Here is a 1149025-nt window from a genome sequence, read left to right as displayed (position 1 = left end):
AATAATTTACAGAAGGTCATGCAGCCAGTAAGGAATGAAGCCTAGACGTATAGCTCTTCCAGAACTAAATGCAGTATTCTTTCCACAGTGCCACACAACCTTCCCAAAGATGGTGCTCTGTTTAATTCAGGGAGGGCTTTACCCCCTTTACTTGTGGCTTACCATGACTGTCTTGGACTTTCCCCCAATCCCAGATATTCTAAGTTATATATTTGTGACCTTGAATATAGCCTTGAACTAGATGCAGCACCACTCTACTGCCTGGAGGAGATGAGCTGAACGCTCTGAACCACAGAACCTGGAAATAACAAAGTGTTTAGACATGGTGAGGTAGTGATGTTATTACTGCTTCAATATGACAGAAGGAAATGATCACTCACAGTGAGCCCTTGAGCCTAGAACACGCTTGGCATTTGGAAAGAACACTGTAAATGTTTGCTTAATAAGGGATTAAATAAACACAACCATAGGGACCACTGCTGGTTTAGCTGCTGGTCTCCAGGTTAGGGAGTATGAATCCCAAAGGATATACCATATGATCCACTAGGATATGGGATGAAAATACTAAAATTTATACAAAAAGTTTTTTTGTTTTGTTTTGTTTTGTTTTGTTTTTGCGGTATGCGGGCCTCTCACTGTTGTGGCCTCTCCCATTGCGGAGCACAGGCTCCGGACGCACAGGCCCAGCGGCCATGGCTCACGGGCCCAGCCGCTCCGCGGCATGTGGGATCTTCCCAGACCGGGGCACGAACCCGTGTCCCCTGCATCGGCAGGCGGACTCTCAACCACTGCGCCACCAGGGAAGCTCCAAAAAGTTTTTATATCATCTTTTTAAAAATTTCTATTTTGTTTTATAATGTATAGGATATTTAGCATAGAGGTACATGTAAATAATTTATGAATAAAAGTATAAAGATACAAACATTAGGATTACATTATACAAAAGGTTTTATTGATGGGGTACATAATTTTTTAAAAGTTGGAAACTTCTGGTTAAGATCAATTCAGCTGCTTTGCCTTCTGTGAGCTCCATAAGGGTTTCAAAACATCTTTTGCTGTGGTTCTCAAATTTTAGTGGGCATAGGAATCATTTGGGTTGCTTGTTTAAAAAGCACACTACATGGTTCCAAACCCAGATATACTGACTCAGTAGATCTGTGGCAGGATCCAAGAATCTGAATTTTTTACAAACAACCAGGTAATTCTGCTGCAAGTGGTCTCAGGGGAAACACTACCTCACAAGGCTGCAGTAAACTGGAGCATCTCCCCCTTCTCCCACCATCACTTTTCAGATACCTTGATGCAGTTTTGAGAACCGAAGGGATAAAGTTCTCCTAGGTTCTCCTAGCCTATTGGTTATGAGCTTAATGCCTTGAAGAAAAAATATGATGGTAATAATAATATTTTAAAATCAGCTACCATTTATTGAACACCCACTTAGTATAGATTATTTCTAATCATCACAATAATCCTACAGGGTTGCTATCATCAGCCTCATGATAGAAGAGGAAATGGGTCTGAGCAAGGTTAAGTAAGTTACCCAAGATTTTCTATTAATTTTTCTAAAAGCTTTGAGTCTCAGAAGAAGAAACTTTCTTTATAATTTCCCAACAATCCATTGTCCCACTCATGTGTGGGAGAATTAGGTTTATAATCTTGATCTCTTTCTGCATTCAGATTCACATGACTCAAAGGTTGCTAAGAATCATAGTTCTGGTTTCCTTGTTGCCAGCCACTACCTTGTCTTTGTTCACAATGAGCTTGGAAACTCCAGAGATGGCTTATCTATACTCTACTGTAATAATCTACCCACAAACAAAGGTTAATTAAAGATAGATGACTCTTTTAAATACAAATACTCTGAAATATTTATGTAAAATTACCCTTCTCATGCCCTCAACTGCCATCTTTGAAATGGAAGGTTTGGGCTAAACACGTGCTCAAATCCTTCTATCCCAAATGTTAAAAAAGGATAATTTACCACTGCTTTCAGCAATGTATAATAGTCATTTATTTAAGACTTCTCCTGGTTTCAGTGCCAGAGCTATCTCCCACCTTCCACATCTTCCAGCATGGACTCATCTGCTTCCCACGTTAAAGCAAGTTAGTCACTCTTGTGAAGTCCACACTACTGCCAACTATAGTGGCTGTTACAGGCATGAAGAAACGAAGCACCTTAGTAGTACCAAGACTGTATAAACTCAAAAACCCATTTCCAAAAGCCACGTTAATTACAGTCCTACTTCCTCTCTTAGACCACTTACTTTGAGAGAAGCTATCTGTCTTGTCATATCACTCAAGCAGGCCCACAGACAGGTTGAAGGCAAAATAGAAGGAACTGAGGCCTCCAGCCAGTTGCCATGTGAATGAGCCATCTTGAGCCAATGGTGCACCATCTTGGAAGTAGACCCTTGAGCCCCAGTCCAGCCTTCAGGTGACTGCAGTCCTGGCAGACACTTTGACTGCAAGCTCATGAGAGACCATAGGAGAAAACCACCCAGCTAAGCCACTTCCAGATTCCTGACCCTCAGAAATTATGTATGATAATAAATATTTGTTTTTTTAAGCTTAAACACACACACACACACACACACACACACACACACACAGCAACAACACTCCTAGGACGCGTCTCTGAAATAGAGTGCCTAAATCACCCCCTTAGAGATTTATCCTGGAAGGGAGTCTGGCCTGAACACCAAAACAATGTTTTATAATTGTGTTTTATTGATTCCTCTTCCTATATCGTCAACCTCCAAATGGTTATCAAGAATTAACATACCCCTCCCTTCTCACTGCATTCCTGGATCTAATCAGGAGGGGAATGGTAAGTGTTGGGCCAGCTGTGGGTCTGGTCATTAACCATAAACTCATCAAGTGTTGGCCTGTCACTCTGACCAGGATCATTCTGACCTTGAACTATTCACCAAGCTTATGCTTAAGTGGGCTTCAGCTACATGCACTCTACCCACAATAAAGACATTGTGACCACTGACCTCCGGGCTGTAGGAGCTTCTTAGAGTCTGCAAGAAACATAGGTTGGCCTTGTGGTCTTTTGGTGTGACATTCAAGCTACTGGGCCATTGTCTGTATTCTACTCTGTGAGATTCCTAGGAATTAATACAAACAGGTGTCAGAGATGAACTGTGGATTTCATATTGTCTCAAAAAGAAGCGAGGGGGATTCTGCTTATTCAAACAAGGAATTTGTGAATCTTTGGACCCTAATGATACCTCTTTGTGACTGTAAATAACACCAGTAAGTTCTTTGGCTGGGGCAGCATGCCAATGTAATAAGATAAAGATCAGCCTTGTTTTTACTTGCTCATATGGGCCTGGGGGCATATCCTCACCACAGAGTTCATTCTCTGACTTCAAAGAGAATTCTTCTGTGAAGAAGTGATGCATTTAGAACTTAATGAAACTAAACTATGCCAGTATATAATGATGGTTGGAAAGACTTTTTTTAAACTTCCTTGTCTGTTTTGCAAATCATAGATTTTTAGTTTGAAATGTGTACTGTGCACATGAAATGGCCCAGATACAATATAGTAGTCTTTTTGATAGAGAATTCTTTTTCCATTTTACTGTCCTTCATTTTATGCAATTTACATTGAGTTTCAACGATATGAGCATTTAGTGATTCATTATCTTTTAATTTCATAAACAAAAGTCAGAGTTTGAAATAACTTCTGTTGTTTTTAGATTTTAATGGTTATTTTTCTTTTTGCCATAAAACTTTCTTAATTGCTAGGACTGGATCTTAGAGAAGCCATGTTGCCTTCCCTTATCACGTCATTGACACCCATCTACACCATTCCAAACAGCTGCAGGTTGAACCATTCTGCCACTAACTAGCTATGGAATGCTGGGCCTCAATTTCCCCACCTTTATATTGGAAGTCCTGGACTACATGGTGTTAAAGTTGCTTTCCCATTATAATATTCTGTAAATCAAAAAAAAAATTTTTAAGAAAAACTTGTGACAAATTAACCTTTATTTTTAGTTATAAAATTTAGGTAGAATAAAAATAGTCTGGCCCAAGATACTTCCCAATACACTTCCAACATTTTCTTTGATTATTTGTATCTTTTCAGAGAAGTCAGCCTTTTCTTTTACCCTCTGGATCTCCCTCTCTCTAAGTATGTTCCTTGGTTGAACAAATTTTGGAAAAGCAGTTGAAAAAAAAGAACACTATAGCACTACAATCAGTTTACTACAGTAGTTTCTAACCTGACTGTGGCCATCAGATGTGGACTGTGGGGAAGCAGAAGTGGGTAATTGGATATACATAGTCATTCTCTGTTCATCAAATATCTTCCCCCTCCTTTGAAAATGTGACATTGTGAATCCTATTCTAGTTTGCTGTCCTAATCATCAGCAGTTACAAACTGACCACCTACAGACTTTCTGTGGCTTCTAGAGATATTTTCCTTATCCTCCACATTCTAGAAGGGCCAACTATGTCAGTTTTCCTGGGACTCTCTCTGTTTTAGCACTGAAAGACCCATGCCATAGGAAACACCTTGGTCATGGACCAACCAAGGATGATTGATCACCCTATTAAAAATGTTGGTGCAAGAGTTTTTTGTTCCTTTTTAAAATTTTTTGAATTAGTTGCCAAGATTTAAATATCAGGTGATTTCATAGAAAAATCCTGATTTCTGGCTTCTCTATAAAAAATGAAATATCTGGCACTACTGGGCCCTCTTTCACAGCAACAATCAGCAGGAGCGGAATAACTGCTGCCCCAATAGACAAGGCATGTTATTTCCAGGGTCCCACAGGCCCTGCCACTCCACAGGACTCCCCCAGAGTGAGGCTGAACACCAGATACTCATCAATGCCCTCAGGCTGTTGTTTCTCCTATGGTAAAGTGGAAAGTGAAATAGTTCCTATATCTATATCTCTATCAGAAGGGGCAAAAAACGAAAGATCTACCAATAGGAGAAAACATATTTTTGGGTGTGTAAGTGAAGAATATCCCTATCTGTTAATAGACCTGACCCTCCACACCTGGTACACAGCCTACTGGCCCCTCCAGGCATTGAAGTCCTGGTACACATAACGGGTTCTGTCATTTATAGTGGATGGCTGGTTGGTACCTTGACTCAGGAATTTGGCACTGTTGGCCAATGTGCCAAAACTACTAGCATCCCCAGACATTATTAAACTATGTCTTAAATGCTTGATCCTTCCTGACAGGAGCTCAATTTCTGTCATTGCTTCTGCCTTATGTAGAAATCAGATAACCCTTATTTTCCTCACCAGGGATTCCTTGAGTTTCAGCCTCTCTAATTAACTTCTGGGCTTCATTAATCTTTTTTTTTTTTTTTTTTTTGGGAATTGGAGACTTTATTTTGAAGATTCAAAGTTTTATATTTACAAATTTTAATATTAGTTATTATGAATGTTAAGGAGCTATTTTTTTTCTTTATTTTATTTTTACTTTTTTTGCTTTATAACAAATTTAATCAGTTATACATATACATATGTTCCCATATCCCCTCCCTTTTGCATCTCCCTCCCACCCTCCCTATCCCACCCCTCCAGGCGGTCACAAAGCACCGAGCTGATCTCCCTGTGCTATGCGGCTGCTTCCCACTAGCTATCTACCTTACCTTTGGTAGTGTATATATGTCAATGCCGCTCTTTCGCTTTGTCACAGCTTACCCTTCCCCCTCCCCATATCCTCAAGTCCATTCTCTAGTAGGTCTGTGTCTTTATTCCTGTCTTACCCCTATGTTCTTCATGACATTTTTTTTTCTCTTAAATTCCATATATATGTGTCAGCATACAGTATTTGTCTTTCTCTTTCTGACTTACTTCACTCTGTATGACAGACTCTAGGTCCATCCACCTCATTACAAATAGCTCAATTTCATTTCTTTTTATGGCTGAGTAATATTCCATTGTATATATGTTGGGCTTCATTAATCTTGAAGTCATCAAGGACTCTAAGCAAACACATGTAACCTAGGGCAGGTAGTCAATTTTTTTTTTTTTTTTTGCGGTACGCGGGCCTCTCACTGTTGTGGCCTCTCCCGTTGCGGAGCACAGGCTCCGGATGCGCAGGCTCAGCAGCCATGGCTCACAGGCCCAGGTGCTCCACGGCATGTGGGATCTTTCCTGGACCGGGACACGAACCCGTGTCCCCTGCATTGGCAGGCGGACTCTCAACCACTGTGCCACCAGGGAAGCCCATGTAGTCAATTTTAATATTCTCTCACATGGGAATATTTATAAAATGGCCATCTCCGACATTAAAAAAAAATGGCAATCTTCACATTCTTGTCTGTGTTTGCAGGAATTTAATCCTCATCTATAAATCCTGAATAAGCAACCAGCTGGAGGGTGTAGAGATTCTCAGCTCCATACAGACAGGGATGGTGCCCTTTTTGGACTCATTATTTTAATTCCAGAAAACAGTACATGCCTAGCCCATAGGGAGTCCTTGAGTAGCGTTAACTGAATAGATGAATGAATGAGTGAGTGAATAACTAAATGTTACAGGAGAAGGAGTAAGCTCAAGCTGAGAGGACTTGAGGTCAAATCCCAATTTCTAACCGCAGCTCTGCCTCTCACGAGCAATTTCTCTGAGCTTCAGTGTCTCCATCGGCATAGCAGAAATAATACCTATACCTCACAGGGAAGCTATGAGGCTTAAAAGAGAGAATGTTCCAGGTCTAGCACACAGAAGGTACTCAAAAAAGGGTAGCTATTTAAAAACTCCTTTGCAGGGGCTTCCCTGGTGGCGCAGTGGTTGAGAGTCCGCCTGCCGATGCAGGGGACACGGGTTCGTGCCCCGGTCCGGGAGGGTCCCACATGCCGCGGAGCGGCTGGGCCCGTGAGCCGTGGCCGCTGGGCCTGCGCGTCCGGAGCCTGTGCTCCGCAACGGGAGAGGCCACAACAGTGAGAGGACCGTGTACCGCAAAAAAAAAAAAAAAAAAAAAAAAAAAAAGTCCTTTGCAAAGGATATTGGAGAGAAAGAATGGAAGAAATCCTTAAGCTATTTTAAGCATGAAGTACTTAAAAGGAAGAATTTAAAAGTTGTAGAGAGTTTTCCTAAATTTGATAAAATCGCATTCTTAAAAGTACATTCTCAAATTTTGTTTAGGTTTTTCTCTATCTCTATATTTTTAGTTGAGCAGGGGCTCTTCGATTATCATTTCATATTGATTCTATTTAAAGTTAGATTTTAAGTGTGTAAAACAGATAAACCAACAGCATCTATAATTGCAGTGAACTTTTTAAATATTGAAAAGCATGCAAATATAAGGTTAAGAATAAAAAGACTGTGACTTTTATCCTTGAAAAAAATGAATTAAGTAAAATACATATACACACTGCATTATGTGACCTGATGTAAGTGTAGACAGTATATGTTATGAAAATAGAGTCATTCAAATAAATAACCTTTCATAGATTTCAAATAATAAAAATGAAATCTAGTACTGAATTTCTTTCTTACCAGTACAAATCTGAGATTCTGTCCAGTTTAAGCCTTTCCAAAGACTTGAGTTTGAACACTGCCCTAAGTTCGAAATAAATGTACATGACCAGCTATGAAAAACGGTGCTCAGGCTGACGGATCTTACACTTTTCTTGTAGGGCTATAAGGTATAAACAGTTCCACTATGCAGGAGAGCTCAGATCATGGCTTTAATGAGCTTGCTTTGCTGGGACTGATCTTTAGGAATGGTGATAACTATTCATCATATGCCGTTGCATCTTTGAGAAAAAGTAATCATTTCCTGAAATTGTATGAATGCTACCCATCAGTACTGTGTATAAGAGACTCTTGACTCTTTGACTTGTATTTGGGGCAAACTTTTTGCCCTGCAGATATGAAGTTGAAGATTCATTTGTTTTTTTTTATCTCTTATCTCTCCATCCTGTCTTACCACCACACCTGCATGTGGTAAACTGGCCCTCCACATTCATTCTAATCTCCTTCCAATGTACCTGCATGTGGTAAACTGGCCGTCCACATTCATTCTAATCTCCTTCCAATGTGCCTGCCTGTGCTGCAGAGCCTGGAAAGCTAAAAGCCACATCTTCCCAGACTTCCCAGAAGCCATGTTTTTGTTTTTGTTTTTGTTTTTGCAGTACGCAGGCCTCTCACTGTTGTGGCCTCTCCCATTGTGGAGCACAGGCTCCGGATGCGCAGGCTCAGTGGCCATGGCTCACGGGCCTAGCCAGTCCGCAGCATGTGGGATCCTCCCGGACCAGGGCACGAACCCGTGTCCCCTGCATCGGCAGGCGGACTCTCAACCACTGCGCCACCAGGGAAGGGAAGCCCCCATGATTTTCCTTTGAATTTGTTCCATTAATCAGAAGTACTGCCATGAGAGCTGGAAGATCAAGCTCGCTGGAGGGCAAGCTTCGTTGTTTTGCTCTTTCTACCGGCCAACACTGTCATGGTGGTATCTGACTTTCCTGGGGGTGGTTTTCTGATCTTGACAGCTCCTGTCAAGGGTGCTGACCTCCTTCTCCTGCTAGCTGCCTGATCCTGACGGTGGTGGTCTGGTCTCAGAGCCAGCAGCTGGAACCTCAGCTTCCGGTTCAGCTAGAGGTTTCCTGATTGAAGAGCATTCTCTCCCTTGGTGGGACAGTCAATGTGTGGCTTTCAGAGTGGTCCGTGAGAGCTCAATGTGGAGGCTGTTTCTTCAGCCTTCTCAATGATTCTGTGAGCCACAGAATTAATGCTGTAATTAAGCCCTTTCAGCTTAAACTAGCTAAAGTGCATTCTCTTCTTTGCAACTGAACCTTGACAGACACAACCTTTAATTCCTAACCATTGAAGTCTCTTCCACTCTGAAATCGACTAGGAGGTAGGCTTATTTGTTCAATCAGTACACAAACTTGGGCCTGGAACTGTTCTAGACTGTGGGGTTGCCATGATAAATAAACACATAATGTCAAGTGCTCAGAGAACATTCATTTAAGAGGGCAAGACAGAAACTCACCATGTAAACAAATACTCATGTCAGAGATGGATATAATGAAGAAACGAAATCAGAGTAAATGATAGAGAGTAACTCTGGCAGGCAGGGAGGGTCATATTGGATAGTGTGATCAGGGAGGAAGGCCTCTGCGAACAAGTGACATTTAAGTAGTGACCTGAGTAAAAAGCTGGGATCCGCCATGTGATGACCTGTGGTTAGAACTTTACAGGAGCGGGAGCTAAAAGAAAGAGGCAGAAAGGTGAGAATGAGCTCAGGATGTACAAGAGGCAGAAAAAAGGCCTGTGTGACTAGAGCATAATGAGCTCAGAGGAACAAAGGTAGGAGTCCATTTCACTTATTCACTCATTAAATATTTATTGAGCACTTACTATGCACCAGGCTCTGTTCTGGGTGCTTGCACTACAGCAGTGAATGATACAGACAAAAAATTCCTGTTCTCCTGGAGGTTATATTCTGGTGGTGGGGAAGAGAGGAACAATAAACAAATAAATAGGTAAAACACATATTAGATCATGGTTCTCCACCGGGGATGACTTTGGCCCTCAGGGGGCATTTGGCAGTGTCTGGAGCTATTTTTGGTTGTCACACTGGGGAGAAGGAGGTGGTGGGTGTTTAGTATTTAGAGGGTAGAAGCTAGCAACATCTCTATGTTGCTAAACGTCCTGCACTGCCCAGGGCAATCCCCCCAAATAAAGAATTATCCCCAAATGTCAATCATGCCAAAGTCAAGAAACCCTGTATGGGCTTCCCTGATGGCGCAGTGGTTGAGAGTCTGCCTGCCGATGCAGGGGACACGGGTTCGTGTCCCGGTCTGGGAAGATCCCACATGCCGCGGAGCGGCTGGGCCCGTGAGCCATGGCCGCTGAGCCTGTGCGTCCGGAGCCTGTGCTCCGCAACGGGAGAGGCCACAACAGTGAGAGGCCCGCATACCGCAAAAAAAAAAAAAAAAAAGAAACCCTGTATTAGATGATAAAAGTTATAGAGAAAAAAAAGAGAAAGATGATAGGGAATACCAGGGGCAGGACATAGGAGGGCAGGAAGCTGTTTAGGGAAGAACGCAGTAGGAATATGACATTTGAACAAAAACCAGAAGGAGGCAAGGGAATGAGTCATGTGGATATCTACCGGAAGAACATTGTGGGACAGGGAATAGCAAATGCAAAGGCCTCAGGAATGACCATGTTTGGCAAGACCCAGGAGAGCAAGGAGATCAATGTGGCAAGGGCAGAGTGAGCAAAAGGGAGAGGAGCAGGGATAAAAATGACAAGGTTACAGGGGCCCTGAGTTTTGGCTTGCGCTCTGAGTGATCAGGAATCAATTACTAACTCAGATCAATTAAAGAGGTTTGGTCAGACATGATTTTTAACTTCTTTTTTTTTTTTTGCGGTACGCGGGCCTCTCACTGTTGTGGCCTCTCCCGTTACGGAGCACAGGCTCCGGACGCGCAGGCTAAGTGGCCATGGCTCACGGGCCCAGCCGCTCCGCGGCATGTGGGATCTTCCCAGACCGGGGCACGAACCCGTGTCCCCTGCATTGGCAGGCGGACTCTCAACCACTGCGCCACCAGGGAAGCCCTGACTTCATTTTTAAAGGGATCACTCTGGCTGTTGTTTGGGAAATGATTCATTAAAGAATGAGGACAGAAAGCAGGGAGACCAATTAGTTGGCATTAAGTGGATGGTGAGAGCAAGAGAGGCAGTGAGGATGACAAGCAAGCTTCTGGCATGAGCAAGTGGAAGGTCTGAGTTGCGGTGCACGGAGATGGGGAGAACAATGGGGGAAGCAGTTTGGGAGGCAGTAGAGATCAGGCATTCCATGTTGGACCTGCTGAGTTTGAGACATCTACTAGAAATCCAAGTGGAGATGTCACAGACTGCAGAATATGAGTCTGGGGTTTAGGAGAGAAGTCTGGGCTAAATATATAAATTTATTAAAGTCAACAGTTAGGTGGTATCAGGACTTCCCTGGTGGTGCAGTGGTTGAGAATCCGCCTGCCAATGCAGGGGACACGGGTTCGAGCCCTGGCCCGGGAAGATCCCACATGCCACGGAGCAACTAAGCCCGTGTGCCACAACTACTGAAGCCTGCGCACTCTAGGGCCCGCGTGCCGCAACTACTGAGCCCGTGTGCTGCAACTACTGAAGCCTGAGTGCCTGGAGCCTGTGCTCTGCAACAAGAGAAGCCACCGCAATGAGAAGCCCATGCACTGCAACGAAGAGTAGCCCCCGCTCACTGCAACTAGAGAAAGCCTGTGCGCAGCAACAAAGACCCAACACAGACAAAAAATAGATAAAAATTTTTTAAAAATCTGAAAATTAAAATAAAACAACAACAGATGATATCTAAAGCCACAGGTGTAAAAAACTCACTAAGAAGTGTGTCTCAGGACTCAAAAGCTAAGCAGGGTGGGTCCAGAATGTGTAGAATATTTATCAAACTGCTGAAAATATATAGTCAAATACTTTGCTAGAAAAGACCAGTTATAATTATAAATTGGAAACCTGCTTATAAAATGTATTACTTCTGTTTAACCTTCATATATTCATCTTACACATTAATTCTCAAGAGTTGATAATTATGACTACAAATTCCTTAAGGAAAGGCTAAAAATAAGGTATTTAAAGTAATGGTATCATGGATTACTAGGATTGTTTAAAGAATTCCATAATTGGACCAAAAACATCATCTAATCTGAATCCAAAATATTAGAGATGACAAAATTGAGGCCCCACGTGGCCAGGGCATAGACTAGTGGGACTTCAGAGTGTCATTTGCCCAAAGTCACCTGGCAAATTAGGGGCATAGCCAGAATAGGAAGCTTAATCTTCTATTTCTTATTTTGATGCTCTTTCCACTTTATCACGCTGAGAAGTCAACCCAAAACAAAAAACCCTTCTGAGATAATGATTTCCGTTGGGGGAGAATTTTGATTTGTTTACAAATATTTGATATCCACAAAACTCATCCTATAGACAGCCTGTAGCATAAAGCAATGCACCTCTGTATCTGCAGACGAATAAGAATCAATCCTGTGCACTAAATGCAAGGATGAAACACCAAGGGAAGGTAAAATAAGCTACTGACCCTGGTGCTGTAACAGCTAGGAGGAAGGTAAGGAAGTGAGTCAACATGGTGACGTAACTTGGTTAGCCCAAGATTTTGTTCTTACCCTGTAATAAACAAGCCAACATTGAAAAAAGCCGCTATTTATCCCTGATGAAATATCCCATGGGTATTGTTGGTGCAACAGTCATAGGAGGGAAAGTGATTCTGTGCTTTGCCTGCAGGGAACAAGAACTAATCTCTTTTGATCCCTGTCTCAAAGCACACTCGCAAATATACTCGTTTATTTCTGTGGCATGAAGAAAGGTGCTGAGGATTGCTAGGGCTCCACTATACACAAAGGAACAGAAACATCAGAAGGGGAAGTGAGCTGGCCCTGTCATCTTGTGAGTCAGTGGTGGAAGAGGCTGCATTCTATCCTGTGGTTTAGCCACTGAACTATATGCCTCCTCTGTGCCTGGTAAACAAACCTGGAGAGACAGAGCAGTCTGGGTCTGGTCGAGCCCAGGGTAGGGGGAGAGGAACAAGAGAGCTTACATTCAGGCAGGGAGTAACACGTATGGCACAACCAGGGAGTGCAAGTCAAAAAATCTCAGACTTCAGACCTCTGCTGTTCCTTTTATGCCAAGGTTTTCCCTCTTAGTGTTTGTGTTCTATATGACAAAATCTGGGTTGCTTGCCTTTTTGCTCATTCCTTTTTAAAATTTTCTGAATAAAAGTACCTTTAAAAATATCAACTTTGGGGCTTCCCTGGTGGCACAGTTGTTGAGAGTCCGCCTGCCAATGCAGGGGACACGGGTTCGTGCCCCGGTCTGGGAGGATCCCACATGCCGCGGAGTGGCTGGGCCTGTGAGCCATGGCCTCTGAGCCTGTGCGTCTGGAGCCTGTGCTCTGCAACGGGGGAGGCCACAACAGTGAGAGGCCCGCGTACCACAAAAAAAAAAAAAAAAAAAAAATCAACTTTGGATATTTTTTTCAAAGGGGGTATGGTTTAAGACTGCTTTCTGGAACTCTATTTACTTCCTTTCTTCTGTTCAGTATAAGATTATTCCAGGGACAGGAAATATGGTTTAGTAGGAATGTTCTGTTGAAAAAGAGAACTACTGACATCATCTTTGAAAAATCAAAGAGTACAATAATCTAAATTCCCAAAGCAAGTCCTTTAATGGAAAGTTCCCCACTGTTGCCTTCTGGGAAGTAGGGTCCTTAAGCAAGAGACCTGAATCCTATTGAATTATTTTCCCATGTGATAGAACTTTGCTTATATTCTAGGCCATTCTGGAAAAGTCTTTCCAAATTCTACTCACAATTTAAGGCCAAGCTCACAAACAATCTCTTCGCTGAAAGTTCCCTGATTATTCCTCCCAGGCAGTGTGTGTGTGTGTGTGTGTGTGTGTGTGTGTGTGTGTGTTGTGTTTACATTCCTCCATTAGACTGAAATGTCCTTAAAGCTAACCCAAGATTCTAGTCTGTATCACTCAATCCTATACTCTCTCTATAGTACCCAACATAGAATTTTTGTATAAAAATAGAGGTATCTCAAATAATTATAGCTAGAAATAAATGGTTACTTGGCTACCACATTGAAGGGAATGTTCCTAGAAGATTATAGATAGTGCGGGGCTATGTAAAAAGTCCTAGAAAGGTTACTACCTAAATGTGTATTTAAGTGCATTCCATGTCATTGCAGGTCTGTAGGCAGAAAGTGGATAATAAAACTTAAGAGATGCTGTAGAGGAATTTATATAGCAGGTAAGGACGTAAATCAGATGACCTCTAAAGCTTTTTCCAACTGTAAATTTCAAAATGACTTTTTAGAAGGTTTTGCCTTAGGTGAATAATCTTGTTGCACTATTGCCCCCAAGGACACTGCCCCTACAGCAGGCAACTCTAGAAGCTTTTTTTCCAAACCACCTGATTAAAACACCTCAGTTTACAGCTTCTAAGGAATGCATCATAGAAGCCTCCTAACCTTGATGTAATCCCACCTTCACTTTACTTAGGTATCATGGAGGCCCATGGTTCAGGAAGTCCACAGAGTAGTTAGAACCCGGATTCTTAACTCTCAACCCCAGATTCAGAAGTTCAAGTTTAAGTGCCCATTTTGTACTCACTTGTTCTGTGTGTTTGTGATCTCTCCAAGCCTAACCCAGATCCAGAAGAGAGTCTGAGAATGATTATTCGAATAGTCATCATTGTTGCTCTTTCTTCTCTGTGTCGTCAGTGGGGAACACTGAACGGACTTTGGGGTACTGCCATTCCTTCCCAATAATTTTAAGTGCCAGATTAATGCCACAGAAAAAGAAAGTGGCAGAAAAGTTGAAAACATGCCCCTTGAACATGCCATACTTCCTGATCATTGATGTTCCTCGAGGTAGCATCCTCACTCTCTGAAGCACAGGAACAAAACACTGCTGAAGCAGACTATGCCTAACACTATATAGAGTAAGTGGGATTTCAGGCACCACTGGGTTTGGAGACTAAGTTAGGAAGAATGTTTCATTGTTGTCTGTCCATCTCTCTGCCTGCCTATGTATCTATCTATGTATCTATCTATGTATCTATGTTTCTATCTATGTATCTATCTTCTAATCACAAAATATATCATAATAGTGCTAGTTCCTACGTGTTGTAAATGCAGATTTTTTTTTTTTTTTTTTTTTTTCTTTTTGCGGTATGCGGGCCTCTCACTGTTGTGGCCTCTCCCGTTGCGGAGCACAGGCTCCGGATGCGCAGGCCCAGCGGCCATGGCTCACGGGCCCAGCCGCTCCGCGGCATATGGGATCCTCCCAGACCGGGGCACGAACCCGTATCCCCTGCATCGGCAGGCGGACTCTCAACCACTGCGCCACCAGGGAGGCCCCGTAAATGCAGATTTATGTAGAGCAAACAGTTGAAGGGATGAAAATTAACCAGGACCTAAAGACAGCTATGTTATAATATGGTAAGCTGTTTCTCTATTCTAATTGTTCTACTATCGATACTTTAAAAGAAAGATTGATAAAGCAAAAAATACCATAACAGACCTGTCACATGTTTCTTTTTACCAATCTGCTTCACAAAATAAATCTTTTTGTGCGATGAATACAACTTTCCCAAGCTAGAGACTATTCTTATCAATATAAGGGTAAATACCCATATATTAAACTCTAAAGTATCACAAATTACTTAAAGTAATTCCACCTAATTGAAAGTTCTCCATTTTAAAATGATCTGTGATGTTTTCAAGAGCTTCTTTGCCCTCACTGAGGAAATATGAGCTGTCTGGGTATCTGTGGAAGTATCAATATTTACAATGCAAAATAATCAAACCACCTCCTATGATAAACAACCCAACAAATGACAGCAAAACCATTACTGCTTCAGCTTCTAAAAAGACTTCTCCATGATATCACTGTCAGGCTCAGGAAGATATTGTGTTGATTCATTGCTTATATATGAATATATTGGATAATGTATATCCTAACAGTGTTGTAATGAATCCAGTAAAAAGGCTCAAACCTCTGTTTTAAGGACAAAATATTTATTTATTTGTTTGTTTACTACATATTTCCAAACCCTTCCTGATTTTCTTGTAAATATCAAATTTAGGTTTCTGTAGCCTAGCACCTGTTGGTTACACATTAAATAGTTGTTAGATTGAATTAAATCAAATGCCCACCAAATCTGGTTAATCAAACACTGAATTCACTCTTCTGCTGACCAGAAAAGAAAGAATTGAGGCATCTCACCTCAGCTGCTATAAATCTGGTGTGTTTATACAGGGACAAGTGATCAGAATCAGATTAGTTACAGGGCGCTCCATAATTTATTGTGAGGCTATAAACAAGGAATCATATCCCTTCCTTTTCCTGCTGAAAATCACTGACCAGGGCATGGAAAAATCCCAAACCCAGCACCTCTGCTTTTTTTTTAAATCAGTCCTGCTGGCGTCTTGGCAGACCAATTTGGAAACCATGATTAATCCCCTGGTAAACAGAAAATAGGCTCTGGAGCCAGGAGAAGCCAAACCTGAGTCACTCTCTGGAGACTCTACCCTCAGCCAATCTAACTCTACCACCTCCTCCAGGAGCTGGCGATTTTCAGCAAACAGAAAGGCCTTTCTGTGGTGACAGAGGAGCCCAGTGAAGCAGAGACTAAAATGTCACTGTAAGTGACTGACCACAAACTGGTGTAACCCAGATACATGCAGGGGTTACCATGTCCCAGATTATTCAAATGAAATTGGCTAGACCTCCAGGCTACATGAAATGGAAAACTCAATATCCTTCGCAATTTCTCCAGAGATTGGGGGGAAGGAAGACAATGTACCTAGATTTTTCTTTGTCACCTACGGCTCTAACTTAGTTTGGTCTGTGATCATCTTGCCAGTGCATGAAAGCTACCCTTGCTGTTGCCCCTTGTTGGACATAGTCCTGCTCTCTGCACTCACTTTATGTACTTCCGCAAATACCCCTGACTCAAGACTCTGGGTGTTAACTACTTTTATGGAAGAGTCAAGGCAATGGAGAAAATTTACATGGAAGCACCAAATATAAGAAGATGTGGTACATATATACAATAGAATGTTACTCAGCCATTAAAAAGGGTGAAATAATGGGGCTTCCCTGGTGGCGCAGTGGTTGGGAGTCCGCCTGCTGATGCAGGGGACACGGGTTTGTGCCCTGGTCCGGGAGGATCCCACATGCTGCGGAGCGGCTGGACCTGTGAGCCATGGCTACTGAGCCTGTGCATCCGGAGCCTGTGCTCTGCAGGGGGAGAGGCCACAACAGTGAGAGGCCTGTATACCACACACACAAAAAAAAAAGCACAGAAAAAGGGTGAAATAATGACATTTGCAGCAATGTGGATGGACTTGGAGATTATCATACTAAGTGAAGTAAGTCAGACAGAGAAAGACAAATATCATATGATATCACTTATATGTGGAATCTAAAAAAATGATACAGGGACTTCCCTGGTGGTCCAGTGGTTAATACTTCACACTTCCACTGCAGGGGGCACAGGTTTGATCTCTGGTCCAGGAACTAAGATTCCACATGCCGTGTGGCGTGACCAAAAAAGTAAAATATAATAATAAATAAATAATAAAACAAATTAACTTATTTACAAAAAAAAAAAGGAAAAATTAAATATCCCTGTTCTTAAAAACCCTTCATCCATCCTGGCCCCAGAAATTTCTTACCCATTGTCCTTTCCTCAAGCACTGGCCTCCTCTGGCTATGCCCTCCCCTCTTTCTCCAGCTAAGCCCCTCTCCCAAATTCCTTCCACTTTATTATGTAAATGTTGCTTTGATTTCCCTGTTTCCTTGCAAACAGTATCCTCACCTTATACTCTCAAAATATTTTCCTAAACAAACACACCCCTTTTCCTAAGAGGAACTTTATGCCAGGTGTTCATATAGTACATTTACACACACCTACACACATAGATGAGCATGCGCACACACACACACCTATGACTGTCAGAAAACACTTGCACAGACAGAGCTGTGAGTTCTCAGGAGCTGTGTCCATAGGACTGGAATAGAAAAATGGGAGAGAATGGGAGGATTTTCAAGTTGTGGGTTTTTTGGGGTTTTTTTTAACATATGAGTACTGCTTCTCCCTTACTTTTCTAGGGTACAGTGTTCACTAGAAATATTAAAGATTCTCACTGCTGTTTAACTGTCTGAAACCAGGTGGCACCAAGAAGCCCAGCTTCTATTCCTCAGGACACATCCATGGTGCTTCTGGTAGCTCAGGTGATCCCTCTCTCCCCGTGGGTTTCACAGGCTCTTCAGCCTCTACTCTCTGGTTCATTCTCTCTGCAAGGCACACCACCACACACACCCTTTGACACCTAGAATGCTCTGAATCAGATCTATTCTTCAAAGTTCTTTTTGTATGAAGTCACCCAGATTGTGGCATTTGATTTTATTCTTTTCTTCTCCTTACTCATTTCATTTACGTAGACACCTCCTCCCTAATAGACACGTAAATTCTCTTGCGTGCAAGGACGGTGTTTGGCCCTTTCTTTGTGTTCCCCACATTGACTAGCACAGTTCAAGACATGCGATGGATGCTCAGCAACTGCCTACTGGGTTGAATTAAACAGATCACAGGACCTCTGAACCCCAGTGTAATTATCCATAGCATAATTAACCACACACACTAATACACCTTCTTGAGGGCAGCTAAGAAAACTTGGATCCCTGGAAGTGACGTCGTACAGCCAATTTGGGTAGTTTCTAATCTCAAATCCAATATCTACCTTTTTTATAACCTTGGGCCAGTCATTTAACTTTTCTAAGCATCATTTTTTAAATCTGTAAAATAAGAAAAATAAAAACACCTACCCTGCTCAGCTCACATAGCAGTTATAAGGATTAAATGGGAATATATACATATGAAAGTGATCTGAGAAGCACTGTGCACAAGACAAATAAATTATTGTGACTATTAAGATGTTCCAGATGTCTTAAAAAGAGCTTGAATATTTTAGCAAGTAGTGTAGATTATTGATTAAGAGTCTTCTTATATTTATTATGAAGTATTTTCCTATAAATAAATGCCACTATTATTTTCCAAGAATATTTTCTTATCCATAAAGGAAGAGGTATGACAGCTCTCTAACCTATGCAAATCTTAGTTATAAGCAAAATGTCTCTCATTTTTTCTCTTCTACCCAAGATAATTTGTTTCATTTCCTGCAGGATTAGCTATCATAGGAAAATCAAGGTATATAAAAGCCATCTTTGATGCTAATATTATGAAAATTATTACTTTAACACTCAATGGTAAACTATGTTGGGAAAATGCTTTTAGATGTGGCAAATTTTACTTAACACAAAAGACTATTTTTAGAGTTGTTAAATAATAGCAAGCATATTTTTTATTATAAGAATCTAATGAATTTTTAGGTACTTTAGCCTATAACTCTTCTTTATTTCAGTGTATATTAATTTCCTGTGGCTGCTCTAACAAATTACCACAAACTTGACGACTTAAAACAACAGTTGCAGAGAACAGATGTTTGAAATCAGTTTCATTGGGCTGAAATCAAGGTATCAGCCAGGCCACCCTGCACTCCTTCCACGGGTTCTGAGGGAGAATCCATTCCTTGCCTCTTCCAGCTTCTGTGTAGTTGTCAGCACTCCCTGGCTCAAGGCTGCATCACTTGAATCTCTGCCTCGTGGTCATGTTTCTCCTCCTCTTCTGGGTTCCAGGGATTAGAACAAGAATATCTTTGGGTGCTATTTTCGGCCTACCACGTAGTAGTTCTCAATCATTTATCAGAATCACCTGGGAGGTTTGTTAAAACAGAGTGCTGGCGCCCACTCCCAGAGTTTCTGATTCGGTAAGTCTGGAGTGGGGTCCAAGATTTTGAACTATTAGCAAATGCCCAGGTGATGATGGTGCTGCTGGTCCCAAGCTCACACTTTAAGAACCACTAACTTACGTTATCCAATGCTTTAAAAATTACATTCATGTCAATTTTCCCACCTCAATGTTTTTATCAACTTTTTATATGTCTTTTGTGCATGTTGACAGAAACAGTGCAACTGACACTTTTTTCTCCTGTAGATTCTGCCATGCTTTCTTCTCTGTCTTAGAGCTCTGCAGTTAGACACTTCTAGAGATCAAAATGTTTCTTCTATGGACTCATTTGATGCTCCCGTTGGTTTCAGCAAGAGAAAGTATAGGGTTTATTTTAGCCTGGCATTCAAGGGCCTTCAAAATATGACTTTAAATCATGCCTACAGTCCACAGCCAGATTCTTTGAAGCTCCCCAAACACCCTCTGAACATTTCTCCAAGTAGGAGACTTCCACACTCAGTGGTTCCTGCCTTTCTGGCAGTTTCATTATATGAGCTTATATGGTTGCCATTTTTGCCTACTCGGCTTCAAGTCAGATTCTGTCTCTAGTAGTCAAGAGTCCCGACTAATAACCTATGTGAAGGGTATGACTCATAACCGTTTAGTAACTCTTGTAAGAAAAGTGGCACCTCCATTGTCCTGATGAGAATTTCTAAACCCCTGTGTATATTAGACCATGCACTGTCCTTGAAGACACTGGGTATAATGGAAAATTATATATAACTCATTGTTATGAACCCAAGGCAATAGAAAAAGAAAAACAGAAGAATCCAACTCTTTCTCTTCAGGAGAAATTTTCACAGGAATCTTGGTGTGGGAGTCCAATCTTCTTAGTTTTACTTTTGATAGTTCAAAAAGGTAAAGCCCAGAAAGGTCAACTAGCTCACTTCTGTCATTAAAAATAGCTAATGGAAGGGGAAAGACATGTAAATAAATTAAAAATAAAATGTATGGGTACAGTGGTAGAAGTATACACACACTACGCCAGTGGGGCACAAAGAAGGAGTGGGTATTTCTACCTAGAAGCAAGAGAGAGAGAAAGGGCTCGAAAATGACTTTAGGGAGGTGGCAACTCTAGAACCCAGTTTCTCGGGACAAAGACTGCCTTACGATGTCAGCTCTTTCTAGTCTTCCGCTCATTTGCATAAAAATCATATATCATTAGGTCAACAAGTATTTGTAAGATACCTATATATATGAGGTGCAAGTTAAATAAGGTAAGGATTCTTTTCTCAAGAAGCGCACAGAATGACACAAAAAAACCCCTCAAATTTTAAAGTACAACATGGTTAGAAGATAAAATGATATGCTGCCTAGGATATTTTTCCAAAAAAAAAAAAAAGTGGGGGACAGGAAGTGGGTGGAGGAATAGATGAAACAAGGCTTGCCATGGGATAGAAATGGTTGCAATTAGGTATGATTGCTTTGCAATGTGATGACTTGGCTAGGCTGAGCTACATTTCCCAGAATTCTATTCCCTCTATGTTTCTGGTTAGGGTGGGCCATAAGAGACATTCTTGTTTGGAATTTGGGGACTGGAAGTAAAGCTGCAGCCAATTTTTTTTTTTTTTTTTTTTTTTTTTTTTGCAGTACGCGGGCCTCTCACTGTTGTGGCCTCTCCCGTTGCAGAGCACAGGCTCCGGACGCGCAGGCTCAGTGGCCATGGCTCGTGGGCCCAGCCGCTCCGCGGCATGTGGGATCTTCCCGAACCAGGGCACAAACCCATGTCCCCTGCATCGGCAGGTGGACTCTCAACCACTGCACCACCAGGGAAGCCCTGCAGCCGTTTTTATAACCATGCATATTGTCTTTATCTGTTGGTTCACCACATTGGCAGGAGACAGTGGACAGGCCTGAAACTGCTCCACCTACTTCTGGAACTTCCTTCAGCCTCTCCAACTCCACAGCAAGGTACGTGTGCCTAGCTCTGTGGTGAAGGGCCCTGACTTCTGTAAGACAGCCTCAAACCAGGGTCTAAGGCAAGATGAGTTTCCGTCTGTCCTCGAAGTTTCCAACTCCAGCATGTTCTTGTCTCCCACTTTATACTCATCTTCCCCTCCTGACTGCCTGCCCTGTGCACTTCAAATTCCAGCAATCGATTCAAGGGCAACAGCCTTACAGCGACTGTTAAACCAAGTTCCACAAAGGCACAGTTGTATATGTACAAGCATACACACATATATGTATATTTAGACGCACACACATATTCACACATGTCCTAGTAGTTCCACTTAACTTTTTTTTTTTTTTAATCCGAGTTCTTCTTAGAAGCCCATATGATTTAAATTTACTTATTTATTTATTTATGGCTGTGTTGGGTCTTCGTTTCCGTGCGAGGGCTTTCTCTAGTTGTGGCAAGCGGGGGCCACTCCTCATCGTGGTGCGCGGGCCTCTCACTGTCGCGGCCTCTCTTGTTGCGGAGCTCAGGCTCCAGACATGCAGGCTCAGTAATTGTGGCTCATGGGCCTAGTTGCTCTGTGGCATGTAGGATCTTCCCAGACCAGGGCTCGAACCTGTGTCCCTTGCATTGGCAGGCAGATTCTCAACCACTGTGCCACCAGGGAAGCCCCTCCACTTAACTTTTTGAACAGTGACTGATGCAGTGGGTGATGGGTACATTGTACTCTTCATATTCTTTTCGATTTTTTGGATATGTTTGAAATTTTTCCCATCAGTACTTTATTTTAAATTCACTATGGAAGAGTTTGGCAATAGAGTCTGTATAAGATGCTATGGAATCACCGGAGGGGAGCCATCTCCAGCATATGAGGAAGCAGCAGGGGTTTCCTCCTCCCAGCGAATCTCTCCCTTTGCTTCCCCAGCTCCCTTTTGTGCTCCTTCCTCCTAAATGCAGGTCACTTTAATCCTCTTAATCCTTCTTCCTAAGCATCCGCCCCCAAATTTCAACCAGGCTATGGCATAATTCTTAATTCTCTATAAATATATCTGTCCTGTTTCTGGATTTCCAAACTCTTGTTTCTACCTATATGTTAGATGTCTCCTTATTCATGGACAACCAACATCTAAACAGTAGCATTACTTTGCAAAACTAAAAGCTAATCCTTCCAACTTCCAATTTCTCTTGGTCATTCATTCCTCGTCCCTGAGCACAAAATCCAGGGTTATCTTGGACACCACCTCTCTTCCACCCAATCTTTGGCCATATCCTGTCAATTTACTTCCACAGATCTGCATTCTAGGGCATCACAAAAGTTTCTCTTCTCTTTATTATCTTATCCATCTGGTCATTCTTGTATTCATTCCACAATGGTTTTCCAAGCATCTATTAATATAGAAAATCTTGAGATGGATTGAAGGAAGAAATACATCCTTATCCTTTATCATTGCTTAAACACTTACAGCCTCTCCATTACTTACAGAATAAAACCCATGCTGTTAGTCTTTAAGGTCATCTAAAATCTGGCCCTGTGTGTGGGAGATGTGACTGCTGCTGGGGTGATGAAACTGTCAAAGAGGTTTTGGGGAAGGACTGTTTCCAGAGCAAGAGCCTCCTTAGAAGTCAGAAGTCAGAAGTCAGGCTAGGAGAATCAGAAGTCAGGCTAGGAGAATCTCTGTCTTCCCGCGCCTTTCTTTCTTTTTCCTTTTTTAAAATAAATTTATTTATTTATTTATATTTTTGGCTGCGTTGGGTCTTCATTGCTGCGCATAGGCTTTCTCTAGTTGCAGCAAGTGGGGGTTCGTTGCGGTGCGTGGGCTTCTCATTGTGGTGGCTTCTCTTGTTGTGGAGCACGGGCTCTAAGTGCGCAGGCTTCCGTGGTTGTGGTATACGGGCTTCAGTAATTGTGGTTCACGTTCTTAGTTGCTCCACGGCATGTGGGATCTTCCCGGCCCAGGGCTCGAACCCATGTCCCCTGCATTGGCAGGCGGGTTCTTAACCACTGCGCCACCAAGGAAGCCCCTTCCAGCGCCATTCTGAATCTGGCTGGGAGTTAAGAGAACACAGCTTTTAATTTCTTCCTATGTTAACAAAACAAAACAAAACAAACAAAAACCTGTGATTATACAAATGATATGTGTTCTCTTTTTTTTTCTAACTTCAAAACTACAAAGAAGCAAACAGAATAAAATAACAATGACCTCTTAATACCACCACCCAGAAACACCTAACCACTTTTCATATTTTGGTGTGCCTTCTTAAAGAATATTTTAGTTTTAATTTATAAACTTTGGATAACACTGTACATACTGTTTTCTAATCTTCATATTTCATTTAACAATATATTGTGAGCAACTTTCCATGTCAAATAAATTTCTGCATCATTTTTGAAGGCAGCACGCTTATTCTTTTGTATGGATATAACTATGTACACGCTTCCCTTTTTTGGGACATTAAGGTTATTTCTAATCTTTCTCTACAACAAAAAAATTTGCAATAAGTGTCCTTATAGATGAATCTTTTTCTGCATCCTCATTGTTCTGTTTAGAACAAACTCCCAAAAGTAAAATTCCTGAGTCAAAGGGAATGTATATTTTTTTAAGGGTTTTGATATAAGACCATATATTTTTCTGAGGATCATTTGGAAAACTTGTATAGGATTTCAGCAACATGCCAATGGTATAAGGAGTCTAAATGTGGCAGAACTACACCTAAAGTTGCCCTTAATCACCCACCTTCTGAGGATATTAGAACTCTGGGGTGCTGGTAGGTTAATTACTTCTTTAGTATGATATATATTAACCTGATAGTTTGAAAGACAACAGTTTAATTGATATGTAGAGAAAGTACATTATAAGAATTTTATTCATCATTTTATAGTATTATTTAATTTGCTCCAGGGTTTGTTTCTTTGGATAGACATTTGGGTTGCTATTGTTATTTTTCAATATAGACATTTTCTGTTTTAGCACAAGACAGTAATGAGTTTGTGAATGAGATGGCATGACAGAAAACTTCCACTCCACCCTTCTATAACAATAGAACTCAGCCAACCACCTGAGAGCTATGTTTCCCACTTTTCTTGCAGCTAGGTGTGGCCATGTGACAAGTTTCCGGCCAATGATAAGTAAGCTGAAGGGATGTACACCCTCCCCTCTACCCTTCTCAACTTCCCACTGGCTGGAATGCAGACATGGCAGTAGCTGCTGCAGGAGCAGTCATATTAGACCACTAGATGGAAACTTCACATTGAGGGTGGCGGAGCAGCTAGCTAGAAAAACCTAGTCCCTCGCAGCGTGAAACTGCCAAGTCTGCCACAGTCTACTTAATCTTGACTATTCTGTGAGAAAGAAACTTCTATCTTGTTTAAGACTGTTATTTTAACCTTTGTTTCAGGAGCTAACACAGAGGGAAGATTTGGGGAGCTTGGCCATTTATTTTCACTGGCCACTAATAAAATAGTCCCAGTGGCAGATTAAAATTGTAACAGAGACTTTTTTGGTTAAAGGACAAAGAATATGTTGACAGTCAAGTAAATCGAAGCCAAGATATGTTACGATAGAAATATGTGCAAACTCTTTCAACATCTAATGAGCTTTTTCTTTGAGTCAAAAATCCAGTTATGTAGGGCTTCCCTGGTGGCGCAGTGGTTGACAGTCCACCTGCCGATGCAGGGGACACGGGTTCATGCCCTGGTCCGGGAGGATCCCACATGCCGCGGACCGGCTAGGCCCGTGAGCCATGGCCACTGAGCCTGTGCGTCCGGAGCCTGTGCTCCACAACGGGAGAGGCCACAGCAGTGAGAGGCCCGTGTACCGCAAAAAAAAAAAAAAAAAAAAAAGTTAGACTCAATGACTTTGCTTTAATTTTATTTTTATTTAATTTTTGTGATTATATAGATTTTGTGATTATATAGATTTCTTCCTGGATGTTCAGGGATTTTATAAAGATGAAAAAAAGATGAATAAATCTTCAAATTATAAAATTTAACTCCATGTAAATTGCATATAAATATATGCATACCCACTGTTTTATAAATTATAACTGTACTTACATACTACCTTTCTAAAATGATCTAGATATCACCAACTAAATAATAAATTTTACATTACCTAGTAAATACATGAAGTTGATTATTTCTATATCCACTTTAGAGGTAAGGAACATGAGAAGAAAGAAGCAATTATGTCACAGATGAGTTTCGTGAAGACCCAAGAGACTTACTGTAAGTCTTATACTGTGTATGTGTGTGTGTGTGTGTGTGTGTGTATCCATATATACATCTCCAGTAACCATTTCTTTCTTCCGAGTAGCACCCAGATTTCCTCTTGTGGAAAAGCTCACTGAGCAGTGACCATCCTGTAAATCCAGATGCATGCCTCCATGGAAGTTGAGAAGACCACATCCTTCCCGGCCCCTCCACTCACCCCAGCCAAGGGGCAGGCACATGAAGAATCAGCCAGGCAGTTGCTTTCCCATGGGCTTTTGAAACTTGAGTGACACAAGGAAACAGCAATGGCTCTGACCACAGGAAGTTTTCCAGAGTGCCCAGCCTGTTTCCAAGCCCTGCTCTGAAATACCACATCAGTTCTGAGCACACCATCAACACCACCAAACCCTTTGCTCCAATAAATATGCTTTAGCTTCACTTGGCCAGGTCAGTTTTTGTTAGCAGCAGCCAAGGGACTCTCACTGCCACAAAATCTCTTACCACCATATGACCTAACCTCTCTTTCCCTAGTGAATAATCTTTGTTTACAACCTAAATGGACAAAGCAAATATATGTAAAATCATGTTTCAAATTTTTACAGGGTATAAACATAGTTTTTTGTTGGCTACAGCTTGAGAATTCAGCATATGGGTTTTAGTGTTCTCCCTTTTCATTCTAAGATGTAAATATTTTCCATCTGAAAATTTAACCATATACTTCAAAACTTAGGTAATTTTTTAATATCCTTGAATTATTCCTTTTTATATACTAATTTACATCTTGTGAATTAATCTGTTCCTTAAAAATAATTAGTAAATACCATGATACAGCTTCTGTCTCATATTTTATCTTTTCCACACAGAGAACCATAAACTAAGTTGGTAGCCAACTTAGTTGTTAAAACAAGTAACTCATCACTCCTAATGGACACAATTTTTTGCCTCTGATTTGCACAACTTTCCATTTTAAGCATCAGCCAAGCAGAAAAGACTGGTGGCTAAGCAACAGCTTTCCTCTCAACGACCAGAAATAGAATATATAGAAGGCTAATTTATAAAATATTCTATACATATGTAATACATAAAATTAAAGAGAAACCCAGCCCCACAGTCTGGCTGTTCACCCAGAATGCTTGTCATGAATATTGAATTCGTGACAGTGTGTGAATTCCGAATACATTTGATCCATGAATTCTAAAGTAACTATATATCATCTTGTATCTTCCTCATTACTGAAAAACCAGCAAGTAATATAGAAACTAGAGTTTTGAAGCAGATTTCCTTAGAAAAAGTATTGGTGGAGTGTACACTTTAGGTTTTGTTGAACCAAGTCATTGCTAATGTAGCATTCACATTTCTGTTGCAGTACTGCTCTCTTGGTTAAAACTACACATTTGATGCCCTAGGAGGACATACCCCAAGCAGTTAGTAGTGAACACCATGGGGAAATGACCGTTTGCTTTTTCCTCTGTATTCTTTACGATGAAAATTAAAATTGCTAGTAGTTGCTGGACGTTTATGAGGTGCTGGACACTGTTCTAAGATCATGTGTGTTTAGTCATGTTAGCATTCTCCATTTGGCAGATAAGGAAAGAATCTCAGAGAAGTTGTGTAACTTGCTCAAAGTTATGCATATAGAGAACAACAGAGAGCTGGGATTTGAACCCAAGCAGTGAAGCTCCAGGTCTTCAGTACTTCACTAGTTTTCCTTTTATAAGTGTGTTTATAAATATACATAGAAGTAATCCCAGAACCAAATATGCATTATTATATATTAGGGAGCAGTGTGAAGTGTGAGGAATCTTAGATTTCTAGAAAAATGTAGATTGTATCCACTTCCTTATTTCCTTAGTCTCTGTGCTTAAATTTCTTCTCCACCATTCTGCTGAAACTGCTTTCAGGAAAGTCTCCAATGAATTACAATTGGCCAGATTTCCTTTCTGAAGGAATATGATATTTGACACTATTGTCTACTTCCTCCTGGACCTTCTCTTCTTTTTAGCCTACATGATGTTGCCATTGAAAAGTTTTCTGCTGCTCCTTCCCTTTCTTCACCTGCTCCTTAAATATTGATATCCAATATTCCATACTTAATCCTTTTTCCTTTTAGTACTATAAGAAATTATGAACATACAATATGAACCAAATCATGCATGCCCATAGCAGACATTGCTATTTGATTTTGGCAGTTTTCTCTGATCCCCGATGCTATCTTAGAATTCTCAAAAATGCTTCAGGCAACAATCAAATGATCAGAGTTTGCAGATGAGAAGAAACTTTTTTTCCACTCCTGTTTTACATACCCATCTTGGAAGAGCTCATCTGTAATCATGACTTTAAATTCCAAAAATCCTGGGACTTATTCATTAGTGTTTTCAGAACCTTGCATAGTGCCTGCAGAGCATGGTTTAGGTTGGTTGAATATTTGAAGCACAGATGTTAAAATGTTTGATGCACTAACAATATCTAAGTATGTCCTGACATGTCTTGGGTGCTTGAAAATAATTAAAGTTGAAATGTAGGGGTCCTAGAGTATATAGAACATAATGACAATATTACAATGAGGTATGTACATTTCTTTTAAAATTTATTTATTTTTTTTTTGCTGCGTTGGGTCTTCGTTTCTGTGCGAGGGCTTTCTCTAGCTGCGGCGAGCGGGGGCCACTCTTCATCGCGGTGTGCGGGTCTCACTATCGCGGCCTCTCTTGTTGCGGAGCACAGGCTCCAGACGCGCAGGCTCAGTAGTGGCTCACGGGCCTAGTTGCTCCGCGGCATGTGGGATCCTCCCAGACCAGGGCTCCAACCCGTGTCCCCTGCATTAGCAGGCAGATTCTCAACCACCGCGCCACCAGGGAAGCCCCGAGGTATGTACATTTTGAGAAATTTTACTTCTGAACAAAACTTCCTTTTTTTTTTTTTTTTTTTTTGGTACGCGGGCCTCTCACTGTTGTGGCCTCTCCCGTTGCGGAGCACAGGCTCCGGACGCGCAGGCTCAGCGGCCATGGCTCACGGGCCCAGAGGCTCTGCGGCACGCGGGATCCTCCCGGACCAGGGCGGCAGGCGGACTCTCAAACACTGCGCCACCAGGGAAGCCCCAAAACTTACTTTTTATACAAGACTTTATAATTGTTTTCAAATAAGTAAACTTAACATCTCAATAATAAGAAACACCCAAGGGAACTGTGGAAGTTTCATTTGGGGTTTGAGGAGTTGGTAGCAAGCTAATCCAGTGGGATATTTTCTTCAAAGTTATAAAATGCAATTCAACGGCCAGTGAGAATAAAATGCGCTTTCTGGGCTTCCCTGGTGGCGCAGTGGTTGGGAGTCCTCCTGCTGATGCCCGGGACGTGGGTTCATGCTCCGGTCCGGGAAGACCCACATGCCGCGGAGCGGCTGGGCCTGTGAGCCATGGCCGCTGAGCCTGCGCGTCCGGAGCCTGTGCTCCGCAACGGGAGAGGCCACAGCAGTGAGAGGCCCAGAAACCGCAAAAAAAAAAAAAAAAAAAAAAATGCACTTTCTATTTATTCCTAGCCAAGGTTTAAGTAGTAGCGTATAATTCTGCACTGTACTTTGTAACCATTTGAAAGAATTATATATCCTCAATAATCAGGGTTGCAGCCTGATATTTTTTCCGAAAATTAATAAAGTAAATAAATCTCTAAAATGTTTACTACAAAGATGCTTCCAATAAAACATGTTTATAGAAGTAGAATAAAGTGTTGTAAACTTTGAGCCTGATTTTTCTCCTTCCTCATTGTTTTATGTTTAGATTGATCTATAAAGGAGAATTGTTATACAACAAGGAAGTATTTTCGACTGAGGTAATATTGCCTAAAATTTATTTATTTATATACCACTTTTAACATTTTTTCTGTATTCTTATAAAAGTACAATAGTACCTAGCATATAGTGCTAAATAAATGTTAGCAGTTATAATTATATATTATCAGAGATGCTTGGCTTATGTTGAGGGTGAGAAGTGTACATTTTTCAAGGCATGTAATAATGTGGTTCAAAGTGTGACCTATCAGCTCATATAGCATTTACACTAGTGCACATTCAATTTCAGGGTGTAACCAGAAAACAGCAGCACAGAGGTGGTGTAGAGCCTAGGACAGGAGGGCCAGCCTGTTTATAAGGTATCAATTTTCTCATGAAGGTATCGGCAAACTTTTTCTGTAACAGGCCCTTTGGTAAACATTTGGGGCTTTTTGGCCATATGGTTTTTGTTGCAACTACTCAACTTTGCTGTTGCAATGCAAAAGCAACCACAGATAATACATAAATGAATGGATGTAACTGTGTGCCAGTAAAATATAAAAAACAGTGGTGTCCTGGATTTGTCCCAGGGATCATATTTTGTAGACCCCCTATGCCAGTGGTGTGGTTTTTGTGCTCAATTAGTTTTCTTAACTCTGCAAATTCTTTTTTCGTCGTTTCGTCCTCTGTGTGTGTGTTTGTGTGTGTGTGTTTGCCATTGCTATGTGTTTCATTTTTATCTCGCTCATTTTTAATGTGGACTGAACTTCAGTTTGCTCTGATGCAGGTAAATTCTTCTGGACACTTTCCACCTTATCTGAGATTTGTTTCTCTTCCATTCAGTATGGTTTATAGGCTGCATATTGAGATGGGAGCTACATGCAGTCTTTATTGGAAGACCTGAGCTCTGTGCTTTAATCTGAGATTACGATAAATATTCTATAACAAAGAGCAATCAAACTAGTTGGGAGTATATTTTATTTTTGGACAGATTCTCTCGGGCTTTTGTTCATTTTTCCATTCTTCATGAAGCCCTGGAAAACGGTAAAGTCTGGAGTATTAACTCCTCCTGACATTGCCAATGCACTCCTTTATTTCACTTATCTCCAATTTTTGGGGGTGTTGGTGGTGTTAGCAATAATTTTCTGGATTTGTTTGACTCAAAATGTTAATTCAGTATTGTTTCTGGTAAGTGGGAATAGGATTAATAGATATTCTCAATCCCTTTTATTTATTTCTTATTTTTTTAGATGCCTCTTTTCAAAGTTTATGACATTAAGCATAGACTCTTTCCTTGAATGGTAACTGAGGACTTTTTTTTTCTTCATCCTATTCACATTGCTTGTTTGCCTATTTTGTCTGTTTGTGAGCAGAATAGTATGGTGGTTAAAGATACAAACTCTGGGTTTAGACTGCTTGGGATCATATCTGAGGCCTACCAATTACTAGTTAAAACCTGTGCTTCAGTTTCTACATCTGTAAAATGGGATAATAATAGTATTTTTTCATAAATGCATTATACTATTGAATGAGATATTATATATAAAGTTCTAAGAATAATGCCTGGCACATATTAAGTACTATTCAAATTGTAAGTATTATTGATATATGTTTTTGATTTTTGTTTTCTCAGATGTTGGGATAGGTGATTTTGCTATTTGGTTCATTCTGCCATATTGACCTTCAGCTATAATATTTTTGAAGCTCTATAGTCTTTCTTTATTAGAAATTAAACCTAAAAACTTACAACAAACTCTATTATAATCACTTATGGACAGTAGAAGAAGAAAGAAGAGGAGGCATTTAATATGCTTAATAAATAAGCAAATATGAAAGAGTTAGCCTTGCAGCTCTCTTTACAAATGAAATTGATTCATTTTCAGCTTCGTGTAGACTTGATTTATTCTGCCAGCCTGGCTCATATATGACTTGACTCACTTCAGAGCATACACTTTCTACTTTGTTTTGTCTGTTTGTCTCAAACCAAGGCTCTTCCAAATCCCCTTTCCTGACCTTATCTTTTGGCCACAAATGCCTTTTCTCACCTCCTGCCACCTGGAATGATGTTGGTTCCACTCTTTCCATTATTTCCCCTGTAAAGGAAGCTTTTGTACTCCTGGCTCTAAATGGCAGAGACATTGGTTATTGCTTGCTTATGTTTTCACCCAGAGTATTAGGTACAGACTTTGTCCTTCATTTAATATGAATGTGGGGTTTAGGGTGAAAGGATTCTATCCAAATCCAGGATACTGGTTCCTTAGAAATCTCTTAACTTATAAAGATTAATGGAACTTTTTCAACTGGTTGCACTGGGACTCAGGATTTATAGATAGGCCTAGTTTTGTATAGCTTCTTTACAATTCCTACCACCATGTCCTCTTACAGTATGAGTTTTTTAAATCTTAGAATTATATCGTAGCAAAATGGAAATAAACAATTATGTTCAATAAAAGCAGCATCACTGGATGGGATGCACAGTTAAATTAATTTTTTGATAAAGTGAAGATCAGCTAGCAACCCATTTTATCTCTGTCTTTCTCTCCAACCTTAATATTGAACATGCGAAGATTAGCTTGACTTGGCGCTGACCCTAGGACTTAATCTGAAAATCAAAGTATACCTTTGATAATAGTTTATTTTTGTTTTCTTCTAAAACTAGATGTTTTTCCATGAAAGAAAGTTTGTTTCTTGAGTTCTGATTAATTGAGGGTTTGATATTTTTCTCTTAGCTCTTGTTTATATGCTACCATAGAACGAGGTGTGACCATAATATTTGGTCAGTCTGAGTTACTGTGGCTCATGACGTCAGTTACATAAGTCCAGGTCTAATATTTCCAAGTTTCTGTGTAGCCAGTCTACATGAGAACCACATGATGAACCAGATCTTTTAGTCATGTCTAGTTCTACCATATTCATATGAATATGACAAAAAAAGGAAAGAATGGTAGCATACTTCTTCAAACCAATTAGGCAACATTTCAAGTATTCAGATTAGTTCTGAAAATAATATAACAGACCCCTGGGTTACTGCTGTCCAGATTTATCACAGGATTTGAGGACTTCTAAATCCTCAAAAAAGTAAGTGTAAAAGGTGAAGGTATCTCCCTCCCCTTCATACTCTTCCTTTCCCTCTGTCCTTAGAGGTCATTGTACTGAAGATGGCATATGCATCCCTTATTTAATGCTGTGTAAAAAATTTACCCCTAAGACTTAGTGATGTAGGACAACAACCCCTTATTATTGCTCGTGAGTCTGCAGGTCAGCTGAATAGTTCTACTGATATGAGGTAGGCTGGGCTGATCCGACCTAGGATTGCTCATGTGTCTATGGTCAATTGGCAGTTCAGCTGAATAGTTCTACTGATATGAGGTAGGCTGGGCTGATCCGACCTAGGATTGCTCATGTGTCGATGGTCAATTGGCAGGTCAACTGGGTTCTGGTTTGTCTTACTACGGCCTTACTCATCTGTCTAGTGGTTAGCTGATTGTAGGCTGGGGTGATGGGGTTGACTGGGCCATGTGGTGTTCATCACTCAGCAGACTAGCCCAGGCTTGTTCACTAGACACTAGCAGGGTTCTGAGAGGGAGAGTAGAATGGAAGTGTGTTCGGCCTCTGGCAAAACATTGCTTTCAGTGTATTCTGTGGGTGAAAATGAGCGTCACAAAGACATGAGATTCAAGGGGTGAGCAAATAGACTTCACTTCTTGGTGGAAGGAGTGGTAAAATCACATTGTAAAAGAGTAGATTTCTAGGAGGGGTGGGAAATTATGGCCATTTTTGTGATCCACTGCAAATCATATGTATTTTTTCTATGTATGTACATGTGTTTATATTTATACATAATATTTCCTATTGTTATAAAAATTAGCATAATTAATATCCTATTCAATATATGGCTTTACACATTTTTTAAAAAATTCATAATTATTATATGTTTTTGAAGTTTACTGTATCGATGAATTTAATGCATCACAACTTATCTATACCTTCTCTTATGGATGGACACAAATTATTTCCCATTATTTTTTGTAATCACAAGCAAGGCTGCAATGAACATGCTTGTACACAATTTAATGTGCATATATGAGAGTTTCTCTAGGTTCATTTCTGAAAAATGGATGGATTGGGTTGTACGATACATACATTTTCAACTTTACTAGATATTGTCAAACTCTTGTCCAAAGTAGTTAGACCTGTTTACACACCCCATCAGGGAGTAGTTTCATTTCTCCTACGTTCTTATGAATTACACTTTGTGTTATTAGACTTATTTTTATATTTTGTGGAGCCAGTTGGAGAGTATCATCATTTAAATTGCATATTCAGTTAGCAAGGTTGAACATATTTCATATGTATACTGGCCAGATAAATTTCCTCTTCTGTGAATTAATTGTCTGCTCATATATTCCAACATTTAAATTTTATTTTAAACACTAAAAGTATTTCCATTGAGTTATTTGTCTTTTTTTATTATTTACAGTTAAAATGCATATAAATACTGGAAACCGTCCTTTTTCAATTATATGTATCATCTTTTAGATTGTGGCATTTATTTTAACTTGGTTTATTGTGTGTTCTATTATACAGATGCTTTTGAATAGTAGTATAGTCAAATATTTCAATATTTTCATGGTTTATGGTTTTTTTAATCTTGTTTATAAAAACTTTTCCTACCAGGATGTCATAAGTATATTTTTCTGTATTTTCTTTTAAGGTTTAAAAGTTTTTCTTTTTGTTTAGTTTCTTAATCCCTTTGGAATCTACTTTATGCATGATGTAAAATAGGGATCTAATTTTATCTTTTTCCAAATAGAAAACCAGTTGTCCTGGCACAAGTTATTAAGTACGCAGTCTTTTCTTTCTCAATGATTTGTGTTGCTAATGTGTCATATCTCAAGTTCCTATGTAGACATAGATTTATTTCTGGGCCCTTTATTCTTTTCGGTTGGTCTTATTTTTCCATCTCTGTACCACTGATATGCCCTTTTAGTGACTGCAGCTTTACAATAAGTTTCATATTTGGTAGGGATAATATCCTTTCTCATTCTCCTTCAAAACTGTTTGGCTCTTCATGGCCCTTTGCTCTTTCATATTAAGTTTAGGAGCAGCTTATCAAGTTAAAGGTGGAAAATTCCATGCAACAAAAAAAACAGAACAAGGTAAGGGAGATTGAGAGTGCAGGGGGAAATTTATATGGTTAATTAGGGTGATGAAGATAGGCCTCATTGAGAAAGAAGTAGAATTTGAGGGAAGACATATAGGAGATAAAGAATTTAGCCAGTTTTCTGGAGGAAGAGTCTTGCAGGCAGAAGGAACAGTCATTGCTAAGGTTCTGAGCCAAATATGTCTGAGAAAGAGGAAGGAGGCCAGTGAGACTGAAGCAGAGTGAACAAGGGGGAAAGTAGTAGAGTTAAGGTCAGAGTGCTTATGGGGGCCAGTAAGCCACTGTAAAGATATTGGCTTTTGTTTTGTGTGTGATGGGAAGTCATTGCAGGGTTTTGAGTAGAGTTGTGACATAGTCTGACTTAAATTTTAAAAGAATCACTCTGGCTCCTGTGTTGAGAATAGAATGCAGGGAGTAAGTATAAGAGTAGGAGACCAGCCTGCTTAAAGATGGTGGAGGAGTAAGACGTGGAGATCATCTTTCTCCACACAAATACATCAGAAATACATCTGCATGTGTAACAACTCCTACAGAACACCGACTGAACGCTGGTGGAAGACCTCAGACTTCCCAAAAGGCAAGAAACTCCCCACGTACCTGGGTAGGGCAAAAGAAAAAAGAAAAAACAGAGACAAAAGAATAGGGACAGGACCTGCACCAGTGGGAGGGAGCTGTGAAGGAGGAAAGGTTTCCACACACTAGGAAGCCCCTTCGTGGGCGTAGACTGCAGGTGAAGAAGTGGGGAAGCTTAGGGGCTGCGGAGGAGAGCACAGCAACAGGGGTGCGGAGGGCAAAGTGGAGAGATTCCTGCACAGAGGATCGGTGCAGACCAGCACTCACCAGCCCGAGAGGCTTGTCTGCTCACCCGCCGGGGCAGGCGGGGGCTGGGAGCTGAGGCTCGGGCTTCGGTCGGATCCCAGGGAGAGGACTGGGGTGGGCGGCGTGAACACAGCCTGCAGGGGGTTAGTGCACCACAGCTAGCCAGGAGGGAGTCTGGGGAAAAGTCTGGACCTGCCGAAGAGGCAAGAGACCATTGTTTCGGGGAGCACGAGGAGAGGGGACTCAGAGCACCACCTAAACGAGCTCCAGAGATGCAGCTATCAGCGCGGACCCCAGAGACGGGCATGAGACGCTAAGGCTGCTGCTGCTGCCACCAAGAAGCCTGTGTGCAAGCACAGGTCACTATCCACACCTCCCTTCCAGGGAGCCTGTGCTGCCCGCCACTGCCAGGGTCCCGTGATCCAGGGACAACGTCCCCGGGAGAGCGCACGGCGCGCCTCAGGCTGGTGCAACGTCATGCTGGCCCCTGCCGCCGCAGGCTTGCCCCGCATCTATACCCCTCCCTCCCGCCGGCCCGAGTGAGCCAGAGCCCCCTAATCATCTGCTCCTTTAACCCCGTCCTGTCTGAGTGAAGAACAGATGCCCTCAGGCGACCTACACGCAGAAGCGGGGCCAAATCTAAAGCTGAACCCCGGGAGCTGTGCAAACAAAGAAGAGAAAGGGAAATCTCTCCCAGCAGTGTCAGGAGCAGCGGATTAAATCTCCACAATCAACTTGATGTACCCTGCATCTGTGGAATACCTGAATAGACAACAAATCATCCCAAAACTGAGGTGGTGGACTTTGGGAGCAACTGTAGGGTTGGGGTTTGCTTTCGGCATCTAATTTGTTTCTGGTTTTATGTTTATCTTAGTTTAGTATTTAGAGTTTATTATCATTGGTAGATTTTTTTATTGATTTGGTTGCTCTCTTCCTCCTTTTTAAAAAATATATAGATATGTATTTTTTCCCTTTTTCTCTTTTTGTGAGTGTGTATGTGTATGCTTCTTTGTGTGATTTTTGTCTGTATAGCTTTGCTTTTAACATTTGTCCTAGGGTTCTGTCTGTCCTTTTTTTTTTTTTTAGTATAGTTTATAGCACTTGTTATCATTGGTGGATTTTGTTTTTTTGATTTGGTTGCTCTCGTCTTTCTTTTTTTAAATTTTTAATTTTTTTATTTTTAATACTTATTTTTTATTTTAATAAATTTATTTTATTTTATTATTTTTTCGTTCTTGCCTTCTTTTACCTCCCTTTTCTTCTGAGCTGTGTGGCTGACATGATCTTGGTGCTCTGGCCGGGAGTCAGGCCTGTGGCTGTGAGGTGGGAGAGCCGAATTCAGGACATTGATCCACCAGAGACCTCCCAGCTCCATGTAATATTAAGTGGCGAAAGCTCTCCCAGAGATGTCCATCTCAATGCTAACACCTAGCTCCACTCAATGACTAGCAAGCTACAGTGCTGGACACCCTGTGCCAAACAACTAGGAAGACAGGAACACAACACCACCCATTAGCAGAGAGGCTGCCTAAAGTCATAATAAGGTCAGAGACACCCCAAAACACACCACTGGATGTGGTCCTGCCCACCAGAAAGACAAGATCCAGGCTCATCCACCAGAACACAGGCACCAGTCCCCTCCACTAGGAAGCCTACACAACCCACTGAACCAACCTTACCCCTGCAGACAGACACCAAAAACAATAGGAACTATGAACATGCAGCCTGTGAAAAGGAGATCCCAAGCACAGTCAGTTAAGCAAAATGAGAAGACAGAGAAACACACAGCAGATGAAGGAGCAAGGTAAAAACCCACCAGACCAAACAATGAAGAGGAAATAGGCAGTCTACCTGAAAAAGAATTCAGAGTAATGATAGTAAAGATGATCCAAAATCCTGGAAACAGAATGGAGAAAATACAAATGTTAAACGTTTAACAAGGACCAAGAAGAACTAAAGAGCAAACAAACGATGATGAACAGCACAATAAATGAAATTTAAAACTCTTTACAAGGAATCAATAGCAGAATAACTGAGGCAGAAGAACAGATAAGTAACCTGGAAGATAAAATAGTGGAAATAACTACTGCACAGCAGAATAAAGAAAAAAGAATGAAAAGAACTGAGGACAGTCTCAGAGACCTCTGGGACAACATTAAATGCACCAACATTCGAATTATAGGGGTCCCAGAAGACGAAGAGAAAAAGAAAGGGCCTGAGAAAATATTTGAAGAGATTATAGTTGAAAGCTCCCCTAATATGGGAAAGGAAATAGTTAATCAAGTCCAGGAAGCGCAGAGAGTCCCATACAGGATAAATCCAAGGAGAAACACGCCAAGACACATATAATCAAACTATCAGAAATTAAATACAAAGAAAATATTATAAGCAGCAAGAGAAAAACAACAAATAACATACAAGGGAATCCCCATCAGGTTAACAGCTGATCTTTCAGCAGAAACTCTGCAAGCCAGAAGGGAGTGGCAGGACATATTTAGAGTGATGAAAGGTAAAAACCTACAACCAAGGTTACTCTACCCAGTAAGGATCTCATTCAGATTTGACAGAGAAATTAAAACCTTTACAGAGAAGCAAAAGCTAAGAGAATTCAGCACCACCAAACCAGCTTTACAACAAATGAATGCTAAAGGAACTTCTCTAGGCAGAAAACACAAGAGAAGGAAAAGACATACAGTAACAAACCCAAAACAATTAAGAAAATGGTAATAGGAACATACATATTGATAAGTGCCTTAAGTATAAATGGATTAAATGCTCCAACCAAAAGACAGAGACTGGCTGAATGGATACAAACACAAGTCGCGTATATATGCTGTCTACAAGAGACCCACTTCAGATCTAGGGACACATACAGACTGAAAGTGAGGGGCTGGAAAAAGACATTCCATGCAAGTGGAAATCAAAAGAAACCTGGAGTAGCAATTCTCGTATCAGACAAAATAGACTTTAAAACAAAGACTACTACAAGAGACAAAGAAGGACACTAATGATCAAGGGATCAATCCAAGAAGAAGATATAACAATTGTAAATATTTATGCACCCAACATAGGAGCACCTCCATACATAAGGCAAATGCTAACAGCCATAAAAGGGGAAATCAACAGTAACACAATGATAGTAGGGGACTTTAACATCCCACTTTCACCAATGGACAGATCATACAAAATGAAAATAAATAAACACAAGTTTTAAATGATACATTAAACAAGATGGACTTAATTGATATTTATAGGACATTCCATCCAAAAACAACAGAATACACTTTCTTCTCAAGTGCTCATGGAACATTCTCCAGGATAGATCATATCTTGGGTCACAAATCAAGCCTTGGTAAATTTAAGAAAATTGAAATCGTTATCGAGTATCTTTTCTGACCACAACGCTATGAGACTAGATATCAGTTACAGGAAAAAATCTGTAAAAAATACAAACACATGGAGGCTAAATAATACACAACTTAATAACCAAGAGATCACTGAAAAATTCAAAAAATACCTAGAAACAAATGACAATGAAAACACGACGACCCAAAGCCTATGGGATGCAGTTCTAAGAGGGGAGTTTATAGCAATACAATCCAACCTCAAGAAACAAGAAACATCTCAAATAAACAACCTAACTTTACACCTAAAGCAAGTACAGAAAGAAGAACCAAAAAACCCCAGAGTTAGCAGAAGGAAAGAAATCATAAATATCCGATCAGAAATAAATGAAAAAGAAATGAAGGAAACGATAGCAAAGATCAATAAAACTTAAAGTGGGTTCTTTGAGAAGTTAAACAAAATTGATAAACCATTAGCCAGACTCATTAAAAAAAGGGAGAAGACTCAAATCAATAGAATTAGAAATGAAAAAGGAGAAGTAAAAACTGACACTGCAGAAATACAAAGGATCATGAGAGATTACTACAAGGAACTATATGCCAATAAAATGGACAACCTGGAAGAAATGGACAAATTCTTAGAAAAGCACAACCTTCCGAGACTGAACCAGAAAGAAATAGAAAATATAAACAGATCAATCACAAGCACTGAAGTTGAGACTGTGATTAAAAATCTTCCAGCAAACAAAAGCCCACGACCAGATGGCTTCACAGGCGAATTCTATCAAACATTTAGAGAAGAGCTAACCCCTATCCTTCTCAAACTCTTCCAAAATATAGCAGAGGGAGGAATACTCACAAACTCATTCCATGAGGCCACCATTTTCACAAAGAAAGAAAACTACAGGCCAGTATCACTGATGAACATAGATGCAAAAATCCTCAACAAAATAATAGCAAACAGAATCCAACAGCATGTTAAAAGGATCATGCACCATGATCAAGTGGGGTTTATCCCAGGAATGCAAGGATTCTTCAGTATATGCAAATCAATCCATGTGATGCACCATATTAACAAATTGAAGGAGAAAAACCATATGATCATCTCAATAGATGCAGAAAAAGCTTCCGACAAAATTCAGCACCCATTTAGGATAAAAAGCCTCCAGGAAGTAGGCATAGAGGGAATTTACCTCAACATAATAAAGGTCATATATAGACAAACCCACAGCCAACATCGTTCTCAATGGTGAAAAACTGAAAGCATTTCCACTAAGATCAGGAACAAGACAAGGTTGTCCACTCTCACCACTATTATTCAACATAGTTTTGGAAGTTTTAGCCACAGCAATCAGAGAAGAAAAAGAAATAAAAGGAATCCAAATCAGAAAAGAAGTAAAGCTGTCACTGTTTACAGATGACATGATACTATACATAGAGGATCCTAAAGATGCTACCAGAAAACTACTAGAGCTAATAAATGAATTTGGTAAAGTAGCAGGATACAAAATTAATGCACAAAAATCTCTTGCATTTGTATAGGCTAATGATGAAAAATCTGAAACAAAAATTAATGCAACACTCCCATTTACCATTGCAACAAAAAGAATAAAATACATAGGAATAAACTTACCTAAGGAGACAAAATACCTGTATGCAGAAAACTGTCAGACACTGATGAAATAAATTAAAGATGATACAAACAGATGGAGAGATTACCATGTTCTTGGATTGGAAGAATCAACATTGTGAAAATGAGTATACTACCCAAAGCAATCTACAGATTCAATACAATCCCTATCAAACTACCAATGGCATTTTTCACAGAACTAGAGCAAAAAATTTCATAATTTGTATGGAAACACAAAAGACCCTGAATAGCCAAAGCAATCTTGAGAAAGAAAAATGGAGCTGGAGGAATCAGGCTCCCAGAGTTCAGACTATACTACATAGCTACAGTAATCAAGACAGTCTGGTACTGGCACAAAAACAGAAATATAGATCAATGGAACAGGATAGAAAACCCAGAGATAAACCCATGCACATACGGTCACCTTATGTTTGATAAAGGAGGCAAGAATATACAATGGAGAAAAGACAGCCTCTTCAAAAAGTGGTGCTGGGAAAACTGGACAGCTACATGTAAAAGAATGAAATTAGAACACTCCCTAACACCATACACAAAAATAAACTTAAAATGGATTGAAGACCTAAGTGTAAGGCCAGACACTATAAAACTCTTAGAGGAAAACATAGGCAGAACACTCTATGACATAAATCACAGCAAGATCCTTTTTGACCCACCTCCTAGAGAAATGGAAATAAAAACAAAGGTAAACAAATGGGACCTAATGAAACTTAAAAGCTTTTGCACAGCAAAGGAAACCATAAACAAGATGGAAAGACAGCCCTCAGAATGGGAGAAAATATTTGCAAATGAAGCAACTGACAAAGGGTTAATCTCCAAAATTACAAGCAGCTCATGCAGCTCAATATCAAAAAAACCAAACAACCCAATCCATAAATGGGCAGAAGCCATAAATAGACCTTTCTCCAGAGAAGATATACAGATTGCCAACAAACACATGAAAGAATGCTCAACATCACTAATCACTAGAGAAATGCAAATCAAAACTATAATGAGGTATCACCTCATACCCGTCAGAATGGCTGTCATCAAAAAATCTAGAAACAATGCTGGAGAGGGTGTGGAGAAAAGGGAACCCTCTTGCACTGTTGGTGGGAATGTAAATTGATACAGCCACTATGGAGAACAGTATGGAGGTTCCTTAAAAAACTAATAATAGAACTACCATACCACCCAGTAATCCCACTACTGGGCATATACCCTGAGAATACCATAATTCTAAAATCATGTACCACAATGTTCACTGCAGCTCTATTTACAATAGCCAGCATATGGAAGCAACCTAAGTGCCCAGCAACAGATGAATGGATAAAGAAGATGTGGCACACATATACAATGGAATATTACTCAGCCATAAAAAGAAAGGAAATTGAGTTATTTGTAGTGAGGTGGATGGACCTAGAGTCTGTCATACAGAGCGAAGGAAGTCAGAAAGAGAATAACAAATGCCATATGCTAACACGTATAAATGGTTCTGAAGAACCTAGGGGCAGGACAGAAATAAAGACGCAGATGTAGAGAATGGACCTGAGGACACAGGGAGGGGGAAGCATAAGCTGGGCTGAAGTGAGATCGTGGCATGGACATATATACACTACCAAATATAAAATAGATAGCTAGTGGGAAGCAGCCGCATAGCACAGGGAGATCAGCTCGGTGCTTTGTGACCACCTAGAGGGGTGGGATAGGGAGGGTGGGAGGGAGACGCAAGAGGGAGGAGATAAGGGGATATATGTTATGTATAGCTGATTCGGTTTTTTATAAAGCAGAAACTAACACACCATTGTAAAGCAATTATACTCCAATAAAGATGTTAAAAAAAATAAAAAAGAGTGGGAGACCAGTAATGGGGTTATTGCAGTAATCCCGGTGAGAGATGTTGTGGCTTGGACCCAGGTAGTAGCAGTATAGGTATGAGAAATAGCTGGATTCTGGATCTATTTTACAGGTAGAGTCAACAGGATTTCTTGATGGATTGGGTGTTCGGGTGTAAAGACAGATAGGAGTCAAGGATGACTCCAAGGGTTCTGGCTTGAGCAACTGGAATAAAGAATTGCTATTAACTGGTTAGGGAAGACTGTGGGAGGAGCAATTTTAGGGGAAGATCAAAAATCGGTTTGGGGCATGCTGAGTTTGAGATGCCTATTAGACATCTAGGAGGAGATGAGTCTGGAGTTCAGGGGAGAGATTCAGGGTGGGGATATAGATTTGGGAAAAATTAGTATATGTCCGGTATTTAGAATGTGGAGACCAGATGAGATCATCTAGGAAGTGAGTATAAAGACAAGAGGTTCAAAGACTGAGCTCCTTGCTAAGTCAAAGAAACACATACAAGGGACCTTTTGGGCGAAATGGAAATGTTCTAAAACTGTATTGCAATGGTGTGGTCACGTGACTTTGTACATTTACTAAAAATCATTGAACCGTACACTTAAAACGTGAAGTTTATGGTATGTACCTTATGCCTCAGTGTAACAGCCTTATTCATATACATTTAAAAAAAGAAGTCAAAGAGGTGAGAAGGCCCTAGTAAAGGCTATTTGAGGAGTGGCCAATGTTAAGGGGAAAAAGCCAGGAAATTACGGGGTTCTGGCAAACAACGCAGTATGACTTTCATTCTCTCTGTTTGTCCTTCCTTGTGTCATTTCTCTACTGTATTTTTTACAGCTAAAGTTGGATAAAAGAAGTGGAAAATGGTGTTACTTGCATTTGCTTGAATATATTCTTTTTTTTTTTTTGCGGTACGCGGGCCTCTCACTGTTGTGGCCTCTCCCGTTGCGGAGCACAGGCTCCGGACGCGCAGGCTCAGCGGCCATGGCTCACGGGCCCAGCCGCTCCGCGGCATGCGGGATCCTCCCGGACCGGGGCACGAACCCGCGTCCCCTGCATCGGCAGGCGGACTCTCAACCGCTGCGCCACCAGGGAAGCCCTTGAATATATTCTTAATCCAGGTTCACCACGTCCCTGTTCTGCCAGCTTGTTTTTGGATCGAGTGAAAAACTTTAAAGTTTTGCTACCTTGAATTCTCCCAGACTAAAGGAACTGATAAATATTGGAGAATAGGGGTAATGAGAAGGGGAAAAGGTGACTTCACACAGAAGAATCTTTGCTTAGATGAGCTCTGCAGGTGTATAAACAACAGTGGAGAAAGGGGTCATCCGGATGGGAGTCCTGGAGCCCTGGGCATCCGCCATAGCGGTGGTGGCATCTTTGTAAATAGAGAAGCAAAGTTCACAACAGTTTAAAATGACGTTAAACAAATGTGGAAAATCCGGTGGCAATGGCTTTTCCTTCTTTTATATGAAGGCTAAGACGTGGGTCATGCTTTGTGGCTTTGGGAACTGATAGAGTAAGAGACACTGGCAGATGCCTATCTTCTCATATAAGGGCTCCGGTAGCATTATGCAAAGTAGTGTAGGGTTTAGTCATCATCCCATGGAAGCCTTTGCTTTATTTAAAGGGTGTGATGTGTTGCCAGATGCATGAAGTCACTTCTTAGAGGTGTACTTAATAAGGGAGGATTAAAGAGAAGCAAATGCAGTTCTGAGGATCAGAAGAATAACTTGTGAGCAAATACATATTTTAATTTTTTTTCTCCACGCTCAGAAATTGTGTAAAATTTTGTAAAAGTTTTCAGAAATTATGTAAAAATCTGAGGCCCAAATAGGGAAACTGAAAAATGAACTCAATATATTGAAATATAAAAATTAGGAGGTCAGGAAGTAACCTATCATAGGTGGCAAATTAAATCGGAACAAATTCATGCCAGCCTTTTATATCTTCTATTAGATAATGTGAATCAATATGTTTCTTGAGGGTGAAAATAAATGAGCTAAAGATCTCGAGTGAAATACTTGTATTTTGATAGATTGGAGTGTGGAGCATTTCACTTTCGCTGCTCCATTAGCATGGGATATAATATTTGTTTTAGCACATCTCATCCAAGAAGCTCAAGACTAATATAAGTGGATTATTTTGGTTAGAAAGAAACCATTTTCCCCCTAATAAACAACAGTTTATTAGATGTGGCTAATCCACAAATCACAGAAACCTTTTAAAATTAATTTGAACATATTGCCATTTCATTTTAACTGGTGAAGAGGACCTGCCATCCAGAAGGAGCAGGAAAGCTGGTCCATTGGCCTCTCAGGCAGGGTCTGCTAGGGCTGGGGGTGGGCAGAAAGGAGCTGGAGGGATTAAAATGCTCGTTTCTGATAGAATGGTGGTAGTTGAAGAGGGCGGGCTGCCTCTGAAGCATGGAGATTGCACTCCTGTTCCTGCAGCCATGGGAGAAGGAAGAGAGTGGCCGCCGGGAGATGTGGCTGCTTTGTTTCCTGAGGGAACAGTGCTTCTAGTGGCACTTTACTCATAAGTGAATTTCTCTTCTATGCCAAGCCGTAGGGACAATAAATAAACTGTCCTGTTGAGTGCGCACCTCCTGACCACGGGTGAATCGCCTGAGACGGTCAGTGGGATCAGGCGGCATGGAGTAGCCGGGTGGATGAAGGTAGCCATTTGCTCACCCATCCATTTAAAATGTTCCGTTGGGCTTCCTTGGTGGCGCAGTGGTTGAGAGTCCGCCTGCCGATGCAGGGGACACGGGTTCATGCCCCGGTCCAGGAAGATCCCACATGCCGCGGAGCGGCTGGGCCCGTGAGCCATGGCCGCTGAGCCTGCACGTCCGGAGCCTGTGCTCCGCAACGGGAGAGGCCACAGCGGTGTGAGACCCGCGTACCGCGAAAAAAAAAAAAAAAAGTTCCGTTGAGCATCATCTAGGTGCCAGGAATGGTAGTATGGTAGTAGGTGCTAAAATATAATAATGAGCTAAGTAGACATGGATCCTGCCTCCGTTAGTGTAGTAAACTAGTATAGAATTAGAACCTGCGCTAAGTACGCTGTAAAGGAAAGGCACAGGAGTCTGCGAGAGAGCACGATGGGGTGTGGGGAGGCAGGAGCTGAGGTAGTAGGGTGGTCAGGAGTATGAAAGGGAAGAGAAAGGGGGCAGCAAAAGGGCCTTGCCGCCTTGCCCAGTTTTCCAGGAGGTGTGAGGCCTGCCCTGAAGGAGCCGGAAGCCAAGTGGAAGGGCCACTTCTGAGAGTGGAAGCTCACCTGGGTGAGCAGCAGAAGGAGCACAGGGGTGGGACTGGGGTGATGGTGGCAGGGATGGGGGTCAAACAAGGTCTTCAGAACAAAGCTAAGGCACAAATGCATCGTGCACGGGGGAGGAGGGAGTGCTGCCATCCGTGCGGCCTAGTGGATGTTAAAAATGAAAAAAAGCAGTTAACCTGCTTATTTGTAGGCAAAAAACCCTTAACACAATACAGCAGTCCCACCTTGTCCACGGTTTTGCTTTCTGCACTTTCAGTTGCCCATGGTCAGCTTCGGCCCAAAACTATCTACGTGGAAAATTCCAGAAATAAACAATTCATAAGTTGTAAATTGCGCACTGTTTTGAGTAGTGCAATGAACTTTCTCACCGTTTTCTTCGTCCCACCCAGGATGTGAATCGTCCCTTTGTCCAGCATATCGCACCCGTTTAGTTACCTAGTAGCTGTCTCTGTTTTCATATCGACTGTCTCCGTATAGCAGTGCTTGTGTTCAAGTAACCTTCATTTTACTTAACAGTGGCCCCAAAGCACAAGAAGAGTGATGCTGACAGCTTGGATATGCCAAAGAGAAACTGTAAAGTGCTTCCTTCAAGTGAAAAAATGAAAGTCCAGCTAGAAATGAATCCCAGTGTCTCTCTCCCTGGACAGGGCTGGGTAAACCCAGATACGCTCGTATTCTTGTGCTATCATTTTCTTTAAGTCGTCACGAACCACCATCCTTCAGTTAGCCAGTTTACATTTACCATTAAAACAACCAAATACTTGGCTTCATGGCTCTGTCAGGCAGTTTTAAAAAATCAAAAGTGAGCCATGACTTGAAATCATTTAAGGAAAAGGAATAAAAAGTTAATGAACGAGAAAGACCCCAGAAGGACATCCTCCATATTCATGACGGTCTTACTTTTTGTTCCTCATTTAATTCCACATGCTTTTATTTTTGAAACAAACTTCTAAGATTTTCTTAACATTGTCTTTTTTACTTTAACTATCCACCCCCTTTTTAACCTTCCTTCCCAATTTTAATTGACTGCTATTTTTATTTATGCCTTTGGACTGCAAAACTCAATTGGGATGTTTTCTTCTTTATTATTTGAATATTGTACTGTGCTTCCATCTGTGTCTTATATTTTCTCTCCTATTTTTCACAATTTGTTTCAAATCCCCTTGATCCCTCAAGCCATTCAGGACCCTCACCCACGCACTTTTCTTCCTTTTTACTTTTTGAGTTACCGAATGACGTTTCACCACCTACTCCTTCTCCCTCCTCCACAGGTGGTTGTGATACCAGAGTAGAGTTCTCCATTATGGACTTTGAGGACTTCATCGGTGCTTGAGTGGCTGCTCTCCTGATGGGCAGTGGCCATCTTGTGCACTTCTCTTATTGCTAAGAGACAGGGTGAGGCCATAGTCTTTCTCATATTTTATTGACAGATAAATTGAAGTGATAAAGGTTAAATAGCTTTCCCAGGAACAAACAATGGGTCAATGATAAATGTTTTGCCAATTTTCTCTCCATTAGAAGTTGGTCCATTGACAATATTCTTCTTTCATAATAAATCTCAAATAAACATAATAAATACTCTTCTAAACAGAAATGACAGCTTTGTGAAGATCCAAATGCAGGCTCTTGGAAGAGTTCCCTGTTTCTCTGCCCTCTAGTCCTCTGAAGCACCCTCTTTTTCTCAACTGGCTCAGATGTTCAACCCAACTGCTATCCAGCCCAATCTTCCTTCTAAGCTGAGATCCTGTGACCTACTTCTCCTCCCCTTTAACAAAGCAAGTATAAGAGGTTAGAGTTTCCCAAAGATTACTGAGCACTTAATTTGTTCCTACATGCTTTGCATAAGGTCTCTGCTATTATCTCCAGTTTACACACGTTTAATACCATATATTTAAGGCCTGATTCAATCCCTGGAACTGTATCTCTTGGTTCTCCCTGTTCAAACGTACAGAATCTCATAGAATATGTCTTTCAGTTAACGTGTTTCCAGTTTAGATGTCTTGACTGTTCTGATGGTGAAATCAGTGTGGTTATATCTGGACACTAGGTATTTATGTGTGGTAAGATGGGAGTGTTGCCTAAGGATTGGATGAGGCCTTCTCTCCAAACATCTCTGGATGGTTCATTGCAGTAAATCATCTTCCTTTCACCCCAGGAAGTATCACAAAGAAATTTCCCTCTGTGTTCACAACACTGTATCTATTTCTGCTGCATGGCATGAGGTGGTTTTACAACTTAAAAATAGCCTCTTCCGTTTTTTCCCATTCTTCTGTTACTCCACCCCTCTGCTCTTCTTATCCTTGTTTTTTCCCTTAGCAAGTTACTGTATTTGCTGAAGGATATAGAAGTCCCATGATGGGTGAGGGGAAGGAGATGGGACTGTAAATTGGAAACACAGCTGCAAAATGGAGGGAGGTGAGGACGATGCTTTTCTCTAATTAGGAAAACAAAACTGTTTCAAGTTTTCAATGATCATATGGCCATGCTTATTAATCATCATCACCACACAAATAATAGTTAACAAAGTGCCATGTACTTTTACATGTACTAAATCCTATATGATATTTAAGACATGTTCTTCCTTTTTTTTTTACGTTCACTTTATAGGTGAAAAAACTGAGGTTTAGAGTTTGTACAGGTTGCCCAAGGCTACACAGGCAATAAATAGTGCAGCAAGTTTCAAACCCAGGTCACGATGACACCCAAGCCCACATTGTGCTGCTTCTCTGCATTCAAAGGTGGTGTGAGAGGTCCACTGGGAAGAACTTGTTGCTATAAAATAAAACATATATAATAAAAACACAAAATCTGTGCAACCTGATATGTTGCAGTATAAATGTAAATGGAAGCACACACAAATTGTTCTAATTAGTATCACTCTTATGCAGTCAAATCAATTTTTTACTGTTTCTTTCCTCATTTTGCTAGTTTTCACATATCTCCAACCACTTTTCCCAGATGCCTGGAAGGTCATTTCCTATCTTCCAGTGATATGCATGTACTGATGACATCAAAGGCTCTCTCTGTTTGGGAGGTCCTGGGGGTTGCCAGGTAGTTCCTAGTTCATCTTTTTCAAGATCAAACTGTCAATAACTATTATCTCAATCCAAATGTATTAGATTTCATGCTACCAGAATTTTATAGTGCAGTGATGCAGTGATTGCGAAGTTGAGATTTGGCATTTCGTAGGCTATTGTTTGCAGTTCTCTCTCTGCCATTTCTCTGGTTCTGTCACCTTGGCTATATGCTTTCTAAATTTCAGTTTTCCTCTCTGTAAAAGGGATATAACAAGAGTACTTAATGTGGTTATTAGGATTAACTGAGCTAAAGCTGAAAAGCACCTAGTACAATCCTTGATGTAATAAACACCCAATAAATGTTAGCTGTTACTATTAAGAGTAAAATACTAGTCTCATACTTTATTATGCAGGGAGAGAAGGCAAGAAATGGCTGAATGAATCCTCTGAATTGTGTAATATTAATTTAGATTTTTTTTCAGGGGCAATATTATGTTCTATAAATCCTATAATGTAATAGGAAGTATCCATTCTGAATGGATCCTTCTGAATTAGGAGATTGAAAATATTAGTGAACAGCTTTCAGATGGATTCAGTTCATTTGTTTTCCCTCATTTCTTTTAAATTTTATTTCTATTTATTTTTCCCAGTTTTATTGATGTATAATTGACAAATAAAATAGTATATATTTAAAGTATACAACATGATTTTTTAATAACTGTATATTCACTTTATTCTTTGTTCAGATTAAGGTTTAATTGACAAATAAAATTGTAAGATATTTAAAGTGCACATCAGGATGATCTGGTGTACATTGTGAAATAATTACCACAATCAGGTTTATTAACACCTCATCACCTCACATAGTTACCATTTTTTGGTGTGTGTGATGAGAATGGTTAAGATTTATTCTCTTAGCAAATTTCAAGTACACAATACAGTATTATTAACTATAGTCACCATGCTGTACGTTACATCCCCAGAATTTATTCATCTTATAACTGAAGGCTTATACCCTTTGACAGCATCTTTCCATTTTCCCCACCCCTCTGGTAACTAATGTTCTACTCTCTGTTTCTATGAGTTGAAAAAAAATTTTTTTTAGAGTCCACATATAAGTGAGAGCATACAGTATTTGACTTTCTCTTATTTCACTTAGCATAATGTCCCCTAGGTGTATCCATGGTGTTGCAAATGACAAGATTTCTTACTTTCTTATGGCTGAGTAATATTACATCTTATGTATATATATTTGTATATATAGATAAATCTCTATATATACATGTATATCACATTTTCTTTAGCCGTTTGTTTTTTGATGGACACTTAGGTTGTTTCCTTATGTTGTCTGTTGTGAATAGTGCTGCAGTGACTGTCGGAGTGCAGGTATTTCTTTGAGATGCTGATTTTATTTCCTTTGGATGTATACCAGAGATGGAATTGCTGGATCGTATGGTAGTTTTTATATTTTTAATTTGTTGAGGAACTGTCCTACTGTTTTCCATAATGACTGTACCAATTTGCATTCTCATAAACAGAGTACCATTTTTTGGTGTATGTGTCAAGTATTTTCATGTGAATGTAAGAGGATTTCAAACTCAGTTTTTAAATCTGACTGAGCACTGCTCTTTCTTCCCAGAGTTTAGGGTTAACATGAGGAGAAACTGTATTTTCTATTCTGGACAGTTTTTTTTTTTTGGAGATGTTTCCAGGACTTATTTCTGTGTTTCAGAGACAGCCACAAATGTTGTCTTTGTACGCTTACAAACCAGCAGACGTCATTTCCCAGGCCATCTCTAAACAGGGACCTGGTGGACAATTTTGATGAACAGCTAAGCTCAAGTTATTTATGAGGCATGTGGAAATATGCATGAAGCTTTAAGGATGCTGCAGAAGGCACTTAAAACACAAGACTTGAATGTCTAATGCAATGAGAAGGCTGTGCTTTAAGCAGAAAAGGGAAATCCCTCTTCAAAATTGCACTAATGGTTTTCAGTGTTCTTTTAATTTTACCGTCCCAGATACTTAAAGTCTGTAAGCTCTGCCAGTCTCATACCTGAAAAGAGTTGCTATAGGGATATTTGTGTCTGGTAAAAGATCATAGGCAGATCTTGAGATTAATTGGCAGGAGGGCATAACTCATGATAAATTCTTTTGACATGTTCGTTCAGAATTGCATTGATTATCTTAAAGTTGTTTTCTTACAGGAACATGGGCAAAAGTACTCTGTAAAATGTAAAGTTATGAATAACTCTTACAATAAACAATATGAGGGTCTTTTAGCCTTAAATAAATGATTAAACTTATTCTGAATAATCCTAAGGAGAGTGCATAAGACTAATGAGAGTGTGGCAGAGAGAGGAACTCTAATTATCAGAGATGTTTTGGGGGAGCAGTGGGCTTTCTTGGGAACTAGTGAGTTTGCAATCACTGAGCATGTTCAAGTGTGACCCATGTGTTTACTTGTCACGGGTGTTACAGAGAATGTTGACGAGACCAGCGACTTTCATTCTTACTCTCTTACAAGGGTATAGTGAAGTTCTCCAGAAGCTACAAGATCTGCGATTTCACAAGTGATTAAATGCAGAAGTAGATATAAGAATCCATCTATCTTCCATTAAAGTAGACATAAAAAAGATTTGTAAAGTTGTAAAATGATGCCATTCTTCTAACTAAACAATTTTTGTTTGGGAAAATTGTTATTTTTCACAAAAATGTTATTTATGTTAACATGTATTATATTTATTAACATTATTTTTAATGAATTATTACAGAAATATTTTTAACACTTCTCACTTTTTATTTCTAATAAGGTAAATATAAAGAGTTATAATTCATATACACACCAGTTGTCTGAGATCCTTATATTTGTTATCTGTTGCCATGTAACAGATCATCCCCCAACTTAATGGCTTAAAAGCAACAAATATTTATTATCTCACAGTTTCTGTTGGTCTGGAATTCAGGAGCAGCTCCGCTGGGGAATTCTGAGTCTCACGAGGTTGCAGGCAAGACCACAGCTGCCGTCATTGGAAAGCTTAACTGGGGCTGGAGAATCTGCTTCCAGGAAGGCTTACTCATTGGCTGTGGGCAAGAGGCCTCAGTGCCTTTTGTTATGAATCCTCACAACATCATAGCTGGCTTCCTCCAGAATGAGTGGTCCAAGGTGGAGAGAATAAAATGGAGGGCACGGTGTCTTTTGTGACCCAGACTCAGAAGTCAAACTTTATCATTTTGCCACATTCTCTTCATTAGAAATGATTAAGTACAGCCCACATCCAAGGGGAAGTGCATTAGGTTCCATTGATGGGATGAGTATCAGAGAATTTGTGGACATATTTTAAAACCACAACTGTCCTCTTTAAGGACCCCTGGACTGGATGATCTTAAAGGGTATTTTTAACCCCAAGTTTCCATGAGGAAGGGAAATGCGGTAAATGTTTAGGTCAGAATAAAGATCCAAGAGGCCCTCTTGAAAGGATTTCCCTTATTACCTACCTGGCAAATTGCCATAATTCTTTAAAACTAAATTTGGAAATTACTTCCTTCTGAAAATATTTAGGTCTCTTCCTCTGTACTATCTCTGTACCTATGTATATGTCTGATATTATGCTTTTCACTCTGTACTGCAATTATTTTGTTTCTTATTCTCTTTTCTTATTGGACAGTGAGATTTGGAGGTCAGGGATGTTATCATATTGCTTTCTTTCTCCAGTATCTAGCACTGTGTCATACTTATTCATCTTCTGAAGTCACATTTACTCTATGTTGGTTCATTTATTCTTTCCTACTGTTCCATCTTTAGTGCCCTATACTGTGTTAGGCGCTGGGACAAGATTCCTGTTCTTATGGTATATTTTACTAGGAAGACAGACAATAAATAAGTAAACAAACAAACAAGATAGTTTCAGAAAGTGACCCATGCTATGAAGAAAATAAATGCAGACTTAACTGTGTGGGTTGCATGGAACAGGGGTTACTTTAGGTGGGGTGGTCAGGGCACACTATAAGTCTACATGTCTGGCCTTCAGTGGCCCAGCCTTGTGTCTGAAACTGGGATGGACCCAAGTCCCCCAGCATGGGAAAGAAGTGAACAGACCTCAGAGTTCTGGGTGTAGGGCCTTAGGACATTCAGAAAATGTCAAATGCAAGGTTCCAATGTAAAAGCAAAAAACAGATCTGAGGTGAAGAATCTGTAGGGTCAGTGTGGCCAGAAGGGGCACATCGGTCACTTGCCTCTGGCCATACCTACAGACTGAGAGAGAGTAAGCAAGGTTGCCTGAGCAGAAGTGTGAACACAGTGGAGGCTGCGAATCATCCAGGGTCACCCAGAGCCCACAGTAAGTAGTGGAGTTGAGCCTCAAACCCAGGCCATGGGCTCAAAACAAGTACATTCTTGCTGTCTCCACTAAACTCTGGGAACTTAATGGATGGGTATGAGACTTGCCTATTTTAGAGGATCAGAGAGTACAGGTGGTGTCATTGCAGTGTGTGTGGGACATGGAAGTGCAAGGCAAGGCGATGAGTATGGGAGCTCAGAGCTCATTCTAGCCTTTTGTGCTCGCACTAGTCCCGTCCCTTCAGGCCAGTTACCCTCATGTTCTTTTCCTCCCCTGTCCAAACCTGCTTTCAGGGAAAATTCCCTAGTCCAGGAAATGTTCAGCTGGTGCATAATACAGGTGTGGTCCAGCAGGTTTCTGCACAGCAGACATGCTCAGTTCCCAGAATCTCCTGGGGGAAAGATTCTGAAGATTTCTCATGACTTTGAAAATATTTTCAAAATTAAGTCTTAATATCCTAAAAACAAGCAATTAACAAAGTAACAAACAAAAAACCCTCCAAATCCTCAAATGTTGGCTCTTCCGTGAAACCTCCCCTGACTGGTCAACCTTCTCTCCTTTTTGTGGCCATAGCATTTTATATATGCCTCTTTTCAAGCCCTTCTCTTATTTTAAGCAATTAATTGTTTACAGGTCTCTCTCTTTTGAGGGCAGGGACTGCCATTTATTCACTTTTGGTATATTTTACTTGGGTAGATGTTCAATAAAGGAAAAGGGGAAAAAGGAATCTAAAGCCATGCACACAAAGGTGCCACGGGCTGGTGTCTGCTTGAGACATTGCCCCTTCCCCCAGACGATATCAGTGTACTGCCACAGGAGGCTGGTTAGCTGAATGATGGCATATCTTTCTTACAAAGAATCCCTAATAAGGGAAATGCTTATGTTATAATATTAAGTAATAATAGAGCCAATTGAATTGAATGTAATGTATAATAATGTGTAGGAGGAAGATCTGGAGGGAAATGAACCAAAATGTTGAAATCATAATCTCTAATTGGTAGCATTATTTATGATTTTATTTTCACCTCTCTAATTTTATGTGTCTTCTGAAGTTTCTAGAATAAGTATGTGTTAATCTATGTGAGATAAGGAAATTTGGTCTCCCCCCGCAAATATCTCTCAGGAAAGAGGGAGTCTCCTTACATTCTAGTGATTCCAGTGTCCTTTGCATTGTGGAATGCTCTCTCTGACATTTTTTGATCCACAAAGTACTATCTGGGGAAGACACATTAGTTTTAAATGACCTCAAGAAATCATAAAATTTTAGATGATTATGGTGACCTTCTAAATAAAAAAAAAGAGAGCAAAGACACTTAACATGAATTTAATGAATTCTTCCCTAGGGATAAGATCCCTAAATTGCAAGCCTTAGATGTCACTGTAAGTCAGCTTTCTGGAGGTCCCTTTACAAAGCAATAATGTAAGTGGTTACACTGTTAATATTATGAATATACACTTGTAGGATAAATGGAAAAACAATTGTCAATATTTTGTGAATAGGTACTTGTGGCTTGATATAAAAATTCCAATGGCAGCATCATAGTTAAAAAACACACACATGGGCTTCCCTGGTGGCACAGTGGTTGAGAGTCCACCTGCCGATGCAGGGGACACGGGTTCGTGCCCCGGTCCGGGAGGATCCCACATGCCGCGGAGCGGCTGGGCCCGTGAGCCATGGCCGCTGAACCTGTGCGTCCGGAGCCTGTGCTCTGCAACGGGAGAGGCCACAACAGTGAGAAGCCCGCGTACCACAAAACAAAAACAAAAACAACAAAACAAAACAAAAACACACACACATACACAACAGATTAGATGAAAGAGAAGATTACATCTGGAAAACTGTCAGATGATTCACAAGTGTCTGTCATGATATGGAGGACACTTGCCACTAAAGACACATATAGCAACTTTGAATCAAATACCTTAATGGATGGAAGAGTAGGAGAAAAAATACTTCTAAATTGAATGTTATTTTATATAATATGATTTTAAATATGTACACTTAATTATATTAATAAGTTGAACACTGAAATTAGATACATAACTATTTCATCTATATCCCTAAAGGCTTATATTCAAGTTAGTCAAAATCATTAAACTTTTTTTTTTCTCTTTGGGAAAGTGACCTTATGTTAGGGTCACTTTCTATTCCTGTATATTTTTTAATAAGAGAAAAACCAAAAGCACAAACTTGTTATCCCTTCCAGGGACTCTTAAAATTTAACAGACATTTATGCTCTTATGTAAGTATTTAAACTTTAATGGTGAGATCCATTCATCAGCTGGTGGATGGGGAAGATATTTAGGGAGGCAGATGGGTCTCACTGCCCTCAGAATTTCAGAAGGCAGGACATTGACTTGAACCTGAGTGAGGCTGGCTTTGCAGGGGAAGTTTCCACCAGGGGAAACTTCTTGGAGGAGTGACTTTGGAGCTCACTCAACGAGTAGATGGAGGACATATTAGGAAGAAAGGAATAAAAAGGTATGTGTTAGTGATCTACTGCTGCATTACCACCCCCCCAAAACCTAAGTGCCTAAAACAACACCCATTTATTTATCACTGTTCTTTGGCTTGGCATTCTGGGCAGAGCTCAGCTGGGACCGCTCAGCTCTATCTGTTGGCACCTGTTGGTGGTTTAGTTGGTCATGGAGAGCCTCATTCTCAGCTCACAGGGTGGGGCCTGGGTAAATGATCCTGTAATGGCTGGACTGCTGGGCCTCTTTCCCCATGTGGTCTTTTTCATCCTCACAGATGGTCTTGTTCACATGGCAGCAGTGTCCAAAGAGCATGAAAGCAGAGGCTTCAGGGCTTGTAGAAGCCAAGGCTTGGAAGTCATAGGATTTCACTTGTGCCACAAACTATTGGTCAGAGCAAGTCACAAAGTCAGCTCAGATTCAAGGCAGTGGGGAAATAGTTTCCACTGTTTAGTTTTGATGGGAGTTGCTGTAAAGAATTTGTGGCCATATTTAACTTATTGTAGGGCATCATATGGGGAGAGAAGAGCTTCTCGAAGGGAATAGAGACAAGAAAATGTAAACTGTGTCATAGGAATTTTAGGGAGTTGAGCTTGATTAAAATAGAGGAAGCCTTTTGGTGAACAGCTCGAAATGACACTGGGTAGGCATCCTGAAGGGCCCGAGGGCTGTAAACTTAGAACCAGGACTTTGATGTGAAGGTTAGCAAACCCAGTGCATGTGCCCGGTCCACTGCCTCAAATGATTCCTTTTAATTCATCTTCAGTATTGTTTTCACTTTAGAAGTACTTTTTGCTTTGAGATCTTAGACAACCCTGTGTCATTAAAGTGCCATGTCCAGAAATGGACTTGACCAAAGTCCTTATGGACTTTCAGAAGACAAGACAGCACAGAGGCAGTAAAGGACAGTGGTTAAGCACATGAGCTCTGGAGCCAGACAGATCTTGGTTCAAACCCTGTCTTTACCACTTGGAAACATACGACATTTGATTAGTCATTTAACCATTTTGAGCCTCAGTTTCCTCCAATATCACATGGAGCTAAAATAGTACCTACCTCACAGGATGGCTGTGATGATTAGATAATATTTTTGCAGATTTACCTTAGGATCTTAAGCATTAAATATGTAAGTTCTCAGTTACTGTCAGCTGTAATTATTGCCTTTGGATTTTCACTCTTCATCTTTAAAATGAGATACTACTACTGAAATTCCAGGATCTTATTCTTAAAATAGCTAATGAAACTGAGTATAAAGAGATTTGCAAATATAAAGGGCTTTGCCCGTTCCCAAGGATAGTGTTCTTTATTGTGATCTGCATCTGAAGAAGGTCTGTTTCAAACTAATTTTTTTTTGTAGTTGTTTTGTTTTTATTTTTTTATTTTTTTTATTAGTTTCTGCTTTATAACAAAGTGAATCAGTCATACATATACATCTGTTCCCACATCCCTTCCCTCATGCATCTCCCTCCCTCCCACCCTCCCCATCCCACCCCTCCAGGCGGTCACAAAGCACCGAGCTGATCTCCCTGTGCTGTTTCAAACTAATTGCTTCTCTTCCTTGAAAGAAAACTGACCTCATGGCAAACATGTCTTACACAGAGTTGATGCTTTGAAGAATAAATGCACCTATTTTCTATTTGAATGTATTATATAAGATGAATCAGGATGCTGGAGCCTGCTCACTTTTAACCACATATTTCCCCTATTTAATAAAATTTTCTATCTCCTACTGTCTTACAGGCCCTATGCTAGCTAGGCATTGGAGATAAAATGGTGAGTGAAATCAACATTGTTGCTCTCAACAGCTCTGCATTAAATAAAGCCTAAGTAAAAATATACATAATTTTTTTTCTACAGGGAATATTTACAAATAGATCCCTTAATTTTTTGTCCTCAATCCTGGGCATTATTAATATTAATTTACTAGAAGTAATTTAACCTGGTTTTTAAAAAACACAATTATTTTGATAGAAAATTCTAGAGCCAACCCTAAGTCAGACAGTCCATCTGTCTGGCAAGTAGAGTGACAGCTCCATTGACTAATAGTGTAGGGCTTCCCTGAGTCCAACACCCAGGGAAAGAGAGAACAGCTTCTAGAAGGGAACAGAGGCTGGTTGGACCCCTCATAGTTTTGGTGGTACCACATATAGTAAGGGAGATCTTTAACCACAGGTGCATTAAAAAAAAATAATCTGTACTAATCTGAGTCAAATTAATGCCTCCCAGACCATTTTATTTGGAATTTATCCTTGGTTGTATTCATGTTTTTCACCTATCTACAAATGAATAACCTTATTGACTCAATAAATAGAAAGCATCATAGTCACATATAAAGGGGCTCAACTGAGGTTTTAGAAGACTTCAAACTCAAGCTTAATGTCAGTGAAACAAAAACTATTTGATAGGTTATGGAACTAGGTTCAGCAGAAAAATAGGCAAGGTTCTGGCTTCATTTCTGTTCCAGGAAAGGGCATGGTACCTAGTTGTGGATGGATCTTTGTCCCAAACTGGAGGTCACAGCCAGAGAAAAGTGTTCCACATCATCCTGATTATTTCATTCAGAGCATCTAGAGAAAGAACAAGAAAGATCCTGGCCTCTGCACTCTTTTTCACTATCATTTAACTTTCTGAGGCTCTACTTGGAAGCATATATCCACCACTCCTCGTCTCTTTCTCCCACTCCTGATTCACCTTTGTAATGCTTCTTTAAACCATTTCCCAGAAAATAGTTGAATCAGTTACACTGTTTTATGTCATATGCTTTAATTATAATCCAAAAAGCAGGAAATGGAAAGTATTGGCATACAGCTAATTATCAGATAAAAAAGAACGTTTCTTCAAATGTGGTGAGTAGAATAGCATGTCATCTCCTGTCAATTAACTATGAATGTGCCCATTCCAGCACTTTTTAAAAGAATCCCTCAAGAAAACTGAGAAATACATTTTTAATGGAGTCACCTGTGCCTCTAGGCCTTGAGAACTTTAACAAGGATCACTCCATGAAAAAGTTGCTATAGGCATGTATAATAAATTAAACATGAATTTTAAATTATTTACTGAGTCTTCCTAAGGGATTGAGATGCTGTAGGGATAATGAAAATGCAATGTTAATAAGCAATCAGTAGTAGATTTTTAAAGGGGCTGAAAAAGAAGGGTCCATCTAAATGTCACCTTTGCTGAAAAATGACCTAAAAGGATAACTTCAAACTAGTAGTACTGATTAATGTAAACTTGCAATGCAAGGCATTACTTTTTTTTACATACTAGTGCAATTTCATTTGTTCATATTTTTACATGTTTAATCATGTACAACAGTGTAGCAATAGAGCTGAGGGAGAAAATAATAATAATATAATAATAATAATGATAGATGCTATTTATGAGTTACTTTGATTGGACTTTTTTGTAAATTATCCCCAGGTTGTATAGGAGACAACTGAGTATAGAAAGATTTAATAGCTTGCTGATGGTCATTGAGCTAGGATTTGAACACTGTCTTTTGTGACTGATCCTTGTGTTTCCTTCCAACTACACCCTTCTACCCAAATCCTATTGCCTCCTGAAGGTGGATTGATGAAGAGAAGTAGCTAAGGGCTCTGGTGTCAGAGTTCTTAGTTCAACTACCATCTCTTCCTCTTTTTTTTGTTGTTTTTTTGTTTTTTGCGGTACGTGGGCCTCTCACTGTTGTGGCCTCTCCCGTTGCGGAGCACAGGCTCCGGACGTGCAGGCTCAGTGGCCATGGCTCACGGGCCCAGCTGCTCCGCGGCATGTGGGATCTTTCCGGACCAGGGCACGAACCCATGTCCCCTGCATCGGCAGGCGGACTCTCAACCACTGTGCCACCAGGGAAGCCCCCATCTCTTCCTCTTACTAGCTGTGTGCCCTTGGATAGTTTCTTCCTATTTAAAATAGAGAAAATAATGTAAGGGTTAAGTGGGAAAATGTATACAAAGCAATTAACCCAATGCCTGCTATTCAGTAAGAGTTCAGTATGCTGTATTGTTATTGTTACTGAAAGTAAACAAAAGGAAAAAAGAATGGTGTGGTTACCTTTGATGACAAACAGCCCCAAAGTAGTGCCATATGTTCTTGCTGGGTGTGGGAGAGCAGCAGACTGCTCACTCCGTTGCGTCGTCAAGCCTGGGTGATCCCAGCCTGTCTCACTCATGGTTTACTGTCCAAAGTCCCCTAATGCATCTGACTGGATGGTGCTCACTCCCATCCTGCACCATCTGGTGACAACGAAGGAGACACCTCAGCTCCCTTTGGGTAGTGCATGGCAAGTTCATGGTCAGGATAGTTTCTTTTTCTTTTCTTTTTTTTCTCAGGTTCTCCTCCTGGAGCTGAGCCAGCAGGGAACTCTCCAACAGGTTTCTCCTTTTTGAAACATCTCTTCCATCCCTGAGCTGCTAGGGCTTTTCTCTTTAAAGGAAGCCTGATTTAACATTCCTAGCTAAATCAAAGAACATTCTGTGGCTTTTTGAAATTCCTTTCTGAAGATGGGAGGAGAGTGTGACGGGTTGAACTGTGTGCTTTCAAAATTCATATATTGAAGCCCTAACCTCAAAATGTAACTGTATTTGGATAAAGAGCCTTTAAAGAGGTAATTAAGGCAAAATGAAGTCATATGAGTGAGCCCTAAGGCAATATGACTGGTGTTTTTATAAGAAGAAGAAGTTAGGATGGAGAGATGACCATGTGAGGACCCAATGAGAAGGTGACTATCTGTAAGCCAAGATCCCAAGAAAACAAACCTGCCTGGTGTTGGACTTCCAGCTCCCAGAATTGTGAGAGAATTAATTTCTGTGTAAGTCACCCAGGCTGTGGTGTTCTGCAATACAGGTCTGGCAGATGAATACAGGTAGAATGGTCTTCAGGTGGTCCTGAAGCAGGATATACTGCCTCAAGTGCTCTCTGGTGAAGCCTGAGTTAGAGGAAGAGCCTTCACTGATAGGTCACTGAGGGTCTCATTTTGTGAGGGGCAGTGGAGGGACAAGAGTGCTGGGAACTTTGAAGTCACCCTCTTGAGAGGGTCTTCCATCTTAAATATCTTTCTCCAAAGGTCTGAAATTATATCATTAGCAATTTATATGGAAGTCTCTTTTTTAATATCTTAAAATTTTATTTGTCAATTATAATTCAATAAATCTGGAAAAAAAAGAATTACATTTATGAAAGGAAAGAACTAGTAAGGCAAGCAGATCTAAATACTCGGATTGCCTCATGGCTGGCATGCAGTCCTGGGGCCAGGCATCCTTGTCCCAGGGTCAGGCAAGTCTTTTTTTTTTTTTGGCTGCATTGGGTTGCTGCACGCGGGCTTTCTCTAGTTGTGGCAAGTGGGGGCTACTCTCCGTTGCGGTGCGCAGACTTCTCATTGCGGTGGCTTCTCTTGTTGCAGAGCACGGGCTCTAGGCGCATGGGCTTCAGTAGTTGTGGCATGCGGGCTCAGTAGTTGTGGCACGTGGGCCGTAGAGCGCTCAGGCTTCAGTAGTTGCGGCTTGTGGGCTCAGTATTTGTGGCTCGCAGGCTCTAGAGCACAGGCTCAGTAGTTGTGGCGCACGGGCTTAGTTGCTCCGCGGCTTATGGGATCTTCCTGGACCCGGGCTCAAACCTGTATCCCCTGCGTTGGCAGGCAGTTTCTTAACCACTGCACCACCAGGGAAGTCCCAGGGTCAGGCAAGTCTTGCAGCCTTTTTTTTTAGTTCAACAAGCTCATGATAAAATAAGAATGCAACAGATCACTGGGATACTATTGATAGACTATGGATATGGGATGTGGATTTTGGAGAAGGGTTCCAGGAAAGGGGCAGTGAAGGAGAAGATGCAAAGGCACAGATCATCAAGTCCTTTCCCTCCCAGCTCTGCCCAGAGCCAACCCTTCTGACTGGGTTTACAGAAAGAACAGTGGAGTTTTGTTTCTTCCTTGGTACCTCATTCCAGGATAGTGAGGCTCTCTGGGCTGGGGGCACAAGGCTGTGGTGATTGCTTCATGGTCAGTGGTTGAGATGGCTGTCCTTCAAGAACCTTCTTTTGACCTTGTAGATGCTGCAACATTTTGATCAGAAATTTCTGCTTTAAATGTAAGGGATGTGGTACAATTGAGGAAGGAAGTATGGAGAACAATCAAAACAAAACACTCTGGCCCCAGTTCAGTAAAGTAGAACACATTCCTGCCTCCTGCCCTCCACCAAAGTGTTTAACTTTTCCCTTTTTGTTCTTACTTCTGATTCTAGTGTGGTATAGTTTATAACTTTGATATTTTTATTTGTCATCATTTTGCCTTAAACATGGACACAAAGAAGACTTCAACAGCAGTAAACAGTAGCTTGTGGAAATGCTTTTGTGTTTGAAGTTTGATTAAATTTGTCCTTCAATAAGATTTCTGCTCCTACCCACACTCTCTCTCCTTCCTTCCCTGAAATCTTCCCCCCAACACCGCAGCCCATCCTCACACCCTCAGGATGTTAGCAGGTTTAAAGGAAAAGGATTTACTTTTTAAATGAGACTGCTGAAGACTGAAAAAAGCCTTTAAGACTCTGCAAAATGAATTTCTAAGTATATAATTTCTGACCACTAGGGCAGATTTTGTGAAGCAGGAGACCATCCCAAAGTTTCCAGTAGGTTAGTCTCTATACTTAATGAGAGTTTTGCGTGTGAGATGTAAAATTATGAGCTGTTACTTGTCTTTTTTTTTGCATATTTTAAATTGTATACCATGAATAATCAGTTTCCTAACATGTATATTCACACTCAACCTTATAGCAAAAACAAAAAACAAAAAACCAATCCTGTACCTATTAGAAAGAAAATTATCTCATTGAGTATTTATAGCATTATTTAAAATGGATGTATATTATTTCATTTTATATACTATACTTTATTTAACCAACCCCCATTTCTGGACATTTCAGTTGCCCTCATTGTCTTTGCCATTATGCTTATAGCACCCACACCTGTGACTTCATGGGGTGTTAGCTTCATTCAGGTAAAGGGGAAAAGCATGAGTCTAGTTTACAGATGGCTCTGCTGACGCCAGCTGGACATGGACTGCTGAGGTGCCAGCAGAGCCACATGCCCTGGAGGTTGGAGGTGGGAAATCCTCCCCACGGGCAGCACTTTGAGCAGTCCGCCTTGTGATCCATTTTGCCTGGAGGGAGAGAAGACCTGAGGACTGACGGCAAGGAGGCTTAGGAAGAGTCAGGTGGATGATGCTCTTGAACTTGTGCCCCACATGAATGCTGTCCAAAGAGCATCTACTCCAAAGGCAACTCTCCATAAAAGGGTGGATATGGTGAGCTGCTCTGTGGATATCACTCAGCCTTGTCTCCAGCTATACCTGTGCTTGCCCAGTGTTTTGTGAACAAGGTCAGAGTAAGAGCTGGAGTCTGTGAATACCTGCAACAACAAAATTTCACCTTACAAATACTGACTTGGTCACTGGCCCCTTTGAGTGTCAGGTTTTCTAAGCAATGTCCAATCCGGAACATTTCATATGGTGCCATATGCTAAGTGAGGCATGGAGGGATTAACCACCTGTTTGGGTCATTTCTGACCTAGCAGCACCAGTTGTGGAATACTGAACTACCAGGACTTGTATCACTTTTTGGAAACAATATCACGGCTCAGTGAATGGGGTGGCTTGGCTTTCTACAAGGGTTTATCTGTTGTCCTGGTTAACTCTGCTCCAGAGAGCCATCCTCAAAGCACTAGAGCACTCTGAAGAATCCATGGTGGGTTACAACACCATTCTGTAGGTATTCTGCACTAAGTGAACTGGTGACAACCTTTGACTGGTAGGACTAAGAGATGAGTTTCCACCATTATTTCGTGTGGGTTTGTATTCACTCTTATCTAGATCCAGCCTTGTAGGAATGACCATATCTTGTTATAGAGCATGGGTGACTAACTGTAACAATGTCTTAGGGTATGCATATGCTCTTCTTCAAAGAGCAGGCTTGGAGGGCAGAGAATCAGTTGGTTTCTATGGAAGGCTTTGCTTGTTTTCTAATACACCCCGCACAATACTGGTTCCCTTGCACAATACTGACTTGTTAATCCAGGAGATGGTTACATATTCTGTGGCTTAAATTTTTTATTGTAGTAAAATACATATACCATAAAATTTACCATTTTAACAATTTCTAAGTGTACAGTTCTGTGGCATTAAGTCCATGGCTTTTTGCCTCTAAACTTGAGCCCACCATTCCTTTCTATGGAAGCTTCATTCTCTCCAATGCCATGACCATGTTTCCTTTATGCCAAGATGCCATTAATTGTAAAACAAGCCACTATATTAATAGGAACATTTCATTAAAAAGTTATTCCTGGCAAGTTTCCTTGAATGTCAGTTATAAACCACATTCCTATTTCAGAAGAATTAATACGTATAAAATGCACATGACAGCATTGAGGAAATGTGTGGGTTCTCTGTGTTCTGTGGCAATGGCAGGAGTTTAAAAAAATGTTTCTGAGGGGAGAGACACTTTCTCTATGGCATCTATGAGGATCAAACTGGAAACCCATAGCTTATTGGGCAGTCACAGGAAAACCCCATGACACTGCCAGTGCAGGGGACCTCTGAAATAAAAGGAATGTTTAGGTTTGTGGAGAGTAACAGGCTGTCATGACAATCTCAGGAAAAACTTTATTGAAGACTAAATAACCACTACCACAGGAAAGGTTTTCATACTTATTGAGCATCTACTTTCTGCCGAGAACTTTATGTACATTTCTCACTTTACCCTCAGTGCAATCTTGGGAGGTAGGTTTGATATTTTACGGAGGAAGATAAGCAGGCTCGGACTGTTTAAATAATTTCCAAGATCTGATGCCTGGCAAGTGGTGGTACTGGGGTTTGACATTTGGACTGTATGACTCTAGTACCTGCATCCCTCTCCTTCATACCAGTTACTTAATGGGTTCTAGCCACTCTGTAACATGATAGAAACAACGGAGTTCCCTAGTCTCCTTCTAGGCTTGAGGTTTTAATATGATCTTCTGCTTTAAACCCCCATGGTGGCCATTCCTATAGAATCATTTGTTGACTGATCATGTGCTACTTTGTGATGGGTTTCTATTTTGACCCCTATTTAAAACTTTGTAACTTATTTAACATTTTAAATATTTTTGTCCTTTCTCTCTCATAGATTGTAAACCCTGAGAGGACACTGATTTGACTGTTGTATCTCCCACAGCATTTTACAAATATTGGTGGTCAATTACTACCTATTGATTTGATTTTAATGAATGTTAGGGAGACATTTTCTGATATAGTTGATCTGAAATAAACGTCATTGTCAAGATCATTTAAGGCATTAAGGTGTGGTTCATGGGACTTCTGACAATTCTTACACCCACAATGTCAGAGATTTAGGGAGATTGATGAGGGAATAAATGGAATTTTGAAATTTGAGAATAGCTTTTTTGTTAAGGATTTCTAGAAAATATTTGCACTACTTTCTTTTTTTATTTTTATCTTTATTGGAGTATAATTGCTTTACAATGGTGTGTTAGTTTCTGCTTTATAACAAAGTGAATCAGTTATACATATACATATGTTCCCATATCTCTTCCCTCTTGCATCTCCCTCCCTCCCACCCTCCCTATCCCACCCCTCTAGATGGTCACAAAGCACAGAGCTGATCTCCCTGTTGCACTGCTTTCAATCTTTGCTGTTAAAATCCCTGTAGATTTTGATCAGCATTTTCATTATATTCATATTTTGTCCTCAATCAGATTATTGTCCACTTTCACCAGGGAAACTTCCCTTACCAAATAAGCAACCTTATTATTATTATTTTACCTCTGAGCCTTACCTTTTTGAATATTTCAGAAAACTAATACTGAAAATTTTTCATGCTGAAATATCTATCAAGATCAAAGCAGGGCAGGAAAACATAAGCTAATTTTATTCAGAAGGTTCTATTCTCTCTTGGCCTTGGCGATTGTTTCCTGCTCAGGACACTTCCCCTGAGAGGGTGACACTGGACAGCAGCCTTGAGAGTCAGTGAGAATGGTCTCAATGAACAAGAGAAGAGATAAACAAACTCTCTTTCCCTTCATGGTATTACTTATTTTTCATTGGAAAATATGCATAATTCAAACTACTACAATTCCCATTCTTATGCCAAATGTAATCCTGGAGGAGACTGTCGTTGGCATGAGGTCTGGAGTTTGTACTGCCTCAAAGCCAGTAGCTTGTTTTTCCATCTGGGCTAAGCACAGAGTTTGCAAGCTTTTTTTTCTGACTTATTCTCTGGTAAATTCCAGCCTTGGGCTACTAGAGGATATATGCAAGGCTTTGCCCCAAGAGCTGGAAATGTACTATGGCCCTTGTTTAAAAATGTTTTGTTACTGGAAGTACAAGTAGTTCTTCTGAGGTTTGTGTGGCCACCTCAGGCTTGTGGGTTCAGTTCAGAGTTTCAGTTTAGCTCTACAAGCTTTTATGGCTTGGCTACCTGAGTGGCTGGCTCTCACACTATTCCTTCCTCCAAGCTGGGAAGATCTGCTGGAGTACTTGTCTAAAGATTTCCATATTTTGCTGTGGAATAGTCATGGTGATGGCTCAAGTGTTCTTGGAGGGTGTTCATATCTGGAAGGCCCCTATCTGGTCTGACACTTCTCCAGTGGTTGGCTTTTCCTGATGGGGAAGTGTTTAAGTACTCCATCTTAAGAATGTACTATCTGTTGCACTGAATTGATTTATGTAGGTTTTCTCAAAGTTTGGAGCCTGTGTTTGTTTCCTGTTGCTGCAGCAACAAATTCCACAAAGGTAAAACTCTGCAAATTTATTTTCTGGTGTTCTAGAGTTCAGAAGATCAAAAGAAGTCTTAAGAGGCTAAAATCTAGGTGTCAGCAGTCCTGGTTCTTTCTGGAGGCTTCGGGGAGAATCTGTTCCTTATCACTTCCACTTCTAGAGTACCCAAGCAGTCCCTGGATGCATCACTTCAAACTCTGCTTTCAGGGTTAACCTGCCTTTTCCTCTACTGTAGACAAATTCTCTCTGCCTTCCTACTACAAGGACTCTGATTACATTTAGGGCCCACTGGTAATCCAGAATAATCTCCCCATCTCATGATCCTTAATCACATCTGCAAAGTTGCTTTTGCCATATAACGCTCTGGGGAATTGGACGTGGACATCTTGGCGGAGGTGGGGGTGGGTGGAGGAGGGGGCACTAGTCAGCCTACCACGGAGCCTGATGCATCTGAATTTGAATCCTGGCTTGAACAATGTTAAACTTTCTAAAGCTTAGATTGCTCATGTCTAAATGGTGATAATAGTGCTCATCTCTTACTAGGTTGATGTAAGATTTTGATGAGTAAAGTAAGTAAAGCATCAAGGACCCCATAGGCTTTTGGTTAATGTTAGTTTTTTATTTTTTTCTTCCTGTCTCCTCTTATAATATCTGAAAAATTAAAGATTTCAGTTTGAAGGCAAATGAGTCTTTCAGCTTTATAATTATTGTAGCACAAATACAAAATACTAAAAATACTTCTGCTGAAGTGATTGTCACACAGACAAAATACTGGTTAATACCGAGTTAGGGATCCAAGTCAGCATGAAACTATAATGAAATGTAACAGAGAATGTATTATTGTATTTAGAGATGTACATATTGTAATGTGAATGGAATTAGAAGCTTTCAACTTAAATATCATATTGAGGATTTTCTCCTTTCAATGTCTACTCTGCTTTGTTTCCACAAATCAGACCACTTTGTGTCTGGGGGAAAGGGAGTGAGAGGGGAAGGTGTATCATTCTTCAAATGCTAGTATGGTTTTTATTTTGGCATGGAATAAATCAAACCAATGATAATTTGTTTAACAAATATTAATTGAGCATCTCTGATAGACAGTGGTCAAGATGTTGGTAACATAAAGATGAAAAGCCATGATTTCTACCTTTAAATGGTTTATAATCTAATGGAGAGACAGAAAATAGATAACTCTAATAAATTAGAATTATAATTGGTATAATGGAAGCACTGGGGATGAAGTACTTAAGTCTGCTGGAAGAATTGGGTAAGATGTGGAGGACAGGTGGTCATTCTTGAGCCAACTCTTGAGGGAGGGAAGGCATTTTCCAGGTGAATATGGGGATAGAGTAATCTAGGCAATGGAAGCTGTATCTGAAAGTGTATGAAGGACCATAATACATGCTCACAAAACCGTCACTAGCTTAATGTGGTACGGGCAGATAGGTGTAGAAATTTATCTTGAGAAACAAACATCCTTGACATTGAATTCAACGATGAATTCAGGTTCATTTTGTATAGGTAAACCTGGATAACCTAATATTCATTTACTCAACAAATATTCGTTGGGCAGCTACAGTATGTAGGAGAGAGTGCTCTGGGCATACAAATTTTAGAGGACTCCATTCTTGCCCTCCAAGTCCTTAGAGTCTAGTATAAGAGCTTGTGATCAGTGTGTTCAAACTAGAAATTTGAAGAGTTTGCAGTTAAATGCAAGTGGATGTTTCTTGGGCTAAACCTTTATGAAAGTTGAGAGCCTTGAAAACTGGAGTTAAAACAGAACTTAAAGCCCATTTATTTTATTATCCAATGGCAGTGGCGATGACTGGCTCTTTTGAACATTTTCATTCCCCTTTCAGAGTGAGGAGTAGTTACTGGGCGGTGGCTTCTTGGAAGTGAGCAAGGACTGCATTTCCTAATTCTTCTTACATTTCAGTGGAGACATATGACTAGTTTTCACTATTGGAATCTGGCGCACATAACTTGTTGGCTGAAGTGGTTAAGAAGCAGGTGCTTTTTCCATCTTCTCTTTCCTCCCTCATCTCTGGCTGGATTTACAAAAACAGAAAAACAAAAACAAAAAACAAAAAAACATACAAAACAAAAAACCCTGTATGATTCTGAGGATGGTGTTGGTAGAGGCACAAGACAGGACTTGGTCCTTGAGTCACCACTTCCAGGAAAGCTACCAGTTGACTAGAAACACTCTCATTGATTAATACAGGAGTGAGACATAATATTATATTGTTCAAAGCTACTAAAAGTTTGGTATTTATTTGTTTAAGCAACTTGTATTACCCAAGTTATCACAATAAGGGTTCTCTTATGCAACATACCACGATTCCTGGGATTGGGTCTTCATCGTATCATGGAGGGCCAATGATTTTATTTGACAAATCTAATTGTTAGACATAGCTCCCTTTTATTAAGATAAAATCTGATTAAATTCTTTCTTTTTAGCCATTATTTCTGTAGCAAGGCCAGGTAAGAAAATGTGCATGTGTTTGTGGTAGGAAGGGGCTTCCTTATTACATCATCGTAGAGGGAAGAGGCAAGTTTCAGAGGCCAAGTCTAGTTGGTAAGCATGTTAACTGGAAAGAGATTTAAGAAAAAAAATCCAGCTGAAGACAGTGTGGTCAGAGGCAGAGATGGTCTTGAGAAGGGCTATCTAGAAGCTCAAAGTGAGCCTATGAGCCTATGAAGGTCAAGAAGACCCTCTCGTGATAAACACCATGAGGACTGAGAGTTCAGCATCTAAATCCAATGATAGGCATGAGGGGCTAGATGTATCTTTCCATGGATGGTGGTGGGGAGCTTGTTCCTTAAAGGAATAAGGGTAGATGAGACGGGAGCAAGAGAAAATAATTTACCCTTCTCTTTATGTCCTTCATGAGTTTTATCTTTTCCAACCTAAGCAAACTCTTCTTTCTCATGTTTTTCTTATAGACTTTATAAAATTATTTTTACTTTCTTCTGGATTCATTTCAAGTATGTGTAGAATTAAATACAGTACTTCACACGTAGACAGTTTATTGCAGAGGTCAGTGAGAAGATTATTCTAATATCTGAATGTTATATGTATGGTAGAGTGTTAGGAGGCTGGACTTTGAAATGAAATAGGTTGGGTTTGACTTCCCAGTTTGACTTACAAACTTGATGCTTTTGGGTAAAATACTTCTTTGAGCCTCAATTTTTGCATTTATAAAAGAAAAAATAATACTGTATCATATGACTACTGTCATGTTAACAAACCACTCAAGACTTAATGTCTAAAACAATAACCACATATTATTTCTCAAGAGACTATGGGAGGGTTGGTTGAACTCGGCTGGACTCTCTTATATATCTGGACTCAGTAGGTTGACTGATCTAGAATGACTTCAGCTGTGATGACTTAAATGTTCTCATATTTTCTAGCAAGCTGGTCTACACTTGCTCTTATGGTGACTAGCAGGGTTCCAAGATGAGGAGAATGGCAGCACACAAGGCCTTGTGAGACCTGGTTCAGAGCTGGCATGATGTTACTTTGGTTGCATTCTTCTGGCCAAAGAAAATCCAGCAAAAATTCAGGGGGTGAAGATTCCATTGCTTGATGGGTCAGAGAGGGGATGGGAAAGGAAGGAAGAGGTACAAAGTCACGTTGCGATGGATGTGGATAGAGGGAAGCCACTGAAGCCAGTAATGCAACCAATCTACCATAAATACCTTCCTCCAAGAGATTTAATCAAGGGTAAACAAAATATACGTATAAACTACCTAGCACCCAGTAGACAATCAATAAATTCTAGTTCTTCCCCTTTTATTCCTCTCCTTTACTTCTTTTCTGTTAATGAAGTCTGAAAGTTTATTAGTTTTCTTAGCTGCTACTTATTATTCTTGGACTTGAAATAAATCCCAAACTAATTTTTTTTTTGGTATGAATCTGTCTCTCACCTTCTATATTTATATAACATGTTATATTTTCTGGTCCTCAATTTAAGGTTTAAAACTTATCTTTAAGTAAATTAAAATTTATTATGTGCATAGTAATGGCCCATATATTGTGCAAAGTGTTGTACATAATAGTGTGGTGATTAGGGGCACCGACTCAGGAAACACACTTCCTGGTCTTGAATCCTGGCTGTGCCACTCAGTAGCTCTCTGACCTTGGGCAAGTTAACTAACCTATTTGTTGTAGAGTGGGAATAATAATAGTATATTTTATCATATGATTGTTGTGAGAATAAAATGATTTAATATTTTTGAAGCTCTTAGAATGGTGCTTGGCACATAGGAAACTCTATATGAGTAAGTGTTAAATAAATGAGTGAATAAACCAATCTCTTCTTTCACCTTCAGTTTATCACAGTTTAACACTGTGAGATCACAGTTTAGTGTGATCTCAACTCTACAGCTCAAGACATTGTTGAGTGATTTTAGCACTTCCCCCCTGAACACATAGGAAACTTATATAAATAGTTATTAAATAAATGAATAAAAAATCCCTAACTTCAAGATATTTCAGCAATACACTGTGTTGAAGGGATATAACCACAAGATATTGCTGATTGATTCAAGGCTCTTCTCCCCAAGCCCTGTGTGCCTTCGGAATTCCTCTCAACACAGTATTCCAACAGCTTTTACAAATTATTCCAAGCAGATACCCAAGAAGCAAACTGTTTTTCCTACCTTGTCTTCTGGGTTGCTCTGACCCTGCATTCTAACTTGTCAAGATACTTTTGAGTCTTGATTCCTTTGTTTTTTTCTATTATCTCCCAGTCTGATTCATCCACAAATTTGAAAATTGTGTTATCTTATTTTTTGGTAAAAATATTTAAAGATTACCATTAAACAAACTCTGTTGCACCCAGTGAGGAACCACTTTCCAAGTTGGCACAATTGTGTCTTAACTATCTTGAGTGTTTGGATTATCCAGCAAATTTATAATCCATACAGGTTAACTTTCATCATTTTATCTACGTGGATATTATGAGAAACTCCAATTGTTTGCAGAAATCTGTTTACATCGTGTCCATTGCACTTTTTAGCTCACCAACCTAACAGTTCTATCAATAAAAACAGTGAAGTTGGTTTGAAATCACCTAATTAATAGTAAAATTTTCTATTAATTATTATTAATCACAGTCCAATTTTTCACAAAAACACGTTTAAGGTTTTTCTCTACATGTTTGTCAGGGAGTGGTCTATATTTTACAGACTCTAACCTTTTTCTTCTAGTTATTATTTTTTAATTGATTAGAATATTTGGACAGTATATTTTTCCTTTAAAATAGCTTCAAAATTACTATAGTTATACATATGCATTGTAATAAGTACAGATAATATTAAGAGGGAAAACAAAACTTTAAAAGATCACTATATATAATGGAATATTATTATATATAATACTTATAATAATATATAATATTATATCTATATATATTTGAATATTATTCAGCCATTAAAAGAAGGAAATCCTGCCATTTGTGACAACATGGATGAACCTTTAGGGTATTATGCTAAGTGAAGTAAGTTAGACAGAGAAAGAAAAATACTGTACGATCTCACTTATATGTGGAATCTAATAAAACCAAACTTATAAAAACAGAAGATTGGTGGTTGCCAGGGACTGGGGGGTGGGGGATATAGGGAGATGTTTGTCAAAAGGTACAAACTTTTAGTTATAAGATGAATAAGTCCTGAGGATGTAATGTACAGCATGGTGACTATAGTTAATAATACTGTATTGTGTACTTGAAAGTTGTTGAGAGAGTAGAGCTTAAATGTTCTCAAAACACACACACACACACACACACACACACACATAACTATGTGAGGTGATGGGTATGTTAACTAACCTTTTTGTGATAATCATTTTACAATGTATATTTGTATAAGATCATCACCTTGTATACCTTAAACTTACATGATGTTCTATGTCAAATATATTTCAATAAAGCTGGGGAAAAAAATCACCCAAATTTCTACTATCCCGAGTAAACTGCTATTAATATAATGGTGTTTCCTCTTCCCTTCCCTTCCCTTCCTCCTTTTATGGAAAAATGCTATCCATACTGTTTCTTAGCTTTTTTTCACTTAACAATCAATTATTAACGTATTCCTATATTATTAAATATTCTTCCACAGCATCATTTTTGATGGTTGCATACAGCTTGGTTGTATGAATGTAACATAATTTAATTAGCAATCCTCTATTTTGGGGCACTTGTTTTCAATTTCTTAGATCATAAATATTGTCATTTTGAACATTTTTATGGATAAAATTTTGTGTACAATCATGATTATTTTATTAGAATATATTACAAAAAGTAGATTTGTTGAGTCAAAAGATTCATCATTTTTAGCTTTTTAATAAATTTGTCAAACTCCCCTCTCCCTCCCAAAATATTGTTGCTGTTTGTATCATACTGTTGTCTGTTCTGGGCATTAACATTAACATTTTTTTTAGTGATTTTGATAGGTACAAAGTTATCTCATTGCTTTAATTTGCACTTATTTGAGTAATAGTGAGGTTTAACTTTTAAAAAATAAATATTGGCCCTTTAAATGTTCTCTTTCGTGAATTTCCTACTTATTTCCTTTGTCTGCTTTTCCATTACTGTAATCAGTTTTTCCTATTTATTTGTACGTGTGCTTTATATTTTAGTGTCAGTGACTCCTTGTCTGTCATGTATGTTACCAAGCTTTTGTTCAGTTTGCCATTTGTCTTTAATTTTGATTTTGTTGATATACGTACAATTTAAAATTGTATGTAGCCAAATCTAGCTACAACTTGAAAAAATTGTCTTTGGTATTGTCTTCCAGTAATATTGTATTGATATAATTAAATATTTAAACCTTCCAGAACTGATTTTTTATGTATTACTGAAGCCAAGACCTCACTGGATTGGTTTCTTATTCCCATCCTTCCACATTCATGTCAGTGAGAGCAGTCACACTCAGGGCCAGGAGGCTGAGTTGGAAATACCATTGTTCTAACTAGTGTGGCATCCACAGCATACATATCAGTGAAGCCAGAGGAACATTCTGATAGAATTTGTGTTTGCGCTGATCTCATCTTATTTTCTTCTGCATTTTCATCATCATTGGTTTTTTTTTTTCAGTTGAGATAACCACTTCCTTCCCTTTTTTCTGAAGTTCACTTTAGTGAGCTCAATGGGTGCTACAAACTGGCTAAATCTAGTTAAAAAAATCTAGCTGGGCCCACAGGCATTCCTTTCTATTATAAAGGCCTTAATATTTTTATTATTTTAGCTCAACAGCATTTTTTTTTTCCGTATTAGTATTAGTTTATGGGAAATAGGCAATTACACAAAGTACAGGATTGGAACCAAAATTTGTTTTCAAAATGTGAGTTTTGAGACTTGGAGGATTTCATTCAAAAGTCTCAATTATATAATTACAAAAAAATTCATGTTTCAGGAAAACATACTTAATTTTAACATTATCACAAAGTTAGTCAAGTATTTCAAGGGGAAACAAAACAGAAGCAGTGTTTACAAATTTAGACTACATGAGACATTGTGGAGACTCTTTTGTTAGTCAACAACACAATACATAATTTTACACTACACTTCAAAAATGATGCATCTGTGAACAATATGATAAAGGTCATAGTGTTGAAGACTTTAAATTCAATATTGGTAGAGTTGAAGACTAAATTCAAGGTCAAAGTCATACTAACAGGGTTGTTGTGATGAAAACTCTAAATTCAAGGACAGATTGTCTAAGAAAGGACAAACAACTAGCATTCAAGCTATTTAGTCAATTAGTTCCCTATGAGTACAAAATATATAGGAATCACTAAATGGATTAGCCTAATTACAAATTCTGTTCATTTCTAAATAACTTATAAGTCTTTTCACAGAATCATTGTCACATATTTTCTCTCTATCCTTGTGTAGGTATTTCTGCCTCATTTTTTTTTTTTTTTTTTTTTTTTTTTTGCGGTACGCGGGCCTCTCACTGTTGTGGCCTCTCCCGTTGCTGAGCACAGGCTCCGGACGCGCAGGCTCAGCGGCCATGGCTCACGGGCCCAGCCGCTCCGCGGCATGCGGGATCCTCCCAGACCGGGGCACGAACCCGTGTCCCCTGCATCGGCAGGCGGACTCTCAACCACTGCGCCACCAGGGAAGCCCTTCTGCCTCATTTTAAATCCTTATTCAAAACAATTCTCTCCCAATTCCATATTTTATAAGTATAAAATATTTTTAAACAAAGAAATGTCTGTTCTAGACATTTCTAGAGAACTATTTTCCCACTAGAGAAAAAAAAGTTTCGCATTTCCTCCTCTACCTCAAAAACACAAAGCAAACCCAAACAATCCAATTCCTAAAGTAGCATCTCATAGAACCCAGGGCCTGGCACAATATTTCATGCTAGTTTTCCTGCTATAAGCTGAGAACAATTTGATTATTTACATTATTGAGAAATTTGTTTAACAGGCTGCATTCATCCCAGGGCTTCCATCAGCATAGACTTGCTTAAAAAAAGGCTAGAGCAGTGGCATCTTTGAATAAGAACATCAAAGACTCTCCTCCGTCTCTCCTCCTAGTATTCTTCATCAGATTCATCCATATCTGCCCAATGGTCATAATCGTCTATTTCCTCCTCCTCCTCTTCTTTCTCTTGCATCTCTTCATGTTCATTAGGACCCATTTCCAATCGAGCTATAGACACCCTGAGTGTCGGACATGCCATATGGAACCAGGGAATGGTGACATTAAAGATCTTGTCTTTAAAGTAAAAAAAAAAAAAGGAAGATATAATATCCTTCCATACAGCGTGATGTTATATATGAATATACAACTTGTGTATTCATATACCCAGCCTGGACTGATGATTGGAAATTTACCAACAACTCCAGGTCCTTGAACTTCTTCCTCATCACCTTTATTTTTAAATTTTTTTAAAAGATTTTTTTGATGTGGGCCATTTTTTAAGTCTTTATTGAATTTGTTACACCACTGCTTCTGTTTTATGTTTTTGGTTTTTTGGCTGCAAGCCATGTGGGATCTTAGCTCCCTGACCAGGGTTCGAACCTGCACCCCCTGCACTGGAAGGCGAAGTCTTAACCACTGGACTGCCAGGAAAGTCCCTTCACATCACCTTTAGCATTTGTTATTCTCCAGTAGTGACTGTCTAACTGACAAGCCTTCTCAGGAAGTGCGTCTTTTGACATTTCAGTCCTGATTCAGTATGTGAAGAAATAGTGGGTTGGGTGTACAGAGCTGAGTTCCTGCAGAAACAATGTGGAAACTGAAACTGTAATATCCCCAGTCATTGCTACACACTCTGGATCATAAACATATCTGAAAATTTGGTCTCTGATGATAGGGAAGCCACCTGATACAACATTGTTGACATAAGAAGTAAACCAGTCAGTAAAAGTAGCACCTATGATAAACATGTTAGTAGCAGCTGGACTCCGAGCCATTTGGTCAGACATTTGGTAGTGAGGTAGGAGATAGATGGGCCCCTGGGCTGGACAGCTGGTATTTGTCAAGTGGAGTAAAACTGAAGCTTTGTTCTCACGCAGACGCTCCAAGGACAAAGCTAGTGGCAGAAGCTGAGCTCTGCTGAAGTAAAGAGATAAGATGACCACTCCTGAGGTCAAGGAAAACTTCCCTGTCTGCACATGCTCAGTAAGCCTCCTTGGGGGTCAAAAAGGGAGGGTATGCCACCCCATAGTAAGTGTGGACATACCCCCCACAGGCCTCTGGGGTGGGATCCACCTTAGCAAAAAGTTGTGCACGCATGTTGATGAGGGTCCTAGGGCAGGTCAGGTGTGAAGAAAGAAACAAGAAAATTGGCCAAAGGTAAACAAAAACCCGGAAGGACTGTCCTATATAAGTGATTTAAATCACTTCTTTATTGTGCTACTCATTTAGGACGCCCATACTCTTTCTCTCAGGGTGTGTATTTCTGCCTTGCTTCTGACTTAAATAAACAAACTGCTTCTCTGTGTGCTCACCCACATGTTATGTTGTATCTCTAATGATAAACTTTGTACCTGTTTTTACAATTTTTGCCTCCTTCAAATATTCTTGCTTTCAAACAGGGGAAAGAGCCAGGGCCACTTTGCTGCTAGCCTCTAGTGCCTGGTGGTCTAGTGGCTAGGATTCCTGGTTTTCAACTCAGGCTACGCATGTTCAATTCCTGGGCAGAGAACTAAGATCTCTCTTCAGGACCACTCATTGCTGTCTCTCCAAAATCAGTAGAAGACATCATTTTTGTTTCAGCCCTTCCACTGCTATGTACCGACTCAAACCAGTATGTATGCAAAAAGTTAAAGGGAGAAAATATTTCAGTCTCTGTCTCTTCTGGAAGCCTCCAGCAGCTGTATAGATGTCTAACAAATCCTCAGAGAGATAGTGATTAGACAGCACCATGCTTCCCAGCAACCCAGGAACCACTAACTTCTGCCCATTGTGGATATGATAGTAACATCGATAATCATCTGGAAGTGTGAAGCCCATCTGAGCTTCTGCAGCATCTAGGTCTTCCTCTTGAGCACTCTCTTTCAGAGAGAAAACCATCTGGACATCTGGGTTACAAATATTTCTTGAGATCATCCAAGGCCTTTGTAATAGCAGCATAATGGTCAATATATCTTCCTATATCAGAAATGTATCAGTGAAGAGGGATTTCCAACACTGGTTCTTCTGTGTTTTCTCTTCCTCAGGTATCAGCCAGTATTTTTTGCAATGTCTTCTCCACAGCGGATCATGACTTGATAGCTAAGTCTTTAACTGACATAGTAACAATTGATTAGGTCTCGGTAGTCCAAGAAGGATAAGATGAGGAGCAGGGGATCGGTGGGCAGTGATTCCAGGGTCAGGGGCGCTGACTGGTCTCCATGGCCGCCATCTTGCCTGGCTCCTTGCAGGCCTGGCTCCATGCCCCGCCCCTCCCAGACCCCGCGGCCACCACCCGCCTCCATGGCATTTGTAAGCTGTGCATTCTATCCATGATGTGTATCAGGTGGAGGTAGCTCGTCATTAGCTCCAAAGCCCTAGAACTCTTTTTGTCTCTAAAGAGGCAACATATAAGTGAATACTGTTGTGAATACCCAAGTGAATCAGTAAGCAATTGTGATATGATGGAATCTGCCACTGATTCCTGATATAAAATTGTGCAAGGGAAAGGAACTAACATTTATTGGGAACCAGATACTGTAAGTACATTTACATAATTAAGTCCAAACTACAGTTTTGCTGAGGTTACATATTAGCAATCTGATCTTCAGAAGAAAAAATTGAAGCTAAGGGATTAATCATCAATTTGCCTAGAGTCACGTAGCTGGTACAAGGTGGAGCTGACATTGAAATAGAGCTCTTAAAACATTTAGGCCACTGAGGATCATGCCTGCCTTTATCATAGTTCAGTAATCAACTGAACTCTTGGCTCAAGAATATACCTTAAATGCCAAGATCAAGTAGCAAATGGATGTGGTATTGGATAATCTACGTCTGTTTCCTCTGAGGTACCCAAAGTTAGAACACAGTTATTTTGTGGTCCCTTCCTCTGTACCTAGTTCAGTGATGGTCAGTAAGTCTCAGGAATCTGACTGCTCCAGTACTTCTTTCTTATGTAGTCTCAGAATTTCTGATAAAAAGGAGTTAATACTTACTAGCCACAGATTTATAGTTCTAGAACCACTGACTTAGATCATCTAATAATCTTACTTTTAATTTTTAACACACATACTACTCTAACGGGAAAAAAAAATTGACCTTACCAAAATTCATTGCAAGACATACTTCTTAGACAAGACAGTAATGAGGCAATGTCTGGTTCCTGTTAAAAGTGAAAAATAAATGATTCATAACCCAAACAAAAGTATAGACTTTATCATAAACATCATTACCCAATGCATTGTCAGTAGAACATGCTATGAGAAATATGAAATTAGACCTTTCTTTATACCTTAATTTAATTTAGTCATCACTTGAATCCTTCCTGACAGTTTAGAATCCAACCTATTTTAAAGTGGCTAGAGAAGGAGAGATACATACTCACACCTGGAAAGAGTTGCCATATTTATCCAAAGTTCACACCAGGAAGGGACCAGTGTGTTGTTTGTTTTGTTCATAGTTATATAGTTTTGTCTCCATAGACGTTTGAATTTCATGCTCAGAATTAAAAGTAGTAAAGTGCCAACAAACATCAGTGTTTCTGAGAAAGCTATGTAAGATTTCAAATCTAAATGTTGCAAACATTATTCCTTTCTTCCTTGTTTGCCTTAATCTGTTTTCCCTTCCCGTGGAAACTAGCTTTTGTTTTGAAATCTGACATAGTAATAGATTGTTGCAAAGGAAAACAGGAGAAAACAAATATTGTTTTAAAATATTGCTTATATGCCTGAGTATAATGTGTTTATTATTTTTAAGCCAAGCATTTGTTTTACTTGTTTGGAAAAATAAACTCTGTGCCACAGTGCATTGCCTGCTAGTATCTTATAGAGCCATGTATGGCTGGTCAGTTATTTTGGGGGGTGATGGGTGGAGGATAAGAATCTCATGCAAAAGACATATATAGGGTAGCATAAAATGAAATTTACTTTTCAGTAAGAGTCTGAGGGGCAGCCTGACGTAATGGAAAAAATCCTGGATTCAGAGCCAGGAGATCTGTGTAAATGAGAGGTGGTTGTGTTGGATTTCACTTTGAAATATTCTGTGACAGGAAATGGTCTTGGGAGAGGAAGGAAGAGGGACTTCTGGAGCTTCAGAGTGGGACCATGAACATTAAACAGAAAGGATAGCTCTGGACAAGGCTGTGTGATGTCCTGTCCTGTGGAAAGACTATTACTTGGGGAGAACTGGGCATGTGAATGAACCTGAGGATGTGACCTTGGAACCCTGTCTGGTTTTGGTGGGGAGTATGCTTGGTTAAGTGCAACCTAATTTCTTCCTGGAATCATCCTTACTTGTCTCTTTAAAGACTGTGAGGCCAGTCGGGGATCTATACTCTGCTGGTGGAAGTAACTGGAACCAGAGATTCAGGTGACATCACCTGGGAAATAAATGTAGGTTGAGAAAAGGAGAAAATCCAAGGTCACCCCAAAGTTCAGAGCTTGAGTAGAAACAGAGGAGCTCAAGAGTGAAAAAAAAAAAAGTCCGGTGAGGTAAGAAGAAAATTAGGAGAGTGGGTGACACTAAGGCCAAGAGAGGAAAGTGTTTCAGGAAGTAGGAGTTGGTCAATAAAGCTACATGTTGCTAAAAGTCTCAGTAAGATGGAGGCTCAGGTGTGTCCATTAGGTTTGGCAACATCAGGTTATCGGTGACCTGACTAGAAAATGGAAGAATCAGAAGCTTGACTGGAGTGATCAAGATGAGATTGGGAGGTAAGAAAGTGGAGACAGGAGGTATAACTACTCTTTTGAGGTTTTTGCTATATAGAGAAGGAAAGAAATGTGGTGAAAATTAGAGGGTACTTTGGGTCAAGGGAGGGTGATTTTTAAGACCAGATAAACTAGATCAGATGAGACGGATTCAGAAGAGTGGAAAAAATGGATGATGCTGGAGAGAGAAGGCAAAACTGCAAGGTAATGAGAGGATGTGGATCAGGAGATCCCAGTGGAGCAGGTGGGCTTTTTTTTTTTTTAGAAGAATAGACACAACTAAGTAATGTCAGGAAGGAAGGTAGAAATAATAGGTACAGAAGAAAGTAGATAAACAGAAAGACAAGGGAACACCATTTAAATTGCTTCTTATTTCTCAGGAAAATATGAGGTAGGGTCAAGGGCTAAGGTGATGTTTGAAGAGAGAGGAGGAAGTATGTAATAGTTGTCTACGAGAGTTGGAAAGCAATGTACTGGGGAAGTGTAAGTAGAGTACATGTCGGGAAGTATCAGGTAACCATTTGTGACTCTGAGTCATGAATTTATTGTGGAACTAATTAGGGGTATTAAATAGCTTTCTTTTTTGTGTGTGTGTGTTAGTTTCTGCTTTATAACAAAGTGAATCAGCTATACATATACATATATCCCCATATCTCCTCCCTCTTGCGTCTCCCTCCCTCCCACCCTCCCTATCCCACTCCTCTAGGTGGTCACAAAGCACCGAACTGATCTCCCTGTGCTATGCAGCTGCTTCCCACTAGCTATTGATTTTACATTTAGTAGTGTATATATGTCCGTGCCACTCTCTCACTTTGTCCCAGCTTACCCTTCCCCCTCCCCCTGTCCTCAAGTCCATTCTCTAGTAGATCTGCATCTTTATTCCTGTCCTGCCCCTAGGTTCTTCATAACCTTTTTTTTTTTTAGATTCCATATATATGTGTTAGCATACGGTATTTGTTTTTCTCTTTCTGACTTACTTCACTCTGTATGACAGACTCTAGGTCCACCCACCTCACTACAAATAACTCAATTTCATTTCTTTTTGCGGCTGAGTAATATTCCATTGTATATATGTGCCACATCTTCTTTATCCATTCATCTGTCGATGGACACTTAGGTTGCTTCCATGTCCTGGCTATTGTAAATAGAGCTGCAATGAACATTGTGGTACATGACTGTTTTTGAATTATGGTTTTCTCAGGGTATATGCCCAGTAGTGGGATTGCTGGGTGGTATGGTAGTTCTATTTTTAGTTTTTTCAGGAACATCCATACTGTTCTCCATAGTGGCTGTATCAGTTTACATTTCCCACCAGCAGTGCAAGAGGGTTCCCTTTTCTCCACACCCTCTCCAATGGCATTTTTCACAGAACTAGAACAAAAAATTTCACAATTTGTATGGAAACACAAAAGACCCCGAATAGCCAAAGCAATCTTGAGAAAGAAAAACGGAGCTGGAGGAATCAGGCTCCCTGACTTCAGACTATACTACAAAGCTACAGTAATCAAGACAGTCTGGTCCTGGCACAAAAACAGAAATATAGATCAATAGAACAGGATAGAAAGCTCAGAGGTAAACCCACGCACATATGGTCACCTTATTTTTGATGAAGGAGGCAAGAATATACAATGGAGAAAAGACAGCCTCTTCAATAAATGGTGCTGGGAAAACTGGACAGCTACATGTAAAAGAATGAAATTAGAACACTCCCTAACACCATACACATAAATAGTTTTCTCTATCAAACTTCAGTTTCTAGAATGTGGCCAGAGTTGAGTTTAAGCAGATTTGATGTTCCAGGCAAGTAGGAAGGAGGGAGAGAGGGGGAGAGTGATTTTCTGCGCTTGGAAGATAATGAGGACATGAAGGGTGATGAGCTGAGAAAAAGTCATTGGTAAGTGGGGGAGTGATCAGGACATTGATATATGTGCTCTATAAGGAAGTAGAAGTGAGCGAATTGTAGGCCTATGGTATGGGCTTCAAACGAGCTGGGTATTTTAAAGAAAAAAAAGGGCAAATGAAAGCTTTGAAAGTAGCACTGGGAGCTAGGAGGATACCAACCAGCATCTGAAGTTCATGGGCTATAAAGAAAAAAGCAAACTCTGCTTTTATCCTTAGGAAGAATAAGATTTCAATTAGAGAAAGAAGGTGAAAGAACCATTCAGAGAAAGGGAAGACAGACTGGGGGTTCCATATGGCCCAGTGAAGAAGAGGGTAGAGAAGAATGGAGAGGGTGGACATAGGACTATGGGATCCAGACTGGAGGGCAATGGGTGGATGAATGATAGGACATTAGAGTTCTGAGAGTGGTTGAACAGAAAGGGATATAAGGCATGAGAGGTTAGTCTTGATGGCCTCTTAATGGAAGACCCAGCAGTTCAGATCTGTCTCATAATATAACTATAAGGAACAGGGAACTGTGGACAAAAGATACTGTACAGGCTTCCTTGGGTTTCTGGACTCTATTGGGGGTTATTACTACTAACTAGCTGCATGCCCTAGTTTTGCATGGGCAAGTTCTTGTCTGGCTCTCACTTTATTCATGTACAAAGTGAGTCACTTCCCAGGACTCATATGCTGTTTTCATTTTCTGAAATGACCTTTACTTTGTTGCCAGGCTGTTGAAATCCTAACCATTCTTTAAGAATCCTCTCAGAAACCATCTCTACCATTAGGCTTTTCTCAGTTTCATCACCCATTTCAACCAGATGTGAGCTTTATGTTTTCAGAATCACCGTAACACTGTCTGAACCATCCCAATGGCAGATATCAGTCTTCCAAATAATACAGTTATTTGTGTTTATCTCTCATCCTTGTTAAAAACTCCATGAGATAGGAAATGCAATACATTCTTTTTGCTCAAGTAGATGCTCAGTAAGTGACTTTCGAATGAAGTCACTTACTGAGTCAGTAAAGCATACTTCTGGAGGACACAACAGTATTGAAGTAACAGAGACTATTAGAAAGAAAAAGTGAAAAATACCTTGTATGATACTTCAAATTTGCATGGGACATTTCGGTAAGTAGAAAATGCAAATTTACTAGGTCTAAGAGTTGTTTGTATACCTCTTGCTACAAACTTGAAGCAATTACAGATACAGTAAAGCTATTAATAGGGGCTTAAGGAATCCTGTCATGTTAAATGGAAAATAACAGAGGAAGAAAGGAGGTGAAAATTCATATATTTAAAGACTATTGGAAATACAAGGAAAGCTAACTGAAAGACATAATATAATTCCTAGGCTTTAAAAAATGCCAATGTAGAATTTGTACTAATACAAATTAGTGAAGAATTTCTCTAGGCAAATGGTTGCCTAAAAATGTATCTGTATTGGGAAGCGTATTAGTTACTGGTCTGTGAAATTGCATGACATGATTTGGAATGTGATGTTGCTTTGTCTGTTAAGCAGAGTATTTTTTAAAAAAATTATTTACAGGCTACATTTTAAAAACCGAAATATAATTGACAGTTAAAAATAGTATATGTGGGCTTCCCTGGTGGTGCAGTGGTTGAGAGTCCACCTGCCGATGCAGGGGACACAGGTTCGTGTCCCGGTCTGGGAAGATCCCACACGCCGTGGAGCGGCTAGGCCCGTGAGCCATGGCTGATGAGCCTGTGCATCTGGAGCCTGTGCTCTGCAACGGGAGAAGCCACAGCAGTGAGAGGCCTGCGTACAGAAAAAAAAAAAAATAGTATATGCTTAAGGCATACAGTGTGATGATTTAATATACATGTACATCGCTAAATAATCACCGTAATCAAGCTAATAACATGTCCACTGATACAGGCTACCTTTGAACCAAGGCCAAATCTATCCTTTTTTTGGGCGCTGGGTGTGGAATTAATTAGACTTAATACTGACGAAAATAGGGTGGGACTATGTAATTTTTTATACAATTTTTAAAGGTTACACTCCATTTACAGTTATTACAAAATAGTGTAAATGGATTATTTTAGTAGCTGTATTTTTTGAATCCAGAGTTGAGTCACATGGTCTGACAAAAAAAAATAGTGTACTTATTGGGACCAATGGGACATAATGTTGGAAACTGGAAGTGTTGGGAAATTCCAGAAGTTTATGTTGTGTAACAATTCCACCACCATCACTACCACCACCACCACCACCACCAAAAATAGTAACATTTTCTGAGCCCTTACTATGTGTCAGTCTCTATTCTGCTTTACATGTTGTACCAGTAAGAATTCAACCAGAGACACAGAGCCAGTAGGAGATATAATATATATTAAGAGATTTATTTTGAGGAATTGCCATATGGGATTGTGGGGGGTCCATAGGCTGGGTTGTTAGGAAGGACAGACAAGCTGGAACTCTTGTGTGTGAGCTGAAGCTGCATCCACAAACAGAATTTCCTCCTTCTCTGGGGTGACTCAGGTCTGCTCATAAGGCCTTTCAACTGATTAAATCTGGCCCATTCAGATTCTCGAGGATAATCTCCCTTTCTTAAAATTACTTGGTTATGGACTTCCATCACATCTACAAAATGACCTTCAGAGCAACATTTAGATTAATGTTTGCTTGAATAACTGGACACTGTAGCCCAGCTAAATTGTTAGATAAAACATGTATTATCTGATTTAACCCTCAAAAGAATTCCTCTGAAGCAATTCACACAAATGACAAATCTTGGAGCAAGGGTTTGAATCCAGGGATTGATGTAGGGCCCTGGGATTATATACCATGCTGGAGTGCATTGTAGGAGAGAAACTAAAGCCATACATAGCTTTTCCTCTGAAACATCTCTTGGGACAGGCCCCTTGTATTTCCTAGAGAGCAATCAATCCCTTATAACTAGGATTGGTGGCTGCTCTCAGGCTGTCACATGGAGGATATTATTCAACACCCAAGTTATAGTGATAAAAATAATTTAAATTCATTAGCTCCCTGGAAATTGCTTAGTTCCCTTAGTTTCATTCAAAGGGTACAAGGGAAACCAAGCAGTTTGTCTTTGTCATCCTGTTTACCCCTCGATACATTTTACTAAGACCATGAATGTAAAAATTGATATTGAGACAAGTATTAAGCTTAAGTTAAAATTCAGGTGATGACTATAGAGGGTTTATTTTAATCTAAATCTTTCTTAGCTATAATAAGAAAGAGCAGACCATCTGGTAGAAAGAGTAGAACGAGATGGAAATGCAACAGAACTGTGAACAGAAAGGGCAGTCCAGTAACTGAACTGTAGATGGGGGTGGATCGGCATGTGGTGACTGTCTCTGCTTGAGCCTCTGGCTGCATACGAGTCTTGGGGGTCCTGGTGGAGAGGCTAAGATTGGCTGGTGTCAGGGTGGACCCTTCAAAACCCATAGGTAGGTTTTGGAAAGTACTGTTGGTTTCCAGCCCAGTGTCCTGCTGAGGCTGGGATCTATCTTCTCTGGGCTTTCCTGGGACCACGCTCTTTCTCTCTTCCAGATCCCCTACTGATTGGATTTTACCTCTCAGGAAGTGCATTCTCCTTCAGGGTCTCAGTTAGATACTCTGACAAACAACAAGGGCAACAAAAGCACAAACACTTTGCTCCTGTGTCTGTGACAGACTCTGCATGCCTTACTTTGATTGCAAGCTTTCTTGAGCACTGCTCTTCCTAAAAGGGAAGAACTATGTGAGTAGGCTGACTATTGACCCCCAAAGATAGCAGATCCTAACCTCTGGAACCTGTAAATGTTACCATAGATGGAGAAAGGGTCTTTGAAGATGTGATTAAATAAAAGATCTTGAAATGTGAGATTATTTTGTATTATCTAGGTGGGCCCTAACTCCAATCTGAAGTGTCCTTATAAGAGAGAAGGAGGGCTTCCCTGGTGGCGCAGTGGTTGAGAGTCCGCCTGCCGATGCAGGGGACACGGGTTCGTGCCCTGGTCTGGGAAGATCCCACATGCCGCGGAGCGGCTGGGCCCGTGAGCCATGGCCGCTGAGCCTGCGCATCCGGAGCCTGTGCTCCTCAACGGGAGAGGCCACAACAGTGAGAGGCCCGCGTACTGCCAAAAAAAAAAAATAATAAGAGAGAAGGAGATGTGACACAGAGAAGGAGAGGGTAGTGTGAACACAGAAATGGACAGGAGTGATGCAGCCACAAGCCAAGGAATGCCAGCAGCCATGGGGAGATGGACAGGGAAGAACAGATTCTCCTCTAGAATCTCTGGAGGGCTCTAGGGAAGATGGTGCTCAAGTGATACTGATTTTGGACTTCTGGCCTCCAGAACTGTGAGAGAATAAGTTTCTGTTGTTTTAAACTGCCAAACTTGTGGTATTTTGTTACAGCAACCCCAGGAAACTAATACAGCATCCTAACTTTTCCTTCATATGACTCCTAATATCTCATCATCTCTATTAAGTCCTCTGTGAAAAAATAAAGAATCCTCATAGCGATTCTACACCTCATCCAGTACTCTATTTACTTGATCTTCAGGAGAAAACTCAAATGTTTATTGGTTTGTTGTATTGTATTTATTCTTTGTTTGTTATAAGCTAAAGAATGGAAGGGAAGTTTTCATTCGCTTTGTGAAATAGCCAACATAATGCTCTATAGACACTGTTTTAATGATAAGAACATGTAGAAGACTTTAAAAGAGAAAGAATTATGAGAATAATGGTGTTTGGCCTTCAAATCAATACCTGGAAAAGGCCATCTGTCTCTTTCTTTTCTTATTGTTGCTACTGATTCCTGGCTCTGTTACTTATGCTGATGGAAAGGTTTCTATTGTTCATCAATTATTACAGCTCTTTTAGCTCAATGGCTTACTTAGTATTGCAATTCTCTGTATTAAATGCCTTGAATCAGTTTTTAGGCCAATGACCCAATGGTAATAACAATAATAACACCAACAATAATAATGTAAAAGTGGGCTTTATACTATTTTATGTCACTTACCACAAGAACCTATAAAGGAAGTACTCCTGTAGATGAGAAAACTGAGGTTCAAAGCATTTAAGTGACTTATCCAAGGTCAGAGCTAGTAAAGGGCAGAGCTGTATGCTTAACAATGACATGATGCAGTTTTTAAATCTTAAATCGTTCAATCTCATTCAATAATGATCACAGATCAGTATCCCAGATACAGCTCAGGCACTTCAACTCACTCCCCCTTGGAAAATGGTCCCCCCGGTCCCTCTCTCCACTCCCCACTTTCCAGAAAGGCTGGGACAGCCGTCTCTGAGACCTAAATCAGGTTCCAGGCATGAGGTCTAGGGAGTCTTGGGAATATGATATAATTTGTAGCAACTGGTCCAGTCCTCTCCTCACCCTCCTTTTCTCAACTCTGCTTAAACCTCTTTCCCTGAGGATTTGCATGTATCAGTGTACATATGATCCCACTTGGATTATTCTACAGCTGAATTTAGAGCTAGAAGAGGTCTTAAAAATATTTAGTTCAAACAACCCCTTTGACAGATGAGAAAAACCACATTAAAAAATACAGAAGATTTTAAGAGAAACAGAATTATGAGAATAAAAAGTTAAAAAATAAAAAGACAACTCTCCTCTTTCATTAGAATGGATTTCGGATTAGAATGGCCTGCTTGTCCAGTTGCTAATGTAAGTTAAAGTGGCAAATGTAAAGTAAGCAAGGTTATTCTATGACATTCAGAGTTTTCTGATTATCAGTACAATCTTTTTTTGCAGATCAATGCATTTTAGCATTTTATTACAACATGTAGAGTGTACTTAGATCCTTTAATTATCCATCTTATATTACACTCTTAGGCATGCTTTAGGATACAGATCTTTGGAACAGCTAATCTGAATACCAATGATTTGGTTAGGGTCTTAATTCCTAGAGAAGATAGGTTCATTTGAATTTCCAATTTAGGATATTATTTCATCTTGTTTTGTTTAAAATATCTTGATTGGTAAAATTTGTGATAATTTGGCTTTTCTGTACTCCCAAATTAAAGAATTTACAAGAGAAGCAAAAGTCAAAGAGATGTGTTCAATATACGAGACAATATTAAAAATCAGTTCATTTAAACAGCAACATTGAGAATTTATAGTATCGCAAATAACACTTTATTTTTCTCAAATCTGGATTTGATAGATGACTTGGCCACATCTGTTACTCTGCATGAGCACCCCTAACATGAATTCTGTCTTACAGGAAGGGAGCCACTGATTTACTGTACATTTAGAGTGGCTTTATTATGTGTACAGAAAGTTTTATGTAAAAGGATGTTAACTGCAAATGCTAGGAAATTGCCCAAGTGCTCATTAATAAGGAACTGGTTAATATAATATAAATCTATAAAATGGAACATTCCATTAAAAATGCAGTAGCTATATATATGTATATATGTATCTGTGTATATATATATATATATATTATACATATAGGTGGTGTAATCCTCAAGACATATTTTTAAGTGAGAAATGAAAGATGGAGAAAAGTCTATACAGAACACTGCTATTTGTGTTTTTAATTAAAAATTTACTTTTCATTTTGAAATAATTTTATATTTACAAACAGTTGCAAAACTGGCATGAGAATTCCTGTTTATCCTTCACCTAGTTTCCCCCAAAGTTAACAATTTACGTGACTGTGGTACAGTGATCAAAACTAGGAAATGATCATTGATGCAATTCTATTAACGAATCTGCAGACTTTTTGCCATTTTTTTCAGTTCTTCCACTACTGTCCTTTAGGGTACTTTGATCTGGGGCAGCATCTCCAGTTCATCAGCCTTTGCCTTTCATGACCTTGATCCTTTTGAAGAGCATTCATCACATATTTTGTACAGTGTTCCTCAGATGGGTCTTTCTAATGTTTTCTTGTGATTTGACTCAGGTTACAAATTTTGGAGGGTCAGAATATTGTAGAAGTGGTGTTGTGTACCTCACTGTTCATATCTGGAGACACCTCTCATTGCTGGAGGTGTCAACTTGATCACTTGGTTAAGATGGTGTCTTCCAGAGTTCTCCATGGTCAAATTATTATATTTTCCTCTTTTATTAATAAGTACCTTATGGGGAGTTAATTTGAGACTGTGTGAATATCCTGTTATTTATCATACTTTCTTGTCTACTAATTTGAGCAGCCATTAATGATTTTTGCCTGAAACAATTGTTACTGTGATGTTTCCATTTGTGTTTTTAAAAGTGACGTACACACCTATGCCTGTGTCTACATAAAATATCTTGGGAATGATATATCAGAAACTGCAAAAAGTGATTAGCTCTGGGGAAGAGAATTGGGGAAGAGGGCAGCTAGATAGCCAACTCAGGGAGATGTTTCACCATGTAACCTTTTATGCAGTGTGAGTTTACCAGGTTCATATCTTATGATTTGGGGAGGGATAGTGGTAGGATCAAATCTGTTGATTTAAAAAATAAAATCATCTTTTCTAGTGACATAAGAATACTGTTTACTATCAAATTAATTTATGATAAAAATTACTTGGAGAGAAGTGAAATTCTACTTAACAAAAAGGATTTTGCTATTTTCTTAAATACAAATTAGAGACTGTTTCATAATATTATCTGAAATCATAACTACTTGGGTTTGTGATCCAGAACTGTAGCTAGCTGGTAAATTTTATCCCTAAAATATAAACAGCATTAAAATTTCACTTATTGAAAATTGTGATAGATTTTTAAACTAGGTCTGTATTGTATAATCATCTTTTGGTATAAATATTAATTCTAAAGAAACATCAGTTCAGGAACAGAATATGGCACTCCTACTATTGAGAGAAGTCATGCTGAGCAAGCGTTTTAGAATTTTATTTGTAACGTTCTGATATATTTCTTTTCACAACTAAGAAAAAAAATGCTTAAAAAATTCCAGGTCTTACATTAACTATAATTTCTTATCACAATCATTATTCTAAGAGAAGTTTTGGAACCGTTCAGAAAATTTTAGAAACACTGACTTTTCTTGAGCTCTGCTGGTCAAATATGCTATGTCTATGCTACTTGTATAACTGATGGAATACCAGTCTTCCCAGTTTGTGAGCAAAATGGGTGACATTTATATTTGTAACATGGATGTCTATGCCTCTCTTCACCAGAGGGCTCCTCCTTTTTTTTTTTTTTTTTTCGGTATGCGGGCCTCTCACTGTTGTGGCCCCTCCCGTTGCGGAGCACAGGCTCTGGACGCGCAGGCTCAGCAGCCGTGGCTCACGGGCCCAGCCGCTCCGCGGCATGTGGGATCCTCCCAGACCGGGGCATGAACCCATGTCCCCTGCATCGGCAGGCGGACTCTCAACCACTGCACCACCAGGGAGTGGTTTAACATGTAAAACCACTCCTCCTTTGACATGTAAAAGTAAGTAGGAGGCTTGATCTTATAGATTTCTTGAGTTATCCACACAGAAGTCTCTTCAATGCCTTATGTGATTTCCCAGCATTCCAAGTTCCTCCATGACCCCCAATGGTGATACTGTTGACTCTTGTTCTGTTCTGTTTCTCTGTCATCCTTGGCTGTGATGATGCCATCTCACTAAAACCACTAGAGAGTCATGAGGGGAAAGTGTGTGAGTGTGTGTGTGTGTGTGTGTGTGCACGTGCAATTACTTTGTTTCTTTAACCTTCCTGAGACTTGTGTAATAGTTAAAATAACACTGTCAAATAGATTTTTCTGCAGTGGTGGGTATGTTCTATACAACTGGCACTGCCTGATACAGTAGTCACTAACCATATGTGACTAATAAACACTTGAACTGTAGCTAGTGCAACTGGAAAATAAAATTTTAACTTCATTTAATTTTATTAAAATTTAAGTGTTCACGCGTGACTAATGGTTACTGTAGTGGACAGCACAAATTGAAAGCATGGTTTCTGGAATCTGATTATTGCCAGCTGTGTGATCTTGGGTCAGCCTAATTTTTCTCATCTGTTGGATGGAGGTAATTATGTACCTACTTCATAGGCTTGGTCTGAGGATTAAATGATATGTGTGGAGCACAATGCTTGCTTTATGAAAAGGGATCAATAATACTTAGCTGCTGTTTATTATACAGATTACCACAGCTCCAATCCTTCTTATTTGCAGGAGTGTTTCATCTTTTTAGAAGATGACCTGCTCTAAGTATTTGTAAGTTTCCCTTTGATGCACACTGTGGCCAGGAATTAATGCTTTTAATGCTTCTTCGCTATCACCTTGCTGCTGGGGTTGGGAAAGGAAGTTAGTGAATGTTTCTTAGTGAACTGACCCACCTGCAGGTCTTGAAACCCCATTTGCTTCCATGGTTCCCTCTGACCCTAATGTGTCCATGGTGAGAAAAAGGTCATATTCCCCTTCAATATTAGGCCCAGTCAGAAGAATCCCCAAACAAGGGTATTGGGGCCCCAAATGAGCACTTTAATACAACAGCTCTTTCAGTTTATACACAGACACTTTCTCCAAGGCACTTATATAGAGGACAACTTTTAACAAGTTCTGGCAGCTGCTGCATACTGTGTCCATGCCACTATGCCCAAGGACTATGAAACCCTCAACCACCATGGTGAATTTCCACTTGGGATGTCTGTTTTTCTGTCTTCACACTGATGTCCTAACATCCCTGGGGGTAAGCCCTGTGACTTTCAACGGAGTGAATATGGGTCCTCGGCTTTTTACTCCCATGAGACTTCTCATCTCTAAATAATTTATAGCAAAATGGATTAAGTGGGAGGAGAGACCACATTTAACTCTACCTGGTAGCATCTGAGGCCCAAATGCAAATGGCCCTACTGGGGGAAGATGAAGAGCCTCAGAGTCTTCACGTCCTCTAATGTTTGACGTTTCCTGACTTAGTCCCTGAGAACCTTAGCCCCGTTCTTTTGTGATTCCTTCCACTAAGCAGTGAACTTTCCTAAACAATTACCAAAATAGGAGGGTATTCATCTCACAGTAAATTCTTCTTAACTTAGGGGTTTATTGATATCTGAATAGATTTCAAGGCAGTCCTAGAGAGATATTTGCTTTACAGGATAATTGTGAAATATTAAATATGAATTCACTATGCTAGCAATAGGAATTCTGTCTGTTCAAAAGCGGGAGGTATATATGTTTCAATCACTTTTTTAAAAAAGTAGTGGTGGTATGTTTCCACCTATTGGTTTTTGAGGCTTGTCTCTCCAAATGCTTGCTTGAACAAAGAAATAATCAGTAGCTATTATTGTGTATAGAAGGAAAAAAAATTCAATCATTTGTGATATGCAATAGGGAGGAGTATTTTGAAAATGCATTTTAGTTATAACACAATGAATATATAATGACAATGATTCCCTGAATTTAACCCTATGGGTTATGTGCATTAAGCACTATTTCAACAATAAAGTAAGAAATTCAAGAAAATTCTGTTTGTAAAAGACCCATAATAATACAAAAGTGAGGGCTGCTGAAGGAAAAATAATATAAAACATCCTTTCACAACTCATTTACTTTGTAATTATTAGTTAATGATCCCATATTTTTTGGATTGAATTTCTTTTTGGGGGGGGGAATTAAAAGAAATTTTATTTATTTTTTTATTAATTTTTATTGTAGTATGGTTGCTTTACAATGTTGTGTTAGCCTCCACTGCACAACAAAATGAATCAGCCATACACATACAGATATCCCCTCCCTTTTGGACTTCCCTCCCATTTAGGTTACCACAGTGCATTAGGTAGAGTTCCTTGTGTTATAAAGTATGTTCCCATCAGTTGTCTATATTATACATAGTATCAATAATGTATATGTGTCAATCCCAGTCTAGCAATTCCTCCCTCCCTACCCCTTTCCCCCTTCCCTTGGTATATTCTATGTCTCTATTTCTGCTTTGCAAATAAGATCATCTATACCATTTTTCTAGATTCCACATTTATGCGTTATTATATGATATTTGCTTTTCTCTTTCTGATTTACTTCATTCTGTATGACAGTCTCTAGGTCCATCCACATTTCTACAAGTAGCCTAATTTCATTCCTTTTTATGGCTAATATTCCATTGTATATATGTACCACATCTTCTTTATCCATTACTCTGTTGATGGACCTTTAGGTTGCTTCCCTGTCCTGGCTATTGTAAATAGTGCTGCTGTGAACATGGGGGTGCATGTTTCTTTTTGAATTATGGTATTCTCTGGGTATATGCCCAGTAGTGGGATGGTTGGGTCATACAGTAGTTCTATTTTTAGATTTTTAAGGAACCTCCATATTGTTCTCCATAGTGGCTGTATCAATTTACATTCCCACCAACAGTGTATGAGTGTTCCCTTTTCTTCACACCCTCTCCAGCATTTATTGTTTGTAGATTTTTTGATGATGGCCATTTGGACCAGGTGAGGTGATACCTCATTGTAGTTTTGATTTGCATTTCTCTAATAATTATTGATGTTGAGCATCTTTTCATGTGTTTGTTGGCCATCGGTATGTTTTCTTTGGAGAAATGTCTATTTAGGTCTTCTGCCCATTTTTTGATTGGGTTGTTTGTTTTTTTGATATTGACCTGTATGAGCTGCTTGTATATTTTGGAGATTAGTCCTTTGTCAGTTGCTTTGTTTGCAAATATTTTCTCCCATTCTGAGGGTTGTCTTTTCATCTTACTTATGGTTTCCTTTGTTGTGCAAAAGCTTTTAAGTTTAATTAGGTCCCATTTGTTTATTTTGATTTTAATTTTCATTACTCTAGGAGGTCAGTCAAAAAAGATATTTCTGAGATTTATGTCAAAGAGTGTTTGGCCTATGTTTTCCTCTTGAGAGTTTTATAGTGTCTGGTCTTACATTTAGGTCTTTAATCCATTTGGAGTTTATTTTTGCATATGGTGTTAGGAAATGTTCTAATTTCATTCTTTTACATGTAGCTGTCCAGTTTTCCTATCCCCACTATTGAAGAGGCTGTCTTTTCTCCATTGTATATTCTTACCTCCTTTGTCATAGATTAGGTGACCATAGGTACATGGGTTTGGATTGACTTTCTTTTGAAATTTCCTTTATGTATTTTTTATGTTTTGATTTCATGTGTAGTATTCATAATTCTTGGGTATATGAGGAGGAGATTTTATGAATAAAAGTTAATACTACTGTTTCAAGGGAGAAGAACTATTAAAATTTTACAATACTGTTTAATCAAAAAATGCCTTTAATTACAGAGGAATATATGGTCAAAGCCAGAATATGGATGGTAGAATATTTACTTTTACAAACCTACTGAAACCTGGGGATTATTATTTTTTTCTCTACTTTTATTCTAGGACTCCAATTAACATATATTTTACATATCTCTATATTCTTCCACAGGTTACTGAGGTTCTGTTTATTCTTTTTTCTTTTTTTTAAGGCTGTTTATTTATTTATTAATCAGGAGAATATCAAACAAAAGTTTAATAACATGTTTACATGGGAGAGACCCAGGAAAAGCCCTCACCTTAAATAGAAGCCCTCACCTGAAATACCATCCTCAGCTAAAGACATAAGAGGATGTTGAGGGTAGGGAGTCAGTTATGGAAGGCTACCAGGAAAAGCACAGTAATTATGATTAGTTGACATAACATTCAGAAAGTTGAAGCCTCTGATGTATGACAACATTGTGTTCATTGTATTGCAAAGACACTGGTCTTCATTGCAGTAGTTGTCAAGCTCAAAAGCAAAATTAGCAATATCAATTTTGTCTGCTATTTTAATGGAATATATGGTTCCATGTGAGTGAATTTTCTATGTAAGTGAAGCACTGATATTTTCTTTAATAAGATTATAAGCTCCTTGAGGACAAAGACCAAGAATTATTTATTTAAATTATATTTCCTAATGTAAGAAGTACAATATTTGGCACAAGCACTTAAAAAATACACCTTTTGATTTCTACATAATTTATTTTTCACAGCCTCATCAAAAGGAGCAGGGTGGGAAGAAGGAATCCTACATGCACGCTCTGGAACACTTATTTGGTTATGTGCTTTCGTCTTCTCATAGACACTTAGCTTTCTGTTTAGTTCACCTCTGTATCCTTGACAACAATCACGTGCCAGCTCAGTGACTCCCACTGTGTCAAATGGCTTGACCTGACGACTTTGGAGTTAGATTCTCTGAGTCTGTGTTTTCACTTTTCTAATTGCTAGTTGACTGATTTTTTGCTAATTCTTTTCCTTGAGTCTCAGTTTCTTCATCTATAAAGCTGGGAAACTGATGCAAAGTTGTTATGAGACTTGCATAGAGAGATTCATGTATGTGCACCTAACCCAGTGTCTGACATACAATAGGCACCAATAAATGTCTCCTCCCTTCCCTTCCTTTCCCTTCCCTCCCCTATTTCTTTGCAGGGTGGATATTCTTTTCCCTTGTTTTATAGAGGAAGTAATTGAGGTATAAAGAAAGATATGTGACTTACCAAAGTTCACTTTTATATTTAGGAAAAGCACCAGAATTAGACTCTAGCTCCTGATCTCCTAGTCATGTTTCTGCTGTTAGATCATGCCGCCTTGTGTTTGTTTGGGTTTTTTTTGCAGTATGCAGGCCTCTCACTGTTGTGGCCTCTCCCATTGAGGAGCACAGGCTCTGGACGCGCAGGCTCAGCGGCCATGGCTCACGGGCCTAGCCGCTCCGCGGCATGTGGGATCTTCCCAGACCGGGGCACGAACCCGTGTCCCCTGCGTCGGCAGGCGGACTCTCAACCACTGCGCCACCAGGGAAGCCCCTTGTGTTTGTTTAACAAAGTCCATAGATTGGATTTGGGGGCTCAAGACCAAATGAAGAAATAGATAACAAATTTCAAACAAAAAGACAATGAGAATTTTACTAATTTATAGCAATGTTTCTTCATTGTAGACTCAGTAAAAGGCTCTAAGTTTAGTCTTATGTAAGGTTTGATTTGAATGTGGCAAAGTTACTGCCTTAAGGAATCTACAGGTGGTAGAAATAAAAAGACAGGAATCCAAAGGATGATAATCCAATGCAGTGCATCATAAGAGCCTCATGAGCCCTGTAAAGCACTAAGGGAATTCAGAGAGGTGGGAGGGGTCTTCTAGAAGGCAGCATGTTTGAGCAGGTGTAATGATCCCCTCTCCATCATTGTGGGTAGGGTTGAAGAGGACTCCAATACTGCTCATTTTCAAGTTCTTCTGCCAGTGCTACTTATTCCTTGTTTTACGTACTGTCATCATAGAAAACACCTGGATTTGGGTTCAAAGAACCCAGAACTCTTTATAAAACCAATTGTGCAAATATTTTTGTTGCCTTGTCTCTATGTGGAACGGCTGTCCTCGAAAGTATTGCATTTGCTTCCCATATTTAATTAGTCACTAATGACCAATATGGGCTATAAATGAGTTCTTTGCCTTTGCTGATGATTCAGGTCAAGCATGGCAGATGGTTCCTTATGCTGAATTCTCCAACAAGCATCTATTACAAGAAGATGGATGCCTCAATTTCAATAGAACAGCCAAGAGCAAACAGTTTGCAGATGGCCAGCGTTCCTGGCATGGGGATATTTCACCACAGGATGCTTCACCACAAAGTTCAGCCTTCCTTTCAAAGCGGCCTTCCTTTCTGCTTTCTTCCTACTTCTTCCTTCCTTGCTGCCTCCTTCCTCCCTTCTTTTTCATTTATTTTTTCTTTATTTCTTGTGTTCCTACCCAAGAGGAGTATACCAAAGAAACAGAGACTATGGTTTCGTCCCAGGTGGAATTGACAATAAATTTAAGGAGACAAAAACCTGAAACATAAAATTATTTGTGGATAGAGATAAGTGTAGGGTGAGGAAGCCCAACCTATATTCTTAAAGGTGGAGAGAATTCACAGTAAGTGGTCCATTTGAGGTGGGGTTTGCCAGGAAAGTTTCTTGAAGCCAATTTGCTTACTTTCTTTCCTGCTTGCTCTAAAGCAAGTCATTTCAGGTTCTAGTCATTTGATTCCATATGCATTTTGTTCTTTATCTGCATCATCAGCATATCTACATTTTTGGGGGTTTATCATCCAACCCAAGCTGACTGATGCCTAATGTTCTTATCTTGTTTCCTACTGTTTATATAGTGTTCAAACTTAAGGCCAATTTATGATCAGTCTTTTTATTCTCCATATATTCTTACATTGGTCTGACTACAGCTTCCCATGGGATTACAATAGTGATGTACAGGTGATGGTGATAACAAGAGGGCTTGTTTTGAGCACTATTTGATTCCATACTCCAAATTAAAACTTCCTATTGGCCAAACATTGCCAGGGAAATCTTTGGTAGTACAAAGGCAAAGAACAAATATTTACTGAAGACATGCTACGCTAGATACGGTGCTATGTATTTTAGACAAATCCATTCAGTTATTACTCACAGTAACTTCAGTTTACAAAGGAAGGAACTGAGGTTTACAGAGATAAGTCAACTTGCTTAGGATCATACAACTCATATATGTTGGAGCTAGAATTCAAACTTAGGTCTCTCTCACTCCCAAATCCATACCTTTTGCACTATGCTAAAAAGCCTCCTTAATATAGGGCTTGTAAAGGGTTCCCAGATACTTGGGAATGCAACAGAATCCCAGACATGCCACTGCCACCAAAGCCACTGTCACTGCCCCAGTGGGAATCAAGGGCTTGTGGGTGCTCCACAAAATGCTGTGGAAAATGAGTGATGTGTGTGAAGATGGCTAGGGAGAGGGGGAAGGTAAGTGTGTAAAAGATGTTCCTCTATCATCAGTTTTATGTTCAGCTATGAATACTCTGCCATAAAGAAGGTCTGTGTTTCCAATGTTACGGCTCTGTAGTTCCACTGGTCTCTCACCCTGCTTACTGTTCATAGCTTTTTGGGGAGAGTACCAGTGTTGCCTCTATGGAGTCTAGGTGGTGTCATTCACCTTGTAGATCCAGAACCAATGTCCCCTCTGATTGTCTTAGGGCAGGGACCAATCGTCTGATTCAGTCTCAGTCAACTGTTATGGTGTCTTATTCCTTCAAGGGTCTCATTGCCTTTTTTGGCATCCAGCCTTGGACAAAGCCAATGCAGTCTGTCTCATTAGCTTTTATAACTTTAAATCTCTGTGGAAATACTTAGTAATCTTAGTTCCTTTTCCTTAGGAGGCTTTGGGTTCTTTATATAAATTGTACACGTAATTTCCAGAAACCTCCATACCCACTTCTCAATGGTATAAGAGAGGGGTGGCTTGCCCTCATCTGTTAAATATTGGAGCTTGGTCTTTAGTTCACTCAGAATGTGATTTCTGTTTAATCTCAGAAGGAGAGTAACCAAATACATGCTCCTTTCTAAATGAGATGACAGTACTCTCTGTGGCCTGGTACTTCTCAAGCTCAGCCCCAGTTTTGTATCGCCTAACTTCCTCATTCTGTTACCATCCATGAACCAAAGCTGACTGGAGGCCAAAGAAAGGCAACAGCAGGAAAGCCTATTTAGAGCAAGACACAGACATACAGGAACTGAAGGAGGGAAGTGCATGAGTGATGGATGGGGGAAGGGAAGTGAGGGAGTGAATTTTTAATATAGAAGAGTTTTGATTTTGAGGCAGCTTCTTCCTTGTGACAGGGACAGATATACCATTTGAAGCGAATGAAGCTTAAGCTTCAAGCCTCTCACTTGCATGGGACTCTTCCAAGGCCTTGGGAGAGATTCTATAAATTTTTGTCTATAATTTTATGCTTTTTTTTAAAAAAGGAAATTCCCCTCCCTCACATTGTATAAACTTCAGGCTCCACAAAACCTGGTTTCATTCCTGCTCTTTTAGAACGGTTCTTGCTAACACAGAGACCAATCCTAGCTTGACTAGTTGAGAATTTAGACTGAATTGGTAATTATAAGCCCTGAATTAAGGGGCTGCTTAGTGAGAAGAGGTAAGCTGGAACTTCTGGCAGCCCATTTTGTTTGGGCCAGGGATGCTAAGTAAGTTTCATTTCAAGTGTCAGCCTCAGTCACAGTCATGGTAGTCATTATGTTGAGAAGGGTTCTGAAGCCAGGTTCATGAGAGGCAAGAAGTGATGGCCACTATGGATACCTACCCAATACTAGCCTTGATGTGGGTTGGACTCCATCTCCCTGGTCCAAGTGGGAAGCTGCAGTGTTACAAATATGGCTGGAAAAAATACAGAGCAAAGGGATGTCTTTTTCTGTGGTGTCTTTCAGAAAACACAGAACAATTCTTTTTATCTGGCTTCATGAATCATACAAAATGTTAGGACACCTGGCAAAGAAAGAGTCTTCATAAGACATGTACTCAACCTGGCTAATGGCTGTCCCTTGAAAGCAGAGCCCAATGCTGAACAGAAAGTGGGCTAGTGCCTCTGAGTATTTCCTTTCTCTGTCATGAGTTTGCACGTCACACGGAGACTTAGTGGTCATTTTCCATATGTGGAGTGAGGATGTCAAATGCTGTATTCTGGGCTTAGCACATTCAAAGAATCAAAAATCATGGTTCATTAAACAGTTAATAAGTTACAGCAGATTTATACCATGTACTTTTCCTAAATAGTGTGTGTTATGGGTTGAATTATGTACCCTTCCCCCCAGCCCCCACCATCCATTCAATATCTCAGACTATGACTGTGTTTGGAGAGATGGGCTTTAGAGAATTAATTAAATAAAAATGAGGTCATTAGGGTGGACCCCAATCCAATATGACTGGTGTCCTTATAAAATGAGAAGATTAGGACACATATACACATAGAGGAAGAGTGCCATGTGAACATGAAGATGGCCCTCTACAAGCCAAGGAGAGAGGCCTCAGAAGAAATCAAACCTGCACCCTGATCTGAGATTCCTAGCCTCCAGAGCAATCAGAAGTAAATTTGTGTTGCTTAAGTCACCCAATCTCTGATACTTTGCTGTAGCAGCCCTAGAAAACTATCACAGTGTGTTTGCAACGTTCCTTTGGGATTTTGTTCTTTTCCATATACTGTGAAATTTCACATATTTTTATGTTTTCTGTTGTATTCATATTTATTGAAAAGTTCTCTCCTCATTTTTCCTTTTTTTTTTTTTTTTTTGACCATGCAAGCTCGGGGCAGAACATTTAACAGTGGTGATTTTTGCCACAAGCTAGACTGACTTGATGTTATTTCTATTTAGACTGCCAGAAAGATTTATTGAGAAGCTGGTGAAAAGGAGGACAATTCAAATTAATTTCACTGAAATGTACTGGAGGATGTAAATAACCCTTGGTTTGAAAATCTGGTTAGCAGTCCTGCCAGTCCAGAAAAATGTTGCTGGAGAGAAAATAGCAGAGAAGATTATAAAAGTACAGGCTTATCACAAAAGAGGCTGTTTTGATCTATATTTTGAATAACATGGTTGAGGTTAGTAATATGTTTATTTCAGAAACAAGATGTTGAATTTCTGTAATCAAGATGATGAATTTCTGTAATTATTTGGTGTGTATCATAATCAGCTGTAGAGTCAGCAAATGATGTGCACTGTAGCCCTCAAAGGCTGAGATCACAAGGAAAAAAACACATCTTGATTAGCCATAATTCATTAACCAGAGTTCATTTGCAATCTGCTCTTAGGAGAAAAATGTGCAACAAAAAACAAACATACAAGGCATTTGAAAACAAATAATCAAATTTCTAGAGTGTAGAAATTCAGGCCAATCATATATCATGTACATCTATATCTAAATGTTTATTTAATATGAATTATTGGCTATTGGCAAGAATTAGGATACTGAAGTAATGCAAATCTTCAATCATCGAAAACTGAGTTAATTTATTTTTGTTCATTATACAGCATTTACTAAGGCAAGGAAGTAAGCTGGTTATATTAAGAAGGCATTTTCCATAGCAAGGGTAAAAACAAATGAGCTTTCCTATTTACTTGTCATCTAAGCAAGAACTTCAAAGAATAAACATCAGCCTTTAGAAACAGAGGTACTGTGTTTCCAGTTTCACTAGCAAGAGCCCTTTCATACTAGTCACTCACATATAAATGTTGACTTGTTTGCTTTCAAAACTTTCTGATATTTTTTATTAAAGACAATAGATTTTTTTAAAAAGGGTTTTCTAAGAAAATTTGACTGTCAACCCTTGGCACTCATCTGCCAGAACTGCTAGGTGGGCAGCCATCTGCAAGGAGTCTTTCACCGCGGATGCTGTAAACCCCTGGTATGAGCCTCCATCCTCTCTTGCCTGGACCGCTGCAGTAGCTTCCTATAGAGTCTACCACACCGTAATCCTCTGTAGTCTGTGCTCAACACAACAACCAGTGTGATAATTTAAAATATGTGTGTCACAAATGCTGGAGAGGGTGTGGAGAAAAGGGAACCCTCTTGCACTGTTGGTGGGAATGTAAATTGATACAGCCACTATGGAGAACAGTATGGAGGTTCCTTAACAAACTAAAAATAGAATTACCACATGATCCAGCAATCCCACTCCTGGGCGTATACCCAGAGAAAACCATAATTCAAAAAGACACATGCACCCCAGTGTTCATTGCAGCGCTATTTACAATAGCCAGGTCACAGAAGCAACCTAAATACCCATCGACAGACGAATGGATAAAGAAGATGTGGTACATATATACAATGGAATATAACTCAACCATAAAAAGGAACGAAATTGGGTCATTTGTAAAGATGTGGATGGATCTAGAGACTATCGTACAGAGTGAAGTAAGTCAGAAAGAGAAAAACAAATATCGTACATTAACGCATATATGTGGAATCTAGAAAAATGGCACAGATGGACCGGTTTGCAAGGCAGAAATAGAGACACAGATGAAGAGAACAAACATATGGACACCAAGGGGGTAAAGTGGCGGGGGTGGTGGTGGTGGTGTGATGAATTGGGAGATTGGGATTGACATGTATACACTGATGTGTATAAAATGGATGAGTAATAAGAACCTGCTGTATAAAAAATAAATAAATAAATAAAAATAAAATAAAGTAAGTGTTTCATTTCAAACCCTTAGTTCAAACCCTCTATGATTTTTGATCTGTTTCAGAGTAAACACCAAAGTCCTGACAATGGCCTCTATGGCCCTCCATGATTTGCCCTGTCCCTCTGTCCCGTCTGTCACTGGCTTGACTTGTCCTGCTCTTCCCCTCTGCTCTAGCAGTGCTGACCTCTTGGCTGTTTCTTAATCCTGCCAAGCCCATTCCCTCTGTCTGGAATGTTCTTTCTGCAGTTGTTTACATGACTCCTTCCTCCACACCTTTGGGTTTTTGCTCAAATGTCACTCTCTCAGAGAGAGTTTTCTCTCGCTTTAAAACTGCCAGCCCTCCACAGCAGCACTTCCCATTCCCTTGCCCTGATTTGTTTTTCTCTCTCAGTCTTATCACCTATGATTTAGTCTCTACTTGTTTGTTTTATTGTCCTTCTTCCTCCACTAGGATAAAAAATCTGTGAAGGCAAGGATTTTAGTCTATTTTGTTCACTGCCTAGAATCCTGTTTGGCCCATAGGAGAGCCAATAAATATTAGTTTAAGGAATGAATGACTGATGAGGATTTTCCCCAGTAACTTATTCACTTATTTGTCAAAGGGGCCAGCAAGAGAACTCAGAAAGAAACTAAATGAAATTCTAACAGTGGGTTAGGGCTCAATGAAATGGAATGAAATAGAGGGAAATAGCAAAGCATTTTGTCCAGTGCCATCTTGCATTCTGTGGGATTTGACAATAACATAAAAAAGCAAAAAGAGATAGACTGATATTTCCATAATAACATCTCTTTCTATATATTAAGACCATAAAAGAAACAAGTAGGCTACAAAACATTCTCTTTCAAGATAATAATATTTCTTCCATTCTTTCTTCCTATTTGTTTTTTGTTTGTTTGCCTAATCACATAAATTATAGAAATTAATGACAGAGATGGGCCATTTTCCAGAGGTTTGACAAGTGAAAAATCCACTGATGCATTTTTTCTTGTTGCTGTTGAACAGATTTTTAAATGAAGAAGTTTAATTACTTGAGTTTTATCATTGCAGGCATCTGCTAATTACAGCTGTTCCTACAAACTGGATTGGAATATACTTTTTTCCTTTCTCCTCAAATTAAAACCTGACATAAAAATAGCCATTGCTAATTTGAGGATGATCATTTCAGCATTTCACCATTTTGGCTCCCAGTTATTTAGCATCTTACAGAAAAGCACTTGCTTGACTGCTCATTGGCAAAGATAAGTGAAGCATTTAACCAATGTAAAATGATGGGATAAGATTTACATATGCTCTCAAAGTAGTAACCTACTTCCTGGGTGAGGACAACTTACAAAATAGATGTTAAGTACCAAAATATATGATTTCCCCTTCAGATAGTGATATAGAAGTCCTGTGTTTCCTCATAGTGTATATCCTGGTTTTTTTCCAATCCCCTGCCAGTTCTAGCATCTATCAAAAGCCTGGCTTGGAGAAGTAATGTTTAAAGACATCTAGGGGAAAGGAAGTAAAAGGCAGTGAGTATCTGTGCATTAATAATTTTTTCTCCATGACACAAAACACAATTTCTTACCAGTTGTGTTTCCCTTTTTGCTATGGCTGCCAGGAAGCTCCAAGTCATGTTTATTAATAATTTTAGTAACAAAATTAGCACTTGGGGCTAGCATATTTGCTTCTTCCAGGTATTCATGGCCTCCAGATATTTGTGCTTTTTCATTTATATTGCATTATTGTGTATGCCTATGGTGAGCACCTTCACATTGATTTGTAAAATATATGGATTATAAAAGAAACAGAAGCTTATTTTAGTCCTAAATGGCTTCTTTGTCCTCCTTTCCCCTTTCTTCCTACCCCAATGCCAGCAGCCTGATAAAAAGTTGACATAATGAAAAATAATAAAATTACTTTGTTTAGATTGCATTTTGGTCTAGGCCTAGGTAAATAACATCACTGACAATATTTAGAGTCCTTCTATTAATAACTGAATTGTTGTATTGGATTACTTAATTATGATGAAACAACCAAATTGAAGTTTCTGGAGGGAATTATTAAAACAAATAAGAATTATTAAAACAAATAAAACAATGTCAGCAAATTGCAGTGTGACTATGATACTGTGTTCTCATGTCTGTGAATAAGAGGATCAAATGCTGGAAGTGAGCTCCATGGGCTTGTTAGAGGGGCTTGTCTGTTTTAGCAAGTTTATCCCCAGTGTCTGAAACATAGTACAGGCTCAATGGATATTTGTTGAATGACTATTGAATGAATATAATTTACCATATATGATGTTATATAAACTGTATGTATGAGATGAAGCCTCATTCAGTTGTATTTCTAAGTGGAACGTAGCCTGAGTGGTGATGGGAGGGAGGAAATAATGGAGAAATTTCTCTCTAGAACCCACATAGTTACAATTTTGGTGTTCTTCTTTCCTTGGATAGATCTAGATTTCCATTTGGTGGTATTTTTCCTCTGCCCAAAGGATTTCCTTTAACATTTTTTGTAGGGAAGTTTTGCTGTAGATAAATTCTTTCAGCTTTTGTATGTCTCAATAAATCATCATTTCTGAAGGCTATTTTTACTGAATATAGAATTCTAGGTTGGCAGATTTTTGTCTTTCAGTGCTTTTTAGATATTGCCCCATTGTCTCTTGGTTTTGCTGTTTACAACAAGAAGTCTGCTGTCATTTTTATCTCTGGTCCTCTGTACTTAATGTCTTTTCACTGGTTTCTTTTAAAGATTTTCTCTTTATCATTGGTTTTAGGCGATTTGATAATGATGTGACTTGGTGTAGTTTTATTTATACTTCTTGTACTTGGAGTTTTTTTGAGCTTCTGGATATTTTTGTATTTCTATAAATATTCTTGAGATTTGTTCTGGGATTCAGTTAAGTTACTTGGAAACAGTTTGATCCTTTTAGTCTTGCTTTTAGGTTTTGCTAGGTGGGAGCAGAACAGTCTTTTGTCTAGGGCAGATTTTGCCCCACTACACAGGACAAATTTTCTGATCACTCAATCCGATGTCTCATTAATTATGTGTTTTTCCACTCTAGCTGGTGGGAACAGGAACTATTTCTGGCTCTGTCTGAGCTCTGGGAATTATTCTTTCTAATCCTTTTGGACAGTTGTTTCCCAGACCTTCGATAGTTTTCTCACACACGTGCTGATTATTACTCAGCTGAAGACACAAGGGTGACCCTTTGCAGATCAGAGCTCTCTCTGGTATATCACCCTGCAAATTCTAGCTTCTTTAGCCTTCCTAAACTCCCAGCTCCAGCTCTTTAACTCAGGCAAATTGTGGGTCCCAGTTGGAAAGGTCTGATCCTCCTCCATGTGTTTCTCACATCCACTCATCAGGCTAACCTGAGCATGATCTCATGGTTTAAGGCCAAGGAGCATGGTTGGAAAGATAGCAAGCTAACTGGACAAAGAAAATTACATGAGTGAGCCCAGAATCAAGAGATGAAAAACTGAAGGACTGTTACTGCAATGAGTCTGCATAACCAGTTTTATGGCGCTTGATGCATGTTGTCAACTTATTCTTTAGAAAGAATATACAATGTTACCAGCAATATATATGTATACCTGTTTTTTATATGGTCTATTCATCTTTGAGTTTTACATATTGATTTATCTTTTCAGTGCTTGGTCATATACTTGATTTTTCTTCTTGAGGAAACTGGTTCTGAGTCATTTACATCGTATTACTCTTCTCTTGTTTATGAATATATATATATAGTATAATTTCTTTATTGATTATCCTTGCAAATAATCATCTAAACTCCAGAAATATTGATTAATGTAAATTTTTTCTCTCTCAGTCAATGGAATTATATGAACACTTTAGGACATATAACCAATACTAGCCTTTATTTTAATGGCAAATTTCCATATGATAAGACCAGTTTACTTAGAGACGGGTGTGATTGAGAAACAATATGGAAGTTAGAAATGGATTTAAAAGCAAAGACATTTAGAACTGCAAGGACTAGATATTATCTAGTACAATGTCCTCTTCATAAAGATATGTACAAATAAGAAAACTGGGGCATAGAGCAGTTTAGTTACTTGTCCAAAATGCAAAACCTGTTAGTGATGCAGGGTCTGGTACACAACAGGTATGTAATAAGAATTTTTTGAGTGAATAAGTAAAATACAAGACTGGAATTTATGTCTCCTATGTTTGGTACTCTTAATTATGTGATCATAGAGGTATAATGTCTCTAGGATTGAAAACTAGCCTCAGCTACAGGACAGAGAGAAGCAAACTAGATCCATTTAGGGAAGCACAAACTTTCAGGGTATTAAAAAAAATTTCCTCAGTAAGAGATTGTGATGGCTTTCTACAAACATCCAAGTAGAAGATATCTTACTGTTCTCCAGAGATGTGTGGGCCAATGAGTGAAGATGTGAATGAGGGAGAATGTCACACCCTAATGTTAGCAAAGGTGATACCAATGAGACAGCTCCCCAAAGCCTTGGGAATGTGGAGACTTAGACTAGATTAGGGGAAAATAGTCTAAGACAGTGGTACAGTTCAGGTCTGATAAATTCAGCTGTGTGAATAATGAATAGATAGAATGCAAAAAAAGTATATTCATTCCCAATGTCAGGATGTAATTATCGTATGGAATTTGGTCTATTTTAACTTTATGATGCTTTTAATGCCTAGGATGTCAGCTCATCAGGAATGTCTAGTAAAGTTTATCTTTTTGTAAATTATCTCTTTATCAAGTGAAGTATTAGAACTTTTACTAATGACTAATCTGGTACCAGGTACAAGCCTGAGGTTATTAACAGTGTTTCAACATAAAGCAATGAAAAAGACAATCCTCAGTTGTTAACTACTGGTTTCCCACAGAACAAGAAAGGTAATCACTCAGCACAGCCATTTCAGCTCCTGGGGACAGGATGAGATAGGGTGAGGGATTGGACAGGTGGTGGTCATGCAGGAATGTATGGCCCAGCTCCCCAAGAACTGGACTAAATCTCCCGCAGTCTTGTTTAGTAAGAATTTTATGGTTGACTGACTTGAAAAATGTTTTCCATGGTCTGTTGGTGTTAATTATCAACAGGTATTGCTGGGTATTTGCAGCTGGCCCTGACAGGAGTGCTCTGGAGAGAACCAAGACACAACAGTCCTGGAAATTTGGCAACTGTGGTGATAAGGGTGATAGAAACTCATAGATGTGATTTGCATGTTTTAGTCCACAACAATTAAGATTGACAGGATTTTTGTATAAAGTTTACAAAGTCATGAAGAAGCATACACAATGGTGAGCTCTCCAAGGGCAGGAGTGCCTTGGTCTTTTTTCCACCTGAAGACTTTGCGTTCACTATTTCCTCTGCCTGGAATGTGCATGCTTACTTCTCGGTATTCAGGTCTTAGCTAAATGCCACCTTCTCAGAGAGGCCTTCCTTGATAACCCAGTCTAAACTAATTTCCCCTATACCCATCCACTTCACTTTCTCACACATCATTCTGCCTGATTGTCTTCATGATACTCATCATTATCTGCAATTAAATGCTTTTGTGTTGATTGTATGTCCTATGCTGGTGTTTAAATACCAGGAGAGAAATAATACTGTCTGTCTTGGTTGCCGTGATATCCCAGAGCTCACTAAATGTTTGTTGAGTAATTGAATGGAGCAAACATAACTTATTCAGTGAGTCATAAAATCATGTCAGAAGTAGAGTATATATCCATCAACAACCCAATCAAGAAATGGGTGGAAGACCTAAATAGACACTTATCCAAAGAAGACATACAGATGGCCAAGAAGCACATGAAAAGCTGATCAACATCACTAATTATTAGAGAAACGCAAATCAAAACTGCAGTGAGGTATCACCTCACACCAGTTAGAATGGGCATCATCAGAAAATCTACAGACAACAAATGCTGGAGAGGGTGTGGAGAAAAAGGAACCCTCTTGCACTGTTGGTGGGAATGTAAATTGATACGGCCACTATGGAGAACAGTATGGATGTTCCTTAAAAAACTAAAATAGAATTACCATAGGACCCAGCAATCCCACTACTGGGCATATACCCTGAGAAAACCATAATTCAAAAGACACATGCACACCAATGTTCATTGCAGCACTGTTTACAATAGCCAGGTCATGGAAGCAACCTAAATGCCCATCAACAGACGATTGGATAAAGGAGATGTGGTACATATATACAATGGAATATTACTCAGCCATAAAAAGGAACGTAATTGGGTCAGTTTTACAGATGTGGACAGACCTAGAGACTATCGTACAGAGTGAAGTGAGTCAGAAAGAGAAAAATAAATATCGTATATTAACGCATATATGTAGAACCTAGAAAATGGTACAGATGAACCGGTTTGCAAGGCAGAAATAGAGGCACAGATATAGAGAACAAATGTATGGCCACCAATGGGGGAAAGTGGGGGTTAGGATGAATTGGGAGATGGGGATTGACATATACACACTAATATGTATAAAATAGATAACTAATAAGAACCTGCTGTATAGTACAGCAAACTCCACTTTGAACTCCAGGAGAACTAACACAACATTGTAAAATAACCATACCCTAATTAAAAAGAAGAAAAAAGAACTTTGGATATAAAAAGTCAATGTTTTTTGATGATGGTAATAGGGTTGACTATATAATTTATCATCAACCAGCAAAGCTTTGAAAATTGAACAGGTTTTAAAATATAATACAACTATGAAATTAAAAAAAAAGAAGTAGAGGGTATATCTTGACACTAAAAGTTAGTTTTCATGTTCATTAGAGATATTATAGAACATCTATAAGAGTTTCTACCTTGGTAATATTAGTTGGTTCACAAAGGCATGAAATATTAGTGAATGACAGATCCATTAAAGTTCATTAAAAGACAGTAAGGATTGTGACATGCAGCTGTAGATGTCTTTAAAAAAAAAAAAACTTTATTTATTTATTTTTGGCCACACCATACAGCTTGCAGGATCTTAGTTCCCCAGCCAGGGATCGAACCTATGCCCCCTGCAGTGGAAGCACAGAGTCCTAACCACTGGACTACCAGGGAATTCCCTGTAGATGTCTTTTACGAAATGTCCTTTGTTTTTTCCTGTCAGAAAGCAGAATACTGTACAGAGTAGTGTGTGGTCTGATCCAGAATAATGTTTCTAAATTTTTCCGTATCACATCTTTATTGGAGACCCCAGAGAGAGAGCACGTCTCTCAGTTAGAGATGGGATAAGGCAGGAGGAGACTTTGGGATATGACATGGAGGGATTTCTTTTTTACCTGAGAATCTACCTAATTGTGGTGACACCTTGGAGCTCTGATCAAGCGACATTTATATGACATTAGACAATGTAAAGAAGAAGAAAGAGGAGGGGGAGAAGGAGAAGGAAACAGGCTGTGATTTCACAAAGGTTTATTTCACCTGAAAACACGCTTTATACAAAACCGAAAATAGACACTCTGTGTGGTCTGAGGTTTGAGCAAAGAATCAAGGAACTTTGACAAGTGCTGACTGTTGGACCCATACACTGCCCAAATTTGAACCCTGACTCATAACCTTTCTGAGCCTCAGTTTCCTCACCTGTAAAATGGGGATAGTAATAGTAGCCACCTTCTAATTTTGTCATGAATGTTAAATGAGTTAATACAGTGGAAGTGCTTAGAATGGAATGGGGCCTGACACATAAATGTTAGTTTTTTGCTTTTTTACATAGAAGGAGCCAAGTAGCCAGTTACATAGGAATTGGTGGTAGAGGAGTCAAGCATTTAATGGCACTGAAAAGGGTATTAGGAAAGAGAGTTAAGGGGAAAACAGAATAGGACTGGAGTTATTGTTCAAGAAGCCTGAGGAAGCTAACAGAGGAGGCTGAAAAACAGGTCAATTTTCAGACTGTGGAATGGGTGGTTGGAAGCTAAAAAGCCTTTGCGCATGAGATTATCATGGACCCAGGAGAGCCACGTGGACCTGAGTACTGGAAGTGGGATTGTAGAATGCCTACTTGGCAATACACAGTGGTTTATCCAAGCTTAGCTAAAGCTTTTATCCTCTCAAGCATCTATGTGCTTCCCTGTTTAGGAGCCCATATTGGAATTTAAGACTCAGAGTCAACAGCACTGAGCTATAGGATCAGATAGGCATCAAACACTTGGAGGCAGATAAAAACACACCTTCTGGCAGTACCTGGATTATTTGCTTCAAAGCCAAATGAAGTTGCAAGCAGCTTTACTAATTACAGGGTGGGAAACTAGAAGTTTTCTAAAGAGCAGGGAGTGGTAAATGGAAAATAATACCACAGTAGTCATAATGACTAATTATAAGGTCTAAATGTCATTGAAATGACATTGAATGTCATAGTTTTATTTAGCAAGTTGGATTATGGCTTCATTTTACTGTATTTAAAACAGCTCAGGTTTAATGGTGTCCTCAGTTCCCAAATTTTGTTTCCTCTATAATGTCTGAAGTTTCTCAACTGCAGAGTTTCTTACTATAGAGGCATTCAGAGACTGGGGCAGCACTACTATACTACAGTAGAGATAGATACTCAGTGGGTAAGCTGAGAGGCTTCTCAGAATAGCAGGGATTTAAGCTGGTCTTAAGAAAGAAAAGAAACTAGCATTTATTGCATGCTAAGTGCTTAACACCTAAGCATACCAGGAACTTTATACATGTCTCAGCCCTCACAATAACACTATATATTGGGGGAATTATCCTCATTTTACAGTGGAGAAACTGGGGGTCAGAGATATTAAGTGACTTAATAAGGTGATATTGTCAGCGTTTGAATCAGAGATGTCTAATTCCAGAATCCGTATTCTTCCTTCTGTACATCTCCCTTCTATTACTTTCACAAATGAATACGATGAGAGGGGTGGGCAGAGATTTGTGGTGGGAGAGGAAGGAAAGGGAGACATGGAAACAGCAACTGACATAGAACAATTTGATAAAATGAATAGAAGTAGAAAAACTCATTCCTTCACAGATCTAAGTGAGCTCTTATATTATGTGCAAGACACTTGTGTAAAAAAGTTAGTTGATAGTGATCTGGAGAACATCTGGGGGACATTGGCTATATGGCTAGAGGGCAACCCGTGAGAGGATGGGAGACTGTTTAGGTAACTGTGGCCTGGAAAGGTAGGGGAGAAGGAAAACTTGGAGGGCCTTGGGAGTGCAAAGAACTTAGCTGTGTCCTAGATTGCTTTTGTAATTGACTCGGTCTTCTCTTGCTTTTCTGATCATAGGCAACCAGGAGTCACATGAGCTTCTCTGGGTTATTGTGGGTGATCTTGAACCCTGTAAATTTGAACTAGGGTTGACTCGTATTTTGAAGGTAGATGGGTGGGTGAGTGGGAGTTGATGAAGTCTGGACTTGACGAAGTTTGTGATTCTCTCTCTCTGTCTCTTTTTAAAAATCATTTTGGGTCTTATGACCAATTGAATTACTAAGTTCTTGATAGAAAAATAAGTGGTTTTAAAATGGTTTTCAGGAAAGCAGTTGAAGAATGGTAGTAACCTCATTATTTTGCTGTTAGCACTGTGGATGTCCCTTTTAACAGTCTAATATTAGATGATTGATATACTTCTTTGTTTCTCCTGAATCTACTGTACTATTCCTACTTTTATTATAGCAATCATCACAGTTTAGCAAAATTATTACGTATTTGTCTTCACCACTAGATTGAGATTGTTAGTTTGTAAAGGCAAGGTGAGTTTAATTGCCTCTGTCCCAGTTCAGTGCTTGGAACCTAGTAGGTGCTTAATATGATTTTGTTGAGTTAATTTAAAAAATTACAGACCTCTCAGAGACAGTTTGGTAATAATAGTGAGTAGTGCAGGACTGTCTAAGCTTCCACTATAAGTAAGTCTGCTGTAAATCCTAAGTGGCAAAATATGCACCTTGTTGTATCAGGCAAACGCTAATTATCACCTGTGGTAGGTACCCTGATTGTTCTAGATAGTCCCCAAATGTGGAAAGGCATTTGAGGCTTATCTTTTAATCAGTACTAGTATGCTGGTATGATAGTATCATTTTTCATTTTTAGTGGAATTTTCCACTTAATGAAAGGACACCTATGAGCCTTGGAATGGGTGTTCCCACCACTGGGCGGCTCACACAGGGAACTGGCACTGTTTTGAGCTATATGTTTTGTTTGTTTTGAACTATATGTTTGTTTTGAACTATATGCATCCACAGCTTTGTAAACCACTGAACTGAATAAATGCACCAAGTCCTCTGATGCTGCCTTAGGAAAATAATCTTTCTCAAAGTTCAAGTTGTTTTTGTTTCTGTCTCAAAAATCTTATCTAAGGGAGTCAGCTACATGTGTCCTCTTATTATAAAATATACTAGAAATTTTGCCTCTAATTTCTGGACAAAAGTCTTTTGGAAACTTACTGCCCATTACCCCAAGTATGCCTTTCTTTTCAACTGGTAATTGAAAAGAATCCTCCTTTCTTCTGTGGAAATTTAGGGGTACTGGAGATTTAGGTGTTAGCAGCGTCTCAGCAAAGAGGATAAATATTTGACCCATAGTCGGAATCATTCTTGATGTAAAAATGGTTTTAGTGTCATGCTGACCCAACTATTTTGACTCGTAGACCAAATTTATTGTGTTGATAGAGTAGAAACCACTTAGGTAATTTCTCATCATAGTGGACCGCTACATAGATCCATTGGAAGTGACACCAAAAATTGAGTCTTTTCCATCTCCCCCTTTTGCGAATAGTCAAGAACTCCGATGACTAGGTAGTTTTGGGTGGTGACTTTGTTCTTCTTTGCTTACTTAAACCATGTTACTAAACAATAAATAGCAAGCATTGGCTCTTGTCAAGTACTGTGCCAGGAAGAAAGACACAGACCATCAGAGGCTGCTTGTAAGGAACCACTTGCAATCTAGCTGAGGAGAAAGGGCATTTGAAACAGTACATATATTACAAGCATTGACAAGGCGCATATGGGATGTTTGAAAACTGGAAAGAGCTATGTAAATGTAAGCTTTTAAGGCAAGACATGATGAATTGCCAAGTTGTGCTTTGAAGGATGAGGAGGACGAGGGACAGGGTAGGAAGGATATTCCCATGTGGCCTTTGGTGAGGAGACAGAAAAGCATAGTGTGACTGTGCTTCGAAAAGTGGTCAGTTTTCCTGTTTTACATAAAACAAAGGTCTTATACAGAAAAATGTCCTCCAAATATTAATCCATCAGCTCAGGGACTTCACATATGCAGTCACCTCTCCTTTAGAGCCATCCCCTTACCTTTTCCCACGTTTCCATCTGGCTAGGCTTTCTCGTCTTCAGATTCCATCTTAGACCTCACTTTCTCTCACCAGTATTCTTGAACTGTAAACCAACACTACCTCCCTTTAAATTTCAAACATCTTTTCTCCTCAACTAGACTGTAACTTCCAGTGTTAGGCCCTGTGTCCCCAGAGCCCCAAATATAAGTCTCTTTGCATTATAACTGACTGTTTACTCGTCTCAATGCTCACGAAGGCTCTAAGCAGAATGAGGGCGACATCAAGTGTATGTTCTTGACTGTTTATGGTCCTAGACTAAGCACAGTGTCTCACACCGGCTAAGGGCCCATAACTTGCTGTCAAGTATATTCAGTGAAGAGCAAAGAATTGAACAGACTCAGCACACTGAAGGGGTAAATATTACCAGTATAAAGAGAATGAAAGGCCTTTCTCTCTTCAGAAACTTTGAGAAAATGTTTGTCAAGGGGCTGGGAATTAGGGAAATGTGGGGTGGGAGAACAGGGAAGAGAAGTGATTAGAAGGTAAGAGTGTGAGGGTCAGGAAGGAGAAAGGATATTGTGTTATAACTGGGTTCCTAGTCACTTACCTTCTTAACAGTTTCATTCGGATGATAGCTCATTTTGCATCAGTCACCTCCCAGCCATCAGTTGTCTTGATTTAAATTATATTTAATGTCTAATACTCAAAGCATATTTATATCTTATTAATTCTTGCAGTTGAATTTCCTTCCCTCTCTTCCTTTCATCCATTGACTCTCATTCACTGGTTAACTCATCTGAAGAATATTTGAGGAGCTACTTTATGCTAAGCTCATAAAAACTTTGGTAACTGGATATATCTTGTGAAACACAGTAATCCAAGTTTACATGCTTAAATTTTTTTCTCTTTACAATTTAAGCCCAAGCAATTGTTTTCACCCATTTGGGTTTTCTTAGCAGGGTGTAAGGACTTAGATGGAAAATCCTGGCTGCCGTGACTATATTAGTAATGTAATCTGAGTCAGGCCCTTCAAAGTTTTCTATACAAGGTTACAGGGTAATTTTTTTTTCATTTTCGTTAAATTCTCCCCTACCCCTATCTTCTTCAGCTGTTACCAGGGAGTAAATGGCTGAGAACTCCAAGTACAAAAGATAGCTTTCACGCTGCACTAATCCTTAACAATCTTTAAACAGGAAGAGTAAAGGCAAAGTGAAAAAAGGAACTTTTACTTACTCTCGTCATTTTCCAGTTCTATATTAGATAGACACAAGAAAAGATTTTTACTCTGAAATCTCAGCCATTTCAGAGGCTTCCCTTAGCATTCAATGATATACAGCGAGTGTGTAAGACTGCCACAAAACCCCCTGGGCGGCTGAGTTGGTGTTACGTGCAAGGCTGAACATCCATTCCCAATTCAGTGTCTGTAATGGTATCAGTTTGCTCTTTCCTGTGTCCACTGATAAACCTCAATAAATGATACTAAAGGTTATAATAGTGATGGACCTTGTTCTAGAACTATGTTATAATCTGGGACCTAGGAAGCCACTGGCAAACTCCAGTTAGTGACTACTGGGTGGTGGTCAGTGTTTCAAATTACCAGAAAAATCAAGTTGGCATAATTCAAAATAGTGGATTACCTGTTAAGTACAAGCACATTTTAATGGAAAGAAACCTCGAGAGTGATGTTTAAGATGATTAAGACATGCTTAATATACTTCCCATGGTCCTTCCTGATCTGGCCCTGGAACACTCTCTCTCATTTTGTTCTGGCTAGTTCCACTGTCTTTAGGTCTCAGTTTATGAACAATTTCTGCTGAGAAGTCTTCCCTGACTCTCTTGTGTATAGGTTCACTGCTTATTATGCTCACGTCTATTATAATACTAAATGCATTCCTTCTCTCTTCCCTCTCTCCCTCCCCTCCCTTCCCCTTCCTCTCTCCCTTCCTTCCTTCCTTCTTTTTCCTCTTTTACCTCCTTCTTTTCTCCTTCTCTTATAGAATCGCCCATCCTGTTGAGAAGAATCTATTAACCTGGTTCTGGTTAGGACGATACGGGTGAGAGCAGTCATGCCAATTAATTTTTTCCTACTCCTTCTAGAGGAACTCAGGATCCACTGGGATTCTTTGCTATACTTTCTGAAATACGTTAATACATGATTCTCTTGGCCATTTAAGAAATATTGCACAAAAGAGTTTTTTGAGTATGTACAGATTTCATAAATCGATAAAGTATAAATATACTATTACTCTAAATATAATATGAATGCATATTAATCTAGTTTTCTTCTTTTAACTCCTGCTGGAGAAAACCTTCTAATGGCCAAGTAAATTGGCCTTTTTTAAGGTATTCTTCCTATTTGACCACTTCGTGGTAGTCTTTGGTCTCAAGTTGACCTTCCTATCTCATCTGCTTTCCTGGTTCTCTTATTAATTCTAACAACAGTAGTTTGTTTGTTCCTTTCATTGCCCCTCTTCTTCCATCCACACTTTGAATGCTGTATCAGCTACGATTGTGTTTGGCTGTACATACTGAAAACCTTACAACAGTGCTTAAATTGATTCAAATTTATTTGTTATCAAGTGACAATAGATGGGAATTTATTTGCTATTAATACATCGTGGGGCAGTTCTTTTCCATCTGCTTTAATTATTTAAACCTCTCCCAAATATAACATATATAGAGAAAAGTGTATAAAATATAAATATGCCTGTTGTCAAATCATACAACGAACACCTGTGTAACCATCACCGAAGTCAAGAAATAAAATGTTGTCAATATCCCCCAGAGACATCCCATGTATCCCATTCCAATTCCTACCCCCTTTCTCCACCCCAAAGATCAACCCTCTCCTAATTTTTGTGGTAGTTGCTTCCTTACATTTCCTTACAGTTCTACAGTGCTAAAACTGTATTATTCCTAAGTATACCAACTATAGTTGAGCTTTGCCCATTTCTGGCTCTTTTATATAAAAACCATACAAAAATGTGTTTTTGTGAGTTTGGTTTCTTTTGTTCAACATTTATTTGTAAAATTCATTCATATTGTTATATGTGGTATTCATTGCTAAATGAATTCTATTGCATGAGTATGCCCAAACTGATTAATCTAGTTTGCTTTTGATGAATATTTGGGTAGTTTCTTATTGTTGAGTATTATGAGTAGAGCTGATATGAATGTTCTCATCTGTCTCCCAAGGTGCATTTCTTTAGATATGCACAGAGGAGTTGAATTGTTGGGTTTCGGTTTTTTTGGAAATAGAAGTTCTCTTCAGTGATGTGACAGAACCGGGTAGAGCTCACCCAGCACAACCCACAGAGTCACCTCCCAAATGGATTTGTCTCCGAGCAGAAGAGTCAAAGTGAGGCTGACCCACATGTGGGTGGGGTTGCAGTTGTCTGGCTCATTTAGTTGTTGAGAAAAGCAGCTGATCAGAAAGTGAGGGGGGGGGTTAGTTAGATGCTAGTGAAGGAATCCCTTTATCTCTCGGGCATCTTGGGGATTGAAGGAGAGGCTCAGGATTGGCTCTATTTGGAGACCTCTTAGTTGTTTACCCAGGACTAAGTAAGCCTCAGTGGTATATTAGAATCAGAAATTTGGGCAGGTGGTCCTGGAAAACTTCTCTCAGAAGGTGACTTTTTTTTTTTTTTTTTTTTGCGGTACGCGGGCCTCTCACTGTTGTGGCCTCTCCCGTTGCGGACAGAGCACAGGCTCCAGACGCGCAGGCTCAGCGGCCATGGCTCACGGGCCCAGCCGCTCTGCGGCATGTGGGATCCTCCCGGACCGGGGCACGAACCCGCATCCCCTGCATCGGCAGGCAGACTCTCAACCACTGCGCCAGCAGGGAAGCCCCAGAAGGTGATATTTGAAGAGAAACCTTAATCATTTGGGGGAAGAACATTCCAGTGAGAGAAGAGCATGTACAAGGCCCTGAAGTGAGGACACTGTTGGAGATGTTAAGGAAACACAAGATGGCCCATGAGGCTGGAGCACAGTGGGCAGGAGGGAAGAGGGGCAAGGCTGGAGCAAGATGGGGGAGGTAGAGCAGAGGCAGGGCTTGCAGGACTGTGGCCCACAGAAGGGAGTTAGTGGACCTCAGTGTGAGGGAAGGAGTATTAAGTTGGGCAGTGAACCAATCTGATTCATATTTCAAAGAGATCACTCTGGCTGGATTGCTGTGTTGGCAGGAGTGGCAGCTGGGAAACCCGTGGGAGGCTATTTCTCAGGGAGAGATGAAAGTGGCTTGAACTAGAGGGTAGTGGTGAAGGGACGTGTTAGAGCTGGAAAAACTGAAGGCAGAAGAGTTGACTGTGTTTCTGTGGCATGAACAATCAAGTGGAAGACAATATCATGAACTGAGACAGGGAGGGCAAGGCTAGGAATCATTTGGGGCAAGGGGAAGAGGAGGCAGCTGTAGCAAAAAAAAGTTCTGTATTGACCATGTCAAGTTTGAGAGGCCTGTTAGGTATTTCAAGGGAGCATTCCGATCCATGAATTTGGAGCTGAGACGAGTGTTCCTTACAAACTGTGAGCAAATCTTTATACCTTTGGGCCCTATCACATGGCCTGGTACATGGTAGGCACTCAATACATGTTCAGTGAATGAATTTATTTAAAAAATATACATGGAACTCTTACCCTGTGCCAGGCACTGTTCTAGGAGCTGAGAATATAGCAGTGAACAAAAATTCCTGTCTCCCTAGAACTTAAAATGAATAAATGCATGCATGCATACATACATGAATAAATAAATGAATGAATAAATGAATGAAATGTGTATCCCTGTAATAAAGTGTTTCTTATTTTATTTTTTCTGTCTTAAAAAATCTTTGAAAATATTAATTAAAAATGGAACTCTCCAGCAGGATCAATTATAAGAATCATGTCTAGAGAGACGTACTGATAATAACCTGTTTTGCTTTCTCTTTCTCTTTTTAACTTGGTTTTCTTTACCTTTATGTGCCTGAGACCTGTGTATCGGTTGGTGGTACAGTAATTGTGGTAGATGGGTGTCATTTACAGTTGCTTCGGAGTCAATTTCTAATTTTCCCTTGAAAAATGTTATTTACAGGCACCCCATTTTTACTTGCAGGTGTGAAATGGCTCTGTGACACATGAAGCAGAAGCAAAATGTCACTTCCGAGGTTTGTGATAAAATTTCTTGTTAGATTCTTCAAGTAGAGCGAGAGGCCTTTCTCACGGCTGTGACACCCTGTGCTGCCGAGGCAGAGAAGCTGAAGGGAAAACTTGTGTGCTTTAGTGGGGAGTGCCTGTGGTCTCACCACTGCGCTAAATAGAGTTCCAAGTAGTTTGGTGTTAGTTAATATTTTGTAAATGGATTTAGCATCTTCTGAGCTTTCAGGGAGTTTGTAACTTAGAACAACCTGCAGTGATTCTTTTTGCCCAGTGAGGTATTCATTAAATAATACAAATAATTAATTCCCATAAAACATCTTTATATATTTGGATTCTTATATATTAAATATCATGTTAATTCCCAGAACGGATTATTCCGTTTTCTACACTAAGCCCTACTCGACATGATGTTAAAAACTGTTTGTTTGTTTTGGACCCTGGTTTTCATTGATAACAAAAGAATATAAGTAGCACGTGAGGTTTTGCCTCATCAACAAAGTGGATATTTCTTAGAAAGTTCATCTTCAATCAGGATTTCCCTTTTTGATTGCCTTAATCAAGGAAAAGATAGACTCTCTAAATGAAATACCCCAATCTCACCAGAATTAGAAAAGGCAACTACCTAAAATTAAATTTCCAAAGGCCTGAACTTAAAGAGTGTTAAAACATTTACATATTAAGGGATGTGTTCCTTCATCTATATTATGTGCTTGCAAGAGAATTGATAGTTGCTGATTTGGGAGAGCTTGAAAAGAACATTCATGAATGTATGTTTTATTATTTAATATATGCTCTCCGCTTTTTTTTCTTCCTGTCCAGTGTATTCCCTTTTGAATCTTGGGACTCCCCGTACCAAGTCTTCTCCAGATTAAGATTAGGAAGCGGGTTCAGAGGCATCAGAGTCTACAGAGAGAACTCTGCTGGTGCAGCGAGCATCCTTCCCTTCTTCCAGCACACTACACAGTGGACAAGAAAAGATGAGCTTTCAAATGTGAGTAGGTTATGAAGCGCATGTAGTCCATGCTAAAGATTCTGATTCACTTCCTGTAGGTGATGACAAATAGTTGGAGGATTTTAGTGGAGGAAGAAGAGAATCAGGTTTGTCTTTTAGAATGTGACTGGTGGTGGTGGGGAATATGATGGTGAATGGCATGAATCTGGGAGCAGGAAACCCATTAGGAAGCCACCACAGGGGATGGCTATTTTCCACTCCCGCCCCAGCTTTGTGTTGAGTGTTCTCTGGACATAGGCTTAAGTCTCTGGTTCTAGCCACTAGTTTGGAGTGCAAAGAAGTTGCAACAGTTGGCAGAAATAAAGATTATTCATCATCTGCCCTCTTTCCTGCAGCCCTGGTCCCATTTCCCCTCATGGTTAGTAGGAAGAAAATCTTCACTGGTGTTGCCTTTCTCTGTATTCTTTCTACGATTGGTTATCTTCCACCATTACAAAGTTTAGTGCCTTAAAAAAAAATCAGCAGAATTGGAAAATCTCACTTTGGGAGACGGCCTGGTCCTTCACAACCTGTTCCTCCAAGCAAACTTGATTTGTTTGTTAAAATAGGCATGAAGAAACTCTTCTGTGAAGCTTGCTTTTCAATCTGACGTGTACTAAAAGCTGTGTGTTTCAAGAACTTGGCTGTGATCCTCCAGCAGGTGAAACTCCCCAATCCCTGCCCCCACCCCACCTTGCACTGGCTCTTGGTGCCATCACAGCTTCCTGGGGAGGGCTTTGGGGGGCATGGCCTGATACGTGAGGTGTTGAGTCTTCCCTGGGGTCAGCTGGCTCTTTTCTTGGGTTGGAAAAGAAATGAAGCTCTTGGTGTATGCATTTCTTAAGCATATGCATTTCTTAAGCATGTCTCTATCACTGGGGATTTGTCTTCCTATTTTAGGACTGAGTCTCATTTCAGTGTAAGTGTGAGGCAGGAGATAATATTTCAAGCCAGATTTCCTCCCTAATTGTTGCTTCAAGTAAAAGGAAAATTGGGCTGGGAGTCTAGAGAGCTAAGTTTTAAATGTGCTCCATTACTAATTTAAATAAAAATGAAATAACATTTTGTAGTACATAATTTTTTATGCTAATTCTGGCAGCTGGCTTCTTTATTTGATTTCTCCTTTGATTTTAATATAGAGATGTATCTCAGAAAATCTTTCCATCAGCCTATCCATATCCGTCTATTTTTCTTTCCACACATTGTCTCTAGCTTGAATGTCCTCAAGCTTTCGTTGACTAATTAAAAAAAAAAATGGCTTGAGATCTCATTTCATCCACTGAAAAGAACTCCAGAACTGTTCCACGTCTCTGAGGGGATGGAAGGTGGGTATGTTAGTGAGTCTACCTTACAGCCGATAGTCTACATAAATGGTGTAATGGAGAGTGCTCCCGATTTGGATCCAGATTGCCTAGGATTGAATCCCAATTCTGCTGCTTCCTCTGTGACTTTGGTCAAGTTACTTAACTTCTCTGTTCCTCAGTTTCCTCACCTTAAAAATAAAATAGTTATTGTCTCCACCTCATGGGCTTGTTTTGAGGGTTAAATGAGTCAGTAACTTATAGAGTTGTTAGGAAGACTGAGTAAATTAATATATATAAAATACTTAGCACGGTGCCTGACCTATAGTGAACATTATACAGCTGTTTATTATTCTTTCATGGCTCATTTTTCCTTTGCTCACTGGCTCCTGCCCACAACCGTCTAGCCAGCTATTGCTGCCATGCCCTTTTCCACACAGTTTTGCCTCATGCCAGGCACCAGCCTTCTTCCTTCATTCTTCTGAAGGCATTGCATGAATAAGGCTGCTGTGAGTAATAATAACACTTAATAATAATAGCTAACACTGACTGAGTGCTCACCTATGCCAGCACTGTTATTAGAACTTAACATCTACTAGCTCATAATTCTCATACCAACTTATGAGATAAATGTGATCATTTTCCTCATTTTACAGATGAGGAAATTGAGGCACTAATCAGTTAAATAACTTGTCCAAGGTTACACAGTTGGTAAAGAGTGAAGCTAGATTTTCGAACATCATTTACTTACCATTCTCCTGGCCCTTGTATATATAGGGAAGTATCTTTTCTTCTTCTTCTTCTTCTTCTTGTGAATGATATCCTTAGAGTGTACTCCTTTGGCAGGTCAAATTCCTCATCAACAATAAGTGGTGGGGTGGGTTGCAGGAGGAGAGGGAGGGAGTCTCAATATGTAATGGTGAGCCTAAGGAAATATCTGGAGTATACTGAGAACCAAGTGTGCGCTGCCGTTGTACGAAGCCCTCGACATCATTTTCTTAGGGAATTCTCATGGCCACACTCACTTTCTATTATGGTCATTTACATAGTTTTAGGAAGGCAGGGACTTGCCTTCAGGTTACACATTGCTCATGAGTTGTTAAGGCAAATTTGAACCCAGGTCTATCTGGCCCCAGAACATCATAGAGCATCTTTTCACTGTACCATCCTGCCTTCCTCAGAGTTGACCAGAGCGTTTATGCCTTCAAGCATTTGATGCTGTGTGACTTTTCTTTTGGCAGTCCTCTTCCCCTCTTTTTCAAACTTCTCTGATTTAGCTTTTCTTTTCAACAGCTCAATCATATGAACAAATATTTGAGTGTCTATAATGTTTTTGTTTTGTTTTGTTTTGTTTTTTTTCGGTACGCAGGCCTCTCACTGTTGTGGCCTCTCCCATTGCAGAGCACAGGCTCCAGATGTGCAGGCTCAGCGGCCATGGCTCACGGGCCCAGCCGCTCTGCGGCATGTGGGATCTTCCCAGACCGGGGCACGAACCCGCATCCCCTGCATCGGCAGGCGGACTCCCAACCACTGCGCCACCAGGGAAGCCCCTGAGTGTCTATATTGTTAACATTAAGTAGGAGTAGTTAAGTGGATTAAGGATGCTTATTGAAATATTTAATCTTATCACCCCAAGGAGCTGTAAATGTGATGCCTGTAAGTATCATTAAGCTTTGTTCATCTCAATAACAGCTGGTATTATAGTATTATGAAATGTTAAAGCACAGTTACTGCCCTTGAGATGGTTACCTGGGGTGGGAGGAGTGTATGTGTGTGTGTTGCATGCAAGTACCATTTCTCATGAAGTTCTCCCATCAGGACCCTCTCTAGGTCTACTCAAAGCAGCCACCCTGTCGAACTGCTTTGCCTGCTGTCCCAGATTATTCTGGGAATGTGTTTTAAGGATTTGTGTCAGATAATTAAGACAGTCAATAGGCTTGAATTTTTTTTGGTTTTGCCTGGCTGAATGGCTTAATTGCAAGGCAGTTATTGGATGCATATTCATATCACTGGGGGTAGGACGTTACTGGAGAACTCTGGATTGTCTACCTTTAAGCCATGTACACTCACCTGTTGGGTTTCTAGAACTTGCTGGTTGACAAAATGGTCAGCTTCCAGAAAATGATGGATTATAGTCAGGACTTTCATGTTAATGTGCTCTAAAGGTGACTTTCTTTAAGCTTTTTGATTAATGTACTGAAAAAAAGTGTCCAGATAAAGCACTGTGTAACAAATTACTGCACAATTTGTGGCTTAAAAAATATCCATTTATTATCTTGGTGCTGCAGTTCAGAAGTCTGAGCAGGCTTGACTGGGTTCTGAGCTCAGCGTCTCACAAGGCTGAAATCAAGGTATCATGAGAGATTGTACATGAGAAATATTTTCGATTCTCTGAGCTGTAGATTATATGACCATTTTAAGGACTATCTCATATGACTTGATACTTACACCAGACAATTAACTATAGAGATTTGAGAGGGTGAACATTTTGGTATTCCATTTAATTTGATACAACTGGGCTTTAGTATTGTTTTAAATTGCAGTATAGTTGATTTACAATGCTGTGACAATCTCTGCTGTACAGCAAAGTGACTCAGTTATACACATACAGACATTCTTTTTTTATATTCTTTTCCATTATGGTTTATCACAGGATATTGAATGTAGTTCCCTGTGCTATACATTAGGACCTTGTTGTTTATCCATTCTAAATATAATAGTTTGCATCTACCAACTCCAAACTCCCAGTCAGTCCTCCCCACCGGCCCCCTGGCAACCACAAGTCTGTTCTCTATGTCTATGAGTCTGTTTCTGTTTTGTAGGTAGGTTCATTTTTGCCATATTTTAGATTCCACATATAAGTGATATCATATGTTATTTGTCTTTCTCTTTCTGACTTACTTCACTTAGTATGATAATCTCTAGCTGCATCCATGTTGCTGCAAATGACATTATTTTGTTCTTTTTTATGGATGAGTAGTATTCCATTGTATATATATACCACATCTTCTTTATCCATTAATCTGTCGATGGACATTTAGGTTGTTTCCATGTTTTGGTTATTGTGAATAGTGCTGCTATGAACATAGGGGTACATGTATCTTTTAGAATGATAGTTTTGTCTGGGTATATTGGGCTTCAGTATTTATTCAAGCAACATAACTTCTTCTCTTAATCAACCATTGACCATCTTTTTCCCTGACTAAAACACTGTATCGGCAGTCAGCGTATCCAAGTTGGGCTTTTAGTTGTGCTGCTTGAACAAATCATTTTTCTGTCTCTATTTCTTCCTCCTAAGATGCTATTAATGCTACTGTTTACTCCTTAAGTATATTTCATCTTGCAAAACCTGTGCTCAGCAGATGCCCAGCAGGTGGTATACATCTTCTTGATCCCACTTTCTTCTGAAGCCAGTGTTCATCTCAGATTTTCATACTGGGAGAAGTAACCTCTTTGTGAGGTGGCTGTGCATGCTTCATCCCTCTGTTCCATTAGTCCCTTGGTTACCTGGTGCAAGAACGTGTAACATTTGTATTGTACTTTACAGTTCACAAGGAGGACATGAGCCATTCAGTATCTGCAATGAACTGAATGTTTATGTCTGCCCCAAATTTATGTGTTGAAATCCTAATCCCCAAGGCGATGGTATCAGGTGGAGGAGGCCTTTGGGAGGTGATTAGATCATGAGAACCCTCCTGAATGGGATTAGTGCCATTATAAACGAGACCTCAGAGAGATCCCTAGCCCCTTCCACTGTTTGAGGTTACAGTGAGAAGGCGGCCGTCAATGAGGAAACAGGTTCTCACCAGACACAAACCTGCCGGAGCCACGGTCTTGGACTTCCCAGCCTCCAGAATTGTGAGGAATAAATTTCTGTTGTTTATAAGCCACCCTGTCTATGGTATTCTGTTATAGAAGCCCAAATGAAATGAGTGTCTTATTTGATTCTTTCCATAATTCTGTGAGGTAGATATTATTATGATTTCTATTTTACAGGTGGAGTAAGTAAGGTTCAGGAAATTAAATGACTTATTCAACTTCACATAAGAAACAGAGCCAGGACTGGCACTCAAGTTTCTGACTTCAAATCCTGTGCTATTTCCACCTCACCTCAGCTAAGCAATGAGAGCTGCATGTAAAAAAATTTCAGATATGAGGAATGACTTCAATATTGGTCATTCTTTATTTCTTGTGCTGTTTCAACTCTAATTTTTGGCTCTTTTGATTTTTTTTCTCAAATGTATTTTCCCAGAATCCCAATCAGCATATTGGCATCGTCCTGCGTGACTATTAGTATCGTCCTGGGGCACAGCCATGCGTGGTATGGAAGAAAGTAACTGAGAACAAAGGATTATTTATAATGTTGTCTCAAGGTCAACAGGAGTTGTACCGTTTCCATATTGGCCTCAAATGTTTATAATTTACATGTTTTAATTCAAGTCTGAAAAGAGTGGGTATTTTATTGTAGGAGATTCTCAGGTATATGGAGATCTCTAAGATTTATATCTTTGAGACTCTGAGAATCCCCTTCACAGAACAATTAACATAAGAACTTATATACAAAATTTTCTGTACAAATCAAGGAATTTATTCATCCTTAGCATTGTTTCCTAATCCCATTCCTAATGTAATTATTCATATATCCATTAATTCTAGAGATAGTCAATTGAGTAGCAATGTGTACTAGTGGATAGGAGGTAGGATTCTGAGGTCAGGCTGCCTGTGTTGAAACCCAAATCCTGCCATTTATTTGCTGGTGACCTTGGCTATTAACTTAATCTCTCTGTGCCTCATCTATAAAATGGGCATGTGGGGCCTCCCTGGTGGCGCAGTGGTTGAGAGTCCGCCTGCCGATGCAGGGGATACGGGTTCGTGCCCCGGTCTGGGAGGATCCCATATGCCGCGGAGCGGCTGGGCCCGTGAGCCATGGCCGCTGAGCCTGTGCGTCCGGAGCCTGTGCTCCGCAACGGGAGAGGCCACAACAGTGAGAGGCCCGCGTACAGCAAAAAAAATAAATAAAAAAAAAAATAAATAAAAAAAAAATAAATAAAAAAATAAAATGGGCATGTAATAGAACCTACCACTTAGGGTTGCTATGAAGATTGATGAATTATTAAAGGTAAAACACTTGGAACCATGACTGCCTGTGCAGGTAGGACTTCTCAAAGAGCCCTCAAAATTGTCCTGCCCTAATCCCCAGAGCCTGTGACCATGATGAAGCATCACTGCCACAATTGTGTTATCCAGGCACCATTGACCTTAGACAGGAAGATGATCTGGTGGACCTAATCTAATCACACAGGCCCCTTCAAAAGCAGAGAGCTTTCTCCAGCTGATGGCAGAAGAGGAAGTCAGGGAGATTCCAAGTGTGAGGAGGACTTAATGTGCCATTGGCAACATTGACAATGGAGCAGCCCAACTCAGAAGGAATGTGGGCATCCTTAAGGAGTTAATAGAGACCCTGGGATGACAGCCAGCAAGAAAGTTGGGACCTCAGTCCTGCAGCTGCAGGGACTAAATTCAGCCAACAACAGGAATGAGCTTAGAAGTGGATTCTTCCCAGAATCTCCCAATAAGAGCTCAGCTGACTGATATCTTGACCTCAGCCTTATGAGATGCTATGCAGAGAACCCAGTCAAGCATGCCTGGACTTCTGAACTACAGAACTGTGAGATAATGGACGGGTGCTTTTAGCCACTAGGCTGTGGTAAATGGTTATGCAACAATAGAAGACTAATAAGAGTTACATAGAGGTGCTTAATAAATATTAGCACTCATTATTACATTTATTATTAGACATCTTCAGTGAAGGATGTACTGCATGCAGCACTAGGAAAACAATGTTGAACAAGATATGGTGCAAGTCCTCAAGGAGTTTATAGTCAAGAAGATAAACCCTTTCATTTTTTTCTGACACCCAGGCTCTTTGAAGATCAATTGCTATTGAATCTTGTACATATTTCTTCTTATTTTCCTTGCTTTGGTTCACTTTTATCATAAATATTCATTTTTTAGATTTTTTCATTTTTAACCAGTAGCTAGACTATGTTTAGCCACCAGCAGCAACTGTTTGCCATGAGGGAATTGGGACTAGGATTTATTGTTGTCTCCTGTGCATAACCATTAGGGGGTCTGGGAAGCTCCTAGGCTTGTGCTCAAATATTGTAAGTCATACCGCGGGGACAGCTGTTTCTAACAAAGGATCTATATAATCCTTTATCTCTAGAATCTACCACCTGGTGTTCTCAACAGCCCTGAGCACAGAACAAGTCCCAGTTTAATCAAACTGGAATACAAAAGGAGCAGTGGGGGCCACACCGTGAGATCCCCTTGAAGTTGTTCCAAGGGAAAGGGACCTTTTGTTACAGAGACACCTCATTTTAGAGTTTAGTGACCTGTGACACTTCCCCAGCTGGCAGCTCAGCAGGGACCTTCTGATACCTCCCTACACTCAAAAGCCACTTTTGGTGGGCAGAACAATGAAAGGATCATTAAGAGCTACTTGGTGGGAGGGCGTTGGGGGAAGGATGAGAACAATGATGGAGCAGTGGTATTAACGAACATGCCTGCAGGGATTTTATGATTTTTATTCAAATGTGAGCTGTCTTCATTTTCTGAGTCTTTGCTTTGCGATAAGTTTGGTGGGTGTTTGTGTATTATTTACTACAGGTCATGGGGATAATATCATTGGACTTTTTTTTTTTTTTTTTTTGGCGGTACGTGGACCTCTCACTGTTGTGGCCTCTCCCGTTGCGGAGCACAGGCTCCGGACGCGCAGGCTCCACGGCCATGGCTCATGGGCCCAGCTGCTCCGCAGCATGTGGGATCTTCCCGGACCGGGGCACGAACCCGTGTCCCCTGCATCGGCAGGCGGACTCTCAACCACTGCGCCACCAGGGAAGCCCATCATTGGACTTTTTTTTAACCTTCATTTTAAAGGTCTTTGAATTGGAGCTAGAGTGGAAAGGGGGAACCCATTTGCTGCGTGCACTAATTTTGAAGCACCCAATCCCCTTCCTGAACCGGAATCTTGTTCCTTCCTACTGAGGTTTTTCAGAGAAAAGACATGAATAATGCCCAAAGCCATTTCGATATCAAAGTACATTTTATAGAAACCTCGAGTTGTAAAGCTGGGAAGCATCTGAGTCATTTGGTCTCACCTAGCCAATGCAGGCGGGAGTCCCCATGACCACATCCCCAGGGGAGATCATGCAAGTGTTTGAACAGCAAGGCAGTCTGAAGAACAGGAGCTTGGGGGCAGGCAGAGCTGTTTTCAGTTCATCATTCTATTACTTCGTGGCTCTGTGATCTTGAGCCAATTATTTGGCTTCCCTAAGCCTCAGTTTTCTTATCAATAAGGAGGATAATCATACTTAACCTTCAGCCTAGTTGTGGTGATAAAAATAAACAATGTAAAGTGACTCCTAGTAATTTCCATCTAACAATAGTTTTAAAATTTCCATGGTTTAAGTTATTACAGGAAATGACTTTGGCAAACCTAGGTCTAGTCTGGAGAGGCTGGAGGTTGGGGAAGAGGGAGGGGGTGTTAGGTGAAGCCCCTGAACTCCAGACCCTTATGTCCAACTACCTTTTTGATATTTCCTGACAGGGGTCTAATAGGCTTTTCAGACTTAATATATTCAAAACCAAGATCCTATTCTTTTTTCTCCTCACACTTGCGCCTTGTCTTTACATCTCAATAAATGGCAACTCCATCTCTCCATCTAGCAGTAATGGTCAAAAACTTTGATGATGTCCTTGATTCCCTCTCTTTCTCTTGCCCATTCAGTCTGTCAGGAAATTCTATTGACTCTACCTTCAAAATATGTCTAGAATCCAACTACTTTACATGACCTCCACTGTTTCTGAATTTGGTCCAAGTCATCAGCATTTTTCAACGCAGAAGTCAGAGTGATTCTGCAAAAATGTGTCAGACTAAATCACTCTTTGGCTCAAAACTCTCGGACGGGCTCCCCTGTCATTAACTAAAAGTCAAAGACATTATAATGGCCTACAGCACCTGTGTGTGTCTATAAACTGTCACTAGTCCATGAGGAGATTAGGAGGTTGTGCCAGAATGTAAATCAACTATGTCACTATTTAATTTGTTTTGGGATTCTGTTTAGAGAGAGTCTTTTAAGACCCCTGTCTTGTTCTGTTCTTAGTTATGCTGGTCTACTTATTGTTAGACCCTAACTCATAACTAAATGTGCAAGGCTGAAAGAAGCTCTGATGCCCCTGGCAGGCAGAGAGGGTGCAGTGCTGGAGGGGTGAGCTTCTACACTCCCTTATCTCTAGTTGTTTATCTTTGATTCCTCCTTTTCTATAAAGAAGAATCCTACACTTAAATCCCAATTGTCTAGAAAAATTTCTCTCAAATATGTTTACTAATCTTGTGTGTCAGGCACTGCGTTAAATATAGCTGGGTATACCCTCATGAACAAGATGGCTTTGACCTCATGGAGCTTACGGTCTACAGCAGCACAGCCCAATAGAAATATAATGTGTGCACATGTTGTGACTTAAAATTTTTTAATAGCTACACTAAAAAAGATAAAAAGCAGGTAAAATAAATTTTAATAATATATTTCACTTAGCTCAATGTATCTAAAATACCATCATGCCAACATAACCAACATAAAAATTATTAATGTCATAGTTTACACTTTTTTATTGTACTAAGTCTTCAAAACTTGCTATGTATTTTATGCTTACAGCACATCTCAATTTAGACTCACCACATGTTAAATGCTCAGCAGCCTCATATGGCTGGTGGCTACTGGACTGGGCAATGCGGGTTTACCGACACCAGATACATAATCACACAAGTAAATATTTGGATTACAATGGTAATACGCACTTGGGAAGAGCTTGGGAATGCTAAGGTGAGACTTGAGGGATGAGTTGGAGTTAGCCAGGTGTGAAGGAAGATAAGAGTACTCCAGGCAAAGGCAATGGTCTGTGTGACAACTTTGAGTTGAAAAAGGAGTGAAAAGGAGGCCAGCATTCTGAAGTTTGTGAGTGAGGGGGGAAATGATGGCACTAAGAACAGGAAGAGAGAAATCATCCAGAAGAAATCTATTTTTAGAGAAAAGATAAATGTGATTTTAAGATGTTGACTTTGGGTGAAAAAAATAGAGATGTGGGATAGGAAAATGGGAGAAAGGAAAGACCAGAGATTTAGCCTTTAGAGTTGGTGGAGCTGGCAAGTTACATCTTTTGTCAAAGTCCTAATGTCTGGACTTCTTTTCTGGGGCCGCTTGTAGGTGGGCTGGAGACCACAGCCGGGAGGGAGTGGGGTAAGTTGGTGAAATAGATCAGGAGGGGGAAGAGATAGAGAATGAACATAAAGTGTATCCTAGAGAGGGCCAAAGGTCATGAAGGGAGATTAACTCAGTGATGAAGTCTTAGGGCCAATGGGAAAAGGAATGAAAGTTTAAATCAAAGGGATGAAAGCCTGGGAGAGGTGGAATGGAATGGGGGAGCAGAAATAAGAAGAGGGGGGGTCAAAGTCAGCTGGTAAAAAGTGATTGGTGGACAGTCACTTTCTTCAGGTGGCGGCCAGCAGCTTAAATGGGTGGTGGGTGAGCCAGGTTTAAAACAGAAGTAAAAGGTCCAGTACACACTTTAAACAACTATCATGTTACCAATACTTCTGCACACTGCCAGTTGAAGAGGAAGTGACCCAGAGTGTGAAGACAGGCCCTGGAAAATGGGCTGATCCTTCTAAGGGCCATAGCAAGCTTCTTTGCCTGGAGAGAAAGCTTACTTGTTTGGGCACTGTGGAAACCTGCCCAAACTGTTACCTCCCATGCTCTTATAATCTGGCAAGCAAGGTGTCTGGTGCTCTCAGCAAATCTGAAAGAGATGACAGTGATGAAAAATGGGTGTTTATCTCTCAGATGGTGAAGTCTCTCTTCCACCCATCACCAGGAGAGAAGGCAGGGCATTCCTACATCACTAGGCCTTGCGTCAAAACCCACAAATTTTAAAGCTCAAACTCCATCATGATTCGCTCAAAGCTTGCTGCATCTGTGCTGAGATCACCTGAAGAAGTCTGATTCCTAGGTTCCCGGAGTTTGTGTTTTCCACCCTGTCACCTGGAATGCTGAAACAGCAAAGAGTTCTCTTGGCTGCGTGAGAGAATGCAGCATTTGGTAAGATGGGCAGTGAGCCTGTTTGAAGACCCAATCATGAGCTGGGCACCGACTGCAAATGCTGCAATTAAAACCAAAACAGAATAAAACCATCCTACAGACCAGATGCCTTTTAGCAGGAAAAAACTGTGCTCTGTTAAAATAATGTGATGATGCTCGTCTTTGGAGGTGATCCTGGCTTTCAAGGACAGATATTTTCTCAGTGATGTTTGTGGAAATGTTACTGTCTACTCTCTAGGTCTTAGCTCTGACAGTATTCTCCCCTCATAATTCCTGAAAGTTAAGGATGATAGGTGCATGAATATGAAGGGTAGCAATGTATGGGATAGAGATCATTTCCAAGACTGGGAGAGTCATTTTTAATCTAGGCTTGTCAAAATAACTGTGCGTCTACATTTACTGATCATGCTGATTAAATAATGATTAAAGGCTGTGTTAAATCATTCTGGAACCATACAGGCTTAAACAATTTTGAGTAAATTAAAAGAAAATATGCTTAGGTCTTTGATTATAAGCCATTCTCTTGGATGACAGTGCATTCAGGTCTTTTGTGGAGGAGAAGAGGGAAAGAAAGTATAGGTGGCTGAGGAGGTAAGGAGTTGCATGGGACCAGATGGCTCAGGGCTTGGAGGTCGTGACAAGGAGTTTGGGTTTTATTCTAAGAGTAATAAGAAGCTAGGGGAGTGTTTCACACAAGGAATATTCACAAGATCTGATTTGTGTTTTTAAAAGCTTACACTGGCTTCCTTGGGGTGCAGCCATATTGGATCTAGGGGGAGAGTGAAGTTCCCATTCTAATTCTGCTCATGTAGCTGCTGAAAGGCCTGATTCCCAAGGGATGTGGCAACAAAGAGAAACAACTCAGAGGCAGGAAAAGAGCAGGCCGTGCAGAGGGGAGATGCACAGCTCATCTTTGTCAGCTGATTTTAGTGCAAATTTCCTTTATTACCAAGGGGCATTTCAGGGTACATACAGGTTACATGCCACCCTTCTTATCCTCCTTTGTTTGGAGTCAGTTAACAATTAAGAAGCCCCTCGTTTTGCTCCTCTGCCTTGGCTAAAGGAAGCCAGGGCATACTCTGGTAACCCCTCTGCATAAGTCTGTGTAACTGAATTCTTTGTTTCATCCTGACTCTCGCCCTCCAGAGCTGGACTGGACTTGTTCAGCTGATGTCTTTCTCTCTCTTTGCTTCTGAGGTTTCTGGAGAAGCAAAGTCCATTTCAGTCTGGGGGCAGACTTATCTCTATAGTTGCTGTCTGGGGTGCCTTTTCTTGAAGCTGCATGAATCCCCAGGCAGTGAGCAATCTCTGGATTTTGTCCTTGGCCCTTGCCAGGCACCCTCCCCACCTTTTTTTCCCCACAGGCCCCTGGCTCCCTGGCCTGCTCTGCTCAGCTGAGACTTCTGTCTCTATCCACACAATCTCTTCTCTAGCGAAGCCTTGGCTGATTCAGTCTGCCTTCCTCAGACACAGGTTAGCATGCCCCTTCCCATCATTCTTCACATCTTGAGCCCTGGCTCCTGATAAATGTGGAACAAACCTGTTTTCATTTCATATCCCAGGCCTCTATGCAATAAATTTTACAACATCAATATTTTGAAAATTCAACTCAGTTATTTTAAAGGTCATTTCCGTGGAGTCTTATTAACCAGATTTCTTTTAAAGTTTTTTTGTTATATTTTTATTTCAAAAATTTTACCCTCTATATACAATTTCCTAAGCATCTGGACCCCTCAAATTTATTAATCTCTCTCTTTAAATATCTACTGTTTTTCTTAATGAATATTGTGATATATATATGTACCTATATCTAAGATTAAATGGCTTTTATAAAAAGCACTCAGAATATTCTTAAGTGTACATTTTGAACTTTAAATTGAAATGTGTCAGATCTTTTTACTTTAGTAATTACAGTTAAAAGTAATTTTAGCTCTAATATTTAAAGAAGTAGACCCTAATAATTACATCCCTTTGTACATTAGTAAAAAGTGATATTCCCATTACAGAACAGAGGTTCGTTGGAATTGCCTCTTTGCCCAGCATTCTGGCTGGTTGCAAGTACCTGAGGAAGGATTAAGGTAGTGAGGTGAGGTCTGTTCCTTAAGTGTTCCACGAACGCAGACTTAATGGGCTGGTAGGGGAAGAAACAGCATTTGCCTTGGAAATTGTTTGGGTCAAGCTTTTGGGAACTATAAGGCCTTCTCAGAACTTAGTGAGGGTAATTCAATGATCATTCTTGGATCTTTTGTTTTTCCAGTTATAAATTCTCTTGTGGCTTAATTATATATGAAAATGTAAACAGAGAAGGGTCATTAAGCAGCCTATAATGAGGTCAAAGTGCCTGTGGATTCTCCACCTGCCTTTTGTTGGATTACATATTAATATTTCCTGGTAATGGACAATAAACTAGGTGTTCATAACCTTTTAGGACTCAAACAGAAAAGTGTTTGCATAAAATCCAGTATTCATTGGCTTCAAAGTGGGCTCATATGAACATCTCCCTCCTGTCTTCCCTTACTTAGAAAAGCAGGTGCCTTTACAGTGGTCCAACCCAGAGTCTGTGGAATTCTACATCTGCACTCTTTGCTTCACCTTGACCTATGGCTTTTTACAATTTATGCCTCAATGGAGCTTATTATGGGAGTCTTTTCTTTTTAAAAAATTGAGAACAAAGGGAATACAGTTTGGAGATATAATCCTTTTTTCTCTCTATTAATATTCCTCCCGTCTGTCACTGTTCCCATCAAGATGATTTTTTCAAATTATAGGAGCATTCCATGTTCGCTGTGAGAAATTAGAAAATACAGACTAGCAAAAGGAAAAAAGAGGTACCTCAAATTCTACCATGCAGAGGTGACCAGTTTGGTTTATAACAATGTCCTCATTAGGGGTGCATTGGGGTGCACACCTGTTTCTATGAACTCTTCATGGGGGTGCTGTCTACTTTGGATCTATGTATGAAAGTTACTATTACTAGAACCAGGAGAGACAAACTGTTCTTGAGACTAAGTATAACAGAATAATGAGAAAGTGGTAATACTACAGGTCATGTGCAGCCAGGGCCAAAGAAAGATGGCATTGATTGCATGTTTGCCATCCTGTGGAACCATTTGCCTGTGTGAGGACAGAAGAGGTCCCTGTCAGGGTAGTAAATGGTTTGTAGCTCAAACAGACTTGGACTGATTGCAGCATGATACACTGAATAACATGGGATTACTCTGGCATTGCTTAGTGCTTTTCTTCTTTAAAAAGTCTTTGAATTCTTTTAAGCAACTGACTTCATTTAGAATTAAAAAAATACCAATTGAAACAACTCTGAGCTCTACTACTACTTATTAAATTAGCAAAAAATTAGTAACAATGGCAAAATCCAGTGCTAGTGGAAGAATACGGTTGTATGTTGCGAGTGTCATTTCAAGTGCTCCAGTGATTCTGGAGTACATTTTGTTCAATTATCATAAGAGCAATAAAACTGATTTTGTGCCCTTTCACTCAGTTATCACCCATGTTATGAGATAGAGGTCAAGGAAATAATAATAAAAAAAGGAAGCCATTTATATAAAAAATGTTATAACTTAAATTATGGGTAATCAAGAAAATCATTGTCAAGAGACTCTCCTTCTATTTTTATCATTTTCAGAAATGTGTTTCATCCACTTAGGGGAGCTCTTCTAAGTATTGTAGTCTTTGAGTGGTGACTGAGCCCAGGGCTGTAGGAGAGAAACTTCTCTTGATTAAGTGGAAGGACACAATTGGTGACTTTCTGCACAGAAAAACCTGCTTGTGGATTTCCTTTACTCCTGCCAAATTTTCCCAATATATACACTAATGTTGATTGGTAACATAACAGAATGCAGAGTTAACAGGGATCTTAGAGGACATCTTATTTAACTCATTAACTGAGACAAGTACCTCCTCTAAGTATGTGGGCAGATGGCTGCTCATTGCTTCAACTCACTACGTCTTAGGACAATTTGTTGGAAGCTCCATTATTTAGGAAGTTCTTCCTTATGTTGAAACAAAATCAACCTACTTGCAACTTCTACCTGTTAATTCCACTTCAGTCTTCTAAAGACATGTAGAATAAATCCAGTTTCCTTTTAAGTCTTTTTTTTTTTTCTCCCCAGGCTGAAAATAGTTCTTTTAAACTTTGCTCAGATGTTCAACATATGGTTATTTTTCTCTGGAAGGATACCAATTTGTTGATGTTCTCCTTAAAGCACTGCAGAAGGAAATGACTGCAATACCCTGTGTGTAGTCTAAACATTGCAGAGAAGGCCTAGTAGGATTGTTCATTCTTGACACCACACTTATGAATATTAAGACCTCATTAACTTTAACTCATGCATTTACCCATATTCTGTGTGTATACAACTAAAAGCTATTAATATCATCATTTATGTGGTTGTTTGGGTTCTCCTCTATTCTGTAGAATTGCTTACTTGAATCTAAGTGCAGTTCTTCATCAAAATATATAAATATATATATACATATATTGTTTTTTAAAGAAGATGTTGGGGGTAGGAGTTTATTAATTAATTTGTTTATTTTTGCTGTGTTGGGTCTTCGTTTCTGTGCGAGGGCTTTCTCTAGTTGCGGCAAGCAGGGGCCACTCTTCATCGTGGTGCGCAGTCCTCTCTTGTTGCGGAGCACAGGCTCCAGACGCGCAGGCTCAGTAGTTGTGGCTCACGGGCGTAGTTGCTCCTTGGCATGTGGGATCTTCCCAGACCAGGGCTCGAACCCATGTCCCCTGCATTGGCAGGCAGACTCTCAACCACTGCGCCACCAGGGAAGCCCAAAATATATAAATATTTTGATGAGGAATAATTTAGAGACAGTAACAAGCACTAATCTGAATTTTTGCATATATAAATGCCCATCTAACCACCACCCAGAACAACGTATAGAAATTCCCCAGCACCTCAAAAGGTTCTCTCATGCCCCCTCACAGTCAACAGCTCCCCACATGTCACCATTATTCTGACCTCTGTAACTGTAGATTAATTTTGCCTGTTTGAACTTCATATAAATGGAATTGTGGGATTCCAGTTCTCACACTGGTGTCTGTGAGATTTATTCATATTGTTGAGTAAAGCTGAAGTTTACTCTTTTTTTATTGCTATGTTTCATTCTTTAGTATGAATTATACCACAATTTATGTATCTATTCAACTGTTTGTCTTTTTTGAATAAAGCTACCATGACAATTCTAGTACATGTCTTTTGGAAGATACAAGTACTCATATCTGTTGGTTATATATTCAGGTGTAGAATTGATGAGTCATGGGGTATATATGTGTTTTGCTTAGTATATGCTAAGTTTTGTTTGGTATACACTGATAAACAATTTCCAAAATAGTTGTACTAGTTTATATTCTCACTAGTAATGTATACAGTTTCAGTTCTTCATATCTTTTCCAGCACTCATTATTGCAAGTTCTTTTAATTTTAGCCATTTTAAAGAGGTGGATGGTGTTATCTAATTGTTTTATTTTGCATTTCCCTGACGACTGGTTATCTGTATAATTTTCATGTAAAATTAATTGCATGATTCAGCTCTCTTGAATTCATTTTGGATTGCTATTTCATTATCCAAGAAATTCACTATTCCACCTAGCTTCTTGTTATCCACTCATTTTAGTTATGTCATTTATCCTCCAAGTCCCCATAATACAGGGATGTGTACAGAATATGGCATCAAACGCCTCTAAATTGATATCATTGTTTTGACAGGTATCCTTGGGTAGGCTCTCAACCAATTATGAAATCAGCCTAACTGTATGATTATCAGCCAACATTTCACCATGTTCTCAATAAAATTATCTAGAAATATTGAAATTCAGATCCTCTTATGCCTATAGAATTCTTCTTATCTATCAGTCTAGTTGGTATTCCTATTGAAAAATGAAGTAAGTTTAAGTTGGTATTCTTTGTGAATCCAGAATGGCTCCTATTAATCATTTATTCCCTCTCTGTGAGCTTACAAATTATCCTGTTGATTTCCTAATGATATATCCTCCACTTCATAAATGTAAGCCAGCATTTTCAACTTCTTACTTAAAACAAAAGTATGGTTCATGATGGTCTCCTTGTTTCATTCAATTGCCATGTTTAAGTTGATTTTCTTTTTTATAAATTAAATCCTACCTTAATGATTTTAAGATAGCTCATTAGTTGACAAATACATAACCAGTACTTTTTTCTTGGAGGATGGGAATTAAGAAGTATTTCACAAGGTAAGTAATCATTCATTAATTTGTCTCTAAACTTGAATTTCTAATTATCTGATTTTCCTAATCCCATATATACTAAAGTACTGCTTTACTTTTGCAAATGGTCAGAATGATAGAAAAGATGGATAGTGGGAAAGATTTTTTTAGAAAAGAAGATAATTCAAAACTTAAAACTACTTTAGATCATTTAATGAAATTATCTTGGTCTATTAACTGGATCTCAGTGAGATTAAAGAGATCGTCAACTTTTAAAGTGAGAATCTGGTCTAGCCTTGAGAAATATAGAAGCAATAACAGAAATAACCAATTTATATTATAGGGCTACATTTGCTTGTTATATTTCTTTGTGATTTAAGCAAGGAAAGTAAAGATTTCATGGAATATATTCAATTAGCTAGAGCAGATGCCTTAATTGATTGGAGAGTTTTTGGCCACTACAACCCCCAATTAACTTTGTCTTTTATGCTTCTCACTATATTGTAATAAAATGAATCAAAGAGAAAATAGAGGTTATGTAGTTCAGTGTTTAAAATTTACCCATGAGGAAAGTAAGACCCAATGAAACTAAATGATTTGCTTAAATTTTACCACCCAAGTAGTGGTTGAAGAAGCAGATGGACAATGTTTCTGCTCTCACGAAGATCACATTTTAGTTGGAAGGGGACCTGGAAGAAGAAGCAAAACACAAACACTAGAACAGAGTAGATGGTGGTAAATTTTAGACAGAGAGACTGGGATACATCACATTGTGTGGCCAGATCTTTTGCAATTTAGTTCTCTTTCTGCTTTACCAAAATTCTTCTTGAATGACTGTTTCAAAGAAATAGAGGAGACAAATGACACAGTACTTCGCATGTGTATTAAAAGTCAAAAATACAAATTTATTTTCTTTTGATTAACATGTCCCCATTTGTGTGGGTTTTTTTGCAGGGGGGGTCTTATTGTTATTGAAGTATACTTGTTTGCAATATTGTTAGTTTCAGGTGTACAGCACAGTGATTCAGTTTTTTTTTTTGTAGATTATATTCCATTTTAGGTTATTACAAGATATTGGGTATAATTCCCTGTTCTACACAGTAAATCCTTGTTGCTCCCCTTATTTTTTAAGAAATATAAATTCAGAAAATATTTCCAGAATGAAGATATATGTAAATGAAAAATATACTCAAGGAGCTCAGAAAGTCCAGCAGTGTTTCTTAGGGCAAGTGAATCATATAGTTTCATCTTTGAAATTATTTTTTCCAACATATTGATTAAAATCTTCCCAGAGGGGTTTGATGAAATGGTATGACTAATGACTAATCTAGAAAATATTCCAATAGCTTTTCTAAGGAAGATTCGAAAAATACTTAGAGGCCTCCTCAAATCCTAGTCAGTGTATACTTTATCTAATTTGGCTGTCCTTCAGCTTTCCTGCCAACAAACAGGGAAAATATTTAGCCTCAAGAACTACTTTAAACTTCAGGGAGGTTTTAAAAAAATGTCTGAGATAGGATCCTGGCCCTCAGGGCTGCCATATTCTAATTAAAGAGATAACAGTACCAGGTGGTTAGTGTGTTGAGCAAGTGGTACAGATAAGAGGTTTGATGGATATGCAGAGGAGGGAGAAATGCCTTTCTGCAGAAGGAAGGCCCCCTGGGAGAAGTTATGAGTTGGAATGGACTTTGAAGGATGCATGCTTTGAAAAAGAGAATGCTGTAATTATAGCAGCACTTGTGAAAGCTTTCCCAAATAAAGCTTCTGCAGGGACTGGGGCAGGGATTATTATTGTTCCCCAGTGACATAGATCAAAAAAGTCCATTTGTGATGAACAAGCCTGGGTGGTTGGAAGAGGTGAATAGGGTAGGGTAGAGCAAAGGAGGAGGTGAAGGATGACTTTGTAGTCTGAGTCTGGGTGACAGATGGCTTCATTCATATGACTGAGAAGTTCTGAAGGGAGAGCAGGTTTGGAGGTAAGGTCATATTTAACGTTAGCAGCAAATCTGACTCAAAATGTCTGTCAGATAGTAGGAGTGAAGGACTGGCTTAAGAGTAAGGTGATGGTAGTGTTGAGGAATCACCTATATGAGTACTGGTCAGTGAGAAGGGGGGATGTGGGCACTCTAAAGTGAAACATTGACCAAGAGCCGTTGATGCCTTCCACTGGGGCATTTCTAATTGACCTCCTAGAGTTAAATGATTCCTTGGACGCTTAAGGGAGCTGACAGTTATTGACCCAGTACTCACCTCACTCAATACTCGATGTTAATGACAGCAAATGGGGCAATCTATATTAGTACCCACATAGTCCTACTCCTGCTTATTGATAGGATGAAATATATGTGCTGTATGCCAAGTATCTATCTCATATCCTTTGTGATCTAGACCAGGGCATATTGAAGGTGGAAGGAGGCACAGTTCAATCATGCCAGGACAACACGTGTAAACCAGGACTGCCCCAGGCAAAGCAGTAAGTATGGGCAGCCTACATACTGAGGAATTATAACATAATTACAAAAAAGCATAAGGTAAAAAAGAGCAATTTTTTTTTTTTCTTTTTGCGGTATGCGGGCCTCTCACTGCTGTGGCCTCCCCCGTTGCGGAGCACAGGCTCCGGACGCGCAGGCCCAGCGGCCATGGCTCACGGGCCCAGCCGCTCCGCGGCATATGGGATCCTCCCAGACCGGGGCACGAACCCGTATCCCCTGCATCGGCAGGCGGACTCTCAACCACTGCGCCACCAGGGAGGCCCAAAAGAGCAATTTTTAATGTTTTATTAGCTAAGTAACCCTGAATAACCACTCAACCTCTCTAAACCTTCATTTTCTCATCTGTAAAGTTTAAAATACTGTAAGTCCCCTACATTAGAAAGAGTTCTGTTCCAAGAGCTCGTTCCTAAGTCCAATTTGTTTGTAAGTCCAACAAAGTTAGCCTACGTACCCAACTAACACAATCGGCTATATAGTACTGTAATAGGTTCATAACACTTTTCACACAAATAACACATAAACAAACAAACACAAAAAATAAAGAAAACATTTTTAATCTTTCAGTACAGTACCTTGAAAAGTACAGTAGTACCAGCTACATCACCACTGCTTTTATGCTTGCTTCGAGACATTCTGGGCTTGAAATAAAGACACTGAACTACTGTACTCTATAGACTATTGTACAGTAAAGTGCACAAAAGCACAACCACTTGTAGAGGATGCACGCACCTGATAACGTACGCAGACACGTGAACTAACATGATTGGACTTGCAAACACATGTTTGCATCTTTGAAAGTTCGCAACTTGAAGGTTCTTATGTAGGGAACTTACTTAATACCCTTGTCCCTCTACAGTTCTTTTCAACACAGCATGCAGGGTGATCCTTCCAATACGTACACTAGTTCTGAGTACATGGATGAAAGCAGAGAGACCAGTTAGAAAATTCTAACTCTTGCAATAATCCAGGTCAGAGGTGATTTTAGTTTGGACTGGAATGGTAGTAATGAAAGTTGTGAGAAGAGGTTAGATTCCAGATATAACTTGAAGAAAGAACCTACAAGATTTTTTGCTGAGAGAATGAGGGATGTTAAGGAAGAATATAAGTTTTTTGGCCTAAGTAACTGAAAGAATAAAATTACTATTCATGAGGCTGGGAAAACTGTGAGTGGAATAGATTTTGGAGGAAGATCAGGAGTTCAACTTTGGATATTTTAAGTTTGAGATGTCAGTTAAATATCCAAATAGAGGCGTTGAGTAGGATATTGAAGTCTGTAGTCTAGGAGAGAGTTTGAGCTGGAGACATACATTCGGAAGTCACCAGATGACATACGCAAGTATGTGATGGTCCACATAGAAGAGGAGAGGTCCAAGGTCTGAGCCCTGTGCATTCTGACTAAAAGAGAAGGTAAAAGAGAAGGAAGGAAATAGCAAAGCATGTTGAAAAGGAGCAGCCAGAGTGGTAGGAGGAAAACCAAACAAACATGTCTTGGGAGAAATCAGAGGAATATTTGTTAATGGGAAGGGAATTATCAGCTCATATGAGCAGTCATCAAGTCAGATGAGGACTTAAAATTGATCATTGGATTTAGCAACATAGAGGTCATTGGGGAGTGGTGGGGTCAAAAGCCTGAAGTGGAAGGGTTTAAGAGAGGAAGGGAGGAAAGAAATTGGAGACAACAAACCTAGGCAAGTATTTTAAGAAGATTTTCTCTAACAGCGAGAAGAGAAATGAAGTAATAGTTGGAAGGGAAAGGGAAAGGAAGAGCACTTTTTCTGCCAAGATGGACAATGATCAAGTAGAAAGAAAAATGAAAAATATAGCAGTGAGGAATGAAATTTGTGGAAAATGGAGCTAGTATGCAAATTGAAGGGGGTGGTCTTTGCTTGTCTAGTAATAAGAGCCCATGGCAGCAGTTAGATGTGGGGCTGATGTGGAAAGAGGTCAAGTCCCTGGTTTGTTCTGCGTGTGAGCTTGGTCATTCCTCAAGTGAGCTAATGTCTGCCCCATGGCTTTGTGGGAGAGAGTTGTGTGTCCACTGTGGACCTTTGACTAAGGCTCACTAAAGTGTAGTATATTAATATGAGTTTGGTGCTTTCAGTGTGTGAGACATTGGAAGTCTAGGGTTGTATCTCAGTTCCATGTGAATTTCCCAAAGTGAAGTTATTTCTCTGAACTTCATTTTCTTCATCTGAAGGAGAGAGAGAGAGAGAGAGAGAGGCAGAGAGCACTTTTCTTCTTCTCTTTCTTTGTTCAGAAGCATTTATTACTTCTTAATCCTATGCTTCCCTCATTCTGTTTCATTAAATTCTCCCACCCTCTCTCTTTAAATTCCCCTTGTTCAGAAGGCAAAGTTAAACCACTCTTGAAAAATTTCCTTTTTGTTTGGTGGCAATGTACTTTTATTACTGTCCAATGACACTTTGCATTGGAGGAGCATTTTTATGGCTCACAAGTACTTTCTTATAAGTTATATCATGTTTATGGTCAAGAAAGTATCTGTTTAACATTTAACATATTGTGATTTGGGGAAACAGAGAGGTTAATTGACTAGCTAGTAAGTGGTAGTAGACCTGTGCCAGAAATCAAGGTATTTCTCTAATAGTAAAGTGACTACCTCTCACAGTATTAAATTGCAATGTTAGAATGGCGGCTTATACTTGAATATAAAATACAAAGAAACCAAATAAAGAAAATATTCAAAATATATTCCACCATTTCTTTCTTGTTAAAAAAATAAATTTTCTTTTTTTAAAATTAATTTTTATTGGAGTATAGTTGATTTACAATGTTGTGTTAGTTTCTGCTGTACAGCAAGTGAATCAGTTATACATATACATATATCCACTCTTTTTTAGATTCTATTCCCATATAGGTCATTACAGAGTATTGAGTAGAGTTCCCTGCGCTATACAGTAGTTTCTCATTAGTTACCTATTTTATTTATAGTAGTGTGTATCTGTGAATCCCAATCTCCCAATTTATCCCTCCCCCTCTTTCCCCCTTGGTAACTGTAAATTTGTTTTCTACATCTGTGACTCTATTTCTGTTTTGTAAATAGGTTCACTTGTACCTTTTTTAGATTCCACATATAAGCGATATCATATGATGTTTGTCTTTCTCTGTCTGACTTACTTCACTCAGTACGACAAGGTCTAGGTCCATCCATGTTGCTGCAAATGGCAACAAATTATTTTCCTTATACAAATAATAGAAGAGTATATCCTTGTTTTAAAGAGTTCTGACAGTATAGACAAAGCAAGTCCCCATTTACTTACCCCAGTCTCACCGCCCTTCATGGAGGTGACTACTGTTAATTTGTACATATCTCTCTCTTTTAAAAAGTGACCTTTGGTGTTTTATCTGGTTTGAAAAGTAGTATGTTGTCATTATAAGAAAAAAAGAAGAAAAAATCAGCAACTCATTATCTCACTAAACAGAGATAAATATTTTAGTGTATTTCCTACTAGTTTTTTATCTATGCAAATATTTATAGTCATGCATGTTTTACATAATTGTAATTTTAGTACATGTGCAGTTGCCCCGCTTTTAAAAAGTTTTAACATTATAAAATGGACATTTTCCCATATTGCTAATAATTTTTTGGAAACATCTAGTTTTTTTGTTTTTTTTTTTAATTTATTTTTGGCTGTGTTGGGTCTTCATTGCTGTGCATGGGCTTTCTCTAGTTGCGTCGAGTGGGGGCTACTCTTCTTTGCGGTGTGCAGGCTTCTCATTGAGGTGGCTTCTCTTGTTGCAGAGCACAGGCTCTAGGCGTGCAGGCGCACAGGCTTCAGTAGTTGTGGTGCACGGGCTTAGTTGCTCCGTGGTATGTGGGATCTTCCCGGACCAGGGACTGAACCCGTGTCTCCTGCATTGGCAGGCTGATTCTTAACCACTGCGCCACCAGGGAAGTTCCAAACATCTAGTTTTTAATGGCAGCGTATTTCTTTAGTTAGGTGTGGTCCCATAATTTAACTATTTACTATAATATTGGAAATTTCCAATATTTTTGCAATTATAAATACTGTTGAGATAACTTATCTCCTTTATATGGTGAGAATGTTTCTTTTTCTCCCTAATAATGCACATTTTCATTTATGGACCCTACTGAGTGTTTTTATAGGAAGAGAGACCAAGTACCATGGTAATTATTGATTCTCATTGTCTGGGTAAGTGCCTCACATCTACTGAGGTACTTATATCAAAACAATAGTAGTGGGGACAATAATAATGAACATGCATCTTTGGTTACTCATTAATGCCATCTGCTCGGTAAACCATTAATGAGCTATGACCTGTGAAAAGTGTTTTTAATTACATTTTTTTTTTCTCTTTTTGCTGTTTGATTCTACCAGACTGCTGGATCCTTTGAACATGTTGTCTATTGTCTGGAGTAGCAAATGAGCTCTCTGGTTTTACGCTGACTTAAACATGATGGTAGAAAAACAACGATTAAAAACAAATGTCCCTCTAAGCTTTGGATGTTGCACTGAACATAGCATGAATGTTTTGAGGTTAAAAGTTCCTACAGTCTATTTGATTAATAAACAAAGCACAAAACTTTTCAGTAATAATCACTCGATGATTACAAATAAAACAAAAACATAAAAATGATGAACCTAAATAGTAATCAACTAAATTAAAATAACTACGAAAATTAGATAACCTTTTAAACCTATGAAATTAGCAAAGATTATTTATTTATTTATTTATTTATTTATTTATGGCTGTGTTGGGTCTTTGTTTCTGTGCGAGGGCTTTCTCTAGTTGCGGCGAGCGGGGGCCACTCTTCATCGCGGTGTGCGGGTCTCTCACTGTTGTGGCCTCTCTTGTTGCGGAGCACAGGCTCCAGATGGGCAGGTTCAGTAGTTGTGGCTCATGGGCCTAATTGCTCCACGGCATGTGGGATCTTCCCGGACCAGGGTTCAAACCCGTGTCCCCTGCATTGGCAGGCAGATTCTCAACCACTGCACCACCAGGGAAGCCCCGCAAAGATTTTTTAAATGAAACATCCAAATTTGTCAGGATATAGAGGCATAAGCATTCGTGGAAAGCTTCTTGGCCAGTGAGGATGTAGATTGATTCCATTCGGTCAATTTGGAAATAAATATTAATGCCTTAAAATATGTCTTCTCTTTGAGCCAGTGCTTATACTTACAGAAATGTATCCTAAAGAAATAATTATTACTGTGGGATTCTGGTAAAGATTAGTGACAAAAAATGTTCAGCAATTTTTATACTAAGAAATAAAGAGAAACAGTCTCAACATTAATTTATTCAGTCAATATGTATTTATTGAGTCTTGTTATATGCCAAATTCCATCATTCCTCAGAATCTTTGGGTACAGTGGTGAACAAGGCATGGTTTCTCTTATCAAATACCTGTAGCTCAGTAGGTACATCCATTCAATGAAATGCTAGGCACCCTTTTAAAAATTATGCTGTAGACATTTGCTTCAGTTAAGATGGAGTAACAGGGTTTAGATTTACCATACTGTGCTAAACAACAAAATACAAGAGAAATTATACAAAGTAATTATATTCAGGCATTGGACAGAGAGTGTAAGACTGTAATCTCTGAGAGAAAGGAAGTTTTAAAAAAAGAATACTAAGAATACTAAGATTGCATCAGATTACTACCTAAAGGAGGTTTAGGCAAGGTGGATGTCTCTGCTAGCCTTGCATAATTGAAGAGATAGAGATCAACGTTTAGGGAAGTCAAGGCTGCTAGAATTTTCAGAGTAGAGGACTTGGGAGGAAGAACTCCATAAAGAGAAAGCTTCATAGATTTCTAGAGGGATCCCCTTGAGTCTTTGACTGACTGCTGATCTGTACACATGTGAAAGGAAGTTATCTGCCAGAAGGAATGGGTAGAAAATAAGGAAATAACTGCCAGAAGGAATGGGTAGAAAATATCTGGATCACACAAAGTTAGGAAATATTCATGTTTCCAATAGCCAGAGTACAAAGATTTTATAGAGTACAATCCTTAGAAAGTAATCACTTTATTAGTGCAAACGAATTGGCCTTAGACTAAAGGCTACTCTGGATCTGCCCTAACAAAGCTTAAAAGCAAGACTCAAAAAATACAGCTGATTGCTAATAACTTCACTGCACACCAGAACAAAATCCACTGCTGTTTACAGAGTTCAACAACGAATGATGTAAAATTCACTCTTTCTGTCCATCAATCAAAAATTGTCAGGTGTGCAAAGAAGTAGGAACATACAACCCATAGGAGAAAAATCAGTCAATAGAAAGAGAATCAAAAATGACAGAGGTGTAGAAAGTAGCAGAAAAAGGACATCAAAACAGCTATTATAAATGTATTTGACATGTTCAAAAAGGTAGAGGAAAACATGATGATGATCGAAATCGAAGATATAGAAAAAGGCCTAAAAGGGACTTTCAGAGCTGAAAAATAAAATATCAGAAACAAGTACATTGGATGAGATTAACAGCAGATTAGATACTGCCAAAGAAGAGATCAATTTGAAGATACAGCAATAGAAGCATTCCAAAATGGAGCAAAGATATAAAAAATTTTTAAAGGAACAGAGCATCAGTGATGTGTGAACGAATATAATGCAGTCGATCACGTGTTACTAGAAACATAGGTCCTAAAAAAAGAGGTGGACAGAACAGAAAAAAGAATTTCTGGAAACAATGGGCAAAATTTGGGGAGTTGATTGTTTGCAAAGGGAAAGAAGGTAATTTTTTGGATGATGGAAATATTTTATATCATAATTGTGGTGGTTACACAATTTTATTCCTATGTCAAAACTCATTAAATTATACTTAAAATTGGTAAATTTTACTGCAAATCTATCTCTATAAAAATTATGGTCCTCTTCCCAAAAATGATGTGGAGAATCATGAAATGATGATGGAAGAGGTAGTAAGGTTAAGAAGAAGGCTTATAAGTTTACATTACATTTGGTTTTTGAAAAAATGCAGAAAAAGGCTGAAGAGATATATAACGAAATATTAGCCCTACAGTTTGATGTGTAATAGGAAAAAAATTTTTTTTTTTTTTTTGGTACGTGGGCCTCTCACTGTTGTGGCCTCTCCCGTTGCGGAGCACAGGCTCCGGATGCGCAGGCTCAGCGGCCATGGCTCACAGGCCTAGCCGCTCCGCGTCATGTGGGATCTTCCTGGACCGGGGCATGAACCCATGTCCCCTGCATCAGCAGGCGGACTCTCAACCACTGCACCACCAGGGAAGCCCGGAAAAAAATTTTTAAGTAAATTATTTTTTCTTCTTTTTACTCATGTTTAGTTTCCATTTTTAATTTTTCCCAATCAAGAACATGTATTATTAATGTACAAATAAAGAAATTGCCATTTTTTTGACTTTAAGAAACCTAGGAGTTTGGGCAATGGTCAGAACAGGCACCTGCCAATGACTCCTGGGAGAAAGGAAAATATAAATAGTGTCCTTCTGAAATGTAAAAGACAGCAGCATCTTTGTAGTACATCTATTCCACAAATTAGTTGAGTATGATAATCCTGCATCATGGCTGTATAAAAGAATGCTTTTTTGTAATGTGTTTTAGAAAAACAATTCGACCAGTGAAATCTGAAAAGAGAATTTATTGGCTCATAACTGAAAAAGCTGGATCTAGGTTTTCAAGTATCAAGGCTTTTCTTCTATCTCCACAGCTTTCAGCTGTTTTCCTTTTTGATGACCTTATTCTTTAGCTTCCAGATAGCCTTGATAGGTATAAGTTCATATTGTTGAGTCCATGTACAGTTTTCATTTCTGCCAACATTGCTACATTGCTCATGAACTTTATCAGCAAACACTGGAGTGGCAGTTGGAGGACAGTGTGGCCTGTCATCTGGTCCAATTCCTCAGTGGGGTCTTTTGGTGACCATTCATATGAGCCACAGATATTCTCACAATCTGAGTCCTTTCAGAGAGTTACATACCTTTCTCCAAACCTCACCTTCAATCCTGCAATGTCATTCCTTCCAAAAATTTGAACATCTGACATTAGCGCATTCCAATAAACCTGTATAGGTTTATCCTCAAGCCATCAGTATTTATAGGCATACTGGACTAAGAGATCTCAAGTTTCTACTCACAGTGGGGTTTCTTTTCTTCGTTGTTCCTCAGGGACAATGCCTCTAGAACAGCAAGTACAGTTAGAGATGCTACTTGATTAAGCTTATGATAATCCACAGTTATTCTTTAAGACCCATCTTCCTGATACACTGATCAAAAGGTAAGGTAAATGGAGATGTGATAAGAATCATGACCCCTGCATCTTTCAAGTCTTTGATGGTGGAACTAGCCTTTGTGATAGCAGTGGGAGTTCAAAGAGTTATTACTTGTCCAATTCTATCGTAATACTCCACAGTTCAAGAGACTAATGTGTAGATTCTGTGCAATTCTGGGTATACCTACTCAAGCTACACACTCAGAACTGGGGATATGATCACATAGTAGGTTTATGGCCACCCTGAGCCTATGATTAGGTGGGTTTATCTGTATGATGATCTCTAACTATAAATGGTGTACCACAGGATGGGTCTCCAGGAATTAGCACATTTTGAAGCCAATGTCAATAAAGATTCAAAGGACCGGGTATTTCCCTCTCCAATGCATAGTTATCTTGTCAAATGATCATGCTTCCCACAGTTTTCATAGGAAAAGTTAGAAGGAAGATGTATAATACCTGCTTTCATGTGCTTGCAGGTTTCTTCCTCGAAAGTGCCTTGCTTTCCTTCCAGGTCTATGAAATGACTCCAGAGAACTGGATGAGGAGAGTGGCTGTTATAGTAGTTCAAATCAGCCCTTTGTTAGCCAGACCTAAAGTTTTTAGTTATATAAATCAAGTAGGACCTTAGTGGGCTACCCACTGTTTCAACCTGAGGGGACCCACAATTAACTAGCCACCCAAAAGGGTCATAATTGAATGTCAGACAGTTCTGCCCATTAGGTTATCTTGCATTTGTGTACCTTGCATTTAATCATTAAATACCAATACTCAGCCTCTGTGACCCCAGAATCCTGGTATTTTTCAATGAAATCAGTGGAGCCCATTTCCAATGCAGCGTTTCTAGCTCATAGACAATAACTAGGTGAGGTCATATGAGACCTTCAAGCAAGGCAAGGACAGTTTTATTAAAAGGGGGATTTGAGGCTTTTTCCACTGGTAATAGACTACTCAGCTCAATGTAGTCAGTCACCTGAATCTTCCCATATGTCCTTATTTCAAATCTTGGGGCTCTAGTCTTTTATTACTGCTGCCCTTAGTTTCACCTAAGATATTTGCCTAGGCTGTAAATTACATGTAACGAACATTGTAAATTGGCAACAGCTAAGATCAATCTTTAAGTTTGTTTTAGGACTATTACAGGCCTGCAGGAGCAAGAGGGCAGAGACTCATATAGGACCATTGTAGAAATCCCCTGATTATTGGTCTGTATTTTTAGCTTTGAAAATTTTAGCTTCTCTTTCTTTAAGCTATCAAATGTCCTTGCATTTCTTCAGCCCTTTTATACAGTAGTTATATGCCATTGGGTCTCCCCAAACCTGGCTTCAATGAGTTCTTCATTCCAGCTGACCATCATTTGCCCTTGACTGCCGTGGGCTACCAGAGTTTCATCCATTTACACCAACTGTGTTTTTATTCTTTTTAGCTACCATCAGGTCAGTTGATAGGTTCCAGATTGCCCCTGTTTCATTAGGCATCTGTTGCTTGTACCTCATACCTGATACAGATGTCTGCTCATTTAAGTTCCATGATAGGCAGAACAGTGCCTCCAAAGATGCCCCTGTCCTAATCCCTGGAACCTGTGAATGTGTTAAGTTACATGGCAAAGAAGAATTAAGGGTGCAGATGGAATTAATGTTGACAATTGGCTGAATTTAAAATAGGGAGACTAGCCTGGATTATCCAGGTGGACCCAATGTAATCACGAGGGTCCTTTAAAGTGGAAGAGGGCGGTAGAAGAAGGGAGAGTCAGAGGAAGACTAGTCAGGGAGTTGCAATGTTGCTGGCTTCAAAAATGGAAGAAAGACGCCTCTGAAAGCTGGGAAAAGCAGAGAAATGGGTTCTTCTCTGGAGCCTCCAGAAAGAAATGCAGTCCTGCTGATACCTTGATTTTAGGACTTCTGACTTCTAGAACTGTAAGAGAATAATTTTGTGTTAAACTACGAAGTTTGTGGTACCTTATTGTAGTAACAATAGAAAACTAAAGCAGATTCTTAGTTTCAAGCACAAGAAACTAAATGGCTTTTAAGTAGAAGAGATTTATTGAAAGAGTTTTATCAGATAGCTCTCAGAATCTCCGGGAAGGGCTGGAGCACAAGCTGCAGAGGCTCCCTGTCCGAAGCTATACCACAGTCTTCCCAAGGACATGATTCACTGAACTGCTGTAGTCCCCTTAGGGGCATAGCCACTGAGCTTGCACTGTTGATAGAAATGCTGGACGCTAGGTATCAAACACTGTTGGTAGAACTTCAGCCTCTCTCTGGAAACTGAATGTATGAGCAGATGCTATTATGCATCATCCTCTCTAGAGGATATAGATTTTGTGCATTCTTTGGATCATTAACATTTAACCAAAACCTGGAATCTAGATGTATGACTGTCTTGGCTTGGCTTTTATGCTTGCACCATAGCTGCAAGGGATTTTGAGAAAGTGAATATCTGGCATAGTTGGCTTTTCTGCTCTGCTTCCAAGGTGGTGGATTCCTCACATAAGAAGGCGATTCAACTGCTGGTTACCATAAAGTATGACTAATGTCTACCACAGCAATCACAATCCTAGAAGAGGAGAGATTTTGTCTCCCAGGGTCTGTTTCAATCTCTGAGAAAGATTCTGATTGGCCTTGCTTGGGTCCTTTGCTGACCCCTGTAACAAATTATTGTTTAAGATGAGTAGGAGGTTCACTGGTAAGCTGGTTTTGGTGGGGACCCTTGACTGACAGCCCTTTATGGAAAGATGTAGGTACCCAAAGGAAAAGTGGTTCAGTTATCAGACAAAAGGAAAAAGGAAAAAAACATTATGATAAAAAGAGCTTATGACTGTAGCTAGACCCATTTGAGTTAAATCCCAGCTATACTGCTTGCTGGTTTGCAAAGTCCAATTTACTCAAATGTACCTGCATTCTACCAGAGGAGTTGAGTCCTGACTCTGGTGCCAGGTTGCCTCGTGTGTGTCCAGGTTCTGTCACTGCTAACTGGGTGATTTTTGTGTTTCAACGCCCTCATTTTTAGAATGGGTATAAGAATAGTACTTCATAGAATAGTTGTGATTAATACATGAGTTAATAAATGAGCTTAGAATAGTGCCTGGTACATAATAATTGCCATCATTAATTATTATTATTATTTTAGTACAACTCAGACACACAAAGAAAGGAACTTAAAATTATTTTTATATAACTAATCTAGTTTTCATACTGTTATATCTGCTAATAGGGGTGGGGTGTGGGTGTGGAGGGGAACTGAAAATTGCTATTAAGAGGTAATTTAAATAGCGTCTTTTAGATACAGAAGCAATACGTTTAAAACTCAAACTCCTTATGAAACTGTCTCCCTTCTCTCATGGGGTCTCACCCCCCCTCTCCTTTCCTTCCCTAATGTGAACTGGGTGCAGGAAGAAAATGTAGATCATCATGGCACTCAGGCGGTCTCCTGTATCTTCTCAGATGTCCATCTGACTGGTGTGGCTGGTCAGATCTTGTCCCTGGAATCTTGAGCTGGTGGCCATTGAAGTATGGCTGGCCCTGCCTTGTTTTTGACATCAAACTGTTATCTTCCCCTGAAGAATTTGGGTCCTGCCATAGCCTCCGTATACAAAGTCCCTGCTCACTGTGGCCCTTCTTCCTGACTCTAGGCTGCTTGGCTTCAATTTTCCTGGAATGCCCAGAATTTCCATCTGTTTTATCTCTAAATTTTATGGTATGAGTTATCACCCTCTACCATTCCTACACGGTTAACCCTGCACCCTGTTGAAAATAGCATGTAAAATGCTAGTCTTCTTTAAGGAGTTTGCTTTTTTTTTTTTTAGGCTATTCTTCTGAGAAATGAGGATTAAGTTCTTCTGTACTTGGATTAATTGGGTGTTTATATTCCCACCTGCATCTCCTCCCCACGATTTTGACTCTTAGAGGATAGTCAGGATGCCTGAATCTGAACTTCTTCCTTTTTTTTTTTTTCTCACTCTCTCCTGTCATCTCCAGCTCCCCCAGTGACAAAGATTTCTTTTTCTCCTTCTTCTGAGCATTGTATCATATCCTGAGTTCTTTCTGGCTTTGTTTCCCTGCTTTATCTTTCAGGTCTGGTTCTTAGTATTTCAAGGAAAGCCTTTTGAGTTTGCAAAATTCCACTCCTTCTCAACAGAACCTAGTGATCAAAACTAAAAATGGAACTAAAAAAGTATAATTTGCAAGTTGAAGCTGAGCAATAACTTTATTTCTCCTGTGAAAGTGTTAAATGCTCTTGATTTTACTGGGTAGGGAGCAACAAGGCAATATACCAGTTTAATATTTTTAAAATATGATCCTTGTTCCACCAGCTATGCAGCAGATACTTGATAACAAGCTATTCTTATTTTATGTAAATATACTTGTTTAAATGAAGCCAGGAAATAATGCTTACCTTTATGCCTAAGTATTGGAGTTGCTTAGCAATATACTAAAGCTCTATACCACTCATTCATTCATTCACTCAACAAATATAGATAGATAGCCTATTATATGCCAGGACTTGCTTTAAGTGTTCCACAATTTCCTTTTAGAGTTTAGGCCAAATAAGTGACATTGCTTTTAACTGTGAAATTTTCTACAAGGCACTCCCAGATTCTTCAGTAAGTTGGGTATGACCCAAGATGGATCACGTATATACCAAATCCACCAGTTAACAAATAATAATTTTTCAATATAGTGTCCCAGTTCAATGAGGTTAAATTGCTTCTTTTGACCCCACTCAGTATTAGCTGAGTATGGGATGAATGATCAAGTTGTTGGGAGTGGCACTGCAGATCTTCCTGTCTGACCAAACCCAGCCCAGCGTTATTACCAGGTTCCTGGATCTCCTGTTGGTTTCCTTCTTCTTTGCACCCAACCCTGGCCCTGAGCTCTGACATTGGCCATGGCAGCAGAGGACGGTTAATGGCAGTGATGAGTTATACTGAATCCAAGGAGAAGGCCCTTAGCTCACTGAATTTTTGGAATGGGAAGCCTGTGGTAAAATTGATGTCTATTACTGAGGAGCAAAAGGCACTGTTGCAAGTAGCAGAGTCCTGACTATGTCTTTTTGACCCTCTGTTTTCTATTTTTATGTAAACATGGTATGATTAGACTTTAAATCGTGAGAAGCTCATGGAGAAAGCAGGTAATTGGAAACATTTTGGTTATACTGTATGTATCATGTATAAATCATATTTACCATACCTAGTTAGTGAGATAATAGGTAAAGCTCTAGGTAAGTTTACTATAAAAATAAACTTCTATAACTTTATACCAGTTCTCAGTAATGATAAAAATATAACCAATTTTCCAGAGATCATATGACTCTTTTTGTACATGTCAAGTATATTTGAAAGTGTTTTGCTATATGTGAAATGGCAATTTTTCATGTGCAAAAGCAGCTTTTAGAAAGATAGGAATAGATATGTCAAGATAAAACTGAAGATGCTTGCCCATGCAGGAAAATGTCATATGTAGTCAGATTGGCTTGTAAGTGCAAAAGCTTCTTATAACTCTTGAATCCTCTGAAACGTGTTTTTTCCCTGTGTGCTAAGAAAACTCACACAGGTAGCTCACCAGTTGTGACATGCCTACTATGAGGACTATTTCCTTGGAAAATGATCTCAAGTTACCTGTGCTTCTGGGACTAAGTCAAACGCCTGAGAAATTTTTTGGAACCAAGACTGAGATATTTTCCAATTTTTGAGCTGATTCTATGTAGCATATGTGTTCCTAAAAAGCTGCCTTAAACTGTGTATTTGTCAATAATTTCAGTGCACTAAGGAATCTTATTATTTAGAGGAACTCCCAAGCAAGTATCCAGAACAAAAATCATCTTGTGCTCTAATCACAACCTAATTTAGCTGTTTTATAACTTTTTTAAAAAGCAGGACATACCTGGTTTATATTCCACATATTTAAAATAAGGTTTTGAAAATACTAGATTTGTATTTATTAATGTATAAAGTACACGGATGTTAACAGTACAGTTTTATGGGTTTTGACAGATGTATGCACCTAGGTGACGAACATCCCAATAAAGATGTAGAACATTTCCGCAACTTGTAAAATTTCCTTATGTGCCTTTGCAGTCAATCTCCTTCCTCCCTCCCAACCATTGTTCTAATTTTTATTACCTCAGTTTAGTTTAGCTTCCTCTTGAACTTTCTATAAATGGAATGCCCTCTTGCATCTGGATTCTTTTGTTCAAAATGTTTTTGAGATTTATTCATGTTGTTATGGGTATTAGTAGTTCATTCTTTTTTATTGCTCTGGAGCATTCCATTTAGTGATTATGCCACAATTTGTTTAACCATACTTCTATTGAGGGACATTTTAGTGTCCAGTTTTCAGCTATTATGAATAAAGCTGCTATGAACATTCTTTAAAAGTCTTTGTGTGGAAATGTTTTCATTTGTCCTGGGTAAATTCTTAGGAGTGGAATTATTGGGTCATAGAGTAGGGATATGTATAATATACAAAGAACTGAAAACTGATTTTCTGAGGTGGTTGTTGCATTTTTCTCTCCAACCAGTAATGTGAGTGTTCCAATTGTTTCACATCCTTGCAAATATTTATGTTGTCAGTTTTTAGCTGTTTGCGTGGTAGTTCTCATTGTGGTTCTAATTCGAATTTCTCTGATGACTAATGATGAATACTTTTTCATGTGGTTCTTGGCCATTAATGTCTTGTGTTTCCTCTTTTTTATAAGTATATTTTCAAGTTTTACCTATTTAAAAAGGATCATCTTTATTATTAATTTGTGGTAGTTCTTTATATATTTTGGATATAAGTTCTTTATCAGATACATGGGTCACAAATATTTTCTCAGTTTCTGCATTTTTTATTTACTTTCTTAATATGCTTTTGATGACACATAATATGTTTTTAATTTTGATGAAGTCCAATTGATTACTTTTTATTTTTGGTTAGAACTTTAAAAAATCTTATCTACAAATTCTTTTTCCATCTAAAATCATAAAGATAGTCTCTTAAATTTTCTTCTGGAAGCTTTATAGTTTTAAGTTTTATGACCAATCTCTAATTTTTTGTATGGCCTGAAATGGAAGTTCAAACTATGTCTTTTTGTGCATGGATATATATATTTTTCTGGCACCATTTGTTGAAAAGACATTCTTCCCCCATTCAATTGCATTGACACCTTTTGTCAACAGTTTTCCATTATTTTTGGACTCTATTCTACTCCTCTGATCTATTTGAATATCTGTATATTAATATTATACCATCTTAGTTACTGTAGCTTATAGTAAATCTTGAAATTAGGTAGCATGTGTACTTCAATTTTGTTTTTCTTTTTAAAGATTGTTTTGACTATTTTTAGTCATTCTCATTTTCATATAAACTTTTAGAAAGTCTTCTAATTTCTACTTTTAAAAAGCCTTGTAGGGTTTTGTTTTTTTTTTTAAAAAAGCCTTGTAGGGTTTTTAATGTGATTACCTTATTTACTTTTTTTTTTTTCTTTTGCGGTACGCAGGCTTCTCACTGTTGTGGCCTCTCCCATTGCAGAGCACAGGCTCCGGATGCGCAGGCTCAGCGGCCATGGCTCACGGGCCCAGCCGCTCTGTGGCATGTGGGATCTTCCTGGACCGGGGCACGAACCCGTGTCGGCAGGCAGACTCTCAATCACTGCGCCACCAGGGAAGCCCCTGGAAACATTTTTGATCTTTGTCTCCACCAAGCTACAAGAGATATTTTTGCCTGAAAGAGATTAAAACTGAAAAAGTATTTTCAGGTGGTGTCAGCTTGCTAAGAATTGTAGAGTTTATTTTTCTTTAATTGTCTTTATTTTCAATATTTTTACACAGTAGAGGAATTCTATGGCATTTTGATTTGGAAAGTTTAAGATTCACTGGTCTGGGATTCCAGCCTGGGAAGTCAGGAGGATGGTATTTTTTTGTTTGAAATTCCAAATATCTGACTTAAGGCAAGTCTTCAAAAGCTATCCCTGCCTCTTCCTGCCAAAACAAAGGTAGTGTTGCTTATCATAACCTAAAACTCATGGAATTTTGTAATTGGATATGACCTTAGAGATTACCTGCTCTTACCTGGTAATTTTATGTATGAGGAGACTGGGACTTTGAGGGGCTGAGTGATTTACCTAAACAACATTCAACATTCGGCATGTTCATAGCAGAGCTGGAATTTGAACCCTAGACTCCTGTTACCAGTCTAATGTGTTTTTTACTCAAATGCAGTGAATTTAGAGAATATTTAGAAAGACTCCAAGATTCCAAAATAATGAGTCTATACAAAATTTGACTAATAAGAGTTAAACAATTTAAAATATTTTAAAAATGCTGTTACCTGAATTTCAAAGAGCAGTGTTTATCTTCCATAGCTGAGTTCAAATTTAAGCAATCATGTCAGAAGAGCCCCATAAATCCTTGTCAAGTACCAAATAATCTGATTTAAAGGAGATATCATTTTCCTCTTTATTTTTGGCATAATAATATCAATTTGTATAGCTTTTAAAGATTACAAATGTTTCATTTGAGCCTCACAAATAGCACTATAAAAATGACAGCTAGTATTTACTGATTGCTTACTATGTGCCAGGAACTCTTCTAAGAGCTTTATATCTATTAACTTTGTCCTTAAAACAGCCCTAGTTACTGCTATTGTACTCATTTTATAGGTGAGGAAACCAAGACACAGAGTAACTTGCTCAAGGTCACAGCCTTGAGGAAGAGCTGGGACTGGCCCTAGAATGGATACTTTTAGTCATGTTACTCTAGAGCTGCTTAGGTAAGCAGGGTAAAGGTACAGATTGTTCTTTATCTTTTTCCCATGAAGTTTTTTTTTTTTTTCCCTCAGTGCTGCTATTTACCTGGAACACTTTATCCAGGTACCTTTTTCCAAGGCCATATGACGCATTTTACAACTTGGCACTGGTCACGTCTAAGGCATTAGGGAGAACATTTCTCAAGGTATTAAGAAAAATCATGATAAATTTTCTTGTAATGGAAATAAAATCTTTATTTTTTGACCTTGCTATATTTGAGACTTCAAATACAGCAATTAAACCCTTAGACAATACATCTTGTTTTCTACCTCACCTCTTTTTTACAGATAGGTCTTTCCTCTGTTACACTATTCAGTTTGCCAGAATTTATTTTGGGAAAAAATTTATAATTACATATAATTCTCTTTCTGTATGCTAAAAAAAAAAACCATCAAGAGAATGAGAAGACAAGCCACAGACTAGGAGAAAATATCTGCAAAAGACACATCTGTTAAAGAACTGTTATCTCAAATATACAAAGAAATCTTAAAACTCAACAATAAGAAAACAAACAACCCAATAAAAATATGGGCCAAAACCTCATATGAAAAGATGTTCCATATCATATGTAATCAGGGATGTGCAAATTAAGTCAACAATAAGATACCACAGCACATCTATTAGAATGGCCAAAATCTGCAACTCTGATAGCACCCAATACTAAGGAGGATGTGGAGCAATAGGAACACTCATTCATTGCTGGTGAGAATGCAAAATGGTACAGCTGGGGCTTCCCTGGTGGCACAGTGGTTGAGAGTCCGCCTGCCGATGCAGGGGATGCGGGTTCGTGCCCTGGTCCGGGAAGATCCCACATGCCGCGGAGCGGCTGGGCCCATAAGCCATGGCTGCTGAGTCTGCGCGTCCGGAGCCTGTGCTCCACAACGGGAGAGGCCACAACAGTGAGAGGTCCACGTACCGCAAAAAAAAAAAAAAAAAAAAAAAAAATGATACAGCCACTTTGGAAGACAATTTGACACTTTCTTACAGAACTAAATATACTCTTACCATACAACCCACCGGTTGCATTCCTTGGTATTTATCCAAAGGAGTTGAAAACTTATGTCCACACAAAAACCTGCATGTTATAGCACCTTTATTCATAATTGCTAAAACTTGGAAGTAACCAAGATGTCTTTCATTAGGTGAATGGATAAATAAACTGAGGTACACCCAGACAATAGAATATTATTCAGTGGTAAAAAGAAATATGCTATCAAGACATGAAAAGGCAAGGAAGAAACGTAAATGCATATTACTAAGTGAAAGAAGCCGGTCTGAAAAGGCTACATACTGGATGATTCCAACAATATGACATTCTGGAAAAGACAAAACTATGGACACAGGAAAAAGATCAGTGGTTCCCAGGGGAAGGGATGAATAGGTGAGGCACAGAGGATTTTTAGGGCAGTGAAAATACTTTGTATGATACTGTAATTATGGATACATGTTGTCATACATTTGTCCAAACATGTAGAATGTACAGCAACAAAGAGAACTGTAATGTAAACTATGGACTTTGGGTGATTGTGGTGTGTCCATGTATGTTCATCAGTTGTAACAAATGTACCACTCTAGTGGTGGATATTGATGATGGGAAAGGCTGTGCATGTGAGGGGAAAGGCAGTGTATGGGAAATCTCCCTACCTTCCTCTCAACTTTGCTGAAAATCTAAAATTGTTCCAGAAAGCCTTAAAAAAACCCAGTTATAAGTGGAACTAAATGACCCATTGGATGTAATATAGATGGAAAAAAATGAGTCTAGGGGGATGGGACTAGGTGAAAGATAAGAGATTTGCAGGTGGAGATAGTGAGTTCAGTTTTGTATTTTATAATATTTATTTATTGAGCACTTAGCATGAGCCAGGTACTGATTTTTCCCATCCTATAGATGTGAAACTGAAGCTTAGAGAAGAGTCTGCAACCGAAGTCTTATTACAAGCAAGAGATAGAGCTGGGACTCGAATCCAGATCAATCTGATGCATTTCTTATCATCCTGTCATACTGCCTGTGAGATGCTTGTGAGACCATCCAGCATAAAATAAGTCTGGAATCCAGGATTAGGTATGAATGTGGCCATTGAGTTGATGAATTGAAAAGAAGACAAAGATGACTTGCCACTTTGGGTGAATTTAGGTGAGAGAGACACTTCATGACAGAGAAGGCAAGAGGCAAGGAAGTATGCCAACATAATTGGTGTACAGGCCCAGGAATGTGTTAGTCATCTGTTATGGGTGAGTTGTTATCCAACTCTAATCAGGTGACCCACACTGAGACAAGAGTAATGGATAGGAATGTTTTATTTATAGTTGTCCATAGATAGCAGCTGCCTTATGCATGTTGAACCTTTCATCATCCTCCAAACCATCTTCTTTTTGGGGGATAATGCTGTAGAAACATACTTGAATCTGGACAAGCACTCACTATGCACCAGTGCTGTATGGAAAAAACAACATCAGAGTTCTGGTCTGCTGAAAGCTCAGACCCTAACCCCAGCTGGGACCAGCGTTCTGTAGCCTTGACCTTAAGATGAATAAAATAAAATGTGAAGATAAAGAATGCATCTTTTATCTGGTTATGTTCTGTTACTTTAAAATAGTTTAGTCTTGAATGTCAGTGAAGCCCCATGACTTTTTCAGCCTCCCACCTCCCATTAAACTAACCCAAAGATAGTTTTCTTCATTTCTCTGTGCTGTTGTCATCTTATACAGAGTTTCAAGACAGTCAGAAGCAGCACCCAAATCATATTTTTTCATCTATCCTATTTTTAAAGAAAATTTTTATATCCAAAAAGCATGTGAATGTTACTTCCAAGAAACAATCTGAAATGATAACTTCAACCTTCTTTCTCCTTTTCTTCTTGAGCAGTGCTGCGTTGGATCAGAGAGTCCTAGGTTTCATTGTAGTTCTGTCAGGGAATAGCAGTGTAACAATGGCCAAGATACTCAGATACACTGATCCTTAATTTCCTCATCTGTGAAGTGAGGATAACACCAATGCTTTAGACTGTGAAGATGCGATGAGATGTATCTTTTCCTCCTGCTGAAAGAGAGAGAACTGGGGACAGTCATTTTGTGTCTGGATAGGTCTTCAGTAGAGCATGGGAAAATTTTCCTTTGATTCTGCCTCTTACATATTTTCTTTGCGCTCCATTGCAGCCTGCCCTGGCCTCAAGCCTCCTGGTTTGAGGTTGTGCTCTACTGGGCCATTTGCTTATTTCTCTCAAATCCTCCTTTCTGTTGCTTCACCATTCCCCTACTTTTTAGAGCAGGCTCAAGGATTAGTATATCTAAGAAGGTAAAAACAATAAATAAGAACAGATAAAGGGGTGGGATAAAATTGTCCTTTGAAACCCTCTACCGCAATTCTGCATATGTCTAGAATCTAGGAGGTACACGGGTATATCGCAGTCTTTGCCTGGCAAAGTAGTTCTGTAGGATGGAAATCTTCAGCCTTTTCTGTGCTGAGGTAAACACCTGAATGACATTCTCGTGCTTGACATACTTCCTTGGAGGCAGAAGTGAGATGGGTTGCAGGTTACGGACAGCTCTTAGAGCCCCTTGCTGTATCTATCCGTATTCACCCCAGTTTCTCTCCTGTAGAAGAAATGCAAGTGAATTTGAGAGGATTATGGACACAGCCTTTAATCAATCCCTGTGTATAAAAAAAGTGAAACATCTTCACTGTTTAGTACTTTTTATTAATAAGTTTACTGCCCCCTCATTCACAACTGATTGTACCCTGGGCCTCAAAACTGCAGTTGGTTGGTTGCAAATTGCTGCTTTAGAAAGATCTGTTAATCATCGATAAAATCAGATGGTCCAGTGTGGTGATTTCTGAGGTTGCTTTGAGCTTTAACATTTTATGTTTTGCTCACATTGTGCCACAAAGTCCCAGATCTTACTGGTAATAGATAGCAAGGGTACTTCTGAAAGACCTGGTGCTGTGGGTTGAGTCGTGTCCCCCAGAATATATGTTCAAGTCCCCAGGTACCTGTGAATGTAATCTTAATTAGAAATAGTGTTTTTTCAGATGTAGCCAAGTTAAGATGAGGTCATACAGGGTTGGGGTGGAAGCTAATTCAGTGCCTGGTGTCCTTGTAAGAAGAGGGAAACTTGGACTTGGACACAGACAGGGAGAGAACATCATGTGACAGTGGGAGCAGGGATTGGAGTGAGGCAGCTGCAATCCAAGGAGCACCAAGTGTTGCTGGTCACCTCCAGAAGCTAGGAGAGAGGCCTAGAACAGATTCTCTCTCAGAGCCTCCAGAAGGAACCAACCCTACTGACACCTTAATTTCAGACTTCGAGCTCCCAGAGCAGTGAGGCAATACCTTTCTGCTGTTTAGGCCACCCAGTTTGTTGTAATTTGTTATGACAGCTCTAGGAAACGGATACACCTGACAAACTTCAGCTTTGGCCGATCCTGACCAATGTTTAAAGTTTGGCATTCTGTCATCCCTGTCACGTGCCCTGTGACTGGACACGTCTCCAGTGGGCACGTGCACGAGACGTGCAAGTGGACTGTGGACCTGCTTCTCTTGCCTCTCCCCACAGGGAGCCTGCAGTCTGTCTGGTCTTTCTAAGGTATTTGTTTTTCAATTTACCTGGCAGTTGATTCCCCTGGATTCTCTTGACCAGCTCCTGCTGTGGTCTTTCTGAGAGGGTGACTTCAAACCTAGACTAGAACTGAGAAGAGATTTTAGAAAACAATTCTTGGCTTCCATTAGCTGATGTAATTTTAATTTATAATTTTCATGTCAGGGTGATCACCAGGAAATTAAAAAAAAAGGCATTATCTGATAATCTCATGACAGTGTCATTTTATGCTGATGGGGTAATTTGTCCCTTTAGAGAGAGCTATTTCTTGAGTAATTATTTTGGGTACTAAGTGACAGGCTCAGACTATTTTAGGCCTTTGTGGCCTTGTCTCATGACATGCACTTACCTTGAGGATAACGCGGGTGGCAGGTCTTACCCGTGACTCACTCCTCATCCAGCAGTTCGCTGCACTGTTCATGTCTTTAGCAGATAGAAGCATTTGACAAGGAAACCTTGGAAGATTTGCTGCCAATGCGATTTTTATGTAAGACTGGCATGAAAGATTGTTCTTGTGCCTTACTAAGCATCTTTTCACTCAGACTAGACTTCTTGGTGACAGCCCAGGAAATTCACTAGATGTGAAGAAATGTGTGATAGCCAAGTACTACATTTGATAGTTTTATAAAAGTTTTCCAATTTGTAGCTGCCTCACTTAAACTAATATGGGTTTATATAAAGTTATCTTCATTTATGCTTCCTAAAATGTATACTTAACTAACTATATTAACTTGTACTAAAAAGAGTAAAGAGATATAGACTATTTAAATTTATTTTAAAATATTTAGAAAAACCCTTCCAACACTTACAAAATACAACACATTTCAGGGTGATGACGTATGCATTAAAATAATGTTCAAGGGGCTTCCCTGGTGGCGCAGTGGTTGAGAGTCCACCTGCTGATGCAGGAGACAGGGGTTCGTGCCCCGGTCTGGGAAGATCCCACATGCCGCGGAGCGACTGGGCCCGTGAGCCATGGCCGCTGAGCCTGCGCGTCCGGAGCCTGTGCTCCGCAACGGGAGAGGCCACAACAGTGAGAGGCCCGCGTACTGCAAAAAAAAAAATAATAATAATAATAATGTTCAAATCTGCCAACTGCTACCTTGTCCCCTCCTTCACCTAAAGTGACCAACATTAAAGAGTCTTAGTGTATCCTGTCTCACCTGTCCATGGCCTGGGTTGTAATTACAGCTTTTCCACAGATTCTCTGTTTCAGATCCACAGCTAAAGCGCCAAGGTTTTTCAGTGCTTAAGAGATGGAAATGCTATTTTAGTAATATTGCTTTTTGAATATACAAAGCTCTGTGAAGATGAGGGTGAAATGTCCATTGCCTATTGTGCCCAAAAAGGGTGTGAATGTTCAGATTTATAATTCTTATTATTTACCTTTTGTATATGAAGAAACTGAGATTCAGATAGGTTCAATGACTTGCTCTCAAATATTTAAAATGACAGCAAAACAGGAAGATCTCCCTGTTATAAAGGCCCACTGATTTCATATCAAGAGTATGAGAATCTGCTCTTACAAAAATACTGAGACAAAATCATAGAGTGTAATGCAATCCTACTAATTAAAGGATTTGAAAATTTTTGGCCTATCTACAATTTAATTACTTTACTGGCTATTAGCTACAAACCTTTTAGCTCCTTAGTGGTTTTTAAAATGTGAAGAAGACCTCAAGTCAAAGAGCCCAAAGCAAAACACACTGTTTTTTCCTGATAATGACATTTTCCAGACGTGATTTTTCCTGCTGTCACAGTGTGATAAAAGGCTTGGGTTTATAACTTGACCTAAGCCTTACCTTGGTCTTGCCCAGCAGAAATATGTGTTTCACTAAATTAACAACGGATCTTAAGGCAGAAAGTCAAGCTAATTCCCAAAGTCAGTATTTTGTCCCTATAATTTGCAGGTGTATAAGGACCACAGAAATCAGTTTAACGTAATTTTCCCATTTTTCCTGTTCAGCTTCTGAGATGCCAACTACTGTTTTCAATTTGTCTGGGGATTTCATCTTTCAGAGCTGTCAAGAATTTTAGTGGCTACAAGGAGAGACCCTGAAGGTAAAGTTTATTGATTTATTACTGCATTCATATAAAACACTAGTGGATTTTTGAATACCAGGAAATATAAGAATGATCTTTCTTACATTCAAAAAATGAGAATTTGTGTATGATGAAAATAATACCAAATATTAATATGGTACTTTTCAGTTCAAACAGTGCTTTCGTTTCATTCCTGCAATAACCCTATATATCAGCTAGCTGAGTTGTTGAGCAACAGTGACACCCAACACACACACTTACACACACACACACAAACATATATACACACAGACATACACATATATGTTCAGTTTTCTCTCACATAAAAAATACCCCAACACTACCATCTCCTCAAACTGTAACCCCTATCTCACAGTTGATTAATTTCTAAAATTCTTGAAAAGGTAAAAAATGTTCCCATGACTGTCTTCAACTCCTTACTACTACTCCATTAAGTCTGTTTAATCTTTACCATTATAGAAAGCTTTTAGTTGTGAATGACTTTCTTAGTGCCAAATCCAGTGGATTTTTCTCTGTATTTATCATCCAAAGCTCTCTGTAGTTTTGGATTCTATTGGTCAACTCCATGTTTTCTCTGTCTAGGCTTTTAAGTGTTCCTCACCATGGCTTCTGTGGCAATGCCATTTTCTTCCCAATTCTACGGCCAGGCCCTCTCTGATGTCTTTGCTGGTTCCTCTTTCCTTTCTTCTGGAAAATGTGTACATTCCCTAAGGTTGTGCCTGTGACCCTTTTTTCTTTCAGGCTCTCCCCTCTCAGCCTCAGGCCGCCCTGAGCAATGATTTTACCTGTTTCTGTTCATCCTCCTCCCCCACTTTCTACAACAGCCATCGTGTTGCACCCTGACCCCTTCCCTCTCAGCTGATGATCATGACCCTCCTATAATGAGAAAGCAGGGCTGGGAAAGCTGGATGTGAATCCCTTTGGCTTTCTATCCGCAGCAAGCTGACCTCCACATGTACTCACGCTTACATCCTCTCCTCCAGCTTATGAGGAAGAGAGTGCCTCTTCCTGCTCAAGACCAATCCTTACTCACGATCCTACCCCCTCTGTCCTTTCTGGGAACAGAACCTTGTTCTATGGATTATTTCCTCTCTTTCTCTGTCTGACATTTTCAACCTCTTTCTCTTTATGTTTGGAGCCCATACACATGTTCATGTCTCTCCAGTCCTTAGAAGTGCCTGCCTTGATCCAGGGCCCTCTCTAACTACCAACCTATCTTTCTCTTTCCCAGCAGGGCCAAGCATCAATAAGTAGAGTCTAGAAGTCCTTCTATTTCCTCTCCTTTAACTCTTTCTTCAATTCAGTGTTTAATGTCAGCCCTCTGCTTTTACCGAGGTTTTCAGGGACATTTAATTGGCTCACGTCACCAGGGTAACTTAATTTCTCAGCAGCAGTTGACACTGCCCACCACACCCCCCTTTTCAAGACTTTGCCCTCTTGGCTTCCATGAAGCCACTCTCCCCTGTTCTTTGATTATTCTTTGTTTCTTCTGAGCTCTCCTCCTTCTTTCTTATTCTTCAAATTGTTTCTCTTTTCCTTTTCCACCGCCTTTGGTCTTCCTCCTCTTCCTCCCCCCTTTTTTTCTTTTCCCCCATTGATACTCTCCTTTGGGCTACAAGTTTAAGTCCCATTTTTACTCCGTGGTACAAATGACAGACATCGTTCACATGCCAGACACTTCCGATGGGAGTGTCTGTGTCACTGGCCTCAATGTCTTCTTTCTTGCTCATCAGTAGCGCATATTAGAAGGCAGGTGAATGAGAGTGGTTCTTATCAAGATCACCTTGCACCCATTTTTATTTCTGGGGGAAAAAAAGTAAATAATTTGCAAACTTCAGTACTTTAACCTTTACTAGTGATAGATTACTGGAAACACACCTCACAATTCATTGGAACACATTAGTGTATCATGACAACTTGATTGGGAAAGGCTGCTATGTTAGGTGTTCAAATGATTGTTGAATTGATTTGGATTTATATTAATGATCTTGGAGTTACTTCCTGGAAAATTTTAAACCAAAAAAATTATTTCCCCCCAAAAGACTCGTTAACTTATCTACCTATTTATCTTACCAAAAGGTAAAATTCTTATTCTGGGAGCATACTGGATTGGAGCAGCCCTGTTCTCAAATTCTTAGAATTGAGCAGTGAGAAAAAATCATTCTGGGGGGTCTTAATGGTTTTCTGTATTCAAGAGTCCTATATTACAAAGAACAGTTTCTAAGGGAACTAAGATATCATTCAGGTATTAAAGAGACCCCTTTTTCTGGAACCTGCAAAGAATGAACTGAATGGAATGGCACATATTACCTTGAGGTGCTCCGATAAGTTACAATATCTGAAAACTTGGATAGGAAAAGATTAGAGATGTATGTGAATCAGGGCAGCTTAAGTCCTGAAATATTACATATCTTCTCATAGTGGCTTTAAAGATAACCTTGCATTTCATGACTTCAGTGATTCTAAAATCTGAATGGAGAGATAATATTCTCTAGATATTTATAGCAAGCACATTCTTTTATGTTTATTTTTATAATAATTTGAAGTAGATACTCCAGTCACAGTGGACTATTAAATCTGCTTTGCCGTTAATAATTAAGGCTCTGAAGGCCAAAACTTAACCTAAAAATTTACATTGACCCAGCCCATGTTTACTAATATTACCTTTTTTCCCTCTAGCTGTCCCTACCTACTTCTATTTTTAGCTTATTTCAGTAGAAGTATGCAACAACCCTCCTATAGCAAGCCCACCAATTTACTTCAACAACATTAGATTAGAAGCTTTGTAAAAGGTGGGAACCATGCCTTATATTTCTATTCAAGTGCTTTATACACAATTGACATGTAATAATTTTTAAAAGTTTTGTCATGTCAGTAAGTAAAACATTTGTAGGAAATATAGATTTCTTTGAAAGAAAAATCATTTATTATCCCATTAAGCAGAGATAATTACTATCAACAGTTTAGTGTGAACCAAAGGGTGGCAAACTTTTTGTATAAACAAATAGTAAATATTTGAGGCACATTGGACCTTGCATTCTCTATCCCAACCACTCAACTCTGCTGTTGTGGTGTGAAAGCAGATGTAGGCAATAGAAGACAAGAAAATCTGTAGACAATGTTTGTGACTGTGTTCCTATAAAACTTTATTTTCAGAAACAGGCTGGTTGGATTTGACCTGCAGGCTATAATTTGCTGACCTCTGTATACACTATCCTTTAAGCCCGTATATATGTAATATGTATAATAATGTATATGTAACATATAACATATATATATGTATGTATATGGGTTTTTAAAAATGACATCATAAAGAGATTACTAGATATCCTTTCAAATCTTGGAGCCTCTGGGGATTGTCTGTCCTATAGAGCATGGATATTTAATTGCCCCAAAGGGGGAAAATATTGGTTCTTTAGGGGTGGAAAAAAACCCTTAGCTCTTACAATATTTGTGGCTCTCCAAAGTTCAATTCTACCCAACAAAATCTTATTTTTTAATATTTAATTTGGGGGAGGAGAAAGTTAGGTAAAAATGTCTAAAAAGTCTCCTTAGGAAGATAACAATGAAAAAAAAGTATTGCAACATTGTTATATGAATCTTTGTCTTCGATTAGGATATTTTTCAAGTCTATAGTTTTTAAGATAACTGACAAATTATTACAAATGCAAATAATTCTTGTCTATAGACTTGCAAATGAGTTTTGTACAGTGGAGAGACCATTCCCACTACTCATCACTAGGAAAAAGCCAGTTTTGTGTCCATTTGTAAATTTATCTCAATGTTCATTCACCCTATGTAAATTTGTGGTTCTCTAATTTCTCCTTTGAATTGGTTGAAACACTTGCCTAGTTCCCTCATTTTATAATAATGAATTAAATAAAAATCTTTGACAAGTATATATTTTATATCTTATGAGAGTCATGGTTTCACCTTTTCAAAAAGATACAATTAACAATTTCCATTGGTTTGTAACAGTCTTTTGCACTTGACAATATATCAAAAATCTTTCCATATCATTACATATTTTAAAGATCATCAATATTCAATTAAATGAGCATGTTTTAAAAATGATATTTTACTGTTGGAAAACAATGAATTATCACTTTATGAACAAGCATAGATCCCTCTCTTAAATATGCAGAATATGGAAAGTCATAAAGTGTGTCAAAAGCCTGTTGCTTAATTTTTTGGGCATACTGCTTATTTGCTTTCAGTTCCGTGTTGACTTTTTCGAGGACGTGGGCCAGTGGACATAGAGGCCAAGCTATTTTCATGGCTCTATTTGTTGACAGAAGGTTGCATGTGTCGCTCCTATGAATCTAAGATCATTCTGGGGAAAGCACTGTGCCCTGGCCCTGTCAGAGGTACACATGAGGTGCAGGACACTGAGTACGCTCCGATGCTTTACTTGGCTCAAAGTACCTAGTCAAGATTCTGGTTTGGCTTGCAATTTATTTCAGGAACATGGAAAGGCCACTGTTTTTCTGGGCTTTATGTTACATTGCCAACTCTGAACCTCTTTACCCTCTTACTGCACAGACCCTAATTTCTAGCTCCCATATAAATGTTTTATATTCTTTAAAAAGTTTAAAGTTTAATCCAAAATTGTAGAAATGGATCTTCTCAGATTTTTATCTATCCTGTTTAACTCTTGTTAAGGTTGCCTCCCTCAGACCCTCCCTCTCGCTCTCTCCCTCAGCTTCTCTCCCTCTTTACAATTGCCAGGTGAGTGGGTAGCAAGTGCCAATTCTCAGAATAATGTTTTTAACTTCCTTTTAGGAAACCAAATAAATTAATGTTTTATACACAGAGGGGAAGGCAAAGATAAGATAAAGTCAATTTTACGAAGTGGATACTAGTTATACGATCGGAGTAGTGAGATGGAAGTCACCTCATCCAATATCCTATAAAACAAGCCACTGTTATACATCTGCAGCAGTGGTATAGCTAATCTATTAATGTCATTTTATCATTGCTAGAAAAAATATAAAATGCAGCACTTTCAAGATCAACCAGCACTTTATAAAATGGTGCCAAATTACATCAAGGCAAGAAAGATGATCTCTGATTTTTAAACTGAGGATCTCTGATTTTAAAACTTCTAAGTTTTGATTTTTGGTAAAATCTATTTAACATTTCAGGATGCAGTCCTTTGATAAATGTCTGCAATTCCTTTAGTAATCTCTCTGCCTACAACAATGTCTAAATTAAGGACTTACTTTTTTATATGATAATGGGTTTTATCTTTATTATATAATTGCATCTTGAAAATTCATAACAAAATGGCAATTTCAATTAAAAAATGAGCAAAAGAACTAACCACCCTTAAGTCAAAATGCGTATTACAAGAATATGCAATCTCACTAACAACACAACTGCCAGTTAAAATGTGGGTGTGTGTTTTAACACCTTAACCATTTTTAGGTGTACAGTTCAGTGGCATAAAATACCTTCATATTATTGTGCAACCATCACTATCATCCGTCTCCAGAAGTTTTCATCCTCTCCTCAGCCCCTGGCAATCACCATTCTACTTTCTGTCTCAATGAATTTGACTGCTCTAGGTAATTCATATGAGTGAAATCATACATATTTGTCCTTTTGTGACAGGCATATTTTACTTAGTATTATGGTCTTAAGGTTCATCTGTGTGGTAGTATGTGTCAGAATTTCCCTCCATTTTAAGACTGAATACTATTCCATTGTATGTACTTCCTTTTGTTTATTCATTCATCTGTTGATGAACACTTGAGTTACTTTCACCCTTTGGCTGTTGTGAATAATACTGCTATAAACATGGGTGTACAAAAACCTATTCAAGTCACTGATTTTAATTATTTTGAATATATACCCAAAAGTGGAATTGCTGGATCATATGGTAATTCTACTTCTAATTTTTTGATGAACTGCTGTGCTGTTTTCTGTACTGGCTGCACCATTTTACATTCTCACTAAGAGCACAGTGAGTTCCAGTTTCTCTACATCCTTGCCAACACTTGCTATTTTCTATTTTTTGGATAGTAGCTGTCTTAATGAGTATAAGGTGGTATCTCAATGTGGTTTTAATTTGCATTTCCCTAATGATTAATGATGTAGAGCATCTTCCCATGCACTTATTGGGCATCTGGATCTCTTCTTTCTATTCAAGTCCTTGGCCATTTTTAAATCAGATTGCTTGACTTTCTGTTGTTGAGTTTAAGCACTTGCATTTGTATGTACATGTGGAAGATTAAGTTCAAAGAACTGAATTTTTTTCACACAATAGCCAGATAAATCCTTGGGATAGTTTAGAGAATTACCTAGTTGATGATTGGGAGAACTCCCTTGAAGATATAAAAATAATACATGTTTTTTTGTTCAAAGATAAGATTCATTTATTTCCAGTGAGATCACCCATCTATAAAATTCATCTATCATCAACCAAAACAAGATCAGCCACTTAAAAATATATAGGTTAATTTATAACAAACTTTTATGAATATGACTAGGTAATAATTGACTGAAATAATCCTGAAACACATCAGGTAAGTATCACCAGATGTCAAATGAAAGGCTAATCCTTGAGTGTTAAAGAGATGAGACCGGGGCCTCCCTGGTGGCGCAGTGGTTGAGAGTCCGCCTGCCGATGCAGGGGATACGGGTTCGTGCCCCGGTCTGGGAGGATCCCATATGCCGCGGAGCGGCTGGGCCCGTGAGCCATGGCCGCTGAGCCTGCGCGTCCGGAGCCTGTGCCCCGCAACGGGAGAGGCCACAACAGTGAGAGGCCCGCGTACAGCAAAAAAAAAAAAAAAAAAAAAAAAAAAAAAAAAGAGATGAGACCTCTCAGTAATTTCAGCAAAGAGTCTTTCTGAGGATGGTTTGTTAGTGTCCAAGTGAGGAATGCTAAACGTGCCGGCTTCTCCTTAAGTTGTGGAAAAGAAGTTTGAGGATGGGGTACTAGAAATCTGAGCAGGTTTCACGGTGACCCTAGAGGCCAAACAGTTTGGCTTTAAGCACAGGAGATTAACTCATTGCTTTAAATCGAAGCTACTCTCCATCATTCAAAGTCCACTATATTCTGGTCTCACCTTGCTCACCCAACCTAATTTCTCATTCTCTTTCCAACATATTCTCCCCAAGCAGGCTAGCCTCCTCTTCATCCCAAACACTGTCTTGTGGCAGGTGTTTATCTCAGGGCACGAGGTATGCAAATAATGTGACTGTTTTTCTAACAGCTTGACTTCCATTTCAAGCCATTTTTATGAAGGGCTATGAAAACTCATTTTCATTAAAATCATAGTTTTCCTCTATAAAAGTCCCAGGGGCTTAAGGTGAGCCAAGGTATCAAGTAGGGAGCCCATATTTCCTTGGAGTCCTTGGACCAGTATTTCTTTATCTCCCTCCCTCCTCTGAGCCCAGATAATAATTTTCTAGATCTACGGTGGAGACAATTTGCTCTCACTCATTCCAGTTCTTTTCTCCCTGGCCTAGTCCCTTCTCTATTAAGAGCCTGAACTTTTTTTTTTTTTTAAACATCTTTATTGGAGTATAATTGCTCTGCAATGGTGTGTTAGTTTCTGCTTTATAACAAAGTGAATCAGCTATACATATACATATATCCCCATATCTCCTCCCACTTGCATCTCCCTCCCACCCTCCCTATCCCACCCCTCTAGGTGGTCACAAAGCACCGAGTTGATCTCCCTGTGCTATGCAGCTCCTTCCCACTAGCTAGCTGTTTTACATTTGGTAGTGTATATATGTCCATGCCACTTTCTCACTTCATCCCAGCTTACTCTTCCCCCTCCCCATGTCCTCAAGTCCATTCTCTACATCTGCGTCTTTATTCCTGTCCTGCCCCTAGGTTCTTCAGAATCTTTTTTTTTTTTTTTTTTAGATTCCATATATATGTGTTAGCATATGGTATTTGTTTTTCTCTTTCTGACTTACTTCACTTTGTATGACAGACTCTAGGTCCATCCATCTCACTATAAATAACTCAATTTTGTTTCTTTTTATGGCTAAGTAATATTCCATTGTATATATGTACCACATCTTCTTTATCCATTCATCTGTCGATGGACACTTAGTTTGCTTCCATGTCCTGGCTATTGTAAATAGAGAAGAGCCTGAACTTTTGAAAGTCAAAAAACCAGAAGGAAACTCCTTTCTCTTTGTTGCTACATACTTTTCCCAAGACAAGGCACATAGAGCAGCCCTGCTGACTGTATGGGGGAAAAGGTGAAGAGAGTGGAGGGAATGAAACACTGGGGGAAAAATAATCAGTTAATATACAGAAATTTATCTCACTATACTAACTTCAACGCTTTTACATTTGCTCAGGTTGTTCTTGCTTAGAACATTCTTCCTCTTCCTTTATCCCTCTCCTGCTGTACTTCTCCTTCAAGCTTTGGCTTAAGTCTTCCCTCTTCAATGTATTTATTCTCCTTTACTACTGCTCTTATAATTTATGTCTCATGAATTAATATTGAATGTCTTATAATTGTTGTAGGACTGAAAGAAAAGTCACCTAGTCCAAGCCCTCATTTCAGGCTAGAATTTCTAAGGTATCCAAGTGTTAGTTTAACCCAGTAGTTCTCAATGTGATTCCCCTGACCAACAGCATCAAGTGGGAACTTGTTAAAAATGCAAATTCTCAAGTCTCTTTGTAGATCTACTGCATCAAACCCTGAGGTCAGGTCCAGAATCTGTGTTTTAACAAGCCATCCAGAGGATTCTGTTACTTACTCTGGTTTGAGAAGCACTGATTTAACCTATGTTAGCCAGTGGAAGGAGACACTTGTTAGTAGAAGCGATTTCAATATTTGAATGCCTACTGAATGTACTTGAATACCTCTAATGTGTGGTATTGATGGGGCACTCATAACTTATAAAGCCTCTTTGGAAAACTGATTTACATTGGTCTGAAATCTAAATCTAATGTCTTCTACCCATCGCTCAGATTTAGCTTCCTGGAGTCACAGGGAAGAAATCAAATCTCCCTTCCACGTGACAGTCTTTAAAATATCTCAGTATTACTATCATTTGCCTCTCTCTGCTCCTCTCTTATCCAGTGGCATGACTTTTGAGTCCCTTCACTGTCTTGCTTGCACACAGCTGAACACAATCTTATTTATTTACAGTTCTCTTTAGTGAGCTCTGCACAGAGCTGAGCCCTGCTGTTCAAGGTCAGACAAGCTAGAGGAGAGTGGTTATCAGTTTCTTGCTTCTAGGAATTATACTCACGTTAATGTGAGCTAATACGGCCTTAGCTGGTTTTTTGGTGGCTACAGTGTTAATTCGTACAAAGCATGTTGTTAACTGAAATTCTTTGCTGTTCTTCACTTCTTCTTTTAGAATTGCTTCCAGACCCCACTTTGTGAATCACACAAAAGAAACTCATTTTTTAATGGTGGCAACACTTTTGTTTTTGTTTTTAATCCAAACTGGAATTCTTCCTGTTGATACCCATCTGAGCCCCTAGGTACATATTCCAAATAGCTTTTGGTTGTATATACATATACTCTCACTGAAGGTAGTACTTGGCAGAAATTCCAATAAAGACTTTTCAAAGAGCTTTCCAACAATGGCAATGTCCTTGGGAGGTACAGGTAACACATAACTGGACATATACATTTGTGTGCTTGCTTCTTATGGTGACTTTGCCTCACATATTTGTTGCATCAAATATCCACCCTAATACAAGAAACCACAAAAAGAGATTTGACCGCATAAAACAGAACCCAGATGTTTGTAGATCAAAGTAATGACACTCCTTAAAATGTTAGTAAGTAAAATATATTCAGTAAATCGTGTAAAATGTACTCAAATTGACAAGACTAACAATTCAGTCATTAAGTGAGAAAGGCATGAGCTTATTTATTCAACAAAATGTATAGAGCTCCTTATGTATAATGCGTAGGAAGAACTAATATATATTAGACTCCTGGAATATACCAGTCATTTTATGTGGAATCCCCATGAAGTAGAACTGATTACCCGGTTTTACAGTAGAGAACTGAGACTCTGAGGGGATAAGTTGTCCAAGGTCACAAAACAAGTAACAAAACAGATACTTGAATCCAGGCCTTCAGGCTCCAAATCTTGCTCCCTTTCTACTATATTATACGAGGAATATGAAAAACCAAAAGATATAGTTTCTGTACCCAAGAAGCTCAAGGTACTTCATAGAAAAATAAGTAAATATGGATTTTTTAATTCTCTGTACATATCAAAGAAAGTTAAGTTAAAATTAAAAATTCGTTAATTGAATAAAAAATAATTTTAAAATGGCAATGTTTAATTTTGGCAAGAGCTGAGTAAAATCAAAACTTTTCCTACAACTTGGTTAAAATTTATTTTGAAAGAAATTTAGCAATATAGATCAAGAACGATAAAAATATGTATACCTTCTTTTATACCCTTTAAAAAAAGTCTCAAGTTCCAAAAAATCAGTCCACTCTCTACAATCAGATGTAAAATTATGACCAACAGAAAACACAACATAAACTTTTGTCATGTTAACAGAGTAAATGGTTTTACTAAGAACTACTGACATTTCTATCAGTAGTAGCCATAGGGAGGCCGTTGGTTGTGACCATAGTGTCCATATTGATGGGGGTAGTAAGGTTCTTGTCTGTGCTGTGGGTAATTGTTACCCCAGGATCGTCCATGCCACTGATTGGATCGATTGTCACTTGGCCACCCCCGTCTGCTATCTCTACCTCTAAACTGTCTGTTATCTTGCAACCTATTGCCTCTCTTTCTTTGGTTCCCATCAGCTCTGCTATTCCATTCCTCAACAATTGGAGGGGACTCAGGAGGGCGTTTCAGGTATTCCTGGTACTCTTTGTCATCTTCTGTGAATCTACTGACAAACATCTCTTCAAAATTTGGAACAGCTTCAGAAGTGTCAGTCATTCTGAAATTCCCAGGGATGTGAGGCAGCTGTACTATTTAATGTTTAGATTGTTTAGATCTCCGGCCCAGAGCACCGTCACAGGATCTCCAGACCCCTTCAGCTCTCCGAGGTAACAGGGCCACTTTCATGTATCACTTTAATGTCAGCCCTCTGTATCTGCGGTCAGCATCTGCAGATTCAACCAACCAGGGATCATGTAGTACGGTAGTACATATTTATTGAAAATATAAGTGGACCTGTGTGGTTCAAACCTGTGCTGTTCAAGGGTAAACTGTTTGTATATATGTTTGTGTAAATATATATCTATATCTACATATATATGTATACACACATACATTTATTTTTTTTTTTTTTTTTTTTTTTTTTTTTTTTGCGGTATGCGGGCCTCTCACTGTTGTGGCCTCCCCCGTTGCGGAGCACAGGCTCCGGACGCACAGGCCCAGCGGCCATGGCTCACGGGCCCAGCTGCTCCGCGGCATATGGGATCCTCCCAGACCGGGGCACGAACCCGTATCCCCTGCATCGGCAGGCGGACTCTCAACCACTGCGCCACCAGGGAGGCCCCACACATACATTTATATTGCCTATCTTCTTTTTGGGTTTGAAAAAGTATTTTTTATTGAAATATATTTGACAGGTAACATTGTGCAAATTTAAGGTGTACAAGATGTTGATATGATAGATTTGTATATTCTTATATGATTGCCACTGTAGAGATAGTTAGCACCTCTATCATGTCACATAATTATCATTTTTTTGTGTGGTGGGAATAATTAAGATCTAGTCTCTTAGTGAGTTTGCTGATTATAATACAATAATGTCTATATTCACTATACTCTGCATTAGATCTCTATGACTTATTTATCTACTAGTTGCAAGTTTGTCCCTTTGATCAACATCTCTTCTATTCTTGCCACACCCCAGCCCCTGGCAATCACCATTCTACTCTCTTTTTCTATAAGTTCAGCTTTTCTACATTGCACATGTCAGTGATATTGTACAGTTTTTATCGTTGTCTAACTTTTCTCACTTAGCATAATGTCCTCAGGTTCCATTCATGTTGTTGCAAATTGTAGGATCTCCTTCTTTCTCATGGCTGAATTTTCTGCCTATCTATCTATCTCAAATCTTCTTTAACCACTTGCCTGCCTTTTTCTCTTAAAATTTTCTTATAAAATATGGCGCCTCTGGATTAAGGTCACCTTGACAATTTTTGTACTCTATACATGTCTTTCAGCTTGTCACTGGATTTAACATAGACTAGAACATGGCATGTCTCATGGAAAGTTTTCATAGGCTGTGCCATTCTGTGGTCTCAGCCAATACTGTACTGAATTGTTGGTGGGAGCACAAAGCAAGGTGTCTAACAATCCAGGTAACCAAACAGCTCATAGACAGTGGCAAGTGTGGCCCGTTATATGTGACTTTCTGCTCTAAGTCCTCCCTGTCACTAAGAAGTTATTGAGCTTCAGAGTCACTGACTGAGTCTTGACAAAGTCTCTCCTTGACCAAACCTTAGTTAGGCTCCTTTGAACCCTTTAGGCCTTGACCTTGGTGTCTGTCCTTGTTGGGCCAGCATCAGCCAGTCACAGCAAGAATCTTGCTAAGTTGGTTTAAAGAGAGCCCCCTACCCTTGATATCTGGTCATCCTCAATACAGAAAATTCCACATTCCCCAGCATCCCCCAGGTGATATATGATCACCTTGGCTTGCCTTCAGCAAGAGTTCTATCAAGTCACTTTAGGCAGAAATCCCCCTCACCCTTGTAGATAATGTAAGTAATCCTTTCTGTAATTTTCCACCCCCTGACCTCCACTCTTGACTAGAAATCCCCACTTGTGCATGCTGTTTTCAGAATTGAGCCCAGTTCTATACTGAGATCTCTTTCCTCCTATTGTAACTGTTTCTGAATAAAATATAAGTTTACCAGTACAACTACCATCTAGCTCCGACTTTAACAGTCTTAGGTTTAAAAATTTCTGCCACAGTTGCCTTTTAAGCCCTTTGGTTTACATTTTGTTTGTGTAGAATTCTGTAAATTAAGATGATATAGGCATGAGTTACAGAATCACATAGACCTGTTTTGAATCACAGCCCTTTCATCTGCTAGCTGAGTGACATTTTGCAGAATACTTTATCCACTGCACCTCAATTTTCTTATTTGAAAAGTGGGCATAACCATACTGATCTAATAAGATTATGAGGAATAAATGAAGTAACACTTGCAAAAATGCTTAGGACAGAATAGTAACAAAATAAATGATATTATTATCATTTTGGTGGGATTGTCTAATGAGGAGAAACATTGGAATGTTTTATTGCAAGAATAACTGCTATTTAAAAGTGTTTCTTTTTTCATATTCTTTTCCATTATGGTTTATTATAGGATATTAAATGTAGTTCCTTGTGCCATACAATATAGTTTATCCATTCTATATATAATACTTTGCATCTGCTAGTCCCCAAAAAAGTGTGTTTCTGGTTTTGGAAATATCAGGTCAGCTTGGACCAGACCTTCTTTTTCTGGAAAGAACCACTTAATGGCTTTTCTCAGAATTGTGGAAATTTAGTAACAAGCTTACCTGTTTATGTAGCAATATGAAAATGCTTACATTATAATCAACAAAAAGAATACGCAATTGAGTATACAGTAGAACCAAATACTTATGATTCATGTTATAGGAAAGATATAGTATAAAGATGAAGCAAATATATGAAATGCAGATGTATTACAGTGGTGGAATAGGATTTTATTTGGTCAGACAATGGCAACCCCTCTCTGTGTTCTTAGTAGATAGGGATTGCTGGTTGGTGTATGTGGGGTGGGAAGAGGGAAGGCATATTTACACAGGGTGCCAAGAAACTTTTAGAAATCAAAAGGATTGAGATCCTCATCTCTTCCCTTTTGAGGTTCAATATTGTTAGGACATCTCTGACCTCATGGACCGAGGTGTTTCCAGTTGAAGTCACTGACCAGGAAAGGAGACCAGGTTTCTTCCACCCAGGAAGGAAGTCACTATAAAGAAGGGGAGGGTTTAGGCTTGTGACACATGTCCCAAATAAGGTCCTAGATGGTGACGGGGAAGACTGGGTTGGTGTTGCTCATCTAACCCTCAGAAAAACTCTACAAGGCAGGACCTGGTGTTTATCCCTGTTTTTCATTACAAAACTTAGAGAGGTTAAGAAATTTGCCCAAAGTAAGAGTGCCAGGAGGTAACTTAGAGCTGAGACTTGAACTTGTCTGTTTCTAGGATCCTTGCATCTCACCACTATACTCTGTGTCCTGTCTGAGACCTTTATATGGTTTTTCTCCTCCTCAGTTGACAAAATAAAGAAATGCTAGTTGGAGTTGAGGATTAAGACAAATACTCCAGTGAGAAAGGTACTGGTAATTAGAGAAAGAGAACCCAAAAGGGCTTTGAGGTTTCCTGGCCTCCTGCAAGAGGGTAATGATTATGTGATGTAATCCACATTCTTGCCTGACTTCTGGAAATAAGAAAAACAAGAATTTTCAAGATGATTGCCTAAGATTAAAGGTCATTCTGTGGCCATATTTAGTGGTTGGTTTTTTTCCTATGAAAACTTGATCTTTCCGGACCTTAATGATCTCATCAGTAAAATAAGAGGGTTGTACTAAGTCATTGTTTAAGGTACTTTTCACGCTTTAATGTTTGTGAGTGCCCGAATTTATAAGCTTTTTCTAGTATTTAACCTTTGGCCTTAGCCTCTTTAGCACTATGCTCAAAACTGATAGACTCAAAGTTTATGTGACAGGTAAGGAAGCCAGGACAAAGGACTTAAGGAAGGTTATGAAGCAGGGAGTCTGGCAGCAAAAGGTTTCACAGCTATTTATTAAATGGAGTTGAAAGGAAATAATTCAGGATCTCAGAAACCAGTGGATAAAGCAGAAAAGGTTGAAGTTCAGGAAAGGCTTTCAGAGGGATTACATAGAGAAATGGATAAGATTTGGTTGTGCCTTAGATGTTAGCAGGCTGCAATTAGATTGGCCAGTGTGAGTTAGAGAAAAGGATTAGCCATCACAGGGGTGTGAGTGAGTAACAGATTGCTGTGCAGCTCCCCTATCTCACAGCTCCAGCCCCAATCTCTTGGAAGATGGCATAGCTGCTGACACCATCACCAAAAACTCTACTCGCAACTACACAAAGCTTTCTTAGTCTTAGTTCAGGTGAACCAAAGAATAGATACCAACTGAGGAAAAGAAATGTTAAAAAAAAGTCATGAAAACACAGTTGGGAGCAGTTTTATTCTGATCTGTTTGAGAGAGTAACCACTTTCTTGTCCTCCTCTTCCTTCTTTCTTCTCATCTTCCTTCTTTTGCCTCATCTATCCACTTCTTTCTCCTTCCTTTCTCTGCAGTTCCTTTCCCCCACCTCTTCATTCTTCCCCCCCCCCACTCCCAGCACTTACAGCACCATGTTTAAAAGTCCATGCTGGGCACTGTGGCCAACACAAGATAAAGGAGACATAGTTCCATTTTCTCACGTTGCTCTGAAGCAACAAGAGAGACAGACACAGACAAAGAATGCAGTAAACCAAATTTGTAAAAATCGTCTCTCGGGTTTCTTTTCCTCACCTCCACCTTGTCTGTACAGACCCATTCCAAATCTGCTAAAGTTCTCTCCTCCTCCTCCTCCTCTTCCCCTCCCCATCCTCTTCCCTTCTAAAGCTTGTTCTAAGGATTAGATGACTAATGGCTAATAATTTTCCCTAAGCTAGGAGAAAAAATTCTCCTAAGGTTCATTGTGTCATATCAAGCAAATTCCAGACATAAGACCAGTCACTAGCTGGGGCTTCCTCCTCTTTTTATTAAAACAGTTACACAGAGTGTTTTAAAAAATAAGTTTCAGCATTTAATCTTTTTATTGAGTAATGATAGTATTTCCAGGACTTTATTGAATGCTTACCATGTGCTAGGTACTTAACATTATTTCTAATCCTTGTATTATCACTCCGCTGCTAACATCAATTCATAGATGGATAACTCAGAGAGGTTAAGTGACTAGTCTGATGTAAAACAGACAGAAGTGGAATTAGAACATAAATCTAACTCAAAAACCCAAGCTCTTTTCACTACCTCTATGCTTTAATGACAAAGGGGGTTGCATACAATCTTTTTACTCCTCTTCAGAAGAATTCTACTTTCAAGTACTGTTTTTTGTTTATTTTGTTTTTGTCTTATTTCTTAAACTTACTCATGAGGTAAGGCATGTGTTAAAGTTAGGCTACTAGCTTTGAAATACAATTGGATTCCTTCTAGGTTATACAAGTATGTGATCTGTTTTTGTTATCAATTGTAAACTCTACTATGATATTCAATTAAAATTTTTAATAGTTAGAAAAAGTACCAGAGTGGCATAATTTTTTAAAGTTAAGACTTTAAAAGTCTTATTTCTCCAAAGAAGATATACAGATTGCCAACAAACACATGAAAGGATGCTCAACATCATTAATCATTAGAGAAATGCAAATCAAAACTACATTGAGGTATCACCTCACACTGGTCAGAATGGCCATCATCAAAAAATCTACAAACAATAAATGCTGGAGAGGGTGTGGAGAAAAGGAAACCCTCTTGCACTGTTGGTGGGAATGTAAATTGATACAGCCACTATGGAGAACAGTATGGAGGCTCCTCAAAAAATTAAAAATAGAACTACCATATGACCCAGCAATCCCACTACTGGGCATATACCCTGAGAAAACCATAATTCAAAAAGAGTCATGTACCACAATGTTCATTGCAGCTGTATTTACAACAGCCAGGACATTGAAGCAACCTAAGTGTCCACTGACAGATGAATGGATAAAGAAGATGTGGTACATATATACAATGGAATATTACTCAGCCATGAAAAGAAATGAAATTGAGTTATTTGTAGCAAGGTGGATGGACCTGGAGACTGTCATGCAGAGTGAAGTAAGTCAGAAAGAGAAAAACAAATACTGTATGCTAACACATATATATGGAATCTAAAAAAAAATGGTTCTGAAGAACCTAGGGGCAGGACAGGAATAAAGACACAGACATAGAGAATGGACTTGAGGACACGGGGAGGGGGAAGGGTAAGCTGGGACGAAGTGAGAGCATGGCATGGACATATATACACTACCAAATGTAAAATAGATAGCTAGTGGGAAGCAGCCGCATAACACAGGGAGATCAGCTCGGTGCTTTGTGACCATCTAGAGGGGTGGGATAGGGAGGGTGGGAGGGAGATGCAAGAGCGAGAGGATATGGTGATAAATGTGTATGTATAGCTGATTCATTTTGTTATACAGCAGAAACTAACACAACATTGTAAAGCAATTATACTACAATAAAGATGTTTAAAAAAGACTTTAAAAGTCTTAAATTTAATGCTTATTTATAAAAACACATGTAGTTTTATACATTAATATTCTTTGTGCAAAACACATGTGGACTTACAGGCATTAACAAAAGCCAAAGGAAATCATAAGTCTTCTTACTGCTTGGTGTCATATACAACTTTAATGTATATTCGCTTGATTTATAGAAGTTGCCAGAAAAAAATCTCACTTTGATATTGTACAGCTTAAAAATAACATTATGAATTTTATAACCAATTTAGTTCAAAAGACTGTAAGAGAAACCTAATGGACTATTAATTTTTTGTATCTTGGCATTGATTATATCATTCTTACTGCATTAATATTAATTTTCATTGAGAATATTTTGCCAGTATGCTTCTGTTACAACATAATAATCAATAGGGGAAAGTGTAGCATTGATCTGAAATCAGTTGTAATAGATTGTGACATTAATTTGTGCTCATCCTATCATGAATTTGTATCAAATTGAACTGATGCTGGTCATGTCCACATTACAATAGAATTTCATGCCATGTCTACATGGTGCCTAGATAATAGAGGCAGTGTTTAAACAGCGGTTCCTTTAACCCCTCTGGGTGTCAATGCTTTCATCTGTAGGTACAGATTATAATGCTTCAAAAGAGTGAATGGCACATTGCTAACATTTGGTGTGGGTTTACTATTATAACCTATGAACCCTATTTTAGGAGTGAGAATGCTATTAGTAATGTTGCCTGTAACAACTGTTGAAGCTTGAAGCTAAACAACTTGAAGCTAAACCCACCAGTAGTCAGAGATATTAAACTCGTTTAAATGTGGACCTAATACAGCTTACAATCCATGAGAGAGGTTTGGAGAGGACTTTGACCATGTTTGAGGGGTGGGATCTTCTAACAGGGGAGAGCAGGGAGCAACATTCTGATGTCAGTCATCAGTTAAGCTCTTAATTTTCCGGGTTTTCTGAACTGTGCGTCCAGGGCATGCTCTGGAAGAAACTTCAGTGCTCCATCCAAATAAGGTTTAGAAATATTTCATAACCTACTCTCTTCTTGGAGATTCACAGTATTCATTTACATAGGAAAAGCTTAGAGGTATGCAGAAAAGAATCCTGTTTTTACTTAATTCCACCTCACTTTTCTCAAACTTATTTGTTAATGGAACCCTTTAAAAACATACCACCTTTAAATAGTCTGTATAATTAGTCCTCCATGGAACACATCTAGAGAAATGCTGATTCATAGAAAACTCAAAACTCAGCTACTTTTCCCTTTTTAAAATTTAGGAGTTTAAGGGACTTCCCTGGTGGCACAGTGGTTAAGAATCTGCCTGCCAGTGCAGGGGACATGGGTTCAAGCCCTGGTCCAGGAAGATCCCACATGTTGTGGAGCACCTAATCCCATGCGCTACAACTACTGAGCCTGCATTCTAGAACCTGTGAGCCACAACCACTGAGCCCACGTGCCACAACAATGGAAGCCCATGTGCCCAGAGCCTGTGCTTTGCAACGAGAGAAGCCAACACAATGAGAAGCCTGAGCACCACAACGAAGAGTAGCCCCCACTTGCTGCAACTAGGGAAAGCCCATGTGCAGTAGAGAAGACCCAATGCAGCCCCCCAAAATAATAATTAATTAATTAATTTAAAAAAATAAAATTCATGCATTTAAGACAAATTGTGCTGACAAATAGCTTCCCCAATTTACCTTTTCATACATATTTAGTTGTAACAAAAACTTAACCATGTGGTAGGTAGTGAATTCATAAAACCCAGGTGAGGAGATCAGAAGCCATGTATCTATACATGCCAGATGTGTCTATATTTAATTACTTTTTTTTTTTGGTGACTTCCTTCCTCCCTCCCTCCCTCCTTCCTTCCCTCTTTCTTTCTTTCCTTCCTTCCTCCCTTCCTTTCTTCTCTCTCTCTCTTTCTTTCTTTTCTTTCAGTTTTATTGAGATATAATTGACATATAGCCCTGTGTATGTTTAAGGTGTACAGCGTAATGATTTGACTTACATACATCATGAAATGATTATCACAGTAAGTTTAGTGAACATCTGTCATCTCATATAAATACAAAATTAAAGGAATAGAAAAAATTTTTTTCCTTGTGATGAGAACTCAGGATTTACTCTCTTAACAACTTTCAAATATAACATACAGCAGTGTTCATTGTATTTATTATGTTGTACATCACATCCCTAGTACTTATTTATCTTATAACTGGGTGTTTGTACCTTTCATGCAGTTCCCCCTCTCCTGACCCCCTGCCTCTGGTAACCACAAATCTGATCTCTTTTTCTCTGAGTTTCCTTGTTTGTTTTGAAGTATACTTGACCTACAATGCTATCTTAGTTCCTGTTATACAACATAGTGATTCAATATTTCTATACATTACAAAATGATCACTGTGATCATTCTAGTTACCATCTGTCACCATACAATGTTTTTTCATTATTGACTATATTCCCCATGCTGTACATTTCATCCCTGTGGGTCATGTATTTTAAAACTGGAAGTTTGTACCTCAATCTCTGTCACCTATTTCTTCCTTCCCCCCACTCCCTTCTCCTCTGGTAACCATCTCTTGTTTTTTGGGTTTGTTTTGTTTTTTTCCTGTAGCTACAACTCTGTTTCTGTTGTGTTGTTTATTCACTTGTTTTTTAGATTCCACATATAAGTGAAATCATACAGTATTTGTCTTTCTCTGTCTGACTTATTTCATTTAATATGATACCATCTGAGTCTAGCCATGTTGTCACGAATGGCAAGATTTCATTATTTTTTATGGTTGAGTAATATTCCATTCTATAGATATACCACATATTCTTTATCCATTCATTGATCAGTGGGGGCAATTAGGTTGCTTCCATATGTTGGCTATTGTAAATAATGCTGCAATGAACATTGGGGTGCATATACCTTTTCCAATTAGTGTTTTTGTCTTTTTTCAGATAAATACCCAGGAGTAGAATTGCTGGATCATATGGTAGTTCTATTTTAACTTTTTGAGGCATATCCGTACTATTTTCCATAGATGCTGCACCAATTTACATTCCCACCAACAGTGCACAAGGATTCCCTTTTCTCTACATCCTTGCCATCGCTTGCTATTCGCTGTCTTTTTATTAATAGCCATTCTGACAGGTGTGAGGTGATATCTCACTGTGGTTTTGATTTTCATTGCCCTGATGATTAGTGATGTTGAACGTCTTTTCGTATGCCTGTTGGCCAGCTATATGTTTTCCTTGGAAAAATGTCTATTCACATCCTCTGCCCATTTTTAATTGGGTTGGTATTTTGTTGTTGTTCTTTTTGTTTGTTTTGTTTTGTTTTTTGTTGATGTTGAGTTGTATGAATTCTTTCTGTATTTTGGATATTAACCCCTTATTGAACATATTGTTTGCAAATATCTTCTCCCATTCAGTAGACAGGCTTTCTGTTTCACTGCGTTTCCTTTTCTGTGCAAAGCTTTTTAGTTTGACGTAGTCCCATTTGTTTTTTTTTTTTGTTTTTTTTTGCTTTTGTTTCCCTTGCCTGAAGAGACAGATCCAAAAAATTATTACTAAGACTGATATCAAAGACCTTACTGCCTATGTTTTCTTTCTTTTTTTTTTTTTTTGACTTAATTGATATCTATAGGACACTCCACCAAAAACAACAGAATACACCTTCCTCTCAAGTGCCCATGCAACACCATTCAGGATAGATCATACCCTGGTCCACAAACCAAGCCTTGGTAAATTCAAGAAAACCAAAATCGTATCCAGCATCTTCTCCAACCACAACGCTACAAGACCAGGTATCAATCACAGTAAAAGACCTTCTGTTCTATTCATGAAGTGAGAAAGTTTTCCCAAGCCAATGAAACACAGAGTACCCTTCAGGTTTTCCCTTTCTAGTTGGAAAAGTTCAGTGACATGGAGCAATGACTCCTCTGGTGCTCTACCTGGTTCAATTGTTGGTGAGGATATGGAGCAACTGGAACTTTCATACACTCCTGTGAGGCTTTCACACCATATGAAGTCACTGTTCACCTTTTTCTGCCGTTATCATCTCCATCAACTGCTGAATTCTGCTAGTGGTGGAGGGTCTCCTGCAGATGCAGGGGGTGGCTCTGTCTCACTGTGAGGACAAGGACACTGGCAGCAGAAGTTCTGGGAAGTACTCCTTGGAGTGAGCCCTCCCAGAGTCTGCCATTAGCCCCACAAAATAGTCCAGGTAGGACTGCCTATGTTTTCTTCTAGCAGTTTTATAGTTTCAGGTCTTAAATTAAAAATGGATTAAAGACTTAAATATGTGTTTGTGCATAGTGTGAGAGAACAGTCCAGTTTGATTCTTTTGCATGTAGTTGTCTGGTTTTCCCAACATCATTTAGTGAAGAGACTGTCTTTTTCCCATTGTATATTCTTGTCTCCTTTTTCATAGATTAATTGCCCATATAAGTTTGGGTTTATTTCTGGGCTCTCTAATCTGTTCTGTTGATCTATGTATCTGTTTTTGTGCCAATACCATGCTGTTTTGATACTGTACCTTTGTAGTACAGTTGGAAATCAGGGAATGTGATACCTCCATTTTTTGTTCTTCTTTCTCAAGATTGTTTTGGCTATTCATGCTTTTTTGTGGTTCCATACAAATTTTAGAATTATTCTGGTTCTGTGAAAAATGCCATTAGTATTTTGGTAGGGGTTGCTTTGAATTTGTAGATTGCCTTGGGTAGTATGGTCATTTTAACAATATTAATTCCTCCAATCCATGAACATGGAATATCTTTCCATCTCTTTGTGTCATCTTCAATTTCTTTCATCAGTGTCTAAGAGTTTTCTGAGTACAGATATTTACCTCATTAGTTAGATTTATTTCTATGTATTTTATTCTTTTTGATGTGATGGTAAATAGGATTGTTTTCTTAATTTCTCTTTCTGATAACTTCTTGTTAGTGTATAGAAATGCAAGATTTATGTATGTTAATTTTGTATCCTGCAACTTTACAGAATTCATTAATGAGCTCTAGTGGGGTTTTTTTTTTTTTTTTGGTGACATCTTTAGGATTTTCTATGTATAGTATCATGTCATCTGCAAATAGTGACAGTTTTACTCCTTCCTCTCCCATTTGGATTCCTTTTATTTCTTTTCCTTCTCTGATTGCTATGGCTAGGACTTCCAATACTATACTGAATAAAAATGGCAAGAGTGGGCATCCTTGTCTTGTTTCTGATCTTAGAAGAAATGCTTCAGCTTTTCACCTTTGAGTGTGATGTTAGTCATGGGATTGTCATATATGGCCTTTGTTATGTTGAAGTATATTCCCTCTATACATATATATATATTAAGTATATATATATATACTTAATATATATATATAAGTTTATCTGGTCTAGTATGTCATTTAAGGTTAGTGTTTTCTTATTGATTTTCTGTCTGGATGATCTATCCATTGATTTAAGTGGGCTGTTAAAGTCCCCTACTATTATTGTGTTACTGTCAATTTCTCCCTTTATGTCTATTAATATTTGCTTTATGTATTTAGGTGCTTCTATGTTGGGTGCATATATATTTACAACTGTTGTAACTTCTTCTTGGATTGACCCTTTGATCATTATGTAATGTCCTTCGTTGTCTTTTGTTACAATCTATGTTTTAAAGTCTATTTTGTCTGATATAAGTATTGCTAACCTGGCTTTCTTTTCATTTCCATTTACATGGAATAACTTTTTCCATCCCCTCACTTTCAGTTTGTTTGTGTCTTTAGATCTGATGTGAGTCTCTTTTTTTTTTTTTTTTTTTTTTAAATTTTATTTTATTTTATTTTTTTGCTTTATAACAAATTTAATCAGTTATACATATACACATGTTTCCATATCCCCTCCCTTTTGCGTCTCCCTCCCACCCTCCCTATCCCACCCCTCCAGGCAGTCACAAAGTATCGAGCTGATCTCCCTGTGCTATGCGGCTGCTTCCCACTAGCTATCTACCTCACGTTTGGTAGTGTATATATGTCCATGCCGCTCTTTCACTTTGTCACAGCTTACCCTTCCCCCTCCCCATATCCTCAAGTCCATTCTCTAGTAGGTCTGTGTCTTTATTCCTGTCTTACCCCTATGTTCTTCATGACATTTTTTTTTCTTAAATTCCATATATATGTGTTAGCATACAGTATTTGTCTTTCTCTTTCTGACTTACTTCACTCTGTATGACAGACTCTAGGTCTATCCACCTCATTACAAATAGCTCAATTTCATTTCTTTTTATGGCTGAGTAATATTCCATTGTATATATGTGCCACATCTTCTTTATCCATTCATCCGATGATGGACACTTAGGTTGTTTCCATCTCCGGGCTATTGTAAATAGGGCTGCTATGAACATTTTGGTACATGTCTCTTTTTGAATTATGGTTTCCTCAGGGTATATGCCCAGTAGTGGGATTGCTGGGTCATATGGTAGTTCTATTTGTAGTTTTTTAAGGAACCTCCATACCGTTCTCCATAGCGGCTGTACCAATTCACATTCCCACCAGCAGTGCAAGAGTGTTCCCTTTTTTCCACACCCTCTCCAGCATTTATTGTTTCTAGATTTTTTGATGATGGCCATTCTGACTGGTGTGAGATGATATCTCATGGTAGTTTTGATTTGCATTTCTCTAATGAGTAAAGATGTTGAGCATCCTTTCATGTGTTTGTTGGCAGTCTGTATATCTTCTGTGGAGAAATGTCTATTTAGGTCTTCTGCCCATTTTTGGATTGGGTTGTTTGTTTTTTTGTTATTGAGCTGCATGAGCTGCTTATAAATTTTGGAGCTTAATCCTTTGTCAGTTGCTTCATTTGCAAATATTTTCTCCCATTCTGAGGGTTGTCTTTTGGTCTTGTTTATGGTTTCCTTTGCTGTGCAAAAGCTTTGAAGTTTCATTAGGTCCCATGTGTTTATTTTTGTCTTTATTTCCATTTCTCTAGGAGGTGGGTCAAAAAGGATCTTGCTGTGATTTATGTCATAGAGTGTTCTGCCTATGTTTTCCTCTAAGAGTTTGATAGTGTCTGGCCTTACATTTAGGTCTTTAATCCATTTTGAGCTTATTTTTGTGTATGGTGTTAGGGAGTGATCTAATCTCATACTTTTACATGTCCCTATCCAGTTTTCCCAGCACCACTTATTGAAGAGACTGTCCTTTCTCCACTGTACATTCCTGCCTCCTTTATCAAAGATAAGGTGACCATATGTCCGTGGGTTTAACTCTGGGCTTTCTATCCTGTTCCATTGATCTATCTTTCTGTTTTTGTGCCAGTACCATACTGTCTTGATTACTGTAGCTTTGTAGTATAGTCTGAAGTCAGGGAGCCTGATTCCTCCAGCTCCATTTTTCGTTCTCAAGATTGCTTTGGCTATTCGGGGTCTTTTGTGTTTCCATACAAATTGTGAAGGTTTTTGTTCTAGTTCTGTGAAAAATGCCAGTGGTAGTTTGATAGGGATTGCATTGAACCTGTAGATTGCTTTGGGTAGTAGAGTCATTTTCACAATGTTGATTCTTCCAATCCAAGAACATGGTACATCTCTCCATCTATTTGTATCATCTTTAATTTCTTTCATCAGTGTCTTATAATTTTCTGCATACAGGTCTTTTGTCTCCTTAGGTAGGTTTATTCCTAGATATTTTATTCTTTTTGTTGCAATGGTAAATGGGAGTGTTTCCTTGATTTCACTTTCAGATTTTTCATCATCAGTATATAGGAATGCCAGAGATTTCTGTGCATTTATTTTGTATCCTGCAACTTTACCAAATTCATTGATTAACTCTAGTAGTTTTCTGGTAGCATCTTTAGGATTCTCTATGTATAGTATCATGTCATCTGCAAATAGTGACAGCTTTACTTCTTCTTTTCCAATTTGGATTCCTTTTATTTCCTTTTCTTCTCTGATTGCTGTGGCTAAAACTTCCAAAACTAGGTTGAATAAGAGTGGTGAGAGTGGGCAACCTTGTCTTGTTCCTGATCTTAGTGGAATTGGTTTCAGTTTTTCACCATTGAGGACGATGCTGGCTGTGGGTTTGTCATATATGGCCTTTATTATGTTGAGGAAAGTTCCCTCTATGCCTACTTTCTGCAGGGTTTTTATCATAAATGGGTGTTGAATTTTGTCGAAAGCTTTCTCTGCATCTATTGAGATGATCATATGGTTTTTCTCCTTCAATTTGTTAATATGGTGTATCACGTTGATTGATTTGCGTATATTGAAGAATCCTTGCATTCCTGGAATAAACCCCACTTGATCATGGTGTATGATCCTTTTAATGTGCTGTTGGATTCTGTTTGCTAGTATTTTGTTGAGGATTTTTGCATCTATGTTCATCAGTGATATTGGCCTGTAGTTTTCTTTCTTTGTGACATCCTTGTCTGGTTTTGGTATCAAGGTGATGGTGGCCTCGTAGAATGAATTTGGGAGTGTTCCTCCCTCTGCTATATTTTGGAAGAGTTTCAGAAGGATGGGTGTTAGCTCTTCTCTAAATGCTTGATAGAATTCGCCTGTGAAGCCATCTGGTCCTGGGCTTTTGTTTGTTGGAAGATTTTTTATCACAGTTTCAATTTCAGTGCTTGTGATTGGTCTGTTCATATTTTCTATTTCTTCCTGATTCAGTCTTGGCAGGTTGTGCATTTCTAAGAATTTGTCCATTTCTTCCAGGTTGTCCATTTTATTGGCATAGAGTTGCTTATAGTAATCTCTTATGATCTTTTGTATTTCTGCAGTGTCAGTTGTTACTTCTCCTTTTTCATTTCTAATTCTATTGATTTGAGTCTTCTCCCTTTTTTTCTTGATGAGTCTGGCTAATGGTTTATCAATTTTGTTTATCTTCTCAAAGAACCAGCTTTTAGTTTTATTGATCTTTGCTATCGTTTCCTTCATTTCTTTTTCATTTATTTCTGATCTGATTTTTATGATTTCTTTCCTTCTGCTAACTTTGGGATGTTTTTGTTCTTCTTTCTCTAATTGCTTTAGGTGCAAGGTTAGGTTGTTTATTCGAGATGTTTCCTGTTTCTTAAGGTGGGATTGAATTGATATAAACTTCCCTCTTAGAACTGCTTTTGCTGCATCCCATAGGTTTTGGGTCGTCGTGTCTCCATTGTCATTTGTTTCTAGGTATTTTTTAATTTCCTCTTTGGTTTCTTCAGTGATCACTTCGTTATTAAGTAGTGTATTGTTTAGCCTCCATGTGTTTGTATTTTTTACAGATCTTTTCCTGTAATTGATATCTAGTCTCATAGCATTGTGGTCGGAAAAGATACTTGATACAATTTCAATTTTCTTAAATTTACCAAGGCTTGATTTGTGACCCAAGATATGATCTATCCTGGAGAATGTTCCATGAGCACTTGAGAAAAATGTGTATGCTGTTGTTTTTGGATGGAATGTCCTATAAATATCAATTAAGTCCATCTTGTTTAATGTATCATTTAAAGCTTGTGTTTCCTTATTTATTTTCATTTTGGATGATCTGTCCATTGGTGAAAGTGGGGTGTTAAAGTCCCCTACTATGAGTGTGTTACTGTCGATTTCTCCTTTTATGGCTGTTAGTATTTGCCTTATGTATTGAGGTGCTCCTATGTTGGGTGCATAAATATTTACAATTGTTATATCTTCTTCTTGGATCGATCCCTTGATCATTATGTAGTGTCCTTCTTTATCTCTTCTAGTAGTCTTTATTTTAAAGTCTATTTTGTCTGATATGAGAATTGCTACTCCAGCTTTCTTTTGGTTTCCATTTGCATGGAATATCTTTTTCCATCCCCTTACTTTCAGTCTGTATGTGTCTCTAGGTCTGAAGTGGGTCTCTTGTAGACAGCATATACATGGGTCTTGTTTTTGTATCCATTCAGCCACTCTGTGTCTTTTGGTGGGAGCATTTAGTCCATTTACATTTAAGGTAATTATCGATATGTATGTTCCTATTCCCATTTTGTTAATTGTTTTGGGTTCGTTATTGTAGGTCTTTTCCTTCTGTTGTGTTTCTTGCCTAGAGAAGTTCCTTTAGAATTTGTTGTAAAGCTGGTTTGGTGGTGCTGAACTCTCTCAGCTTTTGCTTGTCTGTAAAGGTTTTAATTTCTCCATCAAATCTGAATGAGATCCTTGCTGGGTAGAGTAATCTTGGTTGCAGGTTTTTCTCCTTCATCACTTTAATTATGTCCTGCCACTCCCTTCTGGCTTGTAGAGTTTCTGCTGAGAGATCAGCTGTTATCCTGATGGGGATTCCCTTGTGTGTTATTTGTTGTTTTTGCCTTGCTGCTTTTAATATGATTTCTTTGTGTTTAATTTTTGACAGTTTGATTAATATGTGTCTTGGCGTATTTCTCCTTGGATTTATTCTGTATGGGACTCTCTGTGCCTCCTGGACTTGATTAACTATTTCCTTTCCCATATTAGGGAAGTTTTCAACTATAATCTCTTCAAATATTTTCTCAGTCCCTTTCTTTTTCTCTTCTTCTTCTGGAACCCCTATAATTCGAATGTTGGTGCGTTTAATGTTGTCCCAGAGGTCTCTGAGACTGTCCTCTGTTCTTTTCATTCTTTTTTCTTTATTTTGCTCTGCAGCAGTTATTTCCACTATTTTATCTTCCACCTCACTTATCCGTTCTTCTGCCTCAGTTATTCTGCTATTGATCCCATCTAGAGTATTTTTTATTTCATGTATTGTGTTTTTAATCGATGCTTGATTCATCTTTAGTTCTTCTAGGTCCTTGTTAACTGTTTCTTGCATTTTGTCTATTCTATTTCCAAGATTTTGGATCTGGGAAATAGAATCTTGGATCATCTTTACCATCATTATTCTGAATTCTTTTTCAGGTAGAGTGCCTATTACCTCTTCATTTGTTAGGTCTGGTGGGTTTTTATCTTGCTCCTTCTCCTGCTGTGTGTTTTTCTGTCTTCTCATTTTGCTTATGTTACTGTGTTTGGGGTCTCCTTTTTGCAGGCTGCAGGTTCGTAGTTCCTGTTGTTTTTGGTGTCTGTCCCCAGTGGCTAAGGTTGGTTTAGTGGGATGTGTAGGCTTCCTGGTAGAGGGGACTAGTGCCTGTGTTCTGGTGGATGAGGCTGGATCTTGTCTTTCTGGTGGGCAGGTCCACGTCTGGTGGTGTGTTTTGGGGTGTCTGTGGACTTTTTATGATTTTAGGCCACCTCTCTGCTAATGGGTGGCGTTGTGTTCCTGTCTTGCTAGTTGTTTGGCTTAGGGTGTCCAGCACTGTAGCTTGCTGGTCGTTGAGTGAAGCTGGGTGCTGGTGTTGAGATGGAGATCTCTGGAAGATTTTCGCCGTTTGATATTATGTGGAGCTGGGAGGTCTCTTGTGGACCAGTGTCCTGAAGTTGGCTCTCCCACCTCAGAGGCACAGCACTGACTCCGGGCTCCTCAATTTGGGATGATGTGTTGTCTATTCATGTATTCCACAGATGCAGGGTACATCAAGTTGATTGTGGAGCTTTAATCCGCTGCTTCTGAGGCTGCTGGGAGAGGTTTCCCTTTCTCTTCTTTGTTCTCACAGCTCCTGGGTCTCAGCTTTGGATTTGGCCCCGCCTCTGCGTGTAGGTCGCCGGAGGGCGTCTGTTCTTCGCTCAGACAGGACAGGGTTAAAGGAGCAGCCTCTTCGGGGACTCTGGCTCACTCAGGCCGGGAGGGAGGGAGGGGCACGGAGTGCGGGGCGGGCCTGCAGCGGCAGAGGTCGGCGTGACGTTGCACCAGCCCGAGGCGCGCCGTGCGTTCTCCCAGGGAAGCCGCCCCTGGATCCCGGGACCCCGGCAGTGGCGGGCTGCACAGGCTCCCGGAAGGGCGGTGTGGGCAGTGACCTGCGCTCGCACACAGGCTTCTTGGCGGCGGCAGCAGCAGCCCCAGCGTCCCACGCCTGTCACTGGGCTCCGCGCTTTCAGTCGCGACTCGCGCCCGTCTGTGGAGCCCCTTTAAGCAGCGCTCTTAATCCCCTCTCGTCGCGCACCAGGAAACCAAGAGGGAAGAAAAAGTCTCTTGCCTCTTCGGCAGCTCCAGAGTTTTCCCGGACTCCCTCCCGGCTAGCTGTGGCACATTAGCCCCCTTCAGGCTGAGTTCTCGCCGCCTGCCCCAGTCCTCTCCCTGCGCTCTGACCGAAGCCCGCGCCTCAGCTCCCAGTGCCGACTGCCCCGGCGGGCGAGCAGACAAGTCTCTCGGGCTGGTGAGTGCCGCTCGGCACCGATCCTCTGTGTAGGGATCTCTCCGCTTTGCCCTACCCAGGTATGTGGGGAGTTTCTTGCCTTTTGGGAGGTCTGGGGTCTTCTGCCAGCGTTCAGTAGGTGTTCTGTAGGAGTTGTTCCACGTGTAGCTGTATTTCTGGTGTATCCGTGGGGAGGAAGGTGATCTCCGCGTCTTACTCTTCCGCCATCTTGAAGTGCTCTCTCTGATGTGAGTCTCTTGTAGAGTCATATATGTATGTGTGTGTGTGTGTGTGTGTGTGTATGTATAGTTATTTTAAGTTACTGATCTTAGGTTCAAACACATTTTAACAACTCTGCATTCCCCCCAACCCACATTTCCTGTTTTTAACATCATATTTTACATCTTTTTGTTTGTGTATCCCTTAACTACTTCTTGTGGTTATATATAGTTTTACTACTTTTGTCTTCTAACCTTTCTACTAGCTTTATATGTGGTTGATTTACTACCTTTACTGTATATTTGCCTTTACTAATGAGTTTTTCCCTTCATAATTTTTATATTTCTAGTCGTGGCCTTTCCTTTTTTGCTTAGGAAGTCCAATTAACATTTCTTGTAAAGCTGGTTTCGTGATCATGAACTCTTTTATCAATAGCTTTTGCTTCTCTGTGAAATTTTTGTTCTTTCCATCAAGTATGAGTGAAAGACTTGCCAGGTAGTCTTTGTTGTAGGTTCTTCCCGTTCATCACTTTAAATATATAGTACCACTCCCTTATGACCTGCTAAGTTTTTGCAGAAATGTCAGCTAATAGTTTTATAGGAGTTCCTTGTATGTAACTTGTTGCTTTTCCCTTTCTGCTTTTAAAAGTCTCTCCTTATCTTTATTTTTTTCCATTTTAATTACAGTGTGTCTTGCTGTGGTCCTCTTTCAGTTGATCCTGTTTAGGACTCTTCCAGCTCATGGATCCATTCTTCTGTATTGTCTTATCTCCTGTTGATTCCTTCTAGTGTATATTCTATTTACGTTATTGCATTCTTCATCTCTGTTTGTAACTTCTTTATATTTTCTAACTCTTTGTTAAAAACTTCTGACTTCTCACTCTGTTCTTTCAATCTTCTCCTGAGTTCTCTGAGCCTCTTTACCTTGAACTCTTTATTGGGTAAATCACTTATCTGCATTTCACTTAGTTCTGGGATTTTATCTTGTTCCTTTGTTTGGAATATATTCTCCTGTTAACTTATTTCACCTAATTTGCTATTTTTATTTCTATGTATTTGGTAGGTTGGTTATGTTTCCCAGCCTTGGAGAAATGGCCTTTTGTAGGAGATATCCTATGCATCCCAGCAGTGCACTACTTTCTGGCCAGCAGAGCTACATGCTCTAGGGATGCCCCCTATGTGGGCAGTGTGGGTCCTTCTTTTGTGGTGGACTGAATACTATGGGTGGTCTGTTAGGTGTGATTGGCTCCCGGTCTGTTTGGTTGCCAGGCCCTGTCTTGTGCAGAGTCTTTTGGCCACCAGTGGGTAGAGCCAGGTCACTAGGCTGTTGGCTGCAGAGCTCTGGGGGCCCCAAGGACAGTGCTGGCTCACTGGTGGGTGGAGCCAGGTTCCAGGGTAGGTGGCTTCAGGACTGGGATTCCTGGATCTAGTGTCACCTTACATGTGAGTGGAGCTAGTTCCTGACATGGCTGGCTGTGTGGTCCAGGGTGTCTTCCCACTGGTGATTGGGACCAAATCCCAGGGCAGCTGACTGAGGAGCTCAAGGTGTTCCAGAGCTGGTGCTGGCCTACTGGTGGGTGGGCTGAGTCCTAACATGACAGACTACAAGGCCCAGAGGAGTCTGAGGCTGATGCCCACCCACTGGTGGCTGAGGCTGCTCTTGGGGTAGTGCTAACCCACTGGGGGCTAAGCTGGGTCTTATGGTTTCTGGGTGCAGGGCTCTGGGATTCCCAAGGCTCTTGCCAGTGCACTGGTGTGCAGGGCCAGATCCTGGGCCCTCTGGGGAACAAGGTTGTGTCCCAGGGTGGCAGTGGGCTCAGGCAGCCTAAGCTGGTGTGTGGGGCTGTGTCCCTGACTGGCTAGTTGCTTGGCCTGAGGCATACAAGTCCTGGTGTCAATAGGCTGGTGGATAGGACTGGGTTCAGTGCTAATAGGCTAGAGGGAGGATTCCAAAATTGTGCTTGCCAGCACCAGTGTCCTCATGGTAAAACCAGCTCCCCCCAAATGGCTACCACCAGTGTCTGTGTTCCCAGGGTGAGTGCCAGGTGCCTGCTGCTTCTCTGAGAGGCTCTCCAAGATCAGCAGATCATTCTGACCCAGACTCCTTTCAAATTACTGCTTCTGTCCTGGGTCCTGGAGTGTGTGAGATTTTGTGTGTACCCTTTAAGAGTGGAGTCTCCTTTAAGAGTGGAGTCTCTATTTCCCAAATCCCTCTGGCTCTCCCGCAAGTAAGCCCTGCTGGCCAAACAGAGCCAAATATTCTGGGGAGCTCATCTTCCCCATGCAGGCTCTCTTGGCTGGGGAGCCCGATGTGGGGCTCAGACCTCTTGCTTCTTGTGGAGAGCCTCTGCAGTTGTAATTATCCTCCCATATATTGGTTGCCCACCTGGGGGTATGTGTCTTGACTATACCTCCTCTCCACCCTTACACTTGTCTTACTGTGGTTCCTTCTTTATATCTTTAGTTGTAAGAGATCTTTTCTGCTAGTCTTCTCATCTTTCTCATCAATAGTTGTTCTATAAATAGTTGTAATTTTGGTGTATCTATGGGAGGAGGTGATCTCAGGGTCTTTCTACTCCACCATCTTGGCCACTCACCACTAACTGATTTTTCAGAAAAACATTTTAAGACCCTGTAACCATGTTTATATTCTCATTCCAATTTCTTGAGGACAACAGAGATGAATCTGGGGAAAATTACCACAGGGGAAAAAACACATTACACCTGGATAAATTTGCATCCAGTAATCTAGGCTTTGGTGTTACTAAGTCGTGTTCAATAATTATTTAGCGCTTTGTGCTCACAGTGGTAGGTATGCTCTGGAAACACATAACTGTCATGCACTTTATAATGTATGTTTTAAAAGTAATTCTTTTTCCATATTATATTAGTTATCTATCACTGCATAATAAATTACCCCCAAATTTAGCACCATAAACAACAACCATTTATTATCCTTACATTGTTGGGGGGTCTAGGCTGCAGCCCAGGTGCTGACAGGAACTGCAGTTATCTTGAGGCTCGACAAGGGGAGAATCTGCTTTCAAGCTCACCCACGTGGTTGTTGGCAGGATTTAGTTCTTTGTGGGCTGCTGGACTGAAGGCCTCTGTTGCTGACTGGATGTTAGCTGGAGGTCTCCCTCTGTCCATTGCCACATGTGCCTTTCCATAGGGCAACTCACAGTATGGTAGCTGGCTTTCATCAGCTGAGCAAGTAAGAGAACAAGAGAGGGTGTGCAAGATAGAAGCCAGAGTCCTTTTGAAACTTCATCTCAGAAGTGACATCCTATCACTTTTGTCACATTTTGTTTGTTAGAAGCTCCTCACTAGGTCCAGTCCACACTCAGGGGAGGGAATTATATCAGGACATGAATACCAGGAAGTGGGGATCATTGAGTCATTTTAGAAGCTGTCTATCACACACATTAAAAAATTGTGGCATGAGGGTGGTGTTCCACTAAATGGGTCTGGTACTTAAGGATATGTTGATGTTAGTCTGATTCAGAGATTATAGGTTCATGCATTAAAATCCAATAAAATATTGAATGATGAGTTAGAGAAATTTGTACTTACCTCAATTCCTTTCCAGATAAATACAGAACACTGTATTTACTTGGAAAGAATGTCTTGGTAATCTCTGGTTAGGTGGAAAAAGAGGTCTGGAAGGCAAGGATCAGTACTTTGTGTCAGGTTGATGCCACAGAGTGGAGTTCACAGTTCACAGCTGTGGAACTGACTGGGCTCTGAGTAGAGTCAGTTAGATCTAGACATCTGAAAGACAGATGCTGATGCTGACATCTGAGTTACACTTGTTTGCAATATGGAGAGTTAAAAATAACCTTGGAACTTTAGGTTTTTATTTAGACCTGTTGATCAAAGTACAAACTTGAATTACTTATCTATTGCTGAGAAACAAATTGCCCCCAAATCTAGCAGCTTAAAACAACAAACATTGTAACCCATAGTATCTGTGGGTCTGAATTTGAGAGTGACTTAGCTAGATGGTTCTGGCTCAGGGTGTCTCATGAGGTTTGACTCAAGATGTCAGCAGGAGCTGCAGTCATCTGAAGGCATGACTGGGACTGGAGGATCTTCCAGGATGGCTTGCTTACACGACTGTTGACAGGAGCTCTTCACCAAGTAGACCTCTCCATAGAACTGCTTGAGTATCCTCATGACATGTCATCTGGCTTCTCCCAGAATGAGTGACCCAAGGCAAAGAAAAAGGAGGAAGCCACAACATCTTTTATGATCTAGTTGAGGAAAATATACACTGTCACTTTTGCTATATGCTGTGCACTAGATGTGAGTCATTAACTCCAGTCCACACTCAAGGGGATGGAAATTAAGCTTTACTTCTTAAAGAGAGGAGTATCAAAGAATTTGTGGAAATATTTTAAAACCATCACAATACTCTAAATGTTTTTCTTAGCAAAACAAACCATCAAAAACAAGGCAAAACCAAATGAATTTCCTAAATATAAATAGCCCTGTTATTCATTAGAAGAATGCATTTAAGAAAAAATTTACCTGTCTCCTTTCATTAACAAATAAATTATTCACAAATATTCAAAATGAATACATGTCTGAGAATCTGAATTTCAGGATATTATATTTGAAGGTCATTTATCCAAAGAGCAAACTTTAGCTTACCAACTCTGAAAAAATTGAGGAAAGGACACTAAGATAAAACTTCTAATTCAGCAGTGTTTATAACAAATAGTTAGCTTTTAAGAATTAAATGAATCCAGGCTTCCCTGGTGGCACAGTGGTTAAGAATCTGCCTGCCAATGCAGGGGACCCAGGTTTGATCCCTGGCCTGGGCAGATCCCACATACCACAGAGCAACTAAGCCTGTGCGCCACAACTACTAAGCCTGTGCTCTAGAGCCCGTGAGCCACAACTACTGAAGCCCGCGCACCTAGAGCCCGTGCTCTGCAACAAGAGAAGCCACCGCAGTGAGAAGCCTGCGCAGCACAACTAAGAGTAGCCCCCGCTCGCTGTAACTAGAGAAAGCCCGTGCTCAGCAACAAAGACCCAACGCAGCCAAAAATAAATACATTAAATAAATAAATTAAATTTAAAAAAGAATTAAATGAATCAAAGTGACTTACAATATGATATTTTAGCTGTCTAGGTCCCAAAACGTTTTCTTCAATTGCAAAGCATCACTGTTTTGCCACAGAGTATGTAAGAATTGCTGCAAATAAACAGATGTAGCAAAAAAAGCAAATACAAATCCCAAACAGAATTTACACTAATCTACTATCCCACTGTTTTTCAGGAGTTCCTAGCCTGGAGGTTGATCTTTTTGCCCTTTCTCTCAATTCCTGAGATGGAGCACAAAGGCAGAATGAATAAGGAATGCTAGGAAATGCTAAATAACTTTGGCATTAAGACCCTTCCTTTCTTATAGGGTCAACCTCTATTAGGACTGCTTCTGAATTCCTAGGTTGTCTTGAATTTGGGACACCTTCCCAGATGGGAGAGTGCATATCTTGCACAGAAAACTTCTTTTCTTCATCCAAGCACTTTTGAAGACATCTCCTACCCCCAGGGAGATTTGGAAATGTGGAGAGATGTTTTTGGTTATCACCATTGACTAGGAGCTGTTCTTGGCTTTTAGTGGTAATATGTTCCTTACCATTAAAGGATAATCTCACAACACAAATAATTGTCTGGCCTCAAGTGCCAATAGTGCCTCCAGTTAGGAAACGTTTCCTTCTCCTCTCTCGAGTTCTACCTCTAGTTTAGGTTGTAAACTCTGGGAAAGAAGGGATGTGGACCCTGTTCATCGCCCTAACCTCAGTGCCTAAAAAAGTACTTTATATGTAGTAAGTGCTCAATAAATATTTGTTGAATGATGTGCCACCCATTATTGATTGGTGGACAATAAGACAGGTATAACAAAAACCTGCTGACCAAAGTTCAATTTCCTTAGGCCTTAAATTGAATGACCTGGTGTTGGGATCCTGGAAACACCTGCTTTTCAAGTAAAGTTTCTTTTAGAGCTTTGTGTATGTCAGCTTGGAGTCTATCATTTTGGGGGATGGTTACCCTGTGTGCCATAGTTTACTGTGAATCTGGGATGTGAATATAATCTCAGAGGGCTGTGAGGAATCCTGGATTTAATTTTATTTTGCATCTCTGTATTTAGGGGAAGTTGAAATACAATGCATACTTCTTTTGGTAACAGTTTAACCCCAAATTTATGAAGATATTAACTTGAAATCATGGTTCCCTAGATTTCCTGGAAAAGTTTGGAAATCTTTTAATTAAGCTTTCTAGTGATGGGGTGTTTTCAGTCTGTAAAGTGTGATATTCAAGGTTAAAAGGGGTAAAACAGGTTGTGAGGCTTTGGGTAGGTATAACTCTTCCTTCCAGTAAGACTTTCCAAAAAGCAAAATGGCTGTAAATGTTGGACTATGTTTCCTAAAAATAAACAGAAGTTTATCAATTATCAGAAATATTGTTGACATGTAATTTATATTGTATAGAAACTACATTAAAAGATTTTCTCCTCAATATTTCAAAGAAAAATTTCCTGTTTACTTCATTTGTCCTTTCTCTTCTTTTTTCTCAATGTTAATTTTCATATTATATGAAAATTGCTCCCTTGATTAGCATTTAAAGTCTCTTCTCTGGGGGTGTCTTGGTTTTGCATTTCTAGCTATTTATACCATCAAGGAACAACTTCTTTTCTTTTTTTAAAGCATCAACTTTATCGCAAAAGAAATATTTACAAATTATTTTTTTCTCGTGGCATTTAGTGTTTGTTTCTTCTCACCTCCGTCTGTATTTATAGTATATTCACGCATTGAGTATTTAACATTCCTTCATGATTCCACAACAGAACTTCTTTCCCCCCAGACATCTAATTACTGTTTTCTGTCACAACAGCATATTTTTTTGTGGCATAAAATTGCATACTTTTTTTTGTACTGAAAGCAGTGTTTTAACTGGGGGGAGTTGACAGACTCTGTGGACCTATCTTCAAGGCTGGGTTCAGAGCAGCTATTTCCATAACAGTCCCTGATGAATTCTAGCTTCTGGTTTCTTTTTATATATAATAACAAGACCCTTGGAAAATAACGATAGCCAAATAAAGATAACCACTCCTCTACAGAATCACTGGTTTCCTGGGAGTGATTGCCATTATTTATAGGCTAATATTTGTCTGGTTAAGTTGCTTTTGCCAGTGCACACAGAAGCAAATCTCATCAGCATCTGTTCTCCTAGGCATTTCTTCTCCCTCTTGATTTGTAGAATTGTTCCCTTTTAGTAACTATTTTGATGTTCTGAAGCAAGCTCACTTAACAGTGCTTTTTTTTTTTTTAATTTATTTTTTTTTTGCGGTACACGGGCCTCTCACTGTTGTGGCCTCTCCCATTGCGGAGCACAGGCCCCGGACACGCAGGCTCAGCGGCCATGGCTCACGGGCCCAGCCGCTCCGCGGCACGGACCGGGGCACGAACCCGTGTCCCCTGCATCGGCAGGCGGACTCTCAACCACTGTGCCACCAGGGAAGCCCAACAGTGCTTTATTTTTGAGTTGGGGATAGTTGAGGCGTGTTAACACGTGTGTGTGGTTGCATTGTTCTGCCCTTTCCTTTCCTCCGAAACCACCTTTTGGAAGTAAACCTTACATGGGGAGAGGATTCGGAGGAGGAAGGTGCATTCACAGTGTATTTATGTTTTAACCTCAAAAATTTTTCAAGACAGAACCTGTGGTGGGATAACAGAGGCTGATTCTGAGAAATGTCTGTGGGAGAGCCTTGAGTTGGAAGATGTTCTTGCTGAGATGGCCATTGGTGTATCTGTGCAATACTTTTTTTTTTTTAATTGAAGTATAGTTGATTTACAAGGTATTAATTTCTGGTGTACAGGAAAGTGATTCAGGTTTTTGTTTTTGTTTTTGTTTTTTGCGGTACGCGGGCCTCTCACCGTTGTGGCCTCTCTCGTTGCGGAGCACAGGCTCCGGATGCGCAGGCTCAGCAGCCATGGCTCACGGGCCCAGCCGCTCCGCGGCATGTGGGATCTTCCCGGACCGGGGCACAAACCCGTGTCCCCTGCATCGGCAGGTGGACTCTCAACCACTGCACAACCAGGGAAGCCCTGGACCTTGTTTTTTTAGATATTTCATATATCGTAGTTAGTATCTGCTAATCCCAAACTCCTAATTTATCCCTCCCCCACCCCTTTTCCCCTTTGGTAACCATAAGTTTGTTTTCTATGTCTGTAATTCTGTTTCTGTTTTGTAAATAAGTTCATTTGTATCATATTTTAGATTCCACGTATAAGTGATATCATATGGTATTTGTCTTTCTCTTTCTGATTACTTCACTTAGTATGACGATCTCTAGGTCCATCCATGTTGCTGCAAATGGCATTATTTCACTATTTTTTATGGCTGAGTACTATTCCATTGTGTAAATATATCATATCTTCTTTATCCATTCATCTGTTGATGGACATTTAGGTTGCTCCCATGTGTTACTGTAAATTATGCTGCTATGAGCACTGGGTGCATGTATATTTTTGACTTATATTTTTCTCTGGATATATGCCCAGAAGTGGGATTGCTGGATCATATGGCAACTCTATTTTTAGTTTGAGGAACCCCCATACTGTTTTCCATAGTGGTTGCACCAGCCTACATTCCCACCAACAGTGTAGATTGGTTCCCTTTTCTCCACACCCTCTCCAGCATTTATCTGTAGACTTTTTAATGATGGCCATTTTTTTTTTTTTTTTTTTTTTTTTGTGGTATGCGGGCCTCTCACTGTTGTGGCCTCTCCCACTGCGGAGCACAGGCTCCGGACGCGCAGGCTCAGCGGCTATGGCTCACGGGCCCAGCCGCTCCGTGGCATGTGGGATCTTCCCGGACCGGGGCACGAACCTGTGTCCCCTGCATTGGCAGGTGTGCTCTCAACCACTGCGCCACCAGGGAGGATGATGGCCATTTTGACAGGAGTGAGGTAATACCTCATTGTAGTTTTGATTTGCATTTCTCTAATAATCAGTGATGTCAGGCATCTTTTCATGTGGCTATTGGCCATTTGTATATCTTCTTTGAATAAATATCTATTTAGGTCTTCTTCCCATTTTTTGAATGGGTTGTTTGTTTTTTATTATTGAGTTGTATCAGCTGTTTGTATATTTTGAAAATTAAGCCCTGTCAGTCACATCGTTTGCAAATATTTTCTTCCAGTCTGTAGGTTGTCTTTTCATTTTGTTTATGGTTTCCTTTGCTGTGCAAAAGCTTATAAGTTTGATTAGGTCCCATTTGTTTACTTTTGCTTTTATTTGTATTACCTTGGGAGACTGACCTAAGAAAACATTGTTATGATTTATGTCAGAGAATCTTTTGCCTATGTTCTCATCTAGGAGTTTTATGGTGTCATGTCTTATATTTAAGTCTTTAGGCCATATTGAGTTTATTTTTGTGTCTGGTATGAAGGAGTGTTCTAACTTCATCAATTTACATGCAGCAGTCCAGCTTTCCCAACACCACTTGCTGAAGAGATGGGTTTTTCTCCATTGTCTAGTCTTGCCTCCTTTGTTGAAGATTAAATGATTGTAGGTGAGTGGTTTATTTCTGGGCTCTATATTCTGTTCATTGATCCATACGTCTGTTTTTGTGCCAAGCTGTCTTCATTACTGTGGCTTTGCAATATTGTCTGAGGTCTGGGGGGGTTATGCCTCCAGCTTTGTTCTTTTTCCTTAGGACTGCTTTGACAATCCTGTGTCTTTCATGGTTCCATATAAATTTTAGGACTAGGTGTTCTAGTTCTGTGAAAAGTGTCATGGGTAAATTGATAGGGATTGCATTAAATCTGTAGATTGCTTTGGATAGTATGGCCATTTTAACTATATTAATTCTTCCAATCCCAGAGCACGGGATATCTTTCCATTTCTTTATATTGTCTTCAATTTCCTTTATCAGTGTTTTATAGGTCTCAGTGTATAAGCCTTTCACCTCCTTGGTCAGGTTTCTTCCTAAGTATTTTCTTATTTTGATGTGATTTTAAAGGGGATTTTTTTTTTTACTTTCCCTTTCTGTTATTTCATTGTTAGTATAAAGAAATGCAACAGATTTTTTGTATCCTGCTATCTTTGTGCAGTTCTTGATAAAGGCTTTTTCTGATTTTATAGGAGAAAAAACAGCACTAAGCAAAATTAAACATCTAGATTCCTATCCCTTCCTATCACTGAGGCTTGGGAAATGGGAAATATGGGAGTTGTTCTAATTTTTTTCTCAGCTAGAGTTATTTCAGAAACAAAGATTAGAGTGAACTCCTCTCTTCCCTGCTCTCTGAGTGGCTTTGGGTACAAAGTTTCAGTTATGCAAGATGAATAAGTCCTGGAGATCTACTGTACAGCACAGTGTCTATAGTTAACAATACTGTATTGTACACATAAAAATTTGCTAAGAGGGTCGATTTTGTATTAATTGTTCTTATCCACACATATAAAACATAACAAATAAGATGTTGGGAGGAAACTTTTTGAGGTGATGGATAGGTTTCTGGCATAGATTGTACAGATGGTTTCATGGTTTTGTATTTATCTCTAAACACACCAACTTGTATACATTAAATATGTACAGCTTTTTGTGTGTCAATCATACCTCAAAAAAATGGTTAAGGAAAAAGAAGTGGGCGTGGGATTTGAATTTGGACCTTCTCTGTGTTTGCTGGTCTTTTTGGTATCCCCAGCTTCCCCTCTTATCATGGCTAATTCACTAGGAGTGAAATGGCAGAGAAGGTGTCCCTCTGTTATAGGAATTTTTTAGAAGAAAGAAGTCCCGATCTATCTTGTACCTTCAAGTATGTCAGGTATAGCAGGTGAGTCTTCTGAGATTTATGGAGGGTGGGTGTGCCAGGGTTATAACGGTTCAAGGTGGGAGGGAACGGAGCCTTAAGTCTCTCACAGTACTGCATAAAAATGGACATTATCTTGATCATATTAGTATTCTCACCAGTTATTAAAAGCCCTCCTGAGGCTTTGGTGACTTTGAGTGAGGGTTCTTTTTGTCCTGTACCAAGGAAGACATACCTCTCTGTAGAAATTTGGATCAAAGTTCTAGTTCTCAAATCATGGCTTCTGGATAGGTGCTTCAGGGGTCCTGTGAACATTTGATTCAAATATTATTTCCATATTTACCTTAACCATTATATTAGTAAGAGTAAATAACGCTAGCTGCCATAACAATGTTCCAAACCTTACTTGCCTAACAGTTAAAGTTTATTACTTGCTATTCCAAATCTAGTAAAATGTCCCTGGTCTGCAAGTGGCCTTCTACATGGTCCTTAAGGAGCCCAGCCTCCTTCCACTTTGGGGCCTCATCCTCTTCTCTGGACCCTCAGAGTCCTTTCTAGCCAGCAGGCTGCTGAGGAAAGGGTTGGAGGGTTGCCTGTGGCGAGTTTGCAGGTGCGGGGTCTGGGAGTGGTGTGGATCAGCTCTGCTCACATTTCACTAGGTAGATCTCACACAAATGGCTCCAAAGAAGGCTGACAAACGTGGTTGAGCTGTATACCCAGAAAGAGAAGGAAAAAGAGATGACTTTTGCTAAAGACACACCACAATCATTTAAAAAAAAATCTTTTAACTCTTTGGAGACCACAACTTCTTAAAACATTGCCAATGTTAACTTGTTTTAGTGAAGACTTTGGGAGGAAACTTCATTTGCTCTGTTTAATGATAGAATGCCCTAAAGTTGCCAAAGGAAAAAAAAAAGAAAAAAAAGCTGTTACGAAAACATCCTCACCATCGGCAGCAATTTATCTGTGGGAGTCACTGTCATCACTCTCAAAAGTAGATGCAAAGAAAATACGAAAAAAAATTAGATTCTAGAACTGATATGTCTGCAAGTCATCTCTAAATCCAGATCACGTTCACCCAGAAAACTTCCTTGCTCTTAGTGACTAAATTTATAGCATTGGAGAGAAATGTGATCTTATAAATTTATATCAATAAAATATTTCTCTCATCTGTTCTAGGTATATTGAGGTTGTATGAAAGATTTATCTTTTTAAAAAGGGTTCCTTTGCTTAACAAATTAAAAACAGTGCTGTCTGGTCTCTTCCAGCTCTAACATTTATACTGTCTATTTTTATATGCCATTGAAAGGAAGCCTAACTCTTGATTGCATATAAATGGTTCAATGCAAATTACTAAAGTTGGTTTCCTTAAGAGGAAAGTTAAGTTACACTAGAGAAACTCTCACACGATGTGCTTCCCCAGCTTGTCTTAAATCAACTATTTCTAGAAAATCCTAGTGGCTTGAAATCTCCAGAGGTACCTACCAGCTAATAATCCATGCTAATAGTTGCCACCGTTTATTTGAAATTTTACAACTGAAACAGGCTTTTGCTTGTTGAGAACCACCCTCACCTCTCTTGCATTGACTGTAATGTCAAGTCAGGGGTCTGTTAAATTAAAGACCCACAGACCTGACAAAGACCAGCATTGATTCTCTCTGCCCTTAGATTTCTTCTGGATTAGGTTTGGACATCTGCTTTGGTAGCCCTCTGCCTACCTCACTCAGGGGCTGCCTTGGGTCTGAAATATACAGGCAGGCAACTCAGCCATAAATTAGATGTTGCTGAGGCTGGTGGTGCTGTGGCTTTTGTTTTCAGGGTTGCAGTTTGAGGCAAAGGTCATAATTCCTGTTCCCATGACTGCTGGCACCAGCCACAGGGTTGCTAAGGGAGCAGCCACAGACCAGACTGTGATGGGAGAAATGAACTCAGGTGACCCTGCCTGCCTGACACAGATGAAGCCATTTGGAACTGTGCCTCTACTGGAGAGTACTTGCAGAGGGCCAGGCTCTCCTAGATCTACTGTTCCCCTCTACTGGATGGGCATAGACATCCTAGATGCATAGCGAGGACTTTTGAAGAACGGAGTGTTAGCCTTACAGAACTCAGTTCTGAGGAGGTGGAGACCACACAACTTATTCCCAATTTCACCTGCGTGCAATTAGCCAGTGACTGATTTGCTCGGCTTGACCCCTGCTTGTACTGAAACTGGTCGCATCTGTAAGATCTGCTAGGTTTGGATTGTACTTGATCTGGTACACTTGCAAAAATTACCATTTTGTGTTTGAAAGCAGATGCGTTTAGATGAGAGACAAGAGAAGACAAAGTGGTTTCTGGATGCTGCAAAGGGCCTTGGCAGCTCTGAAATGATGTTTCCATTCAGGGCTGACTGTGTATGTCAAAGCAGATGCAGGAGAGTCCCTTAAAATTTGCCTTAAAATTACTATTATTTCAATAACATTTAAAAAATTAATGAAATGCAAAAAAAAATTACTATTATTTCTATTACTATTTGTCTTTAATGAGCATAAGAGTGTGGGGCTGGGACAGTGACCCTCAGAGGCCTATTTTCTTTAGCCACCAAGTGCGTCCTTTATATCCCCGCATCACTCCACAGGTTAGCCTTTCCATAATTTCTCATTTTCCTTCCTGTTTATTTTCAATCTTTTTTTTGACCCACACGTCTGCAAAGAATGACAAACTTGAAATGCCACAAGAGAAAAAGAAACGTAAAGCTATGGAATACATGTTTTATACTCCTTGGAGAAAATATAGAAAATTCAGATAAGAAAAAAAGGAAAATTAAACCACCCTGTTTGTTTCTCTAGATCTATCCTTCTCCATGCTGTGGAGTGCCTGGGTGGCTGACCTGCATCCAAAGGCCCCCCCTTGCTTTCTGACTTCCCCTTGGGTTTTGCCAGTGTGAGTGAGGTTGGGTTATTTATTTCCTCCCTGTGGGGTTGCTGCCAGCTGGCTGTGGGCCTTGATTGAAGGGCACAGCTCCTACCAAGCAGCGCCCTTAATAGAATTCTCTCTCTACATATTCAGGAAACCATTTGCTATCCCATCTGTACCAGTGTAGGCTGGTAATGGGGTCTACTCTGGGAACCTGTACCATTCTGCACCCATATCTTGCAAATAGTCCCTTAATAAACTTTCCTTAAATTACTTAAAGAGCTTCATCTCTTTTCTGCTGAAACCCTGGGTGGTACAATTATAATTATTACCCAGAGGTAAGCACTGATAAGCATTTTGGTATATTTCCTTAGCCACCTTTATTGTGTGGCTATATGTATGGGCAACAGACTTAGTGTAATTCTGTATATGCATCTTTATATCTCTTTTCCCCCATAATTACTTATGAGAGTGATCCCCTACTAGTAAAATCTTCCATACCCTAAGTCATGATTTTTATTGGCTATATTTTTTTCCACTGTATGGGTATAACTTGAATTTATTTTAGAATTCCAGAGCAGTTTTATGATCTGTCTTCTTTTTATTCCCTCAAACTTAGTAACTCCCTATTTCTTATGTGTGTTCATTTCACAGTTTTACTTAGCAAAATAGAAGATTTGACTAGATCAGTGTATCACCACCATTTCAAGGACACCCCTTTTGGGCACAATCTTAAGCCAAGTTTCCTCATGGATAATTAAGCCTATTTCAATCTTCACTCACCTCAGTGGTTAAGTGACTTCTCCAAGGTCTCATTCTAGTAAATTGCAGAGCTGGAACTTGAACCCATGACTGCTGTCTCTAAATCCAGGGCTTACCTACTCCAATATGTTATGTTTACCAATTTGTAAAACACAAACTCTACCTCTAACCATGGACATCACAGTTCTAAGTTAAGGAAGAAAGCTCAATTTAAAAAAAAAATGTGTGGTTCTAAAGAAATGAGCTATCAAGCCATGAAAAGACATGGAGGAATCTTAAATGCATATTTCTAAGTGAAAGAAGCCAGTCTGCAAAGGCTACATACTATATGATTCCAACTATATGACATTTTGGGGGAAGACAAAACTGTGGAGACAGTAAAAGGATCTGTGGTTGCCACGGGTTGGGAGAGATGAATAGGTGGAGCACAGGGGATTTTAGAGCAGTGAAACTGTTCTGTGTGATACTACAGTGGTACATACGTATCATTATACATTTGTCTAAACCCATAGAACGTATACCACCAAGAGTGAACTGTATGTAAACTATGGACATTGGGTGATGATGATGTGTCAGTTCAGGTCCATCAATGGTAACATATGTATCACTCTGTTGTTATCACTCTGTTGTTAGATGGTGATGGCAATTGCATATGTGTAGGGGGAAGGGGTATACGGAAATCTCTCTCTCTTTTTTTCCTCTAAAAACCTAAAACTACTCTAAAAAGTAAAGTCTATTTTAAAAAATGTGTTGTTCTTTTAAAATAGATATAGTATTAGGTTTTAGTGCCAACAGATTTGCCATGTCTGACTCGTTTTCCTTTAAGAAAAATGACCAGATTTCCCCTTTTATCACAAATGTCTGCAGTAAATTGACGTTCCTATCTCTGGGGCTTTCCCCACTGGCAACCAGTTTTCCTATTGTTATTTTAAAGCAGCTTCAGCACTGGTGTCCTATATTCTGGTAATGTGGACACACGATCAATTATAAAATATATCTAGTTTTAAGGATGTTTTCCTGCTGGAGAGTTTCATACCCGAGTCTTATAGTGAAGATATAAGAGATTTTTATCTAAAGCCTTGGAGATTTAGAGGAATAAACTAGAAGCTTAACTTGAGACTTTCAAAATCCTAAAATCTATTCAGGCATCCATCAGACATGACAGAATGATTATATTACCTCCAGAATTAGATGTAGGACTATATGTATGTTGGGTGGAATTAATTTGACTCTCAATTCCAATGTACACTAAGTATATCTTTTCCCAGTATATCAACAAGTATGCAAACTTAAAGTCAGAACTCTGAAATGCTTATGCATTAATTTCTTTTTGTTGAAACAGTTTAAGGAAATATTCTTTGTTAGAAAGGGTCATAATGAACATATGTGGATAGGTTGCCCTGTTGGCTGCTTAAAAACTCACAATTGAGACCGTAATGTAAACAAGAATCTTTATGTGCACATTTTCTGAGACTGGGTGAGTTAAGAAGTGCATAAAGTATCAGTGACTGATTTGCAAGGTGTGAGTCCTATCGTGTATATTGACTATTTGTACTTCTAGAGTCCCCTTTCTGTTGATCAGGGATTATGGCAATTATGTTTTGGAAATTTGATCACCTCCTGATTTGTAAAATCAGGTTTCCCTGGGCACAGAGTTTTGTTTTTTCCCTTTGTCTTTTGAGATAGATTCATAGGCAGCTCTTGTATTTACACGAAAGGAGGAGGAGAGAGATGGAGATGTGATAAAATTGAATTATCCGAAAATCATTTCTATTTGGATTTAGAATTCATTGTTTTTTTATTTTTATTTTTTATTTTTATTTTTATGGTTATTTATTTATTTATTTATTATTTTTTATTTTTATTTGGCTGCATTGGGTCTTCATTGCTGCGTGTGGGCTTTCTCTAGTTGTGGCGAGTGGGGGCTTCTCACTGCGGTTTCTTCTCTTGTTGTGGAGCACGGGCTCTAGGTGAGCAGACTTCAGTAGTTGTGGCTTGTGGGCTCAGTAGTTGTGGCTCACGGGCCTAGAGAGCAGCCTCAGTAGTGGCGCATGGGCTTAGTTGCTCCACAACATGTGGGATCTTCCCGGACCAGGGATCGAACCCGTGTCCCCTGCATTGGCAGGCGGATTCTTAACCACTGTGCCACCAGGGAAGTCCAAGAATTCATTGTTTATTTTTAGATAGAAGATATACTGTCTTACCTCATTTTCCTTGAGCCAGTTTAAGAATTATATTACATAAGCATACAGTGGTAAAAGGCAGCAGAGGCATTTCTGAAGCATGCAGGGTGAGGAGAATGAGATTTAAATTTTATGGCTATTGCCATATTGCTCATACATGCTTAGATAACTTAGTTCTGTAATTTTTGCTCACAGTGCTGTCATGTTTTACCAGTTGTATATTAGATAAGGAATAAAATAAACAAGATTCCATTTCTGCTGTCAATTTCCTATGTGCTCAGTGTAGACTGGGAGTGACCAACTATCCTTGTTTGCCTGGGACTGAGAGGTTTCCAAGGATGTGAGATTTTCAGTTTTAAAACTAGGAAAAGTCGTTCACTTTAGCTCAAGGGAGTAACTGTGGATAGGGGATGGATGCGTTCTCCCAGTGACCTAGGCCAGGTGTATAATGCGAGGTATAGAACCTTGGGGACAGTGAGCAAAAATAGTGGTTAAGGAAAGGACTAGAGCAGAGTTAAGTAGAGAGGCTGAAGTTAACAGCCAAGTCAAAGTTTTAGGGAGTGAGGGGCGTCCTTGTGTAGGGCCAAAAGAAATTAGAACAAGCTACACCCATTCTAGGTGGATAATGAGGGTAGCTCCCCCCAGGAATTACAGCAGAGCTGACTTCTATCACAGTCTTCTCATTTGATTCCTTCTGCTGCAGGAATGGGCGTGTCCAGACACTTACAAAGCTAGCAGAGGAAGCCAGCACTGTCCTTTAGGGCAGTAGGCTGTCTCCGTCCTATCCAAGGGATAAAGTAAATATTTCATCCTAATAATGAACTCTAGTTTCTTATTTTCATTTTTAAAAAGTGCTGAGTATTTTATTTTATGATTGTACAGGAGAACTGAGTGGTATTATGTGACACTCCAAAATGCATTCCCTAAAAGTTACCCTCCCATGGATGAGGTGGTCTGGCTGATGATGGTGGCCTGTGATTTTGCTGTACTCTTTCTCCATGAGGAGAAGAGAGGCTCAGACTCCTTTCTGGGTCTGCATGGGTAGGATTCCTGTCCAACCCCAATATAGTGTGCTTGCCTCTTTCCATCTGTGGGGAGGAGATGTGTTACCCTAACCCGTGGTACTTTTTCTCAGCATACTATATTAACTAATTCAAAAAAATTTTTAAGTGGGAATATTTGAATGCAGAGAAAATAGGAGGAGGGAAAGAATGATGAGTCCAGGAGTGAATCCACAAAAATGTATGCTGCGAGGTTCTGCATGATGGACAAACAAAGGCCACAAGTCTCTGTGCCCAGAGAGAAATACAGTCTATCATATGAGTCAGTGTCCATAAGAAAAGAAGAGAAGTACAACACTTCTTTGTACCAAAGCAAGGGGGCATTTTTTTCCAGGGTGTCTTCTTAGGGAGCACACTTTGAAATATAATGAATAACATTCTCAATAGTATCTTGATAGGAGTTTCATAGACGTGTTTCCCATAATGTTCCTCAAATAAAGGCTAATGGTGTCATTCCACAATTCAATTTAACAAAATTCCTATCTTAAATTTTTTTACAGAACAAAGTGAACTATAGATATATATACATTTTAAACCTAAAATAAATAAAATTCATCAAAAGAGGGAAGTAGAACTAAATGAGACCATCTAGATATGAAGATCTCTACTGGCTTGGGTCACTCCAAAGATAGATTTTAGAGTGTGCAGAGGAATGTCTGGATTTTCTATCCTTCAGGCAGTGCTCCATAATGATGTTTCCCGAGCAAGCATTTGAGGTACTGAAAGCAATGAGTTTGATGAGATTCTGCCTGACAAATACCTCCTGGAATGCACACTCCTCTGTGGCCAATTATGTCTAGAACCCATCAGACAGAATTCCTCAGGCAAATGTTGAGAATTCAAATATGGATGCCACCTGAGTAGAGGCCTTTTATGGGCCAAGGAGGGGTTATGACAGTGCCAAAGCTCTCCTTACAATTCTGGTTCTGTTCCAACACATGGCTGAATGGAAGGGCTCTAACATTCTATATCTGTAGAGCAGTATGTTAAGAATGTAAGTATGTAAAAACGTTTAAGCTCTCAGTCATGGAGAACTGAGGTCCTTTTATGGGTAGGCCTCAGATAAATCTCTTTGGCTTCATTTTGACACTGTTCTCAAAACTGTCTTAGAATGGTACCTGGAATCTCTGCTTTTCAGAACTCTCTCTTTCTTTTCTTCTCTTTTTTTTCTCCCTCCTTTCTTATCTCCCTCCCTGTCTCCTTCCCTCCATCCATTCTTCCTTCCTGCCTCCCCAACCCCTTCTCCTTAATTCATATCTAAATCCAAAGACTCTCTCAGAGCTTGAAAGCAAAATTCTATTTGTCTTCTCCAACTGCTTCTCAGCCTGTCAGGGGACCCACAGCTCCAATTTCTCAAAGAGTTTCCACTACTTTCCTTAGTTAAATTTTTTTAAAATTAATTTATTTACTTTATTTACTTTTGGCTGCGTTGGGCCTTCGTTGCTGAATGCAGGTTTTCTCTAGTTGTGGCGAGCGGGGGCTACTCTTCGTTGTGGTGCGTGGGCTTCTCACTGCGGTGGCTTCTCTTATTGCAGAGCACGGGATCTAGGCGTGCAGGCTTCAGTAGTTGTGGCACGCAGGCTTAGTCGCTCCGTGGCATGTGGGATCTTCCCAGGCCAGGGCTCAAACCTGTGTCCCCTGCATTGGCACGCAGATTCTTAACCACTGTGCCACCAGGGAAGTCCTCCTTAGTTAAATTTTTTTTTTTTTTTTTTTTTTTTGCGGTACGCGGGCCTCTCACTGTTGTGGCCTCTCCCGTTGTGGAGCACAGGCTCCGGACGCGCAGGCTCAGCGGCCATGGCTCACGGGCCCAGCCGCTCCGCGGCATGTGGGATCCTCCCAGACCGGGGCACGAACCCGTATCCCCTGCATCGGCAGGTGGACTCTCAACCACTGCGCCACCAGGGAGGCCCCTTAGTTAAATTTTGACGCATATTTTCACACAGTTGTTTCTTAATAAACATGTATGAACACAAACATAACTGTTTATATAATTTATTTCAGTCCAGGTACTCTGATTCTAGATAGTCTAAAGACATCCCCAAATTCAGAATGGTTTGGGAGTGAAGTAAACTGTGTTGTTATATTCTGTCTTTGACAGGTTTCAGAGGAGAATTGGACAGTATAGGAGTTATATGCTCTTGTTAGTAATTTTATGTTGGGATGCTAATCACATTGTATGCAATCTCCTATTGATTTTTCTAATGTTTTTTATAATCCTTACAAGCTGTATATTTCCATTTTATTGGTGAAAAACTGATATATGGGAAAATATTTTTAGTTTGGGAGTTTTCCAGAGATAGAGATTTTTTTAATCTTATGAGCTATGAGACATTTTCTTTACATTGCAATTTTTCAGTAACTGTTTTAGTGATACTCTTTATTTTGTGTCTAAATTTGTTAAGAGACATACTCTTAAGAGCACTGTTGACCAGATTTCTGGAGTTCTACTGATAACCTTGAAGCTGACCTCTTTTCTGTTACGGAATTTACATTTGGCAATTAATACAGCTGAAATGTCATTTTCCATATCAAGCAATGTCTTTCACTTCTTTGGCATTTCTAGCTACTATTTTTTTTAAAATTATGTCTTTGGGGTAGATCCATTTATTCTGGATCTTAAATATCAAGCTTTCAACATTTGTCCTTTTAGAGACTGTGTCACGAGGCTGAACTCTAATACTTGAAAACGGTTAGTGTTAAATACTTTACAACTGTTTGTACAGTTTATCACCTGCTCTGCTTCCAGCTGGTTCTAAACATTCAGGTATTTAGTACCTGACTCTGCATCAAAATGTTCTGAAATATTTTAGTAACCAAACAAACCGTGCAATGAGGAAGAGGTTCAAACAACTTGCTTGTGGTTATGGTTGTCAAGGAAACCATTTCCTTATATAATGTTTGACCACAGCCCTGGTTTTTTTTTGTTTTGTTTTGTTTTGTTTTTTGATACTATAAAAACAAAACTTGTAGTGTGGAGAAGTAAATGTACAGTGAAATGAGCCACAAGCCAACTGGAAGTGACGAGAATGTACTAGATGCAAAATGCTAGATATTAATTGATATGTTGTTTGTTTGATAATATAAATATGAAACTGAAGAGGGATAATATGTTGAAAGTGTGGTAGAAGGGGAGTGGGAGTAAAATATCCTCGTTGAAACAATTTCAAGGTCCCACTATGTTCTCAAAATATACTGTGTGCATTTTTAGGGAAAGCATTTCATTTAATGAACAGGTGATCCCATCTTTGCCAAACACAAATTCAAGGGATGGAATTTTAAACAGATTTGATTACATAATTAGTTGGAGATTTGAATGCATTGCCCAGGGATAGACTAGACTGCTAGAGGCTACAGGGGCTGCAGGAAATGGAGAGCCTGTTTTGGGGGTTTGTCCAGTTTATGCTGGGTTTTGCTTTAAAGGGAAAGAGAGAGTTGTGGAACACGGTGATGCTAAAACTCCTTATAGGAAAAAAAAAAAGATCCTAGAATGTTGATAATGGATGAAATATAATTTTTAAGCCTTGTCTCAAGGCCTATACATGTAGAACAAGACCCTAAAGAGAAGAAGATTGTGCTGGTTTGGACACTGTAGTTTTTGATTCTGCAATGTTGGGTTTGCATGTATAAATTGTCAGCATAAAGTGTGACAAGATGATAAGAAAGGTGAATTGTAAAGTGAATGACTTTACAGAGACAAGGAGTAAATTGAGCCTCATTTGAAGCTATTCAACCTATGAAAAGGAGTATATTATCTAAGAGATATCTGATTTGAAATGTTGAGAGTCAGATGAAAGTCCAACAGGAAGAGACAATTTCCGAATAGATTCTGATGTCTACAAGAAATTGTTTCTTTCTTGATTGAGCAATGTCTTTCCTTATTTTATAAGCTAATTATACTATGTATGTAAATTAAAATATTAATTTATACCTCTCCCCTCCTTTACCTTCGATGTATAAAAGTAACTGCAGAATATGATACAGTAAAACACTCACTCTTTTTTCTTTGCAACTTGCCACAAAGGAAATGTTTGGATGACTTAAGATGTCCAAAGATAGAGCTGGCTCATCATTGCTTGTGGCCTCACATTTAAGTATATTTTATTTCTAAAAGACTGTGAAATACTTATCTCACTGCCCAACACACTATTTTCATAAGTCGTTTCGTACAAAAGAATAGGAAAAGAAAACAGAATGAATATATTTTAAGGACATGATAACTGACCTAATAAAGGAGAATGCTTATAAGAAAGTAAATGGTAATGAACTGGAGGAGGAGAATAAGGTGTCATGGAATTAGCTTCAGATCCCTGTGGCATTTTAGTTTGTATAAAAAGGTCCGAACCTAGTGCTTAACATGTAGGTGATTAATATTTCCTCTTCTATTACCATACCTCCTAGCACTGCCAACCATAATTTTCAGATTTCTTATCTTTCATATTCTCTTAAGAGTTTCCATTTTTCAATTAGTCAATCTAGAAGCATGAGTATGGGGGAAAATGGTGAAATGTATGAAAATCATACGTGAACTTCAGTTAAAAGGAAAGGAGAGGGCTTCCCTGGTGGTGCAGTGGTTGAGAGTCCGCCTGCCGATGCAGGGGACACGGGTTCATGCCCCGGTCCGGGAAGATCCCACATGCCGCGGAGCGGCTGGGCCCGTGAGCCATGGCCGCTGAGCCTGCGCATCCTGAGCCTGTGCTCCACAACAGGAGAGGCCACAACAGTGAGAGGCCCGCATACCAAAAAAGGAAAGGAGAGCATGCATTTAAAGGGCTATCACACAGAAGAAGAATTTAACCTATTCTCTGTGGCTTTCATAGATGGAACTCGGATCAGAGGGCAGAAGGTATATCAAAGTAGACATTAAGTTCTCAGAGTTGCTAAAAATGGACTAGGCTGCTTTAATATGCAGAGGACTCACCATTATTGGAGGAATACTTTACTTATTACCTACCCTGTCTTTGGGTATCACTTTGTGGGGGGGGCCCTTGAGGGTTTTCACTATATCAACTATCTCCTTTCTCTCGAATGGCTTTTCCCCTTAGACTAGAATTTCTTATGTCTCTCCCTTTACCAAGCTCTTCTCCTAATTTCCTTACCATCCATTCATTCCATCTAAGTGAGAAACAGGTATCCAATCCTATTGGTTTGATGTCCTCACTGTCTCTGAGTCTGCCCTCTTCTTTCTATTCCACTCTCCCTCCATCATAGATCTTGTCTCCCCCTTGAGATGTGAGCTCCTTGAGGGCATGTGTTGCCTTTTATTTTTTTATCCCTAGTTAGTTAGCATAAGAGCTGGGTGCTCAGTAAATGTATACTGAATGAATACATAACTGTCAATAATTTACTTTGAAGCCACTTTTGCTTTGAGTGGCCCGTTGGTCTATTTATTCAGTAAATATTTTTGAGCATCAACTATGTGCATTGGTGATATATGAATGAATAAGACATAGTAATTTTCCCTGAAAAGATCATGGTCTAGTTGGGAGGAAAGTATGTGAACAAAACTTGATTTTGCTCAGGCAATGTTATGAAAAGAAATATATACCCGATCAACTTAATTGGATCTCCAGAATATCAGATTCCTACCCCTTTGCAGGGACGCCACAGCTAGCTTAGGCAGGTGATTTTTGAGAAGCCAGAGTCAGGGTTTGGGTTTCATGGGGCTGAAGATAGCTCCTCCCAGAGGTAACAGACGACATCAATATTTGAGAGGGTGAACTAAGCAAGTTTAGGAGGGCAAGCCATTGTTCCATAGTTTTGATTCTGACTACCAGTCTCTTCTTGCTAGGGATTATCTTCCCTTAGGCTAAAGATTCTCATGTTTTTAGTTTTCTTCTTGGGCTTCATCTGCTCCACATCAAACCCTGTTCCACATTGGTTCACCATCAAACTGATCACTTCTTAGAGTGCACATATAGTTACAGAGCTTTTGATTTTTCAGTCTGCAGTTGTTTAAAGTTCAGGCTTTCTGCTTGGCTTCACCGTTATGGTCCCCCAGTCATTTATTTTCCTATTTCCAATTTTACGAATCCAAGCAAATGTACGAAATGTTAGACATGGAAGGCTCCTCCAATGTTATATATTCTGTTAACCAGTTCATTGGAAACGCTTGTAAATGCCTACTCCTTCCCTCTACCAAAAATGCTAGTCAAAGTTTTTTCTGAAGCTTTAATGAGAGTGGTTTTATAGACCACCCTGGATTTAAGAAGGAAAAGAAAACACATTCTTGGCTGAGTGTATCTTGGAAGACTTTCCCTTATTACTGTGATACCCTTCTCTCTCTACTTATTCTGGTCTCTAACTTCTAAATGTCCTCAGGCGATAGTCCTCCTGCAACAAAATGTGATTTTGTTATTTTATCTGTTTCATGCTCCTCCCACATAAATAGGATGGATATTACGATTTTAATAGCGGAAGAGGAGAAATATAGGAACCGTGTATATGTGCATATCTATGTATATAAATATGCATACATATGTGTGTATATGTACCCGTGAAACAGAAAAGTCAAGGGATAAATGTCAGAAGAGCGAATAAAACAAACAGAGAAATAAACTTGGTCTTCATTTGTGACCTCAGGTTTTCCCTTCCTTTCTTTTTGTCTCCAATTTCCCTCCATTTAATCTTTACTTGTCCTGACATTCGGAATGGCAGATATCTGAAATGAACTTTGTCTCATGAACCCTGATTCCCAGCTCGGCAGTCTGTGACCAACGCCGTGTGTGCAGCTGGCAACCTGTGACACACCTAAGCCATGTGATGCCATCACATCACAGTCAACTGAGGAACAGGTGAAGTCTAAAGTCTGTGACTGGAATCATGAAAGATACCCTCAGGTTACTTTCCAAAGGCATTTGACTTTTTAAGAAATGTCTGTATTCTGATTTTATGATCTAGCCAGTTACTCATTCACCAAAAATGTTATATGCCGGTGAGGCAAACCTTACTTTATCAAGTTATTCCACTGCTGCCTCGTAATGATTGAGGGTAGGGTGGGGTGGTATGAGAAACCACAAAATAACATGTGTTCAACTCCTTCCAGCTCATTTAAAAGTTCCAATTAGTCTGAGAGGCATTTGATTTGGTTCCTACTTTCCAACTCTTAAAATCTTCTATCCAGTGCCTATACTAATTTGGTGTTTCTCTTCCATCTTTCCCTTTCAATCAGAATTAAACAATTAAATTCTGCTATCATTTATTGTTCATCCTCTGCATATCAACCTCAGAATCTTTAGTGCTTTCTGGATTCACAGGAATGGATGTGCCCTTGAGAAAATACCACCTTCATACCTTGTGTTCATGAAAGGCTTAAATCCAAAACGTATTTAGACCTCTCTGGCTTAAGATCACATAGATTTTTCCTCAGTAGTTCATTCCAGAGTTGGATAGTAAAGAATTACATGCTTTAGACAATGTAATATGGCCAACTCCAGATTATTAAGAAAAAAGATTTTGGCATAGATAATCTCAAATTTAAAATATGTCAACTTGTATAATGAAAATTAGGCAGAACATTTAAGTCAGGCACAAACTAATCATCTTTCTAAGCTTATCCAGCGCTCTCTGCCAACTCTTGATTATGTTGAAGTTGCTGATCTATTTTTCAGATTCTCTCGGGGGTGGTCTCGTAAGGTCATGGTCTGTTCTAGGATTCAGGTTTCTATGCTTCAACAGAAGGCCCAATTCCAGGCTGCTACTTCTAAAGAGGGTAAGGAAGGAGATCCCCCCAGTCCCCCGAATCGTGAGAACCTGGTGTAGGCTACCTCTACCTTGGGTCAGATTAAATGGCAGCTAAACTACCTGTTCTTGGAAACCTCCCTGAAAGCACCACCTTCCCTTGGTCTGAAAATCTAATCTAGTGTATTCGAGGAGAAGACTGCTGTCTCCAGAAGACCACTGCGAAAACAGCCGAGGGAGGACCAGGGCTTATCACTGATATATGATATATACTGAGTTCCTGGCTCAGGGCTTGTATATATTTGTCCAATGGATGGATATTCCTTGTAGGAGAGGAAAAGTCCTAAGTTTATCTGATTAGCTAAGTAATGTGAATAGATAGTGTTTGTGACCAAAGAGCGTATGACTAGAGGAAAACATTCATGATAGGCACATGGTAATGAGATGGAGGGATCGTGCTGCACATCTGCATACAGATGCTGAGAACCCCACTAGAAATACTGAATCAGGATTTCTGGAAAATAAGGCCTAGGAATATGCATTCCCCCACCCTCCCACCCCCAGACTCCACAGGATATTTAGACACAGCCACCACTGGGGATTATTCCAACAAAAGTAAGTTTCCTAGAACAGGCTTGAATGTAGTGCTTTTGGGGTATGTGGAGAGACAATGAATGCTTACTGACTGACGGATTGAATGAATGAATTAATCAGGGACTACCTAGAACTTGAGTTCTTAATTATAGTTACTGCCTTGCTGCCCCCATCGCATTCAAGCCTGGATGTCTTTACCAGCACTGCCAGATCCTCAGCTGTGGTCTGGAGCATCAGGAGAAGACAGGAAGAGAAAGGAGGAGACAAGCAGAAGATGTCAACTGAAATAGCATCTTGGGATGTTTTGGGTTCCATCTAGCCTCCCCTTCCTCCCAAAAAAGAGGCAGATTGACATCCCATCTCCCCAGCTGGCTGATGGCACGTGCATGACTGAAAGTGATTAACGGCTTCTTACGAGGATCAGCCTCAGAGCAGGAAAGCTGATGATAAAATGGTGCATGTGACAGAAATGTGGCCTTGCAGGACCCCCAGAGGAGCTCCAAATCAGATCAGCTGTCCTTCACTAATCAAAAGCTGACTGTAGCTCACTCCTCTATTTGGAATGAGTCTAGCCTTCCATCATTACGGCTGAACGGCAGGTTCATGAATAAGATTTTAGCATGAAACTGGGTACACGCTTGTTATTGTAATCTCAGCCTGTGAAATGAAATGTCTTAAAGGCTGAATCAAGCTCATGATCTGCAGTCCCTCATTTAGAGTGTGTTAGCGCCTTCTCCTTTACTCTTGGATTGCTTTCCTCTTTCTTCCAATGCAAATTGTGGCTGGTGCTCAGTGAGTGTGCCCTTATGCATTCAGCTGGAATCTCCAGCGATAAGCCAGGACTGGGGATGGCCTTCAAGGAAGAAGCACTGGCAGAGGGGAGAACTTGAGATCCGTGACATTTAGTTGAGCACTGTGGAAGTGCTCTGCAGCACAGAAATTCATGGAGACATATTATTAACCCCACTTTATCGAGGAAGAAACTGAGATTCCAAGATGCTGAGAAAGTTGCCTAAATTTACATAGGCAATAATGTAGGGGAGTAATCAGTAGAGGGTGAGAGGTAGAGGAGTGGAGGGGAAGGCATAAAAGAAGAGAAGGTGTGAAAGGTCAGTCATAAAGCAAGGGATGTTGAAAAGAATGAGGAGAAGAAGGGTTAAATGAGTGCAGGGTTTTTTTTGGTTTCACTTTGGGGTTTTTTAGGTTGTTTTTTTGTTTGTTTGTTTGTTTGTTTTACTGTACCCTATTCACCTGGAGTTCAGTTATAAATCATCTGAAGTTTTGATCAGTTACCTCTATACTCATTGCTCGTTTAGAGTCTTGTCTCTAACACAGCCCCAGAAGCCCAGTAGGGGAAATTCTTTGGGTAGAGCTAGCTAAGGTCTGTGCCAGGTCAAACACACATAGAATTAGATCCGACCAGGGGACTAGACATTCTCTACTGCTGGTATCAAGTCAACGTGCACTCAGTCTGGATAAAGCTGTTCCCTGACCCAGCACCTCCCTCTTATACGCTCACCAGTCAAGGATCACGCACATTCCAGGAACCATGTGTCTGTGACCTCCTCAGCCTGTCATTGCTCTGTGTCCCTTGCTTCTCACTGCAGCAAGTTGGACCCTGAGTCACATCACATGAGACAGTCAGAAAAAATGTTCTGTTGACAAACGTTCCTGCCACATACTATGCATGCTCTGCTATAGATAAAAGAAATGTGACAGGAAAGTACTCAAAATAGTAATGATCCATTTCTTCCTGGATTTTCTTGTACAGGTTGAACACTAAAAGTAACTTTAAAATAGCTGCACTTCTTGTACACCTGGACTGAGATTGACTACCTATTAAATAATCTTCAGCCATTAAGAATTTGCTGCTACACCTGTGAAATTTTAAAACTGAACAAGTCTAATAATTTCAGAAGACTAATAGTTATGCAAACATTAGAGGAGATTAGAGTTTGTTTATGGTACCTTTACAACTCCCTGGAAAGTAAATATTAAAACTGTGTTTTCAATTAGGGACGTTGCTTTCACTAACCAGGACCTTAAAGAGAGCATCAGGGAGCTGACTGTACATTTAATGAAAGTCTGTGAATTGCCATAGCTTGTATTTCTAGAGAAATTTTTGTCATCTGGGACCACAATCATGACAAGAGACTAATATGTGTCTTAAGGTCCCAACCTTTGAATTTAACTGCATTATGATTATATTTTTTCTTTGGCAGTAGGGAAGAAAGACTCAGAAATATCTCTTCTAAGAATGACAGTTTGTATTGTGCTTTTTAAAAAAAATCATGCTCGTATTGTTGATCATAACAATGTTCTCTGCCTACCTTCTCAAAGCTGTCATCAACCCTGGAAACTACCTGCTTTGATGAGCACCAGTTAAGAGGCAAACTAGGTCAGAATTTTGACTGGGGATTGTGAAAAGCACAGCAAAAGCTGTGTAACTCAAGAAATGCTAAATAAAATTAATCCTCTATAAATAATGGCATGCAAATATACCTGGTAGTGAAATACTATAGTTGCTCTATGAGAGCATTTGAAATAGATTTTTTTTTAATCTTTCTGGTCTCTAGCCCTTTATCCTTCTGAATTATTAGTGTCACTTGAAACCTTACTAGAATGTCTGTCTGCTCTCTGTAGGAATTGGTTCTCCAAAGTAATCAAATAAACTCTCTTAACTAGAAGAAGCTGGTTAACCATTATGCGGATAGAACATTGTAACTAAAATGGGACAGTTCCTCTCTGTCCACCAATGTCTGCCACCAGTAGACCTCTGCCTTTTGACTACGACTTCCTATCCATAAATGGAGTAATCCAGCTTATTTAAGAGAGTTTGTATGATTATTTTGGAGACATTTTCAAGTGCTATGATCTGTCTCTCCGTCCATCCACCCATTGATCCATCCATCCAACCAATAAATATTCACTAACCCCCCCATTTAGTATGTTCAAGCCACTGGGCATAGAATGGTGAGAAAAACAGGATAGACAGGGTTTCTGACTTCAGGGAGCTTATAATGGAGCAGCAAAGGAACACAATTTAAAAAGCAAATATAAATAATAGAAGAAGTGTTCTGATAGAGGAAGGATATGAGACCGTGGGAACACACAGCCTCAACACGTAACCTGTGAGAAGCTCTCACAGGGGAAGTGATGTCTGAGTTGAAACTTGAGGCTGAGCGGGAAGAGGTCAGCCAAAGAGCAGGCAGAGCCTTGTTCTGGGCGGGAGAATTAGCCGACAGGGAGAGAGAGTCATGGGTGTTTGGGGAGCTGAAACATTGGAGTTCAGGGAGAGGAGTAACAGGAAATGGACTTGCAGAAATAAGGTGTCTACCTACCTCTCCTGAGGAGCCTTGAAAGAAATGCTAATGAGACTGGACTTCATCCTAAGACAGTTGTAGGGTTTGGAGTAGGGAAACAACACAATTAGATTTCCGTTTCACAAGGATTACCTTGGCTGCAGTGTAGAGAATAGAGGCAAGACTGAAGGAAGGGGGACCACTTGGTCGTCATAGTCTTGACAAAGGACAGAGGTGGCCTGGACAGTGCAGCAGTAGTAGGGAATGGAGAGATGTAGGGAGGCAAATAACAGGATTTAGTGGCCGACACTATGTGGGAGATCAGGGACGTGATAAATCCTTATGATGCTGAGCCCTGTTTCTCACAGGAAAAGATGTGAGAAGCATGAAGTGCAGGGATTTTCTGGAGCTTGGAACCAATTGTCCCTTGGATTCTGTGTTTGATCTTTTCTTTTTTGGACTTGAAACTCCAGGAGGATAGAAATCATGCAGTGTACTTTCTCCCTACGCAATTGGTATCATGAAAGAAATCACAGAAAAACTGGGTTTGAGTCACAGTTTTGCAATTCAGTAAATTTGAGATATCAGGCAAAATACTTAATGTCTAATCAGAGCCCACTTCAGGCCCCAGGAAGACAACAGTGAACAAGAATGAAATCTTTTACTTTTATGAGCTCTAGCTGAGAAGACAGATAATAAGCAAATAAATAGAAAACTAGATAATTACAAATTGTGATAAGTGCTATGAAGGAAATAAAAAAAGGATCATGAGATAGAGCTAGAGAATGAGAATTGGTCAGTCACTAAAGGGCTTGCGGAAAGGCTTACAAGCAGAAGGGACAGCAAGTGCAAAGCCTGCCAATTGGAAAGAGTTTGGTGGATCAAGTAACAGGCAGTCACGGAGGCAGGCCTTGTAGGCTAAGAGGAGATTACATTTTATTCTAAGAGCAAGAGAAACCGTTAGTGCATTTTAAGCAAGGCAATCAGCATGTCCAGATTTACATTTTTATAGTGTCATTCTGGCTGCTAAGTGGAGAATGAGTTGGAGAGGGAGAAAGTAAAGAGATCAACTAGGAGACTATTACAGTTGTCCAGGAAAGATAAAAGTAGCTCAAATAATAATAAATAATGGGTCTATAGCACTTACACTCTTTTTAGAAATTTTTTTTCATAGATAATTTTGGGTAAGTTTTGGATAAAAAAACACTGAAAATGTTTTACATAATTTATAAATTTCCATCACTTTATTATCAAAATACAGAAAACATGAAAAAAATTACAGTGTTACACTATATACCTACCTCAAAGATTCTAAAATAACCATTTACTATTCTCACTTTGTCACATGTCTGTTCCTCTAACCATCCCTCTATGAGGCCATCTTATTTTTTTGATGCATTTCAAAGTAAGTGCAGGTATCAATACACAACCCATAAACACTGCAGCATGAATAAACTTAACTAGGAATCTGAATTTTTTATGATTCTTTTTTTCTTTTGTGATGAAACATACATATTTGTAATGCACAAATATAAATGTATTATTTGACACATTTGCCAAACTCATATAGCAGTGTATGCCCTATTTTCTCTCCTTTTCTTTTGGCATCTCAGTGACACTTTATGAGACTTTTGGTATTATTCCACAGGTCCCTGAGGCTCTGTAAACTTTTTTCAATCTTTTTTCTCTCTGTTATTCAGGTTGGATAACCTATTGATCTATCTTCAAGTGCACTTTGCTTTGTCATCTTCAATCTGCTATTAATCTCATTCAGTGATTTAAAATTTTTTTTAGCTTTTTATTTTTCAGTTCAAGAACTCTTTTGATATTTTGTTACGGTTTATGTTTCTCTGCCAAATTTTCCTGCTCTTTTATTCATTATGTATTTTTCTTTGTAATATTATGCATAATTGTAATAGCTGCTTCAAAATCTTTGTCTACTAATTTGAACATCTGCATCATTTTAGGCTTATTCTCCATTGATTGCCTTTCCTTTTGAATTTGCTTTGTATTTTTCTGTTTCTTTATATATAAAGTAATTTTGGATTGTCTCCTGGACAATTTGGATAATATTTTGTGTAGACTCTGGATTCTGTTAATTTCTTCAGAAGAGTGTTGATTTTTTTCAACTTAAGTAAAATAAAAACAAGCGCTACCTGGTCCTAACCTAAAAACTCCAGTTTCTTTTGTAAGCAGTCTACATATGATTAATTTTCACAACCTATCAATCCTATAAGATAGGCCATTTTGTAGATGAGGAACCTGAGGCACAGAGAAGTTAGGTAACTTGCCCTTACAGCTAGTAAGTGGAGGAGTTCCAGAGTCTGACTTTCCCATACTTCTTAAAGTGGAGTGCTCACAGTGGATACAGAAATAGGTGCACAGATCTGAAAATTATTAAGAAGTTAGAGGACTTCCCTCGTGGCTCTGTGGTTAAGAATCCACCTGCCAATGCAGGGGACATGGGTTCAAGCCCTGGTCTGGGAGGATCCCACATGCCACAGAGCAACTAAGCCCATGTGCCCCAACTACTGAGCCTGTGCTCTAGAGATCTGCTAGCCACAACTACTGAGCCCACGCGCAGCAATGAAAACCCAATGCAGCCAAATAAATAAAATTAAAAAAAAATAAAAATAAAGAAGTTAGAGTCTCTCCAAGACTTGGAGAGATTAGGTATGAGAGAGTGAAGGAAAGAGAAGAATCTAAGAGCATTCTGAACTTCTGGCTTGAGCAATGGATAAATGGTGATAAAACTTACTGATGTAATGAAAACTGGAGGAATACCTAGATTCCATTTTTGATGTGAAGGGTATAGTATTTTAGATTTGTTGAGTTTGAAATTTTATTAAACATTCAAATAGAGTTGTCTAGTAGGCATTTGAGAATATGAGTCTGGAGTTTGGGAGTGGGTTGATTAGGGCTGTAGATACAACTTTGGTAGTTGTCAGCACATGGGTATCCTTTAAAGTCACTGGACTGAATGAGGTAAATAAGGCAAAAGTATAGCTAGAGAAGAGAGGATGGCTGGGGGAAAATTCCCAAGACACTTAAACACTAAGAAACTGGGAAGAATTTGGCAAAAGAAACTAAGAAAGAGGAGCTAGTAATTCTGAAGGAAATCCAGGAGAACGTAGTGTCCTGGAAGCCAGGAGAAGAGAAAGTTTTCAGAAGAAAGATGTAGTAACATGCATGAAGTACTGCTGGAATGTTTAGAAAAGATGAGGACAGAAAAGTGTCTATTGGATTTATCAAAATGGAGGTCAATAGAGTAAAAAGGTCGGACATATTGGAGTGGATTGAAGAATCAGTAGTTGAATGAGGAAGTGGAGATAGCAAGTTCTGAATCATTAGTTAATAGGTTTGTAGTGAGTAGAGATCAGAGGAATGAGGCAGAATATTTTATGTAGGCGGGACTGATACAGTAGACCCGGAGACATTTATCAACATTAATCATTAACCAAATACCTGATTTAGCCAATTCATTGGATTGTTTTGAAAATCAAATGATTTCTGCAGGACTCCTCTGTAGACTGTGACCTACTTCAAGAAAATTTTTAGGAGTATTTTTTTTAGGCTTTGTAATTTCTGTGGGTTTTCTTTTTATCTTATATAGTACATACCTGTTGATCAAGGTCCACATTGATTTAACTTCTTTTGTGTTGTGTTACATAAAAATTGATGTTTAATGAATGCCTTTTCTAAACCATTCCCTTTGAAACTTTGACTAGTTGTTTTATTCCTCTGGATTTCAGTTTTCCCATTTTGGAAAATAGATGATAAACGATGAAGAAATATATTCCTTGTCAGAGATGTCTGAACATATTGCTGAGTGGAATAAGGGTTTAAAAAATAACATATAGTGTATAATTCTGTTTTTGAAAAACTGTATACATACATCAATGTATTTATCTCATTCAATTAATTTATTTCATATATCAATGTCTGGAAATATTTTTAACAGAATAACAAAATGGAATTGTGTTTATCAAAATTTAACAATATGAAATAGTAAAATGAAGAGAAGAAAACAGAACTGTGCAAACATAGATAATAATATTTTATTTCATAAGGTAGGACAAATTTTATCATTTGTGAAGGGATAAGTATCAAAATCAAGATGGCTTATATGGAGTGAAATCCAGCTCAGTTTATTTAAGCCTGAGCACGTTAAGGACCATATTAATTCTGAACTTTCTACTGTTCCTATGTGAAGAAAAAAATCAGTCTGAATCCAGGTGTCTTTTGATCCTTCCTGAAACTTTCCCGTTTTCTATATGCCCATCCTTCAAAAGAACCTGCCTCCATCTGTGTTTGCTAATAGTACCAACTCCACTTCCTGACCCATTTCTATCAGTGACTTCTTTCAGTTCCGGCTTTGAATATTTTGTCAGCTGAATCTTACAGGCTTCCTTTTATTCTGTGCTTTATCGAGAGTATGCTGAGTCCCAGCTCAGTGTCAGTTTTGGAACACAGACTTCCTGCCTGGCTCTGTAGGACAAATGCTACTGTGCCAGGTTTTTTTGTTTTGTTTTGTTTTTTGTGGCTTTCTTCCACTGTATCTGCAGTGGCCAATGGTAAGCATCATGTTCTGGTGCCCCCTGATGCAGTCTGCCACTTGCCCAACTGTACCTTGGCTTACATCCCTGTGTTCCAGTGTTTTTGTGATTGTCCTTTTTGTATTAGAAGTACCTTATAGGAAATTGGTAACTCTGCTTATTTTTGACTACTTGGAAAAGAGTCATAAGAGCCTCAATCAAAAAAAAAAATACATCTTGTAATTTTTTCAGTGGTTTTCTTTGTTTTTAAAGGTTATCTGAAGGTGAAGGAGTTGAAGGACTTTTTCTTGGGCTGTTTACTCTGCCTTAGGTGCCCTTTCTTCTCCATTCTCCTCATCTAGTGCAGTTCTAACTTCAAGGTCCAGTTGAAATCTCAGCCACTCCGTGAAGACTCACCACCCCTGCCTTAGGAATCTGCCCTTTCTCTGTGTTCTGGTAACACACAATGTCTACACTAGTCTTTTCAAATTTAACGTGTGCTGCCTGTCTGTCAAGTATAAGCTTTGTCTTCCCAATTAGACTATCAGCTTTGTCTTTCCCTCACTGATTCTAAGTACAGGCTCTGGAGTAAGAGTGCCTGGACTCCTGGCTGCATCACTGGTTAGCTGTATGACCTTGTTCAAACCATTTACCGTCTCTATGCCTTAGGGGCCTTCATTGTTCAATGTGTTAATAGTATCTATCTTTTAAGGTTGTTGGGAGAGTTAAATGAAATTATACATGTAACATGTTTATATAGTGTTTGGCACATATCTAGTCTTCAATAATTGTTATATTTGTATGTTTTTTGTTATTTAATTCCTGAGATTAAAAGAACTGGAGAAACAGTTATGAAACAGGCAATATTCTACAGAAATGGTTTCTGCCATAGTAGAGTTTAAATTCTAAACCTTAGTAACTAATTACTCAATTATTTATTTAAATACTACTCTTTTAATAAGTACAGGGTGCTCTGAGAACCCTGGAGGGTTTGGGAAAGCTCCCCTGAGGAAGTGATAAATGAATTTAGATATGGAAAAGGAATAAGTGTGAACCAGGTGAATGTAAGGAAGACTATTCCAGGCAAAAGGAACAGCATGTGTGGGGACTCTGAGCTGGAGGAAAGCATGGAGTATGTGAGGAACTGAAAGAAGGCCAGCGCGGCTAGAACACAGTGGTCGAATGAGGAACTGGATTTTATGTCTTATCATTTTCCTGATATCTTGTGCCTATATATTGAAGAGCTCTATTAATACTTGTTAATGGCGTAGTCTACATGGGTAAAGCTGCTTCATCTGATTCTTTTAGGCATCACATGAAAGCGGTTTTCTGGGTAAGTGGTGCATCAGTAAGGGTCTAATCACGAAAATAGAAACCACATTGGACATTTCAGCAGTGAGAATTTAAAAGACAAGTTGGTTACACAGGCACTGGAGAAATGAGTAGAACGAGGCAACACCAGAGTAAGAGAGGGAGTGACTATAAGAAGCCACTACATCTCCAGACCAGAATCTTAAACTTCATCTTTATTGCCTCTCTCTCCCACATCCAGCCTCTCACAAAGTCTTATCTTTATAGCCCAGAGGAGCTAGAACTCAGAACCACTTGTGTGAGGGGGTGAGGGTGGAGGCAGAGGGGCTCTCTGGGTGCTGCCAGTGGGTGCTGGTACCTCAGGAGCTTGGAAAAGCTAGGAAGACTTCTCAGTTGGTGCTGGTACCTATACCGCTAAGAATGAATCGTTCACGTTAGTTCTAAGATTACTGAGATAAAGCAGGACACTGAGGCCATATGCCTATCCTAGGGTGGAGCGCCATTGCTAAGACAACAGTGATAGAACAGGAAGAGAGCAGAAAGGAGCTTACCTTCTAGGCTCCCTCTAGCGGCCACTATTGGTGGAAAATGATAGGGGATCAGCAGGCAAACAGAAATGTGATTTGCAGAATCCTAGCCCCAGCATCAAATAGCGTAGTGTAGAAGGGTGGATGTCAGTTTTTATCTAGATAAGAACAAAGGAGGTGAGCATTGATAATCGGACATCAAGGGTGACATGGTTTTGCTTTGGATAGCATCTGAATCTCTAATTTCTGACCTTTAGCATATAGCAAGTTATTTTGAAAGACTGAAGAAAAAAATATTCCATTAACTCTTTCTTTGGAAGTAATGAAGATGAATTCCTCTGCTAATGCAGAAACATAGAGAAAACATTTTTTAAGTTTATGCCACTCCAGTCTCTGAAGTGGAAATGTATGTGTATATGTATGCATATATATGTATACGTATGTATATCTATACATATACATATGTATGTAATACATAGATATACACACACATTCATATTTAAGTATATGACATTTAAGTGTATATTTTAAATTATTGAAAAAGGACAAGATCTTATTCCGGGGCTTAAAGCTATTGGAAACTAGCACACACATTCATTAAAATACTGAAGGTGATTACACAGGTTGGTTTCAGATACGAAAAGGTCTTGCCATCTATCAGATCTCTTGCTTATATACTCCGGGGAAATCTCTGCTTCCCCACTTTTCCCTTGGTGGTTGATTGTAGAATCCCTGGGATTTGGAGAATCACATGTGCCTTTTCTCCCAGTCTCTGACCTAGGCTTAATTAAAGCCAATTAGGCTGATGAAGCTGAGCAGGTACCACCTAGAGACCTTTTTATTACTCCCCCTGCCCCGAGCACCATGGTGTGGAATATTTTGTCACCTAAACCACGAACAATACATTATCAGTAATTTCTCAATATTTGTGAATAACAATATTCTTAAAAGTTAGCCACTGTTTTGGTACTAAGTTGACTGAATTCAATTTAGCAAATGGATGTTTTAGTCATCCCAAGCAGTTCTAACAAAGACTGAAAGGTGATGTTCATTGGATACTTTGGAATATTAAAAATAATGATTGGATTGCTCAATACTACTTTGAAGTACCTTAAAATACAGTTTTAGGTATAATTAATTTTTTTCATGTGTCCTATATTAAAAGATGTGTTTGCATGGAAGGTCTATTTAATGCAGAAGTGTGACTTTTGATCAATTCCTCTTGGTCAATGACAATAATTGAATTCAGTACTTTAGTTCCTTTATTTCAACTCCTATATTTCTCCAGAGTTAGTGAAATAAGTACTTAAACTGGTGTGGAAAGAATGAGCTTTCCACTTAGAAGGGGCATTGGAATGATACTTATCATTCAAATTGACTCATCCATCTCAAACATTCATTTCCTGAAAATAATCCCTTGGTGTTGTTTGTTTGATAACTGAAACCTTATTATTTTATTTCACATACTTTCCCTGTTCTGATTTTCAGCATTAGAAAGCAATAATAACCTTGGTGAAAGATAATTCCTGTAGATCATTATTCCATGGCCAGTTTCAGCTGGATATTAATCCCTCAGTAATGCCACATACTTTGATTTTGTTGCTTAAATCAACACAAACCAGAATTACTGGCAGTCACAAAGATCTGATAATTCAGTGTTCAACTGTAAAACAAATGCAGCTTTTATCAGAAACACAAAATACAATAAACAGATAAATATATTTATTTCTCAAAAATATGGTCTTGTTATAGGTTCCTGAAAAATTACCCAGATATCAATTTTTTAAAATAAGCTATGCATTATTTATATGTTTGTTTCTCTGCTGGTAACAATATTTATGTGAGAGACAGGAAAAAAAACCCATGGTGCAAACTTAACATAAATCTTTGTTGGGGTTTAGACCTCTTTCCATCTTTAATCTGCTTGACATTTGCTGCCTCTTTACAGGATCAATTATGGGTTTGAAAGACCAGTCATCAAAAGTTACCTCATTTATTCTGGATGCTTTGCTTTCCATTAGAATATATGGCCAAAAAGTGCTGGCTAGTGCCTTATGTTATACAGTTGCATACTTTGATATTAGTGTGTAAAAATGTAACTTATTAACATAGTGAAGTATAAACATTGGCCTGAATTATGAAACATCATTATTATTTTTAAAGTAAGTACCAAATTGAAAACAACTTTAAAGTATGTTAATAAAAACCTAGGTACATTTCTGTACCTTTGTTGATGATCCTTAGTTGTTGTCCATCCAACCTCAGCTCTAGTATATTTCTAGTCTGGGAAGAAGCTGCTCCTCCTTAACTTGACCAAAGACCTTTCTGGGGCTTTCCCACTGTACTGAGCTTTTTAGTAGCTTCACTGGCTTCACTTATATTTCTGCTACAAGATTTAACTTCCTTACAGATGCAGTCTTCCGTTTGTCTTTAGCTTCCTCACTTAACACTACTTAGTTTTCTTTTTATCTAAGTTCCATGTATCAGTCTCTTACTTTCTCCTTAATGGGGTAGAAAATTGTCCTCCAGATTCACAAGGCTGTTGTTGATGGAGAGAAATTACAGATATGATGTGCCTTTCCCAGGCAGGAGCACACCTAAGTTGACAATCACATTTCTCCCCTCAGCTACATGAGGACCTACTAGTTTCATTTGCCTCTTTTTTTTTTATCATTTATTAAGTGCTTATTAGTATATTAAATATTTACATGCATCATCTTATTTAATTCTCCAGTAATCCGTTTCAGTTGGTATCATTGTTATCCCCATTTTATAGGTGAGGAGACAGAGGCTTACCTACTACTAGCAGATATATCTCAACCTATTCTTTTTCTTTTTTTAACATCTTTATTGGAGTATAATTGCTTTACAATGGTGTGTTAGTTTCTGTTTTATAACAAAGTGAATCATCTATACATATACATATATCCCTATATCTCTTCCCTCTTGCATCTCCCTCCCTCCCACCCTCCCTATCCCACCCCTCTAGGTGGTCACAAAGCACCGAGCTGATCTCCCTGTGCTATGCGGCTGCTTTCCACCAGCTATCGGTTTTACATTTGGTAGTGTATATATGTCCTGGGACAAAGTGAGAGAGTGACATGGACATATATACATTTGCCTCTTCTTAAAGAAAACTACTCTGAGCTTCTTTTCTCCTTTCTTGACAAATTGCTTAGTTGAGTGTCTGTAAAATGAAATGTACATCATATCGATCCCATAGCAACCCTCATACCCAAGATCTAATGTTTTCCTTCTGGTCTTACTGAGACCATATATTCTAAGTTAACTATCTAAGTAATATCAGAGTGTAACTCTTAAAACCACTTTGAAACTCTTCCAGAGAGCCAACAAAAGATACAAAGTGGTTTTAAGACAAACTCAAATATTGGGGAAAATATAACTATGTGTAATGGTAGTCTTGGTGGCTAGATTAAGGCAGCTCCTCCCAATAGTCCTTGGTAGGCAGAACTGATCTTTGGGGAAGAGGTAGGAATATTTGCCTAGGAGCTAAGGAAATTTATGGGACCAAAGAATCAAGAACCTGGCCCCGTCTCTTCTGAGTTTCAATGTTATTAGAATATCTTCAGTAGACAGAGTTGATGCTAACTGAACTCTGCCAGCAGGAAGGTCTCCAAACTTTCCTAAGAAATGTGCAAAAAATTGTGGTGTTCCAATTTTAACACCAAGGTTGCATGTTGGTGGCGCATATCCACAAAATGTACAAAATGTGGATATGGTAGAAGCTACTCTTAGCCAAGCCAGAAACATGCTAGGGGTCATATTTAGATGCAATGACTGAAAATTTGATTATGAACTAAAAGAACTGCAGCAACAGCCAGCAAAGAAATCATTACAAGTGGACAAGCACCCTGTGGGCATCCAGTGCTCAGTAGTTAAGTGATGGGGCTGGTACTGAACAATTACACTAGTGGTTTTGTTAGACCTCCTGGTTCTCTCCATGTGATATTTGGAAGTAGGACTAGCCACTTTGGGCTGAATAAGTAAACGTGAGTAAGTAAACTGAGTAAGTAAACTTGGGTAGTTCAGAACAAGTAGTGCTTCCTAACGGGAAATACTGGGATTCTTGCTGATGAAATAATTAGTTGGTATTATAAAGGAGATATAATTACCTTTGCATTCCAAGCTTGGAAAAGAAGGTCGTATTAGTAATGTATATTTGAAAATGTTAAGATAGTCAAAATTTATTCTGAACTTCAAAAGAATTTCTCCTACATTATGACATTTTTCATATTTGTTATAATAAGCATATTTTTGCAAAGGTATTGTCTCTCCCCTCAAAATTTGTTTATTAATGGCCCTGATTTATCTTTATCTCAACTCTTGTTTCACCTCCCATGGAGTACAGCAAAGCACCTCATGCAAAATAGGTACTCAATTACCCAACTCAATATTAAATTATAGAATGAAAGAAGACATTTGGAACACCCAGAATATTTTAAATACTGAAAGGTTCACACATATTTACGAGCAATATTTGTTTTATTCAAGAAAATAAATTTGGGGCCCTGAACCAAGATGGCAAAGTAGAAGGACGTGCTCCCACTCCCTCCTGCGAGAACACAAGAATCACAGCTAGCTGCTGGACAGTCATCAACAGGAAGACACTGGAACCTACCAAAAAAGATACCCTACATCCAAAGACAAAGGAGAAGCCAAAATGAGATGGTAGGAGGGAGGGGCGCAATCACAGTAAAATCAAATCTCATAACTGCTGGCTGGGTGACTCACAGACTGGAGAAAGTTTATACCATAGAAGTCCACCCACTGGAGTGAAGGTTCTGAGCCCCATGTCAGGCTTCCCAGCCTGGGGATCCGGCAACGGGAGGAGGAATTCCTAAAGAATCAGACCTTGAAGGCTAGTGGGATTTGATTGCAGGACTTCAACAGGACTGGGGTAAAGAGAGACTCCACTCTTGGAGGGCACACACAAAGTAGTGTGCACATCGGGACCCAGGGTAAGGAGCAGTGACCCCAGGGGAGACTAAACCAGACCTACCTGCTAGTGTTGGAGGGTCTCCTGGAGAGGCAGGGTGTGGCTGTGGCTCACCATGGGGACAAGGACACTGGCAGCAGAAGTTCTGGGAAGTACTCCTTAGCGTGAGCCCTCCCAGAGTCCACCATTAGACCCACCAAAGAGCCTGGGTAGGCTCCAGTGTTGGGTTGCTTCAGGCCAAACAACCAACAGGGAGGGAACCCAGCCCCACCCATTAGCAGTCAAGAGGATTAAAGTTTTACTGAGCTCTGCCCACCAGAGCAACAGTCAGCTCTACCCACCACCAGTCCCTCCCATCAGGAAACTTGCACAAGCCTCTTAGATAGGCTCATCCACCAGAGGGCAGACAGCAGAAGCAAGAAGGACCAGAATCCTGCAGCCTGTGGAACAAAAACCACATTCACAGAAAGAGAGAGAAGATGAAAAGGCAGAGGGCTATGTACCAGAGGAAGGAACAAGATAAAACCTCAGAAAAACAACTAAATGAAGTGGAGAGAGGCAACCTTCCAGAAAAAGAATTCAGAGTAATGATAGTGAAGATGATCCAGGACCTCGGAAAAAGAATGGAGGCAAAAATCGAGAAGATGCAAGAAATGTTTAACAAAGACATAGTAATGTATATTTGAACAAACAAACAGAGATGAACAATACAGTAACTAAAATGAAAATTACACTAGAAGGAATCCATAGCTGAATAACTGAGTCAGAAGAATGCATAAGTGACCTGGAAGACAGAATGGTGGAATTCACTGCTGCAGAACAGAAAAAAGAAAAAAGAATGAAAAGAAATGAAGACAGCCTAAGAGACCTCTGGGACAACATTAAACGCAACAACATTCACGTAATAGGGGTCCCAGAAGGAGAAGAAAGAAAGGACCAGACAAAATATTTGAAGAGATTATAGTCAAAAACTTCCCTAACATGGGAAAGGAAATAGCCACCCAAGTCCAGGAAGCTCAGAGACTCCCATACAGGATAAACCCAAGGAGAAACACGCAGAGACACATAGTAATCAAATTAGCAGAAATTAAAGACAAAGAAAAATTAGTGAAAGCAGCAAGGGAAAAAAGGCAAATAACATAAAATGGAACTCCCATAAGGTTAACAGCTGGTTTCTCAGCAGAAACTCTACAAGCCAGAAGGGAGTGACATGATGTACTTAAAGTGATGAAAGGGAAGAACCTACGACCAAGATTACTCTACCCGCCAAGGATCTCATTCAGATTCGATGGAGAAACCAAAAGCTTTACAGAAAAGAAAAAGGTAAGAGAATTCAGCACCACCAAACCAGCTCTAAAGCAAATGCTAAAGGAACATCTCTGAGTGGGAAACACAAGAGAAGACAAGGACCTACAAAAACAAACCCAAAACAATTAAGAAAATGGTCATAGGAACATACATATCGATAATTACCTTAAACGTGAATGGATTAAATGCTCCAAACAAAAGACATAGGCTAGCTGAATGGATACAAAAACAAGACCCATATATATGCTGTCTACAAGAGACCCACTTCAGACCTAGGGACACATACAGACTGAAAGTGAGGGGATGGAAATAGATATTCCATGCAAATGGAAATCAAAAGAAAACTGGAGTAACTATAGTCATATCAGATAAAATAGACTTTAAAATAAAGAATGTTACAAGAGACAAGGAAGGACACTACATAATGATCAAGGGATCAATCCAAGAAGAAGATATAACAAAAATATATATGCATCCAACATAGGAGCACCTCAATACATAAGGCAACTGCTAACAGCTATAAAAGAGGAAATCGACAGTAAGACAATAATAGTGGGGGACTTTAGCACCTCACTTACACCAATGGACAGATCGTCCAAAATGAAAATAAATAAGGAAACAGAAGCTTTAAGTGACACAATAGACCAGATAGATTTAATTGATATTTATAGGACATTCCATCCAAAAACAGCAGATTACACTTACTTCTCAAGTGCTCATGGAACATTCTCCAGGACAGATCATATCTTGGGTCACAAATCAAGCCTTGGTAAATTTAAGAAAATTGAAATCATATCAAATATCTTTTTGACTACAATGCTATGAGAGTAGATTACTCTCAATTACTGGGAAAAAATCTGTAAAAAATAGAAACACATGGAGGCTAAATGATACACTACTAAGTAACCAAGAGATCACTGAAGAAATCAAAGAGGAAATAAAAAAATACCTAGAAACAAATGACAATGAAAACATGATGACCCAAAACCTATGGATGCAGCAAAAATAGTTCTAAGAGGGAAGTTTATAGCAATAAAATCCTACCTCAAGAAACAACAAACATCTCAAATAAACAATCTAACCTTACACCTAAAGGAACTAGGGAAAGAAGAACAAACAAAACCCAAAGTTAGCAGAAGGAAAGAAATCATAAAGATCAGAGCAGAAATAAATGAAATAGACAAAGAAAACAATAGCAAAGATCAATAAAACTAAAATGTGGTTCTTTGAGAAGATAAGTAAAATTGATAAACCATTAACCAGACTCATCAAGAAAAAGAGGGAGAGGACTCAAATCAATAAAATTAGAAATGAAAAAGGAGAAGTTACAACAGACACCGCAGGAATACAAAGCATCCTAAGAGACTACTACAAGCAACCCTATGCCAATAAAATGGACAACCTGGAAGAAATGGACAATTTCTTAGAAAGGTATCACATTCCAAGATTGAACCAGGAAGAAATAGAAAATATGAACAGACCAATCACAAGTAATGAAATTGAAACTCTGATTAAAAATCTTCCAACAAAGAAAAGTCCAGGACCAGATGGCTTCACAAGTGAATTCTGTCAAACATTTAGAGAAGAGATAACACCCATCCTTCTCAAACTCTTCCAAAAAATTGCAGAGGAAGGAACACTCCCAAACTTATTCAATGAGACCATCATCATCCTGATACCAAAACCACACAAAGATACTACAAAAGAAGGAAATTACAGACCAATATCACTGATGAATATGATGCAAAAATCCTCAACAAAATACGAACAAACAGAATCCAACAGCACATTAAAAGGATCATACACCCTGATCAAGTGGGATTTATCCCAGGGATGCAAGGATTCTTCAATATATGCAAATCAATCAATGTGATACACCATATTAACACAGTGAAGAATAAAAACCATATGATCATCTCAATAGATGCAGAAAAAGCTTTTGACAAAATTCAACACCTATTTATGATAAAAACTCTCCAGAAAGTGGGCATAGAGGGAACCTACCTCAACATAATAAAGGCTATATATGACAAAATCACAGCAAACATCATTCTCAAGGGTGAAAAACTGAAAGCATTTCCTCGAAGATCAGGAACAAGACAAGGATGTCCACTCTCACCACTATTATTCAACATAGTTTTGGAAGTCCTAGCCACGGCAATCAGAGAAGTGAAAGAAATAAAAGGAATACAAATTGGAAAAAAAGAAGTAAAACTGCCACTGTTTGCAGATGACATGATACTATACATAGAGAATCCTGAAGATGCCACCAGAAAACTGCTAGAGCTAATCAGTGAATTTGGTAAAGTTGCAGGATACAAAATTAATGCACAGAAATCTCTTGCATTTCTATACACTAATGATGAAAAATCTGAAAGAGCAATTACGGAAACACTCCCATTTACCATTGCAACAAAAAGAATAAAATACTTAGGAAGAAACCTACCTAAGGAGACAAAAGACCTGTATGCAGAAAACTATAAGACACTGATGAAAGAAATTTAACATGATACCAACAGATGGAGAGATATACCATGTTCTTGGATTGGAAGAATCAACATTGTGAAAATGACTATACTACCCAAAGCCATCAACAGATTCAATGCAATCCCTATCAAATTACCAATGGCATTTTTTACAGAACTAGAACAAAAAAGCTTAAAATTTGTATGGAGACACAGAAGACCCCGAATAGCCAAATCAGTTTTGAGGGGAAAAAACGGAGCTTGAGGAATCAGACTCCATGACTTCAGACTATAGTATAAAGCTATAGTAATCAAGACAATATGGTACTGGCACAAAACAAGAAACATAGATCCATGGCACAAGATAGAGAGCCTAGAGATAAACCCATGCACCTATGGTCAACTAATCTATGACAAAGGAGGCAAGGATATACAATGGAGAAAAGACAGTCTCTTCAATAAGTGGTGCTGGGAAAACTGGACACCTACATGTAAAAGAATGAAATTAGAACACTCCCTAACACCATACACAAAAATAAACTCAAAATGGATTAGAGACCTAAATGTAAGACCGGACACTATAAAACTCTTAGAGGAAAACATAGGAAGAGCATTCTTTGACATAAATCACAGCAAGATCTTTTTTGATCCACCTCCTAGAGTAATGGAGATAAAAACAAAAATAAACAGATGGGACCTAATGAAACTTCAAAGCTTTTGCACAGGAAAGGAAACCATAAACAAGATGAAAAGACAACCTTCAGAATGGGAGAAAATATCTGCAAACAAATCAACGGACAAAGGATTAATCTCCAAAATATATAAACAGCTCATGCTGCTCAATATTAAAAAAACAAAAACCCAATCCAAAAATAGGCAGAAGACCTAAATAGACATTTCTCCAAAGAAGACATACAGATGGCCAAGAAGAATATGAAAAGCTGCTCAACATCACTAATTATTAGAGAAATGCAAATCAAAACTACAATGAAGTATCACCTCACACCAGTTAGAATGGGCATCATCAGAAAATCTACAAACAACAAATGCTGGAGAGGGTGTGGAGAAAAGGGAACCCTCTTGCACTGTTGGTGGGAATGTATATTGATAGAGCCACTATGGAGAACAGTATGGAGGTTCCTTAAAAAACTGAAAATAGAATTACCATATGATCCAGCAATCCCACTTCTGGGCATATACCCAGAGAAACCATAATTCAAAAATACACATGCACCCCAATGTTCATTGCAGCACTATTTACAATAGCCAGGTCCTGGAAGCAACTTAAATGCCCATTGACAGCCAAATGTATAAAGAAGATGTGGTACATATATACAATGGAATATTACTCAGCCATTAAAAGGAACGAAATTGGGTCATTTTTTGAGACGTGGATGGATCTAGAGACTGTCATACAGAGTAAAGTAAGTCAGAAAGAGAAAAACAAATATTGTATATTAACGCATATATGTGGAATCTAGAAAAATGGTACAGATGAACCGGTTTGCAGGGCAGAAATTGAGACACAGACGTATAGAACAAATGTATGGACACCAAGGGGGGAAAGCAGCAGGGTGGTGGTGGTGGTGGTGTGATGAATTGGGTGATTGGGATTGACATGTATACACTGATGTCTATAAAATTGATGACTAATTATAACCTGCTGTATAAAAAAATAAAATAAAATTCAAAAAAAAGAAAATAAATTTTTTATAATTAAAGTTTAAAATAATGGTTATGATGTTCTAATACACAGAGAAATTATTTGAGGATATTAGTCTAAGTGAAAAGAAGAATTAACTCTCAGCTGTGTAGCCAGAAATTCTGATTTATGTTTGGAGTTTGTTGTTATATGTTTGGGGGAAGTCTTTTTATCTCAGTTCTTTAATTTTTTTGTCAGTTTTATGTGTCTTTATATATTTATATGTGTATTAAGTATATGCAGTAGATTTATTCTCAATATTTGATTTTTAAAAGTTTACATGCTGGACTTCCCTGGTGGTACAGTGGTTGTGAGTCTGCCTGCTGATGCAGGGGACACAGGTCCGTGCCCCAGTCCGGGAAGATCCCACATGCCGCGGAGCGGCTAGGCCCGTGAGCCATGTCCGCTGAGCCTGTGTGTCCGGAGCCTGTGCTCCTCAACGGGAGAGGCCACAACAGTGAGAGTCCCATGTACCGCAAAAAAAAAAAAAAAAAAATTACATGCCATGCCACTCTCTTAAAAAGTCTGTATCCTGTTTGTAATGATTAATTTTATGTGGCAACTTAGCTAGGTCATAGTACCCAGATATTTAGTCAAACATTATTGTGGATATTTCTGTGAGGCTGTTTTTGGATGAGATTAACATCTATATTGGTGGGATTTGACTGAAGTAGATTGTCTTCCATAGTGGTCATCTATGAACCATGAAGCGGGCTCCCGCTAGCCACTGAATCTGCTGGCATCCTGATCTTGGACTTCCAGCCACCAGAACTGTGAGTAATGAATTTCTGTTATTTAAAAGTTACCCAGTCTATGGTATTCTGTTATAGCAGCCCAAGTAGACTATGATAGTATGTAAGTGAAAATGTGAAACTTCCAGCAAGTGTACATAAAAGGTGGGGTCACATCCTTCTTCCCTTCTCTTTCTAAAAGTGGTTGGAGACTTCTTGGACAAAGGTGAATTTGGTAATGAAAGCCTAGTTCCTGGCATTGTAGAGCTCCAAACCAGCCCTGAATTATCTAAACCAGCCCTGAATTATCTATCTCTGGATTTTTACATAAAGAAGAAATAATCTCTTAATTTTTTGATGCCACTGTTTTTATTGGGTATTCTGTTTCCTGCAGTGCAATATAATCCAAGTTGATACATGATTATTAGGGATTTGGATGTTGATGCTCGTATTTTGCTCTCGATGTGATATTATACTTAATTTTGTAATTTGGGATTCTCTCTTGATGATCTCAACCTTTAGAGTGGGACACACTGTTCTAGCAGATGGAATGGAAAGTTAATGTGTAGTATTGGCTGAATTTCTAATCTTGTTATTTAAGTTTCTTCATCCACACTGTAAGAAAATAGAAACAGGTATGAAAGAGTTGGTAATCATGTGACTTACCACTTCTGAACAAAAGTAAGTTTCCTTTCAAATTATATCTGTCCCGTACCATCTTTCAGATTGAAGAGTTTCTCTGGCTCATTTAGATTTTGTGTTTTCACCGTCCTAAGGAGATATAATACTGGTTTCACTTGGATTCAGTTAGAATTAAATTTAAACTCACCGTGCCTAAAGTCTTGCTTTGGGGCCATTTTTTTTTTTGAAGCAGAATAGGACATATTTATTTAGTGCATAGGTAGAGGGGAAGTGTAAATAACAAATGGTTGTATCCTCTACTTCTTTTTCTTAATTAATTTTTATTGGAGTATAGTTGCTATACAATGTTGTGATAGTTTCTGCTGTACAGCAAAGTGAATCAGCTATATGTATACATATATCCCCTCTTGTTTTGGATTTCCTTCCCATTTTGGTCACCAAACAGCATTGAGTAGAGTTCTCTGTGCTATACAGTAGGTTCTCATTAGTTATCTATTTTATACTTAGTAGTGTATATATGTCAAACCCAATCTCCCAGTTCATCACACCACCCTCTTCCCCCCACTTGGTATCCATGTTTGTTCTCTACGTCTGTGTCTCTATTTCTGGTTTGCAAATAAGTTCATCTGTATCATATTCCTAGATTCCACATCTAAGAGATATTATATGATATTTCTTTTTCTCTTTCTGACTTACTTCACTCTGTATGACAGTCTCTAGATCCATCCACATCTCAACAAGTGACTCAATATCGTTCCTTTTTATGGCTGAGTAATATTCCTTTGTATATATATGCCACATCTTCTTTATCCATTTCTCTGTCGATGGACACTTAGTTTGCTTCCATGTCCTGGCTATTGTAAATAAAGCTGCAATGAACATTGTGGTGCATGTGTCTTTTTGAATTGTGGTTTTCTCAGAGTGTATGCCCAGTAGTGGGATTGCTGGGTCATACGGTAGTTCTATTTTTTAGTTTTTTGAGGAACCTCCATACTGTTCTCCATAGTGGCTCTATCAATATACATTCCCACCAACAGTGCAAGAGGGTTCCCTTTTCTCCACACCCTCTCCAGCCTTTACTGTTTGTAGATTTTTTTATGATGGCCATTCTGACCAGTGTGAAGTGATATTTCACTGTAGTTTTGATTTGCATTTCTTTAATAATTAATGATATTGAGCAACTTTTTATGTGTTTGTTAGCCATCTGTATGTCTTCTTTGAAGAAATGTCTATTTAGGACTTCTGCCCATTTTTTGATTGGGCTGTTTGTCTGTTTTAATATTGAGCTGCATTAGCTGTTTTTATATTTTGGAGATTAATCCCTTGTCAGCTGTTTTGTTTGCAAATATTTTCTCCCATTCTGAGGGTTGTCTTGTCTTGTTTATGGTTTCCTTTGCTGTGCAAAAGCTTTTAAGTTTCATTAGGTCCCATTTGTTTATTTTTGTTTTTATTTTCATTATTCTAGGAGGTAGGTTAAAAAAGATCTTGCTGTGATTTATGTCAAAGAATATTCTGCCTATGTCTTCCTCTAAGAGTTTTATAGTGTCTGGCCTTACATTTAGGTCTTTAATCCATTTTGAGTTTATTTTTGTGTATGGTGTCAGGGGGTGTTCTAATTTCATTCTTTTACATGTAGCTGTCCAATTTTCCCAGCACCACTTACTGAAGAGACTGTCTTTTCTCCATTGTATTTTCTTGCCTCCTTTGTCATGGATTAGGTGACCGTAGGTGCATGGGTTTATCTCTGGGCTTTCTATTCTGTTCCATTGATCTGTATTTCTGTTTTTGTGCCACTACCATACTGTCTTGATTACTGTAGCTTTGTAGTATAGTCTGAAGTCAGGCAGCCTGATTCCTCATCTCAAGAAGGAAGGAAGGAAGGAATCTTCTTTCTCAAGATTGCTTTGGCTATATGGGGTCTTGTGTGTTTCCATACAAATTTTAAGCTTTTTTGTTCTAGTTCTGTGAAAAATGCCATTGGTAGTTTGATAGGGATTGCATTGAATCTGTAGATTGCTTTGGGTAGTATAGTCATTTTCACAATGTTGATTCTTCCAATCCAAGAACATGGTATATCTCTCCATCTGTTGGTATCATGTTAAATTTCTTTCATCAGTGTCTTATAGTTTTCTGCATACAGGTCTTTTGTCTCCTTAGGTAGGTTTATTCCTAGGTATTTTATTCTTTTTGTTGCAGTGGTAAATGGGAGAGTTTCCTTAATTGCTCTTTCAGATGTTTCATCATTAGTGTATAGGAATGCAAGAGATTTCTGTGCATTAATTTTGTATCCTGCTACTTTACCAAATTCACTGATTAGCTGTAGCAGTTTTCTGGTGGCATCTTAAGGATTCTCTATGTATAGTATCATGTCATCTGCAAACAGTGACAGTTTTACTTCTTCTTTTCCAATTTGTATTCATTTTATTTCTTTTTCTTCTCTGATTGCTGTGGCTAGGACTTCCAAAACTATGTTGAATAATAGTGGTGAGAGTGGACATCCTTGTCTTGTTCCTGATCTTCGAGGAAATGCTTTCAGTTTTTCACCATTGAGAATGATGTTTGCTGTGGGTTTGTTGTATGTGACCTTTATTATGTTGAGGTAGGTTCCCTCTATGCCCACTTTCTGGAGGGTTTTTATTGTAGATGGGTGTTGAATTTTGCCAAAAGCTTTTTCTGCATCTATTGAGTTGATCATATGTTTTTTATTCTCAATTTGTTAATATGGTGTATCACATTGATTGATTTGCATATATTGAAGAATCCTTGCATCCCTGTCATAAATCCCACTTGATCATGAAGTATGATCCTTTTAATATTTTTTTGGATTCTGTTTGCTAGTATTTTTTGAGGGTTTTTGCATCTATGTTCATCAGTGATATTGTCCTGTAATTTTCTTTTTAGTGATATCTTTGCCTGGTTTTGGTATTAGGGTGATGGTGGCCTCATAGAATGAACCTGGGAGTATTCCTCCCTCTGCAAATTTTGGGAAGAGTTTGAGAAGGATAGGTTTAACTCTTCTCTGAATATTTGATAGAATTCACCTGTGAAGCCATCTGGTCCCGGACTTTTGTTTGTTGGAATATTTTTAGTCACTGTTTCAATTTTATTACTTGTGATTGGTCTGTTCATATTTTCTGTTTCTTCCTCGTTCAGTCTTGGAAGTTGTACTTTTCTAAGAATTTGTCCATATCTCTCAGGTTGTCCATTTTATTGGCATAGAGTTGCTTGTAGTAGTCTCTTAGGATGCTTTGTGTTTCTGTGGTGTCCATTGTAGCTTCTTCTTCTTCATTTCTAATTTTATTGATTTGAGTACTCTCTCTTTATTTCTTGATGAGTCTGGCTAAAGTTTTATCAATTTTGTTTATCTTCTCAAAGAATCAGCTTGTAGTTTCATTGATCTTTGCTATTGTTTTCTGAGTTTCTATTTCATTTATTTCTGCTCTGATCTTTATGATTTCTTTCTTACTACTAACTTTGGGTTTTGTTTGTTCTTCTTTCTCTAGTTGCTTTAGCTGTAAGGTTAGGTTGTTTGAGATTTTTCTTGTTTCTTGAAGTAGGATTATATTTCTATAAACTTCCCTCTTAGAACTTCTTTTGCTACATGCCATAGGTTTTGTGTCTTTGTGTTTTCATTTTCATTTGTTTCTAGGTATTTTTTACTTCCTCTTTGATTTCTTCAGTGGTGCATTGGTTGTTTAGTAGCATATTGTTTAGCCTCCATGTGTTTGTGTTTTTTGCAGTTTTCTTCCTGTAATTGATTTCTGTTCTCATAGTGCTGTGGTCAGAAAAGATGCTTGATATGATTTCAATTTTCTTAAATTTACCAAGGCTTGATTTGTGACCCAATATGTGATCTACCCTGAAGAATGTTCTGTGTGCACTTGAGAAAAAGTGTATTCTGCTGCTTTCAGGTGGACTGTCCTATAAATATCAATTAAGTCTCTCTGGTCTAATGTATCATTTAAAGCTTGTGTTTCCTTATTAATTTTCTGTCTGGATAATCTGTCCATTGGTATAAGTGGAGTGTTAAAAGTCCCCCACTATTATTGTTTTACTTTCAATTTCTCCTTTTATGGCTCTTAGTATTTGACTTATATATTGAGGTGCTCCTATGTTGGGTGCATAAATATTTATAATTGTTATATCTTCTTCTTGGATTGATCCCTTGATCATCATGTAATGTCACTCTTTGTCTCTTGTACTTTTCTTTTTTTAAATAAATTTATTATTTATTTATTTATTTTGGCTGCATTGCTTCTTTGTTGCTGTGCATGAGCTTTCTCTAGTTGTGGCGAGCCAGGACTAGTCTTCATTGTGGTGCACAGGGGCCATTCTTCGTTGTGGTCCACAGGTTCCTCATAGCGGTGCCTTCTCTTGTTGTGGAGTATGGGCTCTAGGCACATGGGCTTCAGTAGTTGTGGCTCATTTGCTCTAGGGGGCAGGCTCAGTAGTTGTAGTGCACGGGATTAGTTGCTCTGTGGCATGCGGGATCTTCCCAGACCAGGGATTGAACCTGTGTCCCCTGCTTGGCAGGCGGATTCCCAACCACTGTGCCACCAGGGAAGTCCCTGTAATAGTCTTTATTTTAAAGTCTATTTTGTCTGATATGAGTATTTCTACTCCAGCTTTGTTTTGATTTCCATTTGCATGGAATATCTTTTTCCATCCCCTCACTTTCAGTCTGTATGTGTCCCTAGCTCTGAAGTGGGTCTCTTATTGACAGCATATGTACGGATCTTGTTCTTGTATCCATTCAGCCAGTCTGTGTCTTTGGTCGGAGCATTTAATCCTTTTACATTTAAGGTAATTATCGATATGTATGTTCCTATTACCATTTTCTTAATTGTTTTGGATTTGTAGGTCTTTTTCTTCTCTTGTGTTTTCCACCTCGAGAAGTTCCTTTAGCATTTGTTGTAAAGCTGGTTTGATGGTGCTGAATTCTCTTAGCTTTTGCTTGTCTGTAAAGTTTTTTGATTTCTCCATTGTATCTGAATGAGATTCTTGCTGGGTAGAGCAATCTTGGTTGTAGGTTTTTCCCTTTCATTACTTTAAATGTATCCTGCCACTCCCTTCTAGCCTGCAGAGTTTCTGCTGAAAAGTCCTTTGATTACCTTATGGGGATTCCCTTGTACATTATTTGTTGCTTTTCCCTTGCTACTTTTAATATTTTTTCTTTGTACTTAATTTTTGTTAATTTGATTAATATGTGTCTCAGCATGTTTCTCCTTGGGTTTACCCTGTATGGGACTCTGTGTGCTCCCTGGACTTGGGTGACTGTTTCCTTTCCCATATTAGGGAAGTTTTTGACTATAATCTCTTCAAATATTTTCTCAGACCCTTTCTTTTTGTCTTCTTCTTCTGGGACCCTATAATTTGAACGTTGGTGTGTTTAATGTTGTCCCAGAAGTCTCTGAGACTATCCTAATTTCTTGTCATTCTTTTTTCTCTATTCTGTTCCATGGCAGTTATTTCCACCATTCTATCTTCCAGCTCACTTATCCGTTCTTCTGCCTCAGTTATTCTGTTATTGATTCCTTCTAGTGTATTTTTCATTTCAGTTATTGTGTTGTTCATCACTGTTTGTTTGTTCTTTAGTTCTTCCAGGTCCTTGTTAAACATTTCATGTATCTTCTCGATCCATGCCTCCATTCTATTTTCGAGATCTTGGATCATCTTTACTATCATTACTCTGACTTCTTTTTCAGGTAGAGTGCCTTTTTCCTCTTCATTTATTTGGTCTTGTAGGTTTTTACCTTGCTCCTTCATCTGAAACATATTTCTCTGTCTTCTTATTTTGTCTAACTTACTGTGTTTGTGGTCAACTTTCTGCAGGCTGCAGGGTCGTAGTTCCTCTTGGTTCTGGTGTCTGCCCCCTGGTGGATTAGGTTGGATTAGGAGCTTGTGTAGGCTTCCTGGTGGGAGGGACTGGTGCCTGCACTCTGGTGGGTGGAGCTGAGTCTTGTCCCTCTGATGGGCAGGGACACGTCAGGTGGTGTGTTTTGGGGTGTCTGTGAGCTTAGAACAACTTTAGGCAGACTGTCTCCTGACAGGTGGGGCTGTGTTCCTGTCTTGCTAGTTGTTTGGCAGGAGGCATCCAGCACTGGAGCCTGTAGGTAGTTGAGTGGAGCCAGGTCCTGGTGTTGAGGGTCCTGGCCCCAACTCTGCATGTGGACCACCCTCAGGCATCTGTTCCCCACCCAGGTGGGAGGGGTTGAAAGCAGCAGCTGATTGGGGCACCCTTACTTACTCAGGCCAGGGAGGGGTAAGGCAGCCATAGCTGGGACATGTGCAAAGTGCCTGCAACAGCAGAGACCAGCAGGAATTTGCAACAGACAGGGTGCACTGTGCGCTCTCCCAGGGACGTTGGCCCTGGATCATGGGACCCTCGACAGTGGTGGGCCACGCAGGCCCCTGGGAAGGTGGGGGCAGTGATCTGTGCTTGCTCACAGGACCCTCGGTGGCAGTGGTGGCAGCAGTAATGGTCTGCGCCCGCCTTTGGGGTCTGAGATAGTAGTCGTGGCTCATGCCCGCCGCTGGAGCTTGTGTAGGTGGTGCCCTGCTGCCTGTGAGCGCACAGAGAAAGAAGTTCCTATGGTGGGCCTGCCCCTCTCCTTGCCCATCTCCCACCAATGGTCACTTGCCTCTTTGGCAGGCCCAGGCCTCTTCCCGGACTCCCTCAGTTGTGGTGCACTACAGCCTAGCTCCCTCAGGCTGTTGTTACGCAGCCAATCCTGGTCCTCTCCCCAGCATCTGATCTCCAAAGCCCAAGCCTCAGTACCCAGCCCCCACGTGCCCCAGCGGGTGAGGGGACAAGTGTCTTAGACTGGGGTGTGCCTGTCGGCACTGACCCTCTGTGCAAGTCTCTCTCCACTTTGCCCTCTGCACACCTGTTGCTGTGCTCTCCTCTGAGGCTCTGAAGCTCCCCCTCTGTCCCCACCAGTGGGGGGACTTCCCAGTGTGCAGAAACGTTTCCTACTTCACAGCTCCTTCCCTGAGGTGCAGGTCCCCTCCTGATTCCTTTCTCTCTCTTTTTTTCTTTTTTCTTTTGCCCTGCCTAGTTACATGGAGATTTTCTTGCCCTTTTGCAAGTCTGAGATCTTCTGCCAAAGTTCAGTAGATGTTCTGTGAGAGTTGTTCCACATGTAGATGTATTTTTGATGTATCTGTGGGGAGAAGGTGAGCTCCATGTCCGACTCCTCCGCCATCTTGATCTCCTGACTTTTTTTCTTTTTCTTTTTTTTTTTTTTTTTTTGCAATTTTTGCCCCAAACATCCATGAGCCTGGTAACCAAACAGTAGAGGCTAGATGTGGATTGGATGCCCCAAAGTTGCTTGAGTTAATTGCTTCAGATGCTTTCTGCTTATTACTGGCATACTTTGGCTCTTACTGGACTTAAGCATTGTCTTTACAGCTTTGGTACTGGCCCTTTGGATTAGATGTCCATAATTGGTTTTTATGTCATTTAATTATTGATTTATCCTAGATAATATTTAGCTTATTTTTACTTTCTACCATTCATATTCTGAGTTGGGTTGACTAAAAATTTCCCCTCAGTATCCTGGTTGTTCATGAAGCAGGAATAGCCAATTGGGAAGCAGGGAGGAAGTTGGAAATATGGGGAAGGTTGGCCATTTTGTCACAAGTTTCAATTTTTCCTTTGAGAGAAGATTCATAGCTTTCATCAGATGAGGGGACATTGAAAGATAAATATGACTTTGGTGTCCATATGGAGGATGGAATTGAAGAGGCAGTATTTCAGAGAGTAATAATGGTTAAGTGGTGATTATAACAGACTGGATGAGAGATAATAAAAGCCTAAATTTAAGCACTAGCAATGATGATGGAGAGAAAAGAAATTTAAAGGACTATGCAGAGCATACAGATAAAAAGACATAGAGATCAGACGTATTGTGAAGGGGAAGTCAAAAAATCTAGAATGACCCCCCCACCCCGCATTTGTAGCTTGAGAAACCACTGTGTGATGGTCCATTTCCTGAAATGACAGAAGAGATGAACAAGAGTAAATTTTGGAGGAAGGTGATAAATTTATCTTGGGAGCCTCTTAGTTTGAGAGCCTCTGAGCCATCTAGATGGAAATGCCTGGCAGGCATTTGAAAATACAAACCAGCAGATCAAGACAGAAATATGGATGGTAGAGGAAACCCCCAGCTGCTGAAGCCAGGAAAATGGACAAGATCACTGAGGGAGAACACAGGCCGAGAAGAGATGAATTCTTGATCAGGATGGAGTCACAGAGAACACCGAATCATGAAGAAACAGAAGAGAGTCCTGAAAGAAAAAGTGAGAAAGAGTGGTGAGAAAGGATGGAAGAATTAGGAAGGAAAAAAAGAAACTCTGTTGTAATTTACTATCATTTCAGGAAAATAGGTTAAGCAGCTGTGGCAGACACACTGCTCTGTGTTCAAAAATCTGTTCCACCCCGCCACACCCTAGGTTCCAGGAAGACTACATTTTTCGGTCCCTCACTGCATCCAAGTGAGACCAAGAGATTGAACACTGGCCAATGAAAAGAAGGTAGAGGCAGAAGGAACGACGTAGTCTACTTCCAAGCCAGGTCCCTAAGACATTGCAGGTGGTCTGTGTGCATCTCTCTCTTACCTATCCATGTGACCAGATGGAGAAGTCATACGAGAGAGCTTCCTGATCAGAAATATTTATATCAGACTTTGCTTGAATGGGAAATAGGCCTTTATTGTGTTAACCTATTAAGATATTGAGGTTATTTATTATAGCACTCAACACACTTTGATTGATAAGACAATTTAAAAAATATTTTAAATAGAGATATGTCATTTTAAGTTATACTTTTGGTATTGCTGACACACTTTAAAAACACAGCCATCCTAACAATATGCATTTTTCAAGATACTTTATTTACTGTCTTTTAGCAAGAATGTAAGTTTCAGGATCATTGGAATGACATCACATCTTAAATTTATGTTTAAAACAGACTAATAACAGATGGAGGAGCAAAAGGCTAATACGTGCATACACTCAATGATCTTGTCCTGATTATGTTATAGCCTGTCGAGAACACAAGCAAGCCTTTTCTCAACCACCCTCCTGGGGCTATCCAAACCCTTAGAGGGTAGGGCCTAAAATCCCAAATGTCAGGGGCTCATGACATTCCATGTGATTTCTCTAGATGGAATGTCTAAGCAATGGTTTACTACCATAACAGAAGCCTCCTGGTCCCAGGATTATGAACAAAATATAATATGTACCTGCGTGGAGAAAGTAACAAGAGTATACAAGGAACCTCTTCCAAGTCAGTCTTCTGAACTAATAGAACAGGCCTCAAAGGCAGCCTGAGGAACTATGAGCTCCTCAGAGGTTGTGTTCAAGAAAATTAATTCAACCACAAAAAAGAAAGTAGACAACAAAATTAATAACTTTGGGATTAACTTTGGGGCCAAAGTATAAAATGGGTCCATACTCATATAAAAAAATTAAATAAATGGGAGGAAGAGACAAATCTCCCATAACAAGAATTCCAAATAATTTATGTAGATACTATACCCCTTCAAGGAGGTGGAGTAGAACTCTCCACCCCTTAAGTGTGGACTGCGCTTAGTGGCTTGCTCTCAAAGAGTACAGAAAGGAAAGGGGAAAATAACTCTACAGTGGAGAAACCTGGCAAACACTGCCTTCGCCAGGTGAGCAACACCATCAGCAGTGAGTCATGTCGACAGCCTGTACCGTTGATGTGATGTGATAAGAATGACACTTTACCTCTGTGGTCTTCCTTCCCAAACCGGTAACCCCAAGGAAATCTTGAGAAAAACATCAGACAAAACCAAAGTGATAGATATTCTACAAGATATCTGAGCAATACTCAAAACTGTCAAGGTCATCAAAAACAAGGAAAGTCTGAGAAACTGTCACAGCCAAGAGGAGCCTAAGGAGACATGACAACTAAATGCAAGGTATCCTGCATGGGATCCTGGAACAGGTGAAGGCCATCGCAGAAAAACTAGTGACGTTTTAATAAAGCATGGTTTAGTTAATAATGATGTATCCATATTGGTTCATCAGTTGTGATGAATATATCACAGCGATCTAAGATGTAAAAGGGGAAACGGGGTGTGGGTTACATGCACACTCTCTGTACTATTTTGTAACTATTCTATAAAGCTAAAACTATTCTAACATAAAAAGTTTTTTTAAAGGAATCTAGAAATAAATTATTTATTTCTTTTTTAAACTTTTTATTTTATATTGGAGTATAGTTGATTAACAATGTTGTGTTAGTTTCAGGTGTACAGCAAAATGATTCAGTTATACATATACATGTATCCTTTTTCAAATTCTTTTCCCATTTAGGTTGTTACATAATGCTGAGTAGAGTTCCCTGTGCTATACAGTAGGTCCTTGTTGGTTATCCATTTTAAATACAGCAGTGTGTACATGTCAATTCCAAACTCCCTGACTATCCCTTCCCCCCCACCCTTCCCCCCTGGTAACCATAAGTTCATTCTCTAAGTCTGTGAGTCTGTTTCTGTTTTGTAAATAAGTTGATTTGTATCATTTCTTTTTAGATTCCACATATAAGCAATATGGTACAATATCTCTTTGTCTGTCTGATTTACTTCACTCACTATGACAATCTCTAGGTCCCTCCATGATTCAAATGGCATTAGAAATAAATCATTTATTTCTTTTTTTTGTTTGTTTTTTTGTTTGTTTGGTTTTTTTGCTGTACGCGGGCCTCTCACTGTTGTGGCCTCTCCCGTTGCGGAGCACGGGCTCCAGATGCGCAGGCTCAGTGACCATGGTTCACGGGCCCAGCAGCTCCGCGGCATGTGGGATCTTCCCAGACTGGGGCACGAACCTGTGTCCCCTGCATCGGCAGGCAGACTCTCAACCTCTGTGCCACCAGGGAAGCCCCATTTATTTCTTGAAGAAGAAATCTAAGCATATAATTCACAGCAAAATTCACCACAATCTTCTCTACTTCTCCAGCTCTCTGAAACTCACTGATGGACTCTCTCCCCGAATCTATATTCATCCCTCATCTCCATCTGTCTCCCTGGTCACTTTCCTGCTTATATCCCTTCTTTAAGCTCCATCTTCCTTAATACAATATATTCCTTATCACACAGAACCCAGTGGAAATTTAGTTTGTCCTGTTACTACTATTTTTCTTGGAGAAATTAGGTGATCTGGCTCTTGTCCTCTGCACCCCTTCTCATCTTTGCTTCAGTTCTGGTAGAGGGCTGGGGTGAGCTATGGTCGTGTTGATCATTCTCAGTCCCATTATATGCACAGCTGACATTAATAAATTAGCAAATTAAGGGGGAAAAAGGCAAGTCTCTGTTTTAGAAAAGCTACTGCAAAGTTACTGAAGGAGGAAGTAAAATGGACCCTTAACTACCATGCTTTTCATATTTACCCCCCCATATCATATATTTAATGAGTCACTGACTATTAAATTTGAAGGGAATTCAGTAAATATCCAATTCTATATTCTCAAGTTGCACATTAGAAAAATAAGGGCCAGATGGCCTCAGTGGCCACCTCAGCATAATACAGTTAATGACCAGAGGAGCCATGAGTATTCATCTCTTCTTCCTTGCTTCTTTCATGTTCTTCAAACACCAAGTTCAAATTTTTGTCACGATGCAGGAGAGCTACAGGCTTTGATATGGTAATTCTTCTTTCTTCTCAAGCAAGAAACATGGAAAGAAATAAAATAGCAAATGAATATACTAAAAGGATCAGACTAACCAAATACTATGTTATACTCTTTGATTTAAGGACATATCTAGAGATATGTGTCCAATAAAAGTTTGAATGAGCAGCAGGTCAACCTGCTTGATCAGCCAGCTGCCACTGCCTTCTAGCTCTTGGTGTTCAGAAGCGTGGGGCTTCTCAGCCCCATCTCTTAGGTACGTTCCTCGTTAAATACACGGCAACCAATGTTCTCCTTAAACCTTTGAGAGCTTCAGAAAGCTAACAACTTGTTTAATTACTCCTGTCTTTATCATTTTCTTCAGTAGTCATTCACTCATTTGTTCTGGTATGTGTTTGTTCATCTCCAAGTTGCCAGACACTGAGCAAGGTGCTGGAAATACAAACACGAAAAGGCATCATCCCTGAAGTCCAGGTGCATAGTGTCTACTAATTTAAGTGTTGGTGAAAAGAGTCAGACAGTGTTTCATGTCAAATCTACAGAATTTTTAATTTGCTATGTTCATTAATTAGTGAACATTATTTCATGACATATTAGGTAAAGACGTGAATGGTGTCTGTAGTAAAAACAAGCAAAGAAATTCTTAAAAACCAAAGGGTTCAAGAAAAGAAATGTAAATCGTACACTGTTTCTTTATTTTTATTTTAAGTGTGAATGCGTATACATATATATGTGTACACAACGTATTTTAATTTCTATACATCAATCAACAAAAATTCAATATTGGAATGATGTTGAAACATTATCCTGCCAATAATTATAAGTGTATCAAATCCTCTGTTTCTCTAGCTCTCTGACATCCGGATTATCCAGTAATGCTTTCGATACTTTGTATGTTCTTTATGCAACCATAGGATACCAGGGCTATCTCAAGGGCTAAATCAAGCACAAACAATTTAACCCCTATTTACAATAGAAATCAAGAAATATTTTCTCACTCAGTTACACAAAAGTATGGGATTGAATACACAGCCCAGGTTGTAGAAGTTGTTATTAAAGAATGAAGTTATTTTACTAACTTTACTTATGCAGAGTATAACTGTAATGCCTTGTCATAGATGCTCTCTCAAAACTCATTTCTTTAGTTCACTACCTATTGACTTTTCTCTGAAAATCCAGTGTCATTGCAGGAATTATAAATAGTAGCTCTGTTTGGCACAGTCTCTGAGACTAAATATTTTTATTGTCCCACACAATAAGAAATACTTCAAAATAATATTATATAATTCCCACAGCTAATCAGTTGGTTCTGATGCCACACTCTGTTCACGGTTGCTTTTGAAAATTACAATTTCTTGCATAGCCTTTTGTGCTAATGATTCAGTCAAGGTATAATGAAAACTAATTTATTTATTATCAGTCACTATTCAGAGTAAGAGGCAGAAAAAAATGCTGCAGCAGCTTTCCAAACAAGCTCATTGCCTGAAATCTAAGACACATTCTATGAGAAACTCTTCACAAGAATAAAAATAACAATAGCTTTAAGAGTAGCTAACACTATGACATTTACTTTGCAAGCATCATTTTTTATCAGCCTCAAAAAAAACCCTATGAAGCAAATATAATTATAATCTTCATTTTATAGATGAGGATTTTGAAGGTCTGTGAGAGAACTTGCTTAAGCTCACACACCTTATAAATGATGGGGCTGAAATTAAACCCAATGTGGGGCTGAAATTAAACCCAAAACATGCTGCTCTTGTAGTAACTTTTAATAATTTTATCTTTCAAAAAGTATTGTTTAAACAAACAAACAAAAGATACTGTTTAGTTTTGGAGCAAGTGTCTAGATTAGTCATACTTCCAAAGTTGAGTTACAAATTAGAGCTACTCATTGGCATATGCCCTAAGTTCTATTTTCAGTTCTGCCATTGATCATGATATATGTAACATATGTGCACAGACACATACATATCACATCATTTACCAAGCTTTTATCTTAATATTTTAAGTTTCAAGCTGTGACTCTTCTATGTGCTAAGCTTTCCTGTTTTCCTGATTTTGTTCAGGATCTTCTCTTTACTTGGAACATTTCTTTCTTCCTTCTTTACCTAGTTAATGCCTTCTAAAACCTCCAGGTTTGATCAGTTACCTCACCTGATCCCATAAGCAGTATTTCAAACTTTCACCACTGTCTACTGAACTCTCGCCTTATGTTAGTTTCTAATTGCTGCTACAACAAATTACCACAAACTTGGTGACTTAAAACAGCACAAATGCAATATCTTGCAGTTCTGGAGGTCAGAAGTCTAAAAATAAGTTTTACTGGGTTAAAATCAAGGTATCAACAAGGTTGTATTTCTTCTGGAGGCTCTAGGGGAGAATATGCCTCTTTGCCTTTTCCAACTTCCAGAGACCACCTACATTCCTTGGCTTGTTACCCCTTCCTTCATTTTCAAAGCTAACAGTATAGCATCTTCAAATCTCTCTGTGATTCTGACCCTCCTGCCTCCCTCGTATAAGGACCCTGTGACTTCACTGAGCCCACCTAGGTAATCCACGATAATCTCTCCATTTTAGTCGGCTGATTAGCAACCTTAATTCTATATGCTGTCTTAATTCCTCCTTGCCTTGTAAAATAACATTTTCATAGGTTTTAGGGATTAAGACATGGGTATTTTTTATCTCAAAGACATATCTGTACTCTCATGTTCAGAGCAGCATTATTCACAATAGCCATGGTATGGAAACAACCTAAGTGTCACTAATGGGTAAATGGATAAAGAATAGATAATGAATACTATTAGCTTTAAAAGAGAAGGAAATCGTGTCATTTGTGACAACATGGAGGAAACTGGGAGGTATTATACTAAGCAAAATAAGCCAGACAGAGAAAAAAATACTGTATGGTATCACTTAGTGCAGAATGTTAAAAAAAAAAAAAAAAAGGCAAACTCATAGAAACAGAGTAAAAAAGTGGTTGCAAGAAGCTGGAGGGAGCTTCCCTGGTGGCGCAGTGGTTGAGAGTCCGCCTGCCGATGCAGGGGACACGGGTTCGTGCCCCAGTCTGGGAAGATCCCACATGCCTTGGAGCAGCTGGGCCCGTGAGCCATGGCCGCTGAGCCTGCGCGTCCGGAGCCTGTGCTCCACAAAGGGAGAGGCCACAACAGTAAGAGGCCCGCGTACCGCAAAAAAAAAATAATAATAAAAATTAAAAAAAAAAAAAAATATATATATATATAAAGAAGGTGGAGGGTGGGGGAAATAGGGAGATGCTGGTAAAAAGAGTACAAACTTTCAGTTATAAGATGAATAAGATGAATAAGGTCTGAGGATCTAATGCATAACATGGTGACTATAGTTGATAATCTGTACAGTACAACTGAAATTTGCTAAGAGAGCAGATCTTAAATGTTCTCATTAAAAAAAAGTAAATAATGAATGTGTTAATTAATTCAGTGGTGGAAATCCTTTCACATTGTATGCATATATCAAATCATCACATTGTACACTTTAAATATCTTGCAATTTTATTTGTCATTTATACCTCAATAAATCTGGGGGCAGATGGGGGGGACAAAAAGAAACCTCCGTTGATCCTATGACCTTCTCCAGTCACTGTCCTGTCATTCCCTTCTTGAAAGACAGTTAACATTTAGGCTTCATTTGATTGTAAATAGTCTATTTTAGGACTCTCTATTCTGTTCCATTAATATATATATGTCTATTATTATACCAATATCATACTCTCTTTATCATTACACACTTAGAATAAGTTCTGAAGTGAGGTAGTGAAATCCTCTAACATTTTCCTGTGTAAAATTGCTTTAGCTGTTTTATATTTTTTATCCTTTGCATTTAAATATAAATTCTAGAGTCATCTTGTCAATTTCTGCCCGAAAAAACACACAAAAAGCAAAAACAAACAAACAAAAAAACCCTGCTGGGATTTTGATTAGGATTGCAATGAATCTGCAGATAAATTTGGAAAGAATTGATGTCTTAACGATATTTAGTCTTCTAACCCATAAACATGGTAACCTTCATTTATTTAGTCTTTAAATTTCTCTCAGCAATGTTTTATAATGTTAAATGTACAGTCCTTGCATATATTTTGTTAAATTAATCCCTAAATATTTCATATTTTAGATGTTTTGCAAATGGTACTACATTTAACATTAATTTCCAAGTTTCTAATATATAGATATGTTTGATTTTTGTATACTTACCTTGAGTACAGTGACCTTGCTAAACTCAGTTATTGTTTCTAGTGTCTACTTTTGTAGATTCTTTAGGATTTTTCACATTGTTCCTGCTAGCTGCTATTAGACAGTTTTACTTCTTTCTTTCCAAGCTGTACGGCTTTTCTTTTTTTTTTTTTTTTTTTTTTCGGTACGCGGGCCTCTCACTGCTGTGGCCTCTCCCGTTGCAGAGCACAGGCTCCGGACGTGCAGGCCCAGTGACCATGGCTCACGGGCCCAGCCACTCCGCGGCATATGGGATCTTCCCGGACCGGGGCACGAACCCGTGTCCCCTGCATCAGCAGGCGGACTCTCAACCACTGTGCCACCAGGGAAGCCCTGTACGGCTTTTGTTTTTCTTGCATTATTATATTAAGAATTCTAGTACAATGCTATATAAAAGTGAAAAAGGGGACATCTTTGTCTTGTTCTCAAACTTAGGCAGAAAGCATTTAGTCTTTCACCAGTAAGTTTAATGTTGTTCTTCACAGTGCAGTTTGTTCCATAATGTTAAGTGCTTCCACAGATACCCTTTATTGGATTGAAAAAATTCCTTCCTATTCCTAGTTTGCTGAGATTAAAAAATATCGAACAGGTATGAAATTGTTCAGATGCTTTTACTACATCTATTGAGATAATCATATATTTTTAATTTTAGTTTATTAATATGGTAGGTTGAATTATTTTTGAATATTAAATCAACCTTAGACTTCTGGTAAAACCCACGTAGTCATGATGTATTACCTTTTTATGTATTTCTTAATTCAATTTGTTAAAATATTAATCATGAAGGATATTGGTCTTTTAATTTTCTTTTCTTGTAACATCTATCTGATTTTGGTATCAGAGTAATGTTAGCCTCATAAAATGAATAAGAAAGTGCTCCCTCCTTTTCTGTTTCAAGAAGAGTTTGTATAGTGTTTGTATTATTTCTTCTTAAATTTTTGATGACGTTCATCAGTGAATTCAACTAGCTCTTGTATTTTTAACTATGAATTTCATTTCCTTATTAGATAAAGGACTATGCAGAGTAAATATTTTTGTTATCATTGTTAAATGAGTGTTGGTAATTTGTGCCTTTTAAGGAATTTGGTCATTTGGTCTAATTTGTAGATTTTTTGTGCATAAAATTATTTATGATATTTCCTTATTGCTCTTTAATGTGTGTAGGAGTTGTAGTGATGACCCTTTCATTCCTGATATTCCTCATTTGTATCATCTCCCTTCTTTTCCTGCTTGGTCTGGCTAGAAGTTTATCAGTTGTATATCAGTACAGTTCTTAAAGGTCATTTATTTTCTTTATTGTTTTGCTTTCTAGTTAATTGAATTCTTTTTTAGTATTCCTTCCTTATTTTAGGTTTAATTTGATTTTTTTAACTGTTCTTTTAGAGTGGAAGTTTAGATAATTAATTTTGGAACTTCTTGTCTAATTCAAACATTTAAGGCTATAAATTTCCCTTTAAGAACTATTTTACCCGTATTCTACATGTTTTGACATGTATTTTCATTTTTAGTCAAATCAAATCATTTTACAATTTCTGTTGTGATTTTTCCTCTATCATTGCGTTATGTAGTAAGTGTTGTTTAATTTTCCAGTATTTGGGGGATATCCTAGCCATATGTTTGTTTCTGATTTCAAATGTGGTCAAGGAAAAATTTTTTATGTATTTTCTCTTTAACTTACTTGGACTTGGTCAATATTGGTGAATGTGCTGTGTACATTTAAAAAGAATATGTATTCTGTGGTTATTGCTTTCTTAATATTTTGACTCATTTTATCTCTTCACGTATCATTTTGCATATTTTCTGTTGCTTTTCCCTCTAGTTTACTAATATTTTCTTTTTCAGAATTCAATCTGCTGATCTCATCCAGTATATATTATTTTCAGATATTGTATTTTTTCATCTCTAGGTGTCCATTTGAGACTTTCAGTAATTTATTTCATTTGTCTTCTCATCATGTCGAGTCTTCCTCTATCTTCTTAAACAAATTGAATATACCTATAATAGCCTTTTAAACATCCTTGTCTGCTAATTCCATCATCTGTCATTTCTGGGTCTATTTCTATGAAGTGAGTTTTCTCCTGATTATAGGTCATATATTTCTGCTTCTTTGTATGCCAGGTAATTTTTGTTTAGATGCTAGATGTAGTTCATTTTAAGGTGTTGGTTACTAGATTTTGTTGTATTCCTCTAAATAGTGTCAGATTTTATTCTCACATGCAGTAAAGTTAGTTTTAAATAATTAGACTTTTTCAGCACTTTCTTTTAAGGTTTGTTAGGGCACTTACAGAATAACCTGTGGTCTAGGGCTAATTTAGCTTCACTAGTAAGACAATACCCTTCTGAGGACTCTATTAAATGCCCTGTGTATTACAAAGTTTTTCCACTTTGGCCTGTGAGAACATAAGCTATTTCCAGCCTTTATGAATTCTGGGAATTGTTCAGTCTATTGCTTTCTGAAACATCTTTCCTTTGCTTTGTGTATTTTCCTCTAATGCAGAGTTTCTTATCTGTGGCACTATTGACATTTTAGACATGATTATTTCTTGTTGGGGATGTCTTGTACATTGCAGGAAGTTTTTCAGCATTCCTGGCCTCTACCTACTAGGTGCCAATATCATTCTCCCAGTTATAAAAATAAAAATTGTCTCTAGACATTGCCAAATTTCCCCTGGGAGGCAAAATTGTCCCCTGTTGAGAACCACTGCTCTAGCATATTCACAGATCATTCCTTAGCCAAATACTCTCTGCAATCAACCAGAGTTCTTTTCCCATGTAACTCCCTCCTTTCTCATAATCTGCCCTACAAATTTTAACTACTTTTGTCTCCCAGATTCAGGTCTCTCGCTCCTCAACTCAAAAAACTCTCTGGGTCTATTTGACTTCTCTCTCTCTCTCTGGAAAGCCACTGAAAGACAGAGTGAAGCTTTTTTGCAGTTCTGTGTGACAAGAATTAGAGTTTGGAGCCATAAGGAATATACCAGGTACCCAGGTGAAAAACCTAGAGGATGTGCGTAACAGTAGAATGAGCTTAAATACGGCTTTGATTTGGCATAGTTTCTAGTTGGATTATGATAAGTACCACTCTATTAGCCTAGTAGAGAAAAAGTGCCATGTTTCTGGAAGAAGACGATATCATCTGGAACAGTCATAATTTTCACATAAAAAGTTCATTATTCAATCCAAAAATACTAGACACATCAAAAGACAAAACCACATGACTAAAATTCAAGAGAAAAATAAAAACTCTAAACATATCTACATGTGATTCAGATGTTAAAGTTAGCTGACCTGTACTTTAAATAACTATTATTAATATATAAAAATATATATTTAATGTTAGAGAATAACACAAAATGATTGAAATCCATCAAAAATAATGTGGAAATTATAAAATTGAAAAGTACAGTATCTGAAATTAATAACTAATTTTATGGGTTTTAAAGGAAGCTAGACCAGTAGCAGACAAATCAATAGTAAATATTCAAACTAATGACCACAGACAGAATAAAAAATATAGACCTCCAGATTCAGTGGGACTCAGTGAAAATGTCTAAAATTTTATAATCTATGTGTAATTGGAGTCCCAGAAGAAAAGGAGAGAGATTTAGGCAAAAACAGTATTTAAAGAGATCGTGACTGAGAATTATCTCATATTGGTGAAAGAAATTAAAGCACAGATTTTAAAAAGTCAAAATAGACTTTAAAGAAAGAAACATCATTAAGGACAAAGAGGATAACTACATAAAGACAAAAGGTTTAATTTAGCACTTGTGAAACTTGTATACACCTAATAAAATGGCCTCAAAACACATAAAGTGAAAATTGTCAGAACTGCAGAGAGAAATTAACAAAATAGACCCATCACGTGAAAGATTTTAACATATCTCTTAGGAATTTGTAGACTGCGTAGACCAAATGATCAGAATATATACACATATAAGATTTGAACAACACGAATTAATAAGTGCAACCAAATAACATAGAAAAGTGTACCCCAGAATTAGAGAATATATACTCTTCTCAAGCACACAAAAATATTTAGGAAAATTGACCACATACTAGGTCATAAAGCAATTCTTTCTTTCTTTCCTCTTTCCTTCTTTATTTCTTTATTTTTTAGTAGAAGTATAATTGACCTACAACACTGTTAGTTCCAGGTGCACAACACAGTGATTCAATTTTTCTATATATTGCAAAATGATCACAATGCTAAGTATAGTAACCATCTGTCACTATACAAGGTAATTACAACATTATTGACTATATTCCCCATGCTGTACATTTCATTCCCATGATTCATTTATTTTGTAACTGGAAGTTTGTACCTATTAATCTCCCTCACCTATTTCACTCAGCCTTCTAATCCCTCTGACAACCATCTGTTTGTTCTCTATTTCTATGACTCTATTTCTGTTTTATTATGTTTGCTCATTTGTTTTGTTTTTTAGATTTCACATACAAGTGAAATCATATGGTATTTGTGTTTCTCTAACTTATTTCACTTAGTATAATACCCTCTAGTTCCATCCATCTTGTAGTAAATTGCAAGATTTTATTCTTTTTTATGACTGAGTAATATGCCATTGCACAAGATCTTTATGGAGAATGTTTTAAAACTCTATTAAAAGATATAAAGGAAAGTGTTACTAAATAGAATAGATGAGGTTCACTTCTGGAGAGATACAAGATTTTAAAGATGCCAACTGCCATCAATTAGGTATATAATCAATGTATTTTTCATAAATTTTCTGATAGGATTCTTTTGGCACCTTTGACAAATTGATTTAAAATTATATGGAAAAATAAATGTACGTGAAAAGATAAATTTGTAAAAAAAAAAGAGAAAAGAGGGAGATACTTTCTTTATCAGATATGAGCAATCAATAATAAAAAGTGAGGTCTGTCACAGGAACATTAACTATGCCAATGAAAGAGAAAGGGAATTTAGAACATCTCATTTATGACTGAGAAATTGACATATGCTAGAGGTGGTCTCTCCAAAACATGGAAAAGGAGATGAATTATTAGTAGATGGAACTGGGAAAAATTATTTCACTGGGTAGAGAAAAATAAATATGGAGCCCTAATTCATACTCTACATAAAAATAAAGTTTGAATGGACTGAAGACCTAAAATGTGAGAGGTAATGTTATAAAGTTTATAAAGAAAATGTAGAAGATATCTTTGTGACTTAGGGTTGAAATATCTTATCTCAACCAGATAAAAAGGGAAAAACATGAATTTGCCTATAGCACAATTAGGATTTCTGTTCTGCAAAACTGAAATAGGTGACTGACTGGGGACAATTGCAATGTCTAAGAATGATAAAGGATTATTATGTAGAGTTTATAAGGAATAACTGTAAACCAAAGAGGAAGAGACAGACACACAGTAGAAAAGGGGAAAAAGAATATGAATTAGCAAGTCTCAGAAGAGGAAACCCCAGTGGTTAACACATATAAGAGATGTCAATGTCAGTAGTAATTAGATAAATGAGAATTACAATTAAAAATTTCTAATTTATATACATCAAATTGGCAAAAAGTAGAAGGTTAGATGATGCCAAATGTTGGTGAGAATAGAAACTCTTAAAACTCCCTAAGGAAGTATAGACTGACATGGCCATTGGAAAAGCAATCTGGCAGCATGGAGGGAGATTTGATTCATATATATTATTTGAGCCAAAATTTATACTTCTCTGTATTTACTCCATAAAAACCTATTAGGGGTTATATATTAGAATATTCACCTCATCCTTGATTGTGGTAGCAGGCTGCCAATAGTCTGTTACTAGAACATAGATAAAGGATCCATTGGAAGCATACACTGGAGCACTGCACTGCAGTCAGAATTAATAACTTAGGTATACATACAGCCACATGGATACATCTAGAAACTCAACGTGAAGTGAAAAAAAGGAAGAAACAGAATTTAAGCTATGGCATATTACCATTTATATAAATTAAAATACATAGGGACACAAAATTATATTATGATTATATTAGCCAACTCTGATTGTCATAACAAAATACCACAGAATGCATGGCTTAAATAATAGAAATACATTTTCTCACAGTTTTAGAGGCTGCAAGTCTAAGATCAGGGTGCCAGCATGGTTGGGTTCTGGTGAGAGCTCTCTTGCTGGCTTGCAGATGGCTGCTGTCTCATATGGGAGGGAGTGGGGGGGGGAGGGAGGGGAAGAGAGAGGGACAGAGAGAGAGAGGATATCTTCCTCTTATAAGGCTACAGTCCTATTGGATTAGGGCTCCACACTGATAACTTCATGCATCCTTAATTACTTCCTAAAGACCCTATCTCCAGATACAATCACATTGGGAATTAGGCCTTCAACATATGAATTTGGGGAGGGACATAATTCATTCCACAGCATTCCACCATAAGCCCCCCTGTAAATTCATGTCCTTATCCATGCAAAATACAGTTATTCCACCCTAATAGCCCCCAAAGTCTTAACTCATTCAAGCATCAACTCTAAACTCCAAAGTTTTATCTAAATGTCATTGAAGTCAAGTATGTTTGAGATTTGAAGTATGATTCATCCTGAGGCAAAATTCCCCCCAGCTGTGAACTGTAAAACCAGACATGTTATGTGCTTCCAAAATACAATGGTAGGCAGGTATAGGATGGATATTCCTGTTCCAAAAGGAAGACATCAGAAGGAAGGAAGGGATGACAGATCTCAAGCAAGTCCCAAACCTAGCAAGGCAAATACTCTTTGATCTTAATTCTCAAAAATAATCCTCTTTCATTCAATACTTAGCAAGGCCCCCACCTCTGAGGCACAAATGGAGTCACGTTGACCCCCTGAAACTGGAGAGATGGTCCTACTCTTTGAAATGGAGGAAACAGTCTTGCCCCTGAGCCTGTGGTAGGAGTGACAGTGACACAATTTGGTACACGGCAATGACTTTTTAGAGATACATACATAACTGACACATATTAAACAAAGTAGAGTGGGTATCTGTATAACAGGCAGAAAAATGGGGATGTGAATAGGGGATGAAGAGAAAAAAATGTTAAACAAGGATGAGACCTTTCATGAAGCTGTGATAGTAGCATGCAATGAACAGAGAAATAGGATTACTCCATCTTTGGGCACTTGAGAGACAAAGAGGAAAAAATGCATCTAGCCTCCCTCTTTTTCACCTTGTACCTGAATAATTAGTTACAGCTCATAAGAATTCTCCTTGTTTGACCTTCTGCCATGGAAACTGAGAAAACAACTCCTATGAAATGTTGATGACTTGGCTGGATTTTGACTTTTCCAGATGAGCCTCAGAAACAAGTAAATTTATTTATGGTAAGAAAGAACATCAAAATGTTGATTATTCCACAAGGAAAAAGAGGCAAAGGGGAGATTCTGTCAACAACTCATTTGGTTATTTGGCAGGAAGTGGTAAAAGCAGTGGGGAAGGGAGAATAGGGTTTCCATTTGTTGACTGGTTCCTTAGGGTTCTTCTTGCTCTGCATTAAGTCTATCAGAGGCATATTTAGGTTCTAGTCTCATTCCCGGCCAGGGATGTCTTATCCTGCCTTACAATCCTGAGCCTTGGAATGGATCAGTACCACATTAAGCACTCGGGCGACAACTGACCAGAGCAATTTTCCAAGAAGCCTTAGCCCTGCCAGGAAATACTACAGCTGCAGCATCTGAGCCAGTGTGGCTGGCCTCTAGGATGCCAGAAGACAAGTTTGAATACTCTATTTTCAAAATAAATGGCCATCTTTGTTGAATTCTAGCCTGGCATCTAGAGTGTATAAGTTCTTCTAAAAACAACGAAAAATATCTGTGCTTCTGTTGGCTGGATGGAATTATGTGTGAAAAGTTCTCAGCACAATAATAAAAACTTTTCATACTTTTTTTTTCAGATGTAAGGTTCTAATCTTTTATTAATGCTTGGACTTTTAATTTTAGCATTCTAGACTAAGCTCACCATATTTGGGGATTCAGTCTTTTCAATGGCTCTCCTACAATGTGAAAATCTCTTCTTTGTTGGGTCTGAGGAATAAGTTGTATCTTTGTTTCTCATTCTGAGATTAGGACATACTGACTTATTTCTGTGGCTCACAGGGCATTTAGTGTTTATTTCTTTTTTTAATTGCCACTAAGAGACTAAGCATAAACTGTTTGTTAACTTCTAACAAGAACCATAATGAAGAAGCATTAAACAAGAAGTTTAATAGCATGATATTACTTAGCAGCCATACTTATTTGTGTTTGGGGGCATATAAATGAATGTAAATATTATTTGCTAAGAAATAAACAATGATACAGAAAAAATAATGAAGTTCCTGGAGCAGGTTCAGGACAAGGCAATTTTTCTCCAAAAATCAAATTATAAATTTTCCATGCAGTTTTCTTTGCAGACTGAGAATTATGTGCTTTTAGATTTGTGATCTAACTCTTTAATCTCCTTGCTCCTGAAAAGGAGTTAGAAAACTGTGTGGTAACTGAACCAAGGTTTGGGATGCAACTTGAGCTTCCAATTTTTGCTTGGATTTGAGAATTACAGCAAATTCAGAAAATAAAATGGAGACAATAGAACTGGTTTCAGAAAGAATATGATATGTTTGATTTGGGGCATGTGTAGCTTAAGATGCCTGTAGAATCTTTAGGTGTCATTGTAACTGAGCCAGAGCAATTGGCTGAACAGGACAGAAGTGTCCGATAGAATTTCTGTTTGGGGAGTCATTGATATTGAGCTATTATTTTATGTCAAAGAGTACTGCACATTTATTCATTCATTTTACAGGTGAGGAAACCAACGTCAGAAAGGTTGAATAAACTGAGGTTCCAGAGCTAAGTAAAAGGCAAGCTGGGATTCAAACCCAAACAGTTATTGAGATGTTGTATGGTTATCAATGACCTTGTTGGAACAAAAGAAATCCTAGAGGGACAGAACATATAGAAAGGATTGAATGTTTTTTAGAGTCTACCAACCTATACTTTCTATGGGTATGGAAGCAGTTAATAAGTTTGGAGCCATGGTATGACACGGTTTCAGTTAAAGAGGTATTTTATTGAGCTACTAGAAGAACAGATCTGACTAGTTAAGAAGTATAAGGGCTCCAATATGAATTCCATGCAGTGAGTAATCTTGAAATGCATTATTGGAGAAATTTCCTAAATCAGATTGCTGGGATGAAGAAGGTAATTCTGCAACATGAACAATAATGCTTTCTCCATGCTGTTGATAACATTTGTGAGAAATGCACCTTCAGCAATCTCACGGGTTCATCAAATTTCTGGATTTAGGTGATTCAGTTTTGGGGCCACACCAGCCCTTTAAATACACCTTGGATAAATGGATCCTTCTGTGACAAGTCAACAAATGTCACTTTTCCCATTGCCAAATTTTAGTAGAAATATTTTAAATACCTTGGAGCCTAATATCTCACTTCTACCTCTATATCTTGCAGACCTCCTGCCCACACTAGGGACAGGAAACAAACCTCTGCTCCTCAGACTTTCAGTGTTGTTATTTTAGTTTCCCATTCCTTGGCACCCATGCCAATGCATTTTATAAGAACTGGCTGTACAGTGTCAGTGAGAACTTGATGAGGACCTATATTTGAGCCAATAAATTTTCAAGAGCACTGAAATTTAGTATTCTCCATTTTGCTTCTTTTCAGATGGGATAGAGACCTCTCACCATCTGAATTCTAGGCAGCAGCCTGGGCAATATTGAGCATTTCAGTGCCAAGCTAAATAAACAAAAGATCTATTTAGATACTATATCTGTTCCAGTTTTAGGAGGAATTGTTACCAATTGCTTTCAGTGGTTCTTTATGTTTCTATTGCTGGTAATTATTACTTTTTGCTTACAGAAATCTTAATCGTTTCTGCCAGGGATTTGAGAATGAATAGGTCTTCTTAATAATATTTCTTAATTAAACGACACATAAGTAAAAGCCCAATTTAAATCACTGACACGTACAGTAATAGAAACTAAAACTATCAAGATAATAACAGAAATCAAAAGGCACAAAAGCCCCTGGCCTATGTAGCTGAAAAACTCCAGTTTAGTAGTTTCTAATGGATTCACAGTTCTTCAGCTTTATGATTTTTTTGACATCATGTTTAATATTTCTACTTCAGTTTTTAATTAAAGCAAAAGAATACATGCAAAATAAAAAAGCATATTTTAAAGTGGAATAGGAAGAGGTGACTTCTGAAGTGGAATCAGTATTTATCAATTAAGAGCTATGTGGGAAATTCAAGAGTTGGGAATTTAGTAGAGAAATGTACTGTATTCTTGCCAAAATTATAAAGTAGTGATATTGTCTCACTTGCATTCCCTGTAGTTCCTCAAGACAGGTATCCATCCATCCATTATTTTCCAAAACACAGTTATTGTGGGCCTAGTATATTTCAGGTACTGTTTGAGTGCTGAGAATACAAAGGCACAGATTCTTCCCTGCAGGAGGAAGGCAACTGAACCAAAAATTACAGAACAATATTTTTTAGCTGCCCAGAGTCCCTTGTTTCAAGGTCAGATCCAGGTCTGACTCCCCAGGATAGTAAACCAGGACCTGAATCTTTCCTTTTTGTTCCTATTAACACTATTTATAAAAGATAAATGATTTTTCTCTCATACGGAACATAAAACTCATTATCTCAAGAGGTGTCACAAGCTAAAAATATAAACAAACTACCCAAAACAAAAAGATTAAAATAAATTCTTGTCTGATAGCTACAATTGACTCCAAATGGAAATTAGGATACCTCTAACTTCTGAAAGTGATGACAAAAACAACCATGTTCTTCCATGTTCCTTTGGAACCACTGTCACCAAGAAAATATGGGCTAGTATGGACAGGGATGAGAGAAAGAAATAAATGAAGAGTTTCAAATATAGTTCAACATGCTGGGCTTCCATACTGGGAAACTTAATTGACTTTTTTTTCCAGTTGTGATCTGGGGGCACTTTGAAATTACCATGTCCTTTTTTCTGGAGAGAAAATTATACAAAAAAGAAAATAAAAATTTTGAGAAAAATTGGAAGATGGCCTAACTATTGTCTGAATGATGCATAGACTTGAGTAATCTCTTTATTAGAGTCTTTATTGCCTCAAGGAAGGGAAACAAAATCTGAACTAAAGGATGAACAAAGGCATGTTTTTTGTTTGTTTGTTTGTTTGGTTTTTGCTATACGCGGGCCTCTCACTGTTGTGGCCTCTCCCGTTGAGGAGCACAGGCTCCGGACGCGCAGGCTCAGCGGCCATGGCTCACGGGCCCAGCTGCTGCGCCGCATGTGGGATCCTCCCGGACCGGGGCATGAACCCGTGTCCCCTGCATCAGCAGGCAGACTCTCAACCACTGTGCCACCAGGGAAGCCCAGAGGCATGTATTTTAACTGATAAATCTAAATGCAAAACGATGACAACAACATAACCTTTAAAAGATTGCTTCCTTTTAAGGCCGTAAGCTTCATAGTTGGTTGAATATGTGTCCTCTGTTGGTGTACAGCTATGCCATCTTTCCCAGACACATAGACCGCCCAGCACCAGTGTGTACATTCCATCTGACTAGATTTGAAGTGCTAATGGATAAAGCTTCTGGATTTGGGACCTGGAAGGCTATTTTTCATGTTTCCTGATAAAACATTGAAAAACACCTCCAAAGTCTTCCAAAATAGGACATGTGGTAGATGCATTCAATTTTCCACTACATTGCAACCACAATATAATATGACTAGCCACGGCACTGGAGATTGGTTTAATACCATCCCATCCTCTAGCCAATGATTTTTTTAAAAATAAACTTTATGTCCAAACAATTGTAAAACTCATGACATGAGACCTATGCATATGATAGTGAGGTCCCAGTGAATTAAGAGTCACTGTGTAATTCCTAAGATTTAAAAACTGAACTTTTTCCTCTGTGGAGTATAAGAGTACACGATTTGTGGATATGGGCAAACTAATGGATTTAGCAGTCTGCCTTTTTTCCCTTGGTCAAAAATTACTCAAGTTCTGAGTGGAAATAAGAGGCGTCAGCTGTCTCGAGTCCCTGAAACACTGCACATGGCAGCTTCATAACCAGCATAATATCATATGCATAGCATAGCAGCATAATGAGCTATCCTGGTTTCCAAATGTTATGTGGGATGCTCAGATAACAAAATACTGTCCAAAATACTGTCCTTTTGGCTTTAATTCTTTCTGGACCAGATAAATGTCAGGGTGAACAGGAGAATCAGAATGAAACAAACTTGCATTTCTGCCAAATAGTGAATCAATAATTGTTTGGAAAGAAACCTTTGAAGGCTATTGATTAAAGAGCCAGTAGGGGAACAATGATGTACCACTCATTACGCAAATATTTTACCAAACTCTTAAGGGGGCTTCTCAGCCCAGATTCTTCTCCTTTCAGACAAGGCCACCATTTGGGCTTCATTGCACAGTGTTTAATCTCTGTCCTTGAAGTTCACAAATTAACTTGCTCTGTGAATTCCTCCCTGTGACAGCCTCTGGCTGTGTTTTTACTGCCTCAACAGCCACTGGCAGGCAGCTTGTCTCCCACATTCACTACAAAGTAAACAGGAATTTGGTCCCAGGGTAATTGGCTGCTCTCAGCTTAAGAATGTAAGTTATTCATGAGCACAGTGGGCTTGCTTCTGCTTCACCTAGACTGTTTTCACTAGGGAGCACAAGGACAAAAAGAGCTGTAAAGGTTTTGAATCTTGAGGATTATTCTTTGCAAACATGTGATAACCTGTGTTTGTTTCCCCCAACATTTGCTAATCTTCCCCCACCTTTTCTACCATCTTTCATCTCATGGAGATTACCAGAAATTTACCAAGGAAAAGGCCATAAAATGACATATTTCTTTCAGAAATGTAACTGACGCAATAACCACATCTGGGTGTGTTGTTATTTTGGAGAAAGAATTTGTTTACACAACTTTTAAAATTAAATCTTAATGAGAACGTTGGGGTATATGCCAACTGAATTTGTGAGCACCTAGATTAATGATAATTCTAAAAAACTAAGAAAGCAATGTAAAAAAAACATATGGTTTCAAGGATAGGAGTATATCCTTTGAAATTTGAGTTGGTGAATACTAGACTTAAAGTCTACCCAAAATTAAGAGATTTAAACACAATTTAAAAAGACAAAAAGAGTTACTCATTTATCACAGTTGGAAGAAGGTAAGAGTTCTAGACTCCTCTAAGATAAGGCCCTTAAAAAGCTTTATTATCTTATCTGAAAGGTGCATACTTTAACACTGGATACCATGCTTTCTAAATTCCGCCATGAAGGACACTACAAACAAGACTCTAGTATTCGATATTATAGCCCTAAAATCTGCTTAGCAGAGACACTAACAATTGTTTGAGAAAAAGAGAAAATTTTTAATTCCTTCAGTTTACTCAGAGTCATGCAATGAATGTACAAAAGACAGAATATTAAATATATTATGCACCCTGATTTATTTAAATATTCATTATTATTTGCTGAAAACTTGAATGGAAAGATTTTGTGGTTTTGGAATGTAATTTATAAGAGTATCAATTCCTTTATAGTTCAGTTCCCTATCAGTGTGTGGTACCATTTCTATCTTTCTTGGTGATGAGTCTGCCTTTCGATGAGCACTTGCAAATCGTGCAGAATCTTCTGAAACAGACACATGTAGATTTGCAAAGATCTATTTTTATTAGATGTGTGAGATATAATATTAGTTAACTTCAGCATGCCACCTGTAGCTTTTAAACCCAGTATATTTCAAAGATCGAACACTTGCATTCCAGGCACTGGAGCTGTAAAGTTGAATGACGTATGATTTTTGCCCTTAAGGAGTCTTCAGTCCAGTGGAGAATCTCGAAACACAAGCATTAATGATAAAATATAAGTGCAATAGGGCTTCCCTGGTGGCGCAGTGGTTGAGAGTCCGCCTGCCGATGCAGGGGACGTGGGTTCGTGCCCCTGTCTGGGAAGATCCCACATGCCGCGGAGCGGCTAGGTCCGTGAGCCATGGCCGCTGAGCCTGCGCGTCTGGAGCCTGTGCTCCACAATGGGAGAGGCCACAACAGTGAGAGACCCAAGTTCCGCAAAAAAAAAAGAAAAAAAAAAAAAAAATATATATATATGTGCAATAAAGAGGAATGTGATCAACTGCCATGGAAATACTGATGAAAAAACAGTTCATCCTGAAAGGGAGATTGGTGAAGGTGAGTCTTGCAGAGACGGTGATATCTGAGCTTGGCCTTGAAGCGTGTATTGGAGAAGGTGGAGGGGGGGACTGGGGAAGGTGCTTCAGGAAGAGGGGCAGTGTGGACAGAGGTGTGCAGGGTGAACTTCTGGGTAACGGTGAGAGGAGAGTGGCTGAGGCAAGAGGTCTCCTGTGTGAAGGGTGTCTGTGTAAACATGATATACTTTCAACGTCCTTCTGTAGACAGGAATCTTCAGAGAAAGTAGCAATAATCAGGTCCAGATGCCATTTGGGGTTTTACATGTGAAGAATCTAAGCATTTGTTAAATGCTTATAAAGCATTTAACCCATCTGATTTGTATATTTGGATGTGGACTATTGCCACACTATGACCAATCTTATTCCTTAAGGATTGAGAAAATTCTTTGTAACTAAAACACTCTGCCTTGGGATATATGAAGAGCAGGATAAAACTAACCAGGCTTACAATGTATTTCACTACCACCAGCTTGAGCAAGATTCACCTTCTCTCTTCAGAGCAGCTGCAGGGGCATCAGAAGACCCAGATGTGAGTTCCAGGGTCTTATTGCAGCTGCCAAGCCAGCTATGCTCTCTTTGGCAAACGACTTGACTTCTTTAAGTCTCAATTGCTTTATCTATAAAATGGCAGAGTGGGCAGGGGGGAGGGAGATGATTATACCTACTTTTCCCAGAGCCTTATGAGATTAAGTGATCTAACAGAAGCAAAGTTTTTTGAAACCATGAAGTATCACAAAAGATAGGGGGTTATGGTTATACTATCAAAAGCAGAAGTCCTACTGATTATAATCATACCAGTAATGACAATAATTATTTATTAAGGATTTGTTTTGTGCCAGCATTGTTCTAGTTTCTTTACCTGTGTGATCTCATTTAATCCTTATAGCCATCCTATAAGGGAGGTTTTCAAAGAGAAGGCAACTGGTTTTGGCGAGGTTAAGAATCTGTGAGCACTAGAGCCAGAAGTCAGACCCATGCCTTCCTGACTACGAGCCTAGACTCTTAACGACAACTCCTCCGTCAGTCTTTGCCAAATTTTTGCTTCTTCCTTTAAAGTCTAGGCAACTGGCAAGAGATCGGCAACAAATGATAATTTCAGAGTTACTAGACTAAAGTTTATCAGTGTTTCTTCTTACTCTCTGAATTAGAAATCTAGAGATGGAAATAAAAAATGTGATCCCTTGCCCTGTATTCCAGATAAGAACACGAGCTCTTATTGTTGACTACACATTGTTGACTACACACATAATATGCTATGAGTTTTTGTTGCCAAAATACAACTCAAGGAAGAATATAACATGGGAGTCCATTTTTCAGGGAGGCAAAAACATACAAGTTTTAAAGTTATGTTCTCCATTTTTTTTTGCCCTTTAAAGACAACATTGCTCAAGAAGAGTGGAGCACACAGAAAACCTGGGATGCTCCTTCCAATCCCCTATAGCAAAATCTGAAGATCCATCTTCCCTTAAAGAGTGAGTAAAAAGTTTGTCACTTTCAGATCCATGAGGAAACTAAAAAAGGTACAGCTATCATTCCACAATGTTGCTGAGCATTCAAAGATGTTATATAGATTGAGTTTTTACTCCAAGAGTGGTGAAGCTTTAAAAAGGGGTGGAATATAATGTTATATATTTGATATAGATACATTAGAAACCCTGGCTTGGTTTATTAGCAGGGTTAAATTAAACCCAGTATCTGTTATTGGTTGATGCAAGCCTTGTTGCATCTCCTGGACATTATCTCAATGGCTTCTAACTCATCTTTCTTTAAATGGGTGTTGGTGCTCTAGCAATGACCCTGGGGACTGGAACAGACTCAGGTCTCAACCATCCATGGTCTCTGCTCCTGGCAGTAGATGGCAGAATTGAGCTTGGCTTTTGTGATTCTTTCTTACATGTCCTCATTGGTGAAGTTGAAGTAGTCTCAAGCTACTCCCTAAAATAGCTTTATTTTTTAATCATAAGAAATTCAATTTGTCTCTTATTCTATTGGAATCTCATATATCGCATACTGTATAATGCCTTTAAAAAAAAGCTTATAAAAATTCTGGGGCGGGCCTCCCTGGTGGCGCAGTGGTTGAGAGTCCGCCTGCCGATGCAGGGGATACGGGTTCGTGCCCCGGTCTGGGAGGATCCCATATGCCGCGGAGCGGCTGGGCCCGTGAGCCATGGCCGCTGAGCCTGTGCGTCCGGAGCCTGTGCTCCGCAACGGGAGAGGCCACAACAGTGAGAGGCCCGCGTACAGTAAAAAAAAAAAAAAAAAAAAAAAAAAAATTCTGGGGCATCTCTACCTCATTGAGAGTTTATCTACTCTAAAAGGGATACCACCCTCATTGCTGTACTTTTTCTTCTATCTAATTTAATCAAAATTTTCTATTTATTTCCCATTCTTTTAGTAAATCTTAAAATCAACATTAGATTATTTTCTTCATGTCCTTCAAGTCACTCAAACAACTCGACCAGTCTTAAGACTAGTCTTAAGTTCTTAAGACTTAAGGTCTTAAGACTTAAGTTCTTAAGACTCTAAGAACTTCTGCCTCCATAGTATGTGAGAACTAAAGCATACTCTATCAAAGGAAGCAGAATCCTCTTTGGATATAAGTGTGGGTTTTGAGAAAGCTAGTGTTGTAAAGAGCTGATGACTTGAAGCCAAGGAGAGACCCTGAGGACAAACTATAGGAGTTGAGTGAGGAAGAATAAATGGAACTTTGTGAAAACAGGAATCTGAAAGCAGGACATTATGGTCAAGGGTGAGAGTGCCATGGAAAAAGCCAGAAGTCACTTGACTCAATTTTGTTAGGAAAGGCTGGAATGCAGAAAATAGATATTTTAGAAAATCTTCCTTTGGGGTAGTAGAGGGAAGTGACCAAAAACTTTGTGTCCTACAAGAGCAAAAACCAGCTGAAAGAATACCTCCATGAGAACTTCTTGAGACCACAAGGGGTTTTGCTGGGCTTAATGATCAATGTAAATTCTAGAGAGACTGTGTAAGTGGATACTTACTATTTACTTTAGCAATTAGTAGAATTAACAGAAGGCTCTTAAATTGGTGTAGGGGTAAAACAATGGGTAGAAATAAACTGCAAAAGACCTGTCTTGAATCAAACTAAAATAAACAGTCAATTAGTTTAGTTACCTATATAGTAATATACACCCTATATTTCTTCATGCCAGTAGAAAATATGAGCTTTGCAGTTTATCTCTCTGATGAAACATTATATGGAAAACCCCATGTAGGAAGGGTACTTGGGGAAGCAAATAGGTGTAAGGCCCAGGTATCAAGGTGGGGATAGTCAAAGAACTAGAAAACTTTTGTTATAAGACTGTGCAAGGCCTATTTCTTCACAAAACTTAATATGACAAAATCTAAGATTATCATTTGGATTATTCCATTGCCTTCCTTCTCTTCCTTTCTTCCTTCCTCTCTCTCTTTCTTTCTCTAATAAAAAAAAAAGAAAGAAAGGAAAAAAGAGAATAAAGGCTGTGAGAAAGAGAATGTTGGGTCCATGAACACTATTTTAAATGCCATTTCTTAGTATCAGTTTCCCATGTTAATTGACTAGCCAGTCATTGGCAAGGGAATAATAGTCATTTTCCTAAACCTAAATTTAACAATACCTGATAACTCTGTACTTGCTGACAGGAACCAAAGTAAACAAGAGATGCTCATAGCTCTGTTGTTATTTCTACCCTACTGAATTCATTCGGATATGGAGGAAGAATGTGATGTGATTGGAAAAGAATTTGTTCCTCAATGAGAGGTTAATCTATGATCTGTGATTTTTAATCCTCTGAATAAAGCCTTTAAAATAATTTGGAAATAATAAATGTTAGAAAAGGAAAAAATTGATCTAAGTTAAGTTGTACCCCACTATTTCTTTTAGAGAGAGAAAAATCAGTACAGATATGTTTTCTTGGAGCCCTGAAAAATTAGTTCAGGATTCTCAATCTTTGCTGCACATTAGAGTTACCTGGAAAGTTTTAAAAAGATATTGATGCATGGGCAGATTTAATCCATCCAGGGGAAGGCCTAGGCAGTACATTTTTCTGAGCTCCGAAAGTGATTCCGAGTTGGGAGTCTTTGTGGCTGGAGCGAAGGATACTTGTTAAAGAATGGCACAAAATGAGATTTGAGAGAAACTTGTGCATCAGGTTAGGAAATCTGTATTTATCCTACAGATAATGGGCAGTGATTGAGGGTACTATAGGCAGAAAATAGCCATAATTTTGTTAGTTTCTGAAGATCGTTACCCTTTTGGTGGTGTGGATAATGAATGGATTGGCACTGGGAGCATTGGAGAGCAGGCTTCAAGGGTTGCCCTCATATTCTATGATCTTGGGATTTGCATGTTTGCCCTCATTCCAGCAAATTTTTTTAATTTAATTAAAAAAAAATTTTTATTAGAGTATAGTTGATTTACAATGTTGTGTTAGTTTCAGGTGTACAGCAAACTGTTATCAGTTATACATATACCTATATCCACTCTTTTTTAGATTCTTTTCCCATGTAGGTCATTACAGAGTATTGAGTAGAGGTCCCTGTGCTATTCAGTAGGTCCTTATTAGTTACCTATTTTATATATAGTAGTATGTATTTGTCAATCCCAATCTCCCAATTTATCCCCCCTCCCCCTACTTTCCCCTGGTAACCATAAATTTGTTTTCTATATCTGTGACTCTATTTCTGTTTTGTAAATAAATTCATTTATAGCATTTTTTAGAATCTACATATAAATGATATCATATGATATTCGTCTATACCCTGTCTGACTTATTTCACTCAGTATGACAATCTCTAGGTCCATCTATGTTGCTGCAAATGGCATTATTTTGTTCTTTTTTTTTTTTTTTTTTTGTGGTACGCGGGTCTCTCACTGTTGTGGCCTCTCCCGTTGCGGAGCACAGGCTCTGGACGCGCAGGCTCAGCGGCCATGGCTCACGGGCCCAGCCGCTCTGCGGCATGTGGGATCCTCCCGGACTAGGGCACAAACCTGTGTCCCCTGCATCGGCAGGCGGACTCCCAACCACTGCGCCACCAGGGAAGCCCTATTTTGTTCTTTTATGGCTGAGTAATATTCCATTGTATATGTATATATATACCACGTTTTAAAAATTTTGATTCTGTTTCTTTCTTTTTCAAATTCAGTCAGTCTTCTTAACATGCCCTCATGTGGTAGCTCCTTTGATGATGCTTTTGTTCTAGTCAAGACTTTCTCCAGATTATGCTTTTAAAATTGTTCCCTAAAAATCAACAATTGTTAGATAATAAACTTCCAGGCTTAAGTCTCTAAGCCTTTTTAGTTTTGAATATATAGACTTAGGTTACTCCTTTGGAAACATGTTTCTCTTTCAAACAACCTGGAATTGTGGATTCCTCTTGAGAAAAAAAGACAGAATTTTCATTTTACTATTAGGAAATTTATGGCTCATAAATTGGAGAATCAAACAGCATTGATCTGAACAAAAGTTGAAATGAGAATCACCTTTAAAAAATTATTATTTTCCATTTTCTTAATTTAAGCCTCAAGAGACTCTTCATTGTCTGGACCAGGGACTTCCTTAAGAAGTACTGATTTAGTAGTGATTTAATGAATATGCCAAAAAAAATTATAAAAGGCTTTGAATTGAGCAAAAATATTACTAGGTTTTTTTTTTCAATAGAATGCTGTGCTTTGTCTAGTGTGTGCTCCAAAGTTATCTGATTCTTTAAGGGTCTGTGTCTTTCATTGTCTTTGACTTTTTTACAACTCTGTAATTAGAAGAAAGCTGATAGCAATGTGAATAATTTCCATCTGCCCTGTAAAAGAGTCATGTTTGAAATCTATGATGTATTTCAGCAGTCCTAATCACCTATTGTGTCAGACATCCCCAAAACCACTCTCAGGCTTGGTGATTCACTAGAAGGACTTACAGGACCCAGAAAAAAACCTTATATTCATGGTTATGGTTTGTTATAGTGAATGACTACAGATCAGAATCAGCAAAAGGAAAAAGTGGATAGGGCAGAGTCCAGGACAAACTAGGCACAAGCTTTTAGGGCTGCCAACCTGGGAAGTTCAGCCAAGCCTTAGAGTCCAGGATTTTTACTGAGGATCAGTTATGTAGGCATGTAGTATGCAAGTGACTGATATTAGCTACACAATCTCCATGCCTCAGAATCCAAACTAATGCAGTGTAGCCCAAAGCCTCAGATGTGAAAAACCATTCTTAGCAGGCAGGATATCCCAAGGACTTAGAGGTCATCTCCCAGGTGTCAGCAGACAACCAGTCCTTTCTTTGGAATGTGCAGGGTTGGGTAACCAAACCTGCTGAGTCAATCCTCTTCTGGACACATCCACACACATATACTAAAGAAACGTGTATGTGTGTTATATGTGTGTGTGTGTTCTTTAGATTCCCCATTGAACTGGCTGTTGTTGTTGACTTCACCTTACTAGTTCCCTCATTAGTGGGCTAACTAAAGTCTGTGATACATTTATGTTTACATTAATTGTCATAATTTTACCCTTTAAAATTAATCCTTTAACAAATACGTGAGCATAAAAATCACTAATGTTTTTGTTTTTGCTTGCACGTTTTGTCTTCCTCCCTCCCTCCCTCCCTTCCTTCCTTCCCTCCCTCCCTCCTTCTCTCCTTCCATTCATCCTTCCATCCTCCTTCCTTCCTCTTCCTTTCTTTTCCCCTCTTCCTCTTTCTCCATAAATGTATGTATATATGCTAATAGAAACATATGGAAACACTGAAACTTAGTATAAGCCCTATTTCACATTTTCCTGACCAACGTGAGAAGTTACCTGTCACTAATCAATCACTCTGCACCTCTATCCTGAATTATAGTTTAGAGAGGACCTTCATAGATGCTGCCTCATCTGTCTTTCCCTCCATCCTATTGCGGCAGGCAGGTATTAGGTCTCATTTTTCAGAAAATGAGACTGAGCTCAGAGTTACAAGGTGACTTGTCCAAAGTTTCATTACTGATAAATGGCTTGACTTCTGCTTACAGATCTAGAATCACGTACATAACAGCCCACTGGTTTCTACTTGAATGTGTTGCAGGCAACACAGACTTAATGTGCAGAACTGAAACTTTCATCTTACTCTGTTCCCTTCCTCAACTTCTTCCTGCTCCAGTTCTTAATCATTCAGTAAATCCAAGCCTGATGGCATTCCTGACTCCCCCTTCCTTTTTCCTCATGTCTCATATCCAACCTATCACCAAATCCTCTGGATATAACTTTAAAACATATCTCCAATCTATCCTTTTCTTTCCATCTCTACTATGTCCACTAGTTTGACACCAGGTCCTCTTGCCTTTAATCCTATTTCCACGTGCCATCCAGAGTGATCATTCATTAAAAATAACTTTCATGGGCTTCCCTGGTGGCGCAGTGGTTGAGAGTCCGCCTGCCGATGCAGGGGACACGGGTTCGTGCCCCGGTCCGGGAAGATCCCACATGCCATGGAGGGGCTGGGCCCGTGAGCCATGGCCGCTGAGCCTGCGCGTCCGGAGCCTGTGCTCCGCAACGGGAGAGGCCACAACAGTGAGAGGCCCACGTATCGCAAAAAAAATAAAAAAAAAATAAATAAAAAATAAATAAAAATAACTTTCATTATTGTACTTAAAATCCTTCAATGCCACGATAACTTACTTTCTAACATGGTCACAAGTCTCTGTATGATCTGGACCTGTTTGCTTCTCCAACCTCCATGCTGCTTCTTGCCAACCATGTTCTAGCCCCATGAACCTCTCTGTGGCTCAGACATGCCAAACTTGTTCTGCTTTAGAGCGTTCACTATGTTGTTTTCTCTGATACCCTTCCCCCAGCTCTTTATTACTCAGTTGCCTGGCTAACTCACGCACATCCTTTAGTTTAAATGTCACTTGCTCCAGAGAAGCTTTCCCTAAACTCTCCAATTCAGTGTATGTAAGTCCTCCTGCATTTTCTAATTATACCCTGTTCTTTTCCTTCTGGTACTTATCATCATTGTAATAAATATGGTTTTTCATGTCCTGCTAGCTCACAAAGGCAATGATTATGTCTGTTTCACTATATCCCAGCAACTATAGAGTCAGAAAAGGGTTTGGCATACAGTAGGCACTTAATACATGTTTTGTGACAGAACGAAAGCAAAGCAAATCCCAGAACCAAAGCTTCTAATTCTGAATCAGGGACTTTTCCCTGATGCTACATTGCCTCTGTAGGGAGCCCTCTTCACATTTTTACAATATCCTTTTCAGTTTTACTCCTACAAATTTATTTTTTATTACCCAAGTAAAACATGATTAACTCTTTTATTATTAATTTTTTAAATTAATTTTTATTGGAGTATAGTTGCTTTACAATGCTCTGTTAGTTTCTACTGTACAGCAAAATGAATCAGCTATACTTATACATTTATCCCCTTTTTTTGGATTTCCTTCCCTTTTAGGTTATCACAGTGCATGAGTTCACTGTGCTATACAGTATGTTCTCATTAATTGTCTATTTTATACAGAGTATCAGTAGTGTATATGTGTCAATCCCAATCTCCCAATTCCTCTCACCCACCTCCCCTTCCCCCTTGGTATCCATACATTTGTTCTCTATGTCTGTGTATCATAAATTTTTTCAAGTGTTACATTAAAGGTTTGAAAATGACTGTGCCCTGAGGGGTGGTTAAGTCAGTGAAAGGAATTTGAGGCTCTTATTCTTAAGGCATTAAATCCTACTCCATATTGGACATTTCTATTCTCCGTATCAGCTCCTTAGCTCATTCTGTTTGCTTCTTTTATTGCCTCAATCAAGTCTATACTTTTCAAAGACCTGCCAGTTGGCCTTTCCACCAGGATCCATACAACTCAACTTTCTTCTTTTCAAATTACTTTTGAGGTTGAAGGGAACTATTTTTTTCCTCTAACCCATGTTGCATTACATAATTTAGATACATAAGTGTTGCAGAGAGTAGCTCACCATGTGGAGAAGCCACTCGGTAGTAGTCAGAGCTACGTTTACTGAAGAGAGGCTGTGGAGCAAATGAGGCGCACACCATTTCTAACCCTCACAATAGCCTTGGAATGGACGTACTATTATTTCCATTTGTGTTAGTTATCTATTGCTGTGTAACACCCCCCCAAAAAAAACCATAGAAGCTTAAAACAACACATGTTTATTTAATCCATAGTTTCTGTGGGTCAGAGATGCAGGCTTAGCTCGGCGCTCTGCTTCAGGGTCCCTCACAAAGCTGCGCTCAAGGAGTTGGCTGACATTGTAGTCATCCAAGGATCAGCCAGGGGAGGATGTACTCCCACACTTCTAGGAGATCGTGCTTTTACCTCACATGGCTGCTGACAGGCCTCAGATCTTCACTGGCTATTGATCCTAACAGAGGGAGAAAGGAGAGAGAAAGATGGAATATGAATACGGGAGCACCTAATCTTGCAACTGATATCTGATCACTTTTGCTATATGCTATATTCTAGTCATTAGATGCAATATACTAGGTTCAACCAACCCATAAAGGGAGGGGACTACACAAGGGTGTGAATACCAGGAGGCCATCACTGGGAGCTATTTTAGAGGCTGCCTACCATACCACTGTACAGAAAGAAAGAACAGAGACACAGATAAATTAATTAATGATGCGACTGGGGTTCACACCCAAGTCTGTCTGATTCTGAATCCACATTCTTTCCACCACATTTTGTAGCTTTATGATGTTCAACAAATGATTGTTGCTGAAATGATTCTAACATCACAAACCGGTGCCCTAAAGTAACCAGGTATTTTCCACACCCATAGACCAAACTACTAATCTTGGCCATTCATTTAACAATAGCCTACAATTGTTCTGAAGAAATGTCTGATTAGATCATCAGTATGGTAGAAAATCATGTTCAGTAATGCAGAGAGTGCAACCTAAAAGCACTGGGCTGTGACATGCCTGAAAGACATATCTAATTACTACTGTAGAATCATAGGAATGTTGGTGCGGCTTCTGTCTAGATAAATGGTAATTTAGTCAAAGAGTTATTGACCCAAGTATTCAAGTAGCTAATGATTCCACAAGTTCCTGCTTGGTGGGAGATAAATCTACTAGAGAATGTCTCCTAGAAGATTATTTCTTTTATTTCCATTTTCTTCTGTTCAATTTTTGAGTACTATTCATTGTGCATTTTCTGTACCCCAAGTTTGGAGATGACTAATAAAGAAAACTCACTCTTGCATAATTCCTTCTTACTTAAAAAAAAAAATCTTTAGTAGATTCACTCAGGTAGACAAAAGGTCAATTTGGGGGGACTTCCCTGGTGGTGCAGTGGTTAAGACTCCATGCTCCCAATGCAGGGGGTCTGGGTTCGATCCCTGGTCAGGGAACTAAGATCCCACGTCCTGCAACTAAGCCCATGTGCCGCAACTACTGAGTTCATGTGCCCTAGAGCCCACTGCAACTAGAGAAGCCTTCGTGCCACAATGAAGAACCAGTGCAGGCAAAATAAAAATAAATAAGTAAATAAATTTATAAAAAAATAAAAGTATGTGCATGTATACCTTACACATATATACATAAATATTAGACAAAGGTCAGAAAGAATAAAGTAGTAAGGGTGATTATCTAAAAATACATGAATCAATAAAAGCTTTTGGGTGCTGACCACCAGAGGGAATGGGGAATGACAGGCAACCTTATCACCACCCCTCCTCTGTCCCGAACTTTTGTTTCTCTAACACTCTGCGTCTACACTCCCAGAGGCTCTGGAGGGTGTGAGATGCAGGAGTTGCCAGGCTCTCCTTCCCAGAAGTATTTATGGCTTGAACTCCAGACATTAATAGACTTTAAATCTTGGGAGTTTCCTGGTGGTCCAGTGGTTAGGACTTGGCGCTTTCACTGCCATGGCCCAGGTTCAATCCCTAGTCAGTCAGGGAACTAAGATACTGCAAGCTGCATGGCCAAAAAAAAAAAAGACTTAAAATCCTAACTGTAAAGGTTATTCTTCATATCATAAAGCTAGTCCATAGCTGTAGATTTATGCCTGGCTATAAGAAGGACTTGCTGAAACCAAATGGACATGATATTGTTTGATGTCAACTACATGGTCTCTAATTGTCTTGTAAATTTAAGCGTTTTTTAAATTTTTTAGGATCTAGGGATAAGAATCTTAGTAAATTGACATTTTGTATTTCACATACTTTTTCCTAACTCTTTTAGAATAAAAATGCAGCTTGGTCCTCATAATAACCCTTCAAAATTCTCCTTTCAATGTCAAACTGCAAAGAACTAGCTTTTATCAGATCCACTGAATGGTCTCTAGATTATAGAAAGAGAAGAAAGGGCAAGGATTCCATGCTAATCTCCTATTCAGATCTCATCTGGAAGAGATAGCTTAAGTGTAAGTGAAAAGAAAATTGTGCCTTTTTTTCTGATAAGTGTCAAAGTACATGAGCTCTTTGTTAGCAATAAAGTCCAGGGAAACAAGATAACCATCACCAGCTTGATGGCAGGTAACCGGCCCTGTGTAATTTGGCTTTCTTTGAATTTTCTTTTCACATAACTGCTTTAAAAAGCACTCCGGCAACTGTGCAACTGAATTGCCAGTGCCTTTTTATCTTGGACGAGAATGACTTCGTCTGATTCATGTGACAGTCAGGAATAATGAAGGAACATGCTAAGCATAGTTAACTCCCATGAGAGCACTTTACCAAATAGCTCTATGGGTCATGATTAAGTTGGGGCCAGAGAACATCTTTTCTTCCTCTGCTCAGTGATACATTCAGTGGTATATGAGGTACGGTTGTATGGTGGGCAGTGGAGCTTGTAGAATTCTCAGTATTGGCCCTAATATAATTTAATCACCAAAAGTACAGAACTCCCCTACTGACTAGAGTTCTTAAAAGACCCAAGCAATTCTGGAAGAACTGGTGTCTGGTCTATCCATCTAGAAGGCACACATACATGTTGATGAGTGAATGAGAAGCACAGGTGTTGTGTTAATATTATGTTTACATCCCTCACCGAAACTGCCCTAATGGCATCAAAGAATTTTAGAACCGGAAGGGAGTTGAGACATATAGTCAAAAATGGTCATGTTCATAAATAGATCATCTCATTAATCCCAGAGTGTTTAGGTGAGCCTGTCAGTCTGCTGATTAATGGTAGAGCCCAGTTGGACTCAGTAGGATTCTTAGTTACTGGTACTGAAGCGAACTTTGAATGAGTTAGGCAGAAAAGAAATTTATCTAGAAGATATTGACAACATCCCAAGGAAGGCTGGAGAACCAGGATCAGAAGGGGTTGGGAGGAGGGGATGCTGGGCAGTGGACAGTACCACATTTCCCAAGCAGTCCTGCGAGGTTGTGCCGCAGCTGTGGCTGACCTCTGGACCCTGTGTGGTATATCACGCTGGTGGCACTGCCTCCCTTGGAAACTGGATTTCAGTTGGGGTTCATCTGCCACCAACATGGTAGAACCTCCAGGGTCTCAGCTTGTCAGGGTCTCAGCTTGTCAGGGTCATGATGTCCCAGTTTGAAATGTGATTGGGGGATTGTGTTTACCAGGGGCTTGGGGAAGTGAGTATCTAGCTTTATACCAAGGGACTCATATAAAGCTTTAAATATATGAGGGAGGTTTAGACGATTGGAGACCAAAAAACTGACAAATCGTTTAGACAATTGGAGACCAAAAAACTGACAAAAACTGATATAAAACTGACATTGTCAAACAGATGTCTTGTGTTACAGTTCACCAGAGCATATTAAGGTCCACTCCATAGTCTTACAATAGTTAATTCAGTACAATTTATGGAACAGTTAGAGTGTCCTGAGCCTATAACCATGAATTAGGCAATTTCTGTCTTTCAGGGTTTCACAGGTAGTCAGACCTGTATAGTCATAAATGACAGTGTAGTAGGAAGAATGTATTAATGCAGTGTCTTAGTCTGTTCCAGTTGCTATAACAGAATACCCTGAACTGGGTGGCTTGTATAACAAACATTTATTCTTCACAGTTCTTAAGGCTGGAAAATCCAAGATCAAGATGCAGGGTCTGCTTCCATGTTCTTAGACAGCATCTTCTCACTGTGTCCTCACAAGGCAGAAGGGGACTAGGAACTCTGGAGTCTCTTTTGTAAGGGCAATAATCCCATTCATGAAGCCTCCACTCAATATCTCCCAAAGGCTCTACCTCCTAAAATCATCATATTGGGGGTTAGAATTTAACATATGAATTTGGCAGGGGACACACACATTCAGTCTATAGCACACAGATATGAGCAAAATGTCTCAAGAAAAGAATTTCTTCCTAATCTAGTAAATAGACAATATTCTTCCTTTTATCCAAGAAATTAAGTAATTCTAAATAATTTTGCAGGTTAAAATAAATTATATATATCTGCTATAATTATATTTGTCTGCTTGGTGGTAGTTTAGAAGTTCTTCTGACCAAAAGCACTCAGAGAGACAGATTATGTTGTATCCTTACTGGAAATAAATTTCTTATTTTTTCTCTACACAGAACAAACTTCACTACTTTGTTTTTTCTCTTCTTGTCCAATGAACATTAAAAAAATCAAAATACTGGCTTGTACTGAATTTTAATTGGTTTCAAAATATCATAAATTTGACTTTATTTTTGTTTTGAAATTCAATAATAAAGCTCAAAAGCAAATTTTATTTCTTTGTTTTTCTATACAAAAAAGTATACATAATAAAGTTTTCATCAGTCATGGTCTTTGCTCAGACATTCGAAACAGTTTAGAAATAAGATCAGACGTGTTTTTAATACACGGAAAGGAAAAACATTTTATTTACTCAAGACTGACACATGAGAAAATTGTGAAGGGAAGTTTGTTTTCAGGGTCACTGCTCCTGTCCCCGCCATCCCCATGCCCTTGGAAAGCTTTTTTCTCCCACTGGTGCTTCTCCCCAGTGCCCTGTGTCCTGAACTTGACCACGGTTCCAGGGGTTTCTCTCCTACACAGAGGTCGCTGCTGTTGCTACCTTTTTTTTTTTTTTTAACATCTTTATTGGAGTATAATTGCTTTACAATGGTGTGTCAGTTTCTGCTTTATAACAAAGTGAATCAGCTATATATATACATATATCCCCATATCTCCTCCCACTTGCGTCTCCCTCCCACCCTCCCTATCCCACCCCTCTAGGTGGTCACAAAGCATCGAGCTGATCTCCCTGTGCTATGTGGCTGCTTTCCACTAGCTATCTGTTTTACATTTGGTAGTATATATATGTCCAAGCTACTAGTTGTAGTGAGGTGGATGGACCTAGAGTCTGTCATACAGAGTGAAGTAAGTCAGAAAGAGAAAAACAAATACCGTATGCTAACACATATATATGGAATCTAAAAAAAAAAAAAAAGGTTCTGATGAACCTAGGGGCAGGACTGGAATAAAGACACAGACATAGAGAATGGGCTTGAGGACACGGGGAGGGGGAAGGGTAAGCTGCTACCATTTTTTTACTTAACAAATTCCATATTTTCTGTTCTGAATTGGGCTTAAGGTGGTATTTTGCTGAGCTGATTAAACATACTAATTTTGTAATGAATGAAAAGTGTGGTAGAGGGGCACTTCTTAAAGTAATTACACTCAATATTCTTTCTTCTGTCTTCTGATAATAATAGTTACCACTTACTGAATGTTTTGGACTTACTGCCAGAACCTTTAAAAATTCTTACACCCACCTCTATGGAAAAATAGTATCATTGTTGTTGCCATTGTACAGAATCATGAACGTTACATGACACTGATGTTGCTGGGTTTTCGATCTAGATCAGTATGATCACAAAGCAATATATTTCCATTAAAGGGTAATATTCTGAGAACTGTTTTGCTTTTCCTCAAATTCAAGGTTATTTATAATAAACTTTACAAGTGTCTGTATATTCTTTTTTCTTTCCTTGAGTTTTAAGTATCCCCTGTTTCATTTTTTTTCAGTAGAACTCTTTCTATTCAGTTGCTTCTTGTCTATAATTCCTTCCCTAGTTATATGTAATAGTAAATGATGAGCCAAATTTGAAGTAGCCATTGGCAGATCAATCTAGTTTTTGTAAATACACAGGGGCCCACATGTCTGGGATGCCAAAAAAATCCCCAAAACAGCAAAAAATCCTGGCCTTTGCAATAAGTACTAAGAAGGTAGGCTGTGTATCAGTTTCCCAGGGCTGCCATAACAAACTACTAAAAACTGGGTGGCTTAGAACAACAGATACTAATTCTCTCAGAATTCTGGAGGCTAGAGGTTTGAAATCGAGATGTCACCAGGGCCATGCTCCCTCTGAGGGCTCTAGGGGAGAATCCTTCCTTGCCTCTTCCTAGCTTCTGGTGGGTGCAGGCAATCCTTGGTCTTCCTTGGCTTGCAGGTACATCACTGCAATCTCTGCCTCCATTGTCACCTAGCCCTGTGTGGGTCTGTCATTGTGTCTCTTCTCCTTATAAGGACATGAGTCACATTGGATTAAGGGCCCACCCTACTCTAGTAGGACCTCTTTTTTTTTAAAATAAATTTATTTACTTATTTATTTTTGGCTGTGTTGGGTCTTTGCTGCTGTGCGCGGGCTTTCTCTAGTTGCGGCGAGCGGGGGCTACTCTTCATTGTGGTACGCAGGCTTCTCATTGAGGTGGCTTCTCTTGCTGCGGAGCATGGTCTCTAGGCGTGTGGGCTTCAGTAGTTGTGGCTTGTGGACTCTAGAGCGCAGGCTCAGTAGTTGTGGCACACGGGCTTAGTTGCTCCGCGGCATGTGGGATCTTCCCAGACCAGGGATCAAACCTGTGTCCCCTGCATTGGCAGGCGGATTCTTAACCACCGCACCACAAGAGAAGTCCCTAGGACCTCATTTTAACTTAACTAATTACATCTGCAATGACATATGTTTTCAGATAAGTTCTGAGGTTCTGGAGGTAAGAATTTCACTGTCTTTTGCAGGGGACACAAGTCAGCCCGTACCAGGCTGTAACATTTAAGCTAACATTAATTTTCCTTCTTATTACTTCTTAGGGATTTGAGTTTGTGCTGCCATTACTTTAAAAAAAGAAAAAAAGAAAAATAGCCATAAAATACAATTATCTTTATATTGGAAAAAATAAGCAAGCACTTGAAAAAATATTTCATTAGCATCTACTTGTGCCTGGAGCTAGGCATTGTGGAGGAAGATACAAGAGAAAAAAATTGTTTTAATATCACATAACAACTGGTTAGAGATGCAGATTCTCAGGGATCCACCAGGGACCTAAAGAATCAGAATCTGCATTTTAGCAAGTGTTCCAGGCTGCAACAAAGTTCAAAACCACCAGAGCATTGACTCCAGAGCAGTGATTCTTAAACTTGGTTGCACATTAGAATCATCTGGGAATCTTCAGAAAAATCCCTATGCCCAGGATGCACCCCATACAAATTGAATAGAGATTTCTGGGACTGAGATCTAGGTAACAACAGTAAAAACAAAAAACAAAAACAAGTCCATGTGATTCCAGTGTACAGCCATAATGTTGCTTCTCAAACTCTCAAGCACATACAAAGCACCTGGGGCTCTGGCTAAAATGCAGATTCTGATTCATTAGGGCTGAGGTGGAGCCTGAGAATCTGCATTTCCAGTCAGTTCCCAGGTGATGTTGATGTAATTTTATATCTTTTGTATCTTCTGCAATGTTTAGCTCCAGGCACAAGTAGATGCTAATTAAACAAATAAATTCTTTGAAAGGCAAAATTGTCCAAATATAGAATTAGTAAATATTTCAGATATGAAGGAAGAAATAGTCTTCAGCAATGTTTAATTTGTAAGTACTTCAAAGGGATTTTTTTTTCCCCCTCAAACTTGAAGAAGGCAAAAACACTTCAAACAAGATGTCTTTTGTTTTCTCAGGATTCTCTACGAGAAAATAGTCTCAGTAAGAGATAACAGCTTGGGTTGTTTTCCTGTTCCTCTTACACTGTTGCTTCGAGTTTCATTATTAGGTTCCCTGGGTACAACACTCAGAGATCTTTCCCAGAGTGTATTAAGTTCCTGTGGAGTGATTATTTCATTATGACCCATGTACACAGACCAGTGGTTTGATAAATAATAGATCACCCCAAACTTTTTATTGAGGTTCATGCCACTAACGGATTGTTTTCTGTTGCATAGGAAATACACCCCAGATTTGTCAGAGAGATATTTTTTGGGATAAAAGCTGTATGATTTCTCAGTTCCTGATCAAAGTTTAAAGCATTTGACTCGATTAAAAACAATACTTCTCTAAAACAGAATCCATTGCAAGATAATCTCAGACTTTGGTGTGATAAACTTGTTTTTAGATATTCTAGAAATGAGTATAAAACTGTAAAGCTCTGTAGATGTGATTCATTCTTGCTTCCCTCCTTCTCACTGCTTCAAACCTCTAGTCTCTTTTCCTTCTTGTTTTTTTTTTTCTATCCTCTTTTTAAAGGTACTTCTTTACCTCTACCTTAAATCAAGGATTGTGTGATTCATATAGTTTCACAGGAGGTTCAAACTACACACAATAATAATCTACTCAGCCCCCTGTGTTCAAATTCACTTCCTGCTTAGCACTTGGTTCAGTGCTTCCTCCCTCTCCCCCTCCATCTATGCCCCCCTTCATCCCATAGGCATTCCTCCAAATTATTCTGTCTGTCTAGGTACTGACGTTCTATCTGTTCTAGGTGCTGAGCATAGAGCTAAGTATACTGTGATGAATACATCACACCATTCCCTGAAACCTTTCTGATTTTTTCCTTTTGCTGAATTCCTCATGTACTTTAAGTACAATGTCATTTCGGATTAAATTGTTCTGTAATTTTTTTTCCTGTGAGTTATTTTTGAATTGCTAAGTAGATCAAAGCCTTGTTAAAGATTTTGCATTGTTAATATTCACAAAGAAAATGCATACCTAGATGGCTGAAGAGGCTCTGGAAAATGATAGGGGATACCCATCCTAACTTTAGGGTCATGGAAGGCTCATTGGAGGAGACAACATTTAAAGCTGAGTAGGGTGAGAGAGAGGTAGCTCAGCCTGTGTCTCTCACATGCAGGGAACAATACAAAAGAGCATCAGTACCTGTCAAATCGTGCTATAGTCACAACATTCTGTAAAGTAAGAGTTCGCTGGTCTTCCCAAGGACTTTACAGGCTAACAAAGTGCTGTGAGATAGATGAGAGATGGGTGAGAGCTGGAGCAGTATCTTATGGCAGAGATGGCCTTAAATTGTGGGCTGACTTAGAGAGCTAGAGAGGAGGGTAGTAACACTTCAGGCTGGGAATACAGCCTGAACAAAGGCCCAGTGGTTGGTAGTTGTGCTTTATGGGCCTGCTGAGAATAGGGATTTCTTCTCAAAGGTAAAGGAGAGGCACATTTGCCCAATGATACATTGGGATGACTGAAACAGGACCACAAACCAACTATCCATTTCCTAGAACACAAAATTATTTATTATGCCCAAATATCAATTTTCTTGCATCACTGAATATGCTTTCTTCACCTTTTCATTATTTCTCATTAATAATCACACAGCACTGACATCATTTATATCCGTTTGCAGCTTAATAGACCAAGTAAGTTGTACAAAGAACAATGAAGTTATATACTGAAATAAAAATGATCTTATCTTTATCTACATCATCATCTATTTGGGTCTCAGAAATGTTATAAATCATGAACATTTTATTACTCTTATTCTTTCTTTTATCTACTATTCTTTAAGTTCTTTTTATGTTTCAAGCACTGTGGTGATTTACAAATTGTAAGATAAAATGGATTTCTTAATGTCTAGCATCTCTTCCCTCTTCTTCCAAAAATAAATTTTTTTTTTTCTGTTTGGAAACCAACCTTTCCTCGTTCTAACTTCTTGCATCCACACCACTGCCCATAGGCTTTGTGGTGGTAGTGGTCATGGCCTGGCTGAGCCCACGGTGACTGGTTACAAGTGGGCATGGACTGAGCCATGCCAGGACCTAGGCTTTGCTGGAGTTTTTAGAGAAGAGCTGCTCTCTTTCTGGTGGGGTCATTAGGTATAAGAGCCATTTAACCTGGAACTGACCAGGAGCACCTGCTACAATGAGAAGAGTCCCTACCTGACATGACAGTGAGGTCAACACACATGAAAGCAGACCCAAGAAGTGAAGAGGGAGCAACAGCATCCTCAAGACATGAAATTCTGAAGCCTGCCATTCCTGAAGGGAGTATTCTGTTGGGCCTGTCTATTCTGTGGCCCAAGAAATTCCTATTTGTCCTTATTAAGCTAGTTTGAGTTGGGCTTTTGTTCTTGGCCACTGGAATAAACACAGACCTTACAATTTTTTTTCTTTTTTATTAAAAATCTCCTGTTCTTTTTTTTTTTTTTTTTTTTGTGGTACGCGGGCCTCTCACTGTTGTGGCCTCTCCCGTTGCGGAGCGCAGGCTCAGCGGCCGTGGCTCACAGGCCCAGCCGCTCCGCAGCATGTGGGATCCTCCCAGACCGGGGCACGAACCCGTGTGCCCTGCATCGGCAGGCAGACTCTCAACCACTGCGCCACCAGGGAAGCCCATAAAATCTCCTGTTCTTAAACACCAATATCTCCAAGGATGCGTGCTGGTGAAATAACGTGAGTAAATTTAAAATAGAATCACTCTCTACCTGCCCCCATATTTTGGGAGCTTCCCTTTAAAGAAAAATATATTTAGTATGGCAACTTAGCAAAGTTAGATTGTCCACGGGAAAGCAAGTCCATGAGAGTGCTTACTTTGTTGTAAATGAGGCCTGTAATAGGACAGGAACAGCTGTGGGGTGTTGGAGAGCTGTTTGGGGTGCCCTGCATTGCTGCCAGAATTCTCCCAGTCCTCACGGGGTATCACAGGCTTGAGGCACTCTCCCAACCCAAGCTGCAACCAACAAAGCGTCCTGGCTCTTGTCATTTGCAACTGGTAAGCAAGTTCTTTTCACCACCAGGTGGGAAGCCTTCTGGTACAAAATACAGTTTTGCTTAATTATAGTCAGGCTTGAAATTGATTAAATGGCCCCCTCCGGTGGTTAGAGAAGCTGCTGTATTCTCCTTCTTCAAGAAGCTGCCTTCAGGTAGTAGACATAAAATGAACCTTAGAGGACTTACTTGTAGAGTCCACTGTCCCCTCATATTTACTGTGTTGGTAAAAACTCTACAAACTAGCCTGCAGTGATAACAGTACAACTTAGATGGCATCGCTCAAGAAATCACAGTTTGAATGACTTCTAAATACTAGGATGGAGCTTCTTATATTCTGGAAGGGTTAACTTCACACTCCTTTACAAGGGGAGGCTCATGAAGTAAGTTTTTTCAGGAGTATATATTAAATTTAAAAAAAAACCTAACATGGTAGATTAATCTATCTATGTTTAGTCTCTGTCCTTTAGAAGGGCAAGATTAAAATGGAGGTACTATATTAGAAGATCCAAAAAAATGCAGGCTTCTTGTAGTCCTTGAACATTTGGTCTAAATACTTCCTGGCTTGTTTTAAAATCAGATGATATGAATGACAAATTATAAATAATCAGAGAAACAGAGTGCCCTGCACTAGAGAGAGATGACCTTTGTGTTCCCTGAACATCTGTTCTAGTGTTCTCTAGGGAATGCCTCCTGAAATTAGAAAGAATAGAGCTTATTATGATGTTAAGAATAATTCTGCTTCTTTTCTTTCTTAAATTTCATGGGACTTAAAGTGATTCTACAGTTATTAAAATGAACCTTTTAAATATTTTCAGAAATATTTTAACTTTTCATTTTGCTGTTGGATTGGTAGGCCCAACTCCTATAAAATTACTTATTTAGTTTGAAAAATAACTTTACAGATGTCACTGCAATGTTGAAGTCTTCATCTTTAAATCCCTTTCTGGTTCTAAAATTTTGATAAACATGTATTGTTAATGGGAGAGAGACAACTCACACCAAATAGATAATGATGACTCCTCTTTTTGAAATGTTCCTAATTCCCCTTGTATTTCTGTCCCCTCTCTTTCTGCTGGCTCTTCATCTTTAACAAGTGCCTTAAACATTGTTCACCTTAGTGCCCTGCCTGTCCTTGATTCTCTTCTTAATATATTCACCTTCTCCCTGGGCAATTTCATCCAACCTCATGGCTCTACTTAACTACCCACACATTACGGTTTCCTAAATTAGTATTGCTATCAAAACTCCAGAACTCAGCCCTGACCTCCAGACTTATGCATAATACTGACTGCCAAACATCTACCTGAATGTCCCATAGGGACTCAAATTTAATATATATCATAATTTAATATAGTAAAACTGAACTTAATCTAGTTCTTCCCAGAACCTAGTTTGAGTTCATTTCATGGCACCAAAACCTGGGAAACATGCCAGAATCTCTCCTGTCCCTCTCTTTCCTCAACCAATCATTTACCTTATGCTAGATTATCTACTTCTTTGATGTCTCTGGTATTTGTCTTCTCCTTACTACTCCCACTGATGTTGGTCATTTAGGCATTTGCCATCTCTTACCTGAACTATTGCAAGAGATTCCACTTTCAACTCAACCTATGCATTGTAGCTAGAGTTACTTTTCCAAAATGCAAACTAAGTCATGTTTCTCTCCTTTGAACACCCTTCAGGGGTTTCCATTTCATAAGCATAAACTTAAATTTCTCAGAGTAACATATATGATCCTCCACATCTGGCTAAGGACTACCTTTCTGTATCTGTTGTCTATTGCCACAACAATGCTATGTAACAAACAACCGCAAAATCTCAGAAACATACTTAGGAAACTTTTATTGCTATCTTGTCTGGGCTGGTATGCTGGGTAGCTCTCTTGATTTTGGCTGGAATTGCTCTTGTGTCTGGGGGTTGGCTGGCCTTGGCTAGTCTAGGACAGACTTAGCTGGAGAAACTGGGACAGCTTGGCTGGGACTGTGTGTCCCTCATCCTCCAGCAGGCTAGCCTGGGCATGGTTTATGGGGACCACAGAGGTGCAAAAGAAAGCGTAATCAGAAACAAACAAGGTTTTTTGATGTCTAGGCTCAGAATCGGTATGCTCTCATATCTGCTAAATTTTATTGACCAACGGAGGTCATAAGACTGGCCCAGATCATGGTTCGGGAAACAGATTCCATCTGTTTAATGAGAGGAATTACAAAGTCATTTGGTAACAGGCTTGAATACAAGGTGGGGGGAGGTGAAGAGGGGAGAATCGGAGCTTTCATTGTATTCTCCATCTTTATCTTCACTAGTCTATACCTCTACTCTGGCTGTTCTATAGAGAATGGATGACAGTCTCCTAAATATGTTCAGCTCTTTGAACTTCTGTTTTGTTTAGCTCCTGCATATATTAAAAAAAAAACAGAGCACAGTGAAAAAAGAAATATTAAAAGAACATAAAATTTTAAAAAGGATGTCAAAATAAAGAAATCAGTGGAAAAGTTGGAAGATAAAATTGAGGCATAACCTGGAATGGAGAATAAAGAGAGAAAAATAGAAAGGGACAATAGGAAAAGAATTATAAGAAGATCAGAATCAATCTAGAATATTCAATATCTGATTAACAAGGGATCCAAATAAGAGAAGGACATTATCAAAAGTATGAGAAAATGCAGATGCCTAGGGTTTATCGCTGGAAAGCTGTGATTCAGAAGGTCAGTAGGTTGGATTAATGAATTAATTTTGTACCTTTCTTCCAGCTTCTTTGAAGCACTAGGTATGAACCACAGACAAAGCAGAATTCTAGAACTGATGAATTATTAGAAGTTGTTTAATTTGAAAATGTGGAGGCTAATTGTGGGAAGAGGGCATAAGGATGGGGATAACTATGATTAAAACTTACTTTGAAAGTAGAAAATAGCTACACATTAGTGTTCAGTGATTACAGGAAGTGGAAACAATGCAGCCGCTAAATGAGTCCCTTAAATATTGACATGATTGATTCTGGTGTGACTTGTTTAGTAGGAAGTGGGAGAGGAAGCAAAAATAGACCAAAGCAAACATTTGCTCAAGATAAATGAAGAGAAATACATCCTCTCTATGCTCCTCCACCCCTGTGAAAACATGGCCATAAGCTAATGACAAGGTTTTTCCTTATGTTTCTATTGTTATCATTTATAACAATATAGTAATTTATAATATACTAATTATATTATTTCTAAGTCATGGTTGTGATGTAGCACATTCTAATGACTTATTTGTGCTTGTCTGTCTGACCAAATGCTAGATAAATACTTTATGTTTACATTGTCACAACTCTTCAGGGATGAAGGTTACTACTTTCCTTCATCAGAGACTGGAAAGAAGTATTCAGCAGTAGAGTCTTTTTTAAGATTATTTTTAAAATGCAATTTCAAGGAATCTCATATTTTTAAAAATCTCATCTACTTTGTAAAAAATTTTATTGAAGTATAGTTGATTTACAATGTTGTATTTAATTTCTGGTGTACAGCAAAGTGATTCAGTTTTATATATATACTTTTTCATATTCTTTTCCATTATGGTTTATCACAGGATATTGAATACAGTTCATCCCAAACTCCCAATCCTTCCCTCCCCACCCCTCTCCCCCTTGGCAACCACAAGTCTGTTCTCTATATTTGTGAGTCTGTTTTTGTTTTGTAGATATGTTCATTCGTGTTGTATTTTAGATTCCACATATAAATGATATCATATGGTATTTGTCTTTCTCTTTCTGACTTACTTCACTTAGTATGATAATCTCTAGTTACAACCATGTTGCTGCAAATGGCATTATTTCATTCTTTTTTATGGCTGAGTAATATTCCACTCTATATATGTACCAAACCTTTTGTATCCATTCATCTGTTGATTGACATTTTGGTTGTTTCCATGTCTTGGCTATTGTAAATAGTGCTGCTGTGAACATAGGGGTGCATGTATCTTTTCAAATTATAGTGTTGTCTGGTTGTATGGCCAGGAGTGGGATTACTGGGTCATATGGTAATTCTATTTTTATTTTTTTAAGGAAACTCTATACTGTTTTCCACAGTGGCTGCACCAATTTACATTCCCACCAACAGTGTAACAGGGTTCAAGGTATCCCATTTTAAAGGTTATGGAACTATGTACAGACTACTACAAAGTTAGTGGAAGAAACTGAGGCAACCACTTAGGTGATTCTGAACAGATATTGTTTTTCTGAAATTTCAGATTATTGAGGCAAATTCAGCAAAATCTGACATAGTTGGATGATTGCTTAGTTCTCCACTGTGCCTTTATGTGTAACGCAGGCACTTGGAGAATTTAAATCCCCTGCAGAGAAGTCTCAAAACAAAGGAATGGAGAGCATACAAAAGAAGTTTCTTTTGTCTCTCTTTTAATGAATGAGAAAAATGTGCTACAACAATTAACTCACTCAGGCTATATGGAGTGTTAAGCAAAAGATTTTTCCATGTAAAGTAAATTAATTCATTATATCCCATCTCTACTGATTGAGAAAACATTTCTAGAGACAGGTGGAATTGGTATAAGTATGTTGAGAAAGGTCTATTCTTATCGTATTTGTCTATCCTTACTGTGCTGAATAGATGCATTTAGAATTAGATTGATTTTTTCAAAAAATTAAAATTATAGGCATTTATTGAGTGAAATAAAAATTCTTATTCTCTATTTGACCTTCTACTTTATTCTTTATTTAGACTGCACTTTTCATTTAAAACTATGTACCTAAAAATGAACTATGTATTGGTGGTAGTGTTAATACTTCTATCAAAGTTTACAGTGGTAAGAAAATATATTCTATAATAAATATATTGAGTAATAAATTTTGAGAATATATTGGAAGTGTTGTCCTAGTATAAATCCTGAAACTTAAGCAAAATTTCTCGCAAGCAATCGCTGTAGTAAAGCAAAATATTAATTGCCCATGTCATAAAGTTGTACTCTAGGTCATCAGAAAACTTCTTCAGGTAGATTTATTTAGCAGCATCCTACCATAGCTATTCAAATGTGAAAGATTACTATGCTCTTCCAAAGATTCTCCTCATGTTTATTAACAATAACAGTTGTATGAATTAAGCCTGGACCAATAATAAGCCAATTACAGAAAGAGCCCACCAGTAGAATTCAGCAAGAACTCTGCTATTCAAGTGTACATGAACATTTTTTAATTTTTTTAGCGCCTATTTAAAAATTTTTTTAAGTATTATGAATTCTGATTAACTTTGACAAGTCATAGTCCCCATATCTTTCTAAATAGATTTAATACAATACTCTTGGGCAATAAACTGAAGCAAAAAGATAAGGAATAATAGTTCTTTGGGATAATAGAGACCAGCATATATGTATTCCCTGGATTTCAGAAATCATCAAAGACAGGCTAACATTTCTTTCTAATCCTTAACTTCTTTCCCTAGAAGATCTGTCAAAACAAGTAAAATGAATGATTTTTTATTCTGTATAAATTTTAATAATTGTGCATTTTAAAGCTCTATTTTTTCCTACCATCACCATACTTTCTTACCTTTTTCTTCTGCTTTACTATAGTCCAAAATTGTAATGAAAAACCTGTCTCAATGAAAAATACCAATTCCAAAAATACCAAAATTCCAATACATGGTATTGGAAGCCATGTGGCAGAAGCAGAAAGAGAGTGAGGTTTATTAACATATTAACAAATATATTATCCACATATGGTTAGTAACTTTAAAAACATTGTCTGATTTAATCTTTGCAACCAACCTATGAGGAAAGAATGAATTTTTCCATTTTACAGACGAGAAAACTGAGACTCAAAGACTTTACGTAAATTTCCCAACATTACATTGCAAGTAAGCAACAGAATTGTCACTGGGAACCCAAACTGCATGATTCCAAAGTCCATGCTCTTTTTATTCTACCACCTAGACCTTAGGGTCAAAACAAAATAATGCCAATCCAAGTCAATTAGAGCAGTGTTGCTCATAGCCTGCCTGTGAACTCTTTGTACCCATCTGCAGTGAGGTAAGGAGTTTGCACCAGAATGTAAATCTACACACTGCTTCCTTCGTCAAGAAACTCTTGCCTTGAAAGCAAATGTCAGCTGAACTAAATAATGTGCTTAATGAGGTAGTTGATTTGTTTTCTGGAACAAGCCCCTTATCACAGACCCATAACACATAGTTTGGGAGTGGCAGGACTACACTTTGAGTAACACAACTCAAAGAAGAAACCGTGACTGCAGTGAACTAACCAGGGTCACCAGTGAGCCCCTTTGAGGGTGGAATCAATTCGGTTGCATGCCTTGCACCTGCCTAGTTTATTACATTGTTATCCATAGCAGAAATCAAAGTACTTACTCTAAAGAAGTTCAACATTTCCTATACAAAGAGAGGGAAATGGTTCTGAAATATAGACAGAATCCTGGCTTAAATCCTGGCACTTTCTGGAGCTGTGGTATGAAGGAAAAAGCAGAGTTCATGTTTGAATTACTGGAACTTTGGTAATTGGATGGACTGGTGAAGGTATGTCATAGTGAGGTTAATAGCATAGGCCTAGAAACTAGACAAATTTGGTTTGAATTTTTAAAGGGTCTACTTTAAAGGGCTGCTGTGAATAATGAAAAATGCTTACCACAGCCTGGCATGCAGTGCTCAATAAATGGCACCTCTATTATTAGGATCAGCTTTCCAAGGAAGATACATAAGTGAAGTAATTTGAGCATCTTATTCACAGTACATGAAATGCCATCTTAAATTGTAATTTCTTCACATCTTAAAGCCTTTTAATCTTCCAAAAGCAAATTTAAAATGCAAATATTCTAGACATCTTATCATCTTTGGCTAGTATGAATAGAGGTCAGTTTAATTTTCTACTATGTATTTGGCAAATATTCAAAATGACATACATAACTACAAAAAAAGTATCTTTCTGAAAAGGACACATCTTAGGTAAACTCATAGGAATTAGCTTCTGTCACAGTGTTTCCCAAATTGTGTTTATTTATTTATTTATTTTTGGCTGTGTTGTGTCTTCATTGCTGCACACGGGCTTTTCTCTAGTTGTGGCAAGTGGGAGCTACTCTTCATTGCAGTGCGCAGGCTTCTCACCGTGGTGGCTTCTCTTGTTGTGGAGCACAGGCTCTAAGCTCACGGACTTCAGTAGTTGTGGCTCGTGGGCTCAGTAACTGTGGCTCACAGGCTCTAGAGTTCAGGCTCAGTAGTTGTGGCTCATGGGCTTAGTTGCTCTGAGGCATGTGGGATTCTCCTGGACCAGGGATCAAACCCATGTCCCCTGCATTAGCAGGTGGATTCTTAACCACTGCACCAGCAGGGAAGTCCCCCAAATTGTGTTTTATTTTATTATAGTGTCTGTGACATATACTTTGTTTTAGAAAACAACAAAAATGATGTATTAAAGTTGGGATATGAATATCTGGAGATATTAAAGGCTGGGAAAAATTTATTTAACCTAGAACTTCCAAACCTAATTTGATCAGAGACCACTTTTGTAAGGCAACATCTATTCCTATGCCATGGAACACATTTTGGTTTAAGACCACATAGTGGCTTAAGAGATTTTTTTCCCAAACAATAGTTAACTGGGAAATCCAGACTTTTTAGGAACAGGACATAGCCTAGGCACTTGGAACAAGGGGACATGAGGTGGGGTCCTAAAAGGGGAGGTGGGAGGATGACAGTGACTTCTGTCTCACAGACAAAGAGCAGAGAAGAGAGATTCATGTGATTTTTAGTCTATCTCTAGTTTATTCACATATTAGCCACTGACCCGTGCTTACCTCTAAGTCGGTTAACTTATCTGGTGTTTAATTTTCTTTCAAGAACTCTAGACTATCCCAAAGGTCAATAAAAATATTTGATAGAAAGCACTTTAGTAATTTTTCTATAGTTTGAAGATTGTTACTTATAGTTCAAAGTCTCTGTCTAGTCTCTGAATTAATATTAAATGTTTTTTTTAAATAATGGGGGTTATTTTAGATGGACAGATCAACTCATGATTTCATTGCCTCCTCTCTTATGCCCACTCATTCAAACTGAATGAATCTCTAAACAATGGAAGAACTAGAGGATGCCTCATGCTCAGTGGCTAACTGGAATTACTCCATAAACCAACAATTGTATTTCACTAATGTGCTCACTGTTGACTCAGGTTATCACGGTCTTAGGGAAGGATTAACGTATTTTCACAAAACTAGGCCTGGATGTCAGGTGGTCAACTTTTGTTACGAGATGAGCTGTAGAGGATTCAGAAGCTTTATGGACTTAATAGTCATAAAGTGAGTTGGCTGACAAAGGTGGAGAAGAAAAAGAGAGCTCTAGAGGGCATTACTAACCTCTGAATAATAGGTATGCGTATCACTGGACTTTTAGAAGTAGCAGGTGGTCATGAGTCACTGTGTTTAAACTTGCTCACTTTTCTGTTACAAAAGGGAGGTGTTTTGGTAAAATACATGTTATATTGAAAAATAGCTATTCATCCATTATAGCAATTCCGATGATACTGCTTTGGATATAAATTATATCGATATTGTTTGTAGGCAAATTTAATACTGGTACTGTAGCAATTGTATTTCCACTTAACAACTTGGGTTTTATCCCTCCTTTTAATTCCTGGGGATGAAAAACACTTTCTGTAAAATTAAAGTCTTTACTCTTCTTCAGACAGCATGATTATACAGAACATGAGGTCTCTTTTATACCAAGTAGGAAGTGCTTTAACCTTTTGGATGATGACATGTCAGCAGTTATTTTTGATGAACTTCTCAAGAATTTTAAATAGATTTGAATTAAAATTCTTTAATAATTTTCATTTAATATTTATTCTTTGGAACTGCAGTCAGCCTGGAGAAATAAAATCTTCACTCTAATAATTTCATCTTTCTAATTTAGTTAATATATATTTGTTATCTTCAGATCTCCAAGAGAATGACCATACCTTTCCTTGGTAAAATGTCATCGGGATTAGATACCTTAATGGTAGAGTTTAGAGAAGGTGGTAGCTATTATTCAGTGCTAAAAGGTGTATAGTTCACAATCAGAGAATTCAGATTCCCTATGATTTTCTAAGAAGTACTGCTCAATTTAGCAAAATTGTCACAATCTTCCAATTATACTTCTTTTCTTGTTAGGTGTTAAACTGTATTTAGACTTTTATGGCTGAACAAGACAATGTTTACAAGTGGCAAAGAGGTTAGTGATGAACACACTTACTTAGTTAAACGAAAACAAAGATGTTTAAAAATGGAAAATCCAACTACCTAAGACAAAATAAGGTCTGAGGAAACTCTAAGGTCTTGGAAGCAAAGGAAATCTCCATCTTTTAAAAAATTCCAAAGACTTGCTTTTAAGTTAAGAATAAAGGCCAAATGCAAAACTGAAAACAAAAAGCCTGTTTTGAAATGTTTAAGAAAATATGTGGAAAAATATCTTTCAATCTGCATACTGGTTTGGAATTTTAATGTGAAACATGTATTTCTAAATATGCAGTTTTGGAAGGGAGGACGTGCAGTGGACTAGAATTTTCTAGAGCACAGACTTGGACTTTGAGGAATGGAAGACCTGTATTCTTGTCCTGGTTTTCCCTCCATGAATTTTGTCACTATGTACACATCATGTCAGCTGTGTGGCCTTGGCTTCTTCACTTGTAAAGTGACAGGATGGTACTGACTATTTCATTCATCTTTAAGACCATTTTCACCCTCTTATTTAAAAATTCTATGGGAATTTTTTTTTTTTTGGCTAGTTTTTTCTCTAGATACTATTTTTCTCTAGATACTATTTTTCTGATCATAACTCCTTGGGGATCTAATATTTTTGCACTTAAAAATAATATATGGTATCCTTTCAATTGTCTGAAGAAACATAAAGGTTTATTGCAACTTTAGGAAGCCTCATTTTTAATAATGCTGAAAATTTGAGGAATTGAATATCACTAGACACAGGCTAGATCATGAACTGGAGCTTTCCAACATTTTGCTCTTTGGAAAGTTGTATCACTAAAGCATTTGTGTGATGATGTTTCAGGCAACATGGCTAAAATCCTTAGAGAATAACAGAAGTGAAAAGGAATAAAGTAACTTCAAATCCCCACCATCCACCCCAATAAACACCTTATATTTCCAGAGGTTCTCACAAACTCTTTCATAGATACAGGCCTTGATCTCATCATCATTCCAGGAAAAAACAAAATGTACGTGAAATAGCTTTGCGACTGAATCATGACTCCTGAGTTAGTGCTTGCGTTAGGGAAGCCCAAGTGTGAAAAGACAATGAGGATTTCCTTCTATTCAGCAGGACAAATCAGTTTATAGAGTCAATCCATTGACGCGGGGCTAGAGAAAACAAGCCTCCTTGACCCTGACTGAACTTCCTCAGGCGTCTCCCCTCTAGGGGTGGGGAGCATCTAGCTGACAGATTCCCAGCAACACAGCCAAGGACGGAAGCGGCAGCTCCAGGAGCCCAGTGGAACAGCTCCGGGAAGGATCACGTGCACACACCCAAGTTGGCAAGGCGATGAGTGGGAATATCATATGTGCTGCCGAGCATCAAGTGAACTTGCCGTCCCTCTAGGCTTCCTCCTCTATTATATAGCATCCTAACAAGGCTTCAACAAGAACCAAACAGCATTTATTTAGCTGTGAACTGTAAAACCACTGGAGCAATTTCTTCACTGGCAAAAGGAAATGATGGTTAGTCAATTTTTACTCGGCCTGTGGTACAGAGAGAATTATTACACAGCCAGATGAAAATCGCAATTGATTGTTTCTGAGTCAGGTCTTTTGCTATGACTTCCCTAAAAGTATCCAACTTGATTGCTCAGCTTCATTCCCTTTCTTTTTTGGTTTATAAGATTCAAAAAGATGTTTATGTTCGGGGAGAGTCAGGAGGAACAGGAGGGGAAATAGGGTAGTAGAAAGAAGAAAAGGAGCCAGATTATCTGTAAACTGGCCAACCAGGACAGAAGTTGATAAGAATTACTGTTTTAAAAACATACTCCTCATGGATCAGACCAATTAAGTCAGTGTTAAAAGTAAGACAGTCATATTTATTACATTACTCAGCAAATATTTATTGAATGCTGTTTGTTTGCTACAACCTGGAGGGGAAATTGTGTCCAAGACCCTCTCCCTCTTTTCTGAGCAGGTTCAACACCTCACTTGGCCTCCCCTTGGGCTCAGCCACCAGGAAGACTCCCTGCCCCTGCCACACACTCTCCCCGTGTCCTGCTGCCTCTGTACATCTTCCCAGGCTGGTGTCCTAAACTCCTCTGGCTCTTCTTTTCAGTTCACTGACTCTTTGCTCCTGACTCTGGTTTTGGGTCCCGTTCGTGTCTTCCATAATTTCCTTAAACTTGATGACTAGATTAACAACCCTGAAATACATTCTTCTTAAAACCCTGTTTTTCCTTTCTGTAACATTCTCTCACTTGTACTCATGAAGGATCTTCTCTACCACAAATGTAATAGCACCCTGGCTGCTATGGACTGAATTCTGTTCCCCAAAATTCATCTGTTGAAGCTCTAATCCCTCAATGTGTTAGTATTTGAAGAGGGGACCTTTGGGTAAATAGGTTTAGATGAGGTCATGAGGGTGGGGCTCTCATTATGGAATTAGTGCCTTTATAAAAAGAGACAAGAGCGCTTCTTCTCCCCCCACCCTGACTGGCATACACTGAGGAAAGACCATGTGAAGGCACAGCAAGAGGGTAGCCATCTACAACCCAAGGAGAGAGACTCACCAGACACCAACCCTGCTGGAACATTGATCTTGGAATTCCATCTCCAGATCTGTGAGAAATAAATTCCTGTGTTTAAGCCACCCAATCTGTGGTATTTTGTTTGGCAGCCCAAGCTGAATAAGACACTGGCACAGTGCTTGTCACACATTAGACATTTAATGTATATTTGTTGAATAAATTAATGAGTACTATTCCTGGGTCCTGAGCCATAGATTCAATTACCCTCTGCTCTCACCCTGCAGCAACCGGCTCACCCCCAGACTCATTCGCCACACCCTCCTAACTCTGGAATTCTAGCTGAACCAAGGCCCTGTCTCCTCTTACTTAAGAGAGGAGGTCAGACCTCTGCTCTCCCAATAGCATAAACAGAACATTCCTGACTGATTGCCATCACTTGTCTCTGTTAAATAGCTTAATATTCCCCATGTATCAGAATCAGGTAAATGTTAGCCTCTGACCACCAATATTTGTGGCAATCATTCCGGACCCTCTTCCACTTTCTAACCTACACTCATTTCTGTCTTTCCTCCATCTTCCACATATCAGTTCCATCTCCAGGTACCATTTTAATCTGATCCCTTGATTCTAGGGCATTTCTGATCTCTGATTCCTATTTATGGCTCCCTCTTGTGGATGTTGGCTTGGGTTTGCCCCATCAGTTTTATCTAGCCAGAACTGGCTCTTATCTACCCCATTCCTGAGAGGAGGAGTTCAAGTAATGACAATATTATAACATATGAAAATGCTGTAATAGAAATATGACTAAGGTACATTAGACGTTAGGAAGGCCTAAGTCTGTCTGGGAGAGTCAGTTTAGGCTACACAGAATTATGAATTGTGAAGGAAAAGTAGGAGTTTTCCAAGCAGACAAGAGGAATTGTGATCTAACGATCATAGGCACAATACACTTTGGTAATCAGGCAGATGGGACTAGGAAAAAGGGAGAGTCCAAGATAGAGTTCAAGCCAGGTTTCTGGTATCAGCACCTGTGTGCCATCCTCCATTTTGGAGAATTAATTGGTGGGCATTTCTCTTGGTTTAATAAAATATTTCTTCATAGATAATGGAAAACTGATGTGTAATTACTATGCTGAAATATTTTAAACACATACTAGAATATATAATGGTATTTACATTTGGATAATTAGTCAAAACATATTTTTGGCTATCATTATTAAAGGAGTTTCTCTAAAGTCTTTTATCTGGATACAACTTTGGTACGTTCTTAGGCTAATAACCAGATGTATGTATATTCTTCTATAACATAGGCTTTTACTATTTGACTCTGCTTCATTAGTCCAAACTGATGAGATTCATTCACTTACGCATTCAGTAAGAATGCGTTCAGCTTCCTTGGGGTGCACGCCCTGTGTGATCCTATGATAATGAAGATCGCAATAAATTGGCTCCACTTAGTACAGGTGTACTGGAAATTTTGCAGCAGCAGTCCTGGCTTATGTTTTGTTATACCCTACGGCTCATTAATAGCTCTCGCAAAATATATTTTATCTTAAATTGATGGAATTAAATGTGTGGAAGAATATTTCTAGCTGTCAGACTGAGCCACCACTGAGCAAGATTTTCACAGGTTTTGAAATATTGACACACTTCAAGCACTTAACAAAGTTAAGGTAAAAGAATAAAGTGAGTTAAGTATATATTCCTTGAGAATTACACTTTATGTGATGTGAATTTTTCTTGACAGATGATTTGGTTTTACTCAAAGAAGGGTAAGTAACCTCCCAAGGAGAGAGGACGATCTCAAAACTAGCGTGATTTATCCATCTTACCTTATCATAAAGTGGATTTTATTATTTATACTTAATTTGGGATTGGGAGAGATTGAGTAGAGACTCATATCACCTACCCCTTACTGAAATCTGTCAGGACTTAGCAAGTTTCATATTATTAGTAGAATAAATAACATACATATATATTTTGTCTTTTAATTATTTTAGGAAGGAAATAAACCCTGGGGGAAAGACCAAAGCTGTTTTTATCCTTAGCTACCTTAATCTTTATTAAAGAGGACTAGAAACTATTTTAAATAGCAAAGAATCTTATATTATTTATCAATATGGTACATAAAATGAGCAAACAGAAATGCTAAACATTGCTATAGGGATACTAAGGTTTTTTTTGTTTCAACTAGACCCCAACGAAAGGACCAACAATGAGAAAATAACTAAGTATGTGTGCAGGCATGTGCACATATGCATGGACACCCCTGCATCTTCCCCCAGTCTTTCATGGAGACCCCAAAGGAAAACAGTCAATAATAGGGAGTATGTGGTCCCCAGCACCATGTCTCTCACACAATGGGGAACTCAATAAATATGTGTTGAGTCAGTGGAATCACATCTGCCAGATAATTTTACTTAGGACAGAAGACAGCTACCAAGTTTTGGTTTCCTTAAAACCAGTGTCACAGGCATTGAAATTTGATTTTTATTCTTTGGTTTTTCACTTGCAGAGATGATGTCTAGTGTCTATTTTTTCTGCCAGGCACTGTAATTGAAGCTGATGAAAGAATGATTAGACAGACACAGACAGTCCTTGCCCTCAAGCAGCTGACTGTCTCATGGGGGTGATGCAGATAGTCATAAAATGGTGTAATGATGAGGTGAGCTAAGGGGCTAGGAGAGCAAAAGGGGTCCTTGGGTTTCAGGAGTGGAGCTGGGATTGGGACTCCAGGGAAGGCTTGTTGGAGGGCAGGAAGTCCAATATACCTTTACTTTTTTTTCTTCCTTTTAAAAAATCTTTGTATAATAGAAAATTTCAAACATATACAAATGTAGGGAGATAATTTAACAGTTATCTACAAATGGCCAGTTTTTAAAAATTCATACTCTCTTCACTCCCTCTAATCCCTCACTGGACTGCTTTGAATCCAATTTCAGACCTCATATTGCTTTATTTGTAAGTATTTCAGCATGTATTTTTAAAAGATAAGGATTCTTCGATATAGTGAAAATGACTATACTACCCAAAGCAGTATACAGATTCAATGCAATCCCTATCAAATTTCCGACGGCATTTTTCACAGAACTAGAACACACACAAAAAACATCTTAAAATTTGTATGGAGACACAAAAGACCCTGAATAACCAAAATAATCTTGAGAAAGAAAAACGGAACTGAAGGAATCAGGTTCCCTGATTTCAGACTATACTACAAAGCTACAGTCATCAAAACAGTATGGTACTGGCACAAAAATAGAAATATAGATCAATGGAACAGGATAGAAAGCCCAGAAATAAACCCACACATCTATGGTCAATTAATCTAAGACAAAGCAGGCAAGACTATACAATGGAGAAAAGACAATTTCTTCAATAAATGGTGCTGGGAAAACTGGACAGCTACCTGTAAAAAAATGAAATTACAGCATTCTTTAACACCATACACAAAAATAAACTCAGAATGGATTAAAGACCTAAATGTAAGACTGGATACTATAAAACTCTTAGAGGAAAACATAGGGAGAACACTCTTTGTCATAAATCGCAACAATATCATTTCAATCCATCTCCTAGAGTAATGGAAATAAAAACAAAAATAAACAAATGGGACTGAAGAGCTTTTGCACAGCAAAGGAAACCATAAACAAAACAAAAAGATAATCCACAGAATGGGAGAAAATATTTGCAAACAATGCAACGAACAAGGGATTAATCTCCAAAATTTACTAACAGCTCGTGCAGCTCAATATCAAAAAAAAAAAATCCAATCAAAAAATGGGCAGAAGATCTAAATAGACATTTCTCCAAAGAAGATACACAAATGGCCAAAAAGCACATGAAGAGATGCTAAACATCACTAATTATTAGAGAAATGCAAATCAAAACTACAATGAGGTATTGCCACACACGAGTCAGAATGGCCATAATCAAAATAAAATGTATAAACAATAAATGCTGGAGAGGGTGTGGAGAAAAGTGTACCCTCCTACACTCTTGGTAGGAATGTAAATTGGTGCAGCCACTATGAAGAACAGTATGGAGATTCCTTAAGAAACTGAAAATAGAGTTACCACATGATCCAGCAATCCCACTCCTGGGCATATATCTGGAGAAAAACATGGCTCGAAAGGATACATGCACCTCATTGTTCATTGCAGCACTGTTTACAATAGCCAAAACGTGGACTCAACCTAAATGTCCATTGATAGATGAATGAATAAAGAAGATGTGGTCCATATATACAATGGAATATTATTCAGTCATTAAAAAGAATGAAATAGAGACTTCCCTGGTGGCACAGTGGTTGAGACTATGCTCTCCCAATGCAGGGGGCCGGGGTTCAATCCCTGGTCAGGGAACTAGATCCCATGTGCATGCCACAACTAAGAGTTCGCATGCCACAACTAAGAAGCCCCTCATGCCGCAACCAAGGAGCCCAAGTGCTGCAACTAAGAAGCTGGCAAGCCACAACTAAGAAGCTCGCAATCCACAACTAAGGAGCCCACCTGCCACAACCAAGGAGCCCAAGAGCCACAACTAAGAAGCTGGCAAGCTGCAACTAAGAAGCCTGCCTGCCACAACCAAGGAGCCCACCTGCCGCAACTAAGGAGACCATCTGCAGCAACTAAGGAGCCTACTTGCAGCAACTAAGGAGCCCACCTGCTGCAGCTAAGACCCGGTGCAACCAAATTAATTAATATATATTTTTTAAAAGAATGAAATAATGCCATTTGCAGCAACATGGATGGACCTGGAGAGCCATACTAAGTGAAGTAAGTCACACAAAGAAAGACAAATATCACATGATTTTGCTTATATGCAGAATCTAAAAAAATGATACAAATGAACTTATTCACAAAACAGAAACAGACTCACAGTCTTAGAGAACAAACTTTTGGTTACAGGTGGGGTGGGGATAGATTGGGAGTTTGGGATTAACATGTACACAGTGCTATATTTAAAACAGATAACCAAGAAGGACCTACTGTATAACACAGGGAACTCTGCTCAATACTCTGTAGTAACCTAAATGGGAAAAGAATTTGAAAAAGAATAGATACATATATAACTGAATCCCTTTGCTGTACACCTGAAAGTAACACGTTAATCAATATAAAACAAAAATTTTAAAAAAATTTATAGTGCACCTTGGAAACAGTATGTATGATTTCTATAAGAGCAGAAAGAGCTTGTAAGGACTTGAGATGGTATATACAAAAGAGCATTTCTCAATATGGGATCCCTGGAACAGTGCAGAATTTTTCTCTATTTCAAGGGGAAAATATTAGTGAAATTTATATTTGCAGATATAAGAAAAAAATTAAACACATCAATAGCACAGAAGGATGATATTCAAAGTGTGTATACTGATACAGAGGCAGCATTTACCAACTAACTAACACATGTATGCTCTTTTCAGTAAGTGGTTTTTGCTGTATATCTTGTCATAATTTCAAATTTTTCTGTAATGATATTTAATATTTCTAAGTTTTTATACAGTTTAAGATATATGTGTATCTATTGCCAAAAATAAGTGTGTAATTTAATTTGCTTTATTATGCAGGAAAATACTATTAAATAAATGATAAATGAAAAACAAAAAAAGATAAGGATTATTTTATTAAAAAAACAAAATGACAATGCTATTATCTCACCTAAAAATTAATAATAATAATAATATTTTCAAATGTCCAGTCAGTTTCAAATTTCCTCTGTTGTCTCATGATTTTTTAAGATGGCATGCTTGATGAAACTAAGAGCTGGTTCTTTGAAAGATAAACAAAATTGATAAACCTTTAGCTAGAGTCACCAAAAAAAAAAAAGAAAAAGAGAAAAAAAGAGAAAGGGCTCAAATAAAATCAGAAAGGAAAAAGGAGATGTTACAACAATACCACAGAAGTACAAAGGATCATAAGAGACTACAGTGGACAATTATATGCCAACAAATTGGAAAGCCTATAAGAAATTGATAACTTCCTAGAAGCATACAACTTACCAAGACTGAATCATAATGAAATAGAAAGTCTCAAGAGACTGATTACTAGCAGGGAAATTGAATCAGTAATAAAAAAACTTCCAACAAATACAAGTCCAGGGCCAGGTGGCTTCAATGGTGAATTATACCAAACATTTAAATAAGAATTAATACCAATCCTTTTCAAATTCTTTCAAAAAGTAGATGGGGGCGGGGAGGGACTCTTCCAAACACATTATAGGAAGCCAGCAAATCCAGAGAAGGACACTGCAAGAAAAAAAATTACAGGTCAAGATCGCTGATGAACATAGATGCAAAAATCCTCAGGAAAATATTAACAAACTGTATTCAACAACACATTAAAAGGATCATACATTGTGATCAAGTGGGATTTATTCCAGGGATACAAGGATAGTTCAATATCCACAAATCAGTCTATGTGATATACCACAATAACAAAATGAAGAATAAAAATCATATAACCATCTCAATAGATGCAGAAAAACCTTTTGACAAAATTCAACATCCACTTATGGTAAAAACTCCAAACAAAACAGGTATAGAGGGAATGTACTGCAACATAAGAAAGGCCATAGATGACAAGCCCACAGCTAACATTATGCTCAATGATGGATCTGACATCAAAAGCATAGGCAACAAAAGCAAAATTAAACAAGTGGGACTATAGCACTGATAAGGGGCTAATATTCAAGATACAGAAAGAACTCATATAACTCAATAGCTGAAAAACAAACAATCTGATTTAAAATGATCTGAATAGACATTTTTCCAAAGTCTATCTATACGTCATAGATAGCCACAGATACATAAAACATGCTCGACTTCATTAATCATCAGGGAAATGCAAATCAAAACCACAGTGAGATATCACTGCACACCTGTCAGAATGGCTGTTCTCAAAAAGACAAGCAATAACAAGTGTTGTTGGAGAAAAGGGAGCCCTTGTGCACTCTTGGTGGGAAAGTAAATTGGAGCAGCTACTATGGAAAACAGAGGTTCCTCAAAAAATTAAAAATAGAATTACCATGTGAGCCAGCAATTCCACTCCTCTGTATGTATCTGAAGAAAACAACAACAATAACTTGAAAAGATATATGCGCCCGTGTTCACTACAGCATTGTTTACAATAGCCAAAATATGGAATCAACCTAAGTGTCCATCAACGGACGAATAAATAAAGACAATGTGGTATATATATACACAATGGAATATTACTCAGCCATTAAAAAAATGAAATCTTGACATTTCCAACAAACTGAATGGACATTGAGGACATTATTGTAAGTGAGCTAAGTCAGAGAAAAACAAATACCATTGGCTCTCTCTTCCACGTGGCATCTAAAAAGAACAATGACAACAACAACAGCAACAAATGAAGAAACAAAAACCAACTCATAGACAAAGAGAGCAGGTTGGTAGTTGCCAGAGGCGGGGAGTGAGGGGTGGGAGAAATGGACGAACTATTATGTTTACTTTAAATACATGATATAAAAAACAAAATAGAACAAAGATGGCATGCTTGAAACAAGATTCAAATGGGATCCACACACCGTGTCGTGTTGAGTTCGGAGTGTGTTTGAACGGCATAAAGAAGTAGCCAAGATAATATGTGACTTATGCAGGACTTTTCTGTGTGTTTTGTTCACTGTTTTGTAATCGTTCTTGTAGTTGGTCACCGTTTTGGTCACTCCGTGCCTAGAACAGTGCTTACACGTAATAGGTTCTCAGCAAATATTTATTGTATAAGTGGACGAATGAAAGAATGGGTAGGGAGGCATTTCAAGCTGAGGGAGCAGCAACGAGTGTGAAGGTCTGAAGCCCTGTGAGATCACAGTGCGTGTGGGGAGCTATGCATTTTATGTACGGCTGGAGCTTAGAATTGGGGTAACAATAGGAAATGTGGCTGAAACAAAGTAGGGGCCAGATCATGCAGTGCTAAGCAGAGTGGTTAGAAACTTTCGGAGGACTTTCAGGAGGGGAGGGGCATGGTCAGATTTGCATTTTGGAAAGGTTGTGATTTCCAGTTCTGCCTGAGGGATCAGTAGATCCTTGCAGATGGTGTCACATTCAAGACCACACCAAGCTAGCAATGAAAATTATTTAAAGGGAACCTAATATTTATTGCAATGTCCCAAGAAAATTTCCTGGGGAGATTCATCGTAGGGACTCTCTTCAAATGTTCTCTCCTAAGTCTCTCTCCTGCTAAAATTTCTCTCATGCCTTGCGTTCACACAGGCTGTCTGCGATCTTTCATCTCTTAGCCTTTTCTCATCTGTTTTGCTTTCCTGTCCTCTAATATAAATCCAGGTGGACGCCAGGCCTCTCCTGTGCCCCCCCGAGCCCAGCAGGCCAGATGGACATATCCTCAGCCGGTTGGGAGCAGAGAGACGGTTATACAGTAATGTCTTTTCTCTGTCATTCTTACATGACACAAACTTTTCCAGGTTCTTCAACACCTATTTGGGTGACGATGAGACTCTGACTAATGTTTATTTCCCCAAAGACTGAAAATCCTACTTATATTTAAAATTGTTCTCTCCTGTTTCACCAGAACACAGCTCTGCCACATAATAGAAAATTCCAACATCAGTGCCTTCACGGTGTGTACAGTTACTTGGAATGTCACTGTTCAAGTCTCAGAATTTTGCCTGGATGCCCCCCATGTGGTGAGAGGCACCCTGGGGCTCTTTCTTGAAGGAAGCTGCTCAGTAGGAGGGGTGGCAGGCTGAGGAGGCGTCAGGCAGGAAGCTATGAGCAGACTCCCAAGAAGCTGTTTTCTGGGAGGATTCAGATTTTAGAAATGCGTAAAAGTGCATCCTCCTAGTATCAAACTTGTTTCTGGGGACTGGATTGTTTTGGATAAAATTTAGAGTTGTTAGCGGCAAAATAGCGATTATCTATTCTGGGCCAGTTACTTTATATTTGTGTAAGTATTTTATAGTCTACTAATTTATGTAGTAGGAATGAAACCTTGATACTTATTTTAGAGTTTTATTTAAGCAACATGGGCTTCTTAGAAGAAATTTTTATAGATCAATTATGAAGCTTTTTTTTTCTTTTCTATGCAGCTGCTGCCATCTTTGCTTTTATTGGATTTCTTTTAAAAGCCTGTTTGGAAACATGCTTATTTTGAAAACCTTTGGGAGAACTCACGTATTTAAAAATTCTTAATATCACTGTGAAAGACACCAAAAATATCCTCTGATGAACTGCTACAAGGAAGGTTGCCTTACATTTTGAATCAGCACAAACTTGAATCGCTTCAATAGGATATATTATCAAAACAACTATTTGCAAACTTACTGAAATTTAATGGATTTTTCTCAAACAAATATTCAAAGAAACAGATGGGTAAAGTACCAAACTTAGAGTTTTAAAAACGTTTACGTTCCAATAAAATACAAGAGATCATGAGTTTTACTGCTTGCTTTCCACTACCAAAAGTCCTTTTTCCACTTTAAAAAGATATCAGTGCTCAAACTATTCTTAGCGATTGCTTCTTAAATTTATGTTAATCCATGACACAATTCGTAAGGAAAGAGTAAGAGGTGAAACAGACCAATCATAAGCCCTGTTGACATGTTTAGCAATTCTGACAATGAAGTAGAAATTCAAGTGCGTTAATAAATTGTTAGCCTCACTATTGATTTCAGTTCTTGTGTAGTTTCTCTTACAATTTCACAGAGGATGAAAAGTACCCTGTATGAAGTTAGTGGCAAAATGGATGCTAGAACATCGTGCCCTCCATCTCTCAGAGCAGTGCTTTCTCTTTCTTTTTTATATTATGTTTCCACGTGCTCTTCCTTGTTTTTGAAATGAGTACTTAAATATATATATTGATTTGTTAGTTTTGAAAGGGTCAGATAATGAAGGGACTTGTAGGACATGATAAAGGAAGTGGTATCTTAAAGGTGTTGGGGAATTACTGATCACATTTGAATTTTAGAAAGTTTTATCTTCCAAACCGAATTATTCTTCACTTGTATAATTTATGCCATCTCTCCGTAACTACATCTCCTTACTTGTATATTATGTAGTAAATATATTTTTATATTGTCTAGTAGTATAAGTGATAGGCTTGCTAATTATATCATGTGGAAGCTGGTTCAGAGGTTCCTGCACTTAGATTGTAGACATACTTGTAGCATATGTGTATACTTATGTCTTTGAAGTTCTTTCTTCCACCAAGAAGGAAATAAATCGCAGAATGGTATATAGCTTCTGGCAAGAATACCATTTCAACTGCACTCTTGTGTGTGTGTGTGTGTACAAGAATCTTTTTTCCTGAATCTGGTATACATTATGATTCCTTACAATGGGATTTATTTTTATAGAAAGCTCAACTTGTCTTGGAAACTACCATTAACAGCAATAAAAGCTAAGGCCAAATACTGATGCACAGTATTTCAATGGCAAGCACTCTATCTTCCCAGCTTTCAGTAAAATTCTACATAATCTGTTGAATAATGTTGTTACTGAAGATGATGGGAAGATGATGGAGAATCGTGGTCAGATACTGGACTTTCCTGAGTAATTAAGAGGTTTCACATGGACCTTATAAGTTAACAATAGGTCATATCAACCTTCTTCCATCTTTTCCACTTTGGATTGTGTTCAAATTGGCAAGCCCTAGGGAAAGATCATCTTATTAATTAATCCTTAATCACTCACTTGCACTGATCAGATCAATGTAAATCTGAAACTCCTAGAGCTACCTAGAATAAAACCAATGTGCTGAGGATTTTATGTACACACTCTTCAGTGACATAGAAACACATATATTGTATTCAATGCATAGGACAAAGAGAAGATTCTATAGCAAATATTAAACACTGGATCCATGTTCATTATACGGGCATCAAAACTGAAGGATTCTTCACCTGGGATATTACTGGCATTTGGGCAGCACAATTTTTTGTTGTGTGGGAGGCTCCCCAAAGGCAAGAGATTTAGCATCTCTGGCCCCAGACCACAAAATGTCCATAGCACCCATGGGTCAACAATGTGACCTTCCCACCTACATTCCCAAATGCCCGGTAGAGGGGTGGTTCCATCCCATGTGGAGACAAGATGATAACCATCCTCCCTGTACTCAAACCTCACTGTAAAAAGAATTCCAGAGGAAAGATCACAACCTTTTTGTCAGAGGTGAAATTCCTGATCAACCTACTTGACTGACCTCATGAATGGAGCTCTTCAGGCCACTGCATGGGTGAGGAAGGCTGAGGTTTATGTGCAATCTACTCCTTTCCCTCCCATTATCTAGAGACTCAGCGGTGCATCCATATAAGATGGTAACATAGCTGCCATAGAGCAGTGGTTCCTAAACTGTAGCATGCTAGGAGTCACCTGGAGTGTTTATTACAGTGTAGATTTTGGTCTAGTACATTTGAGCCAGGGTTCAGGACCTGCATTTTACAGAATCACTCCATATAAATGTGATTCAAGTTGCTACCTCTCCACCCTTTCTTTTCTTTTCTTTCTTTCTTTCTTTATCTATTTTTAATTTTTTATTGAAGTATAGTTGATTTACAGTCCATGATGTGTTTGTTTCTGGTGTATAGCAAAGTAATTCATATATATATATATATATAAAATATATAGTAGGACTTTGCTGTTTATCTATTTTATATATAGTAGTTTGTATCTGTTAATCCCAAACTCCTAATTTATCCCTCCCCCACCCCCTTTCCCCTTTGTTAATCATAAATTTGTTTTCTATGTCTGCGAGTCTGTTTGTTTTGTAAATAAGTTCATTTGTATCATATTTTAGACTTCACATATAAGTGATATCATATGGTATTTGTCTTTCTGGCTTCCTTCACTTAATATGATAATCTCTAGGTTCATCCATGTTGCTGCAAATGGCATTATTTCATTCTTTTTTATGGCTGAGTAGTATTCCATCATATATATATATATATATATATATATATATATATATATATATATATATATTTTCCACATCTTCTTTATCCATTCTCTCTACCCTTTTTATATATGCTTCCTTAGAAGATTTCAACTCCAGGAAGAATCTTACAGACCAACTGGCAATAAAACTCCCTATAATAACAGCATGTAGGGGATGGGAAATGTTCTTAGTAGAGGTTGAGGGCTATATTAGAGGAAGAGAAAGCAGTAGTCTTGACTTTCATATGTAAGTCAAGTGGGTCAGGGCGCAGACTTATCTGAAGGGAGAAGAAATAAACAGCCTGGTCCCATGGGAGTGGCCACTTTATGAGCCCTCTGTATCACCCTCACCAGAGAGGAACCATGTAGAAATTTATGGGGATGCCTTCAGCACACAAATGGATGGAAATGGAGAAGTAGTGGCTTCCTGAGCTGTGGTGGACAGGAAGGCTATGTTCATGGACATATCCCTCTGCCTTTACTGGGATCATTTCCAATAATAAAGGGTCTGATTAGAAAATGTGTTACTGGGATTCATCTGCACTCTTGGCTGTTATTCTATAGGGGGAAGATATTGTGTAAAACCAGTTTAAAATGGCAGCCTACTACCTGTGGCAACCTCCCATAGCTTCTCACTTACAAGGCTGGCCCCAGGCAAACTTGAGGAAGGAGGTAAAGTTTGTCCTTAGTGTCCCATCCCCTCTTTCCCAACCTACTTCAGCACCCCTTCCTCTTTCGCCATCTCAGGTCTACTAAAGCAGACCCTTGGTCCTATTTTTCCAGAGGCTCATCCTCAGCTAGTTGCTATCTAATCCTCATTGGTCGCTTAACCAGAAAACAAATTAAAATTCTGCATTCAATTAGTTCCTGAAAAATGATAAGCCTTTACCACACAAAGATGAAATGCAAATGGTGAGGTCAGGCACCAAGGTGATGGGCCTTTTGGACAATCTATTGAATAGCCCTGAAATACAATGGAATATCACTCATAAGGCTGGTTATGTGACAGTGTGAATTAGGACTTCAGTAAATCATGTCAGAGTATGAGAAGGGATTTTGAACGATCATGTGGTCCCTCTGTAAGCTTTTAGGCACATCTATACTTTGACCCCCAGGAGAAATGACATTTTTTTCTTCTTTGTGCAAATTTCCACTAAAGAAGGTTATAGTAAATACTTTCTCACCACGAAGTCCAATCTGCCATCACTTCTCTCACTGGACTGTAACTGCCCTAAACATCACTGACTCCTGCCGCAGCTACCCCTTTGCCATCCGTTCCCCCCTCCTCATCCTGTCCCCACATAGCTGGTAATCTGGTACACGGAAACCCAAGTGGCCTTTTAAAAATGCTAATCAGATCATTGCCAATTCCCTGCTTAAAACCGTTTTGTGGCTTCCCGCTATTGCTAGGATGAAGACCTGCATGGCCTACAAGGCCCTTCATAATCGTGACTTAGCCTGTCTCTCTTCCTAACTCTCACCTCCAGCCTCTCTAGTCTCCTTTCGTATCTCCTTGCACAGGCTGTAATAGCTCCTGTAAGCTTTCATCTGTGCTTCCCCAGCCCCACTGTCACTGTGTTATTTTAACCCATATTTTTGGTCCATTGCAGCTATCACTGTTTCTCTTTATTAATATATTGTGTGCTTATTTGATTATTGTCCGTTTTCCCAACTAGACTATAAGCTCCATGGGACGAGGACCTGGGTCTCTTTTTACTCATAAGTACATTCCCAGTATATTCCCACAGAGAGAGACCATAGTTAGTTCACAATGAATATATGCCTAATAGATGAATGAACTATTTCTTTTGTCTACCAACCAGCTCATGCTTTGGATTGAGCCCATTTTTAGTCATTGGAAGAGGTGGAGAACTGCTGATCATTTTCCTCTAGTTCCCCCTTTGTTTTGGGATGTAATAGACTATTACTCTGGTGAAAATGCACAGATGCCTCATTAAGATGGAAACTCCGCAGTACAAATTAATTCTAATGTCACTAGAGTGGTTTATTAACATATGTTGTTAATTTCCTTCATTTTCTTCAATTTGTTAATTATCCCCTTGTGTTCAAACTCTAATTTGGTAACTGGAGAGGGTTAACTCCACTACTTAAGAGTTTAGGGCTCCCAGACATTTTCCATATTAGAAAAAAATTCTTTTGGGGGAAGGGAGGTGTAAACAGCAGGGTAGAGAAATATAGCAGCAAGAGACAGAATAAAAAAGTAAATGTTAGAATGAGTTTTAAGATGGCAATAAGAAATGAGAATTAAAAATAGGTTTCAAGAACGAACCAGGGATCTTATGAGAGATTTTATTTTAAAGGAGAAATGTTTTTCTTCAGATTATATCAATCTCTTTTTATTTAATCTGAATCCAAAACAAACACATATTGTATCCTGACCAAAGTTTCCCCTGTATTAGATCTCAGAGATTATTGCCTACAAGTGAACTGTTTTTTGTTTGTTTTTACTAATTGTGTCTAATTTTTAAAATAAAATACCATTTATAGAGTACTATGTGCCAGACACCTTACATACAGTATCTCATTTGGTTCTCAGAGGCAGATATGATTATTAAACCTCATTTTACAGATAAGGGACGTATGGGTCAGGGAGGTTAAGCCTGCACTCACAGTTTTGGACAGATTCCAGATTCAAATCCCAAGTGTGACTGGTTCTAAACTCTGTACTCCTGTTTTGTCTCACTTCCTCTTCAAAATGAGATCTCAACATTTGCTAAGGTTTAAGTTCTCCCCATTTGTCACAGGTAAAATCACTCAGAGCAGCAGTTTTCCAAGCGGGATCCTCAGATCAGAACAATCAGAGTCACCTGGTTAGAAGTGCAAATTCTCTGACCCCCACCCCAGACCTACTGAATCAGTGACTGGGATGGGGATGGGATGAGCCCAGTGATTTGCATGTTAACCAGTCCTTCATGCGATTCTGTTGCACACGAAGGTTGAGAACCACTGCCTGGAGGAATTAAGAACTGAGCAGCCCTTAGACCTCGCTATGGTTATAACTGATCATAAACATTATAGCCCACACATCACACTCCCTTCCCAGACACCACTACTGGAGAATGTTTCTCACTCTTTCAGGTTCCTCAGGGAAGCAGCCAAAGCTGAAAACCTACAGATTTTGTTTGGGTTTGAAATGGTGTCACATGAGGTTACACTGGATTAAGTAAACAGGCAACATTTGAACAAAATTTTACTTGGATGTTGTGGTGGATTGCAAAAGGTCATTGTTCTTTTCGGTGAACATGTTCATGTTTCTGCATTTCTGCTTTCCTTCAGAACAGGAAGCGGAAGTTCTAAATACTACCATGAAGCCTGCTCTTGGTATTTCCGGACTGGCTGAGACCAGAAAGTAGCGGAAGAGACAAACCATTCTTGTTAGAGTTCCAATTTGATTTCCAAATCAAGGTGCACAGGATCAAAGGCCTTTTAAGTACAGATCAGCATTCCAAACTTTGATGCTTATCTAAATAAACAGCTTGGGACTCTGTGCTACTAGTTGTAACATAGGTGACTGAGATAAAGAGATAAATCAGCCCTAAGGAATGAGGAGGGAAATTCCCACCAAATAGCTGAAAGCAACAATCCTTGAGCTTGTGGTTGCCTTCCTTATTAATTTTCTAAGTGTAGGTGATCAAAACCTATAATAAATTGAAGAGTAAAAGTCTTAGAACCTGAGTAAACTAGGAGGAAAAACACTTTCCACAAATTGGTTCTTTCATTATGATAAAAAGTGGCAGAAGAGCTTCAAGGAGCTACCCTGCCAAGAATTTTAGCTGCTGTTGAGAATGGTTAATTTACTTCTGTTATATAATCTCTAAATTAAGTTAAGGCATATGGAAGTAGAAGGAACAGAGTAAAAAAGGTCATACCATGTTTTCTATTTATTATTTAGCTTAGATTTTTGCTTTTAGTCTTTTGTTTGTTTGGTTGTTTGTTTGGTTTTTTTTGCAGTTCACGGGCCTTTCACTGCTGTGGCCTCTCCCATTGCGGAGCACAGGCTCCGGACGCGCAGGCTCAGCGGCCATGGCTCACGGGCCCAGCTGCTCCGTGGCATGTGGGATCCTCCCGTACCAGGGCACGAACCCGCGTCCCCTGCATCGGCAGGTGGACTCTCAACCACTGCGCCACCAGGGAAGCCTTGTTTGTTTGTTTTTATAGGGAAGAATAATTGTTCATACTGCAAGAAAGCAAAGGAAATTTAGATTATTTTTAAAATAATGAGACTTCTAGATGAGTAAACTTGGAAGATAATCTGTGAATCAAACAAGTGCATTCGGTGTGTAATTTCGGAAACTGATAAAACCCACTCATCTAAAAAGAAGGTGAGGGGCTTCCCTGGTGGCGCAGTGGTTAAGAATCTGCCTGCCCATGCAGAGGACATGGGTTCGAGCCCCAGTCCGGGAAGATCCCACATGCCATGGAGCAACTAAGGCCATGCACCACAGCTACTGAGCCTGCATTACAGAGCCCATGAGCCACAACTACTGAGCCCATGAACCACAACTACTGAAGCCCGTGCCCCTAGAGCCCATGCTCTGCAACAAAGAGAAGCCACTGCAATGAGAAGCTCATGCACCTCAACGAAGAGTAGTCCCTGCTCACCGCAACTAGAGAAAGCCCGTGCACAGCAACAAAGACCCAACACAGCCAAAAATAAATAAATAAAAATAAATAAATTTATTTAAAAAATAAAAAGAATGTGAGGGATTTCTGCTGTCACCAGGGCTTCACTTGTAAGTCGGTCCCACTACCATATGAAAATGAAATAAAACTAGAGGAGTCTTTGAGTCATACTCATGGTTTAGAATCTTCAGAATCATTAGTCTAGCACTGCTATCTGTCAAGGTAAAGGGATTTAGTTATTCAATACCAGCCATAAAATATCTGGACTAAAATAATCACATTAACCCCTTGTTATATGTGCTCATGATCAAGTGATAAAACAATGGTGTTCTCCCTACTTTAGACCGACCTAAACTTGACATTTCTAAACAATATCTCCACTTTGCCACCTGAAATTGTGTTGCTTAGAGCTTCCTGAAATACTTGCATGACATGTATATTTCCAATCTATACAAAACAACAGTGAAACATAAGCAATGTTTTCCTTTAGCTGAAAATATTTTTTTTTTACACAATTTTTTTTTATTAGTTTCTGCTTTATAACAAAGTGAATCAGTCATATACATACATCTGTTCCCACATCCCTTCCCTCATGCATCTCCCTCCCTCCCACCCTCCCCATCCCACCCCTCCAGGCGGTCACAAAGCACCGAGCTGATCTCCCTGTGCCATGCGGCCGCTTCCCACCATCTATCTACCCCACGTTTGGTAGTGTATATATGTCCATGCCTCTCTTTCGCTTTGTCACAGCTTACCCTTCCCCCTCCCCATATCCTCAAGTCCATTCTCAAGTAGGTCTGTGTCTTTATTCCCGTTTTACCCCTAGGTTCTTCATGCCATTTTTTTTTTTTTAATTCCGTATATGTGTGTTAGCATACGGTATTTGTCTTTCTCTTTCTGACTTACTTCACTCTGTATGACAGACTCTAGGTCTATCCACCTCATTACAAATAGCTCAGTTTCGTTTCTTTTTATGGCTGAGTAATATTCCATTGTATATATGTGCCACATCTTCTTTATCCATTCATCCGATGATGGACACTTAGGTTGTTTCCAGCTCCGGGCTATTGTGAATAGAGCTGCAATGAACATTTTGGTACATGTCTCTTTTTGAATTATGGTTTTCTCAGGGTATATGCCTAGTAGTGGGATTGCTGGGTCATATGGTAGTTCTATTCTTAGTTTTTTAAGGAACCTCCATACTGTTCTCCATAGTGGCTGTACCAATTCACATTCCCACCAGCAGTGCAAGAGTGTTCCTTTTTCTCCACACCCTCTCCAGCATTTATTGTTTCTAGATTTCTTGATGATGGCCATTCTGACTGGTGTGAGATGATATCTCATTGTAGTTTTGATTTGCATTTCTCTGATGATTAATGATGTTGAGCATTCTTTCATGTGTTTGTTGGCAGTCTGTATATCTTCTTTGGAGAAATGCCTATTTAAGTCTTCTGCCCATTTTTGGATTGGGTTGTTTGTTTTTTTGCTATTGAGCTGCATGAGCTGTTTATAAATTTTGGAGATTAATCCTTTGTCAGTTGCTTCATTTGCAAATATTTTCTCCCATTCTGAGGGTTGTCTTTTGGTCTTGTTTATGGTTTCCTTTGCTGTGCAAAAGCTTTGAAGTTTCATTAGGTCCCATTTGTTTATCTTTGTTTTTATTTCCATTTCTCTAGGAGGTGGGTCCAAAAGGATCTTGCTGTGATTTATGTCGTAGAGTGTTCTACCTATGTTTTCCTCTAAGAGTCTGATAGTTTCTGGCCTTACATTTAAGTCTTTAATCCATTTTGAGCTTATTTTTGTGTATGGTGCTAGGGAATGATCTAATCTCAAACTTTTACATGTCCTTGTCCAGTTTTCCCAGCACCACTTATTGAAGAGGCTGTCCTTTCTCCACTGTACATTCCTGCCTCCTTTATCAAAGATAAGTTGGCCATATGTGCATGGGTTTATCTCTGGGCTTTCTATCCTGATCCACTGATCTATCTTTCTGTTTTTATGCCAGTACCACACTGTCTTAATTACTGTAGCTTTGTAGTATAGTCTGAAGTCAGGGAGCCTGATTCCTCCAGCTCCGTTTTTCGTTCTCAAGATTGCTTTGGCTATTCGGGGTCTTTTGTTTTTCCAAACAAATTTTGAAATTTTTTGTTCTAGTTCTGTGAAAAATGCCAGTGGTAGTTTGATAGGGATTGCATTGAATCTGTAGATTGCTTTGGGTAGTACAGTCATTTTCACAATATTGATTCTTCCAATCCAGGAGCATGGTATATCTCTCCATCTATTTGTATCTTCTTTAATTTCTTTCATCAGTGTCTTATAATTTTCTGCATACAGGTCTTTTGTCTCCTTAGGTAGGTTTATTCCTAGATATTTTATTCTTTTTGTTGCAATGGTAAATGGGAGTGTTTTCTTGATTTCATTTTCAGATTTTTCATCATTAGTGTACAGGAATGCCAGAGATTTCTGTACATTAATTTTGTATCCTGCTACTTTACCAAATTCATTGATTAGCTCTAGTAGTTTTTCGGTAGCATCTTTAGGATTCTCTATGTATAGTATCATGTCATCTGCAAACAGTGACAGCTTTACTTCTTCTTTTCCGATTTGGATTCCTTTTATTTCCTTTTCTTCTCTGATTGCTGTGGCTAAAACTTCCAAAACTATGTTGAATAAGAGTGGTGAGAGTGGGCAACCTTGTCTTGTTCCTGATCTTAGTGGAAATGGTTTCAGTTTTTCACCATTGAGGACGATGTTGGCTGTGGGTTTGTCATATATGGCCTTTATTATGTTGAGGAAAGATCCCTCTATGCCTACTTTCTGCAGGGTTTTTATCATAAATGGGTGTTGAATTTTGTCGAAAGCTTTCTCTGCATCTATTGAGATGATCATATGGTTTTTCTCCTTCAACTTGTTAATATGGTGTATCACATTGATTGATTTGCGTATATTGAAGAATCCTTGCATTCCTGGAATAAACCCCACTTGATCATGGTGTATGATCCTTTTAATGTGCTGTTGGATTCTGTTTGCTAGTATTTTGTTGAGGATTTTTGCATCTATGTTCATCAGTGATATTGGCCTGTAGTTTTCTTTCTTTGTGACATCCTTGCCTGGTTTTGGTATCAAGGTGATGGTGGCCTCGTAGAATGAGTTTGGGAGTGTTCCTTCCTCTGATATTGTTTGGAAGAGTTTGAGAAGGATAGGTGTTAGCTCTTCTCTAAATGTTTGATAGAATTCGCCTGTGAAGCCATCTGGTCCTGGGCTTTTGTTTGATGGAAGATTTTTAATCACAGTTTCAATTTCAGTGCTTGTGATTGGTCTATTCATATTTTCTATTTCTTCCTGAGTCAGTCTTGGCAGGTTGTGCATTTCTAAGAATTTGTCCATTTCTTCCAGGTTGTCCATTTTATTGGCATAGAGTTGCTTATAGTAATCTCTCATGATCTTTTGTATTTCTGCAGTGTCAGTTGTTACTTCTCCTTTTTCATTTCTAATTCTATTGATTTGAGTCTTCTCCCTTCTAGCTGAAAATATTTTAAGTCAATTTCTGACATAATCTGAGAACACGCACCACTCTAATCTTAGGTGAGAAATTCTGGATTCTAAACTGAACCCTGCTGTGAAAACTAATCTTTGCTTTAGATCTCCACCTTGTGGTTAGATGTTTAAAATGTAAATCCCTTTGGATTTTATGATCCTGGTTTATAGATTCTTTTTAAAAGGAAGTCAGAAAGGATGTTGTCTGAAGACAAGTTGAATGAGACGACATTGTCTGAAAATAACTGAGACTTATGATTGGGTATTTAGAAATTTATAATTCAGATTTAGTTTACTCCAGCATGAGTTTTTCCTCTGAAGGACATATTTGTCACTTTTGGTTCAACTACCTTGAGAAATTAATTTTAAGTTTCTTAAGTATTGAAGAGACATTCAGAGATCAGTTTTTGTGTTAGGGCTGGTAGAGAAGGAACCCATAAGAGACGCCTCATTATTAGTATCTTCCTTTGCCTTCAGTAAACTCCAGTGGGTAGATTGTAACAGTTCCAGAGTTTACAACCTCCAAACTCTGGGGAAAAATGTACAAAATACTCAAACATGTGGTTTAACGTGGTCCAAGGAAGCAGACAAGTGACAACTAGGAGTACTGGGATTTCATTTTCTAGGTTTCTTCGTTACCATTACAGAAAAGCTGTATGGCATTCACCTGCTGTACAGCATGGCTCTGTGCAGCTTACAGACCAGGGAGTTCCAGCATGAAGTCCTGCTAAGGGTAGACCTGATGTGCTGGGATCAAGATTAGAGCTCTTTGGATTTACATGAGATTTGATTTACAGAATGTGATTAACAAAATACAATATTTTACGATACTTATTTGTTTACATATCATCCTTGACTCCTCTATCTTTTTGTCAGAACCTAATAGCAAATGGTGACTCTACCTGAAAATCATATCCAGAATCTAATAACCTTTCATTACTTCCATTGTTTATTGCAACCAGACATCCTATTAGAACATAAGTCAAATTCCCATCACGCCTCTGCTTAGAATCCTTCCATGACTCCCTTTCACTCAGAGGAAAAGCCCAAGTCCTCACAGTGGCCTTCAGGACTCACACTACCTGGCTGGTGTTACCTCTCCAACCTCATGTCCTCTGACATGTGGCCTCCTCCTACACAGTGGCCTCCTCGGTGGTCTGGGCACAGAAAAGCCTTTGCATTACTGCCCTGTCTGCCTGGAGCGCTCTCCCTCCAGACACCCATGAGGTGTGCTCCCTCCCTCTTCAGCATTACTTAAAATTCATGTTTCTTTCCTGGTTACCCTATTTAAAATTGCACCACTCCCCATACATTCCCAATCCCACTTCACTGCTTTATTTTATTTTCTTAGTCTTATTATGTATTTTACTTATTTATCTCATGTATTATCCATCTCCTCCACTAGAATATAAGTGCCATGAGTAGAGATTCTGCTTATTTTGTCAGCTTTTGTGTTCCTGGTGCTCACGACAGTTACTGGACCCAGGGGGGTAACAGTAGGTATTTCCCGAATGAATGGCTGTCTCACCCATTGGTCTTTAGTTCCTTGGGTCCGCATCTTGTTTGTTTGCATCCTGGCACCCAGCACAGTGCCCAGCACTTTGATTTTTAATACCTGTTTGGTGGATAAATGAATGACTGTTGAGGTAACTTCCTGAGAGCTCTCAACTTATTGAACATATCAACATGGAATGATTGTATTTTTTCTTATTACTGATTCCAAATGATCTCTGTTGCACTGCCCCTTAAAAACATCTTGGCCAGTTTCCTATTATTCTTCCCAATCTAATTATTGGGTCAGTCTTTGAGTAACTACAACTGTTCATTTGAAAACTTCATTTTTAAACTTTAAAGCTTTTCTCCTCCGCTTTCCCTGACACTGTTTACCTGCTGAAAACCAAGCTATGTGGACTGTCTTACATACTTTCTTCTTTCTCTTCCCTTTGGAACTTCCTTCTCGCTTCTCATCAGACCCTGGACTCCCACAGGTGCCCACTGCAGAAACTTAGCAGGAAGGGAGCGGAAGCTTTTCTGCCTTGATTGGTGACAGATTCATGGTTTACAGCACTGTTACTCAGACTTTCATGTGTAGATTTAACTCCTACTGGTCTTGATAAAAAGCAGATCCTGATTCAGAAAGTTGAGTGTGGGGCCTGAGACTCTGCATTGCTAATAACTCCCAGGTGATGCTCAAACTGCCTATCAGAAGTCACATGTAAGTAGCAAGGCATAGAGGAGTCCTCTGCTCGTTCCAGTTTACCTTGTTTCTGCCTAATGCTGGAAGCCTCTGTTGATATGGTGGTCTCTGCATACAGACTATTGGTGGCTTTTAGGGGTCACAGTTTAGCTTCTTTTTGGCCCCTTCATGCCGCCAGGAGGAAAAGTTCTAAACTCTTTTCTACATTGGGCTGCCTAGGCAGCTCCCAGGGCTTCCACCCCTTTGCTAATCTCTCGGTACCTTCTTATGGAGCCAAGGAATGAGAGGGGTGATAGTACATATCCTCTAAGGGCCCTGGGGAACTGGGATTGGGTAGGGGTCACCCCATCTTCCTCCTAGACATGTCACAGAACAGTCCTATCAAACCTTGCAGATGTAGCCTCCTTCTGGGATCTCCTAACATGGGAACAGATGTTAAGCGATACTTCCTTCATCCCCAGATTGAGGAGACTGTAAAGGCAAACATGGTACAGGGGCCACTTCTCTGAGAATGCGCTGCCTCCATCCTGAGGATAGTCTCACCAAGCTTGGCTCCTGTGCTGAGATGAATGTGGACCCCTGGGCTCTGCAGCCCAGTGTGGATCCAGCCAGGAAATGATGCCCCTTTCTGCAGGCACCTGCTGTCCTTTAGGGATTTTCTCAGTGCTTTCCTCATTTGCCTTCTGGAAGAAAAACCTCCCTCTACCTCCCCACTAGAAAGTGGGGGAATAGCCCCCTTCCCCCAGATGCTTGACTCTCAGAACCATGGACAATGACCTCTTCTCTCAGTCTTCTTATAGGACCTGGCAAGGCCCCATCCTATGGACTTTGCCTCCATTTGGGGCCTTTCCTTTTCTCCTTATTCCTCTCTGGCTTCAGCCTGGGCTCAAAATTTTAAACTTGGGAAGATGATAAAGGGCCCTTCCCAAGCAAGGATCCAGGGATGGGTAGGAGTGATGGTCCCTGCTCCAGGGATGAAGCAACACTCCCCCCGCCCCCACCTCTCACAAAGTGGGCTTTTCCTCTCCTTTCTCCACACCAGAGATGTGAGTTCTGCCCTTCTATCTCCAACTCAGTCTCACCTGACAAAGACACCCCCTGTCCTGGCTCAAATTCAAATCTTTACCACCACCGTCATCCCATATTCATCATTTCTGCATCTCTCCAGCCAGGCTCCCCATCTGCAGTCTCACCCCCAAGATTTTGCACAGGTCAAGGCCAGTTATGTCCTATTCTTAAACCTTCCCCTTACCCAAATTTAAAATCAAGCCTAGACTTCAAACCTGCTTGTAGGGCTGTGCCTATCCTAGTCCACCCTCTCTCCCTTTGGGGCCTCCACGACACTCTATCAACAGAAGGCTCTGCACAAGAGAAAACTGAATATATAGATGAATTTTTTAAATTATGATGGAGTTTGGTAGTGGTAGGGCTGACCCTAAATGCTGGCAGTTCTAGGAACTTGAAATGTGGAAGTGTGAAGTGCCTTTTACCCTCAGCTCTGGCCTTGAGACTTAAATTCTATTGTGGGATGATGGGAAAAACCACATTCCATATCCTAGTACAGTGGAATGAATGAATTGAAACAACCCAAGTCTCTCTCCTTCCATTTTCCCTCCTTTCCCAGGGCTGAGCCAGTAGATACAGCTTGTATAGGTAGGAAGGTAGGGTAGAAATGAAGATGAGAGGCTCCAGGGCTTTATGGTAATCTGTTAATGAGGAATGTGACGTGGTGGAGAAAGCACAAACTTGAGGTCAAAAATACTTGCAGCCCTGTCATTTGAAGGCTCTGCAACTGTGGGCAAGTCACTGAACTTCCTTGACCTTGTTTCCTTGTCTGATAAATTAGGGAAATAATGTTTACTTTTGTGGTTGTTAAATTATATATATAAATATTAAATTAAATGCTCATGCACTCAATAATCTCAGACCCATAGTGAATGCTCAATAAGAGGTAGATATTCTCGATATTCAGTGGACTGTAATACTACTGTTTTCACCCTGTTTTTATGACTTTGAAGGCTTATTTTATCCTCAAAATCTAAGTGTCCTTTGGACACAATGCATTGAAGAGAGATTTGTTTCCCCTTCAAAACAGTAATAAGCTCTATACTAGTTGGAGAGTGGTAAACTGGAGGGAGGTATGTTATTACATAGAAATTAGTGTACAGTAACTAAAGCTGAAATGTTACCAGTGTTAACCTTAGAATAATTTACTACTTTAGATGATGGTCACAACAAACTTTTATAAGTGAATCTGTAAAATTTGGCAGTTAAAGTGAATTTCATGTTTTTTGAAATCTTAGGCATGATGCTTAAAATTTAAAAGTTGAAGCTCAAATTGACTTCTAAAAGTCCATACTGTTCATATTTTTCAGGGCTTATGAACAGTAACATACCATTTGAATTAATATTAATACTGGCATTGTAAAAACATTTTAGAGGCTATTTCAGATGAAGAGGCTTTACAGTTTGCTAAGGAAACTTCCTTCAACAACTATAGTTTAATCATAATCCTCTGTAATTGTCATTCTGTCTTACTGTTGATGAAAATATTTTTACTTCTTTTAATACAATAAAAAGCCTTGGACAGAGATGTAGTGTTTTCCATTTGGAGGGTAATAAAATATTACAATTGTTACTAATCTTTACACACTCATGAGAGAATTATTGTGAAATCCAAAATTTAATTTCAGTTCTAGACAGGATATCTTGATGTTACAAGTGAGTTACTCTGAATCAAAAAGGGCATACACAATTTTGAAGATAAATTTTTAAAAACAATTATGCAAATTTTTTCCTTCGGCTATGAAGCCTTGCAAATTAATGGCTGCAACAGTAAAAATAAATGCTACTCATTGAGTAAAACTGCATAGTAGTTACTATATCAGGCATTTTAAATATACTTAGCCATTTAGCCTTCAAAATATATGCTGTAAGTAGTATCTGTGTCCCAATTTTACAGATAAGGAAACTGAGGCTTTGCAAGTTAAAGTGATTCGCCCAAAGTTACACAACTTGTGAGCATCAAAGCTAGGATTCATGGCCCTAAAGCCTCTTTGTAGTGCCAATAAATGAAAAATGTAGTTTTGATCTAGCTACCCTTGCAACTAGCTAGATATCTGTAAATTGGGTAGATAATGAAAAGTAGTGCTGGAAGAAAGATCTGGTCTGCATCCTCATTTTACAGAGGCAAAATGACATGCCCAAGGCCGGACAACTAGTTCTTGGCAAAGCTCTGATTGGAACCCTTAAAACTTGCTTCTTTTGGTGTTCTTTTCCACTCCGTTTCCTTAGACAAAACAAGATAGCAGCGTGAGTAGATCCATTACAGGACACTGTCCTTTTCTCCTTAAGTGAGCTGAGGCTATGCAAGTTTTCTGGCGATTACTTTCCTCATATTACTTTAGGAATGTCTTATGTAATGTGTCCTCTTGAAAGTTGTCTGTAAGTCACGAAATGAAGTTGGATGGAGTCTTAAAATTCCATTAGGCCCACTCATTCATTCTTGGATAAGGAAATCCTATCCAAGTGAGATGAATAGGTTCCTCTAAGGTCACACACCGCCAGTAGTACCAAGGCATTGCTCATTCTACAGCACTGCTTTAAGCATTTGTATTGAGAAAGAGAGAAAAAATAAAGGAAGGAAGAAAAAGAAAAGTTTAGAGTCCCGGGGAGTTTTGCTCCTAAAAGGTCTTATTATGAATTGTTTTGTACAGTGGAGAATCCTTCTATGAAGAGAACAATTCTCCCCATTTGTATCTTTTCTGTTTTTCTTATTTTAAGTTTATTGAATTCATTGTATACCTCAACTTTTGTCCATGGAAACATGGATCATTAGACTCAATTATTCATACAAATTTAAATTCAAGTCTGGATTGTCCACATCTTTCTTTCTTCTAAACCTTGGGTATGTGAACCTATGATAATTCACATGGCCTAAAGTAGTCATAAACTGAGGAGAAAGTTGGCTCCAAGTTTTGCCAAATGGTTTCTGTGTTGATGAGCGTTACATATTAACAAGGTGCAAAACAGCTTAAACCAACAAGCCCACTCCTTCAGAGTCTGGCGTGGTTCGTTCTCTTCTTTTGGCAGGAAAACTGGAATGAAACTGTACTTTGTATGTGCGAAGCTGGCCAGACATTGTGAGTATGTGGTAACATGAGCCTTATCTTTCAGACCATTACTAAAGATTGGAATAAGCAAGAAAGGGAAGCCAATTGCAATTGCTACAGTGATTTTGAATTCATTGCAAATACAGTTGTATGAGACCTTAGAACTTCTGCCATCTTATCTTGCTGTGGCAAGTGGCTGCTCTGCTTGATCATGCCAATGGCCTGAGCACAGGAATGCCCAGCTATAGGAAAATATGCAGAAAAACTCTGAATTGATTTAACAGATGAACTAGAAAATGATAATTCACATTGCCAAATAATCTCTCATTATGTAAAAGATGATGGTAATTACTTTCCTAATAAGCTTTCTTGGGGCTGCTAACATATAGTTTTTAGAAAATTAGAGCCATGACTCACATGCAAATATAAAATGAATGCATGTCAAAGATTTAATTCACTCATTTATTAATGAGGGAATTGGGAAGATGTTAAGACTCCTTCAAAGAGCAGTTGAGGACTTAGATTCTTACAGGCAATTTAATAAAAGAATGTTAGTATATGATTGCTGGATACCCAAAAAACTGGTTAATATCCTACCGGACAATAACCATGACCTTTGGGATTATTTGTTCCACAAAACAGACATTATTTGCATCTTTACCGGACAAAAATCTATAAGTTTCATAGTAACATCACTAAGTCTAGGACCTTTAATCAGTAAATAGTAAATTAAACAATGACATCCCCTAGATATCACTGGGTGGGTCTTCAACAAAAATGATCCTGACAAGACTTACCATCTACTTTTTTTTCCCTTTTTCCAGTGTTGGATACTTTTCCTTAACAAGACATTTAATTTTAAACAATTAATTGTATATTTTTAGTAATATAGACATTATATAAATATGTGTATAACTATGTGGGAAAGTACTTAGAGGAAGCCTTGAGATGGGGCAGCATAGACTGTAGGGCCCCTTGGATTTAGTACTACTATCTAACAAATCCTTACTGTGTACCAGGTGTCACATTAGGTGTTTTATTAGCACTACGTCTAATTCTCAGATAATGACCCTAAAAAATAACTCTTTTATAATATTAGATAACTTACTTGAGGTCACACAGTTAGTGAATACGAGTCATGGTCTAAACCCTCAATTATTGGGCTCCAGTAAAGCTTGTGCTTTAGGCAAGTTACTCTATACTCTGCCACTTCTCACCATATCATTATGGGTGTAAGGATCTTGAAATTTTACACATTTAATTTTAAGCACAAATATGGACTCTCAATCCTTTCCTCAGTATGAAACCTAGAACTGATATTTAATGGAGATTTACTGATTGCTAGCCAGTGTGCAAGTGCTTTACCCTGGTTGTCTAATTATCCCAACAGCTCCATGAGTGTAATTAAAAAGTACCCTTACTTTACAGTTCAAGGCAAAACACAATGATATTTAATTAACTCACCATTTGCTCTAGTTTTAAAATCTCCAATTGTCTTATGGCATAATGTAGCTGTAAAAGAGAGTCTCTTTCCCTCTCAGAGTGCATAATCCAGGAGATACTGTGTAAATGTAAGAAAATACTGACATTTATAAAACTGTGCAAATACTGAACAGAAACATAGATTAAACAGAGATATAAATCATGTGCCATTAGTAGCTTTCCTAAAGCTCTGTGAACATTTCATAGAGAAAAATATGTCAGTGGTACCGTCTACCTTTTGGAAAATCATGAACTTGCTCTATTATGGTGGTACAGAGACTAGTTCAATAATTTGGACTTTCTTACTCCTGGCCCTCAATTCAGAAAGTAGAGTTATATACCCTGACATTCTTTCTTTATATTTCTTTATTTCAAAAAAATCTCGAGGCAGGAGATTTCTTGATAGGACACAAGGCTTGAGAAGCACAAATTTGTCATATCCATATTTGATTTTTTACTTTTATTGTAGCTAATAATCCCAAATGGCTTTCATGGGGTGAACTTATTACGATTCCCTTCTTATACCTCGTCAGAAGAGAATGTTGGAATTGCTGGGTAGAGATATGTGGACACCTATGGTATTTTGGGAAGCTGAGCACATCTGATTTTAAATCTATGGGGTTTAAACGAATTCACGTGTTAAATAGTTTGACCTTTCTAACCCCTTAACTGCAATTTACATATTTATTGGCATGAAAATTTTGCTGGATGGGTACGTTGAGAATCTCAAAATCAGGAGAGAGCTTTCAAGATCATCATGTCCAAATTCTCTTTCAATGAAGATACCTGTTTCACAACATCCTTGCCATATAATTGTCTAATAATAGGGAATTGTCTGTACCTCCTTGGGCTCTCCATGATTCATCGTGTATTAGATTCCTAGGGCTGCCATAACAAATTAACACAAACTAGGTGGCTTAAAACAATAGAGATTTATTCTCTCACAGTTCTGGAGTCTACAAGTCTGAAATCAAGGTATTGGCACAGCCATGTTCCCTCCAAAACCTTTAGGGGAGGATCCTTCCTTGGTTCTTCCCACTTCTGGTAGCTCCAGATGTTTCTTATTGTGGCAGCATAACTCCAATCTCTGCCTGTCTGTATCTGTCTCTTCACATGGCTGTCTTCCCCTCTTATAAGGACACCAGCCATATTGGATTAAGGGCCCACCCTCATGACCTCAACTTAAGTTTGTTACATGTGCAAAGACCCTATTTCCAAATAGGCTTAGGACTTCAATGTATTTTTGGCAGGGGTGGAGGTAGGGTTGGGGGGAGGGTGTTATATTTCAATCCATAACCCATAATGTATCTGAAAGAGCTAAATGAGTACCCTGGGTAGGTCCCATTACTTGTGCTTCTGTTCTTGGCTTCTTGGCTAAGAATCTTCCACATCTATTCAGTCCTGAAGCCTAGCCCATCATTCTTTCCTTGTGACCACCTACCTGCCTGACCTGGCTCTTCAGAGAGATTCCAGACCCTCACAGATCAGACTTACCCCTGAACCAGTCTTAACTCAACCATTCCAGGAAGCTTGTTCTATTTTTGTATAGATTAAATTGTTAAGATTTCTTTTTTATATTTGGTCCTAATTCTTTTCTTTTTTCTGTAGTAACACACAAAACAATATATCTATTTGAAAAAATAATGCCATGTTTTACAATGAGAAGTCTGCAACCTGGAAGAGGGCCATCATCTGATGATGCTGGCACCCTGATCTCAGACATCCAGCCTCCAGAACTGTGAACCGTAAATTTCTGTTGTCTATTTTAAAAAGTCATAATTTTATATCACTGAAATTTACAGAGATTTTATATTATCACATTAAACCTCAAGAAGAATTTCTTAGAGATTAACAAAATGAGTTGTCCATGGTCACACAACCTTTGAGCTGCAAAACTTGGACTCCCCTGAAAGTCATCTGACTCCAGGGCTAGTTCATTATATTGTGCCTTAATTATTGTAGTCCTCTTCCTTATGATGCTCTTTTAAATATTAAACAAACATTTACATCTCCTACTTTCAGGTAATCCCATTCTCACTTATATTCCCCAGATCAACCTTTGTAAAAATTCTCCAGGAGACATATGAGGATGTTCTTGGCAGCACTATTCACAATAGCAAAAACCTGGGACAGCCTAATAGCCCCATTGACAGGAAAGTGGATGATCAACTTTGTATATTCATTCAATGGAATATTATTTAGCAGTAGAAATTATTGAACAAAAACAATAAGGATGGATATTACAAATGTAATATTAAGTGAAAAAGTTCTAAAAGAATATATTAAATATGATACCTTTTTTTATAAAGTAAAAATCAATTAAAATTAAAAATATACTTTTAAGCTTACTTGCAGATGAGATCTAATTAATATAAAATGAAAGGAAAGGGGGCTTCCCTGGTGGTGCAGTGGTTGAGAGTCCGCCTGCCGATGCAGGGGACACGGGTTCGTGCCCTGGTTCGGGAAGATCCCACATGCCGCGGAGCGGCTGGACCCGTGAACCATGGCCGCTGGGCCTGTGCGTCCAGAGCCTGCACTTCACAACGGGAGAGGCCGCAACAGTGAGAGGCCCACGTACCGCAAAAAAAAAAAAAAAAAAAAAAAAAAAAAAATGAAAGGAAGGGATGCATAAACACAGGGTACAGATGGTGGTTACTTTGAGTGTGACAGAGAAATGCAGTGATGATGGCCACATTCTGGCATCCAGTTACTGTTGCTGAGTAACAAACAACGCAAAAGTTAGTGTCACAAAACTACCATTTAATAATGTTCACAGATTCTATAGATCAGAGACTTGAATAAGAAACAATGGGGATATCTTGTGTTTGCTCCATGATGTCTGAGCCTCAACTGAGAAGATTGAAGGATGGGACTGACTTTCTTGGCAGTTGGGAACAGGAATTATCTGGTGATGTCTAGCTGTTGATGCTGGCTAATGACTGGACCACATATATATGGTCACTCCACATGGATTCTCAGTGTGGACTAATTGAGCTTCTTCACAGCATGATGACTGGATCCCCAGAGCAAGCATCCTAAGGGAGAAAACAGAAGTGCGTGATATTTTTATGATTTAGGCTAGTTGCATAGTGTCACATTTGCCAGACTTTACTGGTCAAGGTCATTACAGTGGTCCTCCCAGGTTCAAGAGGAAGGTATGGGGACTATCTGTGTGGCCATCTGCCAGAGATATATCCTTGTCTGTCAGAGGTGGAAGTAACTTATTGCCAAGGTTCTTATTTTCTTTTGGGGTAGTGATTCATGGGATTGTGCTACATTATTAAAAGTAGGCAAGGAAACAATGAAACATAAAAATAAATCATTAAGAACATTCATGGACTGGTGAGGAGAATGTGTCTTAAATAAAGTATTATGGTTACCATACTTTGGTGCACTGCACTCCAGTAAAACAAATACAAACAAACCTGAAAGCTACTATTTATCTACCTCATTTGGATGCCCCAATTTTCTTAGATTTTTCTCATCTGATGTGTCTTTAGAGCTTCTCACCATCTTGGTCATTCTCTTCTCAATGCTCTCCAGTTAGTCGGCATTTCTCCTAAAGTGTCACACCAGAGGGCAAACATGGCTTCTGTCTAATGCAGGATACAGTGGACTATTTGCTCTTATGATCTGTATAGAAGACTTCTATTATTACTAAATTTTACATTAACTTTTTAGTAGCCATCTCACATCATTGGCTCATACTGATCCATGGTCATTTGAAACCTTTGTCATGTTTTCATACCATAACTACCATACCATACTTTTCTTACCATTGAGTCCAGATTCCCTCATCTTACATTTTAAAATTGTTTTCATGAATCTAAAAAGTCATTTACGTTTCTCTTTGTTAAAATTTCAAACAGATGGATTTCAGTCCATTTTTCAGATCTTTGAGATAAAGTAGAATCTCCATTCTGTTATCTAGTATATTAACTTTCCTCATTAATTTTGTAATGTTCACAAATTTGATTAGTATGCTAATTATGTTTTGATCCAAGTTGATCAGGACATGGCAAAGAATAAGATCCTGCTGGATTTAGCCTGGCATGATTTGTTTTTAGTGAATCCAGTCTCTCTTTCTAAGGGGTCACAATTCATCTACATATTTCTCACTTCAAGAGGAGGTAGATGTTATATTTGCCAGCCTGTGGTTTTCAGAATCTATTTGAGTTTGCCATTCATTCATTCATTCGTTCATTCATTCATGTATTCTTTCACGTTACAGATACTGTACTAGGTGGTGACAATAAAAAAGTAAATAAGATGTAGCCTTTCACTTCAAAGACCTTATACGTTTGTTTCTCCTGCTCCCCATTCCTTTGAAAATCAGGGATTTGCCTATCTTTGGTCTTCTGGCACAGCTCCACCATTTCTTTAAAAGTGCTGACCATGGGATCAGATTTATGAACGTTATATTAAAACAAGGATAGGGTAAGAGGGCAGGAAATTGCTACCTTACTCAGGCAAGTCTTTGTGGAGGAGGTAGAATTTCAGGAAGTCTTAAAACAGTTGATGAATTTTGTTTGCATATTGCCTTAATTTTGTTAGATTGACATAATATAGAAATATAGTCGAACTCAGGACTAATTATTAACTTGTCCTGAGCCAGATTGTAAATATCAACATTTTTTACTACTGTTGGAAAAAATCTTAGAGTGTGAGGACTAGCATGCATCTCACACTAAAACTAGTTTTCTTTTAAAAAAAATTACATTATTAAGTTTTCCACTTAAAGTTTTATTTTGATATTCTGTATGTGCACATGCGGGCTAAGCTAAAAATCTTCTGGAAACAGTACCTTGGGCACCGAAGAAACAAGGTTTAAAATTTAATGTAGAATCAGCTTTTTCTCTTCAAAGTAGTAACTTTTTACTGCCTGGTTGTACTCCATTATTGTGCTAATAAATCTATAGGGTTAACAAATTGAGATTTTACTAGAAGTGAGCCAAGTATAACTTTCCCCCAAAGCTATGTGCTAGAATTGTCACTTCATTACTAACATGGACTTCATATTACCATTCAGTTATTCTTCTCAATGAAAATTTTGACCTTTATGCTGTGTTTATGTGTGTGCATTTTGCTGCTGTTTCCTTACTTGTCCATTCCTTTTCCTGTACCAAACTGTTTCTTTTTTCAGAGAGGAAGAGGGGAAAAACAATATTTTCTCAGTTCCCTTTTTTTAGTGCTATTCTTTCTCTTCTCAAAGACTCTAATTTTGGCCAAATTGAAGGTGGTGAGAAACATTGGATTTGAGATGGCTTTAGTGACAGAGTGGGTTTTTTTAGGGCTTCTTAAAAGCAATCAATATTGAGAGATTCTTAAGAGAAAGGCAACAGAAGTAACTTAAAGAAGGTGGAAATGGCAAGGCGGTAGAAACTGCCACATATTCAAGGATATTTGTTCAATTATTATGTCAGTCAGTCCTGGGCTGACTCCTCTGCCCCCAGAGAAAGTCTACTCTTAATGTCATTTTTTCCCTGTTTTTTGGGGGAAAGAGGGTGAGGGGAAGTGGGCAGCAGAAGCAGGGCCAGGGAGGAATGTTGAAGAAAGATGGGGAAAGAATAACGGTGTGGGTGGGATGCCTCATATATCAGTAGGAACTTAAATGAGATTTCTTATTGAATTCCGAGTTTGAAGGCAACTGGGGGAATACATTGATGTGTTTGGCCAATACCGTATCATATTTTGGTGTTGGGCATAGTTAGGCAAATTCAGAACTTCTGTGATCTTTTCTATTCTATGATAGAGAAGCAAGATGGACAATGACTTTGGAATGGCTGCTTCACTTGACAAATGGGAAAGTAAGCAGAGAAAAACAGTGAATATTGGCAAATTATAATCTGTTGATTTATAAATGATTAATTAAAATTGGTTATGTACTTTCTTTTTGGATGCAGCATGAGCTTGTAAACCTGAAAGATAACCTTTGCCTTCCAGAAATCCTCTTCCAGAAGTTTTTACATACGCTTATTGTTAATATGTTGACTAAGGTAAAATTATGGTAGAAAAGTTTCTATTTTATAACCTACTCTTTACAAGTAATTCATCATCTATTGCCTATTAACAAATAACTATTTGTACTTAAATTTCCTTTCCTATGTTTGTCCCTACTTTATTTAGTCTTTAGCTTACCCCCAGAAGTCTCCCATTGCTGATTGAAGTTTTAAGATGAGAAATAAGTATTATTTTGTTTCCACTGAAAATTAATATAAAGGGGTACCTGTCTACAGTCAATCTTCTTTATTCCTTTTCTGAATAACAGATTCATCTGAAAATCTGTTGAAAGTATGAGCTTTCTCTTCATCAAAATATGCAAATCCAAATTTGTATACAGTTTTAGGGGGATCCAATTCCCTTAAAGGTGCAGGTATCCCAGTTGAATGTACTTTATTTGGGATGTAGGACAGCAAGGGTAAGAATGAATTATACTGTTAAGGTCTAGGCATGGAGATAGATTTGATACAGGAAAAGTGGCAGGAAGGTGTTACACATCTTTACACAGAATATTTTTTGATGGTGTGGGAGCATCTTTAATTAAAATACTATGAGAACAGCTGGCCACCAGCTAGCACTGGCAACACAAGAATGTCAATAAATCCATCATAGAAGAAAATTGAAGGCACAGCTGTTTCAAATGGAGACTCTGAGTCTATAGCCCTACAGACAAGAGCTTCAACTTTTCCATTCTGCTCACACTTGCTGTAGCATCTTTAATGTTGAAAATAAGCTGAGAACTTCCCCAGAATTGTTAAAAAAAATACCACCAAGAGCATTTAGCCTTTGTAAAACGCTGGAAGAGTAGGTAATTCCAAACAACTCACTACATATCTTATTGTGAGTTACCAAGAAAACAAAAACAAACAAACAAACAAAAAATGAGCTCCAGGACTCATGATTCGGGGTGTCTCCCTTAACTAGGAGATCGCAATCCCACTGGCAGCAGGAAAAGGCTGGGTTCCAGGATGCAGTGCCCAAAGTGGAGGGCAGGGAGCGCTGGCGAGCATGTAATGGCAACTGCTCGGGAGAACACATGAAGCAGTGCACCCCAGGTAGGTCAGGAATGATCCCTGGACAAGTCAGAACACATGGTTTCTGGTTTTATTCCCCATATTTGGCAGCCCCCTTTTTTCTCCTCCCAGTTTCCTTAGCTTTAAAACGGAGGCTAATGTGAAACTGAAGTGAGAGAGTATAGATTTAGGTGTTTTGGAATCTGTAATTTTCTCTACTTTTACCTAACTGGAAAATGACAGTAAGTAAAATAAATTTCCTTAGTGCCTTTTCCAATGTAGGTAGCCTCTTTTGATGTTGGTAGAAGCCCTAAAGCAGGCAAAACATGGGAGATTATGTATACATCTTCTTATTGCTGGTGGGGAAAAGAAAGGTTTGCAAATTAAATAAATAGTGTAACTATAGCACATTTTCTTTCTTCTCTTCTCAAGATGTATCTGAGCTAAGTGTTCTGTGATACTGATTAAAAAGAAAACAAATGACAATTTATCTAAAAGGAAAAGGAAGAGAACTAAATTTTTGAATGCTCATTATGTGCCAGATACTTTACATACTTTATCTCATCTAATCTCTAAAGCAGCACAAGAAGAAATATGTTTCTTATTTACAGATGAGAAAGCTGCAGCACAGAGAAGTTAGGTGAATTTCCTACCACACAGCTGCGTATCAAAACTAGGATTTAAATCCAAGCGTGTTCAACTCCAAAGCATGTGTTCTTCCTACACACCATACTGGATTCTACCCAAAGCATATTATTGAGAAACAAGGCTTAATTTGATTAAACATAATAAATGTAATTGACCAATTCACTTATCTATTCAAGCCTGCCTTAAATATGTATCAATTATGGGACACTGTGATAAGTACTAGAAATACAGAGATGAAATTGACTGCTTGCTCACAACCAAAGCTTCTGGTATCCATCTATACTCACTAAAAAAGAGAAATTCATTGAAGAATGTTGGAATCAACTTCCAAGTATGATTCAAATCTTTTCACTAACATGGAGCTTCTATGTCATAATGCCTCTCAACTTATTAACATAGGATCATCTAAAACTGAGAGTTGATACAAATATCTTGAGATAGTTACGTCCCCAGATCTCATGCTGCATCTGAAGTTTTAACAGGAGCGAATTCATATACCTCGATAGTGAAAAGAGAGGCATAATTGTCTGTCACGTGGACTGACAAAGCCTTCTCAAATGTCAGAGCTACCTAGTTCTCAGGAAACTGGAGAGTCTTGGCTCATTAGGTTCAGGTTCAATAAGATGAGATGAAGATATCCCTGAACCGCTATGCTGTGAGACAATGTCTTCACGTGATGTGGATAGCACTATATATATATATATATATTTTTTTTTTTTTTTTCTTTTTTTCGGTATGCGGCCTCTCACTGTTGTGGCCTCTCCCGTTGCGGAGCACAGTCTCCGGACGCGCAGGCTCAGCGGCCATGGCTCACGGGCCTAGCCGCTCAGCGGCATGTGGGATCTTCCCGGACCGGGGCACGAACCCGTGTCCCCTGCATCGGCAGGCGGACTCTCGACCACTGCGCCACCAGGGAAGCCCACACTATATTTTTTAAAGTATTTATTTTGGTTGGTGCTGACTATGCTTATCATCATTGCCTAGACATTTTGGACTTTGTTTCAGAAGGAATTCCAAGCATTACTTATAAGAAGCAAACTCTAATCTTTTAATGTCAAAATATATCCCCAGAGGCTGAGGAATAAGGTAAAATGGCAAAACAAACACAATTCTTTTTACTGGAGGAATCTGCCAGCAGAGGGCAATATTAGTTTTCACACTTTCCTGATACCTCTACTGATCCTAAACCATTAAGTGTAAAATAGCTATTTAGTAGAAATCTTAGGCAAATAAGGCTATTAACATACTAGAAGCAAAGATCAGGCAACTGTTAATTATCAAAATCTTAACATTTCTGATAAGAGTTAAGTTTATTTATCTTGCCATGAAAACTCTAGATATTGGCTGATTATAATGCGGCTGGAGGGTTACCATCTCTTTCGGGTATTTCTCTAGTGTCTAGCATATAGAAGTTTCTCAATGACTATACACTGAATGACTTATGAATAGATAAAGCTGACCAAATATATCCATGTGTGGGTTAGGGTAGAGACTGAGGTAGGGTGAAAACTTCCCACACTGCCTTCTCATTGAGAATGTAATCATTTTTGTGCATGGTTTCTCTAAATGTTTCTGGTAGCACCTTGGAAAGTAGTTTCTGGCCATTTTGAAAATTTTAGGGTAACCTTAAATCAACTAGCTCTGCGTTAGTAGAAGACAAACACAGTTGCTGAATTTTCCATGGAAGCGTTCTGAGTTTTACTTTACTGGTAAAGATATTTGGCTAGATTGGATTTGTGAAGAGCAAGCTTTGGAAAATTAAACTGTTGTTGATCAATTTCTGGTTGAACTAAATGAGCAGCTTCATAAGAACTAAAGTCAGAAAGAGTGAAACTGTGACTTTTTTAGGATGAATTGAGTTGAGAGATATGATACAAATTGTAAGTCATATGTTTGCTGGATATGTTTGAATCTTATTTTGTCAGTTTTGGTGTGCAGTTATTTTATTATTATTATTTTGTTCTTTATATAAGTTGATAGCAGCAATGTTGGTAGTTTGAATTAGTTGGAGTGACACCATTTTTTTTTCAACATCTCTTAAATGTGGTTCTAATTTTATACTCAGTTTCGGCATAGAGCTAAATATTTAGCATTAAAGAATGCTCTTTGGGGATGACTGAATGAGTTTTCATGCTTCTAATAACTCATTGTACATTTGTGTTTAGAAAATCAACCCTAAGCCGTAAACTACAAGCCCAGTGGGAAGAAACCCTTGTCTGTGCAATCTTAATGTTCAGTTCCTTGGCCAGCCTGTAAGTCACAGCAAAAGAAATTTGTGGAGATGTTTTAAATGTAGTACAGAAAATTCTCTATCAAGAGATCTGGGATTAGCTGCAGTGTGACTGGAAGGATTTTGCTGAAATTTGTCCATCAAATCTCAGCAAAGTTCTCCCACTAGAGTCATTTATGGTAGAACTTGCTTTGCCTCTGCACAGGTTCTTTCCCAGGTTAATGCAGGTCAGGTTCCATAGATAGTAACATACCTGATCTATCATTAATAAGGCATTCGTTTAAGCAGTTTTTCCAGGGAAGGGTTTAGGTTTATGCTGATCTAGGCGCACTCTTGTCTCACATTGACTAATGACTGTAAGGCAACAAGCTGGTATGGGGCTAGAGCTTGTCACCAAATATCGTCAAACTAAATGATACACATGCTAATGACCTTGGGTTCATTAGCAAGCTGTTCTGATTGAAATAGCAGTTGTGATTTATTATAGATAGGATTTTTTTTTTTGAAAAAAGATAATAATGAATGTCTTCCACCCTTAATGTTTCAGTAACTAACACTATAGCCTTGCTTAAGTGGCAGTGATTTGCCATATGGCAATGAGCAACAGCAGTATTTTTGCTTTAGGGTACATTTTTCAATGCTTATTTATGCTATATAATGCCTTTAGTCTGATTTCCAATAGACCCAGTAGAATTTCTTTCAGATGTTCTGTCTTTTAAGTGTAAGACATTATTCTACTTGATAAAATACACTCATGAATTACCATGAATTATTTAATTCACTTCATTGTATGGATGACAAACGACTAATATAAATTACTTGTATTTTTTGATGCTATCATATTCATGCCTCATTAAAAATGGTTTGGGGGCTACTTTTGCTATTTATTTATTTATTTTATTTTATAAATAACCTTTTATTTTACAACAGTTTTAGATTTATAGAAAAGTTGTGAAGGTGGAATAGAAAGTTTCCATAAACCCCATATCCAGTTTCCCCTATTGTTAATATCTTTCATGGGTATGGTACATTTGTTGCAACTAGTGAATCAGTATTAACTAAATATTAATTAAACTCCACCATACTGTATTCATATTTGCTAGGCTTTTAACCTAATGCTCCTTGTTTGTTCCAGGATCCCATCCAGGATACCAAATTGCACATTAGACTTCTCTAGTCTATAACAAGAAGTCTTGGGGGGATTCTTGGAAGGAAAATAACAGATGTTATTCTCATCGCGTCGTATCAAGAATACATGCTGTCAACACGATTTATCATTGTTGATGTTAATTAACCTTGATCACCTGGTGGAGTTAATGTTGGCTAGATTTCTCCTCTGTAAAATTATTTTCCCCCATTCTTTACTTTATTTTTGAGGAGCAAGTTACCACATTTAAGGGGTGGGTATTTATCTTCCATCTCCTTGAGGCTGGCCTTTCTACATATATTATTTGGAATTCTTCTGCATGGGAGAAGAACCCCTTATTTATTTATTTATCCAATCATTTATTTGTATCCTTCTAGACTGAAGGATATTTATTTTACACTTTGGGTTATAATTTAATATGTTTTGTTCAAATTGTTCCAGCTTAGACACTGGGAGTTTTTTCAGTTGGCTTCTGTGTCCCTCTGACATATCCTATTTGTGTGTGTGTGTGTGTGTATGTGTGTGTACCTTTTTTGTTTTGTCTTGCATTTCCTTCATTTATGACCCAATAAGATGCTCTAAGCTCACCTTTTATATTTCCTGTTCCAGCCTTAGAATCAGCCATTTCTCCAAGGAGCTCTGGTTCCTTTTACTGGAAATTGCCACTAGAAACCAAGATTTAGGCACTAAGTGTGTTCATTGCTATTGGTGTATCATTGCTTTTAGGCCTTCTCAGCTGACAGAGCAAGGAAATGCATGTGTGTATGTTAGCACATGTGTGAGATACATGTGTGTATATACACATCTCTATAAATATTTTTATACGTATCTATCTGCATCTGTATGAAGTCAAACTTTGATTCATTTTGATGTCTCCAACTCTAATCTGTCACCACAGTATCACTCTAGCCTTGTTTTTAATTAAAACTTTTCAAAAAAAATATTGATTTTAAACTAAGTGTAGGCTGGAAATAAAAAGGAAAGAAAGAAGATTAATTTTTATGATATATTTCCTTATTTCTTCAGAGGAACCTGGAATTATTTATCATATTTTGATTAATATGATTTGAATAGACCTAAGATATTTTTAAAAAGTAAAGGCAGAAAACCTTGATCTAGGTAATTATTATTGAAGCCAACACCTTTACCCTTTCATGACTTTACAGAGAGAAAAAAATATTTGGAAGGCTGTGACCAGCTGTAGTACTTCTGAAAACAGAACAAGAAAAAAGAGGCTTAACTTATATTAGAAGAAATGTAAGGAGAAATATTCTGATAAAGAGAGTTACTGAATGTTGGAATGTAAGATAAGAAGTTAGAATTTCTTCCTCTGTTTGAAATTAGGACAGATTCCCAGCTGTCTAAAATAGTAGGTGTTTTCTGGTTTTCATAGCTCTTTTCCTCCTTGAATTCTAGGACTCTTTACATCTATAATCAAAGCCTTAGCCTAAGAAAATCCCTATTTTGAAGACATGGAAGGGAGGTCTGCAAGAAGAGAAGAAAGGATGTTTCATCCCTAAAAATATATCGTACTTAGAATAAAAGTAAAAACAGAAAATGGGTTATATCTACCATCTGAACTGTACTCTAATACCTTTTCATATTCTTTCAGTATCAGGTAAATCCATATTAGAACATTGATCTTTCCCTTTCCATAAAAATAGATGTTTTATGGATGTTTCTAATAAACAGATGAGTAGCTAAATAAAATATTCACAGCTTCATACTATTCCTTTTTTTTTTCTCCAAAGCTACATCCTGCTAAATTTTCCTCGCTTCTACAACTCTTTGATTAGGTATCTAGAGTTAAGTAAAGATAGATTCATGTATCATGTATCATGTAGAAAAGTGATAATTACAGGTCCAAAATATACTTCCAGCCTTACTTCAAAATTTTATAAGACCTTGGACAAGTCACTCTCTGGGACTCAGTTTTCTCTCTGTAAACTGAAGGCCCTGGAGTAGAAAAATGATCTCTAAAATCCTTTCCAGCATTTGAATTGGGATAAAGAAGCGGAAAAGACTGGGTGTGTGAATATTGCCCTGACTTTATGGGGACAGCATCCACCTGTGAAAGAGGATGGAGGTTTGAGAAGCCATCTGGAGAGAGGTCATTGAGGATAGATGTTAATTTCTTCCATTCTTTTCAGAAAGGGAAGCTGAGGCATTCTTTGTTCAAGCCTCTCTTCTCCATTAAGCATTCAGTTAAGCTTTCAAAACTTCTCCCCAAGTAGTCTGAGGATAGCTTGTAGGTCTCTTGGTGTTTATTTTAGGAGGGGGTGGGTAGCTGTGGTCCTTATGAAGAGCTCACAATTGAAATGCAAACCAGAACCACGAGTCCTAGAGAGCTAGGGCAGCGGCTGAGCCAAAAGTGGGGCTCCCTTTGGATGACACGTGTTCTTTCTTCCTCAGGCAGTGTACTTCCCATTCCATTACAGACAACAGGAGTTTGGCCTATATAAGGAGTAGAAGGCTTGGCCCCCGTGCTTTTCCCTCTTCTGGCTGTCCCCTTGGCCGACCACAGGCTTTGTGGCTCCATTAAAATAGTTAGAGTGTTCCATTCCCCAAAGCACACCATGACAGAGTTAGTCTGTTCTTTCTTCTCTCGACATTCGTACCAAAGGAGAATAAGAATGTAAACATCTGTTTTATATAAGCCAATTCCTGACTTATAACTTGATTAGTATAAGAGAATATTTGATGTGATTAATTTTCCAGTTACAACATGATGGCTTTCTGTCCTTTTATTGCCTTCTTAAGGGAGACAAGAAAAAATAATCAAACTTTTATTTTTTTTTTAAGTTTCATAGCGGTGCCAAGTACAACCATTATGGTCGGTGTAGAAGTACTCTACTTTTAATTTAGTTGTAATAGCACGTTACTTACCCTGTAGAAATGTGCTCAGTAAACATAAAATAATCCTGGGCCTCATTACATAGAGAACTAGACATTTTAGGAAAGATCAGTGAGGATAATGTCAAACCATCTAGTGATTTGCAGGAGGCAGTTTACAATAAAGCAGTGTATGGACACACTACTTTATAGCAATCGTCTTGAGAACTCACTCTTTTAAGGCAATGTTTTTCTGAGCTAGGCTTTATCAGGCCTAGTGTGATAAATGCTTCCAATTAGGTGATTTCTGGAAATACTTAACCAGTGAGCAGTGTCTGATCTTCTCGAGGGCAGGTCAAAGAATTTCAAGGGAGAAAACTGAATTGAAGAGAAGATTTTAGTGTTGACGTTGCTATAAATGTGCTAGACTACTTTTTAAAACACATCACCTTTTCATATTCTCCCCCTAAAATATAACAAAGATGAGAATCTATGTAACGAGACTTCTGAGAGCTAATTTGGTGATTGTTAGCATGAAACTGGAGATGTTCTGTAATCTACTGCACGTCACTGCAAAGCCTGCATTGTGTATTAATTTCCAGGAGGAGCTACTCCCTTCTCTACTCCTATTCCCTACCTCCTAGGATCTTCTAGGACATCCTGGAGGTTATCTAGGATAGTGTCTAGGGTAGACCAAGGAAGGATAGGTATCAGCTACCATTAAACTTACTGTTTCCTCTCATCCTTGTCTCTGTCCATAGAGAATTTAAAGGGTGTTTCTGACTTGTGCTTGTTTGGAATTACCTATGCAGATCTTTTATAAAAAGCAATGGAAAATTACCACATGCTTTTTTTAAAATTAATTGATTTATTTTTGGCTACACTGTGTCTTCGTTGCTGCACGCAGGCTTTCTCTAGTTGCAGCGAGCGGGGGCTACTGTTCATTTGTGGTGCGCGGGCTTCTCATTGTGGTGGCTTCTCTTGTTGAGGAGCACGGGCTCTAGGCGCACGGGCTTCATTAGTTGTGGCATGCGGGCTCAGTAGTTGTGGCTCGCAGGCTCAGTAGTTGTGGCTCGCAGCCTCTAGAGTGCAAGCTCAGTAGTTGTGGTGCACGGGCTTCATTGCTCCGCGGCCTGTGGGATCTTCCCGGACCAGGGCTCGAACCCTTGTCCCTTGCATTGGCAGGCGGATTCTTAACCACTGTGCCACCAGGGAAGTTCCTACCACATACTTTTGATAATTTTTTTTGAAAAGTAAAACTGTCTTTATTTGCAAACAACATAATCATATATATAGGAAGTCCTAAGAATCTGCCTGAAAAACCACATCTTATTAAACTAATAACAAATTCAACAAGATTGTAGTATACAAAGTCAATATATTAAAAAGCAATGGCATTTAAAAAATTTTTATTTTATATTGGAGTATAGTTGATTTACAATGTTGTGTTAGTTTCAGGTATACAGCAAAGTGGTTCAGTTATACATATACATATATCTATTCTTTTTCAGGTTATTTTCCCATTTAGTTATTATAGAATACTGAGTAGAGCTCCCTGTGCTATACAGTAGGTCCTTGTTGATTATCTATTTTATATATAGTAGTGTGTATATGTGAATCCCAAACTCCTAACGTATTAACAGTTTCTCCTTGTCTTATCCATTGCTATTATTTTAGTTTGTAACTTGGAGCCTGAGGGCATCAGTGCAAAGCAGTGGAGAGCACGGGCTTGGGAATCAGCTTGCCTGGGTCCAAATCGTGATTCTGCTGCTCACTAATAATGACCTTAGGCAAACTGCATAAACTTGCCAAGTCTCCGTTTTGCTAGATGAAGGATGTTGTTAATATTATTACTGCAGCCTACTCCTATTTTTGTCTTTTTCCCCAACTTACTACCCTTATTCCACTCATTGTCTGATTTTGCTGAAGTATTAATCTTTTTGCTCTTCAGCTTAAGTTCCTGCAGTGTCTTTTCATGTCTTCAGGATATAATCAAGCTCCGACCAACTTCATGCAGGTGCAACCTGACAGCATCTTGAGTATCTTGTCTCAGGTGTCTCGTGTGCCTCTCTTGTCTCTGTCCTGGGCTTTTCTATTGACGCCTTGGAGCAGGATGCCAAGGAAACCAGATCAGCACCCATATAAGTGGGACCCAAAAGTTTGGGATTTTTTAACCTGATGGGGTAAGCTTTTGACCAGTGAGGATGCTTGCTGATAGTAGGTACTTTGCCCTTTTACCTCATTCACTGCTCTTTCTCCTTCACAGTCTTGAGGCACCTAACATAAGGGTTTTCAGTCAGTTCCACAGGACCCAGTAACTAGTAGCTCACGGCAGAGGCCAACTTGATAATGCACTTTTATACTGCCTCCCCTTTCTCTGCCGCTTCATTCCCCCTATCCCTCATGTCTGCACCCTGGAATCACACACCAGCCCTTCATTTCAGGCTCTGCTTTCTGGGAAACTTCAGCTAAGACCATCAGAGAATGTTACAGCTGGAACAAATTTTAGAAATTGTTTAGTATGACCTGCTGTGAGTGACAGGACTGAAACAATTAGTGGCTGAAGAGACTAGATTCTTAAACTAGTGTTCCTTCCAACATCATAGAGACTGTTTTTAATAACACAAACAGGAAAAAGGCTAGGATATATTGTTATTTCTGGGCAGTACTTTGACTTAAGCATCACTGTCTTTTTTGCCCAACCCTTCCTACCCCTGTCCTGGGCCATGCCCTCTTCCTAACCTAATTACTTTCTCCCATTTTACATTCTTGGTGTTCTCAGCTGACTGCCTGCCAAAATCTACTTTCAGGGACTCATTTATTTTAAAGTGTAAATAAAATTTCTGTCCACAGGGCTACTCTGTCCCCAGAGATCTGCATTTCAACAAAGATCAAATTTTATTGAAAAGGAGTGGGAGAGCCCACGTATGTCTCTCATGTGTTCCAAATCATACAGTTATCAATTATATGAGACTGAAGTGGAGAGATGCACTGGGATTACGGAAGTTAATGCGTATTTCTACCTATATACATATGTAAGTAGAAATGCCTTTTGAGACATTAAATATTCCTTTTCTTTGTCACCCGTCTTTCCCTGTCATGGTACCTTCTGGACCTTAAACATTAAGTTCTTAAGTGTTACCACCCACTTAGATTTCAGGATGTTAGTGAAGCTACAAAAGATCTATAAATAAACAAGTAAAAAAGCCTCCCTAGTTATCTGTCCCTTCCAAAGCATTGTGTCCTCAATGCATATACACATAGCTTCAAACTTTCAATGCTGTAACTTCAAATAAATATCATGGTAATAACAATACCAAACTTTACTGAGTATTTATTGTGCCAAGTGCACTGTAAGCATGTTTTTCATTTTACTCTCAGGCAAAAAAGGACAATGATTCCACAGAGATGGGAAACAAATGAAGCAAGTCCTATAACTGTCCCAGTTTACCATCTTCAGAGGGATTTTACAGGCCATGGGGTGTGGAGGTGGAACCAAGGTGGAGGGGGTCCCCCTTGTATATTCAGCTGAGTACTGACCAGCATGTGCATGTGAGGAAAGAGCCACTTGAAGGAATAAGGTGACAGTGCCCACACTCACACAGGGATGGGGATAGGTCTGTCCCCACCTGCTGGATTGGAAAACCTCATGATTCAAAGAGCATTGGGTAGAGTACTCAGAAGGGTTTTTTCCCAGCAATGGGGAATTCGTTCTAGATTGAATACTGTTTTGGTCTGACCTAATAAATTTTAAAAGTGAGTCTCAAAAGGATCAAACTCTTTCCAAATAACTTTACTCTGTCCCAGAACAGAGCTCAAGAATATTTATAAAAATACAAAAATATCTAGTATAAATTCATAATGTAAAGGCAAAATTCATAATGTCTGACATCCAATCAAAGAATATGACGCCTGAAAGGAAGCAAGAACATATAACCTATAATAAGGAGAAACACTGATTAATTGAAACTGATGTGTAATAGAACTGGTACAGATGTCAGAATTACCAGTCAAGGACATAAAAAGTTATTATAGCTGTCTTCTAGATATTCATACACTTAAAATGAGACATGGGAGATATTAAAAAAAAAAAAGAGAGATCCAAATAGAAATTCTAGAGATAAAAACTGCAATGTCTGAGATGTAAAGTACACTGGATGGGACAATTGGCAGAATAAACAGTGGAGAAGAAAAGATTAGTGAACTTGAAGAAATAACTATGAAAACTATCAAAAAATGAAACACAATGAGAAAAGAAAATACCAATTTAAAAAACTGAACAGAGCATCAGTTTACTATGCAACAGTTTGAAATGGCCTCATATGTGTGAATTGGGGTCTGCAAAGGAAAGGAGGTAAATATATTTGAAGAAATAATGGCCAAAAGTGTACAAATTTGATGAAAACCATACACTTACAGATGCAAGAATCTTGAAAAGCTGCAAGCACAAGAAATATGAGGGGAACCACATCAAGGCACACCATAATCAAATGGTTCAAAATCAGTGATAATGAGAAAACTATTAAAAGCATCAAGAGACAAAAAGATGTGGTTCATATAAAAGGACAAAAATAAATACGAGAGACATTTCTCAACTGGAAGCAATGCAAGCAAGAAGACAGTGGAGTGACATCTTTAAGGTACTGAAAGGAAAATAAAAACCTGCCAACCTAGAATCCTCTATCCAACAAAACAACCCCAAAGCCCAAACAAAACAAAACCCCCAAACTTTCAGAAACAAAGGTGAAATAAAGAATTTTTTGAACACACAAAAGTGAAAGAACTCATCACCAGCAGACCTGCACTACAGGAAGTATTAAAGCAAATCCTTCAGGGAGAAGGAAAATGACATCAGATGAAAACCTGGGTTTACACAAAGAGATGAACAGCACCAGAAATGGTGACTACCTGATTAAATATATTAATTTTAGAATTAATTAAATCTTTTAAAAAGATAATTGACTACTTTAAAAATTACATTAATATAGTGTGGGGTTTAAAATACAGTAACGTAAACTAAAATGGATGACCAACCAGAAAGGTTGGGAGGAAAGTAATGGAAGTATATTATTCTGAGGTTAAGTGGTATAATATTACTTGAAGGAAGACTGTGATAAAGATATATACTATAAACACTATAGCAACCACTAAAATAAAATAAGAGTTATAGCTAATAAGCTAGCAATAAATATAAAATGGAATCATAAAAAATATTCAGTACACCCAAAAGAAGTCAGAAAAACAAGAAAAAAGAAACAAAGAAGAGATGGGACATAAAGAAAACAAATAGCTAGATGGTACATTTCAACCCAACCACATCCATAATCACATTGAATGTAAATAGTCTAATAGGCCAATAAAAGCCTGAAATTGTTTGCATGAAAAAAGCAAGACCCAGTTGTAAGGTGACTACAAGAAACACACTTTAATATAAACACACAAATAATTTAAAAGTGACAGGATGGAAAATGATATATCATGCTAACACTAATCAAAAGAAAGTTGGAGTGCTATATTAATATCAGACAAAGCATATTCCACAGCAAATAATATTACCAGGGATAATGAATGTAACTTCATAATGATAAAAATGTCAGTCAAGAGGACATAATAATCCTAAGTGTTTATGCCTCTAATTACAGGCTTCAAAATGCATGAAGCAAAACCTCATAGAACTACAAGAAGAAATAGACAAATCCACAATTATAGTCATAGATTTCAATTCCACTCATAATAACTGATAGAACAAGAAGGCAGAAATCAGTAAGGATACAGAATGTTCGAGCAACACTATGAAACTTGACCTAATTGACATTTATGGAGCATTCCACCAAATAACATTGTTTTCAAGTATGCACGGAACAATTACCAAGATAGATCATTGAATCCTTATTAGGTAGGTACTGTCATTATTTCCATTTACAGCTGAATCAATGAAGGAGTAAAGAAATAAGTAACTTGCTGAAGATACAGTTATTAAGTGTCACAGCTGGGTGTTGAACGCAGATTATCTGACCCAGAAGCCTTAATCACCAGGCTCTACCACCTCCCTTGAACACCTGGAACAGCTCAGGTCTCAGTGAAATCTCCAGGATTTAGAATGCAATCCCTTTTAGATAAACAAAGGAGTAGGTTACTCAAATAGCATTTTCTAAATACTATTTAGAAAGGAAGAACCTTCCCCCTTTCCTCTGATATTCCCACTCAGTCCAAATGGCCAGCCTGCTTCCTTTAAATGACGTGACTTATAGGTATCATAAACTCAGGGTCCAGAGTCCCTGGGTCTGAAAGAGAAGACAGTTGCAGACTATAAAAGGCTCAGGGGAGCTGGCTCTTCCTCAGGCGACCTCCGTGTTGGATGGGTGGTCTAACACACATTCCAACTCAGATCAAAATGCCTGCTGGTCCCTCTTTAAATGCCAGGATCCAGACAACAGCTCCTTTTGCAGGATGTGAATATGTTTTTATTAAAAAGAGGCAAGAAATCTTTAGCTTATGGTTGACTTTCTTTGTCCAACCCTTCTTATCTCTGTTATTAGTACCAAAATGTGTATAATAATTACAACACGGAAAAACTTTGTAATGTTTTACAGGGCGAGGTTTCCTTACTTATCAGCAAGAAAATGCCATAGGAGGGAACACATTTTCAATGGATCTTTGGCTGAGACTTGGCACATGGGTGTTCTATGGAAGGAAGTGTGAAATGAGGATATTATTCTGCCTCACCATGCTGAGGGGAGGGTTCATATTGCTCAGCAAACATGAATCTTGATAGTGAAATTTTAAAAAATTAACTTTTCTTTTCAGTATGATCTCTCTCCCCCCCCCCCCCCGCACCCTCTTCCTTTCCCTCTCTCCCTCCTCATCCTTTGCACTGAGCTGCCACCCTGTATTCCACACCCAGCTGATTTCCCTTCTACCATCTTTCCTAATTACAATCAGTGACTACCCAGTTCCAGCTGTCTCTCTCTCATTTCCCTCAACAGCCCTTTTCCCCTTCCTCCCGTTTCTGGCCCATCCAGCTCTGTCCTCCCTCCCTTCCCCAAAGCTCCACAGTCCCTGAGGAGATCAAAGAGTGAGAATGTGGCTGCAGCCCAGCCGGGAGAACTTTCCGGCTCCCCCTCCCGGCTGGGCTGAGTTGCGGGCTGAGAGCGGGAGGCTGGGCTGGGGAGGGGGAGAGGTCTTGGCTTCTTCGGTGGTAGGGGGAGGGGAATTATGATAGAGGTGTCTGAAGCAGCGTTGTGCATCGTAAAAAAATACACCCTTAGTGCTGGTTAGTGTGGTGTCCCTCGGTTCGGGTCCTTGCCACACATTCTTGAAAGCCATTGTTTCCCTTGGGGTTTTGGAAGTGAGAAGCAACGCGGGTGGGTGCGGAGGGGATACTGGGAGCGCTTCCCAGGTACTGAATTGACCCGAGAATCAGTGGAGAGAAGTCGCCCTCCAGGAGCGGGGTGGGGGCGCCCAAGAGCAAAGGAGGAGGGCGTCCACCGGCCAATCAGGAGGCGAGGCCGAGCCCGGCTTCCCTTCCCCTCCCAGCTCCTGGGCTGGAGGCGCGCAGTGGAAAGTTGGGAGCCGTGACGGCTGGCTCGGCGGAGAGCGGCGCGGCGGCGGCGGCGGCGGCGAGGGCAGCAGACTCGGTGCGGCGCCGCTGGCTCGGAACGGCCCCCGGGGCATGGGCCGGGCGCGCCGCCCTCACTCAGCCACACGCCGCCCGGGCCGCGGGCACTCGGCTGTCCCGGAGGAGGCTGCTTCTGGACAAAAGCTGCCGCATCTCTGCCCGCCCGGCCCCTGCAGGGTTTCGGGTTTGGTGCTTGTCCCCATCTGATTCTCAGCCCCCATTTTTTTTGCGAGTTCAAAGAGGTTTCGGGAGTCGAATGAATTGCCTCGAGAAGAAACCCGCTGCCTGTTGTTGAGGAGGGACTCAGCACAGTGCTTAGGCGCTCAGGAAAAAAAAAAAAAGGAAAGAAAGACAAAATGATTTCCTGGGACATTGTCCGCACAGTATTCCTGTTCACTCTTCTTTATACTTCCCAGGCTCAGGATGCAAGCCCCCAGTCAGAGATCAGGGCTGAGGAAATTCCCGAGGGGGCCTCCACGTTGGCTTTTGTGTTTGATGTGACGGGTTCCATGTATGATGATTTAGTTCAGGTTATCGAGGGGGCTTCCAAAATTTTGGAGACGTCTTTGAAAAGACCTAAGAGACCTCTTTTCAACTTTGCTTTGGTGCCTTTCCATGATCCAGGTAAGGGAAATATTTATTCTTTGTTATTCCTTATGATTACATTGTTTCTTATGCTGTGAAATTTTGTGTGAGTTTCAAAACAATTTTTTAAAAATGTGTAGCTGAATACAGTTGTAACAAAGAGTTGCTCGCCTGTATCTGGGTTTCCTCTCTGATACCTAAAGTCTCAGCCATGGAGGTGGCTTGTTTATGGTGATTGTACGGTGGTACCCAAACCTGGAAATGTGGAATTATGAAAATCAGAACCAGAGCAACGACATCAAAAGCAGTTAATTAACTAACTTAAAAATTAACTTAAAATTTTTAGAACTAAAGAATGTTTAATTAAGGCAGATTGGGACATGGGTGTTCAGCAGCAATGCTTTAAGAGCTAACATCCAGCTGGAGAGCGTACTCAAGATAACTCTCAAGTAAGGGGGAGAAAAACCTGTTGTGTGAGACAGGGAAGCCTGTAAGCAATGACTACTAATGAACTGAAGAGATGAAAATAAGAAGAAGCCATTCATTTCTTAATTGAATCTATTCAAATTCTTTGCACCAGGTCATCCTTAGTTAGGTTCACAGATGGTAATAACTGTTATGTCCATGTCTCATCCAGTAGAAATGCATGAAATTTGGTATGGCGGTGCTGTTTAAAGGTAGTTGAAGCACAATCACTTTATTTTTTGCCCTAAAGCCATGGGTTTCAGCTGCTCCACTGGAATTTGATCCTCTTTACTTTTCTGTTTCTCTTTAAAGTGGCACCTTTCTGTGAGGCTCATAGGAGCCTTCATTGTCATTGCTGAGGGTAGCACTGCCGGGGGAGCCCTGGGGTTGGCTGTATAATATCCACCTGAGTTTCATTAACACAAGTGGCTGCCCATTTGAAGAAATAAAGCAGTGGTTTCTTAAAAGTCCTCCCCCATTGTTCTTCCACATTTCTCCTGAAATCCCTCTCTTCACTGGAAGACCTTGACACAACCTCTTCACAATGAGAGTTTGATACTGAGAATCTCAAATTCTTTCCTCGTGCATTTGACAAGCATATATGAGTTCAAATTATTGCTGGGTATTAAATGCGGCGGGTTTCAGCTATTAAAAAAATTGGCAGGGGGAGGAATTTAGAGGGAAATAGAACTCTGGGATTTTTGTTTGTTGTTGTTCTTTAAGTGATGAAAACCATAACCTATCCTACTCTTCCGGGATATACATATATCTTAGTAATTTCTCCGTTGATCAAACGTGATATGTTCTTTATATTTGAATGAAGAATGATCATTTACTGTGTTAGCTGCCTCCTTGAGATACCTCATGTGTTATAATGTTTTAATTTATTAAATGTCAAGGTGCCAATTGTGATGTGGTCCAAGACTTTTGTTATTTTGGAATAGGCTAAGTATGTTTCTTCTATAGGGATGAATCTGAAATCGGCTAAAAAAAAGTAAAAAATGTTTTCTCTAACACCACAATTTGCTTTCCTCCAAAAAACTGTTATGAAATGATGTTTCTGTAAGCAGAACACAAAAATTGCCTCTAGTCATAAATGGAAACTAGATCACCATGATATTTTGATACGAAATGAAAAATTATTGGAATAAATTGTATTGTAGTGTGCCACCTTCCAGTTGTTACCAAATGGGGAAGTTTGTTGTAGTTGACTTTCGTATACTTTGGCAATCCTGATTCAAAGTAGGGGAAAGGTAGTATGCTAATAACAAATGGCTAAGAAATTATAGCTATTTTGAGTTAAATAATATGAGAAAATGATTAACTTAAATTGGTTCCATAAAATTAATTGTATGTATAATTCAGCAAAAATGATTAATTCTAGTTCCATTGTGATTCAAAGTAGAGAGGCTAAGACCAAAGTGTTTTTGAAGATAAAGAGGGAAATAAAAATTAAAACATACTAATAACCTTTAATTAAGTATACTAATTCACTGTAGTGGATTGTAATATTATCTTTGTGTGTCATTTTCTGTTTGTGTGTGTGTACAGTCATCAAGAGTTTCTGATTCCCTTGTACTTCTGGTTGGTTATCAGCTTGTACTCACCAGTGGACAGAAAGGGCCTTGAATGGGGGTTTGCTGGCTTACTGAGTGACATTAGAAAAGTCTATCTACCTTTTTGTATCTGTTATCTCAACTATAAAATGGCAGAATTGGATCTGAACATCTCTAAGGTCATGTCCAACTGTAACGTTTTACGACTGTTTTACATGTGGTGGTTTTTCACAGTCCCTGACACAACTGACAGGCAAAGAAAAGATGTGTGTAATTTAATATAATTATATTAATCACCTCGACTACTTACAGCTTTTCAAAATCCTTTGACATCTGCTTTTGCATTTAGCTAGATGAAATAATGGGTAAGATCTGGGCTATAGTCTCAGGCATTCAACAAAGACCTTCAAGCCTTTACAGATGATTGTTTGGACCTCTGCATCATGGTTTGGAGCAAGGTGTGTGTTTTCAGGTGGGGGTAAAAATGAGAGTACATGGAAAATACAGACATGCAAGAGCAATAAGTCTAACAAGTTGACAAGGAGGTGATAAAATCATTCAGAAAATGTGTATGTAGGAAGCTAGTGTTAGAGGGGCAACAACATAACCCATGGTACGAGGAAGTACCAGAGAGGACCAGGGTCATGGCAAGTCAAGTCAACTTTTTTTTTTTTTAAGTCAACTTTTTGATGCTACCTCTGCTTAAGATGGGTTTTTCACTTCCAGAATCACATTTAATGTACTAATTTTTAACAGCTTTATTGAGATATAATTCCCTTACCGTACAGTCATTCATTTAAAATGTATAATTCTATGGTTTATAGTATATTCAGAGATATATATATGCAACCGTCACCTCAGTCAAGCTTGGAACATTTTCCTCACTGCACAGAGAAGCCCTGTGCCTTTTAGTTATCAGTCCTCTACCCCTCCCCTCTGCTGCCACATATCATCCTCCTCCTAGCCTTTAGCAACTACTACTTTACTTCTTGTCTCTGTGGATTTTCCTCTTCTGGACTTTCATATGAATGGAATCATATGAATCATATAATATGTGGTCTTTTTTGACTGGCTTCTTTAACTTTAGCATAATGTTTTTAAGGTTCATCCATGTTGTAGCATGAATCAATACTTTATTAATTTTTATGGCCAAATATTCCATTTTATAGATATACCACATTTTGTTTATCTTTTAATCTATGATGTAGGTTGTTTCCACTTTCTGGCTAGTATGAATAATGCTTCTATTAATATAAACATTTGTGTGCATTTTTCTGTGTGAACATATGTGATATTGTGATTTGTAATGCGAAATAAATATTTGGTCTTTGTCACCTTTTCTGACAAGGAGCTCTTAAAACCCGTGAAATTTCCTAAGTGATGAGAACCATAAAGGTATCTTCTGTTATGTTAATGAGGTAACTTTTGAACCCCACTGAAGAATGGGGGCTCATTGCCAGGAGACTCATCCCTGTGATTAGAGCATTGGAACTTTCAGTCCCACCCCTAACCTCTGGAGAATGTTCCGTGTGTACTTAAAAAGAATGTGTATTTTGCTGTTTTGGGATAGAATGTTCTATAATAGTCTGTTATATCCATCTGGTCTAATGTGTCATTTAAGACCAACTTTTTCTTATTGATTTTCTGTCTGGATGATCTGTTTATTGATGCAAGTGGTATGTTTCAGTCCCCTAATATTATTGTATTACTGTCAATTTGTTCCTTTATATCTGTTAATATTTATGTATTTAGGTATGCCTTGTTGGGTGCATACTACAAGTATTATAATCCTCTTATTGGATTGATCCCTTTGTCATTATGTAATACTCTTCTTTGTTTCCTGTTAGTCTTTGTTTTAAAGGCTATTTTGTCTGATATGCATATTGCTACTCCAACAATTCTTTTTGTTTCTTTTTGCATGGAATATCTTTTTTCATTCCTTCACTTTTAGTATGTGTGTTTTTAGACCTGAAGTGAGTGAGTCTCTTGCAGGCAGTGTATACATAGGTCTTTTTTAATTAAAATCCATTCAGCCACCCTATGTCTTTTGATTGGAGCATTTACTCCATTTACATTTAGAATAATTATTCATAGGAATAATTATAATTCATAGAATAATAATTATTATTGCAGTTTTGTTCATTGTTTTCTGGTTGTTTTTGTAGTTGTCCTCTGTTCCTTCCTTTTACTCTTGTTCTCTTCCCTTGTGCTTTGATGACTTTTTTTTAGTGCTGTGTTTGTATTTCTTTCTCTTTATTTTTTGTGTATTTGGTATAGGTTTTGTGTTTGTTGTTACCATGAGGTTCATATATAACAACCTATGTATATAGGAGGCTATTTTAAGTTGATGGTCATTTAAGTTCAAGTACATTCTAAAAGCACTACATTTTTACTTCCCCACCCTCAACGTTTTATGCTTTTGATGTCATATTTACATCTTTTATTTTGTGTATTGCTTAACTGATTATTTTAGATAGCAATGATTTTACTATTTTTGTCTTTTATCCTTCATGCTAGTTTTATAGGTGGTTGAGCCACTACCTTTGGTATGTTTGCCTTTACCAGTGAGTTTTTCTGTTTCATAATTTGTTTGGTTTGGTTTGGTTTGGTTTGGTTATGGGCTTTTCTTTTCCATTTAAAGAGGTCCCTTTAATACTTTTTTTTTTTGTAAGGCCAGCTTAGTGGTGATGAACTCCTTTATCTTTTTCTTTTCTGGGAAACTCTTTATCTCTCCTTCAATTATGAGTGATAACCTTACCAGGTAGAGTATTCTTGGTTGTAAGCTTTTTCTTTCAGCACTTTTAATATATTGTGCCAGTTTCTTCTGGCCTATACAGTTTCTGCTGAAAATTAGCTGATGGTCTTATGGGGGTTCCCTTGTATGTAACTAGGTGTTTTTCTCTTGCTGCTTTTAAGATTCTCTCTTTAACCTTTGACATTTTAAGTATATGTCTTTGTGTGGGTCTGTTTGGGTTCATCTTGTTTGGGACTTTCTGTGCTTTCTGGACTTGGATGTCTGTTTCCTTTGCCATGTTAGAGAAGTTTTCAGTCATCATTTCTTCAAATAGGTTTCATGTCTTTTCTCTCTCCTCCTTCTTCTAGGACTCCTATAGTGTGAATATTATTACACTTGACGTTGTCTCAGAGGTATCCTAAGCTATCCTTTTATTTTTATTATTCTTTTTCTTTTTGCTGTTGTGATTGGGAGATTTCCACTACTCTGTCTTCCAGATCACTGATCTGTTCTCTTCATCCTCCATTCTACTGTTGATTCCCTTTAGTGTATTTTTCATTTCATTTATTCTTCGGTTCTAATTGGTTCTTTTTAATATTTTCTATCTCCTTGTTGGAGCTCACTGAGTTGATCCATTCTTCTTCCAAGTTCGTTAAGCTTATTTATGACTATTACTTACTTTAAACTATTTACCTGGTAAATTGCTATCTCTGTTTTGTTTAGTTCTTTTCTGAGATTTTTATCTCATTCTTTTATTTGGAAGGTATTCCTTTGTCTTCTCCTTTTGCTTAACTCTTTGTATTTTTTTCTATATATGAAGCATATCAGCTGTGTCTCCTGGTCTTGAAAGAGTGGCCTTATATAGAAGGTGTCTTGTGGGGCCCAGTGGCACAGTCTCCCTGGTCATCAGAGCCAGGTGCAGAAGAGGATGGTATATCTTGGGTAAAGTTGATAGTTGGAAGTTTTGAGAAATAGTTGGATTCTATGTCTATTTTGGAGATTAAACCAAAAGGATTTAATGATGAACTAGGTGTGAGAGAAAAATAACAGAAGATAAGACAGATTCTGAGGATTTGTCTTGAGTGGTAGAAGCATAGCATAGCGATTTACTGAGATGGAGAACAAGCATGAAGTAGGTTTGAGAAAGAGTGGGAGACTGAGGCTATTATTTTGGGGTATGTTTAAGTTTGAGATGCCTTTGTTACCCAAGTGGAGATATTACAAAGGCAGTTAGATATATAAGATTAGAATTCAAGGGGACAGGTCTGGGTCAGATACATAAATTTGGGATCCAGAGGCACATATAAGATGGTAATCAGGGCTCTGAGGCTAGATAGGACCACTAAAGGACTGATTAAATGAAGAATTAATAAAGGTCTAAGGACTCAGCCTTGGAATACTCCAGTGTTTAGCAGTCAGAGATGATGATAAAAGAGCAAAGTAGCCTGAGAAACTGAAGATTGAAGAGTATAACTAGAAATCAAGAGAGGAAAGCTTTCCAAGGAAGAAGCACTAATTGGTTAGTTAAGAAGAGGACCGAGAATTGGCTAATCTATTTAGCAACGTGGAAATCATTGATGTCTCAACAAGAAACGAGGGGAGTGAAAACCTGTTTGGAGAGAATTTAAAAGAGAATGGGCGTAGAGGAATTGGAAATCTTTGGAATTATATTGCTGTTTCCAGCTACTGGAAAGGTTGTTTTGTTCATGAAGCTAATAGAACAAATATAAAGTAGAACACAATAGAAACTAGTTTTGATAAATGATTCAACCAGTAATTTACAAAATGCCCATGCGATGTAGTAGAAAGAACGTCCAGTTTGGAACAAATTTGTGTTCTCTTCCTTATTCTTGTCATTTAAGCAAATCGTTTAACCTTGCCAGACTTTTGTTTCTTTATCTATAAAATCAGTGCATTGGTAGATTATTACTGAAGTCCATGGTTTTAATGATCATAATATAGTGAAAGATAAGAGACTGCAAAGAGTCTCAAAGTGACAAGGACTTGATTCACTGGGAGAAATAGCAGCATTACATGTCTCTGTGCTTAAGAGTTTCATTGTAATAAAACTTCTGAGCCCTCAGTGACTTTGTATGTTTCTCCAGGACCTACACAGTATTAAAAAAAAAAAAAACTCTAGGACTTCTTTTATGAAAAGATTCTCTTAGAATATTTTTCTGAGCAATAGAATAGAAAGATTTTTACTAGGAAAGTATTGCACATTCAGACCTTGAAAACCTATACAAATTTACATGAACCAAACTTCAAGTTGAATGTTTTCAGTTTCAGTATATATAGAAAAAGGAGCCAAGAAGCTATTAGTCTCCCTTTGCCTCTGGCACATCCTACAGGAAAAGGGTTTTCATGAGGAAATGGACTGGTCTTTTAAGTCAAAGAGAAATCTAACTAAAGGAAATGAACTAAAATTTAAGAGTGAGAGATTTTGGTTAGACAATGATAATGATAACTTTGTTTCCTAGGATGATAGACTATTTTAACCTGAGAGTGTGGATCCCATGTCACTGGTGGTTTTCTGAGGATGTGGAGACGTTTTGCTCTGCACAATGAAAACTTCAAACTGTAGGAATCAAATTTTTTTTTTTAATGGGAGGCGGAGCCAATGTACTGGCTAGTTTTTATGGGAAAGAAGAAACTTTACATCACATTTTGAGTGAGTTAGTGCAGGGGCTCAGTGGGCCAGCTGGTGGGGCACCAGCTTGTAATGGGTTCCACTGGGCCTCGCCTTTGTGCAGCCAGAACCAGATGACAGCACTGTTGTCTTCTTCACAGATGCAGCCCACTATCTGCTTATTGGTGATGGAGGGGACTAAATTAGGGTCTTCCTTGGTACCTGAGGCTGCCTTTGGGGCGAGCATATTGTATGGGTCCAATCCCTTGTGTGAAGCCAGCATGACCTCCCTCTCCAGCCCAGTTGCCTGACCATCATCAGTAGGAACACCACCTCCAGATGCCATAGAGTGCACCATGGAGACTCCATTGGGACCGCGGGCCGTCAGGGCCTGCATGGCCAGCGCTTCAGCTCTGTGGAGTAAACCTGAAGTCATCATGTCAGCTATAAGCACCAGCATTTGGAATCGAATTTTGATATGTCAAATATGTTAAGTGTGTTAGGGATGCTTCTATTTTGAAAAATCGTCTGTGACTCTCACAGGATGAAGGTTTTTTTTTTCCTTATTAAGTTGAGGACAGCCTTTTAATTGATTGATAGTAAATCAGAATTTGGTTTTGCTTATAGCTTGTCTCTTGTCAGGCAAACAATAACCATTCTCAAGGATGTTTATGACTGCTTATCTCTATTTATAGGTAATAAACTCACTGTTTGTCAAGGACTGCTAGGTGCTTTTGATTCAAAGATAATGAGGTATAGTTTACAAGAAGTTAACAGTCTTTGGGGAGAAAGGCAAGAGAAATAACAGTATTATATGCTATGAAACATTTTATAGTGGGGAAAAAAGCATGGGGAATTGTGTGAGCTGAGAGCATGTCCCTGATCCCGAATTCAAGAGGGTGATGGTCAGCAAAGGTTTTCTGGAAGAAGTGTTACCTGGAGAAAGTGCATGAGTAAAAGCAGTTTAATCAAAAATATTAAGGAGTTTGGATTTCATCCTGAAAGCTTTTGGGAGGCTGAAAGAATTGTAAGTGAAAAGTGACATGATTGGATTTTCATTTTAGATCTTTTTCTCTTGGATGGATTGGAGTAAGGCAGTCTTGAGAGCTGAGAGATGAAATCTGAGGCCATCATAGCAATTCAGGGAGGGAAATTGAGGGGACTTGGGCATAGGAAGAAGGGTATGGATTTCTGAGCTATTAATAAAGTCCAAAAGACTGGACTTGGCCCTTAGAACATGGAAAAAAGGGAAATGATTGCCTTCTGTAGATTAAAATATGAAATTGGCATACAATGAAAGAGAAAAGATATGTAAAGTTAGCTTTAAGATGCACTGTTACTCTTAGGGTGGTAGTCTTTGTTATAAGTTCCTTATACATAAACTTGTCCAAAATAAAGTCTCAACCAAAAGTATGGGAGGTCAGCAATGAAAAAAGAGTCACAGAAACAGACTTAGACATTGTACAACCAAGTTCCTTTTAAAAAAAAATTGTGGCATAATTGACATATACCATTAGTTTCAGGTGTACAACATAATGATTTGATATTTGTGTTGTGATATGGTCACCACGGTAAGTCAAGATCTGTGATCATACATTTTACAAACTGTTTTTTTCTGTGATGAGAACTTTTAAGATTTACTCTCTTAGCCTCGTTCAAATATACAATACAGTATTGACTGTAGTCACCATGCTCTACAATCCCATGACTTACTTATTTTATAATTGGAAGTTTGTACCTTTTGACCCCCTTCTCTCATTTTGCCTGCCCCACCCCTTGCCCCAACAACCATCAGTCTGTTCTCTGTATCTATTAGTTTTTTGTTTGTTTGTTTATTTTAATTTATTTTATTTATTTTTGGCTGTGTTGGGGCTTCGTTGCTGCACGGGGGCTTTCTCTAGTTGCGGTGAGCGAGGGCTGCTCTTCATTGCTGTGCGTGGGCTTCTCATTGCAGTGGCTTCTCTTATTGCGGAGCACATGCTCTAGGCAGGCGGGCTCAGTAGCTGTGGCATGTGGGCTCAATAGCATGGGCTCAGTATTTGTGGCATGTGGGCTCAGTAGTTGTGGCTTGCGGGCTCTAGAGAGCAGGCTCAGTAATTGTGGCACGTGGGCTTAGTTGCTCTGTGGCATGTGGGATCTTCCTGGATCAGGGCTCAAGGCCGTGTCCCCTGCATTGGCAGGCAGATTCTTAACCACTGTGCCACCAGGGAAGCCCTGTATCCATTAGTTTAAAAAAAATTTTTTTTAGACTCCACGTATAAGTGAGAACATACGGTATTTGTCTTTCTCTACCTGATTTATTTCACTGAGCATAAAACCCTCAAGGTCCATCCATGTTGTCACAAATGGACACTTAGGTTGCTTCCATATCTTGGCTATTGTAAATAATGCTGCAGTGAACATGGGGGTTCATATATCTTTCTGTGTTGGTGTTTTTGTTTTCTTTTGATAAATACCCAGAAGTGGGATTGCTGGATCATATATATGGTAGCTCTAGTTTTAATTTTTTGAGGAACCTCCATACTGTTTTCCATAGTGACTGCACCAATTTATATTCCCAACAACAGCGCACAAAGGTTCCCTTTCTCCACATCCTCACCAACGCTTCTTATTTCTTGTCTTTTTGATAGTAGACATTCTGACAGGTGTGAAGTGATATCTCATTGTGGGTTTGATTTGCATTTCCCTGGTGATTAGTGATGTTGAGTACTTTTCATTTACCTGTTGACCATCTGCGTGTCTTTGAAAAGATGTCTCTTCAGATCCTCTGCCCATTTTTAAATCAGATACATATATTTTTGCCAAGTTCTATCTGCGGTTTGGAGTATTAGTTCATTCTACACTTAAATAACTAGTACATCATGAGCAATGTTCCAACTGTGGTGATAGACTGTTTATCTTTATAAATATGTAATGATGTCATTACATATTTGGATCATACTATTAACTCTCCTTGTTTTGGTTCCATGCTCACCAAACAGCCTCCAAATAATTTAACCTCATGAACTTTACTTATGGTGAGAGAATGCTCTGGTCAGACTGGCATATACCTCAGATTCACAGACAGTTATATTCCTCGTTGGTAACTCATATTTTGGCACACCAGTTTTAAACATCTGCCTCTATTGTTTAAAGTATTCTGACAGTGTCAAGTTAAAGTTTCTGAGTTTGCAAGTCTGAGAGCCAGATCTTGGTTGATGGTAAATTTATGAAAGTAAATGTCTCCCTGTGTGGATCTGTTTGAGTGGCCTGTCAATCTCCAGGTTCCACCCCTCAGCATTTCCAACTGTCACTGTTAGTGTGAATAGTGCCAGGTAACTGTCCTCTCCACTTGAAACTTATATAGGTGATAGCTGAAGCCATCGGAATGAATGAGATCATCTAAAGAGAGTATGTAGGCTGAGAAAAGAAGGAAGACAGGCAAGAAATATGGTGAACACAAGCATTTAAAAGAAGGGACATTCATAAAAGATTCTGCAAAAGAGAGTCCAGGTAAATAGGAAGAGAAACAGGAAGGAGCAGGGTTTGGAAATCTAAGAAGTTGTTAGTTTAAAGCAGGAGAAGTTGTCAACTCTATCCATTTATAAAGTTACTGAAAATAAAGGCTTTTAACCAAAAGATTAAAATAAAATAGACAGTTTCATTGGAGTTGTGGAGTCAGGAGGCTGAAATGACAGGTAAGAAAATGGAGCTAATGAATGCAGTGTGTTTCTGTCATGAAACATAACATTGTGGTTTAAAGCATAGGCTCTGGAGTCTGATGCCTGGGTTGGAAGACTGGCTCCACCAATTACTTGTATGATTTTAACTTCTTTGTGCTTCACTTTCAGTAATTGGGGATAGTATTATCTACTCTATAAGGTTGATGTGAGGAGTGAAATACTAGATGTCCAAAACTTACCACAATCCCTTTCATACAGTAAATACTCAATAATCATTAGTTATTGGGATTTAGAGTTGAGAAAGGACATTTTTTAAGGTGGGAGAGAGGAGAAATATTTAAATACTGCTAGAAAAGTCAGTAGAATAGAAGAGATAAAATATGCCAAAGGGAGAACAGATACTTTATAAAACCAGGACTTTGAGGAAGCAAGAGGAGATAGAATGCAAAGTAGAAAGATTGGCTGTTGGCAGGAGAAGACCTTTGGTTGAGTGTGATAGGAGAGAAGCAGACCATTGATAGGTATAGTCATGGACAAGGTGGTAGGTGAGGATGCAGGATGTTGAGTGACTTCCTGTCTGATGGATTCTTTTTTTCTCAAACAGAAAGGAGGGTCATTTGTTGAGAGAAGTGGCAGAATGGTAAGTAAGGAATTTTAGAAAAATGGTGGAGTTTTGGAGGTAGAAGGTACCTATGGACTCAGAGACAGTTTCCCAGGATGAGTTGTGGTTCAGAAGATGAATTTGTGATGCTTGAATACTGCCTACCTTTGTGATTTTCTCTAGTAGCTCTCAGCAGCTTGGGTATAATTGCTGAGTTATTCACTTGTTTGACCTAGGACTGGGATTTCATTGAACAGGTGTGGCTAAAGAAATAAGCTATGGTTGAGAAGAATATTGATAAGAGAGAGACTGAAGGGTCAGATCATAGAGTCAAATCTGGGTGTACTGGACTGACGAGTTGAGATTTTGCATGTGAAGGACAATATAACAAGGAATTTGGGATTAATTGGTAAGAATGGCCAGAGTGATGGATCATAGAATTCATCTTGAGTAGAAATGAAGATTGTGGGATTGAAATCAAGGAACTTGAGTCTGCAGCATTGAACATGTGTGTTAAAGTAACCTGGATAATAACAGAGCTTAAAATGCTGAGGAAGCCAGTGAGTCAGGCATCAAATTTTTATTTAATAAGGAGTCATTGAGAAGTCTTCAGATGGGAGATGACAATGATGAAGCAGGTTAGAGGGTGTCATAGGTGGCACACACCTCAAAATGGAAGGTGTTTTCTCTGAAGGTAGAGAAATGGCAGACTGGACGTGGATAAAATGATGGTCCACCTCCTGACCCTCATGTAGCTGGCATGTTGAAGAATGAGCAGACTCCACTGGGGAGGGCTGTAGGAGAGGTGGTGCCATCTATGGAGAACCTTGTTTCAGCTAAAGTGGGAATTAGATGGGGAGTTCCTGTGAGAAGATAGTTTGGAAGGCCACAGGATTTTTGAGGAAATAAGATGTGAATGAATGGGTCAGGAGAGAGGAAACAGGATGAGAGGAAAAGGGAAGAGGAATGGTTTGCATTTACGGCAGTGACTGCAGATGATGGTGATGTAAAGAAGGGCAGTATATGCTGGTTGCAAAGTCTGAGACTTGGATATAGATTTAAGATACCAGTTCAGGCCCTGGGAGAGCTGGAGCCTGATGAAGTCATCTGTTGCAGACAGCATGGCTGGAAGGGACTCCTGACGGAACACTTCAGCTCACACATCTTAGTGACACAAGCTTAGTAGCATCATTTTTATTTCTAATAATAACAGCTACCATTTTATTTTTTTGAGTCATTACTATGGACCGACACAGAACTAGATACATTGCGTGGCTCACAAAAAACCTAACTGGTCGATGTTAACATTATTTTATGTAGGAGGCAACTGAGGCTTATATGAACTCTCACATTATGTACAAAATTTCCTGAAAAAGAATAGCTTTCTACAGGTTATTTTTTGCCACCTTCTTCTGAGAAATGTGTGAAATTGAGAAGATGTGCCCAGGAAGGCATGGCAAAGGGAACACCGTGTTAGTTTGTGAGGGCTGCCATAACAAAGTCCCACAAACTGGGTAGCTTAAACAACAGAAATTTATTGTCTCACAGTTCTGGAGGCTAGAAAGCTGAAATCAAGAAGTTGGCAGTGTTGTTTCCTTCTGAGGGCTGTAGGGGAGAATCTGTTTCATGCCTCTCTCCTAGCTTCTGGTGCTTCACTCATGATCATTGGTGTTCCTTGGCTTGTAGATGCACAGATCTCTGTCTTCATGTTCACAGGGTGGTCTCCCTTTGTGCTGTGTCAGTTTTCCCTTTTTGATAAGGACACCAGTCATATTGAATTATTGGCTCACCCAACTCCAGTATGACCTCATCTTAACTAACTATATCTGAAACATCCTAATTTCTAAAAAAAAAAAAAAAAAAAAAAAGGTCACATTCCAGGGTGCTGGGATATAGGACTTTAATGTATGAATTTTAGGGAGGACACATTTCAACCCATATTAAGACCATCCAGTGATTAACACTGAAGAAAACAAAACTCTTTAACTCTTTTGCTAAAGACTCAGTTCATTCTATAAGTTTCCAATAAAAATGTTTGCATCAGGGAGTATCACGGACTCTCAGCTCTGAGCTCTTTTTGGATAGGAAGAGGGTTCCCAGTGGGAGTTACAGAGAGAGGTATTAATATATTATAATATATTATATTAATATATTTGGGATGCTATTTAAGTCCTTGAAATAATTTGAATTAAAAAATTGTGAATTTTGCTCTTAAATCACTTAATACTTTAGAGCATTTACTCTTAAAACATTTAATAAAGCTGTATTTGATTTTTCTTTGGGAGATGTTGAGACATTTATTTTGAAATGGGGGAAATTATACAGAAGCTAGTAATTCTGGGAATTACGTGTGTGTTGCAAAATATTTTGGGTTTGTATACCTATGGGTTTCTTTTCTAGGAAACTTCAAACACACAAATTAGAGCAGTTTTTCCATTAGCACTAAATCTCTGAGAGGTTCCCTTTAAGCATTGTTTTATTCTTAGGTGGGAGGAATTCCTTGAAGTTCCCAGGCTGGAAGTCACTCTGTTTGCCATCGAAAATGCTTCGGGGCAACTCAGTATCTGTTCTGGCCTAGATCAGACTGGGAGAGGCTGGTTAAATGAGACTGATGGTTGATGGGGAAGAGATAAATACATGAGATGAATATTTAATATTTCTCTTTCTTTTCTTTCTTTCTTTTTCTTTCTTTCTTTTTCTTTTTCTTTTTTTTTTTTAACCAAATAGAAGGTTCAGAAAATACATTATTTCATTAAGCAGTAGAGAACAAAATTCTAAAAAGATATTGTACTACTTGGAATATTAATTTCTTAGATTCAAAGTGAAACCTGTTTTGCTTTTTGTTTAGTTCATTATTTCCACTTCAGAGTCCTTTGCTGGAGCACACAGAAAACCTCATTTCTATTGTTTCATATTCCCCAGAGGGTCTTCCCTGCTTTTCTTAGGTGAACTTGTTCACTAGCCCTTGGGTCAGGTGATCACACTTGTGCCTTGAAGTTTTCTCCTGAGCCACACCCTATGTTGGAGTGTCTCTCTGTGTGCCAGACATTTTCTCTTCTGTAATTAAAAGGTTTTTCAAAATTTCACCTCTTCCAAGGAATTTTTCTGGAGTATTGGAAAAGTGTCATTCAATATGCCACCTATCAGTTGTACCTTATATGGACTTAATTTGTTCCTTTGATAACTTCACTCGTTTTTTTCCCCCTTCAACCTTATAACAGATATCAAGGTATTTTTTTACATTCTTTCTTAAATTATTTACACTCTGTAGTAGTTTTCTTCAGGAATTGTATATAAGTAGGTGTTGGTTCACAACCTCAGGAGTTCCCAGAGAAATTTGAACCCCCTGGTATATACAGAGGGCAAGGAGAGACCAAAGAAAGAGGAAGACCACTCTAGATTCATAAGTGGCAGTTTTAATAAGAAAAGGAACTTACATATGAGACTTGTCTTGGGTAGCTACAAGGTGAGTTGATTTCTACATCCACAAACTGGAGTTTATGTGGAGGCCTTAACGGGGTTCAGTCATGTATACAGTACAGAATGATCTCAAAAACACATTAGTCTCTCAAGGCTTTGCCCCTGAAGTAGCTCCTAATGTGGGAACAGTGGTCTGAACAAACATACATTCTAAGGAGAGAAAAGGGGGTGAGGAGTCTCCAGCTCAAGGTCATGTCCTCTCAGGGACCTCCCCCAATAATCGGAAATCCTTTTGGTCTTTTTTCTTTTTTTTGAGAGTCTATTTATAGCACCTTAATTTTTGATTAGTAAGTAGGTAGAATTCTGTACCTAACTTAGCCCATTGAAGATATTTTATTGTTTTCTGACTTGTTGATGAGAAGTCTTCTTTCGGTTTGTCATTCCTTTTTAGGTAAGCTGTCTTTTCTTTCTGGTTATTTTAAGATTGATCTCTTTTGCCTTTCTGTTTCTGCAGTTCTTTATTGTCTAAGCTTGGATTTGATATTATTTTTCCTGCTTGGAACCTGGTTTGCCACCCCAACCTGAGGACTTTAGTTTGTATTCATTTCTGGACAGTTCTTATCTTTCAAATATTTCTCTCTTTATTCTGTAATATCTCTTTCAAAAAATCTTATTAAGTACATTTTGGATCTTCTCATTTGATTCTCCAAGCCTCTTTATCTTTCTTTCTTTCATAGTTTCCTTTTTTTTTCTCTCATTGCTACATTCTGGATGATTTTCTCAAATCTTTCGTAAGTTCTCTTCAACTCTTTCTAATCTACTCTTTTTTTTTTTTTGCGGTACGCAGGCCTCTCACTGTTGTGGCCTCTCCCGTTGCGGAGCACAGGCTCCGGACGCGCAGGCTCAGCGGCCATGGCTCATGAGCCTAGCCGCTCCACGGCATGTGGGATCTTCCTGGACTGGGGCACAAACCCGTGTCCCCTGCATTGGCAGGTGGACTCTCAACCACTGTGCCACCAGGGAAGCCCCTAATCTACTCTTTAAGTCATGCGTTGAGTTTTCAATTTCAATAACTATATATATATATATATATATTTTTATTTCCAGAAGTTTCATTTGGTTCTTTTTCAAATCTGCCTATTTTGTGTTGTATGCTCTTCAATGTTACAGTCTCTTTAATATTGTTGTATTATTTCTACCTCTTAGAGTGGTGCAGATTCTTCCAACTGTTTGGTCTGCTGACTCTCCCTCATTGTGGTTTGTTTCCTTGTGTGGTTGCTGATTGTTGACTGTGAGTGCATCCTTAGCAGGGAGTCTAGTGTACCCTGGATTGTGTACTTACTAGTGTTTCTACAGAGAGGTTTTGCATTTGATTTTGTTGAGGTCCTAAAATTAGCTTGTGGGCAAATTTTCTTTGGCTTTGGGTTCCTGCACTATGCAGTTAGTACAATTCCTACTAACCCTTATATGTTTCTTGCTTAGGGTTTCAGTTTAGCCTCAGGAGATTTATTCCCCAATTATATACCTGAATAGATAGTAAACTTTCTTGCCAATTTTCTAGGTTAGTGTGAGGAATTTTTCCTGATCATTGTTTCACTGATAGGACTTGGCTTTAAACAGGGTACTCTGAAAACTGTACTCAGTGGGCATAAAAATCATAGCAGCCAAGCCCTGTATCAGGATCTGACATCCTCTTTTGCTGACATGGTGACAACTGAAGTTTACTTCTGGTTTGAGTTCCTTTTTATTTTAGGTACTTGGGAGATTTCCCTTTATTTTTATTATTTGAGCTTGGCTTTTTATTAAAAAGGAAATTTTATGTTTTATCCAGCATTTCTGTTTTGTAGGGCAAGTGTCTTCCTTGTCAGCTCAGTCTGCCATGTTGCTGAAAGGTCACTTCTCATATTTCATACTTTTCCTTCTGTATTCTTTTCCTGTATCCAAATTTCTCCCATTAAAAAAGTTTTATTTATAGTAAAATATCTGCCTACAAGGAAAACTCTAGGCCCAGGTGATTGCTCAGGAGAGCTTTACCAGGTATTCAAGGAAAAATAATCACAATTCTACAAAACCACTTCATGAAAAAAAAAAAGAGAAAAGGGAACACTTTCCTTGAGGCTAGCATAACCCTGGTACCAATATCTGATAAGGCTAATACAAGAAAGAAAAATTATAGGTCAACTTCCCTCGTAAATCTAGATGCAAAAATGAATATTAAAAAATCCATTCAGCAATGTATAAAGAGGGACATATGTAATGACCAGGTTGTTTTAATCCTAAGGCTAAGAAGATTAGTTTAACACTAGAAAATAAATAGTAAAGGAGAAAAATAATATGATCATCTCAGTAGATGCATTCAATATAATTATATATCTATTCATCATCAAATAAGGAAACAAACAACTCTTAGAAAACTAGGAATATACAATAACTCCTTTAATCTAAAAGAAAAAAAAAACCTCTTCAGAAAACACTAAAGTTATCATCATGTTTGATGGTTAAACTAAAATTTTTCCCATTGAAATTGCAACCAAGATAAAGATGGCAATAAAGGAAGTTTAACTCTAGTGTATCCATACCAATGACTCAGTTTTTATTTCCAGTGTTATTTCTTTGTGCCCTCTCTTTCTTTATGATCGGTTTGTCTATTTCAAGGAAATGGCCTCTGGTTTTTTGATCATCTCTATTTTTTTGTTTTCTACGTTATTAATTTGTGGCCCTATTTTTATTGTTTCTTAGCTTCCACTTTCCTTAGTTTTGTTCTGTTGTTCCTTTTTAACTTTGAAATTTATGTGTTTATTTTTACCTATCTTATTCATAATACAGACATTTAAGGCTTTTAACTTTAATTCATACTTTTTTTCTATTTAAAAAATTGTAAAGACTGCTTTTGTGAATGAGCCAGTTTGGTCAATTATTATTTTCTGAATATTTTGAGTGTGTTTGAAAAACAGTATTCTCTGCTTATTGGATATGTGATTCTTTATATATAATTTAGATAAGTGTTAATTGTGTTGTTTAGAGAGGCAGTATAACATAGTGGTTAAGAACATAGGTTCTGGGGTAGACTGCCTTGGTTTCAAGCCTGGCTCTGCTACTTATTAGCTCTGTGAACTTGGGCATAACCTCTCTATGTTCAGTTTCTTCATCTGTAAAATATGCATAATAATAGTACCCTTTCTTAGAATTATTTTCAGGGTTAAATTAATTAATATGTAAAGTGTTTATAATAGTGCCTGGCACATATTAAGTGCTACAGAATATGTCTAAGATCCTGTTGTTCAAATCTATACTTCTAATTATTTTTATTGGCTTGCCCTATACATTTGTTATAGAGATATATGGAAATCACACACTATCATCTGTTTTTTTCTTCTTGTACTTTGGCCAGTCTTTACTCTCTTTGTTGTAACGCTGTAATGTTGTGTGCATATAAAATTATTTACCTGGTGGATTTATCCATTTTGTTATTACATAGTAGTATCCTTCTTAATCCAGGACCTCTACCTGATCTAGTTGCCTCTGTGGAGATTAGAAAAAGCCACATCCTGTGGGTCAGGTAGCTTGGCGGAAGGCCAACTCAGCAGGTTGTTCAGAGTGGTTTGGAGATGTCTAGGCCAAACAGCATCAGGATTGGCCAAAACCTGGAAGGCTGTCTTTCACTGGTTTTCCAGTGGAGGGTACTGCTAAGCCTCAGGGTGCAGTGCTAGGGGAAGGCTCTAGAACTCATCCTTGGCCACTGTGAGACCATCATGTGCTGCTTGGACATTCCTGTATGAGGCTGGGAAACCTAGAGTGAAAAGTCTCAAGTGTCACCTTATCAGCTGGCCAAGGAGATCACAGCTGCTCTGTAAACCATGTCTGGGGTTCAGGAATGGGCTGAGGACTGGCAGGCCAGGGCAGCCATACCTGATGAGAATCACAGGAGACTGGGAACCCCATTCTTCTCTCTGGGGCTGGTGAGGTTCCAGAGAGATGGGAATAGGAGCAAAGGGGCTCCCCGTGAGTAGAGCAGAGGAGAACCAAATTTCTTATCTCCTGTGCAGCACTCAGAAAACCTGGGCTCTTCTAGAAAATCACACCCATAGGATGGACAGAAAATGCTCACAAATGGAGTTTTGGCAGTGGAAGTCAGTAAGTGTGGATGGCTGGGGAGGTGGAGCTGGAGAGATGCTTTAAGCCGAGAGTTTTACAGGACATCATGGTGAAATTCTGGGAGAAGAGAGAGTTGTTAAAGGCTGTAACCAGTTCAGTTTCTTACTATTGCCCTATGAACATTCTCCAGTCACACTGAGAAACACTGATGTTTCCTGTGCATACCTTTACTTACCTTGTGTCTTTACTGATGCCTTTTCACAGCCCCAGAGAGGTATTAGGTCAAAAAAGGACACAGGTTTTGAGTCAGATGGACCTGGATTTGAAACTGTTCTCTCCTAGTCATGGGGCCTTGGACAATTTACCTAACATATTTCTCCCTTAATTTTATCTCAGAAAAAAAGGGAGGGGTTATAATATCTACCTCTGCAATTGTTGTGGGCATTAAATGAAGTAATTGATATAAAGTGCCTAGACATAGTAGGTGACCAATAAACATGAATTCCTTTCCACTTTTCTTTCTCTACCTTTTTCTCTACCAACATTCTAAATGGTCAAGTCAGTCAATTTTACACACACACACACACACACACACACACACACACTTATTCAACATGTTTTGCTCTAACTTCAAAATACAGCCTGGACCTGTCCATTTCTCTCTGTCGCCACTACTGTCAACTGTTACCAGCATCTCTCTTACCTTTGTAATAGCTTTCCACCTGGTCTCCGTGCTGTCAGTCTTGCCTCCATCCACACAAAAGCCATGGTAGTCTTTTTAACAATGGAAGTAAATCACATTTCAACAGCTTCCTACTGATTTTAAGTAAAATGTAAATTCCTTCTGGTAAATTCCTTCACCTAGGAAGCCCTATGTGATCTGCCACCTGAGTACCTCTCTGTGCACTCTTTTTCAATTTCTTTCTTACGAATGCTCTGTCATGCTCAGCCCATTCTCATTTCAAGGCCTTTACACTTCCTATTCTTTCTGCCAAGAATATTTTCTTTCCTTTTAAATAAATTTATTTATTTATTTTTGGCTGCGTTGGGTCTTCGTTGCTGCATGCGGGCTTTCTCTAGCTGTGGCGAGCGGCGGCTACTCTTTGTTGTGGTGCGCATGCTTTTCATTTGCAGTGGCTTCTCTTGGTGCAGAGCACGGGCTCTAGGCATGTGGGCTTCAGTAGTTGTGGCTCGTGGGCTCTAGAGTGCAGGCTCAGTAGTTGTGGACACGGGCTTAGTTGCTCCGTGGCATGTGGGATCTTCCCGGACCAGGGCTTGAACCTGTGTACCCTGAATTGGCAGATGGATTCTTAACCACTGCGCCACCAGGGAAGTCCCTGCCAAGAATATTTTTAATTCTCAGCTCAAATGCTAAAACTTCAGAGAGATTTTTATTGACTACATTACCCGAAGTTGCCTCCTCTTGCCTGAAATTGCTCTCCATCAGACTACCCTATTTCAATTTATTCAAAAACAATTGCCATTGTCTAAACTTATTTATATATGTATAAATCTGTATGCATGTTTATTATTTTCTTCTTTGAAAGTTTGTTTCATCTGTCTTGATCACGGATGTGTTTCTTGACTCCTTAAAATAGTATCAGGTGTATGGGAAAATGCCACAATATATTTGTTTAATGCATAAATGAATGAATTAATATCATTTCCTTCATGAAGCCTTTTCAGACTACTCCCACCAAAGGTAATTCTTTCTTCGTTTGAGTCTTTATTATATATCATTTGCATTTCTCACTATATTTATCACAAATCCTGTATTTTGGTTATTTGTGGATGTTATCCTGTATCCTCTGCTAGACCATAGAGTGCTGGAGGGTAGAACTGGAGGGCAAGCATTCATAAATATTGGTTGAATTGATGAATCAATTACAAACAATAAAATCATCCTTATTTAAAATACTGATAGAAGAGGCAGTCCTGAAAATGGCTATAGGCTGTCTCACTACCACTTCTCAATATTCTTTGACAACTGTGGCATTTGGACTGTAATTAGGCTTGTTGGAAGATATATAGTTCACCCTTGAATAACTGTGGGGGTTAATCCACTTATAATTTACAAGTTAGCCCTGGACTTCATTATCTGCAGTTCCTCTTCATCCCCGGATTCAGCCAACCATGGGCAGTGTAGTACTGTAGTATTTACTATTGAAAAATATCAGTGGATAAGTGGACTTGCACAGTTCAAACCAGCATTGTTCAAGGGTCAACTATATACATAGTCTAGGAATGTTCTACACATGCCTCTGCCTTTTCTCAGACCTATTAGGTTGGTACAATTCATTCATTCTTTATTCACTGATACACAGCATTTCAAGCAAACCACCAGTTTATGGCTTTATTCCCTGTTATTATTTTAATTTTATAGCTGTTCTGCTTTTGAAGCCAGTGGGTTATGGTTTCCATACTTGACGACATGATTTAAAAAACTTCCATTGTCTTCCTCCTCCTTCTCCTTTTCTTTCTTTCTTTTTTTTTTTTTTTGCGGTACGCGGGCCTCTCACTGTTGTGGCCCCTCCCGTTGTGGAGCACAGGCTCCGGACGCGCAGGCTCAGCGGCCACGGCTCACGGGCCCAGCCACTCCGCGGCATGTGGGATCTTCCCGGACCAGGGCACGAACCCGTGTCCCCTGCATAGGCAGGCAGACTCTCAACCACTGTGCCACCAGGGAAGCCCTCCTTTTTCTTTTTCTCCTCCTCTTCCTGTTACTTCCCCCTGACTTATTCTTTTTCCCTCCTGCCTTCATCATCTTACTCCTTCTCCTTTTTTAAAAATTAATTTTTGACTCAACAGTTAGAGAACCAACATTTGTTAGGCATTTTCATATGTTATTTATGATGTAGCTGTTATTTCTGTCATTGTGTAAGTGAGGATCAGAGAGGTTAAAGAGCTTGTTTAAGACGTCCTCAAGTAGTGGGGGAGGGATTCAAATCCAGGTATTTCTACTTCCAAAATCAGGACTGTAGACTAACCCAAAAGTGTTCCTTGAAAGTGTATTAATAGGCAAAACAGAACAGAAACATTTGTGAAGGCCATGGTTGGAGGTTTAAGAGTGCAAATTACATCTATTCCTGACAGGCTACAGCTCTATTGGAAGAAAAATGCATACATTTAAACATAGCTTGACCAGAGCCTGTTTTTTGTACTGTCTATGATTATAAACACTTGAGAGTGTTGTCCTTTCCCCTTATTTCCTTCTTGCCATATGAACACATTTTCACTGTTTTAAAGTAGCAGAAATGTGAGTGTGCTGTACAGACGAGGAGAATTGTGGAGGGAGCAGGTCTATGGCTGTTGAACTTTGATTCCCTCTCTGCCTTTCCTGGGATGTTCCTTGAATATTAAGACCAGAGCGTTATAATGCATTTGTTAGTCTATTAGACTCTATACTGACCAAAAAATGAAGGGTCATAAGGAGAGAAAGTCCTTTTAGATCTGTTCTACATATATTTAGAAAGATTTAAGAGAAATAATACACTTCAAAAGAGATGATTTTAGCAGCTGTCCTTCAAGATGATGATGGCACCATTTTTTTTGGTGAAGAGCAAAACTGGAAACTGCTTTAATTTCAAATGCTTCAGTATTATTTTAACCTAAATTTAAATCGACTAATTTATGAACTTTTAAAGGCATAGAATATGATTTATTCATCTTTACATCTCTATCCTTTATTTTAATACATAACAGTATAGTAGGAATTCAATACATGTTTTTGAATGAACAGATGAAATACCATTGTTTAGTGCCCTTGATATTGATATATAACCTTGTAGTATTGTCCCATGATTTTGTTAGCATGAAACATTTTCTGTTACATGTCATGGACAATAGGATGGTGTTATGAATTTGGAAGATCTTAAACATTACAACTAATAAAACACAGAAGAGTAAACTGATACTGAATGTATTGAGTCAAGTCATTATTAACACCTATTGTCATTGTACCATAATAATGAGAAAGTAACAAATAATAGAATTCCAACTGATATTCAGAACAGATAATTTTTCTTTTCTTTAAAGCCACCTAGTTAGTGAACAGAGTTACAGTTGGGGGTGTTATATTGTCAATTTCCTCAGTTCCTGGTGGGGATAGGATATAGACTAAATGTGAGGAAATGCTCGTTCAGATGGTGACCCAGAGCAGGGTATTTCTTATGCACAGCTAGGATACCAAGTCCTGTAAATAGTCCAGGAAACAAACCAAGTCCAAACACTCAGCAAGTCTAAGGATCAGCTAGTTTAGTCCAGATTCCAAAACATCAAGTTGGAGTATTCCAACGGCTGACTCAAGTCCAAAAGCCTCAGAGGTAATGCACAGTGGAACTTGGTGTGAGAGAAGTTGAGAAGTCATTCTAGAGCAGTTGAACCCCTCTAGTTTGTTAGTGGGGGACATGGGCTTGTAGGGATACAGTGACAGTTCCCTAAATGGAAGACTGGACTCATGACTTGGAGGTAGAGTCACTGTCTGACAATAATACACTTATTCGTTGAATCATTAAATGTTTTTGAGTGCCTATTCTGTGCCTTATACAATACTTAGTGCTTAGAATGCAGTAAATGAGTCAGACAAGATCCTTTCTCTTACGGAGCTTATAATGTTTGGAAGATCATGCTATAAGAATAAGAATTATAATAATATAATATAATAACATTATATTATAATAATATATTGTAATTATATTACAATATATTATTATATAATATACAATTACAATATAATATATTGTAATTATATTATTTTATTATAATATAATTACATTATAACATCGTATAATAGGATGTGGGAAATCCAGATTTTGTGGCAGTAATACTCATGGCTAATGCTTACTGAATAGTTACTGTGCATCCAGTACTGTTCTTAGTGCTTTACATGCGTTAACAGATTTAATCCTCACAAAATAACTATATTGTTTATATTTCGTGTATGAGGAAACAGAGGCCCAGAGAAGTGATGTCTTCCTGCCCTGGGCCTCATAACTAGTAAATGGTAGATCTGAGATTTGAAATCCACGATTCATCTCCAGGATCCAAGCTCCTAGTCCATATACTCTCCTACCTCCCCGTGGCCTATTAATTTTTCCAGTCTTCAGTGGAAGGTGGTGGGACTGGGACAAGGAACCAGGAGACGTTCCCCCAATCTGGAGCATTGCAGTTAGACTTGGCTGAAGGGGTGGAGATATAGCTGGGGAGAAAGGCTGATGGTACAGGGCAGAGGGCAGAGGGGAAGCATGTTCAAGACTCAAAGGCGAAAAGGAGATGGTGAAATTGGAGAGCAGTCAGTCAGTCAATGTGAGTGGTAGAGCTGTTTTTGTTGGCTGATGTGTGAGCTTCCACATGAAGTTAGTAGGTTCATGGGGAGAGACTTTTGACTGTAGACACATAAAAACTAAAGAAAAACATGACCAGGAGAGTAAGATGGTCAAGTGAAGTCTTAGGAGAGAGATACTTGACTATTAATAAGATCATAAGTCTTACATAATTAATCTTAAAAATGCTAAATTTAAGTTTTAGCATGAGAGAAAAAATAGTGATAAATATGAAGGCATGTCTTAAAACAATATCCACCTTTACAAGTGACTGTGTACAAAGGATAATTTCCTGGCCTGGTACCCTATTTAAACAGGCTCATAATAGGTGTTTCAGTTTTACCAGTTTTAGGGGACCAGAAGAACTTCCATGTAGAATACTCTGTGTGATTTGTGCTCTAGGAAAAGAGGGGAAGAGTATTTTAGAACAATGATTTCCTTTTTCTAGGGGAAGACTTAACACTCTACCCTGCATTTCAATTCTGTTTGGAAAGGAATAACTGACGTTATTATTTTTTTGAAGGGGGTTTCCATGAGCAGTTTTATATGTCTCTGCACTTTAAAACAAATTATTATTTTTTTTTTATAATGAAGTTCTAGTTTCACTAGGAAAGATTTGCAGATGTTATGTAGGACTTTATTTACAGATGGCTGAGCACACATGGCATTTTTGAGCACACATCTTCTGGGTACTTGTAACTTGTGTTAAGGTGCTCATATTTAGCTTGGACACTGTGGTTATTAAAGCAAAGTGAATGAAATTTGTGCTTGTTTTTTTTGGGTTAATCCTGAAACTTTAGTTCCCATAGTCATGGTTCCTAGTAAATAAGAAAACTGGGGAAACTAGAAGTTGTATCAGTCTGTCATTCACTAATCAGAGGAGAAGCAAATTTTACCCCTCCTAGTGATGAAGTCAGGCAGAGAGATTAACAGGACAGGACAGATGGATTTCAGCAGAATTGACCATAGCATAAGATAGGTAATTAAATGAATTCATTTTGACACTAGTTCTGATAATAAAAGTGTCAACAATAACTTAAAGGAAAAACACCCCAAGAACCTGAATTGAAAGCTTTTAGTGTAGAAGAGATTTGATGTTGGTTAAGACCACAAGAGCCCAGTTGTTTTAATACTAGGGATGTTTATGCAAAACTTTTTAAGACTTTTACAGTGGTTTTTGTTTTTCCACCTGTTATTGTCCACCTCTTTCTTGTCTACCTCAAATGATGGAAGTTTCTTCTTTGGTTAACTTATTTATCCCTTTATTTATGCTTAAAGCTGTTATAGCCCAAAGGTTAAGGAACAGGGCTAGGGGCATGAGAAGAACAGAGGAGATCTGTCCTCTGGGGAGGTTATCTAGAAAAGGGTAGCATTGAGACTGGAAGTACCTAGGCCCCCAAACCCAGGGACACTGGTAAATTGATCATGCCTGGAGCGATTCCATTTTCTGCAACAAAATGTGAGGGAGAGCTGATGCCAGACGTGGTATCAGAAACCTGAGAACTAGTACCGGGACAGCTAGAAACAGGCCAACAACCACAGAGATGAACTTAGGCCTGAGGGAAAATTCCAAGGGTGAAGTGTGAAGTCAAGAGTTGGCTGGAATTACAGAGAGACAAAGGCAATTCCCAAAATGAGGATTTAGCTGCTGAAAGGATCCATTTGAGGGAGGATCAGAACAATCTAGCTGAACGTAGAGACACAAAAAAGATTTTGTATAAAATGATACCCTTTACTGTTGCTCTCTCCTTCCCTGGCTGAAATCTGGCTCTTTATATTAATTAACTTTTGGAACAAGCTAGTGGTTGCTCTTCAAGGAACTTTATAGTATCTCTTCCTAAATGCTCAACAAAAATAAAGAGCAACATCACATTTTAATGCAGGCTCTGTCTTCTATTATATATTGTAGAAGAAAAGGAAAGGAACTTACATTTCATAAAAATAAATACTCTGCCAAGTGCTCACATGCATTGTCTCATTGAACTCTCACAATTTTGGCTTGATGTACGTTCTTTGTGTACACATTTTACAGATGAGAAGGGTAAGGCTATGAGAGATTACTTAATTCACCTGGTCACCTGTTCTCTCTGTTGGACAATTAGTCATGCTCTAAGTTTTATGTGCTGTAATGTTTGTAACATTTTTTATTTTATAATTCAAAGTTCTAATGATATGACAGTCTCACACAATTGAGGAATACCTGAACAAAAATGTTTATGCAAGTCGTTTATTCAGGTCAGGAAGAGAAAATGTATTCTAGGACCCAGGAGCTGGATGCTAACCCTGTGATGGGGTCCATGAGAAAAGGTCCAGCCAGTTTCCTAAATGGAAAACAAATGTATATCATTAAGAATGGCTCACAACTCTTAACTTCTTGAAACAGCTGGTGGAATCCCATAAAATGAATTCAAGAAAGATAAGTATAGGGCTGCCCTGGTGGTGCAGTGGTTGAGAGTCTGCCTGCCGATGCAGTGGACACGGGTTCGTGCCCTGGTCGGGGAAGATCCCATATGCCGCAGAGCAGCTGGGCCCGTGAGCCATGGCCGCTGAGCCTGCGCGTCCGGAGCCTGTGCTCTGCAATGGGAGAGGCCACAACAGTGAGAGGCCTGCGTACCGCAAAAAAAAAAAAAAAAGATAAGTATATACGAACATATATACCATATATATAATGGGTTAGTGGACATTTTGAGATGAGAAACCTACATTTTCTACTTTGCATGGTGAAGTGGAGAATGAGGGAGAATAAAAGTGTACATGTAATGTTTCAACATTACAAATAGGTTCAGTGAAGATTTTAATAATAAACTCATAGATGATGGATCCACAACCAGTATTTCTGTAAGAAGTTAGGGCTGTTATGGTTAATATTTCAAGATGGTGTTTTTAAAAGAACTCCCACAGTTTGTATAGAATTATTATCTGATGCCATTTCTAGAAAGAGTTGCAATGTTGTTTTCATCCTTATTAATGTTTGCTGTGCTCTTCATGTTTGTCTTATGGATTTTCTTTTGAATATCACTCTCTCAGGCAGTCTTCAAAAATTATCCCTTTTATCATATTTCCTGACTGATGGATCTAATAGTAATATCAAAGCAGATAGTGTAAATATACACTTAGGAGAACTTCACCCCTGTGATGGGATCAGTTTTTTCCTGTTCCCATTCATGAAGGTCCTGCTATACTTATTGCTGACAGCCTCCAATGTTCTTAACATGTGTGAAGCACATGACATGAGAGCTCAGATATATCTGAATAGGGTCTGTATAAAAAGAGAAATTATTGGATATAAGGGAATTTAATCACAGTATTTAGTTTTAATGAGAACAAATTGAGCAACAACATTAAATGTTTTTAAGCCTACAGTGGCATTTAGACTTGTCAATCATGGTGTGTGCTTCATTTCCAGGCCTTTCTTAGTGCATCTTCCCCATTCATAGTCACTGCTTGAAGATAGCCCTCTGCAGCCTCATTTTATTCCACTCACCCTCTCATCTTGCTGCACCACAGCTGGTTGGACCAGGGAGGGTGACCTGGTCCAGCGGCAGCAAGTTCATGGATTGTGGTGTGGCATGGCGGCAAATGATAATGTGACTAGTCAGATTCTCTCTTGGGAATTTAAACTGGGAAAAATGGACAGAATTAAGTATGTAATTAAGAAGTATAATTAAGAACTAAGTATACAGTAGTCATTAATAAACTCAAAAGATAGAGAAGTCATAAAGTAGACAGTCCTGAAGGGGGATAGTGACTACTAGTCTGTGAGTGTCATGTAAACTGAAGTTGCAAGGAAACTGCTAGAATATTTTTAAAGACATATGCGGGAGGGAGGGAGTCGGGGAGCAAAAGCAACTTCACAAAAGAAAATAAGATTGGACATAGGTAAAAAAGAGAATAAATACTGAAACATGATGTAATTAAAATAGGTGAGTGTTAATGATATTAGTAATAGCTGATATTACCAAGTGCTTGCTAAATACTGGCACTATTCTAAGCATTTTACATCTTTTGTTTCATTTAATCTTCTCAACAAACGCTTTGAGGTAAGTACTACCAGTTTCCTTATTACAGATGAGGAATCTTAGTCACCGAGACAGGAAACAAGCATGGAGAAGGTGAGAAAAATATGTCTAAATTCACAGGTGTAGCAGAGGGGCAACTAGGATTGGGATCTAAGCAGTGAAACTCCAGAGCTTTCCTGCAGTAGGGTGGTGAAAGGGTGGTCTCTGGACCAGCAACATCAGCATCACCTGGGGATTCAGTAGAAATGCAAATTCTCGGGCCCTACTTCAGAAACCCTGCAGGTGGGACACAGCAATCTGTGTTCTTAACAGCCCTCCAGGCAATTCTGAGTCTTTCTAAAGTTTGAGAACCTCTGAGGCGGAGTGAAGGCTCACAGTCTCCTACTGTTTTCAGTTCTTCCCATCTCGGCACATCGTAAAAAACTCCTTCTCTTTCTGTGGTTTGGATGTTCAGTTACTCCTGGGGTCCTATGCACCGGTATCCTTATATAAGATATCTATATCTATATATCTATATATCCTGTTATATAAGATAGCTTGAGCTATTTTGTTACTTGTAATTAGAAGATATAATTAAACACTGCAGACACGTAGAATATGTTTGCTTTAATGGGGCTTATTAAATCTAGGGAGGGTTCTATTTCTGGAAGCATAGTGGGCTAGGATACTCAGACCAATGCTCCCACTGAAAACAGCTAAAAAACCTGGGATGAACACATATATAATTTAAAAAGCATCAGAAAGCTAAAAAATAGGAAGGAATTACCTGGCTAAAATCTTAGAGGAAAATGAGAACCCAGAAAGGTAAATGGAACACTGAAGCCACTTCTGCTTGAGGACATGGGCAGGGATTATTCTAGGTTGCAAAACCTGGTCACTTTGAGCCCAGCGCCCACCTGTGGTAGGGAGTCTAAGGGGAAACCTCTCTGCAGAGAGAGGCTGAGATCCCAAGGCTAACACCTCAGGATAAGGGTGAGCCAGAGGTCAAGATTCCCTGCCCTCCCACCTTTAGTGCTGAGTAGAAGATGGCACAAAAATCAAACCAAAATGAAATAAATCATTGAGAAGTTACAGCCAAACCCTTATGCTCTCAAGGTTGTACTGCTTAAATACACCTCACCTAGGAATTTTCAAGAATGCTAGGTGTGGATTTGGTTTAAGGTGGTCCTGAACTGGTTGTGCCCTGTGTGTACCTAGTAGAAGCAAATGAAGCTCCTAGGCTCCCAGGAATTCCCAGAAATATTGGGTTGGCCAAAAAGTTCATTTGTTTTTTTTTCTGTAAGATGTTGTGGAAAACCCGAACGAACTTTTGCCCAACCCGATAGTTCCATGAGTGAAATGGGAAAATCACAGTAAAATTTAATCAAGCACTCATGGAAGCCAAGCACCAAGGATAAGAACAAGCAGGAACAACCAGCTGCCAAAACAGACACACAAGAATATAAGGTTTTCGAATTGTCAGAATATAAGACACAGTCCTATCTTTAAAGCAGTAAGATGAACTTGAAAATATTTTAAGGAAATAGGAAACTGCAATCCTAGCAGATTTGAGGGGAAAAAATAGAATTTAGAGAAAAGAAAAGAATGGTAAAAAGAAAATTAAACCAAGGGACTGATAACAAAGGATTAAACTACACTATTTTATACTCTGAATAACCTTCTATATTTTTGATAAGAGTAGATTTTGTGAGATCTTATATTTTATGTGGTTAACTTTTGATTTAAATTTATTTGAAATTAATGAATAAATGAAATTTTTAATGTTTAAATTCTAACTCGTCAATACATAAAGATAATTCGAAGGGCATTAAACTTACATTAAATCTGTATTTCAGTTTCTACATTCAACTGAAGTATAGATAATGATATAGATGTATGAGTGACCTCTCCAATGCATTAAACAATGGCCTAAATTGGTCTTAATTATCTGAATATATCATGAACACTTGTGGATTTTGAGACCAAATATTTAAGTTAAATGGTGTCAGCCTCCATTTTATTTAACAACTTGGGTATAAATAACTTTGTAAGAAAGGCAGATATGACTATAGGGTCAGTATATAAGCATGCAAGTGGAAAGTTTCTAGGTTCCACTAGCATGCAAGTGATTCAGCAGTTAACACAATCTGTGTTCCCCAGAGAATAATTTCAAGTTCCAGGACTGGTAAAACTTATAATTGAGGCTTAGTGTATGGAAAGGACAGAACCACCGTTTTCTAACTGTGAATACATGTATCTACAAATGTTGGATGTGTAATATCCAATTCATCCCTAGAGATGCTAATTATTCTTTAATAATGTGGTAATGAGGTGAAACATACTGTGTGCCAGCAGGCGTAATAGATCATGTTTCATATCACTCATTTAAATCAGAGCATTAATTTTCATTACAAGCATTCATTACAATTTCCATTACAAGCATTAATTTTCATTACAAGAGTCAGTGATAGAAACGGAGGCAAACTATGGGGAAAATAAAGTGTAGCAAGTACAAACAATACGCCACACAATAATTGGCTCTTAAAATCCTCATCTCATTTACTTGCAGCCAGACTTGTTGAAAGATGGCTATCAGAAGAAAAACAAAAATCCCCTCTGTGGTGCAATAGTAATGTTAATAGCTCTTAGCAAGGAAAAAACAGAAAGTTCAAGTTAAATGCCATAAAAGATAATTCTTTTGAATGCAACATGAAGCCAGTGGGGAGGGGGACCATAGTTTCCACTTTGGCATTATTATTCCTCAAGTTTCATTTACTGAACACCCGTCATGTCAAGATATAAAGGAAGAAGTAGACTTTGTCCAGAAAGCTTACAATATGTATAACCCAGAGCCAGGGATGAATCTCATAGGTGAGAGTAAGTTGGTGTCTTACATTTAATGAATGTTTTGATTTGTATTCCGTCTTTCTCCTCCTGTCTACCTCAGTCACAGATTAGAAGAGAGGCTGGAAAAAGTAAGACCTTTCAGAGGAGATGGCTGATTTCTTTTTTTGACAGGAAAGCACATGTAGAAATGAGTAGATGAAAGTGGCTTAGTCCACTGTCACGACCTCTGAGAAGAGAAAAAGCAGGAAAGTAGGTAGGTCAATGCTGAGAATGGTGGGATCAAGAGTGCATCATTCTTAGGCTGTATCTGCCGCTTGAATGAATGAGCAAACAAAGTAAAGAATTTTGGTTTTAGTTCTATAAGTTGACACAAAATTTAGTATATCTAAGTCTTTTAAGAAATTAGGACATTAATCATATACTCTCAAGGTGAAAATAGCCAGTATGGTTTAATGAAAAAAGCATAGGCTCTGGAATCAGAAGGACATGAAGACATGAATTAACCTATTTTCTCATAGAAAAGATGAAAGGAGATATAATTTGTAAACTATCTGGCACATAGCAGGTTATAATCCTAAAAGGATTAGAAAAGGATTTGTTTCTATATTATATGACAATTGTATGAACTAGGATAATTTTTTTTTTTTTTGCAGATCCAAGTATCTATTTTTTTTTTATTCCCATTTAGGTTGTTACAGAGTAGGATAATCTTACATATTTGATTCTTGAGGGAAATTTTTACATAATGCTTCCTATGATATCATTGTGTCTAAGAACACCCTGTCCAAATACTTTGGGAATGAGGAGAATTTTTGCATTGAACTATAGGAATTTATAATATGTGCTAGATGAAAGGATATCATAACTGAAGAGAAACCTTTACCCTATCCTGGAAATAGAAAAGTAGCAAGGTAAAGAAGAGGAGGCTTGGTTAAGGAATGTGTACGAGCAGCTGTATTAGTTAGCTTTTGCTGTGTGACAAATTATCCCCAAACTTAGTGATTTTTAAACAGCAATCATTTACTAAAGTTCACAGTTCTATGGGCCAACAATTTTGGCTGAACTCAGCTGGGTAGTTCTTCTGGTCTTGGCTGGCTTCATTGATGTATCTTCGATAAGCTGCTTAGTCAGCTAGGGCCTGGCTCCTCTAGGATGATCTCAGCTGGGATGGTTTGCTCTGCTTCTTGTGGTCTTCCATCGTCCCGGATGCTAGCTTAGGGTTCATCCAAGGGAATGAGGGGCTCCAGGAGACTGAGGGGAAGCGTGCAAAGGCTCTTAAAGTCTGCTGTTTGAACTGGCACACCATTACTTCTACCATATTCTATTGGCCAAAAACAAGTAACAAAGCCAGTCTAGATGAGGGGTGGGGGAAATAGACACGGCCTCCTGGTGGGAGGTACAGTCACATTGCAGAGGGCATGCATGTAGATAGTTGTGGCCATTTTTGCAAACTGCTACAGCAGGGAAGTGAGTTCTAGTAGATTTTATGATGAGAACAAAAGATCTTGAGAAGGAACTATAAGAGACTGATTTCACCAAACCCAACAATTTTCCCAAAGGTGGTGGTTAGAAAGGCCTAGAAGGATACTCTGGTGATGGGAACTCTGTTTGGGAAGAATACTGAAGAGAGGTGCAAACGGGGATTTAAATTTATTCAGAGAGAATATATGTTTAAGGTGTTCTATAGATAAAAGAAATTAACTTTAGAGAGAAAAGAAATTTTTCATGTTAAACTTTAAGTTAGATAAAATGTTGAAGTCAGTGGTTGTGTAATTGCAGTATAGAGAAAGTCAGGTGGAGTGTATCAGTGTTAAAAAAGAAGAGAAAGGGAACACAGAAAAAAAAATCCAGATCCTATCCAAAAATATAAATATGACATACAGCTATCTATGATTTTTTTTCCTGTAGAAATGTGGTGCTTTTTTTTTTTATAAGGCAATAAGTTCCATTTTAGGATACCCAGATGCAAACAGGAATTTCTGAGAAATCTGATCTTTTTACCCTTGTAAACAGGATGAGTGAGGGTGGAGGGAGATGAAGTGGTGTCTCTTCAGCCCTACAAACTGCCTCTAGTTCTGGCAGTGGGGGAATACCCTTTTTCAGAATTTATACCAGACTGTTTAAGGCAATAGGATCACGCCACACCCAGCCCAGCGCAGGCCATCTTATTAGCTCTTGCCTCTATCTTGGTGCCTGTGACAGTTTTATATTATTAGGGACAAGAGCTGGATCCTGGGCTATTCCTGACAAACAGGGTTAAATAGAAATTTAAGGGACAGAGAGAACAGGGCCACATTATAGCATTATTATACAAATCTCACTTTGGATATAAGATGAACTGCCGTATTTGAGAATTCTGACTCCTGGGCACCATGGTCCACAGGCTAACACAGTTAAGGTTCTCTGCAGAGAAGAGAAGCAGTCAGCAAGATTTGGCAGATAATCACAGATGCTTCTTCACCCTGACCAGGTAGGGTAGGTGTCCAGGCTGGGGCTTCCATCAAGGTGCCAGAGCAGCTAATTTTAGATTTTTTTTGAGTGAAACCTCATAAACTTCTGTCTGCTAATTCATATTCTTTGGGACACTGCTGATGAAGCTTATGACTGCAGTTCTGAGTTGAATTCCAAGCTCTTGGGACTTTCCAAGAAGTGAGATCAAACTGGCCAGGGCCTCCAACAGGCTATGTAGATCTTTCTCAGTGACATTCCACCCAAACATTGGCCTTTCTGAGCATGGGTGTTTTGTGCTGCTTGTGCTTGAAGGTGTGTGTAAATGGATGAAATTTATTTGTGACACAGCCTCTGTGGTTCTCTTGCCGACTTGAAATTAAACTTTTGAAAAGTAACATAACCACAGTATAGAAAGTTTGGAAGATAATGAAAATATAAAGTTTAGAAATTGCTACATTCTGGTATAGCCATTGTCTTTTCTGATATATTTAGGTAGAGCCTTTACACATATGATTTTTTTATCAATATAATTGTGACTGGGACATAAGTATCAGGTGTCTTAAGCACTTCCTCACGTCTTCACGTAGACGCTACATAGTCTTCAGAGCTAATTTCATTGAGAGAATGTAAAAAAATGTAATCAGTCTTTTACGGGGGATTTGTAGGTCACTTCTGTTTTTTCTTTTTTTTATAAACAAAGGTGCTTACAGACTTCCTTCTAGATTTTTGATTATTTGCCTGGCAAAGATTCCCAAAGCAGAACCTCTGTGACAAAGAGAAGTCACATCTTTATGACTCGACACATATTGCCCCATTGCTATTCCCGTCTATTGGCCTTTATAAATTCTGTTCTCGGTATTTATTTTCTACTCGGGCATCTTGTGTACTAAGAAACATAACAACAGACCAAAAGCAATGATGCCTCTGTTAGTGACTCTCCCCAGATAGTCTCTGTTTACCCCGACTCCTTTGCTTTGTACTCAGTTTCTACTTTGGTTTGGATTAAAAACAACAACAGCAATAACAAAACTCAAAAAACAAAAAACCTTCCTTCTTATCTTTTGGAAATGTGGCTTTTGCTTAATTTCTTTAGTTCAGCATCTCTTGGGGTCCACGGACACTTGTATTCAAGCCCCTGTTCTCAGAGACCCCACTCAGACCCTGTTCATCATTGAGGGTGAAGTATGAGAAGGGGTTTGGGTAGTCTGTGGGAATGCACATGTGTAGAAGCCTCTCTGAATCATGCAAAGACTTGGAAATTATCATCCGTCTTAACACTTCAATGATTTTATACGTGATTTTGCTATATTTTTATTTGTCACACTGATTTTCACTTTTTGACTTGTTATTTAATTACTAAACAGGTATTTATTAGCATTTTATATGGTATATATGTTTTTCAGATTATTTGGCTTACTATTAGAGAAAAATTATTTTAACTGACTGGTTAGACTTAGTCCCTGAGACTTATAATAATTTTTGGCAAATACATTGAAGTCAGTTCAGTTGAGTTCCTTCATTACAAAAGCTCTGCATTTAGAACTGTTTCGTTATGTTCTAGGCACTGTGCCAGAAATTGTTATAAATAGAGATAATACCTCACCTTCAGTAGCCCTGATCTAGCTGGGCAGATGAATAAAGCTATAATATGATGCATTAAGTGCTCAATCAGAATTATCTTTTTAATAAGTACTATGGGGATACAGCTGCAAGAGTAATTAATTTTCTCATGGGGAGAGTAGAAGTTACCAAAAAAGAAATAATGCATGAGAAGTGTGAAGGACTTGAAGACAGATTAGGAAGTGAGAGTGGAGAGGTCATTCCAGACAGAAAGACTGACACAAAAAAATCAGTGATATATCAGATGTCTGGTTTGAGGAACAATAAATAATCTGGAGTGGTACAGAATAAGGTGAGTGGAGGGGCTGGAGTTGAGGCTGCCTCACTGGGCAGTGGATGAATCATTGCAGGCCTTGTGTAATAGGCTAAAGACTTTCAGTTTGGTTTTGTGGGTAATGAGGAAGAGTCATCAAATGGTTTTAAGTTGAAGGTTGATGTGACTAGATTTATCCTTTAGAAGATAACGATCAAAACTGTAGGAAAGCCTAAGAGGCAGGAAACATAGTAAGGAGGTAACCACTGAGATATTTAGGTGACAGTGGAAATGGAGACATGAGAACAGATCCACAAGAAGCTTCATCATCAGTATTGATAAGAACTGTTAACCACTGGATATGGGAAATAAGGAAGGTATAAAGATGATGCTAGAGTTCTTAGTTTGGGCCGTTGTTCTCATTTTGGGCCACTGAGTATCTAGATAGTGGTATGTTCATCAATATCAGAAATTCAGGAGGAGAAATACATTTTGGACATGGGAAGTAGAAAACAAGTTTGTTTTTGGACATTGCAGTGGCCACTATTGGTTGCCTAGTCAACTTTAATTTCCTATCTCCTTTCTTAAGAGATGACCTTTCCAGTACTTCTGTTCTAAGGATATATCATGGTTAGTCTAAGCCAGGAGTTCTCAGACAGTGGTGATTTTGCCTCCCAGGGGATATTTGGCAATGTCTGAAGACATTTTTGGTTGTCAAGAGTGGCAAATTCTATTGGCATGTAGTGGGTAGAGGCCATGGATGCTGCTGAACATTCTACAATGCATAGAATAGCCCCCTACAGGAAAGAATGATCTGGCCCTAAATGTCAGTAGGTCCAAGGTTGAGAAACCCTGTTCTAAACTAAGTATGGTACTCTCATTCCATTTGCCAGTGATTGGTTTAGAAATAAACATGGATCTCTTTCAATGGGACTTCTGTAATGTTTTTCTCTTAGGGAAGTGAAACCCTTCATTTATGGATGATGTTATGTTTGAATATTACACCTAGAATTGTTGCATTCATCTTGCCATCAGCTTGAGGATAAAGCCAATGCAGAGGAAGGCAGGGCCAAAAAAAAAAAAAAAAAGAAGGGCAGAGAAAAGGATTCAGAGCCTTGATGTATATCTCAGCAGTGCCTGTAGCCTGCTCTACCTCATGGGGCTGTAAATTTGCTTATGGTCTAAGATACAATGAGTAGAAGTTTCCTACTACTTGTAAGCTAAAGCATCCTGATACTGCCATGTTGAGTTGCTTGTGGATGATTCAGAATGGTAGTGTTAAAATGTGATATTAGAGTTAGGGAAAAGGTTAAGCCTGGAGTTAGAGCTGTGAAAGATTTCATATAAGGGTGATAGGCACAGTCATGGAGCTGATAATCTAATCCAAGCAGGGCTTGGAGAGCAAGAAGGAAAGCCAAGGGTAGAATCTTAAATTGTGAGTCTGAGAAGAGGAAGATTTAGGAAAAGAGTCAGGAAAGCTAAGTGCCAAACCTAATGAGAGATACAGTGTTATAGAGACAACTTGCCATTTTCTGAAAAGTTGTGCTTTTTGTTCCATACTGTGGAAGAATCACTGGGATGCAGATGCTCAGCCAGAAACTACATTTCCCAGACCCCTCTAACCTCAAGAAAGTGTAATGGGAGAGAATTTGTTATTCACAGTTTGGGGGAGTTTTGAGTGCATATCCCAGGTAGGTGAGAAAAAAGGCTATGGAGTGGAAGAGAAACACTGATAAAAGAAATGGAAGATGTGATTGATAGCTTTGGAAGAGATGTGAAAAGTTGACTGTGAGTTCACTTGAAGGAGTGTATACCTTTGGAAGAGATGTGACAAGTTGCCTGTGAGTTCACTTGAAGAAGGAGTGTATACCTTTGGAAGAGATGTGACAAGTTGCCTGTGAGTTCACTTGAAGAAGGAGTGTATACCTTTGGAGAAGAAGCATCACTAACAGTAGTTGGTCTACTGCAGGAGGGAAGGTGGGAAGAATGGATACAATGTAAATCAAAGGGAGGGCAATTGAGGGGGTTCTTGGCTAAAGTCATCGATTTTTTTTTTTTTTCCTGACAGTTGTCCACTGGGAATGAGGAGGGCAGAAGCAGGCAGTCTAGTGCTTGAAGTGAGTGTTAAAGATTTGGAATAACTACTTGTAGGCAGTGGAAAACGGAGCGGAGGAGAAATAAGTTAATGGACTGTTGAGCAGCTGAAGTTGAATCTAATAAATCTGTGATGGATCCATTTAGCATATTTATGTGATTCCCCTTGGCAATGCTCAGTGACTCTTGAAAGGAAACAGTTGTTTTAATCCAGACTTGGAGATTGGAAGGAGGGGTAGAATAGAAGGTAAAATGGCAAAGTCATGATTGTAAATGCTGGTAGGAAAGTTGCTGGTATTATTGAGCATCAATCACATTGTCAGTAGAAACACATTCAGATTAATTCTGATTCTTAGGGTATTAAAGTACACAGTGGGAATTATGAGTGGTTAGAATGCATCATTAGGCATCAAGTGATCTCTCAGGGATGAGGTTTGGGGGGTGGTGGTAGGGCTTGAACATTTATTTAAAATGAGAACAGGATAAAGTGTAATTGAAGGCAACAGATCATGTCTTGGATGTCCTGTTTCACAAATTAATAACGTTTTAAAATAGAAATGGATTTACCCAAATTCACCGACTTTGTAGATAAAGAATATGAGCTTCAGAGATGCCAAGGGCAGATGCCCAAGGTCAGGTAGCTTTTAATGACTAAACTGAGATTATAACCTGGATATCTTTGTTTTCAGCTGAATATGCTCTTCCGGGAGCAGTTCTGGAGTAGATAAAAGAAAGATACTTTTCTTCAGTATCTTTCAGATTCTTCAGTTGAACAAATATTCCAAACGCCTCAGTTGCTCTGCAGAATTGTTTTGAAAACATTTCTCTACCATACTGTAGAAGTTCTAGAAGGCTAGTCACATCTCTAGAGGCTGGCTCCCATGGTCTGGGAAGGGCAAGCTTTGTAGGGAATCTGGATGAAAGCCAGGTGAGGCATTTGCTTAGGAGTCAAGTAACAGGGTGGCAAAAAGTCACTGGAGGGAAACAAAAAGGGATTTGATGTAACTAATTGATTAGGAATGTAGCCTGAAGCATGCGAATTGGGGGAGACCTTCACAGTCCACTGGCTAAGTATGTGCTTTCTAATCAAGAGGTTAGTGTTCATGTGAGTCCTGTTTCTCTTTTGAAAGGGGCTTATTCATTGGAGAAGTTATTGGGAACATGTGTTTATTAGGCTGGGCTGGTGAAAGCCTTAACATTGTTGAAAGAGATCAGCTGTGTTCCTCAACCTCTGCTGTACCCTCCAGTAATTGACAAGCTTGTAGGAACTGGATGGAGAGAGAAGGTGTTTTTTTCCCTGCAGGTTTTATTGACTGTTCTTTATGTTGAAATGTAATACTGTAAAGTTTGGGTTTGTTTTTTAAAGTGATCCAGCTCACGGCTCAGAGCATATGGTTTACTAAGTGATCAGCCATTGGTATTTCCTGTTTATATTTATTATTAGGTCTAGTTTATTTTCATATTTAAATTCTTTGTAAACTCTAGTTTTCTTTTTAGAGTTGTTTATGAACCTTTAAAAGGTCTCTTTTGTGTATTTAATAATTGGGGAGCTGAGCTGTCTTTCTGCATTTTAATTAGATAGTTTGTTTTTAGGGGCCATATGCTTTCTTCACTATTTCGGTGGAATGTCCATTGTTGTCATTGAATTTTCCCACATTTGGGCAAGTGAGGAACATGCCCTTGAGGAGGTGATTAACTTTCAGTATCAGTAATAATTGTATATGTTTTTCTCTCTGTTTCTCCCTCCCTCCCTCCCCCCCTCTCCCTTTTTTCCCTCCTTGCCTCAGCTCCTTCCTTTCTTCCCTCCTTCCTCACTCAATGAACATAGCCATACTATAAAGTGGAATAAATACAAGTAAATACAAATCTCTTTTTAAACAATTACATTCTCATAGCTTCCTTTTTCTCTGATTAAAAATATCTCACTAAGGATGAAGCTCATTTCATTAGGTCTCTGCTGGGGGTAAATAGTTTTGAAAGCTTGGTAAAATAAATAAGATTATTTTGAGAGTGGGAAAAATACATAAGCTTTTAGCATCCACAAATACTTCACTTATTTTAGGATGACAGTATGATTACATCAAAATGCTTAATATAAATGGCACGTCTTCTGGTTGCTTATTTAGGATGCTTGCTTTTCTTTTATCTTGTTCCTGGTGGAATACTCACTTTTTGTAAGACTTTACAGATTTCATTTCAGTAATTTCTGTTTTCATTTGGTGAACCCCACTTTGTTGTATTATTGTTTATTGTCAAAAATAGGGTCTGCACTGCCTTTGAAAGTATGGTTTGTGCATAGCCAGTTAAAAAATAAGTACGAGAGAGTGCAGTCATACTGCTTGTTTTACTCTTTTGACTTACCATTCAAGTGTAAATATGAAAACAGTAGGTCAATACAGGAAAATATTTATTATTATAGCCTTATTTTGCATAATTTTCAGTACTCAGGAATTCCTTTAAGTTCCAGTGCCTTTTCCCATCCCTCATTTCTACTTTTTCCCTTTGAATAGATAAGGACATAGAGAGGTGGGGATGAAGAGAAGAGTATACAGGTTGGTTTCTTGCTGTCTCCTCTCCTGCCTCTGTTCTACAACGACATCGACTCAGAGCAATTCATCTTCTGATATCTCAAAGTAGGCATTTATTGGTTGTGTTTAATAATTTACTCTCCATAATCTTATAGTTTTATTATAAAAGATCATTCAAATTCAGATGTTTGACACAGTGTTAAAGTGGGATTCCAGTATACGCAATTCTGGTGCAACATGCCATTCCTTTACAGCTTATTCACGTTAGATGCAGGCAGCTCCATCAGCCTCTAATTGATTGTGATATGGCCTTGTTCAATTCTCTTGTCTTCACCCTATTTGAGGCCTGTTTGTCATGACCTTTACTACTCTTCTGGGACTGGATATATTGAGTCTTCAATATGCTTTTCTTTGACAGCGTGAGGATGGAGGATAGTAGAACTTGCAAGGGACTGGCTGGCTAAGGTGACCAATCTCTGTTTGCCTAAAGGCCAATGAAAATACATGGGCTAGAGTTTCCTTCACCTATTTGGGAGAACTTTTTTTATTTTGGGGGGTTTGAGACCTTTCTCCAGTTCATGAAGCGACAACTCTGGGTTTTGGCCATAGCCTTTTAATTCAAAGAGGTGTCAGGACTTCTATGAGACCTCTGTGTGTTTCTCTCTGAAGCATCTCCCGTCCCCTCAGAAAATCATCTTATTTTCCCTTTTATTTTTCCTTCTGCCAATCCCTCTTTACTGATGGAAGTTTAGTGGGTTGGTTTTGATAGTTCTCATTGGACAACTCAGTGGAAATTTCTGAACCTGTGAGACCCTGTGGTGGTAGGGAGGCTTTGTTCATGTGAGGGGTTTTCTATATCTTTTTCCTGGGCTGTCTACCTATCCCCTCAGCAGCTGCTTTTATTCATTTATTTTGGATTAAAAAATAATTATAGTATAATTTACATACAGTAAAATGTACACATCTTAAGATTATGGTTTGATGAGTTTGACAGATGTTTACACTATGTAACCTTTAGGGCAATCAAAGTAGTGAACTTTTCCATTTACTCAGAATGTTCCCTTATGTTCCTTCTCTGCCAATCATCCTACCATTTTTCTCATAACTGTCATCATGGATTAGTTTTGCATATAAGTGAAGTCAAAAGAATATGTATTCATTTGTGACTGACTTCTTTCACTCAATTTAGTGTTTTTCATGATACAATTTCTTTTTGCATGTATGAATTCCTTTTTCATGACTAAGTAATATTCAGTTATATGATTATACCACAATTTATTTATTCATTCTTATGTTGATGGACATTTGGGTTGCTTCTAGTTTTTTTTTTTTTTTTTTTTTTGTGGTACGCGGGCCTCTCACTGCTGTGGCCTCTCCCGCTGCGGAGCACAGGCTCTGGACGCGCAGGCCCAGCGGCCATGGCTTACGGGCCCAGCCGCTCTGCGGCATGTGGGATCCCCCTGGACCGGGGCATGAACCCGCGTCCCCCGCATCAGCAGGCGGACTCCCAACCACTGCGCCACCAGGGAAGCCGCTTCTAGTTTTTGAGTATTATGAATATTTTTGTATAAGTCCTTTTGTGGACATATGTGTTCATTTCTCTTGAATAAGTATCTGGAAATGCATTGTTTGGTCTAGGATTGCTTAAGCTGCTTTTAAAAAAAATAATTGGAGATATTAGTGGAAAACTTGGGAATTTGTCACTACTTACTGCTCTGGTATATGTAGAATGTGGTTTAGGATGACTAAGCTACTTTCTAGAACCTTTACTTTTTCTCCCCTCTGGCAGTGTTTCCTTTTTAAAAATTTTTTTGAGTTGAAATACAATGTTGTGTTAGTTTCTGCTGTACAACAAAGTGATTCAGTTATACATATATCTATTCTTTTTCATATTCTTTTCCATTATGGTTTATCACAGGATATTGAATATAGTTCCCTGTGCTATACAGTAGGACCTTGTTGTTTATCCATTCTATATATAATAGTTTGCATCTGCTAATCCCAAACTCCCAATCCTTTCCTTCCCCACCCTCCTCCCCCTTGGCAACCACAAGTCTGTTCTCCATATCTGTGAGTCTGTTTCTGTTTCATAGATATGTTCATTTGTGTTGTATTTTAGATTCCACATATAAGTGATTTCATATGGTATTTATTTGTCTTTCTCTTTCTGACTTAGTTCACTTAGTATGATAATCTCTAGGTCCATCCATGTAGCTGAAAATGGCATTATTTCATTCTTTTTTATGACTGACTAATATTCCATTGTATATATGTACCACATTTTATTTATCCATTCATCTGTTGATGGACATTTAGGTTGTTTCCATGTCTTGGCTACTGTAAATAGTGCTGCTATGAATGTAGAATTATAGTTTTGTCTGGATATATGCCCAGGAGTGGGATTGCTGGATCATATAGCAACTCTATTTTTAGTTTTTTGAGGAACCTCCATACTATTTTCCATAGTGGCTGCACCAATTTACATTCCCATCAACAGTGTAGGAGGGTTCCCTTTTCTTCACACCTTCTCCAGCATTTATTTGTAGACTTTTTAATGAAGGCCATTCTGACTGGTGTGTGGTGGTACCTCATTGTAGTTTTGGTTTGCATTTCTCTTAATAATTAGCAATGATGAATATCTTTTCATGTGCCTATTGGCCATCTGTATGTCTTCTTTGGAGAAATGTCTACTTAGGTCTTCTGCCCATTTTTCAATTGGGCTGCTTGTCTTTTTGTTTTTCAGTTGTATGAGCTGTTTTTATACTTTGGAAATTAAGCCCTTGTCAGCTGCATCATTTGCAAATATTTTCCCTCAGTCCATAGGTTGTCTTTTCCTTTTGTTTATGGTTTCTTTTGGTGTGCAAAAGCTTATAAGTTTGATTAGGTCCCATTTGTTTATTTTTGCTTTTATTTCTATTGCCTTGGAAGACTGACCTAAGAAAACATTGTCTGGACATGCTTCTTAAAAAGAAAGTGGCATTAAGATTGTGCCTCCTACTTTATTTGATTGCTGTGATAAATTTCTTGGTTAGTTTTAGCCTATTTTTTTTCTTTCGTTTGTTAGGCTTGTGGGAAGGATGATTCTGTGATCTGGCTTCAAACTGCTAATTTTCTTTAGAAGTCCAATGTATAGCAGACAAAATATTGAAAACTGCTCAACTAATTCAGAGTTCTCCTTTCCATGCATTATATATATTTCTCAAAGCAGATATATATTTTAAAAGTGAATTTGACTTTATTCTGCCATCTTCCCTCAGAAGTCCAGTAAATCCATTTTGATGGCCAAATAGGGAAAATAGTTTTTCAGCACAACAAATGTAATGTGATTCAGTTTGTGGCTGATAGACTTTCTGTCCTTAAAAATCAAACACTTCATTAACATGAACAAATCCTAGGACAATTCTGAGAAAGATTCATCTTCTTCAGTGGGATGTTTTAAAATACATGGATAATTCTCTTCACTTGCAGGATTTTAAGTCATTCTATTGTGAATGTACTTGCCTTTGAAACAGCATTGCCTCTTGGATAGATGTCTGTTCTATACACTGGATGACCTTGTGCCTAGTCCTGTCTCCACTTATCAGCTATTGTTGGCAAGTGGCAATTTTTTCTGTGATTGAAATCCTCCATCAGTAAAATGCTACGTGTGTATCTCAGGGAGTCCCATGCCAATAAACACAGAGATGTCTGTAAGACATTTTGAGATATTTTTGAAGAAAAATGCCTTTGTGACAATGTTGTTATTTATCTGGCTCCAAGGAGGCCTCTTCTGGTTTTCAAATTGAAGGCCCAGAAATCATTTTCCCTAACATGAGGTTTTCCATGGAAATGCAGAAAACTGTATTTGGAAATTGAGTTTATGTGATACATATTCTTCCATGTTCTCTCTGCATGCCTGTTACTTTGTATTTAGCCTGATTTTTTCCCTATTAACATTGATTTTCCTTTTTTTTTTTTTCTGTCATTTATTTCTTTGTAGGGCACTCACTCTTTGGCCAATAAGAAATAATCCTAATTTTGTTTTAAGATGAAAATTCACATAGGCAAAGGGAGGCTGGGCTTTGTATTAAAAATGGTGTCTTGGCTCCCTTTGCCTCATCTGGGATTCTCTTGCATCTTGGCTTTCTTTGGCTTCCTTGGAAATATGTTCTACTGCTCCGTCTGATTCCAGCAGTTGTGATGTAGCGTTGTGCAAATCTTTGCTAGCTGTAAATACCCTCTTAAAGATGTATTCAACCACAGATTTTGATCTGCAAATTATTAATGCTAAAACTATTTGAAGAAGGACACATTTCCAGATACCAAGCCAACATGAAGCTTTCATATAAATCAAATATGGCAGAACCAAATTAAAACTATTGAATTTTTCCCAGTCTCTAGGTTTGGGTCGTTGTGATGGCCTAATTTCCCATTTGTGGTTAGCAGCAGTATATCCTAAACTATGTGTCACCCCAATGCTGCATCTGCCAACATGCATAGGGGGCCCTTTTCCCTCCAGGCTTGGCTTGTTATAAGTTAAACATGGAATGAAGGAACATGCTTTTTTAACTTGCCTCTGGCAATATGAGATGACTTTGCTTTTCAATGTTTTCTCTTTCTCTTCCTCTTTTTAGTGTAATTTCACAAGTTAAAATACACTTCTTTAAATTTGAACCTATGAGGTGAATGTGTGCATGTGTGTGTGGTTGGGTGTTATATGTAAGTTTTCTTGATAACAAATTTGCCTAGGAGGCAGATAGAAAAGATATACTTTCTGAGATACACCCTCTATCAGTTATGAGAGGAATTAGGTTAAGACTAGGCTTGAAGGTAGCAAGAGAATGCCCTTTTCAGAAGCTGCTATAAACTCCAACTTGGCTTGGTTTCTTACTCTGGGCTGGGAGGGTGGGAATCAGAAGAAGGCAGGTGCATGCCACACCGAATTAGAGTCTGGAGAGACTGGCAGAAGCACACCCAGGGCCCAGGGACACCGCTTGACCAAAGCACATGGTATGCTAATATTGTAAGATCAGCTGCCATGTAAAGCCTCAAAAATCCTGAACACTTCCATTGCCATTTTTCAGCTCTCCTTGGCAAGTCCTTTTCTCTCTGTGACTGAAATCCTCAGCAAAATGGTACAATATATTTTATCTGCATATCTCAGGGCACAAGGAACAAATGCTGGAGAAGAGATAAGGAAGGAAACTAACATCCATTGGGCTAACGTGCATTTTCTCTTTTAATTCTATGAGATTGTTTGTTTCTTTATACCAAATTACAGGTAATAAGGCAAAGCTCTGAGAAGTCAGGTGACTTATTGAAGGCCAAATAGCAGGTAAATGGTAGCTAGAATTCAGGCCCAAGTATTTGGATTCAGAGTGTATGTTTGGACTAATATATACTAAACCTTTCTCCCACTTGCTCACCCCCAAGTACTGATATCCAAAGTAGCAAGTCTGTCCATATTAAACATCAGTTTAGCTTGCTCTCTCCTAAAGGCCATAACCCAGTGAAGTACATTAAATTAATTTTAGGCTGACGGTTTGGTAAGTTTAAAATGTATGATATTGCCTTTTATTTTGATTTTTTTGTTCTTGATAGACTTTATGGACTACTTCAAAGTTTTGGCATTTCTCTAATGCCAACAGACAGAAAGAGGACATAGCTTCATTTATGCATTTATTCAAATGCCATGATAAAATACCCAGTTCAACACATCTGTACATACATATGTAAGGCACTGTGCCCAGCCTTCCCCTCCCCTTTCTCCTTCTCCAAAAAAAAAAAAAAAAGAAAAAAGAAAAGGAAAAAGAAAAAGAGACAGTGTAAATGTAAATTAATATTACATTACATTAGAATACATGATAGTTTCTCTTTATTTTTGTGGAACATGTAAAACATGGGGAACCTAAAAGAAAAGATTTAGTATTGACAGATAAATGCACAGATCAGCTTTTTAAATAATAGATGTTTTAGCTTATGCTAGTGGTTTGGTTGGAGTTATGCATATTGTTTAAATTAGTCCCATAGCCTAGAGGGGGCTTTTGCAGGAAGCCATTGTAATTTTCATCCCTTAGGCACTGGTATTTTCATGAGCTGAAGTTAAGTGTCTCAAGGGATAATGGAATATCAGTAAAACATTTCCTGAGCTCTCTTGAGTTGTACATTGGTATGCCCAAGTCTCCTCTCAGAAGAACAGAGCTTTTGTTTCATTTTGTGAAAAAATGTTGCCCCCAGATGCAGTTCTTTTAATGGATATTAAAAAATATATTCAGAAAAAAATAGTTCAAGTAATGTAGTCAGTAAAAATATTCCATACTTAGTTTGAAGAAATCATGGGGATTTGATTATTTTTATTTGCCTTTTTATACCTATATAATAAAGCAACAAATTCAAAGTATTTGGTTAACCTAAGATTTTCTGAAATATTATGAAATAAAGCTTTATAGGCATTTTGAGATAGAGAAATAAAACCCTTTAACTACACTTGTTTTTATTAGAAATTCCCAAAGACTTGTAAGTTACTTTTATAAAATTAAAATTCACGTATAGTATTTGATATGAATAAAGCAATAAAAAGTCATCAGAAACACTTGTACCTTACTGTATATTAATGTGACTTGAAAGGCATTTATTTTATGTTCTTAGCTTCAGCAGCTGGGTGGATGGGTTTTCTGTTAGTTAACAGAATAAACAAGGGTGTGTGAAAAAAGAGTTAGCTCTTTGGGTCTTAAGTTTGAGGTGGTTTGTGGTGCCCTCTCTAGTAATCACAGAGACACTGGCAATAGCTACAGGGAGGGTTAACAGGACATTGGCATCCAGACCTCAGCATAGGTCAGGTTGCGTTTGGAAATCACCGTATTCTATGACATGATAAAGCATGTCTGATTACATTAATTAGGAAGCATGTCATGTACGCTGATTACTTTGTGATTTTGTGCAACAGAAATACTGTAAATGTTCCACACCACAGAAATATTGTAAATTTTAACTCAATTATGCCACCAATTGTGGTGGCAATCTAAAGAATGATATATGACCTGGCTGTTTCCTCTACCATGTTTCTGAGTGGAGACCATTTCTGTGATTGTGGCTTTGTGATTATACTTGATGTACCTCGTGATGTTCTTTTAATATTTTCTAGGACTTTGTCCTGGCTATTAGGCAGAGGCAATTTTATTTGCTATCTCTTAGCTCCTGTGGGCTCAGGAAGAGTCTCTGTTCCAGGGTCAGAGATAATCTCTGAGTTTACAGCTTGCTGGTGTAGTCTTTAATTCTATGCTTTTTCTTTTTCTTTTTTTTTGGTCCCATCTCTAGGCTCTACCTGCTAAGAACTATAGAATCTGCCTGAGTCTTTCTGTTTGAGAGATCTTCAATACTTGAATATTTGTCAGATCCATATTTCCTAGAAAAATATCTGTTCTAGTTCCATTCCTCTGAGACACTGTTCTTCAGTCAGTTTTGATGGGCTCTTGCAAACAGTTTCTCCTATCATTTGTGAAACACACACACACACACACACCATATCCTAGTCTCCTGATCAAAACAACAGTAAGAACAAAAATTTGCAGCTACAATGCAACAGCTCTCTCAAACTGCTACTTTAATATCATGCATTCCTTCATTGTCACATTTATTGAAAGCACATTTTAAATCTACTTGAAACTTCCACTTCCTAATCACCCCTTCCTGTATTCCTTGTCAAAAAAAAGCTACTATTCTCCAGCGGTCGCCAACAACATGCTTGCGGCCAAAGCAAACAGTGATTTGGTCAGTCTCGTTCTCCTTGCCTTTTTTGTAGACTGTGATGCTACTGACCGTCGTCCTTTCTAACACACTGCGTTTTGTGCTTGGCTTTCATACCACAGCTTTATCCTGACTCCTGGAAGGAGCAGGGCTTTGTGATCGGGTAGACCTGGTGGGAACCTCAGACTTGGTGTGATCCCCATTGTGCTAACCAAAAAATGCCCCACACTTTTCCAAATGTCTTCTGCAGAGGTGATACTGCCCTGGGTTGAGGGGAAATGGGAGGTTATGGTTAGCTTTTTCCTCAGAGAGTCCTTCACATAGCACACGAGCCCTTACTCACTTATTTCTTTTGAGAGACTAGCATGGTATGTAAGGTCCAGCATCATTTATTTCTATTACCTCTGTCACAAAATGTGCACCTATTATCCTATTCACACTTTTCCAAACTTATTTTTTTCTTCACTTCCAAGCCTCTATCTTAATTAATGTGAAATTGTTGTGCTTGAGAAGCTCCTACTCAAACTTTGGAATCATGCTACTCATACCAAGACCTAACCTCCTTGACCTGTAGATATAGGAGCTGCCTCCTGTGAGCGCCCTTTACCACCTGCAGAGCATTTGTCCTACTGAAATCCACAGCCTATTTTCACTTTCATCTGTCTCAATACACTCAAGGACAGAGACTTTATCTTGTTCATGGCTAGTATACTGTCTGGCATATTGTAGTTCCTCAGTAAATATTTACTGTTATGTGAATAAAACAAAAAGAAAAGTATAATGAGATTAAGAAAACTTTTAGGTGAAAAGAGCTTATATTAACTGGTTATTAACATTGTAGAGTGAGATGGGCTATGTTAAAACTTGGAATGTGGAGGGAAATTTTAATGCTCTTATCCTGACAATGAGAGTGAGTTAACAAAGAATAAACAGACTTTGAAGTAGCATCTGCTCCCATCTGAACTTAGAAAGAATGTCTTTATAGTAAACTTATTTTTATTCAAGTAATTTTCAAAAACCCCAGTGCAAGACTGAAAAAACTATAAAGTTGAAATCAGAAACATGAAGGATTGTGATTATTCAGAAAGATTTAAAAAGATCAGAGTTGGGAAAGGAAGAAGAGTTAGGGTCCCTCATAACAAGAGTAAGTTAAAAAAAAAAAAAGCAATGAGCTATACCTCTTTAATGCAGAGATTTAAATGGATTTTGAGAATTATTTTTCATAGTTTCTGAACCCCATATCTTTATCATTGAGGATATTAAAAAAAATGAACCCTTAATTTAAAACTTAGCTTTTTCTCAGCACTTTTTACAATAGCCAAGACATGGAAGAAACCTAAATGTCCATTGACAGGTGAATGGATAAAGAAGATGTGGTACATGTATACAATGGAATACTACTCAGCCATAAAAAAGGATGAAATGATGCCATTTGCAGCTACATGGATGGCCCTAGAGATTATCATACTAAGCAAAGTAAGTCAGAAAGAGAAAGACAAATATCATATGATATCACTTATATATGGAACCTAAAATATGACAGAAATGAACTTATTTACAAAACAGAAACAGAGTCACAGACATAGAAAACAAATTTATGGTTACCAAAGGGGAAGGGTTGGGGGGAGGAATAAATAAGGAGTTTGGGATTAGCAGATACAAACTACTATATATAAAATAGATAAACAACAAGGCCCTACTGTATAGGACAGGGAAGCATATTCAATATCATGTAATAAACCATAATGGAAAAGAATATGAAAAAGTATGTATATATATGTATAAGCGAACCACTTTGTTGTACACCAGAAGCTAACACAACATTGTAAATCAACTATACTTCAATTAAAAAAAAAAAAACCTTAGCTTTTTCTAGTTGCCAGATTATGTTCTCAAAATTCTATTCCATTTACTCTTATGAGCCTGTCTTCAATTCTCTGTCCAGTTACTTTATTCCAGCTATTAATAGTTGGCATAGCCGCTTTGTGTAGAAGTCTTTTTTTCCCTTAGCCCACAGATAAATATTAGATGCCACTCAACGGGCATAAGTACATCTGCTCATATTTACCTGGCCTTAATCTTCATTTTTTTGGTGCTATTTAAGATTTTATGTGGTTCAAGAGATAAGATGCTGATTTGGTTTCCTAGTAGTGTTCTAATTTTGTCAATAAAAACTGTGCTGTAGCTAATAAACCAAATCATTGCCCAAGGATCTTAGGTAGTTTTCTTATTCTAGTAGTGAAGAAAGCTAGAAAAGATCTTTGCCTTAGAGCACTGCAGTTAACTGTTAATATATATAACCACTTGTTTGGAAACAAAAACTTAGTTAATGCTTAAAACCAGGTGAATTCATTTTTTCTTAATACTTTTTTGCTGATTTTATTCAGTAATTTTTGAACCATTAGCTGCCTAGGAGTATATTTGTCTTATGTATAAGAAAAACGGAGTACTCAGAAGGACTGAATTAGTTCATATAGCAAATTGGTTCATATATTCCAATTGAATGATGTAATTTTTAACATGTCACGAAGGTTCAGGATAATCCTAAATAGCTGTGAACCCATATAAATCCTGAGCTTGCACAGGTGATTTTGCTGTCCTTTGCTGTGGGAGATGCTTCACCCAGGTGTAGGCCAAAATGTGGTTGAAGGGTACTGATGGGTAGGTGGATTAATTGAATAAACATTTATAAAATGCCTACTGTGTTACAGGCAATGAGGGTACAGAGATGAGTAAATAGACATGAAAAAATAGCTATAATAAATACTCAAAAGCCATGCAGTGGAAGTATAGAAGTCATTTTAAATTTATTTATTTATTTTTTGCGGTACATAGGCCTCTCACTGTTGTGGCCTCTCCCATTGCGGAGCACAGGCTCCGGACGCGCAGGCTTAGCAGCCATGGCTCACGGGCCTAGCCGCTCCGCAGCATGTGGGATCCTCCCAGACCGGGGCACGAACCCATATCCCCTGCATCGGCAGGCGGACTCTCAACCACTGCGCCACCAGGGAAGCCCAGAAGTCATTTTAGAAGGACAACTCTGAAGGTGGTATGGTGATAAAATTGCTTGGCTTTCTTGGTAAGGGGCCATCACTGTGCTACTAAGAGCAATTATTTTTACTTGCATGGACCATATAACATTCATCGACTCTATAACCACAAACTGTATTCCCAATCACAGTCTTGTGGTAAGTGAGATATAGAGATAAAATGTTAATGGACTGACATAAGTCCTTCATGACTATAAGGAAAACTGTTCAAAGTGTCCTATTAGTTATTGTTGGTGGCTAAGTACTGTCATCATTTTGAGTAGAAAATAATTTCTCCACCATGTCAGTGCTAAGGAGCTGTTTGAATTAATGATAGATGTAGTATTTAAATGTCTTGGTTCCAAAATGGCCTGATGTCAGTATATAAATTTGACCCATTCAGTTCAGCATTTTCTTTGTGCATTTTCTTGGTTTTTATTTCCATTATTATGGTTTAACTAATGCTGTTATGATATCATTAAATCTCTCAAAGTGATTGTTACGTGCTAAAAGACAGACATAACTGAGAATGGTTTCCACTGGGAATTTTCCCTTAGTCTGCAATCACATCACAATCCTCCCTGTGACTGCACCTCATATTAGTAATTCATGGTTGGGGCTGCAGTGACATCACCTGCCAACCACTGGTAGGTCAAGATCACCCCCTCACACTACAGCAAACTTACTATGATTATTAACAGGAATGGATTTTAAAAAATGGGTGATCAATAGTATATTACTTTAAAGCAATTTTATAGTTATTATTAATAATACATTTTATAGCAATATTTTCAGTGTCTAGAATTAAGAATATACGATCTAGTATATAAAAGGAGCCAATGTTTCATTGAAAAAGTAACCTACTAATGACTGTGATTTCAACACCTTTTTTTTAATGATTTTTTCTAGATAAGTTCAGGTTGTCACAAGTTAGCAATTTATGTCAGTTCTAGCATGGCTCTGATAGATTTTACAATTCTTTTTTTTTTTTTTTTAAAGAATCTCTGGTGTCTCTTCCTCTTCTTATATGGATACCAATCCAATCAGATTAGGGCCCCACCCTTATGACCTTGCTTAACCTTAATTACTTCCTTAAAGGCTTATTATTATTTTTTGCGGTACGTGGGCCTCTCACTGCTGTGGCCTCTCCCGCCGCGGAGCACAGGCTCCGGACGTGCAGACCCAGCGGCCTTGGGTCATGGGCCCAGCCGCTCCACAGCATGCGGGATCCTCCCAGACCGGGGCACGAACCCGCCTCCCCTGCATCGGCAGGCGGACTCTCAACCACTGCGCCACCAGGGAAGCCCTACAATTCTTGACATAGTGGTACTGTATTAGTTTCCTATTGTTGCTGTAAAAAATTACCACAAATTTAGTGGCTTAAAACAATACTTATTATGTTACAGTTCTGGAGGACAGAAGTCCAAATATCAAAGTAACAGCAGGGCTGTGTTTATTCTGTAGATTCTATGGGAGAATCCATTTCCTTGCCTTTTCTAGCTTTTAGAGGCCACTTGCCCCTTTCATCACTCCAACTTTCCTTCCATAGTCATATCTCCTCCTTTGACTCTGACCTACTTGCCTCCCTCTTGTAAGAGCTCTGGGGAATACATAGGGCCTACCTGAAAAATCTAGGATAATCTCCCTATCTCTAGATCCTTAATCACATCTGCAGAGTCCCTTTTGCCATGCAAGGTAACATATTTTCAGGTTCTGAGGATTAGGATATGGACATCTTTAGGGGACCATTATTCTCTCTATCACAGATGCCTTAAAATAAAAGTGTCTAAATCATTAAGAATTATTTTAACTAACATTTAAAATGCTGATTAATATCAGTAGAGGATTGATATCAGATATTGAAACTGGAAATTTTCAAAACAGGGAATGGCGAAGCATTTTAAGAATCATTTAAGTTTTAGAGGGGGCATTTTTCAAATAATATGTGCCTCTAAGGAGATTCTTATGTACTCCACATGGGGGTTAAGGGTTGCATTCCCTTACCCTCCCCTATGTTAAGAATCACTACGTGTAATGAGAGATACTACTAATTGGAGTGTCTTGTGCAGATGAACCGTATACTGACCTCAAAAATAGTTCAGAACCAGTTAATTCAGTTTTTAGGAACTATCAGAAGATTGAGCCATTAACTGTATTTAGGTAAGTAATATCCATGTATTCCAAATGCTAATAATTTCTGACTTTAATGGTGTTAATTTACCACCACCAACGTTGTTATTTGATTTCCGTAAAACTTCTTGATAAGTAGACAGCCCCGGGAAATGTTATGATTGCCTTAATTATCCAGGGTTTAGTCTTTCTTTGATAGATCCTCTTGCCATTTTTGGTTTCTCTTTCTAAAAGGAGAAAACTTTAAAAAATCGTGTTGAAAATAGTAGGGGTATTCTAACAAGTCTGAAAGTCAGCCACAGTCTCAGGCCCAAATTATGTATTTAGCTATGTCTTAACTGAATGTATGAGGGGCATTAATTTTTAAAAAGTGTTGTAATAATAGTGCCAAGATATGACTTTTGTAAGTAAAATGAAAGTAATGTCCTACATTTAGAGTAGGAATTGTTAGATTAGAACCTTAGCTTTTAGAATATTAATCAGTTTGGCAATTGTTTCCATTCTCCATTAAGATTCACTGTCTATTTCTGGAAGCAGCTAGAAATCTTTGCTTACTATTGAAGGAACAATGTATGTGTGTCTTGCATTAGAAAGAAGCGAGTATACCTTAATAGTATATGACACACTGGACTTTACAAAAAAGTCACACAGCTGAATGTCAAATAGTAGGGTTTTAAAGGTAGGAGGGGTCATAGTTGAACTTGTGGAATTTCTTTCCCATAGTTATTGGCCACAAGCTGACAGAAGCTTTAGGGCCTTTGACTTACTTAGAACATTCGGTTGCCAACCCAAATATTTCAATCTCTTAGCTGTCCAAGAAATGTACATTTTTATCTTGTTACTTCATGTAATCACTGAATTCTAAAATAATAAGTTACAGAATCGTTTCAAAATATTTTCCCAAGAGAAACCCTCTTATCCCCTAAGGAGCTGCATGTTGAGTTGGTTGTATTACAAATCATCAATTTCTGACTGTTGAAATAACCTCGTAGTAACATACTAAATTTGGTGCCCTCATGCCAAAGACTCAGCTCGTGAAAACCGTGAGGAGCATTTGGGTGCCAAATTCTACTTTACAGTTCTTCGCAGGAATGTATTGAGTGTGAGGATCTTGCCTCATTGCTTAAAGTTCTCAGAAAAAGATGTGATCTCTATTTACTTTGATAAGGTCATGAAGAGGAGCATGTCCAGCATATGAAAAATAAGAATTTTCTCACCTCTTTAATCCTAGAAAACAGCTCCTTAAAGAACCAAGGTCTTGGAGTCTCCCTTTTAAATTGCAACACTGATTTCTTCCTCTTCCGGTTTTAAAAGGTACACTTATTAGCTCCGGTGAGGGTGAAGGACTGTGTCTTGTTTCTTGTGGTATCCCGAGGTCTTGCACCCAATAGATATCTGTTGATTGACTAAGAGAATAGTGTTAGTGGTGTTTCCTTAGTTATGTCAGCTTATTTTTAACTACATGTTAGATATCATCCAATCATCTGTTTGGTCTTTAACATTTTCAAGCTCCTTCTCTGTTAAGTATGACATTATATTATATATTATATTATATTAATTTTACAGGTTGTTTTGAAGATTAGTGATAAGCACCTAATACATAGTAGATACTTATTAAATGATAGGAAATATTATTATAAATAATTATAAATGGAATAAGTGCAACTTTAATTGTTTCATGATTATATTGTGTTGCAGATGAATTAGATCTTCAGTAAAAATTTCCATGCATCAAAATAATTGAATTAACCATATCTAATTTATGAATTGTTATACTGCTTATGAATTGTTTATGTTAAAGAGAAATTAAATGCCTACTATTGAAAATATGTTAGGCCACGTATGAGACATGAATATCTGATAACATCTCTTCTATTTTTGTGGAAAATAAAGCATTTAAAAAATATATAGATATATGGCAGGACTTCCCTGGTGGCACAGTGGTTAAGAATCTGCCTGCCAATGCAGGGGACATGGGTTTGAGCCCTGGTCCGGGAAGATCCCACATGCCGTGGAGCAACTAGGCCGTGCGCCACAACTACTGAGCCTGCGCTCTAGAGCCCGTGAGCCACAGGTACTGAACTTGCGCACCTAGAGCCCGTGCTCCGCAACAAGAGAAGCCACCGCAATGAGAAGCCCAGGCACCACAGCAAAGAGTAGCCCCCGCTCACCACAACTAGAGAAAGCCCACATGCAGCAATGAAGACCCAACACAGCCAAAAATTAAAAACAACAAGAAAAAGATTTATATGGCAGCTAAGAAAGTAAACTACATTACACAGAGCAAAAGATGAGCTGGTTTCAGCACATTTAAAAATAAAACAGAACAACAACTACATGAAAACAAACAAGCACAGTAGCGTAGCACATGGTGTAATACCAGTTACACAGGAAACACTTATTGTTTTCAGTTGAATTGAGTAGAATAACAACTCCTTCCTGAACAAAAATCATATACTGCAATTATGAAAATCTTGCCTGGTTAGAGTTTGGTCAGTAATTCAGAATGATTCATGTTAGTGATGAGTGCTGAAACAGAAAAAAGTCAGTTGGCTAAGATATAATCACTTGTGTGCTAAGAAAAAGAAATGTTCTGGAAAAGTAGCAGCCAAAATGACTGGATACATTTGTCTTCCATTTCTTGCAGATCTCCAACAACTGCAGGTTGTTCTGATGGTTCAGTGCTCTGAGGTTCTAGTTTGGTCACATATTCTTTCATTCAACAAATATTCTTTCCATAATGTCTTAGGCACTCACTTGGCACTGGGATGGTTGAGAAACAAAAAACCAGATGCAGTCCTTTCCTCCTTTGGCTAACAGTCTTGTGGAATGATAGAAATTGATTAAATAGTCAAATTAAGCAGCTGAAAATGCAACTTAGAGAGTATGATGTAGTTGGGGGATTCAGGCAAGGCTTCCCCAAGGTAAGGAAGACAGAAATAAATGCCAAGGAGGAATAGGAGTTAACCAGAGAAAAGGGTAGAGGGAAGAACACTCTAGGGTAGGGACACAGAGGGAAGGTCCTATGGAATAAGAGTGAGCAGGTGAGTAAGAAAATAAAAGGTGTGGAGAGGATTAGGGATTGTTGGAGGAATAGGTGGAAGCCAGTCCATGCCGGGACAACAAAGTCCACGTTTAGGGATTTCAACTTTATCCTATGAGCTGTAGGAGGTCATTGGAAAGGTTTAATTGGTAGATGATATAATTAGATTTATGTCTCAGAAAAATCACTATGGCTCCCTGTGTGGAACGGATTAAGAGAGAAGTTCATAGCGAATTATGAAAGAACCGTTCAGGGCTCTTTCTATAGTCTAAGTCCTCTAAGAGATAAAAGATGGTAGAGCTAGGACTAAGGTTGTGGTTGAGGAGATTTGGAAAAGTCGGAAGATTCAAGAGGTATTTAGTAGGTAAAATGGTTAGGGTTTGGTGATGGTTTAGGTAAAGGAGGAGTGAGGCTGGGGGGATGAGTAATGATAAATCCGAAGGTTTTATTGTGCAACTGGATGAATGTAGGTACTTTTCTGGAAGAGGACCAGATGGGAGGGTAGAGATAAAATGGTAAGTTTTTCTTTTATATATTGAACTATATGTAACTTAAAGACATTTTAGTTAAATGTACATTTGTGAGTCACTGTTGGCGTAGGTTTTTTTTTTTTTTTTTTTTTTTGCGGTACGCGGGCCTCTCCCGTTGCGGAGCACAGGCTCCGGATGCGCAGGCTCCGGATGCGCAGGCTCAGCGGCCATGGCTCACGGGCCCAGCCGCTCCGCGGCATGTGGGATCCTCCGGGACTGGGGCACGATCCCGTGTCCCCTACATCGGCAGGCGGACGCTCAACCACTGCGCCACCAGGGAAGCCCTGGCGTAGGTTTTAACTGGAGTCACTGGCATGGATGAGATCGGCTAGGGAAAAGTATCGATGAGATGGCCTATGAATGAGACTTTAGGAACTGCAAAATCGTTATTGGCCAGGTGAGGAAGACTGAACGTGCAGCTGAGAGACCCAGAATCAATGATAAAAGAGGAGGGAGAAAATCAGGACAATGTGATGTCAGGGTCACCAAGGATAGAGAGTATTTCAAGAAAGAGGGAGCGTTGCCAAATGCTGTTGAGAGATCTTGCAAGATATGGACTGAGAAGTGCTTATTTGGTTGTGAGGAGAGCCACTGGTAACTTCACCCAGAGCTGTTTTGGTGAAGTGCTGGAGGAAGAAGCTGAATTTGGCTAAAGTTGAGGCTTCAGAGGGAGGTGAAGAAATGGTGAGCATAGACAAATACTTTGATAAATTTGCCTACAGAAGGGAAGAGGGATATAGGGCGGCAGTGGAGGAGAATGAGGGGAACAGGAGGTGCTTTTTTGGTTTAAATTGGAGAATTTGAAAGTTCAAAAGCTAATGGGAAAGAGGGGTGGCTTAGATATATACAGTAGAAAATCGAATAATCCAAAAAATAAGATTCCTACTGCGTATTTAGAATTAGTTTTTTCTCTTTGCTTATTAATCAGAATCTGATTGCTTATTTGCACCAGAAAAGCTGTCCTCTTTGTTAAATGCCTCCACTAAAATTAGCAGAACCAAGAAAACAAGGAGGAAATGCCTTTGAGGAGTAAAAATGGTGAGATAAGAAAGAAAAGGAAAGATAAATTCCTCTAAACTTGCTTTAACCTTCATAAAAACGTTTAAATATGTCTACTTTAACTTTTTTATAGTTATAAAGTAGTTTTATTATAAACACTCACCGTAGTAACTTAAGTCGATAGAAACAATGATGAATGTTTATCTGTGGATTTCAGGCAATATCTGGTCATGTAAGCTGAAAGATCCATTTTTTTTTTCAATAGCCATTTTTTTCCAGTCAGTTTTACCTTCCAGAAGGAGATGAAAAACAAATCTCTAACAGCACATGTTCTCCCAACATTTAAAGAATCAGACAAAAAAGAATGAGGTGGAAAAGTTACTTTTGATAGTTGGTACCTGCTTAGAAAGAAGGAAGTAGAGTTAAGTATAATTCTAGTTGTTTTAAAATTTCCTTATACTTCAGACATTGCTTTTCATGCCAAATTAAAAAAAAAATTGTTAAAACCTTCTTATCTTCTCCTATAGTGCCCTCTAACTAGTGGTGTAAACTTAGGTAAGTCCCTTTAATTTTGTCATCTCTAAAACAAAAGGATTGGAAGAGAAGATATCCAAGCTTCCTTCCTGATCCAGGATTTCAGGATTCAGTAAACTTTAGTCACTGCTTTTTGGCTGTCACTTGTTTTCCTCAGAATAAGTCTTCTTGGATCCTTTAGTTATCTGTCAACAAAAATAAGTTCTTTATTTCTGAAATAGCCCTCTTAAAGCTCCAGATGTGTGAATTGGCACAGAAAACGGAGGGCATTTTTATCCATCGCTCACCACACTTCCTATATCAGCTGGTTTACAGAGTGTTTACAAGTCAGTGTGTTTTTTATGTTCATTTGAAAATTGAGAGAAATGGCTAAAGAGTGCACACCGTATACTCCATGCTTTCAAGATAAATTTTTGGTAATCAAAGAATGATTGTGATCATTTCAAAAGTGAGTAACAATAATTATACATAGAGCATCACAAAAATAGCACTAACCCTTTTTTGTTATAACATCTGCTTACTGAAATATTGACTACTTTGCACATTTTAACTGCAGTCTTCATGATTTGGGTGTCTATTGAGTGGTTGTCTGTTTGCTTGACAGTCTTCTGGAATGCATATTACCTAAATTCAAATGATTAGATCTTTTTCTTCTAAATAGAGTATCTCGAGAGTGCTTCACTGAGTAATTAAAGAAAAAGAAGGCCCAGTTTACCTCAGACTTATAGTATAGCTTCACCTCCTGCAAAATCTCAGATTGGCCATGGAACCCAACAACCCAAAGTCTTTATGAAATTTTGTTGTACTTGTGCATTAAAAAAAAAACAACTTTTATGACTTTTAACTCAAAGCTTTCATGTACTTGAAGATGGGTTCTTTTACCACCAAACAGATCTCCTACCCCCACTTCTACCCATTACCTCATTATTTGTTATTCTCACCTCTGGGACATGTCAAATGTGTCCTCACTTTGACCTGATTCTGCGGAAATTCTTATTTATGTCTTAATTGTTTCCTGTCCTGACTGTAGCAGTTCCTCTTCCAAAATCCTTGCTCTCTAAACTTCAGAGGGGTCTTAAAATGTTATGACAAGACTACAGATTCCTGCTTTTGGAAAAAAATGTGCATTTTATTGAAATAATGTCTGTTGCCCTAATTATTAAAAAAAAATTTTTTTTAATACTATTTCCCTATTGACCTGCTTTGATTGTTTGGTTAGAAAATGGATGAGACTGGCATTTGGAAGGAAGAGCATATCATATCTGACAGATTCTATTGGAAACTGTATCCTGAATCATTTCAATTAGATTTTTAATGGAGAAAAATGATTATGATGGTAGATTTTTCCTTAAATGTGTGGTAGACTTCTATTCAAAGTTTACTTACCTAGCCTTAGACTGGGAGGATGAGAAAAGTATGAGAAAAAAAATTCACATTTCTTCCATTCCAAAGACATTAAATACATAGACACAAAAGTTATAACTATAGTAGAATTTATAGTATTTTGTCTTATATATCCAAAGTATTTTTATTTATTTTTGAATTTTTGAATTTTATTTATTTTTTTATACAGCAGGTTCTTATTAGTCATCCATTTTATACACGTCAGTGTATACATGTCAATCCCAACCTCCCAATTCATCACACCACCATTCCCACCCCTCCCCTGCCACTTTCCCCCCTTGGTGTCCATGCGTTTGTTCTCTACATGTGTGTCTCAATTTCGGCCCTGCAAACTGGTTCACCTGTACCATTTTTCTAGGTTCCACATATATGCGTTAATATGCGATATTTGTTTTGCTCTTTCTGACTTACTTCACTCTGTATGACAGTATGTAGGTCCATCCACGTCTCTACAGATGACCCAGTTTCATCCCTTTTTATGGCTGAGTAATATTCCATTGTATATATGTACCACATCTTCTTTATCCATTCATCTGTCGATGGGCATTTAGGTTGCTTCCATGACCTGGCTATTGTAAATAGTGCTGCAATGAACATTGGGCTGCATGTGTCTTTTTAAATTATGGTTTTCTCTGGGTATATGCCCAGTGGTGGGATTACTGGACCATATGGTAATTCTATTTTAGTTTTTTAAGGAACCTCCATACTGTTATCCATAGTGGCTGTATCAACTTGCATTCCCACCAACACTGCAAGAGGGTTCCCTTTTCTCCACACCCTCTCCAGCATTTGTTGCTTGTAGATTTTCTGATGATGCCCATTCTAACTGGTGTGAGGGGATACCTCATTGTAGTTTTTTTTTTTTTTTGCGGTACGTGGGCCTCTCACTGCTGTGGCCTCTCCCGTTGCGGAGCACAGGCTCCGGATGCACAGGCTCAGTGGCCATGGCTCACGGGCCCAGCCGCTCCGCGGCATGTGGGATCTTCCCGGACCGGGACACGAACCTGTGTCCCCTGCATCGGCAGGTAGACTCTCAACCACTGCGCCACCAGGGAAGCCCCTCATTGTAGTTTTGATTTGCATTTCTCTAATAATTAGTGATGTTGAGCAGCTTTTCATGTGCTTCTTGGCCACCTGTATGTCCGCTTTGGAGAAATGTCTATTTAGGTCTCCCACCCATTTTTGGATTGGGTTGTTTGTTTTCTTAATATTGAGCTGCATGAGCTGTTTATATATTTTGGAGATTAATCCTTTGTCCATTGATTTGTTTGCAAATATTTTTTCCCATTCTGAGGGTTGTCTTTTCATCTTGTTTATAGTTTCCTTTGCTTTGCAAAAGCTTTTAAGTTTCATTAGGTCCCATTTGTTTATTTTTGTTTTTATTTCCATTACTCTAGGAGGTGGATCATAAAAGATCTTGCTGTGATTTATGTCAAAGAGTGTTCTTCCTATGTTTTCCTCTAAGAGTTTTATAGTGTCCAGTCTTACATTTAGGTCTCAAATCCATTTTGAGTTTATTTTTGTGCATGGTGTTAGGGAGTGTTCTAATTTCATTCTTTTACATGTAGTTGTCCAGTTTTCCCAGAATCACTTACTGAAGAGACTGCCTTTTCTCCATTATATACCCTTGCCTCCTTTGTCATAGATTAGTTGACCATAGGTGCATGGGTTTATCTCTGGGTTTTCTGTCCTTTTCCATTGATCTGTATTTCTGTTTTTGTGTCAGTACCATATTGTCTTGATTACTGTAGCTTTGTAGTATAGTCTGAAGTCAGGAAGTCTGATTCCTCCAGCTCTGTTTTTTTCCATCAAGACTGCTTTGGCTATTCGGGGTCTTTTGTGTCTCGATACAAATTTTAAGAGTTTTTGTTCTAATTCTGTAAAAAATGCCATTGGTAATTTGATAGGGATTACACTGAATTTGTAGATTGCTTTGGGTAGTATAGTCATTTTCACAGTATTGATTCTTTCAATCCAAGAACATGGTATATCTCTCCATATATTGGTATCATCTTTAAGTTCTTTCAACAGTGTCTTATAGTTTTCTGCATACAGGTCTTTTGTCTCCCTAGGTAGGTTTATTCCTAGGTATTTTATTCTTTTTGTTGCAGTGGTAAATGAGAGTGTTTCCTTAATTTCTCTTTCAGATTTTTCATCTTTAGTGTATAGGAATGTAAGAGATTTCTGTGCATTAATTTTCTATCCTGTAACTTTACCAAATTCATTGATTAGCTCTAGTAGTTTTTTGGTGGCATCTTTAGGATTCTCTATGTATAGTATCATGTCATCTGCAAACAGTGACAGTTTTACTTCTTCTTTTCCAATTTGCATTCATTTTATTTCTTTTTCTTCTCTCACTGCCATGGCTAGGACTTCCAAAACTATGTTGGATAATAGTGGCGAGAGTGGACATCCTTGTCTTGTTCCTGATCTTCGAGGAAATGCTTTCAGTTTTTCACCATTGAGAATGATGTTTGCTGTGGTTTTGTCATATATGACCCTTATTATGTTGAGGTAGGTTCCCTCTATGCCCACTTTCTGGAGAGTTTTTATCATAGATGGGTGTTGAATTTTGTCAAAAGCTTTTCCTGCATTTATTGAGATGATCATATGGTTTTTATTCTTCAATTTGTTAATATGGTGTATCACATGATTGATTTGCATATATTGAAGAATCCTTGCATCCCTGGGATAAATCCCACTTGATCAGGGTGTATGGTCCTTTTAATGTGTTGTTGGATTCTGTTTGCTAGTATTTTGTTGAGGATTTTTGCATCTATATTCATCAGTGATATTGGTCTGTAATTTTCTTCTTTATAGTATCTTTGTCTGGTTTTGGTATCAGAGTGATGGTGCCCTCATACAAAGAGTTTGGGAATGTTCCTTCCTCTGCCATTTTTTAGACGAGTGTGAGAAGGATAGGTGTTAGCTCTTCTCTAAATGTTTGATAGAATTCAACTGTGAAGCCATCTGGTCCTGGACTTTTGTTTTTTGGAAGATTTTAAATCACAGTTTCAACTTCATTACTTGTGATTGGTCTGTTCATATTATCTGTTTCTTCCAGGTTCAGTCGGGAAAGGTTATACCTTTCTAAGAATTTGTCCATTTCTTCCAGGTTGTCCATTTTATTGGCAGAGTTGCTTGTAGTAGTCTCTTAGTATGCTTTGTATGTCTGCGGTGTCTGTTGTAACTTCTCCTTTTTCATTTCTAATTTTATTGATTTGGGTCCTCTCCCTCATTTTCTTGATGAGTCTAGCTAATGGTTTATCAATTTTGTTTGTCTTCTCAAAGAACCAGATTTTCATTTTATTGATCTTTGCTATTGTTTTCTTTGTTTCTATTTCATTTATTTCTGCTCTGATCTTTATGATTTCTTTCCTTCTGCTAACTTTGGGTTTTGTTTGTTCTTCTTTCTCTAGTTCCTTCAGGTGTAAGGTTAGATTGTTTATTTGAGATGTTTCTTGTTTCTTGAGATAGGCTTGTATAGCTATAAACTTCCCTCTTAGAACAGCTTTTACTGCATCCCATAGGTTTTGGGTCATCATATTTTCATTGTCATTTGTCTCTAGGTATTTTTTAATTTCCTCTTTGATTTCTTCAGTGATCTCTTGGTTATTTAGTAACTTACTGTTTAGCCTCCATGTGTTTGTGTTTTTTACATTTTATTCCCTGTAATTCATTTCTAATCTCATATTGTTGTGGTCAGAAAAGATGCTTGATATGATTTCAATTTTATTAAATTTACTGAGGGTTGATTTGTGACCCAAGGTGTGATCTATCCTGGAGAATGTTCCATGCACACTTGAGAAGAAAGTGTGATCTGTTTTTGGATGTTATGTCCTATAAATATGAATTAAATCTATCTGCTCTATTGTGTCATTTAAAGCTTCTGTTTCCTTATTTATTTTCATTTTGGATGATCTGTCCATTGGTGTAACTGAGGTGTTAAAGTCCCCCACTATTATTGTGTTACTGTCGATTTCCTCTTTTAGAGCTGTTAGCAGTTGCCTTATGTATTGAGGTGCTCCTATGTTGGGTGCATGTATATTTATAATTGTTATATCTTCTTCTTGGATTGATCTTTTGATCATTATATAGTGTCCTTCCTTGTCTCTTGTAACATTCTTCATTTTAAAGTCTATTTTGTCTGATATGAGTATTGCTACTCCAGCTTTCTTTTTTTTTTTTTTTTTTTTTTTCCCGTACGCGGGCCTCTCACTGCTGCGGCCTCTCCCGTTGCGGAGCACAGGCTCCGGACGCGCAGGCCCAGCGGCCATGGCTCACGGGCCCAGCCGCTCCGCGGCATATGGGATCCTCCCAGACCGGGGCACGAACCCGTATCCCCTGCATCGGCAGGCGGACTCTCAACCACTGCGCCACCAGGGAGGCCCCAGCTTTCTTTTGATTTCCATTTGCATGGAATATCTTTTTCCATCTGCTCACTTTCAGTCTTTATGTGTCCCTAAGTCTGAAGTGGGTCTCTTGTAGACAGTATATATATGGGTCTTATTTTTGTATCCATTCAGCAAGCCTGTGTCTTTTGGTTGGAGTATTTAATCCATTCACGTTTAAGGTAGTTATCAATATGTATGTTCCTATGACCATTTTGTTAATTGTTTTGGGTTTGTTTTTGTAGGTCCTTTTCTTCTCTTGTGTTTCTCACTTAGAGAAGTTCCTTTAGCATTTGTTGTGGAGCTGGTTTGGTGGTACTGAATTCTGTTAGCTTTTGCTTGTCTGTAAAGCTTTTGATTTCTCCATCCAATCTGAATGAGATCCTTGCCGGGTTGAGTAATCTTGGTTCTGGTTCTTCCCTTTCATCACTTTAAGTATATCATGCCACTCCCTTCTGGCTTGTAGAGTTTCTGCTGAGAAATCAGCTGTTAACCTTATGGGAGTTCCCTTGTATGTTATTTGGCATTTTTCCCTTGCTGCCTTAAATAATTTTTCTTTGTCTTTAATTTTTGCCAGTTTCATTACTATGTGTCTTGGCATCTGTCTCCTTGGGTTTATCCTGCATGGGACTTTCTGCACTCCTGGACTTTGGTGGCTATTTCCTTTCCCATGTTAGGGAAGTTGTTGACTATAATCTCTTCAAATATTTTCACGGGTCCTTCCTCTCTCTCTTTACCTTCTGGGACCCCTATAATGCGACTGTTGTTGCTTTTAATGTCCCAGAGGTCTTTTAGGCTGTCTTCATTTCTTTTCATTCTTTTTTCTTTATTCTGTTTCACAGCAGTGAACTCCATCATTCTGTCTTCAGGTCACTTATCCGTTCTTCTGTCTCAGTTATTCTGCTATTGATTCCTTCTAGTGTATTTTTCATTTCAGTGATTGTGTTGTTCATCTCTGTTTGTTTGTCTGTTAATTCTTTTAGGTCTTTGTTAAACATTTCTTGCATCTTCTCGATCTTTGCCTCCATTCTTTTTCCGAGGTCCTGAATCATCTTCACTATCATTATTCTGAATTCTTTTTCTGGAAGGTTGCCTATCTCCCCTTCATTTAGTTTTTCTGGGCTTTTTTCTTGTTCCTTCATCTGGTACATAGCCCTTTGCCTTTTCATCTTGTCTATCTTTTTGTGAATATGGTTTTTGTTCCACAGGCTGCAGTACTTCTTTTTATTTTTTTTTTTGCGGTACGTGGGCCTGTCACTGCTGTGGCCTCTCCCGTTGTGGAGCACAGGCTCTGGACGCGCAGGCTCAGCGGCCATGGCTCACGGGCCCAGCCACTCCGTGGCATGTGGGATCTTCCCAGACCAGGGCACGAACACGTGTCCCCTGCATCAGCAGGCGGACTGTCAACCACTGCGCCATCAGGGAAGCCCTTGTAGTTCTTCTTGCTTCTCCCTCTGTCCTGTGGTGGATGAGGCTATCTAAGAGGCTTGTGCAGTTTTCCTGATGGGAGGGACTGGTGGTGGGTAGAGCTGGCTGTTGCTCTGGTGGGCAGAGCTAAGTAAAACTTTAATCCGCTTGACTGCTGCTCAGTGGGGCTGGGTTCCCTGCCTGTTGGTTGTTTGGCCTGAGGCGACCCAACACTGGAGCCTACCCGGGCTCTTTGGTGGGGCTAATGGCAGACTCTGGGGGGGCTCACACCAAGGAGTACTTCCTAGTACTTATGCTGCCAGTGTCGTTGTCCCCACGGTGAGCCACAGCCACCCCCCGTCTCTGCAGGAGACCCTCCAACACCAGCAGGTAGGTCTGTTCAGTCTCCTATGGGGTCACTGCTCCTTCCCTTGGGTCCTGATGCACACACTGCTTAGTGTGTGCTCTCCAAGAGTGTAGTCTCTGTTTCCCCCAGTCCTGTCGAAGTCCTGCAGTCAAATCCTACCAGCGCTCAAAGCCTGATTATCTAGGAATTCCTCCTCCCATTGCCGGACCCCCAGTTTGGGAAGCTTGACCTGGGGCTCAGAACCCTCACTCCAGTGGGTGGACTTCTGTGGTATAAGTGTTCTCCCCTCTGTGAGTCACCCACCCAGCAGTTAAGGGATTTGACTTTATTGTGATTGCGCCCCTCCTACCATCTCATTGTGGCTTCTCCTTTGTCTTTTGGTGTGAGGTATCTTTTTTGGTGAGTTCCAGTGTCTTCCTGTCGATGATTGTTCATCAGTTAGTTGTGCTTCTGGTGTTCTTGCAAGAGGGAGTGAGCGCAGTTCCTTCTACTCCGCCATCTTGAACCAATCTCCAGTATTTTTAAAATTAGTAATCTGACCCCTCACATACGCCTATAAAGTGGACAACTAAGAGTTTTGTACTCCCCTATTCCACAGTGATCAAGTGGAGAGGCTAATGTTAAAATGTTTACTTCTGGAATAGTAAAAATATCATTGATATCTAATAACATCTAGTTAAAAATGTTAGTTTTTGTGTGTGTGAAATGAAAGTAAATATCAAATTTGATTGACGCTTCCTAACTTTAGTGAGAATTATTGTTGAGTTTTTGTCACACGCCATTATTAATAAAGAACAAAAAAGGAACATGAGTATTTTATCTTTAGCGAAACTTATTTTTGTAAAAAAATATTTAAACCTTTTGATATTTTGGTGAAATTATTCTGGGAAAGCAGGATTTTGCTGTGGCATATGTGGTATTTCTTTCTTTCTCTCCCTTTCTTTGTTTCAATCTCTGTCTCTGTCTCTTTTACCACATATGGCTAACTCTCATCCATGGAGTACAAAATTACTTCTGAAGATTTTTGTCAGCTCTGCCTTCTTCCCGAAATGCTACAGTGTTTGTACAGCCAGCTCTTTAGTTGATCTTGGTGCAGGCAAATATATGCTTTACTAATTATGACTTGGTGCCACTTTCATGATTATGTCATGGCTCATTTTCCATGAAAAAAATTTATGGCTGAAAAAATGAAGAGCTGACTGTAGAGTGAATCTAAGCATAAACAAACTTAACATAATGATAATAATAGGTAAATTTTATTGTGAGCTTGGCACATACTAATTATCACTGTTCTAAATGCTTTCATTTATTAACTCATTTAAATGTACAGTGATTCTACAGAGTAGTTTTATTATTTGGTAGGTAAGGAAACTGGCACTAAGAGGTTAAATGCTCGGAAAGCTAAGAAGAGACAGAAATGAGTTTTGCACACTGTCTAACTTTAGAGTCCACATTCTTAAACATTTGGCTTTACCACCTCTGATAACTTGAGAGTGCTTTTCTCAGATTTACATACTATGTTTCTGAGGCCTAACAGAAGTTTCATTCAGCAGTATTTACCAAGCATCTCTCATGTACATTGGCATTGCTTCTTGCTTCATTTACCTATACAAACTGTCTTGCTTCTTAGAGCATTTTAAAGTTACAGAGTTTGAAAATTAAATATAATCCACTACGAAGATTTGTGTTCATGTAATATTATGAATAGATATGTAAAATGATCGCTGTGTTTTGGTTGTGTTTACGGTATTTGACATGGCTTAATGCAGGCAAACTGTTGAGAAGGTTGAATTAATTAGTCTTGTTACGAGAGGCCTTCCCTTCTTATTTCCTGTCTTGTAAATTTTTTTCTTAACATTTCATTGACGAAACAGTTGGGGTTTTTCCTCACTGAATGAAAATACTTAAAATTATGCATTTGACTTTGAAATAACTTTAATTTCACTAGAATTTATGATTATATCAGCAGTTAGTAAGAGGATGGATGTTTGTTTGAGCTACTTATATGTTGAAATTGTAAAATAAATAAAACAGGTTTTCTGTTAAAGTCCTTGTCCCAACTACCTAGGAACATTCAAAAACCTTGAATGATATGAAAAATGTTAATACTTCAGTGTGATTGTTTCCTGTGGAAGATTACCCAGTCCTTCCAAAAATAAACAGTGGCATTTTGGTACTGAAGAATCAATGTTCACAGTTTTTTCCACCTTCCCAATCCTCTACCCAATAGTTGCATGCAATATTATGGCTTGTATACATTCTGCATAGTTCACAAACAAGAAGAAGATTGCTTCTTAAAACATGAAGAATAAATATGGTTGAGAGCAGCAAATTAGCACATTAGCATGCACTTGCATGCAAACATGCACAAACATGCTCATGCATATGCACACATGCTTATGTACACTCGCATACACACACATACAGAGATTCAAACACATGCTCATGCACACTCAAATACATATGTACACTAACATACAAATACACGCATACATGTGCATACCCATGCCTGTGCATGCTCATATATACATTCACAAATATACACATGTGCACATAGATACTCACATATACACATACGTACTCATGCTCATATACACACATATTTGAAAGTAAGACTAGTTATGACCAAAGGACTATTCTTGGATGACTGTGTTTTGGTATAAGGATTCAAAAACTCATTTAAAATAAGCTTTCCAACATTATTTATAATTTATGAGAATGAGCCTTGCATTCCTGTCTTTAGTATCACTTCCTTCATATTTATGAATTTTATATCTCTTTACATTGGATTCTTTCTGCAAAGATTCTTTTATGACAGGAAGACTTCTTTTTTTCTCTTGTAGTTGAAAGATAAGAGATAACAAATTAGGTGGTACAAATCTTCCAGTTTTCTAAAAAGTAAACATCTTGAAACGTTATTATGTTCAGAAACAAGTGACAGAAAATTTCTCCTTTAGAAATATTTAAGACATGGACTTTTCTGATCTAATTTTTGGATGTAGAGAGACAGTTCTGGTTTATATTGAAATTTCCAAATAATTATAAAAATAATTATAAAAATAATTAATTGAATAATTACTTAAAACCCATCAAATTATCTCTAATTTGCCTTTGTTATTGCATGTGGTATGGACTACTTGTTAAATTTTTGAATGGGTTGTGATGCTTCCTACAAGATTTTCTTTTTGTGGGAATAAGCCTACAGCTGCATTTCATATTATATTTCAATCTTTGCAACTTGATCAACTGTGTGAAATAATGGAATCCTTCAAAGTACCTTCTACTTTCTCTACTTCTCAGGCATCTGAATAACATAAGAGGTTAACTGTTCCATTTTTCTTGGCAGATCAATATTTCTGTCTTTGACTGTTCATGATGCGATGGCATCCAACATGGATCTTTGGGCAACTCTTACAAGAGTCAAAAGTATTCAGAAGAGAAATAGCAACAGGCAGTACGTAATGGATTAGCTCTTTGGAATGGATAGCTATTAATTTATTCCAGACCACTTGTTCAAGGTTACTTTACCCACCCTCCTCTTTTCTGATCCGGAGCCAAAGGTTTCAGATGGTAATTACCTTTTTGTCAAATTACATTTTGACTTACCTTATGATAGCCTTTGGTATAGAATTTTTCTCCCAAAGGACATATAAGCACTGTATTAACATCTCCTTCATTCCTAACATATGTCTAAAAATAAGATAGATGCCAAGTTTATTCCTTCACAATAGTAAAAACCCCATTTTACAGACAGGGCTGGACCATAAGGCCATTTTCTGGAACATAGACTTTGGCAGTTTTCTCTAAGAATTTTAATTTTGAAATACTTTCTTTTAATAAACTTTATTAATAAGAATATTTGAGATACTCATGATTAATAAAATATGTTATCTTCTTTACTCCATTAACAATTGTATATATATACACACACACAATCATAGGTATGCATATATTTGCACACATGATTTTATATATATATATATCACTAGAAATTCCTAGTGTGTACACACACACACACACACACACACTGTGTCAGGTATTCCTGAAATGCCTACTTTGCATCTTGTACTTGGTTGATGAACATAGGAAGATAATGTTGATGAAAAGGTGATCCTTGCCCTGGTATAGTTAACATTTCTGGAAATAATATTAAGTAGGATCTTGACATACTTCCTGATGTATGGATGTTGGGATCAGCCAGGTATGAAGTACTCCAAAAGCATTTAGATCTTGTCTATACTTATCAGATTTAGTAACTACTTTCACTCATTAATCAATCACCACTCTGAAAGGCTTAAGATACTTTCCAAAGCAATTCAAACTCCTACCATTACCCACTAGAAACTTCAAAATGTTTGTTGTAGAATGTAGCCTGTCTTTATAGTATTATTTTTCTCCTTGGTATCAATTTTTATTTTGTATTCTGGAATTCCTTTGGCCCTATTTATCGTAAGTCTTATCTAGTGAGGAGATTGGAAGTGAGGAAATAAATTCTTGAAGAGGCAAGGCAAGCTCATCACGGAAGCTCTTTTTTAGGAATTATTGGTAATTGCAAAGTAATCTTTTGATACTTGGGTTGTAGCATTGCAAAGCACAGGAGAGTCAGACTCCTTTGAGTTTTCATCACACTCTTGAATGAAGGGGAAGACATATTTTGCAGTTAAGTTATTCAACTTAGTTCGCTTTAATCTGTCATTTTTTCCATTGATTAATAAACTCTTAGGATCTCAATAGGGGAACTGCATTATAACTGAATTTAGAAAGTTTTCCTTAATAATTGGGGCAATTTCGCACACAGAGTTTGGGAGGAGATAGACAAGTGAAACTTATTCAATATAATCAGTGACTATTTTAAAAGGAAAAAAAAAAATTTGACCTGATAAAAAGATTCAGGGGCATCACAGTAATGACTGAAAGTAAAACTCAAGTGTAAGAAAACCTGCATCAGTGTTTTACTTGTTGAGTATTTTTTTCTGATTTGACAGTGAGTACTTAAATACAGGTAGTTTTGCATGTTATATAAATGTGAACCCAAACTGCTGTGTGTAGTAAAATGAAATATTTCATCCCACAGTCTTATTTACGAACAACTTTCAGTATGTTCCTAGAGAGTGACACTCGAATAAATACTTAGTGTGTATGTGTGTGTGTATATGTATGTGTATGCGTACGACATGGGAAGACCATGAATTCTTCTCATAATTGATTAAAATTTATAAAGTGCATGGAGAATAAGTTAAAGTTGAACAAAGAAATATTGGTCAGAAAATACCAAATGTATAATCTCAACAATGGTAAATTGATAAATTCCATTTTTCAAAGTTTAGCTGGGTGGTGGTTTAAGAAAAAAATATTCAGACATTTCAACATTGTTTGCTTATGGAAAACATTTGCAATTCTGTTAGCAAAGAACAGTGTCAAAAATCTAAACGTTTTTCCCTCAACATCTGCATTTGCTTATTAAAAAACACCCCACACCCCCAACCTCTCAAACAAGTTAAGTTTGTCATGAAATGTTTTTAAGTGTCATGAAAGTCAGTCTCACATTTTTTGTGCATCTATGAGTTTTAGTTTATTTGCTTATTTCATTTGAGTTTTTGTTTATTTCATTTCCATGTATTCTTACATTTAGAACTTAAGATAGAATTTTGAAAAAAATGCTTAAAGAAAATAATCATTTGGGGTCTCAGTCTGAGGGACAGAGTAGATTCTCTTATATGGGCTCCACAAAGAACTATGTATGTCCCCCTCCAAGGTGCTTCATCAACTGAATTCCACACATTTACGGAGGGCCATGAATATGCCATTCTCCACATATCAGTCTACTTGAAACAGGGAAATAGGATTTTGATAGAAACATGTGAGTGTCTGTTGATATGACTTATTTTTCTCATGGATCTGATTTTTTTTTTTTTTTTGGGTGGGTACGCGGGCCTCTCACTGTTGTGGCCTCTCCTGTTGTGGAGCACAGGCCCCGGACATGCAGGCCCTGCGGCCATGGCCCACGGGCCCAGCTGCTCTGCGGCATGTGGGATCCTCCTGGACCAGGGCACGAACCTGTGTCCCCTGCATTGGCAGGTGGACTCCCAACCACTGCACCATCAGGGAAGCCCATGGATCTGATTTTTAAGTTAGGAGACTAAAAAGAAAGAAAGGCAATGTGATCTCACTCACTCTGAAAAAAATAAATGTATATATGAACACGTATGCAGATGCCTTCATTGAATTGTTTTAACTAAAAGATTGAAAGAAAATACTGAACATACTAAACTAACCTATTAGAACTTCCTTCTTGACATTATTTTTCCATACTTTTCTTTTAAATACTTGCTCGATATTTTAAGATTGCCTCAGTTAATGAGATGAAGTAGTTTCTAGGGCATTTCCTTAAGAATTATGATGTTAGAGAAAACTAGAGACACATTTAATAATGTTTACAAAGGTCATTTATTTTCAATTTAAGGTAGATCCTGTCAGAGCTTTAGAATACTCAGCTTTTGGTAACCCATCAGCTAATCTCTAGGTAGTATACAGTAGTTTCAGATAGTCACCTTTAAAAAATTTATATCTGCTTAATAGTATGTTGGTATTTTTAGGGCAAGATATAAGCGATGATAACAGGGAGTAGTTGGTGGGTCGGCTGATTGCAGCTGTGTCCTCTCAAATTATTTGGCTGATTTTTTCTCAGTCAATATCTTTCCACTGAAATATTGATTTTAGTATTATATTTGACTGAAAAACATACACTCACACGCTCAAACCAATGGAAAACACTTATAGAAGAAATTGGATCATCATAAGAGCTAGCTGACCTGGACAAATGAATCTAATTTTGACAAAAAAAAAAAAAAAAAAAAAAGCTGTGTTGCCATATTCAGCTCCAAGAAAAATTAAAGTGATTTCTTATTTGAAATGCCTTTTAGCTTTTTCACATTCTCTGGTTATCTATGGGTTAACAACATATAATATTGAAATCTAAGAAATGAAAATTATGATCTGCTTCCCATCACAGAGCCCACTTTGTGAATTTTTAAAGGTAAATATTTAGTGCAGACATTAGGCTTTTGAAATAGTTTTTATATTTGTACATAAAGTAAGAATAATTGAATAATTGAGGGAAAGTATTGAAAATGTTTTTTGGCAATTTTGTTATTCACGAAATTGCTTCCTAGCTCTTAATTATCCCAATATGAACACTTTCATGTACATACACACACATGCCTTCATTGTGCATCATGCTAAATGAGTTGGGAACGAGTCCTAACTTTTTTTTAATCTAAGAGGAAATATATGGCACAAAATTATAAGATTTCCAAATTTTCAATACTGTACTTTCACAGAGATAACAATTATGAGTTTTCTCTACACAGTGTGCATGGGTACACTTTTGACATGCTTTCCTCATGAGAGCATTTTGTGATGATTTCCTCACTGCATCTGACTGAAGTGATAGCGATGACCTACACCATAAAGTGCAGGTCTGCCTTGTTTCTTCCTGCTTCCCAGAGTCTAACATGGAGCTTGGCTCTTTATATGTAGATGCTCAATTAATATTTGTGAGTGAATGAATGAATGAATCAGTGGATACTTAATTATGTAACTTTTGTTCATTTATTAAAATTGAAACTTGGGTACATGGAAACAGGGTAAAAGTTTAATTACTGAGGTTTTATTTGACCGCCTAGTTAAAATGTGAAAGTATAAGCCAGAGCAGAAACCTAGTACAGGAGAAGAGTAATTTCTATTTAATTTTACTTTTGGACACATTTTAAGCAAATCAAATCCTAATTATTCTTGTAAGATACACTACTATAGGAGGGTTTTAGGTCAGTTTTGAATAAACATAAATTTAGGTAGATTAGTCTACAATAGTTTTTTAACTTGGATCTAAAAGTACCTGCAGGTGGCTCTATATTCCAGTGCTGAATAACAAACAGACCCTTCTAGAGGGCTGACTCATGTGGTAGGACCAAAATCCTGGTCAGTAATTTTATAAGGGATTTTGTATATCATGGTATGATGTGCACATCTTAAATTCTGTATATATATATATATATATATATATATATATATATATATATATAAGATAATTTGGAGTTTAATAGAAAAATTTTTTTACTCCTTTTCATTGTTGGGTTTGAGCCATGAGTTTGCTATCATGAAAGCAGTCATAATTTTGCTATATTACATTTGATCTATCTTCAATGTATACTAACAAAATACACATACCAGAAGTAACTGCAAAGCCAGGTATAGACTCATCATGAAGAAAGGGTGAAGAAAGATGAGTGATAGAGAAGCTATAGTGGAGTTTTAGATGTTAGTTCATGTAAGCATGTTTGGCTTACATCACTTCTACATTTATGGCATCTTGTTATTCACTGCTTAAGGCACTGCATATTTTTTTTTCTGAATGACAAACTGGAATTCTAAAAAGTAAAACAGAACAGTCAAGGTTAACCTCTAACTGGGAGAGAAATAGAACCTGACAACTTGAAAGTGGAAAAGGCCTTCCTTCAAATTTGAGTCTTGTTTTCTTCTCTTAAACCAGTAATTGTATAAGCTGTCTTTTTGAAGCAGTGGTTGATAAGTCTCTGACTTAAACGTTTATTCTTCTGCCTTAAATACGTGATGTTTTTCTGTAACATCTATATACTATAAAATTGAAAATCAGTGCTATAAACAAGGATGAGGGAATATTTCCCAATGTGTACTGGTTTTCACAATACAGTGAATTTTAATAGACATTTAAAGTTGGTATCTGAGAAATTACTCCCAGTCCTACCTGGGTATAGTTGAAGATGAACATCTGTTTTTATGCTTCTTTTTTTATTTAAACAATCTATTCAATAGAAGGCAAATTTGGTGCTTGGCGATATTTAATCAGTTAGCTCCTGGGGACTCACTTAGCAGTGAAGGCATCTATTTTATCTTTCCTACTCATTGTTTCTCAGGAGGTTATCTTTTAATTATATTGTTATACTTAGTATTTTTTGAGTATTATTGTATAATTAGCATAATTTAGGGGTTGTGGAGGGTAAAAAAATCAGGATCTTTTGAAAAAGATCTTGGTAAAAAAGAGAAAAGTGAACAATGTCATTAGTTTGACAAGAAAAACATGCTTAAAACCAATGGCAAATGCAGAAACTTTATATCTGAGTAATTTTACATTTTTAATGATAGATGGATTACTCAAATACTAACTAGATAATTTGAAGCACAGTATCCTAAGAATGATCTAATTAACTTTTGAAACATTGTTCAACATGGACCATAAGGAAATTAAGTAGGATGATAAATTTGTCAAGTCCTAAGTTTGAGATTTTCTACGTAAAAAGTGGGTGTGTCAGTTGTTTCCAAACTGAATAAGTTATTCTTAAGTGCCTATAGTCAACTAGGTTTCTTATAAATGGGTACTATGTTTTATCATCCATACTTCCGAGAGCTGTACTTACACATTGAAGGTACTCCAGGAAGATAAGTGAGTGAAAGAATGTGTTTGTTCTAAATAGGAATTTGCAAATCTTCACTTTCGTTATTTAGATTATTTGCTGTGGAGGTAATTTTGGTACAGTGTTAAAAGCATCAAATCAAGCAGTTTAGTGTGCTCGGTAGCAAGTTAGTAACAATGCTATGCAAGTATTTGTTTCCTCTGACTTTGAAAATGCATGTACACTAATCCATGAAAGTTAGTATAACTGATAGTAGTGCCATTAGGCTTTATCAACCTGGTTGTCTATGAAAACAACCCTTCAGTTTTGAGACTATCGCTGTTTTCACAGATTGTCACTTCTCACATTTGGGGACCTAAGATGTGCAGATGGTTGGAAGTCCTTGCTTAAAGATTTACTGTTTTATATTGCTGAACACAATTTGGTTTGTTTATTATAATTTCAGATGCTGCTGTGTACTCCATTTCTTGGTGATAATGCTATTTTTTTAGGAATATTTTACCCATGAGACTATGTAATGAATGTACTCAGGGGTCAGAATCCAGGCAAGAATTCGTGGACTAAGTTTGACATACGGAAAAATGGGGACCAGTAGAGTGGAAAGTCTTTTGCCTTAACCAAAAAAATTCCATTTTGTTTCCCTTTTAAGAAAGGGCATCTAGCATGGTCATGGGATGGTGTCACTATCTAGTCAGACTGGAAGGTTAAGGGACCCAAAAAAATAATAAATTATAGGCAGTTACTAACTCAGATTCATCAATCCATGTGCTAAGCTGACTTTGTAAAGTGGTCAGTGATATCTCCTTCTACCACTTTAATGTTTGAAAAGCAGTCTTGGAAATTGACGGATGCTTGTAATATATTTAATGGAGAGGAATTTCCCAGAATCTTATAACCATAGCTTGATCGCAGCTTTTAAATCTCTTAAACAGTGCTCATCCCCCTGTGACTTCCCAATATACATTCAATTTATTGGTTGTAGGAAAAGAGATTGAAACAGTTTATCTCTACTATGCCCATAGCAGGGAAAGTTTTAGATAACGACGTTTGTATGATAATGTCAGCTGTATCTGATTAGCAATAAAGGCACATTGGAACATAACATGGAAAACCCCGTGGTCAGTATTGGGTAACATTCTAGCAGTGAGGGTGACTCATTACCGATGCCCCAGTGTTGGGCATGAGGCATTTAAGTACATCGTGTCTTAAGATTTTAGGAATGTCAGATGTTGCTAGGGTTAGTGCCTGGAATTGGATACATCCATGGGTCTAGCTGAGGGGAAGCTAGGAGACAGAAGTAGAAGGTGGCAAGGGCTTCATCTTTGACTATCATATGGCTTGATGGCTGACTGCAGGATGTTCTTTTTTTTTTTTTTTAATATATCTTTATCGCAGGATGTTCTTGATGCTGTGGCCTGGACCTCTTTCTAGTCTACTGCTTAGACCTCCCTCTACCCGCCAGTGGAAGCTCCGTGAGGGCAGGGGTTGCTGATTGTTTCTTTTTCCCCTCCCACCTATGTATCTTCAGTGTCTAGAATGGAGCCTGGTACATAGTAGGAGCTCAGTAAATATTTGTGAATAAATCGAATAAGAGAGTTTGCCAAGAGACGACTCTGTGCAAAGTGATTTCGTAAGTGTGACAGGAGAAATAAAGATGAATGGAAAACTCTGCTTTTCTCAGCCAGCCCAGAGCCTAGCAGGGAAGACATGTGCATGTAAGACAACACAGAATATACCTGAGGGTCCACAGTGGTGAATGAAGTCTCTGGAACTTCAGGAGGAGAACTGCAGGACTCCCCGGGAGTAAGAGACATTCTGCTTGGTCCTCAGAGATGGGTTGGCAGCAAGAGGCAGCAGTGGAAAGGGTGCACCCAGGCTGATGGCACAGTTGGAGCAAAGACGGGTGGAAGCATCAGAGCATGATTGCAGAGCAATAAGCAGAGAGGTTGGACCCAGGGTAGGACACGTAAGAGAACAAGGTAGGAGAGAAAGCTGAAGGGGAATGCTGGGGCCAGGTGATGGAGGGCTGGCAAAGCTGTGATAAAGAAGTTCACACTTTAGGCAGTGAGGATTTTACTTAGAATTAGAGAATGTAAGGGTAAGGGTCAGTTCTCAAATCCTGAAGGTCACTAGCCACAGTTTATACCTCTTGGCATATTACACAGTTTCAGAAAATTGTTTAGATTGTTTCAGATTTAAATTCTCTAAAGCCTATGCATTTAATCTAATCATTGTACAGTGGCCCAAGAAGTAAGTCTACATCCAGATTTGAAACATAGTGAAAGAAGATTGAGAAAAGCCCGAAAATCATCGCTTTGTGTGGAGCACAAAAAGCTCTTTTGGCTCATAAAAGCTCAGGAGTTAGAAGACAATGGAACCAAGCTTAAATACTTCTAGTCCCTTGCAGCTACTATTTTTTCTCTAATATTAGTGGTTTTACCTGTGTTGTTTTCTTTGGTCCTCTTGCCACCACCAGTCCGTCTCCTGCATGTGGCTAAACCCAACCCTTTCATCAAAACTCAGATCATTTGTTATTTCTTCTGTGCTTCTCCCGAAACCTTCCTTCAGCTTACCCACATCTATGAGGCAAATGGACCCACATCTGCACCTGAATGTATCCTCTCCTCATATTTCTTTCACTGCACAGTAATCATCTTTGATGTCATGATGTCAAGAATGGATCAATTACTCATTCTCTCATTCCATGCCTTGAAGTTGATCCTTGAGGTTGATTATCTAAATTGCCCTTAAATATTTCGAATAACTGACTGAAATATCACCTTATACAAGTTTTAGTTACAGGCATACCTTGGTGATATTGTGGGTTCAGTTCCAGACAACCACAATAAAGCAAGTGACGTGAATTTTTTGGTTTCCCAGTGCATATAAAAGTTATGTTTACACTGTACTGTAGTCTATTAAGTGTGCCGTAGCATTATGACTAAAAATGTACATACCTTAATCAAAAAATACGTCATTGCTAAAAAATGCTAACCGTGGTTTGAGCCTTCAGTGAGTCAGTCTTTTTGCTGGTGGAGGGTCTTGCCTCAGTGTTGATTAGGTTGGTGGATGCTGAAGGTTGAGGGTAGCTGTGGCAATTTTTAAAAATAAGACAACAATAAAGTTTGCTGCATCAATTGACTCTTCCTTTCACTTGAACTCTTAGAGGCCCTTGTAAGGTTATTAATTGGCCTAATTTAAATATTGTGTCTCAGGGAATAGGGAGGCCTGAGGAGAGGGAGAGAGACAGGGTAACGGCCGGTCAATGGAGCAGTCAGAACACACAACATCACTGAGCCTGGTTTGTGGCACCCCAAAGCAATTACAATAGTAACATCAAAGATTACTGATCACAGATCACCATGACAAATATAATAATAATGAAAAAGTTTGAAATATTGTGAGAATTACCAAAATGTGACACAGAGACACAAAGTGAGCAAGTGCTGTTGGGTAAATGGCATCAAAAGACTTGCTGGACGCAGGTTGCCACAGACCTTCAATTTGTAAAAAGCACAGTATCTGTGAAGTGCAATAAAGTGAAGTGCAATAAACCGAGGTATGCCTATACTAGAAAATTCCTCATTATATTGTGCTGTTTATCTGTTTCTATTACTGTTGATTTAAATTCTTTTCATTCTAAATGACATGGCTATAAGAGTTTGAAGATGACTTTCCTGTTACTAAATATTCATATGAAACGGTTTCCAGATTAAGACGTCTTGTAACCTTATAGCCCTTCTCTGGATATACTTTAATTGGTCACTTTCCTGTCCTAAAATATGTAGTGGCATACAGTCCTCCAAAGGTGAATTGGGTAGAACTGAGTGCAGTGAATTCTTACCTTCCTTGATATTATACAACATCTTTAACAACCCTAAGATTTTTAGCTTTTTTGTTAGTGATTTTACATTATTGAATGATATAAAGCTTGCAATTGGCTAAAGTCTAAATGTATTTTTCATAATAATTGAAATGGTATGTGCCCAATAACTGTGGTTTTGGATGAGTAAATGAATGGCACCAGCTAACACCATTCTGTACTTTTGAAAACATATATATTGATAGAATGTAAAACTCATCCTAAATCCCATCTTTAAAAACCTTCCATACACCTGAAAATAATATGATGTTTTATGTCAATTATATCTCAATTTAAAAAATAAAAACCCAAAGCAAAACCTTTCACTTGGGCTAAAATTGCCATTTCATTGGACATGAATAATTTAAGAAATTTTACCAGTTTTTCTTTTTTTTCTGAAATCAAGCTATGTTATGCAGTTCCTTCATCTATCACTATGGAAACCATGTTTTAAAAAGGAACTGCTGCTAGTTTGATATATTTTGTTTTTTATTCACATGCAGCTATATCTCTTTCTAAATATTCATGGCCATTTTAGACATTTTCTTGAATTTAAAATTAAATTTACCAGTCCATATATGCTTTTCAGTATTTGTCACTCTTCTGAAAAAAAAATTTTTCCTATTTTGTCATTTTCTGTTACATTTTCTTATGTCCATGAATTTTGAGATATTACATCAATCTGCACCCTTGTGTATGGTCTTTAAGAAACTAAAATGTAGTTTAGTCAGAAATTGGAGAAAAATATCTTATTTAAATTGATTGATTATTCTCTTTTTGTCTTTTCAATGATTTTGTACGTACTTCTCAGATTACAATGGCTTTAAAAAATACCTCCATATAATCATTCTTCTTAAATATTTTATTTTAAAAAATATTCTTTTGTTGTTTGGAAAGAATTGGAGAAAGAAGCAATCTTACAAGAAATTGCCCCAAATATTTAAAAACAAGAGAAATCCAGAATAGATCAAGGAAGTATATTGAACCACTGATGTTTTCTCAATGGAAATACTCAATAAAACAATTCAATATTATGAACCCTAACCAAGATTCTGAAATGTAGTTTTATTTTCCTTTTACTAACAATGTATCATGCCATATAGCCTGTTAAACATATGTAGTGAAGCACAGGACAAGAAAATAAAAACTCAGAGAAGGAGCAGGAAGTAGATAAAGGAAGTAGAAAGGAAAAATGAACAATGAAGTGTGATAAAGCTGCAGCCCATTAGCAAAATGTATTTGAGTCATCAGAGATACTTTGTGGGAAGTATTGATAGAATATATGATATTTCAGTGCTTTATAGCAATATTTTCTGGTTGTGAAGTGCTTGTGATAAACTGTAAGTGAAATGGATTGTCTATTGCCTTGAGCTGGGTAAAGATTCTTGCTAAGGTAGAGATTAGCACACTGAATTTTATATATAGATTTTTTTATATAGACATTTTCCTTTTCTAGTTCTGATTATCAGCTTTCAAACTTTTAAAAACAAACATCCTTACTGATAAAAATATTGAGTATATAACTGTAATAATATACATATTAATTTATAAACCACATGCATGTACTATTGTTCTTATAAATTATGTTAACTGAAAAACACTCCAGAAAATATAAATGTTTGAGATAATTAAATATAAGCAGAGATTTCTTGCATACAAATATTCTTATGCACGCTTTTGGGATATGTGTACCTCACTGTAGGGACCACCAATGTAAAGGATTGCATTCTCTGGCATAATTTAACTAAAGATACATACATTGAGAAGAATTCTGAGGTTAGCTTCAAGTTTCGTTTTCTCTCTTTTTAAATTTATAGTAACTGTATGTCATTAGGTATTTGATATATGTTTGATCTAAGAGAAATAAATTTTCTTATGGATAGAAAGGTGTAGGAAACTCATATTCTGTCAGGTATTAGTAAAAAACAAATAGTTGTAATAAACAAGCTTAAAGGTAGCGTACTGTAATCCCTACTGAGTTGCAGACAGCGGTGGGCTATTTGTTTCCCCAGAGCCGATATATGTAATTCTTGCAACCAAACCAACTTTTTAGAATGTAATTCATTTATCAGTTTTGTGAGAGTCTGGTGACAATCATATTTTGTGTATATATATGTGTGTGTATGTGTGTGTGTGTGACAAGTAAGTTTCAGCCCTGGTGTGGCTCAGCATTTTCAGCTTTTCTGAGAGCTGTGAGGCCAGTCTGATTGTATCTTATTTTCTGAGCCTAGGAAGATGCTTAGCAGCAGGTCCTGCCCGTGGTCCCCTTCTGCCTGGCCAAATTGGGGAGGGCTCAGGAAAGCCAAGGAGGAGGCTAGGCAACTGGGGAGTAGTTGAGCAGGCAGAGATGATTCTGTGGGGATGAGAGATAGTGTGTCCTGGCTTGGGATATGAAATTATTACCTGTTGATTGCTTTGCTGTATATTAAGCTTTATGTTTTTTTTTCCATGTGCCAGGAAAGTAGAGCTTCAAACATATCAAAACTAGTATTCTAGCTTCTGCTTGCTTGGTCAACGTTTTCTTATTAACCCGAAGGACTTGATAGTGTTCAGTGTAAATTAAATCAAACCCTTCCTTACACAACTGCATTAACGTACTTGATTAAGTCCATTAGAATATCTAGGAGTGCTTTCCTGCAGCCAATAAGTGTTTTAAACTAAAGGGTTAGGTTCAAAAAAAAAAAAAAAAACTAAGGTTAGCGTTAGAAATTAGTCTGTTGGCGAATCTGTTTCAGTGGCAAAGATTCAATGGCATGTTGGTTGCCTGGCAAAAGTTAATACATCTAAAATAAATAACATTTTAACTGAAGATATGGGCTTCCTCATTTATGATTTCATAATTTTAAGAATTGGTAGTGTTTTTCTTGATGGAAAATGTCCGTGTAGTGGGCAGGAATTATCCCATTTAACAGATAATACTTCAGATTCAAGATTTTTCATTTGTTTGCTTATGAAACCAAATATGTTCCTTGTAGAAAACTTGGAGACTATAAAAGTATAAAGAACAACAAAATCAGCAAAATTCTAACAATCTCACTGTTAAAATTTGGCATATTTCATTTGTCTCCTGTCTTTCTCTCCCCTCCTTTCACTGTTCTCTCTTTCCTTTTTGTTTCAGTTGGAGAGTATATGGGATATTTATTTTGTATTGTACTCCCCCCCCCACACATACATGATGAGTATTTCCAGAAGGAATTAACATTACTCCAAAACATTATTTAAAATATTACATATGGGGCTTCCCTGGTGGCGCAGTGGTTGAGAGTCCACCTGCCGATGCAGGGGACACGGGTTTGTGCCCCGGTCTGGGAAGATCCCACATGCCGCAGAGTGGCTGGGCCCGTGAGCCATGACTGCTGAGCCTGCGTGTCTGGAGCCTGTGCTCTGCAACGGGAGAGGGCCACAACAGTGAGAGGCCCATGTACCGCAAAAAAAAAAAAAAAAAAAAAAAAAAAAAAATTACATATGGATCATCACTTATTTCATTATCTTCTGTTGGACATTAAAAGATTTTTTCCCCTTAAAAAAGAGTGATTAGAAAAAATTTTGGGAAACAATCTGTTCTTGTGTTGAGACATTTTATGGGAAAAGGTAGTTCATTTTCTTTTATTCCATAGTCAATATCAAAATGAAAAATCTTTATACTGACATTTTCACAAGCTTCCTGTCATATCTAAGGCAAACATGGAAAGTGTGAAAGAGTGGGTAACAAAAAAATGCTCTTAGAAATTTAAAGTGTAAATGATGTTTAATGCTAATTTCATAGCTCTAAATATTGATAGGTATTTTTGTTGTTGTTGTTGCCTCAGTTGACTACAACTTTGATGTCGCCTCATTTTACTACAGATTTCTGGCAAAGATGCTTATTTTTTAGGTTAAAGTTAGTCATGAACTTCCCAGGTGCCATCTCTTGGCTTTGTGGTTTTGGCAAAATCCAACTCAGGTCTGTCTAGCAGTTCACGGGACTGAATGCCAGAAGATTAGAAGCTAAGTAAAATATCCCATTCTAGAAAAATAAACTACCTAAAGGACCTGTGTGTGTTTCCTTAAGTCTTTTTATTTCTAAATTAAGAATTGAAATTTAAACAAGAAGCAGCATTTTCAATTTAGAATTAAAGCAATCTAGACTCCTAGAAACAAGTAATTAAATTACCTTGTTGATAGTGCAGTCAAGTATGTTATTGTATTTTTATTGCTTTATAATATCTTACTTCATGTATTTTTTTTATTCCAAACGTATGTGAGCTAGAACTAACAGCAAGGAGGTTTTTGTTTGTTTATTTAAATCACCATAAACAACATTCTATGGGGGAACTGACAGCATATCTTTGATAGAAATGGGAGTTGATGTAAAACTTTTCTATCCTCAACTGTGTGACTTAGATGATGACAGTGATATTATCATTAACTCATGGGTCCTGAGTGCTGGGCCTTATGCTTTGGTGTGTTTTATCCTCTCAACAACCCCAATTCTAAAGATTAGGAATCTGAGGCTAAAAGAGTTTAAGTAAATTGCTCAAGGTCATGCAGCTAGTAAGTGGTTGAGCAGGATTAGAGCACAGGCTGTCTCTCCTTCAAACTCCACGTGTGTAACTGCTAGGCTTATTGACCCAGGTGAAAGAGATACTCTCTTTCTCTAGATTCCTGTGGCTTTGTTTGCACTAAACTTATCGTACACAGTCTTATTTGCACTTATTTGGTTCATTTTTTTCTTCCTACTAAATTGTAGACTTTTCAGGATCAGGAGTTGAAAAAACTGAGAATACTCAAATTGTATAACTCAATAAAATTTACCCTCTCTGCAGGGTACACAGTGCCTTCCAATAGAATGGCTTTTTGATAAGCCATGCTAATAGGTTTGAGGTGATATCTCATTGTGTTTTGATTTGCATTTCCCTGATGATTAGTGATGTTGAGCATCTTTTCATACGCCTGTTGGCCATCTGTATGTCTTCTTCAGAAAGTGTCTATTCAGATATTCTTCCCAGTTTTTAATAATTGCTTTTTTTTTTTTGCTATTGAGTTGTATGAGTTCTTTCTATATTTTGAATATTAGCTCCGTATCAGATATTTATTTATTTTTACCTTTGCTTTTGGTGTCAGATCCAAAAAATCATTGCCAAGAATTTCTTCTAGGAATTATGGTTTCAGGTCTTATGTTCAAGTCTTTAATCTATTTTAAGTTAGTTTTTGTATACAGTGTAAGATAGTGGTCCAGTTTCATTTTATTTGTATGTGATTGTCCAGTTTTCTCAACGTCATTTATGGAAGAGACTCTCCCCTTTCCATTGTATATTCTTGGCTCCTTTGTTGTAAATTACTTGACCATATAAGCATAGGTTTATTTCTGGTCTCTCTGTTCCATTGATCTATATGTCTGTTTTTATGCCAATATCATACTGTTTTATTTATTTCTTAAAAAAATTTTTTTAAAGCAAATCTTTTTTTTTTTTAAGATTTTTTTGACATGGACCATTCTTTTAAAGTCTTTATTGAATTTTTTACAATATTGCTTCTGTTTTATGTTTTGGTTTTTTGGCTGCAAGGCATGTGGGATCTTAGCTCCCTGACCAGGGGTCAAACCTGCACCTCCTGCATTGGAAGGCAAAGTCTTAATTACTGGACTGCCAGGGAAGTCCCACCGTACTGTTTTAATTACTATAGCTTTGTAATATGACTTGAAGTCAAGGTGTGTGATGTCTCCAGCTTTCTTCTTCTTCTTCAAGATTGCTTTGACTATTTATGTTTTTTTGTGTGTATCCATACAAATTATAAGATTGTTCGTTCTATTTCAGTGAATGACACTGGGATTTTATTAGGGATTGCATTGAATCTGTAAATTACTTTGGGTAGTATGGGCATTTTAACAGTATCAATATTTCTGATGCATGAGCACAAAATATCTTTGTTTATTTTTGTCATCTCCAATTTCTTTCATTATTACTATCTTGTAGTTTTCAATCTACAAGTCTTTCATCTCCTTGGTTAAATTTATTCCTAAGTATTTTATCTCTTTGATGCAATTGTAAATGAGATTTAAAAACAAGTTCTCTTCTGATAATTTTTTATGAGTGTAAATAAGAAACACAACAGATTTTTTGCAAGTTGATTTTGTATCCTGCAACTTCACTAATCTGTTTATGAGTTCCAACAGGATTTTGATGGAGTCTTTAGGGTTTTCTGTATATAATATAATGTCATCTGCAAATAATGAAAGCTTTACTTCTTCCTTTCCAATATGGATACCTTTTATTTCCTTTTCTTGCCTAATTGCTCTGCCTGGAACTTTCTTTACTATGTTGAATAAAAGTGATGGGAGTGGGCATCCTTGTCTTGTTCCTGATTTTAGAGGAAAAGCTTTCAGCTTCTCACCATTGAGTATGATGTTAGTTGTGGACTCATCATAAATGGCCTTTATTATGTTGAGGTACGTTCCTCTATACCCGCTTTGTTGAGAGCTTTTAGTTATAAATAGCTGTTGAATTTTATCAAATGCTTTTTCTGTATCTATTGTGGTGATTTTGTGACTGTGATTATTATCCTTCATTTTGTTAATGTGGTATATCATATTGACTGATTTGCAGGTGTTGAATCATCCTTGCATCTCTAAAACAAATACCACTTGATCATGGTGTATAATCCTTTTAATGTATTGTTTAATTTGTTTTGCTAACATTTTGTTGAGATTTTTGCATCTGTGTTCAACAGAGATACTGGCCTTTAATTTTCTTTTTTGTGTCATTCTTGTCTGGCTTTGGAATCAGGGTAATGCTGGCCTTGTAAAATGTGTTTGGAAGAGTTTCCCCCTCTTCTGATTTTTGGAAGAATTTGAGAAGGATTGGTGTTTATTTTTCTTTGAATGTTTGGTAGAATTCACCAGTGAGCTGTCTGGTCCTGGGCTTTTGTTTGTTGGGAGGTTTCTGATTACTAATTCAATCTCTTTGCTGGTAATTAGTCTGTTAAGATTTTCTATTTCATCATGATTCAGTCTTGATAGGTTGTATGTTACCAGGAATTTATCCATTTCTTCTAGGTTGCCCAGTGCATTGGCATATAATTGTTTGTAATTGTCTTTTATGATCCTCTGTAGTTGCATGATACCAGTTGTAATATTTCCCCTTTCATTTCTGATTTTATTTATTTGAGTCCTCACACTTTTTTCTTAGTGAGTCTACCTAAATATTTATCAATTTTATTTTTTTGTTTCAAAGAACCAACTCTTAGTTTAATTGATCTTTTCTATATTCTTTTAAGTCTTTATTTCATTTATTTCTGCTCTAATCTTTGTTATTTCCTTCCTTCTACTAACTTTGGGCTTTGTTGTTTTTGTAATGCCTTGAGTTGTAAAGTTAGCTTGTTTGTTTGAAATTTTTCTTGTTTCTTGAGGTGGCATTTATTGCTATGAACTTCCCTCTTAAAGCTGCTTTTGCTGTAACCCGTAAATTTTGGTATGTTACATTTCCATTTTCATTCTTTTTAAGGCATTTTTTGATTTCATTTTTGATTTCTTCTTTGACCCATTGGTTGTTTATTAGCATGTTGTTTTATCTCCACATATTTGTGAATTTTCCAGTTTTCTTCAAGTATTTAATTTCTAGTTTCATACCATTGATATGATTTCAATCCTCTTAAATCCCTTAAGACTTGTTTTGTGACCTAACATGTGATCTGTTTTGGAAAATGTTCTATGTGTACTTGAGAAGGAAGTGTATTCTGTTGCGTTTGGATGGTATGTTTTGTAGATATCTGTTAATTTCATCTGGTCTAACATGTCATTTTTTTTTTTTTTTTTTTTTTCTTTTTGCGGTATGCGGGCCTCTCACTGTTGTGGCCTCTCCCGTTGCAGAGCACAGGCTCCGGATGCGCAGGCCCAGCGGCCATGGCTCACGGGCCCAGCCGCTCCGCGGCATATGGGATCCTCCCAGACCGGGGCACGAACCCGTATCCCCTGCATTGGCAGGCGGACTCTCAACCACTGCGCCACCAGGGAGGCCCTAACATGTCATTTAAGGCTGATGTTTCCTTATTGATTTTTGTCTCAAAAATCTACCCATTGATGTAAGCAAGCTTCTAAAGTTCTCTACAGTTATTGTATTTACAAATGTTACAGCTTCTTCTTGGATTGGCCCCTTTATCATTATGTAACACCCTTTTTTGTCTCTTATTACAGTCTTTGTTTTAAGGTTTATTTTGTCTGATAAAAGTATAGATATTCCAGCTTTCTTTTGGTGTCCATTTGCATGGACTATCTTTTTTATCCCTTCACTTTTTACCTGTGTAGGTCCTTACAGCTAAAGTGTGTCTCTTGTAGGCAGCATATGGATGAGTCAACTTGTGTCTGTAACAGTCTATTTTAAGTTGATAGCAACTTAAGTTTGTTATCATTCATTGTAATATCATAATATTATGATATATAATTATTATTATATTAGATCAGTGCAGCAGAACGGAGAAACAAGAAATTGTTCATAATGTTATTCAGATTCAGTAAATACTTACTGACAATCTACTGTGTGTTAGAAACTATGCTAGCCAGTTTACACAGGTATTAGCCACACAGGAACACCAAGGAGAGGTATTTTTCCAAGTCTATTTTATACACACAGGCACTGAAGTTTAGAGGTTAAGTAACTTGCCTAGATTCACACCATTAATAGTGTAGAACTGGTATAAAAACTCAAGTCTTAATTTGAAACACAGTGCTCTTCTATTGTGTCTTCAGTGCTATCTTTAGAGGATATCTATGAAAAATTTTAAATAAAACTTTATTTTGAAAGAAGGGAAGATTTGTGCAGTGCTTTCTTTGTTTTGAATGGCAAGAAAAGTATGGTAGCAATTGCTAATTTCTATCTGTAACTGTTTGAAATAGTGAATATGTCTGTAGTTTTCACACATGTAGCAAGTTTAAAACGTTCATGAAGTAATTTTATCAATTATGTCCAAAATGAAGCATTTGTAATTTACTCTCAAATTGTCACCTGAATGCTCGCCTGTTTATTATTTATGTTTATTCAAAGTTTACTTTTTAGGTAGGGGTATATCAACATTCTTAATCTTTTTTTTTTTTTTTTTTTTTTTTTTTTTTTTTTCTTTTTGCGGTATGCGGGCCTCTCACTGTTGTGGCCTCTCCCGTTGCGGAGCACAGGCTCCGGACGCGCAGGCCCAGCGGCCGTGGCTCACGGGCCCAGCCGCTCCGCGGCATATGGGATCCTCCCAGACCGGGGCACGAACCCACATCCCCTGCATCGGCAGGCGGACTCTCAACCACTGCGCCACCAGGGAGGCCCAACATTCTTAATCTTTGTCAAATCCATTGGCAGGCACTTTTATAGTAGTGTTTGGTCAGTTGCTTAGGGGACAAAACCAAACAGCATATTGGTTGTGTTATGTTGGGCTTTGTGGTTTTACAGTTTAGGACGTCCAGTCCTTGTTCGATAGCATGCAACCATTTACATTCTAAAATTTTTCCTCCTATATGTAACCAGTGGTTTAAAAAAGTATTTGGAGGAGACTAAAGAAATTTAATTTCCAGAACAAGGAAATAATGCCATAATCTAATCAATCTGAATTCCTTTGTTTCCACAACAATTAAACATTTAAAAATTATCTTTAGAGAAAAAGAATTTATTTGTGTGTGGTTTGGAGTAAAGAATGTGGGCTTTAGAGTCAGATAGATCCAGGTTGAAATCTGGGCTCTGCTATTCATTTGTAAAATGAAGGTAATAATACCTCATTTGCAGGGCTGTTTTAAGGACTACAGAATAAAATAAATATATGTGTATGCCCAATGCCAGATACAAAGCAGATGGCTATTATTATTTCTTAGTACTTCCAACTCAATTCCTAAAATGTGTGGATTTTGAGAATGTTCAATTGTTTTTTTTTTTTTAATTTTTATTTATTTATTTATTTTTGGCTGCGTTGGGTCTTTGTTGCTGCATGTGGGCTTTCTCTAGTTGTGGCGAGTTGGGGCTACTCTTCGTTGCGGTGCATGGGCTTCTAATTGTGGTGGCTTCTCTTGTTGCAGAGCACCGGCTCTAGGTGCATGGGCTTCAGTAGTTGTGTCACGTGGGCTCAGTAGTTGTGACTCGCGGGCTCTAGAGCACAGGCTCAGTAGTTGTGGCACACGGGCTTAGTTGCTCTGCAGCCTGTGGGATCTTCCCAGACCAAGGCTCGAACCCGTGTCCCCTGCATTGGCAGGCGGATTCTTAGCCACTGCGCCACCAGGGGAGTCTGAGAATGTTCAATTGTTAAGACTAAAAATTAAAGAATTTAGGATTGGACCTCTGATTTGAATGTGGTAGTTTACAATCACATTATTCCGTCCTCTTCCCAGAAATTATCCAAAACAAGAAGGTGAAAGAGAAACAAAAATGTAAAGAACCATTTTTGGTGAAACTAGGAGACTACTAAAACCCCAGATACCCCCCAAAATGAATTTCTACCCAAAGCTATGGACATTGTACAGTAGGATGTGGAAATGGAACAGAATGGAGACAGAATGCAGCTGATGCTTTAGAAGAGGACCATTTTTGAAGAAGGGGGACAAATACTGAGGTGCAATGCTTGACCTCTGTTTTTATAACAGTGCACATGGGGTGAACCAGCAGATAGCAAGGGCTTTCTCAGACCCTTTGGTTTGGTTTGGTTCTCAGCAGTGAAGATGGGTTAATCATAAGAAAATACAGGGAATAGTTCAGCAAACAGGCAGTTTCTGTTGCAGTGGAGAAAAGAATGCTGAGTTAAGAAAACTGCCACAGCTGCCATGTCCATTGGCTGAGGAAATGTAAAGAGCAAATAAATATACAAACAAAATCCTTTATCAGGAGAAAAAGTGCTTTTATCCTGGAACATGTCCCTGGTTCCTTCCTCACATGAATCTCCAGCAAACAGCTGGTACAGAAAAAAAAGTACCAATGTTACTACTATGATACAAAAAAGAACCAGCCCAAGATTTTTTTAAAGAAAATCACAAGGAAAATATGAGGACATGAAGAGGAAAACCAAAAGCTAGGTAAGGAAAGATCATGAGAAAACAAAACAAAACAAAACAATGTAGCCATGAAAGAGACAAAAATTATTCTTGAACATTGTGCCATAAATTTAAAAATAAAGCAAAACAAAATCTTAAAGAAATAAATGTCTCTCTGTAGGGTTGGTGCTACTGAAAAATACAAGAACTCAGAAAAGAGATGGTAGGTGAATAGCGAGGAGGCTCAAGAAAGAAATAGAAGAGTGAAATAAAACCATCACAGAAATAAAGGTAAAGTTGGCAGGAAAATAAGAAATAACGCTGCTGAAACATAGCAAAAATCTAGAGGATGAATGTGAGAAAAGTGAGCAGGAGGAAACAAATATAAAAAATTCAAAAAGATTAGAGATAAAATGATAGCTATAGAATACAGGCAAAGGAAGTCAATCATGCATATTACTGGAGTTGCTAATAAATAAAACAAATTATGTGACAAAATAAAAGATAAAAATTAAATGAACTTCCATAAATTAAAAAAGACTTGCATTTACATGTTAAAAAACATATCAAGCCCAATGGAAGTTGCCCCAGAGCCATCCATGTAAAAACATCCACATTAAATTGCTTAACATTGAAGATAGTGAAAGAATCCTTTGGGTGGCCAAGAAAAAAGTCACTTGTAGAAGGAAAAGATTAATGTGACCTTAAGCTGTTCTATAACACGTTCAGTGCTAGGGAGTGGAGCAGCATCTACAGAATCTTCAGATAAAGAGTGTGACTCAGGAATTTTATAGCCAGCAAAAATGTTGTTAAAGTACAAAAGCAATAGTAAACTATTTTGAACATGCACAACTCAGGGAATATTGTTTCCATGAAATGTCTTCAGGAATTTTTAAGATGTCTGAAAAAACTACAGCAAAAGTACTAGCCAGGAGCACTAGATCCACGTAACTCTTTAACAGTAGAGCAAATATGGGGATTAGAGCAACAAAATAGACTATAATGTTAGTTGTGCTGACAGTAGAAATAATAAACCTTACAAAAGTGGGACAGTAGAGAGAAAGAGAATGGCAGGTAAAATAAGTATGTTTATTTCAAATGCACATTAAAAGCAAGCTAAGGTCATGATCTAGACGATATAAGTCAAGTTTTACTTTAAGTCAAATTAACCTAAAATGAAATAAAAAGAGCACTCTATAATGTTAAACAAGATAAAATAATACTTTATAAAGGGTTGAAGCATTCATAGTGAAGATATAACAGTGAAATATATCTGTGTACCATTCATAAAACAAAGTAATGTTAAGGGAAGAAATATAAGCAATTTAGAATGAGGAGCCTTGATTTTCTTCCATAGTTCATGACAGACCAAGTGGCCCAAACTATGTAAATCTATAAGACCTAGTTAATATAATTAATAAGATGGATCTAATTGATGTACAAAACTATGTTTCCTTAAAACAGAGAATATATCTTCTTCCCAAGTGAGCATGGAATGTTAACAAAAACAAAACATTTGCAGTACTACAAGGAAAATTGCACTAATAATAATACAATAAAACTAGAAATTAATAAGAGAATAAAATTTAAAACAATTCATCAGATTAGAAAATCTTTCTCTCAAAGTCATGTCAAAAAGGAAATCCAAACTAAAATTGTTAAAATATAGAAAATAAATATAATAAAAATACAGCCTATCAGTATCTATGATATGTAGATAAATAACTCCCAGAAGAAAAAGTATACATTTGCTACTTTGAGTAGTAAGTTAGGAAGCTGGAAGAAAACAACAAAATCAGTCTATGCAAAGTAAAATGATATAATTAAAAAACGTAAAAGCAGAAATAAATGAATTAGATAAGAGATGAATAGAAGTACATTTTCTCTGGGAAAACTAAAATATTAGCTAATGAAATTACAAAAAATGTAGAGGGCAATAATACATAATGTAAGAAAGGATAAAAGGGAAAATACCTCAAAATGCAGCAAATTTAAGCCTTAAGAGATTTTGTTTTCTAAACTCTAGATGAGTAATTTGAAAAACTGCATCAAGTGGTTAAAGTGGTTAAATTATCTCAAGAGAGATAATTTATTAAAAGACTCCAAAAAATGTAGAAAATAAAGACAGACATATTAAGTTGGGGGTGGTTCTGACAATTGTGGTTCAGACAGTTTGGTTCTGGACATGAAGCAAAAGATTAATGGAAAGAAATGTAGAATACATACATGAATTGTAGTGGCATGTAATATCAGTAGGTAAAAATTGATTTTTCAATAAATAATGATGAGCCAACAGGGTAGCCATCTGGAAGAGAAGTGGATCCATACTTCATAGCTTACACCAGCAGAAACTTCAAATGGACCATAGATGTAAATCTAAAACATAAGCCTTAAAAGTACTAGAAGACATCATGGGAGAACTCTATATAACTTCAGCATGAAGAAAGTTTTCCCAACTATGATAAAAACCAAGAACCACAGGGAAAAGAGTAATAAATTTTATTACTACATAAAAAAAAACTATTTCTACATGACCAAAATTGCCACAAGAGACATCAAAGTAGAAAAAACTTTTCGCAACTCATGTCACAGACAAAACCTAATTTACTTAATATAAACACCTTTCACAGATTGACACAAAAAGAGCAACAGCCCAGTATAAAAATGGACAAAGATTACGGACATTCGTTTTGCACAAAGGAAATGAAAGAGGTCTTCCTTGATGCTGTACTATTAAGCAGCCCCTCTGCCCATTATTTGTCCCATAGCCTGTTTATTTCCATCACAACACTTATTCCAACCTGTTGCTATTTTTTTTTCTCTTTGCTCGTTTACTTGTTTTATTGTCCATTTTCTCTCTCATACTGTGAAATCCATGGGGAAGGAGATCACGTCTGTGTCCTCCACAGTTGGTTCCCTTGCACTAAGAACAGTGCACTTTACAATTCTGTTCTATGCTAGTCTGTTGTATTCCATCTCAGAAATATGCCTTCTAAACTTTCTTCCTTATTACCTGTGCCAAACATATTCAACTTTTTTACAGTAAACTTGATAGGTGAGTTGAGATTTGCAGAATTAAAACATCACAAATTCACAAAGCAATTGGGCTGCAATGTGAACTGTTTTATCAGGCTTCCGGTGGTCAGCTTCAGGCATGGGGTATGATTACCTAGTAGGGACTGAAAGATGATTTATTGAATTAAAATGTTTTAGAAGAAGAGTGTTTGCCAGAAGAGAGCTTAAATTTTTGTCCATTTATTCTTTGGCAGAGTGTATGCTTTATTAATAACTTCTTTAGAGTCTTGAATTCAATTTCAATTTCTTTGAATTTTCTTTGCTTAATTCATCCACCTAACTTTATTGCTTTAATTATCATGATGAAATTCATAGGCACCATTAGGGATAATATATGAATGACATAATTTCTATTAATGTTCACTATTTCTCTAATTTTTAGGATTAAATGCCATAGTTGTTTTAAGAGATTTTTGTAATGCTTAGTACTTTTTTCTTAAATATTTTTCAGATAGCCATACTGTTTTCTGATTTTCTAGATATCACACTTTCCATTGCCTCTTCTAAATTTGGTCATTTATGATCTGTTTCTATTGTGGGCATTTACTTATTATATACACATGCATATATACACACATATGTTTATATTTTCTCTGTTTTGCAAATTAAATTACAGATTTTTGAGGATCCTGCAATTTATAGTGACTTTTAAAGTAATACTTGTATATATTGTTCAAAATTGTTGTCTAAGTATTTCTGTAACTTTACCATCATCACACAGTGAAGGTCACTGTCCAAATGATGGAGATTCAAAATGTCACAGTTGCTGTCATCAGAGCAGTTATAATCTAGCTATGGAGACTGAATATGGAGTTAAATGAATCTATTGATGCATGGAAAATTATTCCAAACCTTAGTGTTGTAACATAACAAACAATTATTAAATCATACTTTTTGGGAGTCAGGAATCCCAGTAAAACGTAGCTGGGTCCTCTGATTCAGGCTCTCCCACAAGTCTACAATTAAGGCACTAACTGAGTGTGTGGTCATTGCATGGCTTGACTGGAGAAGGTCCACTTTGTTACTCACATGGCTGTTGTCAGGATTGAGTTACTTGCTGGCTGTTGGCCAGAGGATGCCCTCTGTCCTTGCCACGTGAACCTCTCCGTAGGATAATAGGGTAGCTCATATGGGTAATTTCCATCAGAGAGCAAGAGAGTACATGCAAGACAGAAGCCATAGTCTCTTTGCAACCTAATCCCAGTGGTGGGTGACATCCCATCACTTTTGCCCCGTTCTCTTCATTAGAAGCAAGTTATTAGGTTCAGCCCATTCTTAAGGAGAGGAGATTACACAAGAGTGTGAGTATCAGGTGGTGGGGGTCATTGGAGGCCATTTTAGAGGACATTTACCACATTGGGTAAATACTTAACAGTTGAGATATGTCATTAAAAGAATTCAGAGGAGTGACCTCTAAGGATTGAAACACTCAGGAATTTGTTCCAAAAAAGTTGGGACCTGAATTAAATCTTAAAGAAAAGTTTGATAAGGGAGAGAACAGTCTCTTATATAGAAAAAATATAAACAAAGGTGTAGAGGTGGACATTTTTCTATATTACTTTGGGAAGAGTGAATAGAAAATAGAACTTGACAGTAGTATTTTCTTATAACATATTTTTTTTTAACATATTAATTAGCAACCCTAAATCAGATACCTGTTTTCTCTTTTTGATGAATGCTGTTCTTATCTCCATCCTGTTTGGGTATTAATATTTTTAAGTATCAGAGAAGTAGAAATTAAAGATCAAACATATTTTGAAATGCTTGATCATGTAACTTTAGATTCTGAGATCTGATTTAATGACAAGTATGAGAAATGTTGTTTTGTTATCTCCAAAGGCCAGAAAGAGTTTTATTTGTCTAAAAGTTTGACATTTTTCATCTGATGCAAGGTAAAAAGAAGATTTTTTTAGGAGGCATGGCTTAATAAGAATGTACCTTACTTAAAAAAAAAAAAAACACACCTTACTTAACTAATGCAGTTTAAGTTGGAAATTCAAATTCATTAAATCATCTTAAGCAGTGATAAGCACAAAAAAGTATTATGTTTTTCTAAACTCCAAGACTGAACTTGTTCCTTATATTATAGTAGATTTTTATTTAACCAATCATAGTACCTAGCATAATGTATTTACATTGTCATGGAAGTTACTGGCAGTAGCAGCGGTGGCAGTAGCAGAGTTAGTGTGTTTAATCCATTCCAAGCGTTGCATCATGCATGCTATCCTGATTAAACTCTCACGACAACCCAGTGGTGTAGCTATGATTATTTTCCCCACTTTATAGATGGGGAAACTGAAAGTCATTGAGATTTAGGAACTGGATAAAAATTAAAAACAAAACAAAAAAACTATTATGTGGCAGAGCCTTGCTTCTAACCCAAGTAGTTTTGATTCCAGTGCCTGAGCTCTTAAGAAAGACAACGACTGACTCTTAGGTCAAACATTTAGTAAATGAGGGCCATGTGAATGGACAGTTTCCCAAATCCAATGTCACTTTTTATCTAGACTATGTAGATTTTCTGGTGGCGTCTGGATCAGCACCCATCTAAACACTATTATTAATCAGTTTGGTTGGGAATTTCACTTGGCCAAATCTCCCTCTCAGTGTCTCTGCTAATTTCTATTAATGGATGTCTGTAAAACATATTAATTATTTTGGTTTGAGTAATGTAGTACAAAAAGGAAACAACTCCTGCCTTTTGCAGTTCAAGTTTTAAAGAGAAGGCTTGATATAATTGGTTAGTAGGAATGTTCTTCAGAGTAAAATAGAGAAGCATGGGAGCTTGAAGCAGAGGTATTGAAACCCTGAATGGTAAGAAAGGACTGATCACTGTGATACAAGAGAAATGCCACAGAGTGTCTCTTGTCCTTGACTTGGATATGTGCCACAGCCTCTTGGTATCTGTGGGGACATCCCTCTCCTTGCTAATGCAGTAGTGCACTGGTGATGTGGGAGGAGAAGTGAGATGGCTCCTATGTGGATACTTTCCTCTTACCAGGTATGGGCACGATGCACGGGTTTGTCTTGAGTTGAAAATGCCTTTGGAGTCTATTCACAATGGCACATAGTAAATTAACTTCATTACCTTAGACTATAGTAACTTCCAAATCTGGGATGCTTTTAATTACCAACTAAGATGAATACTCTGAACTTCTTCCCAGTAGGAGAGGTATTTAAATTTAAAATGCATATTCACAGTGATGATTTGGTTTCATGTTCAATATTTACAAGTATACTGGGTATTTCCTATTTCCCATACTTTTTCTATGAAGAGAAAAAAAGCAAAACAGAAGACACATGTGTATATGAATAAACACATGTCATTGCAAGAGTGTGTAGAGAAAAAACTCAGTAGTAAGCAGAAGAGAAACAAAATGTGACTGTGATTAAACTTCCATGTTACAAGTGTGGAGAGTGTTATATTTCATCCAATCAAAAGGAATTCTTTGTATATTCAGTAAAGACTAACAGTAGGAAGATGACATTGTCAAGAGTTGGGCGTTTGAAAGAAAGCTGGAAGCTGGAAGTGAGAAGATTAGAAAAGAATACCATATCCAGGGCTTCCCTGGTGGCGCAGTGGTTGAGAGTCCGCCTGCCGGTGCAGGGGACACGGGTTCGTGCCCCGATCCCGGAAGGTCCCACGTGCCGCGGAGCGGCTGGGCCCGCGAGCCATGGCCGCGGAGCCTGTGTGTCCGGAGCCTGTGCTCCGCAACGGGAGAGGCCACAGCAGTGAGAGGCCCGCGTACAGCAAAAAAAAAAAAAAAAAAAAAAAAAAAAAAAAGAATACCATATCCTGACAATGACTGTTCTGGTTAGATTCTAAATAGTTAAGATATTTCGCCTCACAACATTAACAGATAATGTCTCAAATCAATGCTTGTTATGTTGCCCAATGCTGAAAAATATTTTTGCCTCTTTTTTCCAGTGACCAATTTAAACCATTTAAGAACCACAGTCAGCCAGAATTTATGAGCAAAACCTCATACTTGTCTGTGATCAAGTGAAATTCTTCTCTCTCTCCTTAACTTACAAGTACAAATAATTTGAAAAATTTGAAGAAAGAAAAAAAGTAATCATCACTCCACTTATTCCAAGAATCAATTTTTACTGTGGTGTGACCTTTCAGAATTTGTTTTTATGCGTATATGTCTTTGTAGATAGTTGCAATCAAGGTACGTATAATTCTATGTTTTGCTTTTTAATGTTGTAAGATAAACATTCACTTGTGTTTCTACATGGAACAGTAGTTTAATTGCTGCCTAATATTATTTAGAGAATCATGTTTATAATCATTTCTCTATTTTTAAATTATTGATATCCTAGTAATATCAGTATCTATTTTCAGCAGATTATAGCAAAGTGGGAAATGACTTTATCACAACATACTTTTAAGACTTATCATACCTATAATCATATCATACACATAACTACAGTGAATTTCACAAAAGTTACAACCACTTATAATCTTAACAACAGTACCAGTATTGCAGGTTTATTATGATACTGGTTTGAGTGATAATATTAAACAAAATCATTTTCTTTCTTGTAAGATACTTCAAATTTGCTGCAGTTTACTCTCTTTTGCTGTAACTAAATATGAGCATTTGTTTCTGGTCTTTTTTTTTGTTGTTGTTATCCTTTAAATGAATTTTCCTTTCATTTAGTGATTGGTACTTTATTATTTTTTTTTTGTAAAAATTTGATCTCTTCAGATAGTATAGATTTTAATTTATTTTAATTGATGACATAAATGTTGGAAAATCTGGCTTTATATCCTTTTTAGATTTTAATTTTTACTTGATTTTTATATATTCATATCTGTCAGTATTTCCCCTTGTGATTTCTTCTATTGCTTTGAAAAGGAGAATGTTATTTTTCTATATATATCTGATATATATTCTAATTTAGATTCAGTTGAAATAATTACAATGGTTATATTGAACCATTTAACCCTTTGGAGCTTATTTTTACTAGATACTATAAAATATGAATTAGAGATAAATATTTTTAAAAGAAATAATCTTACTTTATGCATCTTGTCTTCAGATGCTAGTTTATACATAATTATTAATTCTTTTCTACTTATTACATATTTATTTGTATGTCAACACTTCTATCCTCTTAGTTATTCATGCTTATGATGTCCTGTTTATAGTTTTTTTGGCCAGTTTTCATTGATATGATTGCCCATGTGCTGTTCAGAATAAATTTAAGAATGTTGTTGCTAAGTATTCTAAAACATAAGCAAAAAAATATTCTTTTTGAGATTTTTAATGTATTAAATCCATAAATTAACTTGGCAGAATAACATTTTAATATTTAGCTTTCTTTTATATAACCGTGGTCTTTTTTCATTTAAAAAATCCTTTATGTTTTTCAATAAGGAGTACTATTTAATTCAATGTCATGATAAACCTGGAACATCCATCCTGTTGCTGGGATTATGAATGAATGGTTCCTTCTTCAACCTTCCCAAATCTGACTTGTGTATCTCTTCTGGAAAGCTGGAGGCACCATCTGGTATCAGCCATGAAATACAAATTGTATAATTTGGGTAAATCTACATAATAGTCAAATGCTCTGATATTTGCGTCTAATATTGACATTGCACAAAATAAAGATGGATGGTAAAGTTTGCGTAACGGTTTAAGCTAGGCTACAGAGGGTTACAAGGAGGAAGAGAATATCCTCCTGGCATGGCACTTGCAAAGGGAGCGCCCCTGGGTAGCAGGATACCTGTGGTTCAAGTGCACACCCACACTGGCCCCTCTGGTCCCTGAGGTCCCACCTAGGGATGAAGGCTGTCAGATTCCCCCTCCTGCCATTGGGACCCAAGCACTGTGCTCAAGCTGGAAACGGTCTGGTGAAGTTGAGCCAGATATCTCCTCTGTCTCTGGCCCCATTGCCTCAACTCTTGGCAGACAGATGACCACCAGAGATCTTTAAACCGTGGTGCTGGGAAGTGCCTGGCATATGGATTGGGAGTTCATTAAAAGGCTTATCCCAGCTGAGAGGCTAAGACTTGGCCTCTAACCTTGGCCAGCACTTGAGTGCCCTCATCCTAACCCTCCCCATCCTCACATCCAGGTCCTCACTGGGGCAGATGGCAGAAGCAGGGACTGGGGTGCTGGGTATGGCTGGGGACATATGGGGATGGGTGAACAGGTGGCTGAGAACCTGTCCCCAGAAGGTGATAGGGGCAGGACCATGTATGAGATGAGGCTACAAACTTGGAGTACATGTTAACATCTTCCCATTGAAGTTTGCTTTATGAAACATAAATTCAGACATAAAATTATTTCAAGACAGTGACTGCAAAGCATTAAACTCCAAAGCAGGGGTTCTTTTGAGAGTAGGGCCTGGTACAACTGTACCGGTCACAAGTCCATTCAGCCACCTCTTTGTTTATAAGATACACCCAGATACTTCTGACTCTCTTATATTCAAGACCCTACTCTTTAAATGTATTTGCTTTCTCCTGCCTATTTGAACCAAGCTTAAGGATAGAGTGCCTGTTTGTTGAATGAATGAATGAATGCAAGTATTTAGGGAAAAGCATACACATATTATAACATATATACAGACACATGCAAAGCATCTATATTTTGCCATGCCTCTGATTCTCATTGTTTGCAAATAAACTGTTTACTTCGTAAATATGGTTTTGGACCACTGAATTGTATTTTCCCTGAAAACATGATCAAAGGATTGCATGTATTTGTTTAGTTGTGGAAACAGGGCTGAAGTTAAGTGTGTTTTCCTAACGTGGAAATTTCAGCAATATTAATGATTCTTTTCTAAGGATTTGCAAGCATATTTCTCTTTCAAAAACATTTTACTGCTCCTTTTGTAGTTTTTCTTTTCTTTATCCCCCCCGATGTTTACTTTTATTTGGAAGACTATTAATGCTAAAGAATTGTCTAAGAAAACAATTAAAACTTTGAAATGAATTCTAATATTTTTCATTTTAAAGTTTAAAACACAGTCTCCTATAAGAATATCATATCTAAATTTAGAAATGTTCTGGAAGATAGTATTAATTTTCTTCTTGTTTGCTTTCAGAGTATCTTGATCACATTGGAAAGCTTGTTAGTTAAATTTTATTAAATAGCATGACTTAAAATATTATATGTTTTATTATTTGAGTATATCTTGTCAATGCTTGGATATATTTTGATGTTAAAATGCCATTTTAGTGTATGGTGTTAGGTAGTGTTCTAATTTCTTTTACATGTAGCTGTCCAGTTTTCCCAGCACCACTTATTGAAGAGGCTGTCTTTTCTCCATTGTATGTTCTTGCCTCCTTTGTCGTAAATTAGGTGCCCATATGTGCAGGGGTTTATCTCTGGGCAGTCAATCCTGTACCACTGATCTGTATTTCTGTTTTTGTGCCAGTACCATACTGTCTTGATTACTGTAGCTTTGTGGTATAGTTTGAAGTCTGGGAGTCTGATTCCTCCAACTCTGTTTTTCTTTCTCAAGATTGCTGTGGCTGTTTGGGGTCTTTTGTGTTTCCATATGAACTGTAAGATTTTTTGTTCTAATTCTGTGAAGAATGCCATTGATAGTTTGATAGGGATTGCATTAAATCTGTAGATTGCTTTGGGCAGTATAGTCATTTTCACAATATTGATTCTTCCAATCCAAGAACATGGTATATTTCTCCATCTGTTTATGTCATCTTTGATTTCTTTCATCAGTGTTTTATAGTTTTCTGAGTACAAGTCTTTCGCCTCCTTAGGCAGGTTTATTCCTAGGTATTTTATTCTTTTTTGTTGCAGTGGTGAATGGGAGTGTTTCCTTAATTTCTCTTTCTGATTTTTCGTTGTTGGTGTATAGGAATGTTAGAGATTTCTGTACATTAATTTTGTATGCTGCAACCTTACCAGATTCATTGATTAGTTCTAGTAGTTTTCTGGTGGCATCTTCAGGATTTTCTATGTATAGTATCATGTCACCTGCAAACAGTGACAGTTTTACTTCTTTTCCAATTTGTATTCCATTTATTTCTTTTTCTTCTCTGATTGTCATGGCTAGGACTTACAAAACTATGTTGAATAATAGTGGCGAGAGTGGACATCCTTGTCTTTTTCCTGATCCTAGTGGAAGTGCTTTCAGTTTTTCACCATTGAGTATGATGCTTGCTGTGGGTTTGTCATTTATGGCCTTTATTACGTTGAGGTAGGTTCCCTTTATGCCCATTTTCTGGAGAGTTTTTATCATAAATGGTGTTGAATTTTGTCGAAAGCTTTTTCTACATCTATTGAGATGATCATATGGTTTTTATTCTTCAATTTGTTAATGTGGTGTGTCACATTGATTGATTTGCTTATACTGAAGAATTCTTGCATCCCTGGTATAAATCCCACTTGATCATGGTGTATGATCCTTTTAATGTGCTGTTGGATTCTGTTTGCTAGTGTTTTGCTCAGGATTTTTGCATCTATGTTCATCAGTGATACTGGTCTATAATTTTCTTTTTTTCTGATATCTTTTTCTGGAGTTTATCTTAAACTCCAAATGGATTAAAGACTTAAATGTAAGACTAGACACAATAAAACTGTTAGAGGAAAACATAGGAAAAACACTCTTTGATGTAAACCACAGCAAAATCTTTTTTGACCCATCTCCTAGAGTAACAGAAATAAAAACAAAAATAAACAAATGGGACTTAATTAAACTTAATAGCTTTTGCCCAGCAGAGGAAACCATAAACAAGACAAAAAGACAACCCTCAGAATGGGAGAAAATATTTGCAAATGAAACAACAAAGGGTTAATCTCCAAAATATACCAACAGCTCATGGAGCTCAATATCAAAGAAAACAAACAATCCAGTTAAAAAATGGGCAGAAGACCTAAATAGACATTTCTCCAAAGAAGACATACAGATGGCCGAGAAGCACATGAAAAGCTGCTCAACATCACTAAATATTAGAGAAATGCAAATCAAAACTACAATGAGGTATTACCTTATGCCAGTCAGAATGGCCATTATCAAAAAAGCTAGAAACAATAAATGCTGGAAAGGGTGTGGTGAAAAGGGAACCCTCTTGCAGTGTTGGTGGGAATGTAAATTGATACAACCACTATGGAAAACAGTATGGAGGTTCCTCAAAAAACTAAAAATAGAAATACCATATGACCCAGCAATACCACCACTGGGCATATACCCTGATAAAACCATAATTCAAAAATAGACATGCACCCCAATGTTCACTGCAGCACTGTTTACAATAGCCAGGACATGGAACCAACCTAAATGTCCATCAACAGACAAATGGATAAAGAAGGTGTGGCACATATATACAATGGAATATTAGTCATAAAAAGAAACAAAATTGAGTTATTTGTAGTGAGGTGGATGGACCTAGGGACGTGAAGTAAGTGAAGTAAGAGTGAAGAGTGAAGAGTGAAGCAAGTCAGAAAGAGAAAAACAAATACCGTATGCTAATACATATATATGGAATCTAAAAAAAAGAATGGTACTGATGAACCTAGTTGCAGGGTAGGAATAAAGAGGTAGACATAGAGAATGGAATTCTTGACATGGGGTGGGAGGGTGAAGCTGGGGTGAAGTGAGAGTAGCATCGACATATATACACTACCGAATGTAAAATAGTTGGCTGGTGGGAAGCAACAACAGAGCACAGGGAGATTGGCTAGGTGCTTTGCAATGACCTAGAGGGGTGGGATAGGGAGGATGGGAGGGAGGCTCAAGAGGGAGGGGATAAGGGGACATGTGTATGCATATCGCTGATTCGCCTTGTTTTGCAACAGAAACTAACACAGTATGGTGAAGCAATTGTACTCCAATAAAGATGTATTTTTAAAAAATTTTGTTATTTTGGAGTTTTCATTTTCAGATCCGTATAATCAGCAATATCTTTGCTCAAAATAAATGTCATTTTTAGTATTACAGGTGAAACTGAGCATCTGAATTTTGTTGGCCATTAAAAATCCCACGGCTGTTGTTGTAAGAATGCTTGCTGGAGCCCTGGCCAAAGTCCAGTCTAAGCAATAACATCCTACTCAGTATACCTCACAGTCCTGTGAGGACTGTCAATTATTAAGGCATTCTTCTTTGCTTCCTCCTCTAAACAGCTGTGAAACATTACTGAATTCATGTTCATGACTTTTTCTATATCCTGTTCAGTCCAAGTGAAATGAGCCTTTCATTATACATATATTATCTGCAGTATTGCTAAGTGCCTACGTTTAAGGTTATACAACTCACTGTTAAATGAATAATCTTTTTGGAAATTAAAGCAGAATGCTGTGTAATCAATATTAGATAACATGCTGTGCATGAATTCATCTTTGACTCAGATTTTATAAAACACACCAAGTACATCACTTCATGTCAAAATAATCATTAAGGGCCTTTAAGTGGTCTTGAAAATTACCTGTTCTAATGTGAGTAGGCATGTACTCAATTAAATGAGGCCTGAAATATACTTGGCATTGGCTCAGCTCAAAGTCAGGAAACAGTTCTGTTTTTGTGGCTTAGATGCAAATCATTTAAAAATGGTGCTGGACAACAACATTTTAATTAAATGAGGAGAGAGAAATCTGGAAAGAGTGTATCGTAGATTAAACTGAAAACAGTGAAAGTAAATATAGTTATTAATCTGATTTTCTGTACCATCCCAAGGCAAGAAACAATTTATTAATTTTCATGTAAACAATATTAATATTTTGAATATGTATATATTTATGTTAGCAACTTTGCATGTAGAAGACATCATTGATTTGTGTAAAATTATTGACTAAGAGTGGAATTTTTACAAAGTGGAATGTGTTGAGATTCAGCTCATGGGAAGGCGTTTTGAATACGCCATATCACGGTGCCTGGAATTTCTTTGCTCTGATGTCACGCTCTGTTAATCCAGTGTTCTCTTCAAGTCCCATACCGCATCTTCTCCCTGATACCTTCACTGTATATTTCCCTAGAGCTTGGGGTTCTTTCTCTGGACACTGAAGAAATTTGCTGTCCCTCTGTATCTATATCACTTGCCCTTCTCTGATGCTAGATTAAACTGTTAAGTTTTTCATACCTTGCTGTTTTTTTAAGTTTTCAACTATATTTAAATTTCCATTATGGCAAGCCCTGTGATTTATATATTTCTTTTGTTCTTTTACAGTGCTTTGCAAATATTGATTAATTTATAATGCAGCTTAGGGGTTTTCATTTTAACTTTTTACATATTTATGTATAACTATAAATATAAAGCCAAGAACTGCATAATTTTTTTCAAAAAAGCAAGGAAATTGTGAACATTGTTATCAGATCATTCACAGACAGTATTGAGACCCCAGCCAGCAGCAGTAAATATTCCTCTTATTATCAAGGAGCCCCTTTGAGTAAAGAAAAACTATAATGATCAGAAATCTGTTAGTAGAAAGGAAAAAGGAAGTGAGGAACTGGATATCGATCTTGCCAAGTGAAGCAGTGAAAGAAAATATTACACTGTGAACTTCTTTCCACTATTTTCTCAAATTCAATCCAGCAACTTGGGTTAAGAGAACAATGGCTGAGATGTTGGAGATAAATCCAACCCATCTGATAAATCCCTAGGAAACATGAAATAACACAATTAATGAGAAGAGGAAAGACTTTTTTAGAGTTTCAGACAGTTATTTTTTTAAATCAAAAGTGGTCTTCTGAAGCATGACATACTCCTTATATTTTTAATAACACGTTACCTTAATGTTCTTTTGCTTTTTAAGATAAGCTGTATGTGGAAAATTGTATCTATTGATTATCTGCATCAAGAACTTGATTAAAGAGCAAAACATTTGGTTAAAAGAGTAAACTGAAGACTTTCTCAGTTGACTAGTCAGTGTCATCATGCTGATCATGTAGCATGGTCTTTAGCTATAGCGTGGAGGCTCCATGGTAAAATGAAAAGAGCACAGAATAAAAGGTCTGAAGGCCTGGGCTTAACCTTTATTCTTTTTTTCCCCTTCTCTCCCTTCTTCCCGTCTTCAAACATTTACTGAGAATCTATTATAGATACACTGAGACAATTCATCTCCTTGGGCTGACAGCCAAGTAAGGGAGACAAAAAAGCAATGGCAGTCACAGTATTATATGGTAGATGCCATCATGTCGCAGGCACACAGTATTGTGGTAGCCTTCAGAGGGACTGGTTGGCTTTGGCTTATCATCCAACCTTCAGTTTTTTGTATAATTATATGTATTTTAACTTCTTCATGAGGTTGTTGTGAGGCTCAAAGGAAGCCACTATATGTTACAAAGTATTGTGAATTGTACTTACAAATATCGATAGTTATAGGTAATAGCAGTAATTTGATAAGGTACAGAGCTGTCATGAAAACTTGATATATAGAATTTAAAAAGAAATTAGTTTTAATAAAGAATGTTTTTGTTTTCTCTAATATAAAATCCTAAATTTTCATTTCCTCTTTGAAATCCCCATGGTTCATTCTGAAAAAAAATTTTTTTCTATGTTAATGAGTACTCCCACACTACCTTTTCCATACTTCTCTTTATGCATTTATTGTATTGTACTGTAATTACATATTAGTTTTATTTTCTCCACTAGATCCATCAGGACTTTGAGGGTAGGGTTCATGTTTGATCATCCTTATGTTACTGGTGGCAACCATATATAGTACATGATCAATGTGTGTTTGTTAAATAGATTAGAGAAGGAATTTTCTAGTGAGGTTTCTTTGTGTTTTTAATTATATCTACTAGGCAAGAGAGATAATTTTCTTTGTTCTATTAAAGATAATATCCAGGCATGTGACACTAAAGAATTCTAGATATTGTGTGCATCGAATTAGGCACTCCAAACATGGCCTGTCTTGCCCATGGTCCAGAGGAAAGAAGAAAGTTAATAGTGATGTAATCATTGACAGAATGGAGATCTTGGAAAAGAGGAAATGTTAGTGAGGTGTGGAGGTTGCTCAGTGTAGAAAATATTTTTAGATATCTTAACCTTTTTCTTCACTACCAAAATCTTTCAAGGTCATTTTCTCTGAACCTCAAGTTTTCTTGTCTGTAGATAAGAGAATTGAACCAAATGATCTTTAATGCCCCATCTAGCTTGAGGATTCTGTTTGGAGATTGATGGTTGAATAAAATAGGATATTATCCCTGCATTCTGTTAAATGTTATTCACCTTCATTCTTCCCATGTCTTTTTTTTTTTTTTTTTTTTAAAGAAGATGTTGGGGGTAGGAGTTTATTTATTAATTTATTTATTTTTGCTGTGTTGGGTCTTCGTTTCTGTGCGAGGGCTTTCTCTAGTTGTGCCAAGCGGGGGCCACTCTTCATCACGGTGCGCGGGCCTCTCACTATCATGGCCTCTCTTGTTGCAGAGCACAGGCTCCAGACGCACAGGCTCAGTATTTGTGGCTCACGGGCCTAGTTGCTCCGCGGCATGTAGGATCCTCCCAGACCAGGGCTCAAACCCGTGTCCCCTGCATTGGCAGGCAGATTCTCAACCACTGCGCCACCAGGGAAGCCCTACCATGTCTTTATAATACAGACATCAAACAACATTAAAGCATATTGAAGAAAAGGCAAAACATTCAAGAAGATAGGACTTGAATCAGGCTTTATAGAATAAGAGGTGTATGGGCAGATGAAAGACATGGGGATGGCCATGGATGTGATGAGGAAGAGCAGTAGCTTCATGCTAAGGGGTGTGATGAAGTTGGAAGATTAGATAAATAGAAGAGAGGACCTGAAATGCCTTGGAGGGTTCCCATTTAATTTTATAAGCAATAGAGGACCATGTTCAGGCAGGAAGAGAAGACAAAGTTGTACCTGTTGAATGTCATCAAAGGCTTGGCAGGGGATGAAACCAACGTGAGAAAAAAGGAAGAGAAGAGGAAATTGCTCATGACACAGGTGGCATAAGGCTCTGTTAAATGAAGAGAAAGACTGGAATGGACACAAGTCCTGAAAGGGAGGAGGGCTGATTTTGCCAAATGGTTATATCATTCAATTCAAAAGAGTTAGAAAAGATGTTTACAACTGGAGGGATGTGGCGACTCAGCGGGCCTTTACCTCTCCTGAGTATTGCTCATAACTGATAGAAGATTTATCTCAGCTGTCTAGTGTGATTTGCAAAAATGTATATTAATGAGCTTCAAGGGATATTTCCTATCTTTGTTGAAAACAGGTGAATATTTGAATCTCTCAATAACTAAATGAAGGCTAATCAGTCCTCCTATTTTAATAGAATCCCTTAATCTTCACTATTGAAGAACAGACATATATCAGGGTTATTTTAAAAATTATTATTATAGGGAATGTTCTGGCATGTCTGTACTTTTTATTTTCATATAATTGATTTTTTTTCTAGTATTCTTTGTATTTCTTTCTACTTCTTGAGTTTTGAATTCTAGAATTACTTCAGTGTTATACCATGTAGGAACATAGAAACTTGGCTTGACAGTGCTGCTGACAATTTATATGTCAGGGTGTAACTGCCTAGCATATTCTTTGCTGTTTTGCATTCCTTTGCAAAGTATGCCTTTGTTTAATCTTAAGGGAGTGGGCTTCTCCGATTTTCCATATACTCAGGACATGACTTTTACACAGCCAGTGACTGTTCTGCTCTGTATAGAATGCAGATGTTTGCATTTTCACACAGTTTCTTCAATTGCCTCTCCATTCCTTTTGCATACTGCAAGGTGTCTAATCTATGGTGAAGGATGGAGACATTTTTTTCATGTAATTTCTAAGAAAAATTACATGCCTTATGACAGGCATATCGTGCTTCCTTTCCAATTTACCTCATTTATTTCTAAAATTCTAAAAGTCTGTTTTTATATCACACTTAGCACATTATAGAAGGCCTGGCTAATTAACTATTAGCCTTTGAAGTCGTAAAGTCCTTTTCTAGCAGTAAGCATTTGAAGCTAGATAATGTCTTATAAAAGCTAAATGTTAAGTATTTTTATAATTTTGTATTGTTATCTTCATTAGATAAAATAGAAAAATTTTCATCCACCCTGGGAATTTAAGGTGATGTGTCTGTACACATGATACTTGGATGAATTTTAATACTATTACTTAAATATATGAATGTTTCCTGGGGGAAATAATTGATACCTGTAAAGGCCAGTTTCTGCTTGTCTATTTTAAAGGTTGATTTTCTGTTTTTAGAAAATGGTCTTGGCACATTAAAATGTTTATTATAAACCTGCTGTATATATCTATATCTATATATTTATATCTGTCTCACTGTCATTCTATCAATCAATCAATTTAACCCACACTGGTATCTGGGCTCTTTCTCTTCACCTGACTTAGATCTTGGTTTTCCAAGGAATGCAGTGGTCCCCTCACCTGTTTCCACTTGAAACAATGGTTTGTGCAGTACATTAAGGCAGTTATGAGGGTGTCAGTGACCCCAAAGATAATTATGGTGGTCAAAGCCAGCTTAGGAGAATGGTGATAGTGATGGACAGCAACACCAGCCATGGTGAAGGAAGTGATAGGGACTGTTTTCTGAACTTTTAATATCCTCATATCTGTGCTTCTACAAGTTCTTAAAAACCCTGTGGGATAGACAGGGAAGGGTCATTTGTTTTCTTTTTGTTTAGTATTAAATTTTTTATTTGCAGACAAATTTACAATTTATAGTTGAGAAAGAAGAATTAAAAGATGAATAAGTGATTCATTTAGACTTCAACAACAAAGTAGGTGCCCAATTAATATCACTGACTGGTGAGAGTAAAAAGAGACTGAAACTGGGGTCTCCTGACTCTTTGTCCTATGACATTTTTGACTATCTCTTTGCATTTTCTAAGGCTAAAAATCCACTTTTTAAGGTATGCATAATTTACAGCAAATTTTAAGGTATTCTTTGGTTGCTATAAATTGAGAAGTGGTCTTTGTTGTTTTGCTGACTATTTCTAATTGTTAAATAACCATGTAGTACATAGTGAAAAGATACTTGCAGACATAGTACATTAAAGTCTTTAACACTATTGATCACTATTTTTGACCTATGTCATTTTTATCTCCACAGAAATTGGCCCAGTAACAGTTACCACAGATCCCAAGAAATTTCAGTATGAACTCAGAGAACTCTATGTTCAGGTGAGTTCTTGCATTCAATTTTATTTCTCTTAAGGGAAAGGAAAATCATGAACTTTTGGCTGATTTTCTTTAGTTTTAAGTCTGAAAGCAGTGGTTACTGGTTTTTAAATTCTAATACCACTTTTTCTGACTTGATTTGAATGATAGATATGGTAGTGGGACAGATTGGGTTCAAAATATCACCTTCATTTATGCATTGTCTATGGCCGCTTCCATGCAACAATGGCAGAATTCCATAGTTGTGACAGACTGGCCCACAAAGCCTGAAGTGTTTACTGTGTGATGCTTTAGAGAAAAAGTTTACTGACTCTTGCTCCAGATGATTCCTTTCCCTGAGAATCATAAGGAGCAGTTAATTCTTTCCCTGTAATAGTAATGGTATAATTACGGTAATTTTGATATTCTTTGCTATAAGTCATCTTTATAAAATTTTTGACTGTAAATATAATTTTTTTAGTAGAGAAGATGAATAATTGGTTTAAATGTTATTCTGAAAACAGGACTTGGAGATAAGGTTGATATGCACCTTCTCCTCATTGCTGCTTTGAGGTCATTATTCCCAAATCCATTAATCCAAAAAGAATTGCTTCTTTGAGGCTGTTTTACTGTCCTACCCTCCATGGATGGTCTCTGCTGCAATCGCCTACAGATCTTTTGGCCACTCCTCATCATTCATTTAAGCTAGTGATACCTGAATCATTGGCTGCCTTTCCCCTCTCGGGCTGCCATCATTCCGGAGCACTTCAGCATTGATGAGAATGACCTGTCAGAACCTTCTCCTCTCAGTTCTTTGACCTGCTATTTGTCTTCAGTGACCTTTTCAGTACTCCACCTCAGTCTTCTATTCTCACACACACCCTCTGGATCTTATGATGACCCCAATCTGTTCCATCTCTCAGATCACTAATTCAAGCAGCTCCACCAAGCTTGTTTTTGCAGCTACTTACACTACAACTACTCCTTCACCCTCATCAAGCACTCTAGTCCATTGACCCCTATCCTGTCTCCCAGGCCATCAGATCTCTCCTTTTTCACTTTCTTCCAGTCTAGCTCAGAGTCCTATCATTTCAAAAACACTCCTTTTTCTTTCTTGTCCATTGCTTTTCTGTTCAAAAGGCAAAACCTCATTCCTGAATGACTGCAGTTATGTCCACCAATGGCCAAGTGCTGTTGAAACCTCACAACATGGCAGGTTGCTTCCACTGTAAATACATGACCACCTATTTTCACTGGACTCTTAATACTTCCATGATCCTACTATGTTTCTTTGGTCAATTAAATCTCCCATTCCTCTCAATGACAGTTGCAAATCTTATCTGTTCTTCTTAAACCTCTATCCCATTACCCTTTTACTACTGGCTATTTCAACTAATGATCTAGTCTGAGCAAGCTGTCTCACTTACTGTTTCACACACAGGCATCTATAAATGGAAGTCCTCTGCTTCCTCATCCCTAGCATGTAATCCACCTACATCTGGTATCCATCCTATCCTCATTCTCTACTTAATCACAACTCCTTGGCTTTCTCAGGATCTTAACCTATCAAACTTTTTTTCAACTGCTTAAGTGTTCCCATTTACTTTTAAATATGTTTCAGTCTCCCCCCAAAACAAATGCATCCCAACAAATGAAAACATTATAAGCAAAACAAAATAAACAACAAATCTCTGTTTTTCTCAAATCCTCTTACAAATAACTTATCTCTCTCAGTTCCTTCAGTGTCAAGAATATTGTCTGTATTGACTGCCATCTTTTCTTCACATCCCTTCCCCATCTGCTCCTCAGTCTGTTTCCGTCTAGTTGCCACACTCCTGCCCTGTCAAAGTAGCTCTAGTTGGTGATACATGATTTGTATTTTGCTAAATGCAGTGGTAGCATTTCACTTGTCAGCATATTAGATTAACATCTTTGTAATTCTCGGCAATACTGGCCTCTCCTTTCTTCTTGAGACGTTCTCTTCCCTTACGTATGCTCTCATTTTGTTTCCCACTTTTCCTCAGCTTCCTAGGCAGCTCATTTCTGTCCAATTGGCCATTAAATGTTTAGGATCCTAGAAGGTTTTGAAAGTGGCCCCATTTTTTCTCTCATTTTTATATCTTCTCTTTAGGAGAAATCATCCATACCCACATAAATATGTTTCTAGCTTAGGCCTCTCCTCTGAGAAATAGACCCTTATGTCAGGCTCTTAGATGTCACAGTGGCCCTCCAAAGTGAAACTCACAAATGTTCTCTTTCCACTGCCCCATATCTGGTCCTAAATCCTTGCTCTTTGTTCTGTGTTTGTTATCTTTGTGAATGATGCCTACAATATTTTGGTTATACTACCAAAGATCTGAGTTATCCTTACTATATCCAGTCCTTGCCTCTCCCCCACCCCCTCCAATATACAAACCATGAATCAAGTCTTGGTTTTTAACTTTCTAAATAATTTTTATATCAATTGACTTTTCTCCTTTTCTGTTGGCACTGTCCTAGTCCCAGTTACTGTATCTTTAGGCTAAATTAATGCAAAAAAGCTTCTAAGTGATTTTCCTGCATTTACTCTTCTTTTTAATTTTCCAGGCCTTTCTCTACTCTGACAGACAGACAAAATAATCTCAAAATACATCTCTGAACATTTCTCCCTAATACCCTGCCCACTCACCTCCTACCCCCATCTCATCAAAGTCTTCCCAAGTTCATGAGTGACCCGAGGCCTGTCAACCTAGAGCCCTACCTAGAGCCGCTCTCTCCCTTGGACCCTGAGCTCTGCCATAAGGGCCTTGCATAGAGCCGCCTCCTGTCTGTATCCCTACCTGTCTCCCCACAGGACCTTTACACATGCTGTTCTCCTTGCATAGGAAGTTCTTGTTCTTCATCCTGCCCTCACGTCCATGCTCCTTTAACCTAGTTTAAAATCCTATATTCAAAATCTCATCTGGAATACCACTTCCTCAGAAAATCCTGCCCTATCCTCCAGGCTTGGTCATATCTCACTGCCTCTCTCCATCACAAACTAGTTGGCATTTCACAGTGAAGAACTATGTCTGATTTAGCTCATCAGTGAATCCCTTAGTAAAATGCCTGGCGTATAGAATGTGCTGAATTTTTGACAAATGCAAGAATGAATGAACAAATGAACAAACGAACCATTATGTACAAATTAACAGAGTCCAAATTAGAGTTTGAAGTTTAATACTTTATTGGCTCACTGTAGGGTGCATGACTTGATTTGGAACTATATACGGTATGAGCATAATTGGGGCATAGGATGAAAAAACTCAAGAGTTCGGCATTCCAAATATGTATTCCATCGTGATTCTTTTATTGTGACTGTCTTTATTTTTAAATTGCATACTAAATTGAATTATGTTTCATAAATATCTAAATAGGTGTATATAGTTATCCCTTGACCGTTTTTCTCTTTTATTCAATTTCTTCTGATAATCTTTTTCATTAATCCTCCATTTCTTTTCTCTTATACCATGTCATTCTTTTTCAGTCATCATCTTGATACTTACTGACAATTTACTTTTCTATCCCTTGATATAGCAACTTCTTTGCCACTTTCGATGTCCACATTCTTTGAAAAATAATTTTACACAAAAATTTCTATCCTGTACATGGATCATAGGAATTAGAAATTGTATTGCCCTAATTGTTTAAAATTTTTATGTTCGGGTATTTTATCATGAGCTCCTGAGGGCAAGAGCCTCGTAGCTCTCATTGAGCCTCTGGTCCACTGTGGGATGAACAAGTGTCTGCAGTAGAGTGGACTTAAATAGCTATAAATGAATGTCATACATGGGTGGCTTCTTTTAAAAATATATATTTAACAGTTAAACTATATCAAATATAATACAAACTTTACTTTGATGGTACAAAAGATACTTAAAAACCTAGGGTTTCCCTGGTGGCGCAGTGGTTGAGAGTCCGCCTGCCGATGCAGGGGACACGGGTTCGTGTCCTGGTCTGGGAGGATCCCACATGTCGCGGAGCGGCTGGGTCCGTGAGCCATGGAGCCTGTGCTCCGCAACGGGAGAGGCCACAACAGTGAGAGGCCCACGTACTGCAAAAAAAAAAAAAAAAAAAAAAAAAAACCTAACCATCAGTTTTTATTATATAAAGATTCAGAAGGGCCAAGTAATGGAGATTTCTAGCTGATAGAATGTTAGGAAGAGATTTACTGTATTCATTTTTTTTCTCTGCAAGAAAGAAATCAGCTGGGATATATTCTTGGAAATCTGGCCAGAATGAAAATGCCTACATTCTCAATGAGACCTGGCGCTGGCACTTCCTGATTTCCTGCCTCTCCCCTTCTTTTGTTCTGATGGATCTTCAGGGAGTGCCCTTATCCTCCTTGCTCCATTTGTCTCCAGGGTGAAGGCTTGTGATTCTTAATCATACTCCATTGATTCTCTCCCCAGCCAACCTCTGGAATTGAACTTGATACAGACACTCTGTAGGGTCATATAGCATCTTTGTTCAAGAAGATAATCTTTCTCCCCTGGAATGAAAGCTGGTGTCCATTTCTCTGGAGATTTCCTTTGTACTGGCTACATCTTATGGAATTTATTTTTGAATTGTCTTGGGATCCAAGGGGGTGCTTAATTAGAACAACCAGCCAGGGAAGAAATCAAATATTTACTTTTTCTCTTCATTCAAAATCGGGCATTGTTATAGGCATTGGGAATACCACGGAAGTGTTTTTACTTTCAAAGTTTCTAGTGAATTATTCCTTTTTTAATCAATGGCAAAAAATGTCATCAAGTAAGGGTCAAATATGACAAGACACTAGGCTACATTATCTCTTAACATCTAACCTAAAGAATATATTTTGTTTTCTCTTCAGTGTTTTCTTAGAGAATATTTTATTTCATAAATCACTCTGTGAAACTAAAATTTACAAATTTCATAAAAATTTAGAATAATACTAAATTGTGTGTGTGTATAATTTCCAGATACTTCTTCAGTTGCCCTTCTACCATTTTTAGTAACTCCCCCCAATCACTGATATAAAGAGCAACAAGGATTGCTATCTTGTTAAAATTAACTTGGATTTTCTAAAAAAGAAAACTTTAAAAATATTCCTTTCATACTTTAATCGTTTTGAAAAAAAGAAAAGTAAATTCAGTTGGAAGTAAATTAAATAATTGCCCATTAACTTTGTACTAGGTTCAGCTATTTTTCCTGTAGAGATATGGAATTAACTTGAGGAAAAGCAACTTAAAAATTTCCAAGAAAAACGTAACAAAAATCACTAAACTTAAATCATTAAATTTATAACATTAATTCCATTTTCCTTCATCTTCTTTCATCTGGAATGTAGAGAAGTAACTTGAAAAGTATCTGAGCTTTCTCTCTGGGGAAAAGAAGGGAAGACAAATGACAGCAATGGTATTCAAATCACACAGAGCTTTGGGAATTAATATCCTTGTAAATGTGCAGTGTGAAGTCCTGCCTCAGGTCACATTCTTTGTAAGAAACTATAAAGCTTGTTGATTTTTAGAAAGTGGTATTGGCAATGGTATGCTTTCAAGCCTTTTATCCAAACATTTTAAAGAACAAAAAGCATATTAGTCAAACATTTGAAGTGTAGAGAAGGAAGGTATTTCTACAGTAATGGAATTATAATTTTTTCATATAGTGGTTGATCCCCAGAACTGAAAAATTTCACACATAATTTAGTTTTTCTTTGAGAAGTGTTTTGATAAAATTGACCTTAATAAAAGCAAGAATAAGAGTAAAAATATGTGGAACAACATCATGACATAGCAACAAGATAGAGTTATGAAGATTAGGGTAAGGTCCAATTATTGTCATTCTTTAACTGAAACAGAAGAATAAATAGACAAACTGAGGTTAAGGGGAAAAAATGTTCTGCTCTAGTATAAGAACAGTTGATGTTAGAATTAACTGCCAACAGAGAATGTGAAAAACTGTGGCTAGATAGGCAAAGACTGTTAAAACAGAGGATAATGCTGATTTATGATGTCAATTCAGTATACATTTTATTTAATTTCAGGTATTCTAAATCATGCTACTGTGCAAAAGTGTCCTTTTTATTTCTATATTTATAGAAGTCTTCTATATGAATTTAAAAAACAAAACTGATATATAACCAAAAAAATTAAGAAAGTAAAAAGAAAAATTGACTAGAACAAGAAAAGGGAAAGGATTATATGTTAGGATAAATATAATGTAGAGCTATAAAAGACGTGATTTTCATGTTTGGTGTTGGACATGATTCAACTGAAGAAAGCAGTTTTCATTTCCATTTAAGTTTTCTTAATATGCATTTGACTTACAAATATGCATTTGATTTACAAATGCATATATATCAGCATATATATATATATATACACTTTTACAGGAGGAATGGCATGTATTTAATTTAGGGAAGAAATCGTGAGATAGAGTCCAATACATACAATTCATAATACATGTGAAAGCTACAAGAATAGTAGAACCAGCATCTGGCCCAAAATAAGGACTTGATAAATGTTAGCTATTGTTACTGCTATTACTACTACTATCTCTAGTACTCCGAGGTTCTTTTAACAGAAATAATCACCAAATAATTATACCATAAATGAACAACAACTATGGAACATGTGCCTTGTGAAAGATTTTGCATGTATTTTAAAGTCATCCTCTCATTTCAAACCTACACAAATATTAATCTTCCTTTTTGCACATGAGGAGACTCAAGCTTTGAGATCTTAGGTAACATGTCTTCCTCAGGTCACCAAACTGGCAAGGAGCAAGGCTAGTCTCAAAAGTGGAGGTATTTAATGTCAAAGCCAGTGTCCTTTTTCACTTTTCTTCTAAAGATTGGTTTAAGTAACCTTATTAAGCTAATCAAATTAACGTCTATTTATATAATTTCTCTTTGTATTTTACTTCAAAGTAGGAAAGTAGAGAATTAAAGACAGATGTAGGTCTAGGGCTGGTCTCTTCCTCAACGAAACAAATTTATTTCTTAAAGATTTTGACTTCCTCTTCTACCTCCAGTCACTTTGGGTTATTGGCTCACCTAAAGTTACTGAGCAGCTAATGAGAATGATAACTGTAAATTGAAAATTACCCCCTTTGCTCAGCATGTGTTCTTGCTGCTTAGCGTGGTAAGCTTATTTAAGTGTAACCTCACAGTCACCTTGGAGAGACAGGAGAAGATGCATTTTAAGAGATTGAAAGGTAGTGTTTATACTGCAGTTGTATTTGTAGGCAGTTTTGATTATTTTTATTGTTGAAACTTCTTGGTGCCTGAATGAAGCATCTCTTCAAACTTTAGTTTGCTGCTGGAGTTTTCTGCTAGAGTAATAAATTCTCTGAGGGACAAACAATCCTATATCCCCAGGAAGTGAGGGATGGGGACTAAGATAAGTGACTGGAGGGCACTGAGTGGGAATGATTGGCTCCTTTCTAGCTATCCATCCTGGTATCCCTATCCAGAAGCAAATAGTTGGCTGATTTCTTAATATATTTTGTGTGCACTTCAAAGGACAAAGAGTATAGAAGGGTATTCTGACCGTTGCATTGCTTTTTCAAAGCAGAATACACAGACACTTAGAATGGGGTGGGTGTGGATTATGATGGGACATTTCTTGATTTTCTTTTCAAAGTGCGGATGTGTGGGGATGTTCTTAAGGGTACATACATAAGTCATTGTGGAGTAAATATTGCAAATATATGTGACAGAATAACATTTAGGAAGAGGACTCCTTTGACCTGTGATGCCTGGATTTATTCCATTCATGCTGTTAAGTCAATAAAGGGATTGCTCTGTTCCCCACAATAAGTACTGAACCTGATTTTGTCAGGTTTTAGGTGATGGTAAGGATGGAGGTCAAAATGGTTTTCTTGGGAGAATGTTTCTTGATCTAAAGCCATGACTCCTAGAAAAAAACCTATAAACCTCACTTTCAACAAAATGGAAAATTAAAGAGTTTCTTCTCAATCCAAATTGATCTGAAGCAGTTCTCAAGAAGCCGTCTTTTTTTCTTCTTAGGCCTTGAAAAAGTCTCAAGAAGACTAGTAGAGTCTTGGTTTTGATATTGACTTTGAGTAGTATTTGTTCAGTTATCCCTTCAGATGTTCGGATCCCTTCCAGAAACTTATCAGTACCCCAGGCATGAACTAGCATCAGTTAGAGATTTGATAGCACTGGCCTTCCTCAGCAGATGATACCTGGGGCTCCTGTGGAGCAATATCTGGGAGCCTCTGTTGGTATTCAAGGCTGATACAGGCTTTCTTGGGCAGGAGTATCCCATTATTGAATACTGGTCCAGTCACCAGCTAAGTCCCTCAGGTTTCCTTATGTAAACTTTAAACCGGCCCTCCATTCTTCTATATTCATGTTGATTTTAAAAACTCCTCATTTATCTACTCTCTCTATATATTAGTCTCCTCCTTTGCAATGACCTAGAACTTAGTTCACCAATTTTGTTTAATGACTACTTACTTGTTCTAAAAAAAAAAAACAAACTTATCTATCTCCAATTTCTATATAAATGTAACATTCACAAATTATAATGATTTTATTAGTAAAAGTACATTCTATTAATTTTTTTTGTCAAGACCTATTATAACCTACATAATATAAATATATTTTTATCACTTTAAATAAGAAGAATCACAACATTACAACTTCTTCAATTAGTAACAAAGATAATGCCAATGTGCTGGAAAGCATGTACAATCCATATGTGAATGTTGGAACAGAAAGGAAGAGAAAGTGGGCAGGTAGAGTCTGAGGTAGTACAGAGGAAAGGTAGAGAAGGGTCATAGCAGAGAGAAGACAGGGAGAAAGAAAGCCTTCCCAGAGGAAGTGCAAGCAGGGTGACTGCCTAGTCCTTGAATAAGCAAATGATGACTGGCTACAAGGGCCTCCTTAGACCATGCCCCTGCCCTCTTCTGGCTCCTTCTCACTGAGCAAACAAGAGAGACATTTGAATCTCTCTCAAAGAGACATTTGGAGACCAGGAGTCCTTTCCAACCAGAGACCAAGGCAGTGTCTTAATTTAATGGGAAAAGAAAAGGTCCCAATAAAAAGGTACAGAATCCTTGAAGGAGGAGGGAATTCTCTAAGTAGCAGAGAAGAGGAGAATTACTGAAGTGGATACTGAGAATTCCAAGATATAATTTTGCACTTTCCCATTTTTGCCTAGAGTTAACCCTGCACACTTCTATATGTCTCCTGATCACGAGAAGCTATTCGGTGGTGTTTTTGTTATGCTTGGTTGCTTCCGCGCTGTTTCCCTCTTGAGAGGACCATGGTCTATTATAATTCATGTAAATTATGAAGCTTTTGAAATATTTTAAGGTATAAAGGCACATTATTTTCTGATTTATTAATCAAGATATTGAGCATCTGGTACATAGTCTGTTCTTTATGATTATTTAAATGGAAGTGAACTGAATATCCTCTTAAGGCTCAACATGAAATAAGTTCCAATAAATAGAAAGATCAACTTCTGAAGAGTTAGACTCCTACTACTGACAGGTGATAACCTGAAAGCCTGGAAAGGGTTGTCATTGTTAACCTTTAATGTTCCTGGAATCAAGATCAGTAGTTCTTTGATGCCTTGATTTGGATTCCGCCTTCTTCAGACTGGTAAAGGGCAGCATGGTGGACTGTCTGAGATGCAGCATTTTCTTTTTTTGATTATGGAGATTTGAAGTTTGGACTCTGAAATATTCTGTCCCTCAGTACATCTCTGCTGTATTTTCTACAATTGATGAATACCAAATGTCACTGATGTATTAGGATTCTACAGTCATTTTGATTTACTTTATACTTGATTGGGAGCAACTTTTAATTAAATTCAATGTAATTTAATGGTTTCCACATGTACATTCTGTTTTCTGGGTTATAGAATCGCACAGCTGTATTTTTAGAAAGAGAACTGAGAGTTGTAAACTTTTGTTCAGCTTGCAACTGAGTTTCATTTCTAAATTTTATATGTAAAGGGAAAATTATGCAAATAAGACATCCAAAACAATGCATGTTCCATGTGAAAGGAAAATATAGTTTGACTCTGAAACTAGGCTTAGTAGGTTGTAGTCATGTTAGAATAAGGGTAAATATTGTAATGCCAATAGACGTTCTTTTGGACTCAGGCATGAGCCTGCCAAAAATGTTTCATTTTTTGATTGCTTACAGTTAGGCATAACTGGAAAACAACTGGTATAAACACTAATTCATTGAAAATGGCTGATGAGAATAGAAGAATTGAAATGGGTTGGAAGAGAAATAATAAGGCATGGGCAAGGGCCTGCTTTGAGATTAGCCTTCTTCCTTCTCTGATCCCTTGTTTGATGAGTGTTTTCCCATTAGGTTTTGGACAGAGACCTCATTTTTCTCCAACTCCTCTCAGGGTTTAAAGGTTCAGTTTCTTCCAGTACCACTCCCACACTGTCTTGTATTTAGAAAAGACAGCATGGTAATCTGTTTTATTACTCCCTTGACTGATAGCATTTCTATTCATTCCTATTTAATCTTGTTGACAGGAATTTATTTTCTGAACTTAATTATCACTGTAATTCTGAGGTTACCATTTTTTCCCCTTTAATTTCAAGAGCAGTGTTTCCTGTGAAAGGGCACATCTGTTTTTTCAGTAAACATTTTTTTCTATCTGAAGTGTCTTTGGCAACTTGGTAAGTTGTCGCCATCAGTAGAATTATAAAGACAAAATGATGAATGAAACTACTGATACAAATTAGTTATATTTCAGAATTCAAATAAAAACTCTAAGTTAACAAAGTCAGGCCCTTCTTATATACCTTTAGGGAATTATGCAATTCAGTTCATTATGCAACTCCCTCACAGCTTTCATTTTCATGTATCTGTGCAGGTTGATGTGGTTTCAGGGGATGCATATACATTGCTGTGTTTGTTTTCTGTTAAATATAAAAATTGACCTCATGATGCGGGGTGGGGGGAAGGAGGTGGGGAGGGAGAAAGAGAGAGAGATAAGAGGGAAGAAGAGGGAGGAGGAGGAGAGGGGAGACGTGGGGGGAGTTAGTTTTATATATCACAAGAATTTATATATATACATGCACATGCACACACACACACACATATGTATTCATATATGTATTGCTTACTTAAAGAACAACTTTTGGCACTTGTATTTTCAGGAGACTTAGCTCTGGAATTTTACTACTTGAAATGAGATGGTCCAGGCTTGAGCAAAGCTCAGACTTAATACAGCAATTGTGTCTAGATTGTGTCAGGATTGCTTTGCACAGTCTCATTCGCCCATTTACCCACTATTGATTCATTTACCCATTCATTCATCAAACAACAATGGAACACTTACTAAGTTCCCCAAGGAACAGTGATCTAGTGGGAGGAAGCAGATAAGTTATACGTACAAGTCAGCGAATGCTATAATAGAATGAACAATATTCTTTGGGCATCCAGAAGAAGGAGAATCTTTCTTCTGCTGCTTTTACAGTGTCCCTGACAAGCTGCTTGCAGCCACAGAAGTAGATGAGGAAATAAAATGCCACAGTGCTGTTTGTGTGACGCCAGACAGAACTGAGTTCCTAATCCCTGCTCTTTCACATACTGGTTGTGTGATCCTGGGAAAGGGGTTTTCAAGATTTAGTGCTCTGTCAATAAAATATGCTAAAAATGATACCTCCCCCATCAATTGATGTAAAGCGTAAATAGTGGAGCATGTGTGACAATACCGTCTCAGTGCTTGGTGCACAATCGATATCCATTGAGTTAATACAAGTAGAGTGTCATCACCAACAAAGTATCAGTTAAATAAATGAGACTTTTCATAGATTCACGTTCATCTATTCTAAATTTCTTCAACATAGATGTTTTATAGAATATTGTTTTACTTTTCCATTTGGTATTCAGGTCAAAACAGAAAATGTTAAGACTTTTAAAGGACTACCTTTTTTTTTAAGTTTGGAACTAAAAACTTAAAACAGTTTGTTTTTATAATTTCAGTCACAATCCCATTGCACTAATTTTATAATCTGTACATGAGTTTGACCCAAATTAACCTAAAGTATCCTACTTTGTTAGGCTTATTTATAAGCATGGACGTTTTGACAATGGTTCTCAGTCCTGTTCTGACAAATTTACCTTTTAGTTAAATTTAATGATCAGAAGATCAGTTAATGATCTGGGAAACACTATTAGCCAACCTGTGAGTTAAGTTTCTAAGATATTTTGTATGTTTATGTAAATATATAAAAACTTTATTTATAAACTTTGTGTGTATGTGTATGTTTAAACAAAGTAAGTGATTTATAGATTTTTGAAGTAGATTTTAGCTTGATTCCTAAACATTAGTAAATTAAAACAACTTGAATTTTTGTTTCTAATAACTTCTTCCAGGAAGCAAAGTTCACGGAAGACTTTTAGATCCAATCAACAGCTTTACAAATAATAGTCTAGAATGAAGCATACATAACTAAACCAAACATATCATTCTAAAGCAGTGCTGTCCAATAAAAGTAGAATGTGAGCCACATATGTAGTCTTAAAAAACAGTTGAAATTAATTTAAATAATCTAACCCATTATATCTAAAATATTATCAATTTAACATGTCATCAGGATAAAAATCAGTACTTCAGTTTTCAAATTTAAATTATAAAATAAAACATTCAGTTCCTCAGTTTCACTAATCTTATTTCAAGTGTTCAGTAGCCACATAAGGCTAGTTAGTGGCTACTGTAGTAGATAACACATATCTGAAGTCTTCCTTTTATAGATCATTTTAATGGTTATTTATGATTTTAAATGATTAGAAAATTAAACAAGTATCAGAGAGGGACCTTTATAAGGCTATAACATTATATGTTAACTTCTTTTGGGAAAAAGGAACTTATTTTTCTTTTCAAGAACCTACATGTACAATGAGATAGGCAAACTTCCAAGGATCCTGGGTGATGTTGAGGGATGAGCATCCCGAGGTTCTCTTAGAGTAAATTTGAATGCAAGTCAAGTGGCTCAAAGATTGTTCTCCACTCAGTAACTGGACAAGATTTATCATTCTTGCCATTCCTAACAAGTATCTCTGAAGCTGACTTAGCTGTTCTGATTTTTGGCCCACAGACAGATGACTTCTCCTAGCCCCTTGATACTAGGTGACAATGAGCAAAAAGCAGTTCATCTCTCCATAGAGTTATTTACCACAGAGCATTATTGTGTACTTGGCCATTTAACAAATGCTGTGGAATGGATAACTTATATTGTGATTCCACTCAGGTGCACAATGTCAAGTGCAGGTGAGAAGTTTTTTGCTTAAGCTTCTGAAAATACAGTAGGAATCTAATACATTGTTGAGCAGTCCAGAATATTCATTACGGATACGCAGAGTTGGCTACAAGTAAGAATTATTCCTAACCAACATACTAAAGTTACCAATGTGCCCAGTAGCTATTTCCCACTTTCCTAGCCCGCAAATGCTCACTCAGGGGCATTTGCTGCACACGGTAATCCCTCCAAATAACTGTTATGCCAAGGAAAATATGTTTCATTATTAAAGAATAAAGCAAATTAGAGTACATCTGAAGAGTGAGGAAGTATATCTGAATGGGAGAAAAGAGAATGTTTTAAAGAGGGGAAGGCATATTATCTCAACCTTGGAAGGAAAATAATTCAATTTGACAAATATTTACTCAGTAATTACTGTATGTCAGCAAATGCTATGAACTGAGTTCTCAGGGACTTAGCACACAGCTCCTGCCATCAAATAGCTTATAGAAAATGGGAGATTTTAGACATGGATACATTGGTAAGGAATGTTTGATGGTGGAGATGCAGCAGTAGAAAGATTACTTGAATGAAAGTACTAAAGGAATTAAGATGTGAAGCAAGGGGCATAATTAAAGAACAGGAAATAGCCTCAGATTAAAGGAAGCAATTTTTTTCTTCAAGTTGTATTGAGATATAGTTGACATACATCACTGTATTAAGTTTACGGTGTACAGCATGATGATTTGAGTTACATACATCATGAAATGATTATCGCAATAAGTTTAGTAAGCAGTCATCATCCGATATAGATGTAAAACCAAAGAAATAGAATAAAAATTTTTCCCTGTGATGAGAACTCTTAAAGTTTGCTCTCTTAACCACCTTCATATATAACACACAGCAGTGTTCATTATATTTATCATGTAGTACATTGCATCCCTAGTACTTCTCTTACTTTTAACTGGAAGTTTGTACCTTTTGACCGCCTTCATCTAATTCCCCCTCCCCTTGCCTCTGGTAACCAAAATCTGATTTCTTTTTCTGTGAGTTTGTTTGTTTTCAAAGTATTATTGACCTACAACACAGTTCCTGTTACACAACATATTAATTCAATATTTCTGTACATTTCACAATGATCACCAAGGTAAGTCTGATTACCAAGGAAGCAATTTTTGAAGAGGGAGCATCAGGAGATAGAAAGCCAGAAAGATAATTTGATCCAACACAGTGGTTAGTGCAAGATTTTAACTAGGAACGTGATACAGACAGCTCTTTACTTCAGGAAATATAAAGTTTGGTGGTAGGAAGAGCAGATTAGATAGGAGGCTATACTTATAAATAAAATTAATGATAAGAAGAGTGAATTGTAGGAAGTAAAGAGGAAGGGAGGGGACAGATTCATGATGGGTGTAGAAGGAAAATGGTTTGACCACTGATTAGGTGAAGAAAGAGGGAGGAGTCAAAGATGACTCAGGTTTTGAACTGAAAATCTAGTCAGATGGTACCATTAACAAAAATAGGAAAGATATGGTTGGGGAAAATACAGTGAGTTCCATAGTAGATGCGCTGAATTGTAGACACCTGTAAAACGTCTAGGAGTAGATGTCTAACAAGCACTTGTAAATAGAAAATTGGAATTTGGGAGATAAGTACAGTCTGAGGATATAAGTATACAAGTTTTTGAGACCAGTATTATCTGTTAAGCCAGATCCTGTGAAAATGCACATAAGTAAAAGAGTATAGGAGATATTTACTGAAAACAATAGAAGGAACTGCTAACTCAATAAAATTTCTGGGAGTCCATAACTGTTATCTTCTCGAAAGTTACTGCAGTGTCCAGCCCTCTACTATTAAGAAAGTGGCATAATACTTAATGGGTGTCTCAATTTTAGAAGTAATTTGTAACAGTTGGTGCTCAGTTCCAACTCATTGAATAAATGATGTTTAAAGGCTGTAAGTACTGAGTGGCATCCAGTGCAAGAAAAGATTCTTCAGGTGGTCCAGGCTAAAGTGTAAATAATTCTAGTGCTTGGTTCTTATGACCCTGATTAGATCTGTGGTGCTCAGGGTATCTGTATCAGAATCAGAGATTGTTTGGAGCCTAGGGAAAGCCCCAATAGGAGAATCAAGTAGAATCTTCAGAGTTTAAAGGTAAAACCTTATCCCTTTCATCAAGTAATTATTTTTGTTTGAGAAAGAGCTCTTACTCACTGGGTTCTAGTGGACTGTGGAACCACGAGGCCCCCCAGAATCCCAAGCTGCCCTGCTTTTTTATTTGATTGTATTTTCTAGGCATGAGTTTCTTAAGGACAAGATACTTTGGCTTATTCATGTTTGTGTACCTAAATCCTTGCAGGGTGTTTAGCAGTTATTCATTGCTCAAAACATATTGGTTGAAAGTCCTTTTCCTTGGCCCTGTAGTTATTGACATCTGCTAAGGAAATAATCAGACATGAGAAAAAAAATATAAAATACTATAATATATATATTATAAATACAAGCATATTTATAATAGATTTGTATTTATAACAGGAAAATTTGAAAGAGAATTAATATTTAATAATAGAGAAATGCCTGACTAAACTATGGGATGTAGACAGAATATTATACAATCATTAAAACCTGTGATTTTGAAGAACATTGATGACATGATAACATATGCAGGATATAACTCTAAATTTAAAATATAATGTATAAAATGGTAATTACAGCATGCTCACAGTTTTATCTATCAATTCACCTGTGTTGGAAGGAAATAAGTGTGACAAGAATTCCTCTTAGGGTGAGGACTATTTCTGTTTAGGAAGGTATATTGAGCCTAATCAAGTAGAAAATAAAACACAGAGATCATGTGTTAGTAGTAATAATGAAGCAGAGTGAAAAGAGTGACAGAGGGGGTGTATTTTATATAAGGTGTCACGGAAGACTTCTCTGATAAGTCACATTTGGGCAGAAGCTTGGGTATAGGAGATGAACCAGTGTGTTTGTTTGCTGGTGGGAATGATCCAGTAAAGAGGGAATGTTTGACAATGGAGTGGGGAGTAGGGACAGCCATAGGAGCCATGTCCTTGATTAGGCCCAGGTGAGAAGTTAGCCTAAGCTGTGAGTGTAAATGATTCCTTCACCATAAAGGCAGGGCATGTGCCTGCTGTTGCTGGATGTTAATAGGTATCGGTGTGGGAGTTTACGAAAGTTCTCTTCTGATTGCTTCTGTTTTCTCAGTACAATAGAAGAAAAGTCATCAAATAAGAGTGAGAAGGGATAAGAAAAGAGGGGATGTATAAAATAGTCATGTATGAGAGTGGGAGTCAGTCAATATTAGTTAAAAAGCATATAACAATTTCTATTATTTTCTGTATTTTTGGTGAATTTTAATTATTTTTTTTCTTTTCCTGACTTTTAAGTTTAATTTATTTACTTATTTTTATTGAAATACAGTTGATTTACAATGTCGTGTTAGTTTCAGGTGTACAGCAAAATGATTCTGTTATGTATACATATTCATCTATTTTTTTCAGATTATTTTCCCTTATAGGTTATTGCAAAATACTGAGTATAGTTCCCTGGGCTATACAATAGATCCTTCTTGGTTATCTATTTTATATATAGCAGTGTGTATATGTTAACCCCAAACTCCTAATTTATCCCTTCCCCACCCCTTTCCCCTTTGGTAACCGTAAGTTTGTTTTCTGTCTGTGGGTCTAGTTCTGTTTTGTATGTAAGTTCATTTGTATCATTTTTTTAGATTCCACATATAAGTGATATCATATGATGTTTGTCTTTCTCTGTCTGACTTTCTTCACTTAGATAATCTCGAGTTCGATCCATGTCGCTGCAAATGGCATTATTTCATTCTTTTTTACGGTTAATATTCCATTGTATATACATACACACCACGTCTTCTTTATCCATTCATCTGTCGATAGACATTTAGGTTGCTTCCATGTCTTGGCTATTGTAAATAGTGGTGCAGTGAACATCTGGGTGCATGTATCTTTTTTTTTTTTTTTTTTTTTTTTTTTTGCGGTACGCGGACCTCTCACTGTTGTGGCCTCTCCCGTTGCGGAGCACAGGCTCTGGATGCGCAGGCTCAGCGGCCATGGCTCACGGGCCCAGCCGCTCCGCGGCATGTGGGATCTTCCCGGACCGGGGTACGAACCTGCGTCCCCTGCATTGGCAGGCAGACTGTCAACCACTGCGCCACCAGGGAAGCCCGCATGTATCTTTTTGAATTATGGTTTTCTTCGGATATGTGCCTAGGAGTGGGATTGTAGGATCATATGGGTGAATTTTTAATTTATCCATAAGTACAGGTTTTTCTATCTCTGCATCACTTTATATCTTTTCCATCTCCTTGTAACCAAAGTGGTTAATCCAGTGGCAAACTGATAGAAAATAGAAGTGAAGACAACCGCTCAGTTCTAGAGCTTCTACAGAAACTTGTAATAACTAAGGTATCTCTTTTCTGCTAATGAAATAATTGACTTTTTTTCTCACTGCTCCTCAACAGGGTGGTGGCGATTGTCCAGAAATGAGTATTGGAGCTATAAAAATTGCCTTGGAAATTTCTCTTCCTGGTTCTTTCATCTATGTTTTCACTGATGCACGGTCCAAGGATTATCGCCTCACTCATGAGGTGCTGCAGCTTATACAACAGAAACAGTCACAAGTGAGTAGGAATCAACTCCCCACCACTGAATTTTCCATCTGAACACAGCTGTAAGAAATACAAGAGATTGCCTCCCCTCCCTGACTATACTATGTGTGACAAATGTCAATAATTACAACTATTGATCCATATACATGGACTCCAATATGTATGTGTCATTTAATCTAAACATGTTAAATGGATATGTGATATTTATATATAGCATATGAATGCCTTGTTTCATAATATGGAGAAGAAATGATTAGGGTTTAATTAAGATGCTTGTTACCATCTTATCCTTATAACTGACAAAAACATAGCCCTGACAGAAAAGGCCTCTATTTCAAATACCACCTCCTGTGTGGAATCTTGTCTGAGTCAGTTACTCATTGTATCAGTTAACGGTTGCTGCATAACAAGCTGTTCTCTCAATGACTTAAAACAATAATCATTTATTTCTCACGTGTTTGCAGGTTTCAGTTATGCTAGGCTATGCTTGCTCACTTGTGTATCTGGGCATAGTTTCAGTTTGGCTTATCTAGGTGATCTCTGGGTTGACTTGGCTCTGCCTTGCAGGTTTCTCAGCCTCTTTCTGAGACCAGGAAGCTAGTTTAGGCATGTTCTTATCATGACCAAGGCAGAAACACTAGAGAGCAAGTGGAAATACCCAAGACCTCTTGAGTTCAGGCTTAGAACCAGTAGAATGCACATCTATATCTATATATCTTCCACTTGCCTGGTAGTATGTTAATACATAGTAAGTGCTCAATAAATATATATTGATTTCTGAAAACCCTTTAAACTATCTTCTTTTTTCAAAAATCATAGGTGGTATTTGTGCTCACTGGAGATTGTGATGACAGGGGCCATATTGGATATAGAGTCTATGAAGAAATTGCCTCTACAAGTTCTGGTCAAGTGTTCCATCTGGACAAAAAACAAGTTAATGAGGTCAGTTTAACAAAGTGGGTCTACTTTATTACCAGCTACCTTACCAGCATCAGTTAGGCAAACCTAATTGTGTCAGTTTTGATTTCAAAAACAATTCAAACAAAGAAACATTTTCCCCCATTCCCCACAGGTCAATAAAGTCATTAAAACAATGTGGAGAAACATAGATTTATCTGGTATTAATTTCTAGACTGTATTATGCTATACTGATAAATTATTTAGATTTAAGCATACATTTATTTAAAATTCATTTAGTGGAGCTTGAAAATTTTTGTAGTTGTTGTTGTTTAGTAAGGTAAGTTTGTATTTCTTTTTTTTTTTTTACTTTTTTTTTTTATAACAAATTTAATCAGTTATACATATACATATGTTTCCATATCCCCTCCCTTTTGCGTCTCCCTCCCACCCTCCCTATCCCACCCCTCCAGGCGGTCACAAAGCACCGAGCTGATCTCCCTGTGCTATGCGGCTGCTTCCCACTAGCTATCTACCTTACGTTTGGTAGTGTATATATGTCCATGCCGCTCTTTCACTTTGTCACAGCTTACCCTTCCCCCTCCCCATATCCTCAAGTCCATTCTCGAGTAGGTCTGTGTCTTTATTCCTGTCTTACCCCTAGGTTCTTCATGACATTTTTTTTTCTTAAATTCCATATATATGTGTTAGCATACAGTATTTGTCTTTCTCTTTCTGACTTACTTCACTCTGTATGACAGACTCTGGGTCTATCCACCTCATTACAAATAGCTCAATTTCATTTCTTTTTATGGCTGAGTAATATTCCATTGTATATATGTGCCACATCTTCTTTATCCATTCATCCGATGATGGACACTGAGGTTGTTTCCATCTCTGGGCTATTGTAAATAGGGATGCTATGAACATTTTGGTACACGTCTCTTTTTGAATTCTGGTTTTCTCAGGGTATATGCCCAGTAGTGGGATTGCTGGGTCATATGGTAGTTCTATTTGTAGTTTTTTAAGGAACCTCCATACCGTTCTCCATAGCGGCTGTACCAATTCACATTCCCACCAGCAGTGCAAGAGTGTTCCCTTTTTTCCACACCCTCTCCAGCATTTATTGTTTCTAGATTTTTTGATGATGGCCATTCTGACTGGTGTGAGATGATATCTCATTGTAGTTTTGATTTGCATTTCTCTAATGAGTAAAGATGTTGAGCATCCTTTCATGTGTTTGTTGGCAGTCTGTATATCTTCTGTGGAGAAATGTCTACTTAGGTCTTCTGCCCATTTTTGGATTGGGTTGTTTGTTTTTTTGTTATTGAGCTGCATGAGCTGCTTATAAATTTTGGAGATTAATCCTTTGTCAGTTGCTTCATTTGCAAATATTTTCTCCCATTCTGAGGGTTGTCTTTTGGTCTTGTTTATGGTTTCCTTTGCTGTGCAAAAGCTTTGAAGTTTCATTAGGTCCCATGTGTTCATTTTTGTCTTTATTTCCATTTCTCTAGGAGGTGGGTCAAAAAGGATCTTGCTGTGATTTATGTCATAGAGTGTTCTGCCTATGTTTTCCTCTAAGAGTTTGATAGTGTCTGGCCTTACATTTAGGTCTTTAATCCATTTTGAGCTTATTTTTGTGTATGGTGTTAGGGAGTGATCTAATCTCATACTTTTACATGTCCCTGTCCAGTTTTCCCAGCACCACTTATTGAAGAGACTGTCCTTTCTCCACTGTACATTCCTGCCTCCTTTATCAAAGATAAGGTGACCATATGTCCGTGGGTTTAACTCTGGGCTTTCTATCCTGTTCCATTGATCTATCTTTCTGTTTTTGTGCCAGTACCATACTGTCTTGATTACTGTAGCTTTGTAGTATAGTCTGAAGTCAGGGAGCCTGATGCCTCCAGCTCCATTTTTCGTTCTCAAGATTGCTTTGGCTATTCGGGGTCTTTTGTGTTTCCATACAAATTGTGAAATTTTTTGTTCTAGTTCTGTGAAAAATGCCAGTGGTAGTTTGATAGGGATTGCATTGAATCTGTAGATTGCTTTGGGTAGTAGAGTCATTTTCACAATGTTGATTCTTCCAATCCAAGAACATGGTACATCTCTCCATCTATTTGTATCATCTTTAATTTCTTTCATCAGTGTCTTATAATTTTCTGCATACAGGTCTTTTGTCTCCTTAGGTAGGTTTATTCCTAGATATTTTATTCTTTTTGTTGCAATGGTAAATGGGAGTGTTTCCTTGATTTCACTTTCAGATTTTTCATCATTAGTATATAGGAATGCCAGAGATTTCTGTGCATTAATTTTGTATCCTGCAACTTGACCAAATTCATTGATTAACTCTAGTAGTTTTCTGGTAGCATCTTTAGGATTCTCTATGTATAGTATCATGTCATCTGCAAACAGTGACAGCTTTACTTCTTCTTTTCCAATTTGGATTCCTTTTATTTCCTTTTCTTCTCTGATTGCTGTGGCTAAAACTTCCAAAACTATGTTGAATAAGAGTGGTGAGAGTGGGCAACCTTGTCTTGTTCCTGATCTTAGTGGAAATGGTTTCAGTTTTTCACCACTGAGGACGATGCTGGCTGTGGGTTTGTCATATGTGGCCTTTATTATGTTGAGGAAAGTTCTCTCTATGCCTACTTTCTGCAGGGTTTTTATCATAAATGGGTGTTGAATTTTGTCAGAAGCTTTCTCTGCATCTATTGAGATGATCATATGGTTTTTCTCCTTCAAGTTGTTAATATGGTGTATCACGTTGATTGATTTGCATATATTGAAGAATCCTTGCATTCCTGGAATAAACCCCACTTGATCATGGTGTATGATCCTTTTAATGTGCTGTTGGATTCTGTTTGCTAGTATTTTGTTGAGGATTTTTGCATCTATGTTCATCAGTGATATTGGCCTGTAGTTTTCTTTCTTTGTGACATTCTTGTCTGGTTTTGGTATCAAGGTGATGGTGGCCTTGTAGAATGAGTTTGGGAGTGTTCCTCCCTCTGCTATATTTTGGAAGAGTTTGAGAAGGATAGGTGTTAGCTCTTCTCTAAATGCTTGATAGAATTCGCCTGTGAAGCCATCTGGTCCTGGGCTTTTGTTTGTTGGAAGATTTTTTATCACAGTTTCAATTTCAGTGCTTGTGATTGGTCTGTTCATATTTTCTATTTCTTCCTGATTCAGTCTTGGCAGGTTGTGCATTTCTCAGAATTTGTCCATTTCTTCCAGGTTGTCCATTTTATTGGCATAGAGTTGCTTATAGTAATCTCTCATGATCTTTTGTATTTCTGCAGTGTCAGTTGTTACTTCTCCTTTTTCATTTCTAATTCTATTGATTTGAGTCTTCTCCCTTTTTTTCTTGATGAGTCTGGCTAATGGTTTATCAATTTTGTTTATCTTCTCAAAGAACCAGCTTTTAGTTTTATTGATCTTTGCTATCGTTTCCTTCATTTCTTTTACATTTATTTCTGATCTGATTTTTATGATTTCTTTCCTTCTGCTAACTTTGGGATGTTTTTGTTCTTCTTTCTCTAATTGCTTTAGGTGCAAGGTTAGGTTGTTTATTCGAGATGTTTCCTGTTTCTTAAGGTGGGATTGTATTGCTATAAACTTCCCTCTTAGAACTGCTTTTGCTGCATCCCATAGGTTTTGGGTCGTCGTGTCTCCGTTGTCATTTGTTTCTAGGTATTTTTTAATTTCCTCTTTGATTTCTTCAGTGATCACTTCGTTATTAAGTAGTGTATTGTTTAGCCTCCATGTGTTTGTATTTTTTACAGATCTTTTCCTGTAATTGATATCTAGTCTCATAGCATTGTGGTCGGAAAAGATACTTGATACAATTTCAATTTTCTTAAATTTACCAAGGCTTGATTTGTGACCCAAGATATGATCTATCCTGGAGAATGTTCCATGAGCACTTGAGAAAAATGTGTATTCTGTTGTTTTTGGATGGAATGTCCTATAAATATCAATTAAGTCCATCTTGTTTAATGTATCATTTAAAGCTTGTGTTTCCTTATTTATTTTCATTTTGGATGATCTGTCCATTGGTGAAAGTGGGGTGTTAAAGTCCCCTACTATGAGTGTGTTACTGTCGATTTCTCCTTTTATGGCTGTTAGTATTTGCCTTATGTATTGAGGTGCTCCTATGTTGGGTGCGTAAATATTTACAATTGTTATATCTTCTTCTTGGATTGATCCCTTGATCATTATGTAGTGTCCTTCTTTGTCTCTTCTAGTAGTCTTTAATTTAAAGTCTATTTTGTCTGATATGAGAATTGCTACTCCTGCTTTCTTTTGGTTTCCATTTGCATGGAATATCTTTTTCCATCCCCTTACTTTCAGTCTGTATGTGTCTCTAGGTCTGAAGTGGGTCTCTTGTAGACAGCGTATATATGGGTCTTGTTTTTGTATCCATTCAGCCAATCTGTATCTTTTGGTGGGAGCATTTAGTCCATTTACATTTAAGGTAATTATCGATATGTATGTTCCTGTTCCCGTTTTCTTAATTGTTTTGGGTTCGTTATTGTAGGTCTTTTACTTCTGTTGTGTTTCTTGCCTAGAGAAGTTCCTTTAGCATTTGTTGTAAAGCTGGTTTGGTGGTGCTGAACTCTCTCAGCTTTTGCTTGTCTGTAAACGTTTTAATTTCTCCATCAAATCTGAATGAGATCCTTGCTGGGTAGAGTAATCTTGGTTGCAGGTTTTTTTCCTTCATCACTTTAATTATGTCCTGCCACTCCCTTCTGACTTGTAGAGTTTCTGCTGAGAGATCAGCTGTTATCCTGATGGGGATTCCCTTGTGTGTTATTTGTTGTTTTTCCCTTGCTGCTTTTAATATGATTTCTTTGTGTTTAATTTTTGACAGTTTGATTAATATGTGTCTTGGCGTATTTCTCCTTGGATTTATTCTGTATGGGACTCTCTGTGCCTCCTGGACTTGATTAACTATTTCCTTTCCCATATTAGGGAAGTTTTCAACTATAATCTCTTCAAATATTTTCTCAGTCCCTTTCTTTTTCTCTTCTTCTTCTGGAACCCCTATAATTCGAATGTTGGTGCGTTTAATGTTGTCCCAGAGGTCTCTGAGACTGTCCTCTGTTCTTTTCATTCTTTTTTCTTTATTTTGCTCTGCAGCAGTTATTTCCACTATTTTATCTTCCACCTCACTTATCCGTTCTTCTGCCTCAGTTATTCTGCTATTGATCCCATCTAGAGTATTTTTTATTTCATGTATTGTGTTTTTAATCGATGCTTGATTCATCTTTAGTTCTTCTAGGTCCTTGTTAACTGTTTCTTGCATTTTGTCTATTCTATTTCCAAGATTTTGGATCTGGGAAATAGAATCTTGGATCATCTTTACCATCATTATTCTGAATTCTTTTTCAGGTAGAGTGCCTATTACCTCTTCATTTGTTAGGTCTGGTGGGTTTTTATCTTGCTCCTTCTCCTGCTGTGTGTTTTTCTGTCTTCTCATTTTGCTTATGTTACTGTGTTTGGGGTCTCCTTTTTGCAGGCTGCAGGTTCGTAGTTCCCGTTGTTTTTGGTGTCTGTCCCCAGTGGCTAAGGTTGGTTTAGTGGGTTGTGTAGGCTTCCTGGTGGAGGGGACTAGTGCCTGTGTTCTGGTGGATGAGGCTGGATCTTGTCTTTCTGGTGGGCAGGTCCACGTCTGGTGGTGTGTTTTGGGGTGTCTGCAGACTTTTTATGAGTTTAGGCCACCTCTCTGCTAATGGGTGGCGTTGTGTTCCTGTCTTGCTAGTTGTTTGGCTTAGGGTGTCCAGCACTGTAGCTTGCTGGTCGTTGAGTGAAGCTGGGTGCTGGTGTTGAGATGGAGATCTCTGGAAGATTTTTGCCGTTTGATATTATGTGGAGCTGGGAGGTCTCTTGTGGACCAGTGTCCTGAAGTTGGCTCTCCCACCTCAGAGGCACAGCACTGACTCCGGGCTCCTCAATTTGGGATGATGTGTTGTCTATTCATGTATTCCACAGATGCAGGGTACATCAAGTTGATTGTGGAGCTTTAATCCGCTGCTTCTGAGGCTGCTGGGAGAGGTTTCCCTTTCTCTTCTTTGTTCTCACAGCTCCTGGGTCTCAGCTTTGGATTTGGCCCCGCCTCTGCGTGTAGGTCGCCGGAGGGCGTCTGTTCTTCGCTCAGGCAGGACAGGGTTAAAGGAGCAGCCTCTTCGGGGACTCTGGCTCACTCAGGCCGGGTGGGAGGGAGGGGCATGGAGTGCGGGGCGAGCCTGCAGCGGCAAAAGTCGGCGTGACGTTGCACCAGCCCGAGGCGCGCCGTGCGTTCTCCCAGGGAAGCCGCCCCTGGATCCCGGGACCCCGGCAGTGGCGGGCTGCACAGGCTCCCGGAAGGGCGGTGTGGGCAGTGACCTGCGCTCGCACACAGGCTTCTTGGCGGCGGCAGCAGCAGCCCCAGCGTCCCACGCCCGTCTCTGGGCTCCGCTCTTTCAGTCGCGACTCGCGCCCGTCCGTGGAGCCCCTTTAAGCAGCGCTCTTAATCCCCTCTCCTCGCGCACCAGGAAACCAAGAGGGAAGAAAAAGTCTCTTGCCTCTTCGGCAGCTCCAGAGTTTTCCCGGACTCCCTCCCGGCTAGCTGTGGCACATTAGCCCCCTTCAGGCTGAGTTCTCGCCGCCAGCCCCAGTCCTCTCCCTGTGCTCTCCACACCACATTTTCTTTATCCATTTATTTATTGATGGACACTTAGTTTGCTTCCATATCTTGGCAATTGTAAATAATGCTGCTATGAACATTGGGGTGTATGTATCTTTTTGAATTAGTGTCTTTGCTTTTTTCAGATATATACCCAGGAGTGGAATTGCTGCGTCATATGGTAGTTTTATTTTTAGTTTTTTGAAAAGCCTCCATCTCATTTCCACAGTGGCTGCACCAATTTACATTCCCACCAACAGTGTACGAGGGTTCCTTTTTCTCCACATCCTTGCCAACATTTGTTATTTGTGTTCTTTTTGATGATAGCCATTCTGACAGGTGTGAGGTGATATCTCACTGTGATTTTGATTTGCATTTCTCTGATGATAAGCGTTGTTGAGCATCTTTTCACGTGCCTGTTGGCCATCTACATTTCCTCTTTGGAAAAATGTCTATTCAGATCTTCTGGCCATTTTTTAATTGGGTTTTTTTGATGTTCAGTTGTGTGAGCTGTTTATGTATGTTGGATACTAATTCCTTTTCGGTCATATCATTTGCAATATTTTCTCCTTTTCAGTAGGTTGTCTTTTTGTTTTGTTGATGGTTTCCTTTGCAGTGCAAAAGCTTTTAAGTTTAATTAGGTCCCATTTGGTTATTTTTGCTTTTATTTCCTTTTCTTTAGGAGACAGATCCAAATAAATATTGCTACGATTTTTGTCAAAGATTGTTCTGCCTATGTTTTCCTCTAGGAGTTTTATTGTTTACAGTCTTACATTTAGGTCTTTAATCCATTTTGAGTTTATTTTTGTATATGGTGTTAGAGAATGTTCTAATTTGATTCTTTTACATGTAGCTGTCCAGTTTTCCCAGCACCACTTATTGAAGAGACTGTCGTTTATCCATTTTATATTAATTTACCATAAGTGTGTGGGTTTATTTCTGGGCTCTCTGTTCTTTTCCATTGATCTATGTGTCTGTTTTTGTGCCAGTACCATACTGTTTTGATTAGAGAATATACTTGTTTTAGTTTCTCTGATGCCTTTTGTTTTGTCATCTGAGACTTTGGATGGGCTGTTCTTTCCTCCCAGAAAACTTTCCAGACTCTGTACCCATAACCACCAATCCCTCATCCTCCCTTAACCTGGCTAATTCCCATTCATCCTTCAATCTCATGTTAGAAGTGATTTCCCTCAGTGGACCTCCCTGAATCCCCAAATTTGGGCTAGGTGCCTGTCCTTTGTCCCTCTCTTATTGTATCATCATGTTGTATTATTATAACAGTGTATCTACTGTAATAGGCTATAAGCTTCACATGAGCAAGAACTGCTTTTGTTTTTATATTTCTGCTGCCTGCCAGAGTGCCAAGCGTATAGTAAACTAGCAGAAACTTAATATCAACAGATATTAAAATGCCTGTTGACTGAATGAATGAAGAATTAAGATGGTGGAATTACACTGAGATTTGGAGTAGAAGAAATCCCCAGTGATTTCCACATTTCCATAAAATCTCAGGTCTTCTACTCTATGCTATAGAAAATTGAAGAAGAAAGGAATTGTTTGGTTAAGAGTTTCACTGCACACAGGGAGAACCTGTATCTAAATTTAGTCACATCTCATGTAAGCAGGGATGCTGATTCTAAGTCAGAGTATGATGTCGAACCCAGGTACTATGACTTAGTGTCCAGGGCTCTCTCTATTATTCCTTTCTTCCAAGAGCCTGGAACTTACTTCAGTGGGATCTTGGAGGTGAGGAGAGGAAAACATAAATTTTCCTCTACCCTTCTATGCCTCAGCTGAACCTTGTAACAAAAGACAATTTAACAAGAGAAAAACAAATTGAAGTTTATTAACATGTATACCTTAGGTACACATGGGAGATACCCAGGGGAAAAATTAGTTGCTCTCCAAGATGGCTTAGAACTCAGGCCTAAATACTATTTTCAGGATAAGTCAAGGAAAGGCTGGTGAGGCAGTTTTGGGCAGGTGACCAGGAAAAGCAAGGTTAACAAAGGTAAAGTTTGTTATGCAGATTTAAGTCAGAGGATTCTCTTGTGACTTGGAGTCATCCTTGTATTCCTGATACGGAGAGGGAGACACCCTTACAAATGGAGATTTCCTTTATAAATGTAAATTTCCCTTATAAAAGGGTAGCCTCTACTCTGTTTTCAGAGCCTCTTCTGTGTCTGCTGTTTCTCAAAATAATCCTGTGCCAAAGAAGCATATGTGGAGGTACCATATTCTGCCACCCTTCAGAAGCCCTTCTGAACCCTTCCTTAATTCTTCTGAGTCAACCTGTCCATCAGTTGATGTTGTTTTCTTTGTACATCACAGATTCAGTTGTTCAGATTGTTCTTGCCAGTGAATATACTTTTCTCTCTGCTTTGGGCTTCTCTATTTTCCTGATAGGGTAACCAACGCTAAAGAGTATAGCGTTAAAAAAGTAAATATGCAGAGGTATCATAGTGCTGTTAGAATTTGTTACATGGATTTACTTTATATGAGGTAATTGATATATGACAAAGGTGAACTTTTTGTAGCAATATCTACATTAGCATAGTCTGTTGTGGTGGAGAAAGTCATCGGTAATACCTAACACTTTACTCTTTTTAACGACATAATACTGTCTTACACAATATATTTAAGAAAATTACAGATAGGGAAATATCAGACAAAAAGACCAATTTGATTGCTAATGAATTTAATTCACTTTCATATCTTCTTTAGGAAATAAATAACTTGTCTTGAATTTCCATTATTTTGTAGTAGAAGAATTATCACAAGAATAGGTATTCTGATCCTGGCTTCCTGGATTTTTGGTTTTTGTTTTTGCTTTTTTTTTTGCAATGTTCTTCATTTTTTATTAGAAATGTATTATAAGACAATACTCAGTACTTGGATTTAGACAAATATCATTTATGAATTCAGGGTGCAATATCAAACAGAAAAAAGCTCATTTACAGAAGAGGTTTCCAAAGTAAACACAATAGAAATAGTCAGTTTTTATGAAATAAAAACCAATTTGTAATTTTTCCAAACTTACCCTGAATACTTTTGCAGCTTCGAAAATATTTGGATAAGTTTTATAGTATTTGTTCATTTCACTCATTCCCTATACTCCCTCTTTTAGCTGGGGCCTGGAAGTTGAAGTTCAGAATTTCAAAAAAGAACTGTTCTTTTAGAAATTTCTAGCCTAAACAGATGTAGAAAAGACTAGGACCCTAATGGAAAACCTCTCATTACATATTTGAAGGTTTGTCAGACTGAATAACTTATAGAGGTTTAAACTTATTTTTTCTTTAGACTATAAGTATTTAAGTGTTATTTTAAAGGGCACATAAACATGCTTGGCTAGCTCTGTTGACCATAGAAGACTTTCCAAGTGTACATTGATTTTTGCAGTTGTGGAATGAAGCAAAGCTGACTCCCACGTGGAGAGACTCTGTGAGCCTCCCTTCATTGAATAAACTCTAATGGGGCATCCACAGCTTATTATTCCCTACCTGAAAGAATAATAAGCAAATAATGTTTTTGTGCCTGTATCAAATAAATGAATGAGTTGTTTTTCATTATAATTTTATTCTATGATTATGCAGCAAAGAAGTTTTAAACTGTGCTTCTTTTTTTTCTTTGCAGAAAATAGTAGAAAAGGGAGATATCCTAATTCATTTAATAAAATCAGAATTACTGTGATATCAAAACAAGGCAAAAACATTACGAGAAAGGAAAATTACAAAGAAACATTTTCTGTGACATAGACAAAAATATCTTAACAAATTGTAGTAAAATGAATCCAGCAATATATGAAACGGTACGGTACCACATTATGATTACGTGTGATTTATCCCAGAAATGCCAGATTGACTTAACATTAAAAAAAATCAGTGTAGCTCATCATAATAACAGAATAAAAAGTAGAAAACATATGATCATCTCAATACATTTAAAAAAAGCATTTGATAAGATTCAACATATATTCATGATAACTCAGCAAATTAGAAATAGAAGAAACTTTCACAATTGATAAAGGCCATCTGTGAAAAAACTTAAATCTTGTATCATATTTTTAAAACTTTTATTATATTTTATTTTTAAAAATTTTTATTGGAGTATAGTTAATTTACAATGCTGTGTTACTTTCTGCTGTACCGCAAAGTGAATCAGTTATACATATACATATATCCACTGTTTTTTTTTTTTTTTTGCGGTACGTGGGCCTCTCTCTGTTGTGGCCTCTCCCGTTAAGGAGCACAGGCTCTGGACGTGCAGGCTCAGCGGCCATAGCTCACGGGCCCAGCCGCTCCGCGGCATGTGGGGTCTTCCCGGACCGGCGCACGAACCCGCGTCCCCTGCATCGGCAGGCGGACTCTCAACCACTGCGCCACCAGGGAAGCCCATATCCACTGTTTTTTAGATTCTTTTCTCATATAGCAAACTGTGCTTCTTGGAGCTTGTTTGGGGTAGATCTTGGAGGCTCTGCAGTGGACTGTACTCTAGTTTCTACTGGAACAGTTGTGCCTTTACCTGTTTCCTGTGTTTTTTCTGCATAAGGCTTGATTTGACAAATAAGGCTGTTTAAAAAAAAAAAAATTGAGGAGCATTCATACGGTTGTCAATTGCCACTAAAACTGAAATTATTTGGGATTCATTCATGGAAAACCACAAGTCTGGAAGCCACTTCTTCCCACTTCAGAAATTAGAATATAAAGAATGGTAAAAATAACATTTAGCTTTGGAGATTGAAATATCAAATGATGTTTATTTTATGAATGTTTTTTTTTCTCTGATGTCTATGTCAATGCTAGCATCAGCTTGAGTCTTCAACTACAAGGAATAGTTATTTATAATGTCAACTCTTCAGTGGTTATCAAAAGAAAATTTGTGCTCATATTTGGCAAAAATCAAGGGCTAAAAAACTGTATGTTTTATAGTTGATGAGGGAGACCATTTATAAAGATGACAAAAAGTTGAGTTCTCTTTCTCTGTAGCTGCCTTTTGAATCCCTGGGCTCACTTGAATTAATCTTTCCTTTCCTCATACTCTCCTGTTTCTCTCATCTCTATTATGGTGCCAGATGGTGAGCCCCTGAGGGCAGGGGTTTTGTCTTAAACACTTTGAGCATCTTATCCTACTGTGAACTTCAGTCACATGCTTTCTGAACAATGAATTAGAGAATGAATCACAGTATACACACATACAGTTATATACATATATATGCATATATATTTACTACTTTACCCCATATGAACACAAAGCATGCTTATAACATATATATATCTTTGCATTCTTATGACACTAACCATATTTCTATACATGCTGTATATTCACATAATATGTTTTAGCCAATATTACTGAGGTAGAGTTTGCATAAACTAAAGTGCAACCATATTTAGGGTACCTTTTGTTGAATTTTGGCAAATTTATACACTTGTGTAACCACCACCACAATCATGTTATAGAACATTTCCATCACCCTTAAAACTTCCCTTATGCCCCATCCCAGTCAATTTTGTTCTTTGCCTTTCAGCCTGTCAACCACTGATTTGCTTTCTGTCACCTGATTGGCTTAGTCTTCTCTAAAATTTCATGTAGGTGGAAACTTTTGTGTCTAGTTTTTTCACTTGATTTAATGTTTTTTTAGATTCATCTATGCTTTTGTGTGTAACATTAGTTCATTCTTTTTTATTTAGTGCATTCTATTTCATGAATAGACCACAATTTATCCATTTCTCTGTTGTCAGACTGTTGGGTGCTTCCAGTGTTTATTTTGGTTAAAGCAGCTTTTGTCTGATCAGTCTGGGAACCTAGATCATTATTTTACTTTGAGACCTTTTTAAAAATTTTTTAAGGTAAGGATTTAATGCTATAATGTTTCTGAAAGCACTGTTTTAGTGACTCCCCAGGAATTATAATCTATTGTGTTTTCATTTGTACTATTTAAAACATTTTCTAATTTCTTTTGTGCCTTCTTCTTTGATCCATGATTTCCAGGGTAGTATCTTGTTTAACTTTCAAATATCCATACTTGGATCTTTGCACTTGAGATTGTGTATTTTTCTGTTGTTAGGTTGAGTGTTCTATAAATGTCAATTATGTTCAATTGTTTGGTAGTGTTTTTCAAATTTATATATTTACTGATTTTGTGTCCACTTGTTCTGTCAGTTATCAAAAGAGAAATGCTAAAATCTAATTGTATATTTGTCTTCTAAGTTATGTTAGGTCTTGCTTCATGTATTTTGAGGCTCTGTTATTGGGTGCATATCTATATAGAATTGTTATGTGTTCTTGATGAGTTGACCCTGTATCATGTTGAACTCTCTTTTATTTCTGGAGATGTTTTTTATTCTGAAATCTAGTTTTTCTTATTTTAATAAAACAATTTTAGTTTTCTTATGTTTAATGTTTATATGATAAATCTTTTTTGTCATTCTTTTGCACTTCATCTACCAGTGTCTTCATATTTAAAGTGTGTTTCTTGTAGACAGCAAATGATTGCATCTTGCTTTTTGTATCATGAGTAATACTCCCTTTTTAAAAACTGGAGTATTTGGACCATACATGTTTAATATAATTATCAATATGCATGGGCTTATATATATCAGCTCATTATCTGTTTTTGTTTTTGTTCCATGTGTTCTTTGCTACATTAAAACCTTTTTTTCTGTTTTCCTTTGCATTAATTGAACATATTTTTATTGCTCCTTTAACTTCCACTGTTGGCTTATTAACTACAGCTCAACGTTTTATATTTTTAGTGGTTGATTTAATGTTTAATATCAACTTTAACTTATCACAATATACCTTCAGTAATATTATTCACATATTATAAAAATAATGTTTACAATAGTGTATTTTCATTTCTCTCCTTTCATCTATTGAGCTATTTTTGTCATTAATTTTTTCTGCATATTTAATGAAACCCATAATATATTGCTACTAATGTACAATGTTTTAAATTGCTAATTATCTTTTAAATAAGTTTTAAAAATAGTGTTTTATAATGACCTTTAGATATGTCATCTTTGGCTCTCTTTATTACTTTGAGTAGGTCCACGTTTCAACCAGGTATTTTTTTTCCTAGTGCCCAAAGTACTTCCCTTAATATTTCTTGTGCTACAGGTTTGCTGGTGACAAATTATCTCAGCTTTTCTTTCTTTCTTTCTTTCTTTCTTTCTTTTCTTTCTTTCTTTCTTCCTTCCTTCCTTCCTTCCTTCATTTATTTCTTTCTCTTTCTTTCTACAGAGAAGTGTTATTTTTGCCTTTGCTATTTTTACTGTATATGGAATTCTAAGTTGACTGCTTTTTTCTGTCTAACACTAACTTGCTTAGTTTTTGCTGAGAAGTCTGCAGTCATGCTTAGGTTTCTTTCTCTGTAGGTAATGTTCCCCTTTCTCTGGTTGCTAATATTTTCTCTTTATCACCTGTTTTCATCAGTTTATTTATGTAGTTCTTTTGGTGTTTATCTTGCTTGTGTTTTGTTGAACCTTTTGGATCTGTGGATACACAGTTTTTTATCAAATTTGGAAACGTTTTGACCACTATATCTTTATATATACTTTTCTGTTCTTGTTCTCCTTTTGGGACTTCAATTACATATATTTTAGACCATTTGATATTAACCCACAGAATACTGAAGTTTTGTTTGTATTATTTAATAGTTTTTCTCTCTGTGTTTCATTTTGAAAAGATTCTACTGCTATTTCTTTAGGTTCTCTTTACTTCTACAGTGTCTAATCCTTTGTTAATCACATATAGTGTATTTTTCATTTCAGATATTGTATTTTTCATTTTTTAGAAGTTTCATTTAGTTCTTGTTTATATTTTTCATTTCTCTTCTCATTATGTTCATGTTTTCCTTTGTATCCTTCAGCATATGGAGTATATTTGTAGCTTCTGTTTTAACATCATTGTGTGCTAGTTTTATGATTTCTGTCATTTCTGGGTCTGTTTCAGTTGACCAGTTATGGTTTATGTTTTCCTGCTTCTTTGTATGTCTAGTGACTTTGGACTATAGGCTAGACATTGTTAATTTTATATCATTAAGTGTTGGATATTGTTGTTTTCATTTAAGGATTATTGGACTTTATATGACAGGGAGTTGAGTTGCTTATGAATTAGGTTGATCCTTGAGGCTTGCATTTAAGCTCTAATAGAGTGAGTAAAAAATGCCATTATTCTAGGGGTAATTTAGTCCTACATATAAGGGATGCCCCTTCTATTGTCTGTACTGATTTCACCATGAATTCAACAAGGTCTCTCTGCTCTGGCAAAAAAGAACTCACATAATTACTGGTCCTCTGTGATCTCTAGGAATTTTTATCTTACTTATCCCAAGAAAATTTTCTTTTGTGAGAAGTGGTTCTGTCTTGTCCTCATGTGGTTTACCCAGGCATGCACAGATTGTTACTCAGACGAGACTCAAGAGGCCTCCTATGCAAATATCTGGACCTTTTTGTTTTCAAAACTCTCTCTTCTCTAGAATTCTTTTCTTAAAATTCTAGTTGCTTCAGCCTCTCCAAACTCAGATCTCTGTGTCCTCAATTCAATTTCATTTTCAGGGCAGAAATTGCCTCCAGCTAGTAATCCTAGGCTTCTCTCAGTTCTCATCTTTTAAGAATCATAATCCTTTGCTATTGTTGGATTATGTTTTCTAAAAAGTTATTCTCTCTATTGTCTAGTAGCTTTAGTTGTTTTGGGGAGGGTAATTTCTAGCTTGGTACTCCCTGATGAAACAAAATTGATTTGAAAGTGTCTGAAACAGGTTACTAAGTGAATCAATAAAACATTGTATTGGCTTTAGAAAGCACATACTACTTTGCAGAGAATTTTTTATAGAAGGCTTATGGAGACCAAATGGAGGAAACTGCAAAGGGCATGATACCTCAGAATCAGATAAAGCTGTTTTACTTCATCATGTTGTATAATGGTCATTTTGCAAAAAATGGCATTTGTTGTTTTAAAAGATTCAACAATATTGATTTTGCTGAGGCAGATGCAAACTACTACATATTAAGTGGTAAAATAGGCGATTTATAAATGACAGAAAACCTAAAATTTTAAAATGTTGTAAAGTTCAGCATTAATGGTTAAGTAATATACACTAGTAAATCTTAAGGAATGGTTTATAATAATCAATGGAAAAATGCCATCCTTGAATAAGCCTATATTTTATATTTTGTCTGATAGTAATCCTTGTTCATCAGAAGAACTGTGAAAAACTTGAGGAATTCCAGAGAAGCAAAAGTTACTGAAGGAGTTATAAATTCAGTATATTAGAAAATATTCATTATTCTTAAGAATGTAGTTACATTACTAAGTGACTTCGTAAGTATATAGAGAACATAGAGAAAAGGATAGATAATATCTCAACAAATTCATACAAGGAAGAAGGAGAATAACCATAGTTTACTTTGAAAAATGCATGCAGACATAGAGACCACGATTATACAGTTTTTAAAAATCATTAAGCAACATTTACCACCATCTCTCTTGATCGTTTGAGATGTAATTGAAGCAGACAACTAGATAATCTGATTCCATCCTTTCTGAAATTATGATGTTCCATAGGTAAATAGTAAGTCTTTTATCATTAGCTATGTTAAAAACTACCTTTTTACTTTGAAGTTGTGACCAAAGTATTTCTTTTTTTCTAAATTGCCAGCATGATTATACTACATGTCACTACAGTAAAGGACTGTGTTCCTATATTCTGTCCTTTCAATTAGGTCTCTTAAGTTATAGGCTTTGCTCCTATTGCTCTGTTATTAAGATTTATAAACACAAATACATGCCTATAACTAGATGAATCAGAAGATTTTGAATGAGTAGGTATGAAATTCTACTTCCCAATTCCAGACACATTATCCCCTTTAATTATATCTACTCTGAGTAAAGGAGGGGCAACAGCCAGTCTTCTACCCTGCAATCCATAAAACTTCTAAGAGAAAAATTGATTCCACTTGTCTCTCTTGCTGTGTTGGTAATACTGTCCTTTTCATAGCATTATGGCTGAAGTGAATGATTACACCAAATTTAATCTAAAAGTATTCTCTTGACAGTTTTGTAGTTATTCTATAATGATTCACCAATTGGAAATTACCTTTTTAAGTTAAAAAAGTGCCCAAATGCTTATTGTGTACCTAAGATCCTATCTAAAGACAGTTATGCAAATCATTATTTGCATAACTCAGTGAAGAAGACCACACAGATTTTGCCCTGTTTCATTGAGCAAAGAACTTTACTAAACATTCTAAGTCTTGATATTAGTATAAGGATTATAAACACTTGAGAGCCTGTGCTGTGCATGTTCTGTTGGAAGAAAAGTAGCTAGAGGAGAAAAAGGGATCGAGATGGAGAGAGAGAGAGAGAGAGAGTGAGAAAGAGAAATCCAGTTATGCACTTATTAAATAGCTAGTAGTCATTCATGATCTAAATGCAGTAAGCATCCAACATACGTAGTTAAGTAGGTAAATACCCAATAGTTTGTTTAGTTAGGTGTTTAGAAATTTCAGGTCTTAGAAAGATGAAGCTTGAATGAATCTCCTTTGAGAAGGTTGGGAATATTTATTTCTCATTATAACTCTTTTATTCATCTCTTTTACTTGCACAAAATATAAATCAAACTCATGTTCAAATTTCTAATCATAAGTCAAATGTATTATAAAAAAGAAAAGCATGTAGTTTACTTTTAGGAAGTTGTACTTACTACAACATCAAACTTAATTTTACATATGGAATGCATCATAAAGATACACTGTGGAAATTTTTGTTTAATGCATTTTCTAATGTCAGCACTCTAGTCCATGTGTCACTTCACACCTGTATTACTGCAATAATTTCTTCTTCCTCTACTTCTAGTTTCCCCCATCCAATCCAGTAAGATAAGCTTCCTCAATTACCACTTTAATCACATCTGGTCACTGCTGTAAAAACCGACAGTTACTGCCAATTGAATGGTATCCAAACAGTTTATGTTGGAATTCCAACCTACTATAATCTGGCCTCACCTTGCCATCCAAATATATCTCCAGATATTTCCTAATACTCCATTCCCTACTCTAATTAGGCTATCTCTTCTCTACCTCCACACACTGTTGGGTACTTTGCTGCCTCTGCACTTCTTCTTCTAAGGCTTCCTTAACCTGGAATAACCTCACCTTCCAGCTCTTAACTTCTTTCCTTTCTACCCTGCAAAGACCATTTTTTTTTTGTCCCACTTAATAGATAACCCCTTCCCAGAGGATACCTGCCATGTGGAGCCTTTCCTAGTTTGAGTACCCACAGTTATTACTATTTGTTTATGGTACACTTCTTATCCATTATAAGAGACACTTAAAAAAACTTAATATGTTTTTAATGGAATTTATTTTATAATCAGTGGCATGTCACAGATTGATTACAAGTGTTTTACCTTTCTAATTGGCACATAACATAGCGGTGCATCTTATAATTTATGGTATTTTAAGAGTTGAAAAATCAGTGTATATTTTATTTATTGTTTTCCCATGTATCTGATGTGTTATCTAGTGTTATTGTAAATTTTTACCATGGAAATCTTTTTTTCTTCTCGTGAATACCCTTTAGTTTTATGTGTATAGTTGGATTTCTTGAAATTAATTAGTGAAACTTTATTTCAGTTAAATTAAACTTAATAAATAAAAGCATGTGCTTGGTTAGAAAAGGGCTTTTGTGAATCATTGTTAATTTTTCTTTTATTATAAACTCTTCACTGAAGTATTATATACATGCAGAAAAGTACACATAAACCTGCAGCTTAATACATTTTCACAACCTCAACACATCCTAGGTAACCAACACCCAGATTGAGAGGCAATACATTACCAGGACCCCAGAAACCCTCTTCAGGCCACCTTCCAGTTACAAGGGGTACCCTTATATCCTGGCCTCGAAAAACAGATTAGTTTGGCACATTCTGTCTTTTACATAAATGCAGTCATACAGCATGCACACTTTAATGTCTGGATTCTTTTGTTCCACATTGTTATTTGTGAGACTCAGCCACACTGTTACCCATAGTTGTAAACCATTCATTCTCATTCATGTGTTGAGTTCAGTTTTATGAATATATCACAATCTGTCCATTCCATTGTTGATATATATTTGGGTAATGTCCAATTTTGATCTAATACAAATAGTACTGCTCTGAACATTCTAGGATGTTCATTTGTTTTACATATGCATTAATTTCTCTTGGTTAAATATCTAGGAGAAAGAATGTTCTGTCACAAAGTATAAATTCACCTTCAGTAGATGCCACCTGTTTTGAAAGTTGGTTCAATTTATATTCTCATCAGTAGTATGTAAGAATCCTGACTGTTCCACATTTTCACCAACACTTGGAGTTTGTCTTTTTCAGTTTAGCTATTATGATGGATGTGTATGGTATCATCATCATTATTATTTTTTTGTATAGATAAAATAATGCTTACAGCAAAATTTTTGGATTTTCCTTAAGAAATGTGACAGTTATTGAATATAATCTTTGGGTTGAGTTTAGGGATTCACATGAAAATAATTACTAAAGCTGTTACCATTACTCACTTTGGATATTTGCTTGGCTATGGTTCAATGCCTGTGTGACTAGTAAACACTGTATTGGGGGCTGTTTCTAGTGATATCTTTCTGGTGACATTTAGCTGTAATCATTTTTGTTTTTGTGAAAATTTACTGAGCATTTCATGTATCTCTAGAGTTATCTATTTGGCTCTCCTAACCCTTGAGTTTAGAATTAGTTATGCTAATTCCTGGGAGCTGGGGGACAACTTAATTAACATTTTGTTGATTACCTCTTTAGATTAATATCATTTGTTACTTTCTTTTGTTTATAAATATCTCTAATTAATACCAGCATTGTTTACTGGGTAGGTAAAGTTAGTAATAAAATGTTGAGCCCCATTGATACTATAACTATTATCTACTGTGATTATATGTTGCAAGTGAAAGCCATAGTTTCAAATCTGTGCATTAAATCTCTAATGAACTAATATTTCTCACTGATTTTTCATGTGCTCAAAAATATATTACATGCTTGAAGTACTAGATAATTAGCCTGTAATTCCATTTCTCTACCCTGTGATTGCTGAGAGAAACACTGTGGTGATTTTTCTTGCCAATATTCTTTCCTATTCATTTTCCGGCCAAGACATCTTGTTTCTTACTGAATCATAAAGCTATATTTTTAAATTGTTTTGAAATCAAAGATGCTGACTTCAGTATATTTCATCCCAGAGGTTTGTACAGATTGTGTGACTAATTACTGTAAAAATTAATTATGTCTCAGAAATGAGAAAGGTGTACTCACTCTATCACAATGTCCCATTTACAAAACAAGGCTTTAAAAAATAACCAAAGATCAGTGCAGTAGTCTTATGAAACCGTGGTCAATTTGCAACTATTTCTTTAGTGGTCTAGAAATTCAGAGTGCTAAATTCAACCAGTCTGTAATGGATTGCATGTTAAGAGCCTCTTACTGAATGAGCGTATGTAAGATCTTTCTTACATTGTCATTGGGTGAAGAATATCTAGTTATAGGATTGCCTTTTCGACTGGGAGGCTGGACACTGATTAATTCATCTCCTACAAATTACTGCCTTTAGTTTGTCTCCCGACTCCAACCTTAAGTTTCTTATTACAATCTAATTTAATACCTTAAAAATCTGCTTCCGACCATGAACTCTAATTTCTTTTGTATTCCCAAATGTTTACCTGATGGGTGAGTACAGAGTAAGTGTTTATAAATATGTATTGAAATAAGAAAATTAAATGTGTGATGTAGAGAACAAATGTATGGACACCAGGGGGGGAAAGGGGTGGAGGTGGTGGTGGTGGGATGAATTAGGAGATTGGGATTGACACGTATACATTGATGTGTATAAAATAGATAACTAACGAGAACCTGCTGTATAAAAAAATAAATAAAATTAAAAAAAACCTAAATGTGTAATAATCCTAATTATGTAAATAAGTCTGTGTATAAGCACACAAACAAATGCACAAATACAGAAAGAAATACCAAAATATTGAACAGTGACTATTTACAGGTAGTACAATAGTGAATATTATTGATAGGGATTACATTGAATCTGTATATCACTTTGAATAATATGGATGTTTTACAATATTAATTCTTCAAATTCATGAATATAAAATGTTCCTTTTTTTGATTTTTAGAATTTTATTTTTTATACAGCAGGTTCTTATTAGTTATCCATTTTATACACATTAGTGTATACATGTCAATCCTGATGTCCCAATTCATCCCACCCCCACCCCCCACCACTTACCCCCTTGGTGTCCATACGTTTGTTCTCTACATTTGTGTCTCTGTTTCTGCCCTGCAAACCAGTTCATCTGTACCATTTTTCTAGGTTCCACATACATGCGTTAATATACGGTATTTGTTTTTCACTTTCTGACTTACTTCACTCTGTATGACAGTCTCTAGATCCATCCACATCTCTACAAATGAACCAATTTCATTCCTTTATATGGCTGAGTAATATTTCATTGTATATATGTACCACATCTTCTTTATCCATCGTCTGTCGATGGGCATGTAGGTTGCTTCCATGACCTGGCTATTGTAAATAGTGCTGCAATGAACATGGGGTGCATGTGTCTTTTGGAAATATGGTTTTCTCTGGGTATATGCCCAGTAGTGGGATTGCTGGATCATATGGTAATTCTAGTTTTAGTTTTTTAAGGAACCTTCATACTGTTCTCCATAGTGGCTGTATCAATTTACATTCCCACCAAGAGTGCAAGAGGGTTCCCTTTTCTCCACACCCTCTCCAGCATTTGTTGTTTGTAGATTTTCTGACGATGCCCATTCTAACTGGTGTGAGGTGATACCTCACTGTAGTTTTGATTTGCATTTCTCTAATAATTAGTGATGTTGAGCAGCTTTTCATGTACCGCTTGCCCATCTGTATGTCTTTTTGGAAAAATGTCTGTTTAGGTCTTCTGCCCATTTTTGGATTGAGTTGTTTGTGTTCTTAATATTGAGCCGCATGAGCTGTTCATATATTTTGGAGATTAATCCTTTGTTTATTGCCTCATTTGCAAATATTTTCTCCCATTCTGAGGGTTGTCTTTTCGTCTTGTTTATAGTTTTCTTTGCTTTGCAAAAGCTTTTAAGCTTCATTAGGTCTCATTTGTTTATTTTTGTTTTTATTTCCATTACTCTAGGAGGTGGATCACAAAAGATCTTGCTGTGATTTATGTCAGAGAGTGTTCTTCCTATGTTTTCCTCTAAGAGTTTTATAGTCTCCAGTCTTACATTTAGGTCTCTAATCCATTTTGAATTTATTTTTATGTATGGTGTTAGGGAGTGTTCTAATTTCATTCTTTTACATGTAGCTGTTCAGTTTTCCCAGCACCACTTACTGAAGAGACTGTCTTTTCTCCATTGTATATCGTTGCCTCCTTTGTCATAGATTAGTTGACCATAGGTGCGTGGGTTTATCTCTGGGCTTTCTGTCCTGTTCCATTGATCTATATTTCTGTTTTTGTGCCCGTACCATATTGTCATGATTACTGTAGCTTTGTAGTATAATCTGAAGTCAGGGAGTCTGATTCCTCCAGCTGTGTTTTTTCCCTCAAGACTGCTTTGGCTATTCGGGGTCTTTTGTGTCTCCATACAATTTATAAGATTTTTTTGTTCTAGTTCTGTAAAAAATACCATTGGTAATTTGATAGGGATTGCATTGAATCTGTAGATTGCTTTGGGTAGTGTAGTCATTTTCACGATATTGATTCTTCCCATCCAAGAACATGGTATATCTCTCCATCTGTTGGTATCATCTTTAATTTCTTTCATCAGTGTCTTATACTTTTCTGCATACAGGTCTTTTGTGTCCCTAGGTTGGTTTATTCCTAGGTATTTTATTCTTTTTGTTGCAGTGGTAAATGGGTGTGTTTCATTAATTTCTCTTTCAGACTTTTCATCATTAGTGTTTAGGAATGCAAGAGATTTCTGTGCATTAATTTTTGTATCCTGCAACTTTACCTAATCCATTGATTAGCTCTAGTAGTTTCCTGGTGGCATCTTTAGGATTCTCTATGTATAGTATCATGTCATCTGCAAACAGTAACAGTTTTACTTTTTCTTTTCCAATTTCTATTCCTTTTATTTCTTTTTCTTCTTTGATTGCCATGGCTAGGACCTCCAAAACTATGTTGGATAATAGTGGTGAGAGTGGACATCCTTGTCTTGTTCCTGATCTTAGAGGAAATGCTTTCAGTTTTTCACCATTGAGAATGATGTTTGTTGTGGGTATGTCATATATGGCCTTTATTATGTTGAGGTAGGTTCCCTCTATGCCCATTTTCTGGAGACATTTTATCATCGGTGTTGAATTTTGTCAAAAGCTTTTTCTGCATCTATTGAGATGATCATATGGTTTTTATTCTTCAGTTTGTTAACATGGTGTATCACATTGCTCGATTTGCATATATTGAAGAGTCCTTGCATCCCTGAGATAAACCCACTTGATCATGGTGTATGATCCTTTTAATGTGTTGTTGGATTCTGTTTGCTAGTGTTTTGTTGAGGATTTTTGCATCTGTATTCATCAGTGATATTGGTCTGTAATTTTCCTTTTTCGTAGTATCTTTTTCTGGTTTGGTTATTAGTGTGATGGTGCCCTCATAGAATAAGTTTGGGAGTGTTCCTTCCTCTGCAGTTTTTTGGAAGAGTTTGAGAAGGATGGGTTTTATCTCGTCTCTAAATGTTTGATAGAATTCACCTGTGAAGCCATCTGGTCCTGGACTTTTGTGTGTTGGAAGATTTTTTTTAATTTTTTTATTTTTTTTGTGTGTGGTATGCAGGCCTCTCTCTGTTGTGGCCTCTCCCACTGTGGAGTACAGGCTCCGGACGCACAGGCTCAGTGACCATGGCTCACGGGCCCAGCCACTCCGCGGCATCTGGGATCTTCCCAGACCGGGGCACGAACCCGTGTCCCCTGCATTGGCAGGCAGACTCTCAACCACTGCGCCACCAGGGAAGCCCTGTTGGAAGATTTTTAATCACAGTTTCAATTCCATTACTTGTGATTGGTCTGTTCATTTTTTGTGTTTCTTCCTGGTTCAGTCTTGTAAGGTTATACCTTTCTAAGAATTTGCCAGTTTCTTCCAGGCTGTCCATTTTATTGGTATAGTGTTGCTTGTAGTAGTCTCTTATGATGCTTTGTATTTTTGTGGTGTCTGTTGTAACTTCTCCTTTTTCATTTCTAATTTTATTGATTTGAGTCCTCTCCCTCTTTTTCTTGATGAGTCTGTGTAAAGGTTTATCAGTTTTGTTTATCTTCTCAAAGAACTAGCTTTTAGTTTTATTTATCTTTGCTGTTGTTTTCTTTGTTTCTATTTCATTTATTTCTCCTCTGATTTTTTTTTTTTTTTTTTTTTTTTTTTTTTTTTTTTTTTTTTTGCTGTACGCGGGCCTCTCACTGTTGTGGCCTCTCCCGTTGCGGAGCACAGGCTCCGGACGCGCAGGCTCAGCGGCCATGGCTCACGGGCCCAGCCGCTCCGCGGCATATGGGATCCTCCCAGACCGGGGCACGAACCCGTATCCCCTGCATCGGCAGACGGACTCTCAACCACTGCGCCACCAGGGAGGCCCTCTCCTCTGATTTTTATGATATCTTTCCTTCTACTGACTTTGGCTTTTATTTGTTCTTCTTTCTCTAGTTCCTTTAGGTGTAATGTTAGATGATTTATTTGAGATGTTTCTTGTTTCTTGAGTTAGGCTTGTATTGCTATAAACTTCATTCTTAGAACTGCTTTCGCTGCATCCCCTAGGTATTGCATCATTGTGTTTTCATTGTCCTTTGTCTCTAGGTATTTTTTGATTTCCTCTTTGATTTCTTCAGTGATCTCTTGGTTATTTAGTAACGTATTGTTTAGCCTCCATGTGTTTGTGTTTTTTACGTTTTTTCCCCTGTATTTGATTTCTAAACACATAGAGTTGTGGTCAGAAAAGATGCTTGATATGATTTCAATTTTCTTAAATTTACTGAGGCTTGATTTTTGACCCAAGGTGTGATCTATCCTGGAGAATGTTCCATGTGCACTTGAGAAGAAAGTGTGATCTGCTGGTTTTGGATGGAATGTCCTAAAAATGTCAATTGAATCTATCTGGTCTATTGTGTCATTTAAAGCTTGTGTTTCTTTATTAATTTTTTGCTTGGAAGAAATGTTCATTAGTGTCAGTGAGGTGTTAGAGTCCCCCTCTATTATTGTGTTTCTGTCTGTTTTCTCTTTTATAGTTGTTAGCAGTTGCCTTATGTACTGCGGTGCTCCTATGTTGGGTGCATATATATTTATATTTGTTATATCATCTTCTTCTTGGATTGATCCGTTGATCATTATGTAGTGTCCTTCCTTGTCTCTTGTAACATTCTTTATTTTAAAGTCTATTTTATCTGATATGAGTATCGCTGCTCCAGCTTTCTTTTGATTTCCATTTGCATTTAATATCTTTTTTCCGTCCCCTCACATTCAGTGTGCATGTGTCCCTTAGTGTGAAGTGGTCCTCTTGTAGACAGCATATATATGGGTCTTATTTTTGTATCCATTCAGCAAGTTGTGTCTTTTGGTTAGAGCATTTAATCCTTTTATGTTTAAGGTAATGATCGATATGTATGTTCCTATTACCATATTCTTAATTGTTATGGGTTTGTTTTTGTAGGTCCTTTTCTTCTCTTGTCTTTCCCACTTAGAGAAGTTCCTTTAACATTGGTTGTAGAGCTGGTTTGGTGGTGCTGAATTTTCTTAGCTTTTGCTTGTCTGGAAAGCTTTTGATTTCTTCATCGAATTTGAATGAAATCCTTGCCAGGTAGAGTAATCTTGGTTGTAGGTTCTTCCCTTTCATCACTTTAAATATATCATGCCACTCCCTTCTGGCTTGTAGAGTTTGTGCTGAGAAATCAGCTGCTAACGTTATGGGAGTTCCCTTGTATGTCATTTGTTGTTTTTCCCTTGTTGCTTTCAATAATTTTTCTTTGTCTTTAATTCTTGTCAATTTGATTACTATGTGTCTTGGCATTTTTCTCCTTGGGTGTATCCTGCCTGGCACTCTGCACTTCCTGGATTTGGGTGACTATTTCCTTTCCCATGTTAGGGAAGTTTTTAACTGTAATTTCTTCAGATATTTACTTGTGTCCTTTCTCTCTCTCTTTTCCTTCTGGGACCCCTGTAGTGAGAATGTTCTTGCGTTTAGTGTTGTCCTAGAGGTCTCTTAGGCTGTCTTCATTTCTTTTTATTCTTTTTTCTTTATTCTGTTCCACAGCAGTTCATTCCACCATTCTGTCTAACAGGTTGCTTATCCATTCTTCTGCCTCAGTTATTCTGCTTTTGATTCCTTCTAGTATATTTTTCATTTCAGTTATTGTATTCTTCATCTCTGTTTGTTTGCTATTTAATTCTTCTAGGTGTTCTTTGATTCTTCTAGGGTTTGCTAAACGCTTCGTGCATCTTCTCAATCTTTGCCTGCTTTCTGTTTCCAAGGTCCTGGATCATCTTCACTATCATTATTCTGAATTCTTTTTCTGGAAGGTTGCCTATCTCTACTTCATTTAGTTGTTTTTCTGGGGTTTTATCTTGTTCCTTCATCTGGTACATAGCCCTCTGCCTTTTCATCTTGTCTGTCGTTCTGTGGATGTGGTTTTTGTTCCACAGGCTGCAGGATTGTAGTTCTTCTTGCTTCTGCTGTCTGCCTTCTGGTGGATGAGGCTATCTAAGAGGCTTGTGGAAGTTTTCTGATGGGAGAGACTGGTGGTGGGTAGAGCTGGCTGTTGCTCTGGTGGCCAGAGTTCAGTAAAATTTTAATCTGCTTTTCTGTTGCTCAGTGGGGCTGGGTTCCCTCCCTGTTGGTTGTTTGGCCTGAAGTAACCCAACATTGGAGCCTACCCAACTCTTTGGTGGGGCTAATGACAGGCTCTGGGAGGGCTCACACCAAGGAATGCTTCCCAGAACTTCTGCTGCCGGTGTTGTTGTCCTCACAGTGAGCCACAGCCACACCCCACGTCTGCAGGAGACCCTCCAACACTATCAGGTAGGTTTGGTTCAGTCTCCTATGGGGTCACTGCTCCTTCCCCTGGGTTCCGATGCACACAGTACCTTGTGTGTGCCCTCCAAGAGTGGAGTCTCTGTTTTCCCCAGTTCTGTGGAGTCCTGCAGTGAAATCCCGCTAGCCTTCAAAGTCTGGTTCTCTAGGAGTTCCTCCTCCCGTTGCCAGATCCCCACGTTGTGAAGCCTGACGTGGGGCTCAGAACCTTCACTCCAGTGGGTGGACTTCTGTGGTATAAGTGTTCTCCAGTTTGTGAGTCACCCAGCCAGCAGTTATGCGATTTGATTTTATTGTGATTGTGTCCCTCCTACCGTCTCATTTGGCTTTTCCTTTGTCTTTGGATGTGAGGTATCTTTTTTGGTGAGTTCCAGTGTCTTCCTGTCAGTGATCATTCAGCAGTTAGTTGTGATCCGGTGCTCTTGCAAGAGGGAGTGAGCGCACCTCCTTCTACTTCACCATCTTGAACCAAAATCTAGTGGGTATTATTTATATTCTCCTTATGTGATTGTTTCTTTTCCATTTTTTTTACATGGCATATATTACTGTTACAAGAAACAGGTTTAATAGAAAAGTTGAAAATAAAAATGTAATATTAGTTTATCTAATTTATATGTTTGCCTAAAACAAATAGACTGCCAGATATTTCTGCAACAGAGGTGAGTTTGGGATCAGCAGAGAATTGCAATTTGGAGTCTACAGCCATGGCAAGGCCACATGCCAGTCCCCAGAAGGAGAATGCTTTTATAGAGACAAAAAAGGAAGTTGGGAGGGCTATAGTAAACAAAGAGTCTGTGGCTTTTCACTAGCTGAAATCTTGCCAGTAAAGAGGAGGAGTCTTTCTTCTTCCTGTTGGGCTCTGCTGTCTTAACAGGGTGTGAAAGCCCTCTTCTTGTGTCCCAACTCTATTTTATTGAGGTTTCTGTTTATTAACTTTTTATGTATGTTGGATACTGAAACAGTAGGATCCTTAGAATTGATCCCTCAAAACTTTTGATCCAACTAAATCTCAGTGTTACATAGTTGACAGAGAAACCAGGATTCTTCTAATTCTAGTATGTAAATCAGTTTAATAGTCATGAACAGAATAGTTTTGTAGTCATTTTGTTGTAGTGTAGGAATCCAAAACTAATGAGTTTACCTACTCTTTGAATTTATAGGTGCACATTAACCTGAATTTTTTTCTCATACTTTATAATTAGTATAAAATTTTATCTTTGTAGCTGATTCGAAATATGTTTTCATGTTGTTATAGTTTTCCCTTTTCCTCTTAGTAGTTGAAACATTTGACTTTTAATGTAATGATTCTTGAACCTTTTGAACTTTCCTTTTATATTTCTGGTCATGGTTAAAAAGGGTCATCATTCTTATTTCTCAAGTCAGAAATCTGAGAGTCATTCCAGACTGTCCTTCTTTTTCATGTCCACATTAAATTACTACTGAGGTTACATTGAATCTAAGATATCTTTGACTTCTATTTCTTCTTCTTCCTTCCCAGTATCATTGGTGCTTCATTATTTTTAGCCTGGTTTATTTTAACTGCCACATTGCTGATCTCTCAGGAGAATGCTACATGTCTAGCTTAGTTCATCTTAGAGATTCCGTAGAACCTAATGGCAATTACTTAAAATGGTCCCTCATCATTTACTCAATAATCAGTCCAAGACTGTGATATAATTGCAGTGTATAGCAATATTTACCAAGCAAGGAGATAGTGAAACTCACTCTTGACTGGTCTTCAGGCAGCTAAAATAAATAAATAAATAAAAATTTGACATTGATGGTTGCCATTTGAGAGGTGTAGTAAATGGGCAAGGAAGTTGCAATTAATGAATCCTCCAAAAATGGGAGTGGAGGCAGGATTACAGTGACAGTAACAAAATTTAAATTCAGGCACTTTCTTTATTTGAATCCCTTCCAAGGCTTTGGGAAATGAACTGAAACATGTTCAGAGAGTTAAAAATTGAGGGGGGGATGTTTGCAAAGGTAAGATATTTAAACCACGATTGATTAAGACGACTGTCTCCTTCAACTTCAGCTTCCCCTCTGACACATGTGCCCTTGTGTCCAGTGACACTGGGGTAATTTTGGCTGTTTTTTTGGGATGCATAGCTCTAGCAATACTTCAAACACCAAGTACATCATGTATGAAGTCAAAATTCTTAAAGCATCCCAGATAATAAAAAATTTTTTTGATAAATTATATTAAAGGCTTTCTATTTTCTCTACATAAAATATTACATTTTTTTTTGTCATGGGAACAGACATTCAAAGAGTATGCAGCCAAATATGCAAGGGGGAAAATATAATAGCCTCTTGTCAGTTAACAATAGCAACTTTTTTTTATTATTTCTAGATTTTGTGGGATTTACAGTATTTGTCAGCTTTTAATAATTTGAAATGCATGTGAACTATTTTCTTATTACAGGTGACTGTTTTTGTACCTACTTTCATAGCTGTGAATTTGTATTTCTCTTAAAGAGGGCCCCCAAATTGTATAAGCTTTAGGCCCACAGAACCTCTGTCTGTCCCTGAATAGAAGGTATTTGGGAAAACATTTATGATGTATTATCTTTTGCTGAGGCATCTCTCACTGCTCTTAGTCAGAGACCCATAACTGTCCCCCTGCTCAAAAAACGTGAATTTACTAGGGGTGAAACAGAGAGGATATGTTATCCTAGTTTATGATAGCAAATGCCAAATGCCTGTACTTTAGTTATTCACATCTGGCTTTGTAAACTATTATAGGCAGGGAACATACCTTTTCCCTTATGGATTTAGTACAGAACCCAGTATATCATAAAATGACTGTACTTAAATGTTTATCAACTTAGTATAAAATCTATTTTCAGGCCATTAATCACTGTCATTTTTTCTTTGGTTGTTAATGAACTGTGGTAATTCAATTTAAAATAAATATTATATAAATAGTATGTACTCTAAAGACCTTAATAGATTATTCGTTGGATGCTTTTTCTTTTTTTTCTTTCTTTTTTTTTTTTTTTGCGGCATGCGGGCCTCTCACTGCCACGGCCTCTCCCATTGCGGAGCACAGGCTCCGGACGCGCAGGCTCAGCGGCCATGGCTCACGGGCCCAGCCGCTCCGCGGCATGTGGGATCCTCTTGGACCGGGGCACGAACCCGTGTCCCCTGCACCGGCAGGCGGACTCTCAACCGCTGTGCCACCAGGGAAGCCCTGCTTTTTCTTTTTTACCTCCTCCTTCACTACCCCCACCCAGTGTTGAAAATGTCTTCCTGCCTCTGTATCACCTTTACATTCCAATCTCTTCTTTTTCAGACATCTAGATTACCTTTTGGTATGCTGATAGGTCAGACTTTCTCTTTCTTAATCCATCGCTTTCATTTACTTCCCAAATTTAGACTCTTGGTTTACTTTTTCTCTTTCCCCCTTGGGAGCTGCTAAGATTTGTACAGTTGTTTCCAACTACCGTCTCTGGAGTGATGATTTAGTTGTGGGGCTAATAAAGTTTCACTGTAATTTAAAAGGGAGACTGAAGATGCTTGGCAAGTACTGAATATTCACCTATATTATTTCAAGTGTTACCAGTAAAACCCAGGCTGTTATATAAATTTAAGCATCCTTACTAAAGATTACAGGGAATCTGGAAAGAGTTAGTGTTACTGAGATTTTTGTGCATGGTGCCAGATTTTAAAAAACTGTATAATATTGAAGTTTTACCACTCCTATAAAATGTTTCCCAATAATTTTAGTCCACACCGATGGCTCCTCTTCTTGACTGTCTTAGGCACACATTGTTACTAGCATTTGTACCTTGTGGAACCTCTGAAATAACTGGATCTTTAAATCTTCCAACTTATCTCCTCACTAAATGCACTTAAAGCTATATTGTATGACATTTGAATATATACTTCCTAAAGCTTCTTGTTTTTGAGTACATTATTAGTTCTTAGGAGGCTGTTTGGAAATATGGAAAGTATGATGAGATCTTGAGAACTTCACTTTAAAACCAACACATAATCAGAGCAGAGATATACAAAAGACTCCTTTTAGTGACTGAATGGTCTGGGGGGTCAGTGAAACTTGCTTGTAACTTGACTGAATGTGTTAAAATGTCTAAATAATCTGTCAGTCAGAATGGGTACAAATCAACATGCTAAGTCATTAAGATAAATGTTTGCAGTGCCCATCCACATTCTGTCTAAAAGTGAGGGAGCCTCCATCAGCTGAGTTAGGGTCTATTTCGTCCTATATGGTTCCGATTAGTGATGTAAGAGTTGTAGTCTATGGACTGTGAGATTTTCCCATCTCATTGATAAGAGCAGATCTGTTGTGAGGTTAACTTAATCAACCAAATGCTATTGGTGTTTAATGCATCTGAATCACTTCCTCTGTCTTATTCCCAAACTCAACAAGCACACAACAGTACAGTGGATTTACATATTAAGTGTGTGTAGGGGTGCATCTTAGACCAGGACATAATTTGAAATTTGCATATAATCAAAATTATGCATGAAATCTTTTGAATCACTTTTAACTTCCTAGAACTTAGGCTTAGAAGCTCAAAATCTAATTTATTTCTTTACCTTCCTCCTGTCCCTCCTTTCCTCCCTCCTTCCCTCCCTTTTCTCTCTTTCTCCCCCCCACTCTCTCCCTCTCCCCTTCCTTCTCTTTTTCCTTCCTTCTCCTCACCTCTCTCTCTATTTCTCTTTTTTTTTTGTCCTGGTCCAGTTGGAATCTGAGATTTCTTTCAAAGGTAGGAATGAGGGGCAATGGGCACCCAAACAACTTTATCCTATATTACATTACAGTGGTTGAGAGCATGTGATTTGGAGTCCTATGCTTTTTTTGAAATCTTATATCTTATACTTACTAGCAGTGTGTTACTATAAAATTTAAATACTTTCAGGATATAGGAAAAATTAAATGAGGTAAAATTTGTAAAGTTCTTAACGTGGGGCTTAGCATGTAAGTGCTACTTAAATGGCAGCCATCAAAATAACCATTCAGTTATGATTTGGAATCCGGAATAAGTAGGTCTGCATCTTGAAGCCAGTGGAGCAGTCTTGTGGCCATAATTGTTCTGATTCCTCCTCCTTGTAAATGTATGACTTGACATTATCAGTTTTGGAGATTCAGTGTATATGTGTCTTCCCTAGAGGAATAAATTCTCCACCCCAAATTATTCTGTATTTAAGAGCCAGATCTTACCCCTTAGTAAATTCTTCTTGGGAATGAAGTCTGTTTTGAGTTTTTTGGGAAAGATGTTGCTAATTTTCATTACATGTATGCTGTAAGGGACTGATAGGATTTTTACATGTCAAGTATAAACCAGACAATCTTGTATTTTAGCTTTGTTCTGGTAGAAAGGGGGTGGAGGGCAGATCAGGACACATAAATACCTACTTTTCTTAGTCATTGTAATTTAAAATTTGTTTTCATACTCTGGAATACTTTAGCTCATAGATACTTCTTTTAATTATCTAAAGACTGTATATAAACACTTGAAAAGAGCCTGTAGTTAGTTATGAAGTGAGGAATTCCTTCACAGTATGAATTATTTCATGCTGTAATTTATCTGTTTTAAGTAAGATGTTCAGATACTTTTAAAGAAACATTTTGTTTAGTAATATAAATGATTGTTCTAAAGAAGAGATGGTACCTCTGCAAAGTTGTTTTTCAAAACCCCCCTCCTATGTACTTTTGAGAATCTGGCCAAACTATGAATCTGCCTCCCATGTACTATGCCCACATAATTATATAATTTTGGAAAAAAATTTTGCTAAGAAAGCTAATTTTAAGAGTACTCAAGTAACTTCTTAACTATGGGTTATTTTGTTACTCAGAAAGAGCCTGAGTAAAGTTTGGACTTTTACCTGCTTTCAGTGTAGCCAGGAGACCTGAATGAGTCTACGTATGTTTGCATGTATGTGTATATATATGTAGGTATATGAATGTATGTATTTATATACTCAGGTGTTTTTATAATTTCTTTTCCTTTCATAACTAGGAAAAATTTTAATGGGACAATTGAATTCACTGAGATTTTTCTATTCTAAAATAGAAAGGTAGTTAGTAGAGGGGAAAAAGATGAAAAAAGAAACAAAAGAAAAAACCCAAGCAAACAGTAAAGGATTCAATGGGAGATATGAATGAAAAAGTCAATAGTTTGCGCCACAGGCTCACCCTGCATCCGGACCCTTCCCTCCCCTCGGCCTGAGTGAGCCAGAGTCCCCGAATCAGCTGCTCTTTTAACCCCGTCCTGTCTGAGCGAAGGACAGACACCCTCAGGCGACCTACACACAGAGGTGGGTCCCAATCCCAAGCTGAACCCCGGGAGCTGTGCGAACAAAGAAGAGAAAGGGAAATCTCTCCCAGCAGCCTCAGGAGCAGAGGATTAAGTCTCGACAATCAACTGCATCTGTGGAATACCTGAATAGACAACAAATCATCCCAAATTGAGGAGGTGGACTTTGGGAGCAGGATATATATATTTTTTTCCCTTTTTCTCTTTTTGTGAGTGTGTATGTGTATGCTTCTGTGTGTGATTTTGTCTTTATAGCTTTACTTTTACCATTTGTCCTAGGGTTACGTCAGTCTGTTTTTTTTTTTTTAATTACTTGAAAAAATTTTTTCTTAATAATTATTTTTATTTTAATAACTTTATTTTATTTTTTTTTTTTTTTGCTGTACACGGGCCTCTCACTGTCATGGCCTCTCCCGTTGTGGAGCACAGGCTCTGTATGCGCAAGCTCAGCGGCCATGGCTCACGGGCCCAGCCGCTCCACAGCATGTGGGATCTTCCCGGACCAGGGCACGGACCCGCATCCCCTGTATAGGCAGGTGGACTCTCAACCACTGTGCCACCAGGGAAGCCCAATAACTTTATTTTATTTTATTCTACTTTATTTCCTTCCTTCCTTCCTTCCTTTCTTTCTTTTTTCTTTTCTTTCTTTCTTCTTTTCTGGTTTTTCTCCCTTTTATTCTGAGCCGTGTGGATGAAAGCCTCTTGGTGCTCCAGCCAGGCATGAGGGATATGCCTCTGAGGTAGGAGAGTCAAGTTCAGGACACTGGTCCACAAGAGACCTCCCAGCTCCACGTAATATCAAATGGTGAAAATCTCCCAGAGATCTCCATCTCAACGCCAAGACCCAGCTTCATTCAACGACCAGGAAGCTACAGTGCTGGACACCCTATGCCAAACAATTAGCAAGACGGACACAACACCATCCATTAGCAGAGAGGCTGCCTAAAATCATAATAAGGCCACAGACACCCCAAAACACACCACCAGACGTGGACCTGCCCACCAGAAAGAAAACATCCAGCCTCATCCACCACAACACAGGCACTAGTCCCCTCCACCAGGAAGCCTAAACAACCGACTGAACCAACTTTAGCCACTGGGGACAGACATCAAAAACAACGGGAACTACGAACCTGTAACCTGCAAAAAGGAGACCCAAACACAGTAAGATAAGCAAAATGAGAAGACAGAAAAACAGCAGATGAAAAAGCAAAGCAAAAACCTACCAGACCTAACAAATGAAGAGGAAATAGGCAGTGTACCTGAAAAAGAATTCAGAATAATGATAATAAAGATGATCCAAAATCTTAGAAATAGAATAGAGAAAATACAAAAAACGTTTAACAAAGACCTAGAAGAACTAAAGATGAAACAAACAGTGATGAACAACACAATAAATGAAATGAAAAATTCTTTGGAAGGGATCAATAGCAGAATAACTGAGGCAGAAGAATGGATAAGTGACCTGGAAGATAAAATAGTGGAAATAACTACTGCAGAGCAGAATAAAGAAAAAAGAATGAAAGGAATTGAGGACAGTCTCAGAGACCTCTGGGACAACATAAATGCACCAACATGCAAATTATAGGGGTCGCAGAAGAAGAAGACAAAAAGAAAGAGTCTGAGAAAATATTTGAAGAGATTATAGTTGAAAACTTCCCTGACATGGGAAAGAAAATAATCAAGTCCAGGAAGTGCAGAGAGTCCTATAGAGGATAAATCCAAGGAGAAACACGCCAAGACACATATTAATCAAACTATCAAAAATTAAATACAAAGAAAAAATATTAAAAGCAGCAAGGGAAAAGCAACAAATAATATGCAAGGGAATCCCCAAAGGTTAACAGCTGATCTTTCAGCAGAAACTGCAAGCCAGAAGGGAGTGGCAGGACATATTTTAAGTGATGAAGGAGAAAAACCTACAACCAAGATTACTCTACCCAGCAAGGATCTCATTCAGATTTGATGGAGAAGTTAAAACCTTTACAGAGAAGCAAAAGCTAAGAGAATTCAGCACCACCAAACCAGCTTTACAGCAAATGCTAAAGGAACTTCTCTAGGCAGGAAACACAAGAGAAGGAAAATACCTACAATAACGAACCCAAAACAATTAAGAAAATGGGAATAGGAACATACATATCGATAATTACCTTAAATGTAAATGGATTAAATGCTCCAACCAAAAGACGTAGACTGGCTGAATGGATATAAAAACAAGACATGTATATATGCTGTCTACCAGAGACCCACTTCAGGCCTATGGACACATACAGACAAAGTGAGGGGATGGAAAAAGACATTCCATTGCAAATGGAAATCAAAAGAAAGCTGGAGTAACAATTCTCATATCAGACAAAATAGACTTTAAAATAAAGACTGTTACAAGAGACAAGAATACTGCATAATGATCAAGGGATGGATCCAAGAAGAAGACATAACAATTGTAAATATTTATGCACCCAACACAGGAGCACCTCAATACATAAGGCAAATACTAACAGCCATAAAAGGGGAAATCAACAGTAACACAATCATAGTACGGGACTTTAACACCCCACTTTCACCCATGGACAGATCACCCAAAATGAAAATAAATAAACACAAGATTTAAGTGATACATTAAATAAGATGGACTTAATTGATATTTATAGGACATTCCATCCCAAAACAACAGGATACACATTCGTCACAAGTGCTCATGGAACATTCTCCAGGATAGATCATATCTTGGGTCACAAATCAAGACTTGGTAATTTAAGAAAATTGAAATCATATCAAGTACCTTTTCCGACCACAATGCTATGAGACTAGATATCAATTACAGGAAAAAAATCTGTAAAACATACAAACACATGGCGGCTAAACAATACACTGCTTAATAACCAAGGGGTAACTAAAGAAATCAAAGAGGAAATCAAAAAATACCTAGAAACAAATGACAATAAAAACACGACGACCCAAAACCTTTGGGATGCAGCGATAGCAGTACTAAGGGGGAAGTTTATAGCAATACAATCCTAACTTAAGAAACAAGAAACATCTCAAATAAGCAACCTAGCCCTACACATAAAGCAATTAGAGAAAGAAGAAGAACAACAAAAAAAACCCCCAAAGTTAGCAGAAGGAAAGAAATCATAAAGATCACATCAGAAATAAATGAAAAACAAATGAAGGAAATGAGAGCAAAGATTAATAAAACTGAAAGCTGATTCTTTGAGAAGATAAACAAAATTGATAAAACATTAGCCAGACTCATCAAGAAAAAAAGGAAGAAGACTCAAATCAATAGAATTAGAAATGAAAAAGGAAAAGTAACAACTGACACTGCAGAAATACACACAAGCATGAGAGATTACTGCAAGCAACTTTATGCCAATAAAATGGACAACCTGGAAGAAATGGATGAATTCTTAGAAATGCACAGTCTTCCAAGACTAAACCAGGAAGAAATAGAAAATATGAATAGTCCAATCACAAGCACTGAAATTGAAACTGTGATAAAAAATTTTCCAACAAACAAAAGCCCAGGACCAGATGGCTTCACAGGCGAATTCTATCAAACATTTAGAGAAGAGCTAACATCCATCCTTCTGAAACTCTTCCAAAATATAGCAGAGGGAGGCACACTCCCAAACTCATTCTACGAGGCCACCATCACCCTGATACCAAAACCAGACAAAGAGGTCACAAAGAAAGAAAACTACAGGCCAATATCACTGATGAACATAGATGCAAAAATCCTCAACAAAATACTAGCAAACAGAATCCAATAGCACATTAAAAGGATCATACACCATGATCAAGTGGGGTTTATTCCAGGAATGCAAGGATTCTTCAGTATACGCAAATAAATCAATGTGATATACCATATTAACAAACTGAAGGAGAAAAACCATATGATCATCTCAATAGATGCAGAGAAAACTTTTGATAAAATTCAACACCCATTTATGATAAAAACCCTGCAGAAAGTAGGCATAGAGGGAACTTTCCTCAACATAATAAAGGCCATATATGACAAACCCACAGCCAACATCATCCTCAATGGTGAAAAACTGAAACCATTTCCACTAAGATCAGAAACAAGACAAAGTTGCCCACTCTCACCACTATTATTCAACATAGTTTTGGAAGTTTTAGCCACAGCAGTCAGAGAAGAAAAAGAAATAAAAGGAATCCGAATCGGAAAAGAAGAAGTAAAGCTGTCACTGTTTGCGGATGACATGATCCTATACATAGAGAATCCTAAAGATGCTACCAGAAAACTACTAGAGCTAATCAATGAATTTGGTAAAGTAGCAGGATACAAAATTAATGCACAGAAATCTCTTGCATTTCTATACACTAATGATGAAAAATCTGAACGTGAAATCAAGAAAACACTCCCATTTACCACTGCAACAAAAGAATAAAATATCTAGGAATAAACCTACCTAAGGAGACAAAAGACCTGTATGCAGAAAATTATAAGACACTGATGAAAGAAATTAAAGATGATGAAAATAGATGGAGAAATATACCATATTCTTGGATTGGAAGAATGAACATTGTGAAAATGACTCTACTACCCAAAGCAATCTACAAATTCAATGCAATCCCTATCAAACTACCACTGGCATTTTCTACAGAACTACAACCAAAAATTTCACAATTTGTATGGAAACACAAAAGACCCCGAATAGCCAAAGCAATCCTGAGAACGAAAAACGGAGCTAGAGAAATCAGGCTCCCTGACTTCAGACTATACTACAAAGCTACAGTAATCAGCATAGTATGGTAGTGGCACAAAAACAGAAATATAGATCAGTGGAACAGGATAGAAAGCCCAGAGATAAACCCACACGTATATGGTCACATTATCTTTGATAAAGGAGGCAAGAATATACAGTGGAGAAAAGACATCCTCTTCAGTAAGTGCTGCTGGGAAAACTGGACAGGTACATGTAAAAGTATGAAATTAGAACACTCCCTAACACCATGCACAAAAATAAACTCAAAATGGATTAAAGACCTTAATGTAAGGCCAGACACTGTCAAACTCTTAGAGGAAAACATAGGCAGAACACTGTATGACATAAATCATAGCAAGACCTTTTTTGACCCACCTCCTAGAGAAATGGAAATAAAAACAAAAATAACAAATGGGACCTAATGAAACTTAAATGCTTTTGCACAGCAAAGGAAACCATAAGCAAGATGAAAAGGCAACCCTCAGAGTTGGAGAAAATATTTGCAAATGAAGCAACTGACAAAGCATTAATCTCCAAAATTTACAAGCAGCTCAGTATCAAAGAAAGAAACAACCCAATACAAAAATGGGCAGAAGACCTAAATAGACATTTCTCCCAAGAAGATATACATATTGCCAACAAACAGATGAAAGGATACTCCACATCATTAATCATTAGAGAAATGCAAATCAAAACTACAATGAGATATCATCTCACACTGGTCAGAATGTCTATCTTCAAAAAATCTTGAAACAATAAATGCTGGAGAGGGTGTGGAGAAAAGGGAATCCTTTTGCACTGTTGGTGGGAATGTAAATTGATACAGCCACTATGGAGAACAGTATGGAGGTTCCTTAATAAACTAAAAATAGTACTACCATACGACCCAGCAATACCACTACTGTACATATAGCCTGTAAAAACCATAATTCAAAAAGAGTCATGTACCAAACTGTTCATTGCAGCTCTATTTACAATAACCAGGACATGGAAGCAACCTGAGTGTCTATCAACAGATGAATGGATAAAGAATACGTGGCACATATATACAATGGAATATTACTCAGCCATAAAAAGAAACGAAATTGAGTTATTTGTAGTGAGGTGGATGGACCTAGAGTCTGTCATACAGAGTGAAGTAAGTCAGAAAGAGAAAAACAAATATCCTATGCTAACACATATATAGGGAGTCTAAGAAAAAATACATTTCATGAAGAATCTAGGGGCAATACGGGAATAAAGACACAGACCTACTGTAGAGTGGACCTGAGGATATGGGGAAGAGGAAGGGTAAGCTGGGACAAAGTGAGAGAGTGGCATGGACATATATACACTGCGAAACGTAAAATAGATAGCTAGTGGGAAGCAGCCGCATAGCACAGGGAGATCAGCTCGGTGGTTTGTGACCACCTAGAGGGGTGGGATAGTGAGGGTGGGAGGGAGGGAGATGCAAGAGGGCAGAGATATGGTTACAGATGTATATGTATAACTGATTCACTTTGTTATAAAGCAGAATCTAACACACCATTGTAAAGCAATTATACTCCAATAAAGGTGTTAGAAAAAATTCAATAGTTTATTTATCATTTCAGTTTTATAAGGTACAATTGATAATATAAATTGTTAACTGGTAAATTGTGAGATATTTAAAGTGTATATTGTGATGTGTATACCTATTGATATGATTATAAATTGTGAAAGGATTCTCCCCACGTAGTTAATTATCACATCCATCACCTCCCATATTTATCTTTTTTTTTTTTTTTTTGGTACAACATTGAAGTTGTATTCTCATATCAAATTTCAATTATGCAATACAGTGTTATCAGCATGGTATTTATATTTGGAATCTACAAAAAAAGAAAAAAAGTGAAGCTTATTGAAACAAAGAGTAGCAAACTATTTGCCAGGGGCTGAGTGGTTAGGAAAACAGGGAGAGATTGGTAAAAGGATACCAGCTTTTAGCTATACGATGAATAAGGTCTGAGGATCTAATGTATAAAAGTCAATCCTGGGCTTCCCTGCTGGCGCAGTGGTTGAGAGTCCGCCTGCCGATGCAGGGGACACAGGTTCGTGTCCTGGTCCGGGAAGATCCCACATGCCGCAGAGCGGCTGGGCCCATGAGCCATAGCCGCTGAGCCTGCACGTCTGGAGCCTGTGCTCCGCAACGGGAGAGGCCACAGCAGTGAGAGGCCCGCATAATGCAAAAACAAACAGACAAACAAACAAACAAAAAAGTCAATCCTTTATATTTTTATTATTTTAAATAGTGCGTATTTTCTGGCAAGATAAATTTCCTCAGTCATTTGTAGCACATTGAGCTTGTGACACATAAGAATTTTATGAAGATAAATTAGTGAAATCTACTTTGACACTTTATAACAGCAGGAATGATTTCACCGTTCAGAAATGTCTGAAGTGTGCTTTTATTTTTTCAGCTGCTTTGCATTAGAGAACTTTCATCCTGTTGAAGGTGTGGTAGTTTTACACAAGTTTTAGGTGTTCATAGAGTTGAAGTTGATTGTCACTTTTGTCATCAATCCTCTGTAGTGTCCCCGTTGAACCCAGATTTCCTAATGCTCTTCCAATTTCTAAGCCCTCCCCCAACCCATATTCTCTATATTGAACTCAGTAAAATTTAGTTCCACCAGAAAGCGTTTTCTTGACAAAAACCTTATAACACATAAATTATTTCTTATTTTGCCTACCTTCAAGCACGAGCATTTATGATCTGTTCCATGAATTACCAACCACACTTGTTTTGGGGCACTTACTGCTGGAAAAGCTCACTCTGGAATTTTCCAAATTAAGTAGGTATAACGTACATAGAGGGTAATAAAAATGGATATTATCAGCAAAAGTCCTTCTTAAGAGACCTCAAAGTGTGACATTTCTGTGGTGGATTTGCTAAGCTTTGCAAACTATGGAACTGGGTTTGTCAGCACTCCAAAAGTGGACCCATCCTCCTCAGGAATAGACACTCATTAGCCCAACTCACCGCAGTGTTGTATAAGATTAGAATGCTACTCATTCATCTATGATGAGAAATCTCATTGCCATAAGTCTAGAACATTTGTATTGGCATGACTAGTGCATTCGCTCCCTACAGACTCACATACAATGTTGGGGGTACCTTGTCATCTGAAGGTTGCCTGGAGTCAGAACAAGGGGAGACTTGTTCCAAGGCTTTCTTCTGGGCCATTGTGTATTAACATCTAAGTTTATTTTCACAGGATGGTGTACTTCCCCCTTTGTGTAAGTTGTTGGTGGGGAGGGGCTGCGAGGAGAGCTTCATGATTTTAAATTCCATTATATCTCCAATCTGGACTTCCTAACTGGACTTCTGATCCATATATCTGACTGCCTGCTTCTTTCTTCCACCTGGTGTCTAACAGATGCCTCAATTTGGCATGCCCAAGCTGAGAGCCTACATTCTCCTCCTCAGTCCATCACCCCTTTAAATCAACTTCCTGCGGTCTTCACTGTCTCAGTTAATGGCAACTGAGGTATCATTCTCAGGCTCCACTTCTGGTCTTCAGTAAACCCTGTCAACTCTGGCTTCAGTAAACATCCAAAACTGGCCACTTTCTGCCCCACTATTACAACCCTGGTCTGGGTCACTATCATCTTCCACCTGGATTAATGCAGTGGCTTTATATCTGATCTCCTTGCTTCTGACCTTTCATCCCCTACACTCTAATTTCAACACAGAGCCTAGAGTGATCCTTTTAACACGTCATATCATGTAACTCCTGAGCTGTGAAGGTATAGCTTGGATCTACTGTCTAAATACAGGAAAATGTAGGATCACAGTACTACATATACTCTTGAAAGTGAGTAACAGAGTTAGCATGACCATGTACGTGACATATAACTGGGAGTTCTCTGAATTAATGTCTATGCAGAATATGATGTTTCTTAAAGGGAAAGTAATAAAAATGTGCTAATTTGAAGCTTACATGTATTATTAAAACTCAACGGTAATAACAGCAGTTGGTTAGACTTTAGACAAACAATTTTTTTAAGGGAGAACTGGTTAGGATTACTAGGACATGATGATATTAGAAAGCAGAGCAACTTTTAGTCCGTTTTTGTATTGTGTTTAAATTTTCCACAGACAGTGCACCCCTTTATTATCTGCATCCAGGGTAAACTACTCCCATTGCCAGCCCTCAGTATACTCCTGGCTTGGGCTTCATTCTGAATGTAACAGGGAATCATTAAAATTTTTGAGTAGAAAAGTGCATCACAGTTTAGGACTATAAATTGATCATTTATAATATAAAATTGAGACTATAAATCTGATCTTTTTAATTTATTACTTGAAGGTAAGAGCTAGTTAATTTGTTTTTATTGTCTTTGTCTCATTTCTTCAACTAGATTGTCATGTCTTATAAGGCAGGGAGTGTGTTTCTATTTCTTTGGTTTTCTCTGTAATATCATATACTATCCTTTATATTCAGTAGATGCTCAATAAATGCTTAGTGACTTCTATGCAGATTCTGAATTATGGGTTCTATGCTATACTGCAGGGTAAAAATGAACTTGAACCTAGGGGGAAAGGCTCTCCTGGATACCCAGAGGAGTGTCTCTCTCTCTCTTAGCCAGATCAGAGTGGAGTGAAGCCTGCCTCTGCTATCATGTAGGGTTTACCACAAAATGGTTGTCTTGGAAATGTAGTAAGTCATTCTCACATCAAATTCAATATAGATTTAAAGGCTTTAATATTTTTATATAAGTTAATTCTTGACAATTTGCTGTTCAAGTAGTGATAATAATATACAAATAATCAAATCACTGTTTTGGAATCCACTTCTCATTTAAAACACCTGCATTGATTTTTCACTAGCTATTATTTCTGATTCACTCTTGAAAACTGTGATTTTTTCTTATGATAAATTTAGAAAGTAGACAAGATTATTGAAATCAAAAGGCCAGCCCTGCCTTCTTACTAGTTGTGTGGCTTATGAACTTTGAGAATGTGCTTTAGTTTTTCCGTATGTAAGATGGAGATAACCGTTCCTATGTCGAAGAGCTATTGTGAAGTTCACTGTAAAGCTCTTAAAAGTATCTGGCATGTAATAAACACTATAAAAGTGCTTTCTATTATTAGTAGTAATATTACATGGATGGTTTTCTGAGGAGGCTCTGATTATTAGGTGGGTGCACTTATGCCTAACCCAGCCTTTTAAACTACTTTTGCTTTGTTGCATTCATTTACTGAACAACTTTCTACCACTGCTGAGCTTGAAAAATCTTCATCCAGTGCTACTGAAAAGCATACACTGGCGTTTTTTAAAAAATGGACTTAATTCTAGAGATATCTCCATTGCATTTTAAAATCCCAAGTTAGCTAACCAAATAAATCAAAACTGATTAGAGCCTGATGCTCACATTTAAGACCACACCTGCAAGTTCATACCCTATTCAGCTCAGTGTTGAAAATTTAGTGCTGAGAGAGGGCTTGTCACAAATGAACACAGGGCCCAATGTTACCTTTTTACATACTCTTAACTCTGAGGGTAAAGATCTGATATACAATTTCTCTATCTTTCCTCCCTCTTTCCTCTTTTCCCTCCTTCTCATACATATTTATTAGGAATTTACTATATCTATATCTCATGCATTGTGTTAGGTTGAGGGGATATAGTAGTGAGCACTTCATCCATAGTTTCTGTTCTGTCTCATGGGACAGTTTAGTAGAGATAACAGATGATAAACAGCAACAACAACAAAGATACAGATATATGCATAATTACAAGTTGTATCTAACACTTTACCGTATTTCCATTTTCCCACCAAAAGGACAAAAGATGTTCTGGGGAAATACATTTGATATAATTTTTTACATTAAAAACATCCTTCCACATGGTATCAAAACAAATAAAATACTTAATACTTAAAATACTTCAGAAAAATATTTAACCAAGGAGGTGAAAGCTGTATACTAAAGACTATAAGACATTGATTAAATAAATTACAAATAAATGGAAAGATATTCCCTACTCATGGATTGGAAGAATTAATATTGTTAAAATGTCCATCCTACCCAAAGCAATCTATAGATTCAATGCAATCCCTGTCAAAATTCCAATGGCATTTTCCACAGAACTAGAACAAACCATCAAAGTCTGTATGGAACCACAAAAGACCCCAAATAGCCAAAGCAGTCTTGAGAAAGAACAAAGCTGGAGGCATCATGCTGCCTGATTTAAAACTATATTACAAAGCTATAGTAATCAAAACAGTTATGGTATGGAAGTGAAAATAGACACATAGATCAGTGGAACAAAATAGAGCCCAGAAATAAACCCACACATACATGGTCAGTTAATTTATGACAAAGGAACCAAGAATATACAATGGGGAAAGGAAAGTCTATTCAATAAATACTGTGCAGAGAACTGGAGAGCTACATGCAAAACAGTGAAACTGGACCACTATATTACACCATTCACAAAAACTAACTCAAAATGGATTAAAAACTAGAATGTGAGACCTGAAACTATAAAACTCCTAGAAGAAAACGTGAGTGATAAGCTTCTTGCCATAGGTCTTGGTGATGATTTTTTGGATTTGACACTAAAAGCAAAGGCAACAAAAGCGAAAATAAGTGGGACTACAACAAACTAAAAGGCTTCTGCACGGTAAAGGAAACCATCAACAAAATGAAAAGGCAGCCTATTGAATGAGAGAAAGTAGTTGCAAATCATATATTTGATAAGGGGTTAATATTGAAAACATAAAGAACTCATACAACTCAATAGCAAAAAAAAACCAAACAATCAATTAAAAAGTGGGCAAAAGATCTGAAAAAACATTTTTCCAAAGAAGACATACAAATGGCCAACAAGTACATGAAAAGGTGTTCAACATCACTAATCATCAGGGAATTGCAAATCAAAACCACAATGAAATATCACCTCACACTGGTTAGAATGGCTATTATCAAAAAGACAAGAAATGACAAGTGTTGGTAAGGATGTGGAGCAAAGGGAACCCTTGTGCACTGTTGGTGGGAATGTAAATTGGTGCAGCCACTATGAAAAACAGTATGAAGGTTATCCCCCAAATTAAAAATGATCTTATGATCAAGCAGTTCCACTTCTGAAAACATTAACTCAAAAAACATATTCATTCTGTGTTCATTGCAGCACTGTTTACAATAGCCAAGACATAGATGCAACCTAAGTGCCCACCTACAGATGAATGGATGAAGAAAATGTGGCATGTATACATACACATACTGGGATATTATTCAGCCATAAAAAGAAGGAAGTCTAGTCATTTTTGACAGCAGGGATGGACCTTGAGGGCATTATGCTAAGTGAAATGTCAGACCAAAGAAGACAAATAACATATGATTTCACTTATATGTGGAATCTAAAACAAAAACAAAACTGAACTCATAAGATACAGAGAACAGATTGGTGGTTGCCAGAAGCGGGGATTTGGTGGGGTAGGCGAAATGGGTAAAGGGATCAAAAGGTACAGACTTCTAGTTATAAAATAAGTCCTGGGGATGTAATGTACAGCCTGGTAGCTATAGTTAATAATATTGTGTAGTATATTTGAATGATGCTTAGTAGATCTTAAAAGTTCTCATCACAAGAGAAAGAAAATTGTAACTATGTGTGGTGATGGGTGTTATTTAGATTTATCGTGGTGATCATTTTGCAATATGTACAGATACCGAATCATTACATTGTACACCTGAAATGAATGTAATGTTACATATCAACCATATATTGATTAAAAAAAGAAAAAAATCCTTCCAAACAAAGTTTTCTTCAAATTCTCTTCTTGAAGATGTATGCAAAATTGATTTCACTTCCATTTCTACTTAATACTATGTATTGTATTTCATAATACATAATAATGTAGGCCAGTTTTGTGTTTTGCAATAATATTTGCATTTCCTTCCTGAGTGGAATAGAAATATGAGCTTATTTTTAAATATTATTACATAGGATGCAAAATATTTAAACTAAGAGAGTGTATTCAGGAACAAAGGGGCTTATGTAAAAAATAACTACTGAGCCAGAATCAGTCTGGTTAGGTGTTTAAAAGGTACAAGAACTCTTTGAAATATCAGTTTCCCTCATTTATAAAATAAAAGAGCTGGGTTAAATGTTCTCAAAGGCCCTTTGAGGTTTAAACTGCTACAAATCATGAGGGACTATTTTTACATTAAAACTTAATGTACAATTAATGGTTCCCTAGTGGGTTGAAACAGTTTTTATGTTAGTGAAAAGGTACTGATTCAAAGGATCTCACATTATTCTAGTTCACTTCTTTTTGTCATTATAATATCAGTATAAGATCATTTCACATCTCATGAGAACATTTCTCATGGTTAGACAAAGTTTTTTTTTTTTTTTTTTTTTCCTTATATGTGGCAACATGAGAGGCCAGAAACCTCACTTATGATGATCTGTGGCTTGCAGGGATCTACTTTTACTCACATGTAGGTAATATCTGTATTTTTTAACAAAGTGAGTTGCATCTGTTTTCAATTTGATTTTTTTCTGTAAGTGGATAAAAAAGTCGTGAGTATCTTTCCCAACAAGTAGTATCATGATACGTGGTAATCCCTTTGTGAAAGCCTCATAAATGTTGATGAATTGGAAACAGTATTAAGAATAAACCAAAAGCCTGCTTATATTTCATATCATTTAAACACAATTGTCTTATGAAAATGCAACTAAATATTTTCCATTTTCATAAGAATGCCTAGAACTTAGTGCTTTCCATCCATAACTAATAGACAACAGGATAGATTTCCAGTGATATATCATAACCTTTCTACATTGGGTTTGAAGGAGAGGTATATTTGAGGAGTCACCCAGAATACACTATACATTTAAGTAAAGGTGTATAAAAAATTGATTTCACTTTTTTTTCTACTTAACACTACTGCATTTCATTGTTGAACTTGAGATTCTATACTATCCTTGTTTTCTAATTATTTTCTTCCCTTACATTGAGAATTATTTATGGCCACATTTTGTGTCTTGTCCTTGAAACAAATGTTCTATTTATCTGACTTTTCTTGTCCTTTGCCTTCTTTAGTCTCTAAATCAGACATTATCCTGAAAGTTATTTATCCCCAGTCAAATTTATCAAGTGCTTTCTCAGACAATAAGTCAGTTCTTTGCATTTCCTTGAGTTACGCAGCCATATTGTATGTTTAAGACATAAGAATGTCAACACTCTGATTATTAAAACGTGTTCTATTTAAGGTCAAATATTAGTGATAATCAGTCTGGTTTCTATAGCCATATGGATAGATTTTTTTTTAATTGTTTTTTTATTTTTTTGCTTTATAACAAATTTAATCAGTTATACATATACATATGTTTCCATATCCCCTCCCTTTTGCGTCTCCCTCCCACCCTCCCTATCCCACCCCTCCAGGCGGTCACAAAGCACGGAACTGATCTCCCTGTGCTATGCGGCTGCTTCCCACTAGCTATCTACCTTACGTTTGGTAGTGTATATATGTCCATGCCGCTCTTTCACTTTGTCACAGCTTACCCTTCCTCCTCCCCATATCCTCAAGTCCATTCTCTAGTAGATCTGTGTCTTTATTCCTGTCTTACCCCTATGTTCTTCATGACATTTTTTTTTCTTAAATTCATATGGATAGATTTGATGAGCAGAATGATTCATACCTTTCTGTTCAAGTATGATAGATCACTCAGAACCCATTTTTAAAATATGGCATCTGCTTCTTTAGACAATTATCTTGATACATGCTTTATTTCATACATAATATTCCAGGTGCTTTATAAGGTTAAACTTTGAGGAAATATATCATTTGATTTATGGAGTAATTAACTGTAATAGATTTTTTTTTTTGCTCAGTTGATGATACCACTAGAGGTGTTTCTTTGTAAAATACCACATTCAATGTATTACTCCTCTGCATAAAGTCCTTCAGGAATTTTTCATTTGGGTCTTTAGGGTAAAATCCGATTGTCATAGCTTGACTTTGTGACCATACATAGTCTGCCCCTGACACAAGCTTCCAACCTCATCTTCCGCTTCTCCCTTTTCTGAACACTTAACTGTAGCCAGTTGGATGCACTCATGTTCTTAACATTTATGAGTACTTCTGTCTCTCTGTGTTTCTTCAGAACTTCTCTTCTACCTGGAATTACTTTGTGTCTTTTTTTCATTTACAGAAATCTTATCTGACTTTCATGGGTAAGTTTTTTCACTTTGCCCATGAAGTCATTACTGAAATATTCAATTAGGGGAAGAGAAGGGAATTTAGTTGGAGATGGAGAAAAACATCTGAATATCCACTATGTGGCAAGTACTGTGATGGGCACCTTACATACATTATTTCGACAAGGGCTCCCTGTTTCATGAATTCCCATAACAGTCTTTTATTTAATAAGACATTGTTATTATCATCATTATGACCAACTTCATGGACATTAGTACATATCCCACCTTTTTATGTGTAGAGCAGGTCACTTGGTTCAGGGTATACAATGATAAAGGAGCTGTGGTTCTTGACCTTAGAGGAAAGATGAGAAGATTTATTAAAAGTGAATAATGCAGACTACAAAATAATGCAAAAAGATACTAGTTCAGAGAAGAAGTGTGATTACTAAATATTGACTAAAAATATGTTCATCAACACTCAGTACCTGGAAGAGTACTTTGAACAATAAACCTTTATTTAATGAATGAACATAATTGCCTCACACTGTTAATTTTATGATAGTATGTCTTAGCCACTTTCCTCATCCTTGAGGACAAAAAAAAATGGGATCCTTTTTACAGAGAATTAAGTTATTGCACAATACTTGTTTGATTCATTGATTTGTGGCTACTACTATTGAAATTTCAAATATGTTTTTGTTTATTTTGAGTAGCTTGGCTGTAGCTTAATATCCAGCACTGTTCAGTGTTTTATGCATAATTACAAGGGATATAGTCTTAAAGGATATATGAACCAGAGAAAGATCTGAGATGGATTAAAGCTTAGTATGATTTAGAAGTAATTGTGTAAGTTTAACTAAGCAGTACCTGTCCAGTCATGACCTGTTTGTTTAATGAGGAATTGTGTTTGCTGTTGAAGAACATTTCTGTGGACTGGAAGGTTTCCTTGTTCACAGTGAGTCATTAATACCCTATTATAACCCAGTTTCTTGATATTTTCCCAAAGCCTAGTTTTCAAGGACACACCACTTAAATTGGTGGTGAAATATTTTTCCATTTTAAAAAAATACAGTGGTTACTTTTCCCATTATTTTTTACTTATTTATTTTATCGTAAAAATGAATACTTTGCTGGCATGGCAATTATTTTTCAATAATTAATATACTACAATATATATTATAATATACAATATACAATATATAATTATAGTATACTCTATTACAATAACTCAATACCCAATATATTGAAATTCGATTTGATAATTTGCTAATTATCTTTTATAAATTGGACCTTGAAAGAAATCCAGAAAGGAAGAATGGAGGGAAAAAGAATCTCAGTATCGCCATTACCATGTTTTTTATAGGTTCTTTTCATTTCTCTTGAGAAATAGAACTGTCTGTAATACCTCTAGATGTAATATCTCTGCACAGCTGGTTTTTGGACACTGTAATCTCATTTTGAATATATTATTCCAAGATATAAAAATTGAAATTTGTGCATGAGTTAAATTAGCATTTTATTCTGAACTTACTATAATAAGTGGTTGTAGGGAAAGTTTGTCTTTTTTTTTCTTTTTTTTTAATACAGCAGTGTGTACATGTCGGTCCTAAACTCCCAATCTATCCCTCCCCCACTCCCTTTCCCCCTGGTAACCACAAGTTCATTCTCTAAGTCTGTGAGTCTGTTTCTGTTTTGTAAATAAGTTAATTTGTATCATTTAAAAAAATTTTTAAACACAATTCACATTTTATTTAGGTTGAAATAAACTATACAAAATTGATTTTCTTCACCAAAAATAACAGCAATATTTTCTGTATTATTCCCAGATAAACCACAAAACACTTATTTTTGTAGGTTTTCTAGGTTTTGCTTGTAAATCAAGATGAGGCAGTAGATACAGTCATGGAAAAAGAAGAAAACAGACAAATCAGTTGTCAGTATCCGTGCTCTCTGATCCTGTCTTGAGCACGAAACAAGTGTTCAACATATACCTGCCAAAAAGCTTATGAAGATGTAGGCTCAATAAAGGAATGCAAACAGCAACAACCAGATGTGGAACAACAATGGCAGGCTCTTCCATTCAAACTTTAACTATAACTTGTTCCTTTAACTTCATTTGATAAAGACAAAATCTACACTGAAATCCTTTTTTGGCAAGCTCACACATTTCTCTTACAGTCTGATAATTTTCTTAATTGTCCCTTACAGATTTTTAACAGCATACTTAAAACCCCTACTATTCAAAGGTCAGTTATGAGCTTCCTTGTAACGTTTTATAAAATGTATTCCTTCCTCCCATACCTCCTTAAGATTTATTTCTTCAAAGTTGATAATCTGCCTGTATCATTTTTTTAGATTCCACATATAAGTGATATCATATGATATTTTTCTCTGTCTGACTTCCTTCACTTAGTATGATAATCTCTGTGTCCATCCATGTTGCTGCAAATGGCATTATTTCATTCTTTTTTATGGCTGAGTAGTATTCCATTGTATATATACCATATCTGAGTAGTATTCCATTGTATATATATCTCCATACAGTTCTCCATAGTGGCTCCACCAATTTACATTCCCACCAGCAGTGTAGGAGGGTTCCCTTGCTCCACACCCTCTGCAGCACTAATTGTAGATTTTTTGATGATGGCCATTCTGACTGGTGTGAGGTGATATCTTATTGTAGTTGTGATTTTCATTTCTTTAATTATTACCAATGTTGAGCATGTTTTCATGTGCCTCTTGGCCATCTGTATGTCTTCTTTGGAGAAATGTCTATTTAGGTCTTCTGCCCATTTTTCCATTGGGTTGTTTGTTTTTTTGATATTGAGCTGCATGAGCTGTTTGTAAATTTTGGAGAATAATCCCTTGTTGGTCTTATCGTTTGCGAATATTTTCTCCCATTCTGAGGGTTGGGAAAGTTTGTCTTAACTGTGATGGAAATAAACCTCACACCAGTACAGAAAGTGACAGAGTCATGTAATTAAGCAAAGTCAACTACTGCACCAGGAATTCGAGGTGGTATAAAGCTGTAAATGTTTTGATATTACTCATGCTTCTTTTTTTCTCTTATAGGTGTTAAAATGGGTAGAGGAAGCAGTTCAGGCTTCCAAAGTTCACCTCTTATCAACAGATCATTTGGAACAGGCTGTAAACACTTGGAAAATTCCTTTTGATCCCAGTCTAAAAGAGGTTACTGTGTCTCTGAGTGGCCCTTCTCCAATGATTGAAATTCGCAATCCTTTAGGTGAGATATATGGGACATTCATATAATAAAATAGACAAACCATGAAAGGTAAAAGATTTTTTGTACACTTGTTCAAATTAATGCTAACTTTATGAATAAATTCAAAAGTGACTAGGGAAGATGTTTAAAAATTAAAACTGAATGTTTTTAGTCATAAGTATTGTTGACTTAACATGAAATTCAAAAAGCTAAAACTCCTAATAATTTAAACAGATCACATGTACTAACTTAATTGTAGGTAAAGTATCCAAAAGAAAAAATATTTTAATTGAACCTGAAATCATATTTTCCTCATCTTTATGTGGGGAAGTACTTCACAATAACTTATTCTGTAAAATTCAGTATTTTATGTTATTTTTAAGTGAATCACATGAAAAAACTCCTCTTAAAACCACTAATTAATTTTTTTACTGTATTATTTTCTTGATAAATTTTAATTTTATAGGAGACAATCATTAAAAAACAAATTCATGTTTTCATTAGAATGATGTTTTAATTTACTTTGCTTCCTCAATAATTGTATAGTATAACCCTAAGTTTTGGCTTGATTCCATTGCCGGTTGAATATTACAATAAGACTTAATGTTGAATAGTAATCTAATAAAAACAGAAACCTCATTTTTCTTAATATTTGCATTTAGAAATTATTTTTAAACCTATTGATGTTTGCAAAATATTTTTATTCCCATTGTGGCTTTAGTATGTGCTACATTTTTTTTTTTTACCTATTTGTGAATATTTATAAATGGGGAGGGAGTAACTACCTTTCTTACTTATTTGAGTCTTAGAAAATAACTAATACCTTAAAGAAAATAATGTATGAAATTGTCCTCAAAGGCTTCATCCACACTAACAATCAAATTGAAATTTACAAGCAAGCAGAATCTGTTTTTCAAGACTTCTACAGGTTTGGTCTTAAAAATGGATTTGTCTTTAGAAATGATTTGTCTTTTTAGGTAGCATTCTTCTAATACCATCCATGCTACCTATCCAGGAAAGATTTGTGTTTTTCATTATCTGGATACTTAAAAGTACCTGTAACCATTGCATTAAGTTTCTGCTACTTTAAAAAGTCATTGATATTGATATTTTGAAAGTCATTTACAGTGATTATAAAGCTTTTGATGCAAACATAGAATTCTTATAATTAACTTGTTTATATAACTGCAGAAGTAGTCCATAGGAGAGCCAGGAGTGAAGTAAATAAGTAAACTATGGCTTAATTCCAAATTTGCTTTTCTTCCTAAGTTTCACCTATCATGCTACTTCATTACACTGCCTCCTTTAACTATTCCTGTGACAAGTAAAAGCCTTCAAGCTGTGCTTCATGGAAAACTGAAGTTTTAACGCTTTATGCAAAGATATGCCCAGGGCTCTTATGTTAGTAATACCTTGAGTGATCTTCCAAAAGACATTTATTCTCTTTTACTGTTTTTGCTATCTATTAAATGTAAATGTCTCTGGGGACTGCACATAACTTCTTGATAGCCATAATAGTTACCTAGGCTGGCTTTGGAAATATGATTATAGCCTGTCATTTGTTAGTCTCTTTATAAGATCAAATCAGCATAGCAAATAGGAATCTGTTACTTCAATTCCAATGTCCAGAAATGCTAAAGTTGAGTATATTTTAGATATAAATAAAATAATGTTTTGAGCTAGAGGCACAAACGTCCATCAGGTAATTTGTACTGGAAAGGTATACAGCTAATATACATAGCTGAAGGAAAGGTATGATTGTTACCATTATGTCTGTCTTTCAGGGAAGCTGATAAAAAAGGGATTTGGTCTGAATGAGCTATTAAATATTCATAACTCTGCCAAGGTGGTGAATGTTAAAGAGCCAGAGGCTGGAATATGGACAGTGAAGGTATTTTATAGTCTATTTGTTATTTTATTTTGGTGTTGGCATGTTTTATAGAGTGTATACAATAGTTTATTTATATCTTCTCTAGCAATCATAGAGAACATTTTTACTAAAAAGCAGTATACATGGTGCATTTGTAGGAGGTGTCTTGATTGCATGAATTGATAGTGTTAAGTTTTGATGACCACGAAAGGCATCAATACCACTATAAATAGACTTAAAATTCTTGGATAGTTTTCCTGTCATCAAATCTGCAGACTGATTGTGTTAGCCACTGTCTGCTTCCAACACAATCAGAGATGGAGCCAGTAGAGAATGATGGTTGGGGCATAGGCCCCGGTATGGAACTGCCCTGGGTTTGAATCTCAACACCGCCACTTAAAAGCTGCATTACGTCGAACTATAACTTCTCTGTGCCTTGCTTTCCACCTCTGTAATGTAGGATGGCAATAATAGTCCTTTCCTTCATAGAATTGTGCTGAGAATTAAATTAAGATGGTACAAATGAAGTACTTCGCATAGTTCCTGCTGTAAAATAAGCTCTCAAGCACTGCTGGTTGTTGGTATTTGGTGGATGTACATTCATTGTGTACTTTAACACAGAATGGTATTTGTATCCTAGAATTAAATTAAGTAGTATATATTCCCTCTAAGAAAGCACTGTATTTTGGCAGTATGGAGGAAAGAACATACCCTCAAAATTCAGGATGCCATAAATCTGAGATCTAGTTCTGTTGCACATTATATGTGGGACCCACTCTAGTACGTGGTCTGCGTGGCTTGCCCATATTTCTCAAAATTTTCAGTGTGCTCTGGCCTATTTCCGACTCAGGTACCTGTGTTTCTGTGTCTGAGAGGCTTTTTTTTTTTTAACCTGAACAGGAGAAGGCTGTTCTTCCAGAGGATGAAGCCCCTCAAAAGCAGCTTTCAGCCCCTGCAGGAATAAGCTCCAGTTGTCTATAGTGAGAGCAGGCTTAAAAGCACACCCTTTATGGGCTGCATTCTTTTTCCTGTGTTACCTGCTCTTTGCTTATTAGCATCCGTCATACCTCCCAAATGAACAACTTACTCTAGAATCCTTCTGGGACAATTCAAATGAAGATACCCCTTACATCATTTACTCTTTCATTGTCTCAGCTTCCCTACATAAAAAAATGGGATCAATGGGCTCATAGTTCAAATTATTTAGCTTCTGTGAAAGTATGCGGAGGTGTTACACTGTAGAGATTCGAGGTGCCATTTTTGCATGCCAGTTTTTTTTAAGGAATACTTATATTAACTTTACCAATTTAAAGAATGAAAGTTTTCATTGTAACTCCTTTTAAATCCTAGAATATCAATTTTTTATTCTCAGAACTCTCAGCCTTATAAGGAAAATAGAAAGTGTAATATGGATTTTTAAACATGGATAATATGGGATAAGGGTGTAAGTAAAAAGGCAATGTGAAATAAAATTAGTAATTTTTTATTGAATAGATCAGAAAGGGTCCCATCTGCCTGTTTTATTCACCCAGTTCCTTGCACATAGCAGTTGCTCAGTATTTATTGAGTGCATTAGATTGTCAACAGTGAAGTGTTTTGCTGTTATATTTTAAATCAATGTGGCCAAGTTTGATGTTATGGTTACTTTGACCAACTTGCACGAAATATGATTAGATTGAGTCTGACTTTCTGTGACCATAGTAAGAAGGAGTATAAGAAGTTCTGAGTCTCTTTATCCCTCAAACACTTAAATTTAAGCATGACCTAAGCCAGCAGTGTCCTGAGCTAGCAAGTTCACTAAGGTCATTCATTCTTGCTCTCTGAATAGTGACATTAAGTTGTTTATCATTGATTTTGAAATATGTACAAGTGATGCCACTCTTCCGTATTATTAGCAACTTATTGTGAAGTAGTTGAATCCATTTTGCAGGTGATTTGGATTGCTAGCAGTGGTATTTCCTCTAGTAAAACTCTTGCCTAGAAGAGGACTATTTTACATGTCTGATGTTTTTCCATGTGCCTAACACACCTACTCATTCAGTCATCCATTCAGTAAACATGTACTGAGCATCTGCTTTTGGCCATGTTCCATGATACTTAATGGGCACTGAGTACATCTTCATTGATAATTACAACAGAGAAGCACTGAGGATTAGTCTGTGAGTGAGGAGAGAGAGGGTAAGATGGTGGGAACATTGTAGACAAGTTTCTAAGCTCGGTCTCCTATAATTAAGAAAACAATAAAAAGACACAATATCTATTATCATATTACCTTAAATTTATAGTCATCACCAAAAAAGCTTCTGGTCCTGATGTTACACAATTTCTAGAGTACAATTTGTGGTAACTAAACAAAGGATAAGCATTACAACGCAAGTAAAGATAATAAACTTATTTTGCTCCGAAACGAAATGCCAAAATAATGTATTGGGTTGGTGCAAAGGAAATTGAGCTGAATCTACTGACATAAATATGGCTGTTGACTTTGGATCTCCCTTTTGGATGGCTAATGAATGATAACGTTTTACACGTGTGCTTTCTCAAGCAGAGAAATGTCTGAGATAAGATAGCACATCCCTGGTGCCGTCTCCTGTGCACTCTGCTATCTGGCAAGTGTCTGCTCTATCAATGGAATTAATAATGGTTTTTTTAATGTTTCACATAACAGTTTTAATCTCAAGTATGGAGCACAGCCTATCTCTTAATTGACCTTAGCCTGGTATTCAAGGACCACCTAATTGAGCCTCAACCAATCTTTCTGGTTATCTTCTATCACGTGCCTTTCCACTCTAATCTAATATGCTTTTGCAGTGTCTCTCACCCTCTCTCTTACCACATTCTCATGGTCCATGCTCTGTCTCAAGCTGTTGCTTCTTTCTAGAATGCTCTTCTCTTCTTACTTTATGTCTGATTGATAACTACCCACTAATGCTCAGCTCAAATGGCAACACTTTCATCAAGATTTTTCTGACTTTTTTCATCCAGAACAGTCTCTTTTCCCTCTGGCTTTCTCTATTGCAGTTTTTCTGCACCTCCCTTTTGCATTATTTTTCCCCTTTATGTCATATTTATTTCTGTACAGATTTTGTCCTCCAATTTTGCTATAGACCAGACTTTTTCACCAATATATGCCATAGTGCCTGGGAAAGAACCGTATAAATATTCATGAATAAAAATTAATACACTTATTCTGATGATACCCAGGGAAGCAGGCAGAAGCATTGGTTTAGTTCACCCACGGTTGATATACTGACACAAAACACTTTATTATGTCCATGATTTGAAATGCTATGAGAGTGGCGATTTCTTTTCTTTTGTGGCTCTCCTCTGAAACCCTGGTAATTTCTTTTCTGTGATTTATTAGGACATTTTCACTAAACATAGACAATGAGTCAACTCATCAGTACAGTTCATATAAATGACTTGGATGTTTTAGGTAGCCTGTGATGCAGGGGAAAACATGCCAAAAAAAAGTCACTGAAATGAACTGCAAGTATTATTAAAAATGAAAAAGGAGGTTGTTTTATGCCCCTAAATTTTCATTTGTAGGGAAGCTACAAATCCTGAATCTAATTTCTGAGAAAAAATATAAATTTTCCATTCGGGCAGCTGTATCTGTATATAGAGTATTTGAACATAACCACTAAAACTCTCAGGCCAAACTGTGTGCTCTGCTCTTTAAGGGAAACTTCCTGCAAAGACATTAAATAACTGTCAGCACCCATTAGGTTTAGGTGGTACAGGTTTTCTATTAGTCTAGGATTATCAATGTGATCATGTAATTTAGCACATGCCCTGGGGTGTTTCCATTATGTAAATTTGGATAAAGTGTCCTTATATAATCTCCTAAGAAGAGAAGGGAATGTACCCAACCACATGATTATATTGAGATTCTGAGACTAGTAGAAATATTCTGTTTGTAGATAGTTATTTTGGTTTCCAGAGCCTACTAATGCATTTTCTATAGGATAAGGATATTTTAGAAATCATACTCAAGTGACACAAACTTGCTAAGGAATCATAATTAAATAAGCCTCAAGTCTACAAAGAACTGCACAAGTAGAATATTATGCTGGCCTCCAATTATTCTCACCTGGTGCCTCTTGAATAAGCCTTCAGACTACCCCAGGTGGGTTATTTAAATGGATTAGATTTGGCATTAATTCAATGCTTAGGGTCAATGGAATGCTGTATAGTAGATTTTTTTCCTGAAATGTTTCCCAGTTATTTTGGTCTGCCAATATCAGATTGTCAACCGAATGGAATGTTTCCTTTAAAGACATATCTGTACTCTTGTGTTTTTGTATAAATGTGTAGAGGTGTGTGTGTGTGTGTGAACATATACAGAATTTACTCTTTGTTTTGGGTACATTTCTCTCCTTGTATCACATTTCTTTAAACATATAATACCTAATAAAATGATAGTATTTAAATCTAGCTGGCTTTATTATATCTTTATGGCTGGCACAATGCCTAGCCCACAGTAGATTCTCCATAAATATTTGATTAAAACCATAATATTCTTTAATTTGTAAAGAGCAGTATGTCATATAAGAGTAAAAACTTTAAAAAGAGATGGATGTCTATCTTAATTCAAGATACACTACTTAGTATCTTTTTGACCTTGAAGAAATTACCTAAACCTCTCCAAGTCTGAGAAAAATGGGGGAAAATAATACCTACTTAATATTGTTATGATTAATTTAGATGTTGGTAAAATGTTTAAATGGTTTCTGACACATGAATGGTAAAATTAGTTAAATCCGTTATTCTTATTCTCCTGAATGTGTGTAAATTGTATCTCTATTTTCTATCAATTCAGATACATATAAAGGTTTTATTTTTTACTTGGCTTATTTATTATTTTATAAAACATTGAAACTCCTTAGGAGAGAGAAGTTAAAGCCAGCTCTATCAATCACACTTTAATTCAGTTTATAACAGGGCACGCCTCACATTTAGTACCAGGAGGAATTCCCCCTTAATTAATACAAGGAAGTTCATTCCTCACTAATGTCACATGTCCTGTGAAGGCTGACAGGTGTTCTACTTCACATGGTCACTCAGGAACCCAAGCTGATGGAGGCACCATCATATTTTGAACATGTGGCTTCTCTTAGTGGGGAAAAGACTAGACAATGTGCATTGAATAGAAAAAAGGAAGGGATTGTGTCACTTCTCTGATGAGAATTTTTTGTGAGTGACAGACACGCTTTACTTCCTTTATAACCCATTGGCCAGGACTATTGTCATGGCCTAATGGTCTGCTGGAGCTGGCTCATAAATGGCTCGTGTAGAGTCAGTTATGCACTTTCTCTTCCCAGCTCTGTGTTCAGTGACATCCTGTTGAGAGCTTGAAGTCAGCCACTGTGGTAGTATTGACATCACAGAAATTGGCAAATACCCCAAATTAGGGCTTTCTCTTTTCAGAAAGAATTTTACCAAGACTCCACTAACCTGACCCCTCCTAAATGAGAGTGTATTTAGAAATTTAGAATGGCAAATGAATAGTTGGGTGGTATTATTGTTTTCAATGCCATAGCGTCCAAATCAACTCAGAGATTATGTTATCCTAAAATGCTGTGCATAGACCTAGAAAGAGTATTGAGCTTGAAGTAATTGCCATTTAACTTCCTGTCTAAACCTAAGCAAGTAATCATTTCTTTGAGCCCCAGTTTCTTTATGGTGCTATAAAATCATTTTTGGATGTAACAGGATTTTTTGAGATAATGTGTGAACACACTTAGCTTAATGTGTCTAGAAAAATTCAATGAATTCTTGATGACTCTGGCATTAGTTGGTCCTAGGGGAATCTAAGGAAAAGTGCCAGCATTAAGCATTTGGATGACTTTAGTATCATTTATTAAACCTACATGTATTAAGTGCCTATTGAGTAAGATTTTATAGGTGATATATATGATATAATTATTGACTTCAGGGGCTTTCAATGTAGAGAGGGCTTTCAATATTTAATAAGCGTTTATCCTTAAACTAAAAGTAGATCCATCTGCAATAGAACTGACCAGGAAGGTATCAGAGGAGCAACTAATTTTCCCTGGAGCTCTCCATGGTGCTTGCTTCATGGTACTTGAGCCTGTCCTGCTTTTTCATTCCTCATAGACTCACTCCAATTCAGAAGCCTACACTCTGGTCCACTCTGCTCCTTCTTTCCTCTTACTGCTTTGTGGATCATGGCTACCTATTTACAATTATAGAATGCCGGTAGGTATCTAGTCTAACCTCATCTTTGCCTCAGGCCTGCTCATACGACAGCAGCCTCTGTATTCCTGATTCAGGTTCTTCCGCAACTTGATCAACATGACATTCTAACTCAGGATAGTAGTGTAGCTCATCATGAACCTTTATAAATTGTATGAATAAATATACTCTTTAAAATACAACTCTCAGAATTTCAAGCCAATACAAACCCAGTTCAGTGTCTAGTGCCTAGAAAATTTCCTGTTATGTTTGGAACCATTATGCTCCAAGCATAAGAGTTCCCTCTTCTTAACTACAGAAAGCATGAGGTGAGGATGGCTCTGTGCCAGAGTGATACTTCTAGATATTCTGTGGTGGAGAGATGCTTTTTGGAGCCAAAGTCTAATTTTATTATAACCCACAGTTTAAATCTACATGATATAAAGAGCAAATAGAAAAACATTAAATCAGTAATTTTTGTCTTACTAATTTAATTATATATATAGAAAATGGTGCTAAGATGGCTAAATAATTCAGAAGGGAAGAGAGGAATAAGAAATACACAGCTGGACTTCCCCTCTGTTTAACTTCGTTACGGAATTAGCTGAATTTTCTTCACCCCTCCAAGACCTTCTTATCATTTATTTCTCCTCCAACGCCACTCTGTCCATAACATGTGAGAATCCAAAGCCTTCTCCCAATGCTTCTGGAGTTTCCTGAAGACTTACTTTCTTTTGGTCTCCTTGCCTCCTGATTATTTGTGTGTTGATTCTAATCTTTTGTACTTCGATGGAGGGTAAAGCTCATCCCTTCAAAAACGTCGTAGGAAATCCACTAACAAGAATCTTTTGTGAGTTTAGTAGATTTGCCTATAGATTTGGGGACATATCTTCAAGTGAGTTGTGTCCTTTTGCTCTCTCCTTGCCCCCCATCCTTCTTTCTTACCATTTTGTTTCTGCTTCTCTCCTGTGGATAGACTCAGAAATTCCATATTACTCTTCTATTATGTAGAGCAGTTGGGTATATTTCAGCTTTTAGCCTGAAACCAGCGTAATCCAGTTCACTGAGATGATCATGAGAAATGCATGGGGTAGCAGTAGAGGTCAGTCTCTGGAGCCTCACTGAGTTTACATCCCAGGTCTGCTACCCACTGTTTATCTGTGACTTTGAGCAAGTCACTTTACCCTTCTGATCTGTGAAATGAAGATAATTATAGTATTATCTCACAGAGACTTTTTTGAGGATTAAACATGATAATTTACATAAAAGATTTGCCTGCTGTATAGAATGCATTTTGTATATGTTGGTACTTTTCTCCTTTTTCCATTTACTGGTTTGTTTAACCATCATTATACATAAAATCTTTTTGTTCCTATGTCAATAATACTTGAAAAAAGGGAACTCAGCTAAGAAACAGACTAAAATAATAGCTTACTTTAAGAAAACAGATTAAAATAATAAATTATTGGCACTTTCTCTTGAAGAAATTTAATGTGATATATTGTGTTCCTAAAATAATGTCCAAGTACTATTGTAATTCTTTTAAGAGAATGATTCAAGAATGATAAATGCAGGCATGAGTATTAGAGGTCATTTTTAAATAAGTTAGCTTAAAATTTTTATTTGCATATTATATTTTTAAACTATAATTTTGGTTTATTTGTGATGTCCCTTGCTCCCATTACTCTGATTAACCCAGAGTTGGATGTCATTGTGTGTAAAAACTGCTTTGCTTGGAAATATCTTTTACTTACAAACCCTTTTAAATTCTGTGCAGGCATTCCTACTGTTTACAGTATAATATATAAATAAATTAAGATTTTCTTAACTAATTATGCTTCCTATTCTTAGCATTTCTCAGAGAATAGTAAAACTATGTCCTTATCTCCACCTACTTTTTTGCTATGTTATTTGGATCAAAATTTATTTATTTTCCAATAATTTTATAGAGGTTGTAAAGTATTCCCTCTTCATCAACTCAGCTTTATTTTTAATGTATTATTTAGCAACAGGATAGCATATTTTCAAACACTTAGGTAATTTTTAAGTTTCTCACTTAGCTATTAAGCAACATTTTTTAAATGGACACGTTATCAGTTGATTTGTGCACAGATGATTAGCACCTGACAGCAGTCATTAGGCGGATTGCATGTTATATTTACCCTTGGTAGCCTCAAGAGCTGTTTTATCATAAGGGACTTTCTGAGCAACAAGACAACTAATAGCAATAGATGATGTCAGTGAATAAATCTAAATCAACTCATAATATTGACCATTTCATTTCTCTTTTACAAGAAACCAGTAGACAATAATGTCTTCACTATAGCTCTACATTATCTAAAGCAGTTGAAATTAGACTTAGCAAGGTTTTTTATAGCCTTGTAGGAAATCCTCGCCTTAAAATTGGTTTATGATTGTAGTTTTTTTTTCTTGTCTGTTATGTGAAATTCAGAACACATTTTCCTTTAGAAATAATGCAATAAGTGGTGGTACTGAGACTCCTACACTTACACTTACAATCCTTTGTTACCCCTATGAAAATGAGCGATTGTCATAAGCAGCATCATTTATACTAAGAATACAGCACTGTTTTCATGAAGACGTGGTTTTTGTCTTTTCCCTCACCTTCATTTTCCTTTCCTCTGAGTTCCTGCAAGTTCTGCTCAATGAGGAGTATGATTGGTAGCAACAGGGACATATATCCTCATCCTTTCTGTCTTCACTGCCAAATAATGAGTCATAGTGATTTAGGGAAAACTGTGTGGTTTGCCGAGCCTTGGAGCTGGCTTATCTTTAACCGTGCTGTGGCTTAATCTAGCTGTTCACCATATTAAAATCATATATATATCTATCTTTCTAGCACCTTCTGTCATGCTATGATAACTAAATATGTGTTTCTCAGTGTTGAGATGGAGAGCCATGTTGGCATACTGGTGTTATCATGTAGATGCTTTCTCTTACTCCTATATTCTCCTTCTACCTAAATGCTGCTATCATGTAATCATCTTATTTTGAGACAAAAATCTCAGCGATCAATGTAGTAAAATAATGGTGAACTCTTGTTCATAAGCCTTTAGATGGTTTTTGAAATACATGTTCCTAAACTCCACTGACTAGAGATTCTGATTCAGTAAATCTTGGCTGGAGCTCAGAGTCCATATTTTTACAAACAACCGAAGTGATTTTGTGTAGGTGTAGATATAGGTGGTTCTTAAATCATATTTGGAGAGATATTGATGTAGAGGCTAACTCTGACTTACCTTGCCTTTGGGAGACAATGTAGCATGGTGGAGAAGAGCCCAGAGCCTGACTTTTGGATTAAAACCCCACCTCTGCAAGTTAGGAAACCTTGTGAACTTGGGCAAGCTGTTGAATAGCTTTGGTGCCTCAGTGCCTCAACCTCCTTATCTGTGCAGTGGGGATAATGACGATATCTACCTTATACGGTTGTAATAAGGATTAAATAAACCAATGTATTCAAAGAGTCTGGGCACAGAGGAAGTGCCCAGTAAATGTTAGTGTTTATCCTGTGACCCTAATCCAAATTATCATTATTTATTATTTATGCACATATGGGTAACTTCAGTGCTTAGCTATTCAATATCTTGTTCATCTCCCTTAGGAGGTGTTAACTGAACTACAGGCTAGTCTATGCTTTTATATACATATTTCTATGTGCCTTTTCTGTAATTCTATCACTGCATTTACTGCATCCTCTTGAAGATTTCGCTTTCTCCATCTGACTGTCTCACTGGCCATAGACCCTTACAGGGTCAGGATCTTCTTTTTACTCATATTTGTATCTTGAGCATTGAGTGCCTTGGCTGGACACTGCTGAGCTGAGGATGCCGTTTGGCTAAAAGTTGGAGAATGGTCGGCTCTTGTGCTTATCCTGGCTGTCTCTCCCCAGAGGCAAAGAGAAGGGAAATATTTTCCATAATAGAACCTGGATGGTGTTTAGAGGAGAAGATTTAGTCATTTGTTCATTTTACAAATATTTCCTGAACATTCACCATGTGAACCAAGTCCATTCACTATGACTACACCCCTCGATCTTTTACCACTGGGCATGCAATATAAAACTCAGCTGTACTTTAGTCCCCTGGGATATGTATTACAAAACTTGCATTGAAGTTATAGAATCACAGTTAAGTTCAAAACACCCAGATCAAAACCTCAGTGATTCGACATCAATCCTAGTTAAACACTCTGCAGTTTCCCATACTGGTTAGTGTCTAGTGTGACCTGCATCCTGGATCAACTGCTGATAGAGTTTGTCATTAAACATTTTTCAGACGTCTAGCAGTGGAAGGCACTCTGTTCGCATCACCGGCCTCAGTACTATTGATTTTCGAGCTGGTTTTTCCGGAAAGCCCACCCTGGACTTCAAAAACACAGTCAGCAGACCAGTGCAAGGTTTGTATGTTTGCATTACTTCAGTTGGCATAGTAGATACTGAAGTGCAAAATAGTTCTCAGACTGTCTGTGGTTTTATAATTTTGTGGTATTCAATAAAATTGGGAAACATAGCATCTTTATTTTAAATATGATTGCACTCTTGACCTAGTAACTGTTTCTCAAAGTGTGGTCCCAAGGCCAGTGATATTGAAATCACTCAGGGAGCTTATCAAAAATTAAGATTCCTGGGGCCCACCCCAGATCTCCTGAATGAGAATCACAGAAGGTAGGGCCCAGGAATACGCACTTTAACAAGCACCTCATTGATTCCTACACTTACTAAACTTTGAAAACTGATGACCTAGATCTTGAGACTTTTTCCTTACTAACATCTTACTTGCCTGTTGTTAAGGTGAAAATGCTGCGTGTGTGTGTGTGTGTGTGTGTGTGTGTGTAGTTAAAACATTAAAGATACCATGTAGCATTATATGTTCCAAGGTGAAATTATTGTTGATTTGAAAGGTGCTTCTTCCTCTTGTTTTATTCATACAAGAAAATTTATAGTTAAAAAGAAGGCTCAATCCTACTGTGACTTTAAATTTCTTTTTTCTGATAGTTCTTTTATTTATATTGCTGCAGTTACTGGAAGGATACAGAATAATGAATCTTTAAAAGTATTCATATAACAAATATCATATAACACAATATTCATAATTCTATTCTTTCTACATATAAACATGATTAAATACCATGAAAATAATTACTTAGGGTTTCCTAAGTTTCTCTGGTCATGAATAAACTGTCTTTTATGTAGAGAAGATTCTACAACTGGGCCACAATTTATGGCACAGTCTGTAGTACTCATATGTATGTCCTTGTTACCTGTTATTATAATACAAAACTTATTTGATAGATAACCTCAGGTGCATGTTACTTGCAAATGATGACAGATCCTTTCTCTTGTAGGAATACCTACCTATGTGCTGCTGAATACTTCTGGAATTTCCATCCCAGCTAGAGTAGATCGTCTTGAACTTCTGAGTATCTCAGGCAGCTCTCTTAAGACAATTCCTATTAAATATTATCCAGATAGAAAACCTTATGGCATATGGAATATTTCTGACTTTACACCACCAAATGAAGCTTTCTTTCTCAAAGTAACAGGCTATGATAAGGATGATTATCTCTTCCAGAGAGTATCAAGTGTTTCCTTCTCTAGTATCGTCCCAGGTAAGATATCACTTTATTCAACACTGGAGTATTGACAGTTTAAGGGGCTGATATGGTCCTATGAGTAAAGAATGGACTCTAGAGAATTCCCTGGCAGTCCAGTGGTTAGGATTCTGGGCTTTCACTGCCGGGGGCCCCTGGTTCGATCCCCGGTCAAGGAACTAAGATCCCTCAAGTTGCGTGGTGTGGCCAAAAAAAAGAAAAATAAGAAGAATGGACTCTGAATTCAAAAATAATATCCTCACATTATTACTGGATCACCATGTAGAAGAGCATTTACACTTAGGTAACACAAGTTTTCCTAACCATAAAATAGCACATTCAAAGTTTCATGTTAAGTCTCACTGATTGTAGATCTGAGAATTTTGATTACTTCAATCAATGTGAGAATTTGAACTGGCAAGTTCTCGTGCTCTTACTCCCCCTGGCATATGTGTTTAATATTTGATTAGCAATCTCATTTGGCTAAATGTTTATATACAATTGTCAGAAACCTTTCTACTTTGAACAGTAGTTCCCTGCAAATAACTGGTGATGATTTTGCCTTTTTTGGTTAGTTAGTTAATAAGTAAGCTAGTTACTTATATATTTGCTATTATTTCTCAAGGCTGATGACTGGATTCTGATCAAAACTTTAGAACTGTATGTAACTTGAACCATGGACTGACAAGGATACAGAAAGATTGTTTCTAATATTGTACTTTTGGGTGGAGGGATAACAGTTTATCATTTATACATAAGGTTATGATTTGGGAAATTCAGGAACCACTCTGTAGCTGTTGGTTAATAGCTATAGAAAGGAAATAATAGAACCAACCTCAGTATTTCCTCATATGCAGTATTCAAAGTTAGTTGTGTTAGCCCCTGAATTGAATGCTTAAAAAAACTATTGGATTCTTAAAAATCAATTTTTTCGTTCCTTTTTGGAAACAGTTACCCTATGAATTCAATTCTAGGATATGTGTGTTCTTTTCATAGTTTTACATTTTTGAAGTTGAACTATGTTCTACAATTGATAATGTATTGTAACTTATCTGGTAGCTTTGTTTTCTATCTTGGTGGTACAAAAAGTGTTAGGTCTTAAGGTCAGTGGAGTCTTAGATTCAATGAGTACCTTAGTAAAGGGTCCATGGAGATAATCCAGAAATAAATAACCTTTGAACAAAGAAAGATAAAGTGATTTTTCGTGATTTAGGTTAACTGGAATGCAGAGAATTTACTGGAATAATTTAAGTATGAAGCTTTTGAATGGATTAACAGGAAGTACCAAATATCATTGTGACCTTCTTGCCCATGTTCTTTTTTTCCCAGATGCTCCCAAAGTTACAATGCCTGAGAAAACCCCGGGATACTACCTGCAGCCGGGCCAAATTCACTGCTCTGTTGAGAGTCTTTTGCCCCTTACCTTGAGCTTTGCCAGAAATGGAGTTACAATTGGAGTTGACCAGTACTTAAAGTGTGTAAATGTTTCCATTAGTAATAATTTATAGCACTAAATATCTAAATACAAATAGATACTTATTTTAATGTACTTTTTTCATTAGACATTCTTATTTATTTGCTTCATAGTCTTGGAATGTAGCAGTGAGCAAAACAGACACAATTCTGAACCTTTGTGGAGCTTATATTGTAAAGGAGGAAGACAGAAACATGATAAATATAATATGATAATATAATAAATGCTAGAATACATTCAAGAGTTGATTCAGGTTTTATAGAATCTGAATTTTACACAGTTTAAGGGTCCCTGGATAAGGCAAAGAATACAAAATTATGAATACAAAGTTAGGTACTGAACTTTGCAAGAGTCCTTGCAAATGAAACTTAAGCTTTAGTGGCTTGAGCATAAACATGTTTCTGAATCTGATTTAAAGTGTTGTGGCAAAAAGTAGAGCAGGTTAATTGGGGCAAGTACTACTGGTTGGTGGAGTACATGTGGTTTTGGCCAAGTTGCAATTTTAAAATTCAGAGCAAGGACTTGAACATGGTGAGATGTCCAGGTCACACAGATATCCAGGGAAGAGCATTCACACACCAGGAACAGGCAATGCAAATGCACTAAGGCCAGAGTCCACCAGGCACGTGGGAAAGAAAGACGGGAAGGAAGCCAGTGTAGCTGGAGCCCAGGGAGCCAGGAGGAGAAGGGTAGAAATGAGGTGTGTGCTGGGGGTGTGGGCCAGATGGAGCAGAAGCGTGTGTGGTCACTACCGCAGCCAACAGTGAAGGGAAGTGGGCTAGAGGGCACCAACTTCCGTTGTGAAGATGGGTGAATTTTGTAGACAAGTTTAAGGAATCTAATGATACAAATTAAGTAGGCCTTGAAAACTAGAGGATGATTTCTGTCAAACTTTTTTTTTAAACTTACTCTGAAACTACATTTGGGGGAAAAACTCTAAGAATTATTTTACAAAGCTTTTACACTGATAATTCAATATTCACGTAAATAACTTGTGTAACATGTTAAATATTTGACAGTCTTAGCTTATATAATCTCCTTATGGGGTCATTTTAAGCAGAAGCTATGGCAAGAATGTTCATTATAACTTGAGAAAATTTTCCATTGTTTAAAAATTGGACTGTATTATTTCCTGCTACTTGCTTAACATACATCTTGATGATTTCCTTAGCTGCATATTTAATAACCAGCAACATAACTGACCAAGATACCAGATGATGAAGTTACATAACTGAATGATGAAATCAAACTATTCTGCTTTGTGTTTAAATAGTAACAATTTTCAAAGACACTTGAGATTCTTTATAAGCATTAATTTATTAATTCCACACAATTCCTCTGAGGTAAACCACAAGGATTCTTTCTTTCATTTTTCCAGCTCTGTGGCCCAGAGATGTGACATGCCTTGCTGACATTTGTTAAGCTCTTTGGATGTAAGAGACTAAAGACAAAATTGGGCATGGGTGATGATGGATTGATACTCTAATCCCAATTCACTTGCACATCTCTGCCCTAGATTTCCTAATAACTCCAGCTGCATGACTGGATCTTTGTTATGTGAGTCACTATGGTCTCTAGGAGATGTAGGAGAGAATTAGTTTCCATCAGTAACAAGACACATTTCTATCTGACATGTTCCTTCCCCTGTTCCAAGGGTCATCCCTTCAAAACTTTTTATCGTGGCCATATAATCATAATGCTAACTGATAAGGGTACATGAAAAAGAGAATTGTTTTCATGTAATATTTCATAAATAAAAGAGGAACAAGTATAACTATAAGAATATTCTCTAAGCACTCATACAGTAGTTTTGTGCCTTTGAATAAATTACTTATCCTTCTTCCTCAACTTTCTTGTTTTTAAATAAAGGGCCTTAAGACTAGAAGAATTGTCATTTTCTGTTCTAAAATTTCTGCATGTCTGAGTTTTTGATGAATCCTAAAATATGCTTGGCTTTGAAGTAGGCACTGCAGAAGACATGAAAGATGTGTGTATTTCAAACTCCTACCTTCCTGGAACTTACCAGTACCTCCTGGACAATGGCATTTGTAAATTTCGGCTTAGCCTACTGCTCTTAAGCATTCAAGATACATATTAGGTGATCAATGCAGCATAGAATAAGTCATACTCCGTTTTCTTCTGAACGTGACAGTAAGGACCACTGACACCTAATGCAGACGCAAGTGAAAGGAAACAGTATTAAGTGAATATTCTCAGTTACTAAAATATATGGAAGGATCACCTTGCTTATTTTCTCACTTTCCTAATGACAGGAACCTGTGTCTTGACTTTCTCTTACAAACTCTAGGTTAGTGGTGAATGTACATTATTAAGAGCTCAGTGAATTCTTCATAGTGGTTTGGTGATGGGTGTGGTTCATTCAGATGGGGAGAGATCTAGAGTTATTACTGTGAGGTATCATAGCTTGTACCACTTTCAGCTTCAGTGGAAGGTGTCTTGACTGCAATGGGCTTTTCATCTCATCTGTATCTTGAATGTTTAAAAAGTTTATAAATAGCTATGGATGATTATAAGAAAAAATTATGAAAATATTTATGACATTGCAATCATATTTTAAAACAATATAATGCTTGTTTTATAGATTATTGGAATGTTTTAAATAAGGATTAAATAGCTATTACTAAGACATTTCCAAAAAATGAGAAACAATTTGAAGAGTGTTAGAGAACAAAATGTAGATATTTATTAAATGAATGAATATGTAATATAGCAAAGGGATTTATTTTACCTAAATGGCAATTTTGACTATAAAACTGATAATCTTTTTCTTTACTCATTATATACATAGATTGAACCAGTTACGGTATATAGCCTTATGTAGAGCTTATATATAAGAAAGTTAAAGAGAATTTATCTTTTGGGAACCAAAAAGTCTGTTTTCTACCTTCACACTTGTAAATTACTGGTTGAGTTGCTTTGGCTAGAACCCCACTGAACATGACCAAAACCTGGAAATGAGAGGGGAAGGAGAGAGGATTTAAAGAGTGTTTCTGTGCCAGCTTTGTATCTTATGTTTTGACATAGCCAGAGGATGTCAAATTTCCAGTGACCCTAACTAGACACAGGCACAGGCTATAGTTCTCAACAGCAAAGTTACAGGCCTGTTCATAAAAGAAAAAAAGAAAGACATATGAATGTGAAAATGTGGGAAAAAAAAGTGGTAAAATGATCATTAGTTTGAATTAAATGAGTTCTGAGGGAAGATTAAAGATGTCTCCCTGATATTTTCTCAGTAAAAAAGTTTCACTCTTCTGTCCTCTGCCTCTTTCAAGTTTTTCTTACATTTGGAAGCGAATTCTTTTTGTTAGAGCCTACAAAGATCAATAGAAAAAACAAAACAAAACAAAACTTACTGTCTTTGTTATGTTTTTTGCTCAGAGTAGCAAAGCTTAACTTTCTAATTAAAATACAAAAGGTGTATACTTTTAAGCTGTGAAGAACTCTGCATAATTTTATCAATAAAATTATGATAATTATGATAAAAGAACTCTGTATAATTTTAAGCTATAAAGAACTTTTTTTAAGCTGTTCTTTTGAATGCATAAAACAAATAGTGGAATCACTGTTTTCCATTTGGTCTTGTTTTTGTAGTAACTAAACATGCTTCTATTTTCTTACCCCAGAGAATCGGCCAGTGTGACCTGGGATATTGAACAGGTCACTTTGTCTGATGAAGGCTCCTATGAGTGCATTGCCGTCAGCAGTGCAGGAACTGGACGGGCACAGACGTTCTTTGACGTGTCAGGTAATTATCCCTAATTGCTTTGCAGTTGCCTAAGTATTAATGTAGCTATGGAAATGGGATGTTTGTTAATCCAGGCTTCACTGCATATTAGCTGTGTGACCTGCCTTGGGACAATTACTTAAGAACTCAGTGCCTTGGATCCCCTAACTATAAAATGATGACAATAAGAGTAGCAGTCTCTATCTCATGGAGAAACTGTGAGGATTAAATGAGACAGTGTATGTTAAGCACTTAGAAGAGAGTCTGGCACATAGAAACACCTAATAGACATTAGCTGTTTTTATTATTGTTGTTGTTGTTATTATTATTATTATTATAGGGACTTAATAAATATTTTTTCATCTCCATATAGTATTTTCCTTTGAAAAAATAAAATATCAGAAAAGGGAGAGATCCATTCTGATTATAGCAATGTTCAACTTTCCCTTTCCCTCTCCCATATTTATAATGAGCAGAGTGCTTTTGTGAATGGATTCTGACATCTAAGTTGAAGACAATAAGGAAAGTATCACATTCAAAAAACATAGGACCTCAGTGGCTACAATATTGGTATTAAGAAGGGCAGAAGTCATGCTAATTAAGTTACATTTAAATAGTGTGTTTCCTGTGAATAAATGGGCAAGGCTCAGATTACTTTACAAGGTAGAATATATTTTAGTGAAAAAAATTCATTTTTTCCTCTAATCTCCCAGGTTAGAAACCAAAAAGACTACCATTATCAATTAGAAACCAAACAGACTACCATATATTATCATTGATCAGGACTTAAGTCACTTACTCAGCATATATTTAGAATTTATTGGAAACTTTGTTTTAACTCAGTTATTTTCTACCTGCCTCGTAGCCTAGGGTTGCTGTGTGTTTAATAGTAAGCCTGTTCTGACCTAAATATGCCTGTTGAGTTTATAACAATGTCTGAATTGTCAATTTAGTATTGATGTGCATTTTCTTTGGAAAATTTAAGACAAAAGTAGCTTTTTAACTGTAGGGCTGTTTAGAAGCCTAGGATTCACATTTGTTATCATTAAGTCCAAGCTGAACTTTAAAACAGAGGCGTGCAAGCCTGTTCTTCTTGCAGTAAATTATTCATTTTCTCTTATTCTTAGAAAAATAAAGTTCGTCTTCTGAAACAATTTAGCAAGTTGACATGCATCATAAACTATTCATTTTTTCATCTCCAGTAATTATGAAAAGCATTGGAATCTTGTCAACATTCCTCAGCTTCTGGGGAAACAAACACTTGAGCACTTGAGGGGTTTTTTCCCCAGCAATATTAATTAAGGGAAGGACAACAGGGAAAGAGGTTTGAGTGAGTTGATTCAGACATCTTGCATAGATAACTGGAAAGTGCCAGAAAGAACTCCTGAACTGACTGCTAAGAATTTGGCCCTGGGGTGTCAGTAACTTCCACATATACACTCTACACGTGCCCTTCTAGTATTAATCTGTGCCAGCCGAGCCATGGTATTGCTAGGAAGTTGTACTGTACCAAAGCCACTTTTCAGGAATTGTGTCCCACTGGTTAATTATGAAAGCAGGGCAGAAGCATGGATTGTATGGCAATGACTGTAACAGCAGAAGTAGCAAGCAAGTGCCCCTTTGGACTTGAAAGAGTGGACATTTCTTTCTGGGCTAACTTTTGTTTAATCTTCCAGACTCAAACCTCCACCCAGGTCCTGGCTCAGCCACCCTACTGTCAATACTAACCAGCACACCAGAATCAGATGTGAATTCACAGGATAATTAGATCTTATATTTTGGACAGGAGTGTCGGGAAAGCACGGCATGATGGAATGGTGATGTTTTTATATCACTGTGGATGAACATTTATAAAGTCAAATAGCACCCAAGAACCGTTTCAAGAAAAGTTAAAGTTCTAGCAATATGTTACTTCATTTTTTTTCCAGCATGTCCTTCTAGACAACATTTTTAAGGATTTTTGGTTCATTGGAGATATTGGTTATTGATATATTGGTTTTAAATACAAAATGGGGGCTTCCCTGGTGGCGCAGTGGTTGAGAGTCCGCCTGCCGATGCAGGCGACACAGGTTCGTGCCCCGGTCCGGGAAGATCCCACATGCCGCGGAGCGGCTGGGCCCGTGAGTCATGGCCGCTGAGCCTGGGCGTCCGGAGCCTGTGCTCCGCAACGGGAGAGGCCACAACAGTGAGAAGCCCGCGTATTGCAAAAAAAATAAAAAATAAAAAATAATAAATGCAAAATGGGTGTAAGAAGAATGATACCTCTTTTATTGCATATAAACATATAGAAACCAATGAACAGAACTACAGAAGCAGGAAAAAATTCTTTACAAATGATATTTTGTACTTTACCTTATATTAATTTTCTCTACTGAATTTATTTTTTAGCATAATGTCCCCCACCCCCAATGCACACATACACACAATACCAAAATTTTGGCTTTAAGTAAAATTGAAAAGAGAAAACTTGTCAAGGACATGTCAGTGACAGGCAATCTTAAATTTTAATTTCAGGATACTCTTTTAGAACAGGGTAAGACTTGGAAATAATATTATACCACCTCATCATTTTATAGCTAAAGAAACTGAAGCCCAGAGCAGGCAGGTGCCCCATTTCTGATCAGATGGATAGGTAGTGAGAAGTAGATTCTTGGCCTTCTGACTCTCAGTCCAGTGATCTTTACCTAATGTCACAGGGCCTATGCTTATCATTCTTTCTCAGTTTTGAGGTTTCACCTCTGGTCCCCTAATCCTAGCCTCAGCCATTCTTTCACTTAGGAATGACTGCCCCTCATCCTCCCGGGACCAGGCTGTTTCCGGTAATTTGTTATCTTGGCCTCTTTTGCAAACTGCTGTAATTCTCCATCATCTCCTCCATCACCACCAAACTTATTGATGTATGCATAAATATTTCAGTGCACATACTATTATCTGTAGATATTTGTGCAGTGATGGTATTGTATGTCATATTTAAAATCTCCTCTCCTCCTGGATATTAGCAGAAAGTTGGCATTTTACATATTTGAATTTATATTTGAAGAGGAAATAGACTCTGAGGCAGATTTTGCACGCAAGAGGGTTATTGCTGAGTTCTCTAGGGAAGAGCACCTGTAAGGGAGTGGAAGAAGTTAAACTGTGATGTAATCACAACAGGGGCCTCAGCTGATCCTACAGGGAGTTCTGGAGCTGGGGTGACCCTGAATTGAGGCAAGAGAGCTGCGTCTTTTTCCTTCATTAAGTGGTCCCTGGAAGTGGGCTGCACTGGAAAGGGAGTCTAACCCGAGCATGTTAGCTCCCTTGGCCATGAGCTCAGTAGCCAACAAGCAGAGCAGCTAGGGAAATGAGTGCCTAGGTCCTTGAGAAGGATCTAGGTGTGCACCCAGCATCCCCTGTATGCCCATAATATGGGATTTTACATTTTCTAAAAATTCCTAGTCTAGTTGAAGAAGTTTGTTTAAAAAGAACAAAAAAAGAAACCCACACAAAATGTTTTGTGGTCTTCAAAAAGATTTTGATAGAGTGTCAACACATGTTCACAAATACTCGCCTCCGGGTCTTTGATGGTCCCTACCATCTTGTATGTTAGCATCACAGAGCCTTAGTGCTAGAAGGGGTCTTTCAGATTACCTAATTTAATCATCTCATTTTTCAAATAGGGAAACAAACATTGTGAATAAATTGGCTTATCTAAGGTCATACAGCTAGTTAGGGATAAAGCTAGGCAGCCTATGTTTGCCATACTCAGCAAATAAAAACATAAGATGCCCAGTTAAATGTGTCTCAAATATTTCGTGAGTCATACTTATACTAAAATGTTATTTGATGTTTATGTAAAATTCAAATTTAGCAAACCATCCTGTATTTTATCTGTCAAACCTAACCAGACTTCAGTCAGACCTTCCTAACTTTCTCTTGTACTCTTTCCAATTGATTCATTAGCTATTTTCATAAGAGATTTTAAAAACATAGCAGAATTGTAAAAATTAAGGATTTTTAAAATGATTTAAAATAACATATACTCTTCTAAAAATGTTTGGAAAACAAAGGTGAATATAAAGGAAAATATGAAAAATATACACACTTCTCTCTCTCAGAGATGACCACTATGGTTTTGGCGTATTACTTCCAGGTTTTATTATAGGCTTATGTTATTCATCTGCACGTATATATAGTTTTGAATAACGAAGTATAAAGTTGGATCTTGAATATCTGATACTCTTTCACATTTAAACTGAAACAGACACATGGGTTTCCAGCTAGTTTTTATTGCTATATTATTGCTCAAAAATGGCTTGCTATGGCAGGTTATTTTAAAGCATTTGGGCAGAGTGAGCTTTACAGGGGCATTTGCATTTACAGTATTCTCAAACCTAACTAAAGCAATATGGGATTTTCTCTAGAAATGTAGTTAAATATTTAATTAGTAAGTGCCTTTTGACCGCATCTGAAATGCGCATGCATTACTCAATGCCTTTTGTGTACGTGGTCCTCTGTGTACGATTTTTTTAAAAGTCTGTGCCTTACTGTTAACTTGACTTTCCTAAATCAAGCATTCCTCATTTTCACTGGGAGAAATTCATCTTACTCTAATGTTGTACTGTGTCTTAATGAGATTATAATCCCCTTAAAGCTGATACCATTGTATCTTTTCCATATCTACCATACTTCATGCGCTATTTCCTTTAAAACACTAAGTAAATGGTTTTAAATTTTAAAAATCCATAAATGCTACTTTCTTCAAAATTCAAATCAAAACTTGACTCATTCTGCAATCCTGAATCAGTCTAGTCATATTATTTTGCCATGCCTCTTTGATCCTCATATCTATAATTTATCGATTTGGACTTGAGTGTACTTTGGTATGTAAACATGCACTCCTACTGAAAGCAGTTTTCAACTAGATGATAATTTTCTTGGGGTGACAGACATAGGTATTAATGAATACGTTCCGTCGTACTGCATCTTTCCTACTAGATATTCAACACATGCTCATAAAATTTTCTTTTTTCTTTTTTTTTTTTGCGGTACGCGGGCCTCTCACTGTTGTGGCCTCTCCCGTTGCGGAGCACAGGCTCCGGACACGCAGGCTCAGCGGCCATGGCTCACGGGCCCAGCCGCCCCGCGGCATGTGGGATCTTCCCGGACCGGGGCACGAACCCGCGTCCCCTGCATCGGCAGGCGGACTCTCAACCACTGCGCCACCAGGGAAGCCTGCTCATTAAATTTTTAAACCACCTCTATGAGTGAGCAAAATGACTTCTGGATCTTTCCATTTGAATCTTTTCATTTCACACAGAGCCCCCGCCAGTCATCCAAGTGCCTAACAATGTTACAGTCACTCCTGGAGAAAGAACACTTTTGACCTGTCTTGTCATCAGTGCAGTGGATTACAATCTAACCTGGCAGAGGAATGACAGAGATGTCAGGCTGGCAGATCCAGCAGGAATGAGGATCTTGGCCAACCTTTCCCTGGAGCTGAGGAGTGTGAAATTCAGCGATGCCGGAGAATATCACTGTGTGGTTTCCAATGAAGGAGGATCATCGGCTGCGTCGGTTTTCCTCACGGTGCAAGGTACTGTGCTTATGGTAACTTCTGAACTGTGGCATCTTTCTGTCTTCTTTCTTTGATCTCTATTCCCTTAAGTTGTCTGTCTGAGGGTATCTACGCAAACAATTACAGTTTTGAAAGATAGAATGCTTTGTGGACCTTGAGGGTCTGAAGCTGACTAAACTGGAAACTAAAACATCACTAACAAATAGGCGACTTTAAAACAAACACAGCTAATCCTAGTAGTTGAAGACCTTTATTTTAAGCAAATAGAAATAGAAATTGTCTCTGGATGATTTAATGGTTTTAAATTCTCTCATTTATCCTGTGAACTTAAAAAAAACCTAATTGTTAATAATTGATAAAAAAAACTTTTTTCCCAATTTGAGTGCATTATTTGCATATTCAATTTACTTTTATGGTTTAATTAAGTTTTAAGATGTTTCTCATCTAGGTGAAATTTTATTGAAACTTTAACAGAGCTGTTTTTACCTTATTTATGTTAGACACACACACACACGCACACACACACACACACACACACACGGTACTTACTGAAAGTAAGCTAATGGTAAGCCAAACTTGAATTGTCTACATAGACTAAATGATAGTTTCAGATAGCTGAAAACAAGTACATTAACAATGTGGTCTAATCGCTACCATCAAGTGAAGATCAGAAACTATTCCTAAGTATCTCTTTCAGTAGAATCATAATTGGCTTCTAAATGTCTCTAGAGTCTTAATGTAATGAGCAGCTTACTCTTGGCAGTTTTACACAGTTTAGCTGAAAGGTTTGGTTGCTGCCTTAGCAGAATATTTCATTTCAAATCCTTGATGTGGGAGACTGATTGCTTTGGAATCGGGTCTGGCTCCTTGGTTGTGCTACTAGCAACGACTTTATTAACATGCCTCAAGTAACACTGTCAGATGGTTTTTTAACATGGTGATCTAAGAGAGTGACCACTGAGTTTTGGAGGCTAGCTCTTGGAATGTTATTAATGGCAAAAAAGGGAAACTGCCATGAGATTTAATAAAATGGTTGATATCTGATTCTGGTTTTGTCGCTGGTAGTTGAGATATATTCTGCAATCCGACTGTATGGCTGTGTGTCTTTTGTTAGTTGATCCGCTGAAACCTCTGGGGGAACATTACTTTTGTAAATGATTCACTGCATTTCTACGTGGTAAACTACCTAGATCATTTGAGTCAATACAAGTAGTAACTTGAGTTACTAGAGTTTTGGAAGTATTTTTACCAAACTGATTGTTTCAGATAGGATAAATGCTCATAGATTTCTGAAATGTGACCTTGGTTCTTTCCCTGGAGTCCCTTAGAATGGGATTGTAAAATAAAATCAGAGCCTTCCTTGTTTCCCCAGATTAACTTTTAATCCTTTAGTATTGTTTAGTCAATTTGAGCAGTGATTCTCAAACTTTCATGAATAAAGAATTATCCAAGGAACTTTTGAAAAAGCAGAAATTCTAACCCCACACCCAGAGATTCCGATTTCACAGGCCTGGTATAGGCCTGGGGATCTGCATTTATAACAGACCTCTCAGGTGGTTTCAGGGACAACATTTTCCAAAACAGCATTTGAATCTATTCCAAAGTATGAATCCTATGATATAGCAATGCATACTTTTAAAGGAAACCCTAAACTCTCTTCTTTCTGGTAAAATAGATTCATTATTATCTAATGATTTAAGTTCTGAGGTAAGATGTTACATAATGTACAAAATATAAATACAAAAAACACATGTCATTACATGATTACTGGCTAGCCTATATAATCTCTAGAGGTGTAAATCTGTTGAGAGGCATTATTTTATGGCCTGTCTAGTTGGTCTTGAGTTTGAGGGAACAATTTTGATGAAAAATATGTTTTAAAAATCTAACAAAAATATGTTCTAGAATTGATGGCACTGTTTAATAAAAAATAAGAGACTCTAGTTAACTGTGGCCATCTGATTCATTGAAAAGCAGTGGATATTTGATGAAATAAACTGCTGTACCTAGGATTATAATTCCTGCGAATATATTTGCTAACTATTGCTAACTATTGACATTGAATCATAAATTGTATATTAATTTCATTTTTATGCAGTTAAATGTTTTAAAAAGCAAAAATAAAAAATAGTTCAAGAAAGCTTAAAAGATACAGTAGTTACTTGGATTGAATATGCACTTTAGGAATATTTTTCTTGCTTACAGGGGAATCAGTAGCTTAATTTATAACCTCATTTATGCTATTCTGCCTCCACAGATCTGTTTGGAAACTGTTTCTATCTGGAATACTTTTTAAAAAAAAATTATTTATTTTTGGCTGCATTGGGTCTTCGTTGCTGTACGCGGGCTTTCTCTAGTTGCAGTGAGTGGGGGCTACTCTTCGTTGCAGTGCACGGGCTTTTCCCTGCTGTGGCTTCTCTTGTTGTGGAGCATGGGCTCTAGGCGTGAGGGCTTCAGTAGCTGTGGCACACAGGCTCAGTAGTTGTGGCTCACAGGCTCTAGAGCACAGGCTCAGTAGTCCTGGTGCATGGGCTTAGTCGTTCCGGGGTATGTGGGATCTTCCTGGACCAGGAATCGAACTTGTGTCCCCTGCATTGGCAGGCAGATTCTTAACCACTGTGCCACCAGGGAAGTCCTGGAATACTTTTAAAAGTTAAGCATCCAGATTTTACAAATTTTGGTAGTAGTTAGCAAGGATTTTCTGGTTAAAAATAGTATATGTCTAGCTACTGCAACCTCTTCTCAATAACAGTAGAATATCTGTAAAGACCTTGAAAAGACAAAACTGAAGAATACTAAAAACCAGTTGCAATATATAGTGGCAAAAATTTGGGGAGGAATTTTATAGGTTATATATAAAGATTCTTATTTGTATAAGTAAGTATATAGTCTTCACTTACATTTTAAGTTCAATGGAATGAAAATTTCAATCAGTGGTCCATCTTTTCTTATGTTTACATGAAAGCAGAGAGGATGTATCTCTGTTCCTTCATTTCATAGTTTGCTTCAGAAAGAAAATGTTACTCTTTAGGGAGCCAGCATGCTATCTCCTTAAACCCATCAATAGCTATAACCATCTAGTTAGGAAAACAGTAGGACAAGAAGTGGACAGGCAACCTGGCACCATGTAAAAAATTGGAACCTGAGATATGTTTCTCACCAAGTGAAAATATTTGGAAGCAAGAGAAACATTGATGGGTATGTCAGAAGGGATTTTAGAGACAAATGGTAGCAGAGGGGAGCATCCCATCTCAGCCAGAAGGGCATCATGGGTGAGAATCAGGCAAGGAGCTATGCACATCAGACTCTTAGCCACAGAGCTGCAAAGAGGGTTCAGCTAGAACAAAAGTAGACAGAGAATGAAGTTAGGTCCATTCAAACACTTTGTTGACTGACACTGAGTCTGGAGAGATGCCACATCATTTGAGGATTAATAAACAGAAGACTGTCAAAACAGATGCAGCAGAACAGGAAAAAATAAAGCATAGGACCTAAGAAAAAAATACTGGGGAACAAAACAAGGGAGGGGAAAGACTTAGAAGAAATTGATGCTTTGAAAGTAGTAGTTTATTCTAAAGACTGGGAAAAAAAAGTGTTTAGTGTCACCAGTCTTTCAGAAAGACCTATCCTTCTTTAAGTGGGAGTATATATATATAAAGGAAGAACTGGCTAAGATGAAAGGGCAATAGCAAGTGTGATGGAAGAAAAAAAGGGATTTGATGTTAAAAATGCAATATTATAATGCAGTCTGAATCAGAGATACTGAAGAACAGAATTTGTACTACATAAAATAAAATCAGGGATGTGCTGCATAAACTTGAGAAGTTCTTTCAGAATATTGAGGCAAAGGACTAAGAGTCGAATAATATGATTTTTTAAGTAGAAATAAAAACAAAGAATGGAACTTTAAGGTTTATAGGTATATAACATATATAGGTACACAGCAAAGACAACTGAAACTAAAGAAATAGTCAAAGATACAATTGAAGAAAAGTGCACTAGGGAGGAAAAAAAAATTGTCCTGAGTGAGCAAATCAAGCAAGGTCAATGAAGGGAGAACTTCATCTAGACACATCCTGGCTGAAATTTCAAATTACTATTATGAGGGGGAAAAACTCCACAGCATACAGACTAAACCAATACATTGTAAACAGAGTGATAAAATCAGACTGGTGTCAAACTTCTCAGATATACTAAAGGCTGGAAAGTAATTAAAGTGGATATCCGTCATATTTTGGCTCTTAGGGTCTGAACATGTTCTGTAATTTGAAGAGGAATTATTTACTATCTTGGAAAACAAACTTACAGTTACCAGGGGGAAGGGGGGGCGATAAATTGGGAGATTGGGTTTGACATATACACACTACTAAATATAAAATATATAACTAATAAAGACCTACTGTACAGCACAGGGAACTCTACTCAATACTCTGTAATGACCTATATGGGAAAAGAATCTAAAATAGAGAGGCTATATGTATCTGTGTAACTGATTCACTTTGCTGTACAGCAGAAAGTAACACAACATTGTAAATCAACTATACTTCAATAAAAAAAAAAAGAAGGTGGAAAACAAATGAGATCAGATAATTACCTTTCCCTAAACCCTTGCAGGTCACATTACCTAGAGTCAGCCACTCAGATGTTCCTGTGGGATTTTAGTTCTTACTAAGACCATGGACATTTAAAAGACTTCAATTTTGGCAGCATCATGGAATTTTGAGTCCAGCAGCAGCAGAAGCAAATGTCCCAGTGGCCTTTTTCCATCACTCTAATTTCCCTCAGTGACTAATAGGCTCATTATCAATTTATCAGAAGAGCCTTGAAAAGAAATGCTGATGGCAGAAACTGTGGCTGTCAGTCAGTCTCACTAATGAGCATGGGAGAATGTGAATGGGTTGATATGCTTATTTCATTATGAGAATTCCTTACTGTGGAAATCATGGTATAACTAGACACAGGAAACTTTTCAGAAAACTCTGCTTACCTCAAGCAGGGTTTACCACAAGACTCAGAAGTACAGTTATGCAAACAAAATAACAATCAAATAAAAACCACACACGGGCTTCCCTGGTGGCGCAGTGGTTGAGAGTCCGCCTGCCGATGCAGGGGACACGGGTTCGTGCCTCGGTCTGGGAAGATCCCACATGCCGTGGAGCGGCTGGGCCCGTGAGCCATGGCCGCTGAGCCTGCGCGTCCGGAGCCTGTGCTCCGCAATGGGAGAGGCTACAACAGTGAGAGGCCCGCGTACCGCAAAAAAAAAACCCACACACAGTTCTGCTAGGAGGAAAAAAAAAACTAGATTGATATATACAAAAATGTGATTGTTGGTGGCAATGGACCTATAAGTGACTTTTTACTTATGCTTTTCTGTACTTGAAAAAAAGTATTCAATAGAAATGAATTATCTTAAACCTTGTATAAATAGGACTTTAAAAGTTTTGAAAATGCTGACATTAATTTTACTGGATAGATCAAATTATGTGTGGGTAATATGTTTTCTTTCTTTGCTAAATATTCTATAAATTTGCTTTATCGCTTTTATATTTAAAATAATTAAGATATAATTAAGAAAGTAAATAGGAGATAATTTAAAAATAAGGAATAATTAAGAAAAATTAGGAAATAATGCCTCTCAAAAAGTGTCAAGTGAGAAATTTTGACAGTACAAAAAATCATATTTGAAAGCTTAAAGGTCTGGAATTTTATAGGATTATATCACAGAGTAATCTGTTGTAAATCATTTCTGAGCCCAAGTGAGGTAAGAGAAAAAGGAGAAATACAGAATATTAATTGATAATTAAATTAGATTTTCTTATAACTAATAGTCCAGTAAGAGAATCATGAAAATCCCCTTAACTTTCCCCTTTGCACGATTTTCACAGGAATAAATTTTGACTTATAGAAGTCTGTATCTATGTTTGAATAATAAAAATTGAATTTAATTAGCTCATCTATTTTCCTAGACATTTTAATGCATTGAAGTCTTGCTAGTTAAGCTTTTTATTTTTGGAGGTTGACCTGAGACATGTATATGTCTGTTTCAAATACTAGTGCCATCTTTGTGGATTTCATTTAGATGAGATGAAATCGTATACTTAAAACTCCTAAATCTTTACTTGTTGTCAAAAGTTAATTTTATTCACTGCTTTGGTTCTTTGATGTCTCAGTGTGAATCAGCACAAATGAATAAGATGCTCTGTTAAAATACTGGGTTTTGTTGTCTGTGGAATACTAGGGATCTAATAAGGAGTGAGTTGGAGGCTTTTAGATTTGAAGGAAAATATTCTAGTGAAATTTTACATCAAGTATATCCTGCAGTGATATCCACGAAATGTGTAGTTTTCCTACAGAAATGTTTGCTTTCCTACTTCTTTCCAGGCTGACTGTAAACTTTATGAAGAGAAAAGTTTAATATTCACTTACTTTATCTGACGAATGTACTCTGCTGACTCCATGGTTAGGGGCAAGCTTCTGTTATAATACGATTCAATTCCATGCAATAAAATGTATAAATAAATATTATGCATTTCATTCTTTTGTCTTTCATGCAAGGCATCTATGTGGTATATAGATCTTAGACCACTTTATTTGTGGATAGAAAGAATCATTTCTCTAAAGCTTGGAAGACAGAAACATTATTAAAATGTCTTTAAATAGAAGTTATAAGGAAGGTTAAAGAATTAGAGTTATTTACATTGTAAAAAGAAAAAAAGGGATGCAATGGCCTAATAAATACTTCAAGTATATGAGAAATTGTTATAAAGAAGCTTTACACCAAGGACATTTTAATTTCCAGCAAAAATGGACCATTAGAAAATGTGTATTAAGCCAAGCCTGATGGATTTAAGTGAGCTAGAAAGATGTCCAGATGTTGGAGAGGTTAAATGATGGACTGTGGTAACTTTCACAGTTCAGGGACTGCTGGGAAGAGATAGAACAGACGAGGAGTCAGCAAGCACTTCAATCCACTAAGTTATCCAAATGAAGCACTTCAATCCACTGTTATCCATTTAAAAACTTTTGAGAATTCGTGACATACATTATGCCATCTAACCCTCACAAATTGTGTGTATTTGTATCTGCGGGGTTAGTGGCTTGCCCTAGGTTACAAAGCCAGCAAGTGGCAAAGCCCAGATCTGAACTAGGTCTTTCCATCATTCTGCATAGTGTACAGAAATGCCTACACATGCTATTAACAGGTTTAAGGTACAGGTGGGTAGAAGAAAGTATACAAAGAGAAAATAAAGGGTCTTTGAGTATGAATAGGAAAGTGAGAGTACTGAAATAAATTTTTTTTTTAATAGAAAAGATACAAAGTGTCTGCAAGTTCCTGTCACATGGGTAAAGAATAGCTGGAAATCTAAATCTAAATAAATAAATAAAAAGTTTGGTGAATCCTTTGACCTAAGTTCTGATAGGGCAGCTGGTAAGGAACAGCCTAGAGGAAAGAGAGAACTGGGAATATGCACACAGAGACCATGTAAGATGACTAGACTGTAAGCTACATTAGGGCAGCACCCAGTTTTCTTCAGTTTGGGGTCTTTAGTGCCTGACATAATATTTAGCACTTAGTTTTGTGTGCATGCATGTCTGTGGGAAGACTGAATGAAAAGCAGAGTGCTTAGCTAGGCAAAGGAACTATTGCCAAGTCTGAAAAATCCTATGTGAGAACATGTACTAAAAATTGACTTGATTCAGATTCCCTTGAAATGTTAATTAATGTTTCTTTGAGTTACTGTTTTATAAATTAATGACCCAGCTAAAAAGCAAATTCTGTTTCTAAAGATTAGGTATTTGTAATACAGGAAAAACATAATGACTTACTATTTTTATACATGAGGAAGGAGCTTTGGTATTTGACTATTATGAATAAAAATGGAATTAGAGCTAATACCCAAAATAGGAGTACTTATTGCTGCATCTGCAGAAGGGTAGGATATGTTAGGAACATTTGATTATTGAGACTGCAAAGCTGATAGATAGCTGTTATATTGATGAGATCTTCATTTATGCTGTTTCCCATGGCACTATCTAAATCATACTATGTCAGGTATATTTTTTTTCCATAATAATGAAACCAATACTGAAATGTATGAAGTGCCTTGACTTAAAAAACATTTTTACAAAAGGTCAGAGGTGGTATCTTGTTTGTCCATTTGTTTATACTCATGTATTCACCAAAAATTTAAATGTCAGGCATTCTGCTCCTTGCTGAGGATATAAATGAGAAGAAAACAACATCCTTCCCCTCAGTAAGTCCATATTAAAAAAAAAAAGGGCATAACTAAATTTAAAAAATAAATATCTATTACCCAATGGGATAGGAACTTCACCAAGTTACTATAGGAGCCTTGAATACTGTCTCAGTAATGAGTGGAGATTGAGAAGGGCTTCACACAGGAGATGGTGTCTGAGGTATCCACTGGAATATGAGTCAGCATTTGCCAGATAGAAGCCAGGAGTCTTTCTAGATGGAGAACCCTACACGTGCAAAGCCATGGAAAAATGAGGGCACAGAAATGTGAGCTTGCCAAGAGTAGAGGGTCTGACTGATTTGGGAGCTTTGTCCTCACGAAGGTGTGATTTTCTTTTTCCTGTGCTGTCTTCAGTAATCTTTTCAAAATATACATAGAAGGATCATATAGGTCTGTGGTTTTGTGATGTTGGTTCAGCAAAAGACAAGGTAATTGGGGGAAAAAAGTGTTTGTAGTGATGCTCTGTGGAGTTTAGGCTGGATAAAGAAAGAAGAGAGGGTTAAAGGCATGGTCTGATAGATTGGAATAAAAAAGAAGGTTCAAAGGAGTTGAGGCCATGATGAACTTGGAGGAGGGAAGTATGGGAGTCAGGAAGTGACAGCTGGAAGGATGGGAGGTTGTGACTCAAACTGGACTCTCAAGACTAAATATTCTTCCAATCCCATTGTGGGTTGCTTCCCTGATAAGATAACTAAGGTAGCAGATGAATTTGTCTAGCAAGATAAATTAATTACCAAATTTTAAAATCTTTCCTTCAAGAAGTGCTAGGTAGATCCAGTTTCATATACTTTTGATTCTATGCCTGTTGCTTGATAATTTGTAAAAATAATCCCTTTTTTGTAAAAAAGGGATTTTCCACATTTAAAAAAAATTTGCCACTTTTTAAAAAATACTTATATTTTTTTCAGAGCAGTTTTAGATTCACAGCAAAATTAAAACAAAGGTACAGAGATTTCCCATATGCCCCCTGCCCCAACACATGCATAATCTCTCGCATTATCAACATCTCCCACCAGAGTGGTACATTTGTTACAAGTGATGAACCTGCACTGACACATCATAATCACCCAAAGTCCATAGTTTACATTAGAATTCATTTTTGGTGTTGTACAGTCTATGAGTTTGGACAACTGTATAATAACATGTATCATAGTAACCATACAGAGTATTTTCACTGCCTTAAAAATCCTCTCTTCTCTGCGTGTTCATCTGTTTTTCCCACCTTCCCAACCACTGGAACCCACTTATCTTATTACTATCTCCATAGTTTTGCCTTTCCCAATATCCATGGAATCATTCAGTAACTAGCCATTTCAGATTAGCTCCTTTCACTAAAATTCCTCCATGTCTTTTCATGGCTTGATAGCTCATTTCTTTTTAGCACTGAATAATATTCTGTTGTCTGAATGAACATAATCAGCTTTTTATAGTCAAAAGATATTCTTGCTATAATTGATTCTGAATCAGGAGATGCAAGTAAATATATGTAAAGCTTTAATAGTATCCTGCTAATATGCCAAGAAGTAATAATGGTAATTTGCCACTTTTCTCCAAGTCAAATGAGAATGTAAGTCTAAGCTTTGGCCTTCCTCTTTAGTTTGGAAATTCTCTGATTTTGGAAAATTGTTATAAAGAGGACCCACTAAAAAAAGGCAATGTAATAGGCAATGTTAGTCATCATTTAGTTGAAGATTTTCTTTTTTAAAAATTTTTATTGGAGTTAGTTGATTTACAAGATTTTCTAAGTAAGAAAAACTAAGCTTTAAAAATTCTTTCCTCTGATCAACCATATTTATTGTCTTAATCTGTTTTAGCTAATCATCCAAAGAAGCTCCTGAATTCATGCCTTCTTGTTGTTAAGGAAAGAAAACATATAGCATTAAATAGAAACAATGTTAATGTATAAATAATTTTATATTAGGAATTACTTAAAATGGGTATAAAGGCAGCAAACATTTGATACATTTACATATTCTTATATCTTATATTGGAAAAATAAAAGTTGTAAATTTTGAAGAAAAGAAATCTTTTTTTTTTTTTTTTTTGTGGTACGCGGGCCTCTCACTGTTGTGGCCTCTCCCGTTGCAGAGCACAGGCTCCGGACGCACAGGCTCAGCGGCCATGGCTCACGGGCCCAGCCGCCCCGCGGCATGTGGGATCTTCCCGGACCGGGGCACAAACCCATGTCCCCTGCATCAGCAGGCGGATTCTCAACCACTGCGCCAACCAGGGAAGCCCAGAAAAGAAATCTTGATGCATATTTGCCATTAAGATTTTTTCATTAAAATAGAATGTAGCCTAAATTTATCGTTGTTTGTCTCTGAAATTATTACCTTTCTCTTATTAACTGAATTTCATAACCACACTGGAATTTGGGTGTGGAATTTTTTGCAAATCTAGCATGTAACTGTCAGTATTTAGTCTTTGCCTGTGTGTTTTATTGCCACTGTACCCACTTACTGGTAAGTCAAAGAATTAGCGACCTTCTCTCTGAGATTTAATAGACTTGCTCTCTAGTCCAGCACTGTCCAGTAAAACTTTATATAATGATGGAAATGTTGTGTATACGTGCTGTCCCACATAATAGCTACTAGCTGTATGTGGCAACTTAGCACTTGAAATATGGCTAATGCACCTAAGGAGCTTGTTTTGAAATTTGACTTATTTTTGGAAATTTTAAATTTGAATTTAAATAGGCATATAGCTAGTGGAAACAGCTCCAGTTTTTCTGGAGAAAAAAGAAAGGCAGAAATAGCAAGAACTGAAGTCTTAGGAAACTTATTTCTACTGCCCTGTAGACTAACCATCATCGTAATTCATTTGAATTATTGCCATTCAGGAATAATTCTACCGTTTTGGGAAAGTTGTAGCCAGGTCTTCATATTTCCATTGATGAGATTTCATCTGGAAATGTTGTATTTGATTCCGTGTCTTTGGAATTTCAGTGGCCCTTGCCTCTTTTCCCAGGCCATTTATACCTGTTTTCATTGGTTTTGATCATTTGGCTGATTGGTTAGTTTTAAGTTTTCCTCCTTTGCTGTTTGGAAAGACTCCCTGGCCACTTATGCAAACTGTCTAGTAGTCCTGGAAAAACTTAAAATATTAAAATATATTCCATTGCCATTTCTACTGATTGAAGGTTCAGGAAAAATTAAGTGAGCAAGCACATCTATCCATTGTAAATCATTCTTAGTGAAATTTTGTTACTCTCATTATGCAAGCTTCACACTTAAAAGTTAGTTACCATCAGAACTAGCTAGAGTTACCTCCCTAATCAGAAACTGAAATAATGCATTTTAGAACAATGTCAGTACGTTTTAAATAAGCTGATTGAGGTAAATCAGTAGGTACACATCTGTTAAAACAGGACACAGCAACTACTAATTACAATTCTCAGCAGACTCAGTAATAGTCATTATGTAACTTTTTGAAGTTAGCTTTTTCTATAGTAAATAAAGATATTTAGAAGGGTCAGAGATTCTGTAAAATACATTTGCAGGCTGTAGGATTCAGTGGAACCTAGGTTCAGTAATTAAATACTAATTATTTTCCAGTTTCTCATGTAGCATGGCTTGATGTTAGACCATGCAACATTTTAAGGGAATATATTATCCACAATGAAAAATATTTTGGGGAACAGTTGTAAAACAGTTCTAATATGTTTTCAGAAATATAAGTCAATTAGGTGGTTGGGCTGAATGTAGGTTTAAACAGTCTCCAAAATGAGGATCTTTACGTAGCTTTTATGGAGAGAACTCAAGTAAGAAAAGAAACTTAATACTAAAAACTAGTTAATGGAGTATCTTTCTTCTCATCAGAGTCTTAATTCCTCATGACATAAAGTTTATCATTAGGAACATTTAGAAGCCTGGGAATCTTACATCACAGAGATCAATTGATAGCCTTGAAATACTTTTTTTCCAGAATGTAATTTAATGCCTATTTAAACAACAGCAATTGATAATCAGTTGTTCCCCTAGGTTCCTTTTGGGTGCAAATCCTTTTGGAGTTGGGAAATAAAAGGTTCTAAAACTTTGTAACCCTATTTCTTTTGAACACAAAAAGGTTTTGAGGGCTTCCCTGGTGGCGCAGTGGTTGAGAGTCCGCCTGCCGATGCAGGGGACACGGGTTCGTGCCCCGATCCCGGAAGATCCCACATGCCGCGGAGCGGCTGGGCCCGCGGGCCATGGCCGCGGAGCCTGTGTGTCCGGAGCCTGTGCTCCGCAACGGGAGAGGCCACAGCAGTGAGAGGCCCGCGTACAGAAAAAAAAAAAAAAAAAAAAAGGTTTTGAGTTAAAACTCCTTTCATGGTTGATTCTGTTAATCTAATTTGCTTTTTGGGGTAACAAAAGCTCTAGACCAGGAAGTAGAGTACTTGAGATCTATTTTCAGGAATCATGCCTTATTTCTCCCTCTCCCTCTCTCTCTCTCTCTCTCTCTCTCTCTCTCTCTCTCTCTCTCTCTCTCTCTCTCTCTCTCTCTTCATTTCCCCAGGCCACACAAACACAGTGCATCAGTTTTTAAAATTCAATTTTCCACATCCTTTTTATTTATGGACACCTATATGGGACACATTTTCTATGTGACACTGATGCTGGAATCAGCAGATGATTGGCTATGCTGATAGGTATCAGAGTGAATGATCTAATGGGAAATTTAGAGTTCAAATGGAATTATCCCAGTTGTAATGATATTTTTCGGCTGAGGCGCCTCTCACTTTCCCTATGCATGGGTTAGTTCAGTTCTTCACTGCCTCTCACATCACTCCCTTTCTTGTTATCTCCATTGGCACCACCCTCATCCCCCTCCTGATTCACATGCCTAAACTAAATCCATAAAAATCCTCTCTTTAGGGACTTCCTTTCTTCTGATCTTGTTGCCCCACTCTACTCCATAGTACCATCAGGTGAAATTTCCCTAAATATTGCTTTGTATCCATCTAGTCAAACCCTTTTTGTGGTTTCCTAATTACCCCAGAATAAAATTTACACCCCTCAGTCCTCCACAAGCTGACTCTTTCATAATACTTTCAACATTTGATCTTCATCCTTTATCCACATAAAACCATGTATATGGATAAGCAAAAAGGAATAAAAATGTTTCCTTTCAATACGTGAAAACTGTTTACCTTAAAATAATTAGATATTCATATATTTTTCCATCATTCATGTTTCCTTAATATGGATAACTGAATACTTGAACTTGCTGTTAAGGCTTCACTTCTAATTATTGATTAAAAGTAGAGAAACTGGCAGATAATTCTTTTGTCCATAAAATATTACTGATGCTGCTCAATTTTATATGTCAGAGTAGTATCAGGCAAATAATTTTTGGTGTCCGTTTATGAGGTTTGAATTTTCTTTGTATTAAATTTCTCAAAAAGATGGATAGGTACTACACTTATCCTGTCTTCAGTCTCCAGAATTGAGTTTTTGATGGCCACTGAATGTTTTCTGTCAAGCTCCATGTTCATTGTACCTTCAGTGAATTTCTGTTTCCTAGTGCTTCAACTCTAGCCCCTGCCCTGTTATTTTCCATCCCTCCATAATTTACCCCAACTACACTTCTCATACTTGAGTCACAGGGGCATTCTGACTGCCTCCAAACTACTTCATTCTCATTCTAGTTTTGTGACTTAGCTCATAGAGTTGTTTGACTTTAATGTCCCCTACCTATATCCTCCTTCTAATGCTAAGCCCCTCTCATAAAACACCTCCTTTCTGAGAATTGTTGGCTTCTTTTTTCTGGAATCCTGTAGAACTTTAATTTATTTTTTTGCTACACAAGTCTGCACTTAGTCATGATCAATTTCATGTGTCTCGTTGTTTTTCCCCAACCATATTATACGCACTGTGTGATACTTATTGCCCTTTTTTTAAAAAAAAAAATCATTATGCTTTGCACAAAGAGAAAAACACAATTGTGCCCAATGGATGTGTGCTCCTTAATTGCTGAATGGACCTCCAAGTAACAATAGCAGACTATAAGGAAAATTGGGGTCACCGACCTTATCTTTCATGTTTCCATGTTAACTTCATTGGCTTATTTGAATCACATCAACAATTTTAGATTTCATTATATAAGTACTTTCTTTTCCTGTTATAGCACAGGCCAGCATATGACTGCTTACATTTAAAACCATATTTTACAACAAAATCTGATAATTACCTGGTGAAAAAATTTATACAGATATTATTATTGAAGTAGTGTTTAAACTAGTTCACCCTAATTTAAGAATTCTGTCAGGTGACTTTTGCAAAACTTTGTGAAATCGATCAGAACAATTTATCACTTTTAAGGTGGCACAGTGGCTGCTAAATTTCCAAATGCTTGTATTGATCAGGCTTAGGAATAAAAATCAGAATAAGTGTAGTGGTATTTATGTATATGATGTGACCTTAAACTTTTGTTTAAAACAGACTATCTTCCGTTGATTCCATTGACTGCTCCTTTATGAGGATGATTTTTGAAGCTGAAGATGAACACAGGTGTCCTGGTTAAATTTGAGCATATTCAGTGTAGAGCTGACATTTCTTCCATAATCACATGCTGCCACATGGAACACAAAGGGACAGACAAAGCCTCCTTTCCTCCTTCTATGTCTGTATGAACATGAGAAGTATTAAGTTGTCTTCTGTGGTGTCAGGAAAGGGTAGATGTCTGTCACTAATTAGTCTAGGTCACTAGAGAGAATTTTGCAACAAAAAAGGAAATAGTTTTCAAACTGATTGATGAAGTAAGTCCCTGATGACCAGAATTACTTCACTAAGAATGAAATTGATATTATCATAACCATATGTTCATTACATCATCATAACTCTTTTTTAACATGTGCCAGGTGACATAGGTATTGGTGTGTTTTTTTTCCATCAGTAAAATTAAATTTATCTATTTTTATTAAAATTTCTAATACATTTTGAGTGTTTAGAAACATCTCAAATTTCAGAAGAATAGAATAATATATAAGTATTATTTATTACTAGGATGTGTAACCTAAATACTATATGCAAGTGTGAGAATTGTGATTAAGTTTCATGTGTAAATGTCTAGATAATACATTTGTACACATACATTGTAAATACTGTATACTTATTTTATCATTCTTTGTCATATTTTACCATATAATGGAATATAATAGCAAAAATTACATAGTGCCTACTATGTGCCAGGAATTTTTTAAGTGTTTTATGTATATTAGTTTAGCTAATCCACAATGACCCTATGAGTTAGATACCATTATTATTATTTTTTTTACACAAAGGTAAAAACACTCATCTTGATTTTTTTTGAATTTTATTTCATTTTTTTATACAGCAGGTTCTTAATAGTTACCTATTTTATACATATTAGTGTATAGATACCATTATTATCTCCATTGAAGTATAAACCAGATACCATGGATTATTTAACCATTTTGAGCCTTAGTTTTTTGTTTTTGTTTTATAAATTTATTTATTTTATTTTTGGCTGTGTTGGGTCTTCGTTGCTGCGTGCAGGCTTTCTGTAGTTGCCATGAGCGGGACAGGGGCCTATTCTTCGTTGTGGTGTGTGGGCTTCTCATTGCGGTGACTTCTCTTGTTGCGGAGCACGGGCTCTAGGCACACAGGTGTCAGTAGTTGTGGCGCGCGGGCTCTAGAGTGCAAGCTCAGTAGTTGTGGTACGTGGGCTTAGTTGCTCCGCGGCATGTGGGATCTTCCTGGACCAGGGCTCGAACCTGTGTCCCCTGCACTAGCAGGCAGATTCTTAACCACTGTGCCACCAGGGAAGCCACCGAGCCTTAGTTTTTTAATCTGTAAAATGGCAGTAATATTTCATAGGGTTATTGAGAAAAATAAATGATGGGTCTAGAGTTAGATTCTTGGCACATAGATACTCAGTAACTTCTGCCCACCTTTCTGTTTCAATGAACTGACTACTAGAAAGAGACTTAGTTCCTAACTGTACATAATATGTCTTTGTATACAATATTCTGTGAGATCTTTGAGGTCATAAAGTGTCAGAAATACAGTAGGTACTCAATGAATGTTTGTTTTGTGAAAGAATGAAAGCCCAAAGAAGTTTGCCCAAGTACTGTAAATATACCAGTGTTGAAAAATATTTTAAATTATTGCTTAAGTAATTCAAATCATTACCATTGTCTGATTAATTTGTTGATGGTAATTAAATCACCTTGAAGAAAAAGACCTTAGGTCTTGTTCCTACCAGAGGCATAGCAGCAACAAATCAGACCCAATTGACCTGACTAACAGGAAATATGCCTCTTGCGTACGAAGGTGATGTTGGAGATTTTCAAGAGTTAGGTGAGATTTTTTTTTTTAACATCTTTATTGGAGTATAATTGCTTTACAATGGTGTGTTAGTTTCTGCTTTATAACAAACTGAATCAGTTATACATATGTTCCCATATCTCTTCCCTCTTGCGTCTCCCTCCCTCCCACCCTCCCTATCCCACCCCTCTAGGTGGTCAGAAACCACCGAGCTGATCTCCCTGTGCCATGCGGCTGCTTCCCACTAGCTATCTATTTTACGTTTGGTAGTGTATATATGTCCATGCCACTCTCTCACTTTGTCACAGCTTACCCTTCCCCCTCCCCATATCCTCAAGTCCATTCTCTAGTAGGTCTGTGTCTTTATTCCCATCTTACCCCTAGGTTCTTCATGACCTTTTTTTTTTCCTTAGATTCCATATATATGTGTTAACATATGGTATTTGTTTTTCTGTTTCTGACTTACTTCACTCTGTATGACAGACTCTAGGTCCATCCACCTCACTACAAATAACTCAATTTCATTTCTTTTTATGGCTGAATAACATTCCATTGTATATATGTGCGACATCTTCTTTATCCGTTCATCTGTTGATGGACACTTAGGTTGCTTCCATGTCCTGGCTATTGTAAATAGAGCTGCAATGAACATATTGGTACATGACTCTTTTTGAATTCTGGTTTGCTCAGGGTATATGCCCAGTAGTGGGATTGCTGGGTCATATGATACTTCTATTTTTAGTTTTTTAAGGAACCTCCATACTGTTCTCCATAGTGGCTGTATCAATTTACATTCCCACCAACAGTGCAAGAGGTTTTCCTTTTCTCCACACCCTCTCCAGCATTTATTGTTTCTAAATTTTTTGATGATGGCCATTCTGACCAGTGTGAGATGATATCTCATTGTAGTTTTGATTTGCATTTCTCTTTTATCTTCCTTGGTCTTTGTAGTCAGAGCAATGGCTGTTTTCATGCTCTCTTACAATGCATTTTGCAACTTTAGCATTAATGCTATGTAAAGACACCTAAGTCTTAAAGTAGTATTTTTTATTCTTAGTATCCTAATTTATGTTTAACATTTTAAAATCATGGGTGACGAATTATAAAAACTCACATATTTTTCTTTCATTATGGTTCAAATATAAAGAATGAATGAATGCCTTAATACCTAATAGAGTGCCATGTTCCCATTGCTTTGGCTAATGAACAGCAAGTTGTTATTTACGATGGTGGTGCAGATGGTTAGTGTTGGTGGTGGTGATGATGATGGTGATGATTGTGATGCTGAAATGAGACTGAAAACCAACTGAGAATGGATTACTTCTCCTTAAAGCCTAAAACTGGACTCTGGACTTTGATGGAGTTGAACTATGGTTCTTCAATACCTTGTCCTTGCTCCATTACAACTACTTCTTAAAAACAAGTTGAGCTTTTTTCTAGGGATTAAAAGAAATCTAACAGTTGAAATAATTATAGTGAGGTCTGTTATATCCTTATTTAACCTACTCAAGTAAAGCCTGAATCATTCTGATCATCTTTATTCAACTGTTATTTGGTTGAAATCCCATTATGCTTCCCCGTGTTTGTTCATGTCCTTTCTAATTTTCTTATTATCAGGAGAAATATTCTTTCCAGAGCAGTGGTAAATTTCTCACCTTCTGTGGGATGATGTCATCCCGTCTGTGTGTTGCACACAGACTTATTTCATGACCCTGAGCAGCACCTTATACCCAGGCATTATTTGAGAAATGACCTCCTAGCTCTCTACATCCAGGCTTGGGTAACTGACATTTATTTTCACTTTAATATGTGAACTACAGAGCCTACCAGTGGGATTCTTGCTGGGAGATATGCCAAACCAATTCTGGCAGACGCCATTGGAAGGCATCATGTTTAGACAGAAATCCCAAGAGCTGCTGAGTCTTTGCAGCAATCCTATGTCAAAATGAGGTAGACATGAAAAACCTTTTATTTTAGGAAGGTGGAAATAAATGTGGGTATTCAAAAAATTCCAAAGAAAAACAACTGTTCATTTTTTTCCACCCCTTCCCCTAAAGATTGTCTGCAGCATCCCCACATCATGTGTAGTACTCCAGCATTTCAGAATTGATGGACTCCAGATGCAATCACAATTTGAACTTACTGGCCATGGCCAGTCTGACCTTGACCTCACATGTTTCTCTAGCCCTATGTTCACCAAGAAGAAACCATGGAATAATGAGGCTATCAACCAAGTCCACTGGCTGGAAAAACCCTTTAAACATAATTTCAAAGGCAAACATTATTTGAAAAACACAATGTAAGCAGGAGAAAAAAGAAGGGCGGTTATAAGCTGCTAGCAATTAGGCACTAATTAGGTTTGTTCCGTTCCTTAACTGCCCAGTTCAGCAGCACCATTTGTATCTCTTTCAAATGTTTTGGGGATTCCTCTTAGTGAAACCAAACCACAGTTTGCAGACTAACTTATAATAAAGGTACATCATAAATATATCCAGATCTAACTGACTAACTGAATTCTCAATTTCCTTTATAGTAAAAACCCAATTGAATGGAAAGCTGACACCATGTCTGTTTGGCTCATCAGTGTAGCCCTGTAAGTTAGCACAGAGCCTGGAACATAATAATTGTGCAAAAAGCACATTATTGAATTAATTTATTTTTGTTAATACTCATGACATCTATTTCAAAAATTGTGGAAATGAATTTATTTCTAGCTGATTGAGTGGAGGATATTTACACTAAGTAACTTATTTAAACTACCAGTTATAAAATAAATAAGTCACAGGTATATAATGTACAGCACAGGGAATATAGTCAATATTATAACAATTTTGTAGGGTGCCTAATCTATATAAATAACTAATTACTATATTATACACCTGAAGTTATTATAATATTATGAGGAAATTATACTTCAATAAAATAAAAAAATAAACAGGCTTTAAAGAGAAAGAAAATGATTAAATATTTGTTTGATGGTACCTTCTTTGATGATTAATTCTTACTCTGTAGTAGTATAGATGTAAAACATTTAATTGATTAGACCAGATATATCAACACCCCAGTTACCCCAGAGAATTCTTGTATCCTTTTTGACAATAAATTTCTGATTTAATATTTCATTTTCAAAAGTCTTTTTTCTGCCATAGAAGTGAAATGCGATAGGCACTTTGATATTTTCTAAGTTGAGGTCTTATGAATCCATGGGTATGAGGCAAATGATCGGTATAGCAGGATCTCCAGAGGCCGGCAGGCATAAAAATTCTCAGAGCCAAGTTACATTTTAGGAATGACCTGTATTCCATCAATGGCTTTAAGTGTCTTTCATTTACAAGTCACTGCATAACATGAAAGAGATGTTATGTACTGTGGAATATATTGGAAATGGAATAATAAAAAAGACATGGTCTCGACCTCAACAAACTTATAATCAAACAAATAAAAAGGGAAAGAGCAACTCAGACAAAACAGGCAGCAGTCAGGACAAGATTGGCTCCAAACCTATGTTCACTAGATAGAAAGAGGCAAAAGGCCCAGTATAGAGACTTTGCCTGAAAACAGGTTTATATTGAAGTTCAAGATGAGCAGATGGAAACCAGTAGTCAGCTAGTGGGAGCAAAGTAGCAAGGGGCCCCATAGTAACCAGTGGAGATGCAGAAACACAACACTGGGATCAGATTCATTTTACTCTCAAAAGCAATTTACCTCCCGTGCTTTCATTACTTTTGGTTTCTCTCTTGCACTGATTGGACCAGATCCCTGATAGGGGTTATCCAAAGAGCTCCTCTCCAGCCAGAGTCCAAGGAGGGAGCCTGAGGCCAGTGCCATCGAGGCTCCAAGGGGGCCACCATACATGCATGATCTCAGCGTGGCCTTGGCCATGGAACTCTGGCCATGGCTGACTGCACACTGCTGCAGCTGCTGCTCCTGTTGCTGCTTGTGCAGCTGAGCTGCATGGCCAAGTTCTAAGCCAAGATCACCCTGTACTGCATGCTCTGCTGTATGGTCGTCACTGTGGCCATGGTCACCTGCCTGCTGTGTCACTGTGGCCAGATAGTGGAGAAGGTGAGCATCATCAGTTGGCTCATCCAGTCCTTCAAGTACATATACTGCATTCACTTTGAGATTAAGGGCCGCCAGAAACTGGAGGTGGACCACCCCTGTGTCATCATCTCTAACCACCAGAGCATCCTGGGCATAGTGGTCTCATGGAGGCCCTTCCTGAATGCAGATTGCCAAGCAGGAGCTGTTCTTCATAGGATGCATGGGCCTGATCATGTGTACCTTGGGGCATCTTCATTGCCAATGCAAATGATTAGAAAACAATCTATAATAGGAATAGGAAAGAGTTTTATTCAAGCCAAACTGAGGACTGTAGCCCTGGAGACACAGATTCAAGAAGCACTTGAATTGTGTTCTGCCTGACCACAAAATGAGGGAGGCTTATATAGGCAAAACCCACAAAGTTGCATAAGTTGTTTGTCAAGAATTAGGATTAGAACCGGCAAGAAGAAAGGGTGCTTGTTAAGCAAGGATTGTTTGGGGACTGAATGGTTGCATAGTTACAAGGGGAGACCTTGAGACCATAAGGTTGCAGCAGGCACCTGCTAGCAGATGTTGTTTTGAGAATAGTTGGTGGTGCCCTTGAGTTTGATACAGTTCAGAAAATTCAAGTTCTCAGTGGTGCAGGAGCATGTCTGAAACCACACCCACGATGGCCACCTGGCTCCATTTTGAATGCTTGAACCACAGTTACTCCATTTTTATTTTTTAAATACATTCTTTAATGGTTAAAGCCCATGTACAATGCATGCTTGACAGTACATAGACAGACTGTTCTAATTAACATAAAGTTCAAGCCAAATCATGTATAAACTAGGATGAATTCCCCATACCTTAATTTGTGAAAATCTCTTCTATCATCAACTGACAAAGTACCAGGACCATGATGGCACACGTGGGCTTGGGCATGGTCAGAGAGAACCTTGAAGTGTGACTCTACCCTGAGGGCATGCGGAACGACAATAGGACCTGCTGCCTTTCAAGAGAGGAACCTTCTACCTGGTTATGGTTGCCCCTCGCCTCTGTGTTATACTCTACCTTCTCCTTCTACAACCCCAAGAGGAAGCTCTTCACCTCAGGAATGGTCAAGAGGAAGGTGCTGGATGCCATCCCCACCAGCAGCCACCCTGTGGCTGGATGTTCCCAAGCTCATGGACACCAGCTGCCATGAGCTTGGGAACATCCAAGTCCCAAGGACCACCTTGAGGACCACCTTCTCCCGCATGTCCAAGATACCCCAGAAAAACGGGGCCACTGCAGGGCCTGGTGCCCAGCCAGCCCAGTAGCTAAGGCCATGGGTGGGTCAGGAGCTGAGGGAAGGACCTGGCTAGAGAATGGACAGAGGGACCCCAGCCCTGGCTGCCAAATAATACTATGTCATAGTCCTGCTGCTCTCCCCCTTGCATTCAGGCCCCCTAAAGTGGAAGCCTCTTTCTGTCATTGGCCTCAGACCCAGGCCCCTGATGTCCCCTCAAAGGAGAGTGTGCCAGACCCTCAACAAGCTCTGAAGGCAAAGCCTTGCCCACTGTCATGCCTCCAAGATCCAAGAGTAGGAGCAGGCCTGGGGCTCCAGATGGGCTGACAGGGCTGGGCTGGGCTGCAAGGCCTTGGGATGAATGGCCAGAGATGAGACCCTCTGTGGTCCTGCCTGGGCCTGTGGGGTGCAGAGTCAGGCTTTGGGGGCCCAGCCACAGCCTGCATTGGTCTTTCAGGGAGAGGAGGAGCTCTGGGGGGGTGGAAGGAGCAGACCCCAGTTTTGTACACTCTTGAAAGTGCAAAATAAATAAACAAATAAAATTTTAAAAGTAAAGGTGTGGTGGTGAGAAGCCTGCAAATCTGCTAACATCATTGACCTTTCACTCTGTGTGTTTCCTTTTATCTGCAGAACCGCCCAAAGTCACTGTTATGCCCAAGAACCAGTCTTTTACAGGTGGATCTGAGGTCTCCATCATGTGTTCTGCAACAGGTTATCCCAAACCAAAGATCACCTGGACCATGAATGATATGTTTATTGTGGGTTCACACAGGTACTGGGTTTGTATCATGTTCTTTGTTTTTACTGAGTGAGAGACGTTGGTGAAATTTCTGGACAATACTAATCTGACCAAATCCCTAAGGTTAAGGGAGATTTGACCCAAATCCACAGCTTTAGATTTTCTGAATAGGCCAGGAAATGTCAGTAAAATAATAAATGATGAATGTATAGAGTTTGAGGTTCTAAAGTCTTGAATTCAATAACTGGGACTAAGTGCTTCCTAATACTTTGCTTTGCAAACATAACACTGTAACAGTTGGTTTACCTTGAATAATTGAAATGGGGATAATAAACTTTCTGTGGGTAAAGTAATGTGTAGTTTTAACCCATCTACTAGAGGTTTGGTCCTGAGATTTAACAGAAGAGAGCGGGAGAGACAAAGGACAGAACAGTAGCTCTAATTAAAGTGTATGCAGACATTCTTCGTAACTCCTGCTTGCTGCTGCCGTACTATCGTACACTGAGAGGTATTTTATTCTGCTGGATGCTTTTAAAAGAAAATGAATCCTCTCATGCTCAAAGAGAGTACTGAACACGAGGGGCATAAGCAATGAAGTTTCCAGCCATCGGGCTTCCATTACTCTGGGTTTGGCAGGGGGAGAAGGGCTTAGGTGTGAGCCAGATTCTATTCCTGGTCTCTTCACAGACTCACTTGAGATGTGAGGCATTGCATCTCTCAGGTTTTCATTTTGGGGAACTGTTTAGCTTAGAAGTTCACACAGAGCAAGATTGCCTGGGTGCAAATTCCACTTCTTCCCTTTACTAACCCTGACTCCGGGCAAGTTGTATAACCTCTTTGCTCATCTGTATAACAGAGATAATAGGATCCAACTCATTGGGTTGTTAGGAAGATTTAAAGCATTGATAAATGTAAAGGTTCTAGAGCAGCCCTGATACATGGCAAGTACTAGATATGTGGGACCTATTGTTATTATCATTATAACATTTCTGCTTATAAAATGATGATGTTAATCATTTCTGCAGTCAGCACCACAAACATAACTCTAAAATATTTGAAAGGAAGGTGCTATAGTTCCTTGATACTATTATTAGAATATTTTCAATTTTATTTTCTTTTTGTCTGTAGGTATAGGATGACCTCAGAAGGTACCTTATTTATCAAAAATGCAGTTCCCAAAGATGCAGGGATTTATGGTTGCCTGGCAAGTAATTCAGCTGGAATGGATAAACAGACTTCTACCCTCAGATACACTGGCAAGTATCATCAGTTTAAAAGGCAGTACAAATAGTATGAATATCATATCAAGCAATGTAACTGTACTTTCTTGAAAATTAATATTAGGAATGAGTTATACCCAGTTGTATAATTTATTGTTTGTTTCACACATTGATTAAAGCAAATATTGTAAATAATTTAAGTTAAAAGTTCAGGGAGTGAATAGCTTCAGTAATCAACAGAAATCAAGGAAGCTTCCAGATTATGGAAGAGTTCCAGAATGTCCACAGAGTTCTGTCCTTCCATGATTCATCTGTTCTTTGTAATATTTTACTTACAAATTAATAAATTCTGTATCCTTCCTAGTTTACCTCAACTTTCTTTTTTTTTTTTTAACATCTTTTTTGGAGTATTATTGCTTTACAATGGTGTGTTAGTTTCTGCTGTATAACAAAGTGAATCAGTTATACATATGTTCCCATACCTCTTCCCTCTTGCGTCTCCCTCCCTCCCACCCTCCCTATCCCACCCCTCTAGGTGGTCACAAACCACTGAGCTGATATCCCTCTGCCATGCGGCTGCTTCCCACTAGCTATCTATTTTACGTTTGGTAGTGTATAAATGTCCATGCCGCTCTCACTTTGTCACAGCTTACCCTTCCTCCTCCCCATATCCTCAAGTCCATTCTCTAGTAGGTCTGTGTCTTTATTCCCATCTTACCCCTAGGTTCTTCATGACATTTTTTTTAATTCTTAGATTCCATATATATATGTGTTAGCATATGGTATTTATCTTTCTCTTTCTGACTTACTTCACTCTGTATGACAGACTCTAGGTCCATCCAACTCACTACAAATATCTCAATTTCGTTTCTTTTTATGGCTGAGTAATATTCCATTGTATATATGTGCCACATCTTCTTTATCCATTCATCCGATGATGGACACTTAGGTTGCTTCCTTCTCCTGGCTATTGTAAATAGAGCTGCAATGAACAATTTGGTACATGAGGCTTTTTGAATTATGGTTTTCTCAGGGTATATGCCCAGTATTGGGATTGCTGGGTTGTATGGTAGTTCTATTTGTAGTTTTTAAGGAACCTCCATACTGTTCTCCATAGTGGCTGTATCAATTTACATTCCCACCAGCAGTGCAAGAGTGTTCCCTTTTCTCCACACCCTCTCCAGCATTAATTGTTTCTAGATTTTTTGATGATGGCCATTCTGACTGGTGTGAGATGATATCTCATTGTAGTTTTGATTTGCATTTCTCTACTGATTAATGATGTTGAGCATTCTTTCATGTGTTTGTTGGCAATCTGTATATCTTCTTTGGAAAAATGTCCATTTAGGTCTTCTGCCTATTTTTGGATTGGGTGGTTTTTTTGTTATTGAGCTGCATGAGCTACTTGTAAATTTTGAAGATTAATCCATTGTCCCTTGCTTCATTTGCAAATATTTTCTCCCATTCTGAGGGCTGTCTTTTGGTCTTGTTTATGGTTTCCTTTGCTGTGCAAAAGCGTTTAAGTTTCATTATGTCCCATTTGTTTATTTTGTTTTTATTTCCATTTCTCTAGGAGGTGGGTCAAAAAGGATCTTCCTGTGATTTATGTCATAGAGTGTTCTGCCTATGTTTTCTTCTAAGAGTATGATAGTTTCTGGCCTTACATTTAGGTCTTTAATCCATTTTGAGCTTATTTTTGTGTATGGTGTTAGGGAGTGATCTAATCTCATACTTTTACATGTCCCTGTCCAGTTTTCCCAGCAGCACTTATTGAAGAGGCTGTCCTTTCTCCACTGTACATTCCTGCCTCCTTTATCAAAGATAAGGTGACCATATGTGTGGGGTTTATCTCTGGGCTTTCTATCCTGTTCCATTGACCTATGTTTCTGTTTTTGTGCCAATACCATACTGTCTTGATTACTGTAGCTTTGTAGTATAGTCTGAAGTCAGGGAGCCTGATTCCTCAAGCTCCGTTTTTTGTTCTCAGGATTGCTTTGGCTATTTGGGGTCTTTTGTGTTTCCATACAAATTGTGAAATTTTTTGTTTTAGTTCTGTGAAAAATGCCATTGGTAGTTTGATAGGGATTGCATTGAATCTGTAGATTGCTTTGGGTAGTAGAGTCATTATCACAATGTTGATTCTTCCAATCCAAGAACATGGTATATCTCTCCATCTATTTGTATCATCTTTAATTTCTGTCATCAGTGTCTTATAATTTTCTGCATACAGGTCTTTTGTCTCCTTAGGTAGGTTTATTCCTAGATATTTTATTCTTTTTGTTGCAATGGTAAATGGGAGTGTTTTCTTAATATCACTTTCAGATTTTTCGTCATTAGTGTATAGGAATGCCAGAGGTTTCTGTGCATTAATTTTGTATCCTGCTACTTTACCAAATTCATTGATTAGCTCTAGTAGTTTTCTGGTAGCATCTTTAGGATTCTCTATGTATAGTATCATGTCATCTGCAAACAGTGACAGCTTTACTTCTTCTTTTCCAATTTGGATTCCTTTTATTTCCTTTTCTTCTCTGATTGCTGTGGCTAAAACTTCCAAAACTATGTTGAATAATAGTGATGAGAGTGGGCAACCTTGTCTTGTTTCTGATCTTTGTGGAAATGGTTTCAGTTTTTCACCATTGAGGATGATGCTGGCTGTGGGTTTGTTACATATGGCCTTTTTTATGTTGAGGAAAGTTCCCTCTATGCCTACTTTCTGCGGGGTTTTTATCATAAATGGGTGTTGAATTTTGTTGAAACCTTTCTCTGCATCTGTTGATATGATCATATGGTTTTTCTCCTTCAATTTGTTAATATGGTGTATCACGTTGATTGATGCATATATTGAAGAATCCTTGCATTCCTGGAATAAACCCCACTTGATCATGGTGTATGATCCTTTTAATGTGCTGTTGAATTCTTTTTGCTAGTATTTTGTTGAGGGTTTTTGCATCTATGTTCATCAGTGATATTGGCCTGTAGTTTTCTTTCTTTGCAACATCTCTGTCTGGTTTTGGTATCAGGGTGTTGGTGGCCTCATAGAATGAGTTTGGGAGTGTTCCTCCCTCTGCTATATTTTGGAAGAGTTTGAGAAGGACAGGTTTTAGCTCTTCTCTAAATGTTTGATAGAATTCACCTGTGAAACCATCTGGTCCTGGGCATTTCTTTGTTGGAAGATTTTACTCAGAGTTTCAATTTCAGTGCTTGTGAAGGGTCTGTTCATATGTTCTATTTCTTCCTGATTCAGTCTTGGCAGGTTGTGCATTTCTAAGAATTTGTCCATTTCTTCCAGGTTGTCCATTTTATTGGCATAGAGTTGCTTGTAGTAATTCTTCCAGGTTGTCCATTTTATTGGCATACAGTTGCTTGTAGTAATCTCTCATGACCTTTTGTATTTCTGCAGTGTCAGTGGTTACTTCTCCTTTTTCGTTTCTAATTCTATTGATTTGAGTCTTCTCCCTCTTTTTCTTGATGATTCTGGCTAATGGTTTATCAATTTTGTTTATCTTCTCAAAGAACCAGCTTTTAGTTTTATTGATCTTTGCTATCATTTCCTTCATTTCTTTTTCATTTATTTCTGATCTGATCTTTATGATTTCTTTCCTTCTGCTAACGTTGGGGTATTTTTGTTCTTTTTTCTCTAATTGCTTTAGGTGCAAGGTTAGGTTGTTTATTTGAGATTTTTCCTGTTTCTTAAGGTAGGATTGTATTGCTGTAAACTTCCCTCTTAGAACTGTTTTTGCTGCATCCCATAGGTTTTGGGTCGTCGTGTCTCCATTGTCATTTGTTTCTAGGTATTTTTTGATTTCCTCTTTGATTTCCTCAGTTATCACTTCGTTATTAAGTATTATATTGTTTAGCCTCCATGTGTTTGTATTTTTTACAGATCTTTTCCTGTAATTGATATCTAGTCTCATAGCATTGTGGTCGGAAAAGATACTTGATACACTTTCAATTTTCTTAAATTTACCAAGGCTTGATTTGTGACCCAAGATATGATCTATCCTGGAGAATGTTCCATGAGCCCTTGAGAAAAATGTGTATTGTGTTGTTTTTGGATGGAATGTCCTATAAATACCAATTAAATCCATGTTGTTTAATGTATCATTTAAAGCTTGTGTTTCCTTATTTATTTTCATTTTGGATGATCTGTCCGTTGGTGAAAGTGGGGTGTTAAATCCTGTACTACGAATGTGTTATTGTTGATTTCTCCTTTTATGGCTGTTAGTATTTGCCTTATGTATTGAGGTGCTCCTGTGTTGGGTGCATAAATATTTACAATTGTTATATCTTCTCCTTTGATCCATCCGTTGATCATTATGTAGTGTCCTTCTTTGTCTCTTGTAATAGTCTTTATTTTAAAGTCTATTTTTTTCTGATATGAGAATTGCTACTCCCACTTTCTTTTGATTTCCATTTGCATGGAATATCTTTTTCCATCCCCTCACTTTCAGTCTGTATGTGTCCCTAGGTCTGAAGTGGGTCTCTTTTGGACAGCATATATATGGGTCTTGTTTCTGTGTCCATTCAGCCAGTCTTTGTCTTTTGGTGGGAGCATTTAATCCACTTACATTTAAGGTAATTATCGATATGTATGTTCCTATTCCCATTTTCTTAATTGTTTTGGGTTTGTTATTGTAGGTCTTTTCCTTCTCTTGTGTTTCTTGCCTAGACAATTTTTTTTAGCATATGTTGTAAAGCTGGTTTGGTGGTGCTCAATTCTCTCAGCTTTTGCTTGTCTGTAAAGTTTTTAATTTCTCCATCAAATCTGAATGAGGTCCTTGCTGGGTAGAGTAATCTTGGTTGTAGGTTTTTCTCCTTCATCACTTTAAATATGTCCGGCCAGTCCCTTCTGGCTTGCAGAGTTTCTGCTGAAAGATCAGCTCTTAACCTTATGGGGATTCCCTTGTTTGTTATTTGTCATTTTTTCCTTGCTTCTTTTAATATGTTTTCTTTGTATTTAATTTTTATAGTTTTTTTTTTTTTTCCTGCGTTACATGGGCCTCTCACTGCAGTGGCCTCTCCTGTTGCAGAGCACAGACCCCCGACGCGCAGGCCCAGCCGCCATGGCTCATGGGCTTAGCATGTCTGCTGCATGTGGGATCTTCCCCGACCGGGGCATGAGCCCATGTCCCCTGCATCGACAGGCAGACTCCCAACCACTGCGCCACCAGGGAAGCCCTGATAGTTTGATTAATATGTGTCTTGGCATGTTTCTCCTTGGATTTATCCTGTATGGGACTCTCTGTGCTTCCTTGACTTGATTAACTTATTTCCTTTCCTATATTAGGGAAGTTTTCAACTATAATCTCTTCATATATTTTCTCAGTCCCTTTCTTTTTCTCTTCTTCTTCTGGGACCCCTATAATTCGAATGTTGGTGCATTTAATGTTGTCCCAGATGTCTCTGAGACTGTCCTCAGTTCTTTTCATTCTTTTTTCTTTATTCTGCTCTGAAGTAGTTATTTCCACTATTTTATCTTCCAGGTCACTTTTCCGTTCTTCTGCCTCAGTTATTCTGCTATTGATCCCTTCTAGAGTATTTTTAATTTCATTTATTTTGTTGTTCATCGTTGCTTCTTTCCTCTTTAGTTCTTCTAGGTCCTTGTTAAATGTTTCTTGCATTGTCTGTACTGTATTTCCAATATTTTGGATCATCTTTACTGTCATTATTCTGAATTCTTTTTCAGGTACACTGCCTATTTCTTCTTCATTTGTTAGGTCTGGTGGGTTTTTACCTTGCTCCTTAATTTGCTGTGTTTTTTTTCTTCTTTTGCCTTCCTTACTGTGTTTGGGGTCTCCTTTTTTCAGGCTGCAGGTTCGTAGTTCCTGTTGTTTCTGGTGTCCGTCCCCAGTGGCTAAGGTTGGTTCAGTGGGTTGTGTAGGCTTCCTGGTGGAGGGGACTAGTGCCTGTGTTCTGGTGGATGAGGCTGGATGTTTTCTTTCTGGTGGGCAGGTTCATGTCTGGTGGTGTGTTTTGGGGTGTCTGTGGCCTTATTGTGATTTTAGGCAGCCTCTCTGCTAATGGATGGGGCTGTGTTCCTGTCTTACTAGTTGTTTGGCATAGGGTGTCCAGCACTGTAGCTTGCTGGTCGTTGAGTGAAGCTGTGTCTTGCCATTTAGATGGAGATCTCTGGAAGAGTTTCGCCGTTTGATATTACATGGAGCTGGGAGGTCCCCTGTGGACCAGTGTCCTGAAGTTGGCTCTCCCACCTCAGAGGCACAGCACTGACTCCTTGCTGGAGCACCAAGAGGCTTTCATCCACACGGCTCAGAATAAAAGGGAGAAAAAGTAGAAAGAAAGAAAGAGAGGGAGGGAGGGAGGAAGGAAGGAAGGAAGGAAGGGGATAAAATAAAATAAAATAAAGTAAGATAAAAAAGTAAAGTTATTAAATTAAAAAAATTAATTATTAAAAAAAAGTGTTTTTTTTAATTAAAGAAAAAAACCCAAAAAACCTACGGACAGAACCCCAGGACAAATGGTGAAAGCAAAGCTATACAGACAAAATCTCACACAGAAGCATACACATAAACACTCACAAAAAGAGGAAAAGGGGAAAAAATAATATATCTTGTTCTCAAAGTCCACATTCTCAATTTGGGATGATTCATTGTCTATTTAGGTATTCCACAGATGCAGGGTACATTAAGTTGATTGTGGAGATTTAATCTGCTGCTCCTGAGGCTGCTGGGAGAGATTTCCCTTTCTCTTCTTTGTTCACACAGCTCCCGGGGTTCAGCTTTGGATTTGGCCCCGCCTCTACGTGTAGGTCACCTGAGGGCGTCTGTTCTTCGCTCAGACAGGATGGGGTTAAAGGAGCCGCTGACCCGGGGATTCTGGCTCACTCAGGTCGCGGGGAGGGAGGGGTATGGAGTGCGGGGCGAGCCTGCGGCAGCAGAGGCCGGCGTGACATTGCACCAGCCTGAGGTGCACTGTGCGTTCTCCCGGGGAAGTTGTCCGTGGATCACAGGACCCTGGCAGTGGTGGGCTGCACAGGGTCTCGGGAGGGGAGGTGGGGATAGTGACCTGTGCTCGCACACAGGCTTCTTGGTGGCGGCAGCAGCGGCCCTAGCGTCTCATGCCCGTCTCTGTGGTCCGCGTTATTAGCCGCGGCTCGTGCCCGTCTCTGGATCTCCTTTAAGCGGCGCTCTTAATCCACTGTCCTCGTGCACCAGATAACAAAGAGGGAAGAAAAAGTCTCTTGCCTCTTCGGCAGCTCCAGACTTTTCCCTGGACTCCCTCCCGGCTAGCCGTGGTGCACTAGCCCCCTTCAGGCCGTGTTCACGCCGCCACCCACAGTCCTCTGCTTTCGATCCGACCGAAGCCCGAGCCTCAGCTCCCAGCCCCCACCCGCCCTGGTGGGTGAGCAGAGAAGCCTCTCTGGCTGGTGAGTGCTGGTCGGCACCGAGCCTCTGTGCGGGAATCTCTCCGCTTTGCCCTCCGCACCCCTGTTGCTGTGCTCTCCTCCACGGCAGCGAAGCTTCCCCCTCCGCCACCCGCAGTCTCCGCCCACGAAGGGGCTTCCTAGTGTGTGGAAACCTTTCCTCCTTCACAGCTCCCTCCCAGAGGTGCAGGTCCCGTCTCTATTCTTTTTTCTCTGTTTTTTCTTTTTCCCTACCCAGGTACCTAGGGTGTTTCTTGCCTTTTGGGAGGTCTGAGGTCTTCTGCCAGTGTTCATTGGGTGTTCTATAGGAGTAGTTCCACGTGTAGCTGTATTTCTGATGTATCTGTTGGGAGGAAGCTGATCTGCGTGTCTTACCCTTCCTCCATCTTCCTCCTCTCCAGTTCACCTCAACTTTCATTTTACATTTTCCACTTATGTTCATATATATATATGTATAAATATATTTATACATATGAAACGTTATAATATTTCTGTTATCATTAAATATTTACAACATTTCTGTCACTTATCTAGATATTACTTTTTGCTTTTCATCTTCAGTTTTTCCCCTCCAAACTCAAACATTTATTGAAGATACACTTTATGACAACAATCCTATAATATAATATTCCATAATATAGTAGAATATAATACATTCTAAGATGTATAATATAATCAAATCTATTATAATACATAACCATATATTCTAATAATATGTAATATAGAATACAATATTTCTTTTTTTTTTTTGTGGTACGTGGGCCTCTCACTGTTGTGGCCTCTCCTGTTGTGGAGCACAGGCTCTGAACGTGCAGACTCAGCGGCCATGGCTCGTGGGCCCAGCTGCTGCACGGCATGTGGGATCTTCCCAGACCTGGGCACGAACCGTGTCCCCTGCGTCGGCAGGCGGACTCTCAACCACTGCGCCACCAGGGAAGCCCCAATATTTCTTTCACTTTGGTCTTTCTTAGACAAATAAAGGACAAGGGTTATATGCTCAGTGTCATTTTGTAAACTGTGAATAATTAATGATTAGCAGTCCACCATTTCTCTCATTTTTCTTCATCATTCATAGTAAGGTAGTAAAATTGGCAGTGGAGAGGAAGGAATGTAAAAGAGCCCCAATAAAGATTGAGAATTGATGCAAGAGGGAAGAGATATGGGAACATATGTATATGTATAACTGATTCACTTTGTTATAAAGCAGAAACTAACACACCGTGGTAAAGCAATTATACTCCAATAAAGATGTTAAAAAAAAAAAGAGGTTGAGAATTGTAGGTGGTGTGTATAGATGAAGGAGGTAACAAAAATGTCACAAATAGTCGACCTAAAAGCCTGGGAAGAAGTCTAATTTATAGAAATGAGGAAGGCATGTGGTGAATAAGTTTAGAAGGGAAGATGGGCTCAAATTTAGAGATGGCAATTAAAAACGGTCATAGAACAGCCATGTGGAGAGGGAACAAACAGTTGGGAATGGGGGTTGAAACAGATTCTGCATTGCAGAACTGAATTTTGGTTCATTCACGAAGACACCAAAATATTCCACCCATTTATTTAACTTAGTAATCACCCAAAGTATGTAAAATGCTGTGCTAGAGACTGTGGAATGTAAAATAAAAAATGTATGTCATGAGGTCCTTACTTTTCAAGAGTGTGAATGATGGGAGTGGATATCTGTAAATAAATATAATAAGGCAGACACATAAGTACAAAAGTGGAAGGTTGGTGGAGGGGAAGATTAATTCTGACTGGGGAATTTGCAAACACTTCTTAAAGGAGATAGGATTTAAGCTCAGCCTGGAAGAATGAGTGGGATTTGAAGAGTTGTGGCCAAGGGCATTTCAGGCAGAGGGGAAAACTTTAGCAAAAGCAGGAAGATGGGAGGGAATAGCGCATGTTTTGGACTACCAGTGTAGCTCCATACCTTGTGATAAGCAAGGAGGTGTAATGGAGCGTGAAGTTCAAAAGAAAGCCGTGCACCAGTTTATGATTTTTGAAAGCCGAACTAGGGAATTATGAAATGCAATCACCAAAGTTTTCTAGCCAAGGGGTAACAGGATCTTTGAGAAATTAACTCTTGGCTTTGTTTAAAACTACCTCAGTTGGAGTTAGGAAGTCCTAAAATATTCAGTTAAGAGAAAAATATGTGCATGAAGTAAAGCATTAGGCAAAGGGGTGAATCAGAGCTAAGGAAAGAAACTTAGAGAATGTCTGTATTTAACATCAAAGGGGAAAATAGCGTTAAAAGTGGGAGACTCTACTTTTTATAGTTGCAAATTTTAGTCTTAGACTACAACTGTCTCTCTGTAGATAGACATGAATATCCTTAAAGTCACGTACAAAATGTGCATTGATTAATTGAAATGTGCATCACCTAGAAAATGTGCATCAATTAATTTCCTAAATTTTTGGACACTGTTTCATGAGAATTATTTTTTCCTAATATTCTTTTGGCCTTATAGATGATCTTTGCATCACACACATCTGTGTGCATATACATCATAAGAGTTTATTTCTGTTTGTAAAAACTGATATAGCCACAAGCACGTAAATAATAATATTTTTTTATTGGTTCATTTAGTAAACATAAACAAGGTGTAAGTGGCATTGTGCGAGACATTAATTATTTGCATGCTTGTTGTTTTCAGAAGCCCCGAAGTTGATCGTAATTCAGAGTGAGCTCTTGGTTGCCCTTGGGGATACAACAGTTATGGAATGTAAAACGTCTGGTGTTCCTCCACCTCAGGTTAAATGGTTCAAAGGTACATTTCTTAAGTATGTTCATGTCTGGTTCACTTAGTATTGTTTTCTCTTTTAGATAAAAATGGTTTGTTAAAAATTTGTTTTGGTATGTGACTTAGGAGCTCCATAAAATGTGCTTATGGTCTCACTAGAGACGATAGTTCAAAATTCTGCACTCTGAATGTCAGCATTTGACATCTGGTGTGGATTACAGGACTGTGAAAATCAAAGCAGGAAAACTTCGCCTGTGCTAATCCAGCTGAACGTTCTCTTTATTAGTTTAGGATTGTTTCCTGTAGAAAATTGTCCAAGAATACTCAGTTAATGTTTAAAATAGCTTCACTTATCTCAGTTCACTTTGCTTAGGCTCTCACAATTAGGAAGTTTTCTAGATTCTCCAGGACGCTTTCTATAAAGAGCTCAAATAAAGACATACCTCAAAAATTACAGTTGAATGACATTTGACTGAAAGACAAACGTAATTTGTGGTCAGCTTCATCATGCATGGTAGCTGTTTATATCAAGTATAGAAATTATCTGCCTCCATTTGTGATATAAAGATTCTACCTCTGTGATTCTGTAATAAAATAACAGTAATGTGCTGCTTGTCCTTGGTGAGAATGCCCTTGGGTCCTGGTCTAGGCTCAAATGCTGACAGTAGATATCTGTATAAAATGTCCTGCTTCTGTTTTTCTCTTAGTTTTTCCAATCTATGAGAAAGAAAAATCCCCACAAACACCCTAAGAGGGAGGTTGCTAGGATTATTGAGATGCTGTTTGCAAAATACTCTTTAATCTTCAGATGAAAAATGCTAAATAGTACAAAGCACTATTGTTATGATTCTGTTTGTTAAATCACAGACATTCCCATAGCAACAGGTTGATGTCATAATTACAAAATTGTGAACTCACCTCGGGTTCAAACTCTTAGGGAACACGAGGTGAAAAGGAAAGGCTTTATGTAGAAAACAAATACTTTTCAATAATACAAATCAAAAATAGGGAAACTAGGAGATAATGTCATTTTCATAGTTTTCCATGTTAAATGATTTAGTCTTCGTGTTTTCTCTGAAAAGAAAGCATTTCTTGATTTGCTTCTTAATTAGGTTTCAGTCAACAAAAACTAATTTTCCTTATTTGAAAAACTTAAATCTTTAACTTACAAATGAAGTAGATAAAAGTTTCAAACTCACATCTTAATTAAATAAATCCAGAAAAATATCAATCAGTAGTTTATGTTAATAATTTTAAAAAATCTTTAAAGTAATGGAATCTGCTGATTTCTCTGCCTGTAAATAGCTGAGTCACAGAGAGAAAGTCTTTTATTCTCCCAAGTAGGTGCTATGCTCCTGAATAGTCTGTATGTCAGCTTTGGTCCCACAAATGGCTTGAGAGATGAATGAGGAGTTAGGGAGCTATGCAGCCACCACATGGAAGATTCTAGAATTGACTGCCTAGTAGTTTCGTTTCTCAACCAGAGACATTGGAGTTCAGTGCGCCTAGTAAATCATATCCCATTTCTCTGTTTGAGTTATGCACCAACAGAGCTAGCATGTGGGCCTTAAGCGCTGACAGATCATGTTGGAGGACCTGCTTCAATTGATGTTCATCTCCAATATGCAGAGCTGCCCTGAACCCCAGTATCACTTCTTCTCCCAGTCCCAGGCAGGCAATTTATTCCATAAGCAGAATCTGGATCATAAAGAGAAAAGCCAGGGGACAAACTCTTCTACATGCAAACTGGCTCCAAAAAGAAAGGGACGAGGAGGCAGCTGGACCTTTCTTTGCCGCCTCTGCTGGGGATGAGACAGCAGCAAGGTTAGGAAGATCCTACCTTATGGAAACCACAGAGGGAAAGAATAGTTCTTTCCCTAACCATAAGAATCAATTTTTCTTCATAGCTTTTTTCTCAGGCAGTTCTTATTGAATAAAATAGGTGGTCATTTGTTTATTTTTTATTTATGGTAAGAACACATGAGCTCTACCCTCTTAACAAATTTTTAAGCATACAGTACACTATTGTTACCTCTAGGCACTGTTGTACAGCAAATCTCTAGAACTTATTCATCTTGTATGATTGAAACTTTATGCCTGTTGAACAGCGGCTCCCCATTGCCCCTGCCCTGCAGCCCTTGGCAACCATCATTCATTAATAAATTGTATTTCATTCAGACCATTTGAGAAAAGGAATTTCGTACATACAAATGCCCCCCCAAATTTTAGATTTTAGAAATGAGCAACATAAAGTGGGTTCAGAGAAGAATCAGGGACACTGTTAAAATGTTGTATAAAGAATATTTCTGGTAAAATAGTAAAGAAATTGAATTTGTTTCTTTAGATCTGTTGTTGCTAAAGTGTAGTTGGCAATCCCTGGAGGTTCCCCACAATTCTTTTCAGGGAATCCATGAGATCAAGATTATTTTCCTGATGATACTAAGATGTTATTTGGCTTTTTCACACTCATCTCAGCTACATGATATGTGATATCCAATAAAGTGAATGCAGAAGCAAAAATGAACACTCAGCTCTCTTCTGTTAAGCTAGACATTCTAGAGATTTGCAAAAATGTGAAACAATGCCACTTTTCTCACTAAGTTTCTCTTGTTCAGGGAAATTTTTTTAAATAAAATACATTTATGTTAAAATGTCATGAGTTATTAGAAAATAAATACATATGTTTAAAATTTTTTAAGTTTCCTTTCTAAAATGCGAAGTACAAATAAATATAATCCACATAAACAAAAATTCATTAAAGTCCCCAATAATTTTTAAGAATATAAAAAGGTCTTGAGACAAACATTTTTGAGAACCACTAAAGAACCTTCAACAATTTAAAGGGTCTTATGTCAGGGATAATGATCTCTCTGTTAGTCTTTGCATCCACAGAGGCCAGAATTGAATTTAAACTAAAGCAGAAAGAATCCTCCTTAATGGTAATGATTGTTCAATCCTAGAATAGATTGTCAGCAAAGTTTATATATTTTACTATGTGTGTAAACATTCTTCTAATCTTATCTAATATTAAAAGTATATACTCCCTCAATCATTTTCATCTCAAAGTTCTGTATTTCTCTATGGCTTCTCAATAATTTGATTACTAATTGTTCAGTAGAAATAAAGAGATGACCAAAATGTGATCAAAATGCAAACTTGATATAACCAGTATTTTCCAATTTATATTTTGTTTCATTACTGCTATTCCTTAAACACTTTTATTTAAAAAAAAAAGCTACTAGCAAAAAGTAGCTTTTTAGTCTTTATTTCATCCTGTTATGTCCTCTGACATATACAGAAGAAATAAAGGAGAAGTAAAATCCAAAAATCTAAATGCATTTTAGTCCAAACATTTTAATGCTTGATGAACAGCTTGGTCACATTGCATCCTCCCCTAGAGGGAGGAAAGTTTATGTCAACATCATCTGCTTTTACTTATGAAAGTTTCCCAGAGGCACATAGACAAGGCTTTAGTTGCTTCTCTCATTCTCGCGTGGTATCCAGTAGCAAGGTTAAAAGGATGATTGGGGTTTTAAATGTTGGAATGCTGAAAAATACTTTATTTTTGGCACTGACAGTTGCTAATGTAATTTTTTTGTTTTTAAATTTATGGCTCCTTTGACCTCTTCTCCTCCCCAAATTATAAAAACAAAAGGAGAATTGTTTGTTGCTCTGAGTCTGTTGGTGGATGCTTTATGTAGTGTCCTAGAGAATTACTAGCTCTGGCGTTTTAGCCTGTTAAAAGCTAAGGGAGTTACTTCCACAGTCCTTAGTCCCAGGGCACATGGCTAAGCTAGTATATGGCATTTTGGAGAGGACCTCTTCAGACTTGACATCTGGGCATGCTGTGAAACCCTAAGGCAATGGCCCTTAAACCTCTTGGAATTTTTTAGGATCCCCACAGAGTGTGACATCACCCTTTACAAAAACAAACAAAAAAGATATGGACACTAAGCTGCCACTTAAACATCAGTACTAGGTAATTTTTTATGGTATTTGTCATCCTGGTGAAATTCATTCTTCGATGAGGGGAAACCTTGGAGGAAGCGAAGCCTAAGGAAAGGCTAACCCAACTTAGAGATTTGTTGAGGCATTGCCTGCCTTCAAATAGAAATGGTTCTCAGGGGATCTGAGGCACTGCAGGGACAGGTAACCCAGAAATAACTCATCTTTCTTGGGTCACTCTACCCTCATACCGAGGTCAAACTCGATATCTGGTTCCATCCTCCACTCATTTATCCCCTGCCTGCTTCTTCCAAAAAAACCTCTAACTCCAACTTAAAGAACTTTGATGCCTAATACAGATTTAGTAGAGGTATCCTGGGAGGTTTATATAACAATACTCCTCTCTGGCCATTGCCAAGAGTTCCTCATCCATTCTTTCTCTTCTCTCAGCAAGCTCTTCCCTACCCTCTCTAGCCAGCTGTGGTTCCTACTTCATGAGCCATCCTTAGAATCGTCTTAGGCAGCTCATACCTTTCACAAGACAAAATCTGACTGAGAACATTCAGCAAACCAGAAACCTGGTCATTAGCCAAACTAAGAACACCCATAGTCTCCGAAGCATTTCCTGGGTAATTGAAATTCATCCTGCCACAAAGATGGTAGAAACCTCATTTCAACCTTCATCTTCCCATTCCCTTCTTACCTAACACAGCCACGGTGACAGCTGCCACTCTCTCCTAGTCCCCCAACATAGCTTCAAAGAGTTTGTTCTCATTTAGGTACATATATGGTAGGAAATATTTGTACATAATTCATTTAGGGCCTAATTTTTGACTATAGATTAGCCTGTGGAATTATACAGACTAATAAATCAGCTCATTACCAAGAAACACGCCATTCTTTCATTGCATAAACATTGTTTAAGTGTCTGCACTGTGCAAGACACTTGTATTTAAAAACTACAATCGTTTTCTTCAGAAGTTTTGCAATCAAATCAATAGCAAACTATGTAAACATGTAACTGTTTAACGTTTTCCGCTTTGTTTTGACTTAGGGGATCTTGAGCTGAGGCCCTCACCATTTCTCATTATTGACCCTCTCTTGGGACTTTTGAAGATTCAAGAAACTCAAGATCTGGATGCTGGTGATTATACGTGTGTTGCTGTCAATGATGCCGGAAGAGCAACTGGCAAGATAACTCTGGATGTTGGCTGTAAGCATCCCGTCTCTGATAGACAAGTTTGTATTGAAATTGACCTGGTATTTTTTGACACTAATAACTTTGAAGCAGTTGGTGGAAATATTTGTCAGAATGGCAAAACTACAGTTAGCATTTCAGATTATTAATATAATAATGGTAGTTAGCATGTACCAAGTTTTTTTCTATTTACCATGCACTGTGCTAAGAACTTGTATATGCATTATATCATTAAACCCTCATAACAATCTTAAGAGGAAGATACTATAATTTTCTCTGTTATATAGGTAAGGAAACGGAAGCTTAAAAAGGCTAAGCAACTTGACCAGGGTCAAGAGCTATGGAGGGACAGAGCCTGGATATTTGAATCTAGGTTGTTTGATTTCAGAGACTGTAGGCTTCACTGGTCTATCATCTGTTGCCAGACATTTTCCTATCAGGAGTCATCCATTTGGACACCAAATTCCTAAGTATTAACATCTGGAGGCCAAAACTTAGACTTTGGCCCTAGACCATAATTTGGAGATGTTGATGACAGCAAAGGTAGCAGATTGTTATCTTACTTTTAAAAAAAAAATTCACTAGCAATGACTCCTCTATGTATAAAACAAAGTACAAACTACAAATAAATGTCAATCACAATGTGAATGATACAGCATGTGCATGACAACTTTAGTCAGACTACTCAAGAAGTTTGGCCCTCCCTCCTTCTTCATCTCTCCATCTCATGTTTCTTCAAAAATAAAATTACACAGTTTGGTAACACATGAAATAAAACAGAGCTTATTTCATGTGAAAAAGAACCTGGCAGCTTAATTTTAACAGATAAGTCAAATGTTTGCATCACTTAAATTTATAAAATATGACATTTCATTAAATTGTATTTTCATTTATGCATGATGATTTTCATGCCAAAGCTGTTTTTTTTAACAAAAGTTAAGGACTATAAAGAAAATGCATTTTTTATTTAGAATAAAGTTAACACAAAACATTTTAGTTCTACTAACTTTGTTCTTTAAATGAAAATCATGACCCTCTAAGCTTCGTATTTTATTTCATATAAACTAAAATTTTTTTCCAGCTGGGATCTTTTATGATCCCCATGCCCCTAGGCTGTCTGGTGAACACTCTGCATTCTTGGTGATTATGCCCTTGGGGTAGAATCAACAAAGCTGAAAATGGCCACAAAGACCACTGTAGAATCTGTCTAGAGCGCAGCAAGATGTGTTTGAACCATGACTAAACTCTGTGGTTATTAAGAGAAGTGCCTTGGAAATACGATTGGAATCTCTGGGTGGAGGGTCTCTGAATCTACCAGCAGAGTGTGAAATACAAGAAATGCTTTTAGAAATATAAGGTACAAATGAAGAGGGTGATTAGATACAGAATTCTTGTTTTCAAGAAATATACGAAGTTTCACTTCTCAACATTTTCTAGTTTTGCTTCTCTCTCTTTCCTGCACAGATATTTTCTATTCACCCAATATTCTTGTAGAGTTGTCTAGCTCTAGAAGGAAGAGTGAAATAGCCCAGCAAAAAGAGAATGACACCCTCAAACCCTCCAAGACTGTAGAAAATCTAAACATCTTACATGTTTCTTTGCTTACTTACTGTCTTCTTGAAAATCTTTTTAGCTTCTGGACTTTCCAGGTTCTCTCTTCAGATTAGTGACAAACTATATAAGGGTTAGGTCTGTCTGTGCTGGAGTGACTTGGAGTAGATAGGAAACCATCCTAACAAAAGTTTTATATTTATCCCTTATTCCTTGAACTGAATTTTGTTTTACCTCCACTCGTATTCAAGGTCTTCACTCTCAACGACCCTTTCTAAAACAATGGCTTCCTTAATTTTTATTCCAATAATTGTCCTGATGGAACTACTTATATAAACTCTATTGTTTGCTTACTGTAACCTTGATCATTGTTAAAAATTGCCAAATAACTTAATATTAACATCAGTACCATTCATGTTTCTGCTATGCCTTAACTATTTCCTTATTCACCATTAGAATTCTGATCATTGTAGCTTACAAAGTTTGACTAGACCTTTTCTGTCCACATAAAACTATTGTTACATATCCTAGCAGATAGAGGATGTAACTGCCAAGCACTGTGCAAGTGATAGTTGTGATTATTGCTATTAGGTATAAAAGCAAACAAACAAAAGAACAAGTTTTCCCTAGAATTTATATAGTGTTTAAGAGGATGAGCTCTAGAAAGGGACTGGGTTTTCTACCTGACTTTTAACAGTACCTACCTGATAGGTTGGTTGTAAAGATGAAATGAGGTATTATCACCTATGTGCATTCAGCATGTCAGCAGTTACTGCTTTTCCTCCAAAGCTGCTTAATGGACGTGTATCAAATAGGTGAATATTAATTTTACAAACTGAATGGTCACTTTGATTCTTTGAGTCTTGAAAAATAATATAGAAATGCATATATGATAGTGGTATAACGTTTAAGATTAAGCATTGTGCTTTTAATATGATAGTCACTGTTTCAACTTGATTTTTTTTAAAAAAGGGCTTGAGACAATTTAAGTACTACTATTAGTGGTTCATAAAATTATTCATTTGAGTTCCAAAGCTACTGGGCATAAAGTAGATTATGATTTAAGAAGAAAAACTTGCTTTTATCCATATCATGTAACTAGTTAGACTTTCAGATTGTTTTTATGGGCCTATTATTTCACATAAACAATACTAGATCAAAAATAATCATAAAAAGGCCATTTAATGTTATTCATGAGTTCTAGCTTCTTGTAGTGAGTCTCCGTTATGGACATTTCAGGTCAATATTCAGGGAGTGTTACCAATGCTTTTCATCCTTTTTTAAAAGGGTGTCATGTGGAAGAGAAGAAGATTGGCTACATCAAACAAAAAGTTGGCCTGGCAGTGACTTTATTTGCAGCATTCCACACCACAGAGGGTGATGTTTTAGACTTAGACTGTGGTTTCATGTTTTGTGGTTTGGTAGAACCAAAACAGTATGTTCAGCCATTTTAGGAAAGAAAGAAAATTTCAGTTTGACTAAGCTAATGCAAGAGTTGCCATAGTGGGGATAGATTTAATTATCACTAAAGGAACTAGAATAATTTTATAGAATAGGTATCAGAGCAAGATGGTCAATCTGTTTGTAACTTTTATATTTTCAAAATAATGTGTGCACACAGCCATATCCACCTGTAAGTGACAACAGAGCTGTACGGTGCTTTAACCCTGTGCAGTCCTCAAAGTGCTTGCACACAAATATTTAGGTGATCACAGAGGATCCAGCCTAATAAATCCAACAGACTGTATGCAGAAGCCAAAGTTGAAACTAACATTAGATACATTAAACTCCAGAACTATGATTTAATAAATTAACTATACAATATTTATGCTCATTGATAGTTTATAGTTGGGTGATCACTACATGCTAAATGATTAATAATGATTCTCTCTTTTAACAATGTGAGATAGGATATGTTATCGCCCTTTTATTCATGGGGAAATTTAAACTGGGGGAGGTAAAATAATTTTCCAATTTTATAGACTAAGAAATAGTGGAGCTGCGATTTGAAACCACCTGGTGGGCTGTAGCTTCCCTAAGCTACTTCTCTAAGCAGCTCCTCTGTACAAGTTCCATATTTTGTACTATAATCACTTCTGCTTCCTTTCCCACTGGTTTTGTTAATCTGTTTACCATCCATCCAATGTTAATTCACTTGGAGTCCGAATTGGTCACACTCAGGAGTAGGAAGTACTTAAAAGGCTTCTTGGCTTGAGGTAGGAGCTGCTTCATTTTGATGTTTGCTTGTCATTGATGCTGTCTTGGCTGCTTACCTAGTGCCTGGTACTCTCATTTGCCTTGTTTTCTGGTACCAGTACATTTATTCCCTGACCTTGTGCTTGTCTCATGCCTGACACTCTTCCCAAAGCTTCTTCACCACTGGTGACTTCTCTCATCTTAATTGAGTTTTGTGAGCACAACTTGAGCTTCACTTACCTTTTTTTTTTTTTTTTTTTTGTGGTACGCGGGCCTCTCACTGCTGTGGCCTCTCCTGTTGCGGAGCACAGGCTCCGGATGCGCAGGCTCAGTGGCCATGGCTCACGGGCCCAGCCGCTCCGTGGCATGTGGGATCTTCCTGGACCGGGGCACGAACCCGTGTCCCCCGCATCGGCAGGCAGACCCTCAACCACTGCGCCACCAGGGAAGCCCTACCCTTTCTTTTTTCTTTTAAATCTTTACTGGAGTATAATTGCTTCACAATACTGTGTTAGTTTCTGTTGTACAACAAAGTGAGTCAGCCATATGCATACATATATCCCCATTTCCCCTCCCTCTTTAGCCTCCCTATCCCACCCTCTAGGTCATTGCAAAGCACCGAGCTGATCTCCCTCCCTGTGCTATGCTGCTGCTTCCCACTAGCTAACTGTTTTACATTCAGTAGTGTATATATCTCGATGCTACTCTCACTTTGCCCCAGCTTCCCCCTCCCACCCCATGTCCTCAAGTCCATTCTCCGTGTTTACATCTTTATTCCAGCCCTGAAACTAGATTCATCAGTACCATTTTTTTTTTAGATTCCATATATATATCTATGTGTTAGCATACGGTATTTTTATTTCTCTTTCTGACTTCACTTTGTATGACAGACTCTAGGTCCAACCACCTCACTACAAATAACTCAATTTTGTTTCTTTTTATGGCTGAGTACTATTCTGTTGTATATATGTGCCACATCTTCTTTATCCATTCATCTGTTGATGGACATTTAGGTTGCTTCCATTCCTGGCTATTGTAAATTGAGCTGCGATGAACATTGTGGTACATGTCTCTTTTTGAATTACGGTTTTCTCAGGGTATATGCCCAATAGTGGTATTGCTGGGTCATATGGTAGTTCTATTTTTAGTTTTTTAAGGAACCTCCATACTGTTTTCCATAGTGGTTGTATCAATTTACATTCCCACCAACAGCGCAGGAGGGTTCCCTTTTCACCACACCCTTTCTAGCATTTATTGTTTCTCAATGTTTTGATAATGGCCATTCTGACCAGCATGAAGTCTGACCTCATTGTAGTTTTCATTTGCGTTTCTCTAATAATTAGTGATGTGAAGCATCTTTTCATGTGCCTCTTGGCCATCTGTATGTCTTCCTTGGTGAAATGTCTACTTAGGTCTTCCACCCATTTTTTAACTGGATGGTTTGTTTTTTTGATATTGAGCTCCATGAGCTGTTTGTAAATTTTGGAGATTAATCATTTGTCTGTTGTTTCATTTGTAAATATTTTCTCCCATTCTAAGTGTTGTCTTTTTGTCTTGTTTATGGTTTCCTCTGCTGTGCAAAAGCTTTTAAGTTTAATTAAGTCCCATTTGTTTATTTTTGTTTTTATTTCCGTTACTCTGGGAGGTGGGTCAAAAAAGATCTTACTGGGTGGTTTATGTCAAAGAGTATTTTTCCTCTGTTTTCCTCTAAGAGTTTTATAGTGTCTGGTCTTACATTTAACTCTGATCCATTTGGAGCTTATTTTTGTGTATGGTGTTAAGAAGTGTTCTAATTTCATTCTTTTACATGTAGCTGTCCAGTTTTCCCAGCACCCCTCACTGAAGAGGCTGTCTTTTCTCCATTGTATGTTCTTGCCTCCTTTGTTATAAATAAGGTGCCCATATGTGCGTGGGTTTATCTCTGGGCTTTCTACCTTGTACCTGATAGATCTGTCTATAAGATATTGATCTATATTTCTGTTTTTGTGCCAGTACCATACTGTCTTGATTACTGTAGCTTTGTGATATAGTTTGAAGTCAGGAAGCCTGATTCCTCCAACTCCATTTTTCTTTCTCAAGATTGCTGTGGCTATTCGGGGTCTTTTGTGTTTCCATACGAATTGTAAAAATTTTTGTTCTAATTCTGTGAAGAATGCCATTGGTAGTTTGATAGGGATTGCACTGAATCTGTAGATTGCTTTGGGTAGTATAGTCATTTTTACAATATTGATTCTTCCAATCCAGGAACATGGTATATCTCTCCATCTGTTGGTATCATCTTTAATTTCTTTCATCAGTGTCTTATACTTTTCTGCATACAGGTCTTTTGTCTCCCTAGGTATGTTTTTCTTTTTGTTACAATGGTAAATGGGAGTGTTTCCTTAATTTCTCTTTCAGATTTTTCATCATTAGTGTATAGGAATGTAAGAGATTTCTGTGCATTAATTTTGTATCCTGCAACTTTACGAAATTCATTGATTAGCTCTAGTAGTTTTCTGGTAGCATCTTTAGGATTCTCTATGTATAGTATCATGTCATCTGCAAACAGTGACAGTTTTACTTCTTCTTTTCCAATTTGTATTCCTTTAATTTCTTTTTCTTCTCTGATTGCTGTGGCTATGGCTTCCACAACTATGTTGAATCTAAAAGTGGCAAGAGTGGACATTCTTGTCTTGTTCCTGATCTTAGTGGAAATGCTTTCAGTTTTTCACCATGGAGTATGATGCTTACTGTGAGTTTGTCATATATGGCCTTTATTATGTTGCAGTGGGTTCCCTCTATGCCCATTTTCTGGAGAGTTTTTATAATAAATGAGTACTGAATTTTGTCAAAAGCTTTTTCTGCATCTATTGAGATGATCATATGGTTTTTATTCCTTAATTTGTTAATGTGGTGTATCACATTGATTGATTTGTGTATATTGAAGAATCCTTGCATCCGTGGGATAAATCCCACTTGATCATGGTGTATGATCCTTTTAATGTGTTGTTGGATTCTGTTTGCTAGTATTTTGTTCAGGATTTTTGTATCTATTTTCGTCAGTGATATTGGCCGACAATTTTCTTTTTTTGTGATATCGTTTTCTGGTTTTGATATCAGGGTGATGGTGGCTTTGCAGAATGAATTTGGGAGTGTTTCTCCCTCTGCAATTTTTTGGAAGAGTTTGAGAAGGATCACTGTTAGCTCTTCTCTAAGTGCTTGATGGAATTTACCTGTGAAGCCATCTGGTACTGGGCCTTTGTTTGTTGGAAGATTTTTAATTATGGTTTGAATTTCATTAGTTGTGACAGGTATGTTTATATTTTCTAATTCTTCATGGTTCAGTCTTGGAAAAATTGTACCTTTCCAAGAATTTGTGCATTTCTTAGTGGTTGTCCATTTTATTGGCATATAGTTGTTTGTAGTAGTTTCTTATAATCTTTTGTATTTCTGTGGTGTGAGTTGTGATTTCTCATTTTTCATTTCTAATTTTATTGATTTGCATCCTCTCCGTTTTTTTCTTGATGAGTCTGGCTAAGAGTTTACCAATTTTGTTTATCTTCTCAAAGAAACCCCTTTTAGTTTTATTGATCTTTGCTATTGTTTTCTTAGTTTCTATTTCATTTATTTCTGTTCTGATCTTTATGGGTTCTTTCCTTCTACTGACTTTGAGTTTTCTTTGTTCTTCTTTCTCTAGTTTTAAGTGTAGGGTTATATTGTTTATTTGAGGTTTTTCTTGTTTCTTGAGGTGAGATTGAATTGCTATCAGCTTCTCTCTTAGAACTGCTTTTGCTGCGTCCCACAGTTTTTGGGTCATCGTGTTTTCATTGTCATTTGTTTCTGTGTATTTTTTAAATTTCTTCTTTGATTTCTTCAGTGATATCTTGGTTATTTAGTAATGTATTGTTTAGCCTCCATGTATTTATGGTTTTTACAGTGTTTTTCCTGTAATTGGTTTCCATCTCATAGCATGGTGGTCAGAAAAGATGCTTGATATGATTTCAATTTTCTTATATTTACCAATGCTTGATTTTTGACCCAAGATATGATCCTGGAGAAGATGTGTTCTGGCTGCACTTGAGAAGAAAGTGTATTCTGCCACTTTTGGGTGGAACGTTCTATAAATATCAATTAAATCTATCTGGTCTATTATGTCATTTAAAGCTTGTGTTTCCTTATTTATTTTCTGTTTGGATGATGTGTCCATTGGTGTAAGTGGGGTGTTAAAGTCCCATACTATTATTGTGTTACTGTCGATTTCTCCTTTCATGGTTATTAGCATTTGCCTTATGTATTGAGGTGCTCCTATGTTGGGTGCATAAACATTTATAATTGTTATATCTTCTTGGATTGATCCTTGATCATTATGTAGTGTCCCTCCTTATCTTTTATAACAGTCTTTATTTTAAAGTCTATTTTGTCTGATATGAGTATTACTACTCCAGCTTTCTTTTGATTTCCATTATCATGGAATATCTTTTTCCATCGCTTCACTTTCAGTCTGTATATGTCCCTAGGTCTGAAGTGGGTCTCTAGCAGACAGCATATATATAGGTCTTTTTTTCTGTATCCATTCCGCCAGTCTGTGTCTTTTGGCTGGAACATTTAATCCATTTACATTCAAGGTTATTATCAATATGTATATTCCTATTACCATTTTCTTAATTGTTTTGGGTTTGTTTTTGTGGGTCTTTTTCTTCTCTTGTGTTTCCCACCTAGAGAAGTTTCTTTAGCATTTGTAGTAAACCTGGTTTGGTGGTGCTGAATTCTCTTAGCTTTCGCTTGTCTGAAAAGCTTTTGATTTCTCCATTGAATCGGAATGAGATCTTTGCTGGGTAGAGTAATCTTGGTTGTAGGTTTTTCCCTTTCATCACTTTCAGTGTATCCTTCCACTGCCTTCTGGCCTGCAGAGTTTCTGCTGAAAAATCAGCTGATAACCTTATGGGGATTCCTTTGTATGTTATTTTTTGTTTTTTCCCTTGCTGTTTTTAATATTTTTTCTTTGAATTTAATTTTTATTAGTTTGATTAATATGTGTCTTGGCGTGTTTCTCCTTGGATTTATCCTGTATGGGACTCTCTGTGCTTCCTGGACTGGGGTGACTATTTCCTTTCCCGTGTTAGGGAAGTTTTCAACTATAAGCTCTTCAAATATTTTCTCACACCCTTGCTTTTTCTCTTCTTCTGGGACCCCTATAATTCGAATGTTGGTGTGTTTAGTGTCGTCCCAGAGGTCTCCAAGGTTGTCTTCAGTTCTTTTAATTCTTTTTTCTTTATTCTACTCCTCGGCAGTTATTTCCACCATTTTGTCTTCCAGCTCACTTATTCGTTCTTCTGCCTCAGTTATTCTGTTATTGATTCCTTCCAGTGTTTTTTTCATTTCAGTTATTGTGCTGTTCATCTCTGTTTCTTTGTTCTTTAGTCCTTCTAGATCTTTGTTAAACATTTCTTGTATTTTCTCAGTCCGTGCCTTCATTCTATCTCTGAGATTCTGGATCATCTTTACTTTCATTACTCTGAATTGTTTTTCAGTTAGATTGCCTATTTCCTCTTCATTTATTTGGTCTTGTAGGTTTTTACCTTGCTCCTTCAGCTGTGACATATTTTTTTGCCATCTCATGTGTTTTTTTGTTTTTGTTTTAAATGGGTGGGTTTGTGTTCCTGTCTTACTGGTTGTTTGGCCTGAGGCTTCCAACACTGGAGTTTTTAGGCTGTTGGATAGAGCTGGGTCTTGTTGCTGAGATGAGAACCTCTGTGAGACCTCACTCAGATGAATATTCCCTAGGGTCTCAGGGAATACCCCTATTCTCTGTTAGTCCAGTGGTTCAGACTCGGAGTTCACACTGCAGGAGCTTCAGCCCAACCCCTGGCTCATGAACCAACATCTCACAAGCCACATGCAGTGGCAACAAGAAGAAAAAAGAAAAAAAGAAATAAAAAAAGAACAATAACAAAGTGAAAAATAAAATTAGGCTAGGAAACTGACAGATATGTTAGAAAGAATATAAAAATAAACATATAGATGAATCAACAACTGGAAGGTACATCAGTACCACAATAGTAAAAAAGAGGAGGAGGGAAAGGGAAAAAAAAAAAAGAAAGAAAAAAAAGGGTGGTAAAGGCCTTGGCTGTGGAGGGCGGCACCTAAGCAAGGGCGAGGTTTGAGCAGTCGGCAGCACCTATGCTTTGGACCCACAGGGCTGGAATAGGCCCTGGGGGCTGTGGGGGGCTGGGGCTTAGGCTCAAGGAACAGAAGTGGCCCAGGTGTGCCCCCCATCCCTGGTCTCAGAGGGTGGGGGACCTCACCTGGGAGCCCAGCAGGCTTCCTGGGCTCAAGTGGGCAGGGCAAATGCCTTCCTCTCCTCTCCTGCTCCTCTGTTCTGGAGGGCCCCTCCTGCCTGCCTCTCCTGATCTCCCCAGCCTCCCTCTTATACCCCCAGGACCAATGTGGCCGGGGGGACGTGGAGGCCTTGGGGGCAGGGGAGTTGCCTGGGAGCTCAGCAGGCTCCCCAGGCCTGAGTGGGCGGGGCAGTCACCCTTAGCTCCTCTCCTGCTCCTCCCGGAGGGCCTCTCCCACCTGCCTCTCCTGATCTCCCCAGCCTCAGGGGTGCCAATCCTGTCTTGCCTCTACTTCTTCTCCCCCCTCAGTCCCCCCACGTCCTACTGGTTCACTTGGGGGTTCCTCCCATCTCCTTGGGTGTCAGGGTCCCTCACCAGCTGCCGGCAGGCACCCTAGTTGTGGGGAGATGCTAACTCAGTGTCTTTCCACATGCCATCTTGACTCTGCCCCCTATCCTTTTTAAATCTAGTTTGTTCTTGGCTTTCTTACATCTGAAAATTCTCATTTTGTCTCCATTTTCACTGATGGCTATGCTCTTTATGTCAGTAAGCTTGGTTTCCTCCCCAATACTTAGTCAATCCCAGGCTTATGCATATCTTTTTGCTCTTCTGGAATTTATTTTCTGTCTTATCTCCATATTCACCTGTTCACATTCTGAGCCTAACATATTCTGGGATTTTTATACCTCTCTGTTTCAGACAAGCAGCTGGCTCTGGAATAAATGACTAGTATCACTCTAGAGAAAAGTAACTAGGCCTTACACACGTAAGATAAGCACACAATCAGCTGCTTTCTAAATTATTTTTTAAATACATTTATTTTACCTATTATTTTTTATTAGTCAAATTCCTATATGTATGTAAGAGAAATCTAAACACAGGTACATAACTTCTTTTTAAAAACATGTTGCTCAGTTGTACTATTTAACTTAATTTTATTTTATGTAGTTTCAAAAAACAAACAATGGCACTTCTGAAATTGCCATGTTTCTTCAAAAATGCAAGTTCAAATGTACTGGATCAATGTTGTTATCATCATATACACTTAATGCACACACACGCACAAGGTTATTGTTGAAGTGTTTTAATATTGATTCAATCATTCACAAATATCTAGCAGCCATGTATAATGCACAAAGTACCATGTTAGTTGCTATAAAAGGTAAAAATGTGGTTACAAATAGAAATTCTCTGGGGAAAGTCTAACATATAGTCTAGTAAGAGGCTGAATTTAGCCATTGCCATGAGAGTGGTGTAGAGTGAGTTCTGTGAAAGCTCAGAGAGGGAAGAAATCATATCCATTTAGGATGGTAAGAGATGACATTGAGGAAGGGCCTTTTGAAGTGCCTTCAAGAATTGTCAGTGTTTCAGTAGCCAGAGATCAACAGCAGACATCACATTTGAAAGGGATGGTGGTAACACAGGTGCTGATTTCGGAAAGGTCAGTCCTTGACTGGAGAAGAGTAAGTTCTGATTGTCCAGGGAATAAGATTTGTATGGAGAAATAATCGAAAATGTGGCTGTAAAGTTAAAGGAGGTCGTTTGGCCCAGGCTAATAAAGCACTAATGCTACTTGGGAGACAGCTGTACATCCAAGTCCCAGAATTCCTGTTGAGAAGGAGAGAAGTGATCTCCACACCCATTCTTACTAGCCTGATAACCAGCTTGAGTATGGGCAGTTATAAGAACCCATGGAAAAGGGGAGGCTGATATAATGATAAAGAACTGTGACTTTGGAGTCGGATCAACCTGGTTTTCAATCCTAGTTCCACTGTTCAACTCCATGTGACACTTAGCAAATTAACTATCTCTGTCTCAGTTTTATAAAATTGGGGTAATAACAGTACATATCTCATAGGGATATTTTGAAGATCAAATGAGGTAACTAATGAAGAGGACTTAACAGAGTCTCTGGCTCTATAAGTGATAGTTGTTGTAGTTCCTGACCATTGTTTGATCTTGACATTATCAAGGAGACATCCCTGGGGTACTTCCTCTTAGAGTCCTACATGAGCAGATTTCATCTATTACCTCTAATAGTATCTTATGTATTTCTCCTTGCCTGATACCTCAAACATTATTACTCATAAGTTCCATGGGACATACTGAGAGCCTCACCTATTTGGGCTTTCTGACAGCATCCTCCCTATATTGCATTCCTCTTGTTTTCCAGGGTATGCCTGTTACCTCTGATTTTTCCCCCTGGCTTCTGTGGTTACCTAAATTATGTAGATAAGTGTAGACTTCTTACCTATAATTTTATAATTTCTGAATCATTTCTTAGCTCTAACATTAAGCACTCCGTATTCTCCATTTATCAAATGCTATTCTGTTACTTTAATTTGAGTTACTGATTCTCAAGCTTCAACTTCTTTAACTCAAAAATGCAAAAAAAATGTGAAAGATACTGAGAAGCAAGAATGTGATATACACCAAGAATATAATTTAAGATTAAATACTGTTACCTTGTTATATGGTGATCTATTGAAGAATGAACTCTGATATAATTAGTTTATTTAAAAATTCAGCCTAAAGAAGTAAGTTTTGGAAAGTGTTTAAAATATTTCATTGCAAGGCAGACTTATTTGCAAGAAAATTTTAAGTTTTGAGGAGTATGGCATAAACTAAAATTGAAAACAAATTCCAAAAATGAAAGATTCTCTTTAGTTAAGGAAATCTTGATTTAAATTCCCACCCTTTCCATTGTATCACTTTAAGGAAATAGTTGAACTTCTTTGTTCCTCTATTCATTTATTTAAAAAATCTATTTCAGTAGCAGACAGGAATACTTAAAGCATATATTTATAATATTATATGAACCATGATTTGATTTGAATTCAATCTGTTGATAGTTTAATAATTATTTTATATTTAATGCACATGTATACTATACCAATGACCACTTTTTTTCATTCTAAATATCTTCCAGCACCTCCAGTTTTTATACAAGAACCTGCTGATGTGTCTATGGAAATTGGCTCAAATGTGACATTACCTTGCTATGTCCAGGGTTATCCAGAACCAAAGATTAAATGGCGAAGATTAGACAACATGCCCATCTACTCAAGACCTTTTTCAGTGAGTTCCATCAGCCAACTAAGAACAGGAGCTCTCTTTATTTCAAGTAGGTTAAAGGAAATATATTTTATACAAATATATACATATAAATTATACATTTTTTATACATAGGTGTTGCTATGTTTAAAATAGTGAATTAATCGTGCCAACATATTTTGTGTTTGTTGCATTTCATTTTAAAATAATACTGAATTCATATCTGGGAATTGTCATAAATGAATAACACTTTATTCAATTTTATGTCATTACTATATCATATAGATTTATGAAGCAATATGACTTCTTCATATCTCACTGTTTCTTATTGCAAATAGAGTCTCCTGGGCCTGTAGGTGGATAAGTAATCACATTTTATTGACTCTTGTACCACCTGTTGTATAGAAAGGTAAAATATTACTAGTAGTTAGTTAATGTTAATTATTTTGGGCCAAGAATACATAACCACATGCATAGGGACACTATACACTATCAAAATTTTTTGATTAAAAGCTATATCTATCTGGAGCAAAACATTTTTTAAAAAGTCAAATACGCCATCATCCCAAACTTTTTTTTTTTTTTGGCGGTACGCGGGCCTCTCACTGCTGTGGCCTCTCCCGTTGTGGAGCACGGCTCCGGACGCGCAGGCTTAGTGGCCATGGCTCACAGGCCCAGCCTCTCCGCGGCATGTGGGATCTTCCCGGACCAGGGCACGGACCCGCATCCCCTGCATTGGCAGGCGGACTCTCAACCACTCCGCCACCAGGGAAGCCCATCCCACACTTTTACCTGTAAGCTATTAAGCATTCAGATATTTGTAAACACTTAGTACTTTTTCAAATATTGTTAAGAATATTTGGATACTGGCACCAGAGGAGTAAAAACATTTAGATGATTAATTGATTTTTTTAATAAAATTGCATTTTTAGGGTATTTTGTAGAAAGCCCCTAATAAGTGATTTTCATGTTTATTAACAATATTAAATATACATTGGCCACTTAAACTTTCAATACAAATTAAACTGTCTAATTACAAGTGCTTACAGCTCTGTGCTAGGTGAAGACAGAAGTCAAATATGGGGTTCCTCACTCAGGTATTTTACAATCTACTGTCTGAGTGGATGGTCACAAAAGTACCTACCAGAATTACTCATTAGATTGGGTCAGATTGTGCAGGAACTGAAACGTGCAGGTGAAGAAATGTAGTTGGTGAGGTAGAAAATAGACCCCCAAGCTTCATAGGCATGAAAAGGCATGTGAAAATACTGTTTTAGAACAGCTCCCCCTGCAGGATATGAGGAGACAAGAGCGGGAGGGAAGAAAGGGGAGGATCATATAGGTAGGGTGATGGTGGTGATGAGAAACAACCCAGAGGGAAACAAATGATTCCTGAAAACAAATCAGTTAGCAGAAATGAAAGAAAAGTAAGAATAAAGGAGGGCAGTGTTTTCACCGATGGTTGCCCAGTTGTTCAAATTAAATCATCTAAAAGGAAACTAGTGATGAGAAACTTAGCTCTCACTAGTATTTTGTATTTCTACAGAAATTAACCCAAGTTGATAGTATGGAGACTATCTTGATTAGAAACAATGTATAACTTATTAACCAGGTGATTTGCTGAGCTTTCCTTGGCAAATGAATGTTTGCTAATTTTGAGAGTGAACACTGTCTGTGCTTACCAGATGTAATTCTGCAGTTATATGCATGTGGTTTAACAGAGTAGAAACTTGGTCACTGCTCTTTATTTGAGATAGTATGGAACTATTCATAATGGAAAGCTGTGTTTTTCTCTGCCAATGTCTTATCAATAGATTAAACTGTGCCTGTTTTAGTTAAGATAGTTACAAAGGTGACGATCAATCCCCTATTTAAAAATCTTCTCTTGACTCCCCAGTTGCTCATAAGATAAAACTTTACTGTTTTATAAGGCACCAGGCTACCTCTTCATCTTCAGGCTCCTGACTATGCCCACATAGCCTGTAACCCAGCGATCCTCATCCTAATCCCCAACACACTCTTTAATTTTAAATATTTTATAAATATCCTTTTTATTATTCTGAAAATTCTATGTATTTCATCAACCTACATAATAAAAATTATTTTAACATGCAACATGTAGTACAAAGGAAAACAAAGGAAAGTAATTTTTATTAAAATAATATGTATTTAGGGCTTCCCTGGTGGCGCAGTGGTTGGGAGTCTGCCTGCCGATGCAGGGGACACGGGTTCGCGCCCTGGTCCGGGAGGATCCCACATGCCGCGGAGCGGCTGGGCCCTTGAGCCGTGGCCGCTGGGCCTGCGCCTCCGGAGCCTGTGCTCCGCAACAGGAGAGGCCACAGCAGTGAGAGGCCTGCGTACCACAACAACAACAAAAAAGTATTTAAATAGATAAATGCTCTGACAATGCTCATTACAATATGCATACATGTTATGTATATCACCATGAATTTGAGAGCTAAAATGTAGACTGATACAGGAATATGGGATTGATGACTCAAAAACTCTGGGCTGGTGAAGTGATTTTCTGAAATGGCGGGCAATTCTTGCAAGAGTTCTTTCTTTCTTCCACTTATACAGAATTAGGTTGTAGGCTCAAATAATTATAAACAAAGTCATCACATCCATGAATTTCCAGTGGGGTCTTCAAAAGTGTTGGTGAACTTGGGATATTGTTCCTTTCGTGAATCTCCCCCATGCATTGTCTCCCTAGTTTTTGCCAGTAGACTCCCCTGATCATTGGACCAATGAAAGCAATCGCCCCTGCAAACCTCCAAACGCCCCCAGGGTGGTACTGCAGCTTTCCATTCTTTGAACAGACCATGATTTTTCAAGTCATGCTCTTGCCTTTGCAGCCCATTAGGTTTGGACTGCCCTTCCTCTGTTCTACCTACAGTTTCAGGTACAGCTTAGGTATTACCTCCTATGTGAATCCTTCCCGAACTCCTCCTTGTGCCCTCAGTCACTTCTGTCTCTGTGCCCCCAAAGCACATTGTCTGAAGCTCAAATTAGAGCAGTCATCACACTGTGGTATGATTGTTGCTTTCAAGGTATGTCTCCTCCCCTAGAATGGGAACTACCAGATCACAAGCACAGTGCCTGGCACATAGTTAATGCTCCACAGATGATGTTGAATGAGTAAATAATCTCTTCTTTTTAGACTTATGGGCAAGTGATAAAGGAACATATATCTGTGAAGCTGAAAACCAGTTTGGAAAGATCCAGTCCCAGGCAACAGTGACAGTGACAGGACTTGGTAAGATCATTTAAGTACTTAGACACCACATTTTTTGAAAACATCAGACTCTTCTTAGTATCTCATCTCTTGCCTGTACCATTAAAAACAAACAAACAAACAAAAAACAGGTAAACATCTGATTACTACATTAGCCTTCCTTCTCCCCACCCTATTTCATATTTCATGATGTTAGAACTGGAAATAGAGATTATCCTCTTCAAGCTCCTTATCTTTCATTTGAAGAAATGAAGGTCAATTGAATAAATTCATTTAAGTCTTAAGTATGAGTACACACACACACACACACACACACACACAACACACACACACACATGTTGTGGTGGTGTGCTTTTCTAGTTCTTTTCTTTACACTTATTATTTTAGTCCACATGAAATTATTTCTGTGTATGATATGAAGTAAGAATATAATATCCATTATTTCCAAGTAGTAAGACATTTGTTTTAATATTTTTATTACATGTTGTCTTCCCACTGAGTAAAGTACCCATTTGGTCACATGCTAAATTTATAATCTTATGTCTATTCCTTGGAATTCTATTTATGCACTAGTCCTACACTGTTTAAATTATTACATCATTTGTTGTGATTTTTAAATCTCATTAATACACTTCTATAAAATTTTCTTTATGTATCTCCCTTAATTCATCTACGTATATTTAAATTTTCCAAGAAGACTCTTAGAGATTTTGCTTTGATTTATGTTGAATTACTTTCCTGATTTCCATCTAAGAGTCCACCTCATTTTATTTGCCTGAGCTGTTATGACAGCCTCCTCACTAATCTCATCCCTTCCAATTTTCCCTTGTCCGGTAAGTTCTCAGATTGATATTTCCTGAAAATGGTTCTGATGATTCCACTCTTCTATTTATCAATGCTTTCAGTCACTCTCCATTTGAATACATTGCACATTTCTTGGCTTGACTTTTCTGCCCTTTCATGCCATAGACTTATTCTTTTTTACTTTCTCTACTTCTTTGCTATTACCTGTCCTCTTCCCATTCCCTCTGCTTAGAAGGGTCCTGTACCTCTATCTTCCAGTTCATACCCATGTACATTTAAAAATCTTGTTCTTGAAAACTCAATTTCTAATAGCATAATTAGTAGTCATCTTTGCCTATAAAAGAGTTTGCCTTCCTTTGGATGAAATAGTATTGACAGTGCCTGTGTTCTCTCTCTGATTTAGTTGCTCCACTCATTGGAATCAGCCCTTCAGTGACCAGTGTAATTGAAGGACAGCAGCTGACTTTGCCTTGTGTTCTATTGGCTGGAAATCCCATTCCAGAACGTCGGTGGATTAAGAACTCAGCCATGGTAAGAACATTTTAAGTCCATGTATTCATATTCCTCTTGTGTAATATGAATTCATATTCATATATTGCCTCTTGTGTAAGAGGCAATGGATTCCAAACATTGAAATTTTAATGTAATAAATATACAAACATATATATATATATTTTCTTTTTTTTCTGCCCCACCAAACATATATTTTTTAAGTGTACCAAAACTTTTCTTCAGTATTAACATGTTTATGCAGTTCATATTATTTTGAAATTAATATGATGGAGAAATAGTCAATGGTGTAATTTTTATAATTTTGTAACTAGTAAACTCTCTTCAGAATATGTAATAACTGAAGCAAGGATGAAGTTTTTTTCCACAGGATTTAAATATTTTATATCCTTCTTTGCAGGACATAATAAAATGTTAATATTCTCATAACATTGTTTCATTTTATATATTAATCTTTATTGTTATCGTCAAACATTCTTTTATTGTGAACTATTTTAAAATGTGGATCTATTTTGTGTCATTGTTTTTCAATGCATAACTTTTGATTATGAAGGAATGTGAAAAATTTTCACAGTTGTAAGGAATTATTCTGTAAACATGCTATCTATGGCAATAAATTTTCACCTAGTCCAGAGCATTTTTCCTTCCATTTTCCAGAGTATTTAGACTTACTCCCTTATTGAAGTACCAATTAAAAGTGAATTGACTCCATGGGATAAGATGTAAAATTGTTCGTATTTGCATAAAAACCTGATAATAATGAGTGCACCTCACTCAATAATAAATGCCCTTATAACATAGGATGATACTGTTTGAGCACTAAAGTACCCTATGATTGAACAAAATGCATAAATGTTACAGAGTTAGAGGTGATGATTCTTAACAGAAACCATTGTCAGCCTTCTCTCATGCAGTTCCTATATCGTACATTGCCCTCTAATATTATTTGTATCTGTCACTGAAAAGGGTGCATGTTGAGATTAAGTCACATTCTCTCAGCTTGGATGATGCCTGTTTGCCAGAATGAAAATGTCAAATGGCTTACAAGTGGTAGTAAAGCCTTCTTGAAAAAGAACAAATTAAGCCAAAAGTAAAAGTGAAATTTGGGTCCTTCATGATAACAACAATTACAGAAACAGGGAATTAGTGTTTTTCTATTTCTTTCCCTTTCCAATATGTGCATAATTCTGACAGATGTTAGTGGGTAGAATTTTTGGTGGTATATCACAGTGACATACAATTGATGCTACTCTTGGTAACATTTTATGCTCATCATTTTTCACTTAAGGGTGTTAAAATATTTTGTTATTTTATAACACATTTAATAACCCAGTTGGAGAAGAAAGCAGATCTGGTTTGGGCTTACACAATATTGCCTGTTTAATTATAAATGACTTTTTTTCCTTCAAGTTGGTCCAAAATCCTTACATCACTGTACGCAGTGACGGGAGTCTCCATGTTGAAAGAGCTCGGCTGCAGGACGGGGGCGAGTATACTTGTGTGGCCAGTAATGTTGCTGGAACCATTAGCAAAACTACCACTGTGGACGTGCATGGTAAGAGGCGCACCCATCATAATTCTTTCCAAACCATGTTCAAAGCTGGGTTCATATCTTTAAGTCAATAACTCTGTTCTTCTAGTTAGAAGAAGCAGATATCTTTCCTAATTGTTATTCTTAACAAAAAGCCTTATTTCTTGAACAATATTTACATTGTTTAGCCTGTTGCCAGATTTCCCTTTTCTGTATATACAAAAAGACATTATTGGGAGTCACTCGCTGAGTCTCTCCAAGGGCTTTTGTAAGTGGTTTCTTAATTGATAAAAGTGAACTCAGCTCTCAAAGAGTTATGTTTAAAAGTACATTTTAATTTCAGGAAAGCTGAACTTATTGTACCATCCAAATTGCCTCTTCTTCTCGGATTGTGCAACAAGCATATTCTTAGTAATGACCCCTTTGTGTGTTTGCTAGAAATGACCTAAACTTTTCTAAAGGCCATTTCATGTGCTCCAAACAATCTTTTTGCGTGTTAAATAACTTAAAGGTCACAAATTTAAAAGTCCAGAAACTATCTTTTTTCCATTCATGAGTAACCGTTACCAACTTTTTACATCTCAATAAATAACAGCTTCATAGCTTAAGAAATTGTCGTAACTTTTTTTGTATATCTCCTTTAAAGACTTTGCAACATTTGCTTTTTTAAAGTGTTGTATTAAAAACTAGCTCTGTGTACAGGGATGAAAGTAGAACAGAACATTTATTTTTAGTAGTTGATTCAGTCTTTTTTAGGGCCTGGATTGGAGAATCCAGTAATTTCCAAATTTTGCTTGTTCCGTTGAAATTTTCAGTGGATACAGGCCATCTTCTTTTTAATGTGTGCTTCTCATTGTAAATAGCCTCTTCCACCTCTTTCAATCTTATACCAATCTTGTACCAATCTCCGCCAACGTTATGTGAGATATTCTTGAAGAAATACCAAAGTAACATTAAATTAGTTGAGTAAATACATAATGTCAAATTGGGTATAGTTGTGTTTAACTATTTTTTAAAGAAGAGCAGTCCATACATTTTGCAGAGGGTGCTTATGGACCAGTTTGAGAATATACGGTAGAAATGCATTCATGTCATCTCCTTTTGGCATCTAGCAACTGCCTAGAATATTGTGTTGAGAAGAATTCTGATACAAATTTTCATTTGGGTGAAAGAGTGACATGATTAGTTGTGATGTCTGCCAGATCCGAGGAGTATGGAGAAGACAGACAAACAAATGATGTGGTTTATCAAGATGCAAAAAATTTTAACAATTAAAAGTTAAAAGGTCATTTCACAACATCGTTTCATTCATCTTAGGCCAAAATGAGTAACTGATTCAGTTAATAAGATTAAGAAAAATTAACCCAGCATTTGACATGAACTAAACCAAACAGCTTTTTAGAGGACAGATTTGCCTTTGAGTTGGATGTGATGCAGTATCACAAATTCTGTATACCTCTGTATTTATGTTAATTTCATCAGTCTGCCTCTCCACTTTTAAGAGTATTTATTATATCCTGAGATAAACCATAATGGAAAAGAATATAAAAAAAAGAATGTATATATATATGTATAACTGAGTCACTTTGCTGTACAGTAGAAATTAACACAACATTGTAAATCAAAGGCTCTCAATGAATTCTTAGAAGAATTGAATTAACGAATGCACATATAAGTGCAAATTAAAATGACAAACTATTTAATTGTCATGTTGATTTACATAGATTGACAATCTGGAAAGAAAAACTCTTCCATACTCAAATGTCATCAGATTTGAAAACCGTTGCCTAAATTTGCCACTTGCCTTTATAGCTGTCAAACTGAATATGCATTTAAGAAAATGGCTTATTCCATGTTGCCATAAAATGACAGCAAAGTTGAAAGTTGACTGTTCCATGATGATTCTGGAAATTAAATTTCTCGCTTTAGAGAGTAGCCTGACATTCTTGTCTAGGGCTGGGAATTTACTGCCAATTCTTTAAGAAGATATGATCTAAAGAATAATCCCAGCCTTAGGAAAGTACAAGGATGTAGCAAAGCTCATCTAAGCCTTTCAAAAGGAAGCTTTTGCACTGAGGTCTCTGGTTTCTCTTGTTCTGGCAAACTTCTACTCCGGGGTAGCTGGGATAATTCTAGAGAAATTTGACTTAAAAACAAGAGCCACAGTGAGTGCTTGAGCTCTAGGGAACAGCTCCAGTCTCATCTTTCTGGGGGAAGGAAAGGAAATTCCTGGTATATATTGGGCTTTTATTATGTTCCTTGTGCTGTGTTAGGTACTTTCACGTATGGGAGCTTTTTTTTTTTTTAAGATTTATTATTATTTATTTTATTTTTTTGGCTGCGTCGGGTCTTAGTTGCGGCATGCAGTATCCTCATTGAGGCATGTGGGATCTTTTGTTGCAGTGCACAGTCTATTCATTGTGGAGCACGGGCTTCTCTCTGGTGGTGGTGTGCAGGTTTTCTCTTCTCTAGTTGTGGCACGTGGGTTCCAGAATGCATGGGCTCTGTAGTTCGTGGCACACAGGCTTCTCTCTAGTTGAAGGCACCCGGGCTCAGTAGTTGTGGCACATGGGCTTAGTTGCCCTGCGGTATGTGGGATCTTAGTTCCCTGATCAGGGATGGAACCAGCGTTCCCTGCATTGGAAGGCAGATTCTTTAACATTGGACCACCAGGGAAGTCCCTGGGAGCTTCTTTAATCAAATTCTTTATTTTGAGAACATTGAGTATTGATAATTTTTTGTATGCAAGCTGGTTATGATGAACAGATATATACAGAATAGAATGATAAAGTCTTCCCTTTCCTTTTGCTTCCAATCATATAATGTCAGTTCTTTAGTTGCTTTCTAAAGTCAAAAGGTATGCATTCTTAGTGAAAAATATTGACTGGGCTTCCCTGGTGGCACAGTGGTTGAGAGTCCGCCTGCCGATGCAGGGGACACGGGTTCGTGCCCTGGTCCAGAAAGATCCCACATGCCGCAGAGCGGCTAGGACCGTAAGCCATGGCCGCTGAGCCTGCGCATCTGGAGCCTGTGCTCCGCAACAGGAGAGGCCACAGCAGTGAGAGACCTGTGTACTGCCAAAAAAAAAAAAAAAATATATATATATATATATATATATATATATATATAGACTTAGAATCTTGTATTTTAGACTTTTAAATGTAAACTCCTGAGGCCTTTCAAGCTTTACTTTTGAATTCCTTATACGAAAATAGATTCTATTTTCGAAGTTAAATTTAGTAGCTTGCTAAGTGATTCTTGTGTATAGACAGGTATTTAATCTGTAGTGGTTAAACAGTCCATTTCTCTGGAGGTGAGGTTAAGTCAGCACACTGCAGCTTAATGGGGTAATGGAGAATGGTGTAAGATATGTTAAGTGTGTAACTCTTAAGACGTAGTTCTAGCTTGAATTTCCTGAGAATACGATTACCTTCAGTCCTCTCATTTTTGTTAGGAAAATCAACTTAATTTACTTCTTGATTTTAAGTTTTTATTAAATTATTCAGATTGCAACTATTTTATTTACTTTATTACTCTCCCTTACAAATTGCCATACATTTCTAACAGAAAAGGTTGTCTTTGCTAATTTTTAGAAATATTCGTATATCCTGAAAATGTTCAACTTTAAACTTGTGAGGCTTAATGGAAGGACGGGTGCTCAGATTCTGCATATTGCTTCCTTTTCCAGTTCTGCCAACCATTCAGCATGGACAGCAGGTACTCAGTACCATTGAAGGCATTCCAGTAACTTTACCATGCAAGGCAAGTGGAATCCCCAAACCATCTATCATCTGGTCCAAGGTAAATGACCTATCTAGTGATGTTTGTTAATAATATGTGTTGCTACAACAATATTTGAATATTTTCATACATGGAACTTGTCACTGTACCATAGACCCTTACAGAAAGGAAAACCCATACAGTCATACCTCTTAGAAGGGACCTTAAAATCTCCTTAGTGCATTCAACTACTTGATGCTTAAATAGTATTAACACAACAGTGAACACTAATACAGCACATTCTTTGTGCTGGGGACTTTTCTAAGCACTTCACATGTTGTAGCAGATCCTTTTTTACTCCCTGCCACATCCCCTAAACCCTTTTGACTTAAGCTCAGCTCTGGTGGACTGCTCCATGCTCTCTGCATGTACCTCTCTAGTTTGGGGACTCAGGGCTTTCTCCAAAACCCCACAAGGCCACTTAGCCTGCTGAGTGGTCAGGAAGTACAAGAACATTAAATCCTGGGAGAGGGAGGTGTCCCATATAAAAGTCCCACTTCTCATCTATCAGAAAAATCCTTCTGGGGTGCATCTACATAGTTTCTCAGAGGGCCCCGAGCACACTGAGCTTATAAGCCCAGCCACGGAGGAAACCAGGGCAGTGAAACCCTCTGTTAGCTTTCCTTCCTTCTTGCCTCACTTTCCAACTGTCCTCTTCAAGCCCCTGAGAATCACTTTCCAAGTAAATTTCCTGACTCCAAATCTTTATCTTGGACTCTGCTCTTCTGGAAGCCAAAATAAGACACATAGATGAACTCATTTACCCCCTCAGTTTCCCTGTCGTGAAGTTGTCTGGCTTTTCCTTATGTTCTTGCAGTGAGGAAAGGACTTCCTTCTTCCATTTCCTGAGGAAGTCCTTTCCATCTTTCAACAGCCATGAAGATGGCATAATTTCTGTAGATTAAATCTGGTAGAGAGAAAGTAATATAAAATGATGGCATAATAATGAAATATGGCGTTTGTATATTTAGGGTCACAACCAAAGTATTTTGTCATAACATCTAATTTTATACTTCTAAGAATCTCTGAAATATAGACAAGTTGGTTTTGACATCCGTAAATTAAATTGAAAGGTTAAGGTTTCTGCATCCTGAGCACAAAAATATGTTGGTGAAGCTGATCCCCCAAACTGCCCAGTCTCTGGTACTGAATAGAAGTTTAATGCATTTTAGGGAAATATAAAAATGAAATCTTCTTTACAGGATGGCCTTTGAGCTGGGATCATGCACAGAAGTTAAGAGTTTAGGCCCCCAAGCCTGCCTGCCTGGGTTTGAGTTCCAGTTCTACTACTGACTGACTCTTTGGCCCTGGCCAAGTTACTCTGCCAAGCCCCCAGATTTAATGCTGTCATCTGTAAAACAGGGGTTGTGGTAGTTCCTACTCATAAGATTTTTGTGAGCATTAACATAATTAATTCATGTGAAGTGCTCAAAGCGGTACCTGGCTTAGCATAAACACTCATCCCATCTGCTGCTACCTCATCCCCTCCACTTTTTTTTTTCTTTTTTGCGGTACACGGGCCTCTCACTGCTGTGGCCTCTCCCGTTGCGGAGCACAGTCTCCGGACGCACAGGCTCAGCAGCCATGGCTCACGGGCCCAGCCGCTCCGCGACATGTGGGATCCTCCCGGACCAGGGCACGAACCCGTGTCCCCTGCATCGGCAGGCGGACTCTCAACCACTGCGCCACCAGGGAAGCCCCATCCCCTCCACTTCTAAGTAGCTTTGGAATGAAGGGGATCTAGTTTGCTATGAAGAAATGTCACCTTTGCATTGTTTGTTTAATTTTTCTTACAAAGAGCTTTCTTCAAATTAGCATTCTTTCAATCTAGCATTTTCCCCTTTAGAGATTTTTTTCTTCCTCTCTTCCTCTTCCAGACATTAAGTCACTCCTTTATTACCTTAAAAAACACTTTTTGCCCTGTGTCGTTTTGCAGAAAGGTGAGCGGATTTCCACCAGCAGTGCTAAGTTTTCCGCAGGGGCTGACGGAAGTCTATATGTGGTGTCCCCTGGAGGTGAGGAGAGCGGGGAGTACGTCTGCACCGCCACCAATGCAGCCGGCTACGCCAAAAGGAAAGTGCAGCTGACCGTCTATGGTGAGAGCCCTCGGGGAGGAATGTTTTTCTTTGACACTGTCTGTCTGTGCCAAAACTCACATTTCTCTCCCAAATAATGTTACTAGAGGGCTGTACCCCTAAAGTGAACTACTCTTCCAAGTTTATAGTTTTGTACAAAAATGCATTTTTCCTGCCAACCAACATCTCCTCTACTTAGATTCTGATTTAAAGGGAGAGGAATTGTATAGCCTTTCGGAAAAATTTTATGGTGTTTTCCCAAGGAGTGTGCTTATGGCACCCAACCCTCTTTAGAAACACCACTTAGGGGGCTTCCCTGGTGGCGCAGTGGTTGAGGGTCCGCCTGCTGATGCAGGGGACACAGGTTCATGCCCCAGTCCGGGAGGATCCCACATGCCGTGGAGCAGCTAGGCCCGTGAGCCATGGCCTCTGAGCCTGCGCATCTGGAGCCTGTGCTCCGCAACGGGAGAGGCCACATCAGTGAGAGGCCCGCGTACCGCAAAAAAACAAAAAACAAAACAGAAACACCACTTAGTTAAAACTCCTAACAAAGCCAAACCTCAGCTATGTCTTACTTAGTGCTCTGCCTTGAGAGGTTACTTTTACAGATGCTAGATTCTAAAAGGGCATTTCAGCTGACCTCTGCATTGTGTTCTGAAAGAAGGAGCTAAAAAGGAAAACTTTCTAGTCATTTTCCATTAAGCTCTCACAGTGTGTGTTCATGGCAAGCTTTAGATATGTCCTGAGACTTTGGAACAAGAAGCATCTTTTTGCAAATTACTGAAGAATATTAGTAGTCCACATTTTAGTGTGAATTAAAGTGTGCTTTGTTTTCAATGTACTGTTTCCCTTTCAAAACTTGTGTTTATTTTAGTAAGGCCCAGAGTGTTCGGAGATCAACGAGGACTGTCCCAGGATAAGCCTGTTGAGATCTCAGTCCTTGCAGGGGTAGAGGTGACACTTCCATGTGAAGTGAAGAGCTTACCCCCACCCATAATTACCTGGGCCAAAGAAACCCAGCTCATCTCGCCATTCTCTCCAAGGTAGGGGACCTGGGATGAATTGAAACATGTGAAACATAATCTCTTGGGACAGGTGACTGTACTTGTTCAGGTTTTCAAATGTCTCAAAAAAAAAAAAACCTTTTAAATTTGAGATAATGTACATGTACATTCGAGCCTACAGAAAATATATATACCTTCTAAGTCATTCTTTAATAGCAGAAATGCTAACACCCAGCTTTGACATAATTTCCCACTGGTGCACTCTACAAGGTAGTTACGAAAATGGAGTGGATTTGTATGTAGATTCTGGTTAGCACAAAGTGCATATGATAAAATTCCAGTAATCCCAGAGGAGCAATAAAACACAATACATTCTCTAATATCTAGGATTTGACTTTCATTAGATGACTTTATAAAAATCTTCTTGATTGAACTTAAACCCTTATACAAATAAAGGCCCACTGAAACAATATATTTGCTAGGCTAAGTGACGTGGAAAGCAGAATGCCAGAGCCCTTAAGAGCGCAACCTTTGTTGCCATGCAGGTGTGAGTTTTAATTTACCTCCACCACTTAAAGCTTACCTGAAACTTTGGCAGTTTTTTCAGTGGGCCTCTTTGAACCTCAGATTTCTTGTTTATAAGATGGGTATAATACCTGAAAGGATGATATAAGATCATGTACATTCCATATCCTGTCTCTGGTTCTCAAAGAATGGTAGCAATTACTGTTTTAACTCAACATCATGCCAGAAGTTACTGGCGGAATAAGAATTATAGTCTCTAGCTCTTGTCTGTAAGACTTGTTGATGTATCGTTATGAAGCTATAAATTCATGCCACAGTAGTTTCCCTACCACTGGTGAGAAAAAAAATAAACAATTAAGAACTACTTTACTATTTCTTTGAAAAACTATTTGCCTCGAATATTTTTGAATAGAAGAAATACCATATTTCAGATAAAGTTGAAGTTTCATTGTTCCCCTCCTCAGTCATAATCTCTTTTCTCCCTTCCCAGGGGCACAAACACTGACACAGACTTGGTGTATATCCTATGCATACATCCTTAAATAGTATAGAATATTGTTTTCTCTATTTTTAATTTTGTTTTGTGTACTTGTTTTCAATTTACCATGGTAACATGGTAAACATGTTCTATATTATTATTCTACTGCTTGCTTTATTGAGTCAACATTTATCCATTTTATACATATATTCAGTTTATTCATTTTAACTACCATATACATATTCTACATTTTATTTATACATTTCCCTGTGTATGGACATTCATGTTCTTGTTTGTTTTGGCTTTCTACATTTTCATCTTTTCTTTTTTTTTTGGTTTTAGAAACAAGGATTTTCAGGGAATATCTTTTTATATCTCTCTTTGTATGCATATGCATGTTTCTTTGTGACTTGTACCTAGAACCCCAATTTCTAGTTAGAATGAATTACTATTTTCAGCTTTGTAGACACTGCTTAACTGCCTTCTGAAGGGGCAATCCTGATTTACCTTCCCCCAACAGAATATAGGTGTACCTTTTGCCACATTATAATCACTGCGTGGTGTTGACTGACTTAAAATTTTTTGCCATTCGTCTGGATGTGAAATGGTGTCTTGCAACTGTCTTACTTTTCACGTGACTGAATTCTAGTGAGCCTGGAATGTTTTCCCTTGTTTGTTGGCCATTTGTGTTATCTGTGAATTGCCTCTTTAAACCTACTGCAATGTTTTGGTGACTTGTTTCTCTTTTTCTTATTGAATGTAGAAATTTGGTTTTTGTTCTCAATAACAATCCTTTGTTTGTTGTATGTGTTGAAAATATCTTCTCTCAGTCTACTCCTAGCCTTTCAGGTTTATGTATGGTGTCTGGTTGTACAGAATTTAAAAATTTCTATGTAGCTCAAGGTGTTAATCTATTATTTTTTTAGATTTGTACTTTAGGAAGATCATAAACAGAACTCCAATGTTTTATTGCAATTTTTAAGTTTGTTTTCACATTTTGGATTTTAATACATCTGAATTTTTATTTTGTGTGTAGTATTAGGTAGTGCTCTAATTTTATTTATTTATTTTTCCCATGTGGGGAGCCGCTTGCCCAACACCACTTTTGAATAGTCAATCCTTTCCTGACTTTTTGTAACACCACCTCTGCTATTGCATATTACATGTTGAGTTCTCATACATGCTTAAGTCTTTCTTTTGAAGGGTGGGGTCCCATCTTTAACTGTTTATCTATTTGTCTGTCTCTGGGCCCATAGCACACTTTATTTGTCTTAGCTTATAAGGAGTCTTGATAGTAAGTAGGTCTATTTGACCCCCTCCCTGTTAAAGCTATTTTAGCACAATTAACATAATAACATTTTTATATGTAGATCTGGTTTACCTAACTACATAAGAGGAATATATTCAGTATATATCTGAGAATTGCATATGTACCTTTTTTTGCCTTTACTTTAGGATACTAAACTTTTAAATGAAGCATTGTAGAAAAAAGCAATAATGTGTTCAGAGTATATTTAAAGTTTATTAAAATGTACATTTGCTTTGTAAAGTTGCAACTTAGCAAAGCAGAGAGATGTACAATTATTTGACGATGTCAGGCCCTTACATTAGATTTAAATGTAAAAGAAAACTGATTTGGTATTTGTAAGAACATCATATAGAATACACAAGACAATTTTGATAATTATGAAAATTCCTGACTTTTAAGGTGTATAGAAATGACATTATAGATGGGAGAATTGTTTGAAAAAGAGCTTGCAGAGTAGTAATTTCACATTGAATTGTAGCTGCATAGGGGATATTTAAGTCCTCATACTTTATGGTCTACTCTCTGGTTTCTTTCTTCTAGACACACGTTCCTTCCTTCTGGTTCAATGAAGATCACTGAGACCCGCGTTTCAGATAGTGGGATGTATCTTTGCGTTGCCACAAATATTGCTGGGAACGTGACTCAGTCTGTTAAATTAAATGTCCATGGTAAGTTTTGAAATGAAGGCATATGCTATGGCATATACTGGCCACGGGGAGACCTATTGTCCCAGTTTCTTTGATAGTTAACCTCAAATTGTATAGAGAGTAATTATAGAAAAATTTTCTCAAATCTGAGACTTGTGATTTTCTTTCATTTACTCTGAAATCTTTATCTGCCATCTGTAAACAACTCTCCCCTTTTTCCTCAGATGCACAGTGTTAAAATTTTGGATCTCAATTTTACTAGATGTCTACAGTCACTTATGACTATTGTTGATACACCATAAAAAAAGAAAATGTGTTTAGACCGGTGGCTTTTTGTTGAAGTGAATGTGAATGCTCAAGGAAACACTTAATAGCATATAAATGGTCATTTTCAATGTTTATAGAGCTCAGCTACTGAAAACATTCTGCTCCTGGGATTTTTTTTAACTACTTTAAAACTCTCTAGGTAGTCTGCTTTCTTCTCTCAATTTGCCGTAGTCTATCTATTGATAATTACTCATTCATTCAACACATGCTTAGTGAGCGCATACTGTAAGCCACGCATTCAAATATCAGAAGAAATTTTCTCAAATAGTTTTGACCTGATTTCACTCTCAGATCAGTCACTGCAGTAGTGTCCTCTTGACTGAGGGATATGAAATCCAATGAGAGTTCTGTCATTTACTAGCATTAGACATATTACCTACCCTCTTCTATATTTAATTTTCTCTTTCATAAAATTATGATAATAATACAGGCATATCTTGGAGATATTACTGTTTTAGTTCCAGACCATCTCAATAAGGCAAATATGGCAATAAAGTAAGTCACACAAATTTTTTGGTTTCCCAGTGCCTATAAAAGTTATGCTTGGAGCCTGTGCTCCGCAGCAGGAGAGGCCACAACAGTGAGAGGCCCATGTACCGCAAAAAAAAAAAAAAAAAAAAAAAAAAAAGTTATGCTTACACTGTACTGTAGTCCATTAAGTGTGCAATAGCATTATGTCTTTTAAAATAATGTACATACCTTAATTTAAAAATACTTTATAGCTAAAAAGTGCTAACCATCATTTGACAATGCAGGGTTGCCATAAAACTTCAATTTGTAAAAATTGCAAGATCTGTGAAGTGCAATGAAGCAAAGCACAATAAAATAAAATAAAGTATGCCTGTACTATCAAACTTAAAAGTTTGTTGTAAGGGAAAACCTTTAGAATATACTGGTTAAATATTACGTTTTAACAAAAGGACAGAGGAATGGGGTTTGTTAGGGAAGTAAAGTACATAAATTCTAATCATATTCTTAGGAGTCAACTTGATTCTATAGTTCATAATGCTTGTATGTGGAACCCAATACTACTTGCCAGTGTTTTGATAAATTATCTCATTTAAATTTCTGAAGGAATGTAGATAAAGGGAAATAATAGAGACCTTATCTTGATTTTCTCTGAAATTAACAGAAGCTTTTATTAGAAATATTTCGTACTGTCTGGCTAAACCTTCCACAAAGAGAACAAAAACTAAGAATACATGGAGAGAAATGCTTTTTGTTTTACTCACTTAGATGATAGAAATTAACTGGATTGCCATTTAAGAGGGCTTTAAACCTTAAGTTATTTATATATTATAAGAAATCTGACATCATTAAATGCTTACTTTTCCTCGAGTTTGGAATGAGGAGTTTTATATTCATTATTTCCCATAATCCTTGCATTGTATTGGTATTGAAGAGGTTATTTTGCCTGGATTATCAAGGAAACAGGCCTCAGGAAATTTACTGAATTGCCCTAGATCACACAGCTAGTTACGTGGCCTGAGCCTGGATCCAAATCCTGAGATTATTCCACTTTCTCATGCTGCCTCTTGTTGAGGAGCTCTCATTTAAAGTGAGAAAAGGAGGAATTTTTTAAAACTTGGGTTATTAATACTCAGTTGTTGTTTCCAGTGCCTCCAAAGATACAGCATGGCCCTACAGTTATGAAGGTCCAAGTTGGTCAAAGAGTGGACATTCCATGCAGTGCTCAAGGGACACCTCTTCCTGTAATCACCTGGTTTACAGGTGGAAGTGCCATGTTGGTTGATGGACTGCAGCATATTAGTCATCCAGACGGAACATTCAGCATCGACCAAGCTGTGCTCTCTGATGCTGGCATATATACATGTGTCGCTACTAACATAGCAGGCAGTGATGAGACGGAGATAACGCTACATGTCCAAGGTGATTTTTGGCCTAGAAAAATGTTTGTACAGTGGGGGAAAAACCCTGGAGTCTACACAGAATATATGGTCTTGGATGGTCTTGGATCACTTTCAGAAGATTTCTATATAACTTTTATGGCTCTCTAGTTAACTTTGAAAGGAGAATGATTCCAGAAAGAAATGAAACTATACATTACAAAACTGTTTACCTTTGAAAATGGAGTTGCCCTGGATGATGCAGACAGTGGAAACAATCCTAGATAAGTGCCCCACCCACTATTTTTGGTTTGGAAGAAATTGTGGGCAGAGTGGGTTGGAGTAGGATTTACCTCATAGTGGTAATTTGCACTCAATGTTAATCCCTAGAAGTCGAGGTCCACTGTTCCCTGTAATGATGTAGGCCTTATTTTGAGGGTTTAAATATTAATCCTTGGGGACTTCCATGGTGGTCCAGTGGTTAGGGCTCCAAGCTTACACTGCAGAGGGGCATGGGTTCAATCTCTGGTCAGGGAACTAAGAACCTACAGGCCACGTGTCACGGCCAGAAAAAAAAAAGGTGAATCTTTATTCCTTCAAGCAACGAGTGTTTATCAAGTTCCTGACAGGCGTCTGTCATGATCTGGGCAGTGAGGAGGAAATAGTGACAAAGGTAAAACACCTGCTCTCCTGAGTGGTTCTATAAGTAGGCAGAAAGCAAGCAAGCAAATAAATAAGAAATACAGATCGTGAGACATGCTGTGTAGAAAATTAAAATAAGGTGATGCTCCCAGCAGTTGGCTACTTTAGCTTGAATTGTCATGTAGGACTTCTCTGAGGAGATAATATTTATAGTGAAATCTTGTTGACTGGCAGGAACCAGCCATGTCCAATCAGGAGGAAAAGCACTCCTGTCAGAGAGAATACCATTGCAAAGGTAGGAATAGAGAAGCAGGTGTCATACTTAGCCTCAGAAGAGTTCGATATTGCCCAAGGAAAGCCTGTGATAATGCATTTATTTTTCTAACAGAACCACCTATGCTGGAAGATCTAGAGCCTCCATATAACACTCCATTCCAAGAAAGAGTGGCCAATCAACGCATTGCATTTCCATGTCCTGCAAAAGGTGTGTATACTCGGACACATGGGCATTGGCATAATGTTGTATGCTTCCAGAATTCTGTATTGAACCCCAAACATCATAAAATTCTACTTGTCAGTCCTCGTTATAACATTTGGGCATAATGGAAACGAATCCCTCTTTCAAATAACAACTAGGTTGAATAGGTATTTTTCCCTCCCAGGTGTTTTATTTCCTTCACTGGAAATACCTTCTGTTTTTTCAAACTTGCCTTATCTAGCATGTTTTCCAGGTCTTTCATGCTTCTTCCTGTTACTCCTTAGTTCATTCTATTTTTGACAAGAATTCTCTTTAAAATGTGACAGATAGGGCTATTCAAACTTTGCATATTTATCTCAGTCAGGGGTATAAATTAGGGCAATCCCCTTGTTCGTTCTAGATACTTCTTTTCTAAAAACCTCTTTCTAGATTTATCCTCTACTGGTGATTCTGGAGCCAGATTGTAACTTGGTTCTCTGATGCTTGTCCAAACTCCTTCTCTCCCTGAATTTCTGGGTTTTCTATCCCACCATGTTTCCTATCAGGAGATTGTTATTCTCTCTCCTCTAGAGGATGTGAAAAAGACACTGTCACTATCACCTTATTTTGGATGCCCAATAGATGGTTAAGAACATCCTTTCTTTCGCATATGCGTTCATCTGCAATGACTCAAATGAGTCTGTAGCAGTTCTGGCAAAGACCAAGCAGTATTCTTTCCGTGACCTCCTGGAGGGCTCCATGCCACTGGTAGCATTAGTACTCCCACATGTAACTCTTAACTCTCCTGTCCCTGGAGACAGTGGCAGTTGAAGGTCCTTAAGGCTGCCTCTGTACTATAGCAAGATTTTGCATCTCTTAACAGCCTTAAAAGAAAGATAACTTTAACAAGATTTTCAGATATCTAAAGAATTGTCAGTAACTATTCCCAGAGCCAGTGGGGAGGGAGGCAAGGCCTGGAGAAGGATCCTTGAGAAGGGTTTAAGTTCAGATGAGTTCTGTGGGTGCTTACTACTGATGGAGCCCTGCCAGTGGCACTATTGCTCAGTACTCTCCACTGAATCCCTGACTCCCAAGCTGGCTTGGACTTCCCTTTTCCATTTTGAAATACCACCTCTTCCTAGTACTCTATTTTCACCTGGGATAGAATTCTTGAGTTCATTTAAAATAGCTAGATGCCTTTTCATTTTATTTGCCATGAATTTCATCTTGACCATGGTTGTTCTACCATTTAGAAGTAAAATAGAACACAGTTTCTTTCTTTTGCTTGTTCATTTACTTTTTCATTTATTAACTTAACAAATATTAATTGAGAAGTTTGAGAACCACAAAGAAGAATGAGTAGGATGTAAGGAAATGATTATAACCCCCTTTTTTCTTTTTTTTTTTTGTGTGGTATGTGGGCCTCTCACTGTTGTGGCCTCTCCTGTTGCAGAGCACAGGCTTCTGGGCGCGCAGGCCTAGCGGCCATGGCTCACGGGCCCAGCCACCCCGCGGCATGTGGGATCTTCCCGGACCAGAGCACGAACCCGTGTCCCCTGCATCGGCAGGCAGACTCTCAACCACTGCACCACCAGGGAAGCCCTATAACCCCCTTTTTTCCTTGACAACATGAACAACTGCAGTCCATCAGTTTTATCTTCTCTTCCTCATCAGTCAGCATCTTACTATGAGGATGATGAAATAGGCCAATATTTTTGTGTTATTTTTTCCCAAAAGTATAGTCATTTTATTAGTTCATAGTCATTCATAGTCAATCACAGTCATTTTTATAATTCCTTAACTCATTTTGAGTTTAACCTAAATGACACATTCTATGTATTCCTGCCATTCTTTTGTACTTAGATATATGACCATTCTTTAATTTTTTTTTTTTTTTTTTTTTTTTTGCGGTATGCGGGCCTCTCACTGCTGTGGCCTCTCCCGTTGTGGAGCACAGGCTCCGGACGCGCAGGCCCAGCGGCCATGGCTCACGGGCCCAGCCGCTCCAGGGCATGCGGGTTTCTCCCGGACGGGGCACGAGCCCGTGTCCCCTGCATCGGCAGGCGGACTCTCAACCACTGCGCCACCAGGGAAGCCCCTTTAATATTTTTATTATGCTTTAATATAAGATTATTAGCCATGTCATACAATTATATTAATTTTATTGAATGTGCTTTTTAAATTTTTATAGGGACTAAGTAAAATGTGAAAGTACTTAGAATAGTGCCTGGCACATTGTTTGCTAAATAAATACATTCTTATTATAGAGTTTACTGTTTGTCTATTTCAAGTACGTCCTTTTGGCTCCATTATGCATTTTAAGATGGTTCTTATCACTTTCATTCATGAATTATGTAACTTCCATTCACTCTCTTGGTCATAAATAAATTGAGGAAAGCAATTCTGCTCACTGCTTTCTCAGCTTTCTTTTCAGTATAAAAAGTCAAGAATTAATCTATTGCCCTCTGTTTAACAGAATGGGATCCCCAGAAGATGTGTGGATAGTAGACGTTCCTCATCTCTGCTCTATCAGGCCTGTTTAAAATGTGACTTATGAAGCATCATTTCTGTACATCATTTATGTACTCTGAGCAATCTTCATGTATATTCCTCTGATAGTATCTTATTTTTGCTCTTCCTTTATTTTCATCCAAAAACTCTCCCCATTTCTAGTCCATTTAATTAATATAGCTTTTTTCCCCCACTAGCACCATGAACTCACTCAAGAAAATGTTTTGCTTTGCTTACTATCATCTGAATGTCTTGATAAAAACAACTTTAATCAAATTCTACACTACAGACCATACATCTTTTAAGACTGATCAGGAATTAGAGGCATTAAATACCATAATCTCGTCAAAATCCCATGCCAGGAGCAATATCTTCAAAGAAGCATAGAACCTAAGGGTACATGTTATAATCATAACAAATTTTATTTCTCCTCAAGATATTTGATATTTAATAGTGACTTCTAATTTTGTTGTAAAATATCACAAAGCTTTAATTTCTTATTTAGGTACCCCCAAACCAACCATCAAATGGTTGTGGAACGGTAGAGAGCTGACAGCCAGAGATCCTGGTATTTCTATATTAGAAGATGGCACATTGTTGGTTATTGCTTCTGTTACGCCATATGACAATGGGGAGTACATTTGTGTGGCAGTCAATGAAGCGGGAACCACAGAAAAAAAATATAACCTCAGAGTCCATGGTAAATACAGATAGAAATGCTAAAATCGTATAACTGAATATGTGACATTTTCAGATTCTTTTATATATGTTATTCTTTCAGTCTAGTGTTATTTAATATTTATGTGAAAAGACGTGTTATCAACCAGAAAAGTAGTGGTCTAACTGCATTTATTGATTTATTTTTTAGCACTGAAAGTTCAAGTGGTAGAAAAAGATACATAGTCAAAAGTCCCCTGGACCTCAGCTAAGCCATCTACTTATCCTCCCTATGGGCAAGGAAAGTTGTTAGGTATATGTGTGTATGTATGTATCTTCCCAGAGATATTTTTATGCAAAAATGAAGAAATATGAATATATATTTCATCCTCTTTTTTTTACATACAAAATGCATTTATAATAGACCATTATATACATTACTCCACATCTTGCCTATTTCATTAAACACTCTATCCTGGAGATCTAACTCTTATTTATGCCTACCTAGCATCCCACCATACCATGATTTACTTAACCTTCTTCTAGTAATGATGAGCATTTGGTTTGGTACCATTTGTTTACTATTCTAAGTAATGATTCAGTGAAATCATGTATATATGGCACTTTGCATGCATCAAAGGATATGTGCATTTCGAAATGTGATGGATATTGGCTTCCAGAAACAGTGGACAATATTCATTCTCATCAGCAAAGTAGTCTCACGTAACTTGAGACTCTAGCAGTTTGCATTTTGAGTGGTATGTGAAATAAATAGGATCTCCCTTTAATTTATCCTTAATTCAAAACTCTAAAATAATAATTAAAGTAAAAATTCAATGAGCTACTTATAAATATAGTGGTCAAGACTCTTCATTTCATAATAAAAGCTGTCTTAAGTATGACCAGCCTTTCTAGCTATCAAGTATCTCAGAATTTGCTTTCTAAAGTCCTTTGTAAAGAAACTTTGTATATAATATTTATTTAAAACTATCTAACTACAACTTCTCACTTTTTGCAGTTCCTCCAGTAATTAAAGATAAAGAACAAGTAACAAATGTGTCCGTGTTGGTCAACCAGCTGACCAGTCTCATTTGTGAAGTTGAAGGTACTCCATCTCCCATCATTATGTGGTATAAAGATGATGTCCAGGTAAATGGAGACATCCAAATATGCATAGGTCCTTGCCTCTCCCTCTGAAGTAAATCATTCAAATGTGACTTTCTTATTAATAATAGTATAAAAATTTTACTTCACATTTTAATTATGCATTTTTATTAGGATTGGAAATAACACTGACCCTTTTGGCCTTAAAAGGTGACTGAAAGCAGCACTATTCAGATTGTGAGCAATGGGAAGATATTAAAGCTCTTCAAAGCCACTCCAGAGGATGCAGGAAGATATTCCTGCAAAGCAATTAATACTGCAGGCACATCTCAGAAGTATTTCAACATCGATGTGCTAGGTAAGGAAAACATTATTTTAAAAAACTGCAATTCAGATGTATTTCTTATATAGGACAGCATTAACTGTATTAAAGAGTAAAGAGATGAAAAATAAATTGATAGGAGAAATATTCATTTTATTATTATTTTTGTCTTTAATATTGGTTAATCAGAACCATGTGATATAGAAAGTTTATAGGTATTTGTTATTATCATATAGCGATGTCTATGGGTACTTGGTACTGTCTTGTACAGAAAATACTAAATTACTGCTCTTGTTAGTTTCTCTAATGATGTGGTCAGGAAATTCTTTGGGAAGTAACTATAGAGGATGATGCACAGTAAAATTCATTCATGTTGCCAACATCTCCTAAAGCTGCTAGGTTGTACATGAACTGAGGAAGGTAGTAAATTCACCCTCCCCTGCATTCTAATTAATTCCTATAACTAAACAATCTCAGCCCTGATTCTAATTAAATGGGGAGAATGCTGAGAATGGGTAGCAGCTGTAATAAATTGAGATTTAAAACGTTTAAAATGTTTTAATCATAATCATAAAATTTTTATAAGTTTAGTTTGTGAAATTATATTTGCTGATTAAAGTTTACTTTGTGATAAAATGCCTTCCTTCCTTTTCAATGTTTTGCTCATCGAAAGGGCATATGATTTGTAAGTCTGGAGTGGAAGTGAGGTCTGGTAATGATGCTGCATTAGAATTACCGTTCGTAAACTGCTAAAACATAAAAGTTCTGTCTCTCATAAGTCTTCTCAAAGCCTGAAGTACTTTGAATTTCCTCTGCTAAAATTACCATTATTGTATTTAAGTATAGGTTATAGAAACAAAGTGATCTATTCTATCATTAGTCTCACTGGCATTATTTCTCTTGGCACTCATTTACTCTCAGAACTTTGACTGCTATCTGTGCACTGATGACTCCCACATTTTTATCTCCAGCTCAGACTTCTTCCCTGAGCTCTCAGGTGATATATCTGATCTCCTCTACAATATCTTGGCTTGAATATCTCAGTGGCATAGAAAACAGAGAGGTCTCAGTAAATGTCTGTTCTGGTCACCTTCAGTGACCCCCATCATAGTGACCAGCACCTCCATCCATCCACTTGCTTCTGACACAACCTGGTACTCATTCTTCCTACCTCCCTCTCCCTGACTCTGTAAATCTGTCTACATCCTGTTAAATCTGCTTCTTAATTCCATGTGAATTATAATTTATAAGCTGAATTAATATAATAGCCTCCTAACTACTCCCCTTCATCCATTATTTGCCACTGGAATCCGATCTTCATTCAGAAGCCAGTGTGGTCTTAAAACAAATTTGATCACAGCCCTCCCTTATTGAAACCCTTTAATGGCTGATCATTGCTCTGAAGATTAAGATCAAACACCATAGTGTGATATAAAGGGGGAGGATTCAAAGACCAGGGAAGTTTATGGGAGCTCTTTAATATGCTTTATAATTCCGAGAATAAAAACTAGTACAATCTTTTCACATTATATCTCATTTACAATTTTAGCATAGGAGCCCTTTAAAAGAGACAAGGGTAATATATTTCAAACAGCACTATGGTAGAATTTAAACATTATAAGATTGTCATTGACTATGTCATTCATTATCTAAAACGTATAGCAGTAGTAAATTTCATTATATGAGCTTCACTGCTCATTTATATTCTAAACTCCTTTTGTACATTGATTTAATACTCCTCAAAATGAGTTCTTTACTACTATAATTCTTCCAAGTAATTGTCTTGCTATCAAATCTTTCATTAACGTGTTCCTATGTTTAAATTTGACATTTGGGTCTGCAGATGTGATATGAAAGGGATTATTGTATGATATTTTACTTTTAACATTAAGATTTTGTTGAAATATTATAGAAATCATTATCTTCTCTCACCCCCCATTCTTTTTGCTAAGTCATAGATTTTCATGATAAAATGTCTTTGTTCAAGTCCCACCCACCATAATAGGTACCAGCTCCCCAAGTGAAGTCTCAGTTGTCCTCAACCAGGATACCACCCTTGAATGCCAAGTTAAAGGCACTCCCTTTCCCATTATTCACTGGTTCAAAGATGGCAAGTGAGTACCTCTTCTGTATTTGTTACAAGGATCCAATTGTTTGGAAATAGATGTGGATTTTCCCCGTCTTAATTATCTTACCACATAGAGTATTATTAAATGAACATGAAGGAAAAACAATATTATTCAAAAATGGTCTCAAATTTATGAATTTATGAATTGTAAGACTTTATAAATGCTGGGAATTTATTTTAGAGACACAGAGGAACTCACATTTATTATACACTAAATATACACTAAGGGCTAAGAATGAAAAATGAAAAATGGAAGATCCAAGTACAGAGATAATCTTGTCTTTTCATGGAATTGTTTGAATTATTAAAAAGGAAAACTTGCTTATGACAGCAAAATGAATGCTTAAGCTAGTTTAATACATGGTCAAAAAGGAACAACCACAAAAGAGCAATTAGATATTTCTCTTAGCCCTTGTGTATTATTATAATTTCTGAAAGCAGCTGTCTGAGACCTAAATAGCAAAGAGTAAAGGTTTTCAGTGTATAAAATAAAGGATTGTGTAAAAACTTTTTATATGTCAATAAGAAAGACAAACAACATAGAAAAATGTGTGGAAGGTATAAACAGGCAATTAAAAAGTTATATAGTTAAGCAATAAACATATTAAAAGATGCTTACCTTCAGTAATTTGGAGAAGGTAAGCAAAATAATATGATTTTGTTTTTCATACATTAGTTTGGCAAGAAAAAGTAGAGGTTTGAAAAATATCAAGTGTTGGCTTAGAGTGTGGGAAATCAGGATATAGGACTCTGATGGGACAATGTAAATTAGTACTCTGAAAGGCAATTTGTTGATATCTATTAAAATTTAAATGCTCATATGCTATAATGTAGCAATTACACTTCTGGTGTCTAGGACAGGGAAGCCAGTCATCTGTTCTGCAGGAAGGCTTGACTCCCTGAATACTCCCTGAAACCCTGTGAAAGCAGAAAAGTGAAAACTGCTTAAAGCTTGACATTGGGAGAGAGGATAGATGACGTATGGCATTGTCTTATTATGAAACACTGGACAGCAATTAAAAAGAGTAAGATCAGGCTATATGTACCAAAACTATCTCCATAGCTATTGTCAAGTGAAAAGTATAACAATAATACAATACCATTTATGTATAACAACTTTAGATTCCTCTAGCAATACATTTATGGGTGAAAAATGTTTAGAAAAACGTGGAAGAACACAAACTAAACTGACAATCGTAAGACGTCTAGAGAAAAGACTCACATTAGGGGTAATAAAACAAGGAGACCTTTTCTTATTATAATGTTTTTTTGTTTGTTTCAATTTTTGTGTTACTTCATAATTAACAATCAGTGAAAGTTTTAAAGTTACTTCAATTTGAGTAGCATTATCAAGTATTCCACTTCTTTAAACAGTTAAAATGCATTAAAGTAAGGTACTTTATTCTCTTAGCTTTAGAGAACTTAAAAGAGTCATACCAAGGAATAGTATGAGATGCTACCACAGAAAATTAAATGTGTTTCCATTTAACCTTGTAGTCTGATTGTTGGCTTATTAATATAGCAGTGCATCTATTTATCATGGGGCTAGTTCACTGCAGCTTTTAAAAAACTGGCTATGGGTCTTCCTGAAAGAAGATCAATGGATTTTAAAGGCATGACTCTTAGGATATCATAGACTTTAATTACCATGATGTTTTAAGTATTAAATAAAGCTGCTGCCAAACATAAAGTAAGCATTTTATAGTAGTTAGTAGATGACTCCGTATAGTAGAAGAAGACTTCTTGACAAATATATATGAGCTGCCTTTGGGGTAAATATCTTTCAGTATTTGTAATTATAAAAGCATTCGTATTTATTACAATATCTACTTTTTAGGAAAATTGGCATGATCATTGTCTTTAGTAAGTAATAACCATTCATTCTATTGTAAATATTTTTCCAGGTGTTATAATACTAGTTTACAAATAATATTGCTTAGCTTGAAGCTCCTGTACACTTAGTTTTTCTTTTCTGAATGATGGTAGAAATTTTGGCTTTGTAAACCAAAAAAAAAGGGGGGGAGATGAATGAAAGAAATAAAGTTTTGTATTAATATTATTCAACAATTTAAGTTTGAAATGAAGTTCAATTTAATAATTTAATATTATTCATTCAATTTAAGTTTAAGTGAAGTTTTGTCTCAAAGTGATAATTATCTACTTTCATTAGTAAAGTGGTTTAATAATTCTCTTCTTCTGAACAGAAGTACTTAATCATATCATTGTATTTTTTTTAGATTCATACTAAAAAAATCAACTTTGATTCATATTTTTAAATTCATATGATTTAATGATTTTCATTGTGATTAATAAAAGAGAAAACATTTAGGATAACAAAAATGGGCCCATGGAATAAAATTTTACTTTTTCTAGGCCTTTATTTTTGGGAGACTCTAATATTGAACTTCTAGACAAAGGACAAATTTTACATTTAAAGAATGCACGAAGAAGTGACAAGGGACGCTACCAGTGTACTGTGTTTAATGCAGCTGGCAAACAAGCCAAGGATATAAAACTGACTATCTATAGTAAGTGTGACGTTCTTATGCTTTTTACTGTTATTATCAGTTTTCATTATACATTGAAAATCAGGGTTTGCTCTACTGTTAACTGCTGTTTGATTCAATACTAAGTAATTTGGAATGCTATTTATTTTAAAAGAAAAAGCCTATTTTCATGTGTTTTAAGCTAGAACATTGCATCCAATTTTAATGTATTTTATCATTAAGTATGGATTTCTTCAAGGGGTCTAGTGATTTTCATATGACCTCACTTAAGAGGTCAAGTATTCCCTGATTTGTTAGTGTAACATAAATCAAATGTCTGTATCCCTAAAGGGGTTTTTAAAAAGCTCTAAAAAGAGTAGAGATGCATGAAATACAATGAAGATGATGGTATGAGAACAACTCAATTATTCTATTTTCATTGCATCTTGGCCTTTATTCAGACCACATGGTAATATTTTAAATGTTTTAGGCTGTGCTGCTATTTTCTCTCAGTTAAGTCCCTATCAGAGGTATGTAGCCCTCATTTCACTAAAATTCTCAATATCCCCTGAGGAAGGTGACTGCCAAAGTCATTTATTTTTTATGCCAGGAGCCATAGGAAGGCACTTGAACATCATGTTGCAGGCACAAAGAATTGCATGATAGAAAGGAATAGGGCTCATTAGGCCAGTCATGCTTATTATGGCTCTACTTCCTGCACTATCTTCTGCTTTGTATAGCGTTTGACACTCAAGGAAAATTTAGATACCTCAGGAATGTCACTTCCTTGTAGGATCTTCCCAAACCAAACCAATCACGTCATCACTCTCTATTATATTGTCCTAGTTTTCTTTATAGCATGGATCACTGTCTGATAGTTTAATTGCTTACTTATGGGTTTATTTACTTATTTGCTATTTCTCTCAAAGGAAGCTAAACTTCATAAAAGCAGGGCCTTGTTTTGCATGTTCTCTACTTTAATGTCTGATGCACAGTAGCTCTCAAGAAATACTTGCTCAGTGAATGAATTGTCTAGTGATACACTGTTCAGTATGGTAGGCACCAGCCACACGTGACTGTTGAGCATTGGAAATGTGGCTACTCCAAATTGAGACAAGCTGTAAATATAAAATACACACCAGATATCAAAGACTTAATATGAAAATATAATGTAAGATACCTAAGTAATAATTTTACATTGATTACATCTGAAATGATATTTTAGATATATTGGACTAAGTAAAATGTATTATTTCCCTACTTTTTAATGTGGCTACTAAAAATTTTTAAATTATATATGTGATCTTAATTATAATTCTGTTGGACGGTGATGGTTTGAGTCACGGATGTAGAAAACAAACTTATGGTTACCAGAGGTTAGGTGGGGAAGTGGCGGGGGGATAAATTGGGCGACCGGGACTGACACATACACGCTACTATGTATAAAATAGATAACTAATAAGACCCCGCTGTATAGCACAGGGAACTCTACTCAGTACTCTGTAATGGCCTATATGGAAGAAGAATCTAAAAAAAAAAAAAAAAAAAAAAAACAGAAAGAGAGGATATATGTATATGTATAACAGATTCACTTTGCTGTACACCTGAATCTAACACAACATTGTAAATCAACTATACCCCAATAAAAATTTAAAAAAAAAAAAAAAAAGGAACTTGGGCTTCTGAGGTAAGTGGACTTGGGTTCAGACCCAACTTCTGCCACTTACTAACTTTGCAGCTTTGGACAAATTGCCTGACCCCTCTGAGCTTCGGTCTCATCTATAAAATGGGGATAATAACAGTACCTACTTAATAATAATATTGTGAGGATCAATTGCTAGATACTTTATATTGCCCAGCTTACAGTAAAAGTTCAACGAATATTATTCATTTATTAGTATCTACTTAGTGATTGTATTGTCTTGCAACTTGAAATATATGTAGAATCTGGCTTGATTTCTATATAACTTCACTGAATTGCAAATTTCCCTTTTTTAATGTTAGTTGTCTTTATATAAAGTTCAAATAGCATTCTTGAATCAAAGAAATTTTATTTAATGCAGGCTTTTAAATCATTTCTCTCTACAAATAGAAGCCTGTGGAAGAAATCAGTCGTGAACAGACACGTCCTCCAAAAAACAGTAATGTTACTGAAAGATTAGCTGTCCAGGCATCCAAGTTAAACAAAAGTGTTATTGCTACCATTGGCCTCCTACCAGAACCAACCTTTTAAACAATAGGTGCAATATTTCCCCTAAGCTGTTGAATAGTTTTCTCTACATTGTTGTATTGTTGCCAAAGAATGTGATGAATACATTTTGGTGATTCAATAAGACTCCTATTTCCATAGGAGTTGAGTTCTTTCATTTCAGATTTTCTTGTTCATTTGGTATGATGCCCTAAGGCACCGAGAAGAGAGGGCTTTGTAATGATTAAACCTTCTTAGATTGTCTGAGATGAAAGGCACTGTAACACTGTGAAGTTTTAAGTATTCAGTAATTCAGGAAATAATGCCACTTCCTCTCTAGCAAGCTTTTCTGCACCTCTGAGTGGGTAATCTTAAGCTTATTTTATTTCACTTGAGAAAATGCTTTTATTCCTAAGAATAAATGAAACAGATGCCATACTTGGGCTAACTGTGAGAAATATTTATCTAGATTTCAGGTTGAGAATGTGGTTCATACTGCAGTTGATTCATTCATTTTCTTTACATACTAACATGAGGAAAAAGCAGGTGGGTCCGATGCATCTGAAAGGCAGAAATGCACATTTTGCCTGAATTAGGGAAGAAATGGAGACAAAATATGATGAAAAATAAAAAAGATGGAGGGGAAATGGGGGGTGGGGAACGAATGTGAAAATAAAGGAAATAAAAGAGCTTTTAATAACCTATGGGGATACTGCAGATTCATAACTAGTAGTTCCGAGGCAAAGATTTTTAACCTGCAGTCTGTGCATAAGTTTCAGAGGTCTGAGAGTTTCCCCAAATGGTGTAAAAGTCTTTGAGTGTATATACATGGTACATTTTAATGTGCAGTGGGTTCATAACATTTACCTGTAACACCCTTCCTCAGACAGAAGTACAGGTCTCATAAAAGTATATATGAATTAAATTGAAACAGGAAGAAATATTTATCTGGCAGATTTAAACAGTAGATGGTTTATTGTTCTGGAAATGTTCTTTGAGTAATTTTTTTCTCAATTTCATAACTACAAACTTATAAAATGAACTCTTTTCAATACAAGTGATATTCCTTTGCAAAGCATTCATGGAGGGCAAGGGGTTGTTTGAACCTATGTTCTTGACTTCATTTTTTTAATTAAATTTAATTTGTTTATTTTTATTAGTTTTTATTGGAGTATGGTTGTTTTACAATGTTGTGTTAGCCTCCACTGAACAACAAAGTGAATCAGCCATACACATACAGATATCCCCTCCCTTCTGGACTTCCCTCCCATTTAGGTTACCACAGTGCATTAGGTAGAGTTACCATCTGTTCTTGACTTCATTAATGTATCATCCAACTAATTAGGCTAGCCACTTTATTTAGACAATTTCAGCCAAAAATTTGATGTATGTTTCTAGATTCCATGAATAGGCTCAAATCAAAATTAAAATTTAAAGTCTGAGTAAAATGTTCTTTCTTAAGATTTCCAAATGGTGGCTTGAATTGATATTAATTAATTATCTATAGCAGGACTTGACAAACCTTTTTTATAAAGGGCAAGTTGGTAAATATTTTAGGCTTTGCAGACTGTGAGGCAAAATCAAGGACATTATGTAGGTACTTACATAACAAAATAGAAAGAAATGTCTACCAATTGTTTATTCATGATATTCTATTTTTCTGGTAATTTTAAAAATTGTAAAATTTGTTGTAATACAAGTCTACTAATGAGAATGGATTTCTTTTGGAGGGATAACATTTTACTTAATTGGAGTTCAAAGTTAATGATTCCTGTCACCAAAATTAAATGCAGATGTTCATCTCTTAATACTGGTCTGTAATGAGATTTTATGTATTTCATTTTTGAAAATATCTTTTCATGCAGATACTGTAGATACTGTCAAATACTAATATCAGTTCACAAACATAAGATTTTAATTGATCATATTCATTACTTGAAAGGCATTTGCAGAATTCTGTTATATTCTCTTGATATTTGACTTTTGGCCTGCCATTCTACTCCCAATTAATCAATTCCAATTGAAGGTTAGATGGAAGGCCCTCATTTTCAGAGATAAAAGAACTTAAAATGTGAAAGTTTCATTTGCATTTGCATCAAAGTTTGACAAACATTGTTGAAACTGAAAGTTGAGGTCAGAAAATATATTCACTGCAAATTTGTAGGGGAATTGAGATCTGAGTTTTGTTTGACAGCATGGAAAATGTGTAGAGGAGCTTGACATTACTTGTGATTCAAACAACAGAATGACTACTAACAGTATAGATTTTGCATTCAAGTGCTCGTTTTATCTGGTAAGTTTAGGTTGAATTTATTAAGAAACATTGTCAAGTTTATGGCAAAACTAAATTCCAGAATCATTCAGTACTCAATAATAGTGTTTGAGGACAATTCTCATTCAGAAAAAATTCAGTCTCAGTCCTAAGCTCCAAAAATTAAAATGTAACTTTACCACCATTAAGACATTAAGCTGCTATAAGGTAGAACAAATCATTATATTCACCTTCTACTTCTGACAAAAATTCATGGAACTGATGATATTTAAGTCCATAAGAGCAAGTAAAATACCCCTTGGACAGTTCTGTTTCAATAACACATGAATATTTTACACAAGTGCTGATGAATAGTACAAGGAATAACGATATTACATTTTAATAAATTTAAAATGTAAAATTTGTAAATTTCTCTAAACCTTTTTCTGCCCCATACGTATTTTTATCACCATCAGTGGTAGCACATCTTAGCAGATTCCACTTCAGGTTGTAATAAATTAGTGCTTTTTCTACTTCTTTGAAAATATTTTTGTCTGTAGTTGTTCCATGCAGACTATTCTTAGAGACTAATTCTTCAGTTTCTTCAATGTGGCATTGACTCCTCAAATAAAAGACAGCTAAGCAGTATCAGTAACATCTGTCAATTTGTCAAGAGCCAAGAATACTATTCAGAAAAGTTCCCTTTAAAAAAAAATGACTATTGATATTGTCAGTTTTCTCAACTCTTCAAGCAGTTTTTCTTATGGAAAGGCTAATCATCTTAAACAAATTGATTAGTTTAGGCATAATTGTTTGCTAATGCAATCATTCTTGATTTAATTAAATCACTGTTGGTAAATGGCTCTCCTTCCTTGGCTAACAAATGAGCCACTCAGAAACTTAGATGGTAGCCTCATTTTGACTTTTTATCTTTGTGAAGAAATTCTGCCTAATGAGACATTCTATTTTATATTAATTTATCGGTTGTTTTTCTTTGAATGGGATATATTGTGATGAGTACTTAGGCTAATAGAGTTAGTGTGCAGTGTATTTTTTTCAAAACAGCTATAGTGTTATTAAAAAATAAACTCAGTGCTTTGCCATTGAACCTAATAACAAAATAATCCACACTGTTCTGTGCTTTAAAAATGTTACGTTTTAAAGTTTACTTTTCTTTTTCTGTGTGTGTTTTGACATGGGGAGTATGCACTGGTAATAAAAGTAAAGTATGGTTATGCTCATATCACGGTATGGTGATATTTATGGCACTTGAAATGCTGTTGGCTTATAATTGTGTCACTGAAATTTATGGTGAGCTGAGCAACAGTGAGAAACAATGAGAACACCACATTTGGTATTTATTGCAACAATTTAACTCTGCCATTGTAAAAGTGAACATAGCCATAGACAGTACATAAACAAATGAGCATGACCATACTCCAATAAAACTTAATAGGTGCTGAAGTTTGAATTTCATATAATTGTTACATGTCACAAAATATTATCAGTATTTTGATTTTTTCCAGTCATTTAAAAATGCAAAAACTGTATTTGGTTCAGCATCTTGATGCCTGGCCTGTGGGACATAATTGGCTGCCCTGATTTATATAGTAAACCACCTTATAGAAAAATTATTCCACCATCAAATTTACCTCACAATACAGGCATACCTCTGAGATATTGCAGGTTCTGTTCCAGATCACCACAATAAAGCAAATATTGCAATAGAGCGAGTCACACAAATCTTTTTTGGTTTCCCAGTGCAAATAAAAGTTATGTTTATACTATACTATAGTCTATTAAATGTACAAAAGCATTATGTCTAATAAAAGTACACACCTTAATTTAAAAATACTTTATCGCTAAAAAATACTAACCATCACCTGAGCCTTTAGCAAGTCATAGTAGTAACATTAAAATCTCTGATCAGATATACAGATTGCCAACAAACACATGAAAGAATGCTCAACATCATTAATCATTAGAGAAATGCAGATCAAAACTACAATGAGATATCATCTCACACCAGTCAGAATGGCCATCATCAAAAAATCTACAAACAATAAATGCTGGAGAGGGTGTGGAGAAAAGAGAACCCTCTTGCACTGTTGGTGGGAATGTAAATTGATACAGTCACTATGGAGAACAGTATGGAGGTTCCTTAAAAAACTACAAATAGAACTACCATATGACCCAGCAATCCCACTACTGGGCATATAGCCTGAGAAAACCATAATTCAAAAAGAGTCATGTACCACAATGTTCATTGCAGCTCTATTTACAATAGCCAGAACATGGAAGCAACCTAAGTGCCCACCAACAGATGAATGGATACATAAGATGTGGCACATATATACAATGGAATATTACTCAGCCATAAACAGAAACGAAACTGAGTTATTTGCAGTGAGTTGGATGGACCTAGAGTCTGTCATACAGAGTGAAGTAAGTCAGAAAGAGAAAAACAAATACTGTATGCTAACACATATATATGGAATCTAAAAAAAAAAAAAGGTGATGAAGAACCTAGGGGCAAGACGGTAATAAAGACGCAGACCTCCCAGAGAATGAACTTGAGGACATGGGCAGGGGGAAGGGTAAGCTGAGACAAAATGAGAGAGTGGCATGGACATAAATACACTACCAAATGTAAAATAGATAGCTAGTGGGAAGCAGCTGCATAGCACAGGGAGATCAGCTCGGTGCTTTGTGACCATCTAGAGGGGTGGGATAGGGAGGGTGGGAGGCAGGGGGACGTAAGAGGGAAGAGACATGGGGATATATGTATATGTCTAACTGATTTACTTTGTTATAAAGCAGAAACTAACACACCATTGTAAAGCAATTATACTCCAATAAAGATGTTAAAAAATATAATGATATTTTTATTAAAGAATCCATCATGATCACTAAAAAGAATAAAATAAAATCTCTGATCGTAGATCTCCACAACAAATATAATAATAATGAGAAAGTTTGAAATATTGATAGAAATACCAAAATGTGACAAAGACAGGAAGTGAGCCAATGCTGTTGGAAAATAGTGCCAATAGACTTGCTCATTGCAGGCCTGCCACAGACCTTAAGTTTGTGAAAAATACAGTGTCGGCAAAGCACAATAAAATGAAGTATGCCTGTATAGTAGATCTTGCCTTCATTTATGTGTGAGGAAAAAAATATGTATATTAATGTTTGTCACTATGAACTAGTTCTAAGAACAATTATCAGAAAACATTAAGGAATTCTACTCAGATCTAGATACTGTTTTCTAATATTCTTTTCCACTAAAAAGAACCAGAGCTTCTAGGAGAAATAGTTAATTCTAAGGCTGGGGCAGAGAGTATAAAGATGAGCCTGGAGCATGTAGTAGGGCCAGAAAGTAAGAAAATACTAAAATAATATGATGTGAGTATGTCAGAGGGACATAGGGCTGGTTGGAATAGCTCCCAAAGGCCATAACTGGAACAATTTGAACAATAAAATAAATAGTGTAGTATTGGATTATACCCAAAGTATAAAATGAATCTCCATGAGTGCATATTGATATAAATAAATAAATTGGAGAAGAGAGACTAATCTCTCATACAGAAGAATTCCAGATAAATTATGTAGGTATTCCCCTCTCAAGGAAGTAGAATAGTTCCCCCCGCCCTCATATATATGGGCTGGGAAGAGTGATTCTTTTCAAAAGAGCAAAAGAGAGTAACTTTACAGTGGAGGAACCTAGCAAAATCTACCTCAGCCAGGTGGTCAAGGTCAACATCGTGATAAGCTATGTTGATAGTGTGTACCCTTGATATGATTGATGAGAATGGCACTCTGTGATCGTGTTTCCAAAACCCATAACCCTAGTCCAAACATAAGAAAAACATTCTCTTCTAAAATAAAAGTTTATTTTTAAAAGTTAAGGCACTCAAATTCAGGCACATGCCATTTAATTTATTTTAAGTTATTGCAGTGATAGCATAATCCTGGAATGATCGTGTTCAGAGTATGTAGCAGGGCTTGAGTCAGTGGTGGTGTTTTTCCAGCAGCAGAGTCCTCATGTGGTGTGAGAGGCCAGACATGTGGTTACTGAATTATGAAAGATACACATGTAGCCAATTAGATGAATATAATTGAGTGAATGAACTCTCTGTGGCAGTTCCAAAAAAAAAAAAAAAAAAGTAAGAAGAAGCAAAAGTTAAAGACTCCACAGCTATTACCAGTAGCTGGATATGAAAGCACTTAGGCCTTTTGTATTTCCTGGGGAAAGGGCATGCAGTTGTACCTCATCTGACATTTTTGCTCCCTTGGCCTCATTTCAAACTTATTGTATTTACTTTAAGTGGGATTTATTTTGTTTTGCTTTGTTTGTTAAACACGACTTTCTTAGTTACTGTAATATGATCTATTGGGCTTAAATGAACCCCTGAAATGAAAACTGACATTCTGCTTTCACTGAAATCTGAAACCCAAAAGGACAGTGGTGAAGATTGTTTTGACAAAACAGGCAACTAATTATCAGTAGGTAAATCACAGACTTCCTAATTGTCTTTAATTCATATTTACTTTAATGCATTATTTAAATATCTCTAGCATTTGAGACTTTGATGCAGATGCTAAAACTTAGAAGACTTGTTTCTGTTCTGAAATCCTTTGTAGTTCCACCTAGTATTAAAGGAGGGAATGTCACCACAGAAATATCAGCACTGATCAACAGCATCATTAAACTGGAATGTGAAACACGGGGACTTCCAATGCCTGCTATTACTTGGTATAAAGACAGCCAACCAATCATATCCAGCTCACAAGCACTTTATATTGATAAAGGACAATTTCTTCATATCCCTCGAGCACAGGTCTCTGATTCAGCAACATATAAGTGTCAAGTAACCAATGTTGCTGGGACTGCTGAAAAATCATTCCATGTGGATGTCTATGGTAAGGAAAAAAATATATGTTTTAATTATGTACTTTTCTGCCTATGCTTTCGAATATGGCAACATGCAATTTGTTCACTAATAAATCCCTGTTGGGTTGGGTTGTCTTCGATATGCATACATTGGAATTAGAAGAATTTGTCTCATGATTTGGAAAAATATTTTAAAAAGCTAAGGTTAGCAAGAAGTGGCCCATTCATTCAGTCAACCATCTGCCTATGGCACTTGGGAATCTAGACCATTTGATTTTTATGGAGAAGGTAAAGTAGTTCTTAGGACTAAGCTCATTCTCTCCAATTTGTCCTTTTTAACCCAGACACAGTATAGAGTATCCTACAATATTTAGACTAATTGCAGATAAGCTGAACCAAGAAATTCTTTCCTCAGTAGCTTAGGGGGAGATGAACATATAGGTAGTTTCTATAGTCAAACTACGTGAGTTAAAAATGAAAAGAATCCCCTTTATTTCATTAGGATTTTAAAGAATTGCCTGAAATATTACTTTTTTCTACCTAGTTCCTCCAATGATTGAAGGTGACTTGGCTGTGCCTCTCAATAAGCAAGTGGTTATTTCTCATTCGTTGACACTGGAATGTAAAGCTGCTGGCAACCCTCCTCCAGTTCTCACCTGGTTGAAAGACGGTGTACCTGTGAAAGCTAGTGACAACATCCGCATAGAAGCTGGTGGGAAGAAACTAGAAATCATGGGTGCCCTAGAAGTCAATAGGGGACAGTATATATGTGTGGCTACCAGTGTGGCAGGAGAAAAGGAAATCAAATACGAAGTTGACGTCTTAGGTAAATGAGGATGCTTCCACCTGTATTCTCATATTCATAGCAAAACCTGACTAGTTTATTAAATGCTTTTGTGTTCATGGAATAATAAAACAATCTTAGAGAAGGTTTAGTGATCTGTTCAACTCTGGACTACACATTACTGAGTGGTGAATTGATCACCAGAGTCCCAAGATCTAAAAACCCACATAAATCTTCCACTTGCCCTGATAGGTACACTTTGTAACTAGGTAGATGCCTTTTTACATTTGTGACAATATCTGATTGTAATGAGTGACAGCATGGTCTCTTGTCATGAGCACTGTGCTAAACAATAGGAAACTTAGTCTGTGGGACTTGGGAAGTTATCTTGTAACCTTACATCTCTATTTCTTTATAAATTGAAGGCTTTCAATGCAGGCCCAATTTTTGAGGTTCCCTTATCTTATTCTTATGAAAATAAGCAACATAAAATATGAATCAACTTTATGTTTTGATGGCATCATCAGCCCCATAGTGCTAGATTAACTGAGAAAAATTCACAGCGTGTCGAAAGTATATTTATTGATTATGGCAAATGTGTATTGTAAAAGGTATTTTACAATACATTTCAAGTCTCCTTCATGTACCAAATGACTATGATACTTATCAGCCTTCTAAGTGCAACTTAGTATTGCTTAAAGTGATGCTATATTTTTTCTTGTAAACATTTCTTTGTATGTTACATCCTTGCTGTTTTCTAGTGCCACCAGCTATAGAAGGAGGAGATGAAATGTCTTACTTCATTGTGATGGTTAATAACTTACTGGAGCTAGATTGTCAAGCGACAGGCTCTCCTCCACCAACTATCATGTAAGGGTTTTGGTATGTCTTCTAAATATCTCCCACTTCTTTATTTGAGTGTTTTAGAGCTATCTTGAAAGAGGTTCTGTGTCATTCAAAAGTGATTTATAAAATTATACTAATTATATCCCTCTTTTAAAAGACATACTCTATATTCAAGGCAACTTTTATTTGATACTCACAGGGCCCATAAATCTGCTCAATTAGAAGACTTCATTATATGCTCTTAAAAATTACATTTTCCGTTCATAGAGACAGACTATTAAGCAGTATCTGTCAGATCTTCCTGAAGCACTGAAATGTTAAATGAACAACGGAATTTAAAACAGTATGCCAGACATGTTAAGGAATAGTGGAAGTTAACGTGAATATATGATTACCAATACTTTTTTCTCATTCCTTCATTCACAAAGTATTTCTTGAATACTTATCTTTCATTTCCAAAGTGCTCTGGGATATGCAAAGGAACAGATACTCAGCTAACTTTTGGGCTAAAATATGTTCACACATGATTATAAAACTAAATGGAAAGTGATAATTCATAATAAGTTAAAAATTATAATGCTATATGATTTTAGGATTTTATTTTACTGATGTTTTAAGATTATGTGTGTTTTGTTGGTTAATATTATTTAAACATTTGAAGTGAGTGCTATGTAGGGGCATTTGCCTCTTTCTGTAGCCCAGCATTAATAGTAGAGTGAAGAACTGTACACCTAGTTCTTGGGTTCCAATAATATGCCAGCTTCTTTGTTAAACTAGGTTTCCCTTTTCTTTTCCCTATTTACAGTTTATTTTATTAGAGTGAGCAGATGGGAAATTAGGCAAGTACATAATTGAGAATACATATATATAAATGTATCATATATGCATATATATACATATACATACATATATATAAGTATATAAGTCAAATATATGAATAAATGTAGTTCCTCCGAGATAGATAGATTGCTTTAGAAACATAGTTATTTAAGATATAGTTAGGAACATAGTTATTTGAAATATGTCTCCAGACTTCTTTTTGCCTTATTTCTGTAGGTGGCTGAAGGATGGCCAGCTAATTGATGAAAGGGATGGATTCAAGATCTTACTAAATGGACACAAACTGGTTATAGCCCAGGCTCAAGTGTCAGACACAGGCCTTTATCGGTGTATAGCAACAAACACTGCTGGAGACCACAAGAAGGAGTTTGAAGTGACTGTTCATGGTAGGCTGAAGAAGGAGCATTTCACTGAAAATTCATTTATGCATTGTTTCAGTATCTAATTCAGAACTTAGCTCAGTAATCTGGATAAATCTTGAGTTGTGGAAAGTAGTGCTAATCTGAGTGAGAATTTGGATCAAATTTGAATTAGATATTGGGAAATTTTAAGGCACTTTACTAACACAGAAGATTTAACCAAGAGGTATCATGTGAATGAACTGAGACAGAATTTAAATGGTAAGAGGTATATTCTGCCTAGAATGTGAGGGTCTGAGGAATGAGATCAAAGAAGATAGAAGAGGCAGGCAGCAAATTTCAAATAAAGGGGGGATACGAGTGTTCAAAGGTTCAGCCAAAACAGGAGGGAGTGTGAATAAAGTCATTTCCAGAAATGGAGGCTGAGGGTGTTATACAGGATCCAGGGCACATAAGTGCACTCATGGAACTGGCACAATAGGGTTAGAACCATTAATCTAATGACAGAAGCAACCCTCTGCCAGGGTATTAGGTGTCTCACTTGGGAGACCTTGGGGAGGGAGGGACTGGAATGAGAAACTGGAGAGTATTTGGAAGCCACAAGCAGAGGTTTCTATGAACATCAACTTCATTCTTCCCAGGCGGACTGGTTTTTTGCTGTATTTTGATGAAATACAGCTAATCCTGTTTCTCAATCTCAATTCCAATTCTTGAGGGAGGGGATCTGGCAGGCCCAGCTTAAATCAAGTTACTATCCTGGATTTAATCAGCCTTGCTGGGGACAGAGTCATGTGGTATAAATATGGGTACTGGAAACCCACCCCAATTTAATGAGGCAGTTCTAGAGAAAGGGCAGGTCATAGTAGATTGGGAAAACACACCAAGAGGTTGTAAACCAAACATACATGTGGATTGCAGTTGCTGTAAATACATTTCACTTATTCTCTGGAGAATTAGAGACCCATAGTTAAGAAACAAGTAATCTCTAAAATTGCTAGAAGTTATAAGTGAAATGCATGGAGTGAAATTATTCTGTTTGTTAAAATAGGCCTCTGCCCTTGTCTAAATTTTGAAGTTTCAAGTTCTTGGATACAGACTTTTAAGTGTTTGATCCCACTGATTATAGTTTTCGTTCCCTCCCTCACTTCCTTTTCTCTTCCTTCTTTCCTTTCTTCTCCTCTCTTTTTCTTAAATCTAGTTCCTCCAACAATCAAATCCTCAGGGCTTTCTGAGAGAGCTGTAGTAAGGTATAAGCCCATCACCTTGCAGTGCATAGCCAATGGCATTCCAAAGCCATCCATTACATGGTTAAAAGATGGCCAACCTGTCAACACTGCCCAAGGAAACCTCAAAGTAAGTATGAATATTATTTTGCCCAAGATGAGAAAGCTATATATGGAGCTATCATATTCTCCTTTCTTAATTATAGATTTTCCTGTTGGATAGATTTTGCAGGAAATGTACTAAAACAATACGTGTTTTCCTTAGGGTTTTTCAGAATTTAACTTAATATTTTGATTTGAAAAATGGAATTAATTAAAGACTAATAACTTTAACAATGATGTTAATTTTAACATAGTGGTTGGTATTTTTATTATTTCAATTTATGCCTGTTTTAATTATTCAAAAACTAGTATCTTATGGATGAATAGTTCATCAGTACTAAGTAAGTCAGAGTATCATCAGTATATTCACCATTGACCAGGATTAAGGTAGAGTTATATCTATTGATACATAAACCTAAGTGAAATGGTTTCTTGAAAAACATAGTTTAGTTTATAAACATCATGATGGCAGAGACTCAGTCTCTATGATTAAGTTCACTTTTGTATTTTCATATTGAGTATAGTCCCTGGCATATAACTATCTCAGTACATATTTGTTGAATTAATAGATAGGTAGATTGCAAGCCTGAGTGATCTACATGATACAATTAAAATAATTAATAGATTTTGCTACTAAGATCAAGTTAATTGACTAACATGGGTTTGAGCTTTGCTTGAGGTAGGTTTCAGTAATAAGGGATGTGCCAAGTTCTTCTCCCGGCAGAAGTGATGGATATCTGTTCATTTATCATTCCTATTCCAAATTCAGTGGAACTAATCTCACATATTTGCGCTAACAAAAGATTTAATATGTAGCCCTCTAACACAGAGCAGGTAAACAACTGTTTACCTGGGAGACAGATATTTATCATACAGCTGTACAAAAGTATAATTGCAAACTGTGATGAGTAATTTTAGGAGACAGTATAGAGAGGTATAAGAACAGATAATGAGGAAAGCCTTTGAGCGTGTGTTGGTTTGCAACCCCTGGAGCTTCCTGGGTGTCATCTGAAATCGGCCCCCTATTCAGAGAGAGCAGAGAGAGATCTAAGGAAGAGGCACAGCACTCCAGATTGGTAGGGGGAAGGTTTAATAAGCAAGGGAACTTGCTTACCAGGCTTGTCTTGGATGACTGCAAGATGAGTAGATCTCCTCACGTGCCCACCAAATCTCAAAAGTTTATATAGAGGTCTTAACTGGGTTCAGTCATATATCCTGTCCAGATGGTCTCAACATCACACTACTATCTCAAGGCTGCGTCCTTGGGCAGTTTCTAGCACTGGGAAAGAAGATGGAATGCACATTCCAAAAATGGGGAGAAGATGAGGAGCCTCCAAATGCCTGAGTCCAGCTCATGGGCCATCCCTGCGGTCACATCCTCTCAGTGACCTCCTCCAACAGCGTGAGGGAGGGTAATTTATGGAGCAAGTCTTTAAGCAGAGATCTGCAGAACATATGGAGTTAAGTGGGCAAATTAATAGAAGAGAGGTGAGTAGAATCTTTCAGAGAAGATGTGCATGGGCAAACAAAAAGTAAAGGGGAGCATGACACCTCTTGAGAAATGAAAGCAAGCCATTGGATTAGGGAACCAAGAGCAAGGGAGAAATGGTATTAGAGAAGACCAGAGGCATTTAAGTAAGTTAATGATTTTATTTTCACTTTGTGAATTTCACAATGTGAAATTTTTGAACAGTTTTAAGAGAAGAGGGACATGATCAGGCTTATATTTTCAGTAGTTACCTAGGCCCGGTTGGAGAATGAATTGAAGGAGTCAAAAATAGATATGTGGAAATCAATTGAACTTATTTGCATTTGTCTAGGAGAGAAAAGATAGAAATTTGGACTCACATGCTGGCCATAGAGATGAGGATACATGGATATATTTGAGAGTTATTTATTGGTTAAATCATTAGGGCTTGATTATAGATTGTTGATGAAAGGTGAGGGAGTGGAGAATATCAAGAAAAATTAGTAGGAAGCTAATCTATACAAGTGCATAAAAAGTGATGCCATCCAGTGAGAAAGGAGACTTTGGAGGAAGATAAGTTTGAGGGGGAATAACTGTGATTTGAGTTTTAGACTTCTGGGTGTTGAGTTGACCTTGAAATAAACTAGTGGAGTTGCCAGGTAGACCATTGAATATATGGTCTTGGAGCTCAAAAGATAGTTCTGGCTGGGGATATTGGCACACAGATCATATTTGAAACGCATGGACATAGATGAGTTTATCCAAGGACAGAATAAAGAGTAAGAAGAAATAGAAAAAAAAATGATCTAGTTCAGGATCTTAAGAAATTACTGCACTTAAAGGCCGTATGCGAAAGTCTAGAAGTGAATATAAGTATATGAATGTGCTGCTTAACGTGTTTAGTACAGTATGGATGAAGAATAAGTTACGTGGGAGTTTATGTGGGAGTGTATGGAGAGAAGATCATATGGGGTCAGAATGCGGTAAGCCTGGAAGGCTTTGCTGAGTTCGAATTTCATTCTGGGCAAAGTGGGGAGCCATAAATGAGCTTTGAAGGGGGACTGGTAAAAGGATCAAATTGGCATTTTAGACAAATTATTCTGGCAACAGTATGCAAGGCAGATTAACAGTTCGGGAGGTTGGAGACACTGGAATATAAATTAAGGAGCCATTATAATCCCACAGTGGCTGTGAGAATGGAGACAGGGGATCTGAGAAACACAGAGTGGTATAATTACTAAGAGAGTCAAAGTGGGCTCTGAAACCCAGATGACTGGTGCCATTAAACAAAATTGGAAACACTCAATGAGAATTTGGTTTAGAAATACAGGAAAACAGCTTTGTTTTGGGTTGTTCAATTTCATGTGCTAACCTGTCCAGCAGATAGCTGGAAGCTCAGGAGAAAAGTTGAGGCCAATGCTGTAAATTTAGGAGTCTGCATGGGATTCTTCATCACAGCCATGGGTTTGGATGAAAACTATCAGAAAGCTAAGTTTCCTGTTTATGGGACAGGAAGAGGAAGCAGATTCCATAAAGTAATCTACTAAGAAAGTCAGAGAATGAGAACTGAGGGAATGCTGTACCTTCGGCTCCCAGAGGACAGAGTGACTGAAGGAGCAGGAAGTCAACAACGCCAAATGTTGTAGATGGTGAAGGAGAGTATGAGCTCACTGCCTAGGCTGCTGCATGCTGTGATTAGAAGTTAACTGGTAACCTCTGAATAATCATTTTCAAAAAATAACCCCTGAATCACCAGTTCCAAAATGGTAGAGGCTAGCTGCAATGCGTTTAAGAGGGAAATAAGGAAAACCAGTCAAGGAAATTTATCTGCATTTCCATTACTCATATTTTATAATTTTTATTGTTTTTCTGGCCACCATGACCATTTAATCAAAAAAGATTGTTTTAAAACTATTTATGAAGTGTTACATAAATGTAACCATATTTTTTTCAAATAGCTTAAATTGTCATCACATACCTCATAGTTGCAGTGCTAAAGTCTTTTATTCAGTGGAGTTTTATGACTGTACCAGCAGGCTTGCCTTAGGTAACACTGTTTTGTGTTTTCCAATGACTAAGAAAAGCTTTTCAATCAAAATAGTCTATTTTCTTGTGCATGATCAAGTGATCTGGCTCTAATCTATCAAAAGATAATTGATACTGGCATAAAAATATAGCTAGATATTATAAATTTAAATGAGTTTGTCTATTCAGCAGATGTTTTCAAGTCCAAGTATAAAGTACAAAATGCTGCCATACTTTCTGATCCCAATTAGATACAGTCTTCTGGTCGAGTTCTACAAATTGCCAAAGCCCTCATGGAAGATGCTGGCAGATACACATGTGTGGCTACCAATGCAGCTGGAGAAACACAACAGCACATTCAACTGCATGTGCATGGTAATGGCATCTTCACATCTTAACAAGAGTATTTCTGTGGCTTTTTTAAAACATAGTGGGCCCATTTTTATTGAATTGTAGTATAAAAGAAGCAAGTGTTTATTTTAATCTGTATAAAAAAAGTATATAGTTTTTTTTACATTATTTTCATTATAATTGCTCATATTAAGATCTTCAGTTTTCAGGTTGTCAAATAGGAAGTGCTGGAACTCATAAATAAATAAGTGCACTACCCTGTGTTTTAATTATTTGAATTCTGTCAACTGATAACTTTGTGCAGATAACTTCTGTTGAAAAAAAAAAAAAAAAAAACCCAGAACTTGCAGGGGTTTTCCTTAGCATTGTCTGTGATTATCCTGCTTGCCTATAAGATAGATTTTGTGAGGAGAAGCTATTCTTGACTCAGGATCTTCTCTCATGTGCTTTAATCAAAAGTCTGGTTGGCTGTGGAACACTTCATGAATGCTATAGCTTCACAGGTAAACTTGAAAGATTACCTGACCTTGAGTGTAAGACTTCACATCTCTAGAGGCTCATCAGAAAGGGCCAAGAATTGTAGGCTTGAGCTTTCCTAACTCAGCCAAGGATATTTGCAGAGAGCTAGCCAAGCTCTCATTGTACATGTTGTTCATTTTCTCTAATTCACGTGATTGCTTGTTAAACTTTTATTCATTCATTCATTCCGTCCATCCATTCATTCATATATTTACTCTACATTTTCTGAGCAATCTTAACCTAGAAGAACGCTCCAGCACTTAGTTTAATTCCAGGTATATAGCAGGCAGTCAATAAATATTTAACAAATGAAAGAGTAAGTAGTAAGTGAATGAAAAAATTTAGTTTGAACATTGAATTCTAGTCTGTTTCTTTACATATTTTCTTTTTTTTAAATCACCCAGTTAAAAGATTTATATCATCAGTTCTCTAAAAGTTTCCAATAAACCAGCTTATTCTTTCCCCAGTTCTTCCAATATGAGCACCTAACTTATGGATGTCATACACACAAACCATGTTCCTTAAGAGGACCTTTATTTTTTCACTGAATAATTAACCTAAAGACCAATATCTGAGTGTAACCATCTTGGAATGGTCTCACTATAATTGAGGGTTGGGGGACAAGCTGACCCTGCTCTCCCTTAAGTTGCCTTGAATTTACCTTGTTCCTCATAGGGCCTTGTATATCTTTCTAGTGTTCTTTGGCAGCTGTCTCCAGCATATACTCAGACCTCCACTTCCATCTAAGAGTGTGCTGGGGGTGGGCTTGTTCTCCTTCCCCGTTTTTCTGCTCTGAGTCTCCTTCTCTCCTCCTTATACAGGCTATTTGTTCCCTCCCTTCCAACAGTTTCAATCCTTATCTGATCTCCATTGTTGGCTAAAGGAAATAGTTGAGTGGGATAGCATGATGTGTTGTAGTCATCTCAGGCACTGGAGTCGTGCTGACTTTAGTTTAAATTCTATGCTAAACGTGATCTATGTAACCTTGAGGAAACGATTTAACCTCTCTGAGTATCTGACTTGCAGAGTGCTTTTGAGGTTTAGAGGTATTAGACATAAAATATTTCCCACTTTTACTCTTTCAGGAGTTATCAAAAAGAAAGATTTGGTTTTGTTCTCTAGACTGGTTTAAATTACTTAAATGAAGACTCTGTAATGAAGAACAGAATATGTGTCTCCAGAACTGGGAAGAACCAAACTTCAGTGTTTGAGGCTCTCAAGCTTGTGTTCATAAAAATCATAGGTATTGCTTGTTAAAAGTACAGCTTCCTGGGCCCATTCCCACATCTCCTGAAACAGCATCTCTGATGCAAGTACTCTGCCATTACGTTGGCTCATACTGTAAAGACTGGCCTAGAGACTTGCCAGTGTAGTCAAGAATGACTGAAAACTAGAATCCATAAAAGAAATCAAGTATCCCATCAACTACCTAGCAACAACAGAAAAGAATAAACAGATTCACTACCTAAGAAAACACAAGTCTATAAATGTACTGTCTGAATATGGTAACACAATGTATGTTAGCAGGAGATGCAATTAGTGTACATACTGACATGGAAAATCATCAGAGACAGGGGATGCAGGCTAGAAGATGTCTGAGTTAATGTGAAAAGAAAGAGAAATAGAAGGTTAGTCATCGTAAGGATTTATTAAAAACTACCAAATTATGGTTTTCACAGGGTATATGTCCAGTAGTGGGATTGCTGGGTCATATGGTGGTTCTATTTTTAGTTTTTTTAAGGAACCTTCATACTGTTCTCCATAGTGGCTGTATCAATTTACATTCCCACCAACAGTGTAGGAAGGTTCCCTTTTCTCCACACCCTCTCCAGCATTTACTGTTTGTAGATTTTTTGATGATGGACATTCTGACCTGTGTGAGGTGATACCTCATTGTAGTTTTGATTTGCATTTCTCTAATAATTAGTGATGTTGAGCATCTTTTCGTGTGCCTCTAAGCCATCTGTATATCTTCCTTGGAGAAATGTCTATTTAGGTCTTCCACCCATTTTTTGATTGGGTTGTTTGTTTTTTTGATACTGAGTTGCATGAGCTGTTTGTACATTTTGGAGATTAATCCCTTGTCAGTTGCTTCATTTGCAAATATTTTCTCCCATTCTGAGGGTTGTCTTTTCACCTTGTTTATGGGTCCAAAAAAGAGGGGATATGTATATACATATAACTGATTTGCTTTGCTGTACAGCAGAAACTAACACAACATTGTAAAGCAACTCTACCCCCCCCCCAAAAAACTACCAAATTAGACGGAGAATATAAAACAATTTTCTTCATATGAATCACCAATAGGATAGAGGTAAGATATATTAGTAGCTGTAAATGTTTCATCTAATACAATCTTGACTTGTCTGGATACCATTTCATCAACCTGAAGGGAGAATAAATGATGAAGTGAATTTCTAATCTAATACTGATAATGGTCAGCTTGGAGGAAGTAGTTGGCTAAGAGCATGTGATAGGAATCTGAACAGAAAGTTGGTGTATCATCTTGGCACTCATGATGGCAGTGTCACGTTGGATGAAAATGGCTCCAAACTTGATTCTGTCCTCTTCAATACTTGGATTAATAATTTCAGTGAGAACTGGAGATGTTAAAAAAGGTGTAGGAATTTCTAAGGGTTGATAGATTTCAAAAAGACCTCAGAGGTTAAAATGACAAGTTAACCTGACGTGAAAAATTTCATAAGAATAGAGATAGAATGGCTTAAAGATACCACACATTGAAATACTTGAGGTATTAATGGCTCTCTCCAATTACTGTAGATGTGATAATTCAATTTCATAATAGAGCTAATCAACCTTAGAAGTCAGTAATAGAAGCTTATAGTAGCCCTCTTATATTCTTGCTCTCTGAATGCTTCCAAAGTGTTGCATCTAATTCTGGTGCTATATATTGAGGGACATTGAAAAATCTATAGGGAAGCAACTATTATTTAATTTAGTTCATTTATCAATTTATTTAATCAAAGAAACTCAGCTTTCAGATTGTTTAGTATTTTGCTTTCCTATAAAAAAGATTGTAGAAGCTTCCATTCTTCTCAAACATGGAAAAAAGTGTTTCCAAAAGGTGGAGTAAGGGTGCATGTTCTCCTGGACTAGAAAATGAAGTCATGATCATGAGAAGGGGAATAGTCTCATGATCCCCTGGGTTTTCCAGGGGGAGCTCTGTCAATTATAAAAGGCTGAGGCTCTCAGTAGGTGGTCTTTTTGATGATCAAAGTTTCATAATTCTGGAAGTTCTAATTCTCTAGACCAAACTATGAAATTATATTTAAACCTCAGATATTTGCCAAGTGAGACAGATGTTTCCACAAACAAATGATTATTTGGGGTCTAATGGCTCAAGCATTCATTTCATCTGCACTTAATTATTTCCTAGCTAAAAGCAACCAAGTGAAGTGCCCAGAAGTAGAATGTTGTGGTTAAAATCTTTGAATTTAGGTTCCTGTACTCTCAAGTAATATCTGGAGGACAGTGGGCTTAGATGTTAACTTTTTAAAAAGCCCCGTTTTCTCATCTGTAAAATGGGAAGGATGAAGATAATACCATAATCAGGGAAGTTGTTCTGAGGAATAAATGCAAGACTAGACATGAAAAATTTAGCCTGGTGTCTGGTTCCTAGTAATCATCTGTAAGTAGTAGCTTAATGACTGTTTCAGCCAAACACATATTTGGCTTCTGGCACTTCTCACTGTACCAGCATCTTAACAAATATGTCTAAAGTCCTGCTGTCTTTACTGTTGGCCAGGAACCATCTTGAGCTGTCTGGTTAAAACATTAGTAGAGCACCCTTAATTTAATTTTATTATTTTAAAGTATTTGCTTGGCTAACATCTGCCAACACCCACTTAAAAAAAGCTTTCTATATCATTTCTGTGTTTTGCTTAATAGCTCACTTGTGGCTTAAAGGAGACTTGAGAATATTATAGGGATTTTTTTTTCTTTTTTAAAGGATAACTTCAGTTCTGGGTGCTACTATACTATTTTCTCGGTGTAGATGAATTTATTATTTACTATATTATAATTTTGGTGGTTAAGGTGTATTATCTCACCCAAATCACTTTTAGATCAGTTGTGTATTAATTCAAATTTAACCAGAGTTTGAAAAAATGAATTTATACCTCTGAATGATTAAAATAATAGGCAAAATTTAGACCCACAGTATGTCCAGAAGAAGGTATTTTGGTTTTGGCATGATATACACCTAGAACTTTTAGAAGAAAGGAAAAAACTAGTTAAGTTGAATGGAATTCAATCTTCTGCTTGGAGTATGCAGACATCTTCTTACTGTTAACATAAGATATTATTACCTTACTAATTCTTCTTCTAGAACAGCATTCACCTAAATTCAGATTTCCAAGACCATCTCTTTAATGATAGAAGGAAATAATAGCATTTATATTTGTATTTACCTTTTAACCTAAAAATGAACCAGCACCATTTATTGAAAAGACTAATTTTTCCCCATTGAATGGCTTGGCAGTCTTTTTGAAAATCATTTGACTGTAGATGTAAGAGTATGTTTCTCTAATCTCAATTCTATTCCATTGCCTAAGTGTGTATCCTTATGCCAGTACCACTCTGTCTTTTTTTATTCCTTTTTGTCTCCCAGCTTTATTGAGATATAATTGATAAACAAAATTGTATCTGTTTAAAGTGTACAATGTGATGATTTGATACATGTATACTTTGTGAAATGATTACTACAATCAGGTTAATTAACACATCCATCACTTCACATAGTTACCATTTTTGTGAGTGCGTAGTGAGAACACTTAATATCTACTCTCTTAGCAATACAGTATTAGTAATAGAATAGTCACCAAGCTGTACATTAGATTCCCAGAACTTATTCATCTTATAAATGAAGGCTTGTATCCTTTGACCAGCAACTCCCCATTTCCCCCACCCCACAGCCCCTGGTAATAAACCATTCCACCAGTTTCTATGAGTTCAACTCTTTTTAAATTAAATATAAGAGATCATATAGTATTTGTCTTTCTCTGTCTGGCTTATTTCACTTAGCATAATGTCCTATAGGTTCTCTCAGGTTGCTTCAAGCTGCAGAATTCCGTGCTTTCTCATGGCTGAAAAATATTCCATTATGTGTGTGTGTGTGTGTGTGTGTGTGTGTGTGTGTATACACACACCATATATATGTATATATACAACATACATCATATGTATATGTATGATAATACATATAATACACACACACACGAGAGAGAGAGGGGGAGAGAGAGATAAAGATAACATCTTCATTATCCTTTCATCTGTCTACGGACACTTAGGTTGTTTCCATGTCTTAACTATTGTGAATAATGCTACAATGAACATAGGAGTGCAGATATGTCTTTGAGATACTGATTTTACTTCCTTCAGATATATAACCAGAAATGGGATTGCTGGATCATATGGTAGTTCTATTTTTAATTTTCTGAGGAAACTTCATACTATTTTCTATTTTCTTGTTGATTTTTGTCTGATTGTTCTATTCATTATTGCAAGTGGAATATTGATATCTCCAGCCTTTATTGTTGAATTGTCTTTCTCCCTTTGATTCTGCATAGTTTAGTTCCATGTATCTTGAGACTCTGTTGTTTTGTGACTATATGAGACTCTGTTGTTTTCTCATATGTTTTTTGATAAATTGATAGTTTGTGTCATTTTAAAATGTCCTACTTTGTTGCTAGTGACAGTTTTTCTTTCAAAATCTACTTTGTTTGATATTGCTATAGAGTCTCCATTCTTATTTGGTTACTGTTTGCATGGTATATCTTTTCCATCCTTTTATTTTCAACCTATTTGTGTCTTTGAATTTAAAGTTTGTCACCTGTAGACAACATATAGTCAGGTCGTGTTTTTATTGTCCTATTGCTTCTTAAATCCATTCTGCTAGTCTCTTCTGCCTTTTGCTTAGAGTGTTTCATACATTTACATTTAATGTAATTACTGAGATGACAGGATTTATGTCTACCATTTATATGTGTTTTTATATGTATTATGTCATTTTTGTTTTTATATTCCTCCATTACTACCTTTTTGTGTTAAATAGAGATTTTCTTTTTTACTCTATTTTTGAGTTCATTTTTAGTGGTTGCCCTGAGTATTACAATTAGCATCTTAATGAATAATGTTATAATTTGGATTAATACTAATTTAATTTCAATAGCATAAAAAACTTTGCTACTATATAGGTCCCCTCCCTTTCCCCTCCTTTGTGCTATTATGGTCATGCAAGTTACACCTTTACTCATCATGTGCCTATCAATACATATTTATAATTGCTTTATGCTATTGTATTTTAATTCAGAGAGGAGAAAAAAATGTTATATGCAAAATATATAGTTTTACTGTCTTTACTATTAGTTACCTCTACCAGTGCTCTTTTTTAAAAATTAATTAATTAATTAGTTAATTAATTAATTTTGGCTGTGTTGGGTCTTAGTCGCTGCGTGCGAGCTTTATCTAGGTGCGATGAACGGGGGCTACTCTTCATTGCGGTGCATGGGCTTCTCGTTGCAGTGGCTTCTCGTTGCGGAGCATGGGTTTTAGGTGCACGGGCTTCAGTAGTTGTGGCACTCAGGCTCAGTAGTTGTTGCTTGTGGGTTCCAGAGTGCAGGCTTAGTAGTTGTGGCTCACGGGCTTAGTTGCTCTGCAGCATGTGGGATCTTCCTGGACCAAGGCTCAAACCTGTGTCCCCTGAATTGGCAGGTGGATTCTTAACCACTGTGCTACCAGGAAAGTCCCTACCCATGCTCTTTTTTTTTTTGAGTTTTATTTTATTTCTTTATTTTTCATATGGCAGGTTCTTATTAGTTATCTGTTTTATACACATTAGTGTATATATGTCAAACGCAATTGCCCAATTTATCCCACCACCACCCACCCCTGCATTCACTCCTTGGTGTCCATAAGTTTGTTCCCTACATCTGTGTCTCTATTTCTGCCTTACAATCCGGTTTATCTGTAACTTTTTTCTAGATTCCACGTATATGCATTAATATATGATATTTGTTTTTCTCTGTCTGACTTACTTCACTCTGTATGACACTCTCTGTGTCCATCCATATCTCTACAAATGACCCAATTTCGTTCCTTTTTATGGCCGAGCAATATTCCATTGTATATATGTACCACATCTTCTTTATCCATTTGTCTGTCAATGGGCATTTAGGTTGCTTCCATGACCTGGCTATTGTAAATAGTGCTGCAATGAACATTGGGGTGCATGTGTCTTTTTGAATTATAGCTTTCTTTGGGTATATGCCCAGTAGTGGGATTGCTGAGTCACATGGTAATTCCATATTTAGTTTTTTAAGCAAAGTCCATACTGTTCTCCATAGTAGCTGTATCAATTTACATTCCCTCTAACAGTGTAAGAGGGTTTCCTTTTCTCCACAACCTGTCCAGCATTTGTTGTTTGTAGATTTTCTGATGATGCCCATTCTAACCAGTGTGAGGTGATGCCTCATTGTAGCTTTGATTTGCATTTCTCTAATAATTAGTGATGTTGAGCAGCTTTTCATATGCTTGGCCATCTGTATGTCTCCTTTGGAGAAATGTCTATTTAGGTCTTCTGCCCATTTTTGGACTGGGCTGTTTGTTTTTTTAATATGGAGCTGCATGAGCTGTTTATATATTTTGGAGATTAATCCTTTGTCCGTTGACTCATTTGTAAATATTTTCTCCCATTCTGAGGGTTGTCTTTTCATCTTGTTTCTAGTTTCCTTTGCTGTGCAAAAGCTTTTAACTTTCATTAGGTCCCATTTGTTTATTTTTGCTTTTATTTCAGTTACTCTAGGAGGTGGATCAAAAAAGATCTTGTGGTGGTTGATGTCAAAGTGTGTTTTTCCTATGTTTTCCTCTGAGAGTTTTATAGTGTCTGGACTTACATTTACGTCTTTAATCCATTTTGAGTTTATTTTTGTGTATGGTGTTAGGGAGTGTTCTAATTCATTCTTTTACATGTAGCTGCCCAGTTTTCCCAGCACTACTTATTGAAGAGGCTGTCTTTTCTCCATTGTATATCCTTGCCTCCTTTGTCATACATTAGTTGACCATGGGTGCGTGGGTTTATCTCTGGGCTTTCTATCTATCTATACAATAAATACATTGATCTATATTTCTGGTTTTGTGTCTGTACCTTATTGTCTGGATTACTGTAGCTCAGTATAGTCTGAAGTCAAGGAGTCTGATTGCTCCAGCTCCATTTTTCTTTCTCAAGATTGCTTTGGCTATTTAGGGTCTTCTGTGTTTCCATACAAATTGTGAAATTTTTTGTTCTCATTCTATGAAAATTGCCATTGGTAGTTTGATAGAGATTTCACTGAATCTGTAGATTGCTTTGGGTAGTATAGTCATTTTCACAATGTTGTTTCTTCCAATCCAAGAACATGTTATATCTCTCCATCTGTTTGTATCATCTTTAATTTCTTTCATCACTATCTTATGGTTTTCTGCATACAGGTCTTTTATCTCCTTAGGTAGGTTTATACCTAGGTATTTTATTCTTTTTGTCGCAGTGGTAAATGGGAGCGTTTCCTTAATTTCTCTTTCAGATTTTTCATCATTAGTGTTCAGGAATGCAAGAGATTTCTGTGCATTAATTTTGTATCCTGCTACTTTACCAAATTCATTGATTAGCTCTAGCAGTTTTCTGGTAGCATCTTTAGGATTCTCTATGTATAGTATCATGTAATCTGCAAACAGTGACAGCTTTACTTCTTCTTTTCTGATTTGGATTCATTTATTTCTTTTTCTTCTCTGATTGCTGTGGCTAAAGCTTCCAAAGCTATGTTGAATAACAGTGGTGAGAGTGGGCAACCTTGTCTTGTTCCTGATTTAAGAGGAAATGGTTTCAGTTTTTCACCATTGAGAACGATGTTGGCTGTGGGTTTGTCATATATGGCCTTTATTATGTTGAGGTAAGTTCTCTCTATGCCTAGTTTCTGGAGAGTTTTTATCATAAATAGGTATTGACTTTTGTCAAATGCTTTTTCTGCACCTATTGAGATGATCATATGGTTTTTATCCTTCAGTTTGTTAATATGGTGTATCACATTGATGTGCGTATATTGCAGAATCCTTGCATTCTTGGGATAAACCCCACTTGATCATGGTGTATGATCCTTTTAATGTGCTGTTGGATTCTGTTTGCTAGTATTTTGTTGAGGATTTTTGCATCTATCTTAATCAGTGATATTGGCCTGTAGTTTTCTTTTTTTTTGTGACGTCTTTGGTTTTGATATCAGGGTGATGGTGGCCTTGTAGAATTAGGTTGGGAATGTTCATCCCTCTGCTATATTTTGGAAGAGTTTGAGAAGGATGGTTGTTAACTCTTCTCTAAATGTTTGATAGAATTTGCCTGTGAAGCCATCTGGTCCTGGACTTTTGTTTTTTGGAAGATTGTTAATCACACTCTCAATTTCTGTGCTGTGATTGGTCTGTTTATATTTTCTATTTCTTCCTGGTTCAGTCTTGGAAGGTTGTGCTTTTCTAAGAATGTGTCCATTTCCTCCAGGTTGTCCATTTTATTGGCATATAGTTGCTGTAGTAATCTCTCATGATCCTTTGTATTTCTTCAGTGTCAGTTGTTACTTCTTCTTTTTCATTTCTAATTCTATTGATTTGAGTCTTCTCCCTTTTCCTCTCGGTGAGTCTGGCTAATGGTTTATCAGTTTTGTTTATCTTCTCAAAGAACGAGCTTTTAGTTTTATTGATCTTTGCTATCATTTCCTTCATTTATTTCTGATCTGATCTTTATGATTTCTTTCCTTCTGCTAACTTTGGGGTTTTTTTGTTCTTCTTTCTTTAATTGCTTTAGGTGTAAGGTTAGGTTGTTTATTTGAGACTTTTCTTGTTTCTTGTGGTAGGACTGCATTGCTATAAAATTCCCTCTTAGAACTTCTTTTGTTTCATCTCATAGGTTTTAGGTTGTCATGTTTTCATTGTCATTTGTTTCTATGTATTTTTTGATTTCTTCTTTGATTTCTTCAGTGATCTCTTTGTTATTTAGTAGCACATTCTTTAGCCTCCTTGTGTTTGTATTTTATACAGTTTTTTCCAGTAATTGATATTTACTCTCATAGCATTTTGGTCAGTAAAGATACTTAATACGATTTCAATTTTCTTAAATTTACCGAGGCTTGATTTGTGACCCAAGATATGATCTATCCTGGAGAATGTTCCATGAGCACTTGAGAAGAAAGTGTATTCCGTTGTTTTTGGATGGAATGTCCTATAAATATCAATTAAGTCCATCTTGTTTAATGTATCATTTAAAGCTTGTGTTTCCTTATTTATTTTCATTTTGGATGATATGTCCATTGGTGAAAGTGTGGTGTTAAAGTCCCCTACTATTATTGTGTTACTGTCGATTTCACCTTTTATGGCTGTTAGCATTTGCCTTATGTACTGAGGTGCTCCTATGTCGGATGCATAAATATTTACAATTGTTATATCTTCTTCTTGGATTGATCCCTTGATCATTATGTAGTGTCCTTCTTTTTCTTTGTAATAGTCTTTATTTTTAAAGTCTATTGTCTGGTATGAGAATTGCTACTCCAGCTTTCTTTTCATTTCCATTTGCGTGGAATGTCTTTTTCCATCCCCTCACTTTCAGTCTGTACATGTCCCTAGGTCTGAAGTGGGTCACTTGTAGACAACATATATACATGTCTTGTTTTTGTATCCCTTCAGCTAGTCTGTGTCTTTTGGTTGAAGCATTTAATCCATTTACATTTAAGGTAATTATCGATATGTATGTTCCTATTACCATTTTCTTAATTGTTTTGGGTTTGTTTTTGTAGGTCTTTTCCTTCTCTTGTGTTTCCTGCCTAGAGAAGTTCCTTTAGCATGTGTTGTAAAGCTGGTTTGGTGGTGCTGAATTCTCTTAGCTTTTGCTTGTCTGTAGAGGTTTTAATTTCTCCGTCAAATCTGAATGAGATCCTTGCTGGGTAGAGTAATCTTGGTTGTAGGTTTTTCCCTTTCATCACTTTAAATATGTCCTGCCACTCCCTTCTGGCTTTCAGCGTTTCTGCTGAAAGATCAGCTGTTAACCTTATGGGGATTCCCTTGTGTGTTATTTGTTGCTTTTCCCTTGCTGCTTTTAATATTTTTTCTTTGTATTTAATTTTTATTAGTTTGATTAATATGTGTCTTGGCGTGTTTCTCCTTAGATTTATCCTGTATGGGTCTCTCTGCGCTTCCTGGACTTAACTATTTCCTTTCTCATATTAGGGAATTTTTCAACTATAATCTCTTCAAATATTTTCTCAGTCCTTTTCTTTTTCTCTTCTTCTTCTGGGACCCCTATAATTCGAACGTTGGTGTGTTTAATGTTGTCCCAGTGGTCTCTGAGAGTGTCCTGAATTCTTTTCATTGTTTTTTCTTTATTCTCTTCTGCAGTAGTTATTTCCACTATTTTATCTTCCAGGTCACCTGTCCATTCTTCTGCCTCATTTGTTCTGCCATTGATTCCTTCTAGAGAATTTTAAATTTCATTTATTGTTCTCATCATTGTTTGTTTGCTCTTTATTCTTCTAAGGCCTTGTTAAACGTTTCTTGTATTTTCTCCATTCTGTTTCCAAGATTTTGGATCATCTTTACTATCATTACTCTGAATTCTTTTTCAGGTAGACTGCCTATTTCCTTTTCATTTGTTTGGACTGGTGGGTTTTTACCTTGCTCCTTTATCTGCTGCTTATTTCTCTGTCTTCTCATTTTGCTTAACTTACTATGTTTGGGGTCTCCTTTTCGCAGGCTGCAGGGTCATAGTTCCTGTTGTTTTTGGTGTCTCTCCGCAGTGGATAAGGTTGGTTTGGCACGTTTTATAGGCTTCCTGGTGGAGGGGATTGGTTCCTGTGTTCTGGTGGATGAGGCTGGATCTTGTCTTTCTCGTGGGTAGGACCGTGTCCGGTGGTGTGTTTTGGGGTGTCTGTGAGATTATTATGATTTTAGGCAGCCTCTCTGCTAATGGGTGGGGTCGTGTGCATGTCTTCCTAGTTGTTTGGCATAGGGTGTCCAGCACTGGAGCTTGCTGGTCATTGAGTGGAGCTGGGTCTTAGCATTGAGACAGAGATCTCTGGAAGACCTCTCGCTGATTGATATTACGTGGGACTGGGAGGTCTCTGGTGGTGCAATGTCCTGATCTCAGCTCTCCCACCTTAGAGGCTCAGGCCTGACACCCAGCTGGAACACCAGGACTGTCAGCCACACGGCCATGTACATGGTGAGTTTCTTTCCTTTTGGGAAGTCTGAGGTCTTCTGCCAGCGTTCAGTAAGTGTTCTGTAGGAGTTAGTCCACATGTAGGTGTAGTTTTGATGTATTTGTGGGGAGGAAGTTGATCTCCATGTCCTACTCCTCGGCCCTCTTGAAGGTCCTTCCAGGAACCTTTTAGGTAGCACCAAATGCATTCTACTATCCAGTTTCTAGTTGGCTGCTTTTTTCACTGTGGTTGCTGAGCTCTTTGCTTTCAAGCTTACTGCTGAGGTAGGGAGAGAGTGATGGGAATAAAGTGAGATAAAATGTCATAAACCTTGCTGTTCTTAATTAGATTTTGCTGTTTTTCTTGAATAATCACTTCTTTAATTATTGCAAGCCTTTGGTTAATTTCCAGAGTTGTGAAAAAGTTCGTTTTGATAATTTTTCCAGTGTTCTTTTTTGTTTTTTAATGGATGCATGGATCTTCAGTCTTTACTCTGCCATTCTTGCTGACATGTAATCTTTTTTTCTTTCAGTCCTTTAGTGGAATGAAAAATAGCCAGCCCACTCCACAGCTCTTTTATTTCTTATTCTTACCATGTTGTTTTATTGCAGCTGCTACATAGTCTGTCAAAGCCTTCAGTGATCACTTTAGTCCAGAAGGCTTCAAGTTAGTATTTAAATAACTGTTTTGAAAGAAGGTTCCATAGACTAATTATTTTTCCTTTCCAGTTGGAAAAGTCAGATAGCCATATTTAAAGGTCTTTTGTCCTTAAATGCCATATCATAAATCAGAATTTAGTGCAGAAAACAGAAACATTCTAGGCATTTCAAGCAGGAGGGGTTAATACATTGCATTAGATGGATACAAAGGAACTACAGGTATGAAGGAGGAGTGGAGTCTAGGCTTTGTCTTTAGGAACAACTTCCAAGAAAACAAATATGACTCACAAGAACATCTACTTTTGAGGACAGACTTTATTTTAAACTTGTCAAAAACCAGCTTTGAGTTTTATTGTCTTCTTTTGCTTGTTTGTTTTCTTTGGTGTAGTCTTCTGCTTTTATTTTTATTATTTCTTTATTCCTGACTTCTTTGGCTTATTTTATTGGTCTTTTTCTGGAATCTGAGTTGAATGATTGGAACATTTATTTTCATTATTTCTTAGTTTTTAGTATATTAATTAGGGCTTTAAGATTTTCTTTGAGTAATGTACTGTTTAGTGACATTCCATAGGTTTTACTTTTTAATCAATCTCATTCTAATTTATTTTTTCTACTTTTGTACTTTTGTCTTGATTTCCTTTTTAATAAATTTTTCTCCATGTAGAGAACTTTATATTTTATTACTGAGTTCTTTTTTTATTATGGTTTTATGAAATTGTGGTTATAAATGCTTTATTAACATTTTTATGGCCTAATATATAGTGTGTTTTGAAAATCTTCTGTTGGCATTTGAAAATAATACGTATTCTTTGTTAACCATAAATACAGAAATACATATGTGTATGTGTATATTATATGTAATATATATGCACACATACAGTATGGATGGGTAATTTTCATTCTCAAATTCTTTGTAACTTTATTTTTTGTTTCACTGCATAGTCAATTTCTAAGAAAGTTATACTAAAATATAATACTTTTTGGTTTTTCAAATTTTCTCTACTATTTAACAATTTTTGCTTTTTTATTCAGTGCATAAAGCATTATCATTATAGTGGATTCTTTCTGAATTGTAACAATTCAGTCAATAGAAAGCATTATTTTTGCCTTGTATAACAGTTTATCAGAAATTGATATCACACTTGTTGTTCTGGTATACCTTTGTCTAGCTCTATATTGTCAACATTTTTGCAATTGTTTTACTTGTGCTTTTTAATTTAAAAAAATACTGTTAACCCTCAAATAGTGTTAAATATTTCTCTATTGACCAAGAAAATGAACTGATTCACATTTATGCTCTTGATTTATATATTTGACTTTATTTCTGCCATCTTATTTAGTTCTCATCATTTTTCTTGTTCCCTTTTCTCTTTTCCCCTTTCTCTGTTTTTGCTAGATTAATGGATCAATTGTTTAATTGTATATGAGGCAGAGGTCAGGGGCTCTCGTGCATTGGATAAGTTAAATTTAGCAAATCTTTAAAATGTATTTTTATATAAACCTTAAAGCTAACATATCTGTAGCATCTTTTCCAAGTAAGATAAGATCTCTAGTTTACTTGTAATTTTGTTTTTCTCCTGGCATCCCTCCTACACTCCTTGAAACAGGAGAAGATGTAGGGCATTGCTGTTCCAAGTTGTCATTACTTTTACACTATGCCTCTTAGACTTTCTGAATGCCTACTTTATAAATACATTAAAAATAGAGCAGCATTATCTGTGATTATTTAAAGTTGAAAATGTAGTTTTCTGTTTTATTTTACTAACAATTTAATTGTAACTTTCATATCAAAAGAAAAAACTCTAATAAACAAACAAAAAATGATTTTAATCCCTCTGAAATGGTTTAAGATAGTACTGTACTAAGGTAAAGTCAGATATTTTGAGGAATACCCATGTCCTTCCCTGAAAGAGTTCAAATGTGTTAGATTACTTCTTGGTGAAGACAATTCATCATCAGACCAATCAGATTTATTGGAATTAAAAAAAAATACTCCTTTAACTTTCTTTTACTGCTCTACTAAACTACAATTCTAAGGCTTTTCTTGTCTAGGCATAGAGAAATGGATGATCCAGAAAATCTATTAACATCTTTTTCCATCCTGTTCTTCAGTACTACTTAATAGTATACTTTAGTTTTACTCCAAATATATCATTGTATTTAAGTGAAAGAAAGAAAGAAAGAAAGAAATGACAATTCCCAGTGAGGAAACAATTTCAGTTTAAATATCCTATTTGTGTTTGCTGATTATCTGTTTGGGATTCTTACAGAACCACCCAGTCTGGAGGATGCAGGGAAGATGCTGAATGAGACCGTGGTAGTGAACAACCCCATACAGCTGGAGTGTAAGGCAACTGGAAATCCCTCACCTGGTAGGTTTGTTTGTGGACTCTGTAGCTTATTAACATTTTAAGATTTCTGCGAATTGCTAAATCTGTTTATAAGCATAATATAGTAATTACTAATAAGGGAAATATTATAGAATATATTTCAAGGGTAAAACATTGATAAGGATATCATTAGGTGGATGATAGTTTTGAATTTTCACTGCTTTTAACTACATGAAATAATTTACTCATTTAAACAATGTAGAATTATGTGAATAATTATCTTATTGTCCTTACTATGGCCACAAAACCCACAATGGTATTGTATATAAATTTTTTTGTTGAAAAATATATTTTTATCTAGTCTCAGTTGATTATCTTTATAAATCATTCATTTGATGAGACTATTATTTTGTTGATTTTTATCACCAATAAGTTATTCATACTAATCAATAATAATATAAAAATTTTGAGGCTAATAGTATGTATAGTGTTTGGTTTTGATTAGGTGCATAAACAAAATTTTATAGATGAGAGGAATATATACTACACCAAAAGAAATAGAATCGGTTAAAAGTTTGCTATCAAACAAATACTGATATTGGATTGGCCAAAAAGTTCATTCAGGTTTTTCTGTAAGATTGCATGGGAAAACCCAAATGAACTTTTTGGCCAACCTAATACATTAGAGATAATGTAAAGAATATTATTTTTATAAGTTCACTTCAGAACTCTTATATTGGCTTGGCAATTCATGTTTTTCTAAAGTTTACCTCCTCCTAAAAATCAACCCTAACGAGATAATTAAACAGATTAAACTAAGATGATAAGCATAAGAATAAAGCAATTGTTACTGTTGTAGTTAAGCTTCGATTTAGTGTGTGTATTGAGTTTTTAAATGAAAAGTTTTAAAAAGATGGGTTTCTGTCCTCTTCCCCTTGCAGCTATTACATGGTACAAAGATAATCGTCCACTGTTAGGTTCCAGTAGCATGACTTTCTTGAACAGAGGACAGATCATCAATATCGAAAGCACCCAGATCACAGATGCTGGCATATATAAATGTGTGGCCATCAACTCAGCTGGAGCTACAGAGTTATTTTATAGTCTACAGGTCCATGGTTAGTGCTACTTCTCCTAGATTCATCCTGGGGTGAAGAAGCATTCAAAATGATTAAGTGCATCTATAAAATTCTAGTGTAAATATTTAACAGAATGTGTTATTGTCATCTTTACTTAAGAATGCAGTATTCTAAAACTGATAAGCGTTTATATTTTCTGATTCCAATTAAATGCTCTATTTTCACATGCTATTGAACTTAAGTTTTCTTTAGATGAATTACTGCAAATAGTCATCAACAATCTTATCAGCTAATGACAATGGCCCTGTTTGTAAATATTGTCTGTCAGAATTATAGATTTTAGTTCAAGAAATGTTTCCAAGTTATTATCTCTAATAGTGCTTTTAAGAGGAGTTCATAGTTAACATACTAGAGTAGATACAGTGTAAGGAAACACACACAGATACACACAAAGCCTAGAAATCAAGAAATAAAAATGTAAAACGTTACTGTGGACACAACATATAGTTTTATTATTTTGAGATGTAATATTCCATGATGTTAACATATCTTAATTTTATTTATTTTTTTATTCCTTTTCAGTGCCCCCATCAATTTCTGGCAGCAATAACATGGTGGCAGTGGTAGTTAATAACCTGGTGAGGTTAGAATGTGAAGCCAGAGGTATCCCTGCCCCAAGTCTGACCTGGTTGAAAGATGGGAGCCCTGTCGCTAGTTTCACTAATGGGATACAGGTACTCTGTCATTCCTTAAGTGAAATCTACCATCTAATTATTCAATACAGGAAGTATAAACAAGTAAAACTATTAAAGGGATTTGGAGAGCAAGGATTCACAAATGTTATCCAAACATGTACACATATACATCCATAAATACCATGGGCACACAGTTGTGATTTCTAAACAATTCATTAAAAGCTCAGTATATCTAAGAGTTCCCTTATCTCATATGTAGTGCTGTATTTTGACCATTGTTTTATATACTTTCTACTTCCCCCCCACTCTCTGCCACCACCATAAAAGACACCCTATGCAAAGAAATGTTCATCAACAATAAAAACAGGAAGTTTTTGGTAGATGTTATATTTAAATGTCTGGAAATAATCAGAGAATATTTACTTCAGAGTAAATACTTACACAGAGTATATTTACTTCTACTAAAACATCATATAAAGAAAAATTATAAAGGCAACATTATGAGAAGTGAAATTTGAGTCTGACAAAAAAATTTAAGTACATTGCACTGACTCAAAATTTAAAATATGGAAACACATATATCTATTGAAAGTGTACTTCAATTTTGCTTTGCTTAGCAGAGAGCATAGTTATTCCACCATTCTACTTCTTGAACTTTTCTTGAAAATCCATTGCTTGCAGAATTTGGGATCATAGACTATCCAGAGTCCATGTCAATATTAAAGGTGCAACTACATCAGTGGGATAAATGGACAATGAATGTGACTAATTAATTTATTTGACTGCTACCATGCTGTTAATTTTACCTTCTTACTTGTTCTCTCAAAGAAAAATTTAGAGGTTTAGCTCCTCTTATTTCCACGTCTTCTTATCTTTCTCCCCTGGTGGCTTTTTCTCTTTCTGTAGTAAGTATTGATAAAGTTGGATCTTCACTTGATCCTGTATGTAGAGAGTTGTGTTCAGTGGTTATTACCAAGTTTGGTTCTAGCCTCTGTCGTCCTCCACAGATAAGATGAGGAGGGGATTAAATGATGCTTGCCCTCTTTAAAACATCCAAGTAGAAATCCTTCTAGAGGCAAATGTTCAGTTGATCAATCTCAGAAAATAATTGAAAAAGTATGTTTACACTTACAATTCTCAGGAGGTATATTAGTTATTTAGCTTTCTATTCATCAACAGGTTCTGTCTGGGGGCCGCATCCTAGCCTTGACCAGCGCGCAAATCAGTGATACGGGGAGATACACCTGTGTGGCAGTAAATGCTGCTGGGGAGAAACAAAGGGACATTGACCTCAGAGTATATGGTGAGACATTTTAATAATTACTTCTGCTCCGATATAGCTGTGTTTAAGTCCTAATATCATTGAGGAAGCTAAGAAAGCTTTTGGCAGTAAAGAGCTATGAACAATAGAAATTATCATAATATTATAAGATTAATTAAATCAGAGTCACCCTTTCTGCCTTATATTTGACTTTAATTTTCCTTTATTGAAGTTCTGAGAAATAAAAATGCATACATTCAGCATGTAAGATGTTTTTATGGAGCACTCTGAAGAACATGCCTATGGAGAGATCTTTGCAATTTGGAAGACATATTCTTCTCCCTAAAGCAAGGCTCTGTTCAAGTAGCTCTCTTGATCTATTCTACTCGAAGCCTGGATTTTCTTACTTTTTAATTATATGTACAATCAGCATATTTTATAGTCAGTACTATGTCTATGAATTAAAGGATATTTGAGAAGCAAAAGTTAAACTAAACATAAGCTTAGGCAAAATTCAAGTATTTTTTCTTTCTACCTATGATGCAGCTGTAAGGTACAAAAGGAAAGGTCTGATTCCATCACACCAAGAGGCCCCTGGAACAAAGTTGGGGCCTCAATGGCTTCCATTCATAGATTACACTTGTCATTCCACATTTTAGTATACCTTTGCATTTAGAACTTTTTCAGGGTTTTACTTGCATTATATTCTTAGTTCCTGGAATAATGGATTTGTTCTGTAGTCCTCAAAGAGTATCTGTTTAATGCAGGCCTTCTCTTCTAAGTCCTACCTCACTTCCAAATAATTTACTCCTGTTCAAAATATATTCCTTTTTTTTTTTTTTTACCTCCAGGCCATGTGGATTGACTTCGCTTTTTGACTTTGCCAAAACAAATGTAATCATCACAAATAACTTATATAATAAGTCCTAATTTTTTAATAAACAGGCCCCTTGTTTCAACATGGTTGCCATGCGTCTCTAATTAAGCTAAAAAATTCCAGTTGGCCTCAAATAAATTACCCAAGGCTCATTATGCATCCCTCTTTTTTGTTGCTTCTGTAGTTGGCATGGGTCTGTATCTAGCCTCCAGCTGGTGCTCTGTGTCTGAGATAACAGAGGGTCTAAAATGCCCAACTGCAAGGAATCTAACTCCTTCCCTTAATGGGTCACTTTCCTGCCTTATGAAGAACTGGAATGTTTCCAATCTAAACTATCCTTAAAGAATGATACATCAATCTAAGTATGTGACACAATAGCTCCTTCAATCATGAGCAAGCAAGCAGATGAGCAAGCAAACATTGGTATTCACTGGTTTTAGTCAACTGAAAATCTGGGATAGGCTTCTTCCATTTCTGCACTGGTTAGTGTCAAAAGTGGACCTGGGAGGTGATAGAGAGTTGATATTTTTCAGGAGTTATGAAGATGTGCGTCACTATTTTTTATCATTTGTTAAGATACTCCCATACTACCTTTTTAGTCTGAAAACCAGAATCTTCCCTCTGTTATAAAAGTCAAGTGGCTAGCCAGCCCATACGTATGCTTTAGAATATGCGTATGTGTTTAGTAGCTTGCTGTGTGTATATATTTTGAATGTTAAAGAAGTGCCAGATTAAAATAGGTTTTTGTTTTTTTGTTTTTTTGTTTTTTTGTTTTCGGTATGCGGGCCTCTCACTGTTGTGGCCTCCCCCGTTGCGGAGCACAGGCTCCGGATGCGCAGGCCCAGCGGCCATGGCTCACGGGCCCAGCCGCTCCGCGGCATATGGGATCCTCCCAGACCGGGGCACGAACCCGTATCCCCTGCATCGGCAGGCGGACTCTCAACCACTGCGCCACCAGGGAGGCCCTAAAATAGGTTTTTAATGTGAAATTAGCTTCCAATCTATGCTCTACTATTAGTATTATGTCCCTATATTATATTCCTAAATTTGTGATAGTAACCTTGGCAATCTTGGATCTATTTGGTGCATAATGATTCTGCAGCCTCAGAGGTAAGTCCCTGTCAGATTTACATTGTAGAATGTAGTGGTGTAGGAGGAGCAGACACTGTGTAAAATAGCTTTCCTTACAATTATAAGAGTAGTTCATTAAAACTGTTTCTCCCTGGTATAAATTCTGAGTATGCATCACCATACTCTTAGGTGCTGAAACATGAGAATAGAGTTTTTAAATGATTTGGATTCCTGTAGTACCTTATCTTTAAACTGAAGCTCTGAGAACTTTCTTAGAGATCACACACTCCCCAGTGTTTTAACAAGAATAACCCTGTGGCAATTCTGACTTGTGTAATTACATTTCACAAGTATAATGTGTAGGATGAGAAACAGACACAACACACCCCTTCCTAAGCAACATGACCGCAAAGCAGAGTAGGGATAACATCTAAGGAAGCTGAGGATCTAAAGGGTAGAAGCTTGTTCTCTTCTCAGACTAAACAAAAAATTGGAAATGAAAGACAGGGAAGAAAAAAATAGTTGTGCTGTGGTAATATATATCCTTGATTGTAATTAGATTTGCTTTAATTTATGTTAAGAAACAAATACTCTACTGTTTTTGTATTTTTCCTCTCAATTGAAAAACTTTGAGCTTGATTCAACTCATTTAGCTGTAAAGAAAAGTAATTGAAGGAAAAATATTTGTAAATAAATTAGCATTCTGCTTTCTTGAATTGTTTCTGACTTTTACGTCTGCAAGCAGTCATAAAGAATCCATGCTCTTTTGTAAATTCTACAAATAATCTGAGATAAACATATTTTTATATAGTTGTGGTACATTTTTATCCACGGAGGACAGACTTAACCTGAAATTATTTCCAACTGTGAAGTTGTATGTAGGACTCTCTATGCTAAGACTGGTGAATATATCTTTTTTTCTCACAATATCTTAGAAGATGGCACTCATTGTGCTGATTTTGCTGAGATTATAGAAGTTTTAATCTCAAACAGACTAGTTGTATATCTTTTATCTGTTGTCTCACACGTTAAAAACAATCCCACTCTTTTCTGTCACCCGTAGATTACTTTAAGCTTTTGGAAAGCCAGATGTCTGTTGTGCTGTTAAATTTAGCAGGACATATCTCTGCCCAAAATTTCCACTGATCTGTTCCAACCATTGTGCGTGGAGTTTCTTTTGTTAGCCTCATTTTCTTTGGGTTTAGCACAAGTCCTGCATCCAGAAACAGCATAAGAAATACCCTCTAGTTCAAATGCCTTTCCCTGTGGAAAAGACATGGTAGCAGAGAAACCTCCTGGTCATAGAACACGGTTATATAACCTCCTGGTTATAGTCCCTTAAGCTATAGGGACTAGCTTAAGTACCCTGCGTTCATTGTCATTTTGCCACATGCAACAGTATCAAGCTGGAAACAATGGCCAATGGACTATCATAATGTTCCTTACCACAGAAGTCTTATTTCTACCAAAGCATTTGGAAAATCCTTTAGGATTCATTTCAATGAAACTTAACCTTTCTTTTTTTTTTTTTTTTTTTTTTTTTTGTGGTACGCCGGCCTCTCACTGTTGTGGCCTCTCCCGTTGCGGAGCACAGGCTCCAGACGCGCAGGTTCAGCGGCCGTGGCTCACGGGCCTAGCCGCTCCACGGCATGTGGGATCTTCCCGGGCCGGGGCACGAACCCGTGTCCCCTGCATCGGCAGGTGGACTCTCAACCACTGTGCCACCAGGGAAGCCCCTAACCTTTCTTACAAAAAAAAAAAAAAAAAAATACTACAAATATGGTATGTTTCCTACAATCCTAAATAGTTATGGGATTTAGTGAGAAATGGCTGAGGAAATTCCCCTCTGTGCTTTTTTGGAGTGGCCCTTTTATAACAGGCCTGATTTTATCATTAGTTCATGATTTTGAATTATTATAAATATAAACCTGAAAGAGTCCTTGAGAGCTTATGGAGCCCACCGTCTAATTCTTGGCAGGGCTGTACCTCGACCATCTGAGACAAATGATTGTTTACTCTATTTTTTAATACACCCAAGGGAATGCAGTTCCTTAAACTTCTCCAAGAATATATTTCAGGATCTGACAAGCCTTATAGCGAGGGAATTCTAATTTTAATCTCATTAAAATTTCAACTCATTTCTTCTTTTTATGTAGTTGTATGCTGTACAGCTGGTCACTGTTTTAGTTTGGTCTTTAATGTATCATTTATCCCACATGGTCTTTATTCCATAGAAAACTGACAAGGCACCGTGGAAAACCAAAATGAGCTCTAAACTGCAAGTCAGAAGACTCCTAGTTTTGCCACCAATTAGTCACGTTATTTCAAATAAGCTCTTATCTGTCACCCATCTTATGTTTTGCAAACTGTGAGGTGGGACAGGATGAACTCTTTCAACTCTATTTTTTTATTTTGCCTCTGTGTTTATGAAATTTACTTTCTTTTGTGAAAAATAAACATCAAAAATGTGTTTGCTTTTAATTCATTGTTATTTCCAAAATATTTCATGAGTGGTTTAAGACTTTGAAAATCTTAAGTGGTGACATCTAGTTCAAGAAGTTTCTTAAGTGGGCACTTGGTGAGAACTTCCAGTTCTAAAACTTTTTTATGTTAAAAGTTAGTGAAAAAACTATTTCTGTTCAACAGGAACACATTAATCAGTGATTTATGAACACTTGATTCTGAATCAAATGATGTGCAGAGGGTATGTTAGAATTACTGTGATCCTACATCTTAAAAGAACTAATAAAGTTATTCAGTATATGTCCTGATGATTAATAAAGACAAGCAGTATGCTGGCCTCTTTTATCCTGAGGGAAAAACCCATCTTTCACTTAGTTGCACCAAATATCATGGGAGAAGAACAGAACATCTCTATCCTCATTAGCCAAGCTGTGGAGTTACTATGTCAAAGTGATGCTATTCCCCCACCGACTCTGACCTGGTTAAAAGATGGCCACCCCTTGCTGAAGAAACCAGGCCTCAGTGTCACTGAAAATGGAAGTGTGTTAAAGGTAAGCCTATAGATTCATTTATTGCTTCTTATATTATTCCTAAGCTCATGGCTTTGGTATTACCACTAACAAAATAGTACTCCTATTAAACTTTACAAGTATTCTACTAATTTCATCTTATAAAATTCTAGGAACCCTTTTATTAATGAGGTTTGTAATATTTTTCAGTTTTATGCTTAGTAAGGTTTAAGTATTATACTTAACTGTCAATTCATGTTTGTAGGCAGAAGCCATTCAAAAATACTTCTAGGAAAATATTATAGAAATATTCTAAGGAGTGCATCATCTTCAGTCATTCAGCCAATCAGCAAATACCCATTCTAGGTGCTCTGCATAGGGATGCAAAAAAGTATGACACATTTATGCAAAATGTCTTCCAATTTTGCATAAATATATGAAAATTTAACAGCTCATGGAAAATGCAATGAGTGCTCTAAGCCTCTAAGTTAATTACCAAGTGGATGATATAGACAGTACATTTGGGAAGGATAGCGAAACGTGAGGCTGTGGTTGTCCAGAATAGTCTTGGAAGGCTACATGGCTTTTTATGGGTAGATAGGACAGAAGGCCTGTTTACGGGAAGCAAGTAGGCTAGTGTGACTGAAACAATTTAACAAAGTGAATTTTGGAAATAAGGTTGAGTACGTTGATTTAAGCGAAATAAGAGCTAACATTGAAAGCCAACTTAAGGAATTAGGATTCAGGAAGCCAACAGGCCATTGGAGTATTTATAAAATCCTCATAATAACTGTATTTAGAATTGAAAGAATGGCTAAGTAATCTGCCCACGGTTACTAAGTGGCAGAAATGGGATTTGAATACAGGAGTATAGCTTCAGAATCTATGCTGCTAACCACTACACCACATAGTTTCTTGGTAAAGGAATATTATTACTGTCAAGCAAGGAGAGTCTTGGGAAATGGATAATGATTTTCAACACAAAGGAAGCTAAGATGCTTACACAAGGAGGATAGAAGTATAGGAGAGAGTGAGAGGGAGGTGAAAGTGTATATTGGAGGCAAGAGGATGGAGTCGTTCAGAATTATGATCCTGTAACGATGGAGCTGGTGAGGAAGGAAAGTCCGGAGTCACTGTTGGAGGAAAGTAGGATAAGTCAGTTGAGCTATATGGGGGGGGGGGGGAAGCAAAAAGCACTGCCCCTTCTCAGAGGCAGACCCCAGAGTTCAAGAAAGCAGCTGGTAGAATTCTCAAACCTCAGCTCTGACTGAATGATAGAAGGAGATGATTGTATAAACCACAGGTCCCAGCACTGCTGGGGGAGAGCTATACGTGATTAGAACTCTCCTAGCAAATTTTAGTGAGTAGAGAAGTTCATTTCTTCAGAGCACAGATCCCAATAGAGTTGGGAAGCCAGGAGAGAGGTGATGGTGAAGAAATCCTAGGATCCACTGAGTCTCCACCACTGAGGCTAGCCAGGCACCCTGGAATGTTTGGGTCCATAGGAAGGAACACAGGGCGAAGACCTCATAGAAATGAAAACTTCTAGTGTACCCCTGCTGTACTAAATACTTTTAATGATAACTCCAACTGCAATGATTCTCTTTTGAATGTTTTAGCAATTGATTTCAAAGCTTTTAGCAATTACATACTGTTTGTTGTACCTCTTAGATTATCTTATATTCTTATTTATACCTTGTTTATTATTAAACTCTTTTTTTATGTTCACATACATTATATTCTCAACTAGATTGAAAACTCAAGTCAGAAACCATATATTACACCATACTTCTTTGTATCTTCTACCTATAGTACCTGGTACAAGATTCTCATAACTGCTGAAAGGTCTATGAATAAATGATAAATGAGTATTAATGTATGTTGCAGATAAATATATGGAAAGTATTTACTGGTATTCAGTTATCTACTAAGCACCAAACTGGGTATTAGGAGATTGAGACTAATTGAGTATAATACCTGGCTTGAAGAAGCTTACAAACCCAATATGGGAGAAGACATAATAAATTAATAGTATGGGTATTATTTTATTGCACAAGGACCTGGGCATGGAAAGATTGTATATTTAAAGCCCTGAATAACATATTCAGAAATTAATTGTGATTTTTTTGTTATTTTATCTGAATCATATTTAAAAGGCCTTTCTAGACCTTCAAACAGTAAAATTAATGAGTTTCAAATAAGGTATGACATAAATGAGAATTGCTGAATCTTGATAAGTGTTGAATGTGGGTGATGGGCATATAGCCATCCATTTTACTGTTCCCTCTATTTTTTTTTTTTTTTTTTTTTTCCGTACGCGGGCCTCTCACTGTTGTGGCCTCTCCCGTTGCGGAGCACAGGCTCCGGATGCGCAGGCTCAGCGGCCATGGCTCACGGGCCCAGCCGCTCCGCGGCATATGGGATCCTCCCAGACCGGGGCACGAACCCGTATCCCCTGCATCGGCAGGCGGACTCTCAACCACTGCGCCACCAGGGAGGCCCTCCCTCTATTTTTTACATGTTTGAAAACCTTCAGAACACAAAAGAAAAATCAGAGATCACAAATAACATTAATAGAAAAGCCCCAATTACTTACGAAATAGAAACTGTGGTTTCAAAGCATGATTTTGTTTTCAGATTGAAGATGCTCAGGTTCAAGATAGTGGTCGTTACACTTGTGAGGCAACAAATGTTGCTGGAAAAACTGAGAAAAACTATAATGTCAACATTTGGGGTAAGTGGGATCAGCCCCTGTAAAGCAAATGACACAGCTTGTGGTTTAATCTTTGATTCTTTGTGTCAGTTCTTAAAATAACCAACCACATAACTAAAATTGATCATAATACAGACATGGACACTAATTAATATGTTTAAATGATGCTGAACTGTCCTGAATATCAGCTTATATAATTAATTCAAGAGCAACTAGACGGATTTCCTGAACCTAAACATGTTGGTCACTGTAACTTTGATGCAGAACAGTTCTGCTCTCCTGCCTGATTAATATGCCTTTTAGCTTCTACAACTGAGATCCTCTAATGATTGAGTGTTCTCCATGAACAGAGAGTGTGTTGGTCAGTTGAAAATAAGTCAAAAGGCTAAATTGTGTATGTGAATTATATTTGTGTGAGAGAAAGAGAACACATGCACTTGTGGGTGGGAGATGGGATTACTCCGCTGACGAATGTACAAAGCTATTCTTGCTTGAAGTTTTACTATTACTAATTAAGATAATTCTTAGGAATAGTCACAACTTTTATATCACTGTAGTTGTTACACTATGTTTAACAGTGTTCCCATTTCCTACATATTCACCTTTATTTTAAGTACTTCTTTAAATTCATTTATAACATATTAAGCTCTCTTAATTTTGATTGTATTTGTTTAAACTTTTTAATTTTTGAGATAGTAACCTGAAATTTACCTTTGATTATAAAAGTTAATTCAAAAACACATTTTAAAATAAAAATAGGTAGAGGAAGTAATCTAATTCCAATAGAGAATAAATATTTTATGTATAAAATGACTTGTTAATTATAAATCATTATCATTTTAAAAAATCTTGAGGAAAATTGTAAGAAGTATTATCATTCACCTGTAAAAGGATTTACTGTTAAACGACAGAGTTTACTATGCAGTACATTTATATTTGCTACATGTTTGTTATGTATCATTCACTTCTGTTCCTACCTCCTTCCATCCTTTTTCTCCCTTTGTATTTCCTTTCTTTCCCTTCTCTTCTCATTTCTTTCAAATGGGGAGAATATTCATATAACTCCCAGTATGGACAACACTGAGCTAAGTCTTATCAAGTAAAGTTTGAAAAAAAAAAAGAAAAGAAAAAGAAAAATTTGGAGTGATGATCAATTAGAAAGTGAGGTGACGAATTCATTTTTAAAATGCTGTATTAGAGATACCTGTAGACTGTTCATGTGAAGCTGTCCTCTATGCCATCAGAATTATGAGCCTATAGCTCAGGAGAAAGAGATAACAGTTAAAAATATGAGGTTAGAGGCATGAGTGTATACGTAGTAGTTGAGATCCCTTAGTGAGAATAAGAAGAATGTGTACAAAAGAGTACTGTATAGAATGACCCTCACATATCACATAAGAAGGGAGACAGAAAAAGAGACCCCCAAATGGGAAACTGAGAAGGAACAGTCAAAGAGGGAGGAGGAAAACTGGGTAAAGCTTGTGTCATGGAAACTAAGGGACAATGGTGTTCCCAGAAGAAGAACACAGACAACAAATAAGTTGGACGTGGTTAGATAGATGAGTGAATGAATGAATGAATAATGGCACACATTGCAGAGAAGCCAAATGAGACATAAAATACAAAGTGTACTTCACAACTGAGTAGACCAATGCCTCTTAAAGAGGAAAGCAGGTTGCAGTCAATGTAAGAATGAATGATAGGGGAGAGAAAGTTGAGACCTCAAAAATCATTTATAGGGTGACTCTGTGTTCTAGGTACTATGCCACATGTAGGCATAGAGAGCTTAAGAAGAAAGGCAATGACACTGGTTACTGAGTTCAGTTTGCGGCAAGTTGAGTTTGACAGTGCCTCTAAGGCATCCAAGATGAGATGTTAAGTAGTCAGATATAAAAGTCCAGATCTCAGAGAGTATCTGCATTACAGGTACAGATTTGGAAGGTACAGATTTGGAAGCCATGGGAGTAGAGGAGGTGGAGTTTGGGTTGGAGATCATGAATTTATAGTGGTGGCAATTTGTGTAGTTGTCATTTTCTTCTGTACAATTTTCATCTGTGGGATAGGTGATGACAGAGTGAACTATAGGATTCATCCCAAATTAAGGGTATTGCCAAATAGGAAGAGCAATGGTGCCAGGCAGTTGAAAATATTGGCAGAGGACTAGCTGAAATTACTGATCATGAAATCTAAGTTGGATAGTGAAGTTGGTAAATAAAAGAGTAAGCAGCTAGGTTGGGAGGCTTCTGAGAGGTTTAAAGACTTGAGATTCAATTAGGTCATTGAATTGAGAATTGGGAATAGTTGCGTGAAAGAGCTATAAGGATAGAGCAGTTGTCAGAAAGTGGCCTAAATTTATAAATTAATAGGAGAAATGTTCTAGATGGTGAAAAGGGTATGGCCTCTGATGGAGAACAGGATGAGCAGATCAAGGAACTGAGTAGCCACGTGTTTAGACATGTGGATATTCAGTTCATACAGAATGTGGCAGGTCTTCATGTAAAGAGAAAGGATAAAAACAAGTACCAAATTGTTCAGTGAATGGAAAAAGAATGACAGGTTCACAGATGGTGATAAGAAAAAAAGAAGTAAGTGGGTGACATTAGCCTCAAAAGAATAGAGACTTTCATGGGGGTGCTTGAACAATGGCTGGGAGCAGCATTGGCAGTGAGGAGGATTCTCCCACTCCTCAACTCCCAGGAGCTTGGGAGAATAAGCATCTATCACGTGATAATACTGCAACCAGAAAAGTGTCCCAAGGGAGAGTTCAACCAGCAAATGCAGACTCAGCCTCTTTGAGTAAAGTGTGGGTAGTCAGAATTCACTTTGGGGGTTCCAAGCAGAAGCTGGAGATCAATGGGGGGATGCAGACTGTGCAATCTAGGATAGGTAGCATGTCTGTTTCTCAGATCAAATTCCTTACCTCTGTTCTTTACTATATGTTATATGCCTGATGTCTTTCTATTCTTTTCAACATCTGAGATATCAAAGCTGGAGAGGCACAATGACTGGGTTAAATTTAAATTTGGTAAGTGTCTTCATTTCTTTTGGTGCAAGATGTCTAAATATCTAGACTGTATCTCCTTTTTATATCACTCTGAGTGTTTTGATAATTAAGTTTCTATCTGTGAAAATGGGAAGTCTGCTATTAGGTATTTATTCTAGGTCTTACAGTTGACTTTTAATGTGGTGTTGATATGTCAACCTCAAGTGCTAAATTATTTATATGTACCATTTGAGTGGGAACCTTTTTTATTTTTACATGCAAAGTGTTAGGGAAATTTTATATTTGAGTGTAAAATAATATTTTTTCCTTTTTTTAATCTTTCAGTACCACCGAATATTTATGGTTCTGATGAACTTGCTCAGCTTACAGTCATTGAAGGGCATCTTATTAGTCTATTGTGTGAATCAAGTGGTATTCCACCCCCAAATCTCATTTGGAAGAAGAAAGGTCAGTTTTCATCCTCTGACATTTATAAAATTAAATATAAATATTAAGTGAATTTATATTTTGTTTGAGAAACATGCCAACAAACTTTCTTAAGCTTTGCACGGGAAAATACCAGACAGCAGAATTGCTTTGTGTTAAATGTGCCGTATGTGATACTTCTACAATATCAACCTGAAAATTGTCAGTTTTGAGACTCACTGCTCCCAAGAAGAAATTAATTTTCTCCATTAATTCTTTTTTAATCAAATGCATTGTAGGGCAGCTATAATGATCAAGAATCCACCATTCAATGAACTATTTCTTTCTTCTTTAAAATAGGTTTAAAATTTTTCTTTTTTTAAAGCAAACATTTTTGCTGTATTTGTGACAGTTTTGTAATGTACGTTAAGATTGAATTCTGCAGTTGAACAGATTTTTAGTTATTCATCAACAAATATCTGTTTCCATTAAGTATCAGATCATCTAAATTTTTAGCTGATCTAAAAAATAATTCTTGTTTTACTTAAAGATTTTATTTTGTTTGTTTTACTAAGTATGTTTTCTTTTAAAGGCAATATTGATTGAAAGAAAAATTTGCAGAAGATAGTCTGCTCTTTATCTTCCTCCTCCTCCTTTTTGCATAGATTATTATACAGTGTCCTCTGCCTTTTAAGTATGTGAACTAGGAAGTAAATATATATGTATATATACTCATTAGAGTATATACACAAAACACCTTACATTTATGCTTCACATTCTGCCACTTGGTTTTCTTTGCAGGCTCCCCAGTGCTGGCTGATTCTGCAGGGCGGGTCAGAACTTTATCTGGAGGCAGGCATTTGCAGATTTCAGTTGCAGAAGAATCTGATGCAGGGCTCTATACATGTGTGGCATCAAATGTTGCTGGAACAGCAAAGAAAGACTACAATCTGCAAGTTTACAGTAAGTTATTAGTTAGCCAGGCTTTGGCACAATTTTTTTAAAAAAACCTCTCCATCCTTCCCTTTTACTTTTTCTTCATATCTTTAAGAGTCATTCAAAGTGGTATGGTTATAGTATGCAATTGGCCCTCCATATCCACAGATTCTGCATCCATGGATTCAACCAACTGCAGACTGAAAAATATTTTTTAAAAATCCAAAAAGTTACAAAAAGCAAAAATTGAATTTCCACGCACCAGGCAACTGTTTACATAGCATTTACATTGTATTTACAACTATTTACACAGTATTTACATTGTATTAAGTATTATAACTAATCTAGTAATGATCTAAAGTATAAGGGAGGATGTACATAGCTTATATGCAAATACTATGCCATTTTATATAGAATGGACTTGAGCATTTTGGTATCTGAGGGCGTCCTGGGACTATTCCCAATGGATACCCAGGGACAACTATACCTTTCATAAGACACACAAGGGGCTTCCCTGGTGGCGCAGTGGTTGAGAGTCCGCCTGCCGGTGCAGGGGACGCGGGTTCGTGCCCCGATCCCGGAAGATCCCACGTGCCGCGGAGCGGCTGGGCCCGCGAGCCGTGGCCGCGGGGCCTGTGTGTCCGGAGCCTGTGCTCCGCGACGGGAGAGGCCACAGCGGTGAGAGGCCCGCGTACAGAAAAAAAAAAAAAAAAAAAAAAAAAAAAAAGACACACAAATTTTAATTGTGCTGATGTAATAAAGAGAGTAATTACTTATTTCTAGCTGTTATTTATTCAGCAATACAGCTGAACATCTGCATCAGCTTGCTGCTGGCAGATATATCAATGTGGCTGTAACTTTTGGGGGTCAGGATAGTGTATGTGTGGAATGGAGAAGATGGCATTGTACCATAGGGTATATTTACAATATGTAAAAACACCTCATTGTAAAGAATATTTAATTTATATAAGATTTTAAAGTATTTAAAATATTTACATTACCTCATTTAATCTTTACATAGCTGGGGTATGAGACAAAAATATTGCCTCAAAAATGTATGTGGAAACTTAAGCCCAGAGAAGTTTCCATGACCAGCTGAGGTCACATGGCTTGTATGTGACAGGATTGGCCCTGGAACACAGGCTTACCAACACTGGTCCATTTTCTTTCCCACACACATGTGTATTTGAGTTGGTTTAATCTTCTTTCTTGGAATCAGTATCCACTAGGTGAATTTAGCTATAAATTTACAGAATCACTGGCCATCAGTGGCTTAAACAAATAGAGGTTTATTTTCTCACATAATGAGAAGCCTGAGGCTGGCAGTCACTGGAGTTGGTCTGCACCTTACTCTTATCAGGACAGGAGATCTAGGATCCTCCTGGTCCTTCCTTTGTTATCTCAAGATGGTTGCTGCATTTGTAGTATCAAGTCCACATTGAAGGCAGTGTGAGAAGGGGAAAGAATGGTATCTTTCTCTTTTGGCAGGAGAGCAAAAAATTTCCCAAACCCGCCCCCTCACCTCACCCCTGCCAGCAGACCTCCATTTAGACTCTTTAGGTCTACGGTGATTCCTGAGGTCACCTCAATTTCCAACAAAGACTGAGAAAGTCAGCTTTTCCAACTCCTCTAGTGAAAGGAAGAAAGGAATTGGTAACAGACATTAGGTCATGAGCTAGGCTATCATATCTACTTTAAAATTAGTACTAGAAGACTTCCCTGGGTTAGAGCTACAAATGATAATTCAAATAGTTGTATAACTTCTCAAAATCAGGGAAAGTAGCTAATGCAGTATTCTTTCCTTACTATATTGATAGCTTTATTTTAGTTATGAACCCGTTTAGGTACATTGGAGAAGAATTCTACCTCTCAGTACAGCAATGCCATGTCTATCAGTCCTGGGTCTTTTCTTTAGTAGCTAATTTTTTGACATCAAAAATGAATTTAGTGTGTTTTGTCATATTATTCCTAGATATTTGTTTTTATGTTATTGTGCTTAGTAGGTTTTCTTTAATTTCATTTTGTAATGGTTGGTTTCATGAAGACCTAAATGTTTTCAGTGGGTATATTCGATTATAGCATGGTGAGTGAGCTTTCTACTTTTCTGAATTTTGTGATTTTTGTTTTGTTGTAAATTTGTACTGCTTGTATGGCCACAAGAAACAATAAAGCATTTTCTTTCAAAAAAAAAAAGAATTTAACTTTGCCTGATGAAAATTCTTATATAAGACTTAAGGCAAACATTTCCTATTCTTTTCTTTTTTTTCCCAGTTCGACCAGCTATAGCCAACAGCGGCACCCACCCTACTGAAATCATCGTAACTCGAGGGAAGAGCATTTCCTTAGAGTGTGAGGTGGAGGGTATTCCTCAACCAACAGTGACCTGGATGAAAGATGGCCGCCCTTTGACTAAGGGAAGGGGAATGGAAGTAACGGATAAAGGTCATATCCTTCAGCTGAAGAATGTCCATGTGTCTGACACAGGCCGTTATGTGTGTGTTGCTGTGAATATAGCAGGAATGACTGACAGAAAATATGACTTAAGTGTACACAGTAAGTATAAACAGGCTCAATAGGTCTATTCACTGGCTAATATAATCTGTAGCCTCCTGGATGGGAGATATAGGCCTCAAATGTTGAGTCTTTTGTTTATAGTCGATTATTTTCTACATTTGCACCACTTCTTTAGATCAGTCTCATCACTCCTCCTACTATGCCTGACCTTCCATATCTTACCTTGCTGAAATAAACATATATTGGATATTCTTTTAGGAAAGCACATAGTAAAGTAGATAATTACCTTCTTCAAGTACTTTTGATCCAGTGCTATCCCAAGTAATATTCCATGATTCTGTGTTTTCCACATTAGCTGACTTGGCTAGTGTATGTCTAGGTTCCTTAGAGCTTACTGACTGAGCATCAGATGGGCATAAGTTGTACTGAAGTCAGCTTTAAAATTCTAAGTAATGAGCAGTAAATGTCCGTAGGAATGGACCAAACACACATGTACTCAGGGACACCTATTTGTATGCATACAATTTGAATTGCATTTTTTAAATCTATAGAAATGGTAAATCTAATAGACATGGTCTTGTAACTTAAATCCAGTTAGAACATGCACAAAGTCCAGTATTAAGATCTTGTAGTTTGCAGCCAGTGTGTAAACCAAAGCTAAAGACTGAAAAGGGATCAGTCCTATGTATCATTTTGTTAGATTGTGGTTTTTTCATTCTTTTTAACGGGTGCTTACTATTTCATTATTTGAATGTTTCATACTTTATTTGATCAATTCTCTAGGGAGGGACATTTAGGTCAGTTGTATTAACAAGAATTTCTGTCATAAAATTTCCTAGGCAAGACTGATGTTGAGAAATCAAGGTCTCAGATTAGGCTAAATTCCAGTTGGCTCAATCTTCCATGTACTTCAATTCTGCAAGACCATTGAAAGTGGAGGGTGTCACTGGCCCTTCTGTGTGCAGAAGGAAAACATGATGGAGGGGTAGCTTTCCATGGGGCTAATGAGGGACATAGAGGCACTCAAGGCCTCTGTGTAGCCTTGTTTTATCTATGTTCCAGTGCTGGCTTAATTGGGTTTTAACACTGGTTCTCCTCTGACCCAGCCCTTGCACTTGTCCAGGACTGTTGGGTCAATGTGACTTGTCACTCTATCCTCAGACTATCCTGATTCTACTCTGCTCATTGCCCAAACCCGTCTTCTCAACCCACTTTGTGTGTCTCACATTTCTGCATTCACAAGGCATATTTGACCCCAAGGAGCTGGTCACTTATGTCTTTTCTAGGCTTCTGGAACTGCCCCACCCCTGCCCCTCTTGGTTGGTCTCTAACTCTCAGGCAACTCCTTCCTCTCAACCTACCTTATTGTTTCCCTCTACTCTTCCAGCCTGTAGTGTTAGAATGCCCCAGGGCTCTGAAATGGGCAATACCTGCTTCTCTATCCACACTCTCTCATGGGTGATTGTGCCAATCCCACCCCCTAATGTGATTGAGCAAGGGAAACACCTAGGAATCATCCTTGACTCCTCTTTTTCTCATATCTGGTGTCACTAAGTCCCATCAACTCTACTGCTCCTATTCCAGTTGAAACCACATTTGTCTCCATGAGATGGATTGGGGTGAAAATAAGGAAAAAACCAGCAAGGAAACAACTAGCCCAAGGAACAAAAATGTGGTTAGTATAGATAACATGAAAGCTGGTGTGTTTCACGAGGTTTTGAGCTTCTAATTTGTTTGATTGTTTTTAATTTTTAATACTAGAATTATTTGTTAGAAAATTCTGCCTATAAGAAAGTCATGAATCCATATTACCAGAAAAGATGAGTGACTCACAGAAAATCATTCACCACTATTAGAATAACAATATGAAAGTCATTTGGGGACTTCCCTGGTGGTCCAGTGGTAAAGAATCCACCTTCCAATACAGCAGATGCAGGTTTGATCCCTGGTCAGGGAACTAAGATCCCACATGCTGTGGGGCTACTAAGCCCACATGCCACAACTACTGAGCCCGGGCACCTCAACTAGAGAAGCCCACATGCTGCAAACTACAGAGCCCACGCACTCTGGAGCCCACGCACCACAACTACAGAGCCCACATAACCTGGAACCCTTGCACCACAACTAGAGGGAGAAATCCCGCACGCCACAACTCGAGAGAAGCTCACATGCTGCAACGAAGAGCCCGAGTGCTGCAACTAAGACCCAATGCAGCCAAAAATAAATAAATAAAATAAACAAATTAAAAAAAAAAGTCGGGCTTCCCTGGTGGCGCAGTGGTTGAGAGTCTGCCTGCCGATGCAGGGGACGCGGGTTCGTGCCCCGGTCTGGGAGGATCCCACGTGCCGCGGAGCGGCTGGGCCCGTGAGCTATGGCCGCTGAGCCTGCGCGTCGGGAGCCTGTGCTCCGCAACGGGAGAGGCCACAACAGTGAGAGGCCCACGTACAAAAAAAAAAAAAAAAAAAAAAGTCATATGTTGCTATTAGTGAGGAAGAAGTGACATTTTTACTTCCAGGAGTGTTGTCGTCATCGTCATCATCATCATCATCATCATCTTACTGTTGTGATTGCTTATTTTGCTTACTGTTGACTAGAAAATGGAAGCCTTATTTTTAAGAATAAGCTGTTTAGAATTTGGTGTTTGTTACATACTAGCCACCCTCCTTTCCATTTCTTGTTTGTTTTGTTTTGTCTTACAGCCCCTCCAAGCATCATAGGAAACCACAGGACACCTGAAAATATCAGTGTGGTGGAAAAAAACTCAGTGTCCCTAACTTGTGAAGCTTCAGGAATTCCCCTGCCTTCAATTACCTGGCTTAAAGATGGGTGTCCTGTCAACTTTAGCAGTTCTCTGAGAATTCTCTCAGGTATTAGAAATTCTTGTAGCCTGATAATCTGATTAGCTTCCTGTGGCCACATTTTCTCCTTAATTTCTCATAACTCCATGTCTTATTTTTTTCTTTATGATCTAGCTGCTTACTATAATACCCACTGATCATATTAAGAAAAAATTTTAGGACATCAGAAGCTATATGACAATGGGGAAAATCTCTAAATATCTCTATATCCTTTTGACAAAGAAATCTTGGCACTCACTTATTACTTAAATCATGGGGATGTCAGAGCATTCATGCTGGAATGAGTACCAACCAATCTGAAAAGTGAAGAATGAAAAGAAATACTTGAAGCCAGAGCCTAGAGTGAATAATGTTATATAACATATCTCTATAATTCATGCTGGAATGAGTACCAACCAATCTGAAAAGCGAAGAATGAAAAGAAATACTTGAAGCCAGAGCCTAGAGTGAATAATGTTGTATAACATATCTCTATAACCACGAGTTTAAATTTTTTCACAACTCTAATCTGAGTGAGATTTATATTTCCAAGATGGAATAGTTTCAAGTGAGCTAAGATTTTATCATTATTATAAAAAACATATTCCTCTTATTCCTTATCTAATTATGTAGGAAAATCTATTAGCTTATTCTTTATGGATCAGCGTAAGTGTCGAGAGAGGTGTCTTGGGGCATGCCACAGGAATCTGCACTTGGCCCCTTTCAGTAATAATTTGAGTACAGACTAAGAAAATAATCTTGCCAAGTTTATGGGTAATAAAAAGCTTGGATATTTAGAAGAATACCTAATGTGCTGAATGAAGGCATCTGAATTCAAACACACCTCACTCTGGAACTTTTGAGTTAAACCTAACAAAATGAAAGTTAAGTAAACTCCTGCACTCACATTAAAAAACCAATGGTGAAAATTAGGGTGAGATATATCTTCAGAATTCTTCATATGAAAAGATCTCTGAATTGGTTTGGTTATTGAGTATGCATTAACAGTATAATGTGTTTATCATGAAAACAGATGCAGTGTTTTGCCACATGAATAAAATATATTTTCACCAATAAAACAAGTAAAACACCAGTTGTATTGTGGATTTAACTTACTCATTAGGAAGATTAGAAGAAGGATTTATTGACAGTATTTTCGAAGGAGGATAATCATGATGGCAAATTATTGCAAAGTAAACTATATGTCCAATTCTATTTAACCTGAAAAAATAAACCTTGTGTAACTCATGACAGCATAGTGAAAATTACATTTAAATACTTGAAGAGCCATGGCATAGAAAAGATTATGTTGGTTCCATCTAGTGCCAAAGGTTAAAAGTAATACCAGTGTATGGAAAATTCTAGGGACAGATTTCGGTCTGAATACAAACAACTTTAAGAAATATTTGTATTGTTGAAAGTCAAGATGAGCTATTTTAAGAGGTAACAAGCTCCCTGCCCCTAAATTTGTTCAAAGTTTAAATTCTCACTTTTGAAGGCTTTTTCAGAAAAGATACTTTCCTAGTATTTGAATTAGGTCTGAATAGCCTAAGATCCCTCTGTTTCTTCAAGATCTTGGTCTACAAATGATAGGGGCTTAATGAGGAATATACATTGCTATAATTATTATATCTATTGCCTATAATACTAGATTTATAACCTCAGGCAAGTTTCTTAACTTTGCTAACTTCAGTTCTTCACTTGTAACGTGAGGATACTAGTGGTATTTGCCTCTTAGGGGGTTTTGTAAAGATGAGTTAATATGTGTAAAGCAGCTAACACAGTGCCTACTTATATCCTAAGCATCCAATACATGTTTGTTGTTATTTGCCATAGACAACCTGGTAAAAGATTTGGGTCTCCCTATCCTAGGAAACTTTCCTGTGTCCTACAATGCTTTCATTTTTGAAGGACTGCCTGCCTCTGTTGATCTTAAGGAATGCATACGGATGGCAAAGATTTCATTGCAGTTTGGTTACCAAAAACCTGAACACATTATCTTCTTATCTTATAATCATCCTTATATTATTGGGTTTTTTTAAATTCTCAATTGCTGAAAAAGTAGGAATTCTTTTTAAATATAATAACTACATCAGGGCTCCTGGAAATGAAAAAGGCAAGATAAAATGAGGTACTCTGGCTTATTATAGATCCACAGGAGTAGTGTTTTGGTTCTACTGTATAGCTTTGTTTTGCTTGACTAGCAGCTGGAAATCCCTGAGCGAACACATTAAATGTACTTCACCTTGTGGTGCTGCCAGAAGAGTCATTCAGTTTTACAGTCTGAACATGTGTGTTGTGCAATCGATGACTGAGAATCAGATGAATGGCGTATGACTCGCTTGTTCCTTGATCGGCTGCATATTTCTGTTTCATTAAGATTAGTCCTCCTGAGACGTTAAGTCAAGCTTTTCTGAAAGAAGTACTTTGTTGAAGGTCCTATCATTGTTATGAAGTTGTCTGCCAAGAACAGATAGCTGCTATAAAAATTTAATAGGTACGAGAAATGTCTCCATCTAAGTATAATTTACTGTCCAACCCTTTTTTGTCTTTCACTGCAATAAGGGAGAGGACCAGGAAACAAAGAGAAAGGAAAGATCATGAGATTTATGATTATGAGGTTGAGGTTTGCAGAGCCAGCAATGACTCATAAACATTGTATTTTTTTAGTATCTCTCAACTGGAATCATATTATGGTCTCACTAATCTGAAGTAGCAGTGAGTGCTTTTGAATCCTTTCCTAATTAACATAAGTTTTTTGACATGTTTAGGGAATTTCTGTATTCAACTTTGCTTATTTAAATTCAACTGTGGTAAAAGACTGAATTTAGGTAATCAGTTTTGTCTGTCTAAATAAGATACTACCGAGTTCACCTTTCATTGGTTTGAGGATGAGTAGGTTGCTTATAGGAAAAGCTCAATGAGGGCTTGTGTTTATAAAAACATAAAGCAGATGGAAACTCCTGATAAATTCAGATCCAGGTGCATATTTACATGAAAATTTTATGTTTAACCATTTCAATGTTTTTAGTTCAAATTCAGGGTACTAAGCAAAAATACACCGAGTGGAAAATTATTACAAAACCTAAGAAATGATTTACACTTTTTTAAACATCTTTATTGGAGTATAATTGCTTTACGATGGTGTGTTAGTTTCTGCTGTATAACAAAGTGAATCAGCTATACATACATATATATATATATATATATATATATATATATATATATATATATATAGCCCCATCTCCCCTCCCTCTTATGTCTCCCTCCCACCCTCCCTATCCCACCCCTCTAGGTGGACACAAAGCACACAAAGTGTATATAAGTCCATGCCACTCTCTCATTTCATCCCAGCTTACCCTTCCCTCTCCCCGTGTCCTCAAGGACTCTATTCTCTCAGTGTGTCTCTTTGTTCTCTGCCAGCTTTGTTTCAGTCTCATCTGCTGGCTCCTCTTCCTTGGTCCTTAATAGGAGATTTCCTCCAAATTACACCCTTCAGCATATCAGAGTTTCATTCCCAGTCTACCAGAATCTTTCTTCATTACATAGAAGTTCAAAATATAAAGAGGAACAAAATCAGCGTCGTGCTAATGAACAAAGTGACCCTCATAAACTTTGATGTAAATAGTGCTAGAATTCCATGAAACTCAGTTGAAAACTGGTAGTCAGTCTTCCTGGTTTCATTCATCACTTGTATATTGATGTCACCCCAATCTGGGTAGTTGGTGTAGTCCTCTTTCTAACGTTCCCATTTCATGTGTTCCACGACAAACTGGGAATCTTTTCATAAACATCCTGTCACAGTTGTTTTTCTAAAGAACGAATCAGAGCATGACTTTTTTGTTTATGTACTTCCATAGCCTTTAGTGAACACAATAAAGTCTAAATTCCTTAGCATAGCATTCAAAGGCCCACAGAATCTGGTCATACTCCAACTAGTCTCATCTCTCACTGTTTTATCTGCCTGTTCTGTTTTAGGTGCCACACCTCACATCTACTTTCTACCTCTAGATCCTCATTCATACTCTACCTACAGCGGTGTCTCTTAACTCCTCTCTGTGTTAAAGAATACTTACCTTTCAAGATTATGTTCAAACAGTACCTCTGAAACTCCATTTCTTACTTGCTGTCACCTAGGTTTGTATTAACTTTTTTTATCCATTAAATCAGAAATTTCTTCTGAATTATCTGTTCTGCTTCGTATAGCCTTAAAATGTGATATTTTTAAAAAGCTTGCCATAAATGCATTTTAAAGGCCTTTGAAGTGAATTGATTAAATTTTCCCAAAATTCAGCACTACACGGCTAACTTGTAAAGTTACAGATTTCTTTTTGCGTCATCTGGTGGTTTGCTTCTCCAGGAGGAAGGACTCTGCGGTTGATGCAGACCAGAATGGAAGATGCTGGCCAGTATACTTGTGTTGTAAGGAATGCAGCTGGTGAAGAAAGAAAAACCTTTGGGCTTTCAGTATTAGGTATTTATATAACTTACAATATCTAGACAAAATAAAATTGTCTTAAATACATTCTGGAAGCAGAGTTAAAATTTATCTGCAGCTTGAACTTACATTTATGTATTCTTTGGCCCCTGGACTGTCACTCTTGGCAAGAATTCAATGTTAGAATGGTTTGTACGTAATCAGTTGGATTAAAAAGGCTGAAATGCCATGTCTTATCAGTTCACAATTGTTCAACAATGTTCTAAGACTCTGATAACTTGTTTAATGTGAGTGCTTATCAGAGTTATAGAGGGAGAAATAAATGTCTAATAGATTTTTTTACTCATTGACTTGTTGACATTTATCCAGATTTTATGATTTACGTACAATAAAATTCATTATAATTGAATTTATGACATATAACTTTATAGTATATCTTAGAATTGATCAAACAATATGATAACATTATTCTAGTAAACAAATAATGATGAGAATTTGGAGGGATTGTTTTAAAGGGTACAGCCTAATAAAAATATGAAAATAGATGCCTCTAAGTAACCATTCTGCTGTTAGAACTGTTACTTTTTCTGTCTTTTTTTTTTTTTTTTTTAGTACCACCTCACATTGTGGGTGAAAATACATTTGAAGATGTGAAGGTAAAAGAGAAACAGAGTGTTGCGTTGACTTGTGAAGTGACAGGTAAGGGGCTCAGCTCTTGCATTTCTGCTCAACTCACTAGTTATTCATTGCCTCCACTTATCTCTTAGTTGAGAAAAATCAAGCATTTGACCTTGAATTCTAGCCCAGTATAGAGGGTAGAAATCTGGAGGAAACCTTTCAGATTCTGTGGAGATTAAAAGGAAGTTCCTACACTGAAAAAAAGGAAGGAAGGAAGGAGAGAGGGAGTGGGGGGGGAAGGAAAACAAGGAAGAGAGAGGGACAGAAAAAGACACATTAGTCTTTTCTTTCAACTCAATAAATTATTCTTTCTTTTTTTTAATCCTGTTCCTACTTGTGGGTAAGATTTCCTGTCCCACCTCCTCTTATTTTTTCTTTCCTTCTCTATGTTTGTACCTTCCTTTCCTTTTTGTTGTTTTCTTAAATTTTATTTCCAAGAAATAGGAATTTTGGTGAAAGTATAGCATCACTGATAGTGGGAATGACCCAAGATCAAAACTGTCACCTTTTGTAAACACGTTTGTATATTACAAAGGAAATGGAGAAGAGTAAAAATAAAAATGAAAATTCTAAACCAAATTTCACTGGCTTTACCAGTGAATCATTGTGTTGCATGTAATAAAAATAAACAGATCTCTAAGAGAATGTGTTCAAGACTGTCTTTTTAGTAAAGGCACAGCCTTGCAGTTTTAATGGAACAACTAGAGCAGTCCATACTTTTTATAGAAAGCAAGTGTTTTAAGGAAGATTCAATTAATTTCTTATTTCGTTGTTTACATGCCTTGCATGAGCAATACATTTAAGTAAGCAAGGAAATATTTTCATTTTAAAAAAGACAGATATAAAAAGTGTCACATACACTATTACTTAACCTGTTTTCTTTTTTTTCTTGCAATGATGTGGTAACAACTATTGCATAGAGAACAGCTGCCTAAATTTTGTAGCATCCCATCTTGAGCCTTCCAGTTTTTTTTTTTTAACGTTGACATTTGTTTTTTTAAGATATTCTCTTTTATTCTTTCAGTTTCATTGAGATATAACTGACATATAATATTGCATAAGTTTAAGGTGATTATACACACACACACACACTCACACACACACACAAAATGATCACCACAATGTTTAGCTAACATCCATCACTGCACATAGCTACACAACTTTTTTTCTTGTAATTAGAACTTTTAAGATCTACTCTCTTAGCAGCTTTCAATTATACAATATGGTATTGTTAACTGCAATCACAATTATCATCTTATAACTGGAACTTTGTGCCTTCCGACCACCGTCACTCATTGCCCCACCTCTAACCTCCTACTTCTATAACCACTAATGGGTTCTCAGTTTCTATGAGTTTGGTTTTATTAGATTTCACGTATAAGTGAGAACATACAGTATGTCTTTCTCTGTCTGACTTATTTCCCTTAGTATAATGTCCTCGAGGTTTATCTGTGTTGTCAACAATGATAGGATTTCCTTCTTTTTTCATGACTGGATAATATTAAATTATATATATATATATATATATATATATAGTAAATAGTATTAGTATTATATATTGTATAGTAATATTTAGTATTTAATAATAATATTAAATTATATGCATAGTTTTATATATGTCACCTTTTCTTTATCCAGTCATCTATCTATGGACACTTAGGCTGTTTCCATGTCTTGGCTATTGTGAATAATGCTGCAATGAACATGGGAGTGCAGATGTCTCTTTGAGATAGTGGTTTCGTTTTCTTCGGATATATGCCTAGAAGTAGAATTGCTGCACATATGGTAGTTCTATTTTTAGTTTTTTGAGCAACCTTGATACTGTTTTCCATAGGGGCTATACCAATTTACATTCCCTCCAAAGGTGCACAAGGGTTCCCTTTTTTCTACATCCTCATCAACACTTGTCATTTCCTGTATTTTTGATAATAGCTATTCTAACAGGTGTGAGGTGATATCTCATTGTGGTTTTGATTTGCATTTCCTGGATGATTAGTGATGCTGAACAGCTTGTCTTGTACCTGTCAGCCATTTGAATATCTTCTTTGGAAAAATGTCTATTCAGGTCCTTTGCCATTTTTTTAATTGAATCCTGTGTGTGTGTGTGTGTGTGTGTTTGCTATTGAGTTATATGTGTTCCTTACATATTTTGGATATTAACCCCCTTATCAGATAGTGCTTTGCAAATATTTTTTCCCACTTTGTAGGTTGCCATTTAATTTTGTTGATGTTTTCTTTTGCTGTATAGAGCTTTTTAGTTGATGTAGGCCCATTTGTTTTTGCTTTTGTTGCTTATGCTTTTGGTGTCATATCACAGAAATCATTGCCAAGACCAATGTCAAGGAGCTTTGTCCCTATGTTTTCTTTTTTTTAAATTTCAGCGGCTTTTAGAAATTTTTTTATTATTTTGTTTATTTTTTTAATGTTTATTTATTTTTAATTTGCTTTTTTTTAAATTTTATTTTTGGTTGCATTGGGTCTTCATTTCTGCATGCAGGCTTTCTCTAGTTGTGTCGAGTGGGGGCTTCTCTTGTTGTGGAGCACAGGCTCTAGGTGCTCAGGCTTCAGTAGTTGTGGCTCACGAGCTTAGCAGCTCTGCAGCATGTAGGATCTTCCTGGACCAGGGATCGAACCCATGTCCCCTGCATTGGCAGGAGGATTCTTAACCACTGCATCACCAGGGAAGTCCCCGTCCCTCTGTTTTCTTTCAGGAGTTTTATGGTTTGAGGTCTTACATCTAAGCCTTTGATACATTTCAAGTTACTTTTTGTGAGTGGTGTAAGACACGGGTCTAGTTTCCTTCTTTTGCATGTGAATATCCAATTTTCCCACTGCCATTTATTGAAGAGACTCTTTTTCCAATGAGTATTCTTGACCCTCTTGACTAATATTAGTTGATCGTATATGCATGGGTTTATTTCTGCGCTTATGATTCTGTTCTATTGGTATATGTGTCTTTTTTATGGCAGTACCTTACTGTTTCGATTACTGTAGCTTTGTAATGTAGTTTGAAGCCAGGATGTATGATGCCTCCAGCTCTTCTTTCTCAGGATTGCCTTGGCTATTCAGTGTCTTTTGTGATTCCAAACAAATTTTAAGATTTTTTTTTCCATTTCTGTAAAAAATGCCATTGGAATCTTCATAGAGATTGCACTGAACCTATAAATAGCTTTGGGTAATATGGACATTTTAGCAATATTAATTCTTTCAATCCATGAACACAAGATATCTTTCCGTTTATTTGTGTCTTCTTTTATTTCATCAATGTTTTATAGTTTTCAATGTAGAGATCTTTCACCTCCTTGGTTAGATTTATTCCTAAGTTTTTTGGGTTTTTTTGATGCTATTGTAAATGAGATTTTTTTTAAATTTCTTTTTCAGATCATTTGTTGTTAGTGTATAAAAATGTAGTGATTTTTTAATGTTGATTTTGTATCTGAAACTTTATTGAATTTGTTGATTAAAGCAAACAGTTTTGGGGTGGAGTCTTTAGGACTTTCTATATAAATAATCATGTCATCTACAAATAGAGAGAACTTTACTTCTTCCTTTCCAATTCTGATGCCTTTTATTTCTTTTTCTTGCTTGATTGTCTGGCTGGGACTTCCAATAAAGTGTTGAATAGGAATGATGAGAGTGGGCACGCTCATCTTGTTCTTGATCTTAAAAAACTTTCAGTCTTTCAGTACTCAGTATGATGTTAGCTGCAGATTTGTCATATGGCCTTTATTATGTTGAGGAATGTTCCTTCTATATACAATTTGTTGAGATTTTTTTATCATAAATAGGTGTTGAATTTGGTCAGGTGCTTCTCTGCATCTATTGAAATGAGCATATGATTTTTATCTTTCATTCTATTGATATAATATATTACATTGATTTGTGTATCTTGAACCATCCTTGCATCCCAGAGATGAATACCATTTGATCATGGTGTATAATCCTTTTAATTTGATGCTGAATTCAGTTTTCTAGTATTTTCTGAGAATTTTGTATTTATATTCATCAGGGATGTTGGCCTGTAGTTTTCTTTTCTTGTGGTGTCCTTACCTGACTTGGGTGTCAGGGTAATGATGGCTTTGTAAAATGAGTTTGGGAATGTTCCCTCGTCAAATTTTTGAAAGAGTTTGAGAAGACTTGATATTAATTCTTTTTTAAACATTTGGTAAAACTTATCACTGAAACCATCTGGTCCTAGATTTTCCTTGTTGAGAGGTTTTGACTTCTGGTTTAATCTCCTTACTAGTTGGTCTGTTCAGATTTTCTTTTTCTTCATGATTTAGTCTTGACAGTTTGTATATTTCTAGGAATTTACCCATTTCTCCTAGGTGGTCCAGTTTGTTGGCTATAGTTGTTGAGCGTAGTCTCTTATGATTCTTTGTATTTCTGTGGTATCAGTTGTAATGTCTCCTCTTTCATTTATAATCTTATTTATTTGGGTCCTGTCTTTTTTTTTTCTTAGTCTAGCTAATGTTTTGTCAATTTTATCTTTTCAAAGAACCAATTCTTAGTTTTATTAATCTTTTCTATTGTTTCCTTGTACTCTATTTCATTTATTTCTGCTCTAATTTTTATTATTATCTTCCTTCTGCTAATTTTGGACTTAGTCTGTTTTTTTCCTAGTTCCTTGAGGTGTACTGTTAGACTTTTTTTAGAGATCTTATTTCTTCTGTGATGTATACATTTATCAATGTAAATGTCCCTCTTAAAACTGCCTATGCTCTATCCCTTAAGTTTTGGTGTGTTGTGTTTCCATTTTCATTTGTCTCAAATTTTTTTTTCCCTTTTGATATCTTTTTTGATACATTGGTTGTTCAACAGTATGTTGTTTAATTTCCATTCATTTGTGTATTTTCCAGCTTTCTTCCTGTTATTGATTTCTAGTTTCATATCATTGTGGTCATAAAAGATATTTGGTATGATTTCAATAATTTTAGATTTACTGAGATTTGTTTTGTGGTCTAATGTATGAGCTATCCTAGAAAATGTTCTATGTGTGCTTGAGAAGAATGTGTATTCTACTTTTGCTGTATAGAATGCTCTGTATGTGTCAGGTATATTGAGTCTATGGTAATTTTCAAATCTCTGATTTGTTATTGATTCTCTGATTGGATGATCTATCCATTGTTGAGAGTGGGGTGTTAAAGTCCCCAACAATTTTTTTTTTTTTTTTTTTTGTGGTATGCGGGCCTCTCACTGTTGCGGCCTCTCTCGTTGTGGAGCACAGGCTCTGGACACGCAGGCTCAGCGGCCATGGCTCACGGGCCCAGCCGCCACGCGGCATGTGGGATCTTCCTGAAGCTGGGCACGAACCCGTGTCCCCTGCATCGGCAGGTGGACTCTCAACCACTGCACCATCAGGGAAGCCCCCCCCCAACTATTATTTTATTGCTGCTTATTTCTCCTTTTATCTCTGTTAGTATTTGCTTTATATATTTAGGTGCTCCGATATTGGGTATTTACAGTTATTATGTTATTTACAGTTATTTATGTCTTTAATATTTACAGTTTAATATTTACAGTTTTATTTATTTACTGTAAAATTTAATATTTACAGTTATTATGTCTTTCTGATAGATTGACCCCTTTTTCATTGTCTCTTGCCTCTTTTGACCAATTTTAGCTTAAAATCTAGGCTGATATAAGTATAGCTGCCCCAGCTTTCTTTTGGTTACCATGTTCTTGAAATATCTTTTTATATCCCTCTACTATCAGTTCACATGTACCTCTAAAGCTAAAGTGAGTCTTTTATAGGTAACATACTGTTGGATCTTGCTTTTTCTTTTCTTCATTTAGCTATTCTATGTCTTTTGATTGGAGAATTTAATCCATTACATCTAAAGTAATTATTGATAGGTAAGGACTTACTATCTCCATTTTATTGGGGTTTTTTAAATGTTTTGTAGATACTTTCTTCCTTGCTTCTTATCCTTCTCTTCTTTTGTCATTTGATGTCTTTCTTAGCAATAAGCTTTGAGTGCTTTACCATAACTTCTTGTATAGCTATTAAAGATTATTTTCCTTTGTGGTTAACAGAGGCTTACATAAAATATATTATATGTATAACATCCTATTTTAAACTAATAATAACTTAACTTTGATAGCATACATAAACTTTACTTTTACTTCTCTTCCTCTCATATCTTAGGTTATTAATGTTACAATTTATGTGTTTTTCATTTTGTGTATCTAATAACAAATTATAGATACATCTATTTTTAAAATGTTTGTTTTTTAAATTTTAAAAGTGAGTTACGTATCACCATTACAGTGTTAGAGAATATGACTTTGACTACATATTTACTATTACCAATGAGTTTTGCACATACATTTATGTGATTTTACGATGATAATTAGCATCCTTTTATTTCTACTTGAGAATGCCATTTTGAATTTCTTGTAAGACAGGTCTGGTGTGTTTTTTTGTTTTTGTTTGTTTCCCTCAGCTATTGCTTGTCTGGGAAAATCTTTATCTGTCATTTCATATTTTGCCAGCTATAGTATTCTTGGTGGACAGGCTTTTTTTTCAATATTTAGAATGTTTTATGCCATTCTCTCCTAGCCTTCTAAGTTTCTTATGAGAAATCCGCCTATACTCTTATGGGGGGTTCCCTTGTATGTGATGTGTTGCTTTCTTCTTACTACATTCAAAATTTAGTTATAATGTGTTTCAGTGTAGCCCTTTTTTAGTTCAATCTATTTGGGATCTTTTGTGCCTCATGAGTCTGGATGTCCGTTTGGGGAGTTTTCAGACATTATCACTTTAAATATACTTTATGTTTCTTTCTCATTCTCCTCTCCTTCTGGGATTTCCATAACGTGTATATTGTTTTTGTAATAGTATCTCATAACTCCTGTAGGCTTTCTTCACTTTTCATTCTTTTTTCATTTTGATCCCCTACTGGATCATTTCAAATGATCTATCTTCTAGTTTACTGATTCTTTCTTTTGCTTGGTCAGCTCTGAAGTTGAAGCTCTCTTTTGAATTCTTTAGTTCAGTCATTCTATTCTTTAGCTCTAGTACTCATTTGTTTGATTGTGGATTTTTTATGATTTCTATTTGTTGAACTTCTCATTTTGTTCATGCATTGTTTTCTTCATTTTGTTTACTAAACTTGATTAAGAGTATTATTCTGATTTCACAGTTCATAGATCTCCATTTTTTAGGGTCAGTTATTGAGTTATTGGAACTTTATTCGTTTCCTGTGAGGTGTCATGTTTACCTGATTCCTTGTATTGGTATCTGCACACTTGAGTAAGGGGTCTCTGATTCCAGACTTTACAGGTTTGCTTCAGCAGAGATTGTCTTTCACCATTCAACTCAACTTTGGGTTCTGGATGGGTCAGCTGGTAGCATCCTTGGGTAGGTGGGGTTTTCTCTCAGGGTCTCTATTTGGGTGAGGCCACTGCCTCTGCCTGAGATGTGAGGTCGGGACGGGGGGTGCCATTGGCTGGGAACAGTTGGATAGGACTGATGGTTTGGTTTCCTGCCCAAGTGCAACTGTAGAATAGGCCTGGGTTACCTGGATTCTCTGGTCATTCTTCCTAGTTGGATAGGACCGTGTGCTATACTCAGCAGTTGGGTAGGCCTGTGAATTTGCTTTCCTGCCCAGGCAGGGCCATAGAACAAGCTCCATGGCCAATACAGTTGTGCCTTAATATGATATCATCCTAATCCTCTTTCCTAACAGAACTTGTTTTTATAGTTTTAAATTTTCAAAAAAAATGTTCGAACAATTTAAAACTTAATATTTAACAAAAGTCCCATGAAAAATATGAAAGATCTTTTTTCTCTAGGCTATAAATATTAAAGGAATAATTAATATATATTCCTATTTTTCTACCTATCTATATATCTATGCTAGAATCCTTGTATACATATCTGCTTGTTGAATTGTTTAATTAAAGTTTTAACTTTCCTTTTTTTAAGCTTTCCCTCAAAAATAAAAATCTTCTTTAAAAATTTAATATGAATGCAAAGGTATTCATGAGTAATAATTTTAGTAAACATGTATGCTCTATTATTTTTTAAGTGTATTTTACTATGAAAATATTTAATTGTAATAGCCTAAGGTATGGTATAAATTTAGTTAAACACAGAGACTAACATAACTCTTTCACTTATAGATTTTTTAAATCATAGCATGATTATTATTATAAATTCAGTTATATTTACAAATTTATTTAAAAATGAATGGCTACTGCATTGTTTCAGAAGTGGAATATTTTAAAAGGGAAATGAATGAAAATGCATCCTTTTAGTTACCAACTGTAGACATGTGATTATTAGCCAACTCTCAGAAATGGCTTTTTGTTATAGGGAATCCAGTGCCAGAAATTACATGGCAGAAAGATGGGCAGTTCCTCAAAGAAGATGACACCCATCATCTTATGTCTGGTGGACGTTTTCTTCAGATAACCAATGCCCAAGTGTCACACACTGGAAGATATACATGTTTGGCTTCTAATACAGCTGGTGACAAGAGCAGAAGTTTCAGTCTTAATGTGTTGGGTAGGTATAAGCATTGCTGCAAATCTTGAAGAATCAGCCATGGCAATAGGCTAAATTCTCTTCTTTTTCTGTTTACTTAATATTTCTACCATAGAATTTCATTATTTCAGAAGGACCAGTGCTTGTGTACATTTGCTGGTTTTCTTTTATTAATTCATACATTCATTCATTACATTTGGCATACCTACTATATGCCAGGTACTGTGTTTTGTGCAAAGTACAACTATGAACAAGATAGACATTAAATAAGCAGTAGTAAAGGAAAAATAAATACTGGTCAAAAAGAAGCAGGTCAACAGTGAAAGAGGATCACCGTGAGATGTTTTATAATTTCTTTGTGGGACTCTGCCATTATTGGTAATTGCCCATACTGAAATCTCTGTTGGTAACTATCATGAAGGAGAGGCGATGCAGACAAGCACACCAAAATTGTATGCTTGCTCATGAGCGATAGTGAATTAACATGGTCCCTTGTGAGGTTGAAGGGTTCAAACAAAACAAAACATCATTAAAATGATTTTATTTTAGAAGTGTGCTCTCCTCTGTCTTAAAACATATTTCCCCTCCTTCCCTTTGCCAACTTATGTAGCAGTATTGTGAGCAGAACATCTGCTCCTGCTGGGGTGAGCAACTACCATAGATTTTCTTTTTCTTAACATAATATGCTGCTCATCTGTCTTTATGTGTGTTTATCTGTGTCATTTGCTAACTCATTAGTCCCTAAAAAATCTTAAAGGAAGAAAGTTGACAGGTATTGCTGTGCAGTAAATTATCTGGACATTGCAAATTTAGATATTTTGCCATTTAATTAATAGTTATTTTTCCCAGATAAATCCCCTCCCCTTGAAATTAATATATAATGTGTAAATTCTATTTTGTCAGTGATAAGCTGTGAAGATTCCTACATTAAAATGTAGACTGCAACTATAAGTGTAGCTTTTAAATCTGACATGGTTTCCTTCTGATTTAATACAGATTAGCTTGTACATTTGAATATCAAGCCCTTTGAGAGCAATAAAAACTACACCATGAAAAAATATGGAGTAGGAATGATGAAATAACTACACATTCAGTTTCTACAGCATTAAAGTTATACTTATGTCTTGGAAATGATATTAAAATAGATTCCTAATTTCTGCTCACGTTAGAAATTTAAAATGCACTGCCTAAATGTATTGTATTTGATTACTAATATCAAAACACATTTCATTCTACTTAAATAAACTTATCTATAATTGAGGATGCAAATTTTTGCAATTTTTATTTGTTTGTATGTTTTTTTTGTTTTTGTTTTTTGTGTGTGTGTGGTATGCGGGCCTCTCACTGTTGTGGACTCTCCCATTGGCGGAGCACAGGCTCTGGGCGCGCAGGCTCAGCGGCCATAGCTCACGGGCCCAGCCGCTCCGTGGCTTGTGGGATCTTCCCAGACTGGGGCACGAACCCGCGTCCCCTGCATCGGCAGGCGGACTCTTAACCACTGCGCCACCAGGGAAGCCCTGTTTGTATGTTTTGATAGTTATTGGCTAGACTGGGGGAATATGTAGTCCCATACATAGAAACTCCCATACAGGACATAGCCCTCAGGCAGCTTACAGTCTAATTGAGTAGAAGAGATATACAGGCCAGAAATGTTAAGTCAGAATACTGGATAATGTATTAATAAGTGTCAAATAAATAGTATATATAAGTAATAATTACATAAAACTATAAACTCCCTAGGACAGAACCCTTTTTATCTTGAAAAGGATATAGCCCCAGCACCTAACATAACAGTGAATAACAGATGCGTGGATAAGTAAGAATGAGAGTTCATGAGCCAGTTGTCTCCTAACACACCTGTCTTCTCTGCATGCCCATCAGTGTATGAAAGGCAAATGCCCCACCCTGGATTTCTTCTCCTCTCCTGTAGCCCACTGCTTCTCTTAGAGCTCTATGTTCCTCATGCCTCCTTCCTCCTACCACTGACTCACCTCCCAGTACTGGCTCATGTCCAGATCCTATCCCTGTCCTCTGAAAACCTGATTTAAAACTCTTTCTGGCTCCTTTCAGTAACTGAAATCTGACTTCCCAAGAGACCTGAGCTCCCTGGGGACTCTCTCCAGTGGAGATCACTTATTCTTTACCCCAAGCATCTCAAGTCATGCTCTCTGACTATATTCCTTCCTCTGCCTCCTACCCCCTTCCTAGTTACTTATTTCTTATCATTTTCCCTCATTCATTGAAGATGAGGGATCTGAATTCAAGTCTTCTTTTCACCAACTTCATATAAAGTTGAGGCTATTCAGGTGTGTGCACTGGCAGTTTCCAATCTAGCCATAATTTCCAGCCATAATTCAGTGTCTTTACCCTTTCTTTTCCCAGAGGGTGTTATCCTTTTTGTTCACAGTTACTGCTTCTGCTTATGCCCTTGATCCTGTATCTTTCCCCCTTCTTTGGTCTGCCAGTCATGCCCACCATCTGCTTTACCTTCAGCTTTACCTTCTACTGTCTCCATCACTTCATACAGTCACTATTCCCTGTCTAAACTTCTTGTCCCACTAAATATGGGCTTCTGCCCACACCATTCTTGACGCTGCTGTGGTGAAGACTACCCTGTTGTTAGATCCAACAAACATTGTTCAGTCCTTATCTTAATGTTTGGATATTATGTATCACTTTCTCCTGGACACTGCTCTTCCCCAGTTATCCTTGCACCCCTTTGGTTGCTCCCTTTCTCCCTCCTTTATGGACTCTTACTTAATCTGTCTCTTAAACATTAAGTTCCCTCACATTTTGTCCTTACTTCAGTGTTCATTTTACTCTAGATATTCTGATCAAGTAACAAAAACTTAATTTCCAGAGGTTTAATTTTCATCTCTTATCAACTGGAGACTTTTTAAAATCCATACCTGCAACGCTGATCCTTCTCCCAAGGTTCAGATTTCTATATACAGTTGCTTGTTGGACGTTTCTACCTGGAATTCTCACAGACACTTAAAATTCAAGATACTCAGACTGAACAAATCATCTTCCCCTCCTAAGTGAGCAAATCTTTCCATATTTTCTATTTATTTTGCTTCATTGAAGTTTACCTAGGTTCGTTCTCAAGCAGTAAAATTGGAAGTTATATTTGACGTTGGTTTCTTTACCCCTTAACTTCTATCATCAAATCCTGCCAATTGATTTCTTAAATTTATCTTTAGTTGCTCCCCCCCTCTTTATGCCTTTCTTCACTGCTCTAGTTCAGGCCCTCACTATCTTTTATGGAGCAGCTGTACTTGTCTGTCTTTCCCCTGCTTCCAACACTGACCCCCTTGAATCCATCCTCTATATATTTCCTGCTTGCCCCTCATTGTTTACACTACTCTGCTCCCAATATGCTCCCTCCTCCTAGTAGTCTCCCTTCTTTCACCTTCTGACCACCACCAGTCCTTTGAGGCTCAGTTTGAAATCTGCTCCATTAGGAGATCTTCCCTCATGAGAGTCCACACACCGCCCCACACCTCAGATTGGATTGGATGCCATGCCTCCATATATCCTGCACCAAAATTCCCAGTATTGCGCATACTACATTGTGTTATGATTCCTTTTTATGTGTCATCTCCTCCATTACTCTGTGAGCTTTTTGAGGTTCTCACTGCTTTTGTGTAGAATGAGGACACTAATCAATTGTTTCTGTAATTGTTAGGGAATGGAATTACACAAATAAGTACTATGAAAACTTAGAAATGTACAAATAAAGAAATTTCTGAATATATTTCTTTGATCAAGTTTTAAATCTTTTTCAGTATCTCCTACAATTGCTGGTGTTGATAGCGATGGCATCCCTGAAGATGTCACTGTTATCCTTAACAGCCCCACATCTTTGGTCTGTGAAGCTTATTCATATCCCCCAGCCACCATCACCTGGTTTAAGAATGGAACTCCTTTAGAATCCAACCGAAATATCCGCATTCTTCCAGGTAATTAGCTTACTTCAGATGCCCAAGTTGCATTTGTGCCATCTACTTTTACAGAAGAACAGAATCATTGACTATTTTTATAAAAATACTTAATGTTGTTGGTGGTATTGTACTACTGCTATCTTATTTTTTAATATTTTGTATGTATGTTGTAATCTAAGTTATCTAAAATTACTTTTTGAAAGACCAATAAAGTAAATAAAAGGCAAGTAAATAAATACTACAGTGTAATTAATTGCTCAAATATAATGTAGAATGCCAAAAAGAGTAGAAATTCACTTTTTGTTGAATTGCCTCCTGAGGGTTAGTATTTAGATTGACAGAGTTTATTTATTCCTCTTTAATACCTGACAATATGTATGAAAACAAAGAATTTAAAAGTATGATCACTGGCTTTAAGAAGTTTATAGAGATAATACATGTGAAAGTTAATTAACAACAGGAATCCATGAATAATCATGGGTTCTGAATAGTCATAGGTTATGACAAATGGAATAGTGACAAGTTTTATAAGAATTCAAAAGAAGGAGTGGCCACCGTGGGCTGAAGTAGTCAGGAAATGCTTTGTCATAGACATAACTTGAACCAAACCTTAAAGAAAGTTATAGAATTTTGTTAGTTGGAAATGAGTTAGGAGAGATTTCAGATCCTTCAGGATGTCTAGTGTGGGAAAGTACGAAGGAGAATGGCATATCTATGTGCAAATAATAATAAACAGACTCCTCACCTCCTTCTTGAGTGGAGACATTGTGTGTACATGTGTGTATGGCAGGGAAGGGGGCAGGTAGGAGATAAGATCAGGAAGGAATGTTGGAGTCATGTTTTAAATACCTGGATTTGAGAGTTTTGACTTTATACTTTAGTCAATTGAGAACCACTGAAGATTTTTAGGAAGAAAGATACCATAATAAAAATTGTGTTTTAGCAAGATCAGTCTCTACTGATGGGCCAGGTAGATGAGAGGAAGATGACAAAGGCAGAAGACCTATTTGTGAAGAGAGTAAAATAAGAACCTTAATTACAGTGTGTGCAGAGAGGTAGGGGAGGGTCAGAATGAGCATGAGAGTCATTACCATGGAGGACCATCGTGGACTTAGTGAATGTCTCCATCCACAAAGTAATGCCCATCTATATTGTAGTTTGTCTGTGTCAAATGTCTCTTACAGAATTGGCATAGAGGAGAAGAAATGTGTTAATAGTAAGAACTAAAACCTGGTGGTTTGTGCAAACCCTGCTGCCACTGTGACTTCAGAGATTCTTTGGTGTTCCATTGCTTTTCAGGAGGTAGGACTCTGCAGATCCTAAATGCACAGGAGGACAGTGCTGGGAGATACGCTTGTGTAGCCACTAATGAGGCAGGAGAGATGATAAAGCACTATGAAGTGAAGGTCTACAGTAAGTCCCAAAAGAACACTATGTTCCCAGTTTTCTCACTTTTTCAATTCTGTTTTTCATTATGGGTTCATAATTATTTATATTCATCATTAAAGCTTATCGTTTATCCAGCTTGCTTCATTAAGATGGAAGTTGAATTAAGCACTGTGCCCATGACTTCAATTGCTTAAAGATGTGGAAGCCCACTGAATCTGCTCTCTTCAACTTTTTGGAGAACTTGTCAGTGGCACTTCCTTAAGTTTCTCTATTTTTTTCTTGTGAATTACCCTCTTCTGAATTCTGCTGCATATAAGTACTTGCATGCACAAAACTCTTCCTTAAATATATATGCTCTATTCAACAGCCTACGATGAGCTTGTCAGTGACTTTGGGCTAATCCACTGTACGTTGACCTATTAAAAAAAAATTATGCTACCACTGATAGGCAATACATTTCAGAATTTTGTTTTTAAAAAGGAAGAGCATCTTTTTTATTGTCTTTTGTTCTTTGAATCATTCCCCTTAGTGACTAATAAAATGCATTCTATGGGTCATACTCAGACTGTGTCTGGGGACCTGGAAAAACCTAAACTAACTGTTCTGTGAAGGACATTAACCTCATTGGCAGTATTATAATGATGAGGAGAGAAGGTAGTTTTCTTCACATTCTGTATATGAACACTGCCATTTCATAAGATGCTAACTTGGGTCCTTGATGAAAGGAGAGCATAGAAGATGCCTAAGTTATTTCCTTGTTTGCTTATTAAGTGATCCTCTCTGTGTTCCATGTCATTCCATTTAAAAGAACTAATGTTTAATACTTTAATATTCGTGTTTATGCAGTTCCACCCATAATCAGTAAAAGCGACCTCCTGGGGCCAGGTCTTTCCCCCAAAGAAGTGAAGATCAAAGTAAACAACACCCTGACCTTGGAATGTGAAGCCTATGCAATTCCTTCTGCCTCTCTCAGCTGGTACAAGGATGGACAGGCCAGTCAAGTTTTTTCATTTGCTGATGGTTTTTTATAGACTAAAATGGCCAGTTAAATTAAAAAGCAAAACGCCCAGACACAGATAACTCAGAGAATCAATGTGACCTTAAAATTAGCACCATCCCATGCTCCTAGAGTATAAAACTGCAAAAAAATTGAACCATGTTCAACAATTTTAGTATTATTTCATCACTCTAAAGTTTGAAGGATTGTTTTAATACACGTTAGCAATTGTCTTGGAAAATCCAGCCACCTTCCCACTGGGGAATGGTTTTTGTGCTCTGTGGTTTTTCAGAGTAAGTAAACTTTGTAGAGAAGAAACGCAAAGACGGTGCTGAGCCAGATTAGAATGATAGGTATAACACAGGTGCTAAGTTTATTCAGAACTTTCTGTAAACACCTTTCACTTTTACAAAGAGTAACATTTTTAATGTTCCAAGATGAAAAAAATAAACTAAATGTGATGATTAAGTGCTCAATACAATTAATTGGGGGCAATGAAGAACTTTCAATAAAAGACACATCCTTCAATTACATAATCTGGCTTTCAGACCACACGCCCTTATTTCTCATTCAACTTATTTTCTAACATGCATGTTTTAAAAACATATGTGCTGGTGTTTTAAGACCAAAATAGATTTTTTTTGCTGCTGTTAACACTCTGCTTAATACAGATGTGACAGAGCTAAGCTGATGTTTATCCTGTTTTACACATAATCAACCAAATGGTCAGTCAAATTCCAGTTGTAGACGTTCAGGTCAGAGTCATGATTTAAGATGCAGAAAGATATAACTTTATTATTTCAGATCACAGATGGATTTTGCAATCCTGGCAGCCAGGAAAAAAAAAATCTTATAAAATAAGCAAGTTTCATCTGGAAGCCATTGCAAAAGGAAAAATATGGAACTCCCACCATGTTCTGTTTACAGTTTCTTTTCTGACTACAAGCACACTTCATGGTACAATATCAAGTCTATATGAGTTTGCATGGAAACAATTCCTTTCACCTTTCAAATTTTAATATTTTATTTTTAATTTTACCTAAAACCTTTTCATTCCTTGCATTTTATACCCATGCACACATATACACAAGCACATACACACATAAAAGTTGGATAAAGTCTAGATTTGTACTAGGAATTAGGGCTGTTTTTTTTTTAATTTCATAATGAATAGTTAAATTAGTTTCACATCCAGACTGAAATCGATCCAATTATGATGCTTTAGTTAAATTGCTGAATTTTTCAAGATACGGGATTGGTCCCCTAAAATGTGTACAAAAAATACTGGTTTTTGTTTATTTTCCATATCCTTTCTTCTGCTAGCTCATTTCTCAGATAAGCAACGCTACTTGAGTGAAACAGTGTTTTTGAGAAAAGCCACCAAAAATATTGGCAGCATTAACCACAATAAGTTTTGATAGAATCTATGTGTTTTGTTTATTCATGCTCTGAAGTTTTTCTTTGACATGGAAAGTTTAAATTATACTATTTTTATATAAGTGATATAATGTTAATAATGATACATTGCATCCCAAATTATTTATTGAGCACATAGTATTTGCCAAACACTATTTTAGGTGCAGGTGATACAGCTATGAAGGAAACAGACAAAAATCTCTGCTCATATGGAGTTTTGGGGGGAGGGGAAAACTAAACAAACAAGTAAAGCATACAGTGTGCCAGATAAGGTAAATGTTATGAAGAAATTCAGTCAGGAAGAATAGTGAGTGTGAGGGGTGTGATCTCTTACAATAGGGAAGGCCTCACTGATAAGGTGATATTTGAGCAGAAACTCACAGAAACTGAAGGAAGCAGACATAAGATATCTGAGAGGAAAATATTCTAGAGAGACTAGCAAGGGGCAAAGGCCCTGAGGCATTTGGCTGGAGTGCAGTGATCAGTGGGAACACAGAGAAAGGTGAGAGCTAGGGTTAAATCATACTGCTTGTAGATCACTTGGCCTTATTCTGATGGAAAGCTTCTGGAAAATTTTGAACACAGGAGTGATGTGATCTGACTTAAGGCTTTTAAAAGATTATATTGGCTTCTTTACTAGTTGAGGAAGAATGGGGTGCAGAAATGAATTTATTGCCATGGTCCAGGAGATAGATGGTGATTGCTTGGATGAAGGTGGTAGCAGGATGTGAGGGAAAGAGATGAGTCAAAGATGAGTCCAAGGTTTTGCATGAGATCACTAGAAGAGTGAGTTTAGGTAGAAAGAGAAGAGGTCCAAGGATCAAGCCCTGGGGTACTCCTACATTTAGAGGTTGTGGGCCAGAGAGTGATGTGTCCTAAAAGATAAGGAAAAAAAAAGTTTTCAAAATAAAGACAAGTTAAACCGTGTTAAATCCCACTGATCAGGTAAAATAAAGACTGAGAATTGATCAGTAAATTTAGCAACATGGATGTCACTTGTCATGTGACCTTGACAACATCATTTTGGTCAAGTAGAGATGGTGAAAGCCTTATTGGAGGATTCAAGAAAAGATGAAAGGAAATGGAGACAGCAAAGGTAGAAAACGTTTTAAAGTCATTGGCTATAAAGCAGAATAGAAAAATGTGGAGTTAGGCTGCAGTCTAATGAGATTTTTCTTTAATGCGGAAATTACACTGTTGTATACACATTGAAATCATCCAGTGAAAAGAAAGCAATTGATGATGACTCACATGAGAGAGGACACAGTTGCTGGAGGAATGTTCTTGAGAAGACCAGGGGCTGTTCAGAATGGACAGAAACTGGCATTAACCAGTTTTGCCAGGGGAATAAAATAAAGGGAGAAGGGGCAAAAGAGTTGATTTTTTAAATAGAAGTTTATACAAGGAGTGATTGCCATAATAGACCTTATATGGGTTAGGAGGAGAGTGAGTGATAGGGAAAAGAATACAAGTTCAGTTAATTTGGGGTCCTCCCATGGGATCAAAAAATAATGGGAGTTGGGATTCTAGAGGAAAAGAGTAAGTTAAGAGGTGATGGTCAGAAGGTGAGAACTTGAAACTGAGATTCTGAAGAGATGTGATTATTGGTAATTATAAGTTCTAGGTATGACTCTCCTGTTGAGTGGCTGAGAGAGTGTTGGGGCAAAAAAAAAAAATAGAGAGGAGGTCAAGGAGCTGAGAGCACAAAGTATTGGATGACTGTCTATGTGGGTATTGAAATCACCAAGAATTATGAGAAGTGTCATTGGAAGGAGTAACAGTGAGCCAGGAACTAAAATTTTCAAGGAATAAGAGGGAATTTAGTATATTCGGAAATGTTTAGAAGATGAGAAATGTCCTATTAAGTGTCAGTAATGTTTTCAATAAAACATCATAATATAAATATATCTAGGTTAAATTTTCTCATTTATGAAGTAATGATGTTTCTGAATGAGCAATAGTGATTTTTAAATCAAATCAGACTATGCTAATGCCTTCAATCTTTCATTATAAAACTCTAGCATTTGCTACAAAATAGTAAGAAAAGATACACTTTTTTAGTACAATGTGGGATCAGCTGAAGTTACTTTTCTCCAACATGGATAAATGGATATGGCTCCTAAGAACATTTTTCATCATAAATAATTTGTAAATGCACCACCCAGAAACACCTGGCATAGATGTAAACTATAGGAATTACAATTTTCAATAAATAAAGACATGATTACTCAAAAATAGCTTATTCAAAGTAAATTGTTATTGTTGTCTTGAGTATTTCACCTAAATTTTTATTTTTACTTATTAAAGAATCATAAAAACTCTCAACTGCATGGTGCCCTAGAGGATTTACTGGAGTACTTAATGATAACATTATTATAATTGAATCACAGCCCCTTAAAGCAGATGATCATGTTACTATTGCTGCCAGTGGACACACACTTCAAATCAGGGAGGCTCAAATATCAGACACTGGACGATACACGTGTATAGCGTCTAATATCGCAGGTGAAGATGAGCTGGATTTTGATGTGAATATACAAGGTAATACTAACATGTTTATTGTATGGAATTTAATTTAAATGACCTGGCAAAGCAATGAAAAAGAGATTTGACTTGGTTTATTTTAAATAGTGTTTTTTTTTCTGTTGACAATAATATAAATTCATTACTGAAAACTTGGACTCAAGAAATTAACAAAGAAGAAAATAATCCCATCATTCAGGATTACCTCAGTTATTTTTATGTGTTTCCTTCTGATATATTTTTGTAAATGTATACTTCATTTATAAATTGGGATCACACAATACATACTTCTCTGTTATGTTAGCTTTCCCCTAACATTATATCATGAAGTTTATCAGAAAGCTAATGTAACATTATATCAGAATTTAAAGTAGTCACACTGGAATTGAATGATGATTTAGGCTCCTTCAAGCTTTGTGACTTGGGAAAGTTACCTAAATATTTTAAACCCCATTTTCTCACTTTTAGAATTAATGCCTTGTAGAATTGTGGTGAGTACTAAATAAGATAAAGTATATAAAACTCTTAGCAAAATGCTTAAGAAATGATATTTGCTATTATTGTTGATATTATTACTCTCAACATGATTTTTAATAACTATACCTGTTTTATCAGTTGAGTATCCAAATATTTATTTAACCAGACTCCTGTTGTTGAATGTGTGGGTGTGTCCAAGCTTTTACTACTCATATATAATGCTTCATTGAACGTCTTTATACCTAAAACTCTTGCACATTTTTTATTTTTCATAAGTTGTTAATGATGGAAATTTTAGGTCAAGTGTTATACACTTTTGCAGTGCTTTTGATGTACAGGCAAATTACCTTCTAGAAAGTTCATACTTGTCACCCAGAAAACTTTGAGAATGTTCCATTATATTTTTTAATAGACTTATTAATCTTGGCTGCATAACTTCTTTAGTTTTCTGAATAAGACAAATCATTGGGAAGTGCTCTATTGAGCCAGTATTTTTTAATGATATCTCAAAATGAGTTGTCCCTGCTATGATCATATTCTTTAGCCATGTTTATTATAGTAGGTCCTTCCTGAGAGCAGGACATTTTATCTTCCAAATGCTAGAGCCTTTGAACAGAGATGGAGAGCAAAGCATGAGCACAACATTCTGAGCTCCATACTTCTTGCTTTTCCACTGGAGAACCAGCTCTGACCTCTGTCTACTACTTTTTTTAGCTAAGGGCTAAGTTGGTAGGTGTATAAGTACTTGAAAATATTTTCACATTGTCTAATTTATTACATGTACAAATCACTCTTGTGAAAATACAGCCAAGATCTTTCTTTAATGGATTGACACTGTCATTTACATGAGTCCAAAATTTCATGTCTTTTCTCCGTAGTTCCTCCAAGTTTTCACAAGCTCTGGGAAATAGGAAACATGCTGGATACTGGCAGGAGTGGTGAAGCCAAGGATGTGATCATCAACAATCCCATCTCTCTTTACTGTGAGACAAACGCTGCTCCTCCTCCTACGTTGACATGGTATAAAGATGGCCACCCTCTGACCTCAAGTGATAAAGTATTGATTTTACCAGGTAAAGATTGCTAGGAACAGGGTGAAAATCTGAATCTCTGTCAAATGTGTTTCTTCTCATTAATTAGACCAGTCAAATTGATTGACTTTCTGGCCTTGTAATTTAACTGACACAGGATACTGAATGCCACTGGTATCTATGTAGCTTCAAGCTAGGAGAGTCCAGGCTGAGAATCTGACATAGGATAGAATACCTAGTTAAGTTTCATATCTACTATGGGATCATTCCATCAACTTAAGAAAGTCTTTTGGCTCCCTTGTGCTTCCATTTTTCTAAATAGTGTGATGAAATAATCAGTTTTGTTTCTGTACATTATTAATGATAAATTCTAGAATATATTTGCAAATAGTTATTACTGTTTATTAAATGCATTTCTCATAAATCAATAGTAAAGATTTTAGTTTCAAATATTTTAGTTATTACATGTTTATCGATGGAAAAGGAGATCTTTAAATTGTGGAAAAATAATATTTTCAAGGCTTCTATTTACTTTTAGCAAACATTCAAATAGGCTTGTCAAAATTTATCAGATTGTACACTTAAAGCCCAGTGCCTTCCAATATATGTAAATTTCATCTCAATTAAATAAAAAAAATATCTTGGCAAAAAAAAGAGACTAGATAGAAATGACAACTACATGTGATCCTAAAGTGGATCTGAGCTTAGGGAAAAAAACAGCTATTAAAGACAATATTGTAATAATAGTGAAATTTGAATATGGACTATGGTTCAGTAGTACTTTTTTCACGGATTTTACATTTTCTGATTTTGATCATTATACCTTGTTTTAATGAAATACATATTTATGAATATGTAGGGGTGAAGGGGCATCATGTCTCCAATATACTCTCAATCTTTTTCTGAATCATTTGAGAGTATTACTCATTTATATATATAAATAAAGTTAAAATGTACATTTTTATGACAGATCAAACAATTGGATTGAAATACAAATTCTTGATAAACACAGGTAAAATTTTTAATATAATTATTGCGACTTTTCTCTAAGTTTGATATTACATCAACATGAAAAGTTTAAAAATACACAGTTATTCTTTCAAGATCATATGTATAAAGGTACATTTTATACCTTTTATATCCTTGGCTATTATTTTCTCAAATCAGTACTTGCCTCCAACAGTGTAAAACTTCTTTTACATGTGTTCAAAACTGTAAAAGCAAGAGGTCACCACATAGCAATATTCCACATGGAATGTGAGAGGGACATGGAGCAACATTCCTCCCTTGCTCTATACAAGCTATTTAGTTCTCAGGAGGTCTCATTCATATGCTGGGTCACTTTTCAGTAATGCAGTGTTTGTCCTAAATGTGGTATGTGGGATTAACACTGAAACACTGGATGAAGTAAGAGCCTTAAAAGGAAATGTAAAGAAGTCATTAGACCTGAAAAATTATATCTCTGTTTATGATCACTTTCACTCTAAGATTTAGAGAAGTAAAGATATGTATTGGGATATATTTTCAGGAGGGCGAGTGTTACAGATTCCCCGGGCTAAAGTGGAAGATGCTGGGAGATATATGTGTGTGGCTGTGAATGAGGCTGGAGAAGATTCCCTTCAGTATGATGTCCGTGTACTCTGTGAGTTTTTCATTTGTTTTTTTGTTTATTATGCATTCTTTCACGCAAAAGTTTTTTGAGGAACTAATGTTTTCATGATGTTGCACTAAGCATTTTAGAGACATAAAGATAATCAGAAACTGATAGCTTTCCCAGGGAGCTGTCTTATACAAATTGAAAGCACATTAGTTAGGACTCCTGAAGTATCAAATAACAAACTAGCTTAAAAAAAGAAAAGAGAGAGAGAGAGAGAATCACTGATTCATGAACCTGAAAAGTCCCAGAGTAGAGCTGGCTATAGTCATATCTGACTTCTATGGCTCAAAAGAGGTCCACCAAACTTTACCTTTCTCTTTCTCTTGGCTTTGTTTTTCTCTGTTAGCATCACTCTCAGGTGGGGAATCCCTTTGGATAGCAGGTGGGACCCTGGAAACTCTATACTCTGACATCTTCTTAGTTTCACATCCAAAGTGAAAGCTCTTCTTATCCAGTATTTACAACTGAAGTCCCAGAATTGGATTTCCATGGCTTTAACTGGCCAAGCATGACTCACATATCCATTTCTGAACCAATTACAGAGGCCAAGAGGCCTAATTGATAAGGTGTAATACATATGTCCACCCTTGGATCACAGTCATATTATGAATGCAGGGACTGAGAGTAGAAGTATTGCACCTTTAAGGGCAAAGAAAGGTGATGCTACTAGAAGCAGGAACAAATAGATGCTTCCATGAGAAGGAGTTGAGCTAGAGAAGTAGCAGTAGGAATGTATACGAAGCAGTTGGTATGAAAGATTTTACAGAGGAAGTGATTAAGTGATATGAAGCATTAGACACTTATCTGAGAGTATCAGATGACACAGATTTTTATCCTGGGTGATTAAGAATATTATAGCAAGAGCAATAAAAAGAGAAGGTTTGGGAAAACAACATAACTTGGGAAGAAGGAAGTCAATTTTGTTTTGGACGTATTGAATTTTGCATGATACCAAGATACTTAGGAAGATGTTGAATGAGACATTGGAAATATGGAACTACAACACAGGAGAGAGAATTGAACTAAGAATATAGAGTTGAGAGTTATCCACAAACAGGTGATATTCAAAGGCATGAGATTTCCAACAGAAAGGGTTATAGATAGCTTAGGAGAAGATAAAAAAAAAAGATCATTGTGCGATCATTTACAAGTAGGAGACAGGAAAAAGAAAATAGAGGAGAAACAATCTGAGGAGTTAATGAAAAGTAGTAAACTACCATATCACCTATTCAAGGCATAGAAAAGGTTATCAAGAAGTGGGTTTAGTATGGAATGCTAAAGTAAGTTTAAGAAAATAAAAACTGGGGGGAAAAGGCCATTTGAAACTAAGAAATCATTAGTGAAATTCTGAAGATCAATTTTTGTATAGTATGGTGTGATACAAAGCCACAGAACAGTGGAAGGATCTGATAAAGTAGCAAGATATTATAGGTTGGGAAGAATTGGAATTTGGTTAAGTTGAAATGGAATTTAGGCATTGGCTGTCAAAGGGAGATGTTCATGTCTTCAGTCTGTTATTTTTAATTAGGAGGAAGTTGGAAAGCATGTTGGAGATGAGTTTAGAGAAGTACGAACAAAGCAAGAAAAACAGCCCACAAAGTCTGTCTAAATTAGGAATACTTCACAGTGTTTGATGCTTACCTCCTAAGTGCCACTAAGAACAATTCTCAGAGGTGTAATCCAGCTGGAGGGCAGGTCAGAGCAAAGAGCTTTGGTGGAGGCCTCTACAGGTCAGACCTTGGGCCTGTAGTGCACCTCCTGGTAGCTCCTAATGATTCAGCTCCAGGTAAAAGTTGAAGAAAACATTGAATCTTTATGTCCCAACATCTCATTTGATCAGTTTTCATGGTGTGGAGGTACTGATAGCCTCATTTAATCTGAAATTCATGTTTATTATTTACTAATCTGCAGTTCAAGCTATGTATTCTATGTTATCTAAAGTACAGCAAAAATCATCTAATTTTGAATGTGAAAGTTTGCATTCAAAATAACACTGAAATTTTATTATGGGGCCTTGTAACCTTGATTATTTGCTTTATAGACTTTCAATTTAGTTTTGGAGAGACCCAAATACTACAAGAAGGCATCTGCATTAAACATACATTCTTTACTGATTGATAAAGATATGGCACATTTTAAGAGAGTAAAACAAAATACCTAAGCTTTCAAAACAAAACAAAGTGATTATTCGTTTTGAAAATGAATTTCTACATTTACAAAAGCAGCCAACACATGCATTCCTGGTTTAACATTTCCATTTTTTAAAAAATTCTACAGATAGTATGTGTTTTTTCATAACTGACTAGTCTAACATCAGGTGGGCATGAACCTGGATTGATTCTATATTATTGTTTTACATGAGACTGAATATATGTAGAAAGATCTAGAGCATGGCTTCCCAAACTCTAGCATGTATAAGGATCACGTGGAGAGTTTGTTAAAACACAAACTTCTTTGGCTCTCCTAGGGATGCCAACTAAAGAAGACTCAGACCCCAAAATCTGCATTTCTAGCCAAGCTCCCAGGTGATGCTTATCATGATACCACTGATACCGAGGCTGGGGAAACACACTTTGAGTAGCCCAGACAATTCCCTTGCAAATGAGACCAAACCTGTACATTTCAAATACACTTTAAAGATTTACCTGGCTTGTCTAGATGACCAAGTAGACTTAACTGTTAATTTGTGCAGATGCCACTTGCAGGTGTGCTTGCAAACCCAGAGGGCCCGTGGAAGGGGCTGAGAGAGAAACTAGACAAGATATATTGGGGAAGAATTGGGATTAACCTAAATGCAAAGGAAACTATGCAGGGGGTTAGTCCAGGATAGGTAAAGAAAGGGAAGAGAATAAACCCAAATTCACATAGATTTATCACCCTACCTAATTTATTAGTGTAAAGTGTTACTTCAGAATCATGGATTCCTCTTCAACTTTTGTTCCTCTATTATCCCAAACTTTTAAAACTTGTCAGAAAACTAGAATAATTTAGAAAAGACCTTGTTTCCTGTCATTATCTCTCTGTTCCAATCACTTATTAGTGCCGCCAGTTATCCAGGGAGCAGACAGTGATCTCCCTGAAGAGGTCACCGTGCTGGTGAACAAGAGCATGCTGGTGGAGTGTTTATCCAGTGGCAGCCCCACACCGAGAAATTCCTGGCAAAAAGATGGGCAGTTCTTGCTAGAAGATGAGCATCATAAATTTCTATCTAATGGAAGAATTCTGCAGGTAAAAGTAAAAAATCTAATTTAAAAATAGCTATTTGACTTAGTATTTTATAATAATTGTCTTTTTGCTTTTAAAAATAATTTGTCTTGGTTTATAAATATTGGCAAAAATAACTAATCATAAAAAGGATATATAAAATAAAATTCTTCTTACTCATTCTTTTCTCACTATCAAAGGTAACCACTGTTAACAGTTTTGTGTGAATTCTTCCAGAGGTTATCTGTACAATATGGCCTCTGTGATAAAAACCAAATTATTACAATTCTTTCCATTGCAGATTTCTGATGATTAAATTCTAGATGGTTTAAGATCCCCTATAGATTAAAATTTGTCCTCTATTGGCAAAGAATTGATAATAAGTAATAATGGAAACCACATAAATATCCTGAGTTGTTGTTCACTAATGGGCATGTCTATATTTTTCTTTTCAAGGGTCTTAAAAGGAAGATAGGCACTTGTAGAAATAACACCAACTCTTTTGTTAGGATGCAACTTAAGAAATTATTTCCCAAACATATTAATGATGTTTTATAGGCCCAAGAATCTAAGCATCAGTGTATCCAACACAGGACCTATCCCATGGAGTTCTTTATTTAAAAAAAAAAAAAAAAAAAAAAGTATGAGTTTCACTGCTTGTAAATAACCTTTAATTCTCAAAGTATCTTCTGAACACCATGACTATTTCTTTTTGATGCTCATACAACCTCTAGCTAAATACTTAAATATTTCTGTTGGCTAGGGCCAAAAGATATATAGATGGACAGAAATTTCTGTATAACGAGAAAAAGAAAATATAACTGCTATATTAACTAACTCTTGCTACATAAAACAAACCACTCCAAACAACTTAAAACAATAAGCATTTATTTAGCTCACAAGCTTTCTGGTTGGCTGGGTGATTCTTCTGGTCTCGGCAAGGCTTACTCAAGTGTCTGCATGCTGTGGATTGAATCCGTGGCTCTGCTGATCTTGGCTGGGCTCTTGTACGTATCTGGAACCTCAGCTGCAATAACGAGGCTGACTCTTCCCACATGATCTCTCGCCCTCCAGCAGGTTAGTCCTGGTTTCCTCACACAGTGGTGGCAGGGTGCACATGGTCTAGGTTTGAAATGGAAGACTGTCACATCCATCATGCTCTATTGGTCAAAGCCGGTCACAAGGCCAACACAAATTCTCCATCTTTACTCCACTCCCTGATGGGAGAAACTTCACAGTCACACTGCCAGGGATGTAGATAGGAAAGTGAGAGAATGATTTGGGACTTTTCATAGCCAATATACAAGTATGTATAAAGTTGCCTTTTCTGATTAGGAATCTTTGTAAATATTTATTTGATTGACCTGACTAATAAAAACCAGCATCATCACTATTATGTACAAAATTTTTTCCTATGCTTATCTGGTATTAGCTAGAAAGAGTATGTATTGTTTATTCTCAAAAATTGACAAGTTGCTTTATAAAAAAATTTCAGTTGGAATTTCTTCATTTTTTTCCTTAGATTCTAAACACTCAAATAACAGATATCGGCAGGTATGTGTGTATTGCTGAGAACACAGCTGGAAGTGCCAAAAAATATTTTAACCTCAATGTTCATGGTAAGAGCTCAGTTCCGAAAACATCTGTTAGAGTATGCTTGAAAAAGCAGGAAAAATGTATTTTAGATTATGTACGCTTATTTTGCATTTTTTAACTTGAACAATGTGTGGAGCCTGCATTCATTCAACCTTTCCCCTTCTTTCTTTCTACCACAGCTTGTGCGATTTATATAAAGTACAAACCTTTTAGGGAGTCTGTTTTTATATTATTTCAGTCCCTTAAGAAAAAATAGTTACTCCTACATATTTGAAAGTAAAAAAAAAAAAAAAATCACAATTTGAAATCCCAAAGGTTACAAGTTTATATGAAGTTAGAACCAAATATAGCTCTTCTACCCATAAAAATTTACCCACTGGGCCTGCTTGGAACCAGTTTCTGTCCTCAACTGTAGAATTCATGTTGAGTTACACCCTCTGGTATGTAATATACTTCCTGAAGAAGAAAAAGTAACTTTATAGAGTTAAATAATTCCTGAAAACCATCAGTACACCTAATTTATTTAATAGATTCTACGTTCTCAATAAATGCTAGACACTCCATAAATACTAACTTTTTGCTAAAAAAGCAGTTAGATGTCAGCCATAAATAATTAGTTTTATTTTCATCATGCACAGCTGCTTCCAGAGTATTAAATTGGAAATGCTGAACAATTATTATAAAAGTAAACATGTGATTCATATGCAAAATTCTAGCTCATTTTGGAAATAGCTGAAATTTGACATTAGTGAAAAATTTCTTCCTTCAAAAGACTTTTATTTAGCATAATGGATATTCTTTTTTGGTGAGATATGTAGGGAGTATTGATGTCTAGCAATGTTTGGTGTTTGTGTAACAGATATTTGAAGCACTCTTACCTTTTTTTGTTGTTTTTTTTTGGGGGGGTACGCGGGCCTCTCACTGTTGTGGCCTCTCCCATTGCGGAGCACAGGCTCCGGACACACAGGCTCAGCAGCCATGGCTCATGGGCCCAGCCGCTCCGCGGCATGTGGGATCCTCCCGGACCGGGGCACGAACCCGTAACCCCTGCATCGGCAGGCGGACTCTCAAGCACTGCGCCACCAGGGGAGCCCCTTACCTTTTTTTATTCCCAGTGCTTAGCAAGTTTTTTTTGAGTAAATCTGACCAAAATAGAAGAAATGTGTTATGAATTCCCCGGAAGAATAAATTAAGCAAATATAATCATTGTGAAAGTATACTGTACTAATCTAAGTAATCTAAAGTAATCTGTAATCTAATTTGTAATCTAATCTGTAAAGTACAGTAGAATAAGTGTTGAAAAATAAAAATGTTGATCATTTTTCCGGATTCCCCAAGGCAGAATTAATTTTTCCTCCTTTATGTGGTCAAAAGCATCTTGTAAATACCCCAGTTTTAGCAGTTACATATGCTACCTTGTTATCTTTATACATCTGTATCTTCACCTCTATCCCATAACTTTATTATAAATGCTGTAGGCAAATGGTCATTTCTTACGGACCTTGGTTTTCCTAAACTTAGTCTAAAGTCATGGTAGTTGCTAAATAAATATTTGTTGTTCCTTTATTATATTTCCTTCATATCCATTTCGTCTTTGTAATGCATAGGAAAAACACCTGAAGTAGGAGCCTTGCGTGAATTGAGAGGCAGAAGCCACTCATGTTTACTATTGAGAATTGGAGTTCAGGAGGGGGGTTTCCTCTTTTACCGGTTATAACAGTGTCTTGAGCTCCTGCCTGCAGTCAGGAACCCATACTTAAATATTGGAAAATTCATGTGGGAGAGAAACAATTTAAATTGTTTTCACTTAAAACCTTACCATTTGTTATCTCCCTGTACAATATCGCTCGCTTGCTTCTTTTGGACTCTAACCTTCAGTCTGTTGACCTCCCAGCTTTTTTTCAACCCTCTGTGTCTTTACTTTCCTTTACATCCAGTTTAACTTTCATGGACCAGCATATCCATCACTTCTCTTAGCCCACGCCTTCTCAGCACTCTTCCTCAATAAAGGCTCAACTCTGCATATAACAACCCAACACACTGACTGCTTGATACCCACCAGGTGCTGTGCCAGGTGTTTTATATATGTTCTTTTACTTAATTATCTCAGTAACCCCAGGTGTTTGGTACTATTTTATACCTCTTTTACAGATGAAAAAAGCTGAGGCTCAGTGAGACTAAGTAACACGCCCAAAGTTACACAGCTGGCAAATACAGAACCAGGATTTTAGCTCAGGTAGTCTGATTCCAGAGGCTTTAAACTTAGCTGCTTTTCTGGATTACCTCTCATTGAATTCCTTACCTGCACCTAGGTAGCTAACTATGGCTAGAGGAACTCTTGGTGTCAGGAATATTGGTGGTGTTATAAATTCATAGATACCACTTGAAATGAGCCCTTTATACTGCCTCTTCATGGTTCTACTCCACAGTGACGCATACCTTCTTGAATGTCAGATGGCCCCTGTCTTAGCTCAGGCAGCCATTAACAAAATACCAGAGACTGCATGGCTTAAACAATAGTTTATTTTCTCACCATTCTGGAGGCTGGAAAGTCCAAGATAAGGTTCCAACAGGGTTCAATTTCTGGTGAAGGCTCTTTCTCGCTTGCAGATGGCCACTCTGTCCTCACAAGGCCTTTCCACTGAGCACGCATGGACAGGGAAAGCAAGGAAGCTCTCAGGTGTCTCTTTTTATAAAGACAATAATCCTATAGGATGTGTGCCCCATCTTTATGACCTCATTTATCTTTCGTTACTTCCTTAAAGGCCCCATCTTCAAATACAACCACACTGAGAGGGCTTTAGTGTATGAATTTTGGGGGGACACAAACATTCAGTCAATCACAGTCGCCTCTCACCTTCACTCAGTCAGTGCCCTTACCTCCTGTTTTACAGGGGAAAGAGAAGGCATATGGCTGAAACCACTTCAAATTCCTACCATCAAAATGAGAATATTAGTTACATGTGATGCTGCCATTTCTTCCTTCCATTACAACACAAGATGGGAGCATTCCTCTACCTTCTAAAGACTGACTTGACTCTACATCCCTGGTGACCGCCTGGTCAAAAATCTCACAATCTCCTCTTTTCCACTCCAGTATTGAAAGTCACACTTGTACTGGCTCCTTCCCAAGAGCATTTAAATTTACTCGTCTCTTGCCTCTTAAAAGAAAACCAAAAACACAAACAAAAAAAACCCAAAACAACTCTCCCTTAGACCTAGTATTTCTCTTCAGAGGCCTCCTTCTCTTTATCCCCATTTCAAAGCAACCTTCTCTAATAGCCGTATATATTTACTGTCTCCTTTTCCTCACCCCTCCCACCACTGCTCACCGGATTTCACCCCAACTCCAATGAAACTGCTCACTGAATTCCTGAAATGACATCAGAAGTCCAACAGGCATTTTCAGGCTTTATCTTTCTTACTTCTGAGCATTCAACATCCTTGAGCATTTGACTATCTTTTTCAAAAATTCTCTTCCTTTGGCTTTTGTGATGCCCACACCCCTTATTGATAATCTTGCCTTTCCAGTCTCGCATTCCCAGTTGTCTTTGCTAGTTCCTCCTTCTCTACTTGACTATTACACTTTAGTTTTCCAAGTGCTAGACTTTATTCTTCCCACTCTTTTCTTATGTGATCTCATGAATTCCCAAATTTCAGATACCATCTATGTGCAAAATAGTTTCCAAATTCTTATTTTCAGCCAGGGCCGCCTCAGGAACTCTAGACGCTTCCGTTCAAATATGTACTTCTTATTGACGCAAATGCCTAATAGTCACTCTAAGACCATGTGTATATAACTGAGCTCATTACCTTTTCCCAGAAGTGTGTTCCTCCTCCAGGGATCTCTGTCTCAGTTAACGGAATCACCATCTTCGTGTTGTTTGAGGCAGTAAAATGAATGTCATCCTTGATTCCTCCTCCTCCTTAAACCTCACCCCCAAGGCATTGAGTCCTAAATATTCTACCTACATAATATTCTGGATCCACTCACTTTTTCTTCCTTTCTGACACTATCCTAGGCATAGCAGTATCATCTTTTGCACTTATTACAGCAATAGTCTCCTAACTGGTCTTTCTGAGTCCCTCCTAGCCTTCTCACCAGTTCCCTCCACTGTGGCCAGATTGATAACTTCTAAGCTAATTTTTGAGTAAACCACTCTTCTGCTTTCCTTTCCTTAGGCTGTTATTTCAGCACTCTAATGATGCCCAGAAGACCCTCTAGGATTTTATACTATTTAGTCCTTTAATCTTTGCCTTCTCCACCTTACTCCCCAGCAGCTTTGCTCTTCAGACTCTGGTCATGTCAGCCTTCTGGTGCCATGTTCTTTTCCCCATTTGCGCCTTTGTATGTGCCATGCCTTCTTTCTGAAAGACACGTCCATTATCTGTCTTCCACTTAGCTTATTCCTGGTCATACTTCAGCATCTTTTTAAATGTCACTTCTTCCTCCTGATCCCCAAACTAGGTTATTTCCCTGTTGTCACCCTACTCTTCTGATTGACACTCACACTCATCACACTTGTAATCACTAGGCAGTATCGGACAATGGCTAAGAACAGGGCTCTAGAGCCAGACAGCAGTTTTCCAGCTTCTTCCAGTATCTAACTATGAAACCTTAGGCAAAATGCTAACCTCTCTCTGTCTCAGCTTGCTCATCTACAATAAATAAGAGGATAAGAACTGTATCTAACACATAAGGTTTCTGAGCCTCCAATGAAATGGTATACATGAAGTGTTTAATTCAGTGCCTGGCACAGCATAACCACTCAAAAAAATGTTAGCTGTTATTTTTTTGTTCAATGTCTGTCACTATCACCAAATTATTAATTCTTTATAGATATTATCTATTACATTTTTCATACTGTATCAGCACTTAGCACATCTGAAATACAGTAGGTATTTAGTAAATATTTGATAAATGAGTGAATGAATGAATATGCAAATTGGTGGATAAAAAAACCATGTATAGTAAAATTTAAAAAGCAATTTTGCCTTTTGATCTTTTGCTTTTGTTTTTGATGCTACTTTAAGACCTCAGTCTTAATATAAAAGGGTATAATATAACATAGAGAGTATAATATAATAATAGAGTGTTACATCAGTTGTGTTCTTTATTTCATGTCTTACTATCTTCATTGGCCTGAGCAAAACACACCTCTGCCTTTATTTATTAATGTATTCATTCATTAATGTATTCACTCATTTTTATGCTCATTCCTCGCTCCTATTCCCACCCCCCACATAGAAACCATTCAAATATGTATGATGTTATTCCTTCCACGTGCATGTGTTCTTGTAAAAAATCTATTATTCCATCTGCAGGTGTTTTAACATGCATAATTGGCATTGCATTATTAATCTTATACTTTTTTACTCCACTTTTTCTCTGTACTGCTTTTGCTTTTGGACTTCTTTTTTGGTTTTGAACAATAAGCCGTTGTATTGCTTATTTCTTAAATTTTCTGCTTATCTTGAAAGTCAGTGATTTACATTGTTGAAATAACCTGTATAATTTATTGATAGATACCCTAAAATAACAGGTCTACTCTATTATTTCTATAAGCAAGGAAATAAAAACTTTAAAGATATAATATTAAAAACAAGAATATTCACATGTATTTAATAAAAAGCAGTATTAGGTCTGTGTACATTGACAAAACCATCTTAGAAACTGGCAACTACATTTTACAAATAAAATGCAGAATAATTCTGTCTGAAAATTCTAGTATTCTGTTTCAATTGGGAAAAACACAACTGATGGACATGAATTTGATGAAGGCATTAGGGAATTCTAAGAAGAAAGGTAAATAATTAACAGTATCATTAACTCAGTGCTTTAGCAGAGTACAGTGGTTGGGATTATATTAATAAATTGGAATATGTGTTACTGATAATATCACTTTTCACATTTAATATACTTACTATTAATACCAATATATTTCACTTTTAATATATTTACTATTATAGTTCCTCCAAGTGTCATTGGTCCTAACCCAGAAAATCTCACGGTTGTGGTGAACAATTTCATCTCTTTGACCTGTGAGGTCTCTGGTTTTCCACCTCCTGATCTCAGCTGGCTCAAGAATGAACAGCCTATCAAGCTAAACACAAATGCTCTCATTGTGCCCGGTAAGGAACTTAGAAGTCTTTAAGAAGTGGGCAACACTTTCTCATTTTTCTTTATTTAATACAAATGGCATTTCAACTTAGTCTCTTTCCAAACTTTTGTCTTGCTGCATTTATTTGTTCACATTAAATGCCTCTCTTCAGCCATTTGGGGCCATTAGGATAAGACTGTAAAGACATTATGATTTCAGTGGGAATGTACAGTAACAAGGTCTACTTCAAGAAACTATGAAATTTAGGAACAGAACTGCTTAGCAGTTACTTGGGGGTGATAGACTAGCAAATACTGCTTTCATTGGATAAAATCACTGGTTGTTTTCAATCGATCCTAAAGCTCCTTGAAGATTGATTAATATCAGTAGATAGACTAACAGATGGACAGCCACTTCTGCACTGTGGGAGATTTAAACCCAGAAATACTTGTTGACATATACTGACTATAGTACAATTACGGTTTGCTCACTAGAATCTATATGAAACAGTTCTATTATCCATGTTTGGTTACTGGAGAGAAAATTTTATTAATTTCTTCTTTTATAAGGAAGTAGAATAAATAGTAATGAAAGGATCAAAGGAAACTGATTAAATTCTTTCATTTTATATATGAAATGCTTCTATATGCTTCTATCTATGCTTAGATTTTCCTCTAAGGGAAAGGATATATTTTGCTATTTATCTTATTGATAAGGTAGTTATTACAACAACCTCTGTATCAAACTTCAGTTTGCATTATATTTGCCCACAGGTGGTCGAACTTTACAAATTATCCGGGCCAAGGTATCTGATGGTGGTGAATACACTTGTATAGCTATCAACCAAGCTGGTGAAAGCAAGAAAAAAGTTTCCCTGACTGTTTATGGTTTGCTTCTACTTTTTTCATAAGACTTTTTCATTTTTAAACTGGTATTAGATATTTTCTATCTGAGCATTCTACGAAAAAAAAATCCTCTGTTCTTATTTTCTTCCTTCAGTGCCCCCAAGCATTAAAGATCATGGCAGTGAATCTCTTTCTGTAGTTAATGTAAGAGAGGGCACCTCAGTGTCATTGGAGTGTGAATCGAATGCTGTCCCACCTCCAGTCATCACCTGGTATAAGAATGGGCGGATGCTAACAGAGTCTACTCAGCTGGAGATTTTGGCCGATGGACAAATGCTGCACATCACGAAAGCTGAGGTGCATCTTTTATTCTTGTTTGTGTGTCATGACTCCTTGGCGGGATTATGGAAGGGAGAATTGGAAGTTGCATATTCCCCTTACTACAGTGAAAAATTATTTTCATTTAAAAAATAACATCATCAATGCCATTATCCTCATTTTTCATTAAAAAAAAAGCAGGATTGTAGAAGGCAATTAGGACTGGGGCATTTAAGCATAAAGATGACTGATGATTTAATCTACACTCGAACGGTGTGATTGGTCATCTATAACTTAATGGAGCACATACAATAGTATCTTTTTCTTTTAGGTATCTGACACAGGCCAGTATGTATGTAGAGCTATAAATGTAGCAGGACGGGATGATAAAAATTTCCACCTCAATGTATATGGTGAGCATCTGCCTCTAATATAAGTCTTTTTCCCCCAGATATGCAAATGAAAGAAAGTATCCTGAATTAACTTAATGAGGACACATGATTTTCTTCTGTCTTTTTACAGTGCCACCCAGTATTGAAGGGCCTGAAAAAGAAGTCATTGTGGAGACAATCAGCAATCCTGTGACTTTAACATGTGATGCCACTGGAATCCCACCTCCCATGATAGCATGGTTAAAGAACCATAAACCCATAGGTAATGTAGCTGTGCATTTTCTTTATGATTGTTTTCTTTTGCTCTTGATTCACTAGGTTAATAAACTAGCACATTTTCAGTATTATGCACATAGCTGTGTTTAGTTCATAAAGCCTAATGTACTTGAATATAAACTTACAAAAGGATTCTTTTTTTAAAAATTTATTTTAATTTATTTTTATTTTTGGCTGCATTGGGTCTTTGTTGCTGCGCGCGGGCTTTCTCTAGTTGAGGCGAGCGGGGGCTACTCTTTGTTGCGGTGCGCGGGTTTCTCAGTGTGCTGGCTTCTCTTGTCACGGAGCACAGGCTCTAGGTGCGCGGGCTTCAGTAGTTGTAGCTCACGGGCTCTAGAGAGCAGGCTCAGTAGTTGTGGCTCACAGGCTTAGTTAATCCGCAGCCTGTGGGATCTTCCCGGACCAGGGCTCAAACCCATGTCCCCTGCATTGGCAGGTGGATTCTTAACCACTGCGCCACCAGGGAAGCCCTACAAAAGGATTCTTGATTTTACAGAGATTTTTCTCCTTTCCATTTTACTGGAGAGAAAATTTTATTAATTTCTTCTTTTATAAGGAAGTAGAATAAATAGTAATGAAAGGATCAAAGTACAAGGGGAAAACTTAAAAAAATACATTTGTCACATAAAGACATTTTTAGTCACTAGTCACTAACATCTCTACAAGTCACTACTTGTAGAGATGTTAAAATAAAAGCTTTTTTAATGTTTTGTTTTGCTCTGTTTCTACCTCTAGAAAATTCTGACTCACTTGAAGTTCATATTTTGTCGGGAGGTAGCAAACTCCAAATTGCCCGGTCTCAGCATTCAGACAGTGGAAACTATACATGCATTGCATCAAATATGGAGGGAAAAGCACAGAAAAATTACATTCTTTCAATTCAAGGTATGTGTGGTACACTCTGATCTGTCTTCAGTTTCCTTATTACATTCTATCTATAGTACAAAATAAGTGTACATCTAAATAGATCATTTATAATTGATTCAAAATACCTCTTTTTTGCATGTTTTGGATATTTTATTTCTTTTCCAGTTTATTGAGATATAAGTGATATAAAGAACTGTATAATTTTAGGGTGCACAGCATAATGATTTGACTTATAAAATATCATGAGATAAACAAAAAATACTGTCAATTTTCTGTCCTACATTTGCTAGTAGATAGTATTTTCATGGAAATGGACATAAATGTGGAGAAAAGAATAGAAATTTCAAAATCTATTTTTTTCATGTTTCCTGAAATGTTTACCTTCCTATAGTATATATTCTATTGAATTACTTGTTTACTTAAAACTGGAATAACTTATTTTGATGCTAAGCCTATATGTCTCTTCCTATTTATATAGATAAGTAAGATTTATCTCATGAAGATATTAAATATGTTCTAATTACTGGCCAAGGATTAGGTGAGCTTAAATAATCATGAATCGTTTACTATTTTGGTTTGAGAATAAGGAGCATTGATTCATCCAAGAAATATTTAATTAACATCTACTATGTTCCAGCATAGAATTGAGCACTGCAGGGAGAACTTGCATCCTTTTGATTTTCAGCAAACCTTTGGGGTATTACTTTTGGCCTAATGTTTAAATTGAAATGGAATTCTAACTTGAAACTAAGTTGAAATGCTTGCTTTTTCCAATTTTATTATAGTTACTGAAAAGAATTTCTCATAAGTTATAAATGCAATTGTGAATATGTATTATCTACCTGTTGCATGCTCTGTTAAAGCTAACTCCAGAAAACTGAAATTTTTTTCCAGTTTTATTGAGATATAATTGACATATAACACTGTATAAGTTTAAGGTGTGCAACATAATGATTTGATATATGTATATATTGCAAAGTGATCACAATAAGATTAGTTAAAACCCATCACCTAAAAACTGAAATTAAAGAAAAATTAAGATGTTATGAGTAATAGTGGTTTCTCCTATTAGTGATGCTTTAAGATTTCAGAAGTAAAAAGGGAAAAACTGCTATTCAGAGATTCAGTGTCAGAAATTGCATGTTTAATTATGTTTAATGCACTAATAATAATAGATGCCAATCATGGGGTATGTGGTATGACCAAACATTTTGCCAGGCTTTTTATATATGTTATTATGTCTTAGGACTAGAAATTGTATATAGACATAGGGCCTAGTCTGTGCTTTTCCTATATTATATACTTGTTATAGGATGTCTCATTTACATTCTTATTGATTCAACTTCTAAATTGTACAAATTTGATATAATTATTATCATCTTCTGGACGACTAAAATGAGATTTGGAGATATTATACAGCAATGTGTTGGTAAATGTTTAACAGTTGACTCTGCAGACAAAAAGGTCTTGATTTGTAACCAATCATTTGTCAGTTTCTGTGGTGTAAGTATTCCCACAGTGGCCCATTTCAAGGTACGAATATGAAGGCACCGAACATGGAGTAGGAAAGATGTGCAAAATTGGCTCTTGCAAGCTGGTATGAGCTGCCTCCAGCACACCACTATAATTATTTAGAAAGAATTAAAATGTGTTTCTGTTTTATACTACTGTCAATATTTTTATTACATGTTATTTCTTTTTTTTAATCAATATTTCTTTTTGTGAAGTATAGTTGATATACAATGTTGTGTTAATTTCTGCTCTACAGCAAAGTGATTCAGGTATACATCTATATACATTCATTTTTTAAAAATATTCTTTTCCATTATGGTTTATCATAGGATATTGAATATAGTTCTCTGTGCTATACAGTAGGACCTTGTTGTTTATCCATTCTATAATATATATAAAAGCTTACATCTGCTAACCCCAGCATGCCACTCCATCCCTCCCCCAATCCCCCCTCCTCCTTGGCAACCACCAGTCTGTTCTTTATGTCTGTGATTCTGTTTCTGTTTCATAAATAGGTTCATTTGTGTCATATTTTAGATTCCACATATAAGTGATATCATATGGTATTTGTCTTCCTGACTTACTTCACTTAGTATGATAATCTCTGGTTGCATCCATGTTGCTGCAAATGGCATTATTTCATTCTTTTTTATGGCTGAGTAGTATTCCATTGTATATATGTACCACATCTTCTTTAGGTTGTTTCCATGTCTTGGCTATTGTGAATTGTGCTGCTATGAACATAGGGGTGCATGTATTTTTTTTTTAATATAATTTTTTTTTAAATTTTTGGTTGCATTGGGTCTTCGTTGCTGCACGTGGGCTTTCTCAACTTGTGACGAGCATGGGCTACTCCTCGTTGTGGTGCTCAGGCTTCTCATTGCAGTGGCTTCTCTTGTTGCAGAGCATGGGCTGTAGGCATGTGGGCTTCAGTAGTTGCAGCATGCAGGCTCAGTGGTTGTGGCGCACAGGCTCAACAGTCATGGCTTGCGGGCTCTAGAGCGCAGGCTCAGTAGTTGTGGCACATGGGCTTAGTTGCTCTGCGGCATGTGGGATCTTCCCAGAACAGGAATCGAACCCACATCCCCTGCATTGGCAGGCAGATTATTAACCACTGCGCCACCAGGGAAGTCCTGCATGTATCTTTCTGAATTATAGTTTTGTCTAGATATATGCCCAGTAGTGGGATTTCTGGATCGTATGGTAATTCTATTTTTAGTTTTCTGAGGAACCTCCATACTGTTCTCCATAGTGGCTTCACCAATTTACATTTCCACCAACAGTGTAGGAGGGTTCCCTTTTCTACACACCCTCTCTAGCATTCGTTATTTGTAGACTCTTTGATGATGGCCATTCTGACTGGTGTGAAGTGATACTTCATTGTAGTTTTGATTTGCATTTCTCTAATAATTAGTGATGTTGAGTATCTGTTCATATGCCTGTTGGCCATCTGTATGTCTTCTTTGGGGAAATGTCTGTTTAGGTCTTCTGCCCATTTTTCAATTGGGTTGTTTTTTTTTTTGTTGTTGAGTTGTTTACACGTTATTTCTTTTTTTAAAATTAATTTTTATTGGAGTATAATTGCTTTACAATACTGTGTTAGTTTCTACTGTACAGCAAAGTAAATCAGCTATATGTATACATATATCCCCTCTTTTTTGGATTTCCTTCCCATTTAGGTCACCACAGAGCACTGAGTAGAGTTCCCTGAGCTATACAGTAGGTTCTCATTAGTTATCTATTTTATACATAGTATCAGTAGTGTATATATGTCAATCCCAATCTCCCAATTCATCCCACCCTCCCTCTTGCCCCCCTTGGTGTCCATACATTCTCTATGTCTGTGTCTCTATTTCTGCTTTGCAAGTAAGATAATCTATACCATTTTTCTGGATTCCACATATATGTGTTAATATACAATATTTGTTTTTCTCTTTCTGACTTACTTCACTCTGTATAATAGTCTCTAGGTCCATCCACGTCTCTATAAATGACCCAATTTCATTCCTTTTCATGGCTGAGTAATATTCCATTGTATATATGTGCTGCATCTTCTTTATCCATTCCTCTGTCGATGGACATTTAGTTGCTTCCATGTCCTGGCTATTGTAAAGAGGGCTACAATGAACACTGGGGTGCATGTCTTTTTGAATTATGGTTTTCTCTAGGTATATGCCCAGTAATGGGATTGCTGGGTTATATGGTAGTTCTATTTTTAGTTTTTTAAGGAACCTCCATACTGTTCTCCATAGTGGCTGCACCAATTTACATTTCCACCAACAGTGCAAGGGGGTTCCCTTTTCTCCATGCCCTTTTCAGCATTTATTGTTTGTAGATGTAAAAAAAAAAAAAATCTTTATTGGAGTATAATTGCTTTACCATGGTGTGCTACTTTCTGCTCTATAACAAAGTTGTAGATTTTTTAATGATGGCCATTCTGACTGGTGTGAGGTGATACATCACTATAGTTTTGATTTGCATTCCTCTAATAATTAGTGATGTTGAGCATCTTTTCATGTGTTTGTTGGCGATCTGTATGTCTTCTTTGGAGAGATGTCTATTTAGGTCTTCTGCCCATTATCTGATTGGATTGCTTTTTTTTTTTTGACATTGAGCTGCCTGAGCTGTTTATATATTTTGGAGATTAATCCTTTGTCAGTTGCTTTGTTCGCAAATATTTTCACTTCTTCTGAGGGTTGTCTTTTCATCTTGTTTACGGTTTCCTTTTCTGTGCAAAAGCTTTTAAGTACACACTATTTCTTAAATGAATCCTTAAGGTGAAAAACAAAGATGGCTAGAAAAAGGGAATAGAAATGATTAAATCTTGAAACCAATAATAAACCTATCATTCAGAATAAATAATATTTAAATAGAGAAAGAATTAACCAACTTAGATACTTTTCTCAGATGTTTATGCCAAAATTTTATAAAACAGATTCTCCTGAACTGTATTAACTCTGAGCTATCTATTGAGGATTTAATCTGAGAGCGATTCTGTTTGGCCAGGAGGGGTGCCCATGAAGTAGACATGTCACCAACCACCATGAGCAAATAATTATACCAACTTACAATATAACAGGAATATTGAAGTGATTCCTCTACCTATTCCTCATTTAAAAATAATTTATGGTAGTAACAAGAGTTTGATCTTGAACCACAATCTAGAAAGAATATGAAATAAAAATGGCATATTGTTCTATGATTCTGTTGCATTCATTAGAATTTATATTCTTGTGCCTTGTTAATGAAAGTCAATTTTTTCTCCAAAGTTCCTCCAAATGTTGCTGGTGCTGAGATTCCAAGTGAAGTCAGTGTCCTTCTTGGGGAAAATGTTGAGCTGGTCTGCAATGCAAATGGCATTCCTACCCCACTTATTCAGTGGCTTAGAGATGGAAAGCCCATAACTAACAGTGAAACAGAAAGAATTCGGTATGTGTGAAAAGAATTTCTGCATCATTAATTGTAATGTGTTCTACAGTTTTAGAGAGTTGGACACAGATATTCTCCTTGGAGAATCACTCAAAAGTATTTGTCTGTGTGTGTATGTGTTCCTTATTTATCAACTCTGTGTTATAAAATCTCCTCACATGTTCATTCCTGCAAGTGTTAGTTAACTGTTGTAGATTTTATTCCCCTAATTTCAGAACGTTTATACCAAAGTCCACATCATAAAATAATTCGTTCTTCTTTCTTGCTAACATCAAACCAATTTCATCCTACAAAAGATTCATCAGTCATCTCTTAGATATGATTTTGTGTCCTGAAATCACCAAACCACCAGACATGCCATAGTGCTTGGCTCATTTTGAGAAAAGATACGATCATCGTAACCTGGTTCATCTCCTATAGTGATTTGTCCAAATCCCATTTTCAGCTGACACTTCATGCCACAAACCACATAGAAATGGAATGATAATGTGGTAAGGGATTCCTGCTACTTTCAACAACAAATGCCTTTTGAAGAACACTGCAGAATTCTACACTCTACTGTATTATTTCATCACAAAGCCCTATAATATACACATACCAGAATAATTATAATTACTTGAAGAATTATATATACCTCAGAAAGCATTAATTAAATGTATTGCAAACTTTTTGAACCAGTATTTTAAATGTAAGGGTTTGCAGTATATTTTCTAATCAATGAATTGAATATACATAATTTAAAGAAAAATAAATGTTATTTTCTTTGAAATCGTTTTATGTTAAAATTTAGACATTTGTCCCCTTTACAAGATTAGGTAAATTGCCAAACAATGTTTTAGCTTAGAGGTACATTTTGAGTTTCAATTCTCTGGTGTGGACATTTCTGAATAGTTAAATATTTAGTTATTTATTAAATCAGCTGATATCGACCCTATTCTAAACCAAATACTAGATAGTTGGTGGGACCTCAAGATCTATAAGATAATATTTGTACCGAGGAATTTAGGACCTATTACTTCTCCTCTCACATTAAGATCCCAAATATACTTATTCTTATACCCACTTTATTATTTGTTCCCAGCTCCACAATATGTGTAGGTTTGTAGATGGGCCAGTTTGTCAATCAAATACAGTAATTTTTCCAAAGTCAACTTACTACTTTCCTTTGGTCATGGCAACTTGCTTTTTGTTTATTCATATGGTTAAACTCATGGAATTTTAAAATTCATAGTTTGAAAAAGAAAAAATAAAATAGACCCAGATAATAAGATTGTAATTCTCAATAATTATATTTAATAACATGATATAGTGGAAATGGAGTATTTACTTTGGACACTGGGAGAATCTAATAAAATCACTATTGTAAGAATGACTGTAGATAGCAATTTAATCTCTTTGTAAAACACAGGAAGTTTTATTTGATAATTAATGGGGTGTGAAGAGAATCAATAATGCAATAATCTTAATTTAGATATCATTGATAACCTAGTTGTATAGTTAGTATTCACTATTATGTAAATCAAAGGAGAACCTTTAGCAATTTGTAGAAAAATTTTTGCAAACTATACCCATACATAAATACTAAGTTGTTGTCAGTGTTTAAATTATCCTATCCTGCTCCTTCTCATTAAGAGTATTAGTAAGTTGTTTATAGCTAGATTTTTCACTTTATCACTCACTGTAACATTCTTCAATTTTTATACCAGAGTTTTTATAATTTTCATTTAATTCCAGCCTTATATTGATAACTAAGGACAAAACATTCTATCTCTGAGAAGAACATGTCTTTGCCCATGATTTGGACAGAAAAGTTCCTAACCTGATTTTGTTCACTTCCTTTTTTCTCATAAGGAGGCAGTGGATATGTGAGATCCATTACTGTAGCAGTTTAGCTGGTTGCTTGAAATCTCTACCAGTTTCACTAGCTCTGACTTTAACAGGCTTCCATGTACTTAGTGGAAAAGATTTGAACCATTATATCCAAGACGAAGATGCATTTTAGGGTGATTTTTTTAAAAGAATATAATAATCTGGAATGAGTTTTCCAGAAATAGCTCCATATATATCATCTCAGTGCCTCTGATATAATCTTTTCTATAGGGTGACTGCGGATGGCAGCACATTAAACATTTACGAAGCCCTCCCATCTGACATGGGGAAATACACGTGTGTTGCTACTAATCCTGCTGGAGAAGAAGACCGAATTTTTAACTTGAACGTCTATGGTAAATACGAAATTTCACCCTCTTTTGACTATGCTGCCTTAGGAATCGATCAGAAGAAATGAAGGTCCAGCAGTAGGTGTCTGAAGCATTTAGTTCTAAAATGTGATGTCCTTGTTGTTTCCTTTTGGGATACAAGGCAGAAATATGGGTAAATGTAGTTGAAATGATTGGAACTGGTAATACACACCCCACTCCACCCCACCCCCTTCTCTTTCACTTTCTATATGATATAGTTCCACCTGCAATTAGGGGTAATAAAGAAGAAGCAGAGAAACTAATGGCTTTGGTGGATACTTCAATAAATATTGAATGCAGAGCCACAGGGATGCCTCCACCACAGATAAACTGGCTAAAGAATGGACTTCCTCTGCCTCTCTCCTCCCATGTCCGGTTGCTGTCTGGAGGACAAGTTGTCAGGTCAGCTTTCATTGTGTATGATTTGCTAGACAAAGTTACTGTGATTGTAAACTTTAACTTCATCTAAATAATGTTTTTAAAATGTCTTTCCCTAAGCTTTTACTTTTGTTTCCCTTTTAGTATTTTTTTAGAAGAGGGGGGGATAGCAAATATAAGTTTGCATGGTTTATTATTCTTATTTAAATGCTCATGTTTTAGTAAGTTTGTATAAAATAGATCTTTCATAGACATACATGTATCATATATTTTTTCAAGAACTACTATTATAGCTAAAACTTTATATATGGCAAAATGATAGGAAGATGCTTACTACAATCATGTGATTTTCATGATTTTCATCATTCTCTATTAATATATATTTGAAAAATATTCACCTCTCATATTGTGTTATATTTTCAGTGGCTCTGTCGAATAAATGACATTGGAGGCATCTATATTTTGTGATGGATGGTTATAAGCTTTATAACTAAAATTTCCCGAAATAAATCACCTTCCTTAATCTTTGTATTATCACAAATGTTTTATTTGTATATGTTGAATGGGATCAAATTACAAAGCATTGGGTCAAACTGTTTTTCAGGATTGTGAGAGCTCAGGTGTCTGATGATGCTGTGTATACTTGTGTGGCCTCCAACAGAGCTGGGGTGGATAATAAACATTACAGTCTTCAAGTTTTTGGTATGTCACCAGAAACAATCCTAGTACTATACTATGTGTCCAATATTAAACAACAGCCTTAATTTAAATATGGACGTATCAGGAAGGAGTGGTAAAATAGGATCTTAACTAGGGCTTCTAGAATGCCTGCTCTCCCAAGGGGTCCATATATATTGGAACATACTGTCTGTCAAAATACTTTTCTAACCTGGAATTTTGCATTCAATGAAATCTAAATTTTTAAAAATAGTATTTCAATCCAGACACAAGACCAGTCTTTTCATACAAAGAGAAAGTTAAAACTGTTTTCTAATAATGTTAGTGTCTCACTGAGAGTATTTAAAGTATGAATGGATGTGTGCATATATACTAAATATCTCTGTGTGTATGTTAGGTAGAGATAGAACTCAAAACATTCAATTTCTGAATTATTAAGATTTGCTAGACCAGAGTTCACAATCCCCAAGAATTTCTCAGAACAGTTAAGTAACTATTTACTATAGCCTACAAATGATTTATGTTGGATTATATACAATTTACTCTGGGACTTATTATTATTTTATTTATTCCACATAAAGTAGCTGGAAGTATACTTCTGTAATAATACACATTATAACAATTTAAAAGGAAAAACCTAAGATGTTGAAAAATGGCCAAATTTTAAAACACATTTAGTTTGTATGTTCTACAAGGAAACAGTATTGAGGTCTTATTGCTAATATTTTGGAAGGTTAAAAATTAGCCTATATAACACATGCTTTTATAGTAAAGTCATCAACTATTTATATGCTATTTTAAATTCTGTATTTTTATAGATCATAGAAACACTATAGAACTAATTGAACCATTTAAATTTTTTAATCTAAATTGATCTCAAATTATAATAGATATATAATTTTATTTTGTTTTCTATACAGTACCACCAAAACTGGACAATGGGATGGGAACAGAGGAAATCACAATTGTCAAGGGTAGTTCCACCTCCATGACATGTTTTACTGATGGAACCCCAACTCCCAGGATGTCCTGGCTTAGAGATGGCCAGCCTCTGGGGCTTGATGCCCATCTGTCAATAAGCTCTCAAGAAATGGTCCTTCAGCTCATCAGAGCAGAAACTGAAGATTCAGGAAGGTACACCTGCATTGCCTCAAATGAAGCAGGAGAAGTCAGTAAACACTTTATCCTGAAGGTCCTAGGTAAGTAAAATAATTGGAAAATAAGTGATAATAAAGACAATAAGTAAGTATAATTCTTAGAATCATTGGCTATAGGACAAAATTTGTAAAAACTTCATTGTACTTCATATTTCTGTTCTGTAATTCACCTAGGTTTACTTTTAGTATCTGAAGCATGTTAAATTACTGTGTTTCTTATCTGTGTAAAAGGATGAACACTCCCACTTGTAAAACATTATTCATTGACAATGTCATACAACCAATTGATAAGTAGCTTTTTAACTTTTTCGAAAAACTGAAATCACTTCTGATGCTAGTAATGTAATGGAAAAGCATGATATTTATACTATTATGTTATTCCAAACAATCTTTAAATGATCCAGTCTGTAGATTATAGTTGTAATGGTCATTTCAAATAGTCTAGTTCTATTTACTCTTTTGTGCATTAAAATAAGTATTTTAAATAGGTATTCCAGTGTCTACATGCAAATAAATAGTATAAAGGGAAAACATATCTTTTCCTTGAAGTAAAAAAATTTGACTTTGGAAGAGAAATGAAAATGAATGAAATGAATTATTTCAATAATCAATAATTTTTTGGAGTTTTTTTTTTTTTCACGATGATTGAGGTAAAACCTCAGGCTCTTTACATTTTTTTCTAACAAAATGTACCCCAGGGCTTCCCTGGTGGTGCAGTGGTTGAGAGTCCGCCTGCCAATGCGGTGGATGCGGGTTCGTGCCCCGGTCTGGGAAGATCCTACATGCCGTGGAGCGGCTGGGCCCGTGAGCCATGGCCGCTGAGGCTGCACGTCCAGAGCCTGTGCTCCTCAACGGGAGAGGCCACAACAGTGAGAGGCCCGCGTACCACAAAAAAAAAAAAAAAAAAAGTGCACCCTACAAGTAAAAATAAGAATTTTGGCAAGAGTCTAGCCAAATGTTTTCAGGACATCCTATAATCTTTCTTGTAGTACCTATTACAATTTTAATTATTTGTGTAACCTTAAAAGCCTGTTTCATCCTTAGTTAAACTCTGTGATGATCAGTACCCTTTTTACTTATTGCTGTATTCCCAGGACTTAGCATGGCATTTGACACATAATATTTATCTGTTGGCTTGAACTGAATGGAACTAAGTACTTATCAGTTGGATTAAAGTGAGTTTTAACTGTAGCAGGAGACAGAACGATATCTAAATAAACAAACAGAAATACTGTGGTGTAGATGAGTATTCCATAGAATGAAAGGTAGTAGTGGAGGCAGTACACCAGAATATTTAGAGACAAAAGGCAGGAGAAAGCATGTGTTTGTAAGGAAGGATGGAATAACAAATTCCCATATGCCAAAGCACAGAATATGAGGAATATCAAGAGATGACATCTTGTACATTAATTATTCACCTATTAATTGTTAATTATTGACTATATATTATGTGCCAGGCATGTTTCTAGTCAACATGTAACAAATAATTATTGGACACCTACTATGTGACATATGGTATGACAAGTACTTGACTGCATCACTGAATAGGAAGGACGTGGTCTCAGCCCTCCAGTTCCTGCACTAGCGGGGAACACAGATATTGAAAAAGTAATTACTGGGCTTCCTTGGTGGCGCAGTGGTTGAGAGAGTCCGCTTGCCAATGCAGGGGACGCGGGTTCGTGCCCCGGTCCGGGAGGATCCCACATGCTGCGGAGCGGCTGGGCCCGTGAGCCATGGCCGCTGAGCCTGCACATCCGGAGCCTGTGCTCCACAGCAGGAGAGTCCACAACAGTGAGAGGCCCGCGTACCGCAAAAAAAAAAAAAAAAAAAAGGAAAAGTAATTACTTATGAGTGTGATGGGGGTGATATGGTGAAAATTAAATTCTGTGGGAAGGTTCAAAGAAGGTCTCTTCAAGGATACATCTAAGCCTTAAAAAGTAAGACTATAGAGATGAGTGAGGAGATGCCTACATCTTTTATCTGGAAATGATAAACCTTGAGTTGTCTGTCTGTGCTTACTGAAGCTGAGTGTAACAGCAAGAGTAGAAGACAAGACTGGAAATATACCTGGACAGAAGCCATACTGTGAAGAGCCTCAGTTAGAGAATTTGGGCCTCATTACAATGGCAGTAGAAGAAACTTAAGCAGGAATATGTTACAGTCAGATTTCACTTCCAAAAAAATCCCTCTGATGACAGAGTGAAGAATGAATCGAAGAGTCTTACTCACACAGGCCTAAAAATACAGGGGCCTGGTGTAACATGTGGCAGTGGAGAAAAAAAGAAGGAAGACTTCTGCAGGAATTCTAGAACCCAGGAGCAGAATCACGGCCCAGTACATTTCTGGATGTAGAACACAAAAAAAGAAAAATAACACCAATGTTGTTAGAGTCACATACAGAGAACAACCTTCCCACCTGCAGGGTTTACAAGGATATTCTCTTAAAACAGATTTGAAAACTGGCTTAACAGAAGGATGAGCAGTTTTTGCATTTCAGCATCTGTTGAAAGCTAATTCCATTAAAACCTGAAAAACTTCACTCTGATCTATATTACAATAGAAATGTGAATTTAAGTGTCCTAATTTGGTGAACCACTAATCTCAACTTAATTCTATCCACTTGGTGGGAGGTGTCATGGTGTATTAGTGGTTCTGAAAATCCACTATGGGTAAAATACTAAAAAGGGAGAAGATCATGCAAAATAAAGCTAGTGGGTACGGGACTTGACAGGGTTCAGGCTATGAAGGGACTGTTGACCACATTAAGGATTTTGTGTTTTGTCCTAGAACAATGGGAAACCATTAAAAGTTCTAACAAGTGGAATGCCATGAGTAGAGTTGCAGTTTGAAATGACCACTCTGATTGCAAAGTGGAGAGCGGCTTGGAGTGGGTTCTGAGAGACAGTGTGTTATTAGGAATTGTGTCTGGCTGTGATTAACAGAGAGTCTAAACACGGTGACTTAAAGAACTTTTGTTTTTCTCACTGAATGAAGTGTCTGGAGGTGGGCAGTAGTTGCATTGGTTCTGCAGTTCAGATCTTAACAGTTCTCCTGGCCTTTGGCCTTTATATCATAGTCAGACCGTGATCATGCATTGGCTGCTCACCCCCAGCATCACTATAGGCAACAATAGAGCAGAAAAAATAGGAAAGGCAAAGAACTGCCCCATTCAGTATTTTCGTAGAATCTCCACAAAACTACCTCTACTTATATCTCATTGGTCAGAATCTTCACGTGCCACTCCATCTACTAAAGAGGCTAGGAAATGTAGTTTTTAGCACATTGACAGCCCTAACAAAATTGAGGTCTGATAATAAGAAAGAAACAAGTAAATGATATTGGGTAGGCAGCTACAGCCAGGAAGGAGGAGATATTAGTCCAAGTAAACGGTATTATAGCTCAGATTAGTGATGCAGGTGAGAGGAAAAGATGTATTCTAGAACTAGTTGCAGGTAGGAGTATTAAGACTTGGTGGTGGATTTGGCCATATGAGAGTGATGACAAGGAAGAAGATATCGAGGATGACTCCCAGCTTCTGGTTTATGTGACTGAACAGTTGGTGGGTTCATCACATAAATGCAGGGAATGCTGGAAAAAAACCAGGTTTTGAGGGAAAAGGTAACAGGTTCAGTCTGAATACATGATGAGTTTGAAGTTGTTTTCAAACAACCCACTGAAGATGCTTATGTGCTAATTATATATATGGATCTAGAGCCCAGGAGAGAGATCTAGCCTAGAAGTATAAGTTTTGGAGTCATCAGAGTATGGACAACTCCTATTCTGCTCAAAGTACAAGACATATGGACAAGATACAGAGTAAAATGGTTCACGATCGCTTAACACATGTAAGATCTGATGACTGGTATTTGAACCAGTTGGGAACATGTTGTTATTTTAAATCTAGTACTACAAGCTTTTGAGATTAAGGCCGTGCTTAAATAATCTTTGTATCCACGGTGACAGACACATAGTAAATAACCAATAAGTGAGAGGAATAAAGAATTGACTGTAGTCAAATGGAGAATCAGATAAGTGCTTTTCCATCCAGCGTGCTATGGAAATTAAAAGGGATAGAAATTTTATAGTTTTGTTGAGAGAATCAAGAAAGGACTTAATGGTTTTTACAAATGAACATAATGATACTAAAGTGACCTTGAGAGTACTTGAACATGCTCAGTTAGGGGATGGTGGGACTATTGGAGATATTCCAGTAGAAAGAATAGCATTAGTAAAGTCACAGAGCAAAAAGGGACTGAACTTGTTGAGGGAGAAAAGTAGTCTAGTTTGAAGTCTAGGTTACATAAAGTGTTTTAAAAGTAAATAATGTTATAAAGAGAGATTGAGGCTATGTTGTGGAAGGCTTGGAAGCCATGATGAGGAGTTTGTATTTAATTCCATGAGCAACATGGAGACACTGACATCTTTTAACCAAGAAATCTTGGATTGACCTAAAATGCACTTAAGAAAATGTATTTTGACAGCAAAACGTAATAAGATGCATGAAAGTGAAACAGAGTAGCCATGTGGGACCATAGTTAAGAAACTCTGACTTCTTAATTATAATGTATTAAATATATTATCTTTTTCCAAAAAGGAAAATGAGGACCAAAGATACAAATTTTTAGGAGGCAGTTTTTAATAATAACGCCAACAGATGTAGTAGACTTAGTAGTAGTTATAACTTTCTTAAAACCTTTAATTATAAAATAAAACAGATTCAGAAACACAAAAGAAATGTAGCTTATAGATTATTTCATTGAATCCTCACAATTCTACTAGTTAAATAATAGTATTATACTTATTTTAGAGATTTGCCCAAATCCACTAACCTAATAATTGTTGGAGCTAAGATCCAAATTCAGGCTATTTGATTCCAGATCCTCTGCTGTGAACCTCTACTCTAAACTATGTGCCTGACTTCACACACACACACACACACACACACACACACACACACACACACACACACACACACACACACACAGCTAATCCTTGGAGCTGTCCAACAGCTATTTTTGCTGCCTTGTGAAATAGTAAGCTGGAAATGTTAATAGAAAATTTGAATGATCTATGTAAGGGAAATCTGTTTTAAAGTGATTCCTAAACTTAGGAATAGTTGGATTAAGAAACTTTACTGTTTGCTCCAAGCGTTTAGATTCCGTAACATCCTCTTGAGAAAGGTAATTTAGAAGTATAAATAACAAAAAAGGAAGTTATTTCTGCCCAGACATAACAAATGTGGTTTATGCAGAAATCGTCTCCAAATGTAACTGTTTTTTCTTCTGCTGAGTCATTGTTTCCTCTTAAAGTTCTGCACGGAAAAAATGATTACAAAATTCCATAGCATTTGCCCATTGTTTTTGTAGAACCAATAGATACTTAAAAGGTGCAAAAATACACTACTATATTTAAGTAACTCTCTTTTAAAAATAGTACAAGATTAGTTTTTATAGTTTTCAAATCTTTACAGTTAAGTAAGACTGCTCTAATTATCTGAATCCCAATTGCTGAGCTATAATTACCTTTAATGGCTTGCCATTTACTTCATGATCTATTACAGGCATGATCAATCTCTTTTAAAATAGTGCCAGTAGGGACTTCCCTGGTGGCACAGTAGTTAAGAATCCTCCTGCCAGTGCAGGGATCCCGGGTTCGAGCCCTGGTCTGGGAAGATCCCACATGCCACGGAGAAACTAAGCCCATGTTCCACAACTACTGAGCCCACAAGCCACAACTACTGAAGCCCTTGCACCTAGAGCCCGTGCTCCGCAGCCACCGCAATGAGAAGACCGCGCACTGCAATGAAGAGTAGCCTCCGCTCACCACAACTAGACAAAACCCGTGCACAGCAACGATGACCCAACGCAGCCAAAAATAAATAAATCTATTTTTTTAAAAGGTGCCAGTGAAAAGATAATGCACAAAGACTTACATAGTGCTGGCATTTAATAAATTGTCCCTCAATAAATTGCAAAGAAAATTAAATAGTTCCAGTGACAAATGATAATAACATCTAGGAATTATTTTGGTATCCTTGTTCACATCAGTTTGCATTGTACAAACATATTTGTGTTGAATTTTAAAGTTTTTCTGATCTGCAGTATTTTATCAAATAGCAAGTTTATTTTGTTGTTGTTTTTCATTCCTTTTAAATAGAACCACCTCATATCAATGGATCTGAAGAACCTGTAGAGATGTCAGTAATTGTTAATAATCCACTTGAACTTACCTGCATTGCTTCTGGAATCCCAGCTCCTAAAATTACCTGGATGAAAGACGGACGGCCCCTTCCACAGGTGGATCAGATGCAGACTCTTGGAGGAGGAGAGGTTCTTCGAATATCTAATGCTCAGGTAAGTTCAGAGTTCATACAATTACTTTCCGGGTTAAACTTCTTACTTGCTAATCTATGAGAAATGTTGGAGAAGTTGTCTTGGAGTCCGAATATATCACAGATCTCTGTAACTTTAGCAAGGGTAGATTGGTTCTATGACATGCATGATTGGGTAGACACTTACAAAGTAACATGCTAGAAGGAAGAAGTGAAATTATCATATTAAACACAGACGAAAGCAAGTTACCTTCACATTAATTTTTGCAAGTTTTCACAGTTCTATAAGTGATAACATATTTCCTGAAGCCCTTAATTTGTGCCATGTAGCCCTTTACGGAAATGGCAAAAAGCAATCCAACGTACGTATATGTGAGGCTTCAGAGAGCACTTTTGATCTCTAGAAAGAAATCTCAGACGTGAAAATCTGAAGAGACACAGTTTTTCAAAAAATGATCAATAAAATTGTTCTTTTAGTTTGTGTTTAAGGAAATTAATCTGAAATGTAAATATATTAAAGAGAAGTATGTCTGGGATGTCTTATTGTAACAATATACTGTTCTACAAACAAAGGCAAACCTTATATTACAAATATCCATGTGTTCCTTAACGCCCTCATCTGTAAACTGGGGATAAAAACAGTAATAATACTGAACGTATATACTTGGGGTTTTAGAGACAGTCTAACTTGATGTGCTTAGACTGCTGCCACGGGCGTGAAGTGATGCTAAAACGGAGTTAGAATGATTGCTGTTGTTGCTGATTTTATGGTTATTATAATCATCATTTCTTTAAAAGCAGAATAATACATTATTTAATCATATTTCATGTACATTTTCACTGAAGAAACAAAAGAAAGGGAGCTGGAAAAGAGAGCTAAGGGTTGTAAATCGTGTCAATCTTATGTTCAGCTATGGGCTCTATCACACCCATGACCATCATGACAACTCTGTGAGGCAGTGTCTTTATCCCCTTTCTACAAATCCAGAAACAGACACAGAAAGATTAAGTATTCACCTGCCAGATACTTAACCACTGCTCGGTCATGGAGCTGGTCTCAATCCTGGGTCTGGTTCAAAGGCGTAGCCAAAGCACGGGTCCGGCAGAGCGCGGCAGAGTGCGGCAGAGCACGGCAGAGCGCAGAGACGGCGAGGCGACCCCCCCGCCACCCGGGAGCGGCGGGGTCCCCGGCAGCGCCCTTTCGGCCAGGGCCGGGAGCCGCCCCAGTCCGTGACCCCAGCTGAGGGCGGTCCGCCTCGCTCCCAGCGATCAGCCATCCGGAGTGCGACCAGAGGTCATGCCGGATCCACCAGGGGCGGTGCCGCCTGCGCTCGCAGGCCGCGGGTGTAGAAGAAAGCATGGCCTCGCTCGGCCCGGAGCAAGGAAATGGCAGCTGCCGAGCTCAGCGGGACCATCACCCCCATTAATGAGAAGCACGATCTTCAAGTTATCCCGCAAGAGGGCTGTAGTGAACCAATGGTCCAAGACCTGGCCCAGGTTTTTGCAGAGGCCACAGGGGTCCCGCTGCCTTTTCAGAAACCCATATTTAAGGGAAAATCTCTGAAGGAAATGGAGATTCTGGTGTCAGCACGTGGAATACAAAATGGTGGCCGGGTCATGTTACTTGGGAAAAAAAACAGTCCAGAGGAAGAAGTTGAACTAAAGAAGTTGAAAGATTTGGCGAACTCTGTGGAGAAGATAGCTGACCAACTGGAAGAGTGGAATAAAGAACTTTCCGGAATCCAGCAGGGTTTTCTAGCCAAGGATTTGCAAGCTGAAGCTCTCTGCAAACTCGATAGGAGAGTAAAAGCCACAATCGAGCAGTTTATGAAGATCTTGGAAGAGAGCGACACACTAATGCTGCCAGAAAATTGCAGAGACCGTAGAATGAAAAGGAGGGGTTTGATGAAAAGGATTCAGGCGTTCCCAGCCGAGTGTGACACAGTGGGGCAGAGCGTCCCAGGAGACGGAGCGACTGCAGGCCACAGACTTGGCCCCGGCTGACTGAGGTGAGGCGGAGAAGGCTGTGCTGCTCTGAAGAACAGCTCCACCAGCTCTGGTCTCTCTGGAACAGAAGTTCCGTGCTTTCCCCGGGGCAGCTGGGGACAACTGGCCGATTGCCAGTTTTCCTCCCCTTATTCCCCCCCCCGACACACACACACCACCAATGAACAAGTATTGTCTGTACAATCTTTAGCGCTCCTGTCAGTTTCTCGTTTTGTCTGTGTATATCTGTGCTGTCCAGCAGCCCACCTTGTCTGGAGAGGGCCTCCCCCGCCCAAGTCTTCCCAGCTTTTTTGACGTTTGGGTGCTTTCTTTGGGCTGGTGAGAGCTCTCATTTGTCCTGGGGTAGTTCCAGCTTTATCAGCTATCCTGGTCTTCAGATATGTGAGGTCTTTTTGCCATTATGATCCCATAGGCCCATCTGTGTAAGCCAGAATCATCAGGAGGCTGCGTCTGGTCAGGAATGTTGGGAATGGCTCAGGACAGGTGTTTGGCACACAGGGAGTCCAAGTATCTCTCATTGTGACCTAATTCTGGAACAGCTGGCTGGGTTGTGGGTTCATAGACCCTGACTTCACCCCCCAGTGACCCTGACCAGCCACAGGCCGTGAGGTCTCAGGGGGCCATTCCTGCAGTGGGACCTGTGGTTGATACATGGACTTCCTTGTCCCCAAGCAAATCTCTAGGAGGTTAGAACCCAGAGTTGACTAAGTCTCTGCTCGAAACCAGATCAGAACCATGGCTTAGAAGGGGCAGAGAGGGGAGACTGAATGAATAAAGCAGGCAGGTAGTGAGGGCCACCATAAACTTCTCAGGAGTTCCTTCAAAGGCATTTCTGTTAACCGTACCCTTCTGAGATCTACATTTCCTTCGAGTTCCTTCGAGGCTATTTTTGTCTGTTTTGTGGCCTTTTTCCCCTTCATTGTTATTTAAAAAGTAAAACAGTTTATATACACATCAGCAAGCAGAAGAGTGTTTAGACTTTTTTTTCTTTTTGGTAGATGAAGTAAGGGAAGCAAAAGCCTTCTGAGGTTCTAGTCTAGTTATATTATAAAGTTGAGCATGGCCCTGCGTGCCAGAACTCTGCCAGAACTCTTAAACGGGTCAGCTGCTGTCATCCCATTTTTTCACAGAGTGCCAAGGAGACAGGCTCCCAACAGGCCGCTCTGAGGCCAACCTTCTTTGGCAGAGAGGGAGTCTGTGAAGTCCCAGGCATTTAGGGCTGCTTGGGTGGGACTAGGACAAGGTGGTGGTTAGGGGTGGACAAGTGGACAAGGCTCAGGGCCTGGCCTGCCCACCCCCAGCTTTAATCAGAGCAGTCCAGTATTTCTCTGTTTCTAGTAGTAGCTGTGTGGCCTTGGGCCACAGCAGGTTCCTGTGTGCCAGATACCATTCTGAGTTCTTGAGGTGTATTTGTCATTTAATCCTCACACAATCTAGGACATAGGCAGATACTATCCCTGATTTAGAGGTGAGCTTAGGTAATTTGCTCAAGATCATAGAGCAAGTCACAAAGTCAGGACACAAACTGGGCAGCTTGATTCCGAGCCCATGTTCTTAATCTCTACCGGTTTGCCTCCCAACTGACATGGGGTTGCTCACACCCTCTCATTTTCTCTTTTCCTTCTATTTATCTCCCATGTTGGCCTCTGCACTTCCCCTCTGGCCCTCTCCAGTTCATTCTCCACAGAGTGGCTGAGTGATCATGAAGTACGCATCTTATCATGTCAGTCCCCTGCTTAAAAACCTCAATGGCCCCCATTTCTCTTGGGATAAAGGCCAAGGTCCTCACCCTGCTCCCTTCTCATCTCGGGCCCCTCTCCTGTTTGCTCTCTGCTGTCAGCCACTCTGGTCTAGTTCAGGCCCTCAGCTGCTCTGTACCCTCTCCCGCCCTGGGGTCTTTGCACACGCTGTTCCGCTGCTTGGACAGCTCCATGCCATCCTTCCCCTACTCCTACCCCTATCCTAGGTGACTCCTCTTCATGCTTCAGAACGTAAATGTCTCTTCCATGGAGAAACCTCACCTACTACTTACTGTCTGAGAACATCAAGCCCTCGGGTGGTATCCTGTCACAACTTGTCATGACTTTTTACAATAAACAGTTTATCAAGATCTGTGTTGATTTATTTGTGGGATTATTTGATTAATATTTGCCTTTAGGCTAGACTGTGAGTTCCTTGGGTTAAGGAGCTTCTTCCTCTTGTTTACAGTATATTTCAAGCACATTGTCTGGTTTATATTAGGTGCTCAATAAATATTTGGAGAATGAAAAAAAAAAAAAAGCATAACCAGTGGAACTCAGCCCAGTTCTTGTTTCTAACGTCAAGGAGAACACACCTTCCATTCCCCTCTTCCCTCTGTCAAGCACTTCAAGAACCCAGAGAAAACTCAGGTCCAGCTGTCAAACCACATACTGAATCAAAACCCTTGAATGTTATAATTTCAACAGACCAAAAAGGAAGCAAAAGAATTTTGTAACATAGGGAATAGCATGGAGACAGGGAAGTGTGTGCACTAGAACCATAAGTATAAAGGAATCATGGAAAATAAAGCTTTAGAGGGAAATTAAGGCCACATTACACTAGGTCTTAAATGTAAGAATGAAAAGTTATGTTATAACAAAACAAGACAAAGTTTCCATAGAGTGTTAAATGGTGACCCACACATTCTAGCTTTTGTGGAGAATACAAATCTAATACATAAGACGCTTCTCAGCCTTCAAGGAATTTCCAGTTTTCTAAGAAAAATAAAACTACATATGACAAAATTAGGAAAACAATAAGAAAAACGTTATAGAATTGAAAAATTAAATATTATCAAGTCCCAAGACTGCTCTTGATTCCTCCGGTCCTCTGTGTTTTCACAACATTTGGTACATATCTCTGTTAAAGCACTTATTACTAAATTATATCTTAGTTACCTGTGTCTTTTTGTGTATGTATCTATAGCATGTAGTTATGCCTGCTACCTAATGGATGCTTTGCAAATTCCAAACTGTGTGGTAAAGACAAGAGTTTACTAAGACATTTTCCATCAAACCCTCATTCTGTAATTTATTCCAAAGGGATAAAAATTCTGTGACCAGGTAGATCTGAAAAACTTTATATACTGTACCTTCCTATCCTTTGTGAGCCATAATGCATGTCAACAACTCTGCAAATTCTTACTCCAAAGAAACCTGACTAACTATAATTTTTTAAACACCCTATTAACAGAACACACTTTAGGAAATGTAGCTACTAATAGTAACTGTCAATATTCAGAAAGGTATAAGTTGTCAGGAAATGTTTCTTGGGGAAGGCAAGATCTCAAAACAGTCATGAATGATAGTGCAAGTTTGGCTGAGTCACGACAAGTGGAGGGGGCAATATGATTTGGGAATAAACTGAATTGGTGGAGTAAGAGTTGACTTTTAGAAGTTTGAAAGATATGATGAGAAATTTAGAAATTATTCTCTAGGCAGTAATGCATCACTTCCAATTCTTAATTGAAGGACGATGAGACAATCATTCTTCTAAAGTCATATTTAATTTTCCAAACATACTAGTCTTAAATTTTTTCAGTGGACTTTTTGCAGCCTACCAAAACGTTTTTCCATAAACTATAAAGTCAGTTTTGAATGTAAGAAGTTTAAAATTCCCAGTGTTCTAGGAGTATTCAAGTAATAAAATAAATGAAAACAGGATTTTCTACTTTTCCAAAATATATTTTTCACAGTAGTAAGATCATCTGTTTTTCAATGTATCCTTTACACATACATAAGACAACTTCTATACAATGTTAAATATGAATGAAGACTAACACTTCCAGTGGAAACTATGTATGGAGATTTTTAAAGAAATGTTTCTGGTTTTCGTCAGAAAATAGTAGATTTTGCTGTCAGCCTGACCTATTTACAGCCAAATTACATAATATACCTATTTTGTTTCACCATGTATATCAAAGGTAGATTAAAAATGTGGTATTAATGTGCTTTATTAAAATAACCTGATATTTTATTTACTTTTTTGGTTGGTTAGTTGATTGGTTGGTTAATGTATTTTATTTTCTTCAGGAAGACTCCAGTAGAATTTTCAGTCTGCAATTTAAATTCATAAATACTTATTTCTTCAATAAATACTGTAGTATCTAGTCTGTCATGTATGGTGGTAGGTCTTATATGTATCTGCCCTTTCTGAGATCATTAAATATACCTAATATGCAAACATTCTGAGATCAAAACCTTGTTAAATCTATGTCAAATACATAGATTTACATGTAACAGATGTCAAGCCATGCTAGTATCAGTATCAAATGTAACTGATACACTTAACTGATTAAATATATAAGTTACATTGAATCACAAATGTTAAAACCATTTATTAAATTTTATTACTGTACTCTTAACAATACCTTGCTTTGTGTGAGACTTCTATATTCATTCTAATAGATATTTATTTTCATCACCAACACCAGCATGTTAACATTGTGTCATTCACTTATTCGAATTTTATAGGTGGAAGATACAGGAAGATATACGTGTCTGGCATCCAGTCCTGCAGGAGATGATGATAAAGAATATTTAGTGAGAGTGCACGGTAAAGTTGGCAAAATGTCCTGCAGTCCATCATACATTAATACCTAATTAAAAGGCATAATTTATGGAACATAGAGCAACTATCTAACATATCATAAAACTATGTTTATATATTAGGAAAAATGTATTTTGCAAATCTGATTTTTATATTTGATCACAGTAGTCCATTAAACTATTGTTGGGAATAGTTTAATGGATTTTTTGAGTTATTTGTTTTGTTCCTGCACAAATAATTCATATTCGTTGGTTTTAAATCATAGAATATAAATTATAAAGATAAAAATATAAATCAATCATAATCTCATCACACAAAGACCTTTTTACATATAAATATTGTCACAGAAATGTGATCATACAGCATATAGTATTTAACTTTTTTTATCTTAACTTAGTGGTATGGCGAACGTGTTTTCATGTCAAAAAATGTATTTTTATAACATTACTTTTTAGTGATTCCATGATGTCCCATTTTATGAATATGCCATTATTTATTTAATACATTCCTTATTTTTGGATATTTAGGCTGTTTTGTATTTTTACCAATATAAGCCACACTATTGTAGACATCTTTGTGCATGTGTCTTGGCCTCTTCCTTTAATTATTTTGTTTTGATAAATTTCTGTAGGTATATTTACTTGATTATATGCAAGTACATGCGCATACATGTATGCACACACACACACATACATACACACACATTTAAGGCCAAATTACCTTCTAGAAAAGTTGGGCCAATTAGACTGTGGCCGATACTATTTTGACATAGAAATGGGAATTACTCTTCATGGAGAGGAACATTAAAAGAACTTAATGGAAGATCTTTATCTCCTCATAGCCTGAATGACTAGGCAACACAACCTGTAGGGCTGGCATAATATAGGAGTGTTCCCCTCACGCCGCCAGTCCTACACAAAAATTAGACCTGCCACTAATTGCCATGTAAATTGTGTATATAAGAGTCACATAAAAAAGGTACATTTTTAGATTGTGCTATAGTTGATTTACAATATTATATTAATTTCAGGTGTAAACCATAGTGATTAAAAATTTGTATAAATTATACTCCATTTAAAGTTATTATAAAATATTGACTGTATTCCCTTTACAATATATCCTTGTAGCTTATTTATTTTATACATAGTAGTTTGTACCTCTTAATTCCTTACCCCTATTTTGCCCCTCCCCCTTTCTGCATATTAAGGAAAATGTACATATTTCTATATATTATAATGGGCAGACCCTAATTTAGAAGTTTTAAAATATGATGTTCAGAGAAAATTATTACCAAGTGTAGAGCTAGACAAGGAATGCCTTCTTTGTACTTAGACTGTGATTATATTACTTATCCTGTCATTTACTTGGCCATTGGAAGAATTTCATTATTTGATGTATGCGAAAGTACTGAGGAAGGTAAAAAATTTTTCACTATTTGTAATCATTGTACTATAAATTGAATGAGTAATGTTTTAAGTTTATGCTTTTTTATTTCATACAGCAGAAGCAACATTCGTTGAACACCTCAGATAATCCAGATCATTTTATATCCTGTTTATTAAAAGCCTTTGGTGTATTTGTTCTCATGCCCAGTCCCCCCTAATATTGCTGGAACTGATGAGCCCCAGGATTTCACTGTGTTACGGAACAGACAAGTGACATTGGAATGCAAATCGGATGCAGTGCCCCCACCTGTAATCACTTGGCTTAAAAATGGAGAACGGTTACAGGTAAATCTTGCTAAATTCCACAGATTCATTGTGAGACAAAAAAATCAGCAATAGAGTCCTTGCTAGGGAGATAAAACCAAACAGTGTCAGACTACTAGTTATTCAACATTACAGGGGTGGGCACAGGGTCCTTTAATCAGCCTTCTTGGAGTAGTTAGTAGCTAGTTATGAGGCAAAAGACAGGTATTTTGATTCATATACTCTGTAAATTGGCCCAAGTATATATCTCCTGGAGCCCGTGGATCAAAGTTGAATTGAAACACTAAGCTATGTCTTTTTTTTTTATTGGAGTATAATTGCTTTACAATGTTGTGTTAGTTTCTGCTGTACAGTGAAGTGAATCGGCCATATATATACATATGTCCCCTCCCTCCCCCCCAACATCCCACCCATCTAGGTCATCACAGAGCACTGAGCTGAGCTCCCTGTGCTATACAGCAGGTTCCCACTAGCTCTCTGTTTTACACATGGTAGTGTATTTATGTCAAACCTAATCTCCCAATTTATCCCACCTTCCCCTTCCCCCACTGTGTCCACATGTCCGTTCTCTACATCTGCCTTTCTATTCCTGCTCTGCAAATAGGTTCATCTGTATCATTTGTCTTTACTTGAGAGGGAAGAAACCATAGAGTCTCAAAAGACCTGACCTGTCCTGCCAACTCCCTAGGGCAAACCTATTACTGAATTTCCCTAGCCTAAACTTGGTCCTCAGGAGTGACCCCAAGGATCTGTGCAACACCAGGAATATGGACTGGAATCTTTGAAAACACAGTTACTGGCTCTTTAAAGGTTCCCATGCTCAGGTGATATCTGTCTGCTGCCCTATAGTGTCACAGCCCAGGATCCTAAATAGGCTTTTAGGGTTGGCTCAAAGCCTTGACTTTGAATGCTCTGATTGTCCTTATCCTAGTACTTACTTATCCTTTTGTTTCTCCTTTGGTCTTCCTCATCCTGTTAGTATAACCTATTGTGGTACACTGTGCCTAAATAAAAGGAAATTTTGTCCCTAATACATAAGGCAGAAAGACTTTCACCATCATCAAATCACACAAATGCCAAACACAGAGAGGCTGGGTTCTGAGAGTTACTTCCTTGTTAAATCATCATGCATATCACTTAACAGTCCTGTGCCTCAGTTTCTCTATTTATTGTGTGCCTATTATAATGCTAGGCACTATGATTGCCCCTGAGAATAATCTTGATCCTCAAGGAGCTCACAGACTATCTAAAATATACAGAAATATATCAAAGATTGTAGAAAATTGATACTGCTGATATTCAGTAAACAATATCTTAAGAGGGATATACAACATTTTATGGAAACAGAGGGGAGAAGCAAGTAATCCAGACTGAAGGGTAAGGAATAGCCCAGGGGAGCCTCTTGGAAAGGGTGAGTTCACTTTAAATGTTGGGTAGATGTTGGGTGAGAAAGAAGAAGGGGATTCCAAACATAAGTGATAGCATGTACAAAGACATTACAGGAGAAGGAATGCTGCTGTCCCAGGAACTGCAGGTAGCTTGGTATGGTTGAAGTAGACCTTGATTAAAATCCTTTGATGATTCTCCATAGATTTCAGGATTCGGGTTAAACTGCCCAGCTTAGCTCACAAAGCCCTTCATGCTCTGACTTTTTCTCCATAGTCTTATCTCCCATGTGTGCATTTCACTTTAGACCATTAGGTGTTCAGATACGGACTGATTGAATGTTGATGCTACAGAAATTCAGGCTAATCTCAGATATGACCAAGTGATGTCAGTACTGGGACAGGCTGATTTCAACAGTTATGGGGAAAAAATGAGTCCAGTTTTAGATATTTCGAGTTTGAATTACCTATATATTATCCAAGTGGAGCTTCTAAGAAGCACTAAGAAATATGGGTCCATATTTCATCAAAAACATCTTTGATTTGATGGTCCTCAATGGTGTAACCTGTTGCTGAAGCCATCGGTTTATATGAGGTCAACCAGAAAGCACACAGTGTGAGAAGACCTGTAAATGAGAATAAAGCCTAAGGCAACATTGGCAATTAAAAGGTGAGCAAAGGAAGAAGAGAAGAATGGGACTGAGAATGAGGACTCAGAGAAATAAGATTAAATATAGGAGACATTGGTGTACTGAAAGCCAAGGAAGAGAGAGGGAGTGGTTAACAGAGTCCATGTTAAGATACAAATTAAGTTGTATTTACTGGCTTTGGCAATACATAGACTTGATTAAAGATCTGAACAACGGTTCTTCAATAGAGTGATCAAAGTAGAAGACAGGTTACAGCTGTCTGGGGGAGTTAAAGAAGAGGAAGTGGAAATGATTGTGGACTGTTACTTAAATACAAAAGAGATTTGTATATGCTTATTTACTGAAAGAGATGGAAGATACAGGACTAAGTGTGTCGAGTGGGGAAGCATTGGGACCCTGGTGACAGGTGAAGAGATTAGCCTTGGACAGAAGCATTGACCTTTTTCCACAGAGATGGAAAAACAGGAAGGAAGGTTGCATTCATATGCAAGAGATGAGAGGGAGAAATTGCGGGCAATTGGCTTTGATTTTCTCAATGAAGTAGGAATTAAGGTCATGAGCTGAGAATGATGTTCTATCTGAGGAAAGAAATCAAATTTGGAAGAATCACTGGCAGTAAATGAGAAGAGGACCAGAGAAAATTGTAGTGAGACTGAATAAGTTGGCAGAACTTACTGATGTTCATGGAAGAAAGACATGAGAATCAACTCAGAATTTTTTTATTAGCCTAAAATCCTGCTATACCCATATCAACATTAAAATATGTTCCATAGAACTTACCATGTATGTTTAAGAAATCACTTATTCTCATCAGAAGTAATAAAAGTTTACCATTAATAGCCCCTGTAGCAAGGAAAGGCCTAGAGAAAATGTGTGGACTTTCAAGATAAATTGACCTGAACTGTCTATATTAGTGTGAACAACTTTTTTCATTAGAAATATAGGTTTATCTGGGACAGAACCCATATGGTAGAAAAATCTTATTTGGGCTTCTCCTGAAGTTGTTACACTTAGGCACAATCAGAAAATATCAGGCTTTGATGTTACCTGGCATTTTTTAAAGTCTATGAACAATCCCCAATTGGACATTATAGCAGAGATTAGATTTTATTATATTTCAGTATTTTATTTCAGTATAGGTCTCTGCATTTTCATAATTCTTGGTCCCTTGCCTGGACGAAAAATAAGTGCTTAATAAATATTTGTAGACTAAAATCATTTATTTACTTATGTTAAATATGTTGAAGGATAATTATTTCCTATAAGTTAACCTAAGTTAATTTATTAGTCAGGAAACTTTCAGCTTTAAGTGACAGAATTCAAACTCAAAATAATTTAAATGGAAAAAAAAAGATATTTATTAGCTATAGTAATTGGTGAACTTAAGCTTTAGGCATTACTAGATCCAGAGGCTCTAACCATGTAGTCAAGCATCTCTTGACTGAATCCCAACCCTGCTTATGTCTTAGATTCAGAGCAAGCTGTCCCCACATGGTGGTAAGACTGCCACCAAGCTATGTCATCCTCACTACCAGTGATTCCAGTAAAAATATGCCTTATTCCAACACTTCCAGCAGTGTCTTTCTGGGGAGCTCGAATGGGCCCAACTTGAGACACCTTTTCATCCTTGAGAGGTTCATTGTGGCCGTCACTGTGAAGAACTGGAGACACTGATTGTGCACTTGCTTTAACTACACTCATAGAAATATTTCCCAAGAGTTTTTGATACCAGGATAGCAGTGGGGGGAGCAGACAGAGATACTGGGAGACAGGTGCACTACAGTTCACTATAGTTACTTTTGATGATTAATATTTTATTTTATTTGTCCGACATTTTAATGGTAAATTTTACTTGCTGAATCCAGGCAACACCTCGAGTAAGAATCCTATCTGGAGGGAGATACTTGCAAATTAATAATGCAGATCTAGGTGATACAGCCAATTATACCTGTGTTGCCAGCAACATTGCAGGAAAGACTACAAGAGAATTTATTCTCACTGTAAATGGTAAGAAAAATTAATCACTCTTTCACAATTTTAAAATTTAGATAAGGGCATTTAAAGAGATCATAACATTTTTATTTTTTATGAGCATACTAAACAAATACTTGTGCTTATCTTATTTCTTTTCATAAAGACAACATGTGATATTTGTACTATCACTATATTCAAACTAACTCAATTTCCAAAAAAAAAGATACATTTCTCTTAGAGGACAATATATGTCCAATTGTTATCAGCATATCCTGATGTTTTGCGTCATTCAGATCAGAGCCATTGGAGAAGTTAATACACTAAATCTCTGGATGACAAGTAGCCAATTATTTAGTCACCTTTGTTGATGTTGGTGTTTGATTATATATGTGCTAGACAGAGACTTCCATGGGACTGTAATTTTCTCAAATATGAAATCTAAACACTAAAATCTGCCAAATTTCAAGAATATGATACAGACTTTTTCAAAACTGTCCCTTTGGAATTTTAATATACGAAACTTTACAAGTTGAGTGACCCAGGCAGCTAATATCTCTAACACTAAAATTAAAATTCAAGATTTCTATTCCCATATGAACTCAATGATTAATAAAATACACACTCTGAGACTTGCATAATTAATCACAGATGTGCTTTGTTATAACAGCCCACTTTCTATCCTTTACTTAAAGTGAAGTTGTTCCAGTATTAACATTCTCTGACCATTATTTGGCCAAAGAGAAGTAAGAAATATCATCTTTAATTTGTATCATACCAGAGCTGACTTTTATTCTATTCAAGCCTCTTTCATTAGAAAGCCAGATTTCATACACCATATCAGGGATTTAAAGCTTCCTCACCCATTTACTCTTCATTTTTAAGTAAATTTTTAAATAAAATCTTATCTTGAATAAGACTTTAGGAATTAAACCCCAATTCTATTTATACTAACCTGAATTAGCTGTAGGCAAAGCCATACATTTGACTCAAGTCTCACTTTGTATTACCTTTGAAGAGTCTTAGTTCAGGCTATGTTATTGATATAAAGGAAGTTTTCCACATGCATCTCTTGTGCAGTTCCTCCAAGCATAAAGAGTGGCCCCCAGAGTCTTGTCATTCACTTAAATAAGTCAACTGTATTGGAATGCTTTGCGGAAGGTGTGCCAACCCCAAGGATAACATGGAGAAAGGATGGAGCTGTTCTATCTGAGAATCATGCAAGGTAACAATTCTGGAAAAGGATAAAAAATACTGTAAGAACTGAAATGTAAGTTTTTAAATCTTTGATCCAGTGCATTATTTGGGTCTTTTCATTCTAAATTGAGTCTCTTCATCTTAAATGAGGATCAGAATATAGTATTTTAAAAGCATAATTCTTAAGGCTTATGTTCAAAATGTAATGATTATAATCTATCCAAGATCACAAGCCCATCTGCTGTGCACCTTTGCAGAATATCCTTTTTTTTTTCCACCAAGGGTATTATAAATTTCTGAAGTAGGAAAAGGACTAAAAATGGATTTAACTGGGTATTTTATAATGTTCTCAATCAAAATGTGCATAATCAGAAAGGCTGATCTGGAGGACCTCACTTGTGATCTTTCTTATAGATACTCCATCTTGGAAAATGGATTCCTTCACATCCAGTCAGCACATGTTACTGATAGTGGGAGATATTTGTGTATGGCTACCAATGCTGCTGGAACAGATCGCAGGCGAATAGACTTACAAGTCCATGGTAAATGTTCTTTTATGAATAACATCCAATCTTTGGGTCAGATATTCTTTGGTAGCCTAAACCAGTGAGGCATAACATAAAGACCTTCATATCTAGTGCTATTTAAATGTATTACACTATATTATAAGCAGTGAAGACCCATTATAAAGAGCATCATCACAACACTGTGTAAATTCACAGAACCTTATTGTGTTCATAACTATAAAGCAAGTTAGCAATGATTAATTTCAGTTTGGCAGAGATACTTCGAATGGCATACTATTTACTGAACGTGTTCCTTACTTGGTGACTTCGTTTTAGTTCCTCCATCTATTGCTCTGGGTCCTACCAACATAACTGTAACAGTAAATGTTCAAACCACTCTGGCTTGTGAGGCTACTGGGATACCAAAACCATCAATCAACTGGAGAAAAAATGGGCATCTTCTTAATGTGGATCAAAATCAGAATTCATACCGGTAAGGAATAATTTAACTGGACAATTCCACCTATTATTTAGAAACATAATTTTTAAAAGAATTAACATTTAAACTCTATCAATGGGGACAGCAAATATATAAAGTATGAAGAATTAGCTACTATGTAGAGAGCATATTATTTTTTTCTTAACGTAAAATTAGTTTTTCAACCTAAAATCTTATTTCTGAATTATAGGTGCAACTTCTGTATTCATAAGTCCTGTAGATAACTGTCTGAGCTCTAAAAAATTAGATTTCCATTCTGCTTTTTTTTTTAGTATCTTTTGGAATTCTATAAAGACAAAAGATAAAAACATCATTTGGTATAAAAGAAAAACTATTCTGTAGAAATAATACAAGTTTTAGTTGCAGAATAAAAATCAAATTTTATACCTTGAAATACAGCATAGGTATTTGGCAGCATGTGGAGGGAGGAAGAAGAGCATTTTCTCCCAGTTTTTCTTTCTTTTTTTTTTTTTTTTTTTGTGGTACGCGGGCCTCTCACTGTTGTGGCCTCTCCCGCTGCGGAGCACAGGCTCTGGACGTGCAGGCTCAGCGGCCATGGCTCACGGGCCCAGCCGCTCCGCGGCATGTGGGATCTTCCCGGACCGGGGCATGAACCTGTGTCCCCCCGCATCGGGAAGCGGACCCTCAACCACTGCGCCACCAGGGAAGCCCGTCCTAGTTTTTTGTATTCTTCCAGCTTGACTACCATTGCTCTTCCAGCTTGATTACCATTGCTCTTAATATGACATCATATTTTTTAAAGACTAACCTTTAAAAAAAAAAACTAGGGATTTCTGATGCTTTAGATAAGCATCATTTCTTGTATCTCGAGTTAATAGATATCTTGCAAAAGGTTTGCCATAGTACTGAAAGCAAATGTTCTCATAGACCTACCCTAACAAAAATCAGTTCTGATACATCAGGAAATATGAAACTAGGAGTGTTTCACTTGAAACTCTCTTGCTTCTCCCTCTTTCTCACCCTTTTAATCTTTTGGCATTGGGTGTTTAGTGACTTGAAAGCATATACTATGGGAAAAATGTACAATGCCCTTGAATAAAAAAGCAGGTCAAATATGTTTCCATTGAATCAAATCATTTCCATTCATCATTGCACAGTTTGAAGTAAGAATACAGATATTCTTATTTAGATTACTTATTTTTTTAGTGTGTTCAACCACTAGAAATTTAAAAGATTTATTGATTTTTCATTTTGATACATATTTTCTTTAATTTTTATTTTATATTGGAGCATAGTTGATTAACAATGTTATGTTAGTTTCAGCTGTACAGCAAAGTGATTCATTAGATTACTTTAAATAATGTATGTGTATTTACTCAACCTTCTGAACATTTGAAGTGATTCAGATCACTTTAGTTTTGAGTTGATTCAAAGCTAAGGAAAAGACTCTTTGATTTATGTACTATGCATCTCCACGGTATCCACCACATGTAAAGAGACGTGTGAAGTAAGGAAGGGTGCAAGACAGACAGACTTGTAGTTACCCATCTGTCAGTAGAAATAATCAAATACCAATCTGCAAAGTTATTGTGAAATTTAGAGATGATTAATGTGAAGCATTTGAGATGGTGCCGGGAATGTGTTCAATGGTCAATAAACAATGGCTATCGGGCCTCCCTGGTGGCGCAGTGGTTGAGAGTCCGCCTGCCGATGCAGGGGATACGGGTTCGTGCCCCGGTCTGGGAGGATCCCATATGCCGCGGAGCGGCTGGGCCCGTGAGCCACGGCCGCTGGGCCTGCGCATCCGGAGCCTGTGCTCCGCAACGGGAGAGGCCACAGCAGTGAGAGGCCCGCATACCGCAAAAAGAATAGAAAAAAAAAAAAAAAAACAATGGCTATCATCAGTGTGCTCATTTCACTGTATTTCACCTGGGAGAACATGGTTGATTATGCTATAAGCATTCAGAAAATTCAAGATTCCCTCTTATCACGATCATTCCACACCACTGCTTCATGCAGATGTCAAGGTTGAGGTCCTATTAACCCACTGCCATATAAACTTAAAGTCTGATGCATAAAATGATGCTCATTTTAACATGAGGAAAGAGTTCCATTTCCCTCAATTCACAAGATAGTACCATGTTGAACCAATTAGAAACATTTGTGAAAATTGATACATAGCACCTCATTACTTTGAAATCTCTCTTCTAGGCTCCTTTCTTCAGGTTCACTAGTAATTATTTCCCCTTCTGTGGATGACACTGCAACCTATGAGTGCACTGTGACAAGTGATGCCGGAGAGGATAAGAGAACTGTGGATCTCACTGTCCAAGGTAGAACTGGCTTAGTATGTGGACTGAAAGTTATTATAATGATATCATTCCATCATTCCTCTACTTCACAAGAGAGCTTCCTTTTCCACTGACCAAGCATTCACTTTCAGTGTAGAAAGAGAAGGATATATGAGGAGGCTTTGGAAATCTGTAAAGGTTGGGAACATGTAGTTTTCTTTCTTTTTGTTGTTTTTCTTTTAGTTCCACCTTCCATAGCTGATGAGCCTACTGACTTCCTAGTAACCACACACACCCCCACCGTGATCACCTGCACGGCTTCAGGAGTTCCATTTCCCTCAATTCACTGGGCGAAAAATGGTATAAGACTGCTTCCCAGAGGAGAGGGCTATAGAATTCTGTCCTCAGGTAAGACCCAGCTCAGTGATTACACAGCTATTGATTGGATTCGTTTTTACTGGATGGCCTTAGTTGGACTTCTGTTGCACCAAAATAAAAGAATAAAGTACATCTGTATTCCTGGGCTTAGGCATCTGGGAAAAAATGCACTTAAGAGTGGGGAGGGGGAACTTGGGAAAGGAATAGAAAAAAGGTCTAAAGATAACAAATAATATCTAGGAGACTGATATGAATATATTAAGCATGACCACTGGGATTTTATGTGCATATTTACTAAACCTAAGGTTTAACAAATTTACTGGTTGCCTTTGAGTGAACCACACTTCTTTTATTGGCCAAATAGAATGTCCATTCATTCAACAAACATTTAGTACCTAAAATAGGCTAAATACTCCACTGAGTTTCTGAGGATATAAAACTAAGACAGGCTTCTTGCTTTTAAGGTTTCAATAATTTAGCAAGTAGGACTGGGTGTTAAGTGCTATGATATGGATAATTTTTGAGGGTGGTAGTAACCATCATTTATAGAATGTAAGTATTGAAAATTTTATAATATTAAAGAGAAAAAAATTCACCTAAATGGAAGTATAAGTGATTCACATTTGTGTTTCTGTAAGTTCATCCTGCTTTGGGGAGGTACACTGGAGATTAAAGTAGCAACTAACATCCTGAGGGTTTGTGAGTGTGGGCATATTATTCAAAGAGAATTTGTTTATTTCTTCAGTAGAAGGGAAATAATGAAAGATTTGTTCTCAGAATGGAACTTGGCTTTCAAAGCATAGTATTTTGGCTATTTCAGAAATCTGCATAAACAGATAGCAAGTAAAGTCATAAAATATAAATTAACTACTTTTCAGCACAAAGTAATGTGCTAAGAAAACAGTTTAGCACTTTTCTCAAAATGTTAAACAGTTACCATATGACCCAGCAACTCCATTCCTAGGTCCCTACCTAGAGAAATGAAAGCATATGTCCACCCAAAGACTTATATGCAGATGTTCATACAGCATCATTCACAATAGCCAAAAGCATAGAAACAATGTAAATGTCCATCAACTGGTGAATGGATAAACAAAATGTGGATAATTCACAGGATGGAATTCTATTTAGCAATAAAATGGAACAAAAATATTGGCACCTGCTACAGCAGATGAAACTCAAAAACTATGCTCACAGTAGAAGTCAGACACAAAAGCCTTCTGTATGATCCCATCTATATGAAATTTCCAGAAAAGGCCAATATATATAGAAATTAGATTTGTGATTGCTTACACTTGGGGTTGAGAGTGAGGCAGGACTATAAGTGGAGTGAGATTTCTTTTGGCATAATGGAAATTTTCTAAAATTAAATTATAATTGCACAACTCTGTAAATATACTAAAAATCATTGTATTGTACCTTTAAATCAGTGAATTTTATGGTCTGTAAGTTTTGCCTAAATAAAGCTGTCAGTAGTGATTTTTGAAAAAATACTGTGGTAGGTAAGCACAGGGGGTACAAGTATGAGTACAAGCCATGCACTACTGTGCTGGGGGCAGACTCACACAGAATCAAAGAGACATGGTTTATCAAACCAGAAAAACAGGGATGCACTGTGCATGAAAAATTTTTCCTTTTTAGGAGCAATTGAAATATTTGCCACTCAATTAAGCCATGCTGGAAGATACACTTGTGTTGCTAGGAATGCAGCTGGTTCTGCACATCGACATGTGAGCCTTTATGTCCAAGGTATGAAAGGTTATTTATTCATTAAAATTTTGCTGTTGTACTTTTCTAAGTCATGTTTATTCTTGACAGGTGGTACCATCTAGAGTCATAAACCACAGTAAGATTTTGGGGATATGAAAGCCTGATAGATGTTCTTCAATAGACTCAAGAAAACATACAGATGACAAGCCACATAAAACAACCCCTAAATTATTTGTCTTCTTGAATTTTTATGATCTGTTTCTGATTTTAGTCTTTTCTATGAAGTTCTTCTAATGGAGACTGGCTATAGTAACAAGACTCAAAAAATGTGATATGACTGCTATTTGCTTTTCTCTGGGACAACGAAATCACTAATATTTTGGAATTTTGAATTCAGGCATGTTTAACCTCATGGCTACTATAGACATTTATGCTACTAACTAGAGCCTTTGCTTATTTCTGTTGATTGGTTCTTATAGAGCCTCCAGTCATTCAGCCTCAGCCAAGTGAACTAGCCGTCATTCTAAACAATCCCATTTTATTACCATGTGAAGCAACAGGGACTCCCAGTCCTTTCATCACTTGGCAAAAGGAAGGTATCAATGTCATCACTTCAGGTACCATTTCAATCAAGAAAATAATGGCAACTCAGTTTTATAATTCAGAAGGCGGTATGATTTTTTAATGAAAATAAAAATTCTTCTCACTCTGTTTTTGTAACTATGATGTAGGTAGAAGCCATGCAGTTCTTCCTCGTGGTGGCTTGCAGATCTCCAGAGCTGTCAGAGAGGATGCTGGTACTTACATGTGTGTGGCTCAGAATCCAGCTGGTACAGCCTTGGGCAAAATCAAGTTAAATGTCCAAGGTACCTAAATAATAAATCTCTATGTCTTCATTGCAAAGATGCTTATAATAGTGTATATCAAAATTCATATATCTAAATTAATGATGCCACCGTAGTTCTTAATTAACATTCTTAGTTTATATTATCCTATATGTTTTTCTATTAACCTTAAGAAGGAAAAAATTTAGTGCTTGGGTGTTTTGGGGCATTATTTGTATAAGAAAACTGAGGCATCTCATGATATTTTGAATTTCTGTGAACCTCTATTTGGTACTTTCATTGAAGCACATATTTAAGGTGATTTTTAAAACTATTCTCTCTTTAATACTACTTTGTATACATTACAAAATACTGAATTGTAATAGCCACTTAAAAATCAAATCATAAATTTTTTAAATTTTAAAGAATCACCAATAAGAATCATGAAACAAAAAAAATCATAATTGCAATTAAACCAGCTTAATGGAAAAAAATATTCTGAAGACAGTGGGTTTTTTTTCACATTTAACTTATATTTTCTTGATGTAATGTTCATATCTTACATGCATTGTTTTTGTGGATCAAGACGTGACCTAGAGATGGGTTCCGAGCTGCTCAGTTTGCCTTGCTGATTTGAATTTCCTTGTAGTATGATTTTCTTATGGTGAATTAATAACTGTAGTAAAGCTCACTTACCTGCAGATTGTAAATCTAATTTATTTGTATTTTTCAACACTTCTTTAACAAGTGTTTATTGGGAGAATAAGTAGAAATACATTGACCATTATAGATATGATCCTTTCCTTATAGTGTGGAGAAGGAAAAAAAATGAAACTACCAAATAAATGAAATTATGATAAATTCTGACATATGATATGCAGAGGGAAAACAAAAGGCTGAGATGGGGAATAGTGGGAAAATGTGGGGACGACTTTAGTGGTTAAAGTAGGCTTTAACCTACTGATGGGGGTACCATTGGAGCTGAGGGGGGTTACCATTGGAGCTGAGACCTGAATGATGAGCTAGGATGAGCCATGTAAAGGTAGCAGAGTGTCCAAGGAAGAGTGGGCAGCATGTGCAATGGCCCCAAGGCAGGAAAGGTTAAGAAAAGAAGCGTGCCAGTGTGGCTGACAGTAATGAACCTGGGAAGGCTGGCAAAATGTGAAGGAGGTCAGAAGAGAAAGTGGGACCAGTGCACGGAGTGCCCGAAGGACCAGAGGAGGGGTAAGATTTCCTTCTGTGTGCAGTGTTGAAGCCTTTAATGATTTAACCAAGACTCTTGTTTAGTTTTAGGAAGACCTCTTTTGCTGGTATATAGATAATGATTTCGAGAAAGCACAAGACTAGAGCTGGAAGAACTAGTAAAGTGCTCTAGGCATCATGTGATACAGTCTGGCTGGGAGTGCGAGTGGGTGTGTGAGTTGCAGGGGAAAATGAAAAAGAAGTGGTGGATTCAAGAACTCTTTGGAGATGTAATTGCCAGGATTACTGATTAATCAGATTGGGAGGTTAGGAAAAGAGAAGAGTTAACAATGTTTCCTGGGCTTTGGGCCTGAGCTAGAGATGGGAGATAGTGCTGTGAGGGATGCAAAGGGAGGAACTAGTTGGGGAGGAAGGAAAGCGTGATTTCTGTTTAATCATGTTAGATGTGGGAAACTATTAGAAATCCTAGCAGAGATGTCAAAAAGCATTGAATATTTATGAATTCAGAATTCAAGGGAGAAGTATAGTCTAAGATATAAATTTGGAAGTAATCAGGGTATTTCAGTCTACAAGACTGGATGAGAATTTGGACTGAAAAGAGCTTAAGGACAAAGCCCCAGGACTCTGCATTGTTAAGAGGTCTGAGAAAAGAGAGAACACTGGAAAAGAATACAAAGGAGAGGGAAGAGGTGACAGAGGAAAACTAGATGGAGGCTAGGAGAGGACAGTGTTTCAAGAAGGAAGTAGATGGCTTTTTTAATGCAAACAAAAGGTCGGTTAGTATGATGACCAAGAAATATTCATTGGTTTTGACAACACTGAGATCATAGAAAAGAATTAGTGAGGGTTTTTTCCTTCACTAATTGATTAAAACTATTGATATAAAAAAAGAAACACTTTTTTTCAAAACAGAAAAAGAAACACTTTGAACAACTAACAGCATTTCAATATTCCAAAATGAGAAAATGTGGGGACCACTTTACACTAGTGGTTAAAGTAAGCTTTAACAACTACTTGGTGGAGGGGGGGGATACTATTGGAGCTGAGGCAGGTACCACTGGAGCTGAGACCTGAATGATGAGCTAGGATGAGCCATGTAAAAGTAGCAGAGTGTCCAAGGAAGAGAGGGCAGCATGTGCAATAGCCCCAAGGCAGGAAAGGGTAAGAAAAGCTCAGTAGAATATCCTTAGTGTAATCTATTGTAAACACTAGGAATCTATTGTAAACACTAGGAAGAGAAATCCTAATCATAAGCCCTTCCACCATTTTCTGAAGAAGTGCAAAGAGTTTTATCTATATACTGTCAACCCTTGACCAACACGGTTTGAACCGTGCAGGTCCACTTATACATGGATTTTTTTTCAGTAGTAAATACTACATTACTGTACAATCCAAGGTTGGTTGAATCTGCAGATGCAAAACCACAGATACAGAGGAGACAAGGACACAGAGGGCCAACTATAAGTTATATTCAGATTTTCGGTAGCACACAGGGTCATCATCCCTAACCCCTGCTTTGTTCAAGGGTTAATTGTAATTCTTTTCCATATTCTACTTCTTTATTCCTTTATTCATTAACAAAATGCCTTGTTAAATGTGGCCACTGTATATGAGATCATAAGCACTGTAGGAAACCCATGAATAAAAGGATCTTTGAGCAGGTGAACAATTTCCAAACCTTGAAGGGGTCTATTTTGGAAGTTTTAAGTAGCTGATGAATCACAATACATGTATGTTAAAGAAAATACCTCTGTCAACACAGTCTAAGTTTTCTAGACATGAAATCCCTCATGAGTACATGTTTATATCCTTATTTAAAATTGATTATCATTTATATTTGTTAACTAGATAGAGAATAATTTTCTACAATGGGTTCAATGAATTTTCTTTTCCAATGCAAACAAGCTATAGCAATCCTTTGGTGATGATATGGTAAAGTCAGGGCTTTGTTTCTTGTCAATGTGACTTCACTTTGCTAGAGTAATACTGTAGTGTGTAAATGGTACATTCCTGCTTTTAAGATAACATTCACACCTTGTATCTTTTAGTTCCTCCAGTCATTAGCCCCCATCCTAAGGAATATATCATTGCTGTGGATAAGCCCATCATGCTACCCTGTGAGGCAGATGGCCTCCCACCACCTGACATTACGTGGCATAAAGATGGGCATGTAATTATGGAATCAATCCGCCAGCACATCCTCAGCTCCGGAGCTCTGCAAATAGCATTTGCTCAGCCTAGTGATGCTGGCCAGTACACATGCACAGCAGCTAATGTGGCAGGATCAAGCAGCACGAGCACCAAGCTCACTGTCCATGGTAGGTTGTTTAGCATAAATCATTTCAGTGTGCTACATTACCATGGCAAAGAAAAAAAAACACCAGGAAAAAAATAGGATGAAAATCAAAACAATGTAAAACAGTAATGAAGAGTGGAGTGTGTGTGTTCATGTGGTATGTAGGTACACTTGCCCTTCAAATATGATTTTGGTAGGCTATGTTTATTCGTCTGTGCACATATGTGTGTGACAAAGAGATTTTATTAATAAAGCCAGGATAATCAATGTGTTGCCAATCCCCTCATATTGCAATTATTGGGATCTTTAATTTGGCTTATGAGGAGTCCATTTGTTTTGTTATTCTTCTGCTTTACTTTTCAAGTTGCAAGTCATCTTGGCTCAAAACTAATCACCATGTGACCTACATTATAAATGTAATGTGAATCTAATGAGAATTGGAGATCTATTTGATTCATTATTTTAAAGTATGTAGCAAAATATTTACAGGTATATTTGAATAATAGAAAAAATACCATTTTTTCCTTTGCATTCAGACAACTAACAAAATACCTAAAGATCAGCATTGAAATATTTTAGTTGTTATTTTGTAATTTTTTTAATTGTATACTTTTAAGACTAAAGGTAGAATACCTATTAATATCAGTGGTAAGAAACAATAAGTAAATTAAACTGTTTCCACCTACTATTTTCAGAGGTAACTCTTGTTTTAATGATGAGTTTCTACTTTTTCCCTTTATAAAAAATTTGTGAAAGCTGTTTTTTATCTTTCAGGTGTATTTGAATTTTGTACAGTTTTATACCTGCTTTCAGTTAATACAATTGAACTAATTAATACACATTAGTCCTTTAGTTTCAAGTGAATAATATTCCTTCTTTCAAGGGTTTGTAGAAAATTTACCAAAATTGACCATATACTAAACAACAAAGAAATTGTTAATAATAATTTAAAAGTATAGGCAACAATTCCTGCCCACAACGCAATAAAGCTAGAAATGTGTAATGAACTTTTAATGCCAAAACCCCAACCCCAGCCAAATTAAAAAATACCATTCTAGTCAACAAGTAGGTCAAAGAATATGGTTGTATTTTCAGATTATTTAGAAAATAATAAAAAATAAGGACACCACATATCAAAATGTATGGTGTGTGGCCAAACTATAATCAAATATAAAGTCACAGCCTTAAAATTTTCATTTTGAAAAAGAATGAATTTAAGTAAATGTACTAATGCTGCAACTTTGTAACCATTAGAAAAGTTGAAGTATAAACTCCAAGGAAACCAGGATAAAGGAGATAATAAAAATACAGCATACATTAATGAAAAATGAATATTTGTGACATACCATTCAGCAAAATAGATTTTTGATTTTCCGTACTATCTATTGTTTATGCATGTAATCATTCACATAATCTTTGTATACTTACTCATATAATCATAAAAAAATAATTTTTGCCAAAACCAATTGTCCTAAAAAATGTCATTAAGATTGATCCATTTCTCAGCAATGTATTTGAATAATTCCAAAATTCATTGATTTGGGAGGGGAGTGTATTTTTACTTTTTTGTTTTTGTTTCTTATTAGTCATCCATTTTATACACATCACTGTATACATGTCAATCCCAGTCGCCCAATTCATCACACCACCACCACCACCCCCCTGCAGGTTTCCCCCCTTGATGTCCATATGTTTTTTTCTCTACTTCTGTGTCTCAATTTCTGCTCTGCAAACTGGTTCATCTGTACCATTTTCTAGGTTCCACATATATGCATTAATATACAATATTTGTTTTTCTCTTTCTGACTTACTTCACTCTGTATGACAGTCTCTAGATGCATCCACATCTCTACAAATGACCCAATTTTGTTCCTTTTTATGGCTGAGTAATATCCCATTGTATATATATACCACATCTTCTTTATCCATTCGTCTCTCGATGGGCATTTAGGTTGCTTCCATGACCTGGCTATTGTAAACAGTGCTTCAGTGAACATTGGGGTGCATGTGTCTTTCTGAATTATGGTTTTCTCTGAGTATATGCCCAGTAGTGGGATTGCTGGGTCATACGGTAATTCTATTTTTAGTTCTTTAAGGAGCCTCCATACTGTTCTCCATAGTGGCTATATCAATTTACATTCCCACCAACAGTGCAAGAGGGTTCCCTTTTCTCCACACCCTCCATCATTTGTTGTTTATAGATTTTCTGATGATGCCCATTCTAACTGGTGTGAGGGGATACCTCACTGTAGTTTTGATTTGCATTTCTCTAATAATTAGTAATGTTGAGCAGCTTTTCATGAGCTTCTTGGCCATCTGTATGTCTTCTTTGGAGAAGTGTCTATTTAGGTCTTCTGCCCATTTTTGTACTGGGTTGTTTGTATTTTTAATATTGAGTTGCATGAGCTGTTTATATATTTTGGAGATTAATCCTTTGCCCGATGATTCATTTACAAGTTTTTTTTCCCCATACTGAGGGTTGTCTTTTCGTCTTGCTTATGGTTTCCTTTGCTGTGCAAAAGCTTTGAAGTTTCATTAGGTCCCATGTGTTTATTTTTGTTTTTATTTCCATTACTCTAGGAGTTGGATCAAAAAAGATCTTGCTGTGATTTATGTCAAAGAGTGTTCTTCCTATGTTTTCCTCAAACAGTTTTATAGTGTCCGGTGTTACATTTAGGTCTCTAATCCATTTTGAGTTTTTTTGTGTGTATGGTGTTAGGGAGTGTTCTAATTTCATTATTTTACATGTAGCTGACCAGTTTTCCCAGCACCACTTATTGAAGGGACCGTCTCTTCTCCATTGTATATCCTTGCCTCCTTTGTGATAGGTTAGTTGACCATAGGTGCATGGGTTTATTTCTGGGCTTTCTATCCTGTTCCATTGATCTATATGTCTGTTTTTGAGCCAGTACCATACTGTCTTGATTACTGTAGCTTTGTAGTACAGTCAGAAGTCAGGGAGTCTGATTCCTCCAGCTCTGTTTTTTTCCCTCAAATCTGCTTTGGCTATTTGCAGTCTTTTGTGTCTCCATACAAATTTTAAGATTTTTTGTTCTAGTTTTGTAAAAAATGCCATTGGTAATTTGATAGGGATTGCATTGAATTTGTAGATTGCTTTCGGTAATATAGTCATTTTCACAATATTGATTCTTCCAATCCAAGAACATGGTATATCTCTCCATCTGTTGGTATCATCTTTAATTTCTTTCATCAGTGCCTTATAGTTTTCTGCATACAGGTGTTTTGTCTCCCTAGGTAGGTTTATTCCTAGGTATTTTATTCTTTTTCTTGCAGTGGTAAATGGGAGTGTTTCCTTAATTTCTCTTTCAGATTTTTCATCATTAGTGTATAAGAATGCAAGAGATTTCTGTGCGTTAATTTTGTATCCTGCAACTTTACCAAATTCATTGATTAGCTCTAGCAGTTTTCTGGTGGCATCTTTAGGATTCTCTATGTATAGTATCATGTCATCTGCAAACAGTGACAATTTTACTTCTTCTTTTCCAGTGTGTATTCCTTTTATTTCTTATTCTTCTCTGATTGCCATGGCTGTCCAAAACTGTATTGAATAACCGTGGTGAGAGTGGACATCCTTGTCTTATTCCTGATCTTAGAGGAAATGCTTTCAGTTTTTCACCATTGAGAATGATGTTTGCTGTGGGTTTGTCATATATGGCCTTAACTATGTTGAAGTAGGTTTCCTCTATCCCCACTTTCTGGAGACTTTTTATCAAAAATGGGTGTTGAATTTTGTCAAAAGCTTTTTCTGCATCTATTGAGATGATCATATTGTTTTTATTCTTCAGTTTGTTAATGTGGTGTATCACATTGATTGATTTGCATATATTGAAGAATCAGTGCATCTCTCGGATAATCTCACTTGATCATGGTGTATGATCCTTTTAATGCGTTGTTGGATTCTGTTTGCTAGTATTTTGTTGCGGATTTTTGCATCTATATTCATCAGTGATATTGGTCTGTAATTTTCTTTTTTGTAGTGTCTTTGGTGTTGGTATCAGGGTGATGGTGGCCTCATAGAATGAGTTTTGGAGTGTTCCTTCCTCTGCAATTTTTTGGAAGAGTTTGAGAAGGATGGGTGTTATCTCTTCTCTAAATGTTAGATAGAATTCGCCTGTGAAGCCATCTGGTCCTGGACTTCTGTTTTTTGGAAGATTTTTAATCACAGTTTTAATTTCATTACTTGTGGTTGGTCTGTTCATATTTTCTATTTCTTCCTGGTTCAGTCTTGGAAGGTTATACCTTTCTAAGAATTTGTCCATTTCTTCCAGGTTGTCCATTTTATTGGCATAGAGTTGCTTGTAGTAGTTTCTTAAGATGCTTTCTATTTCTGTGGTGTCTATTGTAACTTCTCCGTTTTCATTTCTAATTTTATTGATTTGAGTCCTCTCCCTCTTTTTCTTGATGAGTCTGGCTAATGGTTTATCAATTTTGTTTATCTTCTCAAAGAACCAGCTTATGGTTTTATTGATCTTTGCTATTATTTTCTTTGCTTCTATTTCATTTATTTCTGATCTGATCTTTATGATTTCTTTCCTTCTGCTAACTTTGGGTTTTATTTGTTCTTGTTTCTCTAGGTCCTTTAGGTGTAAGGTTAGATTGTTTATTTGAGATGTTTCTTGAGGTAGGCTTGTATAGCTATAAACTTCTCTCTTAGAACTGCTTTTGCTGCATCCCATAGGTTTTGGATCATCGTGTTTTCACTGTCATTTGTCTCTTGGTATTTTTTCATTTCCTCTTTGATTTCTTCAGTGATCTCTTGGTTATTTAGTAATGTATTGTTTAGCCTCCATGTGTTTGTGTTTTTTTACATTTTTTTCCCTGTAATTGATTTCAAATCTCATAGCGTTGTGGTCAGAAAAGATGCTTGATATGATTTCAATTTTCTTAAATTTACTGAGGCTTTATTTGTGACCCAAGATGTGATGTATCCTGGAGAATATTCCATGTGCACTTGAGAAGAAAGTGTAATCTACTGTTTTTGGATGGAAAGTCCTATGAATATCAATTAAATCTACTTGGTCTGTTGTGTCATTTAAAGCTTGTGTTTCCTTATTAATTTTCTGTTCAGATGATTGTCCATTGGTGTAAATGAGGTGTTAAAGTCCCCCACTGTTATTGTGTTACTGTTGATTTCCTTTTTTAGAGCTGTTTGCATTTGCCTTATGTATTGAGGTGCTCCTGTGTTGGGTGCATATATATTTATAGTTGTTATATCTTCTTCTTGGATTGACTCCTTGATCATTATGTAGTGTCCTTCCTTGTCTCTTGTAACATTCTTTATTTTAAAGTCTATTTTATCTGATATGAATATTGCTATTCAAGCTTTCTTTTGATTTCCATTTACATGGAATATCTTTTTCCATCCCCTCACTTTCAGTCTGTATGTGTCCCTAGGTCTCAAGTGGGTCTCTTGTAGACCGCATATATATGGGTCTTGTTTTTGTGTCCATTCAGCAAGCCTGTGTCTGTTGGTGGGAGCATTTAATCCATTCACTTTTAAGGAAATTGTCGATATGTATGTTCCTATTACCATTTTCTTAATTGTTTTGGGTTTGTTTTGTAGATCCTTTTCTTCTGTTGTGTTTCCCACTTAGAGAAGTTCCTTTATCATTTGTTGTAGAGCTGGTTTTGTGGTGCTGAATTTTCTTAGCTCTTGCTTGTCTGTAAAGCTTTTGATTTCTCCATCGAATGTGAATGAGATTCTTGTCGGGTAGAGTAATCATGGTTCTGGTTCTTCCCTTTCATCACTTTAAGTATATCATGCCACTCCCTTTTGGCTTGTAGAGTTTCTGCTGAGAAATCAGCTGTTAGCCTTATGGGAGTTCCCTTGTATGTTATTTTTCATTTTTCCCTTGCTGCTTTCAATAATTTTTCTTTGACTTTAATTTTTGCCAATTACTATGTGTCTTGGCATGTTTCTCCTTGGCTTTATCCTGTATGGCACTCTCTGCACTTCCTGGACTTGGGTGGCTATTTCCTTTCCCATGTTAGGGAAATTTTCGACTATAATCTCTTCAAATATTTTCTCGGGTCCTTTCCCTTTCTCTTCTCCTTTTGGGACCCCTATAATGTGAGTGTTGTTGTGTTTAATGTTGTCCCAGAGGTCTCTTAGGCTGTCTTCAGTTCTTTTCATTCTTTTTTCTTTATTGTGTTCGCAGCAGTGAATTCCACCATTCTGTCTTCCAGGTCACTTATCCGTTCTTCTGCCTCAGTTATTCTGCTATTGATTCCTTCTAGTGTAGTTTTCATTTCAGTTATTGTATTGTTCATCTCTGTTTGTTTGTTCTTTGATTCTTCTAGGTTTTTTGTTAAACATTTCTTGCATCTTCTCAATCTTTGCCTCCATTCTTTTTCCAAGGTCCTGGATCATCTTCACTATCATTATTCTGAATTCTTTTTCTGGAAGATTGCCTGTCTCCATTTCAGTTAGTTGTTTTTCTGGGGTTTTATCTTGTTCCTTCATCTGGTACATAGCCCTCTGCCTTTTCATCTGTCTATCTTTCTGTGAATGTGGTTTTTATTCCACAGGCTGCAGGATTGCAATTCTTCTTGCTTCTGCTCTCTTCCCTCTTGTGGATGAGGCTATCTAAGAGGCTTGTGGAAGTTTCCTGATAGGAGGGACTGGTGGTTGGTAGAGCTCAATAAATCTTTAACCTGCTTCTCTGCTGATGGGTAGGGCTGGGTTCCCTCCCTGTTGGTTTTTTGGTCTGAGACGACCCAACACTGGAGCCTATCTGGGCTCTTTGGTGGGGCTTATGGTGGACTCTGGGAGGGTTCACGCCAAGGAGTACTTCCCAGAACTTCTGCTGCCAGTGTCCTTGTCCCTTGGTGAGCCACAGCTGACCCCCGCCTCTACAGGAGACCCTCCACCACTAGCAGTTCAGTCTCCTGTGGGGTCACTGCTGCTTCCCCTGGGTCCCGATGTGCACACTACTTGTGTGTGCCCTCCAAGAGTGGAGTCTCTTTTTCCCCCAGTCCTGTCAAAGTCCTGCAATCAAATCTTGCTAGCCTTCACAGTCTGATTCTCTAGGAATTCCTCCCGTTGCCGGACCCCCAGGTTGGGAAGCCTGACATGGGGCTCAGAACCTTCTCTCCACTGGGTGGACTTCTGTGGTATAGTTGTTTTGCAGTTTGTGAGTCACCCACCAGCGGTTATGGGATTTGATTTTATTGTGATAGTGCCCTGCCTGCCATCTCATTTCAGCTTCTCCTTTGTCTTTGCATGTGGGGTATCTTTTTTGGTGAGTTCCAGTGTTTTCCTGTCGATGACTGTTCAGCAGTTAGTTGTGATTCCAGTGTTCTTGAAAGAGGGAGTGAGAGCATGTCCTTCTACTCTGCCATCTTGAACCAATCTCTATTTTTACTTTTTGAGCCAAGTATTCTTAATATTTTTTAAGCCTTTCTTTTAGAAGTGAATATCTTAGTTCCAAGTTCACTAAAGTATTTGTTAGTACCCTGAAATAGTCAATTGTCCTTTCTATATTGCCTAAATTCTATTTCAAAAAAATTTGAGGCAAAGGCAGTATTTGCACAGAATTATGAAATCACTGTAAAAATTTCTCTGTGACAGTATAAAAACTGAATTAAATGTCTTCACCGGTTTTATTTGCATTTATTGTAACACATGTGAAATACTGCAATAAATATTTTTTTCTTTAGCACTTTTTGATATTTAATATGGGGTGAGTATTTTACAGTGTTTTTAACTAGGGACTTTTATTAGTCTATCCTCACAATATCTCTGATACAAATCTAGCAATTATACAACTATAGAAGCATTTTTTATTTTAGTTGCTCTTGTTTATTTTACTTCACTGCAATAAGCAAAAGAAACTCAAGTAAGGAAAAGTCAGGAAGTCAAATAAAATCTAAATATTTCTCACCAGTTCTATGTCATTTTTTCAGAAATTGATATTCAACAAGTACAGATGCATTCGAATTCTTGCTAACATCAAAAATATGGATTGCTTTCGTAGTAACAAACAAGTAAATGGCTTGATAAATTTTGTTAGTATTTCTAGCAAGTTACCCTCAAGAAAGTCTATTGTGTGTTAATTTTCAGTGTGAATAAAGATATTTTTAATTCAACATCCTGAATACCTATCATTTTTAAACTCTTCATAGTACCACCTAGAATTCAAAGTACAGAAGTACATTACACGGTCAATGAGAATTCACAAGCCGTTCTTCCATGCGTGGCTGATGGAATCCCCACACCAGCAATTAACTGGAAAAAAGACAATGTTCTTTTGGCTAACTTGTTAGGAAAACACACTGTCGAACCCTATGGGGAGCTCATTCTGGAAAATGTTGTGGTAAGTTTAATAGACACGAATAGATACATTAAGCCAGATTATTAATTCACCTTTTTACATTTAGTGACTTAGCTTGGAAATGTATTTTTTAATAATGAAAGGAAAGAAAGTACTCTTATAAATTCAGGTCAAAAAATTAATTTTACACATATTTCATTTTATGTCCCTGAGAATAGTATTTAGCATATCGTGAGAACTCATAAGTGGCCTTCTTTTAAAATTATTTTATTTTTGTGGAAATCTGTGTTTATCAGGAAAAATTCTAAGCCTCTGTTATATTCCATGTTTGTAATGATACATGAGGATTGTTAGAAGAGTAGAGATGTAAAAATGTCTGATGTATTATTAAGCAAATACAAAAAGCAGGCTTTTTGCTCTTTTCAGGTTTTTAAATAACTCTTAGTCTTAGGGATCAGTGCAAGCTGGGGTTTTTGAATATTCTTAGGTGGTGCTTTGCCAGTCTGCAAAATTGTAGCTGTGGAAAGCATCTCAGTTTTTCAGTGTGAGCCCACTTGAAGAGGAATCTGTATCTATGCATACCACATGACTTTTAAAAAAATTATCATGTGGTTTGAGAGTATCAACACTTGGTACTAAATATGAAACATGATTAAAATGTGAATCACTTTCAGAGCTTTTGTGCCTATCTTATTCCTTTTCATTACCCTTCAAAGTGCCTAAATTTCCTTACAAAGTCTTCATAGAATTAAATTTGAACAAATTTAAATGATAAAATTGATCACATTTACTTCGCAGTATAATTTCAGCCTTTAGCCAGACTCCTGGAATTACCAGATAAATAGCTCTAGTGATAGCTTAACTCTGTCTCATGTGCTAGTAGAAATTGTATTTATTCAAATCTGTTTCCATCAATTCTAAGATGTACCAATATTTTATGTGCCACTAAGAAAAAATATATAGTCAAGTAAACTAGAGAAGATCATCAATTTTTAAGTTGTATCCCAAATTCAGAGATATTAAAAGTTAAAACTATGAGTTTTAGAATTGATAAAATAAAGATAAATTTGTTTGCTTGTTTGTTTGTTTAAGCTGGTAAATATCTCCAGTAGGGATTCCTCCCAGGTTCAAGAATGTTGAATTAGGCCCCTTAATCACTCTTAGAACTGAAGAAATTAAGTAAGAAAAGTTTAGACTTTTAGTGAGACAGTGACTCAGATACATTAAGAAATATATCAACAATAAGGTAGCTTATAAAAACTAGATGAAGGGCACAAATGATAAGAAGTCTATAAGTGAATAATATGTACAATCCAGATTTTCAAAAGCTTTACTTCCATAAAATCCTTGATTTTAAACTTAAGTTTTTATAACTGGGGAATTTTAAGAATAGCTAAATGGTGTCAGAGTGGGGAGACCTTTACATGGAATATGATTTATTCCTGTTTGCCCTTAGAAAAATTAGTATACAACCAACCAAATTTAGATTATATCTATAATGAGTAATTACACTTTTATGCTGCATTTCCAATCAGTTTTTTGATGCTTCAATGCAAAAATATATATTCTTAAACTTTTTAAAAAGAAGAAAAAGTCTGTAATATGGACCTTAATGCAGTCAGAAGCATTCAGTCATTAATTCAACAAATATTTATTTATCAGTGTGATCACACTGATTTAGGCACTGGGAATAAATACATCAGGGAACAAAAGAATCAAAGATCCTTGCCCTCACGGAGTTTATTTCTAGAGGAGGGAGATAGACAATAACAAATAAAAATAAACAATGTATTGTTTCATACCAGTTACCAAAAGAAAACTACTGGTATGAAAAATAAAAGAAGAGCAGGGTAAAGGGGATCAGAAGTTGGAGGAGTACAGGTTACATTTTTAAATAGCATAGTCAGAGTAAATGTCCTTTGGGAAGGAGACATTTTGAGCAAAATTTGAAGGAAGTGAGTTAGCTAAGCAAATATCTGGAAGAGGAGCATCCCAGGCAGAGAAAACTGGGATGCTCCTCCCCCAGATTTTGGGGGCAAAGAAATTAAGGTGGGTGCAAAAAATGTAACGTAGGAACATGTCTGATGTACTTGAGAAACAGAAGGCCAGTGAAAGCAAAGAAGAAAAAGAATGAAAAGAGGGAGAAAGAAGTCAGAAAAATGAAAGCCAGATACATGTAGTGTCTTGTAGGTCATAACAATTTTGCATTTTACTCTGAGTAAAATCAGAATCTATTACAGGTTTTGAGCAGGGGAACAATGTTGTCTGCCTTATGTTTTTGCAATATTGCATTGGCTCCTCCTCCCCCTTCCCCCCACTCCTCTTTCTCCTCCTCCTATTCCATGAGAATACATGGTAGGGAGGCAAGGAAGGATAGAAACAGAAAAGACCAGTTGGGAAGATGGTTGGGAGGCAGAGGAGAGATTATAGGACTCAAAGCTGAACATTAGGTCAATCCATGTCTCTGACCCAATTTCATTCCATTTTATGGCTGAGTAATATTCCATTGTGTATATGTACCACATCTTCTTTATCCAGATACTATGTGTAAAATGGACAACTGATGGGAACATTCTGTACAGCACAGGGAACACACCTAGTGCACTGTGGTAACCTAAATGGGAGGGAGGTCCAAAAGGGAGGGGATATCTGTATGCATATGGCTGATTCATTTTGTTGTGCAGTTGAGGCTAACACAGAATTGTAAAGCAACCATACTCCAATAAAAATTAATTAAAAAAAAAAGCTGAACATTAGCAGAGAAGGGGTGAGAAGTGATTGGATTTTGCACATACTTTGAAGCTAGGATTTCCTAGCTAGATTGCAAGTAGAGTCTGAAAAAGAAAAGGGTAAAGGATAACTCAAATGTCTGAGAACAAAGGCATGAACAACTGGAAGAACAAAGTAGCCATCAACTGAGATGGTGTGAAGGCTGCAGATAGAACAGGAAGGGGAAATGGGGAGTTCAGTTTTGGACATGAGTTTGAGATGTCTTTTAGACATCTAAGCAAAGAGTTGGAATGAAAAGTTCAATGTAGTTGGAATTTGGAAGAAAGATCTGGGCTGGACATTCTGTTACTCATCAGTAGATAGATGATATTTAAAGCCATAAGACTGGATGAGATCACCAGAGACGTGAGTGCAGATACAGAAGAAAAGAGGACTAAGACTGAGCCCTCTCACATACCAACGTAAAGACATTAATGTGGAGGGGAAGCCAGCAAAAGGAGATGGAAAAGGAGCAACCAGTGAAGTAGGAAGGAAACTAGGGGAATGGGGTGTCCTGGAAGCCAAGTGAAGACATGGTTTTAAAAAGAAGGAAGCCAGAATTGTGTCAAATGCTGCCAATACATCTAATAAAGTGAGTGCCAAGAGCTGGATTTAGCAAGTGAAATTTTGGAATTGCAGGTGTTATTGCCCTTACTCTTGCCATTTCCTTTGATAATTTTGGTGGACTTTGGTGCCACATTACCCAGAAAGCCAACTATGCTGTCAAGAGTCTAACAGCCTTTGGGACTATTTGCTCTTTATTTGTACATTGCAGTACAGCAGTTGATGTTTAATAAACTTTAAAGTTTTCTGAGATCTTATTATTATAAATTCTATAGTTCTATAAGGTATGGGCTTTTGTTTAAATTCTTATACATTTTAAATTATGTTATTTAAAAGCTAGCCAGATGGTTCAGACTACAAGATGGAAATTTAAACTATCTTTAAAGAAGAGTGCTCCTTTGGGGACCAAGCTATGTAAATGTATGTATTATATGTAGTATAACGTAAGATTATGTAATTTTAAGCTGTATGATTTTTCTTTCTTTAAGCCAGAGGATTCTGGCACCTATACCTGCATTGCTAACAATGCTGCAGGTGAAGACACACACACCATCAGCCTGACTGTGCATGTTCTCCCCACTTTTACTGAACTTCCTGGAGATGTGTCATTAAATAAAGGAGAACAGCTACGATTAAACTGTAAAGCAACTGGTATTCCATTGCCCAAGTTAACATGGACCTTCAATAACAATATTATCCCAGGTTGGTAATTTAATTCTTAAGAAGTGAATAGTACACCCATAGAGAACTCAAAACCAATCTCCATCTTTTTTTTTTTAAAGCCCAGGAGCCCTCATCCCTGGGAAGACAAGTGTCTCTATTTGTTAGACTTTATGACCAGCATAAAGATATTGTCTGTAAAGATAAATTGTTGCATCCAAAATTGAGTTCTGAAGTACTGCATTTACAAATGCCTTGCTGAAAAATTAGTAATAAGCTTGAGTTTTCTCTGCTGTAAAGATTTATGTTAATCACTAGACTTCACCAACTGTATCACCTTAACAATAATAGTATACCTTACTAAGGAAAAATAAACTCTAAAAAACTTAATCAGTACTATTTTCTGAAGACGTAGTACTAACTTAGCTAATTAAAATTTTAAAGCTTAGTTTTCCACATAATATTCAGCAGTATGAAACTTTAAAAGATAATTTGAATGGGAGAAAACATGCAAGGTAAACATACTTAATTAGATATTGGCTGGTTTAATCAAAACCTTATTTAGTATTGATTATTTTAGGATTAGCATGTTTATCTTATACTCTATTCCAAGTATTGTAAATACCTTTGTAAATATTTATATCATGATCACTTATGGAGAAGTTCAAATTATTACAAATTTAATCTTGTTGTTATTATTTATTACCTAACTAACGTATATTTTCATGATTTCCCCTCTGAGCTGCCAAGTCAGTTGAATTATATTTTGATGTAAATTGTTTGGGAGGAAAAGTGGTGTGAGAGAAATGAAATGGAAAATGTCATATTTCTTTTTTTTTTTTTTTTTTTTTTTTTTGCGGTACGAGGGCCTCTCACTGTTGTGGCCTCTCCCATTGCGGCGCACAGGCTCCGGACGCGCAGGCTCAGCGGCCATGGCTCACGGGCCCAGCCGCTCTGCGGCATGTGGGATCTTCCCAGACCGGGGCACGAACCCGTGTCCCCTGCATCGGCAGACGGACTGTCAACCACTGCGCCACCAGGGAAGCCCCAAAAATGTCATATTTCTGAATGAAAGATTTTTTGAAACCCAGAGAGACTGAGCCAGCTTTAGGCAACCCTTTGAGATGAAAGGTGTACTTCAAATCGAAAATTAATTTTAAAAGATGTTTGTTTTCATTCTCTTCTCCTGATCCTTCTTTTTTTTTTTTTTTTCATTCTTCAAACAAGTGTCTAGAGACACAGCAAATAGCTCAGGAAGAAATCCCTGGAAAAGGCTCTCTCCTCCAATGTCATAATGAGATCTCTTTGGTTCAATTGCTAACCAATTCATAAATCTAACCTGCAAAATACTGAGCTGTAGTGATTATTTTTCTAGGTTACTGAGAGGCATTTATGTTGCTTTCTACCTTGTTTCCTTCAGCCCACTTTGACAGTGTAAATGGACACAGTGAACTTGTTATTGAAGGGATGTCAAAAGAAGATTCGGGTACTTATGTGTGCACTGCAGAGAACAGCGTTGGTTTTGTAAAGGCAATTGGATTTGTTTATGTGAAAGGTAGATAAAAGTGTTCTATTTTTAATTTATTTATGATGAATGGTTTGTGTTTTGCCTTATTGTATAGTAATACAATATAACTTCAGTTTATTAATCCATTTAGTCTTATTTCACAGATATGTAAATTCATGACGTAAAAAAAATTATGAACATTCCACTCAAAAGTAGGTAAGCAGTATGTAAACAGATCATTTGGCGCAAAATGGAATCATCCACTTAGGTTACTGAAATGGACAAAATTACCTCATTGATTACCATGAGCAATTAATTCTGGAAGATCCATGGGACTCAAAAGTGGCTTTTCCCCTCTTCACTAAATTATCTTTTAAATAGATCAAAATCACAAAGAAATTATTGGAGCTTCCTTTTTCTTATACTCATCTTTTGTTATTTTCGCAGAACCTCCAGTCTTCAAAGGTGATTACCCTTCTAACTGGATTGAACCACTTGGAGGTAATGCAATCCTGAATTGTGAGGTGAAAGGTGATCCCGCCCCAACTATCCAGTGGAGCAGAAGGGGGATGGATATTGAAATTAGCCACAGAATTCGGCAACTTGGAAACGGCTCCCTGGCCATTTATGGCACTATAGTAAGTCACACTGGTATTGTCAGTATGCACTTTAACTGTCACAATCAATGCCTCTCTATAGGTGCCATGGATGGGAAAAGTTTCTCATGCATTCCTATTTTATCATAAAATCTGAATCAATGGGTTCTTTTAAAAAACTGAAACAATGGTTCAAATTGATGATTTTTAGCCCTTCAAAGAAGTACAAGCAATAAAATAATTTTGCTGCTTTGTTCTCCATCATTGACCTGTTGTTCAACATCAGTAGATAACTTCCTCAAATCTGTTTTAGAATGCAGAAATTGAAGAATTACAACATTGTAAATTACAAATAAATGTTAGATTTCATCACCAAATCGATAACTATATTAGGCTGTCCAAAAGCTTCAGTAATTCAGACAGTGATTAGTACTTTAAGTTATTCTAATTTGGGGGTCAAGTGAATGAGATATTTTATCTGAAAAATTCTTAACTAGACTAAATGAGGGTAATTTGTTAACATACTGTTGAATTAATTAATTAGTGTATACTATCCAATCACCTGCTCCAATGGGCCACTCTCAGTCTTTTCTTCTCCTTGGCTTTATTTCTACCTTAGATGTTATTGATTGTCCCTTCAATTCTGAGATGATTTCTACCTCTAGCTACGCGAATGAGTCTCAGGCTTCTTCATTACTGCTTTACCCCGCTTTTCCTCCACACAAACATTACTACTTCTGAAGTCCTTCGTACTTCTTCTAATATCAATATTAATACTAATACTAATTATTTTCCACCATACAATTTCAGATTCCTAACCCTGTACCTTCAACCCTGAAACTCTTTCAAGTTCCATTTACAGTTTCCTACTAGAAATCTCTATTTGGATAATGCATTGATACCCCAATTAAACACCTAAATCAACATCTGTCTCTCTCCTCCCACCCTCCTCCACTTCCTTCAATTCAGTTCCCTTAACTGACTTACTCTTTCTATTAACAAGACCAGAATTCTTCTGTTCACAAGACCTTAGCAAAATCTGTGTCTCTAAATAGTCATCAAATCTAAACTCATGTGGTCCTTATTTTCTATAACATATATGTATAAATTTGTGACTTACATTCTGTGATTTGTCATCATTAGTAAATTAGTTCCTCACTTTCTTTCCTACATTTCAAGCTTTCTAAATGGAGGCTAAGCTTAATGTTCTTTTTAATAACCCCCATAAGAAAGAACTAGATATTCGTTGATTTGTTCTGATTATTTAATGCTTTTTAAGCTATCTATAAGAATAGTGTTGGCGTTTTTCTTTAATAAGATAATTTTGGATAAATGATTGTAAAAAATGTGATTTTCTGTTTAGGTTTCCTGCCAGTTATTGTCCCCTGAGAGCAATGATAGGTTGTTCAGAAAAAATTTAAACTAGGAATTTCTTTCTCTTCTTTTCTTTAAAAAAAAAATCTATTTATGTGGTTAAATATATGTAAGTTTTTCTATTTCCATTGAAATACCGTCTCAAAAACAAAATTGCATATAAACAAGCATCATGGTAATAAAAAGTGATTTTGCACTGTTCTATAGGCACATGTTTTTATAAAACACTACTTATTTCCATAGAATGAAGATGCCGGTGACTATACATGTGTAGCTACCAATGAAGCTGGGGTGGTGGAGCGCAGCATGAGTCTGACCCTGCAGAGTAAGCTGCTTAATCAAACTCTTAATTAAACACTTGTTTTAAGAAATGTCCATTTAATTGTTCATTTAACTTTCTAGCAAGTACATTAATGGTAGCTTTCAGAGTCTGTCTAATTTACTTTTCTGCTGCTGATGGAGCAGCTGTTACCAAGCATAAGACTGATATAATTTTGCAATATATTTTATCTAACACATGCAGCTCATGCTTGCAATTGCTTGGTAGCAGAGCTTTTTGTGTTGTTTGCAATATATTCAATCGAGCACCCTTTGTATAGCTCCTCATGGTTGTTTTAATGAACTTACAAGGATATCATTTTCTGGCACTTGAAAAATAAGTGTTGAAACTAAAGACTAATGTAAGTGAACTCAAGAGTGCTCCAGCTTGATTGCTGTCAATCTGCCGTGAGATAACTATGTGTTCCGAGCAGGATTATCCTGCTCATGATGAAGGCCCTCAGTATAAACCATTGGAAGACAGGTTTTCATAATTAGAAAAACATGAAAGACTCCAATGGCTCCCTGGACAGTCCCCAGAACCACTTCAGGAGCTGACCCGAGAACAGTGTTATTCTCAATAACAGTGTTATTGAGAATTTAAGGAAATCAGCTTATTTTGAGACTAGGCTCAGTAATTAACGGGATGAATTTATTTACATTTTCTTTATTCACTATTGAGAGATGCTGTAGACTAGTATTTACTAACAGCTGTTTGCCAAACTACTATTCTCTAAAACTTTAACACTGAATAGATATTTAACAGATAGTTAAGCCAGTGGTTCCCCCCCACCAGCTTTATTGAGGTATAATTGACAAATAAAACTACGTATATTTAAAAGACGCAGATGTAGAGAATGGACTTGAGGACACGGGGAGGGGGAAGGGTAAGCTGGGACGGAGAGAGTGGCATGGACTTATTATATACACTACCAAATGTAAAATAGACAGCTAGTGGGAAGCAGCCATATAGCACAGGGAGATCAGCTCGGTGCTTTGTGACCACCTAGAGGGGTGGGATAGGGAGGGTGGAAGGGAGGCAGACGCAAGAGGGAGGAGATATGGGGATGTATATATATGTATAGCTGATTCACTTTGTGATACAGCAGAAACTAACACCATTGTAAAGCAATTATATTCCAACCAATAATGATGTTAAAAGAAAAAAACTACGTATATTTAAAGTGTACAGTGTGATGATTTGATATACATGTACATTATAAAATGATTACCACAATCAAGTTAATTAACACATTTGTCACCTCACACAGTCATTGTTTTTGGTCTGTTTTTTGTGGGTTTTTTGGTGAGAATATTTAAGATCCATTCACTTAGCAAATTTCAAGTATTTCAGTATGGTACTACTAACTGTAGTCACCATGCTGTATATTAGATCCTCAGAATTTATTTGTCTTATAATCAAAAGTTTGTATGTTTTGACCAGTATCTCCCCATATCCCCCACCCTTCAGCCCCTATTCTCTGTTTCTGAGTTTGACTTTTTTTTTTTTTTTTTTTCTTAAGATTCTACATGTAAGTGATTTACCACACACGATTTGTCTCTTTTTTGTCTGGCTTATTTCACTTAACATAGTGCTGTCCAGGTCCATCCATGTTGTCACAAATGGCAGGATTCCCTTCTTTTTATGGCTGAATAATATTTGTGTGTGTGTGCGTGTGTATGTTTGTGTGTGTGTACAAAATAGAATAGAATATATTATATATACATATATATAATATATATATACCATATTTTCTTTATCCATTCATCCATTGAGAGACACTCAATGGATTGTTTGTATGTCTTGCTAAGACAATGTTTTATTAAAATACATATCTACCGAATGATAACTTTGTGGGATGTCATTAGGAAAAAAGTAGAGTGCCATGATTGAATAAGTCTGAGAAAAAAATAGATTAAACCAGGTTTATTCATTTATTAAATATATAAAGAGCACCTACTGTATGCCAAGCCCTGCTCAGGTGCACCAATTTCTTTACTGCAGATATTTCCAGAAATGTTAATATGCAGATGTGAGTTAGTTATAACTCAACAAGAGGAAAATATAATATTCTACATTTCCCCAAAAAAATGTTATTTCCACGAAACCTTCCTCACCCCTTTGTTGGGTGAGTGTAGGTAGGTCATCTCATGATTAATCTCTCCTGGAAGAGTGTTCCACTGACAGTTCAAGAAAAGCTGCATTAGATTAGATTAGCTTATCTACCTACTGACAATAAATTCATTGTAATAAATGAAGGATATTAAAAAGCCAAAAATATAATTTGTTTAAAATTAAGATTAAAGCACCAGAAGGAATGTCTTCATTTAGATAAAATGCTCGTATTTAACTGATCATTATGTGACTGATAGAATTAATTCAACTTTGAAAGATGTACATATGGAATTTTATTGTTGAATTAATTTATAGCCTTATATGCAGTTGGAAATGTTCAAATGTGGAATCTAAATTAAGATTCTAAGTTATATTTAACACTTTCTTTGACCATAATAATATGAACAGACAAGCTCATTTATTCATTATGTTGTTATTTAGTGTTGCGTGATTAGTCTGAGGCATTTACTTTATTCAGCAACAGTTTATTGAATACGTAAGGTAACCTGAACACTGGGAGAGAAGGAAAAGCACCAGCCCTGAAAGTTCCTAGAGTGATGTTAATGTAAACATCAAGTAAGAAGGCAATTGTATAGGATGATGTGGGCATATATATGAATAATACATTAATAACAGTCACTGAGGGATTCAAACCTCATATGAAATAATTACTTTTGTAAAAGACAACATGTCAGTGGTACCTTTACATAAAATACTAGCATAGTAATATCACAATAAAGCACATTTTGCTTCTATTTTTGTTTTATGTTCCATCATTGCAGATACATTTCCTGGTCTATAATGTGCAGCCACTGCCTTGAATTATATGATTGCATTAACTCTCACTGAGCAAATCATTCCACCATTCAATTCAGTCTCACTAAAACACCACTGTCATCCCGACATACTCTATCAAGAACAAGCACAATCCCCTTTGCTTACCTATTTAAACATAAACCCTTCTGATTTTCTTATAAGATTTTAACCAAATGTTTAAAACCTGCATGCTACTGCTCTCCTGGGTGAATCATCCTTTCAAAACTAAACCCATCTCTATGCTATTTCCTTCTCTCCAGGGAGCCTCCTTTCTGCTATATGTAATCTTACTCATTTTTAAAAATCCAGTCCAAGCTTCTTCTCCATGAAGTCTTTCATATTCTATCCTGACACTGTAGACCAGTATAAAGATAAACATTCTGTCAGCAGCTTTTTGCAGTTCCTTTTACATCCTTTCCGACAACTTCATTTGAACAGCTGTCATCCAGTATAGATACTGTTAACCTCTTCCTCCTTCTTGAAACTCCCTTTGGTTGCCAGGATACCATTTTCTCCTGAGTTTCTTCAAGGAAGAAATGCAATTACAGGCTCATTTTCTGTCCATTTCTTAAATAATGATGTTGTAATAGTTTATGTCCTTGGATCTCTTCCTTTGATTTTAGACTCACTTCTGAAGCAATCTTATCCACTCATGAAAGACTCACAAATCTATATTTCTAGCCCATATCTCTATTCTGAGCTCTGGATATGAATATCCAACTGTGGTCTAGACATCTCCATTTGAATGTCCTACAGATATCTCAAGCTCAGCAGTTCTAAATGGATGCAAATTATCATTCCTTACTCCCTCCCAACAAATCTGTTCTTTCTCCTATGTTCTACTGGATTGCCCAAAGATATACTATATTGCCCACATCAAAACCCTGTAGTCATCAATTCCTCCCTTTATGCCATACCATTCAATGGCTAAGTTCTATCACTCCCACCTTCTTAATAATTCTTGAATATTTTCCTTTTCCTCTTCATTTCCAGTGACATGCTTTTGTATGATCCATTGAGTCACTATTGTTTATGCTCCCAGATTACCACACATTTACCTATTGTATACTAAATTCTATCCTACCTATTCTATTACCAAATTCTACAGGTATATTATAGCACAGCTCAATAATGGATTATTTGTCTGTCTTATAAGTGGACTGTTAACTCCTTGAGACTAGAAATTATATCTGTGCCCCCAGCATCTAGCACAATGTCTTGCAAAAAGTAGGTTCTTAATATATGTTTATTAAAGAATGATGACCACTGGTGAAAGAATAAGTTGATAATGACTCCCTACCTCAAAAATAATGTAAGGGAAAGAATTGAACGTTCACCATGTAAGACACAGACAAAAGCAATGATAATAACAGCAACAGTACTAATAATATTGTGTGCTTGCCTTGTTGAAGAGCTGTGCTTACATCATCTTAGTCGAGTCAAACAAGATCCTGTGAACTAGGGACCATTTTTAAGGACACAATGATTCAAAAAGGTAGTAAAGAGCAGAGACAAAATTTGAATCCAGAAAAGCATGACTGCAGAGCCCATGCTCTAGGCTAGACTGCTTGGGGATTTTTAATTTTTGCCATTTACTAAATAAAACATTCTATCAATAGCCACTACAACTTTAATAGTTGAGAAGCTACAGTGTATTAAAAAATCAGCCTAACTTTTTTCAAAATAATGTTACTATATAATATGGCTTAAAATGTTAATATAATTCCATAAAAGCTAAGAAATACTATGTGCTTTTTTCCATAGGTCCTCCCGTTATCACTCTTGAGCCAATAGAAACTATTATTAATGCTGGTGGCAAAGTCATCTTGAATTGTCAGGCAACTGGAGAGCCTCATCCAACCATTACATGGTCCCGTCAAGGGCACTCTATCCACTGGGATGAGCGAATTAATGTGTTGTCCAACAACTCATTATATATCACCGCCGCTCAGAAAGAAGATACATCCGAATATGAATGTGTTGCTCGAAACTTGATGGGTTCTGTCCTTGTCAGAGTGCCAGTCATAGTCCAGGGTGAGTGTGATTCGTTCACCCTGGGATATTCATGTTAAACAGCACCTGGAGTGATCCAAATCATAAAAATCATTAAGCATCTTAGTCCAAGTCTCCTCTACCTTTAAGATACTTCTAGATTATAGGGCTAGGACAAAAATCACATCACAAACTGAAAGGACTGAAACAATACAGATGAGAGGTGCAGAATACCAAGTTAATAATTCAAAATCCCCAACTGAATTTTGTATTCAAAACTAGGTTAAATTTATTCTCAAAAATCAATGCATGGGCCTCCCTGGTGGCGCAGTGGTTGAGAGTCCGCCTGCCGATGCAGGGGATACGGGTTCGTGCCCCGGTCTGGGAGGATCCCATATGCCGCGGAGCGGCTGGGCCCGTGAGCCATGGCCGCTGGGCCTGCGCATCCGGAGCCTGTGCTCCGCAACGGGAGAGGCCACAACAGTGAGAGGCCCGCATACCGCAAAAAAAAAAAAAAAAATCAATGCATATTTTTGCTTTAAAGAATGACTTATTTCCAAAAGGTAAATAGCATATAAATTTCTTGGTCACTGACTCTTTCAGCAGCCATGTCCAGATGAGTCAGGACTGGAGCTGGGAAGAAACTCTAGTTAGCAGTTTGAAGTTCTTCTCTCATGCTTAGGTTTTAATTTTACAGTAAAGAAGAGCTTCCATAAACAATCTCTCAGCCTTCATAGATTCAGCACCATACCCAGTGCATATCTTAAATGAAATCTGACTTATAATTTTTTTACTTACAAAAACAGAGACCAAGTACAATGTTTTACTTGCAGTTCATGGTGGCTTTTCCCAGTGGTCAACCTGGAGATCCTGCAGTGTCACCTGTGGAAAAGGCATCCAAAAGAGGAGTCGTGTGTGCAACAACCCCTCTCCAGCCAATGGTGGGAAGCCTTGTCAGGGATCAGATTCAGAAATGCGGAATTGTCAACATAAGCTGTGTCCAGGTAAACCTCTTTATTCACCGGACAAGCACGTGTTCAGTAGATACTCATTTCTGTTCCCTAACTATGGCTTGTCTCACTATTAGTTCTTTCAACTGAAATATATCTAATGGTGTAATGTGTCACCTTTGGATAGTGGATGGTAACTGGTCAGAGTGGAGCCCTTGGGAAGAATGCACAAGGAGCTGCGGACATGGCAACCGAACCAGGACCAGAACTTGCAATAATCCATCAGCTCAGCATGGTGGGCAGCCATGTGAAGGGAATGCTGTGGAAATAATCATGTGCAACATTAGACCTTGCCCAGGTGAGAATCCACCAATAAGCAAAACTTGCATCTTTCTAACTCCTACAAAGGAGTTATAATTACCTTTTCTTCTTATTGTGAAGAGATGTTATGGCCTCAACCCTTGAACATATTCATTTTCTGTGTTCTTAGTCCTGTCTCATGGATGAACTTGTGAAGGTATGACATTAATCAGTGTTACATCAAATACCTGGTATAACTGAACATGATAAAAGGCTCTAAACTGGTGTATTTTAAATCATGTAGATTTAATCAAATTAATGGAATTTTAGAGATAATGAGGACCTTAGATAACAGCTAATCCAGTCATTCGTTTTCACATGAAATAAATGAAGCCTAGAGAGATTAAAGACCTGCCCAGAAACACACAGCTGGTGAGGAGTAAAATAATATTAGCTACCATTCACTAAATATGTGTCATGTGCTAGGAACCATGCTCAGTACTTTATCTACATGTTGTTTTTGACTTTGTGAAACAACACTACAACATAGGTATTTTAGAGTTCTAGGTATCTTCACTGTAAGAACCTTTGCTGCAGGCAGTTTTGCTGCACAACTAAACAGACCATAAGACAATTTTGCTGTAAAAGATAAAATAATAAAGATAAAACAAAAGAGGGACATTTAAAAGGATATAATTAAGATGAAAAATTAAAAACAAAATTTTTAAAACATTTTGTCATGAAAAATGAAAATACAGAAAATATTTGAATACATTTAAAATGTGTGTAAATTCATGTTATAGTTGTATTGGGGTATGTCTTAGAAAACGATGATACTTCCTTTCTCAAAGTTTATCATTAAGGATTCAGGATCTTATGTTGGACATAAATTCTTTTTGATATACAAAAAATCTGCTGTAAGTCTTTTCAGATATCCCTGAACGTAAAATGAACAGACGAGGGATGCTGCTATTTCTTATCAATATATGTAACATACATAACTGGTCATACATATCTGGACTACATTTAAATGTTCCATCACATTCTCAGTCCTTATATTTCACCAAATCATCTAAGCCAGATTCTGTCCCCAATACCAAAATTCTGGCTACATGATGTTCTCCACTATCAAGTAGCAAAAAATTTCACCATTTTCAAGAAACTTACCGGGAAGCATGTAACCGTTTCATTTTGCAGCGATAAGAGGAGCTTGATTCTTTTGCCTCCAACTTCTAATATTGTGTGATAGATTTTATAAAGACAGCTTAGAGAGCAATCTGTAGTATCTGAATTAGCTAAAGAATCGATAATTAATGGTCTTGAAGACCGTTATGAATTACTAGGCGCCCCTTTTGTATTTGCCATAGCTTGGTAAACTTTTGCTTTTGACAGGTGAGAGGGATGATTGTGCTCACCAAAGGATTTGCAAACTGATATATTATCATTTTAGTATAGTGTGCGATCTGGCTTTACACTCTCTTATTTCACATTTCCAGTAAGTTTTCTTATCACCGTATTTTCTATCAAGTCATTATACATAGTTGTTATCATCCACTGTTTGTTTTTTTGGTTTTTTTTTTGCTGTACATGGGCCTCTCACTGCTGTGGCCTCTCCCATTGCAGAGCACAGGCTCCGGACGCACAGGCTCCGCGGCCATGGCTCGCGGGCCCAGCCGCTCCACGGCATGTGGGATCTTCCGGGATCGGGGCACGAACCCGTGTCCCCTGCATCGGCAGGCGGACTCTCAACCACTGCGCCACCAGGGAAGCCCTCATCCACTGTTTTAAGACCCTCACATCTGCTCGTCACTGTAGTGACCATTATGAGGCCTAAGATGTATATAATATAAAAATGGGAGCACTGAGTCAATGGAGAAATGAAACCACTGTCAACTAGTTGAAACCAAACTGTCGAACCTGTCGATCACTGTTTTATCTTTCACAGCAAAATTGCCTTACAGCCAATTAGTTGGTGGCAAAACTGGGGCAAATATTCTTACAGTGAATATACTGGGTGTGCTGTATTAGGGCTCTTTCAGGTTAAAGTGACAGAAATCAAACTTAAATACTAAGCTTACATAGAAAATTCTACTTTCAGGTATGATTGAATCCAGGGATTTGGCTAATGTTTTTACTAGCATGTTTTCCCTAGCGTGTTTTCCATCTCTCATCTCTGCTTTCCTTTCCTTGACTTTATTCTCCATTAAACTCTTTCCATGTGGTGGGAAATATGACTTCCGGCTGCTGACTCACAGCGGCCTTATAATCTAAGGCCTCAGAGGAAGAAAGTGCCTCTCTCTCTCTCTCTCATAATTTGTATCAGCCTCTGAGAAAGAACCCTCTTTGATTTTGTTTGGGTCCCGGGCTCACCTCTGAACTCAGGTAGTCCAGGAGAAGGATACTGCTCTGAGAACCAGCTTGGGCTACTTGCCCACCTTGTATCAAGAGGGGCAGGGTTTCTTGTTTGACAGCCTGAAAGAAATCATATGGAATAGAAGAGTGGCTATTCATTCATTAATTCATTCTTTTAATCATTCATTCATCCAACAGATACTTATTGAGCACCATTCTAACTGCTGTAATTAGAATATCATTCAGATATTGATAAACATACAGGACAAACTCAAAGAGTTGAAGTGATAGAGCATAACTGGGAGAGCCACCTTAGCTGAGATGGTCTAAAAAAGGGATATTGACAAACAAAAATGAGATAGTTACCCTCTGCATTGGATATTGCATTCTATTGTACAGAAAAGGAAACTAAAATTCAGAAAATATATGATAATTAATTCATTGAGGTTACATACCTAATAAAAAGTGAATTAAGGATTTGAACCCAGGTCTGTCTGATTCCCAAGCCAATTTGCTTAGATCCTGGGTATCTTGATTTGCAGTTCAGAACTTCTATTACATTACAAAAATTAATTAACTGTTATGAAATCTTAAAATAAACCAAAAGCCAAGTTTTTTTATCTTGAAAAATTAGAAATCTAATTATAATAGAATAATATATCAAAGCAAAAAGAACCAGAAATACTGGATTAGAGCAACCTTTGTACAGTTTGTCAGCTATGATGTCTAATGTCTACATAATGAAAAGCTAAATGATATTAATAAGTGTCATAAAACAAAAGTCAGGATTTTTTTTCTCTTCATGTTGAGTAACTATTGGCTTACTGCTGTTTTGCTCACTTTTCTATTGGCTTACTGTTCTTCAGACTTTCTTTGGTTATCTCCCAGCCTCTATATTGATTGAATTTAGCTGTTATTTTGGCATATTGTCAGTGGTGTTCTGGATCTTGCCACTGAGAGCACGTATCTCTTCCCACTGAGAGTTTAGTGACAGCATATTAGTAGGTAGATATTGACCATAGTGGGAGTGTTTTGCACCACAAAAATTGCAGATGCTATAAATCAGGGTTCCCCTCCCTACTCCCAGAGAGCTGGTTGTTAAACATTTGTCAGTATGCCACCGCAAAATGGGCAAATAGCCAAAGATAGTCTTTTTCATCCAGGGGGTATGTCAGCATCTTAGGGACTGAAGAGATTTTCTTTTTATACATTGTTGGATTCAACTTGCTAATATTTTGTTGAGAATTTTTACATCTATGTTCATGAGAGATATTGGCCTGTAGTTTCCTTTTCTTATAATGTCTTTGTCTGGTTTTCGTATTAGGGTAATCCTGGTCTCATAGAATGAGTTAGGAAGTAGTCCCTCTGCTTCTATCCTCTGAAAGAAAGGTAGAGAATTGGTATAATTTTTTCCACAAACATTTGGTAAAATTCAACAGTGAACCCATCTGGTACTGGTGTTTTCTGTTTTGGAAGGTTTTTAATTATTGGTTCAATTTAATAGATGCCCCCTCTTTTATTTCTGATATTAATAATTTGTATTCTCTCTCTCTTTTTTTCTTGGCTGGCCTGGCTAAAGGCTTATTGATTTTATGATCTTTTCAAAGAACCAGCTTTGGGTTTCATTGATTTTTATCTATTGATTTCCTACTTTCATTTTCACTGATTTCTGCTCTAATTGTTACTATTTCTTTTCATCTTACTTTGGATTTAATTTGCTCTTCTTTTTTAGTTTCCTAACATAGAAATGTAGGAAATTTATTTTGATCTTCTTTTCTAATATATGAATTCAATGCTATGAACTTCCCTCTAAGCATTACTTTTGCTGCATCCCACAAATTTGATAACTTATGTTTTCATTTTCATTTAATTCAAAATATTTTTAATATCTCTTGAGATTTCTTCTTTGACCTAGGTAGTATTTAGTAGTGTGTTGTTTAGTCTCCACATATTTGGGGATTTTGCAGCTATCTTTCTGTTATTGATTTCTAGCTTGATTCCATTGTGATCTGAGAGCAGACATTATATGATTTCTATTCTTTTAAATTTGTTAAAGTGTATTTTATGGCTTAGAATGTGTTCTACCTTGGTGAATGTTCCATGTGAGCCTGAGAAGAATGTTTATTCTGCTGTTGTTGGATGAAATAGTATATAGATGTCAACTACATCCAGTTGATTGATGTTGTTCTTGAGTTCAATCATTTCCTTACTGATTTTCTGCCTGCTGGATCTGTCCATTTCTGATAGAGGAGTATTGGAGTCTCTATCTATTATTGTGGATTCATCCATTTCTCTTTGCAGTTCTGTTAGTTTTTCCCTCACATGGTTTAATGAGATTTTCTTTTAGTAAACATTTGTGCTTAATCAAACTTATAGAAAAGTTGCAAGAATAGTACAAGGAACTTCTGTATACCCCTACCCAGATTCACCTATTGTGTATATTTCCTAAAACAAGAACATTCTCTTTTATAAACAGTTATCAAAATCAAGAAATTTAACATTCATACAATACTAATTAAGTCTTATTACCTAATCCACAGTTCACATTCAAATTTTATTAGTTGTCCCAGTCATATATGCTTCATAACTCTTTTTCCCACTGTAAGATCTAGTCCAGGATCACACTTGTGTTTAAGCATCAAGTCTCTTTAGTCCCTTTCAACTGGAACAATTCCTTAGTCACTTTTTACCTTTTATGGCCTTGCTATTTTTTACATATACAGGCTAATCATTTTCTAAAACAGTATCCATTTAGATGTGTCTGATATTTCTTCATGATTAGATTCAGGTTTTGCATTTTGGCAGAACCATCACAGAAATGGTTTTGTGTCCTTCTCAGTGCATCATATGAGATAGCTCATGATGTCAGAATTTGTCCCAAGCTGGTGATGTTAACTTTGTTCACTTGTTTAAAGTGGTGTCTTCCACTGTGTAGTTACTATTTTTACCTTTGTAACTAATAAGTATTTTGTAGGGAAACTTTAAGACTTCATACACATCTTGTTTCTTATCAACCTTTTATCTACTAGTTTTAGCATCTACTTATGATTTATTTTTGTTTTAAATCAGTTATTGCTATGATCTTACAAAACATTTATAACTCCATCGTATCTTCTACATCTATTATTGGCTTTTTTTTTTAATTGCATTTTTTTTTTTTTTTTTTTGGCTCTTTGGACATGCTGTGCACCATGTGGGATCATAGTTCCCAATCAGGGATTGAACCCACACCCTCTGCATTGGAAGCACAGAATCTTAACCACTGGAACGCCAGGGAAGTCCCCTACTGGCCTTTCTATTGTAAGAAAGAATTTTCTTTCTCTTTCTCCTTTTTTTTCAGTTATATCACTAAGAACTCAAATACCATTTCATTCAGTGGTTTATAATGCACTACTGTCTTCATTTATTGTGATGCACAAATTGTCCTAGATTTGGTTAGTGGAGATCCCTTAAGAGATCCTAGCTTCAGTGTCCTCTTGATATGTCCCCATCATTTCATGAACGCTTCGACTTTGTGGTAAAAATTGATATTTTAGGCCTATCTTGTCCTCCCACAGTTAGAAGATATTTCTAAACTGACAATCCTCCCTCTAAAAAAGATGGGTATCTTCTGGGGTAGGCCATCCTGCTGCCATTTGAGTCAATCATAAAAAATATATTGTTACAGATTACTTAAAGAATGAGCTTTTTTTTAAGTGTTATTCTGAAAATCGTTGAGAACTTTGAGTGAAAAATAGCAGTACTAGCTCAGAGCTCACACTCATGTAATACTGTGTGTCTTATACTGCTCAAGAACTTTTCGTCTATCAACTCATTATTCCTCATGCCCATCCTAATTAAGGTAGGTTCTTTGCTTATCCACATATGGCAGATGGTGAAACTAGGCGCACAGAAGCCAAGTAACTTGTCAAGGATCGTACAGCTAGTAAGGGCAGAGTGGTTATTCAGGCCCAGGGCATCTGCTCCAGAATCCCTGCTCATAAGCACCGTGCTCTCCTACCTTTCCAGAATCAGAACTGCAATATAGTATAACAACCAACTCATCTATTATATTTTACTTTTTTTTTCAATGTACTAATTCATCCATAGCTGTTTTCTTTTGTATTATATTATTTAGATACCATGATTTTTTATGCCTTCTCTGGTTTATATTGTCTTTCCTCTTTTTACTTGCTATTGTTCCACTCACATCAAAGAAACATTTCAACTCTACCACATTTTATGCCATGAAATTTAATTTGGGTTAGGGTTTTCTGTATTGATTTAAAAAAATTAAAAGGATCTTAAGCTGGAAACCTCTATTCATATATAATAGAAACTACACAGATAATAAATGAATAAATGTCACCTAATTGTAGTCCTCCAAAAAATGCATGTATCGTAAGTCTTTATATTGTAAGAGATAAAGACTTTTGTTAACCAACAGCCTTGAAAATAGAACATATTAAAATAATTGGAATGGCAGAATTTTGAAATCCCAGAGTCCATATATAAGAACCATGAACATCAGTAATCTGAATTAATAAAGAAGTAGTCTTGAGTAATACTTGCCATTTAATTAAAGGCTTTCTTCTTTCCTTTTATGTTTAGTCAAATAATTTTTAGTGCAGATTCTTGTCAGCTAAAATAAATTTGGGTGACTGTGTCTAAAAAGTATAAGAATATGTAGTCAATTCAACTAGAAAACAGTTAATTAAAAGAAAATTCAAGATGTGTTTTAAAATATTTTCTAAACAAAGCAACCAAATGATAATTCCATTCCTTGTTTTTCAACTTATTCTTATAGATTGTGTTAAGAGACTATTTAAACAAGACCCTATGGCCCTATGGTTCATATCTTGGTTAAACTGAGTGACCACAACAACAAACTTTTTGAGCCCTACATCTAGAAAATACCCCTCAACAAAACTATGACCTGATACTGACTTATACATAAGAGAAACCATAATGTTGATTCTCAGCCCCTGCACCTGGTAGGAAACATAATGTTGTTCCAGTCTTGTGGTCAGATGGTGTAATATGTTAGTTACCAAAAGGAAGGCCTTAATATCATTCCTTGGAAACTACCGGTCAATTTTTACTGTTGTTTAGGAAGCAGGTGAGTGTGTTATTTAGACTCTTAATTCATGAATATTATGTAATGGGGAAAATTTTTCAAAGAGTTACAACTGTGCAAATCATCATGTTGTTGAAAAGTCCAAGTACGTTTTAAATGTGAAGCTGAATCAGGCTTAAAGATGTGGCCTTGCAGTCTGGGGTCCAAGTTATCATTATGGAGACATTTGTATTGTCCATAACCGCATCTAGATTTGTTATACAGCTTTGCTTCTTAGCTTCTGGTCCCTTCCACTTTCCCCAGAGCTTAGAGTACAAACACTTAGCTAGGGTTAAAAGCTCAGATTTTATTTACATATAGTAGTTTGATTAAATTTAATTTTAATAAAATAGCCCCTTTGAATAATTTAAAGCATTTATTTTGGCATTAGGTAGCCTTCTGAATTTCCTGATAGACACTAATTCTCATGAAAATCTAACCAGGATGGGAAAGGAAGAACATCATTTGTTACGTTTCCTTTGGTTCAATTTCAATTATTTTAGATTCTGGGCTAATTTAACTCATTACTGAGTTATTTATTTGTATAATTTTGTTTTTTTAACAAACATGGTTCTGTGACTTGAAACTCTATCTCTTGGGATGTTTGCAGTTCACGGAGCATGGAGTACTTGGCAGCCTTGGGGTACATGCAGCATAAGTTGTGGGAAGGGTACGCAAACAAGAACAAGACTGTGCAATAACCCACCACCATCGTTTGATGGATCCTACTGTGATGGAGCAGAAACACAGATGCAAGTTTGCCATGAAAGACACTGTCCAGGTAAGATAAATACAATGTTTGTACCCTTAATAAATTAACATCTATCTCTGATCTAGGGAATATTTCAATAAGAATCAGTGTCAATAAGAACATCACTCAACCTGTCAATGCCCAGAGTTTAACTTGATCATTTTTAAGTAGTAACAGAGCACACATGTTTTTCTTTAACCCAGTTGATGGCAAGTGGGCCACTTGGACCAGTTGGAGTACCTGCACTGTGTCCTGTGGAGGAGGTGCCAGACAACGAACAAGGGACTGCTCTGATCCTGTTCCCCAGTACGGAGGCAACAAGTGTGAAGGGAGTGATGTGCAGAGTGATTTTTGCAATAGTGACTCTTGTCCAAGTGAGTGTTGGAAATAGTGAGTCAACATTATACTTTCTTAAGTTTCATTATGGACTCAAGTCCGTAAAGTTACTTGATTTGTCTACCTCTGGTTTAGGATATCAAAATGTTGCATGGTTGCTATTTTGTCTAATACCATAGATGCCACTGATTTATATGGGCAGGGGCTATGTCCTGTTTCACGTGCTCTATAGGACCAGCTGCAGAGGGCAGGGACTAGGGCACCCTTCCATGCTAACTGGTAATGATGTTGATTCTTTTATGAAGGCAGACAGGTGGCTCTCTGCCTTAATTTAGTCACCAAGCTAGAATTTTAGACCATAGCAGTATTTGAATTCACTGTATCCTGAATGTTATAGCTTGACTCCTCAGAGATCGTCTCTCATTCCTATCCTCCAGCTCCTGGAAGACTCTAAGGCTCAGTAAATGTAGGTTAAATGGAATTGCACAGTCACTGGAATGTATTCTGTTTCTAGTCAAACAAACAACCAAACCACCTGCCTTTGGAATTTGCTTATTTATAGACTTGTGTGTTTCTTTTCAGTTCCTGGAGAGAGTCTTTCCATATTTTTTGGATGAATGTCATTCTTTAGCACTTCTCCAATGGTTCTGTGTTGTAGCTCATGGTAACTGGAGTCCTTGGAGTGGCTGGGGAATGTGCAGCCGGACGTGTAATGGGGGGCAGACGTGGCGGTACCGCACATGTGATAACCCTCGTCCCTCCAATGGAGGAAGAGCTTGTGGGGGCCCAGACTCCCAGATCCAGAGATGCAACACTGACATATGCCCTGGTGAGCATCCCGACTCCTGGCAGTAGAACAAGTAAAGCATTTCATTGGTGCCCATTGTAGTAGCCCATCATTTCAGATCTTAAAATGGAAGTTGTATAGGCAGAGTTACCCTAAGTGTAGGTTTTAAAACCTATTTGTTAATATCGACCATTCTATTCTTGTTCACAGTGGATGGAAGTTGGGGAAACTGGCATAGTTGGAGCTGGTGTTCTACCTCTTGTGGAGGAGGTGAAAAGACTCGAAAACGACAGTGTAACAATCCAGTACCATCCAAAAGTGGTCGCCCCTGCCTAGGAGATACTACTCAGGTATCCAGATGCAATATACAAGCATGCCCAGGTAAGCTTAAGTTAGACTTTGGCAGGACCACATTTACAGACTTTCCACAAATTAAAGAAAGGTGTCACTCTGAGCCCTCAAATTACAAAACAGTGCCAACTCTGGGAGGAAGAAATAGGAAAAGTGCACTTTTTTCCCCCTCGTTGGTGCAGCTCTACACCAAAGTTCATGCTGGATTTTAGTCTCTGATTGCCCTCTTCCAGGCTTCCTTGTAAAAGGAAGTAGTCTGCACAGCCGTATAGTAGTCCTGGGCTTGAGGGGTAAAGGGGCATGGAAGAGTGGGAAAGCCACGCTGAGATTCCAAGCGGAAAAATGAGGGTGGGGTAGAAACTGAATATCTAATAGAAATACACAATTGGAGGCTGTTCTTTCACAGATGAGATATGGAGAACATGAGTGTAGACAATAAAATAGGGCAAATTCAGCTCAAGGAAAAAGATTAGGGGGAGTTCAACTACCATATTTCAAGTCAGTCATGCAATATGGCTAGATATTGTAAGTGATGCAAAAATTCAGAAGGAACAAAGTCAGAATTCTAGAACTCATGGACCTTAAAAAGAGTTTATTGGACGGCTTCCCTGGTGGCGCAGTGGTTGAGAGTCTGCCTGCCGATGCAGGGGACACGGGTTCGTGCCCCGGTCCAGGAAGATCCCACATGCCACGGAGCGGCTGGGCCCGTGAGCCATGGCCTCTGAGCCTGCGCGTCCGGAGCCTGTGTTCCGCAATGGGAGAGGCCACAACAGTGAGAGGCCCGCATACTGCAAAAAAAAAAAAAAACAATTTATTGGAGTCCCAAGAAATGGTGGATAATACTAAGGGTACTTATCTCAAAGGACAGGCTTCCTAAGTGCTATAAGAAGACCAAAAAGAATATTTTCACATTGTTGAAATATTGAGATACCATTGGACTTTCCAAAGGTTTAAGGTTGCCTTAGAAATAAAATATCCCTGAAAATCAAGAAGGTCCATTTGGCAGAGTGAGAGAAAGGAGTTACATGAAAAGCTTTATAGGATGTAGGCATGCTGAAAGGGCAAGTATCTATCAGTTAGATGTCACCATATCTTTTTTTTTTGTATAAAAATACAATGAAGTTTTTAATTGATATTGTATCCTGAAATCTTGCTGAATTTGTCAGTTTATTTTTTAGTAGATTCCATGGAATTGTTTATATATAAGATCATGTCATCTTGAAATAGAGATAATTTTACTTCTTTTTCTTCCCAATGGATATGGCTTTTATTTCTTTTTCTTGCCTAACTGCCCTGGCTGGAAGGTCTCTTATAATGATGGATAGAGGTAATGAGAACAAATATCCTTATTTTTTCCTGATTAAGGAAGACAGCATCCTTTCTTTTACCATTAAGTATGATGTTAGCTGTGGGTTTTTTCATAGATGTTCTTTCACATGTGGAGGAAGTTCCTTTCAATTCATAGTTTGATGAATGATTTTATGATGAAAAGTGTTGATCTTGCCAAATATTTTTTCTGTGTCTAATGAGGTGAGCATATGCTTTTCACTTATTAAATTCTGATATGATGTATCACATTAATTAATTTTTGGATGTTGAACCAACTTTGCATTCATGCAATATTCCCACTTGGTCAGGGTGGTATTTTTTTTAATATATTGATGGATTCCAGTTGCTACAATTTTGTTGAGGGTTTTTACACCCATATTTGTAGGAGATATTGGTCTGTTGTTATCTTGTGATTTTCTTGGTTTTAGTATCAGAGTAATGCTGGCTTTATAAAAGGAGTTGGGAAATGTCTCTCTTTTTTAAAAAAAAACACCTTTATTGGAGTACAACTGCTTTACAATGGTGTGTTAGTTTCTGTTTATAACAAAGTGAATCAGTTATACATATACATATGTTCCCATATCTCTTCCCTCTTGCGTCTCCCTCCCCCCCACCCTCCCTATCCCACCCCTCTAGGTGGTCAAAAACCACCTAGCTGATCTCCCTATGCTATGCGGCTGCTTCCCACTAGCTATCTATTTTACGATGGTAGTGCATATAAGTCCATGTCACTCTCTTTGTCACAGCTTACCCTTCCGCCTCCCCATATCCTCAAGTCCATTCCCTAGTAGGTCTGTGTCTTTATTCCCGCCTTACCCCTAGGTACTTCATGACCTTTTTTTTGTTTTGTTTTTTTAGATTCCATATACATGTGTTAGCATACGGTATTTGTTTTTCTCTTTCTGACTTACTTCACTCCATATGACAGACTCTAGGTCCATCCACCTCACTACAAATAACTCAATTTCGTTTCTTTTTATGACTGAGGAATATTCCATTGTATATATGTGCCACATCTTCTTTATCCATTCATCTGTTGATGGACACTTAGGTTGCTTCCATGTCCTGGTTATTGTAAATAGACCTGCAATGAACATTTTGGTACATGACTCTTTTTGAATTATGGTATTCTCAGGGTATATGCCCAGTAGTGGGATTGCTGGGTCGTATAGTAGTTCTATTTTTAGGTTTTCAAGGAACCTCCATATTGTTCTCCATAGTGGCTATATCAATTTACATACCCACCAACAGTGCAAGAGTGTTCCCTTTTCTCCACACCCTCTCCAGCATTTATTGTTTGTAGATTTTTTGATGATGGCCATTCTGACTGGTGTGAGATGATATCTCATTGTAGTTTTGATTTGCATTTCTCTAATGATTAATGATGTTGAGCATTCTTTCATGTGTTTGTTGGCAATCTGTGAATCTTCTTTGGAGAAATGTCTATTTAGGTCTTCTGCCCATTTTTGGATTGGGTTGTTTGTTTTTTTGTTATTGAGCTGCTTGTAAATTTTGGAGATTAATCCTTTGTCAGTTGCTTCATTTGCAAATATTTTCTCCCATTCTGAGGGTTCTCTTTTGGTCTCGTTTATGGTTTCCTTTGCTGTGCAAAAGCTTCGAAGTTTCATTAGGTCCCATTTGGTTATTTTTGTTTTTATTTCCATTTCTCTAGGAGGTGAGTCAAAAAGGATCTTGCTGTTATTTATGTCATAGAGCGTTCTGCCTATGTTTACCTCTAAGAGTTTGATAGTGTCTGGCCTTACATTTAGGTCTTTAATCCATTTTGAGTTTCATTTTGTGTATGGTGTTAGGGAATGTTCTAATTTCATACTTTTACATGTACCTGTCCTGTTTTCCTAGCACCCCTTATTGAAGAGGCTGTCTTTTCTCCACTGTATATTCTTGCCTCCTTTATCAAAGATAAGGTGACCATAATGTGTGGGTTTATCTCTGGGCTTTCTATCCTGTTCCACTGATCTATAGTTCTGTTTTTGTGCCACTACCATACTGTCTTGATTACTGTAGCTTTGTAGTATAGTCTGAAGTCAGGAAGCCTGATTCCTGCTGCTCCGTTTTTCGTTCTCAAGATTGCTTTGGCTATTCGGGATCTTTTGTGTTTCCACACAAATTGTGAAATTTTTCGTTCTAGTTCTGTGAAAAATGCCAGTGGTAGTTCGATAGGGATTGCATTGAATCTGTAGATTGCTTTGGGTAGTAGAGTCATTTTCACAATGTTGATTCTTCCAAACCAAGAACATGGTATATCTCTCCATCTATTTGTATCATCTTTAATTTCTTTCATCAGTGTCTTATAATTTTCTGCATACAGGTCTTTTGTCTCCTTAGGTAGGTTTATTCCTAGATATTTTATTCTTTTTGTGTCAGTGGTAAATGGGAGTGTTTTCTTAATTTCACTTTCAGATTTTTCATTATTAGTGTATAAGAATGCCAGAGATTTCTGTGCATTAATTTTGTATCCTGCTACTTTACCAAATTCATTGATTAGCTCTACTAGTTTTCTGCTAGCATCTTTAGGATTCTCTGTGTATACTATCATGTCATCTGCAAACACTGACAGCTTTACTTCTTCTTTTCCAATTTGGATTCATTTTATTTCTTATTCTTCTATGATTGCTGTGGCTAAAACTGCCAAAACTATGTTGAATAAGAGTGGTGAGAGTGGGCAACCTTGTCTTGTTCCTGAACTTAGTGGAAATGGTTTCAGTTTTTCACCATTGAGGATGATGTTGGCTGTGGATTTGTCATATATGGCCTTTATTATGTTTAGGAAAGTTCCCTCTATGCCTACTTTCTGCAGGGTTTTTATCATAAATGGGTTTTGAATTTTGTCGAAAGCTTTTTCTGCATCTATTGATATGATCATATGGTTTTTCTCCTTCAATTTGTTAATATGGTGTATCACACTGATTGATTTGCGTATATTGAAGAATCCTTGCATTCCTGGAATAAACCCCACTTGATTATGTTGTATGATCTTTCTAATGTGCTCTTGGATTCTGTTTGCTAGTATTTTGTTTAGCATTTTTGCATCTATGTTCATCAGCGATATTGGCCTGTAGTTTTCTTTCTTTGTGACATCTTTTTCTGGTTTTGGTATCAAGGTGATGGTGGATTTGTAGAATGAGTTTGGGAGTGTTCCTCCCTCTGCTATATTTTGGAAGAGTTTGAGAAGGATAGGTGTTAACTCTTCTCTAAATGTTTGATAGAATTCGCCTGTGAAGCCATCTGGTCCTGGGCTTGTGTTTGTTGGAAGATTTTTAATCACAGTTTCAATTTCACTGCTTGTGATGGGTCTGTTCATATTATCTATTTCTTCCTGGTTCACTCTTGGCAGGTTGTGCATTTCTAAGAATTTGTCCATTTCTTCCAGGTTGTCCATTTTATTGGCATAGAGTTTCTTGTAGTAATCTCTCATGATCTTTTGTATTTCTGCAGTGTCAGTGGTTACTTCTCCTTTTTCATTTCTAATTCTATTGATTTGAGTCTTCTCCCTTTTTTTCTTGATGAGTCTGGCTAATGGTTTATCAATTTTGTTTATCTTCTCACAGAACCAGATTTTAGTTTTATTGATCTTTGCTATCGTTTCCTTCATTTCTTTTTCATTTATTTCTGATCTGATCTTTATGATTTCTTTCCTTCTGCTAACGTTGGGGTATTTTTGTTCTTCTTTCTCTAATTGCTTTAGGTGCAAGGTTAGGTTGTTTATTCGAGATGTTTCCTGTTTCTTAAGGTAGGACTGTATTGCTATAAACTTCCCTCTTAGAACTGCTTTTGCTGCATCCCATAGGTTTTGGGTCGTCGTGTCTCCATTGTCATTTGTTTCTAGGTATTTTTTGATTTCCTCTTTGATTTCTTCAGTGATCACTTTGTTATTAAGTCGTGTACTGTCTAGCCTCCACGTGTTTGTATTTTCTACAGATCTTTTCCTGTAATTGATATCTAATCTCATAGGGTTATGGTCAGAAAAGATACTTGATACAATTTCAATTTTCTTAAAATTACCAAGGCTTGATTTGTGACCCAAGATATGATCTTTCCTGGAGAATCTTCCATGAGCAGTTGAGAAAAATGTGTATTCTGTTGTTTTTGGATAGAATGTCCTATAAATATCAATTAAGTCCATCTTGTTTAATGTATCACTTAAACCTTGTGTTTCCTTATTTATTTTCATTTTGGGTGATCTGTCCATTAATGAAAGTGGGGTTTTAAAGTCCCATACTATGATTGTGTTACTGTCGATTTCCCCTTTTATGGCTGCTAGTATTTGCCTTATGTATTGAGGTGCTCCTGTGTTGGGTGCATAAATATTTACAATTGTTATATCTTCTTCTTGGATCCATCCCTTGATCATTATGTAGTGTCCTTCTTGTCTCTTCTAGTAGTCTTTATTTTAAAGTGTATTTTGTCTGATATGAGAATTGCTACTCCAGCTTTCTTTTGATTTCCATTTGCATGGAATGTCTTTTTCCATCCCCTCACTTTCAGTCTGTATGTGTCCCTAGGTCTGAAGTGGGTCTCTTGTAGACAGCATGTATACAGGTCTTGTTTTTGTATCCATTCAGCCAGTCTGTGTCTTTTGGTGAGAGCATTTAATCCATTTACATTTAAAGTAATTATCGATATGTATGTTCCTATTCCCATTTTCTTAATTGTTTTTTGTTTGTTATTCTAGGTCTTTTCCTTCTCTTGTGTTTCTTGCCTAGAGAAGTTCCTTTAGCATTTGTTGTAAAGCTGGTTTGGTGGTGCTGAACTCTCTTAGCTTTTGCTTGTCTGTAAAGGTTTTAATTTCTCCATCAAATCTAAATGAGATCCTTGCTGGGTAGAGTAATCTTGCTTGTAAGTTTTTTCCTTTCATCACTTTAAATATGTCCTGCCACTCCCTTCTGGCTTGTAGAGTTTCTGCTGAAAGATCAGCTGTTAACCTTATTGGGATTCCCTTGTGTGTTGTTGTTTTTCCCTTGCTGCTTTTAATATGTTTTCTTTGTATTTAATTTTTGATAATTTGATTAATATGTGTCTTGGCATGTTTCTCCTTGGATTTATCCTGTATGGGACTCTCTGTGCTTCCTGGACATGGTTAACCATTTCCTTTCCCATATTAGGGCAGTTTTCAACTATAATCTCTTCAAATATTTTCTCAGTCCCTTTCTTTTTCTCTTCTTCTTCTGGGACCCCTTTAATTCGAATGTTGGTGCATTTAATGTCCCATAGGTCTCTGAGACTGTCTTCAGTTCTTTTCATTCTTTTTTCTTTATTCTGCTCTGCAGTAGTTATTTCCACTATTTTATCTTCCAGGTCATTTATCCATTCTTCTGCCTCAGTTATTCTGCTATTGATCCCTTCTAGAGTATTTTTAATTTCATTTATTGTGTTGTTCATTGTTGCTTGTTTCATCTTTAGTTCTTCTAGGTCCTTGTTAAATGTTTCTTGCATTTTCTCTATTCTATTTCCAAGACTTTGGATCATCTTTACTATCATTATTCTGAATTCTTTTTCAGGTAGACTGCCTATTTCCTCTTCATTTGTTAGGTCTGGTGGGTTTTTATCTTGCTCCCTCATCTGCTGTGTGTTTTTCTATCTTCTCATTTTGCTTATCTTACTGTGCTTGGGGTCTCCTTTTTGCAGGCTGCAGTTTCGTAGTTCCCGTTGTTTTTGGTGTCTGTCCCCAGTGGCTTAAGTTGGTTCAGTGGGTTGTGTAGGCTTCCTTATAGAGGGGACTAGTGCCTGTGTTCTGGTGGATGAGGCTGGATCTTGTCTTTCTGGGGGGCAGGTCCATGTCTGGTGGTGTGTTTTGGGGTGTCTGTGGACTTACTATGATTTTAGGCAGCCTCTCTGCTAATGGATGGGGTTGTGTTCCTTTCTTGCTAGTTGTTTGGCACAGGGTGTCCAGCACTGTAGCTTACTGGTCGTTGAGTGTAGCTGTGTCTTCTTGTTGAGATGGAGATCTCTGGGAGATTTTCACCGTTTGATATTATGTGGAGTGGGGAGGTCTCTTGTGGACCAGTGTCCTGAACTTGGCTCTTGCATCTCATAGGCACAGCCCTGATGCCTTGGTGGAGCACCAAGATCATGTCAACCACACAGCTCAGAATCAAAGGGAGAAAAAGAAGAAAGAAAGAGAGAGAGAGAGAGAGGGAGGGAGGGAGAGAAAGAGAGAGACAGAAAGAAAGAAAGAAAGGAAAAGAAAATAAGATAAAGTTATTAAAATAAAAAATGATTATTAAGAAAAAAATTTTAAGTTAAAAAAAACAAAAAAAATGGATGGACAGAACCCTATGACAAATGGTGAAAGCAAAGCTTTACAGACAAAATCTCACACAAAAGCATACACATACGCACTTACAAAAAGAGAAAAAGGGAAAAAAAATATATATATATATCATTGCTCCCTAAGTCCACCTCCTCAATATGGGATGATTCGTTGTCTATTCAGGTATTCCACAGATGCAGGGTACCTCAAGTTGATTGTGGAGCTTTAATCCGCCTGCTCCTGAGGCTGCTGGGAGAGATTTCCCTTTCTCTTCTTTGTTTCGCACAGCTTCCGGGGTTCAGCTTTGGATTTGGTCCCGCCTCTGCGTATAGGTCGCCTGAGGGCTTCTGTACTATGCTCAGACAGGACGGGGTTAAAGGAGCAGCTGATTCGGGGGCTGTGGCTCACTCAGGCCGTGGGGAGGGAGGGGTATGGATGCGGGGCGAGCCTGCGGCGGCAGAGCCCAACATGACGTTGCACCAGCCTGAGGCGCTCCGTGCGTTCTACTGGGGAAGTTGTCCCTGGATCACGGGACCCTGGCAGTGACAGGCTGCACAGGCTCCCCGGAAGGGAGGTGTGGATAGTGACCTGTGCTCGCACACAGGCTTCTTGGTGGCTGCAGCAGCAGCCTTAGCGTCTCACGTCCGTTTCTGGAGCTCCTTTAAGCAGCGCTCGTAATCCCCTCTCCTCGTGCACCAGGAAACAAAGAGGGAAGAAAAAAATCTCTTGCCTCTTCGGCAGCTCCAGACTTTTTCCCGGACTCCCTCCTGGCCAGCTGTGGTGCACTAGCCCCCTGCAGGCTGTGTTCATACAGCCAACCCCAGTCCTCTGCCTGGGATCCGACCGAAGCCCGAGCCTCAGCTCCCAGCCCCGCCCGCCCCGGCGGGTGGGCAGACAAGCCTCTCGGGCTGGGGAGTGCTGGTCGGCACCGGTCCTCTGTGCGGGACCGCACCCCTGTTGCTTCGCTCTCCTCCTTGGCTCTGAAGCTTCCCCCCTCCGCCACCCACAGTCTCCGCCCACCAAGGGGCTTCCTAGTGTGTGGAAACCTTTCCTCCTTCACGGCTCCCTCCCACTGGTGCAGGTCCCGTCCCTATCCTTTTGTCTCTATTTATTCTTTTTTCTTTTGCCCTACCCAGGTACGTGGGGAGTTTCTTGCCTTTTGGGAGGTCTGAGATCTTATGCCAGCGTTCAGTAGGTGTTCTGTAGGAGTTGTTCCACATGTAGATGTGTTTCTGATGTATCTGTGGGGAGGAAGGTGATCTCCCCGTCTTACTCTTCCACCATCTTCCTGCCACCATATCTTCTTAACATGTCGCTGATTACCAAGGATGTTGAGGCTCTAACATGTAGGCATGGTGATAGGTCTCATTTCAGCTGAGACATTTTGTAGCTCAACCTCTCATGGTATCAGGGCCCCAGTGACAGAAGGAAGTCCAAATAGGCAGACAATTTGGATTATAGGGTCTGGCAGAGAGCTTGAAGGATCCCAACTAGGTAGACAGAACTAGGAGACATCTGTGGAGCACTGGGATTCAGGTTCCTCTGAGAGACTAGAGAATCAAGGTCAAAATGGGAGGCCATGCTCCTTCGTGATGATCCAGAGAGCTAAGTAAATTAGTGATCCTTCTACCCTTCTCTCGCCCTGCTTAGGACTAAGGATAAGAACAAATGTAGCCGACCAGGTCCTGACTGGCCCTCCTGTGTACTTTCCTGCATCATCTTGCTGCATGTTTCCTATCACTCACTAAGCTCGGTACTCTTGGCTTCTCAGATGTGACAAGCCACCACCTCCCAAAAGGGTGACACATGCTGTTTCCTCTACAAGGAAAGCCCTTTTCCTGCCTTCCTTGACTTAGCTAAGACCTTAACTTTCTTCAGATCTTCAATTTATTTTTACCTCCTCAGACTTCCCTGAGTAGTGGATATCCTATTCATTATGATATACATTTCATTTTTACATTTATTTGTGGAATTCTAATTAATGTTTATCTCCCCTATTCAGACATAAGTGCTATGAGGGCAGGCTTCATGTCTTTTTTATTTTCTTTCTTACCATTCTATCCTCAGTGTTTGATGAACAAATGAATATAATCCAGAACATCAAGGGTGAATCAATCTGAAAAAAATGTTTCCTCTCACTAGTAAAATAATGCAAATTAAAATGGTGAAACAGTTTACTTACTGACTTTTCTCAGACTGAATACAATTGTATTTCTCCCCAGTATATAATATATGAGAACAATATCTGAACCACCTAGCGATTGTTTTAAAATATATTCAATTCAAAGGCATTAAATAATGAATATTTTTAAATTTAACTGTTAGCCTCTTCCCAGTACGTTTCCCTCTCTTGTCAAAGCATGTACTCCTTAACCACCAGTTCTGTTAGTAACCAATAATTTTGTTGAACAATGGAAAGAAAGCATAAAATTACTGTAGAGTTACTTTTAAAAGATTGTATGATTGTTTTTCAACATAATTGTCTTGGTATGAATTTTGCAACAATGTTAAAAGTACAATATTCTTCTCAAATTTTTCTCAAGTTAAATATTTTCCAATATATTTGTAATATGAAGAGCTTGGTAAGCCCTTGATCTGAAACTCAAGATGAACAATAACCCTTAGATACTTCACATTTATGTTGACAGTGACCTGTCACAAGATTTTGGAGCTGTTTTGTTGGCGATTCCTCCTTTCCCCTCTGTGTTCTCTTGAAGGAGGCAATAGATGAAAGAATATGTGTTTTGATGACAAGCAGATCTGTGTTCATATCCTCACTCTACTGCCTCTTGGCTGGGTAATCATGGGAAAAGTCACTTGATTTCTCTGAACTTTATTTTCCTAGTCTGCAAACTGTGGCTATTTAAAACTACCTTATAGGATGTTTGCTAGAATTTAAACAGTTAATACATATTAAGTGCTTACTGTAGCACACATGACATGCTCAGTAAACTCATTATTATCATCATTTCGTCACCATCACCAAATACATACTTTATTTTGGCTTTGGGACTGGGTGCCGAATGAATTCTTTGGATTGTGAAATAATACTATGATGTATGTAGATTGGAAGGATCTTAGATTTATATGGGTTGATGAGTGTTACATGAGAGTAGAATGTTTTGAAAGCTTATTTATTTCACTCTTAAATTCAGATGTCATATGATCTTTTAAATGTTTGAGAGAAGACTTGGAGCATCTTTGAATACTGGCTTTCTTTTCTCCCATGTAATGTTGATGAAATTGTTTCCTTATCCAAGAATGTTTTTTATTCCCGCAATAGGTGGGCCCCAGCGAGCCAGAGGAAGTGTTATTGGAAGTATTAATGATGTCGAATTTGGAATTGCTTTCCTTAATGCCACGGTAACAGATAGCCCAAACTCTGATACCAGAATAATACATGCCAGAATTACCAATGTACCTCGCAGTCTCGGTAAGTCTCTTTTCTTACAAAAGTTGTTAATAAGCCTGTTTTTAAAAACATATTTTTCTTTTTCATCTATTATTAAAATTTCTAGATGATGCTACTATTATATGATCAGTGTAATAGTCCTTAGTTTTATCCCAGTGGTAAACACTTAAAGATACATGAGATACTGATATTTATTTTGTTGTTGTTATTCAAGTTTATTTAGGATTCATCCTTTTGAATAACATGCTATGAATAATAATAATGGACTGTAAATATTTTGCTCTGATATCTTATTTATCCCTTTTTCTCTAGGTCCAGCAATGAGAAAGATAATTTCCATTCTAAATCCCATTTATTGGACAACGGCAAAAGAAATAGGAGAAGCAGTCAATGGCTTTACCCTCACCAATGCGGTCTTCAAGAGAGAAACCCAAGTGGAATTTGCAACTGGTTAGTACCAGCTGAACTTATTATTCTATTACTATTTTAAAATATGATTGCTTTAAATGTTGATGGTTAAGAAATACATTATATGTTCCCACAGAATAATTTCAAAGTTTTGTTGCCATCTTAGCATAAATGATATAAAAGCAAGTTTATATTTTCCTATAAACTTTTACTGACGTGGGTCTATAAGAGGCCATGTGTTTTCAAATAGTATAGTGATTTTTATAGTCTAAAAGCTTTTTTTTCATCATCTTTCCTGTATCTGTTCTCTTTAAATCCTTAGAGAGGATTTGAAGGCCAAACAGAGCAGGAAGATAAGCCATTGCTAATATTAAAGGCTTTTGTCTATGAACCTGAGAGTCAATTAGGGTATCTCATAGGGATTCTTTAATCAAAAAAATGGAAATAAAAACAAGCAAATCTAAACACTTTTCGCTTTATCCTTAGTCTTAATGAATATGTATTAGCAATTCATGGCCCTTTCCAAGGGTCTACAGCTTTTTATAGACCTCCATTTCTAGCATCTTCGAAGGTGGTCAGCTCAGCAGCAGTGATCTTTAAGAAAGAAGGGCTGAGGGAGGGCATAGCTTTAATAAGCCCAGAAGACATGTGGGTCTCTGTATGGCAATCCACTTACGAAGATGCCCCTTTGCTACTTCTTATTTTTCTTTAAGCATTTTTAAAATATTTATTTGGCTGTGCCAGGTCTTAGTTGTGGCACATGGGATATCCCGCACGCAGCAATGAAGATCCCCTTTGCAACTTCTTAAAGCATCCGAAATAACAAAGCCCTGGGGCCAGACTTGTGGCTATTGCCAGTCTGCCTAGTCAAGCTTTCTGTCCCTTCTCACAGGCAAGCGATCCATTTTTGTAGAGCTGCCTTTCTTTTGCTTGTGAGTTAAAAGTGTGGAATCCTTCACCTAATCATAGGCTACATTTTTGCCACAAAAAGATTTTAGAATCAACTTAATTCTATCAACCTAAGTCTTTAATTTGGGGACTAGGTGCTAATTTAATTCTCTTATGATCTGTGTTTAATCAAGTTTGAAGTACAATAACATAGCTGAACTGGTATATAAAGTAAATCTGCTCTGTGCTTACACAAACCATATATATATATTGCTATTGAAATGAACGAATTCTAATTCCTAGGAGAAATCTTGCGGATGACTCACGTTGCCCGGGGCTTGGATCCCGATGGAGCTTTGCTGGTAGATATCGTTGTGAGTGGCTATGTCCTGCAGCTGCAGTCACCTGCTGAAGTCACTGTGAAGGTAAAATGCTAGGATAACTTGTCTTCACTGTTTATTGGAGTAACAATAAGAGTAGGAGTTAAAGATCATAAAAAGAGTGCAGAAAACTTGTGTAGTTTCCCTTGTTCACTTTGGGGAGTAAATGTCTAAACCACTGAAGTTAGGAATGGCTATCTGGTCTTTGTTTAAAAATCTTTATGGACAAGTCTTTATAAGCTCTTAGTAGTTTTATTACCCTGCTTATCAGGACCAAGATCACAGCTTTGTTGATTTAAGCCATTTGTTTAACTTTCTGTAGACAAAGAGAATAGTAATTCTTGCATAAAAGTTTTTGTAGACCATCCATAGAAGTATTCCAGAAATTAAAGAATGGTAACAATTACCCTTTCACATTTTTTTCTTTTTTTTGACCTACAACTGAGTTCCTTATTAAACTATAACTTATGACACTAAAATTATGAAACTAAGGTATTTACAATTAAAAGGTTCAAATTTTAGTTCCTTAACACTACTGTACAATTACAATTTTATTTAGAATTATATATTTTTATCCCCTAAGCCTTTTTTTTTTTAATCTCATTCTACATCTCATAGTACCCTCAAGAAAAAAAACAGGATGAGCCATGCTAATCCTTAAATCTGTACTGTCCTTCTTAGGATTATACAGAGGACTACATTCAAACAGGTCCTGGGCAGCTGTATGCCTACTCAACCCGGCTGTTCACCGTTGATGGCATCAGCGTCCCATACACATGGAACCACACTGTTTTCTATGATGAGGCACAGGGAAGAATGCCTTTCTTGGTAGAAACACTTCATGCATCCTCTGTGGAATCTGACTACAACCAGTTAGAAGAGACATTGGGTTTTAAAATCCATGCTTCAATTTCCAAAGGTAATTTGGTTAAAGGAAAGTACAGCTCTTTAAGCTATACAGTCTTTAAGCTATGCAGTCCTTTCTAAATGGGTAAAAGAATCACATTGATGCCATTCAAAATAAGGATATTAAGGTGTAGACTGAACACGATAACATGTTTTTCATGTGTGTTGCCCATGTTTCATAGGTAAAGTCCTGTGGTAAGGCCACACCCATTGGCATTCTAGTACATTTAGTTTACTAATAGGCATCTTCATATGGCATAGTGGAGTTGTTACTGTTCTAGCCTATATACACAGAGAGGTTTAAAAATATATCCTCTGTCAATGATTTTTCTTTGGGTAATAAAGCCCATTTGTTCTTGTTCTGAATCTTATAATGTGGCTATAATCTTTTAATTCCTGAAGCATGATGTAAAGGTGTATTTTAACCTAAACTAGCCAAAAAAGTTTCCATATTTTAAAAGCAGCTTTTAAAAACCAGGAGGCAATCATTTCAGCTGTCATTTATTGTTCTTGGAAATTATAACTTTCGAACTGCTTTCCCTTGATCTCAGCAGTCTCCCTATGCTGTGTGGTGCTTTGATGTGTCTATATTCTGAGATTTCCTTTTCAGTTGTTAAGAGGCAACACGACAATTAGCATTCCATATCCCGTGGGGTTTTGATGCTAGGAGATACTTGCATGTGGTTATGTTATAGGCACTAACTGTTTGAATGACTTTAGCTTTGAACTTTAGGCTCCCATGAGACACTTCAAATGATTCTGAGTGGCCTGGTGAATGTATGTGTTTTGCTTTGTGCTGGCTTTCCTAAAATAGATGCAAGTAGATTTTAACCATCATTTTGCTTATCATGCTCAGCACATACACTTAAAATTCATTTTCACTGTTTACTCTTGCTTTCATCAGTTGTGCATGTGACTGTTTTCTTTTTCAGCATCTATCAGAACTGCTTCATCAAATTTGAGGTCATAGTAATGTAGGAGTATATTCACATTTTTTTGAGCTAATCACAGATTCACGAAGCTTCATAGCCAGTAGAACCCGTAGCCCTACAGCAACCACATGTTGTCACCACCACCTCATTTTACTATTGTCATGCATGTTAAGGTAACTTGGACAAAAGAAAAGAGCCACTGGAATGAAGAATTATGTTTTCTTTTCCCCAGTAATACTTACTTTTCAAATTTAACCTGTTTCTACTTTTTCCAGTACTCCATATAATTTTTAAAAAGATAACTTAGCACAAGACTTTAGTTAAAAATGAATTTATATCATCTGGGACCAGAGACATTAAAGTGATTTTTGAAAAGTCATGTACACTTTCTACCCAGTCGTGTAAGTCCTCTAAACCTGAAGCTGCTTGAAGGTCTTTATGGTTTAAGACCTTCCTTGGGACTTGGGTCCCACAGTAGAAGGAAACACTATAGGACATTTAAAACCCCTTACTATCCTTGGATGCTATGATTCTATGAATTACATCTGATGTAGGTGCCCATTTGTTGTTGATATTGTTCCTGTGAGTTGCAAGAATTGTGGACCTGCAATTTCTTTGACCACCAGGGAGCAAGCTTGCATTCTTAGTTGCTTGACCAGCATGTTCTTTCTCTTTGTTGGGTCTAGACTAGGCCTATGGTTACAATGCAATTAGAATTGCAGAGAGCTTGATAAAAGTTCAGATTTCTAGGTACAGAGATTTTAGTTTAGCTAGTCTAAGGTAGGGCCTTGGAGTCTGTATTTTTAACACAGCCCCTAAATGATTCTATTGTAACCGGTTTTTACTCTGGCATTTGGAAACTACTAGTCAAGACAATTCACAAATATAGAAATTTTTTTAAATTATATGAATTTATATCTTTAAAATTAAATGATTTTCAGAATATAGTTATAAAACATTTATATTTTTACAAATTAATCAAGATATCAGAAACAATAAAGGAAAAGAAATTTAACTACAAATAAAATTTTTAAAGCTTCCTCATGGGAGAAAAACAAAATATAGTTTTTCTTTGTGTATATTTTAAACTTATTTGCATTACATATTATGGACAACTATGATTACCCTTAATATATATAAGAACCTTAAAAATCAATAAGAAAAAGGCAAATATCCCAATAGAAAAATACATAGTCTGTGAACAGGAAATTCACAAAGGAAGAAATAATAATGACAAAATGAAGTGAAAAACTGTACCTCATTAATAAGGAAAGAAATGTCAATTAACACAATGAGGTTCCACTTTCCAGGTATCATTGTCAGAGATTAAAATATAGGATAACCACTCAGTATTGGAGAGGTATAGGAAACAAATACCCTCCTACACTGCCAGCAGAGATTGTAGATTTATTTGACATTTCTGGAAAAAAAACCAGTATGTATCAGTAGCCTCTCAAATGTTCACATCTTTTTAGTTATCTCATTCTAGGAGTCTGCCCTAAGAAAATCACAGAAATGGCCAAGAATAAATGTCCTGAAAGAGGTAAATATGTAAATGATGGCACAGATGTATTATAAACTCTTAAACTAAATATTCCTTCAAAAGTATTCTAATGATTGCTTATTTATTCATTTAAAAATATTTATTGAGTACCTACTGTATACCAGATACTGCTCTAGGTATTGACAATATAGCTATAAACAAGTGACAAAGGAGAATGTACATGACGCAACAATCATTGAAAAATAGTACACAATATGATCCAAACCTGGGTTGCCCACATCACAGTGATTGTAAGGAAACCTTTATACTGGTTAAAAACACAGATTCCCAGGCTTCTTCCTTGGCAATTCTGACTGGGGTAGGACCAAAGGGATCTATATTTTTAATAAGCTCTCCAAGAGATTTTACGATCAGTATAGTTTGGCAACTGTTAATCTGTAAAGGATCCTAACTTAATTTTTTGAAGTATATACTGATAGAAGTGACTGCAGGGAAAAGCACCAAAATCTTGGCAGTAGTTTGTTCCAAGTGACAAGGTTACAGGGAATTTTATACTTTTTAAAGTTTCTACAATTATACATTACTGTAACACAAATATTTTGTATTGTCTCTCTGTCAAAAAGTAAATCATAATATAATTCAAAATAACATGATTTAATTACAACAGAAAGAATAAATAAAAGGAAAATAGTTGATAACAAAATATTATGTATTTCAATATGAAAATCTTTAGACATTACTACACTGGAAGTTAAGAGAGAAGTATTTACATGGCTGAACCAATATTTAGAGGCCCAGTGTGATTTTTTTTAAAAAACATTGAGTAATTCTTGGTAATGTTCTGAATAAAACAATGTACAATCAACCATCCATTTATATGACAGTTGCATTTCTGGAAAGTTCATTGTATATTTTAATCACACAAAGAAACCGTTTAATATATGGAAGATGGGTTCTAGCCTTAGATAATTACAGTTTTCTCGCTTCCACGACAATCTCTCAGGGCAAGGGACTCATCTTCATCTTGCATCGTTATCCCACACATTACAATACTTAAAACCTTCCCCAGGGTCTTCCCCACTCCTTAAATTTAAATAGGCTTCCCTATTAAATCATGTCATTATAATGACAACCAAAGTCTCTCCCAAAAACCTTCCCAGATGCCACTCCATGGAACATATCTCCCCATTTAGAACCAGAAATCTAAAGCTTCTATCAGATAATAATTTATGTTTACGTTACACATTTTTCCACATCTATGTCCCCAACACAGTGCTGTACACAACATACTGGCTGCATTAAGGAATGTTTGAATAGTAAATAAAAATGAAGCATGAATTATAATCACCACCTGAATTGTATTCTTGAGTTCAGTGGTTGAAAGTCACACAGACTTGCATCTAAATCCTGGCTCCAGATTATATTAGCACTTTGACTTTAAGCAGTTTACATGTCCTCAGTCTCAGATTCTTCATGTGAAAATTGGTTATGATGGGAGTAGGGCAGTTCTGAGGTTTAAATGAAATACAGCACATGAAGCTCACAGTACTGTATGACACTCAACAATCATTTAGCAACATGCTCTGGACGTTTCTATCCCATCCATCCTGTCCCCATTCCCTTGAAGGTGAAGGAAGGCTTGGATGCTCTCAGGGTCATTTTTACACTCAGGGTGGAAATGGATCATGAACCTCTCTGCTTTCGCTTCATGGTTTATAGCAATTTGATTGCCTAGAAATAGCAAGTAGGGCTCTAGCTTTCTAGTCAAGGAAATATTTTCACTGGAGCATGTTTCTTCCACCCTCCAAATATATAAATGTACAGAAGAGTTTTGAACAGTTTCATGTTCTCAGCAGGGCTTAAATAATATTGTAATTGAGACTCTCCAAAGTAGAATGAATCTGAAAAATTAATGAATGCCCAGATTCCCTCTATGAAGAGCACCTAAAACAACAGTAAAAATAAACAGTTTCATGCATTTAGAATGGAAGGAAAATCTAAGATAATTTCTAAGAGATTGAATATGAACTGAACATAAAATTTCCCTTGAGAGAAATCTACTATACCTATTATATCAATGATTGTCTTTTAAGGTATGTGTATGTGTGTGTGTGTGAGATTACTTTGTTAACTTGAAAAATGTTTCATTTAAATTTTTGCATCTCAATAATGTTTGAAAAATATTTGCTAAACGGCTTACACCAGTCAAAACAGAGTTACTTTCCAAGGAGATTCCCTAACCTATTTATTCTTGTTAATATTTTTTTTTCTGATATCTAACTCAAATCTATTCTACTGCTATAATGATATGCCTGTTTCTTCTTGCTTTGACTACCAGGAAGGAAAACACTTGGTTACACCTAGGAGGATTTAGACCCAGATTCTTCACAGTACAAATGGAGAAGATCTACAAAAGGAGAGGGTTTCTTCACTAGAGTTTGTTTTTCACTGGCATAAGTTATTTTAAGTGGCTTCAAAATAGCAATCCTACTTCTAGAACAAACAGAATAAGTAAATGGCTGGAAGAATAGGACTTTGCCTGTGGTTATGCCTGGCATTCATATTGATTCGGATCCTTTTTCATTATCAAAGAGTAATTAATTTTCTTTTGATTAATGTAAACAACTTAAACAGAAAATCTGCTTCCAGTGGCTGCTTGCCAACAATCTCTGTATTATGATTCATTTAGTTCTTGGTTGAGAAACAGTAAAACTTTTCCATTCTGCTTGTTTTCACCTATTGCATTTGCTGTGTCGTATTCCATCCTTGGCATATGTTCCCAGAGAAGATGGTCCTGGTGAGAAACAAGATGCTAATGTTCTAACAAGCCAGTTAATTTTGCTTTTCTCTGTATGGTAGGAGATCGCAGTAATCAGTGCCCCTCTGGGTTTGCCTTAGATTCAGTTGGACCCTTTTGTGCTGGTAAGTATGGAAATAAATTATTCATTTTTATTTTTATTAAGCTGTTAATGCTACCATTTAATGGACATTTACTGTCATTTTGCTAGATATTTAAGAATCACAACAGTCCTATAAATGTCCCATTTTACAGTTGAAGAAATTGAGATGTGAAGAAGTTGACTGCCTAAGATCACTCAGCTATCTAGTGGCAGTGCTAGATTTGAATTTAAGATAGATACAAAGCCCGTGCTCTTCCAATTAGTCCACAATCAAGTGTGTCAAGGATCATGATCAAGTAAAGGGGTAGAGGGAACACAAGGACAAAACACTGGACTTCGTCTGGCCACCTGATTGCCATGAATGTGGAACAGCAGTAATTCAACTCTAAGTCACCTAACCTGAGAATTGCTTAATCGTAGGATAGGGCTGGATTGTGGCTGGAGGACTAATGACTAAACCAGCCTTGTGCCATCCAAGTACCTGTGCAAGAGGGTCACAGATAAGTAAATAGCTAAGTAAATAACGTGAGGAGCTCAAGTTAGCATACCTAGTGCCTTGCTTTTCTTTTTTTTTTAATAAATTTATTATTATTATTATTATTTTGGCTGCGTTGGGTCTTTGTTGCTGCACGCAGGCTTTCTCTAGTTGAAGTGAGTGGGGGATACTCTTCGTTGCGGTACGCGGGCTTCTCATTGTGGTGGCTTCCCTTGTTGCGGAGCATGGGCTCTAGGCATGTGGGCTTCAGTAGTTGTGGCACACGGGCTCAGTAGTTGTGGCTCGCAGGCCCTAGAGTGCAGGCTCAGTAGTTGTGGCTCACAGGCTTTAGAGCACAGGCTCAGTAGTTGTGGCGCACGGGCTTAGTTACTCCGCAGCATGTGGGATCTTCCTGGACCAGGGCTCAAACCCCTGTCCCCTGCATTGGCAGGCAGATTCTTAACCACTGAGCCACCAGGGAAGCCCCACAGTGCCTTTCTTTTTGCCGGTAGGCAATGTAATGTAGTATAGTGGTAAAAAGGTGGTCTTTAGAAACTACACTGCCCAGGTTCAGATCCCAGCTCTGCGAATAATGACCTATGTGACCTTGAGCAATTTACTTAACCTCTTTGTTCCTCAGTTTTATCATGCAAGTGAGGATAGGAATAAAAATACTTATCTCCTAGGAATGTTGAGGAATGAGTTAACGTAGGTAAAAAGCATGTAGATCACAATAAATTGTCATTATATCTTAGCTGTCATCATTGTTTTAGAATTGATCTAACCATTTATTCACTCTCAGAGATAATTTGAGGACCCCAAATTAATTTTTATTTCGTGTTTCCATCCTGTGGCACTTAGAGCATTTCCTGTTACATTTGATTCATTCATTGACCTCTATAAGCAACTCTTTTCACCAACTTTAATAACTCCTTGAAAGTAGGGCTTCTTCATACTAATTGGGTCTTTTTGTTTCTTCTTTCAGATGAAGATGAATGTGCAGCAGGGAATCCCTGCTCCCATATCTGTCACAATGCCATGGGAACTTATTATTGCTCCTGCCCCAAAGGCCTCACTATAGCTGTGGATGGAAGAACTTGTCAAGGTAGTCACAAAGCTAAGTCTAATCAACACATTTAAGCAGTGGACATGGCAGTCTCTGACCTAGGAAAAGCGTGGTAGACCAGTGCTCTTCTTTCCTACTCTTTCTGCCCCCACCTTCATTAAGTTGAAAAAGTAAGGAAGAGGGAATACTGCTCACACACTGCCTTCATATGGGGTGCTCTGTGGGCAGGAATGCCTGTAGTGACTCACTCAATCCCCACAACACAATGAGAAGAGGCAGGCAGGACTATTACCATACTCCTTTTATAGGGATAAAAGTAGGAAGGAAGAGGTTATAAAGAAATTTAGTAAATTGCACAATTGTGGTAGCACTTTGGGAACATTAAAGAAAAACGCACTTTTCTATCAGATTCTAGGTATGCTTCAAAGTTAGAACTTGTATAAGACCCTAGTTGTATAATAAATGAAAAATGATGAAAAGAAGAAAGGATTTCTCCCTCTATGCCCAAGGAGACCCCCTTCTAAATGCAAAAGAGAGAGAGATCAGGGGCATAGGAGGGCATAGGAGTAATTTTATGGAATGTCCAGTACGGATTGGGCACCTCATAAACATTTTTTAATTTTCAAAGCAATGCTGAGAGGTGGATATTATTATCCTCGTTTTACAGATGAAAAAACTGAGATGTCAGAAAGGAGAAGTACCTTTTTTCAGCCACCGAATTTATAAGTGATCTGTTGGATGGCTTGGTCTATGAAGACATCACACTGTCCTGCTATGAGCTTGTCAGCTACTCAACCCACCTGAAATGACACACCCCCAAAATTCACCATTTTTGCTCTTGTGTATTTCAAGTGTCATTCATTGCTTTTCTTATCCCCATTTCACAACAGGTTCTTTGGTTGGTTTTCTTCAGTTCCCCCTAGTTGAATGACTCACTTTGTTGCAGATATTGATGAGTGCGCTTTGAGTGGACACACTTGCCATGCTGGTCAGGATTGTGACAATACCATTGGATCCTATCACTGTGTGGTCCGCTGTGGAATTGGCTTTCGAAGAACCAGTGATGGGCTGAGCTGTCAAGGTATACAAATGGAGGCCCTTGCTTTATCTTCATTGTATTACAAATTAAAACCCCTGCCTGTTGAATCACTTAGAGTAAACTCTCTTTAGTAGACTGAGCTTCTTAGTAAAATGTTTAAATGTAATATGCCATCGCTATTTTAAGTATTCGTAACAAAGTGGTTTTGCATAAAACTTGCCTGTAATATTTGAGAGAAGAGATCATACAGCATGATCTTAATAGAATCTATTTAATAAAACTCCATTTCATAAGACTATGAATATTTATTGCAGGACTTTCTTAACAGAACTTATTATTTTAGAGCACTTTTAGATTCACAGCAAATTTGAGTAGAACATAAAGAGATTTTCCATATTCTCCCTGCCCCAACTCATGCACAGCCTCCTCTGCTACCAACATCCTGCACCAGACTGGCACATTTTTTTTTTTTTTAACCAAGGATAAACCTACATTAACACATAATTACCACCCAAAGTCCATTGTTTACATTAGGACTCACTCCTGGTGTTGTATATTCTATGGGTTTAGACAAATGAATAACGTCATATATCCTCCATTATAGTATCATACACAATAGTTTCCTTGCCCTAAAAATCTTCTGTGTTCCACCTAGTCATCCTTTCCTCCCCTAACCTCCAGAAACCACTCATCTTTTTGTTTTACGTATATATAAATTTATTTATTTTTTGGATGTGCCAGGCTTTCTCTAGTTGCGGCAAGTGGAGGCTATGCTTTGTTGCAGTGCGGTGGCTTCTGTTTGTTTCAGAGCTTGGGCTCCGGGCATGCAGGCTTCAGTATTTGTAGCACACAGTCTCAGTAGTTGTGGTGCACGGGCTTAGTTGCTCCGTGGCATGTGGGATCTTCCCGGACCAGGGCTCGCACCCATGTCCCCTGCACTGGCAGGTGGATTCTTAACAACTGTGCCACCAGGGAAGACCCTCATCTTTTTATTGTCTCTCTAGCTTTACCTTTTCCAGAATGTTATGTAGTTGGAATGATGCAGTATGTAACCTTTTCAGATTGGCTTCTTTCACTTAGTAATATACATTTAAGATTCTTCTATGTCTTTTCATGGCTTGATAGCTTATTTCTTTTTAGTGCTGAAAAATAATCCACTGTATGAATGTACCACAGTTTATATATCCATTCTACTGAAGGACATCTTGGCACTCACAAATTTTAGCAATTATGAATAAAGCTGCTATCAGGATTTTCCAGAGGAAGAAACACTGGATACAAAATGAAATTCTTATCAATAGTAGAAAGAATGAATGAATTATGGTACATCTATACCATGAACCACTATGCTGCCATTATAAAGAATGGAATGAGGCTCACCTGTTTAGCTTAGATAAACAGCCAACAACTGTTTGGCTTAGAATTTCCATGAGGCATTGTTGAGTGAGAACACAAAGATATAAAAGAGTGTATGCAACTTGTGTAGAAAAGATTATGTGACTGGAAAACAAACAATAACCAAAGAAAAAGGAAATGGATTTATATATTTAGGAAGAGATATAGGTTTACATAAAAGATGTTATTATTTATATTAGATTGTTAATGTAAGTTGGCTTTGGTGGACAAGGGGAGGACAAGGGAAGCCAAGTGAAAGAAGAAGAAAAAACTGCACTAAGAAAATCTTTTAAAAGTATATGATCACAGATCAGGGAGGAGACAAGATGGCAGAGTGGAAGGACTTGAGCTCACTTCCTCTCATGAAAACACCAAAATCATGACTAACTGCTGAAGAAACATGGACAAAAATGACCTACCAAAAGAACGTACCAAAAAAGATATTCTACATCCAAAGACAAAGAAGAAGCCACAACAGGATGATAGAAGGGGTGCTTCCCATACCCACTGAGTGGGTGACTCACAAACTGGAAAATAATTATATCATAGAGGTTCTCCCACAGGAGTGACAGTTCTGAGCTCTCCATCAGGCTCCCCAGCCTGGGGGTCTGGCATTGGGAGGAGTAGCCCCCAGAACATTTGGCTTTGAACACCTTTGGGGCTTGAGTGCAGGAGCTCCACAGGACTGAGGGAAACAGATTCCACTCTTGAAGGGTGCACATAAGGTTTTACATGCACTGGGACCCAGGGCAAAGCAGTGACTACACAGGACCCTGATCCAGACCTACCTGCAGGTCTTGGAGGATCTCCCAGGGAGGTGGGGGTCAGCTGTGGCTCACTGTGGGGGCAAGGGCACTGGAGGCAAAGACCCCAGGGAATATTCATCAATGCGAGCTCTCCCAGAGGACTTGGCAGCAAGAACTGGCCCGACCTAACAGCCTGTAGGCTCCAGTGCTGGGACACCTCAGGCCAAACAACCATCAAGACAGGAACACAGCCCCACCCATCAGCAGACAGACAGGCTGCCTAAAGTCATCCTGAATCCACAGCCACCTTTAAACACACCCCTTGACATGGCCCTGCCCAGAGGGACAAGACCCAGCTCCACCACCAGTGGGCAGGCACCAGTCCCTCCCATTAGGAAGCCTGCACAAGCCTCTGGACCAACCTCACCCACCAAGGAGCAGACACCAGAAGCAAAAAGAACTACAGTACTGAAGCCTGAGAAAAGGAGACCACAAACTCAGAAAGTTAGACAAAATGAGGTGGAACAGAAATATATTCCAGACAAAGGAGCAAGATAAAACCCCAGAAGAACAACTAAGTGAAATGGAGATAGGCAATCTGCCTGAAAAAGACTTCAGAGTAATGAGAGTAAAGATTATCCAAGATCTCAGAAAAACAATGGAGGCACAGACTGAGATACAAGAAATGTTTAGCAAAAAGCTAGAAGATTTAAAGAACAAACAGAGTTGAACAATACAATAACTGAAATGAAAAATAAACTGGAAGGAATCAATAGCAGAATAAATGAGGCAGAAGAACAAATAAGTGAGCTGGAAGAGAGATGAGTGGAAATCACTGCTGCAGAACAGAATAAAGAAAAAATAATGAAAAGAAATGAGGACAGTTTAAGAGACCTCTGGGACAACATTAAACACACCAACATTCGCATTAAAGGGGTCCCAGAAGGAGAAGAGAGAGAAAGGGCCTGGGAAAATATTTGAAGAAATAATAACCAATAACTTCCTTAACATGGGAAAGGAAACACTCACTCAAGTCCAGGAAGCACAGAGTCCCATACGAGATAAACCCAAGTAGGAAAACACCAAGAAACATTAATCAACTTGACAAAAATTAAACACAAAGAGAAAATATTAAAAGCAACAAATAACATACAAGGGAATCCCCATACAGTTATCAGCTGATGTTTTAGCACAAACTCTGCAAGCCAGAAGGGAGTTGCACAATATATTTAAAGTGATGAAAGGGAAAAACCTACAGCCAAGAATACTCTACCCAGCAAGGCTCTTGTTCAGATTCAATGGAGAAATCAAAAGCTTTACAGACAAGCAAAAGTTAAGAGAATTTAGCACCACCAAACCAGCTTTACAACAAATGCTAAAGGAACTTCTTTAGGCAGAAAAGAAAAGGCCACAACTAGAAACAAAAAAATTATGAATGGGAAAGCTCACCAGTAAAGGCAAACATTCTGTAAAGGTAGCAAATCATCTACACACAAATATGACATAAAAACCAGCAATCATGAGGAGATTGTTTTCTACCTTTACAGAATGCATTTCTAATGTGAGGAGTACATTAGAAATGCATTTGAAATTCAGAGACCAGCAACTTAAAATAATCTTGTATATATACAGATTGCTATATCAAAACCTCATGGTAACCACAAACCAAAAATCTACAATAGATACACACACAAAAAAGAAAAAGCAATCCAAACACAACTCTAAGATAGTCATCAAATCACAACAGAAGAGAACAAAAGAGAAATGAAGGAAAAAGACGTACAAAAACAAATCCAAAACAATTAACAAAATGGCAATAAGAACATTAAGATCGATAATTACCTTAAATGTAAATGTATTAAATGCTCCAACCAAAACACATAGATTTGCTTAATGGATACAAAAGCAAGACCCGTACACATGCTGTCTATAAGAGACCCACTTCAGACCAAGGGACACGTACAGACTGAAAGTGAGAGGTTGGAACAAGGTATTCCAGGCAAATAGAAATCAAAAGAAAACTAGAGCAGCAATACTCATATCAGACAAAATAGACTTTAAAATAAAGACTGTTATAAGAGACAAAGAAGGACACTACATAATGATCAAGGGATCAATACAAGAAGAAGATATAACAATTATAAATATATATGCACCCAACATAGGAGCACCTCAATATATAAGGCAACTGCTAACAGCTATAAAAGGAGAAATCGACAGTAGCACAATAGTAGTGGGGGACTCTAACACCCCCCTTGCCTCAATGGACAGATCACTCAGACAGAAAATCAATAAGGAAACACGAACCTTAAATGACACATTAGACAAGATGGACTTAATTAATATGTAAGCACTCCATCCAAAAGCAGAATACACATTCTTTTCAAGTTCACATGGAACATACTCCACAATAGATCACATGCTGTGCCAGAAAGCAAACTTCAGTAAATTTAAGAAAACTGAAATTAAGCATCTTTTACAACCACAATGCTATGAGATTAGACATCAACTACAAGAAAAAAAAACTGCAAAAAACAGAAACACCTGGAGGCTAGATAATATGTTACTAAACAACCAATGGATCACTGAAGAAATCAAAGAGGAAATCAAAAAATACCTAGAGACAAATGAAAACAGAAACACAACAATCCAACAACTTTGGGATGCAGCAAAAGCAGTTTACGAGGGAAGTTTATAGCAATACAGTGTTACCTCAAGAGACAAAAATCTCAAAAAAACAACCTAACCTTACACCTAAAGCACCTAGAAAAAGAACAAACAAAAGCCAAAGTTAGTAAAAGGACAGAAATCATAAAGATCAGAGCAGAAATACATGAAATAGAGATGAAGAAAACAATAGAAAAGATCAAAGAAACTAAAAGCTGGTTCTTTGAAAAGATGAACAAAATTGATAAACCTTTAGAGAGACTCATCAAGAAAAAAAAGGGAAAGGGCCCAAATCAATAAAACTAGAAATGAAAAAGGAGAAGTTACAATGGGCACCACAGAAATACAAAGGATCCTGAGACTACTACAAGCAACTAGATGCCAATAAAATGGACAACTTAGAAGAAACAGACAAATTCGTAGGAAGGTACCATCTCCCAAGACTGAATCAGGAAGAAATAGGAAATATGAACAGACCAACCACAAGTACTGAAGTTGAAACTGTGATTTAAAAACTTCCAACAAACAGAAGTCCAGAACCAGATGGCTACAGAAGTCGAGAACCAGATGGCTTCAGAAGCAAATTCTATCAAACATTTAGAGAAGAGTTAACACCTATCCTTTGGAAACTGTTTCAAAAAATTGCAGAGGAAGGAACACTCCCAAACTCATTCTACAAGGCCAGCATCACCCTGATACCAAAACCAGATAAAGATACTACAAAAAAAGAAAATTACAGGCCAATATCACTGATGTACATAGATGCAAAAATCCTCAATAAAACACTAGCAGACTGAATTCAACAATACATTAAAAGGATCATACACCATGATCAATTGGGATTTATCCTAGGGATACAAGGATTTTTCAGTATGCACAAATCAATCAGTATGATACACCACAGTAACAAATTGAAGAATAAAAGCCATATGATCATCTCCATAGATGCAGAAAAACTTTTGACAAAATTCAACACCCCTTTATGATAAAAATGCTCCAGAAGGGGGGCATAGAGAGAACCTACCTCAACATAGAAAGGCCATGTATGACAAACCCACAGCTAACATCATACTCAGTGGTGAAACTGAAAGCATTCCTCTAAGGTCAGGAACAAGACAAGGATGTCCACTCTCGCCACTTTTATCCAATATACTTTTAGAAGTCCTAGCCATGGCAGTCAGAGAATAAAAAGAAGTAAAAGAAATCCAAATTGGAAAAGGAAAAGTAAAACTCTTACTGTTTTCAGGTAAAGTGATACTATACATAGAAAATCCTAAAGATTTTGCTACCAGAAAACTACTAGAGCCCAATGAATTTGGTAAAGTTGCAGGATACAAAATTAATACACAGAAGTCTGTTGCATTTCTATACACTAACAATGAAAGGTCAGACAGAGAAATTAAGGAAACAGTCTCATTTATCATCACATCAAAAAGAATTAAATACCTATGAATAAGTGTACCTAAGGAGGCAAAAGACCTGTACTCTGAAAACTATAAAATGCTGATGAAAGAAATTGAAGATGGCACAAACATATGGAAAGATATACTGTGGTCTTGGATTCGAAGAATCAATACTGTCAAAATGACTATACTACTCAGAGCTATCTACAGACTCAATGAAATCCCTATCAAATTACCAATGGCATTTTTCCCAGAAGTAGAACAAAATAATTTTTTAATTTGTATGGAAACACAAAAGTCCCTGAGTAGCTAAAGCAATCCTGAAAAAGAAAAACAGAGCTGGAGGAATCAGGCTCCCTAACTTCAAACTGTACTACAAAGCTACCATAATCAAAACAGTATAGTACTGGCAGAAAAACAGAAATATGGGTCAATGGAACAGGATAGAAAGCCCAGAAATAAACCCACACAACCTATGGTCAATTAATCTATGACAAAGGAGGCAAGACGATGCAATGGAAAAAAGAGAGTCTCTTCAATAAGTGGAGCTGGGAAAACTGGACAGCTACATGTAAAAGAATGAAATTAAAACATTCTCTAACACCATACACAAAAATGAACTCAAAATGGATTCAAGACCTAAATGTAGGACCAGATACTATAAAACTCTTAAGAGGAAAACATAGGAAGAACACTCTTTGACATAGATCGCAGCAACATCTTTTTGGATCCACCTCCTAGAGTAATGAAAATAAAAGCAAAAATAAACAAATAGGACGTAATTAAACTTAAAAGTTTTGCACAGCAAAGGAAATCATAAACAAAATGAAAACACAACCCACAGAATGGGAGAAAATATTTGCAAACAAAGTGACCGACAAGGGATAAACCTCAAAATATACAAACAGCTCATGCAGCTCAATATGAAAAAACAAACAACCTAATCAAAAAATGGGCAGAAGATCTAAATATACATTTCTCTAAAGAAGACATACAGATGGCCAAAAAGCACATGAAAAGATGCTAAATATCACTAATTATTAGAGTAATGCAAACCAAAACTCCAATGAGGTATCACCTCACACCAGTCAGAATGGCCATCATTAAAAAGTCTACAAATAATAAATGCTAGAGAGGATGTGGAGAAAAGGGAACCCTCCTACACTGTTGGTAGGAATGTAAACTGGTACAACCACTATGGAAAACAGTATGTATGGAGAAACCATACATATATCCAGAGAAAACCATACTTCGAAAAGATGCATGCACCCCAATGTTCATTGCAGCACTATTTACAATAGGCAAGATATGGAATGGCTAAATATCCATTGACAGGAATGGATAAAGAAGGTGTGGCACGTATATACAATGGAATATTACTCAGCCATAAAAAAAGAATGAAATAATGCCATTTGCAGCAACATGGATGGACCTAGAGATTTTCATACTGAGTAAGTCAGAAAGAGAAAGATAAATAGTATATGATATCACTTATATGTAGAATCTAAAAAGATGATACAAATGAACTTACAGACTCACATACTTCAAAAACAAACTTATGGTTACCAAAGGGGAGAGGTGGTGGGGGGAGGGATATATTAGGAGTTTGGGAGTAACATATACACACTAATATATATAAAATAGGTAATTGACAAAGACCTACTGTATAGCACAGGGAACTCTACTCAATAATCTGTAATAACCTATATGAGAAAAGAATCTGAAAAAGAATGGATATATGTATATGTGCAACTGAACCACTTGGCTGTACATCTGAAACTAACACAACATTGTAAATCAACTGTAGCCCAATATAAAATAAAAATTAAATTTAAAAATATATTATCACATTTGTGCATTTATGTGACATGTACAGAGTTTGAAAGATTAAATTAGAAAATCTGAAATAGAAACCAAGAACAAAATAAGACATTAGAAATCTCGAACTTGGGAATGTAAGATTAGAACACGAAGAGCCTAAAATATGGTGAGATTGTTCTTTTGAGGGTTTGTAATAGAACAATAGAAAAGTGGCAGGATCTTGAGGTGAGTAGAGACCTGAGAGAGGGATTTTGTTGGGATAGGAAAGATTTGATTATGTCTGCAGGGTTGTGGGAAAGATGACAGTAAGGAGAAGGGCATTAAAAATACAGAAGAGGAGGGAATGATCAGTGGGCCACAGTCATCGTGATGAGGAAGGAGGAGATGGGCTGCAGAGATCAAAAACTCAAATAGAGGAACTCTTCTTAAATGGAAGGAGTGGCCTCCCTTTTTCTGGAATGAAAGGAAGGAAAGGGGAGAAGTTACAAAATACAGGCAGGTGCACACAAGTTTGGGGAATTCATGCCTGCAGTTTTTTTTTCCATTGCACTATGACCCAGATGGTGTTCAGGAAGATTAATTTGGCAGTGACTACAAATGAGGAGAAAAGCTAAAGTTGCTGCAGTCATTCAAGTGCAAGGTGATAAACACCTGCATCAGACTAATAGCAGCAAAAATTGGGAAGAAGGGTCAAATTGCAAAAGTTGTTGCAGAAGACTTAACTTTTTTTATTATTTTTCTACCTTCAGTACTCCAGTCTGTCAGCAACATTTCAGGGCTAAAAGTTCCTAGAAACTGGAATGGTAAATAAAATGGTATGGTAAATACCATTTACCATATGGTATTTAAAATAGTTAAATACCATAAAATAGTAAAATAGTTAAATATTTAATCCCCTTTGGTAAAATAGTTAAATATTTAAAATAGAGCCATATGGTAAATAAAATAGTTAAAATAGAGAAGTTTTGCATCAACATAGTTCTGAATCACTAGCAAACTTCTACCTTGGAGTAGTGTTGAAGAGAATAACCCTCTCCAGCAGTTAATTCTATCAATTATCTAGCAGATCCTTTGAGAGCACTTCAATTGGATTCTTTTTTTAGGGAAGATCTTAAACATCATGATCACTAAAATATTTAACATTTGGAGTAAATTAACCCAAGTTTTCTAACAGCATGTAAAGCGAGTTTTGTTTTCTTTAACAGATATTAATGAATGTCAAGAATCCAGCCCCTGTCACCACCGCTGTTTCAATGCCATAGGAAGCTTTCACTGTGGATGTGAACCTGGGTATCACCTAAAAGGCAGAAAATGCGTGGGTAAGGAGACGGCTATGAATTCAAAGCAGTGACATCTTTGTAACTTTTTTTTTTCATTTTTCAATTTTATTTTACTTATTTTTTATACAGCAGGTTCTTATTAGTTATCAGTTTTATACACATCAGTGTATACATGTCAATCCCAATCGCCCAATTCAGCACACCACCATCCCCACCCCCCCGCCGCTTCCCCCCTTGGTGTCCATATGTTTGTTCTCTACATCTGTGTCTCTATTTCTGCCCTGCAAACCGGTTCATCCGTACCATTTTTCTAGGTTCCACATATATGCGTTAATACATGATTTTTTTTTCTCTTTCTGACTTACTCCACTCTGTATGACAGTCTCTAGATCCATCCACGTCTCAACAAATGACTCAGTTTTGTTCCTTTTATGGCTGAGTAATATTCCATTGTATATATGTACCACATCTTCTTTATCCATTCAACTGTCAATGGGCATTTAGGTTGCTTCCATGACCTGGCTATTGTAAATAGTGCTGCAATGAACATTGGGCTGCATGTGTCTTTTTGAATTATGGTTTTCTCCGGGTATATGCCCAGTAGTGGGATTGCTGGATCATATGGTAATGCTATTTTTACTTTTCTAAGGAACCTCCATACTATCCTCCATAGTGGCTATATCAATTTACATTCTCACCAAGAGTGCAAGAGGGTTCCCTTTTCTCCACACCCTCTCCAGTATTTGTTGTTTGCAGATATTCGGATGATGTCTATTCTAACAGGTGTGAGGTGATCCCTCATTGTAGTTTTGATTTGCATTTCTTTAATAATTAGTGATGTTGACCATCTTTTCATGTGCTTCTTGGCAATCTGTATGTCTTCTTTGAAGAAATGTCTATTTAGGTCTTCTGCCCATTTTTGGATTGACTTGTTTTTTTAATATTGACCTGCATGAGCTCTTTATATATTTTGGAGATTAATCCTTTGTCCGTTGATTCGTTGGCAAATATTTTCTCCCATCCTGAAGATTCTCTTTTCATCGTATTTATGGTTTCCTTTGCTGTGGAAAAGCTTTGAAGTTTCATTAGGTCCCATTTGTTTATTTTTGTTTTTATTTCCATTACTCTAGGATGTGGATCAAAAAAGATCTTGCTGTGATTTATGTCAGAGTGTTCTTCCTATATTTTCCTCTAAGAGTTTGATAATGTCCAGTCTTACATTTAGGTCTTGAATCCATTTTGAGTTTATTTTTGTGTATGGTGTTAGGGAGTGTTCTAATTTCATTCTTTTACATGAAGCTGTCCAGTTTTCCCAGCACCACTTATTGAAGAGACTGTCTTTTCTCCATTGTATATCCTTGCCTCCTTTGTCATAGATTAGTTGACCATAGGTGCATGGGTTTATCTCTAGGCTCTCTATCTTGTGCCATTGATCTGTTTCTTGTTTTGTGCCAGTACCATATTGTCTTGATTACTATAGCTTTATACTATAGTCTGAAGTCATGGAGTCTGATTACTCAAGCTCCGGTTTTTTTCCCTCAAAACTGCTTTGGCTATTCAGAGTCTTTTGTGTCTCCATACAAATTTTAAGATTTTTTGTTCTAGTTCTGTAAAAAATGCCATTGGTAATTTGATAGGGATTGCATTCAATCTGTAGATTGTTTTGGGTAGTGAAGTCATTTTCACAGTATTGATTCTTCCAATCCAAGAACATGGTATATCTCTCCATCTGTTGGTATCGCCTTTAATTTCTTTCATGAGTGTCTTATGGTTTTCAGCATACAGGTCTTTTGTCTCCCTAGGTAGGTTTATTCCTAGGTATTTTATTCTTTTTGTTGCAGTGGTAAATGCGAGTGTTTCCTTAATTTCTCTTTCAGATTTTTCATCATTAGTGTATAGGAATGCAAGAGATTTCTGTGTATTAATTTTGTATCCTGCAGTTTTACCAAATTCATTGATTAGCTCTAGTAGTTTTCTGGTGGCATCTTTAGGATTCTCTATGTATAGTATCATGTCATCTGCAGACAGTGACAGTTTTACTTCTTCTTTTCCAATTTGTATTCATTTTATTTCTTTTTCTTCTCTGATTGCCGTGGCTAGGACTTCCAAAACTATGTTGAATAGTAGTGATGAGAGTGGACATCCTTGCCTTGTTCCTGATCTCAGAGGAAATGCTTTCAGTTTTCCACCACTGAGAATGACGTTTGCTGTGGGTTTCTCATATATGACCTTTATTATGTTGAGGTAGGTTCCCTTTATGCCCACTATCTGGAGAGTTTTTATCATAAATTGGTGTTGAATTTTGTCAAAAGCTTTTTCTGCATCTATTGAGATGATCATATGGTTTTTTTCTTCAATTTTTTAATATGGTGTATCACATTGATTAATTTGCATATACTGAAGCATCCTAGCATCCATGGGATAAATCCCACTTGATCATGGTGTATAATCCTTTTAATGTGTTGTTGGATTCTGCTTGCTAGTATTTTGCTGACGATTTTTGCATCTATATTCATCAGTGATACTGGTCTGTAATTTTTTTTTGGTAGTGTCTTTGTCTGGTTTTGGTATCAGGGTGATGGTGGCCTCATAGAATGAGTTTGGGAGTGTTCCTTCCTCTGCAATTTTTGGAAGAGTTTGAGAAGGATGGGTGTTAGCTCTTCTGTAAATGTTTGATAGAAATCACCTGTGAAGCCATCTGGTCCTGGACTTTTGTTTGTTGGAACATTTTAAATCACAGTTTCAATTTCATTACTTGTGATTGGTCTGTTCATATTTTCTGTTTCTTCCTGGTGAAGTCTTGGAAGGTTATACCTTTCTAAGAATTTGTCCATTTCTTCCAGGTTGTCCATTTTATTGGCATAGACTTGCTTGTGGTAGTCTCTTAGGATGCTTTGTATTTCTGCAGTGTCTGTTGTAACTTTTCCTTTTTCATTTCTAATTTTATTGATTTGAGTCCTCTCCCTCTTTTTCTTGATGAGTCTGGGTAATGGTTTATCAATTTTGTTTATCTTCTCAAAAAACCAGATTTTAGTTTTATTGATCTTTGCTATTGTTTTCTTTGCTTCTATTTCATTTATTTCTGATCTGATCTTTATGATTTCTTTCCTTCTGCTAACTTTCAGTTTTGTTTGTTCTTTCTCTAGGTCCTTTAGGTGTAAGGTTAGATTGTTTATTTTAGATGTTTCTTGTTTCTTTTTTTTTTTTTTTTCTTTTTGCGGTATGCGGGCCTCTCACTGTTGTGGCCTCCCCCGTTGCGGAGCACAGGCTCCGGATGCGCAGGCCCGGCGGCCATGGCTCACGGGCCCAGCCGCTCCACAGCATGTGGGATCCTCCCAGACCGGGGCACGAACCCGTATCCCCTGCATCGGCAGGCGGACTCTCAACCACTGCGCCACCAGGGAGGCCCTATGTTTCTTGTTTCTTGATGTAGGCTTGTATAGCTATAAACTTCCCTCTTAGAACTGCTTTTACTGCATCCCATAGGTTTTGGATCATCGTGTTTTCATTGTCATTTGTCTCTAGGTATTTTTTCATTTTCTCTTTGATTTCTTCAGTGATCTCTTGGTTATTTAGTGATGTGTTGTTTAGCCTCCATGTGTTTGTGTTTTTTACGTTTTTTTCCCTGTAACTGATTTCTAATCTCATAGCATTGTGGTCAGAAAAGATGTTTGATATGATTTCAATTTTCTTAAGTTTACTGAAGCTTACTTTGTCACCCAAGATGTGATCTATCCTGGAGAATGTTCCATGTGCATTTGAGAAGAAAGTGTAATCTGCTGTTTTGAATGGAATGTCCTATAAATATCCATTAAATCTGTATGGTCTATTGTGTCGCTTAAAACTTGTTTCCTTATTTATTTTCATTTTCATGATCTGTTTATTGGTGTAAGTGAGGTGTTAAAGTCCCCCACTATAATTGTGTTACTGTCAATTTCCTCTTTTATAGCTGTTAACAGTTGCCTTATATATTGAAGTGCTCCTATGTTGGGTGCATATATATTATAACTGTTACATCTTCTTCTTGGATTGATCCTTTGATCATTACGTAGTATCCTTCCTTGTCTCTTGTAACATTCTTCATTTTAACGTCTATTTTATCTGATATGAGTATTGCTACTCCAGCTTTCTTTTGATTTCCATTTGCATGGAATATGTTTTTCCATCCCCTCACATTCAGTCTGAATGTGTTCCTAGGTCTGAAGTGGGTCTTTTGTAGACAGCATATATAAGCATCTTCTTTTTGTATCCATTCAGCAAGCCTGTGTCTTTTGGTTGTAGCATTTAATCCATTCATGTTGTAGTTAATTATCAATATGTATGTTCCTATAACTGTCTTCTGAATTGTTTTGGATTTGTTTTTGTAGGTTCTTTTCTTCTCTTGTGTTTCCCACTGAGAGAAGTTCCTTTAGCATTTGTTGTAGAGCTGGTTTGGTCATGCTGAATTCTTTAGCTCTTGTTTGTCTGTAAAGCTTTTGATTTCTCCATTGAATCTGAATGAGATCCTTGCTGGGTAGAGTAATCTTGGTTGTAGGTTCTTCCCTTTCATCACTTTAAGTACATCATGCCACCCCCTTCTGGCTTGTAGAGTTTCTGTTGAGAAATCAGCTGTTAACTTTATGGGAATTCCTTTGTATGTTATTTGTCGTTTTTCCCTTGCTGCTTTCAATAATTTTTCTTTGTGTTTAATTTTTGCCAATTTGATTACTATATGTCTCAGAGTGTTTCTCCTTGGGTTTATCCTGTATGGAGCTCTCTGTTCTTCCTGGACTTGTGTGCCTATTTCCTTTCCCACGTTAGGAAATGAAGTTTTCGACTATAATCTCTTCAAATATTTTCTCAGGTCCTTTCTCTCTCTCTTCTCCTTCTGGGACCCCTATAATGCGAATGTTGTTGTGTTTCATTTTGTCCCAGAGGTCTCTTAGGCTGTCTTCATTTCTTTTCATTCTTTTTTCTTTATTCTGTTCCGCAGCAGTGAATTCCACCATTCTGTCTTCCAGGTCACTTATCCGTTCTTCTGCTTCAGTTACTCTGCTATTGATTCGTTCTAGTATACTTTTCATTTCAGTTATTGTATTGTTCATCTGTGTTTGTTTGTTCTTTAATTCTTCTAGGTCTTTGTTAAACACTTCTTGCATCTTCTCGATCTTTTCCTCCATTCTTTTTCCGAGGTCCTGGATCATCTTCACTATCATTATTCTGAATTCTTTTTCTGGAAAATTGCCTATCTCCACTTAATTTAATTGTTTTTCTGGGGTTTTATCTTGTTCCTTCATCTGGTACTTACCCCTCTGCCTTTTCATCTTGTCTATCTTTCTGTGAATGTGGTTTTTGTTCCACAAGGTGCAGGATTGTAGTTCTTCTTGCTTCTGCTGTCTGTCCTCTGGTGGATGAGGCTACTAAGAGGCTTATGCAAGTTTCCTGATGGGAGGGACTGGTGGTGGGTAGAGCTGACTGTTGGTCTGGTGGGCAGAGCTCAGTAAAACTTTAATCCACTTGACTGCTGATGGGTGGGGCTGGGTTCCCTCCCTGTTGGTTGTTTGGCCTGAGGCAACCCAACACTGGAGCCTACCTGGGCTATTTGGTGGGGCTAATGGCAGCCTCCGGGAGGGCTCACGCCAAGGAGTACTTCCCAGAACTTCTGCTGCCAGTGTCCTTGTACCCACCGTGAGCCACAGCCACCCCCCACCTCTGCAGGATACCCTCCAACACTAGCAGGTAGGTGTGGTTCACTACTTTGTGTGTGCCCTCCAAGATTGGTGTCTCTGTTTCCCCCAGTTCTGTTGAAGTCCTGCAATCAAATCCCAGTAGCCCTCAAAGTCTGATTCTCTAGGAATTCCTCCTCCCGTTGCCGGACCCCCAGGTTGAGAAGCCTGACGTGGGGCTCAGAACCTTCACTCCAGTGGGTGGACTTCTGTGGTATAAGTGTTCTCCAGTCTGTGAGTCACCCACCCAGCAGTTATGGTATTTGATTTTACTGTGATTGTGCCCCTCCTACCATCTCGTTGTGGCTTCTCCTTTGTCTTTGGATGTGGGGTACTTTTTTTGGTGAGTTCCAGTGTCTTCCTGTCGATGACTGTCCAGCAGCTACTTGTGATTCTGCTGTTCTCGCAAGAGGCAGTGAGAGCACGTCCTTCTACTCCGCCATCTTGGTTCCAATCTCCCTTTGTAACTTCTTAATGGTGCCTTACATGTGCCGTGTCCTGGGCTGGATTGTAATACCATGCATCATGTATGTGATCCATGCAAAAACGAAGTGGAAGCAAATGCTATACATTACAGGTTTCATCTTCTAATTACATAACCATTTTTTTAACATTTCCCCTATTAACAATTTTTTTCACAAAATCATAAGTTATATGTATATATATATACATATATATATATATATATACTTATATATAATGTATAAATATATAATTTTTCTTTTTCTAGGAGGAGGTAGTGGTTGGTATGGCTACCAGCTATGTGAAGTAATATTTTGTTTTTTATTTTTATCATAACGTTTTAAAATAAAGTACATTACATAACTTGATTGATTTAAACACTTTAACCTTACACCATGATTATATAATCATCTATATTAGTTTATGATAGCCTTAAAATCTGAAGGTGTAATTTTTATGCAAAGTCGGAAGAAATCACTTTCTCAATCTGCATTAACTTTGTTCTTTCATCAAGATGTAAATGAGTGTAGACAGAATGTATGCAGACCAGATCAGCACTGCAAGAACACCCGCGGTGGCTATAAATGCATTGATCTTTGCCCAAACGGAATGACCAAGGCAGAAAACGGAACCTGCATTGGTGAGTGTCTGGCTATCTCAGTGACTGAGATTCATTTACCATCAACAAGCCAAATAAGGCATCCATTTTTAAAACTAATGATTAGAATAAATTTAATATAACAAGGAAATATCTTTTTCTATTGGTTTTTTACTCCCAACTTCTAGTATTGTGGAGCTCTGGGGCCCTAGGGTCATGGCTATACCAGGAAATGAAAGCTCACCAGGGAGACTTAGCCCATTTTGAACTCCCATCAGTTAAACAATTGGTTTCTATATTTTCATATCCACATACATTAATATTATGTCATATAATTTCTAATATGAAATTTAGCATATATATCAAGAATTTCATTGGAGGGGTTAAGAAGAAAATTATGTTTGTAGAGATTTATTAAAAGTTCGAAATATAATTGTTTTAAAACTAAATATTCTTTAAATGTCAAATCAATAACCAGGCAATAAAGTAAATTATATTTCTCCCTAAGTTTATTCTTTATGTGCCTATTCTGTACCAGTCTGCCACAGTTAGCAGAACTATGAGCTGCACAATATACAAAACTGAAACTGATAGCATTCCTGCTCTCATGTACGTAAACATTCAACTGGGATAGATCGGGCAACTCCACTCCCTTCACCAAAAGAAAAAAAAAATTATGCAAGTAGGAATGAAATATCATAAAAGAGGTACAAACAAAATTGTACCAGAGTACTCAAAAGAATGATCATATCTAATAGGAGTGACTATCAGCAGTGTCATAGAAGTGATCACATTTAAATATAGTCTTGAATGGAATGTTAATAGATGGAGGTTGTAGAAAAAGGAAAGAAAAATAGCCCTGTATGATGGGGAAAGAGCTGGACTTAGAGAAAACATGTTAAAATTCATCCTCCCGGGGATTCCGCCGGCAGCTTTTGTTTGGGCTGCAGCTCTTCCCAGAGTCTCCAGCCTGCTAGCCTACTACATCAGATTTTGGATTCACTAGGCCTCCACAATCATGTGCATCAGAGAAAAGCCAGCAGCTGTTGACAGTTCTTTGGTGGAAAAAATAGGAAAGTGAGGAAGAAAGAAGTGAAATAAGTCAGCCAAGATCATATATCAGCTGTGTGGATGAAAGGCTCTTGGTCTTGCAGCCAGGAGTCAGTACTGTGCCTCTGAGGTGGGAGAGCCAACTTCAGGACACTGGTCAACAAGAGACCTCCCAGCTCCACATAATATCCAAGGACGAGAGATCTCTATCTCAACACGAACACCCAGCTTCAATCAACGACCAGCAAGCTACAGTGCTGGACACCCTATGCCAAACAACTAGTAAGACAGGAACACAACCCCACCCATTAGCAGAGAGGCTGCCTAAAATCATAATAAGTCCACAGGCACCCCAAAACACACCACCAGACGTGGACCTGCCCACCAGAAAGACAAGATACAGCCTCATCCACCAGAACAAAGGCACTATTCCCCTCCACCAGGAAGCCTACACAACCCACTGAACCAACTTTAGCTACTGGGGACAGACACCAAAACAACGGGAACTACAAACCTGCAGCCTGCAAAAAGGAGACCCCAAACACAGTAAGATAAGCAAAATGAGAAAACAGAAAAACACACAGCAGATGAAGGAGCAACATAAAAACCCGCCACACCTAAGAAATGAAGACGAAATAGGCAGTCTACCTGAAAAAGAGTTCAGAATAATGATAGTAAAGATGAACCCAAATCTTGGAAATATAATAGAGAAAATTCAAGAAACATTTAACAAGGACCTAGAAGAACTAAAGAGGAAACAAGCAATGATGAACAACACAATAAATGAAATGAAAAATACTCTAGAAGGGATCAATAGCCTAATAACTGAGGCAGAAGAATGGATAAGTGACCTGGAAGATAAAATACTGGAAATAACTACTGCACAGCAGAATAAAGAAAAAAGAATGAAAAGAACTGAGGACAGTCTCAGAGACCTCTGGGACAACATTACACGCAACAACATTTGAATTATAGGGGTTCTAGAAGAAGAAGATAAAAGGAAAGGGACTAAGAAAATATTTGAAGAGATTATAGTAGAAAACTTCCCTAATATAGGAAAGGAAATAGTTAATCAAGTCCAGGAAGAACAGAGAATCCCATACAGGATAAATCCAAGGAGAAACACGCCAAGACACATATTAATCAAGCTATCAAAAATTAAATACAAAGAAAACATATTAAAAGCAGCAAGGGAAAAACAACAAATAACACACAAGGGAATCCCCATAAGGTTAACAGCTGATCTTTCAGCAGAAACTCTGCAAGCCAGAAAGGACTGGCAGGACATATTTAAAGTGATGAAGGAGAAAAACCTGCAACCAAGATTACTCTACCCAGCAAGGATCTCATTCAGATTTGATGGAGAAATTAAAACCTTTACAAACAAGCAAAAGCTGAGAGAGTTCAGCACCACCAAACCAGCTTTACAACAAACGCTAAAGGAACTTCTCTAGGCAACAAACACAAGAGAAGGAAAAGACCTACAATAACACACCCAAAACAATTAAGAAAATGGTAATAGGAACATACATATCGATAATTACCTTAAATGTAAATGGATTAAATGCTCCCACCAAAAGACACAGACTGGCTGAATGGATACAAAAACAAGACCCATACATATGCTGTCTACAAGAGACCCACTTCAGACCTAGAGACACATACAGACTGAAAGTGAGGGGATGGAAAAAGACATTCCATGCAAATGGAAACCAAAAGATAGCTGTAGTAGCAATTCTCATACCAGAAAAAACAGACTTTAAAATAAAGACTATTACAAGAGACAAAGAAGGACACTACTTAATGATCAAGGGATCAATCCAAGAAGAAGATATAACAATTGTAAATATTTATGCACCCAACATAGGAGCACCTCAATACATAAGGCAAATACTAATAGCCATAAAAGGGGAAATCAAGAGTAACACATTCATAGTAGGGGACATTAACACCCCACTTTCACCAATGGACAGATCATCCAAAATGAAAATAAATAAGGAAACCCAAGCTTTAAATGATACATTAAACAACAGGGACTTAATTGATATTTATAGGATATTCCATCCAAAAACAACAGCATACACATTTTTCTCAAGTGCTCACGGAACATTCTCCAGGATAGATCATATGTTGGGTCACAAATCAAGCCTTGGTAAATTTAAGAAAATTGAAATTGTCTTTTCCGACTACAATGCTGTGAGACTAGATATCAATTACAGGAAAAGATCTGTAAAAAATACAAACATATGGAGGCTAAACAATACACTACTTAATAACCAAGAGATCACTGAAGAAATCAAAGAGGAAATTAAAAAATACCTAGAAACAAATGACAATGGAGACATGACGACTCAAAACCTATGGGATACAGCGAAAGCAGTTCTAAGAGGGAAGTTTATAGCAATACAATCCTACCTTAAGAAACAGGAAACATCTCAAATAAACAACCTAACCTTGCACCTAAAGCAATTAGAGAAAGAAGAACAAAAAAACCCCAAAGTTAGCAGAAGGAAAGAAATCATAAAGAACAGATCAGAAATAAATGAAAAAGAAATAAAGGAAACGATAGCAAAGATCAGTAAAACTAAAAGCTGGTTCTTTGAGAAGATAAACAAAGTTGATAAACCATTAGCCAGACTCATCAAGAAAAAAAGGGAGAAGACTCAAATCAATAGAATTAGAAATGAAAAAGGAGAAGTAACCACTGACACTGCAGAAATACAAAAGGTCATGAGAGATTACTACAAGCAACTGTATGCCAATAAAATGGACAACCTGGAAGAAATGGAAAAATTCTTAGAAATGCACAACCTACCAACAATGAATCAGGAAGAAATAGAAAATATGAACAGACCGATCACAAGCACTGAAATTGAAACTGTGATTAAAAATCTTCCAACACACAAAAGCCCAGGACCAGATGCCTTCACAGGCAAATTCTATCAAACATTTAGTGAAGAGGTAACACCTATCCTTCTCAAACTCTTCCAAAATATAGCAGGGGGAGGAACACTCCCAAACTCATTCTATGAGGCCACCATCACCCTGATACAAAAACCAGACAAGGATGTCACAAAGAAAGAAAACTACAGGCCAATATCACTGATGAACATAGATGCAAAAATCCTCAACAAAATACTAGCAAACAGAATCCAACAGCACATTAAAAGGATCAGACACCATGATCAAGTTGGGTTTATTCCAGGAATGCAAGGATTCTTCAATATATGCAAATTAATCAACGTGATACACCATATTAACAAATTCAAAGAGAAAACCATATGGTCATCTCAATAGATGCAGGGAAAGCTTTTGACAAAATTCAACACCCGTTTATGATAAAAACCCTCCAGAAAGTAGGCATAGAGGGAACTTCCCTCAACAAAATAAAGGCCCTATATGACAAACCCACAGCCAACATCGTCCTCAATGGTGAAAAACTGAAAGCATTTCCACTAAGATCAGGGACAAGACAAGGTTGCCCACTCTCACCACTCGTATTCAACATAATTTTGGAAGTTTTAGCCACAGCCATCAGAGAAGAAAAGGGAATAAAAGGAATCCAAATCGGAAAAGAAGAAATAAAGCTGTCACTGTTTGCAGATGACATGATACTATACATAGAGAATCCTAAAGATGCTAGCAGAAAACTACTAGAGCTAATCAATGAATTTTGTAAAGTAGCAGGATACAAAATAAATGCACAGAAATCTCTGGCATTCCTATACACTAATGATGAAAAATCTGAAAGTGAAATTAAGAAACACTCCCATTTACCATTGCAACAAAAAGAATAAAATATCTGGGAATAAACCTCCCTAAGGAGACAAAAGACCTGCATGCAGAAAATTATAAGACACTGATGAAAGAAAATAAAGATGATACAAATAGATGGAGAGATATACCATGTTCTTGGATTGGAAGAATCAACACTGTGAAAATGACTCTACTACTCAAAGCAATCTACAGATTCAATGCAATCCCTATCAAACTACCACTAGCATTTTTCACAGAACTATAACAAAAAATTTCACAATTTGTATGGAAACACAAAAGACCCCGAATAGCCAAAGCAATCTTGAGAACGAAAAACGGAGCTGGAGGAGTCAGGCTCCCTGACTTCAGACTATACTACAAAGCTACAGTAATCAAGACAGTATGGTAGTGGCACAAAAACAGAAATATAGATCAATGGAACAGGATAGAAAGCCCAGAGATAAACCCACGCACATACTGTCACCTTATCTTTGATAAAGGAGGCAGGAATGTACAGTGGAGAAAGGACAGCCTCTTCAATAAGTGGTGCTGGGGAAACTGGACAGGGACATGTAAAAGAATGAAATTAGAACAGTTCCTAACACCATACACAAAAATAAGCTGAAAATGGATTAAAGACCTAAATGTAAGTCCAGAAACTATCAAACTCTTAGAGGAAAACATAGGCAGAACACTCTGTGACATAAATCACAGCAAGATCCTTTTTCACCCTCCTAGAGAAATGGAAATAAAAACAAAAATAAGTAAATGGGACCTAATGAAACTTCAAAGCTTTTGCACAGCAAAGGAAACCATAAACAAGACCAAAAGACAGCCCTCAGAATGGGAGAAAATATTTGCAAATGAAGCAACTGACAAAGGATTAATCTCCAAAATTTACAAGCAGCTCATGCAGCTCAATAACAAAAAAACAAACAACCCAATCCAAAAATGGGCAAAAGACCTAAATAGCCATTTCTCCAAAGAAGATATACAGACTGCCAACAAACACATGAAAGAATGCTCAACATCATTAATCATTAGAGAAATGCAAATCAAAACTACAATGAGATATCATCTCACACCAGTCAGAATGGCCATCATCAAAAAATCTAGAAACAATAAATGCTGAGAGGGTGTGGAGAAAAGGGAACACTCTTGTACTGCTTGTGGGAATGTGTACAGCCACTATGGAGAACAGTATGGAGGTTCCTTAAAAAAGTACAAATAGAACTACCATATGACCCAGAAATCCCGCTACTGGGCATATACCCTGAGAAAACCATAATTCAAAAAGAGTCATGTACCAAAATGTTCATTGCAGCTCTATTTACAATAGCCCGGAGATGGAAACAACCTAAGTGTCCATCATCGGATGAATGGATAAAGAAGATGTGGCACATATATACAATGGAATATTACTCAGCCATAAAAAGAAATGAAATTGAGTTATTTGTAGTGAGGTAGATAGACCTAGAGTCTGTCATACAGAGTGAAGTAAGTCAGAAAGAGAAAGACAAATGCCGTATGCTAACACATATATATGGATTCTAAGGAAAAGAAAAATGTCATGAAGAACCTAGGGGTAAGACAGGAATAAAGACACAGACCTACTAACGAATGGACTTGAGGATATGGGGAGGGGGGAGGGTAACTGTGACAAAGTGAGAGAGTGGCATGGACATATATACACTATCAAACGTAAAATAGATATCTAGTGGGAAGTAGCCGCATAGCACAGGGAGATCAGCTCGGTGCTTTGTGACCACCTAGAGGGGTGGGATAGGGAGGGTGGGAGGGAGGGAGACGCAAGAGGTAAGAGATATGGGAACATATGTATATGTATAACTGATTCACTTTGTTAATAAAAATTATGAAGAAAAAAATTCATCCTCCCTTCTTGACAGCTATCAGACCTTGAACAAGTCTTAAGATGACACAGAAATTTGAGTGTAAGTTTCTCATTTTAAAAAATTGGACATTTAAAGAATTTCATACTGAAGTATTTATTAATGGTTACTATCTCTCTTGGATTTGTTTCAAAATAATATAAGAGTGAGGGGAGGGTGTAGATATAAATGAGGGAGTATTACCACTTGTTGATACTATTTGAGGTAAATCGAAGTTTAGTATACTTAAAAAAAAATGGGGGGGGCTTCCCTGGTGGCGCAGTGGTTGAGAGTCCGCCTGCCGATGCAGGGGACACGGGTTCGTGCCCCGATCCCGGAAGATCCCACATACCGCGGAGCGGCTGGGCCCGCGAGCCATGGCCGCGGAGCCTGTGTGTCCGGAGCCTGTGCTCCGCAACGGGAGAGGCCACAGCAGTGAGAGGCCCGCGTACAGCAAAAAAAAAAAAAAAAAAAAAAAAAAAAAAAAAAAAAAAAATGGGGGGGTGGACTATCAGATTTCAAAGACTCCTCAGCAATACAGATATAGGTAAATATTTTTCTTGATTCCTAAGAATAGTAGCCAACTCAGAGCATCATATGCAGTTATGTGTAACTAAGTATTTTTAAGAATATTGATTCTGTAATTATGTATAAGATTAATTAGAAATGACAGAAGCTGAAATATCAGAAGATGTTTAAGAAGCTACAGCAAAAACATAGCTAAATGAGGAAATGGAAAGTGGGGATATATGGGTTTGTTTGAAGGAAATAGAATTACCCAATCTTGGAAACAGAGAATAGGTTTAAAGATAACTCTGAGGTTTGCAGCCAGGTTGACTGGGGATAAAAGAATACTGTTATTATAAATAAGGGAGTAGTGATAAGATACTGGAGACGTGCTGAGTTTGAAGTACTAGTAAAATATGGTGATGGAAATGAGCAGCCAGTAGCTAGAAATTTGGGACTGTGGATAAGTAGCAATGTGGAAATGTTGCTGTAAGTCCACATCAGCAAGCTCACTAGCGTCACTAGTATAAATAGGATGGCCAAAAAAGGAGGGATATAGCAAAGGGGGGAAAGCTGAGAAGAAAACTCTTCCCGTAGTAGGGTGCAAGAAGAGGAAAAGGGGCCCGTTAACAAGTGGCAGAGCTGGGACTTGAACCCAGGTTTTCTGACTCCAGGTCTCAACCACGTGGTGAGAAATGCAACGTTCTAAGCAATTAAAATGTTCATTTTAAATATAATGACTTGACGCATAGCACAGGGTGATCAGCTCAGTGCTTTGTGACCACCTGGAGGGGAGGGATAGGGAGGGTGGGAGGGAGATGCAAGAGGGAGGAGATATGGGGACGTATGTATATGTATAGCTGATTCACTTTGTTATACAGCAGAAACTAACACAACATTGTAAAGCAATCATACTCCAATAAAGATGTTAAAAAATAAATATAATGACTTTAGGTTTTGAAATAGGAAATGTTATTGCTTTTTATTGCCCTCCATGTCTCTAGATATTGATGAGTGTAGAGATGGGACCCATCAGTGCAGATATAACCAGATATGTGAGAATACAAGAGGCAGCTATCGTTGTGTATGTCCAAGAGGTTACCGGTCTCAAGGAATTGGAAGACCCTGTATGGGTAAGTTAACAGGAAGTCTTATTGAGTAATAAAGGCTGGGTAACTATTTCACCAGCTTGGTTAGGACCACTCTATCCTCAAATACTTTCTTGCTACAATTAGATTTGTAAGTTGGTTTAAGTAGTCCATTACATAAATTGAATTACTTCTTAGAGACTTCATATTGAGCTCAATTTACACTGACTTTCAAGTGATAATAATAACTACTTACGGAGTGCTTACTATGCACTATACATATCAAAGTGAGGCTGTGGTGTAATTACCACGACAATTTAATTATGAAGATTAGCTCATTGATTATCTCTCTCTGCATGTGATGTAAATATTTGCATAGATACATTTTATTTGAATATGAGATATATCTGTATGTACTATGAAGGTTTAGTTATGAAGGATTAAAATGTGAACACACAATTTAAGTGAATTGATAATTATTACTTTATCTACCATATGTTTAGTGCATACTATATGCCATTCCCTGTGCTAAGAATCTCATTTAATTCTCCCAATTGCCTATTTATAGGCAATCTCATTTAAGAATCTCATTTAATTCTCCCAATTGCCTTAGTTATAATTGAATGTAAAGTAAGGCAGGTAATGAAAGTAGATGTCTATAAGAAGGTAACCATATGCTTTTTTTCTTAATACATTTACAATCAAGAAACTGACCTATAAAATTATTTCACCTCTGAATATTTACATTTACATGCAGAAAAAAAAATTGTGTGAGCTTTTAAATACTAGCTTTTGGTCTGCATGCTACTATATCAATACTTTGAAAATTGGATGCCTTGGTTGTCTATTTAATTCTTTATAGCAAATTCTTCCGTAAAGACTTAGTTCTGTCTTTATGTAGTCCCTAGCATAGTACTTTGCACATAGAAAACGTTTAATGTAGTATCATTATTATGAATACTTTTAAAATAAATACTTTTTAATAGCAGGAATATATATCATTTTAGTCTTCTATTTAGATATTGTAATTTGTATATAATTTAACATTTTGATCAGTCATTACAGTGACCTAGCAGAATGAAATGTGTTTATTTGTTCACTAATTTGACTTGAAGCTGAATGTCAGAAATTGGGCTGGGGATAAATCAGTAAAGAAGGTAGGGCCATTGCCTTAAAGAGATTTAAAATGTTAATTTTAACTTTTGCCTACTAAAATAATTTTTAAAGCACAATTTACTACTTTTATTCTACTTATTCATATTGTTTTTTTTCATGCCACTGTGGTAATGAATTAAAGAATTTGGTTTTGATCTCCGGTCTTTATTCACTTTTTCAATTTACAAGAAGAGTTAGGAGTACATACTCTGTGTTGACCTAGGAATAGAAAGAAAAATAACTTTAATTTTTGAACTTTGAGTTTATCTTAAGAAGAATGATTCTGTACCTTCATTTCCTTCTTTTTAATTTTTTTAAGAAAATGTGCTTGACATGATTATTCATTAATAATTATTGATGCAAAAGAAATAAAGGAAAATAAAACTATTTGTAGGTGCACATTGTCCATTCTTGCATCTGAAACTTGTAATTATATGAAAGATTAGAAGCACTAATGATCAATATTGTAATTAAATGCACACTAGAGATCTGACTGCATTCTTCACTCCACCAACAAAATTAAGATCTATTTGTTAGCTTTGAACTCTAGTTTTTCTGGATTCAAGACCAAATTTTACAGTATGACCCTATATGATTCTACTGTACATGTAAAACAATCTTCAGGGACAGTCATAGAATCTTTCTATATATTCACAGCTGAATGATGAAAGCTTTTTCAAAAGTTCACATCAGCTGAGAAATTACTGTATTCCCTGCTTTGGAGGGTAACATAATGTCTTCAGTTTGTTTCACAGACTGATTCTTTATTCCTGTGTTTTCTGTGTGTATATGTGTGTATGTTTTTTTTTTCTCTTTTTTATGTATCATGGCACACGAGCAGACATTAATGAATGTGAACAAGTGCCTAAGCCTTGTGCATATCAGTGCTCCAACACCCCCGGCAGCTTCAAGTGTATCTGTCCACCAGGACAACATTTATTAGGGGACGGGAAATCTTGCGCTGGATTGGAGAGGCTGCCAAATTATGGCACTCAGTACAATAGCTATAACCTTGCACGGTTCTCCCCCATGAGAAACAACTATCAACCTCAACAGCATTACAGACAGTACTCACATCTCTACAGCTCCTACTCAGAGTATAGGAACAGCAGAACGTCTCTCTCCAGGACTAGAAGGACTATTAGAAAAACTTGCCCTGAAGGCTCTGTGGCGAGCCATGACACATGTGTAGGTAAATGTCAGCCATATTCCATTTCCTTTCTGTGGGCTCACTTAACGGACCAGAGTCTAAGCATATATACAGCACCTATGAGAGTCTGGGTGTAGTGAACTACATCTGATCTCAAATCTGGGATGACCCAAGTTTCAAGACATTTACTCTGGCACCTAAAACTATTACCAATTTTATCAAATGATGTATTTACATGTGTACATTCTGATAATTTATTGTTTTGTATTGGCAGTTTCTCTTTTTTGATCACCCCTGAAAGTGTTACTAAATTTAATGCTATATAGAAATAAAATTCAGTGGCATCCAGAATATGATTCTTAAAAAAAGAATATGCATATTGCCACCGTAATATAATACTATCAGATTATGGCTTTATCTGATGGATGCCAAAGCAGTGGGTTAAAAGTGAAACTATCAGCTACTGTGTCGACTGCTTGTTCTGTCTGCAACCAGCACTACCCTGACTGTTGTTACACACTCCCCATGGAACCTCTCAGTTAAATTATTTTGTATATATGTAAGTCACTGAAAAGATAATGTAAGCCAGGACAAAACTAACTTGTTTCCATTGTTTTAACATATGTGCTTTCAGTATCTTTACCTAAACTCAAGTCTGTAATTTAATTTGTTTGCAAAAGTGAAGTGTAATTTCCAACTCAAGAATTGAGACCTTGTCTTCAGTTAAGTTGCAAACAGTTCCATCTGTCATTCATTTAATTCAATTTTCTGTGAGTATCCACAGTTTGCATGCCACTGAGCTATGCACCAAGGGCAATTAGCAAACACAAATTAGCCCCACAGTTTGTTAGAAGAAATGAGAAAGCAAAGAAGAAAGGGAGGAGGGAGGCAAGAGGGGAGGGAAGAAAGAAATTCTGTTTAAATTTGAAGACCCCTATGCTAACCTCATGTTCTTGAATTTTTCTTAAGCATTCCACACATTGCTTATTCTCTCCCAGATATGCTCTCTGTTAAACATGTTTTAGATATGTAAAAGAAATATCTTCTGACTTCAGTTTTTGTCATTTCTTTTTCTACCCTTCTCCAAGCCCTGTTCCTGCATCGTTATCTTCTTAGACATGATTCCTTAGTCACTCTTAGGCGGACCCAGCTTCTCACATTATCCCCACTCAGCTGGACCTTCAAACCCTCTAGATCCTTACTCTTTAACCTTTATTTTCTAGGCCCAGATGTTCCCAGAACTTTTCTGTCTGGCTGTCTTGAAGTACCTAAAGCGTAATATGATGCACATGGAATCTCCTCCCTGTGATCAGCTTCCTAGAACTGTGGACAGTGCTAGTTTCTTTTACTCCTTGAATTTGAAACATTCATGGGTTCATTAACAACTCTCAACATTTTGCCCCATATGGTCAAACACTACTTAATTACTAAACCTGTGGACTCCACTGTCCTTGGGAGTATGTCAAACATTGCTCTCAGGCTGCTCCAAACCATTCTTATTGGTTTTTTTCCATTGGTAATTTTGGTAACTTTTCATGCCCACAATTTTTACCTCTTTGTTAGTGAAACTTTTCACTATTTTATTGACAGAATTAACATCTGACATTTTGTCTTTCAATGTTTCTTCTAAATAGTCGGTCCCACTGAAGGGTTTTCATATCCTATTAACATTCCATTCTCTGCCTTTGTCTTAGACAACTCTTCTCTTCTATCTTTACTCTCCTGCTCCAAAAATCCTTGTTTATGCTCTGATAAATGAGTGAAACGGTATTTCCCACACCATATACCATCTAGTTGACTTCTTCTAGATCATCTGAAGGTCCAAGCCATTTGAAGAAAGAGTCCCTGATGAATAACCAGTTCTCCATTTCTTTATCACAATCTGTGCCCTGTAGTTTCATCACAGTAGAGTCTTATGAATGTTCTCTGTGCCTTTGTGTTTATATTACACTAATATGTTTATATGAATTACCTTCCCGAAACCATCTACTATGTGAGGCAGCTACTATTTCAGAGTGAGGACCAATCTTGGAGACCCTAAAGTAAATTTCTATAACTAGTCTATGACTGGATATTTAAGTTTTATTTGGGGGCAATAAATAGACTTAGACATTTAGAAATATTTCTTAAAATATGGTGAGTATTTTCTGGCGTTGGTACTAATAAAGAAATTTACACTAAGATTGCAGACAGCTTTGGAATTATGTAACAAGCAACCTGCAGTAAACACCAAATGCTTTTAATTAACCATCTAGGATAGACAGCTTACAAAAGATTCAGATTAACACCATGGAATTTTGTTAGACTTGGGCTAAGATTTAGCTTTTTAGGGAATTGATTCCGAAGCTTAATAGGGAAAATGAACATTGCATTGCTTCTGAACACCAAAATCACACTTGGGGCCAATTTAAAATTCATACTCTGGAAAGTGTGATGTCGACTACTTGGAGTTCAACGTCATTTACATTTCTACTGTTATCTTAGGTTAAAGCTGATTATAAAGGGAAAAAGTAAAAATATATCAAAAGTTCTGCAGTGAGTGCTTTGGTTAACCAAACTGGGGCAAAAACAGTGACTAAATATTTGATGAGCATTTGTCATTAACAGATTTTGAGTCATTGCAATTATCAGCTGAGCATATGCACAATGAACAAGTCCTTTTGCTGAGCCATCTCCAGGGTTTCACTTTGTCTTCCCCTTACTTCCAGCCCTCAGCACTCCTGCTTCCATTTCATACCATGTTCTCTTCCTTCTAACACTGGTTGGCACATTTTAATATTAGGCAAAACACAACTGAGACAAGAAATCTGAGGCCTCTCAAATCCCATCCCTGATTCTGAAAGCAAATATCAATTAATTTTTTTACTATCTATTCCCACTCTTTTTATTGCTGTTTTCTTGACTTTGTTTAGTAATGGCAGGTAGCTCAGCTCTTTATAATTTATAAAATGTTTTTGATATATTACGTGTTTGAACCTTCCAACAAGCCTGTGAAGTAGGGAGATTGTATCAGTGAATCCTGTTGGCAGAAGAATTAACTGAGATCCTGAGAAGTTAAGTGGCTGGCCCAAAGTAATATAGCAACTATATGTATATCTAGTTGCCATTAGTACTTTACAATTGTATGAAGTTGGATGAATATTCCTATCGCAAAGATAAAACCGCCTCCACTTAATGATATCTGCATATAGGAAAGCTATAGGCATGGCTGTTGGAGAGAGAGAGAGAGGCCACTAAACTTTAAATAAAATAGAAATGAGTATTTCTTTTCCCAATTAATCTCAATAGAAACTTTATCTTTTAGGTAAATTCTACTGTGTTCTGTCAAGAGTTTAGTACCTTGGTGGTTTAGGATCCTGTACAGGTCTGTTTCATCTGTCATTCCAATCTTAATTACTTAACTAATACTGCAATTTGCCAGTTTGGGGCTTCAGCTCATATGTGCTTATACACAGAAGAGATGTTCATATTTTATAATGCAGGACAGTTTATATTGTACTCCATTAAAATATACTGATATGAAACAGCTTTGAACATTTTTAAGCACAAGTATAAAATCAAATTTTCTGTTGTATGTCAACAACTTGTTTATAGTTGGTTCTGTCACAGTTTCTGCCTTTACTTTGCATGGTTATACACACTGCTTTTTTTCTGCACAGATATTGATGAATGTGAAAATAGAGACACCTGCCAGCATGAGTGTAAAAATACCTTTGGGAGCTATCAATGTATCTGCCCACCTGGCTATCAACTCATGCTCAATGGAAAGACATGTCAAGGTGAGAAAACGTTGGGACATTTATTGCTACAACTTAACGTAAAATGAATATAGTGTGAGAAATGTCTTTTTTTTGAGTAATTTTTCTTCTAGTTGCTTCCTCTCCTCTCACATTCCCATGGGTCAGACTTATCTATAATCCTTGCTTTTGCAAGCAGGAGAAAGCAATTAAGCAAAGGAAGATTTGAGAAACACTTTTGGTACGGTCTTACTAGAAGGAGCAAGAATGCCTAAGCTGCTTCATATCATATATATATATTTAAAACTAAATGGAAATAGACCTCTTCAAACATGTTTTCACAGTTCAGCTAAGAAGAAAGGAGAAATGAGAAGAGTGCTCAGTATTAGGCATTATTTTATACTTTGTCTTAGTGGTCAGTGGGTAACTGATTAATCCACTCATTCTTTGAGTCAAATGATGAGTAACAATCATGTGACAGAGTTGCAGGATGCAGGAGGTTAAAACAGATGAATAATGTACACTGTCTTCCCTTTATGATCTTAGAGTCTAGTGGAGACAGACATGCAAATAAGTGCATAATCAACATACAAGGTTGTAGGTGTTATAACTGTTTTAGATAACGTGTAGTGATGGTAGAAAGAAAATCAATCTCAATAGCAAAATTGTTACACAAAAATGTGAAGGGAGCATTGTATATTGATGAGGTTTAGTATGTTGTAACGTGTCCTTGATCACAAGAATATGAACTTGTATAAATCGTTAAAATCTTCTAAGAAACCACCTCAATTCCATGGACAAAATCTAAGAATATTATATAGGTCTTAATAAGCCTCTGAATTTTATTAGTTCCTGTCATGTATAAAACGCTTTCCTTCACAAAAGACTTGCTAGGATGCAGCTCATGGAAATGTGTTCCAGAAGCCAAGACCAGGATGCACAATGGCTTCACCTGAGTTACCATGAGCTTCCACACACTTACTCAACCCAGTCACCCATCACACTCCCTGAGAGCCCCCACTGATCCTTTGGGCTGGAGAAGGAAAATGAACTCAATAATAACCTTTACTCCCAGCCATCACTCAAACATTTATGAAGAACTTACCCTGTGAGGAACATCTTACTAAGTTTTGAAATACTGGAAGAACATACGTACATTATAGTTTTATGTTTTTCCAAAACAACTATTATCTCATTTTAATCAGAAGTATAGTTTTGTCAAGAACAATAATTTGTACCCATTCTACAGATGATAAAACTAATTCTCAGAGTGGTTATGTGAGTCTCAATGTCCTAGAACCATCAAGAGCAAGGGTAGGACTTGTTCACAGATCTCACAATGTCAGGAATGGTCCTTTGTCTCTCCTGTGATGCTATGAACACCAGGGTCATTGTATTGTGGGAGCAGACAGAGGTTAGAGCACTTACATTGTCCATATTTTATAACTTCTCCAGCTCTTCAACCCAAGAATCCTTCTGAAGAGGTGGCAGTGCACAACACTAACATTCCACTCCCAACAGGTGCACCAGGCACCAAGGAAGGAAGGGGGTAGATACTAAGCATTTGGAATAATCAGCCAGACTGCAAACTCCTTAGCCAGATTTTTTTTTATTTATTTATTTATTTATTTATTTTATTTTATTTTTGGCTGCATTGGGTCTTTGTTGCCGCGCACGGGCTTTCTCTAGTTGCGGCAAGTGGGGGCTACTCTTCATTGTGGTGCATGGGCTTCTCATTGCAGTGGCTTCTCTTGTTATGGAGCACAGGCTCTTGGCATGTGGGCTTCAGTAGTTGTGGCACACAGGCTCAGTAGTTGTGGCACACGGGCTGACTTGCTCCGCGGCATGTGGGATCTTCCCAAACTGGGGCTCGAACCCATGTCCCCTGCATTGGCAGGTGGATTCCTAACCACTGCACCACCAGGGAAGCCCCTTTAGCCAGATTTTTAAGGGTTATACTATGTCATATTCTCATTAGAGGATCTTTTCTTCTCTAAATTATTCCAGTTTGTTTTTTTTAGTTGTCCTTGTCACTCTTTCAGTTCAAAACATTTTTCAGCTTTCACTTGTACTCCAGAGAGTGGAAAATAATGTGCACAAATCAGAAACAGGTGTCATTTAAAATGTTTGCAATTTAAATGAGTTACATATTTTTGTGGTTTTAAAAAAAGACATGAGGGACTTCCCTGGTGGCACAGTGGTTAAGAATCTGCCTGCCAATGCAGGGGATATGGGTTCGATCCCTGGTCCAGGAGGATCCCACATGCTGTGGAGCAACTAAGCCAGTGTGCCACAACTACTGAGCCTGCGCTCTAGAGCCCGAGAGCCACAGCTGCTGAGCCCACGTGCCACAACTACTGAAGCCCGCACGCCTAGAGCCCATGCTCTGTGACAAGAGAAGCCACTGCAATGAGAAGCCTGAGCACCACAATGAAGAGTAGTCCCCTCTCGCCGCAATTAGAGAAAGTTCGCGCACAGCAACAAAGACCCAATGCAGCCAAAAATTAATTAATTTTTTTAAAAGTTGTCTAAGAAAAGACATGAGAGACAACAATTATGACCTTTAAAGAAGTCTTTACTCTAAAGAATAACTTGGAGTCTTTATAGCTTTAGAAAGTGTTTGAGGCATTTATGAGGAACAAAATGCTACTTTTCATTCACAGATAAATTTTTGAAGCTTTATACATTAGTGATAGAAATGTCAGTAATAAAAGGGATATTGAAGTGAATTTGACATTGAATGAGGACAAAGACTAGTCTAAAGTGGAAGTCACCAGACTTCAAAATGAAAAACAAAAAACATGACCAATTATAATTTGCCTCAGAAGCAGAGAGGAGAAACTAAAAAATCCATATGCTAATTTTAAGCACCATTAATCTAATTCTAAAACTGTAAAAACACTACATGTTGGCATTGCATTCGAAATGAGTGTTCTAATCTATCCAAGTTTTTAAGAAGCAATTCATAATGTTTGTCAAGAATCTGAATTACTCTACACCCTCTATAAGACAAATGTTTCAAGTATGCTTATCCTAAATTACTTTTTTAACGTATTCAGAGCACTTGGTTAATGCATTCATATGTTCTAAAGTTATTATTGTGAAAGTTTTTCAGCTCATCTTGGTATTCTTTTCTTGTAGCAATAATATTTATGTTATGAAATCCCTATACTTTAATTTTTATCATAATAATTTTCTAATAATATTTTATAAAAGCCAGACATCACCACATTGTCAGTTAACAGAAGACAGTCTGATTTCTCCATCTTTTCTAGCTTCTTTTTTTAAGACCAATGAGTAAAGTGAATGAACAGAGTGATTAGAGTGAATGCCTACAGGATACTTACTCCTGAGGAGATAGCAGTAGACAGAAGACAAAGGAGGGCTACCTTCCCCGAAGCTCAAACACTTTATGAAAGCTCTTCTATAGGAAGTGTACATTATTATGGAGCTAGAGACAAACACTTTGTATATTAGATTCTCATATCTCTGATAGATTTATTTGCAGCCAATGAAAATCTGTGATAAGGTAGCTGTTCTTATTATGCCTGGACATAATTCTGGCCTCTAATCACCATTTTCACGGATCCTAGCAGCCCACTGGCCTCCATGTTTCTGCATGAGCTCACTCTAAAAATTAAAGCTAAAATGAAATTTGGAGTATAGATGGGCAGGGAATTTTTTTATGGAGAGAAAAGAAGATTAATTGAATTTCTTTCACATTTTCCTAAAAGGCTTTTCACTTCATTCTGAGACAGTCTCATTTTGTCAAGGAGATGGAGCACTGCTGGCAGATAAAATCATAATTAGAAATTGGTTTACAGAGACAAAAGGCAAGATTTAACTGAAATAAAACATGTTTCACTCTGTTCCATTCCTGGAGGAAAACTAGTCCTAATATAAAATGAGCAATAGAAAGCACATTATGTCATTATCAGCACATCTAAGTAACTAAAAAGTCAAGTAGGTGATTTACTCCATATCATTCTAGCTTAATATCTTTTGACTTTGTACAGACTATTGTTAAGTTTAAAGAAACTAATTACATTGTATGTCATTTCCTTAAGAAATGGAATATATTTGGAACCAAATCTAAAAATGCTCATTTTTGACACAGAAATGCAAAGGGCAAATAATTTTAAAATTTAACATTTATTCTCCACGATTTATATACTGTCTCTTGGAATATCTTCTCGCCTTTTTTTATAGTAATATTCCAAGTTATTTACAAGTTCACAAAAGAACTTCACAAATTTAACCCAAGATCAATATAAATACCATCATGCAGATACCAAGTCACTACTATGAAATGACATAATAATTACACATAGCCATTGGTTGTGGCACCAATTCCATGACTGAAGCACATTTGACCTTTAGAACCTACCTCTCCAAAAAACTGATTTGGGTCCAATTATACATCAGAATCTATGTTTATTCAAATACTAAAGAAGAAAATGTTACAAGTGGTTCTGTGCAGCCCATTGACTTAAACTTTCTCTAAAATTAGTCTTCATATTTTTTGTTTACCTACTCCAAAAAGAAATTTGAAAACCTTATACTTCACTCATACTTGTAAAAATCAACCTCCAAAGTTTCTTACCGTGTTTAAATAGTTACAGAGAATGTGAGTTCTGGCATTGTTGTTTGGTGTTTACGTGCTTTCAATGTATTTTCATCAAAACTTTGGAACTGCACACTTAACTCAGTTACTGGAGGATGACCACCATATAATTTAAAAGTGTGTACTCATTGTAAAACCAACCAGACTGTCAGAAAAATGTCTAAAGTCATTTTTCTATTCAAGTAAAAGTGTTAGTAGGTGTTCCTATGACAGCCAGCTCACTTCTGAAATCTAATTTAAAATGGAGAGCTAAGACCATTGGTTTGTAGCCATGATGAAATAAGGCCTGCCACTATCAATATATGCCACCAATTCTCTTACCCTTCCTATGTGCCTGGAAGCATTGTATACCCTGTATCATAAAGAGATTTGCAATTAGTGGAAACATTTTTTTGTAAAGCAGAAGAAGGATGTAAGAGGGAAGATTTTGGGAAAGGAGAACTCCAGGCCATAGGAAATTCTCAAGCAGATTGATTTTAGGAAGGAGAACTTAGGAGGGAAAATCAAAATCTGAATGGAGAGCAGGACAAGATGGTGGAGTAGATGGATCTTGAGCTCACATCCTCTCAAAAGCACAACAAAATCACAACTAACTGCTCAACAACCATTGATTTAAAAAAAGACTGGAACCTACCAAAAAAGATAGTCTACATCCAAAGACATTACAAATAGAACTACCATACGACCCAGCAATCCCACTACGGGGCATATACCCTGAGAAAACCATAATTCAAAAACAGTCTTGTACCAAAATGTTCATTGCAGCTCTATTTACAATAGCCAGGACATGGAAGCAACCTAAGTGTCCATTAACAGATGAATGGATAAAGAAGATGTGGCACATATATACAATGGAATATTACTCAGCCATAAAAAGAAACGAAATTGAGTTATTTGTGGTGAGGTGGATGGACCTAGAGTCTGTCATACAGAGTGAAGTAAGTCAGAAAGAGAAAAATAAATACCATATGCTAACACATATATATGGAATCTAAAAAAAAAAAAAAGGTCATGAAGAACCTAGGGGTAAGACAGGAATAAAGACACAGACCTACTAGAGCATGGACTTGAGGATATGGGGAGGGGTAGGGGGAGGCTGTGATGAGGTGAGAGAGTGGCATGGACATATATACACTACCAAGCGTAAAGTGGATAGCTAGTAGGAAGCAGCCGCCTAGCACAGGGAGATCAGCTAGGTGGTTTGTGACCGCCTAGAGGGGTGGGAGGGAGGGAGACGCAGGAGGGAAGAGAAATGGGAACGTGTATATGTGTAAGTGATTCACTTTGTTATAAAGCAGAAACTAACACACCATTGTAAAGCAATTATACTCCAATAAAGATGTTAAAAAGAAAATAAAAGAAGAAGAAACCCAAGGAGACGGTACAAGGGGCTCACTTGCAATATAATCAAACCCCATGACCCCCATGTGGGCAACCCACAAACTGGAGAACAGTTATATCACAGAAGTTCTCCTACAGGAGTGAGTTCTGAACCCCATGTCAGGCTCCCAGCCTGGGGGTCTGGCATTGGGAGAAGGAGCCCCCAGAGCACTTGATGTTGAAGGCCAGTGGGGCTTGAGTCCACGAGCTCCACAGGAGTAAGGGAAACAGAGACCCACTCTTGGAGGATGCATATAAGGTCTTGTGTACACCATGACCCAGGGCAAAAGCAGTGACTTCATTAGGAGCCTGGGCCAGACCTACCTGCTGGTCCTGGAGGATTTCCTGAGGAGGTTTGGGGCAGCTGTGGCTCACTGTGGGGACAAGGACACCAGTGGCAGAGGTATGGGGGTTATTTATTAGCATGAGCTCCCCTAGAGGCTGCCATCTTGGTATCATGATCTGACCCCACCCAACAGCCTGTAGGCCCCAATGCTGGACACCTCAGGCCAAACAAGCAACAGGGCAGGAACACAGCCCCACACATCAGCAGACAGGCTGCATAAGGACTTCCTGAGCCCACAGCCACCTCTAGACATGCCCTTTGACATGGCCTTACCCACCAGAGGGTCAAGACCCAGCTTCACCCACCAGAAGCAGCCTGTAGAACTGAGTCCATAAACACAGATAAGAACCTACCCCAGGACTAGCTGGTCCCTGGCCCTTGGTGACAAGAAGGGAGTGTACTTCTGGGACACATAGGACATCCCCTACAGGGAGCCACTTCTCCAAGGTCAAGAAACATAAGTAACCTTCCACATACATAAAAATACAAATAGAAATCTAGACAAAATGAGGGGGAGAGGAGTATGTTCCAGACCAGGGAAGAAGATAAAACCCCAGAAGAACAACTAAGTGATGTGGAGATAGACAATGTACCTGAGAAAGAGTTTGGGGCAATGATCATAAAGATGATCCAAGAACTCAGGAAAACAATGAATGCACAGAGCAAGAAGTGACAAGAAGTTTTTAACTAAGAGTTAGAAAATATAAAGAACAACCATACAGAGTTGAATACAATAACTGAAGTGAAAAACACACTAAAAGGAATCAGAAGCAGAATAAGTGAGGCAGAGAATGGGTAAGTGAGCTGGAAGAGTGGTGGAAATCACTGCCACATAACAGAATAAAGAAAAAAATGAAAAGAAATGAGGATAGTTTAAAAAAACCTCTGGGACAACATCAAACGTACCAACATTCACATTGTAGAGGTCCCAGAAGGAGGAGAGGGGGAAAAGGGCCTGAGGAGATATAAAGAGATAATAGCCAAAAATTCCCTAACATGGGAAAGGAAACAGTAACCCATGTCCAGGAAGTGGAGAGAGCACCATATAGGATCAACCAAAGGAGGAACATGCCAAGGCACATAGTAATCAAACTGACAAAGAGAAAACATTAAAAGCAACAAGGGAAAAGGAACAAGTAACCTCATGGGGCTTCCCTTGTATGTTATCAGCTGATTTTTCAGCAGAAAATCTGGCCAGAAGAGAGTGGTACAATATAAATAAGGTGATGAAAGGGAAAAACCCACAACCTAGGATTCTCTATCCAGCAAGGCTCTCATTCAGATTTTGATGGAGTAATCAAAAGCTTTACAGACAAGCAAAAGCCAAAAGAATTCAGTACCACCAAACCAGCTTTACAACAAATACTTAGGGAACATCTCTAGATAGAAAAGAAAAGGCCACAACTAGAAACAAGAAGATTACAAAATGGGAAAGCTCCCTGGTAAAGGCAAACCTACAGTAAAGGTAGGAAATCATCCATATTCAAATATGATCTTTAACCCAGTAATCGTGAGAGGACAGTAAAAATGCAAGATACTTGAAGTACACTTGAAATTAAGAGATCAGCAACTTAAAACAATCATGTATATATATAGACAGCTATATGAAAACCTAATGGCAAATGCAAATCAAAAATCTATAATAGATATACACACACACACAAACAAAAAAAATGGAATCCAAACACAACTCTAAAGATAGTCATCAAATCACAAGAGAACAAAAGAGGAAGGGAAGAAAAAACACCTACAAAAACAAATCCAAAAGAATTAACAAAATGGCAGTAAGAACATACATATCAATAATTACCTTAAATGTAAATGGATTAAATGCTCTAACCAAAAGACATGTTTACAAACGGATGAATTGATAGAAAAACAAGACTGGTATATATAGAGTCTACAAGAGACCACTTCAGATATAGGGACACACAGACTGAAAGTGAGGGAATGGAAAAAGGTATTCCATGCAAATGGAAATCAAAAGAAAGCTGCAGTAGCAATACTCACATCAGACAAAAGAGACTTTAAAATAAAGACTACTATAAGAGACAAAGAAGAACACCACATAATGATCAAGGGATCAATCTAAGAAGAAGAGATAACAATTGTAACTATATTGGGTTGGCCAAAAGTTCTTTCAGGTTTTTCCTTAAGATGTTACAGAAAAACCCAAACGAACTTATTGGCCAACCCAATATAGGCACTCAACATAGGAGCACCATAATATGTGAGGCAATTATTAACAGACATAAAAGGAGAAATTGACAGTAGCATAGTAATAGCGGGGGACTTTAACACCCCATTTATATTAATGGACAGATCATCCAGACAGAAAATTAGTAAGGAAACACAGCGCTTAAGTGACACATTTGACCAGATGGACTTAATTGATGTTTATAGAGCATTCCATCCAAAAGCAGCAGAATACACATTCAAGTTCAAATGGAACATACTCCAGGACTGATCACATTCTGGGCCACAAAGCAAGCTTCAGTAAATTTAAGCAAATTGAAATCATAATCAAGCATCTTTTCTGACCACAATGCTATGAGATTAGGAATCAACTACAAGAAAAGAACTGCAAAAAACACAAACACATGAGGCTAAACAGTATGCTACTAAACAAATGGATCACTGAAGAAAGCAGAGGAAATCAAAAAATACCTAGAGACAAATGAAAACAAAAACATGACGATCCAAAACCTATGGGACACAGAAAAAGCAGTTCTAAGAGAGAAGTTTATAGCTGTACAAGCTTACCTCAGGAAATAAGAAAAGTCTCAAACAACCTAACCTTACACCTAAAGCAATTACAGAAAGAAGAATAAACAAAACCCAAAGTTAGTAGAAGTAAAGAAATCATAAAGATCAGAGTAGAAATAAATGAAATAGAGATGAAGAAAACAGTAGAAAATATCAGTAAAACTAAGATCTGGTTCTTTAAAAAAGGAATGAACCTATGTATATGTATAACTGAATTACTGTGCTATACACCTGAAACTAACATAACATTGTAAATCAATTATACTCCAATAAAATTTTTTTAAATAAAATAAAAATAAGTCAAAGTATTAAAGTGAAAATAAAAGCCGGTTCTTTGAAAAGATAAACAAAATTGATAAACCTTCAGACTCATCAAGAAAAAAAGTGAGAGGGCCCAAATCAATAAAATCAGAAACGAACAAGGAGGTGTTACAACTGAAACTACAGAAATACAAAGGACCATACTAAAAGCAACTATATGCCAATAACATGGACAGCCAAGAAAAAAATGGACAACTTCTTAGGAAGGTACAATCTCCCAAGACTGAATCAGGAAGAAATAGGAAATATGAACAGAATAATCACAAGTACTGAAATTGAAACTGATTAAAAAATTTCAAACAAACAAAAGTCCAGGACCAGAAGGCTTCACAGTCAAGTTCTATCAAACATTTAGAAAAGAGTAAACACCTACTCCTTCTAAAGCTGTTCCAAAAATTTGCAGAGGAAGGAACACTTCCAAACTCATTCAACAAGGCCACCATCACTCTGATACCAAAACCAGGCAAAGATACCACAAAAAAAGAAAAAACACAGGCCAATATCACTGATGAACATAGGTGCAAAACTCCTCAAAATACTAGCAAACTAAATCCAACAATACATTAAAAGTATCATACACCATGATCAACTGGGATTTACCCCAGGGATGCAAAGATTTTTCAATATCCATAAATCAATCAGTGTGATATACCACAGTAAAAAATTGAAGAATAAAAACCATATGATCATCTCAATAGATGCAGAAGAAGCTTTTGATAAAATTCAACATCCATTTATGATAAAAAAAAAAAAAACTCTCCAGACAGTGGGCATAGAGGGAACCTACCTCAACATCATAAAGGCCATATGTAACAAACCCACATCTAAAACTATATTCAATGGAGAAAAGCTGAAAGCATTTCCTCTAAGATCAGGAACAAGACAAGGATATCCACACTCCACTTTTATTCAGCATTATTTTGGAAGTCCTAGCCATGGCATTCAGAGAAGAAAAATAAAAGGAAGCCAGATTGGCAAAGAAGAAGTAAAACTGTCACTATTTGCAGATGACATAATACTATACATAGAGAATCCTAAAGATGCAATGAAAAAACTACTAAACCTTAATAAATTCAGTAAAGTTGCTGGATACAAAATTAATACACTGAAATCTTTTGCATTTCTATACACTAACAATGAAAGATCAGAAAGAGAAATTAAGGAAACAATCCCATTTACAATCCCATCAGAAAGAATAAAATACCTAGGAATAAACCTACCTAAGGGGGGGAAAAAAACTTACCTAAGGAGACGAAAGACCTATACTCTGAAAATTATAAGATGCTGATGAAAGAAATCAAAGATAACAAACAGATGGAAAGATATACCATGTTCTTGGATTGGAACAATCAATACTGTCAACATGACTATACTACCTGAGGCAAACTGCAGATTTAATGCGGTCCCTATCAAATTACCAATGGCATTTTTCACAGAACCAGAACAAATAAGTCTAAAATTTGTATGGAAACACAAAAGACCCCAAATAGCCAAAGCAATCTTGAGACAGAAAAACAGCTAGAGGAATCAGACTCCCCTACTTCAGACTATACTATGAAGCTACAGTAATCAAAACAGTATGGTACTGGCACAAAAACAAACATAGATCAATGGAACAGGATAGAAAGCCAGGAAATAAACCCACACACCTATGGTCAAGTAATCTACAACAAAGGAGGCAAGACTATACAATAGAGAAAAGACAGTCTGTTCAGTAAGTGATGCTGGGAAAACTGGACAGCTATGTGTAAGAAAATGAAATCAGAACATTCTCTAACACCATGCACAAAAATAAACTCAGAATGGGTTAAAGACCTAAATGTAAAGCCAGATACTATGAAACTCCTAAAGGAAAACATAGGCAGGATACTCTTTTGACATATATCATAGCAATATCTTTTTGAATCTGTCTCCTGAGTAATGGAAATAAAAACAAAATAAATAAAGTAGGAACAAATGGGACCTCATTAAACTTAAAAGCTTTTGCAGAGCAAAGGAAACCATAAAAAAATGAAAAGACAACCTACAAAATGGGAGAAAATATTTGTGAATGCTGCTACTGACAGGGATTAATCTCCAAAACATACAAACAGCTCATACAGCTCATGACCAAAAAAAAAAAAAAACCCAATCAAAAAATGGGCAGAAGCTCTAAATAGACACTTTTCCAAAGAAGACATACAGATGGCCAAAAGGCACATGAAAAGATGCTCATGCCTAATGATGAGAGAAATGCAAATCAAAACTACAATGAGGTATCATCTCACACTGATCAGAATGGACCTCATCAAAAAGTCTCAAAATAATAAATGCTGGAGAGGGTGTGGATAAAACAGAACACTTCTACACTGTTGGTTGGAATGTAAATTGATACAGCCACTATGGAGAACAGTACGGAGGTACCTTAAGAAGCTAAAAGTGGAGCTACCATATGATCCTGCTACTTTACTCGTGGGCATATATCCAGAGGAAACCATAATTCGAAAATATACATGCACCCCAATGTTCATTGCAGCAGTATTTACAATAGCCAAGACATGGAAGCAATCTAAATGTCCATCGACAGAGGAATGGATAAGGACAGTGTGGTATATATATACAATGGAACGTTAGCCATAAAAAGAATGAACTGATGCCATTTGCAGCAACATAGATGGACCTAGAGATTTTCATACTAAATGAAGTCAGGGAATGACAAATATCATATGATATCACTTATATGTGGAATCTAAAAAAAAATTGAACTTCTATACAGAACAGAAATAGACTAATAGACATAGAAAACAAACTTATGGTTACCAAAGGGGAAAAGGGGGGAGGGCTAAATTAGGAGTTTGGGATTAACATATACACACTACTATATATAAAATAGATAACCAACAAGGAACTACTGTATAGCACAGGGAATTATACTCAATATTTTGTAATAACCTGTAAGGGAGAAGAATCTGAAAAAGAATATATATACATATATATGTATGTATAACTGAATCACTTTGTTGTACATCTGAAACTAACACAACATTGTAAATCAGCTGTACTTTACTAAAAATTTTTTTTAATCTGAATGGAAATTGATTCCCAAAATATTTGCCTGCTCTCATACTGCTGGGAATTTTCATGCACTACAAGGGGAATACAGATAGCACAGTTTGAAACTATTGCTCTAAAATATGATTCTTAACTTTGGGGTCTTAATTCTTTAAATTGTGTTGAGCTCTATGACTGATAAATTTTCTGGAAGGAGAGTCCAATCTCAGCCTTGCTTTATCTCTCTTGCTTACTCATGCATGGGTACCTACACACTCGCACACAGAAACGTTTTCATTCACAGATCTCCTGATGCTCAAATATGGACCTCAAGTTAAGAATCATTGCTTAAAAACACTCATTTTCAGAAAGCTCAAAAATAAGTTTCTTTTAGCTTCATCTTGATGCTTCTTAATTTTGGTGATTTAAGAGTGTTTTTATTTAACAACTTTGCATAGAAAACAACAAAATAAAGAGCATTTCATTTGCATGTCCCCCCAGTAACCTAGGGAGAGATACTTTAGGGAGAGCATCCCACCTGTAACAACTGAGGCTGGCTTCTACACAGTTCAGATTTGATCAAACTTGGATTATGGTTCTTGATCCTGTTTTTTTTTTTTATTCCATCTCTCTCCACAAGATCTGAGTGACCTGTACAGTCTTCCCTAAATTTATAACTTCTTTAATTTCCACTACCCTGCTTCCCACTCAACAATTTGAACTTACAAAAGAAAATCCTAGGGAAGGATCAAGGATCACTCATGTTTTAAAGAGATTCTTCACTTTACAGAAAGGTTCACAAATGTCCTTTAAATTTTTAGCTTGTTTTTAGTGAACTTAACGTATTATGGGCTTTACAAAACTCAAATGCATTTTGTTTCTAAACATAAAGAACAGGTTTCTTAGTAGCTTCCCTTCTACGTTTATAGCTCTTATTTTTCAATGTCTTTTCACATATGTTTAAAAAAAACTTAGAGCAGTCTGGGAAATAGCACACCAGGAATCAGGATCCCCACTTGGTGGGTGAAGAAGCTTAAGTGCAGCTACCAAGTTCATTCACGGCGAGGAGAAAGCTAGCGCTCAACATTCCAGTCCAGTATCCACAATGCCTGCCCTGATGGTGTGTTCTGACCCGAGTTGCTGATGGTGCATGTTCTTTGTGCTATTGTAGATGTTGATGAGTGTCTGGAGCAGAATGTGCACTGTGGGCCGAATCGCATGTGCTTCAATATGAGAGGAAGTTACCAGTGCATCCAGACGCCCTGTCCACCCAACTACCAATGGGATCCTGTGTCAGGGTATGTCTTGCCTTCTCTTCCCAGACATGCTTTTGAAAATCCTTCTTCTTCTCTCTCCTTGACCAACAACCCCTGTCTGCAGTCATGTTTCACTCACAGGAAGTCAATAGCCCCCCAGGGGATAGAGAGTTACGGTGTGTTCCTTCTTCAGTGAACTGGCAAAAAAAATGAGCTCATCCTGCAGCAGCCACTGCAGCTGAAACCATCACTTTGAGCTGCAGGGTTTCTTGGAGCAAGTCTCCCCAGCATGTAATCCACCAGGCAACATCTAGAATTCTGCCTCAGCAGGAAGCATTTTATAGGGTGATAGAGCCTGCTTTTCTTTGAAATTGTCTCATTTCCGTTGGTGTTGCCTCTCAGCCGTTAGAGCGCTCTAAGAAGTATCATGGCTGTTATGGTGATGAGTCAACATGACTCCATGAGAGCGTGGAGGAGAGCAAAGATGAGTCAGTGGTCTGTCCATTCACATCTCATCTTGCTTACGTATCCTGCTGTCTGAAACACTGTCTTTTCTGGGTTCTGAATAAACCACTCTTCTATTTTCTCCCTCCCCTTACAGAAATGTTGTATTCTGTTTAGGTACCAAGTTATTGGGGTGCTTGGAAAATGAGACAATAGCCATAATGAATAGGATCCACTAATAAGGTGGTTCTGAAACCAAATGCTGGTTGGATCTCACACTTTGTTTTCCTCTCAGTGGTGACTACCATGTTACTGTAACATGGTCAAGTGTGGACTGGCCAGGATCCATCAAAAACCTATTTGTAATCTGTCTGAGGGTAATAGGAAGGAAAGGGAAAAAATTAAAAGTGCAGACTTAGGATACTTTTAAAAATACTATGACTGAAGAATCCCTATCTTCAGAACATGGTCCTTTGTACTTTTTTTTTTTTTAGTTTTACTCTTTATTACCAGTGGTTTCTGGCAGACAATTTAAAAGTCATGATGACTCAAAAACAACCACTGTGGGCCATGGAAAAAGAAAATATAGTATTTTTAATCTAAAATCATATGGAAGGCAAATACAGAAGGAAGTTTTTTTTCAGGAGTCCTAATTGACCTTTTATTATTTTTAGAAAAGTAAACCAAATATCAGTATATTCTATTTTCTGCTTTCAAATAGACTTAGGGTAGATGTTAAAATTTTAAAATCATTTACATTCCTCTCTTTAAGAAGTCCTTGTTTCCAATATATGTGAAGATGCTTCTCTTTCCAAAACTGACTTTTCATTTTAAAGACAATCTTGTGGTACTCATACTTTCTTCAATGGTTCAAAAGCTTCTGATTTTTTTTTTTTTTTTTTTTTTTTTTTTTTTTTTGCTGTACGCGGGCCTCTCACTGCTGTGGCCTCTCCCGTTGCGGAGCACAGGCTCCGGACACACAGGCTCCGCGGCCATGGCTCGCGGGCCCAGCCGCTCCGCGGCATGTGGGATCTTCCGGGATCGGGGCACGAACCCGTGTCCCCTGCATCGGCAGGCGGACTCTCAACCACTGCGCCACCAGGGAAGCCCAGCTTCTGATTTTAATAGAGCTGAGAGAGAGATATATGACTGTAGACCAGCACACTCTCATCACCATCTGGCATCTGGTTTCCGTTAATGACACAGAACATGGGGTGAGCCTTAGTGCTTTGCAGTCAGACTGTCTCCTGCCTTTAATGCCCAAAAGTTGTCATGGATCACAATCACCTGCATCATGCTTTCTCCTGCTTCCAAGCCAAGATAACTGTATACATTTCATGTGTTTGTTGTCCCTAGGTTCTGCCTCAAGAACTGTCCACCCAATGATTTGGAATGTGCCTTGAGCCCGTATGCCTTGGAATACAAACTTGTCTCCCTCCCATTTGGAATAGACGCCAATCAGGATTTGATCCGGCTGGTTGCATACACACAGGATGGAGTGATGCATCCCAGGACAACTTTCCTCATGATAGATGAGGAACAGACTGTTCCTTTTGCCTTAAGGGATGAAAACCTTAAAGGAGTGGTGTACACAACACGACCACTACGAGAATCAGAGACCTACCGCATGAGGGTTCAAGCCTTATCCTACAGTACCAACGGGACCATTGAATATCAGACCACATTCATAGTTTATATAGCTGTGTCTGCCTATCCATACTAAGCAGCTCTTCAAAGCCTAATCCACATAATTAAACTGCATATATCATGGGAATCAAATTCTCTTCCAGATTACTGTCTCCTGAACAGTTGCAATCTTGGCAACTTGAAAATGGCGCTATGCTCTTTTGTGTGCCTTCCTTGGTACTGCTGAGGTATTTTCATGATCCCATATCTTTTGGTAAGGTCTAGAAAAGTCCCTTAGTATTTTCTTTATTTATTACACTGGAGCAGTTACTTCGCAAAGATTATTCTGAACATCTAACAGGACCCATCAGTGATGTGTTATAGTAACATAGTAGCTAAGATAATTTCCTGTAAAAAAAAAAAAAAAAATCCAAGTGGATTTGAGCATTTAACCATTTTTAGAATAATGAAACTGGTTGCTATGTGTTTTGATCAAAGCTTACCGAGTAACTTATGAAGGTGCTTTTTTATGTATTAATACTTTATAATAGGACTTACATACTTATGTTCACTTAGGAAAGAAAGAAATACCACTCATTGTAGAAATATAGTACAGTTTCTAGAAAGTTTTGATACCAAATGATGCTCACCTTGATTGAACATCCAAAATAAGGAGATTATTTTCAGTGACTTTGTGGAACCAGCTGAACCAGTTAGGATAATAGGAAAAAAATATTTTTGTCCTCAGTGATTATTTATGGCATGGATCTTTGCTCTAACATTTTTGACATGGCCTTCCATTCAGTTAGTGCCATAACTTTTTTTCTTTAATTTTTTTTAAAGTCTTTATTGAATTTGTTACAATACTGCTTCTGGTTTATGTCTTGGTTTTTGGCCATGAGACATGTGGGATCTTAGCTCCCCAACCAGGGATTGAACCCACACACCCTGCATTGGAAGGTGAAGTCCTAACCACTGGACTGCCAGGGAAGTCTCATCTCCATAACTTTTACGTTCTAGACTTGTTAAATTTTCCTGTCAATTGGAAACAATTTTTTTTAAATACCAGTGGGACCGTTTTGTTTTTCTTGAAAATCTTGTATGTTCAAATTAGCATAAATGTTAAACGTCAATACACTGTAAATGGTGGTAACAGACTCTGGAAACAATTGCCAGGATGTATTCTATTTTTATGAAGTGTACATATATTTCCTTCGTGTGTATTTTCTATATAATATCTGATGGACTCTTTTATAAAGTTATTTTATGAAAAAATAACATTGTTACAGTAAAACCTGCCTAAATAAAATTTTCACATCCTTTTTCTTAACGTTTTTGAAAACCTAAAATTTGTTTCCTTATAGCTAAAGTATTAAAGTTTATAGACACACATACATATATGTGTATGTCATACATATCATAATTTAATCATCACAACTCTTGAGATAGTATTATTCACATTTTATATGTCAGGATCCTAGGATTCAGATAACTTATGTAACTTCCTTAAGACAACACAGCTAATTAGTCACAAAAATTCATACCTTCTACCTCCCATGACTCCAAGTTAAACAGTATCTCCATTTCATGACAGTTTTCTCACCTAGCTAAACAGTTTTGTATCACATGAAGTGACTTCATCTACCTGTGATAGGTAATAAGCTAGCAAAGGTCTGATCATGGCCTACGATTGAAGAATGTTTACCTAGCTCACATTATTCAAAGAAACCTGGAAAAATCATCTAGTCCATAGCCAGGCAGTCAGGAGGGTGATTATCTAAATCAATGTTTGCCAAAGAATATTCTACAGAACAATAGCCCAGGTAAGGTACTTTGAGTCAACTGAGTTCCAGTATCAAGAAGTTTGTGAAACACTATATATCATGTCCTCCTATTAAATATTTACTATGAGTACTGATACTTAAATAATCTTAGAAATTCAGTAGTAAACAAGTTTGAATTGTTCAAGTCCACAATTACCAAAATATTTAATCACAAACATTTGCCCCCAATATATTGTAATATATCACTGAACATTTGGAGAATGCTGGTTTAATATAATCAAGATATCTGCTCAACTCCTTAGTCCTTAGAAAGGATACTTTACAGCCTACTTTGGTAAACAATTCCAGCACATGACCTTGACCATTGAGCTTCTTCTTAATTGAACCACGCTGACTTTAACACCCCACTTACATCAATAGAGAGATCATCCAGACAGAAAATCGATAAGGAAACACAGGCCTTAAATGATACATTAGACCAGACGGACTTGATATTTATAGAACATTCCATGGAAAAGCAGAATACACATTTTTTTCAAGTGCACATGGAACATTCTCCAGGATCACATGCTGGGCCAGAAAGCAAACCTCGGTAAAGTTAAGAAAATTGATATCTTATCAAGCATCTTTTTCTGACCACAATGCTATTAGACATCAACTACAGTAAGTCCCCTACATGCAAATGAGTTCCATTCCAAGAGCACGTCCATAAGTCCAATTTGTTCCTAAGTCCAACAAAGTTAGCCTAGGTACCCAACTAACACAATCAGCTATATAGTACTGTACTGTAACAAGTTTATAATACTTTTCTTACAATTAAACATAAAAAACACAAAAAACAAAACACTTTTAATCTTACATTACCTTTAAAAGTACAGTAATGACAGTACAACAGATGGCATACAGGGGCCAGCATCGAGTGAACAAGAAGAGTTACTGACTGGAGGCAGGAGAGGAGGTGGGAGATGGTAGAGCTGAAGGATCATCAGCAATAGGAGATGGAGGGCAAGCTGCAGTTTTACTCAAGCCTGACATCGATGGTATAGGTTTTGGTTCCTTGCTGGATTCAATTTATCTACCCTATTGAAAAAAACCATCCAGTGATGTCTGGGTAGTAGCTCTTTTTTTCTCATCACAGATGACATGGTAGCCCTGGCTTGCATTCTGGATGGCTGCTGCAACCTTCATGTACTGTTCTACATTCCGGTCCTGTGCCTCAAAAACTAACAGTGCCTCTTCAAATGAAGAAAATCCCTTGCCATTTTCTGCATTGTGAATCTCTTCAATTCTTCAGTTACTTCTTCCTCTTGTCTCTCTTCGTCCTTTCTCTGGGCCTCCAATTCCTGGCACTTCTTAGCAGGACCAGCTACATCACCGCTGCTTTTATGCTTGCTTCTGGACACCCCGGGCTTGAAATAAAGATACTGTGCTACTGTACTCTATACAGAACTGTACAGTAAAGTACACAAAAGCACAACCACTTGTAGAGGAAGCATGCACATGACAATGTACACCAGACATGTGAACTAACTTACATGACTGGACATACAAATGCACGTTCACATCTTTGAAAGTTCACAACTTGAAGGTTCATGTATAGGGGACTTACTGTACAAGAGAAAAAATTGCAAAAAACACAGAAACACATGGAGGCTAAACAATGTGCCACTGAACAACCAATTGATCACTGAATAAATCAAAAGGAAATGAAAAACTACCTAGAGACAAATGAAAATGAAAAGACAATGATCCAAAATCCTATGGGACACAGCAAAAGTGGTTCTAAGAGGGAGGTTTATAGTGATACAAGCTTACCCCAGGAAACAAGAAAAATCTCAAACAACCTAAACTTACACCTAAATCAACTAGAGAAAGAAGAACAAACAAAACCCAAAGTTAGTAGAAGGAAAGAAATCATAAAGATCAGAGCAGAAATAAGTGAAATGGAGACTAAAAAACAATAGAAAAGAGCAATGAAACTAAAAGCTGGTTCTTTGAAAAGATAAACAAAATTGATAAACCTTTAGCCAGACTCATCAAGAAAAAAGGAGATGGCCTAAATCAGTAAAATCAGAATTGAAAAAGGAGAAGTTAGAACCAACACCACAGAAATACAAAGGACCATAAGAGACTACTACAAGCAACTATATGCCAATAAAATGGAAAACCTAGAAGAAATGGACAAATTCTTAGGAAGGTACAATTTCTCAAGACTGAATTAGGAAGAAATAGGAAATATGAACAGACCAATCACAAGTACTGAAGTTGAAACTGTGATTTAAAAACTTCCAACAACCGGGAGCTTCCTTAGTGGTGCAGTCATTAAGAATCTGCCTACCAATACTTGCAGGGGACACGGGTTCGAGCCCTGGTCCGGGAAGATCCCACATGCCATGGAGCAACTAAGCCTGTGCACCACAACTACTGAGCCTGCACTCTAGAGCCTGCAAGCCACAACTACTGAGCCTGCGCACCTAGAGCCCGTGCTCCTCAACAAGAGAAGCCACCACAATGAGAAGCCCGTGCACCACAATGAAGAGTAGCCCCCGCTCGCCACAGCTAGAGAAAGCCCGCGCACAGCAACAAAGACCCAATGCAGCCAAATAAATAAACAAAAACAATTTAAAAAAATAAAAACTTCCAACAAACAAAAGTCCAGGACCAGATGGCTTCACAGGTGAATTCTATCAACAATTAGATGAGAGTTGACACCCAACCTTCTCAAACTATTACAAAAAATTGCAGAGGAAAGAACATCTCCAAATTCATTCTATGAGGCCACCATCACCCTGATAACCAGACAAAGATACCACAAAAAAGAAAATTACAGGCCAACATCACTGATGAACATAGATGCAAAAATCCTCAACATGATACTAGCAAACCAAATCCAACAATACATTAAAAGAATCATACACCATGATCAAGTGGGATTTATCCCAGGGATGCAAGGATTTTTTAACATCTGCAAATCAGTGTGATATACCACATTAATAAATTGAAGAATAAAAGCCATATGATGCAGAAAAAGCTTTTGATAAAATTCAGCATCCACTTATGATAAAAAAAAAAAACTCTCCAGAAAGTGAGCATAGAGGAAACCTACCTCAACATAAAGACCATATATGACAAACCCACAGCTAACATCATATGCAATGGTGAAAAGCTGAAAACGTTTCCTCTAAGGTCAGGAACAAGACAAGGATGTCCACTCTCACCACTTTTATTCAACACAGTTTTGGAAATCCTAGCCACAGCAGTCAGAGAAGAAAAAGAAATAAAAGGAATACAAATTGGAAAAGAAGAAGTAAAACTGTCACTGTTTGCAGATGACATGATACTATACATAGAAAATCCTAAAGATACTACCAAAAAACTACTAGAGCTCTTCAATGAATTTGGTAGAATTGCAGGATACAAAATTAATACACAGAAATCTGTTGCATTTCTATACACTAACAATGAAAGATCAGAAAGAGAAATTAAGGAAACAGTCCCATTTACCATCACATCAAAAAGAATAAAATACCTAGGAATAAACCTACCTAAGGAGGTAAAAGACCTATACTCCCAAAACTATAAGATGCTGATGAAAGAAATCAAAGATGATACAAACAAATCAAAAGACATACTGTGTTCTCGGATTGGATCACTACTGTCAAGATGACTATACTACCCAAAATAATCTACAGATTCAATGCACTCCCTATCAAATTACCAATGGCATTTATCACAGAACTAGAACAAATAATTCTAAAATTTGTATGGAAACACAAAAGACCCCAAATAGCCAAAGCAATCTTGAGACAGAAAAACAGCTGGAGGAATCAGGCTCCCTTACTTTGGACTATACTACAAAGCTACAGTCATCAAACAGTATGGTACTGGCACAAAAACAGCAATATAAATTAATGGAACAGGATGGAAAGCCCAGAAATAAACCCATGCACCTATAGTTAATCTATGACAAAGGAGGTAAGAAAGAATATTCAGTGGAGAAAAGACAGTCTCTTCAATAAGTGTTGCTGGGAATACTAGACAGCCACATGTAAAAGAATGAAATTAGAATATTCTCTACACCATACTCAAAAATAAACTCAAAATGGAATAAAGACCTAAATGTGAAACTGGATAATATAAAACTCCTAGAGTAAAAGATAGGCAGAACACACTTTGATATAAATTGCAGCAATATCTTTTTGGATCCATCTCCTAGAGTAATGGAAATAAAAACAAAAGTAAACAAATGGGACCAGCTAAACTTAAAAGCTATTGCACAGCAAAGAAAGCAAACAAAATGAAAAGACAACTTACAGAATGGGAGAAAATATTTGCAAATGTTTCAACCAACAAGGGATTAATCTCCAAAATATACAGACAGTTCGTACAGCTCAGTATGGGAACAACCCAATCAAAAAATGGGCAGAAGATCTAAATATACATTTCTCTAAAGAAGACATACAGATGGCCAAAAAGCACATGAAAAGATGCTAAATATCACTAATTATTAGAGTAACGCAAGCCAAAACTGCAATGACGTATCACCTCACACCAATCAGAATGGCCATCTTCAACAAATCTACAAATAATAGAAGCTGGAGAGGGTGTGGAGAAAAAGGAACCCTCCTACACTGTTGGTGGGAATGTAAATTGGTGCAGCCACTATGGAAAACAGTGTCGAGTTTCCTTAAAAAACTAAAAATAGAGCTACCATATGATTCGCCAATCCCACTCCTGGACATATATCAAGAGAAAACCATAGTTCTAAAAGACTTATGCACCCCAGTGTTCATTGCAGCACTGTTTCCAATAGTCAAGATATGGAAGAAACCTAAATGTCCATCAACAGATGAATGGATAAAAAGGATGTGGGGTGTGTGTGTGTATGTGTGTGTGTGTGTGTGTGTATGTATATATATATACATGTATATATATAATGGAATATTAATCAGCCTTAAAAAAGAATAAAATAATGTCATTTGCAGCAATATGAATGAACCTAGAGATTATCATACTAAGTAAGCCAGAGAGAGAAAAACAAATATCATATGAGATTGCTTACATGTGGCATCTAAAAAAAAATGATACAAATGAACTTATATACAAATAGACCCACAGACATAGAAAAACTTATGGCTTCCAAAGGGGGAAAGGGAGGAGGAATAAATTAGGAGGTTGGGATTAACATATACACACCACTATATATAAAATAGATAATCGACAGGGACCTACTGTAGAGCACAGGGAACTCTACTCAGTACTCTGTAATAACCTATAGGGGAAAAGAATCTGAAAAAATGGATATATGTATATGTGTAACTGAACCACTTTGTCATACACCTGAAACTAACACATTGTAAATCAACTGTACTTCAATTAACAAATAAATGGTGCAGTGAGCCCCCAAAAACAAAACAAAACAAACAGTTAAGTGACTCCATGTGGCCGTGGTGGTGGGCAGGCCTAGTATTCCTTGTGTTCCTCACTATCATGCACTTGTTCTGTTGCTTTTCAGAACCCCCTCCCCCTGACAAACATTTGCCCCTGCTGAGTCTGAAAAAAAAAATGTAATATGATGTCAAAAGCCATGATACTCCTAGTAGGACTTCTGATGATGGTTGCAGTTCAGAGAGAATGGAAACTCATGCTTCAGTAAACATCTAAAATAGTGCCCCAGGGAGAAAAACTAGTTAACTGTCGGGTCTGCCATAAAAATCCTGGCTTACAACAATCTTTACAGGTACTAATATGTTCATACAACGAGTTTTATCAATTCAAACACAGAGAAAATCCCCCTCTCCACCAATTCGAGCACAATGGGCAATACCCCTGTCAGGCCCAATACCTTGCCTATGTTTGACTCCTTTTAAAAGGGTTTCATACCTTTTGCATTAATCATAGCTACTTTTGTAATTCAGAAAACCAGTCATGCTTCCAATGCCACTACACCTCTAATGGTTCTCTTGGGTATGGTGAGCCTCTCTGGAACAACCCCTGGCCACCAGATGCTAATATCACCAGTGTTTTGGAACCCAGACCGAAACTGCATTCCCACAAATACCTCTACTCTGTGTGCTTATAATGAAGACCAGACCCAAGGTGCCTACTGGATAGGGATGGAATGGACTAAAAGTTGGGCTAGAAATTGTCAGGCTCTATGGCAACAATGGGTGAAATCCTCTTGCTTCACCATCTCATCTAAGCCGAGGGCACGGAGTACTCCCGGACTTCATGATTTTGAATATACTAATGGGTCCTTGTCTCCGCATTGTGTTCATAACTTGTCCCTTCCACGGATCCGGATGGCTGTTTCCTTGTCAAATTCTTCTATTCCCATATCTCTTACTGAACCTTCAGGATATATCTGGTTATGTAGCACTCCCTAGAATGAGGGCCCAAAGACAAGGGCACGCCAGTGAATATTTGGCCCCTATGTAACTGCTTATCCTTATATCAATAATGTGTGGCACAAGGAAGCTTGTACATTAGGACATTTGGCCCCATTCACAGTCACAATACTCAACACCATCCTAGGGGGGCCATCAGATTAATATCGGCAGGAATAGGACTGGCAGGGGAACTGGCAGCTCCACAGGGAGACTTTGCCTACCATGAGGTAACCCTAGAAAATCTAACCAACACTTTGGAGAGCCTAGCCCTGACCACTGAAAATGCCCTAAATAGACTCAGCTTCTTTAAGCTCACTGTCCAATGTAGTTAGGAGAATAGATTGGCCTTGGATTACTTGCTGACTGAGCAGGCTGGTGTTTGTGCGGTCATAAACAAAACCTGCTGTACCCATGTTAATAATTTGGTCCAGATTGAGATGACATCAAAAAGATTTATGAATAAGCATCATGGTTACACCACTACAACCAGGGGTCAGGCCCTAACGCCATGTGGTCCATGATTAAGAGCACTCTCCCTAGGCTTACTTGGTTCCTGCCCCTCCTGGACCCAATAAAGGTCATACTCTTCCTCCTCCTCTTTGGACCCTTCATCTTTAACCTCTTGGTTAAGTTCATGTCTTCCAGGTTACAACAGTTCCACATCAAAACGATGTGAGATTCCAACCTCTAAAACCCTGACTTAAAACAAGAAACTGTCCTGCCCCTGGGACTCCAGACCAGGCATCCAGAGATTTTCACTCCCTGACAGGCAGGGTCAACACCACTGCCCAGCCTTGAAGCAACTACCGAAGATGGACCATTGCCTCTCTGCTTCCCATAAGAATAGGAATAAAATCTTCAAGGGAGGAATGCGTCAGGAGGGAAAGCGGCAGGACACAAACACTAGATATTGAAGAAGGGGTGCAGCCGTTAGGAAACAGTAAAGACTGGCTGGAACCAGCTGAAACCAAGGGGGCTTTGAGAATAGTCCAGGCAGGGAGAGGAGTTGAGGAAGATGGCGGAAGAGTGAGACGCGGAGATCACCTTCCTCCCCACAGATACATCAGAAATTCATCTACACGTGGAACTGCTCCTATAGAACACCCACTGAACGCTGGCAGAGAATAGTCCAGGTATTGACATTTAGCTCATTATAACCTTCATTGTAATACTAAAAATCACTACCTCTTACACAATGACAGTTCCGAGGAAGACCAAAAAAGGCCAAAAAGTGGGCAGCGGCCCAACTCCTGGGAAATCCCCACCCTACCCCAAAATAGCAAGAATATTCCTCCCACTATGAAATTACTTAGCCCATAAAAACCTATGATCCCATACCCTGGGGCCACTCTCACTTTGAGACAGCCTGCATTCTGCCTATGGAATGTGTATCTCTCTAAATAAACTTGCTTTCCCTTTACTCTGGCTTGCTCTTGAATTCCTTCCTGCTCAGATCCAAGAACCCTCACTTGGTGGTCCGTCCTAAGGACTACTGCAGGTCCCAGGACGTGACATTTCCCTCTCCTGCAACAGCATCTCTCCCGTAATGGGTACTACTATGAATGTGCTGCAGCATGGTGTCTGAGAACGCCTTAGGAATCAAAACAATAGTGCACGACATTTCCAGCCCAGCGAGGTATGATCCAAGTCAGACCCCACTCTGGCCCTCTCTCTGGCCTTTGCTGAATACACTGGCTGGTATTCTGACAAGTCAATCTGTTGGAGAAGTGTTCGTCTTGACTCAGAGGATACAGTTTTAGATTAGGTGCCCCAGCATCCCTTTTTAATGGGATTCCTATTGGCCACGTGTTTTTGGCCTTCCCTGGGGTGCAGTTAGCACACACTCTGGTCTTACCTTTTCCTAGACCTCTGGGGGAAAGAGCTGTGTCTCCTTTCCTGGGGTTTTCATTATCGCCATCTGTAGGCTTAATGTGTGTTCTGGTGGGACTCTGATGTCAAGCTGTTCTGGTGAAAAACTTCAGGGTGAGGTCTATCAGACTGTTCATCAGCTCATTCCTCACTGTCAGTTTCACCTGGGCTCCTGTGGGGAATTAGGTGCCTCAAGTTAAAGGGAGCCCCTGGGCCACTTCATTCATCAGAGTGACCCTCTTTCTACCATACGAGAGGCTCTCATCTCATTTTTTTGTCTCATGTTTTACTCTAGGGCAATGTTTTCCAGTGTTCTTCCTCCTTATGGTAGCACATTGTACCTTCCCCAGTAGTGGCTTTCCTCTCTTGGGACAATGCCAGGGCCAAAAAAGTGGCATTTCATTTCGTTTGGCATCTTCCTCCTTCTGTTGTTGTTCCCTGTTCAACACTTTAAAAGCAACACCTACCCACTGAAAAGGGTTCATTCCAAATGCATCATCTAATCTTTGCAACTTTCTCCTGATATCTGAGGCACTTTGCCCCCAAAAAGTTCAAGCTTACCATTCTAATATTTTCAGGGGCCTCGGGATCTGCGTTAGTATAATGTCTGTAGGCCTGATAAATCTTTTCCAAAACTTTGCTCCGAATTTTTGGAAGGGTCTTCATTTGGTTTTTTGCTGATTTTCTTGAATGTTGCTCAAACTCTTTGCTTTGGTTCCCCTTATCAGGGGAGCTTTTTCAGGAAAAGCCCTGCCAAGATACACCAATAAGCAGTGCCCTAATAAGGGCGTTCCTGCCTCATTGGGGTCCCAGTTTGGTTCAGCTGTGGGTACTGCCTAGTGGGCTTCATGTGTAGAGGATCCTCCTTATAAAGGAGGGTTGCAATCTTTCCAGTTAAACAAGTCTGAGAAACCCAGCTGGCTGGTCATTTGCATTTAGCCCCACTGTGAGATAAGGGAAATTTCCCTGCCCTGGGAGTGACTCCTGGCCCAAAATGGGTGCCCTGTCAGGTCTTAGAATGGCGATACCAGACCAAGTCTCTGTGCCCCAGAAACTAACACAGGATTTTCTAAGTGGTCCCTATAAGGAGGGGCAGTCCTGAGCCCCAGTGTCAGGAACTGGGGTTGAATAGAAGCAGATGGTGGGGGAGGGGTGGATATATTGGAGCAGCTGGGACAGCTAGCCCAGGTGGAGGAGTTAAGGTTTGAAGCAATCTATTCTCACTCTCATTCCCTTCCTTATTTTCCCTGACGTAATAGCACGAACGCTTGCATATTAGAGAATTCCATCATTCTTCTCCGTTTCTTCAAGAAGGGCCACCATAAAACCATAGATAGCAATTTATCACGTCCAGCCATTAAAAGGATGCCTGTTTGCCTTGACATCAACCAGCTGAGCTGAATTCTGGGCTGGGGCTTTTGGTGATTTTAGGAACCAAGTGGAAACCTTTCTCTTCTCCCTGTAAATATCCCACAGACAGGTCTTTTTTTTTTTTTTTTTTTAATTCCTTTCCTCTATTTGACACCTGTAAAAGTTTTAAATATCAGAAAACTGATTTGGCTGTAAATGGAGAAAGCGTACCCAACAAAATGAAATGAAAAACCCAAAGGTCAAACAGAAAATCCTAAATAAACCCTCAAGTTCGGTCTTGGGTTTTACATATACCAATGACACGGGAGACCACAAAGGACATAATTAACACAGCAAGGGCAGCAGTACACGGTGCACAGGGTCCCAAGATAACCCTGCCTAAACCCCTTTGGAGATCCTGACAGGTACTGTGACCACACATTGTTACAATAAAAGAACATCTTCTCACTCATGAGTTCATGGCTGGAATCAAATCACTTATCCAAAATTCACCTCAGTGAACTTTCTTTAGCAATAGTTGCGACTCCCCCCGCCCCCGCCGCCTTTTTTTTTTTTTTTTTTTTTTTTTTTTTGCGGTACGCGGCCTCTCACTGCTGTGGCCTCTCCCGGTGCGGAGCACAGGCTCCGGACGTGCAGGCTCAGCGGGCCCAGCCGCTCCGCGGCATGTGGGATCCCCCCAGACCAGGGCACGAACCCGCGTCCCCTGCATCGGCAGGCAGACTCTCAACCACTGCGCCACCAGGGAAGCCCCTCCCCATTTTTTTTTTTTTTTGCGGTATGCGGGCCTCTCACTGTTGTGGCCTCTCCCGTTGCGGAGCACAGGCTCCGGATGCGCAGGCCCAGCGGCCGTGGCTCACGGGCCCAGCCGCCCTCCCCATTTTTATAGACAGAAATTCAAGACAAACAAAACACAAATGGCACACACAAATGTAGCATCCATAGAAACATGACCCAGGTCACAAATCAGGTAAAAGTGCAACAACTCTTTTCTCTCTCCGGTGGGTTACCCCACTCAAATACAAAACAAACTGGCTTATTCTGGGGGGAAAAAAGCCCCAGAGAAGAAATAAAGTTTCTGGCTGTACACACCAGAGCAACTTACCCTAATGTATGGAGGCCGTTGGGTCCCAAATATTGATTCCTTGATCCAACTTCCAAGCACTGGGGCACCTGGTGCCCCTCTGAGGAATTTTGAAGGGCAGGTCCTCAGGACAAGTGGTCCTGGCAGCTGCTGGAGCCTGACCTGAAAATTCCCCAACAGGCTGGCTGGCCACGAGCAGCAAGGTTCCTGGCTGGCTCCACACAATTTGTTACCAAGTCCAAGCTCATACTGCTTGATGCACGACAGGCCAAAAAGTTGAAAGATGAGTTTCTGGGGCAAGGAATAGCGACTTTACTCAGAAAGCCAGCAGACCAAGAAGGTGGAAGACTAGTGTCCCATAGAACCATCTTGCCTGAGTGAGAATTCAGGCTTCTTTTATACTAAAAGGGGAGGGAGTAAAGCCAAACATTTCCTGTTTCCGGTCAGCCTCCAGAGGGGATGTGCTGATTTTGTCCTTCCTTCAGTCATTCACAGGTGGGCCTGGTCAAGATGTTGTTTCATGTGAGCTAAATGATGGTATTTTAGCTTAATGTTCATTACCTGGGAGGCAGGGTTCTCAGAGATGGGACATTATGTATAATTTAAGCTTATAGGCAACATCTTTTTAGTGATTAACTTGTAAGAGTACAAAGTTTCTTCCCTATTACAGCCTTAGTGGTTGAGCAGAGTTTGACAGTGATATCAATTATCAAGCTTGAATATTTCCTTAGGATGACAGGACAGGGTGTTGAAGCCCTCCATGGCATCTAGCAAAGCTGTAAAGAGCAAGTCCACATCTTGTATGTTGCTATTACAGTTATAATGGCATAAAAGGGAAGGTCTCCAAGGGCAGGAAACCAAGGGGCAAGTGAGAAATCTAATAGGTAATAGTAGACTCACATGTTTACAATTCCTTACATGTCATAGGAAGTCTACCTACGATATAATTAAGTAATCTGATGTTAACAAAGAAAGAAGTATGATCTACACCAGTGGTCAGCAAACGTCTTCTATAAAGGGAATAATAGTTAAGATTTTAGGCTCTATCGGCCATATGGTTTCTCTTGCTACTAGTCAACTCTGCTGTTTTGTCACAAAAGCAGTCACAGATAGTATGTATGCATGTGTTCCACTATCACTTTATTTACAAAATCAGGCTGGGTTTGGCCTGTGGGACATAGTTGAACCTATGCTCTACACAATGAGTATCATTCTTTTTATCATTCAGCCTAATCCAAGCTCAAAGTACAGACACTAGGCAATGGCTCTGATCAAGTTTTGTAACAGGAGTCTGCATGTGCAGTCCTACCACATCTCTCTAACCCATTCTCAATCTTTACATTATCCCAGTCTGTAGACTTAGCTGTTAAGTTAGCAATCACGTTCAAGCCTCACACTCCCTTCATAAACACAGCCATGCCCAGAGGAACATGCTTTGCAGGGCTAGATAACAGCACACTCTCCAGAACTTATTTTACATTTCAGTCCATCTGGGTGAGCAAGGTAGGGAGGAGATATGACATTCCCTTCCAAGACCCTTTGTCAAACTGACTACTTGCTATTGTCTCATGATCAACTCAAATTTATAATACAACATATGGTTAACCCAAACCCTGTCCACATATCCCCTGTTCCCTAGCAACATTCGAGTTACTACTGTGGTCATGTGATTCCATTCTGTCCAATAAAATGTAAGCAGAAGTCACTTGGTGGGATTTTGGGGAAATTGCTTTAAAAGGGAGGGTCTTGTTAATCACAAACTCCTAATTTAGGATAAATTAGGAGTTAAACACACTACTATATATAAAATTGATAACCAACAAGGACCTACTGTATAGCACAGGGAACTATACTCAATATTTTGTAATAATCTATAAGGGAAAAGAATCTGAAAAAATATATATAACTGAATCACTTGGCTGTACCTGAAACTAACACAACATTGTAAATCAATCATACTTCAATTTAAATAATTAATTAATTAAAAAGAAAAACAGAAGCAAAAGAAGCCAGGCACACCTAAAAAAAGACATCTCTACCCCTCCAAAACAAAACAAATAAAAGGAAAGTTTTGGTGGCATGCTAGTTTCATTTTTTGCCATTTTCCATCTTTCCATGCTCAGAACGTGGAGAGAAATGTAGCAGCCAATTTGCAACAATGAGGCAACAACTCTGAGGATGAAGACCCACATACTAAGGGTGGAGAAAGAAGGAAAGAGCTGAGACATTGTGACATTGTTGAACCGCCCTATAAGCACTGGAATAACTTCTGGTTGTATGAGGGTGATTCAATCGCCCTTGCTTATTCAATCCCTTGTTTGTTGCATTGTTTATACATTCATGCCTAGGGCATGACCCTCCAAATCTTATCCTTCCTAGTCTTTCCCAACTAAGTTAATGGTACTACCATTCAACCAGTTACTCCAGCTGAAACACTGGGATTCACTCATAATGCCTCACTCACCCAAACTCCCCAAATTCAATTCATGAAATGATACCTCTCCACCTCTACTGCTATTACGCTAGGTGCTATAGACTGAATGTTTGTATCTCCCCCAAATTCATATGTTGAAATCTAACCCCCAATGTGATGGTATTTGCAGGTGGGGACTTCGGGAGATGATTAGGTTCTGAGGACTCCACCTCATGAATAGAATTTGTGCCCTTATAAAAGAGACCCCAGGGAGATCCCTAGCCCCTTCTACCATGTGAGCACACAGCAAAATCACAGCCATCTCTAAGCCAGAAAGCAGGCCCTCAGCAGACACCTAATCTGCCAATGCCTTGACCTTGGACTTCCCAGACTCTAGAACTGTGAGAAATAAAGTTCTGTTGTTTATAAGCCACCCAGGCTATGATATTCTGTTAAAGCAGCCAGAACTGACTAAGATACTAAGCAAGACCACCATCATCACACACAATACACTCCTTACTGGTTCATTCTCCATTTCTCTGCTATACTCCATTTCCTACCAGACTGATCTTTTAAAAACATCAGACCATGTCATTCCATCAATGACTTTCCATTCTTTTCTTTCATGGCTAAAACTCATATATGATCTGGTTCCTCCCTAATGTGTCAGCTTAGATAAGCTGGAACTACATATCCTTTCTCTGCACAGTTCAGAGTGTGTCCACAAGAGACATTTCTCACAAAACTTGGGAGGCAGAAGTGAAGAGACAGTCAACTGCTTTTACACTTTGAAGGTCAGTGCAGGGGTCCCAGGTACTGTGGCAACTCATGTACGTTATCACTATAGTCTGGCTCTCCTTGCTGGTGTGAGATAGTCATTGGTGCAGGTCAGCTATTCTACCTCTCAATGGATCTCCTTCTACAACCTCTGGGTCACATAAGTATTTATCTCTGTGTCAAAGAGCCCCATCTCTTCCTGCAAGAGACCCACATCATCAAAGCCAGAAGATTGGAAATGAGAGACTAACACCGTTTCCAGTCTGTCCTCAGGGGTTCCAACTCATATTCGTGGATTTCAGTTTTGCCTTGCTCTCTCTTGCATATCCATCTTCCCAAGTCCCTGCTCTGCTGACATCAAACTCCCACCCCAGAGGCAATGTTTTATAGAGACTTTATAGTGATATTAATTCACACTCCAATTGCAAACACACACACACACACACACACACACACGCACACAATCTCCTAGTGATTAAGTCTCTGTGATAGAACCTGACTGATACAAACTCTTTTTTAAATATCTTTATTGGAGTAATAATTACTTTACAATGTTGTGTTAGTTTCTGCTGTAGAACAAAGTGAATCAGCTATATGTATACATATATCCCCATATCCCCTCCTTCTTGAGCCTCCCTCCCACCCTCCCTATCTCACCCCTCTAGGTCATCACAAAGCATCGAGCTGATCTTTCTGTGCTATGCTGCTGCTTCCCACTAGCCATCCATTTTACATTTGATAGTGTATATATGTCAGTGCTATTCTCACTTTGTCCCAGGTTCCCCTTCCCCACCCCATGTCCTCAAGTCTGTTCTCTACATCTGCATCTTTATTCCTGCCCTGCCACTAGGTTCATCAGTACTGTTTTTTTAGATTCCATATGTATGCCTTAGCATATGGAATTTGTTTTTCTCTTTCTGACTTACTTAACTCTGTATGACTCTGTATGACAGACTCTGTATGACAGACTTGAGGTCCACCCACCTCATAACAAATAACTCGATTTCATTCCTTTTTATGGCTGAGTAATATTCCACTGTATATATGTGCCACATCTTCTTTACCCATTCATCTGTCAAACCCTCCTGCCCTGTTGGTGGGAATGTAAATTGATGGGAATGTAAATTGATACAACCACTATGGAGAATGTAAATTGATACAACCACTATGGAGAACAGTATGGAGGTTTTAGTTAAAAAACTAAAAATAGAACTACCATATGACCCAGCAATCCCACTACTGGGCATATACCCTGAGAAAACCATAATTCAAAAAGAGTCATGTACCACAATATTCATTGCAGCACTATTTACAATAGCCAGGACATGGAAGCAACCTAAGTGTCCATGGACAGAAGAATGGATAAAGATGATACAAACTTTAAATGGATTGTCTGAATTGGTTCTAAGTTAACTCGAATTGGTTGTGTGATCTAGTCAGATTTAATAGCATTAATAAGCTGCCTCAAGTGGTACAGTGGACACTGATAGTTCATGGGAGGCAGTGTCAAAATGGTACTCAAATTGTCTCCAACAGACATTTCTATCAAGTGTTTATGGAAGGCAAGGCTTTGAAGAGTCAAGTATTTACTCCCACAGACCATTTTGGTGAAAATGGAAAGTATGTTGCTGCCTTGCTTCTTAGTGCACTGGAGAATGAGGAGAAGGAAAATAGTGAGTTCAGGGCTTTAAATTCCCAACTAAAGTTCTGCAAAATGATATAAAATTGAATGATGAGGGCTTCCCTGGTGGTGCAGTGGTTAAGAATCTGCCTGCCAATGCAGGGGACACAGGTTCGAGCCCTGGTCCGGGAAGATCCCACATGCCACGGAGCAACTAAGCCTGTGCACCACAATTACTGAGCCTGCGCTCTAAGCCCATGAGCCACAACAACTGAGCCCATGTGCCACAACTACTGAAGCCCACGTGCCTAGAGCCTGTGCTCCACAACAAGAATAGCCACCACAATGAGAAGCCCGCACACCACAACGAAGAGTAGCCCCTATTCGCCGCAACTAGAGAAAGCACATGCGCAGCAACGAAGACCTAACGCAGCCAAAAATAAAATAAAAATTTTAAAGACTTTATTAAAAAAAAATTGAATGATGACCAAAAAGAAACCTTTATCTCCTATAACTGCAGAGCCAATTTCTCCAAAACCCAAAACAAAGGCCTAGCTCTGAGAGTGCTTAGATTACAGTACAAACTTAACTCCCAATCTCTTATGTTAGAGCACCAATTGAAAAAGAAGTGAGATCCTAAAACTTGGGATAGAAGCATACAAGCAGATTTTGATGAAGCTAGAAAACTTGAACCCCAAATCTGATGTGTCTTTTCCACCAATAGAGACAGTGCTTCCTCTGAGGAAATTTGTTTTGTCTAAATAGCCTGTAATGACCTCTCTTAAAGCCCTTATAAGAGACTCTGAGCCTCCTCAGATATTTTCATGCAGAGTTAAGTGTTTACAGGCTTTGAAGAGAGGAGAAACATTGTCAAACTCAACGAATGTTTGATGTGTGGAGTGATAATTGGCATTACAAATGGATACATCATTGTCATTATGAAGACAAGAAGTTAAGAATCCATACTAGACAGCCTCTGCTTTTTCTGTGAAATAGATGTTAAAATAGAGGAATTGGGGGTTTGAGAAGAAGAGTCAAGTTGTGGAATAGCAGCCAAGAAGAATCAGAATCACAGGGACCTGCACTAAAATTGGCAAACGTTGTTAAGAGCATAATAGAGATCATCAGAAAACTTGAATATTTATGGACAACAGTACAGATAATGCTGTGTCAGCAGCTGAAATGGAGTGGAGAATGTAGATGATTCAATTTGTCCACAATCCGAGCTTTTCTGAGCAGGTAAAGTGCTGGAAAGTTGGGGCAATGGAGTTGATGGTGCTACTGAGAGCAATGTCTAAAGAAATGGATGATGGATTGTAGGCCAGAGAGAAAAAAAATGTGGAACCAAGAAATAAATAATAGAACAAAAAAGCAAGGAAAAGTTAAAGGCATGAGATTTATTCATTTGCTCATTTGAAAACTATTTCTCTTTTCAACAGCTTTATTGGAAGTATAACTTATAAACCCTAAATTTTACCCATTGTAAGTGTAAAATTTAATCATGTTTAATAAATTTACAGAGTTGTGCAACTATCATGACAATCTAATTTTAGAATGTTTCTATCACTCCAAAAAGATCCCTCATATCCATTTGCAGATATTCCCTAATCTTACCTCTAACACTATACAACCCAGTAATTAATTTACTGTCTCTATAAATTTGCCTTTTCTAGACATTTCATATGAATGGAATTATACAGTATGTTGTCTTTTGCACCTGGCTCATTCTACTTAGCACAACATTCCTGAGGTTCATCCATACTGTCAGTATTTCATTCCTTTTTATTGGTGAATAGTATTCCATTGTGTGAATATGCCACTTTTATTTATCTGTGACTCAGTTTCCTGATTTTGGCTATTATGAATAATACTGCCATGAAAATTCACACAAGTCTTTGTGCAGACATATATTTTCATTTCTCTTGCATAGATACCTTGGATACCCAAGAACCTAACAATTTTACTCCTGGGTATCTATGCAAGAGATGTCTACACAAAGACTTACACATAAATTTATGTTTAAGTTTCTAAGAAATTGTCAACCTGTTTTTCAAAGTGGCTGCAACGCTTATATTCTGATCAGTAATATATGAAGATTCTAGTTTCTCCACATCCACACCAACACTAGTTATTATCTATTCTAGTGGGTATGGAGTGGTATCTCCAATAGTGTGATTTATAAGAAATATATATTTGATCATTCAGGTCATTCTCATATATATTTGGTCTTTGTCCACAGTTCCTGGCTCAAAGCTTCCCACACCCTTGGAATTTCCTAAGTGCTGAGAGTGATAAAATTGTCTTTTGTTATGTGAATGAGGTGACTTTTGGAAGCACCTAAGGATGGAGGCTGTTTGCCAGGAGCATTAACCTTGTGATTAGAAGGTTGGAACTTTCAGTCCCACTCCCTGATTTCCAGGGAGGGGAGAGAAGCTTGAGGTTGAATTAATCACCACTGGTCAATGATTTGCTCAACTAAGACTAAATGAGGCCTCCATAAAAACCCCCAAAAGACAGCTTCTTGGCCTCTTTTGGAGAGTTTTCACGTTGGGGAACCAGAAAGTCTCCACATGCCACCACATTCTATGAGGAACAGAGCTCCTTTGTTCAGAACCTTGCTCTGTGTATCTCTTCATCTGGCTGTTGTTTTGCATTCTTTATTATTCTTTTATAATAAATTGATAATCTAGTGAGTAAATGAGTTTTTCTGAGTTCTGTGAGCCACTATAACAAATTAATTGAACCCGAGGATGGGGTTGTGGGAACATCTGATATCCAAATTGTCAGAAGCACAGGTAACAACCTGGGCTTGCAACTGGAATCTGAAGTGGAGGGTGCTCTTGTGGGACTGAGCCCTTTAACTGTGGAATCTGAGTCTATCTGCAGATATATAGAACATTTTTTTAGTTGTCTATTATATATATATTAGTGTATATATGTCAATCCCAATCTCCCAATTCATCCCACCACCACACCCCGCCACTTTCTGCACTTGGTGTCCATACGTTTGTTCTCTACATCTGTGTCTCTGTTTCTGTGTCTCTGTTTCTGCCTTGCACACCGTTTCATCTGTAACATTTTTCTAGATTCCACATATATGCATTAATACACAATATTTGTTTTTCTCTTTCTGACTTACTTGACTATGTATGACACTTTCTAGATACATCCACGTCTCTACAAATGACCCAATTTCATTCCTTTTCATGGATGAGTAATATTCCATTGTATATATGTACCACATCTTCTTTATCCATTCATCTTTTGATGGGCATTTAGATTGCTTCCATGACTGGCTATTGTAAATAGTGCTGCAGGAATATTGGGGTGCATGTTTATTTTTGAATTATGGTTTGCTCTGGGTATATGCCCAGTAGTGGGATTGCTGGATCATATGGTAATTCTATTTTCAGTTTTTAAGGAACCTCCATACTGTTCTCCATAGTGGCTGTATCAATTTACATTCCCACCAAACAGGGCAAGAGGGTTCCCTTTTCTCCACACCCTCTCCAGCATTTGTGGTTTGTAGATTTTCTGATGATGCTCATTCTAACTGGTGTGAGGTGATACCACCTTGTAGTCTTCATTTGCATTTCTCTAATAATTAGTGATGTTGACCAGCTTTTCATCTGCTTCTAGGCCATCTGTATGTCTTCTTTGGAGACATGTCTATTTAGGTCTTTTGCCCATTTTTGGATTGGGTTGTTTGTTTTTTTAATATGGAGCTGCATGAGCTGTTTATATATTTTGGAGATTAATCATTTGTTGATTCCTTGGCAAATATTTTCTCCCATTCTGAGGGTTGTCTTTCCATCTTGTTCATAGTTTCCTTTGCTGTGCAAAAGCTTCTAAGTTTCATTAGGTCCCATTTGCTTATTCTTGTTTTTATTTCCATTACACAAGGAAGTGGGTCAAAAAAGATCTTGCTGTGATTTATGTCAAAGAGTGTTCTTCCTATGTTTTCCTCTAAGAGTTTTATAGTGTCCGGTGTTACATTTAGGGCTTTAATCCATTTTGAGTTTATTTTTGTGTATGATGACAGGGAGTGTTCTAATTTCATTCTTTTACATGTAGCTGTCCAGTTTTCCCAGCACCACTTATTGAAGAGACTGTCTTTTCTCCACTGTATATGCTTGCCTCCTTTGTCATAGATTAGTTGACCATAGGTGCGTGGGTTTATCTCTGGGCTTTCTATCTTGTTTCGATGTTCTGTTATTGTGCCAGTACCATATTGTCTTGATTACTGTAGCTTTGCAGTATAGTCTGAAGTCAGGAAGTCTGATTCATCCAATTCCATTTTTTTCCCTCAAGACTGCTTTGACTATTTGGAGTCTTTTGTGTCTCCATACAAATTTTAAGATTTTTTTTGTTCTAGTTCCTTAAAAAATGCCATTGGAAATTTGATAGGGATTTCATTGAATCTGTAGATTGCTTTGGGTAGTATAGTCATTTTCAAAATGTTGATTCTTCCAATCCAAGAATATGGTATATCTCTCCATCTGTTGGTATCATCTTTAATTTCTTACATCAGTGTCTTATAGTTTTCTGCATACAGGTCTTTTGTCTCCCTAGGTAGGTTTGTTCCTAGGTATTTTATTCTTTTTCTTGCAATGGTAAATGAGAGTGTTTCCTTAATTTCATTTTCAGATTTTTCATCATTAGTGTATAGGAGTGCAAGAGATTTCTGTGCATTAATTTTGTATCCTGCAACTTGACCTAATTCATTGATTAGCTCTAGTAGTTTTCTGGTGGCATTTTCAGGATTCTCTCTATGTAGTATCATGTCATCTGCAAATAGTGACAGTTTTACTTCTTCTTTTCCAATTTGTATTCCTTTTATTTCTTTTGCTTCTCTGATTGCCGTGGCTAGGACTTCCAAAACTATGTTGAATAATAGTGATGAGAGTGGACATCCTTGCCTTGTTCCTGATCACAGAGGAAATGCTTTCAGTTTTTCACCAAACATGATAATGTTTGCTGTGGGTTTGTCATATACAGCCTTTATTACGTTGAGGTAGGTTCCCTCTATGCCCACTTTCTGGAGAGTTTTTATCATAAATGGGTGTTGAATTTTGTCAAAAGCTTTTTCTACATCTATTGAGATGATCATACGGTTTTTATTCTTCAGTTTGTTAATATGGTGTATCACATTGATTGATTTGCATATATTGAAAAATCCTTGCATCACTGTGATAAATCCTGCTTGATCAGGGTGTATGATCCTTTTAATGTGTTGTTGGATTCTGTTTGCTAGTATTTTATTGAGGATTTTTGTGTCTATATTCATAAGTGATATTGGTGTGTAATTTTCTTTTTTTGTAGTATCTTTGTCTGGTTTTGGTATCAGGGTGATGGTGGCCTTGTAGCATGAGTTTGGGAGTGTTCCTTCCTCTGCAATTTTTTGGAAGAGTTTGAGAAGGATGGGTGTTAGCTCTTCTCTAAATGTTTGATCGAATTCACCTGTGAAGCCATCTGGTCCTGGACCTTTGTTTGTTGGAACATTTTTAATCATAGTTTCAATTTCATTACTTTTGATTCATCTGGTCATATTTTCTATTTCTTCCTGGTTCAGTCTTGGAAGCTTATATCTATCTAAGAATATGTCCATTTCTTCCAGGTTGTCTATTTTATTGGCATACTGTTCCTTGTAGTAGTCTCTTAGGATGCTTTGTATTTCTTTGGTGTCTCTTGTAACTTCTCCTTTTTCCTTTCTAATTTTATTGATTTCAGTCCTCTTTTTCTTGATGAGTCTGGCTAATGGTTTATCAATTTTGTTTATCTTTTGAAAGAACCAACTTTTAGTTTTATTGATCTCTGCTATTGTTTTCTTTGTTTCTATTTCATTTATTTCTGCTTTGATGTTTATGATTCCTTTCCTTCTGCTAGCTTTGGGTTTTGTTTCTTCTTCTTTCTCTAGTTCCTTTAGGTGTAACGTTAGATGGTTTACTTGAGATTTTTCTTGTTTCTTGAGGTAGGCTTGTATAGCTATAAACTTCCCTCTTAGAACTGCTTTTGCTGCATGCCATAGGTCTTGGATCGTTGTGTTTCATTGTCATTTGTCTCTAGGTATTCTTTGATTTCCTCTTTGACTTCTTCAGTGATCTCTTGGTTATTTAGTAATGTATTGTTTAGCCTCCATGTGTTTGTGTTTCTTACTTTTTTTCCCTGTAATTAATTTCTAATCTCATAGCGTTGTGCTCAGAAAAGATGCTTAATATGATTTCAGTTTTCTTAAATTTACTGAGGCTTGATTTGTGACCCAAGATGTGATCCATCCTGGAGAATGTTCTGTGCACACTTGAGAAGAAAGTGTAATCTGCTGTTTTTGGATGGAAAGTCTTATAAATATGAATTAAATCTATGTGGTCTATTGTGTCACTTAAAGCTTCTGTTTCCTTATTTATTTTCATTTTGAATAATCTGTTCATTGGTGTAAGTGAGGAGTTAAAATCCCCAACTATTACTGTGTTACTGTCAATTTCCTCTTTTATAGCTGTTAGCAGTTGCCTTACGTATTGAGGTGCTCCTATGTTGGGTGCATATATATTTACAACTCATATCTTCTTCTTGGATTGATCCCTTCATCATTATGTAGTGTCCTTCCTTGTCTCTTATAACATTCTTTATTTTTATTTTTATGTTTATTTTTATTTTTTTTGTGGTACACGGGCCTCTCACTGTTGTGGCTTCTCCCGTTGCGGAGCACAGGCTCTGGTTGTACAGGCTCAGTGGCCATGGCTCACAGGCCCAGCCACTCCGTGGCATGTGGGATCTTCCCAGACTGGAGCACGAACCTGTGTCCCTTGCATCAGCAGGCAGAATCTCAACCACTGCACCACCAGGGAAGCCCAACATTCTTTATTTTAAAGTCTATTTTATCTGATATGAGTATAGCTACTCCAGCTTTCTTTTGATTTCCATTTGCATGGAATATCTTTTTCCATCCCCTCAATTTCAGTCTGTATGTGTCCCTAGGTCTCAAGTGGGTCTCTTGTAGACAGCATGTATATGGGTCTTGTTTTTGTATCAATTCAGCAAGCTTGTGTCTTTTGGGTGGAGCATTTAATCCATTCACGTTAAAGGTAATTATCGATATGTATGTTCCTATGACCATTTTCTTAATTGTTTTGGGTTTGTTTTTGTAGGTCCTTTTCTTCTCTTGTGTTTCCCACCTAGAGAAGTTCCTTTAACATTTGTTGTAGAGCTGGTTTGGTGGTGCTGAATTCTCTTAGCTTTTGCTTGTCTGTAAACCTTTTGATTTCTCCCTTGAATCTGAATGATATCTTTGCCCAGTAGAGTAATGTTGGTGGTAGGTTCTTCCCTTTCATCACTTTAAGTATATCATGCCACTCTCTTTTGGCTTGTAGCATTTCTTCTGAGAAATCAGCTGTTAACCTTATGGGAGTTCCCTTGTATATTATTTGTCATTTTTCCCTTGCTGCTTTCAATAATTTTTCTTTGTCTTTAATTTTTGTCAATTTGATTACTATATGTCTCAGCATGTTTCTCCTTGGGTTTATCCTGTATGGGACTCTCTGCGTTTCCTGGATTTGGGTGGCTATTTCCTTTCCCATGTTAGGGAAGTTTTCAACTATAATCTCTTCAAATATTTTCTCGGGTCCTTTCTCTCTCTCTTTTCCTTCTGGGACCCCTGTAATGCGAATGTTGTTGCGTTTAATGTTGTCCCAGAGGTCTCTGAGGCTGTCTTCATTTCTTTTCATTCTTTTTTCTTTATTCTGTTCAGCAGCAGTGAATTCCATCATTCTGTCTTGCAGGTGACTTATCTGTTCTTCTGCCTCAGTTATTCTGCTATTGATTCCTTCTAGTGTAGTTTTCATTTCAGTTATTGTGGTGTTCATCTCTGTTTGTTTGTTCTTTAATTCTTCTAGGTCTTTGTTCAACATTTCTTGCATCTTTTTGGTCTTTGTCTTCATTGTTTTTCTGAGGTCCTGGATCATCTTCACTATTAGTATTCTGAATTCTTTTTTTGGAAGGTTGCCTATCTACACTTCATTTAGTTGTTTTTCTGGGGGTTTATCTTTTTCCTTCATCTGGTACATAGCCCTCTGCTTTTTTCATCTTGTCTGTCTTTCTGTGAATGTGGTTTTTGTTTCACAGGCTGCAGGATTGTAGTTCTTCTTGCTTCTTCTCTCTGCCCTCTGGTGGATGAGGCTATCTTGAAGCAGGTATTATTAATACCCCCATTTTAAAGATGAGGAAATTGAAGTTTAGAGACATAAACGTGTCCAAGATTATACTGTGAGAAATAGAACTAGAGGTGAATTCAGGTCATCTGACTCCAGTATATATTTTGCAACCATTTTTCTATGATTCAGGAATAGTTTTAATCTCCGAAATTTATCTATAGCTTTAATATAATCTGTACCAAAATCTCACAGGCTCTTTTGCAGAAATTGACAAGCTGATCCTAAAATTTATGTGCAACTGCAACGGGCCCAATATAGCTAAAATATTCTTGATAAGGAATAAAAAATTAGAGGACTTGCACTTCCTGTTTACAAAACTTCCTATAAAATGACAGTAATCAATTTTTGGTCAATTGATTTTTGACAATAATACCAGGGCAATTCAAAAGGAAAGAGTAGCTTATTCAAAAATGGTGCTGGGACAACTAGATATCCTTAGACAACAAGATGAATTTAGATCTTTACCTCATAGCATACACAAAATTAAATCACTGTATCATAAACCTAAATGTAAGACCTAAAAAAAAATAATTTCTAAAAAAAAGATACCTCTGGGACAACATTAAACGCAACAACATTCGCATTACAGGGGTCCCAGAAGGAAAAGAGAGAGAGTAAGGACCAGAGAAAATATTTGAAGAGATTATAGTCGAAAACTTCCCTAACATGGGAAAGGAAATAGCCACCCAAGTCCAGGAAGTGCAGAGAGTCCCATACAGGATAAATCCAAGGAGAAACACTCTGAGACACATAGTAATCAAATTGACAAGATTTAAAGACGAAGAAAAATTATTAAAAGCAACAACGGAAAAACAACAAACAACATACAAGGGAACGCCCATAAAGTTAACAGCTTATTTCTCAGCAGAACTCTACAAGCCACAAGGGAGTGGCACATTATATTTAAAGTGATGAAAGGGAAGGAACTACAACAAAGATTGCTCTACCCAGCAATGATATTCACATTCAACGGGGAAATCAAAAGCTTTACAGACAAGCAAAAGCTAAGAGAAGACAGCACCACCAAACCAGCTCTAGAACAAATGCTAAAGGAACTTCTCTAAGTGGGAAACACAAGAGAAGAAAAGGACCTACAAAAACAAACCCAAAACAATTAAGAAAATGGTCATAGGAACATACATATCAATAATCACCTTAAATGCGAATGGATTAAATGCTCCAACTAAATGACACAGGCTTGCTGAATGGATGCAAAAACAAGACCCATATATATGCTGTCTACAAGAAACTCACTTCAGATCGAGGGACACATACAGACTGAAAGTGAGGGGATGGAAAAAGATATTCCATGCAAATGGAAATCGAAAGAAACCTGGGGTAACAACAGTCATATCAGATAAAGTAGACTTTATAATAAAGAATGTTACAGGAGACAAGGAAGGACACTATATAATGATCAAGGGATCAATCCAAAAAGAAGATATAAGAGTTATAAATATATACGCACCCAACATAGGAGCACCTCAATACATAAGGCAAATGCTAATAGCGATAAAAGAGGAAATTGACAGTAACACAATAAAAGTGGAGGAATTTAACAGCTCACACCAATTGACAGAACATGCAAACATAAAATTAATAAGGAAACAGAAGCTTTAAATGACACAATAGAACAGATAGATTTAATTGATATTTCTAGGACATTCCATCCGAAAACAGCAGATTACACTTCCTTCTCAAGTGCACATGGAACATTCTCCAGGATCACATCTTGGGTCACAAATCAAGCCTCAGTAAATTTAAGAAAACTGAAATCATATCAAGCATCTTTTCTGACCACAACGCTATGAGATTAGAAATGAATTACAGGGAAAAAAACGTAAAAAACACAAACACATGGAGGCTAAACAATACGTTACTAAATATCCAAGAGATCACTGAAGAAATCAAAGAGCAAATCAAAAAATACCTAGAGACAAATGACAATGAAAACATGACGATCCAAAACCTATGGGATGCAGAAGAGAAAAGTTTATAGCAATACAATCCTACCTCAAGAAACAAGAAAAATCTCAAACAATCTAATCTTACACCTGAAGGAACTAGAGAAAGAAGAACAAAGAAAACACAAAGTTAGCAGAAGGAAAGAAATCATAAAGATCAGAGCAGAAATAAATGAAACAGAAACAAAGAGAACAATAACAAAGGTCAGTAAAACTAAAAGCTGGTTCTTTGAGATGATAAACAAAATTGATAAACCTTTAGCCAGACTCATCAAGAAAAAGAGCAAGAGGACTCAAATCAATAAAACCCTGGTGGAACAGTGGTTAAGAATCTGCCTGCCAATGCTGGGGACACAGGTTCACTCCCTGCTCCGGGAAGATCCCACATGCCACAGAGCAACTAAGGCCGTGTGCCATAACTAATGAGCCTTTGCTCTATAGCCTGTGAGCTGCAACTACCAAAGCCCACATGCCTAGAGCCCGTGCTTTGAAACAAGAGAAGCCACCGCAATGAGTAGCCCACGCACCACAACAAAGATTAGCCCCCGTGTGCTGCAACTAGAGAAAGCTCACACACAGCAATGAAGACCACTGCAGCCAAAAAAAATTTTTTTTTAATTTTAAAAAGAAATAAAAAGGGGAAGTTACAGTGGACACCAAAGAAATACAAAGCATCATAAGAGACTACTACAAGCAACTCTCTGCCAATAAAATGGACAACCTGGAAGAAACGGACAAATTCTTAGATAGGTATAACCTTCCAAGACTGAACCAGGAAGAAATAGAAAATAAGAACAGACCAATCACAAGTAATGAAATTGAAACTGTGATTAAAAATGTTCTAACAAAAAAAAGTACAGGACCAGATGGCTTCACAGGTGAATTCGATCAAACATTTAGAGAAGAGCTAACACCCATCCTTCTCAAACTCTTCCAAAAAATTGCAGAGGAAGGAACACTCCCAAACTCATGCTACAAGGCCACCATCACCCTGATACCAAAACCAGACAAAGATACTACAAAAAAAGAAAATTACACACCAATATCACTTATGAATATAGACACAAAAATCCTCAATAAAATACTAGCAAACAGAATCCAACAACACATTAAAAGGATCATACACCCTGATCAAGCAGGATTTATCACAGTGATGCAAGGATTTTTCAATATATGCAAATCAATCAATGTGATACACCATATTAACAAACTGAAGAATAAAAACCGTATGATCATCTCAATAGATGTAGAAAAAGCTTTTGACAAAATTCAACACCCATTTATGATAAAAACTCTCCAGAAAGTGGGCATAGAGGGAACCTACCTCAACGTAATAAAGGCTGTATATGACAAACCCACAGCAAACATTATCATGTTTGGTGAAAAACTGAAAGCATTTCCTCTGTGATCAGGAACAAGGCAAGGATGTCCACTCTCATCACTATTATTCAACATAGTTTTGGAAGTCCTAGCCACGGCAATCAGAGAAGCAAAAGAAATAAAAGGAATACAAATTGGAAAAGAAGAAGTAAAACTGTCACTATTTGCAGATGACATGATACTACATAGAGAGAATCCTGAAAATGCCACCAGAAAACTACTAGAGCTAATCAATGAATTAGGTCAAGTTGCAGGATACAAAATTAATGCACAGAAATCTCTTGCACTCCTATACACTAATGATGAAAAATCTGAAAATGAAATTAAGGAAACACTCTCATTTACCATTGCAAGAAAAAGAATAAAATACCTAGGAACAAACCTACCTAGGGAGACAAAAGACCTGTATGCAGAAAACTATAAGACACTGATGTAAGAAATTAAAGATGATACCAACAGATGGAGAGATATACCATATTCTTGGATTGGAAGAATCAACATTTTGAAAATGACTATACTACCCAAAGCAATCTACAGATTCAATGAAATCCCTATCAAATTTCCAATGGCATTTTTTAAGGAACTAGAACAAAAAAAATCTTAAAATTTGTATGGAGACACAAAAGACTCCAAATAGTCAAAGCAGTCTTGAGGGAAAAAAATGGAATTGGATGAATCAGACTTCCTGACTTCAGACTATACTGCAAAGCTACAGTAATCAAGACAATATGGTACTGGCACAATAACAGAACATCGAAACAAGATAGAAAGCCCAGAGATAAACCCACGCACCTATGGTCAACTAATCTATGACAAAGGAGGCAAGCATATACAGTGGAGAAAAGACAGTCTCTTCAATAAGTGGTGCTGGGAAAACTGGACAGCTACATGTAAAAGAATGAAATTAGAACACTCCCTGTCATCATACACAAAAATAAACTCAAAATGGATTAAAGCCCTAAATGTAACACCGGACACTATAAAACTCTTAGAGGAAAACATAGGAAGAACACTCTTTGACATAAATCACAGCAAGATCTTTTTTGACCCACTTCCTTGTGTAATGGAAATAAAAACAAGAATAAGCAAATGGGACCTAATGAAACTTAGAAGCTTTTGCACAGCAAAGGAAACTATGAACAAGATGGAAAGACAACCCTCAGAATGGGAGAAAATATTTGCCAAGGAATCAACAAATGATTAATCTCCAAAATATATAAACAGCTCATGCAGCTCCATATTAAAAAAACAAACAACCCAATCCAAAAATGGGCAAAAGACCTAAATAGACATGTCTCCAAAGAAGACATACAGATGGCCTAGAAGCAGATGAAAAGCTGGTCAACATCACTAATTATTAGAGAAATGCAAATGAAGACTACAAGGTGGTATCACCTCACACCAGTTAGAATGAGCATCATCAGAAAATCTACAAACCACAAATGCTGGAGAGGGTGTGGAGAAAAGGGAACCCTCTTGCCCTGTTTGGTGGGAATGTAAATTGATACAGCCACTATGGAGAACAGTATGGAGGTTCCTTAAAAACTGAAAATAGAATTACCATATGATCCAGCAATCCCACTACTGGGCATATACCCAGAGCAAACCATAATTCAAAAATAAACATGCACCCCAATATTCCTGCAGCACTATTTACAATAGCCAGTCATGGAAGCAATCTAAATGCCCATCAAAAGATGAATGGATAAAGAAGATGTGGTACATATATACAATGGAATATTACTCATCCATGAAAAGGAACGAAATTGAGTCATTTGTTGAGACGTGGATGTATCTAGAGAGTGTCATACATAGTCAAGTAAGTCAGAAAGAGAAAAACAAATATCATATATTAACACATGTATGTGGAACCTAGAAAAATGGTACAGATGAACTGGTTTCCAGGGCAGAAGTTGAGACACAGATATAGATAACAAAAGTATGGACACCAAGGGGGGAAAACCACGGGGGGATGGAGATGGTGGTGTGCTGAACTGGACGATTGGGATTGACATGTATACACTGATGTGTATAAAATTGATGACCAATAAGAACCTGCTGTATAAAAAAATAAATAAAATTCAAGAATTAAAATAATAATACCTGCTTCTACTTTTTCAGAATCAAGATACATTTCTTATTAAGCCCATAGCACAGTGTTTCTTGTTAGCTATGATTATCATATTGGCATTTATTACTCTATGCCAGGAACTATGTAGGCAACTAAAGATAAAAAGAGTTACAGGTTGAAGAAGTCTTTCTGCAAGAGAATGAGATTGCCTGGGATCCTCTGCTTTTGTTGCTTTGCGTGGGTAGATAATAAGGTAGCATGGGTGTTGATGGGGAACAGTGAGGATGAAGCCTAGTAGGAAGACTGTGAAAAGGAAGAAGTAGCTTCTTCCACCAGCTGCCTTTAAAAAGTAAAAGACTTTCCATGATTTTACATTCATTCAACTAACACCCAAACTACCTACTCACTATTCTCAAGGAAAAATTGGTCAAGAAGGCATTTTGTTTTATCTCCCTCTCCTGTTGAGACTTGTTTTTCTCATCAAGACTAATGACCATTCTTACTCGATTTCAGTGTAATAATGTGCCCATAGGTGGATGTGTGTGTGTTAGAGGAGGGGTGTTATTTGGCTCAAGCCCAAGGAGAAGCCCTGTGTTTTCACCACTCTAAGAATGTTCCCAATGATAATAATGGACTTTGATCCAATGGGACAAAGTCTACGTGATTTTCTGTTGCTAGGAGGCTACCCTTGCACCCTGAGCCACTTTGTCCTATACTATTCATTTTCAGCTCCCAGACGGCCTGATTTCAAGCTTGTAATCCACACTATGCTGATCTTCTCAGTTTCCTCCACCTCCGAGACAGACAGCAGGATGGAGCTCATTGTGCTCTGGCCCAGGCTACCCAGTAAAGCGGTTCCATGTGTGGAGACAATGCCTGACATGCCCCGTTGGCTGCAGGTTGTTCCAACTCTGTAGGGACACTGAAAGAATGTATCAACAGACTTGCCCAGGTATCTAAAACACATTTTCAAAATGTCAAGTGACCCTTGATGACCAGTCTGCTGATTAACTGCAGCATCCCAGGGGTCCTTGGAGGGGAGAAGCTGAAGCCAAGTTTTCAGTGTGTATTCACCTCTCCACTGAGTCAGAAAGCTCACTGCCAAGCTGGAGCAGCAGTAGAACATGTAACTGGTCAGAACAAATTCAGTTTCCCAATCACAGTCTTCTGCCAAGATTCTGTTTCAAATTCTCTATTCTCAGAGGAACAGCCTGGGAATTTGGAAGTTCTTCACAGAAGTTTCTGGACGAGCTCCTCCCTCCTCATTTCTACCACCTCAAGCCTCATGCTGGCCATGAGACATCTTAGTTGCATCAGCTTACTTCCATCTTTGTAGGTTCTCCCTCCTTTCTCATCAGTCTGCACTCAGTAGCAGAATCACCTCTACTAGGATTTGTCTCCCACCTTGGAACCTGCAGTAATACTTGCTCGTGATGTAGAGTTGATATTAAGCCAACAAGCATGATTCTCAACCATTTGCCACCCAATTACAGTCAGTTTACATGGAGAGATATACAAAGTTAAGATGACACTATAGGCCCTTCTTGAACTGGAACACTTGTTTACACTATGAGTAGGTCCAAGGACCTCACCAAAATCAGACTAAGGGATATTTTGGGCTTCTTTTTGCTGGGCATTTCTAGGAAAGGGGTAGCTCCCATTGATGCATGGGAGATAGACTATAGAATTCAAGAGAGATTGTGAATCCCAAGGGAGAAAGTTGAAAGAAAGAAAGAAAGAGAACACACCAAATAGAAGCCCAAGCTTTTAACCCTTCTGTTCCTTTCATTAAATGTGTCACTCCTTAACTCCACCATGGAGGTCCAGCATAATCACTGACAAGGTGGCTGTTTTTTGTCATCAGACAAAAGAATTGTCTTTACAATAAAGAACTTCCAAAGTGATAAATGAGAAATTGTACATGAAGCAAGTTTGACAAATATTCTGTAAAAGAAAAAAAAAAGAAATACAGAAATTTGGATGGCCACTTGTATCTCTTAATTCATGTATCTTGGTCAGCTTCTCCACGAGTTTACCTAATTGTTTATAAACTTTATACTTCTTATAGATACATTTTTAAATGTGAAAAAAAATCTTGACATCCTGGCTTCTTCACGTGGTTATTGTTTTGTGCACACATGCCCTGGGGTTTCTGTGTATTCAAAATGCACCTTATAAGGACACCAGTCAGACTGGATTAAGGTTTGCTCTATTGGCCTCATTTTAACTCAATCACCTTTTTAAAGGCCCTCTCGGGACTCCCCTAGTGGCACAGTGGTTAAGAATCCACCTGACAATGCAGGGGACACAGGTTCGAGCCCTGGTCTGGGAAGATCCCACATGCCGCAGAGCAGCTAAGCCCGTGCGCCACAACTACTGAGCCTGCACTCTAGAGCCTGCAAGCCACAACTACTGAGCCCACGTGCCACAACTACCGAAGCCCATGCGCCTTGAGCTCGTGCTCCACAACAAGAGAAGCCACAGCAGGTAGAAGCCCGTACACCACAACGAAGAGTAGCCCCCACTCACCACAACTAAGAAAGCCAGCATGCAGCAATGAACACCCAACGCAGCCAAAAATAAATAAATTAATTAAAAACATTAAATAAAAAAAATAAAGGCCCTCTCTCCAAGTACAGTCACACTCCGAGGTATTGGGGGTTAGGACTTTGATAAATGAATATGAGGGGACATAATTCAGTCCATAATGATACTATATGGTAATTATCTGTTTACACAATTCTTGTAAGTGCATACTAATGCCTTTTTTAATAAATATATCTCCTGCACTCAGCACAGCATATAGTAGGATTGATGAACTTTTGATAAATGTATGGGTGAATGTACATATGCCTAACCCCATTGTGGTCAGTAAAGAAAGTAAAGAAAGTTTTTGTTTTGTTTTGTTTTTTCAATTTTATTTATTTATTTTTGGCTGCGTTGGGTCTTTGTTGCAGTGTGCAGGTTTTCTCTAGATGCAGCGAGCAGGGGCTACTCTTTGTTGCAGTGCACGGGCTTCTCACTGTGGTGGCTTCTCTTGTTGTGGAGCACGGGCTCTAGGTGCACGGGCTTCAGTAGTTGTGGCATGCGGGCTCAGTAGTTGTGGCACACTTGCTTCGTTGCTCTGCGGCATGTTGGATCTTCCTGGACCAGGGCTCGAACCTGTGTCCCCTGCATTGGCAGGCAAATTCTTAACCACTGTGCCACCAGGGAAGCCCAGTAAAGAAAGTTTATTGATTTGCCTGGTTTTATGTGGAAGGAAAAAACCTATATTAAGCATTAACTTAAAGATCCTTGAAAGTTGCTCAGAAACTCTTTAGGATGGCATCTTTGTCTCCAAAATCAAAGATCCCTGAAGTTATGGCTAATGGGATTAAAGCTGCCAATTTTCTGCCATGCCATATTATATTCACTTCATGCTTCACACTCACTTCCATGTAGATTACAGTATCAGAACTGTTTAAAGAGTTAACAATTAAGTGGAACAGGCAGGAGCTTGGGAGTACAGAGCAAGACCAAATGAAGTATTTAGTGAGAGGTGGAGAAGAGTGGTTACTAAATGGATCAGCTGTCTTGATGTCAAGGAGACCAAATGAGATGAAAGAAATTGGCCAGAACATAGAACCATCTGGATGGCAAATGAAAAATCAGTCATTTTCCCAGATGTTTGGTCTACACAAAACCTCACTCCCCAATATCTGAAAGCATTCAGAAGGGTGGATGAATGCTTCATTTTTCTCCTGGGTTTCTCTTGTGTGATGAGGCACAGTCAAGCCTCAGACTCCCAGTAAGCACAGGGCTGGAAAAACAGTGATTTCCTAATCCCAAATGATCACAGCTGCCAACAGGGCAAGGTTTTGTGTATATCCTATGGCATTTCCAGGATATGGACAATAGCCTTAGAAGCAGTAGTAAAAGATGTGTGATGAGATATATGTGCCTGCTTGTGTACTACATACATCTGAATATGTATCATCAAGTGTGATGTAGGACTGGAAATAGATCCTTGACAGAGGTTGAACTCCACAAAGCAGCCCATCCTTTTGGGATAGAGAAACTTGGTAAAAAAGAGTACGTCACGTTCCAAGGAAATAAAACAGCTTCCTGGACTCACTGTAGAGAATGAGCATGTGAAAGAAGTTCTGTGGACCCAGTAGGAAAGGAAAAGGATGTTTCACAGATATGGCTTTCATCTTGCCCTCCTTTGAAAGCAAAACTTTTTATGTGGTATCTTTGAAGGTTAGTGGTTTGGGAATTTAAGGAGCATTCTTTAAGTGACTTGACTATTGAATACAGGAGAGAGTAAAAAGAGATGAAGTATAATTACTCTGTGGTGACAGTATTAAATACCACACATAGGACTGTGCTACCTCATCTCAGCATAAACGTCTTTCCCACATTAAAATACTGCATGATAAGTGATATGAAAGTGATAATCACAGAAAGCAATTAAGGCGCATGCAGGGTCATTAAACCAGGACGAATTGGTCCCCGAAGAATGTAACAGCTAGGCGAAAATCTGAATCACAGTAACGTTAGCTAACCCTTATTAAGCCCAACACAGTTCTACATGAGTTACATATATTACCTAAATTGGTTAATGAATACTTTAATAATCCCTTGAGGTGGGGACTGTAATTTATTCCTAGATTATAGTGAGTCAGTGGATAAAGGCCATTTTCTAAAGAGATCATCGGTTTTGTAGAGGCTCAGAGGTGAGTGAGTAGTTCAGTGTGGCTAAAAGGCTGGAGAATTAAGCAGATGCTAAAATATGAATGGTCCCATAAAGCCTTTTAAGGAGTTTTGACTTTATTTCCAGAGTAATATTAAACAGAATGTTTTGAGAGATCCAGAAAGGCTAGACTCAATGAGACCCACCCTGGGAAGTTGGTCCTTGTCCCAAACTGAGGCATGTTAATAAGAGGAGATTTAGGAATGGATTGTTTCTTCCTTTGTTAAGGTTCATTTATTTTCCATAAAGCAAGCGTGAATGCCCTTATTCTAGGTGATGAAGTCGAATGAGTTTTTGTCTCATCTTTGTTAAATGAGATGTACCAGATACTTAGTAAGGAGGCCGGGAAGCCAAAGGTGGAATTACTGGCACCAGAAGACCAGTACTCTCTGTCTTAGAAATGGGGTTCCCTCAAAATTTTGAGGTTTCCCAACCACTGCTTCCCTGGAAAAGCCTGAATCTGGTCATTAAAAGGTAAACAGCGTCCTTGCTGCAGCTGATACATGGGGTGTTTGTCTTCAGGATAATTCTTATCCCCGGTGTGTGGTCAAAGCTACCAACAACTGTGGAAAATTATAGAAGGAAATAGAGCCCTTCGGCAGCATTTGGAAAGCCATTACAATAGGCAGGCAAAATTCCTAAGTACTTGTTATCAAGTAAGATTAAAAGCAAGCATAAAATTTATTAAATTGACATTATCAAGCTAAGTAGTGTTCCATCCTGTTTGCAGTTTTTAATTGTGAAATAAACCACAACTCAAAATATCTGACTGCACTCTAGGAAAATGATTCTCCAAAAAAGTAGAAGTACACATGGAGCGGGGGGAAGGAGAGGGAGGGAGAGTGGGAGGGAGAGAGAGGGAGAGAGAGGGAGAGAGAGGGAGAGAGAGGGAGAGAGAGAGAGGGGGAGAGAGAATATATTGAGAGACAGAGAGAATGCTTTATTGCCTCGTAGCACAAAAACTATCTTTCATTCAAAACAGATGAGAATGAACAAGAAGTAATGCTTCTATCGATCCACTCAGCTTCCTGCCTTCAGGGTATTATTCCACAGACAAAAGGTAAAAAAATGGAGACACTTTCATCTTTCTCACACCTCAGGAGCTTTGTTTCTATACACTGACTTTTGAGTACCAATGGCTACATCTGGTTTCTGAGCAAATGAAGCTGAGCTTCCTTAGCCTCCAGTTAGAAGAGGCCACTCATCTGTCCTCAATTGACACACACTCAGCTAAAATGTTGCAGCACTGACTGGCCTTTTGTCTTTGCTCTCTTGACAGCAAAATCACTATCATCTGGCTCAGTTGGATCAAAGAAGGACACGCATTTGATATAAGGGCTGTTGCTTCACAGCATCACACTTCGTTATTATTACCTCTTTGGCAACACGGTACGGAGATGAAAAATAGGCATCTTTGATATGCAACAGAAACAATGACCAGACCTACAGACTGAACTTGACTGTTTGCCTGGTAGGCTTTTTCAAACTGCTGCTTCTGCAGGTCCTCCATTCTGGTGCAGGTTGCTTCAGATGTTGGTTTTGAGGAAACCTTGAGGTGTGAGCCAAAAACAACAAGAGAACGATTGTTGATACGTCTGCTCCAATAGAGAAATGAGGATGTACCAAATAAGGAGGTAGTTGATCTGCAGATCCCAGTATGCCAAGGAGTAGGGCTTGTTTCAGGCTGTCCTAATCTCTGTCCCTAATCAAAGACCTCTGTTTCAGAAATGTTGGCTACCACAGTTTGTTCACACATATGATTACTCTTCAAGCTGGCAAGTTTAGAGGTCATATTACAACGTGAGAAAGCTGAGGGCAGACAGGATGACTGCTATGGTAAGGTCAAGTTGTTTAGGTCCTACCTTAAGCTGGATGCCACTCAATAGGCATTTCCCAATCTTTTCATTTTTGGTTACACTTATAAATCAAAATTTGCCTTAGTCACCTGAGTATGGAAAATGGAAATAATCCTAATAAAAATAAATATGGGAAAGAGTTTGGAGGTAGTAGGAGTTGTGGGTGTGGATATATAATATAGAATAGAATAAGAAATAGACTATAAAATATGGAGCAGAATAAAGTAAGAAAGAGATAAAGAAAAAGAAGAAATAGGGTACTTGTTGCAGATTGAATTTTGTCCCTCAAAAATATAATGTTGAAGTCCTAACTCTTTGTACCTGTGAAAGTGACCTTCTTTGAAAATAGGGGTTTTGCAGATGCAATCAAGTTAAAATGAGGTCATTAGGGTGGGCTCTAATCTCGTGACTGGTGTTTTTATAAGAAGAGGAAAGTGCCATGTGAAGAGACAGACACACAGGGAGAATGTCAAAGGATGACAGAGGCAGAGATTGGAGTGATACAGCTGCAAGTCAATGAACAAAAAGGATTGACAGCCACCAACAGTAGCCAGGAAGAGGCAAGGAAATGTCCTCCCCTACAGGTTTTAGAGCCCTTTCGACACCTGGATTTGGGACTGCAAGCCTCCAGAACTGTGAAAGAATGAATTCCTGTTGTTTTGTCACCCAGTTTGTGGTCCTTTCTTATAGCAGCCCTGGGAGACGAATATGGGGCACATGTGGAGAAGCCTGCACCTGACATCATCCAACTGTACCCTGATGTGAAGTACAATTAAGGAGCTTCAACCCTCAGCTCAAAGGCCTAACATGGTCAGTATCTTTACCCTTTGGAAAATCAAAACAATCTCTGCTTATGTCCAGCTTTTCAGCATCTCTCTACTTCTTCACAGTGGGACAGAGATCTCTGAAGCCAACTTGATGATTTCATTTGCCAGTTGTGTCAGTAGCCTAGGATTTAATCTTCCAGTTCTAGAGACTGGAACTCATTGAAGGCAGCCAGGTGAATCTCAACCCATGCTTACACTGTAGTGTCATCCTGACGATGTTCTATCTTCTTCAACCTGAAGTTTAATCTTATCAATAGACAGAACCAAAAGCAATTAGATCTGGAGAAGTTCCATTTCCCCAAGCTAACCATGTGGACTTGTGTCAGTTTCTTGCCGAAAACACACCTCTGCCTATCTGGTGGGGTATCTTGCATTGTGTGTAGTACTGCTGGTACACACAGTACGTTATTCAGTCCTTCCCCCAAAAGTCAAAGTAAAAAGGACTCACCTCTTGCCATCCTCCTATCTGGGACTTTACATAGGGCACAAGTGACACAAAGCAACCCAGTGGGGAAGGGATGGTTGGATTTTTCGAGGCAACTTTGCATTTATGCTTTGTCAACTGCTACATCCTGCTGCTTTTTTCTGCTAAGGTGTGATTACTATACTTCTTCCTTCTTGCTTCTGATTTTTCTTCATCATAAATAGTTGTTTCTTTTTTTTTTTTTTTTTTTCGGTACGCGGGCCTCTCACTGTTGCAGCCTCTCCCGTTGCGGAGCACAGGCTCCGCGGCCATGGCTCACGGGCCCAGCCGCTCCGCGGCACGCGGGATCCTCCCGGAGCGGGGCACGAACCCGTGCCCCCCACATCGGCAGGCGGACTCCCAACCACTGCGCCACCAGGGAAGCCCAATAGTTGTTTCTTTTACATACTTTTAAAGTATATCTTTGTCACCTAAGAATGATTTCTATAAGTGGAATTGCTGTGTCAAATATCATGATAATGCCTGAGGTTTCAGTGAAAATCTCCAAATTATTCTGAGAACAAATTATACCAATTTACACTCCCAGGTGGAAAACATTTGATTTTGTCAACTTTGAAATACATTTTTACTCTTGTAAAATTATAAGCTGTACATTTTATGGTAAACTTACTTATTTGTAAATCTACCTATAAACTATAAACCAGACAAGGATAATTATACAGTCGATGTGTTTCTTCAACTCTAATTCTTATTAGAGTTCTCTTTTAAGATCTTGTGGTTTTTCTATTTGCCAGTGTACCTCAGCATCTGTCCAACAGGTAACACATAGTTAGGTGCATAATAAAAATTTTAATAAATGAATATGAATTAACGTCTGAATGAGAGACCAGTTTGAGGAAAAGAAATAAGAAAAATTGCAGAGAACATTATCAGTGTTTTTTTCACAACAGAAATGTCCTTAGTAAGTAATAGGACAAATAATTCCAAAGAAGAAAGAGTACACTATGAAAATTTTGCCAAATATTCTTCTTCTTTAATCTTCACTTTTGAATGAGTGATTTGTTAGCATTATTAGCAAAGTACAAACAAAACCACAAACAACAGATACAGTGAAAAGTAAATTTTCTTCCCATGTCTATGCCTGAATCTCCTACTTCCCTTCCCAGAGGCAACTATGATTACAGCCAAACAACATTTTTAAATGCTATTAATTAACTAAGAGGCATTCCTCAAATTCCATCCATCAATGGACACCATTCCTATAGATAAAAGCATGCTTTGCAAAGCATTCCACAATTTTTGTTTTTACCCTTGGATGAAGACACAGTGTGGAGGGCTGTTATGATGAGTGACATCTGGAGACCAACATTACTTCTCACATGACCCTGGGAAAAGAAGCAAACATCTGTGGACTATCTGCCTTGCCTCCCCAAAGAGGGTCTGAGCACATATGTGTGTTCTGAGAGTGACATCCACTGGTGTATAATCATAACTACATATGCCAGGGCTTCGAAGATCTGCAAACAATCCTTAACTTAAACATTATATCAGGCATGGTGCTTCTCAGACATCCATCCATGGAATTCTCCTAAGTTTACAAACATGGCAACCAGCTTTACTTATTTTGAATCTCAGAAGGGAATATATAATAACCACCAGGTCTAGATGTGTTGCATCAACAATAAAGATGTGCTTCTGGACATTCATTCATTTGTCTCACATATAATACTGAGCATGAACTACATGCCTGTAACTGAATGTCACACAGTGCTAGGAAAAATGATGAAAAAGACGCAGCCACATCCTCAAGGGCATCTTCAAATTGGAAAAAAAAGATGCACAGATAACAACTGGACATGGAAATACATGGCAAGTCATGCATTCATCTGTGACCTTGTTTGGTCTTGATATATTATTTTAATTTAGCCCTCACAACAATTCTAGAATAAGCAGAATTTTATGTATGGGAAACCCAAGGCTCAGAGAGGTTAAGTGACCTGCCCACAGTTACACAACAATAAAAGTCTGAATCCAGTTTGGCTTGATTCCAAAACCCAAGCTTTGACTACAACCCAATGCAATCCATCAGCTTAGCTCATAAATCAAAGACAAAGCATACTGTTTATTCCTGGCTTTCTAGCCTGTATCTTATTTTATGTTATAAAAGGATGTATCTATCATAGATTCAGTAGAGAATTTCTATTCCTATGAAATTATCCCTCCAAAAAACTATTATCAGAAATAGTAAGATTATAAATATATAGGAAAAGAAATCTTGAAAGTCTTCAAAATTGGTAAGCCATTTTCTTCTTTATGTTCAGATTCTTGTTAAATTTCCTTCCACCTCACCTATTAGCAGACTAGTTGCATCCATATGGGTCCTTAGTTTGTAAATCCTTGTGAGCTACATTTTTCTAGGGAAAGAAATCCTGGCTTATATGCTCCTGGGCACCAAAACAAATCCCAGTTGTATCAGTCATGGTTTGATCAGAGAAGCAAAATCACCAGAAAGTTATGCATGTAATAGGAGATTATATTGTAGAGATTTGATCTCACAAAATTATGGGAGCTGGTTAAGTAGTTTACTTTCTGCTGTTGTTTCTATATCTCTTGCTGGGCCTGAGGGCAGCAGGGCAAGAAATCAGGAAGGAAGAAAGGTGGTTGTGAAATGATGGAGGGCAGTGACAAATTGGAACCCATAGGACAAGCTGGAAACCATGTTGGTCTCTTATAGGCTCCAAGTCTCCAACTTCAATGATGCGAGTAGCCTACAGGGGGAGCTGGCACTCTTCATAATGGAGCTGGACATGCATTTTCCCAGGAGTAGGAGCTGAAGCATGAATGGTGGGAGCTGGAGGTGTTCAGCTGTTGTCCCATGTCAACAAGACGAGCCAACAGATCCAGAACTATGTGTGCAAGCTGCACCAACTGAGTGTAAAAATAATATGGCTGCTGCTTATTTACACCTTCCAAATCACGTACAAGGTGTTTCTTATGACCCACACTAGCCTAAAACTATGGAAAATACTGGGAAACCTAGTTCCAACTTAGGTTAAGTTGACACAAGACAATGCAAAGCACAATACACAAGTATTTTGCACAATGTTTTATGTAAATATGAGTTATTTCTGTCTCTAAAGCATTACTAAGGCTGATCTTTGGCTCACTTAACTAAATTGTATGTCAATTCCAATCTGATGGCCAGATAATAACTAAGAAAATAGGCTCCCAGTCATGAGGAGTAACAGCATAAATACTGTGTTTGACCTAATGAAAGTAGCTTGTAGGGACTAAGAAAATGGAAAATGGACATAAAAGCTATAAACAACAAGGTCCTACTGTATAGCACAGTTATCCTGTGATAAATCATAATGGAAAAGAATATGAAAAATAATGTATATGTATGTATAACTGAATCACTTTGCTATACAGCAGAAATTAACACAACATTGAAAATCAACTATACTTCAATAAAATTTTAAAAAGCCATATGCATTCTGAGAAAAACCAACATTCTTAAACAATCTCAATACCCACTTGAATTCCTTCTATGTCATCATCCCCAGGAAGCAAGTATCACTTTGGTGAAAGCGGCAGGAGTCCCATGTCAGAGACCTAGGCTTTTTAATACAACCATTGACGACATGAGATTCAGTCTGCTTATGACTTTATGCAGCTGGAATCTGAGACTACGCCCTCCAATTACACATAGTGTGATTCTGTATACATGGCGGCTGCCCACAGAGCTTCCCACCCGCCCCCCCTTTGGCATTACTGAAATAACAACCAAAGCTTATGATCCTGGAGGCTTCAGAAGTTCAAGGGGATGCTGCTCAACAGGGTTGCATTTAGGACAGGCTCTAACAGCAGTGGAATGTGTCTCTGATCCTTACAATGCAGTCTCACATTCAACCATTTCCAAAAATCTCTCCAGACTTGATGGATTGAACAGCAATGCTTAATTGATTAACCAAAAGCAGCTTAATTTTGATAAAGATAACATTAATCCACACAAAATGGATTAATGCAGTTTAACATGGAATTAAGTGCTAGCTACAGTCTTCTCTACTAATAGACAATTAAAATTGTGAGTTTACTGAATTCTTATTATATTTGATTTATAATATCAGCTTTCAGAATAAAGCACATGATAGGTCAAAAAATAGTCTCCGCTTGCAAATAGGTGACTATTTAAGGTAACCAGATATCATTTTTTTATTGATGTATAGCTGATTTTCAATGCTGTGCCAATCTCTGCTGTACAGCAAAGTGACTGAGTTATACACATATATATGTTCTTTTTTCGTATTCTTTTCCATTATGGCTTATCACAGGATATTGAATATAGTTCTCTGTGCTATACATTAGGACCTTGTTGTTTATCCATTCTAAATGTAATAGTTTTCATCTACCAACCCCAAACTCCCAATCCTTCCCTCCCCCACTGCCCCTCAGTAACCACAAGTCTGTTCTCTATGCCCATGTTTCTGTTTTGTAGATAGGCTCATTTGTGTCATATTTTAGATTCCACATATAAGTGATCCAGATATCATACTTTTTTTTTTTTTTTTTTTTTTGGCTGTGTTGGATCTTCATTGTGGTGCACGGGCTTCTCATTGCAGTGGCTTCTCTTGTTGTGGTGAATGGGCTCTAGGCACGTGGGCTTCAGTAGTTGTGGCATGCAGGCTCAGTAGTTGTGGCCTGCGGGTTCTAGAGCACAGGCTCAGTAGTTGTGGCACACGGGCTTAGTTGCTCCATGGCATGTGGGATCTTCCCGGAATAGGGCTGAAACCCATGTCCCCTGCATTGGCAGGCGGATTCTTAACCCCTGGGCCACCAGGGAAGTCCCTGGATATCATACTTTTAAGTATTCTATGCTTAAGTGAGTAGGAGACCTAAAAGTAGCAAAGGAAAATCTCTGTTAAATCTCATTAAGATACATTGAAACCTGCCATAGGTTGTGAATTATCATGACTTAATTAGGCTGATGGCAATAATTGCCTTTTGAATACTCCAAGTTGAGACACTCTGGATATTTGACCTTTATGAGCTAATTATAATTGCTTTGGAATCTGACCAGAGTATTGAGTTAAGTTATTTTTAGAATTCAAATATAGAGTATATGCACAATATATGAGACTAAATAAATCAGTATTTTGCATTCCATATTGAAAACTAATACCAAGGAAAATAAATTCTTAAAAATAAGACAATTATTTAGCATAAGCAGTTTGGTATGAAGGGATTATTAAATACCAGAATGCTGATCATGAAAATACAAGGTATTGCTGTATTTGGTCAACGGAAATTTCTTCACAGCAAGTCTGTGCTTGCGTGACAAACAAAAGGAGCAGTCTTCCAGTGAAATTATAGAGAAAAGAAACCATATTGCATCAATAATGCTACAGCATTGATCAAAACTCATGCCTTCATGCCTAAAAGGCATTAAAAATGTGGGGACTCAGAATAAGAAAGCCCTAAAATAAATGAGCACTCAATCCAAAACATTGGAGAATCTAAGAGAGGAGCCCAGAAAAATGATGTTATGGGAGATTCCAAATCAAGAAGAGTCAATGCATGTATGCTGTAAGTGTCCTTGTAGATTCATTTAATGGTGGGTGGCTTAGATTCCCCTTGGGAGGTGAATACAAAATTGTTCACAAATAGCACAGATCTAAGTAGAGCCTTGCTGCTTATCTCTGCTGAGAAAGATCTGTATGAACAAGACTTTCCTCTGACCGGCTCAATGGGACATAGCCACGTTCATGTTTGTTATTTTATAAATTTATTTATTTATTTATTTTTGGCTGAGTTGGGTCTTTGCTGCTGCACACAGGCTTCCTCTAGTTGCAGCAAGCGGAGGCTACTCTTCGTTGTGGTGTGCAGGCTTCTCATTGCAGTGGCTTCTCTTGTTGTGGAGCACAGGATCTAGGCGTGCAGGCTTCAGAAGTTGTGTCTTGTGGGCTCTAGATCTCAGGCTCAGTAGTTGTGGCGCATGGGCTTAGTTGCTCTGCGGCATGTGGGATCTTCCCGGACCAGGGCGTGAACCCGTGTCCCCTGCATTGGCAGGTAGATTCTTAACCACTGCACCACCAGGGAAGCCCCCGTGTTCATGTTTATTTAAAACACACTTTGTGGTTTTCATAGAGGAAGTGGAACTCATATTTACTAAGTGGTTAGTCTATGCCAGCACCAAGTTATGTATTGGCCTCATAGCTTTCTTATAAGAAAGTTATTTTTTTAAAATCATTATCTCTATTTACTTCTGAGGAAATTGAAGCTCAAAGAGGGGGAATAACAGCAACCTAAGTGTCCATCAACAGATGAATGGAGAGGGCAGAGAGCAGAAGCAAAAAGAATTACAACCTGATGCCTGTGGAACAAAAACCACATTCACAGAAAGACAGACAAGATGAAAAGGCAGAGGGCTATGTACCAGATGAAGGAAAAATATAAAACCCCAGAAAAACAACTAAATGAAGTGGAGATAGGCAACCTTCCAGAAAAAGAATTCAGAATGCTGATAGTGAAGATGATCCAGGACCTCAGAAAAACAATGAAGACAAAGACCAAAAAGATGCAAGAAATGTTGAACAAAGATCTAGAAGAATTAAAGAACAAACAAACAGAGATGAACACCACAATAACTGAAATGAAAACTACACTAGAAGGAATCAATAGCAGAATAACTGAGGCAGAAGAACAGATAAGTCACCTGCAAGACAGAATGATGGAATTCACTGCTGCTGAACAGAATAAAGAAAAAAGAATGAAAAGAAATGAAGACAGCCTCAGAGACCTCTGGGACAACATTAAATGCAACAACATTCGCATTACAGGGGTCCCAGAAGGAAAAGAGAGAGAGAAAGGACCCGAGAAAATATTTGAAGAGATTATAGTTGAAAACTTCCCTAACATGGGAAAGGAAATAGCCACCCAAGTCCAGGAAGCACAGAGAGTCCCATACAGGATAAACCCAAGGAGAAACACGACGAGACACATAGTAATCAAATTGGCAAAAATTAAAGACACAGAAAAATTATTGAAAGCAGCAAGAGAACAACAACAAATAACATACAAGGGAACTAGAATAATGTTAACATCTGAATTCTCAGGAGAAACTCTACAAGCCAGAAGGGAGTGGCATGATATACTTAAAGTGATGAAAGGGAAGAACCTACAACCAAGATTACTCTACCTGGCAAGGATCTCATTCAGATTCGATGGAGAAATCAAAAGATTTACAGACATGCAAAAGCTAAGAGAATTCAGTACCACCAAACCAGCTCTACAACAAATGTTAAAGGAACTTCTCTAAGTGGGAAACACAAGCAAGGAAAAGGATCTACAAAAACAAACCCAAAACAATTAAGAAAATGGTCATAGGAACATACATATTGATAATTACCTTAAACATGAATGGATTAAATTCTCCAACCAAAAGACCAGGCTCACTGAATGGATACAAAAACAAGATACATATATATGCTGTCTACAAGAGACCCACTTCAGACCTAGGGACACATACAGACTGAAAGTGAGAGGATGGAAAAAGATATTCCATGCAAATGGAAATCAAAAGAAAGCTGGAGTAGCTATACTCATATCAGATAAAATAGACATTATAATAAAGAATGTTACAAGAGACAAGGAAGGACACTAGTAATGATCAAAGGATCAATCCAAGAAGAAGATATAACAATTATAAATATATATGCACCCAACATAGGAGCACCTCAATACATATGGCAACTGCTAACAGCTATAAAAGAGGAAATCGACAGTAACACAGTAATAGTGGGGGACTTTAACACCTCAGTTACACCAATGGACAGATCATCCAAAATGAAAATAAATAAGGAAACAGAAGCTTTAAATGACACAAAAGACCAGATAGATTTAGTTGATATTTATAGGACATTCCATCTGAAAACAGCAGATTACACTTTCTGCTCAAGTGCGCGCAGAACATTTTCCAGGATAGATCACATCTTGGGTCACAAATCAAGCCTCAGTAAATTTAAGAATATTGAAATCATATCAAGCATCTTTCCTGACCACAATGCTATGAGATTAGAAATCAATTACAGGGGGAAAAAATGTAAAACACACAAAGACATGGAGGCTAAACAATAAATTACTAAATAACCAAGAGATCACTGAAGAAATCAAAGAGGAAATCAAAAAATACCTAGAGACAAATGACAATGAAAACAACAACGATCCAAAACCTATGAGATGCAGCAAAAGCAGTTCTAAGAGGGAAGTTTATAGCTATACAAGCCTACCTCAAGAAACAAGAAACATCTCAAATAAACAATCTAACCTTATACCTAAAGGAACTAGAGAAAGAAGAACAAACAAAACCCAAAGTTAGCAGAAGGAAAGAAATCATAAGATCAGAGCAGAAATAAATGAAATAGAAACAAAGAAAACAATAGCAAATATCAATAAAACTAAAAGTTGGTTCTTTGAGAAGATAAACAAAATCGATAAACCATTAGCAAGACTCATCAAGAAAAAGAGGGAGAGGACTCAAATCAATAAAATTAGAAATGAAAAAGGAGAAGTTACAACAGACACCGCAGAAATACAAAGCATCTTAAGAGACTATTACAAGCAACTCTATGCCAACAAAATGGACAACCTGGAAGAAATGGACAAATTCTTGGAAAGATATAACCTTCCAAGACTGCACCAGGAAGAAAAAGAAAATATGACAGCCCAATCACAAGTAATGAATATGAAACTGGGATTAAAAATGTTCCAACAAACAGAAGTCTAGGACCAGATGGCTTGACAGGTGAAGTCTATCAAACATTTAGAGAAGAGCTAACACCCATCCTTCTCAAACTCTTCCAAAAACTGCGGAGGAAGGAACACTCCCAAACTCATTCTATGAGACCACCATCACCCTGATACCAAAACCAGACAAAGATACTACAAAAAAAGAAAATTAAAGACCAATATCACTGATGAATATAGACGCAAAAATCCTCAATAAAATACTAGCAAACAGAATCCAACAACACATTAAAAGGATCATACACCATGATCAAGTGGGATTTATACCAGGGATGCAAGGATTCTTCAATATACGCAAATCAATCAATGTGATATACCATATTAACAAACTGAAGAATAAAAACCATGTAATCATCTCAATAGATGTAGAAAAAGCTTTTGACAAAATTCAACACCCATTTATGATAAAAACTCTCCAGAGAGTGGGCATAGAGGGAACCTACCACAACATAATAAAGGCCATATATGACAAACCCACAGCAAACATCATTCTCAATGGTGAAAAACTGAAAGCATTTCCTCTAAGATCAGGAATGAGACAAGGATGTCCACTCTAACCACTATTATTCAACATAGTTTTAGAAGTCCAAGCCACGGCAATCAGAGAAGCAAAAGAAATAAAAGGAATACAAATTGGAAAAGAAGAAGTAAAACTGTCACTATTTGCAGATAACATGATACTATATAGAGAGAATCCTAAAAATGCCACCAGAAAACTACTAGAGCTAATCAATGAATTAGGTCAAGTTGCAGGATACAAAATTAATGCACAGAAATCTCTTGCATTCCTATACACTAATGATGAAGAATCTGAAAGTGAAATTAAGGAAACACTCCCATATACCATTGCAAGAAAAAGAATAAAATACCTAGGAACAAACCTACCTAGGGAGACAAAAGACCTGTATGCAGAAAACTATAAGACACTGATGTAAGAAATTAAAGATGATACCAACAGATGGAGAGATATACCATATTCTTGGATTGGAAGAATCAACATTTTGAAAATGACTATACTACCCAAAGCAATCTACAGATTCAATGAAATCCCTATCAAATTTCCAATGGCATTTTTTAAGGAACTAGAACAAAAAAAATCTTAAAATTTGTATGGAGACACAAAAGACTCCAAATAGTCAAAGCAGTCTTGAGGGAAAAAAACGGAGTTGGATGAATCAGACTTCCTGACTTCAGACTATACTGCAAAGCTACAGTAATCAAGACAATATGGTACTGGCACAATAACAGAACGTCGGAACAAGATAGAAAGCCCAGAGATAAACCCACATACCTATGGTCAACTAATCTATGACAAAGGAGGCAAGCATATACAATGGAGAAAAGACAGTCTCTTCAATAAGTGGTGCTGGGAAAACTGGACAGCTACATGTAAAAGAATGAAATTAGAACACTCCCTGTCATCATACACAAAAATAAACTCAAAATGGATTAAAGCCCTAAATGTAAGGCCGGACGCTATAAAACTCTTAGAGGAAAACATAGGAAGAACACTCTTTGACATAAATCACAGCAAGATCTTTTTTGATCCACCTCCTGGAGTAATGGAAGTAAAACAAAAATAAACAAATGGGACCTAATGAAACTTCAAAGCTTTTGCACAGCAAAGGAAACCATAAACAAGACGAAAAGACAACCCTCAGAATGGGAGAAAATATTTGCAAATGAATCAATGGACAAAGGATTAATCTCCAAAATATATAAACAGCTCCTGCAGCTCAATATTAAAAAAAACAAACCCAATCCAAAAATGGGCAGAAGCCCTAAATAGACATTTCTCCAAAGACATACAGATGGCCTAGAAGCAGATGAAAAGCTGCTCAACATCACTAATTATTAGAGAAATGCAAATCAAAACCACAATGAGGTATCACCTCACACCAATTAGAATAGGCATCATCAGAAAATCTACAAAGAACAAATGCTGGAGAGGGTGTGGAGAAAAGGGAACCCTCTTGCACTGTTGGTGGGAATGTAAACTGATACAGCTACTATGGAGAACAGTATGGAGGTTCCTTAAGAAAGTAAAAACAGAATTACCATATGATCTAGCAATCCCACTACTGGGCATATACCCAGAGAAAACCATAATTCAAAAATACACATGCACCCCAATGTTCACTGCAGCACTATTTACAATAGCCAGTTCATGGAAACAACCTAAATGCCCATCGACAGACGAATGGATAAAGAATTTGTGTTACATATATACAATGGAATATTACTCAGCCATAAAAAGGAATGAAATTGAGTCATTTGTTGAGATGTGGATGGATCTAGAGACTGTCGTATAGAGTGAAGTAAGTCAGAAAGAGAAAAACAAATATCGTATATTAACGCATATAACCTAGAAAAATGGTACAGATGAACTGGTTTGTAGGGCAGAAGTTGAGACACAGATGTAGAGAACAAACGTATGGATACCAAGGGGGGAATACCGCGATGGAGTGGGGATTGTTGTGTGCTGAATTGGACGATTGGGATTGACATGTATACACTAATGTGTATAGAACTGATGACTAATAAGAACCTGCAGTATAAAAAAACAAACAAAAAAACAACTAATACTAAACTTTCTTTGGGTTATTTGTATGGAAATATGTTAATATAAATGTTTCAGACATTACATGAAATTTCTAAAGGTCCTATATGTTCTAGTATAATGTTATAAGTCATAATTCTAGTTATTACTTTAAAATGTATATCTCAGAAATAACTAAATTTCCTTGTCAATTGCATTAATATGAACTTTCATCAAATCTTTAACCATGGTCATTGTTAAGTCTTTTGTCATTTACAGACAATTCTGGGTGTACTCTGATGCTTTCGCAAAAATTTTCCTATAAAAGGGTTTCATCTTCAAGGGATTCATGGAAAAGACTCTGACAAGTACAGGTTTCTGGTAACTGACTATACTGCTGAACTGAATGAATAAGCATTTTCAGAACTCTAATGGAAAGCTGATGAATTCATAAAAATACTAACAAAAGATCAAGATAAAAAAATTAATTACATGGGACTGAGTGAACTGATGAGGATGATTATAATTTTTGTGACTTTCTGTTTGACTTAAAAAAAAATCCCACAAGGACTCAGAGGCAAAAAATATACAAATCAATTTTCACTGTAAAGTAAAGGAGCTGTTACAGTGGAGGATTATTGGACTGAATGTCAATATTATGACATAGTATGAGTGTGTTTCATGTTTGGTAATTGCAATCATTGTTGTTTTTGTTGTGGTCATCCATTTACAATTCTTGATGTCAGTTTATTTATCTCTCGTAAAAACAAAATACAGTGTATGTGTGTGAGTTGTGGGAAAAAAAAGAAAGAAAAATAATTCACTGGTGTAAGTGGGGTGATATTTGCATAATTACTCATGTAGATTTGACTGTATCTTCATTTTATTATTTTGATTAAACAATGCTACTGGAAAAAAATTAATGATCTTTCTTAAAATGTTAATATGTGTGATGTGTATTTAAGATACTCATGTAACTTCTAAATGGCACTTGTGGATTGTGAAAATAAAAACTTTAAATTACTCCAGAAAAAAAAAAAAAACAGATGAATGGGTGAAGAAGTTGTGATATATCACAACACACACACAATGGAATACTACTCAGCCATAAAAAAGAACTAAATTTTGCCATTTGCAACAACATGGATGGACTTGGAAGGCATTATGCTAAGTGAAATTAGTCAGAAAGAGAAAGACAAATACTGTATGATATCATTTATAAATGGAATCTAAAAAATACAACAGACTAGTGAATAAAACAAAAAAGAAGCAGACTCATAGATATAAAGAACAAACACATGGTTTCAAGTGGGGAGTGGAAGTGGGGAATAGAAGGGTGAGAGTGATAGGTGCAGTCTATTGGGTGTAAGATAAGCTCAAGGATGTACTGTATAGCGTGTGGAATGTAGTCAATATTTTGTAATAACTGTAAATGGAAAGTAAAGATGCTACCAGAAAACTACTAGAGCTCATCAATGCATCTGGTAAAGTTGAAGGATACAAAATTAATACAAAGAAATCTCTTGCATGCCTATGCGCTAGCAGTGAAAGATCAGAAAGAGAAATTAAGGAAACAAGCCCATGTACCATCGCGTCAAAAAGAGGAAAATACCTAGGAATAATCCTACCTAATGAGGCAAAAGACCTGCACTCTGAAAAGTATAAGATGCTGATGAAAGAAACTGAAGACACAAACAGAAAGATATACCATGCTCTTGGATTGGAAGAATCAATATTGTCAAATGACCATACTACCCAAGACAATCTACAGACTCAATGCAATCTCTATGAAACTACCAACGGCACTTTTCACAGAAATAGAACAAAGAAATCTTTAAATTTGTATAGAAACACAAAAGACCCGAATAGCCAAAACAATCCTGAGAAAGAAAAATGGAGCCAGAGGAATCAGGCTCCCTGACTTCAGACTATACTACAAAGCTACAATAATCAAGACAGTATGGGGCTTCCCTGGTGGCACAGTGGTTGAGAGTCTGCCTGCCAATGCAGGGGACGCGGGTTCATGCCCCGTTCCGGGAGGATCCCATGTGCCGCGGAGCGGCTGGGCCCATGAGCCATGGCCGCTGGGCCTGCATGTCTGGAGCCTGTGCTCTGCAACGGGCGAGGTCACAACAGTGAGAGGCCCACGTACAGCAAAAAAAAAAAAAAAAGAAAGAAAGAAAAAAAAAGACAGTATGGTACTGGCACAAAAACAGAAATACAGATTAATGGAAGAGGATAGAAAGCCCAGAAATAAACCCATGCACCTATGGTCAATTAATCTACAACAAAGGAGGCAAGAATATATAAGAGAGAAAAGGAGTCTTCAATAAGTGGTACTGGGAAAACTGGAAAACTACATTAAAAAATGAAATTAGAACATTCTCTAATACCTTATACAAAAACTCAAAATGAATTAAAGACCTCAATGTAAGACCAGATACCATAAAATTCTTAGAGGAAAACCTAGGCAGAACACACTTTGACATAAATCATAGCAATATCTTTTTGTATCCACCTCCTGGAGTAGTGGAAATAAAACCAAAAAAGAAACAAATGGGACCTAATTAAACTTAAAAGCTTTTGCACAGCAAAGGAAACCATTAACAAAAAGACAACCCACAGAATGGGAGAAAATATTTGCAAACCATGCGACCGACAAGGGATTAATCTCCAAAATTTTCAAAGAGCTCATGCAGCTCATTATCACAAAAACAACCCAATCAAAAAATGTGCAGAAGATCTAAATAGACATTTCTCCAAAGAAGACATGCAGATGGCCAAAAAGCACATGAAAAGCTGCTCAACATCACTAATCACTAGAGAAATGCAAATCAAAACTACAGTGAGGTATCACTTCACACCAGTCAGAATGGCCATCATCAAAAATCTACAAGCAATAAATGCTGGACAGGGTGTGGAGAAAAGGGAACCCTCCTACACTGTTGGTGGGAATGTAAATTGGTATAGCCACTATGCAGAACAGTATGGAGGTTCCTTAAAAAACTAAAAATAGAGCTACCATATGATCCAGCAATCCCATTCCTGGGCATATATCCAGAGAAAACCATAATTCAAAAAGATTTCTTTCAAGAAATGAACATGCACCCCAATGTTCACTGCAGCACTATTCACAATAGCCAAGCCATGGAAACAATCTAAATGTCTATTGACAGAGGAATGGATAAAGAAGATGTGGTACATATGTACAATGAAATATTATTCAGCCATAAAAAGGAATGAAATAATACCATTTGCAGCAACATGGATGGATCTAGAGATTATCATACTAAGTGAAGTAAGAAAGAGAAAGGCAAATATCGTATGATATCACTTACCTGTGGCATCTAAAAAAATGATACAAATGAACTTATTTACAAAACAGAAACAGACTCAAAGACTTTGAAAACAAATTTATGGTTACTGAAGTGGAAAGGCTGGGGGAGGAGGGATAAATTAGGAGTTTGGGATTAAGATATATACCCTACTATATATAAAATATATAATCAACAAGGACCTACTGTATAGCACAAGGAACTCTACTCAATATTCTGTAATAACCTATATGGGAAAAGAATCTGAAAAAAATAGATATATGTATATGTGTAACTGAATCATTTTGCTGTACACCTGGAACTAATACAATACTGTAACTCAACTGTATTCCAATATAAAATAAAAATCAAATTAAAAAACCATGGAGGGCTTTCCTGGTGGCACAGTGGTTAAGAATCCACCTGCCATCACAGGGGACATGGGTTCGAGCCCTGGTCCGGGAAGATTCCACATGCTGCAGAGCAACTAAGCCCATGCTCCACAACTACTGAGCCTGTGTGCCACAGTTAACTGAAGCCCGCACGCCTAGAGCCCATGCTCCACAACAAGAGAAGCCACCGCAATGAGAAGCCTATGCACTGCAACAAAAGAGTAGCCCCTGCTTGCCACAACTAGGGAAAGCCTGTGCACAGCAACAAAGATCCAATGCAGCCAAAAATAAATAAATAAATAAATTTATTTTAAAAAAAAACACAAAAAACATGGAGAATATAGCCTATATTCTGTAATAACTGTGAATGGAAAGTAACCTTTAAAAATCATATAAAAATTTAAACATTAAAAAAAAATTAATAAAATTAAATTAATTCAAGGTTATAAAACAAAAGAGGTGAAATACTGTTTTAGAGTTGGTTAGTGCAAGAGTTGGATGGGAATCCAAGTTGTTCCGACTCCAGATCCACATGCAGGACACCATTTTGCTTCAGACAGCGGCTGCACGCTGCCCACCAGCACTGGCTTTGCCCAGGTATTTCCTTGGCCTCAGCCCTTTGATACCAGCTCTCTGCTATAGAGCCCAGCTCAACTGCCCTAGAGATTTTAGAATCCCTAGACCTCTATCAACTCTCCCCTCCCCAGGTCTTTTATTGTATTTTATTTGGTCCAGGGCAGGAGGCCGAGTGTGGGGGGAGTAGGAATTCTTCACCAAGTTTCTCTCATAGACACTCCCTCTATCCTCAAAGCTGCCAGAATTCCTCTTAGAGTCTCTTCGATGGGATTTTTGGGGAAACAAAAACAAAAATACAGGGAGCCATGCCACAAACCTCCTCTAAAGAAAAAAGCCCAGAATCAGCTCCCTTTTCAAATGGAAAAAAAAAAAAAAGGAAAGGGAGAAAACTAAGAGGAAAAATAAATCTAAATTATACTTCCAAAAATTTATACTGCCACCTACAAAAGTGCTGAACATAGTGCAGTGACCTGCTCAGATTTGCTTTTTAGTACCATTGCTTTAGCTGTGGTGCAGAGACTAGGGTGGCATAAAAAGGAATATGAAGAGATCGGTGAGCAGATCACTGCAGTAATCTTGACAAGAGTAGATAGATGGCAAGCGGTTATAAGGAGCTATGGCAGTGGAGATGGAGAAATAGCAAACATATTTGAAAGGTAAAACCCAAAGACATCATTATGGACGGGTGGGCATCAGAGAAGGAAGGTGTCAACAACAACACTCTTTCTATGTATGTGTGTTTAGATCTTTAGTCCTCACAGCAACCCTGATATAGAGACACTATTAAAGTAACTAAAGAATCTAGAGAATGTGTAAGAATGGTGTTGTAATAAAGCACTATATGGTCTCAGCTATGAGTGTTTGAACAAAGCACTTCCCTCCATAACCCATCATCAAAAAGCAATATTCTTAGTCTTTGTTAGATAACAACAAATTCAGACCTATTAAGGAGAGACTTTATTATGAAAGAGATTATTGCAAGGTGGGAGGGGGAGGGACTGTTGCAGTAAGAGCACTGTGACCCTAAGAACTGCAGAAGTCTCAAGAGTTAGGCAAAGTGAGAGTCATAAACAGGGTTGGGAAGAACCAAGTGTGGGGAGGCAGAATGAAAGGGTGGCATGATCAGGCAGTAGATTAGAGAATGTTTCACCCTGAGCCTGCTGCATTCTCAGAAGAGGCTGTGTGCCGACTTGAGTGAGGGGCAAGTAAGGTTCAGGCACTTAGGGGAAGGAGAGAAGCGCAAAATCACTTGCTAACAAGTATTTTGTTCTCATTGATCAATAGGGACAAGTAGGGCTTTCCTGGTGGCGCAGTGGTTGAGAGTCCGCCTGCCGATGCAGGGGACATAGGTTCATGCCCCGGTCCGGGAAGATCCCACGTGCTACGGAGCGGCTGGGCCCGTGAGCCATGGCTGCTGAGCCTGCATGTCCAGAGCCTGTGCTCCACAACGGGAGAAGCCACAACAGTGAGAGGCCCGCGTACCGCAAAAAAAAAAAAAAAAAAAAAAAAAAAGGGACAAGTAGTTCAGCTAAATACTTATGAGACAAAGAATGGGAATTTGAAGGGACTGTGTCTGGCCTTGTCATAGGTAAACAAACGGGGAATCCATGAGTCTTATGTAAGTCATAAGAAGAAAGGTGATATTTTGCAGTAAGCCATTTTCCAGAACACAAAGGTAGAGGGGGTTTCTTAACCTTCACCGTTTTCCAGGATCAGTTAAAATTTAACATTGTCATCTTTTATGACTCTTAGTGTTGACATAGCTTAGCAGTTATCTGGTATGTGAAGACAAGGGTTAATACCTCTGCTCAAAAATATCAATTAGAAAAGTTTACATTGTGTGTTTATCAAGTGAGTTTTACAGTTCTCTTGGTATAGTTTGTCTACATTTCTAGTTAAGTTTTCTGTATATATTTTATGTCTTTTGCTATTATTAAAGAAACTTTAATGGTTTAAAATAGTTTCTATCTAGTTGCTGTCTGTATATATGAAAACCATAAAAATAGAAGTAGGTAGACAAATTTGATCCACATTAAATAAATTCTTTTATATTAAAAAAATATCAATTAGGCATAGGCTCTGAATGCTCGTATTAGACAGTCATTCGACTAGGTTATGGTTTGACATTGCCTCTTAGACACTCCCTTTTAAATGCACATATCTTTGGAAAACTATTGAACTTAAAACTCTTTAATGGGATGCCATAAGGGAAAGAAGCAAAGATTTCACAAGATCTACTTGGAGCTGAGCACATTCATTTTATTCACTTATTTGTTCATTCATGCAACAATATTTAATGACCCTCTACCACATACCAGGTGCTTTCCTACACCACAGGGATTCAGCCATGAAAAACAATGCAACAATGAAAAAAACACCCTGCCCTCTTCACCCTGCCTTCAGCTAGTGGGAGAGCTAGTCAAGTAAGTATGAATACATGAATTATATAATTTCTTTTCATGATGAGTTATGAAGACAATAAAATAACACTAAAGAAATAGACAATGATGGGTGAATGATTCCTATTTTGTATAGAAAAGTCCAAGAAGGGGTTTCCCTGGTGGCACAGTGGTTAAGAATCTGCCTGCCAATGCAGGGGACATGGGTTTGAGCCCTGGTCCGGGAAGATCCCACATGCTGCAGAGCAACTAAGCCCGTGCACCACAACTACTGAGCCTGCACTCTAGAGCCCGTGAGCCACAACTACTGAAGCCCACAAGCCTAGAGCCTGTGCTCTACAACAGGAGAAGCCACTGCAATGAGAAGCCCGCACACCACAGCAAAGAATAGCCCTCACTCGCTGCAACTAGATAAAGCCCATGTGCAGTAACAGAGACCCAATGCAGCCAAAAATAAATAAAATAAAATAAATTAATTAAAAAAAAAAGTCTAAGAAGGCCACTCAGAAGAGAAATTTTAAACAGAGATCTGAATGATAGGGAAGAGGAAGTCATGCAAAAATATGCAGAAGAATATCCAAGTAAAGTGTTGCCAAGACCAAGCTCATACTGCTTGCCACATAAGAGGCCAATAAATTGAGAAACAAGTTGTTGGGGCAAGGAATAGCGACTTTATTCAGAAAGCCAGCAGACCAAGAAGATGGTAGACTCATGTCTCAAAGAACCATCTTGCCTCAGTTAGAATTCAAGCTTCTTTTATACTAAAAGGGGAGGAAATAAAGCCAAACATTTCCTGGTTCTGGTCACCCTCCAGGGGGATGTCTTAATTTCATTCTTCCTGCAGTCATTCACATGTGGGCCTCATCAGGATGTTTCCTGTGTGCTCAAAATGGTATTTTAGCTTAATGCTCATTATCTGGGAGGCAGGGTTCCCAGAGATGGGCCATTGTGTATAGTTTAAGCTTATAGGCAACATCCCTTTAGTGAGTTACTTGTAATAGAGTACAAAGATTCTTCATCTGTATTTACAGCCGCTCCCTATCGCTCACATTACTGCCTGAGCTCTGCATCCTGTCAGATCAGCGGTACCACTAGATTCTCATAGGAGCACGAACCCTACTGTGAACTGCGCATGTGAGGGATCTAGGCTGCGCGCTCCTTATGAGAATCTAATGCCTGATGATCTGAGGTGGAGCTGAGGTGGTGATGCTAGCGCTGGGGAGCGGCTGCAAATACAGATTATCATTAGCAGAGAGGTTTGACTGCACAGAGACCATAATAAATCAACTGCTTGCAGACTTATATCAAAACCCTATCAGTGAGTGGCAAGTGACAATTAAGCTGCATCTGGTGGCAGGCTTTATAGTGGCAAGTGAGTTGATGTACTTCAGTTGAACAGCTGCATCTGGTGGCAGCCTTTAAGTCAGAATCTGACACTTATTTTAGTCCACACATGGCCTGCCCATTATTTTATTTACCATTTCCATCTGCACCTCTTTCCTTCACTGTGCTCTGTCTCAGTTTCAGCTTTGGTAAGCCCACAAGCTAATCCTAGCCAAAATGAGTAAAAAACAGAAGACGCTGGAGAGCTTCTTTGAAAACGGGGAAAGACCCAATGATGAGACAGCAGAAGACTCTAAGACTGCCAACAAAAAGAAAGCTGCATTTAAAAGAAAATACCAAAAAAAAAAAGTTTAAACCACCCCCCCCCAAAAAAGAAAGAAAATACCAAGGGACTTCCCTGTTGGTCCAGTGATAAAGAATCTACCTTCCAGTGCAAGGGATGTGGGTTCAATCCTGATCGGGGAACTAAGATCCCACATGCTATGGGGCAACAAACTCCATGCACCAGAACTACCGAGCTCACGCACACCAACTAGAGAGCCTGTGTGCCACAAACTACAGAGCCCACGTGCTCTGGAAGCCCCACGCCACAGCTACAGAGCCCACATGCCCTGGAGCCTGTGCGACACAACTAGAGAGAGAAAACCTGCATACCACAACTAGGGAGAAGCCCGCAAGCCGCAACTAGAGAGAAGCCCAAGCACTGCAACTAGAGAGAAAACCAAGCAGACTGCACTCCGTGATGAAAAAGAAGGTCCCACATGCCTCAACAAAGATCCTGTGTGCCGCAACTAAGACCTGACACAGCCAGAAAAATAAGGAAAATAAATAAGTATTTTTAAAAAAATAAAAAGAAAAGAAAATACCAAGAGTCCTGCCTAAATTACAGGTTCATAGCAACAGGTGATTCACATTCTCCAAGCCCACTTTGAATAATATGTGGCAACCAGCTATTCAACGAAGCCATGAAACCTTCAAAAGTGCTTTGCCACATGGAGACCAAGCACCCTGCATTAAAAGAAAAGCCTCTGGAATTTTTCAAAAGAAAAAAATGTTAACACAAAGAACAGAAGCAATTATTAAAGGCTACCACTTCATCAAATATGTCTGCACTGAGAGCATGATTCTTAGTGGCTAGCCACATTGCTAAAGCTAAGAAGCCTTTTACTATTGGTGAAGAGTTGATCCTGCTGCTGTTAAGGACATTTGTCGTGAACTTTTAGGAGAGGCTGCAGTTCAAAAGGTGGTATGCGTTCCTCCTTCAGCTAGCACCATAACTAGAGGAATTGATGAAATAGCAGAGGATATTGAGGCACAACTGTTAAAGAGGATTAATGAGTCACCGTGGTATGCAATCCAGGTTGACAAGTCTACCGATGTTGACAACAAGGCAACAATGCTTGTTTTTATGCAATATATTTTTCAGGACCATATGCATGAGGATATGTTATGCGCACTTTTGTTGCCAACCAACACCACAGCTGTAGAACTATTCAAGTCCTTGAATGATTACATATCAGGAAAACTGAACTGGTCATTTTATGTCAGTATATGCATGGATGGAGCAGCTTCCATGACTAGACAGCTTTCTAGTTTCACTACTCAGGTCAAAGAGGTTGCTTCTGAATGTGAGTCTACAGACTGTGTCATCCATAGAGAAATGCTGGCTAGCCGAAAAATGTCAACTGAACTTAACAGCGTTTTGCAGGATGTGATTAAAATTATCAACCACAGTAAAGTACTTGCCCTTAGCTCACGTCTGTTTGCACAGCTCTGTGAGGAGATGGACATAGAGCACACACGTCTTCTCTTATACACAGAAGTGAGGTGGCTTTCTAAGGGTAGATCACTGGCCAGGGTTTCTGAGTTATGAGAGCTGCTCTAGAGATTTCTTTTAGAAAGAGTCACCACTGGCAGCACATTTCAGTGACACAGAATGGGTAGCAAAACTTGCTTACTTGTGTGACATATTCAACCTGCTCAATGAACTCAATCTGTCACTTCAGGGGAGAACCACAACTGTGTTCAAGTCGGCAGATAAAGTGGCTGCATTCAAAGCCTAACTAGAATTATGGGGATGACAGGTGAACATTGGGATTTTTGACATGTTTCCAACATTAGCACAGATTTTGAAAGAGACTGAGCCAGGGCCTTCTTTCTCCCAGCTGATGCATGATCACCTATTTCAGCTTTCAAAAGAGTTTGAGCGTTACTTCCGGAGAAGTAAGACCCCTAAACTGGGAAGGAATGGATCCACGATCCATTTGCGAATAAGCCAGGTGAATTGACTTTGTCCATGCTAGAAAAGGATCAACTGCTTGAGATTACAAATGACGGTGGCCTTAAAAGTATATTTGAGATAACTTCAAATCTCCATACGTTCTGGATTAACGTCAAGGCAGGATATCCTGAGATTGCCACAAAAGCCCTGAAAGCCTGCTGCCATTTCCAACATCCTAACTTTGTGAAGCAGCGTTTTCTGCAGTGACAGCAACTGAAAGGAGATTATGGAGTAGACTAGACAAACAACACACTTCGGGGGTCAGTCTCCCATCACTCCCAGATGGGAACATCTAGTTGCAGGAAAACAAGCTCGGGGCTCCCACTGATCCTGCATTATGGTGAGTTGTATAATTACTTCATTATATATTACAATGTAATCATAATAGAAATAAAGTGCACAATAAATGTAATGCGTTAGAGTCATTCCGAAGCCATCCTCCTCCCCAGTCCGTGGAAAAATTGTCTTCCACGAAACCAGTCCCTGGTGCCGAAAAGGTTGGGGACCGCTGCCTTAGAGACTTTAGTCAGTAGTAAAATCTGCTTTCCTTTTCTATCTACAGCTATTTGAACCTGATAAAAACCCTTAGCACTTTGTTGTCTAATTTGTAACTGAACTTGGGGGTTTAGTTCCAGTTCCCAATACATATAAGTGGCACGGGAATTTAGTATTTGGACAAAATTAAGCAAATAGGTTGATCTGACCCTTCTCCAGCTATAATGAAATCACCATTTACTTCAGTTGGATAGGCAGACCTGTTGGAGGCAAACTCATGTATATATATGTTATATATATTATAATATATATATGTATGTATATATGTTAGTATAGTGCCCAAAGTTTTAACATAATTGTCAACTGCTAGGTCTTTTAGAGAATTTATAGGTTCTCTTGCCTGGGCAGACACCTGGAGTGGCCTATCATACAATATTTCAAAGGGGCTTAATTTAAGCCTGCTCTGGGAGCCATGGATCTGTAACAGAACAACTGACAAGGCCTTATCCCAAGTTAAATTGGTATTTATTTTCTCAGTTTTTCTGTTGATTGTGGTCTCCAGGATGAATGTAATTCCAATGTCTTAATCCAAATCAGGGGATAATTTCCTTAAGATGGGCTTTAACCAATTAAAAGGTACTGATGTTAAAAACTTAAAACTGGCACACACAAAACAAATGGTCCACAAAACATTCTCCTTTCCTTCTGAAGGCTTTACAATGCATTGTTATCATTAACCAGTCTTACTATTAAACTTAAATGACCAATTGAGACAAACAGTTCTGAGACCGTTACTCCACAACTGATTAAGACTGGACTGGCAGGTGGGGATGATATTCATTTAGCCTTCTGAGCTTTCTGGGCAAACTTGGTGACTTTGCCAGCTTTGAAGACACCCACAGCAACAGTCAGTCATGTCAAGAACAGAAAAACGACCCGGAAGAAAATAGTCAGAAGCTCTCAACATACATGGGCTTTCCAGGAACTGTACCAACAATGGCAGCATCACCAGATTTCAAGAATTTGGGGTCATCTTTCAGCTTTATCCCAGGATGACGATCAATCTTCTCCTTCAGCTCAGCAAACTTGCAAGCAACCTGAGCTGTGTGACAGTCCAGCACCGATTTGACCTGGATGGTTCAAGATAGTCACCTGAGCTGTGAAGCCAGCTGCTTCCAATGGTGGGTCATTTTTGCTGTCACCAGCCATGTTGCCATGATGAACATCTTTGACAGGCACCTTCTTGACACTGAAGCCCACATTGTCCCCAGGAAGGGCTTTACTCAAAGCTTCATGGTGCATTTCAACAGACTTTACTTCAGTTGTAAAGTTGACTGGTACAAAGGTTACCACCATGCCAGGTTTTGAGAACACCAGACTCCACTAGACCCACAGGGATAGTACCAATACCACCAATTATGTAGACACCCTGGAGGGGCAGACGCAAGGACCTCTGGGGGAAAGAGCTCTGTCTCTTTTCCTGGGGTTTTCATGAGCATCACCTGTAGGCTTCAAATGTGTTCTGGTGAGACTCTGGTGTCAAGCTGTTCTAGTGAAAAACTTCAGGGTGAGGTCCATCAGACTGTCCATCAGCTCATTCCTGACTCAATCTCACCCAGGGCTCCTGTAGGGAATAGGCACCTCAAGTCCAAGGGAGCCCCTGGGCTTCTTCATTCAGAGTGTTTCTATCTTTCTACCATATGAGAGGCTCTCATATTTTATTGTTTTTCTTCTTATGTTTTAGACTAGGGCAGTGTTTTCCAATGTTCTTCTTCCTTTCAGTAAGTGCATTGTTCCTCTTCAGTGGTGGCTTCCCTCTCTTCAGGTCACTGGGAATCCAATGTCACTGCCAAAAAAGTGGCATTTCACTTCATTTTGCATCTTCCTTCTTCTGTTGTTCCCTGCTCTACACTTTAAAAGCAAATCTGCCCATTGAGAAGGGTTCATTCCAAAAGCATCATCTAATCTTTGCAACTTTCTCCTGATACCTGAGGCACTTTGCTCAAAAAAGATCAAATTTACCATTCTAATGTTTTCAGGGGCCCTGGAATCTGCATTAGTATAATGTCTGTAGGCCTGATAAATCTGTTCCAAAAATTTGGAGGTGTCTTCATTTGCTTTTTTTTGCTGAGCTTCTTGAATTTTGTTCAAACTCTATTGCTTTGGTTCTCCTTTCAAAGCCCTGCCAAGATGCACCAAAAACCAGTGCCCTAATAAGTGTGTTCCTCCCTCATTGGGGTCCCAATTTGGTTCAGCTGTGGGTTCTGCTAAGTAGGCTTCAAGTGTAGAGGATCCTCCCTGTAAATGAGGGTTGCAATCTTTCCAATTAAACAAGCCTGAGAAACCCAACTGGCTGGTCATTTGCATTTAAGCCCCCTATGAGATAAGGGCATAAGGGAAATTTCCCTGCCCTGGGAGTGACTCCTGGCCCAAATTGAGTGCCTGTCAGGTCTTACATGGTGATATCAGACCAAGACCCTGTGCCCAAGGAACTAACACAGGTTTTCTAAGTGGTCCCTATAAGGAAGGGCAGTCCTGAGCCTCAGTGTCGGGATTGGGGACGGATAAGAATGAAAGGTGGGGGAAGGGGTGGATATATTGGAGTGACTGGAACAGCTCGTTCAGGTGGAGGAGTTAAAGTTTGAAGCAACATATCCTCACTCTCGTCTCCTTTTCTTATTTTCCCTGATGTAGGAGCACAAATGTTTATACATAAAGAATTCCATCATTCTTCCCCTCTTCTTCACAGACTAGCCACCATAAAACCATAGATAGCAATTGATCACGTCCAACCATTAAAAGAATGCCTTTTTGCCTTGACATCTACCAGCTGGGCTGAATTCTGGGCTGAGGTTTTTGGTGATTTTAGGAATCGAGTGGAACCTTTCTTTTCTCCCTGTAAATATCCCACAGATAGGTTTTTTTTCTTCCTATTCCTTTCCTTCATTTGACATCAGTAAAAGTTTTAAATATCACAAAATTTATTTGGCTGTAAATGGAGAAACAGTACCCAACAAAATGAAACGAAAAACCCAAGGGACAACCAAAATCCTAAGTAAACCCCCAAGTTTGGTCTCAGGGTTTTACATATGCCAACAACACAGGAGACCGCAAACAACGTAATTGACACAGCAAGGGTAGCAGTACATGGTGCACAGGATCCCAAAATAACCCTGCATAAACCCCTTGTGGAGATCCTGGTAGGTACTGGACTACACATTTTTACAACAAAATAGCATCTTCTCACTCATGGGTTCACGGCTATAATCAGATCACTTACCCAAAATGCAACTCAGAGGACTTTCTTTAGGGATAGTTGAAATATTCCCCATTTTTAAGACAAATTCAAGACAAAACACAAATGGAACGCACAAATGCTAGCATCCAAAGAAACAAAGTAACCAGTTCACTAATTGGCTAAAGTCTAACAACTCTTTCCTCTCTCCAACAGAGTAACCCACTCAAATACAAAACAAACTGACTTATTCCAGAGAAAAAGCCCCAAATGGAGAGGAAATAAAGTTCTGGCTGTACACACCAGAGTGACTTACCCTACGATATGGAGCCCATTGTCTCCCAAATGTTGATTCCTTGATCCAACTGCCAAGCACCGGGGCAGCAGGTGTTGCTTCAGGGTATTTTGAAGGGCAGGTCCTCAGAATAAGTGGTCCCAGCAGCTGCTAGGGCCTAGCCCCAAAATTCCCAAGTGGAGCTGGCTGGCCATGAGCAGTAAGGCTCCCGGATGGCTCCTCAAAATTTGTTAACAGGGCTTCCCTGGTGGTGCAGTGGTTGAGAGTCCGCCTGTCGATGCAGGGGACACGGGTCTGTGCCCCAGTCTGGGAAGATCCCACGTGCCACGGAGCGGCTGGGCCCGTGAGCCATGGCCGCTGAGCCTGCGCTTCCGGAGCCTGTGCTCCGCAACGGGAGGGGCCACAACAGTGAGAGGCCCGCGTACCGGAAAAAAAAAAAAAATTGTTACCAAGTCCAAGCTTGTACTGCTCGCTGCAATACAGGCCAATAAATCAAGAGAAGAGTTACTGGGGCAAAGAATATTGACTTTTTCAGAAAGCCAGCAGACCAAGGAAACGGTGGACTAGCATCCGAAAAAACCATCTTGCCTGAGTTAGAATTCAGGCTTCTTTTATACTAAAAGGGGAGGGAGTAAAGCCAAACATTTCCTGGTTCCCGTCAGCCTCCAGAGGGGAGGTGTTCATTTCAGCCTTCCTGCCATCACGCACAGGTGGACCTGGTCAGGATGATTCCTGTGAGCTAAACAAAGGTATTTTAACTTAATGCTCATTACCTGGGTGGCAGGGTTCCCAGAGATGGGCCATTATGTATAATTTAAGCTCATAGGCAACATCCCCTTAGTGATTAACTTGTAATAGAGTACAAAGAGTCTTCCCTGTTAAAAGTCATAGACATGTGTAAGGGCCTTGAGGCACCAAGGGGCTGAGCAATTTGATGAAGAGCAGGAACACAAGTGTGGGGAGCAGAGCAAGATAGGGAAATGCGGAAAGAGTGGTTGGTAGAAGTAGATCAAGAGCCTTTCTTTTTTTCTTCTAATCCTCACAATTACTCACGCTACATGTAGTGGAAAAATCTGAGATTCTGAAAGGTTTAGTGTATTTCCTAGGGTCATACAGCAAATAAGGGCAGAACTGCAATCTGATTGGTCAGTCTATCATTGCCAATTAGAAGGAACAGGAAAAGGCAAGTAGAGTCCACTTGGCAAACTTCACATTCCTGCCTACAGCTTGCCTAAAGGTCCCTGTCCTATCAGTCTCAGGGTCATCAACATGCATTGTGATTTAACTATAACTTGGGCTCTTGAACTCATTTTTTAGACTCTAGGCCAATTTTCAGGAGCAGGGCTTAATAGTTTATAGTAGAACTTCTCACTCATAATCCTTTAGGGCTTCTGCAAGATTCGGTTTGGCTATTATAAAGGCTCCTCAGGTTGCCTTGAGGCACAGTTGTAAAGTAAAGAATATCTCCCCTTTTTTTGAGAAGTTCTTCCCACCCCTAGGAAGCCTCATCCTTTCCCTCTGGGTACTCAACTTCCAAACCCAGCATGTCAGTCCTCTTGTCAATTATAGTAGAGGTTTACTCACACCTGTGTGTCAACTAAAGTGTTAGCTAAATTGTATAAGAAGATTTAAGAAATACCAACCCAGGGCTTCCCTGGTGGCGCAGTGGTTGAGAGTCCGCCTGCCGATGCAGGGGACACGGGTTCGTGCCCCGGTCCAGGAAGATTCCACATGCCGCAGAGCGGCTGGGCCCGTGAGCCATGGCCGCTGAGCCTGTGCGTTCGGAGCCTGTGCTCCGCAACGGAAGAAGCCACAACAGTGAGAGGCCCGCGTACCACAAAAAAAAAAAAAAAAAAAGAAATACCAACCCAGCAGGCATTTACCTTCTAAAAGGGAACTCACTGAGACAGAAACCCAAATTGTGTTTGACTACCTTATCTCTAAAATAAGGTCTTGGGGAATTATTGACTGTAATTTGACCAACCTCTTCACCAAGGAGATTTAGACAGAATTTTATTATTATTTTTAGCAACCACTCTTCCAGCCATATTTCCTACCACTCACCCCCCTGTTCTGGTGCAAAACCTGGGCATGAGACCTAGCTTTGACTCTTTATCACCATGTGACCTTGGGTCAGTCACTGGTTATGTTAGTCCAGGACTCCCAGAAGCAGATGTCCACACAGGATTAAATGAGCAAGGATTGTGTCAGGGAAACATCTGTGAGAGAAAACAGGGGGAATGGGGAAGGCTGGAAGAGCTGTCAGACCATGGTGCAAACCTGACCCTTAGTGACAGATAGAAGGAGGGAAGGAAGTGACTGGCAGTCTAAGGAGAGCTCAGCAAGGGCGTCAGACATCCTCAAGTCAAAGTCAGCTGTCAGAGGAGTCCTGTGTCTCTCAGGAATGGATCTGCCAGTATCCCTGATGAACTAGCCACTGGCCACTGAGAAGCAGGGCTCTGGTGGAAGCAAATGCAAAAGCAGTTTTTTTACAACAAAGCTGGAGCTAGTTGGAGTTCTACAAGGTGCATTCTTATGGCTTCCACACTGAACTTCTCTGAATCAGCTTCCTCATCTTTCGAATGCGGTAGTACCAAAATCACATGTCAGTGAAATGCCAAGGTATCTGCATTGTCTGTTAAAGATAACTCTACTGGGGCCTCCCTGGTGGCGCAGTGGTTGAGAGTCCGCCTGCCGATGCAGGGGATACGGGTTCGTGCCCCGGTCTGGGAGGATCCCATATGCCGCGGAGCGGCTGGGCCCGTGAGCCATGGCCGCTGGGCCTGCGCATCCGGAGCCTGTGCTCCGCAACGGGAGAGGCCACAACAGTGAGAGGCCCGCATACCGCAAAAAAGAAAAAAAAAAAAAAAAAAAAGATAACTCTATTTAATTTTTAATTTAATTTTTAATATCACTATTTAATTTTTCCTTACATAATTTTGCAAGGAAAGAAACAAAACTTTTTCTAACTCCAAGAGAATATGATGGCCTTTTATAAGGTTAAGTATAAGAAAATCAATTATTATGATAGGATTCATAAGTAAATGCAATCTTCTCAAACAATGAATACAATTTCTTAATTAAAACAAGTATCATAGACTCGAAGTTAAGGATTATTGTAGTTAGATGATTCCCACAGGGATCTTCTTCTAAACAAACCACACAATTTTATAATGACAAGGTACGGGATAAGTATAGATATGATAAGAAAGTTTCTTCACCCCTTCAGGCTCTGTGTTTATATATTCAAACTACCAGAGTGGTGAATAGTCTCATCTTCTTTCTTATATTTAGTATAAAAAGGAAGTTAAGGTTACTTAGTGCTCTATATTCTGAAAGCACTGTGTTAATAGCTCAACTGTTCTAACTCCCTTTAAGTTCCTTCTGTTGGAGCCTGTGCCCTCTGGGTACATATTAATTTTAATCAAGACAGAAACAGATATCTTGGGCCTATCATAATTTAGCTTCATAGTGTGTTTTCATAATTAAACGAAATCACACATGTAAAGCCTTTAGAATAGCACCTGATGCACAGTAGGTACTTGGTTCCTTGTAGTTATTATGATGAGTTGTGTTACCCTTTTTATGCAGCATCCATTGGCTTTTGCTAGTTCCTTTCTGGGATGTCATTTGGCTCCTTTTCCGCAAGTCCAAATCCTGCTTAAGTCCGGCACAAATGCTGCTGCCTATAGGAAGCCCTTCCCCATCTTTATCCTAAAGCACGTTAGTAGATTTATATTACATGCTTTTCCCCTCCTTTATATTACAGTTTATGTCTTATACCTTCTGTTGAACAGTAACCAGTAGTGCTTTGAAGGAAGGATTTTTGTCTTATTTATTTTTATTTTCTCAGTGATGCTGGAGTAATTATTTCATAGAAGTCCAAGGAATGTTGATTCATTATAATCAAGAGGTAAAGAAGTGTTGATGGGGGGCAATAGCAAACAGGATCAGCATGAGAAAAGCAAGGAGGAACAAGGGAGAAGCTCAATGATTGCTTGGGAAAGGTAAATGGCATTTGGAAGAAGGGAAGCTTTTGTGACTTTAGGCATCGTCCTCTTTCCTTCCTTTCCTCCAAAATTGATTAAAGTCCAACTATTTTCCAGGTGCTGAGGATGAAATAAGGAAGAATAGGGCTTCCCTGGTGGCTCAATGGTTAAGAATTTGCCTGCCAATGCAAGGGACATGGGTTCAAGCCCTGGTCCGGGAAGATCCCACATGCTGCAGAGCAACTAAGCGCGTGAGCCACAACTACTGAGCCCATGTGCCACAACTACTGAAGCCTGTGTGCCTAGAGCCCGTACTCCGCAACAAGAGAAGCCACCGCAATGAGAAGCCCACACACCGCAGCGAAGAGTAGCCCCACTTGCTGCAACTAGATAAAGCCCGTGCGCAGCAGTGAAGACTCAACTCAGCCAAAAATAAATAAATTTATTTTAAAAAAAGGAAGAATATTAGCTACTGCTTATTGAGTTACATCTTGTATACCAAGCAACTTACATAGATCTTCATGTTAGCATCCCAAGAAGAGCATTATTAAGTCACAACTGAGAAAGCTAAAGATGTGAAAAGTTCAAACATTTATCTAGGGTGATACTGTCAGTAAGTGACAGAGCTGGGACTGAAGCCCAGATTTGCCTCACTTGCCCATGCTGTGCTGCTTTCCATGTTGATAGATGCTTAAGTACCAACTTGCTCCTCCCTGCCAGCAAATTATGCAGCTACTTATAAAAGAAAACTGAAAGCCAAGAATGGAAAAAAAATCACCAAGTTCATTTCAAAACATTCCATGTATTTCTGTTAAGTCATTTGCTGCTAAAGGATCCTCGCATTTGCCAAACTCAGACAGCTTTGTACCTGGTTCCCTTTCTCTGGATTCTTCAGTCAAAACAAATGATTTTGAAAATCTTCGACCAATAAAATGTTCAAAGACGATTCTGAAACCCATTGACTCTGGGCATCTAGACTGGTTTTGTTTCTCTCTAATAGCCTGTGATTTGACAAAGCAGATGTTGGAGAGCCAAGAGAAGATGAAAATCTTTGGGATTTGGGTGTGTTCAGAAAAACACATTTGCAGCAGACTGAGATTGTCTCAGTTTATGTCATTGGGTTGGGTCTGACTATGGGCCAACGCCTTTCACTGGCTCACTAGTGTGTTGGGTTTTCAATCCCTGAATGTCTCAGGACAGTGAAATCCTGGTGGAAAAAAAGAGAAAGCTCCCTGGAGCTTCACTGTACAAAGAACAAAACAGGAACATGAAGGAAAGCCAGAAATCCATGTCTCGTCCAGAGAAGACCAAAATATGCCTCAACATTCAGAATGTATTACCTCAGTCTAATCATCTCATGAAGCAAATATTGAGCTACGTGGGGGAAGGAAGGGATGGGCTACAAAGAGAATGGAAAGCAAGGTTCTGTACTCTTCTATAAAGGGACATGGTTATCCTTGTAAAGTAAATGCTACGTGGCTGTTCTCATGCAGCTGAAGGATATTTATACGTGACCAAGAGGGCTTTCTCCTCGGGAGGAACAAAGAACAATTAAAAATGTGAGGCTACAACGAGAAGTCTGAGACTGGGCAGACGATCCACATCCAATCATGCTGGCACCCTGATCTCAGACTTCCAGACTCCAGAACTGTGAGAAATCAATTTCTGTTGTCTATCAACTATCTAGTCTGTGGCATTTTGTTATAGCAGCCCAAATGGAATAAGACACTGGCCTTTTAGTTACTTTGCCTGCATCTTCCTTCATGCTTTTTTTTTTTTAATTTAAAACATGTTTAGGTAAAAATAAGAGAAATACGCTTTAGAATTCCTTCCAGTCACATCCCTCTGCCTTCTAATATCCATAGCTTTGGCAGCATCCAGGAGGAGCTTCAGGGCATCTTTAAAATAATGTACTCTTGGGCTTCCCTGGTGGCGCAGTGGTTGAGGGTCCGCCTGCCAATGCAGGGGACATGGGTTCATGCCCCGGTCCGGGAAGATCCCACGTGCCGTGGAGCAGCTGGGCCCATGAGCCATGGCCACTGAGCCTGTGCGTCCGGAGCCTGTGCTCCGCAATGGGAGAGGCCACAGCAGTGAGAGGCCCGCGTACCGCAAAAAATAATAATAATAATAATGTACTCTCCCTCAGCCTCATCCCCCAGCCCATCCCCTCCATTGCCCTGTTATAACTCAAGATAGTCTTGTACCCTAGTATAGTTGGATTTCCTCACACTCAGCTCAGGAGGATTTGAAAGATGTTACTTCCATGCTAGTAAACCAGCTACTTTACAGGATTCTGTCCTAAGACTGGCAGACAAAACTGATGAAAAATCGCAGAAAACTGGAGGTGACATACCACACAGGATAAAAAAGTTAGTCCATTATAGACTTGACATCCATGAGTCTAATGTTTTTGAAAAGCTGTTGTGGTAGGTGGAAAAATGACCCCCAAAATGCCCGTGTCCTCGTCCCCTGGAACTTGTGAATATTTAACCTTACCTGTGAATATACCTTATGTAAGAAACCTTACAGATGTGACTAAGTTAAGAATCATGAGATACGGAGATTATCCTGGATTATCCAGGTCGGCTCACTGTAAACACAAAATCTTTAAAAGAGAGAGGCAGAAACAGTTGGAGATTGAAACATACAATGCTGATGACTTTGAAGATGGAAGAAGAGGCCAAGAGCCAAAGAAAGTAGGAAGCTTCTAGAAGCTGGAAAAGGCAAGGGAACGATTTTTCCTCTAGAGCCTCCAGAATGAATGCAAGCCTGAAAATGCCTGAATTTTAGCCCAGTGAAACCCATTTCAGATTTCTGACCTCCAAAACTGTCAGGTAATAAATTTGTGTTATTTTAAGCCACTCAATTTACAGTAATTTGTTATAGAACCAATAGGAAACTAATACAGCTACTAGATTTCATATTTTCAGCATAAAATGAATGCCTCTATAGGGGTGTCAAATTTAGCACATAAAAATACAGAGTGCACCGTTAAATTTTTTAAATTAATTAATTAATTTATGGCTGCGTTGGGTCTTCGTTGCTGCGCGCGGGCTTTCTTTTTAGTTGCAGTGAGGGGGGCTACTCTTTGTTGCAGTACGCAGGCCTCTCATTGCGGTGGCTTCTCTTGTTGCAGATCACGGGCTCTAGGTGCGTGAGCTTCAGTAGTTGGGGCTCACGGGCTCTAGAGCGCAGGCTCAGTAGTTGTGGCACACAGGCTTAGTTGCTCCACGGCATGTGGGATCTTCCCAGACCAGGGCTCGAACCCGTGTCCCCTGCATTGGCAGGCAGATTCTTAACCACTGTGCCACTGGGGAAGCCCCTACACTGTAAAATTTAAATTTCAGATAAACAACATGTAATATTTTAGTATAAATATGTCCCATTCAATATGTGGGACATATTAAAAACATTCTTTTTTTTTTAATCTGAAATTTGTTTAGTTGAGCATCCTGTATTTTACCTTTGTAACCCTAGGTCTATAAGTTAACTATCCTCTAGGGTAAGAATACTTTACTCTTTTCATCTTAGCCTACTTCCATGTTTTGAGGTCTCAGTTCACCTAGATTTGATTAAGTTAAAATTTACCTCATCTAGTTTCATTAAAATATTACAGGTTAGGGCTATATGTTTTTTCCATATTTTTATAAAGAAATTCCAATTATATTCACATGGAAAATTCTTGGTGCCTAACACCTGGAATCTAGGCCTCATCAGAAAAACACATTGTTTTTTTTTAGTGTGAGGTGCCTATGGAAGAGGGTAACTAGAATTGAAATATGCTAAGTGTGAACTGTGGTTTCATGACAGACAAGAATAATGCACTCTCTTATGTTTTTAGTACATGTGATGTCTCTCCTTAGATGTCTCATAGACACCTCAAACAAGTCCACAATTAAGCTCATTGGCTCTGCTTCCCACCTCTCCCAGATCTACCTCCTTTTTTCCCTATTTTGAGGGAATGGCATCACCATCCATGCATTTACCCAAGTTATTCTGGAGCCTTACCTGTCTTACTATCTCACCAGCACATTTTGTAACACTATATTCTTAATATTTCTCAAATACATACCTTCCATTCCATCCCCACCACCATCGCCCTGGGTTAGACTTGTGTTTATCATTTCTTACCTGGGCTTTTTGCCTCCAGTCTCCCTCTGGGGTGAGACATCTAGGCTGATGCATTATCCACATCCATACTCTTTCCTGAGTGACCTTTCTGAAACAGATCTGATCATTTCACTCGCCTGATGTAAAGCTTGAAATGGCTCCCCAGTGACTTCATTATACATTCCAAACCCTAACTATGGGACAAAAGATGTTTCTTGTCCCGACTCTTGTCCTGTTTCTCTCTGTTTATCTCTCTCCACCACTGCATTCATATCACAGGTTTTGGTCAAGTAGAAGTGCTTCACTGAACCCCACTGCCTTCATCACATCTCCATTCCTTTGCATATTCTATTACCACTGCAGAGAATGTCCTTGCTTCACTTATTTATTTAGCTAACTGCCATTCATACTCAAAATTTAATTCAGGTTTTTTTTCTCTTTCCCGGTAGCTTTCCCTGATTCCCCTCTGAAATTTGAGTTTAAATCTTTTTCACTCAAAAATCTAAGATCAAGAGGACCTTCAACATGGTTCAGGAGTAAGACGTGGATATCATCTTCCTCCCTACAAACACATCAGAAACACATCTACATGTGGAACAACTGCTACAGAACACCTACTGAATGCTGGCAGAAGACCTCAGACCTCCCAAAAGGCAAGAAACTCCCCCACGTACCTGGGTAGGGCAAAAGAAAAAAGAATAAACAGAGACAAAAGGATAGGGACGGGACCTGCACCAGTGGGAGGGAGCTGTGAAGGAGGAAAGGTTTCCACACACTAGGAAGCCCCTTCGTGGGCGGAGACTGCGGGTGGCAGAGAGGGAAAGCTTCCAAGTAGCGGAGGAGAGCACAGCAACAGGGGTTCGGTGCTGACCAGCACTCACCAGCCCGAGAGTCTTCTCTGCTCACCCGCCGGGGCGGGTGGGGCTGGGAGCTGAGGCTCGGGCTTCGGTCAGAGCGCAGGGAGAGGAATGGCGGCATGATCACAGCCTGAAGGGTTTAGTGCACCACGACTAGCCGGGAGGGAGTCCGGGAAAAAGTCTGCACCTGCCTAAGAGGCAAGAGACCACTGTTTTGGGGTGCGTGAGGAAAGGGGATTCAGAGCACCGCCTCACTGAGCTCCAGAGACGGGCGCAAGCCACGGCTATCAGCACGGACCCCAGAGACGGGCCTGGGATGCAAAGGCTGCTGCTGCCGCCACCAAGAAGCCTGTGTGCGAGCACAGGTCACTATGCCCACCTCCCCTCCCGGGACCTTGTGCAGCCCGCCACTGCCAGGGTCCCGTGATCCAGGGACAACTTCCCCGGGAGAACACACGGCGCGCCTCAGGCTGGTGCAACGTCACGTCAGCCTCTGCCGCTGCAGGCTCGCCCCGCATCCGTGCCCCTCCCTCCCCCCGGCCTGAGTGAGCCAGAGCCCCCAAATCAGCGGCTCCTTTAACCCCGTCCTGTCTGAGCGAAGAACAGACGCCCTCAGGCGACCTACACGCAGAGGTGGGGCCAAATCCAAAGCTAAACCCGGGAGCTGTGCAAAGAAGAGAAAGGGAAATCTCTCCCAGCAGCCTCAGGAGCAGTGGATTAAATCTCCCCAATCAACTTGATGTACTCTGCATCTGTGGAATACCTGAATAGACAAGGAATCATCCCAAAATTGAGGCAGTGGACTTCGGGAGCAACTGTAGACTTGAGGTTTGCTGTATGCAACTGACTAGTTTCTGATTTATATCTTAATCTTAGTTTAGTATTTAGAGATTATTATCATTGGTAGATTTGTTATTGAATTGGTTGCTCTCTTCCTTTATATATACACTTTTTTTCCCTTCTCTCCTTTTTGCAGTGTCTATGTGTATGCGTCTTTGTGTGATTTTGTCTGTATAGGTTTGCTTTTACCATTTGTCCTAGGGTCCCATCTGTCCATTTTTTTTAGGTGTACTTATAGCACTTGTTATCATTGGTGGATTTCTTTATTGGTTTGGTTGCTCCCTTCTTTTTTTTCTTTTAATTACTTTTTAATATTTTATTTTACTAATTTTTAAAATTTTAATAACTTTATTTTTTTCTTTCTTTGCTTTTTTTTGTTTTCTCCCTTTTCTTCTGAGCCATGTGGCTGACAGGGTCTTGGTGATCCGGCCAGGTGTCACGCCTGAGCCTCTGAGGTGGGAGAGCTGATTTCAGAACACTGGTCCACCAGAGACCTCCCAGCCCCTCATAATATCCATCAGCGAGAGCTCTCCCAGAGATCTCCATCTCAACGCTAAGACCCAGCTCCACTCAAGAACCAGCAAGCTACAGTGCTAGACAACCCATGCAAAACAACTAGCAAGACAGGAACACAACCCCACCCATTAGCAGACAGGCTGCCTAAAATCATAATAAGTTCACAGACACCCCAAAACACACCACAGGACGCGGTCCTGCCCACCAGAAAGACAAGATCCAGCCTCATCCATCAGAAGACAGGCATCAGCCCCCTCCAACAGGAAGCCTACAAAACCCACTGAACCGACCTTACCCACTGGGGGCAGACACCATAAAAAATGGGAACTACGAACTTGCAGCCTGTGAAAAGGAGACCCCAAACACACAGTAAATTAAGCAAAATGAGAAGACAGAGAAATACACAGCAGATAAAGAAGAAAGGTAAAACCCCATCAGACCAAACAAATGAAGAGGAAATAAGCAGTCTACCTGAAAAAGAATTCAGAGTAATGATAGTAAAGATGATACAAAATCTTGGAAATAGAATGGAGAAAATACAAGAAATGTTTTAAAAGGACCTAGAAAAACTAAAGAGCAAACAAACAATGATAAACAACATAATAAATGAAATTTAAAATTCTCTAGAAGGAATCAATAGCAGAATAACTGAGGCAGAAGAACGGATAAGTGACCAGGAAGATAAAATAGTGGAAATAACTACCACAGAGCAGAATAAAGAAAAAAGAATGAAAAGAATTGAAGACGGTCTCAGAGATATCTGCAACTACATTAAACACAACAACATTAGAATTATAGCGGTCCCAGAAGAAGAAGAGAAAAAGAAAGGAACTGAGAAAATATTTGAAGAGATGATAGTTGAAAACTTCCCTAGTGTGGGAAAGAAAAAAGTCAATCAAGTCTCGGAAGTGCAGAAAGTCCCATACAGAATAAATCCAAGGAGAAACACATCAAGACACATATTAATCAAACTATCAAAAATTAAATGCAAAGAAAAAATTAAAAGCAGCAAGGGAAAAACAACAAATCACATACAAGGGAATCCCCATATGGTTTACAGCTGATCTTTCAGCAGAAACTCTGCAAGCCACAAGGGTGTGGCAGGACATATATAAAGTGATGAAAGGAGAAAACCTACAAACAAGATTACTCTACCCAGCAAGGATCTCATTCAGATTCAACAGATAAATTAAAACATTTACAGACAAGCAAAAGCTAAGAGAATTCAGCATCACCAAGCCAGCTTTACAACAAATGCTAAAGGAACTTCTCTAGTCAGGAAACACAAGAGAAGGAAAAGGCCTACAATAGCAAACCCAAAACAATTAAGAAAATGGTAATAGGAACATACATATTGATAACTACCTTAAATGTAACTGGATTAAGTGCTCCAACCAAAAGACATAGACTGGCTGAATGGATACAAAAACAAGACCCATATATATGCTGCCTACAAGAGACCCACATCAGACCAAGGGACACATACAGACTGAACGTGAGGGGATGGAAAAAGATATTCTATACACATGGAAATCAAAAGAAAGCTGGAGTATTAATTCTCATACCAGACAATAGCCTTTAAAATAAAGACTATTATAAGAGACAAAGAAGGACACTATATAATGATCAAGGGATCAATCCAAGAAGAAGATATAACAATTGTAAGTATTTATGCACCCAATATAGGAGCACCTCAATATATAAGGCAAATGCTAATAGCCATAAAAGGGGAAATCCACAGTAACACAATCATAATAGGGGACTTTACACCCCACTTTCACCAATGGACAGATCATCAAAATTGAAAATAAATAAGGAAACACAAGCTTTAAATGACACATTAAACAAGATTGACTTAATTGATATTTATAGGACATTCCATCCAAAAACAACAGAATACACTTTCTTCTCAAGTGCTTCGGAAAGATTCTCCAGGGTGGATCATATCTTAGGTCACAAATCAAGCCTTGGTAAATTTAAGAAAATTGAAATCATATAAAGTATCTTTTCTGACCATAATGCTATAAGACTACATATCAATTACAGGAAAAAAAACTGTAAAAAATACAAATACATGGGGCTTCCCTGGTGGCGCAGTGGTAGAGAGTCCGTCTGCCAATGCAGGGTACATGGGTTTGTGCCCCGGTCCGGGAAGATCCCACATGCTGTGGAGCGGCTGGGCCCATGAGCCATGGCCGCTGAGCCTGCGCATCCGGAGCCTGTGCTCCACAACAGGAGAGGCCACAACAGTGAGAGGCCTGTGTACCACAAACAAACCAACAAAACAAACAAACAAAAAAATACATGGAGGCTAAACAATACACTGCTAAATAACCAAGAGATCACTGAAGAAATCAAAGACGAAATCAAAAAATATGTAGAAACAAAGGACAATGCAAACACGATGACCCAAAACCTACAGGTTTCAGCAAAAGCAGTTATAAGAGGGAAGTTTATAGCAATACAATCTTACCTCAAGAAACAAGAAAAATCTCAAATAAACAACCTAACCTTACACCTAAAGAAATTAGAGAAAGAAGAACAAAAAAACCTCAAAGTTAGCAGAAGGAAAGAAATCATAAAAATCATATCAGAAATAAATGAAAAAGAAATGATGGAAACAATAGCAAAGATGAATAAAACTAAAAGTTGATTCTTTGAGAAGATAAACAAAATAGATAAATCATTAGCCAGACTCATCAAGAACAAAAGGGAAACACTCAAATCAACAGAATTAGAAATGAAAAAGGAGAAGTAACAACTGACACTGCAGAAATACAAAGGAATATTAGAGATTACTACAAGCAACTATATGCGAATAAAATGGACAACCTGGAAGAAATGGAAAAATTCTTAGAAAAGCACAACCTTTTGAGACTCAACCAGGAAGAAATAGAGAATATAAAGAAACCAATAACAAGAACTGAAATTGAAACTGCGGTTAAAAATCTTCTAACAAACAAAAGCCCAGGACCAGATGGCTTCACAGGTGAATTCTACCAAACATTTAGAGAAGAGCTAACACCTATCCTTCTCAAACTCTTTCAAAATATAACAGAGGGAGGAACACTCCCAAACTCATTCTATGAGGTCACCATCACCCTGATACCCAAACCAGACAAAGATGTCACAAAGAAAGAAAACTACAGGCCAATATCACTGATGAACATAGATGCAAAAATCCTCAACAAAATACTCGCAAACAGAATCCAACAGCACATTAAAAGAATCATACACCATGATCAAGTGGGGTTTATCCCAGGAATGCAAGGATTCTTCAATACATGCAAATCAATCAATGTGATACATCATATTAACAAATTGAAGGAGAAAAACCATATGATCATCTCAACAGGTGCAGAAAAGCTTTTGACAAAATTCAACACCCATTTATGATAAAAAAAAAACCCTCCAGAAAGTAGGCAAAGAGGGAACTTACCTCAACATAAGAAAGGCCATATATGACAAACCCAAAGCCAACATCGTTCTCAATGGTGAAAAATTGAAACCATTTCCACCAAGATCAGGAACAAGACAAGGTTGCCTACTCTCACCACTATTATTCAACATAGATTTGGAAGTTTTAGCCACAGGAATGAGAGAAGAAAAAGAAATAAAAGGAATCCAAATAAGAAAAGAAGAAGTAAAATTGTCACTGTTTGCAGATGACATGACACTATACATAGAGAATCCTAGAGACACTACCAGAAAACTACTAGAGCTAATCAATGAATTTGGTAAAGTAGCGGGATACAAAATTAATGTACAGAAATCTCTTGCACTCCTATACACTGATGAAAAATCTGAAAAAGATATTAAGGAAACACTCCCATTTACTACTACAACAAAAAGAATAAAATACCTAGGAGTAAACGTACTTAAGGAAACAAAAGACTCGTATGCAGAAGACTATAAGACACTGATGAAAGAAATCAAAGAAGATACCAACAGATGAAGAGATATACCATTTTCTTGGATTAGAAGAATCAACATTGTGAAAATGACTATACTATCCAAAGTAATCTACAGATTCAATGCAATCCTTATCAAACTACCAATGGCATTTTTCACAGAACTAGAACAAAAAAATCTCACAACTTGTATAGAAACATAAAAGACCCTGAATAGCCAAAGCAATCTTGAGAAAGAAAATGGAGCTGGAGGAATCAGGCTCCCTGACTTCAGACTATACTACAAAGCTACAGTAATCAAGATAGTATGGTACTGTCACAAAAACAGAAATATAGATCAGTGGAACAGGATCGAAAGCCCAGAGATAAACCCATGCACATATGGTAATCTTGTCTTTGATAAAGGAGGCAAGAATATACAATGTAGTAAAGACAGCCTCTTCAATAAGTGGTGCTGGGAGAACTGGACAGCTACATGTGAAAGAATGAAATTAGAACACTTCCTAACACCATACACAAAAATAAACTCAAAACGGATTAAAGACCTAAATGTAAGGCCAGACACTATAAAACTCTTAGAGGAAAAAACATAGGCAGAACACTCTATGACATAAATCACAGCAAGATCCTTTTTGACACATCTCCTAGAGTAATGGAAATAAAAACAAAAATAAACAAATGGGACCTAATGAAACTTAAAAGCTTTTGCACAGCAAAGGAAACCATAAACAAGATGAAAAGACAACCCTCAGAATGGGAGAAAATATTTGCAAATGAAGAAACTGATAAAGGATTGATTAATCAAAAAAATATACATATATATTGATTAATCCAAAATATACAAGCAGCTCATGCAGCTCAATATAAAAAAAGCAAACAACTCAATCCAAAAATGGGCAGAAGATCTAAATAGACATTTCTCCAAAGAAGATATACAGATTGTCAACAAACACATGAAAGGATGGTCAACATCACTAATCATTAGAGAAATGCAAATCAAAACTACAGTGAGGTATCACCTCACACCAGTCAAAATGGCCTTCATAAGAAAGTCTACAAGCAGTAAATGCTGGGGAGGGTGTGGAGAAAAGGGAACCCTCTTGCACTGTTGGTGGGAATGTAAATTGACACATCCACTATGGAGAACAGTATGGAGGTTCCTTAAAAAGCTAAACCTAGAGCTACCATATGATCCAGCAATCCCACTAGTGGGCATATGCCCTGAGAATACCATAATTCATGAACATGTACCACAATGTTCATTGCAGCACTATTTACAATAGCCAGGACATGGAAGCAACCTAAGTGTCCATCGACAGATGAATGGATAAAGAAGACGTGACACATATATACAATGGAATATTACTCAGCCATAAAAAGAAACAAAATTGAGTTATTTGTATTGAGGTGGATCGACTTAGAGTCAGTCATACAGAGTGAAGCAAGTCAGAAAGAGAAAAACAAGTACCTTATGCTAATACATATATATGTGGAATCTAAAAAAACAGAAAAGAAAAAAATGGTTCTGAAGAACCTACGGGCAGGACAGGAATAAAGACACAGACGTAGAGAATGGACTTGAGGACACGGGGAGGGGGAAGTGTAAGCTGGGATGAAGTAAGAGAGTGGCATGGACATATATGCACTACCAAATGTAAAATAGATAGCTAGTGGGAAGCAGCCGCATAGCACAGGGACCCCCTAGAGGGGTGGGATAGGGAGGGTGTGAGGGAGATACAAGAGGGAGGGTATATGGGGATGTATGGATATGTAGAGCTGATTCACTTTGTGATACAGCAGAAACTAATACACCATTGTAGAGCAATTATACTCCAATAAAGATGTTAAAAATAAATAAGTAAACACTATTGGGGGAAAATAAATAAATAAGACTATTTGGAATAGATAATTGGTCAAAGTGATAGATAATATTTAATGGAAGTTTTTTGAGAATAATTAATTTTATATGAAGATATATTAAACTTTAGTTCTAAAAAAGGAATTTATGGATTGAATTTAGCTTATTTGTTGTAAACTTGAATAGTTTTGTTGTTGTTGTTAATGAACGGACTGTTTTCTCAGAAAATTGAAATAATTGATTTTATAACAGTGAATTATAAACTGGAGCTACATCTAGAAAAGTTAACACAGAATTATCTTGAAGTTTCAAGGGGAAAAAAGTGGTTGATTGGAACTTCACTTATGTTTTTTGAGCAAAACAATGTTGAAAGAAACACATTTTGAATAGAAAACTTTATCAGGCTCTTTCATATTTCAAGGTGTAATTGTAATTTGATAGAGAACGTTCCATTTGTCTGCATTTGTTTAGATGACATTACACTAAAAGGCAGTATTTGGATTGTAGAACGTAGCTAGTGAGAACATAAGCAATATAAATTTAAGAAGAAATTAACTTTTCCATATGAAATAAAATAAAGGATCAAATAAATTAAAAAATAATCTAAGATCTTTTAAATCAACTTTGGTAATTGGTAGTCAGTCATCTCATCACAGCAACATCGCTTCCATAGTTTGTGTTCATGACCTCTATTTCAACAGTGTATTTAGGGATCACATTATAAATTTGAGGTTTATCAAAGAACATAATTTCTTCTGCATTTCCTATGGACTAAATTCATAATGTTCCCTTCTTTAATGAATTAAATATCATGGAATTTAAAAGCTCCTATTGAAAGTCAGAAGGTTTTGACAAATATGAGTATTACCTGAGTAATACTTCTTCACTATACATTAATCGATCACACCAAATCTTCCCAATTTTGCATAATCTATCATCTATTCTAGGATATTTAGCGGTTCACACTTTCAGTAATTAAATATTTTGGCTTCAGTGGGCAACCTTCTGGATATACATTACTTTCTCATTTTAATATTGTATCATAGATTAGTTTTTGTTTTAAGTTCAAGTAAAAATCAGGATTTAAATTAAAATTCAAACCAGAGATTGTGCTACCAGTATAAACAATTTACGCAAGATTACAATGCAGTAAACTGATAGATTTGATAAGAAGCTGTTTGTATACTCAGAACTATATCACACCTTATTCACTGCCTAATGCCTAGAAAGTTTCACTGATATCAATTATAAGATACTTTTATATTTTAGAAACATTAAAATATAAAAAGAGATACATGTTATAGACTCAAGGAACACAGTTTTATTTGTATTTCTTTCTTTCCCATTAAACTGTGTTTTCCTATTTACATGTTTTGTGTCTTTCTCCTCATATCCTCAGGTATTTGATGAATATTGAAAATGAACAAATGAATGAATGAATGAATGACAATGTTCAGGAAATCTATAACATTTAAATCTCTGCTATACCCAGTACTTCCCTTTGAGGAAATCATTGAAAGGCAATTTTTTATACAGATAGTCTTGTGCCCTGCTAACTGGTAGGGTTAATGATTGGTGCTAACACCCAAGGAAGTTCAATAAGCCATGAGATAACAGAGGAGGAAACATAGCCCAGTACTGGGTGGGAACAAGTATTGATGACTCAATGAGACCCTTCAGTGCATTCAGAAAAACTAGTGGGAATGATAGACTTCCACTCATCAAGGGAACAGAAGATGGCTGGATCAGTAGACATGTCATTTTATCTTTAATGGTAATGGACCATCATTCCAGTTCTTTAGGAGTCCTGCTGTATATTGCATCCTGTCACAGAGAGAGACACCAAAAGTTTGTGCTGTTTCTGAGATAGTTTCCGGTCTTCCTTATTTGGTCTTCTATCTTTAAGAAGTAAACATAATTCTTACTTCAGGTAATATATAATCTTTACTTCGTTTTTCTGTTGTACATTAAATTATTAACAAGCATATGTTCTCTATCTCTTCTCCCCATCTCCATGAGAGGAGTACACTTCCTTATTCCATAGATGTTGGTATTGGTCATATGACTTGCTTTGACCAATGAAATATGAGGGAAGTGAAACTGGACCAGGTTTGAACCTAGCCCTTCAGAAAAATCATATGTTTCTGTTCACTCCTTTTGCATTTCTGCCTTTCTCCATGAGAACATGTTTCTGGCCCAAAGAAGGATGAGGGACACATGCAACAGACCTGTATCCAACCCACAGAATAGAGCCAAGCCTAGCCTAGGTCAGATAAAGTCAGCCCACACACCAACACATAATAAAGAAAAGCTCGTGTGTTAAGCCACTGACGTTTTGTGGTGGTTTGTTGTGAAGCTATAGCTAAAACATTCTCTGAATCAGATTAACGTCTTCCTTTTCCCTGAATGGAGAAAATGTCAAACTGAGTCATTATTGATGTCACCTTCACAAAGATCTCAGGGGTCTTACATAAGGTACAGAGCATTAGGGACTCTGATTATTAGTCTACATAAGTCACTGCTGGTAAACAATTGCCAATGAAAGCATGGTCCCTCAAAGGTGGGTGACTTCACTGGTCCAATGCCTTATTTATGGGCTAGGATCTTTATCAAGGTTGAAACCCTGACTCCTGGGGTCCAACCTCCTTAGGTATGGTAGAGATTGACGATATTCTCCTTTTCCTCCTGGGAGCACAAATAGGTTATTTTCCTCCAGACTCTGTTAAAATTACATGTAGCCATGTAACCATATTCCAGCCAAGTGGAAGTGATATATGGGAAGACCTCATTTTATTGCACTTTGCTTTACTGCACCTCACAGATATTGCATTTTTTATGTGTAACTCCCATGAGAGCTTCCATATTCTTTTCCTTTTATGGCTGGATAAGAATGAATATAGCCCTCAGGACAGCCTTGGAGGTCAAATGGTAAAGATGTTGAATCCATAAAGTGGAAGAAACCCGTGTACCCTGATCACCCCTTTGAGAAGAGTTGTTTGATCAGTAAGGTAACCAACTTGTTCTAGTTTTCCCAGAACATTCCCAGTTTTAACACTGACAATCTCTCATCTCTGGATCCCCCTCCATCATAGGTAAACCAGGACAGTTGGTCACTTTATCAACCAGGAGTGTCTTCATTGGCATGTTACCTAAGCTAGAGATAACATTTTATTGTGATAAGCCACTGAAATGTGGGGATTTATTTGTTACAGCAGCTAGTGTTACTAAGACCAACATGTCAACATGCATGGTGGTGTTTCATATTTGGTAATTTGGAAGAAAGTAAGGACAGAGACATGTAAAATCCTTATAACTGCTTAGCATGTCTGAAATTTTGCCCAACTTTTTGACTTGATTTTTATTAAATCGTGGTTCTGATGCTGTATCTATACTGAGTGAGTCATGATTTATAGGTGTAACTACAAGTTTGAATTTATTGGAAGAACCAATAGACATTCTATATTTATAGAAAATGAATCATCTCCATACTTTTGAACCTCAGTCTGGTATCTACTTTGTTCTCCCAGTGATGATGTGTTACTATTCAAAGTAAACTTTTCCTTCCCATCTCCCCTCACATACATAAATATATATACAGCCGCATACATACATACGGCTGTGAACGTATGATATCTGGGGTATCTGTTCACACTGGCTTCTCCCTATCTATTTCCAAAATGCAAATGCTTGAGCCTACACTTGTGGCAATAGCAGATTATCTAGAAATCAAAACTATCATCCTTCAGATTCCTACCTCCAGAGATTCCCCTCATGTTTAAGAGTCTGGAGAGAGAGACCAATCCATCTCAGACCTCTCTTGATGTATGCAATTATGGTAGACAGTCACTGATTCTGATGAGAAATTGGCCTTGGTGAATCATGCCTTGAAGTTCATAAAGTAATGCAAAGCCCCAATCTTAAATAAAAGTCACAGCCAGTGGGGCAGCAGAGCTCCCCACAGAAGCCAATCGCTTTATGGCAGTCTATTCATACCTCAGTGTTATGCTCAGTGAAAAGCTCCCAGACAAGATGCCCAGGGTCCTATTGATGGAAGTTCTTTTAGTTTCCAGTTTTCCTGCAGGTGTGAAGTTGTAGAAATTTGGCCTGTGATAGAACCAAGCTACATAACAATAGTGGAGTCACTTTGGCAGGAGACACAAGGCAATCCAGAATGAGTCTTAGGATGGAAGATGCTGGGAAGAAAAACATTCTTTGTACCAACAAGGCCTTTCACACATGTTGGATCTAAAGCCAGGGGTAAATATAGAATCCTCTGCTAGAGCTGCTCCTATGGGTGCCAGGATAGGGCTCTTTCCCAACAATGCCTTGGGGAAAGAAAATCTCTAGCATCATGTCCATACTGCATCTGAATACTAACACTTGATGTATCCTCTGTCAATAAGTTCACTTAGTTCACCTACACAGACACTTCCCTGAACCTGAACAAGTTATCCCAAGAGAATTAGCCTTAGATCTAATGTTTCTACCTGTCAGAGTTGAGTCCCAATTTTTAAAAACTCTCAAAATACAATAGATTTAATTTCACTCTCTTCCTAGAACTAAGAGGGCTATCCTTAGCTGTTCCAAGGTGACTTCTGTCTTGCCTTAGTTTAGTGGTGAAGACCTCTCTGGTGCCTACCACCTGCGACTACACTTGGAGAAATAAAAGCATTTACACAGATCTGTATGGGCTGAAAGCGTATGGTAAGTATATGGATTATCCATGGCGATTATTTGGAAGGGCACTGTTTGTTGTTTACGTAGGTACTTGGTTTGCCTGAAGTACCTCAGCATTTTAAAGAAAAGAAAATTCAAGACAGTTAAACTGTTCCATTGGGTCAGACAGCCACCCACTTTTGAGCAGGACTGAAAGGACAGCAGGGATGAGTAACTTCAAGTGGAGAAGCAGAGCTGGTGATATCCAGGCAGAAGCAGGACAAGAGGATCTTAGGAGGAGAGGGGTGTGTGACTCACTGGAGAGGCATCACACATCTGATCCTTGACACCTTCTCACCCTAGGGTTGAGGGGGCCGTTCCCAATGAGGAGATATGCAAGCAACTCCCAGGAGAGCCTCAGTGAAATGACCCCTCAGGTCACAGGTAGATGCAGGAGCAGCAGAACATATGAGTGGCTGTTGCCAACAGAAAGCAATGGGCCCTGGTGATCTGCAAGTGACCTTGAGGTTTCCCCAAGAGCAGACAGAAGAAAAGGCAGAAACAGACTATTTTCAACTAAGTTGCACAAAACAATCTGTAAATTTTGATATAAATATTCTCTAGTTATTTGAGCTGAGTATCTGTAAGTAAAAGTCGAGTACAGGTAATGAATTAAAAGCATGAGCTCCAGAAACACACAGCCTGGGTTACCTCTGGTGTAGAGCTGGATAGGATACTTGAGCTCCAAGGGTCTCAATTCCCTCATCTGTAAAAAGGGAATAATAATCGTTTCTAATCAGCTATCATTATCACCTTCATCATCATCATCATCATCATTATCACCATCATGATTAGACATCTATGTGCAATGATATCTATTTCCCAGGTTTCTAGGTCAGGGCGTCCACATGGCTTAAGAGGAAACAATACGAACAAATTAATACCTGGAAGATAGCTCATACACTCAGGCATCCTTAGCATGGGACGGTACAATCACAGCCTAATGAAGATGTGGACACTTAGTTAGCAGCTACAGCATAATACTCATTCCCATTGAAAGGCAAGGGTGAGTAAATGTGTGTAACAGATCTGAACAAAATTAGTAAGTTGCTGTGCACATGGAGAGGATGAAAAGGAGGTAGGCAAGAAGTAGAAAAAATACACGTAGAAAATCAGTCAGGCTCTTGATTACATTGTGACATTCCACTTATATTTTTGAAGCCCACATACCTTGACTTCTAATACCTGTCCTCTCCAGAGCCCTTCCCAGTGTCCTGTTTTCACAAGAACTACTTTGTTGTAGACTGATCCCAAATACAGGGCTAGTCAATAACTCTAACTATTCCTTGTGCAATGTATGTATTTAAATAGTTAAAGGAATAAACCTCCTTCATGACCCAGGTGCTTTCCCCAGGGCCCCTCAGTCACACCACATTCTGTGGGTCCCTGTAGAAGTCCTGCTGTTTGGCAAAAATCATCACAGGGTACAAGCTCATGTGTAATTTTAAAATCATCTTCCTCATCCGTCATAAAGTAAAAAACATTCCTCAATGTGCTGAAATCTGCTAGATGACGGTAGAGATTAGGGAGGGAAGGGAGGGAAGGAGCTTGAATTTTCACAAAATGAGCCTCTAAAATTCAAGTCTTTAAACGAAGAAACCGTATATGAATAAAGGAAGCCTTCTTGATCGAAATCCTTTTTCCAATCTTGGCTTTATATGGACCCAGGGAATGGCCTTTCCTTTACATTCACTTCATCTCCATGAATAGGTGGCTACATGATTTATCATCATCCTTTAAGAAGTTACTTGTATATGTCTCTGAGATGTTGCCCTGAAAAGCATCCTCTAAGTGTAAGGCCAAAGACACTAACAGTTTTTACCACTATCACCAACCCAGCCACTGATTTATCTAATATAGTTAAGGCTTCAATTATGCCATAAGAGCCAAAGAATATTTGCTTTCCTCTACATGGCCTCTTCTGTCACCTCAAGAGATCCACTGGGCCCCCAAGGAATACATTTTCTCTCCAGGTCAAATATTTCACCACATGTTTTTGTTATGATTGGCTAAGTATGTGGTGACTACTATTTAATTAGGGCAAGATTTAACCTCCTAAAAGAAGATGTGGCTCATGTTTTCAAGAACTGACCAACTTGAAAATGCCCTCCCAAACATAAGCCAAAGAAGCCATGATTCTTTTAGTGAAACAGATTTCCAGTCTTGTAAGGAGGGAGTAATTTTAATACTCCCTAGTGATATGTGGGCACAAATACACATTTCAAAACCTCAGAACATCTGTTTCTGAAAATAAAGAAAAATGCATGTTTCTCTATTATTTGTCTGTGTGTTTCCAGCTGACAAGATTTCTTCATGGGTATATTTAGCTGTGACTCCTAATTCAGGATATTTGATTAAAATATGTCAAATAAATTGCTCACCATAATTTTCAACCTAATGAGAATTCCCTCCAGACACATTTTTATAATTGTCTACATTTGTTTCATTTCTTCTCAGAATTATTTTCTTTGCTTTGCACATTCTATTTTATACTATTTTACTTTATACTTCTATTTTATACTTCTTCATAAGTGATGGAGGTATATTTTATGCCCCCTTTTGCGTTATATGCAGCAGAATTATGACAACCAAATATCTTCTCCAGGGATGACTCTCTTCAGAATTGGTAGTAGTAGAAGTATTTTTTATGCCTAAAGTGAATAATAATAGCAAAGTATTATTTTATATTATATAAAATATAATGTTTATTCATATTGCACATTGTTATATAGTATTTACTCTGAGATAGGTATTATTTTAAGTGCTTAACATTTATTAACTCACTTAATACTTAAAACAGCCCCATGAAAAAAGGTACTACAGTGGTCTCTGACTTATGATGGTTTGACTTACAATTTTTCAACTTTATGATAGTATGAAAGTGATATGCATTTAGTGGAAACCATACGGATAATGATCTCCACTGTACAGATGAGGGATCTGAAGCAAAGAGAAATTAATAACCTGCCCCAGAAACCAGCTAATAAGTAGCAGAGCCAGTTTTCAAGCACAAAGTCTCGCATTGAGAGATCCATTTTCTTAACCACCAAGCTGAGCTGCTTTGCTGAACGGAGATCACTTTACACCATTGCCACAAAGATATATCAAATATACAAAAAATGCACTTGTCATTTCCCCGTTGACAAACTTCTGATACTTCCCCAGTGATCCAGCTGTCTATGTATTATACTTTTTACACATTCAACTCATTGTGTGTTAACGTTTATATAACTCTCCACACAAGAATCATAAATTCTACAAGGACAAAAACGATGGTTTATTATTGTCTGCTTGGTTTAAAAATTTTTTTGCCTCAGTCTCTAACACCCTTCCTTAACTCTATAGGACTCGTTAAATGTACGTACAGTGAAAGAAAAGGACTGCACGTGGGGACCAGGCAGCTGTTGCTAGCTGAGCCCCACAGTGAGGTGAGCAGCTAAATGTGAACAATCCTAAGAGTATAAGAGAGTTCAGTTAGGTTCCAAGGAGAAGCAAACACATTTATCCCAAAGGCCAAAGGGATCATTTGGTTGGAAAAAAAAAATAGTTAAGAAAATAATGGTGTAAGACTGGGCACCTCAATACACTCAAGATCATTCACTCCTCTCATGCACAGCAAAAGCTGGAAAGAAAGTTAGAAATTAAATAACCTAAACTTGCCTTTTACAGATGAAGAAACTTAGGCCCAAATAGGTAAACTGACTTGTCTAGTTCCACTTGACTGGCTAGAGGTAAAACCAAGTCAATCAAATTCCCCCAACCTCCCTCCAGTGCTCTTTCTATTATATCACACAGCTACTCTTCAATCTGCTCTGTTTACCTGAAACTGCAGTTTCAGCTCCTGGTTTCTTGTTTAACTCAGACTAAGTAAAAATTCATTGTCTCAAGGACTTACTGCCACCCAGATCATCTATTTAAATTGGAATCTGGGGCAGAATCAAGGCATCAATTTTTTTTTACATTAAAAAAATTTCAAGCATATACAAATATAGTTTAATAGCCAAGAATCACTCTGTTTCATCAACTATCAACTCATCCATTATCAATATTGCTTCATCATGGCTTTTCCCCCACCTCCAGGTGATTGTAAAGAAAATTCCATACATCATGTTATGTTATCTATAAATATTTTGATATGTATCTCTAAAAAATAAGAACTCTTTAAAAACTAAACCACAATATCATTATTGCACCTTAAAATATTAATCCTAATTCCTTCATATTGACAGATATCCAGACAGTGTTATCTAATGATTATTACTTCACTAGTGTTTTAAACAGAATCCAAAGATCTATACCTTGCTTTCAGAGGATATAGTTTCTTAGTCACTCCTCATTTACGGATGCTCCCTCCATCATCCTCTGTCCTTTTCTTTTAAATCTTTCTTTGAAGAAAAAAGTTTGTTTTCTGTAAAGTTTCCCATAGTCTGTATTTTGCTGATTATATCCCTGTAATGTTCTTTACTGTGTTTCTCTGCCCCCTGTGTTTCTAATTTATCAGAAATTGGATAAATTTATTTGGCTTCAGCTTCAATTCTTTGCAAGAATACTTCATAAGTAGTGATGCATATATAGTGATCGGATGTCTCTTTTTGTGATGCTGGCTACTAACAATCATTGCCTAGATCCACTAATTCACTCAGGTTACAAAATGAGAAATGCTAATTTTACCATTCCTTCCATGATCATTAGCTGGAATACTCTTATAAAGAGAATTTTTTTCTTATCAACTGTGTAGTTACGTTGAGGAATATTTCATATAGGAGAAGCAAGAAAGTGCTTATTTCCCTTTATTTACTTCTTTCAAAATAAAGAGTTGTTTTACTAACAACTTCCAAAGGTGACAATTAAGAGTTTTTGTTTTATTTCACCTTTTGGCATCATTATTAACTTGTGAATGTAAACATATTTGATGTGTATTAATTGCAACTAGTATCCTTATTATACCATCTTTAGGTTAGTTCATGCTTCTTTTTGATATGAACATAGTGGTATTTGATAGTAGTACCATCTTGCTTTCCAGAATGATAAGATGTTCCAGTCTAACAGCCATATGTAAATCAATAAAGTTAGAACACACCCTCACACCATACACAAAAATAAAATCAAAATGGATTAAAGACTTAAATATAAGACATGACACCATAAAACTCCTAGAAGAGAACACAGGCAAAACATTCTCTAACATAAATCGTACCAATGTTTTCTTAGGTCAGTCTCCCAAGGCAATAGAAATAAAAGCAAAAAGAAACAAATGGAACCTAATCAAACTTGTAAGTTTTTGTGCAAAGGAAACCATAAACAAAATGAAAAGACAACCTACAGACTGGGAGAAAATATTTGCAAACAATGTGACTGACAAGGGCTTAATTTCCAAAATATACAAACAGCTCACACAGCTCAACAACAAAATCCAATTGAAAAGTGGGCAGAAGACATAAACAGACATTTCTCCAAAGAATACATACAGATGGCCAAAGGCACATGAAAAGTTGCTCCACATCGCTAATTATTAGAGAAATGTAAATCAAAACTACAATGAGGTACCACTTCACACCAGTCAGAATAGCCATCATTAAAAAGTCTACAAATAATAAATGCTGGAGAGGGTGTGGAGAAAAGGGAACCCTCTTACACTGTTGGTGGAAATGTAAATTGGTGCAGCCACTATGGAAAACTGTATGGAGGTTCTTCAGAAAACAAAAAATAGAGTTGCCATATGATCCAGCAATCCCACTCCTGGGCATATATCCAGACAAAACTGTAATTCAAATAGATACATGCACCCCAATGTTCATAGCAGCACTATTCACAATAGCCAAGACATGGAAACAACCTAAATGTCCATCAACAGATGAATGGATAAAGAAGATGTGGTATATATATACAATGCAATACTACTCAGCCATTAAAAAAGAATGAAATAATGCCACTTGCAGCAACATGAACAAACCTAGAGTTTATCATACTGACTGAAGTAAGTCAGAAAGAGAAAGACAAATACCGTATATCACTTATATGTGGAATCTAAAATATGACACAAATGAACTTATCTATGAAACAGAAACAGACCCACAAACATAGAGAACAGATCTGTGGTTGCTAAGGGGAGGGGGAGTGGAGGGGTGGATTGGGAGTTTGGGGTTAGCAGATGCAAACTATTATATATAGAATAGATAAATAACAAGGTCTTACCATATAGCACAGAGAACTATATTCAATATCCTGTGATAAACCATAATGGAAACGAATATAAAAAAGAATGTGTGTGTGTGTGTGTATATATATATATATATATATATATAATACATATAATGTATATGTAACATAATATATATTAATCACTTTGCTGTCCAGCAGAAATGAACACAACATTGTAAATCAACTATATTCCAATAAAAAATAAATATAAAAATAAAAAAATTAAATTAGAAGACTGAAAATATACTTAAATCTTAAGCCTTAATTAAGAGTGTTTATCAAAAACAATAGTAAAAAACACTTGTTAAAAAAAAAAAGTTCCAGTCTCATTTTGTACATTTTTTGCCCCAGAGCTAGAATTGGCCATTTTTTTCAAGAAGTCCTGGTAACTTAAAGGGAAGGGGTATTTAGAAGCCTTTTAGCACTAATGGTTAAGTATTAATGGGTTGGCCTTTGTTTCAGGACTTTGCAGTGAACAGAACTAGATAACACATATTTTTAAGATGAAATTCATCATGAATACATACTTTCAATTCCAGTTTAAATTAGACTATGGGATATTTATTTAACATCATTAATCTTAATTTATATCTTCTTTCTCCCATAAAAATATCCTTATTCTAAACAACACCAACATAAATAGCCCATTAAATGTATCTCACAACTGTATGTATAGCAATATCAACACTACCAACAATAGTATGATTATTGTTTTAAGATATTTCTGCAATATTTTTTGTTCTTAAAGTATATCATACTAGGGATCCATGGACAAATTACTGTGTTACAAAGTCATTTGAAATAGTCTTTCCCTGTTTGGTTATGTCACTAACTCAATACATGACACTCAATTGTTTTCACTTATTTTTTATATTAAGTGATTGATATTTTAATTTATGCTTATAAGTATATGATATATTTACATGATCCAAGGGCAAATTTACCCTTATAGTCACATAAGTCTAGATTGTATTCCTGTTCCATCTACCCTATTCACTCAAACTCCCTATTGGTAAATATATTTTTAAAATTTAATGGTTTACCCTATCATATACTTAACGTTAGCACCTATATTTACACATAATCATATTTCTTCTCTTTCTTAAATAAATGGATCAAATATGAGAAAGCACAAGGAGAAGTAGCTTAAACAGGGACTTCCCTGGTGGTCCAGTGGTTAAGAATCCACCTTACAATGCAGGGGACGTGGGTTCAATACCCAGTCAGGGAACAAAGACCCCACATGCCGCAGAGCAACTAAGCCTGTGCGCCACAACTACCGAGCCTGCACGCCAAAACTAGAAAGAAGCTCTCGCACCACAATGAAAGATCCTGAGTGCCACAACTAAGACCCATGCAGCCATAAATAAATAGGTAGGTAGGTAGGTAGGTAGATAGATAGATAGATAGACAGATATTAAGATGCAAAGTTGATTTCTCTCTCTCATTTAAAAGCGCATAAATGACCTGGCACAGTCGCTCTGCTCCACAGAACCCTCAGGGATCCAGCTCCTGGATGCCAGCTCACTGCTCTGATGTCGTAAGGGGGCAGTCTTCATGCTCACAGCCCAGGATGGTGTTATCCATGTTCCAAGCAGGAAGGTGTAAGAAGGGTGAAGAAAAGAGGCAAAGATTGCAAATTTGTGACAATTTGAAGTAACACACAGAAGAAGTGTGAATTCAAAAAAATTAAGAAAAAGCTACATATGTCAGAAATGCATAAAATATATGTAGATACTAGTCTATTATTTACTACCACAAAACATACACAAAACTATTACAAAAAGCTAAAATGTATCAAAACTTATGCACACAAGCACAAACCATAGATGTCTCCATTCAAAGTCAAGAGAAATCTTAACAAACTTAAAGATGCAGTACTGAATCATAACTGCATAAAATTAACCGTTGTACATATATTGTGCTACTGTAATAATTTCATGGCTACCTCCTGTTGCTGTTGTAGTGAGCTTAAGTGTTGCATCTGCTTAAAATGCCATGTGTCATTAATCATCTCTGTGTGAGCAGTTCGTCTCTCCAGTAAATTGCATATCACAATAAAAAGTGATCTCTCAGGGTTTGTATGTATTTTTTCATTGTGTTTAGTTCAATACTGTAAACCTTGAATAACACCATGGGACTAATACAAAATGCCACTAGGGATGCTGGAAGTGCTCCTTCTAAGAAGCAGAAAAAAGTCATGACATTAAAAAAAAAAAAAAAAGGGCCTCCCTGGTGGCGCAGTGGTTGAGAGTCCGCCTGCCGATGCAGGGGATACGGGTTCGTGCCCTGGTCTGGGAGGATCCCATATGCCGCGGAGCGGCTGGGCCCGTGAGCCATGGCCGCTAAGCCTGTGCGTCCGGAGCCTGTGCTCCGCAACGGGAGAGGCCACAACAGTGAGAGGCCCGCGTACAGCAAAAAAAAAAAAAAAAAAAAAAAAAAGTTGAACTGCTTGATATGTACCGTAATTGAGGTCTGCAGCTGTGGTTGCCCTCCACTTCAAGGTAAGTGAATCCAGCCTAAGGACGACTATAAAAAAAGAAAAAAGGAAATTTGTGAAACCATTACTGCAGCTATGCCAGCAGACATGAAAACCTTGCACGTTTTGCAAAATACCTTTTTATCACATACTGAAAATGCAGGGTTTTTTTTAATCTGATAAGACATGTTTATATTTACATGGCACATTTAAAGCAATGGTTACGTTGGTCATACATATTAGAAACCATAAAAAAAGTTAAGAACTAAAATATACATCATACACTTGTATATATATATATATTTTTACACAGAGGTAAAAAGGCTTATAAAAAATCAGTGCAACGGGGTTTTTAGTATACAGGTAAAGAATGAATTATGCTTCAGGCACTTTAATTTGTTAATATGAGCAAATAGCTTGGTGGTTTGGGGATGACTGAAAATTGAGCCTTAACTTCAGATTAATTTGCGAGAATCAGGAAAATTCTTTAAACTGCATCACATCCTCTCAGACCAGGGCTAGAAAGAGGATTTCAGGTTTCTCTGAGCCTCCCCAGTTACCCTTAAAGTAGAATTGTGTCACTACCACTTGTAAAAATTTAGCAATATCCGAAGAAAACGCTAATGAAGAAATTTTGCTCATTATTTTGCAAACCAAATAGCCTCTTCAAAACAAACCAGTGTTCTCCCGAACACGGTCCAGTTGAGAAACGATAAGGTTGTGGTAAATAAAACTTTTTAAATGTATTTATTTATTTTTGCCTGTATTGGGTCATTGTTGCTGCACCCCGGGCTTTCTCTAGTTGCAGCGAGCGGGGCTACTCTTCATTGTGGTGCGCGGGCTTCTCGTTGCAGTGGCTTCTCTTGTTGCAGAGCAGAGCTCTAGGCGCATGGGCTCAGTAGTGGTGGTGCAGGCTCATTAGTTGTGGCTCACGGGCTCTAGAGCTCAGGCTCAGTAGTTTTGGCGCACGGGCTTAGTTCTCCGCAACATGTGGGATCTTCCCAGACTAGGGCTCGAACCCGTGTCCCCTGCTTTGGCAGGAGGATTCTTAACCACTGCGCCACCAGGGAAGTCTGGTTGTAGTAAACAAAACTTACAGGAATTTTTCTCCCCCCAGTGGCTATGTTTTATTAACTGGGGGAATTTTTAAATGTCATCAACTTGAAGAGTGGTGGGTTGCATTTTGTTCATGGGTTTGTGGTTGTGTTTTCATTTTGGACTCAATTTCACGTCACCAAATTCTTCGTTTATACTTGAGGAAAAAAAACAAGGCCATATGTAAAAAATGCTTCCGATGCCTAAGTGTCTTTCTCCTGTAACTCCAAACCCATACTTGCTACTTTGGGTGCATGGATGGTTAGGTCAGCAGGCTGGGTCCACCTGTCACCTTTCCAGGTAGGAGGCTTCTAGTTAGCTGGAAAAGAGTATTTTTCTAATATATTGCAAGGAATAGCCAAATCTTCCTGCAGAAAGAAGAAAAGTGAAGAGCAGTTACCTGTACCTAGCATAGTACAATCAGAAGGCCGTAGAAACCATAGGGGACAGGCTTGTCAGCGCTGGCTCTTCTTCCTGCCACGACTTCCTGTGATTATTGCCAGCTGAGTGTATGGCCACATTCCTCTCTCCCCACTCTCCCCATCCCTTCTCTATTGCACACAGGACATCAGTCTCCAAGGAAAGGGACTTTTTTTCTAGTCTGTCAATCATATTGGGAAAGTGCTAGCCACGCTTACCTTCCTGGGAATGTTTTCAGCTCATCTGAGAGCACTTTGCATTTCTTTATCAGATCATCGATGAAAATGCAGTTTTTATATAGGTGCAGGATTGCTATAAGAAAGGCGTATCTATAGACTCTACTGTGATTTCAGAAAAAGCTAAGTCATTACATGATAACTTAAAGCAAAAGGAAAGTGAAAGGTCTAAAGCTGGAGAATTCAATGCCAGCAAAGGAAGGTTTGATAATTTTAGAGAGAGGTTTGGCTTTAAAATGTCACAATATCAGGAGAAGCAGATTCTGCCAACCAAGTGACAGCAGACCAGTTCCCAGATGTCACTAAAAAAATCATGGAGGAGAAAGATTATCTGCCTGAACAGGTTTTTAATCAGAGGAAATTGCTCTATTCTGGGGAGGTGGCGGGAAGCCACAGAGGATATTTTATCACTAAAGAAGAGAAGCAAGCATCAGGATTTAAAGGCAGGAAGGGATAGGCTAACTCTACTGTTTTGTGCAAATGCAGTCAAGGTTTATGATTAGGACTTCCCTTATCCATAAAGCTGTTAATCCTGAGCCTTGAAGGGAAAAGATAAACACCAGCTGCCAGTCTTTTGATTGTACAAGAAGATTTGGACAATGAGAACACTTTTTCTGGATTGGTTGCAATGATGCTTTGTACTTGAAGTCAGGAGGTACCTCGTCAGTAAGGGACAGTTTTTTACAGTTTTATAAAAATTTTACAATGATTCTTTCACTAGTATATAAGCTAGGCTACCAGGAAGCACTCATATTAATAATACTAGGCTACAATAAAGCAATTGTATTGCTGCTTCTTTGTTATCAATGCATATATTGGTTATACCTGTAAATAAATATGAATTTCTTTTTCACACTATCTTTTCAATTCTGATATCTAGTATTAGTAACACACAAAAAATCTATAGTATTTGTATCACATAAGACAATATTGATGTAGGTACTGAGGGACAGATAATTCATCTTGTAAATAGATCATGTAAACTTACGGTATCGATAAAAACAATACAGTGCTATAAATATATTTTCTGTATGATTTTTCTTAACATTTTCTTTTCTCTAGCTTGCTTTATTGTAAGAAAACAGTATATAATACATATAGCATACAAAATATGTGTTAATTGACTGTTTATGTTATTGGTAAGACTTCTAGTCAACAGTAGGCTATTAGTAGTTAAGTTTGGGGGGAGTCAAAAGTTATTCATGGATTTTTGACTGTGTGGGGTTTGGTGCTTCTAAGCCCTGTAATGTTCAAAGGCCTACTGTAGATAAATGGGGGAACAGAGACAAATTTTCCATGCAGAATATTTCAAAATAACTTATGTAGATACTCGCTCCTAAGAAAGTGGAGTATAACTTCTCACTCCTTTAGGGCAGGTTCTACTTAGGGACTTATTTCCAAAGAGTGTGAAAAATGGGGGGAAAGTAAGTTTACAGTGGAGAAACCTGGCAAACACTACCTTAGCCAGGTGGTCAAGGTTAACTCTAAGGACATGTCATGTTGATACCATGTACTCTTGATACGATGTGTGAAGAATGGCACTTCACCTCTATGATCTTCCTCTCAAAACTAATAACCTCTCAGTTAAATCATGAGAAAAACATCAAACCAAACTAATTTGAGGACATTCTACAAAAATACCTGAACAGTGCTCTCCAAAACTATCAAGGTCATTAAAACAAGTAAGATTGGGCTTCCCTGGTGGTGCAGTGGTTGAGAGTCCACCTGCCGATGCAGGGGACATGGGTTTGTGCCCCGGTCTGGGAAGATCCCACATGCCACGGAGCGGCTGGGCCCGTGAGCCATGGCCGCTGAGCCTGCGTGTCTGGAGCCTGTGCTCTGCAACGGGAGAGGCCACGGCAGTGAGAGGCCCGCGTACCGCAAAAAAAAAAAAAAAAAAAAAAAAAAAACAAGTAAGATCTGAGAAACTGTCACATTTAAACTCACAGAGGAGATTAAGTAAGACATGATTACTAAATGTAATGTGGTAGCCTAGAAGGAATTCTAGACCAGAAAAAGGACATTAGAAAAAAAAAACTAATAAAATCTAAATAAAATATGAAGTTTACTTAATAATAATAACAATGTATCAATATTCATTCATTAGTTATGATGTAGTAATTCAAAATGTTAATAATAAAGGAAACTAGGTGTAGGATATGTGGGAACTTTTCCATACTCCCTTTTATATGAACTTTTCTATAAGCCTAAAATTATTCTAAATTTAAAAGTCTAGTTAGAATATTATTAAAGTAAAGCTTTAAAATATGTTATTAATGTAGTTTTTCATGAAACTCTTCAAGCTGATATCAAAATGTAAGTAAAAGAACAAAGTATTTATGAATAATGTTCAAAACACTTATGAAGAAAAAGAAGGCGGTAGGACAAATAGCAAAACTTTATGTTAAAGCTTCATAGTAATTAAGATGGTATGGTGTTACCACAGAGATAGGAAAGAGTCATAAATTATTGAAACAAGGTATGATAGAGTTAGCTCTGTAGGTCAGACAGAAAAAGACAGATTGATCAATAACTGGTGCTGAGATAATTTGTTATTCATACAAGAAAAAATAAAGTTCAATCCATGCTTCACACCACACACAAAATAAATGCCAAGTGCATTAAGGATTTCAATGTGAAAAGTCAAAACTTTAATTTATTTGGAAGAAAACTTAATACCTTTAAGACCTTAAGAAAGGGAAGGATTTCTAAAATGCACACAAAAGCAGAACCCAAAATAAGAAAACATTTATATATTCTAATTCACTAAAGTTAGAAACTTCTATTCATTCAGAGATACCATAACTAGACTGAAAAGTTAATCCATAAACAGAGAAAAGATATACACAGTAGACAGAACAAACATAGGATTAGTATTCAGAATACATTTATATCAACAAGAAAAATAGAAACAGACCAATAGTCAAATGGACAAAAAAAATGTTTGCAGTAGAGGAAAAGTATGAAAAGATAACCAACTTCATTTCTACTCAGGGAAATGAAAAGTAAAATTACCATAATTTGTCATTTCCTACCCACCAGATTGGCAAAAAATAAAAAGTTTGACAATGCCAAGTACTGGCAAAGTTGGGAAGCAATGAGAATTTTCATGCTGGTCCACATGTCCATTGTACAATCACTTTGGAAAACAATTGGGGATTCCTCTCTAAAGCTAAAGATGCATAAATCCTACACCCAGCTCTTTCATCCTAAACACATACTCACTCTTGCTCCTATAAAAGAATACATATACACATTATAACTATAAGAATACATATAAAACTTCATCAATTAAAATAACTAAATAATGGAAATAATTCAATTTTCCATCTAAATTATAATGAGTAAGTTAATTGTGAGATATTGCTATGATGGAATGTTATATAGAATTGAAAAAAATAAGTAAATAGTAGCTACATATAGCAACACAGATGACTCTCCAAAGAGATTGTTAAATTATGAAAATAAGTGACAGGAGCATACATAAAACATAATTTTATTAAATAGTCTTAAAAAGATAAATTAAGCAAAATATTTTTAGGGAAAAATTTATTTTGGTAACACTACAAAGAAAATAAAGAAGTTCAGGATAGTGGTTATCTCTGTAGGGAGGAAAGTAGATAGGTTGGGGTGGGATATACAGGAATCTTAAAAATCTTAGGAGTTCTATTCCATAAACTGAATTATGGCTACACAGGGGTCTAGTTTATTAGTACTGTTTATGATTTTCTTAAGAGTGCACATTTAAATTACATATATATTTTTTGGTGCAATATGTTTTATAATATTTTAGTTAGATGCACATGTAAATCAATAAGGAAAAACCTTTGAACGAATATTCAGCCACACTAGTGATCAAATCACTGAAAATTAAAGCAATGAAAAAAAAGTTTGTCTATTGAATTCACAAACAAAACATTAAATATACATATTTTTACATACAAAACAAACGGATAATAAATCAGGTACCCATGTTCAGTTTATTAGGTACTAACCATTATATTTCTAGGAAATAATTTGGCAGCATACATCAAGATCCTTAAAAATGTTTTTATCATTTGGTGTAATTCATCTTCTACTTTTAGAAGAAATATCCAGAAAGACTATGTATTGATGTTCATCATGATGTCTCTCATAAATTCAACAAATGTAAACAACTTAATGTCTTAACTAAATATAAACAAATAAATTATAGTATACTCATGAAGTGAAATATGCAAACATTAAAAATATATCTTCGAATTCTAATAATGTGAGAAAATGCTTATATGAAGTTATGAGAGGAAAAATCAAGATTCTAAACAGCTTATACAAAATCCAGGTATGTCTTAAAAGACTTAAAGTTAATTTTCTTTGATGCTTTAATTCATCTTTTAGGCATCTATTACAAAGTGTCTGAAAATATTAACTCAGATCTTTGGAGGGAATATTTTAGCATATTAATAGTGATTATCTCTGGAAACAAAATTTATAGGGGCTCCTGGGAGTTTTCTTACACATTTTTTTATGCTCTACACTTTTCTGTGCCTTTCAAAAATCTCACGAGAATGCAAATTTTATACAAAAAGATGTCATTAATATTTTTTATTAATTCATTCAATAAATATGCATTTAATATCTGCTCGTCTAGACAGTGAGGACTTGTTTGCGAACAGGACTGACACCATCCCTTCTCCCTCAGACCTTACATTCAAGGAGAGGAGACAGAAAGTAAACAAGAAAAAAAAAGCCCTGCTTGTTTAGATTTGGAGTGAGACAGGAAGAGCAGACTCAAGATGGTCTGAGCAGCTGAGAATATGATGTCATTTACTGAGAGAGTGAGAAAGTGTTCCAAGTTTGTCAAGTGCATTGAGAGGTTACTGATCAAGAAATACATGTGAAATACACATATAAAGGACAAGCATCAGCGAGATTGACACTTGGTTGAATACACTGGAAAGCTAACTCCCCATTTCTCTCCAAGTCATAAAAAAAAAGAAAACTTTGTTTTTATTATGAAAATTTCAGTGTAATGAGTTAAGCACTTTTTAATCAGAGGAAAAAAAACAGAAAATTAAAGGATTTCCAGATTCTATAGCTCTTTGCAGCTTCAGGTTTGAATTTCTTAATTTGCCTGAGATGCTAAGAGAATTCGGTGTGGAAGCTTTTGAGAGGCATTTTATAAGATCCCTTCACCAGATTCATTTTTCACTATTTGCCTAAATTTTTACGAGGGTCCAAGCATTCTCTAATTGTAACCATTATCTGTACTTCAATGGTGAAGACTAATCAATCTCTTTTTTGCTTCTACGATTTTCACTTCTAGTGATTTTCACAAGATCACTTCAATTTAAGAATTATGGGTGCTTCCCTGGTGGCTCAGTGGTTAAGAATCTGCCTGCCGGGCTTCCCTGGTGGTGCAGTGGTTGAGAGTCTGCCTGCTAATGCAGGGGACACGGGTTCGAGCCCTGCTCTGGGAGGATCCCACGTGCCACGGAGCAACTACGCCCGTGAGCCACAACTACTGAGCCTGTGCGTCTGGAGCCTGTGCTCCGCAGCAAGGGAGGCTGCGATAGTGAGAGGCCCGCGCACAGCAATAAAGAGTGGCCCCCGCTTGCCACAACTAGAGAAAGCCCTCGCACAGAAACGAAGACCCAACACAGCAAAAATAAATTAAAAAAAAAAAAAAAGAATCTGCCTGCCAAGGCAGGGGACACGGGTTCCAGCCCTGGTCCAGGAGATCCCACATGCCGTGAAGCAACTAAGCCCGTGCTCCACAACTACTGAGCATGCACTCTAGAGTCTGCAAGCCACAACTACTGAGCCCACGTGCCACAACTACTGAAGCCTGGTGCCTAGAACCCATGCTCTGCAACAAGAGAAGCCACCGCAATGAGAAGCCCGAGGACCGCAACAAAGAGTAGCCCTCGCTGGCCGCTACCAGAGAAAAGCCCACATGCAGCAATGAAGACCCAATGCAGTCAAAAAAATAAAATAAAATAATAAAACAAATAAATTTATTTAAAAAAATTTAAGAACTATGATGTCATCTCCAAATGTCTTAATGTCACACACACCTCATACTTTAACAGTTACAAGTAGATTCATATGATATTATTATATGGCAACTTAGGTAATTGTGGCTTATCAAGCATCAAATAGTCAAATTATTTTACACACTCACACACCTGAGAAAATAACCTGCACTTCTTAAATTAAAATAGAGAAAAATTTCAATATCATATTATATGACAACCAAAGTCATAGGAGGGTCTCTACAATTTCATCCCTACAATCTTCTCCCTTCTTTTCCTAGAATGCCCTTCCCCATCCCCATCTGAACTATTGTTATTATTCTTTCTATTGTTACTCCTCTTTCACAGTACACTTTAGGAGATCCCTTCATCTAATGGGCCTAACTGACCCCCTGTTCTCCCCGACTGTGTTAAGTGCTGCCATATCCATAGGAGATCTCCTTGTGCTCACCTCTCTCATAGCTGCATGGACTTTGTTTACTTATTTTTATCAATTATTGATTATCAAAGTCCAAGACACTGTGCTAAAGACTAGGGATATGGAGGTAAAGAAAATAATCCCTATCTGAAAACCCCTTGAAGAAACAGAAATTTTATAGTTCATGCTCACTATTTTTTAATCATACGAATAAATAAATTAATTTGGAAGCTAGATAGACTCAGTATTATCAGAGTTGGCCATAAAAAAATAACTTTGGTGGTTATAATATCCTCTGTGATTAGGTCAACAGAGCATAAAGTAGATTTCAAAAGTTGAGAACATTTCCTTGGGTCCATTGACCTAAAATCTTGAAGGAATTAAAACAGCACTTTTAATTAAGAGAAATGAAAAGCAGTCAGAATATAAAGATATGAGCTTTTGATAAAAGTCGAAAATGCTTTTAAAGCACTGAAGCAGTCCTTTTTTTCAGGCCATAAATATGTTTTGTTTTGTTTTGTTTTGTTTTCACATTTTTGTATGTGTGCAATGCTTTTAAAATCAGTGACATATTGGGACTTCCCTGGTGGCGCAGTGGTTAAGAATCAGCCTGCCAATGCAGGGGACATGGGTTCAAGCCTTAGTCCAGGAAGATCCCACATGCTCCCACACGGAGCAACTAAGCCCGTGTGCCACAACTACTGAGCCTGCGCTCTAGAGTCTGCGAGCCACACCTACGGATCCCATTGCAACAAATACTGAAGCCCACGCGCCTAGAGCTCATGCTCCACAACAAGAGAAGCCACCGCAATGAGAAGCCTGCATACCACAACGAAAGAGTAGCCCCTGCACGACGCAACTAGACAAAATCTGCGCACAGCAACGAAGACCCAATGCAACCAAAAATAAATAAAATTAAAATTTTTTTTTAAAACTCCGTGACATATTGTGTAAAAAACTTGTAATTAAGAAATCAGGGGCTTCCCTGGTGGCGCAGTGGCTGAGAATCTGCCTGCTAATGCAGGGGACACGGGTTCAAGCCCTGGTCTGGGAAGATCTCACATGCTGCGGAGCAACTAAGCCTGTAAGCCACAACTACTGAGCCTGCGCGTCTGGAGCCTGTGCTCCGCAACAAGAGAGCCCGCGATTGTGAGAGGCCCGCGCACCGTGATGAAGAGTGGCCCCCGCTTGCCACAACTAGAGAAAGCCCTCACACAGAAACGAAGACCCAACACAGCCAAAAATAAAATTAATTAATTAATTAATTTAAAAAAAGAAGTAACTGTTTAAAATAAATAAATAAATAAATAACATTAAAAAAAAAAGAAATCAGAAACTTAGGTTTTAATGCAATCATCATCATCACACCTTTGGGGGAGGTTCTTAGTATCTCTTAGTTTAAGCTCCCGCATTTGCAAATGGGTCAAAGATATTTGTCCTTTTGTCTCAAAAGACTTATGAGATTCAGTTGAGTGATCACAGATTGGAAATTTATCAAAACTTAAAAATGATAAGAGAAATATACTTTTTGGGGGGTGGAGTTCTGTCATTGCTATCTATGGTAGGCAGACTAATGCGCCCTGCAAAAGATGTAGAAGTTCTAATCCTCAGAACCTGTGACTATGTTACCTTATATGGCAAAAGGAACTTTGCAGGTGTGATTGGGTTAAGAATCTTGAGATGGAGAAATGATCCAGGTGGTGAAAAAGACTCTCCTTGATCAAACTCTGGTCAGGCTCCTCTGAGCCCTCTTCTCGACTAGGCCTCAACCATGGCCTGTGAAGACTTGAACAAACATTAACATAGTTTCTAACAGCTCAAGTGTGCATCTAGGGAAGATAATAGCCCCTCCTTAAAGTTCCTGCCAGAGAAAACTCAAGGCTGCCAAAAGAATTTACTGTTTGTTCCAGCCGACCTCTGAAGGTAGGGCCCCTGTCTCCCAATCTCTGTGGAAAAGTAGGAGCCTAAGTATGATGAACACCAGTTAGCACACCAAGGTGGGTTTTACATGAACCAATCCTCACTTCCCGCGTTTTATAGTTTTTCATTTTCCTGACTCTGCTCAAGCCATTGCCACTCCCTACTCCCTCATTCTCCCTTTAAAATACCCAATCACCTCTGCACACATTAGAACTGAGCTCAGCTTTTTCCCCTATTCTCAGTAGTCACTGAATAAAATCTGTTTTTATCACTTTAACTGATGCCTGACTGCATTTATCTTTGACAGTGAGCCAATATAAAATCACAAGGGTCCTTATAAGAAGGAGGCCAGACTGTCAGAGAGAGAGAAGGAGATGTGACAACAGAAGCAGGGGTACTGATGCAGCCAAGAGCCAAGGAATGTGGGCAGCCTCTAAAAACTGGAAAAGGCAAGGAAAGGATTCTTCCTTCAGAAGGAATGCAATCCTGCCGACACCTGGATTTTAGCCCCCTTTGAAACTATAAGACCTCTAACCTTCAAAACTGTAAGATAATAAATTTGTGTTATTTTAATCCACTAAGTTTGTGGTAACTTGTTAAAACAGCAATAGGAAACTCACATACCATCCATGTTACATGATCAGCCCAACAAAAGTGTGTTAATATCATCTGACCACATGAGATAGTATTAAATCAATCATCTGTATGGACTTTGTTGACCATGGAAGATCAAGAACTTATAGCAAACTGACAATCAACACAGTTTTAAGGAATATATCTTCAAACAGGTCCATGATTCAAAATCAAATATCTTTGGGAATTCCCTGGCGGTCCAGTGGTTAAGACTCAGTGCTTTCACTGCCGAGGACATGGGTTCAGTCCTTGGTCAGGGAACTAAGATCCCAAAAGCTGCACTGTGTGGCCAAAAAAAAAAAAAAAAAATCAAATATCCTTCTTTGGGAAAGTTCAATACATGCTGAATACCAGAGCCTTTACAAAAGACTGAGTAGAGCTCTTTGCCAAATATTTAAGGATTAAATCATGATCATTTCCTCAACACTTCTAACAAGGCTGATTCATCTTTACTGAAACTGATTTATTTCACAATTTCTAAGGGAACTTTCTGACTTATATGATAATGCACTCTTAATTAGCTCTGCTCATCTAGACCCAATACCAGCTTCTTACAAAACCTTTAAAGGGTTGCTTCTGTTTTCTTGGTAAGCTTGCCTACAGGAGGGAAGGAATGATGGACTATTTTTCCAGAAACCACATAGAAAGACCAGGCAGGCAACGATCAGCAACTACGTGTAGTCTCTATGCTGGAGGTCAGATGTGATTTTTCTTTGGTCATTTATTTTCCCTCTCTTGAGTTTAGAGCGATTAAAGATATTTGTATTTCAAGGTGTTTTTGTTGTTGTTCATTTGTTTGCAATCCTGAGAGGTAAAAATACAACCAATGCCACCATCAGTTCCTTTCATATTTTCTAACTTACTGATTTGTTAAGTTTCCATTGTTAATGTCTTTCTTAGTTAATATTATTCAGAATAAGCATCTAGTTCAAGTTTGCCCAGTGGTGAAGATGGCCGTTAATATTCCCATTTATCTCACATATCTCTAATCCTCTTAAATGTATACTTTATAATCATTCAATACTTCTGGCCTCAATCAATTTCTTCAAGATACATGTAATACAAATAATTGTGCCCATTTCTATTCTGCTGCATTTTTGCCTATCATATCTGGGGAAAATAACTGGAAAGTGACTTATTTTCAGGACTCTTTCTGATGTTCATCTAGGTTCAGGGATATTAACAATTCAAACTGGATGAACACTTGCAGCAAGGGAAATGGAAATTATATTTTTCTGGGAACTCCTGTTTTGTCACCATTAACTCATACTATGAAACAGTTTCAGTTTGGAAAGTTTCCATCTCTGCTCCATCAACCCTGCGGCTCCAACTGGGCATTTTCCTTCAAACCATAAACTTCCTTCAGCTTAGTTTAAGTTTAAATTAACTTCATCAGGAAGTAGGTAAAGAAAAATATTATGTTTCAACTGTAAGTTTGGAAGGGACTCTGTTGCTGTGCCCCTTTGTAATGGCAAAACTGCGTTGATGCAAACAACCCTTCTTTTAACACATGTGCATGATACACATGGTTTAGGAAAAAGAAACCGATTATTGCCTGAGATCCATTTATAATGAAGTAATGTCTCTAAAATTACCATTGACATTCTACCTTCTTTAGCGGCAAGTCTTGCAAAAGCAACAGCTAAATGAATAAATTTGTTACTTCAATTTGTGGAGGATTATAACAGGTATTTCTACTCATGAGGGCCTTAATGTTTCATAAATTGAGAGTTGCACTCTAAATTAATTAAAGAGGACCCAGTAGGAGAAATGCAGAGTTAGCTGAATTAATCGTGGAGCCTTGGGATGTAAAAACAAGTCTCTAGAAGTTAAATTTCATACGACTCTTCCTTTGAAGAAATGCAAACTGATCTTCTAGAGAGTCAAATTAATTTGGTTATCTATCATGGTTTGGGAGAGTGAGGCACTGGATAACAACTTATTATTACTGAGAAAGCATTATAAATATGCCATACCTAGCTTGACAATTTTATGCAAGGACTTTAAGTATAATAAAATATAATTAATTTTCAAAAATGATATGGTATGGATTTGTGCTTCTGGGAATGGCAGACCAAGGCTTCCACTGAAGACAGCTAGAAAATCTAGACAAAAAAAAGCTTTTTTAATGACTTGATGGAATGTTAGAGCTAATACAGTGGGGAAGAATTACTGAGCCAGAAGCCAGTGGAGGACATAGGCTTGGGAAGGAAGTCTGGAGTTTGGGGTCACTTTTCCCCTGGGGATGTCTGCCAATCCTGGAGGACTCCTTTACCAACCCCAGAGGCAGAGGCTGAGGTTGAATGGTGCTTTAACAGCCTCACAAGGAAACAGAGAATGAGGTCCAGAACCTACCAAAAGTGTGTCTGATGAGCCTTCTTTCTTTAATTTCAAGAAAAGAGAATTGCACTCTAGGAGCAGGGGTGAACTAGAAGTTGACGGCCCAGAAAATGAAGAAAATGTGTCTCAGCTTTGATTATCTCAATGCCCAGAGTTGGAATAATATGAAGGACCTGAATAGAAGCAAATTTAAATCCACCCTGGAGGAAGTTTACATTTTCCTAGGATTCCAATTTCAATCTGGCATAAGCAAAAATAACCAGGCACATAAAGGAAACACATAACATGAATAAAAACTGGAAGAAGAAAAACCAGACCTGCGGAAGCTTCAGAGAGTGAAGTTAACAGACACGGACTCCTAATTGTTGAAAAAGAAAAAAAGTTTGCTCTCTGGCTTATTCAGGTGAGAAAGGGAAAGGATTCTGAAATATCAAGTTGCTGAAGCATCTCTGTTTCCAGACTAGCCAATCCAGACTGTGTTCCCTCTATCCTAATCTCTCCTTAGAACCACTCAACACAAGCCCAAACCTTATGGGAAGCTCTTCCCCACTACCCCTTTCTGACACACCCCATGGTTCCTTCCGAGTGCATTCTCTTTGCTGTAGCCAAAGGAATAAAAACCCTAATTTTAACTACAAGTATATTTCCTGTAGTCTTTGCCTGGTGGCTTTGACACAATTCAGCCAAAGATTTAGTACCATTTCCCTCCGTGAGGGATAGTAAAGCTCTGATATGACTTTCTAGCAATTGTAGACATAATAACCTAAGAGTAAGAGTGTGAAATATGAATTTTCTTGAGTAGTGTGAGCCATCTAAATGATGGAGGAACCCAGAGAAAACCATGATTCAAAAAGATGCTTGCACCTCAATGTTTATTGCAGCACCATTTACAATAGCCAGGACAGCAACCTGAATGTCCATCAACAGAGGGATGGATAAAGAAGATATGGTACATATATATAATGCAATATTACTCAGCCATAAAAAGGAATGAAATTGGGTCATTTACAGAAACGTGGATGGACCGAGAGACTGTCATAGAGTGAAGTAAGTCAGAAAGGGAAAAACAAATACCGTATATTAACGCATATATGTGGAATCTAGAAAAATGGCATAGATGATTTTATTTGCAAAGCAGAAATAGAGACACAGACATAGAGAACAAACAGAACAAACGTATGGATACCAAGGGGGAAATGGGGGGTGGGATGAATTGGGAGATTGGGATTGACATATATACACTATTGATACTATGTATAAAATAGATAACTAAAGAAAACATACTGTATAGCACAGGGAACTCTACTCAGTGCTCTGTGGTGACTTAAATGGGAAGAAAATCCAAAAACTAGGGGATATATGTATATGTGTAGCTGATTCCATTTGCTGTACAGCAGAAACTAACACAACATTGTAAAGCAACTATACTCCAATACAAATTAATAAAAAAAAATAAATAAATGATGGAGAAAAGCCTTAGACATTTAGTACCTACTAATCACATATCTGAAGAAGTTAATAACAATATAATCCAAAGATTGTTAAAGCTGTAATACCAATCAGTTCCTAGAAGGAACCAAAAAAAATGACATAGACATCATGGTTTAGAGCACCTAACACCAGATGATATAATCCTTCAAGTTTTATATAATTTTTTTTACTTCATTTTTTAAACGTTGTAATTTAGCAACTTTTGTTTATGATAAGCTTTGCCTTGGTAACCAGTTCATAATTTACTTATATGAATACTGAAAGGTAATATTATTTGATTTTCTTTGACTTTACTTTTGAACACTTATCCACTGAGTATCAGAGACAACATTTTCATCAGTGTCTGGGCAAATGAAATCAAAGTCTCTGGGATGGAACCCAGGTATTGGAACATTTTTAACCTCCAGGTGATCTGAAGTTCATCCAGGATTGAGAATCACAAGTTTACACCTCTATATCTTAAAACAAATACAAAAACAATGCCTTGTTTAGGATAATGAAGGGCATTTTTTCAGGTTAAATTATCCTGTTGTGTAAATTAACTAAATAATTGAAGCAAGGTTTAAGTTGCAATGATAATAAAAGTTCTTTTCATAACCAAGAGGAAGGTGCCATGTAGATCAGACTTTCCACTATATTTTTTCATTCTACAAAGATTTATTGAATGACTACTGTAAGCCAAGCCTTGGGCACTGGAAGCAAGAGTTAACCAAAGAGACATGGTCCCTCAAGGACCTATGGTCTAGAGAAATAGCCAGACATTAACTAAACAGTCATATAAATAAGTATTTAAGAATGATCTGTGACAAATGCTATGCTATGAAGAAACAGTACAGAATGCTCTGAGAGAACACATGGGAGGCTCCCGTCTCAGTCTGAAATATTAGGGAAGTTTGAGTTGAAATGTTTGAGTTGGGAAATTAAAAAGAAGGGCAAGTATATCCCAGAAAAAAAGAAAAAGCATATGCAATGTCCCTAAGAAGAGAAGTGATGTAGGGCAATGCTTCTCAAAGTTGAATTGAAAAATAATTTTTGGGGGGAGTCTTATTAAAAAGCAATAGATCCAAAGTTGAACCTGGCATTTTCATTGCTAACAAGTTCCCAGGTGATACTTTTGGTCCTCAGATCACATTTTGAGTATCAAGAGAAGAACATTCAAGAAACTGAATGACTTTTAGTGTGTTTGGACCACAGAGAGTCAGGGAGAAATGAGGCAGGAGCCACACTACACTGTAGGGTCAAAAATGTCATTGAGTGCTAACAGTCTGCCACTCGTTTTTGTTTTGCTGGATGGATGAGCATTATCATCTAAAATTAACAGTTTATTTTCCTTTTTTTTTCCAATCTCTATAACTCACTGCATTTCTTACAACCTCTTACAACCTATTACAATGTTGAATAGTCGAGAAGAGAGTGCCATTTTTTCTTCTCCCTGACTTTAATGGGGATGCTTCTGAAGTTTCACCAATACATATATTTGTTTTAGTCTTTCTTGCATATGCTTTTTCCAGCCAAGGAAAATTTCCTTTATTCCTTCTCTGTTAAGTGTGAGTGTGTCTTTACTTGTGAATAGGTGTTGGATTTTATCAAACGACTTTCAACATCTATTAAGATATCAAATGGTCTTCCCCATTTAATCTAACAGTAAATTATAATAATAATTTTCTAATGTAGAACCATCCTCACATTTCTAAGAAAAATATAACATAAAAATCTGGGCCATAAAGTATTTTTCTTTTAACTCATTGCAGTATTCAATTTATTAATGTTTCACTTATGTTTGTATTCATAAATAAAATTGGCTTCAAGTTTTCTTTTGCAGTTTCTGTCCAATTTTGGTACAGTGTTTCTCCTAGCTTCATAAAATGAACTGAATAGCTTCCTATCTTTACCAAGATTCTGGGACATCATTTGTATAAATTAAAATTGTTTCTTGAAGATAAGCAAAGCTTGCCCAAATTCTGTACGAATCTAGGGCCTTTTAGAGATATATCTTACTACTATAGTTTCTTATATGAATCTTGGGTCTATTCAGAGTTTTTTTCTTTTTTACTATTTGATGAGTTGATGTTAGGAATTAAATATTAAATAAATTATAAATTAAATTATATTTTATAAACTGTTGGCATAATGTTATAGGTAGTATTCTCATAATTTTAAAGCATCTCTTCAGTATCTGAGGTCAGTCTCATTGTGTCTCCTTTGTCTTCCTTGATGTTGCTTATTTGTGGATTCTCCTTCTTACTTGGTTATTTTGACACTCTTTTCTATCTTTTTAGTCTTAATATTAGGCTTGGTTTTATGGAGGAACTTTTCTTATTTCTTTAGTCTGCTTCCTATTTCATCAATTTCTTCTTTTTCATTTCTTTGTTTATTCTCTCTTTGGATTATTTTGTTTTACTTTATCTGGTTTCTTGAATTGAAAGATTACTTAATTTAATTTTGAGCTTCACTGCTTTCAAATAACAGTTAGTTTGGTTTCATTACACTTAATATGTCCTATAAATACTACTTTAGCCACATTCTACAGGTCTTATTATATAGTGCATTCTTTCACTTATTGACTTAGTGAATACTTACTGAGCACTTACAGAGTTCCAAAAACTGTTCTAATTGCTAAAAATACAATAGTAAATGAACTAGATAGTTCTTCCCCTCATGAAACTTACATTCAACTCTTATTTTAGATGGATTGAACAGAAAATGCCCCTGTCACGAGGTAAAGTTAAACAAGAATGAGAAAAATTTCAAACAAGTATCCAAAAGGAAATCAGAATAGGCATAAGCAGTAAGTAAAAACAGTAAGCACAACAGTAAGTAACTTGCTTCAGAGGAAGGAAGTGGGTGTGGAAACAGCACAGAGAGTAAAGAGGAAAGTTGTAGGACAGGAAACCAGATGGGACCTGCAAGGACATGGTTAATATTTCTAGGTTTTATTATAATTGTGATATGAAACCAATGGAAAGTTTTGAGCAAGGAAGTGACATGATCTGGCTCAAGTTTTTAAAGTATCTTCCTGGTAGAAAAGACAGTCTCTTCAGTAAGTGGTACTGGGAAAACTGAACAGCTACATGTAAAAGAGTGAAATTAGAACAATCTCTAATACCATACACAAAAATAAACTCAAAATGGATTAAAGACCAAAATGTAAGACTGGATACTATAAAACTCCTAGAGGAAAACACAGGCAGGACATTCTTTGACATAAACTGCAGCAATATCTATTTGGATCCATCTCCTAAAGTAAAGGAAATAAAAGCAAAAATAAACAAATGGGACATAATTAAATTTAAAAGCTTTTGCACATTGAAGGAAACCATAAACAAAATGAAAAGACAACCCACAGAAAGGGAGAAAATATTTCCAAACAATATGACTGACAAGGGATTAATCTCCAAAATATACAAATAACTCATACAGCTCAACATTGAACAAACAACCCAATCAAAAACTGGGCAGAAGATCTAAATAGACATTTCTCCAAAGAAGACATACAGATGGCCAAAAGGCACATGAAAAGATGCTCCACATCACTAATTATTAGAGAAATGCAAATCAAAACTACAATGAGGTATCACCTCACACCTGTTAGAATAGACATCATCCAAAAATCTATAAACAACAAATGCTGGAGAGGGTGTGGAGAAAAGGGAACCCTCCTACACTGTTGGTGGAAATGTAAATTGGTGCAGCCACTATGGAAAACAGTATGGAGGTTCCTCAGAAAATGAAAAATAGAGTTGCCATATGATTCAGCAATCCCATTCCAGGGCATATATCTGGACAAAACTATAAATCAAAAACATACATGCATCCCTATGCTCATAGCAGCACTATTCACAATAGCCAAGACATGGAAACAACCTAAATGTCCATCAACAGATGAATGGATAAAGAAGATGTGGTACATATATACAATGGAATACTACTCAGTCATAAAAAAGTGAAATAATGCCATTTGCAGCAACATGGATACAACTAGAGATTACCATACTAAGTGAAATAAGTCAGAAAGAGAAAGAGAAATACCATATGATATCACTTATATGTGGAAACTAAAATATGACACAAATGAAATTACCTATGAAACAGAAACAGAATCATGGACATAGAATACAGACTGGTGGTTGCCAAGGGGGAGGGGGTTGGGGGAGGGATTAAGTGGAAGGTTGGTGTTAGCAGATGTAAGCTTTTATACATAGAATGGATAGACAACAAGGTCCTACTGTATAGAACAGAGAACTATATTCAGTATCCTATGATAAACCATAATGGAAAGAATATTAAAAAAAGAATGTATGTATATGTATAACTGAATTGCTTTGCTTTACAGCAGAAATTAACAAAGCATTGTAAATCAACTATACTTCAATTAAAAAAATATTAAAACTGAAAAAAATCCCCACTAAAAACAGAGCTACCATATGATCCTGCAATCCCACTCCTGGGCATATATCCAGAGAAAACCATAATTCGAAAAAACACATGCACCCCATTGTTCATTGCAACACTATTTACAATAGCCAAGACATGAAGCAACCTAAATGTCGATTGACAGATAGATGGATAAAGAAGATGTGATATATATAGATAATAGAATACTACTCAGCCATAAAAAAGAATGAAATAATGCCATTTGCAGCAACATGGGTGGACCTAGAGATTATCATATTAAGTGAAGTAAGTCAGACAGCAAAAGACAAATATCATATGATATCACTTATATGTGGAATCTAAAAAATAACACAAATGAACTTGTTTACAAAACAGAAACATACTCACAGACAAAGAAAACAAACATATGGTTACCAAAGGGGAAATGTGGGGAGGAGGGATAAATTAGGAGTTTGGGATTAACATATACACACTACTGTATATAAGATAGGTAACAAGAACCTACTTATAGTACAGGGAACTATACTCAATATTTTGTAATAACCTACAAGGGAAAATATTCTGAAAAAGAATATATATAGGGCTTCCCTGGTGGCACAGTGGTTGAGAGTCCGCCTGCCGATACAGGGGACACGTGTTCGTGCCCCAGTCCGGGAAGATCCCACATGCCGCGGAGCGGCTAGGCCCGTGAGCCATGGCCTCTGAGCCTGCGCATCCGGAGCCTGTGCTCCGCAACGGGAGAGGCCACAACAGTGAGAGGCCCACGTACCGCAAAAAAAAAAAAAAAAAAAAAAGAATATATATATATATATATATATATATATATATAAACTGAATCATTTTGCTGTACACCTGAAATTAATACATTATAAATCAACTATACTTCAATAAAATATAGTAATTAATTAAAAATAAAAAACATTTTTAAAGAGCAAAATAAATAAATACATACTTACATACATCATAATAAATAAAGTATGGATAATGGATTATTGTGAACAAGAGTTTTTCAGTCCTGAGGTGTTTTTAATTTACACTTTGGATTTTTTTTCAACTTTAAAGCCATTTACCAAATAGCTTCTATTTTCTATCACAGTATGTGTCATATGCTTTATCTACCTGATTTGTAGATTCCTGTGAAAAGTGTATGAATGCTCCCTCTGTGACTTGATGATGCACTGTTATATTTCTATTAATTACTACTTAACATATTCTGAGGTGATATTGTGATATTGCTATATAACAATTCATGGCCTTCTTGGTAGGTTATTCTATTTCCCATTAAGATTCTCTCTCCTTGTTCCTTTTTTTTTGCATTAAATAATGTTTTGTTTATAATCCTTAACCTGTCATCTTGTGACTGTTATTTGCTTGGTATTCTCTCCTCACTCCCTCATTACTCTCTCTCTCTCTCTTTTTTCAACTTTTTAAGGTTATTTTTCTTAAGGAGCCAGGCTACACTTGGAACATTTATTTGTTCACTTCTGATTACCACATCTTAGCACATGGATAATATGAGGAATATCTAGGGAAGGACAATAAGGATTGTGAAGGATCTGGAAACCATAGTGCATGAATAAGCTTATAACTGTAGGGCACAAAAAGAAAACCTACAGGGAAGATAACAGTTGCCTTGACATATCACAAGGTCCTGTGAATATGTTATTGGAACCTGGAATTTGAGAACTAGAAGAGTTATTCTCCTTGTCCAAGTTCTTCATTCTGCAGACCAGAAAAGTTAGCTCAGGGAGATGAAAACCCTGACTTAAAGTCACAGGGCAGTTAGTTGCTGAGTTGAAGATACAATACTGAGCTTCTGATTCAAGCTAGTCATGCTATTTATAGCTATAGGAAGGCTGACCTAGTGTCCATAAGTAAGAAATTTTTAACAGTTTGCTTTGAAACTGGAATGGACTGTTACGGTGTGAATCGTGTCCCTCAAAAAGATATGTTGAAGTCTTAACCCTTAGTACCTGTAAATGTGACCTTATTTGTAGAGTCTTTGTAAATGTAATCAACTTAAGATGTGTTCATACTGGATTAGAGTGTCCATCTAAGACGGAAATTTGGACACAGATACACAGGGAAGATGGTGTGTGAAGACAGAGACAGAGATTGGAGTGATGTATCTACAAACCAAGGGGCACCAAGGATTGCCAGCAAACACCAGAAGCTAGATTGCTTGGTGAGAATATGGAGAGATTGGAACCCTCAAACATTGCTGCCAGGAATGTAAAATTGTTTAGCCTCTGGAAACAGTTGATTCTTCAAAAAATTAAACATATAATTTCTACCTGATCCTGAAATTCTATTCCTAGATGTATATCTAGAAGTATTCAAAACAGGTACTCAAAAAAGTACATGTACACACATGTTCATAGCAGCACTATGCACAATAGCCAAAAAGTAGAAACAACCCAAAGGTCCATCAACAGAAAAACAAGTTGAGATATACACATACAATGGAATATTATTCAGGAATGAAGTACTGATACATGCTACAACATGGATGAACTTCAAAAACATTATGCTATGTGAAAGAAGCCAGATACACATATTGTGTAAAAGATCACATATTGTGTGATTTCTTTTATATGAGATACACAGAACAGATAAATCCGTAGAGACAGAATGAAGATTGGTAGTTGCCAGGGGCTGGGGACAGTGTGGAGAAAGGAGAAACTGCTTAGTAGGTAAAGGGTTTTACTTTAGACTAAAGGAAATTCTTTGGAACTAGATAGAAGTGATGGTTGTACATTTTGAATGAACTAAATGTCGCTGAATTGTTCACTTTGAAATGGTTAATTGTATGTTATGTTAACTTCACCTCAACAAATAATTTTTTTACGTGGTGACGGACTTCCACTTCCATTTCTGGACTAGATGGAGTAGATACATTTTCCCCATTCCTCCTACTAAATAAATTCCTCCCCTGGATGTTATATATAAAACAAATTAGGAATGACATATATACACTACCATGCATAAAATAGATAGCTAATGGGAACATGCTATAAAACACAGGAAGCTCAGCTCGGTGCTCTGTGATGACCTAGATGGGTGGGATGGGTGGGGGGTGGGAGGAAGGTCCAAGAGGGAGGGTATATATATATACATATAGCTGGCTCACTTCATTGTACAGCAGAAACTAACACAACATTGTAAAGCAATTATACTCCAATTAAAAAAAAAAAACATGATGAGACTCTGAAAGGTAGAGAGAAAAAGTCAGGCTGTCTAGGGACCGTGGGATCTGAGAAGCAACATGGTGATATATTCCTTGGGTTTTCTTTTTGCTTGATATATCTTAAACTGGGTAATGGAGAAGCCAGAAATTTGGAAACCCCAGTAGTACAGACCAAAAGAAAAAAAAAGAAAACCCCAAAGAAAAGACTTCTCTCTCCATCCAAAGGACCAAGAAAGAAACAGCCTGGCCAGACAAAAGCTTTTCAACAATAATTTCCCTAAACTAGCGATACAGCACAGAAAAAAAATGCACCTTCCAGACTGACTCCCATCAACAAAGGCTGAGTGGGGAGCCTAGATTCCCACCCAACCAGAGGTAAAGAGGGGTCCCTTCCCTCCCTGTTGAAGTGGTGTCAGAGAAGGTCTAATGGAGAGTCAGGGCTTTCACTACTATGTGGTAGTAACAAGGCCACCCCAAGCAGTGCCAATGGAGGCCATGTGGGGAACAGGAATGAGACACCCCTGCCCTTCTCAGCTAAGGTGATATCAATGGAAGCTTAGTGTGGCTGGAATGCTCATTCTCACCCAGGTGTAAAGAGGAGCACTTCCCCCACCCTGCATGTCAATGGAAAGTGGACTTCTACCTCCATTTAGTAGTAATAAAGCAGCATCCCTCTTCCCCCACCAGAATGATGTCAAAGAAACCTGCTAAACAAACTAATGGTTACCAGTGGAGAGAGGGGATTAAGAGGTACAAACTATCATGTATAAAATAAGCTTCAAGAATATATTGTACAACACAGGAAATATAGCCAATATTTTATAATAACTATAAATGGAGTATGATCTTTAAAGATTGTGAATCACTGTATTGTACACTTGCAACTTATATAATATCATACATCAAGTAGAACTCAATAAAAAAGAAGCCTACTAAAGCAAAACATTTAAGTATGATTCAGAGTCTCATGACAGAATATAAAAATTCCACGTTCAAACAAAAATCCCTTGTCATACTAAGAACTAGGAAAATCTCAACTTGAATCAACAGACACCAAAACCAAGATGATGTAGATGCTAGGATCAGCTGACAAAGATTTTAAAACAGTCAAACAAAGAACCAAATGGAAACTTTAGAACTGAAAAATATAATAACCTTAATAAAAAACCAAATGAATAAGCTCAACAACAGAATGGAGTGGGTAGAGGAAAGAATCAGAAAACCTGAAGACAGAACAAGAGAAATTACCCAATCTGAACAACAGAGTAAACAGACTGACAAAAAGTGAACACAGCCTTAGGGACCTGTGGGACAATAAACTACAACAAAAGATCTAACATTTGTGTAATAAGAGTCCAGAAGAAGAGGAGAAAGAAAAGGATTGAAAAGATATTTGAAAAAATAATAACTGAAAATTTCTTAAATTCCACAAAAGACATAAACATACAGCTTCAAGAAACTAAATGAACCTCAAACAAGATAAATCCTCACCCCCCAAAAACCCAACATAGTATAATATCTTCAGGACATAAGGCTTGGTAAAGAGTTATTAGACATGACACTGAAAACATGATCCATAAAAGACATTATTGACAAATTGGATTTTACCAAAATTTTAAATATTTGCTCTGTGAAAAACTTCTGTTAAGGGGATAAAAAGACAAGCTAAAGACTGGGAGAAAATATTTGCAAACCATTTATACTACAAATGACATATTTAGAATATATAAAGAACTCTTACAATCCAACAGCAAAAAATAAACAATCCATTAGAAAATGGGCCAAAGATGAGCAGATATTTCATTGAAGAGGATACACATATGGCAAGTAAGCACATGAAAAGATGCTCAAAATCATTAGATATTAGAGAAATACAAATTATAACCACAGAGAGATATTATTATATACACAAAATTTTATTATAATAGCAGAAGATTTTAAATAGTGATAATACCAAATGCTGATGAAAATGAAGAAAAACTGGATCACTCATACGTTGCTGGTGGGAATTTAAATGGTACAACTACTTTGGAAAATAGTTTGGCGGTTTTTTAAAAAAACTAAACGTATACCCACCATACGACCCATCAATCAAGTTTCTGGACATTTGCTCTAAAAAAATGGAAAAATGATCACAAAAATCTTCCACACTATTGTTCATTGCATCTTTATTTGTAACAGCCCAAAACTGAAACAATCCAGATGCACTGCAAAAGGTGGATAATCAAACTGTAGTACATCATACCATGGAATGTTCCATATTCCTTTTTTCAGCAAGAAAAAGAAATGACTATTGATATACACAACTTCTATGAATCTCCAGGGATTTATGCTGAGTGGGAAAAATAAGTCAATCTTAAAGAGTCATATGCCACATGACTTCATTTATATAATATTCTTGAAATATTATATGTATTATATAAAATTATAGAGATGGAAAACAGATTAGCATTTGTCAGAGGTTAGAGATGGTGGGGAATGAGGGATGTGACAGTGAAAGGGAAGCACAAAAGAGACATTTGGGGTGACAGAATTATTCTGTATCTTGATCGTGTTGGTGGTTACACAAATCTACACATGTGATAAAATGACATGAACGTTCATTGTACCAATATCAATTTCCTGGTTTGGGTATTGTTGTATTTATAATATAATACTATTATAATAGTACTATTGTACTATAATTACATAAATTATAACCCATAGGGGAAACTGGATATAGGGTACATGGTCTTCCCTGTATAGTCTTTATAACTTCCTCTGATCTATATTTATTTTTAAAAACTGGTGACTATAATTAGACAGCCATTTAATTTAAAGGAACTTTGCTTTAGTCGTATTTTCTAATGATTTAGCATGACCCTCTGGGACATTTGGTTGAAATTTAAAGGAATTACCACTAGATGACACCATAGATTGCACAACCAAACCATCAGAATATTCCCTAAGGGTTTGAAATTTATTTAAGCCTCTATTGTTTTTAAAAACATGGACTTGTAAGCATATAAAAGATGGAATTTACGGGCTTCCCTGGTGGCGCAGTTGTTGAGAGTCCGCCTGCTGATGCAGGGGATGCGGGTTCGTGCCCCAGTCCGGGAGGATCCCACATGCCGCGGAGCGGCTGGGCCCGTGAGCCATGGCCGCTGAGCCTGCGCGTCCGGAGCCTGTGCTCCGCAACGGGAGAGGCCACAACAGTGAGAGGCCCGTGTACCGCAAAAAATAAAAAATAAAAAATAAAAAAAAAGATGGAATTTACAATCAGACAAAACATTACTTTCTGTTGATCTTAAATCTCTCTTTATGTCTTAAACCTTATAGATGGTTTTTGTTTTTAAAGTTTTGGTTTAACTAAAAAAAGCTTTTATTAAAAACAAACAAACAAACTTCTAGGTACTTCCTTGGAAGCACTAAAGTTATTTTGTGGCCATGATTGAAGAGCAGAGATGGTGGCAATATTACTAAAGAGCCCTGAGATATGTAAATCCTGTGAGTTAGGTACCAAATCTGTGAGCTAAGCTACAAACCAAAAGGTATCTGCATGGGTCTCCCCAGTTCTCTAAGCATCTAGGAGGGCTTTCAGGCCAAGCAAACCCACATCCATATTTTTCTTGAAGGTGAACCTGTTTTGCCTGGTCTTGGAGTGCAAGAGGGGTCATCTGAGGTGACAAATACATTTCAACCTCAGAAGCTTTGTTCTTGTTGTTACCTTTTCCTGGAATAATCCTTTTTCAGATGTCTATATGGCCCACTCCCTCCCTTTACACAAGTCTCTAAAATGTCACTTACTCAGAGATGTCTTCCCTGAGCCACCTATCATATTTAGCAAACTGCCCCCTGCCACATACACCGTATTTCTTTAGCCATGCCATCTGATTTCTTTTATTCTTCCTAGTACCTATCTGACATTGTGGCATATTTTTTCCCAAGGTAGGAACTTAAGTCCATTTTATTCAATACTCCTGTCTACCTAGATCAGTTCAAACACATGTTTGTGAGACAAATGAAAAATTAAGAGAGATATATAGCAGGGATTATAGAGCACACACAATAAATACTGGTTTCTAGGGCTCCTGAGTCTTCTACTTTGTGAGCCAGACTGTTCCTGGTATCCTCTTCTGACATCTAAGAATCTACAAGCAAAACATGGCTGTTTGAAGCTCTTAACAGTTCAGTATTTAAAATCTGGTGGCTTTCCAATGAATTTTTTAAATTAAGCCATATTTTCTAAAAACCATATTGTTAAAGGGCAGAAAATATCATAAAACAGAGTAATTAGATGTCAGCCAATACATGTAAATTTATAAAAACTTACAACTTTAATTAAATTTTATATTGGTTTTACTTTCTGCCAGTAAAAACTAAAACATGTGGCTTTGGCTTGTTCTTATGAAAAACCAACAAGTGTTTCTTAACATAAAATAAGTATAAATCAGCAGTAATATTATTTTTCTTCTCACGGAGGTAGCATTATAAAATGATACTCCATAATACCAACATAAAAAATTAGTACTCATGCTTAACTACTACCTCCTCATCAGTATTTTTTTACTGTATGTTGAGAAAGTTGTAATTTCAATCATATGACTTTTTAATCTCCTTTATTCAGGTCATATGTTCACTGAAAAGATGAACTAGCTAAAGGAAAAAAAAAGAGAACATGATTCATATTCAAACAAAACCTGTTCACAATTCTACAATTCAAAACAGTTCTGAAAAATTTAAAGTTTTACATAGTCTATAAATTATGACCTGAGAAGCATATTTGGTATATAGCAGAATAAGAAATTCTGAAAATCAGCTCCTCCATAAAGGCAATGAGAATATTGGCAGAAAGTGCCAACTCAACTTTTTCAGAATTCTGAGAAATAGCCAAAACTCACAATAATACAAGGAGCATTTATGAAGAACTGTTACAACTCAATATTTAAAAGACAAATAACCCAATTTTAAATGGGCAAAAGATTTGAATAAATATCTCTCCAAAGAAGATTGTAGAAATTACCAATAAGTACATGAAAAAGTGTTTGACGTCATTAGCCATCAGGGAAGTAAAAATCAAACCTGCAATGAAAACCACTTCACAGCCACTGGGATAGCAATCAAAAAGACGGACAAGGCAAGGATGAGGAGAAATTGGAATCATTATACATTGCTGATGAGAATGTAAAATGGTGCAGCCACTTTGGAAAAAAGTATTTCAGTTCCTCAAAAATTTAAACAGAGTTATCATATGACCCAGCAGTTCCACTAGTAGGTATATACCATATTTTCACACAAAAAAATTGTGCCTGATTGTTCATAAGAGTATTATTCATTATAACCAAAAAGTAAAGAACCCAAATATCCATCAACTGATGAATGGATAAACAAAATGTGATATATCCATAAAACGGAATACTATGCAGCAATGAAAAGGAGTGAAGTACTGATATATGCTATAATATGGATAAACCTTTAAAATATTATGCTAGGAGAGGGGGAAGATTGCAGAAGAGTAAGACATGGAGATCAACTTCCTCCCCACAGATACATCAGAAATACATCTACACATGGAACAACTCCCACAGAAAACCAACTGAATGCTGGCAGAAGACCCCAGACCTCCCAAAAGGCAAGAAACTCCCCCACGTACCTGGGTAGGGCAAAAGAAAAAAGAGAGACAAAAGAATAGGGACGGGACATGCACCAGTGGGAGGGAGCTATGAAGGAGGAAAGCTTTCCACACACTAGAAGCCCCTTCGTGGGCGGAGACTGCGGGTGACGGAGGGGGGAAGCTTCAGAGCCGCGGAGGAGAGCACAGCAACAGGGGTGCGGAGGGCAAAGCGGAGAGATTTCCGCACAGAGGATCAGTGCCGAACAGCACTCCCCAGCCCGAGAGGCTTGTCTGCTCACCCGCCGGGGTGGGCAGGGCTGGGAGCTGAGGCTCGGGCTTCAGTTGGAGCGCAGGGAGAGGACTGGGGTTGGCGGCGTGAACACAGCCTGCAGGGGGTTAGTGCACCACAGCTAGCCAGGAGGGAGTCCGGGAAAAAGTCTGGAGCTGCCAAAGAGGCAAGAGACTTTTTCTTCCCTCTTTGTTTCCTGGTGTGCAAGGAGAGGGGATTAAGAGCACTGCTTAAAGGAGCTCCAGAGACGGGTGCGAGCCGCAGCTAGAAGCACGGACCCCAGAGACAGGCATGAGATGCTAAGGCTGCTGCTGCCGCCACCAAGAAGCCTGTGTACGAGCACAGGTCACTATCCACACCCCCCTTCCGGGGAGCCTGTGCAGCCCGCCACTGCCAGGGTCCCGTGATCCAGGGACAACTTCCCCAGGAGAACGCACGGCGCGCCTCAGGCTGGTGCAACGTCACGCCGGCCTCTGCCACCACAGGCTCGCCCGGCATCTGTGCCCCTCCCTCCCCACAGCCTAAGTGAGGCAGAGCCCCCGAATCAGCTGCTCCTTTAACCCCGTCCTGTCTGAGCGAAGAACAGACGCCCTCAGGTGACCTACATGCAGAGGCGGGGCCAAATTCAAAGCTGAATCCCTGGGAGCTGTGCGAACAAAGAAGAGAAAGGGAAATCCCTTCCAGCAGCCTCAGGAGCAGCGGTTTGAAGCTCCACAATCAACTTGATGTACCCTGCATCTGTGGAATGCATGAATAGACAACGAATCATCCCAAATTGAGGAGGTGGACTTTGAGAGCAAGATATATTATTTTTCCCCTTTTCCTCTTTTTGTGAGTGTGCATGTGTATGCTTCTGTGTGAGATTTTGTCTGCATAGCTTTGCTTTCACCATTTGTCCTAGGGTTCTGTCCGTCCGTTGTTTGTTTGTTTGATTGTTTTTGTTCTTTTTTACTTTAAAAACATTTTTTTCTTAATAATTATTTTTTATTATAATAACTTTACTTTATTTTATCCTCTTTCTTTCTTTCTCTCCCTTTCTCCCTTCCTCCCTCCCTCCTTCCCTCCCTCGCTCCCTCCCTCTCTCTCTCTTCTTCCCTTTCTTTCTTTCTTTCTTTTTCTACTTTTTCTCCCTTTTATTCTGAGCCGTGTAAATGAAAGACTCTTGGTGCTGCAGCCAGGAGTCAATGCTGTGCCTCTTAGGTGGGAGAGCCAACTTCAGGACACTAGTCCACAAGTAATATCAAATGGCGAAAATCTCCCAGAGATCTCCATCTCAACACCAAAACCCAGCTACACTCAACGACCAGCAAGCTACAGTGCTGGACACCCTATGCCAAACAACTAACAAGACAGGAACACAACCCCAGCCATTAGCAGAGAGGCTGCCTAAAATCATAATAAGGCCACAGACACCCCAAAACACACCACAGGACACGGTCTGGCCACCAGAAAGACAAGATACAGCCTCATCCACCAGAACACAGGCACTAGTCCCCTCCACCAGGAAGCCTACACAACCCACTGAACAAACTTGAGCCACTGGGGACAGACACCAAAAACAATGGGAACTACAAACCTGCAGCCTGCAAAAAGGAGACCCCAAACACAGTAAGATAAGCAAAATGAGAAAACAGAAAAACACACAGCAGATGAAGGAGCAAGATAAAAACCCACCAGACCTAACAAATGAAGAGGAAATAGGCAGTCTACCTGAAAAAGAATTCAGAATAATGATAATTAAGATGATCCCAAATCTTGGAAATAGAATAGAGAAAATGCAAGAAACATTTAACAAGGACCTAGAAGAACTAAAGAGGAAACAAGCAATGATGAACAACACAATAAATGAAATTAAAAATACTCTAGAAGGGATCGATAGCAGAACAACTGAGGCAGAAGAACGGATAAGTGACCTGGAAGATAAAATAGTGGAAATAACTACTGCACAGCAGAATAAAGAAAAAAGAATGAAAAGAACTGAGGACAGTCTCAGAGACCTATGGGACAACATTAAACACACCAACATTCGAATTATAGGGGTCCCAGAAGAAGAAGAGAAAAAGAAAGTGACTGAGCAAATATTTGAAGAGATTATAGTTGAAAACGTCCCTAATATGGGAAAGGAAATAGTTAATCAAGTCCAGGAAGCACAGAGAGTACCATACAGGATAAATCCAAGGAGAAACACGCCAAGACACATATTAATCAAACTGTCAAAAATTAAATACAAAGAAAACATATTAAAAGCAGCAAGGGAAAAACAACAAATAACACACAAGGGAATCCCCATAAGGTTAACAACTGATCTTTCAGCAGAAACTCTGCAAACCACAAGGGAGTGGTAGGACATATTTAAAGTGATGAAGGAGAAAAACCTACAAGCAAGATTACTCTACCCAGCAAGGATCTCATTCAGATCTGATGGAGAAATTAAAACCTTTAGAGATAAGCAAAAGCTGAGAGAGTTCAGCACCACGAAACCAGCTTTACAACAAATGCTAAAGGAACTTCTCTAGGCAAGAAATACAAGAGAAGGAAAAGACCTACAATAACAAACCTAAAACAATTAAGAAAATGGGGGGCCTCCCTGGTGGCGCAGTGGTTGAGAGTCCGCCTGCCGATGCAGGGGGTGCGGGTTCGTGCCCCGGTCTGGGAGGATCTCATGTGCCGCGGAGCGGCTGGGCCCGTGGGCCATGGCCGCTGGGCCTGCGCGTCCGGAGCCTGTGCTCCGCAACGGGGGAGGCCACAGCAGTGAGAGGCCCGCATACCGCAAAAAAAAAAAAAAAAAAAAAAAAAAAAAAAAAAGAAAATGGGAATAGGAACATACATATCAATAATTATCTTAAATGTAAATGGATTAAATGCTCCCACCAAAAGACACAGACTGGGTGAATGGATACAAAAACAAGACCCATATATATGCTGTCTACAAGAGACCCACTTCAGACCTATAGACACATACACACTAAACGTGAGGGGATGGAAAAAGATATTCCATGCAAATCGAAATCAAAAGAAAGCTGGAATAGCAATTCTCATATCAGAAAAAATAGACTTTAAAATAAAGACTATTACAAGAGACAAAGAAGGACACTACATAATGATCAAGGGATCAATCCAAGAAGAAGATACAACAATTGTAAATATTTATGCACCCAACACAAGAGCACCTCAATACATAAGGTAAATACTAACAGCCATAAAAGGGGAAACCCACAGTAACACATTCATAGTAGGGGACTTTAACACCCCACTTTCACCAATGGACAGATCATCCAAAATGAAAATAAATAAGGAAACACAAGCTTTAAATGATACATTAAACAAGATGGACTAATTGATATTTATAGGACATTCAATCCAAAAACATCAGAATACACATTTTTCTCAAGTGCTCATGGAACATTCTCCAGGATAGATCATATCTTGGGTCACAAATCAAGCCTTGGTAAATTTAAGCAAATTGAAATTGCATCAAGTATCTTTTCCGACCACAACGTTATGAGACTAGATATCAATTACAGGAAAAGATCTGTAAAAAATACAAACACATGGAGGCTAAACAATACACTACTTAATAACAAAGTGATCACTGTAGAAATCAAAGAGGAAATCAAAAAATACCTAGAAACAAATGACAATGGAGACACCACGACCCAAAACCTATGGGATGCAGCAAAAGCAGTTCTAAGAGGTAAGTTTATAGCAATACAATCCTACCTTAAGAAAGAGGAAACATCTCAAATAAACAACCTAAACTTGTACCTAAAGCAATTAGAGAAAGAAGAACAAAAAAACCCCAAAGTTAGCAGAAGGAAAGAAATCATAAAAATCAGATCAGAAATAAATGAAAAGAAATGAAGGAAATGCTAGCAAAGCTCAATAAAACTAAAATCTGGTTCTTTGAGAAGATAAACAAAATTGATAAACCATTAGCCAGACTCATCAAGAAAAAAAGGGAGAAGACTCAAATCAATAGAATTAGAAATGAAAAAGGAGAAGTAACAACTGACACTGCAGAAATACAAAAGATCATGAGAGATTACTACAAGCAACTCTATGCCAATAAAATGGACAACCTGGAAGAAAAGGACAAATTCTTAGAAATGCACAAACTTTTGAGACTCAACCAGGAAGAAATAGAGAATATAAAGAAACCAATAACAAGAACTGAAATTGAAACTGCGGTTAAAAATCTTCTAACAAACAAAAGCCCAGGACCAGATGGCTTCACAGGTGAATTCTACCAAACATTTAGAGAAGAGCTAACACCTATCCTTCTCAAACTCTTCCAAAATATAACAGAGGGAGGAACACTCCCAAACTCATTCTATGAGGTCACCATCACCCTGATACCCAAACCAGACAAAGATGTCACAAAGAAAGAAAACTACAGGCCAATATCACTGATGAACATAGATGCAAAAATCCTCAATAAAATACTAGCAAACAGGGCCTCCCTGGTGGCGCAGTGGTTGAGAGTCCGCCTGCCGATGCAGGGGATACGGGTTCGTGCCCCGGTCTGGGAGGATCCCATATGCCGCGGAGCGGCTGGGCCCGTGAGCCATGGCCGCTGAGCCTGCGCATCCGGAGCCTGTGCTCCGCAACGGGAGAGGCCGCAACAGTGAGAGGCCCGCGTACGGAAAAAAAAAAAAAAAATACTAGCAAACAGAATCCAAGAGCACATTAAAAGGATCATACACCATGATCAAGTGGGGTTTATTCCAGGAATGCAAGGATTCTTCAATATACGCAAATCAATCAACGTGATACACCATATTAACAAATTGAAGGAGAAAAACCATATGATCATCTCAATAGATGCAGAGAAAGCTTTCGACAAAATTCAACACCCATTTATGATAAAAACCCTGCAGAAAGTAGGCAGAGAGGGAACTTTCCTCAACATAATAAAGGCCATATATGACACATCCACAGCCAACATCATCCTCAATGGTGAAAAACTGAAACCATTTCCACTAAGATCAGGAACAAGACAAGCTTGCCCACTCTCACCACTCTTATTCAACATAGTTTTGGAAGTTTTTGCCACAGCAGTCAGAGAAGAAAAAGAAATAAAAGGAATCTAAATCGGAAAAGAAGAAGTAAAGCTGTCACTGTTTGCAGATGACATGATACTATACATAGAGAATCTCAAAGATGCTACCAGAAAACTACTAGAGCTAATCAATGAGTTTGGTAAAGTAGCAGGATACAAAAGTAATGCACAGAAATCTCTGGCATTCTTATATACTAATGATGAAAAATCTGAAAATGAAATTAAGAAAACACTCCCATTTACCATTGCAACAAAAAGAATAAAATATCTAGGAATAAACCTACCTAAGGAGACAAAAGACCTACATGCAGAAAACTATAAGACACTGATGAAAGAAATTAAAGATGATACAGATAGATGGAGAGATATACCATGTTCTTGGATTGGAAAAATCAACATTGTGAAAATGACTCTACTACCCAAAGCAACATACAGATTCAATGCAATCCCTATTAAACTACCACTAGCATTTTTCACAGAACTAGAACAAAAAATTTTACAATTTGTATGGAAACACAAAAGACCCCGAATAGCCAAAGCAATCTTGAGAAAGAAAAATGGAGCTGGAGGAATCAGGCTCCCTGACTTCAGACTATATTACAAAGCTACAGTAATCCAGACAGCATGGTACTGGCACAAAAACAGAACTATAGATCAATGGAACAGGATAGAAAGCCCAGAGATAAACCCACGCACATACGATCACCTTATCTTTGATAAAGGAGGCAAGAATATACAGTGGAGAAAAGAGAGCCTCTTCAATAGGTGGTGCTGGGAAAACTGGACAGGGACATGAGATTAGAACACTCCCTAACACCATACACAAAAATAAGTTCAAAATGGATTAAAGACCTAAATGTAAGGCCAGAAACTATCAAACTCTTAGAGGGAAACATAGGCAGAACACTCTGTGACATAAATCACAGCAAGATCCTTTTTGACCCACCTCCTAGAGAAATGGAAATAAAAACAAAAATATACAAATGGGACCTAATGAAACTTCAAAGCTTTTGCACAGCAAAGGAAACCATAAACAAGACCAAAAGACAACTCTCAGAATGGGAGAAAATATTTGCAAATGAAGCCAATGACAAAGGATTAATCTCCAAAATTTACAAGCAGCTCATGCAGCTCAATAACAAAAAAACAAACAACCCAATCCAAAAATGGGCAGAAGAACTAAATAGACATTTCTCCAAAGAAGATATACAGATTTCCAACAAACACATGAAAGAATGCTCAACATCATTAATCATTGTAGAAATGCTAATCCAAACTACAATTAGATATCATCTCACACCGATCAGAATAGCCATCATCAAAAAATCTAGAGACAATAAATGCTGGAGAGGGTGTGGAGAAAAGGGAACCCTCTTGCGCTGTTGGTGGGAATGTAAATTGATACAGCCACTATGGAGAACAGTATGGAGTTTCCTTAAAAATCTAAAAATAGACCTACCATACAACCCAGCAATCCCACTACTGGGGATATACCCTTAGAAATCCATAATTCAAGAAGAGTCATGTATCAAAATGTTCATTGCAGCTCTATTTACAATAGCCAGGGGATGGAAGCAACCTAAGTGTCCATCGTCGGATGAATGGATAAAGAAGATGTGGCACATATATACAATGGAATATTACTCAGCCATAAAAAGAAACGAAATTGAGTTATTTGTAATGAGGTGGATGGACATAGAGTCTGTCATACAGAGTGAAGTAAGTCAGAAAGAGAAAAACAAATACCGTATGCTAACACATATATATGGAATCTAAGGGGAAAAAAAAGGTCATGAAGAATCTAGGGGTAAGACGGGAATAAAGACACAGACCTACTAGAGAATGGAATTGAGGATATGGGGAGGGGGAAGGGTAAGCTGTGACAAAGTGAGAGAGTGGCATGGACATATATACACTACCAAACGTAAAATAGATAGCTAGTGGGAAGCAGCCGCATGGCACAGGGAGACCAGCTCAGTGCCTTGTGACCACCTAGAGGGGTGGGATAGGGAGGGTGGGAGGGAGGGAAACGCAAGAGGGAAGAGATATGGGAACATATGTATATGTATAACTGATTCACTTTGTTATAAAGCAGAAACTAACACACCACTGTAAAGCAATTATACTCCAATAAAGATGTTAAAACAAACAAACAAACAAACAAAAAACATTATGCTAAGTTAAAGAAGGCAGACACAAAAGGCCACATATTGTATAATTCTGATTATTTGAAGTGTGCAGAATAGGCAAATCCATAGGGACTGAATGTAGATTAGTGGTTGCCAGGGGAAAGGGGAGGGAGAAATGGGAAGTGATGAATATATTCTAAAATTAGAGAGTAGTGACGGTTGCACAGCTCTACGAATATATTAGAAACCTCTGAACTGTATACTTTAAAATGATGGAATTTATAGTATGTGAATTATATGTCAGTAAAGTTGTTTTTTAAAGTAAAAATATGACAAACCCATCTGATAGCAAAATCTAACTACTATAAAATTGTTCATTGTCTTTCTTTATGCCACTTAGTGTAACTATACATACATTTTCCTGCAGAAATATTACTGCATTTCTTTATCAACTGCTGTCCTGGGCCCTGCTACAGGTGTTACATATTATGAAATGTGTTTGCTCTTTACCATTCTAAAGTGATAGCAATTCTGAATACTTAAGGACAGGTTCCAGGGATTTTCGAATAACAACCATGAACCTAGATTATTATTCATAACCACGTGCATAATGACAAATACTGAACTTCAGTTTTGGTTTCCCTCTTGTAGCCCAAGACTAGAGTGAACAGATACATGTTTAATTAAAAGGCTACTATGGGGTTACTTGGTCTGAAAGCATTCCTAGACACTTAGAACAAAAAGGGACTATCTATGATCTATGCAGATACCTCTGACCTAAAGTTGGTTTGTAAACTATGTTTGGTTCTTAATTCACAGAATTCACAGCTCTCAGAGGTTTTTGTTGATATATCTACCATCTCCCATCTTCTACCACAGCCACAAAGAAACTTTAGCACCTCCAGGAAGTGCTTAGAAGTGTTTTTTTTTTCTAAACACTTTTTTAATGGGACCAAAAGCTTAAAAGAAAAACAAAAATAAACAACAAAGCCAAATAAACACACACCTGTACCATGTATACTTTCTGATACAAAGATCTCCACCATCATCTGTAAGGAGACTAAGGTTTCTCTTAGTGAATCACCCATGGGATGAAACACGAATCAGTGGAATACCATAAGTCAAAGTTTCTGTCCTGTTAGAAGCACAGACCGTGAGTACTATACACGTCAATGCTGTAATAAAACAACCTGTGTGTCCCTGGAGAACCTCAGTGGATTATTAGTAGTTCTCGGTCTACACTTTTGAAAATACTTGACTGTGTTTAATGACAACAACAAAAATTCCAACAAACTAAGAGCTAATTTTTAGTTTGACTCTTGCTGGGAGTTGAAAGATACAAAGGACCCCTGAAAATATATTTAAACCAAAATGGCTCGAGTACCATATACCTAGGCCAGTTGTCCCCGAAGTGGTCCCTGGATGAGCACTGCAGCATCAGTATCACCTGCACACTTGTTAGATATACAGATTCCTGGGCCCCACCACAGACTGGCTGAATCAGGAACTCCAGTCAGGGTGGGCAGTATTTTGGATTCACAAGCCTTCCAGGTGATTCTGATACATGCTGAAATTTGAGAACTACAAAATGTCCATGAGGAATACGGAAAGTCCCCCCATATTCCAAGATAGTTTGGAAAGTGCTTTATATAACATTCCCCTTTTAGAAAGTCATGCTGCACATTAACTGCATATTAAAGGCTTGGAGTAGCCTATAGTAAGGGAAACATAAAAGCACAGGAACCCAGGGGACTAATGCAGGGCATTACAGTGCCTTTGGGGGCAGTTTGTTGCTTTCCTGGAGGTATAACTTCAGTGTACAGAGACCAAATATGTTTTTCCTTTAAGCACTGCAATAAAAACTATTTTTAATTATTTTTATTTTTATTTGCACTCTTTTTTTGCCTTGCTCGGCTGCTATTGGTCTTTACGTAAGCACATCTGCCTGCCTGTAATGGGCTATGGTAAATTGCTCTGGTTCCCAGAGGGACCCCACGTGGCTTGTCAACCTCTCCCTGCAGGAGGGTTTGGTTTTAGACTGTTTTTTCCATAAAAGAAAAGCAAGGATGCGAGTCAAGTTGCAAAGACTCAGAAGCTGGCACAGATGGGGTTTCTTAGCAATATTCTAAAAAGGCCAAAGTAAGTCAAGAGTGGAACATTCTCTCTCATTCTTTGTATGATATTCTTTTATTTATTTATTTTTGTACATCAAATTCACCCTTTGCCCTTTAAACATCTGTTTAAAATTAAGAAAGCAATTTATTATTGAAGAATGTGATAGCCATACCGTCTTTTTAAAAAAACACATACTCTTTCACTCTAGGCTTGAAACCTCAGTCTCAAAATGATCTGGAAGAAATAAGCAACTCTGCTTTCATTATTGGCATTACAACTGTGCTCTATTAAACAAAAAATTCTACTTTCTGTTCTCAGCAAAAGTATAGATCACCAAGATACATATTTTGTGCATTAGCCTTATTCTTCTCTACCTTAGTTTTTTCTTTGCATCAACCTTCTCTCTTACTTCTACTTTACATTATATTTTGTGTGTGTGTGTGTGTGTGTGTGCGGTACGCGGGCCTCTCACTGTTGTGGCCTCTCCCATTGCGGAGCACAGGCTCCGGACGCGCAGGCTCAGCGGCCATGGCTCACGGGCCCAGCCGCTCCGCGGCATGTGGGATCTTCCCGGACCGGGGCACGAACCCGTGTCCCCTGCATCGGCAGGCGGACTCTCAACCACTGCACCACCAGGGAAGCCCTACATTATATTTTTTATCATGTGTTTTTACCAAGCTGCTTTACATTTTCTAGACGTAATCTATAAATAAAAGTGAATTTGTATTCTCTCTTTCATTCTTATGTGTAAAGAATGACCAAGTTCTGTTTTTTCCTTTAGCATTCTTTACACCTTAGCAAATATTTTTTGAGCATCCACTGTGTCTGCCCTGTGGCAGGAGCCATAGGTATACAAAATTATATCCCTTTTATCCCCAAAGTACCAGTAAAACAATTAGGCAGAAACACCATGCAATTATGGAACAATTCAAATAACAGTCCCAGACAGTGGTGAAGTGAAGAAAGGAATGTGATGAACAACATTATCAAAATGACTTGCAACCAGATTGCATAGACAAATTTAGAAAGCTGCCTACGTTTTTTTCTTCTCTACTTACAATATAAGTTGGAAATAAGATGAAAGATTGAGAAATACTTTGGGTTTTTTTCTATTAACAATCATTTTATTTTACTTGCTTTTATTTATTTTTTTTAAACATCTTTATTGGAGTATAATTGCTTTACAATGTTGTGTTAGTTCCTGCTGTATAACAAAGTGAATCATCTATATGTATACATATATCCCCGTATTGTCTCCCTCTTGTGTCTCCCTCCCACCCTCCCTATCCCACCCCTCTAGTTGGTCACAAAGAACCGAGCTGATCTCCCTATGCTATGTCTCTCCCTTGCCCAGCAAACATTTGCTTACCAAACATTTCCTTTTCCATCTCTATGTGAATTGCTTTCCTCTGCTTTAAAGTCCTAAACCACTAACTCCAACATCCTTTTTTTTTTTTTTTTTTTTTGAGTGTGGGCCCTGTTTTGATACGGTAACTTCTAGATACTAATTTGTGGTCAGAAATTAGAAGACCTTCAAAATCAGAGCAAGAATTTGCAACTTTATTCTGGTTGAAGTTTTCAAAAGGCAATTGATGGAATATGATGAACCCTTCAGGATACCTAAATCTCTACTTCTTGTTTTTTTATACATCTTTATTGGAGTATAATTGCTTCACAATGCTATGTTAGTTTCTGTTGTACAACAAAGTGAATCAGCTATATGCATACATATGTCCCCATCTCCCCTCCCTCTTGAACCTCCCTCCCACCCTCCCTATTCTACCTCTCTAGGTCATTGTAAAACACCCAGCTGATCTCCCTGTGCTATGCGGCTGCTTCCCACTAGCTAGCTATTTGACATTTGGTAGTGTATATATGTCCATGCCACTCTCTCACTTTGCCCCAGCTTACCCTTCCCCCTCCCTGTGTCTTCATGTCCATTCTCTATGTCTGCATCTTAGAAAATGAGCGGAAGACCTAAATAGACATTTCATCAAAGAAGGCATACAGATGGCCAAGAGGCACATGAAAAGATGCTCAACATCACTAATTATTAGAGAAATGCAAATCAAAACTACAATGAGGTATCACCTCACACCAGTCAGAATGGCCATCATCAAAAACTCTAGAAACAGTAAATGCTGGAGAGGGTGTGGTGTAAAGTGAACCCTCCTGCACTCTTGGTGGGAATGTAACTTGATACAGCCACTATGGAGAACAGTATGGAGGCTCCTTAAGAAACTAAAGATAGAACTACCATACAACCCAGCAACAACACTACTGGGCATATACCCAGAGAAAACCATAATTCAAACAGAGTCATGTACCACAATGTTCATTGCAGCACTATTTATAATATCCAGGACATGGAAGTAACCTAAGTGTCCATCAACAGATGAATGGATAAAGAAGATGTGACACATATACACAATGGAATATTACTCAGCCATAAAAAGAAACAAAATTGAGTTATTTGTAGTGAGGTGGATGGACCTAGAATATGTCATACAGAGCGAAGTCTGAAAGAGAAAAACAAATATCATATGCTAATGCATATATATGGAATTTTAAAAGATGCCAATACTTACCTGGCAGAGAAGATACCATGATCACGAAGGTGGTTTTCCCAGGGCGAGGCTTATCCATTGCACTCCGGATGTGCTGACCCCTGCGATTTCCCCAAATGTGGGAAACTTGACTGCATAATTTGTGGTAGTGGGGGACTGCGTTCACGCTTTCCCCTGATAAATTTAGTTTAAAAATAGAATTTTCGGGCTTCCCTGGTGGTGCGGTGGTTGGGAGTCCGCCTGCCGATGCAGGTGACGTGGGTTTGTGCCCCGGTCCGGGAGGATCCCACATGCCGCGGAACGGCTGGGCCCGTGAGCCATGGCCGCTGAGCCTGCGCATCCGGAGCCTGTGCTCCGCAACGGGAGAGGCCACAACGGTGAGAGGCCCGTGTACAGAAAAAAAAAAAAAGAAGAAGAAAAAAAAGCTTTATGGGACTTCCCTGGTGGTGCAATGGTTAAGAATACGGCTGTCAAAGCAGGGGACACGGGTTCGAGCCATGGTCCGGGAAGACTCCATTTGCCGCGGAGCAGCTGGGCCCGTCAGCCATGGCCGCTGAGCCTGCGCGTCTGGAGCCTGCGCGCGCGGAGCCTGCTCGTCAGGAGGCTGTGCTCCGCTGAGGAAGAGGCCGCGGCAGTGAGAGGCCCAAGTACCAAAAAAAAAAAAAAAAAAGACACCAACATCCTCTTTTATATTTGGCTGGGGATGGTATTTTTTGACGAGTTACTCAGTTCTCCTGGGTCCCTCCCATGTACACAGGTTATTCAACTTTTGTTTTACTTTCTCCTGTTAATTTATCTCATGTCAATTTAATTCTTACACCAGTCAGAGAAACCTAGAGGTTCTTCCTCCCTGACATCTTTCACGTAAAAAAAAAATCTAAGTGGAGACTAAAAAGGTTAGAATTTCTAACCATATTTCTTTGAATCTCCTCAGATTGCCATTTCTTTCATTACAACCAGCTGCCTCCTTGAATCTCTGTCCAACTCAGCAGTCATGGGGAAAGTTAGAAAGATTTTTTTTACCAGCTCTGAGAAGGAAAACAACATGTACCAAAAAAATGGAATTGAGAAAGAACATGGGTAAATGAAGAAACTATAAAATGTTCAGTATGGTCCATATAGAATGATGTGGGCAGTGGACAGAGGTCAGGCTGGAAGGTAAACAAAAGCCAGCACATGAAGGACTCATATTCTATACTGAGTTTTTGTACATTATCCTGAGGACAAAGAGGCATGGTTCTGTTTTTGGAACCTCTGTCAGAGGGTCCTTCTGACTAGACTGTCCCAAAGAGAACAGAGATCATCCCAACTTGCTGGGTCCTATGGAAAGCTCTGTTATTTACATGATATATTCAAAGATGGAGACCAAAGGAGATTGTCTTTGGGAAGATTTTTCTGCTTAGAAAACTAATATACAACTCTGTCTCCAGGCTTCTTTCCCTTCCTGTTAGAAACTGGCTTTGCCTCTGAATCCAGGGATTTATGGCAAGTAAATATCCTCCATATCCTCACAAAAATAATGGTGATTAATACTTTTTTTTAAAATGTAATGGGATTTCTGGTTTCAAGGTATGTGTGTAAGGAGCTTGGAGTCACCCTAACAAGTAAAAAGCTAAGGAGACTGAAAAATCAACAACTCTTCTTAGATCCATAAGGGAAGTGAGGCCACAAGGCAAAGGCTACCCCTAAATTTGGGGAACACAGAGCATCGCAACTTACCAGAGCAGAAACCTGCAAACTGAAACCTCAGTGGGAAGAAATACCCTGCAAGGAAAACCAGAACAGTAATTGATAAATTGCTGGAGGCTCAGATTTGACAAGTCTGAGAGTGAAAAACTCCAGGGGGATCCAATTATAGGGGGCCACCACCACATTTTGGGGACTTTCACCTCCAGGAGCTTGACCAGGTTCTCACAGTGAGTACTGGAGAAAAATATCCTCTTGTTTCCAGCAGTGGGAAGGGAAAAGGAACCATTTTGAAAAACACTAGAGCACTCTAGCTCTTCTTAACAAGGTCTGCCCTTAGGAGAAGGTCAGGAGAAACTAATTAACCATATTTAACCTGCTGGGGTTTTATCAGAGGCTAATTGAGCCAGGGGAAGGGAAATACCCAGCTCCAGCCCACTCTAGCCTTCCGGTTTCACATAAGTGTAGGGGAGGGGAGGTGATGGAGGGTGCAGGAGAGGAGGTGAATCAGAGTAACACTTGTGAAGTTCACAGTCAAGAGGTGTAGGCTCACTGAAACACTGAGACCTAATCACAGGACTACAGAATGCTTCCCCTGCCCCCATACCTCACCATCTCATTAGTAAAGGCTTATTTACAGCAGTTGCTTTTTTTTTTTTTTTGCGGTACGAGGGCCTCTCATTGTTGTGGCCTCTCCCGTTGCAGAGCACAGGCTCCGGACGTGCAGGCCCAGCGGCCACGGCTCATGGGCCCAGCCGCTCCGCAGCATGCAGGATCCTCCCGGACCAGGGCACGAACCCGTGTCCCCTGCATTGGCAGGCAGACTCCCAACCACTGTGCCACCAGGGAAGCCCTAGAGCAGTTTCTTTTACCAAGTACATCATGTCTGGGTATAAGCAAAAATTGCAAGATATAGTAAAAAAGCAAAAAACACAGTTTGAAGATACAGAGCAAGCAGAACCAGATATGGTTGGAATATCAGACCAGGGATTTAAGACAGCTATGATTAATATACTAAGTGCATAAAGCAGGCAGCAGGGAAAAATAGATGTGCAATTTAAGCAGAGAAAAGGAAATCCTAAGAAAGAACCAAAAAGAAGTGTTAGAGATTTAAAAATACTGTAACAAACATGAAGAATGCCTTTGATGGGCTTATTAGTAGCCTGGATATGGCTAAAGAAAGAATCTCTGAGCTCAAGGATGTATCGATGCAATCCTCAAAAACCAAAAAGGGAAAAGAATAAAGACTGAGAAAAACAGAATAGGACTATAAAATAACTACAAAAGATGTAGCATATATATAGTGGGAATACCAGGAGGAGAAGAAAGAGAGAAAGGAACAGAAGAAAAATTTGAAACAATAGTGACTGAGAATGTTGTTGAACCCAACTTTGTGTGCACGATGCACAGTGAGGCCAAATGCTCAGCCTGAAGTTACCATCCTCCACCTGGGTGGGGGCCCCAGCACCTGCAGAAGAACTCCGAGATATATACCAGATGACTATGCACACCACCGAGGAGGAATCGGGGTGCTGCCCCATCTCTGCCCTGCTGTTTCTTGACTGCCTTCCCTTTGTTTCTGTATCCCGTCACTTCCCTAATTAGTACTTGTTTGAATCTGCTCTTTGAAACCCAGAAAAGGTCTAGGAGGATGAAGCTGTTTTCCTACAAACAGCAGGGTATGCAGAAAGGCTTTTGTGTCTAGAAGGATCCCACAGGGTTCTGCTCAGTTTCAAGAATTTTCCCAACTTAATTTCAGACACCAAACTGAAGATTCAGAAAGCTCATAGAAGGCCAAGCAGGATAAGTACCCCCACTAACGACTCCTAGGCATATTGGTTTGTTTTTTTTTTTTTATCCTGAAAGAAGCAGGGCGGGTGGGGAAACCTTATGAAAAAAAGATAAGAATTATAGCTGACTCCTCCTCAGAAACCATCCAAACAACACAGCAGAGTGTTTTAAAGTGTCAAGAGGAAAAAAACGTAATGCACTGTGGAATGGTGTAATTTATTTTTTATTTCATTTTTTTCAGCATCTTTATTGGAGTATAATTGCTTAACAATGGTGTGTTAGTTTCTGCTTTATAACAAAGTGGATCAGCCTAAGTGTCCATCAACAGAGGAATGGATAAAGAAGACATGGCACATATATACAATGCAGTATTACTCAGCCATAAAAAGAAATGAAACTGAGTTATTTGTAGTGAGGTGGATGGACCTAGAGTCTGTCATACAGAGTGAGGTAAGTCAGAAAGAGAAAAACAAATACCATATGCTAATGCATATATATGGAATCTAAAAAAAGAAAAAAAAAGTTAGGAATGGTGTAATTTAAATGGCTCACCACAGTATTTTGAGGTTTCCAACCTGGAGAAGTTCAGGATTGATGTGAGGGGCCAAGCTGGAAAGGCCTGACACAGCTCACAATTTGATACAAGGGATTTTCCATTCGGTCTCTTTTTATCAGTTGCCAGGGGCACTTCATAAAATTACTCACCAGATATGGGAAGGTCTTTCAGTTTCATCTGAAGGGTGTGTTCTACTTCACTGGAAGAAAAATCAGTTTACATTTTACTAGTTTTTTAATATTTCTGTATTAGTCAGTCTATGCTAAGTGCTATACAACAAACAAAACAAAAACCCAACCTCCCAAGTCTCTGTAACACAATTAAGTTTATTTCTTCTTCATGGTACAATCTAATGTAGGGAATAGGAGAGGGGGACCTCCAATCCACAGTCGTCATTCAAGGATCCAGGCTTCTTCCACGTGGTAGCTTGCCATCGTCGAGAGCCTTGGAGTGTTCAGCGTTGGGCCAAATGAAAGGTATATTTCACTTCTGCCCATGATCCATTACAGCCACGTGGCTCCACCTAACTGTAAATGATGCAGATAAATACAATCCAGCTCTGTGCCCAGTTTCTCTTCCTTAATTTCCATGTGAAGACTAAAATTAACTGGCTCTATATTTCTGATTTATTCCAGTATTTTTTTTTGTGACAGTCGTTGCCATAGTTTTCCCTTCCCAGCTCTGGTTGTAGATGGTCATTTGGATATTAACTGGATATCGTCATGACTTTTAGATACATATCATAAACAACTGAATATATTTGCTTTCTCATAAATTGTTTATTGTTCATATTAATTTAATATGGCAGACAAGAAAATGAGTGGTATTTACAAAACCTATTTTAACGTATCTCCTATGTCTTTTTAAAAATTTTGTAGCAGAGAATTCACTGAAGCAGTGGAATTACATGCTACTTTACAGAAACAATTATGTGACTCAAGAGACTCTTGTTATAATAAGCCATAAATTTAGCCTTAAACTTTCTAGTTATCAGTATGAATAGTAAAGGGTTATTTGATCTTACACGGATCCTAATAATTTATCGTCATAGTCATTTCATAAAATATTTTGGAATATAGGCAGAATGGAGAAGAGAACCAGTGAGTTGGTAGGAGTTACTGAACACAAATCCCTCTTTGACTTCCTGTGAATTTGTCATGGAAGTTCACAAATTTATAAAAATGCTCTACGCATAGATTGTATTTTTTGTGAATAAAACATTGAAGGAGTAGAGCTTCATATTTGACCCAGGCAGTTGATGGGGGTTGGGGGTTTGCATGGGGTTCAAGAATAGGGAGAGTCTAGATGAGATTCTGTGACAAAACTGTACAATGTACCCATGAACTCCTCTGATTCCAACCTATATTTTTCCTTCTCTACTGTAAACCCACTTTCTATCGAAAAATCGCATACTTTTTCATAGGATAATCTGTTAAATCTCAGAAGACAGCCTTTTTTTTACCATGGACTTTGGTATCACATTGAGTAGTTCTTAAAACTCATGAAATAAAAACAGCAGTGATATTGAAAGGTAACTTTCATTGAGTGTTCACTATGTAGTTAGTATTATTCTAAGTGCTTTATATGCATTAACTCATGTGGAGCATTACAACATCCCTCCAAATTAGGCAGCATTGTCACCCAAGTTTACACAACTAGTGATTGGTAAGAGCCTAGATTTGAGTTACATTTTTTATAGGAATTTTCATATAGTATTCTCCTATCAACAGGGGCAGTTTTCAACAGCTTTTCAAAAGCTTTTGAAGCTCAACAATTAGATTATGAGTTCATGTTTCCCTGTTAGTTCACAGTATAGCAGAATACCTTTTTAAAGCTTATGTGGAACAAAACAAATATCTTATCTATTGTATCTCATCTTGTGTTAATATTTTCTTTATTCTATTTTTGCTAAATATGCTTACATATTAGGTACCACATAGTATACTTACATTTATTTAAATTTATAAAGTTTTCTATTATAACTGGATTTGCCTCCAAACTTCATATTCCTGTGCCTTGTTTTATGATTATATAAGTTAACAGCCCTAATAATCAGAAACCTACTCAACTGGGCTCCTAGCTCTCTGCTTAATGATAAATTGGTTAGAAGCTAGACATGGTTCCTTTTCCCAAAGTTTAAAATCAAGGTGTAGGGAATTCCTTGGCAGTTCAGTGGTTAGGACTCCACTCTTTCACTTCTGAGGGTTCACTCCCTGGTCAGGGAACTAAGACCCTGCAGGTTGTGCAGCGTGGCCAAAAAAGAAAAAATCAAGGTATGAAGCTTTGCTTATTAAATCACTCAAAGCAGCTTTGATAAAGCTTGACACTGTAATTGCAGTTATGAGTTTCCATTCTTTTTAGAAAAATACAGTTTTCTTTAATTAAACATTTGTTAATGTCTAAAAACAAGTCAAGGAGAAGTATGAAAAAAATATCCAGGTCACATATAAGAGAGAAAATAGTCCCAGTCCTGAGCTGGGGCAGATTTTATTGATATAGCTGATGTAATTAGCTGCTCTTTCTGAGAAGAAATTAGAATTCTACTTGGTAGATTTTAATGAGTTTAAAAGCCACTTCTGTGAACCCCACCTTTTGTCTCTCAGCCCTGGGAGAAACTCTCAAAGAGTCAAATGATCTTAGACTATAGTCCTTCATTTTCTTATCTAAGTATAAGAGTTTAAGCTCTCAACTTTACTATTAAATGTCTCTACCAGGCGATAAATCATTCACTTGGTTTTCTCAGAGAACTTTTCCCTTGTAGCAGGCTTGCAATAAAATTGTGACTCCTTATAATGATTTCATCTGAGAAATTTCTTTACAGATATTTTTCAAGGGATTTTGTGATTTTTTAAAAAAATTCAAATTCAACTGAGAGAGGTAACACTTAAATCTTCATCAGCTTCATTGTTGAATTTATTCATTTCCTTTCCAAAGGCTTGCTTTTGATAGGATGACTTTGATAGAAAGCCACAGCCTCAGGACATTGATGCCTGAGGGGAGGAGAGGGGGGCATCTCTTAATGGGAGAAAATATTAGATTCAAAAGTTAGCATAATTATAACAGGGATGAGCCAAATCTGACTCCATGTTGGATCTGTTTCTTTAACTTTTGCTTCCTGTTGCTTTTGTTCACTAAAGGATACTGTCTATACTAATGGCCTGCATCAGGGAACCCTGCCCCTCTGCCTGGATGTTAAACCAAAGTGCTTTTGTTCAGGGAAACATCCGGACCCTGTCCGCCTGTGAATGGCTGCAAGAAAGAAGAAATTTTCACATCCCCCACCCCCACCCCGCCCCGAGGCTGGCCATTCCAGGGGATATTTGCAAAATTTATGGCCATTTTACTTTACTTCCTCACCTCCTTCCCGTCTCTGTTCTATAAAAGAAACTGGCATCCAAACCCCGATAAGATGGTTTTTCGGAGACACTAGTCTGCCATCTTCTCAGTCTGCTGGCTTTCCCAATAAAGTCATATTCCTTGCCTCAGCACCTTGTCTCCGATTCATTGGCCTGTTGTGGAGTGAGCAGAGTGAGGTTGCACTCAGTAACATAATTAGAAAGCCAAGAGAGACCCAGGATGCAAACTGATGTGTGGTATAAAAGAGTTGCCCTCCAGCTCTCTGACTCTAAGCTCTAAAAGCCAAGGATGAGATAGTATATTGTCTCTGCATTTTATAGAAGGCTACCTACTTAATGCAACTTAACTTTTGGGGAAAAAAATGTAAATTTCTCTGTGCATCAGTTAGTTATTTCAGGATATTATTTGCTAATTCCCTATGGACCGTACAAGGCCTGACTAGGAAGAATGATTTAACTCTAACATCTGCTCTCTAAATGGAATAGACTTGCCTCAGCTATCTTGACGTGAACTATAAAATTTACATTTTTGAAAATACATAGGTTTTAAAAAATATAACTCATCAATGTTATAAAAATTTATTTCTTTATATATTTTTCATTAGATGACTTTTAGTGGTACCACACCTCTTGTACTGCCTTAGGAACCCTGCCCCTCTGCCTGAATGTTAAACCAAAGTGCCTTTGTTCAAACACTCAACTCCAGCACATCTGAATTTTTCTGGTGCTGCACATTCACCGCACCTGCAATAATTCTGTTGCTATTGCCGTTGCCATTATGAATAATGGAAAATTTATTAATTAAAACAGGATATTTTGAGGCACCAGCCTCATAAAGTATCAAGGAGAAAAGAAAGATACCACTCCTGACTTCCCAGTTCTCCAAACACAGCACTTTTGTCTGTTGAGGAAGGCTGTAAGTGATAAGTATTCCAGGGTGTCTGGTCAGGTGTCCACCCGATGGCACTCCACCTCATCAGGCCTCAGTGTGTCCTCACCTCCTTTCCTTGGTCAGCTCTGTCCCATGCTTATCCCCAGGTTGCTACCACATCTAAAATATCCCCTGACTGCTGTTGTTCCTGGATGTTCAGAGGGGCTGGGTTGTCAACCCACCTCCAACCTGCACCCTGGAGAGCAATTGTATTCCCAGATCCAAGTCACAAGTAATGACTAATTCTTTCCTTCTTTAAACCCCCTCATTGATCATTCCTTTTTATTATGTTCTACAATTCTCTGCTGATACTTCTTCACTAACACTAGCAGTTCTGAAATTGACTGCTCTTAGGGAAAATATACTTTTCTACTGAGATTTTTCTAAAGATTTTTCCTACATAACTTTTATACTCCCCCTTCCTTTAGTTTTCATGAGATTCAGTCAATAACCCCACACATGCCGGTCAGTCTGTCGGACTCCTAGGGTGAACACGTTGGTTGTCACAGAAAGCTCAGCAACAGCTGAAAATAATTAGCACTAGCAGCTTCCAAAGAGAAATCTTTTGAAGGAGTGAAGGGTTGGGAGTGTTGCCAATGGCAGGAAGCTTGGACTAGCGATTAGGTCACTCCCATTGAGTCTTTGATTCATAGGCTGGTTTCCTGTAATTATTGTTGAACCCAAGTTTCCTTGATGCAATGAAAGAGAAAAGGATGAACAGGTGAAATTCCAAGAGCAAAGGGAGAGAAATAGCAGCTCAAATCAGAAGATATAATGTGACCCATTACCCAAAAGTTGCTGTAGTTTGTTGACTAATTTCCCATTAACCCATCAGTGAGTCACTCTGGCTGTCAGACTTCATTGCGGTTTATAACAGTGCATCACTTATAAGAATTACCATCAAGGAAGAAGGAACTGGCCATAATCCATGAAGAGCAAAGAGCTACTCTTACCTTTTCCATTCTATATTTGAAAACTTTCACTTGTTTTTGAAATGTATTCTTTATATCATGATTCACTATTGTTCAATGATAAAATATAAACAAAAAACCACACTGTTATCTTTCCTGTCCTAGACACCTCAGCCCAGGACTCTGGAATTCCCACATGAAACAAGAATTAGCCCCACCAGGACTCTGTGTCTGACAGAGGCCCCAGGGAAGATGGCAGGGATCTGCCCCACTGTGCTCCATGTCAGTCTTCAGGTCAGATATGTTCTCTCAAACACTTTGATTAGCTCTAACTATTCTTTAATTCATTGGAGCTATTCATGCTGTCAACCCATACCCCTCCTCGTGACTCTCAGCCTCTGAAGCCTCTGAAAGCAGCTCTGATGAGGAGGTGCCTTTTCCTAATATTTTACGTACTAGACATCATCTCATTTTTCAGTTTTTTTAGAGGTCAAATATGAGAGTAGTCCACATGTAGCTTCTGGTTTTACCCAGTGCCAACCATGACTATGGTCAACAAATCCACTGATATCAAAAGTTTTTGTGAACATTGTGGGATTTGTTACAGATTGTGTAAGGAACAGGGAAAGGAGGAGTGACATTGCACACCACACAGCACATGACAATAAGTCTTCATTAGTCGGTAGCTGTTTTTTAAAATTTCCCATTGGAGATACTTTCCTCTCTCTCCCTTTTCCCTCCAACCCAGCACTCACTCCCTCTGCTTCCTTCTACCTTTCTTTACTATGCAGAGTGCCTGGGTGCTGACCAGCTTTTACTTTGCTAAGTGTTTATTAAAATCTTATTTCGGGACTTCCCTGGTACTCCAGTGGCTAAGACTATGTTCTACCAATGCAGGGGGCCTGGGTTCAATCCCTGGTCAGGGAACTAGATTCCACATACCGCAACTAAAGACCTTGCATGCTGCAATGAAGATCCCATGTGCCGCAACTAAGACCTGGCGCAGCCTAAATAAATAAATATTTTTTAAAAAATCTTATTTCAACCAACCAGTCTCTCTCAGGAAAGCAACATCGGAGTGCAATTTGAGTTGTTGTTTTAAAATGTAATTTTCCAGATGCATTGCATTACACACTCTGTAGTTTCTTGACTTTCCTGTGTCAAACTAATTTTTTAGATCCAAAAACAGAGCCACAAAATAGTTCAATTGGTTTCTCAAAAGTTTTAAACAATCCCAATTTTAGTTTTACTGGCATTCAGATAAATTGCTCTGCTTTTTTCCCCCACTGGTATTCCTACCTGCCTTCTACTATATCAGGATAGATGGTTCTGTGCAAGACTGTGTCAACTATTTACGTCTAAGTTTATCGTTTTTGGCCTTTTACTTCTTTTCTCCTTAAGTCTCCCACATTCCTTTTCTACAGGAAGCATGGAAGAGATAAAAGGTGACGGGAAAGATATTAGTTTTTGGCTGCTCGCCTCAACTTTGACCTTCAGCATTCATCAGCTAACTTTCATATCTGACCATATACTTTTAAGATGAGAAAAAAAAGGAAAGAAAGGAAAAGAACCAAAGAAGAAAGCAGTTTCTGTTTTCAATGCTGTGGAGGGCTGATTGTTAAGTTTTCTGAGTTCTGGGGTCATTCAATGGAAGTTTCCTTCAGAAGTCACTTGCTTCCCAGAACTGTTCCTTACCTTACTGGGTCACATCCATCATTTGTCTCATTTCTTCAAATGCATGCTGTCATACGGAAGAATAAACAGGAGTGTATCTAAGTACCAAGTCACTTGCCTTGTTGGGATGGGAAAAAAGAATTTTTAAAATGCCTGTTATACTGATGATACTTCTACAGTTTCACCAAACTCAACTTGATATTTCATGAAACACATCTTATGTGCAACTTCTTTGCTGGTGCTGGGGATACAAATGTGTATGAGACAATTTCCTTTCTTTGATGAATTTACAATAGATGGCAAGATAATTTGACAATAGTTATCAAGAGTCATAAAGATGTTACTACTCCCAACAATTTATTTTAAAGGTAAGATTCAATATAAACTACATGAAAAAAGGAGTTTATTGCAGCATGACTCATAACCAAAGGAACTTGAAACAACTCGTATAGAGGTCAGTAACAAAGTATAGTTAAGATTAAAATAAAATATTGTCATTTAAAATAATAATTGTGAAGATGAAATAGGAAGATTAACCATAAGGATATACCACTGATATTTACTAAGTTCAATTTCATTATGGAGGCATGCTCAATTTCATTTTTATAGTTAGTCAGACAGATTTAAGGAAAAATACACCCTAAGAAGTATGATATCAATATATAGGGTCAGGAAGTTTATAGAAATTAGGACAAGGAGAGGCTATCTCTTTTAAACAGACTAGAATTGTACACTGGTCACTGAGAGAGGAGACTCCATAATACATTACAAAAAAGTTTTTGGGGAAGAGTTAACTATAGGCTGCATAATATAAAATTTTTCTTTGGGATCCAAAGTTTAAGTTTACGCAGCTGAAGCTTAGGCTGTTTCTATGACTGCTTCTAACCTCCAAAAATACAAAAACATTCAAGTTATCTATATTTTCTATATAGAGCCCCCAAGTTGTCTTTAATAGAAGAAAAAAGCTAAATATACATTTTTATTACAAAATAGCCTAAAAGTCTTATAACAGAAATAGTTCAGTAAAATTAAATTATGATACCTCAAGTACCTGGAGTATTATAGAAGAATTAACATGACAATTATGAAGAAAATATAAATGTGTTTGCTAATTCAATAAGTTAAAACATAAGAATAAAAATTATTATTGATTTTGGGCTTCCCTGGTGGCACAGAAGTTGAGAGTCCGCCTGCCGACGCAGGGGACACGGGTTCATGCCCCGGTCTGGGAAGATCCCACGTGCCGCAGAGCGGCTGGGCCCGTGAGCCAAGGCCACTGAGCCTGCGCATCCGGAGCCTGTGCTCCACAATGGGAGAGGCCACGACAGTGAGAGGCCTGCGTACAGAAAAAAAAAAAATTTATTATTGATTTTGAATACATTTAAAAAATTTTAATGGCATAGGGACAAATTCTTGAAGAGCATATGTAAGCATGTAAATAGTTGTATTATTGGTGGTAAAATTGTACGTGAATGTTTTTTCTTTTATTAATTAAAATATTTTTATAATTAAATTAAAAAGTACATCAAAAGCTGAGACTTAGTTGTCATTTTCTACTGAATTCATCACCTATGATGTCATCTATGATGACAGCCCATCTATGAAGGAGGAAGCCACATCTATCTTTTTTTTTTTTTTTTTTTTTGCGGTACACAGGCCTCTCACTGTTGTGGCCTCTCCTGTTGCGGAGCACAGGCTCCGGACGCGCAGGCTCAGTGGCCTTGGCTCACGGGCCCAGCCGCTCCGCGGCATGTGGGATCTTCCCAGACCGGGGCACGAACCCGTGTCCCCTGCATCGGCAGGCGGACTCTCAACCACTGCGCCACCAGGGAAGCCCCCACATCTATCTTTTAAACTGGAATAATTTTTTAAAGACCCAAAGCTTCTTTGGGTCCTTACAGTGGTTCAGTGTTAGAACTTGGAATGTAATATGAAAAGAAGTCTACTTCTATAATTTTTAGACAAATGTAGGCTGGAATCCTGATCCTTCCAATCACAGGAAAAGCTACTGAAATGCTAGTACTTGATTTCCTTACTTGTAAAGAGAATAATAAAACCGACTTTTTTATTTGTCTTGTTTTGTTTTTGTTTATGTTTGTTTTGCTTTAAGAAGAATAAGTGCCTGGCATCTATTTGGTACTCCATAAATGTGGATGGGAGTTGGTGGGAGTGTTGGCCAAAGCCTGACCGCACTCTGGAGGACACTGACCTCGAGTTCACCTCCATAAAGGGCACAGCTCCTCATGATACTACTTCAAGGAGGGCTTGAGGGAACAAAAAGATCTGGCCTCCACCAACACCCCTGCCATAAATGTTTCCCTTGTGGAAAGAGCAGAGTACGAATAGAAGGATAAATAAATAACCATTCTTCTCCTCTCCCTCTCCATCCCTTCACTCTTGCAGACTAGTTGACACATACAAAGAAGCCAAGACTCTCCTTCCCAGTCCAAGGGAGAGGTAGGACAGGTGCTAATATTAGCTGTAACATTTATTCATAAATTCATTCAACCAACATCTATGGAGCCACCAGAGACGTAAAGATCCTCTGGTGCTGGGTTTCATAAGGGATCAGCAAAAAGGGTCAAGAGAGAAAAAATGTTGAGCTTTATTTTCAGCTTCTGATTGTGTTTTCCATATCAAGCTTAATAAAAGCTTCATTGGGGCAATTCATCACAAATGTCCTGCTTCTTAATTCTTTTGACAGAAACTAGCTACCATGGCAGACAAAGGGATTTTACAAGGATTATTATGCAATGTTGTACAATCAGCCAAAACTGCATTATGCTCAGTATCTTTGAAGAGCCTGGCATTCCTGCTTTGGAATGACTCAATGAAATGTCCTCCACGGTATCTCTTGGGAGACTTACCTTCTGTCCCACGTATGTGTGGTCCTTCATCCACACCCAAACTTTGAATTTCCCAATCCCAAGTATTTGTCACACTGAGTTATTAAAGCACCCTGATTCACTTTCACTCACTTAAATAGTTATGTGGAAATTACTCATGTTGTTGGCTCCTGGAAAATAAATTTGTAGTGATTTTTTCTGAGCTGTCATATAATATGCTTCCTTGACATCTGGAATCCAAGCGCGGTAGAGTGGAGTGATCACAATGCTATAGTGGTAACAGTTAGAAAACAGAAATATGATGGCAAAGTAGCCATTAGAAGAAAGACAATAAACTTGAGTTAAATTCAACAAGCAGATATAGAGTATCAATCAAGTACAAAAAGAATCTACACTAGCTGTGAAAAAGGCTACAAAATGAGCAAGATGTAATCACTCTGGAACCTTCAGAAGCTTATGACTTAGTGGGAAAATGGATATTGACAAGTATGAAATGCCTTATAGATTACAAATAAAGCTATATAGGAGTGCAAAGTAAGCAGTTATTAACCCTGGATATGAGAGCATATGGGCCATAGAATTCGTTAACATCTTGGGCTTTGTAGCCAGATGGGCCTGGGTTAAAATACTAACTTTACCATTTACTGGGTTTCTAGTTTTTCCATCTTAAGCAGATTACTTAATCTTCTGTGTCTCAACTATCTCAAAGATAAAATGGGTTTAATTATAATAATTATCTCATCAGATCACTGGGAAGCTCAATTAAACCATGCATATGTGCCACGTAGCCTTCCGTGAGAAGGGGGAATAGAGGACTTTTAGGTCAAGCAATTTCCTGTTAGGAAAGCAGAGTGGAAGTTGTACATATCCATCTACTGACACTTCACTGGAGAAAATGTAGTCACCTTGTCACACACAACTGAAGGGGGAGCTGGGCAATGGAATCTCTAGTTGGACAGCTAGAAAAAGGTAGAAAAGATCCAGAGCAATTATCAGATGGCCACGATCTCCAAAAGCAAATGCAATAATTCTTATCTAATGGTCAGACTTTTGATCCACATCCAGAAAAAAAGCCACAGCTCTGTGAAAATGTCATGAACAGAGCAGGCAGAGCAGACGAGAACCAAATCCTCATCTCTATTCCATAGGAGAGGAGATGTTGCCCTTCTAGAGTATACTAATTTGACATTGTGAGTGAAATTAGGGCAATAGAGAGGAAGCTTGCATCTGTGGTTTTCCCCTGGTAGCCTTCAGTTTTTCCTAGGCTGCTGTTGGAAGAAAATGAAACATATCAAAGGTGTGGAAAGGCGGAGAGAAGCCAATCGGTACAGACACACTGGCTACAGGGCAAAGTGACAACTAACAGCAAGGATGGAGACAGGGCACGCCAAGCAGAAGGGTACATAGGTCTGGGATAATTTAATACAGTGAAAGTATCCCTAAACACACTTGAGTGTGCTCCGAAAGCATCACTGTGTTGCTGCCAAGCACAGAAACTGATGTTCGTGAGGGTGAACTGGGTGAAGAACATCCCTAGAAGATGGGTATAGGATCCAATATTATTTACATTTTTCTCCACCTCTCTTTATCCTCCTCCCTCTCTCTCCTGCACCAAAAACCAATCCTGAGATGATTTTTATCCCAATTAAATGAGATTTCAGCAAACATTAAGAAAATAAATTTAATGAGAAAAGAAATCTCAAAGGTGGAACCTTTGAGATTTAATGGAACAATTTCTGTGTGGTCAACAAGGAAGGTTAAATGGCCCAATATTCACAGAATCAAGCATTTAGTACAATTCATAAAGATATATTTAGTAGATAAAATTAAAATGCTGCATTGCTTTAAATGCAAACTTTACTTACCCAGATAGGCTCATTACCCAATAGAATTATGCAAATCAGGTTAAACCTCATGAACTTGATATTTAATAAAGTTTCTCATTTTTTTCATACTTTAGTGTGCAGAGAAAACACGTTTGATGACAATGAGAATGTCTCAGTGGATATGTTTAAAATTATTATTGGTCATAATTGTGTGTGTGGGTGTTGTTTTACTTGTCAGTTTTCCAAGCCTAGAAGGTGAACTTAACAAGAGCTACTAGAGCAGATTTTTCAATCACTTTAAAAATGTCACTTGCCGTCATTCTAATGAATTTGTCCAAAGAAGGAAAATGATATTACAGATAGTTCTAAAAACAATAATCAGAAATCAATTTATGTTTTAAGAATATGTGTCTGTGTGTATATCTGTATCTGATATTCTTGGTATTCCCAGCATTTCAAACAAGTAATAAGAAAACACTGTGTCTGACTTGAACAAATTACTAAGCTTCTAGCATCCCCTTCTGGACCTCAGGAAAGCTAAGAATTAAGAGAATTCAATTCCATCCAACAGGATCTTCTGTACATCTACTAAGTACTGATTAGTGATTTTAAGTAAGATAACTCATACTCTTTAGCTGGCCTCATCCCCAAATGGAGAGTCTGCCATAAAGATACAGAGCAAGAAGTCATCTGGGTCTCAGGAGCAAGGAGTAACCAAGACCTAGAAAGCTCTCAGAACACTCTGCCTCTCTCTGCGTGACTGCTCCATTTATTTGCATGTCTTTATTCTGAAGGACTTTCTCTACTTCTTTCGACCATAGACAAACTGGTAATCTCTGGATTGCAATTCCAAATTTCCAGGACAGGGAAACATATTAGCCCAGTTTATTTCAGGTTTCTACTGCCAACCCTGCCAGCTGAGGCTGATGTGGCAAGACCACATATACGAAAGCAGCTAAAAGGGAAATATCCCTAAAGTTAGGGAGGTATCCCAGAGAAAGGAGATTATTTAGAGGTGAGCAGATAGTCTCTAAATTGTCCTTATACATTATATACTTAGCCTGGAATAAGAATTTTGGGAACAAAGGAGATATTTATATTATAATCCCTGTCTTTACAAAGGTTACAATCTCATAAACCCACATGAATCATGAAGGAGTAAAATTTAGTACCGTGTTTAAGTACTGAAGTGATGGCTTTGATTGAAAGGGAGCTGAATATAGTGGAAACATGATGAAACCTCCTTTATGTATCCTTAGATGGGTCACAGATTCTTGATTTGTGGCTCTTCATCTTATCTGTAAAATATGGATGATTACATTTAACTTAAAGGCATTTGTTTTGGTGATAATTAAGTGCAGCACCTACCAAACACATAGTAAACAGCAGAATCCAGGTTAAACCAGTTTGGTTCAACAAGCTTGTATTAAACACATCCTTGGTGAAGCACTGGACTAGATGCTGGCAAAAGAATTAAACACAGGTGTTTGTTGTCCTTGGGAAATTCACAGACTGTTGGAGGAGGGGTGTGGGTGTGGAGAGGAAACAGATGAACAGTTAATTCAATGATTCTGGATGTGCTTTGGATTGATCTGACAAGTTTTGGGGGGTGCTAGGACATAAACTGGGTCTTATGGAGGTAGATAGGACTTGAACAGGAACGCTGCATATCAAACTGGGTAAAACCTTGAGCTAGTTGACCCAGCTCGGCAAGGTTGACAGTTCACATTTTCTCTGTGGCAAGGAAGTTAATTAGTAAGTAAAAAGACCTTTTCCAAACAATGCTGGGCTTAAATAAAGGGACTAAGGGAGATATCAATGCAATTTTTAAGCAGGTTTTTACATAGTAAAGGAAGTTATAAAATCCACAGTGTACATCATCTACCAATAGGTAGAATCGAAAGCATATTTTCTGCGCTCAGTGAAAATGAAAATACTCAAGAAACGTACATTAGAATTAATAGTATAAGTTCAGAAAATTTATGCCACAAACTGACACTAGATAAGTTTCAAAATCACTCTTTGCTGGATTAACTGGGGGAAAAAAAAAGAAAGAAACAAATGACACCAGCATTTGACTATTTTAAAGTTGCTGCACTAGTCAAAGCCTGCCAGAGCAATTTACCATCTCAGAACAATTTGTTCACTTCACTTAGAAATTAGAAGTGTGTTTGGGCCAATAAATCTAAATTTATTTGTAGTAGTCATTTTTCTTAATGGAAGTGTTTTCCAGATGTTGCCTAAGTCTAGTCGTCTGGGACCTCTTCCAATAAATGAGGAAAGTTTGATTTCATAGGTTGTCACTGTTGATTTTGTCTAACCTTTGGACTAATTGGTTCATCCCAATGTATTTGCCCTGATATATAAGACTTCCAGGACATTGGAGAAATTCACCTCTCCTTTTACGGGTAAGTGTCAAAGTTAACTTGCTTCATGGAATTAAATGTGTTTTCAGTTCAATAGGGATATACCTTATTAAAGGTGTTTGAAAAGATTTATAAGGATAGTGGTTGGGAAGTTTTGAAAAGGATCACATTTATGCAATACACCTGCTGGAAGCTTATAAATTTATTTTGAGAGTTAAGGGAAAGTTGGAAAGATAATTCTTGTTTGTTATTTAAATTTTACTGAAGCTGGTTATTTATTTATTTATTTTCCCCAAGATAGGATTTAAAACCTGTACTGTAAGTTCATGCTGTAATTTGAATAGAGTTTTAAGATAACTCTGTTTTCTATTTGGGGAGATTCTAAAGTATTAAAATTATCAGTAACATGACTGAGATGGTAATTTGATTATTTTTTTCTGTATAAGATTAAATCTAATGGTCAAATATTTACCATGAATTAAGGCTGGTTACTTTTAAAAGTCTTGCTTCAAGAATCAGATGGTTTTTATCATTAAATTGCATTTTAAAAATTACTGAAACACTGTATGTAACACAGACATAAGTTAGTGGTGAGATTCAAGAGCAGTTTTCTGATACTTTTTTCTTTTCAGCGAGGGCTCAGTACCGGAAAACAACCATGGAGGGGAAAATACTTCCCATTTACTTGTTGTTGCTGCTTTCTGTTTTCTTGATTCAGCAAGTTTCTTCTCAAGGTAACTTAACCATCAAAAATACTTTTATTTAACAGCTATTGCTAATCATTCAGTTCTGACTTTTATGACAACAAAAGAAATAGATTTCTAAAAACGTATATTTGCTTGAGTTTAATACATAATAAAAACTTAAAATTGTGTATAGAATATATAGCATATTTATAAGCATTTTGTATTATGAAGTTTTTCAAGAAGTTTTGAGCTTTTCTATAGGATAATTTTTGTACTCATTATTCCTATAGTTCTCCCAAAGGTTTAAAAAAATATAGACACTTACACAATAAAACTATGCTGAAATGATACAATATCATCGGATTAACTGAAATGAACAATATGCATATAGCATATAATTTTTTCCTACATGTTTACAAAGAAATTTATTCTTTTACATCAAATAAATTATGGCATCATGTCGATATAGATATATTACAATGAACATTTACAATGTTTCAAATGACATTTTATTAATCTTGAAAATGCGCCTTCTTTCTTATAAGGACTGTTCATCCAGATATAAATTTACACAGGTATGAATGTCATTTTATATTATAATATTGAACCATTCACAGCCCTCCAAAAACAGAGTTAGTCCTGGATGAAGAGTTCTTGTTATTCATTTTTAGAGAATGTTAAGGTACATTCAGTGTAATTACCTTAACAGAAGTCTCTAGCATCACAAGGTAAATTACTTAACGATAACACCAAGCTTTGGATATTTGTTTCCTTTTCCTTTTTTTTTTTTTGGTTCAAGTTACTGTTTCTTTTTTAAATTAATTTTTATTGGAGTATGCTTGCTTTACAATGTCCTTTTCGTTTTTTCTTTTTCTTTGATAAGCAAAATCTGAGAGAAGAAAAATCAAGGTGCATGATTGTTATGGCATTGTTTACATTTCCAGTAAAATAATTAAATAAGCCTGAGCATGTGAGATAGCTGCCTGCCATGGACATAGTTTCAGAATCACTTAGATAAGGTGGAAAAACACATGAAAGCAAATATAAATATTTAATCAGGAATGACGAATACCAGGGTGTATCCAAACCCTCTGCTCTCTCAGAATAATATTACAAGGTTCATAACACTGGGTGCATTTCCTAAGCTACTTCTCCTCTGTGATGCAATTGGCTGTTCACTAGAACAGTTTTATTCTCCTTTAAATAAATGAAATTAAAATTAGTTGTTAAAATCAACATCAATAAAAGTAGGACAGCCATTAAATCTATGGAAATAAATTTTCCTGTAAAGATGATTGACTTCCTATTTCAGAAATCTGCTAGTTATAAAAGAATAACCTTTTGATGTTGTCGTCTGCTTTTCTTGCCTTCTCAGCCTCTTCCCATTCTTTTTTCTTTATATATATGTATTTATATACATACACTATATATGATATGCATTTTTGTATGTATTGTGCACATGTGTATGTAAAAAGTTCTGAAAGTTGTCCTAATGTTTACTGTTTTATTTGCATATTAAAACTTTAACTTTCCTGGACTCATTATTTTGAGTAATTTTTCAGTGTGCTTCAGCGTCCCTCTATGGATTTAGGACACTGCACCTGCCAGTTTCTATTCCAGAGATGGATTCAGTTGTTACATTTCTGAGGTTATCTCTCAGGGAGGTTTTCAAGGTGTTTTCTAAGTGACTTAAAAATATAGTTAAGGATAATTATGCTTTTATTTTTGTTTTGTTTTACCCAAAATAACTCTGTTCATGACCTTTATTCAAGTCCAGATGCTTTTCAAGAGTCACCTATTTGGTACTCTCTTTAGTGGTGGTCGTAAGCATCTGACTTCCCCAACACTTATAGAGCCCAGTTATCCCCACCCATGAAAGGAGTAGGAGCCTAGGAAAGTTTGTGCTGGCATGACTATCTTGCTGTAAACGTATGATCAGAAATGAGAGGCAATGTGATCAGGACAAGTTTGGGTATCAGAATCAGATATATCAGGGTTCAAATTCTAGGTGGGCTGTTTACTTAGGATGACCATATAATTTACTATGCAAATCAGGACACTTCTAAGAGTGAAAGAGGTCATTATGAATGATTTTTTAAATTTTATTTATTTTATTTTTGGCCGCATTGGGTCTTTGTTGCTGTGCCCAGGCTTTCTCTAGTTGTGTCGAGTGGGGGCTACTCTTGGTTGCGGTGTGCGGGCTTCTCATTGCAGTGGCTTCTCTTGTTGCAGAGCATGGGCTCTAGGTGCGCAGGCTTCAGTAGTTGTGGCTCGCGGGCTCTAGAGCGCAGGCTCAGTAGTTGTGGCACACGGGCTTAGTTGCTCCGCGGCATGTGGGATCTTCCCAGATCAGGGCTCAAACCCGTGTCCCCTGTGTTGGCAGGAGGATTCTTAACCACTGCGCTACCAGGGAAGTCCACTATGAATGATTAATAGGTGTTAATTGATCTGTAATACATATATACTTGAGTTATTAAGTAGCTGGGTGCCCTTGAGCAAGTTATTAAAATTTCTGTTTCAGCTTTCTTATCTCTAAAAAAGAGGCTACTAATACTCTCCTGGCAACGTTTCATAAGCATTAGAGATAAGGTATGACTCAGTGCCCAGCACAGAGATGCTCAGTAAATGGCAACTAGTCATCATCCTAGTAGCAGCATCAGTAGAGCTGTAGCTGCCAGCCCTCCTCCAGGAATACCACCCTCTTTTGTGCAAAGTCATTACTCAGCCTGATTTTCAAAAGTGCATTTATCTTCTCAGTCTAGTAATGAATAAAATGGCATGATGAAGGTCACCTAGGAGACCAGGCAAAGGTCACCTGGACCCATTGCTAACCATCATTCCCAACCTTTCCAATTGATAAAGTTCTGCTCCACCAAGCAGCTTTGTCCTCCTCCCTAGATTTCTTCCTTTTTACAAAGTGGCTTGGCCCTGTTTACACTAGTGTTGTATAATTTTAGATTTATCAAGCTGTGCAGGGAGATGTGGGGAAGGGTATTCTAGAGATGCCACCTGCAACTGTGATTATAACTGTCAACACTACATGGATTGCTGCCGTGACTTCAAGGAATTCTGCGCTGTAGGTAAGTCCTGAGAGCTGGTGTCTCCTCTGTCAAGCACGTCCTGTGAGAGTCCCCTTGCACCGCTTGCAGTGCTGTTGTCACACTATTTCACTTCTCTGTGCTGAAGTGCCTTTCCCTTCCCTCGTGTAAGTGCTGCAGTGTGCTGTGCCTGAGGGTGGTGTCAAAGCTTGTGATCACTGGGGGAGGTTAAGGGAAGCCTGGAAGTCTGTCACTTGCACAAGGTTATTGACTAGTGCCAAGTATCATGTCTTGTTTTAAATAGAGACAATACTATGACTCAGGAATCATTAAGTAAATAGTAATGAGTAATTCTTTGCTATTAACCAGAGAGGTAATTGCTTAGGGATGGAGCCCTTCAATAGCTTCATCAAAAAATTCATGGACATAAAATAATCTTGCTTACTGTTTAACTTTTTGGTATTAATATGTTTCTAAATTACCTGAAAAAGGCACTTTAAAAGTGTTTAATAGTGAGTGTATAATGATGAATTTTAGTTACATCCCAAAGGGCATGAATTTTAAATTATGATACTCCATTTAAACATACTTTGGACTGTTTTCTTGTTAATGTGCAAATATTTCATATTTAATTTATGAAAATTATAATTAAAAGTGGCTCAAAGTTATATTTGCTTCAGAAGTTGCATGTGAAGTTGATAAATATATTGTTGTACAATTTGTTTGTTGTGTAAGGTAATTATTTCAAATAGTCCTGAGTAAATCATCGTGGCTTTAACCAAGGCTTTTATGGAAATGAGCAGGCTTCTTATATAGTCCATACCATGGGATTAGGCTGAAATCTTTCAACTCTACACCATGCCCAGTTTGTCATAACAAAGGTTTCTGTATTATAAATGATTTTTGAGCCTAAACAGTGACTATTTATATTAAGCCAGCTCTTTAGAATATATTGTTGTAGAATATGCATGCTCAATTGACAAAAATCTACTTAAAAAGTAGCAGTATCAAAAGGAGAGAATGGTGGGAATTCATATGAAGTGTACTTACCTCTTTAGACATTTCCCAATTTTCCACTGTCCATACTTGAAGTGACTCAGACAGCATTGGGGTGTCTCTTGGAGCCTTGAAGGGCAAGAAAATTTTCCTTAGTCACCATATTTCTTTCTTGACCAGGGCTGTCTCCACTTGGGAAACCATCTATCTTCCAAATTCCAAATAAAAGACTTAGCTATACACTTTTGGAACTCTAGTCAGCTATAAGGTGGGAAATGACTATCAATACATGGGCATGACTGATTGTGTAACCAATAATCCATAATGTTTTGTTTTGCTCTGGGTAGAGTTTTCCTGTAAAGGCCGCTGCTTCGAGTCCTTTAAAAGAGGGAGTCCGTGTGACTGTGACTCAGAATGTAAGAAGTATGGCAAGTGTTGTTCCGATTTTGACAGTTTTTGTGAAAAAGGTAAGCATCCCAGTACCAATCAGTGCCTCTCAGTACAGCCAGATCTGTGCACCTATCTTAGCTTCACTGATAATGTCTTAACATGCGGTCCAACTCAGGTCTTGATTTTACTAACATATACGCTATTTCATATTAATTTTGTTTCACCAAGATGAATTAAAGAAGGAATGCTTTTTCTAAAGCACTCCCTGGCTCAGCCAGGCTCCAGGAGTGCAAGTGATTGCAGGTTGAGTAACGGAGAGGATAGGGGCTGGGCATACATGCTTTTCTCCTCCAGGTGTGGTTCAATTTCAGGTTAAATCAACAGTAAGCAGCTCATTTGATAATTTCTTGTCTAATTCTATGGTGATGACCCCACAAAGTCAACTGTCCTTTGAGCTATCTGTGCTTTTGCTCTCAATGTTTTTGAGTGTATATTTGAGGGCAGAATCAACATGTCCAGCTTCTCTGAACTAGTAAATTTGAGTCAGTTTAAAGCACTAAGTTGATAGGCAAACCAAGAAGCTAACTGTCCATTGTATTTCCCTTCTGATCTCTACAGTCCCCTCAATAGTCTCTATCTAAATGCCTGTGTGTGAAGGAGTCAATAAAAAGAGGTAGTTCCATTTTAGAATCCTCTTCTCTGGTTTTGGTCCTGAAGGAGTACTCTGAGGGCATAATAAAACCCTCCAGATTTACCAAAAAAAAAAAAAAAAAAAAGGACTTTAAACAGTGTACTTAAATAATGAATTCCTTTCTTTTACCAAATGTTTGTTCTTAAATCCTACTCTGTTAAAACAAGAATATCTATGGGGGTAAAAGTGGAAATAAGCATTGCTTGCATGATCTTATTTTATTTAAACAAGGCTGCACCTTCTGCTTCTTTCAAACAGTGGAGAAATAGGGTGGGTGGAGAACTATTAATCAGCATAGTTAAGGAATATTTCTTAACTCTTTAATGTTTTCATTGGAAAGCATTCCAAAAATAATGGAGACACCTTCCCTGTAATCAAAATCACAGAGTTCAGAGTTCCTACAGCTTTCAGAAGGACACATGAGATGAGTGTTCCATATTTACTCATCACTCTGATAATTGTTTTGGCTGTGAGAGAAAAAACTAAGAATTTATTTTGGGCAGAGGATGGATGGGGAGGGAAGATGGTTAGAGAATGACAAAGCATTGAGAGAACATGTTAATAAAGACAATAGTTTATGCTACCAAGTGGTGGGTCAGATTACTTGAGGTTTTTGTAAAACTCAAGGATAAAAAATTGATGAAGGTAGTGCATCATTTACAGAATTCACAGAGATAGGGTCCAACTGAAAATGAAGGCATCAACTAGATCTTCAGTACGTCATTTTTATTTTCTTTTAAATTTTAAAATTTTATTTTACTTATTTTTTTATACAGCAGGTTCTAATTAGTCATCCATTTTATACATATTAGTGTATATATGTCAATCCCAAACTCTCAATTCATCACACCACCATTCCCCTCTCACAGCTTCCCTCCCTTCATGTCCATACGTTTGTTCTCTACGTCTGTGTCTCAATTTCTGCCCTGAAAACCAATTTATTTGTACCATTTTTCTAGGTTCCACATATATGCGTTAATATACGATATTTGTTTTTCTCTTTCTGACTTACTTCACTCTGTATGGCAGTCGCTAGATCCATCCACGTCTCTACAAATGACCCAATTTTTATCTTTTTATGGCTGAGAAATATTCCATTGTATATATGTAACACAAATTCTTTATCCATTCGTCTGTCAATGAGCATTTAGGTTGCTTCCATGACCTGGCTATTGTAAAAGGTGCTGCAAAGAACATTGGGTTGCATGTGTATTTTTGAATTATGGTTTTCTCCGGGTATATGCCCAGTAGTGGGATTGCTGGATCATATGGTAATTCTATTTTTAGTTTTTTACGGAACCTCCATACTGTTCTCCATAGTGGCTGTATCAATTTACATTCCCACCAACAGTGCAAGAGGGTTCCCTTTTCTCCAAACCCTCTCCAGCATCTGTTGTTTGTAGATTTTCTGATGATGCCCATTCCAACTAGTGTGAGGTGATACCTCAATGTAGTTTTGATTTGCATTTCTCTAATAATTCGTGATGTTGAGCAGCTTTTCATGTGCTTCTTGGCCATCTGTATGTCTTCTTTGGAGAAATGGCTATTTAGGTCTTCTGCCCATTTTTTGATTGGGTTGTTTGTTTTTTAAAATATTGAGCTGCAGGAGCTGTTTATATATTTTGGAGATTAACCCTTGGTCCACTGATTCGTTGCAAATATTTTCTCCCATTCTGAGGGTTGTTTTTTCGTCTTATGGTTTCTTTTGCTGTGCAAAAGCTTTGAGTTTTCATTAGGTCCCATGAGTTTATTTTTGTTTTAATTTCCATTATTCTAGGAGGTGGATCAAAAAAGATCTTGCTGTGATTTATGTCAAAGAGTGTTCTTCCTATGTTTTCCTCTAAGAGTTTTATAGTGTCCGGTGTTACATTTAGGTCTCGAATCCATTTTGAGTTTATTTTTGTGTATGGTGTTAGGGAGTGTTCTAATTTCATTCTTTTACATGTAGCTGTCCAGTTTTCCCAGCACCACTTATTGAAGAGACTGTCTTTTCTCCATTGTATATCCTTGCCTGCTTTGTCATAGATTAGTTGACCATAGGTGCATGGGTTTACCTCTGGGCTTTCTATCCTGTTCCATTGATCTATGTTTCTGTTTTTGTGCCAGTACCATATTGTCTTGATTACTGTAGCTCTGTAGTATAGTCTGAAGTCAGGGAGTCTGATTCCTCCAGCTCCATTTTTTTCCCCTCAAGACTGCTTTGGCTATTTGGGGACTTTTGTGTCTCCATACAAATTTTAAGATTTTTTGTTCTAGTTCTGTAAAAAATGACATTAGTAATTTGATAGGGATTGCATTGAATCTGTAGATTGCTTTGGGTACTATAGTCATTTTCACAATATCGATTCTTCCAATCCAAGAACATGGTATGTTCCATCTGTTGGTATCATCTTTAATTTCTTACATCAGTGTCTTAAGTTTTCTGCATACGGGACTTTTGTCTCCCTAGGTAGGTTTATTCCTAGGTATTTTATTCTTTTTGTTGCAATGGTAAATGGGAGTGTTTTCTTAATTTTTCTTCCACATTTTTCATCATTAATGTATAGGAAAGCAAGAGATTTCTGTGCATTAATTTTGTATTCTGCAACTTTACCAAATTCATTGATTAGCTCTAGTAGTTTTCTGGTGGCATTTTTAGAGTTCTCTATGTATAGTAGCATGTCATCTGCAAACAGTGACAGTTTTACTTCTTCTTTTCCAATTTGTATTCCTTTTATTTCTTTTTCTTCTCTGATGGCCGTGGCTAGGACTTCCAAACCTATGTTGAATAATAGTGGTGAGAGTGGACATCCTTGTCATGTTCCTCATCTTAGAGGAAATGCTTTTAGTTTATCACCATTGAGAATGATGTTTGCTGTGGGTTTGTCGTACATGGCCTTTATTATGTTGAGGTAGGTTCGCTCTATGCCTACTTTCTGGAGAGTTTTTATCATAAATTGGTGTTGAATTTTCTCAAAAGCGTTTTCTGCATCTATTGAGATGATCATATGGTTTTTATCCTTCAATTTGTTAATATGGTGTATCGCATTGATTGATTTGCGTATATTGAGGAATCCTTGCATCCGTGGGATAAATCCCACTTGATCATGGTGTATGATCCTTTTAATGTGTTGTTGGATTCTCCTTGCTAGTATTTTGTTGAGGATTTTTGCATCTATATTCATGAGTGATATTGGTCTGTAATTTTCTTCTTTTATAGTATCTTTGGTTTTGGTATCAGGGTGATGGTGGCCTCATAGAATGAGTTTGGGAGTGTTCCTTCCTCCTCAATTTTTTGGAAGAGTTTGAGAAGGATGGGTGTTAGCTCTTCTCTAAATGTTTGATAGAATTCCCCTGTGAAGCCATCTGATCGTGGACTTTTGTTTGTTGGAAGATTTTTAATCACAGTTTCAAATTCATTACTTTTGATTGGGCTGTTCATATTTTCTATTTCTTCCTGGTTCAGTCTTGGAAAATTATACCTTTCTAAGAATTTGTCCATTTCTTCCAGGTTGCCCATTTTATTGGCATAGAGTTGCTTGTAGTAGTCTCTTAGGATGCTTTGTATTTCTGCGGTGTCTGTTGTAACTTCTCCTTTTTCATTTCTAATTTTATTGAGTCCTCTTCCTCTTTTTCTTGATGAGTCTGACTAATGGTTTATCAATTTTGTTTATCTTTTCCAAGAATCAGCTTTTAGTTTTTTGATCTTTGTTATTGTTTTCTTTGTTTCTATTTCATTTATTTCTGCTCTGATCTTATGATTTCTTTCCTTCTGCTAACTTTGGGTTTTGTTTGTTCTTCTTTCTCTAGTTCCTTTAGGTATAAGGTTAGATTGTTTATTTGAGATGTTTCTTGTTTCTTGAGGTAGGCTTGTATAGCTATAAACTTCCCTCTTAGAACTGCTTTTGCTGCATCTCATAGGTTTTGGATCGTTGTTGTTTTCATTGTCATTTGTCTCTAGGTATTTTTTGATTTCCTCTTTGATTTCTTCAGTGATCTCTTGGTTATTTAGTAATGTATTGTTTAGCCTCCAGGTCTTTGTGTTTTTTACGTTTTTTCCCCCTGTAATTGATTTCTAATCTCATAGCATTGTGGTCTGGAAAGATGCTTGATATGATTTCAATATTCTTAAATTTACTGAGGCTTGATTTGTGACCCAAGATGTGATCCATCCTGGAGAATGTTCTGCGCGCACTTGAGCAGAAAGTGTAATCTGCTGTTTTCGGATGGAATGTTCTATAAATATCAACTAAATCTGGTCTTTTTTGTCATTTAAAGCTTCTGTTTCCTTATTTATTTTCATTTTGGATGATCTGTCCATTGGTGTAACTGAGGTCCCCCACTATTACTGTGTTACTGTCGATTTCCTCTTTTATAACTGTTAGCAGTTGCCTTATGTATTGAGGTGCTCCTATGTTGGGTGTATATATATTTATAATTGTTATATCTTCTTCTTGGATTGATCCCTTGATCATTATGTAGTGTCCTTCCTTGTCTCTTGTAACATTCTTTACTTTAAAGTCTATTTTATCTGATATGAGTATAGCTACTCCAGCTTTCTTTTGATTTCCATTTGCATGGAATATCTTTTTCGATCCCCTCACACTCAGTCTGTATGTGTCCTTAGGTCCGAAGTGAGTCTCTTGTAGACAGCATATATATGGGTCTTGTTTTTGTATCCATTCAGCAAGCCTGTGTCTTTTGGTTGGAGCATTTAATCCATTCACGTTTAAGGTAACAATCGATATGTATGCTCTTATGACCATTTTCTTAATTGTTTTGGGTTTGTTTTTGTAGGTCTCTTCTTCTGTTGTGTTTCCCACTTAGAAAAGTTCCTTTAGCATTTGTTGTAGAGCTGGTTTGGTGGTGCTGAATTCTCTTAGCTTTTGCTTGTCTGTAAAGCTTTTGAGTTCTCCATCGAATCTGAATGAGATCCTTGCCAGGTAATCTTGGTTGTAGGTTCTTCCCTTTCATCACTTTAAGTATATCATGCCACTCCCTTCTGGGTTGTAGAGTTTCTGCTGAGAAATCAGCTGTTAACCTTATGGGAGTTACCTTGTATGTTATTTGTTGTTTTTCCCTTGCTGCTTTCAGTACTTTGTCTTTAATTTTTGCCAGTTTGATTATGATGTGTTTCGGCGTGTTTCTCCTCTATGGGACTCGCTGTGCTTCCTGGACTTGGGTGGCTATTTCCTTTCCCATGTTAGGGAAGTTTTCGACTGTAATCTCTTCACATATTTTCTCCGGTCCTTTCTCTCTCTCTTCTCCTTCTGGGACCCCTATAATGCGAATGCTCTTGCATTTAATGTTGTCCCAGAGGTTTCTTAGGCTGCCTTCATTTCTTTTCATTCTTTTTTCTTTATTCTGTTCCGCAGCAGTGAATTCCACCTTTCTGTCTTCCAGGTCACTTATCCATTCTTCTGCGTCAGTTATTCTGCTATTGATTCCTTCTGCTGTAGTTTTCATTTCAGTTATTGTATTGTTTATCTGTTTGTTTGTTCTTTAATTCTTCTAGGTCATTGTTAAACATTTTTGCATCTTCTCGATCTTTGCCTCCATTCTTTTTCTGAGGTCCTGGATAACTTCACTATCATTATTCTGAATTCTTTTTCTGGAAGGTTGCCTATGTCCACTTCATTTAGTTGTTTTTCTGGGGTTTTATCTTGTTCCTTCACCTGGTACATAGCCCTCTGACATTTCATCTTGTCTCTCTTTTTGTGAATGTGGTTTTTTCCCCACAGGCAGCAGGATTGTAGTTGTTCTTAGTATTTCATTTTAAAAAAATAACAATCAAACTCTCTTGCGACTCACCACTTAGTCTTTTTTTTTACAATTAATTATTTTTGGCTGCGTTGCATCTTCTTTGCTGCACACAGGCTTTCTCCAGTTGTGGCGAGCAGGGGCTACTCTTTGTTTCAGTGAGCAGGCTTCTCATTGCAGTGGCTTCTCTTGTTGCAGAGCACAGGTTCTAGGTGCATGGGCTTCAGTAGTTGTGGAACGTGGGCTCAGTAGTTGTGGCGCATGGGCTTTGTTGCTCCACGGCATGTGGGATCTTCCCAGACCAGGGCTCCATCCCGTGTCCCCTGCATTGGCAGGCGGATTCTTTACCACTGCACCACCAGGGAACACTTACTTGTTTTAAGATTGCTATAGATACCACTTGTAGGCATCTATATATCTCAAAGTCGTAACATTTCAAGAATTGAAGCGGTCAAGCACCTCTGAATGTGGGTGAGAAAACAATCCAAGAAGTTAAATAGTTTGCTCAAGATCACTAGTTAAAATGTGATAAAACTGTTTCTCAAGTTGAGGTACCTGGTGTTTTTGTGGGGTGGGAGGAGAAAGAGGGAAAGGTATGGTGGTCAGTTCATGCAGATTGCAAAAACAGAGTTCTGAGGAGAAGTTTGGTAAGAGCAGGAGGATTTATCACCACTGTCCTCTCCCCAGAGTGCTTCCCCCCACCCCGTTCTCTGCTTTCTTATCTTTCAGAAGTCCTTCTTCTTTTCTTCTGGTTCTTAATGGTCAAAACATGTTCCATGTAGGCTAAAAAGATACACATCAAACCACTAAGCTGTTTATCTTGGAGAAGGGCAATACATTTTGAGGAAAGCATAATGTGAAGGTGTGAAATTCTTCCACGAGTTAATATTTATGTAGAACTTTTGTAATTAAGAAAAAGAAAAAAAGAAACGTAAATTGGTATCATTTGATTTAAATGAATATGAAAACAGGAAAATGTAATTTTTATATTTATCTTCTCGAGAGCACAAACATCTGTCAACCACATGCAGTGATTATTTTGATATCACAGAAGGCTGGCACAAAGTATAGAGCTCATAAAGTATTTTTTAGGCAGGCAAATACCTTCAGATATCATCTAGAAGAAAGATCTCTGTATGCAGGCAAGAGGGGTTCAAGAGGGTTTGCCCATTTGCCCAAGGTCACAACGATAGACCCTTATAGGTCTAGAACTGGAAGTCTTCTGGCTCCTGAGCCTTTGCTTCCCATCATAATTTACAATTTGAGAACCAATTTTTTGTAGCAATGCATCTTCACATAGCTTGGAGTAGTTGGTGTTGGACTAAGACCCTGCCTATACAGGTTTTCACCAGCATTTACTCTTGAAGCCAGATGCATCAGTGCCTTTCACAGTTAGAGTTGCTGATGAATATGAACAAGTTAACCGACCCATCTTGCTTGGTCTCAGTGCACAGTCCTGCATCACCACCACCTTCAAAGTCTGCACCTCCACCTCCAGGAGCAACTCAGACCATCAAATCAACAAACAAACATTCACCCAAATCATCAAGCAAGAAGACTAAGAAAGTTATAGAATCAGAGGAAATAACAGAGGGTAGGAAGATGACAGATGTAAAAAAAATGAGGTTTCTGAGATGAAATAACCTGTAGGTGGACTTTTATAAGACTCCTTATAGTACAGGGTGATCTTCTGAGTCATTAAAGGCTCATCACACTGCTTGGTTTAGGGCAGAGTTTAAGCCAAAGTATAAATGCTCAGTTATTTATTTTCCTTATTTACCAAACTCAGTATGGGACTAGGTTAAAATAATCAGAAGAAACAAGTCTTACTTTTTTTAAAAAAAAAAGCCATGATTTTGTTTGCAGAACAATTTGATTCTGTAAGATTTGGGGAAGTTGAGAGAAAGTTATATAGTTATACTGCTAGTTATCTGTGACAAACTCAGGTGCCTTGCTTTTAACTGACATTTACAAGACCTGTTGCTCATAGTACTGATAAAACAAGCAGGACAGACATTTGTAGATCAATAAACAGCATTTTTGTTGTATTTGAACTGGCAGTTCTTTTTTGCTTTACATCACAGTTGGTGTGATCAACTTTTTTATTCGATTTATAGAACATTCTGTTTCTGAAAATCAGGAGTCTTCCTCCTCCTCTTCCTCAGCTTTTCGGAAAATCAAGTTTTCCAAAAATTCAGCTGCTAATAGAGAATTAAAGAAGAAACCCAAGGGTTTGAGCATTGATAAAGATCAGTGACTATATCAATGCCATGTTAACAATAATGACCTAAAAGTAAGGCGTGTGGGTAGAATGATTTAAGGACATTTCAATATTTGGGGGGGTATGTAACTTCATAAAAATTACTTTAGAAGATACCAGTGAAAATTTCCTATAGGAAATTAGTGCCAAGCAGCTAGGTAACCACTCTATAAAGCAAAGGAAGAAGATACTATAGAAGCAACTGTAGAACCACAGGATGGCACCAGAGATGACTATTAAGTTTTCTATTTCAAGTCCTGTCTACCTGATATCATCTCTTCTCCTTCCTCTATCTTGTCTTTTCATTTCTCCTTCCCCAGATTTATTTTATTTAACTTTTATATACTTCCTTAAGTGTTTTAAAATGTTAATCCATTAAATTCCCATACATTTCTGAGAAAGGCAATATTATTATCCACATTTTACAGATCCTCATTATTTTCCTAATAAATTATCTGTCATATCTGGCTGATTTTTCTGTAGTAGAGAAACTACAGAATTGGCTATTATCTCCTGAAAAGAGATTCCCTTTGTTCTGCTTTTTTATTATTTCCTGAATTTCTAAAATACATTCTCATTCTCCAGGAAATACTGGATTTTGGATACTGGAGTTTTGAAGAACTCATTTCCTGTGTGGTTATTTCCCTGAAGCCTTCTTTCCAGCTGAATAGCCAGATATTTAATCTTTGAGTCATCCAGAGAGTCTTGCACACAATAGAAGTGTTTGCTAAATGGAGCTCATCTCAGTGATGTGCCTCTTGGGCTCTGTATGTCACCTATGGGGTAGCTGCTAGGGGAAATCCTGTTAAACAGGGTCCTTTTGCTGCCATGGCATCCTAATCTCCTCTCTGTATCCCGAGACTGCTGAGTTTATACAGGCAGAGGAAAGAAAGCAGTTAAAAGCCATGTACACAGAAGCAGGACTAAGCAGGAACCATGGGGGTGACTGGAACAGATTCCTTGGATGTAGTTAGAGAGGCCTCTGAGGGAATTGGCGCAGTTAGTCTAAAAGATGTTGGAACTAGGTTTCCAGTAGGAAGGAAGTGGCACTGAGCAATAAGGAATAAGAAGAGTTGAGAAAGTGACGGGCAAAGAACATTGACATAAAGAGTAGAATTAGTGTTACTGATCATATTGATCATTTCAAAGTTGCCACTTGCTTCCATATATTAATTCTATTGAGTTTTACTTGTGTTTTTCACCCTTTATCCCATTCATTCCCTAAAATAGCCCAATAAGATAGGTTGTGTATCATTTTACAGTAATTTAATAGACATGTTAGAAATGAGCAATTTGCCTAGAGACAACACAGCTAGTCAATGATAAGGATGGCATCTTTATGTCACTATTAAAGAAAAAAAAACTATACAAAAATAAAAGATGTATATTTTTTTCACTAGTAAAAGACAACAAGAAGAAAAGAACCCCTAAAAAGAAACCTACCCCAAAACCACCAGTAATAGATGAAGCTGGAAGTGGACCGGACAATGGTGATTTCAAGCTCACCCCAACTCCTAACATTCCCACCACTCAACGTAATAAAGTTACCACAACTCCCAAGGTTACAATAGTAAAACCGATACTTTCTAAACCCAGTATTCCACCTAGTTCTGACACAACTAAAGAGACGCCTTTGACAGCCAATAAGGAGACAACAGATGAAACTAAAGAGACTTCTACAACAAATAAACAGACTTCAACTACTGCAAAAGAGAAGACTACTTCAGCTAAAGAGACACAAAATGCAGAGAAAACATCTACTAAAGATTTTGCACCCACATCTGAAGTTCCTGCTACATCTACACTCAAAGCTGAAACTATAAGCAAATCCCCCGCTCTCACCTCTCCCAAAGAGCCAGGTCCCACCACCAAGGAATCTACACCCACCACCACCAAGGAGCCAGCTCCCACCACCAAGGAATCTACACCCACCACCACCAAGGAGCCAGCTCCCACCACCAAGGAATCTACACCCACCACCACCAAGGAGCCAGCTCCCACCACCAAGGAATCTACACCTATCACCACCAAAAAGCCAGCTCCCACCACCAAGGAATCTACACCTATCACTACCAAAAAGCCAGCTCCCACTACCAAGGAATCTACATCCATCACCACCAAAGAGCCAGCTCCCACCACCACCAAGGAGCAAGCTCCCACCACCAAGGAATCTACACCCATCACCACCAAAGAGCCAGCTCCCACCACCCCCAAGGAGCCAGCTCCCACCACCACCAAGGCGCCTGCTCCCACCACCCCCAAGGAGCCAGCTTCTGCCACCCCCAAGGAACCTACTCCAAGTTCTCCTAATACACCTGCTCCAACCACCTCAGAGGCCTCTACTTCAACTATCACCATGGAGCCTCCCACTACTCCTAAGGGCCCTGCTGAATCAACTGAGTTTCCTGTAGAACCCACACCAAAGACTCTTGAAAACAGTCCCAAGGAGCCTGCTGTACCTACAACCAAGGCTCCTAAAGTGACCAAACCTGAAATGACTACAACAGCTAAAGACAAGGCCACAGAAAAAGACACAACTGATACCATGGCATCATCCAAAATTACTCTTAAAGCAACAACTCTTGCACCCAAAGTAATGACAGCAACAAAAAAGACAACTGAAGAGACTAAAAGCAAACCTGAACCAACAACAGCTATACCAAAAGGTACAGCTACTAACTCTCAAGTGACAACTCCTAAACCCCCAAAACCAACCAAAGCACCCAAAAAGCTCACTTGTACCAAAAAGCCAAAAACACAAGTGAGAAAACCAAAGACTACACCAACTCCCCCAAAGATGACATCAGCAATGCCTAAATCAAACCCTACCTCTTTAGCAGAAGCCAAGCTCCAAACCACCACCAGCCCTAACCAAACTCCCAACTCAGAAATAATCGAAGTAAATCCAAAGAATGAAGATGCAGATGCTACTGAAGGAGAAAAACCTCACATGATTCCTAGGCCCCCTGTGTTAACTCCTATAGTTATTCCAGGCACTGATTTCATAGGGAGAGGACCCAGTCAAGGCATTGGCATCAACCCCGTGTTTTCAGGTAATATGAATCAGTTACTTTCATGTTTAAAATTGGCAATGTTAACTTAAATCTTTCTGAACCAGGATGCCCTAATTTAGTATTATTCTATTGATATATATTATTTAGAACCCTGAACTTGTGAAGTTTTACATCTTCTCTACAGGTAAGCAGAGGGGTAATCACAGTAAGTTTATTTCATTATTTGGAAAATCAAGTAATAACCTAGGATTGCAAAAATCTGCAATATTCTTTTCCAAACCAATTCCACAGGGCAATCAGAATTGAGAAACAAGAATTTCACGTTGAGATCGAATATCCAATACTTGTCTAATTTACATGAAGATCAGGTACCCTGACCCATTCCAGTTCATAATTTATTTTTATATAACACTTTTTGAATAATATCACCTTTAAGGAAAACAACTATGAGATATATCACTTCTTTTTCACCTCTGAAATACATGTACCTCAAATTATACTCTTCAAGAGCTTAGGAAAGGGAGAACAGAGGAAACAGAACCCAGTGGGAGGATGTGAAAAGAACGGAACACTTTTCTCATTTTTATATTGGCTTAATTTGTGTTAATTTGTTTTAGATGAGACTAATTTATGTAACGGTAAGCCAGTAGATGGACTGACTACTTTGCGCAATGGGACATTAGTTGCATTTCGAGGTGAGTTTTGCACACATTTCTTTTTCTGCCCTTTGTTTTTTACTTGGTGTTTATGAGAGCGAGAGCCATAGGAGAGTACAAGTTTGGGCTGAGCTTCCTGGAGGGAAACCTGATTGATGAACTTACCTCACACAGTATTATAAGGACCTGAGGGTAAATACCAAAATATTGGATTAACAAAATTAGACATAGTAAAGTAACAAACAAAATAAAGTTATTTAATTATAACTCCTTAATTCTAACAGGTAAAGAAATTGAGAGATAAGTGATTTTCTGTAAATCACAAAGCCAGAAGGCTCTTTCTAGAGAAGCTGGGAAACTAAAATATTTTAAGTTATGCTAAATTTCAGATTTGAGAAATATCTACTCTCAGAAATGTTCAAATACTACCTTCTGTATTAGTACTCAAAATTCTGACTAAACATCATAGAATGCTTGTTAACACATTCAATCTGGTTCTTTATGATAAACTTTTTAAAAGATTTCATTTTGATTTCTTCTGGGATAGGTTTTAGTCTTCATTCAGCTTGTAGACTGATCATCACTTTCAATTTTAGGTCATTATTTCTGGATGCTAAATGCATTTAGTCCACCATCTCCACCTCGTAAAATTACTGAAGTTTGGGGCATTCCCTCCCCCATTGATACTGTTTTTACTAGATGCAACTGTGAAGGAAAAACTTTCTTCTTTAAGGTAAGAAAAATATCTTTGTGAGAGAAATCAGCAAATAGTTATTCTTTATTATGACAATTTAACCTCCACTTAGGAAGGGTCTCCATATTTTAATAAACTATCATTAAAATTTAATAAATAGTTAACATTCAATTTGGTAACATTGTCAACTTATTCAAATACTTAACTAAGTTAAAACTTTCTCCCTATACTTAAATCTAAGAATGAGTTCCTAACCTTTTTTTGCGTTTTTAACCTTTTAAAAAAGCTGTTCACATCATTTCCTCTTTTTAATTACCAGGATTCTCAGTACTGGCGTTTCACCAATGATATAAAAGATGAAGGGTATCCCAAACTAATTCCCAAAGGATTTGGGGGACTAAATGGAAAAATAGTGGCAGCTCTCTCAATAGCTAAATACAAGAACAGACCTGAATCTGTGTATTTTTTCAAGAGAGGTATGTGTTACATAATTGACAAAATTAAAAAACTTTTAAGGAGTGATCTGCCAGGAAAATTTTATTCAATATTTCCATTTACCATAGGGTTTACTGTCAAAAGATATCTTTAATGGCTAGAATCAAGTATTTTCAATTAAAAAATAAAAATTAAGGGCAGTAAGAAGTATTTAGCTCTCTCACCATGCAAATCACAATTTCATGAGTTTTCAGGACATTGATATAAAGAATGTCATTTATTTTCAAAGTTAAATATATAACTATGCAATTTGTTGGCTTTATTCACAAGCACTTCGAGATTTAGTAATTATTTTTATAATACCTTGACTAATAACCATTATTAATGTCTGGACATACTTTATGAAAATCCTTGTTTCCTCTACCTTGTAAAAGCTCTTTTCTATCTCTTTTGGGAATTAAAATTAATTTTCATATTGTATGTGATTTTCTAATTCATCATAGGTGGCAGCATTCAGCAGTATACTTATAAACAGGAACCCACCCAAAAGTGTACTAGAAGAAAGCTTGCTATAAATTATCCAGTGTATGGAGAAACGACACAGGTTAGGAGACGTCGATTTGAACGTGCTATAGAACATTCTCAAACACACACCATCAGAATTCACTATTCACCCATCAGAGTCACTTATCAAGACAAAGGTAATATTTTTTACTGTGTTAAAAATTCTTATACATGAAGTAGATGTAATAGTTTCTTACAGAGTATGGCTTATTATATATAAATACTGACCATATAACCCTAATACTTATTAATGCAAAACATCAATATGCTTCAATGAATGACCAAAGATCAATACTTTTTTCTTTGTGGCTAAGAAAGGCAATTTATTCAGGCTTGTTAATTATAATACCATTAACCAAGAACATTAAATCCAAATCTGTAACCCTTAAAACAGTCCTAAAAGGTAGATATTTGTACCATATCAGAGATAGCAAAAGCTGAGGCATTGAAATTAACTTACCCAAGGTAACAGAGCTACTGAGTGATCAAACTGGGATTAAAACCCAGGTCTGTTTGACTCGAACAGCTGCTTTTTCCAATACAGTACATTGCCTTTCAATCTGATACCTTTAAAGTGTCATCTGCAGGTTTCCTCCATAATGAAGTTAAAGTGAGTACACTGTGGAGAGGACTTCCAAATGTGGTTATTTCAGCTGTATCACTGCCCAACATCAGAAAACCTGATGGCTACGATTACTATGCCTTTTCTAAAGGTAAGTTATTAAGTAAAGTCTTAATAGCTTTCTGAAGATGGTACCTAATCTCTGAAACATGAATAAATTCAAAGCAAAAACAAGTGTTCAATGGTGACTAAAGGTGAGAAATTAAATTATATCACTTATTCTAATTATTCTGAAGAAGAGAAAGTTTAGATTTTTGCTTTACTTTCAATTAAATTGAATGGATTGCAATTCATTTCTGCCCTATCATTCATGAGATTAAAGCCTATTACGAAGAAACATCCAATTAATTGAGTAAAACTGCTACTGAAAACAATATTTTACTTCTATTATCTGTGGCATTTAACAGAGGTTTTGTTTGCCACGAAGTTGTATTGATTTACATCATTACACAGTCTGTAAGATCAGAAAGAAGGTGCTGAGAAACTAATTTTATTAAAAAAATTATATTACCTGGGCTATTTTTCCTTGAAAAATCCATAAAAATATAAGTTATTCTGCCTATATAAATGACATCAGAATGTATTTTTTTAAAGAATAAAACCCAAATGAATTATTTTTTAAACTAACTCAGTTTTCTCAAATTCTTACTTTGAAAAAGCAGAGTTAAACCTAATTTTATTGAAAGATGTTTGAAAGATCAGTCAAGGCAATTGTTTTTCTCTTTGTCAGAAAGTTCAAATTAATTAATACATTTCTGATATTAAAATGATAAATACTGTCTTTGAGTATAATAATAAACTATTTTTAAGTTCAAGTGTTTTGTTTTCTTTTTAATTGAAAAAATGACTTCTCTTCTGTTTAGATCAATACTATAACATCGATGTGCCAACTAGAACAGCAAGAGCCATTACTACTCGTTCAGGACAGACCTTATCTAATGTCTGGTACAACTGTCCTTAGACTGATGGGCAAAGGAAGAATCGACTAACTAAAATGAAGAAAAGAATGATAAATTTTGACACTGAAACACATTTTATTAATAAAGAATGTTGATATAAGCATACCAATTTAAATACAAAAATGTTTTTCAACTTGACAATCATTACACTAAAACAGATTTGACTATCTTATTCACAGTTATTATAGTTTATAGAACATTTAATTAATATTTCCTCTATTTATTCCTCCTCTCCCTCCCATTGCATGGCTCATACCTATAAGAGAGAAAAAGAATTAAACTGAATGCATCTTTTAAAAAGTTAGCTTAAAACTAGAGCATTCACTTACCCTAGTTCATTATAAAAATTTTCAAGATCAAGTGTGCAGGCATGTAGACAAAAAACTGTTAGACATGTCACATCTTCAATGGAACTTACAACAATCAGATTAATGTTTTATTACATGAATGCAATCTCTAACAGTTACATTGGAAAACAGAGATATTGAAATTTTACATTTCTTTTACTAGCTAAACAAGTCACAAAGCTTTATTCTGCTGTATAAAAAGTGTAACAACAACAGGCAGAGATGTAACAAGTAGTTACATCTACATAGCACTATAACAGTTTAGCTTTTCCAGATTATACCATGAATTTAAGGAAGAAATGAATAAAAATAAAATATAAGCACATATTCATGATATACCTATGGTATACAAACTTGTCTGCAAGATGTTTACAGATTAGTAAACATCACATGCTCAATGTGTACTTATTTAATCAACCCTTGGAACTAGTTTTAAAAAAACTAGATACAGGGGCTTCCCTGGTGGCACAGCGGTTGAGAGTCCGCCTGCCGATGCAGGGGACACGGGTTCGTGCCCTGGTCCGGGAGGATCCCACATGCCGCGGAGCGGCTGGGCCCGTGGGCCGTGGTCGCTGGGCCTGCGCGTCCGGAGCCTGTGCTCCGCGGCAGGAGAGGCCACAGCAGTGAGAGCCCCATGTACCGCAAAAAAAAAAAAACAAAAAAACAAAACTAGATACACATTGGAGGCTTAAGGATTAGAAAACTCATTCCATTTATTACTATCCCACATCCTATCACGTGATCAATATGTTAGAAATTTACCTCTCTGTCTGTTAAATTGACGACCACGGACACCTTGTCTCAATGTTGTCTGAAGTCTTACTCGTCTGAAAGGCTTTGGCTGACTACTGCTGGTATCTAGGAAAAGCATTAATATACAAGAAAGCAAGTTAATAAACAAGTTAATAAACAAACAGTTATAGTGACAAAAACTAATTACTAAATGAATGCATGGATAAAATGCAGAGGTGCCCATTGCTTTCAATATTTAAATGTTGTTTTTTTACAAGGGACATTTAACAAACAGAAAAGGTAAAAAGTTAAAAAAAAAGTTCTTTTTGACTTTTTTCATTCATTCACTCTACTAATTTAATAATAAGTATGTACTTGGTGCCTATCCATTTATCAGACACCGTGCTAGGGGTTGGGGAATACAATGGGAAACAAAATACCACATCCCTCAGGAAACAACAGTCCATTACAATATAACATGAGTCATATCTGACTCTCCTCTTTTCCAGATGCCCCCAATCCAATCATTAGAAACTCTTGCAAGCTCTAATTTAAATATATATCCCAAATCTGACTACTTCTCAGAACCTTGACTCTACCATCCTGTCTAAAACATCATCATCTTTACCTTGAATTACTGCAATATCCTCTAAACTTTCTCTTTGTTTCTGTCCATTACTCACTTTCAGTCTCTTCTCTACACAGCAGCAAAACTGATACTGTTAAGTCTTTAAAGCAAAACATGTTACCACTCTGTTTGAAGCCCTCCAAAAACCTGCTACATCCATGAAAGCCGAAGAAATTCCAATGGTCTCCTAGATCTTTCCTCCCCCACCCTGTTACCTCCTGCTAGTCTCTCTCTGTCCTTACTGTGCTCCAGTCACACAGGCCTCCTTGCTGACCCTGAACACATCACACTGCTGCCTTATGAACTTTGCATCTATTATTTCTCTCATCCTGGAACACCTGCCCCTGAAGAGCTGCACAGCTTCGCTCCCTTACCTCCTTCAGGTCTTTCCTTAAATACCATTTTCTTAGTAACATTTTTGTGAAATTGCCTGGCACTCGGTGGGCACTTAAGTATTTGCTGACCAAATGGATAATTGCTTAGATGGGGAGGTTTAGTGTTTTATGTTATCAAATAAATTTAAAAACACCCTAATTTCAGATTATACTGTAAAAGGGAACAAGAACCATATTTTATTATGCAAGCTCTAGTAAGATATAGCTAGTACCAATTCTCCTATTGAGGAAAGACAATTCTCATGGGACATCAGGATATAACTGGAGGCACAGAACTTCAGTTATTGTATTGTATTATTAATAACATTACTGTTTTACTAGTAACTATGACAGCTACAGTTTTTTGGGGTCTTCTTACTGTGTGTAAAGCATTGAGTTATATAATTTACATACATTATTTTTAATCTTGACTACAAGATGAGTTATGAATGCCCATATTTCACAATGAAATGAGCAGAGATTTAAAGTTACTAGCTGTTAAAAGGCAGATACAGGATCTGAACCTGGGGATGTTGGCTACAGGTTGATGTGTCACAGAAAAGCAGCTGAAAGGGAGAAAAGATCTTGAGATAGGAAAGTTCCATGATTGAAAAAAGTAGTAACTGAGCAGGTCTTCCATAAAACCTGAAGGTTCCATGACAGAGTTTGAGGATTACTGCTATAAACAATTTAAAATGAAAACAGAGGATGACTGAGTATGTATTTCTTCAATAATAAAAGTAATCCCCTACCTAAAAACTTTTAGATAAGCTAGTGTAGTATACTGTTTAAGAGTGGAGTCTCTGGAGTCGAACTTCTTGAGTTTGCATCCTGGCTTGCCCATTATTTACTCACTATGTGACTTGGAAGGAATTTTTCAACCTTTTGTGACTCAGTTTCCATTACTATGAAATGGGTATGCATGCTTACCACGTTGGGTTGGTGTGAGAATTAAATGAGTAAATATAGGTAAAGGGCTTAGAATACTGTCTGATATATAGTAAGTGCTCAATGAATGTTAATTATTTTTTTAAAAGTCCTGCAGAATTAAGTTTTATTGCAAGAAAGATACATTAAATAGCCCTTTTTAAAGTTAACTTCAAAAACGTGAAAAACCAAACTTTAAAACTATTTGTATCAGTACCTTTCAATTTTTTTTTTGTTTTTTTGAAGCAACAGGCCTCCCAACCCTCAACCCTCCATACCAAATCTCATGTAGAACCTAATATGCAGAAGAAATAAAAAAGGAGCTGCTCTGGTTTAAACACAGGCAGGAGGCCTGGAGTACTACTCCATCCCTCACAGCCCCTACAGCATCTCTAATGTAACCAATTCCCGTTAATATAAGCCAAGTTCCTTTTAATAAAATAAAATTTCTCTTTTAAATGAAGCATTTTAAAAGTCAAGGAAAAAAGAATTATCAATTGTAACTAACAGAGCAGGATCTTTTGCAAACAAGTTTGATGTATAAAAGCTGTACTGTAGTCAAGAGCAGGAACTTACCTACAGAAGAACTGGAAGGAGGGTCCTGGCTGGTGGAAGGAAGATCTGACTCATCAGATGCCTGAACAGGCTCTTCTTCCTGCTGGCTATCAATTTCGAGGCCTGCTTCTGAACTAATACTAAGAAAGGAAAACAAAAATTGATTAGAAAATACAAAACTGATCCTAGAACATATCCTAAATTTTTCCCTAACTTTATTTTTCAATAGTCTGCCATTTAAATAACCCAGAGCTCCCCTCCAACTCAAAACTGCAGTCTCTGATATTGGTAACCATACATTTTTTTTAAAAGGCAAGAGAAAAGAGAGCTCAGACTCCTTTTTCCTCCCTCCTTTTCTCACTAGGACATGTTCCAATTTTAATTTTTGTTTTTTCCTCTCTTTTGCTGTTGTTGTTTTTTCTTTTTGACAAAAGATGTTCACATTTTTGGCATTCACAAGAGATATATTATCCAGATTTTGATATACCACAAAACAACTTTCTAGGAAAGCAGAGTACTAAAATAATTCACAACAGTTACAACTATTAATAATATACCACTATTTCACCATGGGCTCTAGCCCAGATGGGACAAGCTAGGTTAGGTGAATTCCTGGCTCAAAGCTATAACTCCATCTCTCTTTCTCTCCCTCCCATTCAAGAAAGTACATCAAAAAGCAAGTGAGGGAGATAAGAGTACAAGAATAACTTGAAGCTGTTCCAGTTTTTATCATCTGCAAACTTTAGTACGCTTAGTAATAACAATGTACCTGAAAGATACCTCTCATGATTCTGCTAAAGTTGAGAAGAACTGGTGAAGTGCAGCCTAGGCAAGTTACTTTAATGTTCAGAGTCTGAGCTTTCTCACTTGTAAATTGGAGATAATACTTTGCAGAGATACTGTGTGGTTTAGAAATGACATATATAAAGGGACCTGCATACATGGGATGGAATTAAAGGCAGCTAGTATTTTCAGCAGGATCTGTAACTTTCCCCAAATTAAGCAGCACTGTGTTAGAGGCATAATAATAGACCTGCCTTTTTTCTTATATACTAGAGTTGGCCTGTAATTACACTAAGAAAGTGTTGCTAAATAAAACAAAACCTCTGAGCTCTACCTAGGAAATCTGGGTTCTACTTCCAGCTATGCTTCTGACTATGAAGCAGTCCAACTTTTTTTATTTTATGAAGAATCAGGTTCCACTTTGAAAGTTAAACTTCTCCAAGACCACTGTCCAATGGTTCTTTCCATTAAATTACTCCACCTCCTTTGGTTTAAAAAAGCCCAGATGATTTGTTATGAAATACTTCTTTTGTTAAACTTTGTTTATAACTGATGTGCTAAAAACAGTCAGGTCTTGAAGATTCCTGATTTTTAACAAGTTAGTGTTTCAGACCAAGTTCTAAATGCACGTAAATAAAAAATAGGTGAGGTTTGCTTGAGAGCCCACTACTAAATGGAAAATTGAGTCATTTCCTAATATTTCCTAATTTTCACAGACAGCCTTCTTTCTTGGGGAAAAGTTCAAGCAGCGACATTAATGGAAGTGTGATTCTAAAGGATACTTTGTTCTAGAATGCGTCATGCAACTTTCAAGGAGATAACCTTTTAAAAAATTATTTGTCTTCTGTAATAACGTCTTAAGTCTTAAAATATGTTACTTTGTGCAAAAATTAGTTTTCCAAAATATATGGCTAGGTTTACTTTTGTAACAGGATGCTATTGAAAACACAGCTCAAGAGACTGTTGCTTCCTGACTTAAAAAAAAAAAAAAAAAAGTAAAAGTCTGACAAGTTTAAGCAAGCAAAAATTACACGGTAAACATTTACCCTTCAGATTCTGCCTCCACAAATACTTCATCTCCATCATCACCTGTTGATGTTTCATTTGTTGTGGATAAAGTGCCAGTGGATGTTGTCACCATTGGAACAGACTGAGAAGCATGCTCTGAAGCATCAGAGGTGGTACTCTCAGTAAATACAGTCACTTGAAAAAATGAAAGACCAGAAAAGCAATGAAAACTTTAACAACTTTGTGGTTTCTCTAAGTTTTAGCTAGAAGATATATCACAGGTTTCCATTTTACCATTATAACACATAATCTATTGATCTGCCTTTGACACCTACCTGGGGCTGCTACTTGCAGAGGAGTAGTGGGAACACTTCGGCCACCCGACTCCTCTTCGTGAGCTAGGAAGAGGGGTGTTTCATACATTCCCAAACCTAAAGACAATTCTGAATATTAATGATTGAAAGAACAAAATATTGTCAATATCCCAGACATCTAAAAGAAAAAAACGAATCAGTAGAGACACACAACTTTGTTGAAGCCCACAATTGGCCCATCAAGCAAAAATCAATCCCTCAAAAATGTAAATACAATTTAAACGTATCCTTTAAGCTCCCTAACACTAATTTAAGTAACCCTAAATAAAAAACAGCTAAAATGCTCTTATAAGTTTCCTACAAGCTAACTTTACCGAGTGCCCAACTATGAACTAGGTACTGTGTTTGAATCTACTCTACAGCAAAACAGCAAGGTATCATCAGTCTCCTTTTCGCTAAAGAAACTGAATTTCAAAGGGGTTAATTAACTTTCCCAAAGTTACTAGTAAAGTGGTAGCATTCCAATTCAAGCCTAGATCTGACTTCCAAGTCTTGGAAGTGTCCTATAATAAAGCCACATAAAATTGTGAATTCCTCTGAAGTCAACTCACAATTTCATATTGGTAGAGGGAAGCAGTGTTAGACCTACCTCACATCCTAAACCACCAGGGACTAAGATGTATTGATTGCATGACTTACACGAGGGCTGCAGATTAATCTTTGTTTTGGGCTTATTATTAAAACAGTATGCATTCCCAATTCACTTACAAAATGCCATAATAGCTTCCAGGAAATATAGTGGGTTCTATGAATGCCAACCAATGACTAAAAGGTAATTAATTCCAGAAACAGCACAATTCATGTCCAAATAACCAACTGCTATTGCTTATGTTAGGGGTCATTTCATTCCACGTTTTTTTAACATTTTATTTTTCTTATTTTTAATGTTAATGGAAAATATCTAACTAGTTTTATACACTTAACTAGGAATGTCAAATGTCAAACTAAACAAAAAATATGCTGTATTCCTTCCAACAACTTTAAAATGGCTGGTTAGTACCTAGGTATATTTATCAGCACAACAGATATTCCTGATACTATACTAAAAGCCAAAAGAGATACAAATGTAAAACCTAGTCATTATGCCCAAAGAACTGAAAATTTTGTTGGAAAAACTAATATGTAAGGCAGTGCTTAATAAGTAGTAAATATATTATAGCTTTTTCCATAAATTAGGATAAGGTTTATTTAGATATAGACTTTTTTATATTAATATTTGCTCACTTAAAAAAAATCATGTCAGAACAGCTTATTACCAAAATACATGCAAATCCAGGAGAGCTAAGCTTTTATTTAGCGATTTACCTCCTTGGGAAGCAAGTTGGCCAAGATCAGAGTGACTAGAACTCGTTTGTGGCATATCTTCAGGTGGCCCAAAACGGAATCTAGGAACGCCAGCAACCTGTGGGGAACTAAACAGACAAAAATTAATTTAAGATGACACTTAAAGTTACCTTGTTTAAACTGCAATGATGGAAAGACTATGGGAAGAAGGAAGAATAAGCATAAACAAAGTAGGAAGAAAACAGTTTGAAAATAAAGTTGATAATGGAATTCTCACTTATGTAAATATTTTCAAAATATCAGTTGTCAAGAATTTAGCAATAATATAAATCATGTGATTCGTATTATGTGGTCTATATATACATGATTTATACATAAATAGCTTTCAGCTGTCCTGAACTACGCCTCACATTTCTTGAATCTGCTAGAAATCTCTATGTAGATATATTGAAAACAACATAAACTGAACATGAAATGTAACAAAAAAAGAATAAAGTCATGAAAAAAGCTTTGTCTCAGTTTTCAACGTTTAGTCATAGATAAATCAGGTCACCTCTTGAGCCCATTTCTTAACTGAAAGAATTCACTAGGTGGTTCCCAAGGTCTAGAAAAAAGCTTTAATATTAGATGGCTAGAAATTTGTTTTCTCGCTGCCCTAATAACACTACCATCCATCTTTCTGCCCATAATCCAGGATATAAAATAGCATTATCTCACTCTTTGCCCACTCCTTACCCTAACCTTTCTTGGCTAGTCAGCTACTGATGTTTATGGATTCTACCTCAGTAGTAACTCTTGAATCTATTTTCTTTTCTGTTTCACACTACTGCTTTAGTTAAGGACAGTCTCTTTCAGGTGAATTTAAAAAACTGTCTCCATAAGTTATTCTTCTATTAGAAGGACCTTAAATTCTTCTGAGCTATGTGAGAATGCTGCTGATTGGCTGGCACTCAGCAGTTCTTTAGGAGTAAGTCTGTTTCTGACTGGCTGACTTTTGGAAGGGTGGGGCTGACACTGATCAGTTGGCTTGTAAAACTGTGTTAGCTGAGGTGAGTTGTGGTTAACTGAGCAAGTTTAAAACTGGTTCTGATGGCCATACGTTACCACATACTACAGAAAAAATCAATCATTCCCCAAGTTTGTAGAAACATTTTTATTCTATTCTTCAGGTACATCCTGTCATGCAACTGATACTTCAGCCGCCATTAAACATGTGCACTTCCATGTGGAAAGCCTTTTTGTTCTTTAAAAGGAGTGGTATAGCACAAGCGTTAAAATAGGTTCTAGAGCCAGACTGGTTTGAAATAAAAAAACTGTCACTTCCTAGCTGTCTGACCTCTGAAAAATTTGTTATCATCTCTGTGCTTCCTTATCTGTAAATGAAATAATAGTATCTATCCTCATAGTTACGAAGATTAAATAAACTGATTCATGGGAATGCTCAGTAAGTTTTAGGTGTTTTTTTCCAAGACTCAATTTAATGTTGTCCCCATTAAGTCCTCTCAGATTCTCTCCCCCTAAGTGTTAGAATAAATCACTCCCTTGTTTATATAAACAAAGCCTATTGCTTATGCCTCTATTCTCCTAGATTGTTTAGGTTATTGTTAGTTGTGCATATACTTAGCTTTCACAACAATATTTTCCATCATGATCACTGTAATTACCAATACCTTCACCAACATCTGTAAAGCATTTATTATGTGCCTGGTGATATTATAAACATGTTAATATAAATTCATTTAATTCTCACAACTTATGAGGTAAGAACTATTGTATTATTATTCTCATTAATAAAATGAAGATACTCAGGAACAGAGAACCCAGCAACTTGACATAGCTAGTAAGTAGTACAACTAGGTTCCAACCCAGACATTCTAACTCTAAAGTCCATGCTCTTAACCATTGTTATACTGCCTTTAAATTTCAAACTCCTGATGGAAGCAACTGTACTTCATTCACCTCTATGTGATCTTCCCCAACACTACACCCTCAACCCTCCTACCCTCAACTGCTTAGTACCTAGCATAGGACTTAACAAATAATGAATCAATCAAATGCAATCAAGTTAACAGGGAAACAGGAAGAATTTGATTAGTCACAAAGTATGTTTCCCTCTCGCTGACTTACTGAATTGCTTCAGCAAATCCATCAGTACGATGTGGCACAACAAGAGTTGGGGTACTTGGAACCGTTCTATCTTCATCATCAAAAAAATGCTGCTGCTAAAAAGACAGAAAACAAGTACTAAACAGGCATGATAGGAGCATATGTATGGACTACACAAATAACTGCTGAACAAATGAATCACTTTTACACGACAGGTAGGTACTTACCATGCCACCTATTCCTGGAGTCAACTGAAGCCCACGTCCTACAGACTGCCTCCGGGTCATCTGGATTCTCTGTGTCAAGAAAGGAATTTCATTTGTTTTAAGAAATTAGGCAATGAAAGAAACACCAAATATTAATAGATATGGCTTATAATACGCTGGTAATAAAATAACTGAAATGTTAGCAGATAATGTAATCACTGGGATTTTTCTTAGGAAAAATTGCTACTCATCTTGTGCCAGTACTAAAGAAATCCATTTTGTGAACAACGACATGTTTTTAATTATATAGACCATAATATTAACCAATAGACAAATATTTTATTAGCCAGTAGATAATATTAACCAATATGTAAAACCAAACTCTGATCCTATCTTATTTGTACGTTCCTATCTAACTTAGTTCCTATCTCCTTAATTTAAGTGTTAGTAAGTATCCTTTGATCTTAAAGTTTAATTATCCTTTGGAGTTCAAACAGCAGTACTGACTACTTGTAAACTGTTTCCCAATTTAGACAATTCTAAATTGATAGAATTGGCATATTTTGCAGGATCCATAAACAATCCTGTAAGACTTTATATTTTCAGAAGATGAGGTTATCTTCATCAGTGGTATTTTAGTAGAATCTACACTTGACAGTGTTTAGTACACTACAGAGTAAGATTCAAGCTACATGATTAATAGAGCCTTTGTACTTTTCCTGCTATTTCTTCAAGAGCTTCTGATAAGAGATGTCTAATCCTACTACAAAGAGTGTTACATGGAAAGGGTTATGCATACTTTCATGAACTTTAAAAGTGGATATTAATATATGTGATTGCATAAAAATAAGAGGAAAAGAAGTTCTGTTAAGTAGAACAGAAATTTCCTTTTTTAAAAAAAAAACGTGCACCTTAGAGAAAGAAACCTTCAAAACAAATGGTGGTCAGCAGATGAAATACATTTTATTTTAATTAAAATCCAAGAAAATTTTCTTTAACCTGTAAAAACAGCGAGGAGACTTTTATTTTCTATGAATATAATCATCTCACTTTATACACAACTTTAATAAGCCTTGCCTTTCCAAAGTTCACTTCCTCTGTGAAGTAAATTACTGCCATAGTTCAGGGAAAAGAATTCAGAGATTAGTTTCAGCTCAAAAATTTTACAAAAATATACCAAACATTAGAAAGTTCACTGAATTTCTGGGGAAAAACAAAGTAATTGCTAATGGAAAGAAAGGGAGAAAAAAACCCAACATTTTTTCAAGTAAAATTTTCAGAATGACTAGTATTTTTTTTTTTTTTTTTTTTTTTTTCTTTTTTTTTTCTTTTTGCGGTATGCGGGCCTCTCACTGCTGTGGCCTTCTCCCGTTGCGGAGCACAGGCTCCGGACGCGCAGGCTCCGGACGCGCAGGCTCAGCGGCCATGGCTCACGGGCCCAGCCGCTCCGCGGCACATGGGATCCTCCCAGACCGGGGCACGAACCCGCATCCCCTGCATCGGCAGGCGGACTCTCAACCACTGCGCCACCAGGGAGGCCCGAATGACTAGTATTTTTAATACCTGAACTGGTGGTCCTAACTCTTGAGGTGGAGCATGAATGGTCAGTCTTGGGGGAAGTGGGTGTGGTGGGCGTCTTGGTGACTGAGGTGCTCGAGGGGTCTGTCTTTCAGATGCTGATGATGGCTGTTGTTCTCTAGAAATCTCCTGGGAAAAAGAGGACTCTGCAGTACCAGTATTTCCTTCACCTATAGGAAGAGAGAAGCTTATTTTGAACCATTATGTTTACCACAAAGTAACCTGGACAATCCCTAGAAGTATAAATCTTACCACTAGGAATGTTCACCTAATATTTTCAGAAAAAAAGTAGTGAGGTGTGGTAGACCCAGAGATATTGGGTGTGCAGTTAACAGTGGTATGGCCTTAGCAACTCTCTTCTATTTATTTGGTTGGTTAATGGAACAACAATGTAATGTACAAGAAACATTTTTCTGAAGATATCAAAAAATGGACATAAAGCACCTAGCTTAACACATGATAAAATAAACATTTAATAAATTTTGGCTCATATTATTAAAATAGGCAAATTACCTGAAGATCAGACCACTACAGTTATTAGTATTACACTCAAACAGGGTGAAGGAGATTGGTAAAAAGCCTTACAATAACTTTCATATTCTGGTTTTCCTAAATTTTGAATTTCAATGGCCCTTCAGATGTCTAGGTCTTCTACATACAAAGTAAAACAACAAAAGTGAAAAGTTGAATACGATAACAATTTAGTAGTTTAAAAGTTTGAGGTCTAGAATCAGATTCCAGCTCTAACACTTTTTTTTTTAAACGTTTTTATTGGAGTATAATTGCTTTACAATGGTGTGTTAGTTTCTGCTTTATAACAAAGTGAATCAGCTACACATATACATATATCCCCACATCTTTTCCCTCTTGCATCTCCCTCCCTCCCACCTTCCCTATCCCACCCTTCTAGCTGGTCACAAAGCACCGAGCTGATCTCCCTGTGCTATGTGACTGCTTCCCACTAGCTATCTATTTTACATTTGGTAGTATATATAACTCCATGCCACTCTCTCACTTTGTCCCAGCTTACCCTTCCCCCTCCCTGTGTCCTCAAGTCCATTCTCTAGTAGGTCTTGGTCTTTATTCCCATCTTGCCCCTAGGTTCTTCATGACCTTTTTTTTTTTAATTCCATATATATGTGTTAGCATACAGTATTTGTTTTTCTCTTTCTGACTTGCTTCACTCTGTATGATAGACTCTAGGTCCATCCACCTCACTACAAATAACTCAATTTCGTTTCTTTTTATGGCTGAGTAATGTTCCATTGTATGTATGTGCCACATCTTCTTTATCCATTCATCTGTTGATGGACACTTAGGTTGCTTCCATGTCCTGGCTATTGTAAATAGCCAGCTCTAACAATTAATAGCTATGTGATCTTGGTTATATCACTTTGCTTCTGCTTCTCAGATTCTTCACTGGTACCTGAATCTGACAGGCTTATTGTAAGAATTAAATAATTCAGTACAAGTATAGTTGCTCAGGAAAAGCACTTATTTTGTAATTACTAGCAATGTACCAAATCCATCCACTAACTTAAAATTATCTAGACTACTAGGCATATTTTTGCTTGACTGTAAAAAAGAAAAGAAAGTCTCCAAGTATTCAATGAGCATCTGTTATATGTTTTGTATCTAGGAAAAATGGCTATGAACACCCACCCTCACAAGACTTAGCTTTTAGTGATATTACCTAAAGAGGCAAAAAATTTCCCTCTATAGCCCAATTATGTGACACAAAAAAGGTGTTTCTTAAATCCATAAAATATTTTAGAAAATGTAAATTATTATAATTAATCTCTCTCCTTAGCTCATCTCCATTAAAAAGCAACACTATCTTCATTATATGGTTCAGTATTCATTAGTTTATTTTTCTCTTAAACAATTAAAAGTTGAAAAGATTGCCTGCCTCTGCTTTCTTTAATTCAAATGAGCATACAATTTGCACTTTTAAATATACAGGCCTACACAGAAACTCAGATATACTGTTTTCCCACTAGTCTACATATATAAAGTTTTTATTATATTATTATTAATGATTCTGGCTCAGTATCTGTTAAAACCAGAATGGCATACTAGATGATCACCAATTCTTTAAAAAACATTTTAAAACAATTCTAAAATAAAATTATTTTCTATGAATTCCATAATTCTTTACTGCCTATAACAGTTCAGCTGACCTCCAGGACTCATCCTTTCAAGAATTAACAAAAGGTATGCTATATTGATGAAAAAATCTTTTATTCATTGGAAAACTGGACAACTCTGCAAAACTCCGATACCCACAAATCTTGAAACATGTAGCCTGATTAGACTGACCTCTTCTGGTTGTGAACTGCCATTACTATTAGAAGTCCCTGACTTAATTTTCCACTTAAGAGCAGCAGCAACACATGGCATTTATAATGCTTTATAGATTTAAAATTTTTGAATCTTACAGCGACCAATGAGGTAGAAAAAATAGTATAATGACTACATTTTAGATATAAACATAGTAGACTTTATGAGAATAATGACAAAGCAAGAACAAGAGCCAATCTTTTGCTTGCCAGTTTACTAACCAAGTTTTATTACCTATGTGATAATTAAGTGCAGTCCTAATTTAGAAAACATCAGGTTAAAATATTAAAAGTGTTCAATTAAAAAGAGACTAAAAAAACAAAACAAAACATAACAAAAGAAAAACAAAACCAAATCTCACCACTGTTTTGAGAATCAGCTGCTCTCTGACTACTTTCACCTCCACCCATACTTTCTTCTGTTTCTGTACCTGGATCAGTCCCATCACCACCCTAAAAACAAAATATGAAAGCTAAGTGCAAATAAATCAAGTAGTTACCTTAAAAAATAATTAACCAAACCAAACCACAGTAGAAACAAACAAAAACCCAAAGATAAGAAAAGCTGTAGTGTTCTGAGAATACAAGCCTTTTTATATTCTTGAAAAACAATACTAAGCAAGTTCTTGAAGAAAACTGATGGTCAGAATTCCAGCCAGTTACCTCAGCATCATCAGCTTCATACCCATCGTTGCCATCTGCACTACCAGTGCCTTCATTACTATCTTCACCCTCGTCTCCCATCCCTGTGTCATCTTCATCATCATCGTCTTCTTCTTCATCTTCTTCATAATCCTAGTAAAAAACCCCCAAGTATAAATAAAGATCTAGGACATGGTACACGTGTTCTGCATATCTTGACACCATGGTTAGAAATTTAAGTGACTCATTACTGACCAGGATACAGGAGTTGTCCTGAGAGTTATAGGGAATTACTTCAGTGGCAGCAAGTATCAAAACTGTGGAGCTTACTGGAATTAGTACAGTAATAATCAACTCTGAATTCTAACTATTCGTATGAGATCAATTCAAAGATTAAAGCTCCCAGATGTCCACAGAATATCAAGTGGTCCACTTTAATTCTAAATTTAAAATGTGGCATTGAATAAGAAAATGGTGAAATGATACTATGCTATAAGCTTTTAAAAAACATTGATTAATAAAAGAATCTAAAAATGAGAAGCTGTCAATATAGGATTAACTCCCAAAATAAAATGCAAAGTTTCACTTAGAATATGTTTTAATTATCATGACACCTCAATTTCTTTTGAAAAGAACTATAAGGGCTCCACAAGAAAAAAAACCTTTTATTTCCAGAAACCACAGTGCTTACAATTAAGTCTATAGTCACTTATCAGTGAGATTTAAGATTAAGTTTAATTAATCTAACAAATTTAACAAATCCTAAAGGACTCAGTAATCATTAAAAAAAATGAGATTTTCCATCACTTGTTCTATGCAAAATGTTAAGTTCATAACTAATCAGGATAAAAGAAAAGCATAATAATCTATTTAAAGTGACGGGGAATCAGAATTTACTGGTTGATGCATTAGTATTCCCAAGGATTTCAGCATTTCATCCAGCAGTTTAAAACAATACATGATTTCAAATCCAAATTTACCTCATGTTCCCCATCATTTTCATCATCATCCTCCTCTTCATCATCACTGTCAATTACAATGACATCATCTCCTTTGCCTTGACCATCTTGTGATGATGTTGTTTGCTGATCTGATTGAAGAGGTCCAAGGTCTATTTGTAGAGACTGAGAGGTTTCTTCACTGTCTTCCATTGGTGTATAATCGCCCTGGGTGACTCCCTTTAAAAGCAAAAGATAAATGAATAAACAAATAAATAAAGTCAAGTATACTTAAAACTATCAGTGACATACTGTAGATATAAGTAAAGGCTAAAGAATACTTATGGACTACCAGAATTTTATTTTTAAAAATATGGTTTTGAGGGCTTCCCTGGTGGTGCAGTGGTTGAGAGTCTGCCTGCCGATGCAGGGGACACGGGTTCGTGCCCTGGTCCGGGAAGATCCCACATGCCGCGGAGCGGCTAGGCCCCTGAGCCATGGCCGCTGAGCCTGCACGTCCGGACCCTGTGCTCCGCAACCGGAGAGGCCACAACACTGAGAGGCCCACATACCACAAAAAAACAAAAAACAAAAAACAAAAAAACGGTTTTGAAAGCAGAATTAATTTAAAATAAATGCTTTGAGTTTCTTTAGTCTTCCTATAGAAAAATTATTATAAATCCCACTGGGTAATATTCCAATAAAAAAAAGAGAAAATACTTTATGTAGACACACAGGTATATATGTGTCAAATCTACCAGTGTGGTACTGTAGATGAGTGTTGTCCATCAGAAGTATAATGTGAGCCACAATACATTTCCCATATGGAATTTAAAATTTTTTAGCAGTCACACACACAAAAAAAAGCAGGTGAGATCAATTTAAACAATAATCTTAATGTAGCCAAAAATTATTTCAACATGTAACCTATATAAAAATTATTAATCCTACATTTTAAAATTTGTAATAAGTCTTCAAAATCCAATGTATATTTCACACTTAAGAACATGTCAGTTTGGACTAGCCATATTTCAAGCACTCAACAGCCAACATGGTTAGTTAACAGTGCGGACCAAAGGCAGAAAAAAGACTATCCATGGAACTGCAACATGTAATTTTAAAAAAGACAAAAAATTTTCCCCAAATCAGAAATACTATGTAAAACACACTAAATAAAACAAACTATTATAACTGTCTTTTTACAAAAATACTTCTCCCCCCTCAAAACTCTATCTTAAGCCTTTAAACTGCATTAAAGATATACCAGACGTAAAAATAATTCTTCCCTCAATCTATTTCCTCACAATTCCATTTTTTAGCTACTGAAATAAACTGCAATTTAACTTTATTTTTTGATATTTACTATAAAAAGTTAAACATTTACTTTTTATTTTAGTTCAGCACTCAGCAAAATCTGGTTTTTTTTGGCCATGCCACACAGCATGTGGTATCTTAGTTCTGTGACCAGGGATCAAACCTACGCCCCCTGCAGTGGGAGCAAGGAGCCCTAACCACTGGACTGCCAGGGAATTCCAAAATCTGTTTTATACAAGCCAGAAACAATGTCTTATGAACTAAATCATTCATAAAGATGTTTACTGTAATGGAAAATATGAGTAAGTCATGGTAGAATTAAAAACGTTTAACAAAATAACATGCTTATTTCAAGAAAAGCAACACTTAGAACATCTGCTTCATTGTCAGAAAATTAGAAAAATGAACTGTTACACTTTCACACACTAAGTAGACAGTGCTAGAAGACAAAATGGAAAGCCCAAAGGCACTTTTGAGTCACAGACAATTTTGCCAATCTCAAGAAAAAGCTTTGCACAAAAGATTTCAGTATAATTTAACCAAGTCTGGCAATAACATAGAAATTCACATCTTATTTCAAAATTGTTGTTATGTTCTTCAGGTATGACCCGCTCTGAAATATACACAAAATCGATGTCATTTAGAGTATTACATATTCATCTTGAAGGTTTAGTTTTCTGTTCTTAGCCAAGGAAAACTGAAAAAATTAACTTACAAAATTAATGCATCTAAGAAACTAAAATTTACTTGCAATCTATGGTTACTTATGATTAGCCTGAAACAATTCATTTATTTATTTTTTATTTATTTATTTTTTTGCGATACGCGGGCCTCTCACTGTCGTGGCCTCTCCCGTTGCAGAGCACAGGCTCCGGACGCGCAGGCTCAGTGGCCATGGCTCACGGACCCAGCCACTCCGCGGCATGTGGGATCCTCCCAGACTGGGGCACGAACCTGCGTCCCCTGCATTGGCAGGTGGACCCTCAACCACTGTGCCACCAGGGAAGCCCAATTCCTTTATTTTATACAGATAAAATAATTTTAGAATAAAATGATCCTAAAAATTTATCCAGACAGAAAGTACTGTTTCAAGCTTAACAAGACAAATGGAAACCAGACAGCCTGAGTTCAAATCCTAGCTCCAATGCTATGAAAACCTGGGTGCATGACTTAGCTGGGTATTGGTTTCTTCACCTGTAAAACAGGGTTGTTGCAAGATTTCTTATGAGGATTAAATCAGTTAATAAATGCAAATACTTCAGAACCACACTTGGCATATAATAATGAGTTATGTTAACTAATATTATAATATTACTATAAATATGAATTACTATAAATTATGAACTCTCAATTTGTAGGGCGGAGGAATGGAAGAGAAGTAATAATTTGAGTGCCTAATATGTGGCAGGTACTATTTTAGGTACTCTACAAAACTAAAAATTATGTTATCTTATGAAAAAATTGAGGCTTAGAGAGAATTAATGTCTTGCTTACAGTCACACAGCTTCTAAGTGGGAGTTAGGAACAGAAGCCAGAGCTTTGTAATTTCAGAGTCTATGCATTCCCATTAGTTAGGCTGCCTCTGGAGAAGCCTCAATGAGAGTTCAAAAGATGAAGAGGTATGCAAATGCGTTTCCTTTCACAGAGTATTTTAATTCAGTAAGGGAAGCAATAGAGGGGAGCAACAAAGGATACCAAGTGGGGCACTTATGGATTAACTCAAGACTCAACCAGCCCATCCTTCCAAATAAAATAGAGTGGGTAATCTTTACTCATGACAACCTTAGCTTGGAAAATCTGTGCTAACTATAAACAAAAACATTTCTTTAATTAAAGTTTAGAAGGCAGGATACTAATTAGAAGTAAAGCAGAAATTGCATTGGTAATTCTAACAATATTTCATTAAATATAAAAACAGCAAATTGAAAACAGAAGTCCAAATAATATTTCAATTTGTCAAAGCTCATTTCATTCACTAAAAGCAATAATTTGTTTACTTTAAGTATGTTTTACTTACTTCTCCAATGGAATCTTGAGAATCTTGGTTGTATACTTGAGTCTCTACCTCTCCATCAGTACTTTCTTCTGCCATAACTTCTTCCTGAATCATGACATACAAGTGTGGTAACCATATCAGTTCACTAGATGAAGCATCACCTGTTCAGTGAGTTCTCCCAATAAAGCAAAACTCAAATCTGTAATTTTATGAAGCTGTACATCAGAAATGTTCACTTATATTTACTTATAAAATATAAACAATCACATTCCTCTTTGGTATATACAAAATAAGGTTTATGAACACGCAAGTGAAATTAATTTAGTAGTCTCAATGCTTGATAATAAAACAATTCATTACAACTTATCTTCAACAAAAGAAAATAAAGGAATACCATTTTGGTCAATCAGAGAAAAAGATGGCAGGTACCAGTTTAAAATTCCCATGAGACTATAACTTCCTTATTCTTTAAATTAAAAAAAAAATTGAAATGGAATTCATCCTACGTTTTTGTAACTGTGTTTTTAAAATTGAAATGGGAACTAGTTCAATTAAGCATACTCAAAGAATATAAAACAGTGTTGGCAACAGCAACAATACCTGGGTTTTCAGTGGAAATTTTACAGTAAGTTCAACAAGAGAGTTTTCTGGATTTTGATCCCAAAAGGTCCATTCTCTTAATAATGCTGTAATTGAAAGAATATCTTGGGTCTATGGGTGGAAGTAAAAGTAAACAGAAAGATCTTTACACACCTCAGTTCCTACAGGTGTAACACTTTTCAGCTTCTTTGGAAGAGGCATTTCCACTGTATCGTCAGAGATCTGGTCTGATGCTTCTATGGTGCTATCTTCTTCCTCTTCACGTGTACGCTTCGGCAAAGAAGAACTTGGGGTAGCTGAAACTTTGAAATTACATAATTTAAATCTTGAATTAGAGCGTGATAATCACTCAATTTAGACAAAGTTAACTTAAAAAATATCTTGGTCATTTAACTAAAAAAAAAACACGGTAAAAATTTGGACAGAACAACATAATTTGTTCCTGCTAATCTATGTGTAAACAAAGAGCAATTTACGCTCTGAATCAATGGTCTTAACCTTTGGTTAATAAAGCCAATCAACTTCTACAACAATACATCTGACTCACCGTGACTGTACTGATATAGAATTGCTACTCACAAAGCTTATATAGGGCCATCTTATAATCTATAAAACCCAGGACTCCTTGGATAAAAAAATTTTCCTTGTATGTTTAGACTTGAAAATTCTTACTTGATCTTCTTCTAGATATCTTTTAGTTCTCAGGACTTGTATTAAGTTACAGCTGACCCTTGAACAATTCAGGGGTTAGGGGTGCTGGCCCTCCATATCAGCCATTCCTTCGTGTCTGCAGATTCAACCAACTAAGGATGTACAGTACTGTAGTGTTTACTATTGAAAAAAATCCACATTTAAGTGGACCACGAAGTTCAAACCTGTGCTGTTCAAGGGTCAACTGTACATAAAATAAGTTTCAGGTTGTATCACCTTTAAAATTAGTCAAAAAATAACTGGAAAGGAAGAAAGATCTTAATGACAAAAATGAGTGACCTAAAATAGAATTCAGCAGTAAACATAAAAATAAGATGTTAGGAATATCGCCATCCATTTTAATACCTGGTAGAAAACAAGTAGGTACAAAGAACATTCAAGATATGTATTATACTCAAGAAACTATAAATGCAGAGGTCTACTCTAACCTCATTTTAAAATTAATCTTACCAGTGCCAAACACTGCTGTGGAAGTAGAAGGCCGCTCAACTGGTGAACTCTGAACCACCTCCACTATGTTTGGGGATAGCTCTTGATTTGTAGGCTCGATTTGAGGATGACTTTGTTGAGTGGGTTGCACAAAAGCCGTAGCCTGTGTTTGTTGCTGAACAGTTAAAATGGGTTGAGGGATAGAAGGCTGGACATTAGGACTAGTAGAACGAACAGATCCACTTGTGCTTCCGAAAACTGGAACATGTTCCACAGGCCCTTCTGATTGCATGGCTGAAAAATAATTAAAACATTTAATATATTAAGTTTTCTATTTTTACCAAAGCTGTAATTGCCCTTCTCTATTCTCTTATAGGTGACATTTTGCATAGTTATTTATGTACATACCTCTTCCACTCACTAGACAAAAAACACTGAGGTAATGTATTATGCATTTTTGTATTGCCTATGTGACAGACATAGAGTGTGCAGTAAATTGTTGGCTGAATTAAATAAACTGTTTTTGCATCTATTATTCTATGGAAATGATGACCAAATAAAATGATATTAAGAAACTCAAAGTCAAATTATAAGTTTTTATTAAGTATCATTTTGTCTTCAACTAATATAAAATGACTGTTAAGTTTAATTGGTAATATATCTCATAATTATTTTACTGAATGTAGTTCAAATAAAATATTCTGTCCTTTCATAGCATATATACATGTTATATATTTCTAAACACTTAATTTACTGAATTCTAACATTTGTTAAGACAAGAATCTAAGAAAATTTTATTTAGTAACTTTTACTGACACCTATCTTGGGGTTGGGGAAAGGGATTAAACAATGAGAAACAAATTCCTACCCTTGAGGAGCTCAATCTAGCGGAATAAAAAAACATGTATTCAACTGAATAAGATGTGGTTGTAATTGTTGTAATGAGTAAGAAAGTGCAGAAAGCAATTACAAGGTCAGACAGTTTATCAGGGAAGAAGTTGATGTCTGGGTCGAACCAGTGATTTAATATGGTTTTCTAAAGTGGATTTCATATCATCTTTCTTAGCTAGTAGAGGTAAAAAATTTGGTCCTGGAAAAGCATGCCATATACTTATAGGGGTGTATTTCTCTCCTTCTTTAGCTTCAAAACACAAAAAGCAAAAAGGAAGGGAGGGAGGAAATATGCTACATTAACAAGTATCCCAGGAGGCATACACCTGAAAATATTAAATGCCAACTTTTACATGATGTCTGACTTTAGCTTTAGTGGAAGCCTCATTTATCCTTGAAGTCACTGTCATCTTCTTGTAATAAATCTCAGTAAACAGTTCAATCAGACCTGTTATTATTTTACTTACCTTCTTGTGATTCCACTTGTGTAGTGGGCATCACTGTAGCTGTTGGGGTAGTAGTAGGATTTGTAACAGTTGCAGGTGTAACCATTGGGCGGATACTAGCCCTGGGTGTTGACTTATTCCCAGCCATAGCTGCAGCTGTCACTTTACTTGGAGTAGACACAACAGGAGTTGGCTTGATATTGGCTGTTGGTGGGTCTGATGTGCTGGCACTTACAGAGGGGAAAATGCAAGAATAATAAATCATAAAAAATTACTAAAAATATGCCTTATAAAATACATATACTCTATCAAAAGCAAAGCACATATGCTTCTTGAAGTGAGTGTCTAATAATTACGACCTTAATATGCATTCAGACCTTATTAACTCTGTTTTCCTAACACTGCTTTGGGTAGACTTTTGGCAGATTAGAAAAAAAATTAAAGAGACAGTTCAGTATAGTTCTACATTTTTTGTTCACTAAATATTACAAAACTCTTATTGAAGAGGTTTTGAACTTAAGCATTAAAAACTGTGCAGGAAATGTTCTGCAGTGGTGCATCCTGACAATGTAGAAAGTATTCAACTGTGCTCAGCCTTTTATCCTTGTATCATATAACATCACAGGGAACATTAGTAGCCTATCTTAGAAGTCAATCACAAACTAAAAGATGAAAGACACTTTCTCTGTCACAAAGCTCTACCTATCTGATAGGACTGAAAGTATACTGAAAACAAGAGTTCTGGAAAAAAATATCTCAGCAACTACATGATGCAGTTTTGCACAGGATAAATGGCTCTTTACTTACATATTTTTACAATATAGATTTTTTCTCCCCAAAGATCACTAGATCCTTCCTGTATTTTAAAAGAAAAACAGGGAACAGACTGCAAACAGACTGTCAAAGAACAAAACTCACATTCCTCTTTCACCAGAAGTTGGAGCTGTTTTCAACGTGATCTGTCTCTGCTGTTCTGGGACCTATAAAAAGAAAACTATGGATTACTGTGCCTATCCCACAAGAGTCCACTAAACAATGCCATCAAAGTATTTTACTTGTTAATTCTCTCTAAATACCTGGTTTAGTCAAAATTCAGTCTGACAAAGGCTCCTAAATCACCAGACATCTTCAAGTAAAACGCACAGGGCAAAAATGATTTGTCACTTAAACCGAATTAGCTAATTACCTTATTAGTAGGTTCTTGAGGCTCATCTCTCTGCTCAAGGTGTCTCTCTTGATGCTCCCTGAGTTCTCTTTCCAAGCGACTAATTCGACCTTCATACTGGGACTTAAGAGCAGTCATACGAACATCCAGTTCATCTTTCTGCTGATCTAAGGCTCCATTCCTTTGTTTAAGCTCCTCATTTTCTTTAGTTAGCTGATCTTTTACACCTAAAGAAGTAACCACATGATTCTATTAAAATCATAATCAAACACTGGAAATAAAATGCATTTATGTGCATAATAAGTACTCAAAAGTCAAATCAGATTCTATTCCTGAACTTTAACATCCACAATAATTCTGATATACATCTCAATAAGTTCTAAACTATCTGTATTTGCTTTATTACTCCAATATAAAATATACTCCAAAATAAAACATTTTACTTTTCCTAAGATCTCAAAAAGACAAAGGATCTACCATAAACTAGTCAGCAGGAACCCTTTCATATGGCCTTTAATATTTTAATATATTAGGAATTATAAAATTTTCATTTCATATAACCTACAGCATATACTCAAGAATAATTAAGAAACATCTTTTATGAAATAAGTTGCCAGGGGCACTATCTTAGAGATCATTTAAAAACCTGCATATAATAAAACTCAACTGATTTGGCATTTTATTTACCTACTAGCAGACTGGTAAGCAAGGTGCAGTAAGGCCCTGAGCATTGTAGCACTGGGCTCCTCATAAATTTGACATGATATTCTCCCTGAAGGGCTAAAGGGGCCCTCAGTGAAGTGAGGCACAGAAAACTCATTTGGCTGGTAAGATCTGATGCTGTCTAGGAATTTACAGAAGGCTTCTGGACTGTATACTGTGGACCCAAAGGATCACCATCAAAAGGTAGTAATAGTTACACAGTAAAGCAGAAGGATGGCTGTACTCCCTATCTACTATCTACTACCAGTTAACAATTAATAAAGATTTCATAAATAAATTACAGACATCCTCATCACTTGAAAATTAAAATTGCTGTGATTTGTGTCTAATTAAATAAACCTAAATATCTAAAGCACACACGCACATACACAGAAATCACTTTATAGTATTTACTTTTCTTTTCTATTTAATTTTAAGCCTGTATCAAGTAACCAACTTTCACTATCAAGTGCAAATCTTAAAGTATACAGAAACTTACCAGCTAAATGTGCAATTTTTGATTTTGCTGCTACAATAGCCTTTCTTGTTTTTTCTTCCTTTTCAGTTATCTGCTGTCGGAGCTGTTCCTCCTGGGTGGTTCTATCTTGAAGGTCCTGACGAAGTCGTGAAAGTTCAGATTGAAGCTGCACAGTCTGTTCCTGGAGATTTCTTGCTTCCATCTCTTTTTCAGATAATGTCTTTTAAAGGAAGACAAAGTATGCACCATGTAATTCAACGAAATCAATATAACTGTATGCCCTACAGACTTAAAATGTAAAACATTAATTTGCTTATTTAGGTTAAATGGAAGTATAAATATAAAATGGTGGTCAAACCAAGTAAGTGAACACTTAAAGATGATTAGGTATTATTTACATACATAAGTCATTCAAAGTAAAAGGATAAAATATATACCTTTCCATATAAGAGAAAGTATCAGTGTTTAACACATTTTTTTTTCAAAATTCCTTTTTATGACTGAGTAAAATTCCATTGTATTCCTTTAGCTTTTCAATAAGAAAACAATTCCTTCAACACCCTCCACTACTCTTCTGCTCATACCTTCTGCAGATTCTCCACCTGACTCTCGAGTGATTTTGACTTTGTTTCAGCTTGGTTAAGGGTTTCTTTGAGCTCCTGCATTTCCTGGATTGAGACATGCTGTTCCTGATGGTCTCCAGAAGACTGAGCTGAGGTCTCCATGACCTAAGATGACAAAGAGTAATAATATACTTGCACATTTATATTCAATAATTCTGCAAATTCATCTAAGAAAATAATCGTAAGTATGTAAAGAAATTTATTTTTAAGAGTATTCATAAATAAATCTATCGAACAACTTTAATGTCCAAAAGTAAGCTATTATACAGGTTAGGGCTTTCCATACAACTAGGTATTAACCAGCTAATCAAAATGCTGATGCATTATTTGACACAGAATTATTTGGAAAAACAAATCACTCATATGTAAACAAAAGCATACTAAAGTGCTAACAATGGTTAACTGAGAGGCAAGAATTTTGAAATTTTTTCTTTATATGTTTTTTCGTCTAATATACTAAATACACAATAAAGTCAATATACAAGTTCTTTACCACTGGGAATTAAAAACAAAATTCAGATCCAAAGTAAAACAAGGATTTAAAAATTCTTTTTGGTAGGTGGTTAACACAGACTACTTATTTAAAACTGTAACAAAACCTGATAAACTATAAAGAACTAGTATTTTTTTTTTTTTTTTTTGTGGTACGTGGGCCTCTCACTCTTGTGGCCTCTCCCCTTGAGGAGCACAGGCTCCAGACGGCAAGGCTCAGCGGCCACAGCTCACGGGCCCAGCCACTCCGTGGCACGTGGGATCCTCCCAGACCGGGGCACGAACCTGCGTCCCCTGCATTGGCAGGCGGACTCTCAACCACTGCGCCACCAGGGAAGCCCAAGAACTAGTATTTTAGATATACACAATTTCAGTCAGCAATGAGTTACAAGAACATAGTTCTGAAAAGGAGCAATATTTGAAATTGGGAAACTGAATTAAAATACCTAGCATTTACTACTATTTCTATATGAATTTATAGCTCATTCTGGGACATACTAAAGAGCAAATCTTTTTTTTTTCTTTAAATTTTATTTATTTATTTATTTATTTTTGGCTGTGTTGGGTCTTCGCTGCTGTGCGCGGGCTTCCTTGCGGTGAGTGGGGGCTACTCTTCGTTGCGGTGCGCGGGCCTCTCATCACAGTGGCCTCTCTTGTTGCAGAGCACGGGCCCTTGAGCACAGGCTCAGTAGTTGTGGTGCACGGGCCCAGCTGCTCTGCAGCATGTGGGATCTTCCCGGACCAGGGCTCGAACCCGTGTCCCTTGCATTGGCAGGCGGACTCCCAAACACTGCGCCACCAGGGAAGCCCCCAGAGCAAATCTTAAACCAAATAAAGATATCACATATAAGCTTACCCTTGTTTAGAACCTAAAAACCAATAATTAAAAATTATGAATAAGGTTTTTGTAAGTCATCTAAATATTTATATATGTATCCAAAATATATATCCACCCATATATCCAAATATATACATAAAACTGTGTAAACTGTGTAGATCAAAACTGTGTATATCAAAAAATGATAATATATATATGAAGAATATATAAAAAGAAAACTGCTTCAAAATACCTTATCTTGTTGTGCTTTAAGTTCTTCATATTGAGTCTTGTACCTACGCCCAATTTTCTTGACTTGAGTAATAGTTTTAACTTTTTCTTGAATATCAATTATTTTGGCATCTAAGTCCTTCTGGATGCTTTCCTTTTCAGTTCTTACTTTATTTAAATCTTCCTTTAGACTCTGGATTAAGTTCTGGTTGTTAGTCAAAGATGCATTTGATCTAAGCAAAAAAATGGGGTAAAGGAGAAAGACTAATAAATATTTGGAACCTTCCAAATTTTAAAATCCTTTAAGTTATATTTTTATTATGTTGCTTTAGTCTGTTTTTTATTTAGAAAATTCTAAGAAAACCATACACATATTTCAAAAGATAATTCCTTAACTTATGAACCTGTGGTCCTTTAGAAAGATCTGATTTACTTATTATATGTCATACATGCCCATTTTAGAGATGAGAAAAACTGAGCTACAAATGGTCAAGTAACATGCACACTTTTACTCTGCGCTGGTACACAGAGTTTAATCCATATCTGTCTGATAGCAAAATCTATACTCTTTCCACTCTAATGTGTGCTGAGTAAGTATATTAGGCTTTATAGGCCACATACAGTGTTTGTTACATGTTCCTCTTTCTCCTTTTTTACAACACTTAAAAAATGTAAAAATCATTCTTAGCTTCCAGCTGTATAAAAAAAAGACCTGTGGATTATAGTCTGCCAAACCCTGTACTTGTATCATGAACAGAACTTGAAATCAGATGACCTGAATTAAGAACATGGGTTTAACCGCTACTAAGGTTATAAGCTTGGGTACCTTTCTGAATCTTAGCTTCCTCATCTTTAAAATTAAGTAATATCTCTCCTACTTAAAATGCCAGACTACTGTTATGAAAAAAATAAGAGAATAAATATGACAAAAATTTGTAAGCTTATCAAGTATCACATAAATAGGGGCTATGACAGGCACAAAGGACATTGAAGCTTAAAAGAGGTAAACCAGAAACATTAATTTTAATATTACATTTATTTTCAAAAGGTAATACTTCACTATAAGTTCATTTAAAAACTTTATTAAAAACTTTCAAAATAGATTCATGAATATATGTTAACCAAAAAAAAAAGAAAAATCTACTTGCCAAAGTCATTTTGACTATTTTAAAAAGTTTGCTTTAGATTCATACCAACTATGTAGTTTTCTAAAAAGTAATAAATATTGAGAAATAATGCATATATGAAGACATAAAACTAAATTACTGCTTGCTTTGCTCTATAAAGTAATAAAAGGAAAGCCACATGTAAGGGCTCCAGCACTTTCCATTCTTTATAAAATCAGGAAGCACTTAGGGGGTCACATAAAGAATAGAAACAAACTTCTTTAAGATTTCAAGAATTGTATACAACTTAAGGTTTCTTTCATATACCTTGCAATTTCAGCTTTAAGTCTTCCAATTTCTTCAGTCAATTGTTGAATACGCTTAGCATGCACTTCCTTTTCAGAAAGGAGCTTCCGATATTCTTCTGTATCTGGATCTTTCTGTTGACTCACTAGATGCTAGAACAGCAAAAATGCATAATATGGTTTTATAGTTTTCATGAAACTAATGTACTATAATAAAATATCAGAGTATCTAATTGTGTTTACATTTGCTACTTGCATACACTGTGATCAAGCACCAAACTACAAGAAAATAAGATCAAAGCTTTAGTTCCTTTGTTTAGCTAAGATGTTTAGCCAAAATGGAAGGGGAAAATAAAATAAATGTCATTCACTATTATTTTTCATAGCTGCAAAGGAACATTTCAGAATCGTTACAATGGAGCCAAAAAAGGGATCCAAAGAATCTACAAGCTTTTTATATTAATATTAAATACCTAATTTCATTAAAGTGACATATACAAGGGAAAAAAATGTCATAATGCATTACAATCTAAACAAAAATATGAAAATAATCCTAAATAACTGATTCCATTAACTAGGAAAGAAGGCATCATAATTTAACAGGAATGTATCTAGATTTGGGCAGATTATCCTCCTTTCTTGACTTTTCAGATTGCTTGATTAAAAAAAAAAGAATAAATGCACTCTAAAATTCTATAGTCCTCTTCAGATACGAGTGGTTCCCTAGAGCATTTTCCAGGTGCTAGGTGCTGTGTGAACTGCTTCATTTGTTTAATTTTTGTAACATGAAGAGGGGTATTATGCTCCCATTTTCACAAATAAGGAAAATTGGCTCAGAAAGATTAATGTCCTCATTTTCACAAATCACATAACTAGTATGTGGTAAGGCCAATTCCCAACCTTTTGTTTGAATATAGAGCTAGCATTTCTTTTTTTTTTAAACATCTTTATTGAAGTATAATTGCTTTACAATGGTGTGTTAGTTTCTGCTTTAAAACAAAGTGAATCAGCTATACATATACATACATCCCCATATCTCCTCCCCCTTGCATCTCCCTCCCACCCTCCCTATCCCACCCCTCTAGGTGGTCACAAAGCACGGAGCTGATCTCCCTGTGCTATGCAGCTGCTTCCCACTAGCTACTGATTTTACATTTAGTAGTGTATATATGTCAATGCCACTCTCTCACTTCGTCCCAGCTTACCCTTCCCCCTCGTTTCCTCAAGTCCATTCTCTACGTCTGCGTCTTTATTCCTGTCCTGCCCCTAGGTTCTTCAGAACCATTTATATGTGTTAGCATACGGCATTTGTTTTTTTCTTTCTGACTTACTTCACTCTGTATGACAGACTCTAGGTCCATCTGCCTCACTACCAATAAAGCAATTTCGTTTCTTTATATGGCTGAGTAATATTCCATTGTATATATGTGCCACATCTTCTTTATCCATTCATCTGTTGATGGACACTTAGGTTGCTTCCATGTCCTGGCTATTGTAAACAGAGCTGCAATGAACATTGTGGTACATGACTCTTTTTGAATTATGGTTTTCTCAGGGTATATGCCCAGTAGAGGGATGGCTGGGTCATATGGTAGTTCTATTTTTAGTTTTTTAAGGAATCTCCATGCTGTTTTCCATAGTGGCTGTATCAATTTACATTCCCACCAGCAGTGCAAGAATGTTCCCTTTTCTCCACACCCTCTCCAGCATTTATTGTTTGTAGGTTTTTTGATGATGGCCATTCTGACTGGTGTGAGGTGATACCTCACTGTAGTTTTGATTTGCATTTCTCCAATGATTAGAGACGTTGAGCATCATTTCATGTATTGTTGGCAATCTGTATACGTTCTTTGGAGAAATGTCTATTTAGGTCTTCTGCCCATTTTTGGATTAGGTTGTTATTTTTTGATAATTGAGCTGCATGAGCTGCTTGTAAATTTTGGAGATTAGTCCTTTGTCACTTGCTTCGTTTGCAAATATTTTCTTCCATTCTGAGGGTTGTCTTTTTGTCTTGTTTATGGTTTCCTTTGCTGTGCAAAAGCTTTGAAGTTTCACTAGGTCCCATTTGTTTATCTTTGTTTTTATTTCCATTTCTCTAGGAGGTGGGTCAAAAAGGAGATTTATGTCATAGTGTGTTCTTTCTATATTTTTCTGTAAGAGTTTCACAGTGTCTGGCCTTACATTTAGGTCTTTAGTCCATTTTGAGTTTATTTTTGTGTATGGTGTTAGGGAGTGTTCTAATTTCATTCTTTTATATGTAGCTGTCTAGTTTTCCCAGCACCACTTATTGAAGAGGTTATCTTTTCTCCACTGTATATTCTTGCCTCCTTTATCAAAAATACGGTGACCATATGTTCATGGGTTTATCTCTAGGCTTTCTATCCTGTTACATTGATCTACATTTCTGTTTTTGTGCCAGTACTACACTGTCTTGATTACTGTAGCTTGGTAGTATAGTCTGAAGTCTGGGAGCCTTATTGCTCAAGCTCCGTTTTTCTTTCTCAAGATTTCTTTGGCTATTCGGGGTCTTTTGTGTTTCCAAACAAATTGTGAAATTTTTTGTTCTAGTTCTGTGAAAAATGCCATTGGTAGTTTGATAGGGATTGCATTGAATCTGTAGATTGCTTTGGGTAGTATTATCATTTTCACAATGTTGATTCTTCCTGTCTAAGAACATGGTATATCTCTCCATCTGTTTGTATCATCTTTAATTTCTTTCATCAGTGTCTTATAGTTTTCTGCATACAGATCTTTTGTCTCCTTAGGTAGGTTTATTCCTAGGTATTTTAGTCTTTTTGTTGCAATGGTATATGGGAGCGTTTCCTTAATTTCTGTTTCAGATTTTTCATCATTAGTGTATAGGAATGCAAGATATTTCTGTGCATTAATTTTGTATCCTGCTACTTTACTAAATTCATTGATTAGAGCTGGCGTTTCTAACCATACTATGCTATATGGTTTTGTCCCTCCTAAAAAGGTAGCAGTCAGTGAACAAGTCTTCTTAAAGTGATTCAGTAAGCTACATAAATCCATTTTTCACGTACCAAAGCATTTTAGAGATAAAGCAGAAGCCTAAATTTGGAATCCAAGTAAATAAATTAGCTGTTTTTTAAAATATACAAAATGTAAGCAAAACTTTAAAAACTGAGTTATAAGTTTAATGCCTGTCACATATGTACAGGTGTACATGTTAGACTTTTACTGATAAACACATAATACTTTCCACTAGCTCATCAAACATTTTTATCCCCTTAAATTTTACCCTATTATTTTAAATCAACATGTTTCCATATTTTGGAATGGGTTTAATTGCACTTACCTGGTTACGTGCTTTCCAACGTTTGACATCTTCTTCTAATAACTTCTTCTCTGCTTGCAACATACCGCTTTTCTCACTCAGCTCAGCATTTGCTTCTTGTAAGGGTAAAATATCTAACTCCAGTTTCCTCACCTGAAAATAGTTCCAGTGTTTTTTTTAATACCTGATGTGAGAGTTTATTTAAAATACTATTAAAAATAATGTGCCTCTACTCTTCATTAGTAAGTTACAAACCTTGGCTTGCATCTGTTGTAGATCCTGTTCTAGCCTTTCCTTTTCTTCCCTCAGCATCTTATTGGTCTCCATAACTACATTCATTGTTTCAGTTTTCTTCATCAGTTCCTCATGCTGGGCCATTGTTTTTGCAGTTACCTAAAGTTTTCAAACATGCATACAGCAACATATAACAATAGATTAAGACCTACCTTTTCCTACCAGTTCTAATCTTTCCTACAAAAGTAAAAAGGATTGAAATGTCAACTTTTAAAACAAATTCTTAGAAGTCTTACATGTTTTTCTGATTCATGCTAATTACAGAGTTTAAACAAATACTAGAAATTAAAAAGATGAAAATAGAAAGATACTACAAATCCTGCTGACAAATAGTTTTTACATTAGGTAAGAACATCAATCCAGATCTTTCTGTATCTATCCTTTTTTCTTGCTACACTGAACTGAAATAGTTCTAAAACAATGTTATTTTGATCCTCAGTTTTTTCCCCTTTTCAGAAACTCTTTTTCATTTCACTCAGTTGTTTCATCACTTTGGTTCTGAGAAATTTTACTGAATATTTGTTCATTTGTGAAGAACTTTTCTTCTGTTCTCATGAGTATAGTTATCCATCTTTTGCACACGTTACTTTATTCCTTCACCATTTTAAAATCTATGGTTCATGACTGCCATGCTACACTGTTCATCTTTGGTAGACATTCTATTATTTTTGATATAATGTATGTTACTTCTTGACTCTCCTCTGACTGTATGTAAGAGTTGGTTGAGCTGGGCATTTTCTACTAGTATTATTTGCCTTTCTACAGCCCAAAGGAACAGCAAGGAAAGCAGAAGAGACTGAGAGAATATACAGTCTTTGTTAGAAACCCCGATTCTGCTCTTTTCCTCCAACTGTTAACTCCATTGAATTAGAGGGTCTGTTTATTATTTCCATAATGAGATATATTTGAATTTGGGTTGTTTTCTCAATAGGATATAACTCTGGAATTTTAAATTTCTGTCTGAAAATGTAAATCCCATAAATCTAATTGTTCAATTATTCACTTTCCCCTGTCTCAATGGTTTGTCTCTAGCAGCCATTCCAACTATCAGTTAAAAGAAGATAAATGATTCAAGGTCTTAATTTCCTTCCTTCCAGATGTAGAGTTGTATTACTGCATCTCCTCAGAATGAGGTTATGCAATAGTAAGCCTTCGGGTGGTAGTGTGGACTAAGGAGTTAATAAGCTTATGTTGTGATCACATATTCACTAAGCATCTTTTTTTCTCCTTCAGTCAACTGTTTTGACTACACTTTGCACCTCTGATGAGAAAGGAGTATTCTGTAGCAGTTTCAACCTACCTTTTTTTCTAAAATGACTATCAATCTATAATGAAAACTACAGTAATAAATTAAGATAACTGAAATTTATTAAGCACTCACTGTGTACCAGACATGATTCTAAATGCTTCATGTGCACTAACTCAATCCTCACTATTATTATCACCCCAATATTACAGACAAGGAAGTTTAAGAACAAGGAAGTTAAACAATGTATCCAAGGCACACATCTCATGGTGTGAAGCTAGAATTTGAAAGCAGTCAGTCTGGTTACCATTAGTCTCTCACCACTGTATTGTGCCAGTGTTTACTAATGTTTAATGAATTTTAAAAAGAATGCTTATTTCAAACTAAATTTTATGTTATTAGAAACTGAAATGAGCTCATCTCTTGATTGCTTTTTTTTTTTTTTTTTTTTGCGATATGCGGGCCCCTCACTGCTGCGGCCTCTCCCGCTGCGGAGCACAGGCTCCAGACACACAGGCTCAGCGGCCATGGCTCACGGGCCCAGCCGCTCCACGGCACGTGGGATCCTACCGGACCAGGGCACGAACCCGCGTCCCCTGCATCGGCAGGCGGACTCTCAACCACTGCACCACCAGGGAAGCCCTCATCTCTTGATTTAACAAGTGCTTTCTTAAAGCTTAGGATACATACCTGAACTTTCTCCCTTTCAGCATTTAGACTATCCTGCAGTTCCTGCAGCTCTCTTTCTAAAAGTTCAACCCTTTGTCGATAGCGCAGACTCTCAACCTGAGCCACTTCAAACCTAGTTTCAGCAATTTCTTTTTCTCGTCGTATAAATCTACAAGAATATGTATTTTATTTGAATAGAAAAATGCCAATATAACATTTCAAAACTTGGATAATTTTTAAGATGACAAAAATCATTCACTTTAAAAAGTATTTTTACACAATGCTTTCATTAAAAAATAATGGGGGATATATTTTATTACAGACAGTGGCTTCTATCTTTAAAATAATCCGAAAGGCAATTAATTTTCTAAAGAACCTACTCAAGTTCTTACTGTTAGATTTAACTTGAACTAATTTATTTAAATTGGCATATGTCTAAATGTCCAAAGTGATCACTAATTGGGTGATAGTGGGTTTGTTGACTAATAAGAGACAAATGACCTTTATACCTAAATATCATATAACTCCCACTTGTCTAATTTATACATTTATAGTGTCACTTCATAATTGTTGTTAACCACAGAAGTAAAGCATTAAGAATATACTGGATTTACCTGAGAATTTCTAAGATTTGTTCTTGAGATTTTCCTTCTTCACTGAGAGATACATTCAATGGACCTTGTACGCCTTCCTTCATAGAGGCAACGATTTTGTCACTTAATTTTTCAATCTGATCATGAAGTAATCTGTTTTGTTTTTCTAGATCTTCACAGCGAGAAACACTCTTGGAAACTTCATCCTATAAGCCAAGAGTCTATGATAATAGCAGATTTTCCAATGTACATTAAAAAAAAAAAACTTTCAATTCTCCAAACATCCTGATGTACAATATGATTATGATGTACAATAATACCTTTAACATTCTCTCTCTTTCCTCCCAAGATGCTTTGCACTCCAACAACTGTGATTCTGCTTTCTGGGCTGTTTCTTCCAAGTGCTGACGCACTGACACCATTTTGGAAACCTGTTCTTTGGCAGCTTGTAGAGCTTCAACATCAGCAGCATGTAGCATCAATTCTCTCTCATACTTATTCTGAGCTTCCACAGCTATTTTAGCCTGAAAGGAATTATTTCCCCATCGACATAGATGATTAAAAACCCATAAAGCTAGTCTTTAAAAAGATGTACATTGTATTATTTAAAGTAATAAAAGTGAAGACAATCTCTAAATGTCCCAAAATAGGAGAATGATTAAAAATCACACTGCAGTGGGAAGCAGCTGCACAGCACAGGGAGATCAGCTTGGTGGTTTGTGACCACCTTGAGGGGTGGGATAGGGAGGGTGGGAGGGAGGGAGACGCAAGAGGGAAGAGATATGGGGACATATGTATATGCATAACTGATTCACTTTGTTATAAAGCAGAAACTAACACACCATTGTAAAGCAATTATACTCTAATATTAAAGATGTTAAAAATTTTTTAAAAAAAATCACACTGTATCTATTTAATGAAATATTAAACATCTGTTCAAAATGAAACTTAAGATGATATAGTAACTCGGAACAGCCTTTATGAAAAAAAGACTAAATATAACTGAGTTACATAAAATACATATATACACACAAAGTGAATGAAGAGAAATGAAAATAATCTATTTTGAGTACTGAAATATGGATACATTCTTTGATTCTAACTTCCAATGTTATGCTGTTTGGCAATAAGCGAAACACAATTCATTTTTGTCTAATTTACCTTCAATCTGAAGCACTTTCCCCTGTATTCCATTTTTAAAGTAATCCTGATACATATACATGTTATGTATATAAGCAATATGTAAGCAGTAAAGAACAGTAACCCAACGAATGGCTATTAATACCACCAAACATAAAAATGAGAATGTTTCCAATATCCTTACATGTCTTTCCTTCCCATTCTACCATTTCAATAATCCCCATTTTCCTGAATTGTTTTACCATTTCTTGTTCATACAAAATCATAAAAAGCAGTATCACATATATGTGTGTGTGCATGCTGTATGTATACTTAAATAATGTGGTTTTGTACTTTTAAAGCTTATAAACAGTGGTGTATAGAAATCTGTGTAAGCTCAGTAATGCATTAAAAAGGTATTAAAATTGTTTTGTTGAGAAAAGTATCTCTATCTTGTCTGTAGTACAGCTTTACAACTAGAATTAGTGAAGGACTACAATAGTGAAAGAATGTTTGCAAGTGAAAGCAAGTACACATTTAATCTCCAACTCCTATTTTTCTATATTTTTCCCATTTATCAACTTTGTTTTGTTAATTGATATTGCTCTACAGGTATCTCCTACTTTTTGAAAGTTTGCTTTATGCCACTTTGCTTATATGAGAAACCTACATTAGCGTCTGTTTTTGCTAACCAAAAGAAATCCAAAGAGCATTTTTGCTTTTACAAAAAAGGAGAAAAGTGAAAAGTGTTCAGCGTTTGTTTTGCAGGAGCCATTATAGAGGCTGTGCGCACCCTGAGTAGCAAGAGAGGCACTGCCAAGCTCCCTCCCTGAGACTACACTCAGCATCTCAACATCAAGCTGTCATAGCTTTGAACTGTGTCTGTGAGCATCTGTGTTTTACCTCAATTCATTTTGTGCTTCCATTAGCAAGATGTGTCCTAAGATAATTGTTTCTTCACTTAATGCCATTTCAGTTTACACACGGCTTCATAGGAACTTTCTACTTTTGGACAGCAGGGGAAACCTGTGTTTACTTTTAGCCTTCACCTATATACTTTTCAACTGATGTTATTCCAAGTTCCACAAGAATGGAAATAAACCTGCATTTTTGTAAGATTCACCAATCCCCAAAATGCATTAATATACTCCAAGAACTGTTCCCTAAGGTCAAAGCTCACTTCTCAATAACTGGCTCTAGGAGTGACACTTACTTGTTCCTGACAGTCCCGTCTGGCTTGCTGCTCATTACTCAAAGCTGTGCCTGCTCTCTGAAGAGCTTCTTGTACTTCATTCTGAACACTATTGAGTGTTTTCTTTAACTCAGATAACTAAATCAGAAGAACAAGATTAAAACCAGAGTTAATTGCAAACTTACTTTAAAAATACTGGAGATAGATTTTTCAAAATACAAGTAGCCCAAAGACTTCTTACTAAATTTAAAATAGTCATAACCTGATATAATCTACTGGACAAATTTTACAGGTCTATGTTGACCCCATATTACTATCTGCAAAAGTCAATTTTTAGGCAGAGGCTTCTAAAAAGCAGCACTGATACCTAGTACCATAAAGTAGTCTTAGATATCCGAAAGGAAACATGTACAGATGTACAGAGTAAAACATAAAACTAAAATTGTTGGGTATGTGTTCATTCAATATCTGTTGAGATGAACTGAATAGTAAATAATGAGCTAGTTAAAAGAATTTAAACTCTTACCATAGAAAAAGTGATTGATATGGTAATAACTTAATTTACCTGTTGTTCCATGCTCTCTATGGCTTTTCTCTTGTCATCCTGAAGTTCCTGTTTTTCCTTCTCTACTTCCATTAACTTCTTTTCCAGCTGTGTCTGAAACTCAGCTGACTCTTTTAAGCGAACTTCAATATTCTTATGTACTTCTTCTGTCACCTTCGCCATCAACCAAACAATAAGATACAAAGAATATACACATTTAAAATTATACAGTTACTTTCCCCAAATCTAAACTAAATTTTAAAAATACTAAAATTAATGTTTGCCTCGTATTTAAAAAAAAATCCATCAAATGCTGATTAAAGAGTTCAAAAACATCACTTAAAACTATGCATAATTTACCTCTCTACCTGTTTACTGGTCATTTTTTTCTTTTGAAGTGAAATTTCCAGTTTTCATTTTCCCCTCATTCTTCATATCCACTTGCCAAATCTGTCCATTCTACCACTGAAAGGGGTTTTTCTCCCCACATATTTTGATTTGCATGATGCCAGCCATGAAAGGATCTTTTAAAAATGTGGCCCTAGTCTATTGCTATAGCCTCCAAAACAAACTTCGTATCCTCCAATCTATTACGTTCATCTTTCTAATTAAAGCAAATTCTGGTTATGACATGTTGGAAAAAAATCAATGCCTCAATAATCTTAAAACATATAATTTAGTATGACTTGAAAACCTTTCACATTTGGCTCTTGACTACGTTTATAATTATATTCCTCACTATTTCACTTCATAAATGCAATACACTAACTAGCCTTTTTATCGTGGCTGATGGTGCCTTTTACGTGGAATAACTTCCTACCTTTAACTATCCAAATGATGCTTTCTTTCAAGGCTGGACACAAATGCCTTCTCTCCTGTGAAGTTATGCCTACTCAAAAGACAATCTCACCTACCTCCCACTCACATCAACATTTCATCTATACCTTTTCTACAGCAATACACTTTCCATGTTTCACAAATTTTGTGTGATCTTTTTGTTTGTTTTATTTGGCTTATTAGACTCAAGCACTCTTAAGAGGTAAGTGCAATGATGTCACTTGAATCCATACTTTTACACAGTGCCTTACACATAGCAACAATCTAACTTTAAAAAAAAAGTTTATAAGTGCATGCAAACTGATTTCAAAATTGTATATACCTGTTTTTCCTTGTTGAGGGACTCTTCCAAACTAGTAACCATTGCACGATACTGTTCCACATTACTAGTGCTTGTTTTGAGCCTTTCCTTCAAGTCATTCACCTGCTCTTCTGCCTGCCTTAGCTGACTCAGAAGGTCATCCACATCTTCTTTGTTGCTAGGCTGACCTAAAACATTTAACAGCTTTCTTAAAATTAACATTTTAAAAGATATGAGAGATGACTGTTATCAATCCTGACTGTGAAGTTAGTACTATGGCTGAAATAAGTAGTTAACTATCTAGAAAGTATATTACAACCCATACTGAATACCAAAATAAAAACAGGTTACTGTTAGTATGTTATTTCTTCAAAAGAACTCTGCTGTTACACATTTTTTTTTTAAAAGATACTTAAAAAGAGAATACATAATATTTCCACTAAACTGAGACAGCTACTTGCAGAAATTACCATTCTTAATTTATTTAAATGTTGTTTATTCCAAAACACTACACCTTAATCATTTAGTGCAATTTTCATTCTAAAATTCATGGAAAAAGAAGAAATTGCAGATTACAAACAATGTTTTCATACCATATGATAACAAGAAAGAAGTATTGGATAATTATATATATACTATATATATCACATATACACATATATACTTATGTTTTAAATTTCTCTTCTATTAAGAAATAAAACCATGTAGAAAGATTATCTGGACACAATGGCTTTGTATTTGAAAAAGAGAAGCAAAACCTAATGAGACAAATGAGACAAATGAGACAAATCTTTTACCCGTGGCTATCAATGAGCAAAGATTAGAAATATTGCTCTAAAAGAGCCCAAGCCAATCAATTATTTCTGTGAGTGAGCCATATCATTACAAATTCAACAAGTAACCTCATCTCAAAAGGGAGAGTTAAAAATTCAAATATTAACCCTCCGCAAGAGAAACATTCTTAAAGTATCAGTAAAATAGTTTCAATAATTGGAAAACTAAGAGCATATCTTGGTCAGCTGCCATATGTACAACTATTCTGAATCTTCCAAGTCTGCAAATTTATTAATCTAAGTGGAAAACTGAGCTTTACTATATGAACAATAAAGGTTTTTTGTTTTTTAAATCTTTTACTAGTATCCACAAAGAATAGGCTATTTATCTACAGGATATGTTATAAACCTAAAGAGGTACTTTTTATCAGCCTACTTAATTATTTACCTTTACCAGTTCTCTGTGAGGACTGAGAAGCAAGCTGGACTTCCACATTACTGAGGTGCTGTTTCAATGTAGCAATTTCCTTTTGAGCATTTTTTAACAGTTCTTTTGTGTTAAGATGAAGATTAGTCTCAGTATCCAGCTGTCTCTTTGTATCTAAAAGTTGAACCTATAAGAAAAGATACATTAACCCTACAAACACTTACCTTTAAGTTCTTAAGTAACTAGAGGTTCAAGTTATCTTTTTTACAGAACTTTAAAACTCTGGCTAAAACAGGGTAACAGAGATGAGATTTACCTCCCCATCTGAAACAACCAAAATCAAAAAAACAAACACCAACCAAAAAACCCCAGACAAAACACATTAAAACAACTGTGATACCTGAGTTAAGAAACAAAAGAGGTGAACCCTACAATTTCCCAGCTTATTGATTTAAGAGTGTCCAGGCTAAGGCATAGGGAAAGGGAAATGAGGCCCACAGGATTCCTGAATTGAGAACATAGAACTGAGAGTAGAAGAAGGCTAGCTTGAATTCATAAGACAGACTATCAGAGAGAAGAGAGCTGCACAGAGTACTGTGATTTGCACAGGATCCCTCTTGAATATTCAGCAAAACTGTGATCAGTGCATGTCTATGAAATTACCGTACACAGGGTAAAGAATCACCCAAAGAGACTGGAATGAAGCCTCTGTGGTGCTCAGAGAGAGTTATTAGGAATAAATAATGCCTGTTTCCATCAGCCTGACTGCAAAAGCTCTTAATTCACTGGGCACTGGGACTAGCAGTCAGGAAGATACTGCCTTGGTAGCAGTGAATAATTAGTTCTAAACTGAGCACTGCTTTGGGCCTGCTTAATAAATCGTAAAAAATATATTCAATAGAATCAAACTATTTTCAATGAACTTTACTGCATTCCAGAACAAAGCTCAAGATTTATAGAAATAGAGAAATATCCAGCACCCAATAGGATAAAACCCAATCAAAAATTACTAAGCATACAAAAAGCCAAGAAAAACTTAAGAGTCTGTAAGAGATCTCTTCAAAACTATGCTTCAACATGAGATGACAGTTTATCTACACACCAGCTTAATTTTTAAACATAAACATTCTATAGAAATTCAGAACACAGACTCACATCTAGATTTCTAGTAAGTGTATGCCTTTGTTCCACCTCATTTTCCAATTTCTTCTTTAGATGGGATATCTCATGTTCCAGTTTTTCTATCTGGCTACTAAGCCTTTGTTTGGTTTCTGTTTCAGATCGTTCCAATATTCCCTAAGGTAAAAAAAAGATTTTGGTTATACTTAAGAAAAAAGTAAGCCCCCCCACCAAAAAAAAAACCAAAGGCAATAGAAAATTATGGGAATACAACTCATTTCTACATGAAGAGGTTAAGAACTAAAACATTTACCAAGAAGGTATTTCGACATTTTCCATACTAAAACATCTATTTAATAGGGAAAATAAAAACCATATTACCAATGGCCATTCAGATTCCTTGAAGTTTTATAGAATATAAACCAAAGATTTAATCTTGTAAACAATTAAACTGTACAGGACTCTATAAATATAGACCTGAGAATTAAAACTGCCAATTGCATGGCTTCAGTCAGTTCTCTTTAAATGTTTTATTTAGAATATTGACGTCTTAATAAACTTCAAATTCAATGATCATAATGCATGATGAAAATGACATGAATTTTCATTAAGAAACCTGAGAAAATACAATGTCAAAATTGTTCAAATATAACTTAATTTTTCTATGTGTCCTTTTTTATTTGGTTACCTGAATTGTTTGCAGATTAGTTAGCAGCAAGTTTTGCCCTCTTTGTTCAGCCAACAAAGATTCTCTTTGCTGAGAAAGACGAACTTCTGACAATTTAAGCATTTCCTTTTCCTTTTTCAAATTTTCTGTTCTTACCTTGAGGCAAATACAAGTTAAAGAAAAAATGTTGAAAAGCAATGTGTCAAATGTAATAACACAGTTATAAAATTAAAATGATTCTTCATTACTACATATTTCTTAATGTTAGAAACTAACAGTAACGACTACATCTCTTCACTATATAAGGAAATACAACTCTTAGTTTCACGTATTGAAATATGAAGCAAATATTGGAAATACTAATAGATCAAGGAAAAAATCTTGCAATTACCACAAATACTAACACTATCTTTACTCTAACAAATCAGACTTTAAAACAAACAATAAAAAAATCTAAAATGCCAGAGTGTAAGAGGCAAAACTGAAAAATTGTGCTATAGTCATACCTGCATACTATTAAATTATGCAAGTTTTAGAACCTAAGCTTGGTTTCTAAGTATCTGTTTGAAAGTGCTGACTGATCTATTTAAACTTTTTTTCCCCGTAAAGACTCTGAGTTTCAGGGGATATAGGAGGGTTCGCTGAAAATCAATATCCTCAAATATTCATATTTTCAGGATGAGTCAAAAACTATCTATCAATCATAAAACTTACTCCACCAGTTTGAAAATGTGCTGCTGTCTAGTCTCCACAAAGGCATGGGTACAAGACAAAAATGAAAGAATATAGCCAACAGAATTAGAAAAGCTAGGTTTTAAGTCCCAACCAAACCATCTCTCATCATGGCCTCAAAACAGGCAAATTACTTAGCTTCTGCGTCTGTTTCTCGATAGGCCAAATGGGGGACAACTGTACCTAGTTCATAAGTAATGATTAAAAAGCTGTGAGAGACAATTTTTTAAAAAGTAAAACATTGTATGAAAATTTATCTTCAAAGAATTTAGAATTTAGTTGAAAGTACTGTCAATTTCTGATTGACATTTATATTCATCATTCATTTCATCAATTATATTTCATTCATTGAAATTCAGAAATATAATTCAATGCTAACGCAATTTTTATACTGTCCTTTATTAGAAATAAGAATGGATAAAATATTCACCCACTGCCTTTGTTGTAACTAGAGCAACAGTGACTTATAAATTTATTTTGAAATGGAAAATCTGTAAGACAATCTTAGTCCCGACTAACAAACTTCTTTCCCTCTCCAGTTTTATTAGAAACAATCACCCAACCGATCTGATGGACAAGTGGATGCCTGGAAACTATCTGATAAGGACATATAATTCACAAACCTCAAATATCTACATTACACCAACGAGTAAAAGCAAAGTAATAATTAAAAAACAAGTGTCAAATGCAACTTATAACTCAAGTGAGATGCCGGAAATTGGTCTCACTTCTGCAACAGCTAGCTTTTCATTAGCTCCTCTCAAATCTTGTGTCATTGTGTTGATGATCTGTTCCTGCTTTTGAGTTGCTGCCGTGAGTTTCTGATTTCTCTCATGTAGGGATGTTATTTCTCGACGATATCCTTCAACATTATCTTGTAGCATTTCATAACTTATATGAAAAAAAAAAAATCCATAAGCAACTGAAGTACTATATCCTAGTTTAGTTCCTTGATTTTCACAAGAACTTAATTTTACATGATTAATAATATGAAAACAGTGGCTTGTATAATAATGTAAAAATCTTCATTCTTTTTTCTAAATTCCACATTTAGCAGTCAAATTCAATTAAGCACAGTATGTCATGCTGAATTAACTTTTTAATCTTACTCATTTACAAGTATTTAAATCATATCCAAAATAATGCCATATAATGTGGATACACGAGACACCCATCACAATACAGTATGCAATTTAAGATATTCACTCATGGTTAGTGATGGATTTTTGCCAGCCCTTTTTTTTCTCTGTAAAATTCTTCATGTTATTTTCTTATGTGCTTGAAAGCTTAGAAAATGGCTGGCTAGAGCTATCAACATAGGGAAAAAAAAGGTGCTTTTATTGGGATGTCAAACTGTTGGAATGTACAGAGACAACTGCTTGTCATATACTTACAAAAACAGTTTGACCATGTAGTATACAAAGAAATAAGTTTTTTCCTAACTTGATAAACTAACAAGTATTCAATGGCTCTGGTAATAACTATGGAATGAAATTTACCATTATTCCTTTGTAAGTGACCAAGAAAGTGAATTTTCCCAAAATTAACTCTCTAGAGCCTGCTTCTCTTCTACCTAGACTAGAAAAGGCTGAATTTGCTCACAGTTCTCTTATCTTCCTTACTTAAAATAATTAAGTCCTATGGAAACAGTATCTTCTTTAATCTCAGGAAGGAAAAATAGCAACATGCCTTACATGAACTTCAACTTAACTAAACAACTACCTTGACTCCTCAGCAATATCCAGGATAATCATTAACCAAAAGTAAAAAATGAACCCCTGTACATCTCATCCTGGATCAGAATCCACCAAAAAAAGTAACACTATCGCAAATTAATGCTTGAATTTGATTCAACTGAAAACTAAGTATACCGTTTAGGCTTAATTTTTGAAAAGAAAATTTACCGTTTAGAAGCAAAATCTAGCTGGGTAGAAATTTTGGTATTTTGTGATCGCAAATCTGTGACTTGCTCCTGAAGTTTCTCAAGCTGCTCATTCTGCATTTTCTCATTATCTGCCTTTTCTTTTTTGTAGTTCTCAAAAATTTCCTGCAACTAAATATTGGAGAAATTATTAGAAGATGATACTCCATGTTCTCAAAAAACCTGACCCAAGATAAAGCTGTAAAGGTGGGGTCTTTACCTGTTTAAGGGCAGCCTTGGCTTCTATTGCCTCTGCTGACTCAATTATAGGTACTGGAGTAGGAGTGGAAACAGTCTGTGATGTACTTGAACGTTTTGGAGTTGACACAAGAGAACTATCATCTAAGCTTGAAGCTTCGGAAACGTAAAAAGAATGATGTAACATTTCTTCACAAAATACGTCATTACCAAAAATCAACAAGCTGACTCATTTAAATGAAATCATAAGATTATAGAAATTATGACACAAAGAACCTACTAAACAACTTACTAAAGTTATTTAAGACTTCTAGTTAAATAAAGGTAATTTTTGCAGATTAAATGTTAAAACATAACCAGAATAAACACTGTAATTCATTGCCTCTCAGATGCATATTTTTCAACAATGATCAGCATTTTTCTTACCTAAAATAATGTATTTTAGAATTGATGATGTGTTATGATCACTCATATATGGTAGTCAAATTTGAAGTTATCACTGTTAAAGTAGATACTAGTTATATTGCAAAATCCATTCCCTAATATACATTTCAGAAATATTTCCCAAAAATACTTGGAAACTTTTAAGATAACGTATAAAAACCTACCTTGTAAAGGAATGGTAACTCCTGTTGTCTGTGACAACAAAATACGGTACATATCACGCTGACGAACTATGGAATCAACAAGCTGCATTTGATGTCGCCGTGATTCACGGAGTTGTTCCAGTTCAGCGAGGGCGCTCTCAAGTTTAAGCTGAAGCTCAGTTATTCTGCAGGAAAAGAAATCAGTCTATTTCACAGGACTGAGATTGAGATGCAGTTATAATTTCTATTGCAAATTGACTAAGCATTTTATCGCCTATCATTAAGCACAGTATTTTCATCTCTCTTATCCTTTCTTCTACTGCTATTTTAAGAATCACTTTTAAAACCCCCACCACATAGGATACAGACACTCACTAACGTCATCTGAAAAATTTGTTTGCAAAAATTAAACCAATTCCACTGAGTCCAAACTCCAGTCTTCTTGTTTTCATAGCCATTCTTCCTCCTCTTGTACCAAAACCATTTTTTCCAAAAAAATTCTTTACTGTAATTCCTTAAATATCTTCTCCATGAAGCCTGGCCTGTTCCCTAAAATCTAGGCTGGGTCTCATACCCTACGCTCCCATGGATAGGCTTATCTATTACAGCACTAATCACACTGAACTAAAATTATCTATTTATTGATCTTATTATCTATCTTATCTATTATCAGTCTCATCCACAAACTGAGGTCCCTGAGAGTAGAATTTTTTTTTTTTTTGGTATTGTTGCTCAGTTGTTTTTTTTTTTTTCTCCTAAATCACTATATTCCCAATATCCAGCACTGTTAGGGGCACACAAAAGGTTTCAATAAATGTTTGCTAAATAAACCAACGTAGTCTATTGCTTACTTGGATGAAGTTGTTTCTTGTTCTTCTCTTTCTCTGGTTTCCCCAAGTTCCCGAAGGGCCACTAAGAGACGTTGATTTTGCTGTTGAAGCTCTTCAATGTTTCTGTAAGATACTAGGTGCTGTGATATTACTTCAGATGAACTACTTATATCAGCAGAGCTTACTTCCTCATCACGGATTACATGGTTACCCCTCGCTTCTTCAAGTTCCATCAGAAGCACTCTAATCTAAAAAAGGGTTTTAATATGTTATCAAATAGTATTGGCTTTGATTCTGGAAATGTTTAGAAGAAAAGTAAAAATTTTCAAATGACAATGTTACTTTACAAACACTGTCAACTTAGTATTAAATTATCTTGAAAAACAAAACATCAAACTTATCATTTTAGATATTAAGGCCTAAATAAAGAAAACCTTAATTGAAAAAATTTATTTTTCATTTCTATGGACGTACATAATGAAAACTACTATTTTAAAAAAAAGGCGGATTCCAGAAGCATGGTTCCATTTTTCTAAAACAATGACCGAATAAAACACACAGAAATATATACTCATTGTGTGTGTGTGTGTGTGTGTGTGTGTATGCTTGCACTTGCATGCTTATGTATGTATTATGTGGTGGGGCAGAAGGGGAGCATGGAAAATAGATGTTAATTTCATTTATGTAAAATTTTTATCTATGTTTGTGTGTATGTGTGTATACTCACACACAAAAATTAAGGTAAAATATATGAACAAAACAGACCTACATTTCCAAACCTGTTCAGTTAAAAAAAAAAAAGTGGTAGGGTAATGCATTTATAGATGCATATACAAAATGCATGATTTTATTTTAGTAAAAACAAAGAATGTTTACATATGTTTACATATGCTCCTGTGTATCTGTACGTATAAGAAGGTGTGAAAGAATACACCATTGGTGAAAGGATAACACCATTCTGTTAACTCTGGGGCTTGGGCAGGGGGAAGAAAACTTTTATTTATCTTTGAATTACTTCATTTATTACAACCAGTACCTTCAATTTGAAAATTTATCAAACATGTAAAGAAAAGAAAAGGGGGAGCAGCCACGGGAAAACAATGACTAGGCTGCAATTCTGCTAGAGTGGTTTTCTTAGTTGATGAGAATTTCATATGTGCTAGTTCTATCTTACATACCTGCAAACAGATTCAAACACTACTAGGCAGTCAGTTCAGGGAAAAAATACAGGAAAAGAAACAAAAAATTCTAACCTGTTGTGAAAGATCTTTTATTTGTACCTCCATTCTTTGATTGTCTCTTTCAAGCACAGATGAATGTTTATTGGCTTTATCTGTTTCCTCCTGCAATCGCTGAATCTCCTTTAAAATGAAAAGTCAAATGAAAATTCTGTTTTTCCTTCTAAGATCTATATAAATAGCAGTTACACAAACAACAAAAATATACAGTGCTAAATACCACAGTAATCAACTTATAAATAAAAAATATTCTATATAATATACTAGCCTCTAAGGAGAAATTTCTTTAAAATATGAATACATGTATTTCTTAATATCTCAAATATTGCTCATTATCATCTTCATCACTGTATGATAACGATGAGGAATTCCCCCTAAGTTAACTGTGAACTACAATGTTACAGCCACACCAAATTCATAGTGTACTATCAAATGATATCAGAGAAATACTCTCAAAAGCTTCGTTACTAAGACAAAAACAAAGGATTGCATTACAACGATAATCATTATTATACTGACTATCCGGAAATAAATGTTAAAAGTAAAAAATGTTGGGTAAGATGCATAAAAGACTTGGTTTTATTAAAAATGCATCAGCAATTAATTCTAAAGAAGCAGCAGCCAATGTCACAAGGCTGTTAAAAAAAGGAAAGAAATTACAGCATATTGCACTGCTCTGTAAAGTTTAGCATCACACTATCATTAGGGATTTAGGGGCACAGTTTTAAGGAGCTTGATGTAAGCACAATATATCTTCGAAATCTTATGTTTTATCTCAAATTCATACAAACTTTGCTTCTTAATGTATTGTTTTCACATAATAATGTTTTACACACTATTCGAGTGAAAGATGGCTCATATTTTTCCTGGTGTTTAAAGTACCTCCGAGCACAGTGCCCTCAGAGAACATGGATAAACCAATTTCAGTTGGCAAAATGAAGCAGGCAAATATTCATGAAAGATGGTAACGACACAAATCTGCTGAGTTCAAACTGGGATAAATTAAGATGCCAAGGAAGGAAGTAATTTGGTTATAAAACTCTAAGAATCTAACAAATAAGCACCACAGAATCTAGACTGGACATGATGTATGCTATGGACAGAAGATTCAACTATGAAAAACATATAGAAATTATCTTTAAAGTCTTTGGCAGTTATGAAAAATGTCTGTATTTATTACTGTACCTGTACGTTAGTGATGAATTAACAAATAGGTTTTCCCCACAATGAACAGCTGCTATTATCTGATTTTTAAGCCCCTCTACTTTACTACCTCTTTCAGACAATAAGCTCCAGGCAAAATGCTCACTCTCAACAGTGAGAAAGTCAAGTAAATCCAAAAGACCTCTTTTTAAACCACATCAAAGGGGCAGGGGTGTGTCTAAAACCCAATATTCTGTCAAGGCAAGACTGCTAGACATCATTTGATTCAGGAGAAAGAGACCATTAGACACAATACACCCTGATTTAAACCGATATCTAAATTGTAATAACAAGAGCAACAAAAGTTTAAGTTGAATTAAGGATACAAGTTATTTATACGATATATTTATACTCTCAAAAAGAAATTACCAGTTTAAATACAAGTTGATTTAACTGATTTTACCCAATAAAACTTGCTTAATAAATCTTGAAGATTTCTCAGTAATAATAGTTGTATCCTAAAAACAACATTATCAGCATATAAATACTCTTTTTAAACCATTATCTATCAAAAAGGAATCTTAAGAGATAAAGAATATTTACAAGCTTCCTTAGTACTTCTAATATGCAAAGGAACAGTAACAAAATAATGTATATATAGGTTGGCCAAATTGTGAAACGATATTTAAAAAAGGAATTCTTTTCAATGGTAAATCAAACAATATTATCATTTCGAGACAGAATATCAGAATTGCCTGACAAAATATGACTATTGCTAAATTTAGAAAGGTTCTATTAACAAAGAGAGATTGTTATTTTAATCTGAAGAGTAGCCCAGGGAGATTTGGCTATTTATCATCCACTAGAGAACCCTACAGAAATCATCCCAAATGTCTTAAAAAACGCTAAAGGTTTTCAATGTTAGCTGAATAAAGATAAAACATTTTGCAATTACAGATATTTAATAATGTAATAACAAGTTTTAAAATATATAATTACCCTATCACTGAAAAAGTGGTTAGCCTTTTAAGTTAAATTCTTCAATTTTAAGAAAGAACTACCCTACCTAGTAAATTATTTCTCATATGTATTTTTTCTACAGTTAAAATTTAGGAATGGAACCAACCTTCATAGCTTGTTCAAGCTTAACAGATAAACTTGCCACAGCTTTCTGTGCACGTTCATACTCCTCACGTTGGCGTTTCAAAATTGGTGCTTTGGCTTCAACTTCTTTCACTATTTCATCTAGATACTTATTAATTCTTTTGTTCTCTAGTTTCTCCAAAAGCAGCTGATCCTGAGTTTCAACATAAGCATTATATAGCTGAAAGAAGAAGAGGGGTCATTTCAAAACTAAGCATAACAGATATATACAGTTTGTCCAGCTTCTTCATAAACATTCATTAGCAATTACACAAGATGGAAATGTTTACTGTATGTTACACAGAACCAGGAACCAAGAAAGCCTTTCCTGGGGACTTCCCTGGTGGCACAGTGGTTAAGACTCCGTGCTCCCAATACAGGGGGCCCAGATTTGATCCCTGGTCTGGGGACCAAGAGTTTGCATGCCACAACTAAGGAGCCCACGAGGCACAACTAAAAACAAACAAACAAAAAAAAGTAAGAAAGCCTTTCCTAAAATGATCTGTTCATCACTAGGCAACTTTAAGAATAATTTTTCTGGGGCATAAGGGTCAGAGAGATGTGAACACCTTTGCTGAAGGAAAATAACAAGATTTAATAGCATTTTTACCTCAGTTAGCTTCATGCCAGGTTTCACTATCTTAGCTACGGCTGCTGCAGTAGGAGACATGGCTGCAAGCTCTTCTTCAGACAAGATGGCCCCTGTGCCAACACACAGAAATCGAGTATATTTGTGTAAAATTTCAAAGTAAAGCCACTAATATTTCTTACAAGTAAAAGTGATACCTACTGTACATTACATATAAATTCCTATGAAGACTATAAAATATGACAAGTAGTCATGTAACACAATTCTAAAAATCATGCAGTAATTATAGTTAAAACTATTCTGGAGATTGACACACAATTATGTGTGATCAAATGGTACTTACACCTGACACTACAATAAAGATACAGATAAAGTAATGCTGAACTAGAAATAAATTGTAATGCTATAACTTAGTGAGTTTCCTGCATCACAACATGACAAACACTATTAGTGAAGTTAAGTGAGGACTATGTAGGGAAGTTCTAGTATTTCAAACCTTTAATAAGCATCTATTAATCCATACCTTTACGTTTTGTGGCAGAAAGAAGGTCATTTGCATTCTCTAATTCCTTCTCTAATTTCCCTATTTTCTCAAGCATTTCTTTTTCCATTTGATCTTTAGATTCCTCTACTTGTAGAAGATGATCTTGTATTGCTTTATTGGCTAAAAACATTTTTAGAGACAGAATAATCAAGCACATAATTAAAATCTTTGAGTTACAGAATATAACAGAATAGTCAGCAGACAATATTAAATTCTACAGAGGCTATGGCTGACAGTTATTACGCACTGGAAGCTCTTGATGTACTTATAATTCCTGAGGTGTCCTGGCCTAGTGAATCTATTTCTCCTTTTGGTGTCCCTTTTATAAGAGGGGAAAATAGGGGAACTCAAATTATAAAAAAGTGGCTCTAAGTGTCTCTTTGGTTTTAATCTGGTCTTAGATGTCTAGAACATAGGAAATGCCTGGAAAAGATCATACATAAATAACTTACATTAAAAAAAGCAGGAATATATGAAATCAAAGACTTTATAATACATTATAACTTAAAAAGTAAGGCTTATTTATGGATTAAGACAGTACCCAAACTATAAACCTATATGTATTTATCAAAGGAAATGTTTCAAAAATGGAAGAAAAATTTCCTATTACAAATCAGAATATATATAAGGTTATCAAATGAAAGAAACAGAAAAATATTAGCTACTTATATTTTCTAATATTTGCTGAAAATAGAATTTAAAATTTCTTGACCTAAGGATCTTTCTTCTATTTCAAATTTTGTCCCTGATAAGGTATCTGACCTCTAAATCCAAAAATCTACAGAAGGGTAAAGAAAACAGTACCTTCTATCTAAAAACAAAATAATCTTCTCATAACTGGAAAGTCGTACCTTCTCCAGCTTCCTTCAAAAGTTTGTGTAATTCATCCACTGCTCGGGTCAGTTCATTGCTCTTTGCCTCTGAATCATCAGCAGCACTCTAAAATTTAATCTTAAAAAAGTTACCCAACATCCAATAATGCAACATTAGGACACTAATGCATATGGTACAGTACCTACCTTGTAAAGGTTAGAGAGTTTTATGTGAGCATTTAATTCATTGTGGAATTTCTCTTCCATACTGGCCTGCTGTTCCTTGGCCTGAGGGGGAAAAAAAAAGCCAACACCAAAAACCCAATTACAACAGTCTGATTTGAACTGAATTTAGAATGCTTATCAAATGCCAAGATAAAAAATTCAGTTTTGAAAGTAAAGAGATGAAGACTAAAACACTAAAATTAAAATCAGTTGTCATTATAGAGATAAATTATCTTAAGGATAAAATGTTAATGATATTTTTATCTTAAAGTAAAATACTTGGATGTCATTAAAATTAACCATACTCATTTTTAGACAGTACTTTGGATACAGTATGTAACTGATTCTAGCAATTTTAGCCTACTTACATCATATGAAAGTGCCCTGGCCACTTTGTGGTGCCAGGAATGGTTCAAAATATGAAATCATTTTATAAATCAATAGCTTCTTAAGTGTTACAATATTTTTGTAAAAGAGACATTTTAAACTACATTTTAAACATTTTAAACTACACCTCTTTCAGTTTGGTCAACAGATCCTCTACATGCTTTTGAAGATTCTCATTTGATGTTTTCAAGCCATTCATCTGTTCTTCCATTCTAGAAACCTAGAAACAAAGAAGTAGAGTTGGGCGGGGGGAAGGATGTTGTATTAACTGAAATTAATTTGGTATAAAGTTTAGTTGCCAAGTACCAGGCCTCAGTGAGCCAGAGCCCCCTAATCAGCTGCTACTTTAACCCTGTCCTGTCTGGGTGGGGAACAGACGCCCTCAGGTGACCTACACGCAGAGATGGGTCCAAATCCAAAGCTGAACCCTAGGAGCTATGCAAACAAAGAAGAGAAAGGGAAATTTCTCCCAGCAGCCTCAGGAGCAGTGGATTAAATCTCCACAGTCAACTTGATGTACCCTGCATCTGTGGAATACCTGAATGGACAACAAATCATCCCAAAATTGAGGCAGTGGACTTTGGGAGTAATTGTAGACTTGGGGTTTGCTTTCTGCATCTAATTTGTTTCTGGTTTTATGCTTATCTTAAGTTTAGTATTTAGAGCTTATTATCATTGGTAGATTTGTTTACTGATTTGGTTGCTCTCTCCCTTCTTTTTTAACATATATATGTGTATTTTTTTCATTTTTATCTTTTTGTGAGTGTGTGTGTATGCTTTTGTGATTTTGTCTGTATAGCTTTGTTTTTGCCATTTAGCCTAGGGCTCTATTTTCTTCTTTTTTTGTATACTTTTTAGCACTTGTTATCATTGGTGTATTTGTTTATTGGTTTCGTTGCTCTCTTCTTTCTTTCCTTTTTTTAACTTTTAATATTTTTTTTATTATTTATCTTAATAACTTTATTTAGTTTAATTAATTTTTCTTTCTTTCTTCCTTTCTTTTTTTTTCTCCCTTTTCTTCTGAGCTGTGTGGATGACAGGGTCTTGGTGTTCCGGCCGGGTGTCAAGCATGAGCCTCTGAGGTGGGAGAACCGAGTTCAGGACATTGGTCCACCAGAGACCTCCCAGCCCCACGTAATATCAAACGGTGAAAGCTCTTCCAGAGATGTCCATCTCAATGCTAAGACCCAGCTCCACTCAACAACCAGCAAGCTCCAGTGCTGGACACCCAATGCCAAACAACTAGTAAGACAGGAACACAACCCCACCCATTAGCAGAGAGGCTGCCTAAAATCATAATAAACTCACAGACACCCCAAAACATACCACCAGATGCAGTCCTGCCCACCAGAAAGACAAGATCCAGCCTCATCCACCAGAACACAGACACCAGTCCACTCCACCAGGAAGCCCACACAACCTACAGAACCAACGTTACACACTAGGGGCAGACACCAAAAACAACAGGAATTACAAACCTGCAGCCTGTGAAAAGGATACCTCAAACACAGTAAGTTAAGCAAAATGAGAAGACAGAAAAACACAGGGTAGATGAAGGAGCAAGCAAAACCCACAAGACCAAACAAATGAAGAAGAAATAGGCAGTCTACCTGAAAAAGAATTCACAGTAATGATAGTAAAGATGATCCAAAATCTTGGAAATAGAATGCAGAAAATACAAGAAACGTTTCACAAGGACCAAGAAGAACTAAAGAGCAAACGATGATGAACAACACAATAAATGAAATTTAAAATTCTCTATAAGGAAACAATAGTAGAATAACTGAGGCAGAAGAACGGATAAGTGACCTGGAAGATAAAATAGTGGAAATAACTACCACAGAGCAGAAAAAAGAAAGAAGAATGAAAACAATTGAGGACAGTCTCAGAGACCTATGGGACAACATGAAATGCACCAACATTCAAATTATAGGGGTCCCAGAAGAAGAAGAGATAAAGAAAAGGACTGAGAAAATATTTAAGAGATGATAGTTGAAAACTGCCCTAACATGGGAAAGGAAATATTGAATAAACTCCAGGAAGCCAGAAAGTCCCATACAGGATAAATCCAAAGAGAACCACGCCAAGACACATACTAATCAAACTATCAAAAACTAAATACAAAGAGAAAATATTAAAAGCAGCAAGGGAAAAGCAACAAATAACATACAAGGGAATCCCCATAAGGTTAACAGCTGATTTCTCCGCAGAAACTGCAAACCAAAGGGTGTGGCAGGACCTATTTAAAGTAATGAATCGGAAAAACCTACAACCAAGATTACCCTACCCAGCAAGAATCTCATTCAGATTCAACGGGGAAATTAAAACCTTTACAGACAAGCAAAAGCCAAGAGAATTTAGCACCACCAAACCAGCTTTACAACAAATGCTAAAGGAACTTCTATAGGCAGGAAACACAAAAGAAGGAAAAGACCTACAATAAGAAACCCAAAACAATTAAGAAAATGGTAACAGAAACATACATATCGATAATTACCTTAAAAGTAAATGGATTAAATGCTCCAACCAAAAGATACAGACTGGCTGAATGAATACATAAACAAGACCCGTATATATGCTGTCTACAAGAGACCCACTTCAGACCTAGGGACACATACAGACTGAAAGTGAAGGGATTGAAAAAGATATTCCATGCAAATGGAAATCAAAAGAAAGCTGGAGTAGCAATTCTCATATCACACAAAATACACTTTAAAATAAAGCCTATTATAAGAGACATAGAAGGGCACTACATAATGATAAAGGGATCAACCCAAGAAGAAGATATAACAATTGTAAATATTTATGCACCCAACATAGGAACACCTACATACATAAGGCAAATGCTAACAGCCATAAAAGGGGAAATTGACAGTAACACAATCATAGTAGGGGACGTTAACACCCCACTTTCACCAATGGACAGATCATCTAACATGAAAATAAATAAGGAAACACAAGCTTTAAATGATACATTAAATAAGATGGACTTAATTGATATTTATAGGACAATCTATCCAAAAACAACAGAACACACTTTCTTCTCAAGGGCTCATGGAACACTCTCCAGGATAGATCATATACTGGGTCACAAAGCAAGCCTTGGTAAATTTAAGAAAACTGAGAAATCATATCAAGTATATTTTCCGACCACACGCTATGAGACTAGGTATCAATTATAGAAAAAAAAAATCTGTTAAAAATACAAACACATGGAGGCAAAACAATACACTGCTAAATAACCAAGAGATCACTGAAGAAATCAAAGAGGAAATCAAAAAATACCTAGAAACAAACGACAATGAAAACATGACGACCCAAAACCTATGGCATGCAGCAAAAGTAGTTGTAAGAGGGAAGTTTATAGCAATACAATCCGACCTCAAGAAACAAGAAACATCTCAAATAAACAACCTAACCTTGCACCTAAAGCATTTAGAGAAAGAACAAAACAATGCCAAAGTTAGCAGAAGGAAAGAAATCTAAAGATCAGATCAGAAATAAATGAAAAAGAAATGAAGGAAATGATAGCAAAGATCAAGAAAACTAAACCCTGGTTCTTTGAGAAGATAAAAAAAATTGATAAACCATTAGCCAGACTCATCAAGATAAAAAGGGAGAAAACTAAAATCAATAGAATTAGAAATGAAAAAGGAGAAGTAACAACTGACACTGCAGAAATACAATGGATCATGAGAGATTGTTATAAGCAACTATATGCCAATAAAATGCACAATCTGGAAGAAATGGAAAAATTCTTAGAAAAGCATAACCTTCTGAGCCTGAACAAGAAAGAAATAGAAAATATAAACAGACCAATCACAGGCACTGAACCTGAAACTGTGATTAAAAATCTTCCAGCAAACAAAAGCTCAGGACCAGAAAACTTCACAGGGGAATTTTATCAAACATTTAGAGAAGAGCTAACACCTATCCTTCTCAAACTCTTCCAAAATATAGCAGTGGGAGGAACACTACCAAACTTATTCTACGAGGCCATCATCACCCTGATGTCAAAACCAGACAAAGATGTCACAAAAAAAGAAAACTACAGGCCAACATCACTGATGAACATAGATGTAAAAATCCTCAAAATACTAGGAAACAGAATGCAACAGCACATTAAAAGGATCATACACCATGATCAAGAGGGGTTTATCCCAGGAATGCAAGGATTCTTCAATATACATAAATCAATCAATATGATACGCCATATTAACAAACTGAAGGAGAAAAACCATATGATCATTTCACTAGATGCAGAAAAAGCTTTCAACAAAATTAACACCCATTTATGATAAAAACCTTCCAAAAAGCAGGCATAGAGGGAACTTACCTCAATAAAATAAAGGCCATATATGACAAACCCACAGCCAACATCATCCTCAATGGTGAAAAACTGAAACCATTTCCACTAAGACCAGGAACAAGCAAGGTTACCCACTCTCACTACTATTATTCAACATAGTTTTGGAAGTTTTAGCCACAGCAATCAGAGAACAAAAAGAAATAAAAGGAATCCAAATTGGAAAAGAAGTAAAGCTGTCACTGTTTGCAGATGACATGATACTATACATAGAGAATCCTAAAGATGCTAGCAGAAAACTACTACAGCTAACCAATGAATTTGGCAAATTAGCAGAATACAAAATTAATGCACAGAAATCTCTTGCATTCCTATATACTAATGATGAAAAATCTGAAAGAGAAATTAAGGAAACATTCCCATTTACCATTGCGACAAAAACAATAAAGTACCTAGGAGTAAACCTACCTACCTAAGGAAACAAAAGACCTGTATGCAGAAAACTATAAGACACCAATGAAAGAAATTAAAGATGATACAATCAGATGGAGAGATATACCATGTTCTTGGATTGGAAGAATCAATATTGTGAAAATGACAATACTACCCAAAGCAATCTACAGATTCAATGCAATCCCTATCAAACTACCAATGGCATTTTTCACAGAACTAGAACAAAAAATTTCACAATTTGTATGGAAACACAAAAGACCCTGAATAGCCAAAGCAATCTTGTGAAAGAAAAACGGAGTCAGAGTAATCAGGCTCTGTGACTTCAGACTATACTACAAAGCTACAGTAATCAAGACAGTATGGTAGTGGCACAAAAAGAGAAATACAGATCAATGGAACAGGATAGAAAGCCCAGAGGTAAACCCACGCACGTATGTAACCTTATCTTTGATAAAGGAGGGAAGAATATAATGGAGAAAAGACAGCCCCTTCAATAGGTGGTGCTGGGAAAACTGGAAGCTACATGTAAAGGAATGAAATTAGAACACTCCCTAACACCATACACAAAAATAAACTCAAAATGGATTGGAGACCTAAATGTAAGGCCAGACACTATAAAACTCTTAGAGGAAAACATAGGAAGAACACTCTATGACATAAATCACAACAAGATCCTTTTTGACCCACCTCCTAGACAAATGGAAATAAAAACAAAAATAAACAAATGGGACTTAATGAAACTTAACAGCTTTTGCAAAGCAAAGGAAACCATAAACAAGATGAAAAGACAACCCTCAAAATGGGAGAAAATATCTGCAAATGAAGAAATGGACAAATGATTAATCTCCAAAATATACAAGCAGCTCATGCAGCTCAATATTAAAAAAACAAACAACCCAATCCAAAAATAGGCAGAAGACCTAAATAAACATTTCTCCGAAGAAGATATACAGATTGCCAACAAACACATGAAAGGATGCTCAACATCACTAATTATTAGAGAAATGCAAATCAAAACTACAATGAGGTATCATCTCACACCAGTCAGAATGTCCACCATCAAAAAATCTAGAAACAATAAATGCTGGAGAGGTTGTGGAGAAAAGAGAATCCTCTTGCACCGTTGGTGGGAATGTAAACTGATACAGCCACTATGGAGAACAGTATGGAGGTTTCTGAAAAAACTAAAGATAAAACATATGACCCTGCAATCCCACTACTGGGCATATACTCTGAGAAAACCATAATTCAAAAAGAGTCATGTACTACAATGTTCATTGCAGCTCTACTTACAATAGCCAGGACATGGAAGCAACCTAAGTGTCCATCGACAGATGAATGGATAAAGAAGATGTGGCACATATATACATTGGAATATTACTCAGCCATATAAAGAAATGAAATTGAGTTATTTGTAGTAAGGTGGATGGACCTAGAGTTAGTCATACAGAGTGAAGCAAGTGAGAAAGAAAAAAGCAAATACCATATGTTAACACATATATATGTAATCTAAAAAAAAAAAAAAAGAAAATATGGTTCTGAAGAACCTAGGGGCAGGACAGGAATAAAGACGCAGACGTAGAGAATGGACTTGAGGACACGGGGAGGGGGAAAGGTAAGCTAGGACAAAGTGAGAGAGTGGCATGGACATATATACACTATGACATGTAAAATAGACAGCTAGTGGAAAGCAGGTGCGTCTAACACAGGGAGATCAGCTCGGCGCTCTGTGACCACCTAGAGGGGTGGGATAGGGAGGGTGGGAGGGAAACGCAAGAGGGAGGAGATATGGGGATATGTGTATACGTATAGCTGATACACTTTGTTATACAGCAGAAACCAACACACCATTATAAAGCAATTATACTCCAATCAAGATGTTAAAAATAAATACAGTTTAGCTGCCAAGTAAAAGCAAAATAATCCCCCACACCCAAAAAAGCATTTTACATAAAATATGCATGTTTAAAAAAATGAAAAATAATAGTTCACAGAACAACATGTTTAGATTTAGCTCAGAGAAACTCACCACCACTTCTTAAACATGTATCTTAGGAAGAACACACCATAAGACAGTAGATAGTATGAAAATTCATCCAAGGATATTTAAGTTCTTTATTTAAATGCAAGTCAGAAAGAGAAAACGAATATTGTATATTAACGCATACATGTGGGATCTAGAAAAACAGTACTGATGAACCTATTTCCAGGGCAGGAATAGAGACACAGATGTAGAGAATGGATGTGTGGACACAGTGGGGGAAGCGGAGGATGGATGAACTGGGAGATTAGGTTTGACATAAATACACTACCATGTATAAAAAAGACAGCTAGTGGGAACCTGCTGTATAGCTCAGGGAACTCAGCTTGGTGCTCTGTGATAATCTAGATGGGTGGGATGGGGGATGGGAGGGAGGTCTAAGAGGAAGGGGATATATGTAAACATATCGCTGATTCACTTCATTGTACAGTAGAAACTAACACAGCATTGTAAATCAATTATAATCTGATTAAAAAAATGTAATTGGTTAATTTCCTAGGCCAAATGTTTATGAGTTATGTCCTTCACATTGACCCCTAATCTTACAATATATTTAATTTGGTACTCCACTGAATAAATTTGTATAAGCTGACACACAAATGTAAATTGTAACTAACATAAAGATACAATTTTACTAAATTACCTCCTCTTTTTTGTTTTCAAGATTACATTTAAGCTCGAGAATTTCATTTCCTTTATCTCTTCCGAGAGCCAGAAGTTCATCAGTTTTGGTCTTCAACTCTGTATGCAGCCAAGTATTCTGATTATGTAACAACTCCTTTTCTTGCTCCAAGCGTTTTTCTCGATACTAAGGAAATCCAAGAAAAAAAGGTTTACAGTTAAATATAATATATGGTTATTCAAAAGATTTTGTGTGTAGCTAAGGTACACAAGCAGAACTTTTACAACAGAAATAAGTATTTGCATGGACTCTTAACAGAAAAGAGAATCAGGTAAGAACAATATGAAACAAACATCATATACGCAAAACAGTTCAATTAAAATTGTCTTAAAACTTAATTCCCTGATATTAAAGAAATGTAGCTTTTAATTCTTTTATAGATAACTTGCTTATATTTAAAATTTAATTTAGGTGAGTTTTAATCAAAAGTTGTATTCGGTGCATTAGAAATTGTTTGTTCCTCACCTTAACAGAAACATCAGAAGCTTGAAGTTCATCCAATTTTAACTGAAGCTCACCCTTTGTTGCATTGCTTTCTTTAAGTTTTTCATTTAGACGTTTAACATCCTCTAGAAAGGTCAGAAGAGAATGTGAAAATGACTAATGAATGGTCAGAGGAACCAAACATCAAAAATGCATCTCTAGGAATACAAACATTTATATAAGTAGTTCTCAACTCTTCTATTTTAACTTGTTTCTGCCATACTTAATCACAAATTTAATTTTAACAAATAGATGATGAAGCCAAATTCATGCATTCAACCAAACATGTAAATTATACTGGTTATCTTATTTTAAATGCAGTATCTAAAGCTAAATACACAAGATTAACATTAATTTCCTCATATTAACCAAAGGTCTATTAAAATTTCACAAATTAGCCATTTCTTAAGTTAAAAAGCAATGATACATATCAAAACCTTACACTCAAAACAGCAGGAATATACATGCTTAATTATTTTTGTATTCCTTACATGAAGGTTTTTATGAAAAAATTTAATTTTACTTACCCATTAGCTGATCAAAATCATCAACAAATACTTTGAATTAATTTTTCTGAGAATAGAATAGTTACTAATTGACTATTATTGTACAGTAACATAAGTATTTGAAAATTCTTCCTTCAGTAGAAATAAAAAGTCTGAAGAATCTTATAAAAAGGAACCAAAGGGAACTGGATACCATTAAACTGCTTAAGAGTCACATTCACTTGAATACATTAACTGTATTACATATTATATTCTATGTCTAAATATCTTATATTCTTGCTTCCTAATTCTTTCAGCCTGTGCTTTTAAATATGGTCTCTCCTTTTAGGTTCTTATATTGAATGCTTGTGGACAGCTTATACCAGCAAGGGTGTCTGTATAAAACGAAGAAGTTCAGCCTCTACAACTGAACAACTAAACAGTTTCCAATTTGATACTATAAATAATACTATAGTACATAAACCTTGGTCCAAATTCTTTCAGATGTTTTTCATTTGTGTACTTGTCTACAGACACTTCTTTAAGTGCTCAGAATGATCTACAGACAAATGAGTAGGAGAAACAACAGGATATTACTCTGAACTCTATTCTGAGCTATGACAAACACTAGCTAATAGAAATGGACTGGGGATTAAATCTTAGCACTGTTAGAAGAGAAAGGAAAGAGTGAAGTTAGATACTAAGGTCCTAGTTCATACCTGTTAAATATTCAAGTTCTTGAGATAGTCTCTCATTGGTTCTAATTAAGTCTCTTTTCTCAGCTTCTAATTCTTCCTTTGTCCTTGTAAACTGGCTCTGTCATATAAAGGAGTAAGCATAAAACATTTCAATAAGAAAATCAAGTTGATCAAATATATAGAAATGAACATGGAATTGGCACCTTAGTTAACATTAGCAGTGGTTTAAAAATGGTTGGTTTTCTTACTTATGGCTTATACATCAAAATGTTTAAAAACTACCCATAATCTCAACACTCCTGTTCATATTTTGGGCTTTAAAAAATTATTCTTCCTATACTCACAAAAAAATTTCCCATGTCACTTTTTAATCACTTGGAAGTGTCACATAATTATATAATTACTTTGACAAGCCTTTATAAGAAACTTAATTTACTTCTAATTTTTGCTGTTATAAAATAAAACTTTAATGCATATCACTGCACCTTGGTTCAAATTATTTCTCAAGGAAGATCCCCAGAAACAGAATTATTAAAACTCTTAATATATTTTGTCAAATTGCTTTGCAGCAAGACAACGGCAATTTATAGGCTTTTCTTGAAGTCATAATTGCCAATCTCAAGCCACTTACGCCAGAAGTGAAGATTATGCTTAAAAAAAAAAAAAAAAAAGGAGAAACAAAAAAATCAGTGTTAACATGGGGAGGTGAAAAATAATTACCTTGTTGCATTATTGGCATTTTTCTGATTAAAAGTTAAGTAGAATAATATTTCATATTGCTATTGGCTATTTGTACAGCTTCCTGTCTGGTTTTAAAAACCTTTGCCCATTTCCCCCTTTGAATAATTTTTCTTGTAATTTGAAAGTAGTCATGTATTAAGAATATATATAGTCATATTTTTATTGAGAAAATACTTTCTATGATTTATTTGCTTTTTAATTCTTTTTATGTAGAAGATTTTAAATTTCTTTTGGATCAAGTCTATCACGCTTTCCCACTATAAGTGTCTTCCATATATCAAATATCTTTTAACCTCAAATCAAACGCAAATTTTTAAAAAGCAATGGCAAGAATCTAAAGGTCTATCTGATCAAAGAATCACTGGGTATGACCACTTTATTAAACAAACTGGCCCGCAGTCCTTGTAATCATATTCAAACTGTTATACTTTTTTTTTTTTTTTTTTTTTTTTGCGGTACGCGGGCTTCTCACTGTTGTGGCCTCTCCCGTTGCAGCGCACAGGCTCCGGACGCGCAGGCTCAGCGGCCATGGCTCACGGGCGCAGCCGCTCCGCGGCATGTGGGATGCTCCCAGACTGGGGCACGAACCCGTGTCCCCTGCATCGGCAGGCGGACTCTCAACCACTTGCGCCACCAGGGAAGCCCCAAACTGTTATTCTTAATCACTACTCTAAGGAAATGATTACCAATGTGGATTCACACATATCCCCAACTGTATCACAATACTTGAAATAATGCCTAGGCAATAGTAAGCATTAAATAGATAATTTCTAAAAGAATGGAAGGAAAATAGGTAGGTAAGTGGGTGAGTGGGTGGATAGACAGACGGATGGATCTATGAATATCTACCTTACTTACAGATTTATGGCACTTATAATGCAAAAAAAATTTTTTTTAAATCATGACTTAAGAGCTACACAGCTAAAAGCAAGTGTTTTTTTATATCAAGAACTTACATATTCTAATAAGTAAAAGGAATATCTGATCAATTATTAAAACATAAAATCCTATTAAGGAATTTATGTATATACATTCTTGTTAGTAGCTTCTCCTAACTGAACATATTTCATCTTCCCACTGACTAAATAACCAATAAGCACAATCAGAATAGAAAACTTCCTCAAGTATCAGGTTTACAATTAGCCTTATTCACAGGAATAACTTTTACCTGAATGGCAATATTGTGATCCTGAGCCACTTCAAGTTCTTTGTTTTTCTCAGTTAGCACCTTCAGTTGACTGTCTGGATAAACGGAATTATATGAACAGACATACATAAGCTTAAAATTTGCAGTGACAGTTTGTATTCAATGGCCACCCATACACATTTTGAAATTAAGAAACTGAGTTTCAGAAAGGTTGAGCTGCACAACACTGCATTCCAAATTTGTGAGTACAACCCAAATTTACTGTATTTCTAGTAAAGTTTTAAATATGCTATCCTGTCTTCAAAATCATATTTGTGATCATTTTAGCCAACATTTTTAGGAAAAAGTATTTGCAATTACCAATTTCCTTATTTTTCAATGACATCTTCTAAGTCAATCATAAAAAAGTGAATTAATTGTATTTGCAAATTTAAAAATTAAGTGAAAAAAGACAAAATCAAGAGAATAAATAATAACATTTAAACTACATGAAATGTCTACAGAGTAAATCACAATAATGGATAACTGTAATTCAGCTGGTTTACCATGCTAAAAAGAGCTATGCTTGATACTGAATTTTCAGTCCCACAATCTCCACTCATAATGGGCTATCTCCCCTAAAGTTTCTCTTCTAAACATATTCCAATAATTAGGAAGAGCATACTTTCTGAAACTTTCTTCCACTGAAACACGTCTATGTTATGTGCTGGTAATTTAGAAACAAATACATTATTATTACTTCCAAGTTAAACAATTCGTTTATTAAAAGAAAAACAAAAAACCTGCTAAATTTGTCCAAATTTTCTATGTCGTTTTAATGTTATCTACTGCTTCCAAACTAAAAAAATATAAAAATATAAACTGTACACCCCAGGAAGGCATGTCTATCTAGGTTTATCCCCATCTTCTCCTCCCTCTCCCTTTTCCAGATCTCATAAAGGAAGCTGGGATCACAGTCATTTTCTTGAAATTTTTTAGCACTATTGCTCTACAAACCTTTTTTTTAATGCCAAGACAAAACTATGTACAGGTGATAAATCAGATGTAGCTACTCAAGTATTCATACCCTCATTACACATGTATACATACCATTATATGTATACGTCACATGTTTTAAAGATGAGATGTGCCAAAATTAGTTGTAAAGGGTTTCGACACAAACATACAGCCGATGGGCATGGACTTGGTTAAGAAAGAAGACTAATGTTTCAGCCATTCTCTTAATTATTAGCTTCTTGCATTCCCAAAGAAATTAAAATCCAGCTATACCTAATAACAAATATTATGTCCCTACTCTATAAAGATCTTCCTGACATTCGCTTTTTTTCTCTGTAAACAAGGCACATAAAAACACATCATCCTCCCAGGAAATGTCAGGACCTTTAAGATCTTGTGTACTTTCTAGGACTTAATGATGTAAGGAAATTAATTAAGAAGAAAAATAGCTGTTCATCTTTCAATGGAATTAGGCCTTAAAGAGGAAATTACATCCTGAGGTTCATAAGTAGTTATAAATATCATAACAAGAGTTAAAACATGAATATAATAATGGAACTAATAGGCTTTTTCAACAACACAAAAATAATTAAGTCACTCTCTTTACTTTTTCAGTTGGATAATGCTTTAGCCTTTTCAAAATGCTTTCATATATACCTCATTTGACCTGTACAGCTGTTTAAGTAGATAGACAAGTGGCTCTAGCCATTTTATAAACAATAATCAAACACTGTTTGACATATGACATAAAAGTTTTAAATAGCAGTCAGAATTAGAACCCATGCCTCCTGACCATTAAGCCCTGGACTCTTTCAAAGTCTTTACCACTGAATGAAAAAAAATCACACTGAAAGAAAAAAAAAAATATTACCAGAAATGAAAACAAGGACAATCAGTATTTTCATATACAGTAAATAAATGTTTCCAAAGCATACAAAGGAGTATATCTGAAGACCTCAATACTCCCAATATTAGAAAGATATAATTAAATACTTACTGAGCTTCTCCAGCTCAAGCCGCAAGCTTTGGCACTCTCGGGTTTCATTCACAAGTCTCTCCTGACTGTGGGACAGCCTCTTCTCTATCTCAAAGTACTGTTGTTCTACAGATGATCAGAGGGAAAAAAAAAAATCAAACATACATGTACACACTGTCGATACTGCTACTTATTTTTGATAACCTTGATTTTAAAATTTAAGACATAGTATTGGAACCCACACTCCAAATAAGAGAGACTTTGAGTAAAGATAAATAGATCGAGTACAGAAAAGGACTTTAATCCAACATTTCCAACTGACATATGTAAAATGACAAAAGAAATGGCCTGAGAGGGTTTTAACAAATTATTTTTCTGCCTATTCCACAAGATTATGAGATTCTTCAAGGCAGGCAACATGTCTCATTTATCATAGTATTTTCCCCACACATCAGTAGACTTCTTAGCATAAAGCAGACCAAAAAAATATATTTATTAAATGGAGAAAAAATTATTTAGGTTAAAAACTGCTTAGCTTTAAAAAGGTTTGTCTTAAAATAGCAAAATAATGCCTGAACATATAAAATTACTAAATTTATGTAAAAATAAACATGTTAACTTTCCAAGGGAAGCGACTGATAGTGTACTGTTCAGCACATTAGAAGCACATAGAAGACGCTCAATATTTATTGTGTAAATTAACACATAGAATGCAGGGCACTATATTCAGTGTTGGGATTCAGAGAATTAATTTTCACCATCAATTCTGCTTGGTAATTTTATCTATTTTTTTTAAAATGAAAACTTCTTCAGAATTTTCAATCCACTTAGCAAAAACCAGTTGCCAATCCCGCACCGCCCACCTCCACCCCCCCCCCAAAAAACCCTGGTAAACCAAGACACACAACCTGGTAAACCAGGACACACAGCAGACGGTTTGTATTTTACTAACGGTAATTACTATGCTCTTAATATTTCTTCAATGATATTCAAGTCACCGTTGTGAGGAACCTTCTTATTTGAGGGTCTACTACAGGTATTTATAAAGTCTTAATATATTTTCTATCAAACTCCAACTTTTAGAGAGAAGTCGGATATTTTAAACATTTACTGCATGCGCACTGTGTTTCCAGCGCTGTCCTATGCACCTACTCGTTTTTGTGAACACAAAACGGACCAGAGCGAGACAGACTCAGAACAAGTGCAGGAAGTTATCATTAAAGACATAGGCCTTTGAAGGCAGATGACTAGAAAACAGAGCAGAAATTACTATCGTTTAACGTACAACATACAGACAGGGTACTCTAGGCTTAGAAGAGTTAGGAGTCGCAGACCCCTAGTCCGGTGTAAACAGACCCAAATCTTCACAATTTCTGTTTGCCAGACAACGTTAGGCGTCCCTAAATGAGACCGCCCTAATTACAAAGAAAACAGGAACTCAATGTGGATTCACATTTTAAAAAACAAACGAACAGGCTTCTTCGTATCAAACTGTGAGGGGAAGCAGTTACGAGAAGGCCTATGGTGCCCACGGAGCCGGAGAAGCGATGCTAGCAGTGAAGCCGTGGACGGTGCGAGCTTGCAAGGGGAGGAGCCCAGCCATCGCTGGGGTCGCGCCCAGAAACAAGGGCGCGAAGAGCGTCGCACTTACCGCTCTCCACCTTAAATTTCTCGTGCCGCCCCTTGAGGCCATCGATCTCGGATTGCTGGTCAGCAAGGAACTTCTCAAGTTTGTTCTGGACCGACTTGGGCAGCTTGTTCAGTTCCGTGCGCTCCAGAACTTGCTGCAACACCGCCGCCATGTCGATCTGGCCGAGGACCGCGGCGGCAGCGGCCGACGGAGCAGAAACGAAGAAGAAAGGCGAAGACCTAGACGACCCAGAAGCCTGGGCTGCTGCCTCTGCCACCTCTCTCGGTGGCGCGCGCGCGCCCGCCCGACGGAGACTCCCGCGGCGGTACCCTGGGAAATCGAGTCCCGCGTTAGCTGCTGCACCAGACGCGCCGCAGCGCCCGCGTCCGCAGTGCGCGCGCAACCACCGGAAGCTGTCCACCCTGGGAATCCGAGTTCAGAGGCAGCCTCTGACCCCTGTCGTGCACTCCGCTTTCCGGCCCCCTTTTCCACACGCTTCTAGCCGCATAGGCTTCTGGGAAACGTAGTTTTTCCCAATCCCTTCCGTGAGCCCAATTCTGCACCACCAAGTCCGCTTCCTCCTTTCTCCCCGCCCCGCGGCTCTCCTTGCCTGCCGCGCGACCACTTAAACGCGAGGTGGCGCCACATAGTACCCGTTAACCTACGTTTCTCCCTGAAGAGGAGGGCGACCTTACCGTCATAGCTCCGGGATGCCATGGGTCGTCCTCTTTGGCGACTTTTAGACTCTGGGCCGCTAGAGGGCAGCGGTCCCGGCAGGGCCGGACGGCAGACGCCGGGCTACCGCCACGCTCTTAATGGCGCCCGGAAGGGGGCGGGGTGGCGACCGCAGTCGGTTTGGCTGAGGCGCTGCGGTGAAAGGAGGGGGCCAGCGTGCGTCATCAATCTGAGCCACCTGACTCCAGAGGCCCCGGGTGTGGAGTAGGAAGTGAGGTGCGGGAAGTTCGTCGCTTTCTGATGAATTCATTGACTGGGGAATTGGGAACGGAGTGGTATCTGGCCCCTGGAGGCTGGTACTTGCACTCTAAACACCTTTCTCAGGTGGTCTGACAGTTCGACAGATTTGTCTGCCGCGCGTGCACAGTCTGAGTACAGGTGAGTCAGCCTGAGGGTGGAATCCGTGTGTGTGTGTGTGTGTGTGTGTGTGTGTGTGTGAGATGTGTGTGCACTCAGGCACAGAGAACTGCCTTTTCAAGGAGGACAGAAAGGGATAGAGTGTAGGAAGCATATGGACGGTCACTCCTGTACGACACACTCAAGTCCAGTTATGAGACTTATATTACTTAGATTTTTTGGTTTTTTGGTGGCGGAGTTGGTAACAGTGATTTAATAGGAATTTAAGGAGCTCGGTTTATTTTCCAGGAAGAGGATTTTAAAAAGCCAAGAGGAGTTTGAGTGTAGCTTTTATTTTGTATGTTTTAAGGTAACATTACAGAAAATGTTGCCTTGTGTTTATATTGTTAAAATTGAAAAACTTTTGGAACAGAAGTTGTTAAACACGTTCGTTCTTAAAAACCACTTCTCACCCTGCCATCGTAACAGAACTACTTGTTTCCAAATTGTAGTTCTGTGACTTCTAAGCTGAATCCGTAGATTATTTCATGTTTGATTACTCTTCTAAAAGAATTTTTAAAATTCTTTATTGAAAATAAAGCATTCCAAATGTCATCCTCCCTACAATTCCCACAGTAGCAGACCTTTGAGAATAGCAGTAAAGAGCTTAAGGTTGTTTCTTTCCCCCAAAATATTTTATATAAGCACTTTAATTAAGGTTGCTGGTATGTGCAATACTGTATTATGTCCTAGGCTCACAATATTATCATTCTTGATCTACCATTTGGAAAATGCAGATGTTCTGTACTTGGACTTAGAGAATCCTAAAATTAGGTTTTCCGACCTGCTATGATCCAAATTCTTTATTTTGCAGACTAGGAAAACAGAGTCCAGGGAAGTTGAGTGGTCTCAAGTCAGCGTTTGGACAACTTGCAAAGCTTCTGCTGATACACAGCATTTCAGGAAAAATTGAACTGTATAAGAGAAGATCTACATTTTTATTAGTGTCCTTTATAAAGTATGGTTAGCTACATTTCAAAGTTTTGAAGGAGCACTAAAGAAAAAAATATCCGACAGTCAACCAGATTTCATAACACAAAGATTTTCATCTTTCTATTGCATTCAGTTTCTTACACATTAACCTGACTAATAGATGACACCTTGGAAAAAGTAAGATTAGAAAGTTACATATCATAACCTTGGAGTCACTGTTAACTGCTATTTCTTGTAAGAATTAAGAATTATTTAGGGCAGAAGGAAAAGGAGTAGAATAGCATGATTAAGTAGAAGAAAGTTTAATACACAGAAATGCATACCTTAAGGTGGTAAAAGTGGAAAGCCCTTAACTTTATAGAGGCATTAATGATTTAGACAGGCAGTCCTGGACTTCACACACACACAAAAAAGTGCAAACCTGAGAGCTAAGAAGAAATTTAATGCATTTTGAGACAAAACCAAACAGGAACTTTGAAAAAAGACCATCTAATAGGCCATTTCAAACTGGAAGCGATTCTCTGGGCTTTAGTTTTAGAGTAATGCAAATCATTGTGACTGGCATTTTATTTTACTGATGTCAAATAAGCCACCCCAGCACATCTAGAGTTGCCTGGATTTTGTTGTCCTGAATAAGATAGGAATTTTTTGCAGGACATAAGTGACAATTACCGCTATTCAGAATGCTGCAACTGTGTTTCTTCAGTCTTTCTGTGGCTGTTTTATAGCTTTTTGGAATCATGTCTTTACATTTGTTTCTCCCACACTGAATGTGAACTCCTTGAGATCATCATTTATTATGTCCTACCTCTTTTATTCAGCATCTTTGAATTTTTTTTTTTTTTTCAGTACACAGGCCTCTCACTGTTGTGGCCTCTCCCATTGCGGAGCACAGGCTCCGGACGCGCAGGCTCAGCAGCCATGGCTCACGGGCCCAACTGCTCCACAGCATGTGGGATCTTCCCAGACCGGGGCACAAACCCGTGTCCCCTGCCTCGGCAGGCGGACTCTCAACCACTGTGCCACCAGGGAAGCCCCAGCATCTTTGATTTTAAGCTATAGAAACTCAAATCAAAGGAGCATGAGCCAGTCAGAGGAATGTGCTGATTTTCATCCCCAAACTGGCGAGAGGGTAGAACAGGAGTCCCCCTTAGTAAAAGTTTAATTGAGAGACTGGGTATGACTCCTTAGTATGAGCACAGTATTTAAGAATACTATTTAAGAAATGGATTTTAGAGCCAGACTGCCTGAAGTGAAATCCTACCTTTGCCACTTACCAGCTTGTCGCTTGGGCAAGTTATGTTACCTTTTTTCGTTTCAGTTTCTAAATCTATAAAACAAGGGTGTATATATGTCCCCTACCTCATGGGGGTTTTCCTGAATATTAAATGTTACCATATGTTAAGTACTTAGAACAATGCCTTTACACAAAATGGAAGCTCTACAAATGTTTGTTATTATTGTATTGCTGTTTGTCTACGTCCATCATTCCAGTTGTACTCTGAGTTACTCAAGGGAAGAGGCCAAGTATTATTCATCCTCGTGCCATCCCACTTGGCACAATTTCTTGCACATAGTAGTTCTTTATAGTGTGCTTACTGAATACATGAATTTGATTCCCTTTACCTCCCATTGAGCAACTCAGAAATTATCATCTTTTCTGTTTTAGAAATGAGCACAGTGAGGCTCAGCAGTAAATTACCAAAGATGATACAACTAAGGAGTAATAGATCTAAAGAAGAAATCAGGTGTGTTGGCTACTAGTAGTTTAGTGTTCTCTTCGTTTTCTGAGGTATGGGAGTAGGTTTTATCACTCCTGTCAAGTCTGGTTGATTGGTAGTCGTTTCCTGCAACACTCTGTTGAGAATTCTGAAGCTACATTCAAACTTCGCAATAAAGAATACCCTATTGAATAAGCAATCACTGTAAGGTATGGGGTAGTATCAGGGTAGTACAACTTCTCTCTTTATACTACCCCCATGAGGAAAACATTGCAAATTATATTTTTTGCCTAAAAATGCTCTATATTTTTTCTTGTAATTTAGGAGGTTGAATTAGTTCTTAATAATGGGAAGAACCTACATTGTGGAAGAGACTGTCGGCCAGTATCTTTCAAACGTCAGTCTCCAAGGAAAAGCTTTTGTCTCTGGTCTTTTAATAGGACAGGTATGTATCTTTTCCTATGCATTTACTGATAAAGCAGATTTGTTTATTTAAAGTTAAAATATGCTATTTAACAATAAATTCAAGTTAGGGGAGGGAGGGATGGAATGAAGAAGAATAATGTAGCCCAGGTTTGCCCAAGTCAGAACACATTCCCTTTTGACAATGTAAAAGTAACTTACAAGGTAGAAACTGCAAAATTAGAATTTTTTTTTTTTTTGCGGTACGCGGGCCTCTCACTGTTCTGGCCTCTCCCGTTGCGGAGCACAGGCTCCGGACGCGCAGGCTCAGCGGCCATGGCTCACGGGTGCAGCCGCTCCACGGCATGTGGGATCTTTCCAGACCGGGGCACGAACCCGTGTCCCCTGCATTGGCAGGCGGACTCTCAACCACTGTGCCACCAGGAAGGCCCCAAAATTAGAATTTTACTGACCAGATTATTCACGTTTTATTGTCTTTCCAAAATGATTTTTGCGCCCTTTAATCTTTAATTCCAGGTTGTCCCATTCTTTACAAAGGTAGCTTTTTACAATTTTATTTCTAGTTTGTCTTATTTCAGACTTATAGCAAATATAGGTCGTATATTTTATTGTATATTATTGTACCCATTTATTGATTTTTTAAAAATATTGATTCAGTGGAGATTGAGGGAAAGGGACTGAGAGAAATTTGGAAATTACACAAATTTTATTTCCCTCTTAGAGTTAAGGCTCAAAAATCAAACCAAAATGGAACAGATATTTGGACAGTTACTTTAAAAAACATAAGCACCCACTGATTTATTATATTGAAGGAAGAATGTGTTAATCAGCAAGGAGGACTTGTCAGCAGTACACAGAAATGAAAAAAGGAGAGTCACACAAACAAACTGGCTACATACATCTAAACACTATTTAGGGGAGAGTGTACTCTGGTCCAAAGATTAATTTTGAGGCCTAATAGCAAATAAAACCCTATTGGGGGCAGATTTCTTTCTGGATATTTTAACATGATGCCTTAGAACCTTCAAATTGGATAATTAACTTGTTCTGATTCTATCCACATTCCCAAGCTACTTTCTCTTATAATTTGATGCCCTATGTTGCCTACTTATAAAGAATGCACCACGCAGAAGACTTACGTGTTTACATCCCTTCATGGTATTCTAGTTTTAGCATCATTCTGAATGATCTTAGGTAATGTCAGTGTAGCCCTGAGAGACAGGTACATTCTCAGAGTTTTCACAAATCCGATTTCTTAACTTGTAAGACAGAGGGCAGACCCTGCACTGTTCACCCAGGTAATACCACCCTCTGAGGCTTCTCATTAGACAGCCAGACGACCTCTCCTGGCAACAATCTGAACTTCTTTTAGATTCAGGTTAATTAACATCTAGTATGGGGTTCTTTTTGCTAGGAACAGAAGTGATCAGTAAAGGTGAAAGGTCAGGGAGAAATACCCTCTTCCAAACTTGCCTTACAGCACATAGGCTGTTTCTAGAGCTCAGCAAAACCACCATCTTACGTATAAGTCTCCCACAATTTAGGGAGAATTCCAATCTGTCTTCATGCTGCCTTTTCATTCCTTTCAATATTCTACATGCTTCTTCTTTCTCTTTATTCCAGGATTCATCACTTTTCTTTCCTTCCCCTCAAGCTTTCAGGCTTGCCTGTCTCCTACTCCTAGGGTCAGTTTCTTTTTCTTTTCAAAATCATAGATTTTATGAAAAGAAAGAGCTTTCTTAATCAGCACGTACCTTTTCCTTTTGTGCATTTCAATGTAACTTTCTGGAAATAACTTTTATTGAAATAATTTCTTTTCCTCTATTTTCTGTTCCAGGATGACACTAACGATTAGAATTTCAGGTCATGTGTGAGGATAACATCGTGCTAACTTGTATTTTTACTCTTTATAGGAAATTTTCACTATAATGAGACTGAGCTATTAAATTTTCCCTAAATTTATCTTTAGGTTTCCCACTTCTGGTTAGCATTTAATTGCTATTAAAACTGAGGAACACAAATCTAATATCACTTCCCCTTTGTTTTTCTGTGGACACACATGAACAAGTTCCCCACTATCATTGTTTTTATAAAAGTAAGATGCACAAGGTCATTTGTTGCTTTATTTTATTGGGTTTTTATATTTGTTGAACTGTCTAATCTGTTCCAGTAAGCCATTTTTAAGGACGACTGCATGATTCACATTCAGGTTGCCCAAACAAATAAGGAGCTGGTATTAAATATATTAAAAGATAAATAACATGTGAGGAAAACGTTGTAAGGCTTTCCATGAAAATTCTTTTCTCTGTAGATTCTGGTATAATACAGGTATTAACAATTTAAGCTGCTATAAATGTTGCTCAGTTTTTGCATGTCATAAGGGCTTTGCATTCCTCAGCCAGTTATCACCCTAATAAGCTTTTCTAATTTGTTTTTAAGTGTTCTTCACAAAAGGATTACGTGATTCTTGCCACTAGAACGCCACCCAAAGAGGAAAAAGATGAGAGCTCCAAACATTCCAAAGCTAAGTTGGATAACTTGGATGAAGAATGGGCCACAGAACATGCCAACCAGGTCATCACATTTGTTTCTTTATATAGTTAAGTTTGTGTTTATTGAGTAACAAAACAAAAGTACCTTATCCTCAGGTTACTAGACTAGGATTTCAGAATACTCATTCTTAAGTTTTCAAAACTTGGGTAGTATATCAAAAATAGAAGTATTTTCTGCTCTGTTTCATCCATGATTATATCTTTTATTTATTGATTACTTGCATCTAGTTTTTAAAAAAGCATTTTCTTACTTGAAGTTAAGTAATCCACCCAAGATTAGTGTAATAGGTAGTGAAACTGGGATTTGAACCCAGGTGGTGTGACTTGAAAGCCTTTGATCTTGTACACTGTGCTTTTCCATTGTTAACTTTTATCTGTTGTGTTTTTTAACCTATATCCTGTTATTGGTCATTTACCTTATTTCCAATTTTTCCTTATTTTAAAATAATACTAGTTATTGGTAACATTGTTGCTGGTCAGATTGTTTTAAAATCTTAAACCAGGTACTGAGGAAATAAAATGATGGTTACATTTTTTTTTTTTTTTTTTTTTTTGCGGTATGAGGGCCTCTCACTGTTGTGGCCTCTCCCGTTGCAGAGCACAGGCTCTGGACGCGCAGGCTCAGCGGCCATGGCTCACGGGCCCAGCTGCTCCGCGGCATGTGGGATCTTCCCAGACCGGGGCACGAACCTGTGTGCCCTGCATCAGCAGGCGGACTCTCAACCACTGCGCCACCAGGGAAGCCCTAAATTTTTCTTTAACGTCCTTAGAATTTATATTTTAAGCAAAGTGAAAGACATTACCAAAACAAATTGTAAGAGAAGTGAATAAAAATAGGACAGTACTATAGGAATATAGAGTGGGGAATGTTTAAATATCTGTCAAAGGTTGGATTCAAACAGCTTCACAGAAGGCTCTGAACTTGAAAGGTGAATAGGACTTTAATAGTAGAAGTCAGGGAGCACATTGAATGCACAAAGGACAGTGGATAAATGACCCAAAGGCATGAAATTTAAAGGTATGTTAGAATAACACGCAATTGGGTGTAATTGAAGCATGGTGTACATAAAAGAATGCTTTTAGACATAAGACTATATGGGGCCAGTTTATGGATGATTTTGAAGTGTCATTCTAGGAAGGAAGGAGTTCTTTTGGAGCCGGTAGCTCTATGGTAGACTTTCAGAGCTCCCTATTTTGAGAAGGATTGAGAAATAATCCTGCCAATAATTGAGAAAGTAATTGCAGTGCCTTGGTACAGTGTACATGGAGAGTAGAGGGATTGGAGAGAGAGAGAGAGCAGAAAATATAGTTACAGTAATCGTTCAAAAAAAGGTGACGTGAGCTAGTGACTAGACTCTAAGCTTCCTGAGGACGGGGTCACGTCTGTTTTGTTTATGGCTGTATCCTTAGTGCCGAGCATAGTGTTCCCATGGTTTATGATGAGATCTCCAAAGTATTGGATAAGTGAATGAATAAGTAAGCAAACTAAAGCAGTGGGCTAAAACTTCATTGCCAAAACATTTCAGAGGAAGAGCTAGTATTAAGATGATTCAGTGACCACGTAGATTGGCAGTAAAAAGAGATTGTGAGAGAGTTGCTAAAGATTATTGAGATTTTTTTTTTTAGCCTGGGTCTAGGAAGATGGCGTTGCCATTACATGAAGAGGAAACAGATTTGGGGTGAGTCAGAGGGAATGATGAGTAAATTCACTTAAAAGTAGTTATTGAATGGATTATATCATCCAATAAAGTATGTTAAAGTGAGGTAAAAATAAAATTATTTCCTTCTCCAATTATCTTTAAATCTTCAAACACACACATATGTTTATCTGCATTTGTGATGGGGGTAGTATGTAGTTATATTTTTGAAAAATGCAATAAATATTTAATACCATCTTCTAATGAAATATTAAATATTTTAAACTTAAATTTCCAATGGTTTGGGCTTCCCTGGTGGCACAGTGGTTGAGAGTCCGCCTGCCGATGCAGGGGACATGGGTTCGTGCCCCGGACCGGGAAGATCCCACATGCCGCGGAGCGGCTGGGCCTGTGAGCCATGGCCGCTGAGCCTGCGCGTCCGGAGCCTGTGCTCTGCAACGGGAGAGGCCACAACAGTGAGAGGCACGCGTACCGCAAAAAAAAAAAAAAAAAAAAAATTCCAATGGTTTGTAAATAAGTTTCTACTCTAATTTTGCTTTTGGCCTTCTGGAAAATTACATACCTATATCTATATCTATGTCTAGTCTATGTACATCTATACACACAAACATAAAATTTATGTAGTAAAATAGATAATCTTTTTGCCTCTAGAAAGAAATGGTTAATTTTATTTGTTGATGATTTTGAAAAGATGTGCACGTTCCTCATGCTAAGTATGAAAACTTTATTCCTTATTTATGTATGTCAAGCTTGTGTCACTGTAGTAAATAGAATTTATGAAATCAGAGGGAACCACCAGCAGACATAATGCAAATATATTAGGGGTTAGACTATGGTATCTAATTTTCTGAAGACTTAACTTTGTGATCAGTTTGCTCATACATTAAGTACATAAAAGGTAACCAGAGCACTATGAGTATAGATGGTAGAAAGGAATACATGTGGCACTAAGAACTAGCCACAGTGATGTGGAAGGAAAATCACAGATATTATGCAGGACAAACTGGTAGGATGTGTCAAAATCCTTAAAAATATGTATGACCCTTTAACCTAGTTATCCACCTAGTTATCCACCTCAGGAGATTTATTATAAGCAAATAATCCTGTGAACACAGAAACTTGCTAGGATTTTTAACCAATATTATTTTAAGGTACAGAAAAATTGGAAATAATATAAATGCCCAATATCAATAAGAAGGTTTTAAAAATTGAAGTAAATCTAAACAACAGGAAACAATGGAGTTTCAAGTTGGACGCCCTCTGCTCAAATCCCAGACTCTGCTAAATATTATAGGGATACAAAGGTAGTTGAGAATTAACTTCTTCCATTAAGGAGCTCCCAGATCAACTAGTAAGGTTCAGACATAACCATAGTACAGGTTCATGTGATAAGCTCCATGGGAAAACTACACTGAGGTCCTGCAGGAGTTTGGAGATCAAAGGGAAGGCAGCTTCCTCAAGCTGACTTCGAGGTATTCAGTAGAGTTCAGACATGTAGACGTGTAAGAGAAAGTCTTTTCAGGCTGAGTGAGCAGCCTGAGTAAAGGTATAGAGTTAGAAAGCCTAACCATATATGTGGAGAACAGTGAGAAGTTTGTGATCGATGCTTGAATATTTGATGGGAAGTAGTATCAAATGAGGCTCTGAATATCAGACCAGCCAGATTTTAGAGAGTCTGCAATACCAGTCTAAGATAAAAATTTGTATTTTATTTAGCTGATAATGGAAGCCCTTGAAAAATTTAGGAGATATTTTAGTTTTCAATCTTAGGAGAAAGGAGTTTATTTATTGATGTAGCTAAAGAGTGTCATTATTAAATGGTTTTATTTATAAAGTAGTTTTAAGGTAAAAAGTTAAGGACACTCTAGGAAGATTGTGTGCATAATAACACCCCATTCATCTTGGTTTTCATCCATTTTGGCTGCGTTGGGTCTTTGTTGCTGTGTGCGGGCTTTCTCTAGTTGCGGTGAGCGGGGGATACACTTCGTTGTGGTGCGCAGGCTTCTCATTGTGGTGGCTTCTCTTGTTGTGGAGCACAGGCTCTAGGCGCGCGGGCTTCAGTAGTTGTGGCACGCGGGCTCAGTAGTTGTGACTTGTAGGCTCTAGAGTGCAGGCTCAGTAGTAGTGGCACACAGGCTTAGTAGCTCCGTGGCATGTGGGATCTTCCCAGACCAGGGCTTGAACCCATGTCCCCTGAATTGGCAGGTGGATTCTTAACCACTGTGCCACCAGAGAAGTCCCCATTTCTCAATATTTTAACCATTTTTTTCAAAGCCCCTACCTCAATGCTTTGCATATAGTTGGTATTAGGTAGGCATTTGCTGATTTAATATTTAGTTTCTCAGACACAAAAGATTGCATATAATGTCAAATGCTTTTGTTAGCTAATACTATATTTCTGTTTACAGGTATCCAGAATGCTACCAGGGGGACTTTTAGTTCTTGGAGTATTTATTATTACAACTTTAGAAATGGGAAATGAATTTCAAAATACCCTACATAGAGTAAGTCTGAAATATCAAAAATTCTTAAAGTTATATCTTAATTGATTATACTTGTATAGAGTAATCCTAGGCATATTTAGATTAATTCTCTATGCTGGGATTATGTTGAAACAGCTTTGATACCCAATTGCTTGGTATCTTGAGTGTAATACATGTCAGTATTTATATTTTCAACCAATGCTACATATTTTTAAAATAGTCGTTATTTTATTTTATTTTATTTTATTTTTTATTTTATTTTTTTTGCGGTACGCGGGCCTCTCACTGTTGTGACCTCTCCCGATGCGGAGCACAGGCTCCGGACGCACAGGCTCAGCGGCCATGGCTCACGGGCCTAGCTGCTCCGCGGCATATGGGATGTTCCCGGACCGGGGCACGAACCCGTGTCCCCTGCATCGGCAGGCGGACTCTCAACCACTGCACCACCAGGGAAGCCCAAATAGTCGTTATTTTAAAGATAACTTTTTACTATTTTGAAACAAGTTATAATGGCTTAACAATTTTTCTTGTGCCGTAGCAGTATTCTGCTAGACCTTCCATTTAGTTCCAAGTGATTGCTGTAATGTGAAATTAATAGGTTTTGCAATTCTTCACCTCTTCAATTCTCTCAGGATCCTGAGAGTAAGACATAAAATAACAAGAGTCAGATACTTATTCTTTATTTCTGTACCGAGTATCTATTATGAATCCCCTGCGTTTTGTTTAATTCCTATGTCAGTCATTTGGGTAACATGGTTTACAAGTAAATGTGAGGGTCCACAGGCTGTTTCCCCTTAAGCCCAAACCTAAAGCAAACTCTGTGCAGCCAGTTTTCATCTCTTTTAGTACTCAAGATCCAAATAAGCCTTCAAAAGTTATTTTCCACCCCAAGAGAGAAGGAGACCTCCTTATCTTGAGAAGTGCAAAACCCCACAGAATCCCCCCAAACCTTTTTCTAGTAAAAAGTGTACAGCTAAGAATCCAGGTGCTACAGATTCTTCCAGTTTTGTAACATTCTCTCCCATCAAATATCCCACCTTCAAACCTTTGATATTTGTACTTATGGGGGTAACGGAAGAAAATGGTGATAATCCCTCCCCTGGCAAGTTATTCAACCTTCTGCCATTTTTACCATTTTAAATAAATGTACCTCTTTCACAATCGTTCATCCTATTTGGCATTTTGAAATGTAGTCTATACCATGTGTATTTAATAGCATTGGCTGTGCATCCTCTTGAGGTTGGGTTGAATGTGGGCTCAGCGCTAGAGAGATACAGTAGATCCTCCTTCCTCTTGCTTTTTGTATCTCTTTTGTTTCTAAGAAGCATGTAAGATTTTAGAAATGCCCCATTTCAGAAATTGTAGCGTTTTAATTATCTAACTTTGTTTCCATTGACCTGCATTGACGGACAATATATGAAGTAACCTTATAAAACTTGTCACTGTCTCCCATAAGGTCATTGCTAAGAACTTTGTTTGTTATATTACATAATATTGTCTTTGAAGAAATTTCTTTTGATATCATTATTAAGAAAGTTATGCCTCTTCTGATCAATTGTTTAGCTTATGGACCGTGCGAATTAGGGAACTGATTGGGTTTCTCTGTGCACATTATTTTTAGAAAGCTTAGAGCCAAATTTATGAACCCTCTCCCCATATCAAGTATGCATTTTTATAATCCTTACATGTGGCATAGATTTTTGTCACTATTTCTGATTTTTTTCACTTAGAATTTATGTTATTACTATATTTTATGTGCCCTTATGTATTATTACCTTACATCTTTTGTGACATTTAAATAAGAAATGCCAAATGGGTGACACACTCCATTTTTATAAGTTAAAAATCACTTGTCACTTCTCATTCTAATTAAAGTCTTTATTCTGTACTTCACTTAAATATTAGTTGCCCAAAATCATGTTCAGTTGATCGTTAATGACAGTGAATTATATTTTTTTATTTAATACCTAATTTTTATATATCCCTAAAAATGGAATCTAAATGGTTAATAATCAGTTTCACTCTCCCTTTTGAGAAAAAGGAAATTTAATGTTAGCATCGTGGAATTTTAAGGCTAGATGAGTGCTTAAGGATATTATACTTGTCTTTTTCTGCACTCTCTCTCTTATTTTATTTTGCATTCAGTTGATGTGTTTTCCTCTCTTTCAGCTAGTATTTGCTGTGGAAAAGTCTATGAATAAAAAGAGACTGTGGAATTTCACAGACGAGGAGGTCTCAGAACGAGTGACACTTCACTTTTGCTCTTCTACAAAAAAGTATCTTTTATTTAGGTGTTTATGTTCTAAAGTATATGATACTAAAATAATGTTCCTGCAGGTTTTTTCCCCAAACATTTATTTAAGTCATCATTTAAAAAATAGGCTTAGTTTGTACGTTTTTCTGTAAATAACACATAATTCGGACTGCCAATAATAATGGTAATAATGTATCAGGGTTGTAAAGACTTTGAGAGAGGTGGCAAGGACTGGGCATTCTGAACTCTTTACCAGCTCTCCACTCCTGTACATTAAAATACACTAGGGCCCCTACAGAAAGGTACAGCTTAGGCAAAGTAATGCTTTTATTTTGTTTACCTCCAGTTCCTATAGGTAAAATGTTCAATGCAGAGCACAGGTGCACGAGCCGGCAATTTTTATATCTTTGGCCAAGATCAAGTGACACTAAAAGCCAATTATAGGGCCTTCTTAGCTTCTTTCCTCTACATATTACCAGGGCAAGTACCTCCCAAGCATGAGGCAGCCTCATCAAGGGAGTGAAGCAATGCAAGGGCCCAATAAATTAGGACCTGCAAAAAGACAAAATTCAAAAAGTGATCATTCCTGTAGAAGGTGGGCTGTTAACTCCTTTGGTATTTAACTAGAAAGTTTTATGTACAGACCCTTTGACCCAATAAACATTCCCAGGCTTGACTTCATTCAGAACAGCACTCCTTTTTGTTAAAAAGGGTCTGTATTTGAGGACAGTTTTGTAAGAGCTATCATTCTATTCATTGTGATTAGCAGGATTTATAAGCAGTAGGAAATAGTTTAAAGTACCACAAGTATTATAGTCAGAGGAATTTGTATATATGTAAGTATATGTATTTACACAAACATATACATACATATATATGTGTATACATATCTTTAAGTGTCATGCCATGAAGTGGTATGATTTTGTAAAAACTCTTGGATGCATATACTTTATTTTTATTTTTTGATGGTTTATTTTCTTTTGATTATCAAGAATTGCTTTCTTATTTTTTTGGTTATTTCTATCCTTAATTAGTAAAGAATATTTTGTCGAACTTATGATATCCACAATCCAAAGGTAAGAAAAACTGCTCTTTAAAGATTTTTCTGTGTTGCAAACTATTTTTAAATAAAATTCAATTTTTAGTTTTAATAATTTTCAGTGCTATCTCTTCCTATTAATGTCCACAACCACCTATAGTTTTTTTATTTTGAAATATGATTAATTTCACTACAGACAGGGCAATTTACTTTTTTTCATTGTTAAAATATTTTTGTTAAGCTCTCCCTACCTTGTTTATGTGTCTGGTATTATATTTGAGAGGCTAGCAGTAAAAGTGTCTAGGCTTATGGGAGCCACAGTGCCCAGTAAACAAGCTGTCGGTACTCAGTAGAATCCAGACTAACATTTTGCCAAGGTGTCTAAAAAGCAATGTGAGGGACTTCCCTGGTGGGCCAGTGGTTAAGACTCTATGCTTCTACTGCAGGGGGGCACGGGTTCGATCCCTAGTCAGGGAACTAAGATCCCACAGGCCATGCAGTGTGGCCAAAAAAAAAAAAAAGCAGTGTGAAAAAGTAATGCAGTATTCTGTTAGCAAGGATAGGACAGAAAGGAAAATGGCACCTAGTATTTGCTCAGTGATTATTTACTCTTGATCAGAAGCTTCAGAATTGACACTGGTGAAGCTACAGATGGGAACTACAGGACCAGAGGATTTGTCAGGATTTTAAGCAAGCCTTTCACTGGGCGAGGGAGTTACCAAGATTGCCTGGGATATGCTGAAGAATACTGAACTTTTAATGCATGCTTTATTTTTATTTAGTTCTAACCTATTACCCTTTGATGAAGGAATTTGGCCAAATATATTAGATAACAGCTTGTATAAGTTACTGGGTTGTACATTTTATGATGTTTTATTGCTCTGTGTGTTTTACGTAAATCACATATTTTATGTTTTTCTCCCTTTGCTAAAGAGTTCTGCAAAACCAGCAGATTGGAAGTATCAAAATGGACTATCAGCTTCATGGCTTTCTTTAGAGTGTACAGTATATATTAATATTCATGTCCCACTGTCTACTACTTCTGTCAGCTATACTCTGGAGAAAAATACAAAGGTATCAGGGTAAAATGAATTTTCTTTAGTGATTGCTGAATAGATGATCTGCCTTTATTCTGGTTGTCTATGCCATTCATTTTATAATCCTCAAAAACTGCATTCTAATTATAATAATATTGTTATGGGTAACTAATTTGTTACTCTACCCAGATTAAAAAATTAGAGGTGGGACATTGTTATCATACTAATGTATTTAGCATAATAAGTGCCCCATAAATATTTGTTAATTAACATGTAATTATGTACATTGTAAAATATAATTATGTAGGAAGATGTACTGTTTGGTCTTTTTGCTTTCTCTTCATCTTTAGTTTTTTTTTAAATTTATTTTATTGAAATATAGTTGATTTACAATGTTGTGTTAATTTCTACTATACAGCTAAGTGATTCATGTATTCTTTTTCATATTCTTTTCGATTATGGGTTATCACAGGGTATTGAATATAGATTGAGAGTTTGGGATTAGCAGATGCAAACTGTTATATATAGAATGGGTAAACAACAAGGTCCTACTGTATAGCACAGGGAACTATCTTCATCTTTAGTTTTGTTTTCCATCTTCCAGTTCTTTTTTGTATTTCTGTACCATTCTTTTGTTCATAACTTACTTCTCTTCTTTTTTCCTATTGAAAGAGGTAAATGGAACTTGCTTATTTTTTCCTCTTTAATACTGCTTTATATATTTGTTTGAGGCTCTTTTCTCACTTTTTTTTAAGATAACAGGAATTATTGAATTTTATTTGACTGTGGTTATTAAGTCTCCTAGGTCTGTGACATAAATGTTAGTTTGGGAAAAAGATTAGAAAAACTATTATTAAATATGGGTAAAGTGCCAAATATTGGGGATATACTTTTTTGTTGTTTATGATATTGAATTTAAATGCCACATTGCTGATACTTAGGGATTTTTAATATTTCAGTATAGTAGGTAGAAAAAAGTATACTCAAGGGAGTTTGAGATGGCATTATATTTGAATGATATCCATGTTGTGTTTCTTTTAAGAATGGACTTATACACTGGGCCAAGCAAATAGAAAATAGTATTTATTTGATTAATGGACAAGTTAAAGATGAAGATTGTGACCTATTAGAAGGACAGGTGAGTTAAGAGAAAATCATCTTACTTACGAAATTATTTGTGCTTAAGGAAAAATAAAAGATGACTTATCTTTAGTTCTTTAGGCCTTGCCTTCATGAAAACAATTCATCTACTTTTTATTTCTAAGGTCTTTTAAACTAAAGTGCAAATGTTTTTCTCAGAAAATGATAGGAGATTATTTCTGAAATCATAGGAATTTTGAAACCTAAGGGAGAGAGTGTCATCTAAATAACATCTAATTTCTACAGTGTAAACTGCTTGCTTAAAACTAAAGTCATGGGTTTCCCTGGTGGCGCAGTGGTTGAGAGTCCGCCTGCCGCTGCAGGGGACACGGGTTCGTGCCCTGGTCCGGGAAGATCCCGCATGCCGCGGAGCGGCTGGGCCCATGAGCCATGGCCGCTGGGCCTGTGCGTCCGGAGCCTGTGCTCCACAACGGGAGAGGCTGCAACAGTGAGAGGCCCGCGTACCCCCCCAAAAAAAAACAAACAAAAAAAACCCTAAAGTCATGTTCTGCCCTGATAACAGTTTAAAAACTAAGTTTGGCCATTTTATAGGAGGGGTCTATATGGGCTTCTAAAATATCTTTGATTTGAAGAGGAACTTTGGTGATCTCTCCCTTTAGAGCAGGGATCAGTGAACTTAATGTAAAAAACCAAATAGTAAATATAGGCTTTGCAGGCCATGTGTTCTCTCTTACAACTGTTCAGCTCTGCTGTTGTAGCATGAAAGCAGCCATAGACAATATGTAAATGACTGATCCTGGTTGTGTTCCAGTAAAACCTTATTTACGAAGATTGGTGGCAGTCTGGATTTGACCCATAGGCCATAGTTTGCCAATCCTTGCTTTAGAGGAATAAAAGTAGGAGGTTAATGGTTTTTAAGAGTGCACGTTGATTGATGTAGACTACACAAAATTACACATCTATAGAAAAAGCGAAAATAAAACAAATAATAAGACCATTTTTCCCTCTAAGTTACTTAGTGTATGTTGGATAGTCCCTAAATTGTCTTTTATGTTCCACTCCAACCTCAACAATCTAATTTTTAAAATTTTTGTGTTATTTCAGAAAAAATCTTCTAGAGGAAATACTCAAGCAACTAATCATTCTTTTGATGTCAGAGTGCTAACACAGTTGGTAAATATTTTAACATACTCCTTATCTAAAATTAAAATACAGTATTTCTTAGAATAAGCTTAATGAAATTGTTTCTGTTTTTATGGTTATGTTAGAGAGTCAAAGAATTTTAGAGACATAAAGGACTATAAAAAATGTTCAGTTCTAAGAAAGTTATTCCCAAGAAACATTATTTTAATAAAATCTATTTGGGTCTATTGCCTCAAGCCTATTAAAATTTTAACATCAAGTAGATAGCAATTAGGAAAAAATGTATATATGTATACATACACATGTATATGTACACACATATACATATATACATGTGTATGATATTTGGTGTTGTAAGTTTTATGAGCAAAGTTGCAATTCTTAACTTAAAAATAAAATGTGTGCACAGATGTGCCAAGAGTTGTTATGTACCTAATTTGAAGCAGATTTATACCTCTGATTTGACAAAACCCACACAGTATTAGCAAGGTTTATGTTTTTATATGGGTTGTTTTAAAGTACACATCTCTTTTCAGGAATTTAAAGTTGCATAATTATTCCTAAAAGTATGCATACTTTGATTTTAATCCTGCTGGAAATTATCCTAGAGGCCAGATAGGGTATAAAGTACATCCATGTTTTTAGAAAACTTCATTTCAATATTATACTGAAAATGTTGAAACAGGGAAATACTACCATGACTTATATATTTTTTTAACTGAATAAAATAGACTCAAAAGCAGCTTGTCATATGAGGATGCTTTAATTTCTTCTTTTCCTTTTCTGTGTTTAGCAATAGAACATTACTAAATTGTTGTTGGACTTATGCCACTAAACATTTCTCAATTTCTCTTCTCAGTATCTTAAAAGTACTTTTAGTCTTCAGTTTTCCTCCTTTTTGATTTTAGAAGTGTTCTTTATTTTAAGGCTATTCCTCTACCTATATGCTTTTTACTAGTTATGCTTATGTGACCTCTCGGTTTATTAAACAATTCAGTTAAAATTATTTTAGTTATAAAATTGCAGTTAGAAGATGTGTAGAGGGTGGGAATATAGAGAGAAGAGTAGAAGATAATATCATGAGATAATTTATTATAATTAATAGTATATGGTATCATATATTTTTGTCAATAATTGCACAGGTCAGCCAGCTGGAAACTTTAAAATGACCAATATATAATAAGTAGTCAATAAGTATTTGATGCCACTTTCCTCCCAGTCACCCTTCATCAAGTCTTGTTGATTTTTTCTTTGCAGCATAGCTCCTCTTTTATTTTCCTTATAGTCCTAGTGCCCTTAGCCTTACAACATAATTATTTTACCTAGTTTATCACAAGTAACTCTTAACTAGTCTCTCTCCATCTATTCATTCTTATCCAAAGTGATTCATTCTCCGAAATCCTGATACCTTTGTTTGTATATCTCTTGGAATATCTTCCGTATTTCTGATCTATCCTGCATATTACCTCAGATTATCCTTTCTGAATCACAGTTTGCATTCATTCACTGTTCATTTACTTATTAGTTTTTTTTTCAGTTAGTATTTATTGTGTATAAGGGTTAGACACTGATTGTGTTACTTTGCTTGCTTAAAATTCCTTAATTGCTCTATATTGACTAGTTAGAAAAGTCTAATTCAAGGCTTTTCATGGCCTCAACATGCCTTTCTGTTATTTTCTAACTTACTATTCTAGAAGTATGCTTTCTATGCCTTCAAAGTTCTGTGTGTTTCCCGAGCCATCTGTCTTACCAGTGCCATTTTTTCCCCTTATCATCCAGACTGTCAAACTCCTATTCTGTACATGAAGATCTAGCCCAAATGTTACCATTTCTGTAAGGTTTCATTTGGTCGCCATAAACAGAGGGGTCTTTCCTTTTCCAAAATATCATGTCAGCATCACAGAAGTTCCTCCACTTATGAATAGGTTAGATTCCCAAAGTAGCTAGTTTGTTCCTAAGTCCAAAGAAACCAAGGTGAGTTGACCTGTATAGAGCCCAGATACATTTCCACCGAAAAGGAGTGAAGCAGTCCTTTTATTCTTTAAAAAGTCTTCTCCTTGGTGTGTGTGTGTGTGTGTGTGTGTGTGTGTGTAGTCTTTTATATATATAGTCTAGTCCATTTGGAAAAAAATGTTCTAATTTATGCATATATAATATATATGCTATAAATGTGTTATATAATATGCATTGTAAGTTAGATATTAAGTATATAAAATAGAGCATTATTTTTCTATAGTAAAGTTCTGTTTGGTGGATGAGGGAAGCCCATTACTCCTCCTCCACTCCACTTATTGATACATCAGTGATCTCTTCAAGTATCATAAGAGGCTATAAATAGAGTATCGGCATCGTCACCCTTTTGCTTGGTTTGATGATTGACATTTTTGCATGGACCTGGAATCTTCTGGACTATTTATTTGGTCTGTGACAAATTTTTTACCAAGACCTTGACTGTGTTTAAGTTTAAATTCTTAAAAAAAATTTAACCTTTGCCTGAATTACATTAGACGTTGACTATTCATGCTCTTTCAGTGGCTGCATATTCAAGTCTTCTGATTTCTTCACCATTTGTCCTCATCACTTCCTGACTGTTTCTTACTGCCTAGGCACATGGTTAGTTAGCACTGGTCACAAGTTGTATGATTTGTTTCTGTTCTTCAGAATTGACCCTATTGTTGAATATTTATTTCAGGTACACTTAGAACATATATTTTTACCATGTCCATTTTTTTTAATCATAATTTTTGGTTCCAGTGTGATTTTATGGGCCTCTAGTAGTACTTTCAAAGTTTCGATCCTCTCCTTGTTTTGGCACTTATTGAAATGATAAGGTTAAAAATGTCTGTGAAAAAGCTCAAAACCAAGCATAAACTAACCCTACTTAGATTAAATAAGAATGGGTCTGTGAGGTGAAAATGACAGTCACTGGTATCATTTTCTGGTGACGGGCATAGTTGACTTGCTTTTTTTCTGCTGTGAAGCCTATAACATTACTTTCAGTCTATAAAAGTTATGAGTTAAAAATGTATAAATAAATGAGTGTCTATATGTTGCTTGTAATTTTATCATATTTATCACATCCTGCTTTGTATTCCAGTTTTTTTTGTGCAAATCTTGCATACTGTACCTTCTCTTACTAGATCATATCTTCTTTTTACATCTTTTCCTCTTAATAGTACTTACCTGAGTAATCTGCAAATAATGTATGTTTAATGAACATATTGAATGAATATTGGTACTTTAGATGGTTATATTAGTAAGAAAAAAATTAGATGTAGTGTATTTAATTTCAGAGTATGTTCAAAATACTCAGAAAATAACATGTAGCTTATAAGGAGAAATATGAAGTCCTTTTAAAAATTTATGGGGAATATTTTCAGACACCTGGTTCAGTTAAAAATTCCTTCTTGCTTCATGAAATGACTCACATATATAACGTTTAAATGTTTCACATAATTAATAGTCATTGGCTATTAGAATCTAAACAGATTTTGTCTTTCAGCTTCTGAATTCAGACCACAGATCCACAGCCACAGTCCAGATCTGCAGTGGCTCTGTAAACCTTAAGGGTGCTGTGAAATGCAGAGCTTATATTCATAGCAATAAACCCAAGGTTAAAGATGCTGTACAGGTAAACAAACAAAAAAAAAAAAGGAATAACTGGTATATGAAAAACAGAAGCATGTTTACATAATTATTGAAAAATCTTAAAATTTTACCTTTTTTCAATCTCAAATTTCATAATTATTCATTTGATTTTAACTGATAAAAGTCCAGTCTGTTGGGCAGTCCAAATGTACCAGGTAATTGGTCCCAAGATTTTCATATGTAGAGTGTCTATTTTTATACCTTTTTGAAGTGATGATTATACAAGTGTATTAAGTATTCCACAGTTGTAACATATTAGTATATTTGAAATCATTTCTCCTGAGGGAAATTGAACTTTTTAAATAACAGGAAAAGTACACCTACAAAGAGCTATTAGGTATTGTTCTATAATCAATATAATTTAGAAATTTAAAAAATGATGACTGGCACTTTTGTCATAGTTATGCATTTTCTAATTTGGACCACTAGCATTATTTGTTCAGATGCAAAATTTTGTTCATTTATTTGGTTTAAATTTACTGTTGGGCTTCCCTGGTGGCGCAGTGGTTGAGAGTCCGCCTGCCGATGCAGGGGACACGGGTTCGTGTCCCGGTCTGGGGGGATCCCACATGCTGTGGAGCGGCTGGGCCCGTGAGCCATGGCCGCTGAGCCTGCACATCCAGAGCCTGTGCTCCGCCACGGGAGAGGCCACAACAGTGAGAGGCCCAAGTACTGCAAAAAAAAAAAAAAAAAAAAAAGTAAATTTACTGTTTAGATGAAGTCTGGGTAAATTTGCTGTTAAACTATTAATGTATAGATAAGCCTGTTACATAAACGGACAAATGGAATGACGTACTAGTTATTTTAGTGGACATGATTATACAGGGAAGTCATTTATGTGGCGGGTTTTTGTAATAAAATAATGCAAATTTAAAGAAATGGATTTTATTTCTTATTGTGGTTTGTTTTGGTTTTCCATAGGCCATGAAAAGAGATATATTGAATACAGTTGCTGATCGTTGTGAAATACTATTTGAGGATCTGCTTTTGAATGAAATTCCAGAAAAAAAAGTTATGAGTATAATATTAAGTACTTTTTTTGCATGTGTTCAATTGATATATTAAGATGTCAAGATATAATAGATAATATCTTTTTAACTGCATATATCTTTTTCAAAACAATATGTAATCATTTACTTTTCTTACTGAATGAAAATTTTCAGTTGCCACCTAAAAAAATGTTTTTGAACACCTTGTGATAGTAAATCTGTCAACATTTAATAATTTCAGGGAGGATTTAAAAAGAAAAATTCTGTGTGAATTTTTGCCAGAATAGATAAGCTGTTACCAATTTTTTTTAGTTATTTCTGAGATATACATTTTAAAGAAATAACTAAAATTATGACTTATAACATTATACCAGAACATATAAGATTTTTAGAAATTGCAGGTAATGTCTGAAACATTTATGTTAACATATTTCCATACAAATAACCCAAAGAAAGTTTAGTATTAGTTGTTTTTGTTTGTTTGTTTGTTTTTTTATACTGCAGGTTCTTATTAGTCATCAATTTTATACACATCAGTGTATACATGTCAATCCCAATCGCCCAATTCAGCACACCACCATCCCCACCCCCACCGCGGTTTCCCCCGCTTGATGTCCATACGTTTGTTCTCTATGTCTGTGTCTCAACTTCTGCCCTGCAAACTGGTTCATCTCTACCATTTTTCTAGGTTCCACATACATGCGTTAATATACGATATTTGTTTTTCTCTTTCTGACTTACTTCACTCTGTATGACAGTCTCTAGATCCATCCACATCTTAACAAATGACTCAGTTTCATTCCTTTTTATGGCTAATATTCCACTGTATATATGTACCACAACTTCTTTATTCATTCGTCTGTCGATGGGCATTTAGGTTGCTTCCGTGACCTGGCTATTGTAAATAGTGCTGCAGTGAACATTGGGGTGCATGTGTCTTTTTGAATTATGGTTTTCTTTGGGTATATACCCAGTAGTGGGATTGCTGGATCATATGGTAATTCTATTTTTAGTGGTTTTTTTTTCTTTTTTTTTTTTTTGCGGTACGCGGGCCTTTCACTGTTGTGGCCTCTCCCATTGTGGAGCACAGGCTTCGGATGCACAGGCTCAGCGGCCATGGTTCACGGGCCTAGCTGCTCTGCGGCATGTGGGATCTTCCCGGACCGGGGCACGAACCCATGTCCCCTGCATCGGCAGGCAGACTCTCAACCACTGCGCCACCAGGGAAGCCCTATTTATAGTTGTTTTTTTTTTTTTTTTTTTTTTTTTTTTTGCGGTACGCGGGCCTCTCACTATTGTGGCCTCTCCCGTTGCGGACGGAGCACAGGCTCCGGACGCGCAGGCTCAGTGGCCATGGCTCACGGGCCCAGCCGCTCCACGGCATGTGGGATCTTCCCAGACTGGGGCACGAACCCGTGTCCCCTGCATCGGCAGGTGGACTCCCAACCACTGCGCCACCAGGGAAGCCCCTATTTTTAGTTTTTTAAGGAACCTCCATACTGTTCTCCATAGTGGCTGTATCAATTTACATTCCCACCAACAGTGCAAGAGGGTTCCCTTTTCTCCACACCCTCTCCAGCTTTTGTTGTTTGTAGATTTTCTGATGAAGCCCATTCTGAGCGGTGTGAGGTGATACCTCATTGTAGTTTTGATTTGCATTTCTCTAATAATTAGTGATGTTGAGCAGCTTTTCATGTGCTTCTTGGCCATCTGTATGTCTTCTTTGGAGAAATGTTTATTTAGGTCTTCTGCCCATTTTTGGATTGGGTTGTTTGTTTCTTTAATATTGAGCTGCATGAGCTGTTTATATATTTTGGAGATTAATCCTTTGTCCATTGATTTGTTTGTGAATATTTTATCCCATTCTGAGAGTTGTCTTTTCGTCTTGTTTATTGGTTTCCTTTGCTCTGCAAAAGCTTTGAAGTTTCATTAGGTCCCATTTGTTTATTTTTGTTTTTATTTCCATTACTGTAGGAGATGGATCAAAAAAGATCTTGCTGTGATTTATGTCAAAGAGTGTTCTTCCTATGTTTTCCTCTAAGAGTTTTATAGTGTCCGGTCTTAACATTTATGTCTTGAATCCATTTTGAGTTTATTTTTGTGTATGGTGTTAGGGAGTGTTCTAATTTCATTCTTTTACATGTAGCTGTCCAGTTTTCCCACCACCACTTATGGAAGAGACTGTCTGTGTTAACCATTTTAAAGCCATTAATTTATTAGTGTTGACCATTGTATATAATATAGTCTTTAATAGGTATATATGCAATTGATCTTTCTTTTTCTTTCCAGTTTTTGTGTGTGTGTGTACTAGTTTATATACTTCTCATCTATTCTCTAACAGACTTTACTAGATTTTAAAAAGGCTGGGTCATGGTGTCTTAACCTTTTATAACTGTTCCATCTTTTGAGAAACATGAACAATTTATACCTTTTCAGTAATTTTGTATTAGAAAAATTTTGTTTTACTCAAAAAGAAAATTATAGTATTGAGTATGCTTTTTGAAGCTACACATTTATCTGCCTTTCTACTATTCAGGTGGATTTGTAATTCACGGTTGAATATGTATATAATTGAAACATACGTTATTAGCTTGTTAAGGGAATATGTTTATTTTTATAGGAGAAAAGCACAGCTCCTGTGTATAACTAACTTCTTTTAGTTATAATAGCCCGTATATCAGGTTTGGTGGACTGATTATAATCTTTTTTCTATTCCTAGTATGATAGATACCTGGAATTTCCAGATTTAACATTTGTCCTTCATGTACTTCACAAATAACCCTGAAGTTATTATTAGTGGAATAACCCATCCACTAATAATATATAGTTTTGCTGAGACATGAATTTGAATTTTACGCGCAGCAATTGGATTGAGAATTTTGTTTTGGGAAGTATGTAAAACCTGGTCACTTAGCCACCCAATTAGTCTAGCAGTCTCATCTCTATGACTTTGTTTTTGCTACTTGACTTTGTGTGTGTGATAACTCTTATGGTATTAAACACTACTTCACTTTCTGAGTAACAGTATGTGTTACAACTGAACTGTGAATTTTAGGATTTTCTGGGACATGGGGATATATCCACCAATAATGCCAAAGATCTACCTTAGCACACACATTAGTTAAATATTCCTTTCCATTACAAATGCTTCATAAAAAGGGTATCAAATGACTGCTCTAGTATTCTATTTAGTGAATTAGTATTTTGAAATTTTTGCTGACGTCCAATCAGTAAAATTAATTACTTCTAATAACAGTTGTTTATACATTACATTTGATATATTAGAAGTTAATGTTATCATCTAATCTTACATTTTTACAAAATGAAAGAATATTGTCACTGATAATTGAGTGGCCTTTGAGCTTGTGGGAAGAGAGAATAGGCAGTGTAGTTTGGTGGAAAGAGCAAAGACTGAAGTTCTTGGGTTCTGTGTCTATTCTAACACTACTGGAGTGACTTCAGGCGAATAATTTAGCCTGTCTAAGCATCCACTGTCTTATGTGAAAAACAGGGATTATAGTAGCTATTTTTCGAGCCTGTGAGATGAAAGAAGATGATGTTTTTAAAGTCCCTAATACAGGTTGGTAGGCCAAGCCCTCATCAAGTAGTAGTTACTATTAAGTTGGAGGTACTGAAGGAAGAGAATTACTTAATGATGGTTGTATTTAAACTTTCTTAACTTTAAGGTTTGTGGAATGTAGCCTTATATTTCAAAAATGAACCAAGTGTAAGTATACATTTTTTGAGCTGTAGTAAGAGGATAATTATTCCAGCAACATGTTAGTAGATCTTAAGATACCAAGATTAAAAAATATATTGCATGTATAATAATACGAACATGTAAATTTTGAAGTTGAGTATATATACACCCAATTGTTAGGTCTTAAATTTAGTCCTCATTTTACTTAGCTTATCTTTATTTTTTTTTTAAAGGAAGAAATGACTGTCTTTATTCTCAGGTGACATGATTGTGTACACACAAAATCCAAAAGAATCTTTAAAAATAAAACTACTAGAACTAATAAGTGAATTTACCAAGGTCCCAGAATACAAGGTCAATATACATAACTCAATTATAGTTCTCTATAGTAAGAAAAAACTGGAAATTTTAAAAAAATTAAATGCCATTTATAATAGCATTCAAATAACCATAAAATACTTAGAGATAAATCTAACAAAATATATATAAGATCTGTGTACTGAAAACTACAAAACACTGTCAAGACAAATTAGAAAAGACCTAATAATTGGAGAAAGATTCCATGCTCATGGATTGGAAGACTCAATGTTATTAAGATGTCAACTTTTTCCAAATTGATCTATAGATTCAACATCAGCAGATCAAAATCACAGCAGGACATTTTTTTTTATTCCCTATTCATCATTTTATTGGAAGTCCTTGGTAGTGCAATAAGGAAACAAAATATATACAGATAGGGAAGGAAAAAATAAAACTTTTCAGATAACATGATTGACTATCTAGAAAAGTCACAAAAAATATACAAAAAACTCTTTAAGAAGTGACCTAGCAAGGTCACAGCATACAAGGTAATATACAAAAGTCAGTGTTTTCCTATATGTGGAAATGAACAATTGGAATTTGCAATGAAAAAATAACATATACAATACAATAGGACCCTGAAAATGAAACACTTATGTATAAACCTAATAAATACACATAGAAACTGTATATGGAAAACTATAAACTCTTATGTAAGAAATCAAAGATCTAAATGAATGGATAGATATTTCTTATTCATGGACTGAAAGACTCAGTATAGTTAAGATGTCAGTTCTTTCCTACTTGATCTATAGATTGAATGAAATTCCTCTCGAAATCTCAGCAAGTTATTTTATGGATATCAACTAACTGATTCTAAAGTTTGTATGAAGGGGCACAAGACCTAGAATAGCTAATACAATATTATTTTTTTTGAATTTTATTTATTTTTTTATACAACAGGTTCTTATTAGTTATCTATTTTGTACATATTAATGTGTATATGTCAGTCCCAATCTCCCAATTCATCCCACCACCACCACCCCTCCCCCGCCACTTCCCCCCCTTGGTGTCCATACATTTGTTCTCTACATCTGTGTCTCAATTTCTGCCCTGCAAACCGGTTCATCTGTACCATTTTTCTAGGTTCCACATATATGTGTTAATATACGATATTTGTTTTGCTTATGCTTCTTATATACTGGTAAAATCTTGTAGGTTTGTAATATGGTAAAATCTAGAATGCATGCCATGAAATTAACCTGAACTAGAATATTTTTTGCATGCATAAGGGAGTCTGCAAAGGGCATATTAACATTACATTCTTAATCTTTAAAGTAAACATAGTTTTTATATTCTGGCTATCCAGATGAAAGAACTTAATACTTCAGGTGACAGTAAATAAATAAATAAATAAATAAAATAAGAACTCCAGTCAGTCCTTTTACTTACTCTGGTCTTCTTCCCCTTTTCTTTCCCTTAAGAAGTATTCCAGACTTTCTTCATTATTCTCTATCAGCCTGCATTCAGTCCTTCCCAACTTACTCTCAGTAGATGACATACTCATTGTGAAAACTGAGGTCATCAACTATGAAATCCCTTACCTTCCATCCCTACATCCACATCCATCCATACTGCCTGTCCTCTCAGAACATTTATATTCCTCTTTGCCTGTAGTCATGGTTCCACTCTCTGGATCGCGCTTCTCATCCCTTCATGCAAATGTCTGTTTATCTTTTAAGAGTCAGCTCAGATACTGCCTATTCTACAAAATTTTCTATAATATTCCAGTATGAGTTAGGATTCTATACTTAACTAGCAAAATCTCAATTCTTATTATATTGGCTTAACTTTAAATTTTTTTCTCTGTTTTGAACTTATTTAAATAATTTTGAACTAAATACTCTGCTATGGGAATACGCCTAAAGGATTCTTTTTTTGAGTACTTTTTAAGATGTTTTTTTTTTTTTAAAGCTTTCCTCTCCCATTTTAAACCTCAGACCATCTGGAAAACTTGGTCTTATTTAGATAATAAATGTTTAATTTAACTTTAACTTGAAAATTGTAAGGGCTTTTTTTTAATGAGTAATATAAGTTCATTGCAACCAATTCTTTAACATTTGATTTTATAAGCAAGCATATTTGTCTCTTTTTCAGGTAAACCTAGAATTAATGCAGTTTGAAATTGTTTTAGAATTTTGCATGCCAATTACACTTAGGCCACCTTTGAAAGTTTAGAACTTAACCTGTTTTAAGAAACTATGACCCCAAATAAAATACTATATTCCTAATATCAGTGTGTGGACAGTTTACATGCTATAAGACAAGTTGCAGTAATACAGTTTTACAGCTAGGAGGCAGTCTGGTCAAAGAGTAAAATTCTCCCAGTTCTCATTTGAAAACAATATATTAAGCAGAATCTGGCAGGAACACATATTTAAGTCATGGCATTTCCTATGACACTTAAGGCATTCTTCATTGTCATCTGTTTGCAGTTATATAAAGCTACCACTTGCTTCTTGACAAGGAAAGGTAGGTTACTGTTAAAGTGAGCCCTGGTTTTCTACTTGGTCTGTACATTGGTAGCTTTTTAAGTCATATCCATTGCTGAAAAAAGTCATTCTTTACACAAAATCTCTATCTTTGTTGATACGTCATCAGAGTCATGGTTTTGAGCCAAACAATAATTATGCGTTTATGTTAGAAATTGAGCGAAATGTGTGTGTTGAAAGAAGAATGAAATATTCATTATTTACTTAGGTCCAGATTATTTTTTCTAAAAATGATTTAAGGCTATTTACAAAAAGGTATTACAAGTTAAGAAGGTAAAGTAGGTATTAATAATGAGAACGAGGCAAAGGGAAAATGAAAAAGAAAGCAAGATGGAGTTGGTGGTGAGATTAGTACAGAAAATGTGTATCTTAATGTCCTACACATGCTTGATTAGGGGGCTACATCATGTAAGATGAAGTCAGTGGTGAGATTAGTACAGAAATGAACGCTATCACGACCTATACACTTGATGTAGGTGAGCCACTAATTTGGCTCTATAAGCTTGCATGAAAAAGGGAAAAATTGTTTAGAAAATTCAGTACTCGTAAGGTTAAAACAAACAAGAAAAACAACTTCTGAGACCAAATTATCTCCTAGGTATTCCTTCATAGGACAGTGGATAATATAAGAATGTGTAATCAACAATGTTCACATTGAAGGCAGTGGTGAGTTTATATTTCATGGGAGTATCATTTATGTCCCTTGCAGAGGCCTTAGGTAGTGAGTTAAAGAATTCAGTAAGCAATTTTGTGCTAGATCAATTAGAAAATGAAAAGACCTTTTAAGGTTTTATTCCTTTTGGCATATGCTTTCATATACTTATACAATATTTATCACTGATAACCAGTGACAGACCTGTCTAAATACTGATATTGTTTCTTCTCCTTTTAGATTCTGAAAAAGAGTTCCACATCCTCCCTCACCGAGTTTTTGTCCCCATTCCGGGATCCACTGTAATGTTATGTGATTATAAATTTGGTGATGAGTCAGCTGAAGAAATTAGAGACCATTTTATAGAGATGTTAGATCATATGATTCAAATAGAAGATTTGGAAATTGCAGAGGAAATAAACACAGGTAATTTTATGAGGTTATTTAAGAACCAGATTAGACTATAGCTGAGGTTACCTATGGGACATCTAGTTTAAGTATCATGTCTTTAGATTTCCTTAAAGCTAGTTCTCTTTGATACTTTCGAGGCATTTAAAAATGTGTCTATTTTTCTACACAGTATATAAACATGAAGTGTTTTCCTGGAAAATTGTACCAAAATTTAAGATAACTTTAGATTTTTCCAAGCCTAGCAAGTAGATCTTCATAAAACAAGTTCAGTCTTAAACAGGTAGAAATATATAGCTTTAAGGGATTTCTTTTATTGTAAGAGAAGTTTTCTCAAAATCTGTTATTTTAATTATTTGGTTAAGCATCAGGTTACAGAAGTTTTTTAAAACACTTTATTAAACATCTCCATACTATTTGCTGTTATTTTCCTATTCCCTTCATATAATTGGGATACTAAGCTAAAATGGGCAGTTCCAAAAATTAGATCAAGATTTTTTTTACAGAGCATAGATTTGCCATACTATGTAATTGTGTAACACATATTCTTCCCCTAACCATTACTTTCATATTTCATCTTACATTTTAAAAGGGTTTTTTTTTGTTTTGCTTTGCTTTGCTTTGTTTTTGTTTCTAGTGAGAGTAGGATATGAAAACGAGTCTATAAATAAATGTGTTTGACAGTCTTCCTGAAACATTTTAAAAATATGTGGTAAAAGTAGTTATTTGCAAGTATCCATAAATATTGAGTATCTAGACATTTATCAGTCTTGAAATTTCTGATATCATAGTAGAAAGTCTTTAGGTTGCTTCTGAATATAAATGTTTATGAAATTTGAATATAACCATTTTTAAGTCCTTTTTCTAATTCTAATTTCTTAGTTATTCTTCTATTGCTTAACTAATTCCCATTCCCCACAAGAGTAGAGTGATTGAGTCCTGTTGTTTCTATGGTGAATCAAGTAAGTATTTGGTTTGTGAATTTCAAATCTGTCAGTAAAGCCTCAGGTTAGTTGTTTTTTCAACAACTCCAAGTTCATATTAATCATGTGGAATAGCAAGTTTGTTTTAAAGGGAAAAAAACCCCCTCTAAATTACTCAGTAAAAGATGTTAAAGCTGCAGCTATGTTTCAGTCTCCTGAAAACTAATATTTTTAAAGGTATAGCTATAGCATATTCTCTAAGTGATAGATTTTGGAGTAGACTGGTAGATATGTTTGCTACTTTGTGAAATATGTTTTTCCAGATTAGCGACTATGCTATTTCTGCCAACTAATCTTAGAGTCATGAGGGCAGAGATTTTTGTTTGCTTTTGTTTACTTCTGTCACTAGTACCTAACAGTAGTTCTTGACCAACTCTATTGTTGATAACTTGAATTAGTTTTATGTGGGATCATTAGAGTTGACCTGGTTCATCCTCTTTCATATAATACTGAAATCTATGGGTATTTAGACTTTTTTCTTCCTTATTCTGAATTCGAGTCTGCCTTCCTGAAACCTCTACTTTTTCAGTAATCTGGAGCAATTAAACATGAGTACAGTTGACACTTGAACAGTACAGGAGCTAGGGGCACTGACTTCCATGTGGTCGAAAATTCATGTATAATTTTGCAGTTGGCCCTCCATATCCGCAGTTCTTCATCCACAGATTCAGCCAACCGTGGATTGTGTAGTACTGTAGTATGTATTTATTGAAAAAAATCCAAGTATAAGTAGACCTGTGCATTTCAAACCCATGTTGTTCAAGTGTCAACTGTACTGCTTCTTTATTGAGGCCTTGCTTTAAGTTTAAATTGAGGGCAGTTGTCATGTTCTAAATATTTCAAAGCCAAATACTCCCATATACCTTTAACTGTTCTCATTATTACAGTTTCTAGACCTCCTCATTTTTTCTTACCACCTTGTTTACCTTCCTTTAGATTAGAAATTTTTAACCTGTGGTGTCCAAAATTTTGGGGTCATAGTTGGCTGTCAGGGGATCCCTAAACCGCTTGAACATAATTGTATAATGTTTTTCTAGGGGAAAGATCTATAGCTTTCAAAGGATTGGTGACCTAAGAAGGATTAAAAATGCTTTTAAAAATATCAGTATAGTCTGGCTTGCCTTTCTTGAAATATGTTACCCTGAATTGAACCTAATACTCTTAATAATATTTGCTATTGTTTTTATAGAACCTGCTATGTGCCGGGCACCGTTTTAAGAGCCTTACAAATGCTAAATCATTTAGTCCTTATAAGAACCCTATAATGATTATTATACTATTGTTAGCTTAGTTTTCCCAATAAGAGAATTGAGGCTCAGAAAGGTCAAGTAATTTTTTCAGGGTTACATAGCTAATAAATGGTGGAGCTGGAATTTAAACTTAGGCAGTTTGGTTTTAGAGTCTGCTTTTTTTCCGACAGTTTTGTTTTACTGCCTTTCTGTGACACTTAACCAGGACAGACTATAGGGTTATTACTTTCCATGATCTAGGTACTTATTTTAGCCTAGCCCTCTTAATTCCATCATTTAAAACAATTTTTTTAACTTAAATAAATGATGTTACATTATCCTCATTTAATTTCATCTTATGTCAGTGTAATTTCTCACTTGTTGGCTAGAAGCGTGGATCTGTTATCATATGTAGTTTTCATATTCTTTTGAATTATTTGTCACACTTTTAGTGCATATTACATTGCTGAATTAAGTATGACTAAGGGAAGCACTGTATGCAAAACTTGCCCCATTCACAACTTACTTTAAAAATCAGATATAAAAGAATAGGAAGAGAGAGATTTCATTTAGATTTTTTTAAGACTACCATCTGTCTGAAATATTTTTATCTTGTTTAATTTTATGTCATATTTTAAACATAAGCATTTATAGACTAGTTTGTATTTTATTCAATACTTTATAAGTAATACTTTAAAAATAGTTATAGTTATTAATCTCAATCAATAACAGAGATTAATATCCATTGTTTAAATTGCTAAGACAGATTAAAATAAAAATCCAAGTAGCTTTCACCACTGTAATACATTCTTAAGGAGGCAACTATGGCAGCCTTGCTTGACAGCCTCCCCCAAGTAAAACTAAAACCTAATAAATTAAAACCTATATGAAACAATTTTATATTGCATTTCAGCAAACATTTATTGATTTTTTCATAAGGTTCACAAGGAAAGGGACTTTTCCTTTCTTGCTCACTGCTGTCATTTCTAGCACTTTCCTAAGAACCTAGCCTTAACACATTGTAGGTACTCAGTAAATATTTGTTGACTGAACAAATTATTGATTTTGTCAGTCTTAGGGTTTGGGAACCAAAATTCAATAAGATACTGATCCTGTCTTCAAGGAGCTAAATATAATTTTTTTTTAACCTGGGTAGATACTTTTATGTGCTCAGACTAGGTGGGTTCCTTCATTATACTTAATCATAGTTTTTTGCTACTTTTTTGCATTAGTTTCCATTCTTGTAATTATTGAACTCATGAGTTGCATGTTTAACATTAATCTTTCATATTAGACTGCAAGTTTCTCAAGAGTATTTATTTCTCTGTCTGAGTTCCATGCCTAAAACATGATAGGTATTCATAAATATTTGTTCCTAACTGACTGACATATACTGAATTGGTCATTTTTAGGAACTATAGCACAGCTTTTTTTAATACTTGAAAAATTGTAAGCTTATGCCTAGCGAGATATAAGGTTCTTAAGGTTTGTGTAGTGCACTACACTGAACATGATGAAGATTTTAAAAGGATATAACGGGGCTTCCTTGGTGGCGCAGTGGTTGAGAGTCTGCCTGCCGATGCAGGGGACACGGGTTCGTGACCCGGTCCGGGAAGATCCTGCATGCCACGGAGCGGCTGGGCCCGTGAGCCATGGGTGCTGGGCCTGCGCATCCGGAGCCTGTGCTCCGCAATGGGAGAGGCCACAACAGTGAGAGGCCCACGTACCGCAAAAAAAAAAAAAAAAGGATATAATGGTCATAGCTCTATGGCTCAATAGTTCAGAACGTTTTAAGGGATATAGAACATTAAAAACATATGACAACATGTAACACTAATTATTGCCCCGTAAATATTAATTCTAGTTTATAGCATTTAGTATGTCTATTTGTTAGATGTTTATTAAGCATTGGCTCTGTTCAAGGTAGTGTTACATAGATGACAAATCAATGGCCAGATTCCTTTCCTCAAGAAGCCTATAATCTGACTTGAAAGATAGAATTGTATGCATTATTAATTATTGCAGGGCATGTAGTAAGGTCCAAAGAGTAACTAAGAACTCAAGAACATCAAGATTAATGATCATAATTTTAGGGTCTCTAGTGATTTGGCTAATAATTCAATCAGAAAAAATATTTTGATGGTAGGTTAGCAGTAACCTGTAATCTATAGTAAGAAAGGTTTGACATTAGTATTTTCAAATTTTAGTAAATTCTTAACATTTTTTCTTTCTTATTACTATTATATTGCACTTTAACTAGAGGCTAGTTCCATAATATGGGAATGAACAGAGAATTATCAGAACATTTAGCACAGGCATTATCCCTGTAAGTGATTCAGAGAAAGCTTCACAGAGCAGGTAACATTTGAGTTCATTTTCAAGGATGAATACAGTAAAAGTAACTCTACGCTGTTTAGGAATTGAACATTGGCATCAGATTTATTGTGGCCAAGAATAAGACTTGTCTAGAATTATTTTTGCTTCATCAAGTATTTGTTGAATTAGAAGGAATGATATAGTTATTTAGTAGCAAAATAACACATTCCGAATTATGGGATAGGGTAAAAACAAACATTTTAATAGAAAAATTAAGTGCTTTACATATACATTCTGTTGGTTTAGAATTATGTTCACTTTTGTGTTTATTCTTTCATTTATTAATTTATTCAAAAATATTAGATGCATAATTTTACCAAGATGTTTTAGCTGAGTCCAGGTCTTCCACTTACAGCTGTATAACCTTGAACAAGTCCTCTCTGAATCCCAAATTCTTTTGGTGTTGGTACTAGAATTTAGTAAAAATGTTAGGGAAAATACTTCCTAAGCAGAAAGAGATATATAAATGTAAGGTGATATTTACTAGAATTATTATAAAACTTTTAAATAATGGACCTTCTGAATTATAATGAAAAACATTAAAGTATAAGAGTAATGCTATGCAGTGTGCATAGATTTTCCTAATTATTTGAAATTAGGGTTTCCAGGTAAACCATGAAAAGTGGAGTTCAAATGTTCAAATTCAAACTTGAAATCAATTACTGTATATTTAGGATTGTTAAACTTGTTATAAGTATCTAGCTTTATTTTCCAAGTATTTGATGATATTATTTGCTTGATTATTTAATTATTTCTGTTCTGTAATGTAGTTGCTATGTTTAAAATACGTATTTTGCCAAGTAAGTATTTTAAAATAACATACTTTAAAATGACTTAAGGAATGAAGAACAATTTGTTTGTCAAAATGACTCACTTAAGGTGAGGGATAACTATGGCTTTAAAATTTCTTAAATGCGTTAGTCATCTCCTAGTAGATATTAACTTAATAATTCAGATATACTTTATCCACAGTATCAGCAAATTTGGAGACACACATTTAAAATCTGGTGAAACCCATCTTTGCCAATTCTGTCTTGATATCAGAGGTGAAATTAATTTTCATTGCTTGGTTAAACATTGATAATTTAATTATAAAGGAAAAAAAGTAATGCTGAAGATGTATTTTAATGGCTAAATCACTGACTAGTGAAACCTCATTAACTTAGGATTTAGGGATCTGGAAGATGATACCTAACTAAGGAGTTCAAGTGCTAACATTTCATTTTAAGCTTCTAAATAGTCCTACCTATCAGCAGCTTGGAATGAAATTGAATATATATACAACTTAGCATGCATTCATCATGGCCCTTGTCTTCTCCTTTGTTGACAGGTGCTTAAGAAAGGTTGCTTTCTTACATGAATAATTCGAGATTTGTCTGCAGTTAAAATTACCTGGTTTTAAGGAATGGTTAAGATCTAATTTCCTATTGAATCACATGTTATTTGCATTTAAAGTTCAGATGACGTTAGGTATTGGTAAAAATGACAGTATCTGAGATTTGAATTAAGTTCTACATGGCCCCACCAAAACCAGACACAAACAAAGTGTTACGGTAAGGATTTATTCATCCTTGAAAAATGCCCTGCTTCAGTAAAATTGTCTCAGCTTTGTATCAAATCAATATGATTTTGAATGACAGATTTTAAAATGGAAATAGCAGAGCAATGGAATGTCTTTTTTTAATAGAAGTAAATTGTTTATACAGAGGACTTGACCTCTTAGAGCATGCTCTTCTTCACAAATAACAAATCAGTATTAAATGTGTGAGTAATATGTCATGACAAATAAAACCATCTTTGTACTCTTTATCTATAGGTACTCAAGGAAAAAAGTAAAAAATTTCCTGTAGCAAATAGGTATAATTCATGCTTCATCCATTATTTTTGTTTTTATCTGAGATAAGGATTTTAGTGGCCCAAAGAAAAAGCTTTTTAGCAGTGATATTTGCTAAAAGAAAAAGCCAAAGTTCTGTGTGTGTGTGTGAGTGTATGTTTTTAAAGTGAATAAAATTGTATTCTCCATTCAACTTTTAGACATATGGATGAAGTTAGGGGAAATTTTAAGCTGGTGGGCTAATGTAGTCTAGAAGTAAAGTGTTAGAGCCCCCAAGAAAACTGGATGCTGTAGAAATATGGAAGACTGAATAATTCTGGAGACAGTTCATGAGAATTTGTTGGCCTTTGTGACTAGTTTGATATGGGAGTAGAACAAAAGAGAAAAACGTTTTGTGTTTGTTTTTAAAGTACTTTAGTCATATGCTCAAAGAGGGAAAAAAAGAACAGTTTTGCCTTGATCCTAATGAGGTGACTACTAAGAATTATTTCTCAAAATAGCAAACTTTTCTTCATGGGAAGTTGATGAGAAGCAGGCACATTTTTTTTTCATCCACTTCGGTACCACAGATAATTATTTCAGTAAGTTATGTGTCATCCTTGTGAGCACATCTGCATATGCCAGTATGTTGGGATACAAAGATGTCTATAAAAGATATTTTAAATCCAAGCAATAAGCTATTTTACTTTGAATTTAAACAGTAGTATTTACTGTGTCACTCTGGGGGTTCTCTTCTCTTCTTTGTAAATAAAGGGGTCAACATGAAGTTCAGTTGACCCTTGAACAACATGGGGGTTAGGGGCACTGACCCTCGCGCAGTCGAAAATCCACATACAGCTTCAGTTGGCTGTCCGTATGGGCAGTTCCCCATCCATGGATTCAACCAATCATGGATCATATAGTATGTATTTAGTGAAAAAAAATTTGCATATAAGTAAGTGGATCCATGCAGTTCAAACCCATGTTGTTTAAGGATCAACTGCAGTTGTTTTCAAACATAGTTCCCTTGAGTTCTATAGAACAGCACTCTGCTGTCACCTCTTAGGGGAAGGAGGGAGTATGGCTCCAGGAGTCCTTCATCCCTGCTTCAACCAGAGTAATTCTGCTTTCATTTATTTTACATACTGGGATTTTCTGTCAGATTTTCTAGCACTGGTTAAAAAAAGATAACCATTGGTCTGTGTGATCCCTAAGGATGTTTTCAGTTCAGACACTTTTAGTCAGTGTTAAATAAATTCAGCTTGGCTAACCTACGCAAATTATTGTCACCATAGTGAAGTAGAAAGAGAACTTGTATTTGAATCCTCATTCTGTTGTCTATGACCCTCATACACACTTAATGTCCCAGATTTTATTTTCCAACTATAAATGAGATAATGTACTTACTTTGCTTAACATTGAATTGTTTTAAGGTCAAACTTATGGTCCCAATTTGCTTATGTAATTCAGGTTAGATCAAGAGTCAGCAAACTGTTTCTGTATAGGGCTAAATAGTAAATATTTTAGGCTTTGCAGAGCATGTAAGGTCTGGCCCATGGGCTGCACTTTGGCCCATGGCTACAGTTTGCTGATCCCTACTTTTATTATTACTGATTACTTAAAATTATTAATTTTGATGCCAAAACCATCAATAAGAATGTTATAAATTAATCCCAATTAAGAGCAAAATTTACCCTGTCCTATCTAGTTTGATTTTTGGTATCATTTATCTCCACTACCATATAGTAATCAGATTATAATTTGTGGGAGTCATTTAGAACTGGCTCTGTGTCTCCTTGGTTCTGATCAGTTATAAAAGTACATAAAGTATTTTTTTTTTAAGATAGAAGCTGAGGTCATTGAATTGAATCCTTTTTTAAAATTATTTATTTTTGGCTACATTGGGTCTTCGTTGCTGGGCGCAGGCTTTCTCTAGTTGTGGAGAGTGGGGGCTACTCTTCGTTGTGGTGCGCAGGCTTCTCATTATGGTGGCTTCTCTTGTTGCAGAGCATGGGCTCTAGCTGCGCGTGCCTCAGTAGTTGTGGCACGTGGGCTCAGTAGTTGTGGCTCACGGGCTCTAGATTGCAGGCTCAGTAGTTGTGGCACACAGGGCTAGTTGCTGTGCAGCATGTGGGATCTTCCTGGCCCGGGGCTCGAACCCGTGTCCTCTGCATTGTCAGGCGGATTCTTAACCACTGCGCCACCAGGGAAGTCCCCATAAAGTATTTTAAAAAGTACATCAGTTTGATATATAGTCCATGAAATTTAATTCGCCTGCATTTGATAAAGAGCAAGTTTAAAAAGTCAAGTTGAAAACAAAAAAAAAGTCAAGTTGAAGGAAAATGGAGCTCACTGTATGTTTTTTATAATCTTTAAAACTCATTTTTAAGTGGTAATTATTTTATTTAGGATTTATTTTTATTATCCTCTTGCAGCCTGTGTAAGTTCCTCTATGAATACTGACGCTTCATTGGACAACACAGATGATGAACCACCAAAACAGCCAATTAAAACTACAATAGTGTTGAAAATTCAGCAAAACATAGGTATTATATTTCTTCTATAACATTGAAAAGATGGTATTTTGGATTTGAGCTTTCTTGTTACTTTAAAATTATTTTCATTTCATTTCTTAAAAGAGCTAGATTAAGCTAGTATTTATTGAGTATTATGGAAAGTGGTACGCCCTGAGAGATAGAAAGATTTATAAATAAAGCATTGTCTCAAGTGCCCTAAAAGATGACACTTCCTATTAAATGTTTTGGTGTTTTTAGAAGAAACACATGTTGAGTTTTGGGAATCAATTAGTATAGTAGGGCCAGTGTTTTCCAAACTGGTGTTCCCAGGATTGCTGTTGTGGAAGATTTTCATAGGTGCTCTGTGAAAAAAGTCAAATTCAAGTCTGGAAATTCTAATGCATTTTAGTATTTTAAAGCCTCCAAGAAGTGTGGCAGTCACTTTAACATTTTTCAGACTTATTGATCAAAGAACATGTAGACTGTTGTTTAGTTGAATGCCAATTTGAGAAATGCTTTATAAGCATTAAGATTTTTGACTGACTGAGAGAAGAAAAATAACTTTGGTTATTTTTCATGTCACTTACTCATAAGTTGAGTTAATTACCTAAATTCTTTGTACCTGTGTGTGTGTGTGTATGTGTATGTCTGGACTACTATGGTCAGTTTTGTTTTTGTTGTTGTTTTTTAACTTAAAATACTCAGGAAAAAAAATTAAAAGTTACCAACCCAAGCTTAATAATTCTTAGATTTTAGTTTCTGTAGTTTTCAATAGCTATATAAATGACTTCGCATGGTAATTATTGAGGACTCCTGCCCATTGGTGATGTCTTTTTGGTTTAAGCTAAGTAACATGAGACAGCTGAAATGTCAGTATACATATTTATAGAAGCCTTTTTAAGTATGTATTAGATTGTCTCTTAGATGTGTGTGAGTGCACTCGTGTATAAGAAAGATACTTTTTTATTTTAAGGTGTTAACAGATGGTGAAGTATATGATTACCAGCCCAACTTTGTAAAATATAATTTTCAACCTATTGCTATATTTTCCTCTAAGACTTTGCTGGCTTTTCATGCCTGTATATGTGTGTGTAAGTATATGTATTTGTGTGTGTATGTTGTTCTTGTTGTTTAGGCCCATCAGTTACCGGCATTTCAAAGCCTAGGATCACTTAAGCCTTTCTTTTGCTCATTCCATTTCCATTTGTTTTGTGTTTGTTTTACTTTTAGGTGTGATTGCAGCATTTGCAGTTGCAGCCCTTGCTGCGGGTATCTCCTTTCATTACTTCAGTGATTAGGGTGAGGCACAAAGAGCTTCCTGATCATCCAGAGAACACTGACCAACAATTATGAATAATAATGATGCAAATAATCCATCTGCGTCTAAGACAATAGCAGTCAGATCTGCTGCCATAATGCCTATTAGGTGTGTTTCTGACTAAAATGAAATCACTAGCTGCCTTGTTTAGCCCTGCTTATATTATAGGTGGCTCAGACTTCCAAGAATAAAGTTATGAATCTAGGTGGAAGTTGCATGTAACAAATCGTTATTATCTATTTTTTAAAATGTTCAAAATGATGGTTTATTTTCATAGATTTTTAGTCCTGTTGACAACCACATATTGATCAGGACATTAGAAATTTGAATAGTCAGGGTTGACTGAATATCTTAGTAATAGAACAATAGGAGAAATTTCTACAAAGTGGGGCAAAAACTTATTGGATAGGTTCATAGTTTAGGACCTTTCTATACTGATTCCAAAATACTGATTGAGTTCCAATTGAGGGGTAGGAAACCTCTCCAGACCTCTTGAATCAGCAAGAATTGTCATAAATCATGAGCTTTCTCTGGTTAGTATATCATAACCTAATATGTTAAATAAGACTTTTGCTTCCAGTAATATATTAGGTACTGCAAAACAACTAGATCCTGAATAAAATCTCCTTTTGAATACATTAATAGGCTCAAAGAAAGTAGGAGAAATCTCCAAGAACTACACCTCTATTTTTTCTCCCTGACAAAATGAACACATTTTGATCTGGAAATTGTGAAAACTATATTAAGCATAAGGTTGACAGTGGTTGCCTGGGTGACAAATACCAATTGCAGCACTGCCATATGCAGTTTTCCTTAGACCAGAAACAAGGAGATAAATCTGAATCTGAGATGTCCCATCCAGGACAGTTGAAGTGGGCCTCAGTTTGTAATACCCTATAGTTCCTGGCAGAAACAAGATATAGGCCCCAGATTCCCATAGATTAAGATAAGCAATATTATTCATGGCTGGAGATCACCAGGTGCAAGGTGAAACTAGCTAGCTTGAGAAAGAACCTGTAGATATAAACTTTGGACTCAATTTTCCAAGGTCTTATCATCAACATACATGAAGGATGGAACCACAGACCAATCTGAAAAAGAAACAAGTGGAACTGCTTGATGAGAAATACGTTATTTGCAATTTAAAAAAAGAAAAACCCTTAGACATGTTGAATATCATATTAGACTCAGCTGAAGAGATAATACATAAACTGGAAGCTAGATATAAAGAAATTATCCAGTGTGTAGCCAGGAGAAACAAGGTGCTAGAAAATATAAATATTAAAGAAAAGAGATATAGAAGGAAGAATTATGAATACTAGAAGTACCAGCAGAAGAGAATAGAGAGGATGGGAGAGTGGCAATATTTGAAGAGATAACAGAATTTTCCACATATGTTGGAAAAACACGAATTCGTAAGTTCAGGAAGCACAATGTATCCCAAGCATATATAGATAAAATCCAAGCCTAAACCCAGTGTAGTATAACTGTGAGATACCAAACAGAGGATTCTTAAAGCAATCAAAGGGGGAAAAAGATTATCAGTGAAGGCAAGACAGATACTTCAGAAAGCTTCTCAATAGCAACAGTGTACTCCAAAGGTGGTAGAATAGTGCCTTCAAAATTCTGAGAAAAACAAATTATCAACTTGGAATTTGTATGAAGCAAAACTGAAATAAAGACATATTCAAGTGAAAAACAGATTTTACCATCAGTGGAACTTCTTTAAGGAAATTGCAAAAGGATTATCTTCAAGAAGGAAAATGATTCCAAAAGGATCTGAAATTGAAGAACTAGTAAGCAAATAAATGAAAAACATGTAAATCAAAAGTGTTGTTTGTATAAAACAATCATAATGAAAGAAGTGTTTATGAGAAGCAAGATTGTAACTAAATTAAACTAAATAAACATTTTATGCAACATTAATGTGGACTTTTAAAATAGGATATAATTGAAAAACTGGACAGTAGCTTATAAGATGGAGGGGTGATTAGAATTAAAGTGTTCTGAAGTGTTTTATTATTCAGAAAATGGGTTAAGGTACTGTTTAACTTTGAAATTATGTTAAATATGTGTAGTAAAATTTCAAGTGTAACTGCTAAATAATAGATATGGGATGAATCATTCCACAGAAAAAAAGTTAAAAATATGGAATAAGACAATACCTCAATACAAAAAAAAATGGGAAAGAAATTAGGGGTGGGGGAAATACAAAATTAGTAAGATAAATAGTAACAAGTCAAATAATTTAAAATAACTATGAATAGGCTAAACCCAGTTAAAAACATTGATTCAGTTTTTTAAAAATCAGCTATCTAAAAAAAAAATCAGGGGCCTCCCTGGTGGCGCAGTGGTTGGGAGTCCGCCTGCTGATGCAGGGGATACGGGTTCGTGCCCCGGTCTGGGAGGGTCCCATATGCCGCGGAGCGGCTGGGCCCGTGAGCCACGGCCGCTGGGCCTGCGCGTCCGGAGCCTGTGCTCCGCAGCGGGAGAGGCCACAACAGTGAGAGGCCCGCATACCGCAAAAAGAAAAAAAAAAAAAAAAAAAAATCAGCTATAGGCTGATACGGGATTTTTTAAAGGATGAAAAAAAATGTACTAGGCAAATAGCAAAAGAAAACGTATGTAGCTTTGGTGCTATCAACTCAAAATTAGACTTTATGATAGTATTATTAAAGATGGAGAAGACCACTAAATAATGGTAAAAGGATCAATTTATTAGGAATATATACAATTTTAGATTTGTATGTGCTTTATAAAATGGCCTCAAAATGTATAAACTCTAGGGCTGAACCAACAAATTGAACAGCAGTGGGTGATTTTATCAGCTCTCAATTACTAATAAATCAGACAAAAAATGAATGAAAACACAGTTTTGAATAATGCAATTAACAATGTTGATTCGCTGAACATAGTTAGAATAATCAACAGAGTATTCTTAAGCATTGTGTATTAGCAAAAATTGACCATGTATTAGGCATGAAGTAAGTTACAATAAATTTCAAAAAATTAGTATTAAATGAATAATAAGAAATAACTTAGGTTAATTTTTTTAAATCATGGTTTTACAAGTTTAAAAAAACTTCATAGATGAAAAAAAAACATACTTAGAACCTAATTATAAATACTACATTTGGAAAAATTGGGTGATGCAGCAGAAAGAGCACTTAGAGGGAAATGGTTTTAAATGCTTAAATTAAAGGCTAAGTGTATAACTTAGGAAAAGGACAACAGAATAAACACAGTATAGAAGCAAGGAGACAGAGGAAAGGGAAGAAATCAATGAATTAGAAAACATAGAATCACAATGTCAAAGTTGTTTTCATGACAAAACAAATTGGCATATTTGAACAAGAAGAAAACAGGGCTAAAGTAAACAATATAAAGATTGAAAAAGGGGTCCTAACCCACAGCAGAGATGAAAATGATAAGAGACTACCAAGAGCACCTTAATGTAGTTGAAAACAGACAAAATAGACCAAAGTCTAGAAAAGTGCCATTTCCTTAAATTGGCTGAAGAAGAAATACACAAGCTACATAGACTTAATAGTATTGAATAGAAA

General features: G+C 37.5%; 6 protein-coding genes, 1 long non-coding RNA gene and 2 pseudogenes across 18 annotated transcripts; 5 read left to right on the top strand and 4 right to left on the bottom strand.

Moving 5' to 3' along the window:
* Positions 1-20754: 20754 nt before the first annotated feature.
* On the top strand, positions 20755-26155 carry LOC309801219. Its single transcript, XR_014293547.1, has 3 exons — positions 20755-21301; positions 25442-25512; positions 25601-26155. It is a non-coding gene; the product is annotated as an uncharacterized lncRNA (long non-coding RNA).
* Positions 26156-74478: 48323 nt separating this feature from the next.
* Positions 74479-76881, bottom strand: LOC309799303 (F-box only protein 3-like; annotated as a pseudogene). The gene is made up of 4 exons: positions 76694-76881; positions 76171-76607; positions 75037-75419; positions 74479-74818 (listed from the first exon to the last, which is right to left on the bottom strand). The product of its transcript is annotated as an F-box only protein 3-like (transcript).
* A 95763-nt stretch (positions 76882-172644) lies between these two features.
* LOC309800831 (RNA guanine-N7 methyltransferase-activating subunit-like protein) lies at positions 172645-173212 on the bottom strand. Its single transcript, XM_082615158.1, has one exon. The coding sequence runs from the start codon at positions 173136-173138 to the stop codon at positions 172782-172784; it is 357 nt and encodes a 118-aa protein (XP_082471284.1). The 5' UTR covers positions 173139-173212; the 3' UTR covers positions 172645-172781.
* Positions 173213-350768: 177556 nt separating this feature from the next.
* On the top strand, positions 350769-869138 carry HMCN1 (hemicentin 1; the record flags this gene model as incomplete). 5 transcript variants are annotated; one of them, XM_082615777.1, is made up of 107 exons in its annotated part: positions 350769-351036; positions 460209-460279; positions 477999-478157; positions 478965-479087; positions 530052-530223; positions 531987-532093; positions 542566-542686; positions 543635-543898; positions 545210-545354; positions 548999-549120; positions 554396-554671; positions 577126-577267; positions 578363-578490; positions 588487-588600; positions 593573-593731; positions 606710-606904; positions 609995-610090; positions 611277-611404; positions 612794-612938; positions 616603-616715; positions 618631-618790; positions 619644-619812; positions 622626-622753; positions 624791-624949; positions 625937-626032; positions 629022-629216; positions 630192-630322; positions 630488-630635; positions 632587-632713; positions 635101-635255; positions 644297-644575; positions 645091-645372; positions 646092-646200; positions 647233-647402; positions 648574-648728; positions 652445-652568; positions 668220-668321; positions 669221-669397; positions 669941-670092; positions 671233-671356; positions 676101-676276; positions 678872-678968; positions 682276-682398; positions 683158-683319; positions 685564-685845; positions 688506-688673; positions 693004-693117; positions 693694-693780; positions 702080-702271; positions 706039-706212; positions 707494-707607; positions 708430-708575; positions 712387-712537; positions 713875-714069; positions 715556-715669; positions 718725-718912; positions 720411-720507; positions 726455-726616; positions 727359-727472; positions 727585-727787; positions 728080-728161; positions 728271-728402; positions 729152-729301; positions 734065-734224; positions 736325-736449; positions 736683-736866; positions 737447-737544; positions 738441-738719; positions 744834-745030; positions 751509-751590; positions 753178-753314; positions 757194-757335; positions 758380-758524; positions 758911-759038; positions 759339-759495; positions 761674-761795; positions 761997-762161; positions 763773-763880; positions 764321-764458; positions 764573-764707; positions 767917-768186; positions 776310-776500; positions 780280-780493; positions 781872-782006; positions 782406-782596; positions 784172-784253; positions 788943-789212; positions 790004-790174; positions 790308-790478; positions 798478-798648; positions 798822-798992; positions 799613-799783; positions 799952-800122; positions 810976-811125; positions 811417-811554; positions 812704-812825; positions 813462-813699; positions 818982-819044; positions 820483-820602; positions 821510-821644; positions 830840-830953; positions 837596-837721; positions 845886-846014; positions 847966-848316; positions 851934-852053; positions 865650-865776; positions 867535-869138. In XM_082615777.1, the coding sequence occupies 107 exons, from the start codon at positions 350769-350771 to the stop codon at positions 867899-867901; spliced, it is 16794 nt and encodes a 5597-aa protein (XP_082471903.1). In that variant the 3' UTR covers positions 867902-869138. The 5 variants fall into 5 exon arrangements, 4 of the variants coding, with proteins under 4 accessions (XP_082471903.1, XP_082471902.1, XP_082471904.1 ...); XM_082615776.1 differs by having other exon boundaries at positions 624677-624949; XM_082615778.1 differs by lacking the exon at positions 847966-848316 and having other exon boundaries at positions 624677-624949.
* On the bottom strand, positions 358102-359013 carry LOC309800570 (cytochrome c oxidase subunit 5B, mitochondrial-like; annotated as a pseudogene). Its single transcript has one exon. The product of its transcript is annotated as a cytochrome c oxidase subunit 5B, mitochondrial-like (transcript).
* On the top strand, positions 746389-747016 carry LOC309801061 (BAG family molecular chaperone regulator 1-like; the record flags this gene model as incomplete). The annotated part of the gene is given in 2 exon segments (XM_082615510.1): positions 746389-746966; positions 746968-747016. Coding segments are annotated over 2 exon segments (621 nt in total). The 5' UTR covers positions 746389-746394.
* Positions 869139-1019722: 150584 nt separating the features above from the next.
* On the top strand, positions 1019723-1040351 carry PRG4 (proteoglycan 4). Of its 5 annotated transcripts, none has more exons than XM_082614221.1 (11): positions 1019725-1019884; positions 1020199-1020300; positions 1023210-1023332; positions 1024634-1024753; positions 1034767-1036419; positions 1036998-1037075; positions 1037633-1037769; positions 1038050-1038206; positions 1038669-1038866; positions 1039305-1039442; positions 1040215-1040351. In XM_082614221.1, the coding sequence occupies exons 2-11, from the start codon at positions 1020225-1020227 to the stop codon at positions 1040310-1040312; spliced, it is 2778 nt and encodes a 925-aa protein (XP_082470347.1). In that variant the 5' UTR covers positions 1019725-1019884; positions 1020199-1020224; the 3' UTR covers positions 1040313-1040351. The 5 variants fall into 5 exon arrangements, with proteins under 5 accessions (XP_082470350.1, XP_082470351.1, XP_082470347.1 ...); XM_082614223.1 differs by having other exon boundaries at positions 1019726-1019884; positions 1039317-1039442; XM_082614224.1 differs by lacking the exon at positions 1023210-1023332 and having other exon boundaries at positions 1019723-1019884.
* A 14-nt stretch (positions 1040352-1040365) lies between these two features.
* On the bottom strand, positions 1040366-1106323 carry TPR (translocated promoter region, nuclear basket protein). Of its 2 annotated transcripts, none has more exons than XM_082614219.1 (52): positions 1106199-1106323; positions 1105525-1105833; positions 1103895-1103999; positions 1101923-1101996; positions 1100035-1100131; positions 1098813-1098916; positions 1098309-1098473; positions 1090993-1091085; positions 1090461-1090541; positions 1090293-1090380; positions 1089421-1089561; positions 1088919-1089010; positions 1088292-1088489; positions 1086038-1086145; positions 1084806-1085032; positions 1083976-1084139; positions 1083390-1083523; positions 1083153-1083301; positions 1081977-1082139; positions 1080538-1080672; positions 1079886-1080026; positions 1078752-1078917; positions 1077552-1077718; positions 1076414-1076566; positions 1075870-1075986; positions 1073858-1074061; positions 1073559-1073743; positions 1072966-1073113; positions 1070991-1071128; positions 1070757-1070888; positions 1067460-1067590; positions 1066049-1066259; positions 1064448-1064591; positions 1063885-1064083; positions 1062705-1062910; positions 1062437-1062498; positions 1061540-1061748; positions 1060203-1060475; positions 1059195-1059343; positions 1058463-1058546; positions 1055174-1055371; positions 1054215-1054346; positions 1053914-1054004; positions 1051198-1051382; positions 1049656-1049724; positions 1049450-1049544; positions 1047344-1047450; positions 1046000-1046095; positions 1045703-1045859; positions 1043895-1044013; positions 1041420-1041515; positions 1040366-1040566 (listed from the first exon to the last, which is right to left on the bottom strand). In XM_082614219.1, exons 1-52 carry the CDS (start codon positions 1106218-1106220, stop codon positions 1040511-1040513), a joined length of 7269 nt encoding a protein of 2422 aa, XP_082470345.1. In that variant the 5' UTR covers positions 1106221-1106323; the 3' UTR covers positions 1040366-1040510. The 2 variants fall into 2 exon arrangements, with proteins under 2 accessions (XP_082470345.1, XP_082470346.1); XM_082614220.1 differs by having other exon boundaries at positions 1049450-1049541.
* A 98-nt stretch (positions 1106324-1106421) lies between these two features.
* On the top strand, positions 1106422-1147663 carry ODR4 (odr-4 GPCR localization factor homolog). The gene is made up of 14 exons (XM_082614228.1): positions 1106422-1106616; positions 1109613-1109733; positions 1112151-1112285; positions 1116330-1116425; positions 1118574-1118680; positions 1119698-1119734; positions 1120631-1120771; positions 1121777-1121872; positions 1122940-1123008; positions 1126481-1126609; positions 1127548-1127638; positions 1135060-1135245; positions 1144064-1144174; positions 1145375-1147663. Exons 2-14 carry the CDS (start codon positions 1109635-1109637, stop codon positions 1145440-1145442), a joined length of 1365 nt encoding a protein of 454 aa, XP_082470354.1. The 5' UTR covers positions 1106422-1106616; positions 1109613-1109634; the 3' UTR covers positions 1145443-1147663.
* Positions 1147664-1149025: the final 1362 nt, after the last annotated feature.

This window comes from Mesoplodon mirus, assembly GCF_964341445.2.
Source record: "Mesoplodon mirus genome assembly, chromosome: 3".
NCBI lineage: Eukaryota > Metazoa > Chordata > Mammalia > Artiodactyla > Ziphiidae > Mesoplodon > Mesoplodon mirus.
The sequence above is the reverse complement of the archived record's forward strand: the minus strand, read 5'-3'. Positions and strand labels throughout refer to the sequence as shown.

Coding starts and splice junctions, on each gene's coding strand:
- LOC309800831 (XM_082615158.1), bottom strand. CDS start 173,138: ATGACTGACACTTCTGAAGCTGTTCCAAATTTTGAAGAGATGTTTGTC.
- PRG4 (XM_082614221.1), top strand. CDS start 1,020,225: ATGGAGGGGAAAATACTTCCCATTTACTTGTTGTTGCTGCTTTCTGTT. Junction 1,038,207..1,038,668: donor TGTGTATTTTTTCAAGAGAG/GTATGTGTTACA, acceptor AATTCATCATAG/GTGGCAGCATTCAGCAGTAT. Junction 1,038,867..1,039,304: donor AGTCACTTATCAAGACAAAG/GTAATATTTTTT, acceptor ATACCTTTAAAG/TGTCATCTGCAGGTTTCCTC.
- TPR (XM_082614219.1), bottom strand. CDS start 1,106,220: ATGGCATCCCGGAGCTATGACG. Junction 1,089,562..1,090,292: donor TTTGAAGGAAGCTGGAGAAG/GTACGACTTTCC, acceptor AAATGTTTTTAG/CCAATAAAGCAATACAAGAT. Junction 1,049,725..1,051,197: donor AGTTAGGACCACCAGTTCAG/GTATTAAAAATA, acceptor TTCTTGACACAG/AGAATCCAGATGACCCGGAG.
- ODR4 (XM_082614228.1), top strand. CDS start 1,109,635: ATGGGAAGAACCTACATTGTGGAAGAGACTGTCGGCCAGTATCTTTCA. Junction 1,135,246..1,144,063: donor TGCAGAGGAAATAAACACAG/GTAATTTTATGA, acceptor ATCCTCTTGCAG/CCTGTGTAAGTTCCTCTATG. Junction 1,144,175..1,145,374: donor GAAAATTCAGCAAAACATAG/GTATTATATTTC, acceptor TTTTACTTTTAG/GTGTGATTGCAGCATTTGCA.